General features: G+C 34.1%; 3 protein-coding genes, 3 long non-coding RNA genes, 1 other non-coding gene and 7 pseudogenes across 15 annotated transcripts; 11 read left to right on the top strand and 3 right to left on the bottom strand.

Moving 5' to 3' along the window:
• The first annotated feature begins 21,027 nt into the window (after positions 1 to 21,027).
• On the top strand, positions 21,028 to 21,146 carry LOC118606609 (annotated as a pseudogene).
• A 120,364-nt stretch (positions 21,147 to 141,510) lies between these two features.
• Positions 141,511 to 297,912, top strand: ARHGAP18 (Rho GTPase activating protein 18). Of its 3 annotated transcripts, none has more exons than XM_036217981.1 (15): positions 141,511 to 142,013; positions 243,889 to 244,085; positions 246,358 to 246,593; positions 249,999 to 250,062; positions 254,294 to 254,469; positions 263,303 to 263,468; positions 265,638 to 265,729; positions 269,222 to 269,299; positions 272,086 to 272,245; positions 274,342 to 274,424; positions 278,931 to 279,137; positions 279,660 to 279,800; positions 291,707 to 291,831; positions 295,141 to 295,202; positions 296,391 to 297,672. In XM_036217981.1, the coding sequence occupies exons 1-15, from the start codon at positions 141,970 to 141,972 to the stop codon at positions 296,480 to 296,482; spliced, it is 1,923 nt and encodes a 640-aa protein (XP_036073874.1). In that variant the 5' UTR covers positions 141,511 to 141,969; the 3' UTR covers positions 296,483 to 297,672. The 3 variants fall into 3 exon arrangements, with proteins under 3 accessions (XP_036073874.1, XP_036073845.1, XP_036073894.1); XM_036217952.1 differs by lacking the exon at positions 141,511 to 142,013 and adding an exon at positions 186,685 to 187,158 and having other exon boundaries at positions 296,391 to 297,912; XM_036218001.1 differs by lacking the exon at positions 141,511 to 142,013 and adding an exon at positions 222,404 to 228,964.
• On the top strand, positions 199,219 to 199,337 carry LOC118606468 (annotated as a pseudogene).
• Positions 297,913 to 304,363: 6,451 nt separating the features above from the next.
• On the top strand, positions 304,364 to 326,819 carry LOC118600409. Its single transcript, XR_004950064.1, has 3 exons — positions 304,364 to 307,051; positions 324,825 to 324,898; positions 326,533 to 326,819. It is a non-coding gene; the product is annotated as an uncharacterized LOC118600409 (long non-coding RNA).
• A 13,952-nt stretch (positions 326,820 to 340,771) lies between these two features.
• Positions 340,772 to 826,285, bottom strand: LAMA2 (laminin subunit alpha 2). 6 transcript variants are annotated; one of them, XM_036217753.1, is made up of 66 exons: positions 826,022 to 826,285; positions 705,837 to 706,007; positions 701,870 to 701,982; positions 670,587 to 670,829; positions 631,682 to 631,861; positions 628,862 to 628,951; positions 627,337 to 627,454; positions 622,294 to 622,472; positions 620,150 to 620,249; positions 617,509 to 617,669; positions 604,232 to 604,372; positions 601,677 to 601,850; positions 558,153 to 558,260; positions 556,756 to 556,967; positions 547,834 to 547,945; positions 542,403 to 542,456; positions 542,079 to 542,192; positions 537,725 to 537,852; positions 529,299 to 529,385; positions 521,996 to 522,207; positions 518,989 to 519,095; positions 514,090 to 514,270; positions 511,167 to 511,303; positions 506,346 to 506,582; positions 504,942 to 505,085; positions 504,069 to 504,248; positions 503,773 to 503,961; positions 503,556 to 503,689; positions 500,008 to 500,125; positions 492,594 to 492,728; positions 482,044 to 482,168; positions 475,664 to 475,750; positions 471,581 to 471,774; positions 460,904 to 461,046; positions 457,528 to 457,626; positions 445,611 to 445,722; positions 440,409 to 440,571; positions 439,765 to 439,975; positions 430,035 to 430,151; positions 429,204 to 429,367; positions 427,788 to 427,926; positions 418,637 to 418,739; positions 407,863 to 407,979; positions 406,202 to 406,384; positions 404,610 to 404,615; positions 402,030 to 402,184; positions 396,220 to 396,363; positions 395,103 to 395,236; positions 392,979 to 393,138; positions 390,457 to 390,581; positions 385,916 to 386,078; positions 385,091 to 385,235; positions 378,829 to 378,967; positions 376,793 to 376,804; positions 373,913 to 374,033; positions 371,192 to 371,368; positions 365,541 to 365,689; positions 360,522 to 360,698; positions 360,087 to 360,255; positions 351,301 to 351,413; positions 350,776 to 350,965; positions 348,767 to 348,922; positions 347,313 to 347,466; positions 344,682 to 344,812; positions 342,498 to 342,720; positions 340,772 to 341,143 (listed from the first exon to the last, which is right to left on the bottom strand). In XM_036217753.1, the coding sequence occupies exons 1-66, from the start codon at positions 826,125 to 826,127 to the stop codon at positions 340,986 to 340,988; spliced, it is 9,423 nt and encodes a 3,140-aa protein (XP_036073646.1). In that variant the 5' UTR covers positions 826,128 to 826,285; the 3' UTR covers positions 340,772 to 340,985. The 6 variants fall into 6 exon arrangements, with proteins under 6 accessions (XP_036073646.1, XP_036073775.1, XP_036073693.1 ...); XM_036217882.1 differs by having other exon boundaries at positions 471,719 to 471,774; XM_036217800.1 differs by lacking the exon at positions 376,793 to 376,804.
• Positions 351,411 to 362,345, top strand: LOC118600413. Its single transcript, XR_004950070.1, has 2 exons — positions 351,411 to 355,246; positions 360,358 to 362,345. It is a non-coding gene; the product is annotated as an uncharacterized LOC118600413 (long non-coding RNA).
• Positions 734,943 to 735,553, top strand: LOC107497013 (annotated as a pseudogene).
• On the top strand, positions 805,917 to 806,035 carry LOC118606569 (annotated as a pseudogene).
• A 5,426-nt stretch (positions 826,286 to 831,711) lies between the features above and the next one.
• LOC118605542 lies at positions 831,712 to 831,830 on the bottom strand (annotated as a pseudogene).
• A 107,859-nt stretch (positions 831,831 to 939,689) lies between these two features.
• On the bottom strand, positions 939,690 to 961,713 carry LOC107516895. 2 transcript variants are annotated; one of them, XR_001598401.2, is made up of 4 exons: positions 961,420 to 961,713; positions 956,192 to 956,238; positions 943,100 to 943,198; positions 939,690 to 940,972 (listed from the first exon to the last, which is right to left on the bottom strand). It is a non-coding gene; the product is annotated as an uncharacterized LOC107516895 (long non-coding RNA). The 2 variants fall into 2 exon arrangements; XR_001598400.2 differs by lacking the exon at positions 939,690 to 940,972 and having other exon boundaries at positions 942,941 to 943,198.
• A 36,563-nt stretch (positions 961,714 to 998,276) lies between these two features.
• Positions 998,277 to 999,765, top strand: LOC107516894 (UPF0598 protein C8orf82 homolog). The gene is made up of 3 exons (XM_016157096.2): positions 998,277 to 998,438; positions 999,025 to 999,073; positions 999,320 to 999,765. Exons 1-3 carry the CDS (start codon positions 998,277 to 998,279, stop codon positions 999,763 to 999,765), a joined length of 657 nt encoding a protein of 218 aa, XP_016012582.2.
• Positions 999,766 to 1,007,977: 8,212 nt separating this feature from the next.
• On the top strand, positions 1,007,978 to 1,008,084 carry LOC118606440. The gene has a single exon (XR_004952393.1). It is a non-coding gene; the product is annotated as a U6 spliceosomal RNA (small nuclear RNA).
• A 9,074-nt stretch (positions 1,008,085 to 1,017,158) lies between these two features.
• Positions 1,017,159 to 1,018,423, top strand: LOC107516893 (annotated as a pseudogene).
• Positions 1,018,424 to 1,027,649: 9,226 nt separating this feature from the next.
• LOC107516897 lies at positions 1,027,650 to 1,028,506 on the top strand (annotated as a pseudogene).
• Positions 1,028,507 to 1,057,701: the final 29,195 nt, after the last annotated feature.

The following is a 1,057,701-nucleotide window of genomic DNA, read 5'->3' as shown; positions in this document are numbered from 1 at the left end:
GAAGAATGCTGCCCAAGTTTTGAGGCACGTGGTCCTTTAGGAGGCGAGCAAAGGGACATACTACTTAAGCAGAATGGAAAGGCAAATTGGAGAATTAGGAGAAAAACTAGTAAGAGCATTATTGCAGAAGTTAATGGCAGAAAGGACTTCAAGTAGGGAATGATCAGCACTTTCGAGGGCTGCATAAAGAAGTGCTGGGATAACTGGAAAGTGTCAAATGGGCATATCTCTCCATTCACGTTAGAAACTATTGGAGGGTAGGATGTTATTTCTCTTGCAACATGCTTGATAACCATTGTCCTAGCTTCATGATTGGTGTATGATCGAGGGAGGAAGAAGTACAACTGGAATGGCAAAGCTTATTAGCGGCATCCTTTCTCAAGCCCACGTTGCACAAGAATGATCACGATTCTAACAGAAACATCCAAAGACAGGTATCTAAAATAATCAAAAAGAAAGGACTAAAAGGCTGCCTGTGAGCCCTGGCTAAAAGGGGTAAGTAAAACTCTTTAGAGTAGTGAAGGCTGAGAGGGCTGTGATTGAGAGACATCCAATTAGTCATCAAGTCTACCTCTGCAATGTATCTCATTTCCATTCTCTTATTCCATTCTCACTCCCACTGGCCTTGTCCACTCACCAATGAACAACTCCTTGCTGGCACTGTGCTTCCAGAGCCTGGCTCACCCACTCCATCCTTCACACTGAATGTGCTCATTCATGCTGGTTCACATCCCATTCCCTCCCACAGCAAATCGATGAAGGACTTGGGCTCTGAGATTGCCTTGGTTTGTGTTTCTGCTATGACACTTATCTGTCATTGTGACCTTGAGCAAATAACTAAAGCCCTCTGAGCCTTATTTTTATAATCTGTAAAAGGGATAATAATAGTGCTTACCTCGTAGGAATGTTATGACAATTAAATAAGCTGTACATAGGAGGTATGTGGTAACATCTATGTGATGTTAAGCAATTAATCTCGCTCAGATTCCTGCTTTATTATCTACAAAATGCCTATAAAATATTATCTGTCTCATATTATTATGGAGATTAAATTGGAAAATACACTTAAAATAGATCAGCATATTGCTTGGTATATATTAAAATAAACAAATGGTACTAAAGGGCACCTGTACTGTAAAGTCTTTCACAGTCCCAGTGGAAATAATTTCTTCCTCCATGCTCTGCTCTTCATTTTAGTTTTAGTGTGGGAATTATTTTTCTCTTTTCTTCACTCTTTTTTCTCTATTATTATTATTATTATTATTATTATTATTATTTGTATTATTGTCACTGATTTACTTGCTCCTTCCCTTCTGATTGTTAGATTGAGAACAGAAACTGACAACTATATTTTACTAATCTCTGTAATTGTTATACAATGTAGTACTATGCCATAATCTTTAAATTCACATAGTAGGCTCTCATTAAATGGTAGTTAAATGGCTTTATTTTAAATACACATCGTAAATTTTAATGATGCTCAGTGCAGATGCAAGGAAAATGTAGAAAAACTCAGTAAATTGGAGTGTAAATTGGGACAATCTTTTGGAAGAAAATATGGCAACCAGAGTTTCCAAAAATAGGATATATTTGTATGATGTTGATATGGTGAAATAACGTGAAATACTGTCTATGCCATATTAAAAATGCATATAGATACATATATACATTGACATTAAAAGATCTCTAAAATGTATCATAAATGTAAAGAAAGGTATAAAGCAATGTAAATTATATGCTCCCTTTTGTGTAAAATTTTTAAAAGATAGATGTGAATTTATGCAGATTTATGCTTTTTTAAATTAGGAAGTATAATAAGCAATTGTTCACTTGGAGAGCGTGGTAGGAGAAAGAAAGAAGGGAAATGAGGTCTTTCACTTTCTGTTTTGTAATTTTCTGCATTGTTTAAATTTTATAACCTTATACATGCATTATTCTTTATTAAAGTGTTGATGAGAAGGGAGATTAGGGTCTACCTTTTTTTGAATGTTTTAGTGTTTGTACCTCAGTGCATTTAAAAAAATGTATTGTTAAAATTTCCCCATGGTAAATGCTTTTTAAAAATATCTCAATAGTTGTATAACATTCCATCATTTGACTTATATCGTGAGTTATTATTCTTTTTTGTTGAGTATTTAAATTGTTTATGTTTTGGTGATTAAAGTACTGAAATTAGTACCTTATTACTTCTTTAGTTTTAGGAATGGACTTGCTGAGGCAGCAGCAAAATTTTTCCATTGATAAACCCTCTAAGAACAGTAGGTCTTAGAATACTCTCCTAGATGCCTTGACGGGCTCACTATTCAACTTTAGAATTAGAAATTTGGAAGAGCTGACATGCTCAACACAATAGAGAAAAATTTTGAACCTCCAGAGGCAACTGGGTAGCAGCAGGGAGAATGAGACAGAGAAATTAGAGGTAAGACTGTGTCCTCCAAGGATGTGACCCCCTCCCTCTGAGTGGATTTCTTTTGGGGACGGAGAAGAAGCTGAATTGTTGGAAAGAGAAACAAAGACAGCATACAAGCACAGAAGCCTGAGGCCAATTACACCACAGAGTATAAACCTGGGAATTAACAGGAGCCCTGGGGAGCCTTCAGGAGTTTCACCAATCAGGGTACTAGGGATGGAATCCAATGTTTAACTAACTAGCTTTTTTGGGGCAGGACTTTCCAGCCATTCCTGCCTCTGCCCTTCCTTTGCAGCACACACCTTTCCTCTGAGGACCTCTGTGTTATTGGCATAATAAAATCTTGTGATCATGTGGCCAAATTGCCTTCTGGAGAGGATGTACACATTATGCTTTCCTCAGATGTGGAGGAATAAGCCTGATTTACATCATCATCACCAATAGTGGATATTACAGTTTTAAAATGTTTTAAAATCTTTAGCAAGTTAACAGAAAAACAAGTTTTCTCTTTGTTTTTGTTTTTAGTTTTTAGTTTTTTGTTTTTTACACAACTTTGGGTTTAGAGAGGCTAACAATTTTTTTCATATTCATCTCCTTTCATGGAGAAAATAGAACCCATTAACCAGTACTTTCTTTATTATCCCACAATGACATAATAGCTACCACTTATACAACACTTGGTATGTGCCAGGTATTCTTAAAATTCTCTTATAAATGTTAAGTCATCTAAAAATTCACAAAAACAATCTATAGCATAGGTAATACTTTTCCTCCATTTTTCAGATGAAGAGTTGGAGTTCAGGAAGAGCAAGACTTGAGCAGTCTAGCAACCATTTCTTTCAAGTTTCCACTCTGTGTCAGGTACTTTATACATCTTACTTCATTTACTTCTGGTAGCCCGACAGGATGGATATTATAACCATTTTACATTTAAGGAGCAAGGAACTCCAAAAAGAATAAGTGATTTGTCTAGAGTTATATAATAAATAAATATCGGATGGAATTCAAATCTAAGGCTATGGCACAGGATGCTCCTCCCCCTCTGATGGGCTACCTTCTCCAAAACAGTAAGAAGAAAGTGTTATTTTCTCACTAGACTACTGAGTAGAAACTATTTTGGGGTAGGGCAAGCAGAAGGAGGAGTTTACACCAGAGAATTACAGTAATTTCTTTCTTTTAAATCTAAAAAAAAAGTATACATCCAAAAAAAATTTTGAGTTCATAAAGACCAAACTCTAATTAATTTTTTAGTGTTTCGAATCAACTTAATTAAGGATAATTTACATAAAATGCTTCCACCTTAAGTTTACAGTTCAATAAATTTGACCATGCACATACTTGTGTAGCCATCACCCAGATTAAAAAATGTAATATTTTTATCACATATAAAGTTCCATCACCTCTAACCGCCTGGCCCCAGGCAACCACTGATAGGCTTTCTGTCATTTCAGACTAGTTTTGCCTATTCTAAAATTTCCTATAAATGAAATCACATGGCATATATTCTTTTGCGTTTGGCATTTTTTCACTCAGTATAATGTTTTTATATGTTTTATATACATGTATGTTGCAAGCATCAGTAGTTTATTTCTTTTTATTGATCTGTAGTATGAAATTTACTGAACATACCATAATTTTTTTTTATTCATTCATCTGTTTTCAAACATTTGAGTTAGTTCAAGGTTTGGAGTATTAAGAAAGCTGCTATAATCATTCATGTGTAAACTTTGTATAGGCATTTTCTTTCATTTTTCTTAGTTATATATCCAGAGGTAGAACCGGTAAATCATATAGTAGCTATATATTTAGTTATACAAGAAATTAATAAATTCTCTTCCAAACTGATTATACTGTTTTACACAAGAGTTCCAGTTGCTTTATATTTTTTTAAATGCTTGTTATGGTCAATCTTTATGACTTTACCCATTCTAGTGGATATGCAGCATTACTGCACTGTCATTTCACTTTGCATTTCCCTAATGACTAATGGTAGTGAGCATTTTTGTATGTTTATTTGCCATCCATATATCTACTTTTATTGCTAAGGAGTATTACACTGCATGAACACACCATAAGTTTTTATATATTCATATATTTTGACGTTCAGTTATTAGGTGTATATTTATTTCTGCCTAACCAATTGTTCTTTTGATCATTGTAAAATGTTTGTCTTTATCTCTGGTAATACACTGTCTTGAAGACTATCTGATATTAATATAACCATTCCAACCTTCTTATGCTTATTCTTTTCAAGTCAGTTTTTTTCTATTTATTTTCAACCTAATTCTATTTTTACATTTAAAATATGTCCATTATAGGCACATCTAATTGGGCCTCTTTTTGTACAACCTATTTATTTTTTAAATAAGGGGATGTGTAGGGGCCAACTAACGTTCAACATAATTATTAACACAAATGGTTTTAATCAGCCAGTTTATTATTTTTCTTTTTTTTTGTTCCTGTTTCCCTTTTCCTGTCTAATTTTGGATTTCAATATTTTTAGTATTTTAATTTATCTATTGGTTTATAAGTTATACTTCTTTGTATGTATTTTTTAGAGATTAATCTAGGAATTATTCTATCTATCTCTCTATTTACTTATCAATCATCTATCATCTATCTGTCATGTTTCACAGTCTACTTAAATTTATATTATACTAATGACTTCTTAAAAATACAGAAATCTTTCAAAAATATAGATTGCTTACCTTCCCCCATCATCTCTTATGTTACAGATATCGTATGTATTGTATTTATTTACATTGTAAACAATACATGGCAATATTATAATTTTTGCTTTAAAAAGTCACATTTATTTGAAAACACTCAAGAGGAAAAATATAGACTTTTATATTTATTTAGGTATATATCATTTCTGATGTTTGCTATTTGATCTTAAATCCAAATTTCCCTCCAGCATCATTTGCTTCAGCCCGAGGAATTTTAGCATGTTTTATACAGTGCAGGGTTATTGGCAAAAAATTCTTTTAGTTTTACTTTATATAAAATGCCTTTATTTTGCCTAATCTTGGGGGACAGTTTTGCTGGATATAGGATTCTAGGTAGATAATTTTTTCTTTTTTAGCACTTTAAAGATATGTTTTCATGTCATCTGACCTCCACGGTTTCTGATGATAAATCTGAAGTCATTCAAATCATTGTTACTCTGAATGAATGTATCATTTTTTATGACTTCTCTGAAGATTATGATGATTATGATGATTCTAGGTATGATTTTCTTTGAATTTATCCTGTTTGGAGTTCTCTGAGCTTGCTGAATCTGTTAATTTATGTCTTTCACAAAATATTATTGCATCAAATTTTTTTTTCTGTTGTACTTTATCTTATACTTCTTGGCTTTCAATTGCAAGTACGTTGGAACTTTTGATATTTTTTCCACAGGTCCCTGAAGTTTTTCATTTTTTTAATCCTTTTTCCCTCCCTGTCCATCAGATTGGGATATTTCTATTGATCTAGTTTAAAGTTCACTAACTTTTTTTTCTGTCAATTATTTTCTGCTATTAAGCCTAAAAAAAGTAAACTTTTAAATTTATGTTGTATGTTTTAATTCTAAAACTTTACATTTGTTATTTTTTGGAATATAATTCTCTACTGAGCTTTCCTTTATTTCATTAATTACTGGTATGTTCATCTTTATCTCATTGAAAATTATAATACTTACTATAAAGTTCTTGTCTGATAACTCTGATATCTTGATAATCTCAGAGTTGGCATCTATTGATTTTTTTTTTTTCCTGAGAATGGGTCATATTTTCCTGATTATTTTGTGGCAAGTACTTTTAGATTGTATTTTGGACATTGTGACTCATGATACATAGATTTCCAGTTCTATTAACTTTTTGCCTGCTAGACATTCATAATACATTATTATTTTTGCTTTAACTAGTTAATTATCATTTAAGAACATTAAAAATGAGATTCTTTTATATTTACTGACATATTTATAATTTCTGTCATCTTTTTTTGTATAAACATGTTTCCTTTTGTATTAAATATTTTTGCCGGTTGTAGAATTCTAGGTTATTAGCCATTTATCTATCTTCTTTGTTAGCTGTTTTTTTTTTTCAAATCTTTCGTTCATTATTAAAATGAAGCTTATTATATTTTTATGCAGGAGTTATTTATAGATGACGACTATCCTTTACATACTTTGCAAACATTTTTCCCTGTTTGTGGCTTGCCAATTTATTTTCTTAATAACGTCTTTTAATAAATAGTAAAGTTTTATTTGGTCAGTGTTTCTCTTATGTTTATTGCCTTCTATGACCTAAGAAAACTTTGCTTACCACCAAATCACAAAGGTATTAGCATATGTTTTTCTCTAAAAGCATTATGGATTTAATTTTTGTATATAGATCTATGACCTTTTTTGAGTTAATTTTTGTATGTGATGTGAGAGATATATAGTTTTAATTTTGCTTATTTTTTATTTGTAAAAATTCTATTTCATTCTTTATAGAATAGGCAATACCACTTATTACAACTTTCTCTTCTTTACAGATATCTTCCAGCTTTTAAAGACATCTTTAAACATAATGGGCATTGTTGTTTTAGATTTTGAGTTAGATAATTTTAATGTCTGAAGTATCTGTGCATCTGTTTCTGCTGTTTATTGTTTCTGTTGGTTCATAGCCACTGAATTTCATTTCCTTATTTGCCTCCTTATCATTTATTATGTGTTAGATACTGTGCTTGCAAAATTTTTGTGGAAATAATCTGAGACCTACAATGAAGTTACCATCTTCCAGAGAGGGTTTATACTTGCTTCTATGAGACACATGGGGGCACTGCCAGACTAGGTCTGTAGTAAACGACTTCAAGTAATTTGAACTTGGGTTTTCTTCCTTCTTCAGAGTTTTGTTTTAACTTCTGGTTCACCCTAACCTTGATGGACTAGCCCAATGGGGTGCCAGCTTATTGTAGGGAGAGCTCTTATTTTGAATGAGTTATGCATTTTGATATCCTTTCCCTTCACCCCATGATTTGTCAAAATTAAACTTGTACCTTTCAAGGATCAGAAAATGTCCTAAGGGCAAAGGCATTTTTGAACTATCTGACTCTCTTTCAGTTTGGGCCTAGACATTTTTTACCTTCTCTTCATATCTTCTATGCTTTTGGGAAGATATTTTTTACATTTTACCCAGGCTCTGTGGTTATTTTTATATGTAGTTATTTCAGAAGTTGATCTGAATTCATTAGAATAGCACAGTCTGCAATTGTCATCTTACAAGTTTTTTCCCCCAAATGATTAACCACTTAGTCAACAACATTTCTTGAAAAATATATCCTTTCCACACAGGTTTCAAATGTCACATTTACGATTTACTCAACAAATACAGTGGTCTGCTTTGGACCCTTTTCTCTAGTCCATTCATTTCTCACTGTTCCCAGTGGAGACCACCACAGGAAGCCTTCCTATCCCGACTCCCTTCTTCACCATCTTTAACTAACAGACTAGATTTTTCAGATGATAGGAAAGTACTTACCTCAAATGTTGGCCCAGGACACTCTCATATATTGCTCCTAAGAATGCAAAATAATATAAGCTTTAAAAAGGAGAATTCAGCTATATCTAAAAAATAAAAAGTACTTAGGGATTATTTCTTCGATGTAGAAATACCATATCTCAGAATTTACCCCAAAGTTACACCTAGAAAAGTAACAAATTAATAAGTATAATATTATTTATTGCAGCATTATCTACAATTCAAAAATATTAAAATATCCTAAATACCCATAAACAGAAAACTAATTGAATAAACTATTTTATAGTCACACAATGAAGAACTGAAGCTGTAAAGAAAAGTGAGGAAGATCCCTGTGAACATACAGAGATTTCTATAAAATATAGCTAATGAAAAAATGCAAAGTGCAAAAGAGCTTGTATAGTGTACTACCTTTTATATAAGAAGAGAAGGAAACACATATACATGTATCTGCTCATTTTTTGAAAAGGGAACACAGAAAAAATAAACCATAAATTTATAAAATTGGTTTCCCTTACAAGTTATGGGAACAGGGTAACCCGTTCAATATTTTAAGTATTCAAAATGCAAAATTAAACTTAAAAGGGCAAAAAAGTAAATTATTAACTAGAATGTAAATATAAACAAATAAACGTAGATATATATCAAAATAAAATAATCACACAGTAAAAACATAATTCAAATAATTTTGAATGTAGCACTCAGTACGTCTTCAATAGCATGTAATCTATCAAAAAAAAAAAAAAAGAACTCTGAAGAATTTTTGAACTGCATGTACCCATTTTACTTTATGGTTCCCATGGTCTGTCATCAGTTTAGTACTGTATGTTCGAATATCTCTGAATTTTCTTTCCCTCACTAGAGCTTGACTCTCCCTTGAGGACTTTGCTTCACCTATAGTCTGACAAGTGATGACTGTTTATTCTCCTGTACTTTACAACCACGTGGTCCTAAGGTAGGGTGGAGGTCCACATTCTTGCTTCCCATTGTCATTTCCAGAAAAAAATACTCCTTATTCCCTAAAACAAACAAATATGCAAAAATATCCCCCAAAGCCTATTTTTTGGAAAACATATGCCACCTGTTTAGGATTATAATATAGTATTATACAGGCAGAACCTATACAAGGTTGAATGGATGATGGCTGTGACCAGGGGAAGGATGCTATTCGGTAATTTACATAGAGACATAAACCATTTGCCAAGCCTAGTTTGAGCAAGACTGCATTCATCTAGAGGGTATTTTTCTAATTTCTGTAAAGGTACCCACGGTATGGATCATAAGCTTCTCTGACCAGGCCATACCACCTCCTCTTTACAGTCATCTGCAATACTTCCCTCGCTCGCTGGAGGTTTTACCCCTGACCTTTCTCTCCACGACTGTGTTGGACGTTATTCTTGGTTACATCAATATTCACGTAGGGGCCAATTACCCATAATTTTACCGTGTTTAAAATTTCAATTTCAAGCATTTTGCTGTTAAATAAGTTCCTTATACCTTTTCAGATCACACTGTATAGTATGCCTATTTCCACAATTCTTCAAGTTCACTGAAATCTCTCTTCAGCATTCTTGTCCTGGATAAAACCCTAACCCCTAGTTAAATGTGATTTTCTGACTCTTCTTTTTCTGCACCCCAGTTGATGAAAGTGGCTAGAGAAAAATGATTGACTACACAGACTGGTGCACTTTGTATTTATGCTAAAAAATACTTGAATATGCCCCTGATATGATTTGGCAATGCTATTACATATCCTTGATCTGTTCATTCTGGAAGATGTCTATATCATATCTTTTCTATGGTCTTTTAACCTCCAACATATTTTTCCCATCCTCAATCTTAGCCTATGAGTTTGTTTTATATTTCATCTAGCAGAGAATGTCAACTTTACCAACCTATATTTCAAGAACTGCGGATAATCTGACATTTTACCTTACTTACAAGTTAACAAGGTAGCCTACTACAATGTCATGAATGCCAGTGGAAGACACAAGCTTCCTGTGTCAGAAGCAAAACTTTTATTACTCATAGCACAACAAGCAACACGAGTATTAGCATATTTGTTGTCAGTGCCGCTTGTCCTATGTCCCTCACAGATGAGCCCAGATGGAAGCTTGTACATGCAACCTGGAATTATAGGAGAGGAATCCTGACAGTAGGAACCCATAACTTTTATGACAGTAAGCAAGTCTACCCTTTTCTCCAGAGGCAGAGAAACAATCTCTTTTTCCAAGGCTGTCCATTATATCAATATCCTTAAAAAGATACATGGAAACAAAAGAAGTCAGTGTCTCTGTCTGCAAGATTTTTAAAACCATGACAGACCCAAGATTTGTCTCTCAAAATATTACTTGGGTATGGACAATGATCACTTTCCTGTGTGGGTGAACTGTCTATGCTCCTATCTTGTAGAAGTTTTCCACATATGCATAGATTCCTATCTCTTTTGCCTATTCCTCAATATCTCAACCACAATTGAACACTGTAATAATTCCCATAATAAATAAACTTAAAAAGCATTTTTAAAAACTCTTGACCTCACATTTTCCTCCAGCATCTGATTCATTTGTCTTTCATCCCTCAAAAAGTCACCTATACTTTATTATTATTCTCATTTTTTTCACCTTTCACCTTTCATTTTCACTTGAATCTACCCTAGTCAGGTTGTATTCCCACCTCTCCACTAAAACTATTCTTGTCAATGCCATCAATGACCTTCACATTGCTTAATCCAATGGTCAATTCTTGTCTCATTTTAATTGACCTCTCAGCAACATTTGACACAGTCAATTAGTCTCATCTAGAAACACTTTATTCACTTGGCTTCCACTTCCTCCTGACTTTCCCTTGTCACTAGCTGCCTGCCACTCTTTAGTGTCCTTTACTTGCTCCCATGGTGATCTCATTTTATCAGAAGTCTTTAAATACCATCCCTACTCTGATGAATCCTAAATGTATTTCTACAAATTAAGCTTCTTTCTGACCAAATATTTTTAAATATGATTGTGTACTTACCTTTTCCTCTTACGTGCTTAAACTCAACATGTCCAAAACTAAAGTCTTAATCTGCAAATTCCCTCCCCAGCACTCTCCACAGATTCTAATTCTCTGACACTCTTACTAATTTGAGTAAGATTGTCACCATTTAATGAGATGTTCAGGTCAAAAACCTTGGAGCCAGTCCTGATTCTTTCTTTCTCTCACATTTCCATATGCAACTCTTTAGCAAATCAATCCTAGGATTTTACCTCTAAAACGTATTCAAAATCCAATCACGATCTCTACCACTAATATTCCATTGCAAGCTGTCATCATGTCTTCCATAGATTATTGCAATAGTCTTGTTCCCTGTTCTATCCTCTGTGCAGTAGTAAAAGTGTTAAAAATCCTTAATGATTTTCCACCACACTTAGAATAAAATCCAAGGTCTTTGCTATGGTCTGCAAGGTCTTCTATAATGTGTACCCCCTGCTACCTCTCCGACTTCACTATCTCCCTTCCTCACCATGCTGCAGCCACAGAAAATTCTCTTCGATTCCTCAAACACTTGACACATGCTCTCCCCACAGAACCTTTTCTTTTATAATAACTTCCACGTGGAAAAGCCTTCCCCTGGATAACTGCATGGCTCAATTTCTTCCTTCTTTCATATTTCTGCTCAAATGACTCATTAGTAGAAAGGCCTTCCTTGAACTCAAGATCCAAAAATAGTATAATCTGCCTATTACCCTCTATCCCCTTATCTGCTTTATTTTTCTTTGTGGCACTTAGCACTAACATTATACAGCTACTGAATTTCAGCAACTTTGATATTATCAATTGAAACGTGCTATTACTTTATATATCCATCAAAAAAACTGACAAACTTTATATCATATTTCTTATCATTTAGAATTTTTATTTTATATTCATTGAAAGAGCTCTTTTAGACTTATTTAGACATGTTTTTTATAATTATATATCCTTCACACAAAAAGGAAGCTATAAGCAAAATAAATCAATTAAATTATATATCTGAGATATCTTTACATTCAAAATTTAATACTCTGATTTATCTTCAACTCATACTCAATGTCAGTGTTTTTCTACACAATAGCTCACTAATAAAATGTAACACAGCTTCATCTACTTGTGGATGTCTTTCTTTCTTAGAACCCATAAAGCAAGAAATACGGAATTGTAGTCTTCAAATGATATTACTTGCTACTCTAATAGTAAATTTATGTCTCAATGCTTTATTTGAGTTTAACTATATGTACAATAACTTTTCTTTTCCAGCCATATAAAAATACCACCTTTTGAAAACATTTTAAACAGTATTTAAATTTCACATGTACAGTACCAACAATGCACATAATTCAATTGTGTTTATAGTTATAAACAGATATAACTAAGTTCACATAGGAAAATGACTCTGTGACTGCTGTCTGGCTAAGATTGTGGTTATAAGATGCCAGGAACTGAGATGTGTTCCATTTTCAGAAATCTAAAAATGTGGAAAAAAGCATGTCTTCAAATCAAATAAATATAGTACACATTTGTCTCTCCCATCGGAATATGAGTACTAGGCGAACAGGAAATTGATTTATTTTGTTCACTGGCTACATTCTCATTATTTAGAAGAATATTTGGAAAATAGTAGACTCTCAAGAAGTGTTTGTTGAATAAATGAATGGATAAACGTCTGTCTCTATTATTAACAGTTGACTTTAGTATTTCATACTTAAAATTTCTAAGACAGAGCTCACTTAGTCACTATCCAGCATAAGGAGCCCCTGCTGGGGGTAGATCTAGTACCTTATAGACTGTCAATTAGCTATCTAGTCGTTTACACATGTAGGTAGCCATCTTTGTCATTGGCACCCACATCAGAATCTTGCCTGCAGTCACGGCTTTAAGAAGAAGCGTAGGAAAAGACAGACAAATTCAGCTCTCAGAAACTTATGAGATTTTATTACAACTGTGAAACCTTCGAAGAGGGTCATAGTCAAGGTAAGCACTGCAAAGCCTCAAAGAAAAGTGTAGAGTTACTGGAAAGAATCTCACCTGGTCAGCCATTTGTTTTTTTCATTTAATTCCCACAATAGCCTCTAAGGTAAAATTTCTTTTCAACATTTTAAAGATAAGATAATTAAATAAAAAAATTAATAGATATTTTATTCAGTGCCATACTTGGTAGATTTTCAGGGAGAGTCTTAGTATTTCTATTTTACTACGCATCTTCCAGATGTCAAGCTTTTGGCTAGAGAATTCAATGATGAATAAAAACAACTGTGGATACTGAACTCGTTGACCTTAGAGATATTGATCAAAGGAATCTTAATCCACATACTCAATATGCAACAAATACCATAGTTCTCTAAATCAACTTAATTCAAACTGCAAACACCTATCTTACTAGGTTTATTCACCACAGTGTCTTGTTTCCTGTCCACACACACTCACGCCCTAAGTTGTACAAAGGTTCTGGAGTCTTAGGTGACCCTTCTAGTCATCAGACTATATTGATTTTTGTTCAAGATATTACTCGTTCCTGTTCATATGGTCCTATTCTGTTTAAAGTTCTACTTTTATCATGATGCAAAGCCTCAAGTATCTTGGCCTAAGCTTGAAAGCCATGCTTGGAATCCCTTCTCCCTCATCACACTGTGCAGCCACCCTTCTTCAGACGTTCACCTCCCCTGAGAAACTTCCCGGGACACCGGCCTTTTCTTCTTCACATCTATAAAACTTCCTTTCCTTTCTGTTAGTCTCTTAAAATTACTTTTCTTCTCCCTTGTAGCCACATTGCAAAAATCTCTTCAATAGGCTTTACCAAAAAAAAAAAAAAAAAAAAAAAAAAAAAAAAAAAAAAAAAGAAGAAGAAAAGAAGAAAGAATAAAAAAAAAGAAAATAATTGTTGACCTCAGGCATCTTTTGCCAAAATCTCTGATCTAAGACTTAAAAAAACTATCTACTTGTGTGAAATAGTGCAATAAAAGAATATAGGAGAAAAAATCATTGGCAGTTTGGGGCCGTATACTATTCTGGCAGTTTCCCCATCCAGGTATCTTCCAGGCGTGTGGAACCCATGTCCCTTTTCCAAATTGGGGTTTCCACATTCTCACATACAAAGAAGCACCTGCTTGAGACAAAGCATTTGCCTTTATTCCTAGCTGCTCAGGTATGAGTCTTCCCCTTGTCCTACTCTTTTACTTTCCTGTGCAGTGTGGGTATGCAATAAAGTCAGAGGAGGAAGGCCAGAAGCACAAGGATTATCTGATATTTTCTATAATTCTCAAATATTAATTTATGTTTCCTATAAACCATATTAAGGTGGAAAAAATTATTTGATTTCATTTATATATTACCTGTTTCCAGAAGGAATTTAAGGCAGCTGAGGAATTTAAGGAAGATATTTAAAGACAGGTATTGAAACAGAAATGGGTTGCTACTTAACCTGAAAATTCAATTTAGCAGAGTGGTTCATTCAAAATGCTAGCTAAGGAAGATTTAATTATGTTTTATGGTTGTATTTACTAATACAACATTTGTTCTTACTCACACAGTGGAGAGAGTTCTTGAATGATTTGTCAAGCTAGAGAGAAAGAGGTTTTTGTTTTTGTTCTTTTGCAGCAAGATAATTAGCATTCTCCTGTCACTTTTCTAAATTTTCAGACATTTACTAAGCCACAAAACCTATGGAGGGAGTGGGAAGGTAGCACTGTTAGTAACATAATTTAAAATATATTACCTGGGTCATTTTTAAAACAATATAAACTAAAACATTCAACTTCATGTGGAGGGAATTGGTGCTAATGAGTTTTCTTTTTAATAGTCTTAGTTTTAGCAGAGGTAACAAAGACCAACAACGAAACAGTGGTTTTCAAAATCTCTGATATAATCAGAGGAAGTGCCTGACCTCCCCTGTAAAAACTAATTGCTTAAACCCCTATCCCATTACCCAATAAACATAAACTTATTAAAGTTAAAGATGAGAGAGAGAGAGAGAGAGAGAGAGAGAGAGAGAGAGAGAGAGAGAGAGAGAGAGAGAGAGATGGAGAATTTCCTTAGAGAGATAGAGAGTGTTGTTGTAAACTTTGGGGTTTCCCTGATCATACCTTGTGAGAGGGGAAGACGATACCTTGTCATTCTCCCCTCATCTCAAGCCAAGCTGGAATATCCATCATTGTTTCCTAAAGTTGGGGGAATGAATACCAGTAAAGAAGCTGGATCTAGAGCAGCTGAAGTTGGCAGAGCAAGAGGAGTAAATTGTTGTACTGGTAACAAAACTACTTTGTTAGCAATGGTGGGTAAAGAGTCATGCGTGGTTCCTGGTAGACTAGATTTAGGCCACGTGGGGGGAAGCTGGCTTAGATACTTGTTGAATCAGGTTTAGCATTGCCTGTAAGGGAGTTTTGGTGACGTGCTGAGGCTAAATGATGAAGTAAGTGTAGCCTAAAAGATTAGAAGCTTTGCCTATATCTAGGCAACTGTGGAGGAAGGCTTTCAGTAAGGAGTGTCTTCAAGGAATCCAGGAAATCATCCCATTAGAAGACATTATGATTTAGATGTTTGTGTCCCTCCCTAATTCATATGTTGAAATTCCAATGCCAAATGTGATAGTATTAGGAGAGAGGACATTTGGGAGATGCTTAAGTCATAAGAGTGGAGTGCTCATGAATAGAATTAGTGCCCTTACAATAGAGACTCCCAGAGGGCTCCCTAAGCTCTTTTTATTACATGAGGGTAAAAACAAGAAGTCTGCAACCTGAAAAAGGGCCCTCATCTGACCGTACTGGCACGCTGATCTCAGATTTTTAGCCTCCAGAAATGTGAGCAATACATTTCTGTTGTTTATAAGCTATTCCACCTGCAGTATTTTGTTATAAGACTCTGAACGGACTAAAACAGGGGAAGACTCTGTCCCACCCATGGGTACCATGGCCTGATTCTATCACTGCCAGTCTAGCAGGATCTTTTCTATTTCTTTCCTCTTCTACTTCTCTTCACTCTCAGCCTTCTGTGACCCAGAGGTCTCGGGCTGTAGTTGAGAGCAGCTCTAATTTTAAATAAAGCTTGGAAACTGAAATGCACATTTTGCTAACTGGAAATTTATTTGCTCTGATGACTAAACATGACTGGAGTTCATTATATACAAATGACAGAAAAAGCCAAGAACAGATTCAAAGGAAGACAAGGGCCGAGAGATAACCTTTTTCTTTGCTCTTACCCAGTAGAGTTCTGCTTATACAGATATTAGAATTATCAATGCCTGATGCTGTTTAGACTTAATTGTGCAGAGGCCTAATAGTTAAAATATACTTAGTTCACTTACAAGAATGTCCTCCAGGTTCATTCACATGGTTGCATATGGCAGAATTTTCTTTGTGTGTGGCCGAATAATATTTCATTGTTTATGTATATACGTATATGTGCTTGTGTGTGTGTATATATGTGTGTACATATATATCACATTTTCTTTATCCATTCATCTGTCGATGGACAGTTGTGCTGTTTCCATATCTTGCTTAATGTGAATAGTGCTAAAATGTACATGGTAGTATAGATATATCTCTTTCAGATCCTGATTTTGGGTAGATACCCAGGTATTTTTTAATATTTTGAGAAGTCTCTAAATTGTTTCCATAGTTTTTGTACCATTTTACATTCTCACTGATAGTGTACGAGGGTTCCAGTTTCTCCACATTCTTGATAACATTTTTGCTTTTTGGGTAATAGCCATCCTAACATTATGCTAAGTGAAATAAGCCAATCACAGAAGGACAATTATTGCATGATTCCACTTACATGACGTATCTAAAATAATGAAGCCCATAAGCAGAAAGTAGGAAGGTGGCTGCCAGGGGCTGGGGGGTGGGGATAAATGGGAATTGGTGCTTAGTGGGTTTAAGTTTTTCTTATGCAAGATGAATGAGTTCCAGAGATCTGCTATACAGCATAGTACTTATAGTTAACTATACTGTATTGTGCACTTAAAATTTTGTTAAGTGGGTCGATCTCATGTTAAGAGTGGTGGTAGGTATGTGGCAGGGGGATGAGGAAAATAGCCTTGAATGACTATATAACTGCATAATTACTTTCTCTTTCTTTCTTTCTTTCTTTCTTTCTTTCTTTCTTTCTTTCTTTCTTTCTTTCTTTCTTTCTTTCTCGCTCTTCTTTTTTCCAGTTAATTGTTTTGAAATGCCTAACCTTCTTCCTACACATATTTCCATCCTTCGTGGTCCTCATCTGCATATCCTTTGCTGCCATAACCTAAATTTTAGATAACTTGTGTTTTTAAAAATAGATTTTATTTTTTAAAGTAGTTTCAAGTTCACAGCAAAAATGAGCAGAAGAGAGTTCCCATATATTCCCTAAAAAATGTATATGTATATGTATATGTATATGTATATGTACATGTACATGTACATGTAAATATATAGCAAAATTTACCATTTAAATTACTTTTAGGTGTATAGTTCGGTGGCATTAAGTACATTCACACTGTTGTGCACCCAATCACCATTACCTATCTCCAAAATTTTTCATCATCCTAAACCAAAACTCTATACCCATTAAATAATAATTCCTCATTCCCCCTCTTTCCAGCCCTGGTAACCACTATGCTACTTCCTGTCTTTATTAATTTCACTATACTATGTAGCTTGTATAAGTGGAATCATATAATAGTTGTCTTTTTGTTTCTGGCTTCTTCACTTAGTATAATGTTTTCAGGGTTCATCTGTGTTGTAGCAGGCATCAGAATTTTCTTTTTAAGGCTGAATAATACACTGTTGGGCGTATATGTCATATTTTATTTCTCCATTCATCTCATGGTAGTAGGCACTTTGGGCTACTGTGAACAAATTTTTTCATTTTAATTGAGAGTCTTCCACTGACTCCTTCCCCCCAAATAAAATCTTTCCTGACGCTTCTATCCCTTGCTATCTCTATTACTGGACCAGCTTTGGGCTTACTTTGGAATATTTATATTACCCCGCAGCACTTATTTATTCTTTATTTAGAACCATTCGATGTTTTCTTAGCTCATCCAGAGTATAAAATTGAAAGCTTTACTTATCCCACAAGTCTGTATACCATGGAATTTCAGAAATAAGCTAATGGCTCAGAAATGACAGCCATACTAAGTTTCTTTTTTATTCTTCATTGCCTAGAAAGGTGTTGTTTGCTACTTTGCTGTGACAGAAACTTTCTGCTCTGTCTCACACCTTTGGGTGGTTTCTCACTGCTCCTTGAATCTTGCAGCAGTACCTGCATGGGCGGTGTAGAAACCCGACACCACAATCAGGCAAACAACTCACCATGGGGTATATTTACTGTGGAGAAGCAAATTAGTAGTGTGGAAAATCTACTGGGAAAATGTATCAAAACCCAAAGCAAAATGCTAAGAGGTGGAATTAATGAGGGAAAGAAAAATAGAAGGACAGATCCAGGAAACCCAACCAGGGATTAATTCAACATGTGGAACTCCTTCTGGAACTCAGAAGGAGGCAAATTGGAACTAAAAATTAAATTATGGGATAAAATTTCCCTGAGTAGCAAGAGATTCAAGTGTACAAATTAACAGATTTTACCAAATTTTAGGAAAGATTACTTTTTTAAAAAGCGCGCTTTCACTTCTAGCCATGTTGGAATTAGAGCCATTAAATTTACCCTCCCTCATTAAATAACTGGAAAACCAGACAATATACATGCGACAGTGGTGATCACTGAAAAAAAGGGAACAAACTAGATGAGTTCTATGAGTGAGTGTTCCCACTTACTGCTTAGAGGAAGTTTGATTATTATATTGAAATTCCTGAAATTCAAGGATAAAAATTTACAAGCTGGAAAGAACAGAACATGTGATAGAGTGAGGTAGTAAAAACATTCTAATTCTCAGGTACGAGGAAGAGAGAAATGAAAAAAAAAAGTATATAGAATTAGATATAGTTGTTATAGTATGATGTTACAATAGTCATGGATTTAACTCTAGGTTTAACAACTAGCTGAGTTTAAAAGAGAGAAAAAATTCTAAATTACTAAATTTGAAAAAACAATGAAGAAAAATTTGACATGGGCAGAATAGGTAATAGAGAAAACAATAGCAAGATAGTAAAATATAAAGAAAACATATAGCATAATGGATAGAATAAAAGCATATCGATTCTTACTAAATTTTTTATTATGGTCATATTATTTAAAAATAACTTAAAAATAAAACTTATCTAAAATAAAGTTGCAAAGAAAAGTTGAAAATAAAGATGTGGGCAAAAACATATGAAGTAAATGTAAACAGAATGCAGGAGTGAAAAATCAGTTAGCAACAAGACCAAAAACATTAAACATAACAGAGAAATTATTTAATGATGAGAGATATAATTCACCCAGACTCAGGAAAATTTTCTCCATCATTCATACATTAAATTTTATGCACAAAAAAACATAGCCTTCAAATACATAAACAGTTTCTATAAGTACAGCCAAATCTTTAAAAATATATAGTAGAAGAATTTAATATACCTCTTCCAGAATTTGATAGCTCAAGTAGATAAATAATAAGAGCATAGATTATTTTAATAATCAACAAGCTGTAAAAACATGTCTTACATCAGAGAACATATATCCTCTGATTAGCTGCATGAAACACAGGTAAAATTTAATCTTGTTCTTGTCCACACAGAATATAATAAATTCTAAAATGTAGGGATTTTACAGACTACATTTTCTGATAATAATTCAACATAAAGATAAAAAATAAATAATCATCAAAAACCTTAACTTCTTGGAAATGAAAATATGCTATTTTAAAAAATCCTAAATCAAAGAGGAAATCAAAACCAAAGGACAAAAAATGTTCTAAAAATAAAATAAGAACCCTTAATACCAAAACTTATGGAACACAGTCAAAATGAGAATACATTTTATAGTTTTTATTAAAAATAAAAATAAAGATAAATTAAACAAGCATCTATATTTTTTATAATTAAAAAATAGATTGAATGAAAGCTGGAAAATTACAAGTCCCATGAGATCAGCAAATATCTTTTCTTTATAGCCATAAATAATTCACATACTTAGAATAGTATTCAAAAATTATCTCTAATGTCATAATTATCTGTGATATCAATAATTATCTGTAATATCAAGAAATAATAAATTTTTAAAAAGCTTGCTTTTTGGGGGGTAAAGACCAACAAATGAGTATCAGGTAAGCCCTGATTAGGAAAAAAAGAGATAAAATAAATATACCAAATTAAGATTGACAAAGAAGATATAATTAAAGGTGTATATACACAATTAAAATGATTATAAAAGAACATTATGTGAAATTCTATGGTAGAAAATTTGAAAATCTGTAAAAACTAGATGATTTCCTGGCAAAATATAATAACTATGTTAGAGAGATGCTATTTTACTTCCTATTTTTCCTTCATGTACACAGAGACTTATTCTTATTAGACTCAGACCATGAGACTGAGATCTGGCAAAAGGAGTAAGAATATGGGTGATATAAACCCCTTTTAAGGCCTGACATCAAAAAATATCCTGCTCATTCCTCTTGTGCTCTTATATGATTATTTTAGAAGAATCATATTTTTGGTGGTAAAGCTACAGGCCAGAGGGTGGCTCTCTGATCTATTTTAGACTATGATGTGAGCAAGAAAAATCTTTTATTGTATTAAGTTTTTGATAGTTAGTGTTTTGTTACTGAAGCCGAGCATAACCTATTCTGACTAATACTTCTACCACTTTTGACCAAGAAGAAATAGAAACTTGAATAGGAAAAAGCCTTTCTAAGCATTTAAAAAGATGACAAAACAATTATTTAAAAAAGCATTCGGGTCCATATTGATTTTCAACTGATAGTAACATTTGAAAAATAGATACTATTAATATTATTTTAAACTAATATTTATTTTAGTATTAATATTACTTAATATTATTAATATTATTTAATATACTTAATACTTATTTTAGTATTAGTATTCAAAAATACTGATTTTAACTGCCAACTTATATGGAAAACAGGAAAGCACTTTAGTTCATTTTATGAAACTAATTTAAGCCCAATGCCAATACCTAATACAGATAGTAGAGCAACAAGAATAAAAATCATATAGACCAGTCTATGGACATGCTACCCTGAACAAGCCTGATCCCGTCTGATCTCGGAAGCTAAGCAGGGTCGAGCCTGGTTAGTACTTGGATGGGAGACCACCTAGGAAGACCAGGTGCTGTAGGTGTAAAAAACAAAGAAACAAAAAAGGGATAGTAAGCAGACAAGTTCCTTGCAATCTGTGAGGTCAACCAAAGGTTGCCTCGCCTTAAAAAAAAAAATCATATAGGCCAAATTTACTAACAAATGTAGAGGTAAATTTTATAAATAATTAACAAATGGAACCGCAGTATATTAAAAATGCTACACAACCAAGAAGTTCATTCCAAGAATGTGTGAATGATTCAAAACCAGGAAATCTTTCAATATAATCACTACATCAATAGGGAAGCCGTAAATATATTATAAATGCTAAATGTTTTTTGATAAGCATTTCCTAAGGCTAAATGTAAAACAGAAATTTAAAAATGTACTGAAATATGATAAAGGCTATTTAGCCAAAAAAACATAATTGTCATATTATTCACGAAATATTGATGCTAGTTGAAAATATTGAAAGACCAGTTCTTCCATAATAAATAGATATTCTAAAAGTTAAAAATCTCAACCAGTAAAGATTCTTAATGCGGTACTCCCGCGGACAAAGCCTGTGAGTATTTTCTATTTACTAAATGTATTACTTTATAGCTTTCAAATATATGTTATTAGTATCATCTTCAAATTACCTTTTACAAATTTCCTAACTTATGATAAGGTTCATCTTCTGCCCTTAGGACCTTTATTCAGTGATCAGATATTGTTATATGAAACGGTTTGTTGAATCAGGCTCGGTTCCCTGATATGTGCAAAAGCATTATTTTCATATCCCAGTTTACTCGAGATATACAAAGCAGCTTAATAAAATAATAGCTAAAATACAGAGCCTCTGTCATATGTACAAACAATTGAAAAGACTAACACAGAAACAATTTAAATAAATTCTCTTATTGTTTTACATTATTATAGACTGTTTTAACTGTTGGATCCCCTATATAAATACATTTCAATAGATGGTCTCCACAACTATTTTGTTAATTCCACCAGGAAATAAATAAAATTTTGTGAGTAAAACATAACATGTATAATAAAAGTTACTTATACATTCATATTCCTAGATGAATCAAAGATATTTAATCATGGACCTACAAATATAGTCACAGAATTATTAAATTATGTAGAATATTTGACCTAAAAAGGAATGGAACTATCACATTTAATATTTCCCTTATAACAGAGGGAAAACAAAATAAAATACGCTTTCTTTTTCTTTGGAGTAAAATTTTTTGGAGGAATCCTCAGACCTTCACTGAGATAGAAACCTGGAAGTTTCACCACATTCATCATAGAACATCCACATAATGTTCTTCAAGCATGCTCTGTCATACCTGAATCTCAGTGATAGAAATATTTAATCTTTCATCGACACTACCACAACCCACATACAAAGGAGGGAGCTTGAAGTCATCTATAATAATTAGTACTAATAACATTTTAGTTTATTTTCTTTGGTTGTTTTTCTAGATAGCTAGATATATATGTATATAATCTTAGTTTCTTCAAGCCACCTCAGTATGGACTTAAATATAGGGTTACTTCAAACAACATCGCTTCTGTTTTGTTTCCTGTAAAAGTGCAGGACCTCACCACCCCACTCCCCCTGGAAAATCTGCCCAGCTCCCAGTGTGCTTCCATTGTTTCTAGGGGGTAACATACAGGTGCCCCAAAACTGGCCCGAGCAGCTCTCATATGTCAGGCCCCAGTCTCTAGTGCCGGTTCTGCGGAGTCTGCTGCCTTTTACTTTCTATAACTGCCTTGACACACTGAAGACCACAAAGCTCTGAGCTGGGTTCAGGCCAAACAGAACAGCAGCAAAGAATGCCTCCCTTTGGATTTTGTATTTCGATTCTGTTATAGGCAGACTAAGAACAGTGCTGGTGGTCCATGTTTTGCAAGGCTTTTACTTAATCAGCTTTTTCTACCTGTGCATATAGATCCCTGTCTCCTAAAACCAGCCCTATGTCCATGGAGACTGAGCCAGGGCAGATACAAGGGCAGGCACTTCTGGACTTAGAATTACAGCAACCTCTCACTCTGAGACTTTGTCCCATAGTCAGATTTGTTTTCTGCAACTCTTGCTTGCTCAGAATGAGTTATTTTCTAGGAGGGTCCTTCATTCCCCAAGTGAACTGAAAGAGGCCCAGAAGGCCACCTACCGATTCCTTAGTCTTGTCCAGACTTGCTTACATCTCAGAAGGTGACACATAATCTCAAACTGATGCCGTTCTCCCACTACATTCACACTCAGATTCCGTTGTTTATGAAAGTGGAATCAAGCTATAATGCACAGTCTTTACCTTGCTTTTAAAAATTTAATACTGTGTCATGCATGTTTTCCATGTTATTAAAGATCACGAATTTTCATTATCGCATAGAATTCTATTATATGAACATACCATCATATATCTAACTAGATTCCTACTGGGAAGTTTTCAATTTTCCTGTAAAAGGTAATTGCAATAAACATCCTTTAATAAAAAAAAAAACTTTGTGTTTCTCTTTGATTATATCTACAGAATAAACACCTAGAACTGAATTACTTTGTCTTAATTGGTACATCAAGTTGTTTGAAACTTCAAAAAAAAAATTTATTTCCAGCAGTGTGTAAGAGTGAGAATTCACTATGTCTTAGCCAACAATGATTGTGATAATGTTCATTTTTTCTATTTGATAAAAAATTGTATTACCTAAATTTATATATCCTTTAGTAAAAACAAGTTTAAATATTTTTCCCAATAGCTATTGGTCAGCTTTACTTTTTCTTTGGTTAAAAATATGTTTTTGTACTTAAAAAATTAGAGACAGAATAGTTTTAAAAATTTTAAATATAAAGGGATAACAAATATCCACAAAATTAAATAAAGAATATCTTAATCACCACTTTCTGCTTTGCCCAGTTTAAGAAATAAAAAAATAATAGGACACTAGATGTACCCATGGACCCTCCCTGATCGCATTCTGGTCCTCTCCCCACAGAGGTAAGCTTTGCACACACACACACACACAAAACTCATGTATTCAGGTATCCATGTGAATGTGTTTTAAATATTATTATCATTTTTATAAACAGTAGTATACTCTATATATTCTTCTTGATATGGGGAATTGTTAACATTACACAAAAGTTGGTAGGATAAGAAGTCCCACATGGGTCTTTATTATCAGCTCATGGTTGATCTTACTTTAGTTATACTGCCAACTCGCTCACCCCGCCCATATTATTTTAAAGCAAATCTCAGATATCATACAATTTCATCTGTAAAAGTCTCAGAATATATCTTTTGAAAGTAATGACTCATTTTAAAAAACACATCCACAATAATATTAATCATACTTGAAGAATTAAATCATAATTTTTTTGACCAGCAAATATCAAGTGTTCTAATTTCCAGTTGTCTTATACCTTTATATATTTTTTTGTTTATTGGAATCAAAATCTAAATAAGGTCCATATTTGCAATTGACTTTATATTACTTATTCATTTTCATATTGGTGTTTTTCATCCTTTTTATTGATTTTTTAGAAATTAATTAATTTTTTAATGGAGACATTGGTTAATAAAATCTGGTAAGTTTCAGCTGTACATTTTAACAATAAGGCATATATATATTTACCTTGTGTGTTCAGCTCCCATAGTTAAATTACTTTCTGTCACCACATATTTGACCCCTTTTACCCCATCTACCTCCTTCCTTTCCCTTCTCCCCAACCCTCTGGGTAACCACTAGCCTATTGTCCCTGTCTATGAGTCTCTGTGTGTCCTGTTCGTTTCTTGCTTTTAGGTTTATATAGCACATATAACTGATACCATATGATTTTCAACTTTTTCTGTCTGCCATTTTATTGATTTTGAATAATTGTTTATATAGTATATATATTTCTCTGTTACACTGTTAAAATACTATTGTGCTATTTGCCTTTACATTTTCTTAAGTTTTGATTTGTAGAAGTTATTTTTAAAATTCTGATAATCAACTCAACTTTTCTCTTTTTGAGACGTTTTTCTTGAGAAGACTCTTTTCACTCAGTATCAAATGTTTATGCTTTGTGCTGATATTTTAATAGTTTTGTTTTTGTCTTTAACTGTTCTTATATCTAGAACTTAAAATAACATATTATAATATGAATTAGTACGCCAATAAAATTATTTTCAAAATAGGTTCTTTGTAGGGACACCCTCAGTTTTCAGATGAGGACAGTGAAATTTAGAAACATTTTTAACACAAACAAATAAAGCCTAGAATTAAAACTCCTTTGTCTTAAGCCAAGTCTATTACTCATTTTTCTTTCCAAACCATAAAGAAAATGGTGGGGATCTCAATGATCTGAAGAGTTTCCCAGCTATAGTGATCTCAAAAACCATTTGCTTGCAGTGACTCTCAAATAGTCCAGATCAGAAGTAAAGGTTATTTTTCCAGAACAATTATATAGTTTTTCTCTAGTGAACTAAAGGAATGTTATTACTGTATTCTAAATCATTATTTATAATAGAGCCAAATATAAACACATACCTTTTTTTTTATAAGCCTTGTTCTAATCTTCAGTAAAACAAAACAAAAGCCTCTCAAAAACTAGGTTAATAATAACTAACCCTAATGCAGTATTCATGATGTTCCAAGTACTCATCTGAGGGCTTTTCATGCACTAATTCACCAAAGCCTTACAACAACTCTATGATGTAGGTTCTTTCTTTAAATACCCATTTTAAAGATGAGGAAACTGAGACATAGAGAAAATATATAATTTACACCAGGTTTATAAACAGATTACAAGCAGTAGAGCTAGAATTTGAACTTTGGTAGCCTGGTTTTAGAGTCTGCACAATCTGTTTCTTAGAATAATTGGAATATACGCCCCCAAGGGAGTAGCACAGGTCCTAATCTGGCAGAAATGTTTGGAGCAATCTTGAGGTCTCCATGCCTGGCCGATGTATTTAGTGGTACCAGGTCAGGGAGACATATTCTAATTTCAAACAACTTGTCCTCCAGCTGCCTGATTACACACACACACACACACACACACACACACACACACACACACACACACACGCGTGCGCGCTCCTCTTTTAGAATCAGATGTACATAAAAAAAAAAAATTCAAGGACACAATATGACAACCTCTATAGAAAACAGATCACTAAAGAATACAACCAGATTATAGAAACCATTAGCTACAAAGTAGATATATAATGAGAAGCAACAGCAAAAGCAAGAGAGAGAGAGGAGGGAGGGAGAGCTGGTGACACATGAAGCTGACAGTATTTTTATGACCCTAAGAGACAAGGCTTATTATAAGCAATGAACCATATTGGTTTACAGTTTTAATTTTATTTTGATCAAAAGCAGATATTTTCTCAAGCAATTCCCAGCCACAGTCTTCTTGGCTGAAAGACCAAATGGCTGGCTACTCGTCAACTGTTGAATGTCTGAGTACGTTTGGACAACCGAATGCAACAGGAAAAAAAGTCACACGTCAGCCTTTTTTGCTCCTGTATCAACAGAAGAAATAAGCTTACGTAATAAGCCCATGAGATTGATAGGAAGAGCCCAAGTTATAATGTTGCCGCCGGAAGCCCCATTTTGCGTTGTCTTTCCACTAAGCTGCTAAACTTAAAAAAAAAAAAAAAAAAAAGGTAAATATATTGCCAAGGGATTATTCATCAAGAGGAGAGAAAGTAAAGTTACACTTTGTAGAACTTCCTAATCACTGGTGCCAGGTGGTACCCAGTGAATTTCAAGCTTGGGCTATGTTACACATTTCAGTACAGACCCTCTTCTCAAAGTCTGTGGCTGAATTATCTGGAGGAAGCTGTGGCTGCCAATAGCCGCAAACACTGTGATCCATTTAGGCATCAAATTCCAACCTGCCATTTCGTATTGAAGTAGCAAAGCAATTCAAACACTGGGATCTCCATGAATCTGTGCACAAATATGCGGCAATTTATAGCGAGATATAAGGTGAAAGTGGAGGGAAAGGTTCTGGCATCAGACAGCATCTTATTCTTTTTATGGGTGTTCTGGGAAACTTGAGGAAGCCATTTAACTTCCCTAAGCCTTGGCGTCTTACACACAAAGCAGGGTACTTTAATGGGACCTTAGTTCATGTCTATTTTCACCGATGTAGAATAATCAAAGGAATAAAAGGATAATTTTTTAGTATTTAATGCCAAACTTTTTGTGCTCTGAGTCTGTTGCCCAAGGAGAAATAAATAGCTTTTCTCCATTTTAGAAGACTTCGTAAATATAATTCCACTCAGATCTTTGATAGGAGGTAGTTGGTTTTGCCCAAGGTGCGGGTGTTGAGGTGAATGAGAAAAGATGAGTTCCGATGTTTGGACATGAAGGCAGTGGTTGGGAAATGACTCACCCCTGGGACAGAGCTGGATTTGCAAAGGCTGAGAAAATAGAAGAGAAAATAGGAGACCCAAGTGTGGCATAGACTCGTACTCTACCACCACATGCCCTTCTAATTGGTTAGCATGTGGAGTCCTAAGACTGAGCAGTAAGGGCTACTGCTTTGAGGATCAAAGCAAGCATCTTGGTGATGAGGGGCACCCTAAAAAGAGAGGATGTCAGGAGCAGCAGAATGGTCCAACTTCAGATATAACACATGGTCAGCAAACATCTCAAGGGGTTATTAAATCAGGTATTAACCAGAGTTTTCCAGAGAAACAGAGTGAATACATATGCACTCATATGATTGTAGGCTGATAAATTTGACATTTGTGGAGCATTTCACCAGCGTGGAATTCAGGGAAGAGTCAATGTTGTAATTTTGAGTCAGAAATCTGCAGGCTGGAAACTCAGACAGAATTCCTATGCTTCTTTTTCAGGAAACTTCAGTTTTAACTCTTATGGTCTTCGACTCTTTGGATGAGGCCCTCCCACATCATGGAGAATGATCTGCTTTACTCAAAGTCTACTGGTTTGAATATTAATAATGCCTAAGAAACACCTTCACAGCAATATCTAGACTGGCGCTTAATCAAATAACTGCGTGCCATAGCTTAGCCAAGTTGACAATTACCCAACATGGGGACCTTTATGGAAGGCCAACAGATCTCCTCCAGAGTTCCCTGGACTGTGTGTGACCCCGAATCAAGGAAGGCGCCACTATTCCAAGTAACAAAGAGTAGATTTTCAACAATCCTAACAGGTTGAGGGTTCAGCAAAATTTTGTTTGATTTGGAAAAATTAAGAGATATTATTTTTCCTTATATTGAAGGGTCATGAAAAAAATCCCCAACAGTTATACAAGCAAAATGAGACAAAAAAAATCTTCAAGGTAATTTTTATCTGTAGACAGCCCATGATTTCACAATGTTACGCTATTTTAACAAGCCTGACTTGAGACATTTTGGTAAATTTTTCTGTTTTCTGCAGTAGTATTTTCCTATTAGACTGGAATTACATATCCACTTAAAAAAAATAGTTCATTTTCTTCAGGGACAATCATTCTAAATAGAGACTAGTGAAAGCCAATTCTTAAAAAAATAATTTAAAAATTACTGGCAACTATTTACTTAATATGAGGTAAATATATTTCATGTCATCAGAACTTGAAACCTGAAAACATTCTAGATTCCTTATAATAGTAAGAGGAACTTACTGTACATATCAATTAAAATTTAAATCATAAGAAAATAAGCCTTTTTCATAAACAATCTCAGTAGGGCCTTATCTATATGATGTGATGTGGTAATAATCCATTAATTACCATTCTGTGATAATAATCACCTTCATATTATTCTGTAAAAAAGAATAAGTTAAGCACAAACTACTAACTCACAAATTTATGTCTATAGTTTCCATTACAAAAGAGAAAGAAAACATAAATTACAACAAAAGCCAACAGAAATATTTTTGCTAAGCTCAGCCTATCATCCACATTAGGTATATATGCAGAATAATCGCTGGCTAGAAAAATAACATCTATTTACTTATGGTAAGATGTTGGTGAACAAATGGATTAACATCAAAGTATATTTTAGAAAGATCATGTGTGATCACCACAATTTAGCTATTAGGTTCAAAGACCCATGGTTATTATGTTGCTTGAACAAAATAGAAAGGGACCATTTTGTCCTCTTGAGAGAAAAAAATCTTCTTCTAAGAAAGCCCTGGCGAGCCAATTCACAGTTCTTCCTAAATCATATTAAATTTTAAAACAACGAACAAACAAGCCCTATACACATACCCACTTTACCAATCCATACCACCTCACTCCACAGTTTAAGCAACATTTTTTTCCTTTGCAAAGACATTAAAGGCAAGAAATGCTAATAAAGTTTAAAACATAATCAAGGAGGTGATATGAGCTTCAGTGTCCTCTGATAGGGACAAAATAGCAAAGAAGTGGTGAAGCTATTTAAACAATGTTCTAAAGTGCTAATGTAAGAAGTCATGTTTACGTTGGTTGTTAGACAGGATTGTAATTTCTGTCATTGTCATCTACAGTCAGACTTCTTTTCACTTGCCTTTGTTTAAGTGATGATTGGAAGAAAGGCATTAACAAAGCAAACAGCCTGAGAAAGTCAGTGTAAAGAGAATTCCAGGAAAAATTAGCCTGGTCCCGGTCTTAGCCTTATCACTATCTGTATGAATCTGCACCCAGATCCTCCAGAGGTATTGTTATTGAATTTTTGCATTTTTGGTTTGTATGTAAAATAATTTACTCATGTATTCATTTAACCGATGTTTATGGAATTCTTACTGTGACTGCGGCAAAGTAGCACAACTGAGACACAAACAGCATGTAAGAGGAACACCATCCTTGTCCTTGCAGGAATGTAATGTCTTAAATGATTACAAAGATTTAACTATGAAACAATAGACGAAATGCAGAGTAACATGAGAGCAACACAAGGTTGACTGATTCAGTTCTTATTTTGTTCATCAAGCTATTTACTTATTTGGATTATCCTCTTTAGTTCAGTGTAAACAAATTTAAAGAAGAGACAGACTAAATATGGTAGAAGAGTGCATATGTATACATTCTTTCTCAATTCCAGCCTCTTTAGGAAATGACAGAAAAGGTTTTGTTTCTCAAGAATAAATCTATACCAGTGCTGGAAAATGAGAAAGAATGCCCAGAAAATTAAAGTTTTTAGGAAGATAAATAGAAACAAAATGGAATTAAGTTGATGAAGAAACAAGGTTAGAGAAAACCTCAGGCTAAAACACAAGGAAGGGAAATTTTTACAGCGTTGAAGGAATTTCAGTGATTTTTCCAAGCTTAGAGTCAACACATTCTTGAAATAGTTAGGCCAGTTGGGCACCTTCTTCCTCTCTCCCTTCCCACTTATTCCGAATGGCAGGGATTAGTAGTGTTTGCCCTCAGATAAAGTAGGAAAAATTTTCTCTGAAGGGTAAATAATCTACCACAAGAGGTTGAGGGCTCCTCAGAGAATCACTCTGTCTTGGAGATGCTGAGCAGATCTGGGGACGACTCCCTTGGAACTCTACCACAGATACAGAGGGAAGAAAAAAAGGAACATGTGTAAAGACACTAATGGGATCCACCTCAAATTTTGGCAACAGGATGTAGGGAGATCACCAGCCTCTCTGACTTCTTCCTGCCTAGAATAAAATGTGACGGTCGGAATGCCCTGCCAACTTCACATAGTACACAAGTAAGTCTTCTTTTTGGAGAATGGGCAGTAGGGGAAGTAAAGCAGCAACATGATTCAACTTCCTAGATACTAGTCAACATACTTCGTCATATCTAATTAAGAAAAAAGTGAAAAGACAAAATTATCGACATGAAAAACAAATAAGGAAGGCTATTTTATACAAATCTAGATAAAAGAGATGGTTTTCTAGAAAAAATAAATACATGTTTGTGTTTGACTGAAGAGGAAGTAGACAACCCGGAGAGGCCAATAAGCATAGAAGAGATCAGAAGGAGTCAAAGATCAGAAAGAATCTAGGACTAGAAAGGCACTAGTCTTAGATGGCTTTACAGGTGAGTTTTTTCAATACTTCTATATAATTTTTCCATATTTGTCTCTATATCCAACACAATTTCATTAAAAATTCTTTCAGAGGATGGCAAGAAAGTAGGAAAGACATCCAAAAAGATGCCTTGTAGAACTTGACTAGAATATATTTAAGGAAAAGTTGAAAAAAAGAACAATTGCACATTAAAATAAAAATTTATGGTAATAAAATAGTGTAGCATTATAAAAAGAATAGAAAAGGATAGATAGAAAATAAGATCTGGAAACATTGATAATATATGGTGATTTAAATGATAGGAAAGGCAGATTTTTAAAACAATGGGTAAATATTTGTCAATTTCATAATCGATAATTAGCTATTCATTTAGAAAAAAAAGAGTTATCTCCCAACTAACAACACAGACATACACCAATAATTCTGATTTGTTTTAAAAGTTAAACCTTTAAAAAAATATATCGATGTATTTATTTTAGGAAATATTTTATAGTCAGTGTGTTAAAAAACTTCTTAAACAATATACAATATCTAGAAATCACAAAGGAAAAGAATATAAGCACTGACTCCTTAAAAATTAAAACTTCATATGATAAAAGCACCATGAACAAAGTTGAATCTTGGAAACATTTGCAAATATATATATAATGGTAGATGAATAAATTTTCCTGACAAATTGATTTGTTAAAATAAGGTAAAAAATCCAAGAGAAAAAAGGAATATATATGAGCAAAAATTTAAAGAAGAAATATAAATGATGATGAATATATAAAAAGATGTCCATTCCCACTAATGATCAGGGAAACACAGATTATAACAAGAGATTACTTTTTTACTTTTGTTTTATTTTTTGATATAGAAATATCCTCATATGAACACAAAGAAATATGTATAGATATATTCATCACAACACTTTTTAATAGTGAAAAATTAAAACAATAAATATTCACCCATAGAGGAATAGTGCAATTATAATATATCTATATTGGAATACTGCACAGAACTTAATAAATCCATATATACCAACGTGGAACCATCTGCAACACATATCATAAATTTAAAAGAGCAAAGTTCTATTTAATCTTTATAATTTGATCTCAATTATGTAAAAAGCAAAAATTCCAAACTATATATTTTTTATGAACATAAAATGTAAATACGTAGAAAAAATCCAGGGGAGACATAACACATCGTTAATAGTAATTTTGAAAAAGCAAGTTAGATTGTTGTAGAAGGAGAATGTTGAAATGGAATCCTATTCCTTTTACTGTGCATATGTATTTTTAAACTATGTTTTGTTAAGTAATTTATTTTTAAATAATGAACACATATTTATGCATTCATTAAAATTGCAGAGCAACACATATAAAATGTGATCCTTGTAAGATAAAAAATGATAATTCAGTTGTGTAAACAGAACTTTGACCTTTTTATCCATACGATTTGTATTACTAGATTTTTTAACTCTGGAAACATATTTATGTATTACTTGCATAACTCTAAAAATTAATTCATTTAAAATATAAACTTTAGGAGATGAAATACTGCCATTTGCAACAATATAGATGGATCTCGAGATAATCATGCTAAGCAAACTAAGCCAGACAGAAAAAGTTGAAATTAACATGATATTACTTATATGTGGGATGTAAACCTTAAAGCAACAAATGAACAGGACACACAGAGACTCATGGACATGGACTATAGACTAGTGGTTACAAGGGCGTAGGAGGTGGGGGAGGAGGGAGGTAGACGGGGTAAAGAAGGTCTAATATGTGGTGACAGAAAGAAATCTAATTATGAGAGGGAAACACAGAGTGTAAATATATATATGCCTTACTGTTAAAGTGTACAGCTGAAACTTATTGGATTTCATTAACCAATGTCACCATAAATAAAAATTAATTAATTAATTAATTAATTAAAAAATATATAAACTTTAATACACAAGACCTATGGTAAAGTGACAAAACAAAAACTAATTGCAGAACAATACTTACAGTATGACCCCTCAAAGAAAAAGGTCTGGAAGTTTACATGCCAGATACAAGAAAATGTATTTTGTGTACTACTAACATAATTCTCAAAAAAGAAAAAAAGAATAGTAAAAAGAAAATCGTCCTTTGCACAAATTCAGAATCTATTGTTTAACTACTTGGTTTTGGTGGACCAAATTACAGGCAATGAATGGCCCTTGGCCCAATAATTAGAGGAATTCAGAGCACCCAGATTTTTCCAAGATGACTCTGCACCCTGGTCACAGCTGATAGGCACTGGTTTGTGCATCTGAGTCAAGCGGAGACAATTGCCTGTGTCTCAGTTCAGCCAGATATAACAGAATACCATAGGCTGGGGGGCCTAAACAATAATTTGTTTATTTCTGTCTGAAGGATGGGAAGTCCCAAATCAATGTACCAGCAGATCCAATGTCCAGTGAGGGGCCACTTTCTGGGTTGCAGGTGGCTGTTTTCTCATTGTATCCTCATATGGTAGAGAGCGGAGAGAGGTGGCAAGCTATCTAGTGCTTCTTCTTATAAAAGGGCACTAATCCCATGTGAGGGCTCCACCTTCGTGACCTAATTACCTCCGAAAGGCCCCATATCCAAATACTATCACATTGAGGATAACAGTTTCAACATAAGAATTTTGAATTTTGGTGGGGGTGGGGTGCAAACATTTAGTTCATAGAACCTAATGAATGGAATGGAGAGAGCATCTATTTCTCCGTGTAGCCGGACCTGTATGTATCTTAGCATGACTCTTGCGCTGTAGATGTCACCCATCTTCTCTTAATCGGTGAACTGAGGTGCAGAGAAAACTGTTGATCAGGTGGCAGAGAGAGGCCGAAATAAGACTTCTGGGAGAGAAAAGAACTTTCTATATTTTCCCCAAACCTTTGTAAACTTGATGTCCAAAGTTCTTAGTCCTCAATTGTGTTACTCATCTCTTGGGTTGAGGTCTTCTCTAACCTGTTATAAACTTCCTTTCCTCGTTGCTCATTGCAACCAAAAGGCGATGCCAATATTTCCCTGACTGACCATGAGGATGTATTCCAGTAAATTGGGTCTGTCAGATTTCACAGTCCTTGGGCTGTATCTATCCTATATAAATAGAATCTGTTACTTGATACTACTTCAAAGTTAAAATAATGGAATTATGGGTATATTTAAAAAGGAATAATATTCACATTCGAGTCATTTTCTGGCTATCATATTTTTCCTCGTATGCAAAAGTAGGAAACAATATTTAAAATTTCACACTATAATCTTCCTGGAAATTACTTTAAATGTGGAAATATAAGATAATTCCCGCCTCCACACATACAAACACAAAAATTCTCTTTCAGAAATTAATTGTCCTAAGATTTAGTTCCTACAAGAGCTCTCAATTACTCTATTTTAGACGCACACAAAAAAAAAATGTGTTTGGTGAGAGCTAATTTGTCTGAAACATCCTCAGTCAATTTTGGTTGTTTAGAGATAGAAATTACCTGATAAAATCAGTAAAAAAAAGACATTAAGAAATTTAACACTGTTTTAGTCAATATTTTTTGAGGGATAGAGTATGACCTCACAATTATAAGTATTCAATTAGTTGTAGACAAGACAAAAAAATCAAACAGGAAGTATGTGGTTATATTGTGGAGACCACAAATCTACTACCTACAAAACAAATTTAAAAAATAGTTAATGACATGGGAAGAAGCAAAAATTGAAGGATACAAAATTAAATTTATAATCTGATTTAAATTTAAAAAATAAAATAACAAAAATATTTTAAACAAATCTTAGTGGTTTTATCTCAGTTAATTTAATGTTCCTTGTGACCTATTTTTCAATTACAAATACATTACTTCAGTAGTCAGAAATTAGTTCTGAAATATTTACATAAAATTTTTGAGAATACGAGTTCAAGGGAGAGTTCTGTATTCCTGGTACATGGGATTGATGTGTAACATTGATACAACTATAAATATGCTTTTATTTATGAATTAAATATTGAATGTTATCTGCTTTATATTCTGTTAGATGTTGCTGTGTTACCATGGGAACATTTGAATTAATAGTAATGTTGCAAAAAAATAATCTGTACTTAATCCGCATGTAATATTTATTTTTAATAAGATTAATACTAGTGTTTAAAATGTTTTAGCGTATTTTTCAATTCTATAGAGCACCAAGTATTATCATTAAAATTTAATAATTACTGGTATTTTCAGAAGTTATGGCACACCAAGTGAATGCTTAATAACTTAACTGGTTAGCAATTTTTTTGTATTTATATTTCTAATATAATTATGTTTTTCAAAATAAACCAAGTAATTTATCTGTATCGAACTCAGATTAAGGTGGTATAAAATTGAGGAGAAACCATATAGTGCTAAAATTAAATTGGATTTTCTTGAAGTTGATTTAATGACCAGATGTATTTTTTTTATTTTTGGATGAAGGAAAAAAAGATTGAATCATGACTAGGTCAACTATGACCTCTCTAAAATGACGGAGACAATGCAATGAAGTGCATAGTAGGTGCTCAATAAAGGTTAGGCAGTGAATAACCTGAAAGGCCTATAGGCTGCAGCGAGCATCCTGTTCAGTTTCTGATCCCTGTGTCTGTTGTTCATGCTGTGCTTTCCGCCAGGAATACCTTCTCCTTCCCTCTTGTTACTCCTCCAAGTTACCACTGCCTCTCCAGCTCCCCAGAGCCCTTCTTTCCCTTCCAGGAAGCTTTGTCCTTATCAAGTTCCCTCTAACACCCTGTGCCTACCTTTCCCTGACACCTAGGCTATATGATACTTTTCATACAGATATTTCAAAGCCTCAAGGGATTGTGTGTACAGAGGGAAACATATTATGAGATCTTGGTCCCATTATGTCTGGAGTGTCAAGAGAGCATCTCCCATGTGCTCTGGGTACATGACATTTTGATGGGGATGTTTTGACAGGCATTTTGATGCAGCCATTTTGAGGCAGACACTGTGATGCTGCTGTTTTGACTGGAACATTTTGATGAGACGTTTGGATGAAGCCTTATCTCTGTTTTTTTTTTTTTTCCTTTTTATCAATTTATATTACTAGCGAATGGTAAAAATAAAACACTTCACTCCATCCCTTGGGAAAACTTACCTACTGATAGAAGATGGTTTAAGATGGAGGGGGGCCAGCCATGGGAGAACTGGGCTGGAACCTCTGGCAGAAGCACTGTCACAAAATCTGTTGTCCACTCTCGCTCATCTCAGAAAAGACCATCTATCATTCCAGGCAATGGGTCTGGTCATCTCTGAGAATTTACTTGCCTCTTGAATGAGCTGCATAAAATTTCTTCATCTCTGCCTTAAAATTAAAGATACCTGGAAGGAGAATATTTGGTCTACATGTATAATTTCTTGTTCTTAGGATTAGACTACACTATAATGCTTGATTAAATTTCTGGCATTTCTCTTTCACCTCAGTAATATTTATAAATCATAATTTCTATAGTAAAACTTTATAAATGATGGATCGGGGGAGGTACTATTTCTTTAGAAGTTAACTCAATTGTATTAAATTATGGGGAAATATCATTTTTTCCATTTATAAAAGTAACAAAAACCAATAAACATTCAGACCATATTTAGTAGAGTGGAAATATAAATCTCATATAATCTCAGTGTACCTAGAGAGCAGAGTGAAGTTTAGAGATGTTATATGCATCGCTTGGGAAAATAGACAACGAAAACCAAAGACTAATTTCACAGTTTCTCCGTGGCCATCAAAATGTCCTCCGCATCAAAGTAAACAACAGTTAAGCTCTATCAACATGCCCAGGTTTGTGAACAGTCCCCATGAAGTATCCAGGTTACATGTCTTCTCTTGCTCCGTTCCACCCATCTCCCTGTTCCCAAAACGCCTTCTCCCTTTGTTATAGTTCTTGGCTTCTTAAGGTACCAGAGGACATCTCAAAATGGCTGGCATTCCAGATGAGAACAATGGTGTCCGTGTTGTGTCGACTACATTTCAGGGCTCCCAACTCCATCGGTCTCAACAAGCCGTTCTAAGTTCCCTCTCCTAGACTCATGGGAAGACCCTAAGAAGCATTATGTGTACTTCCCACTCCTTCCATCTTAACTATAGCTACTTCCTTCTTTACCATTATTGCTTGTCTCATGAAGCCCTTTGGAAAAACAACTTCTCCAGCTTCCGCCTGCTGTTTCTCTCTCCTTAAGACATCACTAATAGTGCAGATAATCATTACAGCAGGAAGGGGCTCTGGAGCGTATTGCCTGGTCTTGCATCCTGGCTATGACACTTGGGGCTTTGTGATCTAAGTTAAATTACTTAAGCTCTCTGTGCTTCAGTTTCCTCATCTGCAAAATGGAAATGGGAGTTACAGTGCCTTTACTGGACCATGCAGAGTCTGTCTCAGTGTGCTAGTTGTTGAGAAGAGCTCTTGTGATAATACACTAATCAAAGACACATGAAGTCCCTAGATCAGAGTTTAGGCTTGGGTAAACACAGGGTAAATGTTAATTATTATTTAAAAAGGAATAAAAAGAAAAGTAATGACCAGGGACAAGACTATAGGTTTTCCCCATTTTCACCTAGCTCATTTGTTGTCAATATGTCATCCTTGCAGGCCACCCTATATAAACTCTTATATAATCAGGCATCAGGTCATATCCAGGTCTGTGCTCTCCTCTGCTCATCCAGGACTGTTCTACTCCATTATTCAGTTTATTGTTACTCTTCCCCTACTAATCACTGAAAGCATGAATATGTCTTCCCCGCCCATCTTTCCCCAGCACTGGATGGCAACAGACACAGCAGTTTTGATAAGTGGATGAATGAATGAATGAATGAATGAATGGATGAATAAATGGTGGTGGTGTTTATACTGAAGTCAGGAGTGCTATCTTGAATACCTTCATTCAATACTGCTCGGTTCCACAATTATATTTAAATTAATTCATTTTATAAAAATTGTACTGAATCTAGAGTAGAATTAAAATAAAATACATACAAGAACTTTCTTTTAAATGGGAAATTTGAAGTAGGAATATGAGAAATATAAAGAATAAAAATGCACATTTTCCACAGAAAGACTGAACACCAAATGACTACTTACTTTTCCTTCCATAGAGTTTTGTTTAGGCATCATTGTCCCACCATTTAAAGGATATGATGATTTATTGTCTTAAAATGAAATAGTATATCATTAAAACCTTATTTTCATGAAGATATTTTATTCTAATTAAATTCAATATCGGCCAGTGAAAGAATAGCTTATTCAACACGATACATAGAAATACTTTTCCATGTAATAGAGAACTCGAATAAAGAATTCATGTTTTACTGGGAATCAAGGAAAAACACACTCTAGTTTAATGGGATTTCTTTGGGCAAGCATTTTCTCTTAAACAAACAGTTTGAGCCTTATTTCACCAGTGGAAAAGAAGCCTAAAACTGATTAATTTATCATTGCTCATGATAAAACATTACCAGAGGGATAAAAACAGTTTTTACAAAAAAAAAAAAAAATAGTGGTAGTGACTATTATTCTTTTTAATAAGTGGCACTAAAACCCTCCCAAGCAAAAGCGAGTAAATAAAGAACAACAAAAATAAATAGAAGAAAAGAATCTTAGGCACATTTAAATTATCGATGGTAGGCTTCCTCATATTCTAGGAATTTCTGTAATTTATTCAGTAAATGTTTAAGAAACCTCTGGATTATGTCAAGCATGAGCTAAGCCCTGGAAATATAAAGATGATGGAGAAAACACGCAGGTGCTGTTTTCAAGCGAATCACAGTCTGGCAATTCTGGCACACTTCTTCTAGAAATATGGTCCAATAAGAAGCCTAAAGGGAAACACCTGTATGCATATATACACATAGCTCTGTTTATTCACTAGGAAACATATTTGTTGGCTGGTGATTTAGCGAAAAGCAACAGAGCAAGAAAAAATGTGTACATAATTTATAATTTTCCTCCAGAAAGCTTTTATCCTGAATTCATGCCTGAGAGTGACAAACTCTACAAATAGTGATGGAGTAGTGTTAACAGTAGTAGTAATTAAAAACAATAGTTGACAAGAGTGAAGCAAGTCTTGTTAACCAAACTAGTCTTTACATTTTCAAAGCACTTTAAAAATTATTAATTTTAAGGTGATTAAGACATGGAGAGAAAAATATTTATGTAGAAACATACAGAGAAAAGATTCAAAGTAAACAAAAATCACACCCAGTGTCCAGATCTTGGTTTCTAATGTCATTCTGCTCAAAAAGAAACTAGAGCTCTTTGGTGAAATGGCTGACTCTAAGCCTAGGGCAGGAAACACACAAAATAAGCTTGGAGCATCTAGTTGTGCCAGAAAGTAAAAAGTTTTTCAAAAATATAACAACGGGCGTGTGAAAGGGAGGCAGAAGTCATCCCCAAGGAGCCCCAATGACCACGGCTAGAACAATTTGAGCATTAGAATAAATAACGTAGCATTGGATTATAGCCCAAAGTATAAAATGAATATCTGAGTCCATATGATATGAATAAATGACTGATAAATTTACCAATGGAGTAGAAGGAAAAAATAATTTAGAATTATTAAATTAGAAAAAATAATAGAAGAATTCCAAATAATTTACGTGCATGATCCCACTTAAGGATGTGAAAATAATTCCCTACCCCTTAAGTATGGGCTTTATACTCTCACTTCCTTCCAAAGAGCACTGTATACAGAGAAGAGAAAAAGCGTAACTTAACAGTGGAAAACCCCGGCAAATGCTGCCTCGGCCAGGTGAACAAGATTAATCACAACAGTTACCTAACAAGACAGTAAATGTGGATACAATGATTCTTGATTTGATGTGATTAGAAAATGTTTTCTCTCTTTCCCTCTATGGTTTTCCTCTCAAAAAATATAACCTGACTCTAATCATGAGAAAAAAACATCAGACTAATCCAAATTAAAGATCAGTTAATAAAATACCTGAGTACTGACTCTTGAAAACTGTGAACGTCTTCAAAAAAGAGGAAAATCTGAGAAATTGTCACAGCCAGGAGAAGCATAAGGAGACATGATGAATAAATGTAATGTGGTATCCTGGATGGGATCCTGGAAAGGAAAAAGGACATTAAGTGAAAACTAAGGAAATTTAAATAAAGTATGGACTTTAGTTAATTATAATGTACAGTATTTTTCAATTTTAACTAATGTACCATAGAAATGTAGAATATTAATGGAGAAAGCTGAGTACAGGGTACATGCAAGAACTCTCTCTGTCCTATCTTTGTAACTTTCTTGTGAATTCAAACCTATTCTAAAATTTAAATTTACTTAAAAATAAACAAAAAGTTGACAACTATTTTCAATAAATAATAATAAAAATTCATAAATGCTAGCATAAATAATAAAACTTGACATTATACTTTGATTTTATTTATCATCTCATTACTGGATTGTGTAATGTGCTTCCGTTTAGTATGTGTCTCAAATACTTTGAAGGTTGAACAATAATGTAGAACTCTAATGCATTGCCTTTACATTTGTATCCAATTCTGTCTCCAATTTCTCTGGTCTGTCCCACCTCCTGATCTCAGTTTCTTAGCCACATGGCTGCTAAAAACTGCTACATATTTTTATGTAAAACATACTTTTATAGTATGAATAATTTTTCTGTGACCACTGTATTTTTTCCCATTTTCTTATGTGATTACTACCGAATGGTATAGACACAATGATTAAGGTCAAAAAGTACTCTCACCCATAGAATGTGGTCACATTTTATACACACTTGAAATAGTAAAAAGTAAGCATGTTAATAAAATCTCGATTCATATACAAAATTTGAAATGTTAATTCCTTAAACGAAAAACTGATAAAGAATCCTAATTTGAAAGCTGATGGATCAAATGCCCTCAGAAATGTTTACACTACTACCACATGGTGGCGCCACATCAGCTGGTGAATGTAAAGCCTTGGCAAACGTCGGATCAGTCTTGAATTGACTGATTTTTGAATTATGTGACTTCGCCAGGAGCACAGCCTACATTTTTACTTCTATTCTGCATTTTAAAATTAGATAATTGGAGTCAAGAGTGTCAAGAAAGGTAAATTATTTCCCCAAATCCACATGGGGGCCTACTACTGAGCCGGGAATAGAATAGAATGTACTTTTTGTCACTTGATTCTGTGCTCATTCCCTCTCTCTCTCCTCAATATAAATAAATATATATAAAATATATATTTATATATTTTATATATGGATTATATATAATATATATATATGGATTAATTTCTACAAAGATACAATTCTGTGAGGAGGAGGGAATGTACCTCGGAATGTCAATTTAAATTTCATGAATATAAAGAAATGCCCAAAATATATTATTAAAATCTTGACCAAGTTCAATTATTCTTTTTTAGGTCCCTGAAAGTTTCTGTATCATAGTTTTTGCTTAGCAAAATGTTTGCTGATGCAAGACAATTTAGGAGCCATTAAAGGAATGAGTTAGAACTATAAAGCTGACTTAGAGAGATTTTCACAAAGTATTGTTAAATGAAAGCATAAAAAGTAAAAAAAAAAATATGTTAGCATAATTCCATGTTTATAAACCAAATAATGACAAAAATTTAATATTCTGTATAGTATGTACTCAAGTATATGTTTGTAAATATATGTCTGAATAGAAGTATTTGAACACAGTTAAAAATATGGTTGACATTTAAGTCTTTAATATGAGGTATCTTTTTTAATTGAAATGTAATTGACATATAGCACTGTGTAAGTTTAAGTTATATGTGCTGATTTGATATATTTATACATTGCAATATGATTACCATTAGAGTGTTACTAACATCTCTACCACTTCACATAATTACCTTTTTTTTTTATGGGTTACCTTTACAAGGAAAAGGAAGGGATTCGCATGAAGGGAAAAGTAGAAGAGAATGAGGAGAATGCCAAACAAAAATGGGGAAAAAATTGTACACACACAAAATCCTATACATGATCACATTTATGCATTTATATAAAATTGTGTTTATGTGAATATATCTATAAATACATACATTTAAATATTTTGTTTAAAATAAATTCACTATAAATAAGGATAACTAAATAAAATTTAGTTATTCTTATTTTTTATCAGAGAAACTCATTATTAAATTTAATTTTCTTTAAATACATATCTTCTCCCACTCTCATCCATTCCAGGGAGGAAGGGAACCCCCCGACTCCCTCCATCTGGGGGAATTTCATATATAAAGTCTGAGATGGTAAGAATGAAGTATAAAAATACTATTTACAAAAGGGAAGAAGGTATCTGTTGCTACCTTAACTTTCAGACACCCCCATCCCCCTTCAGCTCCTTTAGAAAAAGCCCCTGGACATCCATTTGGATGTAGAATAAGCCCTTCCTCTGGATGGGCACTCAAACCTCAACAGGGAATAGGAAGTGAAAAATCTAAAAAAACAATTTGTGCTAAAAACGATAGCTAAGCTATCAAATTTCCTAAAAAATAAAAAAACTTTCTACAAAACATTTAAAAATAAAACAAAAACGATCTAATAGAAAAAGTGAGCATAAACCACAAAGAGACAGTTTACATAAAAGGAAAATACAAATGCTTTCATATAAAAGTGCTTATTCCCATTTGTAATCAGGGAACTGCAAATTAAACCACAATGAAATTCTGTTTCAAATTTGTCGTATTGGTAAAGAATTAATATATCTAAAGACCAAGTTTTGGCAAGGATATGAAATAACAACAACTCTTCTATCCTACTGATGAGAGTATAGAATGGGATAATCACTTTCAAAAGCAATTTGGCAACATATGTAGGAAAGTCGACGGTATCCAAATATGGCAGATCCACTCCCAGGTATCTTCCTGTTCATGTGTTGAGGAGACACTTACAAGAATGATTACAGTAGTAGCATTGCCACAGAGGACCACAATTAGAAACAACCTAAATGAACATCAGTAATCAAATAGATAAATTGTGATATATTTATTCAATAGAGTACTGAGTACAAGATAAATAAATGAATTTGAGCTACAGAGATATGAATGAATTCTTACAAAATAATGTTATGCATAAAAATCATACTGCAGAAGAATACATGAAGATGACAATATTTATATGAAGGTTAAAAATATGCACACTAATTATACACACATATATGTAGTTTGGAGATACACATGTGTGTTATAAGGCATAAAGAACTGCAAATGATAAAAATTAAATTCAGGGCCACAGATATACTTCTGAAAAGAAGAAAGGAGGAAATTCAATTACGGAAGGGCATATAGTGGTCTTTGTAATTTTTTAAGTCATGTGGTGTGTACTTATGTTACTTTTTATTGTTATCATTGTATTGAAAATATATGTTTATAATTATTATTATTATACTTTATTATAGTCATATTATTTATTAATATCATTTGATAGTATTTAAAAATATATCTTAAGAGGAGTACTAATTAAGATGATAGTGAGAAAACTATTTTCACCTATCACAATGGTAAAGATAATATATTAATAAATTATTCTGACAAGTGGTGGGGGGGTACGAGCACTGTCAGAATTGTTGGGAGAGCACATCTGTAATGTTTAGCAAAGTTAAATGCATGTACATATCATTGACCTAACTCATTTGCTTTTAGGAATACATTCCTTGATCTACTCTAGCAAGTACGCAAGGACATATATACACAGGTATTCACTGCCACATTATCTGTGATAGCAAATGACTAGAAACAACCCAACCTTCAGAAGGCATTAGAAAAAAGGGATTCATGTATATAATAGATATTATGCAGGAGATGAAAAAGAATGAGGCACCACTCTATAAACTGATATGGAATCATGCATAGATTAAATAGTAAAGAGGGAGGAAAAGTGAGGTGAGGAACTCTTACGTGGTAGTCTACCTTTTGGTAACACAGACGGCCTCTACTACATGGAACTGGGGTTTGGGGGATGGACAGAGCGATAGATTCTATCAATATTTCCACTTGTGTATTTTGAATCTTCTATCTTATGCATGTATTACCATTTAACTTCAAAAGGCAGAAACAAATAAATTTAAAAATGAATTAGAAAATGAAAATCACTACAGGAGATGTCACTCTTACATTTTGTTTCAAAGACAGAAATGACACTTAAATTTTAGTACTATAATTAAGTTGCATCTTCTGCTTTCTATCCAAGGAATAAAGCTTTAATTAATTTAAGGATACCAAAGGAGGAGTTTCCTTAGAAAGTGGCATTGATTGGCAGGCCCTAGACCCAGAGGAGGAATCGCATACCAAGACAATGGACTTTCAGCTCCTTCTCATAAGAAAGATGGAGGCCATGGCCATAAACTTTAGTGATTTGAGTAAAGTCCCACTATGAGAGTTTAAAAATCAATTAATTAAGCTATATATTCAGTTCTAAAAAGATTTAAAATCAACTAATGAATAAACACAAAATATAGCATAATTCGGTGAATTAAAAGTAAAAAAAATCAGTCAAATACCAATTAAAAAGTTTCTTCTTACAGTTCTTATTAATTTTTATTTTATATACTTTAAGGTACATATAGATTTTAAATTGTTATTCATTCCTGCTGAAGTGATATTTTCTTGTTATTAATACTACTAATGTCTTTTGCCTTAAAGTCTATTATCATGGTTATTAGCAGAGTTATACCAATTTCCTTTTGATATTATCTATATCCTGTATGTTTTCCCCTATCCTTGCAACTTTTTTATTATGTATTTTAAACTTCATATTGTGGTTGTTGTTTCTTAATCTAGTCTGGCAATCATAATTTTTAAAAATTTAGTTCATTTAGATGTAATATAATTATTTATATTTGGACTTATTTTTACCATCTTATTGTATGGTTTTAATTTGCTCACCTGTTTTATGTTTATATTTTCACTCATTTCTTGCATTTCTGGAAAAAAATCCCAGTTGGTCATGATGTATCACCCTTTGTATATGTTTCAGGATTTGACTTGCTGATATTTTGTTAAAGAATTTTGTATTTATGTTCATGGGGAATAGTCATCTGTAATTTTTTCTCTTTATAGTTCTCTCTCGCTCCTCTCCCTCTTTAATTCTACTTCTTTCCTGTCTCTCTCTCTCTCTTGCTCTCTCTCTCTGTCTCTCCATCTTTGTCAAGTTTTGGTATTAGTGTTTTGGTAGCCTTATACAATTTGAAAAGTATTCCCTCTTCCTCTATTTTCTTAAGTAGTTTCTGTAAGAGTGTTGTTAGTCCTCCCTTAAATGTTTGATAGAATTCACAAATGAAACTATCTGGGCTTTTGTGATTCAAGGCACTGATAAGCCAAATAATTTTTCTCATTATCATTTGAGTCTTGGCCATATTTAGAAAGCTTTGTACTATAACTGATATTAGTTGGTGTGTTCATTCTAGTAAATTATAGTCCCTAGAGATGTAGATATATCAAATTTGTTTTTGATAAATTTTAATAGATATAGGACTATTCTATTATGTTTATAATTATTATAACACTGTCTATTATACTCATGTTGTTTATTAATATTATTTCATACTAATTTTAAAAAGATTCTATTTCATTTTATGTCAGTTTTGGTAAGCTTTTAATTTTCTTTAAGGAATTCAATTATTCCATCTAAATTGTTGAATTGATTGGCATAAAGTTGTTCAAAATATTCTTTTATTACCCTTAACCTTGTGGTTTGTAAGATCTAGAGTAATATTATTATTTCTTTTATTCCTAATACTAGTAATATCTCTTCTTTTTTCTTAAGCACTATAGCTATAGCTTTATCAATACCATTTGTCTTTTTAAAGAATCAAATTTTCCCTTTATTAATTTTCTCTGTTGTCTGTTTTCTATTTTATTGATTTCAGGTCAATATTATTTCTTTTCACTATTTACTTACAATTCAATTTTTCATTCTTTTATTTTCAATTTATCTATATCTTTATGCTTAAAGGGATGGCGGAACCATAGCTGTGTGGAACCTGGATTTCTGAACATTTTCTACCTTGCCTCTTCTCAGCCATGCTTTGTGTTAAACAATGACGTGTCACACGTCTGAAGTCCTGAAGTTGTTTGTTTTACAACTAGTTTATTCTGCTGGAGGTGGAATGACAGGGGACTACCACTGAAGTCTGGACCCGAGATGATGAAGTCCTAACTTAGGAAAAGGCTCTGGAAATAGAAAGACAAGAAAGATGTGAAAAACACCTTGAATCAAGAATTGGCAAGACTTGTGTCAGTTAGATGTGGGAAGAAGAAAAGTCTAATACGTAGGGTTGTTATAAGGATCAAATAGAGAAAAGTATGTAAAAAACCATTTAAAAACAAAAGATAATAGTCACCTGTCAGAAGGAGGAGATGGTAATAAGAAAAGAAAAGTCCCGCAAGGATAAGCAGGACTCCTCATCTGTTATAGGCTGTAGTGGTGGGTCACACATCTGTCCTGACCCTACTTGTGGTAGCATTTTAGGGTGAATAAAATGATCTGATTGGGAGTATTTGTAGCTGGCTATGGGTCTTTTGATAAAACTGTTTGCTTTATTTATCCTACTGAGAAACAAAAAATACCATGATTTATGTTTCATAATTTACATAACTGATTTAATTGTTTTTATTTATTTATTTAAGCATTTTTCCAATAAATACTAACTTGTTTTTCCCTCCTGGAACATCAAGCCATTATGTAATGATGTTAGAGGGACATATTCTGATGTATGCGTGTGGGAGACACTGTCACAAGGAAGGTATATATCTTCCCACACTCCCCAGTACTATGCTTACACTTGTCATCACCGCAACTTCTTTAGGACGCAAGTAATTGCTTGATTAGTAACTCCCCCTTACTGTTTCCAAAACCTAGCTTCAGAAAAGAATCCGAAAGTCATTTTTTGTAAGATATAAATGATTATTAACGGTTTAAACATGGCTCTTCCCAAGAATATTTTTACATATTAATAAGTCACAGCTTTAAAATAAACTGAATGGAGGTTTCGAAACAAATGCATTAGGAAACAGAAAAAAAATAGAAATACTTAGTAAATCTAAAAGTTAATTATTTAAAAACAAGAAAAGAAAACTAAAGTAGAGAAGACATTGCCTAATGTAACCAGGAAAAGAGGAAAGAAATATGCCAATTAAGAAAGAAAATGGGAAAGTAATTGTAGGGGTTGTTTTTCTCGACTGTGCGAAAAATAATTTGAAAACCTCTGTGAGATAGATCAATTTATAGGAAAATATAAATTTTCAAAACAACCACAGAAGAAGTATAAAATAGAAATTAAAGACAGGGTAATACACAAATAGCCACCTCATTTTCTATCTCCTCTCTAAAAATATATAAGGCCCAGATATCCCACCAGGATATTTTCTGAAGCTTTAAAAAACAGAGAATTCCAATCTAATTAGACTGTTCCAGGATATAGACAAGTAGGAAAAACTTCAAAATTCTTTTTAAGGAGCTAGAATAATATCATGACCAAAACCTGACAGAGATAATATAAAAACAGAAAACAACAGATTTATTTTACTTATGAGAATTGATTTTCAAAATTCTAGAAATTAGTTAAGTGAAAGTGATCTTAATTTAAAATAGTAATAGATTTTAAGTAGATAAGGTACCTATCAGAAATGTAAGAATGTTTCAATATCAGCAACCTAATAATGTATTTCCCTATATAATCAAATGAGAAAAATATACTCATATTCATGGATGCTAAAAAAAATATTTCATCCAATATTAACATTTACTTATGAGAAAAGCTCTCAATAAAATAAGGCTAGATACATTTAAAACTTTTATTCGATAATAAGATAATTCAGTAAAGTCACTGCGATGTAGTCTTTCTACAGTCATGTGCTATATACGAAGACATTTCCATCGACAACGAACTTCCTGTGTGATGGTGGTCCCATAACACTATAATGAAACTGAAAAAAATTCCTACCACCTAGTGACATAACAGCTGTCATAAAGTCATAGCACAATGAATTACTCATGTCCGTGATGATGCTGGTGTAAACAAACCTGCATTATCCGTTGTATAAAAGTATAGCACATATAATTATGTACAGTAAACAATACTTGATAGTAATAATAAACAACTATGTTACTGGTTTATATATTTACTTTACTGTACTTTTTATTGTTATTTTAGAGTGTGCTCTTTCTGCTTATAAAAAGATGTTTGCTGTAAAACGTATACCATGTTACACTGGTAGCAGCCTCATATATTCTTGTTTATCTCGTGTCTCGATTGCATCATTTTCGTGTACACGTGATTTAATCTTGTGCTGTTTTCTTTATCATGGCTCCTAAGTATATAAATGCACTGTTAATATTGCCAGTGAGAGACCACGTCAAGTGTACAGTAACGTTCTAGGCCTTCGCCTTCACGTTCATTTACCGCTCACCCACTTTCTCAATCCAGAGCCACTTTCAGTTCTGCAGGCTCTATTCTTTATCATGGCTCCTAAGTATATAAATGCACTGTTAATATTGCCAGTGAGAGACCACGTCAAGTGTACAGTAACGTTCTAGGCCTTCGCCTTCACGTTCATTTACCGCTCACCCACTTTCTCAATCCAGAGCCACTTTCAGTTCTGCAGGCTCTATACAGGTGTACCATTTTATTTTTATCTCTTATATTCATATCTCATATGTTTTTATTGTATCTTTTCTATGTTTAGATGAGTTTAGATACACAAATACTTACCATGTATTATAATTGCTTACAGTATTCAGTACAATAACACGCTATAGGGATTTGTAGCCTAGGAGCAATAAGCTATTCAACATATAGAATAGGTGTGTAGTAGGCTATACTGTAGGATGTGTAAGCACACTCTAAGATGTTCATGCAATGATGCATTTCTTAGACCATATCCCTGTTATTAAACAATGCATGATTGTATATACAAAGAATAACCAGTTTGAAATGTAGAAGATAAAATGTATAAAACAGAATGATCAAATATTGAGAATAATACTCTATCTTAAAGAGAACAGGTGCATTATAAACATCTCCATTGTGCCTGAAATATCTATCATGTTTTCATGATCTCAATAATATACCAATAGATCATTTTTTAACTAAACCATGTTGAAAACATAACATGTGAAAATAATCGTATAAGAGTAGTTAGGAAATTTCTGTGAAAAAATAATTCAGCCACAGGGGAAGATTAGCCCTACAGATGATATGGTAATTAAAATTGAGTTGTACTGGCACGTGTATGTACAGACAGACCAATGAACTAGAATAGTGAATTTATAAATAGAATCTCTAAGTAAAATTTAGTAAATGACAAAGTTGGAATTTCACATCTTTGGGAGAAACAGAATATTCAATAAATAGTTCTGGGATAATTGAATATCTGAAAAAAATAAAGTTGAACATTTTCTCCATCCTTTACATTAAAATGAATTCCAGAAGGATCAAACATTCATACATTAAAATAAAACTGTAACATTATTGTAAGAAAATGGGAGGTTTTTTATGTAAACTCAGAGAAAACTTTTCTAATTTTAAATATGTTTTTAAAGTTTGCATATCAGAAATTCTGCAGCTAAAATTCAAAGATATCTGCAGAGTAAATATTTGTGTCATGTTATGAACTGAATGTTAATAGCATCACATGTAAAAAATTGCTACAAATGAATCTTTAAAAAAGACCATTAAACACAATAGAAAATAGATGAAAACAGTTTGGTAATGAAAAAGAAAGTACTTACAATGATTAAACACTTGAAAAGATATTCAACATCACTATAAGAAAATTGCCAGTTAAAATGAAATCGAGATTTATTTCATCATATTTCACCTTTATTCTGTCCAAGATCAACAAATTTGATAAAACACTGTTTTGGCAAGTGTGTGGAGAAACTCATACACTCTTGTACAGACTCTCTGGAGTCTCTAGCATCCATTAAAATAAGAAGTGTGCGTGCTCTTTATCATGTCGTTTTCATTTCCTGTAATTAATTTTACAGGTATCCTTGTACATGTGGACCAAAATATACAGTAGGTGCTCATGTAATGTTGTCAATAGATTCTGCAACTTTAAGTGAAATGACATATAATGAAATTAATTTTATCATAGGCTAATCGACATAAACAAGAGTTAAGATTCTATGACTTTTCATCAATGTTATAATGAAAAGATGTTGAACAAAATAATATTATTCAAGAATCTTCTGTATGTACAAAGATATTTACTAGCAAAAGATAGGAAACAATCAAAATGTCTAATGAAGGTAGACTATTAAATAAATTGTGATAATAGAATATAATGGATAGTTTAAGGGAATGAGACAATTCTAGGTCATTACGAAATGGTCTCCAAAATATGTTTTTACAATTCGTGAACAAAAAAAGTTTAATTCGCATATGCAAATTTTAAATAAATTCATATTCATGGAATATCTTTGGAAGTCTCCAAAAGAAACTGTTATCAGTCAAAAAACTTTGTGGGGCTCCTGGGAGACTAAAGGTTGGAGTCAGAGGGAGAATTATTGTCTATTATATGTTATTTAGTATCTTGAATTTTTACTATGTATATGCATTACATATTCAAAATTAATTAACTCTAACAGATTTTTAAAGATATTCGAGAGCAGAACAGATTAGTATTGATAAGTAGAATGTTTTCTTTTTTCTGTTCTCCTTATATCAAAGCACATATGGTAAATGTTTACATGTTTTTAGATTCTGAGGAGTTAGTATCAAGAATGAGACTAGTATTGCTAGTACAAATAAGAATTGGAAGATAACACTAATTAGGCAAGGGCTGTAGAAATTCTGGAAATCTACATGTGTGTTCATTGCCATTATCATCATCATTATTTTTTTGGTAAAATATTTAATGACTTTTTAATATAACTTTTAAAAATAAAATTTATTCCCAAGTTTTTTTTTAACTCTTGAGTGATCTAATTTTAGGCCATTGTGTTTATAAGTGATTTTTGAATCTTCTTCTTCAGATCACATTAAGAAATCAGCAAAACCAGTCACCATTATATTCAGAAGAGTAGGAAGACGATAGGGAAACCAAAAATAATGTCAAATAACAAATAGCTGAAGAAATGACTTTTATTCTGTACAGCTTCAGAGGAAAAAATGAGGATTAGTGGACTTGACTTACAATATGGAAGAAATTTCCAGTGATGAGAACAATTTGAAAACTTACTGGGCTCTTTTATCGTTATTTGAATGTTCCTTCTCTAGAAATGTTAAAACCTCATTACAACAAGAAGTGGCCACCCACATTAGAAGTATCATCAGTCCACAACATGATTGTGTCTTTGAGCAAGGCTTTAAAAATAAAGTCTACTCCCTGCCCAAAGTTTCTTATTCTATTACCTCATTTTCCAGGTCAAGATATCTGGAAATTATGACAGTTCAGCAATGAAGCAAATGTTTATCTCTTGTAAATTTAATTTACTCCTTTGACCTAAAAGATGCCTGGATAATGCTGTTATTGACATGCTGGAAGTTCAAAGATGCGGTCAGCAGTATTTTTTATTTTTGTTCTGTGACCAAACTTTCCAAGGTTAATGGTCTTAGGAGACAGAGAATCATTTACTTGAAGTTATTTAGCAATAAAGGCGATTTTATTTTATTCACATTTGAAATTTATTTAACCAGTAACCTTTCATCTACTGTTTAGCTATATTCAAAAAGGAAGAATGTTGCAAAGACCCTCATTTATAATTTAGTCTTGCCTCAGGAATTCTCTCTATCCATTTACAAGAAAATCCAGACAGAGAATATCTTCACATTATTCTCTAAAGATCAATAACCTATTTCATTATAGCTCACAAAACTGGCTCCCCCATGTCTTTTCCATTTTTTTTGCTAATGACACCACTTTTCCTCTAGATGTCTAGGCTTGAATTCTGAACTTCCATGTAGCCAGTTGTCAGATTGGCAATGGTCCAAAATTTTTAAGATATATTTTGAGGTATCTGACCCTTTTTTCCCAATCCATCACAGTCTTTGAAGAAAAAGGTAGGCCTAGACTACCATGCTCCATATCATATACGTGTACTGATTCCTGACTCTATCCTGGCACCAACTTCAACCAGCTAAAGACATGTTGTTCATTCCCATTAAGAATAGCACATTCACAGATTGGCCTGTGGCTTGGGGAATAAAGACCATTTGGACCAATTAGCTAGAGAAGCTGCAGCACAGGGTTCTTACACGGCGGAGTTGGAGCTGTAGAAATCTGAGGCAAGTGTCCGAGTTAAAGTTATGGGTTGGGAATTTTGAGTAAGGATAGGAAGATGGTCAAGAGGGCACGGAGGAAGGAATGCACCTGCCAAGAGATGCAGAGGTAAGCAGTGAGGCGTCCCCTCAGACCCATGTGGAGCAGCCCTGGGACATGAAGCGGTTTAGGTAGTAACTCTCTTCTTGAATTCTCATGAAAGGTCCCTGTGCCATAAAATAACTAGCTTAAATGGCTATCGCCTCCTAGCCACCCGAAGAGTGCTTGTTAAAACAATGTCTATCACAGCTATCCCCAATATTTCTTTACTGTGGCCTTACTCTAGTTTAAGCTATCCTGATCTTTCATCTCTTCACCAAAACTACTGTAATGACTTCAACACTATTGTCTTAAAAAACATCAGTGTATTCCATTCTCTACTTCCTTCCACCAGGTTGATCTAAAAGCCCAATTCCAATTACATCACTCCTTGCTTAGAAACCTTCCATGAGCTCCCACTGTCTAGCAAATGAAGCACAAAATTCTTTTATTCAAAGCCAACTTACCTTTGCTGTTTTGTCTTTTAGTACTTGTACACACACACATACTCTCTCTCTCTCTCTCTCTCTCTCTCTCTCTCTCTCTCTCTCTCTCTCTCTCTCTCTCATTTGCTTTTGATATCTGGATAATTGTCAAAGTACACAATTGTGGATCTGGTCTACTTTGTAGTATATGCATGTTCATTGCTTCCTATGGCCTACAGAAATCTCTCCCATTTTCTTTATTTTTCAAATGTACACTGATACACTTCATTTATTTCAAATGGTGCAAAAATATCTATAGATTTTTTGTCTAAGTCACCCCTCTTAAAGAACAGCACCCAAAATCTTTAAGTAATACCTAGCCAGAAAATAATAAAAATTTATTTAAATGAACTACATGAAAGTTATCTATCTGTAAAACTCCTCCAAAAATTCCATTGTCTTTGACTTTCCTGATTCATGAAGTTTGCTTTGATTTCTCTTTCTACTAAAGCCCTATGTTTCTTTTCCTATGACATTTATTTTGTTCTTCCTTACCTTATGGTTATTTTAATATGTATCTTAGCTCTCGTTTTAGATTTAATCCCTAGGAATTAATACAATATGATGTCTCATTCACATTGATGTCTTTTGAAGTACCTAACAGAGTTCTCTGTCCATAATAGTAGTTCAATAAATAATTTGTATATAATTTTTTTAACTCACATTGGTAAAATAAACATGAGTCTGGGTAGTATATTACTAGTTAACAAAGCTAATGCATTTATATTTCTGGGGATTAAATCTATTCCTTAATATAATGAATACACCAATGAATGTCAATTATGGTGCAGAGCTTTCAAAGTATGGCTAAGACTTCAAATGGTAAGGAGAAAAATATCTGGCTTATGAATGCATTTTAATCATATTCTTCAAAGCATGTGTAACTTTCAGAAAATAAGAGTAAATTAGATTCCAAACAATGTTATCTGATCAACAGAGCTAAAGATATATTCTCTTCTCAAACATTTGCAGAAAGTGCCATCTTGCACCAACTCCAGAATATTTGCATTTTGCATGCCAACAGACCCCTTTTTTTGTGCCTATCAAATCAGGATAGTGACTTCTCTGGCCATAAAAATATCCGCATCATTTAAGAAATATGTATTACCTAGCAACTGTTTATAAAGCATCGGGTTGAATATTGTGCAGAATATAAAACATTTAAGATATCTACTGTGCACTGTAAAATATGTGGAATCTAATTGGGTACACAAAATGTAGGTACCTGAAAAGACTGCAATATAGCATTGCTCTGTAATTGTTCTGGTTATCACCGCATAATAAACCACCTTTTATATGAATAGCCAAAGATGGCCTTATAAGTTGGCCCCCTCTGTTGTTTACGTCATTACAGTAGGCTGTTAGTTTCAAGCCTGCTAACATTAACTCAAACTTCTCCACATAAAATTTTTTAAAATATAGCCCAAAGAGCATATTTTTATCCATTTAGAGGCTGCTTTGCATATCCCATAAACTGCACCTGTTATCTGCTAGTCATACATAAGATAAGCCCAGGGGCTATAAAGGACCCCAAACTGTCACTGCCCTATAGAGAAAGTTGCTAACATTGCATAAACATGCAAGCTTTCTCTCTGATTCCATGTCTCTTGGATATTCCTGTGTCCTCCTCCCCTTCTGGGTGGTGGCCCTACATCACTGTGTCTGGAAGGTCTCTTGACATGACGAACTTACCCTCAACTTGTCAGAGCACCACCCAAATAAAACTCATTGTGTGCTATTGATAGTGCATGGTCTTGTTTTTTCTTGGTAAGTCCTGAAATTCTCAAATTCACTATACCACCCCAAAAAATGATAGCTTAAAACAACAAAAACATTTATTTTGGGCAATTTGCAATTTGGATAGAGTATAGTGGGAGTGGCTTATCTCTAATCGACTTGACACCAACTGGAGACACTCAACTGGAGATCCCCTTCCAGGATGTTGTCTTCATTCACATGCCCTTGCTCCTTCCCTCCCTCTGTCTCCACATGGTATCTTATTTTTCAGAGCCTTGCCATGCGTCTTGGGTCTCTTTGACATATAGCTGTCTCATAGCTGTCAGTCTTGGTACATGGTGTCTGGCTTCCCTAAAACAAACATTCCAAGAGGCTCAGGAGGCAGTTACAAGGCTTCCTAGGACCAAGCCTCAGGAATCCCAGAATGACACTCAAGCAACATTCTGCTGGTCATACAAGTCAGTAAGCACAACTCCAACTCAAGGGGAGGGGAATTAGACTCCACCTGTTAATGTAAGAAGTAGCAAATAATTTGCTGCCATCTTTAGTATACCATAGTGATTACTTATTTATTAATATACACTGAGTAATACAAATAAGAATTGCTTATACTCCCACACAGGGGTCAGCAATCTGTAGCCTATGGGCCAAATCTGGCCCACTTTTTTTTTTTTTTTTGTAAATAAAATTTTGTTGAAACCTAACCGCACAAATTTGTTTACATGTTATCTATGGCTGTTTCTGTGCTACAACCACAGAGCTGAGTAGTCATAATTAAGACTCAAAAACTCTCATGGTCTAAAATGTTTACTATCTGTTCCTTCATAGGATAAGTTTTCTAGTTCTTGCTCTAACATGTAGTTATATTATGCTAATGTTTGATTTGAATTGTTTTTTAAATAATTTTAAATCTATTTTTCAATTATAGTTAATATGCAATATTATATTAGTTTCAGATGTACAGCATAGTGATTAGACATTTATATAACTTATGAAATGATCACCCTGAAAAGCCTAGTACCCATCTGACACCACACACACATTACAATACTGTTGACTATATTCCCTATGCTGTACCTTATATCTCTTTGACTATTTTGTAACTACTGATTTGTACTTCTTAATCCCTTCACGTTTTTCACTCATCCTCCAATAAGCCTCCCAGCTGGCAACCATCAATTTGTTCTCTGTATCTGACTTTGTTTCTGTTTTTTATTTTTGTGAGTTCATTTATTTTGTTTTCTAGATTTCACATACAAGTGAAATCATATAATATTTGTCTTTCTCTGACTTATTTCACTTAGCATAATACCCTCTAAGTCCATCCATGTTGTTACATACAACAAGATTTTATTCTTTTTTTATGGCTGAGTAATATTTCATTGTACATATATCTGCCACATCTTCTTTATCTATTTGTCTATCAATGGACACTTAGGCTGCTTCCATATCTTGTCTATTATAAAAAATGTTCCAATGAACATAGAGGGTGCACATATCTTTTCAAACTGGTGTTTTGGGTTTCTTCAGATATGAATTCCTTTTTAATACTTGTTAATGACAGAAATTCCTTATGAAATTTCAACTTACAAACTTGCGACTTTCACACTGCCATAGGTGCACACAGAGCTATTCTCTGGAGCAGTAATGAGTCAGTTTTGCCTGTCACCAAAAGATGGTGTCAGCAGTTGCGCTATTTACTTTTTCAGTCTTGCCTACTGTCCTTATGACTTTACTGTGATTTGCTGAATGAGTTTAGTTTTAAAGTGTTCAATCAGTAAAACCTTACTGTGATCAATAAGTGCAAAAAAATATATATATAACAATAAGTGAGTTAAAAAGAGTAACAAAAAAGGTGTATGATTATGACAGAGTAAAAATAATATTAAAAAGTAAAAGTGATATGAAAATACACTTGTAATTTGTGCATGTGAGATAAATTATTAAAAGGGTAGGTTCTGAGGAAGTAAGAGTGAATTCATGCAAATTGTGAAAAGTGCTTTGCCTCTGTGATTGACAATAATCAACAGACAACAAGTAAAAATGACACAATGTAAAAACACATATGAGACTAAATGAGCAATTTCACAGCTTTCTGTCTATTAGCCTAAAATTTATTTAGGAGACAATTGCCAGATTTTGTGAATTTGAAGGCTGAATAAGCACAGTAAAAATGATGGTCTTGTTACTTTTGATGAAAGATATATTCCCATAGGTCAAGGCCCCACGGAAATCTCCACCTCAGCAAACTTTTAAGGCAGATAAAACTGGTCTTTTTTTTTTTGGAAAAAGATGTCTGATAGCACGCACAGGATAAGGGAGGGAAAAGAATGCCTACTTTTAAACTACAGAGAACCAGCCAATTCTCATTTTGTAAAAATCCTTCTAAGAACTAAGGAGCTTTTTAGAACAAAACTGATCTTTAATATTTTTAAGATATATTTTCTAAATTTCAAGTTCTGTAGCTGAAAGAAAGATGGAAAAAAACAAACAAACCTGTATCTACACTCAAATATGTGATATATCACATTTTAACCCAGTGAATTCCACCAACACATTAACTTTCATTGTGAACTTTGGAGTAAATTTTTGATATAACTTGTGCTTCATTGTGATCATAAGCTCAGCTGTAAAAATGACTTTTATTAACAGCATCTACTTATGTTTATAAATTGAGGTTTTCTCGGATCTGTGCAACCAGAACAAAACACAGAAATATTTTGAAAGGTAAAGACTTTCAGCATCAATCGTAACACTCAATGTTCTTTCCTTTTGTGTGCATCAAAATAGCCTCCTGGTTTTTATTGATTGACTTTATTCTAAATTCTATAAAATACTACCTTTATCTGTTTTTTTTTTTTACATGGGGATTCCACATAAAGTTTCCTGTAGGGGAAAAGTGTTCTACTGTTTAAAAGCTTGAATATCCTGACTATAAATAACAGAAACTATTGAAGATTTTTGAGCAGGAAAGTTATATAATGAAAATGGTGTTTTAGGAATATATTAATCTGGTTGTATGTCAGATGGATTGCCCAGAGACCAGTTAAAAAGATACTGTGAACAGCGTTCTGTGAAAATAACCATTATAATACAATAGAAAATGGAACCAAGACCTATTATATCTGTTGGAAATTATGAGAGGCATAAAACAAAGTGGTTGAAAAATTATGTTTACATACCAAATAGGCATACTGAATGGCTTTTTCACCTTCAAGCTCTATGATTTCTTCTATTTTGTGTTCAAATAAAAAATGTAAAACAAAGAAAGAATACTGCAAAAGATGTTCAGATAGATCCCTAATAAAGGCAAAAACACCTAGCATTATTATTTTATTTCATCTAAAATGCCTCTGTTTGGTTTAAGAGCATTGACTAGATATAGGAGCTTCTTTGACTTGCCTTTTAGCAGTAAGACTCTCCCCTAGCTCCATTTGTAACCTCAAAGTATTTTTCTTCAATGTTATAAAATTATTTTCAAAGATAACAAATTTTCACTATAGAAAAATAATAGACATACATATAAGCAAGCAAAAAATAAAATTACTTGTAACACTACAGTCTAGATATAATTCTTTTGAAAGACTATATGCTTGTTAGTGTGTAGCCTCTGCAACATTATTTTATACAAATATATACCAATGAACAAATAAGGTTTCAAATAAAATAGGATTATACTCTATGTTCAGATAACCGTTTTAGAAATATGTTTCTTACATATTATTAGTTAAATATTTGGCAACCAGGAAATAATTATTTAATAAATATCAATGGTGAGACATCCAACACATAATTTTAAGCAGACTAACATAGAATTTAAATTTAACTCAAATTATGGTCATAAGATGTGCATGATTTCCAAAATAAAATAAATTTTATTTGTATCCTATCATAGGTTTTAAAGTTAAATACCAGTCCTTTTTTAATGTCAGTATGAATTGGCCCCAATATAACCAGGGTTTGGTACTACATGGGTCCATGTGATCATCTCAGCATTATTGCAACTAAAATTGATTCTGGAGTATGTCTGTTTCATTCCTCCAGATGATCTCAAGTTCAATATTTCCAATTAATAGCATTAGCCAGACATTTTTTTGCTGCCTTAAATTGTTGTCTTCTCTCATACCCTCCCCTCCCAGCATTAGATATTAAAACTTTGTTTCTCTCCTTTCTCATTATTCTGCCTACTGATACTGATACTCCTATCACAATACTGAAGTTCTAGCTCTAGCGATTCAATGACTGGCTCAGAGCACATTATCAGTTACTGGCAGATCTAGGACTTGATTCCTTGCTCCTGAATTTTACTTCGGGCTGTATTCAAGGACTCTTGCCAACATACCTATTACCTTATACCAAGGGTCAACAATATAAATCCTGGAAGCCCTTATTAACACAGTTCCATTTATAGCACTGACTTTGTGACGTGAGACCTGAGGACAATGTGTTGCAGATACAGATTACATTAAACAGTACACACGCACTCCCCAAGCCCTCTTTTGCATTACTCAAAATAGCATATTTTCTCTGTGAATAAAAACCATACTATACTAATTAACATCATTTTTTTTTTTAATTATCATCTTGGCAATAATCAAAAAGTTAAGCAACATCCTGCTTCCAAGGCTATGAGGTAATAGGTACACTCATACATTACTAGCTGGAGGACACAATGCTACAACTCCCATGAAGAACATGTTAGCGATGTTTTTAATAGTTACAAATGTATTTACTCTTGACCTACCAATCTTACTTCTGGGAATGTATCTTCCTGACACATCTTCACACATCAAAATGATTTCTATCCGAGGTTATTCACCATTGCTTTGTTTGTAAAAGCAAAAGATTGGAAAGAACTCAAGTACCTACAAGCAGAGGAGTGATTAAGTAAACTATGGTACATGCACACACGGAATATTAGGTAACTGTAAAAAAAAAATATGAGGAAGTATGAGATGCACTGATAAGGAAAGATCTCCAGAAAATATTGTTAAGTTTAAAACTTAAGGTGCATAAAAGGGTACATTATATGTCACATTTAACATAAGAAAAGGAGGAAATAATTCTAGCAATTAATATAAGTGATTAACCATGGTGGGAGTAGAAAGCGATGTGGACAATAGCAAGGTGGTAACAAATTCTCTAAAAATATACTTTGTTAAGCTTTTTCTTTTCTTAGTTAAAAAAAATCATCAGAATATATTACCTATTAAAAATTAAAATTAAATAAATTTTAGAAGAGACACATTTTAGTTTCATTGTTTTAGTTAAATGAAAGATCAGAAAAAGAGTACCGTAATCCTTTCTGGTTTAATCCTTTTCAATAGGGACATTGAGATATCTTCTTAGATGAGCTTTTCTGTTATAAGAAGAAAGTAAAGAAACTATAAAATCAATGTACTAATAAATTCCCACAACAATCATTTAGTAATTTGCCACTTTATGTTATTAAAAATCTAAGCATATCCCAAGCAACACTGATTTTGCTCTTTTCTCACTTTTCTGACTCTGTCTTTTCTGAGGAGTGATAAGGCATGGAAACCTTCCTACTCCAAATATATCACTGTTATGTCTTAAGGAGAGATGGTAAAACTATTTAAGCTTTGATATAGATAACCATCATTTTAATAAGTACCACAAAATAGAGCAGGAAAATGTGGCATGATTAAGCTGAGGTGCAGGAATTGTCAACTATATAAGAATTTTTTAAAGCTTATTTATGCATCAAGAGTGAAGTAATAATTTAATTAGAATAGATGGTCCAATTAGATAAAACAGATATAAGTTACTAACTTGACAGGATAATTTTCAAATTATCATTTTACGTGTAACCGCACAGACACATTTTGCCCCTCAGTGTCAGATTTTTATAAATCCTGTTTCAAATAAGATTTCTATAATAAAGTTGAAGCAAAAAACACAATGATCTTAGAGTTGCAGATGAACTTTGCATTAATGTTATATTATCAGAATCATATCATTATTATACATATTATTTTTAAAAATCAAATGGACACAACCCACGTTTTTAGAAAAGCCACTTAACCATTTGCAAGCCTCAGTTTTTTTGTTCATGGGGATGATAACATTACCTTATTCATAGGGTTGTTGTCAGGAATAAATGGGACAATGTATTTGAAAGTACGTTGAAGTAATGCCTGGTGTACAGTAAGTGCTCACTGAGTAGTAGCTATTATTTTGATCTTATTTGAATGTCAATTCTATAAGGTAAAGTGTACTTGGTAGTCTCTATATATGTGCATATAATTTATGATATAATTTCATTATTTTTGTAATAACAGAATAATGCATATAATATTTTAATTATAAAATTGAAATATAAAACTCAATGAATGCTATGATAAAGAAATCTCTGGTAAAATAAGAGCAAGAAATACATAAGCGTCTTAACAGTGGAAATATTGGACTAGTAAAACTGTTAGTGATTATCCTTTCCTTTTCTCTATTTTCTAATTTTTTAAAAAATATTTTGTAACTTTATAGCTAAAGCTGTTCAGAGGGAAAAGACACCTTATTTGAACCTCAGCTCATGATAGGCAGAGTCAGAGTTCAGAAGAAACCCGAAAGACCACACTAACTCCACTTACCATCATGCACCCGTTCAGTTGTGGGCTGTATTTAGCTATGCGAACTCTGTCCTGGAATGTCATCCAGAACCCACTGTACCTTTGACCATTTTTATTATTATTTTTTAATGTGGAAAAGTATACATTAAAAAGGCCCCTATGTAACATACATTTTTAACACCCTGAATCTTTTTCTAAATACAGCCATTAGATTGTGTGCATGAATGTTAATGAGCTACGCCTGGGCGGCTTCAGGCTGAGGATATTGTTCCACAGTGTAACACAGGGAGTAGTGCAGAATCAGTGATTTCTGCTAACGGGAAAACATACTTTCAAGGAATATTTTACCTAAAAGCTGTCTTCTTCCCCACCTCCACCCCCAATATTCAGACTAGCTTATAAGCCCCTCCCATCATTCCAGCAGAACAGAAATGGCACAAAGAAAATCCCCAAAGAGAGAAGTCGTTCCTAAATATAAGGGAACTGTAATCTGCCTGTCACAGAGCAGACGTCCTGTTTCGGCAGTTAGCGTTAGCGTTGGTGTGAGGCTGCTGTTAGCACACGGTGATGCAGGAATCACGACGCTATTAAGCACGAACCTTTACCAGTTACAGATAAGAGACGAAGAAGTCTCAGCATAGCTACAGGAAACGGCCATCTGACACAGACCCGTATGCTGTAACAACCCTCCTTTTAGCACCATGAGCACCAAGATGTCACAGAGTGCGGCACAGACCAGTGGATATTGAAGGATCAGAACCTGCATTAGGAGAAATCTCACGTGAGGCAGAGTTGCCCCATGTCCCCATTCTTCCCACAGTTCGATCCAGTCACTACTAGTTAGTGAGAGAGAAAAGAATTAGAATAACAAGCACAATCCTTTGTACTGAAATAAATTAATATGCACAGACAGCTCAACTGAAGAGGCATCGTCTGATGTGGTAATGGGGGAGCCTCACCTCATTTACCAGGCGGGGTCCCGGCAGGTAACATATGGCACAATCAAACTGAGTCATTTGAAGCGAGTTTAATAAAGGCACTATATGCAAAGCTATGGGCAAGGCTCAGGAAAAATAAGAAAGGAAGGAATTTGTAGCAACAGTAAGCCTTCCATACCTCTAGGTCTAAAGGGACAAGGGGAGAGAGCACACTCTAGGTATCAGAGTGAACTTCATGACAGGAGCTAAGTCCTTTTGGGGGGAGGAGAAGGCGCTCTAAGCTGGCAGCTAGAGAGGAGAAATATCCTCACTTCCCTTTTCTCCCACCCTTGATCCCCTGCTGATATTTCCATTTAGCCTAGCTCAACTGAAAGCCATTGGCCGAAAGACTCCATTTGGTAAAGTCCATATGGTTTGGCTTCCTGTGGCACAAAACGTGGTGGAGAAAGGTGAGGAGTGGATCCTGAACAGCAGAGAGAAGATATCCAGCACATCCCAAGTAATTCTAACAAAGAGACTTTAAATGTAAGACTACTCTCAGAGGTTTGGGCGGGGTTAAGAGAATTAAGAGAATGTTAGAGCACTCAGGAACTAACAATGCAGGACTTATCACCCTAGAACTGAAGGAACAGGTGGTAGAAATAGTGTTGCTGAAGCTCAAGGAGACTGAGCTCTCAGGACAGGAAGGTGGGGCAGGGGTGGTGCAGGAGGGAAACTATCACTTTAGGGAAATTCAGTCCTTGTCAGGGGCGTGGCCTTGAAGGAAACCAGAAGGAGGGAAGGACTGCCTTAGTCTCTCTTATTCTTCCATCTCTTGCCCGTGCCACCTGCTGACCCCACACAACCAGAAATCAACCAGGAAGAGACCAGAAAGTTAAGTCCCACAAGGGTCAACCTACCAAGACACAGAAAATTGCCAGGAAGGATGGACAGTGAATCTGGGGAAGAGTAACCAGCACAGCACCCTGACAATATAAATTATTCCCTCTATTGCATTACCTATGCCTTCCTTTCTTTGGAAAGTATTCACTCATTTGTATTCAACAAACATTCACCAAGCACCTATTTTGTGCCAGCTACTCTTCTTAGCTCTAGAGATTGAATATGAAAAAGACAAACAAGATCTTAGATTTCACCAAGCTTATTATACAGTGAGAGAGAGAGAAATAAAGTGAACAAACACTAAAATAATACACAAGATAATTTTAGGTTGTGATAAGCGTTGTGAAGGCAATAAAAGAAGCAGCAATTGAGAATGAGGTGATAATTTAGATAAGGGGAGGGCACATCTCTGAGAAGGGGTCATTCCAGCTAAGACTACACGATAAGGAAGAGCCAGCCATTGAAGGAATCGAAGAGGGAAAAGCATTCCAGGCAGAATGAAGATCAAGTGCAAAGACTAAATAGGTGATATATTCAAGGATGAGTGTAAAGATCACTACAGTTGGAACATAAAGATAGAAGATAATGTTGGTGAAGTAGGCAGGAGCCAGGTCAAGGAATGCTTTCCACACCATGATAGGTAAACGCAGAGAAAAGCTACTAAGGGCCTGTTGCAGTATAGAGAGTTGTTCTGATTTATATTCTAAAAGATCATTCTGACTGCAGTGTGTAGAATGGACTGAGGAAGGGGGTGGAAAAGAGGGGCAGAATAACAGCGAGTATGGAAGCAAGGGGACAAGCTAAGAGGCAATTTCAGTAGTCCATGTGAAGAATGGTAAGTGGAAGCAGTAAGGAGTGATTATATTTGTATATATTTTGATGGGATAGACGTCAGGATTTACCGATATATTGGATATGAGGGATAAAAGAAAGGAATTACACTTTAATTATTCCTAAGCTTTTGTTTTTTTAAAAAAGTGAGTGCATGGTTCTGCCATTTATTGAGCTGGGAGAAAGATCAAGAATCCCCACTTAGAAACTTCTACATAGATACACAAATCAATCTAGTGCTGCTCTTTTGAAGGTAACCTAATTTTATTGGGTTAAATGCTTTCTTTCAAAAGTTCATGTCCACCCAGAACCTCAGAATGTGACTTTATTTGGAAATATGGTCTTTGCAGGTATAATAAGCTTGGGATCGCAAGAAAATATCATCCTGGTAGGCCCTAAATCTAATAACTTTTGTCATTAGAAGAAGAGGAGAGGACACACAGAGACACAGAGAGGAGGATGCCATGCGAAGTAGAAGGCAAAGATTGGAGCAATGTCACTACAAGCCAAGGAGTGTCAAGAATTGCCAGCACTACCAGAAGCTAGGAGAGAGGCGTGGACAGGATTTTGCCTCAGAAGCTTAAAATAAACAAAAACACCCTGTTGATACCTTGATTTTGGACTTCTGATCTCCAGGACTATGAGTTAATAAATTTCTGTTGTTTTAGGCCATCCAGTTTGTGGCATTTGTATGGCAGCCTAGAAAATGAATATACTATCTTTTATTTTTCCAATTGCTTTAAGAATTGTTTTTCTTTGTCTTTGATGTTCTGCAGTTTCACTATGATATATCTAACTTCTTTTGATTTAATTTGCTTGGAATACCTTGGGTTTCTTGGAACTCTCAAGGTATCCATTTTTTATTTGGTTTCTGCCTGGAAGTTCTTTATTCATTTGTTGATTTTTTAGTGCTTTAAAGAAATTTTTAAAATAAGTTTCTATAAGTTTTGATTGTCTTTAGTGGTAGGGTTAGTGTAATTAGTTCAACCTGGCTTTATCAGGAAGAGAAGTCTCTGCCAGAATGATCTTTTAATAACCGAATCAGATTATGTCAATATTCTGCTTAATATTCTTCCAATGACTTAGGATTAAACCCCAAATCTTACATCCAACATAGACTCGCATTGCATTGACTCTACTGTAGGGAACAATTTATCTCTTTCTTGTTATTATTTTCAAAGTTATTTTATTTTAAATATTAAGTGTCTAGGAGATGCAAAAGGCTTTATCAAAAGAACTAAGAATAACTAGGAGAGTTAATATTTCAGGGCAGAAAAGTTTTCTCTTTACCTCCCACATCATGCCATGCAAATATAATTGTTTCTACCTCACTCAGTGCAATTCATTTCAATATGTATTTATTGAACACCTCTATGTAACAAGTATTGTGCAGAAAGTGGAATACATTGGGTTTCTTGGAACTCCCAGGGTACCCATTTTTTATTTGGTTTATTCAAAAATGAATGTGACAAGATCCTTTCACCTCAAGAACTTCACGGTTTGGTGAGGAAGACAGATAATAAGAAAATAATTCTAATATATTTTTGTTAGGTACCTAGAAGAAGGGAACTGAACCTGGACAAAAATTTCAGGGAGGCTTTCTTAATACCTTTCTATCTAACCATGTGCAGTTCAATATTCCTAAAGTCTAGAAAAGATTTTGCTCTGATTAAACAGGGTAGCAGGAAAGGTAATTTTAGAACTAAAGAAGGTTTTGTCCTTTGGAAAGAACATAATCATTTATACTACTTAATTTAGCCAAGAGCTCTCTTTTCACACACAATAACTAATGAGTTGTCCATCCTGTCTCAAAGGAGCAACCTGAAAATAATGGGAAGTGGACTTTGATAAACTTGTGAAGCAAAGCCTTCTTTGTCTCAGAAAATGACTCCTCTCCTAGAAAAGAACAGTTATCTTCAAATTAGTATATGTGTGCACCTAGGGGCACCTGGAAACTTTCCAAGGCCTACATAGGACCGTGATTTTAAGGAAATCAATTTCTAAATCTTCGACTTCCATATGTATGCTCTCCTAAAACTGCTAAAATTGTCTTCTGTGCGTTCCCATTTTGCATGTATCCTTTTATAATCCCTTGTCTCACACTTTATAAAAAGAAAGCAAATGAATCACCTTTACTGAATTGAATTTTATTGTATCATATTTTCCTTGGTTGAAAAACCTTCACCAATTTGAAGAAATAGAGGACAATTCCAAATATTGGTGATAGTGTTGAGAGAGTGAATAACTCGAATGACTGGTTGCAAGGTTTTTCTAAATTAGAGGTTTCCTTTAAAATTTTTTTCATCAAAATCCAAAGAGAATCCAACAGAGTTCTTAATCAACAGATCATTAAAAACTAAGTTTTGGTGATAGATCATTATGGATTTTTGTAATTCAGGAGTTAAAAGAATTGAATAACAGAGGTACAATGGATTCCCCTTCAGTTCCATTTACTTATATAGGTGAACTGTTTCTCAGTGCTTACATCTATAAGAATGGAAACTGAAAATATAACTTTTTATCTTAATGATAAGTAATAGTCATACATAGATACAGCCTTATTTATCTTATTAAAAGATGTATTTCCAAGAAATTTTTAAATGTTTAATACATATTTGTCAAATTATAATAAATGTTGTTTTGATCAATTGCACACTAATTTTCATAATGACAACTCAATCTAGAGGGACTTTTTAACACCTGGTCTCTTAAAATTTTAAAATTCAAATTATATACATTAAGTATATAAAATAAAGAAAGGCTTTTGCGCATAAATATGCATCCCTAATATGTTAAAATTCCCAAGAAGGAATGAATTAGGAATATGTTTTAAAAGAAAAAAAGGAAAAGATTTTAAATCTTCTGTATTAAAGAAAGAGCTTGTTTATGTTTTTTTTTCTTTATATGGGTAGATAAAATTGCTTCCAGAAAAAGAATTCCATTGGATACTATTAAAAGAACAAAGTAACTTTTATTTTAAAATACCAATGTTCTCAACATATTGATATTATATCACCTGTATTTTTTTAAAAAACTTAGGATGGCTAATGTAATAAAACAATTCAAAATTATTTGGAAGAATACAAATAACTTCAAAATTGATTAAGGAAGTGACTGGGTAAAAACTTTGAAGCCCTTGGAGTAAAGAAAGCCTACCTCCTGACACGTTCCTTGCTTTACCTGGAAAAAGTTAAGCTTTCCAGGTACTGAAGCTAGATGCTGTATACAGGTTATGTTAGTTCTCATTCTTTTAACATGTGAAAACTCTTTTAATGAATAAATAAGGTGTTTCTGCTTATATTTATACTATTGACTCTCAGGGGAAACAGACAAAGATATAAAGGAAACTACTTTTTCAAGAAAGTGAAACTCAGATCTAGTTTGTAACATCTGTTTATTTCTATGACTAAGAAACAAAAAAGAAAATATGTTCTTTAAATCTATTTTATTATTATAGCCTGAAAATAGTTAATACTATAAATTTTGGCACTTTAAATTACTTTTAGTGAAAATATAGGTAAGACCCTACACAACTCAATGTTTAAAAGAAATTAAAATAAAAAATGGAGTAAAGAATTGTTTGGTAATTTTAGTTGAGCTATAAAACTATTTAAATTTATGTATAACTATACATAATTATATATAGTAATAATTATATTAAGTACAATTATTAAACAAATAAGCTAACGAACTTTCTTAACATATAAATACATGTTGAATGAGGAATAACAATTTATTTAAATTCAATGACTTTATATTTGCAATGAAAAACCTTTACATTTTAAAACGAGATTCACAGTAAGTAGAACTGAGCCTTTAAAAAAATGCCCGATCCTAATTCTGAGTAATAAAGTAGATTTTAGATATCTTGATTCACCCAAATTCCTCTTTTCGTGCCTACAGGTTGAGTCCTAGAACGCCATACTTTTCAATTTTTCCATTAGAAAACTACATTTTTTTTCAATGCTGGAAGTTAAGTCATAATTTAAGTTTATTTAGGTAGCTAATGTATTTTCACATGCCATAACTAACCAAGGCAACCATCTAGCTAGCCCACTAACTAGCCAATTAATTACTATAGATGTATGTATATAGATTTCCAGAACCACTTAGCATTTTGTTTCTGCCACCAAAGAATTTACAATACAGTTGACAACAAAACTGAAAATTCAAAGAAATTAAGTTAAAAGTCACTGGCTTTGAAATGAAGAGAGCAATATTTAGTACAATACACACTTCAGCTGATAGGTACACACACTCCTAATATACATATTCATTAAATCAATCATCCTCTCTATGCCTGGCTTTAGGCTATTGTGATCTTGCTGCTCCTCTTAGGCAATACAGACAGTAGAACATATAATCCACAGCCCAGATGATCTGCTTGCAGATTAGTAACCTCCAATAGAGAAAGGATCTTACATAACATAGGAGACCAGTCAGCTAGGCCTGGGGTTAAAATCTGTTTGTGCCACCTGTTTCCTAGGCCAAGATACGTTTCACGAAATGGTGTTGTCAGCACAATGTTTGTTGTTGGTCTGCAAAGACGAATTCAGAAATCAAGCAAAGGTGTTCAGGAAATTGTTGAAACGTCCAAGGACGTGATCGGTTGACTCATTTCAGTCAAGAGGGTACAGAACAGTTAGTTCCTGAAATCAAAAGACGAGTCTTACAGAGATTCACAACATTTTGACTCAAAGATGTCTACTAACTGTGCACAGTAGGAATCAGTTACAACATGGTATTTTAAGATTAGTTTGCCAACTGCAGTCCAAAAGTGTTAAATCTGTAATTTATTTCTTTCATTAAAAATCATTCAAATTTAACTAACCCTACAGAATAAATCTTTAAATTTGTTTTATGATGAACTGTACATTCTGAATAAACAGCATCATTTGCTTCATTTTGGATAAAAGTTAAAAATGAATACCCTGAAATCTTTAAAATCTTTATTTCCACTCCTGTCAAAATAGCACTATGGAAGTTGTTTCTCTGCTAAGAGGGTTATTAAAATGAAAGTTAGATCAGATAAATTAACAAGTAAGAATCAACTCATCTGTCACATTATAAACTGTGTGTAACTTAAAGTATGTACCAAGGTGTTTAATTTGGGAAATTGCTTTTCATTCATAATTTTTGTTTAGTTACAGTTTCGAAATGATAAAAAGTCACAAATAAAAGAGTGATTTTTATATTGTCATTTATGTACATATTTTCAGTAAATAATGTGGTTACTTTTTTAAATTAAAAAATTTCTAGTGTTATGTTCATGTCAATGGTATTACCTAAAATAGAATTTATATTTATTGATTCCAGTTAAAAACATTGGAATTGTATTTTACATTTGTTTTTAAATTTGCTCATTTATTTAATATTCTACTAACTCATCTTTATTTTATTTTCTAAAAGTATTAGTCTATGATTAATTACGGTAAAAAAAAAAAACATATAAATGGTCCTTAGCCACAAATAATTTGAGAATCACTAAATTAGAAACCTTTCTGAGTCTCAATTTTCTGTTCTATAAAATAAGAATGTCAATACTTTAAAAAGATATTTTATGATTAAATAATATCATGAGCGAGACATTCTTAGACTATAGTAGCCATTGGATAAATGAAAGCTCTTATTGTATATTTATTTAGACTATTTTAATAATTATATCTAACCACTATGATGCAATGTTCTATATTCTTTATACATATTAACTAATTCAGCACCTCAAGGCCTATGAGATGACTAATATCAGCTTCATTCTATCGGTGAGGAAACTAAAAGTCATTTTAATAGTCATTTTCACTAAGTAATGCTTTGATCACAAAATAACCACAATATTCCAGTAGTTTATGAGAACACATACCTATTTTTCACTCATCGTATTTTGGTAGCTGCAAGTCGTTTTACTTAGCTCTTCTTTATGATCTTCTCAATCCAGGCCCAAGGCTAAAGGAGTAGCCAGTTTTTATTAGGGACACACCATTTCTTTGGTAGAGGGAAAATGCAAGAGAGATAGATGGTGGAAACATACAACAGCTCTTAAAGCTGCTTGCTAGATATAGCATACATCATATTTCTTCATATACCATTGGCCAGGGCAAATACATGATGAAGTCTAAGATAAGTAGTGTGAGAAATGTATCACATTCTCTTACAAGAAGGGGAAATTATTATTTGGGAATAATAAAACAATCTACCACAGTTATATAACTGACAGTATAGCCCAAGTCTGCATTCTTTACCATAACATCTTATTTCTTATTTCTTTGAAAGTTAAATCAAATGGAGAAAGAAAAATCCCAGCATTATATCTCTCCTACTACATCCAACATGTTATAAAAATTGATAATCATATAGAATCCATGAAGCCAGGGCTATAGTGTTTCATCATGAATATATCTTCAATGAGAGAGATGCCTTATTGGAGAGCATAGATGAGATAAATAATAAATGTACCAGTTCCACAATAATGACATGTTAAAATTTAAGGCTAAATATCTGCTATTATCATTCTCTTATTTAAATTTTTTTGTTTGTTTTACTTTAGATAAAAGACGTTCAATTTCTCACAAAGTGCATTTGTTACTCTTGTACCATCGGGCTTATGTTTTCAGTGGTAATGTTATTAACAGCACATAGAACATACTGTATTAACCAGATATTTTTTCATTGTCTACAATATATACATATATAATTTAGTGTATTTAGAATTTTTTTTTTTGTACAATTCTATGTGTAGATTGTTTGCCACCTAGTGGCAGTTGTTTTCAACTAAAACATTAATATTCATGACCAATTTTAATTGGTTTGACAATATTTTTTTAAAGCAAAAATTCCAAAGTCATAAAATATTTAAAAATGTTGACAATGACATTATTCTGTTCTATCAAACAAAAAAAATACCTTGCAAATTTGGTTCATATTTAATCTTTGACAATGACAGATGAGGCAGTATATTTAAAAGTCATTTCCCATTGCAAAAAGAATGTAGAGAATGATAAAATGAACATTCTAATTTTTAGCAAATAATACTAGGATGTTTTTTGGATGTGGTGGTTTTCTGTTTTGCATTCACTTTTGTTTAGCAAAATATACACACAGAGTTGCCAAACTCAATGATTTATCATATGCGTATTTTGATCTATGTGATGTCAGCACCGAGCTAATTGAGAAGAGAAGGTTTGATGGTGAGACAGTCAGTTAGAAAAATGCACAAGAGGCAGACATGAGAACGAAATGGCAGGCAGCAACTTTATTGTGCATAGCACAGTTCTTTTGGGGGAAGTACAGACTATTAATTGGGGCACGCGGTATTGTGCGCACTTCTCCTGCTCCTCTTCTTGTGCTCCCCTTCTGCTCTCTAGGGGACTGCATGGCTCCACATATAGCAGAGCAAAATAGTGGCATTCAGCCACACATGTGTGATACAATAAGCTGAAGTATGTTGACATATTTTAGGCACAGGTGCCCTACTACACTAATGTAACATTCCAAATCTGGGGTCCTATTCCTAGCTGGGAGCCAGGATCACTGTCAGACCTGGGACCAGCCAGACTTTGGACCAGCCACACTGGAATTCATGTCTTAACTTTTAATTCTTAGCAAAAATTATTGTACAGACAAAATATCACAAAATTCTGGGCAGCAGGGTTGAAATAATTCTTACAAAATTACAAATAAGAATGAGATTTTAATTCATATAGATCAGACTAGCAAAAATTAGAATCTGGTTAATGAAGAATGTTGGCAAGAGTTTGGTATTATACAAATCCTCATGCATTACTGGTAGGAATGTAGACTAGGGCAGCTATTCAGGCCAGCAATATAACAGGTATAAGTTTATTCTATGACCCAGTATATACTTCCTTGTGGGTAAGTTCTCCAAAGTTTATCTCACAGAAGTCCATAAGGAACATACAAGAAAATGCTCATCACAGTATTGTTTGTAGAGGTAGAAAGCTGAAAAGATCTGGTTGTTCACTGTAGAAGTAAAAAGGCAAAATAAATGACATTGACCATGAACTACTATGCAGCAATTAAAAGTAATAGTTATGTCTATACTTAGCACATGGTGAATCTTAGAAACAAGGTGATGAGTGGAAAAGTTAAGACAGAAATAAACTATGCAATATAAACCATTTATAGTTAGAGTATATCATATAAAACAATAATCCTCATTTACACAAACATAAAATCCTGAATTCTGTATTTAATATATTTAAATGAATTAAAATTGTTGGCAGAAGGAAATAGAAATGGGAGATGGATATAAAAAGGAACAAATCAAAGAATAAATTAATAACTAGATAATGAAAAAGAACCTTGCAGGGATCAATAATGATAATCTGCCTTAAACTGAGAGCTTGATGACAAAGGTGAACTCAATCTCTGAACATGAGACCCAAATAATGATAATTGTGTCAAATTTAAGAATCATATTTAAAAGTATTTTTCAAAAAAACAAAATTTTCTCTCCCAAGCAAAGAAGATATTTCGTACAATTAGAAGAACTATTTGTTTTAGTTGGATGTTTTTTGTTTGGGGCTAATTGTGAACGGCTTGAAGTTATTTATATTTCGAGTTCATTGGACATTGAGATTTTAAATGAAAATCAATGCTAGGCATGCTTCCTAGAAAAAAAAATGGTGCTGTCAGGACACTATCTACTCTCTACTTTGTAGACTCACGGGGAACAAAAGCACATTAAAGCCTCAGAGATATCTTGCGTTAAACAAATAAAGCTTTGACTTCACCTAATTTAGTGTTTCTCGGACTTGACTAAGCTATCTTTGTTCCTATAAAAGAAAACCATTAACATCTTCTAAATTTGCCTTCCATGGTCACTTAAGATAACACTAGTTTAGACAGACTCCCTACCACCATCATTGCTATTCGAACCCATATTTTCCATTTGACCAGAGTCTTTATAATGTCTGTAACTTACACTAATATCCTTAAAAATGAACACCCATAATGGTAAAAGGAGTACATGCTTATTGAGAAATTTTGAACGATAAGGAAGTATATTTTGTTTCAAAAATGAAATCATACCATACATTCTGAGTTGTACCTCCCTTTTCCCATTTAGCAACAGGTCTTTGACATCCCTCTTTGTCAGTATATTCACATCATGTATCTTGTGCTTTGTTAACAGTCACAGAGTATCCAGAGTAGAAATGTACATGAACCCTGAGGGCAAGTTTTAGTAGCAGGGTGCTAGAATAGGGCAAAGCCATCCCACACAGAGAGCTCTTTAAGGTGGGGACCAGGAGAAGGCTGCATCCAGCTAAGGGGCATGCGGCCTTGGGTAGTGTGAGAAGGTCAAGAGGCAGTTTTCAATTCTAGAAGGGTGAAAGTAAGACTATAAAAAGGGAAATAAAAAGAGAAGCCCTCAATATCAGGAATGGACCAGAGAGGAAAATGACACATGTGTAGAAGCAAAACAACATTAAATGAAATTTTTGAACATTAGCCATATGCCAGGAACTAGGCTAAATATTTTACATATATATATATATTTTTAATCTTGACACACACGCACACACACAAAATCCTGTGAGATAGGTATTAATATCTCCATTATACCTATGCGGAAACTAAGGATTAGAAAATTCAAGTGAATTGACAGAGGTCACAACGCTAGCTAATGGCACATGGAGTTGTCTGCCTTGAATAGGCAGGTCCCTACTTATCACCACACAGCTCAGTGCACAGCAGGTGATTATTCTTACTCAGAGGGCCTAGCTACTTAGCTCTGGACAGCCATTAATGCTCATTGCCAGATGTTTTCAGTACCATGGGAGAAGGCAATGCCAATATCAAGGTGGGAAAGATGCCTCAAAGCCCTGACTGTTTTCCTAAGGGCAGAGGCGGCTTTTTTAATCTCTTTCCTTCTAAAACCCTCTGAAGAATGTTACAAAACCAGTGGCTTGAAACTCTTTAAACTCTCATTCTTCTGGTGTCTTCTTTCCACTTCTCGACCAGGTTTGTCACACTTTCTCTAAAATATAATCACTGGTCCTCCTTCCTTTTCGTATTCAGAAGACGACTTTCCCTTCATCTTTCCACCATGTGGAGTTCTCTAAGCTGCACCTTGATGACCATCTCTCATCTCATTAAACTGTGAGATCCCGGACAGCGGAAAGAGTGACCTACTGTTTGCGCGTGCGGTGCTCAGCACAGTGATAGGTGCTCAGAATGTTTGATGAATGGACAGTAAAACATTTGGCTACATTTCAGAAGGAAGAGGAGACAGTTATGTAAGATGTACTTCCTTCGTTTCCATGGGAATAACATGATCGGAAAAGGCAAAATAATGTGAATAGACATAATGGTAAGATGATTTTACAGAAAGTAGCTAGAAGGTGTTTAGCTCACTATGCAGAGCGGAAGAAAAACATTGAATTTTTCTATTTTTCAAATGTTTTACTCAATTTTAGCTGTCCATAGGTCATGTATAAAGTATGAAGTATATGAGATATATAGAGTCTGATCATATACCATATATAGATATATATATTTAAAATCCTACATATGTAATATCTATAATATACTTTATACACCTCTAACAAGCTTAATCATTTGTGTCAAAAAAATTCAGCTATTGCTAGTATATATAGTTATAGTCATTGACATATCAAGGCTTTATTTTATGAAACACTTCATCATAAATTAGTCCCTTCCATATTGAGGGAAGGTTTCCAGAACAAAAAGTTCCCACAATAGAGATGTTGGTGAGTCACCTCATTTTAATGACTCATGCAACTTTGGTTTTATAACCTTTTTAGTAATGTGATAATAGTAATGCGTAATTTGTATGTGACTCTACAGACCTCTGAAGATCACATAGGCAGTGTGGAGCAGCAAATAGAGGCTTCGAATTTTAATTCCAGTTATATTACTCCTGAGGTATGTGCATTTGGGTAAGCTCTACATTTTAACCTCTCTGTGAGTAGTTTTTATCTCAAACAGCTATTTTGAAGATTAAAGGAGATAATTAATCAAAGAAACTAACTCATATTATGTTCTCAAAAATGTTAGCTATATTTTTATCCTCTTACTTCTCTTTCCAATGATGATAAAGTGTCAGGCAATAGGCAAAATAAGCATTAACATTCAATTAAGTTAAAACATGAATGTATATATTTTAGCCTATTTTTATTGGTTAGAAAAGTGAGGCTAAGATTAGTTGCCCACCAGGGTGAAATGTGTTAAAGGCAAGATTTGAATTCATGTTTATTGCCAAGTTTTTTATGTGCTATCTACATTCACATCCGACCTTCCCTGTGAGGAGAGGGAAGGAAAAGATAAAAGTAAGAAACAGAATTGCTTTGACTTCTTACAATATCTTTGTAAGGTAAATCATATTGTGTAGTTGCTAAAAGTGAGGCATAGAGAAGTTAAATAAACTAGCCCAAGGTTATAACAAAGTTAGAAAGCATGAGTAGACAAAATTGGAAAACTAGTTTTTTATATTCCAGAAGTCTCTGTGGTTTCCTGTTATTGTTGTGACTCGTTTGACTTCCTATGGTTTGCATGCTGTAGAGCTTTCCAACAATAAAGGAAAGATATATTGAAGGCTTATTTGTGCAAGCCTCCAAATATTTCAATTCAACCAACATTTACAGAGCCCAAACTGCAAATGTTAACTCTAAATGTTTCCTCCATCCAACTCAATGCTTCCCTTACTCGTCCTGATTATTGAAAACCTACCACTAGAAATTAAATCTTTGAATTAATGGTTTGTTTCTTGTAAAATGCAGTCATTTTTTCCATATCAGTATGCTTTCCCCTCCCGCACCATATCAGTAATTTGTACTTTAAAGTGAATTAGCTTTCCAGATACTTGCTTGCATTTTTATCACCATGAGGAAAGAATGTCACAAGACAGTAAGAAATGAAAAGGAAAGTCGTAGATACATTGTGCAGGTCTACCTCACAGGACATCCTGACTTGATTCTCTGCTCTACTATGCCCGTTTAATCCCATAAAACAGTTCAAGAAAGGATGTGGTATGCGTACGTGGTAGAGCATTGTGCAGTTATTAAAAATCATATTTTCAAAGAAAATTTAATAAATGATGCAACGCTCATATTATTAACTGAAAATAATAGCAACAAAAATTGTATTTACCACATGACTAATTTTGTAACACATGTGCATATGTGTGCATGTGTGAGTTTGTGCATGTGAGTGTGTGTATGGATATGTGTGTTTGGTTAAGTCAGAGACAAGATGATGTGAACCTGGCTTGTAGCATTCAACCTACCATCCAGCAGAGGTCGTCTGTGAGCTCAGGGCAAACCAGCTTTCAGCCTCTCGTAGAATCTTCTAGACCTGTTGCTGCAGCTGTGTCTCCTTCTACTTCCTAATGGAACAGAAGTTAAAAAACAAAAACAAAAACAACTTCAAACTGTACATAAGGCGAAAATAAAAGGGCTCTGAGACCACCTTTCTTCTTTCGTAACCCAGAGGTAAACTCAACATTTCGTGTTGTAACTTCTGGAAATACTGCATTCTTATGAAAGTATATATTCCACCCCAACTATTTTTTTTTTTTTAGATATGTGGAATTATACCATTCTGCATCATTTTACTTTCTACTTCATGTACTTTAAACAACTTTCCGTGTCAGTCTTCATTTTATTTCACGAATATTTATATAATCTTTTCAATGTGCCAAGCCCTCCTCTAAGCACTTTGTAAATATTGAATCATTTAATTCTTGTAACAACTTATTAGATGGGCACTGTTCTTTTGTCTACTTTACAGACAAGCAACGTAAGGCATACTGAGATTATGATATTTGCACTAGATAACCCCAGCTGGAAGTGGTGGGGCCAGGATTCAAACCCAGGTGTGGTTCCAGAGTCTGCATTGCGTTTTCTGGACTCTGCTCCTAATCACTAAGCTAAGCTTCTGCTTGGTATGCTTAGTGTAAATAAATCTTGGTGTGTTCATAGACATCATCCTTCTTAACAATGGAGTAATATTTCATTGTATGAATGACCACAGTCTATACATCTAGTCTCCTATTTATAAGTGCTTAGGCTGTTTTCAGTTTTTTACTGTTATAAAAATTGTCACAAAAAAAAATCATTGTATTTATCGTCTATCTCTATGTAACTGTGCAATAGAGCTTCAGGATAAATGCTAAGCAATGATGTTGCAAAACCAAAAGACAAATCTTTTAAACACTTATAAGTAATGCCTAATTATTCCACAAAGTTTTATACCAATCTTTATCTTATTAACGGCTTATTTCGCATACCCCCAAATGTTTATGCTTGCCAATTTATCAACAGGGGAGGAAGCTGAAACTGGTTTCTCACTACTATTACTTGCATGTTTAAAATTAAAAGTGAGGTTTGGAATATTTTTATATGTTTATTAGAAGTTAATACTTTTTCCTCCGTGAACTTCCTTTTATGCCTTTTTTCTTTTTCCAATTTCTCTAGTGAGTTTTTTCTTATTGATTACCAAATACTTTTTTTTTTTTTTTTTTTTTTTTTTTAAGACTACTAGCCTTTGTCTGTCATATTTAGTGCAAATGTATTTCCCCAGATTGGAGGAAGTCAGTGTCAGCCAAGTAAATATTGTGGAATCAGCGGTCTGGAAACTTTGAGCAATTGGACATCAGCATGGGCCACGATGCGTGATGAAGAAGTTATGGTCGTCCCCAAAATATAGAAGTGCAGAGCTGAAGGCAGAGGCTCGGAATATGGACAAGAATGCATCGTGCCCAATCCTTCCAGCAGTTCCTGGAGGGACTATGTCATGAGGTTCATCTCAGGAAAAAATTGAGCTTCCACTAGTTACATACATTGAAGGAGGTTTAGTACATTGAACTTAGAAGGTTTATTTAATAAATGTGACAATTGTTCTCAACGGTAGCATTGAGCAGTGGTGAGGCACAGACTTTCAAGTCAGTCTTCTTAGACTCAAATCAGAGCTTAAATATTATTAGCTCCGGGCCAATTATAGAGTCTCTCTGTGCCTCAGTTTCTTCACTCATGGTTGGTGGGAGAAGGGAGTACTTACCCCCTAGATGTGAGGGTGATATGATATTGTATGTGAACTGCCTAGATCAAGGCCTGCATGTACTGATTACTCAGTAAGGCAGAGTTTTGCAGATGGCAGCAGGGGAAGCCAAGAGGTCCATCTGATCTATATTCTTTGTGGAGACAAAATGCTGAGGAGAATGACACCAAAGGTTAACAGCAGATGTCTCTGGCAGGTAGAAGTGTGGGAATTTTCTTTTCTTAACTTGCCAGCATTTTCATTAATGAACATTATACGTTTACCATCTGCATAAAATATTACTTTTAATAACCTATTCCCTCCCAGTAGATTTTGTTTATTAATCTCAACCTATTCTGATTTCTACCAGGGTTTTTAGATCTATCAATCATATCTAGCTAGCTAGCTAGATATCCAGCTATGGTCTTTGTCTACAAAGAATTTATTAAACACTAAAGTAAAAACAGGTCCAGGGAAGGAATCAAGAGAACACGATGTGAAATACACGTAAGTATGTCCTAAGATCCAACAGAGCTGTTATATTTTGAGAACAACTTTGGCTCTGAGCTTCCAGGAAGACAAAGGAAAAAACGAAAAAATTACCTCATTTTCTTTAGAGGGAAAAAAAAAGTTCCCCAGGGGAAGAGCTTTTCTCAGATGAAGAGACAGTAGGAAATAAAGCAGGCAGTATTTCCAGAAATGGCAGTTTATACCAGTATTTCTTGAAATGTCTCTCAGTGAAAATCAAGGTAACAATAAAATGCAGTTCAGACAATTTTGTGGGTCAATAAAATAACATGACCTAAGTATGTGGTTTTTGTATGGTCAGCCATGATTAGAATTAGATATGTAGTACATGGAGACATTGCTTGCCCTTCAAAGAAACCCACTTAATTAGCATTTTATAACTCTTTCACCTAATGCTTGTATTTTTATACTCTTAATTAAGATTTTCGCTTGAATCATAAATTTCATATATGTATAGATTGCCTTGAAAACAAAATTATATTTTCTATTTTTGTTTTGTTATACCACACATACTGCATTTGGCAATTTATATGTCACTAACTGTTTTGATCTAGTGTTATATACATATTCCTCCCAATCTTTAGCTGTCAATATGTGAATTCCAAATGCAATTTATTTTTAAATTTAGTTTGGACAAAATTAATTTTATGATTTGAATCACATGAAGCTTTATGATAAAGCATTAAAGTTAAGGTCCTTTTATTGAATGAAATTCAGAAACGCTTTACCATCGAAAATTGGGATTGAAATGTTCCTTTAACTTATGTCTTGCAATCACTTTGCATATTTAGAAAACACTTCAAACTGATGAGGTGCTATCCTCATCAGAATGTTTGATATTAAAATTTAGTTATTGCTCTGATTTCTCTACATTGTGTGTTTTAAATCTGAAATTTAAAATAATCCCCAATTTATGTAAGTATTATAAAAAGGAGGTTAAAAATACACAGTCACCCCTTTTTACATTTGGATTGAAGCAAGTAATCATAAATTACAACTGCTTCAATAACTCATCTCAAAAAAGAACATTACAATAGAATTTTGAAAAAAATTCTATTCTTCCCTAACCTCTGTGGGGGCAGAGAAAATTGATTTTTTCCCCCCAAGGGTGGTTTTGCTTTTTTATCTTGATATATATCCAGGAAAAACTACTATTTAAAATATCACAAACTGGAATAGCGACATATTTATCTTTTTATCTCTGGTTAGAGATAGATAGATAGATAGATAGATAGATAGATAGATAGATAGATAGATAGATAGATGATAGGGAGACAGACAGTTGCTAGACAGAGAGATAGACATAGATAAATACAGATAGTTTTTTTTTGCATCGGTTTTATTGCTTGCCATCTTTTCATCAAGTCAAATAATGGAGTCTTTTAACACCTTATATTGTTTTAACATATTTCTTTTTGACATGGAACACTATGCCACCATCAAAATGCTGTAACCTGTGCAGCCCATAGCTGAATTTATATTGATAGCATATTTAATTTACTTATATCACATGAGAACTGAAGTAATTTAAGATGTGTTATTAAATTTTGGATACTAATAAAAACCTTTTTACACTAATAAAAATTCTTTTTACATTAATAAAATTTCTTTTACATTAATAAAATTTCTTTTTACACTAAAGCCTTGCTTGTTAGTCCAGCTGCCCTCTGGAGACAGCAGAAGGACGTCTTGGATGTGAATCCTGTAATGAGGTTTCTCTGCCTGTCTGATAACTAATAGCCCTTAGAGGTGCACCCAAAGGGAGCCATACGGTGCTACATTTCAACACTGTAGTAGTTTGTGTAGTCTGAGTTTTTATTTGGCAGAATGATTGATGTGATGCAAAATAATTTTCAAAAACTAAGGGACTGCTTTTGAACCACGCTTCTCTTGCTCAGGCTCTATTCCATGTCTGGAAATGTACTTTCCCTTCTAATAAAGCTTTTCTACTGTAAAAAACAAAAGCAAAAAACAAAAACAAAAAACAAAAACAAAAAAACAAGAAGACGTAAGGGACAAATTTTAAGCTCTCATGAAATTTAAAGTTTACTTTGAAAGTTAATTGAATAAAATTATATCATTAATACAAGGAACACATTCAGTGTTTTTCTGAAAGCAGGTCTGAAACAAAATGGTAAAGATAAAATGAAGGCCTTTCCATGTTGAAAAAAAGTTCTTTAGAAAATGAAGCAGATTTAACCATGAGGCATAAGAAACAGATCATGACTACTAGTAAAGATACAGAGCTAGACTAATAGATGCAATAAAGACATTGATCCAAAGGATTCCTAAACTAGATGAAATGAAAGGTCTTATATAATAAATTTCTACTACATTATGATGAGCATATACTTTTCACAACTAACAGTGAGTCAGTGCTTACTGTATGACAGAGAAGAACTATATCACTAAATTCTCACATGAACTCTCAGAGGTAGATGCTATCATTGTTTATGTTTTACAGATGAGGAAACCGACACAGAGAGGTTAAACAAATTTTCCATATTGTGTAATTGTTAAGTGGTAAACGGCCAAAATTTGAACTTGTAATCAGGCTTCATAGTCAAATATCTTAACCACCACAAAAAGCTAAACTGGCTTATATCTGTGTTTATTAATGGTATTTGCTCATTATAAGTTACTATATGATAAATTACGTAACTGTGGACAGTTAAAGGAATTGTCCCAAGTCATTCAGTTAGATGGTAGCAAAGACAAGAATCCTAGTTTTCCTATCTAGTGCACTCCTCAAAACTGTGCTGCATTCCGCTTATATGATATGTGAAGAAAATCAGAAAATAAATTGAGAAAGATAGTCTGTGATAAAATGACCACAGAATAATTAAACATGACCAAAGTTATTTAATCATTTCAATTTACATTGCCTGTCTGGTGCCCACCCCTCCCCTCCACTTTTCTATTCATCAGGGCATTAAAAAAGTTTCAAGATATCGATCTGACTTAGACACATATAATTCTGCCATCGTCCTGAGTTATGGCCATGGAGAGGGCCCAGTTTAAGCTCACTTGTGAATGATGTTATTAGAAGCATGCTATTGTTCAGATCATACATTATGAAGGTAGGAACCTTCTAAGCTATTCATCTGACATCTTTTATTAATTTTAAATTAACCTAGAAATTAAACTGAGTTACTTTTTTTAGAAAGAAAAAATGGTTTGGTAATTATCCGAATAGTCACTAGCCTGCATTTTATTCTTAGGTCGTGTCTTGAGTTGCTTATATAACCTCCAGGAAGTCAATAAATCTCTCCCAGTCTTTAGATAAAAATTATCGAAACCTTAATTTCATCCTGCTTTCTTCCACTTAGCACCGCTTGATGATTCTCCTGTGTGTAATGTGCTCCCCCTATAAAATGATATGTAATAAACAGAGAAAGCTGAAGGGGCATGATTACACACAAGTTTAGCTAGGCTTTCTCCACTCCCATTTAGAGGGATAGTACCCAAATGTTAGGCCTTAAGTACTGCCCTTCTAAGACCTACTGAGATACAGGTGCAAGAATTGGGACTGATGCCTTGAAAAGAGCCCCACCTTGCCTACACTGCTGATTATCAGCAGTATAACCTTGCTAGATGAAAATATTTAATACTTCACAGATGCCTGAAAAAATGTGCAAACCCATAGGCCTAGTAATTATACGTTTAGTAATTTACCTTATACAAAGATTCATTGACAATTATGAAATAATTCACATCACTGCCTCATTTAAAATAGCACAGGAACAACAATTTCAGCCAAATTCGTGTATGGTATAAGTCCAGTAATAAGGGGTTTGTTAAGTAAAATGATACTTTCATATCATGCAGTATCCTACAGTCGTTCTAAATATAGAATAGTTATTAGCATATGAACATGGTAATAAATTTATAAAATATTATCTTTATTTTTAAAAAAATAACAAAAGCTTTATATTGATACTCTGAAATTTCATGAAGATTATACTTGAGGGGTAAAATTATGTGTAGATTTTACTTCACTCTTTATGAATTTTCATATTCCTGTAATTTCCCTAAATGAATTTGATGCATTTCCTGGTCTTATTTCTTTCTAAGTATTGACGGCGGGTTACCATTAAACTCGGTTTATTTCTTGTCTAGATTCCTACCCTGGCCAGGTGCTGCTGCCATCACATTTGTCCATGGCAGTGGTGACTCGTATCTCTCTTTCCTGGTCTCAGTTTGGCCTCAGTTTTGTTTGGGTTTGGTTTTGGTTGCCATTATCCCTTCAACATTTTGTTGGTAGGTCAAAGGAAAGGCCTGATTGATTCCCCCGCCCCTTTCATTAATCCTTCAACATCAAATTCATCACTATGATTTAAATGATTAATAATTTATTCAAAGCAAAGCTTTGGAATAACTGAAGATATTAGAAATCTTTCAGAAATCAATTTTACTTATATCACGTACGTCGGCGTACAGCATGTCATGGGGATGACCAAGTCTGTGAATGAATATTAACATAAACATTGACAAAGAAAGCGGTGTGCATGTGACTTTCTTCAAAGTATTGCTCTTTCTCACACAACAAATGTGCTCCCAAAAGTAAGCAGCATAAAAAACAAATTGTGAAGGTACAACTGAAAGAAGAAGGGACAGAAAGCTTCTCATCAAACAAATATTCATTTTCAAATTTTCTGACTGATAAGTTTAGATCTCACATGTGTTGCTAAATATTTAGTAGCTTAAAGAAGGGTACATTAGAGCTTTCTTGGAGGAAACTTTATCTGAATAGCTTTGGTTTTGCGTGGGTTCAGTTTCATGCAATTGGGTTTCACTTCCTGTAATCATTTTTTTAACTCATGATGAAGAAACTATGTCAGTTTATATCATGCCAATTTGTTCAAGCTATCCTAATTTAATTAATATATCAGCCCTCATCTCATCTGTGGTTTTCATGCAAAATTTCAGATTATCCAGGAATATCATTGCTATATACAAACATAAATATCCTGAGTTGGCACAAACTTTCCATATAAATTTGTATATATTCAGCTATGATACTGAGTTGCTAGACCCAGGAGCCATTATGATTGAATTTCACAAGAACACCAGACTGGAAATGCAAATACAAAGCTTAGGGACTTATTTGTGGAACACCTATCTGCAACGTGTCAGTCTCAAATGATATTATTGAATGGTTCTTTTCATAAATTTTGAATGTGCTCAGTTCTGTAATACGGCATCTATTATAAATCCAGTGTTAGTTTGGGCTTATTTATTCCAGATAGTTTTCAAATGCTTCGGGTTTGGTAAAATGCTAAAGAACTTCATCAAACATCCCCCTATTCTCACCTGTTTGGAACTATTCATACTTTAGAGAGAACTAAATCCTTCTACAGCTACATGCTAAGTTGACGATCAAGTTATCAGGATGTCATTTTATCTGTTTAACTTCTAAGAAGTTGCAGAACGTATTTCACAAACTGCTGCCATATCTCCTCCTCTTTTTATTTTTTAAAATTACTGACTGGAAAGATGCATTCTCTAGTGCTAGGCAAAGCAAAATCTGGAGAGATTTGGAAACTTTGTTTATTCTAAACTTAGATTCCATAATATTTTGAGTGGGTCTCAATTTGGTAAAACCTGTTCTCTCATTCTTACCGTCAGTTTGTTTTAGAGTCATCTGGTTTTGATTTTTCAAAGAGAGCCTGAAGATGAAAATTCAGCTGCACAGCTGCACAATTTATCGCCAACCCAATACTTTACAGAGATGTGTATGTGTGTGTGTGTGTGGGTGTGGGTGTGGGGGCACACACATGCAAGTATGTGTCTTTAAATAAAAAAACAAACTATACATTAAATCTAGTGATTATTCAAATTGAGTTTTAAAGCTCTTATCCCACCTCCCCTTCTGACTGTGGGTTTATACTGGAGAGAACAGTGGAAAACTGTCAGGAAGTGGGTCTAGGTGCTCTAAATTTTTTTTGGAATTATTTTTGTAAGGCAGCAATGTAGGCAAAGAGGTATTCCTTTTTGAAATTTCTGGTCAAAGCATCTATACCTTTATTGCCTTTTTAGAAAAAAAGGATGACCAAAATCACTTTTTCACAGTTGCTTTCACAGGACTATTCAAATAGCAGTTATTTAATAAATTTTAGCAAAGTGAATACTTGGATAAGTGAATGAATGAATGATCCAGTCTATAAAGATATTTAGAATTTTCTGATTAGTACATTTTTGTATTCTTTTATACAATTATGAGTTTTCGTGTTGAGAATAAAATTTTATTTAAAAATTTTTATTTTAAATCCTTAAAATATTCAAAATATTTTTAAAATTATATTACCGATTCCTATGACTGATTCACTTTTATTCACTTAAGTCGTGAGGCAATTCTTTTATGGTCCTTGGGTATTCTCTAAGCATATCTACCCAAAGTGTTAATATTTAATGGTATTTGCATTAGCAAACCTCCAAAATGGCCCCCCAAATCACCACCAATGATCCACCCTCCCTCCCGCCCCTGGTATTTATACCCTTGGTTCATTCCAATAAATCCAGACTACACCTGTATGACCAACAGAGTACAGAAGCAACGGTGTGTGACTGTCAAGATTGCAACAGGCGTTAAACCTTTCATCTGATATCTTGGTTACTGACTCTGGGGGAACTTAGCCACCATACGAAAAGAACATTAAAGTAGCCCTTTGGAGAGGCTCATATGGAGAAGAATTGAGGCACCCGATCGACTTACCTCACCTGTGAGGGAGCCACCATGAAAGTAGGTCATCAATCCCCAGTCAAGCTTCCAGATGACTGTCACTGCCAGTCAAAATCTGACTGCAACTACAAAAAAGCCCTAAGCGACAACGAACCGAAAGTGCTCTTCTTGAAGTACCGACCTAGAATTTTGAGCACAGTAAATCATGCTTTTATGTCATTAAATTTTGGGGTGATTTGTTACACCACCATAATAACTAGAATAATATTTAAATTATATGTATTCAGCAAATTTATAGATTTAGTTCTCATTTTTAAGAGTACAGAAAATCAATAGTGATTCTAAGATCAAGTGCACACTTAGATCCTCCAACACTCTTTTGTCAAGTTTCTCTTCTTAGAAAAGATTTTATGTTGAATGTATTCAATTCTGGGCCATTTAATTTCCTTCCTGGCTTTTTCTAGCCTTTCACTACTTTGGTGGATTTACTTCTTATCCCTCTCTAAAGAAGTGCCCATTTTTCAATCAGTATCTACTGGTGCCCCCTGGATTTGGTGGACTGTATCTAGTGAGCAACTGAATAAAGAGATTGGTGAATAATGATGATAAATACACAAACCAATGAACAGATTTTAGTGCCTTATATGTGCCAGGCATGTTTTTCCATTACCTCTTTGTATGTGTGTAGTCTTTTTTGTAGTACTTCACATGTATTTGATTTTCCCAATAATCCTATGTCTTCAGAAAAAAAAAAAGGAATCTCATGAACAAAAGGAGTTCATTAGTATTTAGAATCTTCCTGACATAATTTTGTTTTTAAAGATGTAATCAGCTTTTGGTTTGTAAAAAGAAAATTTGAAACTACTCATTAACCAATAGCTTCAATTTCCCTAAGAGACACAGGCTCCTACTCTCAAAGAGCTTCATTTTCATGAGGAAACTGACAACAAAAAAGAAGAAAATCACTACAAAGCAATGACTTCTATACAGAGATGCAAACAGGGTAATACACTGGAGTCATTAGGTAGCTGGTCTGGAGGTCAGAGAGCCTGAGATCTAGAAAAAGGAATGAAGAAGGAAGGAGAACTTTATAGGCAGAAGGAGCAGAGCATAAGGGCCACAAGGTGGGAAAGAGCTTGGCATATTAGGGGCAAAATGAAGGTCGATGGCCAGCAGAAGAGTGGACCTGGGTGGTACAAGATGCAATAAGACAGACCAGCCCCGTCAGGGAGGGCTTCGTATAATAGAAATCAGAATCTTTTTTTCTAAAAGCAGCGAGAAGCCAAAGAGGATTTTAAACCAGCGATTTGACATATTTCTAAAAGTTCCTTCTGGCTGCTCTATGGGTAAACAGGGAACTGTATGGGGGCAAAAATAAAAAGAGAGGTGTTAGGAGACTAGTACAGAGGATAGAGAGGGATGATGTTGGTTTGGTTATGGAGGTAGTAAGAGAAAGTGAGAGAAGTTGATATCTGCAAGACGTGCTTTGGAGGAAGATGCTGAGGAATTTGCTGATAGTTTGCACGTGGGGGTCAATTGCCGCCTGCCAAACCTCAGCTGTTTTGGCACTACCAAGTTTCTGGCCTGTACAGCACTGTTTGCACAATCATTTTAATCTTCACTGACCTTTCCTTTATTATTTTACAAAATAAAAATGTTAATGATAAAAAGCATGAGTCCTTTAAATGTGATACCTCAAAACATAGATGAATGTTATCAGCAAGCTGAAAGCAGTTAAGTTTTATCCTCAGTTGGTTTCTCAATGAAATTTAAAGCTGTCAATAGTGTAGTCAATGTTGAGGAAGAGAAAAAAATTTAAGTTATATAAAATAGATTAATGTAATTGTTTCTAAGGAAAAGATACATTTTAAACCTCTGTATCATATTTAAGCTTATTGTTTAACTTTTGTATGTTCTTGATACTATTCATGTTTTCATGCTTTCAGATACATATAATTCTTTAATAAATATCACATTCTAGTAAAACACTGTAAATATTTGAATGTCACCAGATACATTTATGTATGTATTAAAACATAATGAATTCCTTCTATGTCCTGGACATTTTTCTATGTGCCTTGATTATCGACATGAACAGACCAGGTTGGCCACAGAGTTTGCCTTCAGAGGGCAAATAGTCTTGTGGGTATAAAAGTAAGTAAACAAGCAACCAATAGAGAAGGGATCACAATGGGAAGTGACAAAAGACAAGATGAACAATGTTCAGGGTGTCATGGGAACACACAGGCGGCATCATTAACTAAGCAGGTGGGTGACTTGGGGTGGGAAAAGGGATAGGAAAGTCCCCTTGGAGGAGATGACCTCCAGTCTGAGATCCAAGTTTGAGTTTCATATACTGTGGAGCTTATCTGTGAGAACTGGTCACCTCACTAAGGTGTGATCTCAGCCATTCATTCAATAGCCTCACCTCTACACAAGTATCTTTTCTTTCTCTAACATGGTGCAAGAAGGAAGTCCAATAAAGAGATACCTTTGTATTTTTAAAAACAGGCTCTAAAAAGAAATTCAATTAAGACTAAAGATAGAAGTGAAGATGAAGTAAGCTGTTATAATAAATTAATGGCTTATAGCCAAAAACCCCAGAAATGTCTGATATATTGAAAAGTGGTATATTGAGGTTCATAGGTGGCTCTGTTCTATTAGGCACCTGAGTTCCCCGTGAGCTCTATAAGAAAACGAGTTCAAGTGGATTGTAAAACAGATTCAGAATGTACCAGAAACAGTAAAAATGTGATTGAGAAAGATAAATCATTATGTGTCCAAAGAAGTATACAGATGTTCACTTGTGCTTCTGCTTTTGTTTTGTTGGAGAATTGTATACTATGGCAGAACTCACAAATTTTGGCATTCACAAAGGGCTCAGGCCCTCTTCCTTGGAAATATAAAGGCCCCTATCCCCTTTAGATGGATATCATATTTTATCTAAAGAAAGACTACAGAAACCCAGTATTTGCATTGTGGGTCTCTCTTACCATTTTCTCAGTACATACACCCACTTTCGCATTGTTCTTTGTCCTTTCCAAGTTCCCCTTTCCTACACACAATACGTTATTGCCAGAGTTAAAAAGCCAGAGGGACTGACTTTCAAATATTTCGAATGTTATTTATACAACTAATTTAGTTTGCCCAAGTAATAATGTACACACCCAGCAGGATGTGCTCTATAAATGACTCCCCAGTTAATCTTGGATTCCACTTAAAAATTGCTGTTATCACTAGCTTATTAGTCAAAAAGTAAAATGCTTATGATAGATCTTATGCTTGCAGAAGTCTTTCTTCTGGGGAGCTAGAACCCTTCTGCAGAGAAAGAAAAAGTGAATTCTTATACCCTGAATCAAGACCAAATCTGGAAAAAGTCAAGATTTCTGATATTGTTGCTGGTGTCCATGGTATAAGTTTAAATTTTAAGTCTGTGAATTAAGTACTACAAAGACTTATATTTTCTGGTCTCCATCTCCATAAACGGTCTCACTATGTATTCTATTCTTCTTTACCTCTCTTTTTTAACTAAACAATGAATATTTAGAAAATGTCTTTATTCATATAGCTACCTTCTATGCTATAACATGAATATGTTATTGAACAGGATCTTATATGGATGCAAAATGCATGGGATGTTGGTATTTGATCCACCAGAAAAGGGCATGTGCCAAAAAAATGTTACACTGAGCACTTTTCTAAGGCTGAAAAATATTCAGCACAATGAAGACAATAGTGCTGAGTTTTTTCTTTAAATTATTTTGCTCATAAATCATTTTGTTAATGACTTAATACATACATGTGAAGCAACTTGAATCTTATTTTGACTTGAAAGGGTGCCACAGGTAGTGTAAACTTATCAGTCTTATCTGATATTAGAAGTATCAGAAGGTCTTTATAGCATAGTCTTAGCCTCAGAGTATCAGCTAACTGACATCCTGTAACTAAAAACAAACAAGAAGCTTGTAATGCATGCAGATAAGCATCACTATGTATTTTTCTTAAAATAATGTTTTAGTTATTGTTGTTGCTGATTTTCCTTTCATGTAAGCGAGGGAGAAAGATGGCCAGCAAATAAAACATTCTCTTGACAGCATCAGGCTGTCTTCCTGCTGTATCTGTGAACATAGAGGATTCATAGTTTGTAGAACTATGGTTCCTGTTTGATTTAGCTTTGCTCTTCAACACCCTTAGCTTGATCCCTTGGAAAGCTGGTGCTTATCTGCAGAGCTTGCTAGCTGCTGCACAAGCAGTATTCCATGTCTTCATGAACTTACAATTAGGTCATTTTTGTTCCTTTTTTTAACAAATTGTACTGCAGTTTATAAAAATGTGAGAATTTGGCACAGTTTTGTTTCCACCAAAGCACCTTGGATTATTTCTCAAATGTTTTTGGTTAGGTAAAATTTCAAATGCATCTTGCCAAGTGCCCTTTTCTCCATGACTTCCAAATCCATGAAAATTTCAGGGGAAATTTAATCCGTATGTTTCTGATTCATTCACTCTTAACTCATCATATTATTGTTTTCAAAAAACAATTTTATGTCCAAGAAACCCTAGGGACATTTTTAGTCAAAAATTTCCCCAATTGGAACATGGAAGTCGTTAATTTTCAAGTATTAAACATTAGACAGCAACTTCCCCCACACCCCATTTTAACTTCAAATTATTCTCGTAAGAGGTAAGTTCCAATCAGAATATAGAGAATGTGAAACGACTGCACATTTCTGCCAGCAGCTGCCTTGCCAGAACCGAGGCTGACTCAATCAGCCTGAGCCTGCTGAACAAAGCCAAGTTCACCTCTTAATCGTCTGAGTGCTCTGAGTCCCAGGCATCCTTCCCTCTGCTGAGTCACCAGTTAAGAAAGTCGCACTTGTGGATCTGAACCTGCCATTTTGTAAAAAGTGTGAGCTGAGGCATGTCTAAACCCTTTTGGAATCAGGAAGTATCACACTTGGTAACCATTTCCTCTGAAAGGGAGGAGAAATCTTTCTACAAATGGTGTACTCTGCATCTACTACAGTATTGTTCGTTTACTTTTTTGCACATCATTTTAGGGTCATCAAGTCACATTACAAAGGACTTTAGGTTTCATGCAAAAACACCAAAATACTTTAAGATGCTGAACACATTAACAAATAAGTACCAAATACATGTTTATGCATTGGCTTCTAGTTGAAGCAATCTGGTTGGCATTTTCTCAAGGGAGTTATTTAAATTTTAAATGGAACAACATCTCATTTAGATTTCTGCAAATGTGCTAGGGCAAAGAAGTAATTTATATGTACATGAAACTCTTCACTGAAGCACCTGGGTACTTGACAATAATTAAAATACAAAGTAGCCTTATTAACTTTTCCTTTCAACTTTCTGCCTTTTTTCTTCTTCACTGAGTGTGAGAGGAAATTTCTAGAGTAGATTGTCAGGTGCTCAGAGGTCCTCTTTCCTACTACCTCTTAATGCCTGCTTGCAGTTTGCTCCTGTATCTCTTTCTGTTGCATCCTTCAAAGCTATGCTCTGATCTTCTCTTGTACATTTGTACTGTCTATTTTCAGAATATGTGTTTTTATTTCTCAAACTTTCAGTCCCTTTTATTCCAACTGCCAGAGATTGGACATTTATTACACTTTAATGCCAACAATATAATTAAGGAAACAGATAATAGAGAATACAAAAAGGATGGAAAGTACTGTAAATCAGAAATTTCCATAATGCATTTTCAGCAATGACCTGAGTGTGGATAATTCCCACACTTACCATTGTTGGCTCTAGACCTCCATCTTCGGAGGATATGGTTTAAATCAGCGATCTCAAAAGTGGTACCCAGAAATGCAAATACTGGATCCATACCAGACCTATCAGAAACCCTGGGCATGCGTCCCCATATCTGTGTTAACAAACCAGCCAGGTGATTCTGATTCTTGCTGAAGTTTGAATTAGCTTCGAAATTTAATGGGTTGAATTCAACAGTTTGCTTCTCATTTTGTATTTCTTTTCATGTTTCTTTTTTTAAATTAAATTCATTGAGGTGACATCGGTTAATAACAGTATAAAAGTTTCAAGTGTACGGTTCTGTAATACATCATCTCTATATTGATTACATTGTGTGTTCACCAACCAAAGTTTAATCTCCTTCCATCGCCATGTATTTGATTGCCTTAACCCTCTTCATCCTCTCCTAATCCCTTTTCCATCTGGTAACTATTATACTTTTCCCTGTTTCTATGAGTTAGTATTCTATTGTATATATGTTCCACATCTTCTTTATCCAGTTACCCATCAGAGAACACTTAGGTTGTTTCCATGTATTGGCTACCATGAATAATGCTACAATGAACATAAGAGTGCATATCTTTATGAATAGATGTTTCAATTTTTTAAGTAGATATCCAGAAGAGGGATTGCTGAGTCATATGGTACCTCTATTTTTAATTTTTGAGGAACATCCATATTGCTTTCCATAGCGGTTGTAACAATCTACATTCCCACTAGAAGTGTATGAGGGTTCCTTTTTATCCACATCATCTCTAATACTTGTTATTTATCTTATTGATAATAGCCATTGAAACATCATTTTCTGTTTTCTTAACCTTATCTTTCTTACCAGTGGCATCACAGTCACTGTACTTCGTTGTGAAAATTTTGAAGTCATTTTTTCTTTTTCTTTTTCAGCATCTCATCATAAAAGTTGTCCATTTGGTAACCAAGATAGTTTTAAAAATGTAATCCTTCTCACATATTCTAGGCCCACAAACATCAAATTTTAAGCCCTTTCCAGTAAACCAACTGATATCCTCTCTGTAGTCTTCTATTCTATACTGCTATTAAAATAATTTTCCTTTTATGCTGATTTTATCTGTCATGCCACTGCTCAAGAACAGTGCTATTTTATTTTGAACCAAAATATAATTCTCGTGTTTACCCTTTAAGGTCTCTACCAATTAGCATTTCTCTGCTCTTTTTGTCTCATTCCTCATTTTCTAGCAAAACAGATCTCATTGGCTATACTCACTTACTTCCTATTTTATGTTTCTCTTATTTAGAATGCCCTCCCCCTCCCCTTTCCACCATTCTATATTCTCTTCCTTTTGAAAATCCAGTTCCCATTCTTTGCATCAGGACTGTAACTTCATTATTTGATATTTACTTTTGCTCTGTGATCGCTGTATTGAATTAGGCCTAACTTATATGTTTCTTCCCAGGCATTATTTCAAGTCAATACAATGTATGTACTCTGCAGTTCTTTCTTATAGCTTCATAATGTTCTTGTACTCTCCATTGTCCATTTGAAGGCCCAGTACTGTGGTCAACTGACTTAAAAGTAGGTAAAGTGAGATGCTGAAACTCAGCTGTCCATTTGCAGTTATTAGTTGCCCTGGTTTAAATTTATGGGAGGGATTATGAAACAAACTTATTTCTAATAAGGGTTGTATATTCATAACAACTCACCATACCATGCGATTTTTGATTCTGTGGTGTTACTGTTTAGAGGTACTGTCCCTTATTGTGACTTTATCTTTTAACACACAATATATTACTCGATAAATTGAAAGAATGAAATAAGTGTGTAATTATATATGAATACACATATCTTCTATTTAACATGGGCCCACACCTACAGGAAACGCTGTTAAGGCTATAAACAGAAAAAAAATCACCTCAACTTTGATCAGTATTTCTATGGCTCCCAGAAATAAAATAGACTATTCGTTCTTAATATTTTTTATGATGTAGTGATATCCTATAGAGTACTTTATTTTAATTTCAAAAAGGCAATGAATAACAGATGTGGTAGAAGACCATAAAAGGGAGAAATAGTTTAGAGAGAATCAGTAAAACTAAAAATACACAGTGCCAGGCATCCAAGGCAAAGCCAACTATGATAGAAGGAAAGCTTTAGCAGGAACCAGTTTCATTTAATCATGGCACTGAGGGTGAGGGAATTTTACTTTCTTACTTTTTATGAATAGTTGATTTTGCTAAAACAGTATCTTTGTCAGCATCATGTCATTTAAAATTGTATTTGGAATTCTGTCATCAATACCAATCTCCAGATTCTTATAATTAAATTTATATTTGTCCATAGTTGTTCTCTATGAAGCCAAAACCTAAAAAGCTCTGAAAACTATTTTGATTACTCTTATGGTGGTAGAATATTACTTGATCTGAATTAGTTTGGTGGTAGAACCTTAAATAAACTGCTATAAAATTATTTAAAGTTTTTATTTATCCCACTTGAAGTGAAGGTTCATACATTTTTCTGCTCAAATAATGTGTTTGAATACAGATTTTATTATCTTTCTAAAATTTGAAATTTTCCATATTTGGAAACATCTGGACCCATAGATTTAGGTCTAGTGATTATGAACTTGAACTCATTTTTTCCTCTGATTTTTATCAGGAAGAAGTTCTAAACTATGTCCTGTTGTCTTGAAAATATCTTTTTAAAATCTTGAAGTTTCTTAATGTCTCTACTATAAAGGAAGTAGCTAAGTTAGGTTTTAACAAAAAAGAACTCTGGATACGAGTTATACAAAGGGACTGCAAAAACATGAAAACATGATAAAATATCAAGGGGCAAAATTCAGAACTCAGGAAGTGAAGAGTTTTCAATATTTTATTCCTGAACTTCCATGAGTGTGCTGAATAAAAAGAAATATATGTATGCACATGTACATATATATACACTCATGTATATGTGATATGCACACCTGTATATATTTTATCAATCTAATGGCAAATGAAAAAACTTGGATTATACCTATTGAATGTGAGTGGCGTTTGCCTCTAGATTATATATTATGATTTCTCATAACAGATCATAATAGTCATTCAAATAAAAGATATTTATTGTTGTAGTTGCAACCACACAGACATGCACATAATCTCCACCCCATATATTTTCTTGCCTAATTTTCCTAGTGTGATTACAGAAAACCAGAACTTTTCAGTATTTTATCCATTGGATGATTGCAGTGAAATTAGCGTTGGCTCCCAATGTATGGTGCCAACTTCTTGAGAGGATAAATCTTGGGTGGTTAGCATTGAACTAAATAATTCCAATGGAATCTGAGTTGTACGTAAAACACTCTGCATATGTTGAGAGTAGAGCAAGTGAAGCATAGGTTCTTTGCTCCGCACTGGACTGTGAATCATCCCCACAGAGCTCTTCCTCGCCTCTTTAGGGAGAAAAGCTGGCCCATTGCTGTTACAAACAGGGCAAGGCACAGGATTCAAATAATTAACATTTTACTCAGAGTTCACTATGTGCCAAAATCTGAAGCAGACACTGGGAGCTGTTACAAAGTTATTAGCAGACAGAAGAAAGCTCTTTTCTCTGAAAGAATTCACAATGTAAGCAGAGACATAAGGCAACCACACATTAAAGGAATTATCTAAGGCATATTAGCAAAAGATCATTGATAGTGTTATTAATATGCATATAAAAGTCGTATTTAAAAACATTTTTTTAAAAATATTAAGCCCTGGGCTTGCTAAAAACATTATTTTCACCTTTACCAGAGCCATGCTTTTTTATGCATGGGGCATTTATTGCAGAATGTGCTCTGTATAAAAGTAAAGATGCCGTAATGGGAAAAGCACAACAGAACACAGGAAAATTCCCATCTACATGTGGGTGCCAATCAAAAGATGAGGGAATTAAATGTGGCAAATGAAAGATTGGTTCTGAGTTGGAGCCTTGGGTCACAGAGAGACATAGAGCTCCAGTACTGCATGCTAGCAGTTCTCGAAAACACTTCACTGACTGTCTAAAGGCTATTATTTTAGAGGATGGGAATCCTTCTGTTTTCCAACAGAATGTCAGAATTTTTATATTGCTTTGCCATGATGTAAAAGGATTTAATGATTTCTTTTTCCAGCAGTCTGTGGTCCTTGGGAATGAAACCCAAAGAACAGCGTATGCTTCAACATGAACGACAGCACTATCCTTTGAAGACAGTCTCAAGACCTCCTAACTAAAAACCCATGTTTCTAATTTAAGTATGAGACAGTAATTACTCATACTGCCAGGGAGAATTTCAAGTCCCTGCCCGTTGGCAGCACTGTCTAAAAACGATCAACTCATCTTTCGAACTTGACCAAACTACAAATGGTATTAGAACTCAGTTGTCTAATAAGGATGTTCATTTTGGCACTCAGCAGTTTATGTGTGGCTCACAGATGGCTTCTGTCTCATTTTGTATAATCCAATCATCCTGCACTATTGCATCTCACCCTTAGTCTTCGGGAGTAATTGAAAACCTCACGGCGACAATCATCTCTTCTTCCAGATGTCTTCAATATAAGGAATGTAGCTTTCACCACCTCTTTGACATAGGATGTGTACATGGCTCTCCAGGTCAGAATTGCTCCAAGGAAGGTAAAGAAAAATTACTTTTTTACATTGCCTTTCCATTACTGCCTAGCACTGGTGAAAGCAAATATGTTCTATAAATGGCTCTTCTTTCAGTAGGCAACTCGTTTCACTTTTGCCTGGGTACCAGACAAAAAACATTTTGCAATACTGTTGCATCGTGTGGTAATGATGGTAGCATAGAGGTACCCATGACCAAGAAAGGATAGTGGGTATTTTGAAGTTAATATGTTATTCACAGGTAAACTTTATAGTATTTACACATGCACTTTTGCTATTGTTTTCTGAAATCATGACTGTTCTCAAATTTTTTTAGGGGGAGGGGTGGGAAGAAGGTAGCTTTTATTTTTTCAACTTCTAAAAGATGCATAAGATTTTAGAAGCAAATTATTGAAACATTTTAAGCTGTAGGTGTATTAGTGCCTTTTTCTCTTGAGGCTAGTGTTAATAGTTGTGTTTTATTTTAGTATAAAAATACCCCTTAAAAAAATCAAAGCACCTAAAACAAGGAAATATGAAAAGCCTCAAAGCAGCTGAGTAAATTCACAGAGGCTTTGGGCCTATAAAAATCTGACAAGGGAATGACACTCTGGAAAATCAGATTTTTACTTAAAAATTAAATTATGATTTCAAATTAGTGCTACATTCATTTTAGTAAAATATTAGTGCTATATGTGTTTCTTCCATTTTTTCTTTTCACTGCCATCATCAAAACATACATCATCAGAAAGAAATGTTAAGTATGGAAACAGCTAAGAAAAATTTTCTAGATTAGTAAAAACACTATTCAGGTAAAATATTTGTTAAAAACTTTTTTTAAAGATGATTTTAAACTGTTCATAATTTATGTATAGTTTTGGGGCTGAACTAGCAATAATAACTTTGCTGAAGAGATAAAAATTAAAAGGTAACATCCTTTCCTTTAAGTAGCTTATATAAAGAATGGGGAGCAGGACTTACACACACACACACACACACACACACACACATCCCACATTCTCCTTGTAGTGGAAATATCCAGGTAATTGCTGCAGTTTTTACACTTTTAGAATCCCAGAGCTTTACATGTGGAATCTCAGCCTTAGAAACATTAGACTAACATGAATATGTTCAAAATAAGTGAGTTGAAAATCTGAATTCTCACGATACATCTCTGTAAGTTATGAGTTAACTTTTCTTAAGTCCTGTTCATTGTCATATTATCAGCACAGGAATCACTGATATGCTCATAAATTCATAGTAATAGCAGAAGTGACCTTCGTCTGAAGAGAATTCCAAGACTCAACAAATATTTATTGAGTGAATGCAATGTGCCAGGCATTGGGTTAATTAAATCCCCACTATCCCTACACTTTAAAGGAGAGAAAAGCTGACTCAAGGGATAGAATCATGGCCAAAGGCCATTTAATTAATTTGCTGTCTGGGGAAATTGCACAGGAACTGGGAAGGAAGCCCAGGTATGAGGACTGCAATGTTGTTGTTCAGAATACAATGCGTTGTTGTTCAGAACTCCAGTAGAATACACATTTCTTAGCTACATTAAACTAATGTAAAATTATGACTGTAAAACAAATGTTTTATATAAAAATCTCAGAGGCACAACACGTTACCTGCATTTCCTTGTGGTTGTTGACCTGAACTGGAGAATTTCATGCATATAGATACTTTCAGAAGAAACTACTATTAGTAGGCTGGATCCTGCACTATGATACTACAGGTGAGAGAGCTGTATTTCATGACTATATTAGGAACTGTCCAAAAAATCAAGCGGCAAGCTTTCGCATAGAGAAAAGTGGATAGCAAGTTATCTATGTTGAGCATGTATACTACTTAAAACTAGGAATTTTACATGTGTGCGGAATACAAACTCCCCTATGAGATTTTATATATATTTTACAGAGGAGAACAAAATGCAAAGAGTACGTGGCCAATGTGACACCATGCCAGTGAGGAACTAAAAAGAAATCCTAATGTAATCTGACCCAAGGGTTCAGTTTTCAATGAATAGACTATGGTTCTCATGGAAGTGGGTCTTTTTCCTTCTCTTCATTAGCATTCAAAATATATTTATTGAACACTTACCAAGAGCTAAGCATTATTTTTGTGACTGAAGAATTAAATGTGATTAAATCACTGTCTCTGTCTTTCAGAGTCTAGAGAAGTGGGCACCTTCACAAATGAGCATGCTACAACACAGGCGATCATATATGTAAGACATATCTACACTGCTATGGGTGTGAAAGATGTATAGAGGGATCAATTCTGTCCCCGAGTAAGGCGGGTCGTATGAATATCATCTAGAGCCAGACTTTGAAGAATATACCAATATTTCCTCCGTAGAGAAGAGTAAATCCGTTCTAGTTAATGGGAGCATTCTGCTTTTTAAAATCATATAAGGGCCTCCAGTTTTCATAGAATAAATAGAAAGGATTATTATAAAAGGACTAGGCCCAGGTTTCATAAGGAAATTTTCTAAATCTGCAAAGATAATGTACATCTAATATGACTTAAATTATTTCCGAGTATAAAAAAAGAAAATCCAAAAGATATTTTTATGAAATAAAAATTACTTTGTCATCTAAACTTTATAAAGTTAGCACATACACAAAAAAACTACAGATCAATCTCACTTTAAATATGGAAGTAAAAATCTAACTATAACATTAGCAAGCAGAATCCAAGAACTCATTATCATTATAAAGATAAAACATGATCAAGTAAAATTTTTTCCAAAAATGTAAGAATGGTTCAATATATGTAATCTGCCAACATAATTTACCGTGTTTGTAAATCTAAGTAGAAAATCATATGATCATCTTTATAGATGCTAAAATGGCCTTTGACGAAAACTGACAGCCCTTTTTAATTAAAACAAATAAAGTGGAAACTGATTATTTCTTTTTTAGTGTTAATATATATCTATAACTACACACATGCACATGCACGATGCAGTTCAAAAGCCAATATGTTACTTAAGAGAGAATACTAGAGACATTCACAGTAAGACCAAGTATAAGGCAAAGATATCCACTAATGCTACCACAATTTAAAAATATATTAGAAGTACTAGTCTAATATATGGAGGTACTAGTCTGCAATCAGACTAGAATAAACAGCAGAGCCATAACAATTATAATAGAAGTGAAACTCTCTATTTACCAATGATATTGTAGTGTATTTGAAAAGTCTAAGAGAATAATGAAAATACTAACATAAAAAATTTAGTAAAAATTTAGTAAAGTAATAAAATATTAAAGACAAAAAACAGAAGGTTTTATATGTACAAATGATAGCTAATTAGATGATGTAACAGAAGATAAAACTTTGGTTGCATTAGTAGTAATAAAATAATTTATTTAAGAATAAATTTAATAGAAAGTGTGAAACAACTATGAGAGAAAAATTGAAATACTTTTGAAAGATATAAACATAAATTTGAATAAATTTGGAGAATTTTCTTTTTTATGGATAGCATGAACAAACATTATTAAGCTATCATTTATTTCTATCTTAATAATAAATTTAGCATGATCCCAATAAAAATAACATAGTTGTTTTATGGATCTATTCAAGTACATTTCAAAGTTTATATGGCAAAATAAATATAAAAATAGCTAAGAGAACCCTAAAAAGTGACAATGATGGTTGACTATATTAAAACTCACTATAAAGCTTCTGTAATTAAAACAGTGTGATATTAATCCACAAATAAGTAGAGACACCAATGGAAGATAATAATAGAAAGCTCATGAATAAACAGAAATGTGTATGGAAATACAGTGATTACATCCTTAGAATGTCAGGCTGTGAAAGAGAACAATGAAGTACAAAGAAAGCAATGGGGATATATAAAATAAACATAGGAGGTATCTTGTAGTTGCTCAAACTAGTCCAAATTTGGGACAATTTTAGCATTGACAATTATGACATTAATGCATTATAACAACAACAAAAGCTCATGGTTACCCTCATATAGTTGAATAAATAATAAATATATGAGTTCAAAGATAAGATAGAAAATCTCTTTATGAAAGATTGTATACTAATATATGTAGAAGAAAAAATAAAATGAGAAAAATTACAATTTTACAACACCAATGTAAATATTTGTTTCCGACAAAGTATGTGTATCAATGGATACTAAAACTGAGAGGTAAAAAGTTTAGGGGAACAGGATATCCACATAGTCTGAGTTCCACCCCACACATTATTTACTAATTATAAAGGTTAAATAGCACAGTTAAATTAGAGAGATCTGACAGATGCCACCTTTACTAAGTGATAAAACTGACCACCATCAATAATGAGACAAAATAATTTTATGTATCTCCTTATGACATACAATGGGAAGCACACAATGCTACCTATGTAGAAGTCTTCTCCAAAGAATCTAACTAGTAGGAAACCAATGGACAAATTCAAAGTATGACACTAAAGAGATATGACAACCGAATGTAACATGTGAAAATTTAATTGACTCTAGGATTCTCAGATTTTTGAGGACAGTTGGAGAAATTTGAATATGGACTCTATATAAATATTTTATATCCATGTAAAGTTTCTTATGTATAATAATAGTATTATGGTTATACAGGAGAATGTTCTTGCTGTTGTGAGAGTTTTGGAAAAAACACGTAACTTCTATGAAAATTTTGTTTTCACTTCCTGCCATTGAGAAATAAAGATGTTTCAATTGCACATTACCTTTACACATTATACCTAGTCATCTTTTTGCAAAGGCTGTAGTTAAATTTAAGCCATTTAAAGGGGCCACAGATGTGAATATTAATATAAAAAATCTATTTTAAAAAATATTTTTGTGTAAAACACAAAATACTTTAGTATAATGTAGTGAGATACGTGTGTATATATTAATGTTAACGAACACCTCAATGGTTGTTGGTTAACATCTGAAATATCCTTATCAGGAATCCACACTTGAAGAGTTTCTTGAGCAGTTCAAAAATTATTATTAAAACCTATACCAGAGATTTTGTTAATGAACATAAAAAACAAGTTATTTTTTCTACAGGTAAAACGAGCCTTGTTTAAAATATGCAAAATAGAACAGGCCTCACTATCCTTACATGAATGAGATATAAGACTCTAGAAAGCTCAGTAACCTATATACCATCAGAAAAGCACTCAAGATCTAGAGCTCCATGGTCTTGAGTTGTATCCTCACTTCATGGAGAAGTCTGTCAACTGATCTGACCAGGATGGTGGACGTTGCCTTCAGGACATCATTATGACTGTCTCAGAGTAAACCTGACATTCTCGAGGTGTTTGCTCAAGGGCTGAGAGACAGAGAATGGGACTTCCCCAAGTTTTCAAAAGGAAGTCATATAAATATTTTTGTGTCCTCTTGATAATAAATGTCTGTATATTTGTTGCAGTTTTAAGCAGGACTTGCTATTATTTAACATACAACACAGAAATTTCATCTTTTCTTTGGTCAGAAATTTATAAACCATGGAAAAGGGAAAAGGGACTATTCATAATTTCAGCATCTAAGGACAAACACCATTAAGATATTTATATTTCCTATCACATACGTATTTTTTAGATACCAAACTGAGGATATGGGAGAGGAACATAAAGCCCCCATTTACATCTAATCTCTAAAAGTTACAAATGTTGAGCAGAAGAACCTGACACTTGTCGAATAGCAATTTAACTTAGATTCACTTGAATAGTGAACTTGAGTAGTTAATTTTAGTGTCTGAATAGTAAGATTATGGGCAATTTCAATTTTTTTGCTTCGTGTTTTTATGATTTCCAAATTTTCCATAATGACTATGAATTTGATAGCTGAATTTATTTGTATTTTTATCTTTTGTACTTAATACTTTTGGGGCTGAAGTAATGAATGTATCTTATTTAAATAATAGCTGGAATTTAGAAAATTAAAGAAGCAACTGGGGCCATAGACTATCTTAGACCTTTTGAACCTTAGAAATTGAAAACTGAATTACTTAAAACTACTAACCAGTACCCCAGAACAAGAGGATTTATTTGATCTCCCCCTTCCACCCCGTCAAAACTAACACAATCTTTATAACCAATGCTATCATATTAATTTAAATAGAGCCTATATTAAACTTGTTTCCCAGATAATTGTCTTATTAAGAGTTTAACAGCAGTGAATACATCAACCTGTTGGTTACTCTGCCTCTTTCTGAAATGTTCTCTGGCTATTGCCATTTACCTCAGACTTTTTTTGTGGGTTTCTTTTACATAGGTCACCATACTGCATATGAAGTGAACTCTATACAGTCATATGCCACTTAATGATGATTTGGTCAATGACCAACCACTCATATGATAGTGGTCCCGAAGATTATAATGGAACTGAAAAACTCCTATTGTCTAGTGATATCATCCCTGTCATGCCATTGTAGCTCATAAGGTTGTAGCCTGGTAGGGTTATGGTCCTCATGGCATTGCAGCATAGTAAGTTCATAGCGTTAGACAGTGCAATGTGTCACTCATGTGTTTGTGGCGATGTTGGTGTAAATAAACTTACTGTGCTGCCAGTCATACAAAAGTACATAATACTTGATAATGATAATAATCAACTATGTTACTGGTTTATCTGTTTACTACGCTGTACTCGTAAACTCCCTGAAACTGCTGTCCTTGACCCCAGAGGGGCACACAAGGCAGAGGGCTAGCATTTGTTTTCTTACCATAAATCTGAACAACACTAATTAAAGGAGACAAGTTTTGAGAAGTGGGTAGTGTGGCACCTGGCACATATAGATATTAAGTAAAGGCTACCCTTTACCCAAGCCCCTAGGAAATAGAGATATTCTTCAAATTTTTGTTAATAAAACCATATTTTAAAAGTTTGTGAAAATGCTTACTGGTTAAATAAATTTACTGAAATATTTTTTACAAAATTATTATGAAAAAAGTAAGCATATACAATATAAATTTAATAGTATAATAGATTCCATTTTTCCATCACATAGTTTTACAGTTACCAATCAGTTCAATCTTGTTTTATCTATATCTCTACCTAGGTTCTTGCCCTTTTAGTTTGAAGCTACCCAGATATCAGTTTCTTGCCCTTTTCGTTTGAAGCTACCCAGATATCATATCATGTCATTTGCAAATATTTTCATATGTATCTTTAAAAATAAGGACTCAAAAAAGTAACCACAATATCATTATATCATAATACCCTAAAATGTTAACAATAATTCTTTAACATCATCAATTGTACTTTCAAGTTCAAATAGTCAGATGTCTCATAAATGTCATAATTATTTTATAATTTACTGGATTCTGGATCAATTACATTTAAAAAAATAAAACAATAATAAAATTTGTTAGTGGCTAAATATCTTGACTGCTCCACGTTCTGATTCTAAAATATTGAATTTTTCTAAAGTGCAATAATAATTGTATAATAATAAAGTTATATGTTTAGTCATTTGGGTGGCATTATTAAGTGTTTTTTCTTTGGCAATTCAATACGATTTGTTTTTCTAATTCAATTCTGTTGAAAGTGTTGTACTAGAATTGGTTAGTCAACATTCTTTTATCGAAAACCTACCAGGGGGACAGCGCACAGCGAAGAGAGCTGTGACATCTAGCAGATCTGGGCTGGAGCCCTGCCATATACAGACTACATGAGCAAAGATCAATTTAACCCCTCTTTGTTTCAGTTTCCAAATCTGTGAAATGCAGATGATATTTACCCAAACCCAGGAAGCTTTTCATGGGGTGTGAAGAAGGGGGAATAAAATGAGAAAATATGAGTACTGTTCTTGACACATAGTAATCCTCCAAAATAGAGTAAATATAGTTAGACTATCAACTATGAGGCAGGGTTGAGGGAGTGAGGCTGGAAAGGTGATGGCTAGAGTTCTGCTATCTAATAAGGTAGCGATTAACCACACATGGCTATTGAGCAACTAGAAATGTGTCTAGTCTGAACTGAGATGTGTTATAAGTAAAATACACTCTGGCTTTCTACCATGTAGTATGAACAGATGACATAAATATCTCATTAATAATGTTTAATAACTAGTAATTGTTGAATATATGTTGGTAGATTGGGTTAAAATATGTTGTTAGGACCAATTTCACTCATTTTTTTTTATGCTTATGAATGTGGCTATTAGAAAATTTGAAATTATTTATGTGGCTTGCATTATATCTCTAGTGGGCAGCATTGGGCCAAATCACCAATTACCATTTCAACCATTTCAACTTGATTTTGCTCTTCCTCCTATTGTCAATCTAGTCAAATTCAGAGATAAAATCAACACTACCCTCTCTAGCTTAAGCCCCGCAACTTGTCGATTCTATATTTTTACTAGCCCATACATCTATTTTCTTCTCCATCTCTCCTACTGGCTTAGAATATTACAAACCTATTTATTTTACATTTTGCATTTTTTATTGGGACATAGTTAACAGAGAATATTGTGTAAGTTTAAGGTGTTCAACTTGTTAATTTGACATGATTATACACCATAGCATTAGCTAACACCTCTACCATGTCTTTTAATGCTTTCCCTACCTATTGGTCGCTTGCCATTCTACTCTACTCCTTCTTAACTCTTTCAGAGAATTTGATACTCCTCATCAAGGCATAAAATTCCCTTTGTGATCTGACCTCAACTCTTTAAACGCTCTCTTGCTGCCCCTGCCACCATGACAGCCACAAGCTTCGCTTGAGCATGTCTTTGCAGGTGCTTCTGCTTCTGCCTGTAGCAACGACTCCCTCCATTCCCATGCCCCAGCTCTTCACAAATAGCCTCATTGTTAAGAGTCAGAGAATAGGTTTTGAATCTTAGCTCTGCAATTACTGTCAAACTTTGAAAAAGTTACTAAACCTCTCTGAGCCTCATTGTTATTCTCTCTAAGAAATAAATAATAGTAGACTCTACCTTTCAAAATTTTATGAGTATTAAGAGAGATAATGCATAGATAGTGCCAGGTCTACAGTAAACCTATAGTAAATGCTATTGTCAAACATCATCTCCTGGAGAAATGTTCCTTGGCACTTCACCCTCCACACACACTCCCTTTCGCTCCCATTCTCCATTAGTCTCATTCTCAGGCTTCCACAGTCCTCTGTACATTCCTCAGTCACAGCTCTTCTCTCTGTATTGGAGCCATCTGTTTCCTCATCATTCTTGCTTCTAGATCAGTAGCCTCAAAGTGAGGTCTTAGAAACAGCAAGCACACCCAGCATCCTGTAGGAACTTGTTAGAAACACAAATTCCCAGAGCCTACCCCAAACTGACTGAATCAGAAACTCTGGGGCCGAGACCCAGAAATCTGTGTGTTAACAGGTCCTCAAATTGAGTCTGATACTTATACATTTGAGAAATACTGCTAGACCGAGTCTCTATGCCTGAGACCACGTCCAATTTATCTTGCATTGCCACCCAGCCCAGTGATGATAGAAAAAATGCATGAATGAATCCTGATGAGTGTGGAGCTAGCGAAGGATATCCAGCAGGAGACTGTCATGGTCTGATTGCCTTTCGGGAGTTGCTTTTGCAGGGTGTGTATTGTATAGATTATAGGGAGAGGTTACTAGAGACAATTGAATTTGCTTATAAGAAAATTATTATTTGAAAAGTTAGATTTATTATTCAGGTAGAAAAATATTATTATTTATAAAATATGTCTTACTTTTCAAAATAATTTTAAATTGGATTGTTATACCACTCTATACGTAGCATTTTATAATTTTTTGGGGGGAAACTAGGTATATCTATATATAAAATTTGTCAATAAATATGTTCTCCCACAAATTTGATTTCACTTAAAAAGATAGCTTCGAATGTCTTACACATATTTATTACTTGTGGATTTTCTAATTACATAGTACGATCTGTTTTTATTATAAAAGTAAAATCTTACAGCAAGTGAGTGCGTTTAATAATGAAAACCTTATTTAAATTTTAATATTAATATAGAAATAATTTCACGTTTGTTTGACACATCTAGACTATGTCATTTTAGTATAGAAACTAGATATTATTTATCTTATTTTGAATTGAAATGAAATAAAGCAATCATGTAGAAACATTTCAATTAGAGGATGTCAATGCCTGTATTAAAAAAAAATAGTGTTAAAAAACAGAATAAAGAATAAAGCAAACCCAAAGACATATGACCCTTAAGGAAATTATAAGGCTGCAGAAACCTGTTTGCTCCCATCACGTACAATCTCCCATTAACGGATTCTCACCTCAACGGTTGGGGAAGATTTCAACTAGCTTGAACGTGGGCACAGTATTTGGACCTTCAATTCAAGTAAAGCTTTCACATTTTCTCTTGATCTCTAAACAATCTTTTCTACAAAATGAGAGCTTTTTGTTATTTCCATATGAACCACCTGGAAGACACAATTAGTTGCCTGCCCTGCCACAGCAGACCCCACTCCCCTTTCTTCTTCCTTGCTAACAGAGCTCTAATTTTTATTTTATCAAGGTAGTAGGTGCCTATGCCTGGCTGCAGGATCCCAATATCCAAACCTCTTGTGGTAAACAATTTTACTATTTGCCTGTGATTGTTCAGGAAGTGAATACATGACCAAGTGGTGGCCAATAAGGCATAATGGGACACCTGATGGGGGTTCTGGAGAAGATTTTTATTCTCTAATGAAAGAACGAGAAGGCCTCTTTTGCACTCATCGCTTTACTGCTTCTCTTAGGAAAGGGAGCTGTCAAGAAATCACAGGCTATGCAGGTCTTGGAAAAAGAATGAGGTTTTGTTTAAGGGTACAAATTTGCAGTTAGTAGTAAGATCTAGAGCTCTAATAAACAGTATAGTGAATATAGATAACAATATTGTGTTACAATCATCAAACTTGCTAAGAGGCCAGATAATAAAAAAGAAATGATAGTTATGTGATGTGGTAGAGGTGCTAACAATCATATCATGACAATGGCCATCATATTACAGTATACAAATTTATTAAATCAACATGTTGTACACTTAAATTCCCACGATGTTATATGTCAAATATATTTTAATAAAAATAATAATGAAATAAATTTAAAAAGCAAGAATGAGGATAAGAAGAAACGAAGGATCATGAGGAAGGGGAGGTTAGGGGACAAGGAGTGAGAGGTCCCGAAGGGCAAAGCAGGGATGAGAATGCTTTGCAGAGAGAGAAGAGACTTGGTAGGCAAAGGGGAGTCTACAGGCAAAGAGCAGGAGGGACCAAAATGATGTGGTGGGGATGGAGACACACAGCTTGGTGTGGGATTCTAAAGGTCCCAGAACCCTGTAGTTCTGGTTTTCTGTGTCTCTATTAGGTTTAACAGTCCATCCATTTTTTGATAGTTAAAAGAAGTAAGTTCTTGGTAACTCTGTAAATTTGGTTCATTCAGCCACTTGGTTGTGACATGCTCCGACTCCCTCTCCTCTGTCCTTCCCTCTAGTGGAGGGCTCCTTCTGTAGCCCGGCCAGTTCAAAGGCTTGGTAAATTTGATGAATTCATCAGTCAGAGAAAATGAATAATTCTAAAGTGTTAAAAGGTTAGCTAACCAAGATGACTTTTCTAAAGATTTAAAAAAGGAAAAGAATAAACTGAAAAATTCCCGTGTGATATTTTTATTATATTCACAAGAATATATTTTAAAAGACTAATAGTGAAGTTTAGCACATTTTCAATTGGTTACTGGCTTTTTAAATGTTTATTCATGTGATCTGCCTATTTATATACTTTGTCCACTTTATTGGTTTGTCTTTTTTTTAATTAGTAAACATTTATATATATTGTAAATATCAATTATTTGCCTGTGATACATGTTGCAAATATTTTATCCCGTTCTTTCTTGGCACTTAATCCTTTAATCCATTTGAAGTTTATTTTGGTGTTCGGTACAAGACTGGAATCTAATAAGATTTTTCTATCTAGAAGTTAAACAACTTTCACAAAATTATTAATTGAATAACCCACCCAGTACCCATTTACCTGCTGCAATGCTTCCTTGTTGAATCTCATATGTGGTAGGGTTCATTTTAGGATCACGAATTGTATTTTATAAATTCTTACACACAGGTTCAATAATTGTTGTGTTATTATGTATTGTTTGTTCATACTTTTCAAAATTTCTTAGCCTCCTCATATTGTTACTGTTGCAAAAGCTGAGATTTAGGATCATCTTGTCAAATTAAAATACAAATATTGGCATTTAGGAAGTATTTTATAGTAAATGGAGGTAAATGGTATGAATTTGTATACTGTGTTAATCCTTGGTGCAAATGTGTAATATGCCATCCTCTTCACTCAGTAACACTTTCATTTTGCACTTTGAAGTTTTTCCCACCCCATGGGTCTCCAAGCAAAGCAAGACTGGCCAACACTATCTAGTAGTCATTCGTCATCTTTTGTTTGTCAGATTTGTTACCAACAGCCATGTGAAGAAGCCCAGGCTCTTGGAGCTTATGCCTGTCTTATCCACAGGTTATTTTGCAGAAGCTTCTTATATGCGTCATCCTCTTCTACACTGTGTACTATGCAGTTCTGGCCATGGGTTGCATGATTCTCAAGTAAGTAGCACATTGCTTTTGAACAGAATTAAAGAGCTAAGATCAAATATGAAAGGAGAGTTTCTACTTAAACCAGACATATCCTTTTGGAATAGAGAATGCAGATATTTTTAAATGGTTTATTTTCTTACTTTTTAAAGTATAAACAAGCAAATGTGCCATCTTTGAAAATGATAAAAGTAACAAGCATAAAATGAAGTAGCTAGAACCAGGTAGGCCCATTCCCCTTACCTCTGAAGGATGGTCACGTAAAGAAAGTGAAGCTATTACTCCTTGATGTTGAATCAGAGGGCATTTGAACTAGATGAGAATTTAAAGATAATCTATATCCATCTAGTTTAAATATTTTCTATATATAAACTGGAAATATCTTTGGATTTGCAGGTGAGTAGATCTACATTCTGGCACAGGTTCTTCCTATCTTCTTGGACATCTTGAGCAACCTGTAGAGCTTTTCTTATTTCAATTTTCTTTATTTTTCAAACGGAGGTAATAATTCAAAAGAGGGTTATCACAAGGACAAAGTAATACATTTAATACATTCTTAATTAAGTGTGAGACATATTTTTTCAGGTAATTTCATTGTCTTGCTGTGGTTGAATTTTGCCTTTATAAATTTAGGTTACCAATACATTGATTTCCTTGAAATATATTATGTATATTTATGAAAATTTCCTAGCAACTAATTGTTTATACAATTTGATTTTATTGTTTTGGCTCAACTCAAATTATAAAGGTGATGGGTTTTAATTTTCAATCTTTGCCAATTAATGGGCAAAATGTTTCCAAAAATCAAAATAGGTTTTGTTTTATAATTTTTTTTTTAATATCAGGTCTTCCTCTCAGCCATCCATATCTTATATCCTACTTCAAAAATTAATGGGAGAAAGTACCATAAAAATTTTTGAAGTGGCTATTCCTAAAAGATAGAGAAGGATGAAATAAGTGGATAATATTTTTGTGTGAATTTTTATTTGTTGGTATGATGGGTAAATTTTTGTGCATTAAATATTTTTCATAAAAAGGAAGAATGGCTTACTGTACTGGTATAGAAAATTGTTTATGAGTTGTAAAATAAAAAATGAAGACTATGAAAGAGTTAGTATAGTATGATTATTCATTTTTGTAGAATAAATTAAAATATGTGTTGTCAATGGTAAGAAATCTGGAGAATTATGCAAAAAACTGTTATCCCCCAGCTGGGATGACAGAGGTCTTTCATTTTTTGTTTTGCACATTTCTGCTTAGTTTTATTTTCCCCCCAAAGAGTATGAAATTTGTTGCAAAGAAAAGACAATAAAAAAAATATATTAAGAAAAAATTTTTTCTTTTAAATTTATTATTTTTGTTAAAGAACTAATTATTAATTTATACCTACTGTGTTTATAAGCCTCATGTATGTTAATAATAACAGCTATTGGTATTGAACATATGTCACACATACTTGTTTTGGGGGCATTCATGGTAAGTTTGCTTATGGTTAGAAAAATAAGATTTTAATGTTATTTTTCATTATGAAATAATATGGGTAAATAAATGAAAGCTTATAAGATACCTACAAGTAGAAAAGAGAAAAAGAAGAAAATTGCTTTCAAGCTTTCTTTCTAAATATTATTATTCTTAACATTTTGTTGAATTTCTTCTTGCATATTTTTAATAAATTGTGGATTCTTTAAAAATTACAATTCTTCAGAAAACCACTGGGCATCTTTTTTGGAAACACATATGCAAATATACAAAAATGTTCTGATATCGAAAAAATCAGATTTCAAATATGATTTGTATAGGAAACTTGGTCAGCTAAAACTGCTGAATCAAACTAAAAGTTTAGAACAGCATCCTCAAATGGGTAACCTTGTTTGGTGCCATTATTGATTTAATTTTGGAGAGACAAAAAATATGTGAGAACAAGAGACTCATTTGAATGAGATACAAGAGCTCTAACATTCTATCTTAACTTCCTTTTCATGCGCTTCCCTATTGAAGAGCAAATTACTTTATTTTCTACCAAGATTATTCACAAATGATAAGGAAATAGCCATAGTAAAGAGTTAAGTATGAATTGTGTGTGTGTTGGGCACGGGGAGATGTTTAAAATTCAACTGTTATTATTTAATTCTTGCCTTTAAGTCCTCCAATGAAAGACAGGACAGTGACATAGGCTTATTGAACAGGGCTGTGTTTTTGCATAGCAGAGATTAGTGAAGATCCCCAGAATGCCTGGACAGTTTACATGTCCTTTCCTCTCACAAAACACTAACATTTGTACAAAGATATCAATAAACCCATAGCCTATTAGCTCTTCAATTTTGAGTTTGGGGAGATAAGTGCCATAACTCTTTCAAGTTGTTACTTTGACCATCTAGACTTGTTTAATCTTGGAGATAAAATGTAAGAGTAATCTTAGAGCTTTGGCCTATGTTTAGGGTCAGGTTTCTTATCTGTTTAAGTAATTTTCTCACCCAGATCAGGTTTAGGAAGGACATTGAAAAGTGTAAGTCTTTCTTTGCAATGTAGAGGATAGATTCCAAATTGCTTTTATTTTCAATTAAAATCCTCCCAACAATTTCTTTGAGATAGATAAAATGCACTCCATTTCTCAATTTACAGAGAAGGAAACAAACTGACCCAGAAGTTAAAATTCTGCTTAGGGTCTTATCACTCTTAAGTTATAAGGCAAGACTAGAACACTGGTAATCCTGATTTTAAATTTTGTACTACTGCCTTTAAATCATGCTTTTCTCATATCACAAACAAAGCATAAGCCTTCTTTATCAATATATGCAAGTACAGTTTGTTCAAGACTAAAATCACTATCTCCACGGAGCTGTAAGTTAACCTAAAAAATCTGTAAATAATGATTTAAAAAACCATCTCTATTTTCCTATAATAATGGAAGCTCAGTGAGCCACTGGTGGAGGTAGGAGTAGAAATGTGATGGGAAGAGTTGGTATCAACGATACAGCAATGTGGTTGCTTCCACAGCCTTGATTTTAGGGGGCAGGGTATGCTTAAATCAACTATATTCCAATACAATAGAAAAAGAGTAGGTTTGAATTGTCCATTTAACTTTTGAAACCTGTTGAGTTAAATAGCATTGAAGAGGAATAAGTGTGAGGCCTTTAAAAAGATGGTACCTAAGACTTGCTCACTTGACGAATATCTTGCAATTGTTGGCTTACTGGTTAATAAATTACTTCTGCATAATAGAATATAATACTATTATTTTACTTTCTGCTTTAAAAAATATGGAGTCTGCCTGCCTAGATTTATCAATTCCTGAATTAATATAAACATTACAATCATTTTCTGTGTTCTAAAAGGAAAGAAAGGTAATTTTTATAGGAAGTAATACCATTTCATTACAAAAAGACCTTGGCAGTATATCACATATATTTGTCACTTTAAAGTTTGATAGATTTCTTCTTTGAAATCATTATAATCTTAAAGATCCCTATCAAAGACAAAATCAAAAGATTAACTCTTCACATGTTGATGGCTTAGAGATTTGTGGTTCTGACCTGTCTGTGGTCCTGGCTCTTTGTACCTGTTCGAGGAAAGGAGTCTGAGACAACTGGTGTATTTAAGAAAGCTCCGCCATCCACGTGAGTCATTTATAAAGCTTTCTTTCATCCATGGTTATCGGTTATGTTTCCCAGATGACTATTTGAACGTACCATTTTATTACAAAGACACATACAAAAAACTCATTTCCAAGTTAGGCGATGATTGGTACCAAAGAAATATTATAGTTCAATAAACTTTTATATGTATATTTTTTATTCCTGAGAACTCAGAACTGAAATTTTCATTAGTTTTTAATACATCTTAAAAATGAGATTTGTAATTCAATTACAGATCGGTGTGCATTAGTTACACTGTAACATTTCTTTATTGTGTTTTACTTTCCAAAATGCTAAGTATAAAGAATGTAAAACAGGAATTATATATTATTAGTTTTCTATAAGTCTAAGGATTGTTAAGGATGGAATATGTTAAAAGGTCTTATCCAAATTTGAGGATTGTTAAGAGACAGAACATTTAAAAAATCTCACCAGAATTGTTTTGCAAAATAAGCTATAAAGGCTCTGTTACTAATCATATTTAGGAATTATCCCAAATAATTATAATCCCAAATAATTATATTCTTCCTTTTATTTGTAGTTCTTTTAGTCTCAACAGAGGTCACCTACATTTTTGTGGATTGCTTTTTGTCCTGGTTGTGGAAGAATGGATTCGAGATTATGCGATTTCAGTAACTATTTTCCAGGTTGCTATCACTTTCGACTGATAAACAAAGTAAAATAAAGGAAACAAAATGTATGAAATCTGATGCTGTACCTAAATCACTTCATAAGAATAGAACATTGTTGAATGCATATTGTCCTCCAATGGCTAAATAACAAACACTGATGATGGAATTTCTTCACCCCCACCCCTTACCATCAAATTCTTCTACCATTCCTTAGCAAGGTATTGCTTAGCTATATCTTCCAATTCAAAACTGTACCAAAACGTAGTTGTTTCCCATTCTCCTTTTACATGCAACTTGTACAGAGTTTGCTCTGTTTGGAGTACTTTTCCTACAAAACCCATTTTTGAGGCAGAACTTGACCAAAGACTGGGAACTGGAACCCAGGAAAACCTGTACTTTTAAGCTTGCTAACTTCCCAGCACCATTTAATCATTTTAACAAAATTGGTGGGTTCATAGACTAAGGCGTTTTTATTTCTACTTATGATCTTTGAAATCAGAAGAAAATGGATTCAAATTCTAGTTCTACATTTTTAACAGGTGTGTAGTCTTAAGCAAGTCATGATATCCCTTACATTAGTTGTCTCCCCTGCATTATGGGGGATAGCTAGGGAAGTTTCAGAGAGAATTAGAAATTGTCTGACACTGTGTCTAGCATATAATAATTTCTGAGTAAATGATAGTTTCATTCTTTCTTCCATTCATTTTCAAAATTTGTAGTTTCATTGAAACTTTTTCTCCCTTAGCTTCCATTATTTAAAAAAAGCATAGTAGTCAAAGTAAGGATGGTCATCAAACAATTCAAAGTTATTACTATTTATTAACAACTTAAATCACCCATTTTCAGCACCCTGGTTTATTGATGGTTTAATCGGTCTTCAACTTAAGAGCAATGAATTGTTGTATCCCAACATTATTGCTATTAGAAAATACTGGTGTATCAATCTCCTAGCATCAATTTCCTGAGACACAAACACTTCCAGTAACTTGGAGAACCACTGAACCCCCACCATCTCATTATCTATTTTACTTTGGGGCTTAAACTTTTCTGGATGACAGCCATAAAGTATTCACTAAGGGCTTGGGAGCATAAGGTGACTCAGTCTTCAAGGTTGAGATGGGCAATAGGTTCTAGACCTAGAAAAGGTTCAAGTTAATTGCCCACCACATGGCATATAGAAAATGCTTAACATATGTTGCTCAGTAGAATTGAGTTCAGAGTGAAGTGGCTAGGAACTCTAGAGAGAGCCAGGCACTGAGTACTTGGGATGGTCTTAGGCTGTCTCTGTAGCATATCACTTCAAATCAACTTTGTGAGATGACCTGAGAACCTGATAATTCATAACATCATTTCTAGGAGAGAAGTTTCAAATATCTGAGTTAACAAATAACCTTTTTAGATGACAGGTACAAATTTGGGGTTACCTGATTCATGAATGTGAATAAAATTTTTCTGTTTTATAGGGACATGATTTGATCAAACAGAAGTATATTTTCATGAGTAAAAAAAAAAAAGTATGTTTTGAAATGAACATTTTTTTTTTCTATTTCAGTTGTGTTGAAATTCCCCTTGACATCTCATTAGTGGGCTGCTTTAGGTATTTTTAAAATATATGATCCCTTTATATAATATACATATATATGCATACGTAATATTTGTATAATATAAATATACATTTATACACAAACTGGAAACGCCAATTTATTTTTTAGGTGGGTCAAGTAATTAGACCAGACAACTGTTCAAGGGTCTTATCATTTTAAAATTCCAGAGAATAAAACTCTGGATATATATCCATGACATATGCTTTTGGTTTCTTTTCCACATGAATGGTATTGCTGTCTTTGTAGTAGTACAAGAAGAAGAAAAACAATTTTATTTCATCTCTTTCTCTGCCCACAAGTTGAATAACTGAATTTATCAATCATATATCTAGTAAGAAAATTAACCAAGTGAAAATGAACTTTTTAAATGGATTTTTCTTTACTTTAAGCCAGGTATCAACCACAAAATATTTTTAGATTTCCTCTTTTCAGTTAATTTGGCAATAGTTTTAATCTAATTATTGTCATTCTTAGTGATGAGAAATGGAAATGTAGCACTTTACCACATTCTTTTCATTAAAGTCGAGTTCTCTGTTTATAACACAAACAAATGGCAGGTCTGAAGAGCTAAAATAAGAATTGGGAATTGTGAATTCCTTGGCATCTGCTTTGACTTTATTGCTTTTGAATTTGTGAATTTTTAAGAGCTTCTTACTATTAATTTGACAGAACCATACACATATTATGAAGGAAGTTTTGAATTTCAGCAATTTACCAACACAATATATACTTACTTTCTCTTAGCTGAATACATAAACTAGTCTATTTCAGGTGCTATGTCAGTTTCAGGAATACTATCTTGGTCATGACAATTGTTCTTATTCATAATCTTACCAATGCATTATTCATTATTGGTAGTTAACCAAAATTTCTCTTTCTTTACTTGCAGGATCTGGCTTAATTTCAATGATATGTGGAGGCCAGACTTTAGCATAGTGTTGGTTCAAAGACAATTTTATCTATCCAGACCTGGATGATTTTTAACAGAACACCTGAATTAATTTGCCCCAGTCTTATATTATTATGTACATTGTGTCAGAACTAAATTGTACTTTTTGTCCGTACCTATATTCAAGGTGGGATGTATTCAAGATACTTTATAACTATAAAAAGAAATAAGAAAAGTTAAAGGAGAGCAAAAAAAAAAAAAAATGCTAGTAAAGAATTCATGAGAAAAAGGTTATAAACTCCTAAAATTCAGTTTTTCTCAAATTGTATTCCAAAGAACATTAGTTCTAAAGAATCCTTAGTGCCGTGCAAGGAAAATAAAAGTTGCATGTGTAAGTGTATTTGTGGAATCCTGGGTTTAAGTAAAACAGACTTATTTATTTCAGGACTTCTAATACCTTTAACATACTATTGTGAACAAGGCCTCTCTAAGCAGCAGTATACCTTATACACTTTCTCAAACATATTTGACCAGGTACACATTTATAAAATGCAAATGTATCATGCGAAAAGTGTAGCACAGAAGAGGGCAGATTTAAAACCAGATTTAGATTCCATTACTGTCTCTGTGTTAGAGAATTTCTTATGAAATTATTGCCTTTTAAAAAATATTAGTGTCTCTTTCCTTAGACCATGGTCTTCTAACATTGTGCCTTTTAAAATTTAATGTGCATTTGAATCACCTGGGGATCTTGTTGCAATAAAGATTTTGGTTAAGAAGGGCTGGCTGGAGCCTGAAAGTCTAAATTTCTAACAATTCCTGGGAGAAGCCTGTGCTGTGTGTTGGTCCATAGACCACATTTTGAGTAGCAAGGTCTAAATTGTTGGGACCATATATGTTTTCAGTTATATATCTCTGTACTGACAGTCCTATGTTTTTTATATCACTGTTATTCAATAAATTCTTGTTGAATTTGATTAAAACTGAAATGAGTTAAGTTTATATAACTGTCTTAAATATTTATCACTCTTTAGTATAGTTAAAATGTCTCCTGATATAAAAGGAGAGCATTCCATGGTTATACTAAAATATAAGCATAGAAAAAAGGACAGCAAAGTAACACACACACACACACACACCATTCCTATGTACAAACATTTTGGGAAACAATTAGAAACTAAACAAAACCATTTTTAGAATTTTTTCCTAGATGACTCTTTTTACCCTAAAAATCTATTTCTTCCACAAAAATATGCATTCAACCACTAAGAAATGTCATGCTAACTATATCTAGTCCAGGTGACCTTCCAAAAACTACTGTGTGTTGGTCAGTTACTGGCTAGATAATTTAGCTTTTCATGAACATCTAAATATAAAAATAATGATATAGTCTCCCTTGCTTCTTTCTCACATTTACTTATTTGCATAAACTTTTGTCTTCCATCCGTTATTCTCATTCTTCTCATTAATTGCCTCCAAAATGTTTAGTCATAGAAGCATCAAAATATGTAACTGAACTAAATTAGTCCAAGGACTGCAAATTTCAATTACTAATAAAGATTTTTTTTTTTTATCTTTGAAAGAAGGCAGCATAGAGTAACTATGAAAGGGTCAGCATTATGATCTTTTATTCCTCAATTAACACCCATTGACAGCACTCAGAAAAAGTGTCAATCTAGTGATACAAAATTCAATTCTGTTCTATGAAAAATGCAAATATTAAATCATGGATACACTGATGAGAAAGTCCACCCCTATCGAAACACACATGGAAGACATTTACAGAAATATTAAAACTGCTTAAATAAATTTGATAATTAAAAAAGATTTAGTTGATTAAGTACTTTTTAATATAACAAGAATTAAATCACACTAGTAAATTAGAATAATCTCTCTAGACTCAGAAGACCTTCATGTCTTGTCATTTTGTAGTATAGCCTAATTAGCATGTTTATTTCTAAGATTAGGGATTCATCTGCTCAGGTAATTACTATTGTGTTAATCCTTCTCTTTTTCTTTTCTCCTGATCACAAGAATAATCTGTGATTTTCTCCTTTTACTCATTTGATTATTATTATCTATTTGATGACACCACTTGAAACAAAAATTAAAATACAATTAGGTTGCTTATTTTAGCTTCAAAAATAGTGTGTATCAGACATATCAACTAATTATTTACTGCCTTACTATATGTAAACTTCTCATAGCCCAAGACTCTTGCCCACTTAATTTACTTTTCTAGTGCCTCACATAGAATCATAAGTCAGTAGAATCCTATCTGGTATTTTGATGAATATTTTTTAGGCAGGACTGATACTATTTTCATTTTTAAACAGGTAATACTTTTATGTTATGCATAATCTTTTCATAAGTATGCTTTAATGTTATACCATTGCCATCTTTAATGTAAATCAATTTATGTATTCCTCTAATAATGTTTACTTCAAACAATTATTTTTCAAATAACTGAACAGTATCTTTACTTTCGCTGACAATGATTCTAAAATATATATATGAGGTATATGAGGACTATTTTTATGTCTACAATCTAAATATTATTCTCCTATCTAAAATTTTATGCGTTTTGTTCAACCACTATACATTTTAGTTGCTGAATTGATAACTTCAAAAGCTATAGAGTTTATCGTACAGAAGTGACAACATATATACCATGAGATAGAGAATTTTATGACAAACATCCTAAGGAAAAACAAAGGCACTTCCTAAAGTAGTTGTACCATAAACTTTAGAAACTTGAATTGCTAGGTAAATAAATCTGTAACAAAAGCTTCCATGGATATCGCCGTGGTATAAATGTCAGAAAAGGAAGGAAATACAATTTGATTCTCTTGGAGAAACTGTAATTTTTCAAAAGAAAATTTCTACTATGGGAAAAGGCCTTACAAAAAAGTAAAAGTTTAGGGATATTTTACATTTTTAATAGATGAAAATAAAGCTACAACTTTCCAAGTTTTATGCCTTATTTACCTTAGCTATTTCATTTAGATTTTCCTTTATTCTATCTAAATGTTTCTGGCAGTTTAGTAACAAGAGGGCCAAATCATCTTTAAAAACAAGAATTAATTACCATCTGACTTTCTTCTTAATGAAAAATATTCAACCTCTCCCGTATGCCCACTAATTCAAATAGGAAGACCATTTGCCACCAACATAATAATAATTGATTCATCTAATTTAAGGAATAATAGATGCCCCCACAAGATCTTTCTTTAATCAGAAGGGGTAAAATGCTATTTATTACAGTAGAGAAAAGTGGCTGATACAAGCCTCAGGATCTAGTGGCTGTTTGCAGGTTGAAACTTTCACCCCCAGCAGTTGGGGAGTGCTCTAAGAATAGAGGCATAGTACTCGACACATTATAGGTTTGCTGTAGTTTACGAGCTGAATGTCAATGACAGGGGAGGATATTAGAAATCATGCACTCTTCTTACTTCTAAATTTTCAGAAATGTTTCTTCTACCACAATGATTCTCAACACGCCATACTGCTTATCTTTACCCAGCCCCTTCCTCTGCAGCTACACAGGCTTATCCTTTACCTGGGTAACTTTGCTTGATCTCAGCTTGGATGTCCGTTCCTTCAGGAAAACCTATTGTGCCTTCCTCACATCAGACCCCTTCTGTGCGTTCACACAGCTCCCTTGTCTGTCCTCATCGAAGCATTTCCCACATTGCATAGGAATTGGCTACCTTCCTTTCTACATTGTAATCTGTGAGGTTGGAAATAAGTCTGTCCTGTTTACAGCTGAGTCCTAGAATCTAACACAGTAGTTACCCTAAAATAGGAGCCAGTAAATACTTATTAATTAAAAAAATATTATTTAAAAAAACCCTGAATTATAAGTACATTCTCAAATTACACAGGAAAGCTTATGTAATGTTCTAAAGGAGTAGTTTTCAATCTACCTCTTGGAACACTGGATGTCCTCTGGCGATCCTTAGGGACTATAACAATGGGATGTCAGGGGAGGTAGAGATGCCAGCTCAACTTTTGACTGTATACTAAAGGATTGTTTTGTTTTGTTTTTCTAAATCTATTCTCTCATATATTCCAGCATGTGTGCACATAGGTGAATCTTCACCTGGGCTACATGAGTGGTGTATTAGTTTCCTATTTCTACTGTGACAAATTGCCATAAACTTAGTGGCTTAAAACAATATAGATTCGTTATCTCAGTTCTCGAGGTCAAAAATCTGAGACAAGTCTCACCGGGCTAAAATCAAGAATGAGGATGTGGACATCTTTGGGGACCATTGATCAGCCTCTCACAGATGGGTTTCCTCAGGTCTGTGAACATGAGCATTTTTTTGAATGCATGTTGTCAGAAAAATGCAAGTCTACATTTTTAAAACAATATCAAAAAGGGTCATGGGCCCTGCTAAAACATAAATTATGTCCTTAGTGAATTTAATAAAAAATCTATTTCAGTTTATTTACATATATGTTTTTAGGACCATATTCTAATGCATAAAATACCACTAAAGTAAATTAGTGCACACTTTTAGTGAGGGTAATTTGGCAAAATATATCAAAGTAGAAAACACACATGTACTTTGATTCAGAAATTCTACTGCTAGAACTTTTCCTTACAGACATAATTGCAGAATCAAAAACTACAGAGGAAGATCAGTCATATGACTTATAGCATTTATAAAGAGGAATATGGCAGTGATTATAAAGAATGAGAGTGATGTATAGGTATGCCTAGAGAAAGACATTCAAGATAAATTTTTATGAGGAAAAGTTCAAGACAAGATACAAGGTCTAATATCTATTTGTAGTTTTAAAATGTATGTATGCTGGTTCCCAAACTAATTTTTGGGCAGGACACATGATAAACTATTTTTTTAATAATTTATTTTTATTTTTTAAATTAAATGTATTGGGGTGACATTGATGAAAAACTATTAATAGAGGAGAATAGCAGAGGCTAGCAAAAAAAAAAACTATGTTTTTCTACTATCTATATTTTCTATTGTGCATATGTATTACTTTATTTTTGTAAAAGAAGGCAGGGGTAGCTAATAACAATAAATAATAATTATAATAATAACAGTGGAATCAATATAATGTCTATATGCCTCAAACAGTTCTGAGCACTGTGCGCAGATTATTTTGTTTTAATTCCCACATCTCTATGAGATTGTAACATTGTTATACCTTCTTGGCAAACGAAAAAATTCAGGCTCATAAAGGTTATACCAATTGTTCAATGTCATGCTGCTGATAAAGAAGAGCTCAGATTAAATTCAGGTCCCTTTGACCTAAACCAGTACTCTCAATTGTTGCTACTATTTTTGTTTTCTTGCTTATATTTCTTCATGTTAAAATACAATGCTACTAAAGATTATCATGTATATTTCAGTACTGGTAAAAACTTTCTCAAATGTCAAAACTAAAAGTATACTTTTCCCTACCATGTCATAAATCCAAACAAAAATCGCTATATCACAAAGGCCCCAAATTTTTTGAGGCTTAGTATGTATGATGTATGAAAAAATATTTTTGAATTTTTAATGAGAAGCATTACTCAAATGACAGCATGCATACACACTTATAAGGAGAACAATAAAAAGAAACTAAGAAGAGGGGAAATGTAAACAGGGAGAAGAATCGAAAAGGAATGAGAGGAAAATTTACGAGATTATGCTAACACTGGCGATTTACAGCTTTAAGAAAATGCTTTATAAAAGTAGTCTAGGCTATCATTTCTGACAGCTGTAATTTGTTTCCATTATATGCACTAAAGAAATACTCTATTTCCATTACAGATAGGATGAGGTTGGGGTATTTTCAACGAGAAGATGAGACCATTAAATCATATCTAACATGCTTTATTTCAATTGCTTCCATATACCAGTACCACTCACTTTTTTTAGGGAAAACAATAACAAAAATAAATAAGCAACTCATTGCCACTCCAGATTTGCATATAATCTAAAAATAATTTCCCCAAATCTTTTTTGGGTGAAAATTGTCACTATTCCAATTCAGTCTATTCAACATTTCGTGAAGGTTCTGATGTGAGCCAGTAATTTAAAGATCATCTTAGGCGCATCCTTTCTTCTGATTTCTTTTACCCTGGCTGAATCCCTTAAATTAATTTGCTTGCATTGTTGCTTTTCAAATGATCCTGGTGTGATATTAAGGTTGGTTATCAGGTAGTTCTCCAGAATCCCTTGGTTAAATTAATAAATCCATATGTGATTAGGTTAACACAACGGTTGACCAGTTTCTGGTCCGTTGCTAACAACTAAAGGTCTATAGGAAGAGTACAAATGGAGACCCATGTACCATATAACTAAATACAAAAACACTAAAATCAAGCTGTCGAACTGTTACATAGAATATCTTAATCCCCTATTTTGACAAAAAAAAATCTTTGAAAAAATATTTTAATAAATGAAGAGAACAAGATTTCAAGAAAAAGAAATTTTATTATTATCATAAAAGTTTGAGTGCTTTGGTGATTGCTGGTGGTGTTTGAGTAATAAAATAAAGACACTCCAGATTCATAAATTATTATAAAATTATTTCATACAATTTATTTCTCTTGCTTTTATTTCAGAAAAAATAATAATTATGTTGTTAAAATCAGAATTTTCTCAAAATTTGTGTTTTATTACCAGTAATGTCTTATCAGGTCACTGTAGTTCTTAGATTAAATTAATTTAAATTTGGAGAAATTGCTTAGCTGAGGAATAGCAAATGAAATTGTTAACAAAATTTGTAATATATATATGTGGGAATGAAACAAAAATTTTACAAAATTTAAACATTATTGAAGAAAAATATATAAAATTTAGAAAATATTTTATTTTCATCATAAAATGTCTATAACCTAAGTAGTGATTTTCACCATTTTATAGTAATATTTCATTTACATAAAATTGCTGAAATTTTAGTTGATTTGTTCAAGTTGTGGATCTAATAAAAACAATTGCAGTTCGTTTGTATTGTTTTGGTCAATAATTAAATCTGTATTGATAAAGAATTTATAATGTCTTGTTTGCAAATTTTATGGGGGTCACATTCAATATAAATCTCACTTTTCTTGTTCCTAATTCTTATACACTTAAGCAAGCTCCCTCTTTGAACATTTTCTATTTCTTTATGCTTTTCATTTTTTTTCCCCTGAGCTCTACTTTTGTATTTTCTATTACTAGTATGATCTCAACATTAACTCATTCTCACTAATCCATAAGGTTAAGAATTAAATGCAATTATATTCAAAGTGAACTCAGTTTGATGGTATTTTCATTAAAAATATAAATTAAAATTTCATTTATATGTTTTCAAAAATCTTGTATAATATTCAGAAAGACAAATAAATATTAACATGTAAAATAGAATTATAATGATGTACAAATTTTAATGTAAATTATTTAAATGAATCTAAAATTATGCATTTGAGGGAAAATTAATAAAATGTCCTTAAATACTTTCACAAAAACAAAATTACTTGCAATTCCAGTATTTAATGTCCATTTAGTCATCATTAAAAAATTTTAGATTATATTTTACGCTTGTTATGTCTAGACTTCTGTATATGTAGATATATATACACACATATATATGTGTGTGTATATATATATCTATACACACAAACACATATAAGAGTAATATAAGCTTTTTAATAATGTAAAATGTTCCCTAGGTGCTATGTGCGACAATGAATATAGAAGACCTAGGAAAGCAAGAACATGGATGCTAGATACCACTTCATTATGTAAGAGTCTAATGCAATGACCTTATCTGAGAGGAAGGAATTAACAAATTAGTTAATTTGCCTCTTCTGTTTCCTAAGCACTTCCACATCCAAAATCCTCTCTGAACTCAGAAGCAGTGTTAGTGACAACCCACGAAACTTAACAGCATTTTTTTAGTGGTGGCCAGCATTTGTCTAGAAGATATAACAAAAGCGATGTAAAGTGTTTCCCCAAGGATGGAAAGTGTTACTCCCAAAAGCACTTGCTTAAGATTATGGAGGTTCTGCCACGTCAGCAGAACCTGAGTGCTGCATGGACTGTAAGTGACAGAAGCGCCCATGAGCTCTTTCACAGCAGATTGTGATATGTGGGGCCCCCTGAAGCACGAGGCCCAGGGCCCTTTGTTCCTAAGTGGAGGATGGTTGGGAATCTCGTTCCCATGGTATGAACCAGCATGACTGTATTTCTAAGGCCTTCTTGGGGCTGCTTTCCCTGCAGGCATGCTAATCAATCATATAGAGTATTTAGGACTAGATATGATGACATGTATAGCTCTTCCATATTGAAAAGAGCTTATGTGTGTTTCTGATACACCAGAAACCATGCTTTTCCTATTATGAGGCAACAGTCTGTCTGCCATTTTTGAGTGTTGGATTTTGGACAGGTTACTAATCCTCTGGGTCTTGGTTTCTTTAGCCATAAAATGAGTTCATTAAAACTACTTCCTGCAGTTGTTCTGATGATTAAATGAGTTAATGAATAAAATAAACTGCTCATTGTCTGGTATATACCTATTTTTATTATTCCTGTTATAAATTTATTTCTATACTTTTCATCTCACTGTTTAACCACTAAGCTCAAAAAAAAAAAAAAAAAAAAAAAAAACAAGGTTATTTTCTAAAGAAAGAAATTCTGTGTCCAGGAAAGTTACTTTACTTTCTCCAAACTGTAGGAAACGGTAACTGCCGTTCTATGTCGACCCTGGACATATTCAGCTGTCCCCTCTCCTTGCCTGCACCCTTGCAGCCTCTCACTGTTGGAGCAATTCCTTCGACTTTGCATGGTGTCTTCCTTTAAATTCATGCACACAATATAATGTAGGCCCTTGACCCCACCCAATGATCTTGTTAAGTGTTCTTGTTAGCTCAATGACTATTTTAGATCTTGTTTGCCTTGGCCACATGGTCTACACTCCCATATTCTCAGTAGAGAACTCTGCCTCTTACTTCACAGTGCAAATAAATTCATAAGATAGGAACTCTCAACTGAGCCTATAAAATAACATCGTTGTACTCATCGGTGTCTCCACTTCTCTCTTCTTATCTAAGTGGACCCTCTACTTGTGCTCCTGATGACATTTCTCCCAATGTCTCATGGATTTCCTGTCATAAATTATTAGACTAGAGAAGTAGAGAATTTTGATTTCTCTTTTTTCATTAGGTCCTTTTCATCAATATTTAATTGTATTTATGCCTCTATTTTCTTAAAAATAAAGAAAGAAAGAAAAAGAAGCACTCCCTAGACCTGTCCCCAGCTAGTATCTACGCTTTCTCTCTTCTACAAATCTTGAATGAGTTGTCTCTAGTCATAGTCTCAATTTCTCTAACTTTCACCCATTCCTCTACCAGGTTCCACTACACTGAAACTACTCTCATACATCTTCAAGGTTAGCTCCACAGTGCCAAAGCCGGATTTTCAAGGTATCAATTGATCTTGGGCAGCATTTAATATTGTTGATCCCTCGCTGCTTCTTGAAAAAGTGACATCTCATGACTGTCATGGTATGCTGTTCCTTTTTTTCCCTTCTAATGTCACATTCTCCCTGTCTCCATTTACAGTTCTGAGGCTTGTAAATACCATCTCTATTTACCCCTCACATTCTTACATGGCAACCTTATCCACTCCCACACACAAAATGGTACCCTGTCAGGGGAAATTCCAGTCATGTTAGGAAGGTAAATTATTGGCTCACATAAATAGGGAGCTCAACAGATAAGACTTGACTCTATCCAGGAAGATAACTAACAATAGCAAGAATGTGTCCTGTTTTCTCTGTCCCTTGGCCCTGCTTTCCATAACGTTGTCTTCATTGCCAGCCAGGCTACCTTTCTTAACAGCCAAGAGAGCCACCTGCAGCTCCAGACTTACATGGCCCAGGATTCTAGAAGGAAAAACACAATATTCTTCTCATATCCATTCCCACTTTGCCCAAAAGAGTTCTGTGAACTCACCCTAGTTCCCATGCTCACCCTGAACCAACTAAGGTCAAAGTGATGGAGTACTTAAAGAGTCAATCTGGGTTCCATCCTTTTGGTAAAAGTAGAGCAGAGTGAGTCCTAGCCAGGAAACAGGAGTGTCCTCACAGAAACACTGAGAAAAAGAAACAGATACTGGGCAAAAACTAAAATACACATCTACAATCTTATTTAGCACTTTTTTCAATAATTCTACTGTCTATATTTCCAGATTAATTATGGGTCTTGAGTTCCATAACTTCATATTGATGACCTCCCACCCCTACCGTTTTTGAGAAGATATACAAGCAAATTAAATTAAACTGTTCTAAAAGTGAACTCATTATTTACTCTTCCAAAATTTGCACCTTCCCTTCTGTCTTCTCCTTCATCAAATGGTGCTGCTGTTTACCCAGTTGCGCAACACAGATATCTAGTAGTCATCCTGGATGCCCCCCTCTCCACAGCTAGACATCTCTAATCGGTCCGTGTTATCGGGTCACTTCTTCTTCTGAGCCGTGTCTGTGTGTCATCCAGTCCGGAAATCTACTTTCCAGAAAACAAGCCTCCAGTTTTTTCCAGCCGGATGAGAGACAGCTGTCCAGCTACATGGAATGGAGGAGCAGATTTGACTGCTTCTTAAACAGGCATTAGACTAGTCCTCCAGTTTATTGAGTGAACAAATGGTACTCGCAGTCACCAAACAAATGAATACAGTGAAGGGCTAGCCTGCACTTGGAGGTGAACCCTGAGGAGAACCTACGAATAAGTTGAGACAAAATTATGGCACCCAAATACAAAAGCATGCCATAGTTTTGCATCACACAAGATGAAACTGATTGAGAGAAACAAACTTACAGAATGAATAGCAAGTTTGTTAGATGTGGGAGGAGAATGTAGTAAGACTTAAGATGCAGAATGGATTAAACATCTACTTTCTGCTGCAAGGAGGGCCATAACATCTACTTTGTAGGGGTGTTGTGATAGTTAGAGATTGTGGATGTAGCCTGTTTTACATTTTGGGCTTTTAATAGTTGGTAGCAGTATATCATTTTTAGTTAAGATGTTACTCCATTTACATTTTTTTGGAAAGTCATATTTTTAGATTACAACCAAAAGGAACACATCTGGAAAATATTTATGAAAGGAGATATATGCTTCTGGAAACAGATACCAGTAATACATTTTAGCAGGTACTCATGGACATCTGTTTCTGAAATGACTCATTTTGCTTCCTTTCCTGCCTGTTGTATCTCTGCTACAGATTCAAACACCTGGTAGGGAGACTCTAGATAGCTTGAGTCTTGGTGCCTTCCTCAAAAGGGTAGTTTCCCAAATAATAAAAATCAAATAATAGTAAATAGTAATAATAATACACAACTCAGTGCTCCATATATGGCTTCACACCTACAAAGCTAACACCAAGTATGTGAAAAATAGTGATTTTTTAAAAATTATGACTTCTCTTAATTACTAGAAACTTTAAGGCATATCAAGTCAGTGTTTTTGTACTTTATTTGCAAATCACATTCTAGGTAACAGTTCTCAAGGACTTAAAGAGAATGTGCCCCAAATGCGTTTCTGAAATTCACCCTCCTCCCCTGACATTATATATGACATTAAGTGGAAAGACAAAAGATACCAGAAACCTTCATCTCTCGGAGTCCCTGTCTAGACACAGGGGGAATTCTTGGGATAGAACTTTCCATCACTCCAGTATCGAGGGTAATTTGTTTTTCAAATCATAGTGATGAAACATAGGTTACTGTTTTCTTATGCTATGTTATTTTATTTATCATGATTATCCAAAGTCTTTTTTACATTTAGTACATAATGCCTTATTAAACAATTCTCTCATTTCACTTACTTTAGAGAAGTTTTTTTAAACATCTGCTAAAGTATAATTAGAGAAATGCCACTATTTTAGTAAGTGTTCAAAAATCAGTTAAAATACTTATGTTATTATTTCACCCAAATAAAAATGATGGAAATCAGATTACATATTAAAAAGGAATAAAGGAAACATTATGATGTTGAGGACCTGTATATGATCTCCTTTCCTGACTTTAGCTGCTATTTCATCTATATCTAAGCTCTATTAATTTTAAAATTACATCAATTTTCTTAATAAAAATAATTGGGTTCAACTGAATTTTATGAGTAGCATTTAACACATTATTATACATGTCTGATTTTTACACTAGGCACCATTGAATATTTTATATCATATTAGAAGTCTGCCAATTTTTCCCTAAGATATTCTATTTCATCAAAAAAAGAAAAAAGAAAAAGAAAAGAAATATGATAGTCTAACTGAATTTCTTGCTGTATACAAATGATAGAATTTTATTCTTATAGAATGTGATCATATACATGATAGTAAAAATCTTATTCCAGAAATGTTGGGGAGCAAATTGGCATTTTTTGTTCTATTTGTTGTTGTTGTCGTTGTTTTAAGTTTGCTAATGTGGTGACATTGATTCAACTAATTTTGATTGAGTTTTGAATGATAAATCAACCTTGCAAACTTGGGTCATGATGTCCTCTTTAAATATTGCCAGATTCTATTTTCTAATATTCTGTTAGCACCAAGCAGATCAAGAAGGGACGATTCCATGGTGAGACACCCAGTTGGAAGAAAGCACAAGAGACCAACACGAGAGTGAAACCACAGCCACCAACTTCATGGTGTGGAACGCAGTTCCATTGGGGGAAGTGCAGCCCACTGCGGGAAGCAGGCTTCTGCTTCAGCTCTTCGTCTACTCCCCTTCTTGAGCTCTCCTTCTGCTCTCTAGGGGACCACATGGCTCCACACAGATGAGGGTACAACAGTGGCATTCAGTCACACATGCGTGATACAATAAGCTGAAGTATGTTGACATATTTTAGGCACAGGTACCCTACTACCCTAATGTAACATTCTAAATCTGGGGTCCTATTACTAGCTGCGAGCCTGGATCACAGCCAGATTCAGGACCAGCCAAGCCTGGGACTCACATATTCTGTTGATGTTTTGGGGTCTGTGTTCATGGGCATATTAGGATGTAGTTTTCTTAATTTTTGTAATGTCTAATTTTAGTGTCAGGATAATGATGGCATTGTAAAATAAATTAGCTTTCCCTGCTCTCTTAATCTCTAGAAGTGTTTGTGTATGATTGAGATTATTTATATCTTAAATGTCTAGTAGAATTCACCAGAGAACCCTTCTGAGTCTTGAATTTCCTTTGTGGGGACATTTTAAACTATACATTTCATTTCTTCAACACCTTTAGGGTTTTTCATCAATATTTTTTTGAGTAAGGTTTGCCAGGTTTGTCTTTTAAGGAATAAACTCACTTTCTTTTAATTAACACATTTATGTCATTGTGTCTTCCATATATTTCTTTGCTATTTTTTTAATATCTGTAGGACATGCAATGGTGTTCTCTCTCTCATTTCTAATATTGGTGATTTGTATGTTCTTTATTTTCCTAACCAATGTATCTAGAAGCTTATCGATTTTATTGATCGTTTAAAAATGATCAGCTTTTGGCTTCACTGATTTTATGCATTGTCTTTATTTTTATTTTATTAATTTTGGCTTTTGTCTTTATTATTTTCTTCTTTTTACATTAGATTTAATTTCTTCTTTCTAGTCTCTTAAGGTAGAAGTTTAGATCATTGGTCTGAGAACTTTCTTTTCTTCTACTATAAGCATGTAATAAGTTTTACCCAATGCACCACTTTTGGGCTTTCTATAAATTTGATATGTTGATTTTAATTTTTACTTTGTTCAAAATATTTTCTAATTTTCTTTGTGATGTCCTCTGTTTCATGATTTATTAGAATTTTAGAAGTGTGTTTTGGGATTTGACTGGTGGTTTTAGTTACTGATTTTCAGTTTAATGTCTTTGTGGCTAGAAACCAGATTTTGTATAATTTCAATCTTTTTAAAGTTATCAGAACTTAGTATATGGCCCAGAATGTGGTCCATTCTATTTTGGTGACTGTCTCATGTGCCCTTGAAAAGAATCTGTATTCTCTGTTGAGCGGAGTGCTCTATTATCGTCAATTAGGTATAGTTAGCTGATAGCAATGTTCAAGTATTCTCTATCCTATGACTACATATGAGCTCTATCAGATATTGAGAGAGGAGTGCAGTTGTGATTTTGTCTATTTCTATTTTGAGCTCTATCGATTTGGAGTTTGCATCTTTTGAAGTTCTGATTAGACGAATATATCTTATAATAATTTTTACATGTTCCTAATGAAGATATTAATGTTTAACATTAAGAAATCTTCTTTACTTCTAATACCCCATGCTCTGAAATCTACCTTGTCTAATAGAAAAATATATATTCTAACGTTCTTTTGAGTAATATTAGCATGATATTTGTTTTTCATCATTTTACTTTTCACCTAATCTGCTAGAAGTATCATTTGTCTTGCTAACATTATATTTATGTTAACATTATATTTAAAGCAGGTTTTTTTTTTCCTTGTAAGCAATATATAATTGTTCCTTGTTTTTTATTGAGTCAGTCAAGTAATTTCTGTTTTTAATGAAGTGTTAGGTCATTTACATTTAATAACATCAGTACATTGATTTAAATCTACCATATTGCCATTTGTTTTCCATTTGTCTTATCTGATTTTTGTTCCTTTTAGCCTGCTTTCTTGAATTAATTTAATAATTTTCAAGATTCCATTTTGTCTCCTCTACTGATTTATTAGCTCTAAAATATTTTAAGTATTTGTTCTAAAGTTTACAATATAAGCATTTAATTTGTACCAGTCTCCCTTTGAAAAACTCCTTACTATGGTGTACTTTTATTTTCCCTTTCTAGCCTTTATTGGAAACTATTTTTGCCATATATTTTACTTCTACATATGTTATTAATCTCACAACATGTTGTTATTTTTGCTTTATATCATCAATTATATTTTAAATGGATTTTTTTAAAATTGGGAAATATATTTCATATTTACCCACACTTCTACAATTTCTGGTGTTCTTCATTCCTTTGCATAGATCCAGATTTTCGCCTGGTATCATTCTCCTCCCACCTGAAGGACTTTAGCATTTTTTGTAATGCAAGTCTGCAAGCAATAAATTCTCTCAACTTTTGTTGGTCTAAAAAAGAATTTACTCTGCCTTTTTTTTTTTCTTAAAGTTATTTTCATTGAATAAAGAATTCTAGGGTGAGAGTATTATTTCCCCCCCTCCCTGCATTTCTGGTTTGCATTCTTTGAATTTTGTTTTGACCAGTAAGAATTTTAATAACCATTCTTTTGTATTTAATAAGTCCCCCACCTCCCACCTCCACCCTGGCTGCTGAAGATTTTATCATTATCACTGGTTTTCAGCAATTTGATTATAATACGACATAGTATAATTTTCTTTCTTTTTTTTTTTCTACTTGGACTTAGTTGAACTTCTTGGATTTGTGGATCTATAGTTTTCATCATAATTGGAAAATTTTGGTGACTTTTTCTTCTGTCTTCCTCTTTCATTCTGTGATTCCAATTATATATACATTACAGTGGTTGATATTTTCCCACATGTCACGGTGACGTTTATTATTTTCTGTCTTTTATCTCTCTGTACTTTATTTTGGATAGATTCTGTTGCTCTGTCTTCCAGTCGACAATTTTTTTTTTTACTTTTACAATGTCTCATATGCTGTTCATTCCCAGCAGTATATTTTTTAATTCAGAGATTGTTTTTTATCATCTCTAGGAATTATAGTCAGTTCTTTTATACTTTCAATTTCTTATCATGATCCCACTTCCTTTTAAATGTTTGAAAATATTTATAATAGATGTTTTAATATAATTTTCTGCAAATTCCATCATCTTTGTCATTTCTTGTCTGTTTCTAATGGCTGAATTTTCTCATGGCTATGATTTATATGTATTTTTATATCTGGTGAGATTTTTTTATATCTGGTGAGTTTTATATCTGCTGAACAGTGTAGATTTTGTATTGTTGACTGCTCAATTTTGTTATATTTTTAAAACTGTTTAAAAGCATACTGTTGTATGTTTAAATTACTGTTTGATTAGATTCTGGAAAGCAGTCAGGTTTCTTTTGGAAAGTAGTCTATTCCTAAGCTCTTTAAAGTTGGGTCTAGAGTAACCTTTATTTTAGGACCAATTTTGTACCCGTCAAAGGTGTGGCCCTTATAGTCTGATGTCTTTAGTGAGATTTCTTCGCTCTGATTTAAGGGTACGTGAACAACTTCTGGATCTTTGTGAGCTCTGGGGATTGTTTTACTTACAAGTCTTCAATGATTGTTCTTTCCTTGAAAGCGGTTTTTGTCTGACCTTATGGAGCATTCACCCTGTGTAAAACACTTAGTATTAAATAAAGACTTGAGGGTTCCCTACTATATAAATTTCTGGAAATTTTCTCTACCTACCTCCTTTCTCTTGACCCATGCTCAGACCCATGAATTCTAGTTGGTGCATTCTTTAGAGCGTCAACCTTGTTATACTCAACTGAGAACGATCGCTATACTTTATTGTGTTTCCCGTACCTGTGCCATAGGGAATTATCCCTGGGCAGAAAGTATGTAGGTGATAGGAGGTCTAACATTAATTATTTTTACTTCAGAATTTACAGCCCTGTGCTGGCAGTTCTCCAATATTTAAAAATAGTTTTCCCCTACAGATTTCACCTATTTGTGACTGGAAGTTAATTTGACTATATTACTCCCTCATGGCAGAAGTAGAATTCTACATACTCATTTTTCATGGTATTATTGTATTCCTTTGCATATGTGTTGATGAGCTTATGTGGAAAATTTTTTTCTGTCGTAAATCATCAAGCTTTTAATATCTTTGGAAATAGTGCATCCCTTTGAGAGTTGAAGGTGAGAGTGTGAATGTAGGAGAGAAAGTCTGTTAGGTAATTAGACATAGAGTTTCTGAAGGAAAAGAATCATGTCTGATTATCTTTTTATTTACAGAATAATCATAATGCTTGGCACATAATTGGTTCCTCAAACACTGTCAGTCAATGAACAATAATAAAGGAAGGAATGAAAGAATGAACATAGACGAAAGCTATATATTAGAATAGTATTCTTTTTGTCAAATGATGTAAATATATTTTTAAGAGCTTGTTATATATTGCCTTCTTACTCTTTAGAAAATGATACCCATTTATATTACCATCAGCCATTTACTCATTTCCTTGCAGCCCTGCCAACACTGAGCTAAATTATTTTTATGTCTCTAAGAAGTGATGAAGATCAAACATCCAGAACCATTCATTTGTATGCTAGATCTTTAAATTGCTAAGCCAATTTTTTTGCCAGAGTTAGGCTCTCTTAATAAATAAAAATGCCTGAGAAGAATTCAAGTTATTTACATGATTATCCCATCCTAAGCATTTTCTGTATTCACTATTTTCTTTAACAGTAATTAACTGCAGAAATTCTAGATTACTCATTGTTTATTAACCTAATAACATCAATTTGTTACCATGTTGTACAATTTTGTCCTGATTTGAAGCTTTAAAAGTACCTCTGAAATTAATATCAAAGTATTTTGAAGAGTTTATAAAGATGTGGGCACATTAATGTGTTTTAAAATCATCTAACTAAAGTTTTTCTGAAAATAGTACAATAAAGGTAAACTGAAGACTTTCCAACACAAACAGAAATGATAAATAAAATATGGCAAATATTATTTTAACATACACAACTATACTCAAAAATAGCAAGGGAGATCTCCAGAGGACAAAAGTATGAAGCTAAGTGAACACAAAGAGTGTGATTTGATACTTCAGCTTTCTTAGAAGGTTATGTGAATCTTGATAAACTAAAGGCTTAGAAATTAACTGAGCATAAGTTCATGCTGAAATAGCATACAGGGAATTGGGCCTACAGAAAGGTAAGGAATTAAAAATTACATACACTTATATGCAAAGGTTGACTAAAAATTATCTGTCCCTAACACAGATAGGTGGCAAAAAAAATTTTTGGTCTCAGGCAAGGCTCTAGTTGAAAATAATAATTCCTTGTAAATTTATAATTACAAATCTGATCACAAAAGTTTGAGGTGTGAATCGCCATCATCTCTGTAGTCTAGTAAGTATATACTAATAAATTTACATAACTTTTGGTCCTAAACTAGTTATAATCCTGGCATACCTCAAATCAGATCACCTAGGATTACCATACATAAAGTCCTGGGAAGATAAGCTCACATAACAAATTCACTCTGTTTGCTCTACAGTTCTGAGTTTTGATAAATGCATGCAATTATATAGTCATACCGCCACTAAGATACACAATAGTTCCAGTTCTCTAAAAATTTCATTGTGCCCTTTCTTTGTAGTCAGTAATTCCCCCATGCTTCTAACCACTGGCAATCACTGATCTGTTTAGCATCCCTGTAGTTTTGTCTCTTCCAGACTGCCATATAAATGCATTTACACAGAGTGTACTCTGTTGCATACGTAACATATGCTATTGAGATTCATTCACATCATTTCATACATCATAATTCCAGTCTTTTTTATCCCTACTTAGTAGTCTTTGCTAATTCCAGGGTTGCATTGTTCAGATTTTTGGTATTTTTAAAAATAAATTTAAATTATATCATAGGCATTTTGAATATTATGTTATGAGACTCTGGGTCCTGTTAAAATCCTGTGGAGAATGTTGACTAATGTTTGCAGTCAGTAGGCAGTCAGACTAAAAGTTCTACACTGTAATCTGCAGTCTGTGGTTCTACCGTCAGTTCGGTTTCCAAAGCTTTGCAGTGCTGTGTGTGAGTTTGCCTTGCACATGCCCCAATCATGGGCCATTCTGGGAACTGGATACTGTTTCACATCATAGTTCAGTTGGCAAAGCCTCTGCTGTGCTTCTTTTTTTCTGTTCTGTACATATACAGATCAGGTGTAAGCTCGGCTTGTGTCAGATCATAAATATAATTAGGGAGTTCATTTCCTCTGCTTTCTCTTTTCAGGAATTACCCCACATTCTCAAGATTGCAAGGTCTCCTTTTCTCAGTTCCTTGGTCAGAAAAATGGTTCTGCTAAGCTTCTACTAAGATAATCACATTTGTTTTCTTTGTCCTTTGACCTAATAGAATTAAACAAATTTCCTAACATTGACCTATTTTTGCATTCATCTAATGAACACCAGTTGGTGATAATATTTCATACCATTAATACTCTGTTAAACTGTGTTAATATTTTTTAAAGGGCTCTATATAACATGCTATCATCTATCTATCGCTCTATTGATCTATCAATCTATTGATCTACACTCACACTCATGAGTGTGTGCACAGACTGCTATGGACTGAAATTGCACCCCAAATATAATTTATATGTTGAAGCCACAATCTCAAATGTGATGGAGTCTTTGGAAAATAATTAGTTTATTTGAAGTCATGAGAGTGGGGCCCTCATGATGAGATTAGCACCCTTTTAGGAAGAGACACCAGAGAACTTGCTTTTTTCTCTCCATCATGTGAGAACACAGTAAGAAGGTAGCCATCTGCAAGTCAGAAAGAGAGCCCTTCCTACATCTGACCATGCTGGAAACCTGATCTCCGATTTCCGGCTTCCAGTTGGTTAAGCCATCCAATCTATTGTATTTTGTTATGGCAGCCTAAGCTGATGAAAATGCACATCCTTTTCATTTTCTTTCTCTGAAGAACCCCAACTAACATGGAGAACCCCAACTAACACAGATGTCTTCCTTTTTTATCTATGCTCTGCAATAATTTAAATAACATTAAAGTTCGCTGCGTTCCAAAAACTTAAAAGCATCATTCACAAAACTATTTTTTCGTTTGAGGTTTCTTTGATTACTTTCTGGGTTTCTTATGTAGTTGTTTCATCTGTTTAGATTTTCTATCTCTACTGAGGTCAATTATTTTCTTTAAAATCATAGAAATTCACCTCATTCACTCAGGTATTTAATATATTTTTTGCATAGTTCTGTAAAATATTATCATATAACATTTTATGCTTCCTTTTTAATTGTGGTTATTTTTGTCATTATTTTTTCCTTCAAATTGAGTCTATCAGAATGAGATTTAAAAATAATTTCAACTTATATCTGCATTCCTGTTCTTAATATCTTTGGTTTACCCCTGGATGATATTTTCCAAATATTAATAAGTGATGTTACTGCCCTCCCCATTTAAGGCTACTGGTGTTCTTTTTACTGTTGTTAAATAAGTTTTGTCTTTCAAATTAAATTTTGTACCTCTGCTCCTACTCTGCTAAATTTCTTTAGAAATTTAATTTGTTTTCTTATGTGCTTTTTTTTGTTTGTTTCTTGACACATTAGCAACCAATTTATTTTTAAAAGGTGAATGGTTTATATCTTTTTAGCAGTGTGCGTATAAATTTAATGAAATAAAGATAACAGAAACTGTGAAAACGGATCTTGATTCTCTTGTCTAACCACTTAACATATTAAAAATAGTAACCCTAATTTATAGTTAATATTAATCAAATAATATTATAGAATTTAAATATTCAAAATATTTCTAAAATAACTATTTAAGCAGAATTTTTAATGATCTCAGAATAAAGAATTTTTTGCAGTAGATACTTTCTTTTAGCATCTCTTCTCTACTTTTTAATAATAAGATCTTCATCTAGTTAGAAGCTACATTTCTTATCCTACTTTGCAAAAGGTTGTGACCATGAAACTATTTCTAGCCAATGGAATTGAGTGGAAGTGCAACTTCAACATCATTTCCTTCAAAGGGAATTAGCCATCATTTATTCTCTCTTCTTCCCCTTTTATGTGGGCTGGAATAGAGGGGTGCTGCTCATGGCAATACTAGTATGGAGAGCTTCTGTTCAAATTTTAAAAGGTGACCACTCCGAGAAAATAAACATGTGCTTGTTTTGTAATTGAATTGGATAAAGACACTCACTTCAGACAGATGATTAACAAAAAGGTGGCCCTTTGGACAGACTAACGAACAAAGCTGCTGTATTTTCCCCCTTATCCTTAAGCCAGTGCTACAGCAGAACATGAACTAAATTTTACCAGCAAGCTGGCTTTTACCATAGGGACAAGACAGCACCCTAAAGAATAGTCAAGCAAAAAAGAGAAGAAAACTGAGTCCCTGGAAGACTCTATGGAGTAGAGTTTACCTCGGGTCAGTAACATGAGGAAGACATTGATTTATCTTTTTGAGCCACTGTATTTTGGGGTCTCACTGTAGAGTGCAGTTCTAGGCCTACACTCTAAGTATAGTTTGGTCCCTAATCTACATGAGGCATTGATTTGATACTTGATATTGACTGAGTAAATTTATTTCCCTATTAAACTCTCGAACTCATTCAGTACGGATAATATCTTCAACATAAGATGAAATTCAGCTCTTTAATCAGAATGTCACAAAAAATAGATCTTGCTATGTGTACTTAAGTACAATTTTTGTTATAAATTTGAATAGTTTTTATTTTATTTTCCGTTTTACTAAAGGCTATGTGAAGTGGACATCATTCACTAAATGATCTGCCTCTCAAAAGAAGAGGAGATCTCCCCACCCAGTGATTCATAGAATATTTCCAATCAGCCTCAACCACAATTCCAAATACAACAAAAATCCTAATTTTACACTCTACAGATGTGCAATGTGTCAGTCATCACTACTGCAACTTTTCTTTTTTGTTCAAATAATGAAAAGAATAGTCAGTCTCCCTTCATATCAATTAAATTTGGGTACACCTGCTGTTTGTCAGACTGAGAGTCTTTTAGTGCAGATGCTATATTTATATATGCAGTTACCACATTTTAATAAATGTTCATTAAATGCATAATATGTGCCTAGTGTTATGCTACACATAAAACATAAAGATTACCTTTACCTTTGAAATATATAGCTGCTAGTGGAAGAGACAAATGAGTAGAGATAATTTCAATAAAGCCATAATTTCTACAAAATCACAGTGTCAGGCAGTTATCAATTTATTGCTTCTCCGTTCCAAATCCATCCTTCAGTGCCTTCTTATGGTACTGAAACAGTTGTCTCTTGCCAGCTGGTACGATGTTACACTTTGTCAGTAGAGGGCGCTGGAGAGACACTGCAGGTTTAGGGATGTCTCTTCCTGTTTCCCGTGCGCATTCCAGCATACTTGCTCCTGTGATGCCGGTCTGGCATGTAGGACATCCAGTGGAACTCACCTCCATTGATTTTCAGCAGCGCAGCTGTAGAAGTCTTTGCAGTGAGATCCAGAAGTGCCTCATTAGGCTTTCCAGCGGTAAGCATAGCAGTGCCTCCCAAGGCAGTATGCAGGTGAAGGCTAGTCATCTTAGCTGGCTTTCCATGGGGAAGTTCAGTGGTATCTCCCCATTTCCAGGCAGCAGATTTTGGATGAGTTCTGCAGTCATTCCAGCTGGCTTCACTTCAGTAAGTTTAGTAGCATACCCTCATGGGTGGTTTCAGGTAAGTTCCATGGGTGTCCACAGAATTCAACAATACTTCTTGATGATGACTTTCTAGCTTTCCTGGTGAGTACAGCTTCCCAGGCAGTTCAACAGCAGTTTCCCAGAAAATCTATAGGGTTTCTGTCTCCTTACTGGACCCTGACTTATTATTTTATCCTAACCATAAATAAATTGATTGATCTTAAATTAGCAACGATACATAGAACATTATTTATATGGATATGATGTTATGCCAAAATACCTAATTTACAGGTTTTTCCTCTTTGCTTAATAATGTATCTACCCTTAATAATCACAGATTTTTCTAATCTCTTTTTCCTAGAGAATCACTATTAACTTTTTTTTATCTGAAAAATGTACTTGAAAGATTCATTCTCATATCACCTAAAAATGAATGCTGATGAAGTAGTACAGAGTGTATCCTGCCAGAGAAAATTATTGCCCCAGTCAAAGATTTAATGAATTATAAATTTAACCCAAAAGTTCAATAATTCACTGGCCTTGAGAATTATGGGTATTAATCAGCCAATTCTCAATTTCACTGCCTCGCATGGATACTGAGATTTCAGAGCAGACCGTGAAGACACGCAGGCCTATAGGAGTTTAGCAGCCAGGTTAGTGGGACTGAATTAATTTTTTTCTCAAAAATATTCGTTATGGAATAGTATTTTACATCTTCTGGAAGCAAGTCCTCACAGACTTTCAGGGGGCGTTACCTCGTATTACTTTCATAGGAGTTACTTACTAATACAGAAGCTTGAGGCAACCCATTCCAGAATTCAGTTTAGTCACACAGTAACGTTCTCCATGCATCTTACAATGTGAAATGTACAGTGGGACACAAAGATGAACCCAGGTCTTGCCCTTAAGAAATTTAAAATTCAGTAAGGAAGAGATGGTATATATGATAAATGGAACTTTGGACAAGGCCAAAGAAATGACAAATAAAGAGCATGGCAGCCATGAGAAAGTGCATTCCAGCCCTCCAGCTGCAGGGCGTGTAACCAACTGACCCAGGCTCAAGCTGCGTATGGAGAAGCTGCAGAGCTGGCAGTCATCACAGCTTTTATACTGAAGCCACATTTCGTACTGGCTGCTCCCAGCCAATCACTGGGAGTGGCAGCAACTAAGGCAGGCCATTTCTCAGAGAAGCTAGACTACTATGATGGAAGACCTTAGTTTGAGATCTTGCTGAACTTTTCTTAGAACCTCACTGCATCCAGCTTCCTTCCTTCATTCTCTCTCCTTTGCTCAGGGTCAGACTTGCTCACAGCCTCAGGGCTCACTCAGCCTCCCTTGGCTCTCTCCCCATTTTCTTCTCCAGAGACATTTCCTCTAAGAAAGTTACTGCACATTTAATCCCAACTTGGCTCTGCTTCTTGGAGGACCCAGACTTACACATAGCGAGCAACGCATATGAAAATATAGATAGAAATATTCATTCTGAAAATCCATTTCAGAAAGTATCTTTTAATCTGGACTTTGAAGGAAGAGTTGGATTTTGACAGGACAAATGCAGAACAAAGACAGGCTGGGTTGTGGGATAGCAAATAACATGGGTAGAGCAAGTAGCCCATCATGGCCAGAATGTAAAATGCATAGCAGAATATAATGGAGACAATGGGTACAAAGGCAAGGAGGGCAGGAGAATGTTCTTAAGTGCTATGCTAAGAAATTTAGTTAATTCTTAATGTTAGCATTCTGAATAGGAAAGTAAAAAAAGCTTATCCCAGATGGGAGGCTTTTGACTGCAAGGAAAATCCAATTTAAAGTGACTTTAAACAGATTTTGTTGGCTCACATTCTTGGTTAGGTAATTCAATTCAATGATATTTACCAAGGACTCACGTTTTTCATCTCTGTTCTCTATTTTGTACAATGTTGGCTTTTTTACAAGGCTGATCTTAAGGCAAAAAGATGGTTCCCAGTAGCAGTAGGGGCTGCATGCTTGTTTAAAAATGAGACATTAGTAGATTTTCAAAATTCTCTTTTACAAGAAAAGAAAAACCTTCCTGAGATCTGCTGCAAACTTGCCTGTTCCCTTCATGAGTTAAAATTGGGTCACATACCCATTCCTTATCTAATTGATGGCAAAGGTATGGCATTACCATTAAACCAATCAGGCTAGTTAATTTCTCCATGGGCAAGTGGACTATTTGGAGGATAAATGGATAAGTACTCATAATGGGAGATCTGTTAGGAGAAAGTTGGAAAGGCTCTGTCAATAATGCAACTAGTAATGTTCACTGTGATGGTAAAGGAATTATTGTTTATGTCCAGTTTTCTTTTGACATCAGCAAACATTACAAACTGTAAACTCAAAATGTAAAATTGTGATAAATGCTATAAAAGATGTTTCTTGTGGTGATTAAATGTGATGTTTGTAAAGAATTTAGCTGTGTCTGGCAGCAAATAAAGTGCCAAAGAAATGATAGCTATGATTATGTCATCAAAATTGAGAAATTCTTGGCTTTGATGATTAGGACACCATGGGTTATCTTTCAGGACCAGATTTACAGCAATAGGAGGTGAATGAGGGAGACTATGTAAGGAATCTCTGCTAGGAAATAAAATGAATGGGCCCAAATGACCCCTGGCAAGGGCAGATATACCTCCACTTCTACTTCTATTTCCATTTGAGACTAAGAAGCAGTGATTAAATAGCTCCGCTCTAGTTATCTGTATTTATTAAGTTTGCACGAATAGGTCTGCATTTCCCTTTCAAGTTATAAAATCTTTGATTTGATTATATTAAAAAAAATTTTTCCTTCTGAAATCACTTCCTCTAGGAAAACGTCCTTAAATTAACTCTAATTTTTCATTGATCGCCACAATTAGAAGGACTCTCTCCTGTCCATCAATCTAATATGAAAACTAGTAATTGTGCAGATGACAACGATAATATAGATGCAAAAGCCAACACTGTCTTTACTCTTAAGGAATTTGGCTGGTGGTAGGTGGGGCATAATTTAGCTGAAGACAATCCAGAAAACATGGTGATAAAGGTATGCACTGGAAGGCACAGGGGAGAAAAGCCAGGAAGGTCTCTGGACTCCAGAGGCACTCAGGTAGCACCTGAGTCTTGTAGGAAGCGTGGAAGGTAGTCAGAGGATGGAGGAAGGGAGAGAGAGACGGGCAGAAGGAACTTTTCTGAAGAGATCGGATCCATGGGCCAAAGAGGCACCTGTTAAAGATGCGAGAAACACCTGACTCCCCGGTCACCCATCTTTTCTGCGTGGACTCTCACGGGTCCAGCTTTCAGACTATAGCTTCATTTCAGCCACAAAAGCTCTTAGATTCGTCTTCCACAGACTTGGCAGAAATGACTGGCTAGAATTTTTCAAAATGAAATAACTTTATTATTTACAAACAATGAAGAGTCAATATTTCTGGCTTCAACAGTAGCAGAGAGAATATGCTCTGGATTTGGCTCCACTTGACAAAGAGCATCTTAGAGGACGGGAAAGAAAAGAAAAGGGGACACATAAGCATGCACACGCGCGCGCCCGCGCGCGCACACACACACACACACACACACACCACTTCCACCACCGACACAAAAATTAAAATCATTTTTAAAAGCCAAGTTGCTTATGCATTGGACAGTCACATGACAGAAACTTAGCATACTTCTATTTCCAAATACGTGGCCAGCCAAAATGTAAAGCTGAGAAGCTCAAGAGTCAGAATTTAGGTCCATAGCAAAATTCAAGAACTTCAGCTTTCCTCCGAGTGCCATTTACAGATTATCTAACAATCCTGCAATTCATTCTCATAGAAGCATTTATGGAGCACTTACCATTTGGAAAGCCCCTAGAAAAGATTTTGCTTTATAATTATGAATAAGTAACATTATCTGCTTTCACTCAGCCTGCCCTTTGAAACATTTAAGTTTCAAAATGCATGTTGTAATATAGATTAACATTTAAATTTCAAAAATTTCACAATTACTTTATAAATTACTTGTTTTATTTAAGAAATTCATTATGTATAGCTAGATTTTGCCCATGTAGAGATCAATTAATTTGTGACATATTGCCTAGACTTTCAAATATAGGCAATTCCATACCTAATGGAATTGAACCATAGTGATTTGCTAGGATTAAAAGCCTTTCAGCGCCTACACCACTTACTTGACCCAGAGGCAATTTAGTTGTGCAAGGAGAGTTAAAGACTAAATACTACTATGAGCTTCCAAACATCTCTATAAACTTATCAATCAAAAATACTTGCTCCGTGCAGTGTGCCTTTTTTTCTTCCTGTTTCTTTTCTTTTCGCAGGGAGAGATGGGGACGAGGTCATCCCCATGTTTAAGACATCACCTCCGCTAAATCAGCCCACGTCTCCATTCTCCCTTTCTTAAATTAGGAAGAGAAGGCACCTTTCCGGGTTGAAGGGCCCCAGTCGAGTCCGGGGGAAGCCGAGCATGCTCAGTAGCTGGGGCCGCTTTCTGAGATCACAGCAAGCTTTGGCTTGCCCTGAGCTTGGGGAAGCAGCGGGGCTTCTGCCGCAGCTGATGATCCTTGTTCCTGGGAAGCTGATATTCTTTGCCCAATAACGTGAGGCTTTAGCATCCTCAGCTGCAGCAGCACAGCGGTGAGCTTCTCGAGTGTCCGCCAGCCAGCCACTGCCTGCTCTGCGCTGCACTCATCCGCCTCTTGCCATGCTTCAGCCCGGCGCATCTAGCAGCTGCTGGATGATTGAGCAGAGAGCAGAGAGGCTTGTGGTTCCAGTGACAGCCGCGAGAGTCCCTTTTCTGAGCCAATGAAAGGAAGTGTGTCACGGAAGAAAGTGCCCTGGGAAGTCTTGCAGCAGCTCAAATCGTTGCTTCTTCACTTCTTGTCACCCTGGCATTCCCTGCTTTTGACCTGGGAAGGATGGTTACAGCAGTAACGAAGCTGGTGCACTGCTTTCACCTCAGGTAAGCAGAGCACTTTGCATGCTTTTCTCTTTTCAATACATTTATTAGCTCTGAAGTCCACGGTTGGGAAAGGTCATTTAACGATTAGCCTTGCTATCGCATTACAAGTTTGTTTTTAACGAAGTCTGAGAAAAAGGACTTTTTGTGTGATTAAAAAAAAAAAAAATCCTTTCCGGTTGAGGTTGGAAACAAGCGTTAGTGTTCGTTCTTACCTCTGATTTTTCTTGACCCTGTTCTTGACCTGCTTGGTAAAACTTGGGTCTCTATTTGCAAAAGGAGGTTAAAAGTACTTTTTTTTTTTTTTTAAAGGTTCTTGGCATATTCTCAGAAAAGGTACTTCATGACACATAGGCAAACAGATATCATAATTGGTAGTCTTTTCAGGATGATTATGATTTCAGTTACAGCCAACAGACAACAGTAATATTAAAGTTCAATATCAACTTTGATCAATATAGAAGTTAAGCTGACCAGAAAGAAAATATTTATACTATAGTTATCTGGTTATTTGTAAAAACAAAACAAGTATTCAGGGTTTACTCTTAAGAAATAAACAGGAACCCATGAATTTAAAGAAAAATAAAAAAGTAGCACCCCTCATATTTGGGTGTTGAGCAGGATAGCTTCTCCACAGAGATATCAGTTCAAAAGTAAAGAAACATATTCAAAATGTAGCATTGCTGTTGCAAAGTAACATTTTTGATGGCAACGGTGGAGTCTACATCTTCAGATGGCTTTTCACATAAAAGACAGACAGAGAGAGAGAGAGAGAGAGAGAGAGAGAGAGAGAGAGAGAGAGAGAGAGAGAGAGAGAAGGAAGAGGCTTTTGGAATGTAAACCAAGAGAATTCAAATAAATGTATTTAACTCTATGCCATCAAGGAAAAGCAATCTAAAATGTCACGAAATAATGGCTACAGTTTCAATTACTATTAATTTGGCTGGAGGTTTCGAGAGGAAAGATCACTTTTCCAAGTGAGTCCTGAGTTAATAAGCAATAGTAGGTCTACAAGTATTGCCTAACATTGAGCAATTGTCATCAAATGGGGCACAAAAATCTTTTCTTTCTAACCTGATATTAGATTTACTTCTCACTTAATCTAAAAATAAACTTATTAGTAACAATTCATTTATTACAGTAACCATATGTTATTTCTCTAAAACAGCAGAGAACTTTTTTCTTATCAAAACTGAAATAAAAATATTACAAGTCATGCAGTGATAAAGATGAAATAAAAATGCAGGGAAATATTTCATGTTAAATGGTAAATCCTTGACTGAAAAAAGTTGGAATCTCTGAATTATTGCTTTTAAAGCCTTCTTTTAAACATAATTGTGTTTGTTGTGCATTCTTTTGTGGGCTCATTTTACTATGACCAAGTGTACATACAGCCTTTAGTAAGTGTGAGAGATCAAGCTTGTGTGGAGGTAAAAATTTCTGATTTTAGTTTTTTCTTTAGGGACTAGAACCCAACTGCATTCATGAATAAGCTTCCACAGGAGGGAAGAAGTTCTTTAAAGCCTCATTACTAGCCTGGGAGCTTCGAGAAATCCATTCCTTCCTTTCTTTTCTGGTGTAAATATCCCAACTCTATGCATTTGCATCAGCCCAGTTTCTGACCTCTCAGCTGACCAGTGGCAAGACAAAAGCTGTCTGGGGTGCTCTGACTCCAGTAGTCTGGCCTCTGACCTTTACCTGTTCATACTAGTTGAGCCCTAGGATCCCCAACCCAGGTATCCCTCAGTGCAATTAACATAAGCATCCTTTTCAGAAGCTCCCAATGACCCAAAATTTTATCGAGAAAAACTATCTTCCAAGGCCTGTCTCTGCTTGTTCTTGGTGGTATTCTCTTTTTGTGGAATAACTTCTGGGAAGTGCTTTCCCCAACTTAACCTGCAGTGATTATTTCTGTTCTAGTTAGACATAAAATTTATTCTAACACTAAGAACTGCAATCAGCAATCACCCAGACTGGCGCCTTAATGATTAGGTAGAAGACAACAGGAAGAAGTTATCCCCACATTTGGATGTTGAGGAATCAGTAGACAGTTCTTTTTCTTCTTCTCCTTTCTACCTCCTCATCCAATTATGAGACATGACAAAGATTAAAGAAAGATAGATGTTTGAACAAATGCAAGAGTTTCCCTTTTTAAGAGGTGAGAATGATGGTGAGGCCATCCCCTTCTCTATGTTCAACTGTCACTAACCCATCTCAGTCCCAGTACTCACCATTGGTGTCTTCCATTTCGGTTAGAAAATAAGTGAGATTTTACAAGCTCTCTTAGAGTGACTTTGTGAAGCAAACACTTGAAATATAATGAATTTAGTTTTTCCTTTTAACAATCAAGTAGTACTAGAATTTCAGTCCTAACACATGTTTTTCCTGTCTTTTTCTTTATTACGGAAGAATTTATGGCTGCTTCTTTATTTCTACCACTGTTTTTGAGATAGACTCGGTTAGCATTTTAGATTAGATCACAGTTTGGCTGTTTGTTCATTCTCAAAACCCAAACCAGGATATGTCCTAAGTATTTTCCATAGAGGAGCCACATATTATGAAACATTTTTAAATTTTAATAATAATAAAACAGAACTTTCTCAACTATCCCCCTATCAGATTTTTCCTAGCAGTCTAAAAAGAGCGAATCAACTATCTTGGTATTGAGTGAAAGGTGAAGTCCTTGTCTCTGATTGTTTTTGAATTTTCCATTACATAAGATGACTTCTAGCTTTGGTTTTAGTAACTTAAGGAAAAAATAATTGTACCTGTACAGAACTAGAGAGGCTCAAATGTTAACTGGAGTCTGGGCAAGAAGCCAGAAATATCAAACTAAAGGTTGAAATATTCAAAATTCCAGGGATTCAGTGTCTTTTTCAAGGGCAGAGTTAGCTTTTAGCCCAACCAGCAGCTTTCAGATTGTTAGTTCTAGGACTTCAACTTGAGAATAGATACATCGTAAGGTTTGAGGATAATGAGAATAAGCCTGGCATTGTTTCTCTGACATCGTTTTCTGTGGGGGTGGTAGGCAGGTGGGATAAGGGTAGGTCATGATTGACTTCAAAGGTGCAAGTCCAATTGGAATCTGAATATCTGCATTTCTTGGAACAAATCAGTGTCTGTATTCTACTCCCTCCTCCTGCATCTTCAAGTTTTTTGTGTGTTATTGTATTTGAATGTCTTGGTTGTATCACTTTTAAGAAGTTGTAAGCCATTGCAGAGTCAACTTGATGACTCTCTTGGAGACCTTCAGTTCCAAGAAGTCTCCCAGTAAAAAGTTTACAAAAGAGCAACCTTAACTAAATCTCCATTTCTGCTTCTGCTTCGGTATGTCACACATACTTGGCAGTGGTGACATCATGGCATGCTGAGAAAGAAAATGCACGCTCTTAAAACAAATCATAAAATAAGCTTGAAGGCAATGTTCAGATAAAATCTTTCCATCTGGTAACTCCCCTCACCTTCATGCACACATCTTCCTTAGCAAATGTTTATTGAGCACCTATATGATGACCTCTTGTGATATTTAAAGATAGATGTTTGAACAAGATGGATGAGGTTCCTGCTGTCAAGGGGCCGATGTCACAGTATGGTGGGAGAGGGTGGTGGTTTGCTGGGGGAAGGAGACAATAAATAAGATAATATCAGGTTGTCGTAAGTGCTACGAAGAACAGACAGAGAAATGATATAGAGTATGGCTTTTGATGGGGCATTCAACAAAGCCCTCTCTGAAGAGATGACATATGATTTGGGAACAGAATGGAGTTGAAGTCTGATGATGTGTTCTTGGTTGCTTGGTTTTTTCTAGAGAGAGATGTAGCATGGCCAGGACAGAGAAAGGCATTAGGGGTTGGGAATGGTCAGGACAAGGTGTGGTGGTGAAGAGCAGAAGATTTGGGGACCAGTGTTGGTGGAGGGAGTGGGGTGAGGTAGGGTTGGGGGTGGAGTTAGGAGATAAGATCAAAGGTCCAGGTCCATGGGTCTCCTAGAGACTGAATTTTTTAAGTGGCTTAAACCCCTAGGAGGACTTTACATTTCAAAGGAGCATTATGGTTCTTAAATGGAGAATGCACCTGTAGGGCCATTAGGGGAAGCTGGGAGATCAGGGAAGATGCTACACCAGTAAACAGAGAGAAGATATTGGTAATTGAACTAAGGAGGTCGCAGTGGAGGTGGAAGCCAGCATGTGTAAACTTCAAGTAAACTATATTTTATTTTCAATTACAGAATTAATGTATTTTTGTTGTAGAAAAACTATTAAACAAACAGAATGTCCCCAAAGGTACTAAATCATAATCCTACCACCCAAATCTAATCACTGTAATATTTGGGTATCTCTTCTGTAGAAAACTTAGAAAGACAGGGACCTATCCCCAAAAGAAATGAAATATTTTAGAATCTTACCACTTAATTTTACATATGATATTTTTGGTATCTGTAAACTCTTTTCGAATCCAATATATTTAGGAAACTGGTTTATTCTGCTTATTCTGATAAACATCTTTTGGGGCTTGCATAAACTAGAAAATAGCTTGCTCTAAGTCTGGATGAAAAAATTAAGTGTATATGCCATAGAGTCACTTTCTTCATTTATTCAGTAAATATTTTACTGTAACCAGATACTGGGACTCTATGATCTGTGCCATATTCTGTCTTAATGAAGCATCCCATACCATAGCTCACTTCAGTAGCACTGTATTCCTTGGGATTTGGAAGGCTGGATTTGACTTTCTGACCTTATATGTAAATTATGGTATTGACTGTCACTACTTTTGCAAAGACTTGGGTACTAGAACTTTAATGCCATTTTTGGAATCTTTTCACTAAAGGTAGCCTGGTTAGAGGCTGAACTTGGTAGGCCTCCATGGCCTGGAGGGGACTAAGGAAATCTTTGGGGCTGGGAGAACCAAACATTTTTTTTTTCTAGGATTTTGCTCATAGACCTTCATCTTTCAGAAGCACTTAATGGTAAGGAAAGAACTGGGCTTCCCCAGGCATGGATTCCTGCCTAAACTATGGAAGGGAGAATTCTTGCAGTGGTCTCCTATGGCTCTCCAAGAATGTGCCCTTTTCACCTCTTATTCTGGTTTCAAAATGCATTACATTTTACAGGTGTTTTATATCTTGGTTATTAAAAATATCAGTAGTTTATTGGTATTGTATTTTCAAGTGGTTTCATATGTTACTCCAGTAAATAAACATTTGAGATTACATTTTATCTTTCCCCAAACATTTGAAATTCAACCTATCTGCAACAGAATGGGATTTATCTTTGTATTTCAAGCTTGCTTATCCAGTTGTATTTCTTGACTCAGGTAAGAATCTTACTTGTTCTAAAGTCTCCCCAGTGAGAAAGGGGATAATCTTCTTTGGCTCTTTCTTCCCCCATCTGATGGGAAAGAATATCTATGCAAGTTCAGAAATGCCTCTCAAATCTTTTTCTTCCATCCATTTTACTGGACACTATTTGGGTTCAATCAATTCTATCCATCTTCTACCAGGTCTGTTAAGCATTCTCCTTCAATACTCCCCTATTTGGTCCTCTGCTGTAACCAGAGTGACCTACTGGGACTTTTTTTTTTTTTTTTTAAGTGTTTGATCATGGCGGTTTTTAAGTTATACAATACAATGTCACATCACCAGATAATCTCTGAAATTCTCAGACATACAAGGTACAATTTGCCATCATTTTCTGTCTCCTTCCCTTTCTCACCATTTTACCCCATGGTCTAGCTATGCTTAACTTTGTTTCTCGAATGTGTTAATCTTGAACTTTATACCTCTGCACCTGCCGTTTTCTCTATCTGGAATACCTTTCTCCTTCTTCTCCAAGTTGAATCTAATCATGTTCATTCCTGGAGATTCAGACCTAACATTAGCTTTTTCTGAGTTTGTCATTTCTTTTATATTCTCAGAACAATTTTATCAGTATTAAAACCTTGTTTCTTTTTTTTTTTTTCAGTAGCTGCTCAATGATAATTTATTCATTTCACGTTATCACACAATATTTATTGTGTGCCTTCCATGTCTTGGATACTACATTGGTTCTGGAAGATACAAGGATGAATACAATATAGACTTGCCCTCCTTGAATGTACAGTCTAAAGACAAGACACCTACAAAGAGAGAGACTACGATAAGGGTCATATTACTACTGTTATTATAGATTTTGTTTCCTCTTTGTACCAGCCTTCTTTCTTCAGCCCTGTAGGCTCACTTAAACCTGAGACCAGAAGCTGAGATCCATGAATGAATGGGCCAGATAGTGTGACTTATTGGAATAAAACCATCATGATTAGAACAACAATGTAATATCAGACGTCTCACCAGTATTATTTTTACATTCCAAGATCCCTCAACTAATAGTCCTATCAGACCTTTTTTCTCATTCCCTGCATAGAGAATATTGGTTTTGTTTTTAAAATGGACTTTCTTTTCTTAAAGCACTTTCAGATTCACAGCAAAATCGAGAGAACGGTACAGACGTTTCTCATGTACCCCCTGCTGTCTCGCATGCCCATTATCAACAGCCTCCACCAGAGGGGTACATTTGTTACAGCTGATGAATCTTCATTGACACATCATAATCACCCAGAGTCTATAGTTTATCTTAGGGTTCGCTCTTGGCGTTGTACATTTTGTGGGTTTGGACAAATGTATAGTTACTCGTATCCTCCGTTATAGTATCATACAGAGCGTTTCACTGCTTTAAAAATCTGTGCTCTGCTGATTCTTCCTTCTCTCTCCCCTAACACTTGGCTTTGTCTTAGAACCACCTAAGGAGTTTAAAATTTTTTATTTTAAAACTAAAACTTGCTTGGTCCTTATCCTAGACTTACCAAGTCAGATTCCCCAGGTCTGTATGGTCTATATTTTTTTAAAGAATTATTGTAAAGAATACTTATTTAATCATCATGTTTGTAGAACTATCATACGGGCTTTATATCTTATAAGATGCTTTGACTAATAACTTCGAATACTAATTACATGTAGATATCATTACATTCTCAGTTTAAAAAAAATACAAGCCAAAATGTTATTATATATATATTACATTTATTTAACAGTGGACTTCAATAAAACAATAGTCCAAAAAGTATACTGTGTTCAATTCAGCAAAATTTGTTTTCTTTTTCTTAGTAAATCTGATAAATATTAGTTTGTAAATTTTGTTTTTTCACCGTGTAAAATTAATTGTAATTTTATACTTGATTTTTCTTTCTACTTTTCTTGAAATTGAGCGAGGTTTTATTTTAAAGGGGAGAGTGAACAGCTCACATTCCACCACGTAGTCATACTTTAATGGTAGCAAGTTTAAATGTACAAATGACTTCAAAAAATAGCTAGAAATGGCATGAGAGAGTTCTTCTTTCTGGTTCTTCTTTCTGTGCGTGCTAAATGTCCCTTAATATCTATGTAGGGTTTTGTAGGGTTTTTTTTTTTTTTTTTTTTTTTTTTTAAGACAACAATATAAGACCCTGTTGCTCTGGATGTGCTTTTGTTTAGAGGCCTGTTTCCTCTCCATCATCATTTCAGCATACTATATCGCTGTGTTCATTTTAATTTTCTTGATTGCTATTTGTAATGTTCTGAAGCTGAGTATTATGTCAGAATACAAATCAGGCAAGACAATCATGAATAGTAAGTGTAGAAGAACCAAATCTTTGGCATTTTGGCAGCTAATGTAGGAACTTTGACAATCGTCGGCCATACAAAGAACTCTGAAGTACTATGTTTATAAAGATCAAATATTTTGGTTATGCTTTTGGTCTGCACACTTAAAAAAAACCAAACAACTCTTCGGCCTTAAAAGGATAAGAATAAATACCAAGATTTGAGTTTATAGATCCCCAAATCCATACAACAAAATAGCCATTGACTTCTTAAACTATACAATTCTGTATTATGGAATTGTGATGATTACTAACATGCAATGTCAGAATGTGAGTTTGATAAATGGCTTAACCAGAATAATGTCTAAAGCATGGAAGATCTCATTTTTAAGTGTGTTTGGATTGATTCAAGTTTCAAGCTGGCTGTCTTGAGTGAAAATTTTTATACTTTTTTTTTTTTTTGCATTTCATTAGGAGATTAGAAAGGATATTTAGAAGATATTGTCATAAATCCATGTATATCGCTTGCTTATTTATGCCTCAGTCAGCTCTACAAAGAGAAGCTTTTATTCCTAAGGATTTATTTTATAGCTTTTAGAAGGCCGTAGCACCCAGGAAAACACCAACATAATGGAGAGTACTAATTCGTTATCCTGTGATAGTTATTATTATAAGTATACTCATTGGAAGTACAAGGACTAGTTATTCAGCCTAGAAGAATGGATTGAAGTGAGGACTCAATGATAATATTTTTTTTATTTGTCAACGATGGGTTTGAATTTTTATTTTTTAATTAGAATTAACATTCAATATTGTTTTATGTTAGTTTCAGGTATACAGCCTAGTGGTTAGACATTTATATAATTTATGACTTCGTAAATCCCCCCAATTCGTCTAGTTCCTACCTGGCACTATACCTAGTTATTACAGTATTTTGACTCTATTTACTATACTGTACTTCACATCTTTGTGAATGTTTTGTAACTACCAATTCGTACCGCTTACTTCCTTCACCTCTTTCACCCAACTCCCCACCCACTCCCATCTGATAATCATCAATTTGTTCTCTGTATCTATGAGTCTGTTTTCATTTTGTTCATTTATTTTATTCTTTAGATTCTACATATAAGTGAAATCATATCGTATTTGTTTTTTCCTATCTGACTTATTTCACTTAGCATAATACCCTCTAGGTCCATTCATGTCATCGCAAATATAAGATATTATTCTTTTTATGGCTGAGCAACAGTCCTCTGTATATATGTACCACCTCTTCTTTATCCAATCATTTATCGATAGGTACTTAGGTTGCTTCTATATCTTGGCTATTGTACATAGTGCTGCAGTGAACATAGGGGTGCATATATCTTTTCAAGTTAGTGTTTTGGTTTTCTTCAGGTAAATTCCCAGAAGTGCAATTACTGAGTCATAAGGTAGTTCTATTTTTAATTTTTTGAGGATCCTCCAAACTGTTTTCCATAGTAGCTATATCAATTTGCATTCCCACCAACAACGCATGAGGTTGCCCTTTTCTCCACATCCTCGCCAACACTTGGTGTTTTTTAATTTATTGATGCTAGCCATTCTGACAGGTAGGAAGTGATAGCTCATTGTGTTTTTAATTTGCATTTCTCTGATGAGTGATGTTGAACAATATTTCATAATCTCTCTTTTACAGTGGAAACACTGAGGAAGCCGAAAGTTTATAAAACCTGAACAAAGTCACACAGCTAATAAGGGGCAAGGGTGAATCTGTGCATGGGCCTTTTGGGGGATATCTGGGTTTCCAGCTGCCTTCTATCTCACCTGTACAGTTGAGATTCTCACTGATTTTTACAGCCAGATTTTGTGGGGACTCTTCTTCCTGGCACTGGAACACTAGGTCAGGACCCCTGTGTGGAACTGGGACCTCTTATTTTTCTAGGGGGGCCTTTGCAGTCAAAATATCCCCCCAATGCTCAACCACCACACATGAGTGTGAGGTTAGCCCATTTTTGCATCTCTGCCCCTCCCATCAGTCTCGATGAAGTCTCTTTATATTCTTAGTTATAGGAGTTATATTCACGAGTATTCAGAAGGTTCTCTGGGTTGATTGTTCTATAATTTAGTTATTTTTAATGCAGTCATGGGAGGAGGCAAGCATAGTGTTTACCCACTCTGCCATCTTGACCAGACTTTTAATGATGATAAATTTTGTTTTTTTATTAACTCATCACTTTTGCCCGTTTGAACTTCATTCCTCCTTCTTTATAAATAGGCAGGGACAGTGTCGTGAGCATAGCTGAGGGCTCTTGTTTTGAGAGCAAAAGGAAGGCTTCCTGTTTCTTTGTTCATTCCATAGGATTGTCATTTAGATCAGTGAGTTCCCAAAATGAGTATGCTTATCCCACACTCAGATGGGCTCTTTGCTTGGCTTAATGCTCCGCCATCACTGGCTTAAATTGCTTAATACTTTTCGAACAAGAAGCTCTGCATTTTTGTTTTGTACTGGACCCCATAGCATTGTAGTTCATCCCACCCACAGGAACTATATCTTATTCATCTTTATTTTCCCTGCTGATTTTTAGCATGGTGCCTGATGTGCATGTAAGTGAATGAATGAATGAATGAATGAATTCTCTCCTTGTTCAGAGAGCAAAATGAATTTAATTATAAGTGTTTTTCCATTGCTCATAGGAGAACAGTTTAAGTCAGTGGGTTCTCAAAATGAATATACTTCAGATATAGTGAGATGGATGGTTGAATGGTTTGTTAGAAGTGGTGGAAGTGAATAAACTTTTAAAGAAGATAGACTCTCTGGCCTCATTTCGATCTCCCTGAATCAAAATTTCCTGAGAATAAAGGTCAGGAAACCATGTATTTAAAATGCTTCTTAGGTATTGGTATGCCTGTGCATGGATATGATCTTCTCCTATGAAGCTCTGAAAGCCCTGCAGGTCTGTACCTAGCAGTGCTTGTGAATTTCTGATTTGTCTAGGTTGTCAAGAAAACGGCGTCTTTCAGGTGACATCAAGTGAAATTTGGGAAACAATGAGAAATAGATAGGCTAAAAATTAACACAACATACCCTAGTCCAGGATAATATTGTGTGATATCAATAGGGCTACCATTTTTCCAGTTGCTTATGCTTTCATTGGAAGGGATTTGATACTCTGTACAACTTATGCTCATTAACTCCCTAAATGTGAGGTTAAGGTTAGCCTTACAAACCATACTGCAGCATAAAGCACTAGTCTGCTATAGTCTGATGACTTCTTCTCAGGTTTCACAAGATAATGAGGTCTACTCCCAAATGGAGGTAATCAGAAGAAAGTGTGGTATGGAAAGACCCAATGGTTGACTTAGTGCCTTCATGTACAGTTTGGACATGGGCCTTGCCACACTACTAAGGATCTGGGGCACAGGGCAGGTGAAAGTAGGGAGCTGTGGATGTAGGCTTGTCCATCCCTTGCAGTACTAAATGATTCCTAGGTTTCCATTTAGAAAGCAAGGCTTTGGTATTGGAGTGCATCTTACACTCAAAATGGGGCATATTATATGCATTTCATAATGAGAGATGAAGATGCTTGTAAGACACAAGTCTCTCAACACATTAAGAACCTTGTAACTCCAGACATGATGGAGACAGACAAAGTTCGTGTTGCTGAATGAGAGTGTCGTCTATGGGAAACACTTAAGAAAGAAGTTTCAAGAGGAGAAGGTGGAATCATCTAAAGTGTCTCCTGTGCAGAAGGAAAATTGTATCTTTCAAAGGGAAGCATCCTCAGAACTCAGGAGCGGGCCACTGACAGCTCAACACCAAACTATCACTGTCCGGCCTTGTCTGTGAAGCGTTTTCAGATTAAGACATACTTGCTAACCAAGGCAGAGGGAAATTGGTTATTAGTGGGTGGAGAGGTAGAAAGAACAACAACTAACAGCAAGGGATTGAAGATAAAGATTATCCAGAAAGAGGAAGTCATTTTTTAAAACCATTTCCCTGATTTCATTCATTACTCAGTGGCCATGTTCTGAGAACCTGTAACGTGTCAGGCACTATTCTAGGCTGTAGGAAATAGCAGTGAGAAGGCTAATTCCTGATGTCATGGAACCTGAATTTTGAAGAGGAAAGAGACAATTAACAAACATGTCAGTTATGATTGCCACACAGAGAATGAAAATAGTGTTATGTGAAAGATTATGGACATTATAATGGGTGGTCAAAGATGTGGGATGTCCTCTTCCTCCCTTCTACGCTAAATGTAATTACTACACTAACATGCTAATTTGTCAAGAGCTCAGTTCCCTTATCTTAGGAACCACTACCAAATTCACATTCTTGGCCAGGCCACTCCACAGGCTTGCTGTATAGGATGATTTATGGGGGCTTCCACTGGGTTTAGTACTGTCTATTATGTCAGTACTACAATAGCAAATAGCCCCTTTCTAGTTGTTAGACGTGTGTTAATTGAGTGCTAAGGAATATAAGGTGGCACTAATAGTACTGTCTTTCTTTTTACTCTAAATATGTTTGGCTGACTTAAAGAAAATAAAAACGATGCTGGCAGGTGATGTTTTCTTCTGCTCATATTCGGCTTGACTTGTGGAAGATTTTCCTTTGTTTTATTTTTATTGAAATAAAGAAATTGGGACTGGCTAATAAGTAAACAGAGATTTTAAACATTAAATACTTAAATATTATAGAATAAGAGAAGAATATGTGGAATTAACATGTGAGTTTTATGATGTGTATTTTTGTTATAGATTTAATACATTGTATATTTTGATTGAGATGTTATACCCTGTGGGATAATAATAATAATTATTTTTTAACATCTAGGCTTAAAGAAATTTTGGGTGTCATTAATATGACCAAATACAGAGCTAATATGTTATATATGTAAGAATAGTAGTCATTATGCCTTGTGAATTCTTAATTAGATAATATCAAATCTGACCTTCTGTTGCACTGATATAGGTGACTTATAATTTTTTGGACACCAATTAGAGAATCCATCTGAAGATTTACAAGTAGATGTATTTTTAAATTTTAAATAAATTTCTAGATTTACAAACCAGATTTACGAAGTAAAAATATTTGCTTTAAATTATAGAGTTTCAGTATCTTGGAACATCTGATCCAATTACTTTCATTTTATATCTAAAGAAAACAGAGAAGCAAATTGCTTTAGGATCTGGGAATTATTTCACTTTGAAGTATTTATAGGATCATTATTATAAGTGGAGAGGCTATTTTACATAGTGGTTATAAACATTCTTGGATTGGGATCCTGGTTGGTTCCCCCCACCCCATACATACTAGCTCTGTGAACTCGAGTAAATTACTTAATTTCTCTAAGACTTCAGTTCCTCCAGAATCTGTAAAGTATGGGAAATAGTCATTCCCTCCACCCTCAAATCATTGTCCTGGGAATAACCATAAGCACGTGGCACAGTATGGGCCATAGAGAAAGAAATCAGGAAAAATTATTATTGATTAAACTAAAACAGAAATACTTCTATCAAAAAGATCTTTCAAGAAGATGACATTTTTAAACAATATATATCAGAATCATCTAAAACATAGATGTTTTCCTAGTTATTTATGATAAAGAAAATCAATATTAATATTGTAGCAATCTTTTTTTGAAAACTTAGGTTTAGTTAAATATCAGTAGTTCAACAACAGTGTTATTTATTAGTGCTTGTACCAAGTAAATGACTTTCGTTTTGCTTTAAATCACAGCTAATATGTAAGCTGCAGATAAATTACATAACACTTGCTGTGTGCCTGGTACATATATCAACACATTTAATCCTTACAAAAAACCAGTGAGGTCGATATTATCATTATCCCTCTTTATAAGATGTTGAAACTTCACTATAGGGAAGTCAAGTGGAAAGTCTGAGGTCACTTGTCTGGTAAGCGGAGAAGCTGATGTTTGAGCCCCACCTGTCAGCACTAGAGCCACCACTCTTACTCATCACACTATATGGCATATGCTACGGGAGGAGAATTGCTAGTAGAAAAAAAAAGATGTTCCAGTTATTGTAAAAATCCATATCTGATTTGCCCGGATGAGTGCTGATCTAGCCAATTGTTGGCTTCTGGGAATTCCATTTTATAAGGACACTCAGACAATATTAAAAATATCTGCCATTAATTAGTGGCTTTCATGGATCATAAATTCGTTAGTGATTTCACACATCGTTTTTTTTTTTTTCCCTCTATAACAAACCTCTGAGATAGGTATGATGATGATATAGATATGATGATGCCCATTTTACAGATAATGGAACTGAAGCTGAGTTAAATATATATAACTTTCTCCAAATCAATAGTATTTAAGTTTCTATAATGAATATTGTGTATATTTCAGTTCTGTGCCACTGAAACTGATAATAAATGATGATGATGATGTAAAGTAAGTCAATAGGATATTGTGAAGAATGCCCTCTATCATCCCAAAATAAAATATAATTCCATATCTATCATAAATTATCTGTTTCAGCTACGGAAAGCAGTAAGTCAGCTTCACACGAATAAAGAGGGCAGGGCTGTACACTGGATGATCTGTTCTTACTAGGCTAGAGCTTTCATTTTCCCAGCCAGGATGAGAATTTAGCTAAATATTCCCTTAAGTGACACTAGATGGCGCAGGAGAACAAAAGAAATGGGAACATGTATAGGATACATGCAACTCTATTTCATTTTGCAGTAGAATTCATTTTCTGAAGTGAATCATTGATGATTCAGACTCCCTATAACTAATGCAAGAAACACCACCTGACCTGATATTTTGCCAATATAAAACTCTGCCTTATCTCCAATTTGGAGTAAAACTTTGATAAATCTGAGTAGAAAGCCAATTTCTTATTTTTGGCAGAATGTTAACCAAATGGATTTCCTGGCATCATTTTTATTTCGTAACTCTAGCCTTACTGTAGCAAAATTAAAGTCAACTGAAAATCTGAAAAAGATGAGAGAGTCAAGGAATACTCCTATGAGTTCTATCAAATGAATTTCTATGATTTTCTTGGACATTACAAAATGTTATCAGAAATGCAGGCTTGTGGCATTATGCAGGGCAAAAAGGAAATAACCAAAAAAAGTGCATATTTATTCTCTAGACGTCTTTGTTTTTAGGTCATGAAACTTTCAGACCTCGGGCTCTCTTAACTCTAAATGTATGTTTAACTATTACCCATAATTATTTTCCCCATTCTCTTTTGATCATCTGTGTCCTCTTTGATGAGTTATAAAGCCTAGTGAGGCAGAATAGAATGACAGGGAGAAAATGAAGGAAAGAAACTGCAAAGACAATGTGGTATTCAGATTAGGTGCTCTAATATAACTGAGGTCAAAACAATTTCTCCTAATTATCTGAATGCCTCTGAAGAAATTAAAAAAATAATGGTGGACAGAACAATTAGTTTAAGCTGTGTACCTTCAAATAAAAAATTAGAAAGGGACATGCTAGCCTATATTTAAAATAGCTTTCCAGGAGAGAAGAAAAATAACATTCTTAAGTGAAATCCTCATGAGTGTCTTTGTACTTTGTAACTACAGGAACCATTAAGAGGTAAACACTTGGAGTAAAGATGAGCCAATTGTTTCGAAGCAAGTGTAAGCGTTAATTTATTGAATACTTAATATGTGCCTAGCATTTGCTACTGTTTATTTGTGTTATCTCATTTAGTTCTCCCAACAGTTCTGTATGTGTATGTGTGTGTGTGTGGTGGGGGGAGAATGTTTCTGTTGTCAGCTCCACTTTATGGATGAGAAAATAGGCTTAAGGAGCCAAAGTGACAAGCCCACGATCAGTGGCTGCTGAGTGAAGGAGCCAGATCTATCTGATTTTTAATGCCCAACTTTGAACCATGTCAGTGTGACCTTCCCTTGAGAAAAGTGTTGTATTCGAGGGCCAGACCTATGCCATATTGTAAATTAATTAAAATATTCTTTAGATATCCTCTCGATGTTCTCCTATTCCTTTCTCGTTCATACTTCAGTGTCCTTACCTCTTACCCTGGTGGATCACTGTTCCCCAGAGAAACTTGGGCACTTTAGGTCATTAAAGAAGAAGAATCTATTTCATCAGTTAGTGTGTGATCCTTTGCAGGTAACATATGCTCTAACCCAGATTCTAATGTTAATAGCCAGATAAAGTGGACTTTTTAATGTTTAGGAGCTGCTTTCCTGGACTTAAATACAATCCATCTCATTCATCTCCAGAATTGTATGCAGTTCATCATGAAGAACTAATTAACATAATTTTGATTACCATAATTTTGAGAGGGTAACACAAGTATTGAAAATTTTAGGAAGAAAAACATGTTTTGTATAGGCCGTCAGATCATCCGTTATATGGAAGCAGGCATGCTCACCTACATGCTGGCCTTGTCTCTAAGAAAGTTATCTATAAATTAATTTTTAGTAAATGCTAGTAAATTAGGAGGTGCATAAGTAAGAGAATATTATGAAATATGTTATTTCAGTACAAACTCGAGTGAGACCTTAGAGTACAGGATGTGGCTCATTGTATGCTAAGTCTGCTTCATGACTAAAATCGAGCAAGTCTCTTAACCTCTTGGTCTCAGAACCTCATCTGTAAAATGTGAGGGTGGGGTTGATTATCCTTAACATCTGCCCAAACTCTAACCTTCTAGGATTTTTTTAGCTTCCACACCTGAAGAGAGTATTGTAAAATAGGTCATGCAATTTTAATCACAGCCAAAAATTATTTCAGGACAGTGTTCTAATAATTAATATTAAAAAATTCTTAGAGATACTTAGATGAAAGCTCAAAAGGAAAGAGGATCATGGCTTAGAAAATTCAGTGAGTAATTAATTGCAGATGACTAACGCTCTTCCTACGGCCCTCCTCCCCCTTTAGGAGTATAGAGAAAGGATAAGCAATGAAAGTGACTTGAATTCTTCCTAGCGTGCCTAAAAGGGCCCAAGGAAAATTCTGATGTGATTTAGCATGCTTAGTTTTGTATCCTTGTTAATTATTGTGAAATAGAATCTGCTTAATATCTAACTTCATTTGCAATTCTGAACAGTTCAATAACATCCTCTGACAACAGCATCAAATAACCACAAATTTTGTTTCACACAGAAGTTGGTAGTACTCCATCTCCCTTGCCTCCTCGGTTCTCTCTCTGTTTTTTTATTGCATCAGTATGATCTCATATGTGAAATCTTAAAAAGACAAAAACAAAACAAAACAAACCCAGAAACAAGAAACAACAGATTGGTGGTTGCCAAGGGTGAAGGTGGTCAAAAGGGATGCAATGTTTGCAGCATGGTGACTGTAGTTGACAATACTGAACTGTATATTTGCAAGTTGCGAAAAGAGTAAATTTTGAAAGTTCTGATCACAAGGAAAAAAATCATAACTTTGTGAGACGATGGATGTTAAACTTATTGTGGTAATCGTTTCACAATATATACATATATCAAATTATTATGCCATATACTTTAAACTGAAACAAAATTATATGTAAATTATATCTCAATAAAACTGGGAAAAATTAGGGCAGATCTTTGGTCGGGCTTGTAATAAGGTGGTCTTTTTATCTAATGGAGGTGCTGGATAATGGTAACAAAAATTCACACTTAGTCCAAATAAATTTAAAGTAGGGAAGCATTGGCAGAAGCTGGATGAGTGGGCTCCAAAGTAGAAACTAGAATTGGAGGACATTGAACTGGATGAGGTCTTAGAAGTTATTTGTTCATTTTTCTTCCCTTCCACATGTAAGGACACAGATCAAAGACGTTAAGGCACTTGCCATGGTCACATGATAGGTTAGTGTCAGAGCCAGAACTAGAAGCCAGGACCCCTGATGCCCAAGTTCATAATTCTGCCTCCACACCACATTGCTTGTCTTTTCAGTAATTGGATATAGAGAAGAAAAATAAGAAGCAGATAATTTGTAAACTGTGTAATTCTGCTGAATTAGTAGATTTTTTTTTTTTTTTAATTTCTACTTTTGACACAATGAGACTCACAGTTCTGGTTTTGTGCATTACAGAGTGTACAGTATCTGAATAATTATTGGTTTCAGAAGAAAAGTTGTGTATTATGAACCATATTTTCTTCCCAGTGAAAAATAATTGCATTTTTTGATGGCCTTAGACTACATGCTCTTGACATTAATATTAAATATAGTAATAACAACTTCTGGTGCTACATTTGTGGGGTGTGTGTGTGTGTGTGTGTGTGTGTGTGTAAGTGAAAGTAAAACCAAATGAATTATTAAGACAGGATGAGGGCAGCCATGAAGTGAGACAGGCTGGATCAGTGTCTGTCAGGACTTTTGCATAAGCCGAGGGCAACAGCGAAGAAATGCACTTCAATTTTTACCGCCTGGAGCCTTTTAATGAAACAGCTTCCTTTACAGTCTGCTATGAACTAAAGCGCCACTTCAGAAAGGTTTCTTCTCAGTCATGATCCTTTTAACTTGGAGTGGATGAATGTGTTTTTGCAGTGGACCTGGAAAATTTTGTCAGTCTGTAGTGGTTGAAGAATACTTTTATTTCTTAAATCATGCTGGGGAAATTTAGAGACAAACAATTCTAGATCACAACCAAGATGAGGAAACCCTTGCAAAGTAAACCTAATCTTACAGAATCTAGTCCTAAAGTACATTTCCATTAATGGAGGATTAGGAAAAACAGAGGATTGGAAGGTTCGTTTCCCTGTCTTGGACACACTGTACCTGTAATCCAGAGGGTCTGGATATGTCTGAATTCTAGTTTTACCACAACATCTGTATTGAAACACAGACAAATTTAGAAACTTCCGTGAGCCTGAATTGCCCCTACATATGAGTTGACATCAGGTAAAATACCTGACACACACAATGTATGTAAATAGTAACTGCTGTTTATCCCTTCTAATAAATAATTGAATTAGTAGAGAAGAAAGAATAGACTATGAGGAGGGTGGCCTTTTTTTTTTTCCTTTTTGAAAGTATGTTGGAAAAAGTATTTAAGAATACGTGAATGCTTGCTTCTCGAGATCTTCAAAGGGCTACCAGAACATAGTAAGAAATGGATTCTTCTCTTAGGTCCCAGATCTTACTGAAATATTAGTTTGCATGGTAGCAGTTATAACTTTTCTTTTAGAATGTGTTCCCCATTACATTTTTTTCTTTTAAGTGAAATTTTAAAAAGTCAAGATTTCCTTAGGATTTTTCCCCTTATATACTTTGGAATATATCATTGGGACTTAAAATCACCTAACCTTTGCAATTAACATCTTCTAATCAGTTGCATCCTATTGGGAAGCCCAATGGCTAATATATTGCTCTTACAAATAAACTGTAACATGCTTGAATGGCCCAGAGTTTAATACTGAAAATCCACCAAAAAAGCAAGCTGACTTGGAATTATAAGTAGGTCTATGGGCTACAGATGTATAAAAGCCAATGTTTATTTTCTATTAAAACAGTTCAGATAAAGATGAACATGAAGGTATAGAACTAAGGCCAAGTATTGCCAACTGAGAGAGTAAGAGATTTGAAACAGGCCCCGTGGTTCCCTGAAGGATGGAATTTTAGGTTATGGGAGTTGGAGGGCAGAGGTGGTTTACCTCAGTCTCTCCCTTCTTTTGCAAGAGTAGGTCAGCAAGGATCAAAAGTTATTTTCATACACTGTCTCGTCGTCGATTTCCCCCCCCCCCCCTAAAATTAGTCTCATGGACTTTCTTTTCTCTTTCAATAATAGTAAAAAAAAAAAAAAAAAAAAAAAAAAAAGGCCACAATAGAAAATAGCTTTATTTTTCTTATGATTATTTAGACTAATGCTTACTTTAAAATATTCAAACATAATAAAATATGTGAAAGAAAGTTAAAATTGCTCCAGATAACCACTATTAATATTTTAATGACCATTCTTTTATGATTCTCTTTACATATGTTGTTTAATTTGCAACTTTTTTGTCACATATTTTCCCTCACCTCTTTGCTTTCAAAACAAAGTAATATAAAAAGAGGAAACCAGTATTTACAACCTGGAGTTTACCTTTCCAAATCTCTCTTCATGCTCATATAATCATATAGAAACATAGGGATATAATGTATTTTGAGGTGTATTGTTTTATAAGAAATAAGAATCTTATAATTCTAGAGCTTAACACCTCTTCTGACATGATTTTTATAAATATCCCTCTAGTTTTTTTATAGTTGTCTCACTCTCACCCAATTCAATAGCTTTTATAAAGGATTCCCAAGGCTTAGTTTTCATAGAAAGTTCTTTTTGAACTTATTTTATCAATTTGAATAATATTTAATTAAATTAATCAAGATAACTGGCCTAACATTGGAGCAGCTTACAAATTCTTGGTAAACGTATGTTAATCGGATGGTGAGAGAAGAGCTCCACCAACCTAGACAGACACCTGCAAGTGTCAGACATTCTCCTTTGGCCAGTGGCTTTACATATGCTTAGGAAAACTCTTCTCCCAGCATGTTTGATTTCTGCTAAATGGCGGACACTATGCATGCTGTTCTGTCTTCCCGCCCATCATCCCTGTATATTATCCAGAGATCCTTTTAAATTTGTGATTATATAAAGAAAATAAGATTTGTGGCGAATGACCAAATTTACACTATCTTTATCACTTCGCATACTTTCAATAACATACAGGGTTTTTTAAAATAATATGTAATACTCTGTTGCTAGTTCCTCTTTACTTATGTTTTGATGATACACCTTATTTGATGTATCATATATTATAATTCTGTTGCCTCTCTTGCATGTTTCACATTTTCCTAACAAGATGTAGTCTTTTCTTGAATCAGAGTCCTTATTATCAAGTATGTGTCTTTGACTCTTCCCTTACATCCCAAAATCGCTTTGAGAATTACTGCAAAATAACTTCAGACCCTTTATTTTGCGGATTATCTACAATTAAAATGGAAGGCCAGGGGAACCAGTGTCTGGAATTGGTCAGCTAGAAGATAGACAGGTTGGTTTTATAAGTCTACCATGTCAGAAGTCAAGTTCGGAGAAAGCTGGCTAAGTTGTGAGGGATGGGCTGGGACTCAGCACACACACTGTCAATCCCAAGAAGTCAACAGAGGGAAGAGTCAGAAATTCAAGTCTGGAATCCTAAAGAGAGTGGGTCATGGAACTAGGCGAAGAAATTCCCAGTGAGGAGGATGGACGACCTGTTTGAGTCCATGGGTCAAGATCTAAACGCTAGGCCTTTAATAGTAGATCAAATAGCAGCAATATAATGGCATATGGTACTGTAGTCATTTGGGGTCAGTTATGTCCTTGTGAATGAAAGGGCATGGCAGGTCATGTAGAACTGATAAATGTATTTCACTTTTACTCCTTTCATTAGCTATTTAGGTACCTGCAAAGTTTACCTCTCTTAAAAGGGTCAGAAGCAAGAAACAGAAGTCAGAAGTGGCGATGATGTTTTATTTGTGACCGCGGAGCTCAAATGTTCAGTTATTGCTCAGTGGGGCAAAGAAAAAAGAAGCTGATGGCCACTTGGCTGTACTCACTCTTTCTAGATGAACTGGTTTCTTCTAATTTATTATCCTGGATTATTCACCTACAACAAGTAAGGGGAAAAAATAGATCTATTAACACAGTGTACTCTATAGCAGATCACAAAGTAAAGATTAAAAGTACAGAAACTTTGGGCCTTACTTTCAATAAAAATAAGGTGACAGAAAGCTTATTGGCTTCTACCAGATCATGAAAGTTAATGGATAATACTTTTTTCTTTATCTTTTTCACATTTGATTAAGAAAAGTAATAGCTGCAAGATATGAACAGAAAAATTTCTAGAATCTTTTGTGTTTGTTTTAGAAAGTTGTTATTAATGCTGCTGGCCTGCTATGCTGTAACTTTTTCTAAGAAAGTTTCTTTTCTGTTTTAGAGTTGGCACATTTTGTGTGATTAACTATGTTAATTTCTTCTTTATTGATCATTTTTCATCATAGTTATATGTTACCTTACTTATAAGTGTAACTCAGAAAATCTTAGTTAAGCCAATTTAAAAATGTTTCATTTTTAAGGCTGACAAAAATAAAAGTACCAGAATGGTTCTGATCTGTGTATTTATATCATGTGAATGGTGGATCAAGTTAAAATGTAATCGATTTTTCATTATATTTTATAAATACTAGAGATTTTGATTAAGGTTCTAGGATAAAGAGGCAGCTTGCCTATAAAGTTACTACAGATTATTCTAAAACAAACCAGAAATATTGTCCCCTTTGAAGAAAATTTATGAGGAGTGAACGCCTTGGGGATCTGTTATTACAAGTTTTTTTCATGGATCAAAGTATGCTGGGAACCCCTCTACTGGGATATCTTTTGGAATAGGCTCATGAGCCACATAAAAAATTGCTCTTGTAGACAGTTCTTATGTGGTATTAGAATGTTTTATTGTAAAACCAGTTAACTTACTTTATAGTCACATATGAGCTATAAGCCGTTCCTTGGAATTTAAGTGGTACTAATGGGGATGTCATTTACAGTAATGCTTCTTTATATTCTGTAATTAAGGAGTTCCTTGTGTTTTAAATTTGTAATAAAAACATGTATTTTTGCTTTCATAATTTTTTCCTCTTAATTCCCCCCCCCCTAAATTTTGTTGTCAATTTCAGCTCAGTATATTTAAAAATTACTGGTTCAGCCAAGGAAATTGGTTAAAAAGATGTAGGTATTACTCTACTACTGTGTTCCACTCCTGTCTCCCAATAATCAGAATAAAAGCTTCTAAATACGTCGCGATTCCATCACATTTTAAAAATTGTGGCAAAATATAGCTAATATAAAATTTATTGCTTTAAACCATCTTTTAGTGTATAACTCAATAGTATTAAGTCCATTTGCTTTTCCACTGGATAAAAAATGGGGAGACCTGAAGTCATTCAGAAATATACTTTTAGTAAAAATTCTTATTTCACCTGTTGATGAAATAAGAATATGGGTACCTTAATCTAATAGCTATTTCATTTTGATTACCCTCCATGAAAATAGCTTGTATCATAATATACTATTCATTTATCATTCAATGAACCAATATTTGTTAAGAGTCTCCTATCTGTCTACTTCAGTAAAAGCCTGAAAGGAAAAAGTCTTACCACAGAGATCTCACTTAGGCTTGTGTATAGGAAGTCACACAAGAAGACATACAATTATTCTCTGTTGCAGAAATGTCTTGAATGCAGAAGTGTCTAGATGAAGGTTTGCCCAGGCTTCCCTGGCTGTGCAGAGCTGAGCAAGCAGGTTTCAGTCTAATGTGAATGACGGGTAGGCATTCACCAGCCAGGGAGGCCAAAGGAGAGTTGACTATTCATGCTGAGGAAAAAGCATGTACCAAGGCATGGCTTTTGCAGCCACCAGGGTGTCTGCAGGAAGTGGCAGTGGACTTGCTGTGGTGGCAGACTGGTGTGTCTGTGGAGGAATGTAGAGCTGATATTAGAAGTCAGCGAGGGACCATCATGAAGGGCTTTATGAGGTGATAATGCTGATGTTTCCAAAATGTGACCTTAGTTCGAGATGTTCTTAGTTGGCAGTGGGAGGAAGGTGACCTAGGTAGCCAAATCAGTTTGGGAAATGTTCGGTTAAAACAAGGTTTTATTTTCCATTGTAGGACTTCTTAGAGCCATACTTTACTAGGTAAATTCTGATGTTCCTAGGGTTAGAAATGGCATGGCTTGTTTCCTAAAATATACTGACTGCAGAGTTGACCTCTTCCCAACCCCTCGCTGGGAAATGCTGCCGCGGGCCTTGGAGACCCATTAGAACACTTTCACCCCACTTTATAAGGTTATAGATCCTTTATGTATTGAAAATTTCCGAAAAGTGACCAAAATTAAGGATCCTCAATGTCCAACAAGTCTCATCTGACTTAATATTTTTTAATGTGACTGAAATTTGCTTTGTAAATATGGCATAGGTCCTTATTCCCTTTATTTATTGTGATAATCTGTAATTAATATATAACCCCAGATGAGTTTCTCAAAATGAGAGATGAATTGATTAAAATGGAATATTTTAAATGTTAAAGGGATCTTGGAATTTACTGTTAAAAACTCCTTCTTAACTTGGACATAGTCCAATAGTAGTACAAGTTCAACTTCATCACTAATAGATATCACAGACATTTTCATATCACGTAACAGTTGTTGCAAATATCTTGAAAAGCTGTTTGTGCTTTTCACTAGTTTGAAATTATGGAGGTTATAAGAACCAACATTAGATTTTTTTTTATTGAATATACTAATTAAGAAACAATTGTTATAATATCACAATTGTTTTTAACATTTTAATAACTATATTTTCTAAGGCAATGCCCACTGATCTCATTAGACTGACAAAGGGGTTCAAGACACAAAGTTTGAAACCCCTGACCTGGAGACCCTTTGTGTTATGTAGAGGCCATCATATTTTCAGAGACTGATTCACTTTACTTAAATAATACTTATGGAAGGCTGAAGTAAAGATCAGAATGACAGTTTATTAATTTATAATAAGAAATAACTGCTACAGAAAATTTACAGAACTTCAAGGAGAAATGTTCAAATCTACAGCTACTATTGGGGATTTCAACATATCTGTCTGAATAACTAGTAGAATAAGTAGGAAGATTAAAAAACAAAAACAAGAACAAAAAACAGTAAAGAAAACATGTAAAAAAACAGATGTAGAATATTCGAACAGCATAATTAGCAAACTTGATTTAACGGGCGTATGTAGAGCTCAAAGACTTCAGCACATGCAAATCATTTATTAAAATTGACTATATACTGGGCCAATGATAAGCCTCAACAAATTTCAAAGGACTGAAATCCTACTCAGTATGTTCTCTAATCCAATTTACATGAGCTAGAAATCAACAACAACAACAATAACAAAACTAGAAAAGTACCTTATGGTTGGAAATAAATACACTTCTAAATAACTCTCCAATCTAATCTCAAATCGGATAATATTTTTCACCGAATGATAATAAAAGTAGGGCATGTTATTATCTATAAGATGCAGTTAAACCTAAGTTCTATGTAGAAGGAAAAATATAGCTTGATATGTATATATTAGAATAGGAGAAAGTATGCATATCAATGAACTAAGTGTCCAATATGAGAAACCAGAAAAAGACTAGAAGATCTAGTCTAAAAACAAAGAGAAAAATTAAGATAATCATAGAAATTAAGGACATGAAGAACAAGACTTCATATGAAGAATACCCTTGGCCAAGTTCACTTCATTGATGAATTCTATAAAACACTTAAGAAAAAAAAAAGTGAGTATTTTTTAAACTATTTGAGACAATAGAAAAGGAGAGAATAATTTTTTATGAGATTGAAATAATTTTAATATATAATACTGAGAATGTCATTGTAAGAAATTTATATAATTATTTGCTTTCTTTGTAGAATTGCCATGTAAGCCCATGTAATAGTTTTCTATTGCCACTATAACAAATTATATTAAACTTAGTGGCTTAAAACAAGATGAATTTATCATCTAATGTTTATAGGTTAGAAATCCAATACAGGTCTCAGTGGGTTAAAATCAGTGGGTTAGGAGGCTGCTTTCCTTTCTGGAAGCTCTAGAGGAGAATGTTTTTTTCCAGCTTCTAGAGGCTGCCTGCATTCCTGACTCCTGCCTCAGCCACTTTCTCCATTTTCAAAGCCAACAACAAGAGTTGAATCTTCATCATAGTGCATTATTCTAACCTGCTCATAAGGCTATGTTCTCTGCTTTTAAGGACCTCTGTGGTTTGGGTAGGCTCACTTAAATAATTGAGGGTATCTCCCTATTTTAAGGTCAGCTGATGAGCAATCTTAATTCCATCTGCAGTTTTAATTTCTCTGTACTGTGTAATATAACATATTTCAGGGATTAGGTTATAGACATCTTTGGAAGGAGAACATTATTCTGCCTGCCACAGTATATATTTCATATTTATGACACTAGATGCAAAAGTCCTTAATAAAATTCTAGCACACCAAATCTGGTAATATGTAAAAAAGGATTATATGAACAACCAACATGTTATATTACATGGATTTACTTTAGAAATGTAATGTTGGTTTCACATTTAAAAATTCAGGTATTACAACTTACCACATTAACAGAAAGAAAAATTATCTGTTTGATAAAATTTAATCCTTATGATTTTAAAAGCTTTCTACCCAACAGACAAGCTAAAATTTGATACCAAGTTTTGACAGTGATGTGAACAGTTGGAAATCTTCTGTCTTCCTGAGAGAGGGTATAGGTATAACTCCTTTGAAGAACTGGTTGGCATTCATTATCGGCTACATTTGAAGATATGCATACCCATCACTTAGCAGTTCTACTCTTGGGTGTATACTCAACTGAAGTGTGTTCACAAGTGTGTCAAAAGACATACAAGTATTTTCATAGCACATATTTAAATAGATAAAAACTGGGAACAGTTCTAACTATTTAAAGTAGAATGTATAAATCGGGTTCTATCCATATAAAGGAGTACTATACAGCAATGAAAATGAATAAGCTGCACTTATTTGAATAGTATGAATGAATCTTGTGAGCATAAAATATAAGTAAAAATATAAGCAGTAAAGGATACATGGTGGGTCTCTATATTCATATGAAGTTTAGAAAATAGGTGAAATTGAATCATGATTTTGGGGTTGTATGCTTAGGTGGCAATTTTCTTTTCTTAAAACTGCAAGCCATCTATTTTCATATAGTTTCATATAGTAGAGGGTGGTGATTGAGAGGTTAGGGGTATGGGGTTTCAGAACTGGCAGTGTCCTATTTCTTAACTAGGCAACTGGTTACTTCAACTGTTTGCATTGTGATAAATCATGGAAGCACTATGTATCTCTGTTTTTTAATGTTTTTCTTCTGTGTATTTGACTTGTCACAAAGACTGGAGTATTCAGGTAGGCATAGTCAATTCATACACTGTAAAGTCAAGTCTGTTAGAAACCATTTTACTGATATGTTATTAGGGACCAGTCATGGAAAGTCTTAAGAGTTTGTTTGATTAGCACAGTATCTCCAGGGCAGACCAACATGTAAAGCCCTGCCGTTATACAAGATTTTGTCAGCAAAAACAAGAGGTGCTATATGCGTTGGACTTGGGATATTTCTCTCAATGACGAGGTCTAGCTACCTCCACGGCCAGTCGGCAAAGCCTTTGGCTTCCAGGATGGCATTTGGATAAATACTGCCATTTTCTATGACTCAATCTTCTCTACCTGCCTTGTCCACTCCTCTCCTACATCACCTTTTTAATCTTTCTTTAGATATGTTGATGCAATAGGTTGATAAACTTGTCCCCCCTGGCATACTCCTGCCGTCATGAGAGCTGATGTCTCCTTCAGATTATTCTGAATCAGCAGACCTAGGACTGCTTATTGCTGTCATTTTGAAAAGTTCTTTAGGGTCATCTTTCCATAATTTTCACAGACAGACAACATGAGCATATAAAGTTGAGATACTGAAGGGCTGCCCAAAGAGATATCTAACAGGTAGCCAGAATGAAAGACTGGAATATTAAAATGAAGAGATCGAGAATAGAAATCAAGGCTGGATATCATTCCCATAGAAATGATCATTTAATTTTTGGAGTACAATGTTTCTACAACATGGACTTTCTATTAATATTTTAATGTTTTTTTGCTATAATCTTAGTTTGATAGAAAAATAAATTCGTCATCTAAAACTTTTATATTTGAGAACAGATTATTCCAATAAATACTGTCAACATGAAGTTTTTTTTTTCAGTTGATTAAAGATGTTTTAAAACATTTTTCATTAGCACTGTTAAATTATGTATCTATTTTATTTTATTTTATTTTATTTTTTGTAACCTGATTTATTTAATTACCAAATATTTATAGACTGCCCAGCACTCTCCTATATGATGTATATGTTTGAACCACCTCTCTATTTTAAATCAAAAAAATATTTTAGTATTTAAAGAATTCAGAATTTGTTCTTTGAAAGATACTGCCTCAAATATACTGAAAAATTATAGTTAAAAGGTATGCAGTATAATTTTAGAATTTTATGGTATCACAAACTTGTATTCAGGGTATACCTTTGCTTCTACTCTACCATTAGAAAATATATCATAATACTGCTAAAATGTAGATGTATTCAATGCTGAAGGAATGAATGAGTTTGAGATTTATATATTCATTCACATATTCTTTTATTTTGTGACTCTCTTCATTCTATTTTATTCTTGAGCAGTGCTAGAAAAATTCATATATTCTAGACAGTCTCTGAGCAATTCCATTCTTTCTAGTTCTGTCATTTAAAGAAACCCAAAATTCATTCTCCGTTCAATAACTTTCAGACATTTGGAGTTATAAACTTTGATCTATAAGAAACTTTAGTGATCATCCCAACTCTTGTTTTGTAGGGAACAGAACAGTGATGTATTGGGATAATAATTTATCTAAAGTCATATTCGCAGGTGTTGGCAGTAGTGGTACCAAAACCCCATCATCTACAAGAGAGGCTGGGTCGTCCTCTGTGACCACTATAATAGATTGAACAAGATGTTAGGCTTGAATGTAAGGCAGACCTGCAGAAAGATTTTACCTTCCCCGTTTGTCAGTTTGTGATCTTCGGTATTTCTAATCTTTGGTTTCTTTGTCTATAAAATGTAATAACACTTACCTCATATGGTGGTTGTAAATATTAAATTAGATCATGCCTGTAAATTATTTAGCATAATGCCTGGCATATACACATTCCGTTAATGTTTGTTATTATTTTTTTCTTTCAATTTTATTGAGATTTAATTGGCACACAGCAATGCATAAGTTCAAGGTAAATAGCATAATGGCTGCTATTATTATTTCTGATTTTTTTTTTCCTTTTGAGGACAAACATCCTTATTTCCTCCCACTTTTTCTCTTTTAATGTATTTGGGAGTTTTATACCATCTTCTCTAATGCTCGTTTATCTTGAAATGTGAAAGTAAGGCCTGAAACAAATACAGTTTTTTTAGTTTAAAAACAAACCATGATATTTCTGCCTTCAAGGTATTGGCAATGATTATAAAGTATTTTGGAACAATGAAAATTATAACTCACTTGTAAAATTCTTTATGAGATCATCTATATTTACTAGCATACTTTTCCCTTTTCTCCCTTTGCATTTTTCTTCTTCCCATAAGCCTCATAAAGGAAAACAAACATATTATACTATAGTAGGGGGAAAAAAAACAAAGAGCCACAAGAAACACTTAGCAAATGCCTTTAGGTCTGCTCACTGGTGACCATTAGCCATGATTTTATGTCTTTCTAATGTAGGACAGGTAAATTTCCTGACCTGTTTATCTGATTATATACATACCACCGTCGGTGTCAACATTTTGTTTCATTGGTGGTTAATACTAGTTGTAACAATATCCTCCAACTGTAGCAGTTTTAGATAAATGTGAGAAATGGTTATTAAATAATAATGATTATTTCTCCTAAAATTTCCAAGTAATGACTTTGTGCAGGTGTTACTTCCAGAGGAATATTTGAAGTAGATTGTCATTCTCATATCTTTCCAACTGACTCCAGAACATAAAGCCAACCTTTGAATTTGCTCCAGAAGTTGATCATTTAAATTGATAAACCATGCAAGCGGAGTTCACATGCTTCCTCAATATGTAGGGGCTGAGATGTTTAGTTAATCACTTCTTACTTACAATATTGTTACTTCTTGTCAGGCCTTTCTGGGAAGCTGGACTTCTAAGACAGAGGAGGAATTCACAGCCTGGGCTCTATCTGAAAGTAACTTACAGCCTTCAAGCAACCTTGCTTCAAATAAGCTCACTGCATAGTCATTTCTATTGCTGGTTCTGTTTCCAGCAACCTGACCTTGAACTGCCTTAGGTGACATGGTGAATATTCCCCATGCTTGTTGTGTCATCATTCTTATTTTCAGAAGCAACATGATGGTAGTTGCTGAGAACTGGACTAATGACTGGAAAGCAGATTCCATTTCTGGTTACTTAACTGTGCAACTGATAACCTTTATGTTCCTATTCTCCTTTGAAACCATAGTTTTTGAAATTGTTTTTATTGATGGGTCTCACAGTATTTTCATGCTACCCTATGGATGGCTCTCCCTGCCATATTTATGAAGTGATTATCTGGCGTGTCTCATCTTAACTTGTGAAATACCATGAAGGCTTTGTGACGCTGTGAAGGCTTTGTGACAATCATTCTTCTACAGGTTGCATAGCCTAGTCTTTAAATATATGAACTAAGCAAAGTGCATGGGCTTGAATGCCATTCCTTCACTTAAGATAACTGGGTGATTTGGGCAGATTTTTTACCCTTGCATTGATAAAAGAGATTAACAATACCAGTTATCTCATATCATTGTATGAAGATTAAGTTAGAGCATATGAAAAGATTAAGTTAAGAACATATGTAAAGTGCTTAGAACAGTATCGGACACTCAAACAGTAGCCATTGTTATTTTCAATGGTAGTGCCTCCCAGAGACATGAGACGGTGGTTGAAAAAAGGGCTCTGAGTATGGAAGTTTTCTTTTATATTGGTGTCTGACTACTTGAGGCCAGGAGCTGGTCTGTGTATGTGACACCTGGTACCCAATGCAGATGGCCATAAGGAGGTGGGTGCACAAGTGGACCAAAAAAAAAAATAATAAGCTAACCTTTTTGAAATTTTTTTTTTGCTAAGAGACCGAATATTTGAAATTATAATTTAAAATGTATTGTTTTTTCTGATCTTCTGAAATTGCTTTTCTTGATGGCTCTCACTGTATTTTCATTCTGCTTTACTTTGACTAATCTTTGATGGCTCTCCCTGCCAAACTTATGAAGCGATTATCTGCCTCGTCTCTTTTAACATGAAATATAAGAAGGTTCTGTGGCTATGCTGTGAGTTGTAGCTCTGCTTCTAAGCCTCCGTTCATCAGTATTTTCTGTAGAGTGTAAGATTACTTGGACATACCATATTAGAGAAGAATCATGTAGTAATAGAAAGAATACGTGTCGATGATGAAGAAAAATTGATGTCTGAGCGAGGGTTCTTAATTTGTTGCCACTTTTTTAGCTGTGGAATCTGAAGCCAGTAAAAGTTATGATATTGATACTTAGGGTCAGTATTTAAGTGATGGTATTGATATTGATGTCAGTCACACAGTAGGAAGCTGATTAATATAATAGTATATCTGAAGCACAGTACTTGACATACAATGGACATTAAATATTAGTTCTCTTCTCCTTTAGAAGATAAACTGATGTCACCCAAACTGGCTTGGCTGATGATAGAGAATTCATTTGTTTACATTTGTCCTTCGGAGTTACCAAGCAGTTTTTGCTGCAGAGGGAAGATTTTTGCTTTTAGCCAGCAGGTGGCAACCAAATTAAAGCTAAAAGTTCTCATTAAGATAACTGGTAAAAATCCTGCGTTTTCATATTAATGTTTGTTGGAAATGACAAGTGGATGAAAAACATTTGGCTTAAATGGAGTCACCCCCAGCTAAGGCATTTTTAGGTCCCAGATACGGATTAGTTTTCTTGAGGCTGCTTTTGCTTTTAGTACCAGAGTATTATGCTCATATATCTTAGAGGCTTGTCAGAGGAATCATTGAGATTTATGCAACATTATGTTTAAAATAATGAATCTATTCACTTGATTTAGCAGTTTAAAAAAGCAGAATAAAAAGTAAAATTATCAGTTGGTAAAATAGAATGGTTATAAATATACTGTTTCTTTATTTTTATTCTGGTTTTATGTTGGGAGTGTTGCTTACTATGGGTGTGAGCGTAATTTTTAAACAAAGCACACCTCTTAACTAAAAAGACTTTAAAAGGTATAAGCAGTATAGAGTCCTTTGTAAACCCAGTCTGTGAGTCTTTTTCTTTTAACCTGTAAAGTGGGGGTAATATCAACACCACATATTGTAAGGATTAAAGTAGATAATATATGAAAAGTACTTAGTATAGTCCATGGCACACAGTAAGAAAACAATAAAATGATACTGTTTAGAGGATTTGTATTATCATCATAGAATCAAGAAAAGTAGGAGGGATCTGAGGGACCACAAAAAGGAAACTGAGGCATAGAAAAGTTAACTTGCACAAAGTCACAGAGCTAATTAACATCAACGTCCATTCTGGAAAGGGATCTCCTGAAGCCACTGCTCTTTTTAATACCAATACCCCTGGATTAATAAGTAGCTCCAGCTGGAGGTGGTTGTCTGTTGAGGATTAGCTAGCTATCCCTTTTTCTCAGGACCGTGGGCAGGGCAGGGGGAGTGGCGGCTGCTGTGGTGTCTCTGTTTAGAAGAGATGTCAGGATCAAAGCCAGTCACATGATACATGCTGCTGGTATCCTCTGAGATAAAGTCAACTTTAAACAGTAAGATAAATCCCAAAGGCTCCCCCCCCCCTCAAAGCAAGTCTCTGCTATGCCACTTTTCTCTCAATAGGAAGACTGTATCTACTAGTCATTGTATTTGATGTGTGTTTACTGCCCTGTGATTGTCAGTCACTATCACCACTGTGTTCAAGGAAAAAAGTCAGTGACCCTCACTTGCTAAAGCTGGTATCCTTAATTAAATTCTCAGTGATTTGCAGTTTTTTATAAAAGGCCTTTAAAGAATGAGAGGCCAAAGGAGCAAACATTTCTCCTCTATTTACCTTGCTGCTCGCCACTCTTAGCCATCCAGTATCTCTAGAGGGCAGAGATTTTTGGGCACCGTGCCTTAAATCTGTCAATGACTGTCAGTCATTGTACTTACGTAAACTGCCAATATGTGACGTGTGGTCCATCACACTGCCAGGGAAATTTACACAGTAATATATCATGGATTTATTATGTTGGGTCTGCAAGGAGCACAGAGGTCGCCAAGTGTAGGGCATTTTACAAACCAGAAAACTCAGCAGGACATCACTGGGCCGTCACTTCCTGAATGCCCACGATGGTTTCTCCTTCCCTTTTATGACAGTACTTATACCCGGCAAAGATAGCACTTTGGTCATCTCTGTCATAGTTGGACATTTTCAAAACCCAGCCGAAACATCAGTGATGGTGGTTCAAAGCTGGAAACAAGGGGCTTACATACTCTGCCATGCACTCATGTATTCTCTGTAGCAGACTTGTTTCTCCTTTTCTGACATTTCTTTGCCCATTTCAGGATTCTTCCTTACTCAGTTCTTTGTTAACTGATAGGGCTTGATTTTACCTTATTTCCGGGGACTATTCATATCAAAAATCACACCAGGACCACAGGGGAGCAATTAAAGAAAAATCTGAACCCCAAGGGGATGTTTCAGGTGTAAGAAGAGAGATACAGGTAGGTGGCACACAGTTGCCTTCTCGGAGATGCTCAACACATACCAATGGATCGCTGCCTCTGGCCCCGGTCAACCTGAGGGAAGGATGCTAATTATAGGACTGTTTCTAAACCAGGTACGTGAGACAAGACTGCCTGAAGGATGTTTCCAGCCCTGGAATCATTTCAAATAATTAAGTTAATATCTTTAATGTCTGAGATTTATTAAGCAGCGGTCTTCTAAAGTTAGATACTTGTAATTTACAATTAGGCTTAATTATAGTTGTTGATTAGTGATGCTCGTGGTAGTTTAATGCTGTGCTATAGGGAATCATGGACTTTGTGTTCCTCTCTCGATGCATTTTTATCATGTATTCTGAAGCTATGTAAGATAAAGACAGGTAGAGACTATTGACAAATTAGTCAATTCTAGTGTGATAGTGATTCTGGTTTCTTTAGGAAAGGGGAGGTGAAAGAATAAAGTGAAACTATTATTTTCCTTCCTGTTTCTGAATGTGTAGTTGGCATTGCTTTTACTTCATGGGAGATATAGCATTGTATGAAAAATGACTGATTCAGTAGACTAGCCTGGTCCTACCACAGACTTCCAGCATTTATCTTATCAGCCACACACACACACACACACACACACACACACACACACAAGAAAATAGCAGGGCCCATATCTACTGCATTTCTCTCTATTATGCTGTTCTCAGGGTTGCACTGCCCTGTCTACACCCTTCTGTGGGTAAGCAGGACTTTTGAGGCTTTTACTTGTGTCCTTTTCAACTGGTGCCATTCCTGGAAGAACTGACCGCTCCTGCTTTGTGTTCCCTATTACGTTTGCAGTCTTCTCCCTACACACCCAGAGCACTTACTGCATAGAGCATTTACTTGATTGCTACTTTTTTGTTTAACATTACTATTTTTCTGTAACATCTTTTTTGCAATATATTTGATAACTTTATTGCTATTTTTGGAACGTATTTTTTAGTAACTCCTCCTTGAGGGTTGAGACATTGCTAAGTACATAGTAGTTAAATAAATGTATAAATTATCAACCGAATGAATGACTCAGTATAATTCATTAATGAACTTGAAATACCTGGTAAATCTTAAAAGAAACAGATTTTTGACTTTTTGTCAAGTTAAAAATTGTTTCTACTTGGTCATTCTATATTTCATTGATACCAAGATGTATATTAGTTTCATTTATATTTGAACATCTGTGAAATTAGGATACAGCTTATAATTGGTAGTATTCATAATATTATTTGCAGTATTTTTTTCTTGACCAGAGATTTGCAAAATTATAAATGATGAATCTAATAAAGAATAATTTTGTTAGATTTGATAGACTATAATAAGACTAAACTCACCTTAATATGCATATGTTGCTTTATCCCCATGATAGAATAATGGGAAAAACATGGATTTTGAATCAAAGGAATTTTATTATAAATTCTGGCTCTGCCTTTAAAAAAAAAATCTGAGCAAAGAGTTTGCCCTGAAATTAATCTTTTAGGTTGTAGTATTCCCATCTGTATCATGGAAGTAAAACATTCATGTTAAGGTTTTGCTATATAAGCATTCGATGAACAAATTTAGTGAATGCCTGTTCCTTTTTTCTATCTCCTCCACCAGCTTTTTTGTACCTTAGAAAAGTCCTGTCTGGTAGGAATATACAGTTTCCATTTTATAGGTTCAGAAGCAGAGATTTAGCAGCATGACTAAGAGAGGGACCTTTTTCATAATTCCGCACGTTCCATTAGGCTTTCTCAGGTAACTATTGACGTAGGTAAGAGCCTAGCTACTTTTTTGTTGATAAATTTCCTAGGCAGCCTGGGTAACAATTTTCCACAATACCTTAATAACAATATCATAGACTACATCCTTTTTGGAAAGGATTTTACCTCTTTCCCTTATCCTGTAAACAAGGATGGACCTCTATTTAAAGAAGAGGAAAAGGAAGAGGGAAAAGGATGTTATATCACCTGGTCTAACATTTTTGGGAGCAGATGTTTTCTTCATCTCATTGTTCACAGAAAATTAGTTCAAGATGATATAAACCAAGTGCTCGAAAATACTGTGATTCATAAATCAATTCATACTAGTTTTTTTGTTCAGCTAGAACAAAACGATGAAGGTGGCTTGAAATTAAAAATTGGTGCTGAAACCTCAGGCTTAGTGTAAAACTAAAAGCAAATTATCAATGTTATCCTATGATAGACCAAAAGACAGTGGATATTAGACCTTCAGGCCTAAAACATCCAATGTGTAATCATTGGTAGCTGTGGAAATTACTTTTATGTTTTCTCACTTTAACCTAAAAATTTTCAATTACTATTTTTTTAGCCTCATTTCTTCTTTTTTTATTAGTAATCACATTTTTAAAATTAGATTGCAAATTGATCAAATAACAAGGAAACAGACCTATTTTAGTAGTAAAATATCATCAGGCTTAAAGAGGACATAGGTGCCTGTAGTTTGCAATGCAGTTAGGTTCCTGAGTGAGCCTAGCTTGCGTCCAGACTCTGCCAAGCTATGTGATTCTGGCCAGTGCACTGATATGTCTTACAGCCTTAGTATCCCTAAATAGATAAGATGGGAGATTGAGAGAGAAAATATTTTAAAGTACCTAGCAAATGCCAGAAACTTGATAGGTGCTCAATAAATTCACCTTTCCCTTCTTTCACTTCCCTTTCTTTTTTAATTTATCCTTGATTAAAAACTTTTATTGTCTGAAACAGTTTTGAAGTTTAATGGATCTAAGTGGACTCCTAGCGTGGAAATTAAATATCCCTGAGAAATGGGTAAATGCTACACTTATCAATGAAAGGGGTGCAGGTAAAAAACAAACAAACAAACAAACAAAAAAAAAAACAACAAAAAAAACCTTTGGGCAACTAGTTCTCTTAGGGAGAACTGGCTAGAGATCCAAAACTTTGAATATGAAAAAAAAAGTTTTTGACACTTTTTCCTCACCTACTGGTTGTCTCACTCAGTCTTTTCCAGGTACTTGTAAGCATATGTTGCCTGAGGCCTTCCCACTGTGGGACCTTATTCAGAGTCTATCCTCAAAAAAGCTTTGTTTTTAAGCATTTGTTAACCATCTCCATTTTCTAGGTTAGAAGTCATGGGGTAGTTTTGAACCCCTTCCTCTTCCATTCCCACTTCCACAGACCTACTGAGTCTGAAAGATTCTATTGCTATAATGTCTGTGCATTGCCACTGCTGTATGTAGCATGGACTGGGAGGGGAGAGGGACAGGTAAGTCTGCCACTGCTGGAGTATTACTGCACCCTCCTAACTGATAAGCTCTACTATAATGACCTCCTAATGTATTGCCCTTCTACATCTTTTTCCTCCCATCTATGCTAGTTATAGCCTTCATGGTGTTCTTTCTTCTAGTAGAGCTAATTGTTGTTACCTCGCTCAATAACCTTTCATTATTCCCCACTGCTTATAAAATATAGACTGAATACTTGCAAGGCACTAGAAGTCCCTAAACACCTGGTACAAATTTACATAATTTTATGTTCGGTCTCTCTATCCTGCCTCTCCTTCCCTATCTTGCATTCTTCGCAGCACTTTGGCTTTGAATATACCTTGACTTTATAGAAGCCGTGAGCCAGAATCTGTGCCATAGCTTCTTTGTTCTCTCTCCTGTGGAAAACCTTGCTCTGCCCACTCTCATTCAAAACTTAGTGGGTCATTATTACTTGATACATGTTTACTAGAATTTTCTCTAATTGTAAAATAATAAATGTTTAGTACAGAAAGCTCTGGCGAAAAAAATCACACATGCACATTACTTTAATTGTGCCCTCTTTCTTAAAACCTTAATAGAACTTGCAATTATTTACCTCCTTTTACTTGTTCCCTTAGCATTTGGATATTCATTCAATCATTCATTTCATTTAGTTTTGCATTTATTATACAATGTTTGATGTTATAAATACAGATCTTTCCTACCTTATGATAATTTCCTGGGGGTTGGGTTATATCTTATTCTTCTATATCTCCCTCAGGTTATCTGTTTGAAGTGAGGCATGGGCTACAATATTACCCCACATATGATGTCAGTGGTGAAATTATGGACCATTGGGTTTTTTTTAGAGGCTGGCCTGCTACTATACTAATCTTCCTCAGAGTTCTCCAGCAGGCCACTGTTGGTGCCTAGGATCTGCTCTTGGGACATTACATGAGTTTCCAATGGGTTCATTTTGTGCCTCTAGTTAACAATGAGGTGGTACAATGTTTGCTCTGGACAGAAACCTTTGTTAAAGTATTTTTTAATGTTCAATGGTGACTCCATCACATTTCTATTTATATTTCTCTAAGATGTGAAAGCTCATAATAGACTGTGTGGAACACTATAAAGACAGTCTCAAAAGAAATCAAATTCTCGAGGTCTCTTTTGGTTTTACTTTGTTTTCTCTAAGTGATGTATTCATGATATTCACAAGGTAAGACGAGTATTACTTTTGAGAGGGCTGGTAGTAAGGAGAATTCTGATATATACCTCATTTTTGTCACCAAAATGTGGCTCTACTGCCTTGATTTGAATTCTTGATAACTTATAGTGATATAAATTTCCCAGAACATTACAGACTGTGATTTAAACTCAAAGACTTGGAAGGTTATATTTACTTTCTGGAAAATTTTTTTTAAAACTTCTATTTAAGGAGAAGCGTCAATGTGATATAATGTGTGCGGAAACTGAAAGAAGAATCTACCAAGTCATATGAAGGCGCTCTCTTCCTACTTTTCTTCTCTCTCATCTCAATTTGTGATCAAAGCTGTTCTTTATGAATATATCTTGTCTACAGTGTTTGTGGATATTTGAGGTATATGTATAATGTATTGTGACATGCTTGGAAAGATGATGACTGGAAAGCATTTTATTATGTTTACATATTAATCCTTACCTGTAGAGATATGACATAGTTGATATTAAACATATAATTTTATTATTGGAAAGGAAAAACATATATCTCACATACTTTTAAAGAAAGATACAAAAATGAAATATAGTTAGTGAGAAGACAGATTAATGGAAAATAATATATTTTCTACTCTACGTGGAAGAATTCAATTTTTTTTTTTTTAATATTTGAACTGTGGAGAACCTTATGTTTTTTTTGGCGGGGGGGGGGAGAGGTGGGGTGGGTTAGAAATTTCGCAGACATTGTTTAGAATTGATTATAAGAGCTAGACATCAGTTCTTACGATAGACACTTTGGTTGAGCCAGGGACTGTGTGTTGAGGCAGTCTCTGTACTTGAGTAGTTTATACTGCAAGAAAGTATTCTGGTGCCAGGATATTGTGTTTTCCTCAAATCTTAGAGTCCTGGCTCTGTAAATATCTGCCTGACCCACTATTGCATGACCTTTTCCTTAGCATCTGTTTCTGTAAAAAAAAAAAAAAGAAGAAAGAAATTCCTTTGGACTAGATATAGACAAACTTTGGACAGCCTCAACCCTGCAATTTTGAGTCTGTTTTAAAATTGCAGAAGGCCAAGATCATCATGATGATAGCCATGTTCTTTGAGTCTCCGTAACAAAACAGCTAGCCAAATTATTAAATAAAAAGGTGGCAAATAACTCTTCTACATATTTTCAGAGCACGTTTCAGGGGCACAAACAATCTGGGTCTAGGATCTAATGTAAGGAGATCTTTCTCAATTAGATTGAGATATGGAACATTTGAGTGAAAATTCTTTATAGTAATGTCTAGAGCGATGCTGCATTTTTTTCTGGAAGCATATTGAAAATCTATTGAAATTTATGGAGTCTGGTTCAAAAAAAAATCATCATAAGCAATTATGTTCAAAATCTTGGACATACTTTATTTCATTGGAAGTTTATTCTTTCACAGATAACATAAATTTCCAATATAACAAGTGAATTTCAACCAATGAAACAAATATATTATACCCAAAGAAGTATTCTATACCAAAATTTTGCAAAGACAGAATAATTTCCATGACCCTAGATTGCCATTAATTCTAAAACAAATCAACTTAATAGGTTTTGGGGAAATAAAATTCTTGCCACCATATAAAATAGTCTGATTGATTTCAAGGTATATACTGATTTCAAAATGTTAAAATCTGTTCTTAAAGCTAAGGGCATATGATATAATTTTTTTAAACCAGGAAAAATGACTCATTTATTGAGAAAAAATATTAGTGATTATTTCCAAAAAAAAAAAAAAGTAAATCCCAGTGGTCAAACAAGAAACAAAGTAAATTCACAAAAATAAGTTTTAATAAAATGGCTGTTTTCTCACAGAGTAATGCACATAATTTCTTTTATACATAATTTATTTTGATTTCATTTGGTTAACAGCAATTCCTGAAACTCTGATTCCTAGAGATATGTGGTAGCAGCAAAGAAAATTAGAATTTATACAATTTGCTTTACTGGAAATCGACACAGTCTAGAATCCTTTAAGACCTTGAGTTGGAGTCATTGTTGGAAAGTCCGGAGTTGTTACTCTTTTGTTACTCTCCCATTTGTCTGAATAGAAGCACTTGTAGAGAGCAATGATTCATGATGACATGTGAATCTAACTTCTTCCCCAGAGAAGCAAAACCAGAAGTTTTGCTAAACATATTGGGTACTATGTGTATAAATAGAGGACAGGAATTTTTTTCCCAGTGAAATGATGCTTCACCATTTTTGAAGGCATTTCTAGTCTCAGAAATCTCCCAAAGGGCTCAGAAAATAGAAACTCTTCTTTGAGGGGATTTGTCTATGCAGTTTTATCAAGTATTTTGGTCAATAGAAAATATACTCCAGGAGCCATTCTAAAACGTTAGAAGAATTACTTTCATTTTGGAGTGAATAACCACCTTTTTTTTTTTTTTTTTTTTTTTTTTTTTTTTCGGTGGAACTGTAGCTTCCATTTCCTTGTTTTATTCCAAACCACAAATCAGCTCAGCCCTTTCCAACTCAGCATTTCCTTTCAGCTTCACCAAGTCTTCTCCAACCACGGTGGCTTCTTTTACTTGACAAGGAGATCAGAATCCTTTTGTAATCTACTTCAGGACAAGGCTTTTTGTATTGGAGCTCATTAAGTATTGATACAATTTCAGATGTTTCAAATTAAGTTTTTATTTATAGGAAAAATACTACCATTGCAGAAAGTACCTACCTCCAGAATACACTCACTCTTCCTAACTTTGTGCTTCCAGATACAAGGATTTTTGCAACGTGAATCCCATTGTATTCAGCAACAAAGAGAAAGCCAAAGAAAAGGTTAGGGTCATTGTACTTTCTTGCCTTCACTAATTTGCAACATATGCTAGTTTTGACATAAGAGAGATTTGCCATGAAACTAAATGAAGTTAAGCCTTCAGTATCTCACTCTTGCAAGGCTCCTTCCAAGGCCTTGTATCTAAGAAACTCAGTAAGCTTCAGAGACCATTAACCTAGATCTGTCTTTGCCTCATATATTTTTTAAAGGATGTTTATAATCATAATGGCCAGAATACTTTTATTTCTATCAATGGTAACAATTTTAGATATGATGGCATAATGATGATGACCTGTTCAGTTGCATGCCACACTCCCCTAGTAATTTGACATAAAAAAGAAGTTTCAAAGTGTTAGGAAAGAAAATAACATTTGTGCCCGTGTCTATGTTAATCTCCATAGGTATTACATTTGCATCAATATTCCATTTGGTTAAACACTTTAGATTTGCTGTAGATTATTTTATCATATTAAATATTTATATGGATTTTTTTAAATAAACAAAATAGAATCAGTTCCCGTACAGCTGTAACCTGTAATATTTAAGACCTCAGGCTCAATGGTTGTATTAATCTAGGTTTACATGTTCTGGTTCTGCCATCTACTAGGTGGGTGACTTCACATTCCTCATCTCCAAAGTGGACATAATTCTAATATCTGTCTCAGGGTTGTTTTGACAATTAAATGAGACTGTGTGTACCATATCTAGGAAAGAGTAAATATTCAAATATTAGCTATTATTAATTATTGGTAGTAAACTCTTTAATTGTAAGAAAGATCTGACTAAATGTTTGTCAAGAAGCCCGAATTAGCCTCTGTCAATAGCAGTTACAAATAATCACAGGGGTAGCTAGTATCTTCTCCATGGAGGAACAGTTAAAAAAATAACTTTGAGAGTACAGAAATTTTTAGAGCTCTCTGGAAGAGGGAAAAGGGCTTTTTCCTTGTTGCTGGAGGCAGAATTAGTAACAATGTTGCAATTGCCAAGGAAATAGGATTAGGTGCTATACACAGAATAATTTTCAGTCACAGTTTCCCAGTACAGAACTGGCTTTCTTGCAAGCTTACAAGAATTATTCATGCAAAGGCTTGATAAAATGTCAGGTAGGAGATACTAGAACACTCCTTTTTCATTGGTTGATGCTACTGTATTAATCTAGGCTATCACCTGTGTAAAACTTTAACTTCAGAGTTGATGATTAATTTATTCAAGTTCTTGTTATAATATATTATTGTAAATCGAGTTTAACTTTGCCAGTTGAAAGGTCAGCTTTCACGTGGCCTTGTGTCCTTACACAGGCTTTCAGTCGTCTTATAGGTTTGTTTGAGTGTACACATCCTCCTTTGTTGCTGTAATACTTTATGATCTATTAGTCTACCTAAAATTCCTCATAAACAAGTTTTCGATTTTATCATTCCATAAGCATACTAGTTATATTTTTTCATTATTTAAAATAATCATTCCATGTAAAAAGACCAAAAAAAAAAAAAAAACGAGAAAAACTTTGATAAATAGGATAATTCCATTGCAATTAAGGTACTCTGAAAGTATAAATCCATATTACTATATAGGTTCCCAAATTAAAATATGAAAACCAGTTAATAACTTCTTTGAAACTAAAATCTTTTTTCATTTTTTTTTTTTTATTACAGTTGCTAAATTGTCTGAAGCTGCAGTCCTATCTCCACCCTGTTTTTAGCAACCTATTCGGGTGCATAAATTACAGCTTCCCTTTTCCTCCCTAAGTCAGCTAGTACACCTCATTTAAAGGGAATGAATGAAATGAATGTTTAAACTTCTGGATGTTATTTAATTACTTTGTAAGATGTTTCTTAACAGGAAAGTGTTTGGCATGCAATCAGTAGCCTAGAACATTAACATCGCCAAGGATGTTATTAGATTCTTTTGTTTGTTTAAAGTGCTTGTAGAAGAGAGTAAAAGAATACATATGTGTATTTTTAGACTAATATATATATGTATATATAAAATGTCTCTACGAGGAAGGGTGATGAGGTATAAGGGATGAACTCTAGCTAAATCTTGGTAGGGTTTGGAGTGTGAAATAAGAAGAACTTTTTATGGGAACATATTTGTAGTAAAGATTGCTTCCATGATGGTCATAAGGAAATTCTGAAACCATCTTTAATCTCCTTGAGCCTCTATGTGAGGCTACGTACACTAGGGCACATCCTACCAGTTGTCTGCCTGTGGCAGACAATATCCTCAGACCATTAACAACAAGACTTAGAGGAAGAGAGGAGGAATCCAGAGGATTTTCATGTACCTGAAAATTAAATTAGTAGAATTCAAATTTTATGTATTAAACTATGTAAATCAACTTATAGTACATCTTATTTTCTGCCTCAAGAATTAAGCAGCATGATTATCGTATATCCAAATATTAATTTGAACCTGCGAAATAGTTACATTTTAATCTGCATATTGTAATTTATTATTAAACAAATGGAGAGGGTATAAATGGTCAAAGGCATAACTTAATAATTTTGGTTAAAAGTAGACCAACTCTCCCTTTGAATTATCTCACTAGCGTCGGCAGCATTGATGGCTGTCAATGGGCATGTGTGACACTGACAGACCGAGGATACAGCAAAGGAGGAAGGAAAAATAGAAGAAAAATAAAAAATGAAGACGAAAAAAGAGAGAAGGTCCAGAAAGCAAGGGAAAAGAGGAGTGGGATTGGAATGCAAATAAAAAGAGAAGGAAAGAGTTACCAGGAGGTAGAGTATATGGCCTACCACCAATAACTGAACGAAGTAGGGCTTCCTGTATTTTTGCATTTCAGAGCCACTACATAGAAAAAGAAGTGTGACTGTGGGGAGCATTAATCATTTTTCACATAAGTATATTAAAAAGACAGAACTCATTACTCCAATCTACTTGCATTTTGCCTCTCTTCCTGTATTTTTCATTTTGCCTGAATTGGTGAACATTTCCTCATAGGTTCACACTGGTTTGTACATGGAACCCATTTGTGTAATATTACCAATTTTAATTTAAAAATTATTATACTTTTTAAGGACACATTAAATTCATTTGATTCATCCAGCCAACATTTATTGAAGGCCCTTTATGTAGAAGGATTAAGTTAGATGTGGAAAGGAAGAGAAAAGAATGACAGTGGGACCAAGGGGAAGGGCATCTGACAGACGTAACGGAAAGACTTGGGTAAGCAACGTAGCAAGAATGGTCAGTGGCCTACTCAAAAGTTTGGAAGTGGTTCTGTCAGCAACTGGGAGCCAGTGAAAGTTTTTTAAGCAAGGAGAGACATCATTAGAGCTGTGAGTGTGTGTAAATGCTAAATAATTTAGAGGAGAAGGAAAGGAAATGAGCTAAAAAGGCTGTTGGAATATTGACGCTAAGACATAATTATAGAATGTGGAGGGGCTCGGGCAATGGGGATAGAGAGGAGACAGCGGGTGGAGCCCCACGGAGGTGGAAACGCAGAGATTGAACAACTAGTTTGGAGGGAGAGGGAAAGAGCTACAGTACACTTTTTAATAAAAGTTTGCTATGCTATGAGAGAGAGGATAAAAAAAATAAATTTAAAATACCTTAAGTGTGTAAGTATGAATTAAGTACTTATTTCTCATGATTATTTTTAAATAATGAAAAAATATAACTAGCATGCTTATGGAATGATGAAATTGAAAACTTGTTTATGAGGAATTTTAGGTAGACTAAGAGATCATAAACTGTAACAGCAACAAAAATAAAACCCTCTTCAATTCAGACTGGTAGGTATATAGAAGACACTAGAATTTTTTAGGGGAGAAAGAACAGAAACATCTCTTGTATTTTTTCATAACTTTTGAGCTGGTTTCTTAATTTACAAGACAAAGAGCAGCACGCTGGTTAACAAGAATGGAATTTAGTCTAGAATTCCGTTCAAATCTAGCTTCTGGCATGGAACAATTGTTATCTTAGACAAGTGACCTAGCCTGTCCCTCAGCTTCACTTTTCTTATACTTTGCAAAATGCAGATGATAATGATACCTATGCTGCAGGGTGTGCGTGCTCCCCTGTGTGTTAGAGATAGAGATACAGTAGAGTTGAACTCAATTGAATGAGAGAATACATGTAAAACACCTGTCACAGAGAGCGCCTGGAAAATAGTAGGTGATTAACAAATATTAAGCACTTAAAAAAAAATTCTTAGCAATAACATTTAACAGTGTTAGTAGATATGCTCCCCCTTTTTTTTGATAATAAAGGGTGTTTGATAAAAGAGGTAAATTTGGCATTGGCTTTTATGTGAAAGAAAACCGCATTCCAGGGTACACAATCATTTTTGTGAGGAACACGAGATATAGCCTTTCTTATGACCTGTAATTGCTGTTTTGCGGCAGGTTTATTGGTTTCTGCTATGGTTAATTTTAACGCTGAACGTGAAGGGGTTAAGAAATATCCTTACTCATGTTACATGAAGTAGCAGAAATTATCAGATGGAAACAAGAATTGGGACGGTAAAAAAAAAAAAAAAAGGTTCCGCAGTAACTCATTGTTTTTTTAGCGAAGACAGCTTGTACTTAAATTCATGAGAGCAGTCTACAAACCGGCAGTTTAATCGGATCTGAATTTCTCCAGGGTAGTGGCAACAAGTCACCTCCCAGCCTGTCCCCTAACTAAAGCCACACTCAAACTGGAATGGCCCCGGGCAGAGACAATACTCTGAGTCATAGCTCCTCTCATTGGAGAGCCTGGCAGCCCTTCAGTGGGGGAGGTCCCGCCCCTCCCGTGTCAATCGCTGGCCTCCGGAGGAGGAGCTGGCCGATGCTAATGAGCGGAGTTTCCTTTGCGAGCCAGGAACTTCATTCCCTTTCTCCGTGTTAGAATCGCAGAAATTATGCCCCTTCTCTCATCATGAGCTGGCTCTCCAGTTCCCAGGGAGTTGTGCTAACTGCTTACCACCACAGCGGCAAGGACCAGGCCGTGGGGGAGAGCCATGGCCAGGGAGGGGAGGAAGCCACCTCGAGGTAAGTCCTGGCATTGAAAAGCCAGAGAGCAAAACAAAAACCTTTTACCTGCTCCAGGAAAAAAAAAAAAAAAAAAAAAAAGTGACAGGGAAGTAGGTGCGGGGAGAAAGGAATGACTCCACGTGTGGCACCTAACCTCCTGCAGCAGCCAAAGTGTTTGGCGGACGTATTATGTGCTTTGCATCTCATCTAGTCCAAATTTGAAATAACCCATAAAATTACTGGTGAGGACGGATCGGAAGGAACTGGGGCTATGGCTGTCAGACTTGTTGCTTAGCAGGTGCACTTGCAAATACTGAAAGATCAAATGACTGTATTTGAACCACTTCCTATGAGATGGAATTCTTGAATGGGCTCAGGGCTCAGGGCTCAGCCGCTGGAACTGCTAGTTGGGGAAGTGTGCCAACAAGCAGGAGGGCTGATTACTCACTGTACAAGCTGCTGTTGTCAGAGTGTTTTTTTTTCCCCTCTCCTTGCGGAAAGCAAACTTCTTAGGCAAGAAGCCCAAGACACTGGCCTGTGGCAGTATGTTTCATATTCTTTTGTGTATGTGGATTTTCGGGGTGTATGTGGAGTCTTTCAAAAAGGAGGTTTTTGTCAGGATGTGGTACTCTGCCGCTAGAGTGAAATGTGGTTGGTTGTTAAATCACTTCACAGGTGGAGAAGGGCACATGTTCTACCCATCCCTTGAGGTATGCAGTGCCTTTCTCTCTGTGTACTTTGTTCTGTTTTCCGAGGACTTTTTTTTTCTTTTCTTCCCTTGATTACCTTCTCACTAGCTGGACATTTTTAACTTCAGTCTTAGATATAAATTGTAAATAATGCCCTAGAAGCTTGCAAAAAGCAAATGCTAATGTAGTTGTGTAAGACACTAAATTAGTTATCAGTGAGCACATTTCCTCCCTGAAGTTTAATGTAACAATAATACTTCCTTTGTTCTTATATCACTTATGCTTATGCCTTAAGCTGAAATAATGCCTTCTTTCATTTGTTTTAAAATCCCCAAATGTGGAGGAGGGGAATAAAAATCAAAGGAATGGCTGTAATACTCTGCCTTAGACTCCCTGGCCTACCAGAACTTCTCACACAGCAACTGCAGTTTATAGTCCATTGAAGTAATTCATTTCCAAAGATAAAAGAGAATTGCTCCTTGTGCCTTAGATGTGTTACCATCTTATTTTCTGTTGTCTTAAGCATTTTTTGTGAGAGACCATAAAGTGTTTTGTCTATTTTTCGGTAGAACACTGAGGTAGTAGTAACCTTCAGCAGGAGCAGGCAGCCTGCAACGTCAACCCCACACCTCTCACGCCTAGGACTCCACATGACCATCAAATCTGCCAGAATTGTATACACTTAGCACATTCTCCTGTGACTTTATTCTGGGTGGGCTGAGGAGCTGAGCTGAATCTTGGGTCTTGATTGTGAGAGTAGAGAGACCCTTAGGAAAATGGAATCCAAACTTCTCATTTTCCCCTTGAGGACTCAAACCTTAGGAATTAGGTTGTTGCAAGGTCTGTGGCTCTAGGCCATTGCCTGGGGCTGCTTATCCAGTTCTGGGGACTTTATCCTGTGTTTGCAGTTCTGAAGCCTGCTGTGGGTGGCCTATACCAGAGTGGGTTGGGAGAACAAAAGAGGAATGGACCATTCTCCACCTATGCTAAAGCTGGATCCAGAGGTACTGTGGTGGCGGGTGGGCAGCTGCTCACACAAAGAGTGCTCTTCGTGAGGCTGCAGCACCAGGTCTTATCCCAAGTCATATCACTTGTCCATACTGACCCCAAATTTCCATCACTGAAGTAGAGTTCTTAGGGACAGTTATTTATATTGGCTGGAGAAGATGAGAACCCTGGTTTGAGGGCTGGGAGGAGAGAGAGTCACTAGCTTTTACCCTTAAGCATGAAATAATTTATCAGAGAAGCTTAGTGTTCCTTTGTGAGTTAGCCTGTTTAGCCTGAAAGTGGGTGAGTGGGTGATGGATGGAGGGAGGAGTGATTTGAGAGTGAGATGGGCTCAGGATTTGATCCTCTAAATATGACAGCAGGGAAGGGTACGCACAGGCATTTTGCTCTGGCGGAGTTGGTCAGCTGATGGAAGCGACCTGGAGGTTCAGGGTCGATGGTTGACACCTGTTTTAGAAAGCTCATCAAAAGGCAAAACTAAGCCAAAAGGGACAAAATTCTTAAGAAGAGGAACATTTAGACTCTTTCTATCCCACCTACCTCCCCCCTCCCCATTTAAAATTTGCTGAAGGGGGCACAGAAATCTAACTTTGCTTATTGCAAGATTTTGTCTCTTCAAAATAATATGCGCATTAATGAACCATTTAATCAAACATTTATTTACTTATTTGTCTATTTGTTTGTTTACACCTACAGCATCTGGTCTTCCTGGGTGGTCTCCCATCAAAATACTGACCAGGCCTGATCCTGCTTAAGCTTCCAAGATCAGCCAAGATCAGGGTGTTCAGGGTAGCATGGTCGTAGTTAATTAAACATTTAATAAGGTGAATTCATGTATATGACATTTGAAAAGTATAAAGTACTATGTATATGATTTAGGATATTTGTAGAAAGTGTTTGATTTTTTTAGTCTTACCTTACCAAGTCCTTTTTTATTATTGTTTTAGTCTTTGGGGAATCTGAGATAGTAGGGAATTAATCTTTTTGTAAGTTATCTGTTAGTCTAAAATTCCCTTCATTCCTTTTTATCAGGATGCATTCATTAGATGCCAGACTAAGAAATTCCTCCTACTCCTGATAAAGGCCTCTCAAATATTTACAGAATTGTTTTTTCAATTTATTTTGTCATATTTTCTCCTCAAAACATTAGGATTTAAAGAAATATGCTAACATTTAGTTGTTCTGACTAACTTGTACACAGTCAAATGTTTGCAAAGGAAACCACTTTTTATGAGTAACTATATTTATAAGACTTTATTTACTTGTTACTTTTCAAGAGGGCTCCTTAATGTTTACTTTTGCAAACCCTTTTTAAACGAATACTGCATTTTGTCTATTCTTACTGTTCTTTGACTTTCCTGCCATTTTAAGAAAAAACTATTCTGTTTGCTTTGTATCTGTTTTTTGCTAATATTTCGATAAATATTAGTGTCAAATATTTTCCTTCTTGGACCCTTTTTTTAGTGCCCATGACATTTATTGAATTTGGAGATTTATGTTTTTCTGAGAATATATATTTTTCATATTTTATATTAGTTTCAGGTATACAGTACAATGGTTAGACATTTATATAATTTATGAAGTGTTCCCCTGATTACTCTAGCACCCATCTGGCACTACACAGCCATTACAATAATATTGACTACATACCCTATGCTATACTCTAAATCCTCATGACTGTTTTGTGACTACTAATTTGTACTTCTTCTTGTTGGACCTTCTAACTCTAGTTGACATGTGAGATATTTTTTATTTCTTTTACAAATAAATGTATGGCATTTTTCATATAGAATTTTTTATTGACCCCATTTGCCATTGGTGTTGGATAAGAAGAACCAGGAGGCACTATTTCATGGTGACATAAATCCTGAAACTGGGTTCTGGGGCCAGCTTGTCTGGGTTCATATCCCATCTCTGCTACTCATTAGCAATCTGTTCTTGGAGGAATTATTTAACTCTCTACTTGTAAATCGAATTTCATAATAACTCCCGTCTTTGGGAGGCTTAAGTGGGATGACGCTCTATGTAAAGCCATAGAACAGTACCTGGTTCTTACATAGCTGCTACTTTCCTTAACAGTAGGTAAAGGAATTATTGAGCCTCGCAGCATATAACATCTTGTTCCTCGTTTCAGAAGCATTTTCATATTTTGTTATTTGTTAAGAAACATGGGTGTGATCCATATGTTTAACTAAATAAACATGGCATAACTGAAAATTAGCCATAATGTACAAGTTCAGGCCTTTGAAGTTTCAAAGACCTTGGAAATGTCCTTTTGAACAAAGCAACATTTACATTTTGAGCTAGTGACAGCCACTCAGGCCTGCCTTGGGGCATTAATGGGCCACACTGAGGTCTGTAAACATTGACTTTTATGGCATGAGAGAGAATGTGGGTGGGTCCGTTTTTTGGTTAGTGGACTTGTTACTGCCTCCAGGGTTCCCTCCTCATTTAAGAACCAGTGCTGCCGGGTGTGTCCAGTGGAATAGGATCACCATCTTCATATGCTTAATTTAGTTCAAGACTTTTCCAAGTCCTACCAATTTCTGGGTTCTATAAACTTATGGAGTAAGCATAACTATTTGGTCATTCCGTCCTTCCACATAACATTACTGAGCCTTTATTGTGCGTCAGACAGTTGTCCAGGAACTGGAGCTATAATGAAGAACAAAATGGACAGACACCTGTGTATGGGAGAGTGGGGCATGGAGTGGAAAATGAAAACCTGAGTAGGCAAGCCTTGCACATAACATGGGGAAGAGAGTCAGGGGAAGAGTTTCCAAGGCAGAGAGTGGAAGGGGAATGTAGGTACCATAAGCCTGGACTTAACCCACAACGAGTTCCCAGAGGAGCAAAAAAAAGTCCTGCATGCATGCAGTGGTGGAAGTTAAGTGGGGTTAGGAGGAGAAAACAAGGTGAGACAGACAGACCTAACAGCTTTGTAGAACACTTGAGGAATTTACTTTTTTACTCAGAGATGGGAAACCAGTGATTGAAGAAGGTTTTGAATGTGGAAAGAGCAGAGCATGTTTTGGTTTTAAAAGGTCTTTCTGGCTGTTGTGTCCCATGGAGACTGTAGAAGTAGGGACACCTCTCAGGAGGATAAGGTGATAGTGGCCTGGGTCAAGTTTTCAGTTGTTTAGGTAATGCAGGTGGTGAGCGACGAAATATTTTGAAGGTAGAGCCTGTAGGATTTTCTGACGGTTGTGGTAGATGAGTACATGAGACTAGTTAAAGGCCTTTGCAAGGTTTGGTCTATGCAACCACATTGATTTAGGTGCGACAGACTTCCAGATTGAAAGATGGTGGGTTGGGCAAGATCTGAAACTCAGTTTTGAACATGCAACTCAGAAACATCTTGAGAGAAGCATTAAGAAAAAGACAGTTGTCTTTCTTGATGAGGTCAGAGTTTACACATGAAATCACAGCATTTAGAGAAACTTCTGTACTATGTCATGTATAGAGTTTTTTCTTACTGAATTTATGTAGCATCTAAAATTATGTATATTTTTGATAAAGGAAGGGATGGTAAAGAGTTTTTACAATGCAATTATGTAATAAGTGAAATGACATTAATTTTTTTTTTCTAACCTTAGTTTTTAAGGTATTTCCTCATTCTAATTTTGGAGGATTTAGTGACCACATACATTTTTAGCCTGTCTGTATGGATGATTGTTTTCTAAATCATTCTAGTCTTCCATTTCATGACATGTGTACTTTCTAAAAACTTATTTTCTTTATCACATAGTTTGGAAGACTTATCTATAATTTTCTCTTGAATTGTGAAAAGACACACCCAGTATTCCAACTGGGCAGGTCTTACCTTTACTTAGAGTTCGGTTATGTGATATTTGCCTTTTACTGCCCTCATCTGTGAGGCTTGTGATTTTTGTGGGCCTGTTTAAAGTTATCTTCTTGGAATGTAATGAAATTTATGACTTTCATATATAAAGATTTATAAATCTTAAGGCCCCCCGTCCAGAAAAACCTTGTTTCTCATGGCACACTTCTTTCACCCTTCCACCTATACAGTGCATCTGTTGTCATTGGGGCTTGAGCTTTTTGAAAGGTTTATGTTTGTTCTTTTGTGTTTTAAGTTCTTAGTGTTTATCGTGCTTTTAAGAGTATTGCTGCAAAATGAATTCACAAAAATTGATGCATTTAAGGATGCCCATAATTGCTACTGGACTGCATGGCAATTAGGGTTAAATAGTTTTTTAATAATTGGACCAACAGAATTAATTATTTTTTTCTCTTACTTTTAAAGTTCCTGTTAGCTGTGAACATGAATATCATTCACATATTAGAGAAAGGACCCAGCATCCTAGAGGCCAAGGTTGCACTTGTCTAAAGTGGAGGCTTCCTGTGCTCCACGGTCATGGATCTCTGGGGTCTCACTTCCTTTGGCTGCCATCTCACTCCTGCCTCTTCCTGATTCAGATCTGCCCAAGGGTCAGGAGAAGCCTCTCTACTTGTCATTCTAGTGATGTCACTGTGTGAGAGAGAGCTCAGAACTGCAGGAACTTGAGGTGTCCAGGCTGTGGGCTTGGGTGGGGACAGTGTTGGGGCGGGAATAGAGGGTTTGAGATAGGGGGAGTGTCACAGCAGGCTCTCCGTGCTTGGTTTGGGGAAGGTGCGCTGGCCTAGGTGTGATGCCAGTCCTCTCTGGAGTGCTCTCCCCTACGTGATTTCTTCCCTGACCCAAACCTTTTGTTTCATACAAATGCTCTGAGATGGGATGGTTTGTTGTAAAAATTTTAGTCAGTATAGATATTTAATGACTTTTTCCTTTTGATAAGAGGAGATAGAGAGAGAATAAGTTTTATTTGAGGAGAGTGGGGATGAATAAAGGTGTTGGGAGTGATCTAGGGCAGTGGGAGCAGAAGGGATGATGTCTGGGTAATTCTGAAGACAAATTATTTGACTTCTGTGATTGTTTCTGTGAGCTGGCTAAATTTATCTCTCTTTTTTTTTTTTTTTTTTTTTGCAAGAAGTAAAAAGAAATCATGGAGACCTGTGTGACCAGTTACTACATCTGGAGTCTTTCCCAAACTCAAGTCCACTGAGTATCTGAATATCTGTGTTGAAAGAGCGTGAAACGTCATTTCCTTTACAAATGCTGTTTGGTAATTGCTTTTTGGCTGCAGAGAACACTTAAGCGTCTTTTGGGAAAAGGTTGTTTGTAGGCATCTGGGTCATAGGGAAAAGAGACATTGCCTGTTTTCTTCTCTCAGCAACTGGTCGCGTGGCGTGTCTGCTCTCTCTTTGAGACTACTTTTTCTGTCCACTGGCTTTATAATCTCATCATTCCCAGCTCAAGCATGGCTCTTAATGGATGCCCCAGCCTTGTTACCCTCTATTACCTTACATCTCGTAGCAAACAGACCCATCTTGCTGTTTCCTAATTTCAGATTTTTGAAGGGGGATCAGGTTTGCTCAGTGAATTTTTTTGAGCTGCTCCAGGCAAACTATGGTATCTTTTTTTTTTTTTTTTGAGGAGGGGAGGGGTTTATTTTTAAAGAAGCGGAGTCTGTGGGTAGGGCAGATTCTCTTAGAAGGATGTTGCATCTTTTCTAAGATGTTTAGGATGTGGCATCCTTGCTCAACTGTTCAGGACATCATACCTTTATCTGTGTCCTCATCTATAAAATGAACGTAATAGTGCTCTGTCTGCTTCACAAAGTTAATTACAAAGATCAAATATGTAGCTTTGGAGTATTTCAAAAATATACAGATGAGGAGTATTATTATAAATCATTTTCAATATAATGCTTTAAATTTCCCTCTAGACATTTCACTGAACCAGAATTGTTATGCTGATAGTGTAATTTGCATTTTACTTTTTTTCTGTGTACTAAAATGTAAGTTTCTTGAGATGCCTTAGCAAAGTGTTGGCCTACTTGAGGCAGGTAATAAAAAGTTTGAATGAATGAGTATGAGAGGGAGTAGAGAGTAGTGATTACACACACAGACTTTGGAGCTTGACTATCCGGGTCAGAGGCCTGGTTCTGTCATTAACTAGCATTGTGACTTTGGACAAGTTGTTTAATATCATACAACCTCAGTTTTTTCCTTTTCTTCTGCAAACTGAGGATACTAATACTTTAAGAGTTTATGAGAAGAGGATTGAATGAGGTAATATATGTAGTGTACTTAGAAGAGTGCTTGACATACAGCACAACAATTTTCTATGATAATTCAGGGCAGTTGAAGATGGTTATCTGTTGATGAATTAATCTGGAAATACTATCAGAAAGCGTTTTTGAGATTGATTTGTAAATGGTTTGGGAAAAGAATATTTTCTTTAATATATATGTAGTATAACTTCCTAATTTAAAAAATTTGTAGGATGTTATAAAATATCTCAGATAATATTTATTTTAATAACTACTAAGAATACAAAAAGAATCTTAAAAGAGGCTTAAAAGTAGTGAACCCTTATTAGGCCCAGGTGACTGTTTTGAATAGCTTTTTATAGTTTAGCTTGGCCAGATGTAAATTTCTCAGTTGTTTGTTAATAAGATGGAAAATCATGACGTATAGAGCAGGGAAAAGCTATTTGCTCATGTATGCAAAGAGCAAATTGACTTTAGGTTATTTGAATATTTTGCAGGTAAAATACTGTTGTATCACTATTGCTAAAGTTAAATATTTGAGGAAAGGATAGTTTTTATACCTTTTTTCAGCTTAAAATATATGTATGTACAATATGAATAACTCCTGATCTCATAAGCCAGGAAGTGATGTTTCATGGGGCAGAGCTAAGCTGGGGTTATGATGTCTATGGTACAGATCCGAGGGTATGTGTTCACCCCCGTTCCTATGCCCCATCCCCTTTTCCATTTAGTATACACCTTTGAAAACTGTGCTGCTAACTTTTCTCTTCATGTATATCCTACATAATAAATTTATTTTAAATGCCTACTGTGCGCTGTACCCTAGGCTAGGAAACTGTCCGCTTAGTCAGTTCTCGGATCTCTCCCTGCATCTGCACTTCAAGTTGCTGTAAACGCTGTAGCTTCTGCTTACAAATGGCTCATCTGAGCAGCCTGTTTGCTTCCACTTATAAGAAACTGGGGACTTTTTTCCTGGAAGTAGAAGTATCTAGAGGAAGGAATGAGGTGGTGAACTGGAGAGGAGTGAGAGACATATGCCTATTAGAAATGTAGAAGCCATTTTCCGTGGAGGAAAAATAGCGTAAAAGATATTTAAATTCCATGGAGCTGTAAATTCTCCAATAGGGACATTTTGTGAGTTAATAGATTTCTTTTCACTAGCAAGAAAACCCCAAAGACTATTTATTCATAGCATTGTTGCTATGGGAAAATGTGTCTGAGTTCCCAATAACAGGGTGAGAAATAAATGTTTCAAACCCAAATAAAATCTTCAGCTGAGTTGGAAGTTACTGTTCAGTGTTTCTTTGTTGCCTCAGGATCATTGTGAACTAAGTGAAATTGCATTTTTTTTTTCTTTCCTGCCTGTAGTTTTATCTTACGGTAGTACAATGTGTTTCCCAAGATACAGGGGAGCTCTGCACACCCCAGTAATTATGTCTTCCATGCCTCCTAAACCTGCCTGTTTTTCATTAGGGATTATGAGCTTGTCTAAATTTGTCATTTATTTTGGAAGATTTAAGAAAGTGGAAATTGATATAAGTTCTTGTAATCCTAGTTGAATCATATTAGAACAGTATAATGTCATTAATTTAATAAACTGGGAAATGGCTTAACATCTTGCTGCTATAAAGCTGGAAGTATGTAGAAAAATATTGGGATTTGCATTAACAAGAATGTTGAAGTTTGTTGAAGTTTGGGTTTGACTATAGAGATCTGGTATATCTGAATGCTAATGTCTGTCAGATACCTTCCATATTTTGAGGAAAATAGTAGGGATTTGATATTGTTGATGAGCAGCATAAATTAAAATCCTACCTAAAAAGAGATTTGGGTAAGTTAAAAAGACATAAAGGGTATGTAAATTGAAATGTCTTAAATTTTAAATTACTTTTAAAAAACCTTAATCTGTATTTTAACTAAATGACTGTGAAGATCTTTATTGGGTGTAAATGACAAGACTGGAATAAAATAAATGTAAGACTTCCTGAGAAGAGTTTCCCATATAATTCAAATAGATTCTAAAAGAACTTTTTCAGTGTCGTATTTAGGAAACTGTGGCATGGTTCTCTCTTTTGAGGTATGAAACTTTAAAAGAATTTGTTGAGTAATTGAGATTTGGTTTGGGTAAGGAAATATATCTGGCAACTGAAAGTTGAAAGGAACTTTGGCTATTTATAGGTGGTCTAGAAACATGTAACTTGACCAACTTATTCTATAATTAATGTTTTTACTAGAGTTACTGAGTATGTGTCTGTTTATTTCTCTCTGGTCCAAATAATACAGTCAAAGCTATGGTCCATCATCTCACAGAAGTTATTTGGGTCAAAGTAGGAGTAAATTTATATAGTTTTTTTTTTAAACGAATCACTGATTGTTAATTTTTTCTTTATTATTGAAAATGGGGATATATATGCTTTAGTATTTCCAGACTAAAATTCTTTTGAATTATAGCATATTTTGCATCATTGTATATTATAGTATAATCACAATGTCATTGTACTGGATATATTTAGGTGATTATATACTTGTATTAATCCTTAGCTTCCCATTTCTTGGAGAAAGATTTATATACCTAAGAATAGAGGGCTGGTAGGTTATGTAAGAAATGAATGAAGTGGATGACTGAAAAGCGTAGGCCTCATAAAAATTTGGGTTTTGGTAGAAAAGGTTAGCTAGAATTTTAAAAATACTGAATAAGCCCTCAAAAGTTCTGCCTGCAAGTAGTATCTGGCTCAGGCACCATGAGTTTATAGCCACTATCCCGAAGGTCGAGGTGGTTGTTTCAGTCATTTATTGCTGTGTGACACACCACTCCAAAACTTAGTGGCTTAAAAATAAGAGTTTTCTTTCTTGATTCTGTAGGATCAAAATTAAGTTATTTTTTGGGTTCCATCAAGCAAGATGAGCTGAGGTGGGGATCATCAGAGGCTGCGTTATGACCAGGTTTGACACCAGGGTGGGTGGGTCATCTCTTTCTCCTTGTAAGGCTCTCCGGATGACTAGTTGGGCGTCCTTATTGCGTGGCAGGATCAAAATAGTCAGGCTTCCTACACTCTTGCTGGCTTATCCCAGAGTGGGCGTCCTAAGAAGTTTATGCGGAGCGGGCCCTGCCAGGCTTCTTAGGGTCCAGCTTCAAATGTTACTCACTGCCACTTAGCCATATTCTATTCGCCGACTAACCATAGGCCAGCTCAGATTCCAGAGCCTGGGGATAGGCTTCTCTTCTCAGTGAGGAAAGGGCTCACGCACAGGGAGAACATCTTTGGCAACAGGTTACTCGGTTATCATTCTAGTCTCTCTCTTTGTCCCTATCTGCCTTTCCTGGTCTTCTTATCTGCTACTCTTGTACAGAAATCTCTGTTCCTTGGAGCTTGACTTTAAAAATTTCCACTAGTGTACATGCATTCTATGTAAATTTATTCCTTTGCCTTGTTTTGTTAGGTAAGTTTATATTAGAGAATTTGTTTTTTCATCGAGAATATAAATACACCCTAAGCAGTAGCCTAATTTTTCTTTATAGTACTAGGTAGATTCAATATCCTGCATATGATAGTAATTCAACTGTATTTGCCAATTAATATTTGATATTTTGAAAAGATTGACTTTTTATTGTTTATAGTTTATTATAGAGCTTTTTGTCTCCTTTCCACCAAAAATTATGCCTGATTCTCAAAAATGCTTTCTGAAAAAGAATTTAAATCTAAATTTGAATTATGGAAGAATAGGGTCCTGAGAAGTGAGATTACTCCTTGTACAGAACATGGTCCCCCTATTTGATAGCAGCAAAGTTGCCAAAGGCCCATATTTGTTTACATCCAATCAGTGATATTTATGTTACGGGACTGTTGGACACAGATGTAGTATTTTGCAACACATAATTTTGGGGGGATTATATAGTACATGTAGAAGACATCCCAGAAAGTATTTAAAAATTAAATGTCATTATGTGAGTTACTTGGTTTTTCTACTCCCAGTCCATCACTTATATTTAGCAGTCACCCAACAACTGTCCTCATTGAGCCTTCACATACCTAGGTAGCATCACAGTAAGATTTCCTTTCTTGTTTAGGAGCTTTTGCTTTGCTATTATTATTACTAAACTGTATTTGCTTCTTGCCACACTTCTTTCAAAGCAAAGAGGAAGATAAATGACTAGGACACCCTCTGATCTCTGGGGATGGGAGCGTTTTTCCCATGAGGTAGGGAGATGCTTTTAAACAGTACTTAAAGATTAGAATATTTTACATTTCTTTAAAATACTTTGTGTCTGCGGCCATGCCACCCTGAATATACCTGATCTCGTCTGATCTCAGAAGCTAAGCAGGGTCAGGCCTGGTTAGTACTTGGATGGGACACTACTGAGGAAGACCAGGTGCTGTAGAGGTAAAACAAACAAACAAATGAACAAACAAACAATAAAATAAAATACGTTGTATCTCCAACTTAGGGCTTCCATTGTTTTTGTGAGAATCTACTATATCAATTTAAATTATTAGTCTCTGGAAATGATGGTAATTTTTGTCAGATCTCTTAATTCCCAAGACTTTAGGGTCATTTAAAGAAATACATTTTTACCAGTTTTCCATTCCCATACCATAGATACAAAATTCTACCATCTCTTTTATTAAGGCAAAGGAAAGAAACTGTAGTTGACTCTTGAACAACATTGGTTTGAACTGTGTGAGTCCTCTTATATACAGATTTTTTTTTTTTTTTTTTTTCAGTTAGTATACTGGAAAACTTTTTGGAGATTTGTGACAATTCGAAAAAAAACTCACAGGTGAACCTTGAATTCCTTAATAACATTTTCTTTTCTCTAGCTTACTTTACTGGAAGAATATAGTATGTAATACATATAACATACAAAATATGTATGAATCAACTGTTCATGTCAACAGTAGGCTATTAGTAGTTAAGTTTTTGGGGAGTCGAAAGTTATAAGTGAATTTTTGACTGTACAAGAGGTTGGAGCCCCCAACCTCTATGTTGTTCATGGGTCAACTATATTCCCTTTTGAGCTTAGTTTGAAGCCTGCAGCTTGAATACAAAGTCCAGGGGGAGGTATCCTTAAAATGAAAGGCCCATTCTAATGGCTTTTTATACATGTTAGAAACTAATACTTTGTTAATCTGCTTAAAGCAAAATTTCTTCAATAAATAAACCAAAGTATTGGATCTCTGTTTCCCAAACTGTGTGTGGAACACCTGTTGCTAGGTGTTCTATTAAAAAAGAGTTTTGTGGTCTAATATTTTGGTATAAACAAAGTTATTGCAGGACTTCTTGTACCATATAATAGCATGTATTATGAATTTCTAAAAATATTTGCAGCCGGAAGTCTATTCTGTGGGGTTTTTTTTTTTCAGTGTACTTACTACCAATGTCCCAGGGAACACCATTTGTGAAGCCCTAAAATATTGCTCTCTCTTTATATGTGGGAAAATTATATATTTTGGAATTATAGCATATTTTGAGTTTTTTTCGTACTGGTATTACTACTACTAGCAGTAGTAGTAATCGTTGTTAAGTTGCCCTTTTTCTGGTGGCCACTGTCCGCTTTACTGATGAGGGCTTACCCTGTAGAGTCTCTCTTTGGTGAACATGATTTCACAGTAAGGATGTTTCTTACTTTTTAATACCTAAGCCTTACATAACATAAGTCTTTTAATACAACAATTTTTAGCATATGTTTTTTGTGGAGAAAATTTATATGCATGCCTGCCAAACCAATATGATGTTTTAAACACAAATGTGGGAAAAATATCTCAAGTTACGTTTTAAGTATGAAGCGAACCTCTTGAAAACATACTCAGCGTCAGCTAAGATGATATATACCATGTCACTGCCTAAAAGCAACACTTAATCTTACTAGTTGTTTGATCTTCTCAACAGCATTTTAAGCATTTTACATTCGACGCGATAGTGTGTTAATTATGTCTTGGAGTTTTGTCACGTGTTATGTTTTAGAATATTGGTTGAGGGTCTTAGTAGATGTGTGATATGTTATTTTTTCCACTTAAAAGACTAGGGCGATCTCAGTTTTTTTCGTTTTTGTTTTTGTTTTTTCCAGACCATGGGTTTTTGGGTAAGGATTACTGCCACTAAGTTAGAGCTAGCTTAACGCATTTACTCCTCATAACGCCCCAGGCAGGGAGGTGATACTATCCCCGGTTTACACAGGAAGAAATGGAGGCCGGAGTGGTACATAACTTGCTTGAGGCAGTGCAGCTGGTAAGTGGCAGCCTTGGGATTTGGACCTGGGCGATCTGCTGTCAGTGTCTTCGCCACTGTGCTGCTCTTTGAAATTGTTTCCAACTTTTATAAATCGAATGTGGTTTCTAGAAGCATATATAGAACAATTACAACAGAATGTCTGATCATCTGGTAGTTTGTGTTTGCGTTTATAATAGCGAAAACTACTATCTTTGGTGCTGAGAGAAGGTTATGCCAATCTGGATTCTAAGCAATTTACTGGTAGTAAAAATAGGCACCTTCAGATATCACCTTAACTACTTTCAGCTCCCAAGATACTGCTTACTGCAGTGAAGTAATAAATAGTTTCACTAAATTATGACATTTAGTAAATAATTTTTTGTGGTCCTGAGGTGTCTTCTGGCATTTTGTGGTCAGCTTTTCATGTAACTGGGACAAATTATATCATAGAGGAAAAGAAAAACAAATATTTATTGAGGACTTTCTGTTCAAATGTTTAAAAAGGAATTTGTGTTATCCTTGTCATAAAGAAGAGAAAGCTCAAAGACACGGAATAACTGGTTTCAGATCACACAGTATGTATGTGTGTGTGTGTATGTATATATATACATATATATATGTATACGTATAACCAGGTTTCAAACCAGAATCAATCGAATACACACACACACACACACACACACACACACACACGCACACATTCTGGTTTGAAACCTGGTTATTTACCTTCTACTGAGAGTTAATAAGGTAAGTGCAATTATCTCCCTTCGAAGTTTTTCTCCATTCATAGTATGTGTATCTGAATGACAGTGAGCCTCAGTTCATGGAAAGAATGTTTTCTCTGGCAGGCCCTAATCTGGGTCTTTCAAAGCAGCAGCCTGGGTGTGCCATAGCTGTCGTGTGGACCTCAGAAGCTGATGGGGAAGTAAAAATTTCTGTAGATTGAATGGAGGAGAAAGCCCTGGGCTGGGGCCTCTCTTCTCTCTCCATTAGTTAGCATTTATAAACTGGAAACTGTTTGTGAATGCATTGAAAAATCTCCCGGAACCAGCATGACATAGTAACAAGATAAGCCTTTAAAATATTACTGCTGCCACTATCAGCACCATGATGCCGTTAGATGCCATTATTTTTCTATAAAAGCTGAATAATTACATTGAGCCCTAGACATAAGACAGCAAGACAACTGTGAGTCTGCATTGTCTGCTTGTCTTTTCTAATTGTCCAGGAGGTCTCCGTCACCTGTCTGCTGCATGAGGACTTTCCACTGAACTCCAAATGAGCAGTTCTCTTCTGCTGGAAAGTGTGGAAATGTCACAGTTGCTAACGAACCACTCATCTTCCCTTAGTAAGGTCATCAAGATACTTGAGGGGCCTCAAGGCCATTAAAGTCTTGGCCTACTACAGATATAAAAGTCTCAAAACAAATTGACTTATTTGGTGTTTCAAAAGCGCTTTTGATTATATTACTGAAAATATTTAAGAAGGTGGTGAATGAGGCCTGACTGGCTGGAGAGGATATACTGGTAACTATGTTTTAGCCATGGATGTTTTTCATAGTAAATAGATTTTCTTTATAATTATGGACCGAGTGATCAACTCACCATAGCTCTTTCTGGAGCTTCCCTACTTTTAGGCAAAGTAATTTGAAACTTGTTAACAAGCCAAAGGTTGGGAATTGCTTATTCTTGGTCCTAAACCTAGACCTGTTTTATAAATAGTTGATTTCCAGGCCAAGGTGTCCCTGTATGACATGTTCCCATAAATGTCCTGCTGCCACAAAGTGCTAATCTTAGCAAAAACAGAATTCCGTGTTCACTCAGAATGCTCTTGCTTTTCCTAGGATGCCAGTCCTGTGCTGCTTACCAGGTAGAATTCTTTGGGTTGTCTTCATGGTTTCCAATTTGTGTCTCAAGATTTCATGCCTTTTTAATCTCTTTGACATTATATCCTTCTAGATTCTCGACATTAAATCCATTTAATCTGTACTGAGCAAATCTTCCCAAACTGAGTTTGCACAGAGCGATCTTCCCAAACTGCCATGTCTACAGACCTGGTACAGGGAGCACAGGAACGGGGATAGTTTTGAGAAAGGGGCCCTCTCAGGCTGCTTAACTCCCTGGATGACCTGTCTCTTTGAGGAGAAGGAAGAAAGGAAGGAAACATGCATTTTGTAAAAAATAAAACATTTCACAATATTAAAATCTGCAAAAAAGCCCAGATTGCCCCCAATTTTTTGTCTTGAGCCAGTAGCCCCAGTGACTTCAACTGGGGTGGAGGGAGCCCCTGGGCTTCAGGGTCAAGAACAGAAAAATGGGTGGAAGACTAGAAGAGGAGAGCAGTTATGTAAGTGACAGTTGCTTCCGTGCCCTTACGAAGGTGTTGGCAGTTTTCAGCTCTGAGGCAGCCCAGGGACGGGTGCTGGTGGCTGCAAGAACAGGTTGCAGTGAGACACCGGTGGCAATGGAGGTAGCCTGCAGGAGCAGCCAAGGACCCTAGTAGGCCACTGTGGGCTAACAAAGAGTAGGAGCATCAGTCTGGTAAGCATAACAGTTATTCGAGCTCTTGGTTGCAGAGAGACGTGTATGCAGTCTGTCAGCAGTGTTTTGGCAATGTGAAAACAGTAGATTCACGTAGTAACATGGATGGGGTATCTGCCAGAGACCTTTTGTTTGTTGCCATTTTGGGGTAGTTCACATCCTTTCAATTACGCTTCCTAGGTAGTTGGCCAGGGAATCACTTGTTCATGTATACCTTCTTTTATTTATTTTTTTAATCGATAGTACTGAAATTGAAAATAACTGTATAAAATTTTGTTCTGAGAAACCTTTGGCCAGTAAGTGTAAAGCTTAGAGAGGGCCAGTCTTTAAACTTCCACCTGAAATTTTAATGATACAAGCATCTTGAAGAAATGGTTGAGAATGAATTTCATTAGGAAAAACCAGCTTTCTGAGCAAAATGTTAAAGTGCAGAGAATTCATTGGAGTTTGAGATGGAACTTTCCGTGGAGCTGGCTAAAGCAGCGGATCTGCCTGACCCAGTGTTTCCCCATCCCCAGTCCCTGTCTTCTGCTATTTAAGAGTGGTTCCCCCGAGCTTCTAAGGGCCCCATGCTGTTCAGATCTGAGGCCAAAGTCTGTGTGGTACTTTATCAAGAACTGGACTAGGGAAAATGTTTCTGTATTTGTGTTGCAAGTGACCATTTCTGGTCATTTACTCCCCCTGCCCCCTGTCACCCCACGAACTCACTGCTTGTTCCTCATTTCATTTTTGTTAGTGGACTAAGTTAATGATTGAATAACCTGTCAAATTGCAAGCATTTTTAAATTGAGTCCACTATAGAAAGGATCCAGATGTAAAGCAATTGTTACACTGTTTTTCGCATGCCGCTAGCATCTTTTTTCAATAACTCAAAAGTAGTTTATATTGAATAAATGATGATAGCACTGAAGTGAATTTACAATTTCAGAGAATTTAAGAAAACTTCCAAATATTGTGAAAGCATATAAAATTTATTTGGTCCCTCATGAATCTTCTAAATTGTGACATATGTTGTTAAGCACATGAAAACATAGTATAAAATATTTTCCTTTTCTCTGAGAGAAATATTAAATCTATATTATACTGTATTATTGATATGTATCCTCTTCTCTATGCATGAATGTTTTTAAAGTTACTATTTACTCTATTTAATATTTTATTTATATTACCCCTTGGAGAAAAAGTAAATAAGGATAATATTAATTATTTGTTTGAAAATAATCCTTATCTATAGAGTCTAAAGTTGTACTTGTGAGCAATATAAACAATCAATTATTTCTTTACTTTCTGAATTGTCATCATGTTTTATTTTATTTAGAACATTAATCAGTTTACATTTGGATAATTCATATGTTGTTATGTAATGACAGATTACTTGAGACTAGGGTAAAAATCTACCACTTTTGCTTAAGCCACATCAGATATTTAAGAGTTTTCCATTTTAAATATTACATTTGTAGGAATATATCTGATAAGCATATATTTAGTTTAGCTGTGGTTTTATTCCTTTTAATGACATGTAGCACTTTAGGCCCTGCACATATGTGAAGAAAATATTAGTATTTTGTGAATAAATTAATTTCTACTTATAATTTCCATACAAATCATTTTAGATATGTGCATATGTGTTCTCATGGGCCAGGACAGTTATATTGATTTTATGATGAATAAAATGTTATAAATGGACTGTATAGCCACAAAGCAATGACAGGTCTTTTTTATTATTAGCATTAGATTCATAATTTAAACTTACGTAGTTACTGTAAAAACAGAAATTAACTCACTCCCCTTTAAAATTAAATGATAAGTTGATTCAAATGGTCAAATCTCTTTGTAGTTTCAGAATTCAAAATGGAAATTTGAAGGCTGGGATGCCAAGAGTGAGGGAAAAATGGAAAGAATTGTTTTTCCTGGGATGTTATTATCTCAGGTCCTCATGAAAAGTAAATGAAAAAAATGTATAATTTTTTTAAGTAATAAAAAAGAGGACTAGAAAGATATCTGTATGTATGTATTTTGCCTTCACACTTGGAATGACTTCTGAAACTATGCCAAAAGGACATCTTAATGCAAAAGAATATGTAAATGGATTATTTTTCTGTATCTTTAAGTTCTCTGGTAAAATTTTCAAGTGCAAAAACATTATTGCCCATTTTTCCTTCCTGAGGGAAGCTTTATCTGAGAGAATCTCTGCCTTTCTCAGAAAGTCATCAGGTGTCTCCTTGTTAGCAATCTCCAGTGAGAGTGGTAAATTTGCCCCCAAACTGCTGATGAGGACTGTCTGGGGAATGACCGTTAGTGGTAGCAACTATTTATTCATCTGGAAATTTAGGATTAGTCCCCTTGATTCAGCTTATTCAATAATTCCAGACAAAGAAGAGTAACTGCACATATATTTCTGGATGGTAAAAAATTACCTGGAATTTGCCTCTTTTTGGCCTTGTGATATTGAGATTCTCGAAAAGGTAGAAAGGGAATATAGATTTTTATATTAGACAGTAGATGCAGTGCATTAGAATCAGTCCTACTGAATCTCCAAAAGATGGAATCATTGTCACTGGTAACAGCTACATTTGTTTTCATTACCCGGTGTAGCAGCTGTCAATGATAAGACATCATTTAAAACAAAAACAAACAAACAAACAAAAACCTCCTTGGAGTTTGTTGAACAGGTACTCCGTGTTTTGTCCCATGTTAGGTTTATTGTGCTAGTCAGAGATCAACTCCTATAACGGGTTTTTAAATTTCTGCTAAGGATGATGAGCCGTGTCACATATCTGATACAGGACAGGAAGTTACAACCACTGAACTGCGTTTTTTTAAAAAATCAACAACTCTGTTGTGGGTATTTGCAGAGGAAGGACATCTTACACTCAACTAAGAGGATTGGAGAAAGTTTCAGGTTTTACCTTGTTGGAGTGGTGTGGGGAAGATTCAGATTGGAGTAGGAAGGTAAATGCATTCTGAGCAGAGGGAGGTTTAGATGGGGGTTAATTCCGTGAGGATTCTAATTTGGCTAGGGGACAGGATGCTTGGGGGCGGGAGTGGAAAGGCTGGTAGGAGGGAGAGCTTGAGGACGATTTATGGCCTTTTAAGGGTCAACCTTGCCTGAAGAATGGGATTTCTTTTAGTCTGTGTCTGCTTGTGACCCACTTTTCATAATATAAACTCCTGCCTCATTGACCCTTGGATCCACTGAGTAATGTAACAAGTATAATGTAATGGCGTTGTGGTGAAAGAGGGAGCTCTGATTTGTAGACCAGCATGGTTTTATATCTTGGGTCCATCACGTACTAGTTCTATGACCTTGGGCAAGTTGGTAAATCTCCCTGTGCCACAGTGGTGCTATGAAGATTAAATGAGGTAAACAGTAAAAAGCACACAGGCCCATTGTAAATAACAGCAACAAAAAGCAAAAACAAAAACAAACAAAAAACCATGCTTGGTTCCTTGTGAACTTCTTATGCTATTTAAGGTAGTCTCTCCCATCTGTCCTATTATAAGTGTAGCTTGCTCACAATACGTTCATGAACCAATCCAGAGATGGACAAAGTGTGAGAGGAGACAGAGATGGTTGACACAGGTAAAGATATAAAGTAGAAGAAAGGATGGCTTTTTGTATGAAATATAAGTGACTCCCTGTATGCTCACTTCCCATGGTGAAATCTGCCTCCTTTGAACAAAGATGCTCACCTACCTTGTTCTCATGCTCAGGGAAGAGACTGAAAGAAGAGCCCCCAAGCCAGGCCTACTTTGGGGGGTCTTTGAGCCTGAGCTGCGGTGTCCTGATGGGTCCTAGTTGGTGCCAGAGATGAAGAAAGCAGTTATGGCTTGTCAGCCCCAGACAAGCAGAAAGCACTTTCTTAACTGTGAGGTTTCAGCCACAGTTTTGTCGATGGGCTCTGTCTTAGATCCTTTGCATTTCCAGGGGTAACTATAGTTTCTACCATTGGCAGTAACTAGGAAGGTTGGAAACTGGTAGTTTACGACTTCTCTGAGACCTGCGAAGAGTTCCAAGTCCTAAGGGTATGGTTTATGGAAGCTGGTCTGGTCCCTAACAAGTAAGTAGAATACTTGCTCAGCATTTTCAGCCAATTGGCATTTTAAAGTGATGAAACGATGTGCTTGTAAACAATAGTTTTTAAGGAGATATTAAGGGAAAGTTGACAAGAAGATTCCCCTGACTTCTGAAAGAAATGTGAATCTGGAGAAAGCCAGAAGTCTATATAAATAATTCTATGGTTGCAATTCTGAGGATTCTGGAAGCTCTGGGCCCATATTTCACTGACGTATCCAGGTGGTTGGCTTTCTTAGTATCCCAGGAAAGAGACTGACCTTGGAAGAAGTTAACTCCCTGGGAGGAACCAAAGGAATTCTGGGTAAGCCTCTGGCATTTGTCAGTTTGCTTAACAGGGAACTTTTGGCTTGGCATCTGACTGATGGGATGTTAGCCTAGAAGCCACTTTCATTGGTTTGATAACTGGGGAGAAGTAGATTGGCTTTCTAGAGCTCCCTGGTAATCATATATACAATGCTCAGGGAGCCTCTTATAAAAAGAGGGTGGGAAAGACAAGCTTACTAGGAGATGAGCTGCCCATCTTTGCAGAAGACAGTGCAAATGACAGGTTGCTGAAGAACACAGAAGCCTACCACTGTAGTGGCATTTAATACTAGTGGGAGCTAGCATTTCAGCTTGTGCTGGCACTTAGTACATGAGTGGATGGTCCTGCTGGGAAGAGATTCTTTATCCAGAGAGGTGACTTGGAGAAATTCTCAAAACTGGGTTTTGGGAGGCTGTGTTGCACTAATGGAGATCCAGTTATTACTGTCTTTTGAAAAATATATATTTATTTACTTTTACTTTAGTAACGACTTTTTTCTTTCACAATGAGTCAACTTGCTTTTGATTTTGAAAGTTATTGACAACATACAGGATTGCTGAGTAAAGGGGTTTCCTTGGTTTCCTTGGGGAGGGCTTGGGTAAGAAAGAGCATGATACATTGGGGAACAAACCATCTAGGCTTCACTCTTAGGCGCTTTTATTTTTGAGGAACTCTAGTATCAACTGCATTAATCTGTGTGTGTAGATTGGAGATGGGTGGAATAAGAGGAAGTGAGAAGGGAAAAGAAAAGTCCCTCGGTATTTTCGAACATGGCAAAACTGTATCAAATGATGACCAACCTGATTAGCATATTTCTGGTTACTTTCAAGTATAATTTATTAGGAGGCTGGACTTTTTCAATATCTCACTTTATAATGAAAAATATGTGTAATGATAGCTAACCTTTACGTGATATACTGTATTTGCCTAGTACTGCCCCTATGTGCTTTACAAGATCCTATATAGGGAAACTGATTCCTAAATACTTCACAATACTACGAGTATGGAAGTAATTATCTCTATTTTACAATTGAGGAAACTGAGGCACAGAGGTTTAGAAACTTGCTCAAGATCATACCCTAGGCAAGTAGTAGGACTGGATTCAAAACGCTAGCAGTCTGGTTTCCAAAGTCTGCTCTCTTAGTGACTTAATTCACTATGTCAACTGTCCACAGCCTGAGTTTGAGTTAAGAATTATGACTGTTCTCTGTTTTGATGACCTTGCATTGGTCATTGACCCTATTTACTTTGAAATATTACTATTCCACTTCTTACCACTATGAAGTACTTTATTTAATACTAGGAAGTTTTAGTGCTGATGCCTTCTATAATTCTAAAAGAGGTTTTCATAGTTCTCAGTGGATATTGGTCCTTCACAGTTGGGCTTTAGATTAAATAACTTATTTATTGGGCTGAAATTTCTTGGCTTGTATGATTAACTTCAGCTGAAGTACAGTCAGCCTGTGTACTTCTGATATATGTTTAATGTGTGAAAGTCACCAGATGGCAGACCACGATCATCCACTTGAACTTCTATGGATATGTAAGTGATGTTTTGGAGTGCCCCCAGTATGCTAAAAGTTCCAGATACTTAAACTAAGTGGACATATTTTGTATGTATATATGTGTGTCCATGAAAGTCATAAACAAACAACATTCTAACATAGTGAAAAATTATACCAACAAAATAGTATTCTCATTAGAGAAAATTTGTAAAAATAAATAAAAGTGCAAAGAAGAAAATAAAGGTTTACTTATATTACTACTGCAGTGCTAGCCACTGTTGAGTTATATTTTCCCTCGTCGTATTTTCCTACACACGCATTCCTAGACATGCTCTCTCAAAGCAAAAGTTTGTGTCATTAATATGTTATTATTCTCCCAGTTATATTTTAACTAAAGTATAGAACATAGAATGTTTCACACATGCGTTTCTGCCGGAGAAACCACAGATAACTATTTATGTTTCCTCGCTGTCTCGTGCATCATTTCCTTTCTTACTTCCTCCATGTCACTGGAGTCCGGCCTGTTCTCCACTCGTGACATCTGAGTCATCACTGACATCTCTCCCCTCAGGCCTGCTCAAGGAGCTTGTCATTGAGCTATATACTTTTTTCCTCCCTAAAATTTCTCAGATCTGTACTTTATTTTTCAACTGTCGCAACCCTGATTTGTACTTCAATGTCTCGTGCTGTCCAGGTCTTTTTTCTTTCTTTTTTTTTTGGGCCTCTAACTTTTCTTTTCTGTCTACACTTAAAAAGCGTTTTTCTTAGCTGCTTGTTCTTAGCGAAACTCCCCCATGGTAACACGTCTATATATCACTTTCCAGTTATTCCTACATTATTTTAAGATTCTTGACGAGTGTCTCCTTCATCTGATACATTCCATGCAAGACAAAAACGCACCTTGGTTCTTTGTCATTGCTTCGTTCAAAATGAATTGGGCTGGCCCTCATAAAAAGTGTGAAATCCAGAAAATCTTCGCTATCTCCAACCTCTGCTCTTCATTACTTTTTGGAGCCATCAGTGTTTTTCTCTCCTCCTATTTGTTATTTAGCATTTTTCTTGTTCTATAATTCACACTTCTAATTAAATATGAAAGGATCTGATATTGGTTGTTTATACTTGAATGAAGTGATCATTCTTTTATGTAATTGAGTGTCTTTAATGAAATGAAGCTAGTGCAATTATAGTTTCCATTTTTTAAAAAAGTCCTTATTTGGCAAATAAAAAGTTTGCAACTCTGTTGATTCCCTCCACCTCAAATTAAAAAAAAAAATTTTTTTTTCTTTAGTATGTAAGTCTGAGAATAAAAACTTTAAATCATAGCAGTAAAAAAGGAAAAGTGGGAGAGAGAAAAAGGAATAGACTAGCCAATAGAAGAGAATAATATTATCAAGCTATGTCCTTTGATAAAAATGCATTATTGTAAGTATGGTTTTTTTTATAAAAATGCACCATGTGTGATTTTTAAAAATCTCTTTGTAGTCTTTTTATTTTTTCCTCAACTACCTGTGCACATTTATTGTATTTGTCTTAGACTATAAACCAGAAAATGTGGTTTTCTTTTTTTTATCCTTGAATTCCAATATCTAGTTAATACTAGGCCTGCTGTGTACAGTCAATAAATGATTGCTGATTATATGACAATATTTGGGACATAAAAATCTTTCTTTGTATCTACTTTTTTTTTTTTAACCCTAATAGAACAAAAGAAGTTGAGACTCTTAACAGCAGTGTCAGAACAACTACCTACAGATAATGGTATCTACTTGTTCAAGAAATTTCATTTGCCATCTGTGTTGGTAGCAGTTACGGTTTCATTCTTCTTGTTCTACAGCTTGGCTCTAAAGACTCACCTTTTGCTTTGGAGACTGGGCCAGAAAGGGAAGCTAGCCTGAGGGCACGTGGAAAAGAGACAAGCATGCTTCAGGAGTCATATTAGTATTCTGGCTGGAGGAGAAATTGCATGAGTTGTTTTATATTGCAAAACTGGAGTTATCTCTTCTGTGACCCTGGCATGCCTTCATACTTACAGACACCAATCTTGTCCTTTCCGTGGTCCTGCCGAAGCTGGGAAGGCAGGGGGAGAGGTGGAAGGACTTTGGTCCAGAAAGTATATTGGAGATTGATGCAATTCCATTTTTGTACCCTGGATCTGCAGTGACCAGTTCTTTAAAAAAATTTTCTGATTCTGTAATTATAGTGTGTGCTATTGGCACGATTGTTGCATCATACATTTAATAAGTTAAAATGATTTCTATGAGAGAATATTAGTAGTGGAAGGATATTGCAGGATGAGATAGTGAAGAGGAAACAATAGAGATATTATGTAGCTGCCCGGAACATCTGCTACCTAAAGGCAAGCCAATAAATGAGGAAGAGGAGATAATAGGTTACCTAACCCTTGTGCTTGCTCAACATGTTCTTGGAAAACAAACAGGTGAAACTGAATGTTTTATGTCTTTGCATTGTCCCACCGTGCATACCTTACATCAGACAACCCTTGGATAGTATCCCTTGGATTTTAGTTTGTTATTCATTTTGCATTTGCTTTCGTGTTGCTATATTTTAAACCAATGTACCAATTAAATGAATTGTTTTATTCTGTTTACAAAAGCAAAAAATGTTAATAGCTCAAATAAAATGGAAGCATATTTGTAATGGCATCATCATTATATGATGTATTTTTATTCTTGCTCGAGAGACTAAACATTGAATTTATATGCTAGTGCACATTTGGAGTAGAAAGTAGATGGAATTTGTGTGCAAGCAATTATTGATTCACGTTAAATTTTCTACATCAGAATGTTTTTATTTATAGAAGACACCCTTGTGTATTAACAATATTAAGAAGTACTTCTGAATAAGAATTTTAGCAAAGGATCACTGGCTTAAAGGATTCTAGAATAGCAGCAAATCTCCATATCCAGGCTACTGGAGAATGAGACAAGTTAGTATTATGATGGTCTACATTATGGTTCTCAAACGGTTTGGTCAGGAAAGCAAAGATTTGGCCTAGCCTCCACCGCTGTGATTATTGAATTAAATGAAGGCATCATGATGACTCCTCAGCGTTTGGACTGGAAATCTCTATTCCACTCTTCTTGTCCACATAATTTTAGCCTTAAACTTCTTAGCATCTCTAGACTGACTTTTGTAATTACAGAAAAGTGACTAAACTACAATGTCCTCAAGGTGAACATCGTGTCCCTTTTCCAGTTCTAGAGACTGCAAAGGTTCTAGCAGCAGAGGTCTTTCAGACGTGGCTTTAGCCTTGCCCTTAACCTCTGGTCATAAAGACCCCTGAGAACTGAGCCTGTGTTACGCTGTCTTGCTGAACTCTTTTAGGCTCTTTCTCCCTGGACTAATATTTAAAAATCAAGCCGGAGTCCTAAAATAGGTAAGTGAAAGTTACGGGAACTCTTGCAAGGAAATTTGGGATTATGAGTGAGGAGGCAGAAGAGAGAAAATAAATAATAATATTTTCAATTTGTATGATGGTTTCCAATCCCATTTAATTAAATCCTTACCATAGACGCATGAAATCACAGAGGAGTAAATAACCTTGCATTTGGGGACCTGCTCAGAAGCAGACTCACTCTTCAGATGTGTTCTGAGCAGAACTGCGAGTGCTCCGGTTTAGTCCAGCCGGCTCTTTCCCCTATTGTTCTTTTTCACTTTTAGGCTTTCTGTGTAGGTGTGGCAATCTGATACTGGCTCCCAAAGATTTAAAATCCAAATCCTTGGAATCTGTGAATGTTACCTTATTTGGAAAAAAAAGATGTTTGGAGATAGAATTAAGTTAAGGATTTTGAGATGGTATTTTATCCTGGATTGTCCAGTTGAGCCCCAGATGGGATCGCACATTGAAGGCATGCGACATGAGGCAGAGATTGGAGTCACAAGGCCACAAGCAAAGGAACGCTGGTACCAACAGATGCTGGAAGAGGCAAGGAATAGACCCCCTCGAGGCTCTGGACAGAGTATGGCTCCATTGATAGCTTGGCAGCAGTGGTTCCAATGTTGGATTTATAAGAAGCCTCCAGAATTATGAAAGAATAAATTGCTGTTATTTTAATCCACCAAGTTTAGTCATTTGCAGTCACGTGAATTAATACAAAAGGGAAAAGAAATAAAAATGGAATGGAAAGCAACTCAGTCATGAGAAATATATTATCAAATTTAATTTTTAGAAAGAATCCCCTTTATTTACCTGTGAATAGTATATACACTTTAATGCAAACTTGGTCCAGTTTATTTTAATTCTGACCATCAGATTACCTTTACAAAAGCAATGCTCTAATTGCATCATGCTTGCTTGTTTGTATTCCCAGCTTGACTATAAATTTGGGATCCTGTTTGGCTTGTTCATAATTGTGCCCACATTGCTAGGTGCATAGGAGATTCTTAGTAAATATTTTCCAAAAGAATATATCCTTAAGTATGAATATCTTTTTAATCAGGGCTCCAATCCACTTTTCCAGCTATATTTCTATTTTTTTTTTAGTGTTCTTGCCAGGAAGAAAATCAAGTCGATGAGATATAAATAATGAATAGTAACTACGGTTTCCCTTATGAATAATAACTGTCCAGATGACAGATGCACTAGAATAGACCATATAATATTAATTGGAAGATTTTGTTACATTTTTAGGAGAAAGAAGCAAATTAGGATAAATCAAATGTATATTAAGGATTTATTTTAATAGATAGATAAAGCCCAAATGCATCTTATGCCTGCAGCATTCTGCACAGGCCATTGATATTCAGAATAATGTCAGTGAGCCACTGTTTTTTGTTTGTTTGTTTGTTCGTTTGTTTATTTGTTTTAAGATAGGATGATTTTTTTAGCTAAACCTTTTACAAACATTTTAAAATAAAAAGCTTGGAAACAAAAAGAGTTCATAGTGAAACTATTTTAGTAAGTTGAAATTAAGCTACTTGGTGAATTCTGAAACATGTTTCATCATCTGAAAGTAGTTTTCTGCTTGTGAATTGCCGAATTTTGTATTCAGGATAGTCCTGTCTTACACGATCAAGTGAACAAGATGATTGATTTTGTTTGCCCAGCTTTTATTGTGAAAAATTTTAGCACTTAGAAATGTTTTAAAATGGATAATGAATACACATAAATCTTACATCTGGATTCAATGTTTTAATTTTAAAAAGCTTAGACTTTCAAAGCTCAGGACAGACTCCAGACTAATCAAATCTAAATCCTCAATGGGTCAGAGGCATCGGTATCTTTTTTGAAGGTTCTTGAGTGATTCCAACATGCAGCCAGCTTTGAAAACCACTGTAATATACCGTTATTACAACAAAGATAATTATGGTCTAATACACAATCTATATATATAGAAGTTTTCACAGTGTTTCCCTAGATGCCCTTTTGAGCTGTTTTTGTTTCTAACCTATGTTGTATTTGGTTGCTGTGTCTCCACAATGGGAGAGGTTTTTGTCTGTTCTGTTCACTGCTTTATGCTCAGTGCCTAGAATAGAGATGGGTGAAGAGTGGATGATAGATAAATGTAGCTTGCATGAACTTAATTAGTAGCTCCTGCATTTTGCCAGGCATCTGTTGAGTGTGTTGTAGATTTGGAGTGAAGTCTTTACATAGACAGTTTTTCTAGAGCATAAGTGTATCATACTAGATTTAGAAAAAGATTAATGGAGAACAGCAACTTTTTCATCCATGATTCATATAGGTTCAAATATGTGTGCAGAATTGTAAGGTAGAATTTTAAGTTTCATGTAACATCGCCAAGACCCAAAAGGGGCCTACGCATGTGGATCCCTGGTGTTCAGTGGGGCACAGTTTGAAAAATCCCTGTTTAATGAATTACTCAGTGATGCAGGTTCTAGTGGTGATATTTGACCTGTTGCCCCCTCTGCAGCTCATAGAGGTCATTTAACCTTTATGGGTAGTTAGAAAGAAGTCAGAGTCCTTACCATTTCCTCTTGTAAGAAAACATTGCTTTTACCATTGATTTATTACTTTCCCCTCTACCACAGGAACACCAACCAGCTGTGTCAGATGTGAGCAGGCTTGGCCTCTCCCACTTTTCTCACTGTTCCACAGCATCTTCTGGAGTACAGCCAGGAAAAAAATCAGAATCTGACATTTGATGTACTAAAGTGCCTAACTCCAATGATGACACTAACGAGGGTGTTTATTTTTTACTTTTTATTTTTTTTTGTGGATCCATTTTATATTTCCATCAGAAAAAAAAAAAAAGAGCTGCCATTTAAAATGATCCCTGGTCAGTCCTTACATGCAATATAATTGCTCCTCCATTTGCAGGCAAGCGCTGAGTAGGGTGGGGTGGAGCGGAGTGATCTGAGGCGGCTATTGGTTGAACTTAGAGTGTGAATGGGTTTGGAATTGCGAGCTATATGACTGGCAGCACAGGTAATCATAGGGACATAGGGAGATGAATTGATTACATGTATTTTCCAAGGAACAAGAGGTGAGGAAAAACAATTAAGTCTCTGTTTCTTATTCCTTATGAGAAATACTTTCTCATAATCTCTTAGGGGTGGAACTAAGTCTACTTCCTTGGTTATAGATCCATTTATACCATGTAGGGCAAAGGGCAGGTGGCTGTGCTCTAAGAAATACTTAAGAGAGAAATGCTTGTCTTTTTAGATGTCTGTAGTAAAAGTTACATGGATGTACCAGATTCCAGTACTAGACAGTGGAATGCTAAAGCTGCTTCGATATCCACTCTCATTGTAGATGTAGAAAATGAATTCCAGGATTACGTAGCTGGTTAGTATGACACTGAACTAACCTTCATGTTGCCACTCAACCTTTTAATTAGACATTGGAAGGTGAAGAGGTTAGCCACCTGAAGATGTATTACCTGGCAGCCAGGTACAGGTCTCCCACTTATGGTATAACCTTGGCAAGTTATTTAACTGCTTTGCCCTTTGTTTCTCAACCGACAATTCAGTATAGTGTGGTTGTTGTGAGGAGTAAACGCAACGCAAAGTAAAGAATTCCTGGCCGGTGGTGAGAGCTCAGTAAGTGAAGTTACTGATGCCTTTGTTATTGTCATTCTATTCCCTCTTGGCCATTTTGCTCTCGTAGGAGCAATGTTGTCAAATTTTTAAAAATAAAAAGTAGAGGTAACACCTTATGAAAATGGAACTTGTGAATTATTTGTAGATTCAACTGACCACACTTAATATGTGCTAATGAGCTAATGTTATAAACGAAAGGGATTCAAAATTTAGGTCTTAGGGGATGCCAAAGAGAGGCCAAATGTAGATATATTCCTCATTTAGGCATATTACAGAAAAAAATATTAATATATATTTTTTTGTATTTTCCTAGGACCATAGACTTAAAATGTAAATGTTATATTTAAGATAGCATGTTCGTATCTATGCTCCCTTGATTTATATAGAAGGAAGTAAGTGATATATTCAAGATTACATAATTAATAATGGAGCTAGGCAGGCAGCCTATGGCTTCTCTCCTGTAAGCTGTAGACATGTATTACAGATCTTCATGCGTATCACCTGCCTAGCTAACATCTTACACTAATTTGCTTCAATATTGGATGGTTGTAATAATGAGAATTTCACTGACGTTTTTATGTAGATAAAAATAGTTAATTGAAATTTTTAGACAGTTTATAGAATACTTCAATAAGGTGTATTTCTTTAATGATGAAGGAGAGATTAAAAGTTTAAGGCAGAGTTGGGAAGAAGCTAAAAACAGATGGTGACTAACACCTTTTTCAGAGAGAAGAGGGAGGAGGAGAGAGTTTCTGCGCATGTGAATTACTCTGCGGGCCTAGAGATTAAGAAAATGAAATTTGAACTAGTATCTTTGAAACCTTTCTCTATTTTGTCATTTAGCTGAGTGCTTTTTGGAGAATATCCACTTTTCCTTTTCCACATTTTGGTTTGTTTAAAATAGAGCATAAAATAGCTTCAAAGGATAGAAACATCAGATTTTCAAGGCTGGTGAAGTGCGTTTAGTACAGTGATGTGTACCTGAACTTCTGAAATGAGTCTAGATTTTGAGTGTGATCTTCTCCTTAGATACCGTTAAAAAGAGTGAACTGATGGTGCAGTAATTTAAAAGAAGCAAGTAGTAAAAATAAGTTCATAAACTGAATGGAGATAATCTAATCTGGTCATTCAAGATGTTTACTATCTAAATGGTCAAAGGGCTGAGAAATTGCAAGGAGACAGATATCGTGAGTTTAAAAAGTATGTGAACTGTTGATGACTGATTAACAATCATTAAGGAATACAAAGCACACTTTAGCAATATATAAAAAAAAGATTTCAGATTAAATATTGTGACTTTCTTTATTCCAGCCTTCTATTCAGTCATAAAATAAAGAGGAAGAGCACTTGTGAAAATAGACCTGGTTTAAAACCAAAATGGTGTAAAACTTAAAAAGCTTCATTTGGGAGATTCAGTTGGCTACTCCACTGAAGAATTTTTGGCATGGCTATATTTTCCTGAAAAGCAAGCTGGAGATGGTTTTCGAGCTGCAAAAACTCAAACAAGGGAATTAAGAACTGGACTGAAGTTGTCCTCTTTGGGCACATTGAGAAGTCATGGTTCTTTGGAAAAGATAATGCCGGGAAAAATAGAAAGCAGCAGGAAAAGAGGAAGACCAAGTGTGAGATGGATTAACTCCATAATAGAAGTCCTAGGGAGGAGTCTCCAGGAGCCGGTGAGGACAGGACATTGTGGACAGTACTCATTCGTGGGTCTTCAAGAGTCAGAGCCAACTCAACAGTGTGGCACGAAACACAAATTTGCATTAAATTTCCATGTAACAAATAAACATATTTCCATTTTAAAGTACTGAATAAGTGATAGTGCAGTGCATAGTAGAATTATCTTTCTAAAACATATAAAAGCATGTTTTTAAAGAAAACATTTTTGATTTTTTGAAAGGTATGTAAATGTTATCAAATTATCATTGTTATATTTGAAAGCCTTGGACACTAAGAGAAAGACCCGAGTTACAGTCTTGTGTACAAACAACCAGTATATGACCAGAGACTGTTTTCTCACCTCTCTGAGTCCCAGTTTCTTCATCTGTAAAATAAAATGATTTGACCAGGTCATCTAAGGTTTTCATCTCTGCAAATCTGTCATTATAAATAATTTGAGAATTCAGAGATCCATATGGCTAAGAGCTTGAAAACTTTATTGAGGATATTAACAAGAACCAGATTTTGAAGGAAATATAAAACTTCATTTTTCGGAAAGAGGACATTCCACTTAAGCATAGAGCATGACAGCAACATATTGGCAGAGACTTCCTTATAATTTATTACTTGATTATTATAAAAGCAAAGTCCTTTGAATCAAAGATTAGCTCAGCAGATTTGGGACAGCCATGGAAGAAAATTGCCAAGTAGCTAGAAAGAACTGCTTTGGGTAAAGTTATACTATAGCTGATGAATATGAAGTATCATAGGTCTGCTGTGATATGGACATTAACATACTTTCTATTTCTATGCAGTAAGGACTAAGGAAAAGCCAACAGTGGAGCGTTAAAGCAAGGCTCAAGATATATAAACATGGGCAAAGCTGAGGGAAGCCATGTTGAATGAGTTCCAATGCTGAGAGAGAGAGATGAGGGAAGGAAGAAGGAACTGACATAATGTGCTGGTTGGGAACTGGAAGGTCTCAGCGACCTTAAGGAGGGTGATTATGGTTCAGGAAGGAGAGCACCGAATTAGAGATCTTTGTGATTTAAGTAATAAGGCTCAGGCTGTGACCATGCTAATGGCATGATATGCAATGAGGACGAGTGAGCATTCACAATTAGAGAAGAAGGTGTGAGGTGAAGGGTCAGAGTGACACAGATATTGAAATTCTAAGGATGATGATTACAGAGGGCAGAGGTGGAAAATTGGAGCAGAGTAGGGAAAAGAGGGGAGGGGATTGAGATAGGGGGAGGTGGGGGGAGAGAGAGAATGAGAGGGAGGGAGGGAGGGAGGAAGGAAGGAAGGAAAGAAGGAAGGAAGGAAGGAAAGAAGGAAAGAAGGAAAGAAAGAGAGAGATGATTGAGACTTATTTCTGAAACCATCAGTAACCCGCTGTGAGTGTAATCACTACACCTCTCAGGGCCTCTGTATTCTCAAAGGCAGAATGAGAGTGAAGAGGGTTGTTGCATTGTATCAGAACTTCTCAGTGGGAGCAATATGGCTCTCTCAAGAATATTCTGGAAATTTGTGGGGAGTGTTTTATGGTGTTTCATTTTTTGCAGGGCAGGTTTTAGTTGTGCTAGATATCCTATAGTTTCAGGACAGTCCTGCTAAATGAAGAATTGTCTGGGGTCCTTTATTAGTTTAAATGACCCAGTTGGCATTTCTGAAGGATGTCGTATTAAAATGTCTCTTCTCTACTTATCTTTACTCATCTTTAATTCTACACACTACCTGTACCTTTATTCTCTGATTTTCTGTATTTTTATGTGTTTTCTGATCCTGTTTTTCACCAAATCTAAACTCACTTATTATAAATAGACATTATATCTTTTAATATCTAAGCATTAATTCACTTATTAAAAATATATAACCTTTTAAGTTATGTTCCTTTATTTCTCCTAATTTTGTAATATGCACATGTGCATATATATTTTATTAAAATTATGTACAGATAAATTATCTAAATTTCACTTCAGTATGATAAAGGTGGAAATGATAAAAAATGTATTTTGTTAAGGGCAAGTCTCTTATGGTTAAGGATCACTTAACTAGATGATCTCCAAGATTTCTAACTTCTGATATCTTTAAAATACTGTGGGTTCATGAATGTTATGATTTCAAGAGGTAGGTTTACTATACTTGGAAGTATTAAAAAAATGACAGGATCGAGCTGGGAATTGGGTAGAAATCAGCCATTTTTCATGAATCCAGGAAGGCTGAAGAGGTTGAGATCTATCTTGAGGGGTGACACATGATGGGCCCTTGGGGAGAGCTAGGTTCTTGCTGACATAAGGAGATGGGATGAAGGGGAGAAGGGCCTGTTGGTTTGGCAGTCCAGAGAAGAAGGGGGCTTCGAGGTCAGGGCTCAGTGGGCGGAGGGCTTTAAAAAGATAGGTGTTAGGACTTCACACTAATTTTTCAGCTGTGTCCTGATAATTCTCCTTTTGAAGCCAAGTACGTAGTATAAGAAGTTTTTCAAATAATTTGGCTACCCACCAATGTATCCCTTTTTTTCTGGTACTTTGTTTTGTTTTTAAATTATGACATGGTACCATTATCCGTCATTAGTGTAAAAGTCCTTTACCAGAATGCAGGAAAATAGTTACCCATGAAATGTAATCTGTACTTTAACAGGCACATTGCTGCCACTTCAGTTCTGAATGAAAGAATTTATCTTCTACTCATAAGCTTGTGTAATATATTAAAGAATATTTAAAATATTAAAACTGCAAGTGACTATGCACATCTGCCACTAGAGAAAGTATGAATGTCAAAATGATGAGACACCCTTTAAAATATAATGTGAGATTTCTTAGGTCTACTTTTTTTTTTTCTTCTAAAGATGGTTTTAGACCAGAGGATGTTCAAGTCGATATTTAACATTACCACTGATGGTCACAAATGAAATTCTGAGGGGATAGTTAAGAGGACTTTTAATAAAAATTATTCTTGTTTCAGTATAGAGCAAGTTGCTTTATATAAGCATAAAAGCTTCTGGAGAAAAATTAGGAGAAGTATGAAAAGATAGATAGATGTAAGGTCAAGTGAAAAAGGAAACAGTTGTTAATGTGATTCATGTTTATAATGTGTTATGGGGGTTGGGACTCTAAAATTATGGTGAAATTTTAAATACATTTAGCATAACTTTTTATAATATTTGCCAAATATTAGAAGATTTAGTTAATATTGAAAAGCACAAATGAAAAAATAAATTGCCATAAAGCCAGTACCTGAAGATAGTCATGAACATTTTGGTGCATGTTATTTTAGTCATTCTTTTTTTTCTGTTGCTCTTTAAAAACTGCCCATTGAATGTGAAGCATGGTGATTGGAGCACTGAGTTCACGGAGAGGAAGGAGCAAATCCTGTTCTCCAGGAGTCCACAGCCACTCGTGTGATTGCTTTATTTCTCTGGATTTAAGGTGCTCACAGTGTTATTTCCTTTTTAAATCACAGTCTTCACTTATTGAGTATCTACTGGGTAGTATTTGGCCCTTTACATAAATTATTTCCAATCTTCATAACAGCCATGCAAGGTATATATATATATATATATATATATATATATATATATATATATATATATTAATTTTAATTTTTGCAGATAAGGAAAGTGATGGTTTGTCCAAGGTTCTACATGCAACATTTTTGGATTATTGGATTCAAGCCTGCATTTTTTTCTAAAACACTAAGTTGAAAAGATATATGCATACTTATGTTTATTGTAGTATTATTTACAATAGTCAAAATATGGAAACAACCTAAGTGTCCATTAATAGATTAATAGATAAAGAAGATGTAGTGCATATGTACAGTGGAATATTACTCGGCCGTAAAAAAAAATAGAGTGAAATCTTTACCATTTGCAACAATATGGATGGACCTAGAAGGTATTAATTAGTTAAGTGAAACAGTCAGACAGAGAAAGACAAATACTATGACTTCATTTACATGTGGAATCTAAAAAACGAAATAAGCAAAACAGAAACAAACTCATAGATACAGAGAACAAACTGATGGTTGCCAGATGGGAGGGGATTTGGGGGAAGTTGGTGAAAAAGGCGAAGGGATTAAGAAGCAAAATTGGCAGTTACAAAACAGTCATGGGGATGTAAAGTACGGCATAGGGAATATAGTCAGTAATATTGAAATAATTATGTAAGGTGTCAGGTGGGTGCAAGACCTATCAGGGATCACTTCAAAAGTTATATAAATGTCCAACCACTATTCTGTACAACTGAAACTAATATAATATTGAGTGTCAACTATAATTAAATTTTTTTTTAAAACTTGCATTTGTCCCTGCAGCATGACTCTCAGGACAGGGATCTCATCAGAGTTGGGAACTACGTCCATTAGCTCTGGTGGCTGTTAGGAAAACTGGGGAGGGTCTGAGGAGCGGGAACTTTGCAGTTGAGGCCCTTGGGGCAGGAGAGCCTGGGTCAAGTGCACTCAACAAGCCAGTCCTGTTGGACTGGTTGACTCCTTTAGGAGAGAAGTGGGAGATGGCCCTGCATACAGATAGGGAGAAAAGCTGGGGCAGCAGAGGGTCTCGAATGGCAGACCGAAGGGCTTGGGTCCTGACTGTTTTTATGGTTTACAAAGAGATTTAAAAAGGAAGTTGGAAGCGGCAATGGGACCTGTCAAATATTTTTTTGGTGACTATTTGGGTAAACTGGTGGTTTGGGGACTGATGGCTGAGGATGCTACATTTATTCTGCACATGTGCTCCACATTGCTGTGGTAACCTTTTTTAACAGGAAAGGTTGTTCTGAAATAAATGATGGCTAAAAACGATGGGTTGACATCACGTCTGCTTGGGAAGCACAATTCCCCTGTCTCCAGTAAAAGACTATTTAAATGAAGGAAAATGAATATAAGGAAGACCAAATAAGCTTGTTGCATGATAATTCTAGAAAGATGAAAGGTGACAAGGGAACTTTAAATATCTGTGGTATCTGTAAGTTGCAGACTTGCTCAAATTCCTAAGGGGCACTTGAAGTACACAGGAGAAGAGAGCTGGAAACTGGTTTTTTCCATTCTCACTTTTCATCTTTATTTCTTTTTGAGAGAGGTACATATCCTTTCTTCCCCTTAATGAAAAGGATACCACAGATGCTTCTTCCTCTTGCCTTTTCATTGTTCCACCACCCTCCTGTCCCTTCTTGTTTTTCAACTCTTTTGCACACACGTATCTCTGAATGCCTGCTAACCTCCTTCTCTTGGACAAGAGCCCAGGCAGACATTATCAGCCTCCTGCCCTTGGCCAGGAGCCTGCTGGGAACTGCTGAAGTTCTTGTCATTTTCCTTTCGCCCTTCACGTATGTATTGCTTTCTGCTTGGCAGATCCTGACATGAGTATAATAGCCAACACCATGCTAGACACTTTGAATCTCAATAATGAGAATCCTGAATGAATTTATTACTCATTGGAAGAAGGTAACCCTTTCACGGGAGGACTTTCTCTTTAGGTGTTTGTGGGTCCAAAATATACATACATACATATGTACATATATATGTACATACACACACACACACACACACACACACACATTTATCTTTTTCTGCAGACCTGGTTGATGCCTGACTCAATATTGTAGACTTTTAATTATTTTAAATGTATAAGGGTTCTGTGCAGAAAGTATTCATTAAAGATACAGGGTACTTTTGGCTTGCGGGTCAAATAGGGGTTGTAGTTTAATTCTATCTATCCCTAAAGAGTATTAATAGATGTCAGAGTTCTGAAAATGTCACCATAAGTTTTAAAAACATTGAGCAATAGTGCCCACAAGATGGGGATGTTATTCCATGGGAAAAAAAAAGCAAAAACAAAAAACTGCCTTCTTTTTCTTGGTGACATTGGGGCACTGTGAGATTCCACTTTTCAGAGTGGGAAGATAGTGTTTGTTTTTTAATCTCAAAAGTAGTAAAAATAATTTTATAAAATGATTACTATGATTTGTAAGTACTTCAATCTTCTATGAGATTTGTTGGCACTATTGTCCCTACTCTATATCGGAGTTTGAAATCTTTTTTCTTAACAAAGAATATTTGTTGATGAATGAAATATTTGACCTTTAATATAAAAACTACATTTCTTCCCAGATTTAAAGGAAGGAGTGTTAAGCATTGGCAAAGAACAGGAAATAGGCTTCTAACAGGTAGAGGAGAAAAGGATGGTTTTCCCTGTCAGCAGGAGTTATGACCTCATTGTTGGGTCAAGATATACAAACACATGAAATGATTAGTGAACCAGGCAGTGTTATTTATAATCATACATACATTTGCTTTTAATCTTCACCCTGTGTGTTCCCCAAAGGATTTGTGTCTGTTTGTATATGAGTATGTATAGTCAGGGTGTAAATCAGTTTATAATGAGGTGCCTTGTAAAAGAATTAGCTGGGGAGGAGAGGAAGCAGGCACCAGAGTCAGGCTGGAAGGCTTTTCAGAGCAGGGAGCCTTCAGGATGGGGCTGAATGCATGGAGAAGGCTGGGAGGATTCTGGTGAGAGAAGTTGCATGAGAAACTAGGAAATATTCCAGATGATATATTGCAACGGCAGTGTAGTTGGATACCCGCCATTCTTTTGGCTGCCCAGGATCTGAGTTCCCATTCTGGTTTGGGGAATTCCTTACTTCCTGAGCTTTGCTGGAGGCAGAGTTCTACCCTTAGTGACAAACAGGGGAATATCTAGTACCGCAGGCACTGGTGGTGTGAACTGCATCACCTACTGTTTCAGTGTCCCTGGACCACCCAAAGGCATGATTTGTGGTATTATTCCTGGCTGCTGAACATTCAGGGAGCTAGCCAGTAAACTTTTAAAATTCTCTTCTGTTTATGTAGAGTCAATGTCTGTAATGTGTGATCAAGAGCCCTGGTAGAAATACATACACATCAATGGATACTTTCCTCTGTGTCAAGTTCCATGTGTTTTATGGACATGAGCTCATTCAAGACTCACCACAACTCTGAAAAGAAGTAGCATTGTTATTCCACAATTCACAGGTGAAAAAAAAAATCGAGATTCAGAAGGACTAACTAACTTGCCCAGGTGTCTTAAATGGCAGCGAGCAGAGCTAGGATATGATCCAGGCTTTTCTGACAGGCAGACTGTGTTCTTAATCTCTGTTCTCTGTCTTCTACTCTCTGAGGAGAGCAAATCATAAATATTAACTACAAATATGTTTTTGGAGTACTTTATTATATGAAAGGATTTTTCTCAAAACACAGCCAGGGAAGGATTTGGTGCTCTTACTTGAGTATAAAAATTGAGATTTGACAGTTGTAGATTGTCAGTGGTTAGGACATGGAATTAGAGGTAAGGTTTTTCTCCTCCTTGGCCTACTCTGCTTTGCCATCTCTGGTCTTGATGTGAAGGCAGACAGTAGATCGTAAAGACTGCACCTGTTTAGAGGAGGGAGAGTGGGCAGGGTGCAGATAGGGAAAGAAGCAGCTCATTACAAAGACTCTGTTTGGAGTTCTGCTCATTACATCATTAAGTTTTTACAACTCCTAGGATGATCTAAACCTAATTTATTTTGCCTAGAACAATCTATACCCAAATATTGACATGGCTAAACCTTCCTTACTCCCCATTTCATTCAGATCTTTGCTCAAGTGTCTTATTAAGGTCTTCCTTTCCATCTTTAATAATCCCACCACCCCCCATCCTCTTAACCCACCACCTGATGGATTACAAATATTTTAATTTCCTGTTTCTTTACCATTAGAATGTAAGCTTTATGGGAGTGGGGACTTTTTTGTTTATTCATTCACTGCTGAATCCCAAGCATTTAGAAGGCACCTGATACATAATAGATGCTCAATAAATCATTTCGAATAAATGAATGAATGTGAGGAAACTGAAGCTCTAAGAGTTTTAGATAACTTGCCTAAGCTTTCATGGAAAATGCTGGAACCATGGATCAAATTCTAGTCTATGTCACGCCTAAAATCCCTCATGTTCCCCTGCCCCCCTTCACTAATGTCCCTCTGTCTGGGAAAATTCCTGTATTTGTATATGATTGGAATAGAAGATATGTTGCAGAATTTTTTAGTTGGAAAAAAAATTAAGTAGTCAGTCCAACTTGCCTATTTTACAAATTAGGAGATAACCATGCTTTGTTGAGGTTAGGTGACTTGATGAAAGTAATACAGCTATTATTTTGATGGAGGAAGGGCCGAAATCAAGATACTGATCTCCCAGTTCAGTCCTACCCCCTTACACTCTGCTGCATTAACATTCTTTTAAATAAAGTGATCCCTGTTTTGATGCAGAATTTATATGTTAATCATTGGTGATGGTTTTGAAATAGTGGGTTGTGTTATTTTTAATGCCATAATAATGCAGAGACTGCCAACCAGATGCCCACAGGGACTAACAGAGAGAATTACATTCAGTCAGCACTGCTGAGAACTCTGCAAACTAGTGGCAGTAACTTCAGCAGACTAGAAGTGCAGTTGACCCTAGAACAATGTGGGGTTGGGGTGCAGTCAGAAATCCACTTATAACCTAAGTTGGCCTTCCACATATGTGGACTCCCAACTGTGGATCAAAAATTATATCCCCTGTTCACAGGGGCCAGCCTCACAGCACCCGCTGCCTACCAAGAGAAACATGTTAGAAGAGAAAAATGTGGTAAGCTAATCTAAAAAATGTGTGAAACACCCTGCTGGCCAAACAAACGTTTTTGCCAGCCGGATCTAGCCTGCAGATTTCCAGCTTGCGATGGCTGAAGTCTTAGTATTAATAGCCCTGTTCTTTCCAGAGGAGTTAGTTTCAAAGGTAGGGATATGTTGGTGAATGTGCATCGTGATTTCACTATTGTTAATCGTTCTTTAGACCAGCCAAAGGATCAGTGGGTTAGGCTCTCAAAGTTCATGGAGGGAAAATAATTATCAATAAAAGAGTATTTATTGCTCGCCTTTATTACCTTGGTGATAAAGTTGAAGAGTAATGTGTTTTCTCTGCCATAATACCATCTGTCCTAATGGAAGGTACTTGGTTATTCTGTTTACTGACTGAGAATCAGAAACCTTTTTAGAGGTTCGGCACTGCAATTAACTACCTGTGTGTCGCTGAGAAAATCACCCCATTTCTCCACTCTTCCATATTTATATTTGAATAATTAAAGGTTGGACTTTATGAGGCCTAAGATACAAAGGATACAGAAGATTCCATGCAGGACTTGAACGCAGTTCTTTGTTTCTTAAAAAAAAAAATAAAAAGAAAGGCTGTGTCATCAGAAAGAGAAAGGGATGGGGTTGTTTGTGGGTATCGCTTGTGTCTTCAAGCATGTTGATAGTGGATTTGCGGCCGTTCCTCTCATGAGCCAGTTGTGAAGCTCAGACAGGTTAAGAATGATTTGACATAGTGATCTCTAGGGTCCTACCAGCTCGAAAATCCATCTAAACTGGAATTATCCTTTCTAAAGACAGGTTTCGAAGCCTTTTCTCATGTAGAGCCTAAGAGCATGTGTTCTGGGGCCACTTGGCCTGGGTTTCCTGGCTTTCCTGGTCCTATTGACTTCTTTCTCTGCCTCCGCATCCTTAAAATGGGGATGATAGTGGTAACTACCTCATTGTCTTGTTGTGATCACTGTTCCTGCAAATTATCAAATGCTTCTTTTATTCTTATAATGGAGCAACTGTGTGGTGTAGATAATGAAAATCTAATTCAATTAGCATGAGAATTTCTCTATTTCCCAGCAGATTTGGGGCTTTTAAATGTCTTTGTAGGAAGTGAGATGTGTTGGAAATAAAAGCTGGCAGGGTTAGTGTGACCCTGTGTTTGAATGGTACCAATTGCTTAAGGTGCAGAGGTAAAGACAAATGAATTGTGGTAGATGAGCGTGAGCTGTTGGTATTCTGGTATTAACCAAAGAGCTAACTTTTGGATATGTGGCTGGGTAGATGTGCCTGGGACCCTTTACAAAATGAAATAGAAGGCGTGTGCATGTGGGTTTGGTATTGCTACAGCTTTGCTGTGGAGGGAAGAGTTCATTATGTGAGAAGATGCTTCAGTAGCTTTCACATGCTAATGTGAAGGGCATCTACACTGGAAGAACAAAAACACCTCTCCAGATCCATATTGAAGCATAATTTAAGGCAAGAGGATGGCAATGGACAAATTGCACCCACTTCAAAAGGAGAGTGTGGGTTTACACTGAGTATTTGTTCCAAGGAGCCGAGAAATAGGCATCGTTCCCTGATGGGCCATTCAGACTGGGCAGCCGTCGCTACTGAAAGAGCAGCCTGTCCTTGTCTGCTGCACTTTCATCTTCTGCCATATTTGTATTCATGTGCACTGTTCCCCACATAAAAGCACAGCTTGCTATTCCCGGCTTTGCTTCTGTGACCTGCAGTAAAACCAAATTTAAAAAATATGTATTTTAATGCTTTTACATGGAATGGTAATTATGCACAATGGTATTTAATCATTTGGCAACTAGCCAGAAGCATTCAGAAGGTTTTGCACCTCAGGGAGTAGCAGCTTGTACAGGTCATGGGAGGGGCTCTTGGTTGCAAGGCCTCAGCATTCTGGGTGTGTGTGTGGCAACAACACGGGACAGCGACGTCAGTGTCACCTGGGAAACGGAGGACACAGAAGACCGCTTGGTAGACTTGAAATCAGCTCTACACAGCTGTTGGATTCTGAATAAATCTTCAGGAGAAGTTGTTCCCTAGGTGAGCTGGTGGGGTGAGGTGGTCAGGATGGGCTGAGGGTGCGGAAGGGGTCATTTTTTACGTTACTGTCAGGTAGTTTTTGGAAGCAACGAATGAACCTCACCTTACTACCAATTTAAATCCTAGGTGGTCACAGCTGGAAATCTCCTTAGAGGAGAATAGCTTGTTTTCAAGCCCCCTCATTATACAGCTGGGGAAACTGTGGCCTGCAGAGCTGAGAGGCTCTCCCTGGTGAAGGCTGATGAAGCCGGCCTAGAAGGCCCAGAACCCAGGCCTTCTGATCCTCCCACAGGTTCTGCTGACCTCTGCCCTGCAAGCAGCGGCCTTGAAGTTTCCATCTAATTCTGCCTGCAGTAACATCGAATTTGTGTTTCAACAAACAGATTTGTTGTTTAGCATCCTGTGATAGTCAAGAACTTTAATATGAGTTTATCTCTGACGTAAATAGAATTTCTTTATAACTTTAATGGCAATTTGCCATTGTGGTTATTTCATTATTTCTAAAGGGTTTGTCTTCTTCTTTTCTCCTTTTCTTCTTGGTTCAATTTTTACTTAAAGTACCTTAAAAAAAGAGAGCCATTGTTTGCTTTTATGACGATTCTTTATGTTAGTTCCAAACATGAAACCTCCCTCTCAGCAGCACAGATTCTTTTATCTTATTTACAGTTCTTTGTTTTCTGTGAGCGCGCTCTCACTTCCCGGTATGGAAGTCATCATAGGCTGGTGTCTTCCAAAATTATCCTCCCTCCAGTCGGTAACTCTTTCAAGAGCTCCTGATTTAGATTCTCAAATACTTCTTGCCGTTCTCTAACTTGAGTGTGCATAGGAGACACCTGGAAACCTTGGAAAAACGCAGATCAGGATTCAGCAGATCTGGGATGGGGTCTGAGATCCTGCCTTTCTGACAAGCTTGATGCTGGTGCTACTGGTTCTGGGACACGTTGCACCCAAAGGACTGTTGATTAAGGCACAAAAGTAGACAAATTAATCTTGTATAAGGTGGTGTGAGCTTTGGGTATCCTGATGTCACCCAAGGATCTCAACCGTATTTCAGATTCAGCAGGTCCAAACTGAACTCATCACTTTCGGGGCTTGCTTTTTTATTTCAATTGGAAAGCACTGTTGTGAAACAATTTACTGTCACATTTGAAACAACTCAGGAAGGTTTCCTGCCACCGTCCAATTGTGCTAAGATTCTGTCAATTATTTAATGAAATGGTTGAAGTTTTCAATTACTGTGAGTTACTGATCTAAAAATAAAATTATTTATGTAAAGATACTACAGCTGAATTCAGTTCTTCATGTTATAGTGCCTTTTGAGACAATACTTTTGATTCTCACTGAACTATGAAATCAAATAGGAACTTTACCATATGTCATTTATATGTTGAAGTCACCTGTAAATATAAAACTCAAAATGTTTTTCTATTCTTTTATTCTTATCATGTCCTATAGAGTAATAAGAAATGGAAAGTGAGAAATTTGATTGTAAATTTTGCAATCCATGTCCTTAACCCTGCTGCCCACATAGTTTCTCACTACTATTGCTGGTTCAAAATCGTATACATTGCATAGCATCATTAAAACCTGCTTAATTAACTTTTAAAGCTTACAAATTATATAACTTTTAAAGTTTCTTTTAAACTTGAGATACCTAAGGCGGTTGTTTTTCTAATTTTCTGTAGTCATAGAATCTTTTTCCAGCGTATACTTAGGTCCTCCAGGTAACAAATCAAAGCGAAGCTGGTATGGTTGAGAGGTAGATGAGGGACGTAGAGGGGCCCTTCTCTACCACCTTAGTTTCTTTTTCTCCCTCTTTAAAAAATGCAACACTAAGGCAAAGTGGCAGACTAAATTAAAGCTTTATAGGTGAAAAATCAGCGTGTACAGATTAGAGTTATATAATTTTAGAACTGAAAGAAGCTTGAGGTATTATCCTTCCTTTTGTAGGGTGAATATATCTGTCATGCTCCCACAAAGAATAGTAGAGCTGGAGACAGCCTAAGTTCGTCTGTCTCCCAGTAGAATTTCTTTCCTACACTATCTGGTGATAATAACTTCAGGAATACTCTTTCTTGATACATTAGTATGACCCAAGAGTGATGACAGCACTTCAGGAGTGCTTAAGAACCTATTGGAGATAAGGTGAGGGTACATCCACTGTGATTCATGGAGAGTAGCCCAAAGTAAGGGTTAGGTGAGTGCTTAGGAGGTAGCCGATAAATGTCAGTCTCTCTTCCCTCCTCTGTACTCACTCCATAGCTTATTGCAATTCACTGATTAGGGTTTAAAATGGCACAATGAATTATGCAAAAGCTACTTCTGCAGGAGGGGCTGTCTTGCAGCCTAATGCAGTGCAGATGGAGAGATCCTCTTTTAATCATTGTTCTCACAATACTTGGAGGCTTTTTGAGGAATAAGCACTCAGAAGTGGAAGTGAATGGCCTTCAACAGTAAATGAATTCCTTTTGCAGAGAGGAACTGAAATGTATTTATGATGCAGATGGTTACCCTGTGTTTGAATGCTCATCCTTGTCATCTGAGATTCATGCTTAGAAGCAGAATATCTCTTGAAATACTTGGGTTTTAGATGGTTCCACTGGAGAAATTACTTCTGCCAAGGCTGGTCTAACATGTATTATTATTTTTCTTCAGAAATGGTGATAAGTATTTAAATGCCAATTCAGTCCAATCATGAAAATATGTAAATTCTCTCTCTCTCTCTCTCTGGTCCTTAGTTACTTCTGAAGAGACTGAATTAGTTAGCATCCCCTTACTTTTATTAGCATAATATTAATGCAAATGATCAGCAAAAGCTTTTTTAAAAAGAAAGAACCATGGGAAACAATAACAGTGCTCACTTCTTCAGTGAGGAAGGAAAAATATTTATGATTAGGTTTCTGACTTTGGAGTCTGTGCCAAAGAACACCCACATGGGCCTAAATAAGTACTTGTTTCTAAAATCAACATCGACTTGGACGGTTCACTTGTAGAGCAAGAGCCAATCTGAAAAGGGCCATAGGGAAATTTTGAGAACAAAGATGGTATGCAGTTACCTGTAGGTAGTTCTTCATAATTCATTAAGAACGTGTACTAATAGGGTATATTTTTAAGATGCCACTTTTTAAAATATAGGAGGAAGTAGTAAAGGAATGATATCCATTGGCCAATTTGAGGTATAGTAAAGGGACTGAGTTAAACCTATTCCCAGCAAAGGAGTTAATATGAAGAGGACACTGATTAATTCTTTATTTGCTTAGAGGAAATGGGCTTGAATTAGAGGGAAGTAAAGTTGAATCAAATAACAGGAAGGCATTGTCGGCTCTAGGGATAGCTTTATAAAATTAGAATGAGGTATAGCAAGAGCCTGGAATCTCCCTTCTTAACCTCCTTGCGCTATGCTACAAATATTTTTTACACTTTCTGGCACCTGTGTTTGCCTTTGTTTAAGTGGAAGCGAGCATGGCGGCACCTGCTGTCTGTACCACTCATATAGCGTGAAGCCAGTGCTGCCCTGTGTTGTTATTTTTCTACATGACATTATCTATCTCCTCTCTTAGGATGTGGACTCTCGGGATCAGAGGTGAAGTCCTGTGCTTCTTTGCATTTTGGACATCAACATATGTATCGTACCTTGCAATTAATGAGGAGTTAGTATTTGGTGAATGCATGTATGAATCATGACTTAGTTATCTGTCTGTTATCAACAAGAAAGAACACAAGCTCTGTAGCTTCCCTCTACCAAAAAATTGAAATAGTGACTTTCACTCCAATTCCAGTGTAAACCATAACCATAATTATTTTTAAAAACAAAAGTTAAATACAGAATTCCAACCAATATCCATGATGATGAAAGACTGATAAATGTAGAGATTGTTGTTCAGTGAAAATTTCTATTCACAAAACTATTGGATTAAGAAATTAACATTCTTGTATTAGATCAGTTGGCATATGCTTAGAGTTTCAAAAATTTTCTTATAAAAGCTACACATTTTATTTTATAAGACCAGCTTCAGTAAATAAATAAAGTCCTTTATGAGTTGGGAACTCAATAATTGGCTCTTAAAACACCTGATTTAAAAAAAAATAAGTAAAAAGGAGAACAAAGAACAGGAAATAGTTCTTAGTTTTGGATCTTTCCTGTAGAGTATCTGATAACTTAGGTCTTTCTGAAGACTTATCCTTGCAAGATAGTAAAGGAGGTTCATCTTTGATGCCATCATCCTCACTGATTAACATGGCTTTCGTATCCACTTCACAAATACTGCTTTCTGCCCTGTGGGTGTGCCACATCCTCTTAATCCTTTCACCTTTTCATTTTAGAACTTGCTCATACTCTGTTCTGGTTTCTATAGGCTTTTTTCTCTGTTTAGTAGCCCATTGGCTAATATCTTCTGCAGTGTCAGCTTCCTGAGACAACAGTTCTTTCCTCCACCTCTCTTTCCTGGCAAGTAGAGGGGAATGGGTACCAGCTCTGGCTGGGGGATGGGAGGTCCCAAGAGCCTTCGCCAGTGCAGAATGCAGAGTTCAGGAAGGCATTCCAGCAGGTGCCCTTTTGGAAAAAAATAGAACTATCAACCTGGATTGTTTTGTTGGTAGACATTGGGTAGAAAAGAGAATCCAGGGATATCCTTGAGCTGAACGTTGATTAAGCATCAGTTTTTTATAGAATGTCAACAGCCTTGGCCATGGCTAGGAAGACAAGTCTCAAGGACATTAATTTCTTGTGGACTTCTCAGCCTGTTTGTTTCCACATGGAACAGCATTTTGAAACCAAATGCCATATTGCTTTGGTTACATGAGAATTTTGCTGTCCCATGTGAGCAACAGGTAAACAATAGGCTAGCGATGAGCCTGAGACTCAGGGCTAAGATGACCAGGATAGAAATTAAACTAGGACAGTTACATAAACTTCTAGCTTAGAGATTTAATCTTCCCAGAATCTGATGTGCCTATGCGTGGCATTTACTGGAACTCCATGTATCTCTAACTGTGCGAGCAGATGTGGTAATGCTAAAGAATAGCATTAGTTTTCTTAGTAATTTTTTTTTCTTTATCCCTTGCATTTCCTCCCCTCACTGCCTGCTGGTTCCCATGATTCTTTTCCATAAAACCCTTGCCCATCCCTTATGGTCATATTAGGTCCCATTGCCCTCTGATCCCCGTTCCTCTCCTCTAAACAGAACTCTGGCTTTTACTGAAAACCCTTATTTTAGTGGGATTTTTTTTTTTATTTTGTTTTGTTTTGTTTTTTTCTTCAAATGCTAAGCTTAAAGTTCTCACTCCCAAGCAGTATTTTATTGGAAATTACTTTTAGTTTCCCATGTTCTTTTATACATTTCATATATCTTTTAGGCTACTTGCATTCCCACCTGTCTTTTGTTGGGTCAGCTCAGATTCTGAAACATACTAGGAGAAAAAGCAATCTTAGATAATCTCATTTAAAAAGGGAAAAATTATCCTTCAACAGTCACATATTCTACTTTGCAACTGACTTGCTGAAGACATTTAGAGGAAAACATCAATGAACTCTTTCTAGGCTTGACTAAGTTATTTGATTAGCTGGAAATTATTTCTCCACCCCCTACATCTCCTCCGTAGAGCTGACTTTTAGCACCTGGCTTACGAAATACTTCCTGGCCTTCAGTGCTTATCGGCAGAGCATTATAGTATGTGAAGGTCATTTGGAGCTATCCATAAAATGACACTTTGCCACCTACGTGCAGTAACCTTCTTTTTTCCTATCCAGGTATTTACCACACTGTTGTTGCTGTTTCTAATCGTTCTACTATTACAATTCACCAGTATTACTTTGAAATAATGTATAAATATCCTTTCCCTTTTTATTGTGTAATGTAAATACAGATATCCTTTCACTTTTAATATTTTCTCACAATGTTTGTTTATGGCCTTCCTTCTGCTGGTTGGTGGAAGGTTGGTTGGCTGGCTAAGCCCCTATAACCCTCAGAGAAGTGAGATGATTTCTCTACCTTATTTCAATAAATAATCTCAAAGAACCGAGAAGAGTTTAATAATAATGTTCACATCTCTTCCATAACATGCCCATTTATTTAGCTTCAGTTATTATCAAAGGTTTTTTTCAATCCAGTTTTGCCTTTTGTCCATGTTTTTATTAGCATAAAAAAGTTTATGTTAATGTGTATGTAAAAATCTTATGGAAGGGCAAGAGGTTTACCCAAAGGAAATAAGTGAAACCAATATTATATTCGGTACCATTCCAAGATGAAGTTAAAAAATATTAATGTTCATAGTTTTGTGTTATGTTGACAAGTATTTTGTCAGTACCTATATGATGGCAGGCCTTATGAATCAATAGCAACCTACTTTATGAACTGGAGGGGGAATATCAGAACATTGTAATCCGTTAACTTGTATTCAGTCAGTACCCATAATGAAATTCCTGGCCAGCAGTTAAACATCTATTATGGATCCCAGATCATGAAGTATACTATTAAGTTTAATATGTTAGAGAATTTCACATCTGTTTGTGTTAATGTATGTTTAAGGCATATTGATAAACTGTAATGATGAGATTCCAAGCTAATAGAAGGCATGAGAGGAGACTTATAAATGACAAGTTCAAGAATATCAGAGAAGATGAGTAGACTTTTGGTCTTCATTAGTGAATCCTTTTCTTCATTTCGTTGCTGAAAATTTGTTGAGAACTTGAAGGATTCCTCAGAAAGAAAAGGCAAAGACTCGATTCGTCAAGAGCAATAAAAATAAGGTTGTCAAAAATTGTGTGTGCTGATTACTACGTTTGAAGCCAGATAAGTGTTGTGAAATAAGAACCAGGTATAGACAGTTGTGGCGAGGAAACTGGACTCCATCTCAGGAAAGAACAGCCTTAATAACAGACCAGTGAGTAGGCTTTAGTCAAACCCAGGAGGCTTGTGAGAAACAGCGGGGGAGATGGTGGGGTCCCAGGATAGGCTATGGACGTATCCTCAAATTATGGGTCTAAATCTGTATAAATGATTGTTTGAAAAGGGGACAAGGTGGAAGTGAGTGGGTAATAGTGGCAGTCAGAGAGGAAGCAAAATTCTTACTGAGGAAGGAATGGTGCACCACAGTGGAGCCCGAAGCGTGTCAGAAATGATGCTAAAGGAGAGGTCATGACCCAGAAGCCCATGCTGGAAGTTGTCAGGGCCACTAGTTAAGTGAGGAACTGGAAACTTCCACGCATCCCTGGTGTTGGTATCATTTATGATCTATCTCATGACAAGGTTTGAATAACTTGCTTGAAAGACATCTCTGATAAGGCGCCCAATATATAATAGGCATCCAACAAATATTTTAAAATTTGTTTTAGAGATAGAGTTGACAGAATGAAAGCAGGGAATATATGCTTAACAAACTGTACGCCAATGCTTAATATTAGGTACAGTTTGATATGAAATAAGCCCTTTCTTTTATATTCCCTTATCGGAAAACCTACTTTTAAATTAAACACCCAAGAGTTACAGAGGCATGGAACAATTACCTATTAATTACCTTTTAGGGCTTCCTGATTACTCATTTCTTTACTGTCTACTTTTCATGCTCCTGTCTTATTCCTTGATAGTTTTGTACAATTAAGAAAAAAAAACCCTTAGAAAGTAATTTGTAATTTTTTTCAGAGACAGTAATACTTCAATAATTAATAATTGAACAATTTATAAGCATCTGCTATGGCAAGCAGTTTATTGAACCCAGGGTTACCCAGGTGAAAAAAACAGAACGACAACAACAAGAACTACAGCTTCTTGCCTCAAGGAACACACAGTTTAGTGGTAGAGAGACAAGTGTGAGTATCACAATACAGGATGTGGTAAGGGCTGTGGGGAGGCTGAAAAGGGAAGAAATGTCTTTCTTTATTCCAACCCCCATGGAGAAAGTTACCAAGATGTGAAATTGAATAATGACAGCTGGAAAACAGATCCACCTGGCGTTCCCAAGCTCAGGGTGCAAAGTAGTTGCTGGTGTTTAATCTCCAGATGGCTCTACCGCTAACCAGAACAAGAAAAGAAAAGAGTTTTGGAGATTAACTTGCAGGTACAAGGTGTCAAGTGGATACAAGTTATGGTGACAGATACTGGAATGAAATGCATACGTAAACTCAATTTGGTCTTCTTTGAACCAATATTCCAAGATCTTGATATTTTATACATAAGCCCCGCTGCAAATCCCTTCACCTTTGTCTTGGAAAATGACTTTCAGGTTAAGACCCCCTGGCTCATTTTGGTGACCTGTTGCCTCTTTAAGGAGGAAAAACTGCCTTCTGAGAGAGCTTTGGGGATCTCACGAACAAAGGAGATCTCACGAACAAAGAGGATCTTACTTCTACCTACAACTAGAGCTCTAAAATGTCTGGTGGCCAGTGACAGCCCATAATTTCCCCTTTATGTAGCCTCCGTCTAAACCTAAAAGGGAAGGGAGTTTTTCTAACTTGCCTTGGCTGCCTCCTGACTCTCCCACGCGCCTTTTTGTCATGTGCCTACTTTCTTGCTCCTAGACTTGGGTGGTGATCACTTGCATATATCCCTATTTTTTTTAGTGACGTTCGCATATAAATTGGTTTTGCCATAGTTTCCCATAAAAGTGATAATACCAGGTTTTCAAAGCTGTCTCACAACAGTATCACTAATGGGCATCTCCTCTCAGTTTTGCTTAGGCAATGTTATGTTTTTAAGTTGATAGTCGGTTCATTTGCTCATGGTTTTGCTCAGAATTGGATGGACACTTTGAATGCCTACCAAATGCTATATAGACATGAAATGAGTTGTATTTTTAAAGAAAAAGAAAGCCGAAAGGAATAATGGGTAAATTTTATTGGTAAATCAAATGAAAGGGGAACCATATATGCAAAAAGTAAAAGTAAGTTTACTTGAAATGTGAAAATTAATATATTTTTAAAACTAGCAATTCGGTGGGATAGAAGAGATGAGAGAAATTCTTTCTCTGGTTTCTGAAGGGAGTGGAGAGAGGCCAGTGTGGTATTGCTTTCTAATCAACTTCTTACTGCCTTCAGGCGTTGTCAGTGCTCTTTTCTCCTGGTTGTCAGAGCCACTTCTAGTAATTACTGCTTTCAGCTAAACAATAGTAGGCATTCACTTCCAAGGGAGAAAAATGACTTGGGTCATTCATATGCTGCAGCTCCTCATAGTCATTCAAATTCAGTGTATTCTGATGGACAGGGCCATTACAGAGTATTAATAGCTGCACCATCTTGTGATGGCAGTGATTACTTCTTTAATATCCCTGAAAAATGAAAGGGGAAAATCTACACGTGAGAAATACATGTTGGTGTTTTCAACAAAGAGTTAAAATGTAGATAAGTGGAGTGAAGTTTTAAGACATTTTAAAATTTTAAATATCTTCAAAACAAAGTTTAAAAAAATACTGGTACATTTGAGGTTATGCGCCAGTACAAACCATATTTTAGAAAATGCATTGGAAAAGCATTCTATGCATTTTAAAGAGGTATGGTATGATTTTTAAGTGTATTTTTCTCTAGATAAGTATAATGATATGTAATGGTCGTTTAAAAACATTAATTATAGGCTGTCAACAGGATCACTTTGGTTTTTGCTCTGTGCAGTACAAACAGAAAGATTGGAGCATTTGATGCAAAAAAAATTAAATTCTACCCTTTCTCGTCTACTTGGTATAATAAAATGACCACTGAAGAAGAAATGAGGACACTAATCTTGATTCTGCCATTACTTTGCTGGGTGACTGGGGAAAATTTAACCCTGGGCCTTATTACCTCACCTACAAAATGATGGGGTATGTTTAAATCTCTAGGGTCCAATATCATTCTAAAGTATACACATCAATAAATGTGGCTTTATCTAAAATATACTTGGTAATTATGGTTGATGATAAATCATGATCTGAGTAAGAACCTTTTGCCCATTAAAAGCAGAACAAAACAAAACAAATATTATTTTGTTGGTCTTATATCTCCCAACCCAGTCACTTCTTTTCCTGCATTGAAAATAAATCTGGGATAAGAGGCATGAAAGTGTAGCTTTTTTAAAAAGGATCTTGAAGGAAACCAAACAAAACCAAGTCCTAGCATCACAGAAGCATATTTTGGGCCATATAAATGCCTCTGGCCTCTGAGTGAGGCAGAACCGGGAGACAGACTGGATCAAAGTGTAGCAAGAGGACTCTTGATAGGGGAGGTATGTAGAGATTGGACCAGATAGTTAAATATGAATTCAAAGAAATGTCCTAGTTCCAAATAAATCTGCCTTAAGATGGCTGTAGGAAGAAGTATGGATGACAAAGGAGTATTAAGGAAAATACACATTTTCAAATACACTGGCTGAAAGGGGAAGTTTAGAAAGAACTGCTCCTCATACAGGATGGATAAAAGCAAATGATAAAAGACGTTGGAAAGGCAAGGGTTTTTAAATGACATTTTTATTCTTTCTCATTGTAGTATAAATTAAATATGGATATACCATTGGAATAAGTCCCAGTTTTGATGAAAGGGTATAAAACTAAACTAAAATAAACAAAGAAGTAGGTCAAGTGTCACTAGGAAAGCATGTCTGTTTCTTTCAGTAAGACTTTCTGGAGCATTGCCCACAGAATCAGAAAGTGCTTTTTGAGATCCATTAGGTGTTGTTTCTGAGAAATCCTAGAGCAGCAGTTTTAAAGTGTAGTACAGGAACACCTAGGGGTCTCAAGACCCTTTTAGGGGTCCAGGAGATCAAAACTATTTTAATAATAATACCAAGACATTATTGGCCTTTTTCACTCTCACTCTCTCATGAGAATATAGTGGAGTTTTCCAGAGATTACATGACATGCAATATCGCCAAAGATTGAATGCAGAAGCAGATGTGAGAATCCAGATGTCTTCTATTAAACCAGACATTAAAGACAGTTTCAAAAATGTGAAACAATGCTGCTCATCTCACTAGATATCTTTTTGATATGGAAAATATAGGTTTTCTTTCAAAAATGTTATTCAGGTTAAGATGTTTAGTATCAAACTGGTATTTATTTTTTTTTCTATTTTAATATCTAATAATATATATATCGATAGATATAACCTATATAAGCTAAAGCTCTTTGGGGGTACTTGAAAGTTTTAAGTGTGTAAAGTAGTCCTGAGACCAGAAGGTTTAAGAACAACTGTCCTAGAAGAACCTTGGAAGAGGGCAAAGGTGGCCTTATTAAGGAATGGGAGGGGCAGTTATGTACAGTTAGCAGTTATACAGATGTTAGCAATGATACGGACTTGAGTGCCCTCTTCGAGATTATATATGACGCACTTCAGGTGGAATCCTCACTTGATAACAAACAAAACAGTCAAGACATTGATATTCTTCCCATTTTATAGGTAGAAAAAGTTAGGATTAGAGAAGTTAAGTGATTTTTCAAAGTCACAGAGATAGTTTAGTAGAGCTAGAATCATTTGGTACTTAGGACCGTCAGTCCCATATGTTTCCATGTCATTTCATGAGTGTATTGGCACTAAGGATGGTTCATCAATCAGCCTGTTTTCTTCTGGTAGACTACGATATAATGCATGGCAACCTCCACCTCCTTATGAAGAGCAAATTATGTCAGACTGGTTTAATATTCTGTATGACAAAATAAATAGGCATTACTAATCCCCTGAATAATATCAGTTCATTTGCAATTCACTAATCAGGCAAAAAAAGGTCACAGAAAAAAAAATAGAATAAAATATATCCTGGGGAAGTATAGAGAAGCAAAGCTTCACTTTTTATAAACACAGGATGAGAACATGTTGGCAAGACGAAAAAGAAAGAACATTTCATGAAGGCCCATGAGGGCCTGTGAAGATCGTATTGCTGGTGACGTTAGTGTCCTTGAGAAAAAGGCAGCGATAATACTGCGATGCGTTGGCGTGCCAGTTGCACAAAAGCACGACTTGTGCAGCCAGCTAGAAAGCAACTCCTTTCAGAGGACAGTGTCTAGTTCCGTCATCATGGCTGTTAAAGGTGAGAAATGAAAGCGTGTTTGCACAGTGGTCCTGGAATGATTAGCACAGAGGATTCCGGAGAAGAAGTGAGGAAGAAAGAATGTAGAACAGTCGTTTGCCCGTCAGTCAGGTTGGGGGTAATTAGTAGTTGCCTGCGCTACAAACTGTTTCTTCAATTTCGGCACCATGTGTTGACTTGGATCTTTTGGAAACATAAAATATTTCTGCTCTGCACTTCATTATCTGTAGCAGATGTTGCGTTAGGTTCTTGAACTCAATTTGCAGAATGAACGTGGTATCGTATAACATACTCCTAAATGCAGAAGAGGAAACTAGTTAACTGGCCTCTTACCAGGGCATTTTCAAGAAGCACCAGATTTTTAGCCATTTACCTGTCTGGAGTTTAAAAGTAGAGTTTATTATAAGAAGAAAAGAAGTGCTATGCCATATTTATTATTGTAAATTACAATTAAAGAATGTTCAATTATTTTTTCAGAGAAAATACAAAATATATGGCTGGCTGACTAAGGTGGATAGTCTCTGACTGGTTGCCACCTCCCCACTCCCCATCCTGTGATATTTGAAAGAGAAAATATTTTTTTTGCAACATTTACCAATGATAAAAAAATTCACTCAGTATCTTCTTCAAGGTTATCACAGCAAACCTGTTCAGCTTTTGAATCTTATTAAAGTACAAATATTGAGTGGATTCATCAGCTAAGAGATTAGATTTTTGCTTTGTGTATGTTCTGAAAGCAGGACTTGATATAGAAGGTATGCTTACGTAATCATGCTGTTGCTCAATGCATGCCCTGGCATTTTTCTGCACATAGTATCTTCATGGAAATTTACTAGAAAATTCTTGCCAGAATAAACACATTCCTTCAGGAGCAAACGGCTTAATGTACTTTAAGTTCAACTGCACCTCCTTCCTGTAAGCAGATAAACCAAATTATTTGACATTAGTTGTTATACTCTACACATTCTGCAGTACTTATTGTGGCCTCCCATAGGGCTAAGGGTTGTAGAAGAGAAGGTAGGAATAAGGAAGACAATCTTACATTATCACGAGAGATCAAACAAAAACAAGGATAGGTCCTCTATGTATTTGGTATGAAATAAACCAAAAATAAATCTGGCAGACATTCTGTAATTGCCTTTAGGTATCCTGGTAAAGCAGAATTAGGAATAGGACCCATACAGAAGTTGAACTGCTGATCACAGGGGGAAAAAAAAGTGTGTGTGTGTGTGTGTGTGTGTGCGCGCGCGCGTTAAAGAGAGATAACTTTCTTATTCACATTTTAAGAAGCAAGAGTATAAACTCTCAAATGAGGAGAACACTGACTTTATCACGGCCACTTGGGTAAGACAAATGGACCAGGCAGGGATAAAGGGATGTAAACAAAGACGGTTGGGGCAGGGAGGAAGGAAGTGCCCCTTGAATTAAGGGATAGGGGAGAATAGGAGAAGCAAACAATAGACAATGGAGACAGGAGGAAAGAGATTCCCACAAACATGTCTAGACTTCCTCCAGCTGGTCCTGGCCCTAACACTCACCCCTCACCACCCTCTGCTTGCTTCTGAGGAGAGACTATAGCAATTTTTCATTCATTAATGCAACCAACATTAATAAAATGAGTAATCAAGGCAGAGAAACCATTTTTAAAGGAATAAAATGGCCTATTAGCATATTACAGTTCATTGGTTAGTTACATTGCATTTATTTGTAGCAATAGGCAATTAGGTTCTTTAAATTTTTCTAAGAAACCAATTGAAATTGAACTATTGGGTAGCTTTAACTAGTTTAGTGACCTTCTTTCTTATGTAGTATTAAATCTGATAATTTTAAATAACTATAGCAAAGGACAGTTTAAATGTGATAGTTGCATGCTATTAAAGAATTTTGTTTTATTGCATTTCTTTTTATTTTCTATATGTACAGTAAGTAAAACCAGTCTAGCAAAGCATTATGCCCTAACATCTTGGGAGATAAAAGAATTTGAAATTAGAATAACAAAACACTGGTTCATCAATTATTGTCTCTATTCAAATTATATTTTTTAAAAAATGAATATAAAGAGGAAGTACCATAATCGATCATTTTCCTCTTTTAAGTAATTAGAGTTTCTCCCATCTTGACATAAGCAATACAAAACAAGAATTTAATATTTTTATTTTAAGGTCCTTCAATTCAATTTTAGCAGGTAACATGTGACTTACAAAGAAAAAATATGGTTGACATGAAAGCATAAAAATACCTTTATTCAGTTTATCCTTTTCTTCATAGATAATATTTGAAATAATTGTTTAAGAAGTAATTCCTAGCTATTTATTTAGAATCACCAATAAGTGAAGTTTCACTGTTTAAAAAATACACATAAGTAATGGGTACATTTATAAGATTAAAACTTGCTTTTTGTAGTAGAGATAACAGTCAAATTAATATATCATTCTTTTATTTGTTTTAGTTCCAAAAATAAAATGGAAATTCAAAAAGTACTTCATTCATTGATTGCATATATTTGCTATACAAGGGTTGACTGAGTTTGGTTTACAGATATAAATGATAAATATGACATATTGTGTAAAGTTTAGTCTTAATGTAATTAACTAATAGCTTGTAATCAAGATTTAACCTATTGTTTTCTAAGAATAAAATTTTAGGTTAAAAGAAGTCAAAATAATTTAAGTGAAATAGAAATGGAAAAATGATTTCTCACATTGCTATTTGTTCTTGGCTATACTTTTTTTTTTTAAAAAAAAAGTGAAACTGTTGATTCTACAAACATAATCAGTAGCATCTCAAGGTAAATAGTTTCAAAATATGTATAGCTTTGGTTTTATTAAGGAGAAGTTAAGGAGTTTCCAAATTCTCTAGCTCAGTGCTATGTTATTTTAGAAATTGTACTACTTCCTCATGTACTAAAATGAACCATTTTTTCTTTTGACTGTATAGTCGCAGATATGGCCAGTACGCTCTGAACCAAGAAACCACCAAAGTTAAGGAAAAGCCTCCGTTTGATCGATCAAGTTCCCAGGATTCTGTGGATGAACTATCTATGGAGGACTACTGGGCTGAACTAGAAAATATCAAGAAATCTAGTGAGAACAGACAAGAAGATCAAGAGGTGGTGGTTGTGAAAGAGCCTGATGGTAATAACTAAATAATAAAACTTCTTTGATTGTATATGTATTTATGGGGGATGAATACATGGAAAGGAAGAGGAAAACAACAACAACAATAAAAAATTAGAGATGGGACAAAAAAGATAATGCTTAGTTGGCTCTCAACTTGAAAATTACTGTTTGTGGCAGATTTATGGATGCAGCTGCCAAATACAAGTGGCGTGAGTACATTCCTTTAGACTTATATGGCTACAATCTTGTTGGCTAAGCTTACTGTATCATAAAATTTTAGAGTTAGATTTGATCTTCGAAATCATCTAACCTCCTTTTGAATTCCTTCTATGGTATCCCAGCCAGATGATTCTATATGGCTTCTGGTGTGTGTAGATGCTGATGGAAAGCACACTGGTTTTCCATTGGTTGGTCAGCTTGAGTTCTTTCAATGTTCTGGAGCTTATCGATTTACAATCTGCTATACTCTACCATTGACTCATGTGCCGCAGTATTGCTTTTTGGAAGAATAGAACGAGTCTGTTCTGTTTTTTACATGATAGACTTTCGAATGTTTGAAGATATCTTGTTCTTCACCACTTCTTTTCTAGAAGGAAAATAGATACTCATAAACCAATCCTAGTGGATGGTTTTCTGACATAGCCCAGTACTGGGCATCTTATCTTTCAAAATATAACACTCCAGATTGGATGCAATGCCAAAGGCTTAGCCAGTTAACCTAAAGGTATAGATTTGGGAAGTATCGATGGCATTAGCCTTTTTGGCCTCCATATTTGCTTCTTTCTTGTATTTGGTCCATAATTTCTCTCAAGTCTCTTTGCAGCCATATTTCCCATAGTCTTCACTACTATACTTGATATTCTGAAAGAAACATGTAAATATATTTAAACTAAATAATTTAATATAATTAAAATGAATTCACTGATTTTTATTATGTGATTATCAAGAAGAATTGAGAATGTTTTTACATATTTATGCCTTTTCTTTGACTTTAAATTGAGTTTTACCTCTACTCTTTAATGGATAAAATGATTTTATATTACATTGTTTGCTTTCCTTACCATAGCAATATCAGCTTTTTTTTCCAGAAATTTGTTTTTGTACCCCTCTACCGAGTTTTGCCCTAACGTTATTAATAATAATGGCTGACTTTTTATGTTAGTAGTAAACATTTTTGTTGCCTGGCATGCAGAATGTCTGGCACTATATTATTTTCTTGAAGCCAAGGTTATTAATACTTGACTTCTACCCTCAAGGAGTTTATATATTATAGAAGGATAGACAGGCAAACCAGTCAGTACTACACCATGTGATATGAGCTGTATTAGAGCCCTGCAAAGCCCTTCCCATATAACATGCTCGCATTTGGCTATGAGTCACCCAGGATAGCTGTGCTCTAGGTTACAGATGAGAAAACAGAGTTAGCTGGAGGTTAAGCAACTTATCCAAAGTGACATGATATCAGGGCTCAGAAATGATGTATTGATACCAGTCTTTTGTGCCCCAAGTAGCTGGTCTTTCACTTTCCTTTATAATCCTGGTGCTTGGAGTGAATCTTTTCTAGCTAGCTTTCTGTTTTTCTATAATTTTTATTAAGATCTCACATAATATTTGCTTTACTGTTTTCATCCTGCTTTTAGTGTTTTGAATCGATCCAGTTATGTATTTGGTTGCCTAAAGTAAATTATTTTTTTGCTGAAAATAGTGTTGTTGTTGTTGTTGTTTTTAATTTGTGAAAAACATAAGTCTGATGTGCTGAGTAGAGGTATTAAAAAAATTAATTTGAAATTGATTAGTTCCTGATGTCCAGATGCTCTTTACTTCTTTGCCATACTTCCTGTCAGCTACAGTGAACAGAGAAAACAAATTTTTTCATCAAATAGTGTTGGACTTTGGGGTAGTGCTGAATTTAAGCCAAGAAACAGGACTTTAACAGATATCCCCAGCATTGACTTCCTTCTGTAACTTAATGGAAATAAGTTATATTTTCATTTCTTGCTCATGGAAAGGGAACAGTATTAGCTTTCTATAGTTAATCTGCAGAGAAGTTATAGAGGTTAATTACATGTGAAGTCATTTAAAAATTTTAATTGTGTATATATGAAATAGATCTAAAATTTGATATCTTTGTGGCTGGAGTTTATGGCAGTTGTCCAACTTTCATATAATGATTCTTAGCACTGTGGTTTGGTTGCAATAGAAGAGTTTCAGCAAGAGTTTTTTAAAAGCTTAAAGATGTGAAAGTTCTCATTTTTTATTTAAATACCATTTTTCTCTACCGTCTCAGAAGGTGAATTGGAAGAAGAATGGCTTAAGGAGGCTGGTTTGTCTAATCTCTTTGGAGAGTCTGCTGAAGATCCCCAAGAAAGCATGGTGTTTTTATCAACACTGACCCGGACCCAAGCAGCAGCTGTTCAGAAACGGGTAGAGACGGTCTCCCAGACCTTAAGGAAAAAAAACAAACAATACCAGATTCCTGACGTCAGAGACATATTTGCTCAACAGAGGGAGTCAAAAGAAAAAGTAGGTTCCCTTTTTTTGATGTTAAAGCGAAGGAATAATTGCTTAGAATCAACTAGACCAATCCAATTCAGATAATTAGAAACGTAATGAGCATTTATTATACGCAGGCACTAAAGCTCTGTGCAGGCTTGTGTTAGGTGACTTTGGAATCTTAGGAGTGGCTCCGATCCTCCAAACAATGTGATTGCCAATTGTTACTTACAGAACAGTAAAGGTAGGAGATTCTTCCTTATCTATTAACTCTTGTAGGAATATTTGCTTTTTTCCTAGACACATTGGGGGATGATTGGAAGTGGAATGTGAAGGAGCTAATTGCAGCCGAATTACAAAGCAGGAACCCAGAAACATGAGATAACTTCCCTTTTGTGTCTAGCACTTAGCATGGTGCCTAGCACATAGAAGATTTGAATAAATATTTTTTTAAGGTGATTAATTTATTAGTGGATAATTTATTAATTTTATTAATGTATTCATTATTGTTGGAGTCTGGTGGAGACTCTGGGACTGATGAATGAAAAAAAAATGTCAAAGAAGGCATGGTAAGAGACATATTGTCCAGAACAGTAATACTCAAAACAGCCCAAAACAGCCAGTTGGTAGGCTATTTACTATTCATCCACGAGAACATAAGGAGCTTGCACAAAATGTAAATTAATATAATTTATTCCTTCATCAGGAAAGTCTTACTACCAAAAAAATCAGCTGAACTAAATGGTGTTCTTAGGGTTAAAGTTGATTTACATTTTGGCTTATGCTCAGGTGACACTGAATAGCTCTAGCCTGAAAAACCTAGTGGGGTGGTTAGAATGAGAGTAAACAAAAGGGATATTGAACAATGATTGCAAGGGTAATAATAACACCAATAATTGCTGCCACCACTAGTGAGCACTTAACTTTGGTAACCATTCTCCTTGCCCTATTTCATTTACATGTCTTGTAAGTGAGGTATCGCCATTTCCATTCTATGGCTGAGACTCATAAACAAGTAACTTGCTCAGTGTCCCATAGATAGTAAGCCCAAATTTGTTTGACTCGAGTATGTGTTTTTAACCACTATGCATCTTATTATATTTGGGTTTCCATAATTCCGATATTAACTAATCCTAGCACGAGATTCTATTTACACTATAAATACAAAACAACGAAATTGTTATGACTCTAAAAGAAATAAGGGAACGAGAAGATTCATGTTTAAGATATCTTTCTGTCATATAAAGGGATTTTGCTTTTTGTAAACATTCCATTCTTATAAGAAATCCTTTATAGGTATAGATTTAAACTCCATTTGCATGCTCAATTGTGAATCAAATCCAGTCTAATGTATAATTTTGGGGTCACTGGGTTGTTCCAGGCAGCAAGAGATCTTGCTGCTGTGACGTAGTTAAGCATTGGCAGTGATTTCTGAGACATCCACTGGAGTTGGTTTCCAGCTGGGAAAAATGAATGGTAAGGAAATATAGGATTACGACATGTCCTTCCCAATGAAAGCGCCCTTTCTAAGGCAGGTAAGAGGAAGTAAAAAGTGGGGTGGGAGTGCAGAGAGCTGAGCCTAAGCAAAATACATATCCTAGGATTCACTCCAGTTTTCATGAGGAGGTTGCTACGAGGCACTAGAAACAACCTTTTTCAGTAAATTCTTGGTAATGCCTAAACCATATCATTTGAGTCCAAGGCAATTGTTGGATGCATCATCTGATGAAGACATTAAAGGAGAAATAGCACAAGTAAATTAAAATAATGTTAATTTGCTTACACTGCATGCCTTTAATTGAAACACTGCCACTCATTAGAACTATATCCTCTATTCTTCAAGCAAACATGGGCTAGCCATCTTCACTTATAGTTCTGTTCTCAAATAAGTACATATTCAGCTCTTTTATTTTAAATGCTTCCTTATGAAGTCCTTGCTGACACTAGGAAATATAATACAGAAATGAATACCATCTGCACTGTCATCTTCAATTGCTAAGGCAAACAATTCTGACCACATATTCCAAAATATATGTTCACATGTAAGATTAGAATCGCTCACTGTATTCATTGTGTCAATGATGGGCTCGTGGGCAAAGGAAGAAGGGTTGTATTGCTCAATACAGAGGGGGACTGAAGTAGTGCCATGACCCCCGTACCACTTCTGTGATTTGGTAGTCACCATACACTCTCCCAGGTATTTTCAGTCTCTGCGTGGTACACTAACAGTCTCTATGTACCTGCCCCAGTGTTTTTTCTGGATTCTACCTAGACTTCAGGTGGAGGGAGGAGTGCTTCTTGGTTCACAGCTTGAGGTAAAATCTATGGTGAAGGTAACTAGAAAGCCCACCTTCTTTAGTGTAGAGATGAAAATCCAATAGGATGATTATTTTTAAAATAGTTCATCTAAATAGACATCTGTGTGTGATTGATCTAGACTCCTCTTCCTGATTACCGATTTCTTTCTCAAGCCTGACTTAGGAAGGAGGTAGTACTCTACTGCTGAGCCACACTTTCTGGCATCAGCATGTTTTACAATGTGCACAAACCCCTTGGAGGATGACATTTCTTATATGTCATTGCCCCAAACCCTTGAAAAAGGAGTTCCTTTGCGTATTGGTGCTCTTATTACCTGTTTGATAATTTATTTTTAATTTATTTCACATTTGTTATTAGTTTTTTTTTTTAATTTGAAGATTTCTATTCTATTACCTACATGTCAACTGGTAATTTTGTTTTATAATAGCATTATTGAGATATAATTTGCATACTATCTAATTCACACATTTAAAGTCTACCATTCACTGCTTTTTAATGTATTCACACATTTGCAACCATCACCACAATCAATTTTAACATATTTTCATCATCTCCAAAATAAAGCTCATACCCATTATCAGTCATTCACCATATTTCCATCCTTACCTTTAGGTAACCACTAATCTGCTTTGTATTTACGATTTGCCTATTCTGGACAGTATATAGGAGCAGAAGTATTCAATATGCAGCCTTTGTGATTGGTTCCTTTCTGTTAGTATGTTTTCACGGTTCATCCATGTTATAGCATGTATAAGTACTTCATTTCTTCTTTGTTTCAAACAATATTCTGTTGTACAGATAGACCACATCCACTCATATATTCAAGGCTATTACTAGCTTTTTTGATATGTTTGTCTTTTCCTCTCAACTAGTGTTGTTCTCGATGGCAGGGATACTCTCGATGTTTTTCATTTTCCCCATAGGACTTAGTATTGTGTCTTAATAATTCATGGGTAATCAAATATTTGTTGATTATAACCATAGTACTTTTTTCTGTGATTGTTATAATTCTGAATACATTTCTTATACTTTAAAGGTTAGTAATGGAATTATTTGCAATACCATTTTTCTGGTTGTGAGTTGGAGATGACTAAATGGCCCATTTTCTATCTTTAGGCACCAGATGGCACTGAATCACAGTCAGTCAGAACAAATGAAAACAAATACCAAGGAAAAGATGGTATGTTGGACCTGTTCTCTTGTATTTTCCCGTTTATTAATATAACAAACAGATACAGCCTTTTAAAACATTCACTTCCAATTCTAGTAAGCAAATTCTATTAAAATTCTAATATAAAGTACTTGAGTAGATAATTATAGAAGGCTGAGAATATATTGGGCCTTTGTTGTTGTTTTTTTTTTTATTCTTTTAATGTTTGTGTATCTCTGTTCTAACCTCTCTATATATATACTTGTCACATTTCTTGAATCCTTGCCATGTGCAAGGTACAATTAGGAGGTGTTTACTTAATTTAATACATTCAAGAATTCTGTGTAGTAGGTATTGTTTTTAACCTATTTTACAGATGAGAGAAATAGAATTTAGAGATGTGAAGTCACTTTCCAAGGTCATACAGCTAGCTAAGTGGATTTGAAACCTTATTCTCAAATCATAAGTTTTCAATCCATAAATGCAGGAATCTCCAATCCCTCGGCTGTGTACAGGTGACCTGTACCAGTCCGTGGCCTATTAGGAACCAGGTCACACAGCAGGAGGTGAGGGGCTGGTGAGTGAGCGAAGCTTCATCTGTATTTGCAGCCTCTCCCCAGCACTAGCATCACCCCCTCAGCTCCAGCTCAGATTATCAGGCATTAGATTCTCATAGGAGCACTGGTCTCTGGTGTCAAAAAGGTTGGGGACCGCTGATAAGTGGGTTGCTTTTCAGAAAGTGTAGAAAAACTTAAAATAGTTAATTTTTTTTGACAATTGATTATAATTCTCATTTACGTACTTTTACTCCTTAATACCTGTTATTTTAGAAATATATCAGAAATTCAAGGCATGGACCAAAATAAATATTAAGACTTTGTTAGTACTTATCAAGAAATAATTTATAGTTATTTCATTTATTTACAATAAAGAAAAATGTTCAAAATTAAAATGATAGACAAGCTTAAAAATTTAACTTTATGTGTTGTTACTTAAAAACTATAACAGAGGTGGTCTGTGGCAGTGGGATTCTAGCCAGGGATTGTCCTTCTCTTTTGTTTCTGTTCTTAAGACCTGGCATCTGGAGGGTCCATGTCATTAGTGTTGTATGTGGATTGGATATGGTCAGGGAGGAGTACAGGGAGACTGTGGAGGCCCAGGAAAGGTTCCCAACCGTCCTATAAAAATTAGGAGTTTAGTCCAAGATTATATGGGGCATTTTAGAGTCTTAGAGCATCCAGTATCTCAATTTTCCCTTCTTTATTTTTCTGAGAACTTCTCTCCTGCACCCCTTCCTTTAAAGAAAATACATGCACACATCTGTGAATACATGTAACTGTGTACATGTGTGAGTATAGACACATACATGTCTATATATGTTTATCTATGAAAGCACCTCCTTTTTATTATTCTGTGGAGGTTTCTTTAGTTGCTTTTTTTTATTTTTCCCAGAATGAAATTACTAGGTGTTTCCCCAGATCTACATACCAGCAAACACTGAAGTGGCAAGCTAGCTGGAATAGCCTGTGCTGGCCTGCTAGAGAGCTGGATCATCAAGAGAGACAGATGAACCTTTTGTGCCAATGTCAATATGCTTTAGGCTTTGGAGAAGAGCAACTGGCAGTTGCTAAATGAATACTGAGAAAAACATTGTCTTTTCTTGATGTTTTCCTCCCTTGCCAGAGATGGTGATGTAGCCTGTATAAACAGAAATTCTGGAAGACGAGTTCATTATATGAGCACTTTCCAGTCTAGCTTACAGCAGGCGAGTGAAGTGTGACAAACTTGCTGCCTGATTTACATCTGCTTTTGCTGGAATGCTGTGAAGTGGGCATAGAGTCTCCAATCAGAATAATAAGAGAATGTGTGTAACACCATCCAAGTCACTGAGTCTTTACTACTGCACCTGTTCTGGGCAATGCCATACTCTTGCTAGCCAGTGAATTAATCAGCATTATGCAAACCTTGAAAGGTTTAGAATAAAATGCATGTCTGGAGTGCAAAAGTAGAGCTTTCTGCTTGAAATCCAAAGGCATGGGTGATATAGTCTGTTGTAAATGTTTTCCCTGCACTTAGGCTTTTATACATGTTTAGTCAAATATACTTATTCGAAATGAAAAGGTTATCAAGTTTTAATGTTCTAAGAGCTGTAATGTTTCAAAGGTCAATTCGTCTACCATTAAAACTTGTTATCAAATTTTACAACTCTGTGTATATGAAATGCTCAGTGTTAATACATATATTTAAATTAAAATGCCCAAATAATTTTTATAACTTTCATATTAATATGTGTGTTTTCTTATTTTCTTTTTTGATTTCCATAAAAAGGAAAATTCTTTTTTTAAAATAAAGGCCCTTCGGATATTTCATATAATTGGAAAACTTTAAGATATTGTAAAATATTTATAATCCACTACTACTTCCCACTTCAAAACCAAAGGAGAATGGATTAAAGAAATCATATTATTTACTTGAAGACTTTAAGAGTCAAAAAGTTTATCTCAGCATTCTCTTAACTTTTCTCTTTGAGAGTAGATAATTGATTCATGGATACTTTTGTTAGACAATTCACTATCCTTTTCCTGTAGCAGCACCCCTCAATCACCACTGAAACTATTTTTTTTCTACTATCTACCCTAACTTCATTTACCATTTGATTCTTTATGCTTTTATGTACCATGCTTGTTTTTATTTTTGCCTTGTTTTGGAGGAAATTTATATTTTAAAAATATTATAACCTAATTATAATTTCCCTACTCAGTTTTTAATTCAGTGCAAGACATTTGTTTAAGATGGTGGTGGTGGTGAATTGTAATTCTGACCGGGGTGGAGGGTGTGGAGGGAAAAGGGGAGAAGTTTTAAAATTCTTGTCCATAAATAGTCAGCTTCTGGAAAAGTAGCTTCTAATTTAGGAAAATGGCTAATCTTTTTTATCCCCCTTAAAATGGTTTCCTGAGAAACCAACATCCATATTGACAGTAAAACATAAAACTGGAAACTAGTGGGAAAATAAAACTAAAATTGTGCTGTGGCATTTAAGTTAATAGTTTAAAAGTTAATAAACGTCTAGTTATTCTAATTTAAAAATTATCACAGGCTGTTGGAAAAGCATAAAATGTGGCATAGATGACATCAGATAAATACTATCAAAGAGCTCACCATGAATTAAAGGTCTGCAATGAGAAAATAACAATAATCCTGTTGTTGGTTCCAGGGATTTTTAAATGCGAGTTGTATTAAAAGCAAAAACTTATCAAATACTCAAATTTAGAAGCATTTTCACCAAAGCTTAAAGCTGGTGTTTTAAGCAAAGCTTTTCAAACATTATATATATATATTTTTCTCCTGTGGAATTAACAGCAAACAAACAAATGTTAAACTTATTATACCTTTGAAATGTTGATGTAAATAAATGTCTGGAAATTATTTGACTAGGTTTATAGTTATAGGACCTTTTGTGGTCTTTGATAGAATCAGGTGCAAAACCTATTGATTCCTGTACCAGGTACCTCCTGATCTGACTCCCACAGTGATAAATTTTTGGCAGTAACTCTTGTTTTGAAACTTTTATTATGATAGGTAGGTCACATTCCAGAAAGGAGATGCAGGGAGTAAAGAGATCTATTCCAGGAATCTGTTCTACTGCAAGGAAATTAAATAATATATTGCCGGTTCTAAGACAAATTACAACTAACATCCTCCTTCTCTTTACAACTAACCCCCTCGTTTTCTTTTTTGGCTTTTAATCCCCCAGTGTAAAATTTAACAAGTAAATTGACCAAATTTTTGTGAGGTTTTTCAATCAGAGTTTGAAATTATTGAGCAATGTTTTGGAATTCGACCCAATCTAAGAATTGTGACCTCAGGGAAATATTCTACAATTGAGCTAAGAATTTCTAGTCACTGCCATCTCCCTTTTACTCCTTATGTAGCAGTGGTAGGACACCCTGAGTATACTTTTGACAATTAAAATAACCATTAATTATTGCCTGTAATAAATAGTACTTTTTCTAAAGGTTTTCATATAGTCGACGTGTTAGAAGTAAAAGAATAAAGAAAGAAGAAAAGAAGGAAGGAAGGAAGGAAGGAAGGAAGGAAGGAAGGAAGGAAGGAAGGAAGGAAGGAAGGAAGGAAAGGAAGGAAGGAAGGAAGGAAAGAAGGAAGGAAGGAAGGAAGGAAGGAAGGAAACATGGAAATATGGAAACATGGAAACATGGAAACATGTGAATTGGACCTTTTTTTTTTTTTTCTTTTTCCTCAGACCAGGCATCTAACTTAGTTGTTGGTGAAAAGGAGCAGATCCCACTAGCGCCTGAGGAGGCACCTGCCTCTGAAACGGATATCAACCTGGAGGTATCGTTTGCAGAGCAAGCTGTCAATCAGAAAGAGAGCTCCAAGGATGGGACCCAGAAGCAAGGCAATAACACCCTATTACCTGTACGTAGTACATTATTCAGATGTCACTAAATAGAACTGATTATTTTTAATCAGCTTTATATTTTGAAAATATCAAACCCACGGAAAAGTTGAAAGAATAGTATAGCAAACACTCACACTATCTTCATTTAGATCCAGTTGGCAGTTAACATTTTACAAACTTTGCTTGCTTTCTTTCTACATCTGTCTGTATTTATGTTGTGCTGTCAGGTATATACTCTTTTTTTTTTTTTTAATTTGATTTTTTAATTTTGATTTTTAATTTTTTTTCATTTACAAAACAAAACACAATTATAGTACTTTAGAAGTTGAACACTAAAATTGTATTTAATATATTATTATAGTGAATTTTCTCCAATTGTCACAATATTGTCCTTTATAGCTTCTTCCTTCACCACCCCCATCTGGGATTCAAACAAGGGTTATATGTTGCATTTGATGTCATCATTTTTGGTTTACTTGAATCTAGATCAGGTCCCTTACTTTTGTTTATTATGTTCCAAGAGTCCGAATCAGATTTCTGATTTTGTATTTTTCTTCAGGACTAGATTCAAGTTAAACATTTTTGGCCGAACTTCTGCATAAATTATGTTTTTGCCTCCTACTGCATCATCAAAAGAGGAGCGTGGTGTCAAATGGTTCCTTTGTTGATGATGGAAGTTTGACCACTTGGTTAAGGAGATGTTCTCTCCTTGTAAAGATCTCTCCGTTGTAAAGATACTTTTTCCTATGTGCACTTAACACTAATTTATGATCCTTGAAACTGGGTGAATATAGTATTTTCCAGTAATAACCTATCACTCAGAGGTTTCACGATGCATTTGTAATCCTTGCCTGAAACAGTAATTAAACCAGTGTTTAAGAAAGAGTGATTTTCTAATTCTGTTATTTTTTCTACATTGATATGCTGGTGATCTTCTATATAATTGCTTTTTCTCCCTCTTATTTTTATTGAATATCACTGTAGACTGCTTCCTTTTTTCATTTAGTGATTTATAAAACATTGTCGTTTTTCTTTGGTTTTCAAATTTACCCAACTTTGACCATTAGGATCCCTTCCAGATGGTTTCCATGTCATGTTAACGTACACTCAGCATTCCTTTACATCCTTGCTTTCTAGCACAAGATGCTCTTGCCTCACCTTGTACTTTTCTCACCTCAGACTTGAAAGAATCCATTTCATCAAGGAACTCTGGTTCCTTTTAGTAGTGGGTTGTATTTTAAAACCAGGCTTTATGTACTAAGTGTTCTCATTGCTACTAAATGTCTTACATTTTTTTTAACATATATTTGTTTGTTTGTTTGTTTTATGGAATTTCACAGATGCAAATGTTAAAAAGAATAGTACAATGAACCTCCAAATACTCATCACCTAGCTACAACACTTATTAACCTATGGCTACTCCTGACCTACCTGTACCCCCAACCAATTCCCTATTCTATATTATTTCAAAACATCTCTGAATTATATTTTATTATTTATAAATGTTTTAGTATTTATTTCTAAAAGCTAAAGAAGTTTCTATTTTTAGAAAGTCATATCCATATTACCATTATTATATCTTTAAAAATGTTAACAATTCTTAATTTCAAATATTCAGGTTTTCAAATTTCGAACTGTATTATAGATTTCATAATTTTTTTTACAGTTTGAATCAGAATTCAAATAAGGTTTATGTAGTACAGTTGGTTCATGTCTTTTAAGACTCTGAATCCCTTCCTCCCTCCCTTCTTTCTCTCCTGTGTGTCTCTCTGCCTTTCTCTCTCCCTCCTTCCCTTTCCTACTCTCTCACTTCTTTTACTACTCTCCCTCATTCACCCAATCCTTCCTTCCCTCTCTCTGTTCCTCCCTCCCTTGAAATTTATTTGTTGAAGAAATCTAGTTATTAATTTGTAGGAAATTCCCCGCCTTTGACTAATTCTATTCCCATGTTCTTCTGTTTTCTTTAAATTGGTTCACTCTGTATTTATCATATCAAGATTCTTTTTTTTTTTTTTTTTTTTTTTTTTTGGTGAAGACTATTCACATATGATTTTATGTTAAGAGATACAAAATATCTGGTCGTCTTTCTGTTTTTGTGAAATTATCAGCTGTTGCTGATTAGTGCTTGGATCCTTTATTAGTGGTTATAAAATTATGTCTAATTTCTTCTTTTTAAAATGTATTAGTTTGACTACTTATTTAAAAAAAAAACTTTCTCAAAATGGTTGCTTTCTTTTACTTACCAGTTTTCAATTTTATTTTGCTCCCCCAGCATCAATAGTGACCAATTAGTGTTGTTTTATTTTCATTTTCTTGTATAAACAGTATCAACTCATGGTTTTAGATGTATATGACATGACATCAGACAAAATTTCCCATTTTAATCTGGTATATTTGTCTGTTTCAAGAAAAATCAGTTCCATTTATTAGAAGTGTACGTTTATGACTGTGATCAGGACACTAGGAGTATCGCTTTCTCTGGGTTGGTCATTGCTTAAAGCCTTTTGAGAGGACAGAAATACACCTGTGTCTTCTTTCTTCCATACTGAGAATAGTGGTTCTTATGGTATATCAGATAATATAATTAGAATATCACATAATTATTTGTTTCATTCTCCATTATAGTATAAAGCATTCTCAGATAACAATACTAACAGTACTATCAAAAATATGATTATCTGAAAACAGTTTAAACTTGTTTGTCTTTAATTTGTATTTTGTTTTGAAAACATGTAAAACAAAAGCATGGTTCAGATGTCAAACTAAAATCAAGATGTATTAAAAGTCTAACTAAGTCTAACTTCTATCCTTGAGCCATCACCCTCCCCTTACAGGTAAATTATTTTAATTTTAATTTTATGGTTATTCTTTGGTTCTTAGATAAATGGTAGCCCACTATACAGACTTTTCTTCACCTTGAGCCTTTTTCTTTTCACTTAGTCATTCCTTTTTATAGACTCATTGTACTCCATTGTGAGAACGTATCACAATTTTTTTTTTTTTACTCAACCAATCTTCTAATAGTGGGCATCTGGAGTGTTTTTAGGCTTTATTATATATTTTTAAGAACTTACCTTTAAGGAAGTTTATGCCTAGAAAAAGTGAAGGAGTATGTGTCATTCGGCCTGAAGAGATGATTTACACTCTCAAACTATCCTTAGCCAAAGTGTGTTTTCAAAGTGAGTTTTCATCTCAACAGATGGAAAAGATTTAAAGTGACTGACGGTAGAGTCTAATTAAACAAAGTGAAGACATTGTTGACTTTTAAGTTGATTCACACAATGGCATAAAATATAAATTATCTTCCACTTGTAGACTTAAAACAAAACTTCCTATCAAATTTTATTCTCTGCTTAATAAACTGTTTTGTTTTGTTTACCTTCTCAGTGTTATTCGTGTGGTGCCCCACGCTTAAAGTGACCTTCCTATTTCTACCATCTGTTTCATGTTTACTAAGAAAGTCTCAGCAGATCCTTTGGGGTCTAGCTCGGTATCTAACTTTACTGTTAAAAGTCTTTCTGATTGTGAACATGCATTAAATAAAATATGTAAAGTTATCCTTTAAATTATTCGATGCCATGCTTTTGATAATTATCGCCAATTGATCCACGTATTTGTTTATACACATATGCAGCTGTTTGTCACTACAACTATTCATTTATCCATATGTCTTCTAGAAGACATGGACATATTGTAAGCTTTCCGTAAGTACTCAGCATGGTTGAGAACTGAATATTTGTATTCACCACTCTGAGGCAGGTGTCTAAGCAGGCAAAACATTCAATTCCATTTCTACTCCATGCTCCTCTACTTCTGAAAATATGCAGTAGGCTTTATGTAATGCATTGTTCTCTGTTGACCTCATTTTATATCCACTTCCTTTTTCTTACAGTATCGAACAATCTCTGTTAATTCTTTATAATCTCTCACAGTGGATTTAAATTTCTCCTCTTAAATTTGGAAATCTGGTTTTACAACCTTTATGTGCTTTAGTATGAAAAGTTAGCCATTACTAACTATGGCATTTTGTACCCAGTATATCTCAGAAAGTATACGCTGTACTTATTTATCAAGTGATCTCCATGAGGTAGATATTTCAATTCCCATTTTTTATACACATTAGAGAGATTACTTGGCATGCTAAGGCTTGGCTTCAGTGACTAAACTTTCGAAGTTGGAGTTTGGTTTCTGGAGGACCACGCTGACTCCACTTAATGTCCCCTAAAAATAGATATGCATTTAATTTAAGTGTGAGTTTAAATGTCCTTGTTGGAGATACTGACACCTTGTTCAGGACAGCTTAGGATGTTGTGTAAATAAGATTCTGGTTTGTTGGGTCCATCATATAAGGCAGAAATTTCATATCACTCCTTCATCCTACCTGAGAGACTAAAAACATTAAGGATTTATTCAAGAATTTTTAAGATCATAGCTTTGAAATGATCTTTGACATGAGTGTAGTAAAGCTCATACTCTAGGTGCGTGCTTATATTTTAGTTCTTAGGTCCTTATTTAATCAGTGTCTTGGACATTTATTGAATTATGTTTAATTCAAATACATTCATGTTTCATAACAACTCTGGTTGCATGGCAACACAGTTCCATGCATACTAAAGGCCAAAGCTAGATATGCAGGCCCAAGTTGGGAATTTGTTGGAGAATGGAATACCTCTCGAGTAAGTTAAATGACAGTAGAAGCAATGGTGGTTTGGAATTGAGTGAGGACACTAAAAATCTAAGGCAGACACGAACTTGTACACAATATAAAAATAGATATTTAAGGTCATAATCCCGAATTGTCAAGAAAAGGTTAAATTATGACTATTGCTCTTCATTAAAAAAAACAAGGAAATATTTTAAAAACCAGCAAATTTGAAAGATTCTGAAAACATTTATCTAGAAAAGCATTTATCCTCTGGGGATGAAAATGAATTAAATACTATAATAAAAGTACATATTACACATGAAAAAGTCTTAGGTAGGAAATGACTTGCCTAGCAGACACTATTAAAAAAGTCATCTGTGGAAAGTGACCAAAGGAGAATAGATTCCCTTGCTTTCCAAGTCAAAGTTCAAGTGACTGCTGAGTAAATAAGTCAACTCCATCCTAATTAATGAAATGTCTAAGGGGCCCCTAGTATTGTGTGGGATGCAGTCCTGAAGAGCTACCTGATGAATTTACACTAACACATGAGAACCAATATTTAAAAATAAATAAATAAATTATTTCACTCTTTAAATATATTTTTCAAAGGGTAAAGGGCTTTCCTTTTGCTGAAGTTGCACTGCCTTCTCTTATCCAAGGAACTGAACCATCCAGTCTATTAACTAAACAAAACTGCAGGAAACTTCATAAATATTTAAAGCTGCCTTTATGAATTAAACATTGGGATAAAGAACTAAGTCCTTTCATTAAGCACAATGTTAAAATAAATAAATAAATAAAGCTCATGGCATGTATTGCTAGGTAAATCAAATGTTTGAACTAATAATATTTCAGGTTCCTTTAAACATTTACTTCAGGCAATGCTTTAAATAATTATATTACATGTGTTTGGCTTATTAGACCAGAGCAACTGATTTTAATGAAATTTTTTTTTTTTTTTTAAATGAATGGTTGGTAAATAGGATTGGATTTAGCCCTTCAGAAAACAATGCAATTAGAACTCTTGGGCAAAGCATGAGGAAAATGTGAAGAGTTTTCTGTAGTTTTAAAGTTAGAGCTCCATACAAATCACAGGAAATGAAGGGACCCTGCACCTCACTTAGTTTGATTCTGTGCTTTCTCCCTGCAAGATATGTATCTTCATTCATTGACTAGACTGAGACAGAACCTGCAGTGTGCCAGGCCTATGGTACCAGTAGGGTTACAGAGGTGATTAAGACGCGACTCCTCTCCTTGAGAGCCTCATAGTCTTACATCAACAAGGATCAGCCTAGATTCCTCCCTGCCTGCTATTATGGATGGGAAATGTGAAGCAGAACAAAATGATTACCGAACTTAGGATTTAGAAGTTCTGAATTTGCATCATTATTCCATCACTGGCTGCTATTTAGTTCTCTTTACTGAGCCTCAGTTCCCCCGTCTAAAGTATGCTGTAATGATTCTTATCCTATGAGGATTTTTGCAGAATAGAATGAGAGTCAGTTTATCATATATGAGTACTGTTCTTATTTTTTTCTTATCTTGCAGTAAGTTAGGAAAAAAGGAAAATCACGAAATCTTGAAATTGAAAAAGTTCCGTGAAATAAAGGTAGTAATAATACATAACACTTTTTGAATGTTTACTATGTGCCATTTGATCCCTACCACAACCTTATAAAGTAGGTTCTATGATTATTCCCATTTTACAGATGAAGTGGCTGAGGCACAGAAGGCGATATAATTTGCCAGAGGTCACATAGATAGTAAGTAATGGAGACAGGATTTGCCAGCTTAGTTTGGCTTCATATTCTCAACCCCTTTGCATAGAACCATGGAGGCCATTAACTGTTATGCTGGAAATTCAAATTTACTGCTGCTTTATTTAATATTCTTACAGAGGGAAAAATGTATTACTAAAAGTTAAGAAACAAACTTTTTCTTCTATAATGGACTCAAAGATTTTTCTCTTAGAGTTGAGTTTGCTTGAAAGAAATTAGCTCCTCAACCATCAAAACTTGCAGATTTTAAGAATTGTTCTAGGATGACAACTTTCAATCATTTTGGTCTTACCACACCTTTAGGCCCTTAAAAATTGTTGAGGACTAGAAAAAGATTTTATTTTATCAGTCAGGAAGGATGTTGGTGTTGAGAATAACTACCATGGCTTCTAGCTTTGACAAAACCTCACATGCATGGTCTCTTGCCCAGACATTTCTAACTTCATATTGTTAGAGTGTTGGTTGTCTCTCTGGGGGTTACAGCTCTCTTTAAGTTTGCTGTGACTAAACACAGAAGGCATATGCAGATTTATACAGAAATTATAATTCCGTGAAAGATTTTGGGGAGATGAAGAAGGATGGTCCAAAGTGATTTTCGAATGTGAAGAATTTCTTTGTATTGGGTCCCATGGATATTTGTCACTGACCTGTGTTCTTGAACTGTGAAACATGAACATGTAGACAAAAGAATAGTTCTTTTTTATAATTAAACAACTTAAAAAATTGTGTGTATGTAGGGGGAGGAACTTTCATTAATATTAGTTATACCTGTGGACATTTACCATATTAAAAATTAAAATTGAGAAGTTTAAAAATATTTATTTAATTTAAAACAGTATTATAGTTGACAACTTTTTTATGAAAAATAATCATATTTTCTAAAAAAATTAAGAAATGTGGCATGGTTTCACATTTATTCTCATATCTACTTCTGTATTCAGTTTGTTCCACATGTATTATACCTATGGAAAATACTGTATAATCATGGGATAATGAGTGTGAAAAGGCAAATTATGTTTTAGTATTAATTCTTAAAATAGTTTTGAACTCTTAGTCTCCTTGAAAGAATATTGGGTACTCCAACAGTTCATTGGATTACACTTTGAAAACTGCTACTTTAGGACATGTCTTTTGCAGAGTTTTTAGATTTCGGAATGTTATTGAAACAGTATAAAAATGAGCAAAGCAAAGGGAATAAAAGGGAATCAGTTGAACATTCTTGGACATTTATTAAGAAATCAAAGGTAAACCTACAAGATAAACTAATAAAAATTTTAACAAACTATTTGAAAAATCATTATTTTAATAATCGGTAAATACAGTGGGACTGCAATTTGAATTAAATGTTAGAGAAGTTTATGTTTCTATCTTGTGCTTTGTATTACATATTTAATGTATTTAATATTAAAAAAGGCAGAATAGGTAGTAGATAATATTTGAGAGAGGCAAAACAACAAAAACACCACTTATTTGCCTGTGATGGTAGTGTCTCTAGGTCTGGGTAGTATCTCTGAGTCTCAGTTGACTTATTCAGTGGTGAAAGTAATATTAGTAGCAACCATATAAATGTGCTTGGGAAGTGCCAGGCAATGAAAGCTCACAATGGCCGTCTGAGTTAAGTGGTCTCTCTCCTTCCCTCTTTTTGTCCCCCTTCTTTTCCCTCCCTCTCTCCCTCACTCTCTCTCTCTTTCCCCTCCCCTTTCCCTTCGTTCACTTCCTCTCTTCTCCCTCTTCTCCATCTCCTCCTCCATCCCTTCCTCCCATTTTACTGAGAGAATGGTCAAGCAGTTGCCAGGAGGCACACACACACTAGCATTCTGGCTCTGACGTCCATGCTCTTAGTCTCTACTCTGCTATTCAACTCCTGCTGTGCTACACAGCCCTTTTGTACCTATCTTATTTGGGTTTTTATGACGTTATTATATTAATGTTATATATTGTATCTGTATATATGACGATAATAATGTAGGTAAAGGGTACCTGACACACTGTAAGCACTTACTCACAGCTTCTGTTCCTCCCTCTCCTCTTCCACTTCGCCTGCTTCTTCCTCCTACTCATGGTGTGTGCTGGACCGCTAATATTCCCTGGTCCTTGAAGGTCAGTTAGCCAGAGTTCCTTTTTTCCTTTGGGTTTACTGTTTCTTTTGTGCTCTTAGCCACTGATGTTAGTGCTTCTGGTACATGGTCTGGTTCCACTGTTTGTCAAACTTCAGATACTGACTCTTGAGCTTCCCACAGGTTTGGGCATCATCATCAACATGGTGTTGCTCTTTATTCTGACTGGAGATGTTATGCCATAGCTGTCATTGTCACTATTTGGAGTATAACCTCTTTCTATACTTACAATTTTGTCTTCTTTCATTTAAAAAAAAAAAAAAAGGTTAGCTACTCTACACCTTTACTATATTAATGGTGTTTATTTTAGAATTTCAGATTGCCAATAGACAAAACAGGCACCACAAGGATTGGTGACCTAGCACCCCAGGACATGAAGAAAGTTTGCTATTTAGCCCTAATCGAACTGACTGCCCTCTATGATGTATTGGGTATTGAACTGAAACAACAAAAAGCTGTGAAAATCAAAACAAAAGGTAATTTTGAAATGAAAAACAGTTGGATTTACTTGTAAAGCAGTAAGGATGAGGTTGGCTTTTTAGCAATATTTTTAGGGGTGAAACACCTACAAAATAAACACTTAAATACATCTAAGTTTACATTTAAAGCGTTGTCTTCAAAAATTTTGTAACTTGATTAAAATGCACTGTCTCCTAGACTATAGAAAACAAAGGCATAATCAAACATTTAATTATCATGGAAGGAAATTAGGGAAATTCTGAATCAAGGAATCTTAACTCACATGCTTTCTCCTTTGAAGACTATGTATTAAAAAATTACATTTGGTACATATTAATTTCCAAAATGAGATCTTGAAAAATAACTTTAAAATTGTCGATCCTTTAAAATTTATTGCCTACTTTTACTTCTTTACTCTATGGGTAATACATAAGGTAGTTAGTCTCTTCCTTTATTCATTAACATTCTCCTTCTGATTATTTTGCAAAAATGTTCTTTACTAAGAAAATAATGCCATTATGGCACGTGATGCCACTAAATTGTATTTATCATGGCTACATTAGATTTTTCTTTTGTAAACACCTTGCTTTACTTGTTATATGAACATACTTTATTTTTTTATAATATGATAGAGAACAGACGCTTCCTTGGTTTTTGTTTTTATAAGACTCAATTGGTCTGAAAATCCAGATAATTCTTTATTGACAAAGCTTTATTGTTTAGAAATTTCTGACCTCTTCTTTAACTTTAAAGGTTTCTCCTAAAGAGAAACCAAGAAGGAGGATTACTGAGTTGCTATGGTAACATTAGCAAAGACAAGTATTCATCTGATTTAAGTTTTAGAGGCAATTTCTCTGTAGGACTGAAGTGTACCTTCCCTTCAGGCCCTCTTCCATGCCGAGCCCCAGAAGACATTCTGTGCTCAATTCCTTTGAATATTTTAGCTTAAAGCCTGGGATGGTGAATTTCGGAGTTAAATGGTGCTTCTGTTTTTTCACAAGTCCATTGGATAATGAAAACTTCGGATGCTTTTTACAAGCTTATCATAAAGACTTCTCCAAATATAAAATGGAAATATAATTTAAATAGCTGTGACTCAGTGCTTGACTTTAAAAGTGGCTTGAAGATTTTTTAATGTTGTTTTAGAATTGCCTCCTAGCAATATTAAGCCAGTTAAGAGAAATAGTAAGTCATTCTTATAAAGAGTATCAGTATTAATAGAATAGATTTTCTTTTCATCTTTTAAAATATTTTTGTATCTCACCTAAGCAATTTATAAACAGAACTCTACATTCTTGAAGATTACATCTTTTCTTAATTTTTAAACCGTTAAGTATTTACTAGATTACTGGCATTCTTTTGAATTACATCTCTGTTGAGGGTCACAGTTTCTGATATCTGTCCTCATACCACAAAATAATACCTCTTTTTGTGTTCACAATTGATTTATATCTCTCCTGATGATATGTGTTATGCTTCTGTGCTAACTATTCTACTCAGTGATAGGGGTGGAGTGGCAGATACTGGGGAGAAGCTGCACTCTGAACAGACTCACAGCACATGATTTCAGTTTAGAAAAATTACAAATTATTATGTGTCATTTCTCCTAGAGTTATTCCCAAATATATAAAATCTCAAATTTACATTCAAGAATATTAAGTATTTATATTTTCTAAAAGAATAAAAAAACAAAAACAAAAAATAGGAAAAACCCTTTGTAGATAAGGTCATAATGTTGGCTGATTTCTCAAAAAACCAGTATTCATATTTTGCTGTAATGTAGAATGTTGAATGTCAATTAAATGTGGAAGAGATGAGTGATACCTGCTTTAAGCCAAAACTTTTAATTTGACTACATTTAGTAATTTTTTTGCACATTTTATGTAGTCCCATAACACTCATCTCTCTTATGTAGCAGCTTATACTTTTCTAGTTATTTCAGTGAGATTATTTGCGATCATTTGTTTAGTTGTCTTTCCTTGCTAGATTGCTCTATGTGGCAGGGCCCAAATTTTCCTATTGAGAGTCTATGTCTAATAACTACACAGTGTTATTCTCTTACTAGGTGCTCAATAAATAGTTGTCTGATTGATTGACAGTATCAGAAATCTTATAGTTTAACATTTTGCATGAATATTTTATGGATTGATGAAAGTGAAGAAATTTAATTTTATTTTTTGTTGCAGATTCTGGCCTTTTTTGTGTTCCATTGACTGTGTTGTTGGAACAAGATCAGAGGAAAGTACCAGGAACTAAAATACCCTTGATATTTCAAAAAGTAAGTAGGCCCGAACGGGTCAGCACAGAGAAAACATACTTGAGGTAATAGTGGCTTTATTTATTTATTTTTTTTACATTCTTACTATTATAATGTAGTTTTCCAATTGATATGCTCTTTTATTTTGTACTTTGATTTTCTATTCAGGAAAAAAAAAATTTGTTTCAAGGGCTCATAATTTTTATTTCATGGTGATGCTTTCAGTGTTATTACTGTAACTGTGATTACCTGGCATCATTTTCCTGTCTTATATTAGCTGGCTTTGTATAATTGAGATTTCAGTTCTATAATACATAGAAGTGGAAACTGCTTATAAATAAATTTCTAGGGAATTGAATCCTCATGAATATTTCATGCCTGTATGTATTTCCCAAGCTTTCCTATTTACAGTGAGGATGTCCAATTTAATTTACCAGTGTCTACTTCCAAACTAGGCAAAGAAACCATAAAGTAGAATTAGAAAGTGATTGCTAAACTGTCAAGTCACTTGTGTAGTCAACACTCAATTATTCATAAGGGGATTATCTATGGCAATATAAGAATTTCAGTCTAACCTCTGAGCCATCATTGTTCAGAAACACAGATTGCGTATTATGATAAAAGCCAGGGAATACATAGTGAGGAAGGCAGGCGAAATCAGTTATGGACTACCCAAACTATAGATTCTTTGCAACAGCCTAGGCATATCACAGTTTCTGGAAGTCCTGGCAACAGCAAGAGTGGCAATGGGAATTTTCACAATTAACTGACTCGATAGACTCATTGATACTATAGCTCCAACTACTTGGCACTTAATCTTCTGTTATTCTAAGCCAGTCATTTACCTGTTTTACCCGCTAGCCTCTGATTTCTTTATTCCTCATGTTCTTCATTACATCCAAACCTGATCTCAGTGTTTCTCCTGGTGAAGGTTGTTGTACACAGTTTATCCAACCCATTTTATATGTGTGGTCCCTTCTGGAGACTCTACCCACCCATTTGAAATCATCGGATAATATCCTTAAGGTTTTTTTTGTTCATATAAAAAAACAAAAGGGTATATAAAGAGCTTACTGTCAGATAAACACTCATCTGTTTGCATCCCCTCTGAATTATAAACAAAAACTTCAGTAATTTATCATGAAAAATATTTTTTGATTTATCAGCTGAAAGTGCAATTTGATATTCCTTCAATTTCGTAGGAAGGAAAGAATTGGAAACTACTGATTTGCAAATAGTTTCATTAGTACTCTCTAGAGGATTATACTTTCTCAATTATTGAGAAATATACCCCAAAAGGGCTTAAAGCTTACCTAATATCTGTGAACTATATATATTTTTTTCTCCTCAGAGTCATTGTTTAAGTCATATTTTCAGAAAGGGTTGGAAATTTGGAAATATAAATTCTATTCTTATTGTCATACTAATCAGCCAAATCAAACATACTTTGTGTCAAAAAGTCTGACTTTGTTTTCAATTTGTTTTTTAATTTATATAAGTATGTGATATGTATTTCGAGAAATGCTGTGAAACGTAACTGACAAATTACAGAATATATCTTGAAAGGCAAATTACCAAATGCAGCATGATTAAAATATATGATCAATATATTTTTAATGTCTATTTTGTCTTGAAAATGAAAGTTGTAAATTATTTTTATGTTTTCATAATGCAATGTTATGTGGTAGCTAAAAATGTTATTATCAAAGTGAGAAATATGAGAAAACACATGACATTTCTTCAGACAATATATATACATACCTTTATTGAATGCTAGTATTTAGCTTTAGAGAATAATAAAAGGACTCGAATATAAAAATTTAGAAATTACTCTCTTTCAATTATGTAGAAATTATAGTTAATTTTTCCTTTGTATTTAATGAAAGCAAAATGCTTATGCTGCTAAAAACTAATTTGCTCCAACGACTAGCATATAATTTTATCTTTTGTTGATAGAACATTTTAAACATTTTATAAGATTAAATAAAGTGAAAATTACTTGTACATTGAATAACTTTTGCGTGGTATTTTTGATAAATTTGGTTTTAAATACATTATTGAATAAAGTCCATCTAATGTAAAATAATTCATAAAAATTATTTTGCTGTGAGTTTTTTATCCAGCATAATTTGAAAAATATGGTCTCAGAAAATATTCCAGTTGAATTTCAAAAATTGTGTTGTGTTGACTGGTTAAAGATGCTTCTCTTTTCAGCTAATAATAAATCCTTGGGAGAACTTTGAAACTATTCTTTGCTCTATTCTTACCTGACTCTCTCAAGATCAGTTCATTCTTTGGCCATAATCCAGGGATAGAAGAGGTGAGATCATTACAGAAAAATTGCCATCTCTTCCAGTATCTACACACTACACTATATCTTATTTTAGAACATCCAGACAAAGGTCAAAAGACCTCATTTATGATGCCATGCTTTGCTCCTAAGATGCTTTTTATAACCAAGGGGAAAACAGTAAGCTTTATGTAGTTTATAGAGCCTTGGTTAATCATTAAAGGAGTTTCACCTGAAAAAAAAAATGACAATTTTACATTCTTTTGGCACTCTGGAAGATTTTATGCCTTAGGGTGTGCAGAGAATATTGCAATAAGATTGGAGATAAGTGAAGAGTAGGTAAGTCTTTTATAAAGTAGGAGGAGGCTGTTGTGAAAGGGGAGTGAGTGTTAAGAAGGAGAACCTGTGTGATGCTAGTAAATGCCTCATTTAAACTGAAAAGAAGGAAATTAATTTCCTTAAAATAGCAGAGTGCCCTCTATCAGCCTTCATGTACTGCCCAAGGAATGCATATTCCAATTGGAAGATCACTCTGCCAAGAAACTAACCACTCTTTTATCATCTTCCTAGTGTCCAACAGTATGTCGTTGCAATTTCTCTATTTGACATTTTCCTGTGAGCTTCTGCCTTATTAAAAGAAAAAAAAAAACTTTTATTTTAATGGGGTTCTGGAGGTAGAGAGATCTGCATGCATTAATTTGGCATTGAGTGTAATTTTGAGGCCCTATACAAGAACTGATTTTTATTTGTTTACCACCAAAAGTGTAAAGGCTTGAAATGAGTATTTGCAAACAGTTTTTTTCTATAAGAATTTTTCATTGAACAAGCTTAAAAATGTGATGTAAATATGCAAATACTAGAATCTTGTAAGATTATTTGATTGCAGAATGTATGTTTGAGGAAAAGCAGAAGAAATGGATGGTTTTAGTTGCTTTTAAACAAAGAACATTTTTAGTCTCCATTTGGAGTACCACGTTTGTTGTGTGATATTATACACTTCTGTTACAAAGGAGAATATGACCCAACTTTTTCTAAACTACAAAGTTTTGGGACTTACTGGTTTAAAGGATAGTGGTAGTGCAATTGCATTTAGAATTTCATGAAATCCAGTTTATATGTCATTGTAATCAGTTTTCATTTATTTATATGTGAAACAGATGTTAAATTTGGAATTGTACCCGTTATGAATACCAAAATCAGAATGTTTTTCTGTTTATACATAGCTGATTTCTCGAATTGAAGAAGGAGGTTTAGAAACTGAAGGCCTCTTAAGAATACCTGGAGCTGCCATTAGAATCAAGGTAATTTCTTAGTTTTATTGTTTAATTATACTTTTGCATTTTAAACGCTAACTTGCATCCCAGCCCTTTTTTTTCATTGTTAGTAAAGTAGATAAAAGAAAATAATAAAAGCTCCTGACATTCAGTTTATATTTAATTTTTCTAATGTCTCTTCTGATTTGTATAAGTTTTGATTTTTTTTCAAAATTACCATGTTACCTATAATAACACTATGATAAATAGGCATATAATCTCTCTACTGTGCAAACTTAAAAAGGAACAAAAGTAAACAGGCAAAAAGATGAGTAGTCATCCTTCTGATGAGAACACAATGAGTCAAATATTAATACGGGTCTAGTCACAGATTTAGTCAGCATGAGTAATAGCAGTTGAATTAAAAAAAAAAAAATGTAGGATGATAAACTCCATCAGGTGAGCAGAGTAGAAGACAATATTAGTCTTAGTGAGCTGGCAAAATGAGACTCTGTCTCAATCACTTTCCTGAATTTCACTGTCTCACTGGACCCAGGGTAGCCCGAGTCTGGCTCGTGAAAGAGGTCATTCTCAGACATTTCAGTGGAGCCCCCTTTCTCTCTCCCCTTGCTTTCTTTTCTCTCAAGATGACATTTCTTCTCCACTGCCCTAGGATGCTATGTATCCTCCTCCTTTCTCTCTGTCACCCAAGGGGAATAAAACATCCCATGAACGAACGGTAAAGGTGCAACTACCCTACAGATGATGCATAATACATGTGCGTCTCAGGGGATTTGCATTTTACAGGGGCTTCATACTTGGAATTGTAGCTCTGTGTGGGAAATTTATCTAGGAAACATATTTGGTTAGCAGTCATTAACAATCTCCTTCACCTTATCCTCCAAATTAAGCTCTAGATCTAAACTGAGATAAGTACAGGTCACTGCCCACATCCAATACATTGTCTTCCTGAATTTGCAATTCAAGAGGATAGAGGGAAGAGATTTTTCTCTGTTCATTTCCTTAAGACTATTCTATATGACACCTTTAGAGTTGAATCAGGCAGACATGACTGATGGTTATGGTAACTGTGGCAGTGGTGCTGCCAGAAGTGGAATTACTATTAATACATTCCACAGTTTGCATCACCTGCTTATTTTGATAAGCTTCCTCAGTTCAGGAAGCAAGTTTTGGCTTACTTGGCTCTTACTGCACAGTGATCTCAATTTAATTGGATTTGAGTAACCTGACAAACTGTGCTCACAAATTTCATTCAGTTTGAATCCCCTGGGTTTGATGTCTGTTACACAGAGGTCCCCGAAACTGTTTTGGCGCTCTTGTAAGTTTGATAAGTTGCCATTGTCTCACTTCATCTGCGAACACCTCTGGCAATCTCACCGCAGTCAATCATGGACATGGTGTGTGATTCTGAGATAAGTTCTGTTGAGAAGTACATTCTCTTACAGAGAAAGAATTCCTCAGAAACAACAGGTAATGTGACTTCACATAACCCATATCAGCAAGAATACCGCTTTTCAGTTCACTGTTCACGGCATTCATTAGCAGAGTGTAATGGCCAACTCGCAAGTTATAAATACATTCACTTTAGTACACGGTAGCAACTGCGATGTGTATTTTATATTTTTACTGGATAGCTGACAGAAGGTTGAGTTCAACTAAATGTAATTTCTAAGAAAGTCAATTAGATAGATTCAGCTGGCTCTATTCCTCAACTCAGCCTGTTGTCATATACCAAATTATGCAGCAGCTGGTCTATTATAAATAATTTAAAGATAATATGCAAAATTTTTAGTTGTCTTTCTTCTCCCCTGCCCCATCAAATTTCTTACACTCCTTTCTCTCTCTCTCTCTCTCCTTCCTCCCTTCTTTCATCCCTCTCTGCCTCCACCTCTCTTTCCTCCATTCTCTATTTCTAGGTTCACCTTTATGTATTTCACCAATTACAGACATAATTGGGATAGAGAATGGAGTTGTGCTGGGAAGAGCAAGTGTAATAAATCCACCTTATTAGAAGAACAAAGAACATGAATTGGGGAGAATAATGTCAGAAAATAGAAGCAAATGACAGACTTGGAAGGATTTCTAATATCATAGGATTTGTGCCACAGAGAAAAAGTGTATAGAAAATAGTAATTATGAAACTAAATAGATTTATTGCTAATAATTTGTCAGACAAATTTTGTAGAGTCCTTGAGGTAAATGAACTAGGTATTCTAATTGTACACAGACTCAAACTGTCATCCGCAGCTGGTGTCAGGATGGCTATGTCACTTACGGCCCGTGCATTTCAGACAGGCATATTGATGTATTTTCATGCCTCATTTGCTATAGAATTTGGTTTTTCATTTCCCAGAGGTGACTAATCAGAGGTAGCCTTCTGTTTTAAACCCAGAGATTGATTATGTATTTTGTATTAGGTATCATGGAATGTACTTCTAAATAATTTAAAACGTGTACTTGTTTTTTTAATGATTTTTTTAATTTAATGAAAAAATTATATTATCTAAATAAAGACCCCAAATGGAAAGATTATTTCAACTAATCTTTTCATTAAACTTTTACTGCTTGAGGTTTGTATCGTGTTCAGGGAAATATGTAAAATTCTAGAATTTTTTGGACGTAAGTATAAGTTTCATTTGGTGAACTACACTGGGGCCAAGGAGAATAATATTTTTCAGAGTAACAGAGAAGTGTTGGCCTTTTAGTGCTTTCAGATGTCTTTTCTATCACTTGTAAAGTGGGAAGTGTATCATACTCTCAGAAAAAAAAAAAATGCACTTACTGGTAGCCTTCTTTTTTCTTCTGCCTTTCAGAATCTCTGCCAAGAACTAGAAGCGAAGTTTTATGAAGGGACGTTTAATTGGGACAGTGTCAAGCAGCATGACGCAGCCAGCCTACTGAAGCTGTTTGTCCGGGAGCTGCCCCAGCCGCTGCTCAGTGTAGAATATCTCAAAGCCTTTCAAGCTGTCCAGAGTAAGTGCTATCCCTCTTCGAAGCAATCTTTGTGCTGCTGCCATACATACTAATTGTTTTAATGACATTTTGCATCACAAAGAATATTACCAGATGTAGTTGGATAAACATATTGACTCACTGATGTCAACGGTGCTCAAATGCCACACGTTTTCCTTTCCTTTATAAATTTACGTCTCTGAGTAAATAGATAAAAGAATGTTCTCTTGGGTACAAATTAATCGCATGCCCTTTAAGCAATACAATATATTTTCATGTTAAAACCTAGAAACCACATTTCTTTTATAATAGAATGAGTCACGTAAGATCTCTGATACATTTTTCTTGCCAAGTGTTAAAAGCAACACTTACTAGAGAAACTGTGGATTAACAGTTATCATAAAAGAACAGGAGGATGTGGCAGAGTCTGTGACTATTTTCTGAAAAATTAACTTTTTTTGAAATTGTCGTGCAGAAACAGAACAAATCATTTGTCTGCCTCGTTGATGGAGAGCAACAGACTTCTAATGTCTTGCCATTTTGTAGTCTTGGGCAAGCTCCAAACTAATGTCTTATGGCTCTCAATTCCTTTTCAGTGAACACGGAGATCTTATGAGGTTTATATACAGGCATAATTATCCCTTTTAGTCCTGGAGGTCAACAAAAAAGGAAAATGCCGTTGCCACACTCTAGAGATCACGTGTTTAACTTCCAAATTGGGACACTTTGGGTAGTAGAAAAGGGAACACTATTGATGGTTATGGTGAGCTGCAGCGTCACGCAGAGCTATTACAAACTACTCTTTTTTCAACATTTTTTATTGAGGTATAATTGACATACAACATATTAGTTCCAGGTGTATAATATAATGATTTAATATTTGTTTATATTGTGAAATGGTCACAACAATAAGTCTAGTTAACATCTGTCGCCAGAGTTAAGAATTTTTTATTTTTCTTGTGATGAGAACTTTTAAGATCTACTCACTTAGGAACTTTCACATATGCAGTATAGTATTACTAACTATATTTGCCATACTATACATTACATCCCCAGGACTTATTTATTTTATAATTGGAAGTTTGTGCCTTTATATCCCCTTCACCCATTTTGTACCCCCCCGCCATTTCAGGCAACCACCAATCTCCTCTATGAGCTTGTTTTTTGTTTTTGTTTTTGTTTTTGTTTTCAGATTCCACATATAAGAGAAGTCATATGGTATTTTTCTTTCTCTGACTTATTTCACTTCCCCTCAAGGTCCATCCATGTTGTCACAAATGGCAAAATATCATTCTTTTTTGGTGGCTGAATAATATTCAGTTATGTTCGCTATTCTTAAATCATGTAATATTGAGATGATTCTCGTGTGTCGTCTCATAACATTTCTTCAGAATTTCTAGGGGAGACATGACTGAAATCATCTTCTGCTTAATATATTTTTTAATGGTTAAGTTGTGCTATTTTGCACACATTCTTTACATATGGATTAAAGGACTGAATTGATCCCTGAAAACAAATGTCAGAATGTGTCCAGATATACAGAAGTATTACTTAAATAGGATAAAGGCTACCAAAAAAGTATCATTGATAATAATGCACTTCCTAGACTCTTTTTTTTGCTGATCGGTTTGTCTAATTCATTCTACCAATGTCTGTGGAACACCTATTGTATTCCGGGCTCTGTTTTACATATTCCTGTTAGAATTCATGGACTCTTACCACAGAATTTGTTCACTCACTGTTAAAGGAAAGAAACTTCACTGTTACAGAGGTACCTTGATACCATATCACAGAAGGTCCAATCTTCTCTTTTTATTGGAGAATAATTATCATGCAGAAGCTAAAATTATTTTCAAAGCACTGTTGTGTGTCTGCAAACATAAGGCCGCACGTCATATGAGCGCAGTTGGAAGTGAGCATTCTAAGGAGAAAGCCCTGAAGCAGCAGCTGCTTCTCCTGATCCCCCACAAACACACTCTCAACAAGGCTTGCTGCTCAGTCGTTGTGTCTCGCATTTCGCAGTGGTGTTTATGCCAAAGAACTTTTTTTTCTTACAAAATGAAAAAAGGAAATAAAGTGTTCAGGAAAGACTTCCGATTTCTTTCATCTGTCTGCAGATCTTCCGACCAAGAAGCAACAACTACAGGCTTTGAACCTTCTTGTCATCCTCCTGCCTGATGCAAATCGAGACACACTGAAGGTCAGCTGGCTTCGTTTGCCGTCACTGTCCCTCAGAACAAAGCAGACCAGTTTTTCATGATTTGTGGCAAAACATGATATGATCATGGAAGTATTAGTAGTAGTCTCTAAAGAAAAGACCTGTTTTTAAGGACAAGTGGTAAAAGTCTTTAACTCTTTATACATTTATTTATACATGTATTAGTCGTGTTAATAGTATTATCAGGTGTTTTATGTTTTGATTTTACTATAACTATTGTTCTGCGAAAACAAGTGATCAAGGTTCATTTGTTAATGCAAACATGGGTGCTTTTTATTTTTCTATTTTTCTGCATTTTCCAAATTTTATTTAGTGAGCGTGTATTAGGCGAAAATAAATGTTTTTAAAAAAAATCCTAAGGGTCATCACATCACAGTGTTGCCTAAAGATGTTACATTTGTTTGTAATTCTGTGCAGTAGAGTTTGGAATAAGTCATAATGACTATTCCAACAATGTTTGCTTAGCCAAAAGGTAGACCAACTCAAACAGATTGTAGTTATTTCTCTAAGGGCTTAACCTTGAGTTGCTGATTTATATCATCATTTCAAAGTGTTTTGGTCTAATATTATTTCATTTTATACTGTTTATTATAAGATTTGTCAGGGGCTTTAAGTTTTGCCATTGCATTAAAAACGATTTTTTTTTTTTATATATAGAGGTAAGAGTAGAACCCTTTCCCTTTTACCCCTTACATTTCTTTCTATTTAAAATGAATTATTATGTCAAGAAATTTCATGTCAAGAAAACTAAACCACCAATTGGTAAATCTTGGAAATTTTTTCCTGTAACTCGTTAAGACTCCTTGAACTGAAACTAGGTGAGTGATCGTCCCTTCATGTCCATGGCATGAATGTTAATATTTATCTGCATTAAGCAATTTATGAGGATTATAATAGTGAAAACACCATATTGCAACAGGAGAACTTCCAAAGAATTATTCTCATTAGTAAGTCAGAAAAAAATCTTTGGCTTAAAGATTGTCAGATGAATCACTGAGAAGGCAGCCTTAGATTCTGTTTTGTTTTGGAGGCAGAAGCCAACTTCAGAAAGAGTTACATTCAAAGATGGTGTGACCATGGCTGCTGCATCAGGATGTGTAGATTGTGGCTGAAACAGACATCTTGCCCGGAACAAAGTGGAGAGGGACTGATTTCCAGTCTGTTCTCTACTGGCAGCTGTGCCCTTAACACAGGGCTTCTACTATCCAGAAAGACATATTTAATCTATCTTTTTTTTATTCACATAAAGATGCCTGTCTGTGTGTGGCCTATGAATGGTCAATATAAGGTGGGAATTGAAAGACACATGATTGACTTAAAATATGTCCGCATTCCAATGAGTTCAAATAGTTGAGGGAGGAAACACTTATTCTGATATGGTTACTATTGGACAAGGTTGATCTAGAACTCATCTTTCTGGTTTGCCTTCAAAACCTGAGGCACATTCTTTTAAAATTTTTGTTCAAAAAATATATATTTAAAAAATTTTAGCATAGCTTTAATTTTTACAAATAAAATTACTAGGAGCACAATTTTATAAGTAAGATGGGAAGCACTTCTGGGAGGTAAAACATTGGAAATTGAAAATAAGTAATTTTATGAATTTACTTAAGCTTTAGTAGCTTAGTTAGCCTGCTCTGATGGTTTCAAACAAGCATTCTAATAATAGAAACCTTGAGACAACTATACCATATGAACAAGAGAATAAACCATTTAAATTTAATTCCATAAAAACAGAAGGAAAACTCCATCACAGGGTAATTTTAGGAAGCTTAACGTGAGCTTCCCTAATTTTTCCAGTCCTCAGGCCACTCCTTCTTTAGTTGCCATTTGGAAGGACGTGATCATGTGTGCGACTTGTGTAAACAATTTCTACAGCACATCTAAGAGTTAGGAGTCACTGTGTTAAACACCACACCCCAGTTTAAGTCTAAAGCTACAGAGGTCTTTGAGCAAGCTGCTTGACCAGGGTTTTATTTTATTTTATTTTATTTTTACCTTGGATTATTGTGCATTTGGATCAATGATTTATATCTTCCTTTGACTTGGAAAAATAACAAAGACTGATGTTAAGATAACCATGAAGGATCCATGTAAACATAATCATTGGCATTTGTTTATTCTTTTTGTAGTTTTAAGAAAATTTTAATTTTATTGGGGTAAGATTAATTAACATTATATAAATTTCAGGTGTACAACTTTGCAATATGACATCTATATACTCTATTGTGTACTCATCACCCCATGTCTAGTATCATTCTGTCACTATTTGACCCATTTTACCTCTTTGTCCTCTCTACAATCCCCTTCCCCTCTCGTAATTACCATTCTGTTGTCTGTGAGTTTATTTTCTTGTTTTGTTTATTCATTTGTTGCTTTCTGCTTTATACCCCACATATGAGTGAAGTTATATGGTTCTTAACCTTTTCTGTCTGACTTATTTCACTTAGCATAATACTTTCAGGATCTATCCATGTTTTTGCAAATGGCAGTATTTCATCTTTTTATGGCTGGTTAGTATTCCATTGTATATGTGTACCACATGGTCTTTATCCAATCATCTGTCGAAGGACACTTAGATTGCTTCTATGTCCTAGCTATTGTGAATGATGCTGCAGTAAACACAGGGGTACGAGTAAGTGTTTTAAAAATTTTCAGTTAGATACCAAGGTGAGGGATTTCTGGGTCATATGGTGACTCTCTTCTTAATTTTTTGAGGAAGTTTGTTAACACATATTGTCTCACTTAGTCCTGGCAGGCTAGGAAATCTGTATTCCCACTTTACAAATGACAAGACTTTAGAGAGCAGAAATGTCAAAAGGTTATCTTAAAATCACACATAGCTAATAAGTAACTATACAGGGACTTAAACTGGGTTTTCAGAGAGTGGGTCCAGCAATACTTATAAAATACCAGACTAGTGATACTTTCTTTTAAAGGACAGTTCTTATAGTTCAAATGAAGAAAAAATACATCTGAAGATAAAGTTCTTTCAGCAAGGGCTAGGTTAACACTTTCTTAATTTCACATCTACACACATTCTACTATTCTGATAGTAATAATTTGAATAACCTTATTGCATGTACACACCACAATTAAAATGGTTCATTACCTAATCTCTCTAATTTATGCTCATAAAGAAAGAGATACACTTGTCCCTGACTAATTATTCTGGTCTCTGCAAGAAAATTAAATATTTTTTTCCAAACCTCACCAATTAATCTTTTGTCCTCATTTGAGAAGGTATCGTTTCTATAAAGCCTCATGCTTAGATTACAGTTTAACTTTCTGAGCACCATACTGGAAATTAGAAAGGTAAATCACATCATTAGATACTACGGCTATGCCTTTAGTTTGTTTCAAATTTTTGAGATCTATATAGCAGCCAAACTTGATTCAAGATAAACCTGTTAGGAGGTTTCTTTTCCCCTGAACTGAACACAGTGTTTTGTTTGTTTGTTTGTTTGTTTTATTTTCTATTTTGGTATAGTTTATTTAACCTTTTTTTTTTCAAGTAGATAATTTAAATGAAATAAAAATATGTGATTCTTTTAGTAATAAAGAGTTCAGAAATAAAAGCCAGGTAGACCCACAAATAAATTCCTTCTCCACTATTTGTTAGCTACATGACCTCTGGTAAGTTACTTCCATTCTTTTAGACATTGTTTCCTCATCTGTAAAATGGGAATATTTACAGCATCTATCTTCAGTAAGGATTAGGTGAGATGAGCTCTATTATGTACTTAAAACAATGCCTCACCCACAGAAAACATTGAATACCTGTGCAGGTATTGTTGTTCTTGTTCTGAACCAAAATTAATTCAAGAAAGAAGACAAAAGAAGGATGTAAAGCCTTAAGCCCTATTAGGAGGGTGATCTGTCTATGATTTTTGTGCAGGGTAGGCTCAGAGAACACCTGAATGTTGGCAGTAGACGTAAAAGTGGGTGGCATCAAACCGAGTATAAACTAGCCTGTTCTGGTGAAAAGTCATTCATTCATTCATTCATTAAAAAAAATTATTTTGTCTTTCTTCATTCCTTTTTTTCTCCACATCATGATCTTCATTCTTTTTATAACTTGTGTCAGCTACCTGTTAAGTAGCTTAAAGCAAATGAAACAGATTAAATGAGTCCTTTTAAGGGATTTTTTTTTTTAATTTCTAGAGATAAAAGTACAGCACTTCCTGAAGCAAGTGAATATTTTTATAATATTTTAAACTGCTTTTCAGTGCTCCATGGCTCCAGTTCAGATGTGTACCCTCTCTGCCTTAGTCCTTAGGGCCATAGTCTGTAGTAGAAACAAAGCACCACCTCAGGATGTGTTAACCATATGCAGAAGCTTTGATGACAGGGCCTGTTGGATGTGGCTAGCTGACTGTGATTATACACAACTTATTTTTTAACTAAATAAAAATCCCATATTCTACAGTGCTTTAATCTCTTATCTCCTTCTATAACACAAATCTCAAGAAGTCATTTCTGTTTCAGGCTCTGCTTGAGTTTCTCCAAAGAGTTATAGACAATAAAGAGAAAAATAAGATGACAGTAATGAATGTAGCAATGGTCATGGCCCCAAATCTCTTCATGTGTCATGCATTGGATCTGAAGTCTAGTGAACAGCGAGAATTTGTAATGGCAGCTGGGACAGCTAATATCATGAACTTATTGATTAAGTATCAAAAACTTCTGTGGACAGTAAGTATATATTTTTCAGCCCTGTTAATGAATGATGACATCCAGATTCTAAAGTCTTTTTATTAATTATTATATTCTCTTTAAAAAGGTGACTAAGTGATTTCAAATATGATTTTTTTTAAAAAAATTAACATCTATTAAATCTCAATTTTTAAAATGCTAACATTTTATTGTTTAAATTTGATCACTTCTAAAATATTTCATTTTGCTAATGTAACTTCTGAGGAACAGTTTTTCCTGGATTATTGCTAGATACCTAGCATAGAAAACAACCAACATGCTCTTGAACTTCACCGAGCCTCTTTACGAGTGGTAAATTGCATCATGTGGATGCTCTGTACATGTGGCGAATAAATAAGACAATGTATTTTGTTTCACAGATTTGATAAAGGGTACATGTAAAATGGCATAGTCATCAAAAAGATAAAACCTTTTTTCAAAATTGAAGAAATGATATAATTCCATAGTTAAAAATGGTGCCACTTCTTTTTCCTCTCCAAACTTAATTTCATTTCTCCGTAGATCCCCAAATTTCTTGTGAACCAAGTGAGGAAGCAAAACACTGAAAATCTTAAAAAAGACAAAAAAATGATGAAGAAATTGCTGAAGAAAATGGCTTATGACAGAGAAAAATACGAAAAGCAAGATAAGAGTGCAAATGATGTAAGAAAAACTTGATATGTGTTTATGCAGATTTCAGCATTGTTTTTTAATGTAACACAACAAAGAGTTTTATATGTTTTTGTAGTCTGACTTTCTACACACTGACTAGGCCCTGGTATCAATAATGGTAACTGCACTCCTATAACTACTAATGCTCAGTACTGATAGTTGCTCAGGTGTTGGTGATTCAGCATGTGCATTGTTCAGGGATAACAAAAGAAGATAACAAGACTGGAATGTCTCAACACACACACACACACACACACACACACACACACACACACACACACACACACACGCATAAACAGCAAAGGACTTCCTGGAGACTCCAGTGCCCAGTGAATGTGTAATGTCTCATGAGCGCAGAGTCCTGTGTGTGTGAACCATTGATCTCTTTTCTTCAATTTTCTCATCCATAATATGAGGATAAATAACTCACTCAGATAAACAAACAGGTCAGCATTTGTGTTATGTGTAGGATCCTTCTTGGACTTCAGTAAATATCTCAAGGTTCTTAATTGGACCATAGCAATTCGGAGAAAGTTTTGTTGGAATAAAGAAAATTAAATGTCAAAAATAGAAATACTTAAATATTAGTATTTACAAACTGCTGCAAGAATATATTAATAATTTGGTTTAATATAGTGACATACATATGAAAACACGTTTATGAGGTGAGTTATCAGAGCTCTAACTTCAGATCATGAAAGGAAAAGGTTTCCATTGTTTGGTTGGCAGTGAGGACCGCTGCGCCACCAGCACCAAGGTTATTCAGTTACATAGTGCCATCTTGTGGAATAATGTGGAAATGCAGCTATCAGCCTTTGATTTTTTTCTGCTTTGGCCTACTTAGGCATCTAGTAATTGTTAAAAAAAAAAAAAATCCTCCTATGATTTTTTTTATAACACTGTTACAAAATAACATTTTCTTGGCATCAAACATTTTTATTCAGTTTTTATTTACTTATTTTTATTTTTTTTAGACAAGGCAACCCTTGGTTGACCTCACAGATTGCAAGGACCCTGTCAGTTTACAATCCTTTTTTTTTTATTTTTAACACCTACCACACCTGGTCTTTCTAAGTGGTCTCCTATCCAAATACAAACCAGCCCTAACCCTGCTTAGCTTCCGAGATCACACGGGATCGGGTTTATTTACGGTGGCAAGGCTGTAGACTTATTCAGTTTTTAGGTATCTTTAAAAACAAAATTTAATGAAGAGAAATTGTAAATAGTGCTTATATTTTTGAGAAAGAATTTTATTTTATCATAGATTAGAAAGGATTTTTGATATCATTTTTGTTTAACTTATAGTGCTCTATTTTCTCTAAAGCCATTATAAATATGTAAATATCTTGTTTTGTAGCTCTATTTATTCATATTAACTTATGACTTTACAGCCTTGTCTTTTTTGTAAGGCAGTTACAACATGATAGTCGGAAGCACAGTATATATCTAAGGAAACAAAATTTGTGCTTTACCATTTTAATAATATTTTTTTTAATAAAAATTAAAGGTTACTTTTTTGTAACATTTAAATGATTTTGTCATTTACGGATGAACAGCATTTACTTGGATTTATTTTTTAAATGTGTACTTTAGGTTAATTAGGTGGGAGTTGGTCTAAGAATTATCTCTGTATTTGAAGCTATATTTGTCATTTTAAGGCTTGAGACTTAAACTTGGGTTTAAATCTCAGTTTTATCATACATTATCTATGACTGTTTCTCTGAGTTTTAGTTTTCTCTTCCGAGAAATTCAGTGATTCTTTTAACAAAAGGCTACTACGTGCCTCCTTGGTGCCAAGCCCCCACTCCCTGTGAGGTATACAAAGAGAAATGGGGCTGGTGCTCACCCACAGGGACTTAGGAGAGATTTGGTCTCAGAGAGGCTAGAGGTATGTGATGGAAGCCTGACCAAGGTATCCTGAGCTACAGAACAGCAAGTGGGCATCAGAGAGGAGCGGAGCCAAGATGTGAAAAAATGTCCGTTTTATTCAGGCAGGAAATTGAAGAGAAAGGTCTCCCTAGCAGAGGAAGCTCCCTGGCAGAGTGGCAGCATATAGGTGACCATGCTTCACAGTAGGGATTCATTTGACTTGTCTATTTGGTTGAAAAATTTTAATTAATTACAGAAATAGTTTTTCAAGTTACTGAAAAGTAACTTTTTTCAAGTTCTGTTAGGGAGAATAAATATACATAGAAAGCAATTACAAAACAACAAATAAAGTACAAAAAAATATCAAATACTGTGACTATGTGGCGGGTCACTAAATAATCAGAGTTTCCTGCATAAGCTTCCATCAGTTGCCAGAATTTTAAAACTAACACATTTAACATAAAGATCTGGATTTCCATCCTAACTTGACAGACTGGACGTGGGAGCATTCTTGTGTCCCCTCACAGTGAGGGACCTGCTTTTTTGCAGGGTAACGATTTCCTGGATCGGAGTAGAGCTGTTCCCTTTGGATGGAACATAGGCCATTTATTCTGCCATAAGCCACTGTACCCCTGCCCGTTTTGTCTTGTTGATTTATGTTTCTCAACTCTTCCTTGAATATGCAGCACAAAACGATAGAGCATGAAACCGCCTGAGAAATAATATGAATGTGTTAAACCTCTATTCGATGTGTGCTTTTTATGTGCCAGGCACTCTTCTAGGCACTTGAAATCGATTATTGAACAAAACAGATAAAGATCGTTGCTCTCATACCACTTAAATTCTATAAATAATAATAAATAGAATATGCAAATTACATAGTGTCTTAGTATGTGGTAAATGCTCTAAAAATAATAAAAATAGTAGAGCAGAAAAAAGGGAATTGGGAGGGGGAATCCTCTTGCATTATCAAGTTGGGTTGTCTGAGTATTACTCATTCGAGGGAGTGGAAATAGTCTACACAAAAGTCTAAAGGCAGGAACTTGCTTGGAGGATTTAAGGACTAGCAAAGAGTTATAGTGACTGCCGTGGAGCCAGCAAGCGGGATGGTAGTACGAAATGAGGTCAGAGGAACAGTGGGACTAGATTATATAAGGCCTTGAAGGCCATCATTAGGAATTTGGATTTACCCAATGTGAAATGGGTCATTGCAGGATTGTGAGCAAAGGCTTAAAAAATCTGTATTTCAAAATGACATCTTGGGCTATTGTGTTGAGAATAGATTCTAGGAGGGCAAGGATAGAAGTAGGAGACCATTTAAGATGTCCATGTCACAATCTAAGTGAGAGACTAGAGTGTTTGCACTAGGGGTAGAGACGTAATCAGATCTGGATATATTTTAAAGTTAGAGCCATTGAGATTTCTTGATGCTGAAATGATATGAATTGTAAGACAAGCGAAGAATGACTTCCAAGAATTTTGCCCTGAAAAGTTGGAAAGATGGAATTGACACTTAGGAAAGATCACAATTTCAATTTGGGACCTGTTGAGTGTGAGATGTGTATTAGATATCTAAGTGTGATTGTTTGTGTGTGTTTTGAGGGAAAATTAGGTCATACTGGCTGGCCAGTGAGGTACATGGAGGGTCAGGGGCAGGGGCAGAAGAAAGGCAGAAATAGGGCTCAGGGAGGAGACAGGCTTCCTTTCTGTATATGACAAGGAACTGCCAAAAGTTATAACTGGAGTTACATAATTTACCCTTGAACAACAAGGGTTCGAATTGCATAGTGCTGCCTGTATGCAGATTTTTTCAATAAATACAGTCAGCTCTTTGTATTCACAGGTTTCACATCCATGGATTCAACCAACCACTGATTGAAAACAGTATTTTCTATCCACAGTTAGAAATCGTGGATGCAGAAAGCTGAATGTATGAGTTATTCTGTGACATCTAATTAAGGGACTTGAGCATCCTTGGATTTTGGTATCCATGGGGGGTGGAGAAGGGGGCATCTCGGAACCAAATCCCTGTGGGTACTGAGGGCTGACTGTGTTTGCATTTTAGAATAGTTGTTATGAAGGCAGGTGGAGGAAAGATTGGAGGGACGAAAGATAGGAGATTAGGTAGGAGATGTTGGCTAACTTCCTTGCTGATGAAAATATGTAAATTGGTAGAATCCTTCTGAAGAGTAGTTGGTAAGTGGCAAAGGTCTGAATATCATGCTTCTCATTGGACTCAGAGATTATTTCAAAGGGAATAATGAGATGATCGTGCAAATAGTTATGCTTCAGGTCAGTGCTATTTTCTTTATACTGGCCCAAATTAGAAATAATCCAAGAGGAGAGAGATGATTAGTTAAATATATTATGGTGTATTATTTAACGGAATACCATGAAAATGTACAAAAGTATATATTGACTCAAAAGATACTTGTGATATGTTGAAATAAGAAGTTATAAATCCGTGAGTAGTGTATTGCTATATTTGTAAGGGGTAATAATTATAACTATTTTGAATGCTTACCAGAGGTCAAGCATGGTCCTCAACATTTTATGGACATCATCTCACTTAATGTTCATAGTAGTTTAATGGGTGTATATTATTGTCTCATTTTTTACATATCAGGAAAGTGAGGATCAGCAGTCTTAAATAACTTACTGAAGGTTATCTAGATAGGAAGTAAAGGAACTTGAAACCAAATCTATATGACTTTTAATCTAGGTCTCTCTACCATTAATCCTCTATTTCCCACTAAAAAACTCTGAGAAGTGATATATCCCAAAATCCTAGGTTCATATTTGGTAATACAGTGAACATGTATTACTCCCATTATAATGTATGATTACTATATAGCTTTTCAAAGACCCCTGGGCCAAGCTAAAGCCAGGCAAAGGGAATAGAAAGAAGTTGAATGTGAGCAGGTAGGACCCACAAGATGTGGAAGCTGATTGGATATGAAGAGTGTGGAAGGAAGAAGACTCTAGAACGACTCACTGATTTTACCATGGGTGACTTTATCATCAAGATAAGGCATCATGCAAAATGAACAGACATCGACAAGGTAATCAGTTTTCGACATTTAGGGTTGACTTGCCTTTATGGAAGTTGGCTACTTGGGCCTGAAGCTCAGAGGTGGCCAGAGCTGGAGATGTGCATTTGGGATCAACAAAGAGATTAATGCTGCAGAGTGGTTCCCATAACAAAAAGTAGATATGTGGTGTAAGAAAATTAAAAGGCAAAGACAAGTCTCTGGGGACACCAATATTTTAAGTAGTTGGCCATGGAAGAAGCGGTGGTAAAAGAGGCCAAGAAATGACAGGAAGTGAAAAGAAAGTTGAAGATTGTAGAAAAGAAAGTTAGAAGCTCAGGAGGAACAGTAAAGTAAAAGAGCTTAGTTAGTAGTGCCAAATTCTACAGAGAAGTTAAGTGAAATTAATGTTGGATAGAAGTTTCCTGCATTTGGCATTTGAAAGGTCAGTTGCAACTTTATCCAAAGCATTGTCAGTGAGTGTTGATGGAAGAAGACAGAATGCCTGAGATTGAAGAATGAAAGACAAGAGATTATACATTATGAAAATTCATCAAGATCATATTTTTAAAGCATTCAGTATGATATTAATGCTAACTATATATACGCAAGTATTCATGTTATTGTGACATGCTTGACTAGGTAGTTTAATTGTATGAACCAGGTTGTAGGAGGCACCCGCAACCTATTTCATAAGACAAACATTTTAAATTACTACAGCATATTAAATGCTTAGTACAAACGTGAATTTCTTAAATATTAAATATATCAGCATGAGGAAACACTTGGTGAAAAATAACAAAATTATAGACCATTACAAATAACCACTTAATGATAACCAGTTTATTGTTGAGATTGATATCATACCACACACACAGATACACACACATACATACACACATGCACACATGTATATACACACCAGATCACACACAAGAAGTCATGTGGCTTGAAGATACAGTCCTTGCTCTGCTATTGATGAAACATTAATGACAAAAATTTTATCTCTCTGGACCTCAGTTTCTTCTATAAAATGAGAGTGTCAGACCAGATTAATGAGGTTTAACTAGAGGTATACAATAGGGTCATCTGTGGTATTATTAAAAACAAAAATATGATTGGGACACATTCAAGCCCTACTGAGTTAATCTTCTAGACCAGGACCTGAGCATGTGTATCATATGAAAATTATAAGGATGATTTCCCCCCATTTGGGGTTTGTGTGTGTGTGTGTGTGTGTGTGGGTGCGCGCGTGCGTGTGTGCGCACACACGTGCACATATATTTAATTTTATGATTCTTCTAACATATACAAAAATAGAATAGTATATAAACCACCATAAACCCATTACCAATAATCAAACACAGTTTTCTGATCTTGTCTCGTCTTGTTTCCCATGCCTTTTTTCCTTCTTAGTGTTTTTATAGAAATCACAGACATCCCATCATTTTACCCATAATTGCCTCAGATTGCATCTCTGCCTAATAAGGATCTAGGGCAGCTTTGATGAGCATCTGGTTCTGAATTGCTAAATCATGCAAGTTTCAAGTCCATCATGAACCTAGATTTGTATGATTTTTCTTCTCTCATTTAAGCTCACCTCTCAAAAGGAAGCTGTACATTAGTGAGAGAGTGTGGGCACTGAGCAAGGCTCTGTGAGATTCTGTGAAATAAGCCAAACTGCTCAGCACATTTGCCCTCATAGGTAGAGGGAACAAAAGTTCTCCGTTCTGTGGTTAACTTCATTGTTAACTCAGGATGATCTAGTGACATACACTTAACTTACAGTTGAGGAACTAAAGTTTTAGAGTGCTTACATGATTTGCTAAAAGTTCCAAAATAATTGTGTAACATTTTAAGGTTTAGGGCTTTGGACGTGGAAAGGAAATTTATTGTTGCCACCTTCTGCCATTCTCCTCCAGAGGAATCCTGGAGTTGGCAACAGTGCAGAGTGGACTCTGAGTTGTTTGTGGCTGGGGTTGCATGTCTTTAGTCAAATCTCCGTTTAGAATTCCATCTCTTGTTTCACTGAACAGCTCTGACCTAGAGCATTGTCGTAGGTCTTGTTTCAAGCATCTGCTTTAAGTCTGGAAACAGTGTCTGGATCTACTTGGGGCCCCATGTAGAAAATCAAATTATGATATCAAGCACAAAATCTTGTTTCTTTTTAAGACTTTCATTGCTTTTTTTTTTTTAAAGTGCATAAAAAATATCAGAACTTAATTCATTGTAAGTTAAATGCTTATTAACACTGAAAGTTATGTCAGACCCTTCTTTAAAATTCTCTGAATCTTTGAGTTGGATAAAAGTTTAAGCATTTGGATAACAAAGGCCCAATTATAACTAGAACACAGACAGTTCAAGATAGTAGAGAATGCCTTCTATATTTTTACCTCTAATCAGACTAAGGTGATGAACATGTCATTTTAGTTCAAGATACCTTGCTAAAATGTCCTTGTTTAATTTTCTGAAGTATATGTTTTATCTCCCCTTTTTAAAAAAAAGCCGTATTTCCAATTTGCCCTTTTGATGATAAAAGGTTTTTCTGTAATATTAAAAATGTTGGCTTTACATTTAAATTAGTTTTTAATAAAAAAAGAAATTAATGTCTCTTTTAAAGGTCTGACATTAAATTTCTAATCTCAAGTGCAAAAATATGAGCAGTGTAGTATTTATCTATACTTTATGAAAAATACTAAAATCGTTTTTTATTTAACTAAATAATAAGAACATTTTATTTTTAAAAATATACTTTGGTTCAAAATGGAAAACATGTGATGACCATGAGATTATTTTCTGTATTATAACAACCTTTGCATGTGTAAGAAATTAACTAACATTTTGTAATTTGTAAAATTCTTTATGACTAAATTTTAATAGTATGTTAGTCAAATATTGCTCTTCTCCAGCCTTGCTGTATATTATATAACTTCAACTCACAAGTACACCAAAAAAAAAAAAAAAAAAAAAAAATAGTGGGGTAAAGCTGTTAAGACAAGAAAAATGTGAAATAGGAAAGTTACGAAGATAATACTAATCACAGATTTAGTTGTTATTGTGTCTCAAGTTAGGAACAGACTGTTTGGCTTAATGAGCAGGCATGTTGTGTCTTTCAAAGTTTGGCAACTCAATATAATTCATGTACTAATAGCTTTAGTATTTGATACAGCATGATTCTGGAGCTTAATAGTAGTTGTCATATACCATTTAAATGAGAGCTTTGGCATTGTTTATAGTTTATCATCTTTAGTAAATATCATTTGGCCACCCTTGTCAAGATGCCCAAGAAAAACTTTCCAGAAACAACTTTTAAATTCTTTATCTTTAACCATTACATCTACCAGTTAAAACACATTTCTTCTCCACCAGCAAAGAGCATGGTAAATTCAAATTGAGTCACTCTCAATCTTTCTGTTGTTGTGAGATATGGATGGGATATATTACCACAGGAATAAACACTGAGAATTGTTCCAATCTCCCTTGTTCTCCCCACCCACCCCCCCACCCCCACCCCCCCACCCCCCCACCCCGCCCGCCCTCACCCTGCTACTTGTCAGGGAATGTAACCACTTAACCGAGAGAGGTACTATGTGCCATTGCTGGCCTAAGGAAAGCTTTTCAAAGGCATTGATATTATAATTCAACGTGGAACAAGTCAAAATTATACAGTTAGTCATTTGGGAAGTGTTAAAGCCATTCCAGAGCTGCCCTAGCTTCACCCTCTGCTCACTGAGGAGAAAGGTGTGGGAAATGTTTAATTTCACAGCCATAAGGAACCTGTACCTATACCACTCCCCATCTGTTGGCAGAAGTCATAATACGGCAACTACCTGACATTTCGCATATACATGAGAACACTTAAGTACCCTCAGAAGCTAGTACCTGGGCCTTTATCTTCCAAACTCTAAGGATCAGAGATACTTTGAATGCCTGTGTTAGATGTGGCACTTTTTGGTGCAACCTCAGTGCTGCTTTTTGTAGGGAAGCATGACCATACCCTCCAAAGTACAATGCCTGAACTGATAGCGAATGTGTAGGCTGTGGTCATATCATTAGAGGCCTTCAGCTGTCCATAACATGTCTTGGAGAAAAAGTGGCTGCGTCCTTAAGCAGGTGTACATTAACGCTGGTAACTCCCTGCAGGAGTAAATGACTGAAGTAGCATCTTCGATTCTTTTTTTCTATTCTCTTTCCCTTCCTGTCTGAATTTCTCAGTAGTAGAGGGAATACCATTTGGTAGATAGAGGCAACTTAACTGGTTTCTTTTAGACAATGTTCCTGAAACTATTTTTTGCTCTTAAGGAAATACACATTGGTATACTTTATTTTATTCTAAAGAAATTGTGCTATTATGAACACACCATTTTTAGTAAGAAATATTTTTGAATGATTTATTTAATAAACTGATAGCTGACGACAGGTATGACTCGGACATGTGGCGTGTAACTAGAATACCAGTGTCATCTGTTAAGATCCTCCCATCGTTAAAGAGATTCAGTGGAAATTTCAGTGGAAAGAAGAAATGCCTTTTGACTTTGGGGGTCATGGAAGGTTCCATGGAATTTGAGGTATCCGAGCTGAGATTTGAAAACTCGATAGTGGGATGTTTCAGAAATGAAATGGAGCATACATAGAGATATGAAAGCACAGGTGTTTGTAGCCAATTTTGACTGGCCTTTTTAATTCAAACAATAGAAGGTACCACACGAAATAGTGGGGAGAGAGGCAGAGAGCAGAGTAAGTTGCCATATCTCTGAACTTTCTATGACAATATATAATTTTTCTGGATCATTTTGCTTTTCTATCTCATTTATTGTGAATCTTCTCTACATACAATCATGTCGTCTTAATTCACTTTAAATCTCAGCCTGGATTTGCCTTTTTTTTTTTTTTTTTTTTTTTTGACTCTAGAGTTGGATAAGATGTAATTATGGGAACAATTTTTGTCATCATTACTTTCACCAGAGAAAACTTATATGTAAGGATATTTGAAGCAATGACTTGCACAGAATTCCTTAGCTTTTAAATCAGCATAAAGTAGATGGCTGTCTGCAGGGCCTCCATAATATAATAATAATGATAGATTAACAGAATCCAAAATACCACTATTTGTTTCCCTACTATAATGGACAAAGCGAAATGGGTTTTATTACCACAGACTCAGTGCTTCAGCTGCTATTACGACATTTGAGTCTGCAGGACCAGCTGATTGTTTTCCATCTCCTGTGAGAGAACACATGGCTGAGGCCAGGCCGGCAGGCAAAACGGCCATAGCAACCTATAAGCTAGAGGTGAAACCCAAGGGAACAGTACATGTAATATAATCTCTGAGTGATAAGATACACCATCGATTTAATAACTGTTTTGAAAGAAAAAAGGGTAATGGACACTACCAGTGAAATTCCTCATCCACTGTAAGAAGAGGCTCATTTTCCAAAATGGTACAACTAAAAATAAAATCTGTCACAGAATTAAGGAAAAAGGTAAGTTAATCTTGTGTCCCAGAAGCAAGGTGGAGGTCAGAGACTAGACTAAGTATCAGGCCAAACTACGTGTTTTAGGAATTGGAAGTCAGCAAACTAAACCAGGGGTCCGGCATGGGTGGGAGAAATGAAGCAGGAGCTGAGGGGTCTGGGCATGGGTTAGGATTGGATGTGTTTCAATGGTCAAGTTAAGCACAAAATCGCCAGGAAGAGAAGTTAGACAAGGATGCTAGGAATGCAGTCCCTCCCCCACAGAGGGGGTGGGCAGCCCCAAATGCTTTGTCTTTTTTCAGGTTGGAGGGGATGGGCCCTATTATCTTTCACTGAATGGTCAGGTGAGGGCAACAAGGTGTCTGAGGTTGGTGCCAGGCCCTCTATGTTCCTTCTGCAGGTATCACAGATGTTTGCAGCCCTTCGGGGAAGTCTTACCCAATCCCATGCTCTCTTGTACAGTCTTACGCAGTATTGTTTCTTTTCTTTGTTATTCTCACATTACATCTTAGATACAATTTTAAATCTTTTGGATGCACCTATATTCTTATGCAGCCAGGTTCTAAAGCTAATTATTTTTATTGAACTTTGAAAAAAAAATCATTAATTCCATCTGTGGTATATCCATGCTTTATGTAAAAAGAAAAAAACAATACAAGACCATACATTTAAAAAAATGATATTGTGAGCACAAAAATAATATACAATAAAGGACTGTGTCCTATTTATCTTTTAGGTAAGTAGACCTTGCAGACTCAGTAGATGCTCAGTACACTTTGGTTGTATTAGATAGGGTATTAAAGCATTATCTTTAAACATTTGTGCACTCTGTGTTTTCTAGGGTCTGTTTAAGACATATGGTTATAAATAATAAATTAGTACTTATTTTAGCAGAATGAATACGAATTAAATTAAGCCTAATGTTTTAAATGCCATACCTGATATTTTGATAATACAATCCTCAAAATATTTCATTGCTATCCCCAGATACCTAAAACTTAAATCGAAAATGGTCACAGTTTAAGCTCATTAGCCAGGCGAGGAGCAGACACAATGCAGATGTATTAGAAAAGTATGTTTCATTTTTTAAAATATTTGCAGGGACAAAAATTTTTGTGAAATTTCGTAAATGCACAGGAAGATTTTTTAAATGCGTACATTGCAATAGCATACAAAAAACTTTTCTGATTCAATTTCATAAATTGCTACATGGAGAAGCACCCTCTAGTAGATAATACCCAGAAATCAGCACTTAATATGGCAGTAATGGTTATTGCTGTCATTCTTTACATCTTTAAAAATAATTAAGCATTACTGCACAGACATTATAAAGTTCCCCTATCACCATTAAGAGGATATTCGAGGTTTGATGTAATTTGGCAAATTACATTATACAGTAGTTAAGGTTTTTATGTAGTGAAGTAAAATGCGTAGTAGTTAAGCACACTTACCATATAATGCATTGTACAGAGTTACACGTTCCAGCTGCTGCCAGCTTTGTTCCAGTGTCATTATTGCTTTGCAGGCTGACGTTCCTCAGGGAGTGATTCGAGTGCAAGCTCCCCATCTTTCGAAAGTTTCCATGGCAATACAGCTAACTGAAGAACTAAAAGCCAGTGATGTACTTGCCAGGTTTCTCAGCCAAGAAAGGTAGAGGCCTGTTTTGTTTTAATTATTCCATGGTATAACTCACTTGCTTGCTCATTTGCTCTCTCTCTTCCCCCTCCCTCCCTTTTTTAACTACGGGTGGTATGAAGTGGATACAATGTTTGTCTTTTCAGCAGAAAAGAAGAGCAGAGTTAACAATTAGACTGTTGGAATGACTTGAGTTTATTTGATGTAGTAGTGTGTGTTCAAGTTGAGCCTGTTTCAAGCAGGATGTTTGGGCATTCCTTCACTGTGCCTGCAGTGGGCTTGGCACATGAGAGCACTCAGTAGTCTTTCCAGAATATGCTGATGAGAAGTTAATTACTGTGTGTGTAGGAAAATCACTAATTAGGATACAGTGGGATTAAAACAAATAAAAGATACAACTTGTTCTATAAAATGTAATGACTAAAAAAGCTTAAATTTAAAAACAGAAGGTATAAAGAATTAAGAAAGGACAACCGGTGTCATGAGCTCTGAAATCTCTAGGACAAAGCACATCATCCTCAGTAGGGACACCCAAACCTTCTTTCCTCTCTGTTCTGGGGGCAGATGGGACAGGAGGAGGCCTTTGAAAGCCATTGACATCCCCTAGATGATAACAGAGCTTACAATTTCCAAGACATTTTGCAACATCTTTTCTTGAATTTTCAAAGTTCGATCAAGTGTACTGAGTTTTCAGTTTTTATTCTTCAAATCCTTATTTTTAAAGTTGTATTTTTAATGCTTTGCCACTCATTTCCACTCATCGAAAATAAACTAATCTACATTTTTAAAAAGTCAGGAAAATCAGGTCACTGACATGTTAGTGTATGAAGAAACTGTTTTAGGCTTTCATAGAATTTTATCTTCTCATTCTAACATTCAGGGGCTTCAGTGCAGTTTTCTTCCAAAACCTCTCCAATTTTAATACAGTACCACCAATATTTAATATGTCTCTGCTCTATTTAAGGCCCTCTGCTAGATGTTGGAAGGGATATAAAAATATATCTTAAAGTATCTTCCCTTAGAGTTTATAAATTGGGAGAAGAGATGAGCCTGAGCAGTGAACAGATGGTGAGGAAATAAAAGAGTCTTATTGGTAATACCTGGGCTTTCAGTAAGCCGGCATAACTTCCCTCTCAACACCCTGGAGTAAGTACTAATATTACTTCTGTTTTACTGATAAGAAAATAGAGACTTTGCAAGGTCACATATTTTGTAGGTGGTGGAGCTGAATTCTAAATCTGTGGTTTCTGTCTCCAAAGCCAGTCCTTAACCACTCTCCATGCTGGCTAGAGGGTCCAGGCTAGCCATGGTTAATTTACACCACATTTACTTTCTGGACCCAAGTGCTCAATTTAGTCTGTACGTTTGTTCCTCTCCTTATACATGTGACTATGAAGCTGTACAGTAGATTCAATGTGTTTTTTTTTTTATTTAGGGTACTGAAAGACAATGGTAGGCATATTGTAGAAAGCACCAGCATTGTGACAGTTTCCTTTGCATATCTGGATTTTCTGTTTGTTGTGCTTTGATTAAGTAAGCATTTGCTACCCCCTGGAGCAGAGTCCCTTCTTCAGTCCCTTTCCTTGTGCTTGGAATGCTGGAGGTAGATGATGTGGCTTCAAATGCTAGCTTTTCCTATATCATCTTTAGTTTTTATGATCTAAGTCTCATGTTTCTCATTTGTAAAAGTGGACCATAATAGGACCTACAGTCTAGTCTTGGGATAATTAACTAAGAAAATGGTCGTGACGCACAAAGTGCTGTCTGACTGGGCCGTCTAACAATTGAAATTCTCAATAAATGTTTACACACGCACACACGTGCGCACACGCACGCACACACATTATATTTTCTTCCACTACCTCCCTCTCCTCCCATTTGTATTCTACCTGTGTAGGGATAGTTGGAATCCCTACTTCCCTCCATACTTTTTCTCCACTACTTTCTCTCCTAAAGCCAAGAACACAGGAAGGACATAAATGTACAGTAATTGCATATTCACTCACCAGTCTTTGATACGACTGTTACCTTTTCTGTAATTATGGATTTATTTATTAGTATGATGGAAAAGATTGTATATACTAGTTCAGGTTTCTTTAAAGTGGCACAAGAATGTAGATTATGGAGAACAATATCTGATGAGATTTTTTAATCTAATCTTCTGAAACATTTAGCGACTTCTGTTATACTTAGTTTATTGGGTTATGTAGTATGTTATAAATAAAAATATAATTATTAAATTCTTTAATTACGAAAAATAAGCATACACCAGTTTGGGAGCAAAGCCTCTTAGATAGAGTCTGAGTCAGCAGATGGATCGTAAGTGTGAGCACATATACAGCCCCGAGCATCGACTGTGCCACAGAGAACAGAGTAGATAGAGTTGGATAACCAGACGAGCCATTAAATGGTTGGTTAGGAAAGCTTCTACCATACCTTCTTGTTCATAACAGTTTGGATAAAAGTCAGACCTGATTTCCTCTTCTCAGTTCCAGAGAGTGTGTCTTCAGGGCTTTCTATCAACGGTTCACAAACTTTTCCATGCATCAGAATCCACTATAGAGCATTTAAAAAGCAGGTTCTTGAGCTTCATCCAAACATATTAAATCAGAGTTTTCAGAGCTCTGGATCTGAATTTTTAGCAGGTTTCCCAGGTAATCAGCATATAGAGAGTTTTGAAAACCACCGAATTTTACCAATTTTTGTTTGAACCAAATGTCTGTAAGAGTTTATCCTTTGAAGAATTTAAACCTCTAAGTGCATTCTACTTGTAAAGTCTTCATAATGAGTATTTGCTTCTACTTGGAGTGTGTATACCTCTCATATTAAGATGGCCAACACAAGAAGGGTGATGGACCTTGTCCTGTTCTTTACATTCATTGCATATCATTAGAGTTTTCAGCACAGCAAACCCATGAAAGATGCTTATGGAATAAATACAATAGGAAAACTAAGGTGCAAACATTTGTTTGTTTGTTTGTTTTTAGTTTTATGAGGACCATTTTGATCCCTATGCCAAGTAGATATTTGTATTAATAATTTTCTTGGCAATTAAAATGTTACTTTTTAACTTTATAAGTTTAGATACTGATTTATTATTTTGCCTTCAGAAGTATGTATGATTCCATTTGTTCATTCACAGGGGTGACATTTTTACTACCTATTAGGTGCATTTAACAGATGGGAAAATACAAATGTGTAGATAATTAGAGTGTGTCTTAAGTTATGAATTTTCCATACATGTAGAATCACCAAGCACATTAAAGTGATTTATTTGAAAGCCATCTGATGATACAACAAATCAGTTTGTTTTGTCCCTGATAGTGGGATTGCCCAGACTCTTAAGAAAGAAGAACTTTTTTTATATGAAATTGGAGGAAATATTGGTAAGCATATCTTTTTCTCTTTGTATTCATATGCTGATTTGACATTATCATTAGTTATTACTTATATCTTTGGGGCTGGAGAAATTAGTGGAGGGTTGATAAGTATTGTAGATTGATAAGTATTGTAGATTTGTTTAATGTTCTGATCTTTCTCTTCAGACTCTGAGTTCCTTCTGTACAAATGCCTATTTATATTGAACTTCAGCAAAGACAAGTTCCTTAAAATAGAAATAACTTCTAGAATGGTTAATGAAGTTTTTTAAAGCATCTTTCTTTTTTATATGCTTATGTCAGATCTTAATAAAGGAAGTAGTTGAGCTTATTTAAGACTAAGATAACAGTTTTATTACAGTACAATACTAGATATTTTTAGTGAAAGCAGAAGTTATTTTCACCATTGTTAATTGCTTGCTAAATCGTACACACACAGACAGACATATTGGTAATTTAGGAAGTAGAAATAGGGTAAATTGATTAATTTTGTCCATGTCTTATATTTTATTTGATTATTTATAATTAATTATCAGTGGGTTGTACTCATCTCTTTATTAAAATTTAAAATATACTTTTTTCTTTTTTTTAACTCAATATGGTAAGGGCGAAATTGTTAACAAGTAAATGAAATGTTGTTTATTTCAAAATAGTAATTGAAATATTTTAAGATAAGTTTTGCAGAATTTTTTCCTGGGACTTAAAAATATTAGTAAATATTAAAAGTTAAATACAGAAATGTAAAGCCTCATTCTTAAAATTTAAATAAACCACAACTCCATTAGAAACCTGAAATTGTTAACTTTATCAGTAAGGATTATTTAAATATTAATATATTTGATTTTTCATTTTACTCTGAGATTTATTTATTTTCCAATAATTTGGTAATTAAGTGTAATTTCTTAGGTGGATTCAAAACTGTTGCTATTCAATAAAGGTAAATAAGCTTTTAAGGAACTATTTAAAAGCTTATCACACAAAGTATTTTTAACTGTCTGAATTAATTTGAAACGTGCAGGCAAAGATTACAAAATTGACTTTTCCAATATTTTTGGTCAAATTTTGAAGTTATGTGAGATGAGAAAGGATGAAAAATATTTGACTTCTAAGACTTCAGAGTTAAACTCTTAGGTTTAAGTTTAAAATTGAATCCCAGTCACTCCACTGTATTAAACAAATGCAACATCTGTTTAATAGGGGAACGCTGCCTCGATGATGAAACTTACATGAAGGACTTATATCAGCTCAACCCAAATGCTGAGTGGGTTATAAAGTCCAAGCCGTCATAGAAGACTTACAGAAGGCCAATGCTGCAGGAGGGCTTCCTTAATAATACTTGCTGGGTCAGGAGTGTAAATAAAAGAAACTACAGGACTCTCTTATTATTCGAATGTACTCAAATATTGAATAGTGACACTCTTAAGCCTTAAAAAGTTATAAATTTGTGCTGCTGCCAGAATTATGTTAATTATTATTATTATTATTGTTATTATTAGAAAACAAATATCACTAGTGTGAGAGAAAAGGGGCTTAATTAGCTTGTAGACAATTTTCATATACTCTGTGAAATGTGCTCAGATGTGACATAGTTTTTTTAATATGAAATATGCCCCTTTCCCTCTCACTTTTTTCTCTGAAAATTATATATAGAATAATATATACTTTCTCACCTTTCTCTCTTCCTCACATTTGCCTTTTCCCAATTAGGTTTGCTTTTTAACCAAAAAAGATGGCAAGTCGTGATGACAATATGTCTTAATACAGCCTGAATTCAACAGTATTCCTATGACTGTCGAATGTCGAATACTCATCTCTTTGAATCATTTGTTGAAACAATAACATTCTACTTCTCCCTACTGTGTCCCATGAAGTGATTTGCATTTTTTCAGTTCATCTGACATATGTGTACAGAACTATATTCACTGTCAAGAAAAGAGAACTGTCAGAAACTGTCAATTACCGAAACATTAAAATTTTACACACTAAGAATAAATAAAATATATCCATGTGGAATAACTGGATTATGGCTAATAAGAGAGTGAAAGCCAAATCACTTCATTTATGCCGTACTCTTCTAAATGAAATTTAAAAAGTTGTAGCTAGCTTTACCTATTGTCATACTAGCATATAAATATGTATGAGAGTATAATCCCAGTAATGGTTGAAAATGTATTCTACTAAAAGAGGGATTTTTTTTTTTTTTTTTTTTTTACTCATAAATAAGTCTGCAGGAAGAGTGATTCTTCTGGGTATGATACAGTCATATGAACAAGCTTTTGTTTATGTACTTATTTTAAATAATCAGAGTAAATTTATTAAAATGCTACAGAAAGTACTATTCCCAGGGATTTTAATGCACAAACCATATTGTGACAAGAGATGAGCCTCTGTACTGTAAATAAGAGGAATGAAGTAAGAGAAAAAATGTCCAATATTTTATGAGTTTAGAGTATAGTAAATAAAAGGTGATGTAAATGAATGTTGCTCAAACTGTGCTTATGGTACTTTTAGTAGTACTTTAGAAAAAATTACACATTCTCAGAAACTCTTGATGTCACTCTAGGAGGGAAGATGTTGTTAATGAGAATAGTCATAAATTTTTAGCATATATAATTACAAGAACAGCCTGTGGATATGATCATTTAAATAACTTTTTGGTGATTTGTGCCATTGCTTTTTTTATTTAAATTTTTTTTATAATTAAATGCATTTTTCTAAATTATATTCTCTTGGAATTATTACTTGAAACCCTATGTTCGTGAGTGTACTAATGGACTATTTTCTTTTTTGTTAAAAGCCACTTCTGCTCTTTTATTGCTCTTGTGTAATTTTTAAAGCGGGAAGACGTGGGAGATATAAACTTGTTTTCTTTCTTAGTATTTTTCTTAGCAGATTTTTATTCTTGAGGATTTTTCATAGCAAACTGTATTCTGTTTCTGATTTTGACTACATAGAGAGTCAATTTTTCTGTTAGCAAACTGTGTTATAAGTGGTTTAATTTATTGAAAACAATTAACAATATGAAAGCAAAATCAAGTGCTTAAAATATTTCAGGTGCACAACTTCAAAAGACAGGAGTGAATAAAATGATTTAGATAAATGGTTTCCTAAAGCATATGTCAACTAATTTCCACCACATTTACTACCCACTCTAGGGGGAGGGGGTGGCACAAGAGGCATTTGATAATGAAAAAGTACCAGATCTTGGTAAATAAATATGAAAATATTTTATTTTGAGTTTTTCATAGAACTCATGACCTATGCTCATTGACACTGAAAAGCATTGCATTTAAATAACCAATAAGGATGTCTGCCTATACCTTTAAAGAGGAGAAACTTGATAGTTTAGAGTCTCAAATATAAACACTGCAGAATTAACCCAAATGCTTTCTTTGTAATTCTGTTTTTCCAGCGAATTTTAAATCTCAGGGTCAATTAGTTTTTGTTTGCGTGAAGGGAAATAAAAACAACAAATATATTTATTTTGAGTCTCAAACATCCTAAGTCTTAAGGGAGTTGCTGGTGAAAAGTAAAGAGCTGATGTTTATAGAAAATGGGTTGCCTTGTTAATATTTCAGAGATGCTACTCCTTTTCTGAAGGGTTATTCTAATTCTTATAAATACACAGTGTTTGTTTACTGCTGTTATAAGATTAAATGTAAATTCTTTGCTAGACTCTTTGGGAGAAGCAGTTTTGACTTCGTGGGATTTTTCATTATTGTCTTTTCCTACTTTTTCTTAAACTGGGTTGTACTTTCAACCTCATTGTCCTGATTTCTCACCTACTGATCAGTAGGTGGCAGTATTGTTCAGGGATTCCTTTGCAGCGAAACTGGGATGTTTTGAAAGTGACCTGGAGTTCATAGGTAAGTGCTTCAGACTCAGTGCAGGTATAAGGCAGTTAGATTCAAGAACGCCATGGATCTCTCACTTTAATCACTGATTCTGTTTTGGCAATGTCTATTTCAAGCAGAAGGATCATAACAAGGAAAGACTGAACAAGAAGGTAAAAAGAGGAATGCCTAAGATAGAGGATTTGTGACCGTCTTTATTTTAGTATATATGTGTTTGTGTCTTCATTCAACAAATATTTACTGGTCACCAACATATATGTGCCAGGCACGATTTACCTTAAGGTACGTCAGTGAGAAAAATAGCTCTGCTCTCATAGAGTTTACATTCTAGTGGAGGGAGACAAATGATGAATTAAACAAAATCAATTAATACATAAATAAAGTTATTTTTATGTTGAAAGGTTGTAAGTGCAATGGAGACAAGAAAGGTGAGCAGGGTAAATGGGACAAAGTGGAGGGACGGGCTCACCGCAGTAGTAAACCGGCTCTTGCTGAACATCTGATAACTGAGCAAAGATTTGAAGGACGTGAGGAACTTGCCACATGGATGTCTGGGAGAAGAGCATTCCAGACAGAGGGAAAAACTAGGACTGAGGCCCAAAGGCAGGAGTGTACCTGATTTACCAAAGATTAGCAAGGATACCAGAATGGCTGGTGGGGTGAGGGCCAGTGAACATAATAGATGAGGTTACAGAGGTAACACAGGTGAGATGCGGGTGAAACTACAGGGGGCCCTGTATTAAGGTGACTATATAATTTATTCAAATTAGGACTTTTTGAGAGTGAAGCAGGACACTGTAGGTGAGGACAGCAGCTGTGGAGTGATAAGAAGTGGCAGATTCTGGGTACATTTTTGAAGGTAGATGCTATAGGGTTTCCGATATGAGAGAAAAATGCATTTTTAATTGAGAATAACCACAAGATTTTTGATATGTGCAACTGGAAGGAAGAATGGAATTTCTAACCGCAGAAATAAGGAAGGTAATTCATGTCTTCTGAGAGAGAAGGGATCTAGGATGTGTTGAATTTCAGGTGCCTGTTGGATATGCAAGTGACAGTGGTAAGTAGGCAGTTATCTCTGCAGAAGTGCTGGAGGAAGGTCTGGGCTGGAGTCACCTGCGTGTAAACGGACTTTTAACTTTGACCATGAGCTTGTGTGAGATCACCAAGAGTGAGTGTGGATATAGAAGAGAAAATCACGGAGAGCACAGCCTTGGAGCTATCTGACATGAGAGGTTAGAAAGAAGAGAAGGTATCAGCAAAGAGATTTAAAAAAGGGACCAGTGAGATAACCAAGAGATTGTGATGTGTCAGAAGCCAAATAAAGAAAGGCTATCGAGGAGAAGGGAACGATGGTAATATTGGACCCTAATTACAGCTCAAATGAGCTAAAGACTAGAATTGATCCTGGATTTATCTATGTGGAGGTCATTGTTGACCTTGCTTAACTGTTTTGGTAAAGCGTTAGGGGTAAAAGACTGATTATAACAGTATTAAGAGAGTGGGAGAAAAGAATCAAATACTGAGTATGGACAAATTTTACAAGTTCTGCTGCAACACAGGGTAGCAAATAGGTGAGATTTTAGCAAGCAGAAGGAGAAGTAGAAGGTGTTTTTGGAGGGCATTGAATGCTGGGTTTAATAGTTGTTTTTGTTTTTGTTTTTTTAATTGCAGGTAAGTAATATTTTAAGAGGATAACATGGGGGTACTGGAGCCACACTACCTGGCTTAACAAATGTGACCTAAGAGGAGTTGCTTACTATGCCTCACTTTCTACTTTGTAGAAATAGAAGTAAAGGGATATTTGTTTTTTAGAAGCTTACTAGAACTAATTACTCCATATAAAGGGTTCTGCAGTGTATTTTTCCTGATAGTAATTATTTAATATACCTGAGTAATTTTATTAGTGGTATTATGATCAATATTATCAGTTATCAATATTATTTCTGTCTCATTCGGGATTATTGGTTCCACCGGCATATCACTTTTCTGACGTGGAAATTCATGGCAGTAACTCTCTCTCAGAGCATCTGTTACACTATAAAGGGCACAGAACACCTTTTCAGAAATAATTCCAGGACATCTTTTCTCTATTTCGAGTAAGGTTAATTCAACTTTAAATATGATTTGTGTTATTTAAGGTAAGTAAACTGGCATAGGTGACAAAGTTCTTCCTCTATATCTCAGACCACAAGAAAACAAACTGTTACTCAGTTTATTTTCCATACTTCATACTTTTTCACTCCTAGGATGATCTTGAGCATCTCTGATTGGTATCAGTGGCACCTGCTGACACAGGTGCTACTTTATTTTCTTGGTTTTTCTAGGTCAGTAAATTTTTAAATCTTATATTTAATAAATACAGCAATAAAAATTTCATTTCAATTGGCCTTACATCTCAGAATCTGGACTTGGTATTCAGTTTCTATTTCACTTCTAACCTAAAATATTGCATGGGGGTAACTCAGCTCTGGTAGAAAGTGTTTTATATGAAACATTAGAACTTCTTTGAAGGGTTTCATTAGTTATTTTCACAGGTAGCTGCATATTGTATGAGAGAAACAGATTAGTTGCAAGAAAAACATTGCTGCTATGGTATTTCCAACTAAGACCAATACACACTGACTTTGTCACAAGCAAGCCTTTTATTTTGAGATTTGAAGTCATGATTCCTCAGCTGAAGGAGCTCAGATAAGCTTCAGAGAAAGCAGCCTCACTTTCCACCTTCTTACTCCTCTTTTGATGTTCACCCCTTGTTGCACCTGGGCAGCTCAATTCTGTCTCTCATTGCATCTCCTATAACCTTTACAAAATGATCACTTTCATATAATCTCTGTCTTAAGTCACAGTCCAGGGCCAAAGTGAACAGGAATTTCTCCTGAAGAGATGTTCAAGAGGAGAGTTACAGAGAGGACCAATTCCGAATAGTCTATTAGCTAAAATTTTCTTTCGCCTGATGGTAACCTTTTCACAAATACAAAAAGGAAGTGATTTATTCATTAAATGTGTCTTTGAAACTCTCATTTCAATGGGAGAAATCTTGGGGCATCTTAGCTTTGGTTGCTTGTATTACCCATTTCCCATTTCGTATTTGACTAGAGAGAATTCTACTGAGAACACAAAGAATTAACTATTAAGAGATTATGCTATGACTTTGTCCAGGAATCTTGAACACATTCTACGGCATGCCTTCTTCATCATGCTAGTCTTTATGTTAAAGAGGGGGGAAGGAATTAACTTTCTTGATTGTTAATAAATTTTAGGCATTACTCTCAATGCCTTAAGGTATATTGTGTTTCATTCAAAAATGTTATAGTAAGGCATACCTTAAAGGTTCAGGAATAAGCATGGTATCCACTTATTTCGCTTTCTTCCTTTCTTTTTTTTTTTTTTTTTTTTCCCAAACGTTTTAGTGCTTTCTATGTGCTACACTGTAGTTTATATTGTGGTGATGTAAAAATCAATCTTATGATTCATTTCCACAGAGGATTAGATTTAGATTTAGATTTGTGGAAAGCATTGATACAGGCTGATGACAGAGAACATACTCCCAGCAAAAGGACTATAATTTCAGGGAGGCAGAAATAGGTGCAACTAAAGAACACCATTAATTGGGCCATTGTTAAAGGAGGCAGTAGAATTTAAACTGAAAGCTCAGTTAAGATATCACAGATTAGGCCAGAAAGGATGGGACTTGGAACTAGATCTATGACAGTGAAAAAGAATGAGAATGGATTATATTGATGTTGCAGAATTGGAGTTAAAAGGATGCAATGATGCCGTTGGATGTAGAGGAATGAGAGAAGGAGATGTTCAAGATCCCCGGGAGAAGACGATGGTGCTTTTTGCTGAGTCCAGAATAGGGAAACTACTGGTTTGGGATGAAAGGATTGGGGTAAGAGACAGAGGAGTATTATAGGTGTGGAAGGGGAAAAAATGAGTATATGTTGAGTATGTGAAGAGCCCGATCAGAGGAAATAGACATCTTTAGGTAATATTTCTTTGAAAGGTATATATTTGCAAAATATATTTATGGGGGTGATAAAGTCATTGGAGCAAAAGGGATGGTCCCCTAAGAATATAAGGACAAGAGAGGGCAAAAAACAACTTCTAGGTATGTTTCCCTTCACTTAAGGGAGGCACAAAGGAAGAGTGTTAGAAGGAGCAATTTAAACTATAGGAGTAATGTCAGAAGAGTGAAGATCACAGATGCCAGGAAAGACAATAGGTTTAGAAAGGAGGCCATCTACATCAAATAATGAAAGAATTAAGCCAAACATTGGGTAGAAGCCATTTGAACTGAAGTTTACAAGTTCATGGCTGGTGAATCAAGAGCATCTTGTCCTGTTATCTAAAATATTACTCAAAATAATTCAATACTTTGTGAAGAATATTGACTATGCTAAAGGTGAAAAATTCTCTAAGAATTTTGCCAGTCCCACAGAGATCATGAATTTTATTTTTATGATTTTAAATTTAAGACTCTTTCCTTAGTTTAAAACAAAATATTTTAAAATAAGCTTGTTTGGAAGCTGGCGTTAAAAAGGCTGATAACTCTTATACATTAAAGTTTGTACTATGTTAGCAGCTTTTTTAAAAATACCCTTGGCTAGAAGGGCCACTGTCTCTCATTGTTTTTCTGCACTGTCATATATAGTAAGAATCGTCACTCTGTCTGCTATAATCTGTATAGCAAAATGTGAAGAATATATATTAAATAAATTAAAAATATGATATTATGTAAAGATTTAGGACAAGCGTTATATGTTTTGTTTCTAAATCCTAATTATTAGGAATGAATGCGGTAAAGTGCTATATGATTCTGTTTTTCAATTTTTTTCACTCAAATAATTTTTATAAACTATGTATCACCTTGCATAACTTTTAATTGAAGTCTAAAATTTTTCATATGTTTAAATAATTGCAAAGACATTCTAATACTTTAAAATGTTTCAAGTAGACTTTTGATACCATACTGACACGATACCCTGCTATCTTTTAAAAAATTCATGAAAGATTTTAATTAATAGCAAGACATTTAACATTATTTCTTTCTCCCTTAGACTCTTATTTCCATTGTTACTTCCTCCTTAGAAATTTATCCTAAAGTAATATATTCAATGACACAGATTGGTTACATTTTTCTGTAAGAAAATAAGTATATACCTTGAGGCTATTGTTGATCAAACAAAAAATGTATCACAAATTTGGGTAAGTTAGTAAATACAAATTTTAATTTTATTGAAAATGAGGTTCTTAATGAGGGTAGGGTTTTTGCTTTTTTCTTGTTTTTATTATCAATGGATAGTAATTACTTATTTCTAATAAATTCAGCATCAATTTTATTTCTATTTTTCAAATATAGGCACTGAGATGCTTGTTCACATATAAATGTAAATAGGAATTTTAAAACTTGGTTATAGCAGTAATCTAGTTTTTAACTCCTTTAAAGTTTATAACATGCCCAAAATCAGTGATCTGTCATCAGAATTATTTGTGACGATCTGCCAGCTAATAGGTCCTTTTTCATAATTGCTGAAAGCAAACAATTTAAAACAATCTGACTTATGTACAGATATGTTAACCAGTTGTTATAGTAATCCATTTTATCAGTTTCTGAGAAGTGTACCAGAATGTAATTACTAATCCATCAGAATGGATGTGTATTTCAGTGCAGACCTGGTTTTGCACTAGAACAGTGTACATCACCTGAAAATCATCCCAAGAGAAGGCAAAGAGGCATTTGGGTAGAGAGAAATGGATATATGTACTTGAGGTGTAAGAGTGGTTTCTCAAAAACTTTTACACCAACATGTATCTAAATACAAGATATATCTACTGCATTTTTTTTTTTTTTATGGAGCTGCCAGAATAATTTGGTTAGAGAAATCAACATCTCTAGGTAGAAAAATGCAACAACTAATATTCCAGAGATATATGGTAGGAATAAAATTTACTGAACAAATAAAAATAAAACCTTTCAGCTGCAGGACAATATACAACCATTCAAGAATGAGAATCCTTTGGTATATGACCTCAAACTAAGAATTTGCAAAGCTCTGAATGGGTGCAAAGGAAACAGATGACCACCAAGGATGGTTAAGTATGTGATAAGTACAAAGCCAAGGATTTAGGGGAAATATTAATTCAAGTTTAAAATAAAATCTATTATCCTGGGTCTAAACTTAAAGTAGAAACTTGATAGACATTCTGTAGGTTGTTCCATGAAGACAAAGACCCAGTGACCTGTCATGGCCAAAAAGCATACTGAGCATTTTTAGGATTAGAAGAGATCCTAAAATCCAGTAGAAACCGTACTCCATAGAGCAATGGTAAACCAACCCGTATGTGAAATCTGGACACAGTAAATGAGATAATTTATGGGAACACACTTTGTACATTATACACATTGTTTTGTGACTGTTAGTTATGGTGATTGCAGTGGCGATGCTGTTTCAGTAGAACCAAAGCAAGTCCACAGTAGGAATTGCAATGGTGTCATGAAGAATTCTGTCATTTGGAAAAGATCATGATTCTTCAGCTTGAAAATGTGAGGACTGAGAGGTGAAATCATTACAAATCATTAAGTTGTGCAATTTGTGGATTTGTGACTGTGAAGTGAACATTAAGTGTTAAAGTAGGTAATGCATCCAAGATGAGATAGATTGTCAGCATATTGAGAACAGAGTCTGGTTTTTTCTCATCTGGTGTTTTTAGTGTTTAATGCAGTAATTGACACATGGTAGATGCTCAGTGAATATTTGTGGCTAACAAATACCTAGAGATTTTGAATGCTTAATTTAGGTAGGATTCTAAAATGATTCAAAGATTAATAGGCAAGTTCAGTCATGACAGAGGCATAATTGCTATAAGATGCAGCTATCTCTGTCATATTTAAAGTTGTCATCAGGGAAGATGTTTGTGCCACCCCATTAGGCTTTTGTCAGGACTCTGTGCCAGGTAGTAGGAGGTATTGTTTTGGAGGGGGTATTTTTCTGTTTAATTCATTTATTTTTCTTGTACTTAGTATAGACAATGTATTCAAATATCAATAAGATACATACAATTCCCTCAAGAAATAATAATGATGTTATTAGCTTTATTAGACTTTAAAGATGTTATTAGATTTATTGGGTAGTTACTTTGTACCAGACAATGTGCTGTGCGTTTTATATACATGTTCATTAATTTTCACACCACATCTAAGAGGGTGACGTTTTTATCCCATTTTATCAGTGAGAAACTTTCTCCACCAGGTCAGTTAAGTGGCTGCATCAGGATTTAAACTGACAACAAAGCACATACCACTCACAATGTGCCATGATGTTTATGACCTAATCTAGGAGATAAAACAAAAATGCTCTGGGGATGAGAAGGAGGGAGATACTACATCACTTGAATAAGAAAGAGTGCCCTCATGAGATGGCTCTGAGTTGGGTCCGAGTGACAGGTCAAGCCTGTCATGTTCAGTACCTTGTAGGCCCTTGTTCTGCAGATGAGTGACTACTCATGGCTAGTTGTCATTCTGAGACTGTATGCATGAGGCTTAGACAAAATATCAATTGGGACTAATTCAACAATATAGCACTGGGGATCCTTTTAAAATAATAATGTTATGATTTCAAAATGGCTGGCTGGGATTAAAAGATACTCAAAATACCCCAATACCAGGCTTCCATGCCATGTAAGTCAACATCCACACATGTTTGCTGGTAAAGAACCAACACATGCCAGAAAAGCCGCCCTCTCTGAATATACCCAACTGGATGTCATCTTGTAATCTTTACTAAGACCCATGTCCTTTAAGCTTACCACAGTAAAATATGATTTAAGATTTATGAGTTTAAATGTGTATTCTGACCAAGTCTCAAACCTAGTCCTCAGAGACATGTCTTTTTCCAACAGGTAATTCTATAGAAAAAGGGCATTTCGCCATGAAGAAACCCAGAGGAAGGAGGTGGAAGGAATGGCAAACTGCTTAATGAGTCTGAGTACAGGGAACAGGTAAGAAAGAGAAGGGAAAGGTACAGTAGACACACTTTGGGATCCCTACCAAATTCAGTTTCCCTTCCTGAGGCACGTTTGTAGTGTGTGACTTGTCCAAAAGTGGATGCTTGACTTGAGATGGAAAGTGTTTTTTGAGAATTTAGAATTTTGAATGAGCATCCTCGTGTTAGTCTCCACACTCAGCTGGACTTGCACTTGGGACACTGGAGTTTCTGTATCCCAGTATAGGGGCTTAGCAGAGAAAGGGAACATTCTCCAAAATTAGGGCAAGGAACTTGTAATTGGTAGGCAATGGGGGAGCCATTGAACTCTTTATATATATATATATATATATATGAGAGTGACATGTAATCAATCATGTCTAGTCTGCCAAAGACATCTAATACTTCTGAGTTTTAAAAATTGCTAAATTCATCTTTTGACAGCCATTCCAAGCACCTGCTCTAATATACCTTGCCAAGATGATACCAAAGTACTTCTTTTCCATGATTACATGCGCTCATCTCAGCCTGATTTCACAAGGCATCAAAAAAGAAGATGTCAGTCAGGCGACTCCCATTCCCCTCCTTTCTGAGGAGGCTCAGTCATGTAGGCATCCCTTTCTTTTCTTATCCCTGACTTACACTTACCCCTTTTGCTTTTGGAAAATTAGATTCTCTGCTCCTTCTTTTTTTCCTAACCACATGTACCTTATAAACTGTAGTAAGCCAAAGCTGTTGGAAAGCTCAAAAACATGGCCTCTCTTAGTCTTCATAATATCTAATAAGATTGTCTTTAGAATTTTATGTTGTCAAACAGTCTTGTTAATTTTTAAATGCTTCATTTTCATACTCCGATAATACTCTCTGGAGAAGGCTGCAAACAGCTTCTTATCGCCTGTCATTTAAGGAGGGTTAATGCGGCTGTGTTTTTGCAGGGAGGAGAGCAGCAGCCCTGAGAGCGTGGCCAGTGTTCTCCTTTATTCCCCTCATCTCCCTCCTTGTGTGCTGTCGAATTCCTGGTGACAGTGAGCCAGGCACTCCAGGAGATGAGCTGCTCTTGGCACTCTGATACTGCCATTTCCTCCCCACTTGGCTCCTGCCTACATCTTCCCTTGCCTGCTCTCAGTCTGCTGTTTGCTGACACACTTTAATCCTTGCTTGAGTCGCAGGCGAGTAGCTTCTGTTTTTGGTAAAGATGACTTGGTACTGACCCTCGCATTCTCTGTGCTGCTTCCTTGCTGGCCTCTTTCCTGCCTTCCTTATCTTTTAGGATGCTATTTGCAATTCCTGATAAACATAAGAAAGAAAGACTATAGCAATTAACAAAATTTATAATAACAATAACAACCATTTGGGTACTTACTCTGTGCCGTGCACTGTGTTAGCACTTTGTCAGCATTTTCTCATTAAATTCCGACCCACGTGTGAGGTATTTCTATAATTATCTTGATTTTCAGAGAGCCCAGACTCAGAGTTTACATGACTTTGCCAGTAGCAAACCCAGTAAGTGACGGAGCTAAGACGTGAACCCACGTGTCATGTGCAAGTCTCCGCTCCTACACGTAATTTTATTATAACTCATTGGTTGGTGACACTAAGAAAAACATTTCTGAGAACCCTCAACATTGTTCATTTTCATAATATTTCATCTTTGGTAGCCTAAAATCTGAGTGGTGATTTTGTTTTTCCTTCTTTCACTGTCGTTGAAATCCAGGATACAGAGTTCTCTCTGAGCACATGGTCACCTCTTACTTCCCTCAGCAGGAGGTGTTTGCAGACATGTCTTCTTGATGTCATCAGACTGAGTAGAGGCCAGCTCTTTATCCCACAGCGCTTATGTCAATGTTTTATTGGTTTTTAAATACCTTGTGTTAGATGTAATCAATATCTTATTTCCTTTTAAGTAGTATCTCTATAATTTCGTTAGGAATGCATAGCTAAGTCTAATTCAGAGTAACAGTGCCAATAGCCAGCACAGTTTATATGCCCGACATGGTGTTTTATGAGTATTCTCACTGAATCATTGCAATAGCCAGGCGAGGTTGATAAAATATAATCTTCATTTTCTAGAAAGGAAACTAAGATGCAACATAATGGGAAGCCACTATCACCTAGATTTCTGTATCATTTTTCCAACTGGTCTTTTCATATATCCCTTCCTCTCCCATTCTTTTTCTACATGACTGTAAAGTGATATATTTTAAAATATAAATTTGATTAGGCCACTTTATATAATTACCCTCCATGGTTTCTAATTTCTCTAAGAACCAAGTATGAAATCCTTAATGTGGCTTAGGAGAATTGCCATGTCTCTCACTTTTAAGTTCTCAGCCTCATATCTTACCTCTTTGCTAAAAACTTCTCTTACTCAATTTACTGGGTTTTCCCCCCATCTCTAGCATATGTCTATTTAAAAAGGAATTGTATTGTCTGTCTCCCAAGTTATCCAGATTCAGCTCGACCTCCTATTTGACTATTCCTTTTTGTGCCTTGTATACTGACAAATATAGTAGTTTCTTCAGCTTGTCTAATTATGCTATGCTTCACACACTCAACCCATAAAACAGTTTTCCACATGTAGGCTGAATTATAGCTTCTCAAACATGTCCATATCCCAATCCCCAGGAGCTGTGATTGTTACTTTATATAGCAAGGGACTTGCAGATATGATTAAGTTAAGGATCTTGAGATGGGAAGATGATCTTGTTATCTATGTTGGCCCAATATAATCACAAGGCTCTTTATAAGAGGAGGCAGGGCATTGAAGCAAATAATAGAAGATGTGACCACAGAAGTAAGAGGTTGGAGTGATAAAAGAAAGGAGCTATGAGCCAAGGAATATAGGCAACTTCTAGAAGCTAAAAAAGGCAAAGAAACTGATTTTTCTTTCTGAAGCATCCAGAAGAAACACAGTAGTCCTGCTTACACCATGATGTTAGGGTTCTGACCGCCAGAACTATAAGAGAATAAATTTGTGTTATCTTATGCCACTAAGTTTGTAGAAATTTGTTATAGTATCATTAAGAGACTAATATACCACGCAATCCAAATTTTCAAGATTCTACATAACTGAGAGACTGAAGTCATTCATTCAACAAATATCTATTGAGTTCTAGGCACTCTACTTAGGATATTGCCCTCATGGTCTTTATATTCTAATAGAGAGAGACAGAAAATAAACAATAAATATCATGGAGTTATAAGTGCTGTGTATTTAGAAACAAAACAAAACAAAACAAAACAAACAAAACAAAATGGGTTCCATAGTGTAGTGGTTAGCACATCTGCTTTACACCCAGAAGGTTCTGGCTTCCTGCCCCCAGGTGGAGCCACAGACTATAGCCCAGGTGCGCCAGGCCCCGGGGGCAGCAGTGAGCGCGTGGGAGGAGACGCCCCGCCTTCAGAAATCCAGTTCTCAAGGGGAGATGGCAACATCCATCCGTAGGTCAGAGGTGGAAGGAGCGGATATTAAAGAGGAGGAAAAAAACCAGGTGGGGAATTGCAATTTTAAATAAGGTGGTCTGTGTGGGCCTCATTGAGAAAATGAGCAATGTGAAGCAGTTAGATATATGGACTCAGGAAAGCACATTCACCAGGTAGATAGACAAACTAATGCAAAGACTATAAGAAAGGAAGACACCTGTCATGTTTGTGGAATAGTAAAAAGGCCAGTGTGGCTGTGGCCTAGTGAGCTGGAGCAGAGTAGTAACATAATGAGCTCAGAGGGATGATAGTGGAGACAGTTTACATAAGGTTTTTTTTGTTTTTTGGTTTTTGGTTTTTTTTTTTTAACAAAATGGGTTAGACAGAGAGTTTTTGAACAGAGCTATCAGATGCACTTATGAAGGGTTTAACAGAATCACTATGTTGCTGTTTTGAAAATAAATTCAGAGTTGAGGGTGGGAATGGTAGGGTAACAAGGATGAAAACAGTCCAGTGAGAAGGCTATTGCTCTAGACAAGAGATATTGTTGGCTCAGACCAAAATGATGGCTGTGGGATTGACGAGTAGTCAGATTCTGGTTATATTTTGAAAGGTAGGGCCAACAAGATTTTCTGACAAAATGGATATGCAAATACAACCAAAGATTTTTGGTCTAATCAAAGGGGAATGGAGCAGCCATTAACCAGGATGAGGGACACTGTGAGTACAGCGGGGCTGAGGGCAAAGGTTAGGAGTTTAGTCTGGGGCATGTTAAGTTTGAGTCATGTTAGACATCTAAGAGAGGTGATGAGTAGCAGTTGAATATTTAAGTTTATCCATCAAGAGAAATCTGAGATGGAGATATTTATTTGGAATTTGACAGCATGTAGATGGCATTTTAAAGATGAGGCGAAAGAGAGGCATATGAGATAGAGGAAAGATAAGGAATGTGCAGAGGCTTCTCCATGGAGATTAGAACACAAAAAATGAGGGGTGATTCGAAAGTCTGAATTAAAAATGATTGCAACATGTATAAAAAAATCCATATTTTTACTTTAGAAAATTAGTTGTCTATTTTTACTTATTTATATAAGAGGGGGACATTTATTCTCTATAGAAACAAAACAATTTTACATCAAATTTTTTGGTTCTTTTACTACTTAACTCTAACAAAATGTAATATAATGAGTCTACTTAACTATCAGTATTCATGTTTCTTTGCTAACATTTATAGCAGTAATATCATTTTCTAGAGCCCCATAAATCTCTACACATTGTCATTGCAGATATCTGTTCCTTAAGATGAGAAAAATGAGCATGGTGACTTGAAACAGGGATAATTTCGTGGTTTGGGAAATGGGATTTCCAAGTGCACAATTTGTAGTCTCTCACCTCATCTGACAGTTGTTCCACACTAATCTTTTGCTGGAATTGAATGATAGCTTTTACTGTGTGTTTGATACTTTATGTTTTATGAAATCCTTTTATGTACACTCCCGTTTATTCCCCACGATAGTTTTAGGAAGCAGATGATGTTATTCTCATTTATGTGAGCAAATTTAGGCTCAAAGAGGCAAAGCAATTTACCCAAGGTCATTAAGCAAATTTTGGACTTCACTCAAACTTAGAACCCCCAGTTCTTTTCTTACTTCTTTAAGATACATGAGAATCTTTAAATCTATTAGTTATTTTTTTCTTTTTCTTTTTTTCTTTTGTTAATGACAGTTCAAGGTAAGAAAGAGAGTAAAGGACATTTTCTGAGCTTTCTGGAAATGGTTCCTATTAGCCATTAACAGGCTGTATAATGTTGTATAAAATGTAATCTAAAGAAAGTTAAGCTATTATTTTTTTTCTAGAAACATCCCTCTTAGTTCTTCAATGCTTGCCTCTTACATAGATTAGTTAGCATACAGGGCCTAAGTATTCCTTGATTGTTCCAAAGCTGCTTTGAGATTGGTCAAAATTGGAAAGCATCATATAATAGCCATTGAAGAAGACTACTGAAACAGGGCTTATTAATAGTCCCAATTGCCTATTGTGTCCAAAAGTCTCTGTCACTCTTCTCTCTTATGCTTTCCAAACTCTGTACCATACGACTATTTCAGAGAATTAAAAAGCAATATCTTAAGAATTCTTGGATACATTTTCTGAGCAGTGCTGAGGAGAGATAATAGTACTTGAAATGAATAGTAGCATATTGTTATAAACAATTTGGAATAGGGGTAGGTTTCTAATTTCATTATTTGTTGCCATGAATGAGAAATTTGGCTTTATGAAGATAAGATGTGGGACTGCCTTAGAGTACTGAAAAAAAAGGGGGAGAGAGAGGCCTTGAGAGCTAAAGGCATGAGACAGATAAAGCTAGTCTTGATGACTGGGAATCAAATATGTGGAATGGATCAAAGGGTGACTCCAGAAGGAAGTAGGAATATGGAAATAATGTTTATTGATCAGGTACAAATGCAAATGGAGATAAAACAATATACCCCAAATGACAGCATCTGGGTATATTTAGTTAGATGCTTCCAAATGAAAAAAAAAAAAAAATGAGATGTCAGTGAGTTAAATGATGATGTAACTCAGGAATAACCATTAAAGAGAACGATTTGGGAGAAATGAGCTGGTAGAGGGAAAACATTTAGAAACTCAGAGAGTGTTAACATTGAATGTTATCTGCTTCCTTTCCCACCTCCCCACCCAAAATGTGTAGAGTTATATACAAGGTATGCATGTATGTTTTCAGAGAATGTCATTGGTTTATTATAATCAATAGGCCCACCCTAAATAAAGTAGGATATTAATGAAAACATTAAATGGGCATTTCATGGCAGTCACGAAGGAGCTTATACCTACTTTATTTCTTTTTTCTAGGATTATCTGTGGCTGCGAATAATGGAAAACTTATTTACTTAGGTTAAGTTGGAAGATAGTGGAAGAAGATAATGGTAGGCAACAAAAATTTTTTTAAAAGTTCATTCTAAGGAACAGGAAACCAAATCTTAAGAACACTGACTTGGAAGTTAGGAGACAGGTTACTCCTGATTATTAGTTTGATTAGATTGAGTAAGTCACTGAGTCTTTTTCAGTTATCCATAAAATGATAAGCCTATGTCAGTTAGTCAACCTATTCAACAAACATTCTTGTGCAGCCACTGTGGGCCGGGCCCTGTGCTAGCTTTTGAGAATGCAAGTGATCTCTGCCCACAAGGACTTCAGGTGACTGAATGATAGGATTGTTGTAAAGGGTAAATAGGTTTAATAAGATGCATATAACAACACTGTGCACATGGTGAGTCACTACATAATTGTAACATAGTATTATTTGTGTCAATGAGCATTCCTTAAGCGCTGAATGTGACAAACCATGTACAGAACAAAATATTAAGCCATTGTATGAGATTTCTTGTCTTACATTGCTTTTAAGTTTACTTCCTGTTAAGTATTTGTGTTTCTAAGCATAACTTCCTTGAAAACAAAGACATTGTAAAAAGCAATTATAGTTTTACACCCATGCCATGCCCTTTTATTCATTAGCTTTCTCTGTTTCTACTATTTTGAAAAAACCCAGGTTAAAGGAGAGAAACTGCTAGGAGGAAGTACCAGGCAAGTGTCACAGATGCCACTTACAGAATGGAGGAAATTCATAAGCTAAATGCAGCTTGAGGTATAATTTGAAGATAGAACAAATAGGATTTTCTGCTAGATGGGATATGAAGTGAGAGAAAAACATAAGATCCTGGGTAGTTCCAAAGATTTGGCTTGAGAATCAGGAAGGATATGTTTATCATCATTTAAGATGGAGAAGACTTTAGGAAAAGAAGTTTGGGGATAGAGTGGTAGAGATCATATTTTCAGCTTGGGATATGTTATATCTGAGACGTATATTAACATCCAAGTGGAGATGTTAGTTAAGCAGTTAAGATGTGTAAATCTTAAGTTCAGGAGAGAGGTCTGAGCTGGAGATGTAAATTTGAGAGTCATCAGAATCTTTATCACCAGGAGCATGAGTGCGGATTTAAAAGAGATGAGAGCTAAAAACAGACCCAGAGCACTGGAGCTTTTAATTCATTTTCTGTTTAGAAAAATAAGTGTCGCTTGCTGCCAGCATTAATTTAATTTTATACAAATACATTTTTTTTTGAGGCTGAAGTAAATCTGACTGGTTTTCAATGTGAAAATAAAATATAAAAACTGTTCGAGTTATTTCTAAAAAGAACTTGCCTCTAATCCTAATGTAACAGAAATGTGTACATAAATCGGATTCATTAAATGAATCATCAGCTAACAATTGTTTGAGAACAATGTTAACCACATGTGGGAATACTACAATTTCTAGGATTTGATGTTTTCATTGATCAAGAATTACTATATTTTGTAAATGAAAATTTACCTCTACTAAAAACAGAATGCTAAAAACAGAATAATGTCATTTGTTTCCAAAGACTATCGATATACTAGAGCAATGTGAAAATAAAAATAAAAGGGAGATGTTTTGTGGCAAAATTTGGAGATAAGGTTAAGATGGTAATCTGCGAGTTATCTCGGGGTAAACACTGCAGCTGCAAATGCCACCGGCGAGTATTCTCAAGAAAAACAGAAAATGGGTTAAGAAGTCAAGAAGAGGAAAATGAAGAGGAAATAGAAAAGAAACCCAGAAAGTGAAACCTCCTAAAGTGTAGCAAAGAAAGTGTATCAAATCGAAGGGAACCACCAACTGTATTGGCTATCAGATGGAACTTTACCAAATGTTAACAGTAAGAGGAGGACTGGCGATTGATCATTGAATTTAGCAACATAGAGATGGTTGGTAGAAATGAAGGCCATCAGTTAACAGTGAAGATCAGGAGGAAATGCCAGAGGTTTAAGGAGTGAGTAGGCATAAAATAATTATTCAGGGGAATAGAATGAATGGACTAGGGAAGTACAGTATAATCGCAAGGTACTAGCAAGAACCCAGTTTGGGGAGAATGATCAACTATTCCAGTTTGCCTGGGTAACGTGGGGAGGAAGCAAGAGAATTAAAAGGTTAAGTCAAGGTGCATTCAAAGACTGCAATCCGCTGATCAGCTCTGCAGCCAGGCCAAGAGGACAGCTGCAGAACAAAGGAGGATTTCTTCTGCGATTGCTAACAACCCATTTCCTCTTCCTCGCTGTATGTCCATATCAAAGGAATAGGTAAACAAAGTCTTTAAACTGAAACTCACAGGAACTAAAGAATGATAGGTGAACTGAATTCCCTGAACACCGGGGAGGAAGAGGGTCCCTCTCAGTGTCTTTTCTCTCAGTCCCTCTCGCTACCTTTACTCCTACTGTCCATATCTCTCTTAGGCTCTCCCACTCTCTGCCTCTCAGTGTGACCTGGGGTGATGTGAAATCCAGTGTCGCCCAGTGGCACGGGAGAGGACAGGGATGATGGCGCAGAAGTGTAGTTAGCATTTTTCCTTGGTTCTTCCTCACCGATGCAGTGGAAAATCACAGATAAGTAAGATTTAGAAAAAATTTATTAAAAGTATATTTTAGAAAGACAAAGCATGCCCCAAGGAGGCACATGGTTTTAGTGATGAGAACTGTAACAGAATGCTCTAACAACAACCACCACAATAACCAGCACTAAAAAGGGCCCAGAAGTGGGAATGTCTGCATTATGTTTGGGCCATTATGGGGTAGTTACAGAGGCTTTTCTAGGTGATGGGCAAGTGAGGTCATTTTGATTGACACTTGGCTGCTGTATAACTCTTTGCCTAGCATGCACGCACTTACCCAGTATTCAGTCTGTTATAATAAGATTCATGAACTTCCAGGCATAAATATAGTATTATAATGAAGCTTAAATTGTGAGCAAATTAGAGTAGTACCTTCTGAGCAGGCATCTGTAGATGGTTTAGGCCAGCTAAGACTATGACCCTCCTGTCCTTTGTCTCTGGGAATGCAGGAGGGATTTTCTAACTACTCATAGAGTGTTCTTTGGGCCATCTTTAGGCTGGGACCCTCCCTATTCCTTTGTTCCCCTGTTGCTCTTGTCTGACTAGCTACCTAACAAGAGGAGACCATGCTCTATCCATGTGGTGTTACTCCTTTTCTAATAAACTTTCCTTGTGATCCTAACTTCGGTGTGTGTGTTGAATTCTTTCTTCACCCTCCGCTAAAGGACCCTCTTCTCTCAGTGCAGGACTCGGTCTCCTCCCCACTGGGGGAAATTTGCCCTGTCCTGCATTAGGAGGTTTTCTGGAACCTGACTTTTAATGCTAAAACTGGAATAGTCTTGTACAAATATTAGGTCTTAGTTATAAATTAATAAAAATTGACATCATTATTTCTTTTTCTGCAATAATGAACAGCCTTATAAATGCAGGATTAAGAGAGGGAGAGGGAGAGAGAAAGAGGAATTTGATGAAGATTGTAGTTTGTGAAAGAATATAACAAACGATATGATCCACCCATTCTACTTCTAGATATATACCCTAAAGAACTGAAAGTAGGGTCTTGAAGGGATATTTGTATACCCATGTTTATAGTGACATTATTCACAACAGCCAAAAGGTGGAAGCAACCCAAGTGTCCATGAACAGATGAATGGATTAACAAAATGTGATAGATAATGGAGTATTATTCAGCCTTAAAAGGAAAGGAAATTCTGACACATACTACAACATAGATGAACCAGTCACAAAAAGACAAGTACTGTATGATTTCTAGACATACTCTAGAATCTAGAGTAGTCAAATAGCTCTAGAATAGTCAAATTCATAGAGACAGCATTTTAGATGATTGTTTCCAGGGGCTGAGGAGAGGAAGGAATGGGGAGTCATTATTTAATGGGTACAGATGTTACGTCAGCTGGACCAGAGAACTGGAAAGTTGTGATATGAGGGACAGTAGATTTTTGAGAAAGCAGGCAGCAGAAACAGGTAAACCTCATATTCTCCATGTTGGTAGAAATGTTTTCCACTGGGAGGACAACAGAGTGGCTGCTTTTCTGAAAGTCTACCTGGAATGGGGAGAGGATTAGATTAGCTAACTGAACAACCCTGTTCAAAAGGACTTGGAGAAATGGAGTCTTAGCTGTAGAGAACTGGGTGATTAATAAGAAGAGGAACCTATTGCCATCCATTGGAAATCTGAGTGTGAATGGGATTATTCAGAAGGCCAAAAATAGGGAAGTAGCTATTCTGAAGTTTATAAATTTACATGAGGAACCAGAGCAGAACCTCATCCCTTGTTACCTTTCTCAGCAACAGCTTCTTCCTCTACCATGTTACCTCAACTCAAGCAACAGCAGCGCTTCCCTCTCTGGTCCCTAGCCTAAAACCTGAGTAATTTCTATGATGTCCCTCTTTGCCTTCAGTTAACATCATCTTTTCTGTGAGACTGTTACGGTCCCTCTGCAACTCCGGGACACTCACTTGGTCCTATACCAGGTGGGATACTGCCTTTGGGCCCTTGGGCAGATGGGGCAACATGAGGACCTGACGTGCCTGAGGCGACTTAAAAAAGAGGATCAGCAAGGATATAGTGGACATAAAAATGAAACCTGTATTTTCTAGCGTTGCCAGGCTGAGCCCCAGAACAATGTCCGTGCAGACTTTAGGAACTGAATTTTATGCCCTAATCTTAAATGAATGAATTTTGAATAAAAAAATACAGCTCTGTACCTTTTGCCTCAATCTTATAAAACAAAATCAGATCATGCATTTCTGCTATTGAACAAAAGTCCATTGTTTATTTCATATTTTATGTTCAGATTTTAATTTTTAGATGAATCACTTTTTTTTTTTTAATTGAGATTAAAGTTACCTACAACAAGAGAAATAATGAGAGTATATTTCTATTTGGGCCAAAAGGATAAAGGCCAGTAGAGGAATCAGATCAAAGAAATAACTGTAGTTCATTTCACAATCTCTAACTTTAATGTCTAACCTACCTATAGGCTACTAGACTAGAGCAGAGTCTTAGAGTACATTTCTTTTATTTGCAGTCATCGCAGGAAGTCAATTTGTCACTACTTTGGTCATGCACTGAAAAATTATATAACGAGCACTGATTTTCTGTGTGTTGGGGTGGAGATGGATTATAGTGTCAAAATCAGGCCACTGTGTTTGTGATGCTGTCCAATGCAATTCAGAAGTTCCTGACTGACCTTCACATTATAAACAAATTTCTGCTGTGTCTCAGCATGATTTTCCTGGACTTTTCCTAACTTGGCAATTTGCAATATTGATCAAGCGAGAGTTCTATTCAAGAGTCTACTACAAAATACCAAGTTGTGAATTTTTTTAAAGGTCAAGGTACAGGTTTTACCTTAGTACATTTTATGTAGAAATTAGAGTGATTCTTCTTACTCACCCCCCTTAGATATGTCTAAGATGAGCAGAGATTTGGGGAGATTCTGGGAGTGAGGGAGGTAGGAAACTGGGGGGCAGCGTTCAAGGAATTTCAGCCAGCGATCACCATCTGCAGAGAGGAGGTGATGGGGGCAAAGGTATTGTTAAGAAGATGGTCATGTGAGGTGGAAATAGGGCTGAAGCAGCTCTCTTTTCTGTGAAGCACTGAGAACTTCTCTCTTTTCCTTCCCACTGAGGGATTGTATCAGTCAGGGTCCAACAGGAGACAGAAAACACACACACACACACACACACACACACACACACACACACACACAAAACTGAATAGAGAGAGTTTAGCATAAAGAATTAACAGGTAGTTTCAGTAGTGAGGAATTGGCTCTTCCAAGCCAAGAGAATGCTAACAAATATAAGGCTAGCAGATAAAGGAGAGCCGTCATCCAACAGCTGAAATGAAGCACCCAGGAGGCCACATCTCCCAACGCAGTGACTCAGACCTTCCTGCAGAGGGCACAGTTGAGACTCCCCAAGTATGTGGAGTTTGCTGGAAATCTTCCCTCTGAAGTGCTGGGGGAAGCCCTTCTCACAGAGGTGTTGTGCTCCAGAACTCAGTAGGCTGCAGCTGAGGAAGCCACGCCCACCAGCACTCCATGGTTAAGTCTCCCATGGGTGCGAGTAAGGAAACTCCTTACAGGGTTCCCCTAGAAATACCCTGGGGGAAGGGGTTGCTGAGAGGCTGGTCCCAATGAGACATACCATCATGGATACCCCGCTGTGATGTCTTCTGAAGGGAGAATGCTGAAGAAGCAGCCACATATTGGGGTTCCTCGCTGCTGGCCGCTAGCCATGACTGAAAAAAAAATGCACACTCTGCAGAAGCCCAACAAGCTGAGCACTACGGACCAGGCAGTGGTCCTCCTCCAGAGTCCTTCCTCTGACGGAGTCAAACACTGGGCCAGCTGGCAGTGGAGAGGGATTAGCGAATTCAGCTCCATTATTGCAGAGCAAGGAAGGAAAGGTGGATTTGGAGATGTGAGGTAGCAAATCGATAACTCACACTGTGCTCTCCAGATAGCTCCCCACCACCTCTCATTCCTGAATGCGGGTGACCCTGTGCACCTTGCTTCCTGGAGAAATTCTATTTGAACTAAAACGTTTGCTACAAGGTGCCCTCTTTTGTGCTTAAAGCCTGCTATGAGATTCAAGGTCTCTTAATGAAGAAAAAGACTTACTGCACAGTGCAACATGCCCTGCACATAAAACAATTACAGCTCTGTGCCAGGTGTCATTACTTTGGACAAGCCCTCCCAACAATACCTAGAGATTGATCTGAGGCTCTGGTAGAGAACAGCAAGAAAGCAATTTAGAAAAGCAATAATAAAATGGATGGTGGCGGCCAAAGTCTATTCATAGGGAATTACCTTAAATATATTTGCCATTTTAGTTTTCTGGAGTGTTTCCTTTGTAATTACATGGAGGCCTCTAAGGAACTCTAGTTTCTTTATCGGCTTCTTCAAATTATATCTTTAAAAGACAAGGCAAATAGTTCTGTAGGTCAGCATAGTTTTTGTATTTATTTATTTTCAGTGTATATTTCTTAACAAACATCATGTAAGAAAGCTGTGTAGTCTTAACACAGAAAAACCGAAATCTATTTTTTATAATAGGATTCTAGTCAGTGAAAATCCAACCAGAACCTACATTTCTTTATCTACTTGGGTCAAAGATTACTTCTCTGGTAGATTTGGTAGATTTATTGCTTTGTCATTTTTTTGAGTTAAAGATCCCCCTCTCTGCACCCTAAACCAGCATAGTCAAATACCACAAAACAGTACAACTGTGATATTCACTACATGGCTAAGAAATCTGAACATGCACTTGTCTGCTACGTAGAGGGCTCCCACAGCTCAGACACTGCATCACTCAGCACCCGAGAAAGGAGAGCAAGGGGGCTCTCAGAGCTGGAGCTGGTGGTTCCCTCTGAATTGGGAGTCTCTGGTCTGTGCATGATGATGGACTTGTTCAGGCTTTTTGCTTTCACTGCTCCTAAAGACAATGAAGAAGATAATCTGGAATGAAAGCAGAAGAAGAAATTTCCTCTTTGCTTAGAAGGAGATTTGGTTTACAACTTTCAAACCGAAACTGAGACCCATGAGGGAGTTGTTCAAAATAATTAGCATATAATCCTGGCCCAATGGTGATCTTTAGCACCTAAAAGCATGGTAAACTTCAGGTTTCATGATTTTAGAAAAAAAAAAATCAAAATGATTTTTCAAAAATCAAAAATCTATCCCTCAAGAGCCAAAAAAGGGATCACAGCAGTTGCCAGGCAGTTAATAATAATGTCATTTTTCTGGATTTTGTGATGTTTGTGGCTTTGTCAGCATTTTAGAATGTGTAATGATTTCTTTTCCCATTCCAAATACTCACTTTATTAAGAGAAAGTATAGATTAAATATCACCAAGAAACCAAGAAATAGATTTCCCTTTTGTGAACAAATGAACATAAAATGGAAATAAAATGTAAGGAGAGTTTGGAATGGGGGAGGTTTTAGAGATACAGAAGGGACATCAATAAGAGTGAAGACAACGAAAAGAACTCGTAGGTTTTACAACCTTTGATTCTTTAGGGACATTACATACAAGAAAATAAAATGAATTCTGGAGTCTAAATATACACGTAGGAGACTTTAAAGTTTTGAGCAAAAAAATCACTGAATTAAAGAATCAAGTCTTTAGCATCTGTTAAATTTATCTCTAGGGATATAATTCATTTAACAGAAACTGTAATCTCAGATACCAATGGGATAACACTATCCCTCAAGAGTTTTTGAGAGATGAGTAACCTGATACTATATCCCTTATCTCATCTTATTTTGCCAGAAATTAAGTATGCTGATTTTTTAATAGCTTATTGTATATAAGACCTTCAAAATTATTATTAATCTTACTAGTATTATTTATTATAGAATGACAGGATGGCTTCAGGGACTATAATCAGCTGAATTACTTTTAAGATTGTTTGGTACACACATTCCCAGGCTGGTAGTGACCAAAGCCCATTACTGTTAGACAGTTATACAGTAGACCATTGTATTTATGTTTCCCTAGACTCAAGCCTGAAACAGAAAGAATATTCTACCCTAGGAACCACTTTGTCTGGCCCTTAACTTTCCCATAATTGTTTGCTTTCCCTCGATATCTCTAATTTTTTTTGTTGTTTGTTTGCTGAAGGCCTGCTGTGCTATCATTGCATGTGCGATGAAACTTGATCACTTAGCAGAGTTGCTTGTAGCACACCCAGTACTGCAGGGACGGGTTGCAGAATCAGACATGCATCGAATCAGCTTCTTCTACTGCATAAGCTGCTACCCCAAAGGGAGTTTGGCTCACGAGGAGCCTGTAATAATCCAGGCCACTAGGGTAACACTTCATAAATTACTATTTCTTGATGGTAAGCTTTTCTCTTCAGTTGCAATTTCCTTGGCTGCTAGTGGTGACTGCTTGCAAATTCCAAAAAAGAGAGAAAGTGGGGCAATGATAGGCAAATAATAGAAGCAGGATCCAGAGCTTGAAATAGTTTTAGGACAGCATTGCTGACTGTAAAACACTGTCTACTGAGTGGAGTAATGTTAGATGTTTTATCCATTTATCCATCTGTTCACCCAGATGGCAGAACAAATAGTCTAAAAACAACTTGGACACTATGGAGGGAAATTTGTAAAATGAAATGTAAAAGGGATACAAATAACTCCCAAATTTAGGTGTAAAAAATTAATCATATAATTACAGTGTAAAGGAACCCTACCATGAGCGCATGTGTGCATGTGTGAATAATAACAGGTGATTAAAAATTCAACATCCACCACGTAGCTGCTAATAAAAACTCTGTGATTATGTCAACAGAATTAGAATGTCTATCTTAGTAGTTTAAGAGTCATGTTTTGCTTGATGATGTTTGACTTGCATCAGGCCATTTGGTTCTAAATATCATATTTAAGAGGAGCATTGTACACTGGAAGTCTTAAGCTGAAACCAATCATGGAGCTTTTTGGATACCTAAAGATGCTGGTGGCCATCTTCCCAGTTATATGGAGATACTTCTCTGCACCATGAAAAACTAAAGCTGACAAATATAGAGACAGATATGGCTAGTCAGTATTTTAAGTACTTCATCAGGAATCTGCACTGTTGCAGGTGGGTGTATAGCATATCAATTATCATTATCAGAATCTTCACCAGAGCACTTGTTATTAGTTTTGAAAAGGAGTGTTAGAAACAATTTTGTCATTGGTGAAATGAGTCATGTTCAAGATGGTTATTTGGTCGGGAACATGGTATAGGTACAAGTTATAAAATTCTAGGTAGCTCAGAGACTTCTACAACTACTATAGTGCTTGAGGTCTATAGCTCCATTGATTGTACATTCCTCCAGTTCATGAGGGGGCCTGGTCACCTGACCTGACTGTAAGTCTAAGTAGTTCTTCCATAAGAATGTTTTTTCTGTACCAGAGAAAGATTTTCGTGCAAGGTGCTATAAAGCAAAGACCACCAGCAAAGAGCTATTTTTAGCACTTATTTGCTAATAAATATTTGCCTTCTTTTGTGTGTGTCAGGGGGTGGTGAGCAGAATTTGGCTCATGACCTGCTTTCTTTGTATATGCCATCTATTATTGAGGTTATACGTGTGGTATCAGATGCTACTTATCTCAGTCCACAGGAAGGTAACATTTATCCTTCAAATCTGCTATTTGCTAAATGCTTGAATTGTTCCACATGCATTTGCAATAAGGGGATGAGATTTTAACAGCAGTGAAGAGATGGTGTTGAGGCTGCAAGCCCCATATGTTGCAGAGTGTTAGACGTGAGCTATATTCAAAAAGGTAAACAGGAAACTGCCCCATGGGGATGGCTTCATAAACCAGGGCATGTAAGACGCTTCATGATAAGCACAGAGTAAAAATCCACAAAACACACAGGCACTCTATCTCCTGAGATTGTTAGCTGGCACATAAACTGGGAACATTTCCCGCTCAAGGAATTATAGATAGTAGAACAACTTAGACTAAATTAAAATACAAGTATCTTTAAAATGCTTAGCGATACAGAAGAAAAAATTGAATACATAAAACAAGAAGAAGGTATTATTTCTTTAAAATTACAGGAAGGTGTGAAAAACAACAAAATCAGAAATAAAAAAAATGTCAAAATGAGAAAGCTCAACAGATGGGATAAATGGTAGACTAACTTCACTGAAAAGAAAAATCATAAAATGCAAAAGAGAAATGAAGACATCAGAATACAGTGGAAAGAGATAAAGAAATGAGAAATATATAAAGACAGATTTACCAGATTCATAATGAAAAAATGCTGCTTGTGCTCTCTAGGCCCTTCTCTTGCATGGGCCCCTTCCAGCAATAAGCCTCTCTTTAGCAATGTGTTTACATTACTACATGTTTTACAAAACTGAGATTTTAAACTGCAGTATCTTTTCATTCCACTCGGCCTCTGTTACCCTTTCCTCATGTTGGATAGCACTAGAGTGGCTATGTACATTTTTGGGAAAGATGACTCGGGGGTATTTTGGTTTATGTTTATTGGTATATATTTGTGTAATTTGCAGTAAATTCTTTATGGAGCTAAGTTACAGTGGGCATCCTAGTAAGGGAACACCTTCCAGGAATACTTTTGTCACCACTGTGCCAAAAAACCTAGCATCTTGTCACTGAAAGGCATGGCCAGAGGCCATTTCATGATAGAAAAATGTCCTATAGCCCATGGCACTGAGACAGTAAAGACATGAAGAAGAAACAAGATTTGATATATCTGGCATCAGAAAGTAGTCTTATAGTTTATATGCAAGAGGAAGCTTTTCCAGTGGTTTTCTCCATATTTGACAGTAATCTTAAACACAGATATTGCCAATGATGAGTCATGGCACTAAAAGAGACCTTTTAAAAGACAAATTATGAATAATAAGAACCAAATTAGAGAACAAACCAAAATATCTTTCTATTCCTACAGCTGAAAAAGGTATGTGCCATCATTATCATAGAAGAATATGCATCCGAAAATGAAGAAGATAAAGTATTATGAAGGTATTCTAGTAGTTAATACACAAAATATATTTTTCTAGAGTTTAGTGTGTTCATAGTATTTGCCTGTTTTTTTCCCATTTATAATTTGTGTGATTTATTTTTCTCATTTTAAAGAAATACTTCACATCTAATTTTCTATTTATGCTTTGTATTATTTCTTTAAAAAGACTCTCAGTTTGTATAAACTGCAGGTTTCAGGAAAACCCAGGTCTGTTGGTGGAGGTATGAGACAGGTAGAGCCATGGAAGATAAAATGAGAAATTCCAATTTAAGTCGAGATTCTAATGGAGAAAATAGAATGTGAAAGAGACAATATTCAAAAAGATATGTTATAAAATTTCCTCAAATTGTAAGAAAACTTATGCCTTATATTGAAAAAGTACATTTAGTTCTAGACAGTACAAAGAAAAGCAAACCTTCACTTAAATACTTGGTAGTGAACTACAGATTATTATAAACAAATGAATAATCTTAAAAACTACCAGAGAGAAAAGAAAGAAAACTTACAAAGATGCCAATCAGAAGAAAAGTAGACTTTGTATCAGTGAGTATTGACAAAAGAAGAAAATGGAATTGCATCTTTAAAGAACTGAGGAAAAACATTAACTTAGAATTCTTTACCCCAAACTATTATTCAATGTTAAGAATGTAACACACTTCTAGACATTTAAAAACTAAGAAATTTACTTCCATCAAATAAACTACTTAAATAATGTTCCTCAGTAAGAAAATAAACGAATCTAGAAGGAAGAGGAAGAAATGGTAGGGAAAGTTTTTAAACTGAAGTATTTTAAGTAAAAGAACAATCCCGAAGCAATGAAAACAACAGTCAACAGCCAATTTTGGTGAGTTTAAAAGCAAGATGGAATGGAAGCACTGAACAAAAATAACATATAAGATGGACAAAATGAAGTAAAGCATTCTAAGTTCTTTTAGACTTTTTTTTTAAAGGAGTCAAATTTACACTTTAAGTTGTATATCTTTAAGATTAAAAATTTAACCTTAAATTTAAAAAATTAAGAGAATAACAATAGAAAATATAACTAGAAAACCGATAGGAGACAAAAGGGAGAGAATTATTTATTCAATATAATTTAAGGGAAAAAAGGGTGGAAAGATGCAAAATCAAAATCTCTGAGTCAAGCACAGCAGAGAGAGTTATTTTATTTACAAATAAGGTAAATGAGCCTCTAAATGATTCAACTAAAATCAGACATCTAAGTGGTAGAAACCGGTCTGGTCTTCTGCTTTTTAGACAGATTACTTTTTTTTTCACTAAACTCCAATGTCTCCTTCACTTCTAAGAAGAATACCCTGGGCAAATCTCTGACACATGGTTGTATTTGAATGCTTTCAAAATAGCCCTCAGAACAAATGTTTCCGTCTAAATATTTTCTTTCCACCCAGTTATCTAATCTCAGACTCATTGGTTATGGTTGACTTAGCCTTCTACATGCTGCACAGGAAGCAGGACCTTTGTCAGTTGTCCCTGGGGTCTAATTTGCCCCAAATACGTACATCCACTCTCACAGCCTAACCTTAGTACAACACCTTGAGATGCAAATAAAACAAGAAGGATTTGAAATGATCTCAAGTAAGGCCTTTGCTTATAAATTTAATTTATTCTTTTTGAGGTAACCCAAGGAGACTTTTTGTTAGATTTTGTGGTCACATTGGAGTTTTCTAAGAATGGAGCTTCCCTACTCCCACCCCAAAGAACCAAAGGACCTCGACAGTCAAGTATCCTTTCCAGTAGAAGCTCAGCTTGCAAAACAGTCAGTGGCCGCTCACTTTCTGCAGCCACTTCCTTTTCAAGGGTGCTGCTCACCAATGCATGTGGGGTGTTGGGAAGAGGGGGAGCTGGGAGGGAGGCTGTGAGGAGCAGTGCTGGTGCTTTCATTTTATTCAACTTTATCTTTTGTCTGCTATATTTTATTATATTATCTATATTTTTATATTTTATTTTGATATTTTATCTTGTTTATTTTTATTCTATTAAATGTATAAGGTTTTATTATTCATCACTGATAGATGGAGAATGATTTATTTTGACCGAATTATTTAAGCCCTGGAAATCTAGAAGCATTCTACTTTCTTTCAATGTCCAGGTTGACATCTGGCTAAGAGTACCTAGGTAAGAAGGTGTGTATAAGAAGGGATCTCTCAGTTACTGGGGCTGCAGCTCTCTGAGAATGACTGCCTTTTATGAACTGGTATAAGCTTGTTCAGTGGGCCAGTATTTTTTTTAGAATGGTGTTGGCACACATGTGTTCAAATAGTTTAATGTCCTTACTTCATTTTATTCCTTTGGTGAGTGGGGCAAATTTAAATTTAAGAAATTGGGACAACACAAAATAATCTTTTTACAGGAAAATAGAAAATATTTAATTGTCTATAAATTCTCTTTTTAATTCTTTGTTTTCCATTCAAATAAACAGCTCTTGTCAAGGTCATAGTGTTGTCTACTAAAGGACTGTCTTCCCTATCTTTTGAAAGACATATTCAAAACTACCTGCATCTTGAAATACTGTCCTCTTTTGTCTTTCTGGACATCACAAATTCCTGAAATCTCATTTTCTCCTTCTCATTCTCCATTGCTGATATCATCTCCTTTCTGTTCAGCCTCTAAATGTGATGGTTCTCTGCAAATCTGGTCGTGGGGCGCTCGCTCTCTCTCTCTCTCACCCTCTCTCGCTCGCGCTCTCTCTCTCTCTCTCTCCCCCTCTCTCTCTCCCCACCCCCTCTCTCCCTGGGAGATATTACTAACCTCCACGGATTCTTGAGTCTTCTCTTCTCAGATTTATATATCTCAGTCAGATTTTTCTTTTAAGTGTTGGATTCACACATCCACTGCCTATCTGATATATTCATGTGATATTTCTCATCTCAAAATCAATATGTTTGAAAAGGAACATGAGTTTTCCCCCTCACCAATCAAAAACACTATTAGCCACCTATGCAAATCTGTTTATCTTATTTTTTGTTTTTTTGCTGCCAGTACCCTGACTTTATATTTTAATAGGCTATTTTTAGAACAACTTTAGGTTTACAGAAAGGTTGAGCAGAAAGTAAAGGTATACCTCCTTTCCACACTTCCACATTTCTCATCCACCAACTCCAGTTTCCCTATTGCTAACATCTTGCATTGATGTGTTACATTTATAACAATTGATAAAACATTATTGACAGGTCCATAGTTTACACTAATGTTTACATTTGTGTTGTACGGAATGGGGCTTTGACTTATGCATAAGGTCATTTGTCTATCATTGTAGTACCACGGAGAATAGTTTATGTTCTAAAAATCCCATCTTTTGCCTATTCATGCCTCCCCTCTTCCTCCTTGATCCTCTGCCAATCACTGATCTTTTTACTATCTCTACAGTTTTGCCTTTCCCAGGGTGTCATTTAGTTGTAATCATATAAATGTAAGACTTTCAGATTGTCTTCTTTTACTAAGAAATATTAAGCATTTAAGTTTCCTCCATGCCTTTTTCATGGCTTGAGAGCTCATTTCTTTTTATTATGGATAGTATTTCATTTCATGGATATATCCATTTGTTTATCCATTCACGTAGTCATCTTAGTTGCTTCTAATTTTTCATAATTATGAGAGATTCTATAAACATTTTTTACAGGTTTGGGGTGGATATATATTTTCAACATATTTGAGTTAATTCCTAGGTCCTGATTTTATTTTATTATTTGCAATTTCTTCACTTAATTTGGGGGAAGAATTCTGTTTTCATTTTCAGGAAAATATCCTGGTTAATATAAAACAACATGGAGATCCCTTTCTCCTTGCATGCAGTGGCTTGGTGTGATGATATTCTGCTGATAAAACTTGAGTGGAGGCTCTGCAAGACTTCTAGAAAAATCTTCACTCCTAGTATGAAACAGCGACTGAGATGGCCACTCCCATCTGGAGGTGTGCTGGTGCCTAAACCTTCTGCCCCTGTCATGCCTGAGGAGAGCCCCTGTATATGGAACAAGGAAGAGCTAAAAGGATCACAGAGAAGTAAACTTAGAGGCCTAAAGTACAGCACCTGGATCTTGCCTGCTATGGACTTCTCGGTTATGTCATTATAACTCGTTTTTATGAGATAAAAAGCCAATTACGTCTGGGTTTCTGTTAGCCAACAGCATCCTAATTAGTTCCTCCATTCACCTCCCTAGTGTTCCTTAGTCCAGTAAATGACATCAGCATCATCTACATGGTCATTTAAATCAGAAATTCAAAAGTTGTCCTTGAATCCTCCCTCTCTTCCTACTCCCTCAGGCACTTCTCATATACCCAACCCATCTGCAAGTCCAGCTGTTTCTTAAAAATGTAATTTATTCTCTTTTCTGTATTTTTACAAACACACCTTAGTCCAAACCATCATTTTTTTTTTTTTTGCCAGAATTACTGCAGAATCTCCCTGCTTCCATTCTTGTGCCCCTCCAATCCTGTCTCCAGAGAACAGGAAGAGACATTGAATCAGATCCTCTGTTTAAAGTCCTTCCGTGGCTTCTCTTGTTTCTAAACCAATACCCAAATCCAACCCTATGTATGGTCTGTAATACCCTGCATGATGTGGCACAGTCATTTTGTCCGATCTCAGTTCATGCCACCCTTGCACTGGCTTGCTGTCCTCTGGCCACACTGATCTGCTTCCCATTCCTTGAAGATATCCTACCTCAGGGTCTTTGCACATTCTAGTCCTCCTGCTTAGATTGCCTTCTAACACGATGCCCTGCCTTTCCCACACATGCACATATTTTTCTCATTTTGGCTTCTCATTTTTAGGTGTCAGCATAAGGGTCACCTTCTCAGAAGAGCTGTCCCTAAGCACCCATTTTAAAGTTGGTTTCCACTGATTTCTCTCTGTTTCCTTTATAGCCCTTACTACATGTTTTAACTTTATTTACTGCTCTGTTTACTTGTCTCTCCCACAAGAATGGAAGAGACATGGGGCCCTGTCTGTCTTATTCAACATAGTGTCTCTAGCACTTAGCTGATGCATTACATATAGGAGGCATTCAATGTTACCTACAGTATGAAAGAGGACTAATAAGCTTTTCTTTTTCTTATTTTAAATAGCCATATCTAGTGATCTTAATTTTGGCATTTATCAAGATTAAATATTTTTAAAATGAGAGAGTGACATAATGAAAAGGTAGGGAAAAGGGGAGAAGACGGAGTAAAAGAGTGAAAGAGGTATTTTAAAATACATATTTGTATCTCATTTTAGGATTAACTGAAAAAAATCTGAGATTCATAATGTTTGATATAGAAAGGTAAAGACTGTTATATGAGTTTTACAATTTTTATTTCATTCAAGTGGGAAAACAATCTTGTTTAGTTCTGTAGAGATGATTGCGATTCCAGTGACCATATTCCATTTGTATTTACAAAGGGTTTGCAGATAATGAGAAAGAGGTCACTAGGTTATTATTCACTCTTGGGAGATATTTTTATTTATTGTCTTTCTTATTGCCATGAGGAAAAGTGGTTTTATTAATCTTTCAGAAATACATTAGATTGAGTCAATTATAGCCCTTCCATTAAGAAAATTAGATTTTTTTCATATTTGCACTGTGTGGACTGCAATAAACACACAAACTAAACATTTTGAGTAGATACTCGGCCTTTAAATTATGGAGCAATTTAGATTGATTTATCAGGCAGAGGAGGTTGTTTAGAAGCAGGGGAGAAAGAAGGATTTTAAAAACTCATTATCATTTAATCAATGAGTAAATATTTTTTAGTTGTGGTGATAAAACTTTCATTTCAAAACCAGAGCTTTGTTTAAAAATTCATTTATTATCGTCTTATAGAATGGCTTCTAAGAAACACCACACAGTCTTACAAACTCTTTGAGAATATCAAAAAGCTCTAGTTGCAACATGTCAGTTCACTTGTTTTTTTTTTTTTTTTCAATATCTGTGCCTGTTGTTACATTATTTTATTAAAATATACTTCTTTCATCAGGTTTCTTTCTGTAGGAGTTCAGGTTTTAGATTTCCCTATTTGGATTACCTTTCCTTCTCTTTCCCAAATCCCTTATGGCCAAGTTCCAGACTGATATTGTGAATTATAAGAAATATATATTTGATCTTTTCTCTGATTTTTGGCACAGAGCTCCAGAAACCATTGGGGTTTCCTAAGTTATGAGAGTGATGAAAGTGTCTTTTGTTATGTTAGTGAGGACATTTGAAAAGCACTTAGGTAACCAACGGATGGGAGTTGTTTGCCTGGAGACAACCATGTGCTTAGAGGGTTGGAACTTTCAGTCCTCATACCCCAACCCTCACCTCTCAACCTCCAGGGAGGGGAGAGGCGCTGGAGGTTGACTCAATCACCAGTGGTCAACCATTTAATCAATCATGACTATGTAATGAAGCCTCCGTAAAAACCCAAAAGGACGTGGTTCAGAGAGCTTCCTGGTTGGTAGACAAATGCAGGTTGGGAGAGAATGGTACGCTTGGAGAAGGCACAGAAGTTCCGAGCTCTTTTCTCTCTTACTTAACCCAATGCATCTCTTCCATCTGGCTGGCGCTGAGTTGTATGTTTTATAATAAACCAATAATCTAGTAAATAAAATGTTTTTCTGAGTCACTCTAGCAAATTAATCAAACCCAAGTAGAAGGTCATTGGAACCTCTGACCTATAGCTAGTTCATCAGAAGCGCAGGTGACAACCTGGACTTGTGACTTGTGTTTGGTGTCTAAAGTGAGTGGAGCAGTCTTGTAGGAGCTATCTTTTAATCTATGGCATCTGACACTATCTCCAGGTAGAAGGTGTCAGAATTGCATTGAATCGTAGGACACCTAGCTGGTATGTAAGACAAAATCCATATACTGCTTAGTTGCGTGGGGAAAAAACCCACACACTGGAATTGGGTACAGAATCGTAGCTGGTAATCAGAAGTGGGATCAGAGTCAGAATCTTGGTCTTACGAGGGACTCAAACTTCTCTTGATGACCCCACAGAACCCCTCCCCCTGAATGTCTGCGCACCCTAAATTTAGCACTGACATTGTCTTGTTTTGTCTTGCTGCTATGCTACAGTCAGCTTTTCGGGATTTTGTGTAGCCTGTCTTCCTCCTCTCCTGTATTGCTCCCACCTCTCAGCCACTGGGGAATGTTGTATGCAGGCATATCCATGCTACCTGATCCTTCCCAAGGCCATGCTGATTTTTCACAAGAGGTCAACACTTGATTTATGCCCAGACAGTCATACTTTCTTTTTAAAGAATTTAAAATTTGGATGAAGAGCAGCAGTTCATCTCCATGGGTTCCTTGCAAATAGCTTTCCTAATCAGAGATTGTCTGCTTACACACAACCGTAGCAGAGAATCCCATCTGGAGAGAGAGAAAAGACTGAAGCAGCAACACAGTGGGAAACAGAGATGAAGGCAAAACAGTTGCTGGGGAACCTGATGGTTTTTAGTCCTTGATTACGTGTCCTTGTGAGGTCAGTCTTCTGTTCTTTCCTTGGGTTCCACGAAAAACCCTGATATTCTGATAATATACACCTTTGTTTTTCTTTGGCTGGTCTGAGAGTTTTACTTGCATGCTAAAGAAACTTGGATAGGATATAAGTTTCTCATCTCATCTCAGCAGTGCCTGTATATTTTAGGATTTAAAAATATTTATGGAAAAAAAGATCAGGCATTATACCTTTTACCTCTTGCTCAATGAAAACAGTCCTGGGCTTACAATAACTACTTTTTAACTTAAACTTAACCATTCAATTTTCACTTTTAAAATGTAATGTAAGTATAAAAAATAATCTAAGACTTTACTTTCAGAAAGTATTAAACCTAATGTGAATGTTTTCAATTGAAAATTTATGGTCACAGGACTTTCTGGCTGGGTAACTTTGGGGAAGTCACTAAAATATTTTCAAATATCTGTTTTTTCATGTCTAAAATTGGGATGATAGCAGTGGTACCATAAAGGGCTGTCAAGAGGATTAACTTGGAGATCATGTACATAGTACTTACTGAGCATATAGTCGGCATGTGTGTCAGAACTCAATTTTATTTTATAAGTGAGAGAAAAATCTAATATTAGCTTTAACAACAAAAGAATTATGCTGGTGCATGTAGTTGAAAAGGCCAGAATTATGAGAGCCTCCAGATGAGGTTTTACTCACTGAAGGTATGGCTTCTCCACTCTGCTTTTTGCTTCATCGGCTTCATATTCAGGATCCATCCTAAGGTCCCTTGACAGATCTGGGCTTTTCCACATAGAAGCAAATTGGATGCAACAATCCCATCTGTCACATCTTATGCTCACTGTGCCTTAGCTCAGGAGAGGGGTGTATCTTTCCAAATAGACTTATCAGTAAACTCATTAGTTTTTATTGGATTTTTTAACATCTCAGTCACTGTAGGATGGAGGACAGGAGGAGATTTACTTATTCAATTATCATCACCATTTCTGCAGTAGGGATAGTGGGAAGCGGAGGTCTGGTCCCGAAGAAAATATAGAGAGTTCTTCCCAGATATAGAAGAATGGATTTGGGGCAGATGTCTTCTACAGCTCAAATAATTTTAGTAAATATACCTTTATTTTACTTTAGAAAGATTTTTAAAACCTACACAAAATATATCATCTTCCCCGATATTTTACTATTTCTGAGTTCTTAAAATTGTTGTATAAACTTTCATCAGTTTATGTCTCAATATGGTTTTTAGAAATAGATCCTATGAAATATTTTATTCTTAATAGAAAGTTATACCTAAGCATCTTATTCTTTGTCTTTTTATTTACTTGTTTTTTCTTTCGATAGGACTTCTACTCTTTAGAGTAAGGAAATGGGATTTTGGCAATGCTTTAATTCAAAAAAAGAACTCTTTTATTTTTAATGTGCTGAATCCTGATGTCTTCAGTTCTTATTATATTCCTATTCAATTATTTTTCAAGAGCTTTGTTTTCCCCTGATTCTTCTTTATTGTCATCACATCTTTTCAGAGATGAGCCTCTGGATATAATTAAACCTCTTGGTATCTGGTAGAGTCAGAGCAATCACATTTGGGAAGCTGTTTATTACATTACACTTTAAAATATACTATTCTAATGTATTTTAGGAATTCATTTTAATAGTATATGTTACATTGGTTTAAACCAATACTATTTTGGTTAGTAATTTTTACAAATCTATTATTCTAACCTTGAAAAAATTCTTTATTAACTCCATTTTCCTCCTGCCTTATTTCCCTATGTTATTATTTTGATAATCTCTACTTCAAATTAAAAAATTTTTAACCTATAGAAATACATTACATACATTTTACATTAAGACTCAGCATATATGTGCATACTCACACACATATTTAAAATGTTTCACAAAATAGTATTTACTTTGCACAGTGCACCTTGATGTTATCTGTTTTGTTCTATTCTATCCCACTCCATTTCATTCTACTTTATTATATAAATTGCTCCTTTACAATCCTGTAATTTGATTTTATGATCCACTTATGTGTCTCATCAATACAATTTGAAAATTATTGCTAAAGCAGTAACTCCTCATTAGTGGTTTTTTACCCTCAAGGTTTTTACGACTGTATTCAAAGAGTTTTTGTCTTTGTAAGGGCCAAATGGCAAATATTTCTATTTTTATTTAAAAGGGCATTACATAAAATAATTATTAAAAATGTTTTCTTAATAACTACACTGGAGCACATTAAGTGAGAATGAATGGCCATTAATGAAAACCAGAAACATGTTATGATTCAGTTACTCAGCTGGTTTACTATGCAACACAGTGATACTGGACATCTTGATGTTTTTTGGCTATTATAAAGTTAATTTTTGCAAATTTGCCTCGTCAGATGCGTAATTTATATTCATCTGATAAAAAATTTTATGTGATGCATTTTGATTATCTCCAATACATTAGAAACCAATTTATAGCTAAATAAAAAGTTACTGGGACTAAACTATTCACGGTAACAATGTGTTATTTTTGAGAAGCGCTTTCATGTAGTAGTATAAAAATACCTCTAAAAGAGGAATTAAAAATTGTCATTGAGAAACAAAAAATGAAAAATATAAAAATAAGTTGGTATTTTAAAGTACAAAAATGTAAGAATTGCAAACATCAGATCATAGTTTCGATCTATTTTTGATGCTATAACACGTTACTTAAATTTAAATCAAAATGTTAATATACATTTTGTACATTAAGAGCACACAAAGGAATTTATCAACAAATTTACCTAGATTATATATTTAAATTAGATTGGGCATCACCTTTAAAATGAAAAAAAAATTTAATTTCTTTCTCTCTTCCCCTCCTCTTTCTTCCTTTCATTCCTCCATATTCATCTGTATATAGAGAAAGAGATTAGCTTGTTTACCCTATACCTGGAAGCCTTTTGAACCATTACTTATTTATTTAAATATAGTCCTTAATGGTTCTAGCTCTGGAGCATACTCTTTAGAGTTGACAATGCCAAAAATTGATCAGTGACACATGGTCATCTAACATTTGTAAGATTATCTTTGGTTAGTTTTAATTTGACGCTCATATTTGATATTGTGTTTTTTTCTCTTTTTTTCTGTTCACCATGTCTTATTATGTATGGTGTGGCTTTTTCCATTAGCAATCACCAGTCTCTAATGCTGATATTTCAGTTTTAGAAATGATTGCCCATCTCCCTGAAGTATCCATTAGGGCATCACTGATGAATTCTGTGTATCCTGCATAGTTTCCATTTTAAGTTAATCAATACAAAAATCTACTCTCCAAATTTGGTGAACATCTATACAGATATTTCTTGTGTTATTTGTAATTGCCAATAATTTTATTTCAATTATATGTATGATAATGGGCGTTATTAAAATATTACATACATTACATAAAACGACATTAAATAATATGTTAAACTAAAAGTTTAACTTAAAATGCTTCTTTTGTGTTATGTAATTTGAAAGTAACAAAATGATTTTAAAATTTTACCTATGTTCTTATAGTTGTATGTTACTATTCAAGAGTTTGAGTGTCAAAAGTTTATTGTAAAGTAATATAGAAATCAGTAGTGTATTTGGCCACAAACGATCTGTTCCTGGCTTCAATATTACCAAACAGGTAAGACTAGGGGTGTGTGTGTGTGTGTGTGTGTGTGTGTGTGTGTGTGTGTGAACTATCAGAAGAGAGTAATTATTTTTTTATAAAACAGGGAAATAAAAGCTATAATTCTTTTCTTAAGCTTTTTTCCCCCAACATTATTTTTACTTTCTAAAGTAATATTTGCCTCACAGGAAATGTAGCAATGGAAACATAGGGTTAGAGAATTGAAAAAAAAAAAATCATACGTGCACAAATTGTGTGACCTGGATTTTGGTTTTGAATTAAGCTGGAAAAATTCAGCTGGTTCCTCCTTCTCCCCTTCTTTCTGGATAAAGTACAGTTTTCAAAAGGTTAAATACTGACTCTCAGGTACATATACTATGAACACATTTCAAAGATTTTATTTAACTTATTAACTAATGAAGGGACCAATAAGATGTTTAAACTGGTCTAAAGAGCATTTGAGAAGTTACACACACACACACACACACACACACACACACACACACACAGAGGAATATTAGGATAAAATTTCTCAGTTAGATACCAAACTGCTACCTTTGGGATTAGCTCTTCCACCACACAAAAATTATCTACATCTCTACTAAACAAAAATCTACACGATACCTTTGATCTTAGAGAGTTGTAATATGGCCTAGTCAATAGAAAGTCGGGCTCGGTACTGCACCGAAAGAACACCCAACTTTTTCTTTCTTTCTTTCTTTTTTTTTTTTTTTTTTGTCTATTTTCAAATTCTGAATAATTTTTCTAACACCTGTACTCTTAATACTTTTGATGCTGGAGTGTCTACAGTCCTTTATGTACGCTCACTCCCTTAGTGATTTCATCCAATCTTGTGGTTATAAATAATATCAACATTCTGATGCATCACATATTTATATTTATAGTTCAGAACTCTTTCCTGAACTTCAGACTGCCTATGGTATAGTACACTTAGATATCTAATGACCAGTTTAAATTCACCATGCCTACAACTAAGCAACTCCTGGTTTTCCTTTCCAAAAAAGCCTAATCCACCTCCATCCTTCATTCTGCAATATTGGCTACTCTATCTTTTTCGATGATCAGAAGTTATCAGTACCTTATTTTTTCATATGCCATAGGCAATACTTCAAGAAACACTAATCTACCTTCGAAATATGTCAGCATCAAATTACTTCTTACTGCCTCACTGCTACCACCTCTTAGGTCATTAAGTATGTACCTGCAAAGGGCTGAGCTCCAGGGAGTCAGCTTTCTCCAGTAAAGCAGGCCTTTGGTCTGTCTAAGTAAATGAGTAGTTCTCTAAACATGAATATACAAACCAGCTCTCCAAAAAATCCATTCTACTGAAAAGTTCAGTCAGTGCTGTTTTGAGTTTTTTTGATTTATAATTGCTACGTAGCTATCCCTAATATCTCCAAGCATATATAAAATGACTTTCCCTACTTAAGTATGTTGTGAAAATTATTTTACTTTATCTCATTTTTTTTCATTCATTTACATTTCTTTCGATTCTGGAAGCTAGAAGTCTGAGTTCAAGATGTCAGCAGCGTTGTTTGTTTCTAGAGGCCCCTCTCCTTGTCTTGTAGATGGCCATCTTCTCTGCGAGTCTTCACAGGGTCTTTTCTCTATGCCTGTGTTCTAATCTCTTTTTATAAGGACATCAGTAGTGTTGGATTACGTCCCACCCATATGACTTTATTTTACCTTATTTACCTCTTTATTGACCCTGTCTCCAACTACAGTCACATTCTGAGGTACCGGAGAGGGGATGGGGGGGGGGTGTCAATGTATGCATTTTGGAGGGACATAATTCATCCTATAATACCTTCACTTTACTAATGGGCACGGATATCATGTTCACTTAGGTAATGGGCACAAATTCCAAAGAGTGAGTCGGAGCCACCACGCTGCATGTCAAGATTTTAAAATAATGGGATTCAAGGCCCAGGCTGTGGCGTCCCTCCCCTGCAGATGCCCCTGGGGTCTCAGGTATCTACTAATCTCAGTCAAGCAAATGAATATAGTACATACGTTTGTATCTCTTGATTCAAGAGATTAAAAGACATTGAAAAACAGAGATAAAAGTTGCATTCACAATAAGCCATGTCCTTAGGAAGTGCTAGTGAAAAAGAAGATATACTCTGTGCTTACAAAAATTATCATGTTTTGTTTTTATGTTAATCATAGAAATTAATTCTCTATACAAAATAATTCAGGAAATATTCCACATACAATCAAGAGCTTTTCAATTTCTCGAAGTCTTTTCCTCTGTTGTTAAGCAGAAAATCTAGAAGTGTAGTTGGGGACAATAAGCTTAAGAAAAGAAGAAGAAAATAGTTATGATTTTTAAAATCATTAATTGAAGCTTTAAGTGTCTGGCAGTGTCTGGTGATTTGGAGCTGAAATCTGCTCTGTTCCCTATTTTCCTTCGTTAGCGGTGTTCACCATGGTAACTTCAATAAAACTCCCCTCACAAATGTTTTTCTTCTAAAGTGCAAAGCACCTTCTTTTAAAGAAGACTGTCAACCTAGTAGGAGTGGGTGTTTGGAAAATAAATGAAACATATTCTTCTTTCTCTATGATTGCTGTAGGTGGCAGGAGGTGAAATCATTGAGGGGATGAGGTTGGGCGAAAGAAACATTTTATCTTGTTTTAGGATAAGAATCTATTTTTTTGTGGTGGAAAATTCAAATGTGCTAGAAAAACTTTTCTCTTTCATAAAATTTCCTTATTTCTCATCTTAGAATTTGAATAAGCTTTATTCATACAAATTCATGAGCCACTCAGAATATAGGTTCGTATGAGACAAATTTAGCCAATACCTGATACAGTGAATTCTGTTTGGGTCCAGATGGACTTTCTTAGGATTACTTGGAAATGTAACTAATGTGAGACTTTGAGCAAACCATCAAATTTCCCTGGGTTCCTTCCAGTTACTCCCCATAAAGTATGGAGGAAGTAGAAACCCAGGAGTTCGTAGCCTTCATCACACATTAGAAAATGCCAATGACAGGGCCCTACCCAGAGATTATATTTTAAGATCCGGAGTGATAACCAGATTTAAGATTTTATTCTAGTTTCTTTATTTTAAGTAACTAAGACAATTTTAATGTCTAGCTAGGGTTGAGAACCACTGTATTCATTGATCTCAAAAGCTCTTTTAACTCTACCAATTTAAGGCACTTACCTATAAACTAACTTCAGCCGGGTTTGACTCTGTTTGATAGGAGTGCCAGTTAAGTACCCTTGCTTTCACATTTGTTGTGTATTGTTTTGTTCAGAATTCAGGAAATAAAAGCATTAGCTTTTAATTTAGCATCTTTATTCCTGTTTATCCACTCATAATCCAGAAGAAGCCCCAAAGTCATGCCAGTGTTCATTGCAGAAGTAATGTTTTTACTTTCAAAACATATTGCTTTTCAAAGAGTTTTATTGCTTAAATTATGGCCAAAAGGCATCGACTAAATTCAATGTTGTGTGTGTGTGTGTGTGTGTGCGCGCGCGCGCGTGCGCGCGTGAGAGAGAGAGAGAGAGAGAGAGAGAGAGAGATGGTCAAGACAAAGTTAACAGCAGGATTCTCAAATGACTCTACAACTCTTTGTTGGCAGAGTGAATAATTTTTCACATTAGAATGGGGTTCTCATCCTTGTTGGCATTTGGAATTGCCTAGGAAGCTTTTTAAAACTCATCATGCCCAGGCTATGTCTTAGACTAAATCAGAATGGCTGGACTGGGCACCAGTTTTTTTTAAAACTTCCCAGGTAATTCCAAAATGGAGCCATGGTTGAGAATTGCTTGCTTCAGAATGAAATTGTATAGACAAATTGTATCGAACTGGCCAATGAAAAAATGGTAACAACATGTTAGCCATTTCCTTGATTTGAAACAGCATCTTTCTTCCGCCTGTGGATAACATTGTCAGAGAGGATTATTTTTCTTTTGTAAAATTACAGTTGTGAGGGAAGTCTGTTCTTTTAAATGTTCTGCTTTAGTAGACTACAACAATTTCTACTGAAGATGGCAAATGAAATGTTTCCTTCTTAAGGCAATGAAAAAAATCGAGGCCAGTCTTTTCACAGATTTCTTTGAAGACTATTGAAATAGTGGGCAAAATGAGCACGAAACAGAGAAATTTTTTAGGAAACGAATTTATAGGTCAAATTACAACTCGAAAAGTCTCAATGATGTACACCTGTTAAATTTCTGGTTTACTGTTTTCTGGTAGGTAAAAGTTCACTTTAGCATTATTTCTCTATACCCAAGTATAGATTGTTATATTCGTTGAAAACTTAGAGCCTGAGACCTCAATACTGCAGTATCAAATATTTGCTTAATTGTCATTCTGGAGCTTGGTTCTGGTATCTACCCAAAGCCTATAAATCATTATCAAACAAGAAAATCAAGTAATTAAGCTCTCTGGCCTGAATCTAATCTATATTCTCTACCTTCAGCATAAAAAGGTATTCGCTCTTATGGCTAGTTCAACTCTCTTTTAATGAACTTGGATCAGAGAAATGATTTGTTAATGCTTTCACAAACATAGGGAGCATGGAAGCGGATTTCCTCCAATCAAACATACCAAGTCCACTGTTGTTTTTAGTGCCCCGAAAAGTAAGCCAAAGCCAACATACATGGAAAAGGATGATAAAAGTATTAATAGGAGTTAGTTAAAAAAAAAAAAAAAAGTTGCCTTCACAAATTACATCTGGGCTCTTCTTGAGGTGACTCTAGGGCATGTCACAAATTCAACAATTCATGGTCAGTTGTCTTTTCCCCTTAAAATCACGCAAAACAAGCAGTTGTTTAGAATGAAATAGTTAGTTTAATATTCATGGACTTGAGAAAGAACTTGAATTAAATTCAGTCTGAGATCTGAATTAGCACCATCTGAATACAGAAAGAATTCAATATATATGCACAAACTAGTTTTAATAACATACACAGGTAAAATATATTTGTTTTACTTGATATACTTGTTTCGAAGAACCCTTCTTGAGGTTAAACTCATTTTTGTTATTTGGCTGGGCATGATACAGGTTGAACTCCCCTGAGTTCCAGGGCTTTGGCAAAATGAACTTCCAGCGGTTTGCCCGTGCCTTTGGTGAGCCTCAGAGACCGAATGCAACCTCTGAACGGAATGTTGGTTGTCAGGCCAAACTGGTTGAGGCCATCTGTAAAATGTAGCAAAGAGGGCTCAGTTTTGAAATGCAGCTGCTATGTGTTAAGAGCATGTTTCAAAGTCAGCTGTTGGTTTGAGATTATACTTAAAGGCTATTTTATGCAAAGTCAGTGATTTGGTTCTTAGCTTTACTGACAGTTAAACTTACAGAGAAATATCAACTTTTTTATAATGTATTATGAAACTTAGAAACATACATTTTAAGACATCAAACAAACAATATGGTTTGGAATGAACATTTTCAGTTTTGACTTAAAATTATTACATTTAATTTAATGAAACAAAGCAATTGATCAATACTTTACTGAATTAAGACATGGGCTTTTATGGGTGATTTTATTCCTTTATTACATCATAAAGATAAATCCCAAAGGGGTAAGCTGTTTGAAAACTCATGCAAAATCTTTCTCTTATCAGAGGAGAGACTTGCTTCTCCCAGCAGGCCTACTAGCTGCTAACTAGGATCTTATTTCACAGACAGTAAATGGAGAAAGACATTATCTGCTTTATAATATCTTGGAGTTTATCCTGATTGAAGCAGAAGTAGATCTTGTTAAAATCCACTTATTAAAACAGAAGCAGCTTTGGAAAGAACTCTGCATTATTCTCCATTATTCCTGTGTCTTTTCCTCAGTCCACCACTACTGAATAGACATTCTGCTTGGTTTCTTAACCAGAAGAGCTTTAAAATGGATGAGGACAAAAGTTTTTCTTGCCAAAATGCTGAAAGACCATTCCAGGAGTCTGTGTTATTACCATACTTATTAAGAGGCACTTGGCATATTTCTCATCAAGTTGGGCGCTCTTGTTTATAGGTACTTTAGGTAACTCTGTGGTTTGCATGCTATTTTTAATGGGCTGGAGAGAGATTTTTGAATGCAGATTTATTGCTTGGGTTTCTTTGTAATATAAATATAAATTCTAAAATAACCTGAGGGGGAAATTAGCTACATTTAACCCAATGATTTCCAGAACTTGAGGAAATAAGTTCCATAATATTTTATGATTCCTCTGGTATATTAATTTTTAAAAAATCAGAAAGAACACCAGCTCTAGCCCCAATTGCTGTTAAATGCCTCATATCTTTTATAAGCCAAATTCATTTCCTCTATCCTCCATCACCCCACAAATGAAACTTTGGGGGGCTATCATGAAAAGTTCACTCTCATGTGGTTTATATAAGTAATATGCTCATTTTATACACTGGAAATTTCAGGTAAGGTGTTATTTACGAGAAAAAGTATACTTAAGCACACATTCTTGGATATATGTATAGAAATACAAACGTTTAAAAATTTTGAACCTAACAGAGAGAAGAAATTATTCCTGGGGTAGACAATGCTTACCTGGGAAACCTCCAACAAACACAGGGTCATTTGTGTCAGCCGATGTTGATGCTGGGTTTGGGCTCTGGGCTTCCACCTGGTTCCCATCCACCGTCAGCTCAATACGGTGTTTGATCTTATTGGCTGTGACTTTATGCCACTGTCCATCGCACAGACGCCCTGGGATCCCGGCACTGTAGACAGCAGTGAATCGGCCAGCACCATTGTCCACATGAAACATAATCTAAAAAGTAGGAAATTGAACAGTCGCAGATGGTTTCATTGGAAGGGTATCATGATGGTTCACATGGTAAAAGTTGTCGAGTTTGTAGGAAAGATATCAGCTGGTCTAGTTTGGAATGAACATAACTGGGGCACATTAAAAAAAATCTAAAAAAAAAACTTGACAGCAATTAAAACAAATTTAATGACCAGAAGTCACAAATTATGTTCCTTCTTTTTGGGCATTGTTGGGAATAATAGGCAAGATGTGCGAGTTTAGTGATAATTCTTTTAAGAAAAGCAAAATATGAGACCAGCTGACAAAAAAAGGATTTAGTATAAACAGAGAAAATTCTGCCACAGGTCTTTTCAGAGTGTGAGAGTTCTTAGAGAACCTTATAACATTTTCTTAAAAGATGTTGTTTGGAGCGATTTATTAATTTGGCTTACAAATTCATTTAAAAACATTATTGTTTTTTTTTTTTTAATTTAAGTTTTTGTTGTTTTAATTGTATGTTTTTTTTTTTTCCTTTATGGATTCCATTTTATATACAGGATTGAGAGTTACATAAATTACTTTTTTTGGCGGGGGGGGGGGCAGGCTTCATGTCACAGGTGTCAAAGACTCTGAACCAGAAGGCCAGTTAAATTCTTAACAATGAAGAACTTAGATTGGAAGTTCTTGTCTAAATAAGAAAAATCTGTTTTCAGTAACATGGAACAGTCCTTGAAATTTGAGATGACAGATTTCTTTTGAAGCTGATGAAGAAAAGAAACACATTGAAACATTAAAACCAATCAATCTGGCAACACATTTGACAAGGTAAAAGAAAAGAAATAGAGGTTTTAAAAAGCACACTAAAAGTCCAAATAAATAGGTGAAACGTTTGTAAACTATACGCTGATGTAAATATTAGTTAAGATTTTTCTATGTTGGGTAGAGTTTGAAATAACAGGATTTTGCATATAAAATGAGTTTGGTGAGAAATCCACATACATTTTAAAGGAATTTGACACAATGACAAGTTGATAGTAGCTGTGGTTATAAACAGGAGATGAAATAGAGCTTATTCCTACAGGATGTAGGGAAAGTGTGTTTTGAAAATCTGGCAAAATTATTAAGTGTTGCTTATTTGTTCCCTTTTTGCCTCTGTGCTCCTGGATCTTTTTGCTTTATTGCCTTTGATGATGGTTTGAAGACTGAGAGGAGGGGAAGGAGGGAAAGGAAAGCATATTTTAGGTCACTATGTGCTGTTTCTTCTTGGGAGGTAACAATGGCCTATGAGCAGAGGTATGAACAGAGCTGCAGTATGATTCCTATTTAATAGCCAGAAGGAAAATCTGTGATTTTTTTTGCTTTGTCTTTCGTTTTTTTATCTGCTCCCTATAGTACAAAGTATATACAAACAGGTCATCCTACCTCAGGTGGCTGTTCACAAGCAGCCAGGGACTAAAGAGTGTTTAGAATTAGATTATCTATTTTAAGCAAACTGACAAAATATATTAATTTATTATACATTTACTCTTTTTTAAAATGGTATTTGGATGCTTTTAAATAAAAATTGAGAAGCTGAGATGTTAGCTACCTACCTATTATTATAAGAGGCAAAGGATGATTTTAGACAATGCAAGACCCTTCCTTTTTCCCCCCACTGGAATCAAGAGATTCACAGACTATGTATTCATTAAAAGGAGAACTACAGTGTACTTTTAGTAACACAGTAAGAGCTTGAGATCTAAAACTATTTGGTCCATTATTCATCAACACAATCAGTTTACTGTAGTATTAGCACATTTAAAGTTTACACTAGTCTACAGAATAAATGTGTTAAAAACACATATAAATCGAGGTAATCCAGAAGGATGAAAAGATTCAATCTCGCTTTCTTCTAGAAAAGAATACTGTGAAGCTTCGAAAGAGTTTCTACATATGAACAACAATATCATGAAAAGATCAGACATATTTAGACAGCTGACGCTCACCTTTTCATCAATCATTTCAATACCGAGTCCATCCATTTTTTGGCTGCTGATTCCCAGAAGAACTCCAGTGGCTCTAGTTGTGCGGAATTCAAATTCTATAAGAAGGTCCAATCCCACTTTGAAACCACCAACTGTAATATGAAGATTAAAAAAAAAATGTAGATTAGAGTTTAGGGATTATTAATTCAAATTTTTATGATGTAATGGTTTTACTAGATTTCAATTCAGAAGTTAGTCAATTATAATAACTAAGTTCCGGACTCTCTTATGGCCTATACTTCCATCATTATATTATATAACACACTTTATAATTATTGCTTATTTTCTTGGCTGCCTTCCCTCCTAGAATATAAATTCCGTGAGGGCAACGACTTTGTCTATATTGCTGACTGTCTCATCTCTGTGCCTACCAATGTATCTGGCACGTGGTGGCGGTTTAATATATATCTGTTGAATAAATGAATGAATGAACACACTCTGAGACTGACTCAAAGAATTGCACATCCAGGTATGATTATGTTAGAAGTCTTGCTGTTGGATTATGTCAAGCATTTCAGTGATTATTAATAAAATTTTAATGGGCCACTTTATGCTAGCACAATGATCTGAAAGGGCTCAAAAGGTCCCAAATATTTTATTAATAAGGAAAGAAATTTCGAGTACAAATTCTCATTTCAAATGTCAATTCTGGGACATAAATAGACTTTATTTCATCCAGTTAAGTCTTTCTCTATAATTTTCCATATTTGATTCATTCGTTTATTGAATCTTTTAGCAAGTATTTTAAGACATGCCTTGTAGAAACAAAGTAATCCATTAAGAACAGACGAGACCATATCACCTGGATGGAATATTAGAGAAGAACTCATGGAAATTTCTCCATGTTTTATATTTTAGGCAAGAAATAAATGTTGTGTGTAACTACAACTGTATTCAATGAAGAGTGGTACCTATTATGCGAAAGACTTTTTATGCTATTAAGGACCTGGATGCGTTTGGATGGGCTAAGGTGGGTTTAGAGCATATTTTAAGAGTAAATGGTAGAAAAAGCTGAGAAGATTTTGTTTCTGTTTCTTAAAGGGAACAATAAGAATAAGAGAGGAACAACAACCACTCAACTGAGGACAAAAGTAGTAAGGACAACATTAAAACCACAGTAATTGGGTGGCTGGAAAGATTTTAAGGACAAAGCTGTATGTCTTCCAGTGGCATAACCTCCTCTGACCACTCAAGTCTTAAACAGATTGTATTACACTGTGTGTTGAGCAAATGACAGGAATTATTGAACACTTGGAAAGTGGCTGTTTCTGGTCCAGTTTGATCTACAACCAGAAGAGCCTGATAGGATGACAAATCAGTTTAACAGCAGAAACCAAAGCAACATTCAAAGAGAATGCTAGCCATCTCTGAATTTGCAGAAATCTTAGGCAAGGCTTTGGACCTTCATAAAACATAAAATTTGGGGCTCACCTCAATCCCCAATGTTGCAATATTTAACATATCTTGTGTTTTCCTGTTTCCTGATTCTGCATAGGTGAACTTTCCACCTATGCTCTTTGCTAGAAGGCCCTGCTCTTCTATCTCTGACAACATAGGCATATGAGTGTTCGACACATCCTTTAAATTCTCATTCAAATGTCAATTTCTCCATAAAACCTTTCCTGATTTCCTCAACCAAAATTAATCTTTTTTCTAAATATTCACAAAACCTTGTTCTCATGTCTTATAGTTTTCACTCATTTTTACTGGCTTTCTTGTGATTTCTGAGCATAAAGAACCATATCTATTGATATTCTATTTTTTAATAAGTAAAACCCAAAACTTTGAAGTTTATTCAGAATTCTGTTGAATCCCTAAGGTATATCCCTATATATCTTAGGGATGATATATTTTTGAAGGAAGAAACAGCATCTTGTTTACTTTTTTTGCTCATAATGACATCTAGATATTATGTGCCCATTAATTATTTTTCTAACATATGTATGTGTCTATGATAACCATCGGACTGGATACTCTGTCTAAAAGTATGTTAATGTCAGATTTTTTTGTTATTTTATAGAAGTTATTTCATATTTTTTTCTAAATCGTATACTTAATATCCTATCAGAGATCCTACACTGGAAATGTTCATTGGAAAGGCGCAGATTCTTAAAGAAAGTCAGGAAAAGGTGTCAGCCATCATTACCATGAACGAGAAATGGGCACCAGTACGTGTGCATTGTGTGTGTGAGGGGGAGATCAAGCAATGGAGCCTTGTAAGGAATCAAAGAAAGAAAAAAAAATGTTATCTCATCTGCAGAAAGGAAGACAGGGAAAATTGGAGAATACATAAATTCCATAGTATAAACATATGAACCTTCTATAGAATTACATTTATTTTGCTATTATTGATCTCCAGGGAAAGAGGTAAAATAAACTCTCCAAATAGTCTTTTACTTTATTTCTTCTTCTATCAGAATCAGATACATTAACCTTTAAGAGGCATTTAAAAAATTACTTCTGTATGTTTTTATTTCTGGTTTAAATAAAAGATACTAGTTTAGGACCCTAGGGACTTTAATTCTTCCACACAAGCAAGTTAATATTTGTACCTAGTTAATACTCAACAGGAAGGAAATGGAAGTGCCTTACCTGCTTTAGCAAAACCTGTTCCATCAAAATATGTTCCTTTCTGCGCAGTTGCAAAACATGTCCCAACATGGAAGCTGGAGGTTGGCTGTTCAAGATCAACAGAGGCCTCTGCCATCTGAAGATTCCTGATGCAGCCATCAATGCTGTAGGTCACCTATGATTCAGGTCAGAAGACACGCATATCAAGTTTTAGCAGAACTTTGCCTTTATGTAGAATGTAGTCATCTGTAGGGTACTCTAAGCTTGTAATAATTGGCAATTTGTGTTAAAATATCCCCGAACTGCTTGGATCTGCATGATTACCCCAGGCTTCACAGCATGGGTGCCAAGAATCCTATGTTGTGCTTCTTGATTAGGATGTATTTAGCCTGGAATATGATTGTTCTGATATTCTAAATATGGTCCAGAGTTATGGACCCATATGGGTATCTAACTTTTAATTAGTGTCTTTTGTTTCTATTAATAGTTTTTTAACCTTACTATATACACATTTTGTCATAATCTATGTTCCAATTTTATTTAAAAAGATAATTAGGTTTGGTTCAGTGTTTCTACCTTATGAAAATCTAATGAAAGCAGTGGACCCTTTGCTAAGAAAATGCACATACGCACAAAATTTGAAAGTTAGCATGAAACATTCAAAGTTTAGGAACTATCAAAATAAATCACACTCTGTTCCATTATATTTTATCTAGGTTTAGGAATGAAAGTTCATCATTTGCCTCTCTCAATTTAAGAGACTCTCATTTTGATAGGCCCAGGTAACATATCTAATATCTATGAAAGGAAAGTAATACTAAACATTCCTAAGAGGAATCAAATGCTGAGAACTACGGCTATGATTAACAATTGTCTTTTCATGAAGAATAACTCTATGTTATCATGTGTTCTGATTTGAGTATAGAAATGTGTCACACTTGTATGTAGTGTGTTCTCTAAAAATACAAATCCTGTGCTTCTTTAAATGCTTTGCAAAGCAAACCAGGGCACATGGTCTGACAAAGAATTATTTTGTGAGTACTCATTTACGAAATTGTTAGGACATCTCTCAATATTTGCCAAATCTCTAGTTCTGAAACAATACTATCAGTACCATTATTATCATCTTCCTTGTTTCCCAGTGCTTTCTACATGCTTGCTACTCTTCCAACTGTGTTAAATGTATTATCTCATTTAATCTTTACAGCAACCTTTCTTGTTTGTTTAAGATCACACAGCTAGTCAATAATTAAGTAGGTATTCAAACCAAGGGTGTCTGGCTGAAGTGTCCATCCTCTGTTCTGTGATATTGCTTCTCATAGTCAAATCTGTCTAGAAGATCATCTGTCACTTCTCAGAAAAGATGATTTCCTATCCAATTATAAGTGATTGTGGGCCAATGTGACCCAATAATTCAAAATACATATATGGCTCAGCCAGTTATTTAGGCCTCCAAAATCAGATTAGAAACTTACTGGACCAATTCTTCGGGTGGTGTAGTTGATAGGCAGTCCGCCAACGTACAACATTCCTACAACATCCAGGATGTCAGCTTTCTTGGGACTGATGGTTCTGTTGGAGGCACCATCTACATAAAGAATTCCTTCTTGCTTAATTCTCATAATCTTAATCTATAAAAAGAAGAATGCCAGTTATGGATAAATTTTAAATATGCAGAATATAAGGCATAAGGACTTTTAGGATATTCCTTAGGAAAAGCAAAGTAACTTCTTGAGTGCCTAGTATTTGCTAAGCCCATAATATAAGTGAAATTAAACCTATTTTACAGAATACTCAAACTCTGTTTTTTTCCATTACTGCCATCTCTAAAAGAGTACAAACTCTTCCTGGGTGAGTTTTAGATTGAAGGCTTTTCTACAGATTGCCAAGTGAGCATGTTTTAAAGAATTGGGCAGATTGAGAGCCCCATCATGATTAAGTGGGCTGCAAAATTCATGTCCATTTTAAAAAGTGCATTAGTTTGATTGAGCAAAGTCTGGTCTCCCCAACACAATTTCAGATATGGTACATCCCTCTCCCTAACAGGCACTTCTCGCGGAGAGTTGAAGGAAGGGCAGCACATCAGGGCCGCTCTGCTCTTTCTGCAGCAGCTGATTAGCACAAAGTCAGGGAGAAGATGGAAAGCTGACTGATGCTGAAATTGCAGCAGTGGAGTGAATTATCTTCTGGGGTTGAAATGAGGGGTGTGAAGACTGGCTTGAACATAAAAACCTTGAGTCTAAATTTAGGAAAAGGAGTGTGTAACCCTGTGAAATGCTGGAGTGTAATGATGGCTTTCAAATGAATCTACATCAGGATTAGAATAATTTAAGAATTATTTTTTCACTTATTTATTTTGATTTGGGAAGTAATTTTTATAAACCTTCAAAAATAAAATCCTTCCTTAACTTGGCTGCTTAACTCACTGCAGCCTAACAATATCTTCTCTCAAGTGTCATATTTATTATTCTATTAGCCAGAGGTGAGAATAAACCGTAATGTGAGCACCTTTATAAAGATCAGCACAAATATGAAGATTCCACTTTTTATTTCCAAGATAAATTGGTTGACATTGAATTTTCATTATATATTTTTAGGTTCTTTGGCTTTCTATATAGTGTGCTAATCACATAAAAAGTTAAATGGGCATTTAACAAGTCCAAGTACGTTAATATATAAAATACAACATCTAATAATATCATACTCTAAAAATTAAACATTTTATTGGTCTACCTAGGGAAGCTTTACTTAATAGGCTATCACAGGTGCAGAAACAAACTGAGTTTTCATTTTAATCAGGCAGTATATGATCTACTTGTAGTCATGCCAAAGAGGACAGTAAGCTGGCAAATGAGCCTTCTGTGCCCATAAAAGTACCATTTTCTGGGTGTAAGGCCAATGTTTTAAAAGTTGTTCCAAGTGACTATTGGTGGAAATGATACTCTAGAGCCCCTCAAACATGATACAATAGGCTCCCAGACTCTTGGTTTTCACAGACCAGTATGGGGTGGAATGGGAGGATAAGTCTTAAGGGCCATCTGAGTATTGCCAGGTTTTAAGTTTGTTAAATATAATTTCATAAAAGAAAGGCCATTGCAGTACCATAAGAGTATAAAACTATAATCTTAGGATAAATATTATTCTTTCAAAATGAATTCATAGAGTTTTATGATTAACACCTTGTCTTCAACTACCTGGACCTCATTTGTGGACAGATGTTTGAGAAGCTGTATAGCAATAACGGAACCTCGTAGCACCACGTTGAAGCATGTAAGTAGTCAATTAGAAACCTACCCGGGTCTGATCACATTTCCAAGGTTGGCAGTTGCATACGGCACTCGCTCTATTTTTGGAGTTGGCCACATTCCAATAGCACCAGGTCAGTGTCTGCATTGGCAATGCAGTACTGGCACCAGGGGCATGCAGGCAACTGCCACCAAGCACTCGTCTTCTAGGGCACTGCCAACATCATAGGGACTCTTACCTGATGCCACTGGCCGTCATTGATTTTGGCGGGGATCATGGTGTTGGTGTCACCGCTTCCCAAGTCGTAACTGAAGTAGGGAAATCCATTTTTCAGCTGAACTGTAGCAAAATCGGCGTGATTGATCCGAGCCATGTAGAAAAGCAGGCCCGATTCAGCTTCAGTCCGCACGTCAAATTCAATTGTGAGGCTGTGAAGTAAAAGCATGCAGAGTGAAACAGAAGAATGAGAGCATTTTCATTTTCAGACAGAATGACATCTGATCATGGGTGAATCTTCATAAGGGACAGTTAAATCTTTCTCAAGATGATAACTTTCCAGGTCTGCCGATCTCCCACACTGGGATCCTCTGGCACAGACAAATGATTCTATTCTTTACGGTACTCAGTGAGTTAAAAAAAAAAAAAAAAAAAAAAAAGAGCCCAGCTTATTTATTAATAAATGTAGTTGATTAAACTTGAATAAATGCAAATGCCGGTACATCTATTTGTCAGTTCTTGTCTAATAGCTCAGAATGATACATACCGGTTTTTAACTTTGGTGTCATCAAATGCAATTGCAATGTGACTGTTTTTCGAGAGCCCAAACTGCTTGCTCCCTATCAAAAAAGCAGGTTCTGATTCTGCAGCACAAGGACCCTGTAAAACACCAAGGAGAGAAAGAGAGATTATGGGCTCCATTGTTTAAAAACACAGTGCTGCTAATTGTTTCTTATATCTTAGTTTAACGTACCCGCATAATCTTAAATTCCTTAAGAATAAAACCTTTCTCTTATTCATCTCTATATTTTACGTAGTAGGTATTTACTATTGTATGTTCATGTAAGTGAATTGGTTTTCTTATACTGTGCCCCTGAATTGCCAAAGGAATGCGCTTGAAAATATTCATTGATTAATTTGTTTTCATTATCCCCCTAGGAAAAATATTTTTTATGTTTCTGACAGAACTAGAATTTTCTTTTCACTTTCACTTCATGTATGAAGAGTTTTATTCTTAGAAGATCGAACAGGGAAAATGACAAGCTAGCCACTGGGTTATAAGGGTAAAAAAATGTGTTCCTTCTTGCCTTCCCCATTTCTTTCTCCCAGTATATTACTTTTTCTTGAAAATTATCAGGCTACTGGAAGTTTTCCATGAATTTAGACTTTCAAGATGGTGTATCTAAACTTGCAAGTCAGCCCATTCAGGTCCTTAGACAGTTGCTAGGCAACCCAGCACATTTTAAAAAATATAACTCACAATACACCCTTTTAACTGCCACTGTTCAAAGAACAACTTCCCAGGGTGCTTATGAGGGAGAGCTTGGAGCAGGGTTAGCTTCAGAGGCTTGCTACCTGTGCAGTCTCTGGGGTTAAGGCTCTGATGTCACCATCTTGAAAATCTTAATAATTTTTGAACAAGAGGCCCTGCATTTTCATTTTGCTCAGGGCCCTGCAAATTATATAGCAAGTCTTGTCTGCTTTGGCAACTATAACCCTCAGCTCAATAGATAATCAAAGCGCCTCAAATTACCAAGCCACAATTCCTTTCTCAAATCTCTATTTTCACAAAATAGCTCGATGTTCAAGCTGCTTAGAGAAAGTCTTAGAACGTGCAGTACATGAGAAAATAAATAACCTGCAACACATCTGTTTTTAAGATCTTCACTCAATGGCTCTGGATGAGCCACTGCCCCAGTAAGTGCTGACTCGGCACAGGTTCTCAAACAGCCCAGGGCAGCCTTTTGATGCAGAATGTTCTCTCCAAACAGTGTACCTCAGAGATGACTCATCAGCACATAGGAAATTTTTACTTGATGAGGAAAAGCCTTGCTCTCTTTTCTCTTGAGCTTAGTCAAATGGAGCACTCTGCCACAGCAGGTAAAAGGCTTTAAGTGTTTTGAAAGGCTGTAAAATTGGTCTCCATGGAAGTAGTACTTCTCTCTTGCTTTCCAGGAGATGGTCAGTTACAAAGAGCAGACTGTTGCTGAAATTCACACAGATATGCAAAAACCCAGTGGGTAGAAGAGAAAAATGCTATTTATTCACACAGCTGAATGATCTCTCTTGGAATCAACATGTGGCCCCTTTGTTATTACACTGGCTACAAAAAAAAAAAAAAAAAAAAACAAAAAAACCCAGTTTATTTCTGCACCTTTGGTAGCTTAATGCCTCAGACTCCAATGATGCTATTAATAGAATTGGGATCATTTTTCAACCTCTGATGATATTTTTGTACAGAGGGCCACTGCAACAAACATTAAGTAGCCTGTGGTCCTCCTCCGAAATCTCTAAGAGAATCCTACTTGCTGTGAGTACATCAGGGACGGAATTTGACTAAAACGTCTCTAAACACTCAGCTCTGAAAACTGAGGGATTGAAAAGGTCAATGGATACTGATGAAGTAAGGAACAATAATGTGTAGCCTGAAAGAAAACCATAAGCATGTTATTTCCACATTGTTACCATTGTGGTCACTTATCTAGTTACCACATATACATAACATAACTTTCCTAATGTAAGTTTTTACATTACCAAAGTGGCACTTGCAAAGATTAGGTATTATACTGGAAGCCAATGTTTGTTGTGCAGAGCTTTGGTTGTTATATATGTGTGGCTATTGTGACCTGAACTCCATGATAACCTTGCCTGCTGATAGACTGGACAGGTATTTCCAACACTGGTGCTGAGCTGAGCAGCGGCTCTCTGTCACGCAGTTAGATCTTCTAGATAAAAAAGGCCCTACTTACATAATTTTAGGAAATCCTTTGACCAGAAAAGGACAAGGACTTTGTATATGACACCTGAAATTTAGAAAGAAGCATGCCTCCAGGGAGATCTTGAGAAGTAGGCAGAAGCAGTAGCTAATGAAGCAGTATTCTCAGATTGGCCAACGTTATAGAAGAGAGTGACATCACAAACAGATCACCCTACCAGGTAACCTCAAAGTATAAAGCTGCTATGCTAAATTAATTGCTCCTTAAGGACATCCAGATTGATGTTTACTATCGATTTGGTACAGAATGGATATTATGGATGTTGCTTTAATAAAACTTCTATCACTTGCCTTTATAAAATTGGCAGTTGGAAGAGAACTGAGAAGTGACAGTGTTAGAAGGTTTATAGGATCTATTTTAGGCTTTAAAAGGGAAGGAAATTCTCCAACCTCTAATCTGGTACTGTTTTTTGGTGCAAGTCTAGATTTCTCCTCTTGGCTAAAGGGAGATGGGACTGGAGGCGTCTGCTTTGTATCACTTCCCCCTGGGTAAATCGGAAACCAGGGACAAACAGCATGTTCCTTGTGGTTTGCCTGCTTTGCCGCCCTTTCCTCCTCCCTTAGGCCCCTGGGGGCAGGGTGGGGGTGGGGGTGGGGTGTGCTGCTGCTCACCCTACCTCTCCAGAGTCTTTTTTCCCTCTAAAATTTTATAAAGAGGACCATGTGAGATAGAACAGAAAGTGTCTCACAGTTTGCACAAGAATTAAATCATCTTGTCATTAAGGAACATTTCAACCCTGCTTCCCACAGAAATCTAGGCTAAGAAAGAGGAACAGGAAGAAGGATCATCTAATTTTAAGGAAACTTTAAAGATGAATCTTCCTCCTCCAAGCTAATGTGAGCTTGAGGGGAGGCGTCATCCTCACGGACGTGATGCTCTACCTGTATTATTTTGAAACACTGATCTCTGAAATGTGTTAAAACAACAATAATAATAATTTTTAAAAAGTCTCAATAGAGGCGCATCAATCTCAACACGTTACAACCCTGCCACCTTGTGGGGACTCTTTAAAGTACAAGTATATAAGGGGAAAAATGTGATATGCAAAGAGGGACACTCTGCGCTTGCTTCGTATTTGTCTCTGCTTGCTAGCGACAAGTTATGGGCAGACAGGACTGGGTGGGTAGTCTAAACGCGGTGGTGCCCCCGTTCGTAAGAGCGTGGTTGGAGAGGATCCTGGAGGAAGCCACGCTTCCCAAAGCCGTGTTTAGGCAAGTGGATAGTGCAGGCGATTAGCAATAGAGTGAGAACTCTTTCACCATCACACCGTCACTCGTTTAATTTCAGGTCAGAATAAAGCAGTGGCTATTTCCAACTGCTGTTTGTTTGCTGACACTTGGAAATGAGTTATTGGCTTCGGGATAGCTAGCATACGACTGGTGAATAAGCCTTCCTTGGATTTAGATTGGTACAGAGCCGAGATTTACATTGCATTTATCACAACTGGCATTTTTGTTCTTGAAAGCACCGCATGATAAATGATCATAAAAATTGCATCATTTTCTTCTTTTATAGGTCAATAACCTCTGTAACAAATGTGGGCTAAAATCACATTTGAGAAGTTGGGTGTCTATGATGCTCTTCTGTATGGATAAATGCTAAGTGGAAGATACTTTTTGTAGTACTGACTTTAATGTTCTGAAATATAAAATCCCTACTCAAGCTGTTTATTGGGAAACTGAATTATGTTAACTTCTTCCCGCATGTGCTCTTTTGGTAAGTGTTGGGCATTTGCAGTAACATTTACACATGAATCCCTGAATAAAGATTACTTGCAGGACAGAAAATGTGGGTTTCCCCTTTAAATACCTATCAGTATCCCATCGATTTATCCTTCAGCCTGGACAGTACTTAGCTTTTAGTCATAGCATTAAAACTGCTGGAGAAATAGCTTTCTTTTGGTCCATTCTCTCTTTTTTCTCTGCTCTCTTCTTTCCTGCAACTCCCCAAAAGCCTTAACAGCACAAGGACCTTTTATGACTACTTGCATTGCTCTTCTTAGTGTTCATATTTTAAATTTTGAGGCTCTAAGTTCAACTTTCTAATAAAATTCAAGTTTAAAAATGCAGTTTGCTTCTTGTATACAAATCCACCCAGGCCATGCTGATTTGAAAGACTTGGTATAAACACTGCATACACTTGCAGAGAATTTGTTACATCTTAACAAATATCTGTAATGCTAAAAGTCCAGACTCTTTATTTACTCCCACCTTTCGCTATCCTCCATGAGAAACATCTACAAAAACAATATTTGAAAATGTATCGTTCGGCTCTAAATGGGCTAAAGAATAAGAGAAACATAAAGAGAAGATGCTACCGCACTATCAAATGAGATTATATGTGTAAAATGCTCTCTGATCTATGATGTTCTGACATGTGTTAATTGTAGGATTGACATAATCCATTTCATGAGGCAGGGATTTCTCAAGACACTCTTAAGTTGCCCTGGAGAATAGTAATCGTCCTCATGTTGCAAGTTGATGGTGGGAGGGGAGGGGAGTGATGGTGAAAAGAAGAAAACGAAGGGACCCGAGAACAGGAGACCATTCCTGTCAAACGTGCTGAAACAAATAGGGGACTCGTACACAGGCAGTTCCCACTTCGGGAACTAACTTGTAAGTCTTAATTCTTAAATAAATGCTTCTGATTAAAAAAATTGTTTCCCCTGCTTCACATGATGCCGTGAGTATGTTATCATTATTTTATATTGTTTCAATGGAAAGATTTTAGGTACAGAGTATGGTGTCATATTAAAATCTGCAATTGAAGGATCTGTTTCCACACTTCTAGGTACCATTAACCATTTTGTTTGTTTAGATGGAGTTTAGCGGTATCCCCTGCCATACTTCCAATTTTCAATCTTGAAAGCTAGTGGGTTCTGTTTGCTGCCCACACTCAGCACTTATCTTGACTGACCGCCGCACATACTTGCTTACAGTATGATTTATGTTAATATCTATCTGCTTTCTCAGATCTCTCTCTCTCTTTCTTTTCTCTCTCCCTCTCTTGGTAGCATTGATGTATCTTATTCACTTTGCATTTAGTAATAAGTTTTTAATAAGTATCTGTTATAAGATAAATTGTCAAATGTTTAACTTTTAATGTTTAAAAAACAGATACTCCTCTCCGTGAAATAGATAAAAAATAAGAGAAAGAAATTAAATTAAAAGAGAAGATACATATAGTTCCATGACTTGAAACTCTAAAATACAATACAATTCAATAGAGATGCAAAGTTTTAAAATAATTTTGACCACATAGTTATAAATAATTACAACGTGCAAGAGAAGGAGAGATAGCAGTTAGAATTTAGACATCTGGATTTCAGTGCCATTTATCTATAACGTGTAAAACCTTAGGTCATACTGTAAGTTCTAGTAATTCCTTTCCTCATATGGAAATTAAGAGTCAGAATCTTTAAGTTCTCTTCTACCTTTAATGCTCTGTAAGTCTTTCTACATCAACCCATAGGACTGCTACTCAACTTGTCTCTTGTTTTTTTGTCTTGTCTAGTAAGTGGAATTCTCTGTTTTGGAAAGGTTAAAACATATACCGCTGAGAGCAAAGGAAAACTGAAATGAGGACAGCAGTTTACAAGAAAACCTAAATGAGTTAAAGTCTCCAGTCCTAGATGGGCAAGCACCTTTATTTTCAAGAAAAATAAATGAAAAAAGTGATCTTTAACAACCACAGAAAGATATGCTTGAGATTCACTATAAAACAAAGATATTGTGGGCAATTAGAAAAGAAAAGGGATCACTGGGGACCAACAGAGTTCTCCACCAATAAACCATATCAATTCGACATGGACTAGACTGGCTGAGAGCCCTGATTCAAGAGAAGTTCAAATGATGTTACAAGACTCTCAAGGCTTTGATAGACTAAATATGGTACCTGATGATGAACCAATAGCATGATACATCTGTTTAATATATTACAACATTCTCAGGTGTATTAATAGAATATGAGGACAGGTCAATGGAAGGAGAAATCCTGCTGTCCCCTTAAATGGGGATACTCTGCTTTGAGTAATCTTTTAGTGGCCATATCTTGGTAGGAGTTTTCAAACTTAAGAATACTGATCAAGGGATATGGGAATTAGAAATTAGGTTATATGAAGAATGATTTAGGCTGGGAAAGGAGAAGACTTGGCTATTTTCAAATGCTTGAAGTGATGTTAGAGAACATATTAGCAATGTGTTTGGCTACAGAAACATAATCATTACATTGCAGTTATACGGATGCACTTCTACATCATTATAACCAATGGCTTTCTAACAGCTAGAGCCTACCTCATCATAACACTGGAAAATTGTTGTTCATGAAGTGTTCAAGCAAAGGCTGCAAGTCCACATCAAGTACCATAAAGAAAGCTTCATATTTTAAGACGGCGGTTGGACTAGATGATCTCTAGGGCTTCTGCCTGTTATAACTTTTAATTCTAAGTTAGTTGTTCAGAACTTAGGATCATAGAAAAAGTTTTATAAGTGAGCATTTGGATTCAGGGTTAAAAAAATATTCAATCCATGTTTTGATTTCCTCGATTGTAAACAGATCTTGAGTCTCAGAACAGATATACATGAGGGAGAAGAGAATGAGGATCATTAACCTTTCCTTTGCTGGGGAAATATCTAGCATGAGGCTACATTATTAATGAGCTAAAAAAAATTCTAAAATCCATGTGGTAGATCTCAGTGATGTCTTAGGAGAAAATCAAGTCCTTGAACTAATCCCCACATGACTGATGGCCTTTCATTTGCTAGATGGGTTGTGAGGTCATAGTTATTTTCTTCTGTGAAATGGAGCTAATAATACTTCCAACAATATAAATGAACATAAATAAAACAATTAATGGCTTGTGGGGATCAAATAAAATAATGGATGTAAACTGCCCAACAGAGTACTGGACACATACTAGTCAGTAAATGCAGGGATTCCTCAGTAGCTATGTGTGTGTGCTTCTTCCCAAATTCAAAGGACTTGCACATACATTGCCTCGTTTGAGTCTTGAAGTAAGTCCATGTGGTAGGCAAGGTAGGTGTAATATCCACATTTTATGGAAGATAAAATGATGCTTGAAGTAAATGACTGGTTTTCCTGAAAGATGATTATGTGGCTTCTCATTTAATAAATATTTCTAGTGACGCTGCCCTACAGAACCAACAATTCCATCATGGAAACTAAGGAAGACAGCAAAATATTCAAGCATTTTCAAAATCTGCACTCAGGACAACTTAGCCATCAATTGGCAAGTATTATAAATATGATGCATGTGCTGTCAAGAGTGTAGTGAGATCCCCTCTCTAATACAGTGATAATGAGAATGTAAATTGGTGTAAGCTTTAGAAAGGACAATTCAAATATCTGTGTTGAGAACCTTAGGCATATTCATCATTTGGCCTCCTAATTCCCTGTCTAAGAATCTATTTTTTAAAAATAATCAGAAATGATGAGAGAGTATGTAATACAGACTGTTCAACAGAAGATAGGTTCTAATAGTGAAAAACTGGAAACACTCTAAGTGGCCCACAATGGGGAAGAAGTAAAATAAATTGTAAAGATAGAGTGTTGCAATGATAAGAAGCCAGACTCTAGAATTCACTGGATTAAAATTCTTATCCTGCCATTTACTGGCTGTGTCAGTGGGTGAGTTACTTACACTAGCTAATTCTTATCAACTCAATCCTAAAACTAGGATTATGTACATTTTACAGAGCTGTTATGAGAATTAAATATAATATTGAATGGAAATTGTTTAGGCAGTGGCTGGCATATAGTAAGCACTTAAAAGCAATCATGATCATTACTAATAGTAATTGTGGCATTTATTAAATGCTTAGTATATGCTAGACATTTAACGAACATTATCTTTTTTAAATCCTCATTATAACTCTTTGACATATATATTGTTAATATTCTCATTGTATAGATGAGGAAACTGAGGAACAGATTGGCTAAGTAGCTTTCCAAAATTCATACAGAGAGTAGGTTAGAGTGCTAGGATTTGAATCCAGGCAGTCCGACTTTGGAGCCCATGCTCTAATCAAACATATTCTATTTTTCACACTCTGAAAAATTTTGTGTCTCTGTGTTACTGTGTGTGTTTATTTACATATGCATATGTCCATACCTATAATCCTATTAGACACATATTTACATGTTTAGAAAAATTTTAAATTATATATTACCAGTTTTTAAAAGCAGAATGCTAAATTATATATATGATATGAGACCTACTATGCAAAATGCAAATATGGTTGCCTCTGTGTGGTGGCGTTATAGGTGAATTTTATTCTTGATTCTGTAGACATTTCTGTGCTTTCTAACTTTTCAACTGAAAACATGTGCCGCTTTATGAATAGGAAAATTAAAGGAGAACAAATATAGAAAGGAAAGTAATCCAAGGAAAATATAAGGAGATTAGGTTTTCACGGAGAGGGTACCCATCCTCTAATTCTAGCTGTAGAGAAGAGTAGATATTCTGAATAACCTTACTTCTGAAAAGGACTAAAAATGTGAAGTATAAATTAGAAAGCAATGAGCTATAAACACTTACATGTGCCAGAATTGGGGTGGGTATTGGGAAGGCTGGGGTGGGAACTGGCTCTGGCTGGATAACTATTTCAGCTGGAATAGCTCCGTCTTCATCCTCATAGGGTTTTTGATGGGTGCAGCGTCCAATGTCTGCATTTTTGAAGGATATAGGCTGTGCAAAGTCCATGGGGCTAATGGAATAGATAAAATTACACATTTTCTTATTTTTCATTGTCTTGCTTCCTTACAATTAAGTTACCCACCCCCCACACACTTTTTCTTTTTTTTTAAAGTTCATCGGTACAATCTCCTAAATCTAACTTGACGTTCTTCATTGTTTTCTTCCCGCCATGGTTTTGGTGAGTATAGATGCTACAATGAGAACAAACCCACCAATCAACCCCAAATAACCAGCCAAACAAACAACATAAAAACAGTAGCAAGGAGATTCGCTTACACAGAGTTAATAACTAGGTTCCATACACAGCCTTCAAAAGGAGGAATATTTCTTAGTGGAGAAGGTTGAAATTCGGGTGGAGCACCTCCAATGAAAAGCTTTTTAACTTCAATCGCCTGTTCTACTGTCAGGTTTTGCATATGCCTTCTGTCTTCATCAACTTGAACAGTAAAGATGCTGATAAAACATTTAAAATGAACAAGTATAAAACACATGACATCCAATACAATTGACAATCAAACTCTCTGGTGCCATCCCTTATTCCTCCCTCCCGTAGCTATTATGTGAGCCCAAATTTGATAATTAGGTATTCTACATTAAACAAACGATACCGTTTCTAAGGATCTTGTCCCTCTGCCTCCCTCGTTAACTCTCCCCGAGTGTTAACTGAGAGGAAGCAATGGTGTAGCTGCAACATTAGCCTCTGGTGGTGTCAACAACTGTGGTCTATAGCGCAACACAGGAGCCCATAGAGCGAGGCTTCTGTACTGTGTAGAAATGTCTAATCGGATAAGGCTCAGTGGGTTTAGCACAGCATGGGGTCACTTTTCACTTGGCTCTTTATTTCTTGGTTTGTGCTAGCTATTATCTCCTTGCTAGGGGACAAACTGTACCCTTGAGAGCTTAGATTGCAGGAGTCAACAGCAAACACTTACAGGACATTTTATAAAGAATGTAGTTGGTGGCTTTTGAATAAAAAAGGCAGGCAAGAACATCACACTAATTGTTCCTTGCAATGATTTTCTTTAGTGGCTGTTTCATTAATTTCCCTAATTTGCTTATGAGAGATAACTCACACACGACTAATTGAGAACCTCAAGCTACTTATTCACAACGTGCCTTGGATCCCGGGGCAAAGCATCAGAAGGAGACAATGAGTTCCGATGATGAAAATGACCAAAGGCATTTTCTCTTTTGTACTAGAAGCAGGTTTTGTACTTCTGTCTCAACAGTAAGCTTGGGGCTATTAGTCATATTATTAGTCATATTATTGCTCAAAATTTACTTTAGATCTGATCTGAGGAGAAAACTAAAGTATTTAAGTGGAAAACTCAGTCCTGAAATGCCATCTTTACTTGATGTTATAAGAAATAAAAACCACATGTAGAACTAGAAACAATAAACTAGGGCAAAGATGCTTTGAAATGGCACTGAGCAAACTCCCTACTTTAGAACAATTCGAATGTAAGAGAATGGAACAAAAATGGCTTATATTGTGGCTCAAAATGTCATTGTTCAGGGGGTATAGAATAGGTATGCTGAATTTAGTTTCAAAGGAAAAATAGGGGGAAATGGCACATCGGTTTTTCACCAGACTCTGGATGAACTTGTTGGCAAAATTCAGGAGGTTCAACCTCATTGCTAAGAATGTTGGTGGTTTTGAGACTTTCAGAAAATTACTCACTTCTGGGTATATGTAACTCACTGAGGAGCCCTCTTCCCCTCTCCCACAATACCTTTTAGTTTCTTTTGTGAAAAGCACCATCTTACATGATAGTGTTGTTCCTTGGGGTTTTCATGAGGGGTTTAAGCCACTATTAAAGATTGTTCAAGGACAGCAAATCTCTGTTCTCGGTTAGAATTTTTAAAGGGCCAGAGGCCCTTCTCTTTCTGATGTGGACTCTCTAGTCTGGTTGTGCTCCCAGGACTGTTATAGTGTTTCCTGTCTTATTAGTTCCTATCTTAATAGATCATGAGGTGGAGATGTGGCATGGACATGAGTTTTCAGAAGGAATAGACTGGAACTAAGTATTAGCTACTAGCTATGTAAACTTGGGCCAGTTATTTAATCTTGCTCAGTCTCATTTCATTCATTTATAAAATGAAGATACAAATATGTAGTTCAAACAGTGGAAAACATTAATTAAGGGAGTGCACTGAGGCTCTATTATTTTCTAAGGGCATTGGCAGAAGACTATAGCTAAATTCTGCTTGTATTTTACACTGTAGGGGTATCAAAACTAGATAATTTATTTAGTTCTTTTGTAAAGAGGGATATTACCAACATATCCATTGTGATTCTGGTACATTTCCTGTTTCTCAAGTAACTATTCAATAATTCTTTATTGATGACCTACTATGTACAAAAATCCCTATAATAAACATTACATTATTATTAGTATTATGGTAGGTCAGCTGTATTTTCTTATAATTTCCATGGTTGATTCTTGGAGTTTCTGTTTCTTGTTTGTTTGAAATACTGGTCTCAGTTTTTTGTTTATTTGTTTTCCAAACCACCACCAGTTGGATTGTATATATGGAAGAAGATATCAAGAAAAGTGCCTGATATTTGCAATTTACATCAAAAATGAAATTTGAAAAATTTTTTATTGACTATATTTTAGATGGTAAGAAAGAAATAATCTGGGTTGCAGTGTCCAGACCATGATCCTGCTGCAGAAATCTCAAATTATGCCTGAAATATCTGATCCCTTTGTGGTCTTTAGCCTAATTTTATACCTGTATGAAGAATGCTCTCACAAAGGAGAAAACCTACTTGTCTACACATCTACTCCAGGCCTTAGGGTTTAATGTTTTCGTCCAGTGAAAACCACCAGCTACTTAGGTGGACTTTAGAAGGATCAGTGGGCAAAGCAGCTGGAAAAAGCAGGGATCACTGTAATACCATAGAATTAGATACTGAAATGATTGAAGTGAGATACTTGCAGACAAAGTGATAGAAAGAGACAAGGGAGGAAGAGCAAAGAGAGACAGAGGGGCAGAGAAAAGGCCAGGTGCAATTTCAAAAAGTTCACCTCTCAAGCTGGTGAAAATCCAATGATTTTTGTGAGGTGGTATCACAATTACTACCTTATCTAGGAAAAGATGATTATCATTCCTAAAGGAAATGATAATTGACACTTACGGTCTGAAAAGTGTTAGGAGAAAGCAAATATTAATCAACATGCAGTAGTACAAATCTTTGAGGGCACCCAAAAGGATAAGAATAAGTAGTTGGTGAGCGCAGATGATGGCGTCATATATATCTGGGTTTAAATCTTGTCTCTGTTATTTCCTAGGGATGTGATTTTGGGCAAGTCAGTTAATATTTCTTCATCTGTGATGAAAGGATATTAATACAGACCTCATATACATTTATAATGATTAAAGGATAAAAATCTTAGTCTAGTATTTGATACAGAGCATACCCTAGAATAGGTATGAAGCATTAAAAATATTTCTGGGTAAAGTTATTGGAGTCATTAGTGATCTCTGGTTAATCGGTTAATTGTAGCACTTTTTCAAAGGATAGGTGATGATTTTTTTTGACCTTAGAGTGCTGAATGAGACATTATGATAGCAAATGTGTTCTTGCTTTGCCATAGAGTTCAGTGACTCTGCACTAATATGTCCAATAGATTATCCTTTAATTAACAGCAAATGGCAAAACCGTTTGTTTATATGGCCAATTAACTGAATGATCAGCTTTCAGTGATGTACTATACACTGAGCTTAATGAAATAAAAGTTGGATTGATGGCCAACAGCTGTGAGGTTGGCATAATAAAATGCCCTTCCTGAAGAAACACCTGTTAAAAGGACACTTTAGCATGACATCATAATGCACTAGGGAATGTCAGAATCCTTTCTCTACAAAATAACATATTTGAATGATTTGGGAGCAATTATATTTCTCAAATCTGCATTTGCTTATTAAAAGTCTTTAAAGTTTTAAAACTTTAAAACATCCTTCTCACAATGAAGAGGATTAATTTCTGGCAAAGGACCTGAAATGTAGTCTAGAAGACAGTAATCTAGAGCATTCCTAAATGAGAAAATTATGTTTGCATTTCTCCTTAGAGGCCATGACTGTAATATCTGGCTAGTAGATTAGTAAAAATCCTTAGTTTGTTCAAATATTGATCCCTCATGTATCTTAAGCATGGTTTCTAAACACCTATGTTAGTAGACACTCTGCAAGAATGCTTAGTATCAATTCAGCCCACAACCTTAGGTTCTATGTAATAACAGAAAAAATAAGGCAAGGAAAGCTTTCTCATTTACTTAGAAGATAAGAAATCCTTAACACTTATCTAAACTGTTATCTACACAAGAGGATAATTAGAAAATGTAGGTCTTTAATTATAGAATAGCATCTGCTTACTTGAACTACTGCTACATATTCATACTGTTGTTGTATTTAATAGTATTCTTTGTGCTCTGAGGTTTCATCAGATTTGATTTCTAGTTCTTTTCTATGTTTAATAAATGGATTGCTGATTTGGAGGCCTGAAGTCTCTGGGCTTCTGTTTTCTTTTTCTCTAATTGTCCTAAAATAATTACTTCTCTGAGTTGTCATATAGCATTCAGATGAAAAATATAGGTGACTTTCCCAGTAAACTCAGTATAGAACATTCCGAAGAAACGAGAAATCAGTTTATAACACTATTATAACCAATTCCCTGACTGCAGGGCTGCATCTGCGGAGGTGGCCTCCATGCCATAATGGCAGGACAGCAGTCTTCCCCTTCTCTCCGTCAACTCTGTTCCTTCAGAGGTCACTCTGCAGGGCCCCTGCACACCCTAGTGGGAGACAGGGATGAGGTATGCATGTACCAGTACTTGGCAGATCCCTCAGCTGCTGCCATGCGTTGTACCTTTGACAGGTTTCTAAGCAGCTGCCATAACTGCTTTGGAACCTGAATGAAATAGCAACTGCCAAAGGCTGCTGGCTCCAGCTGAGCTATTCTGCACGTTTCACTGTGTGCATACCTTATTTGAGAAGAGAATATTTGAGAGGTGCTGAGGGAGGATTTTTCTTATCTATAGCTTCAGAGGATGCATTTGCTTTTCCCCAAGGTAGAGAGGAGAAATGCACAGAATAGAAATGTGAGGAGTAGAACTCCTAAGGGCCAAGGTAAATGAGGTTTCTGAAATATGAAATGTAAAGAAGAAATTAAGTGACTTGTTAGTTTGGCAATGCATCACACGTCCATACATACAAAGGCCCAGTCAGAGATTAGCGCTGCAAAGGAGTTCACGTTAGTTACGACAGTAAGGTCTCTAGAGCTATTGTTACCCTCTAGTTCTCTCTACATGAACGGAATGTTCTCTCCCGTCGTGAAACAGACTTGGCTCTGGTTTGACAACAATCTTCCTCATTGTTCGTGTGCCTGTGGAGAGATGCACTTCCAGACGGCCCTTGTTCAGGAATATTGCATAATAGGCCTGCAACAGCAAATGGTTATTCAAGATTAGAAGGAGTCTCATCTATGACTTAGCATTAGAGGTTTTCTGACAAAACTGCAGATTCATCTGCTCTGAGATCTTACCCGAGAAGTTAAAACTCAATATTTTCTTCAATAGAATATTTTAAGCAGCTGGAAATAGCTCTGTAATCACTTAGCATTTTTGCTTGTTAGAGGTTGTGAAAAGTGGGGGTAGTAATATAGTAGTTTCTGTAAAGCAGATTTGTGATGCTGAAAGTAACAGCTGTGCTTGCAGTGGGTCTCTAACTCACAAAACCCATCAGGAAACAAAGGGTGTCAACAAAATCCTCTCCCTTATATTTACAAGTGGACAGCCAGCTCCTGAAATCAGGTCTGACTCCCAACTTCATGGCAATTTGAGTCTTTAGACTTCAATTTGTTCTCTGAGCTGGTGGAATAGATTGCTATCACCGATATGTAACTTGTCTCCCTCATTTAGAAAGAAGGAAGACAATTTTTCATCCACAAACATGCCTGCTTTCTTTTTGCTACCGTTACTATAGCAACCAGTATGGCTTTGAGATCAGATTATGAACCCTAGGGAGCTTGAATGCAGTCCTCATCCCCAAAGCTGATTCTACGTGTGTTCCCTTTCTTGTGGAGCACAGGGGCACCTGCTACACAATAATCACTCAGTCCTCCACGAGTCACCTGCAGTGGTGGAAACAGTTTCAATCAAACATCATGTCTCCTCCAATTTACCGAATTGTGTATGTAGCTGTGTGTCCAACACAAAATGTCCAGAGGATCGGATTAGTGCTCACCATCCATCAAAGGGGCCCCTTCAAACTACTCACTCAATTAAGATTTTCTTAGCTGATGGATTGTTTGATGTCTCAAACCCCTTTAGCAGAACATAATCACAAATAACCCTATGGGTAACAAAACTGTTAGCTTTGAAAAATAAAATATGTCAATTTAACCAGCAATGGTTCTACAACAGACATGAATGAACTATTTATCATTGTTTCCTCTTTCAGATAGCATTTACTGAGATTTTAAAGCTAAATATTTATTATCATTAAAATGTTGAAACATTAACATGCTATTTCTAATTTGCTTTGTACTATAGTACTTAATATTGTCTCTTTAATTGTTTTAATAGGATCATGTTCTATTTTAAGAACTATTCTGAAAGCTGGTGATTCAAGTTCATTTATTTAGTTCTGATAAGGAGAAATTTGGAGCTTAATTATTTGGAGAAAGTTGGTGCTTAATTATTTGACAATGACCTAGGAAACAAATATCATGAAATAGTAAAAATCTATTTCAGAATGTTTGACCTGGTCCTCTGATAACTAGTTGATGATTTGGAATAGTGAGAAAATAATTTTAGTTTTCAGGGCTAAAAGATAAAAAATTTAAAAGAGCATTTATATTTTACATGTATTCAGTGCTCATGTGCAGTAAGGAATGACATAAAAATACTTTTTACCCCCCTACTATTCAAAAAATAATTTTTATTATGACTATTTGATACACTTCTCACAATGCAATGGGCATACGTGTAAATGATGCAGCTGTGTCCACAGTTCACGATTCGATGAATACCTGAGAATCTACCGCCAAGGTTAAGAAGCAGTACTTTTGTTATCTCCTATCAGCTTCTTCCCAATCCCATTCCCCAGCTTCCCTATCTTAGAGGTAACCACTAATGTGAATTTTTATTTCCTTGCTTTTTGAAAATCATCATCATCATCATCATCATTAGGCCTAAACAATGGAAATTTATTTCTCATAGGTCTAGAGGCTGAGAGGCGAGATCAGGGTGCCAGCGGGGTCAGGTTGTGGTGAGAGCTCTCTGCCTAGCTTGCAAACGGCCCTATCTTCTCACTGTGTCCCCTCACATGGTCTTTCCTTGATGCCTCTACATGGAGAAGAGATCTCTCTCTTCCTTTTTGTTCTTTAATTGAGGTGTAATTGACATACATTACATTAGTTTTAGGCGTATAGCATAATGAATTATATTCGTATATATTGCAAAATAATCCACACGATGTCTAGTTAATGTCCATCACCATACAAAGTTACAGATTTTTCTTTTTTGTCTGTGCAGGGAACTTTTAAGATCTACTCTCTTAGCAACTTTCAAATATGCAGCACAGTATTACTAAATATATTTGCCATGCCATACATTACATCCCTAGGACTTATTTGTTTTATAACTGGAAGTTTGTACCTTTGGACTCTCTTCACCCATTTTACCTGCCCTCTATTCCTAGCCTCTCTGGCAACCACCAACCTGTTATCTGTATCAGTAAGCTTGTTTTTTTTTTTTTTTTTTTTTTTTTTTTTAAGATTCAACACATAAGTGAGATCATACAATATTTGTCTTTTTTCGTCTGACTTATTTCACTGAGTACAATGCCCTCCAGGTCCACCCATGTTGTAGGAAATGAAGAAAAATTTCATCATTTTTTTAGAGCTGAATAATATTCCTGGGAATAAATATATGTATATAGTCATATATATTATATATTATATGAATATATTATATATTATTTATTCATATATAATAAATAGGACTACTCTCTATATAGGAATATTTATATGTATATCTCTATCATCTATCATCCATCTATTATCTATGTCTGTCTGTCTGTCTATCTATCTATCATCTATCTATTTATCTATCTATCTATCTATCTATCTATCTATCTATCTATCATCTATCTATCATCTATCTGCCACAACTTCTTTATCTATTCATCTGTGGATGGATGCTTAGGCTGTTTCTATATCCTGGCTATTGTGAATAATGCTGCACTGAACAGGGAGTGCATATATATTTTGAGTTAGTGTTTTTGTTTCCTTTAATTAAATGCCAATAAGTGGATCATATGGTAGTTTTATTTTTAATTTTTTGAGGCACCTCCACACTGTTTTCCATTGTTGCTGCACCAACTTACATTCCCACCAACAGTTCACAAGAGTTCCCTTTTCTCCATTTCCTTGCCAACACTTGTTAACATGGATTTTATTCCCTTGCTCTTTAAAAGTTATTTTTAAAAATTCACATGTATATCTATAAACAATATGTTGGCTAGTCTTACTTAAATTAGAGATCTGTAAAAATGGTGTCACACAGTATGTAATGCATTTAAAATTTTTCTATTTAGTTTCTAATATTCATCCATGTTGTTATATTTAGCTATAATTTATTCTTTTTTACTATTGTTTCATAATCCGTTATGCAAAAGTGTCAGAACTGATGTGTTCTCCAGCCGATGAACATTGGGTTATTTCTAGTTTTCCTGCTATTATAAAGAATGCTGCTATGAACATTTTTGCACATGTCTCACCGTGCACATGTGCAAGAGCTTGGGGGCTATACCTAGGAGTGAAATGCTGGCTTGTAGAATGTGCACATATTCAACTAAGTGGCTATAACAATCTACTCTTTCCACCCTCAATGATTTGGGATTCCATTTGATCCAATCTGGCTAATACATGGTATTATCATATTTCTTAATATTTTACCAAGCTAGTGGGTATAAAGTCCAGTGTGGTCTGAAATTGCATTTACAACTGAGGACGAATATTTAAAAAATGTTTTTGGGTCATTTATGTTTCCTCTTCTGTGAAATGCCTGTTCAAGTCTGCCCATTGTTGTATATATTTTTGATTTTTCTTATTGGTTTGTGAAAGATTTTTTTTTGTAATCTGATTATTACTTTTTTTTAAGTTATATGTATTCTACGTTTCCAGTGTTGGAGTTTGTCTTCTGTGTTGTTTGACAATCAGAGAGTTTTAATTTTAATAAAATTGCAATTATTTATAACCTACAATCAAGATTATAAATTTATTACTTTGTTTTGTTCAGTAAATCCTTCTCTTCCCCACGGTCAAAGTTATTTTTCTATATTTACTTCTAAAATGTTTAGTTTTTTCACTTTATGTTTAAGATTATAATTCATTGGGAATTTATTTTTCTGTTTGCGGTGAAGTAGAAATTGTTTTATTTTTTATGTATTTATAACCAATTGCTCTGAAATCATTCACTGAAAGGTTTAATGATATGCAATGCCGCCTATTGCCAAATGTCATTTCCATCGATGCTTGAGTATATTCAGGACTCTCTATCCTGTTCCACTGGCAGAGTTATCCACAAATTAACACTACATTACCATGATTCAAAACTCTAGCTTCTAAATAGCTTCTCATAGGATAGCCTACCTTCTTATTCTATTTTGGAAGTTTCCTAGGCTTTTATCTTGAATATAAATTTTAGAATTAGCTTGTTATGATTCACAAAGTGATAAGGGAGTATTTTTATTGAAATTGAATCTACATATTATTTTTGGGAGAATTGACATATTTTTAAACATTCTTTCCATTTACATGTTGAACATGCTTATTTATTGAGTAACTTTAATATTTTTTTGTAAAGTTTTATAATTTTGTCCATATAGGTCTTACATTTGTTTTGTTACATTTGTTCTTCGATTATATATTTGTTCTTGTACAATATTTACTTGTTCTTTTCTTATAGCACTGGATAAAAGAAGTGCAGTAATAATAACCATCCTTTTTTGAGGGGGCTTGATTTTATAGGAAATATTTATAATATTTTCCTATTAAGAATACTTGTTCTGGTTTTCTTTAACTCAGGAATGGGTGCTAAGTTTGCCAAACATCTTTCTTTATCTACTGATTATATGATTTTTACATTTTCTAATATTAAACCACTCTCACTTGCCTGAGATAACCCAAGTTACTCATGGTTATACAGCTGTACATTCTGTTTGCTAATATTTTATTTAGGCTTTGTTTCCTTTTGGTGGGAGCAATAAGATTTGTTACACAATATTATTAATTAACAAAAGTGAAATGCTAAAAATGATTTAAAAGACACATGTAATCACAAACAATATAACTCGACTTATAAAAATGCATATATCCTTAAGGACATATTTGTAAAGCATTCCATCCTTTGGCCATGGCAGACTAGGAGTTCCTATGAACACTTTCACTAAACAAAACTAGATGAAATTGCCATTCTCTGCCTCCCTGTGTCCAGAGAGGGTGGAGTGAGTCAGGCTCTAATAGACTACATTTGTGTTGGCTAACGAAACTAGGAAACGAATCCTAGAAGAATCTTAAATTTAAATTTAAGGAACCCTATCTGGATATTTACAGATCTGGTAAGGAATTGGATTTAGAGAGAAGACAAGATTACTATAATTTGAATATATTTTAACCTTTCTCTCCTTAAATATGCATATGATAAACCCATATGAAATATAGGGGAAAATAGAAGTGTGACTGCACCTGGAATTGACCAACAGGAAAATCCTAGTGAAGATAATTGTCCTAAGAAGATGATAGTGAAAATAAATAATGCAAATCAAATAATAGAAAAGCAATTTATAAACCCCAAATACCTTACCAATCACTTTATACAATAATTGTTTTAAATAAACATTAGGGAAAGTGCATTATTAAGGAGGTGCGAGGATACCTGTGCAGTTTGCCTTCGTTTTCTCCTAGGTGGTGCTGGTGTCCCTCCGCTTCCCAAGAGAATGATCCCAGATTCATTCCGGGTGCTGAAGGACAGGTTGATTTCTGTTCCCACATCAATTGGCACAGGGGGCAGCTCCACAAAACCTGGCTTGGGGAAGCTAACCGTGTAAACGTTCTTTGGATAAAAAGAGAGGAAGCAAGAAAGCATTAGAAATGAATAAAAATTAAGTTAGTTTCTCCATCCCATTCACCCTCCTTGATGCACTCAATGTTATCATATATGTTGTAGTTTTAGAAAGCATGAGCACCCATAGTCACATGGAGAGTTTAAGAGCAACTGAAGAAATAGTGTTTCTAGCTCTAAATGAATTTTCTGAGCAATTTGGGTTAAAATAAAAATTCTGGCCTATGTTTTTATTCTTGAATTTTTGATTTAAAATATAGAAGATTATCATTGATGGATAAAATTTTCTTTTGGTTTAAATCTATCTTGCTAAATTTCCCTTGAAAGTGCTCTAATTAATCCTTTGAATACCCTCTATCAACTGTTTGCTTATGTTTCACAGTTGAGTACGACCATGTCTCTGCATTCTTCCTCCATAAGCCCAAAGTAAAGAGGCTCATTGCTATCAAATCTATAAGTATACTCTAGAGGAATTTAAAAAATTCTAAATCTTAAAAGCAAATAACTCAAACATTTCATAGTCCAGTTTTCCTCTCACAATAATAGTAGTATCATTGTTATTGTTGATAATAAATTTAAACAGCAACATTTTAGACAGTAATAAAATGCAAAAGGAAGAAGTAAAAATCACACCCACATCCCAAAGCTGTGTTTTTTATAATTAGTTCATTAATTCATTCATGCATATATTCATTCATTTATGAACATGGTCTTCTTCCTCTCTCCTCCTTTCTGTTTTTAAACTGAATCATGATGGGCATGTTCATTTGTAACTTCTTTTTTTCACTACATATGTTGGAGAGAGCTGTCATTAAACATTGATCTCATCATTATTTTTAATTCATATAATTCCATTGTATGAATGTGCTAGGATTTAGTTAAGCAAGCCCATGTAGTTGGGCCATGTAGTTGTGCTTAAAAGGCTCATTTTAAAAGGCCTGGATTTTGCTGGTGGAGAAGCAAGGAATCTTTTAATAAGGGATATTTTTCCTCATAGTGTTTTAGGCCCAGTTAAGTTGACATAAATGTTGTAAAATGTATAATCTATTTTCTATTCCAATTTTCAAATCATAGAGTTTTGGATAGTTTAGATAAAACCACTATGTAGACTTTTCAATATTTATCCACATCAAATGTATACCTCATATTTTAGTTGCAGAATAATTCCTAGTTACTGAAAAGTGCCTTTACAGAATAATCATTTACACACATATAGGCTATTAATTTTCTGGACAGTTTTTCATCCCCATGTATGTATCTTTTGCATGTGGATGAGAGGTAGGCTTTGGAAAATTAAAACTGTTGGCAAAATTTTAAGAGGCCAGTATGAAATTTTGGAGATTCAATCCTGTATGTATTTCCTCTTCCCTTATTCCTAAGCTTCTCAGGGTGGATGCCTATAGCTAATTCCAAATTGGAGCCTGTAACTTTGCACAATAAAGATCCTGAAAGTTCTATTCCAGTCTTTAAACTTGATATATCAGTAGTGGAGTCACTTTTTATTTTTCCTGGTTCTGCATTCATTTCCCATTGCAATGCTTTAAAATAATTTTAGTTGGAGGGAGCAGCTAAAATGAATAGTTGTGTCCTATTAGGGTAATTAAAAATTTATAAGGATGTGGCAATGGTTAAACAAGTCTGTGCATATATTAAATACCAGTGAATTATATATTTGAAATGGGTAAATTGTATGGTATGTGGCTATCTCAATAAAGCTGTTTTACCAAATATATATATATATATATGGTATATTTAACATTTTCTTTTTAAAAGAAACTCATCAAATTCAGAATTCAGATAAAATTCTTACTAATATTTGCTGATGACTGTTGGTTCTTGTTTATGGATATTTTAAGAGAGCAGAGCTGGGACCTGTGTTTCTCTCTCAGGTGGGTCAGCCCTTAGAAGAATCAGGGCAGAATAGTCAAGTGGAATCAGGGGGCTGCTGGGCTACTTTGGCAAAAGTGAAAAGACATTTAAGATATCTGATAACAGGGGACTTTCCAGCCATGTCAAAGACAAGTCTTTGTAGATGGTTCCCAGTCTGTGCATTTTCAGAGAAAAGGAGATTTGACTTCCTGGCTGTAGATGAGATGCTATGCACTAATAATTATGGTATAATTTATTACTAGCTATTTGTGTAAACTCTAACACATTCCAGAAAAGCTATGTATGATACAGAAAAATAAAATAAATTTAAAATAGATGACAAAAATGAGGAAAAAGGAAAAACAGTCGGAAAGGAAGAGAGAACCGAAAAAGACATGAATATTAAAATACATGCTATGTAGTACTATAGATGTGGGAAACTGGCTCACGATTTTGGATGTTCCTAGTATCATTTTCTAGGTTGAGTTGATTACAGTCATTTATAGAAGTGCTCTAATCTTGCTTTATCATTTACGTCTATCTAAGACCAGGGTCAGTCAGAATTCACAACATGTTAACAAGGGACTGGTTCCTGTAACAGCACCCAAACTAAGTAAGTGAAATCAGATATGAACGTATGTAGGAAGCCAATAAAAATAAACTAACCTCCAGGGAACACCCTTTGATAACACCAACATAATCAGGACTGCTCAGTATATTATACGGAGTTCTTGAAATTTCAATATCTTTGAGGCAGCCAGAATATTTCTTCAAATTTACTTCTGGCCTATTGAAAAGTTACATGGAAAACATTATTAGGGCAAGGTCAGTATAGTGTCTGTGACTACTGGACACAAGCCATATAGAGAACACTGACACACAAATGGGCACATGTCTCTCACAACTGTTCACACATGCACACATGTACCCAGAAAACTACACTTCCATTTTCCACTGGTTAGATTAAGTGGATGTTAACACCAGCCTGCAGAAGGAATCGTATGGTTCTTTTTCTCCTTTAAAAAATATAATCTCACCCACTGCGTTTAAATACTACAAAGTACAGGAATTTACTGACTTCTTCAGTTCATCATATGCATGTTACTATATTTCTTTTTTCCACCAAAGCCCAAAGAATTGTGTAGGCAGCATAATCGAACCATACACCGAAATAAGTTAAATAAAATCTTATTCAAAATTTAGGGAACAATTTTGGAAGCATTTATTTTGAAAATAAAATATTTCTGTCATTAAAACTTTTTTGGGGGTAGCTGAAGAAAAAGATAATTTTATATTTCTCTTTAAAGCTTTTTAACTAAAACAAAGCCTAAGAAACATTCTTTTGGATTACATAGTTTAAAAAAAGATACTTTAAAAATTGGATTTACAGATTGACCCCAAAGTTCTTGATATTGGAGCAATAACAAAATGAAGCAACCAAAGACACAAAACATACTTTACTTTTTCCAATGAAGTTGAAAATGGCTTCTATATCCAAATTGCACATGAATGTCTACATTTCGATCACTAATTCTTCAAAAGGAATAAACATGCTAGCACACAGTAAGTGCTCAATAAACATAAGCTAGCAGGATGTCACTAATGATGATACTTCTTTAGTTTAGTCTATAGAATTGCTAGCCAATTGAACTTCCTGCAATGATGAAAATATTCTGTTCTCCACTGTCCAATCAGTAGTGACTAGCCACAGGTTGCTATTGGCAATTGAAATGTAGCTTATGCAAAGGAGAAACTGAATATTATTATTTCATTTTATTTAATTTAAAGTTAAATAGCCACTATAGTCACTACTGTATTGAACAGTGCAGATCTACAGGGATAGAAAAAAAATACATTTTTGCATCTGTAAAAACTGTCCAATCAATACCAAAATACTATACTTATTAGGATAATAATTAATTATATCCACATTGTCCCATGATGCCAGGATTCCCTTTTCTGTCTTAATAAAAAATCATATGGCATGAGGAAAAACAGGTGGGAATGCAAATCATAACTTGGCAGTGTGTATCAGGTGATTTATGTCATGCCAGGTATTTGTTCTGTTTTTAACTCTCTCTCTGGAACTGCTTTATTTTATTTGATCATTTCTCCGTGTTCCCAAGGTCTTCTCCTTCTGCTCAGTTAGTTAGTTATTATGTAGAACATACCCAACTGGAGGGTGAGAATCTTGCCTATATCCTTATTGTATAAAGGGAGGGAATGAGTGAATTTCACTCGCAGTGTTCATTTGTTTCCATATTTTCTTTTAGAGGAAGACTGAATTATCACAATTTTTTCCTGAGATCTTCTAAGTAAATCACACTTACAAGTTATCTATTTCACATCTCATGGAAATACAAAAAAACATTTCGAAATGCAATGATTTATCAAGCTCAATGTTATGAAAATAACAGGGCATAAACAATCACATATGGTGATCAAACTCCTAATGGTAACTACAGGCCCCTGTTTTCTCTGTTTGCCTCAAAGGGAAAATTACAAAGCTACAGAGTGTCATTCCAGAGTTTCATTAGCATATATTTCCATCAAGAGCCAGCCTTTGCCTTTTAGCCATCTCAGCAAACAACACGACTGGTTTTATAGCTGTATCGTGATAAAAGAAATTTTTTTTGCACTTTCATTTCTATATATTCTAGTTTCTGGCCTTAAATGTCTAGTTTTGCTTTAAAAATCTCTTGGTTCAGTTCATCTTTATTATCTCCTTTCCAGAAATATGGCATGGTTAGGCTCTGAAATACCAAAATGCCATGTTTGAGCTCTAGCCAGCGTGAGAGCCAGCCTACACCTCTCTGGAGTTTGATCAGACACTGACAAGAGGCTTGTTGCTAATAGCTTTCAGGCTAACATCACTCTGGAAATAGGAATTAAAATGCTCCCCAGAAGCTACGGGAACTGTCCGTAAACTTCTTCACTGTTAATGCAAACACTTGTAGTAAACAGTATTTCCAAAGATTCCTTTTATCTGGCTTCAGAGTTAATTCTAAATAAACATAGCAATAAATAAGCAGCTTTGCCAAGAGGTGCAAGGGCCGTGTAAACATTTGCTTATTTTCAGGCTTGCAAAAAGCAACAAGGCAGTGCTAAGCATGTGGGAGCACAGGCTGAGTGTTTTGCGGACAACATGGTACCAGAGAGACCAGAGTCTGGAGCTCAACCCAAGAGACTGCTTTGCTCTGTTCCCCAGAGCTAGATTTTACCCATAAATTTGACCATCTGCCTTTCTTGTGTGTGCTGCTGAGTGTGTGAACCAGGGGGCACTGTGCTCAGGTGGTTGAACAAATAAGCAGAGAAAATCATCTGGTGAAGTAAGTTCAATTGCAGCCCAACTGATAGTGAATAAGCAGCAGCACCTTTACAAGCAAAGGCATGAGAACTATCTCAGAATGCATTACTTGCTCATGAAATGAACTGCGAATGAAGCTGCAGAGCCGTCGCTCTGCTTCTGCACCGCTGCTTTATCTAAGAAGCCACATTTACCCAACCCATGCGCTTGAAGAAGACATGCATAAATTTAAATTTTACCTTGCTTTCATACTAGGCCAATGGGAAGAAAAAAAAATACAATTTACTTATAATTGCATGTTATTTAATAAACAATAAACTTTAACCATAAATCTTTCTAAAATGCATCTCACATGGATCTTCAAAGGAGAGGAATTTAAAAATCACCAGTGCAGAAAAAAGACATATGCCCTTGACCACAGTAAAATTAGAATCCAAATATGACTATTTCCTATACTAGTCTGTTGGAAAACTTGTATTTTGGAATATGAACTTAAAGTATTCATTTCTCTCAATCTTATGAATGGAAAAATGTGCAAACGTTGCTATGCGGTAGTATTTATGACTAGCTTCTATTGTCTCTCAAAGAGCTTGAAGTTAATACATGTAAAATATTTTATATTTACCACGTCTTTTGAACTTTATCATATTAAGATCCTGCCTGTGGGCAAAATAACAACTAACTATGAATTCATAGCTCCTTGATTAGTCACAAACATATATGTGTCTAAAATTGTTTTGAAATGATGTACAATACCAAAGAAATACTATATTTATAAAATGCTGTACTGTGAAAGTAAAAACATCTAGCAATAAAGACTCATTACAAACTAATACATGTACTCATATCAATAAAGTTATATACACATTTGCAAATAATTCCTAAAAATCACTTTATAGTAATTAAAACTAAGTCTTCAGTAAATAAATGAAGCTATGCTTGGATAGCCTTATTTTGACTATATTTTTAATTCACTCATAGAGAATTTAGTTAATGATTTTGTAAAGTAAGTCTTAGACTTGAACAAATTCTGAATCCCTAGTATTTATATGGTGCCTGGTACATACTAGATGCTCAATTAACACTTATTGAATGAATAACTACATTGCTATTCAAATACATTTGATCCACAATGATTTTTCTTATTGGATACTTTAAATCTATATTCCTAACACGAATATCTTATAAAGTAGATAAATGCAGAGCCAGTTTATCTGCACCATGAAGCTTTTCAACTTATATATACCCTTGAAAAAGTGGAATTACACAGTTGCCTGGTCTATTAGTTTAGATACAGGGAGAACAGCAAACCTCAGTCTGTGTGCTAGGTATCATAAAATGAAGTTGAAGTTCTGTTGCTCATTTGGAAAATATGTAAATAATTGACTACTATACTTCTTAGTTATTCTAAGATCCCTCCAATTGTAACATGTCTTTTTTAGGAGTAGAAACACCTAAACAGGATTTTTTAAACATTAAAAACTAACTAAACAAAATAAAAATTAAAAACATGGTAGTCTGTATTTATAATAAACTTTTATGGTTTAACCAAACCAATTCATCCCATTTTAATTAAATTCAATTAACATTTATTTAGCACTAAGTACTCTATAACTTTAATTTCTCATAAGATGTTTTATAACAAGCAGTAAATGAATTAAATATCACATGAAATATTTTCCAACATTTTTTAGTTACTTGTATATACTTTTCGAGCTAACTACACTGAGCTATATGGATCTCCTCATCCTGTAATCTAAAAAAAAATATGAAATTAAAAAATATATATTGGCATGGGCACAAGAATAACTAATACGGCTTTAGCATTAGGCACATGGGAAAGCTCCAGGACACCATTATCATGCTAATGCTTAGCAAATAGGTTATAAACACAGCATCCTGGAACACTGACTAATTTTTAGAACACTAAGCAATGTCAGTGTATCATTATCTCCAGTGAATATGCAAGGAGAACAGCAATTACAAGACCCACATTCAACTCTAGTGTCCACCTTTAATTACTTTTATAATCCTTTTCCTCAGGTGAATGTAAAGAAACTAGTGAGTCCCAACCATCTCTTCAACAAAGATATCAAATTAACCTTTTGGTTTCTAAATCCTGGTGTTATAACATGCAACATTTTTTTTTGATTAGGACTTTCTGCAACTGAAAGTTATATGACATTCCTGTTGTCATTAAGCTTCAGAACTTTAGTGAGCGTAGTGGTCATTTAATTAAAGCTTAATCTTGAGCTCAAAATATACACTAAATTACCTCAAGTTTCTCAGTGTTGGCAGACCGCCAAAATATATTTTGTCATCTGCTTTCAAGTCAAGACCAAAATTGTTTCCAGATGATGAAGTTGCTATGTTCTCTTCTTGGTTAGTATCTATATCTATTATTGATATGTTGGCTGTAAAGGAGAGAAATATTTTAATATTTTACTTGAGCAATACCAATCACATCTATATCATCACTGTTACTTCGAGATATATTTACTTTAGTTGTCGAATTAACATTGACTTTTTAATCACTTGTACTATATATGACTTTCATAATTGCAGAAACATCAATAAAATACATTATTAACCTATTCACAAAGAGAGCATAAAAATAATATCCTGAACACCAATGAAGGCAAACCAATCAAGATAATAGAAATTTAGATAGATGGGCATAAAGGAATCATTTGACATAGTTTTCTGTAATATGGCTAAATAATTAGAAAATAAAGTAAGGTAATTAAGATATATATCTAATTAAGAGTTAGATTATTAATTAGAAATACACTGAATCTGTGGCTCCTTCTGTACATTTCAGCATCTACAGAAGTACTGAGGCTTAGTACTTCTGGGACAGTTGAGCATGGAAGTGAAGAGATGGGAATGTTTGGTTCTGTAAGATGATAGGGGTTCTCATCTGCTGGAAATTACACTTTTGGTGGGTGATGCTGAGAGTTGTGAGAGGTACATATAGTCTTCATGGCTTAGGTGTTAAAAGTATTTCTAATGTGATGAGGATAACAATTCAGAAAGAGAAAAAAAAAAGAAAAGAAAAAAGAGAGGCACTTCTCTGTTTACATTGTTTTGTTCAGAAAGTGGATGGGAACCCCTTCTCACTGATTTCCCCCCTTCGTTTTGAAGAGTCAAGCCAGACTATTTCGGAATGATGTGCTTTCTCACCGTAATATTTGCTTATGCCCAGATTTTAATTGCTTCGTATATTTTGAATCTTTGATGCATATCAAACCATTAGTTTATTAATATGACAGATTTGGCCTCTAAATTTTTGCCTGATATAGTATCTGAATTAGTAAGGGTCTGAGCAATGGCCATTTGAATCAATGGATTATCATGACATTTCTAAATGTTTATACTTTAGAAATCTAGTTCCTTGGATGTTCCTGGTTCACATAAATGTGATCGACACTAGATTAAGCAAAAATTAAACATATATTTTAGTATTATGTCTGCCCAGATCTTTTAAAATGCTGATATGCAATGTAATGCTCCAACAAAGGGATGTAGAGCAAGAAGTATTTTCCAAATTTATTTGACCATGGATCATTATTTTTTTCCTTCAACTCATCATCCTTTAGAAAAGTGTTCTTTAGAAAACAAAGAGAAATATCAAACTCCAAAATTCCATTGTAATTTGTAACCCTTCCATTCCACAAGGAAGTCTTTTCAATAAAACCAAACACAATTGCCTTTATAAATGACCAAAATAAAATACCCAAACCTATTAAGACCTCAAATCTTCAAAATAGAGTTCATAAAAATAAACAAACAACAAAAAAACCCTAAAAAAAGAAATCGTCCTTTTAAATATTGAGCAAATTAAGATTTTAAAATTTAATTACTTTCATATGCATATTAATTTATACACACATTTTTTTTTGACCTGATTGGTGGCTATCATTAAAAAACTAAAGAACTCTTTTCATGACTTTTCCATACATTTTTCTTTTTATCCAGATCCACAAAATAGTTTTCATATGGCTTGTTGATGAAAAATGAAAATAGCCTCTTTCTAAGGACCTGGTGCATATTTTAATGGTGTCTGTGAAAATGAGATTCTGTCTCTATCTCAGGCAAGGAAGGCAGTGACTGCTGGTATTTTTCCTCCTTCTCCCTGAGAGAATATGTGCATTTTTAGAAGTCATTCTAAGAACTGATTAAAGAGCAGAAACACAATTGAATTGAAACTCACTGGCCCAAGTGTTAACTCTGGCAGAGAGGCATAGAATGGCATATTTTTACTGATTTAAAGGGAAGGCTTTACTGTAGCCTTCGTGAGTGATAGTGATGAAGTGGGTACTGTAATAAAATGCTAACACTTGCTTTTATTTCTTTCCCTCACATAACTATTAACATAAAATCTCAGAGTTGACAAATTTAGACATCATTTATGGTTAAGCAGGAAAATAAGGATTTTATTAAATACCAGCCAGACACAGGGTAAGGGCTTAAACAGCATTTTATAAGTAGTGCTGAGTTGTTATACACAAATTGTTTTTACTTTGGTAATTCTTTTCTTTTCCTTCTTAGTCTATTAACAATCTAGATGTCCTTTCTCAATCTTGTGTCCATATCAATGCACTTGGGAGATCTGGTACACTGCTATTTGTAGCAGACTGTGGTTCTACTAACTGACTTTCAGGGAAGAGACAATGCCTCCTAAAGGAGTCATCTGAATTTCAAGGGACAATGCTTTTATAAACTAGTTGAGAATAATTTATGTGAAATGACTAATCTGGTCACTGAAAAGGAGCCATGACCCACATTGCTGAAGCTTTATGTGAATTCTTATCTCTATCTTATCTGTGGAATCTGATCTTGCTAAAAATCCAAGTGACCTTCCTAGAGCCAAAGCCAATGGGGTCCTTATAGCCCTTATCTTAGTCCATATCTATGCAGTATTTGATGTTGTTAACATTTTCTTCCATGTAGGAAGTTTCCTCTTGGCTTTCCTAATGCCAACTTCTCCAGCTTCTCTGACCTTTACAACCTCATTCTCACTCTCCTTTCCCAGGACTTATTTCTTCGAACATTTCCCTAATGAGCCTTCATTCTACCATTTCTCATGTTTTAGCTATGTGGGTAACCTTACTATATGTTGGTAGCTCAGAAACACATATGACTAAATCTGATTTTTGTCTAAAAGTCCACATTCAACTGGTGAGACATCATTGTCTGTATATCTCCTCAGTACTTCAAACTATTCATATTTCAAATCAGAAGGATGATCTTTTTACTCTCAAATCTGTATTATTTATTTTATTCCATAGCACTATGAGCCCCGCTCTGTCTTCTAAATTATAGTCATCTTGACTTTCTCCTCACTATACTACATCTACTCAGTCAACAAAAGCCTTACTAATTTCATCTCCTAAATAACTCCATTTGTCCTATTTTTGAAAAGTTTTACCAAAGTAGAATGGACATCGTATAATTTGCTCCTGTTTAAAGTGTACAAATCAACTAGTTTTGAGATGTGTATATATCCATGAAACCATCAACACAATCAAGAAAACGAACCTAGCCATCACCCCAAATGTTTCCTTATACCTCTGTGTTATCCTTCCTTCCTGTCCCTCCCTACATAACCTATCCACAAGTAACCTCTATCTGCTGTGATTATAGGTTTGTTTGTGTTTTCTGTATAATTTTACATGAACGTACTCTTTTTTGTCTGCTTTCACTCGGAATAATTATTTTGATATTCATTCATTTTGTGTGCATACTAAAAGTTCATTATTTTTATTGCTAAATAGTATTCCATTGTGTGGGTATACAACAATTTGTATATTCTCTCATCTATTGATGGGTGTTTGAGTTTTTTGTTTGTTTGTTTGTTTGTTTAGTATCACAAATAAAGGTGCTATGAACATTTGGGTACAAGTCTCTGTACCCAAATGCTTTCATGTGTCTTGGGTAAACACTTAGAAATGGAATGTCTGATTAATATGGTAGATGCATATTTAACTTTTTAAGAAACTGCCAACCTGTTTTCCAATGTGATTGTATCATTTTACACCCACATCAGCAGTGTAGAAGCATTCCAGTTGTTTCATATCCTTGCTTGCTCTGGGTATGTTCACTCTTTTTAATTTTATACATTCTAATAACTATATAGCAGTATTACATTGTGGATTTATTTTGCATTTCCCTGGTGTCAAATCTCACTGAAACTCTTACTTCAAGCCATCATTCATCTCCTGCTTGGACTATTATTGGACCTAAATGGTCACTCTTCCTTTAGTTTGGTCTACTGAAAATCTATCTTCCTTATTTCTTTTTTCTCTGATTATTTCTTTAAAGTCCCCATCTATTTTGTGGAATCTTCCTTTATTATACATTTTCAATACTGCTGTTTACTCTAGGGTTTTGTATCATTTTATTCTAGATATGACTGCTTGGTTTTTCTCATCCCTATTCAACTACAACTATTTAAAACATGATAATGATGTCTAGTTACCCATTTCTCTCCTAGAGCTCTGCTGATCCTCAGGTGGATGCAACTAATTGCTGGCCAATTATATAGCTTCCCTGGGCTGCTAAATATGCTAACAGTACCTTCAATACAACATGTCCAAAATAGGAAGCATCTTTCCTAGAAAAATGATTATTTTTCTTGTAATGAATAGCTTGGTAAATGGCACTGACATATTCTTGTTATTAAAGAAAAAACAAACAAAAAAGGGAATCATTCTTGATAGCTTTTTAAAAAAACTTAGCCCCACATATCAAGTTTAAAACACTTAATATCTTTCAACTCCATTCTTTCTTCTCTAGTCTCAGGTTTCATTCTCTTCATTCGTCATCTGATTTACTGCATTCTGTGGTAGCATCCAAAACTGCCACAAATGTACCCTTCAAGTTGTTGCTAAAGAAGCCTTACTAAAGCACAAAACTGATGGTGGGCTGGTATCATATCTTTGATTAAAACTATTAGTAGTTTCCTACAGCCCTCAGAATAAAGCTAAAACTCATTAGGTTAGCTCATACTGCTTTTTATGAACTGGCTCTGTCATCTCTCTAGCCTCATCTGATAACTTTCTGCCAATATTCACCTTGTTAGCCTATGGATTTACTTGTAATTATTAAAGCATTTCCCGAAGTGTATTCAGCAGAATGTTGGTTGGTATTGCGTACATAGACAGATTCTGGTGATCAAAGAAGGTTGAGAAGTGTGCCAAACTGGGTTAAACATTCTTCTTAACTATTATGCGGAGCCTCTAACATGCAATGTGCATTGTATTTGTCTTACACAGGCACAATGTATTCAGCAGTATTCCAATTTATACAAGCATAAAGATAATTTTTATCTTAACTGAGGAGTTTCTCCAGGGTTTATGTTCCAAAGAAAAGCATTTGGAAAAGGATGTATTATGATGTGTTATGCTCTCTGAGGCCTCCAGATTTTTACAACTTCCACTTCTCTGAAATGTCCAAAGGTGCTTTTCATGCACGGAAGCCTCGGCTTCTGATCGTGCCTCAGGGGTACTCCCCAGGACGTGACCTCTCTGACTTAAATGTCTCTCTTCAGAGATTCCTATCCTACTATACATACTTCTATACAGCAAATAGCTTTCTGTCCTCTAACTGTTGATTTACTTGTCTATCTCCCCATTAGACTACAAGTTCCTTGGAGTTAAGAATTTGTCATAGGCTTTATTTAGTTCTTGCATAGTACTTAGTTGGTGCTTGGCAGATTATTTGTTCAATGCAGGAATGGAGGGTGGTGCAAAGTTAAACCTAAATTTCCATGAAATGGGATGACCAAAATTAATTAGGTTTAATTATATAAACAGAAGTATCGATGTTTTATTTGCAGATATTGGTAATGCTATCGTACATAGAATCAGGGAAATTATACTTCAGTAACAATAGCAGCACACTAAGACCTAAAAGACTTTGATTTCTTGCTGTGAGATCATATGTATATGTTCTCATGTATGTCTGTCACCAGATGTAAGTTTCAGTCTATATTACCCTTTCTCTAATACTTGAACAAAATACCTGCTTATTTGAACAAATGAAATGATGTTTGTGAGCATGTTTTAAAAATGTTTTGGAACTACATAATGTTACATTATCGTTAATATTTATTTGCACACATACAAATTTTGGCATTTTTAAATAGCAAAGAACCAGTAGCTGTGCTCTAACAACCCCTACAAATTCTACCTGTGAGCCATGCTGAAGGAAACATCTTGGCAAAATAAGAAGAAAAGCATACAACCTTTTTAAACCTCATACGAGATATAATTTTACAAGTTGTAAGACAGTTTTATGCTTTCAAATTAAGCTCTCAGTTCCAAAAGAAAATGATAGAGAATCATTTGGCTCTTCAATCAGTCATGTCTAACCTAAACCACCTATAATCTAAGCCAAAGAAATGACTATATCAATTTTTCATAGAATTTGTGAGTACCTAAAATCACAGACAGGGTCTTCCTTATGATTAGGTGCATGAGAGCTTTGGAGAGCATGATTAAAGTTCATAGTGCATTATTACTATAGAAACTTACCTTGTTTTTGAATTCTTGAGAGGGTGAATGATTTCCATTTCCCATCATTATGGTTTTGATTGCTGACAACAGAAGCCATTCCTGAACCCAGATCATAGCTGACTTTTATGTGCCCATCCGCAAGCTCTACACTCATGAAATCTTTCTATTAATAGAGTAAAAATATACCAGTGATTAGATGCCCAGAGAAATATATAAGTATTAATTTTCCTTGTGGGGTTTATATAGGGCCTTATAGCTAGATTACTGAATGTACCGATCTATAATTAAAATTCATTTTGAAAATAGAACTGGTATTACTATTTTACAAATGTTTGTGGGTGTGACATTATGGTACAAATGGTCACAACAAAATTACTAGGACATATCTTTTTATGACAAGAGTATAAAGTGGGTTCCTTTGAAAATATATTAAGTACATTAAAAACTCTGTTCCCTGAAAAAATTTACTAAGAAATATAGACCTGAAAAAAAATGAGGATATTTAGAATCATCTTTAAACATAGTTCACTAGAAGATGACTAAAGAAGTAGTTTTGCTGCTTCATGACTCCATACCGGGGGGATCTTTACTGGATGCTTCTCTTAAAGGATTCTATGGGGATTTATATCGAAAATAAATTATAATTATATTGTATATATAATTAAAGTTATCAGCGAAACTATATAAGTGCTGTTTGCATCACCCACTCTTGCCTATCACACAGCCATCCCAGACTTCTTTGAACAATAATTGATAATTTGATAATTAACTCAAATTGTATTGAAAATCTATAGAAAAGAAAGACACTTTCAATCTTGGAAGATCAGCTGTGTGTATCTTTACCAGGTCTCGTGTAGCAAGGTACATCAGCAGGGCATTTGAAGAAAATGTCCTGAACTTGAACATGACTGTGGAGATGTTGGGGTACCAGCGAATGGGGCGGCTGACCAATGCATAGCCTTCTCCGTCAAACTGAATAGTCCCTTCACTATCTTCCACCTGAGGACTAAAGAGAGACATTTCACATGAATTAGACAATGTCTACTTGGTTTATCAGCATTCAGTACATCAAACTATCTTCTGAGACTGGACTGTAAGCTGTTGTAGGGCAGAAACTATATCAAATACACCTTCCATTCTTTCATTTCCCTACATGTCCACTGCCACCATCCTGGACCGAAAAACCACCATCTCTCACCTAGAATGTTTAATAGCTAAGTCAATGACGTTTAAAGCGCTTTATGTTTTGCCGAACTATTTCGTGGATAATTATCTTGGCGTGTCTTAGTGGTATGAACTAGAGGCGTTTTTAGATAGGTTGAGAATGCATTATTACATTTGCAATGTACACAACATAACAGGGTGGAGATTGGGGGAAATGGGTGAAGGTGGTCAAAGGCTACAAATTTAGAGTTGTAAAGGAAAAAAAAAAGCCCATAATAGAATAGGTCCCTACTCTCTGAATACTTTTTATCCGATAGCTTTTTCTGGGACAGATTAGATTCAGATAATGAAGGATGCCTCTATTAATTTGTGTTTGTTGATCTTTCCTCTTCACTAGAATGTAATCTCTATGAGACCAACTAAAGATAAGCCAGGCTCCATGCCAAGCACAAACTCAGCATTCTGTGTGGTACTGGCTCATAGTAGAATCTGGTTAGTGTTTGTGGAATGAAGAAAATTTTAGTATAGCAAATTGCCTCACAGAGACTATAAGTTTTGTAAATATAACATTTTTAAAGGTTTCTTTTTCAAATGTAAAGTTATCTATCATCTATGTATCTATGAATTTATGTACCTATCATCTATGTATCTATCTATGTGTTTATGTATGTATGTATGTATGTATGTATGTATGTATGTATGTATGTATCTATCATCTCTCTACTAACCACCTATCTAATTGATGTTACAGAGTAAGTCTCAATTGTGGAGATATTCTTTAAACTTTAAATATCTGCATATCAACATATATTTTAACCTCTGAGATTGGAGTGTTGTAATAACTTGAGGGTAGAAAGGAGATACTGAGAAATATTATAGTAATGTCATCGTAAAATAACAGGGGCCTAGAATATTATTTGCATGAAATCTTGGCTAATGAGAAAAATAGTAGTGTAAAAATATTAATGGGCTTGTGAAGGAAGAACTGCGACACACATTAGACAAATTAGCTTTCTATTCCTGGACCAGAGAGAAATTAAACTCTAAAGACCAAAGGAAAGGAAGAGTCTTATTGTGCTTTTCATAAATAGGTCTTTGTAATTTTAAATTTTATCTAATTTAGAATAAAATCTGATGATGTGTTAAAACTTTTTTTAATGTAAACCTATAAAAGATGCTTTTTCAATATTCATGAAAAGTGCTAAATAAAGTTTTGAGGAACTAAGCCTATTAACAGTATAATTGGTAGTAAATTTGTTAATATTGACTTTATTATTATAACTATTATATCTGTTAAATTCTGGAACATTACATTCTAGAGAAGAGAACATTGTGTAGAGTCTACTTCCAAGGAAAAGTTCTTTGAAGTTCTCAAATACTAGGAATTTGCATTATATATTGCCATGCTACAATGACAATCAGAAAGGGTCGTAGGAGTCACTATTGACAGTTTTCTGGATGCTTTGGCCCAAAGGATTGTCATTTATAGTTTAAAACATAAAATAAAAATAGAAACAACATAAAACTTTATACAATGTCAAGATAAGTATTAGAATAAAAAAAAATTGCATTTTATTTTTCTTATACAAAAACTCTGGGATATTTATACATTGATGTTCTCATGTCTAATTTACTTATTCCCTCAATGTTATCATAGGAAAGATAGCAAATAAGATGGCAGGGATCCTGGAGTCTGTTGTAGAATCTCACTAAGGCCCTGCTATATGTCAGTTAACACAGGTTTAAATTTCTCAAACGTGAACTGAAAGAATTAGATCACTGAATTTTTTCTAAGGCCCCTTCCTCTTAGGAGACTCTCATATTCAAATGAAAAGCAATCTACAGAAAAGAGTTCTGTGCTGAGAACGATTAGAGATACAGATGTAGATCAGGGTACTTCACTTCATTCATTGGTCAAAACCAAGTAAGTCTGGCCTTAAATTGGTGACTGAGATGTGGAGAACAAAATAAATCCTTTGATGACAAGGAGTGTAATGGAGGGTTGACCCTGCTGACTGATAGATGTTGTAAAAATACACAGTTTTGGTGGAGAACTGGGCATTGAACATTTCTAAGGCAGAGTGCTTGGTCAAACCAAGGCAAATTTGTGGGTGACTGGGCACTATGTGTAGGTTGTGTTGTGGGCCTAGTACTCCTGAGCTTGGTGTCTTCAGCTGTGTGAGTCTACTGCCTTTACTTGGTGGTACAAATATTAATATGCTGGGAAGAATAATGTATAAACTTACGTGATGTCTGCCTCTTATCAAAATTGTTTTCCCATTTGCCAATCCTATATTAGTGAATTCACATTTCTAAAGCATGTGATATAGCAGAACAAATTTCACTGGCTCTTTTTGAAAAACACACTGCTTTCAGCCTTCCTAACTTTGGTTTCCCTCATCCCTTGCGCTAGAATGCTCTCTACATTCTATCTGCCTTCTCCTGTTTTGGATGTTTACTCTATGTCAAGGCTTGCCTCCAATGTCGCCTCCTCCATGAAGCAGATCTTGATGCCATTAACCCAATTCGAATAATTGTGGTATACTTGGAGTGTACTTTTTAAAAGAGATTTTTAATTATGCCTTGCATTTTGATTATTGACTTGCATAGTAGTTCTCTTTTTGTTCCTTCTTGGCTATAAGTTTATTGATGCCTAGGAATGGACCATATTCATCCCAGTATCAGAAAGTTGTGTGAACAGCTGTAATCTGAAAATTGCATTATACATATATAAATACTATTATAATACTATTATAATTAATTCATGTACTTTACATATTATATAATATATAATATGTTAAAATATAATATATATTATAATTAATACTATTATAATAAATTTACATACTTAACCATACTAAAGGCACAGAGATCTTTGCAGAATTGATAATTAGCGATGTTATCTTAATTATCATATGACATACATTGTTAAATAGACATTGATGTTTGTTGATAATAGGCTTTTGACAATCCTACTTATAAATTTACCAGAAGAAATACTTAGGGAAAAGTTGGTGTTGATTTGTGACTAGCAGAATATTAATGTGGACTCATTATCTTTGTTGCACTGAAAGAATTTTACAGAAAACATTCCACATTGGATTTTATTGGAGATTATTGACCAACCACTTAAACTACAAATGGCTCAGGCTTTTAAAATGTCCTCAATGCCATGTTGACAAGTCTTTAATGACTAAATAAATAGAGTTGGAGGTTAAAACTTTTAGAGAGACAATTTTAGGGGACTACTTTCTTTTCTGAAACTCTATAGAGATGGTGAGAAAAATATGTGACATGCATTCTCCCACATTAATGGAGAATTTGGGTCCTGGCAATGAGCACATGCCCTTTAAATCAGAAATAAAAAATGCAAACTCCTAACCTATTGATTTTAGAATTGTTATGTGTATATATTAATCTTCCATTTATTTTATTTAGTATAATTAAAAGTACTATAGGCTCAGTTGATTAGTGGGCTTTAAATTTTTTAAGCTCAGATATCCTCCACTACTAGCTAATTATTTTACATTCCAAATCGAGTTTATATAATAATATTTGTTCTTTATATGTGCTTTATGTGCTTGTTAAATATTTCTAAATTCCGACATTCTAACTTCTTTATAATTGATGTTGTATATTTTGGCACTTTCTACCGGCTTATCTTGGCCCCTTCTTCTCTACTTAAGCAGAAACTTCAAGGCCCATGGGTTTTCATTTAAAACACTTACAGACCCCTAGGTGTTATTTGAAAAATCCTGCAGGAGATAAAACTTGTACCAGGGTTCTATATTTTATTATAAATATAAGTGGTTTGAATCCAGGCTTTGTGAGGTCTAGCAATTAGTTTGAAGGAAAACATTCTTCAAGAAAAAAGAAATGATGACTACAGGATAGTCATATACAAAAAAATCCTCTGGACATGAAAGGAAATTGGAATGGAAAGAGACAGTAGTCTTAACTGTTCAAAGTTAAAATATCTGAACTTTGCAAATTTTACAAAAATATGTGACCATGTAAAAGCACTGTTAGAGTATCTTTCAGGGCCTTGAAAAGTACCTATACAAATTGGGGAATGGACTTGAAGTTTCATTAACTTCGTGGTAAATCCACTGCTGAATGTAATCACTTCAGGCCTGCTCCATATCCCCGACATGATAACAGAATATTGCACAATAAAGCTAAAGCTTTTGTGATGTTCAGACCAGACCATCTCAACTAACCTGACAGTACATCCTTTGCAGTCACCTTCTATTTCTCGGAAATTCCACAACCCTATAGGTTTGCTGTCAAAATATGTTTCTCCCATACAGCCGGTGAATGTAATAACACGTACAGCATCAGCCTTCTGCAGAGAGAAATACAATATATGTTAGAATTTGGAATTTCACAAAAAAATCTTCAAGTACCTGTGAGAGTTATCAGCAGAAGAATCTGAAGGAGTTAGTATCCACTCTTTCTGATATTCTTGGTTATGCACATATTCATCTTTTAACTATATTATATCCTCACAGATCCTGGTTATTTTGTGCTATATCAATACATCATCTTTAGTAAATAAACATTGCCTAGCTTCTGAATTTAGATGAGCTGCTTATCTTCAAGATTCTTTTTAAAATTTATTTATTTATTTTTTTGTCTCTAATATGGGATTATTAGGAGAACTAAGTTAGATAATTTACTTATGGTACTTACTACATTCAGTGCCTGACACAGAGAAGGTATTTAATAAATGTTAGTTCCCCTATATTATTAAGAACATTTCTTCCAGAGATCATGAGAAGGGCTACATACTGACTATGCAGGAAAAGTGAATTAACATGTTTGGGTTTTAGGACAAATATAGGAAGATGGTCACTGAATAGTTAAAAATTGTAGATATAAATTTAGGTTAAACTCATCAACATGTACATAGTCCTATTGTTGAGATCAAGTGGTACACCACTGCCTTGTAGAAAGAATGTTCATCAGAGCCGCTGACATTTGTGTCAGACGGTCCTTGGAATTCTCTGTCATCAGTCGGAGCCTCTCTTAATTTTCCAACAGTTGATTATTCTACTTGTAGATGCTACTTGTTTTTGCCTTTCACTCTTGCATCCTAAAAAAATTATACTTGGAAAAATCTTCTGCTCCTTTGAATTTTCATCAGTATGTTGATTTAGTTACTTGTTTTCAGGTTTCAGTTCATATTCTGGTGTGGCAGTTGCCTTGAAACTCTTAGCCAAATTATTAAGATTTTTTTTAATGTATTTTGTTTGTTTTCTTTTTCCCCAATATTGGCCTACGAAAGTTTTGTGCCAGTGACATCTGGATAACAATAAAAATTATTTAATGTGAAATTTAAGGTGTGACTAGCATGTCTTAGGTATCTGTCACAAATTCTATGCACATAATCTCACTATTCATTGTGGCAGTGAAATATGATTAAGAGTGTAGCCTGTTGTGCCCATTAACCTGTGTTCAAATCTCAGTTCTTCCATTAATTGCTGTGTAATCTTGGTCAAGCCATTTAACTTCTCTCTTACTTAGAGTCCTTAACTATAAATTGGGGAGAATATTACTTACCTTTTGGGGTTGTTGTGAAAATAAGTTAATTTAAATTACTTTGACTACTACTGAGCCCATAGTAATGGCTATATACATGTGACAAAAGGTTATTATTAATAGACAGGAAGGGTAGATATTCTTATCTCCCTTTTCTACTTGAGACAACTAAAGCCCAAGGGGTTAAGTGACTTGGCTAAGGTCAGATTTTAGTGAGTGTTAGAGCCGGGAATCCAACCTGGATTTGATTTCAAAATTCATGGCTTTTGTACTGCTGTGTGCTACCCTATATTTATCTTTCTGGGGAGGAGAGAAGTTGGCAATATAACTATATATTACTATGTACCATATATATTTATATGCAGTTCTAAGAAATGAGGATGATTTTAGTGTGTAGTTGTGAAATCAATTGCAATACTTTAGAGTCACATCTCGTACACAAAGCAAATAAAACCACCTCACTCTATATGAAAGCTGAGTTCTCATAAATTTAGGGTCACCCTGGCTTTTCACATTTTCTGACTAATCTCATCCCAGGATGATTCTGACAAGCCTGGGATTATTCATTATATTTGGTTGTGCTCTTACATCTCACCCACAGGTCGTTTCCCAACACCTAATTCTATTTAATCACCACAAGCTTCTTTAAAATGCAGGCACTTTGCAATTTGAAATGCACAAGGACCTGTCATAAAGCAATTATGAATATTAAGTGCATTACTCTATAAGAATAAGAAGAGCAACTTGAAAACTTTTAAAATTGGATCATGATTTGAAAACTTACAACTCCTGTGACATTTCCCAAGGTATTCATAAATCTTTTAATTAGATGTGAGTTTGAACTTTATAGTGCTTCCTATCAATAAATTATAAATTGATTCAGAAAGTGGAGTATATTTAAAAACCACTTCGCTCTTTAGGCAACTAAAACAAGAATATTTAAAAAAAATGATGCTACAGATCAGGGCAAAACAGCAACTGTTTAAGTAAATACACACAGGCTTAAAAAGATTATGTTTCTAGTATTAAATAGTCAAAGAAGAAACTTCTTGCTCAAAATAAAATCTTGTTTTCATAAATACAAATTAAGTAAAAAGTGATCAAGGTTTTATAGAGCTTTATCATGGCTTCCCTCAAAGTAGTCATGTCAGGAGTTGTTGCCCACAAAGATACAATAAATAGGATGGGGAAAACACATTACCTTCAATTTCCCAGTTAAGCCACCAACGAACAGCATTGCATTTGCATCCACATCTAGAATCGTATACCCTGGAGGAGACACTGAATGGTATGTACTGGGCACAATGCTGGCTTTGGGTCCATCCAGGGCTCTCACAGAAATACTTCCATTTCTCCCAGTTCTTTCAGGGTATGTGTTGAAAGGAAATGGAAGAAGAGACAGAAAGTGAAAAATCTATTACACTTGTGGTAACTTCAGACTAAAAAGGTATAAAAATGTAGAGACTTGTTTTAGAGATAGCTGGGTGTTTAGCTTCAAAAGTTCCAGATTTAAATTGCAAATCAAAACCCAGAGTCTAATCTTTCGGGATGTTTATTGTCGAATTCAACTAGGACCAGTGAGCAACATATCTTGATTCTACATGCGTCCATTGATATGAAATGATGTAGTGCAATTAGCTGATGAAATTGCTATGGTTAAATAAAAAGGCTTTTTCCTATTGCTTTACAAAACAATTTACTATTTACATATATGTACCAGTGAAACAAGTTTATATTACTTAATTTAGCATTGTATCTAATTTTAATTCAGCAAGTGAACCCTGAAAAATCTATCCTTCTGTATTACAAACTGCATAATTTCTCCTAAAATCTCTTATTATATTTTGGATCCAAATTTGCTGAAGTAGTCTTTCTGGACTTGTGTACCTTCTATTGTTTGGCATACCATTTTAATGTATATCCTATAATATTTGGTGTTCATAATTGTGTATACAACTTGTGTATACAAGAACCTCACTTTTAAATTTAATATGATTTTGAATGCTATCATTATTATATTTCATCTTATTTTTTTAAGTAATTCATTGCCATGAATTGTTAAATATGAAAATCTGGTCTCTTTTTAGAGATATGCAGTGATAACAAAACTTTAGTGTCATATTTCTCTCACTGCTGTGTCATTTTGGTAACTTTTTCATCTTTGAGGGTGTAGAATTAACTGAAATACCTGGAATTAATAGTTTGAATTTATCAAACAAGATTCTTTTACTTTAACAGACTACATCTCTTCTGATGAAGGAACTGTGCTTTGTAAATATAAATATTCTTAAATCTCTAAGTACTTAATCTCCCTTGTCCTGCCCTACCACCATGACACATGGAAGCACATTTTATCTGTTGGTCTCTATTGGTCTCGGTCTCCTCTCTCCCTCTCTCCCACTCTCTCTCTCTCTCTCTCTCTCTCTCTCTCTCTCTCTCTCTCTCTCTCTCTCAGACACACACACACACACACACACACACACACACACACACACACACACACTTTTACAGAAGATCTTACAAAGGAACTGAAGATACTGCTTTTCATTAAGTTTTCCTTTAAACATTTATTTTGGAAAAATTACCTTAGACAAACATAGAATGAAATGCTATGTATTATCATCTAGATTGAACAATTACCAGATTGTTGATCAACTTCCTCTCTTGCCCTAGGCCCATAACAATACCTCTTAACTGTTAGCTGCCTTGTGTGTGGTAGAGAGTTAAGGATTAGGAAAAGGAGAGAAAATGAGGATGAAGTATTAAGGACAGGAATGGGTTCTCTAAGTAATCTATATATTGCTAGAAGTTACTTGAATTAAAGCTTTAAAGATAGAACTAATTAATTTTCCTGTTACTTCCCATTTTAAGTAGTACGGACATGACATACTCATGCCAGCATTTAGATACTGCATGTGTCTCTTGGGCAAGGTCACTATGCAGACTAGAAGAACTGTGCACACCGAAGACAGGCACACATGGCAGCTCTTACACTCTGGCTTGTGCCGAGTAAGGTTGAGTCTCAGTAAGTGTTTAGGTGTGGTGTGACCGAAAGCACTTAACCTCAAAATTTCTATGGGACAGTCAGATGAGGGTTTTAAAATAAACTGGTCACTTTGGTCAATACTTTGAAAGTTTGTTAGTTCCTAACAGGTAATACAAAGATACCGATTTACACACATTCATACACAAACATATTAAAGTATAAAATTTGTACATATACATCACTACTTTTTTGAAACAGAAATAGAAGTTTTCTCATAAACTGGGAAACCACTTCAAAATTCTATCATTTAATTATCTTAATCTTTATTAAATTAGTTACCTTGAGGCCTCAATACGGTACCAATTCGAGTCATCAATAGTCAAATCTGGGTACTCTACTCGTCCAACTCCAGATCCAACATCCCAGAGGAAGCTTACTTTGCCTTTACGCATTTCTATAGCCAGAAAGTCAATCTAGTTCAGAGAAACACAAAAATGATACATATTGGATATAAAGCACCCTGAAAGAGGAGGCCAGCAGAGTTCTTTTCAATAGGTACTATTTATAAATATGCAAAATAATTAGAAGCCTCATGATAAAAATTCCCAAATAACATGATCTATTATTTTGTATGATTAAATGATACTTTATTATTGTATCTTCAAGGCAACTCGAATGTCCATACTGCTGAGGCATATGTATTAATTTAACCAATTCTAGTTAGGACTAATTTTGAGATGAAAGGCTTTTTTTTTTTTTATTCTGATATTTGTTATAGAGATAAAAGGAAATATTTGGATTCATGATTTATTGTTTTCACCAAGGGCTCTGATGTTTTTGAAGGACCGGGAATGATTTTTTTTTACTCAAGGTGACCCAAAACTTCTCGCCTGAATTCCAAATATTGACTTATGTGATGAGTGGTTTGCTGAAAAAAGTCTTATTCAATTATAAATGCAAAGTCAAATGATTCAAATTAAAGGAATTAGAACTTTTGGGGTGAGTTTTTATAAATACAACTTTTTTGAGTCATAAACAACATGAGTGGGAAGAATTTTCATCGGATATGCCATTTTCATTTAACATGAAAATTCATTGTAATTTCTCAGTTAGAGAAAAGTAAAAGATAAAGCTTTATTCCAATAGTTTTCCTTCTTAAATAGCTTCATCTGGAAATATAATTCAAAGTAAATGCTGGTATACTCACCAACGAAAGCAGATTTGCCTCAATACTATAAAAAGTTTTCATTTCATTTGCCTTCTAACTTAACTTGGTACTTCAGCTATTTGAGAGATAAGATTCTGAGGTTGTGAGGTTTACAAATCTGACAGGCTGCATTACACAATTCTGGGACCAAGTTATAGGGTTCTATACATTTTGCACACTACAAGGATTAACCTCTGACAATACATATACATGGTAAACAGGCCAAGAAAAGCTGAATATTAGACTTACAAATTTGGCGCTTCCAAGATAAAAAAGGAGGTTGTCAGCAACAGCTGTCTTTACATTGACAACAATATTATTGTAGCTTCCTTTCTTAATTTCTGGCTTGTATGTTCGAATGCAGTCACCTCCAGAAGACACAGATACTTTGATCTTCAAGAAAAACAAGGTACAAAGAAACAAGACTAAATTTCTAAGAAAGTTTAAATAGCTCCCAAACAACCACAAATCCATCATCATCTTTCCTTTGAAGTTATTTTTCTACCATCGAATAGTATCATTAAATGCCCATATGCAGACACTATTATACTCATTAATGAGGTCAGAGAAAAGCCGCTTTCTACCAGCATTTTGACAATAAGCTGTTCATAGCCCACGTCTTGTTAGCACACCAGTATTTTTGAGGCATGAAACTAACAAATTCTTACCTTCATACCTTACTTCTTTATGAATATGGGAACATTTTCTAAAGGTGATTTTACATGAAGCTAATGGTAATGATCATTATTAAGGTTGTGTAATGAAATTTTACAATTCAAATTTCAGCAATTTTGGTATCACTTCAAGTAGGAAACCATTTTTCTTTTAGTTTTTAAGAGGAAATTACCTACCTGCCCATGTTCTTACAGTTGAAAGAGGCCAAATAGATTTTGTTCTACATGTTCTAACAATGCGAGGAATATTAATCATTCCACTTAGAACAAATTATACCTTTTTATTAAGTTTCCAGGAAATGAAATAGAAATAATTTCCAATGTCCATCACTACTAATGTATTTAACAGATCTTTTTTCTTTGGACTAGTACTTTAAAAATGACTATAAATTGCTAGGAAAGGAATTCCTAGGTGAATAGAACCGACACTGTTCGCATCAATTTTTACTTCATTTAGGGAGCCTTTCTTCAATCCTGAATAACACTAGTAGATTATTTGATTAGATCTCCTTTGGTTCAGGTATACCATCAAAGAGGAGCACTTTCAGTACAGCAATGTAGTTGCTTAGGCTTGGAGAGAAGCTATTCCTTTGTTAGTGAGAGTATTCAAAGTAGGAAGCAGACACCAGAAGATGTAAAACTTCTCTTTGCCACTCATCCAAATGCCCAGCTTCATGAAGCCTATTGGCCCTCACTCGCAGCAAATTTCCATTTTCTCGTTCCTTCTAGCACTTTGTGCTACTCATCTGGTTTTCACAGTGGGAAGAAAACCAATTGGTATTATTATTAGCCCCATGAAAGGCCTGTGTTCAAGGCAACCTAGAACACCAGACCAGTTTCTATGTTACGGTGACACAAGGAGGGGTCTCCAGGAGTCTAACTCGGGTATAGGTACAAGATGTAACAAAACTCTCTCCAAGGGGAGTGTAGACTATATTGAGGAGGTGCTGGATTCAACACTGGTTGCATTTAAAAGAGAAAGCTAACGAGAGATTTTTGGTTGTGACAAATATGTAAATTTATATATGTTTGAGGACTTCTGGGAATACAGCAGATCTGTTGTATTTCCTACAGATGCTGCATAAGTCATGTTATTTTATGCTGTCTTCACACCTAACCTGCTATCCAAATTGCATCTCCAAGTGGAAAAATCATATACTTGAAAGAAACAGGGGCTCACTTTAGTGGAGCTCTCTGTGTGGTTGCCTAGAGCTAGGTTAGTCTAGAAGTTACTGAGACTGCTTTCCTAGTCCTCTGATAACTGAGGGAAGGGCACAGCTCCAGAATCCACTCTGGTCCCCAGAGTAGTTGCTCTGTGTCCAGGAGAAGATAGTCTTCCTGGTTGTGTGGTTTTCAGTCAGAAAGTTAGTACTTTGCTCTGCAAATGATGGAATTTCTCTTCTACATGAAGTATTAGAATGGGTGAATCAAAATGAATTGCTGAGAAACAGAACCAAGAAATGTACAAGTTTACTTCTAGATGTAACTACTATAGAGCAGAAGGTGGTGGAGGCTGTCAGATGTTACCTGGTAGAGAAGCATCTATGCAGAAGGTTATCCAAGGGCTTAGAGATAAAAAGGATAAAGTAAAGAAAGAGAAAGAGACTATAATAGAGGGCAGGTAGGGGAAATGTAGTCTTTAGAGCTTTTAATGTTCAGGAAAAGGTATAAGAAATAGTGAGATTTTAGGAATTTAAAACATAAATTGAGTGAACCAAACCATCATCAAAAAAGACTTGGCATTGAAGAGATGTAATACCTGAGGCAGGCTATCAGCACCACTGACATAAAATCAAGAAGAAATCAAGGTCTGACTGGAATGCATGAGTAAAACAGATTGAGCTATTCCTGGCAGGAATCATATCCAAAGTACTAGTGGGGTTGGATTAGTAGTCAAAATTAACTCTGTGCATGGATTGTTTTATCTTTATTTAGTGTATGCTTTATAAGCTTGGTAATAGAGCCATCTATGGCTAGTTTTATCATAAATAACTTTTTTTTTTTTTTTTTTTTTTTTTTAATAATACTCCTTGGTTACTGTTAAGAGAAGAAATGGCTGTATATGGGTGGAGTGCATGTTTGGTCACAGCATGAGTTTCTGTCCTTGCTTTGGTATGCCTGATAGAAATGATAGGAGATTCCATGATTAATGATTTGAAAAGGGGGTCGTCAAAGTTAGAAGACAGAGCACCAGGGAAACTCCATCTGAGAATTAAAGTCTAAGAAGTTAGCCATTTTAAAGCTAAGGGTATTTAATGTCACTAAGCATTAGAATTTATCTATTCTATAGCACACTTTACTAATCTAAAAATATAGTTCTCTAAACAAAATAATGCTGTTATATCCAATATGCCAGAAATTAATCTTGTAAAGTAACCGATCGGTCAACTCTTTTATATTTATATACAAAAGTCCCTGGATTTTCTGTTTTCTGGTTTATATTTTTGAACATACGGTCAATACCTGAAAAATTCAGGCAGCCCAAATTGTTGGTAGCCAGTCCATAGCTACTAATCTCTCCATTTAAATATTTTGTGTTTTTCTTTACAATTATTGATATTTCTTTTAACTAAATTGAACAGGCAAGTATAAATTTTTAAGTTTATAAATTTCTCTGGGGGAAATCTCTAGGATATATCCCTCAAAAGAGGAGAGAGATTTCTGAAACACAAACATCCTCTTAAGGTATTTGGTTCTATCAACTCTTGTTATCTAATGTCAATCCTTAGTAAGACTTCTAAACAAAAATCACTAAGCATTAGGTATCTCTAAGGCAGTTCTTATACACATCATTTACCAATGTATCATCATGAATTCAGTTAAGCATTACTGAGGATCCCATTATTATATCTATTGAAATTTTATTGCATTTTTCATCCAGTAATTAGGTAATTTATTTAAAAAGAATATTAGCCATTCAATTTCTATGTCAACAAACTAAAAAAAAAAAGCTGCTTTAAAATAAATGTCTTTAATTTCTTGGTCACGTTAAGTATGTATTAGACACTCACACTAGATTACGAATATGTTTATAAATTAGGCAAATGTCATCTTCAATTAGTACTACACTCATCTAAAAAAATTGGCTGTTTACATATTTCTAATATTTTACAAAAAGTAAGGCACTTTATTATAACTTCTGTTTCCAAAAGTGACTAAAAATTTCCTTAAGAGGCATCGACAATGGTCATTTTTCTAGTAATATTTTTATGCCTTTCTTTCATTTTCTGTTTTGAGATAGGTTTTATATATTTTCCTGTCAGAATTTTATCTTGCCCCCCCCCGGGGGGGCGGTGGGTAGAACAGGAAAGCTCTCCTAACTGATACATATATGGATATATTTTAAAATTTCTTTACAATGAAGACATAATAAAAATGTCCAGATTTCACTACTTGATAACTAAGCCAGAAAATATGGTTAAGTATGTGATTCACAATAGAATGTTTGCTATTATTGCTTCTTCAAACTTAATACTACAAAACACAGGAGTGGTATATCACGCTCTTCCTTTCTCTTTACACTGCCACTTATAAATTTGCTTTCTTCTTTCTTGTTTCTCTCATCTATCCCACAAATTACTTCCAGATTCATATTCAAAAGCTCAGCTCTGATTATATTACATTTCATGATCAAGAACTTTCAGCTTCTCCTCTCCAATGAGATTTGCCTCAGGTACAATTGCAGCTAAATGAAACTGCTTAACTTACTCAGGGCCTGACAAGACCTGGCTTCCAGTGACCTTTCAAGTTTAATGTTCACTTTACTAATAACCTTGGCAAACTAGACTGCATTTTTCATGAAATGACCCTGAAACTATCTTCTCTCTCGGCCCTGGCTCAAGCTATTCCCTCTTCTCAGAATGCCGTCCTTCCTCCCCCTCCCCCCTCTCGTGTCCAGCACTACTCCACTTCAAAGCCTGGCTCAAATCCCTCACTTTAGGAAATCGCGCTTCTACTAGCTCTCAGAACTTCATAGCACTTCCCATTGTTCACATAATGTAGCAAATTATTCCGCTTTCCCTTAGAGTTATCTGTGTACATGTCTTATTTCTTCTACTGCATTGTAAACTTTGTGAGTTCCTCATTCATCTTTGCGTACCACATAGCAAGTAGCCTTGAACATAGGAGATGCTTTTTCTACATTGGCTAAATCTTAGATATCTAACTCTAAACCTTGGAGTAACGTTTGGTTTATTTTCACTTTGTGCTTCACATATACAATGATGACTTGTCATCATATTGTCTACATGGTTTTCATATTGTGGCTCAATATATGTCTTTGCAACCCTATCTGCTCTTTTACTCTGAACCTACGTACATCATCTTCACTAACTTTTTGGTCAGTTTCTCAGTTTCTCTTCAGTTAATTATGAATTCCTTTCAAAGTACAACTTTATTATCTTGACCTCTTTTAGAGATATTAGGTATGCATGAAGGAGTGAAAAGAATATATTGTCACTCGGCATACTATTCTTGGCCACTACTGAAAAATATACATTGATGGATTAGAAAGGTGATTTCTGGTCATTCTACCTCCATGGTTGTTGAGAAAATGGAATTTTTGAGATGGAAGATTTCAATATCTAAAAAGATTTGAGTTTAAACCTGACAACATAAAAACTTATTCTTTTTCTTTATATTTCTAAAGTCATCATGGGATGACTACTCAGCTAGATAAATTTTCACACTGGCACTTAATTCTATCTTGGTTCATTAGGATGCTACCTTCTAGGAAATTCTGCTTCTATCCTACTGGCCTTCTATTTGGATTAAGGAAGAGCAAAATTTTGAGACAAATTAGGTGTTTCCTAATCTTATTCCAAAATGTAAAACAAAAACAAACAAACAAACAAATAAAAACCTTGTGAAACTGTTTGTAACCAAAATAATTTTTGTTTTTGCTGGTACTTAGATAAAAAAATATGTAGACAATAATAGTTCCTTTTTGCTATTAATTCATATAACCTTGTTCTTTCATTCTTGCTACAACTCTACTGGTTGGTCTTTTTTTTTTTTTTTTTTTTTTTTTTTTTTTTTTTTTTGCTTTAATCAAAAGCAAGGCTCTCTCACCCATGCTTTTTTAGTATACAAGAATAAGTTTTCTGTTTTTACTATCTGTATTACTCTATTCAAACAGTAATAAAATATAACAGACTTTCCATTTCTAAAACAATGAGCGGTGATCACTGTTCTCAAGAAATGTCTTTAGAAATTTATGAAAAAAAAATTTAAACTTCCATTTTCCACTTCCTCCCCAAATAACTTCAAGTTAAAGAGAAAGAACGAGAGATCATTCAACAGGATACACTGGGTGAAGGCATTCCTTCTGGCAATGATACCCCAAATTACAATGAGTTCCTGATACTGAAAATAAAAACAGCTTACAGAATTGGCTTGTTTTCGGGCTTGGTTTATGAGTTCCTTTATTTCAGAAATGTTTTTTCTCAGGTTATCCTCAAGTTCCTTGATGGGTTTGAGTTTATCTGTTAGTCGATCAGCTTCTTGTTCTAAATTTTTGACAGTGGCACCTGCATCTGCAACTGCATAGAACAAGGTTAGCATATACCACACACACATATGCATATGCCGAGAAGTGAAAACAGCATATGCATAACTAAATAATTGAAATAATTTTATTTTATCCACATGACAAAAGCAAGGCCATGACTGTTGAAGCAGCTTGTGATGGCAAATGGGAATATGTTAATTGGGACTCAAGCGGGCCAGAGGAGATGTTAGAGTAAGAAGGGCAAGCACTGGCTTTGCTATTACGTTGAAAGTTAGCATTGAAGGTTAAGAATATGACAAACTTAATTCAATGCTTAATTTTTAGCTTCAGCCAAAAAGCTAACCTTTACGCAATAGAGCTTTATTCATAGAATCAAGAAAATAAAAGTGTCTTTAAAATGTCACCTAGTCTGTCTAAGCTAGACCTGTATTTAAATCAGGTTTCTCACACGAAATTGGTTTTCTTTCTTTTTCTCAATGTCTTTATTTGCACATCTTAAATAGAGAAGCTATCAAAATGTCTTCTGAAAACTCTTCAATGTTGAACAACCCTTAGACTAAAGGCCCATTTTATACTTTAATTACATCTTCATGCTGCAGTACATTTTCATTTTGAAGAATAGTTGATTATCCTGCTCTCTATATTAGGTGGAACCATATTAAACTGCCATTCTGGTAAGTAAAAAAAGGTTGAATATTGATAATTTCAAAAGAGGTTTAACCCTAAACTAAAATAATTGCAGGTTGTCACAGATCCACAGAGTTTCAACATGTGTTTCTCATAGGAGGACAAATGACACATGGAAAACCAATTATTCTACCTCTAGGATGCTGGAAGTATTATCCAAGTATATCATTTATTATCTGATCGAGCATGTATTGTTCTGTTTTCTGTCATTGTGACCCTGATAAAAAAGTGAAACCGCTTAAGTTCCAAGGCTATATACCCTGCTAGACTATGAAAGATCTGCTCTCTGGCTGACATTGCACTACTGAGAACTAATCCTCAGGAATTAATCAAATGTGCCCAAAAGAAAAGAGATTACTATTTTCAAATGAGGTCTTGAAGCAAGTATTTTGAAATCATGCTCATAACTATGAGTTATATTGCTAGTGATATTTAAAAAGAACATAGATTTCTTATTAACTTAAACATTTCTTATTAACTTAAAATATAAGAGTTGCTAGATCAAGGACTGAGTATTTTATTCCTGAAATTCAGGTTATTGGGGTCAAAGCCCTTGTTATATAATTATATAAAATAGATATTCAACATAAACATGATAACCCCTTTTGTGTTGTATACTTTTAATCAACCATTTGTCCATTTTCCCCTTCCTTTTATTCTCTAATATTACTCTAATATTCTACAAATTATTCTAGAGTTGAGGGAAAAGAATTTAGATTAAATTCATGAGAAAGAGAAAAAGAGGTTAAGCAAAAGCTATTTAGGCTTAGGCAGATAACGGACTCTTTTCTTCTAAAGCTCCCAGAAGTTTCTATCAAATATTCCAAAATGGAATCTGGAGGTTCTCCCCCTCCCCTACTTTCTTTCTCTTCTATCCTCTGGGAAGTTTAAATCATATGGAAATTATTTTCTTGAAGGTTTAAAAATAAATCATCTGCAATATTGAGTCTGATGCTTTCTTGTGCAGTTTTTGAAAACTTATTTGACTGTGTAGATTTGTAAATCACTTCCGAAGATAAATTTTGATAACTTAATGTTTTTCTAGAAAATTATCTCTTTTAAGCTTGAAGTTTTATTAGCATAGAGTTGTTCCAAGTAACCTCTTCTGTGTTATATTTCCTCTCTTATCTAGTTGTATCTTCTAGAGAAGTTTGCCTATTTGTGCTTTATTTTTCTTGATTAATATTGCCAACCATCTACATTTTTTTAATCTTTATATTTCTAAAGATTCACCTCTTGGATTAATAAATTCTATTATTTCTCTTCTAACTCATTATTTTTTCATCTTTGTTTTAGTTAATTTTATTTTATCTGACTTACAGAATTGCCTAAATTATTTCAATGCTTATTTAGTTATGTAATCATACTCATTTTACGCTGAGGAGAGCCTTCTCAGGTTTTACGTTGGATTTTATTATTATTCTTTTCTATTTTGCAGCTTTATTTTTGACTTTGAATTTAAATTATGGATGTTTAAAAGAGAATATGTTTATATCCCACTGGTTGTTTATTTGTTAGGATTTCATTTATCTTATTATGTGCTTCTCCAAATTCTATTCTTTAGAAGTAAATAAAATTCATCCACATACTAACTTTTTGTAAAGAAAAATTCTTTTTATATATCTAGTATTAACACTGTGACACTAAAAAGAATAGCTATATAATGTCTAAAGCAATACTAAAACATAGTAACATGCAGAGCTGAAATTTTTGTAATAGGCAATCAAGCATAATAGTTACTAAAGAGATATAAGTAAACATATACATACTGATTTCTGCAGGTAATTTCATACGAAAGCAAAATAAAAGAAATTAGAACATTTATGAGAAAATATTTTTAACAAATATTATAAAATAGTAACTTAAAAAAAATAGTACTTTTCACCATAGGTACTACTTACAAATGCATCTCATTTACCTCAAACTAGTGCTATCAAATAAAAGTACACAAAAATATGTCACTTAGAGGTCACTGTTCATAATTAAAGAAACTTCATTATAATGTTTTTATACATAGAAAACAGACCCAGTTTAATCGATATTACAGATAATTAACTATCTCGATGAAGAATAGGATAAAAAAAACAGAGATAAATTTGTAAAGGCTATTATCAGTTGAGAATAAATCTGAAATTGAATAAAATAATATTGTAAATTACAAAATAAGTAAAAGAAACAGTGATATTTACTTTAAAACTTATTTTCATTTATTTTTTTGGAGGAAAATGTGATTTGGCATGCTTCTAAACAATTTATTCAGATGGAATCTTTGAACTATATGGAGAAGCTATATCTGGGCTTATATAAGGAAAAAAACATTGTATCTCTTTTTTTCTTCCTTAAGGAAATGGTTAGGAATAAATCTTTCTATCTAGCTTTGAAGTGCATATTTTATGTGTTTACACTCTTCCTCGCTCATAGAGTCATGCTAGTAATATCTATTATTTCATAGAATCATTAGCATTTGATTTGAGGCTAGGGTGCTAAAAAATCAGCCTTGCTCCCCAAACAGCATGTGAATTATATAGCATATACTGGCAATAAGAGGATCTTTGTTGTTGGGCTTTACAGATATTTTGATACCCAATGAAAATCTTGGTATAGAAAGAGAGCTAGTCTCTTGTTAATGAAAAGTACAAAAAATAATCAAGCATCTTCAGTGAAATCATATACTAAGATAACATTTTATCACTTGACAGAATGGAAGAATATTCCTAATATTTACTGACTATACTTAATAATTTAAATTATCTTTATAGTAAGTTATCCCACATTTCTCAGTAAATTCTTACTAACTCAATATAACTTGACACAATATACAAAAGATATAAAGAAATATTTTTCTCGGTAAACTAGATAAATGCTTTAATTTCCCCAAAATGTTAACTAACTGGAATCTAAATAATCAAATACAAATATTTTTGAATTTTAATACATTTCAAGTTGATACCATCTTAATATCATGTTCTAACAGGACTGCTAATAAGTAAGCTCTCTGACATCTATGTTCTATGGAATTTCACAAGCTTTGAGGATAATCAAAAAAAAGCTTTTGTTTATTGTGCAGGATTAAAAAGTATTTGGCATTCCCTGTACCAAGTATTATGCAAACTTTGAGAAATCCTATTTTCCTGTCAATTGGACACAATTTGGATGGAAAAAGCAGTGGGGCAAAGCTAAGAGACTTAGATTCTCATTCTGGAGCGGCAGGACCCTCAACTCCTGCGCCCTGGCTATGAAATGAGGAGGGCAGACTACATCACTACAAGGGTCTTTTCCATATCCAACAATATGAGTCTGAGGTACTTTTATAGTGAGACAAAATAAGTGATATCGTCAAAATGAAAAAAGGAGTTCTTACTGTTTTTTGAAGGATCTTTAACCACAGCATTTGTTTTGGCTACACTGTCTGCTAGTTGATTGTAATTTTTCTTCAGGCCATCAAGGTTCTGGTGGAGAGCTTTAATTTGTGCCAGTACATCTTTTGCGGTGTCGTTGGCTTGTCTTGCTTTGTCCTTAACGGCTTGCAGTTTAGCGGCTGTTTCTGTCGGCAGAAGAGGGTATGAGGAACAAAACAAAGGGTCTAGAGTCAGTGGCTTAATCCATGCTTGTCAAAGTGAAGGCTGCAGCTGGCTCACCTCAGGAGCACACGTACAAAGGGAAAGGCTGCACTTGGTCTGATTCAGTCGTAGCAAATAAAGCAAATTTTTAGCTAAAATAAATTTTCTCAGGAACCTTTGGTATGAATACCCAATTAGGTCTTAAGATAGCAAAGTGATTATTCTAAATGTCCATTGTAGAAGGGCATATTGTGATTTGCTGCTGAACATATTAAATAGAGGAATTTATCCACATGAGTTATATAGCTTCATCGAAAGCAGGCTTAAAATTTAATCTTCACATTCACGAAAAGGGGTGATGGGGAGAGAAAAAATTATTCTGATTTAAAGGTAATGATACACAATATACTTTTTCACATGTTAGACCATGTGTTCATGTATTTACATTTGTTTTCAGACTTGGAAATTTTCAATGTATGTCCTTATAATTGAAGAGGTTATAGGAAAATCTAGAAAGTTACTTACATTTATTTAATGTTAAAAAAGTATTAATCATTAATATTTTTGATACTTTCTATGTTGTATAAACATAGGCATTTGTTTACTTGATCATATTTGTATAAAGAAAATATACTATACATATAGATGCCTACTAGTACTTACAGATTAGTAGTTAAGACCAAGGGCTCTGAAATTAAACTGTGGGGTTTAAATCTCATATATGCACTTTAAATAATGGCTTTCAGTATGCTATGTCTCAGATTTCCACTTGTAAAGTGGGGATAATAATGCTATTCACCTTGTAAGATTAGTATAAGGATTACATGCACTCAACATAAGCATATTGAGTAAGCACACAGTAAATGTTAGCAATAATTGTTATTATGTCATGCTATTGAAAATACAAAACTACTAATTCTAAAAGAATGGTGTTTTCAGGAATGAATGCCAAGCAGTAACTTCAACTACTTGTAATAGGTAGGAAGATACTGCAGACCATTAATGTTTTTGAAAGTTGAAACATTTAAGGAACTGAACTTCACCAAGAAATATGTGTTGAAGTAGTTGGCTCTCACCTGTTACTGTAGGTACAGTAATAAACTGTGACTTTGTGGTAGCATGTCAACATTTTAGAGAACAGTGTTTATATGATTTTATTATTTTCTGTTAATAAAGGATTTCCCAGGCTGAAACATGGAGCAACAATACAATAAAGAGATAGCTATATCTTACATTTTGTAACATAGTCCTATAATTGTCAGCTAAGGTAACAAGTGATAAATGAATGTCACAGTATAAAGTATTTAGTTTCTCATTCTTACAAAGAAGAATTAATAAGAAAACTGGTTATCTAATATCCTGACAAAAGCACAACTGTAATGTTAGGAAAAGTAGTAAAAGATACAACATTCTTTAATAGCTCAGGTCAAATGACACAGTTTTCAGTGTCTTAAATGTTTACCATTTGGAATTGCTGATAACTTTCCCAAAGTGTCATTCAGAGCTCTCAGGAGATCACCATTTCTAACATCAGCAATTTCTAATCTGGTTTTCAAGCCATTCAAATTGTCATCATTTTCTATAAACAGAAAACAAACAAACAAAAAAGACAAAACAATTTTAATCATCTCTAGGCTTATACCTGGATATACAATTTCAGTTTATTTTAATATAAAGTTAATAAAAATCAAGACAATTGATTTAATTCATTTAATTTATTGGCATCTATCCATAAATATCTTTCAGATCATAATATAAAATACATGTTTATATGACCATCTGACACTTTAACATGTTCAACAATTATGTTTTCTTCTTGGTGTCTCATCTTTATCTGACTTAATTTGATGGTTTTCATGGAGAAAAATTTTAAGAGAATCAGTCTTTTACTACATTTATAATGAGGTCATCTTGACTTCATTAATTTTTTTTAATGTCACATTAAAAAAAATTATTACCAAAATGGAACACTGGATCAGTCTAAAAATCTCAAATAGATAGGGTTGTTAAGCAGAACCCCCCAGTTTCAGTAAACCTCACTTACTAATATTTGTGTTTTTTTTCTTTTCTTCTTTCTTTTTTTGTTAGACATTTATACAAGCTGTGAAGTGATCCCCTTGATTATTCTAGTAGTCATCTGGCACTACACACAACCATTACAGTAATGTTGACTATATACCCTACGCTATACTCTCAATCCCCATGTCTATTTCGTAACTCCTAGTTTGTACTTCTTCATCTCATATAGAAACAACTTCTTGCACATTACTGCTAACCTATCATTTTTTAAAATAGATAAAATATTTAACGAATTGCCTTTAAATAAGCTTCACATAAGCTTTTTTCTTGCTACTTTAGCACGCTTTCTTTAATATTAAAACATGTCGTTTAGTAGATACAATGTAATATTACAAATGTAAATTTTCCACTTTCTTTCCACTAGTTTTTAACATTGTCCAAAACTTTAAGTTAGCTTGTATTATAATAATAACTAAGCAGTTCAGTGTTTGCGTATAATAATATAAAGCATAAAGTTTATAAAATGTTTTAGGGGAAAGAAAATGAAAATCTAATCTGCTTATAAAAGAATGTACATTTATAAATATTAGCTTAGATATGTATCAAACTGCAAATTTTTCTTAAGATTGATTCTGTCTTTTTTTCTTATATCATTTATTAGTGAATAATGGAGCTGAATAAGAAAAGATGCAAAACTCTATGCTTCTCACAATTCTTTTTACCTATTTTGACTGAATAAAGCACATTGTTTCCTGAACATATCTTAAACAGCTCCTTATGCTATATTATTTGTTCCCTTGGAAGATGCATTCGAATATTTTAAATTACCTCCACAGAAATGCAAAACATAAATAAAAGGTAGAGTCCCCTAGTAAGGAGGTGCATTGAGAAAGGATGAGGAAGGAGAGTATAACTTAGTTCTACTTGGTCTGGCCTGGCCACACTTAGTGATAGGAATGACCAGCCAGCGGTCACTGGGTGTGTGTATGTATCACATTTAGTGTTTTTAAGCTTTGTTGGATTATTTTTTTTAATCCTCACAATAATTTTTATGATGTATATACTATTCTCATCTCCAACTGAAGCTCAGACTATTAATTAAGTTTTCTAAATTTGCATGATTAGTAAATGGCAGAATTGGAATTCAAATCCAAGAAATCTTATCCCAGAAATTATTATGCTCTCTACTGGTAATGAAAGCAAGGTATAAGGTATTAGTGTTCTTCCCCATCTCTACTCGCTTCCCATCCTTTTTTCATTTCTTTCTCCCTTTTCCTCCTCTCCCTTTCTCCTTTATATATTTTTTAAATAAACTGTTCACAGTTAAGGAAATCTTATGATATATATATATATATATATATATATATATATATATACACACACACACACATTTATATATTTATATATTTATATATCATAATATATATAATGATATATATATATAATGATATATATATAACAGAATGATTCACAGAGGATTAGCAATGCTTACATGCCAAACGGCAGGAAAATGTGTAAAGTGTTGTACATTTTAAAAGATAATGAGAAAAACATATAAACAGGTAGTTCACAATAAAACAAATAGAAATAATCAATAACCAAATTAAAATAAAACACCCAACATTATCATAATTAAAGAACTGTAAAGTGCCCTTCGGCCATATAAGGTTACATGAGAAGATGGCCATTCATGAACCACGAAGCACTCTCACCAGACACAGAATCTGACCATGCTGGCACCCTGCTCTTGGAATTCTAGCCTCAAGAAATGAAAGAAGAATTAAAAGATGTGACAACCACCTCAAAGAGTAGGGGGCACATGCCCCAAAGATATTTCAACAGAAAACGTCTGCCAGGGAAGCAATCTACAGAGGACTGAACTTATCAGACTGTCTCTCTGTGGGTCCTTTCACAGTCTTATTGCAAATGAGAAATGTGATTTATATCTAAACATATTCTTCAATAAATAACTTTTATCAAGGGGAAAAAAGCAAAAGAAGAGTGAGATAGCATTTCTCATCTATCAGATTGGGAAAAGTTAAATGTCTGATAATACCAAGTGTTCACAAGAGTGTTGGTAGAAGTACAAATTGATGTCATTTTGTGAAAAGCAAGTCAATAAATTTATTAGAATTTTAAATAGAAAGGTTATTTGGCCCAACAGTTCTACTGCCAGAAATTTACCCTCTGGATATACTTGTAAAAGTATATTAATATATATCTTTCAGGATGATTATTAGATCTATATTTTAAATAGCAAAAAAAGCTTATTATTAGGGGACTGTTTATAGCAATATGGCATATCCATGCAATGGTATATATTGCAGTCTTTAAAAAGAAATAGATGAGTAGGTGTTTATATGAAAACAAAAAGACCCTTAAAACCTTTCTAAGAAAAAAAGCAAGGCATATCATATGCATGCTGACATATAAACACAAATTTGGCAGGGCAAGTCTGGTGGTGGGTAGGTGGGAAAAACATACCAGAGAACTTATAACAGATAGGAACTAGAAATAGAACAAGTACGAGAGTAAACGGCGCTGTGAAGAGCAGTGTACTAAAATCTTTCATTTTATACCTGATTGTGCAGCTTAATTGTTTTCTCTGTGCAAGTATTTCTGTTTTGTTACTTAAAACAGTTTTAAAAAATACTTAAGCAACCTTAACTAGGGAAGACTGTTATTTGCCAACAGTAAATAATATTGAAAATTGTTGTTTTCATCAAGTTCCTGGTACCCAGGACAAACCAAGAGAGACAATGTCTTATAGAACAGTCGAAATAGTCCTGATCTGACTGTGTGCCCACCCCTTTTGGAGGTCATGCACCTAGGTTTTTAGAGGAACTAGCAGGCCACTGGCAGCTAAAAAACAATCTTCACTTATTTTGTCTGGTAAGAACAGGAACAGGGAAGACAGAGGATTTTTAAATATTAGTGTTCTGTGTGTGAAAAAGAATACTGAACATATTAATAGATGATCCACTACATTTCATATAAATGTTTCATAGGCAGACAGATTAAACCACTGTTATGCCACAGTAATAGAAGCACATAGTATTATTCAATATGTTTGTTTTTAAGTTCTAAACCAAAGACTTGACATCAGTAAAAAACAAAGCATAAAATATTCCAGGAAAGCATGGTTCTAAAATACCAATATGCCCATTTCAGTCACTAAGATATTATTTTAAATTCTAGTTCCTCAAAATATACTTTCCAAAATATTAGATTTTCTCCTCTGTCAATCACAATTTATCTTTTAAAAAATTCCTATTATTTCCAGTCTGTACTAAAAAATATTTGGATAGGTTATTGAAAATATACTTTCAGAAATAAGTCCAGTCTGATTATGACTGTATAATCTATACAGATTCTTTGAGAATAGTTAAAAGTCTGTTCTTTTGATATCAGTTTTGAAGTCTTCATCAGTTAAGGAAATGGAATAGTGCAAATTTCATTTCTTAGGTTCTTGATTGTATTTGATTTTTTGAACAATGAAGCATTCAAAATGTTCTGACAAGAAAGATATTTGTGTACAGTGGGGAAAAAAACATTAATTTAAAGGGCATCACTTTGTTTATACTATTTCATGGATTTTGATATTAAATACTAGCTGAACAATCAGGCCAATTATTCAGAAGAAAGACTGATCTGAAGAGCATTGTTACTGCTGTCCCTCAAGTTCCAAAACACTAATATTGATCCTCCATTTTTTGTATTAGACAGTCAAAATGTGAATATTCTGACCCAGCTCGATTTCTATGTTTCAGATTCCTTCTTAATTTATTCTTTCCTACATTCAGATCACTTTCTTTCTCTAGTAGTTTCTGAAATTTCTCAAATGAAGACTAAATACTTTATAGCTTTGTCAGCAAAATTAGGTGAGTAAAAGTTGTGTATAGAGAAAATTGCAGATTTTAAAATGGAAAACTTACAAAACTATAACAAGGAAAATCTAGAAAAATAAATACTCCACAGCTAGCTTTAAATGAAAAGAACATATGAGGTAGAGTGCAGCTATAATCAAAATGTAAGGAAGAATGCATGAGGTCCAGTTTGAATTGTAACATGGCCAAAGAAACAGAATTCTTGATAGTTAAAAGAAAATCCAATCCAATTCTTTACTTGTAACTTGTGGAAAACAAGGAAAGGATCCAATTTGTAATCCACGGCTATATTTTGTAGGATTTCTTTTTTCTTATTTCTTAAACTCTCATGCCCATTAGCTGTAGCCAAGTCATTCTCTTTATTTTCTCTCTAGGTATCACATCCATTGAACCAAAAAGGTTACATACACACACTTCTTCAGCTTTGGTTTTCCCTTTCTCACCCTGTCCTCACACATGAGAAGACAAATGTGCAGGATAGTGTTTGACAGAGAAAGAGCTCATAAAGGGAAGGAAGCAGGGCATCCGGGGTAGACTGTGAACATGCCCAACAATATCATTTCCCTTGGTTACATAACCACTGGCATTGTCCAAAGTAGAGATATTCATAATGAAATTCAGTAGACAGAGTTGTAAGTTACTTCCACTAATAATATGCATTTACTCATGTGTACTATGTTCTTGACACTGTGCTAAAATAAGAATTAAAGTTCAGTTAAATTAGAACTGGTAATATTGAACTAAACTATGTAATATCTCAAAATAAACCTGGTAAAAGTAATTTCTTTGATTGTCAATAATGTTTTCTTTTACAAAATTCTAGCATTTAGAAAAAGCAGTGTGGTGCTGTAAAATCATTATAGGTTGTAGATTTGGAAGATGTGGGTTCCAATGATATTTCTATTCCTTTTTACGCGTATAAAATAAAAATAACACCCTCCTTTGTATAATTGATATGAGAAATAAATTATAGGATGTGTGAGAAAATATTGGATTTATCATAGGCAGGTAGTAAATGGTAACAAAATAATTCACATTCATTTGATAATTCACATTGGTTTGATAATTGCCCTGGTGTGTGTCAGTTTTCAATTTTATTTATAACTCACTTTCTTCTTCATTTAAACTGCTCGATCCAGAACCTAACTTTGTTTATTTCCCTATTATATTTTCTAAACATATGTATATAGCCCTCATTTTCAAATTAATATAAAAATGAGATTTTTAGATTTAATGGAAATGTTCTATTTGATTATTCAAATTTAACTAATCAAGTTCCTCAAATGCAATTTTTATTTTTATTTTTTTCTTAATATGAACAGAGCACAAATAAATACATTGAGAGAATCCTTCATTCACAAGGATGAAATCTGTAGAACTGCTATTAATTTTGAAAGCTTCTGGTCAGATATAATCAGTTGCCAAATCGCCATCTAAACATTTTGCAATGAACATTTCCATTACCATAACATTTGTCTTATTATGAACTACTTCTTGTACAGACTCATTATCACTTCTGATTTTCTCCTCTACCAAAAACTGAAGAAATATGTTTTCTTCAGGATTTTTTTGCAAAACAAAATTTAATCCACATAATTTCTGTTTCTTATGAATGTGCTTTATCTTTTGTTCTAGAGGCTTCTTCTGAATTAGGGACTAGGTTAATCTCTGCAATGTTTCTATCTGTAGTTCTGAAGCAGAAAGTTCAGAATAGGAAAATGATCTGTATGAGGTCATGCGGAAAGTTTGATTTGGATCTTCTTGGTAATGAGAGATTCCTTTTACTCTCAAGCACTCATCTATTTATTCGTTTATAAAAAATTTTGTCATGGCCATGAATGCTAATTTGTTATCTTCTGGACTATGGCAGAGGCCCAGAGTTTTTGTCCAGCAGTGGTTAAAAGCATCGGCTTTGAAGCCAAACTAATTTGGGCTAAAGTGTTGGCTTTACTACATACATGCAGTTTATTCAAATTGTTAGTGTTTCTTTGACTTAAATGATTTTATTTTACATACAAGAGATGGCCAACTTTACTAAATTATTATATATGTTTCCTCTTCATAATTTGTTAACTTTATAATTTAGCTTTGTATATTTTAAGAATATAAAGAAGTACAATTTCCCTCAAGCCAGTTTACAATAATTTTTCATCCATTTGTATAGTCCTTTGTCTCTTAATATTGAGATTTCTAAAGAAACTGTTCCTTAAGGCAACCCCATGATCCAGTCACAGGCTCCTGAGACCTGTGCAGAGGAGAGGGCAGCTGTGCCAAGATGAAAGCTGGGCAAAATCAAGAAGTGTGTTCCTGTTCCTGGCCTCCTGTCGATTGATTTGATGAAGTTGCTACACATAGTCTTTTCCACATTTTTGTACTGCTAGCCCTCTTTCATGATATTATTCCTATGCTTCCCTTTCCCCAGTTGCTCTCACAGTTTGGGATGTGTCCTATCTCTGGCCGCCTCTTTTGCCTAGATTTGTATATAAGAGTGACAATAAATTGGAACCTCTGACATCACTTAATGGGACCTGTGTCTATAAAGAGGCATACTACTGAGAAACTCTGTACTGATCCAAAAATGCCAAATTAGATCTTGTTCAACATGGGCACTGAGCCTAGTGGAACTTCAGAAACTGTTTACCTACAATTGAATATACTCTTTTTCCTCCTACAGGGTCATAGTGAGAAGCCGGAGGAGAGAAGAGAAGGGACACATTTCTGGTGGCAGAATAGCCAAAGACAGGATATCTCAGGAGAGGGGAGTTCTCCCTCCAGGCCACAGAATGAGAAACAAAAACAATCAGACACTGAAACTGTGAACGGTACCTTTAGAACAAGCTTGGAAGCCTGACCACAGGCCTGCTAGTTTTTGTTATGGCCAGCAGGATACCCTAAAAGACACTAAATTTTATTACTTGTAAGTAGGAAAGTGCTCTTTGGCTCCAATAGACCTGCCTTTCCATATTTGCCATTATTTTGCCACATTTTGTTTCAACTCCTAAACTGAATCCAACCTGGTTTTACTTTCTTGATTTTTCTCTATTCACGCTCCAAAGGAGAAACTAAAACTGTGTATGAGAAATCAGTAATTTCTGCAAGAAAAGATTGCTTTGTTCCCTGGACTATGGTAGGCTTGGAGATCCAGACTTGATGTCATCCATATAGTCCTAAATTGATTTTTTTTTTTTTTTTTTTTATCAATAGAGCTGACCTTGTTTGTTTTTCATACAGCTACTTATGGAAAGGCTGATCCTGGCAAATGGTAGTATGTGAATTCAAAAGATGCATGCATACTTTTAATATATTAAAAGAATGCATTAGAGAAAATTGAACTCCTGTGCCAGACTTTGGTTTAACAACATTGTAGTATTCCTGTTTATCCTTTTTCTAATCAAATAATTAAAAAAAAAAACATAGAATTTTAACAAGTTAGTAATTGAAATTGTATTAAATTCATGATCACAGAACCTTTCTGATACACTTGTCTGGACTGAATGAGTGAATGTTTGGAGAAGCACAATATAAAAGGAAAGTATTAATTTATTTATAATACTTAATATTTGGAATAATTTTGGTATTGTTGTGTGTGGTGGGTGGCACCACATGTCATATAATTCACTGATTCAAAATCCTCGGGCTAGGGAATATATCTTTTTATTTTATGTGAGCGTCACCCATTTTACAGAAATGTTATGCTTGTTCCTAAGTCATTAAATAATTCTACTTATTTTGAGCAAAGACAAAAATTAGGGACAAATTAAGAAGTAAATAAAATTGAAAAGTGATATAAGGTATATGATTATAAAATCTTAGTATTTGCATTCTTCTTATATACCATCCTCTACTTCATTCCTTGCCCAGTACACATTCCATGAGAACCAACTGGCTATTTTACTGACAAAATCTCTTGTTAATCTGCACAGTAGTATTAATTCACCTGTTGGTATTAATTCATCATCTAACTCTTTCAATCATCAATTTGTACCAAGCTCCATATCCATCAACAAAAGTATTTTTCTCTCCACAGACAGTCAATCAGTGCACTGTAGACTGGCTTCCAATCTGAAATGCGCACAAGGGCAAATTCACTTTTAACAAATGTATATTCAAAAATTAAAAAGCCAAACAAATTGCTCCTGGCTCCCGACTCCCTCAAGGCGAGGACAACATAAAAATGGCAGGGAGCAGCACTAAGTCATTCATGACTAAAGCTCACAAACTAACTGGATTGTACTGAATTGAACCAAGTAACGAATGAGAAATGTGGAGGATATACTGGCCTCATGATTTTTATTCCTTCTAACTCCAGGCACTACAGAGAGAGAAATGACTAAATCTCTATTTTAATAGCTGCTGTCATGAGTTTTGCTCTGTAGGGCCTATTTCAGCAGCTCCTAGTGGTAATATATGGCATTTCTCTGATTAACAGCCATTTTATAAGTTGTGTAATTGGCCACAAATCAGAAGGATGTCATAATGTAGCAAGAAAACATTCCCATCTCCGTCAGAGCCTTGGCTTAGATTTCTGGAGGAATTATTACTTGAGTAGTTTGTGAGTTTTCATTACTTTAAATAATGTACTACCTAAAATACAAAAAAAGATATTTAAACTAATGAACATTTCTGTTTCTTAACCCTTTCTTTCGTGCCTATCCTTAGATTTCTTTTTCCCTTGAAAAAAATCCCTAAAAATAGAATTCTTTGTTCATTTTCATAATACCAGTGTTTGTGAGAGAAATAGAGGGAAGGTCAGGGCTGGGATTAGGGTAAAGCAACTGAGACATTCACCTTAGGTATGAAGTTTAAAGGAGTGACAAAAAATGCTCCTCCCCCAAAAAACAAGATAAACTATTTTATTGTAATATTTAGAAAAATAAAAATAATTCGAAAAATGTCAATGGTGAACAAAATATTAAAATTTTAAATAAAACAGGACCTGACTCTGCACTTGCACAACTCACTCACCTCATTTGCCTTACCCTGGTCCCAGCTCTAGGCAAGGGTATCAGACAGGAAGGAGTGACCACAAAGTAATGAGATCAACTGAATTTGTCCAATAGCAAAACAGGTCTTGATTCTCTATAGTTACTCTTCGGGTTATAACAAGAGCAATCTCCTGCACAGAATTATGTATATATAGCATTTTATTTCACCTGTGATACAGAGTTCACAGCATTTAACTGTCAAAGCACCATCTATAATGCAGGTGACTCTTGTAATTCCAGAGCAGCCTTTATTAGAGACTAAGGACTATTTGTCACTAAAGTGACAAATATAAATTATTATCAAACTTTTTCTCTCTCTAAGGTTAATAAAGACTGATATCGTTCCTTTATTTAAAAAATATGCATATTTTCTGATTTGAGCAGTGATAATATATACTAGAAATACAAAGTTAAAAAGAAGACCTTGAGAATGTCCTCAAGAAGATGGAATTTAAACTCATTGTTATAGTGGTTTGGCAAGTCTATGAGAAAAATATGACAAAAAGGAGGGGCATACAATTCAGATGGAGTGTTGGGTTTCCTAGAGACAATGACATTTAAACTAAATCTTAGAGGTCTGGTAGAAGGTAGTTACATGAAAAAGAAGGAAGGATGATGAGGCATTCTCAAGAGAAGAACTACCACTGTGAAACATGGAGGCTTGAAATGGTAGCAAGTTTCAGAAGGACCATGAATATTTCAGTAAGATTGGAGAGATTGATGCAAGCCAGAAAATGGTAAGATGAGGCTAGAGAGAGAAAAAGAACACAATTCAAATAAAAACCAGAAGATATTTGAATGAAATAATATAATAGCTTATCTAGAGATCAGCTATATTGAATAATGTATTTTAAATGCAAAAGTGATAATATATCAGGGTAGATGTTTTATGTACTTTGATCCTGGAATTAGGAACAAAATATATAAAAAACATTTTTAAAAGGTGTCAAAACTTTGTAAAAATATGACCTAACAAAATTGAAAGTTTCACAAGAACATTTATGCTACATTTGCCTAATTTATTCCTTTGTGACTATCACTTTCAAAGGCAGAAGAAAGCAGGGTTCAGTGTGCTTAAAAATGTATTATACTTCCATTTAAAAGCTATTAAACTTTAGATGTAGATGAAATGATGCTATAGAAATTAGATTTAAAATTATGAAACATTACCAAATGCAAAATGAGAGTGAAGACAAAATAGTGTAAAAATGTGAGATAGTTTACCTGCATTAAATCTAGACAATAAAAATAATCATAAAAATCATGCTTTTTCCAACCATGTGATAAAATAGTCTACCAGTTGTAACTGCAAATTAACCAGAAAATAATGAGAGAGGGCACTAACCTTTGACATCATTTGCTAACTTCTTGGCTTCATTAAGGATACCGAAGCTTTTCTGAAGAGAGCCTTTGGCACCCTCCTTTAATGAACCCTGAGGACCTGTTGCCTGTAGATAGAAAAAGACATGTCACATATCTAAAACCATAGAATTATGGAGTAGAAATATGTAGCAGGTAGTTGTTATACTGAGCTTACTTTCAGAAGAGCATTCTAGGCTACCGATTTAGAATTATAAATTATCAGCACATATTGGTAATTAAAGTTGAGACTGTTCATTGAAAGAAGGGAAGGCTTCGAAGAGAACCCTCGGATTTCCAAAATTTAAGGGCCAAACATAGAAAATGGAGTTGACAAGGCGACTCAGATTCCAGAGAGAACAAAGAGAAATCAGGAGAGTATAATATTATGGAAATGAAGGGATTAAGAAGTGGATCAAAGCATGATGGCAAGCAATGTTACAAGGATGGTACTTGGTCAGTATTATTAAATGCTGAAGAATGGTCAAGCAGATTAACATCTAAACACATCCACTGACTTTATCCCGAAGCACATTTCCCTTGAGTTGTAGAGTAAATAGGAGAGTATTTCTGGTCTCGCTGGTGTTGAAATGAGAAAGAACACTGCTTCTTTTCTAAACTCATCTCAAAGTACTATGGCAAAACAAAATTTCCTAAATGGCAGTCTTTGAGGCACAATTGTTTCCTAGCAAAGTATATTTGTTGAGGCTTGGCTTAAAAGAGATGACACAAAGATAACAGAATAAAATAGGAAAATAATCATTTAATTTAAATGTCTAGTTATCCATTTTAATAGTATTTGCTCCTCAGCAATCATTATGTAATACATGTATACCAAGAAACAGATCAAATGGGAACTTATGTGCAAATTTTAAATTGGAGAAGTATTTCAGGGTGCGAGTACAGCTAGAGAATGCTAAATACTTACTGCTGAAGTTGTAAATCTGAATTCAGGTTATCCCAGACATAATACTCTTGAAAGAGAAATTATTTGTACTATTTTAAATTCTTACCAGCAGTTATGAGCTTTACATTTGCCTACATTCTTGCCAATACTTGATATAGTCGGTCTTTTTTATATTTTAGACATTCTAGTAGGTGTGTACATTGTTTTGATTTTAATTTGCATTTCCCTTGTGACTAATAATGTTCAGAATATTTTCATGGGTTATTTGCCATCTTCTTTGGCGAAGTGTCTATTTAAATCTTTTTTTCCAATTTTTTATTGGGTAATTCTTATTGAGTTTTGAAAGATATTTTTATATAACCTAAACACAAATCCTTCGTCAGATATGTAATTTGCAAATATATTTCCATAGTTGTGGCTTGTCTTAATAAATGGTTGGATTTGATTTGTTATAACTTTGTCAATAAATTTTGCATTTATATTCATGAGTGATACTGATCTATAAATTTCATTTTTTTTGTAATGTCTTTGGTTTATATCGGAGTAAAACTGGCTTCATGGAATGAGATGGGATATATTTTCTCCTCTTCAATTCTGTGAAGACATCATTTCTTCCTTAAATATTTGGTGAAATTCAAGAGTAAAGTTATCTGAAACTGACTCTCTCTCTGTGTGTCTCTGTTTTTCTCTGTCTCTGTCTCTCTGTGTTTGTGTATATGTGAAGGTTTTTAAGTACACATTAAATTCTCTAATATAGGGTTATTCAATTATTTATTTGTAAGTGAATTTTAGTAGTTTGTGATTTTCAAAGAATGTGTTCATTTTATTCAAATTGTTAAATTTTTGGTATAAAGTTGTTTATAATATTCTCTTACCCTTTACTGTTTGTGGGAATTATAGTGATTTCACCTCTTTTATTCTTGACATGAGATATTAGTGAACTTTCTAAATTTTTCTGATTAGTCTGACTGGATGATTATCAACTTACTGATCTTCCATTGGACTCTTACACCTTCATCTAGCAACATGGCTGAGCTCTGACTGAAGTGCATCTGCTAATAAACTTTCATACTGCTATTTTCCTATCTTCTTGTATCTGTGAACTTGTCTGTCTTTTGCTTCCAGGCATCTTATCTTTCCTACTGTCCAGAAAGACAGTGATTTCTACCTGGATCTTTAGTCGATCACTCTTTGCTCAGCTATAAGAGGTAGGTGGTACATAGAGGAGTATGGAGGATATGGTAGCAACATAGTAAGGGAAGGCAAGGAGGTAGGAAATTTTGATATGTGGCTAGGAGACAAATATTTCAGTTGCAAAGGACTAGAATTTATACATGGTAGCATGAAGAACTAAGGCTTTCAGAGAGATTGGAGTCAATTTCTGGGAAGTTTAAATGTCAGACTAAGGAAACTGGACAATAAGCAATGTGGAGCCATTGAAAGTTTCTGAGTAGGAGAGTATGATCAGAGCCATAGTCTAGAAAGATGACTTATGCAGCTGTGTGGGAAGAAAAGAAGACATCGGTTTAATAGTATAGACCAGAGAAAAGAGAGTTATATCCTCAGGTAAAGGCAGGAGAAATGAAAGGTTTGGGTTCAAAGGATGTGGAGGAATAAGACAGGTTTTGATGTTTTGAGATGTGTTCCAAAATATTAAAGAGCTGATGGCATTTACAAGTAATATACTGATAATCTAGGTTTAAAGACAAGGCTTTCATGGGACAGCAGAATGGAAAACACCAACATGTTATGTATGAACAGAACTGTTTTAACTCATTGAAATTTGGAGAGTTCCTTTTCCAACATTGTTTAGTAAGGCACTGAAGAACATCGACAATATTAGAACAGGTGATGAAGCAGCATTTTCCAGGCTAATTATACTTCATACATATTCATTAGCATCATATCTGAGTTTCTGAGCTGTGCCTACAGCATATGTAAAATATAAATGAGGTTCTTAGAGTTGCAAGACATTTTGTTCCTGCTTTTTAGAAATTGTATTTTTCTAAACATTTAATTCTTCTCTTTAATTATAAATTAGATAAGAACTTTTATTATAGTACATTATACAATTTAGAATATTTTATATGCAAGTTACATGTTTTTATTAGTTAATAATCATTTATAGAAAACATGAGATAATATAAGACATTAAAGAAGGAAAAATACAGAAAGAAATGAAACGAAATCTGTAAAGATTTAATTGGCTTTTAGTACATCTAAGTTTTCTTCTTCCTACTATTTGTTAAATATTTATAGCGACTCTTATTAAAGCATCATGTCATTGATTAATAGATGAATATTGATTTACTAAGTGAAAGTTTTTAGGTGTTTCAAGCACAACAGGAAGTAAGCTCTGATTAATGAAAGATGGAAAGACTTTGCCTTCACTGAAGGAACTATAATGAAATGGAGAAACAAAAAAATTCTTTATAAAGAAAATAATTACTGCCATAACAGTATATGAAAATATCCAAGTGTTCTGTTATTGTAGGCTTTAATAGGAGAAGATGTGAAGATGAGATCTGAAGTTTATCAGGATAGTAAACCTGTATCTCAGTGATTTATTATTTAAATAAGCAAATTTAAAAGTTATTGTTTATCTTACTTTTTATGTTATAATTTTATTATTTTTTAATTGTGCCTCAAATAACTTCTTTATTAGGGCTATATTTTCTAAATTCATTGAAAGAATTGGCTCTCAGGAGAGATGCAGAACATTTCTTTTCGTTTTTGTTTTTGCTTCTTAAAAAAAATTAGTAACTGAAAATTCATCAGCATGGTTTATGACCTAGTCCATTACTTCTTTATTATTTATTTTAGAAATAATTTATTTGAAAAGATAAGTCATGTACATTTCCAAAAAGATACTATGCCAAGATAATATGTAACTTACATGAGTTTAAATTTAAAAATGTTTAAAAAGAAAACTAACTCTTAGAAATGTGCAGAGGTGTATGTCAGGACTGATCATTAGCTGCAATGTGCTTATGTAAAGTATATATCAAAGAAATTATATTTGGTATGTTGGGCAGCTGTTAAAAATCAGAACTTTCTTACTATAATAAAATAAATACTCAGAAGAAATGGTAGAATCTAGATTATATACATTTTAGTGGAACTTTTTGAGAATATCCAAAAATGTGCATGTGACATTAATTGCTTATTAATCTAAAAAGAGTTATGTAAAAATTACCCTTTGTACAAAAACTATTTGCATAAGAAGGGTATAGAGGGATAAACAACATAGTAAAAGTATTTATTTGTGGTTGGTAGGATTATGCACATTTTATATTTTCTCTCTCTTGCTTGTCTGTATTTCCTATTTTTCTATAATGGACATGAATTTTTTAATAATGAAAAAGATCATATACAATTTTAAAATAAAAATATCATTGTGCATTAATTTTAAGGGTATTTTACTATAACTGATATTTAAAAAATACTACAAGATATTAAAATAAAATAGTAAATAAAAAAGATAAGTAAATAAAAAACAAGCCACAGAGAGATGGCCTTGATTAGAAATCTGTAGATCCTGGCTTTGCACATTATGTCCAAAGACGGAAGTGCGGTTAGATGAGTCTCTGGAAGACCAAAAGCGATTTAGTATATAAAGGAGACTCAGGGATGAAATAGGAATCCTCAAAGTTATGAGAATTTAGAATTGGCGACTGTGAATTTTCAGCTTAATGAGAACACCAAGAAAGACAATTAAGAAGAGGGTTCAAAAATATATAACTGAGAATAGGTTTTCACCAATTATAGCATGACAGCCATTGCTCTAGAATCTACAGGTGCCACTAGCTTGCTATAATGAGGCAGGAACTAGACAAGATATTGAGGGTAGGAGGAGCAGAGATTACAAGGAATCTTGATTTTGAATCAAGGCAATAGAGAAGTGTCTACCAAGTTAAAGAATATCCTCAGAGGGCATAGGTTTTCTTTCCAGTTAATGTCCAGAATCAAACACGCATGGCAATTATATCTGTTAATTATTCCACTCCAAATAGAAATCCCAAATACCAGGTCTGAGAGCACAGCTGCCTAGAATAAAATCAGTTCAAACTTATGTTGCATTATAGAGTTCCTGAGTTCTGACTAATGGCATAAAGCTTTGATTTTTAACATTTTGTGCCCTGAAGTTTTAAATATGTCCAATACTGGATCATACAAGTTTGCTTCTCTATTTCCAATAAATTTTTTAAAGTTATTGACTTGAATGAGTGTATTCTGTACAAAGAAAATCACTAAAGTCTAAAGTCAGGATGGCTTAATGAACACTATTTTCACACACAGATTCAACATTTTTCTAGGTAGCTTAAATCCCCACTGGCTTTTTCATATTTGCTATTGTGTGAAACACTTGGTTCTTAGATAAGTTGCTGAATTGCTGATGAAGAAGAAATGCTCACTAGTTTTCTTAGCAGATTGCCATATCAATTATGGATTTATATCACTTTTCCATTTGTACTACACTAGTGTAAAATTTAAATTCCAAAGAATATAGATATTGATAAGAAGTCAAAATTATTGTTTGATTTCTAAGTAGTGGATGATGGAATAAAATACAAGGCATATGGGAGTTAAAGTTTACAACTTGACTGACACTATATTTTATTGGTCTTTTGGAAATAATATATACTCTGCTAATATTTGCCCAGCCCTTTATATAGGAAATAAAAAATCAAAAATGACCTTGCAAGAATTCTTTATGTATTTGGGTTCATCCAATTACAAAAGCAAATAGTAAATAATACAGACTGAAGAGAATACATGACCACATTTCTAAACAAACACTCAGTAGAAATTCCTAATCTTTAATCATACTATTGAAAGATTCACAGCATTTAACTATATGATTTATTGACCAATAGCAGTAGTGTCAAAAGAATCTTGCTACTATAAGGACTCAAAAACTAATAAAAAAGAAATTATTGGAATATTAATAATATTAAGGAAAGAATGATAATAGGAAGAAACAAAATTTATCATAAAGAAAAAGAATAAAGTATGTAGGTAAAAGTTGGAAAGCATTATATTTATTAGCATGACAAATAAATGATTACTGCTAGTTTGAGGGCAAATCAGAATTCTATTTATCTCTGATTATCCTATATATTGTTTCATCATGCTATTTACACATTAAGTATATTAAATATGTGGCTAAAAAATTTAAAGAGAAATTGAAAATGTGGGCATGCTTTAGTACCTCATACTTATTAATAAGTAGTTCATAAGCACCTCATCTAGGCACCCTATGTCAATGGTAAGAGTAAGATATAATCTTATTTAATTGAAGATTGAATATTAAATTAGATTTAAAAATTAAATTCTAAGGTCTGTGGACTGTACTATAGGAACTAAGCCAAGGGAGGGATCAAAGAGACTGTGCAATACGCTTAATTAAAAGACAGACCTAATCCTCAAATTCTGATCTGCTATCTTCTCCCCCTGATTTGATTTCAGAAATCTAACTCTGATTAATTAAAAAAATCCCACATGATATCTACATTCAAACAGATATTCAGTCAGACATTGTCTCAAACTGCATAGGAAAAATAATTATATTTTTCTTCTGAAATTTTCTTCTCCATTCAACTTATTTCTTGTGGAAATGTAAATATCTTGTCAATTCTAAAAATCTAGAACATAGCAGTCATTCTAGATTCTAGCATCAGTGTTAAGAGATGATGGGGGCAATCTACATTTAGTGATCAGCTACTATACAGCAGGTTATCTATGTGAAAACCATAAAATATTATGTATAAAACAGTGAGAGTGAAATACTCAGGGGGTCTTTTGTGATTATCCATGTTTCTGTCTACTGAGTGTCTATTGTCAGTTTAAATTTTAATCCGAAACATTCTTTTCTGGAAAAATGAAGTAGAAATAAAACAAAACAGCACAGTCACCAAGTAGTGAAATGGAGGCAGCAGGCGATAGAAGCTGACCGCGCAGAGCAGGGAGCAAGCACAGAGGCCTAGTATCTTCCGAAGCCCAGGTTGCTGGGGCTGTGCAGTTCATATCTGACCCAAAAGTTCACTCCAAGGGAAGATGCAATTGGCCAAGGCACTGCTCACTATGCTGTGTGCCTTGGCATATCTCACCCAGTGGGGACAGTTTTTTTCTAACTAACCCAATGACTGCATGGGATAGGGGAAGGCCTACACATACCCTTCTCACAAGGAAGTGAACTATCAGGAAGAAAACAAAAGACTCCTCAGACATATGGATTATTTAATTTAAATTTTAAATTTTGAGCAAAAGACTGACTGTTTTCAGAAAACAGTACCAAAAGAGTAAATAAAGTGTGGAGTAACTGCAGGGGAGATAAGTGGAAAATAAAGCTATGATAGAGTAAAGAAAAGAAGATAAAAGAAGGTCTATGACTTTAGCATAAGACTCCTCACTTCAGCAGCATGGAAACCCTTCCCTAAACATGCCAACGAGGGTCTCCAACACTTACTCTCTCTCAGTCCTTTGCAGTTATTGTACTCTCACTGAGTGAGGTGAGTATAAGCCAGGAAGGAGGCACATTGAATCTGAAGAAAGTCAGGCCTCAGAAATGACAGGTAAGGTGCAGGATGAGAGTCAGTCATGAGAATAAACACGGATCATTCACTGCAGGTGATTTCACAGAACAGCGTGCCCCCTGACTTTTCTCCACTGAAAATATCACTTTTTAGGACTAATCAGTCTTCTTTGTGTTTGCTGTTAGCCATTTAATAAATCAGTGATTCTCTTTAGCATTAACTTTGTAATTTTTCAGAAAGTTAATTACTTTTACAAAGTTTATGGAAAGAGAGAAGGAACCATGATAATAAGGGGTTATGTAATGAGTTACAACTCATCCTAGTTCTAAGTTTGAGGTTGGCTATCCTATCACGTACATACGGAATCGGTGGTGAGAAAAAGCACATATTTCATGTTGGCATAAAATTGAGAGTAACCTAAGTGTAAAGTGATAATATTAAATTTGGGTGAAATTAAACATCTCTTTACTATAAAATATTCAAAGTTTATAAGGATAAAATAATGACAATAGTAAAATTTTTATTGGTGCAAAATATTGTATATAGGCATAAAAGATGTCAATTAGAATGACATTCATTTTTTTCTCATTTATTCATTCATGAGTGCCTACTATTTACCAGGCACTGTGCTAGATGCTGAAAATAGTCATCTAATAAAATATTGGTTAGACGAAAATGGTGAACTTGGAAAGTAGGGTCTTTAAAATAGAAAATTATCTATGAGAAGATAGATAAATAATTTAGTTTAGATTTTAAAAATAGGTCCATTTTGAAAGGATCACTAAGCATAGGGAAGTTTCTGCAATAATTGTATCACTATTTTGAATAAGAACTAGAGAACATATGGCATTAGTGGAGCTCATTCCAGATAAACCAAAACAGTAATAATTACTGATAAAATGTGATGTTTTCATTATGACCACAAAATAAACCCTCTAAAATTATGGTAGATGTCTCCAGTATTCCTGAGATCCAAGAAAGCTTTTGTGTCCAATACCAAAGTGAAGAAGAGATACTGATCTATTTCTTTAACACCCTTTATTTACACATATTTCATTTACGATCGAATGCTGAATTGTGTTTTTTTTTTCTTTCTGAAATTCTGCTGTATGTGGAAGATTCTATATAAAGCCAAAGGTGTAATTGATGATTATGAACATTTTAACTCAGCATGTACTTTCTATAAAATATTTTTGACCAAAAATAGTATCACCAAGGTTTATAACATACAAAATGTTGCTACATGTAAAGGATGAAGATTTGTCACTATTGAAGATATTTAGATAATGTGCTATACTTGGGAACTCTAAAACTCTAAAATGTTAGTTCCAAATTTATTTTGAACAATGACAGCAGCCAAAGGTGATGCATTTCCCTGTCCAGAATCTTACGTCTGACTGTTTTTCTTCTTTGAGTTGGTAGAACAAACCTGTTTGGCATCTGTGAAAATTAATTTCAAGACCCTCATCAGTAGGGGTAGTAGTGGGTGACTGAGAAGAGTTCTGCTATGATTACAGTACATTGAAAGTTTGTTTTGGATAAAATTTGAAAAGAGCCTTTGAAAAGAATTCAAAACTAATATTCTAACGTACTAAAGTTTTCCAGAGCTCATTTAAATTGGAGAAATATAATTTAGGTACTTATTCAAACCAATGGCCCTCCATTCTCAGTTCACAACACTATTTATTTCTTACCAGTGTTGTAGCTTCATGTGCAAGGCCTTTGGCTTCTTTGGCAATTTTCTCAGCTTCATCAATATAGTCCTTAATATTGCTGTAAGCTTTGAAGGCTGCAGTGGCATTGAAGGAGATGTTTTTAGCCTCATCAAGAATTCTGTTGGGATTACCCAAAAAAGAAAAAAAGAACACCAGAGTAGTTGATACTCAAATGAAGAACATTCTACTTATAACAAATATGGCTTCCAAATAACCATGGCCAATATAATTATAATAATTCCAAATCATAGTGAGCTATCTACTTATTGTATTATGTTGTAGTTTCAATTTAAACTCATATTCCTAAGTAATTCAGCTATGAAATACTACCAACATATTATTAACTACTACAGCATCTTCCAAAATGTTCTGAAACCATGTGCACCATGCACGTGTGTGTAGGAGTGGTCTTTTATGTCACTTGTGGAGCACACCACACATTTCAGAGCATTTGTACCACTTTACTAGAATGAACTTAACAAAATCTCTCTAGGGAAGGTGCATTTCCCAGATGAGGATAAATGAACCTCAGAAGGTTAGTGTTAAGGACTTGAGTCCAGCATCTGCTGACTTATAGCTTACTGTTCCATCTACTGCCCTTCATGCTGAATTGGCAAAAGTTTGTTATAAAATGAACTGTGCATGAATCATGCCCAGACTCTTCAAATATCAATATTTTCCTTTGTATCAACGAGTATTACATACTCGAACAGAACCTTACACATGTCATATATTAAATACAGATTAACTGGGAAAATTTATCCCAGGGACTAATCGCACCTATATGATTGTAGGGAAAGTATACCAGTTATACCTCAAAGGCTGTTCATAAGCCAAACACACCTAACCACTTGTCCCTCCCTCCTCTGACCCATATCATAATCCCAGATACAGTGACCTGTTATTTCACAGAGGAATATATAGTGTCTCCCGGGAGTTTGAAAAGATAAAAAGACTTAAAGATTATATATGGGGCCACATTTTCAAAATCTACCCTTTTAACAATAAGTAGTTCGATTTCATTAAAAATACAAAACTGAAATTTGAAGCAGAATGTGTGTTTATATGTTATTATTTAAAATGCTAATAAGGCAACCACTGTGTTCTCTAATAAAGAACAAAAATCATTTTTTCTAAGTGTAGCCTAGGGCTATGCTCACTCCCTACCAAGTCATATTTGAATCCACTTTTAACTTAAATTTTTGATGCTGCTCCAGCAGAGCTTTGCCCAGACCCTCCTAATTAGGCTCTTCCACAGAAAGGCCATGTAGTTCATATCGTATATTCATAATTACAGAAATCAAGCATTGAAAGCAATTCTCTACCACTTCTGTTTGTCAAATCTTTTGGACAAGTGTCAAGATACATAGACATTTCTAGCAACAAATGACATACCCATCAAGGACAGCAGATGAATCATTCAACTGGGCTGCATGGCTCTCAGCTTGGGACACCCTCTCAGCAAGCTTCCTGTCTTTTATTTCTTGAGAGAGGTCATCTATTTTATCTTTCAACTCTTCAGACATGGGAGGCAATTTAGTTTGAATGTCTTCAACATACTGTTACATGGAGAAAAGAGGGCATTTTAAATAAATGAATTCGAGCCTTCTCTTATTTATTAATTTTCCTCTAAGATATAATTACACATTCTTAGCTTTTAATGAAGCTTCAAATTTACTAACATAGCAAAAAGAAAATAGAGAATAAAAGATGTTATTTTATGAAACACATTAGGAAATATATGAAGCCAATTTACACCAAGAAGAACTCATTTTAAAAAAATGCTAATTCATAGGTATAAATGCATAAATGATCATATTGGGATCTTTTAGACCATTTATATTTCTATTAATATATATCACAGTGTCTACTACATTAGATAGTTTATTCAAAATCTATTGTAGATTAACATTTCTAAACTGTTATATGCATATGAAGAAGATTTTAAATGCTGTCCTAGGAACAAGAAATGCCCTTCACCATTGGAAAAAAATACAGGTTTGTTTGAGTGGATGAGTACATATTTATTGGAAGAACAATGTGAAGTTCTAATTGTTGCTGATAGGTGGTCATGGTCATAACAGAATAATGTAAGAACGATTTTATACTCATGAGAAAAAAAAGTAGTATTTGCTCATATTACTGATATTTCTCATTTGTTCTCATTTACTAAAGCCTATGTCATTATCATTTTTCTTTTTACTTTGGGTTTTATCAAATACTCACATCTATGACTGAGTTGATTTCATCTGCAAGACGGTTGGCTTCATCAAGTATGTCGTTGCCTTCTTTTAAAGTGTTCTCAGTTTGCCGTTTGCCACTTTCAATAGCCTCTTTCTTTTTCTGTAGTACAGTATGAACAAAACATCAAAATGCCTTTGGGTAAAACCCTATCCATCCCTGTACTCCTGACTTCCCTGAGCTGTCTGAACAAAGGCGTTGCAAACAAGGCATGTCATGCTGACAATGAGACTAGATGAGAGTAATACAAACGATTCAGCCAGTTCTCCAAGAGTTATTTTATTCAAATGCATATACAGGTACTTCCTTCATCTCACTGTGAGAAAGTCATCCCAGAGAAGAAAAGTTATATGATCATAGCTGAGGAATTAAAAACTATTTTTTTAAAGCAAGACGAATATCCATTTTTTAACTAAAATGGAAGGGGCTGAGTATATAATACTGAACATGTGGTAGTACACTGAATTACACTGGAACTGGATATTGAACTCCAGAATATATGTCCAAATGACTATTTTGTGAGTATAAACATAAGCAGGTTCATTCTATGGAAGCTATATAAAAAATTGAAATAAATAGGATTCTTAAAGGAATTTATGAGAAATACTTTTCAAGAAAAGAGAAACTTTGACATGGGAGAAGAAACTTAATGGATTGTTCCATAGGAAGAGAGCAAACTCTAAATTTTCTTTGAAACTGATAGCTAGTCTCAAAAGTACATGAAACTCATTTCTAGCTTAGAAGAGTAAAATCACAGATAGAGAAATAGTGCTTTTATTTATTGGGATCATAACTTTATCTATTTTTTTCTTTTTTACTTCTAACAGATTTATATTCTTCCAAACACCTTTTTTACCTGTGGATTTAACTGCATCAATCACAATTTAAGCCTCTGCCATTTATGTCTTTTATATAAATGATAATGCTACTTTTTATATTCATTTTGATCTCAGTATGTGCTACGTATTTAAAAGGCTTTTCTAATTGAATTCTACACTAGCTATGGGTCCTGCGTTTATTACCTTTTAAAGAAAATTGAACAGGTTAAGTGATTTACCCAAGATAACACAGTTAGCACAATGTAATTAAGATTCGAACCCTGGTCTACCTAAAGATAGAGTCTGGGTCTTGAATTATGAAAACATCGACATTCCTATGATAGAAATCACGTTTCTTATTTGTACTGGGGTAACAGTAATTTCACACCCATCTTTCCCTTCCTCTTTACTAACCTCTTCAATATACTGCCAGGTACATATATCTTTTTCCTGCCTCTGAGCCTTTATACTTGAAGTCCCTTTAACCATGTACTCTTTCCCAGTTCTCTGTCTTTCATCCTCCTCCATTCTCTGCTCACGGTCACTTCTCTGATCACCTAAGTAAAATAGCTCATCTTCAACCCAACTATTTTTTATATATTAGAGTATAATGATTACAAACTACATTCAGGCAGTGGCCTGACTATGCTGGGATCCCACTCTGCCCACTCACAAGCTACGAAACCTGGGCAAGTAATTTAGTCTCGTGTGAAATGTTTGGTCCCTCACTACTCAAAATGTGTCCTGCTGACCAGCAACATCAGCATCACCTGGAAGTGTGTTAGAAATGTACAATCTCAGAGATGGGAAAAAATGGTATAAATGATACAGGCGTTGTTCATCCCTCTTATGATCAAATCAAAGTTGTGATAGAAACGGAGCAAACAGCAAAGAAAGTCACCTGGGATCTAGACGAACAGAAGCACTACAACTAGGAAGAAAAATAATTAATCACCCTGCAACGGTAGAAGGTAGGAGGGGGCAAAGACACAAGACTACCTGTCTCCAGTGGCTGAGTGAGATAGAGGCTGGGGCAGTGGCAGCTGGCAGCTGCAGACGCTTCTCAAAGGGGCCCGGTTGGCCGGAGGACTTTCATGGTGATGGAGCCACTCCCTCTGAGCACCAGCACCCAGTTGGCTGCTCAGGAGGCCCTGGAGACTTACAAGGGAATGCTGAGTTGATGGAGAGAGGGCTGGAGGTGAGACTTTCTCCCAGGCCAAAGTGCCTGAGGTATCCATTGTTCCTCTCTTTAGCCCTTCCCCATTCCAGTCTGTGGACACAGCACTGCCATAACTGAGACATCATCAAATTGGATAACAGAAGTCGCTCCACCCAGAGGACTCCCTGAAACTCCTCCTCCCCCAAATTGTGGCCCTACCCAAGCCATATTCAGGTGTGTCCTAGGCGAGTCAGGTGTTTCTTGCTGAGGAGCGTCTAGACTCAAACTGGTGGCAGCTGGCCTTGGTTTCTAGTGTGGTTTCTTGAGGCAACTATAAGCACGATATTTGTGGATTGCTTGATGAATCTTACTAGGTGGCCCCCGAGGGCAGAGGCTTGGGATAAATTTGGCCTGCAGCTGAACTCCTCTCAGGACTATGCCACTGGACACCTATTTCACAAATCCACACTAATAAGACCAGGAAACTTAGGAGCTTTGTTTAGTACAGAGAAACAGACAAGGAAAGGCAGCCAAAATGGAAAGACAAAGAAGCAGAAACCACATGAGAGAATAGAGATCCAGAAATAATGGAGTCAAGCAATCTAATAGATGCTGAGTTCAAAACACTGGTTATAAAGATGTTCAATAAATTTAGGGAAAGTGTAGATGAATTCAATGAAAGCTTTAACAAAGAGATAAAAAACATAAAAATAAAAATGGAAATTATAAAAGGGAATCAGTCAGAAATGAAGAACACATTATCTGAGATGAAGCGTATATTAGATGGAATAAAAAGAGTGGGTAAAGGAGAGGATTGAACCACTAATATAGTGGATGAGGAAGCCAAGGACACTCAATCAGAATGGAAAAAGGAAGGAAGGAAGGAAGGAAGGAAGGAAGGAAGGAAGGAAGGAAGGAAGGAGAAGAAGAAGAAGAGGAGGAGGAGGAGGAGGAGGAGGAGGAGGAGGAGGAGGAGGAGGAGGAGGAGGAGGAGGAAGAAGAAGAAGAAGAAGAAGAAGACGACGACAACGTAGTAGTAGTAGTCGTTGTCATCGTCGTCAAGACTATAATAATAATTTAAGGAGCCTATGGGATATCATAAAATGTCAAACTATCCATGTTATAGGGGTTCCTGATTAAAACAAGACATTGAAGAGCTATTTGAAGAAATAACGATGAAAACTTCCTTAACCTGGCAAAGGAAATGAACATACAACCCTAGGAAGCTCAGAGAATCCCAAGAAAGAGGAACCCAAAAAAGCCCATACCAAGACATATCATAATTAAAATGCTAAAGTTTAAATACAAAGAGAGAATCTTAAAAGCAGAAAGAGAAAAGCAGTTACCTACAAGAAAGAGATCTCATAAGACTGGCAGCTGATTTCTCAAAAGACACTATGCAGGACAGAAGTGCATGGCACAAAATATTTGACATGATGAAAACTTAGGATATATAACTAAGAATACTTTATCCAGAGAAGCTATCATTTAGAGTCTAAGGACAGATAAGGGGTTCTCAGAAACAAATAACCTAAACAAATTTATTGACACCAAGCCAGTATTATAGGAAATGTTGGAGGGACTTCTTTAAGAAGAAAAAAATATGTATCAAACACATGAATAAAGAATGGTAATAACTACATTTCTATCACCAAGTACCTCAAATGGAAAATAATTAAGTGCTCTAACCAAAAGGTAGAGTAGGTGAATGGTTAAGAAAACAAGACTCCTACATATACTGCTCATGAAAGACTCACTTTAGATTAAAAGACACACACAGACTAAAAGGAAGGGAATGGAAAAAGATATTGCCTTGATGGACCTGGAGGGTATTGTGCTGAAAGAAATGGGTCGGATAGAGAAAGATAAATATTGTATGATTTCATGTATATATGGAATCTGAGGAACAAAATAAATAACAACAAATCCAGAAATAAACTCATAGATACAAAGAATAGTTTGAGGGCTACTAGATGGGAGAGGGGTTGGGAGCCATGGCAAAAAAGAAAAAGGGATTAAGAGGTACAAATTGTTAGTTGCAGAATAGACATGGAGATGTAGAGTGTAGCACGGGGAAGATGATTAATAATGTGGTAATAAATGTGTAAGGGGAATGGGGGTTCTAGATTTAGTGGGGTGATCTCTTTGCAAGTTATGTGGATTTCTGATCACTATGCTATACAACTGAAACTAGTATATTATTGTATGCCAACTATAACTGAAAAAAAATCATTGAATTGTACAATGTAAATATGAGTAACTAATTGTTTATTATATTTCAATAAAGTCGGGGAAAAAAGTACAATCTCAACATCCTTTGGTAATTACCAACTCAGAGTCTGCATTTTAACAAGAACCCCAGGTGTTATACACAGTAAAATTTGAGAAGAACTGGCTTAGAACTTTGCCTGGTACACAATAACATGATGTAATTGTTGACTATTATAATTACCTTGTTTTGTTTTTCTTCTTAGCACTCATTTATCTGAGTTATATTCTATTGGGTGGCCATAAACCATATAAACATAGATATTATTTTATTTTTTGTAAGATTGAACCATCTTGATTCCTTCTAATGAGACTTTCTAAAACACGTTATTTAGTGAAAATCAGCAACACCAATTCATCACAAAATGTACAAAGACTAGTGGAAATATACAGCCTATTGGACTGCATATAGCTTATGAAAAATAACATACTGAATGCATCAGGCAATGTCATTGAACGTATCAATTATTCTGTATATCAGCCTATTCTCCAGAGTTTATGGCCATATTATATACTACTTATTTATTGTTTTAGTGACTATCTCCCTTACTACAATATGAATTCCATAAAGACAGTCTTATGTGTCATTGTATCTCAAATATTTAGAAAAGTTTCCTCAATATTTTTGAATGAATAAAAAAAAAATTATAGTTCGTTCCTGGGACTTGCACTGGTGATCCTTGGCTTATCAGCTACTCTCACTACTGGCTAACATGAAGGGAGTTTCCATATGTCATTCCCTCTTCAGGGACAACAAACATAGGAGCAGTCCTGATACTCCTGAGTACAAGTTATATTTTATTTTCCAAGGGTCTGACATTTTTTCCATAACTACCAATTTTAGTCCTTACTTTTTACATGAACTTATTTAAAGTTATCCCATGTACAGACATTCAAGAATTTTTTCAACATGGTCCATTGATTTTAATCAATCATGCTAATTTAAAATGCTGTACCAAAGGGAGGGAGATATTTATACCTGTATATTAGGTGAAGAGCTATATACATTTTGGTTTCAACTAAGTAGTGAGTTAGAATCTTTATAAAAGCTTTATTCGAGTTCCTTTAAGGAACCGATTGTTATGCAATATCAGAATGTGTTCTTTATTATGCTAAAGAAGATTTAATGATTTAGAGATTAAGATTTCAGAAGTGGCTAATTTTTAGGTTAGACACTGACAGAATTTAGCTTTGAGCCAAAGAAAGATGGAGTTTCAGCATTCTCAAATATTAATAAAAGTATATACACAACATGTATTTGTGTTTGTTTTATGGTACTTTATTTATTCATTGAAAAAAAGAACATTTCTGTTCTTTGTACCAGGCACTGTTCTAGGCCCTGCGAAGAGAGTAGACAAAAAGATATGTTTCTCATGGCTTATCTGGAGGAGAGAGAAAATGAATGAGTAAATTAATGTATATTTTTAAGTAATGAAGAATGATATAAAAGTAAATAAAGGGAGAAAATAAGTATAGAATGATATATGATATAAAATTCCTAAGGTATGAAGTTTCAGGTGTTTGGGGAACAAAAAGGAAGCCCAGGTATAGAGAATTATTTTCCAAAAGTAAGCCATACACATAATTGATTCTACAGATAACAAAGTTATCATATTTCTACTTTTAACTTCTAATTAGATCTTAATTCATTCCAGAGCTCTGTAAGTTTAACACTATGTGTGTGTGTGTGTGTGTGTGTGTGTGTGTGTGTGTTTGTGTATGTCTGTGTGTGTTTGTGTGTGGGAGTATGTGTGGGAGTGTGTGAGGGAGTGTGTGTGTGTGTGTGTGTGTGTGTGTGTGTGTGTGTGGAATAAAAACCTGCAAAAGCTATCTTCCTGTCTATACTTTATCTAACAACTCACTCTTTCTTCACAATCCTTCCTTTTGCAAGGTTATAATGGTAGACTTGGGGACAGACTATCAAATACATGTTCCCTTGCTTAACTGAACTGCTCATCTTTTTGCCATTGGCCCAGCGTTTCTTCTGCCCTCTCTCTATTGCTGGGACTGCCCTTCTAACTCTGTCGGCTTCTAGAAGGCTGCATTCAAGCCTTCTCTAATATGGCTCCATATACTATTTCCAGAGCCATCTTCTGCATCGGATTTTTATGCAGCTTATGAATGAGCTTCATTGCTCCATTAGACATAGCCTAAGATCAACTTATACTTTCAGAGCTCTGTGTTTGAGTTCATGTTGCTCCATTATTTTTATGAATCTTTTGCTGATTCTCCCAGCCCATATTAATCACAGGATTACATATATTGAAAGGTTAAAGTGCCTGAATTTTTAGGAGACCATAAATTTTATGAGGCCTGGAGTCATGTCTATTCAGCCTCAAATACTCCGGTCACCAATAGCATTCATGATATGGTAGATATTCGATAGACATTTAAATATTATTCCAGCCTACTTTCCTAGCCTTATATCACACTATTTTACAATAAGAAACTAATTCTCCAGTTTATATGAACTGCTCACAAATCCCCCAAATGTAATTTTAATCTATGGCTCCAATATTTCAATTACATATGATAGCTTTCAAGACAAAAACAAAATTCCTTAGCTTAGTCTCAGAATGCAATTCTCTTATAACTCAAGGTCTAGACCCTCTTTACATTTGCTGGCTTTCTATTCCTTCACTTGCTCACATGCAGTCTTCATTCCAATCCTATCAAACCGCTGACTTTTCCCCCAAATGTCTTACTTTTCTTTTTTCTCTATTCCTTGGCATATGTTTTTCTCTATTTCCAGATATTCTTACCCTTCTGCTTTGACTAGTTAATGCTCACCCTTCGAGACTTAACACACATGTCAAGTCCTCTATGAAACCCATTCTAAACCCAGGGGAGATTTCAATGCCCTTCCTTTGCTTGCCTCTATCATTACTGTAGTGCATAGAATGATTCACTTGTGTGTATCTCCCACTAAATACAAGTCACTTAAAGTCATAGAGCTGGTGTTTTATTCTTAGTATCAATGGTTCTCGAACTTAAGGCTGCACGTGAAGAACTGGAGATATTCTTAAAACACAGGTTGCTGGGCCCCGCTTGCAGTTTCTAAGTTGACAGTTTTGGGTGGGGCCTTGCATTTTTAACAAGTTTCTAGGTGATGCTAATGCTGCTGTTACAAAGACAATACCATGAGGACCAAACCCCTCTCCACACCCCTCGATTCAGATGAAATGATCAATTTTTATGTTTAGCACATTTTCTGAACTTAGTAGGGGCATAATACAGGTTTTTACTAATAAAAATTACATGCTTACCTCCTTAAAAATAAACAAAAAACCATTTGAGTTCAGTCTTTATGATATCACCTCCTTGGTGGGCACAGGACTAATGAAGTTATTTATTTAAAAAAAAAACAGCTCATTATTCATTCAATCAAATGAATTGAATCTATCAGTTGTTCTCAAACCTGTATGCACATCATATCAACCCCAAGAGAGGTTTAGAATATGGACCCTAGGTTAAACCCCTGATTAGCCAACTCAGACTTTGGGGTGAGAGCCCAGAGAACCCAGCTGTTTAACACTCTCCAGGGGATTTTTCTTTAGCTAGACTAGTACCAGCCTTGGTAATCAATGTTAATCAGCCTTGGCAAACAACCTTAAATAAGCTGTGACTTACTCATGTTAATTTAATCAGTTTATCTATTTACTCCAGTAAGCTTTTAACAAACCTTTACTTAAGCATGACATATAAAATGAAAATGTGAAAAGGACTACCTAGAACTTTAATACTGACTTGCATAAGCTCCAGGCATCTCTAGGGGGTGCCCAAGAATGATGGCTCCTGGTCATAAACATCACTAAAAGGGAGGAATAGCTGAAAGCACCATTTACTGTGCCACTATAACTCTTTTTGAAATACTTCCCAAATGCTTATTATACTTTCCACACAGGTAATTTTAATTTCTTAAACTGTTGCCATAAAATGAAGAGGTACACCTCCGGGTAAGTTACACTACTGGTGTGTAACCGAGCAGGATGAATCATGCTAGAGCCGGTGATATGACAACAGCCCAGCATCCTGTCTTGCAAGACAGTGCTTTTTCTTTAATATTGCCAGCATGTCAGTAGACTCCAAATTGGTTCAGATTAGATACATCAGTTGAGGAAAAAGTGAGCCTCTTCAATCTTTTATCAAAATGACAAGGCTAAGTCTCAGGAGAGGGACCCAGAAAAAAAATACTTAAAAAAATTAATTTGTTCTCTTCTTAATCCAAAGAAAAATGGAAAGAAATGAGTAGATTTTAAAAATCCAGATTTGTTTTATTTAACTGTCATTCCACAAACATTTTTGAGAGCATAACAAATGCCAGGAAGTGTTCAGTTGCAGTTGAAAGTGAGATTATATGCTAGAGGAGATATAGGTCTGCCGCTGTTTTTATATCTGTTGAGATAAAATATTTTGAAAACAGCAAAGGTAAGTATAGTTCTGGAGAGAAATTTGTTGCTTTTTAAATACCAAATACAGGTTTGTGCCATCTTGTGCTGAATTTACTCTTGGGAAGAGTGATTATTTTGCCATGTTAAGTATTGAAATACAAATAGAGGTGACAGAGAGAGAAAGAGACAGAGAGAGAGACAGAGAGAGAGAGAGGGAGAGCGAGAGACAGAGACAAGGAGAGAGGCACAGAGAGCGACATAGACAGAGAGTGACAGAGAGAGACAGAGAGGGAGAGAGGAAGAGAGACAGAGGCAAAGAGGTGAAGGGATCTGTTTTAGTTCCAACCTCATCAGCACCCTGACAAAGGCAGAGGCTTCCCATTATTGCCTGAGGACAGAAGTACCTCTTGTCTGTGAGAAAAAGAAAGAAAATAATTCCATCTTGACCTGTTTATGTTAGACCCCTGTAAAATATAATTTGCATAGAACACATGGCAAAGAAAAAGAGAACCAAAATCTTCCCAAGCTCTGGTCTCTCAATGAGCTATTCTTTGTGTGTCCAGATTTCATCAGAAAATACTTGGCACTTCTGTGATTTATGGCAGCCATGCCTAAACCATGGTTAGTGATTTAGGGTGGGTAGACTGTAAAATCATGATATTAGTACTTGAAGGTACTCTAGATGTTCTCTAATATAATGCATTCATATAAGTTGAGGAACTGATGCTTTAACTAACTTGTCCAAGCTTGTACTTCTAGTTAGTGGAACAGCTGTCATTAAAACTAAGGTCCTCTGACTCCCAGTAAAGAGCTCCTTCCTCTGTGACACAATGTTTTTTAAAAAATCTTCAATAGTTTACATTTGAACTTTGAAAATGTTATTTGATTTTATGAGCAATAATCATTGATTTAAAAAGAAAGACAAACCATTCCCTATTCTGCTTCCTAAGTCTCCTTTCAGAGTTGTCTTTCTTGATCTCTGTAAATGTGCATCTGATTGGCTTAGCCAGCCATGTTCAACCCCCCCCCCCCCCAACCCAATACCCCTAGATTCAGATAAAAGAGCCCCTAAGACTCACCTCCAAAGCAGTCATGTTTTTCTGGTTTACTGTAGATAAACGATTGGCTTCTCTGATTTTATCTGTGGCTTCTCTCAACAGGTCCCAAGCATCATCGAGCTTGTTTTCGTAATCTGCCAATTTCTCCCGGAGATCTTTCTCCATTTCTTCGGTTTTCCCCCGGGACTCTCCAAACAGCTTATTCACTTTCTTCAGCAGGCCTTCTGCAGCTCTGCAAGCACCCCGGCCCAATAATAGACAATAAGCTCTTGTCATGCTTCAGGGTCTATTGGTATTAAACTTTGTTACAAAGAGGTGATAAGATGAAAAGAATGGAAAAATAAGACAGCATTTAAAGAAAACTGACTATATGCTAAACCAAGTGGAAAACTGATACCAGAAAAGTGGTAAGATCATTTAAATTAAAGAACAAAAAAGACACACCTTATTAATTTGCTAGTAATATAAATTTATTTGATTATTTTATATATAGGCAAAAACATGCTTTCAATCCATTTTAGAGCAAGATTAATTACAACTAAGTAAAATAATAAAAAATAAATAGCAAAGTATCTTATATATTTGATGGGAACTTTAGAAAACTGTAAATAACAGTTTGGAAAGGTCAGTTTATCAAATGAAAACATCATAGAGCATCTACTCACACCAACTCATCTTCAGCCACTTCTTTCTGTGTATCTAGATTTTTCCTCCGCAATTCTCCCATCATCCGATCAATCTCTTTCTGAAGCTCTTGCAAATTTCTCTCCAAGGCCTTGTCTTGAATTCCTAGAGTTTCATTTAGTTTTATAGCTTTTTCATTTACAGCTGCAGGGGGTAAAACAAATTTTGCAAATTGGTAAACAAAAATGCCACATGCAAAAATGCCACTCAGTATCTGCTCTTCCCTACCATCTATCTCCAAATGAAATGTAGCCTGCCGTGATGTTCCAGTGGGGAAACAGAGGCAGTTGATACAAAAATCCTTAATAAACAGGGAACTATGACATACTTATCCACATTATATTTATTTTTGAGGTGTTTCTACTTCTAAAGGAAGAAATAAAAAAAAAAGTGGATCAAATCGTCTTCAGGTAAAGGGTAAAAACTGAGATATAGCATAACATTTAGAAGCTGAAAATGTATGGTCTACATCGCTGATAAGACAATCATATTCAGTTAATTTTAAAATACTGAGTATAGAAATACTATTGATGATGTGATATCTGAAAATGAACCTACCTTTGAACGTCCATACAGTATTGTGTTCACGTTTTTAACGAAGTGAGGAAAGGAGCACTGGTCTAGGGACAAGTATTATAGATTAGGGCTCAAAGATACCTTCCAGCGATACATCCATCATGAGGGTCTGTGTTTATTATGCATTTAATGAGGTTTCAAACTATGTTCTTTGGAAACTTAAGATTCTCCAGGTGCTTCAGGTATTCTACAAATGATGTCTATACTGCCAAAAATTTCTTTTATTTGTTGGTATTCTGGGGAAATATTTATTTGAAAAAAGAATGTCATGTCAAATAAAAATTTGAAAAATTGGTGAATTGAAACATTTTTGCAGTACTACCATTAGTTTTAAACCAAATTTTCCTGAAGTGTGTTCTATGGAACATTAATTGAACAAGCTGAAAGGAAGGTTTTTTTGTTTTTGTTTTTGTTTTTTAACTCTTTTGCCTACCAAACCTCTACTTCTATAATATTACCTAAGAGAATCTCTAGAATGAGGGCTCCGGGTTGGACAAAAGGCATTTTCTACTATTCAAAGTTGCATCCAAAGACCTGTTAAAGACACAAAGAATTCTGACAATTCATTTCTAATCTTGGAGAAATTTTTCTGATTAGGACTGACTATTAAGAGTCATTCCAAGAATAGTATGGGCAGAGCTCCTGAAACAGTTGTACATGGTCAGGTCAAGTAGTAGAATGGTGGGAAAGTGTAGTTCTGAAACGTGGTACCCAAATGAGCAGCATCAACATCACTTAGTAACTAATTGGAAATGCAGATTTCAGGTCCCACTCCAGACCTACTGAGTCAAAAATTCCAGGGGCGGGGACAAGCAATTTATGTTTTAACAAATCCTCCAGAAGCTTTAGATGCACACCAGAGTTTGAGAATCCCTGGAATAGCAGAAAGAAAGCAGTTTCTATCTCTAATTCTACTCCTTACCAACTGCATCTTTCTGATTCTCTTTCCATAATAAATGCCTTTGTTAGAACGTTGCTATAGTCTAACCCCTCCTATTCTTGATTGTTGGTTTAATTTGCAGGACAAAATTAATTAGGTGTTTTAAAGAAAATTATGGCCATTCATAGCCCTCTGTCAGAAATTACTGCTCAGGTGCTATATTCCTAGAAGTTGGTGAGAGTGGCTCTTTCATAGTCAACTGGTTAACAGTCATACCTTCAAATATGCCAAAGAGCCTTCCCAAGATTCCACCCCTATTGTTAATAAGACAGCACCTAGGCTGTGTCATGTTTATTAAGGAACCACACTAACCATGGACTGATTGATTTGAAAGCTCTTTGTTCTAGCAGACTATGTGGGAGCCATGCTAGGCTGTTGATGATTAAATCTAAGAAAGTTTCTACTTCTTAGACTTCAAAAAAGTAATAGTAGATTTGGCTTTATCTATCATACAGTCCTTTGGTCTAAGTGCATGCCTGTCAGTACAGTTGATTTTAACCAATTGCAGCATGTAAGTAACCACTGACTTAACTTTTAAATGAAAAGATAAATCTCATTTCACAACTCACAAAAGCTGTGTGTTTTTCCTTTAATAAATGAATATATAAATGAGCTCTGACTAGAGTTTTGTTTTATTTTTGAAATTTAACTTAATTTAGGTTCTGGACCTAGGTGGTACTGAGGAAAGGAGAAATGTGAGATATCGCCTCCTCTTGTGGTCTACTCTCAAAGCTCAACTCCTGCAGAGAAGAATTTAGTGAAAAAAGAATGATATCAGAAAAGAAAAGGAAAAGATGGCTGTGTGTTTTGGAATGTTTCATTTTTTTTTAAGTTAAAGCAATACATAAGCAATTAGAAGAAATTATTAGGGTACGCAAAAGCTACTTTAGAAAAAATAATGTGTTAAGAAAAAAAGCATTATTTTAATAGAAGAGGTCTGATTTGTCCACTGCTTTTATCTATGGAATTTAGAAATTTTCTGAGTACTTTTAAACTCAAGATGAATGTATTAGTCTCTTATTCAAACATGCACTATCACATCAGTATGTTTTCAACAGTATTGAAAATAATTGTAACATAAATATATCTTTTAAATTTACTTATTTATTTTTTTCCTTATTTCAAAGGGCATTTAAAGTAGTTTTGAAATTTCTTTAAAACAAGATAAAATTACATAAAAGGAGATGGGATAAAGATGAAAAAATTAATGCAAATCAGGAGAAATATTAATAGACAAAAAAGCATACTGTAATGTTCAGTGCATGGACAGTAAATCTAGAGCCAAGCATCTTAGTAGCTAAGGCATAGCAGGGGGCAAAAATTGGGTACTTAGGAAGTATATGGTATCTGTGAGGAGAAGCAAAGTTGTTTTTTATATTAAAGCTGAGAATACCTATCCTCTGATGGGTAAATTTATCATGAATGACAAATACTGCAATCTCAGAAACAGGAGAGAGGATGTCTCACATTTATTAAGTTCTATTATATGTCAGGACATACACTAATGGGTTTATATATGTTTGCTCATTAATTCTAATAGTGGATGGAATAAAGCAGTTTATTCATTATCTAATCAGGAGTCATAGCACAGCAGACTTTAAAAATTATAGTGAGATAAGAATGCCTTGGATTAGTAACATTGATTACCTGTAAAAAGGCCATGACTTGTGATGGAAGATAGGATGAGTTAGGTATTCCATCTATGTAAAAATAAAACTGAATAGACAACACCAGGCTGAAGCTTTCACTTTTCCCATAGCAATTTACTGCCACCAATAAAACCTGAAAGTACTGATGATTACCCATATTACTGTAGTTTTGAGAGAAAAACAAATGGTGTGGATGTGTCGTATTATCCACTTAAAGCTTTTGGTGAATGCCCTTTTCCTTTTTTAGAATCCCCTAAATTACCAAGTCTTTAGTTCATGTACACATCTCAGTCAGGATTTAGTTTAACTCTAGCATATTCGAATTTAAGTTTTCATGAAATTTTGACAATTGGCTTAATTCTGTCAAAATTCTTTTATAAAGAACCGTGGTTATCATTTTTTTTTTTTGTTATCATTTATGTTAGTACCTGCTAGAAGAAGGGAGTAGTGTTCACATATTCCTCAGGTATAGGATCACAGCTACCCCACATGGCACTTCATGTGATTAGAAAAAGGTATCCCATCTGGACAGACAGAACCAGATTGCCTGATTGATACTCAATTTAGGGAATAGGAGACACTTTTCATGATGTTGAACCCATTTTTGGATAGATTATAGATGATGGTGAGCAAAGCCTGGGTTAAATATCATTCCCACTCTGTCCCCTGCGGGTGACCTTTGTGCAGTGCACAAACTGTGAGGTAGAGGGCTTAATGGAGAGAAGCGGGCAGTGCTGTTGCTGGTGTCTACTGAAAACATATACTAACATTTATTTGTATCTACCATTGTTTGATTGAAATGCTCATAATGAGTTCCCAGGATAGGCTGCTGGGTGTTGAATGTTTGCAATTGAGGTGGAAGGAAAAGGAAAGTTCCTGGAGTATTGATTGGTGCCTTCAGGGATCCAGGATAAGTGAAATTGCTCTACCTGCAATGGGATTTATTTTTGGTTGGGAGATGGACACCTCAAATAGCATTAATGGTAAATAAAACCAGGAAAAACACAACACTTCATCAGGCAGAAGATAAACCACATGAGTTAACAGATTTTTCTGGTCAGAGTAATTTCTGTTTCAGATCCTGACATGTTTTGCCTCACATTATATAACTCTATTGCTTCTTGCGATGGGGAATCTTAAGGAGTTTCGGTCTCTTCTTGGCTGGTGTGATTCCTAAGAGTTGCCTGTCAGGATCTGCCTTGAAGGTTTATCTCATGTCCTGACTTATTTGGCTTTATTACAAAGAAAACTATCTAAAATGCATAACATTTTAGAGCAATAAAAGCATTTTATTTTTTTAAAGCAAACAAAACTGAGCCAAATCTTTTTTTCTTACTTTCTAAACATGAATGCATGTTTATTATATACTAATAGTATTTACGGACCAATGGGTTTTTGTTTGTTTGTTTTATATTATCTGTTTTCTTTAAGAGTTTCTTAATCTGGGCTTTTGCCCAAAGATGCCTTCCTCTTTGATTCTCAATCATATTGGCAGATGCCAAGAACTAACTCCTAGAGCTTTTGGTAAGGCAACACATCTAAATTCCAAGCAACAGATGTTCATTAAAAACCAGTACCAAATGTTTTAAAAACCATTTTGAGAAATTAAAGTGCTACTTTAAGGTACTGAGTAGAATGATATAATTAGCTTTTTAAAAAATTAAACATCTTTTAACTAGTTTTAAATACAAATAATAGCAAAGCATAAGCTTCCCATTAGTTCTTTAATCATAATAGCCATTCCTTAAAAATTGGAGCATTCCTAAAGGAATGCATTCAATTTACTACTGTTCTGCACTCATAATTACTAATTTACTGGCTGTTGTCACTAATTTAACACTGTAGGCTATAGATTCTCAGCAGTTAGTGCCCTTGAATATCTTGACCAAAATATTTTAAAATCCAACCTTCAAATTTAGAGATGTCATCTCTTACTAGAGAAATTCCAATCCTGTGTAATCCTGTTTTCTATTTTTCCGTTGGGAGAAATAATAATTAAAGTGTGACTTTTGTAATACCTTCTGCGTCCTGGGCAAGTTCCTTAATGAATTCTCCTAAGGAGTCTGCTCTGGTGTTGGTCCTCTCAGCATCCTGTCCAGTTTGCTCACCATCTGCTATCACTTTGGTAGCCTAATGATCCAAATTCAGGAGAAGCATAATTAATAGAGATGATAAAGCAAATGTTAGATAAAATTCCATTGGCTAACGGGCTACGTTATCTTTCAAATATTACTTTGAGCTAGAGGCAATCGATGAATTATTGATCAGATGTACTGGAAATGATGCCCTGTGCTCAAGTATACAATTAAACTTTATTACTTCTTCCATTAAATGGAAATCAGAGAACTGTATTTGGTCTTTGTAAAACCCTCATTGCATGCAATGGCACAGAAGAAGCGATAACACAATTATTTTTGAAATATCTTTAAGGTACTGTTGCCAAAAGGCTTTAATGGATTCTTCAGCCTCCACATGTTGCAATTTTGTTCTTTTTTATTTACTGGAAAAGTGTGGGGTGCAGCAATGATGGAGGCATAGGCAGTCTGTCTCAATAAACTTAATCCTATAGATTCAGTTTAGATCAATATGTTAATTACAGAAACAACGAGGGAAGGGGAATACTTGGCTAGTAAGTAGTAAACGCTTGTTTTATAACATTCTAAAGATGCCAGTAAAACATTAAAAAAGAACAAATGCTAACCTTTCTCATATGTCATCACCTGAAAAGATAGCTGTTAATCACAGAACCATACATTATCATCAACAAAATAAATCAGAACCCCAGAACAGCCTCACCTTCCAAAGAGTATTTTCATTTTCACCTTTATTCACATTGAAGATATCATTTGGACACAATGGAATCCAATTAATGTGTTCATAGTTAAGAGATACCATATTTAGTCAAATAGAAATGTCATCTGTAATATTAAGTTTCTTAAAAGATACTATAAGGTTTAGAGCAACTTGAAATAGATTTACATTTCATTTTCATGTGTATGCATATGCCAATAAATATTACTTCTTTTTAAATAAACATATAGGGATAACCTGACTACAGATAATGAATCAAAAAATCACAAAGTACCTCAAAATAAGTTGAATAAGATGCAAGTTAGCAGAATATTAATACTCTACAATCTTGAACCAGAGTGCTTGCATTCTACGCATTCTCAAAGAATATACAGTTTTTATATATAAGAGGATTTTAAATAGAACTTAAAATAGAACTAAATGTCTGACCAACACAGAACATGGTAAGAGAGGCTACAGAAAATTTTTTTGCAGTTTGTGATTTCCCAGGGGCAGGAAGAGGTTTAATTCATGAAAGTTTTCAAAATTTTGGGTAAAAGGTAGACTAAAAAGTCCAACTATTATCTTCTAATTTCTCAACCTGCAAGTGTTACTATCACAAATAAAAGGATGAAAGAATAAAAATCCATTGAAAGCTTTTAAAATTCCTCTTTACACTTTGCAATATATACACAAAATGATTTGGAAGGTGTTAATCAATGGTTTAGAATGCTCTGGATTAACTCCTCTAAAATATTAATAATGGAATTATTTTCACTTTTAGATTCGAGGCTCAGATGGGCCAAGTAACCTTTTCTACATTCACGCCATGCATACATACACAAGTATAATTTTTTAAATGATACGAAGGTAAACTGCTTAAGATGTTGGCCATCTAAACTGTTTTAGATGTTTATCTAGTCTAGAGTTGATGGTACTCTATGATATATCACTCCTATTTTCACAGAACACTGTAATCAAAATCTATATTATGGTCATTTTTCAATACCTTATCTTAAACATTAATGTATCACCAGCACTAATATATCTTATTACAGAGAAAATGTACATTATAATTTAAACTTAATTTTCTTGCTTTATCAATACCTTACATATATTACCAAAATATCATAATTCGCATATTCATACTATCAAGCTTACCCTTGTTAACAGTTCAAAGTATGAATTAAAAAAATGTATATTGATACACTGTCCCTTTTAAATTCTGGATAATCAAGGTAGTATCCATTTCCTTCTACTTACCTAATTAATTTATACAGTAATGTGTAAGAATCATCATTAACAAACTCAAGACTGATTACATGAGTACTCCACTATTACAATGTCAAGAATTCTACATGATCCATGATAAGAAACACATTTAAAAAGTTACGACTAAGACCCTATGCAATCAACCTCCCTGGCTTCCTTTTAGCATATCAATTGTATCAAAATCTTTCCTTCCTACTGTTTTTGCCTGGAATGAGCTTCTCCTATATACTTTCAGTGACTGGATCCTTGTCACCCACTAGCTTTCAGCTTAATAAGTATCTCTTCTTGGTGTGGCCATTCCCAGGGTACCTACCTAGGTTTCTGCACTTCCTACAACAAAACATTTCCTACACAGCACTGTGTATTTTAGAATTACTTAATATGTGTTAGCTTTCCTATTTCTTGTCTACCTCCCCGACTCCAAGGTAAGCTCTAAGAGGTTAAGAACTTGGTCTGTTTTGTTTATCACTTTATATCCAGCTCTTAGTATGATGCAAATATTGAATGAACATCGTTAAATACATGACTAAACAACAATTTCCTAACTAATCTTGCCAACCTTATTACCATTCTTATTGTCTACCTTTCTCTGAGCATTCCCAGAAAAGCTTTTGTTCATACTATTGCTCCTCAACTCCTCTCCAGTTATCCAAAATAAAGCCAGCCTTCGAGATAAAGTTCCGACCTTACCTGTTCTATGAAGTCATCCTGAGTATTTTGGCACACGTTCTCTTTCTTAGACTTTCAAAAACAATGATCATTACCACCATTCATGACTATTTTGAGTCATTACTTTTTTTAGATGTTTTGCCATGTCTATCTAATCACCATCCTTAGGGGACTGGAGCTTTGCCTTATCTCTTTGTATTCCTCAGAATGCCAAACACGGAGCCTGGCAAATTATAGGGGGTTAAAGATGTTGGGTGCTCAGCTGATATAATGATAATCAAACCAACTATCCCTTTGAAGTTATAAAGCTTGTTGGAGGAAAAAAGAATCTCTCTCCATATGCCTTCCCAATACCATTTAAACTAGCCATATGCTTGGTGCTTTGTTTGCCAGCAAATGTGGATGGCTGGGCAGTTTTCTAAGCATTTTTCAGAGGCTCGAAGGAAGCTGCTGCTCAAGGGCTGTGGTTGAGTGCTTAGGAGAGCCAGGCCCGAGAGCCTCCATCCCCTACCACATTGCATTCTAGTCAGTGGCCTCATGGTAATTCAAAACTAGCCTGTGATTACATACCAAGTACCATGCTGCTGTAGGTGGGGATAGGGGTGGGAGGTGGACAGAACTGTTCAGAGCCAGCACTGTGCTTACTGAAAAAGAAGATGGCCTTCCCTCTTCACAGACAAGAGCTGCCTCTCTTAGATGTACTCCAGGAGAGGAAGGGATAGAAGTTGCTGGCACCCATAGGCGTTGACTTATGGTATTAGCACTCTAAAATGCGAGTTTCACAGTCAGGCTCAGCTGTACCCTAGGCTGATATGTATGTTCAGAAGGGCTTATAATACTCTCTTGTGTCTCATTTATTCTTCCTGCCTTTAGAGATACAGAGAGGACATGATCCCTAGTTTTACACTGGTGAAACTGAAGATGTAGAGAGGTTAAGTGACTTATCTAAACTCACACATATAGGGAATTGAGGACAAAACACAAATATTCTGTCTCACAGTTTTATCTTCTATCCGTATCAAACATTCAGGAAGACTAGAAAAATACATGAGAAAGTTGAACGTGCTGGGTGGGAGGAAGAACACTGGTCCAGCTCATGTAGTATAACTTTAAGTGGATACGCTTTAGGTTTAAGTAAGCTAATATACTTGAAAATCTATATCAGAACAGCAAATAGATATATTTTTAAATATCATATCCAATTACATAGTAATTAAGTTTTGTCACATTGGTCAAAACCACCCATGAGAGACTTCATAAAGGAAGCCTGTGACAAATGCACTACCACCTGTGGAGAACGTTGATCGATAGTGGTGTCATTATAAAAGAAAAATTCACAAAAATCGGTTTCACCCAGGACAGGCTACTGATAATGTTATGGATGAACATTAAATACTACGTGATAGGAGCTATCTGTCTGGTTAGTTGGGCTCTTTTTGTGTTTTATTAAATTACCAAACCCATCTCTTAATCATGTTTCTTCTTCTTCACTCTTATCTTGTGCTTTGAGTATTTGTCAAATGCCTTCTTATTTAATAATATATTGTAAAATCTTCCTTTCAATCTCTATCTTTGATTTTCTTATTTTTACATCTTCTCACCTCTGTTCTACATTTTTCTGGTGTTCCTTTGTAAATGATGTCTTATGCAATACCTTGCATGTATTGCTCTTACCTTTGATTACCTTTTTTTCTTTACATTCAAGTTCACTCAAGTAGATTTTTTTTCCTTTTTCTTTTCTTCTAGAATATTTATATCTAGGTAGCATGCATTACCATTAGGCACACACTAATTTACTTCTGAACAACGTAGCTGTTACTTTCTTGCTTTAGAATGAGCAGTTCTCACTGTGCCTCTTGAAATCTGCACATAATTTTCTTGGTTGGATATTACCAGTGTCTTTCATTTTCTGCCTTCTTTATGTTAAAACTAGAATCTAATGGAGCAAATCTAACTACTGAATGGACAACATTGCTTAGATCCTATCCACCTCTGCATTTGCAGACTTACATGATTTCCTGCTAAAATTAAATTTCAGATCTAGTCATTTATATAATATCCTCAAGGGTCACCTTCAAACACTCTCAGTTCTGTATATCAGAGTGTCAGTGAAGTACACCTCAGGCATGTTACTAGGACAGACACACAAGGAAAGACACAGGAAGCAACCGATTCACCCTGTAGAATGATAGTAAGTCAGTTTCATGTGGAATTTTTCCCTAAACATTTCAGGTGTCTATTTTGAAAGTTCTGAACCAGAGAAGCATGATTTGTCATACGTTCTCTCTTTCTTGTGAAATATAATAGCAGAAATTAAAAAAAAAACATTATTGGTAACTTAAACCTATTACAACTATAAACAAGACATTGCAAATATATAATATTTTTGGCACTCATTTAAAAACTAATTTCATCTTTTTAGAAATTGTTAATCTCTACTTAAATTTGATTTTCAAAAAATGTAAATGAAGCTAAATTGTTATTTTATGTAGTTGAGTCTAATACATAACATTCCTCTCTTGTATAAGTATTTAAGAGATTAAAAAAGCAAAATATCCAATTTAATACAATTATACCTATATGCCTGATTTTAGTACATTATAGAGAAATTCGAAATCAGTGCTTATTTTGGTTTGTTCTACCTTTCATTTAGTTGCTCAAATGCTGTTTTAATTACTGACACTTAGTTAATTACCTAATTGAATATTGACTGAACCCTTACTATGTGCATAATATTGGTGATACTGTGGTGAGACAAAAAAGACACACTTCCTACCCTTTTTGAGCTCATGGTAGGGCAGAGAAGTATTTGTCAAATAATCATGAAAATCAATTTATAATTACCCACTGAAAAAAAAAAACATAGTGGTAGAAGACAATTGTAGAAGGAATCTCATCATACCTAATCACAGAAGGCTCTCATAAGACAGGGTTCTAGGAGCTAAGGTTTCAAAGGTGAAATGTAATTAACAGAAGTGAATAAGATGTAGGAGGAGGTGATTTCCTTCAAAGCTAAAGAAAACATGTGAGGAAAGACTGTGGTGAGATGAAGCAACTAGATGATAGTATGGCTGAGTGCAGATGGCCAAGGGAGCAAGTGGTGGGAGATGTGGCCAAGGGGAGGATTTTGGCCTTTGTCCTCAGAGCAATGAGAAGTCGGGGGGAAGAATCCAAGCACGAGAGTGATGTATTGAATTTGGGAATCACAAGAGTGTATTCTGATTACACTGTAGAGAACAGATTGAGAGAAACACGAGTCAATGCAGAGGGATTAGTTACAAACCTAATGAGGTAAGCTGAAACTAAAGATTGGATGAGAATAGGTAGTGGAGGTGAGATCTACACACAGAAGTGGAACCCATGGCATTCGGTAATGGGTTGGATAAGTGGGAGCATGATGAGGAAGATATCAAGGAAAATTTCTAAGATTCTAGCTGATATATTCAATGCATCAGGGTTCAGGTGGCCAGACAATGAGTTGGGAGAGAGATGGGCTAGGGATATAAGCTAAAATCAGATTACAATGGGAGTGCATCAGGCATCATCCTAAACAAATGGAGAACCATTGTAGAATCTGAAGAAAAATTACATGTTCGGATCTGTGATTTAGAAAGTTTACTCTGCCATAGGACAAATCATGTTTGGAGTTGAATAAGCCTGAGAGAGAGAGAGAGAGAGAGAGAGAGAGAGAGAGAGAGAGAGAGAGAGAGAGAGAGAGTTGAATTGGGTTGCGGGCGATGAAGATAGAGTGAAGGGCAACTCATTCATTTCTCTTCTGGGAGATTGGGTAAGTATTGAAGGATAAACTATTGAGGATTTCTGAATCATTAGCATATATATAGCAATCGAAGCCCCCCAAAAGAGTTCACAGAGTGAGAGGAGATATAGATAAGGGCTGGACTCCAAGAAAATCAACTTTTAAGGAATGGGGAGAGGAAGAAGCTGAGAACAAAAGATCAGAGAATCAAGAGAAAAACAGAGAGGAGAGAATGTCAAGAAGGAAGGAAGTGTCAAAAGTGTCAATTGCTACAGGGAATTCAAGTAAAATAAAGCTTCCATTGGATTTAGTGAGCAACTTGTCACTTGGTTATTTTGTAGAAATAGTTTTAGTAGCAAGCTCAGAGTGGAAATCTATATTGCAGTGGAATAAGAAGTAAATGCAGACCTTCCTCTAAGTCTTTCAAAAAAAAATTGGCTGTGAAACAAAAGGGAGCTGAGGGCAGTAGCTATAAAGGTCTAGGAATTGTCATAGAAAATTATCTCAATATTTCACACATATTGTAGGACAGCTGATTATGGTAAAAATAATTCCCATATTCAAGACACTTATATTCCAGTGGGGAAATAAAATGGTAATAAATCAAAGACATTGAAAGTGATATCTAATTATGTAATATTTTGCTTATATAATATTTATGCATTAACTAAATTATATAAAATATATGTTAAATGTTGGTTTGAGAGGAATATTATTCTTTTATCAAATACTATTAGAGTACTAGATTGCTCTATGGAAAAATGAGCACAAAATAGCCATTTGAAGGAGAGAGGGAAGCTCTCACATCAGATGCAGGATGAGACTCGTCAAATGCTTTAACAAAATTAAAGAATGTATTAGTCATAAAGCAACTGGTCAGCCAACAAAGCAGAGAAAGGGGAGCATCAAAATGTTTGTCTGTGCCAGTGAAAGCACTTTCCAGAGGAAAGGGAGACAGAGCCATCAGATGACGAGATGGCTTCTCAACCTTGGCTGACATCAGAATCACCCTGAGAGCTGTTGAAAATCCCAGTGCTCATAGTGCACCTCAGACCAATTACATCACAATCTTTGGTGGTGAGACCTGGCACCAGTCTCAATTCCTATGTGCAGTATTTGTCTCCTAATGTGGCTAGGGATGACAGGGAGTCATGGCCACTGCACACTTCCTATGCTGGTCCAATTGCTGGATCATTTATGGCTGTGAGACAAATGTACTGGTGGTCTTTGCCTGAAATTATTGGATATTTAAGTCATCTAGCCCTCTAGATATGATTCCATCTGTATCAATTCACCTTTTGATTATCATGTAGCTTGACCACAAATAAAAAAAGCATTGATAATGTTAACTTGAGTATTTAAGGTCTCCCTTAGTTATATTTCTAATTATAAATGTGGCAGGGACAAGGTTAATTAATTACTAAATATTTTCATTTCTTCCCCATCCTTACTTTATCATGGAGATCTTTATTTTCAGCAGTCTTATTTCTATGCTTTTTGCACTATGAAATATGAAGACTGGGCTGATAAAAATGGTATTAGAGTGTGGAAAAGGGGAGCAGGGAAGAATAATTTTATAGTGGAAAAATCTGGCAAACAGTACTCAGCCAGGTAAACCAGATCAACATCAATAATATATTGATTGCCTGGGTTCTTAATATGATATGATAAAATATAATTTACCTCTATGGTTTTTCTTATGAAAACCTATAAGTCCATTCTAGACATAAAAACTTGAGACAAACCCCAACTGAGAGACATTGTTCAAAATAAATGAACTTTTCAAAACTGTCAAAATCATCAAAAACAAGGAAAATCTGAGAAACCGTCACAGTCTAGGACACAAGAAGACATAATTGCTAAATGTAATATAGTATCCTGGATAAGATACTGGAATAATAAAAGAACATTAAAACTGAAGAAATTTAAGCGAAGCATAGTTTTAGTTAATAATAATGTATCAGTATCAGTTCATCAATCTTGACAGTATCAGTTCATCAATTTTGACATTAACAGTAGGGGAAACTGGACATGGAGTGTATGGGAAATCTCTGTACTACCTTTACAATTTTTCTGTCAATCTCAAACTATTCCAAAGTAAAAAGTTTAATAAAAAATAGTATTGGAATTAACTTGGATTGGATGATAGACCTAAATGTAGAATGTAAAACTATAAAGCTCCAAGATAACATAGGAGAAAATCTAGATGACCTTGGGCATGGTGTTTCTAGATATAACACTGAAGGCATGATCCATGAAAGAAATAATTGATAAGCTGGAATTTATTAAAATTAAAAACTCTACTGAGAAAGACACTGTCAAGAGAATGAAAAAGCAAACCACAGACTAGTAGAAAATATTTGCAAAAGTTATACCTCATAAAAGACTTATCCAAAATATACAAAGAACTCTTCGAACAACCATTTAAAAAAAAATGAGGAAAAAAATTGTCTTGGTTGATTCGGGCTGCTATAATTAAATAGCATATGCTTGGTGATTTATAAACAATAGAAATGTATTTCTCAGTTCTGGAGACTGGGAAGTGCAAGATTAAGTTCTGAGAAGATTCAATGTCTGGAAAGGACCCACTTCCTGGCTCATGGACAGTTTCATTTCCATTGTGTCCTCACATAACAAGGACAGGGCAAAGGATTTCTCTGGAGTTTCTTTTACAAGGGTACTAATTCCATTCATGATGACTCCATCTTCATGACCTAATCACCTCTCAAAAGTGCTTACCTTCTAATACCATCACCTTGGGGGGGGGCAGAATTTCAACATAGGCATTTTGGAGGGGACACTAACATTCGGTCCATAGCAAGACCTGATCAGAAACTCATTACAGAAGATATGTAGATGGCAAATAAGCATATAAAAAGATGCTTAAAATTATGTTATTTGGAAAGTGTAAATTAAAACAATGATGAGATAACACTACACACCTATCAAAATGGTTAAAATTCAAAACACTGACAACACCAAATGCTGGTGAGGATGTGAAGCAATAGGAACTCTTATTCACTGCTGGTAGGAATGCAAAATAGTACAACCACTTTGGAAGTTTAGTGATTTGTTATGAAACTAAACATACTCTTACTATATGGTCTAGCAATCGTGTTCTCAGTATTTACACAGATGAGTTGAAAACTCATGTACTTGGATATTTACAGCAGTTTTATTTATATTGCCAAAACATGAAAGCAACCAAGGTATCTTTCAATAGGTATACTGCTAAATAAATCGTGGTACATTCAGACAATGAAAAATATTATTCAATGCTAAAAAAGAAATGAGCTTTCAAGCCATGAAAAGATATGGAGGGAACTTAAATGTATCTTATTAAGAGAAAGAAGCCAATCTGAAAAGGCTACATTCTGTATGGTTCCAACTATATGATAGTCTGGAAATGGCAAAACTATAGAGACTGGGGTTTCCAGGGGTTAGGGAGGAAAGAGGAAAGAATACGTGAAATTTTAGGACAGTGAAACTATAATGGTGGAGACATGTCATTAAACATTTGTCAAAACCCATAGAATGCACAACGCCAAGAGTAAACCCTAAAGTAAACTGTGGATTTTGATTTAATAATGATTTGTCAGTGTAGTTTCATCTGTTGTAACAATTGTGCCACTCTGGTGAGGGATATTGATAATGGAAAGGCTAGGGTTGTATAAAATCGGGGGTAGGTGTGAACTCTCAGTATTTTACACTCAATTTTGGTTTCAATCTTAAACTTCTTTAAAATATAAAGGCTATTTAAAAAAATTTAGTATGGGAGAGTCTGCTGGAAAGATGCAAGGATGAAGGCTAAAACATAATAAAGATCTGATTCTTTTAGTGCTGTATTTCTTGTGTCTCTAGGCTCAGGTCATTAGATTGTAATCAACTCAATGAGGGTAATGACTGTGTCGGTTTTGCTTATACCTCTATCCCTAGCATGTATCATTCTGTCTTAGTTCCTAGAGCATAGTAGACCCTCAATAAATATCAATTAAATGAATGAATGAAATGCCACCTGTTCCATGGAGTTTTCCCTAATTACCTTTATTTAACAAGATTGTTATTCCATATGTACATATTTATCAGGTACATATCTATTTGATTCCAGGTTCTATTATATACTTACAGGTGTCCCACATGCCTACATGCTTATGTACACAACACAGACAGATACACACATTCACACACACACACACACACACACACACACACACGCAAGATTTCAAGTTCCTTGAAGATGGAGACTGAGCATCATTTGTATCTTTAATCTTCCAACACCTAGCTTGGGCTTTGTATGTGAACATTCATATGTATTTGTTGAATCGTTTACTCTACTGATTCATTTAAAATTTCTTACTTAGTTGTATTCAGATAACAAATGCAAAATTATTAAATATTCAATTAAAATGAGATAAATGTACTCATTACTCTAATGTCAGTGTTCGGCAAGAAGCTCTATTTTGCATCTGTACATTCCACATCACTAGTATAAGATTATGAAAAAGTGTTTAGTATGCTATTTGTAACATCAGGGCCACTGTTCAGCATTTATGTGTTCAGAAGCCCATTTGATTTCCCTATAGAAATTTTCCTAAACCGGCAGCAGGTGAGGTGGAAACAGTACCAGGACAGTGGGAAGCTGGGCTCTGGACTTGCTTAGGTCCCTGGGTTTGGTGACTTACATGGCCATTAACGGTTCACTTCAATGTTATGGCCTGCAGTATCTCTTCTTTAAAAAAATGGACTAGATAGTCTGTAAGAATTATTCTTTGTCAAACTGAATCCCTAAATTACAGGCAGTTTTTTTCTATTCATGCATTATTCTGGCCACAAGATGGCGGACTTTATGTTGTTTTCTTCATTCTCTACCAACGAAAAGAAGCTTAACCCTCTTATAGTTTTGAAAATTTAAAACTCCCAATTCCTTAAAAAGTCTGATAAATGCAATATGGACTTTTCATTTGGATTCTAAAAGTGTCTTAAGTGCTTTGAGTTTTCACAATAAAGAAGATTTCCTCTTGTGTGAGAATACTGTTTTAGACTATTGCTATGCACATGTAAAAATTCCATGAGTTCAAAGAGACTACAAATATTTTCATTTGTTTTCTTTTTTCCTTACATAGTCAAAGGCAGTGCTTTAGAAATTCAAAGTTGATTAAAAAAAAAAAAAACTTTACCATGGAAGTTACTGGAGTTTTCAAAATATACTGTCATTCTGGTATTTTTAGCCATTGTTCTTGACACTTCCTAAGTATTCCAACTTTTTTTGTGCTACTGGGTTCTCAGATTTTATTTGAGGCAGAAGTAGCAAATCAAAAATACATCTATTTCATGTACCAAAATGGGAATTTGAGAAAACAAGATTTGAATTTCAGAAATTTGAAGTAATTTTTCTTAATTTACATGATCTATCTACTTTAAGAAGATTTATGGTTTTGCCAACTTACCCTGGTTAGAAGCTCATTCATTTCTGTCACGAGTGTATTCAAATCACCTTCTGCCAACTGAATGAGTCTCTCTGGGGCCCTCTGAGGTGAGAGCAAGTGCTGAAAAATATTTCATTCATTTATACATTTTAGTAAATAGTTTTGTAGTCATGAGCTTGAATATTCAACAAAACATATTGTCCACTTATATACAAAAAACTTAGGCTTATCACCTTTAAAGAAAAAGAAAACAAACTATTTCAATTGGGCGCATATACACAAAATAATATGTGGAATATTCTGGCAAATAATACAAATTACAGTAATTTATTGAGAAATTACTATGTGCCAGGATTTTTTATTTGTTTTTTCACTTAATTTTTATGACAGTTCTATGAGGTAAATGTTATTCTATTTTGCGTATGACGAAACTGTGGCTTCAAGAGAGTTGAAAACTTACACATGATCACATAGCCAATAAGAAATGGAGTCTTATGAACACTGATTCTTTAAGCCTCCTATTTCAATCAACAAAGATATCATTTACAGGTTAAAAAGAGGATGGCAGTCCTTGACAGAGGGAACTGGCCACGCATTATCTAACTGGCCTGACCTCATTGCTGGTAGGAGCTGGCCTGGCACTCACAGCTAGGCCATTTTCTTCTCCTATTAACTATAATCAATCTCATAAAACACTAACATTAGACAGGGTCAGTCTGTGACAGTGACAAATGAAACAAAATGAGACCACTCCATAATCTTGTCTAACCACAGACAAAACCATAGTCTCTGTGCAGACCACAAAAATACCCAAATCCCATTTCCTGGCTAATATGCGTGACCACTGTATCCTTCCTAATCATAGCTCTAACCTCCTTTTGTTCTTCTCTCTTTCTAGATAAAGTTCACTGGAATACTAAATTACGGAATTACTCCCATTTCCTAATAGCACTCAATCCAGCACAAACTCCTACTTCTTTGAACCTGCCCCAAACTGCCTAGCACGAATGCAAATACTAATAAGTTATTCCTAATGCTCTCTATTGAGACATCTAAAATTCCTATCATTTGCAGTGTCCCTTGTTGCAAAGAGTTAAGAAACCCAATTTTGTTCTGTCACATGTGTGTTCCTGGTGGTCTCTGGCTAGATCCCAGGGAGCACTGACACAGTTAAAGAAACTGAACAAAGGGGGGAAATAACTTGCATAACATTTTATAATATCAAAACGGGGTACCAGGTATCCAGATATTAAATGAAGTATGGAAGAACTCAAACACGGAATCAAGAAAGATTGAAATTTAAGAAAAATCAAAGTCATTTTGACCAACACCCAGCCATAAGGAAGTAGGTAATTGAATCTCCTGGTTTAGATAATGACCACAGATCAGAGCTATCCCAATTTGGCCCCTCAGCACTCCATCCATTGCTTAAGTATTATTATTTTTAAAAATTATGTCCTACTAAAGTATGTGCTTTCAGAGTTTAATTGTCTTTTCTTTTATATTCTCCCTGTGTATAAGGAAAATAACTGGTCATTGTCTTCTTTATTAAAACTCTTCCCATTCCTTAATACTGGGCCTACAAAGGAAACTCAGAATTCTCTGCCTGGCTTTCAAGGTTGTCCTTTGTGTCTCCCTGCCCCACTTGAATCTCAAGCTTTATCTTTCACTAGCAGGCCTGACTTCTAATGTCTGCCAGATAGGCCTTGCTAATTTGCACCTCTGCTTCTGCTCATGTGGCCTTCTTAGATTTGGTGGCAAGGGTATGTATTGGCCTGGGGACGGGGAGACCTTGCCACTGGAGGACTAACTCCTCCCAGACAAGTCATTTTCTCTCTCTGAGCTTTTCAAAGGTAATTTCATTCTCACAGGCCCTAAAAGTAATATTGCCTCTTTTCAAATTTCAGCTCTGCACCTAGTGGCCATGTGACCTTGTGTCTCACACATTAATTTCTCTGTGCCTCATTTTCCCTACTAAGATGATACATTACTCATGTCCTACTTCTTGGCATTTATTTTAAGATTTATGTATGATAATTCATGTAAGAGTGGTCAATTCCCTAACACAAAGATATTTGTCAATAAATATTAGTTATTCTTACAATTGGTTTCTTCTGTTAAATAGAAATAGTAATACTTTAAAGGCCAGGGTCCAAATTAAAGAATATATTCCATATATTCTTCTGGTGCTTAGTGAATAAATCTTAGATTTCTTTCTCCAGTCCCCACCAATATTTCTCTGCATATTAAATTTATGTCTATCTTTCAAATTCCAATATAAATTATACTCTCATTAATAATGCATTCTATAATTACTATGAATCTTACCTATTTCTCTAATCTCTGTATTTTATTTTATGTCAAATTTTTATAAGGCACATGGTAATTATGTACTTTTGCTAAATGTTTAATTATATAGTTTAATTATTTTTTTACACTATAGACTCTGAGCTTCCTGTGGGTAATGACTACATTATAGGAGTCAAGAAACCCCAAGGGAGCCAAGGGCCTCCCAGAACTTCTCCAAAAATATCTGATAATTGACCGATAGTGTTTATGCAGTTATCTTTCATCTTTTTTTCATCCGATGAATCCCAATTTCCTTAACATTTCTTCCTATCCCATTGAAAGCTTTAACAATGTTTTAGAATAGTATTTCTCAAATTAGTTCTTATTAAAGTACTTTTAAAGGTCTACTTATTCTTCTGCACAAAATTTTAATTTTATGTTTTCATTGTGCCAAGCAAATGAAATGTTAATGTAAGCATTTCTGGAACCCAGGCTGAGCATGTGAGAGATGAAAGGACCACCTGATCTCAGCACCTACATTTGCATGCATGTTTTATTATATTGTAGATCGAGGACATGAATCGTTTGAACTTGTCTAGTGATGCCAAATGTCATTTCGGGACCCTTGCAAGGGCTCTCTGGTTCAAGCTGTGGAAAGGCAGGAGTTACCACATGTCATGTGCTGATGAAAGAACTGACACGGAAGGAGTCTGTATCACATTCTTGTTGCAAGCGGCAACTCGCTTTCAGCAAAAAACATGTTATTTTATATTAATGTTTTAATTTTAATTTTTTTAGGCTTTTGTAAAAATTAATGTGTTTTGATTTTATAGAGCTATAAGTATAAGGAGTTCATACCTGATTTTATGTTTGCACATATTTAAGTAACATAATGAAAATGATTTAGGCCAAACATGGGGAATATAGGCCTCTTTTTCATAATAGCAAACTGTATACTATAGTACCAAAGTTTGAAAAACGCTGGTTAAGACAGCCTCTGAATTTCTCTAACAGGTGCTTGCCTTGATTTGGGGCAATGGAAAGAATATTTACCAATTATTACAGAAGCTTCTTTTCTCTGGTTCTCGCTATTACTGCTGCAACCTACCTTTAGTTCCTGAGTCATATTCTCAAGACCATACAGCATTTTATATGGAGCAGGCAGCGGGCCAGTGAGGTTGATGCTCGTGGCCATCTGCTCCAGGCGAGCCAAGTCACCGAGAAGAAGGCCCGTACATTCATCTCCACAAACTGTAAAAGGGAAATGATGAAGAATATTTACTTCTGCTGAGCATCCCAGGCAGATGTTCAATGATTTCAGCTATGAAATATTTTATGGGCCAAGTATAATTCTATGAAAGATGATGCTACTAGTCTTAAATACTTAACACTTTTGAATGCATGACAGTTGAAAAAAGATAAGAACAACAAAAGATCAGACACACCTGTCACCCTGAACCTGAAATATGGATGATATAAACTGAGGAACCAGAGAGTAGGAACAAATGGATTTTAAGGGAAACAAATGTATTGCACAAGTATGAAAGGAGAAGTAAGATGTGACATATAACATTATAATGCCTCCAAAATTCCTATGAGAGCAATCTAGAGGAAATCTGTAACTAGGGAATAAAACATGCTTCGGAGTCTAAATATGCATGCAAATGAACAACGCTACATTAGATCGCACTGTGGAGTAGCTATAGCAATCGAGTCTTCACATGCTTCATGTATTACATATCCCAAAACGGTATAATTTCTTTAGCTTGATATTGAAATTTTTTTAAATCAAAAGAAAGAACTTTTCCTTTTATAATTTTTTCCTCATAATTAAATTCATTTACATATTTACTTTTTTTGTCAACACTTCCTCTTTAGCCTTTCAGCACATTTTCACCAATGATTGGACGAAGTCCCACAAATTCCTATTTTGATGATTAACTTATTGACTCTTGTAATTAAATAACTGCTAAGAGCCAGAAAAAAGATTCTTTAAATAGCCAAGAGTGCTGATGTTCCACCCATAACCTTTTCAGTGATTGGAAAGAGGGACTGACTACTCAAATCTGGTGGTGGTGGAGTGGAGCTGGGTGATGGAGAGAAAAAATAGATTGTTTCTTCATTGTCAAATTAATCTCATAAATAGCACAATTTCTAACAATACATTGGTTCTTTTGGAGGATTTTAAAAATACACATATTCAGTTTAAACTTAATTCAAAGATTTTTTTTTTTACTCTGCTTCAAAGTAATGAGTTATAGCTTCTCCACATCAAGAGCGTGTGCTGCTATATTCATGATATGCGGTCATGTATGTAGTGTTAATTTCTAGCTTATATTCTGCAGATAGAGGTATCAAAACTCTGCATGTGTTAGAAGAGGAAAATACATAACAGAAAATATGGAGATTTGGAGCAGCTTTGGATCATGCCCAAAACTGGCAAGAATTCAATTAGTTCTCTAAACAGCACTCCCCTGAGCTGCCTAATGGAGAGAAAACCATTAACTGAAGCTTATAAACAAAGAGAAGCAGTACAGAGGTGAGTTTTTGATAGGACAGTAGTTAGAGGTGAGTTATAATATCCCTTCTCAGGGGTTAAACGGCTCCAGTAGGGTTTTTAATAAATCACGTCCTTGGAGGTGAGGGCTGCAACCATAGAGCATCGCCTGCAGGGACTTCGCAAGCTCCTGATGCCTTACAAGCTGAGTGAACAAAGGGGCTCTTTGGAAGCAGGAGCTGAAATCTGGCACTCGAGCCGCACCACTTCCTCTTCTTCTTCCCAGAATGAAATAGGATTTGCTCTGCATGGAAACTGAGTGAAAAGAGAGCACTGTGGCTTCATCCCCTCAGGTCAATGCGAGTGCTTGAGAAGCTTCAACAGACCTATCTACATGAAACAATTATAGAAAACACAACCCGGATTACAATCAGATACCGAACTGACTGTCTAAACACCAAGACACGTTCTGGTTCTCAAACTTTTAGTGGGTTTCTGAGGACATTTTTAAATCACAAGGCACTAGGCCATACCTCAGTGTTTCTGATTCGAGGTGATTGAATCACCAGATTTCTGATTCTCTGAGAATGTATTTTTCTAACAAGCTCCCAGGTGAGTATTGATACTTCTGTTTGGTATACCACCTGAATGGCAGCATTGGCCACACTTGGGAATTTATTACAAATGCATAATCTTGGGCCCACCTTAGACCTAGTGAATCATAATCTACATTTTAGAAAGATTCCCATGTGATCTATGCATGTTAATGTTTGAAAAGCACTGTCGAAGGTTAGTTTTTCTCAATTTGGGAGTTAGAATCAAATGAGGATTTATAAAATATAAACATTCAGGTGCTTTCCCTTCCTCACCTCCAGAGAATCTGATTTGACGGGTCTGTGGTGAGGCCCAGGCATCTATATTTTTAAGATTCCAAATGATCTTATCATACAGACAACATTTAGAACCACTGAATCAGATGATACAGTTTAGAGATGCTTAGTCCTAAAGGGAGCAAGGGTTTGGAATACGTAATTTTGCTTGCTGTCTCCTCTGTCTAGAATACATCTCCCTCCCTCTTCCCTCATGTAGCTCCTGGATGTTTAGGTTAAATGCTCAAGAGTTACTTCCTTGGAGAGGAAGGCCAGGATGACTCTGCATTACTGTCCCCACCACTCACTACTGATTCCCTTTTTGTCTTGTTACCCTAACACTCATGCATGTGTGGGCTATCTTACTACTTTATTTATTTTGGCTTCACCAAAGAAGGGACTTTAATCACCTTTGGTCACAGTACCTAGAAGACTGTCTTCTACATAGTAAAATATCAATAGATAGTTGTTCTATCTGTGATAAAAGAGCCAACAATATTTTGGAGATGAGCAGGGAGTCAGAAGAAAAGAACTGAGAGAGGGAAGGAGAGAGGGAGTGGGGGGGAAGAGGGAAGAACAAAAGCGTGTGTGTGTGTGTGTGTGTGTGTGTGTGAGAGAGAGAGAGAGAGAGAGAGAGAGAGAGACTGAGTAAATAGGAAACATCTGAATGTGAGGATGTGCTATGTGATAGGAAATGGAGAACCAGGTAGATGTGTGAGGAACTGGAAAATAGGATAAAAATAATTGTTAGAGAGAGAAAATTGTCTTGTGATTGAAGGGGCAAAAACTGATTGATATCAAGGAGATGACTGTTATGATACTTTCATGAAGTAATTCAGTTCTGCCCCAGGAAAGAGTTGTTGGAATGAAGGGATGGAGGGGAAGAAAAGAGAAAAAACCTTATCAAGAAAGAAACAACAGAGATGAATTACTAAACAGATAAAGGCAATACTAATTTCTGGGGTGCAATAAAAATGGTTACCACTTCTTTGCTGCTCCTCCCATTAAGAGGTAGATTCTATTTGCATCCTTTGAATCTGGGCTCATTCTGACCCATAGTTCTTCAGAGGGATACGGTGTGACTGTTGAGTTTCAGCTTAAAGGGGTTCAATATTTCAGCTTCCACTTTCTTGGAACTGCTGCTTTATAAACAATCCCAATATAGCCTCCTTGAGGGAGAGAGGCAATTTGAGGAGAGAAAGGTAGGCCCAACCACTCTAGCTGAGACCCTAACATGTGTGAATGAGGCCATCTGGGACCCCACCAGGCATGAAACGAAAAAGTTATCCAATGGAGCCCAGCCAAAATTGCAAATCTACAGAATTCTGAGGATATATATACTGTTGTTATTTTTTAAGCTATTGAATTTTGGAGTGGCAGCAATAGACAACTGATACACTTTCCAAAATTTTATATGTATAATTTAGAGTGTAAATTCAGATTAGTGACTCATAAATTGAAATCCATTGGTAAAAGAAAAAAAAGTATTAGTAACAATTCTTAATTTTATTAAAGGTCATGAAGAACACAAGTTTCCTTTCGCACTAAGTCCAAAGTTCATCATTGTTTTAAAAGTTCCATTTAACTTCTAGAGGAGATATATTTGGGGCAGATGTTCCCAGGATAAAAGCAAATGCTCTTTAAAAAAAAAAAAAATTCAAGATCTTGAAACATATTTGCTAATAGGACTTCTCACCATGTTATTTAAGGTAGTGTGTTCTTCAAGAATCCTTTGCTAGCCCCTTTTCTGATTTATTATCATTTATAACTACCTATTTCCAAAAAGGAATTGAGTGAACTCATTGATAATGGCATGGCTAGAGGCTCCTTACCGATGGTTCCAGAAATTTCTAGGGAAACGTATTCTCAGTTTTTACTTCATATAAGAATGAATCAGGAACTGGAATGCAGAAATAGATTTGATTTACTGTAATATACTACAGAGTAAATTGGTGAACTAGAATGCCAAGAGGCATGATGAATACTGATTTTTCTCTCATTTATTCTACCCACTGCCCATCTGTTTTAGTTTCTCATCTTTAGTTGTTAAAATGAAAATGTATTTAATTGCTCTTTCAAGGACTCATACATTCCATTTTATGTCTCTGTGTCCAAAGGTCTATTATATTCCATGTCTTACGGTCTCTGTATTTGCTTTTTGAGGAACAGAGTACAAGCACATTTCCATAAGTGAAGGGTAACTTTTATATATGCTCCAAGTAATACACTAACATCTGTCCAAATAGGTCAAAAAGACTTATGAATATGACAGCCAGAGGAATTTTTTCAAAGCTTCTGTATAAGTCTAATTCATACAGTTATAAGATAAACACATGGGGGAAATGTGCCCTTTCATAATGATTTGCTATTTTATTCTGACACAAACTGTTTTACTTACACCACAAACTACTTTTATTTGCCCTCAAAAAGTCTGAAATGTCTGGCAACAAACACTAGAAATAGGATGCAAATTAAAACCACATTTAATTCACTATGATAGGGAAGATTTGAAGAGTGTACGAAGACATGAAATATTAACATTATGTAAACATTTATCTTTTCATAAGGATGCAGTAACTATTCATTGTAAATTAACACCCACTTTATCATCAGGACGCCCTCCCCCCACAACACAAACCTAACCTTCTTTAAACCATTCTCCTATTTAGCAATAGAGATATGATTATAAAGTGAGATCTGGCCTAAAATGCATGGGAGCAAAAGCAAATATTTCAAGACTATGATTATATTTTACATGACTAAATGTTTCTGAGGCTTTGCCTATAAAAGTGTCAGGATAAATTTGTGTTTAATATTAACAAATGCAGTACTAAATTCAGATCGTTATAGCTGGGCACATGTAAGGGGCGAATCATACAGCTGATATTACAGATCTTTCTGTTAGCAATTAGTACAAAATGCTGCACTTCTACCAGAGTCTCCCATGCATAATAACTACTGGCTTACTGTCACAAAAAATTCACACACTGCATCCAAGCCAAAAAAGCTGAAGCTGAAATGAGTGCATTGAGTATTTTTGAAAAGGCCAAACCTATTAACCAATTCTAGCTAAAGAGTCATAAATTGTCTGCTCTAATCAAATAGGGATAAAAGTAAATATACATTTTCAACAAAAGACTCTTCTCCATTAATGCCATTGATAGTTCCCTGGGTATATGGATTTTATATTTCTCTCTTCTCCTTTTCCCTTTCAAAATTAAACATTTAGAATAGTATATATTTAGGGCTTATTATTATAAAGAAATACCTTCTAAAATAAAAATTTGGTTTTAAATTGATTAAGAAGGCTCTTTTTTTCTTTTTCCTGTTATTTCTTTGAATAGATAGAAAGGTACTCTGTAAGCTTTAGGTGAGGCTGATGAATTTGTTCATGTACCAAGTTGTGACATATATATATAGATATATATATATATAATACACACACATATACATATATATACACACATATGTATATGTCTATATATATACACACATGTATAATATATAAATATGAATGAATATATAAAAATTTATATTACATATAATACAAATTTGTAAATTTTAATTTTTACTTTTATATATTTTAATATATATGTTAAACAAAATTCTGCATATAAATATTGCAATGTGATTAACTTAAAGAGATGAGAAAATGTAAGGTAATCATAAAAGGGGTTTTCAGTGACTTGAAGAGTCTAAAATTAGAAATAATTATAGAAAACCAGAATTCAGCCTAACCTAAAAATTTTATCAGAGACTAATGAACTGCACAAAATACACTTTTGAAAAAAATGATAAAATTATGAAATAATGTCTAGAATTTTTTTGAGCATCTATTATGCTTAGATACTTTGCATATATGTATATAGTATTATATTTCCATTTAACAGATGATGAAATGAGATTTAGATAAGTTGACTAATCTAATGTTGCACAACTTTATGTGGCCTGCCAGGATCCGGGCCCTCCTGAGTCACTTCATAACATCATACTTCCTTGCATCAAAAGATGGTCTGTTTCACAAACAAACAGAGACTCATGGACATGGACTATAGACTCGTGGTGACCAGAGGGTAGGGGGTTGGGGAGGAGGTAAAGGGTGTAAAGGGGGACAAATATGTAGTGACAGAAAGAAATATAACTATGAGAGATGAACACACAGTGTAAATATATATATGCCTTGCTGTTAAAGTGTACAGCTGAAACTTATTGGATTTTGTTAACCAATGTCACCATAAAAAATTAATTAAATAAAAAGAAGATGGTCTGTTTCAGGACACCACAGAAAAAGAGATTATTTGACTATTTTACTTAAAGACTTCTGACTTTAAGATCATGTGATTCTACAGTTCTTCATGGTCAAATAAATTCTTGGATCTAAAACACTGAAAATTATAATCAAGTAGAGTTTACTCTGAAAATAAAGCTTGATTGAAAATAAAGGAAACTGTGATCGGCCTCTTCCATATGACAATTCAACAGAACATCTCCTTAATCCATTAAGAGAACAGTTTTCTCAGTGTGGTATACAGACCACTGAGACTGATTGCAAATAGCTAGGGAAATTACTAGAATCAGAATATTTGCTCTTCTGCAATGTTCTTAGCCTGGACTTATGCTAAAAAGGTTAATAACAAGAAACTCAAAGTATCTCTTACTAATACAACAGGTGTGAAGAAGGTACGAACGGGGCGAACAGAATTTGCTTTTATAGATTCTCTGATGCCTGGATGTGAACAACATACCTTAGCTTAGAGTCGTAGAAAAGTATAGTAGACATACTGGCCTTTGAATGGGAACTAGTACTTGGGGATTAAGTGAGAGCAGAGAGAAGATGGCATTTAAAGGGCCAGGATGGCGGGCGATCGCATGTCCAACAAGCAAAGCCATAGCCCGTTTAATAGTATCTGGAAGTCAAGAGATATTTTTTTCATCTCTTATTATAGAAAGTCCCATTTCCTTTACAGTGATGAACTGCATTCCACTATTTTGTTTCTGTTCTCATATATAGGGAGCAATAACTGCCACTGGCAATCATCTTTGATTATAAGAGTACAGCAGTGCTCTGTGACGATATAAGAGGGCCTCTGTATTATTGTGACAAATTCCTGGGTGGGAATGGGCTATTAAAAACAATAATCTTGACTGTGTCTCTACACATCAGTATCAAGATTGGATAAATCTTCAGGCCTCAAATTTTACCAAGTGGCTAGAAGGTGAGTATTTTATAGAATTAAGGCATGTTACCACATTTAGCTAGGTTTAACTGAGGTTGCTGGGAAAAAATATACTTCATGACCATTTTTACAACACTGGCAAGTAAACAACATCTTAAATGTTACATTTAATCTTGAATGTTATATTTTAGATAAATCGTGGCTATAAATAATAAAGCCGATATATTCTTAATATCTCACATGCAATGAATAAAATAGCATCAATTTGATATTTATAAAATGCTATTTTAGGCACTCTTTATGGAATAATATCTTGCCAACAGTTACTAATTTTAATTTCTGTTCTCTAAGAGAGTAATATATTTTACTATGCCACTCATAATCTATTTTAAACATCACACGAGATGTTCTGTGTTAATTACTCGTCTGTAGAAAATAGGACATGAACAAATCCAAGTTTTGTGTTTCACAATACAAAACTTAACTATTAAATAATAGCTTTCTTACTTATTCTCAAATTTCAGAAAGGGAGGTGGTTGTTTTCATTTGCTAAAATGACATGTAAATTATGAATGAAGATTGAAAGAGGAGATTGGATTTGTATTAACCTAACTTACTAAGAAGTCCTGATTTGGGAAATCCAATAAAATATCTATTCACAACTCACCAACATGCATAAGGGAAAAACACATTGTAGAGCTATCCCAAATTATTCCTATTAGGAAAAAATAAAAGGGAATTTGAGCACCTGAAGAGAAGATAGGACTCCACTTGATGATTTCTGTTGAATAGAGACTTTAACATAAATACCATATTGACATTCTATATATTTAAATTTTTTTCATTTTTTTTTTAGTCCATTTTATCTTTATTCTTCATTGAAGTAATGTGGGCTCTAAGCTCAGAAGAAGTTTTTCTCAGAAGGTATTTCTCTTACTACATATTTATTCTCTTGCCTGAACCAGGCCTGCCTCCGTCCACTTCGGCCCACAGGCCTTATGAAATTCCACTACAGTCACATGTGATAAAACAGGTCCTGTAGTAGAAAGTGTCAGGTAAATCCATTCTTTGGTTTCCTGCTCTAATTTAGCTTAAGGACATATAAAGATATTAAAGAGAGAATTGAGGATAAACCAGAGTAATGTCCTCACTGTGTCTTGTTTTATTATTTCATTTCAAAACTAGAAGTGGAAACTGAGTCTGGGGACAGGCCAACATAATAAAACCATGACATACTTTTCCACAATAGAAAAAAATTTACAGATGAGAGAAAAAGAAAAACCTGAACATACTCTGTGTAACAATTCTTATGGTTAACCTAATGCAGAGTAAAGATAAAACATTCTCAGAAGTGGAAATCACTAATTTAAGAGTAGAATAAGAAAAATCTATACACTATTTATAAAATAAAAATATTTATTATAAATATTTTATAAGTATATTACCTTTATTTATAAAATAACTATCTTTATTTATAAATATTATCTTTATAAAATGATTATAAACACTTTAGAAAAAGTGTCTAGATATCAAAAAAAAAATCTTCCAGAAGAATATTAAAATTTCCTGGACACAGCAAATGAACTCAATAGCAGTTGGAAATATATTTCCCTGTGGGACAAAAATAATCCAAATTACCATTATAAGGCCGGTGTAACTTTGTAACTGGAGAATTGGCACTTTGTTATTATCACATGGGACACTGGGAGATTTAAAACCCACAGATGTCAGAGGAAATAAAATGAGTTGAGTTTTCTTATTATAAATTTATTTAAATGTAATGTAAAATATTTATCATCGACAGACTAAGAACTTGGATCCGTTGTTATTGATAGAGAGAATAACAATTCCCTTTAAAAGAAACTTTCAGAAAATAATCCAATTATTTTATCTCTCACAAATTTTTAATGTGTTATTGTAATTTTTTGTGCTTTACATCGAATAGACCTTTTAAAGTTTTCTTGTGGATAATTAATAAAATTGATGATTTGAAAATGATGGACTATTTAGATTAATGTTTATATTAGGAGTATCTATAAATTATCTAATTAAACTTGAATTATGTTGAAAGTCCACTTCAATTACCATTAAAATATGCCATTACTTGAGAAAAGTGAATATGTTTAAACCATGACTAAATATAATAACGTAAATGTATATTATATTTAATCTTTCTCCTCTCATCAATGTTGACATTTACTTTTATTTTTTTAAATGTGATATATTTTATTAAAGATGTTTGAACTACGTAGAAAAAATAATATAAAAATCTATAGTCCTCAATGCATTCAGTCTTTCCCTTTTGACATATTTTAAATGCCATCCTTAGTTTTTGAGATAACTCATAAAAATAGAGCACAAAAGTTCTAATTAAAATCTATTAAGAGTTGGACACATATGATATTAACACCAGAAATATTGGCATGAATAATTAAAATAGTAAATGTTGAAATAAAAGTTATTGAAATATTTTATATTTCTATTTGTTAAAAAGAATTAAAAGCACTAATGTAAATTCCCTCAAGGAAAATAATACCAGGATATGATGGTCCCTTCCTAAATTTATAAATGACCTATTTTAGATTAGAATTTATATAAAATCCAATAATTATATAAGTATTTATATTCAATGTACTTTTAATATGGCACTACTGAATCCAGAAGCAGTTAAGAGAGAGAGAGAGAGAGAGAGAGCCAGACAACTGCTCCTCATTTATCATACATGTGAATAAAAATACTTGAATTCGTTGTCACTGCTTCCAGGTTCTGTAGTTCAAGAGAAAGTTATGAAGCAGTAAGCCCATGAATTTCTGTAAGAGCTAGGAAAAGAAAAGTCAGTTGTAATTCAAGGCTTAAAGTGCCTGTCCAGCCCATTACAAATTCAGGAAGATTCGAAAAAATTTAATAAACTCAGATCTTTAATGTCACAAAGGCAATGCCAACTCTGAGATGGACAAAATAAAAATAAAATATGCTTCCAGGAGCTTTGTTGCAGATCTTCAATGAACTGACTAAAGCATGCTGAGGATTTTCTCAGCTGTTCTTGGCTCAGTAGGATGGAGGCAAAAACAGCAGGCAAACAGCAGAAGGTGGATAGACAGTGTCAGAAAGAATGAAGAATAGCACTAGCTACTGCAAAAAAAAAAAAAAAAAAAAAAAAAAAAAAGCCAGTCTTTCTCCCTGGAAATGAGACAGAAATGGAACCAAGGCCCCAGAACTAATAACTAAGTTAGTATACGTACAAACACACTCCATGCCCTCGCGTGCATGCCAGTGCTTGCAGCCATCACACTTCCGCCCAGTTGCTCCAGGTCGGCATGTGCAGAGCCCTGTGACAGGGTCACAGGGGACAGGCATTGAGCCATAGGGGTCACACTCACATTCTTGGCAGGAGCCTCCGGGGCTGCTTGGGCTGCCAGTGTAGCCCAGGGAACACCTAGATTTAAATGGTGACAAAGCAAAAGAGATTAATAATCAGTCATATCTCTAAATTGCTGCTGCTGTTGTGTATGTTTTTTTTTTTTAATAAGACGAAACTGATACCAAGAGTCAAGAGATCATGGGTCAGGAAACTTTTTCTGTGGAAAGCCAGACAGCAAATATTTTAGGTTTTACAGGTCAAGAGGCAAAATCAAAATCATGCAGTGAGAAATAAAATTTCAGTTTTTGGTTGATGGAATTAAAAACATAGTAGTAATAAAAATAATTGAGTATGAATCATTTTGTAATAACAATCTACTAAGTGAAACCAATCTACTAATGAGAAGAATAGAATTCTTGTTGAGGTATCAAATTTACTTAACTGAGGTTCAAATTTAGTGCTTTTTATCATCAAATTGATTGTAAATGTTTGCCTGAAACAACCATTCTTAGCTTGAGTGCCATACAGAATCAGGTAATGGGCCAAATTTTGTGGGCCATAGTTTGCCTACCACTGCTCTAGATTATAAAATTTTTTTGGAAGTCTTGTCTTTTTTAATTAGAAATAAATAAAATTGTATATTGACTCCTGGGCTTTCCTAGACTCGTGCATTTTAAGAGGTCGAAATGACCAAATCATTCAATCCCATTAATTTTATTAATGAGTGACAAGAGGCACATTAAATGACAATAAACTAGATTTTCTATTTAATTCTGTTGATTTTTTTCTAGTATTTCTTTCTCCAGATAGATTTTTCATTGTGTATCCATGGAAGTAGATTAATATTATGCAAATAAAACCGCTAAAGAAATTAAAGGGGAATTCTAATTGAATAAACCCCAAATACAATCCATTCAATGACTCTTCCACCCATCTATGCATCCCTTCACCTAAGTATACACACTATTGGTAATGTTACCAATAGTAACATGTTACAAATTGCTAGCAATACCATATGCTGTGGTTTACCTAGATGGTCCCAGATTACCTGTTTTCCTGGCTTAATTATTGAAAACACTTCTTGTCTTTCCTTCAAGTATCCTGGTTTAGACAATACATCATCTATGTATGTATGTATGTATGTATGTATGTATGTATGTATGTATGTATGTATATATGTATGTATCTATCTAATCTATCTATAGATAGATATATAGATATATATTTTGGCCTAAATATAATAAACAGTCAGAATTTTTGTTCAAAAGGAAAATATGGGAGGAAGTTGAGAGATAGTAGATAATTGAAGACAAAAGTTGTTAACACTGGCCAGATAATTCTAGACCATCTTTAGTGATGTGGGATTGTGGAAATTTGTATAACTGATTGTGAAAATGAATTCATCCTGTCCTTGTTAGAAAAGTCAAAGCGAGAAGAAAATTATCTGTGACATTAGGCTTTTATACGTTTATGATTTTAACTGTTATTTTATTTCCAATATAATATTAAAAATGTTCAATAAAAGTTATGTAAATAAATTCACTTAAATTGTTTTTTAACATTTGCAGGTAAAAGAATTCTATTTTAAGCAGATTCAGACTGATAAAATTTTCAGAGAGATTATTATAAGAGTAAGTAAGATAAAGCATGGGGAGGAGTTTCTACATTACAGGGACACTCAAGACATTCAAGCAGTTTTAGACTTGAGCTTATGAATTCGGGCAAGTCATAAGGTGGTTTAAGAAGCTCTCAGAAGTGAAACAAATTTATTTGGATGGTTATAGTAAAAATTTAACCAAGACCTTTGGTTTAATTTAGCTGAATAAAAGCAATTTTTCAGGGAAATAGACCCTAATCACTTATATGTTAGAGATGATAAATGTAAAGCCGTAACAACATTTGAGAACTGCAAAAACAATTCAAGTCATTCACATTTGATAGTGTATGACCATGCTCATCTATATGCTATATAAACTATGAATTCTTATTGATTAAACATTAATGGATATTTTAAAAATAAATTTTCTGTAATCACTCTATCTTAAGACAATAATTGACATTTCAGTGTACCCTTCCAGTCTTTTTTACCACTTTCATAGATAGTGGTAACTTCAATTTATAAATGTAGCTATGCTGTCAAATATTTTTTTTTTTCATACATTACTGCAGATAATTTCCTTGGTGTTCAGGGATGCTTTCAGTTATCATCCTACTGAAGTTTACAAGGGCATGAAATGAGTATTAGCCTAAGCATGAATACCAAAGCACACTGCTGGATATTGGAAAAAAAAAAAATATATATATATATATATACACACACACACACATACACACACACACATTTTTTTCAAACAATGTATATATCTCCAAAAGAAATGGAAATGTTTTTGGATTTCATATTGCTTTGAGTTATTTAATTGCTTCTAATTTCTATTGACATGGCAGTTGAGAAGACACTGATATATAGGTGCAAGTAGTGGATATTGTGTTTAGAGTTACCACATATAGAATTACTTGGAAATATATTGTATAAGCTCATGGAAACTGTATTGCAATTTATGAAACTTAAGCTTAATTATTTAGTTATCTAAGAGATTCGTAATTTGAGAAAATGCTCCTAGAAGAATCCAGTGAAGGGGGTAGGTAAAGCAGGATATGGAAAAGAAAGAATTCAAGCAATGGTGTGAGTCCAGGTAGCATCCCAGTCTGATTCCATGGAAAGCTGTGGAGCATAAATAACAATTCAAAATATGTTCATTTTGGGGACAAAGGAGCTGGACTTTTGTACTCTTATACCGGTTAGTCACTGGCTACGAACCGCTGGAAGAAAGTGGAATCAATTCTCGGGTCTTTTTGCCCCTCCTGTGGGAGAGAATACTTCCACACAGGTGCTTAGGCAGGGCACCGACAGGACCCTTTATACACTGATCTTTACCATGTTAGTGCAAAGTAGGCAGAAACCAGCTATTCTTATGTTATAGAGGAGAAAAATGGAACCCAGCTAAGTTGGTGGAACTAGGCTATGTCCATGGGTCTTTATAAAACTTTATGATTATTAATTATGCTAAAATTATCATGCATATGTAATATCAATAGTGAATATTACTCTCTTTTACTTTAGATATAATACTTAAAACATACTAAAAATGGTGGTGGTAAGCTTGAATATCCAGGATACTGATCTTATAGAAAATATAAACCCAGAAGATATTAATTACAATCCTATTAGACCATGTGGAACTGTGCTTCTTAATTTATCATTTGTATTTCTGTTAGAATTCAATTTAATAGCTACATACATGCATTATCAGATGTTGTAAAAAGTATGGTGAGAGAAAGCATTTAAATACTTGTTTGCCTCTTGAAAAGGAGAACCGAATGGAAACACTTTATTGTTTGGGATGTTCTAATTAAGAATGCTTGATACTATTTAAGTTCTGAATTATGTATACACTTCCTGGTGTAGTGACACTGTGCTCAGAACAGTGACGTGCATGCAATTAATGCTAGCCAACATTTTCCACTGAACTAAAATGAGAATTATGTGTGGCCAGCCTTTTTATTATTGTTAAGCACTGATAAGCTTTTGTAAATTGATTTGTTTGTTTTAAAACTCCTCTCTCTCTCTCATTCTCTGTGTATGCGTGTGTGTGTGTGTGTGTGTATGTATACACACAAAAAACTTTAGTATATCTATATATACATACTATATATACACACACATATATATATTTATGCATGTGTATTTATATGTGTGTGTTAATATATGTGTGTGTATATATAGTATGTATATATATATATACTAAAACTAATTAATCGTGAAATGTTTTTTTGAACAAAGTCAGATATAAAAATAGCTTTGAAAGCATAGAAACAACTAGAGAATATAAAAATAATAAAATAATAAGTACTTTCCTATCGTGATCCTTTATTATGAATCTCTATGTATCATGACTGTCCATACCGTTCACAGTACTGGCCTTCATATCCACGCGGACAAGCCGTGCAGCGGTAATCATCGAGTCCTTCCATGACACAAGATGGGCTGAAGCTGCATTAGAAAACAAATGTAAAATATAGTTTAACCTATTTGTTTTTGAATTTAAGTAATTCTATCTATTAGCTAGATGATTGGAATTTTTTTTAGATGGTTGTAAATGACTATTAATAATTATTTATAAGTTCTTATTCAAGAATAGATATCGCAACTAAATACTACAATTAATAGTTAACAAATAAATATAATTGGTTTTTGATGAATTAACAATGCATCGCACTGATCATGTTAAAATTTTGAAATTTTAATAATTATATGACAACCATGAAAATATTAAACATCCAGCAAAAGTGTCCATTTTTCATGAATCAAAAGAAAAACATGACTAGAATGCATACACATTTGTCTGATAGTAGAATAAGTATTACTGAATATTTTTCTGGTAAAAAAATGGGGAACATAAAAGCTATATAATTCTTTTTCTGAAAACTCAGCCCAAATTGCCACTGGCACTTCAACATATGAAGTGTGAATAAACGTTTCACTTAAAATAAAAGAGTGCCTTTTTAAATTTACATTCAGATTTCAAACAACATTTTGCTTTAAACACAGAGTAATGTGATTTAGTGTGAGAAAAGGAAAAAGCTTTCTACATGAAAATGAATAAGATTTGGTGATAATTTTATAATCTTTTCTAACAAGTAGGTCTTATGTAACTTGCCCTGTTTTCATTACAACAGTGGTAGACCACAGCCAGGCAGGCTTGCTCTAGGATTACTGATCATCTTACCCTGCAAAAGAAAGACTTGACAAGACTTGAAAACTAAGCTACATTAACATGTAGTTTGGAGGTTTTTACAAACTTCTCTCAAATGTAAATAGTGCCGCATTCCCACTGGATAGATCTGTAAAGCGCATTGAAAACTTAGGAATTAAAAAGCCATATATATTTGCTGCAAAATGGTAATGCTGTAAACATCATTTTTCTTTTTGTTAGTCCACTAACCAAGGTGATGCTGAAAAAGCAATAAATTGTTTAGACCAAGGCCACAACTCCTACTGGCTGGGTGCCATTAGGACCTTATTTTAATAGTCTCCTAATGCATTAAATCAATAGTATATGAATGAGAAATAAACTTTAGCCTTTGCAAAATATGTAAGTAAATTGACCTACTACTCACAAACTCATTATCCAACAAATTTATTTTTTGCCTTCACAAAAATAGAACCACAAACACATAATTGACACTTTCTGGTGAGCTCTTTAATTTAAAGCTTGATGCTGGGTGTATATCTACACACACACACACACTCATATACAAACATAGGTACTTGGAAATAGTTTTTAGAAATTTCTAGTGACTCTCTAGAGAGTCAACATAATTAAATTACATTCTTTTGCAGTAACATATCTGTCTCAATTACAATGTAGAAATGTTATAATTCTCCTTGAATAGCTGATATAAACTTTTTTGAATTATGATATTGTGGAGGTTTAAACCTTTTCCTTATGTCACATATAAGGAGTTATGAAGGAGGAAGTAATAATCACATCTTACTTGAAATTAGAGTTAATTTTTTCTGCTCACAAATCTCTTATCCACTTCCAATTCTCATATTGTCTGCAGGGTCTCTGAGAAATCCTTATAGTTTTCTCTTAGTGGCCATCTTTTACATTTCCTATATTAGTTAATTCCAAACTCCCCTCAATAGAATTTCTATGATGTACAGTCTGCTAGTCTGTGTGTCCCCTGTGGACAGTATAGAGTTAGACTTCCTGGACAAGGCCCCCTTCTAGTGTTTATCCCAGTTCAGCATTTGTTCTTTTTAAATGTCCTTGCTGGATCTATGTCATGTCCTTGATCTCTTGATGTGCTTCATATTTTAGTCTTCAGATTTCTTCTCTCCTGTCCTGTCCTCTCCTCTCCTCTCCTCCCTCCTTTTAGTGATCTCGTTCAGTCTTAAAGGCTTTTAGTATTGCATTCATCCTAACAGATCTAAAACTGAGCTCTCCCATTTCCAAAAAATACATTGATATTTCTATAAATTTTCCCATCTCAGTCAATAGCCACTTTGTACCTCCATTTGCTCTGACATAAACCAGAGTCAATTTTGTCTCCTTCTTTCCCTCACATTCCACACATACCCTACCTGCAGATGCCGCTAGTGTCACCATCACTAACATCACTGCATTATCCTATTTTAAGCTACCTCTTGACAATGGAAGAATTTTAAGCTTTAGGACAGTTACCCACTGCAACTTCCCTGACTCCATCTCTGCCACCCTTCCCCTCATTCCCTCTGCTCCAGCCACCTTGGATCCTTACTATCTGCCAAGCATGGGCATATCTCCAGGCCAGTGCACTTGATTTTTTCTCTGGCTAGACTGCCCTATTTTCTGTCCATTACTTCAGCTGAGTCTGTGCACAAGCCTCACCTGTTTGTGAAGAACATTGACCACTCCATGAAGAACCTCAGTCACTCCATATTCACTGAGGCTATTTTATTTTCCTGGTATAATTTAAACTATCTGATATTGCATCCCATATCTATTTGTGTTTTCAGCTATACCGAAATATAATTGGCAAATAAAATTGTAATATATTTAAAATATACACAATGATTTGATACACACGCACACATATAATGAAAGGATTCCCATTATCTAGTTAATTAACACATCCAACACTTCACATATTTACTTTGCTTTTTTTTTTTTTTTTTTTGGTGAGAACACAAGTTCTACCCTCTTAGCAAGTTTCAATTATACAGTAAAACATTATCAACTATAGAGACCATTACATTAGCTCCTCAGACCTTATTCATTTAATAAATGAAAGTTTGTTCCTTTTAACAGCTTCTCCCAATTTTCCCCACTCCATAGCTCCCGGCAACCACCATTCGACACTCTGTTTCTATGAGTTTTGTTTTGTTTTGTTTTGTTTTTTTTTTACATTCCACACACAGGGAAACCATGTAGCATTCCTTTATCTCTGTAGCAAAAAAATTGCTAAGCACTTTTGAAAAAGAGCAAGAAACTCAAACTTGGCATCGTTGTAGAAGGGAGGACAGGGCATTGAGCCTGGAGAAGCAGTCAGATTGCAGAGTGTTTCTAACATAATTCCTTATGCAGGCCTTGGAAAACCCCTGGGGGTTTGTGAGCAAAGCTGCACTGTCACAGTGGTTAAAAGTTTATCATATTTGCTTTGGTAAGAGACACTGAAGAAGTGTACTGGTGTAGAAGTGAGTTAATAATCACTCACCATGCCTTATGGCTTACTTCTCATTGACTGCACAGGTTGAAGTCATTGAAAAGAAATATCTCAGCCTCCTCCATCTATACTTCAGAATCTATTTTTGTATCTTAGGAAAAAGTGTCTCTCTTCTTTGCTCTGGTTGGTTTCTTTGCTTTACATTTTAATCTGTCTATTCTCATCCTATATAGGTCTTTGCTTTGTTACTTAGCCCCATATGTGCCAAGCGTAAGTGATGGTATTAGTGGGTTGTGAAATCAATTTGGCAGGTTTTGAATTTGCATTATTTCTAATAATGTAAGAATATAAAATTAAATAAAAGTTACAGTAGATAGATAGATATAAATATCTATACCTAAAAGTGTTTGTGTACTAGATTATGATATAAAAAAGTATTTCTTACAGTGGTCACTAAACTAGTGACTTTGATTTGGTATTTTGATTCTTACAGGGTCCTTTGCATTAAAAGTATACTTAAATTATACAAACATATATAAGGAAAATTAAAACACACCTTTATTCTGCTAAGCAAGTAAGATAGTACCCTTCATTTTCCTTTGCGAAATTTCTGAAAGCTGTAAACTCACACCCTATTAACCTAATGTCTGCTTCCACGATTTATTGTCCAAATTCAGCAGTGACCCTTATAGTTAATTGCCACCATATGTCCTTAGTCTTTCTAGAGAGAGCAAAATCTGATGCCCCTTTACTGCTGTTCTCTCTCCGTATCAGTGGCAGTGTGGCCCCAGCTCCCTGGCCTTCCTGACCCTTCCCGTCCTGGCTCTTCCTTCTCTTTGGCTTCCCTAATGTAGGTAGTGCTATCTTTCCTTTTTTCCACATTCCCTACTTGAGTAATATTACCCTGGGAAATCTTACCTGACTTTAAATGATTTATTAACATATTTTTTCCTTCATCAGACCTTCAAATTTTCAGATTTCCATTTCCTGCAGCTATTTGCATATTTCCATTTAGACAGACCCTTCATATCGACTTTAACCTGTTTGAAATATATATTGTCTTTCTTCTGTAGCAGCTCTCTGTTGGTTTCCCTATTTCAGTTAATGGTGTTACTATTTTGGGGGCCAACCTGGCTTAAAACCTCTGGCTTCAACTCCTGCCTGCCTTGCCTTCACCCTTCATGTCTAATTAGTTAATTCTGTAAAAATGCATTCAATGATTTTTTTCACATCCATCACCTTATCTCCATTCTTGTTACTATTATCTACCTTCAGGTTCTAATTATCTTTTGTCTAAGCTAGTGCACTAGCTTTTTAATTGGTCTCTTCACTTTTCTTCTTTGCCTGTTTCAATTCATTATATTTAACTCTATCATGATAGTCTTCTTAAAGTGTGGCTCTGATCACATCAATCTTTTTTTTTTTTTTTTAATATAAACTTGCAGTGTTTCTTCCTTACATAGAAAATTAAACATCAATTTCTTAGACTGGTATTCAAAGATGTCTACAAGATGGCTTATATTTTCCCACTCATACTCATTTGCAATTATAAGATTCTACTGGAACTTCATGCTCCAAAGTCTCTTACTTACTAGTTCTTTAACATGCCTTGGGTTTTCTGTCCTCCGAACTTTTGCTCATATAACTTCTTACTACCTTCACCAGTAAAAATCTGTCAATCCACTGTTTAGGATATATTATAAATACTACTACTTCTTTTAATATGTTTTCGAAGACTCTAAAATCAAGTGTGATATTTTGTGCCTTTGAATTCTCTTTTAAGTTGACTTCTCTTAAGATGCATGTTTTGTGATCTTCTCTAAGAGAGGTTATGCTTCTCTTTTATATCTCCTATAGCTTTTATTATAGTTCATGCAATAGGAAATAATCAATTATTGAATTTTTTAATCTAAATGGTTGGCATTTTAATAAGTAATAAAATAAATAACATTCTCTTGTTTAAATCTGGTCATCAAAGGAAGATTAAGGAAAGAAAAAGAAATAAAAATAATATTATTTTCCACACACATTTCCCTACCACTTGGTGCCTGGGTAGAAAAATACTATCCTCATCGATATCCAACTTACCTAAAAATTTACATTTGACTCCCTGTAAAAGACTTGTGATTCCACTCAACAACAACAACAACAACAACAAAGAGGAGCTTGCAAAAAAAAAAGGAAGACAATTTATATGAAATATTTTCAGACTGCATACAGAGTCAAAAGTGAAAAAAGACAAAACAAAACAAGACTGAGTCCGCATAGGTGGAATGATCTCTTCATCTGAGTTGCTGTGGGTTCTTGTATACTCAAGATACAATGTCTAGGATTCCAATTCTAAACAAAGTGTCCAACCTCCTTTTCAACAGCAAATCCTTAAAGAAAAACTGCTCTTTCATGTATTTCAAGTCTATAAATTACTTAGCAGAAAGTATAGATAGGCTTAGCAAAACAATAAATGAAACCCATCTAGGAGTTTTTACCAATGTATAAACCAATGCAGAGTTCCAAAAGCACTGAAATAAAATACTTCAGCTTTTGTTTCCTCTCATGGCTGTGTTTCCATGGTATCAAGCTTGGACCATCTTAACAGAAATGGGGCTGTGATTCTGGAAGATACTGACTTATTTTAGAGCATAACAAAAAATCACCCTGCTTTAACGGTACCATTTTTCAATTGTTGCCTTGATAATTCTTTATCAATCATAAATTAAATACACAAAATGAATACAAACAGCAACAAAAGTGATATAATATGGACACAAACAAGACTTCATAGCTGAATTTATGGCAGAACTATATGCAAACATTATATCTTTATAAAAATAAATAATTTGTGTATATGTACTATTTATTTTATAAAAATATCTTACATTAACATTTTCATTTACAGTTTAATAAATAAATGTTATTTACTTGGGACAAAGTTTTAAAGGAAAAATAAACCATAGAGTATTATGAGCTGACCTTTACCATGTTTTTATATTTTTAAAAATCTTTATCTTAAATTGACACATTTGTCTACATGTAAAATATAGCTAAATCCGAAAAAATATAGCCAAATCTGAAAGCCCATGTGCTACACAGATGGTGTTACTAATTGGGAAACATGGTAATATTTCTCAATCTTACTTGTTGCTGGAGGAAATCAGAGGGCAAGCACATTGCTGACAGTCATTTGGCAATCCCTTGACAATTCCATAGTATCCGAGACTACATTGTTCACAGAAGTCACCAGCAGTGTGATGTTGACAATTCTGTAAAGAGACATTTGTTTTTAATTTAATGAGAATTGTAATGAAATTTATCATACACCTTCACACCTATGTGTGTATGTGCTCTCATGAACATGCACACACACACACATCAGTGACAGAGAACTTCTCGGTTCTTGATATACATATTTTTAAAGACACTCTTTCATTTGAGAAACTAATACTGAGCTGCCGTAGCTATAAGATATTCTGTTTTCTTTTTCCTATGTCAATCTCTGTGTAAATTTGTCTTTTAACTAATATTTGGAATAAACTTCACAAATTTCTAAAATTTATTATATCTGGCTATCTGTATTTTTTATTTACAAAGTGCTAGAAAAGTGCTAAAAATCCTGGGACCTTGGTGTGTGTCCACCAGTGGGCTTTCTGAAACCAAATCAAGGTTGAAAGCATAAGTTTCTTAAGAGGCAACATAAGGAGGGGGTAAGATCAGTCTATTTATCACAATAAGAATGTTATTCAGCTAATTGCCAAAAGTTAATGGTTCTTTACAGATAGAAAGGACCCAATTTGAAACCAGAAATCGCAGGTCAATATTTTCTTTTTCATGCTTGCATAATAAGAGGCATTGAGTAATAATAAGCTTGAAGACATTTACATAAGGAAATTAGAATAGTTTTAGAATAGTGTGTAAACAGTTTTAAAATTAAAATTCTCATAAAGTAGCATTTCGTTTAACACATAGCCATCATTTATGCAATAAGGACTTAGGAAGAGCTACACATCAGGCACTGAGACAGGTTCTGAAAGGAATCAATGAAAGAAAAAGGTGAAATAACATCCAACCCTACAGGAATTTATTTCAATTTTGGAAAAAATTTTAAAAATTGGCAACTATGAAACATGGCAGCAAGAATGCAATGTTGACTGTTAATTAATGGAAATGTGACACGACTGGAAGCTGAGAAGGAGGAGAAAATAGAAGGAATTCAGAATTGGATTTTAACTTGATTTTATAAGAGAATTTAGAGTGGTCATAGGGTGACTTCTTATAAACGACATCAAAAGAAAAGTTGAGAAGCAAAAAAGTCAGTAACAAAATAGATGTATAGTTTATTAACTCTGCTGGAAATAGAAACACTTGTAGTCTCTATATTGAACTTGGACCTCATCCCATATGCTGAGCTTTTGCTTCATTCAATCAAACAGGAAGCACATATTTATTTTTTGCGTGTCTTTTAATGGCTAGACAATGTTTGCTATGGTATGTGTTTGCTGTTCATGATAAATAGTAACTGAAGTAACTTTTTCTACAGACATTACCATGAAATTATTATTGTTGTTGTTGTTGTTGTTGTTGTTGTTATTTTAGAACTTTTATTGACTCTTCTTGAGAGTATGTCATTCCCTGGGGTGAAACTATGACATTACCACAATAAATTTTAAACTATTGGGTTTTTTTTTTTTTAACATTTTTGGTGATATATTTGAAAATATATTGTGTCACACATATGCATTTTATAACAATGTAAAATGGATCTAGTTTTTCAATATGATAGGATGCAAATTTCAAATACTTTATTTCTCTACCTCACAGCAAACAATAGCTCCTATTTTCAGAGAGAAAGTCCTCATTTGGGTGCTCCCTCAGCTCCTCACCAAATGACTCACCATCTTGCCTGCATTATTTTCCATCTTTAATGTTTATTTTTGTCTATAGGGAGAGGTGTTTTGTCCTTTGTCTAAAGCTACTCTATTTCTAAACTCTGGTTCCCTTGCCTTCCTGCTTCTCCAGTTTCTCTAGCATCTGTATTTTCTCCTTTGCTGGCTCATTCCCATTGACATTTGAAGATGGTCAAGCCTTTCTCATCTTAAAAAATCTATGGAGTTTCAAGTCCTTTTATAATTTCCATTTTATTTTTGATAAGCTTTTTAAAAGCATTGTTTACATTCCTGGATTCTACTTCCTCATCTCCCATTTGCCCTTTAAATAGGCTTCTGATTTCACCATTGAAACAATTCCAGGCTCATGAATAAAATCTTTGTTGCTAAAATAGATCTAAATTTGCTGAAAATAATGAGTCCTCATGTTATATAAATTTTTACAGCAGCTGAAATTTCCAGCCACTCTTTCTTTGGATTTTTTTTTTCTTTTTTTAATAGTACAGTTGTTGATTTCCCTCCTACATCTATGGCTTCTCTTTCTTATCCTCCTTCAGACTCTTCCTTCCCTTTTGTTAGTAAGATTGGTGTCCTTGATTTTAACTTTGGCTCCCATCTCTCTCTCTCTTTTTAAAAATACATTCTATCTTGGTGATTTCATCCATTACTATAATTTTAGCTATCATCTCTATGTTTAAAATTCTAAATTTTATGTATTCAGCCAAGATATCACTAATGATTTCCAGACTTACATTTCCAATTGCTTCTTGGATAGCTCTTATTGTATAACACAAAAGCATCTTGAATTAGAAATGTCAAATATTATGCTGTTTTCTTTAAAACCTGCAAATACTTCTATATTTCCCATTTCATTTGGCTCACTGTCACCCACTCAATTATCCAGTCTAGCAATCTAGAGGCCTCTTTCACCCCAAATATATATTTGATCACCATATTCCATGTTTCTATTACTCTTTTTTCTTTACTTCCTTGATATTATTTTTATCTGGCCACCATCATTGTCATCTGTTATCTTGTTTATTAGAATAGCCTTTTAGCTAAAGATACTGTTTCTAAATTTTCTCATCTAGTGATTTTCCCATATGGCAATCAGAGTGATCATCCTATAGGACATATCAAACCATGCCATTCTCTTCCTTGAAAGCCTGTGCTAGTTCCCCATTACTTCAGGATAGACAACAAACTCTCTAACATGGCAAGAAAGACCTTTAAGACCTGTCCCCTACTTTTTCCTCCACCCTTACTTCTAGCTACTGCAACTTTTGCACACTATGCTAAAGCCTAATAGTACTATCTGAAATTCTCAAATTAGGCAATGCTCTGTTACCTCTGGAACTTTTCATATGCAATTCCCTTGTTCTGAAATGTATTTTCTCCCTCTTATCAGGCTAGCAAACTATACATTTCAGCTCTCATTGTAAATGTTACTATTTCTAATAAACATTCTCTGATATCCTAAACCTGGGCTAAATGTTCCTTCTAGCTCAACACAGAGACTAAAACACGGTAGGCATCTAATGACTATTTTGAATGATTGAATGTACTTTTTAGGAAGCAGAGATGAAGCTGGTCAGGCTTCTTAAGATGAAAAAAGTTTCAAGTCTAATGACTTGAACAGAAACGTGGTTAGCAGGGTGAGATGATTTGTCATATTTTGATATTGACTTAAGTGTGATAATCCTCTGTTATTCAGCCATCCAAAGGAACCACCATATTTTAGCAATAAAATAGTCATTCCATATTTAACAGTAGCAGAGTGAGAAATAATGGTTCTAAGATAAAATATTTATCTATGAATTCCAATCTCAAATCATTCAACAAGGTGTCAAATGATAAATAATGTTAACTGAGGAGTATTTTAAGAACATATTTTATAGTTATAGAAATGAATAGGGACCAAAAAATATATGGGATCTTAAACAATTATTATCAGCATTTTGCTTTTATAAAAAAAAAAAAATCACTGCATAATGAATTATTTTATGTAACCTAATGTAACATTAATACCCAAATCACTGAAAGATAATGCTAATGATTTCCAGAAATATGGAGATCCAAAAATGTGATTTGCTTCTCTCATACCTACAACTCTATATAATTTCTTCACAGAGCAAGCAGATATTTTAATCTTGTCTGGACAGTCAATCTTTCAAAGGGTTACTGACATATTAAACTTGGTTAACTGAATCATATGTTCTGGTTAGGTCTCTAAGCACAATACATAAATCATGGCACTATTTTTGAAACTTTTTGACACAGACCTTTCATATGACTTTCCTGTCTGCTTTGAATTAATATTTAAATATTTGACATAATATTTCTCATAACATTTCCCTTGTATACAAGTTAATCTTTAGAAAACGTTCTATATATTTTGATGCCTAATGAGAAGTTTTTTGTATTCTCAAGAGTGATATGTGCTACCATCTTTTCAATAATAGATTAGAATATATGGTATTTGTATTTCTTTTTGAACTTGGGAAAACTGGAAGTATATATTCTTTCTGCTAAATCAAATGATTTAACATTAATAATATAGTATCTTAGACCTAATGTGAGAAGTTACTTAACTTAACCTGCTTTCCTTATAGGGATACCTCTACACTTTCCTTGATATATTATTAAATGCACGAATTCTTATGAGGCAGCCCTTTTCATCTCTTATAACTATAAGATATGACATTTTTCTTATGCTGAATGAAAATTAGTTTCACTCTAATTTTCAATCAGCGATCCAAGTTCTGTCTTCTGAAGCTTTGCAGATTAAGTTTAATTCCCATTTCCCAAAAAAGTTCTCAAATAGCTAAAGAATGCTAGTATTTCCTAAATTTTTTAAGCTAAATATCTTTTTTTCAAGTTAACCATTTAACAATCCTAGTTACTCAGGATTCTCTTAAAACTCTACGCAATAAATGAAGATGACTTATGGGAAAAGATCCCTTCTCCAGGAAGCTAAAAATAGGAATTACCAAAGAAAGTGACTTTTCAGCATGACATAAACCTTCAGTAGTGGTATGTCGGTGGGTGGGTTTGATCAGAATATGAATTTGAAACCTACATCCATTGAGTCTTAGGTCTCTTTCCATAGTGTCTTCCAAATGACTTTCAAAATAAAATCTGATTTTGGCAAAAATAAAATAAAATAAAGATTATAAGTCTCCATCTGTGATTTGTAAATCTATCAAATGTACTTCCTTCTTTGATATGGATCCTGTACAAATGAATCTGCAGTTGAGTAAGAACTTCTATTTCATAGGAATTGCTATTTGTGTCATTTCCTTTCTTCTTTCCTTTAATCACTAGACTATAAGCTCCTAGAGAGCAAGGCACATTCATTCCTCGTCTTCATATTCTCAGAACCTACCACAATCCTTGCATTTTGAAAATACTCATTAACAAAGACCTCAAGAACGAATAAACAACTTAAGTCCAAAACATTTACTATTAATTTTATCTAGTTAATTATAGCTCCTAGTTCCACGTGTCTGGCTGTTTTAGATTCTTGACCACCATCCAACACATTAGGCAACATTTTCAGTTTTATGTCATCTGATTATTTGATAGATCTCAGCCAAATCACTAATAAAGATTTTGAATATGCCAGGGTAAAATACAAATCCCGTGCCTCATCACTGAGGACATCTCTAGTTTATTTTAGGTACATTGTCTAGCAACTTCTACACCCATCACACCTGTTAACTGATTACCATTCGGCCCATGTTTTCAAACTTTTGGGGGGACTATCATAAAATATTTTGTCTATGCCTATTTAAACACACCAGTTTAAATCACAGATCTGACCTTTACTGGCTTATAACTTGAGCAAATTATTTAATTTCTCTCAGCATCAATTTATTGGCTGTGAAAAAAAATAATCCTGTTTACCTCACAAACTTATTATAAGAATAACAGAAAAATTTATCTACAGTGCCCAGCACTGGTCCTGAAACATACATAGGTTTGGACACATCATAGCTGTAATTAGTCTTACTGAATTTGAGATATGATATATTACACTTTCTGGTGAATTTGATATTATAATAGGATTCAGGAAACTAAGGTCTCAGACATTATACACACACACACACACACACACACGCACACACACATATATGTGGTAATCCTAGGAATTAATTTAATACATTTTATTTTGTGTGAACATGTTCTTATTCCTAATAAGTACTGTTTATTTTTCTATATTTGACAGATACCAGTTAAGTAAGCAATTTTCAAATTTCACTGGAGATCAAAATCAATCTGTTTCCTACATTTTACTTTCTTTAGAAAACCTGAAATGACCTTTCACTTCTTTTCATCCTGTGACAAATTTCATATTTTGATAATTTTTCAAGTAGTTTTCATACTTGGCTTTTAATCACATTTGTAAATTCTAACAGTACTCTATGATATAATTCACCTGGGCCTTCAAAGTCAAACTCATTTAATTATCTTAGAGTGTGTTTACTCTTTCTCACAGTCTGTAGGTAACTTTTTTTTTTAATTTTGTATTAAAATGTAGCTAACATATAATATTGTAATAGTATCAGGTATACATCATAGCAGTTTGACATTTATATACCTAAAGAAATGATCACCACGATAAGTCCAGCAACCATCTGACATCATACAATGCTATCACAATATTATTGACTATATTCCCTATGCTGTACACCACATTTCTATGACTTATTTGTTTTATACCTGGAAGTCCGAACCTCTTATTCTCCTTCACCTCCTCCTTTTTTGATTTTTCAATTAAAGTTGACATTCAATATTATTTTATATTAGTTTCAGGTGTATAGCACTGTGGTTAGACATTTATGTAATTGACAAAGTGATCCCCTGACTAGTCTAGTAACTATCTGACACTATACATAATTATTATGCAGGAAGCATTTGGTAGTAGTTTTAAAACTTTATTCTAATACATTTTAACTAAGACTTAGGTTACTTAAATTTTCTTAGCATTAGTTTTCAATGTTTTAGTAAAATGTTAATAATCCCTATTTTGGTAAGATCGTTAGGTAGAATAAATAAGACAAGGTTTAGAAAACACCTTAAACATAGTATAGTCTAGTTATAAGTCTATTTATTGAAGGTAGGGTTAATTTTTAACCACAGATACTGATGTTTTTTCAGACAACAGGGCACAACAATAACTAAGATTTTTTTTTTATTTTAAAATAAGAATTGTGATAGAGTAAAACAATATTTTTGCAAACTATTTGCTTTTGAGAAAGTTATTTGAGCTAGTCAAGACTCCAGTATTCCCATGTGAAATATTGGAGTAGTAACACTAACCACGGGAGTGTAGTGATAATTAAATGAGATTATGTATGTGTGTGGATAGATGATAGATAGATAGATAGATAGATAGATAGATAGATAGATAGATAAATGGATGAATGGATGATAGATTGTATAAATATATGCGTTATATATAAATTCTGAAAAATTATATATCTATCTACATATCTAATTTTTCTGAGAACGTCTACCTACTCTTCCCCTCCTGGCTTGAGGTTATATGTAATGTAGGTTTTACTCCTAAATTTTGAAGAATTTTTTCCTTAAGGGGCAAAAGTCACTAAGCTATTAGTAACATGCCTATGTGTAGGACTTATTAATGCCTAGAATGAAGCAACGGCCTTCTTGTGTCACTGCAAATTATAAACAAAATAGTTACAAAGTGATGTGGGTTTTATTTAGCAGTTGAAATGCTTAGCCTGTAACTTTTTTTGTAGTTTTGTTTCTTCTCTATCTCATACTTTTGAAGGAAGGCGTAAAGAAAAAGAAAAAAAATGATAAGTGAGAAGATCTAGCATAGTGCTGAGATAATAATAGTTTTTATATGTTTTGATTAATTATCATATTATATTGGTTCTTAGGCTATAAATGGTGGCTAACGTGTATGGTAATAACCATCTTTATCATTATTATCATAACCATCATCATCACTATCACTTCTATGAAGCTTATCACATGTTAAAGGATTTCATCAAAACCTAATGAAACTCCATGAGTAGGTACTATTATTATTTTCACTTAATAAATGAAGAAACTGACACCCCAATGAGGTTATTTAAACTGACTTGGCTCCCACAGCCCCTAAAGGATGAAGCCAGGATTTGAATCAAGGCAGTCTGACCCATCAAGTCTATGATCAAAGTAGAGGGCATTGCATGCACTGTGTAATGGATAAGATATTAAACTGGGATCCACACTATACACAGAAAAGAAATCAGTATGTTTCAGTTTCCTCAGTTACAGCACTGAAGTAATAATAGTTCCTATTTGCCTCATGGGACTGTTTCAAAGATAGACAAAGTAGTCTAATTCAAAAGCTGTTGAATTTCCTAAAGGAATATATAATAATTCAGAGCACAATTTATACTAGCTTTGCATGCTTGATGAACATATGCATTTGTTTTTCATTTCATCTAGGAATATCTCAGAAAATAGACCTGTATTCAGAATTCTTAAGGCACAAAAATAGCTATAATAGCCAATAGGTCAAAAGAAGATGATATGAAGGTCAACAACTTTTATCCTAAAAACAATGAAATTAAATTATACATTCTAAATCCTTCTAAATTAATCAGAAGAGGTAAACATAATTCTGAAAAATACCAATAAAGATTGCATAAGAAAAATAAATGCATTTAATTCTCACTTAAGAATGTATAAATTAACCCTCTCCTTTGAAATTATCTATTTAATTTAAAAAGGTAGAAGACCAGTGAAAGAATACTATACTGAAACCAAGTGGTAATTATTTCTGGAATTCAAGGATGGTTAATATTAGTCAGTTATTCATCTAATCAATGTTATTTTATTTAAGGGGAAATGTATATATGATATATTAAATGCATCTTCACATCCACTACACTCCTCACAAATAAGCACATGGTAAACTTAATATCCAGCTTAAAGGTATCTTTAAGAAGCCAGGAATAAAAAGATGTTTTCTTAACATGATAAAAAAGTATTTATCTTTAACCATCAGCATCCTACTTTGTAGTGAAAGAGTTGAGGCATTCATATTAAAATCAGGAATAAGATAGAACATTTCTATCCTCCTATTTAACATTTCTAGAACATTTAGTCAAGAAAATATGAAATTAATATATTAAAGATAGCTTCTGGCAAGAAAAAGTATTTGCAAGTAATATTGTTATAAAAATAATTGAAAGAACAAACTGAGAAACTAGGACTCAATAAAGTAATTAGATATCAAATACATGCAAAAAGTCTATTCTGTTAATGTTTACCAATAATGAGCAATTAGTAAGTACATTGAAGCAAAAAAGTTGTAGTAGTCACCATTGAAATAAAAATGTCAGATAGATAAAAATAAGTTTAATATAAGAAATGCATAACCTATACAAATAATGTTAAAACAGCTTACCGTGAAATATAAAATGTTTGAATAGAGAAAAATATTCTACTCCTGTGTTGAGGGACAATAATGAATAATGTAAAGATAGTAAATTTTTACACATAGGTTGAATGCAATGTCAATAAAAAGTCTAGTATCATTTTTTGGTGAAAAGATTGAAAAAGCAAATCAAAATGACATCTGCAAGAATATATAAATACATCCAGTAAAGTAAATTAGAAAAAGAAGAATAATAAAGGACCTTGCTTTATCAGATATTATAACAGGATAAAATGAAGGTAATCAGAACAGTGTAATAAGAACTAAAAGTTAAGTAGAACAGAATAGATAATACTTTAAACATATCTTAATATGGATATAACAAGTTTTCGTATATTCATATACTATGAGAATCAAGGAGAAAAGGACATATTAATAAACGTTTCTTTAAAGTAATATATATTTGAAGAAAAATTATTGCCACATACCACAATAAATTCTAGGAAGATCAAAGAGTTAGATATAAAATTTAATTGACTTCCACCAGGCTTGATGTGAGGTTTTCAGAAGATGAGGAGATATAGGAAATGGGTTCAGCAAAAGAGATACCCAGAGCTGTGTGCGGATTATAGGCTAAGAGACTCTAAGTGATAAGACCAGGAAACCTGAATTTCTTGATAGTTCTGATTGATCCAAGATGTGATAGTGGTGGGATAGTAGGCTGTTAGTAAGAACATACCAAAAGAAATAAAATAACTGACTGACTGATTGACTAAATAAATAAATGATAAAAGCTACTGAAATTCTAAGAGAAATGGTTAAATTATGAGATATTTTATCAAAGATTGCAAAGATTTTACAAAATATTTAGCAACATAATATGCTTTCAATGTGTACATTTAAAAAGCAGAACATAAAACTGCACCTATCATATATATTATATTTATAAATTGCATAACATTGGTAGAAAAATCTAAAATATTAAATGTTTATTTAAGTTGAATTTTAGATGGCTTTACTTTTTTCTTAATACTTCTCTGTTATTTCTAAATTTTTTATAGAAAGTTATTTTTGTTTATAAATTTAAAAAACCCTCATGTGGTTTTTACATAAATAGCTGTATCCTCAGGTGTTGTTCTAGGATTCTGTTAATATTCTATTTATTGACACGAGCAGTGGTTTCCCAATTATCATTTTAATTACTTCAAAAATGTGTAATATGATAAATGTCTTTTTTCCTGCTTGTTTTATTACACACACACACACACACACACACACACACACACACACACACACCTCCCTCCCTCCCTCCTTGAAGTTTAGCTGGCCTCTGTATGTGGTACCTAAACATACAGAAAGAGAAATGAACACATGGACTTTGTTTCAGGAAAGGGTCAGGTGAATACCTGACATATGGAGGTCTCAGGGTCACAAATGCTGCTGTGTCCATTACACTGACATGGAACACAGGTGCCCAGGGTTGGCCCAGGGGTGAGGCCACCTGGCTCAGAACGCAGTCGATAAAATCCCGGCATGCACGTCTGAAAGAAAAAGAAGCCAATTAGAACAGTCACTTAGAAATCTTGCTTTAGCAACGCTTGGGTTCTTCAGTGGTTAAAAAGGACTCCCCGCCCCCAACCGCGTTCAAGGCATCACCTACAAACACAAAGGCCAATTTTGATTCCTAATGTGTATTTCTGCCAGTCCCTAGAGTATACAGGCAGCATTCGTGTCATCAGATTTTAGCAAAAGAAAGCTGTCATTTGCATACACCACTGAGCTTAAGAGAATTCCAATGTCCTTTACTACCTAAAATCTGCTTCTACTGTGCTTGATGAATAACTAGCAAGTTTCCAATGAGACTCAGCAAAAATTAAATAAAAAGGTGTCACAGTTGCATTATTTATATCAGTATAATTTAAAGATTATAAATGAAAGAATTTTAAGTAATAAAAGCTCTACATGTCTTGGGAATATTAGGCCACTAATACAATTTATTGTTCCATGATATATTTGTTTTCCATTTTGCAATAGAAATCTGAAAGCAAACAGAAAACCCTTGCAAAACTGACATATACAAAATCAAGACTGTCATCTTCAATTCAGGTTTATTATGTTAATGTATCAAAAAACATCTCTGACTTTCTGGAAGGAAGTCTACAGTTCTCCCTCTTTTTGAAGAGATAATGAGAGCAGTCTTGTGTTCTAGGCTTGGTCCTCTCAGTATGCAAAGCTGCTATATTTATCAGACACTGTTTGATTCATAAAGAAGAGACAGGAGTTAGTTTTTCAGTTACCATGGAAGATTATAAAAGAACTGTTTTATTATAGTGGCTCTGTAAAATTTTTTTCAAAGGATATCTTGCTCCCATTGTTTAAAGAAAAGTGATTGCTAAATAAGCAGGGGGAAAAATATGAGATTAAGAACTTCTAGACTAGGTCCTCCAGAGTAGGATATGCAAAGAAGTTCCTTACAAAGAGAAAAAAAAAAAATCAATAGTCAGGACTGTCATTGTTCATTTTGATTTGGATAATATGAAAGTATCTCAATGAAGAATTTAAGGGTCTCTGCTTTTATCATAGCCTAAATGAAATTCTAAGGAGATCTAATAACATCCCAGCTTTGAGCAAACTGATAAAACTGGGAATAGTATTTAAAATATTTCAAGGCTCACTTGTCTTCTGGTGACCTAATGATATATTTTAATAAGCTTATTTAAAATATTTAAAATTAGGGTTGATTTTTCTAGTTACCAAATGAAGTCTGGAAATTATGGCTTAGAGATTCAGTTAAACATAACTGAAAATACAATGCAAGATATATTTTAAAATATTACATAGTGTCAGTTTGAATTCATTAGCATGCTGACTGTAGAATATAAGTGGATTTTCTTTACATAGATTTCATCCTTGGATACCTACGTAATTATTGTTATTTTAGTGATATATTTGTTTGAGGTATGTGTGTAAAATCACACACATTGAGAATTCCTAGCTCTACTTTATATCATGCAAAAGTTTAAAACAAGTCTTAGAAGAATAAAGAAAGAGAATTTTCTTTGAAGAATCATAAGAAATTCCATGTAGTAGACTAAAATTTGAAGGCGAATGCTATAGCTGAAGCTTTCATAACACATATACAATTTCTTCTATTACTATGGCACTTCCCTGGAAAGACAGCAGGACAAAGTATAAAAGAGCCCCTTGTGGGAATCCAAGCCTGAACTCTAAGAGCTATGTAGAACCTTCTAGACCTGTCTCGGCAGTTCTCAACTCTGGCTGGACACAGAATCATCTGAAGAACTATAATACTGATGCCTGGTTCCACCCCAAGAGATTCATTTAATTGGTGGAGAGCAGGGTCAGGGTTTATTTTAAAACTCCTCAGAGGGTCTAATAAACAGCCAGAATTGAGAATTACCTCGTTCTTTATCTTTAAAGAGCACACAGTCTGGGGTACTGTAACATAAACGAACATGGAAGCCTCGACTTTACAAATTAGTTTTGTTTGAGGGGTACAGGCAAGTCTCTTGGCATCACTGAAATGTGGTTTCCTCATGCCACAAATGAGCAAACATATGGCCTCAAATGACTTCTGAAGTTTTTTTTTTTTTTTCCAGTTCTAACATACTGGATTAATTTGTGTCCTTATAGATTAAATTTCTAAGAGCAAAGAAAAAAAAAACTTCTATGATGCAAGTTAGAAACTTACACACTTTTTAAAGGAATGGAACATATTTATTCCTCTTTAATCCCCCTCCTTTTCTGGAGCCTCTATGTATTTACTCTTCCTATTTTTTAATTTTTTTGATGGTGTTTTTCAATAGCAGATGTTTCTCTTCTCAGTGAACTGGGACAAAATTCATGAGAATGATTACATTGGAGTTGGGAACAAAAAAGGAAAGATATTAGCTACTTTTTATTTTATTATTTTTTTTGAATAGCACTTTTTAAAGTCCTGTTTAAAATTTTTTTCTGGAACAAAATGGAGAATTAAAGAAAAGCAAATAAATAAACACCGTCCTAATCTTATCTCATTTTTTTCTAACTCAAACTTTCCCAAAGTTCCCTTGTTCTGAAATTATTCATAGCTTGGCTTTCTTCTGCTCTCCTTCCATATTTAATTTATTTTCATAATATGGTATCTCATCAAAATGTTAGAATTAAATTCACACAAAAATGTGGAGGATGGACAGAAGGGAGTGGGAAACAAAGTGAGTAATAAGCCAATATCCTCCAGGTGCAGAATTATACAACATCCTCCTTTCTTTCCTCAGAGTTTCACAATAAAAATAGATACTTGTGCTATTTCCAATGAAAACACTATCTTGTATCTTTTTGTGGGTTTTACAATCAGGGGATCCTGAGTTTAATTCCTGTTCCACCACTTGCTACACATAATTTTGTGCAAGTTTTGAATACTGTGGGCTTCAGTGTCCTCACCTGGAACATGAGGATGTTGTATAGCATAATGTTTACATGTTAGTATATATAGGTGTTTTGAGACAGACATGTCTAGGTTCAAATTGCGGTTTTGCTGTTTTCTAGCTGTGTAATCATGGGTAGGTTTCTTAACCCAACTGGGCTTCTATTTCCTCATCTGTAAAATGGGGATCATAATACATACTCAATGATATCATTGTGAGTGTATTAGAAAATGTGCTTAGCATGATGCAGAATAGAGTAAGCATGCAAAAAAAAACTAAGTTTTTTTGATAAGGATTAAATAAGATAGTGTATGGTTAGTGCTTGACATGTAATAAATCAACATGGATGTCTTGAACTCAGGTAATTTTTTAGAATATAGATATAGAAGATAGACTAAAAATAAAGGCAACAGTGATTGTTTTATGTTGCATTGGGAAGCAAAATTATAATGTATGCCACTTACCCATACCATGTTCCTCAATATTTTTATGTACATGAAAGCAGAATCTTTGGGTCTTTCATGTACAATAGAAGTGGTAAAGGGTATCCTGAGGGGTGTGCATATGTGAAAAGAAAAGTCTGTTTTAATTATTTTATCTTTTGAATTTTATTACTGATCATAGGTATAAATTGTTTCGGAATTTTATTTTTCAATTATTTTTACTAGACAAAAGTGATAGCTTCTGAGTGGTTGCCCAGGAGATACCACCCACTCAACTGTGAGCTGGAAGTGCTATCAAAACCTGGGAGAGAGGAGAAAGAGGTTGAAATGATCAAAATATGACCTAGAGAACATCTACACATTTTGTTTTCCATAATCTTATTACAGAAAACCAGGTATTTAATACTGAATATTTTCCAACTATGCACATAGCCTAACATGAATTTGGGTCAGTTTAGGCAGCAGTGTTAACTGAGAGAATGGAGAGGAGCAGGTTTGGTAAAGTATGTCAAACTCAGTGGTTCTAACATCAATAAATGTGGTGAGGGAACTGTGTCCCTTATTTGACTTCTAAAGGTAATATGGTCTCTACTTCAAATCATAAATTATAATAAGTAGGCATTTCTAGAACATTTTATTTTTTAATTAAATGCCTTGGGGTGGCATTCATTAATAAAAGTATATAGGTTTCAAGTGTACAATTCTATAACACATCATCTGCATATTGCATTGTGTGTTCACCACCAAAAATCAAATCTCCTTGCCACCATATAATGACCCCCTTTACCCTGTTCTACCTCCTTCTTCTCTCCCTCTGGTGACCACTGTACTATTGTCTGTGTCTATGAGTTTTTGTTTGTTTGTCTTGTCTGTTTGTTGCTTTCAGTTTTATATCCCACATATAAGCGAAATCATATGCATTTTCAATGAACAGGGCTGCAATATCATAACACTATAGGTAATAGGCAAAGGCTAAGCGTCCTCAAACTGGCTATATTTTAGTGGTAATTAACACTTAATTTTGTTTATTTGCACTATATTTTGTATAAAAAACATGAAATCAATAGCTTATAATTGCAGAAGTCTCTGGAATATACATTGTGAAAATATTGTAAAAGAATTGCTTTGTGTATTCATGACCCAAAGCGCATGTTACTGGAATGGGAGGTATTGATTCAAAAGGGTCCTTAGCTCTTGCTTTGATGATTAGATCTTACGCTTTAATAATTATACTTTAGAATCAAGACGAATTATAAATATGATATATAAAGATTAGAGGCAGTGGGTCGTGGAAACACTTTAGGTAACTTATTATGAGAGAAAGACCTTTATCCCCATAATCTCACCACTAAAATATTTCTGTAATAATTGTCTGTAAATAGGAGCTTAAGTGGAATTCACAGGAAATAGGTGAAGACGCCAATGCAGATGATCGTTTGTATGTATACCTAGTTTTTCTTGATTTTCTTCATATATCATTGGCTTCATTTGTTCTAATTTATATTTTCACAAAATGATACAAAATTATTAAGATTAATGGGAAAGTGCATTTTAGAATAAACTATTTTGAAAGCCTACTGATCACAATAAGGTGAGTTTTTAACATTTAAAATCTTAAATGAAAAGTTTAACATTAAAATAATCTGCTGCTCCCCTAACATTATTTTTAAATGAACAGTATCGTCACAATAAAAAAAATATTTAAAAAATTAAAAAAATTAAAAAAATACTAAAAAAATGAAGAGTAGTATTATTTTAAATAAATATAGAAAAATAAATAGCTGTAGTAACTAACTTTATCTTCAAGAGATTTAAAGGCCAATCTTGACTACTCACTAAATATCTTCTAAAGCAAAATAATATTGCAGAATCAGAGGATTTTAGAACTTCAAATCTAACCTGTAGTTTTTTAGATCGACTAACTATATAATTATTAAGCCCACAGCAATTAAAGGGATTTTTCAAGGTCACACAGTGAGTCAGCAATACAGCCAAACACTCCTTAAGATAAAACAAAAAAACTCACCTCTTCCCAAGAAAATCTCAAGTTCTTTCTGTCTTCTATCTTTAAATCGTGCAGGCTTATTTTATAGTGCCACACTCACTGTCTCATTTTTAACACATACACTGTATGTGCATATGTGTATTTGGTGGGTTGTGCTTATAAGTGCAATCTATATACTTATGGGTGTGTGTACAAATGAATACACGTGTATGTGGGAGTTCTGATTTAATAATGAGATGGATTCTTTAAATCGTTATTAGATCGAATGGACACAGTCAAATTAATATTGCCCTCAGACCAGTCACAAGCAAAGTTATAAAATTTTTCCAAGGATGTTTCACAAGAAGTTTGCAGTTATTCTTATGAAATTGCTCTCTGAACAATGTGAAATCCATACGATGGTTACTAAGTTGAAGGACACTTATAATGTTGACAATGGAACTTTCACACCTATGTTTTAATTTACATTAATTCTCATGATGATAATATAGGTAAACAACCTGAGGTCCAGAAATAAACAGAGTAAATGCCGTATCCAAATGGCGTAGCTAGGTAGGATTCACCATATCCAATCTCCTTTTTCTTTTCATCATACCATGCTGCCTCTGAAGAGATTTATATTCTTTATTTTGAAGTTGTACTTCAGTTTTGACCTAGTGCCATCACATGCCTCATGTACCACATATAATAAAACTTCTCAGATCTTATTAATAAAAGGTGTATAAAACTACTTATAAATCAATACATGGATCTGTAACTACTTATTCTATTAATAATAATATTAGCCATATCGACTAACATAGACCATCTCAAGGCACTGTGATAAGTTCTTTACATTAATCTTTAATGTAATAGTTAATCTTTACATGATTTTTAGGCTGCAAGTGGAGGAGATATTAAAATATCTAACTGGTATGCTGTGAGAATCATCTAATCTAAGGAGAAAGAATCCTTGCTGTAGGACTGGATCAGGTCTCAGAGGTGCCTCTCATGTTGCTGCACTGTGGGGAGGGCTATGGTGTCTGCAGGAGAAGAGCAAGTGTGGTGTAAGTTACTCAGTGGCTTGGGGATTTACCAGCTGCAGCTTAAAAAGGTTTAGTAAACTGAACAAGGTCTCAGCCCTAGAAGATGATATAGTCGAAATTCAAACCCAGGACAGTGTATCATTTATTCTATCTTTCTCTGTATTATACTATTCATGTTAATACTTAATATTTATAAAAATTAAATTGATTTCTAGAAGATAAAGATCTAGTAAATGTGTAATTCAGAAGACAGTCAAAGCAATACTCCAGAAAGAAAAATTAGCAGTTCTAAAAATACAATGACTGAATAATAGTGGTATCATTGGAACAATATATGGCCTTCTTAGAAGCTGATGTTGAAACAGTCTTCTATTTAGTGCCAAAGTTTTGTGATATTCTGTATAAAAACAACCATTCTAAACCTGATATAATCCTATCTCATGATCATTGCAGTTAATAAACTAGTAAAACTGAAGTTAATAAACTATTTACAAAGGAAGGTATATATAATTATTTATATATGTCTATACATGAATATATAACTATGTATTCCATTAATAATTATATATTAACATAAGAATAATAGTAATACAGTTTAAATGTTTCTAACTGTTCAGAAGGTGCCAGGAAAGTAAATCAGATATAATAAATGGACCTTCCGAAAATACTCTTATTCCCTGGATTGCTCCATATTTTTACGAATCTTTTAATTTTTATCACATATTTACCTTCAGCTGCAATTCCTACTTCTAAGTAACAATATCATCATTCTCTTCTTATTGTCTTACATTATGATCAAGTAAATTAGTTAAAGGTATGTGTGGAAGTAAAACTCATTGGAGCAAAGGTAGCTCTGGGAGTATTTCTACTTGGTTAGTTAAGTGAGTTGAGCTTAAGCAAATTAATAGGAACCAGTTTACCTCACAGGATAAACCAGAATAACCCGGGGGACAATCACAACTTTCAATCAAGTGAGCCGGAGGAGTCACTGCTGTTATGCGTCCTTTTTCTGCTACCTCCATTGAAATTTCAGAAATCCTGGAAACAAGGAGCATATGCTTAGATTACTATACCAGTAAATTAAGATCACCCAGCAAAGAGTCAATCCTACATGAAGAGTCTTCTCAGGTTTTGGTCAATAACGTTAAGCTTATTCCTATTGTTTTGAAGCTGCCTAGATTCCAGAGGCTCATGTGCCACATCTTATTCCTACATCTTTGCTTCCTCAAAGGTTGAGATTACACATTAGCAGAATACTCAGATAAATCATAGGAGTTTAGTAAATTAGATGTCTGCTGTCCTGTTGAGAAGGTATTACAAAGATTTTCTGCCCACTTTTTAAAATGTGATCGGCTTTAGGTAGACATGGCCAATTAATTAGACATTTACATTCTTTCAAACAGATAGCGGTGGTCATCCTCCATTAAGACATCCCCCACAGTCACTATGGAATTGCTTTCAGTTTACAAGTGGCCCTGATTTCTTCCTCTTGAATCTCTGAATGTTCTCTGATTTATCCTTTTTACAAAAACATCTAGAAAGCAATGATTGAAAGTAATTTAATAATATTGATCTTCTTCCACTGATAAAACGCTTTCCAATTGGTATTTTGTTAACTTTATTAAATAAATTCTTTAAGTAACTTAACTCACCACTGCTGTTGGTAGAAAGGTCCTTATAATTGAAAAAAGATTCACAATGAACATATTGATATACATTAAAAAAATTATACATTAAAAAAATACATGCAGTCTATAAATGCAGACTATTTCATGACTGATAACATAAAATGTTCTTCAAATAAACTTTTAAATGAGATAATGAATAGTTTTGCTTCAGTAAAAAGGCATCTCCAATAGCTTAAGGAGCTAGAATCATAAACTTTATAATAGGCAAGTAGGTTTTATTGAAATTATGAATGCGCATTATGACTTAACTAACATTGTAATCTGCACTCTGAAGATGAGACAGCCTTTATGAAACACATATTCAGTTTCACTTAAAATTCAGATTTCACTCCCCTTTTATAAGAAAGATTCTACCTTCATGTTCCCCTCGATTCACCGTGGGAGTAAAAAGGACACTTGATGTTTGCTGACAAGTAATCTCCACTGGCATCTCATGGTGTTTTATAAGCTGTGGAGTTACTTGAATCATCTTCTCTTCTCTTGCAAATGCATGTGCACAACAGACTAGCGAGTATTTAAAAGCCAAGTGAAACTTGAACAGTATCAACAGCAGATATGTCTTCAATATACCATTTTTCCCCCTCGGGGGATTAGCAAGCAACTGTTTTTATTGAATCAGGGATTCGGCCATACTCAGGCTTTCTATTCAAATGAATATTGAAATATCATAGTGTTATGTCCTTCAAATAAACGTATGAGAAGACAGAAGCAAAGAAAAAAGATTATCTTTGACAGTATGTACAAAGTCTGAATCTCAAATGACATGTGTAACTCTTAAACTCTGCTTCTGAGAGACTGCATAAATATGTAACTGAATAAAGCTGCAGGGTTATATCTTAACTACTTTGAGAGGGAAGATTCAAACAGATTTTTGACCTTTGTCAGAATTCCACTGTTTAACAAAATCAAGTGCTGATCCACTGCTTTATTTGTTATTGTTGCTAGATAATGACTCAAGTTTTGATTGAGCCTAGAAAAAGTGAAGTTTCATTTGTTCTGAAGTTTTGCAAAATTATCTTTTAAGCTAAAGGACATTATTTAGTGATGCATGTAAAATAAGGTGATAGAGAAAGAGACTTATGAAAAAAAAAGTCAACCTCATATTGTAGGAGGATGGAATCTGAGAGAGATAAAGAAAGAATAATGAAAAATGCATGATGATATTGTTTCTATCAATTCCACTAACAAAATGTTCTGTGTACTACCAAACTCTTTTACTGGAGCACAGAACAATTTGCAGAATAATATATTTGCATGTCCACCTGCTGATATGCAAACCTGCTTTGGCTTCTGCCACCTAATTTCTATTTATTTGATAGTCTCAAACAACGGGACAGTTGACAGTATACTTTTGGTAGATGCTTTTTTATTATTTCACATAAAAACAATCATCTCTTGTTAAAAGTGAGAAATATGAAAAGGAAACCAAAGGAATTCATATTTGAAAATGAAGTTTGGTCCTTGATTTATCCTTTTACCAAAAGTCCTTACTTTTGTGTAATCAGAAAGGCAATAGGAATTTTCTGCATGAAATAAAAGGGTTTTTTGTTAATGTTAGCATAGTCTAAACATTTGAAATATGGCATTTTTATATTCATTGGTTTGCCAGTGAGAGGCTTCATAATTTTTGTTTTGTTTTGTTTTATTTCTCTGCACTAGTCTACAAATTTATCATATAAGACTATTTTCGAATATCTATCAATTCCACATTCATATCAGATGTGACAGAGAAACTGATAAGCCAGAGATAGAGACTATGTGTATGAACTCAACTTTCTGCTCCCATGACATGAAACTTAACTACCTCTGGTCAATTTCTCATTTTGTCTCACCAGTAAGTTGTCCCTTCCACTTAAGGAACATGACTATGTGTGCACATGAGGTTGAAACCTCACAGCGTCTCCATTATTCATCTTCTCTTGATTCCATGATTTTTAAATGAATTCCTTACTATTAATTCCTTTCCCCATAGTCTATAAACAAGCTTACTTCTCTCTCAGATTAAACAATCATCCCTTGACCTTTGACACTAATTCCTCTATTTTACAATTATGTTCAAGGAAAACATTAGTCTACACTCATAATATTAGGTTCAATGTATCCCATCTATTCTTCAAAACTTTGAGACTATTTCTGCTCGAACACACCACTAAAATTGGTATTAAGAATGTCACTAGTGCAATCCTGTCGGTCTCAGAAAGCCTCATTTTAATTGGCCTCTTGGGTCATATGAAGACACTATAGACCTTTACAGTATTCCCATCTTTTGAATTCCATCCTTCATTCTTATTGTTCTTCTGCATTCTTTTGTACTCATTGTGATTCCCAACCTTTTTGCATGATGTATATCCCTATATAATATTGTATGGTACACTGGTGTGAACAGATGAGAATGCTCATGGTTGAAAAAGCTGGGACCAACTCTTTCTTTGGCTCCCTGTCTGGTGCCCCTGAGGGTTTCAAAAGGTCATGTTTTTAGCAATCTTGCAACCTATTTATAGCACCACAGGACAGCTCCTGAATTTCTGACTGGCATCTAAAACTCATCATGTCAAAGGTCAGTTTGACATTTTTCTTCTTAAACTTTTTCCCCATTCTAGTTTACTTTTTGGGAGAAAGGCAACTTCCACCAGGTGACCTGGAAGCTATTCATGACTTGTCTTCTATCACTACACTCCCAAACCAAATGCTTTTATATCTTTCTTGTCTGATGTCTTACTGATCTTCCCTATAGGCTCTGGAAGAAGAACTTAACTTGGGTAGTTTCTATTATACTTTACCTGCTTTGTCTCATGACATTTCCATAAGTAGCTTTGATAAGAATATAATGGATATCATATAGTATATCCAAGAAATCTTCACGCGTCACAGTTCTACTGACTCGAGGATCATCACCATAATATTTCCATTCTCTCTGTTAACAATAAAATAAACCACTTTGACAAAACTGAACGCAAAACTATTGACATCCTCTCACCAAAAAATTAACAACCTTACCTCTGTCATTTCAATTTCATGCCTTGTCAACTGGCCAATTAGAGGGGCAGCCATATGCCTGATGATAATTCTAGCATGAGTCGGAGTCCCACCTCGAATGATAACTTGAGGATTATATGTAGTGAAACCTGTCTCTTCTCGAGCCTCAAAATAGATGGCATACTTGAGTTTGCCACCATAGGCCATCAACTGATAAAATAAAATGAGGAGTGATAAGTTAGATAAATCTCCAAAAGGAACGATTCCAAAACATATTTTACTTCGTTTTCATTTGACTTCAAAGTACTTGTTCTTACCTTCTTTCCTTCAAATTGTTCTGGAAGTTTCCAATAAAAAGGTTCTAAATGGAGATCTTCTCTTACCAGATCCATGTCTGCAACAATCTCTGGATCTTGGAAAATAATGCCTTTGGTAGTCGTGTGCCGGAGTGCCTCATCCACTAGGGGCAGAATGGTCTGCTCAGGCTTCAGAGTCACCTGCATGGGGTCAAAACACCTCAAGAGGCTGAGTCCAAGTCCTTCGGACAGTCCTTAGAACTGAGTTATGGCCTGCATGTCTATCTCCAGCGCCATCTCCACTTTGATGAGGTGTTTTCACAATAAACAAAACCAGTGCATAGTGAGCAAGTTAGGCAAGGGAACGTATCTTTCTGACTTGTTTGCATAGCGAAAATCACAATATCTGTGAAAACTGGAGTCTTTTATACTTACAAAAAGGAGAATTTAAAAGTAGGAAGAGTTCACAGAAAATTAAAGTAAAAATGAACATGCGTCCACCCTAAAACTCTGTGATTCTCTAAGGCTGGTTGGAATAAGTCCATGTTCGGTTTTCCCCACGGTGTTAGCACAGATCAACAACATTCAGGCTTCAGTGCTTTTATTCTTCAGAATGCAGCTTCTTGCCGTCCCAAAACATATTTCCCTTAAAATGTTTCTACTTGGCATCTACTTCTTTATCAATAGTCAATGAACTATTTTAAAGGAAGATTTAAAAAGGCATCTACTCCAACTCTCTAGCGGCATATGGCCTCTTTACCATTTCTAAATGTGTGCAGGGGAAAAGGTTACTTAAACGTTTTGCCATTTCCTCTTACCCCTCGGTGCCTGGCTAAAAGATGCCAGCAGGAACTAACATTAAACCATTACATGGCTCAGCAGGTCCTTACTCACCCACGTACGGATCAGTCCTTTTGCTTCAGAGCACTGAGTAGCAGCGCCGAAGCAATAACAGCTGCTGCAGCCAAGCGGGTTCTTGGCATCAAGTCCGAATTTGCCAGGCCGGCACCTGTCACAATGGACACCTTCCACATTCACCTGAAGAAAGAAGAGAGTTCTTCAGAGCCCAAAACAGTGAAATTATGAGAGAAATAAACTTGTGAATAAATCACAAGAACACACTTAAAAAAAAAAAAACACTAAACAACAACAAAAAAACAATGCTGAATATTAGACTCACATCTCAAATGGTATAATTAGTTAATCGCATTATTAGGATTTTACAGATCTAAAAAATTATTTATTTATACATAAGTACATTATTAAGGATATTATATATTGTTCTTAAAATCTAGGTAGCACATTTTCTACTATTACACTGTAATATGAAAGAGTCATGAAAATTTCAAAAGTAAAATAAAAATGTTGATCCCTAAACAGTTGTATGATGCAAAGTTGTTAAAAAAGCAGGCAGAATGTTAAAGTATAGATTTACATAATTATTTTATATATTGTATAAATACTTATATAACATGTATTAAATATAATATGTAGTCATAATTTTTAATAATGCAGCATTAATTAATGTAGTACTTTTTGTTTTGTTTAGGGCCATTTATGGCAGAAGCTGTCATTTTCTTAAATTCTCAAGATTATTTTAACAATCAATCCCTGAATTTTATCCTCCAGTTTCTCTGTCGCTCTCTGCATAGACTTTTTTTCTTGAAAAGACACCTTTGACCTAATCTTAGCTGTATTTATCCTGGGATTAATTTTTCAGAAATATCTAAGGGGGAAAAAAATCCTTCTTATCCTTTTTAATTGGCTGCTTTTCTACATCATTTAGCAATACTAATGAGGGCTGAAATTTCTGCATAGTCACTGTTGGTAATATCCGTGTTTACACATGATGAAAATTTACCGAACTTCTATAGCAGTAAATACATCTTTCAGTGTACAGTGATTGCAGATTCATTTGAGGTTTTTTTTTTATAAGCCTTATTATTTAGCTATGATTTTCTCTGATGATGCTTAAGATAACTGTCTTTTTCTCCCTCTCAAATTATTCTTGTTTAGGTAAAGCAAATATGTAAAGAAAAATCTACTGTTGAAAATATATCATCTCTACCTACCAGAAAAAAAGGTTAGGCTTTGGTTAAAAATAAGTGCAGAAAAAGCAGTGCTTATCAGTGTGCAAACGAACGTATAGCTATAAAAACTCAGTGTCTGGCAATGAGTTTTTGTTTTTCTGTTTGTTTAGCTTAATGAAGCAGGAATAATGAACACTGAATGAAGTTAATACTGTGCAATAAAAATAGAATTGAGAGTTTTTCCTTAATGTATTTTGGCACCACATACCTTACAAGTGCATTGCCCAGTGCGATCCATACAGAAGCATTTTTTAGTCTCTGAATCACAGGTCGTGTCATCAGTCCCGGGCAGGAAGCAGTCACAGGGATTGCAGTGAGGGTAGTTCCAGTGACCTCGATTGCACTCTGTACATTTTGCACCAGAAAATTTTGGATGACAGTTGCATTGGCCTGTGTTTATATTGCATTGGAAATCCAAGGATCCCACCGCGCTGCAGTTACAAGCCTATGGAGGAGATAGAAACAGCAACTATTAACACCACTTCCTGGGAAACATCTTAAAATTTTAATTCCAATGTTTATGCTCCCATTAAACACATATTAATTATGTGTCTATTACATCTTTTGTACTGTTCTAGTTTAGTCACTTGGGAAACATCAATGAACATAAAATTAAAATTGCTTCCTGTATTTACTAAAATATACGAGTGTCCAGAAATCATAATGCTATTGAATAAGAAAGAAGAAAATGTACTTTCTCTGTCTTTTTGTGGCAAAGAGGAGTTAGGGATGGGTTTTCTTCAAACACTTTTTGTTTCAAAGGTTAAATCTTGAAAGGGTTAAAGAAGTACAAATTAGTAGTTGATAGATGGTCACAGGGACGGGGACATGGCATAGGGAATGCAGTTAGCGTTAATATAATGGCTAGGTGGAGAACCAGAGGAGAGAAAGCAATTGGAGGTATCATTTATAAACAATATAAATGTCTAATTAATGTACTGTATACTTGAAACTAATAATAAAATAAAAATTTCAAAAAGGATTAAATCTTAGAAAAGTCATTTTACCTTATGACCTCATTTTTACAGCATTTAATAAGAGACTGTAAGAGACATACCTTAGAGTCTAATAAAGGAAGACAAATAAATATATAAATATATACAATGGAATAAGCATTATGTAATAGGAGAAGGGCAAAATACTATGAGAATATGAAAGGACCACTAAACCAGATGTGAGGAACCCACAGAAAGAATTTTGAGAAGTGACATTTAGGTGTTTCTTTGTTCTGTTTTGATTATTGACATTTAGTTTTGTAGACGAGCCTGATTGAGGTGTGTTGCTGGTAACCTTCTTTGCTTCCTAGATATACAAAAGATTTTCTCCTCATTTATGTAATTTAAAATTTTGCTATAATTTTTTAAAGTTTGAGGGTTTTTTAAAAATTAATTTACTGGAACATTATCAGTTCTTTCAGTTTGAAAACAAAATTATATTTTGATTCATTGCTGTTTCTTCAAATTTGTTTTGATTGTTATTTCTGTTCTAATTTGTCAGTTTTCTTCTTTAGAATAACCTATAATTCCCAAAGTACATCCCCTTTGTCTGTCTGCCAAATCTATAACATCTTCATGTCTTCTGTAGTCATTTTCATACTTGTCTACTTTATAGTTCTCAAATTTGTCTACTTCATAGCTCTCATTTTACAGGGGAAACATTCTATTGTATGTATATATCATCAGTGCTTATTTTAATTACACCATTGCTTTTTTAGCTTCTTTTCAATAATTTCTTTATTTCCTCTCACCTTTGACTCCTGCTCATCCATATGTCTTTTTGTCTTAAATATATATACACACACGCACACACACACATATATGAAAGATTTAAAATTATATATATATATTTAAGACATTATATATATGACATTTTATATATATATACACACACACACATATATGTGTGTGTGCGTGTGTGTGTATATATGTGTGTATATATATATATAAAATGTCATATATATAATGTCTTAAATATATATATATATAATTTTAAATCTTTCTGCTCTTGATTTATAGAGCTCTTATCGCCTTGCAAAATAATAAAAATACCAAGAGAATTTCTTAAATGTCATTTAGAATCTGGGAATAAATCATTTTCAGAGACCAGCTGTGCCAATGATCAGTCTACTATCTCTGAGCTTTAAGTTCCTTCTTTCTTGCCCTGCTTTGTGACACTGTAGTTACATGCTGTAGACATTTCTCCATGGCCAGGTAGAATAAAGTTAAGCTTAGTCAACAGAGGGTCCTGGAGAAACCAGCAAGGTCATAGTGGTAAGAGGACACTTCTATCCTGCGTTTTGGTTCTCCATTACTACCATCATCATCATTTTCTTCTTTAGCATGGGAGCCCAGAGGTCCAGAAAGAACTCCAGTTGTGCTCTCAGGCCACTGTCTGCCACAGGCAGCTTTCTGAGTAGCTTCAGTCTGCATCCATGCTCTGACCATAAAGGCTGCTTCTAAATTGTTCCAGCCTGTCCACAGTTTTCAACATGGCAGAAGCTTCCATAGACTGGCACTTGCCCACAAACTTGGCCAAGTTTTTTTTATTGTTGTTGTTATTATTTATTGTTTTACCACAGGCAGTTTGTACATTCCTGTGGTAGCCACACTCTTTTCAAAAATGTCTGAACCTCAGCCTTGCTGGACCCAGGGTATGGAAGCGCCTTCTTCTAGTTCTTGGTTTCCTTATAGTCCAACCTCCATCAGCTTAGAAGTAGTGCTGCTCTTGTGTAACTGCTACTTCAGGATCCCTTATATCACTTTTGTTTATTTTTAGTAACTTTTTTAGTAACCTCCTTTTAACAGTTAAGAAGTCTTTATGTTCTACTTTCCCCATTTAAATAATTGGTATGATTTCTGTCTCCCAAGTGGGTCCTGACTTGGTATCCAAGTGGGTACCTCTTTGCTCTGCGTCTGAGTTTGTCATCACGTAGTGTTTGCACTTAGTCTGTCAGCTGACTCTTTTTGGTGCTGTACTATTATTTTTCTCAGATCGACAGCTCAGTGGCAGACTTACATGCATAGCAACTTGACAAATTTCACTGCTCAGCTTAATTCGTATATCTACCACTACTGGGGATATTTGTGCTTCTGTTCCTGCTAACAGTAGTTTACTTATGGGACTATTCTTTCTAGGATGTGACATGCAATCACTAGTTTCTCATCTATCTGCTTTCCGTCCAAACATTTGGTGAAATATCTTCCCAGATTCTGATATTAAAATATTCACCAGGCCTTATTTTTGGTATTTTTATAATTATTTTTTTTTTTTTTATGTCTTCATTGCTATACAGTGGGGGAAATAACTAAAAGTTAATTTAAAACCAAAATGTGATTATTAGATTACAAGCATAGACATGGTTTTCAAGGCATAAAAAAACCCACTGTTGTCACCCCAAGTAACTCACCCTTAGAGAACATCAGGAGTAGAATGAAATTTGAAATTAATGATCATTGACTTACTTAAATATTTTTTTATGACTCAAACAAAATGGGCCATAATCAGAAATAGAAAATTATGTATGGAAACTATAATCACATAATAGATTTAAAAGATGTTTGTGAGACATCCTTATCATTTAACTAAAATAAAAAATGTCTGCTACCTAATTTATTGTACAAAACCAAAGCATTAATTCTTAAAAACTAATTGACAGTATAAATAGACACTGGAACCTTTCCAAATGAGGAAGTTTATCCAGGAAATTATAGTAAAGAATAAATGAGACCATTAACCATATGTTTAGATAGCACTATAGCCAACATCAAACTTAAATCATAATTAGGTATAATGTCTGTTTAGCAACAGAGGATGCACTATTCCCCTGTTAGCGAAAGATGGCAGGCTTTGTATTCTGCTTCAATAAAAACTCAAATGGTGTTTGTGCTCATACCTCAGTACAGAGAAATTATCCATGATTCAAAGAAAGGAAAGCTATAAATCTCATATCGCTGTTGATTTAGATTATAGTCATCTAAGTTTTTAAAATGGTGGAATATTTGCCCATAATTCTTTGTGAGGGCTCTGTGAATTTTTTGTAATTGCTCATAATGATGAAGTATCTGTTCAAAAATTTAGATTTTTGAATGGTTGAAAGTAATCAAAAAATTTCAATCAACTTCGAACAACATAATGTTTATTTAATCATCAGTAAACATGATGGTATCAAACATACAAACACTTTTTTAAAAAAGAAACTTGGTCTATTTTTCATCCTGATTTATATCCTGAACATTAGGCATTAGCTTCAATTTCATTAGTTTGGTTACATTGTAAGGTTTTATAGATAGAATGGAACCTTCAAAAGTTTCCTTAAGGCTTATTCATGAGTCTAGGGACAGAGTAGATGCTTGGATTCAAAGTTGAAAATGCGAAGAGTCAGTCAAAGAAACTTATAGCATTGTTCATACTCATCTAAAATTTTGAAACTCTTGAGAAATTTTTGTTTGTTTCCAAAAATGTAACTCTACGAATCTTCAGACTTAATAGTTACTTCCACCCAGATGTTGGATAAATTTCTGTAAATGTGAGTCAGGTAATGAAACTTTCTATGGTCTATACGTGGAAAATTTTGAAGATTTTTCTAAGAAAAAGGTTGTTGATATAACTCTTTAGAATCCTCTAAACTATTTTCTTGAAACTGAATCCTAGTCACAATTTGAAGGTAATTCCTATGATTTTTGGCAAATTCTTTTAGTTGGTTCTTAATTTCCTTGTACTTTATAGATATATTTCATTACGCATGAGCCTCTAGAGCTACTTCCATTTTATTAAAGATTTTTTTGGTCTTTTCCCCCCTTTTTTAGTAGGTATCATGGATGAAGCTGCATAAATGTGTACTTACTTCATCATCTCTCCCACGAGTAAAATGTAAGATACTGATCAATATGTTCAATCACTCCATAGTGATAGTTCTATATTGTTTTGTAATATAACCTTGGATTTTGAAATGCTCACATATAGAACTCTACTAAAATTTTTTAAAAAATGTTAAAAAATATTATCAGATGAAATGAAGTGATTCACTTACCTTACAACCAGAGATAATGCTGTGGCCCCAGGTATTAGGTACACATTTAGAACATGTTTCTCCAATGGTATTGGGAGGGCAAATGCATTGACCAGTCTTTGGATCACAATTATTACCCAGATGGGAACAGTCACAAGCTTCACAGGTGAAAAGGCAAAGAAAAAAAAAAAAAGACGAAAGTAAAAGTTTGATACAAAATATTGAGTTTTATATTGTGATTTATGTTGTTTTATTTTCTGTACTATAGTTAAAGATCTTTGAAAGTCAAAATTTAACTCATTCATCTTTTATATTTATATCATGGTACACTGTATTTCACAGAAAGTTAGTCTAAATATATGTTGTGATTTTATTTACTAATTTCAAAAGGTAAAGCACTTTCAAATTTTCAACAGCTTACGGTAAGAAAGAACGAGTGTATCAGATTCCATGTTAATTGTATTACCTTATAGATAGATGTTATAAAAGTTAAATTTTTGATTCCATATTTAAGTTCATAACTAAATCTTCTATGCTGTATAGTTTAACAATTCCTTCCGGCTGATGACCCTAACTTGCAATAAAAACCAATAAACTTAACAGGCTTCCTAAATTCAGTATATCCTGACATACATCAAAATATTTTAATTTTTCAAATATTTAAAAGTAGTTGAATTATAGAAAAGTGTATATACACAAAAGTAAATGTATACAAAACTATACATATGTTATATATACATATATATACTTTTGAGTTTTATTTACCACCTTATTTCTTTTCAACAGATTTTTGCATTTTCTATGCTATGATGTGATATGCAAAGAGTGAAAATTCTTCCCTACTCATGCGCTTTCTCAAGAACGCAAAAATAAGATTTGAGAAGATCTTGAAAGATTTCTTGTATTGGCAAGAAATGTATGCCACTTATTAGCTATAGTTGACCCAGCTACTGACTATATTTTAGTGCAAAATTTCATACTAAAAAAGAGAAAGCAAGAGAAGAACCAAATACTCAAATTCAAATAGAAGACTAATGTTATAAGAAAATCTCTTAATCGGTATATGATGATTAAATCTTTTTAATGAAATACATTTGGGATATTTGATTAAGTTCATGTTGTAAGGGATCACAATTATCATTGCTCACAGCATTTCATACCAGCTGTGAACAATGCGTGACACAGGGTAAACACTAAATAAATGTTAGCCATTGTTTTCATTATTATTATTGTTGCTGCTAATTTTAAGCCAAAGGATTATTTTATATGTACCATTTATTAAGAAGAAAAATAGTTCACATTAGGTTTAAATTTATATGCTAAACAATGTCTCGGGACAGTTCAAATTATTTACTATTTGTAAACAGAAATTCTCTAAGTAATTCTTCAATAGAATCGTAACACTGAATAGGAAAACTTGAGTAATTAGCTAGAGTTTCCCAGCCAAAACAGAATGTTTACCACACTAATAATGCTAATAAGGAAATAATGATGAAAACAATAATAGTAATAATAATGATAGCAATAATAATAAACACATAGCACTTACGCGCTAGGCATTCCTCTATTTTGTAGCCATTAACTCAACTAATTCTTATTAAAAAAACTAGTGTGGTAGATACTATTATTTTCTTCATTTAATAGATGAATTTTACAGAAGGAGAGGAAAACGAGGTTACTCAGTCAAGGTCACATAACTAGTTACTGGTGGAGTTGCTATACAAATCTAAGCTCTTCGGAGCAAGTCATGTTGTCAAATATAATGTTATCCTGCCTATTTTCTGTTTGTTCTCTGTTCTCATTTTCTGGGTTTAATGCTACCAAGTCTACATTTCTAAAATGTTATTTCAAATTTTAAGTAATTGTCTTGGTCTCATAATTTCTGGTAGTGGATATATTTAAAGATGTAGTACCATTTCATTAACTCCTATTAAGTGAAAATGTTAGTGAGATTTAGATTTAAAGAACAGAGAATGTTTTAAAATGCAGCTTTAGAATTTTTTAGTATATACAGATATTGGCTTAGAAATCACATGCAGATTCTTAGAGGATCTACAATGGTAGCATTCAGAATAATTTATAATGGTTTAATTTATGATTACAACTGTATATTGAAGGTGATTAAAAATATCTAAAAGGTATTCATTTTTAAAATAGTTTAAAATATTATTCCTGACACTTCTCACATAAATTCACTGTCATAGTCAATAATAAAGTCTTAAAATCTCACCATGTATTTATCATGATGCTGAGAGTATATGAGTGTTATCAACGTTGAATCGGTGAGTTTAGTAAGCAAAGGTTAATATTCAATCTAGTTATTGTTAGAATAAGGGTTAATTCCAAATCAGTGACATTTAAATTACTGTTAATGCTAAGTCTTTATTTTCAACAATTTTAAATAGATTTTCTATATCACAATTGTGGAAAGATTTTTGCTGGACATATGAGAACACTGTTTTTAGAAATCCCTGACTGCATTTTCTCATAAAATAATATTTAGATTCACCTCCCTAATCCTTGTACTAATTTTTCAATAGGAAAAAGAAAAATTGAATAGTATTAGCTTGGGGGTAGAGTTTAAACTAAGATAACATCGGCACCAGAAAAACTGAACATTTAACCTTCAAGCTGCAGTACCCTTTGAGTGACTGGCTGAATGAAGGTCACAGACAGGGAGAGACAGGGATCTGCTGATGTTTTTGTACTGAGTACTTGTAGGCACGGTTGTTTACAGGGTAGTATTTAAAATTGTAATGTATTTCTTTTGTTGATTTAGTTAAAATAAATAGACATTTCTTATGAGGTTAAATACTTTGTATTATATATTTGTGGTCAAGTGCCTTTTATTTAATGTCTGGGAACACTGACAAACAAACTGTTACCGATGCCAAGACAACAAAACCAGAGGATGAATGTGTGGCGCTGAGTCTTAATTACAGACCCGTGCATCCTCCTTCTTGGAAGTTGAAATAGCCATGGGCACAGTGGTCACACTTCTTTCCTGTTACTCCAGGCTGGCACCAACACTGACCACTCTCTTCACAGTCGAATGATTTAGACCCAAAGGAATTGCAGTTGCAGGGAACACATCCTCTTGCTGACTGTAGACCAAAGGTTTCAGGCTGGCATAGCAAAGGAAAGAGGAACATTAAATCTAAATCATTAATTCACTAAAGAACAAGATGTATAGTACGAAAAGATCAAGTGGAAAAAGAGGAGCTTCAGGGTTATCAAGCTGTCTTCACTGGTGTTATAACATCTGAGTTGTCATTTAATTTAATGGAATTTAAAAAATAATAGCCAAAGAGAACAGTTCAATTGGAAATTGCATCAAGGTAAGTAGAAGAATTAGGGTATTATCTATCATTCAGTCTGATATATTTTCACTAGCCATTCTTTATACTTCTTTAATAGCACTGTGGAAATAAGCCATGGTTAGTATTTTTATTTTAACAGGAAATTTTATTGCTTAATTTCTAATAATCCGAATTGATTACTTTCAGATCTTATGAACTCCTATTTGGTGAAAATGCTTTCAATGTTATTGACCAAAAGCCTAAAGTTAAAATAGTTTTTTTTCCACTAATATTTGATCTATCTTTTTTCATGTAAGTACTTCTAATCATCATTATAAAACTCACATTATAAATATAATTTATAGGTTATGCCTACACTGACAAATAATTGGTTTGATAAACATCTAGTTTTGGGGGTTTCATCCTAACAATTGAAACTAATTGATGAAAATATACACCAAAGATTAGGTAAAGGGAAGAAAACTTTTATTCTCTGATGAGTTATTAATGTGCATTTTTCTCTCTTATCTATTTATAACAAGTAACTTTCTATGGTCAACTTTTCATTAGTACTTTGGCCAACTTTCTTGAAATACATGTTGTCAGACCTAGAGTTAATGTTAGAAAATGTTGATGAATTAAAAATCACTCCTACTAGAAAAATAGAAAGCACATATCCTACTTAAAGTATGTCAGGGTTGTCTTTTTAAATGTAAATATGTCATATTATTATGATATTTTAATCTAGAAAATTAGTTTCAGTAATTTCTTCTTTGTAAAAATAATTCTTCTTTTGGGAAATCAGAGTTAATAGTTCTTGGTAAAAATAAATCTTGCTACTTAATGTGAGCCACCCAAAGAGAAATGAATATGTCGCACTATATATTTTGCTATTATTGTTAACAGCATTTAAAAAAATTTTAGAAAACAAAATCATACTCAAAATCAGTCTTTTAAAATAAACGTAACTAAAAATCACTTTGTTTTCAAAAAGTAAAATGAGTTAAATGATCTTGATAATCATTTCAATCTTTTGTTGATGACTTTATTTTTATTTCTAGTTCTAATTCAGATTTCACTATATTATTAAAGAATGTGTGCATCAGTTCTAAGAAATTACCTCATACATGATATTGAAATTAAATTCAATTATATAAGGAAAAATGAAAACAATATTTTATTCATAAAAAAACAATTCAATGAAAAATTCTAAATACATGGCTTAGAGAAATAATCAGAAATTGGAGAAATGGTTAAAGTACAAGCATGCCCATTATGATGTTATTTATCATAGTAACTGTAGAAGCATTTGAATGTTCAGTGTTAGAGAAAATTTGAATAAATGAAATTATGATACATCCATGCTATGAAATGATATGCAATCATTAAAATCCTGTTTAAAGCAGTTTTAATGATATGAATATGCTTATAACATAGCACTAAGTAAAATTTCAAAAAGAAGAATATAAAATTATATATACACTCTGATTCTAATTACATACCTATAATGACACACATACCACTCAAATACACACAAACATGTATACATAAAGAAAAACAGAAAAAAAGTTTTAAAAACATCTGAATCATAGTAGTATTTTGCATTTGTTTTTATTTCCTAAATATTCTTGATTTAGAAATCTGAATTGTAGAAATAGTACTTTATTTCATCTTTATTTCCTCATTTTTTCTTGGCATATATTAGCATATATAGACATACATGCATATATATCCTTAATTGATAAATCAATAAAATAGCAAATGAACTTTCAAATTATTGTTATCATTAAAAAATTCCAAATTGATCATGTAAAGAAACATAAGAAAAGTCTCTACCATACTTTTAAAATATTTAAATTATGTAGTTTTAAAGGCTAAGTTATACCAAAACAAATACTACTAAATTTCAGTGATGAAATTTTAAGAAATTTGTTGTTCAAAATTTATTTGAGAAACTAGGGAAAACTCTTGAAATAAACTAATTTAAGGAGCAAAATCCATAGCCATTAATCAAAGTTAATGAGGTAAAAAAAATATAGGAATGAGTGCCCGTCCAGTTTCAGTGGGAAGTTCGTTAAACTCCCATGAATTATTCTCATTTGCAATAATAACAACTAGAATTACATGTTGTGCTTAATGTGTGCCAACACGGTTCTAAAGCTCTTTACAAATATCAATTCATTTAATCCTCAAAACAATCCTGGGAGATAAATATTATCACCTTTCCACACAGGAGTGAAACCGAGGTACAGAAAGTCAAGTAATTTGCCGAAGGACACCAGCTAGGCAATTATAGAGTCAGGATTCCAGATCAGCCAGCCTGCCTTCAGAGTCTGTGCTCTTAACTCGCATATACTGCCTCAGAGAAAATACAGTACACCAGCGCTATAAAATGTGTAGAAAGGGTGAATAAATGAGGGCTGACTTCCTGTTATATTTATATTTTGGAGAAATTGTGATCAGTTATTGTCCCTTTCTTTTACTTTGTGTATAGATTTCTTTTTTAAAAATATAATCTCTTTTAAAGATTTCTTCATTTAATAACAATAGTATTAATAATACTTAACATTTATGAAGAACTCTCCATACCCATGCCTAATGCACTGTTCTCACCACGAAACAGGCATTGAGAGACCTCACCAGAGCTTACTGCAATAGGGGTGCGACTGACTGACAACCTCCAGCTTCCATTCTTTTGGATCCAGTGGAGGAGCTCATGCCTAGTCATACTTCTAGTCAATGACTGATTACAGTATAGTTAGGAAGTGGTGAGGCTGGAATCTGACCTGAGGCCATCTGAAATGAGAACCAGTTTTCTTAAAATGTCGATAAAGAGGCAAGAAATAGAACCTGCTTTTTTTTCCCTTAACTTTTATTTCATTCTCATTCTCTCTTCTATTCCCTACCCTCAACTCTCCCACAGGCTCTGATTATACACTGGCAAGTCTTGTCTCCTGTTACTCTTTCCTCTTCCTGTCTTCTCTCTCTTCCAGCATTTGTTTTGTTTTGCCTTGAGAAGGGGGAACAAATTTTTGTGATAGAAAACATGCTTCCTTACTTTGTGTATGTTGTGCATTTACAGTGTACAAAAATGCTTTTCTTGTGTTCGTTGATCCTAGAGCAAAACTATGTGGAAATGTAAGAAAATCATTAATTATGATGAAATATCAGGTCAATAAGCTGAGTTTTCTTGGGAAAGTCACTTTTTTGCTAGATTTCTCTTCATATGTTCATTCATAGAAGTGAGTTTGTTCCAAATGATGCCCGAGGCTCCTTCTACTTATAACATTACAGGTTCCTATGCATAATTTTTTCTTTTTTTTTTTTATATGCCCATGATTAACAGGAACTTTTATTAACTGATGAAATTGAATATACTTTTGAAAACATATAGACAACTATTTTTAAAATGCAAGACTTCAATCAACAAATGCCTAGATTTCGATTTGCAATTTGCACACTCAGCACCCATGATGTGGTAAATCGGCATCAGGGATGGTCAGCCGCAACACACGGAACACAACATGCAGAGGCAGAAGCCATGCAGCGCCTCTGGGATTACCGGAGTGGCAGGCCGATAGGCTCCCCGAGGGCACCCGCTGGAGCTGCTGGAACCCCACCTCTGGGGAGACCCCAGCACCGGATGCACTCTCCGTGGCTGCTCCTGCTGTCGGTGCGCCTGCCTGCCGAGGTTGCACTGTTTCCCTAAGAAGCCTGATTTACAGACACATCTTCCCGTAATATCACACTGTGGTGACACAGAGCCAACGGGATTGCAGTCACACAACACACAGAATCGTTTCTCTGGGTCCCACCACATAGTGGCCTTTAAAAGCCAAGAGAAAAAAACAATAAAACAAAACAAAACAAAAAGAGCATATGATATTATTGAAGAGATAAATGCAGACGATATTTTCACACTTCCTACAGAAAGGCCAGTTTGATGACATCTGAGAAATGCTTGCTTTGACTTAATAGTTTACTATGTGACAGAGGTAGAGCAAATTCATCCACTCTCATAGAGGGGTCTCAAGGTCTTGCCATGCTGAAGACGGGGCAATTTATTCAAGAACAGACAGCAACAGATTTTGATTATTGTTTCACTTTAGCAAAATGATGTATCTAAAAACTAGCTTGTTTTAGCTTCTCAGTTGAAAACTTTTAAGTAGAGTGCTCACTGGAATTAACTTTCCAATGGACCTAGAACAAAGAGTATTATTATTATTCTGCCAAAAACATAAAGGCAAAGGAAAGATTATTTTACCCTTCACAGTCTGGGATTAAATTTGTATATTATTCGTTTCACAAACATCTGAAGTACAGTAAATACTACATAAATTCATTGCCAAGGAAATGAAGGTCAAATGCTAGCATGCAGAAAATTTTGTTCTGTTTTGAAAAACCATTGCAATGATCATAGTGACTTTACATGTACAGTTAGATAATCCTGAACTCTTCTCTCAGTATACTAAGGAGTATGTCATTGTAAGTTAATGAAAATTTTCAAGGACGAAGTAATTCATTGGTCAGCTCCTACTCCTTACCTTGCACTCATCACACCGTTGGCCCTGCACATTGGGTTTACATTCACACTGTCCTGTCCTGGCATGGCAAATCTCAGACAAGGAGCCATTGGCATTACAACGACAAGCTGCAAAGAGAAAAGAGACCTGTGGTTGGGAAAAACTTCCTAATAGTCTTAAAATGCTTATTAAATAATAATATACCCAATATGGTAAAATTGACAACTTGTAGAACACAATGCTTTCTGACTTGCTAGATGATCTATTAGGCATTCTGTCATTTGAACCTACGACAATTCTACAAATTGTAAGATTAATTCACATAAAGCTTTAGCACACAGTACCTGGCACATTATATACTATTAAACTATTAATGTTATAATTATTATTCCAACCTCGAGAATGAAGACACTGAGATTCAGAGAAGCCATAACTTATACGAGGCCACATGATTCATAGGTGGTATAGCTGAGTCCAGAACCTCAGAAACCTGACTCTAAGTGAAATGTTCTTACATCACTCCTACAGCTACTTCACTTCTGTGTAGATAAATAGGAGTAAAATTTAAAATATTATAATCCCATTTTAAGTACAGCATATTGATTCTAGAGCTAAAATAATTTTGAGAAATTATCAAAATTAATGTCACCCATGGCATAACATTAATGCTACTATTAATCAAGTAAAATTATTTTTTTTTTAAATTTAATGATTATTTACCTGTGCTTGTTTTGTGTTAAGCTCAAAAAGATGAGTTCGAGGTGACATAAATAAATAAATAAGTAACTTTAAGAATTATTGTATATACTCTAGAATTACTGTATATATTTTTAATTTTTATGTAAATTTCTTATGTATCTTATACATACATTTTTAAAATCTCAAATAATTCAGGATTTAGAAGGCATTTTTTCCTTTGAGAGAGGAGTATGAGATTAAATATATCATAAATTAAGGTTATCTTAAAAATAACAAAAGCAATACAGATTTTTTTAAGTGGCATTTTAAAATAAAATGTATGATATTTTAATGTCATTCTTAATTAATGATAATTGGTGTCATCCTAAATACAACAAAAGCAATGCAAAGTTTTTAAGTGGCATTTTTACATGAAATATATGACACTTTAAACAAAGACTATACATAAATTTAAAAACCAAAACATATTTCTTTGTTGTGGTGTCTTTTCACAAACAAAACTAGATGTAACTAAAATTACATTTTATCATGAGTTTTCTACTCTTGAGGGTTTACCACCTATTCATAGAAGAGCTATAACATCTATAAGAAATTTTCAAAATAGATAATAAATGAGTTTCTTATATTTTCAATCTTAATTACATGCTGAAGAGCATTTAAAACCATAATCATGTTCATTCCTCATGGGGAGTGGTATAAAAATTGATGATGGTTCAAAAATGTTTTCATACCACAATCTTCTATGTGTTCTTAAGGCTTCATGCTGCAGAATCCCAGTTTACCACAATAAAAATGAGTGGAAGAACCTCCTCAAATTTATGGAGTGGGTCATTGAAAAATAGAAAAACAAGGTCATTATATGATTAATACAGCCCTAGAATTAGTGAACCACAGATAGGACTACCACAAGCACTACTACCCAAGGAGCCATCATGTGTGAGCATCTCGGGCCCAGGCAACTCACTGGATACTCTCTCTGTGTTAGATCTTTTAAACTCCACAGAAAATTATGACCTTTTATGTATAATGAAACTGAGTCTCTATGAGGTCAAATGTCTTACTTACCCAGGGTTGCATGGCTAGAAAGTGCAGATGTTGAATAATGTGTTTGAATGGGAGAATTTCTTAAGCTCCCTATGATTTTACACAGATGCTATAAACACAGTGTTAAAAAACCCACCCTGAGCCTGTTGAAAATTTCGCTTTAAAAAAAATCATCAATTTACAGGTGATATTAACAGATTTCAATGGTTTAAGTGATTTATTTTTGATTCAATAAATTGACATCTTTAAATGACAAAAAAAAAAAAAACCAACAAAAACTGGCACTCACCTTACAAATCTATGAGGAGGAAGACACCTTTCTTATTGAAATGTGTGTTCTACCAGGTCTTTGGTGTTTACAGCAGAGACAAAAATAGAGACTATATTTCTAGCAATGTCTATAGTTCCTGTGACCCAGCTAAGTTACTAGAAGAGTTCCTTCTTACATAATGCAAATGGCAGAAGTGAACTGCTATGCCGGTATCCTAACTTGTTCTGCCTAATGTTCACGACAGCAGATGAAGCTGATGATGGCAGTGTGAAACACTCCAGCTCTAACATGGACTAACATTCCATGTGACTCTCCAGTACGAGACCTCCCTTGCAAATTGTATTACTACTAATACAAAGCATTTGGAACTTCTATACAGCACTATAATACAGCTAAGGAGGGGGAAGAGAGGGGAGGGATGTACTGACCAATATGAATGAAGCCCTACAATAGCAAATTTTGTGGAAGGATAACAGGAATAGTGCTTTATGAATAGTCCCAAGGTGAAGGTTAATCACTCAACAATCACAAATGCCAGCGTGTAAAAATCTTGGCAGAATTTTACACCTATGATGAAATGCAAGAATGTAAAGTTTACATATAAAAACAATACAGACTAACGTATACTGACAGGCACTAATGAAATAATATAGGCAGATACATTTATTTCAAGAAAATTATTAGAATTGAGATAAACAATAAATAGGCCTTGCCTAATTTCCAACTTCTTCATTCCTGCTATGGATATAAGTGTATTTCAAAATCTTCATTCCACATGTAAAGAGAAATATGTGTATCATCAGAAAAAACAATGGCAATTCAACAATGTAGCAATTTTGAAAGGATTTACGCTAGTAGTAAAAAGAAAGTTTTTAGAATATGCAGATTCTGTGTATGGGCTGTGTGTCTCTCATACATGTATTACAGATAATTTCCTACTCTCCAATCCCTCATCTGGTACTTTGAGGTACAATGCATCAATTGTGTCAGGGGCATCAATAGTTCAGAACTTACGCTGACAGTTCTTTGCATCAACTGCGTCTCCAAAATATCCATCAGCACAGAGCTCACAGTACCGGCCTGTTGTACCTGGCTTACAAATCAGACAGGAGCCAGACAAGCTGTCACAGCTGCCAGGGATGGAGAAGTCAAGGTTGTCATTGCATTGGCATGGCTGACATGATCCTCCAGGTACAGAAGGTTGTCCAAAATAGCCTTCTGCACACCTAAGGCAAAAAATTTCATCAGTGAGTATTTGGGAGGAATTAATGAAACCCATCGGGGCAATGCTTATATATTTTTCATACTACCTCTCTCCCAGGATATGTTTTCTTTTAAATTGCTTCTTTTCTCAAATGCAAGGTGATTAAAAAAAAATGTTTTTCTACAACTGCAGTGTAGATACAAGATGAAATCCTGCCAGCTCCACTAGTAATTAGATTTCAGCCAGAAAAAAACTTGTTACTGGCACTGAAGACGGGACCAAAGCATAATAAGAAATCTGCAGCTAGCACTCTAGAGGAATCCAGGTCCATGTTGAAAAGCCTTTGTAGTACAACACATCTTATGTATCTACTCTAATTTGTTGTTTTCTGTACAAATATGTAAGGTTCACATTTTGTTGTTGTTGTAGTAGCAAGAGCTTGTTATGAGGAAACAGGCTCACAAGGAAATTCGGTAGTGAGAATTCAAAATTTATTAAATAGAAAATTATAACTCAAAAGATTCTCATTATTTAGGTGGGAGTTATGGGTATCTCTGCACACAGAGGCAGATTTTCATTGAAGAGTCTTGACTGAGAAGCAGGTATGCCTGTATATTATGGTAATATGCCCGAAGGAAATGCTTAACTGTGCCCATGACTCATATTAGCAAACTCTAGGTCTTTTTTTTTTTTAAAGGAATAAACACTATTTTACATATCATTGGAAAAACAAAATTCTGTTTATTTATGAAGCATGGCAAAGAAGGTTTTTTAAGTAGTATCAAATTTCTCGTTTTTTCTATATTTAGGTTCTTTACATGCTACTTCATGTTACAGATGCACACAGACATCTTTATAGGAAGCATCTATTTATATTCTGCTCTGTCTTCTCTTTCAATTACATTTGCTCACACCTTACATTAAGCCATGTTTGCCAAAAGAGAAACAAAACAGTGCATCTGAAATCTTACAGCCAGGCCAGCTCTATTATCTGTGCCAGTTTTGCAAAACAAAAAGTCTTTTGCAGCAAAGGTCAAAATTGAAGGGAAACAAAAATGAGAGAGACTACAACTTCTATAGTATACCACTTTCATGTTCGTGTCCTCACAGATGTGCAAGTCATTGTGCAGAGAAAGTTTCTCTACTATTCAGAGGAGAAATGGTTTAAATACAGTACATCATACCAGGATAAATTAATCACATTGCAATAATAGTGCAAAATCATTAACTTGATAACATATGTTGATTATTCTAAGTTTCTTAGAACATTTATAGGTTCCATAATAATCTTGTAGAATTAACCTTTTGTTATGTTTTTAATGAGATTACTTTAAAATCATATTCACAAAATATTTTATAAATTGGGAATGTATGAATGAATATTGTTTAGAAAAACACTTCCACCTATAAATATAATTGCTTATTAATTCTCTATTGTAAAATATGAACTAATACTTTAGTGCATAAATTCCCCCACAATCCCTTCAGGAGTAGTATTTGACGAAGTTAACAGAAAGATCCTTTTGAATTTCAACCCAATTCTTCTTGCTTTACTTGATATTCAGAGTTTATGATCACATCCACATATATTCACATCTCATTTTGTTTACCATTAAGACAGTGACTTTGCTCCACTAGAATAACAATATACAATGATCGTTACTTTCAGATCACATTCCTCAAAATGACTTACTGCCCTCAGGAGAGATGACATTATATAACAAGATCTGGGGATTTTTCTTAACATAGATACCAATTTAATAAGTCCAAAATTCTCTCACAATAATAATAATAATAATAAAATCTCAGTCTATGAGAAAATAGCTATAATAGAGAAACTGAAGAAGCACCTGTCTTTTATTTATTTATTTTTTGTCATAGGACATGTAAGAATACTTATTGAATATACCTGAGAGATAATTCATATGCCATTTTATTGAAAGTTCACATTCAGGTTTTATTACTAATGTATGTGTGTTTCTGTATATAAAACAGGATTCTTAGATACTTGTAAAATATTTCAATTCAAATTAAAAAGTGATTCTAAGGTCAGTGAATACAACACAGCTAATCATATAACTTTTATTAATAATAATGGTGTTTTATACTCTGATCAAGTTGGAGTCACCTAATTAAAATTAGTGATAATCACAGTCCTTCAGACCTTTCCAGCTTCTCTGATTTTCACCCTACCAAAGCTAATTGGAATTTAAAATCTTAACTCCTCTCATTTTCATACGCGAGGCAGGATGAGGACATTTTTAAATACAGAGTTTATTGGATGCCTTGCTATAGAAGAACATCTTGATATAACAAAGTCACTGTTGCTTTCCACATTTTCTAACTTTTTCAAATCAAATTGCAACATTTTAGAAAGAGATCCTTTAAATATAGATGGGACTTAACACATGCAATTAAGTAATATGGTTATTTCCATTGATGATGTAGGAACAATATTAGAGGAAGAGAGAGATTATAGATAGGGAGAGGGTGAGAGGGAAGTAGAAAGAGAGGGAGGGAGGGAGGAAGAGAGAGAAGCAGAAGTGGAGATAAATAATAATAAGAAGAAGAAAGCAACATTTGTGAGACTTTTATCTCATTCTACTCCATCATTTTCTCAAGAACTTTTGGCTAAAATTTGTAGGTCATGTTTCACTCATCTATAGACTGAAAACAATGCTTCAATCTCCCTAAGAAAATCAGAAAAACTCTTGCTTTTTTCTACTGCTGCCCTTCCTCGAACACCTAGTTAGCACTTTTTCCATAATACTAATATAAATAAGGCACAGTCTTTAAACTACAGTCTGTGAAGAAGAAAGATATACTTTAAAAAGTAACCATGGACTACTAGAGATAAGCAAATACTGTTGTGGAAGCAAAGAAAAGGGCAATCAACTCAGATTAGGATTAATTAAAGATATTTTAGGGATGATAGAGTTGAATTTTAAGAGTTGATCAGGCAGAGGAGCGGTACCCTTCTTATCCGGTACCCTTCTGCAAATAGGAAAAATAAAGGTCTTCTCTGGGCATACGGAGAAAAATGAAGAAATGGTGGACACAGCGGGGCACCTAGGCACAGCTCAGCAAGTGTATCTGCAAGAGGCCACACTGGATTGGAGCCCCTGATCTGCCCCTTAGCTGAGTACTTTTGTGCAGTGCACACACTGTGAAACCACATGAGCAGCCTTTTCAAATCACACTTAGAGTTACCATTTTGTTAGTGTTACTACCAAGTAAGTATAAGTGTTTCTCTTTTCTTATTTCTGCACTCCATGCTCTGCATCCAGGACTCAAGGAGACTTAAGCATTAGTAGAAATTCTCACCAACACAGTGATCAGATGGCAATTAAATTTGATTCAGAGTCAGGTATTTCTGAAGCAGAGAACATCTAACTAGAATTTAGGAATTGAAATAAACAAACAAACAAATGAACAAACAAACAAAAAAACTTCTCTGACATCGAATATGAATTACGGATAAAATTATAGGTAGATTTTCCAAATTTTAATTCAGCAAATAGATCCAAATACCTTCTGCATTCTCAGTAGCAATTGTGAAATTAGATTTGACTTTGACCGTTCTTTCCTCACTTAGGGAGGGGTTGTTAAAAGTTAGCCAGCTAGGGAGGGGACAAGTTTAAGGGCTCCAAGTATGCCATTAAATTTCATGTGGCCCTATAGATCCCACTGGGTGAACTTGCCCCCATCCTTTTAATGCCTTTCTCCATAGAGTCTGATATGTTGCTGAGGCTACACATTTATTCTGAAAGTAGCTAAGGTCCACTAGAGCAGGTATCGTCAGCATTTAGTTTACATTTTTTTCCTCCATATTCTTTTCGATTTTTTTTGATCCAACATTCATCCCTTTTTGCCTTTCTTGATACCGTCTCTTTGTTTTTCTATTTTCTTCTCCTGTTGTCCAGGTGATAAAAGCCTAGGATCTTAGCAAAGTTCCATGATGAATACCTCATTCCCTGACTCTCTTTTTATTGTTGTTGTTTAAAACATTCCTCAGTCAGAGGAAAGCAGTGATATCTGAAGGTACGGATACTTTGGCCCCACACAAAAATTTCCCAAAATTGTAAGTAGCGTTCTACATGTAACAGAATAGCCATTGATATTTTGTCATATCTTGTTTTACCACCCTCTTCTTCATGATTTTTCTTCATTCTCTCAACTCAGGCAGCACAACCATCTTGTGCTACATGACTGGGTTAAGGGATCTGGCAAGGAAGAAAGCAGAAACAAAAAAATTTGGACTTTGAGCTTTAAAAGTCGCCATTTCTATGAACATGGCATCTCTTCCTGCAAATCGTCTTCGAAGAGAAAATATGGTGGAGGTGGAAAGGCAGATGAAGGAAAAGTGATGAGAATAGAGATGTCGATGGCCGCAAGGTGCAACAGAAGCAGCAGAATGATTACTGTGCCCCATGAGGGGTGTGAAAAGAGTGCACAGAGTTATTAGACCTGAAGGGAAAGGAAATCAGGAGGACATGGAAAAGGAAGAGGTTAGCAGAAACACACTTGGATCAATTATTCAGTTCTGGCTGGCCCCACCATATGGCCACTACACAAAATACACACACAATCAAAGTCTCAGGCTGTCTGCCTGTTTGTCTTTCTGTCTGCCTGTCTCTGTCTCTCTGTCTCTCTCTCAAGCATTCAGGTCGTGGTACTCAGTAAGCTTGTCAGAATTTTCGTGCAAAACTGGGAAATAGGGAGGAGAGAGGAAAAAAATTTTAATTGAGATATTATTGACATATGACATTGTGTAAGTTTAAAGTATACTTGACTAAGATTATGTTCCCAAGCTCTCACAGCTCCTACAAATGGCTCATTGTGTATCAGAATAGAAATTGAATTGAGATAAAGAATATAAAGTTACAACTCTTGTCTACTTGAGTTATAGTCTAAGATGCATTCTTGAAATATAATAAAAAACAATATAATAAAAGTAGGGAATGTATGGTCACATAAGATTAGAAAACACTTAGTTAAAACAATTGAACAAATTTCTTCACTCAAGGATATGTCAGAACTTTTAACATTTTAAAAGATACTTCTCAAACTTATGTGATTACAGAACTCTATTCCAAGAACATCCGTAGTTTGGGAAATGCTGCTTTAGTTTTCTAATGCTGATTTTATGAAGATGATGTGAATCAATTGATTATACCAATCACTTACAGAATAGTTTTGATTACAAGATTTTAGTACCTCTTCCTTACCCTGACTTTTATTCCCCCTCCTTTCCACTGAAGCTTTCACATCTCAAAAAATGTTTCTTTGAATATTTTAGACCCAATTAATGGGCTTTTTTGGTTTATATAAATAAAAAGAAATAGTAAACTTTAAATATTCCCAGAAAATCTTAATCTGAATTCTGGCTAGAAAAATATAAGCTATCATCTTCTTTATAATAATAGTTTAAGATTATTTTTGACTGAAAATCTTGAATTAGAGATAAGATATGCCATGTGATAAACTGTATATGCATGTTTCCATCTTCCTTTTAATCAGATTAATAAAAATTTTAGACAGAAAATCATGCTTTCTGTCAGGTACTATTTTCTTTGGAGATTTTTATTAACCAGGTTAGAATTCTTTCTAGAACACATTCAACCATCTCACCCACATTAAAGATGTGAGCTGCCTGAGGGCAAGGATTGTATAATGCATCTGTTTGTGTGCTATGTCTAGACCTGTGCCTAGCACATGATGGTTGCTAAACAGATATTTGTTAAATAAAATGTAAGATATTAAATTGTATATGGTTCAGAAACTATTGTCTAAGACGTATAGAAAATACAGAGCGTGAATGAAAGCAATATAAATACATCAGAGATTATGATCACCTAGATAAGTGGATTTAATGGCTTTGTATGACAAAGCAGCTGTCATTTTCCAGTTGCTAAAAAAATAAATTGCTTGTAGTCAGCAGGAGGTTGGGGCGGGGATGGTGGTGGTTAGGAATTTGACGTAAAGCTATCTTGGCAATGATATGGTCTGCTATTATAGTAAGTAATATACACATGCCCTCTTTTTTAAGAACACGATTAAAGATCTCCAGTTTTTTGATGGCTAATAAATCCCTACTTCGGTTCTGTTCTTCCATTACTAATTTACAGATGCTACCATACTCACAAATAGCACTAGTTGCTGCTAGAAACTGTTATTAGGACTTTGTCCACAAGTTGCTAGTGGCTGGCTAAATTCTCTCTGGGAGATTGGATCCTGCTTCATTAACTTTATGTACTCTGGTTGAAATAGGGGTGATGTCTGCCAAGAGGACAGGAAAAGATAGGCAGAAATAGCCCTCTGTGGTGTTAGCCTTGGTGATGATAGGTGAAAGGAGGTCACTTCCTCTGCCACCCCTCCCAACCCCCAGGAATGGCAGCAAAGGAGACTATTTTCAGTGCGAAAACCAAAGAGGTAAGGTAGTGTGTTTGTCAATGTTATCAAGGGAGAATTCTTTACTATTTTCATATTGAAACTAAAATCCAGAACCTTTTCTTTGAAAAGATTTTAGGAAGAAAAAATAATCACATAAATTACATGAAGTAATATCTATGGTTCTATTGCAAAGCAGCCTAGTAAAATCAACAGGAATTAAAATATGGGCATAGAAGTGCTCAGAAGAGGATATAAATCATGATAACAAATTACATTTTATTTCTATTTTCAAATTATATTTAAGGTAAATTAAAAACCACTTCCTACACTATGAACTACACATTTAAGCCATGTTTTAAGGACAAAAAGCTAATTATGAAAAATAAATGGTGCTAACGTAGACAGTAAGATAAATCTTAAAGTTCATGACTTTCCACTTGAGTAATACTTTCTAGAAAGATTGTAGGTTAATGTTTAACCTTTAAGATTAAAACATTAATCAAACATTCTCTGAGTGAGTGGAGATTTATAGAGGAATTTCTAGAGAATAAATAAACTACAAAAATATAATGCATTTGTTTGACAAGTATGGTGAGACACTTTATTTCATCTCACTGAGTGTGGCAGCTTTTCTGGGGTAGTGCAAAGGATGATAATGCCTGTGGTTTTATAACTCCCAAGGTAGAAATCATTTTGAAAGACAGTGTAGTGTGTGCTTACCTCTCGCAGCGTGGTCCTGTATACCCGACAGGGCATTCATCACAGATCAATCCAAGGCTCCGGTCTAAATGGCACGTCGGGCTAAAGCTATGTTGATGTTGTCGGGGAACAACAGGGACAAGGAAGAAGCACATACACAAAGTCATTAGCAGCATATTTTCATTTCTCTTTCTCCAGTACTGCTGTGACAAAAAGGTACAGGCTGGTCATTCCCGTCTCACAGACGGAGATTAGGATCTGGCCAGTCGAGGATGAAATGACATTGCTATTTCTGCAGACGTGAATATAGCCCAGCGGAGAGCAATATTCATGTGACATGTTATTAACTGACTTTTGACTGTTCTCGGTCTGTGCTCATCAGTAACAAGTGAGACTGTACTGCTCCTTTTTATGGATTCCCAGGCCTGGCAAAATATAGCCTCATATTCTTCCTCTCCAGCCAAGTCGTTCTGAATTTGAAGCCTCCCAGAGAAATCTGTTAGAGATTTTGGGAAACTCAGTATGTGGTAGTGATGGTGGTGGTGGTAGGGTTCTCACTTTTTCCCCTTTCACCATGGGTGGGAGAAAAGGGCAAGGGAAGGAGAGTGGGAGGGAGGGAGAGTGAGCGATTGTGAGCAGGCTGCTGCCCGCGTGTGCTCATGGGCACGTGGTTTACACAGATGGAATCCTCCAAAAAGCTTTCAGAAGAGATCAAGCATGAATATTCTACTTAAACTTATAATAAAATCAAAACAGAAAACAAACAAAAGCCTTGCCATTTTTCATTTTCTAGCATGTTCCAAAATTTACCTCTTTTGCACACATTTTCAGTGTGGGTCTGAACCAACAGAGTTGAACATCAATCCAGAAACAGCAGAGCAATTACGTGCCAGCTTTAGCTTTCAACGACATGGTCAACTCCAGCCACACTTCTTTGCCTCACGTGAGACACCTCTCATGCATGAACACTTATCCTGAGACTGACATCATGGCTCTCTGAAGAGCCATCAACCACTTTGCATTCTGTGAGTTCTGCTGCTCTACCACTTTAAAAGAAAATGCCCTCAATTAATCTTTCTTCCATTATGTCTTCCCTAAATAGATTTATTTTCTATTACATATGACAAGACAATTCAATAGAAGCTTGCTTGTTAGCTAAATGAATTAAAGAGCGAACAACAAATTAAACACTGCACCTCCTGGGCTTGTTCCACTCCTGATGCTTGCATGACTTTGGAACACTTTCTTAACTTGTGCAGATCTGATCATGAGTACTATTTTTGGATAGTATTCTTTGGCTTGACCGATAGTAGTCCTTTAAAGATTTAATAATTCTTATTATTTTGATAGTAGCAAGCTATTAGGACCAAGTCATTCTATTATTTTAGACATTTCAACTCAATGGGAGGTCTAAATCTGTTGGGGTAAGAGGGGAGGAAGCCTGGTCTGGGATATTTTGAGTTCACAAATGGTACTCAGATAAAAGATTCCATGTTAAGGGGTTCTGGTGGCTGCCATGAACAGCAGAACGAAAACACACCCAGCCTACGCTGTGTGAGAATAGAACCATCTTTTAGAAAGCAGCCTGTGGTTTGCCACCTGTCACCCAAAGGGAGCTCACTGTGGGTGATTTTCTTGACAGAAGCATGATTGCACTGAAGAGAAGAGGCACATGTAAAAATGAAAAGAAACAGGATTTTTCCCTTCCTCACTCCATGATCAGCTATTGTTTTCAGACATAAAATGAAGGACTGGATTTTGACAAATCTCTAGAATACGTGTACATATTTTTTTAAGGTTGCCATTCTATAACTATCTCATCATCTATGGAGAATGACTAAATAGTAGCCTTAGGTTTCCCATTCATGTGGGTCTACAGTAATTGAAAGAAAACCACATCAACTTTTTTTTAAAAATCCTAAATTGGTTTACAATAAGCCATGTAAAAAGGTATTTGAAAAGGATCCTAACATTTGAAAAGTATTTATACAATAGATTTCAAATTCTTGAATATACTCATGCATCACTTAAAGCTGACAGAAGTAGATTAAAATGCTGTCACTGACAAAAATCAATACTTTTTTCAGGAAAAAATAAGTGATACAATAATATACTAGATTTAACTAGCTCTTTATATTTTCTAAGTGATTTTGCTAATAATTTTATCACATTTTTCCAAAATTTTATCAGCTGGTTGGGTCAGGGATAATTTTTCTTGCCCAAGGTCATTGCCAGGAGAATTTAGCATGGTATCCAGAACTTGTGAATTCTAATCTGATGCTCTCTTTTCTCAATAACAAACCAGCATTCAACCTACTCATGAGAATTAAGTAAGTTTGAACTTTTGGTGATATAAATACTTGGAATGATGTGTTTAAATAAAATGTCCTCATAACATAAAACTGTATTTGGGCTTCAATATTCTTTAAACAACACGAACTGATAGTTCACTCCATTACTACACTTACAGTCATAGCTATGGAGAAGATGGTATTCAACACCAAAAATAAAATAAGAATGAGGAATACACAGAAAACAAAACATGTCTATAGAATCTGGATTGGCAAAGGCAGCAAGTTGACACTGATTTTGGCTAAAATTTGAAGCTAACTGTTCCATGACAGAAAGAGGGAACTGAAAGATCATTGTTGACCTCAAGTGATTCCAAGATTATGTCATTTAATTCTAGTTGGCTAGCTCTACACTGGCAGAGAGAGTATTCTGCTTCCCGAATTATCTATTCTATGCCACAGAAGACACTAGAGATCCAAGAACAGCAAGCATTTTCGACAAATAGAAGAGAAGTAATTTCTGGACTACATAGTAAGGATTTACACATGAAAATAGTCCTTTTTAATGGCTGAACATAGAATTTATACTTACAATGAATAATTTATAAGTAGATCTATATATATATGTGTGTATATACGTATGACTATGTATGTGAACATATGTATATATGTTTATGTATGTAAACACATATGTATGGATACAATTAGCCTTGCTCCAAAAGGAATTTAATTTTACCTATCAAAATATGTATGTTAAAGTAAAATGATACAATAAGTTTAAAGAGAAAGAAACACTAAAAATAATATAAAATCAAGCGTATATTTAGAGCGCAAAATGAATTTCGTAAGGTATTTCATAGTGGCAGGTAAACATATGGTTTTGAGCTTTCTCACAGCTAATGCAAGAGGGAGCTGAACTGTCTCCTGGGACTGTGATGTGATATGAAATAACTACTCATTTTGTCACGGACATAACAATTCCATCATGAGGATTAGGATTTTAGGGCATGTACTGTGTTTGCATGTATGATAGGGAAGCAGGAATCTTTTTAACTAATTGTAATCCAGAACACCTGAGCAGGGAAAGAGACACCCAAAGGGATGAGATGCTGCGAAGCGTCAGCGAGGAAGCTGGGCGTCAGGGTAATGAGGATGTTCGAACCTAATTGCCAAAGGAGCAGAGGACTGAGAAGAGGAGGAGGAAAATGAAGGAAAAATTCATTCACTTCATGATTTGGGTTTGGGCCACATAAATTTTTGAAGTTTCTTCGTAAGTTTTTTCTTCTTTTAGTTTAGTGATCTCTGTTTTACCTACTCTTAGAAGAACTGGTAAGGAAACTCACATTTCTTTAGTTATTTTTGAACACTTTGAAATCTGATTTAACGACCACATACAGGTTTTATAATCAGTACTGGGTTATTTTCTGTGTCATTGGATACTATATTTCTCTAAACATGAGTTTCTCATTCTGCAAAATGAGATGATCTACCTACTAAAGCATTTTATACTGAAAAAGTATGAAAGCAAACTTTTAGCATAGTGGCACAATAAATCATAGCTGTGATTTAGTATTTTAAAAGTTTTTGCCAAAGTATGTTGATTTGCTTAAATTTTAAGGTACTTACTTATTTGTTAAATAATTTTACTTGCACTTTCTTGTCCTGCTTTAGTTCCTTACATTTGAGTTAGCATAACTTTTGCCAAACCCTCGAGTCATTTTTTACAACTTTTGCCAAACCCTTGAGTCATTTTTTTTACAATGAACATTTACAGTAGTTTGCCCATTATTAACTTCTATTAATTTCCCTTTGCTTCTCTTCAGTATCTCTGAAATTGTTTTTATTTCTATAGCCCCATTGGAAGAAGCACAGAGAGGTGAACATATGGGTTCTAATATTGGTTCTGCCACAAGCAAGCCATATGATCAGGACCAAGGCATTTAATTTCTCTGGAGTTTAGTCTTCCCTTCTTGTATAACGGAACTAGTACAATATATCATAATTGCCTGTATAGACATAAAAGAATGTGTAGGAAAGCTCTAAAATATCTAACACACTAAAATTTCTAAAGAACGTTGCTGAATGTTTCTTTAAAATACTTTTTGCCTTAGAATATTAGAGAATAATATTTCTACATTGTAACTACTAATTTTAACAACAATAATTCAATGTGGACACTTGAGTGAGCCCAAAAGTCGGATCTCGCAGTGTTCCATTTTTTCAGAAATCCAAATTTTAGAATTCTTGATGCATTCAAAGAAGTATTTACAAAAATTTTAGTAGATAGAACCTATTGAAGGCCTACCCTCTGTCCAGTCTTGTGCAAAAAATATCTCTACTTTTATTATACAACTGATAAAAAAATCTATGATTTTAATAATATTATCTATTCAAATACATCCTGAATGTTCAAGGGCAAACAATTATGTCTTTTTCATATAAAATTTCATCTATAAGCTATGTGAAGCCAGAAATTAATGAATATAAAACATTTTAAATATTTCCATTTTACTTGTTTCTGTAGATATAAATTTCACTGCCTAGTTACAGTCTATAGCTAGAATATGTACATCACTACGATGAGAAAGCTAAGCAAAGACCAGACACTAAATCGTTAATGAAGTTGATACATATGTATAATTTAAATAGTATATGCTTGTCTGTATCTATACATCATAATAAGTATACCAATCTATCTCTATCTCCCTACACATTTGATTTATTTAGCAATATTACGTAAAAAACTTGGAGCCAGAATGCTTATGATTTATAAGATTTATGACCAGGAATTAAATAGATAAATCATCAAGGCAAAACCATCACTACGCTTTACACTTCTAGATGAAGATTGCAGCAACCTTTAGCTGATTTTTTTTTTCTGAATAACCTGTGAAAATTCAAATTCCATCTTTTGAGTTCCAGATTCAATATACTTATATTGATATTCAATATATTCATATGGATATCATGCATTCATATTCATATATTCATATCAACATATTCATATTCAATATATTAAATTTATTCCACAGAATTTCTAACTCAAATTATAACAGTAATGACTGTTTAAAAACTTTTTAAGGACGGTTCCCTTAAGGCATTAAGTGTCTCGTTATCTAGTAATTTAAAAAAATTAAGGTTATTAGAGTTAATTTTTCTCACCATAATTTTGCAGTAAACTATGTTCATTTTCCGAGTTGTTTTAAATTTAAGAGATGTTATAACTCTGAAAACAAACTTCTAGGATTTTTTTAACTAAATGGATTGTTACTGTGCCCGTTTTCTACTATAAAAACACCACATTAAAAGCTGGAATTTAAAATGTTACTGCTCTATTCCCAATTCTACTTATGTGAATAAAATTAATACTTAATAATTTAATAATCATTTAATGTAAATGAAACCACCTTTAAATACTTGGTGTAACTGATTTGGTCATTATTGAATTGTCTCGAATTGTCTTTATTTTTTAATCAAGATGTACATAATTATATAAAATTGGAATACACATACTTTAGGAAATACAATCACTGGCCTCTGGGACCTCAATCCCTTTGGCACTGATGGATGGTATTTAATGCCTGCTGTCTCGTTTTCCTTTCAGGAACACAATTGGAATCCATTATTAAGGTAGAAGCATAGGAAACTGAGAAGGCTGGGCCAACAATGCCTCTAATAACCCAAAGTTCTTCCCTAATGGCCCCTCTGCTTTTATTGTTGGTCAGCTTTGAGGATTAATCCATAAGCTCTACAAATTCAATCAATTACATAATTTCAAAAATGTATTAGGTTAAGATTAACATGGTACTATAAATGGCCATCTCTACTGGATTGACAGCTATGATAGTCCCTACGACTTTTTAGCCAAGAAAGAGTGCAATACAAATGAATGGATAGACACAATTCTTTTGCTTTCTTCAGTGGAAGATAGTATTGAACAGTGTGTTTCATGCATATTAGACGGTTCTAAAGAATTCAATTAGCTATAGTGAATAAGTAGATGCTCTACTGCATGATCTAACACTTCACAAGTACGCCAGAGAGCACATTTTGTGTCATCTTACAGTCGACATAGGGCTGGCTAACCATTAATCGTGAAGGAATTTAATTTGTTTTCCTATATTTATTATTTTGCAGTAGATTTCTCTTTTATCTTCTTCCTCTTCTCTGATAGTTGTGTGCCCACCCAGACTCATGCCCTAAACTCTTGGAATGATTTGATCACTAATAATCCAATTTCCCATTTAATTGTTTGTGATGTTATCACTTAAAATGCAGTGTATTTGTTAAAGAAGTCTCAATGTAGAGTATGGGCAACTGGAAAGCACATGGATTTAAACTTTCAACACTGATAGTTTAATATTTTATGACTCTGAAAATTTACTTCATTATAGTCAGTCCTTGTTTGGGGCTTATCATGTCTGATTACTATTTTAGGTGCTCTGTGTATTTTAATTTATGTAATTTTCACAATAACCCTATGAGATGGTCTTATTATCACAATAATAACAGAACTGAGACACAGGAGAAGCATCTTTTCCAGAGTCATGCAGCTAGAAAGTATGAAACTCAGTATTTAAATCAAGGAATTCTAGCTCTAGAATTGGTTCCATACTGTTATTTTCTCACTCGGAATCTTTTTTAAAATCTATAAAATGAGGATAATAATACACACTTTATTGGCTTGTTTGAGTGGATAAACTAATACCAAATATAGTGCTTGACCTTATACCTAGAATATGTAGTCTGATTTTTATTAAATGTTAGTTCTTTCTCTTCTTTTCCAGGGACTAACGTGGAAAATTTTGCGAAAGGAGAGCTGTTGCCAGAAGGACCAGGGTTTCATGTGAGCTGAAGATTAAGAAGCACAATTCCAATGAGGACTTTTTAACTTAATGACAGAATTATTCTCAAAGTCTTTAGCTTGTAGTATCCATTGACTCTACTAACAAAAGTCCATTTTCATTAGTAGTTTCTTGGGTAAGACTTCAGAGTATAACCAACTTGACACCTTCACATTAAAAGATTTTATTAAACAATCATCAAAAATTCTGCTATATGAGCATTATTACAACATTAAAATAGTTGGAAAATACATACTATCATATGAACTTTATTAAGCACCAAGCTTACCTTTGAGGGGGTTCTCAAAAAAAATTCCTTTTATTTAAAATTATAGTTATTTACAATTTTTTTACAGTAAAAAATATTTACTTTGGTTCAAAATAGTATGCTCCATTAAAAAAAAAATTGTTTCATTTTCTTTCTTAGGTATTTACTTAAGGATTGCTGCCCTGAGGGAATTTGAATTAGAGCAGCTTAATAGAGTACTTCCCTAAAAGATAAGGGGAGGAGGCAGATAAAAAAAAATATATATATATATATATTTAAAATTTTTCTCTAAGAGTTTATTAGTCTAGGTGAACAAAAGGGAAAAATCTTTTTTAAAAAAAAAAAAAAGAAAGAAAGAAGGAAAGTAAAAAGAAAGGAAGTAAACCGGATGACTAGAAAAATTGTGTGAAGTTCATCAAACTTTTACAAGATCTAGTTTATGTCAAATAAGATGCTAATTATCAACCATACTTCAATAGTCATATAATTTATTGTAATACCACTATAGCTTTTGATAAGATAAACATATATAATATGACATTATATGATAATATGATAAACCCTATGATAACTAAAGGATAGAACTGGTGCTTAAAGGTCCACTAGATTGATCTCATTTTACCATTTTGAGAGGTTTGTGACTTGCCCAAGATTTAAAAATAAATAGTGTGAGGCTGGGACCCAAAAGAGCACCATTTATGTTAATGGTATTTTTATCACAGTGTGAATATATGTGTGTGTGTTCATGATTGTGTTTGTATAAAATATGTCTGTTCTTTGAATTTAGTTTAGAATTGCTATTTGAGTTCTGGCTCTTTGATATTAAATCACCAAAAATACAGCTAAAATATTAAGAATTCTGCAGAATAAATAGTCATAACTTTAAATATTTTATATTTAGAAAAACTCATGTTACCTTCTGAGAAATTTACGCATATACTTATTATTTATTTATGTGTGACAAGAGAAAGGGTATACTCTATATAAAAATGCACTTATAGAACTGGATGCCCAACTCATTAGAGAGATAAGTTTGTTACTCACTTATTGGATGCGATATTAAGTGGACAGGCACAGGGCTGACAGTCTTCAGAGGTTCCTTTAGTAGGATCTCCATAGAAACCAGGAAGACATTTATTGCAATATGAGCCACCTGTATGATCCCTACAATTCTAAGAAAGAAATGCACATTCGAGTTTGTTATTTTGGTCTCAAGCAACAACATAAAAACTTAAAATAGGTCTTCAGATTCATTAGTCTGCTCCCTGCTAAAAAGAATAATTTTCCACATTAAACGGTCAATTTTACAGCTGGGAAATAGCACTGAAAGTTAATTTAATATCTAGCTTGCAAACTACATGCTAGTTACAGCAGAGGCACACTTACAAAATGATGACTGAAATTCATTATAATTTATTTCATAATGGAAATCTTATTTCCTTTTTTCTTTAGCTTTAAATATTTTTAAGGAAGTACACGTGACTGTGCGTATATGTGTATGTATGTATAGTCATAGAGCTCTAATAAAATATGTTCAATGAAAAGTGTAACTGATTCTAGGTAAAACTCAATTGTTCAGCTTAAAACTGTTAATTTCAGGAGAACTATGAATAATCACACAAATCCTCTGGGACTATAGCCCTCTTCCTTCAGAGATTAATTTGGACCTCAGTGGACTCTGATGATTTGGATGAGGCACTAATGTATTTATTATTACATTTATGAGGGGCTTGTTTGACGAATAATTAAACAATGAGAATACTTAAAAATTTTAAATGTATATTAATATAAACTGAAATCACAAGAGACATAAAATTTCCCTTACACTTTTATTTTTTTAAACCAAAATGTATTTTTATGTCAATTAGTATTTATTGGACCCAGGTCCTTTAAAAAAAAAAATCTATATCTTGATTTCTTCATGTTAATTAAAGTGCACCCATCAATTCAGGCTGTGTTCACAAAACTCATCTAGCTTAGTTTAGAGGTGAACAGTCCAGTTAATCAAGCAATGGAATTATCTGTAAAGTTACCAATTGCACAATTAGAAATATTTGTATGATTTTTGGCATCAGGCAGATATAACTTTTTCAGTCTCCAATGGTACAATAAAACTTATCTAGTGCCTGTTAAATACCATACAGTATGAATTTATTATGACTGAAATACATTTTTAATTTTATAAGCATATGAAACTGTAATTTTTTTCTCATGTTGAAAAGAATTCATCAGAGCTTAGGGGTACAAATACCTTGTTATTATGATCAGAACCAAATATGTAGAGAAAATGACTAAAATATAAATTAATTTTAAGCTAAAGTAAAAATTTATTATTAATTTGATGATCATTGGGATAGCCTACCTAATTTAATGAAAAGTCTGAATTACTATTTATTTCAGTATATTTTAAAGTATATTTTCAGTATATTTTAAAGAAGCTCAATTTTAATTACTTTTAGTAAGTGGATTTAATAAAAAATACACAAATAAAATAAACACTTTTGAACATAACTTATTAAATTCCTTGGAGAGTGAGACAGATTCTTTATTGAGTAGAAGGTATTAATTTAAAATCCAATCACTTAACTTTCTGAACTTCACATGTTCTGTAAACTGAGGGAGCTAAAGCCCAAGATTTATGAAGTTTTTAAGCACTGAAATCTCGACAGTTTCATCGACCACAAATGAATAGGTAATTCTTTAGTATCTAGGGAGACTTGAAAATAGGTTTTTCTTTAAGGTATTTTAAATTCTGTCTCAAATTTATCTAGTAGCCCTTTTTCAAAGATAGCATAGAGGTTAACTTCACTATCAACAGTTGTTTAAATAGCATATTTGGATAGAATGTGCAAAGCATGGATCAATTTGGAGAAAGGTTTTTCTCTGATTTTATCTTCATATTAGTTCCTTTTAGTTTTCAAGTCTAGCTAAAGTTGGCTATTACTAAAAAATTACATGTTTCTTGCAATGTTCTTTGCCTACTGTCATAATGACACAATCGAAATTATACCTTTAAAGACTTAGGGGTTTTAAAAAATAAGATTATAATGCTGATTATGTCTTAAGCTTGTTGGAAATGGTGTCTCTAAAACTTAACTGAAAACCTTGTAAAACCCGGAGACGCTGTTCTTTGACTACCGATTTAAAAGAAACATGTAGAGGCTTCTTACATTCCCTAATGTCTTATTTCATTTAATAGAAATAATAAATTAATCTTAAAACTTGAGTGTTTTTGCAATTGAAACTATAAACCAACATTAGATAATGATATAACGAAAATCCAAATCAAAAGATGAAAGATTTACTTTGATGTGTTGGTTATTTTTACACAGGTGTCCTACTACAAAAGTGCTCTTCAAATATCTGTTCACATCACATATCACAAGAACAATGAAAAGGAGCAACTATACAATCTTCCCATGTGGCTTTGGATGTTTCCTGGGTCACTTCAAATGCACTTTGAGTTAAAATGACTTTTTCATATAGGTCCACCCTATAACAGAGGTCTAGATTTTGATCTGATATCCAAAATATATTTTAGTTCATGTCTAATCAGATTACAAAGCCAGGCAAACTAAAAAGCAGTTTATCTGTAAATTTCATAAGTCATCTGATTAATACTAGGAAAAAAGGCAAATAATAAAAAATGAGCTAAAGTGTTGGTCAACTGAATAGCAAGAATGCTCTTGGTGTATAATATTCACGTATTTTTCTCTTTGTGGACCTTATCAGAATCAATGTGCTCAAAATGGAACATCAGCACTTATCTATCAATCCCATTTCAGATAAAAGGCAGTTGAAAGTCTCCAGAAAATCTTACATGATTGCCTATTTATCAGCCACAATGAAAACCCCTCAAAACACCAGCTTTTGTCTCTATCATCAAAATCTCTATTGTTTCCTTAAAATTACCTCTGTAATGTAAAGGGGGCATTCTATCTCCCTGTCTATGAAACATTCCATAAGCTAGGTTTCATTAGTAGAAAGTGTCAAATAATCATTGCTCCTTTCCTTCTCCCACTCAAAATTATGCTGAAGAAAACTGTTTTATTCTAAATAAAGGACTTTCATTTTTAGAAACATCACAAAGCCAAATGGGCCAAAAACATGATCTTATTTAATACTAATGAGTTTAACATGAAATGATACTATTGTGACCATCATAAGTCTGTCATCGTAATATATTTATTTTTGTCTTTTAAGGTTTAAGTAAAGCAAACCCATGTCAGTTTTGATCTGAATATATCCTATCGCATGTTAATAAAGTTTTTCAAGGTAATTCAATATTTTTCCCAACGTACATTTTAAAAGATTTACGGTATAATTAAAGTAAAAATTACTTCATTTTTTATATTCATAAAAATGCCATTAGAAAAATCTACAAATTAACGCTATCATGCTTTATACTGCAAAGCAATTATGTAAAATCTTATAGAGAGAAGCAGAAAGAGCATCGATAAACCTAAATGCTAAATTACACTAAAACGAAAGCCCTGAATTTTCATTTTGGATTTTTATTAGAAGCTTTTATGTAGAAGAAAAGGTACAGGGGATGAACAAGAGAAAGAGGGAACATTAAGAAATCCAGAGAACAGAGTCTGCCTTAAATTCTACAGAGAAATAAGAGTATGATATCTTCCTAAATTGGCACCATTTCAAATTGTGTTTCTGCAAGACTAATGAAATGAGAAGTGTTGTTTCAAGCTTCATGCCATGTCAGACAATATAAAACTAACATGCCCTTGAGTTAATCAGAATGGCCTAGTCAGTGTAATTCTCCAATCCAAGGCTCCTTAGCAGGATAGAGAGGGCTTTGTCCTCTGTAGAGCTTTTTTATTTTCTGGTTGAAGTGCAGACTTAAAAGTAGAAATAAGCAGCTCTGGTGAATATGTACTGAATATATCTATTACTTTTGAATCTACAAATGATCCTTTGTGTTTAGTTAAATGTTGACATTTTAAAATTTAAAAAATGCAGTATGTGAAAAAACTGAATTATGTCTATTACAAAAGTTATATTTCACTTTCCTATTATGAAGATAAAATCATTTCCTGTTGGAGAAGTATAGTCTATTTTTGGTAGATTTATGGAAAAAATTGAAGCCATATATATTCGTGGTAGACCTATATCTCAGTCATTAGTTTTATTTTATTTTAATGTATCTGATCCTAATTCGATTCATAGAGTAATATGAATACACACTTCGGAATATCTGTTATGAGGGAGAGCCCATATGAAAGGGCATTTTCAACTTCCAACTCAGTTAGATATAAAGATCTGTGTCAAATCACTTGTTGACTCAAGTGTTTAAGTTCCCACAGGTAGTAATTGAATTTCAGGGCCTGTTGAGCTGATTTCAGCCTTGTCAGTCAGCACCCCCAAAGAAGAAAGTACTTACCAGACATTCTCCGGTGATGTCATCACAGGAGTCCGCATGACTAAAGCATTGACAAGGTTCACAGATGCCACCAAAAATAGTGCCGTTAACTCGTCTGTGCCTAGGCCAACATGACTGGAAAAAAGGTAAGGTTTCAAGTCAGTCTCAGAGGTATCTTTAAAAGTTTATTTTTTTGTCTTTTTTTAGATAAAGAAAAATGTTTACGTAGCAAACTCGGCAAATGTGCTTGTCAAAGCTTTGACATTACTGAAACATTGCTACAGAGCGCTTCCTCAAGATGCGTGGGGGTGGGCGGGGGGTGGCGGAGGCGGCCTTCATACTGACCTTAGCGTTATTGGCAGGAATGAGATTAGAGGGAGCATTAGCTTGGTGTTTCCTCTGAAATGGTAAAATAAAGTAGAGATATAAAGAATTGAAATGTGACAGTCTCAAAGTAAAAGGTACAGACAGGAAAATTAGAAAGAAAAGTACTGAAAAAAGCAGCTGACATAAAAGGATTCTTAAGAAAACCTTAGCCTATTCTAGCACCAAATGGCATCCTAAGGAATGTTGATTTTCTCAATATGCACCTTTCTCACATATAAACTGCCTTTAAAACCATCATTTTCAGAAAATCCTTGCAATCATTTGGAAGAAAGATAGCGTCCCACTCTTACATTTGATCGCATACATAGCTGACTTCTACACACGTATAATTCATATCTTTCATTCTGAATTTCCTTCATCCTATTATGCTTTCTCCAGTTTGCAAAAAATAGTTTATAATTTATTTACCATATGTTCTCTTAATATTTTGTTTTGTGGTATTCTACTAGAACTCATATTAATCATTTTCATCATTCCTTTTGTAAAGTAGGAAACACTTTATCACATAAAAACAGACTTTTGATTAAAAAGAATATTTGGGTCTTAGAGTATCTGTGTGTCAATGCCAGCTCCTAGTCCAAGTCCACTATTACTCTCAATTAAGTTTTCCTTCTATGGGAGTTACTACAAACTAGATCGGATGCAAAATAAGGGGTGCAAATGTTGCTGCCCTCTATTATGACCCCCCTCAAGTTATAATTGCATTTGTGAGTTATTTACCATATTTCTAGATGGTTAGCTACAACATAATATATCATAAAAAGGCCTTTTTTTCCCCCTCAGTTGAAGATGAAAACAAGAAAAATCACTGAAGTAATAAACTATATAGACTTGTGTGTTGTTAGAAATGTTCCTTCTGCCTCAGGATATAAGGACTCCTAAGTTTGAACATCAATAACAAACACATAAAAAAAAAAAAAAAGATGTACCAATATTTCATATTTGAAAGGAAAGTAAAACCAACTTTCCTCTTAATTTGGGCAGTACAAAAAAAAAGGTGTCAATTTTCTATTCCTTCTTACTAATTTCTCCCCATTAAAATTTTTGCCACTTAGATTCATTATAGAAAAGATTTTCTTTTGTAATATATATTTCTAAAAACTGGTGAAGCTACACATCCAGAAGGGAATAGAAATTAAAAGTGTTGATAATCTAGAGAGAACTGACTTTTTCTTCTCAGGACAAATATTCACAGGATTGTCATTAATATGCTTTATTTTTATACTCTGCAAATGTGTTGCTTATACCACATTCTATTTCTCAAACTTGCCAACTCTGTTTCTCTCTTGGCCAGTGATTTCATCTCACTAGTCACAAAGAAAACTGAAGCTTTAAGAAGCCATCTTTCCACTATCAAGTTCAGAAGCACATGTATTTATTTCCATTTGCCATATTCCCCTCTGAAATAATGTGGGTGGCCACGCAGTGTTCCTAATCCTTTCAAAGGAATATCACTCCACTTGTAACCTGTATCCCATTCTCTATTGTCTTAGCAATATTACCTCTCTGCACAGGTTTCTTTTCTATTAGCTCAATACTATCAGCTCAAAAATATGATCTACATATAACAAAAATGACAAAATTATTTCCTTAATATCCCATAACTTTCCAGTTACCTGCCTGCTTTTCTTCTTCATAAAACTACTTTTAAAAGTCTTTCTTGCTCACTTCTCTTTTACTCTTCATTCTATCCTAACCTCTCTTGTGCCACCGCCACTCAATCAAAACTACTCTTGTCTGTGTCACCAAATTTCAGGTGGCCAAATCCAGTGGACAATTCTACAATTGAATGTTATGTGACTTATCAACACTGGTTTAGTTGATTCTTTTCTCCCTCATTATACTCTTCTTTAGTTTTCATGACATCTCAGTCCCCAAGTTCCTGTCCTATCTCTTTTCTGTCCCCTTTTTGACTCTACTTCTCATTGTCAGGAACTCCTGGGGACTGACTTTTCTCTGTTTTGATCACACTTTCTCCTAGGTAATTTTATGCAGTCACATAGCTGATAATGCCTTCCAAATACATATCTCTAAACCAGACAGATATTCTGAGTTCAAGACATGCATATATATCTAACTGTACATTGACATTTACACTTTACAAGTTTTTCAAAACTAATATTTCTAAAAGGGCCCGTTGATCCTTCCCACTGCTGGCTCACCACCTCTACCATCAGCTCTTCCCCAGCTCTGTAAATGGTACTATATCCAATTGTTCAAGCTAGTAATCTGACTCACTCTTAAATGCTTTATTTCTTTCAGTTCTTTGGCATGTCATCTATTAGTAAGTCCTCCCGGTTCTACTATCAAAATATATATAGAATAAACACATGTTTTTTCTATATCCCCTGCTGTCATCCTAACACAAACTGTGATTATCACTGTGTTCTTCCAAAATAGCACATTAACCATTCTTCTTCTTACTGTTCTTGACCTCTACAATATGTTCTTCACACTGTTAAAATAACTTTTCAAAAAATATAACTCAATCATGGCACACCTAGCTTAAAGCCTTCTAATAATTTTCCATTGCACTTAGAATAAATCCCAAATTCTTATCACATAAGCAAAGCTCTGAGTGATCTGGCTTCTCTAATCACACCTCATGCCACTTTTCCTTTTGCTTACTAAGTTCCAGCCATACCTGCCTCCTTTCAGGTCCTTGCAGACCTCAAGCTCTATCCTACTTCCTCACCAGGTCCTTTTACATAGGTGATCCTAAACTCAGTTTAGATGTTACCACCTCAGAGAGTCTTTCTTGACAATGGTTTATAATGTAGTCCTTTCCCTCTAACCTTTCTACACCCATTCTCAATACCACTATTGAGGCACTCTATTTTTTTTATGGCATTTATCACATTTTTAAAAAATTTAGTTACTGTCATACTATCTAGCCTTCCACTAAATGTACTGTCCTTGAGGGAAAGGACAGTATCTGTATTGTTCACACATTACCATCCATGTCTTGGGTCTTGATTGTCTCAAAATAGATGGTCATCAATATCTGTGAGCTAAATGAAAGTATAAAGACTTCTATAAGGTAGTTAATATTTCCACATATTAAGGAGGAAACAGATTGGAATTAAAACATTTTTTTTTTCAGTACCCTACTTTGCTTTCATTTTCTCACTCATCTCACCTGTCATGTGAAATAAATTATGGCAATCTTAAAAACAGAAAGTATTTGAAAGATGAACCATAGAGGAATTTATAAGTCAAATAGAGATGAGAAAAAGTGATTCTAAAGAAACACTCTCCCCCCAAATGAAATAAAAGAGAATAATTTTGTAATGGAGTTATTTGATCTAGTTTTGAAAACCCAGAATTAGAACATTAATAGTCATTGGAGTTTACTGAGCGATTCAAGGATCCATAGATATTAGTGATAGCAAAGCTTAAGTGCCTGGCCTTATGATTACAGTAAAAAAGCAAATGAAATCAGGAAAGGATAGGAATGGATAACAGCGAATCTAGGGATAAGAATTTTTGATAAAGAAAAGAAGAAACTGTTAGAGAGTAGAAAAAAATGAGGAGAAACTCTAAAGTTCCAGAATTCATTGTCTCCTGATTCAACTAAATTATTTTATTTATTAAATAATAACTTTTTTCAAATGATTATGGTGAGAGAGGCACTGGAAATTTTATTTTCCCTCCTCTTCTTCTCTGTTCTGACTCTTCTATACTCTCATGCTTCTCTTTTCCTAATTGTAGCCATTATTTAGCATCCAATTTGAGGTTTTTATTTTCACTTCAAGATACTTTCTTTGCCATCTCTATTGGAATTGCTAACCTCTTTGAATGCACTTACATTCTGTGCAACTTACTGGTCTCTTAATTATATAGTGCTGTGATCCAATTTTTCATAGGTATTTATTCTTTCTCCCTAAACATATTGTTAAGTCTTTAAGAACGGGGATTATGATGTAATCTTCTGATAATATCCTCAGTATCTAGTGCATAATTTACCAAAGATTCACAATAAATATTTTTGAAGAAAGGAAAGAAGAAAAAAAAAAAGGTATAGCCAATTAAACAACTCTAATATTCAGGCAATTTTATATTCAATGGGCATTTGGAACTTATATAAAAGATGATGAAAGGTATTGAGAAAAACTATTGTGGGAATAAGTATTAAAGCAGGAATAGAATCAAAGTATTTATTATTCCATTTGAAATAAAAACTTAAAGGTTCAAGGAAAGCTTTCTGGTTTGAAATAAAAACTGCTAAGCTCTTAATAAAAAAAATATGTTTCAGCAAATACAGCATACATTTAATATATAAAATCAAACTTGGGTTCACAGAGTTAATTTATTTCCATAGTTGTTTTTCTCTTCTTTATAAGAATTTCAGAAAAGCAAATACTCTTATGAATTTGTTTTATTTCTAGATAGGTAAATCTGAGCTCAGTTTTTTTAAAAAAACACATTTTGTCACAAATTTGACTCTAAATCCTGCATATCCTCTTGAAGCATACCTTGTTTTAAAGTACAAGAGAACTGACAAAGCAATGCCTAGAGTATTTCTATAAATGGCATAATGGGGTAATGCGCTAAAGTGGAACATCTTGGTACACTCAAATGATTCCTTAAAGGCACCATTTTTAAAGAATTTAAACTCCTATTTATCCGCAAGTCATGCCTTCTACCAGAAAAATGGTGTTTACATTTTTGACCAGGTTTCAAGTAAAATCAATTTTCACAGTACCTAAAGAAAATGCATAAAAGTAAATAAAAAGATTATCTTAAAATGACACACTGTGGTATTAGGAAACATTAATAGCATTATGAATCTAGACTATTGAGACAACAATAAATATCTGAAACTTTAGATGCTAAACAAATCAATGAACTGTAGAGAATTTTCTAGATCAAAGTATTTCCTCCATATACTATGTTCTTTACATTTTAAAGATTGTGTCCTTCAGATGATTGTGATTTGGCTGTATTCTTGGGAATAAGTAGAAAAAGAGTATAGTACATGAGATTAATATATGAAGAAAAGAAAAAAAGGGATACATTTTTTTGTATTGAGGAATAAATAAAGGGAAAATATTTTGAAATATTACTCCACTATAATCTAACTTATTTTCTGACTGATTAAATAGGGAACAAACACTTACAAAACTTCACATTTTCAGCTACAGTAAGGTAAAATATCTCAAAAAAGCCCCATAATTTCAAGATAACATTTTGAAAGCCATTTTAAAAGGTCTATTTAAAGGCCATGACTTTTTGTCATACATTAAAAAGTTCCTTCTTTTAGTAATACACTATCATTTGTTTGTCTAAACTTTGATAGAAAAAAAACCAGACTGTTTTTAGAACAATTTATTAAAAGCAATGATGAAGGAACTTGGAATGCACTGAGGATGTATTCTTGTAAACTTACTTCACAAGAGGAGCCAGTATACCCGGGTGGACATTGACAAACTTCCACAGCTGTTGCAAAGCTTCCATCAGTAGGGTAGGGGACAGCAGATTCAAGGCCGACAGAGCTCAGCCTGGGACAGAAGGAAAAAAAGAGATGGCAAATAAATAAATAAACCCTTGGGTATTATATGGCTTGAGGAATGGTATAATAAATGATGTATATATAAGCAAATTATCTATGTTAAGAAAGCAGGCTAATGAATATCCATAACTTAAAGCTCTGGTCATTTATTACATTAGATAAAAGTCTGCCAAGTTAAAAGTGCTCATAATAACTACCTCCATAGAATGCCAAAAAGATATGAAAACATTCTTGTTTATTCCTTGTTTTTTGGTTGTTTTATTTATTTTTTTGAAAGTTTAAAGTCACATGGTTGAAAAGAATTTTAAAATAGAAAGCATTCATATGAGTGCTTTAACAGTTAGACTAGAAAAGCAGGGGAGAAAATAGGAATAAATTAGAAAAAAATTATATATATAGGCAGAGGATTAAAAGTGGAGAAATAGTAAAAATAAATATTCAGTGTGAGTCATTAAATTGAAGGATAGAAGAGAAAGAGGAAAGGGAAAGGAAGAAAGAAGGAAAGGAAGAAAGGGTGGAAGAGAAGGAGGGAGGGAGGAAGAACAAAGGAAAGGAGGAAGGAAAAATAGAAAGAGAAAACATGGGAGTTATTTCGGTTTCTTTTATTCAGAAATAAATCTGCACATTGATTGGTAGGTAATTGGGAAACACTTTCAAATGTTCAGTTAAAGTAATTAGAACTATTTTCTTAATTTGTTTTGAGTCTCAATTAAATTCATTGTTCTCTGTATCTATGGGTTTCACTCTATTGGTACTTCTGTACAGTCTGCTGATCTTAGCAAGCGATTTGGTATCACTCATTATTTTTGGAAAAAGCTGGTTTGGCTAAATTGAAAAATGCTATTACATAATTGGTATACAGTATATGTATATTATGTGTGTGTACGTATTTCCTTCCAAAAGTTATGTAAACAATATACATTTGTAATTTAAATAAATGTTACTGGTGTCTTAGCAGCTTTCTTCCATTTTTTAACAGCAGAAATTTTTAAAACTTAATTGTTAAGAACACAAACTCAGGAGTTAAATAGACCAGGATTCGTATCTTGTCTCTGATATTTACCAGTTCTGTAGCCAAGGAGAAATTACTTAATCTCGCTAGGCCTCAATATTGTCATCTATGTAATGGGGATAATTTAAAAATTCACACATTATGAGCTTGATTAAAAAATTAAATTAAATAGTGAATATAAAGTTCTTGATAAGATAGAACACATGTTGATAATTATTAAATAGTAGGCATTTTATTAACATATTCTCATTGACTGTTGAAAAAAAAATAACTACATGAACAGTACAAGAAATACTATTTGTATCCCCAAAACCAGCTTTTTGTCATTTTAAAGAATAAAAATATATTTTAAACTTAAGAACACAAAATTAAATGAATACTACTAATGCATAATGATAATTATTGTTGTTTTAATGATTGATAGACCTCCATAACATATGCCATCCTTTAACCTCAGGAAGATGCAACTGACTCTTCCTAGGCCATACATTTTTATTTCATTCTCAAGAGTGGCGGTAGATTTTTATTGATTGACAATTCACAATTACCAAAGAGTTTGCCAGTTTGGGGAATGTATACTGTAATCAAGCCAGAGAACAAAGCTAAAAAACCTATTAAATGTATCTTCAAATATGATAAATTTTAGCAAAGCTGTAAGCTTTTCAGCCACAAGTTTCTAAAATCTTTGTTTTTACTCATTTTACCAATCCTAGACCTTCGATAGTACTTTGGAATATGTATGAATTCATACATAATCAGGAAAAAGTAGAAAAGGAAGCAACTTGAAATTTCAGAAAATAGGCATTTGGATGGGATCACCAGGTGCTAATTATAGCCAGCACCCTCTAAAGACAAGCAGATTATCTTTAGCTACAGATGAACTCATTAAACCCTATTTTTTAAATGCTTTCTTCTCTCTGGGATACATACAGTTCAAACAACCTGGCAGGAGGTCCTAAACTGGTAAGTGTTAAAAATCACCATTTTACAGTGTTCACACAGTCACACAGAGAATTTTAGGAAATCTCTAGCTGGTCTTTTTTCTTTCACCAAATAACTTTGTACATGGTTTTTTGTTTGTTTGTCTTTTTGAGGCGAAATCACATAATATAAAACTCGCTGCTTTAAAGTGTCATTTAGTACATTCACAATGTTCTGCAACCACCATCTCTATCTAGTCCCAAATATTATTTTTAGCACAAAAGTAAACTTTGTTACCTATTAAGCAGTCACTCCCTATTACACTCCTCCCAGCACAAGTTTGCTTTCTATCTCCATGGATTTACCTATTCTGGATATTTCATGAAAATAGAATTGCATAATAAATTATCTTTTGTGTTTGGTTTCTCTCTGTTAGAATAATTTTTCAAGGTTCATCCATGTTGTAACATGTATCAGTATTTTATTTATTTTTATGGCTAATAGTTGACTTTATGAATATGCCACATTTTGGTTATCTGTTCATCTATAGATGGATGTTTGTTTCTTTTTTTGTGGCTAATGTAAAGAGAACTGCTGTGAGAACAAGTATTTTTTGAGAAGCTGTTTTTAATTCTTTGGGGTATATACGTAGGAGTGGAATTTCTGTATCTGGCAATTTTTCTTAGCATAGCATCAGGTTTGGAAGAGTTACCAAACTAAGGATAGTTCTTGCTTATGTTGACATGAGTTGATGACCTACTCTTTGAGAACAGAGATCCTGTTTTTTTTGTGTCATCTGTATACATAGCCTAATCATCTCAATACATGCTCAATGCATTTTTTGTTGAATGAGTAAAAGGATCGATAGATGAATGGATGAATGGATGGACAGAAGACTAAATACATACATATGTTAATACATAAATGATAAACAAGTGGATAGATGAATAGAATGTATTATAAACAATTAGTAACAAAGTCCATGACAAGCAATACACTAAAGCTTAGTGTCTATATTTTAGATGAATAAAATCAGATAAGTAGAAGACAAATTACTTGTTTGATATACAAAAAATATATATATTTAAAATGTGTTATTTTTCAGACTCAAGGCTAACGGCCAGGAACCATCTAAATGTGTTGATACATAATTGCCTGCAATTAATGGACTATCATATGATGAGTTTATATTTCTTATCACTTTAATTTCAGAATTAAATTATTTCATGATTGCTATATTAGTTGATTATCATATGAAAGACTATTACAATTTACTAAACAGCAGACTGGTCAATTTCATATAGATATAGTTCCAGGATTTTCAATATAAAATTGATATGCAAAATATAAAAAAAAGTATTGGGAAATTACAAAATAGAAAAATGAGTAAGTACTTTTTAAGAAACAATCTAAAATATAACCAAACAAAAACAAAAATATTTTCAATGAACTGCCAAATTTCATTTGTCTTTTGAACAACAGATGTTCTTTTCCTTAATCTATGTCACCATTTTGAGCTATGAGAAATTTTAACACACAAACATTTTTCCTAGCAATATTCCGCATTAGTATTCACTGAGCAGTCCCAGTGTTCATTAGGTTCTGCTACTTGTTAAATGGGATTTTAATGTGTTTAACAGTTTTAAGTGTTACTCATGAAAAAGGCTATAGTTGTTATTTTTCCCCCGCCCCTTCAATATAGTCATTTTCTTTTCTGGATACCAGGATGCATTCATTTATATATGTAATGCTAGCAATAATAAAGTCCTAAAGTTTGGAGATGCATGAACTATCAAAGATTTGTCAACTAAGTCAAATAAATGTTTTAGCTTGCTGTATCTCCCTATTATTATGTCTTAACTATACAGATAAGATGATGGATTAAGAGAAAATATATAATTATCTAAGCTAGTTTTGGAATAGTGGAATCATATCAGAAACATTGTCCTGATACTACCTTAAAAATTGTTCTCAATATTTTTGTTTCACTATATTTTTCAACCGAGTTATAGATGTTATGCTTCACTAAAAAAATACAACTCAAAATTTTTTCAAAACAAGACTTTTATCTTAAAATCTCTTAAAATAATATTTTTTCTAGTCTCTTTTTTAAATATATAAAGACATCCATTAAATTCTACTTTAATGAAAGTTACTTAGGCTTAGCTACCATAGATGAAGATCTTATTGCTGTTATGGTGCTTTGTTCTATTTCATTTTGCTCAAAGCATAAGATAATGACTCAAAACTTTTTTTAGCTTTTGTCTTGTGGAAATTCTACAAAGTACTTAATTTGAGAAGCCTAATAATTTTTACTCAATTTCTAAAAAGACAACAAAATCATTCAGTGGCCCAGTCAATTATTGAGTGGACCACCTAGGAAAGAGATATTTTCTCCAAACATTTCAATCTCACATCAAACAAGAGAAATAAGTGACAGAATCTGATACTGTTGCAGCCATTCACCAAAAATATACTAAATGTTAAGATGAGAATTCCTATCTTCCTTAGTCCTACCAGTGTTCCCTGTGCACATTTCTACTGCACTATTATAATATGGTCTCCCTTTCATACTTTGAAGTCAATGATCATTTATCTATCCTTATATCCTTGTTGCCTAGCCTAGAACTGTCACATCATAACAACTATTATGTACTGAATATCTACTATGTTCTGTGGATAATAATGGGGGCTTGACCTATATCTCTTTTAAGTATTAATGAACCCAATGTCATAATCATGTTTTTGTCCATATTTATGAATAAAGAACCTGAGGCTCAGAGAAATGACGTGCTATGTCTATATAATACAGTTAGAAAATGGTACACAGCACAAATTCAAACCTAAGTGTGACTCTAACACTAGTGATCATTTTGTTACCCTCATTGCCTCCCAACATATGCTACATAGCATGTTAGGTATTTTAGATACATCGTTTTCTTACTTAGCTTTCAATCTTGAAAGTTAAATATTGTTTCTGCCATTTTAGAGAAGAGGGAACGGAGACTTAGAAAGGTACACAGGGAAGGCACCCAGTAAATGTTGGCAGACTAAATGAATCCAATATTTACAGAATAAATTTGGTAGGTGGTCAAAGATTATGAGGAGGAAATAAATGTGGGTTTATATCTTGACTGAACTCTTACCAATGGCCTGATACCTAGCAAGTTGCATAAATCTTTTTAAGTCCTCGAATCCTCATCAGTATAATTTCTTTAAACTATACAGGTAATCACCAATATCATTACTTTTGAAAGAAAAAAGTATACTATCAACACTATTTCTGTGATTCTCAAAAAGATTCCCTCTTAAATAAGAATTTTTTCTAAATTATTTATTATATAAATTCTGTGTAATATTTTTGATACAAAAAAATACCCCAAATTTACTCTAAAAGCCATGTGAAAACATCTTGCCTTGAAAAGTTTCTGTATTTACTTTCAAGCAAGAAAGACAGATGGGTGTATAATGATAAAGTCATGATGGGCAGTTTAACAGAAAACAAAAGTTTACTCATGTGAAATCCTCTACAGGCCTGGATGACTGTTCAGAGTAGCTGAACTTCATGTGTTATCAACATTTCAGGCTGTTTTGATCTTATGGCAGCTGAACAAGCTTCAGAGAGTCTTATTCTGGCAATTCAGTGCTTCCATGGTGTGGAGGGAGTGATATGTCACTTTGGTTTACATTTCATTGGCCAAATCAAGTCACATGATCACATCTACCCTCAGAGTTGAGGGAAATAAAACATTCCAAAAGGAGGAGATTGGAAATTTGTAAATTTTGTTATTTTTATCTTCATCTTATCGATGAAGACAATGGGAAGGAAATCAATTGATTTTATTCTATGGGCCTCTCAGCATTCCAGAAACAAATGACAACAAAACTTGTCACAATTTTAGAAATATCAGTAGATGTCTCCAAGTGTTCATGGTACTTAGAAAAAATGTTTTTCCTTGGAGTAATGCAGGTCAGATAGAAATGCTTCAGATTTGTGTGCTGATTTGCCACTATCAAAGTGCTTTTGGACCCACTAACACCATTCTCATAGTGACCTTACAAAAGTCAAAATCCTGAGCTACAACCCAGTTCTCCTTTCACTATTCAAGTCCGTCAATAGTAGTCCACCCTTATCTACAGTTTCACTTTCTATGGTTTCAGTTATCCACAATCAACCACGGTCCAAAAAAATTAAATGGAAAATATCAGAAATAAACAATTTATGTTATACGTTGTGCACTATTGTAGGTGGTGTGATGAAATTTCATAGCCTCTTGCTCTGTCCCACCTGGACCTGAATCATCACTTTGCTCAGTGTATCCAAGCTGTATGCATTATCTGCTCTTTGGTCACTTAGTAGCTGTCTTGGCTATTAGGTTGATTGTTGAGGAATAGCTACATATGTTTACTTAATATTTTACTAATAAGTAATCCTTTTTTTACTTAATAATAGTCTCAAAGCACAAGAGTAGTGATGCTGGCAATTAAGATGTGCCAATGAGAAGCCATAAAGTATTTCCTTTAAGTGAAAGGTGAACATTCTTGACTTAATAATTGATGGCAACATGTTGTGCCAGGAAGCATTGAGCCCTACAAAGATTTCAACAAGGCATCCCCTGAAACAAGTAACACCAAGCCATTTATTGCAAATAAGGCATAGTTACACAGATGTATAGAATATAAAAATTACAGGAGAGACAGAGAGAACACATTTACATAACTTTTATTACAGTATATTATTATAATTGTTCTATTTTACTGTTGGTCTTTCTTGATAATACCTTACTATGCCTAATTTATAAATTAAACTTTGTCATGGGTATGTATGTATAGGAAAAAAAAAATAGTATACAGGGTTTGGTACTATTTGTGGTTCCAGGTATCCCCTGAGAGTCTTAGAAAATCTTCTTGCAGATATGGGGGGACTATTGTAACCACATAACTGGAGGAATTTAAGCCCATTTGCTGAGAACTACCATGGACATAAACCCTCCTTAAATAACTCTAAACATGAATTTTTGTTTAGATAGCTTCGATTTACTTGTGCTTGCACACAAACTGTATACCAAGTTGGAAGCCTCCTGTGCGAGACAAGTTGAAATCAATTCAAATAAGGTTTTACAAATATGACTCAATCCACTAGTAGATTAGAGATAAATAAACCATAACAAGCTTATTGACTCAGAATTCATGCCGACACTGAGGATCACCTGAAGAGGGTAGGAGTTTCAAATCTGACATTGGCTTTTACTTCTTGAACCAGAAAGCGGCCACCTACTTGGATTAGCTCCTATGTCAGTTCCCATAGCCATGCTCTGTGAACATGCCACTCATATGTGGGAAAACTTCAAAAGGCTTCAAATGAAACTGATGATTTTAAGATGGGCTGACAATAAAATTATATGACATAAATAAGGGGAAAATGCCTTTGGATTAGCTAGTCTGAGGAGCCATGCTGACAAAAATTAAAAAGCCCCCTAGCCAGTTTTTGTCAATTTGGTTGTCATTCATTTTGAAAGCCAGAGGACTCATCTCTTTATACTGTTTAAACATTGTGACAATCTCTATTTACTAAATGGGAAAAAACATAATTAACTTCTAAGTGATGCTTCTCCTCCCATGGCATTTTAACCCAGCTTCTAGCAGAATTGCCTGGGTAAAAGAGGTACATTGTTTGGCAGTAGTCCTGTTTATGAATCTGCAATTCCCTCCTTTGGGAGATAGTAATGATTACACACAGTTGAAATACTACAAGTGAAAGACAAACGAGGTAGCACAAGCAAATGTGGGGCTTAGGGAGCATCAGCAATAAAAAGAAACCGTCTTATTGACAAACCAATACTGGAGACTTTGCTTTGAGTATGGGTGTGCCAAGCTGTCAGTTTGGGGTCAAATTTGATCATCTAACGTAATCTAATTTAAAAGGCAGTTGCCATGATAGTTTGTGTTATTTATTATTAGAATAGAAAAGGAAAGGGAAAAAAGAGCTCATTCAGACAGAGGTGGTTTGCATTTTGTCTGACAAACATTATCGTTTTAAAAATGGAAAGCATAGCAGCCTATGTAAGTCAGATACGGACACATTTGGTTCAAGTCAGGGAGTTCTCTGAGGGGAAAAAAATGGAGAACACAAAGGTACTAACCTTTGGAAGTGTTCTAGGTAACAAGTACTTTGCATAATTATCACACATATTTTTCACAATACCCTGGAAGGCAGGAACTATTATCTCCACTTTACACTTGAAGAAATCAAGTTTCCACAAGGACCAATCCCTTGCCAAAGGTCACACATATAATCAGCAACAGAGCTTATTGAATTCCCAGTCAGGTTGGCTCCAAAGCTCATCCACTTTCTTTACACCATGCAGCCATTATAGTCTCATAGTGTTTTATAAAGGGACTTGTGACTATTTAAATGAAGGTGCTTATATTTCTTATTACAAACTATATACTATTAAGTCAGAAACTAATTAATATGTTATTGGGGGAAAATATTTTACAAAACAACTTTGTGAAGATAGGTACCCTGGAATGATATCTTTTTAGTTTCCCACTATCTGAGTCATCATAAAGGAGACTTTATTTTCCAGTGTAGCATTTCTCAGTTTATGGATCATTTTTATAGCATGTTCTGGCAGAATTGCCAAGGAATCATCAATACTAATAAAGAGCTAAGGCAAATTCATTCTAGGTGCTTAAGTTTTTAAATCTTTGATAGAAACACTTTTCAGAAAAACAGTGCTCCAGTATTATATACTAATTGAAGACAACAGACCACAGAGATCTTCAAAGTTACTCTTCTAACACAGGCATATTTGCCCCAAGGTAAATGTGTAAACACGGAGAGATGCAGTTCTTAAGTTTACCTGAAGATGGCATCCACCCCAAGGCTGTATGTGATTTGTAGGAGGACTCTCTTTAAATCCACAAGCACAGTCATAAACTCTTTTCTACTGACTGGGATATTTGTGCCATGTACAGTAAATAATTCTTCTTTAAGTGACAATACATTAATGTGTTCTTCAGATGGTTGCAGATACACCTCATCTTGGGCTGTGCTGATTCTCAAGCCATTTCCCTAAAGGGGAAAAAAAAGTATAAAAGGATAAAACTGTGAAAAGAGGGTAGGTATAAAAGGATGAAAAGTGTCCATATTTGAATTTTCCACTTTGTGGATTACTCTCAGGTTTTTAATATCAGGTTGGCTTTCCTTGTCATTCAGTATATTTCTGGTGTATATGAAATTCAGAGCAGATGACTTAAATAATAGTCTCCACCAGGTGCATTACAAAGTATAAGCTTCTTGGTTATACATGACCTTTCTCTCTACCCCTCAATTAACTAAAATAATAGATACCTAGTAACTCATACATATATATGATTACAAATGCCTTGATTTTACACAAGTGCACAGAAAACATATTTCAAATATATTATTTTATGGTGAACATGGGTTGTATAAGAAAATAGGAAAGAAAATGAAGTTTATTAAAATAAACACACACACACACATATGTAATTATATATATCATCCATACCACTTCATCTAATTTTGGAAATATTTATTTTGGGGAAAGAATTTTGTCAGTCATTCGCATGTATGAAAGGTTCAAGACAAAGAAAAACAGAGCCTGGTGCTAAATCAATATCAATCCATTCAGAATCATAAATGTGTGTGCAAAGTGTGTGCCTTTAACTATGTGTGAGTGTTGATCAGAGGGGTATGAGAAAGGGTGGGAGAGGCCTCTAAGATAATTTTAGGCTTCTGGAATTTTGGAATTGCCAATGGCCCTTCAAATTCTAAAAGCATGTTTTTCTATATCTTTCTTACCTAAATTAGGAGCTTTAAAGTCAAGATTTAACTACACCTAAATAAACAAGTTTCCTTTTTCATTTACTTCTGCCTAACGTAAACAAAGAAGTAACCAAAAAATTCTACTTAGAAGCAAGGGGGAGATGGAAAAAACACAATAAGTAAATCAGCATTTGCCTAAACACTGTTATCATACTTATTTTCTTGGCAACATGTTTTAAATTTAAATTCCAAGTCTGGTCTAAATGTATCCTTTATCATTGGAATTCAATGACTATATTCAGTCTTCTGGATATATCTCAGATTGAAACATGAGAAATAAAAAATTCTCAAGATATATTTTTCTATAGTAGTATGTAAATTAATGTCAAACCAACCAGGTAAAGAATAACCTCAAATAACACAAGAGGGTAAAACAGTTGAACATAAATGACCCTCTCTGTACTCTACCTCTAAGATAATCATAAGCTGGAGTATGCCCTCTGCATCTTCTTCTTCTTCTTCTTCTTCGAGGTCATATGATACCGTAAATGTCAATTGTCCTCCAGCTGCTGTGAGCTACAAGAGAGGAGATGTGTAATCATTACAGGCCAGGAGATGGGCTATTAAATCATAGTTTACTTATTATTTTAAAATCACTTTATTGTTCTAGAGGGCAGGATTTGGAAGAAGCAGAAATCATAAGAGTGCAGAGTGAGAATGATAGACATTTCTTTAGAAGTAACCTTTACACGAACCTTAGCCATCAACGGCAAGCCTGACACAAATATAAATTCAGGTATTATTTTCCCCAGTATTGCAGGCTTGCTGAAGTAGGTTAAGTTTCATGAAACCAAACACAGCCCCTCCTGTCATTTTCCTAGTCTATAGCTTGAGCTTTATAATTTCCTAACAGAGAAGGATCTTTGTCAAAACTGGGAGATTTCTAGCCATCCCTGAGGGTCACTCACTTTCTGTGGGTCTAAATGCTTTCAACAAAGCCATCACTCCATTTGACAGGCACTTTACATAGACTATAAGTGAAGCTGGGAAATCTTATTGGTCAAAGAAAAGTAAGAGTAGCATTAAATTTTATATTATGATAAAATTCAATCAAAACTCCCAAAGAAGATACATTGTCTCTTGTGCAATCAAATATGCTTAATTTGAATGAATATTATTATCCTTTTTCATTAAACAAACTCGTTTGCTTCCAATACACACATTAAGCCCTATATAATGTATGCTTGAGGTTTACATCTTCTGACATTGACAGTAACCTTGTAGAAAGGAAAAAAATAGGAAAGCAAGATCATTTATAGGACAGAAATCAACATTGGAGCTTGAGTGACAGATTCAATGCAAATGTTGCACTCCTTTTAAAAAAATTCCACTCCAGCATTGTAAATAAAGATATTCATAAAACAAAGCTGATGATTTGTATTCTGCTGTTTCCTCCAGCTGACAAGCAGAGACCCAGCTCTGCAGCCGTTGGCTCTCTGTGGCCTCTCAGGGCAGACCCTGACCGCAAAGCAATTCCCCGTGATGCACTGGATGGAGGAGGAGGAACCCAATTCCTCTCAAAGTTGCTCCGTAGGGAATCACGCATAGCTCTCTATGGCTGATTAAACAGGGTTTTTAAATTGCAGCTCTGTGATGTCTTCTAAGAGCTCATTACATAGAGCTCTATAAGGAACTAAAATTCAGAAAACTTTTATTCTCCTGCTCCACTGAGAAATAGCCTAACTCTAATGTCTTTTCACATATAAAATCATAAATATCTGCCTGGACTGTAGCACTTGGCATTATTGTGAGTAATGAGGGATGAATCTATGTAAAAGGTTTTTGGTTCTATTGAGATAAGCATCCAAAATATCAGAGAGCGTGCTTATTCAAAATCGGCCAGACATTTTCTCAATGAGAGGAGTCTAGAAAGGCAGCACAAAAAGGATACTTTATATATTTCATAGAGGACTGAACTATTTGGACTTTCCTAAATTAGTAAAAATATTTAGTAGGAAGTAGGATTGAGTTTGGGAAGGACATTGTGACATAAATCTATAATGCTGCATAACTTTTGAGTTTCCAAATATATATCAATTATTTAAAATTTGGATCACATGTTTTTATTTTTCTGGACTATGTTTACCCCACAAAAAGAAAAAAAAAATAATCAACTTAATTCTTGAAACTAATTTAAGAAATTGCCACATATTTCTAAAATAAGAAACTCAGAATTAAAGATAATTAAAGGTAATTCCCATTTTGTCAACAAAAGAGCCAAAGTGTGTGTAATTTCAGTATCCGGGAGTCTAAGACTTATGATGAAATATAAAAATGTTCAATTTGCTACAATATTTGATTTGTTAATGTTATTTTCATATCTACTTATGAAATTATAAAGTCATATAATATATAAAGTAATACAAGGGAGAGCAATGAGGGTGGGAATGTGGAAAGAAGGAACAAATAGCTTTATAGAAAAAGAGAGGGGCCTTATGCAGATCAATGATAATATAAAATGTGAACTAAGGAATAGAATTAATTCAACCTATTCTCCTGAGGATAATAATAGCAATAAAAATTAAAAAATCATTTTTACACATATTTTGTATAGCATTTTTCTCCAACTCTTCCATGTATCTTTGATACCCATGCTTTGGATTATTAGAACTACTTTTTGATTACCTAACACTTTACATAAGTGAATTCATTTTATTTCCACCTAACTTATGTAAAAACAATTTTTGAAAGATGCATGATAACGTTACCAGATGTTTTTCTCTCAAACTCCAAGTACCTATTTCCACAATATTAGAATCGTTGCCTCTTTCTCTTCATCCTAGAGATATATATTTATGATCACATCGATATAACTACTTAGTCAAGTACTTATTTAATTTTTTAAATGATTGCTTAATATATCATCCTGCAATTTAGAGATTGTACCCCTAAAAGCACTTATTCTAATTCTCTACTAAATTTCTTTGCCTCTATTTTTCCTTCAATGCCATAACCTCTTCATAAGCAGGAAAACCAAACACTTCTTGGTATTGTTTCCAGGTAATGTGTATTCCCCAAAGAGTACATACCACTGTATGAGAGTCTTTATAACAAGTCATTATGACAATCCTTGTTTTCTGAAGGATAGTATTTCTCAGGGAAAAAGTTTGAAAATATTCAGGTATAAATGGTCCTTTTGTATAATTTTGGTTGAAGATCTCGCTGTCTCCTCTTCGGCTATTTACTGCTTCATCTTCCACATCCCACCTTCGCTGGGCTCCTCCATGTCCTTGCTTCCCCACTCTCCCATAGCCCCTTCAGTATCCCAGTTTTCACTATCTCCATCAAATCAAATGTTTGTAGGGCTGCCAGTCATTAATTGACTTTATTGTCTCCTGTAGCTATTATCTATGGTTATGTATTAGTCTGACTGTCAAACTCTGAGATATGTGACATTACACTCATTTTCTTTATTCTTACCCATTTGACCTTTCTTATTTTATCTAGTGCAGCCTGTCTTTCATCCTTAGTACTCCATTAAAATATATCTTGAAAGGTCATTCGTCAACTCTATCTAGCTACCACAAATGGACCTTTCATTTGGTTTTATTCTTAATCTTTATGTGACATGTAATAGTTCTTAAAATTCTTGACTCCTTTGTCTTCTATTGCACCAAAATGTCCTGATACTCCTTCCCCTGACCTGGCCATATGTCTGTTACATTTATATATACATTTTTCTTTATCATTCTATATTCGTTGTACAAATATCTCCAAGACTCTTAATTCCTTTTAGTTACCCTTTCTCACTATCCATTCCTCTCTCATGAATTGAAATATGTTTATACCTGGTTCATCAATCTATATCTTCCATCCTTTTCTGTATTCGTATATTAGTTTGCTTATGCTTCCATAACAAGTAGCACAGACTGGGTGGCTTAGCAACAGAAATCCGAGATCAAGGTATCAGCAGGGTTGGTTTCTTCTAAGACCTCTCACTTTTGCGTGTAGATAGCCATTTTTGCCCTGTGTCCTCACCTGGTCTTCCTTACTTCTATATTTGTCTGTGTCCTAATTTCCTCTTCTTATAAGGACATGTTATATTGGATTAAGGCCCATACTAATTACCTTATCTTAACTTAATTACCCCTTTAAAAATTCTTTTTCAGTCATTCTGAGATTCTGGGGGTTAGGACTTCAACATATAAATTTGGGGTTAAATAAAATCCAGCCTATAATAGTATTGTACTGAGCGATTGTTCAATAATGTCTCAAACTCTTAAAATGTCCACAGTTAATCTCATTATCTGGATCTTCTTAGGAAATGAACTTGATTATTTTCTCATCTTCTATGATTGAGTTTATTACTTTATTTCTCTATTTTAAATTAGAAACTGTAGGTACAACATAATATTATTTTCACTTTATTATTTATATCATATTAATTTCCTGATCCTATTCTCTTAAGATACTTCTTGTCTGACTTTCTATTCTCATTGCCACACCAGACTTACTAAGTCCCATGAAGTATTTGAATTCAATTCTCTGACTTCAGTCTTCCTGTTGGGGAAAATTTTATCAACTGTTATATATATATGCTGTACTTCCCTAATGAAGAACCTCTGGTAATCTGGGATCTATAATATCATTCAATTTTCTGTCACGCTAAATACTCTCTAGGATCTATCTAGCACCTTGTTTACAAACTCAGTGCAGAAGTGCCCCAGGGTACCACAGTGAAATGACAAAGGCACTGTGGGATACTGTAAATGTTTGAAGAAAATACAGTAGTACTATATATCTGTTAGATACCACACAAGCTAGTTCACAATTTTAACATTAGATAATACTATATTTCTTCAAAGGATGTTCTCAGAATTTTGAGCAATGTTTTGGTTTACTTTCACTTTCAGCATGTTATATCTTTGTTAAGCATAGTTTTCAGTAGATGTTGTGATAAAAACCAAATATGGCACAAAAATCAATGTGAAACAGGAAATATAAGTAGACATGTTTGATCTGATTCTAGGTTTGAAAAACTGTGTATTACCAAGCAGAAGCCCAGTTTCTCTTAGTAAGTAATTGTGGTTATTTTTGAAGAAAAAACATTATTATATTGTCTGACTTTATGTGTATTATCGTTTTAAATGATTGCTAAGTTGATAAAACATAAATATTATTAAGTTGTTTGGCTCTAACTACTGTGGCATATTTCAGTTGGTCAAGAGTCACTGTAAAAAAAAAAAAAAAAATAGGGAGACACAAAGAGTACCATGAATTGAAAAAGTTTGGAAACTTTTCAACTAACCTCTTTTTATATCTATCTGTTCTGCTACTTGGATTTGCTTAAACTAATTTTCCTGCTGAAATTCTCATCCTCATAGCTCTCTGACCATTCAAATTTTGCTTTTCTTTCTTTGCCTGGCTGATGTCTCACTGGTCCAAAAACTAAAGGGAAAAAGGTTTTTCAATGATATTCCCAAAGTCTACTGAGGGGTCAGTGGCAATCATAACAAAGAGAGCTATAGGATTCTAGAACAGGTAGAGCCCTGTATAAACCAGCTTATAAACCATTAACATTGAGGAATTCTAACAATACATCATACGACATTGGTAAGTTATGTGTACTGTGTATAACTTTGATTTTCCACAATTTTGAACTTTGTAGATTGAATTTATTAATATTATCTTTGAGACTTTCAAATTGTCCATTTTGTAAACAGCATTTATTAGTGTAATTTTACAGAGCACTGTATGTACAGCCAAGAGAACATTTCATTTTCTCCTGCTATTTAGAAACCAAACTGGCTAGAGAAACATGGTCTTCCCCAAGTAGAAATAAGTGCAATTCCAGTTCACTTTAAGGCAATTCTTATATTTACTAAATAGATTAGGCTACATTTACCAGAGATGAAAGTTGTATTATTTTTCAGTACAAAGAGAAAGTAAATTTAATGAGAATAGTTCATTCTAGAAGGATCCACAAGGACCTAGCCTTTTACCTTCCTCCATATCTATTAAGCAAAAATGTTTTCAGGGAGATTCAGATATCAAATTGAGAAGACATGGCAAGAAAAAGCAGTAGCACCCATTCATTCCCGGACGTAGTTCAGTGTTAAGCTCTTCACTCTCCTGATCCTCAAATTTATCCCATTAAGAAAAGAACAGCACAAGTAGCTGTTTCCCATGAGTACCTGTTTAAGTTATACCTTCAGGGGGGAAAGAAACAGCTTGTTTGCAACTAACATTATAGTTACTCTGTAATATATAACCTAATGCCACACATAATAATGTAATATACATGCAGCACATTGCATTAAAGATTTAATGATGCAGAAAAGTTTTCACTCATGAGTGAAAAAGGCTAAAGGTAATTCATAAAACTAAGTTTTACAAATGTATTTAGAATTAGGGTGCTTGTGTTCTATCCTATCTCTTTTTTTCTCCAAACTCAAGAAATATAAATTAAGGGGGAAGGATGGGTGATCCATGAGGAAATTCTTTTCACAAAATAAGCCTGGAATATTGGTTCTCTGATGTCAGGATATCAGCATTCATACTCCACTAAATGGGGTGTAAAACCTAATATTTGCTTTTGCTTATCAGAGCAAATATTTCAGGAGGAATATGCCAAAATTAAATGAGGAAAAGATTTTGTAATATTGAACAGGATAAATGAAACATATCTGTCAAGTTCAGAATCACAAACAGAGCAAGCAATTCATCTTTCCAGATTCTCAAGCCCCAGAGCCTTAAACTCTGAAAAGGTATCCCTCCCACATAAGCGTTTATTAATGCATCAGTTCATGGAGTTCTCTTTTAACATAGAAACAGTATTCCATTGCAGGTTTTGTTATGCATTTCTGCACATATATAACTTTGAGATAAGGGGGTGTTCTCTTTTTTTCAAAGCTAGGTAACTATTAGAATAGAACAAATGTGAGGGGATGCTGAATTAGAGAAAAGGCAGAATTTACATGGGAGCTCTTAAAGTTCTAACATCTTTAATGCATAGGAAATGGACTAGGAGTTGTAGGTGTCAATCAGAGACAATATATTCTAGAAATATTGGTTTGGAAGGTAAAATACCCCATTATGTAGTACAGGTAAACAATGAAGAAAATCTTGAGGAACTCTACTTTCTGCCTGTCTTCATTCCTCCCTTCTTTTCTTCCTCTCCACCTGCTTTTCTTGCCTTCTTTCTTTCCTCGTACTCATTTTCTTTTTTTCTCTTTCTTCCCTTCTTCCTGCTTCTCCTTCTCTTCTATATTTTCTTCCTCTTCTTTCTTTTTCTTTGTGGTATTTATAGCAGAACTTTGACATTATTTATTTTATAATAACTATGTCCTTTTCACATATGCAATTATTAGAACTAGTTTGAGGAAAGGCCTGACTTTGGTATCTTTTTCCTTTTAGACTTGGCCACTTCCAACCTGATAAGAGTATACTGCATTCTTTGATATTCTGTATCATGAGAGTAATAGGGCCAAGGACAGAGTTTTGTAGCAGCCCCCAGAGACACTCCCTCAGCAGAACACTAGTCCTTCCATCCAGTGTTTATTTATTCTTCTCAACTTTCAACAGGATTTTCCAAATCCTCATAACTTACCGCCTAACTAGTATTTACATATAATGTTTCTTATCAATAATGCCAAGAGATATTAATTACAGTGTTTTGACTATGAAAAGGAAAACAAAAATAATTTTGAGAAACATATATAGGGAAATTGAGAAGTCAATATGAGTTTTTCATACAAGTTTTTGTTAAAGTAATTGTTTATTCACTCAAATAACACCAACCTATCTTCAGCATAAGTTTTCTGTCTCCTATATGACAAGGTAAGGCCCAATTTTACTTCTCTATGCTCTGTTCTAATTCAAAGCAAATTGAATTATAAGGGTTTGATCCAGTAAGAATGTTTCTGGTTGCAACTAAAAACCAGACAATTAGAGGTTCTTATATAATAAGTCCAGAGTTAGACAGACCATATTTAAAGTACAACAAATTATACTTTTTTTCCTATTTCATGTATATTCTACAAGCATTTAGATCTATTCAGGGGCACTTAAACATATAAACATCCCATTAATAGATTTTCTTAATGGAAGATGATGAAGCGCTTGCAAGTACAATATCCCATATGATAAATTATTATTTAATGTTGCTCTAAGTTTTCTGACTTAGAGAATTATGTGCTACTTTGTGGTATGTGCTGATCAAAAACTGAGTTGAAATAGTACAGTCTCAACAGATGTAAGTAAATGATAGTAGCCAAATTCTCCAAACTGCTTTTTGTTATCAAGCCCAAATTCAAAAACAAGGTCTTTGCAACAGCTGTTTCTCTTTTGTTTACTTATGTTTTCATGGAATGTTCCATTTAGTATTCTTGCTGTGGGTTGGATTAATTTATGTACAAAAAATACATGTAATACATAATTAAACATTGATCTAACCAAATCATAAATTATGAATTTATATATACGTACATTTCTTATTGACTAGGACTTAATTTTTTTTAAGTTCTCTGCCAAGAAGACAGAAAACTGCATGCTCATTATATATCACATTGATACTGATTAAAGTAACAGGACATACTTTAAATCAAGTTCCATTAAGTTAAAGAGAAACAGACTTAGTATTTTCCCATAAATGACAAATGAAGAAAAACAAAATATATAATCCTTGTGGAAAATTTATAAGAACACTGTAAAAAAGAGATAGCAGCATTGCTATTTTCTATTCGAATGAGAATATTAGTTAACCTTTCTCGTACTGCTTACTTATTTTGTCTTATAAAGATATTCATTACTGTGGGTAGTATGTGTTTAGCTAGTATATAGCCTTTCCCTCTCTTATTGCAAAAATAGAGAAAAAAGTGTGAAAAACAGAGTTCATATCTCTCCCATAGGCAATCCTCAATGTTTATACTCTCAACAACACTGAATATGACTAGAAGGGCTGTATGTTTAAATGACCTCAATTAATTTTAGGTGACATTGTTTAAATATACTTTGAAATAGCATTTCTCACCAAAACAGCAACCAGAACACCAGTCTTGGAATACTATTTTGATTTGATGCTAAATTGACCTACCATTATTTATTTTTTCTATCTTCCCACCTTCTTGAACTCTGCAGGTAATTCTTTATTACAGTTGTAGAAGCTGGTTGTGAATTTTAGAAGAAAAAAAATCCCAGAGGTGCAATGGAAACTAAGTCACACCCCAGAGAAGAATCAACAGGCCAATAAATTCTTCCAGAATGAGCAGATAAAGAGTCGTGTTAGCTTTCTGACATCTCTATTAATATAGAAATCAAATATAAATCACAAAAAAAGATCGAGTTCATACCTGGAGATTTTCTACACCTGGATTTGGATTGTGTTTGTACCTTTAAATGCTGTATGGCTCCTATGAAAGTTATTTATGCTTTTGGAGTCTCAGTTAATTTTCACTAAAAATGATCTGACTTACACCTATCTCAAAAGTTTGTTCCAAGGATGAAATGAGAAAATACACATAAAATTCTTCACTTTGTACCTACCATACAATATATAGTTAATAAATGTTGTAAGTTATATTGTTTTAATAAGGATTATTTTCAAACTTAAAATATCATACATACATCACACAGAAAATCTAATTTTAATGATGTTTATTTCATGATTCTAAATGCACTTTAAAAATCTTAGTTTCTGAAAGAGATCAAAGTGATGGCAGGATTCAGATTTTACTCGTGTTTTAATGTTTCCCTATGGTACTTTGCATAAGTGTCTTACAAATAGTACGTGCTGCATAAATATCTGCTGAATTTTAATCAAATTCAACACTATATATTATTTCAATGGGGTATAGATGAAGACATTAACGAAAGACAAATCTATACTATCCCTATAAGATACTTTGTGGTTGCTATTAAAATAGGTCTGTAATGGTTTCTCTATTTTTACCTTTATCAGTCCTAAAAACAAATCAGAGGAGATACGTCTATTTGAGCTTTTTGGTGATTTGAGCTTACTATAGGAACTTACTGTACTACTGACTGGCAAAGTACAAATGAGTTTGTTTGAAAATAAGCAATTGGGAAGTTTGATCTGCAGTTAAAAGGAAAAATCAATATTTAAGTCATCTAGACATTTACACACATTACATAAAGCAGCTCTATGTCATTACTTTTCACCAGCTTCTATATGCTAGAATAATGGTGTAAACTTCAGAACCCACTATATTTTTTTATAAGTCATAAATACATTTTCAATATATTCTGATATATTGACAAATGACATACTTTCTGTATTTAGAAGACATCTAGTGTATAGATTAAAGAAAGCAATGATCCAACTGCAGTCACAGCTTGACATCGCCATTTAAAAGAGTAGTTGACGAATTAGAGTTCATCCAAAGAGGTGTCACCAGAATGTTGATAGCTGTGAAAGCTTAGCAAGAGGTTTAGAAAGGTAATGAACTATTTAACTTTAAAATAGAGAAGACGTAGGGAACCATAATTGTTTTCTTCAAACATTTGAAGGTCTATCATATATGATAGAAAGAAAAACTGCTCTGTTTGTAGTACCAACATAGAACCTACAAAAGGAAGCAGGGAAAAGGGGAGACTTTTTGACCGCGTGTAAGGATTAGCTTCTAATATCTAGAACTGTTGAAAATGTATGACCTACCTCATAGGGTACCTATATCCCTAAAGATTTATGAATAGAGGTTCATTGGAGTGAGATGATGGAGAAGGAATGCCTACACCCATTGAGAGTTTGGACTAGATCTGATATCACTTGGCAACTTCCAATTTCACCATGGCTAAGTTATGCAGCTAATTTATTAATGGTTGGTTATTTAAAAAAATAAGGTAACACTTTGCAATTTCTATTGTAGACCACCAACATAGTATTTAGCTTTATATACACCTATTCCTTCCTCTGTGATGTTAAAGTATTTATAGGCCAGAACAACACATTCAATAAGAGAATACTACTTATATAGACAGTATCAAAGAAACAGAATGGCATAGTGGGAAAGAGTATGGGTTCTAAAGCTAGACTTCTGGAAGGAAAATAGTCAGATCTGCCCCTTATTAGCTGTATGTGACTAGAGTATTTGATTTCTCACATCTTCATCTGGAAAATGAAGATGCTACAACAGTACCAGAAATTCTTGGGAGAATTCAATTAAATAATCTAGAACAGTGCTTGATACTTTATAAATGTTAAATAAAGTTTAGCTGCTATCATTATATTTATTGTTGCCATTGTGTAAAACAATCTCTAAAAATTCATAACCACCCAGAACAAGATTCTCTGACCACCTTATCATTGTAGCAAACTAGTATAATCTCAATTTTTAAAGTTTGAAAACAAAAATACCTACTACTTTTTTTTCAACATATAGATAATATAAAAATATAATAGGTCACAAAAAGTAGGCAGACCCAATTACTGAACCATATATAATCAAGCTAACATTTATATGAAACTTTAGAATTTCAACAGCACTTTTCCACATCATTTTATTTAATCTATAAAAATTTTGTAGTGTAGGTTTATTATTATTATTATTAATGAAGAAATTGAGGCTCTAAAGAGGTTAAATTGTTCAAAGTCACACTGTTACTTTAGTGATACTGAGATACATTTTTTTTATTTATGTTTACCTTTTTAAATATTTCCCCTCAAGTCTCCCTCTTTCTTTCTCAAACATTCTCAGTGTGCACGGTGTCTGTAAGGCAAAAGCCATGTGCTTCAGCAGACAACTGATTCCCTCTCTAATCTTAGTCCATATATTTACTGTGTTACTTTGGGCAAATTAATGTAATTCTGAAGTATAAGTGGTATTGTATAAAAGAGAATGAAAATATCTACCTTGAAGAATTTTTACAAGGGATTCATGAGAGGAACCATGTAAAACATATTCTCCATGTTCTCTACTAGGCATATAGAATTTATTTAAACATTACCTCATTTTCTCTCCTAATTAATGTAGAAATTCGGGAAGTTCAAATAGGTTTGTTATTTTGAGTCTAACTTCTGTAGAAAACAATACTATTTTTTTCTTAGACATAAAAATATACTACCTTCACTAATAAAATGAAGCAAACAGAGTAAAACTTCGCTAACATACTCTATTGGTGAGAGATTTATGAGAACAAGTATTTCCACTCACTGGTGGTGGTATGTATAAAACCTATGGGATCAATTTGGCAATATCTATTTAAATTACATACACATATTGACATAGCCATTCTACCTCTAGAATTTATCCACCAGTTGTATTTGTACAGAGAAAATACAGCTAGGTACACGGTTATTCATTGCAACAATGTTTGTAGCAGAAAAATATTGAAAATAGACTCATGTTCATCAACAGTGATTGTTAATAGACACATTAATAATGATAATGGAGATGCCAAACACTCTTCAATGTGGCTAAACACATATTAACATTTAATCCTCAAAACAAATCTCATACATACAGCCTATGAGATAGGTATACTTTTGCTGTTGTTACATTCAATTTAAAGATGCAAAAAACGAAAACATTGAATGATTACATAATTTGCTCAATGTTAAAAAGTTAGTAGGTGGTAAAACCAGTATTTAACCTCATGGACTAGCACGAGAGTCAATGTTAAATCTCTTTGATATCTGCTGAACAAAGAAGAATCTTTATTCATTAATGTGAAATTATTTTCATTAAATAAAACTATAATGTACGTCATGCTACTATTTGTGTAAAATGAGGAAAAATAATTATATGTATGTATGTGTGTGTGTGTGTAAAACAGAAATGTAGAAATAGGGAAAATAAGAGTTAACCTCAAAGTACATGGTAGTTACTATTTGATATCATTTTTATTAATTTTATAAGGTAAGTGACTCTAATAGAATAAGCATTACTATCTGGAATATTGGAGGGAAGTCGAATATTTGTGGAAAAATTCCCCTGGTAACCAATTAGGGGAAAAAAAAAAACTGCTTTGAAAATATAGAGAGAGTGGTTCCTGGAAGAGTGATGCTAAGAACACACAAAAGGGAATTAGGAGACTATTAGCCAGCCCTACTCAAACTAGATGCATAATTTTAAAAATATTTGTGACATGATGTCTTGGTTTGAGTATTTCACAGAAGTATGACTTTAAACAAATATATAACTCAATGAGCTTTAAAATGATCATCTCTACTGTGTAAATTTCAATGACTTTCTTGCTTATTTTTCTGTTATTTTGAGATTTATATGAAGTAATATTTATTAACACAGTTTAGAAGCTATACATATGTATGCTTTTATTATTTGATACTTTTAGTTCTACAATTCCCTGACTTAAATGACAATGGAAATCTAATGCCTATCAGATGATAGAATTTCAATTAAATGTTCAAGATCTCTTGCTTCACTAGGAAAACTCTTTAAAATGCAGAAATGATTACATTAAAGTAAGTGTATTACACGGTATTTTAGATATACTTTCACTTCATTCCTTTTTTATCTTTAGTGAGTAAATCATTAGGATAAAATACCCTCAACGGAGTGTACGAATTTTATAAAACATATATTAGAAGTAGGTCAGAGTTCAGCCTCCCTATCTTAACAAACAAAACCAGAAGTACAAATAAATAAATAAATAACAATGGTTAAAGTTTAAAAATAAAGCTGAGTATTTCTTATAAGCTATGAGAAAGTTTTTGATTTTCTACTAAGTTCCCCAATTCCCATAAACCATAGGTACCCTTTGCTAAGAAAGGGAGTACAAACAGTGTTCTTTACTATTTTCTAAGAAAACAGAGTTCCTGCCATACAAAGGCAGATAGACCCTCAGGACACTCCAAAGTTCTTGCTAAGAGTTCAAAGTGGGGCATAAAAGCTGTCCTATCAATCATAACATGAAACACACACTTTCTCACACTCTCACGGGGGTGCAAATATTTATGCAGCTTTGGACACTTATTTTCTTCATGTACTTTTACATCAGCACAGCAACTGTATGCTTCTTATGGGGATGGGGGGAGCAGCCTTTATGCATTCTGTAAACTTAAACATATTGCATTGAATTTTGCAGTATGTACTTTTTTAAATATACTATTTCTTAAGGTTTAAAAATTTCTGTTGTTTCTCTTTCTTCTCAGTCAGAACTAAACATCCCTCCTACACAGACCAGCTGTTTCTCTGTTTAAAAGAAGGCAAGAATTTAACATCATAAATACCAAATTGCATCTCAAGGTCAGAGTTAAAAGCTTTTATGTCTCATTAATTTTCAGGCTTCGCATTAGTTTTTCTCATTGAGCTACCATTTAGATACTGGTATGTGGATAAGCATAAGATATGTATTATCAGTTAAAACACATGGCTATCTCCAGACACTAATGACTAATATAAAACATTTTCAATTAAATGCAAAGTACCTTGTATACTTTGTAAATAGCAGCAGAAAAACTCCGTAAGATTTCCGATCCACATAGCAACTTCTGCTCTCACTGAGGAGAAGTCAACAAACTAGGTAGGAGGAATGGTTATTCACATAAGCAAAGGAGAAGATGAATGCAATTTTCCTTACTTGGGTATCTAATAACACAAGACCTACCTGTTGCAGGTGGTCCATGAGCCATATGTACTAACAGAGGCACATGGAAGAAAGAACAGCAAAATATTGTGTCCAAAAAAGTGGCAAAACCATACTTTTGACAAGTTTATTTAACCCAGTGTGGTAGAAAGTGTATCATTTAAATAATAATAATAATAATAATAATAAAAAACATGCACGACCTCTTTGAGTTAATTCATACATGAATACTGAGACATAAAAATATTGATCCTTATTTCTCTTCTAAATTAAAACATTGTCACTCATAAAATTCTTGGAAGTGATATAATTTGAATATATTAGATAGTCCTTAGAAATTCACTAAAAGTAGATAATAAAGAAAACCTACATATATCACTATCTGATCTTTAACAGTCATTTATTTGATGATAGATAAGCAGTAGCTTGATAACATGAACAACCTTCATTTGATAGTGTACAGCAATATTTCTCAAAGTAATCATGTACGAAGAAGTTGACTGAAAATCTTACTGATTTCATTTATTTTCTCATCTATTTTAGCTTCGAAGCACTTATGTTATCATTTAGAAAACATGGGGCCAAAAAAAGATACATGATCTGCCCAAGGCCCAATTGTAAATAATGGCAGAGACTCTGGGTCTTGGTTTTTATTCCTGCGTCTCTACATGTGTTCCTAGACACCATTTACTTAGGCTAACATATTTTCTGTTTTATTTTATTCTATTTTAAAAGTTTTAAAATATGGTTTTATAATGGTTTAAAATCTCAGTGTATGTCACTGAGGTCTTTGTTCCTTCTCTTGAATCTGAATGAGTTTATGACTGCAAATATTGTGTGCAACTTCTGAGGTAAGATCATAAAAGACGTTTGAGATTTTTGCCTTATTTTCTGATACATATTGAAACCCTGAGCTTCCATGAAGCAGATCTCACTACCCTGAGGCCACCATGTTGTAAGAAAGCCCACGCTACATAAACTGGTCTTGCATGGATGTCTGGTTGGCACCTCAGGTAAGTCCAGCCTTTCAGTGATTGCATTCCAGTCATCAGAAATGTATGTGGATAAGCTCCAGCTTCTTAATTTACTCACAACCATTCCAATATTCCCGACTGAAACTTGAGACATTGTGGAGCAAAGACTAGACATCCCTGAAATGCCCTGTCCAAATTCTTTATTTGAAAATTTGTGAGCAGATGAAAATAGTTGTTTTACATTACTAATTTTAAAGTGGGTCATAACTGGAAGATTCTTAGATCTTAGTTTTCTCCCATATGGGTTCAGTGCACTGGCTAGTTTGATAAATTCAGTTACTGCCAATCAAAAGTTATCCTATAAATTCACTTTTCTTAAATGATCTTTAACTTATAATTGTGCCAGTTTTTTCATATATTATGTTTATGATAATGGAATAGAGTATCTTCATATTATTAATTACTTTTTATGGACAAATATATTTTAAAAGTTCATTCATTCATTTGCTAAATATTTATTGAATATATAATCCATGTTTTTAAAAAGGATAGATTTCAAAGACATAGAGATGAACAGAATATAAAAATTGCTCTCCAGAGGGCTGAGGCAAAGGGAAGGAGTTGATCATAAATTATATGATAAGCATTATGTTTCATATTTTTTCTAGGTTCTTGAGTTAACTGTTTCTTTTAAATGTTATTTGCCATTGTTTTAATTTAATCTTCATTGAAACTTATTTGCTAAATGTTTACATTCTCTTTCCACTACCTTTCAAAGATTGTATCATGTAAAGTCTACCATTACTATAACTTTTTGACTACATATAGATACAAAGGTATCAAGAGATATGCACTGAGTAGTCCTCAAACACAAAAATAAATTCATGATATATTGTCAAAGTCTTAATTATAAGAAGTAATAGGGAAAAGTAGTGGTATGAATAGATTCATAGCTATAAGACAAAATTAGGTGAATTTCTAATTAGCAACCTATTCTAAAAATATATATATACTAATAAGAAACTTTGCCTCCTAGCTTAATCACATAACTTATTTATTTGAAATAATAAATTAATAATCAAGTAACTAAGGAACATAAAACAAGCAAGAAATTTCACTATTTCTAAAAAACTGATCAAATTGAATATATACTTTAAATACATTAAAAAATTCAAAAATGAAAGCAAAAAAGAACATCCAGGCAAAGTGTTCTTTATGCAAGGCAATTTGCATAATACATCTTAAACAAATTGATGCCATAATAGACATTTTTAGAGTTATGTTATATTTAACTAATGAGAACTGAAGAAATGTTAATGTGTATTATAATCATCAGGCAAGCACATTCATCATTTTATTACCTTTTCCTAGTATCTTATTTCATACACCTGACATTCAAGAAAATTTGATTATTTTTCTGAACCAAAAAAAATTCTATTATAAATTTAATTATTATTAGGTCATTCAATGAGCATATTTTTATACATGACTTGATGCTAAGCTTGGCTCTATGCAAAGCAAGTATAAATCTAAGGATATAGCAAAGGGAATAACGTATTTCTATTTTTGGTTAATTTATAATGATGTGAAAAGGTGTGGTGATGCAAAGTTTGTTCTTTTATAGAGGTGCTGACCTTGCACAACACGTGAAGGGGAAAATCGAGAGTACCAAAATGTCTTTGAATCACCTTGTTAAAATTTACTGGCTCCTCACCGTGGCTTGATAAAAGCAAAAGTAAACAATCCAAACCATTGGCTACTCTACTAGCATAATAATTGGGAAGAAACCCATCTTTTTGTCCACAAATCTTGTATGCTGAAATACTTGATGTTTATTTTGTTCTAGTTCAGTTGGTTCTAAGCTTCCCAGTCCCTGGAATTTTCTTGCTTGTTATTCATATCGACCTGAACATTCAATAGTGAATATAAAACTTGCTCAGATAAGTTTTTATAAATGTTAGAATTATAAAATTACCTTTTTAACATTTCAGAGTTATGTTTCAGATTCTACTTCTAACTCTTTTAAACCATCCATTTATGTCTTAAATAAACTACAGTAAGATAAGATGAACTTAATTTACTATATTTCATTCAATGAAAATACACAGGCTACTTCAGTTGAGCTCATTGACATATTTTCCTTCCTATATACAATTTCATAAAGATACAGAGTCAGTGATCAATTTTATGCTTTCTACTAAACGACCAAGGTGGTTTAATGGTTGAATATTTAAAACACATTCCATGTAATTGAATTTTCTAAATAGTGTAAAAGAACATACACAATTGACAATGAGCATATTCACTTTGACTTATTCACACTGAAATACCTTAATTTAGAAAAAGTGCTGTTTTGCTTCTGCAATTGTTCATAAATTAACTCTCAAAATAAACATTTTGTTGCTTTAATAAATTTACTTATTCAATTTAAACTGTATTCATGTTAATGGATTTTTTTTTTTTTTGGCACAAAATAGCTCCCATATAACATGTGTATGGAGAAGAGATGCTATTATTGCATTCTTTTTTCAACTTCCCATTTTTGCTATACTTTGAACATCCCAACTCTATGATGTAAGTGAAAAGCTCAAAGAAGTCAGCAAAGCCATATGTCCTCTGAGGAGCTTCTACCTAATACTGAACCACTAGATTAGTGGAATTATTATGAATGATTCATTTTTGGGGTTTGCATCTATATGTGTGGCATTATTTAGACATCATTTAAGGTGGCTGAATATTTGAACATTAATTATGTCAGATTTTTTAATGATAATTATAGGGTTTTGTTTTGTTTTTTTTTGTTTGTTTAGTTAGTTTGTTTGTTTGTTTTACATAATGCATATATTCCCAGGCCTCACAAACCTATGGATAGAAATGAAATCTCACTGACATTGGTGTCCATAAGAATCATTCCTAGGTCCCTTTACATCTCCAACAAATTGTTCTTTTTGTTAATTGGCTGCTGGTACTCGTAGTGGAAATTCAACTTCATTCAAAGCCGCCCTTAACCCTCAGGATATCAAACCTGATTTTGGTCAGACGTGGGGAAAATGGGTTTTTCCTTCACTCTGTGTCACAATTTGTCTCACATTTTCACAAAAATATCTCCCTCACTTCTGGTCCTCCACATTTTTCTCTATTAATATGAGGCTCCAAAACAGTTTCTAAAGGCCCTTTGAGAAAGAGAGAGGAGAAAAAGGGACGAATACCATGACATCATCTCCATTTATATTTTTCATCCCATCATTTCCTACTGGTCTTGTGCACAAAATAACTTCCACCTCCTTCTGTCCAAAGATACAAGCATCGATATATATTGTATTAGTTTCCCATTGCTATCCTAACAAACTTAGCAGCTGGAAGCAACACAAAATTCTTATCTCACAGTTCTGTAGGGAAGACTTCCAAAAAAGTCTCAGTAGGCTAAAATGGCTAAAATCATGGTGTTAGCAGGATTACAATTGTTTCTGGAGACTCTCGGGGAGAATCCATTTCCTTGTTCACTTAGATTACTGGCAGAATTCAGTTCTTGTGGCAGAACTGAAGTTTTCGTTTCCTTACTGGCTGTTGGCTGATACCCATGCCCAGCTTCCAGAGGCTGTCCACATTCCTCGGCTGAGGAGATCCTCTATCTTCAAAGCCAGCAACGAGGGACAGGGTCTCTTTCAGGCTCTTCCTCCATGATCACATCACTGTGACCCCCTTCTCTGCCTTCCCTTCCACTTTTAAGGACTCATGTGAGTAGATTTGGCCCACCTGGGTAATCCAGGATAATTTCCCCATCTCAAGATCCTTAAACTTAATCACAATTGCAAAGGTCTTTTTGCCATGTAAAACTAACATAGTTACAGGTTCTGAGGATTAGGACGTGGACATATATGGAGGGGTCATCATTCAGCCTACCACACACATCAGTCGATATAAAGAAATTCCTGAAGTTCACTAGCCACCAGCTCTGCAAACAGAATTCCAATCTGAATCAGTTGCTGTGATAATCATTTTGAAATGGTAAAAATAAAACATTTGTGGGAGGGGAGGTATGGAGGGAATAAAGGAACTTAAGTATTTAGATTTTGTTCTAAGATACAGAATGGCTGCACCATTTTCATGGAGCAACAAGAGTTAGCAGATTAAGTCATAATGTCCAGAAAAGGACAGCTTACATTGAAAATTCTGGCAGGTTTCTAAAAGAACTGTAACAGCCTTTGCAGACACAGCTATAATAAAACCATATACTTTCTCTATGTACTGAACATCGTTTTGCCGAGTTTCAAGCAGGAATAAGCTGAGATCTCCTCAGAATATAAATCATGTCAAAAGTACTAGTTAAACTCCAAAATAAATTAAGTAAAACTTAAAGTGACTTTTCTAAGCCTAGTATGTATTGACACAAATTTGGACCACACTGTACTATGCTGAATGATGATAATATTCTGCCAAACAAGAAAATGTCTTTTTTAAATAGACATCTATATTTTTCAGGTTATTGAGCCGAAAGGAAAGAACATTGCATAATGTAGTTTCAATCAAGGGGACTTTAGTGACCACTATTATTTCTATATCATTTTTTTATAATGGGATTTCAAACTCCATCTATATTATATAGCAATGGTAACTACATAGAGACAGAGGATATCTATCCATTTATAAGTAAATGTCTCTAAAATCTAATGATATGCCACTCGAGGAACTAAGAATTTCCTTTAAGTGGTTGAACCATTTTATGTTTAAGATGCACTAAACGATATTTTGGAGGGCATATGTTCCACTGGCTTGCTTTTTGTTAAAAAACAAACAAACCCTAAGCTCTCAATTTTAGTCATCAATGTGAAAATACATAAGAAGGAAGTTCATAAGCAGTTTGAGGGACTACAGGACAAAGGAATAAGGTGCTTTTATGTCTACGGTCCTTCCTTAGCAGCCTGAAACTATTCAATGTCAACATATACAGATGAAAAGTCAACAACCATAGTATAATATTGCAAAGTATGCCTCCATTCTCCAAGTAATAAGCACATTTTTATACTGTTTTCTATATAATAAGGATAATGATAATACATACTTCAGAGCATAGTCTGAAGATCAAATCAAATAATGCAGGTAAAATAGTACTGTACCAGGTATACATGCAAATAATATATTTCAGATATACATATGAATACTCAACACATTTCAGTTATTACTATTATTAATGTATCTAAGAAATAACACACTATTTAAATGACTCATAAAAATTCTTCTGTGTCCAGTAAAGTATAATTTCAAAATTTATTTTTCTCTATTTTCCTTGGTTACATATTTGGTACTAGATATAACAAATAGATGATTGGTTTGGGTTTTGTGTTTGCATAAATATTTTAATGTTACATAAACTAACTTTGCTTTTGGGGGCATGCAGAAAAAGTCCATTTCAATGAAGAAAGCAATGAGATTAAAAACCTGTCAAAGACTACATACTGTTCCTTTAATTCTGGTGACGTGCTACTGATATTTAGTATCTGGGCACCAAGGATACTAAATATTTTCTAATGCCTTATGTAGTCCCATAAAACTAAGACTTGTCTTACCTAAACTATTAGTAGTATTTTAGAAAGAGAAAAACTTGAAAATTGTTATGTCTTGAGGATAATCTATCAGCATCTTGAACTCTGTAACCAGTAACTTTAATCTCTCCTCTGCAGACAATCTCAATTTCCTTTCCCCTCTCTAGTCTTATTGTACTCCCTTAGCTAAAGCACACCCTAGCTAAATCTAACTCTCTACCTTCTCTGTACCTGCAACTATTGAGCTGGACATAACTGAAGAAACACATACCACCTTCTTGACTGACCTTGCTTCAAATTCATGCCTACTAAACTCATATGTTTTCTTAATATGGTTCTTTAATGTGGTCAACTTTCTCTTCTATGTTCCTAGAGGCCATTTTCTACTTTTTCCTCTCTTCTGGAAACTCCAAAACCCTCTTCCCATATCCTCATGCTCAACTGTTCTCTATTTTTCTAATGATATGAAGGCCAACAGAAGAGAACTTCAGTACTCTCAGTGCCACTTCAATTCATGTGCAAGTATATGTGTCCTTATTTTCTTCCTTGAAAAAGGAGTCTAGACTTGCTGTCTCCAAATCCTCATTCTCTCATAAATCCACTCCAGTCAACTTTCTGTTCTCATCATGCAAACTGAAAGTGAACTTTTCAAGGTCACCAGTAGCACCCATTGCTAAATCCAATGGTCAATTCTTATTCCTTACCTTATTTGCCCTAACAGTAGTATTTGACAAAGTTGAGCACTCTTAACTCAATTGGCTTTCAATACGCCACTCTACTGGTCTTCCTTCTAACATTCTGGGCACTCCTTCCTAGTCTCCTTTCTAGTTCCTCTCATTTCCTCAACCTCTAAGTGTTGGAGTGACATAGGGCTCGACCCATAGATGTCTTATGTCTCTTTACTCACATTATTGGTTATCACATTTACTCTCTAGGCTTAAATGACAACTGTATTAATGATTAAAACATTTTTTGTCTTTAGTCCATATTCCCCCACCATCACCGCCATTGAACTTCAGACTTGCATGACAATTATCACCTTAACATCTCCCCCTTAGATATCTAAAAGGCAATTCTAATTTAATAGAACCATCTAGGCTGACCTCCTGACCTCCCTCCCAAAATATGCTCTTCCCAGTCTTATTCATTTAAGTAAACGACAATTCCATTTTTTCAGTTGTACGGGCTCATGTCTTTACAGTCATTTTTGACTCTCCTCTTTATTTCATATTCCAAAAATTGTCAGCACATTCTTTTTGGCTTTACCTTAAAAATAAAATATCTAGAATCAAATTACTCTTCATTACCTCCACTACTACTACTCTAGTCCAAGCCATCACATTCACTGACACAGCAATTACAAAGCCTCTAGTCTCCCAATTTCTGCCCTTGTTCCCTTTTAGTCTGTTCTTAATGTAACAATCATATTGACCTTGTTAATGTTATGTCAGGGTTTTTGTCTCCTGGATTCACTGCTCAGGAATTACAAAGTTTCTGACAATTGGCAGATGTCGGTAAATATATAAATTAGTCATCGAATGGTAATCATTAATGGTAATTCCCTGAAGTGTCTATCTTGAGCACTTAAGACTTTATAATGGCATAATTAAGCACAATAGAAGACTACTATATAACTAATAGGAGAGTGAAAGCTGCAGTTGAAAGATGTTAATTGTGCATAGATTTGTATTAGGGTTAGATTTACTGCACTACTCAGTTATCTGGAGCCACGGTCTCTAGACTTTTGGTTTTACAATTTATCAATAAAAATTTCTCTTAGGGTATATGTACACAGATATATGAGAGTGTACATATAGATATATATACCCACACATACACACACACATATCTACATATTCTATATATCTTTGTATTTATATATTATATAATGTGTTGTGGCATTAACATATTATATGTTTATTAAAAATCAAACATTTAAAAGTATGTGAAATAAACTTTTAAAGAATATTTAATTTAATTATTGATATATACTTTTTTTTACTCAACACTGTAATAGTCTTTCATAATTAAATATAATATTCTAGTTTTGAAAACCTTGGCTTACTGCTCAGTGTTATTACCAAGTATTAAAAATTTAAGTCCTATTTCTAGGTTCAGCTTAATACTTAGTATTAATGGTTTTCATAGCTTAAGAGATACCACAGACAAAAAAATACAAAAAATATATACAAATAATAATTTTAAATACCGTTATAAAAATTCTATCATTAGCTGAGCATATTAAATTATGATATTATTTTTTAATCCTGTCAACTAATTGTCTTAGGTTCTGGTTGAAATTTGGCTAGTAAATTTCCTTATAATTGGTTGTACTTGGAAATTATTTGGAAAACATGGCATTTTAATATATATTTTAAATAGTTACAAAGCTCTTTGAAACTTCGTGACCAGAAACCTTTAAAAATAGGTTAGACAATTCTGTTTTCTACTTCCAAAGTGCAGAAAGTGTATTTGTGGTTGATAGGCTAACATTAATTTGAGCCACAAAATAATAGAAACTTTCTGAACAACTGCTTTCAAAATTGTTTCTGTATAATAAAAGCTGTTTTTGCAAAACAATTAATTTCTCATTCATTGACCAATTTTTTGTCAGGATTGATGTTGTCATTACTTTCACTCCATTGTGTGACTAGGAAAAAGCTCTTACATACAGCAATGGTAAGCTAAGCATTAGTATTTTCTTGTTCTATCCTTATACTTGCATTGTCAATTCTATATTCACTGTAGGCTTTTGAGGAGATATGTTAATCCATGTGTTTATTTGGTGAACCTTCATTAGCTAAAAAAAATAAATAAAACAAAGGTAATATAACTCATAAATAGAATTGTTGAGCAAGGTTAAAGTATCATATTTCATAAGGTCAGTTAATGAACAAGTGATGTTACCACTATAAATTCCTCACCTTGAAAATGCTAATTTCTCTCTCAAAACATCTTACGCATGGTACCCTACTTTTTCTTTCTTATTTTTTAGATTAAATAAAATCCATATGTAGAAGTCCTCATTTTCCTCAGACATGCACTTCTAGAGATCACACATTTCTTGGGTTCTTGAGACTGATAGCTTTTTTTTTACCAGTGTATTTTGATACACATGATTTAAGGTAATATTAGTTTTAAGCCAAACTCATAAAAACTAACAAATTATCAGAAATTCTTGAAGGAAAATTTGACAAATCTCTACTAAAAAGAGGTACTGTTAAGATATAGTACCTTGAGGCCTTACATATAAATATTTAACAATAAATGATAACTGATTTTAATACAAATTTAGTTTTAAATATATGTATAAATGCAAGCATCTTTAAATAAAATATTATCTTTCCATATTACTGTATTCAAAATAAAATATAAAAAAACACTAAAAATTTTAGAAGTATAAATTCATCTTTTCTTCAATATAAATGCTTTCTATACTCGGAGCACCATAATTCTCTCATTTATTTTATCTATGACTAGATGAAAATTTTATAATGACCAGGATCTCTTCATTCTAATCAAGTTTCAGAAAGTACCAAATTATAATAGGCATTTAACAAATGTCACTGAAAATGAGAAAATCATTATTTTAACGTGGAGCCTCTTGCTATTTTGTGTTCTGGGAGTAGTTCACATGTAATCACATTACCCCCTAGAATTTTAACAACTAAGTATGCTTTAGACTGTTTTCAAGAAAGGCTGTATAATTTGCACCAATATGTTTAATATATAGCAAACATTTAAAACCCAGATTTCTACAATTCAATTGTGTTAAATATGGTCAAATAGCTATGTAAAGGCATTATGGAGAGGAAGGGTCACCACAAGACAAATAAAATTCTTTTCCTCCCATAAGGAAGTTTAAAGTCAAGAGGAGAAAAAACACTACACAAAAGGACCATTTTGATTATTTTATTACAAATATTATAAAAGTATACTTGTTTTTTTGATATATTGAGTTAATTGTCATGCTATCGGTGGTAATAGCAAGGCTGCTTTTAATGTCATCTGTAATAATGAATTTCTGGATATTATCTGTCTTAATCTAGTTTACACTTTACATTTTAGTGCTTTAAGCCTTGATTCATTATTCACAGTTTGTGCATGTTCATTAAAATATGTCATGATTCTATGGCAACGAATATTTGGTGTTTCTGGTACTGAGGAGGAGAAAAGAACTATTAAATCCGAAGAATTCTGGAGACATGAGCCAAGAGCTTTTGGCTTTAGGCTAGTCCTAGTTGGCCTACAAGTAACAATAATCTCTTCCTGTGTGCATGTCTAAGAAGCAAAAAAAAAAAAAAAAAATGACACTTCTTGACTCTGCTAGGTTTTCGTGGTATCGTCAGGACCACAGACTACTGGCTACTGGCCCAAGCTTATTTTTCTTAAGGGACTCCGAAAAATATTTTGTGAAATTTCACAAGATACATTTGTATCTGAGTTTCAGAACTACATCTTCAAATTATAGAGGCTGAACTGCCCCATGCCCATAAATAGAAAGTTGTCTTTGTCTGTGTATGACAGCTAAAGTAGATTACACCCCAAAGTTTCTCAGAAACTGACATTTGTTTAAACTTGTCTTCGCTTTTCTCTATAAAAAATATTCAAAAGGGTCTCAACTAGATCTTTTAACAATCTTATTTCATAGAAAGAAATGATATTTTAAAAGATAAGAGGTCTAAATTTACTCACGACTTGATGACAGATGATCTTCTTGAAAAGCACTGTGGGAACATTTACGGGAGAAAGATTCTTGGGGGTAAAGTAATGTATAGCTCTCCATATTACTATGGTGGTCTTATTAAAGGTGGTTCGTTTTGACACTCATTCTCTAATTTAAATGAAAGGCTGAATTCTACCCAAAGGAGAGTAAATAATTGCCAGAAACATTTCTAAGATTGACCAAATGATTCATGTGCATTCACATAATTAACATAATTACAAACCTAATAGACATGAACTGATTATAGAAACCATATGTTGGAACTTGTACATGAAAAGAAGTAATTTATGTGTTTAAAATTCTTTAAAAAGATATATATATACACACACACATATAATTAATGTATAATTGGCATACAATATTATGAATTTCAGTTACATAGCATAGATGTTCAACATTTATATATACCTTATTTAGTGATCACCATAAATGCATTAATCATCTGTCATAATACAAAGATATTATGACACTATTGACTATATTCCCTATGCTCAATATATATTTTGATTTCAAATACACTCTCTGTATTTATCAGTATTTTAAAAACATAATTATACAGCTTACTTTCCTGCTCCCAAATCTAATTTTAAAACAAAATCTTAACACATGTTTAGGTATAGTATTTGTTTCTGATGATTACAACCTCTTTAAAGTATTCTCAGTAATGTTAAAGTATTTTCTAAGTGTGCAACAAAAGTCATGCATTATAAATAGAATATTTAGAACTACACTTTATATTAGTGTTTTTTTATTATTTATTAATTTAATATTCACTGTATTAATAAATTAATAATTTCTATTAAAAAATAAAAATGGATCTCATATACCCTTCCATAATTCAACGCTAACTAGCATTTATCATGATAAATACTTCTAGCTGGAATGTAGATTATTACATAAACCCAAGAAAATGTCTTTTGTATTTCACCCATTAATTAATACCTATTTGTAACATAAAATTATTACATATTCTAGAAAAGTAAAAATCTCCTTATTGCAAAACTAGCTCAAGGCTATTCAGAGAACCACATGTCTCCATCTTCCTTCCAAGGAACATCATTTTAATTATAGGAATTACTTAATATTTATATAATGTGCCAGAATATGCTCTAGGGAACCCTAATGTATGAAAGACATGCTTTGCCCTCAAGGATATTATTGTCTTCTCAAAGTGACATGAAAGTAAAGAACAGTTTTCATATAATATATACAATAAAGATTTCATCTCTACAAAGGTGTTTACTCTGTAAAAGGTAGCAGAATGTTACTGTAGTTGTATGACCAGGGAAAACCTTCCAGATACAAGGCAGTAGTTTAAATCAAAACCTTTTCTGTTAAGTTAGATTTGCAGCTAACATACTATACATAATCCTTTATGAATCTATTGGGAACAAAAAGTATCTGATTTAAAAAAACTTTTGGGATCCCATTGAGTCTTTTAGATAATAAGCCTTACATAGATTTTGTAGACACCATTTTACCCATAACCTTGAGATGCATAGGTTATGGTTCTCAGAAGAAAGCTGAGAATTTTCAAGATATTCATTACACCGAGAGCAACATAATTCCTTTCTCAGTCATGTGAGTCTATCTATCTAAAGCAGAAAAGAGTATGGAACTTAATTATTTTATTATATACCAGCAATAAAAAAATTAAATTTAAAATTAAAAACACAATATCATTTATACTAACATCCCCCAAAATGGAATACTTAGGGATTGATCTAACAAAATATATCAAGATTAATATGAGGAACACTACAAAATTTTGATGAAGAACTAAATGGAAATATATTTCATGATTATGGATAGCAATATTCAGTATTTTTAAGATATCAGTTATTCCAAACTCATTCCTTAGATTCAATGCAATCCCAATAAAAATCCTAGAAAGTTATTTTGGGGATTTCAACACACTGATTCTAAAGTTTATATAAAGAGTCAAAGACCCAGAGTAGCCAGCACAAGAGGACAAAGTCAAAAGAATGACATAATCCAACTCCAAGACTTTTTATAAAGCTACAGTAATCAAGACAGTGTGGTATGAATGAAAGAATAGACAAATAGGTCAATGAAACAGAACAGAGAGCCTAGAAATAGACCCATGCAAATACAATCATATGATTTTTAATGAAGGAGCAAAGGCAACTCAATGGAGGAAAAAAAGTCTTTTTGACAAATGGTATACATCCTGAACATCCACATGCAGAAAGAAAGAAAGAAAAGAAAGAAAGAAAGAAAGAAGAAAGAAATAAAGAGATAAAGAGAAGAATAGATAAGAGAGAGAGAAGAGAGAAGGGATATTTAGAGGTTTGTCTTTGTATTTCTTTATTTTTTTTCGTCTTATTTTCTTCTTTATCTCTCTCCGTCCCCTCCCTCCCTCACTACCCTCCCGCCCTCGCCGTCTCATCGTGCTCTCTCTATCTCTCGTCTCTCCCGCCTCCCTCCTCCTCCTCCCCTCCCTCCCCTCCCTCCCTCACCTACCTCCAAGAACAGCCATATAAAGGCTACAAACTGTAAGATTCTAAGTACATAACATTATAGAGAAGGCAAAGCTATGGAGACAGTAAAGAAGATAATGGTCTATCCCATCTTTGTCACTTCATCTAAACAATTTTAAATCGTCGTGTCTGCTCAGGGGTTTACAGAGTGATAGAAAGACAGCCAGACCTAAGATATCATAATAAAGATTAGAAATGCTTTAAAATGCATACCCTTCTATTGCAGATAATATTTTACAATCTAAGAGACTAAATGGCACTAAGTCATATGTTTAAATTAAAAGCTACAGCTGACTAAATATTATTGTATCTGTTTATTTTATTATCTTGAAAGACAGCTGTTTCCTAAGTGAAAGCAAATTACACTTAGTTAACAAACTTCTTTAATTTGATGGCACAAACTCTAAATTAATGTTTGAAAACAAGTGTCACAACTTTAACTTCCGTTGACCATAAAGTAAATAGCCTACTCTTATTTATGTCTTGCATAGAAAAATGGAATGAAATCTGCAGTGTAAGTCCGTGAATCATAAATCTAATGTCAGCCTGTTCTCTGGAGAAGCAGTATATCTTTTTTCAAGCAACTTAATCTCTTCCGGTCTGTTTTCCACATTCCATTTCATGTTCTCTCAACATGCAAAACAGATAAAGACACTGGTTTAAGAGAACGAGATGCTCCCTTTCTGCTCCTTCCTACCTCCTGTCCTAGCCTGGGGGGACCACACAGAACTCAGTGTGAAAACCATTTAATAGAATACCGCTCAAGTTCTTTACAATTCTGAAATTCTTTGTTTCTATGTAAATATCCAAAACATCTTAACTTCCTCTCAATCCACAAAGAACAAGATTTTTACCCAAACAATGCTGCTCAGGCTCACAAAATTTGAGGGCGGGAAAAGAATTTGGCAGATTATTTAGGCTGTCTGCCTTGCTCTGAATAGATGTGGCCTTAAATGATCCCAGAATATTTGTTAAAGTATTTAGGAAATCCAAACGGTCACTTCTGAAGAAATTCCAACCAAGTAATTGCTATAAGTTTTTAATTTTTTTAGGAGAATTCTACCTATATTTCCACTTGTTCATCTTATATGGAAACATAAATAATTACTATTCATACAGCACATCCATGTATTCACTCAACAGGAAATTATTAAGCTCTTAATGCCATCCAGAACAATTTGCTGGATCCTAGAGGTACAAAGGTGAACAGAATCCAGTTCCATTCGGGAGCTCACAGTTCAGGTTGGACTATTTCTGCATGCTGGGTGATGAGAGGTCTCAAAGGAATTGCACGAGGAAGGCCTAGCTCAGTCTGTCCTGAGAAATGGGGTCATCAGAAAACTTTCCAATAGAAGTCAACACTTGAACTGCATTTTGAAGTTCACAAAGAGAAGTTAAGTCGCTCAAGAAACAGAAGTGTTCTCAGACAAAAGGAAACTGAAATAGAAAAGTATGAGAGCATGGAATATATATGGGCATTTGAATGGCTGATCCACAGGGTTCCTGCCTGAGCTGCAAGTCCAGAATGGTCTCAGAGATGACAGTGGAGTTTTAAACTTGGGACTAAATTTAAGTTTTATAAAGATCTTTGCTCATCAGGCATGTGAATAAAGTAGTATTAGATTGTGGATGCTAGAAGTAGAAAGAAAATTAGATGGCTTTTTCTGAAATCTAGGTAAGGAATGGTATGGGCTGAACACCAACTGCTCAGTATCTTGAATCATTTTAGTTGCTTTGCTCTGACACATCCCACATTTTCTACGGCTGGGGTTATGTATCATCAATGCATTGGGATATGAACAATAGCTGAGAAATACTTTTTTTTTTCAATTGGTGTCAAGTGGTTGCTTATTTATTTATTATTTCATTGTCAGTAGTCAGCTGATTATGTGATTTTATTTGGTGCTAGAATCATACAATTTCAATCTGCAGGAGATCTTCTAATTCATCTGGTTTGTTTTCATACTAGGTTTCTCCAAAACCTAGATTTCTTTTGGGAAAACCACAGATGAGGCCATAGGGATATAAAGATAAAAGTCCCTAGTCTTGCCACCCAGCGTAACCAGAACCAGACCTGCCAGTCCCTGGATCAGTGCCATTCCTGCCTCCCACTGTAACCAATACCTGTCACCCACTTGAACCATTTTTCTTCTTTTTGCATATTCTAATTAAGATTTTTATCTTTAAATTAAGTTTTGTTGCTAAAATTACTTCTCCCTGCCCTGCATAGCTTCACCAGTGAAAAAGTGAGGCCCAATGAAATTAAGGGTCTTCCTGTGTTTACACTTGGATAGTGGAGAGCAGAACTCAAACAGCAAAACTGTTAACACATATTCCAGAAGAGCTGGAACCTCTTCTAGACTCTGCAACTGTCTCTAACCCCCATGTAATGTTCTGGTCCTACCAAGTTTCCTCATTCCAGACACTAATAACAGTACATTTTGGACTTCCCATTAAAAAATAAAACAGTTACTTTCTAAGATAAATCTTCTTATGTGAATGTGTATACTTTTTTGTGTTGTGTGTATTTCTGTTTATAACAGGATTGATAACTAGATTTGGACTTATATATTTCGTGATGGTTAACAAAGGGTTATTCCAGGGTTCCCTTGTATAAGCTAAACTATTGAGTAAGAAAGTCGACCTCTGAATTCAGACTAAGGCAGGCTGCAGGATATTTATTTGTTTATTTATTTAGCTTTGGGAAGTTTAAGTCTCAGAAATCATCTACGGATACTTAATTGATCATTAGTAATTTTAAAAAGTAATAATAAAAGAGTGGACCTCAAATTTTTATAGGTAAAAAGTCACTTAGGGTGGCTGTTAAAAATGAATATTTCTACATATTTCCCCCAGATCTTTTGATTGACTGAATCCAGGATAGGAGTCAGTGATCCCTAGATTCAATAAAGATCCTAGATTCAATAAAGATCCTAAATTATTCTAAATGAGACTGTTGTAACTATAACCAGAATTTAAAAGAAGAGTTAGATTAATGCTTCTGCCGAGCTCTTTACCATGGCTTATCTCCTTTAAATAAAAATATTGCACTGCATGAGTCAGGGACATAGAATCAAACCTCAGCTCTGCTCAGTCTTATGGGATCAAGCTGTCATGATGTTCATTCCCAGAATAGTTTAACTTTTCCTTAGCCTAAATGTCTTTTACTAGGCACCAAGTTCATGAGTTTGGCACAACAGAAAATTATTTTTTTCAAACACTTATTCCACCCATTATTATCATCTAAATAACTGCTAAATAATGAAATACATTAAATTGCTATATTATTTTCTGTGTAGTTTCTAGAGTTTCTAACCAAGAGCAAAGTTAAGATTAAACACTAATAATCAAATTTTATCACTACACATTTTAAAAGAAAAGGAAAAATAAAGCATTCTGACTTTTATACAAATTACATCTTAATTTAAAACTACTTGACATAAGAAGAACAAGTCCTATTCACTTTTTTTTTTTCTTGTTATGATGAGTAAAAATAAGCTTATGGAAGTAAATGGCCTCAGGGGCCTTTAGTGGCCTGCAAAGCTTTTTGCTTGTGGATTATTTCTAGTTCCATTTCATTATAAAGAACTATTCAGAATACAGAGGCTGATCACTTCAAATCCAGCCTCAAATGAAAACTGGAGAAAAGGCATTTACTCTACAACCAGACCATCCCCCTGATAGATTTGGACTCACGAGAGAGAACCCCATATATAGTTACTTTCTAAATCAAAATACTCAAAAAAATTAATATATATAAGCAGATTCTTCTTATCTTTTTTCTTTCAAACTCTAATCATTTTTCTCTTTCCTTCCTTCCTTCCTTCCTTCCTTCCTTCCTTCCTTCCTTCCTTCCTTCCTTCCTTCCTTCCATCCTTCCTTCCTTCCTTCCTCCCTCCTTCTCTACTTCCCTCCCTCCCTCCCTTTCTTCCTTCCTCCCTTTCTCCCTTCCTCTCTCCTCTTTGTGGGAAATCTTTCTAGAATTTTAATGAAACCATATCTGATCTCAAATTAGGCCCAGTTGGAGTTAATAATAATAGCTAATACTGAGTGCTTATTATTTATTAACCACTGTCTTGGGTGCCATATATTTGTTAATTCATTTAATCCTAAAGATAACTCTGTGAAGTGGGTATTACTATTATGTCTACTTTACACATGAGGAAAGCATGGCATAGAAAAACTAAGTAACTATACTATGAGCACACAATTATTGTCTATAAGAACTAAAGTCAACACAATTCCCTGTTTTTGTGTTAAAAAATGCTGGGACCAAGCATAATTTCCAACTCTTATTTTTAACAATTCTATAAACATACTCTAAGAAAACCTGGTTGCTAGACAGTGATCCATCTAAACTACCTTACATGTGGACTAATTGTTTGCTCTTCAACATTTGATCCAAGACTCTTGACTCATACTTGTGACAAATCCAAGGCTATGGTATTACAAATTCTGCCCAGCTGCCTGCCATAAATGCAAGATCTATCTTAAAAGCACCCAGCCTTTCCCCTTAAACCCATGAATAGCTTCCTCTGATCTTTACCTTCTGAGACACTACTAAGACTCTTTCAAGGTGGTTGGCCCTCTGTTTACTAAAGTAACTTGCTTGGTTAACAGGTTTTTTCAAGAATATATTTGAAAAGTTGGCAGCTGACATCTATCTAATATTTAAGAGGAATTATAAGATTATATTTTTTATAAATACAATAAATAACTCTTCTATAATTCTCCTCAAACCAAAATACCACTATAGCAGAAGATAAAAATTGATATCAAACTTCAGGAACTACTTAAAAGAATTTTTGACATTTCCTTAAAATAAAAAATCAAAAACTAAAGTATTTACACTTGGGTGATTCTCAAACCAATATTCTTTACAAAAATTCTCTACAAATAAAAAGGAGTCACTGAGTTGTTCCCCCAACTCACATCAAATATAAGGGATTTAATAGGATTAAATTAATTTAAAATACAGAGTCTATATATTATAAACATCTTCAATATAAGAAAATATTTTTATTCTGAAATTTTACTCAATTAGGAGGACCAACAAGAATGAAAAATTCAAACATTGTAAACAGCAAACAAAAACTTAAAAAAAAAAAAAAAGAGCAAAACCTAGTTATCTCAGAATGATGTAGCTGGGAAGGAGTTCTTCCTCATAAAGGAAATGTCACATGGTGTATATTCCGGGTGTAAGCACATAGTGCACAAGGAGGTCTCGTTTCTTGGGAAACAGCTGTAAATATATTCATCTGAGTAAAACAATCATCTGTGTCTAGCCATGCATGCTCTCTGCTCCCGTGGCTGTCACTGCTGTCGATCTGGAGTTGAGAGGTAATGGCCTCATGATTCACGGAAACTGCTGAAGTGTGTACTCAGGCTTCAGTTGGAGAGATGGGTTCATTTATCATCATAATAAGCTATTACCATCGAGAGGTCGCAACTCATTGAAGAGACAGTGAGCCTAATTGGCTCAATTCCGTTAGCTTTTGACGTGCCTCAAGGAGATAAGCACTCTTTCGCAGGTAATTTTCAATCACGCAACAAACTACCTGTTTAATAATTCATTACATTTCAGATTGGGGTCTTATCGCATAGCTCCTTGTTCCATGTGGCAAATGTTGGTTTTTAACTACTTGGAATTTCAGACCCAGGTAATAGAGGGAGAGCTTCAGAAAAAGAAAGGTAAGAGAACATTTGCTTTGACTCAAATACTACTATTGAAAGTGATGAGAACATCTCAGGAATAAAAATTTAAGCTTAATGCTTTCCCAACAGGACCTGTTGACAGTAACAGAATTTAAAATTATCAGGAAAGATAAGATTACTACTCAAATCCTTATGATTAATTAAGCATGCCAACCAATGTTTTGCTTATAAGATCAGGGCGCTTAATATTTATTGAGTGATCATATCAAAGCAATAATTTTTACAACAAAGTCTAGAATAAAAAATTTATAGTTTGTAATAGATTAAGCTAAAAATAAAGGCTGTTCTAGTTAAAAGACCTCATTTTACAAATTTGATAATATTCTGTTCTTGAATGAAGCAGTAGACAGTCTCTGAGGCAAACTCGCCTCAATTCAAATGTTAGTTGTGACTAACATTTAGCCATATAACCTTATAACTACAAATATATATTACACTTCTTTACTATTTTCTATACAAATGATGGTCAGATATATACTATTCTGCTTCTAGGTTGAATTACTTAACCATATACCTTGGATCATTCTATTTTATATACAAAGAACTTCTATACTTATTCAGACTTATAGTTTTATAGTGTTAGATTGCATGTATGTACCAACAATCATTTAATGAGTCTCTCAATGATAGACTTTTTTTATGACTATCACAGATATTTATGAATGAATAAGTTTATATTTACATGTTTGTATATACCTGTAGGATAAGTTCCCAGAAGAGAAAAAGGTAAGCATATGTGCATTTGTAACTTTGGTGATTTCTAAATTGATTTTCTTGGATTGCAACAATGTATATCCCTACAACCAAAATATAAGGATCTTTGTTTTTTTAAAGTCTCCATTATAGTGTGCCATCCATTTTGCTGTCTTTCCTCAGATAAATGACAAATGAATCTCAGGTCGTATCATATTATGTGTCAGGTTGAACATCATTTTATATATTGAAGAGCCATTTGTATTTTCTATGAACTATTCATTCTTATCTGTTGCCCATTTTTCTGTTAGGCTGTTGACTTTTCTCATTAATTTCTATAACCATTTGAGATACTAGAAAGATTAGCCTGTTATTCACTATAAATTATAACAATGAAAATTATGGGATTTTTTTAAAAAAATTATATTTTACTATTTGTATTAGTTTTCTAGGGCTGTCATTATAAAGTACCGCAAAATAATTGTCTTAAATAATAGAAATTCATTGCCTTACAGTTCTAGAGGCTATAAGATTGAAATCCAAATGTTTGCAGGGTTGGTTCCTTAGGAAGGCTATGAGAAAATACTGTTTTAGGTTCATCCTTGGCTTGTGGATGGCTACCTTCATGTTCGCATGGCATTCTTCTCATAAAAGTGTCTGTCTCCAAATTTTTCCACCAGCCATATTGTGTTGGGATCCACTTTCATGACCTCATTTTTAACTTGCTACATTATAACTTCAGGGTATTGATTTTGAAATTGATTTCTCTAATTAGTTATTGATGGGCAAAATCTCAAATTCCTTTTAATATTAGATCTTCAGTGAAACACAAATAATAAGAGTTATTTGTTTGGAAAGACATGAGGTGATCTTTGTAAGCTTTATTTTAGTATCTTCAAGATAAAGTGGAAAACACTGTGCAGGCCTTTCAAAAAGCTAAAGAACTGATTTAATTTTTCAACTTGCTGAGAGCTATTTAAGTCATATACTCTACTTACTTGCTAAAATTAACTTTGTAATTGTCCAGATTCTCTGTCAGATAGCAGTAAATAGGCAAGGGATAAAGTGTTTTTAAATAAATGTCTTTTATTGATATAAGACTACCTCTGATATAAATTACTGTAGAAATTCACAAAGCAATTGACATTTATTGAACAACTTCTGTGGGCTAAGGGCATTTTTGAGAACTGCACATTCTGAGTGGGTGCTGGAATTCTCATTTTTCAGAAATGAAAGTAAGACTCAATTAAATTATGGGATATATCCAAGATTACAAAACTAATAAGGTAGTGATTCAGCATTTGAATCAGATCTGTGAAAGGCACAAGAATCAAAACATTGAAAATAATTGACCAGGACCTCCCCTTGCATACATAATTGCTTTCAATTAATTCCCATAAAATTGAAGAGAGAAAGAAAATAATGTAGTTTGCTAATCCATGATCCAGATGTCAAAAGGTTGGTCCCTTCTGAGGGCTGTGAGGAAAAGGTCTGTTCTAGGCTTCTCTCCTAGATTTATAGATGGCTGTCTTCTCCCTGCGTCTTCAAACCATATACCCCCTATACTTACTTGTGTCCCATCCTTCATTACCTCCTTGTTTTTTCTCACTATTAACTATTAAAAAACAATAAATAGACAAAAACAGCATATAAACTATGCTCTATTCATGATAAGTTCAGAAATGGCATAATACTGCCCCGCTAAACTACAACAGTTGGTAAGTCTGATCTATTGCAAATGATAGAAGCCAGAATACTGGGGCTTTGTCTCGCAAGAATTTGGGCTACTCTTTCAGAACCAGCAATGCATTGGTTCTCTATCGTTCTCCACTGAGCTGCACATGGAGCATGGCTATAAAGTGTTATTGAAAAGATTTTAGAAAAAATTAGAAAGTTTTACGTTAAGATTTGATTGAATCTTTCAAATTGGTGCTGGTTTTGCTTTCTTTCGTTTTGAGATAAATAATAGGGGTTGTAGAAGGAAGACTTTTTATTGCTCTTCTTATGGCATAATCTTCCTCTTTATAATTTCAAGAAAATTTGACACAGAAATTACCTGAAATTCTATTTTAAGCTTTGTTATTCATTTAGTAACCATTGTGTTAAGCCCTAGGACTAGAGATGACTAGCCTGAGGTCCTGATTAGGTGGCAATCAGTGGAGAAAGCATTAATTACCTTTTGCAATACTCTTTTAATTTTTTTGTAGGAAGAAATTTTTATCTGATATCATATTCCTTTAGCTGAAATAACTTTCTACATTTCTTCTAGTATAGATGTGTTGATGAAAACATAACTCAGCCTTTATTTCTCTATTAAAAACACCTCTTTTGTTTTGCATTAATTTTTCAAAGATATTTTGGCCTGGTAAAGAATTCTAGATTGATAGCTTTTGTTTATTTATTTGTTGCTGTTGTTTCTTTCCCCTCAATACTTTAAAATATCTCTGTACCATATTTTGGCTTGTATCATATCTGACAAGAATCTTCTATCTGTCTTATCTTTGTTATTCTGTACATGCTGTACCTTTTTTCTCTGGCTGCTTTTAGAATTTTTTCTTTATCTCTATCATTGTTTTCCTCCCTCCTTTCCTCCTCCTCTTCCTCCTCCTCCTGCCCCTTTTCTCTCTCTTCTCTTCTCTTCTCTTCTCTTCTCTTCTCTTCTCTTCTCTTCTCTTCTCTTCTCTTCTCTTCTCTTCTCTTCTCTTCTCTTCTCTTCAATCTCTCTCTCTCTCTCTCTCTCTCTCTCTCTCTCTCTCTCTCTCTCTCTCTCTCCCCCTCTCCTTCTCCCTCTTCCCCTCTCCCTCTCCCTCTCCCTCTCTCTCTCCCTAACCTTCTCCCTCTCCCTTTCTCTCTCTCTTCCTTTCTTGATTCTGATATAACTTGGCATGATTTTTACATCATTTTGGGGTCTGTTTTCATTTACTGATTTTTCTTCTGGTTATGGTTCTTATGACCCTGTTTGTTTGTATGCCTGCTAACTTTTTATTTGATGCTCAACATGATGAATTTTACACTTTGGTGTGCTGGATTTTGTTGTAATTTATTAAGTACTATTGGACTTTGCTCTGACATGCAGGTAATTTACTTGGAATAAGCTGATTTCTTTTAAGGCTTGCTTTTAAAATCTGTTAGGGTAAATCTAGAGCAACCAGTAGTCCGGGGCTAATTTAGTCCCTCAACCAAAACAATACTCTCTGAGTACTTTAGCTGATGACCTTTCCATTATAAAGACACTCAACTAATTTAGTTGGTGGGATAAGGAACTATTACCAGCTTCGTGTTAGCTCCTGGAAGTGTTTTTTTTACTGCTTTTCGGTAGTTCTTTCACCAGCCATAGGTAGTTTTCTCCTATCCAACTCAGTAGTCAGCCAGTTACCTTTACAGATATCTGGATCTCTCTGGCTCCCTCTTTTCTGGTATTTTTTCACGCAAATTCTAGCTTCCTTGGGCTTCCTAAGCTTTCATCTCTGTCTTTTAGACCTTGCTATTTGGGTTTTCTCCCAATGCACTTCACCTTGGAAACTGTGCCCAAGTGATAATCTGTGGCAATTGTAGCCTCATCACATTTATTTCTCTTTTCTCAGGGATCACAGTCTTACACTATCTGTAGTCCAGTGTCTAAACACTGGTGTTTCACATTTTTTCCTCAAGTTATCTTGCTGTTTAAGACAGGTGGGTAAATTTAGATTCTATTACTCAATCGTAGAAGCAAAAATTTTTAATGCACTGTTTTCGCAAAGCTTTTTTGCATAGTTTTTGAAATCATGTCATTGTTTCAACTAAAATTTGGAAGGAGGTTTATGTATAATGTAAGGTAGGGATATAGAGAGTGTTTTCTTTTCTCTCTGGATAACCAATGATACCAGAACCATGTGTTAAATGGTCTGTCCTATTGTTATTGATCTGCAATATCTATCTTGTTAAAAATCAAGTATTCATATATGTATGAAATATTTCTGAGCTACTTTACCTGCCCCATTTATCTTTTTATCTATTTTCACACTGAAAGTGCTTTGCCTTAAACATTACATATTTTTGAAATAAATCTAAGTCTTCATATCAGGTAAGTTTTGATTGAAACCCCATCTCTGGCTTTCTTTTAGTAATTTCTTTGATTATTCTTGGCTCTTTGCTTTTCCATATAGGTTTAATCTTTGGTAATTTTAATTCTTATTGCTACTATAAGGAATTCTTTTAAAAGTGTTTTTAAATTGATTTTTAATAATTCTTTTATATATTAATTTTGTATACAGTTCTCTTCCTAATGATGTATCTTTTGAGTTCACAAAGCACATAACCATGTCATCTACAAATTACACTTTTATTTCTTTCTTTCCAACCTCTGTATCTTTAAATTCTTATCATACTGCATTGTCCAGATCTTGTAGTTTAATGTTAAATAAAAATGATGATAGTGAAAATTGTTTCATATTTATGATCTTAAAGAATTCTTAAAATATTTTCTATTCAATCAGATATTTGCTATTTATTTTTGTGTAGATATGCTTTATCAGTTAAAGAAGCACCTTCCAACACTAATTTGCAAATTTTTAAAATATCTTGGATTATTATTTAATTTTGCCTATACCTTTTCCTGTATCTATTGAGATAATTGTTTTTTTCTCTCTCTTTAAATCAGTCAGTATGGTCAATTACTTAAAATGATCTGATATTAAACCAACTATGAACTCCTATGATAAAAGCAACTTGGCAAATTAAGTTTTATCATTTTTTATACACTACAGATTCAGATTGTCCATTTTTTTTAAAAAAATAAAGGATATTAGCATCTATTTTCATGAGAGAATTTGAAAAGATGAATATTTTATGATTCTATATAATCATTATCTCCCTTGACCTAACCAGTAAATTTTTACAAATGTAGTCCTAGATTACATTAGCTTTGTTGGCAATCATATCACAAAGTAAAGTCAGATTGAAAGTGCTGTTAAGTAAATTCCTTAATTTTTCCTAACAAAATGTTGTTAAAGTGAGTGTTTCTCTATTTAGTAATTGTTCAGTTGATCAATTATAAACACTAATCTTTATCCCTATTGCACTTCATTATAAGATACTGGATACAGAATATGAATCTGAATATTTAAAATTTTGAGATATTAGTGCATTATACATTTTATTAGAAAAAATCCAAGAAAATATTGTTATAAGAATAGGTAAAAATTGGGAGATTTTTATGTTACCTTGAGTCCTTATAGGTGGGCTAACTTTGCACGGTAGACATTACCCTAACTACGAGCAATCAATGAGTTCTTGGTTTTTATTTTTTTAAATAAATACATTTTCTCATTTATCCCTAACAATTCATTTGGTTTATTTCAGTACTACTCCATTACCAAATCATTCTTGATGAAATCTGATTTATGGAATCCCAATTCAATTGCAGTTGATTTATACTATTTACTTTTATGGCCATGCCATTCTCCACATACATAATACCTTCATAATTAATCCAATCAATCCAAGGCTTAACTTGGAGGATGTTAAGGATGAGGGACAAGGTTTGCCCTTTACTTCTGAATAATTTTGAGGAACGTAGAGCAAAGAAGTCACAAATACAAATTAGGCTGCTAAAAGGAGAGTAAATCATGCTTGTTAATAAGTTTTTCATTTTTTTAACCAAGATTTAAATCATCTTCTTTCACATAAATCCAAACTGAAGAGTCATTTCTGAATAGCCTGATAAAAACTATCTTTTTGTTGTTAAGTATATAGCATTAATCACAAAGTATTGTTAAAGCTCCGTTTATGTGACAAGAACTACCCTATTCTATAAATCTCAAACATCAGTCTTCTTCAAATTCACAGTTTTATGAAAAGTCAAGCAAGCACAAGAATGAAGTACCAAAGATTACTTTTAGAAACCAGATGCTATTTTGTTAGCAGACTCATAATGTGCATCTTACGTTAGGCTATTGGTATACTTGGCAACTTCATGAAACAATTTAAAGCTTTTTAAAACTAGAAACAGGAAAAGACAGTATAATGTTGCAGGAAATAAGCATTGTTTTGTAAAGAACAAATCACAGAAGATTAATTTAATAATGTTCAGAGACAGAATTTCAAACCTTAATGATAATGTGGGAACAATAGACAGGCCAAGCCAGATTCTCTGGGAACTTCACAGACATGAAAAGAATTGCTTTTGGAAACTGCACTATTTCAGACCACTAGGGTAACCTTAAGTAAATGACTGTTTCAATGTTCCAATAACACTTAGTTTACCAAAGCAGTAAATTATTCCAACTCTGAAATACTCGAACTGTTTCTAAATTGCTATAGCCTGTAGCAAACCAGCAGGACTCTGTCCTCTAGTTTTTTCCATTCTTGCCTAGTTCCATGCTTAAACGAACGCCTTAAAACCAAGCATTAACATTTGCCAAGCATTTTGAAAACAAAATGCTGCCTAGTACAGCCATATGGGTGCCTGACTTCATTCTCTTTGACAATCTAGAATGAGGGGAGGAAACTGACACTTGATAGTGCCAATTGTTCTAAATATTCATTCACATATGAGAAAAAAATTCAAGATTGCTATTTAGGAATTAACTCATAGTTGAGATCATGGTGAGTTTTTAAATGGGCGGTTTAAAAATGTGTTTAGCTTTCTTAGGCCTCATGTGTTATCCACATACACATTTATATTCACTTATGTATTCCTCATTACTCCAAAGAGGACTGCAGTCAATAAAAATGTTTCTTAGAACAAAAAGTATTCCTTTGCTAAACTGCCTAGTGTTCTTGAGTTTTATTATGACCAGGTAGACCCCTATGCTAGCAAGAGGTATTCCATGTGAGAGCGCTTTATTTTGGGGGGGTAGATTCCTGAAAACATAAAAGGAAGAATGACGTGTGGCATTGCATTATAGTAGTATGAGAACAGCACAGCATATCTCCTTTCTGTGGTAAGTAGCCTTATAACCAAGTGACTGACGAGAAATGTTTGAAAATTGGTGATATAAATATTTAGGAAATGTTAATAGCCTCTCCTAAATATTTTTTTGACTTAGGAACTAACACTAAAAGAGTGGAGGAGGAATTATGTATCCACAGCATCCTGGTCATGGATGTAAATGAAATTCAGTATCTAAGCAGATTCACTTTTTCTTGATATACTATTTCTGTCATAGTCTGGCGATGGCTTTGATTTGAACAGCAATTACCGATAAAGAATTTAGCCTCAACTATTTAGAAAAATGGCTTTATTGAATTTACAAACAAGGCCCTACAATTTTCCATTTCCCTAGCAAGATATTAAATCAACCAACCTAAGCATGTCATCATGACTATAATTTCCGTGATGTGACATGACAGCTAAGATGTACTATGGTAATTTGTGAGAGCTTGCAATATTATTGGTAGTATCAAAAATTTATATGGTTCAGTTATTAAGGCAAATTGTTTCATTCATACTAAGATATCTGGCAGTAAACCACCAAGGGCTTCCACATTACATTAAAAAATGTCTTCCATATTCAAACAATTTGCACACCCCACTACCATTATTTTGTTCATTGAATGGAAATTGAAGCACACGCAAGCCCAGCTTTTTGATGTGAAAATGATCTGTGGGGGAATATGAAGTGCTTCATTGTGGGTGGTTATAAGAAACAGTTCAGCCAGAATAAGGGAAGTTATCTTTGGGAACCAACAACTACGAACAGGATGTCCAAATCTTTTGCTCTGATGCTATTTAATATCTCATTTGCTTGCTTTCCTTCTGTCAGTTTGATTTCCAGCCAACAGAAAGAAAAAGCATACAACCAAAGAAGAAATCATCAAAAATATGGTAAAGAATATTCTATTATAAGCTATACTTAAATAAGTTGCACTATAGTAAGAAAAACAAGACCTCTAAACCCATCCAATTTTGACCCAAGGCTCTTCTCTAAACTCCTCAGAGCAGGAAAAAAAAAATTGACAGTTTATTTAATTTTGGGTAATTTTAAGCTGTAGACATTCAAGTTTTATGAGTTCTTTTACTGGGAATACAGGAGGTTCCTAAATAGAACTGGATAGAATGACATCTTATTGTAATGGGCCTTGCAAATAAAAGTTTAATTGGAATTTTAGTTTAGCTGTAGAATTTTATGGAACATATACTGTCACTTTTAAAATACATATTTATTAAAAATGTGTTTTATTCATTTTTACATTTTTTATAATTGCCTCTGAAGCCTGTTAAAAATAAGAAACCGGCCATGAGTTAAAATTTCTTCAATTCGCTAAAACTACGAGTCTCCCATTAACTCAGTAACATATGAACAACTGAGTTTTTCTATCTCAATATTTACATGCTATGGCAAGAGAACCACTAACTATAAATACATTTTCAATTGTTTAACCAGTGAAGATTTCTTCAAAAGTAACACTTTATTCTTACAGATGAAGGCTAGGCTTAAATAACATCAATTTGCTAGGAGATTTTTCTGTGTATGATTAGATAAATTTAACTATCAGCTGACAAGGTATTAACTTTCATATAATAAGCAAGTGTTCATATCTAAAATTACTATACTAAATTTTGTTTCTGACACATTATTAGGCAAAATAAAATAAAATAAAATAAAAGCCAAGGCACCTATCTACATAGAGTTAATCCACAAAAGAAAAACAAAAAAAAAAGCACCTGTACCTCCGAGGCTGCTATGTTTGTTTATCTGTGTATATTTTTATATATGTGTGAGTGGGCTTTAAAACAAACATGTGCTTTCAATCTGGCACTTTTTTTAGGGTAGTTTTCTTTCTGAACTGTAGGGAATATGTTGTTTACATAAATTTCATGGAAAGTATTAAATTAGTTATGCAATAAATTTCATTTCCAATTAACATTCATACAAAATAGAAAAAGTAACTCTTTTGAGTATCAGCTTTGAAATGAAACAGAAACAGAAGAAGAAAATTTCAGTAAGTGTTCTACCATAGACAACTCTAGAAAAACAGTTGTTTTAAGTAAATGTAACATACTTTCTTCCAATATCTATAATTTGTTCTGCAAAACTATTCTAGAGCCTTCATTGATTGATTTGTTCATTCGAAAGTTTTACATAGAACATCAACTATGTAAGGGTATAAACTAGGGATACCGTGTCACCACGGAACATAGGAAAAATGTCAACACAATCTGATTTAGTTGGTCCTGGCAATCCAACACAGTATATATTAGATATTCTTATCCTTCATTAAACGAATACTAAATAAAACCTCTTCTCTTAATTGATCTGCAAAAGCAAGAAGCAAACACCATATGTACTTACTTTGTTTCCCAGATATGAATTTGGTGCACTCCAGTAGTACCCCTGGGGTAGGGCTCTGCGGGCCTCCACACTACTGATGCTGATCTGCTGAGGTGAATCTAAGTTGTCCTGCTGGGGAGCCACTCGAGTGCGGCCTGAGATGTCAGTCAGATACCAGCCACTCATGTCTAGTATCTTAAAGAAAACACACAATCATTGTTACTTAGGGAGGGGGCGGGGATCCATCCACTTCTTTCCTCTTTCAAATTCCTGTAGCACCCATTTATTTTTTGGATATTAAAAAACAAAACTATACAAGTTTACAAAAAATATGAGAGTTGTGAAGTGAATATCACTAAACTTATCATTTGATGTTCCTAGGAGTTTGGATGGTACTTACTATATAATAATCTGTTTTTATTGATCCAATACTTGTATTAAATTATGATTCCAAATACCTCTTTCTTGAGAATAGAAATCCATTCAAAATTATACAATGATTATACTGCAATATTAATTACCATATAATTGGACTTTGAATTTCATATTATTCGCTTCACTAGAATTCCCTATTGTTTATGGAAAAATAAATATTTCAAAAGATGTTACATATGTATTTGTGGAACAGAGAAAAAAAGAAATAAAATATGCAAGAGCCTGAAAAGTGGCTTTTCATTCAGTATATTCTCCCTTCCCACCTATTTAAATTTCTGCTTTGAGGCTTAAGAATGTTCGAATCCACCAGTATGTTGCTATAGCCACAGCTCACAATGCTGTACCTACTCTTCCTCAAGGGGTCAGAAGTGCTGTAGGAGCCAAGATGCTCAGCCCAGAATTGGAAGGAGCCTTAAAGGAGGACTTAGGGAAGCCATGATGATTTGCTTTTCTATCTTTATGCTCCAGCCATGGGTAAGCATACAACTACAGTTTTAATTTAAACTGTCAGGTCAAGACAAAACATTGGACACTGAGGAATAGAGCTACCACAGCCCACTGGACCCGTGTGAGCTGCTTGGTGTTGTGGACAATGAAAAGTAGAATTGTAATGGTAGAATTGTTGTGGACAATGAAAAGTAGAAATTGTAATGGATAATATATATATTTTTTAATTTCTTCATATAGAGGTCATTTGATTCTGTATCACCCAAAGCTATGGAATTGCTTTGAATCCCTTGGTAAAAAGAGAAAGAGAGACCAGATAAAAACTTACTGGGTAGGTAGACAATAAGATATATGCTACTTCCTTTTATTCCCTTTTTAATATCACCCTCCAGACATTCTAAGACAGGCCAATGTGACACAGAGGAAGTTCTTTCCAGAGGACTTACTGAAATGCAAATATCAGTAGACCTAGTTTCTTTAGACCAAGGCTGTGTGCTACCTCTATTCCTTTGCTAACCATGAAATTTGATTTATTAATGGGGCTGTCCAGAAAAAGAGAAAGTTAGATTAGATTTCCATTTGCTGTTGGTTCTCTGTTACCTGCTCCAAAGCAATATGTTCGATAAAATATGTATAGATTCAAATTTAGACATGAGAGTGCAATCAGAAACTACTCAGAATATTTCAGACTTGACTTAAAAGCAATGAAGGCAGAGAAAAAAAAATATGATCATTGTGTTAAGGATCAGTCAGCTGATTAAAGTTGAAAGGAAGGAAGATAGTTTATTGAAATAGTTATCTTTATAAAACACAACTCTAATCATCTCATTCCCCTGCTGAAATCAATCCTTCGATGACTCTCAAAGTATAAGAATCCAGCTTTTTAGCATACTCAACTCTGCATGGTGTAGTTTTTCATTTTCTTTCTAGGCTTCTCTTTCTCTAGCCTGTTTCCTGCTACTCTATACTCTTAAGAGCATCCACACAAGGTTATTTGAAATTCCCTGAAAGCCTCATTTTCTTTTCATACCTCTTCAAATCACTATCTGCATAGAGTTCAAAAGGCAATGGGAAGTGTAGTGGGCATTGGAGGAAGTAAGGTAAACATGTTTATGTTTATGTTAGAGGAATAAAATTCCAGTAACTACTACATAGGTTAACAATTTAAAATTTTTCAAATCATTTAAGAATGAAGATATTGTTCAAATTTAATGGCCCTTTTTAACAATGAAACAGCCCATTCACTATCAAAAATTGACTAAAGGTTGGTGGGTAATAGGTGTTATATATAGATATATAGATGAGTAAATTATTTTTCTTAATTTGTGAATGGAAATAGTGAATGGAATATGTAATTCTTAATATCACAATCTGATGCTTTCTATATTGAATTATTAGCCCTTAGGGTTAAAATGTTCATTTCACTACTGCTTCACATATTAATCATGGACACTAAAAAGGCTAGAGTTTACTTATTCTAAGAAGTACCCCTCTACACTGTGTTAGAATAAAACCTAAAAGGCTTTGATCAAAGATACATAAATAGCATTTGAAAAAAATTCCATCACTTCTTCCTGATAACTTTAAGTAGAAGCTCACTACAAGGAAAAAAAAAAAACATTAACTTCTTACAAAAGAACAAAGATAACAAGAAGGCCAATAGAACAGTGTGCAGAATTAAGTCTGTTGCTTACGCTGCCATAGGTCCAGTAGGAACTCTGACACCTGTTGGAAACCCCGGAGCAGAAACATTCATCACAACCTTTATGATTATCCTCTTGCAAATTGAAGAAGCCAGGTTTGCAGCGACTGCAGTCTCCTCCTTCAACATTCTCCTATAAATAAGAGAGGTGCATTAGCAATGAGAGGTACCCTTTAAAATTAAGAATAGTCTCTACCTGTTTAAGGAAAATAGAAACTGTATATTCTTCCTTTTATATCTCAAACATAAAGTAGAATGATATTTTTCAAAATTTGCTCAAAGTCTCTTTTTTTATTAGCTATATCCTTTTTAACTGCACTGATGGGATAGAATAACGGACACTAATCTACTGTAATAAAAGTTATAATTGTGATCTTCATGTATGTCAAGAGTATGGAGTAAATGTTACGACAAATACAATAAATTAAACTAATTAAAATCAGTTTGGTTCACCATTCTATTGCACTGAAGTACATCTTCTTAGAACACATTAAAAATGATAAACTTAAAGACATTAAACTAACATATGGATGTATAATATCTAGAACATTGGTGAAATACTTTTCACATTATATGTTAAAAATGCCTACATTAGAGGCAAGCATTAGAACCTGGCAGGTAGAAAAATTGGGGCAAATAGTCTGAGTTTTTCCTTACTGCGACTAAGTAGAAAAGGTGGAAAGTTTTCCCTGGTTAATTTTCATAGGGTTTCTTTTAACACAAAGGGATAGCCAGTTAATCATACAATAATATTATAGAAAAAAAAAATTCTCATTTGGTAATTGCTTTTCAGATTGGTTTCATTAATCCTATTCCGAGTATATTTGCTTATAGGTGGGCCAGGGAACGCTGACTATATGATGAAAAACTAGGAAGGGTATAATCTTTCAACTTAAAGAATGGTTAATCTAGACTAATAACTTCTAAATAAAGGCTCTTTGCTTTCCGGGAAACAGATTCTTAATATTCGTTGCACATGCATCTGCTCCACATTTTTCCTCTTCCTTGAATTCCTTTATTACCTCAATTCTGAAACTTTCCTTTTCCATAGATAACTTCTCTCTCAACTGTTTTCATGGCCCTTTATACACTGCTCTATTATAACCATAGAAAAAGCAAAGCTATTTCTTCTAAAATTGTTCTCTCCAGCTACACACCATAATCTTTTCAGAGAAAGAAACTCTGTCTTACTTATCTTTATGGTATCAGGAAATGGCAGGGTTCCTGGTAGAATATTGAGCACTAGTTTAATAAAATGTTATTAAGTTTAAAGGAATCTCTCAGTGGTCCTGTTTTTCACGCATAGTAAAATGTTGTATACATAGTAGATGTTTAATAAAAATATTTTTGAATAAACTAGGAATGGGCAGAAGATAGGAATGATAAAATCTGACAACATCTGAGGAAAAATAAGAGGCAAGAACAGCTTGAAAAATAGATAAATTTATAAGGATAAACACATAAAAAGGTTCTCCTTGTATCTGATAAAAAATTTATTTGAAATTAACTTTTTGACCCTTATTCTATGACCCACTTACAACTTCAACCACTTCTACATCGCTGGAGCCTAAACAAAGTGGTGTTTTAGGCCTGTTTCATGCGTCAAATTTAGCATCCTGATATGTACACAAATTGAATTATTGCCCCTGAAATTCTTGCTAATTTTTATTTCTAAGGTAGATTTCAGATATTTTAAAGTAATAGATGTCAGCAAAACAAATTAAACTAACTTTAGATTTATAGTGACAAACAAATCCCCAAAGCCCTGAAGTTGAAAGCATCTTCAGAAGGGTACACAGGCAGGGAAGATGAAACAGATCTATGATTATAATTTAGCTTATTCTGTTGAGGACACAATACAGCTGTTCTGTACACTGTGTTCTTATGTTTTGGGGCTAATCTACTTTTCATCTACTCTAATTTGACAGCTTGTAATACCACTTTTCTGAGTTCAATCACCAGAAAATATTGGAGATTAGTTATATTTTCCTTTAGCCCAATTTTAGCCTGGCAATATGACCTTGAAGAAATTATGATTAAATAACTGCAATATTCAATTTTATCTAATAACCTGAAACAACACATTAGAGTAAGAATTCTAGGAACCATAAAGATGAGATGGGTCAAGGTCTCTGTCTTTAAAAGCGAACAACTAGAGTTGGGTAAAAAGGTACATTAGTAATCAACTATAATGCAAGGTAGATTATAAATGCATCTGGAAATAAATTAAATTATGGGAACACAGAGGAGGGAGTTCTAATTCCTGCCATGAAGGCTTGAGGAGGCTTTACAATAGGAGTGGAATTTGACCAAAACCTTGAAATATGGTTTAAAAAATTTATCCTGTTGGTGGAAACAGAATGAGAGAGCATGTTAGCAAAGATACTGGGAACAAGAAATAATCCAAAAAGTAGAAAGTTCATTTATTACTATTTTTTCAAAACAAATATAGTGACTATTTCTTATATGCTAGGGACTTCACTTGGTGCTTTGGTTCCAGGGTCCCTGACCTTACATAATGAATCTTTAAGGCTACCCTAAGAGATAGGGATCTTTCCCCTTAGGAATTTTAAGGTATTAAAGATTATTCGGCAGGAGATAAACAAAACTATACCTGAGACGCATTAAATTGGTAGTAGCTGGTAAAATGTCTATAAAATGTGAGACACTGAAACAAAGTAATCTTATATTCTCATATGGTGCGATAAAGGGTTAATTCAAAGGGGTTGAGTGGTCAAACCCTGCACATTCCAAACTGAAAGACTGTCCCTTGACCAGCTCCTGGGAGATAACCTTTAGCCCTTAGAATATCCTGCCTGATAAGAGTGTCTTTGTATAACTGCCGGGGGGGGGGGGAGGTCACATGAGATATTTTATGCAAACAATGTGATTTATGATAAATGTCTAGTTTTGTTCACCTGGAGCCCTGGGATGCAGTTTGCAACAGTTGTTATCAGTTTGACCTCTGGGGGTTCTGGAAACTGAGTAGTTAACTTTAATCATATGAGTGCTCCATATCTTTGTGAATGACTCCCCCTACCCTCCCCCAAAAAAATCCTGGACACCAGGACTTGAGTGAGTTTCCCTGGTTGGTGACACTTTATATGTGTTGTCATACATGGCTCTGGTACTATTCTACCAGAGAGGATAACTGAAAGTTTGCACTTGTTCTCTCCTTCCTGGACTCTTTCCTATATACTTTTTGTTTTTGCTGATTTTAATCTCTATTCTTTAACTTTAATAAACCATAACCATGAGTGTAACAGCTTTTCAGAGTTCTGTGAGTCCTTCTAGTGTATCACTGAAAATGAGTGTGGTCTTGGGAATCCCTAGAACACCAGGGTAAAGATAATAAGATGTCTGCACCTATAAAAACAAGTTAGCCAAGTGGTAGTTTGCTTTGTTTATTGTCACGATCTTTCAGCCAACCTATTTTAAACACTGTTATAGGTCAGCAAGCTAATCTTATTCTACCTCCTCAAGCTCTTTAACCCTCTTTACAAGTAATTATCACCCCTTACAATATTTGCATAGACCTTACATACAATTGAAAAGCACGTCAGCTTAAAGCCACAGCTCCAAGTTTCTAGACCCCTACTATTTTAGTCCTGAGTCTAAACCATACTTTTTCTTTACTGAGTGGCAGCTCCTAATCAGGTTAAGATAAATTTATTCAATTGTAAAGTGCTTGGTTCTGATTTGTCTCAGCCTTTATAAATATTAACCCAAACCTAAAGAGTAAATATGGTAGAGTACCTACTTATATATCTGTCCTTATGGCCTAAAGTGCCTTCTGAGGCTGGTAGAAAGATGAAAAATCAGGGAGAAAATCTGTTTAGCTCGCTAGAACTCCGCTTTCTGGACATATCTCAACATGTATAGAATTAACGTTGTATGAGGTTCTATTTACTTCCTATTCCAAACTCCCTTGAGAAAATATATATTTAAGTAATTTCTTATTTTGAGATTGTGTTTCCAAAATTTTCTTTGAAAATAAATTTGTTTTAAGACAGTGATTACTAGTTAACATCACAGTTTAATATTTAATATATTTTAGAGTGACATATTCAAACACAGAAGCATAGTGTTCGGGTCTCTTATTGCACCTTCATAGAAACAGTTTTCCCACCTGCTATTAGTTTGCTAATATACATGATCTTGGCAGCCTGCCTCTCAATTCTTTTTATGGGTTCCTAGGTGGATAACTGCTTTTTCAAAACTTCTCTATGACTCATCAACAACTGTCATCCAGGAAGCATCTCTTGATTGTATTCACGGAAGGTCCACCTCTTGATTCAAATGGTTCAGGACTTAAATTTTTGATTCTCAGCTTGAGGGTGAACCAGCTCCTTTATAGGTAGATTCTATGAGCAATTTAATTCCCTTTGCTATCAATATAAAATTATCAATAAATGCTCTGTGCATTTCTTCTCACTGTTCCTATATTCTCTATTTACTCATTCATTTATCAAATCATAGTTGAGCTACTAATATAAGGCACACAAGATGCCAGAAAGAATATAAAAATACCCTCAAGGGGCTATAGCAAAAAAAAAAGTAAGTAAGTGTGGACAAATAAGAATAATACAAGGCAGAAGAAAGTCACTGCCCAAAGAGTGGTAATGAGCACATGCTCTGGATCTAACACGAAATTCATCACTGGAATCCTCTATCCCTCTAAAGGAAAAATAAGACAAGAGCTATAAGGCCGAGAGATGTATCCCAAGGCGAGATGATATGATCAAAATAGGCTGCTGCAGCACTGTTCTCTCTGGTTGGAACATTTCCCAATGTCAGAATGCCTACTAAAATAAAGGTCATTCATTAAAATAAATACAAGCATACATACATACAGTACAACCAATATTTTTTCTCTTTTCTTACCTTTATATTACAGGGGCTCAAAACGCAAATATTTTATAAATTACCACCATCCAACTTAGTTTAAAAAGCATCAATATGAAAATAATTGATCCTAAATATTAATGATGACGGTGAGAATTTGCAGTTTCCAGCCCAAATGCCATTTAGTCATAAGATTTCTCTCCCCTTTAGTTATTATTTTATCACTTCTTTGTACTGATTGATATTGAAAAGAGTTACAGTTGATCCTTGAACAACATGAGTTGGAACTGTGTAGGTCCACTTATACAAAGATTTTTTTTTCAATAAATATACAATTAGCCCTTCAGATTCCTGAGTTTCGCATCCTCATACACAACCAACTGTAAATCAAAAACAATATTTTCTCCGTGGTTGGGAATTCACATATGTGAAGGGCTCACTATATGTGTTGTTCTAAATTGTTTTATATAAGGACTTGAGCATCTGCAGGTTTTGGTATCCACCAGGGTCCTGGACCAATTCCTTACAGAAAACAAGGGGCAACTGTAGTTAAATGTTGTGGGAGTCAAAGTTATACATAAATTTTTCATCATGTGGGGCTCAGTTCCCATAGCCCCAAGAGTCAACTGTATTAACATAAATTTTAATAAACTTTTTAAAAAGTTGTTTTAACTGTTTATCTAAAGAAAATGAAGTCTAATCTATTCTCTCAGCATTTCAAATGGGCAATTTGGGTCAATCCAGTAAATTTAATATTTTGTTTACTGAGATTCCGATGATGATTCTTTCTAATTTACAATTTAATGATCATTTTTACACCCAAGCCTATGAAGTAGGTAACTTCCAGAATGCTCTAGACTTCTACTCTAAAAGTTAGTATTCCCTTATATCACCATATTTTCTTAAAACAAAATATTCTACTTTCTTGATTTTTAAATTGTTATTATAGTTGGTATAGTAACAAAAATTTAATAGGTACTAATAACAGTCAGTTATTTTTCCATTTTAAATAATTATCCATATAATACATATTTTTATTTGTTTGCATATTGTGATAATAAAAAGTGTCAGTTCACTTTAGACCCGTGGTTCTCAATTTAGTTTTCATTATCACACCCCTAAGGAGCCTCTTCAGTCATTTTTTTCATAATCATCTCCACCATGAAATTTTAATTTGATAGCTATATTGTATATACAAATACACTGTGTGAATGTTTGCCTTATATATAAAACGAAAATGATATTTTTGCCTCCCTAAATCAATTTTTATTTTCTTAGGGGGAAATGCATGCTTTAGATACATATTTTGTTTGAATATATTTAGCTAAGTATCTAATTACATATATGTGTTCTACCCTGTAACAAATTGATAAAACCTTCTCTTTTTTTCTTTGGTACTCTTTTCCCCTAAAAGCAAGGTTGAATCAGAAAAACCTTACTCATTTTTTTTTTCCCTTGCAGTCAGATACTGTTGGGTTGACATCAATTTTCCTTTTGCTATAGTTTCCTCAGTACAGTTTCTCTCTAGAGAAATAGTCACAATAGTTTCCCTGTATTCTTCCCCATGAAGCTGTCTGCTTATAAATTAGGTACAACTTCAGCAGCACATGTTTAACTGTGATTGTTAGTCAACTGGGAATTCTATTGACAAAGTTACCAGGAATATCTCCAGTGACATTTAAGTAATTTTGTGATAATTGCTTCAGGTGTTTTGCAGTCATGCTTGTTTTTATTTGGGGGGAGGGGAGTATTTTTAATCAATTATATATTTTCCTCTGTTACGGTCTTCATTCTAATGCATCCTCATATTAACAAAAGAAGGATGATCAGCTAATAAGCAGTATTTGTTAGTGTTTACTTTTTAAATATTTTTCTCAATATAAATAATAAATGGTTTATTAGGAAGAGAGAGAAGAAAATAAATAAAAATTAGTTCTCACTTTTCACAGGCTTAGCTTTAATATTAAAAAAATGACAATATTTTGAACTGTAGCTGTTGCAAGGACAGATTTCTACATGTGCTTTTAATGCTAAAAATTTTACATCTGTAACTTAAGTTTGGGATCAAATATATAAACTGAATGCCTTTTGTAGAAATGCTTAGATTTTGAGACTGACAAGTTAATGAGGTGATCATTCCTGTGCTTAAATGAAAAATAGGAGGGAAATAAAAGAAACTAAAATGCTAGCATCACCATAAAAATCCTATTAGGAAGAGGGAATGGAAACTTATTTTTACTTGTATAAAGCAATATTAATAAACACAAAAAGGATTTCAGAAGGCATTTAGGATTATACTTAAGTTTGATTTTATACAAGGCTTCAATGTGATAATTACACCTATAGAGAGTTAGGCAGGAAAAATTTAATATCATCATTTTCCAGATTAAGAAATATGAATTGGACAGTTTAAATGACTTTCAGAATTTTTACGTTTTCTTCCTTCTTTCTTTTTTTTTATGTGTGTGTCACTGTGTTATCTTTTCATTGTTTAATGATGAAGAAAATACATAGGATCCATAGCATCGCAGAATTGAGACAGACATTAAATAAATAGGAGTGGAAATTGTGCAAAAGATAATAAGGGAAAAGCAAAAGGTGTTACAAGTGATTATAGCAGAAGAATGATTTATACTGGGGAATCCAAGACAGTTTCGCTGAGAAAGTGGAACTGAACCTTGAAAAATGCTTCACTAAGCAAAGAAAGAGGGCTGGAGGTGAGGTTTTCCCCACAGTTGGACTAGAACCCATAAAATTCCAGAGTTTGGTGGTTCAAGGAATTTATAAGGCTGGATTACAAGGACTGAATTTCAAGAACATTATGGAGAGGTAAGTCAAGGTCAAATCACATATTTTTGTGTGCCAGGAAGGACTTAATGAAAAGTGCAATATAAAACTCAAAGCAAAGCAAGATGAAAATATAGACTGATTTTCAGTCTTTTACTTCATTATCTTTCTATTATAAGACTTCAGTAAAAATAAAAGCCCATGTTCCTACAGAGATCAAGGTCAATTTATATTATTTATCAGAGTCTGCAATCCAACTGACTTTTAATGGATAACATCACACCGAACTTCAAAATAGTCAATTTCTAGCATGTGGTACTTAAATACAAGGGTCAGAACAGCATTTACAGTCAATTGACTTGTCATATACTTGAGATTGGCTTGCCTCTTGTAATTCATAAGAATCTATAAAAATTCCAAATATTTTAACAATGCATAAAAATCAGTAAATATTTTTGAGTCTTGAGCTAGCACTATTTTCATATTTTAAAATATAATTAAAATAATGTTTATTAATATCATCTAAACAAGTAAAAAACAGAAAATCTATGTGCTAAGGTGATAGTAGTTGATATTGTATTAATTTCATATACTTTTCAAATTAAGAAATCCTTTTTTCCATCAATTAAAGAAATTTCAGAGTAGGAATTATTTTAAAACACTAGAAAAGGACACATAATATGACAATTACCCATTATCTACAATGTTAAGGTAAAAAATAATTTTTTTTCATGTATACTTCAGATATATTTTTTCTTTTTCTTTTATTATTATTATATTATTATTATTATTATTATTATTATTATTATTATTATTTATGCCTATAGCACCTAGTCTTCTGAGGTGGTCTCCCATTCAAGTACTAACCAAGGCCCAACCCTGCTTAGCTTCCAAGATCAGACGTTGGACTTGTTCAGGGTGGCATGGTCATAGACCACTGGGGCATGAACCCAGGACCTTCTGCATGTAAAGCAAATGTGCTGACCACTACATTATAGGACCATGTCCCAGATGTGTTTTTAAAGAATAACATTTAAGCATATTTGAGTCTCACTTCACTTTCGTCTTGTTCCCTTCCCTCATTCTCTAGAGGTAACTTCTATTCTGAAATTAGTACATATCGGTATATTTAAAAATTTAAAAATTATATATACTTGTGTTTATACAATATGAAATTGTTTTATGCTTTCTCAACTTTACATAAATGAGAACATAATGGCTTTTATTTTCTGAAGTTTCTGAAATTTATCAATTTTTGTATAGGTGGGCCTATTATACTCACTCGAACTGTTTCTTGTATGAGACTCTATGAATATATTACACTTTATTTTATTGATTTTTGGATATTTAGATTTCTTCTCATATTCATTATAACAAGTAGACCTTTGTTGAACATCTATTATATGCTTCTTTCTATATAGTGAATGAGTTTCTTTAGGGTAAATGTCTAGCATTTGGAGTTGGTGGCTGTGGGAGTTTCAATATCTTAATGATACTAGATAATGCCATATTGCCCACCTCAGGTTGTAGTATTAATTCATGCCAGTAACAGAAGTGATAAACATTTCCATTTCTCTAGATTTTTACCAGCACTTGGTATTATCAGCCATTTCCCCATGTAAAATTTATATTCATCAATAATCTTTAAAAAAATTATCTCCATTCTAAAATATTTATTTCTAGGTACTATATAGTTTTTGTTGCTATTCTAAATATTTTGTATTATATCTTCTACTTGGTGATCACTGGTGTATATGTATAGAAATGCTATTATTTTTTAGAAATTGATTCTTGTATTCTGCAATCCAGTAAAATATTTCTGGGTTTGATATTCTTACTAAAGTATATGCACCATTAAGCAGTTTTTTCAATAAAGTGATGGTAAACACTAATAATAGTCTTATTTTTTTTGTAGTTTTAACATTTTTCTCTCTATCTTAACTAGTGGGCAGGTTTTCTACTATGAGCACTGATGATGGATTTCTTCTTTATCTTCTTCAAACTGAGAATGTATAATTTTCTTTAATTCTTGATAATTCTTTTCTCCATTATTTCTTGAATATTATTTCTCTCCATTTCAGATATACTCTTCTTTGGCAACTCCTGATAAACATGTTGAATTTGATCATTCTATCAACTATGCCATTCAGAATCTCATATTTTTGTTTCTTTACCTTCCTATGCCAACTCATAGATAATATCTTCATGTCTGTATTCCCAATTTTCTATCCAACAGTTTCTAATTCTCTAGTTCAATCCATTCTTTAAATTTTAAACTTCAATAACTGTATATACTTTTTATTTCTAGAAGTAAATTATATTGACTTCTAAATATGGAATTTTTATTTTAATATAGTACCCTCTATTGTATTATTTTTCCTAGTCTTTCTTTTACAATTTTATCTTCTAACCATGTTTTCACAATTATACACTTTTTAAACATATTTTGATGATATATATGATAAAATATGATTACACATTTTACATTTATATAATTTCTTTATCGTACTCTTTCTAGTTCTCACTGTATAAATATTCTGACTTTTGGAGCTTCTGATTTCCTTTTGTGCAGTGTACAACTTTATGGTGAGCTCATTGTCATCTGAGGCTACACTTTATTTCCTATGGGAATACTATTTTCCTGACTTGCTGAAGAATTCTAACACATGAAGAGAGAATAAATCCGACCTCATTCCCATGTGGCACATAGATTTGGGAATTTGAGTACTCCCAGTACATTGATTTTTTCCCCCCGCCTAGAGCCCCAAAGGAAAGAGAGTTTTTTCTCTGCCACTCCTGACTTGTAGGTGGAATTTTCTAGTGCCTGTTCCATTGTTTTACTGTCACGGGGTATTTCTAGAGTCCAAGTTTAAGTGAATTCAGTTCCAATTTCCCTCCATGAGTCCAAATCTTAATGTTAAATTTTAGAGGAGCCATTAAAACCCCAACCTTTAACCTTCATCTTAGTATTAAACCACCCTTCATCCCAAACCCCATGAACTTAGTTGCTCAGATTTTCTCGATCTTATGCATAGCTTAGATTTCTCTCTTGTGTGGCATCTAAGAAATTCTCTTTATTTCCTGAGTCAACGTGTTTACAAATTTATTTGTTTTGCTCAGCAGATTGTATTTAAAGGGGCGGAAATGAGAAAAATGATGTCTACTTTTATAAGTATGGCATTTTACCAGAACTTCACTTATTTAAAAGTTATAATAAATTTAGGCCCAAAGTGCTGCCTTAAAATGTCTACATATTTCAGTAAGCATTTTTTCCTAATAAAAATTATGAAAAACTACTATATATTATAGTGTGAGGGAATAAATGGACAAATGTTTACTGGTTCATACATATTTTAGAGATGAACACTTATATAGATATCATTTTATTTGAATTTAAGTCTCCAGTATCGTAACTTCTCAATGACATTTTGCTTATTAAATAGAATTTTTACTGATGTTGTTCTATATAATCATTTTACACTTATGTCAAATCATGTATTTTTGTGAAACAGAATGAACTATCACATTTCACTCTACATTAGCATCTTTTCAGTATTTAAATTGTAAGAATATTTTGTTGAAACACTGGGTAATTATTCTTATAAACAAGAGGCTATAGGCAATTATGATACACTACATTCACACATATTGTGATATAATTCTTTGCTTATATGCATATAATTCATGGTTTTTAAAATTATATAGCTATTTAATGAAACTTCTTTTTTTCTGCAAATTTTTATCCTAAAACATAGTTTATAAGAGTTTATAAAACCTCTGTTTAAAATACCACACAGTTGAAGACCACTTCTTTTCGATGTTAGTTACTTAATTTTTCCTTCTCTTTTATGATTTCTTACTGTTCATTGTTGTGCTTTAATTGTCTGTGTAGAGCATCAAGTGTATCTTAGGAGGCATTTTTTCTTATGATTGTAATCACTCAGGTAAAACACTAAAGCAGGCAGCAGGCAGTAGCCCAGGGACTTTTCCCCCTCTGAGCTTTGTAATGGTTACAGCTCTCTTGTTCTTGTCTTTTTAGTTATCGTTACCAAAGAGAATGACCAAAATGAGGCCTGCCTCCTTAGCTCATTTGTTACTCTTTCCTTAATACCAGGCATCTCTACTGTATAAATGACAGGTATATGTAAATGTTCCCTTTCTTTTTTTTCCAGTGTGATTTTCTATATTCTAGAAACTAGGGAAGTTACTCTTCCATTTTAAGCTCAGCTGGATCTGTCCTTTATTTAAGAAAGCAATAAAGTGTTGAGATTTCTGTGGAGTTTCAGAAAAGGAATCAGGCACACACAAGATGTGTTTTGGTAAACATTACAGATTTACTAAGAGCCTATAGGATTCCCCCAAAAGACATAGGGGATGCAGAGGAGTCTCCACTCCCCTTTCCACAGACTACTGGGCAATATGGGTCTACTACAGTAACTTTTCATTTCAGATAAGATTGAAATAAAATATACTAGATCTAGAAAATTAACTATGTTGTAATACATGACAACTCCTTAACATAGATTGTAGAATTTTTGCCTGTTTAAGTTTACAGGAGTTGATATAGCCCAAGATACGTACCTAAATTACCCCTGATGTAACATACTTATTATGTAACTATATTTAACTTGATATTTTAGTCATTCTTATTCCCGAAAATATACATTTAACATTAATACTTACATTTACTCCTTGTGTTATGGTTTACTGTTTGTGTACACATGCACACACATATAACTGTAAACATATCATTTATACCAATTAGATAAGCCTAATGAATTAATAAAGAAAATGCCTTAATAAGGTCCCATCTAAAATTGAAAACAAAGGGAAAAAAAGGAAAACAAAGGGAAAAAGTAACATTTATTTTTATATTAGTATGGCATGCTAAATTTCAATGGCTTGTTCATTCTCTCAACTAATATAGCTTACACTGTCTGAGTCAAACGTTTCGGTACTAATTACTATAGTTATAGAAAATTAGTTTTATCATTTAAGACTTGTGCATGCCTCTATGTTTCCTCTATATGTATAAGCTGCAGGTGTAATTCATCTTTTGGTGTTAACATGGTGAGCTATTAGCTGAGCATATACAACAAAGTTGCATTTCTGAAAGTATTTTGGGGAGGAAATAGTGTGCCTTTAATCAATGCCACTAGCCCTTACTATGATTTTCATACTTAAATGGAAGAGTTTAAATATGGTACTTTCAAACATATCTGGGTTCAAACTTCAGAAGATAATTTAAAAATCCAGAATGAAACCCTTGACAATTATTTTCAGAATTAGATACAAAACTAGAGTAGATTTGACTGTACTGTCGTTTTAAAGATTACTATTTTTAGCGCTATGTACTTTTAAATTACATTTGATTAGTAATAGGAAAAAGTGTTTTTGCTATAAATGACACAGATTCTTAAGGTGACCTGTCCTCTGTGTATTTGCTGGTTTTTAGACAAATGGCAGGTGTCTTGCTGCAGTGAACCTGATAGGCTTCTAAAGACACTTATAAGAGTGCCACATATGGAATAGATAGCTGATATTTACTGGAGAAGTTTTAACAATTGCTTAATGCTGGTGACATATCAGAGTAGCCAAGAAAAATAACCTTCTGTCTTGAAAAAATAAACAGTGTACCTTGCAGTTGCAAGGTCCCAAACAAGGGTCCTCATTCATGCTTCCTTCACCACTGCAGTTACAGGGTTTACAGTCTGGGTAGCCAGTGTAACCCCTGGCACATCGGTCACAGCTCACCCCGCTAAAGCCAGGTTTGCAATGACAGGATCCAGGTGCTAGACCTAAAGGAAGATGAGCCACAAATCAACATTTTTAAGACAAATATATAATTTAGCTCCTAAGCTTTTAATTACAGTAGACTTTAAAAATCTATTTTCACACAAAAATTAGATTCATAGTGTACATCACAAAAGAAAAGCTAGAACCAAAGAATATATAGAAGGTTTAATTAGCAGCTGGCCAGGATTTGCATACATAGCATTTTCTAAGTACCTTTAATATTGTTTGTAAGAGTTAAAAAAAAAAAAAAAAGAAAATCTCATATCTACCAAGATTGATGCTACAGAAAAAAACTACTGCAATTATCAAGGGAGAATTTCCACTAGTCTGACTGATGACACTAGATTAAGAGTAAGCAATATGTGCAAAGCTGTTGGCTTATAAGACATGATGGAAAAGTGCCTTGGGAATAAAACTATACTACTTAAAACAAAAATTTAACAGCAATATAAGTATAACATCACTTAGTACAACAAAGAAAATGCTCAGAGCATTCATAGTAATGGATATTTTGGTGATAAGAAAATAGAAGAGGGAAATGAGAGTAGTTTAAATTTATTTTTTCTTTTTAAATAGAGAAATGCAAAAGCCGGCTTTTCTTGTATTTGATTAGAAAGATAGAAAAAATGTAAGCATGAATGAATAAATACAAGTTATAGGCCTTCAAAATCTGCAAAGATATAAGAGCAAGTAAGTAAAATATAGTCCACTCAAAAAAAAAAAAAAAGAGAGAGAGAAGAAAAAGTAAAGGAAACATTATGATAAGAAAGCAGAAAGCAGAAAGACAGGAAGAGTGTCAAACATATATATTAACTAAATATGAGTAAGTTCGATGGTCTCACTGTTTCTATTAAAAACATGTGCATGTAATGTTCACAAGAGATACAGAAAATGATGAGAAATATTCAAAATAAAAGAATGTAAATATACATTAGGAAAGCACAGAGAAAAATAAAAACTGTCGTAGTAATATAAATAAGGGCCAAAGTAAAATTCAATTAAAATAGATTCAATAGGACAAGCTCTCATTTTACATTGACAAGAATACAATAAAAATATGATTTAAGTTTTTATTATTTATGCTTCTAATAAACACAAATTATAAGTACAAAAATATATAAATAATTAAAGATATTGGAAATAAAAAAAACCTGTCCAAAACCAATGACTGACAAAAGCAAGCAAAAAAGTGTATCTTAAACAAAACTAATCAAGGAAATCAAAAGAGGACAAATGATTAAAGAATTACCACAAAAATATTTTAGTACTAGTTAATTTTTACTGAATGTTTATAAAGTTTGAAACTTATGGGCCATATAAAAATGGAAGGCTGAATAAAAAATGGAAGGCAGTGTAATTCAGTTTATGCAGCTAGTAAAAACTTGATATCAAAATCTAATAAAGATAAACCAAAATAAACATAATAACAGCTAACACTTAAATCATACTTACTTGATGGTAGGAATTATACTTAGCATTATATATTACACATAGTGTAGAAAGTTAAGTATTACTACAGAAAATGTGATTTAGTTGTTCCTATAAAAAAATAAAGGATGGTAAAATTTAAAATGACTTAAATAATTTACTATTTGAATATTAAAATAATCAGATTTTTAATATTTTAGAATTTAAGATCATATGACTTAACTTAATAATCCTATAGTTTTATGAAGAAAGCAGGTAAGCTAAATTATGCCAAAGAAACATTACCAGCCTTTGTAGCATGTCCTATTTTAGTTCTTACAAAGAAGAGAAGAATCCACTTTTAGAGATATAAAGAAACTGTTTCAGATGTATTCCATGAATTTTCTGCTTAACCTTGACAAGTAACTCTCCTGGAAGTAGCTCCTAAACACTTCATACCAAGGAGAATTTTTTGACATTTGATTCCTTAATGTTTGAAGTTTATCATGAATTTGAGTCCTCGAATTCAATATTTGGCTTACATTAGTGTCAGCCTCTTTTCCTCCTTAAATCCATGACTGCTACTTTTTTATTCTTTTATATACACTCCTTACTTTCCATATTATTGACTACAGCTCAGTATGTGATCTCTTCTAATTGTTCTCATTACAGTGTACATATCCTTCAATAAATGCTATATTTTCATCGTAGAAACAACGGAAGCTACAAAGCAATCTAATAAATAACTAGACATAAAAAATTACATATATCACTAATTTTTGATTGACAGAAGAGGTATATGCATAGATATGTAAATATGTATATGTAATGCAAAATAAATGATTCGTCTCTTCTTGCTTTTAAATAATTATACTTAAATATGTAATTCATTATTGAGATGAATTTAAAAAAAGAAAAAAAAAACTACTGCCTGGAGCGAAATTTGAGTGATATTAGAAGAAATTTATATTACATGAATGAAATTCACTGCAAAATGTTTTCCTTAAAAAAAAAAATCATATTTGGTTTTTAGTTGTCTTTGTATCAGAACAGTGTCCTCTATTATGGCTCTCACCTCGCCGAGCATGTTTTTCATCCTTGACACAGACTTTATTTAAGGAACCAATTGAATTACAATAGCATGGCTGGCATGGTCTTGAATACTTTGGAGATACCTAAAAAAAATATTAAAATGTTTTTAATCAAGTGTAATAAAAACACCAATATTTTTCAATTCAGTAAATTTTAAGAACAAATTAATTGTAATAATACACAGTAATGAATTATGCAGAGAAAATTATAAGAAATTATCTTTAACACATGTTTGCAACTTCTAAAATCTATTTCTTGTAAATGAATATGCAATAGTAAAGAGGGCAGTACAATAAACTCCTATATATTTGTTACCTAGATTCAAAAATTATTAAGATTTTGCTATGTAAGTTTTATCAGATTTATCTTGATTTTACTCCCTAATTTTTCCCCCATTAAGCAATGTTTCACAGAAAAACTGACAATTAGACTGGAAATTAAAGAATGAGTAGGAATCTGAAAGTAGAATTGGGAGGACTTTCCACCCAGAGAAAATTACCAGAACAAAAGAAAAAAAATAACCTCTGTGGGGATATGGCAAAAAATTTATTTTAGATAAAATCTTGATTCTTATAAATATGATTTATGATTCCCGTGGTGAGCTTGAGTAGCCAAATCCTCCTAAATCATTATCTCTCTTTGTAGTAGTTAGGAAAAACTACCTGAATTGTTGATGAGGAAACCTTCTAACATATAGATTCTATGAATATGTCTACTTTACACTTGATTTTTAACTTTATTAAAATAAAAATTCAGATTCCTAATTAAGTCTCAATGTAAACATTAATATATATGTATATGCATGGATTTGTTGTGTGTATGTATACACACACACATACACATGAATACATATATTTATTTTAACTATTAAACATGCATTTAGTAGACAAATCTAAATTAAATTTTAGGACAATAATTTTAAGAATATTATACAGATTAAGTTATTTAGCTATCAAATAGCACAAGGATGGACAAATGAATCCATGGAATAGAACTAGAGCTCCAAAAATTTAACCCTAGAAATTGACCCATATGATCGACTGATTTTCAATAAATTCTTCAAAGCAATTGGAAGGAGAGAAAGGAAGTATTCTCTAAAAATTGGTGCTAGAACAATAGATAACCTTGCAGATCTCAATCATTACATCACACCACACACAAAAATTTACTTGTGTATGGACTGTAGCCCTAAAACTTAAAATGTTTTTAGAATAAAGAACATTTCTACTTAAACAGACTCTTCACAAGAGAAGATATAGAAATAGCCAATAGTACTTAAATAAAAATTATATTCATGATGAGATAATTGAATTCATAATGGAACATCTGCTGTAAGACCAAACATTGATGGAAATGGCTTAGTGATTGCCAAATACCCACTTGCCACACTTACTATACCCACACCCACTAGAATGGCTAATTCAAAAAGATAGTCAACACCAAATATTAAAAATGATACGGAAGAACAGTAACTCCCATACATTTTTGGTAAACATGTACAATTTTACTACGAATTGAGAAAAATGTTGGCAGTTTCTTACAAAGTCAAATATATCCCTATCCTATAAAACAAGCATTCTACTCCTAGACATTTACACAAGGTAAATAAAACATGACCACAAAAGATGTACGCAATTGTTCTATAGGAGCTATTTAAAAAATAGAAATGACCCAAATGTTCACCAATAGGTGAACGAATTAAAAATTATGGTACATTCATGCAAAGGAACACTGTTCAGTATTTTTTTTTAAAGGAACTATTGATTCAGATAAAATGGATAAATTTTAAAATGTTATGTTGAATGAAAGACACTAAGGTGTATGTACTTTTTGATTTTATTTTTATGATATACTCTAAGAGGCAAAACTAATTTATGTTCTAAAAATTAGAACAGAGTTTGTCTGGGGGCAGGATATTGACAAATGAAGCACAGTGGAACTTTCTGGAGAGATGGAAGTGTTTTGTATCACATCCTCAAATATTTATATCTGTTACCATTATGAAACATTCCTGGTCACATTTTAGAATTTGAAGTCTATCAAAATTATTTTTTCCATATAATACAGCTTTGTGTGAAAAAAAAAAAATAACACTTCATGGGGGGAAAAAAAAAAAGCATACTTTACCCCTTTGGGTCTGAAGAAACCATCAGCACATGTTTCACAGTTTATACCAGCGGTGTTTTGGGTACAATTGATGCACACACCCCCTCCGATGTACTTCCCATGTATATTTAAACTCAGATTTCTTCTAGCAACATTTTCATCATAATAGCATTCTTCAGCTTTCCCATGACAATTGCATGCTGCATTAGAGAAAAATAAGTTCATAAATATTAATTTCAGGTTTCAGATATTTTTAAAAATTATTTTCTATTATATAATAATTTTTATACTATATATGCTATGTATAAATAATCAGTACAAAAGTATCTCAAAGGTATTTGGATTTATTGGCTATATTAGTAAATTCACGCTTTTTAATGGAACTTGAAATAATTAAAATATATAAATTAAACTGAATCATATGAAATTGCCAATATTTGACTGATTTGATTGTATGAAATTGAAATTTCATATGGTTCAACCTACAATTTCCTATTATGAAAAACAATAAATTATTGAACTATAGCTCTGAATAAATAATATCCAGGTAATAGGTAATGAATAATTATTACATGTGATTCTCTGTGTTAGATCCTGAGTAAAAAAGAATATTTAAGATATAGTTTCTTCCTTTTACTACTAACAACTAAAACAGGGTTTGTTTTATATATATATAATGAACCATGTTCTGTTCTGTTTATTATCGCTGATTTTAATTCTTGAAATAGCTTTATGTGTCTGGTACTATTATTAATCTCTCTTCACTTATTAGGAACCAGAGGCACAAAGAAGTGAAGTAACTTGTAAAAGGTAACCAAATCAATATTGCAAACCACTCTGAAGTCAGCCTCCAGAGTCTCCACAATTAACCACTGTTCCAGTGCCTTTATGTTCTATCGAATGAGAGAGAGATATGATGTATGATAAGTGCCAAATAATCAGGACAAAATGAGAGCTGCTTTGCTTAGCGGCTGAGATCATGCTATTTTGCAACAGTTCTGGATTTAGGTGTCCTCTCTACTACTTTGTAGTCATGTGATGCAGGGAAATTCTTAATTGCACTGAGGCTCCATATCCATGTCAAAATGATCAATAATAATTACCAGATATTTAAAAGCATTAAGTGAGAAAACACATGTAAAATCATTAATATATGGTTTAAAAATAAGTTCTCAATTGATATTTCCTCCTTCCTCTTCCTCTTCTCCTCTTTTTCATGTCACTTTATAAAAGTTCAGAGTAGTGAAAAAATCACTTCCCCAGAAAGAACTTGATAAGGCTTTGAAAAATAGGAAGAATTTATTTATGATGGGAACTAGGGAAAAAATATTATGCTAAGTGTCTTTCCTCAAATGTTGAGTTTCTTAAGTGTCCTCATATTGATTTCCACATATATACACGTGTGTGTGCATGCCACACAGGTCAATTTCTTTTTTTACTTCCCCCCTCCATAAAAGTGGACATTTATATACTGTTCTGACCTGTTTCGTTTTACTAACAGTAAATAGCAGAGCTCTTTCTCTAGTAGTATATCAAGTCACTATCAGTGGGCAGTTACATTATTTCCAGATTTCTCCTTTACTTAGGAGAACATGGAGGTGGGGGTAGGAGTGGGGGTTCTAATGTTAGACTGCTTTCCACTTGAAGGCTTAGAGGAGAAAATTCAAGCTTCAGTGTCATTTCAGTACTTATCTCTTATGGTTGCTTTAGAATCCAATACATAGCACAATACCTGACATAGTAAAAAATACTCAGCTCCATAAATGTTAGTAGAAGTAGTATTAACAATTGTGTGGTAATGGCAAGGATCATGACTATATGCCCTGAGTGAATCTACAGGCTAGACTCCTGAAAGTACAAATTCTAGTTCAAGCGGTATGTAAAATTTTAATTTTAATTAGCTTGAAAATTTCCCTTCCAAGAATTCTGTGTCAAATTACTCTCTCTCCAATAATGATGATAAAATTCTACCCCCATAGACTCACCAACATTGTATCAACCACTTTAATGCAGTTCCTGAACATAGTAAGCATTTGTTGAGTGGATGAACACTTTGATAAGTTAAAAGGAGTATTTTAATTGTTTTAATCCATACTTCCTTAATTGTGAATGTGATCATCTTTTTATATGGTTATAAGTCATTTATTTTCCTGAGAAATGTCTGTTTTGATCTTTGCCTATTTTTAACAAGTTTATTGACTTTTTCTTATTGCTATGTAACTTAACATCATAAAGATATTTTCTCTTTGTCATATTTGTTGCAAATGCTTTCCCTAGTCTGTTGACTTTTGGTTTAGAATACAGTATTTTTGCTATATCAATGGAGAGTTTTCAAACTTTATTCTAGGGAACAGATAGTAATAACTATAAATCAATAAGCATTATAAATAGTTTTATATCTTTAAGACAATGCACAGAAATTCTTTAAAATCCTGTTGTAAAAATACAGTGCAAGAAACAGTCAAGATGTCTGCTGTTAATATAAGTAGAAGGAAATAGAGAGTAATACAAATTTATTCTCACATTATCTAGAATTAGTGCTGCTGAGAGTGTTTATAAGCTAATATCAGTAAAACATAGATGCTCGAGTGGTAGCTGTCTTCACACTCCATGCAGAGAAGGCTCATTGCCTACACAGCCTAGAGGACATGGGTAGTACCTACTCAAAAGAGCCATTTTCACTCTGTCAACAGTCTTCTATTTCATAGAATGTCCAAAACACAGAATTGAAACTGTCATTTAGTACGAGCTTAGCAGTGGAATATTCTTTGCTCTTTAGAGATATCATGCATGTAAATAAATAAACTAAATTGGGGGAAATCGAAATTAAACTCAAATGGGTTAGAAGGAGATTATTCATTTTAAAGAAAGATTTCTCATGTTACAGAAGGATTTTTCTAACCATTAAACAACGGGAACACAATGCGACTTGGAAAAGAACTTTTCATATAAGCTTTTAGAAATGCGTACATTGCTCGAAGCATGACATTTATACAATGTTTTATGGTTAAGGCCCATATCTTAATTTGTGGTTAAAAAAAATAAATTTATTTTTTCAATTTGGAAATATTACCTCCCATCTGCCCCACAAAGAAAGATAAAATTGTTTCATAATTTCGCCTTTTAAAAAATGTATATAGTGGCAAATGGAAATCTTTCATATCATTTTGAGCATCCCTCTTGCTAACAAGTTTGATCTATCCTTTTTGCCTTGTTTAAACCCATACACACAATTGGAGAGTGGCAAAGGATTTTGCAGATACACTTAACATTACATAATTATACCCGTGATAGAATGTCAGAGGCAATAGTGAGAATTACTATCCTCAAATGCTACTCCCACTTGTGACTGCTAATATTCCACGAGTAGAAGAGAAATTTAATTAAAATTTAAAGAAATTTAAGAGTAAATATTCATGAGTCGCAGTTAACTTAAATTCGCTCTTAGGAAAGAATGTCTGCTCCCATTGGGAGAAACAGTAGAGAACCTGAGGGATTGTCAAGAATGGGGTAGACCCCTGATGCCCCTCTACCATAGTTGAGGTGTAGCCCATTACTCCAGATATGTCTCAGTAATAATGAGTGTTTTCTAAACCAAAATATATCACAAGCAGGCAGACACAAATCACAAATCAAAAGAGGTGGATTTAGAAAGTGAAGAGAGCCACAATTTGGATATTATATGCAGAATCTTAAACTGTATCAAAAATGTATTTTATAGTTGTGGAATGCTTTGTTATTAAAATTTGCTATAATTCAATAGCTTTAAAGACCTACCATATCTGACTCCTAATACACAATGAATATATTCAATAAATAGAGTATCTACCAAGCCTGTTCTGGAAGTCATATATACCTACTGAACTGAAAAAAAAATATAGTGGAAACTGATTCATTAAATATTAATATTTAATTTCAATTGCATTGGGCCTCGTGACTAGTTTTAAATTATAGTTCAGCATTAGTCTTTGTTTTAGGTCTTGTCTTAGCTTGAACATATTGCCAGAAGTACAGGTTTCTCTAATATCCCTGTCACCATGTTGGACCAGTTGGCAATATCAGGATATAAAGTCATTTGCTATACTGCTTGAGTATTTCCCTTTCAGAAAAACTGGACATATGAGTTGTCTTCAACAGCAATAATATTAAAGTATAAATGAATATTTGTTGGCACATGTTTGCATAACCAGTTGTTTTACTGTTTTTCATTATTGGCTTTTCCTTGGTTGTCACTGTACAATAATTGCTATAGCATGGTTTATGCTAATGATTGTCACTGATGCCATTTCTAGTATTAGCATTTTATACTGCTATTAATGAGAAATGATACATTTAAAATATTAATGCTTATTATTAAAATAAATATTCTTTTTCCACAAATTTGATTTCTTGCGATCTCTGTTACCTTTCACTCTTGTACTCTTCCAGGGTATTGCCCCAAATACCACACGTTAGTGTTTGACTAATGAAACAGAGTGCTTTTTTCCCCCAAAACTGTCTGTCTCTAACCTACACAGCACAATCTCCCCAACTCTGGTTTTGCCCCCTTAATTAGATGATGGATATTCAAAAACTATTTACTAGGGGTGAACAGTCGAGTGAGGGTCCGCAAAAGGAACAAGCAGGAATACCTGGAACAATACTGGTTTCAGAAGCATTTTGTAACATACATGTTTAGAAATCTAGTCTCTATACAGTCTAGGTTTTGCTGAATGCTTATTTACATTTCTATTAGTTTACATATATATTATGCCATAAGCTTCAGTTTCACCTCGATGACTATAAGCATACACTATGCCTTTATCTATTTCTCATAATTTTCACACAGTGATAAATTCTTAGGTGTTTGGTAAATGTTTTCCAAAAACAAAACAAACAAAACAAAAAAACAATTTGAAAGGCTGAGTAACAGAAATAGTAGAGTAAAAGAGCTTATCAGCTATTGCCTTGAAAAAAAGAAAAGAAACTGGAAATATGTGCTTGCCTAAAATCACCATATGTTTACATTATCCGTGTCCCAGAAAAGGAAGAATTACACATGCTGTTGGCTTTTCAGGAACATACCTTCGCATTCAGTTTTAGTCAGGAAAGTCCCAGCTCGCCACGGTTTCTGATGGAACCCTGGACAGCACTGATCACAGCTATCACCGCATGTATTATGCTCACATTCACAGCGGGATTTCTAGACAAAAAGGGGGAAAAGCATACTTTTAGCAGTTTTTAGAACCATAAATGAAAGGTAGAATGAAAAGAAGAGAAAATTTCTAGACTATGTACCAAAATGTAAAATTCCTGCCAGTCTGGGAAGGAAGAGGTGCCAGCCTTGGGAGTGAGTATAGTTGATCAACATCAGATTAAGGAGATACAGACTGGCTCTGGAGTCACTGGGCTCCAGCTTGAGAGAGAGCAAAGGCCCAACTGAGAGTATTCTTGAAGACTAAGATCCCTTCCTTGCTTCCTGAGAAAGTTATCTGGGTTGTATTCATTTTAAGGCTTCCCGCAAAGTACTGTTAAAGAAGCACTATTAACAAAGTATGAGCTGAGGGGAAGAAGTTGATTCCTAGGCATCAAAGGGCATAACTAGAATAGAAAGTGAATGTTCCAGGATGAATCTCCCATCTGTGTGACTCTGAGCACAGTCTTGATTCATCACATGGAACTGGCTCTCCAAGGCTGCCTGAGGGCTCTCAAAGATTGGGGAGCACTACCCATCATGACACCTGAAAAACAGCATCCACACACTGCAGAAAGCAGCACCACGAACTTGCTCAGATAAATATACCGGGTCATTTGAACCTTCCCCAGCAAGTAACATTACAAGGCATTAGTCAAAAAACTGGTTTTCAGAAAAATGCCATTTGTATTACAGTTTTTGTAGGAGAAAAAAAATCTATATATAGGTAGCTACGTACGTACACATATCTTACTAGTCAATATATTTCTTCCATATTCTATTTAGCAAATGATTTTATATTTCACTAGCTTGTTTGCAACTAAGAAAAACAGATTCGTCTTCTTTTTAGGTTATGTTCACTTAATATGCTGTCTTTAATTTAAAAAAAAAAAAAAATGATCCAAAAGCATTCTAACATTTTCTGGCCTAAGAGTTTCAATGTTCTCTTGAATGTTCTCTTTTACCCCACTCTTTATTGCCCCTGCCCTCTCCTCAGTCTCCTGTTCCACAGCCATTTATATTTATTTCCATACACATTTTTCATTTGTTTGCATTCGCTTTTTTGGTGAAAACTTTTAAAAGAAATGGTCAAGTTGATTGATGGCAGGCATTCTCTAAAGCTAAATCATATAGCAGGCTGTCATAGCTAGAGAGGTTTCAAAATAGATATACCAGTTTGTAGCCTTTTTGAGATGAAAAAAAAAAAAAACTAATCTGTTTTCTGATACTGTGATGGCTGACTTCAAAGTCTATCATTCTAAACGCCAGCTCTATTTCACCCTGGCACAGCTTTCTGTTACACTGCCTAAGCGGGACCAGACACCCGTTCACAGCATCCCTGTCAGCAAAGCCTCTCATAAAGCATTTTACAGTTCAGAGCTTCATTTTGCCTAAGCATCCTATAAATATACATACATTTGTCACTGGATCAAGTGGACAAGCCCTCGCATGACCATAGCAGATGCACATCCCTCCAACTGAAATATCCTTGACCGAGTAGTAATACTGAAAAAGCAATCCAGAGAGAAATCCTGTTAAGATGACTGCGAGATGAAAGTAACAAAGGGAAAAACTTTACTTTCTGTTTTTACCTTTAGGTTAAAGCAGATTTCTGTTTCAACAGGACAACTGAGGGCTCACAAAAAGGACCACGTAACTCCCGCATTATAATCATGGCCCAAAGAAAAAATACCTCTAATTTATGTTAGGTAGGCATTTTAGATCTTTCTTTCCCACAGGCAGTACAAAGTTCATGCTGGAGTATCTGTTATTGAGAGCAAGTTGTTTTAATTCTTCATAAAAGTCGTAGTTAGTTTCTTGAAAGAAAACGTCTTTTATTGTCATTTTAGAAATCTTAGTATTCATGAATTATATGCAGATTGTTTTATATGATACGTTTGCAAAGAATCAACAAACTTAGGGGAATGTGCTCATAAAAATGTATTTTTAAACCATATTAAGAAGGAAATAGAAAGTAACTCACTGCAAGGTTGACTTAATGTGAAGAGTAAACCAGATGTGCACACTTGCTTTTTAAAACTTTTTATGTTAAAATGTCCATGCAATTACTTTCCTATCTGAAGTTAATATGGAGTTGTGTTTCTAATTATTTCAATCTATCCAGCTATTTTCTAAAGAATATTTATAAGTATAGAACTGGATTATTTTTTGAAACTATAATTAATATTTATATAATATTTTATGATTGTGAGATTATTTCACATTATCATATTTAATCCAAATAATAATCCCAGTGGCAGATAGTTCTATTATTCCAATTATTTACAGAAAAATTTGAGATAATTTTTGCTAGACACATATCTGAGTTCCCTGGCTACAAATTCTCTTTTTCCATTTACTTCTTTCTTCTTTTACTTTTTTTTTGTTTGTATTGTTTATATATAGTGTCTTTTACACCATTTTTGTTACATTACCTTACCTGATATACCTAGACATCAAATTAATGGAATTTGCTAGGAAGTTTAGGTAATGTAAAAGTCTGCTTTTTACTAACTTCATCATGTAATAATATAGATACAAATAGAATATTTACTTGGAAAGCTAATAGAGTAGTTTTGTAGATGGTTTTAAAATTGAAAAATCTCTTTTAAATATAAATGTGTAATGCTTCACTTCTGAGTCATGAAGAGGAGCTGAAATTCAATATTCTATTATTATATATTTAAATTTACATGTAATGTCTACTAAACTTTACTTTCAAAAAACATATTTAAATGCTAAATTTTATTGCTCTATTTTAAAGACTCATGTACAACGAAGTTATAAATAATAGATGTGCACCCCAAGCTTTGCTTTGCCTTCTGCAAAACATGATAAAAGGAACACATTTATTTCCATTGATTTTTTTTTCCTCTGATAGATATACTGTCAGGAAAGATTAAATTTCACTTCAAAATTATACAGTCTTCTTTGGCATATATTTTTAAGTCATGCCAAAAGTATAATTAAAAGTGATTTTTTAACAAATGTAGAATCTAAACATTGCTATAAAATAATGATTACTTCTGCATAAGATAATTTACAATATGCTCAAGTATAATACAAGGTAAAATTATGGTTTGGAAAATACAGGGCACTAAAACAATGAACATATGTTGTATGGGGATAATAAAACTTTAGAAGTTATTTTGTAATGATGGAGATGTTAGTTAGGTGTGAGTAATTTAAGTAATAAGAAGAGAAAATATGTGAAGGGTATTCATGGACCATGAAAAGCACTGCCCTTCAATATTCAGCCTAATGCTTAAATAATTTGCAACTGGTGGCAATAGTCTGACCGCAGTAGCACCATTTTAGAACTAAGTGCTTTGCCCACAATCTTAGTTTCTCCCTACACTCTTTTTTCCACTTCCGCCTCTACTCATATTGTAGATGTTCTCTTAGCAAGGATTTGCTTCATGGACTTATAACTGCAATCACTCTTGTGGCGATGTCTGGGTTGTGTAGCAGCATACGAGAGAGGTGACTCGAATCAGTGCACATGGTGAGGGATATACAGAAGGAAGCACGATTATCACTTATAGAAACCTGAGCTCATCATCTATGTCATAATCCTACAAATTCCAGTTTAACACTGAAAAACAGCACTTCTGTTAGCTCTCGTTTTCAAAGATTTGTTGACAGGATGTTATAACCTTTTTGCTGATACTCTATTCATAAAGGAAAAATAGAACAGTAATTTTTCTAAACTATGGCTTGTGATTCATTAATAAAGCATTAACATCAACATTACTGTGAACTTGCTAGAACCTTACTTTCCTAATTCTGCCCTAGATCTCCTGAGTCAGTATCTGCATTTCCACAGTATCACCAACTGATACTATGCACATTAAAGTTTAAGATCTATTGGGGGGGGCGGTGTGCATCCCATGATATAAAATGTATTTGTTAGTGTGGGTTACAGACAAAATGTTTTAACTTCCTATAGTAACTCTCCAAAGCCAACTATGATAGTAGTTCAGGTAGCCTAAAGTCCTCAAAACTAAGATTATAAACTAGGCATTATGATCATTTTACAAAATATGAAATTGATAAATGTTACACATCTAATGAGTGGTTGAGCTTAAATTTGAAGAAAGGTTTTATTAAATTCTAAAGTCTTTGATAACAACCACTCCTACAAATTATAGAAAGATATCTTTTAAAATTATTTAACAATTAAGAAGAGTGCTATACTATCATTCACAGGCTGCAATATGATTCATCATAACTTACTCTTCGTGTGACAATGGGGTCAATTTCTCTTGGGTCTTTGTGAGCAAACATCATCAAATCAGCATTCAAGGTGCGGATCCGCTGAAATCTCAGGCGAATGTAGCGAGCTGAGGTAAATTCTAGCAGTTCAGGAGATGGGTCATCAGCACTTGGTCTCCCATTGATCAAAGAGATGTGAATCTACAAAATGTTGGATATAATTTAACAATTAAGATCACCAAAATTTAAATATCAACTTTTGTTTGTTTGTTCCTGGAAAAATAAACTTCCCTTATCCCAATTAGCCATGCAGATGCAGATTCATATTTACTTACTGAAAAGTAGTGAAGTAATTGGGAAATTTTATAGACCTTAAATATACGTAATGCAATTCATTTGTTTACATTTTAGGCATTCTCTACATATTGCCATTACCTGTATTCTTTTGTTTCAAGGCATTGCATTTGTCGACTTTCCTAGGATTTTAATAAATTCTTAAAGCAATCTATCTTTTTCTGAAAATTGCTGTGCCTTAAAATTATTTTAAAATCTGGTATACAGTGGGATACCAAAAAATTTGGTTAAAAAAAGTTACAAAATAGACAAAAACAGGAATCCACTAGATACTTAAAATAATTCTGAGCTTGAAAGTATCTAATTATATAGCTTTAGTATATAGAGAGCAGAAAATGACACATTGCAAAGAAAACTAGACAAATATACAGTCACAGAGAGACGTTTCATTTGGCTGTTCATTTGTTGTTTGTTTTTGGGTAATTGATCTACCAGGAAGACAAAAATGTATCAAGAGTATAACATTTGATAAAAAATACAATCTATGAAAATACATTAATACCTGGGTAGAATAGTAAATTTGTTAGAAAAAATAATTTACACAACTGACACCAGAAAAACAAAATCTCATATACTGTTTTCCATGTACGAAATGGAGAAATTGCCAAGGAATTATTCAAGGTTCATGAAGCCCACATGTTCTCACAGGGCTTTCACAAGAACAGGGAGAAACCAGTTTGGTAAAATAAAAAGAACTATTACTGATAAAGAAAGGTTTTCCCCTAATACCTAAAAAACTCCTATAAACCAACAATGACAAAAAAAGGCCGGCATAACATACACACACACACACACACACACACACACACACACACACACACACACAAGACAAAAGATATAAAGGGACATTCAAAGGAAAAAAATATGGAGATGGCTGTTAAACTTTTGAAAAGATAGTAATAATAATAATCATAATAATAAACTTTTCATTTTCTCAAATCCCCAAATATTGGTAATACCCCCTGAAGGCAACTGAGGGGGTACAGTCATTTTCATATACTTAAAAGTGTGAGTATAAAACAGCACAAACCCCTATGAAGGTGAATTTAGCAATAACTATCAAAATTACATATGCATAGAATTTTTGACCTAGAAATTCTACTTCTGGGAAATTATCCTACAGATATTACATATATAAATATTATTCCTACAGCATTTTTTTGTAATAGCAAAAGACTGAAGATGATCATAGATATGCAATTGGTTAAATAAATTATATGTCTATGTAGTAAATTAGTGCACCATAAAAAAAAAAGAATGAGGAAATTCTTAAATACTGACAGAAGGAAGTACTTTCTCTTTTTTTTGTACTTTGTAAATGCATTATTACCTATGAAATAAATTAAATCAAATTAAAATTGTTTTAAAAAGTTGAAATTGAGTGGTGGGTTTAAGACTACACATGCGCGCACATGCGTGAGCATGCACGTGCACATGCACGCACAGACACACACACACACACGAGCATGTGCATATATACACAGGAGGCTAAAGAGACAGCATACAGGAAGAAAGGAGTCCTGTGCTGGGCTGAAAGCTGTTCAGGAACATGACAGTCCACGTCCATGCATGTACTGGGAAACTGTGACTTGAGGTCACCCACTGGAATTTTCATTCTTTTTGCAAGATGATATATCATGTTTGTTAATTACATTTTTTTGACAGGAGAGGCAATGGTGTATGTTTCCATTCCTAACATGCTGCATTTAGATAATCCCCGAGAGCAATTTACAAACTAACTGCCAATAAACTACTGAGTCACTAGAGAAATAAATTTAGCAAACTCCGAGATGAAAAACTAATTCTGACGCCACAAAGAATTAACTTAAAATACTCTGGGATAAAAAGATGAAATGTCCCAGCTAATTGAGTCAACCTTGGATACTTAGTAAAGAATAAATTCATGACATATTTGAGAATGATAGAATGCAAGATGTGCTAAAACACTAAATCTAAAATTATTGTCTCTAATGGAAAAAGTTCTAAAAAGCAAAGTGTATCTTGTATATTCAACAGTTCTGCCATCTAGCAGGTGAGGCAGAAATAGGTTTAAAATTAAGTTGTCTCTTACATAAGAAGGTATCAATTAAATGTTAAAAGAATGAATGAATAGATACATGAAGCAATTAAAATTATTTCCCCTTAGAAATTAATTTTGGCATCCCAAAAGTCACCAGTGCCCTTGAATTCATGCTTAAATTTCTGACTTATCAAGCTCTCCCTTGATCGCTCCTAAAAATGCTACTTGAAAGAGGAAGAAATTATTACATGTCTAAGATTAAAGTTCCTGAAAATTACTAAGGTTTATTTGGTGTTCATTCTATAGTGAACCATATGTGTGGCTGTACATGAAATCATTTAAACATACAGGAGCTTTAAAAGAAACAAGGTACTTGTTCTCATTTAGTTTTATAAACCATATGAAAGCTACATAAAGGATTCAGAAAAGAACACTTCTCACAGCTTTGGTATTTTCATCAAGCTACTCTGCCAAGAGATCTTGTGAGTATAGTTAGTCCCAAGCTGTTTCTGGGATATAAAACCAGCCAGCTGTTTAGCCATGTTGTGAGCAGCTTCTTTCCATCGTCTTTTTTTTTCTTTTTTCTTTTTCTCTCTCTCCTTCAAAATCAATCATAATATTGGATAGGTTATTTCCACTGGCATGATACTGTGTAATTCCAAGTCCACTAGATAGTTTAGCATACTTCCTGATTTTCTATGAGGTGACAACTAGCAGGTGTCTCTCTTCAAAAAAGATGAAAAGTGTTGGTCCTCAAGACCCCCACTATCTTACTGAGAAGCTGTGAGAAGTCTACAGCAGTCTAGTGGCTTCTAAAATGATTTCCATTACAGACATGTTGGTGGGTGTATGCTCATGCTGTCAAAGGAATCCATTCCAACTGAAAACATCAGCCCGATTAACAACTATTTTTTTAATATATATTTTAAAATAAATGTCTTTGAAATTCGTTTTCACAGATAAAAAGAAAAAAATATACCTCAAGTTTATGACCAAAGGACTAAATCAATATTACACTCTACCCATCGAAGTAATTCTGTTTTAATTAGTGTAAGCATACTGTATAAATCACGTTTTCATTGCAGATAAATAAACATTTGTACCTCTATGGCATTTTTACTTTTATGATTAGAATACAATTTTAAAAATGGTTTATTCAGCAAATTATCATATTTCTAGTACATATAATTGCACTTTATTATTATGCTTTTCTATTTATATACCTACATCTGCTTTAGATTTCTAGAAGAGCTATAATCCTAATACCCTGCTCAATAATACAAGTTTATTGAGTGACTACTTGAGTGGAAAAATAAAATCCACTTAAGACATCATTAATAAGTGTTAGAAACTTTGAAATGAGTAATGGAAGTACATGGAGTTGACTAAGTGATATGCAGTGTGCTCTCATACGTTTTAAAATCTCATTTGAATTATTAATTTCTAAATGCGACAATGAAAAGGTACAACAACTTAAAAGTAAGGTGTCTCCAGGAGATAGAACAAAAAATTACAGTTTTTGGCAGGAGAGGCCATGCTATGTGTTTCCACTGCCTTCTTCAAAGCCCAAATCCACCTGTGTAGGATAGAATTATCTATGTATAAGTGTGGCCAAAGAATCTGTAATGTAAATGACTGGTTGAGACTCATGAGAACCTCTTAAATCCAATGATGCTTAATGTGATATTTAAAGAGGGGAAGTAAAATTACAATGACAACTTTGAAAAATTAGCCTAATAACTTACCCCATGTGAAGAAAAAAAATGCATATGTTTGGAGATAGGGGATGAGCTGTGTGAAGCTTTGGAAAAGGGGAAAATGCAACAACTTGTCACTGTCTTCCTAGCACAGCGCAAAGGCTCTGGCTCTGGTTTTAGATGGTCAATATAAATTCTCAAAGGATGAATTTTCAGTCCTCACCTTAACTAATCTATTAGCAACTTTTGAAACAATTGACTACTCCATTGACTTCCAGGATACCACACTGTCCTTGTTTTCCTGCTACCTTTCCTGCTACCCCTTCTCAGTTGCCTTTGCTACTGACTTTTCTCCTAACTCTAATATTGGAGCACCATTGTTGTTCAGTCTTTGACCTTTTTTTCTGTCCTACTATCCATACTCACTTAGTGATCCTATTGCAGCTTTAAATACCATCTATACTGATGTCTTCCACACCTAAATCTCCAGGCCTTATCTCTCCTCTGAAGGTCAGGACGCAGAATCTAACTGCCATCTTGATATACTTATTTGACTGTCTAATAAGTATCTCAAACTTATATCTAGACCGAGTTCCTGCTCTTCATCCTCACAGTCTTCCTAATCTCACTCATTAATTAATCTCATCCTTTTAGCTACTCAGAACCAACAACTTGGAGTCAACTGTGACTTCTTTTGTTTTCTTTCTTCCTACATCCAAATTATCTGAAAATCTTATTGGCTTTACCTTCAAAATATATCCAGCATCAAAACATGTATTACCACTTTCACTGAAATCATCTTAGTCCAAGCTTTTATCGTCTTCTACCTGGACACTACAATAGTATAAGAACAGGTCTTCCTACTACCAGACTTAACTCCCTAGGGTCTATTTTCAACATAGAAACTTTTTTGGAAAGTTTTTAGTAAATGTTTTCATCAATTTACTCTCTGTATTCCTTAAAAACAAAAATCACAAGTTTAATATTAATGATTTAAAATATTGTACACTAAACAAAGCCGCCTTTCGCTCATATTGCAAGTTGGTCTACAATCTTTCATTTCTGTTTGCCAGATGATCTTCAATAATTTTTGTAGAGATTCCTCTTTGCCAGATTACGTGCAAGAGGTAAAAAAAGGAAAACGACTTTATGAAAATAGTGTGAACCATAGCAAAAGTGTGTTACATACCACTGAGTTGTTTTTGACTCCTGGCGACTCTATGGATAAGTGAGGTCCACAATGTACTGTTCACTTTTGTCTTTTCCAAAGAACCCTGCCTTCTCATGATGTGCCTAAAGTAAGACAGCTTTAGTTTTGTCATTTTTACTTTCAGCAAAGTTTCAGGCTTAATTTACTCTGCTTCCTACTTGTTCATCTTCCTGGTGGTCAGAGTATTTGAGAGTTCTTTTCCAAAATCATATTTCTAAAGAGTTTTGTTGTTTGCTTGTTTGTTTTTTTTGTTTACTATTAGCCCTCTTCAATGTTCAAATTTCACATCCGCAGTGATTAGGAATACAAAGGTATGCATGATCTGAGCCTTGGTCTCTAATAACATATCTTTGCTCTTGGTGGTTTTACTTATTCTTCCATTGCTGCCCTTCTGAGTTTCAGACTTCTCTTGATTTCTTGGCTGTGGTCTCCATTTGAATTGATGACTGAACCAAGATAAGAACAATATTTAACAATATTGATGTCTTCATTGTCTATGTTAAACTTGTGTATTTCTTCTGCAGGCATGATTTATGTCTTCTTGATGTTCAAATATAGTCCTGCTTTGGCACTTTCTTCTTTCACTCCTATCAGAAGTCATTTGAAATCATTGATACTTTCTTCCAACACAGGCTTCATGCCAGAATCATATTTATCATTAGCAAACTGAACAAAAACCATCATTTCCTGAATGAGAGCAAAAACTTTTCATCTCTTCTTATCACTTATTACCTCAATAAGTTTTTTGCAGGAACTCTTGTGGTCAACATTTGTTTTAGAGAGAGCTTTAAATATTTCTTATAAAATTTAACTATAATCATATTCTTTTCCTTAAAACTTCCCAATGCTTTTCTGCTTCACTAACAATAAAAGCCAAAAATTCTACAATAAACTATGTGATTCTATATTAGAGATACTTGCCCTCTACGCCTTAACATTGTCAAAGGAGAAAACAATATCATTTTTAAAACTTTTCCTACTCTTTCCCTCATTCGTGTTTCTCCAGCCAGACTTCCATCTTTTTTAGGGCATGTCAGACAGATTTTTATCTCTAGGCTTTTGAACTTGGGGTCATTTGCCCAGGTTATAATCCTCCCAGATATCACAATGCTCACTTTATCATCTATTTCAAAATATTTAGGAAATTTAACTAACTTTATATCTAAAAAGTTATTTAACAAAAACTCACAGATATAGACAATAGTTTAGTGGTTACCAGAGAGAAAGCAGGTAGGAGAGGATATAGAAAAGGATAAAGGGGTTTAAATATATGGTGATGGAAGGAGATTTGACTTTGGATAGTGAATATGCAGTGCGATATACAAATGATATATTATAGAATTATACTCTTTAGACATATATAATTTTATTAACCAATGTCACCTCAATAAATATAATTAAAAATAATTTTTAAAAGCTATTTAATAGAAAATTCAATCAATATTTCTGGAATTATATGAGTAAATCTTTGAGTATGCTGTTTATACAAAATGAAATTAAAGTTAATAATCCTTTATATCATTTTCTACCCAAGATTATTGAGTTAAGTTGATTTAAAGAAAATTAGGAAATTAACAGCTTTGAGCCATGATTTCTTTACATATAAGTCTACTACGTTTGTTAATATTAGTTAAACATTAGTTAATTTTATTATCTATTATACCAAACTTTCATTTTGACAAGCTATTTTTAGCTACACAGAACATATAAATGTGCCTTCTAAGTCATAAGACATTGTATTTGAACTTAAGATCTATCAACTTAATTTTGTTAACCAGAGCAAAGTGGACCTTACTAATTGGCTATCTTCTTCTTCTGTAGATTAGTTTTTGGCTACTTCATTATCCAGTCTATAAATTTGATGTACTATTATTTACAAAAGCATCCATGAAAAAATAATAATCTATATTAAAATTATAGAGTAGTCTTTAAACCGTATGGGTATACAAAAACTATCAATAAGGTTAGTAAGCAATTACAGATTACGCTGCTTCTAGAAGAAAAGATTTTACTAAATGTTATCATTTTTATGGCTCATTACTTTTATTATATGTAACTGAATAGTTAATGCAAAATAACCTTCCTTACCTTATCAGAAGAGTATCACTGTAATTTTTTAAACTTTTTCAAATCAACGGAGTTTTTTTAGTCTTAAAATATGAAAATACATAAATATGTGAAAATTAATATATAGGTAAAAAATACACTTTATAAATAATAAAAGTTATATAATTTGTTATTTATAATACAGGCTAACATATTTAAACATATCACTCTAGAGATTTCCTTTTCAAGAATCTCTAGGACCATAATGAGGAAATGAGATATTTGGAATAAATCTTTTTGCAGTCCATTATTTTTGATCTTTCCATTATTTTCAGTTACATCAGACACAGTTTATTAAAGTCTTCTTTCCAATTTCCTTCACCCATATTTTATTTCCTCCAACAAACAGCTATTGTTTTTATAATTATTTTTATTAATTCAAATACTGTTCATTTGCACATCCAGAAAACAAAGTATTCTGAAAGCTTAAAATACATGCTTACGAAATTTTCTCTCTTATATGCCTCTTCATATTTCAATATTTCTCATTCATTCATTTATTTAGTCAGTCACTCATTCATTCAAAAATATTTGTGTCCTGGTCTATCTTATCTCTGGGCCCCTTTCTCAAACACCTTTTCTGTCTCCTCACTGTTTTCTTTTGCACAGATACACTTTATACATCTTTCAGTTCTCAGGTGAGATGACAATTCCTTTCTTCCATGAATGCGTCTATGCCCTGTCTAGGAGCTCTTCCTATGAATTCTCTAGCCTCTCTTATTATCATTGTTTACTTGCTTTTGACTGCTACTAGATTATAAGTTCAACAATAATACAAACTTTGCCTTATTTATTTACAGTCTCAGTGCTTAACATGATGAGTAGTACATAGTAGATTCTCAACAGTTTATTTGCTGGATGAATAAATAAACGTTAGTGCCCAAATGTTACAGAATGTGATAGAACTTCCAATGAATTAGCTGTTTCCTCAGTTACAATTTTTGTATCATATATTTAAAATTTAACTTTGTATATATTTTAACTATATTTTACCTATGTTAGAATTTTATCCTGCATTTTATTTACCATAATTGAATAAATCTCACTAGAGCTGTAAGAATTCAAGTACCTAACAGGATATTATAATAGAATCCCAGTAGCCAAAACATTTGGATAAATCAACAGAAATTATTTAAGACACTAACAAAACCATTTCTAAAGATAAAAATAATGCAATATACTTGTATAAAAGGATACATTCCTTCAGTTGTCTCAATATTCCTACTCATCAGAACCAGAAAGATTTACTTTTCGTGCAGAGTGTAGAGCACTAAATTAGTTTGTAAAGTCCTTAGTAAATATCCTACTATCATTAGAAGTTTGTTTAACAAATATTACTGTATCATTTACAGTTCTACCCTGAGCTTAGTCTTAACATGTCTTCAACATTCCTGTAAAATGATATTTAGCTTTCGAACACCTACTTGGCTTCAACTGCCCCTGAAACTTAGATCGCTTTTCTCTCTTGTTTAAAATTGCAATTTTTGTATTTGTTATTCTTGGATGAAAGCTTTTACTTCCATAAGATATTTAAACATATTCTTCACTGTCAAAGCAACAGTCATTAATAAAGTGCATCATAATAAGAAAATAAGTTCTCTTCAAAGGGTATTTGTCATCTTATATTTTTATTTTTCTTCTCTTGTAATAAAACTAGTTAAAATATTGTGCTCCAAAGGAATTTGTGTAGTTCCTCTCCAGGTCAAATAAGAGCACATCTCTTCTCCCACTACCCACTGCCACCTCCTGCCTTCCCTCTCTCTTATTTTGTATCAGAGTTATTTATTTTTCAAGCCAACAGCAGACTTCATGTAGCAATGCTTTCTAATTCCTATGGAATTAAACATAGGAAAGCTAAGTTTTTTGGAAAGATTGAAAATAGAAGCAAAGTCTTAACTTAGTTTTAATTTTCTCAATGTCTCAAAATTGGTATGGTCCTTTACAAAAAACATCTGGTAGTCTTGCTCTGTACTAGTCAAATCAGTCAGCAAAGTATTTATTTCTAAGCCCCTTGAGCTTAGGTTAGTTTTATCTAAAACATGCCCATATGGGTGACCTGTAATCCATCATAATTAAATGAATAATCTTGGTACATCCCCAATGGTCATGATTTATGAAGGGAACAATGTCAACTAAGTCCCTGAAATTTTCAAAAAGGAAAAATCATTACTAAATGTAAATATCACACACATGCCCTTTGTTTCTTTAAAAGGACCTTGACACACAGGAGCTCATTTTATATTTATTTTAAAATTTATAATTATTATTAAATAGTAATTTTAAAAAGTTCTCAAAGTTAAAAATGTTTTATTTATCACTTGTGTTTTTCTTTATCCAGGTTAAGTATTCAATATTTGCATGGATAAAAGAAGAGTTGTCAAAATAGGTTTTCTCAATCTCTTATGGGAGTTTCTCATTTAAATTTTATCAAATGCAGATGTCATTACTAAATCTTTGTGCTGTCAAGCTAAGACTATATAGGGATACAGACATCATCAGAAAATCACTGCAACAAATAATTTAAGAGGAATAGCTTTAGAGGAGACCATGAGGGAAAATCATCAGGAGGGAGGTTTTCTTACTCTCCTCAAATATTTGCATTGCTCCAAAATTTGTTTTAAGTGCACCTCAACCAGAGATAGACTAAGAGAGCAGAATCATTAATCATCTATTCCAATTTCAGAAATTTTTTGTGATACACAGAACCTTGCACACAAAAACAATAGTGGTTATTATTGTGTACTTTCTGGATACCAGACATTCTTGCATATGATCTGTGTGTACTAACTCACATAGTATTAACTCATTTAATGCTTATAACAACCTCATGAGGTTGGTGTTATTATTGTCTCCCTTTTTTAAGAAGAGAAACACTGAGATTTTAACAAGTATAGTAAGTTCATATCGGAACATATGGCTATGTTCCAATTCTAGTCTTACTTCATTGGCTGAGCTCCTCAGTGTATCACTCACTACACTACCTCACAGAGTAGAGGCTTAATAAGCATTTGTTGAATGAATAATAGATGGTAATCTAGGCATGATTTAAAGACTTCTAGGAACATAAAGCTCACCACTGGTGAGAGAAGCTTTTTCATGCATCTTCACACTATTCTTTTATTTGCCTTACTTCCATTCCAACCCTGTTGTTGACTGACCTCTATTTTGACTCTGTTTTCTCTTTATTGTCATGACTTATTCTTTTGGAATTATCTACATTGTTTGAATTTCCCAGATATTGACTTTTCTTCATAAAGTTGGGTCAGATTTATGCTACTACTTTTATCTATTCTAGACTTCCTTGGGTAAACTGTTTGCCATGCCCAAGTTACCATGCAAAACCCACTACCCTGGTGCCTAGGCCTACTGGGAAGGGCAGGAGCGCACTATATTAAAGCACAGAGGATCACTAAGCCACGAGATAGTCCCAGACCTGATTAACCTCTGTTAGCATTGGTCCATATAAGTAAAAATCCTCCTAGTAAGTGATAGCAAAGCTCTACATTGATCAAAACCAGAACCAGAATATGTCCAAGAGTTGAAGGCTCTAGCATAAATTATCCAGAAAAGAATCAAGAAAAAAGACCCCTAAAGTCTTACTGGCATCATAACAAATGAAAATGATTATGACAGATTTAGTACTTAAAAATTTTAGTATGTAAAACCCATTTGCTGTTGTACAAAAAAAATTACTTTAATTTATGGCAAATTCTACTAAGTAGGAAGTAATAAAACTTCCTATAAGTAGAAAGAGGTGAAATAATATAGAAAGAGGTGAAAATAATATGTTTATACCAAAAACAAGTATCTGTGAAATGAACACGCTTTTTCTTAGTGTGGACAGCTGTTAGAGAAAGTCCAGAATAGGAAAAACAAAGCCACCGTGAGTACAATGACCCACATTGGCAGGACAGAACAATCAGTACACTTGAAAGACACATAATAACAGCGCAAAGGAAAACTTAAGCAACATTTTCCTGTTTTGTTTTCAGTCCCCATGTGGGAACACTTGTTTAAAATTAAAATAAAATCTTGGAGCAGGAGGTTTAAATACAGTGCCAGGTCCTGTGTCATTAGATTGGAACAAAACCTAGATATATATTTGAAAGAGAAATTCAGTCTCTCTTTCATTCTCATTCTCTGACTCAAGGGCTCCTCAGAGAAAACTTGTGTGTGGGGGAGTGGGGGATAGATATATTTTAAAAAGCTGTATAAAAATATTAATTTAATATTTTCCCCCATATGTAGAGTAGCATTTTGGGATGAGTATTGGTAAGCTCAACTAATTGAATGTTCACAAAGATTCAACTTTAAACAAGATGTCATAGACTTTAAATTACGAAGCCATACTAATAATTAGAGAAGGGCTTAAACATAGATACAAGGTCCTCAAGACTGAGCATGTTCTCTAGGCTAGCTGTATTTCCAATATCCCTAACACATGTGTACACAAACTAGAGTCCCCACACCAACTACCCACATCCTTCCCACATTGACTGGTGTCTACTGACTCCTGAGCTCACTGATAGTGGGACAGCCTCATTCTCCGAACATTCCCTTCTTTTTCCACCTTCCTCTCTCCCCTTTTCTCCTTTAGGTTATTCATTTTTTGCAGTCTTCTATATTTTTATTTTTCTCTACTCACCTCTTATTTTTTTTTTTAGTCCTGCCCTGCTACATTTCACTTCACCTTCAGAGAGAAACTGTACATCCATGGTTGATCAAGTTTCTATACTTAAAAATGAAATCATGTGGTCCATTACTCTAAACTTGGCCTCTAGCCTAGCTCTATACGGGGAAACTACAGGTCTTACTGCTCCAATCAAGATTTTTCATTGCACACAAAGTAAATATATATATATATATATATATATACACATATATATATGTGTATATATATGTGTGTGTGTGTATGTGTATATATATATATAAATATATATATATATACACATACACACACACATATATGTATGTATTATGTATGTTACTAATTTTTTGTGAAAAATTTAAAAATATATATCACATATTACACATTACACATTACATATTACATAATATGTATATATTACCAAGATTTTTTCAGAGAACAAAATTTCCATTTCCATAACAGAAATTTTCATTTCAGTGGATTCATAAATCTGAGTACCAATAGGTCTATATGTAAGGCTGCAAGGATGTTGGTACATGTATACTTTTCTAATTTTGGCTAATACTGTACCTGATGCTTTGTATGGTTATGCATGTGTATGTGTGTTTGTACATATTTATATACTTAATCATGGTTTAAGGTCATGTATATTGAAGACAGACTACCCAGGTTCAAATTCTGGCTTTTGCTACTTGTGTGAATCTAGGCAATTTACTCTATCTTTCCATGCATCAATTTCCTCTATAAAAGACAAGTAATTATAATACCTATGCAAGTATGCTGTTTGCTGGATTAAAAAAAAAATGCATGTGACCTGAATAGAATAATGCCTAGCACACAGAAAAAAAATATTGTTAGTTGTTATTCTTGAGAAAGAAAAATCATACAAATGGTTGTGTGTGTCTCTGCTAAGCAGGATGTGCTGCACCCTTTGCAGGATTACCTATTATCAACCTGGACAGCCTCAGACAACATAAGCAGCAGTGACAAAGTTCCCATCCACAATAGAGAGGTGATTCTGGAAATGCTAAGAAGGTTGAACATCAATGGTAGACTATGCATCAAAGACAGCAGGATAAGTGCCTGAATTTTACTTTCTAATTCATATCCAATTTTATATAAGCAATTAAGAAAGGGAAAAAACGGAGGACTTCCTGGTTCAAACTCCCTCCATCATTTTGCTAGGATTATTTCTCTGAGGACAGCCTATATTCACTTCCTCTGACATAATGGCCTTTGGGGCTGAGGACAGAGTAGGTGACCAAGGTTCTAGGAAGAAGAAGTTATAGAATTACTGACATCTGGGCAATAGTTTATGAGAAAAGAAAGATGAAAAGGAAAAGAACGTGATATGGGAAGGGACTGTCTGTAAATCTGACTTTGTGCTTAAAATTTTATTGGAGTCACTGGGTTTGCAGCACATTACTGTGATGTACACGGATGGTTAGATAACATTAGAGAATATGAAGGTTTTAAGAAAGTGTTTTCTTGAGGTTTGGTGTGAATTTTACATGCTTTGTAGAACAACAACAGCAAATACGATCCATGTCAACAGTATCCTAAGTTCAGGCTCCTACATTTATTCTGTACACAGTTGGATCGCAATTATTTATTTACTAGGTTTGTAGGATGTTGGCTCTACACGCCCCTGACATCTGTACGGCAGCAGCAGATCTCTAGTCCCTTCAAAGAAACAGAGGGCTCCAAGGGACCTCTCCTCCCACACAAAGAGAAGATGAAGTTTTCTGTAGACTTACCGAGTACACAGTGTTCTTGTTCCTTTGCTGGACTCGAACTAATAATTGACCACAGGAAGCTGCAGGGCCATGCCCTCAAAGAAGCTCAGATACAGCTTGTGTTGTTAATTAGTTGGCGGGTGGGGGGACTGGAATATGCTGAAATTCAAAGCTTCATTTTCTGCAGGCACCCCCACAGATAACAAATACTTAGAAACATGAAAATTTGGGGGAAATGAATAAACAGTTGATTTGAAGTCACTGATCATTATTGTAAGTTATTTATCTAAAGAGGATTTTGTTTCCTAATATTCCCTTTTCTCTTTCCTCTTGACAAACACAGTGTGAATGAAAGGTAAAGGGAATAAAACATTTAATCAATCATCCAGGGGCCAGGGCCGAATTGCTTTCTGTTATATATTTGCTGCCAAGTTCACAGAATCAGGTTTGTTTTCAATTATTTGTAATATGCTTTCCCAGAAGAATTTATAATAGGCTGTTTAGGCACTGTTCCCTTTTCTATTAATGACAAAATTACAACTGTTCCTCCTTAGCAAAAAAGAAAAGGAGTTAAATTAGGAAAATTGCTGTTGGGCTTAAGAGTTTTTGGTTTGTTTGTTTTCATTCTTAACTGGTTCCAATGAGAAACGGTAACAAGACTATTTAATTTCTTCTCCCCTCTTGCTATATTTATTTTGAAAATAAGATGCTAACATTAATCTCTTTTCTGAAATAGTTTACAATAATGACAGCTATAAAGTATTTTATGAAGCATATGTCATGATTATCAGTGCTTTTATAATTACATAGCTGAGAACTTGGCTCCTTGGAAAAAGGGCTTGCTATAAGTCCAGTGAATATTCACTGGCTAGAATGCAATGCTTCCAATCTCTACAATTTCTAAAATTACCTTTTCTCTCTCATTTCAGGCTTCCCTTTAGCTTTTCTCTAGGCCTCTCCTGCCCTGCCATTATGAGCATCCTTGCCATCTTCTGTATCCCTCAGTCTCATTAGGTACTAATTGAAGACATAGACTCATTAATAGAAGATGCCATTGCTTATTAAATGGCTAGGTATGACAGCCTTTTGAGAAATACAAGTAAGAATCTCTGAAATCCTATTTATAGGCATCCTCAATGGTCTGATTACCTGCATGGAAAGATGATATATAGACTTTTCTTAACCCAGTCACTTCACTCCATAATAGCAAAGGGCCAGAGACCACAATGGCCATGCTCGAAAGCCTACCTTTATTCACAATGAATGGCAGTGCACCCAGAGATGGTTGGTTTTGGAAAATCTCAGGCCTATGACTGGTGTTAGTATGGACTGGCGTTTATTTGTAGGTTTTTTCTGAAAATCTGATCAAGATTCAGTCCCTTCTTTAATGTCATTCCTGATAATGTATCTTATTTTCTGTTTCTAAGCCTTCTTCTCTATCTTAAGTAAGCTCTTTCACCGGTCTATCCCATGACCTTTCTATCCTTCAGTAATGGACTTTAACTGATATAATCCTTTCTCTTAACTGATACATCTATATGCCTGCTTCTCAAAAATTTCTTTACTGGGTCTCCAACATATGTTATTTTTTTTTAAATAAAATTCAACTTATTCTTGATTTTAATTAGCCACCTTATCTTTACCCAAATCTCTTCACTTACATCTATATATCTCTATTTCCTTCCAGTGGTATATTTAAGAAACATGAAGGTACTGATGATGAAAAAGAAAAACATTCTCTAATGGCATGAACATTATTAGCATCAGTTTATACAATCTGTACAGAAGTATACACATATCATGAACAATCCTATTTCTTCTTCAAGTAAAAATCAAAAATGTGTGTAGGTCAATAAACTAGTGAGAAATTTTAAAATAAGCAGTCCAGAGTTTAAACATCCAAATAAATGCTGTCCTTTAAAATAAATATTATTAATTATAATTATATTGCCTTTTCTTCAATCATTTTGATACTCGTGTTTTTCATTATTTCTGAGATTTTTTCTTTAAATAGTAGGAGTAAGACTATTTCAAAAGCAAAGGTTATTGGGGAAAACAAAGTTATGTCACAAAAATTAAAGGTCAGAATAGAAATAGAAAATTCAAGCTGGAAAGAGAGTGAAGTCTTATAGGAAAGCCTGCCCACACATTTTCTCCACCACCCATAATTCCAAGGCTTCTTTAAGCTTCAGTATCCTTAAGAATCAACCACAGGATGATATTGGAAAATATTAAAGATTTTAGAAGGGAACCGGTTATGAAAGATAGATTACTTGAGAAATCTTTTCACTCACTATAAAATCAAATCCTCGTACCCACTGAAGACAATCATTCACCATGGAAGAGATTTTAGCATGTCAATGTAAATTATAAAAGTATTTTTAAAAAAATACTTGTTTTTAGAAAACTGCCTAAAATAATATGTTTAGATCTTAAATATAACTTATAATTCTGCTTGCTGCTGTTTTCAGTCATTAATAACATTAAAACACAACAGGTTAAATCAATTTCAACACATTATCATTTCAGTGTAAATTCTCATATTTATAAAGGAATATGCGCTATCTATACACATTATTAAATGGATTGTTAATAAATGTTATTTCTCTTTATCTTTGAGAAACAGAAGAACAATTATGGGTCATCTAAAATGTCCTTCCAGCTTGTGAAATAAATTGTGTTTGTATTTCAATGAACATCTGTTTGACAAATTGAAATGCTAATTATGATTTATCATTTCCCTGACATAAAATATCAAGATAATAATAAACATTGATGACTGACTATACTTTTCAGTTTCATCCAGATGTTTTGCATCATGTAAGACACCATCTTAGTTTGACATAAAAATAAAAATATTTCTTAATTCTAACACATTGTAGTGGAGAGGAAATTCATACGAATGATGTGGTGGGTGTTTTTCTTCCCAATATATAAAATTCTACTGGCAAGACTTTTAAAATATTATAAATAAAATTACACTTAAAAAATACTTTTAAACCCTTACAAATATAACCAAAGGCCAGAATAAAAAAAAAAAAAAACTAACTATATAATTTATACCATAACATTTTTTCAGAGCAAGTCTTCAAGTTGAGAGTTTATCCTTCAGATCTTATTTCAAGAATATACTATACAATCAAAGTGTGATATTCGCTTGAATATACAATATGTCAGGTCGTATGTGACAATTTGGAATGTGGATCTTGAGGGACATAAAACAGTATATGCTAGTTTGTTTGCTTTTGTTTAAGGTAGAGCAAAGCTTGAATTTCTCCACACCTTTCCTGGAAAACTCTGGTCAAGTGTTTTATGAGTCTGGTGCCCTTTCCCCTAATGTGGTTTATTTAATAAAATTTTATGGTTTTTAGGAATCAAACAGAATTAGCAAATAGTCACTTATTTATTATATAAATCACACTAAGGTCTGAGTACACATTTCCCAAAAGATTAATTTCAAATCCTGCAACAAAGAGAATATGTAACACTTGCAATGTTCTTGCAAAAAATCTCTGCCCCAAACTGTGTGTTTGCTCTTTGATTTCTCATTTTACCTCATCTCTCTGACCTCTGAAGGTTGAAGTGCCTCAGGGCTCAGTTCTAGGACTGTTTTTCTTCTTAGTCTACATGTACTTCCTTGGTGACCTTGTACAGTCTGATGGCTTTAAATGCTCAGATTCATATCCTTAAGCAGTGTTTCTCATCTGAGCTCAAGACTACTGTATACTATCTGTATTAAACCTCACTTAATAGTAACTCAGTCCTTCTAGTTGCTCAGGACAAAAACTGTGGACTCATACTTATTCTCTCTCTCACACCTCAAAGAAAATTCACCAGCAAATCCTCCTGGCAGATTCTATTGGTAAGGAAATCCTGTTGGCTCTACTTACAAAATATATCTTCCATTTAAACACTCTTGTCACCCTGAATTCTCCCACCATGGTCTAATCCGCTATCATTTATCCCTTGAAATATTGCAAAAGCCTCTTAATTGCTCTCCTGCCTACACCCTCCCCTCCTATGCTCTAACACCAATGCAGCACAGCTGGGAGTACCGGAGGGCAGTAATGAGGAATGAATGTTAATGTGTATAGGGTTTTTTTTTTTTTTTTGAGTGTTGAAAATGTTCTAAAATTAGATTGTGATGATGATTGCACAACTCAGTGAATATACTAAATACAACTAAATCATACAGTTGAAATTTTTAAATTTCGTGTTGTATGAAGTATATCTTGATAAAGCTGTTTCTTAAAAAAAAAAAACTGTGAAGTGTCTTAGATTTTAAATGTTACCTTATTTGCAACATAACAAGTTAGACTGACATGGTTTCATGGATGCTGGCAGAACATATGAGGCTCTTACAACAGGGAAAAAGGAATTTGTTACTCATAGCACAAAGGGAACATGAGCATCAACATATTTGGTGCCAGTCTCTGAGGTTCATTTCCCCAGAGAGATACAATGAGGACCAGATGATACCTGACTCCACTGGGTTGTGTTACAGATGAATCCTAAGTGTAAGGAACCCAAATCTTTTACTCTAGACAATAAGCATGCTTGCCCTCTCCTCTGGAGGGAGACACCATTTATATCTTCTAAGACTCTTTTTGCTTCATAGGCAGACACTATTTCTACTTTTCAATGCTATTCATTCTAAAATAGCCTTGAAATGACAGTCTGGAACAAAGATGATCGTGCTTCTGGTTTCAAAATTTATAACCAATTTTCCACAATTTGTCATCAGAAGTTAGGCTTAAGCTTTTGGATCTGGTCTATTAACCAAAATATAACTACCATTTCAAGAAAGCCCCACATGGCTTAGATGACTTTAAGTTGTAATAATTTAAAAATAGGCATTTGTGTGCTGATTTTATAATTTGTTTATCTTATTTTACTATTAGTGTTAGGAAGTATTATTATGTTCCTCAGTTTTTTTAGATGAGGAAACAGGCTCAGAGAGGTTAAAGAACTTGTGCAAGAGCAAACAGGTAGTGAATGACAGCGCCTAGGATTCAAGTCCAGCAGTACATGCACCAGGAGGTACATAGGTGAGCTGAAGCATGCCAACTCAAGGAATGAACTCTGCCACAGATAAACGCTCTGCATAACTCCTGCCAGCAAATCCAGAGATCATTCAAACCCCAAATTGAAAGTTACAAATATTCACATAGGCATCATTTAGGGAAAATCGGATAGTAAATTTCATATATAATCCTACCTCCTAATGTTCTTTCTAGTGCTTTAGGGCTTCCCATAGATTTCCAAAGGCTTGTGAAGCAAACACTAGCATGAAAGTATCCTGTGTCACAGTTCTCTAAGTTCTCAGTTTGGACAAGTATTAAAAAGGATGTGTTTGTGATTAAGAGCATATTTGCACACTGAAGGGAAAACACAGAAGTCTATATTGGTGCTATCTCAGGCAGGAACATTTGACAAACAGGAAATAAATTTTGATATAAGATTTTTTATTTTTTCAAAAACAACGTTATAAATGTTGATTGCATTAATGTGGTTAGGGAAAAAAATCTATTTCCTTCAATATGCTGTTAATCACTTATAAATTATCTGTTGATACAATGAAAGATTTATATAGAATTAAGCCTAAAGTTTCATAGGGCATTTAGCTATAGACTCAAGTACAGACTAACTGGTTTAGAGAATTTTTAAGTTCTGCTTATAAGTCTTAAGGAAAGACTAAAACATTTGGTGGTCTCTTTTCACATAATTTTAAGGGTTAACCATAATTTTGTAATAAACATCATAATAATGAATAGTAATCACACGTTTGATTTTTTTTTTCATGCTGGTTTAAGCAGTGAAGCAGCAAATAAGATACCTTTCCTTTATTTCAACTGAAGTGATTACTTCAGAAAAGATTTGAGATTTTAGGCAACTCATAAATCTTTAATAGTTCAATGCCTTAGAAAATTGACTCTGGATAATTTTAATTATAATTTCAAAATATATTCTTTCCAATTTGCTACCACCTTATAATTTCTTTGATCCACAGCCCTTTCCCATTGTTTCCAGGAAATAATCTTCTTATAATCAATTTATAATAGTATTAGAAGGTCTAATCTAGAGCTTCATTAACAAGATTATTTTATTTTTCTAAAGCACACAATTTCTGAATTTGAGCTTATTTCTTAGGACCTCCTTCCATAGCTTCCAGCTTTTACTCCAGATGTCATGAGACTCTGCCAGTTGTAATTTGTATAAAGTTCAAGGAGATCTTTGAAATACCAGACACACCATTGAAAATAAGTAGAAGATATGATTACATATAACTAGAATGGAAGTTGTTAATCCACAGGGATGACTCGTGTTAAATTAAAACATTCAAATTAAGTAAAATACATGGTAAACAACAGCACCAAGGGGGTTTAAAATAAAAATTGGAAGTATATCTGAGGTCTTCAAAGAAGTAGTAAATATTTTTTCTTATTAATTATCAAATCTCCCAATTAACAGCCTGATAGACAAACGTCCCAAAATGAAAGAAATACAGTGAAGAGGGTGATTCATTTGTTTTTATAAGTGCTCTGTAAGTAATTATTTCTGAAAATACAGTCCAGGCCCACCATGGGTGAAGGATAATGGGGAAGGAGGTCTTTGTATTACACTCAGCAGGGGCATCTAGACTAATATTTATTCTCAACCACTACTACCACACCACACTGTCTGTGTAATTTCACTTCAAATATTGTTAATCATTCCAGTATTTAAAGTCTCTTTGAAAAGTCTCCTGGAAAAGTTCATACTGATTCATGTGGCTTAAAATATCCTTGCGATTCAGAAGCATTTTTTTATTATTATTATTGAAGGCAATAAGGAAGTAGCAGGAGAAGACAGGTGCATTTGGATTCTTCTAGAGTGCTCACTTCTACAACTTCCTGTATATTTTACCTTCATTTTAAGTCCTAGCAAATGCAATAGCAAAAGATTGTATTGACTCTCGAGGATACTACTTTCCTTAAAGATTTGTCAACCCAGTTGGAAGAGACATACTGAAAAGCCTTAGAAAATGACTTAATAGAGGATAAATAAGCCTTTAAACAAAAGCGAAGTCATCTCTGCAAGAAAATCTGATTTCTAAGGCCGTCAAAATCATATCTAGAATCTATATATTTTATTGTATACTAATCATTATCTTTAAGTAAACTTCGCAAAATTATTTCACTTTTCTTGATCTTTGAACCTGAAATTCTATAACATTTTTATTTACAAAGTAATTATACATTTTTAATCTAAATACCTGGTAAGTCCAAAAATTTGTTAGTCTATTTATGTCATTATTTTTGTGTGTGTGACAGTGTTCCACAGAACAAAGCTTATGTTTTATTTCACTTGAATTTGAATTTTCCTTTTTTTAAAGATAAACTTTAAAAAATTATACAAATGGTTACATTACACAGTTCCCTTAAGTGTGTTTAGAAATCCCAAAACATTTAACTCAATTTTCAACTTTACTGTCAATGGTGTCTCTCTTATATAGAGATTCTTGAGGATTGAGAGCAAGAGAGAATGGAATTTGGGATATTTAAATAAATTTTGTGATTTTTTTGAATGAACCAAAATAACTTTATACAGCTTGTACGTTAATAGGTTGCATGTCTTTCATTTATTACAAATATGTGAGAATACCGTGTATTTATGGATTCTTTAGAATCTACAAGTGTAAGCACATACAGTATTTTATTTGGTATCCCAACAAAGCTGGAGAGTAAATAGGAATCTTAAACCAATTTATTGATAAGAAAATTGAGCTTCTACAAAGGCACACCAAAGGTCCAAGAAAAAGTAAAGACTAGGAGGTTACAGAGACTGTGAGTGGTAGAACTGGGAATTAAACTGTTTTAATTTTCATTTTTTACTCCAAACAAATGCACTTTCCATTAGACCACAATCATGTCTGTAAGATGAGCTCTGTTTTCCAGTCTGATGTCATGCAATAGGTCAATCCATTCATTTGGCTATTTCAGGGTGCATGTCTTACTTTCTTCCTTTTAGCCTGCTATCACAATACAATTCACTTCATAATCAGATACTTGGCAGAGAGTCACACTGATGTTCTGTCACAGTTAAGGCAAACAAATTTTAGTTATTGCTCCTTTTACTACTGCTCATGTCAAAATTCCTTCTACATTATATACAAGGGTTAAAAAAAATCCATTCTATAAAGTCTACTTGCTAATACAAATTCATAAGCAGGTTGAGGGTAAGTTCACAACTATAGTTAGGTTCAAATACTGGTTCTCTCATTAATTAGCTGTATAACTTTGAGTAAAGTAATACTGGCCAGCACTTGCCTCATTTGTAAAATGGGAACAATAATAGTGTTCCACTACATGAAATTATTGTGAGAGTCTGACATAAAATACACAACGCACTTAGGATAGCATCTGGCACATTGCAAGGGATCAATAAATGTTAGCTATTATAACTCAAAATGTAAGTTGGGGAAAATATATTGATTCTACCACAGATTACCTGACAATATACTTTTGTGTGGCAGTAGGCTAGCTCTCCATTTGGTTACTAGTACATATTCTAAGTTAATCACACAGAAGACTCCCCAGCAATAAGAAATATCCATGCTTAAATCACTATTAAGTAATTCAGTCCTATAGATTTGCCTATACATTTGATATCTGAAACATCAAGACAAGCACTCTACATATCCATCCCCAGGGCTTCTACCTGGGTTAAGTAGACTGTTACAAAATTATGGAACCGAATCATATTATACTAGTTCCTCTGAAACACAAATGTCATTATTGAGTGAAAAATTTAAATTTATATCCTTAGCTTTCTTCTGTGGTAGAAATAAACAAGTAATCTTGTCCTTTGCACTAGTTATGTTAGAAAATCTGGTATTTCTTGCTATCTGAAGTCTTTGCATAAGGACTACATTAAAATTTTCTCTGAGAATTCATGGCCAAGAAAATGTTTGTCTTGAAAATTTGGAAGCTCTCCTTTGTCAGACAAAGAAACTACATAATTTAACATTTTCTTTTATTATTTTGCCCCAATTGTCTGAAAATTCTGCATTAAATTAAGAGTTCGGCTACAATAACTAACTCATTGCAGATGAGCAGTAAATGTGCCTATTCCTTTAATTTGTAAGTTTAAAGTTACAAACTTGACACTTTCCTCGAAAATAATTGGAAGTATAATAGGGGATATCTCTTTCTTTAATGATATCTCTTTAAACAATGGTAATAAATTTATTTATTTTATCTTTTTATTTATTTACATCTAGTATTACCTATTATTATTGAGCATCAACGCCGCTAAGCTTAAGGGAAAAAATGAAAAACTAAACAAGCTATGAATCCTCGATTTCTTTAAGGTAACATAAGAGCATGGGAAGGAATGTACTTAAGAAAATTATTGGATTCTCAGAAACAAGGTGTGAAATTCATGTTATTAAAATCATTCCTCGGAAATTCTGTTAATTCATGTTCCCCTGAAAAATGCCTTTTAATCTGTGAAAATAAAATAAAGCTGCTAATTTTTTAACAAAGATATAAAAAATTATACAACTAAATAAATAAATAAATAAAACCTTTTACATTAATTGTTTTGATTTTACACATATCCCAAGAACAATCAAGAGATTTTAGAACTACTTACAGCTATGTTCAGAACCTTCAGTACATTCTTTGATTAACTCAATATTATAAAGTTTTATCTTTGAAGATAATAAATAATTTTGGAGGGAAAATGAACAAAAATCATTTAGAGTCAAAACTAATTAATAAGACAACTATATAAAAACAACTAACTCCAAGAAGTTCCAAAACATTTTAAACAACATTCATTAATGATAATGCCTATCACCTCAGTAGCTTGGACTTAAAGATATTATCTTAGTAAATGAATTCCAAAGCATTGCTTAAAAATTAAAGATATTTTGCAAGTACATTGCATAGCCTGTGCTACAAAAGCTCATAAAAGAAGTATTCTCTTGTTTCCTCTATAATGTCTTTAGTGAGCTCGATTCTTTCCTTCTCCTTCCACTCAAAGAGCAAGTTTTTAAAAGCCAAGATTCAGTCACAGCTCTCCAAAACCTTGTAAAAATCTCCAAACTGCTAACTGCAGACATAAAAGCCCTAGGAGGTAAGGAAAAGAAGAAACTCTAGGTTGCATTCTGAATACATATAGATATAAATGATTATAAGAGCTAAGAGCTGTCGTTTACTGAGTGTCCCAACCCCTTGAGTTACATGTTTTATACAAATTATCTTTTTTAACATGACTGATGTTGGGAGACATATATTTATACTTCTTCACTTTGAGATAAGAAAACTGGACTTCAAAGAGTCCAAGGTTACATAGCTATTGACTGCCAGACCAAGATTCCAAAGCAAGGCCCATGAGTTCAACAAGACCACTTGTTACCATTCAGAAGTCTTCCTCCTGGAGGATCTAAACTTCTTCTGCCATGGGAAAAGCTGGTAGGGGAGAAAATAGACTGACAGGACTTTTTATTAAACATGCTTTGTGTTTCCTCAGGAATTTTAGGGGCTGTTACACTCACTTAACCATGTCTCTTTGAAATGAATAAACAGCAGCTGGGAAAAATACATTTCTTACAGAAATATTCTATATGCATCAGACAAATGAAAAAAATCTCAATTCCAGATGTTAACATAAAATTACCCAGATGCTACAAAATAATCATCCAGAATACCAGAGGCAAAAGAAAACCAAACTGGAAATTAATTACGAAAGAGAAATCAAAGTGAAGATACCAATTTGGAGACCAGCTATTTCTCAGCTTTTTAAAGTGTTCTCTTAAATGATGAAAAAGGGTTATAAAATTAAGTGTTTCCTGACTTGAGTAATTAATACACTGTCTGAAGAATAATATTCTGGGGCTTTTGTGGCAATTTGTTTGTCATTTTTGGATTGAAAAGTATAGGTCTCTGAGATATCCCAAAAGAAGAGAAAAAATAAAAAAATTGTCATAAAAATATATTCTTGTATTACTATTCTTATGTAGATGTTTAAATTTGAATCCAGAATAATTGATTACTTTTCTGCCCTTTCTTTTCCTGGGAATCTGGTTTAGCTCTGGCCCCAAATGAATAACACATGCAAATACTACAAAATTCTAAAGAGTTAATTTCCTGTTACAATTGAACCAATTAGTTCAATGATCAGGATGGTCGCACTAGATAAATTAAGTCTCTCTTTCAACTTTCAGACCAGTATATAGCCTGATTTGGCTACAGGCATATGTTTATGTAATGTAAACTGCAGAGTGGGGAAATGCAAACAAGAGTAAGGTATGGTTCCCTCTCTCATGGAACTCAATAGCTTTTAGCAATGGCTAGTAAAGAGCAGCATCTTTCAACATGGAAGGATCTATGAAAAGACTTTCATAGTGCGAAAAGATTTTCTGTTAAATGACTGCATATAAAATACAGAGATAATTTTAAAAGCAAATACAGAAAACATCTTTTACCTAATCTTCATTCTAGTTATTTGATTTAAAAACAAACAAGCAAGCAACTTCATTTGTATTCTTATCTTTAGAAAACATCCTTTTATAGTTTTCCTTTAGGGAATTGTATCTGTTATAATCATATCACTGGGAACTAACAAGAGTTTCATTGAGTTTTTTCTTCGGTTGTTCTTTAACCTTGCAGTCTTCTAATAGGATCACTTGTTTACTTCTCTTTTTGCAGCTGTGAGTTCTGGACAGAGTCATGGTGATGTTATTTTTCAAAATAACCTCAAATCTTCATTCCAGACTAGAATATCAAAGTATTATTTGGTTTGGCATATATTTTACTGATTGTTCTTGACCTAATTATTTTAAATCTTTTAACCTTGATTGCATTTACCTTATGCTTTACAAGTCCCTTCTTTATATATATTTTTTAATATATAAGAATACATATGAATATCTTATTTGTTATTATTTGATTTATTTTGCTTCCAATTTTGGAGTCTAACAAGCCTGGAGATACTGTTTTTTTTATTATTTTAAAACAAATTTTAGTGTCATTGAAAGCACTGACATCAGCTCCTCTCCACATTCTGCCATTGTTTCTCTGTTTAATAAACATCTCATTTGGCTGAAAAATTACCTGTGCTATTTTCAGAAAGGAAAGTTAGGCACCAATTGGGCTAGGGATAAAATGCCCTGAACCATCTCTCCTCTCAGCCCTTATGCAGGGTCTTACTAGCCTGGCTCACACCCTAGACTTCCTTTCCTGGGGTGCCTGGAAGATTCTAGTGAGCCTTGTAGCAGAGTGGTTCTGTCGGTAAGAAGATGGGAATAAACACATTATGTTGCCAGAACACCATTTCCCCCACTTTAGGACATTTTGCTACTGTCCTAATTATTTGGCTTCCTGAGAACATTTGCAATTCTCTGTCCAAGTTAAGATATACTCTTTCTGTGGTCACAGAAAGTTGTTATTGTTTATCCATTTGTTTGTCTATATTTTACATCATCCATGTAAATGGTTTAGACTTATTAGCAAGTATCAGGTGCTTAATGGAATTAATTAATTAAGACTATATGTCATAGCACTCAAACAACGCAATGCAAATGCTAACAAAATGGGTTACTTTGCTTTTGGCTTTTCTATTCTCTCTATCAATTCTATCTTTCTATCAGTTCTCTGTTGCTTTTAGCTAGCCATTGTGTCAAGAAAAATGTGTATGCTTTCCTTAGCATGGAGCCCAGCAATAAAAGCACATTCATATTCTGCCAACTGGGCTGCTTCATCTATAATAGTAACTTAGAAATCAAACGTTACCCCATGCTTATTTAGAGGGTAACTTCTCAATGGAAAGACTGATTAAAAAACAAAACAAAACAAAAAACACTACGAAGAAAACAAGGGGTTGAAACGTTGCACTCTAGTAATAAGTCTCTCATGCTAGAGAGAACTCCTCATTATGTGAGCCTTGTTGGAAAAGACTTTACAAAACAGGATACATTTTATAAACAAAAACAAAGAAATTCTTTTGTTCCTTATGCTGATAAACATATAATTTTATTTTAACAAGAATTTAGCTATTATTATCCTGCTTCCCTAAAATCTGTTTCTGTGACATGTTTCTGCAAGGAAGGTGCCTTTTTTCCCCGAAGTATGAGGTTAAAATTGAATTTCCTCATTCTAAAACTGTTTTAACAGCTCAATACAGACAGCCTTCCTACTCAATTTATTCAAATATTCAGTAGCTGAAGTAATCATGGTGAGTCAAAGCAATTGCTATGAACACAACCTATCTCTCATCACTTCTTCCCACATTTAATATTTGGCAACCATGCAATTCCCAAGACAGGTCACTGCCATATTCTCTCTTTCTCCTTTTCTCACTCTCCCCCCCCCCCCTCTTACTAATACATTTCTATGTTAGGCATGCCTTTACTACCTCCTCCGAAACTCAAAGATGTCTTCCCTGATTTATTTAATCTCTTATCTTATTTCCCCAAAGTATAATGTCATTTAATCTCTGAATCTAAGACAGCATTTGCCACGTACATGGTGATCAGTATTTGTTAGTGGCAAACAATAGCCAATGTTGAGGACTACTCACTGGCTATATAAACCCATAAAATGTATTCATAACACTATTTGGTGGTTGAACTAAAACTGTATCCTAGCCATATTTTTGATGCCCAATCTTTTTGGTAATACATCTACTTTTAGTGATTAACATATGGAGATGCTCTACTACATCTAATTCAACACCAAAATTTATCTTGTTATATGGTAAAGGGATGGAACACACCAAAATTATAGGAAGGAAGAGCAAAATGTTTTTCATCCACTGATAAAAAGAACAAATGTAGAGATAAGAAGGAAAGCAAAATTAAATCATTACTATGATTTTTTCTTCAAAGAAACAATAAAATGATTTTTTTCCTAACATAATCTTTAAGAATTTTTACCAATATTTTTGCAATAAGGTAATACATCCTGAAAAGAATAATAGATAACTGCTGTAAGTTGGATGCCAGGTTTAACAATATTTGAAATGCCTCTAAGAAGGTGGAAGCTGTCATTCCTGATACAACTGATATCGACACGTGATTATATAGCACATATAAGGGTACTGAAATGTGTTTGTGTAGAAATGGGTATACACACATATTTTATATTCTACAACCCCAAACAATAGAGTTCTCAAGCTTATTACTAGCAACCAATATACTTTTAACTTCTACATATTTCCCCATGGCACCAGATATAATGCCTGATTATTCATATATAAATGCTACTTGCTACTCTTCCTGCCACCAAAAATGAAGAAACAAATGCAGTATGACTCATTTTTAGATTAATATTCACCATATTCCTAACACAGTAAAGAAAGACCTTCAAAAAATAACTCGTATAAATTATTATACTTATAAATTACTGTTTCAGTGAAGAGACTTGATTTTCCTTTAATAGTTTTGCCAAAATAATTTGTACATGTTTAGGACAGTTTAAATTTCTGCAAGTATTTCTATTCATGCTTTGGCATATTTTAGTCTAAACCATACGAAGCTGCATTTTTATTGACTAAAAATAGTCAAATATTGGCAATTTCATATAGTTCAACTTAATAGTAGGCTTGGTTTTAGAAGACATTTATCTATGGAATAAGAAAATAAACAATTCTTATTACTGAATGAAGCTGAAGAACAAATTTACACAAGGTGAATGTAATTTTCTAACTTGTAATCTTGCCAGGGTTGCCATTCTATTTTGCGGAATGAGTATCATAGGATTTTTGCTACCTATGATTAGAATTTAAATTGTATGTCTTATGTCATTCCCAGGTAGCAGAATTCAGTAAAGTCATTCACATACGTATTTCCAATAAAAATATCTGACTGCAGTTGGTCTGCCAGAGTGTAAAATAGTATACATTCTTAGGATACTATGCTTTGCAGTAGATTTTCCTCCAGTTTTCATTTCATAGCAGGGAACCAAGTAAAGCAGTTCCTAATATCTTTTCAAGTTTGCTTGTAAAATGTAATCATAACCATTCAGCTCCTAGATTACTTGTCTCAAGGACTTTTGATGATAACTCTAGTGTTGAAATAGTTTCCCTAAGGATCAGAAGCTTATTTTAATAGCTTCAAGATCCTTTGTTGTATTTTCAAATATACTTCTGCAATAAAGATAATAGAACAATATTTCCTGTGTGGGACTGATTAACCGACACCCTCAGGTTTTTCCCAGTAGAGATAGTGGGTGGCACTTAATTATCCACATAGTGTCACACAGCCCTTGTGACCAATGGTAAATACACATTTAGAAGACATTGGATTGAACCTAAGGGGTTCAGTTTATGAAATGAAATGATTATGAGTCTTGCCATTAGAAGATTTAAAGTGGATCTGGACCAAAGATTAATTCGGAACATTTACCACTGTGTGACCACAAACAAGTTATTTAATCTCTATCTGTAAAATGAGATCAATGTTTTGGCTTCAAGTATCTACGAGGCTTTGGAGACGATCTGATAAAAGGGTATATGCCAAGTGCTTTGTAATTGATGAAGTACCATATACAAAATGATGATTGCCAATATTATTGATAAAATAACAATAGTTAATTCACTGATCCTCTTCCTTTCCATAAGATTCTCATCTTAACTGAAAGGCTTAGTCCCTACTTTGTTAATGTGGAAAAAGTGATCAGATAACATCAAATATAGTATAACCTGCCACTCTACCATGGGATGTTTGCTCAACTTCAGACTTGATTTTAAAATCACAAGATGAGTTTCAATGGCCTTAAATACTTCTTATAATATCCAGTACACTTAATAGTTTTTTTTCCTCTTTCTGTATACACCAAATATGATCCCTGCTTCATAATTTTACAATCTCAATACACTTTAGAATTGAGATCCAAATAAATGACAATAATTTATAATTTCCATTTCAGAGATTTTTAATATAGGCTTCCTCTATGACAAGTTGAGTATAACAAGGGGAATTTGGTTTACCCAGGTTTTTTGAGATTCTTCTATAGGGTTCTGGTGTAATTAAATGTGTGCCTGTCTCAACAACATTTATGTGGAGGAAAAGCATTGCTGGATGTTTAAGCTAAAGACTATATATTAAACTGTATTTCATCTTTTACATATTTTCTTACAGAATAGTGATTTTAGCACTGACCAAAAGTGGAGTGTATAAAAATATATCACTCTTCATACAAAAAATATCAGTCTAAAAAAAAAATCTGAAAATTATTCAGTTCAAAACTGAAAAGTATTCAAGATATGTCCAAACACTAACAAATAAATAAATTTAAGAGTATAGGAGGCTATCTTTTCTGACAATGAGATAAATGATATCAATTCAGTTCTGATAGGATTTTATCTAATTCATTAACTAACAGTAAAGGTAATCATTTGAAAGAATTACCAAGAGCCAAAGTTAAATATATATATATATATATATATATATATATATATATATATATATATATATATATAAAGTTTTAATGGAACAAAAAAATTTATTCACCTGGCCCTATACTTAAAATTTTTAATACAATTAACCATAAGATGGGAATGACTGTATCTCTGTCAAATGTAGTTTGGAGTAATAAATCCCTTAGAAGTTATTTAAAACCTTGGTTTTTCCAAATTCTCTTATAATATATATATATAAAAAATGAATTTTCAAGAATATACTTTTTATTTTTGATATTAATTACCAATTTTTAAGGCATAAGAAAGGATTACTATGTTAGGATATTTGAGAATTTTATTTTAAAAAGTAATTACGCTATCATAATGGGTCTCAAGTCTCCCTAACAAAGCATTGTATCTTTTCTTATAAAAATTGACAAAGAATTAAAGGATTCCTATACTCGGAGGGCTTTTGGTGGGGCGTTAAATCTTGTGGTCAAAAACTAAAACAAGTATATGATGCCTGAGGTCTGGAGTTCTAAGTACACTTGGGCTGCACAGCAAGGGTTCTGTTGTTTATTTATATGAGTAACCCACTGCTACAGACTGCGTTTGTGTCCCTAAAATTTGTATATTAAACCCTAATCTCACTGGGATGGTATTTGGAGATGGAGCATTTGGGAGGTAATTAGATCAAAAGGGTGGTGTCTTCATGATGGGATCAGTGTCCTCATAAGAAGAGACACTAAAGAGTTTCTCTCTCTGCCTTTTCCACGATGTGAGGCAACCAGGAAGAGAGCCCTCAGCAGGACCCAACCATGTTGGCACCTTGATCTTGGCCTTCTTAACCCCAGAACCCTGAGGAGAAATAAAACTGTTTGCTGTTTAAGCCACCCAATTGATGGTATTTTTGTTAAAGCAGCCCAAACTGACTATGACACACACAGCAAAACAATGGATTATGTCCTTAAGATGTTCCTTATCTTACTCATTTGTCACTGCCTTATTTAATGTGGGGGTGCCCCTGGAACACCCACAGACTAGAACACTCATTCCATCACCATGCCTGGAAAGAAGTTATATTCAATAGCTTATGTCGCATTATATGTAAATTATAATAAAAAATATTTTCTAAAAACCCTCTTTATATTGTTTCTATTAGGTCTCCTGCAATGTGATTTTCATTAAAATCAAACTAGATATGTGTTTTGAGAATTCTTCTCTTATTAAAACCTGTATACCACCTTCCTCATGCATTTAAAATATTTATCCAGTATTCAATTGTTTCAAAGAGTGAAATTTTAGAGAAATAACTTGTCTTAGGAGCCTGGATACTAAAAATAAACTTTAAAAAGTATTTCAACAGTTATGCATACATGTTAATATTAAAATTTTGAGAACCGTGGGTCAATAGATCTTCTGTTGCTATTAGTTTTTTGGAAATCAACATTAAAGGAAAAGTAAACTTCGGAGGAGTTCTTTAGAGATGAGCTAAAAAGATTACTGATAGTCTAACTGGAGGATAAAATAAATATACAAGGCTCCTCTTAATGTGGGCTATTCTTAGTGTTGTTTTTATGGTCACATTTCCCATTGGCCATGTGAAAACAATGAAGAAAAACAATTAAACACAAGACATACTGAATAATATTTAAACAATAAAAATTTTAAAAGTGAAAAATAAAATGATAAAAATACTGTAAAATACCTTATAATACAAGCTATAATAAAATTGATAAGATTATAAGAAAAAGTTATTTGAGAAGTAAGTCAGATTTTAAAAAAATTTAAAGACAAAGAAATTCTGATGAGCATGTAATACAATCGGAACCCATCTATTCTAAAAATAAAAAGTATATATGCATATCTGTATCTATCAACCTATTTCTCTGTCTATGGCAATGTGAAAAAAATATAAATCATTTACCAGAATAAAGTTTGAGGAAGAAAAATATAAAATAAATGTAATTATACCAAAGTAAAACTCTTAAAACCACAAATTAAAGATCATTAAAAAGGTAAAATATAAGTGATAAAAGTGTAAAGAAAATAAGAAAGTCAAAATTTTAAAACTACTATATTCAAAATAGAAGTAATCTACCTATCAAAAACAAAAAATGTAAAAAAAAAAATTCTTAACCTAAAACATTAAAAAGTTAAATCCTGGTAAGCTAAAAACAATGGTCAGCAGCCTACTTCCCAGCCTGCATAAGCTCATACAGAAAGAAAGCCTGCCAGGAGGTGGGAACTCCTGAGCTTTCAGGGACCAGTAAATTTTCCAGAAAACCCCAGACACAGAAGAAAGCTGTTCGTGTGCCTTTCTGGTGTTCAGATGACACCCTGGATTCAAACCGCAGCTCCAGAAATTACTAGCTATGGAACTCCAAGCAAGTCGTTTGACCTCTGCATACCACCTTTCCCTCAACTGTAAAATGAGACAAGTACTAGTACGTGTGTTTACACTTGAGAACTCTTAGAGTAGCATCTGCCATTAAACAAGTATGCAATGAATTTCAGTTATTATTACTATTATCTTCCTGTTCCTGGGCTAACCTATATCAGCATTTGAGACCCTCATCTGTTTCTTCTGGCCTTTTAAGCTTCAGCAGGCTCATGTTTATTCCTTCAGTCCTGTGTAGTCACTTCTGTCTCCCCTAGTGTTGATTCCATAAAATAGCATGGCACAGCTCTGCCACTTCTATGACCCCCACTCTCAATACTGCCTGAGCCAGCTCAGTCATCCCTCAGTGAGGGGTGGGCTTAAGCCAATGTTAGTTATTGAACTAGAGAATTTGTTATTACGTTATATAGGTTACGAGGAGGTATTACCATAAATGACCTAATTTGATCTTCATTATAATCACGTGAACTGTCAGGGACACACATTGGAGTTTACTCACCTGTCCAAGCACCATGTTTAATCAGTGACAGAGCTATATCTGAAAACCAAATCTACTGAATACCATAGAAGATAGCAAGCTGCACCTTTGTGCCTTCTGCCACAACCCTGCACTTCTGTACCCAGCTTAACAGAAGCTTATTCTTCTGTTTCATTTCAGTAGATTCTGATCCTACTCCACAATACAGATAGTCAGGCCTTACATATTGGTGTTCTGTGGTTTCTCTGGCCTGTATGATTTTTCAATATTGCATTAATTTAATGAGGATTTACTAATACTTTCTAGGCACGATATTGTTGGAGGAGCGTCTATAAATTATAAACTGATCAACAAAAGAGGGAATACAATCTTCTTAATTTTATCTTTATTTTATTACAAAGGTATGCTTTTTAAATATAGTAATAAAAATGCCTTAAATGAATTATGAATTTTATGTGTGTGTAATTCCAAAATATTTCAAACGTTCTGTGTATTCCAACTGGAGGTGACACTATGTAAACTTTATTATAATAAAGGTACTTTTCTGTTGTTCCAGGTACTAATTGGCCCCATATTAGTTAAGATAAGAATTATTTTTAGAGAAAAGAAGTCTAAAACCCTCAAATAATTATTTTCTTTAATCTCTAATTTAAAAAAAATACAAATTAGTGATGCTCTGCTGCTTCTCTGTAAAAGAGAAACTCTCAAGGTAATTAAGAAAGGCTAGTTTTTCATTTCCATTCCTACATTTCCGTATAAAGTCACACATGCAGTCATTCTATATCCTTCACAATATTACATCAAAGAAGGATCTTGGAAACATTTCTTAATATGGTATTGGGTTTATCTCTTCATTCTTCAATATTTGCAGTTCTAAGGATCACCGCAATGTCAGGTGATAAAAAGAACATATTTTGTCTGTATATATAAAATTCTGTCACATTGGATATCAAAATAATATCAAAGCTCTAAAGAAAATTTATAGAAAAAAGATGTCTTCAAGAACTAATTATTATTTCTCCAGGGAGTTTTTATACAAACCTGCCATGTTTCAGAAGCAGTATCAAAGTTGAATCTAAGTTGTTTTGAGTTACAGTCAAGGAGAATGGGAAGGGTTGTAGCAAGGAGTTAAAGTCATATGTAAATAACTTAAAGCCCTCTATTTGAGGAAATTGAAGCAAAAATTTCTATGGCAACTATAAATATTTAGTTCATAGTTTAGTGACAACCCAAAGAAATTAAAAGGAATAATCTTAATCACAGAGAGACTCATAGAGCAGAAAAATGTTTATTATGATTTTAATACTAGGACCCCTCAAGCAGTACCATTTATACTGTCCCATTCCAGTCAATATTATTAATATGATTCTCCTTTCTCAGCCACCTCTTCAACCACTGATAACCTAGTTACAGCTCAAACTTATCCAGAAATTCAGTCCACCAAAGCCAATCATGTTTCCTAATAGAAAAAAAAACATGTTAGTCTCTTTCTTCTGTTAGAAATAGTTAAGTTGACTTATATCCCTTCCTTAAATAACCGATGATCTGTTCTCTAGAGTTTGGGAAGGCTAAAAATATCTGAACAATAAGCTGGGAGAAGAGACATCAAGATCACCAGGAGTATTTGTTTAAAATATACATAGAATTTCCTGAGCCTTTCCCAAATCCACTGAATTAAAAGCCTTAGTCAAAAAAAATAGCCCTCTTTCAAATGCCTTCTCTGATTTCTAAGTCAAGTCAAATGTGGGAGGAACCACTGCTGCAGGCATAGTTCTCAGTGGTCCCCTCAAGTGGTAGTTTTTGTTAGCAGTTCTCAGTAGCACCTTGGGGCAACAGCTTTCAGCAGAGGCAGCACTCGGGATGATAGTAGCCCTTGATGGAATTGGCTCCCTGTAGCACTGCTGGAGAGGTATGGATATTTATTTAGTTGTTCTCATCAAAGCTTTTTTCTTTGTCTGGCCTTAAAGTAATGGAGGCTCCCTGAGGTTTGTTGCTTCACACACACCCTGCAACTTCTGTTCCAGAGCTCAGCATCATTCTCTCAAAGCAAAGTAGAACAGGGATCCTGCTGAGCCCTCTCTTGGCACTGATGATACAGAATTGGCTTTCTAAAATGAAGCTCTTTGAAGGCTTTTGCTCAAAGCCTCCTTTTGTTTACAGTCTGAATAACAACATACTGTGTCATACTGTTATCCCTGCATTGTCTTCTATCATCCCTCCTTTGTCAGGTCCTGAGACTTGATTATCTCATAGCTCTGAGTGAACTTCTCTTCTCCCTTTGGGTGCAAGCCCAGGACACTAGACTGCAGGACTAATCTCTTTCCTGGGAGTAGCTGAACCTAGTTATCTGGGGAACTGTATACTGTCCTACAAAAGCTTTCTAGCGAATACACGTAATTAACATTTATTGATCTTGTGCAAGCGACATAGGAGGTTGGAGAGCAGAGAATGGGGCAAGCCGGAGAGCAGAGGGAAAAAGAATGAGTTTCTGTCAGTGCAACATGGCTCCAAATCCTTTTTAATTGTATTTATAGAGGAGAGAGAATGGAGAAGGAACAATTTTAGAGAGCTAATGGCTGAATTATTTCTTAAACCAATGAAAGACTTGACTATGTATATAACTAACAAATAAACCTCAATACAGAAAAAATTTTTAAAAAGTATCATTTATAGCAGCACTTCCTAATAAAACTGTGCAATGATAGAAATGTTCTATTCTGTGCAATCCAATGTGATAGCTGCTAGTCACATGTAACTATTGAGCACTGGAAATGTAGCTATGCCACCAAAAAAAATTTAATTTAATTTGAATTAATTGAAATTTTAATTAAATAACCACATACAGTTAGTGACTATTGTGTTGGACAGTGTAGACCTGGAGCATCATAATGAAACCACTGAAAAACAAAGACGAAGATAAACATCTTTAAAGAAATCAGAGAAAAATCACTACAAAGGACATTATTAAATAGCTACCTTTTCTATATAAATAATGGAAACTAGAAGACAGCAAAATGTGCCCAAAGAAAATAACTGTAAACTTACAATTATATACCCAATAAAAACATCCTACAACAACGAAGATGAGTTCTGCTATATGCTTAGTTTAGACCATAGGCTATATTGGAGATGAATTTGCATATTGGCCTTGAAAGTTCTGAGATACTAAGAATTATTTCTTGTTTTCCTGTATTCTGAGAAGTCATCTTATAAATGTGGTTGTTTTGGATCACCCAGCAGGGGATTTATTTCTCTCTGTATACACTTCTGTGGTAGCATTCATACTATTACTTTGCATTTACAAGTTTACATGTTTGTTTCTCTTACTTGACTGTCACTTCTCTGGAAAGTTTCAAACACAGCACATAATAATTATACTTCAAGAGATATTCAAAAGTACATAAAAGTTAAATGATAACAAGATTTATTTCACAGTCTCTTGTCAGGAAAATATTAGAGATGGACATCCAAAAATTTTAGAATAGTCCTACATGTTATATTGTAGGCAATATCCAAAACTATACTATTTTAGAATGAAAAGATGCCTTAGGGCAATTTATGTATTAAACTATTTTGTGTATGAAAGAAATTCAGTCTCAGAGAGATTAAGTGACTTGCCCAAGATCCCACAAAAACAAGAGCCAGGACAAGAACCCAGTTTTCTAATTCCACATACATTCTTCTATATCATGATATCTCAGAATTAGGACTCTCTGCTTACACTAAATTCAGCCTCTCTATGTCCCCTCAAACTTATAATTGAATTTAGCAATTACTGAAAAATTTTAATTAACTTCTAGTCTTTACTAAAGTATGAAAAAAAAAAAAAAAACATTAACCTGGGAGTCAGGGTAACTATATTCTTATCTCAGCTTTGTTACTAGTTGAGCTGGAAAATATTGGTGAATATCTTCTACCTCCTCTGGATCTGTTTATTCTCAAACATAACATGTTTCACAGCATAAGCTATGTAAAAATGAAGCAGATATTCTAGGAGAGGGCTGGATTTAGTTACTAGTTTTAAATACTATCATTCTACTTGAAATATTTTGAATTACTTTCTGCTTCTCACCTAATCTACTTTCCGAAGAGAAATAAACTTTAAAAAAAAACATATCACAGATAATCAAATAATTTATTCTTAATAGTTGTCATCATTAATGAGTATTTTTAGTGAATGTCTAGGAGTGAAAACAATATAGCCAGTTAAACAAACAAATAAGCAACACATCTGCTCTGTGTTGACAGTCTGACAAGGTCTAAAGGATTGAGAACCACCACCAATGTAGGAACAGCATGCTTTAGGAATATGCATGTGGCTTGTATATTATATATCTATATAGGTACATTTTATATTATTCAACTAATTTCTGAATTGGACCTATTTAAAGGTAAAGAATAGCTTTATAAATATAAGATAATTAGTAATTGTGGGTAAACACTGGGTCCAGGAGAAAAGTAATAAAAATTAAACTCAAATATATTCTCTCTGCACTTCCTCCCTACTCCCATATCCTCAGGCCAATCTGGCCAGGAATTGGATGCTTCTGGGTACAAAGCAGGTTGAACAGCTGTTTGACTCACTGCATTTGACTCCTTGTCATTTGGCAGATTGAGATTTCTGCTGAGAGCACCATTTGGAATTTTTTTTCCCAAAACATATTTTTGAAAATGGAATTTGTAATATAGTATGGCACTGGTATAAATTTATAGAATAACAGTGCCAAAGGACAATGCAATAGATTTATATCAAACATCTAACTTTCTCTTAAAAGTCTGCAAGGAGATAACCCTAGATTGACTGAGGTGGGCATGAGTTTTCTGAAAATGTGAATATAAAAATGATACTAGCTTCAGGTGTGTGGACTATTGAGGAGAGAATATCGGACATGAGTATAAATAGAGATGTACATAAGCAGAGAGGACAAAAGGAGATAGGCCACATATACTGAAGGGAGACAGATTAGGGAAATATATTAAAGAAGCCAAGAGGATTCCTAAGTCAAAGTCTGAGTATTTGAGAGGAGGGAAATAATAACTATACAATAATTCTTTTATTATTTCAGTAACAACAAAAATAGTTAATGCTTACAGAGAACCTAGTGTATATGTATGTTAGCACTGCTCTAATACTTTATAATAATTTACTTAGTCTTCTTGACAATCATATAAAATAAGAACTATTATTATTGTTCACAATTTACAGTAGACGAAACTGAGGCACAGAGAATTTAAGTCACTGGTTCAACTCACACATCTGATAGCACGTGAAGCCACGGTTTGAATTTGTGATGTAAAGCCAATGAATTAATCTAAAATTTCAACCACAGGGTAAAAGATGCTATAGAGAAGTGGAACACTTTTGAAGTAAGCATATAATTAAGCAGATAGTAAGCAAAGCCTGACCAAAGAAAAGAAATCCTACTGTAGCTCTATGTGGTAAAAGCATAAAAATACAGAAGTTCCCTTTTATTTAAGTCCTTTATATGAATTATATTTCTTACCCAATTCACCTCATTTCCCCTCCATCTTCAGACAAGAGTACACCCAGACCAAGGCTTCTTTTAAACTCTCAACCCTTCTCCAATCATGACCACTACTCATTGTCAGAAAAGTCTCTTTATGTGTAAAATTAATCATTGACTTTCCAGCTTAAACCCATTTCCTCTTTTCTGATCTTTATTGGAGATGAGAGATACATACTAAATGAAGGTAGTTAAAATTCTAATCACCTTGGGTTTTTCCTTTTTATTTAATAACTCATTTAAATGTACTTCTGCTAAATCCTATTTTAAATTCTCCCTGACATTAATTACTGACATAGTCAAGTCCTTCTGAAAGGACTATTTTGGTGTCTTAAATGTACTTATGTTGAGTTTTCTCATCTTACCTCTCCATTTTCTAAAGGGTGTATCTTGGAATAAAATGAAGTGCAGATGACCTCATCGTCTTTGGCATATGATGGTGGTCCAGTGCGGGGATAAATATTGTAGAGGGCTAAGCACTCTGTGTCCGTCACAGCATGATACTGCCAGGGCTTGTATTCAACATCATCGAGCGACCGTTCCAAAATCCAGTTGCCTGGACGAGGAGAGTTAGCTGCTTTCACAATCACATATGCAATCTGGAACACCTGGGGAAGAATGACAACACGTGTGACTTTGACTTCCAATGTGTTCTATTTTATATCATATATAAGACTTAATGCCACAATAGGTTTTATTTCAGGTTCTGTTCCATAACCCTTTATGTTCTCTAAAATGATTTTATTGTTACGTGTTCATATTTAATGTCTTTTGTGAAGATGAGCTTTTTCACTTTGATGGCCATTCCTTTTAAAGAAATGGGTTAAGATTGGATTTCAGTTCTCAAATAACTCATTGACATCATTTCATCAAATTTTTAAAGTTCCATTACAAACATGATCACCTAAAGCATTCATTACATACCAATTTACTCACCTTACTGTGTTAGAGAGTATAAAGTATGAGTTATAAATTTGTAGATGATAGTGCTTGATAGTCTAAAAAATATGCTTACTTATATGATGGAATCCTTCATAAAATACCATTCAGATAGAGTTAGCATGGAGTAGCAGAAACAACATAAGGTTTTAGAGGCACAGTTAGTCCTGTGTTCTAATTGTGGCATTAGCATTTATGTGGCCTTGGACAGATTATTTTACTGTTCTAACTCAGCCTCCTTTTCTGCAAATTAGGGTCAATAATAACTAGACAACTGAGAGAAAATTTGGATTAAATGAGATAATATATGCAGAGTACCTGGCAAAGGACTTGGCAGTCCATAATAAGTATTACATCTTCTACATCTCCAAATAGAAAACAATAGAGAAGAACTAGTACAGCAGACAACTGACTGAAACTGGAACATATTAAATGAAGGGTTTCTGACCTCTGTACAGGTACATGTGTTTCTTAAAAGGGGGTAAGATAAAGAAAGGCATCAGAGTGACAATAGAGAGTAACACGCCAATCCTCTATCTCCAAACTTATGTAAAAATTTGAGGATGGAAAAAGTAAATACTCTGAATGTTCTGTGATAGTACATACATGTGTCTTTATAAATGCAGTCCAAAAGTCCAAAAGAATAATGTACAAACATTGAGTAAAATTTATACGCAATGTCCTGGGTAGAAAAATAAATGCAAACTAATTTGACTTGCAATCCCACCATCTATGGCACTAAATTTAAAAATATAAAAAATGGGTATAAGAGAGGCAATATAAATGGCTCTGATGGAGGTCTTTTGAAATGGTCTGAGATCTTTTGAGATCTTTACTAGAAGGCAGGCACACTTGTGTGCAGAGAGGCAAAAAACACAAAACATCAAATGATTGAAAGTAAGACTGGTAGTTTCTTTTTAGGCACAATTGTGGAAAGTTCTTTATTTACTGATGAATTAATGCTGCCCAAGGCTCCCAAATGCCTCCTTTGCCCTAAGACCATCTGGTTACTCCGGCATAGCAAGGAGTAGCCAAAACATCTGTTCTGATTGGTCTGAACTTAGACTGTTCAGAGCATCTTTCCTTCTAGAAAAAAAAAAATGCGTTTTTTTTTTAAATAGAAAACCAAACAACAATAAAAGAAATAGCAAAACATAATTAGAGATCAGAGGTACCCAATAAGAAATGTAAAACATACACTGAGATTAGCAATAAAGAATTTTGTTTAGAAAGCAGTTTTGCCAGCAAATATAAGCAGAAGCCAAATTCTCTTAGAGCTATAATGTAGATATATGACTTCAGAGTTTCTATATTGGCTCTGAAATAATAGATAAAATCCATGAAAAACAGTTATACTAGAAACCCCACAGATTCTATAATTCAGTATAACAACTAGCATTAAGTGACATGGAAAAGCAGTCATTTCCTAAGAGAATATTTGAAGAGTTTCATTTCAAAACAATATTCCTTTCATTTATGTTCTATGGATTCTTTCACATTTCATGCAAAATTAATTAAATTAGTTGGCATGTAGTATTTTGAATAAACTTTTTAAAATGTGGTAGACAGTATTATTGAAAATCACAATGAATAGTATTCTTTGAAGGCATGAGAGAATGGCTGTGAAAATTTTAACAGTGATTTTCTAAGTACTCCAATTTTAATGACCCTAATAGAATCATTCTCTAATGTACCTACGCTACTTTTATTAACTATGTCTTCAGTTTTCAGTATAAAGACTCTGCAAAATCAGTAGTTATAAAATCTTATTTTCAGATGAATAAAACCCCAATCTACAAGGGGTGCAATGAGAAAAGCAAACACTTCATTTATAAAAAGTGCAAAAATGCAACGACAGGTAGGCTTTGATGAACCTTAGACATCCACACACAATTCCCAAATTTTCCTCTGTTGGAGGGCACTTTTTATGAACTTGGTGCATAAATAAAAAATCCAAAATAACTTTTGAAATAATACCAAATGTTTGACACTTTACACATAACAAAGTGAACTTTCTATTTCATATTCCATTTGTATGTCACCTAACAAAATATTATATAATTACTCCATTGATGCAGAATTGTATTAGAAGTTTCTGCTATAATAAGCAGTGTATTAAGAACATAATCTCTTTTAGGGTGGAACTGGAGAATAGAGTCTTTCTAAAGAACCCTCGGTTCCAAAGTAACAAGCAATGTACAATGACTATCATAAATAGTGATGCTTTCTAATCTTCTCATATCATGACTGAGATAGGATATTGGTACATCACTAGGGTAAAAGAGGAGACCTTCACAGCCTGAATAGAGCATCCTAGGGGCTTTAGCCACTCTGAATGCTGCCTGGGGACTTAATATCTTAGCTCACCTGTAACCTTTGTGGATAAGTTGAACATCCAGAACCAATTTCTAGCACATGCATTGCTGGTTCTAGATTCTTAAAAAAAAAAATTCTCTGCTATGATGCTAAGATCCCAGTTTATCTGAGGTCCTTTGTCTGCAGAAGAATCACAGATCTAGAAAAATGCTACCAAAGAATAGTGTGTTTTGGAGATTTTACTGAGGCTTTTGTGTGTCACCGGCACACAGTTAAGAGAGACAAGCCAAAGAATGACTGCTTAATGATGTAACAATATTCTGGATCTCTGTTTTTTATAGGTTGATCCCTGAGAAAGCCATGAAAATATTAATGAATCCCACTCTCTATGAAAGATGACACTTTGTCCTTCTCATAGGATTTGACCTTAATTACTCTCTTCCATTTCTTCTTTCCTAATCTTTAAAGAGAACATGTGGCTATGTAATTTCTGCTCATTATTGAGCCCTGCCTCATTCTCCACATGGCTGTCTGCCTGTGAACTTCCTATAGAAAGTCCATATAACAAAACCGTGTAATTTCGAAAGAGATTTTTAATATTCTAGTACCTGCTCTTGCCCATGATATGAATTTTAACATTTCTATGTTCTGAGATGCCATCTCTAATATATTTTGAAAAATCATTTGTATTCTTAGTTCTAATAGTGTGTTTGACAAATTCTCTTATTTATTCGTATAGGTATATTACCTTTCGGAAAATAATGAGAGTTACACAATATTGGAATGAGAGAGGATCCTAGAAATTATTAGCTTTCAAGCTGAGTACCCATTGGAATAATCTGGGAAGCTTTATGTAAAATGTATATATGTCTCTGTGTTTGAGTTGATGGATGCAGCTCATATTATCTGCTCTTTCACCTGAGACTTCAAAAGAGAGAATAAAGAAATAAAATAGAAACCAATAACAAAAAAGGGAAGAGAATGAGGAGAGTTCAGCATTTTTCTGGAAGGTCCATGAGAACTGGCCGATGAAAGAGAGCAGAGGTCATGGCCTACAGTACTCAAAGTGGCCATTGCCCTGGGGGAAGTCCAGCAGAACCTCACAGCAGCAGATCTGACAAGAAGCAGGGGTGAGAAGTAGGGCTAAATGGAGGGAATTCACTGAAAGTCCCAGTACGACAGAGGATTCACTCAAAGACCCACCCCCACCACACCACATATCACCAAGTTTCTACTCCCCAGCAAACATTTGTGAGCAATCGCAGGAAATAAACGGCTCATTATAATCTTAAAAATTCTTCGAAGAGATCATTACACAGATTTGGTAATACCTTTACTAGGCCTAAATTTAAGTCAAGTTCCAACATAACAAGTGTTTAAATGATAATCTAAACTTTAAAAAATTCACTTGACTATATATCTAATTATTACTTTCTGGGTGAGTTTTATGTCCCTTTATAAATTTACACTTACTTCAAAAAACAGAAGAATGTAATGGGGAGTCCGGAAGAATAGTTCTCTTGCCCATCTGTACTTTCTTCCACGCAAATTCATTTACAATAATAATTTCACATACTGATATGATTTGTATTTGTCACTCAGTTATAATGTGCAGCCCATTTATTCTCTCACCCCTCCCCAAGTATATATTGTAATTGCTGAGTGTGAACTGAATGGGTTTCAGGTAAGCAAACAAGCCATTTCACCTCAGGATAAGTGGTTCCCATGTTGCCAGAGAAACAGAAACACTCTGCCCTCAATTAAAACAGATTTTTTATACTCACATTAAACTCATGCAGAGTTTATACATTTGAAAATGAATTACTCCATCACTTCACAATTTCTAAGAAACAGTAATCTAACTGGATGACTAATGGTAATCCTTTGAAGATAAAATGTTCAATTATTTGGTGAAATTGTTTTTTTAAAAAGGTTTTAATCGTTGCCTAACTCATGGGAAAGCATTTGAAGGATTTCTCTACCGCACTCTGTAAGAAAAAAAATTTCAACTTCTAGCTCTGAAAAAAAAAAATGTTATTTTTCAGCTCTCCCTAAGTTAATATATAGATGTAAAGCAATTTCACTTTTCATTAAAAATATTAATTTTTTTCCCCCTGGAGCTGGACAAAGTTGATTATAAAGTTGATTTGGAAGAATTAAGAAGCCAGAATCACCAAGAAAACCTGGGACAGAAGAGCAACAAATAGAGGGAAATATTGTTAAATTAAAAAGCAAAATGGAGAAAACTGCAGTTACATAGTATGCTACTGTTTACAACAAAGAGGATCTCTCTAATGATGACTCTATGGCCAATAAGATCCCCAAAAGATAGACATTTGGACATTTTCTGCAGTGTGATGGAGTCACATAGCACCATGTATAAAATAGTCATGCCCAAAAAGTGAACTCAAATTAGAGCAAGTCTCTTAAACTTAACTATCAGTTTCCACAAAATATAGTAGCATGTAAATAGCACCACAGGGATACAATTAGCAAAATTTAGAATGTGAGAGCCTCGATTGGACAAATAGTATGTATGGTTCCTTCAAAAATTAAACTACAATAAAATCTTTAAAATGAGATTATAGATTAAGAGAGATAAGAGATATATCAAACAAATGCAATAAGTGACTTCAGGTTCATCGTGGTTTAACCGATCAACTGTTAAAAAAAAATAGAAGAAAATGTGATGAATTTAAATATTCTCTGCATATTTGTTAGTATTAAAGTGGCACTAATAGCATTAATCTTTATTGTGACAATGATTTTGTTTACAAAAGAGCCTTATCCTTCTCAGATACGTGCTAAAGTATTTATAGAGAAAATAATATGGAATTTTATTTAATAGAGAATTTGCTTCTAAATAATCTGAGGTATGAGGCAGGGTGTGGATAAGTATAGAATTGATACAAGAAGAGTCATGAGTTAATTCTTACAGGTTGGTGTTGGGTTCATCTGGATGTATGGTATTCTCCTCTATACTTCCGTCTATGTTGTGAAGTTTTCACAATTAGAATAAAAAGATTACTAATACATCTCATTTAAATAAACAAATAATTCTCTTTCACATAATGCTTTTATTAGTACTGCTAATTTAGTACTTCCTCTTAAAGAGTAAACATTTAATGCCTTTTCTTCATTATCTTGATAAATGGTTAACTCTGCTTCACACTGTGACTACATTGTATTCGGAGCTCAAGAAATAGATCTTAATAATTCTTTAAAAATAACTACTAACTTTAAAAAGCATTGCTAGCCCAGAAGGTATCAAAATTTTAGTCCGGTTTTAAGAAAACTAGTAACATGAGTGAATGGAATCCAAATTGGAATGAATAAGGTCCTCCCTTAGCTTATTAATGCATTTAATACTTCATGCTCTATTAAGTTGATATTATTTTTAACAATGTTAGCTACAAGTAAAATACAAGCATTTCCTTCTCTTTAGCACTGCCCTTGACATCTGTTCTCTCCTCACATAGATTTCTCTCATATAAAACAATCTATGGTTTCAAAAGATTGACCTGCCTCATGTGAACAAGCCATTGGAACAGCATGCCTTTCACACCAGCTACTGGTAAAAGAGCAGGTAGGCTGAGTCCCCCGTAGAACATGACGGTCCTTTCAATGAAGCCATCACAGAGCACAATATTGGTGTGAATCACAGACAATCAGAACTGTGACAGTTTAAAGCTTGCCTTCTAAAATTTATTCACCCTGGAGAAATACCTGGTATTGCCTTTGTTTTTGTGCTTCTATAGTTACCAAGGTAAGAACCTACACATTCTCCAATTTATGACATTGAAGACATGAATGAATCACTGTAGTTCAAAGCATTTGGGAAATAATAGCAAAGATTTGTAGTGATGAGAAGAGTTAGACATATAATGTTAACAGTGTAGAATAGCAAATCAAAGACAGAATGAAACTTTCAGATCTTGGTTCATGAATTCTTTCAACAGATCAGAGTCACTTAACACATATTCAACTTTAACTATTATAAATGAAATAATATCAGCTATTTTCATGCTTATGTATTGCCCCATTTTCTTTTCCTTCTCTAGGAATGTTCTCAAGAATAGTCTGTACACTCTGTTTATCACTTTACCACCTCCTATAGCTCATATATCACCCACCACTGTACCTTAATCACTTTCAGAAGAGATACCTGCAACCTTGTTGAAAAACTCCCATTTTCTCCCCTCCATCCTCATTTTCTTTGAAGTCTCTACAGCCTTTGACTATGCTGTTCTCCCCTTTCTGAAACTGTCTTTATCTTTTAAAACTTATATTTATAATTCAGAACTTAAAAAAAAAACATGTTTCCTATTACAAATTCTTTTCCAAATTGATACTAAACATTTAGAGTAGATGTGAAGGCAGAAAGTGTATTTAGAAGACAGCACCTCTGAATTTCACTCCAAACTCTATGTGGGTGCTCCTGCTGTGGTTCTTCATATTCAAGTTTCCTTAACAAAGGTGTGTCCAATTTTTCCTGTTCTAATAATCTTTCTCATAGGAAAGTAACATTTTATTTATTGCCTAGTTTTTGCCAGGCGGTTCAGCATACAGAGATTGGTTTCTGCTAACAAGAACCCTGTGAGATAAGCACTGATTAGAAAATTGAAATGATAGGGTAGGTGTGATAGAAAGAATGTCTCCTCAAAGATTAAGATCATACCTTAATTCTTGGACCCTGTGAATAAGTTTTCTTATAAGGCAAAGGGGACTCCGCAGATATGATTTAGTTAAACACTTTGAGATAGAAAGATAATCCTGGGTGATCTGAATGGGCCCAATGTAAACACAAACATCCGTAAACATAGAAGAGGGAAGCAAAAGAGGTCAGAGTGATGAACCATGAGGAGCACTCAACCTTCTTCTGTCTTTGAGGATGGAGGAAGGAACCATGAGCAAAGAATGCAGGCAGCCTGGTTAAGCTGGAAAAAAACGAGGAGATGGATTCTAGAGTCTCCAGAGGGAATATAACACTGCCCAAACCTGGATTTTAGCCCAGTGAGGCTCATGTCAGACTTCTAACCTATTAAACTGTAAGATAATAAATTTGTGTTGTTTAAATCCACTAAATTTACAGTAATCTGTTATGGCCACAATAGAAAATTAATATACTAGGTAATTTGCTCCATTTCACATGACTAGTAAATTATGGAGAAAGTTTATAGATCCAGTTTTGTCTAATTTTGCATTTTGAATAATAATGTCTTTCATGCCTATGAATATTTCAACAAATTTCTTTATATAGATATTTCCTACATCTTAATTTCTAACCTAACTACATTCTTATACCCGGTTTATATTTCAAACTAACAACTGAACATCTCATGACAATTCAATTTTGCTTTGTAAGGAAGAAAATTTGTCCTTGTTTTACCACCAAACTAAGTTATAAGTTGCTAGCAAGAGAAACTAAAGAATACTCTATAAATTTATTTTAATGCCTTACAATAATAGATACATAATTATTTTTTTGAATTCAATTACATAGGTAAGCAAAAAAAAGACTGCCACCTCTGAAATGATTTAAGAGACCTCTGAGGTGATTTCTGTGCATGTTATGTGTCATTGAGTCAGCTCCAACTCCTGGCGACCCTGTGAATGAGTGATATCCAGAATGTCCTGTCTTCCACAGCCCTGCTCAGCTCCTGCAGGCTCATGTGTATGGCTTCTTTTATGGAGTCAATTTATCTCCATGAGGTGATTTCTACAAGTGCCTAAAGGGTGAACCTACCTAACAACCACACACCGTTAATAAGTACAGGTGACACATCCCTCATCATAGACAGGTGGAATTATACCAAGATAATAATCTTAAATATGTCTAAATCACATATTCTCCCTCTAAAATAAAAATTTTCAAAACACAGCATTCTTTCAAGAGTTTGTCAAGCTAACTTTTACCCCAAGTTTTAAAAAGGTGACCTAACTTGCCAATGAAGTGTGAAGAGTATAAATTAAATTTAAAAAAATGAGAAAGCTTCAAAGTCTGAAGTCATTCTGGCTGAAAAAGTTGTGTGGAACAATGTTCTAACATTGAAATACTTCCAATTAAACAGGTTATAAAAGCCACAAGAAGCTATGGCTATAGTTACCCAGAAAAAGAACAAATGATGTTGGACACCTTTTATAGTGCCAAGTGTCCTGCTGTGAGCATTCTATCAGCCTTTAACATAAAATATAAAAGCCTTCATTAGAAAAATCCTACACATGTTGACATTTAAAGTATGACAAAATACTGTCATTAAATTCTGATTCTGAAATTACTATTCAATAGAACATTGAATCACAACATCTAGACATAAATCTTAAAGAACAATATATTGTTGGGAAACAGAAGTAGTATTTTACCAATATAGTATCAAGCTCTATCTCCTTTGTGATACCAAAAGCATGAAACGTAATAATCCATAGGGCTTCTTGAGCAGTTTGATTGACTACAATTACTTAATATCCAATGGTTAAGCCACAAGATCATCAGTAATAGAATCTGACACTATAAATTGAATCCATCTAAACAGCAGAGAATGGATGGCAGCAGAACACCCATGAATTTGACCATAAGCATATGTGGAATGAAAATTGTAAACAGAGACAACATAAATAGCACTCTAATAGAGTACTTCATTATGAAGCTGAGATTCTGTTAAATCGAAATATACTGAGGATTTTTGCTAAATAACTGTAGCTATTCGCAAAGCACTGTAAAAGGTATGAAGAATGGAAGTCTAACTTTTTCTTATCCTTCATGTCTGGAAGTGAGTATAGAAGGCTATTAAAAATAATGACCATAAACAGCAGTAAGTAGACACTTTACATACATTTTATATGGAGGACATTCTTCCATTCTTCGCCTGTTCAACATAATAAACCATCAAGTATCATCACAGAAGTGAAAAGCACCAGTATGACTATTAAAATTCTTAAGTGTAGTCCTTTTCTTCTGTTTAGGTCATAAACTTTAAAATTATAATGGAAACTAAAAAAAAGGTCATAATTTGAATTGTAGATATTCTTGACATCAACATTTTGGATATGCATCAAAAGCTTAAAGTACACGGCATACTGGACTAACTTCAGATCAATTTTTGCAGCCTAAACATAAATGAAATTATTGGAATATGAATAGAAGACATTTAAATGTTCACATTCTCAATATCTCTTCTGGAAAATTTAAAAGAGAATATGTACTCAGGATTTGGGGTGGCTCCTTGATTAAGAAGGGTGGGAAGGACAGTTATACCTTCAATCAAATTTGCTTCAGCTAACATTATTTGCACCTTTGGGTTTTCTAAGATTTCTAATGCAGATTCTAATGTTCTGTACTTCCATAGATATTTTAAAGCCCCACAGAGGAATATATGTTAGCTCACTGATTAGTTTATTCGATCAATATTTTTGAGCAATGCATTATTTATTGTGCCAGTGTTTAACCTACCTGTTAAAATACAGTGGTGAAGATAACAAAGTTGTTTTCTCAAGTCAAAGTTACTTTATAGTCTAGAAAAACAGGCAATACACCAAAGTGGTGCTGGAGCTGGCTTGGGCTAGTTTTCAAAAAGCCAATTGTGTGTATCTCTTTCCAATTCCTTGTTGCATGACATCATGCTCGTAACTTGAAATTAGTCCTGATGGGAATATTTACACTATGAAAATTGGCTAGCTTTACAAATCAGGGCGTTTTTTTTTTTTTTTTTTTTTTTTTTTTTTTTTTTTTTACCCCCTGGCAAGCCAGTTGTTAAACATTTTTCCAGGCCCTCCACTAAAACAAATAAGGTAAATGAATAAATAATGCAATTTTAGGTAGAAGTTTCTAAAATAGATGGTGATCTGGGAAGGATTTTCTGAGAAGTTAACAATTGAGCAGAGATCTCGCTGATATGAGGGATGAAGACATGTCAAGATCACAGGAAAGGAAATTTAAGATAGAGAAAATAGCAAGCGTAAAGAGTCTAATGCAAGAATGAACTTGATTCATCCCCAGAACATCAATGTGGCTAGAATAAAATAGGAGCAACACATTGTGGTCGGCGACGATGCTAGAAAAGAACACCAGGGCCAGGGCATACAGGCCGTACAGAATGTGGCAAGGCATAGGAATTTCGCCTATCTATGTCAGGAAGCCTTTGGATGATTTTGAGCAGAGGGGTGATGAAATCCAATGTATATTTTTAAAAAGATTACTGTGGCCGTTAGGTAAGCTATGAAGAGGGAATGTAAAACAGAGAGACTAGTCAAGGGTCTATTCGTCCTTGTGAGAGATGATGGTGGCTTAGATTAGGGTGATAGTGGCGCAGATGATAAGTACTGTTATCTTCAGGATACATTTTGTAGGTTGAGTTTGCAGAACCTGGATAAGAAGGATGAATGAAGAAGAATAATCAAGGAAAATTCCCAGGGTTTTTGTTTCTTTTTATTTATTTGCCTGAACAACTGAATTAAGGGTGGTGCTATTAATGAGAAGGTATGTTTTCTGGGGAAGTAAATCATCAAGTCTTCTGTTTGGAGCCATAAAATTTATGACATTCCCTTAGTTGCTCAAGAGATTTTGTTGGTTGCAGAACAAAATGCAGTGTAATATTAAATAGGCTCTGACACTAGAAAAGTTTCATAACTTTTCTGTGCCCCATTTTTTTCCCATCTGGATAATAATATACTTCCATCATAAAGTTTAAAGACTACTGAAATTAATGCATGTAAAGTGCTGAAAACGGTGTCCCATATTCTATAATATTAGTTATCATAATCAGTAGCAATACTTTATTTTTTTTAACTGATATTTAGGATTTAAGTAGTTATACTTTTCATATAATCTTTTTTTTCCACAGAGAAAAAGAAGGGATTTTATTATTTTGTCCTTTCTTTTGTATTAAAAATTATGAGGGGTGACATTGATCAACAAAATCCAATAAGTTTCAAGTGTACAATTCAATAGTACGTTGTATATATATTGCGTTGTGTGGTCACCACCCATAGATTTCCTTCCATCCTTTCATCTAATCTTAAAGAGAAAGAACATTGCATATGAAGTTGGCAAGAGAATATAAATCTATTTTGAAAGTTTTAACTGAAAGAGACAGATACACAGAGACAAAGCTAAATTAGATAAATATCTTTTAATTGGGGATAAGGTCTACCTGTGTGCCCATTCCCACCTAAACTTATAATGCACCTGCTAATCGTCATTTTTTTTTTCTTTCGATTTGATTTGGTTTGGCTTTATTATTGTAATGAATAAAGAATAAAGAAAAGGGGTTATAAATTAATACAATGGTAGAGTATATTTTTAAATTTATTTAATTATTGAAAGAGACTTAATACTTGTTTTAAAAGGTCATATTGCTCACTTCCGTGTTATTGACAGGTACCATAAAGCCCATGATGCTTCCAGAGATCCTGCTAGGTGTTTATCTCACTTATATTACGCTTGCATTTCAGGGAGTCTACAACCCTAAGAAGGTCTGGAAGCAGGAACATGTTATGAGACCTCATGTTTGCAATTTATTTTTTAAATAACTAAATTTCTAAGACTAGATAATTACAAAAGGAAAATGTTCATAATGTAACAAAACAGTTTAAAAGAATATAAATATGTAATATAACAAAACAGTTAAAAAGGACATAAAACTTCATTTACCATATGCTACCAATTTTAAATGCATGTGTATTTATGTGTGTGTGCATATGTGTTATTGTTGTGTGTGTCTCTGTGTTGAAGAGAACTGAATAAAAATAAACCCAAATGTTAATGCTGATGACTAATTTTTTTCTTTTTTTCTTTTTTCACATGCCTACAGCATCTGGTATTTCTAGGTTATCTCCCATCTAAGTACTAACTAGGCCTGACCTTGCTTAGCTTCCAAGATCAGATGAGACTGGGCACATTTAGGGTGGTATGGCTGTAGACTAACTAATTTTTATAAGGCAAAGAAGTAGAATCTATATCAAAAAGTTCATGAGAAAAAAAAAATCTATAAATACAGATATGCTTGCTATGAAACCTATGTCAAAATCCCAAGATATATATGAGAAAAATAATCAGTAGATAAAAAAACAATAAAAAAAAACATGTTTCAAGAATAAAATTTATAAGTATTCTTTCAAACCATACTGAAAATAGCAAAATCTAATGATTTTAAATAAATATATAAAAAGATGTTTGATAAATGTATCAGCATAAAAGTTTGAATAAAAATCAAGGAAAATAAAGCTAGTCCATACAGTTAGTATACAGGCAGAAAAAGAAATTATTCTCAGAAAATCAACCATATAAATAAGAGTCTTATTTTTTACAATTTAGAATATCATCTACTTTACGTGAATTGCCAAAAAAACCATAATCTCCACATTATGTGTGTGGAGCCCCAGACGCCTGTCGGCCTGTGCCCAGTGAGCCCTGGGGCTCACTAAACACATAATAGATATCTGTTTTTTTTTTTTTTTATTGTTGTTGAAGCTAAACTCTTTTGGAAACTTGAAAGTGGGCTCCTATTGCAGAAGTAACAGGTTACATCCTATCTTTATTGGATGTTTAAACTACTTATATTACTAAAAAGTTTATTTAAGTCTAGGCATTTGGATTAGCAATTAATGCTATTCCTGAGCAAGGAATAATTTATATGTTTTTATAGAGGAGGGAAATAATGCAATTAAGAAATTAATGTACAGTAACACAAAGAAGAAAGAGCAGAGACGATATTCAGCAAAGCTGTCCATTTATTCAACAACTATTTACTGGGCACCTATTATATGCCAGTTGCCAGCATCCAGGAAATGAGTAATGAAAATCTGTAAAGGAATTATCAAAAACTTTTAACTACTTCTATATTTAAACAGCATAGTATGCAATTATGTCTTTTAACCCAATCATCCAATATTAATTTCATTTTAAATATAAAATATTTTGTCAAAGTTCTCGCTATATTTTTAGGAATATTTGACTAAGATATATAACTTTAAAAAAATGCAGATATTTGATATATAGATTAAACAAGTTTATAATATTTCTTGACAATGATATTAAACACGTGATGTTTTGTGTCTAAAAAATATGCTTATTTTGTATGTCTACAGAAATGCTTCTTTTGTAAAATTTAGAGTATGTAATTCTATTTAATGTCTGAGTAATATGAATTTAAAAGTTATTTGATATGTAAACATTCAGGCAAGCTTTTCATCATTATTACAAGAGAAGAGTTAAATGCTCTTCCTTTGAAAATTTAATGAAGCATACTAAAAATGGAGGAATAAGGATTTAAACTGAAAATCATTCTAACTATATTGCATCAATGATAATCTTACTCAAATATTCTAGCATGGTGTTTAGTCCACTGCAGTTATAACTGCCTTCCCCCACCAATTTTCTTTTTAAAGGCCCACAAATCCTGCATGATTCATTTAAAGAAAAAAATACTTCAATTGACCAATGAATAGTATTTAATATAGCCACAACTCTCTCTAAAACATTTTATGATTTTATGATCAAAACGACCAATAGACATTTAAAAAGTCAACTCAATATTTCAAGTTATTTCCATATATATATGTTGAGGTTAATAATAAATTTGGTGAATCCTAATTTTAACTTAAAAACAAGGTTATAAATTTAATACTTTTTATATTAATCTATTCTAGTTTTTAATGTGATCATAATAATTATTGGCATGTATTTGTATACAGCAGAGACACACTGATGTTTGTAATTACTCTAATATTTGAGTAAGGATTATGTTGAATGAATGCCTCTTTGGAGTATAGAGAGTAGGCTCTAAAATCAGAGAGATCTGGGTTTGGACTCCGGTTCTATTGCTTGCCAGTTATGAATTTTAACCAAGTTACTAAATCTCTCTAAAGTTCTCATCTGTTACAATACCTTTCTTATAGAATAGTTCAACAAACTCCATAAGATGATTCATAGAAAACATTTTATCCCATATCTAGGACAAGACAGGTTTTTAAAAAGTGCCAGTAGTAACTCCCCAGAGACATAAATGCTTCTGTTGAATTTCTAAACACTAGTACTCAACATACTAAATTTATATTATAAAGTTATTTGTTATAAAAAACCTATGTTACATAAATAATAAAACAGTTCATTTCCAACCTGACTCTTTGAGTTATCACAGGTGTTTGTTGACAACACATTTCAGCAAGCTGAGCAAAATCATCTAGGATTTAACTTCCTTTAATGTAATGCTTATGTCTGTTATGTTTCAAGATTCTCAAATTTTACATAGGCATTCTTCACTGCTATTCTTTCCGAAAGCATATGGTTTAAAGTTATTATAGAGCTCTCAGGATGACTTATCCCAAATGATTTCAAGAAAGATTGGAGAATCATGAGAGAAATTCTGAACCACTACCACCTCATACCCATTAGGATGGTGATTATCGACAACAAAAAAGTGCAGAAACAGTGTTTGCAAGGGTGTGCAAAAATTGAAAATTCTGTACACTGTTGGTGGGACTGTAAAATGGTGTAGCTGCTATGGAAAACTATAATGGTTCCTCAAAGTGTGTGTGTGTGTGTGTGTGTGTGTGTGTGTGTGTGTGTGTATTTAGCTTTTCATTCAGCACTTTATTTCTGGGTATATACCCAAAAAGAAACAAAAGAAGAGACTCAAACAGTCACATACCTAAGTTCGTAACAGCTTTACTCCTAATAGCCAAAAAATAAAAACAACCCAAATGTCTGTGGAAAACAAATGAGTGGATATATAAAATGCTGTATGTACACATAATGAAATATTACTTCACCTTAACGAGGAAAGATATTCTGACACATGCTACAACCTGGATGGATCTTGAAGACATTATGCTAAGTTAAATAAGCCAGTCACAAAAAGACAAATACTGTATGGTCCTACTTGTATGAGGTTCCTAGAATAGTCAAATTCAGAGAGACAGAAAGTAGAATGGTGGTTTCCAGAAGCTGGAAGGAGGGAAAATGAGGAGTTACTATTTAATGAGTATAGAGTTTCAGTTTTGGAAGATGGAAAGAACCCAGGAGTTGGATGTTGGTGATAGTAACATGACAAAGTGAATATTTTAATCTACTAAATTATACAATCAAAAATGGTTAAGATGGATTTCACAATTTTAAAAAAATGAACCATAGCATACTCTGAGGGGCTGACTGTTAAGTGAAAATGTGTTCCAAGGTGTTAAATACTGCTTATATTGAGAAGAAAAGGATAATCTTAAATAGTGTAACTGAAGAACATAGAGTCTCTTTTTAAAGAAAGTGAAAAATATTGTTGTTGTCAGTGAATGCAATGATGTGGATGAAAACAACAGCTTTTACAATGATAAACTTTCTGACATAATAAAAGGCAATGTAAAAAATGGAAACTATTTCAAGGATGAATTAGGAAGCCCCATGAGCTTCTCAAAAGGAAGACTTTCGTTACTCTCCATCACATTACCAAATAGAATAACACGCTGCTAAGGTCTGACTGTCTGTGTCCCCCCAAAATTCATATGTTGAAAATTTTATTCCCCCAGGTGAAGGCAGCAGGAAGTGAAGCATTTAAAATGTGATTTGGTTTTGAAGTCAGAGGCATCATCATTGGGATTATCGTCCTTATCAAAGAGACCCCCCACAGAGCTCCCTTATCCTTTCTGTAATGTGAGGCTCCAGGCAGAAGTCCCAGACTTCCAGCCTCCAGATCAGTGAGAAGTAACTTTCTGTTGTTTATAAGCCACCCGTTCTGTTGTATTTTGTTATAGCGGCCAAAACAATCTAAGACACACATTTACTCAGTATCTTCTGTGTCTTGCTTGGTACATACCCACCTTTATCTAGATACATATATAAAATGGTGACAAGGCCCTTGAAATCTCATAATAGTGGGTGGAGATATGCTAATCATGACATCAGGATGTTATCTACTTATAAAAAAAATTCTGTGAAACTCGTTATGTGTACTATAATAAAATAAAGTAAATGTTAATCTTAGAGTGGAATCTATATTGCGACTGGTTTAATTTTCTTGAGCATAGTCTAAAATCAGTGGAAAATATCTATTTACTTCCTGACTCTATTTCTTGATATTTCTATTTCATTTTATCAACATGGCTATGTTTCTGGAATCATTAAATAAATTACTCTTAACATTGATGGATAAAAAAGCTTATCATTTGAAATGAAGTCATTGAGAAGTGGCAGAAAGGAGGATGATGAGGCAAAAATAAAAATTTTAGTTAAATATCATTACTGAGAAAATGATATATTCCAGCCTACTACTGCAAGATTACAACATAGAAACAGTAAGTACTGTGAAGGCAGACAGCTAAATTAAGTATTTACTCCATATCTTAAAGATTATTCATCATTGCTTCCCAACCTGTCTCATTAAGTTAATAAAATCATAATGACCCAATGCAGAAAGGCAACTGCTCATTAGTGTTTTGGGCTGATTTCCTTGGTTATACTACATCATGAGGCTGATTTTTCTTTTAGTTGTGTTTATCGTTCCAGCTAATTTGAGATTAATATACCTTGACCTTCTGACAGCAAACTTGGCTGAAAGCCACATTAAAACATTAGTAAAGACAAACAAAACTGAGGTGTTTTGACAGGGAATATATTACTTTTAATATTTAGAAACAACCTGGCTAATAAGGATGCTATAATCTTTTATAGTTTTATTAGCTGTTACCTTAATTTGAAAATGGCACAATCAACATTGTCAAGTTTAAATAAACAAACTAAACACTGATAGGTGTTGCTATGAGCTTCCAAATTAAATCTCAGTGTTTGGAGTCATTCACCTTTTATTAAAGATTCTCTAATTTAAAAAATGTCACTATCAAAAAACAATGAATGTTGGTGAGGATGTTGAGAAAAGGGAACCCTCTTAACTGTTGGTGGGATTATAAATTGGTACAGCCATTCTGGAAAACAGTTTGGATGTTCCTCAAAAATAAATAAATAAATAAAACTACCTTTTGACCCAGTAATTGCACTTCTGGGTATTTATCCAAAGAAAACCAAAATACTAGCTTGTAAAGATCTATGCACTCCTGTGCTCATGGCAGCGCTATTCACAATAGCCAAGCTATGGAAGCAATCTAAGCGCCCATCAAGAGATGATCGGATAAAGAAGTTATGGTACATATGTACAATGGAATATTATCCAGCTATTTAAAAAATTTGAAATCTCAATATTTGCAATGACATGGATGAAACTAGAGGGTATTCTTATGCTGAGTGAAATAAGTCAGAGAAAGATAAATTCCATATGATTTCATGTATATGTGGAATCTAAGGAACAAAAGATACAAACAAACTAAACAAAAACAGACTAACAGATACAGAGAACAAACTGGTAATTGCCAAAAGGGAGGGGAGTTGGGGGACTAGGTGAAAAAGGTAAAGGGATGAAGAAGTACAAATTAGTAGTTATAAAACAGTCACAGGAACAGAGTATAGCATAGGGTATATAGTCAATATTACTGTAATGGCTATGTATAGTACCAGATGGGTGCTAGAGTAATCTCAGGGATCACTTCATGAATTGTATTAACGTCTAACTTTTTAAAATTTAAAATAAAAGAAAAAAAATAGAAAAAATAAAGACAATATCGTATACTGAAAAATTTATGCTAATGTATTTGAAAATCTATAGAAATTGTCACAATTTCAGAAAAAAACATAAACTTTACAAACTTGTTCATTAAAAAATAAAAACCTTAAATATTTCAATAGCCATTACATAAATTTAAACACTATAAAGAAAAACTATCTGTTTCTCTGCCTCTCTCTGTCTCTATCTATCTGTCTCTCTGTCTCTCTGTCTCTCTGTCTCTCTCTGTCTCTCTCTCTCTCTCTATCACACACACACACACACACACACACACACGCACACACATGCACACACACACAAATGAGGCCCTAATGATATTATTTTTGGCTAACTACCAATATTTCAGTAAAGTTATCAGTCTAAAAATGTCATTCACTGAAATTTAGTAGGTTTTCATATTCTGACATTTCCAATATCTGAGTGGTTCAATATGTCCCTCTCAGCAGCTACATTGCCACAGTAGACCACTCCCTCTTTCTTGATATATTTTATTTTGGCTTTTCCAATTTTACCTTCCTCTTTTCTGTTTGAAGTCCCTAGGATTTAATTTTAGGACCTTTTAACTCTATACTTTCTTTCTAAGTGATCTTAAACAAGGCCTTAGTGTTAAAAGCACTCTCTTTGTCAGTGATATACAAATTCATATCACTAGCTCTAACCTTTCCCATAAACTCCAGATTCATAAATCCAATTGTCTCTTTAATATTTCCTCTTGGATGGTTAACATTCATTTCAAATATATCATGTTAAAAGAGAGCCTTTAAGTACCACCCAGTATCTCCATTGTGATCCCCTTCAGTCTATACTATCTCAGTAAAACAAATTTTTCAGGCTAAAATCCTAAAAGTCAGCATTTTTGCCTCACTCTGTATATTCATTCAATCATCAAATCTATTCATATCTACCACAATAAATCTTAATCTACCACTTCTATCCATTTCTGCTACTATCACCCTAATCTACGTCATCATCTCTTGGCTCAAATACAGCAACAGTTTCTTAACTGCCTCCTAGTTTTCACTCTGTTTCATCCTCTCCATTTAGCAGGCAGGGCAATATTTCTCACAAAACAAATGAAATCATTTTACTCCTTGCTTACATCCCATTGTAGATCTCTTACCACACTCAGAATTAAATCTAACTCCTTATCATGACTATTTCCCATACGATAGAAATCTACCTGGATGCCTTCCTGACATTATCTCCTACAGCCTTTGTTCTTTACCGCTATGTTCCAGACACATTGGCCTTCCTCCCATTTTCCAGCACACCGAGTTTGTTCCTGTCTGGTATAAACTTTGCTCAGCTTTTTCTGTAATTGGCACTTTCTGTTATTCAATCCTCAGCTCAAATGTCACTTTCTCAAAAATATAGGTAAAGCATACACATACAGTAGCTTTTTATTACTATCGTATTATCCTGCTTTGTTTTTTTTCATGACATTTTCTAAATTAGATACTTAATTTTCTATGCCTCTTTTCTCTCCACAGCAACCCTACCTACCCAGTTAGAAAGTGAAATCTGAAAAACAAGAACTTGTGTATCCTCATGGCCAGACTTAAAGGCTTAGAACAGTGCCTGCCAAGTAGTAGTTGCTCAATCTACATTTTTCAAATGTACTACTGTTAAATAATTTTATTTATGTATTATTCATGGCAGATACTATAAGGGGCTTGGTACATCCCTCTTAAGACCTACTTTGTTTTGGATTAATTTATTTGGCAATTTCATGCATCTTAGCTTGTTCAGGATAATTCTAATTTTAAATATTATTTCTTGCTTTCTTCCTAACCATCAAAATATCTAAATAATTAGTATTGTATTATTGAATCAATAATTCATACTACTTAAATTCACACAAAAAAAAGAAGAAATCTTATCAGATAATATGCTCTGAATTTTTGTTTTTAAAACTATGAATAAATACATATTTTCTATTTTCTCTCAAAGACAAGAACTACAAATGCTGAATAAAATACTAAAACATCCATTTAAGGTATCAGAGAATAAGCAAGACACTCAAACTTGATTAAAGGGATACAGATCAGGATGAGCTGGTTATTTTCCTCACAGGGTATTCACTGATTTGCCGAGAGATGAATAGAGGCATGGAGAGAAAGCGACATTCTAGAGCTTTCATTAATCTCACAAGATAAGAAGATGAACATTAGAGTTCAGGGCTATGAGGAGAAGGGCCTTGAGCCATAGAGAAAGTAGCTCTACATTCAACTCAGCTTTTGCCCTTAAGAGATTTACCACATTAAGTGGTGACAAAGCCAGAAGATAAACATCATGCAAAAATTAGCTCATAAGAGTTAAGAAGCTAAGCAGATCTGTGGGAAGTCTCACAAAGTTGAGGAGACAAAATATGAATTCAGAGTCAACCACAAAGGAAAGGAACGGCTTTTAGTTGGGAGCCCTGAAGGTCTACCACTAGTCGTAAGAGCAAATGAGAAACAGCCATTGGCATCCCCCGACCAAGCCACAAAACATCTAAATAGCTAATTGAATAAAGGTTGACTCTTGGCAGAATAAAAAGACATTATTAATAAAAATACTACTAAACTTTCCATGAATCAGAAAAACCTAGAAGGGAAGAAAAGGGAATAGAAACAGACTAACAGATGTTTCAAATGTTAGTTATCAGACACATAATTAACAAAAATAACTTTGCTTAATACGTTCCAGATGACTAAATGGAGAAGTTGTCTGGAATATATTTTTTAAAGTATCAAATAGAAATCCGAGAACTAAAAAATAGAATTATCGAAATTAAGGATTCAATAATTGTGTTTAATAAGGATTAGACACAACAGATAGATCAGTATATTAAAAAATAGGTCACCATAAAATGTATATAATAAAGAAACCTTGAGAAGAGAAAAATAATAATAAAATAATAGAGAAAAATAAAGAAAACATGGAATACATGATGGTCATGATGAAAAGTCTAACATACATATGAGTGGAGTCCCCGAAAAAGAAGAGAATGGACAGGAACAACATTTGAAGAATTATTGGCTGGGGAATTTTCTAAAACCAGTAAAGACATCAATCTATAGAATCCAGAAGCTTTTGAATTCCAACCAGTGTTTACGCAAATAAAATCATTCCTAGACAAACTGTAGCAAATCTTTGAACACCAAAGACAAAGAAAAATCTTGAAAGGAGACAAAGGAAAAAATATACCTTACTTTCAAAGGAGAAGTGATCAAAACTTTCACTGACTTCACATTAGACACACTGAAAGCTAGGCAATAATGGTATGAAATCTTTAAAGAGCTGAAAGAATATAACATTCAAACAACATTTTTATTCCTTATGAAAAATATGAATAAAAAGAGAAAAAAATTTCAGGAAAAAAAGAATTTGTTACCAGCAAACTCTATCATTAAAAAAAAAAAAAAAAAAAGACAAGTGAAATGACCTCAGATGGAAGTAACTAACAAAATAAAGAACAACAGAAAAAGATAAACATGTGTTTAAAATTAAGTAAATATCAGATGTTTATTATGGTAACAATTACTTTCTATGGAGCTTAATATAAACATAAAATTAAACACATCAGAACTATAGGATAAAATCTGCCTGGGCAAGGGGTGGCATAGGTGGAGAGTATGGAGGTAAAGTGTTTTAAGGTCTTTGACTTGTCTGGGAAATAATTTAAATATCGATTTATATCAAGTTCTGATCATCGAGGATGTATGCTATAATATTTATGGTAATCAGTACAAGTGAAAAAGACTACATGAAATACAAGTCGACAAAAGAAAAAAATAGATAAATGAGAAAAAATCTTTAATATACAAAAGAAAGGAAGTCAGGGAAAATAATTAACCAAAGACAAATATAAAATGAATGGGAATATGGCCTTTGAACCCAAATATCACTGGTAATATTAAATGTAAATGAATTCAATATCCAATTTAAAGATGATGGTTGCCCGACTGACTAAATAAATTTTGTTACAGACTGATCACAAAAGACACTCCTTAAATATAAGGACATCAAATGAAATGGAAAAGTTGTATTATACAAACATAGCATAAAGGAATCTAGTGAAGTTGTGAAAGTAAACTTGAAAGATAGAATTATTGCTAGCAATAGTATTCTAAAAAGGGTTAATACAGCTCCCATTCTAAATTCATATGTTCCTAATAAAATAGCCTTAATATATATAAACAAACACATACATAACCCACTGACTTTTTATAACACTGCAGCCAGCAACTATAGAATCCACAGTTTTCCCAATGCACAAATGTCACTGACTATATGTTAGATGAAAACAAATTTCAAAAATTGAGTCTCAAAGAATTGAAAGAATACTGACCACAGTGAAATCAAGTGAGAATAAAGGACAAAAACAAAAAGATAAGAAAAATGCTCAATAGTTTGGAACTGAAACACTTTACTTCTAGATAACCCATATGTCACAAAAGAAATTAGAATGTAAGTTAGAAAATATTTTTAAATAAATGACAATTAAAAATGCAACATATCAAACTTATAATATGCCACTAAAGTCATGCACAGATGCAAATATGTACTCTTAAATAAATATATTTGGGGAAAGAAAGGCCAAAATATTAATAATTTAAGATCTTTTTAAGATAGAAAAAGTGTAAATGAAATCCTCCAAAAAATTAGAAGTAAAAAACAATACACATAAAAGCAGAATTTGATTCAATAAAACAATCTAACAATAAAGAATATCAAACAAGACAAAACAATGACTATTCAGAAAGACTAATGAAATTATAAAAACCTATTAAAGATGTCAAGGACAAGAAAAGTTTACACAAACAGTATCTTAAATGAAAAAGGGGGCACCACTATAGATTGTTTATACATTGAAAAAGGTAATAATAGTATATAATTAACTTGACACCAATATATTTGAAAATGTAGTAGAAATGGTTAAATTTCTTGAAAAGCCCAACTCAACTAAACAAACAAAATAAGAAATAAAAACTCTGAAGATTCCCACACCTATTACAGATATTGACCTGTAACTAAAACCCTATTCACAGAGAAAATTTCTGGGTCAAATGGCTTCACTATTGAGTAGAAGTTGGATTTCTGGTTATGTTTACAGGGAGAAGGGAGAGAATGACTAGGAAAGGGTATGAATGCAATTTTCAGATAGCAGGTTATCTAGATCTGGGTCCTAGTTACTTATGTAGGGTCACTTTGCAAAAATTCATCAAGCTGTTCACTTATGGTTTGGCAACTTTTTTGTATCTCTGCTTTACTTTGATAAAAATATTAGATACATACATATAAACAGAAAACAAATGTTTTTTAAAAAATATTGTCAGATTAGCTAAGACATCAAAACAGCTACTATATACTGTTTATGAGACATACCTAAAATGGAAGATGTCAGAAAAATTGAAATTAATAAAAAAGATTTTAAAAATACCTGCAAATAACAAAATGAAGTTATATAAATAATACTTGACAGAAAAAGCTTTTAAATAGAGCATATTAGTAATGAATAAGGTTACTTCCAATTAATTAAAAATTCAAATAATCAAGAAGATATAATAGCAACAACAGAATGGTACAGAAGGTACCAGAAAAGAGTTCCAATGCCCAAATGACACTTTTTAGGCTTTCTCTATATATATATTAATTTTTATAAAATACTGTATATATATTAACCATTTTCTTAAGTTACATGCCAAGTGAAACTTGTACATATCACTTAAGTAGTCCAGTAATTGAACTATTTCTGAGCTTAAACTAACTTTTATTTTGCTTTTTATACATCACTCCTTTACAACTCTAGCCCATTTATTCTCTACTTAGCATTATTTTCAGTGTAGTAGGCCAGTAACTGAGTATCAACTAATGTGGAACAGTGTACTAGGCTATTTGCCTACATTACATCACTGTACTTTTATAATAATCTTCTTAATAAAGAAGTGATACTATTAGCTCCATTTTACATATGACCAAATTGAAGAACATAAAAATGGGACCATTTATATAAGGTAAATAAACTGATAAGTGATAGGTTAGGAAACGAAACCTAAGCAAAATTATATCTCCTCCTTTCTCAGCCTAATCCTCATCCTCTGGCCATTTTTGTATTTTAGAGGCTCAGGGTAATATTGAAAATATGTATTATCTACAAATTAAAACACATATGATATTGAATAACTTACACTGTCAACTCCAGAAAAAAATAAATATATGTTTGTATAGAATATACAAGTTATACAATTACATATATATACTTTACTTATTATATATATAATTTACATATATATAATTATATTCAATTATATATATATATATAAATAAGTAAATTAGACTCCAAGAATAAAATTGGAGAATATACAATATTCCACCTATATAATGTAACACAGTTGTGTTTTATGTGTGGAAGCCATCAGATAGTTGTGAAAAATAGCCCACATTTTGTCTTTTTAGGTAGTGCTGTTCAGATTTTCCATAACAGAAGTAGTATGATATCAAAACATTAATGGGTATTTTCCCATAGATTTTTAATAGATCTTCCTTTGTACTTTTATTTCTGTTTTTAAATAACAATTCTCTAATTTATGTCCTGGTTTTAAGCATTATCTTCTAGGGCAATTATCTTGACACTATTTGAAATAGAACCTACATCTCCAAAATACCTACATGTTCATAATTTTGTTAGAATTAATCAGTGTTTTATATCAAAATACGTAATATCCTAAGTCTACACTCTAGTTTAAACAGCATCAGAGTGGCCTTTTCCCCCTTTTTTACATCTATTTTTTTTCCACTAGGAAATAACAAAATATCAATTAAAAGAAAATACAGTCCTAGACTTCTTTGTTTCAAAAGAGGATGTAAATTGATTAAAATCCGCTTTTCCCAAATAAAACTTTAAATGTAATAAAGTCACACAGAGAAGGACAAATATAACCAAAATTTACAACATATTAAGAACTAGTGAGAAAATTTACTTTTTATTATTCAACCTGAGACTTAAAGGAAAATTCATAAGTTAAAAAATGCATAGCAGTTTTTATCACAAATACAATGAGATTATTTCACCTTTTGTTCAATTCTTAGCTTGAATAAGAGTCTTACATTATGGATTAATGTTTTGTATTGTTCATTTGTTCAGTCATTTATTCATTTACCATAAATTTATCCAATGCCTCTTATATGTTGGGCACTACTCTAACTGCTTAGAATGTGGCAATTAAAAACAGGCAAGGATCTCCACGCTCATGAAAATTGCATTTAGAAAAGCAAGGTAAACAGCATTTAACATAAATAGCAAAATATACAGTGCAAATTAGCAAATATATTTTATGGAGAAAAATAAAGCAGGGAAGTAGATTCGGAAGTAGGCAGGGGTTTACAATTTTAAATAGGATTATCAGGGAGGTCCTTGCTAAGGTGACACTTGAATAAAAACCCAAAGGAAGTGAAGGAAAGGCTTCATGAAAATTGGGGAAAATAATTCCAGACAGAAGGAAAAGCAAGTACAAAGGCCTTGAGGCAGGAACAGTAGGAATAGAGCCTTCATGAGCCAATGAGGTAGCCAGCTGGGCAACTGAAGAGGGGAGATGAAGTCAAAGATGAAAGACGGTGGAGGTACGATTCTGTAATTCTTTGTATGTCATGGTGCTTGTCCCACTGAGTACATTGGGAAGCCATTAGAGAGTTTTGGTAGAAGGAGTGATGTGTTCTGATTTTGTACTAAGATCAATGCGACTACAGTATTAAAAATAGAGAGAAGGGAAGATAATTAGAACTAATGTTCTGTACAATATAGACACTAAGGCTGGTTGCCACCTTTATTAATGATTAAAAGGTCAGCACAGATTCATTTAGAGGGAGAATATATTTTTGAATTAACTACTGATCCTACCTGTGACATTGAATCAATGATTGTAAAACAAACAAACAAACAAAAAATTAAAGCAGATAAAAAAAATATGATTTCAATTATATTCTGCTATACTAAACAAGATGTATTCATACAGGACATTTTGAATGTATAGATTATAATCTCCTCTATAGTTAGTTTTGGATTCATCAATTTAGAATCACCCAATTAGTACCAAAGAAAAAATTTAGTGTTTTGAAGAGTAGCCATGCACCATTCTTTCATCAAATCTGCTGAGTTCCTACTACATGCTGAGCATTATGATAAATATAAATAATCAAAGACCTCTAACTTTAAGAGTTCACAGTCTAGTGGGACTATAGGAAAATAAACATCTAATCACCATGCCATGGGCTAAGGTCTTAATGAAGATGTCTCCGAAAAGGAAATCCTTACATCAAATAGACTCTGTTGAATAAAAGCATATTTAAACTGGGACAATTTCAGTCTTGTGTGGCTTTTTAATACAGTGCATGTATATGTCTTCTCTCCTTATTTAGATAGTAAGATATTAAATGTAGGGATATTATTTATACTACTTTATACCTATTGAATGATTAATTATGAATTGTATCAATCACAATTTTTTCATTATTCAATAAGTGAAGCTAATTATGCCCTCTAAACTATAGACAGATTTTTTCAATGGGAATAAGTAAGAAGAAAGGGTGATATAAGAAAATAATAATCTATCTTCAAGATTACAAATTTGATTTTCCTTACTATGTTTAAACAAAATAAATTTTGGATATATAAAAATCGTAATACATTGAAATACCTCAATGTAGTTCATGCTTTACTATTACAGAGATTCTATCATTACATTAGTGGTTCAAGGCTCTAGGAAAAAATGCTTCTATACTATTCATATAGATTCTAAAAGTATCATAATATTTGCATAGAAATGCTAAGTCAACATCCTTCCAAAACATAGTTCTCATTTAAAATTGTTAACCTATCTCACTAAATATGTTTCTATGAGGTCAGTAAATAAAATATTTACTGGCCAAGAATATGTGGAAATTCATCTCTGAAACTGCAAGACAATCTCGATAAACACATTTTTGGTTTTGGGGATAAACCAGGAAGAAAAGAGAAATGTTTATTGCAATGAAGGGAATTAATACATATGAATATATTTAATTTATGCCATACCTGCATCACACGGAAAGAATATAACATCAATATTTATTAACAAAGTCTATTGAAAAGCTGCCCCTCTGTGTTTTACCCCATTTACTAATCAGCTTTCTTCCTAAATAAATTGAAGGGTAGGCCTGAGAAAATGGCCAGATTTAAAAGGGCATAAAATTGGATCAGATATCATAGTACATATTGTGGTGAAAATCCAGTTGGAAGAGAACTAAAATGGAATGTTTTGGACTCTCTGTTAACCTCCAAGTCCCTATTATTGTCTTATAAATTGATGCATATTTTCTTTGCCATCAGAATGAGTTTTTACATATACATCGCTAGAATAGTTAAACTACAATTTTCTGCCTATACTACAACATTACAAAAGCTATAATTGCCAGATGGAATTTAGTTATATTGCTATTTTTATTATTTCAAATTTCTTGGCATGATATTATAATATTTATTTTGCTAGTCTAGTAGTTGGGGCACAGCATGATTAAATCATTTGCTCAAGATATATATGCTGTGAATAAATAATACAACTGGGGAAAATGAATAATCCTTTAGTAATAAAAATCTTAAAGAAATCAATTTATAAAATAGGTAGCTACTTTCTTCTCAATAACTTGTTATGTATTTTTAGCACTCATTTTGAATGTTAAAATGTAAAGGAAATGTCCCAATGTAATCTGTAATGATTTAATCAAGAAAATCCAGTGGGGGTTGTTTATAATTAAAAAACAGAGGAGCTGAGTATATATCAACAACAAAAGATAAATTGTCATTTATTAAAATTCATACTTCTCAAAATATATAGGAGAACTAATGGTCAAACCTCTTACTGCATTAATGGCAAACATTTAGTGATATTTACCTATTCATTGCAAAACTTCTGCCCAACTCTCAGTTGGATAATAGTTCATATTATGCCAAATAATTATTAATCCTTCATGCTGTAAGTATAAAAGACAAGTATGCTATATTAGAAGCATACTAAAGTGTGCAAGAAAATGAGAGATCTAGTCTCCTATTTTGCAACAAAACAGATGTTTGCTATATTCTCCCATCGAAATCAAGAGACCATGGTGTGGCATTTCTTGAACCCATAGTATTGACCTCTGGAATTTATATACTAAAAATTCTCATGAGCTCCCTAGGGTAGGTCTTCAGATTCCAGTTTAGGAAATACTGGTATAGTCTGGGGTCTGAATTCACACTACTCAGGTTGAAATTCGAGCCCTGCCCACAATAAACTTTGTTAAAAAGGCCAAGTCACTTAGCTTTTCTAAGTCTCTGTGGTCTTCGACTATTAAATACGGATAATAATACTAGCTGCCTCATAGGTTTATTGTGAGAAGTAAATGAAAAAATAAGGATGTCCACATTTTCTCTGTTGCTAATGCATTAAATTATGTGTCCCTGCAGCTTTACTCTTTAGCTGAGTAAGTTTTGTGATACTGTTCCATAGTTTGTTACTCCAAAATCTAAAGTCAAATAAAAGATCTAAAGCTCCTTCCTTTCTGAGGAATTCCATTATAAAACCTGATTACAAACCTACTTTACTTTTAACATCATTAAATCATTAACTAAATTAAAATCTGAGTCAAGCAGAAATAAGATTTATTTTATTTTATAGATTGTGTTCCCCTTTTCTTGAACATGGAGTGCGTTAATTTACAGGAAGTAGGGGAGAGCTGACATAAATGGGCACCATCCTGGCATAAAGGAGCATATGAGGTCATATCACAGGAGTACTTCCACTGGGTATATTCTAGACTTTGGAGTTAGGTAGACCTGTATTATAAACAGAATGCTGCTACTTTTTATGAAGGCTGAACTATATCAGAAAGTTGTCTTCAGTATTCACTCATCTTAAGGCCATTAAACTAATTGGAAGCAGCAAGAACAAATCCACCTAATTCCTGAGATATCATGTGGGGTGCGTGGGGATACAAAGCAAACTAAGAAAATTATAAATGGTCATTGAATAAAATGACCATTTCAGGTGAAGTCTTTGACCTCTTGAATTAATAATGATAGGTAGGTATGATAGATAGAAATGATTTAGTAAAAACTTGTGATTGTACCATCTATGGTACCATGCACCATTGTGGTTGAGCTCAAAGGGTAATATAAGTGATTTGTGCAAATTATATCAATAACTGACCCTTCGGCTCCATAAGCAATCTAAAAGAATAAGTAGAGAATAAACCAGAGCCATTAACCATCCCTATTTATTGTTTCCCTTTCACAGAAAAGGACCTGAGGCAATAGACAACAGATTCACTCCTGATTGGGAAGGTCAACTTTCAATGACTACATAAAGGAGGAGAACTGCTGTGACTTCATCAGGAGAGAAACGAAGCCCATTTTGAAGGTAGAATTTGCAAGGAATTTATGCACAAGATTTCACTGACCTAAAGCATGATTGATCAGTGTGGTAGTTTGACCTGCTATTTCCTGATAGTGCTCTGAGATTTCCTGAGAAATATCTTTAACTCAAGGCTGACAGTCAGCTGCTAGCATGGATGGAAATAAATCCATGTTAGCTGCTGATTTAGCTGAAGCACTGAGCCCTAGGTGCTACCTAGTTGCTCAGGTCCTAAGGAGCTCCAGATGGGTGGAAAAAGGGTCTGCTGTGAGACCCACCAGCCAGCTCTTTGCAATTCCTGAATGTGTGCACCCTGGCCAAAATGGTCTGAAACCCTAAAGCAGAAGGTTGTACTCCTATAGTGATTACAAACATTATCCATTTTGGAAATGCCTGGTGCTTATCTGGTCCTCTGAGATGGTGGCTAACCCCGACTGCTGGTGTTCCCCTCTACTATAGGCACCTTTGGAAACATAACCTGTATAGTGTACAGTTTCTGTCAGTAACTATCTTGACCATTTCCTCTTCACTAACCCCAAACTCTGCCACTCTATCTCCACTGGGCCAGAGAGGAGTGGTAAGAGTCTTTCCCATGATGATTCCAGGGAATGAGAGAAAAAACAGGCTGAGTTAGTGAAGTCTAACTTCAATGTCTCCAGTCTCAGGCTTCAGTCAATTAAATAAGCTTTTGAATTCGGAACAGCAGAAAACTATGGGAACATTTTTCCAGATTCCATGCTATTTGCAAGCCTAAAAGTGTTGGAATAATGGTGAGTCTTGATTAATAATGTCAGCCTGACCTAAATATTTAGAACAAAAAAAAAAGAAAGAAAGAAATTAAGTGTAGAAGGCACCCAGGCCTATGCAACACAAACTCTTTAGTTTCAGCATTAATTTTATACAACTACAAGGATTATTATCTCATTTAGTGGCCCAGGTTTAATTTAATAATCAATGTCACAGCTTGCTCAACTCTTAGTAATAAGAGGCAATTTTCTCCAAATCCTTATTATCCAACAACCTTTCCGGACACATACCATGAGGAAAACTTAAAAATGGCACTGTTATATTTTCTCTATGTAAAATTTTGTTGATCTGTATTTTCCTTATTGACTCTTAGTCAAAACAGAATCGGCTCTTAATTCAGCAGTAAACTCTTTCTGTGAATTCATTTTAGTTGTGCTTTAGAAATAAATGCCAGATAGTTTAATACAACAGTATACTAAATGAATAGGCCCCTTTGTTCATTGTATCAAGAATACAATGGAGGGTGATAAGAAGGAGTAGCTTTTCACCCAAGAATTACACCAATGGCAAATCCAAGATACAATTTAGAAGTGAGAAACACACACGAAAAAAACAAACACACAAAAAAGAGGCATTTACCTGCTGTAAATCCAGTGTAATGGTCACATAATGGTATTCAATTCCATTCTTAATACTGGGACTCTGCCACCAAGTGTTCTTTCCATCAATAGCATTCGTAATCGGATGTCTCTCTATTGAATCAGCAGCAGCATATGAAAGGAGAAAAGATCATATAATAAATATACAACTGTTTATTTAAAGAAAAAAAAGTAAAACTAACACAAAACCATCATCATGTGACTATCAAACATTAAAATAATATAAAGAGAGAGCAATTCCTACCTTCAACAGAATTTATTTAATGCTAACTTTTTCACAGCATGCCACAAGGTAGTGCAAAATGGTGAAACGCTTAGGCTATAAGAGAAGTTGCTCGGTAGTCTGGCTATCAACTAAAATGGGCAACTTTAATGATAACCACAGAAATTAAGTGTAAAGAAATAATATTGAAATCTAATTGATGTGTCAATCATTCAAAGAAGAAAACATCTACTGTTGAAGTGGCTCTAGTATGCCATCAACTTTGTTAATGGAAACAAAATTCTGAATTGTGGTTTAAAGTTACTTGAAGATTTGTCCTTTTGACACATTCATTATTATCAATACTTGGGCAATTCAATATGTAGCTGGTTTTAATAAAAAAAAAAAAAACGCTGTCAAATCCATCCTATGAGGCCTTTTGCAGTCAGTTCCTAACTTGCCAACTTTCTGCCACTATTTAAAATAATGAAATATACTCGAAACCTCCCATCCATCATTTATTCGCCTGTCCTCATAATCACTAACTCAGTGGAGGAGTCGGGACAATAATGGCAAGCAAGGAAAGAATGGCATACGAAACTGCATCCTGCCAACAAAACATAGATCTTTCCTTGCCTTTGCTCAAGACAGATGAGAACAGGACTTTTTGTGAGAAAAAAGGGAGATTGAAGATAGAAAGTAGGAGATGTGGACAATCACTGTTCCCTTACCCCACAGTCCTCTCTTATACTTCCTTCCTTCTTACAATCTTCAGATCTCACAGATTCCTCATCTCCTCCAACTAAGTTCCATGCATCTCACAACATCAGCCATTACCTCAGGGCTGCCTACACCCTTGTTCCATCTTGGTTCTCAGTCATTGGTGCTTCTCATTTCCCACAAATTCTATTCCTTTTCTCCTCCTCTGAACAAGCCCAGTTTATGCATGGGTGAGAACAGCAGGCATGGAAGTTGTGGGATGATCCTATTTCTATTCCCAGGGCTGCATGAAGGGTACTTAACTTCCTAACCTCTCACTTGGAAGTCGGCATATTTTCCCACAGAAATGTAAACGAAGTGGGGGTTAGCTTCCCTGCTACTCTTCTTCATGAATGACGGATGCCTATGGGTTTCAGTCTTGAGAACTTTTATAAAACTAATTCTCTGGGAAGATGTTTCAAATGAATGACCTAATAACCTTGTAGATTAGAACACGGCCTTTTTTTTTTTTTTTTTTTTTTTGTAAATTGAAGGAATACTTCAAAAAATGAACAAACCATATCACTGTGAAGAATAACCATGGACTCTTGATTTGTCTACACAATTTAGTAACCCAGTCATGTGTACTAATGAGATGCTTATGGTAATATGAATTATAGGACAGAAAAAAAATTGATTTTTATTAATAAATTATTTAATTCATCTAAACATGGACTTTGTTTTCTCCTGTCTTATCATAGCAGTCCACTGTGATGAGGTATCCTATCTCATTAATAAAAAATAAAATTGCTGAATATATTAAATAATTAACGCTAGTTAACTTGTTCTGTTGAAGGTGTCAGGTCTTTATCATGATGACAAATATAAGAAGCATAACTAAATATCAAGTAGATGCCCTTGGTGATGTGAGTGGGTGCTGAAATTGGTCCATTAGGACTCAGAACCTATAAATGAAATATTACTGGTACTGCTTCTGAAGAAAAATAAATATCACAGCAAACATTCCCTAAACATCTCACATCTTCTTTACAGTTGTGGATTTAATATGTGATATAAACACACAGACACACAACCACATTTCAAAATTAAATTCATGGCTCTTAAGCAATTGTGAGGGGAGCTGTCTAATTGGAAATGTTGATATCTACCACCTCAGGTCAAATTGATATGAAAATTATTCACAGAAAGGAAGACTGGGAGATGAATAAACAATTAACCATAATCCCCATTATAAAAGTTTAATCATAATTAATTTACAAAAACTGATTAATTGCTGGCATACTTCCCTTATTTCAAAGGAGACAGAAACTTATCCTTAACAGGGATAGCTATACAAGCCAATCCAAAGCTAACTGCATCTGAAAACTGGTGAGGAAATCGTGATGAAAGAAACCTTTCAAATTGCTACTTTTTCATTGGGAAGCACAGTCTACTAACAGAAAGTTCAAGTTTCTTTTTCTTTGTATAGTAATTACATACAGACCTTCTAGCTGTTGTTCTCTGAATTTGTGGAATTTTGTCATCTGTTGCTCCAACTTTTACCAAAATATATTTATTAGTGCTAGACTTTTATTCCACTCAATTTTTTCCCCACTCCAATCATTGCATCTTCCCTCCATCTTGTCTTTTAAGATCACTCATATTTCTTCCTTTTTCTCCTTTTCTAGAATGCCTTCCCCTATTATCTTAGGTAATTTAGCTTTTTAGTGCCAATATAAATCTGACAACCTCCTTGAAATTTTCTCTTGTTATTTCAGTTCTCACTGATGTTTCTTCTTAGAAATTTTACATCATTTATAATATGTACCAAGTGTTAGAGTCCTGAGTTTATTGTTTGGAATATTTGTTTAATTGCTTTCTACATCTACATCGAACCCATGCTTACCCTAATATTTTACTTGTAGGCAGGAACTATAAGTATATGTATTTATGTTTATATACATACACACACACACAGATGTACATGTATACATGCATACACACAGACATACACATTATTTTATATACTTTAACTATCGCTCTCTTCCTCCTTCATCCTAAATACACATCTACTCACTCCCAACCACCTGTCCACCACTGCCCCCGATCATTTCCATGACTCCAGGCTTTGTTGCGTTCTTTAGGAAATCAGCAAGGCCACCAGTTCTTGAACCAATGACAGTTTCTCTCGATCAAGCTTCATCTTTTTCCTTAATGAACCCAAAGTTTATGGTCCATCAGTCTTTTATCTTCTGAAGTTTACTTTTCTGTTTCTCTCATTTTCCCCTCCAAATCCCTAAGTCAAGGGCCTGTATGATTTGACATTATGCTTCAGTACAATGCATTGGTAGTAGCAGGTATTGAGATGCTACTTGAATAAGTCCGATATATCAGTTCTAGCCATCCCTAACTACTTGTATTTCTCAGAGCAAGTGAAGCTTTCTGTCTTATTCTGATCTCTCTTCTTGTTATTCCTTTTCTCTTCCTTCTCTCTACGTCTTACCTGCTCTGCTCAAACTTGTTCTTGGATCTCGGCTTAGACAGCACTTCATCTGGCAAAGCTTCATTTACACCAAGACTGAATTTGTGATCATTCTCTCTCTGCCTCAGACCCCTATGCTAATTCTTTCCTTTGTACTTACCACACTATATGTCAAAAGTATGCTTTTTGCCCATTTCTTTATTAGTAGAAGCCAGAGACCATACCCTATTCCTGTTGGATCCCCAGCATAGTACCTGGCACATAAGTGACCAATGAATGACTAAAGCCTAAATTAATAACTATTATTCTTGAGAAGTAAACCTAATGACCATCACGGGTCTTCAGCTTGAAAACCATCCTCAAGCACTGCACCTGGTATATATAAGGAACCCCAGTGATGTCTGTCAAGTGATGGAGAAGAATGGTAAAGAATCTCACAGTGGAGGAAAAGTTCTAGGAAATTCGGAGATCATAAGTGCTTTCACTTTAATGCAAATTGGCTTCAAATCTCTCATTTACAAATCCTGCCCAGGGCTATAAACAAACATATATTAAAATACATACGATATGGATTACTGCTGTTTTGATTGCAAATTCGACATTGGGGGTTCCTCACGGGCTGCCCAGGCACATGCTCTACCAACTTGCAATACATTTCAGGTCCTTTTTCTCCACATGTTGCATTTGTGGTGATGAGAGCATTAGAAGCAAGATTCAAGACAGCAGGAAATAAACCTGAAAAATAAAATGGACAAATGAAGGTGTGTAGACCACAAACAATAAGGTATAATTTTGCTCCATTTTAAAATAAAATTAAGGTAGGGTATTTTTCGGAGCATTAAATAAATCAAAATGAAATAATCAGTGATAAATATCTGACTTTAGTATAATAAATCAATATCATGTGGTATCAAATGAAAACTTTTCCTTTCTGGGTCTTTAATATGGTATCTAGAGATATCTTTCTAATTTATTAATCTCTAATACTTAATTGGAAAGGTCTTTTCTCTAATAAACACTTTTTAAAAATCTTCTGTTCATGTTATTGGGAAAAGTCTTATTGAATCTTTCATCTTCCATTTCAGCTATTTGATATTTAGTAGTAAACTACATTCATATGTAAAAACTTCACACAACTATGTATATATGTTTTTCATGGTCATTTTTACGCTCCAATTATCACTTAACATAAGTGTTTATTATAACTCCTTTATATCCAGATTGGAGAAGATAGGAAATGATAAAGTATTTTGGAAAATCATTTTTTACTTCCTTTTGTGCTACATGGCCATATTATACAGCAATATCTTACCAGAAACAAGTAATCATAGTAATCTATGATCATATAACATAAATTATTTCCTAGATAAAATAAAAGTAGCTTGCTCAGAAACAACCTCAGAGTCCAGTTTCAGTGCAGGGCTGTGGGGTCCTTCATTCCATAGGAGAGGCCGACTCAGGCTCTTTATTTTCTATGACTTACTGCAATTCTGCTTCATACATGTCTAATATTTATATTTAGTAGAACTCTTTTTCAATGACAATATAGTAAAGTCACTTATCAGAAGTTACTCTCTAACTGAAAAATTCATTTTGGAGAAAGTACATTTGAGATTATAAATAATTTGACTCAATTTAGGTAAGAAACATGCTGAGCACCTGGATGGTCTCTGTTTTATACACATGCCAAGTAGGTCTATATCGATTTAACCTCTGACAAAAAGTCCTTTACTGGCTAAATCTTATGTCCTGATGTTTTTCTGAGATCCCTAGAGTTTTGAGTTCATAAGTGTTTTCTGTCTCATCTTCAAAATTTAACACATTCTTGGTATAGTGTAAACACTCATTATATTTTTAAAATGAATTATAAAGACTGGCCTCATAAAAGTTCTGGTGCCTCTTCTGAATAACAATAATATTGATGGTGATGATGATGATGATGATGATGATGATGATAACTGTATTTAGCATTAGCAAATGTTTATAAAGTGCCAGGCACTATTCTGTCAGAAATTGTTCTAACATCGTACGTCTGCCTGGACTAATTTGCTACACACAACATCCATATGAGCTACACACTACTATTACCCCTGTTTTATTAGCATGTTCAGTAACATCTCCAGAATGACAGCTAGCAAGTAGCATAGCTGTTATCTGAGTGCAAACAAGCTGGCCCCAGTCTATCCTCTTAATCACTATACTGCACGGTCTCTACAAACGTCATGTGAAACCTACATAAACTTAGTGTTAATTTGTAGTCCTGGTTAACCTTAGAACTGCCACGAAGAAACAATAGTAGAGCAAATAAAAATAATTCTAAATAATTTGAATCTCTACTATAATCACTATCAAACTTTCAAAGAGGTAGATGGAGTCATAATAGAAAACACCTCAATCCTCACCCCAGTCTCTCTCATGGTCTCCCAAAGAGCTGCCTCCAGACAATATTCTCTCTTTTCCCTCCTTCCCCTCAATCATAGCTCATTAAATCCCTCTTATTCTGCTGTTCCAATCCAGTGCCCCCCACACACCCAATAGCCCTCCTGTCTTGCGCTTTTCTCCAGCTAACAGGTATTTGATTTTCCTGTGTTTTCCAGTAGTTCAGAGCTTACATTTTTACTTCATTGTAGTCACTATCTCATTCATTACTCCTGACAAATTTTTTTCCCTCAGGCCCCCACATCATCTCTATGCTTTAGCTCTCACTTAATGAGATATTCTGTCAATGTGATATGAAGTCAGTTAATATGATTATTGGTCAGAAAAATATTAACCATTCAAAATATTGTTTTTTATTTCATAAGGAAATGTAGAGTGGTTTATAAAAGGTACACTACTATACAAATATTATTTATTTTTTTATTAATTTATTTTTTAGTTTTACCTGTGTATACATGGCTTATTGGACACAACTTAAATTTTGTGAACTTTGTCAGGTTACAAATTTAGAAATAATTTGGTTGTCTCCAGAGCATTCCCTCTCTACCTCAGGCATTTTATTCTCTTGGTTGGTAAACAACATATGCTTAAATAAATAAGGTTTGTCTATATAGTTTTCTGTAATTCATTAGCATTTTGCATTTAACTGTACAATTACTATTATTTCATCAAATATGTGCTGAACATATATTATTCCAGGTATCATAAAAGATTTGGGAATGAAAATACCATTTGATGAGCTTATCATGAGAAGTGATCTTGAGCTAAATCTTGAAGGAGAAATAGAAGTTTGCTTGGTAGAGAAAAGAAGGAAAAAGCAAACATAACCAGGCACAGAGAATAGCATATGAGAACAGACTTGATCCTGATAGCTTACATATGCTGAGTGATTGAGATAGTACTTGAATTTGTAATTGTTCTAACCTCTTAGATTATGTGATTGTGTGTTTGTGTGTGCATATGTATGTATGTGTGTGTATACATATATATATATATATATATGTATGTATATATAGACACGGATAAAGATACATATAGATTGCACCAAAGTATCCATAATGGTTCATATATACACACACACACACACACACACACACACACACACACATAAACACAAGCCACTGCCTATTTGTCATTGTTAGTAATTTTAGTAAGATTTTCCCTGGGTTTTCACAATTTTAATTTATAGTGTGAAAAAAAATAGTAAGAAGGGAAAGGTATATCAGGAACCCTATTTTTAAGAGGCCAAACTTTACCTCTCATCTTGCTGGCCTGCAGGATGAATTTAGGTAGCTAAGCCTCTTCTAGCCCCTTCAAATAAAGCCAGATTACTTACACAAATACCGTCCCAGACAAGAGCCATCTCTACAACTATACTAGGAACACTGTCAGTTTAGTCTGTGATCTTTGTCTCCTCCCTCACTTCTGACTAGTCTAACCTTGACCCTGACCTTGGGTTCTGTTTTGTAGGTATGAATAAAAATCCCTATGTCCTGCTGCACTGCATCTCTGTGGGACTTAATCTGAGTTGGCCAGGCCTGTAGCTTGTCAGATCTAAGTAATTATGGAAGAGTCAAAAAGGGGAAAATGGCTGATGAACACTATTTTACTGTTTATTATGTGTTCTAAAAATATAGAATTGAATCATATTACAAGTTTCCATAAAATTAAATGAATACTTTGTGAGCAAAATAACATGGCTACAAAATTATTACAGGCATGGAAGTAACATTGATTCAACAACTACTTCATATTCATTAAATAATATGATATAGCCTCCAGTAACCTTATTGCGTAGACTTTATTAGTCCCATTTTACAAATAAAGAAAGTGCAGCTCAGAGAAGGTATGCACAAAGTTGTGAATGAATGAGAGTGACAACTAAAATTTGAACTCAGCTCTTTAACTCAGACTTATTCTTATGAGCAAAGCTCATCAATTTACATATTTAATAAAAGAAATACTTTCCCAGCTCCCACCCCTTTGTTGCTGTATAAAATATTTTTACTCATAAAGGAATTACTGAAATTTATATTTATTATTTTTTGGTTCTTTCTATTGATTTGTTTCTGTTATACTTATTGATCATGTACTCAAAATTAACATTTTCGCAATTTAGTTGCCTCATTTTGTGGTCAGGAAAGAGTTGCCTTTTGAAATTTTATCAGTTATTTTGTTGTTTATTTTTAAAAATCGGTAAAGTATATTTGTCAGGGAAGGTTCCCAATTAGTTGCTAATGACCACTTTGAAGAGTAGGTCAATATCTGAGCTTTTATTGAATCTTCAGCAGGTTGTATTATAGATTACAGCCAATTTTCATTATATGTTAAATCTATTAGTCTATACCTACTTATTCCTATTCAAAAGTAGCAGAGCAATATTTATTGCCATATTCAATATGAGTTACTTGGTTAAGATTACATAAACATTGAAAGTATAAATGAAGTACAAAAAGCTGATGAACCTTTGTGGAGTATTGACTTGTAGCCTCTTAATTCAATTTGAGGCCATATAATGTTAATGACATAAAAGCCAGTCATCATTATTCATACAATTATAATTGATTTTTTTTCCTGAATAGTAGCTAGACTAATTAATTTATTTGGATTTGTAGCTTAAGGAATAAAGTTGAGCAAAACACAAATAATATTTATTCTTTATATATTATATATTTTTATTAAAGATTATAATATGTATATTATATAGAGAATAATATATTGTGTTCTGTAATATATACATTTAGTAAATAGATGATCTGGAAAAAGGCAAAGTCTATAGCATATGAAGAATAAAAGTTTTGCTACAATATGGTAAATATTCAGAAAATTCACCAAATTTTGTTTTTATTTGTATGTTTTTATACTATACATGCTTTCCCAAATCCTATGGTATGTTCATACAAGTTTATGTGATTTTGATTATCTGCATTCTCAAAATCTCATATTCTGGTTTTCAAATGACAGAAGCATTTTTAAAATTCTGCATATGGAGATTCTACTTTTAGTAATTGTGGAGTAGCTACTATTGGATCAAACCTCTCACTGAAAACAGCTATGAATTATGAACTAAACGTATGTTTTTTAAAACTCTAAATATCTTAAGATACTGGAGAACAACTCAAAGCAGGTAAAGTAGGAGAAATGTGTATGCTCAGAAGAAGGGAGGTATTGGAAGTGCCCCAGGCTGCACCATGCAAGGTAGCTTAAAACTCAAATAGAAACTCACATTTTTATTCTTTTTTTTTTTTTAAACTTTCTTGAAGAACCAGAGGACAAAACTGAGAACAACCACAAGTGCTATGATGTGAAGAAAATACTGGAAGGGAGAAAGCCACAGAAAGGAATTCTCAAAATATGTGTATAAACTCTTTCCAAATTTTTCATTGATGACAAACCTACATATGCCATAGGCAGATTCCAAGTACCCCAGCTGGAGCTATAACAGAGATCACAGCTGTATTCCACAGGTGAAATAAGAGCTCAGAATTGGAGTCCAGAAAAGTTAACCGACTGATATAACACAAAAATGAAAGATGAATGACTATTCAGAAAAACAAAACAGAATCCCAAGTCTCTACAAGGTATCATTCACAACATCCAGAATGTAATTAATTAATATAATATAATGTAAAGTAATATATTAGACATACAAAGAAACAATAAAATGTCACTCATTCTTAGGGGAGAAATAGTGAATGGAGACCAAGACTGATGTTGAAATTAACACACAGAAATTTTTAAGCAGGTTGTACAACTATGATCAAGGACACACTCAATAAAGGCTTATAATGAAAAGACAAATAAGAAATTTTAGCAGAGGAACAAAAGCTACCCCAAAATACCAAATACGAATACTGGAACTAAAAAATGCATCATCTAGAATAAGAAAAAAACATTGCATGGGATTAATAGAAATTGGAGATAACAAAAAAGTGTATGTAAAATGAATATAAATCAATTGACTTTTTTCCTAAGTTCTTTAAATACATATCAATGTTTAAAGAAAAAAAATTATAACATTGCATTGAGTGGGGGTCCAATGTATGTTGATGTAATGCATATGACAATTATAACAAAGGAATAGTGGGTGTAGGGATCTTGGTAAATGGACCTATATATTTGCAAGGTTATGCTTTACGTTAAGTGGTTCCATATTGAAAAGACTGACAACACTAAATGTTTAAAAGTTTGTAAAGCAACTGGAACTCTACTCCATTGCTATCAGGGATGTAAATTAGTACAACTTCTTTAGAAAACAGGCATTTTTATTAAATAAGTTTAAGCCTAGGCCTACCTTCAGGACCCTAAAATTTTATTTTGGGGTAAGTATCCAAGTACATGTTCATGAAAAAACTTATCTAAGAATGTCCATAGAAGCTTTTCTCATAGTAGCCAAGTGTGAAAACAGCCCAGGTTTTCATTAATGAGAGAATTAATTCAGAAACTGTGGTATAGTCATATAATGGAACACTATTCCACATTAAAATGAAACACCGATACTGATACATGCAACAACAAAATGAATCCAAAACTCATGACAAATAAAAGAAGCTTTACCAAAAAAAAAAAGTGCACACTCTATTATTCATTTATATGAGCTTTTAGATCAGGTAAACCTAATCCAATGGGAAAATAACAGAAAAAAAAATGGTTGACTTTAGGAGTAGAGACTGGAAAGAGGCATAAAGTAAATTTCTGGGGTAATGCGAATATTCTAATAGGAGTTTGCACTATACAGGTGTATACATTTGTTAAAACATGAATATTATACTTTATGAATAAATGTTACATCAGGTGAGGACTTGAACATTTCACTGTAGGTAAATTTTCCCTTAAAAAAGAAGTAAATCATTACTGAAGTCTAGTTAATGATATTCATGATGACATGCATAGGCATGAAGTTTGCAATGAATCAAAATTTAAGACAGATTAGTTATGTACAGATGGGTTGATATATAATAAAGCAAATACAGCAAGATGCTAATTTTAAAAGCTAGATGCTGAGTAGATGGGTGTTTACTGTATGATTCTTTCAACTTTCTGCATGCAGAAAAATTTGTTTAAATAAAATTTGGCAAAAAATCTGTAGCAATATACATGTATATAAGTATATATCTGTGTATATATATAAAATGCACATTCATGTATATGATTTATCTTATTCATTGGCTTTTATAAATTGTCAATGTCAGTAACAATAAAATATTAAATTGACATTTCTTAAATCAAATGTGAAAAAAAGTTTTTTTGGATACGATAAAGGAAAACTACATTTTCAGTCCCATTCAGAATCAGAAGAACAAAGCAAAAAAAAAAGCACTGGATTAACAAAACAGCTGGAAGTCTCTTCAAGACACCTGCAGGTAAGCAATAAGCAGGTGGTTCTATTTTCCTTGTACAGCTTTCCAGTTCTATTTCATAAGAACTTTGACTTAAAATCATATTTAATACATAAGTGTTGTCTTGAAAAATGTTAAGCGAATTAGAGACAAATATATCTATGATATTAGTAAGTGATCTGTTGTGTGGCACAATTCAGAATGGTTCCTTAAGCTCCAGGTAATGTTTCTTTAGGTAATGAACTAGAAGGTTGTTGTCTGGTAGCAAAAAGAATTCAGTTCAAAAAAGCCTTGTTGCAAATTTACAAATGAAAAAAATAATTCCCAGAACCTAAGTGGCACAGCTAGTTTTCAAACACAATTCTTATAATTCCAAATGAATTAGAATTAATTTTAATATTAAAGATCCACACTATCTCGCTCCGCTCCTGCTGTAAATGAAAATCCTTTTCACCTCTTCCATCATTCCTGACTTTTATGCCATCTAGTTCTCCTTTTCCCTTTGCTTATGCACACTCATGGGCCAACTTCCATCACAGTTTTACAAGTTCTATAATTTATTTCCAAATTTCTCCACTTTAAGAAAGCACTCCAATATTTTCAATGTAACTGAAGCCTTAATTTCCTGACAATGTGACATTTCTGCGGCTTTCTCCAATGGATTCTGGAATTACTGGAAGAAGAAAAAGAGCCTCTTCTGGCTTCCACACTCTACTTACAAGTCAATCCCTTTCATTGTGAATTACAACTTCTTTTTTAAAAATCCAAAACATCTACCCTTTCACATGCTCATCTCTATTACTGGCTGACTTCATTAAGAACAGCCATATAAATATTGGTAACTGATTCACAGTTATCTTTATCCTCAAATTTCTGACATTCTTACTAAGTAGGTGAATGTAAACCAACATTAATAAATGTTATTTCGCAGACACTAGAAAATGTTAAAAGTTACTCCGAGGACACATATGTCTTATTTCTCACCTTTATAAGCTTTCTGCTTCCAAATTTTTTCTTCAGTTAAGCCCTATCTATCTATCTATCATCTATCCATCTATCGTCTATCTATTATTTATATTTCTATATACTTCTTACCGTACATCTACTACAAAGGCATCATAACTAGTCTTCCTGTATGACTCTACTTCCATTCATCTTCCACATTGCCACAAAAATTATGTGACTAAAAATTAAGTCTGATTATGTCACTTTCTTATTTAAAGATTTCTGTGATTGCCTGTCACCTAAAGCCTAACAAACTCCTTGGTAATCTGGACATTTATAATGAGGCGCCCATGTATCTCTCTGAACTCAACTGTTTCTTCTTTCGTGCCTTCCTAAATGTCCAGTGTACTGATATCTTACTGTTTACAAATAAACCAGGTGCTTTGAAAATTCTTTATCATGCCATTATCTTCTGTGTTCTACACAGAATTTTGTTTTCTTTTTTAATATGGTCATCTATCGTTGTTCATGACCCAGCTCCAATATCTCCCGTACTGTGAAAGTGTTTCCTGACTTTGCCACACAGAATTTGTTGTTTTTCTTGATGTCTACATAGTACTTAGTACTGACATCAAAACTTCAATATCTTTTATAGGGATCTCTATAGCATTACTGAGTACAGGAATAATACTAGTTAGATTATAAAGGCACTTAAATTTAAATTTATTGAATGAAAATACATGAATTTGTATAATCTTTCTGAAGAGAAATCTGGCAAACAAAAGCCGTTAAACCAAGCAGAAACTCTATTTAGTCGAAATACAGAACTCTGTTTTGGTACTCTAACTCAGTGAAATAATTTTTTAAAAAAGATTTAAAGATTATCTTTGAATCTTTCTAATGTAGTCTGGCAAAAATAATTTTAAAAACATAGTGGACGTTTATCATTTCTTGACTATCCAGACATCCAGTGTCCGTTTCTATTATTGTGTAATTGGCCTTGTATCTAGAACTGAGAGTATGCAGTACCCTGCCTCCTGGTATGGAAGTGTAAGAAGATCTTTCTTCTCCCCTTCTTTTGCAATTTGAACATGTGTGTATGGCTTTGGTCTAGTGCTCTGAATCTTGAGAACTTGAAGTACAGGACTAGGAAGATAAGGAAAATAAGATTATGATAGTGACAGAGATAATAGTGCCATTGGAGGTAGGAGAGGAAGAGGTGACAGCAATGTCTGCAAAAGGACCCTGACTAGATAATTCAGGCAGTGAAACCTAGGAATGGCCTTGATGTCTCTCATCTCCTGAGCCTGGTTTTCAAATCTTTCCAACAATTCCACAAGTTATGTTTTGCTAAACAGTATTAGTGATTTCTGTTGCTTAGGATAAAAAAGCCAGATGGAATAAAGATCATATGTTATAATTGCACAACTCCCTACAGTCACACAGACACACACAGACACACACACACACACACACACACACACACACACACACACGACAGTGTGACAATAGGAAGATCAAGAGAGAATAATTTTATTATAATTGACAAAGTATATAAATATGTATACAGCTGGTTCATTTAAACATCTTTAAGATAAAATGTGAAGGAAGAATAGTGAACAATCACAACTTCTTACACAAAGACCCAATGTTAATACAATGATCATGATCAGAAGTGGCTACGGTGTCACTAAAAATTCTGTTTCAGGATGAAAGTCCCTCTAGTTTTGTTGTTGTTGTTGTTGTTATGCTCTTTATTTCGATTATCTTTAAATGTGTGAAGTTTGGTAAATCATCAGATCTAACTCATGTCTTTAAAGAAAATCTTTCTAATGTAGTCTGGCAAAAATAATTTATAAATATACTTTGCTTTTAACATTTTAAATATTAAATGAAATGAATATGGTGGAGCATCTGTACTCATTTCCTGTGTTGAGTGTATTATAATATTTTTATCGATAGTCAGATATGATATACATATGCTTATATATCAGTATACACAACATATGGATTTTAATTTCGCAAATAATTTTGCTTGTTAACATCTATAGTCCAGCTTGTAAAGATCCTCATTAATTGAAATATGGTATTGGAGACTTCCAATGGAAGTCATCAGTCAATAAAACAATTCTCTTCAATATACTTGATTTTTAATAACTTAAAAATTATTATGTATTGTTTACAGCAACACATTTCATATCTCCTTCACTGTCTCTGTCTCTCTGTCTCTCTCCTGTCATCCTAGTCTTGGTACACAATATTTATCCTGCTTGTTCATGCTAAGCACCTATCGCCTCTCAAAAGAATAGAGAGAGCTGTCTCTTTGAATATTTCTAACTTTCGATTTCAGTCTTCTGTGTCCGTGAAGCATTTTAAAAAATATTCACGTGAGCAAACAGAGTTGTTTGCAAGTGCTTCAGTATTTGAAAGACGAAAGAGAACCTGCCGATTTAAAGTGTTCTAAAACATGTCATGGAAGAAAAGGAGATACCTGTCTGTGGAAATCCTTAGCTATGTGGATGCATAGAAACACATTAGTATAAAACAAAAATGGGACAAAACAAAATGTTGCTGAAGAGAATGGCTTCCAGCTGTGCACTGCGGCAAGCAACTTAATACTCTTGATCTATAATGTAGACGAAAGTTTTATAAAACTAGAAAATCAGTCCAATTTGAACTAATAGCCATCCAGACACAATGCTTATAAACTGGAAAAAAATAATGCTGAATCCATTTGTTCAGAAGCAAACAACAACAAGGAGAGCATGTATTCAAGTCCTAACTCATGTTTACAGGCCTTTCAAATTTGTCTTCTACTGTTGCTTAATTCTGCCCTTTCACTTTCCAAAAAAAATAAAAAGGATATTTTGGGAGGCTTCTGGGTTGGTTTCATCTCCATTCTTCCTTTTTAATCACAGGAAGTAGTACATGTTCCTCTGTAGAATTTTTTAAATTTTTACTGTTTCTTCCAAACAAATTAAGATGAAACTTGAAGTGTTTTTATTGTCATCAGAAACAAATCAGATGTAGTCATACTTCAACAGCTCTTAATCAGATTTTGCTTATAGAATATCAACATGTACTCTGCATAACAGATATTCTGACTAAAATAAGAACTCTGAGGGCTATAAACTCAAATGCATCTTAGTCACTTAGCTCAGTCAAGCAACATAAGATTTTATTAAATTTCTGACAGAGAACATCATTAATCTTATTAAGGAAGATTACATCAGGAATTTGCAGTGACCTGAAACTTAAATATGCATAAGAAACTAACTGCCATTATAACCCAGATTTCTGGTGAGAATACTAACAGATACACCAGAAGAACATAACAGTGCGTCTCTGTAACAGTGAATTCAAGTAAGCCATTTGTACTTAAACTTCCTCAAACTCCTCCAATATTTTTTTTGAAACCCACTCTAGCTACCCTATGCTTGAGAAATTGAAGTTGATCACATTACCTCTCGATAAAGATATAAAAATTAATATCAATTTGAAATGGAAAAGAAAAACAAAAAATAGCAAAAATACCATCTCTATGGCTATATTAAATTATTTATTATATTAAATTATTTATCTAATTTCAAATGTGTACCTGCAAAATATAGGTCCCCACTACTTCCACTTCCATTATTTATTGAGTTCGTATTATCTGATAGGCACTGCTCTAATCACAGAATTTCCACTCCTTACAATTTGTATGGCACTCTTATCCACTATCCATTAAAATTAGAATCTACAAACTTCTTTTTTTATATATTCCTCTTAAAGAACAATACTAAAGGTTTTCATCCTAAAGGTTTTCAGAATCGTATGATAGAAAATAGTTATTATAGATTATTTATTTAGAATGTTCACTTATTTAGAATGTTCTAGTATAAAAGTACCCAAAATATTCATCCAGGGGGCGGCAGCTGGGGAGATATAGACTGCTTCCAAGCTTCTTCCAACCTCATTTCATCAATATCAGCAGAACATATGCTCGATATCTGCTTTCTTCTGCCTGGCTTCCAAAACTAAGTCTATAAACTGAATGTCTCTTTGGCAGGTCTGCCTGAAAACTCAAAATGAGAAGTAAAAAAGGCAAAGGAGAAGAAATGCAAAATACTTTTAAGTCACTGAAAATGAAATTATAGCCTTAATTTGGCAATTACTCCACAACAGAGATGTTTGCAATAAAGAAATCCACAAATTGAAAAATTTGTGCCTGCTAACGGTCCAAAAAACAAAGATTAAAATATGATAAATCTCTAAGCTAATTGCTATGCAAGGAGCATAGATTTATATTTACATCCCTCAAAGAAAAATATCAGAAAAAGCTCATGTAAGCTTTGATGCATACAATGGCAGCAGGAAAGATGCTGTTCCCCATGGGCCCTGATCTTTAAGGACTGCTAGACAATTTCTTATCTCTCATGATGAAAGAAATAAAACCGCCACGACAACACTGTTTTACATTGTGTTTCTACTGGTTTAAAAGGCCCACACAAAAGGAAAAAAAGGAAAGTTACATTCATTTACTTTGCTCTTTTTCTTTTGTTTTTATCAGTTAGATTAGTGCTCCTTGGGGTATGCTCTCTGATACTTTCTTATTTATTCTCCTCCCCAGATAATCTCATGCACTCCTAAACTATTTACAAATTATCTGCATAGTCAACAACTCCAAAATTATATCTCTAGGCCAGATATCTTTCAGAAGCTCCAGGCTTACTTACCAACTGCTGGGTTGACACCTCCACTGAGATGCCTCTTGAGCGTCTCAAACTTAATCTACCCAAAACAGAACAAATGATTTCCAGCACTCCAATGCGCGCGTGTGCGCGCGCGCGCACGCACGCACGCACGCACGCACGGATGCACGCACACACGAATCTCAAATAAACTACTTTTGAGTTCTCTCTAGCTCAACACATTTTACTTTACCCATCCGGTGTCCCACACAAAAATCTAGGAGTCTTTGTTAACACCATTCTATCACTAAATACTATACTAACTCCAAAATTAATTTCATGTCCATCTGCTTCTCTCCAGTGCCACTGCCAACACTTGAAGCCAAGTTATAAGTATTTAACAACTGGATTACTGCAATAGCCTCTTAAATGGACTCCTCATTACCCTTTGCCTTTCTTCAATCCATTTTAACAAAATCTGATTGGGTCATTTCTCTTAAAATTTTTCAATAGATAATAATTGTATCTAGGTTAAAATTCAAAATTATTATCCTGGTTTATATCTTCTCATATCATTCAAAGAATTCTGCCTTTAAATAGTTTCCTTGCTCCTAAACTTTCCTCCACTCTTTATACTTTCCTATCTTTCACAAATGTTTCTTCCTTACATCATATTTCTTCTGAGATCTTTCCTAACCTTTTCTAAAGCATCCTCCATCGCAATTCCTAATTATATCGTACTTTTCCTGTGTAGCACTGATTTCATTATGTAATTTTATATAATAATCATTTATCCAAGATCTATCTTCCTTTCTGGAAAAGAAGTTCCATTACAGAAGAAACCACATTTGTTCTGTTTATTTTGTCTGTCACTGTATTCTCAGAGCCTGGCCAGTGCTGAACATATAAAAGGTACTCAAAAATGTTCTCTAATGAGAAATTCATCTTAGAATTTAGTACATAAATTGTGCACCTGTTCTGAAGAAGTGGGAAACTTCCTTTTGTCAAAATATAAAAAGAGTAAAATATGAAAAAAAAAAAGCAAAACATAACAAAAACATACAAAAAATCTCATAAATACATTTCTATTATCATTTTGGTGACTTGACAACACAGAGAGAATGTTCTCATTAAGGGCTAAAACATACACACACACACACACACACACACACACACACACACACACATATAATATACAATATATAATATATAACATATAATGTATAATATATACATAATACATAATATATAATAATATATAATATGTATACATATATAATATATATTTTTTAAATTTATTGTATTAATTGTCTTCTTAAACCCAAATCCCTATCTTCTGAGTAGTTTCTCATCTTCTGTCTTAGAAAATAACAAAAACTATCTTCTGTGTTTTGTTGTGAGTCTCTTTGAATTCTCTCTGGGATTAGGTTGGTTTGGTTGATAAATCAGAATTTAGATTGATTGATAGATGTCTTTCCTAATATCCCAGTCTATCCTTCCTCTCGATCCCCTAAAAAAAAATTGGAATATATAAATGTATGGTTCGAATAAATACTATGTTAAAGCTATGTTCACTGCTGAGTTGATTCTAGAACATTTATATTCCATTACCACTTTCAAATTGTGCCAGGTCTTAGCCTGATCCATAGGGGAAGACTTAGAACAAAGGTTGCATAAAAAATACTTCACAACTGACTCAAGCAACTAATTCTGTTTTATGCTTTAAAAGCACATTCTATGCTGCTTCGGTATATCTATGGAAAAACTTGTTTTATAGACAAATTTTTTTTGAAGTGAGATTTGACAGTGTTTATAGCAAAACACTTTATTTTCTGTCAGGTGTTTGAACACACACATAAATATGCAAGAAAACAAATATTCTGTTTGTTCTTATAAATTCTTGAAGTGAAAAATCAGCACTTTACAGTCATTTAGCAAGCATTACTAATAATAATTTTCATTTACCAAGCACATATAAACTCCCAGGTATAATGAGTTTTTGTCATACTTTTGCTTTTGCTTTTTACCAGCATTCTATGACCACTAAACTCTAAATTCCTTGAAGATAGAGGCCATAATTTATTAATATTTTTTATTCTCAGAGATGACTAGAGTCATTGATATCCAATAGGTGCTCAGTAAATATTCATAAAATTAGTAAAGACCTCAGCGGTTCTGCAATTTAATTTAGTCACACAAGTTCTAACTTCTTTCTAAAAAAGTTCTTTATAAAGCAAGTATACTTGTTCTGGTTTAGCTGATCTGAAACGAGCAAACAAAAACAGAACCATGAACCAGGAGTCACACGGTATATACTGTTAACATTTGTTTGAATAATGAAATTAATCATAATAAATGTGTAGCACTGAACTTTACAAAGTATTTTCATTTATCTCTATTCTCACAATGCAACTATAAAATAGAATAGGCATTTATTATATAAATTTTGTAGATAAAATAACAAAAGATTGGTAATGACAGATGATTTCCTAAGTCTGGAAGTTGCACTTTTTAAATCCAATCCCAATACTTCCTCAACTATATGTAACACATCTTCATTGAATTCCTCCTATTGTTCACTTAAGGTAGGCAGTAATTATACGAGAAAGAACAACACAGGCAAGGCCTCTTGACTTCACAAAACTTCAAACAGTGAAAAAGAGCTGTATAATTTCTGTATAAATTGTATTAGGAACATTTCAATACTGGAATTAGTAAATGAAGGACCAGAGTAGGGGTCGACAGCGACAGCAAGGAGAAAATTTCAAAGATACTCCAGGTAAGTCTGGACAGAGTTCAAGCCCTGAGGATGGGCTAAGGTAAGGGTGGATCCAAGTCCAGAGAAACCAGATTCAGCTAATCTTTACCTTATATGCCTAGGCAAAGATCTGGAGCCTAGGTTTGGAGATGAAGAACTTAAAGATAAGGGTCTAGAGAAAGAATGTGATTCTGGGTCAACTGTTGTCAAAGAGGAAAATTCTATATCCTAGCCCAGAGACAGAGGTAGATTTTAGCAAGCCAATCTCAACTAATAAGTAAAGGCAAGAAGGTTCTATAACTGGTTGCCCTGGAGGTCTGAGGAAGAAGTGACCATGTCATTGCTAAAAATCAACTTACGATATTTAAAATTATAATATTTTGAAAAACTGCTTTTCAGATGTGACACCAAAAATAGCTTACTACTGCTTACTAAAAACATTTCCAAAAATTTTTCCTGATTTGGTTTTTTTCCACTCACAATTCATATTTTTTCACAACTCATGTAATTTTTCACAATATGTGTACTTGAAAGCATTCTCTTTTCTCCAGTTTTTAGTAGGCACTAAGAAAATAACTCACCATCACCAGTTTTAGGTTCTTTAATAATGTCATTTTATTTAAGTGTTCTAATCTTCTTTAGGGTTCCCCCAGAATGAATACCATTATACGTATTTCCATTACAAGTATTTCCAGATATTTAAAAAGTGTTTTATCTTCCCTAGAGTCAATGAGTTTGGGACACAGAGACGAGAAGACGATTCTTTGTAACTTGGGGTAGTTACTAGTTATCCACACTGAAACTTGTTCAGTTCCCAATTCTGCTTGGCAGTCAAGTTCATGGAGTCAAGCATATATACTATTGGGGATAAAAAAGAATATATCTGTAAGTGTCCATAGATGGTATACCTTTGAAGTATTAATCTTATAATAAGTATGATATCCAAAATAAAACATTCTTGCTTGAAAGATGTTACAGGAGGTATTACAGAAGGTGCCTAACTGTTCCTTGATTAAATATTCCTAATTAGTTAAATGTGACAGAATGTATTACAGAAGGTGTATAATAGTTCCTTGGTCAAATAATCCTAATCAGTTTCCTTTTTCAGGAGTACCAATCTACGAAAACTCCATCCACTCCTGAGTTTTTATAAGCCACCACACATGATACACTCTTATTTACACTCTCTAGCACTTTAATTGCAGGGTAGTTAGAGCTCTTCCCTTCTGATGTATAATGAGCTCTCAGATCACTATGGTATATAAGCTATTTTTTTTCCTCCATACTTGCACACAGAGTAATTTTTTTGTCATCTTGTTTTACTGTCATGAGATTTTTGCTTCCAAAGTAAATTGTTCTTCAGTTTTATAAATGAAACTTCTGATTTGTGCCTGCTAATTCCTCTAACTTGTTCTCTCCTTCTATCTTTAATAAGGTTTTATCCATTTTTGTACTATGGTTAATTTAACAATATACTGTATCATGTAAAATCGTATCTAGATAACATACCCTGAATTATTTGGGGAGTAAAATATATATTTGTTGAGTTCAGTCAGGTCAAGAAAGTCAAAGGTTGCTCATTTTTAATTATTGATATTGAATTTTATGATTACCACCAGATTGGCTTATGGCTGGTCAGAATAAAATATCCCAAAAGGTAATTATCTTATTCAAAATTTTAAAATATTAATAAAGAGTTGATAATACTAAGAGCTTAAACTTAGACACATATAAAAGATTAAAATTAAGACTTTATTGATTCCCTAAGGCTCTAAAGATTTATTCAAATCACAAGAAGCTCAACTTATTGAATGAAATATTTTCACTATATAAATCTATTCACTCACAAAACTGTAAACATTAACTGGTCCCAAGCACGTTGAAAGAAGAAATTAAAAAACATTTTCAGAATCTTATATATTTGCTTAGCTACAACAAACATACCCAGTAAAGTGTTATTCTTTAGAGATATATATTTTGTCTACCCTGTGAGTACTGAAGCAGGTTTGTAAATCATGCTCATGAAACTGATAGATAGATATATGGCCCTAAGATTTGTAGATACTCATAATAATACTTGTTTATTGTCTCTGTTTCTCTAAACTAAATTGAAAGCTTCTTTGTTAATACATCTGCTTAATATAATGCTGGACCCAAGAAAGTGTTCAAAAACATTTGATAAATGACTCAATTAACACATAAATACATTACCCACCTCACCTAGACTGTGTTAATGTCTCTACTTGAATTATTCTCCATCAATCTAAATTTAATATTTCCTTCAAAATCAGCTCAAAATCTATCCTCTTGATAAAAAAAAATTCCCATCCTTTCTTATCAATTAATCTGTATCATACAATTTATCATTTAAAACTGTTCTTTTCTTTATTTTATTTTTTTATGTAGATATATTCATCACATACTTGTTTTGAATCTCCAGAATGCCTAGCACATCAGTAAGTGCACAGTTTTTGCTCAAAATTTTATCAAACTCTTTCATTTACTTATAGGATATAAACATGCATATCACATGCACATATCTCCACATATTAAAATCTATCAGTTATTAGGTAAAATTTCCTACAAATAAACAGTCCATTATATAAGGATTCTAATATATTCATTCATTCATTCATTCAGCAAAATGTATGAAGTGCTTACTGTATATAAGACAAGGCCAGCCTTGGACTAATCGCTGTGAAGTTACTCATTTCTATAATATCCTCAGGATCTAGCTAGAGCTTTGCACATAATTAAAACAAGCTCAATCAATAAGAAGATGAGGTCTCTGTTCTCAAAGAGTTTACTGCTATTTAAAGACATTCTCTTTCAACACAGGAGGTATTACTAAGCAAAAGATATGTCTTGCCTTTTGTTTTTAATACTATACTAGTTTTCTGTTCTCTCATCATCAAAACTGCCTGGACTTTTCCACTTTGAAAAATGTTCAATTTTAGCTATGGTTGAATAGAGAAAGTAAGGAATGAGCAGATGGCTGTCAAAACACCAATGACTACATACCATGGCTGAGAACTTGCACACAAAAATATGCAACTTGGTACACAGTAGAGTTCTTCCATGTAAATGCCAAGGGACATCTGGCTTGAAAACTCTGCAAAATCAATTTGATGCTATTCTATATTTGCTCTGTCTTTCACGAATATTAAATTATACCAGCATCTGCTAGAATCCCTGACAGGAAAGGCTGTGTCTCCAGAACCATTTCAAATCCTAGTATTTCATTTTCCAACATAAGAAAACAGCTAGAAGCTGAATCCTGACTTACACAAAGCATATCATTTATATGAATGAACTTATTTGGGAAATAGAATTTTTATGTCTAAAAGAGTTAATGCATTCCCCACTCACAATAAATTCTCCTCTAACAAAGCACATATATATTAATTGCTTATAAACAGCTTTATTCTTGGAGGTTTATTTATAAATTTCTATAGCTACTGTATTAGACTCAATTTTCGTGTACATTTATACAACTGTCTAATGCAAAATATTTTATTACTGTGCTACTTGCAACTTGAAAATATATTTGGTTTCATCAGAATGTCATATAACTTAATAGAGAAAATGACATTCTGTAAATTCAGTCGATATAGTTTAAATGTATTTAATTAGCATAGATACTATATCTGGTCAAAGTGCCTATTTTATTCTACGTGAGAGAAAGATAATTGATATCATGATTTTAACTTCACACAACTTTCATTCTATTCAACATCATATTAAATATGAAATTATGAACACATCTTAGGTAAAACAGCCTAGGGAAAAAGTAAATGATATTTTTTGAGAAAGTAAATTAATATTCAAACTAAAACACAAATTCTAGTTCATGGTTAAATTTGACACACACAAAGGAATACAAAGATGGTTGGTAAGACTTTGCATGTGTAAGTGTGTGTGCAGGTGTGTGCACAGCAAATACATTTCTATGATCGAATCTGTGCCACCTGTTAAATGTTGAATGGTGGAAAATGATTCTAAGCTGAAAAAGAGCAAGTACTTTGTTCCACTAAAAAGAAATCACTGTAAATTTTCTCAAGACTCCATAATGTAGTCAGGATGTTTCAAAAATAATTTCCTTAACTGAGTAAAAGCTGCCACAGGTATACTGTACCCTGCCTCCATTCTGACCACAGAGCTCACATCACTACTGTTGAGGGGCTATGAAATTTCCCATTTCCCATTTAAAATGCATGAATTTTCACATCATACAGAAAGTAGGAAAAGAGTAGCTCCCTTAATTTAAATTTTTCAATTTAATTTAAATTCTGATATGATTGGTCTCTTTTCTCCATGGACCCTTCTTAGGTTTGATTTCTCCTTGACCTACTAACAAAGCAATTGATGAAAAGAATAATCATAACTATATGAAAGCAAAATGTGATACCTCCACTTTTATGAAAAAATAACTGTTCTCAGATCGCTATTTTTAAAAATATCCTTAACAAAGACAAAATTTATGATTTAAGCTTTTAATTTTTTAAAATAGTAGCCTGCATCTGAATACATACTGATTTAAATGCAAAAGCAAAGTACATGGATATTTGCACTTTTCTCCAAAATTTATTTACTATAGCTAACAAACAATCCAAGAGTGAGAGGAGGAAAAAAGACATTTTTTATAATCAGAAGTGAAAGGTCTATTTTTTGCAAAAATAGCAGAGATATAGATTTGGTTTAATTTTTTTATATTTTATACTACCTCTATTCTCCTTTCCCAATGATTCAAGCTAAATTTCTCAAATTTACAGACACTTACTGTGTGTCATGGGAAATTACTATCACTGCAAGGTTCATTTCTCTACATTATGAACCCCAAAACTATTTAGTACTAAATTAGTTTTTAAATTTTTAGATGTTAGAAAAAAGTATTTCTTATGCTCTTTTTTATTTTTGACTGACTTTAAGCACACTTCTGCCTAATTAAAAAAAATGGAAAGATATTGGCTATACCATTATTTGATATAACATGTCATAATTTAGTATGTTCAACATTCCTGTATAAATTTTTAAAAAATTATCATGGTTTCCACATTTTTTCACATATCATTTGATTTATTTATCTTATATATTCTCTATATAACTTAGTACTTAAGTAGATTTAATACTGAGGTTGTATTTAAGTTCTATACTAAATTTATGAATTATCTGCTTTTAATATAGGTCAACTTTCACAAATGAAAGGAAAAGGTAAAACACTTCTTCCAGACTCTTGCTAAATCAGCTGTTAAAAGGCCCTTTCAATCTGAATGACTAGCTCTTATTCATGCACTACTACTCATTTGGTCACTATCGCCTATCTTTAGAGAAGTCAGACCTTATTTACTCATGTGTTTACATAAATATATGTAGATATATAGATTTAATATATATATGTAGCACTTATAACAAGCACTATGATATGGACTGAATGGCAAAGACAGAAATATATTGATATAGAATTGATATCTGATGAGCTAACACAGAGAATGATTTATATGGGATTAAGTAAAATCAAATATATAATACAAGTTGATAAGTGATATTATAAATGTTAAAAGGGAAGGCATTTAGAGGAGTGGAATAAAACCAGGGACAATACAGAAAATTAGAATGCGATTCTATCAATGCAGGAAAGATATAACCATGGCTGAAGGGAACTAACAATAGATATAGAAAAAAGAGGAAAAAAATTAAATTTATTGGGGTGACATTGGTTAGTAAAATTATATAGGATCCAAGTGTAAATTCTGTAATATATCATTTATATATTGCAACATGTGATGACCACCCAAAGTCTAATCTTCTTTCATTGCCATATATTTGATTCCCTTTGCCCTTTTCTACCTACCCCTTTCCTTCTGGTAACCACTTTTTGGTTTCGGTTATCTTGTTCATTTGTTGCTTTCAGTTTTATATCCCACATGTGTGTGAAATCATATGGTTCATGACTTATTCCATCTGTCTTATTTTGTTAGCATGATATTCTCAAGATCTTTGAGAAAAGAGGAAAATTTTAAGAGCATTAAGAAGGTAAAAATCAATGAGATTGGTACTTCCTTAAATTTAAGGGTAAAAGAGAAGGAAGACTCAAGAACAATCTCCACATTTCTTTGCTGGCACTCAGGTAGAGAACCCAAAGAGTAACAGATCAGGTTGAAGGTCTAAACTTGGAAGTCTCCAGCATACCCTTGGAATGGATGCCAAGAAAGTGCAGATACACAGGGAAACTCTACGGAACCAAAAAAGAGACATAGTACGGAATTTAGAATAACATTGGTACGTAAGAATTACACACTGGAACCTATCAAGGTTACCCAGAAGAACAAAACCAGAAGGGTAGGAAGTAATTAGAAGAAAATGTTTTCTCAGAAGTCAATGGAAGAGAATCCTCAAACAAAGAAGTGTTCAGACATGTTAAATGCCACAAAGAATTCAGGAAAGATAGAGAAACATCTCCACTGAATTCAGAAGGTGAACTTAATGAGAACAGCTTTACAGAGAGATGGAAACTGAATATAGTTTGTTAACAGTTGAGAAGTGAATGAATATGAGGCAGCGGGTATGGGCATGCATGTAATAAAGAGTAGAGATTATTTTTTGTTTGTTTGTTTTATCTTTAAAAAGATAAAAAAGCAAGTAGAATTCAGAAAGAAAAGAGTTAGTGGGGTGACATATTAAAAGTATAACTAGGAGAGAAGAAAATGGATGGAATGAGACCCAATTATGGAATATATTCAAATTTAGTATCAATCAATGTTGTCATTTGATCCAATTAGTGTTTTCAATATCTAAACTGAAAGTATTAAATAATTTTAAAATTCATGTTACCTTTGAATACAACAGTGTTTTGAAGCTACTGATTCTACTTATTTTTGAGTTATTATTCTGCCTCCTGCAAAGTCCTTTTTGAATAGAAAGTTCAATAGGTGCTTTCTAGTTATCAAAACCGTTCTTTCCTTTTTTTATTGACATGAAATTGACATATATAAATTTCAAGTGTACAATATAATGATTCAACATCTGTATATATTGCAAAATGATCACCACACTAAGTCTAGTTACCATCTGTCCTCATACAAAGTCATAATTTTTTTCTCGTGCTGAGAACTTTCAGATTTACTTTCTTAGCAACTTACAAATTTGCAATATATTATTATTGATTATAGTCACCATGTTGCACATTACATTTCCATGACTTATTTTCTTTTATTATTGAAAAGGAAAGTCTACAGTTGTGAGTTATGTTAGGAAAAGCTTGTGAAGTATGATGATTTTATTTGAGCCTTCATGTATCTGTCTATTGATTTTTGTCCACATTTATCAAAATCTAAGAACATGCTGACATTGTGTGTCAAAGTACTATTTTTGCTAAACTTTCTGACTAAAAGTGATTAAAGTACAATTTCTTAAGCACCAAGAAAATTTTGCAACTGAGGATGAATTTATAACATGCATATCATTGAATGCTTAATTTTAGAGTAAATGAGGGTTTAGAGTGGTGATGAATACACAATGAGAGATTGTCAATGGAAAGAATTTCTTCTGAATTTCATGAACAAGCAAAAATTCTGAATAAACAAAAATGTGCAACATTAGAACACTCACTTTAAGTAAAACAAAATGGAATCTCAGCCTTAAAAACCTCAAAAATGTATGATGTTATCTTAAAGCTTCCTGAAAGATTTTCCTGTTTTTGGTCTTACAAAGTTTTATTTACATACTAAAAATCAACAAGCAAAGAAGCAAATATCCTGAGCAAACCATCCAACCAATAAGAACAACAGCAAAACTATTTAGACTCTACTCAGTATTTCTTACAGAAGAGATTTTTACTAGCATGGTTAATTTTTACTGCTGTTTCCTTTCTCACACTGTTTAAAGCACTGGGGAACTCTCCGATGGATGAAATTTCCTAGAACCCTGAAGTTCATAAAGCTGCCTGACATGTGTTATGGCCTATTTTTGGTCAGTGGCCTACTTAAAACCACATTCTAGAGGATTTTTTTTTAAAATAGAGGTAGGTAGCATCCCAAATTAGTCTTCTTTTTAAGCAAGTCCTTATAGAAATAACATACATTTATATGGAGGAACACAGAAAAGTTTTCTCGCTTTCTTCCTCTTGGCTATTTACTATTCTCTTGATTTTTCTTTTTTTTCATCCACAAGTTCTTATCAGGGCAGGACACACTTCCAATTACAAAAAAAGTCACTTAGAGTTTCCTCCTGGGATAATAACACCTGTTCTTGCCTGAGCTATTCAAAGGCATGCTCAGGGCATTCTTTTTCCTTCCTTTTCTCTCCAAAGCGCTAATTCTTGTGGCTACGAAACTAGTGTGCATGCGTGTGTGTGTGTGTGTGTGTGTGTGTGTGTGTGTGTGTGTGTGTGTAGCAAAGGCAAGAAAAATAACGAGAGCTTCTTAGCACTTGAACATTATTATTTCTAGAATCATGTGCATTTTCTGTATGATTTAAAGAAATAAACTCTGTTACATAAAGCATTATTTAATTTACCAGCCTATAATCTACTTGAAATCAATGAATATGTAATTTCAGCATCTGAATAATTTGCCTTTCCACAATCATTTTAACTTCTGTATAAAGAAAAGTCAACATAATAGAGTAGTCAATTTATAGATGAAATATTTCAGAATAAATGATAAATATTTTGGAAAAAATAAGCTAAATATTCAACATTTTACTTGCTGCATGTGATACTATAATTTAGCATTCAAGGCTCTATTATAATCAAGTGGATTGTAATTGTATACACAAATATGAATCCCAAAAGGCGAATCTTCAGTTACTAGGGAATTAAATTTGTGGCATTTTTTTCCCCAATGAATCAGTTATGAGAGATAAACATTATTCATAAGATGTGATTATATTAAGAGACATAATTTGACAAAAATGATGGACACTTTTCTTGACTTGTGGTCAAAAACAGCTGTGGCCCCAAATACTTGTAGCCACTTCTCCTCACAGGATAAGTATGGAGGTTACCTCTCTAAAGAAATGATATGATCCCAGAGGGAAAAAACATGTACACATTCTTGCACATAATGCTGCCCCAGTAAAACAACTGGCTTTCTATCTAATCACCCTGTTGCCTGTCCTCACAGAGTTTTCAATCATCCCAAGTAGCTCCCCAATCAGGTCATTTTAGGACCTCGAAGTGAAATGTTAATAGTAAATGAAAACATGAAGAATTTTTTAGTACAGAGAACTTCACATAAAAGAAGAGCCAAGATTAAGCAGAAAAAAAAAAATCTGGAAGACAAAAGATCATACAAAGAACTGATAACTTTTTTTTAAAAAGGAAAGAAATTCTAATATTCTTGGAGAGATTCAAAAAGAAAAAAAGAATAGAGCAATGTAAAAAAGAAATATTCCAAATATTTCTAAAATGCTTTGATACAACTTATGGAAGACAGAGTTGAAGACATTGCCTATTAAAAAAAGAAAAAAGAAACTAAAATGAGGAGAAAGATGACATAGATAATCCATAAAAGAAGACCAAATTTGTTAAGGAGCTTCAAGAAGATGGAATAGAAAAATGAGATAGAATTTATATTTTTTAAAAAATAGAGAAATTAACCAAACTTTTAACATATCCTATCAATTCTTCCTTTGAAGACCCTACTCATCATTTCTAATTCTTATATTTAAGTTTTCCATCATATTAACTCCCTGACATTTTCAACTTCCTTAGTTACTGTATATAGCTTCTTATAGCAACATGAAAGATCATCATGTCCTCTCTTTTAGTAAGTCCTTTCCTAAAATACCTCATTTTTGTTTCTTAAAAGAAAATATTTTATTCAGTGTGATACTATTATTTCACAACTAATTCCAACTTGAAATAGTAAAAACATTCTACAATGTCCACTACATCTCCTCTCTTTTACTCTTATTCCAAGACAACTAGTTTTGATCAAGAAATATTCTCAATTTATTTTTCATCTGTGCAAAATAAATAGTAAGATCCCTTAAAAATGTTCAAATCACATAATTAAAAGAGATGCTATCAGAAACAAAGCTGCTGTTTTCAGGATATTAGGTATTTCGGTGCATATATTTAGATTTCCAAGATCTAAAATAAGATAACTACGTTTGCTTTATTAATCAGTTTTAAGGCAAACAAATTACTTATTTAAATTAACTCTTTCCAGAAACATAAGTATCATCTATTAGTATCACCTTTATCATCCTCTGGGATGATGCATCTCAACAATTATGAAAATAATTTTTTAAAAAGTAATATATTATACATTTGAATAGTAAGATTTTGCTAGACTTTATGTTACCAAGTTCAGTTGTTAGATGCCAGGCATGTTTACACAGGCCTTCTACCTTTCATAATACACGCTTGAAGAGTAGGTGAGTAATCTATAGATTTATATATGTACTCTGTTGCTGAAGGTAGTATTCTTATGTACAAAATTTTCTAACTGGGGAGCCATAATAGGAACACTTATTATATGAGAACATAATGACTTACATAGAATGTTTTAACTTAAAATCAAAGTGAATTGAACTCAATGAAAACCAAGATAAATTCAACAGGCTCTGAGTTATAAAATATTTAAAATAATTACTCATGTTAAATTTGTTTACAGTTAATATAATCTATAAGATTATTCAAGAAAAAAATCAGTTTTTATTTTAATTTTTTAAGCAGCTGTATAAAATATAATGAAACATAATTTTGTTTTGTGATCCATAGAAAGTCTAGATATATTTGAATTGCTTACGTAGTATATTTTAACATATGCCTAACTACTTACACGACTTCTCCAGAATTGAGTTATTTATCTCTAGTGAAGAGAAAATAATGTATTTTTTATTTCCAGAATTTTTTCTTCTTTTAAAAACATTTTAAAAATTGGTTATATGCTATATGCCAACATATTATGTACTATATAGACCAATATTTTGTATATATATAATGCATATATGAACAAATGCATATTTGTATAATTTCAATGTATTTCATAAATATTGTAATGTGTTCTCATAATATTATTAATATATGATCATAAATAAAAAGCCACATAACCATTATCCTGGTCAAAGAGAATATTTCCCATGCCCCAAAATCTACCTTCTCAATTCTTATTTCCACACTACCCAAAGAACTATTACCCTAACTTTTAACATGAATGTTATATAAATAGAACCATGTAGTATATGCTCTTTTATGTCTAATTTCTTTTGCTCAACATTGTTTGAAGATTCATTCATGCTGTCAGGTATAGCAGTGGTTTTTTCATTTTTACTGTTTTACAGTATTCCTTACATGGCCATACCACAAAATATTTATCCGTGCTAATACTGATGCTGTTGGTTAGTTCCAGCTTTAGATATTATTAATAGTGCTGCTCTGAGCATTCTTGGGTGTGTGTTTGATGCACAGGTGCACAAATTTCTCTTGAGTATATGCCTGCCTATACATTGAATTGCAGCATAATAGAGTGTGCATTTATTAGATAAGTAGATAATGCCACAGAGTTTTCCATAATGGTTTATAATACATACCTGTTTTTAAGTGTTTTTATATCTAATCTGAATCATAGAGAATTACTTGGCTCTATCTGGTATTCAGATAATGGTTCTTGATCTATCGGGCATAATAATTTAAAATAGTATTGTGTTTTATTGTTATCATTGTCACAGATAAAACCTTAACCTGTTCTTCAGCTAGATGAAGGATTCTATGGCATTCAGCATTTAAGCCACAAGGGCAAAAGAAAATTTTTCTGTCAAATATTGTATGCTATGCAGGTGACGAGACCTGATTCTTCTAAACAAACTAAAAGAAAACCTCATGCTGATTGAAGTACAGATAAAAGTGGTGGTTTTTCTCAGTTGGATGCAACATATATATTGTACATCACAGTTTCCATTGTCTCCAATCCCAGTTTCCACTACAGTAAAAAGCTAGAATACAAATGGCAATTTTAAAATGTACATGACTGCAAAAATAAGTAAACCCATGATGCATAAACAGCCCTTCAAGTTAAAAAGTTGTAGTTTTATGCATCATTTTCAATTTCTTGTTCAGACTACATATAAAAAAATCCCTTGATTAGGAACAATGAAAAATACTGTATGTATTAAAAATGATACCTTCCTTTGATAGTCATATCAACAATAAAAAACATAAAGTTAGAGTTAGCAAGAATATGGTCAATAAAAATAAAAATAAGGAGAGTGTATTTCATACTATGCATTTAAATATTTAATGCTTCTCATGGTGAAATACTGTTGATACTATTATATTAAGTATTATTTAAAATACAATTACAATCCATAATACAGATGAACTGTAGGAAAAAGCAAAGACCTTTTTTTTGTATTTCCGTTTCTTTGGAATTGAAAAGTGAGGTCTCCTTTTCTGATTCTCTTACCTGCTCTCATTTTACACCAGTGCTTCTTAGATTGGACGCATGACCTTGAGGATCTTGAGCAAAGACACTGATGATCCTGATCAGTCTAAACTTGTACTATATGTGTCTTTAAGGGTCAGGGGGACTTTGCAGCTATGATATAATTAATTAAAATAACTTCTCCTTAACGTCTATGTTGTTGGTTTGTACCTCCAAATGAGATTACCTGCATTTTAAAATCTCTGTTTGTATTCTTTAGTTAATATGCTTACATTATTACTGATCTATATTGAATTCGATTTCAGCAAATAGTGTTCTTAGTTATTTTGAAAGTGTTAATTGGTTACTTTGAAGCAAATTCCATTTAATTTCCTATTTGAATAGATTCCTGAGTTTTATTTCAAAGTATTAGGCTTGATAATTCCCATGACAGAATATAATACTTAATATATTCAATGCTTGGTTATAGTCTACTGACAATGTTGAACACTTATTATTTCATATTCCTTATGTCCTTACCTTTTCATAATTATGTTATCATCCCTATTAGTTAGATTTTTAGTCTTCATTTTAAAGATGGGAGACTAAGTAATTTTGCCATGATCGAATATCTAGTAAATGGAAGAGCTGGACACATGTCTGACTCCAGTGAAATATGAAATGAGAATATTTAACTTGCAGATTAGAAATTCAAACCTAAATGGCACTTTTTTTTTTTTTAGCATTTCAATATGCTCTTTAAGAAACAAAACCACAATGTAGTACACTGTACACAAAATGAAGGAAACGTCTCTTCTGATTTGTACTCAGAAAACATCGGAGATCTTAGGATCCCCAATGGGCCATTTGAAGGCAATTCTTATATGGTTTCTCCTGATGCAGCTGGAATCTGGATAAAAGAATGATTAAATGCAGTTTCTGGTACTCGATAAGTTGTTAGTAAATATTTGTGCATGAATGAATAACTATAAAAGGTAGAACCTAGATCTAACCTGACCAATAAAATAGTATAAGTGCAGAGGGAACAAACCCAGCTCCAGGTTTTACTAGACTGTCCAGGCCAGTGTAAAAAGTACACAGGATTCGGAGCTCTTCTGCCGCTGTCTTTGTCTATACCACAACCCTACACCATCGTCCCTGTTTGAGGGCGCCATGAAGCCATGTGCATACTGCTGGCTGACCAGGACCAGGGCTGGAAGGAGAATGTGGTGATCAAGGAGACTTGGCTGCAGGGTCCTCTCAAGGCCTTCTGTCTGTACGGGCAGCTCCCCAAGTTCTAGGATGGAGACCTCACCCTGTTACCAGTCTAATACCATCCTGCGCCACCTGGGCTTCTCTCTCGGGTCGTATAAGAAGGACCAGCCTGAGGTAGCCCTGGTGGATGTGGTAAATGACAGCGTGGAGGACTTCTGCTGCAAATACGTCACCCTCATCCACACCAACTACGAGGCGGGCAAGGAGGAATATGTGAAGGAGCTGTTGGTGCATTTGAAGCTTTTTGAGACGCTGCTGTTCCCGAACCAAGGAGGCCAGGCCTTCACCATGGGCAACCAGATCTCCTTCGCTGACTACAAGCCGCTGGACTTGCTGTTGAATTACCAGGTCCTGACCCCCCGGCTGCCTGACTCCTTCCCCTGGCCTATGTGGCTCACCTCAGCACCCGGCCCAAGCTCAAGGCCTTCTTGGCCTCCCCCTAGAGCATGTGAACCTGCCCATCAATGGCAATCGGAAACAGTGAGGGCTTGCGGCATCTTTAGGAGGGTGCCTGCCAACCAATCCTTCCTCAGAACCAATAAAATTCCCTCAAGAGACATAAATAAATAAATAAAATTTAAAAATAATAATTATTACATAGAATTCAAATGTCAGATAGGAAAAGATGGTATATAGATGATATACTCATATCATCTTGCTTTTCAGAGGTACTAGGTACCCCTCTATCCTCCCTTACTTTCCACTGATGGCTTGCATCATACCCTTTTGAGAAACTAGAAGCAATGAGACTCCCTCATGTCTGCAATACCAATATATCAACCTCCCAGCATCTGTCCCATACATTCTTCTTTCCATTTTGTTGCTATAGATGTAAGGTACCTTTTTCTATTAAAGACCAAGCTCTCCATATGTGGTCTACAAAATCTGTATCACAGCCTCTCCCACTTTCTCAAGGACTTTCCTCCTGCAATTATCCCCTCTCTTTCCTAAATTACCAGTGTCCTTTTCCGTTGGATCATTTATATCAGTTTATAAAACACAACTGTAAAAAAAAAAAAACCTCATAAATAAATTTCTTAGTTCCTCTCCTCCCTGCCTACTGCCCTATATTTCTTCTCCCCTTCAGAGAAAACTTTATTTAAAATGTTGTCTACTGTTCTCTCCAATTTCCTTCTTAACTTCATTTAATCTTAATCTCATAGAAAGCGTTCTTCCTAGGCATTAACCGCCTTCAATTTCCCAAGTATGTTGGTCATTTCACAGTTCCCACTTGATTTGAATCTCCTACAAAATTAGACAACATTGATCATGCCCTGTTTGTTAACATATTTTCTTTACTTAAATTTCACAAACAACACTCTCCTGGTTTCTCTCTAACATTAATAGCTATCCCTCAGTGAACTGGTTTATTGTTTCCTATCCCTTTGCTAATAACTAAATGTGGGAGGGCCTCACAGCTCATTAAGGATACCCACCTTTTCCTTATATGTCCAATCTTCCTTAATAACCTCATTTATTTATCTCAGTCTTATGGCTTCAGGTACCATTTATATGTCAAAGACTCTCAAACCTTCATCTTCAAGACAAATCTTCCTAAAACACCAGATTTAAATATCCAAATACAAAGTCAGCAGCTCTACTTAGAAATCTAAAAGGTGTCTCAAATTCAACATGGATAAGCAGAACTCTTTATTCCCTGGCCTTCCCTCCCTAAAAATCTTATTCTCCTCCCAATCTATTCTATCACATTCAATGACACCACCATCTACAAAATTCCTCAAGACCAAAATCTAGGATCTTTTTTTGATTCTTTTCTCCTAACCGTCTTAACTACGTTTTTTCCTCTACCTTTATCATCTATGTCCAATTCATCAGTAGGTACTATTGATTGATCTTGCCAAAACATCCCATACAACATGTCTACTTTTTCTCATTTCCATGAACCCCATCTTCTCCAAGCCACCATCACACCTGGGTTTCTACAGCCTCTTAGCTTATCCCCCTACTGGCTTCCAAAGAAATCTTTCTAAAATATAAATCCAAAAGCATATCACATCTCTACCTAAATTCTACTTAGGATAAATACAATGTCTCTCCTGGCTTACAAAGCCCTACACATTATGGCCCCTGCCCACCTCTCTCACATTTATTTCTAGAATAGGGACATTCTATTTCTCTAACACATACCTTCCATGCTTCAGTCACACCGGCATACTTTTGACTCCTACAACATACTACGCTGGGTTTTTTTCATTGTGTCTTCTCTGACCATCTTACATCTACCTAATCTTTTGCTATCACATTACTTATGCATAATTTTTCAATAAAAATGTCAATCATACAAAAATCTAAAAGACTAGTGACACATGGCCATATTTCCTTTATCTTTAGAAGTGGGTTTCATACCATAGCCTGATGGCTGTAGATAATACTTCAAGAAGAGACAGGAATTTGCTGGTGTTTAGAGAATGAAGGGAAGGTGACATTATAGCACTTTCCTATTTAAGGTAAATATTTTATATTTTATCACATATAAATGGTGTATAGATCACTAATTCTTAATATGTCCTCAAAAATCTATATCTCATAGGCAAAAACATAATTAGCGAGGGCTGCATAAGCAGTTTTGAAAATAATTTTCTTTTCAATGTCCTTTAATTCAGTTAATAAGGTAAAATACATGAGTAACTGTCAACGAAGCATCTATTTATTCTTTATGAACCATCACCTTGATGAACCAAAACAACAATACAGTACATTGTTGTTCTCCAGGGAACAAGCATTATTTGCATACTATCTTTCCTCTAAGACAAAAACCCATTATCTCTAATGAAACTGCAACGATATTGAGAGACATGTAAAAACTGGCTATTTCCAGCTAATAGTCAAGAAAAAAGAAGTGTTCTAAAAACAAATGAAAAGTCTTAATATTAGAATAAATGAGCATTTTTTCCATGAGTCATTTTTATTTCATAAATAATTATAATTTTAGTAGTTTTAATTCCAAACTATGAGTGTGAAGAAACAAATTAAGGGTAATAGCACAGGAGTTTGGGATTATTTTCAGATGGAGGTAAACAGTTCTAAATAAATTAATGGTGCATTATGTTATCATTGTATTCAAACAGAATTATAACTATAATAATGGTGACTGAGATAATAATAAGTAAATTTATTATCTATATTCTATGTTTAAGAATGCAGGTAAGAACAAAGTATAACTAAAAAACTTTAAATGTTCCTGCTGAGAAATAATCAAAACATATTTCCTAAAGGTTATGAATGGCCAAGTTTTGAACTACAATATTATCTTTGCTTTGCAGAAAGACAAAGTACAGGATGGAATTGCATGAAATGACTAAAATTAATCCTGAGAGTTTACAATTGGGTCCTGGGTATGAAGGAGCAAACAGGTAAAGAATATAAGCAATAATAGAAGAGCCCAGTGCTGCCTTTGCCCCTTTCTAATAGATTCTCTGTATTCGATATTAAATCTATTATTGTTGTTACAATTTTTGTATGTTAACACATAAAATTTATGAAAAAATAGAATGATGATAAAAGAGCCATAGGGCATTTAGAATCCTACCTAACTATTATTTCTATCCTTTTGCCACTTAAACTACCAAGAACATGTAACGAAACTACCAAAAATCGTTTCAAAAAAGAAACTGGATGTGTTGAAAAGCTTTCTTGCTGACCCTGAAGGTCCTGAAGAAAACAGCACTGGGAGAAACAAGTGCTCTCAGAATAGGAGGTTTTAAGGGTAATCTTGGTGAAGATTTTTTTCTTAGCTGAGTCTTGACGCTGAGAACACTACTGCCACCTTCTATGATTAAAGACTCAGTGATAGATGAACTGCCTGGGCACAGAGTAAGAGGTGGAGCCTAAGCTAATTAATATCAATGCTTGAAAAGACATAAAGGACAAATCACAGTAATTCCATACATGTGCACAAGGGATAGGGACAGGCTCAAGGTTTCTAAATAGAAGAACCAGCAGTTCTCTTTTCTCCACATGAGCCTTAGTAGCTGACAACTCTTGTAGTGAAAGATAAAAAGAGAACGAGGGTGATAAGAGACTAGTGAATGGGTTTGCAAACTAAATTAGTAAGGTGGGCTATTCCCCACATAGATAAATAGGATTAAGAATAAATCTGTTTCTCATGACAAAAATTGTAATATGAAAACTGAACACTTGAAAATATATAGATATGGATGTGTATGTATGCACGAGTAAAGGTATAGGTATAGAAAATAAAATATTAAATAAAAAGTCATATAACACTTGCTTTAGCTCTATATTATTTGCCTCTCTGACAGAACCACCATAACATCTTCTAAATTTTTTGAGATTTTACCTAAGGGAAAATACATATTTAGAGAACCAGGAATGATGTATTGTGTAAAGTATGCATTGCCATGGAAAAAAAAAAAAGTAAAAGAACTACATTTCTCTCTTTTCTATTCACCCATGAATGTTTCTCCCTAATTTGCCTTAATGTGAAATGTCATAATACACTAGGAAGGGAGAAGTCAATTCCACATTATGACCTTAGAGTCACTTTTTCCTTATTCAAAATAAGAGAAAGGTACATTGAATTTAAATAGATCATGAAAGTTTATAAATCCCTTCTCTCCTGAGGAGAGAATTTTCTAGATTAGTGAAAATTGATTGCCTCAAATCCACTATGTATGTGACCATTTTCCTTATGAAATTCTAATTATCGGAGCAGTACCCTCCATTTCACTTGAACCAAAGAGGAAAAAAAATTTAAATATTATACTCTTCCTATCTTTTCAGACTTCATAAGGATGCTTTCAATGCTGCTGTATTTCTGGGAGAAAATTATTCTAGCTTCAGTGCATATATGATCATTACTCAGACTCAGAAAATATAAGTTGGTCCCAAGATATAGGCAGGTTCATTCAGTTTACCACTCAGAATTAACATCTTTGACTATAAAAAGACTTAATCTTTTTTAAAAATAAATCCCTTCGTCAATAAGTTTAAATCTGATTTATTATTGTTGCCACACTGTTCCTGATGAAGAAACCTGCAATAATCCCTAACAGCTGCTAGCCAACAGGTGCTGCTGAATAACATTGAAACACTGAGCCATAAGCTAGAATCAATTTTGTCTCCTTCACTGCTATAATCAGCAAAGCAGAACAACTGGTGCATTTTTAGTCTTACCTTTAATATCTTTCAAAAACAGAGGTGAGAACAGGCCCCGACCATATCATCAAGAAAGCACACTCCCTGTCATAATTGTTCTCCAGAATTGTACATTTTATGAGCTACATATAAAACTTATAGGAAAGGTCATGTGAAATCAGAACACAGCTGGTAGGCAATGAGAATAACAGTGTATTTATAAAGAACTCACTCTGTGCCTGAGACATCATACTCAAGGGTTTAAATTTTAAGGAGAGCTCATTTGCAATCTATGAACATATATCCAGTCAATTTAAACTATTTCTGTCTTCCGGCCCTGAATCTACATTCATATATATTTCTTCTAACGACTTCCATGTCTTTGAAAATTGACATTTGAGGAGCCACAAAATGTCAAATATTTAATTAATGATTTTGTGCTTTCCAAAAAAATAATATTTCTTTATTTTTCTGAATACTCATTTTAATGTCTATTTTTTACCCCAAATTTGGAGATAAGCACATTGTGGCTTTTTAAAGTAACTAACATCTTAATTAGAAAATAATGTAGAATATTTATTGAGGTTTTTGAAAAACTAATCACAACACTAAGTTTTTAAAGACTATGAGGTAAAATTACAAAATACTTGGAGGCAAAAGGAGAGAGAATTCCTAATACTTGAGAGATTATGGTCTGGGTAGAAAGATAGTTAGTTACCTTATTTCTCCAAAGTGGGTCAAGTATTTTATATACTTTTACATATACCTACTAAATGAGTATGTAAGTAAATGTTAACATCTATATTCCACAAATAATCCCAAGGGGAAGGATCACTTTCTATTACCCCCAGGAGTGAGCCCAATGGCACAATGTCTTTCTCAATAGTATTTGATAAAGATACATGTATATTTAATATGAATGAGGATATTCTCTTGCAAGAAAGTATTTGTTTTATAGTAGAAATGCTAAAATCAGCTATTTCTATCTAGGTCTTTATGCATACCAAAAGAAAAAATCACAGACCACACTGCAGTAAGCACACTACATCCTGGGTACAATGTGTATTTGTGGTTTCTAAAATGTTTTCCAGAAGATTAAGCTGGTTCTACGTGAATCATCTGGAAAATTCCTACAAGTGATTCTATCCAAAAAGTAATCTCTCATCTTGACCAAGTTTCTGACAACACACAGATCTTGACTATATCACCATTTCAGGAATAAAGTTGAAAAAAACATTAAAGGTTAGATATTCTTGAACATAGATTTTTGTCAGCATTCCTTTACTTGTGGAAAGTTGGTTTTTGTTTTTGTTTTTTGTTTTTGGCATCAAGATTTCATAAAGAGCCAAAGTTAGTAAAACAACTGCTTCAAAAGCCGACACTCACTATAAAGTACTAATTGAGGATATACATATCTTTGAATTCTGTAAATCTGAGATCAAATACTAGTAAACATTTTAGTCTCTCTTTGGTTTAATAGGACTAACAATATTTCCACTCTCCCAGGGTTATGATTAAATTCGATAACGTATGTAAATTACCCAACAGGATAGGACTCCTGTCTCTAGTGTGGCTTTGTACTCCTAATTTTCAGTACTGGAAGGAAATAAACATCTCTTACCTTCACTAACTTTGAATTTTTTTTTTTTAAGTTCAGCAGCCTGAATTACTTTATATCCAAAGGAGTAATCTTAGAATCAAAAAGATGGACAGCAACACTTACATCAGTGAATTCATGCAGGGTTTCTGCAAGCTTGGCACAAAGATTAATACCAGCCTCTGAGGCAGCATCAGTATCCCATCGTGCAGTTAATGACACCATGTGCAGGAACAAAATAAGCATGTTGTCATCGTCTTCCATGATTTTGGTCCTGAACTATCCTGTGCTGTATACATTGGCTCTTTCCTTTCAAATTGTACAGCTACTAAAATAGTGCAGGAAGTTTCTAGAGGATGTATTTCATTAGGCTTAAAATTGCCCATAAAATCTGACAATTTGTGTCAGTGTCACTGCTAGAAAGCCAATAAAGTCCGTATGCCATGGCATGTTGCATGAAATGCCAGCAGCAACTCCGTCATCTGATGAATCAAGTGTACCCTAAAGACAAACTAATCAACACAGACCATTTTACCGACAATACACTTGTGGTCCAGTATTTCAGAAAGGCAATTTAGGTATGCTTGATGTGTTGCAGCTCTTAGCAAAAAAATGGCAGCCCAAAATGAAGACAGCTGTCTTTTAACATTTCTGACTTATTCTTCTATCAGAAAATCGCTAGCCAAAAAGGTTCTTTTCCCTAAATCTCCATTAGTGAATGAAATGCTAGAAGAGTAGCTTATATGATACTTATATATACATGACAACGGTTTGCTTTAATCCCCTCTGAGCCCTCACATTTAATCAAAAGACATGAATCAGATGTTTCATTTGAAAAAAAAAAAAAATAGTGTACTTTAAATAAATTTTAATGCCACAGAGGGATTACATTTTAAAAGCAATTTAATATGGGTACATGAATAGTGCCTAGGTTCCCCTATTCACTTAGTATTTATTAAGATCCTACTATGTACCAGGCATACAATCTATTTGCCAAACACTATATGGTGTTCAGGAAACACACAGGTGACAGACGTATAGTCCCTGCTTCCAGGAGCTCACCCCACGGTGAAGGAAACCATAATTGTGGTGTCAAGAGGTGAACAATAATCTCTATGAGCTTCTCTAAAATCACCTCATATAAATATAATCTAAGTAAAACTGTGATCTACCAATGCATCTTAGAGACAAGTCTCCTTGGCCTACGTCCATTGATTGCTTCTCGTAAGCCCCGCTGCATAGCTACTCAGGCTCATGATGGGAAACAGACACTTAAACCTTCAGTGGCAATATCATGTGATAAATGATATAAGTAAAGACCTCTGTATCCCAGAATGGTGGCTGTCTGAGTATTAGGACGTCAGGGATAATTTCAGGAAATTCTTAAAAGACGAGAACGTATTACCCAGGCAAAAAATGGCAAGTTTAGGAAAAGAAAGGCAAAAGTCACAGCCTCTGAGAAAGTGTTTGCAAGTTCACTGCATAATAACTACAAAGAGTTCAGCATGATAGGAGTACAGGATGTCATCAAAAATGTAATTAGCCTGATAAGCAGGGATCAGATGATAAAGGGGATGCATGCCTTATTAAAAGTGTCTATGTAAATGTTATATTGAAGAGCACGAGATCGCTAGGAGGCTATGAAGAGAGATTGTTATGCGAATAGGAAGATTGAGGAGAGGGTGACAAATGACTAGCTAACTTAAGAAGCTGTACAGAAATCAAGAGAATAAACATTTTGATTCTGAATAAAGGTACTGGCTATAGAACTGGAAAGAAGCAGATAAATTTTAGAAAGCTGTCAGAGGCTATACCCACAGGGCTTGGTGGCTGAGTGGATAGGGACTCTAAAAGAGGGCTCCATGGTGTGCCTTGTGGTGTGGATAGATGACTGGGTGGGGCTATTCACCAAGATCAGAAATAGAGAGGAAGAGATGAGAAGTCATGCTGCCTGGTGCCCAACCTCTAAGATCAAGACAAGTTTGTTTAAGTCATGTAAAATGAAATAAAGTTAAGATTATCATCCATTTCTTCCTTTAAAGAACTTGTTGACACAATAGTGAAAAGATACTAAACTCTACCTAAAAGAACCTTAATATTTCACATTAAAATTCTATAAAAGTGTTACACAGAGAACAATTATCATTTTCTATATATGGTAATAATCACAAATGAAATGTTTTTGGGTCTCAATATTAGATCACATTTTAAAGATTTTATAAGTTGATTTTTATCCAGGCTGTGATATCTGCTGCCATCATTATTGATTTAATTATAGATTGACCTAATGCTGATCTAATTTTATGATAAATGCCTAAGAGTAGGCCCTGATTAGAAACACTGATAGATGATTTTAAATCTTAGAATTCTTATTTTTTACCAAAAACTAAGGAAAATTATATATTTATATATATTTTCTTTGAAATATAATAAATCTCAAACTGATATTTCTGAATAAAATGTAAGAACAGGGAACACTTGAAAATATTATCTAACAAAAAATAATAATACTGGTGGTGTGTGTGTGTGTGTGTAAAATCTGAGAGAAAGATTGAGAGGAGAGGAGAGAAAGAGGCAGAGATACAAAAATTATATTCTTTCCTTTGAGTTGAGATAACTTTAGATCAATTTATAGAGCTCAAAGATAATTAGAAAAATTTTCCAGAATGAAATATTGTAACTTATTCCGTCAACAATGATTTATTAGTCTCTATGTATTTAGTATAGGAGCTGGAGTTTAATTAAAATTATACATATACTATGCAATTACTGGAAATATTTGAAAGTAATGAGAAGTCAAAAAATTATTAATATTCATTGATTTGGTAAAATACTAATATAAAATGCTAAAAAGATAAACAAGTGTTTTTATATAATATTATTATATATAGCACATAAACGTTAGTAAATCATTTCTTTTAATTTCAAGGATGGTATTAGAGTGGTCTAAAAATGCAACAATCATGATCCACCTCTCCTTCTATGAAATAAAATAAGCAAGATGTATATATTTTAAAAAAAGTAATGAAAAAGGAAGGGAAGAGGGAAAGAGGGAGGGAAAAGGAAGGGAGAGAAAAGAAGAGGGAAGATATAAAATAACTGCCTTGTGCAAATCTAACCTCAGTGGCCAACATAAACACTTGAGAATAAACTCAGGAAAAGAAATCTTAGCATTTTTATATAAAAAGGACAGTAAAATCATAACCTATTAAAGCATTTACTCAAAATAAAACACATTAGATTAAGCAGAATTTTATTTTGAGTACATTTTTTCTTTCCAAAACTTGGCAGATGTTTTATAAAATTTTGAACATCAGTGAAGAATCTGATCACTTCATGAGATTTTACTTGAAAATTTGTATCACATAAATTGAAACCAAGATGAAATAGTGTCAACAAGCAACTAATTATAAATATGTCCTGAAATGTGTTCCATGGGAATGTGTTACAATTAATAGAATTTTATAAAGCATCAATAAGATTTAACAGTTTTTATAATTTAGCAATAATTAAAAAGTGTCAGAATAAGAGCATATACTATAATAGCATATAACAAAAAGAATTAGGAATAAGGACATAAAATAAAAAAGATACATTGTTCTTAATTTTCAAATTAAAATCAAATTTAAAAAAAACACAAAATTGAGTTTAAAATTTAGTCAACTGATTTGTCAACCTGTATTTACTAAAAAGACAATATTTAAGTCTTGATTATTCAACAGTGTGCAAAACAATTATTGTCCTCAAAGAATTACATTTTTGCTAAATTGCCCAGAAATAAATATGAGTAAAAGTCAGTAAACATTGAAACATGATTTTATTTGAAGAAAAATGACCACCATCATCATACTTCTGATTTGGAAATGTTCTTTTCTAAAAACCTTTCAAGACCTAATGGTAGGTGACCTGTTGACCTGCTCCTCTTTGCTGTAATTGAAAACACTTTTTAAATTAAACTTTAAAAAACTAAATTCAAAGTAGCATGAAAGATATAGATAGAACCCAGAAACTCATCTATAGGAGAATTGGACTTTAATTATTAAATAACAAAAATATGCTAAATAATATTTGCAATAAATTATGAGAGTCACAGATTATTAAGCAATTAAATGTATCACTGGAGTCACAAATTTCAGGAATCATGAGATTTCTCTTCAAAATATCTATTTCTTATCAATACTTCTTAACTTCATCCTATAAAAATCTTCTTTAACTATGCAGGTATATAGGGTATTATGCTAAATATAATAGAAATATATTAAATTTGTCATCTGACATATACTATTTATAGGAATTTTCACCCCAAAATAATTCTATTGACTATGTAATAAATTTTTATATAGTCTTAATTTTTCTCTACCCAAAAAACTGTGTCCCTGATGATATTTTTTACTTATCTCTAAATTTCTACAGGGTAGAAGATTGTATACAATAAATGATCAGGATTCCTATGTTATTTTAAAAAAATAATCTTGGTAAAAATATACAGTAGAACCTACATTTAATTAATCTTCAGTCAGAAAGATGAAACTACATAGGTTCAATCAAATGGGAATACTATAAACAAATAAACAAAAAGCATTCAACTGAATATTGATCCAAACTACCATAAGGAACTCAAAGTATATCAAACTCTAAATGTATCAGATTCTTTCCCTTTAGTCTTCCTTCAACAGATTATAAACTTCAGCCTTCTGTCAAATGGTTTCATAATCTTGGTGTGATTACACTAAATATCTATTTACAAATTTAAACCATTCGGCTAGTTGGAAACTAAGGTAATAAAGTAAAATAAACTCTAAATCTTGACAGTCCTCCTTGAAATAAAAGTCCCTGGTATTTCTTCTTTTATCACTTGCCCTTCTCACAATATTACAGGTGTGTCATCATTCCACAAAGATTTCTAATTCATTCTTTTGATTTGAACCATGAATTTTCAGCAGTGTCAGGCATCACAATCCATTATGCATCATTCTTTAAAACTTTTTTGTTATACATATCTAATTTTCTGGTTTGTGGTATTGACATAACATTAACTCTTAAAATTTGATTCACAAAACCACTCAAGTTCTCAAGTACAATATTCCCACTTGAAATTATGTTACCAATTTTTTAAATATTACAGAACATTGTTTAAAAAACCCAAGTTGATTAGTCTTTAATTTAAATATCCACAGTTTGGACCTTTAATATCTCACTGGATTTAAGTATTCTATTAATTTTTCTTCTGCATCTGTTATAGTAATTAAATGAAAAGAACCTGGGAGAACTGAGAGATTATTCCTTTCTTTCAGAGATTTCTTGTTTTAGAAACTCTCTCTCTCTGTCTTTCACACACACACACACACACACACACACATTTTAAAGCTTATGCACTTTTTAAAACAATTATTCTTTTTGTGTCAAAAAAAGGCTACATCTTTTTCTTTTCATGTACCCACAATAGTCAACCATAACAATGCATATATTAGGACTATGTTAAATTTCAGAAAAAAAGGGGGAGCATGGATTCAGGCAGAGTGTCTTTCACATATACTAAGAAGCTCACACAAAAGACGAAATAGAAATGTACAACTAGCCTATAATGACATGTGTACTACATTCTCAATATAATATGTATTGAATCTTACATACATAAGTAAATTTGACCGCAAATTTCCCAACCTCTTTTGAGTTGCCTAGCAACACAGAGGCACTAGGAACCACTGTCAAGACAATGTTACTGAAATTTGTAAGAAGTAACTGTTCACTCATTGTTAAATCAGGACCTATCTACATGGTATCTAAACTCTTGGTGGACATTTTTCCAGTTTCTGCTGGTCAGTAATTTTACATATAGAAAAAAGAATTTTTCACATAAATTTTCCTTTTAGTTTTGTAGTCAGAATGTTTTTGGCATGATCAATATATGTGCATAGAAATGTAGTTGGCTTTTAAAATAAATAATTTGTGGTACTCACTACCGGTTAAGTGATTTTATCCACAGAAAGATTTTGCAGTATATCTCAGGGATAGTTCTTATTGACAGGTAGAGAAATTTAACAGCACCAGTGATGTATTTGGCATATAAGACCCTAAATAGTTTTATTTAAAACTAAAGATTCAGCTTCTTCAATGACATTTCTATTCTTCTTTCGGATAACTCTGTACATGACTGAGAGCTGGATCTTACTTTGACATTGTCCAAACTTTATTGTTTTTTCTTTATACCAGCAGATTCAATGATATGAAGTATGTAAAATATCTACAACAAAACCATCAATAAGAAGTGAAGACCAAAAGGACAAAGCCATGTGGAAAACTGAAATGTCATTGCACAAAATACACAGCTGGTGTCTTTCTATCCTGACCTAGGTAATCAAGAGTCCAACTTATCATTCTCCCCACTACACAATAAATATAATTGAATACTATAGAATATAATATTTTATTTAAATTTAAATGTGAAAGCATGGTGTGTGTGTGTGTGTCTGTAATTCTCTTCAATGTTGAATTCTGGGTCCCACACTCAGATCACATGAATTGAAAAAAACATTATCAAAAATGATAATTATTTGAATACCTTGCTAGTTGCAAACTATTTCTGATTTGCAACATTTCTCATTTAATGGGAGGCTACATTTTAACTAATGAAATAATCTGACCACAGAATAAGAAATGTCTTTAACTTTAGTAAAACAATAAGATTCTTGAGGAATTATCCCAAGACTACAAATCTCCAAACCCATAAAAACCCTAAAGGACTATCAGTTAAACTTTTTATGGACCAGTTCCTGCTATGAAATAAAGTTTTTTATTACTTCTTAAAAGTTAACATAAGGCACCAAGTAATAGAAACCACATTACAATGTTGGTACTGGGTGGTCAGCTGGGTGCACTTACTAGCTGCCAATGGCTAGAGTCAGAGCTCAAATTCCTGTCCTTATAAATTTCAAACTGTATCACACACCTTTGAGAATTCTCACAAATGTCTGAAAACAAGAGTTGTAACTATGAATGCTAAATCTATAAATTCCAAGACTCTGTGATTGCATTAGAATGTTTAAACCACTGATTATATCAATTGTCCTTTACTATATGTTATATTATAAAAATAGTTAAATAATTCCTAAATAGATATACTCTGGCCAACTATCACAGACTTGTATCTTAACAAAACAGCAATAGTTCTTTAAAATCATGCTTTCTGCTTCACTGTGTAATACAAGAAGTAGATTGTGTTATCCGCTTCAATTTATTATGAAGAATTCAAAAAAATGTTTTTATGCAATGCTACAAACATGACTGCATTTTACTTTGAAAAATTTGTAAGGCAAATATGAAGATGTTTGCACTTCCATAATAGATTGCAGCATTTTCATCCATTTACATTTTTGAGAGCACTAGTTGTACCAAAAACTAGCAATAGTATTTCTTATTTCAGAACTGCAAAACAGTTGGAAAAAAGGACGGTGTCAGTCGATATAAATTTCTATTTGTAAACCAATCATCATTGTCAGAAAAAAAAAATAGAAGAAGGCAAATCTAAAAAAATAAAATAAAATAAGCTTTCCTATAGGATGTCATTCTCATGGTTAAAAAAAAATGTGATTTTTTTTCTCTTGTATGAAACAGATTGCACAATACCCCAAATCCCAAGAATTTACACTCTGAATCAAAATCCAACCTAAATGATCATCTCAGTATTTATACGGGTTTAAATTGATTGGATCACAATCTTCTATCCAACACTAAAGAAATAACAATAGAATTGTCCTCTTCATGATAAAAAAAAAAATCAATACCTACATTCTTAGCTCTGTAGAATAGTTCTTTCAACCTTTAAATACAGGGACATGTGCTGGTTAAAACATCCTCTTTATGCCCATAAAGAAATACACAATATTGTGTTATGTATGCACTGACAAATCTTCACTTACAGCTCAATTAAAAACATTTTTTACTCATTTATTTTAGGTAACAAGTATATAATATAGAAAGTATTTCAGGTTAAAGCTTTTCAACACACAAATGAATTCTCTGATTAAAGCAAAATAAATAAGAGTCAAAGTGGCCTCCTCGAAAACAAAACAAAAAACACAAGCTAGTCTTTTACTGTATTCTTGGCTCAAGGCAAACCAATAAATATTTAATCACCTCACCACAAAGAAGTCCACTTCATCCCAGACACAAAACTCTATAGGGTACTGTTACCTCTAGCTGTGGACCTAGAGATTTCATTTGCAGGATCTATTATAATAGGAAGTTGAAGCACAGAACAACTTGTTAGGAGCTCGGGCAACGAGCCAGGCTTTTAAATACATATTCATATTTGAAGATGTATGTTTTCTTTGTTATATGCACATTTATGAGATGTTTCACATGCATCCCTTTTGTTATTGTTTTATTCCTATGAGGTAGAATAAAAGAGCCCCCCATTAAACCATAAATAACCAATAATTAAAATACTTGCTTCCTTCAGAAAACAAATGGGAAATGCAAAAGAGAATATTTTTTTCTTGAAATAGCACAGACTGAAGACCTGAAAGAAACAGAAAAAGCTAACCAGATATTGTATGCTGCTGAAGCCTGATAAATATTCCTCTGAAACAGAGCTATAAAAGATATCCTGACTGGTGCTAGAGCTTCATGTTCAGTGGCCATAGTAACTAGAAAGCATTTTAAAATAATATATGTTTATAACTATTCTTAGCTTTATTCAGTAAATTATCTAGAAAACTGGGTTTTATAAATATCAACAAAGCCTGATGTGAAGTGAAAAATAGTAAATTATAGTTTATGAGCACTTACTATGTGTCAGGCCCTTTATATATATTATCTCCAATCCTTAAGGCAACTCTGCAAGGCAGAGATTTAATAGATAGAGCACCTGAGGCATTAGAGGAAAGTATCTTATGTTCTCATAGCCCAGATAGAAAATGTATGTCAAGAATTTCAACACAAATTTAAAGGTCTATGCTTACATAGCCTCTGCAGGCTATTCAAGGGCTATTCTGTAAACTAATGTTTTATAAACCCAGCGTACATGTGAGCACCAAGCATGATTTTACTTATTCAAAAAGACGAAAGCTCACATGATTCTTTTCTGCTTACTCCATCCTCATATTTTATATTTGACTATTATTTTTTAAAATTTAAGAATGTGTATTTCATATGTATATTCTTTACTACAATTCAATGGTTAGAACTTTAAGAAAAATGGAGCCCTATTTCCAGTCATTTTAATTTTTTAAAATCAAAATATCAATAGACCTGTGCAACTAACTAAATGTTACAGAATTAGTGCTCAAATATAATCATGATATCTAGATAATCATCATTTTTAAGCAACCTACATCCACACACCACCACACCATTCTTTATAGAAGATTTTCAAGAGGACAAATAATACTTTGCTGTTCTAGAAATTCAATATATATATTGCTTTATAAAATAATTTTATTCTCTTTTTCATTTAATTATCTAGGAAAGGATAATTTCACTTTTATTCAGTATGCTATTAATTTGAATAGACTCTAATAGACTTGTTTAAATGAACAATCTTAGCCTGAAGAAATATCTAAGTATTCTAAATCAAATATTTCTGTTTTAATTTATTTGGCCCATTTCAGATGAAATTTAATTCCATCACCATAGAAAATAAATATGAAGAACCAAATTTCTCTCAGTCTAATGATTTCAAAGTCTTAAAAAAAAAAACAACTATTCCTAATTTAGTCTAAATTCTAAGAATGTGTGAACCCCAAATAACTGACTATTTCTTCGTTCATGTAATGCTTACACAGAACTGAGCTCCCTGCCTCCTGAGCCTCTTTCATGCTCATGGTAGCATTTGTGCTGCATGTTATTCCATTGCCTTAGTCTTCTACTAGCTTAGTGGGATTTAATAACTAAAATTCTCTTATTAAAACATTTGTTTATATAAATGTTTTTTAACTAACATGTCATTTTTACTGAAAAATGCATTCGATAGATTAAAATTCCATTTTCCCAGGATCACATATTCACGGCCTGTGTGTTGGTTTGGCATTAGCAAGGCTATTTTGTTAACATCAAGTGGACATTTTTTTCCACATTAAATTTGCGTTGGTCATGCCCACACTCAAAACTCTATTTGAACTTCTACGGTGTGCTCTCTAAATAGACTAAGATTCCTAGTGCTGATTATCAGATCAAATGCTCAGTAGTGCTTGTACAAATCAAAAATGACAAAATAAATAAACAAAATAAAACAAAGCTATGACTCAGACCAGCAGTTCAAATCAGTGACAATTTTTTTCTCTGAAACCACAGAGTGAAATAATATGAATATAAATGTTTAGGGGAGTATTCAACTTGGTGAGTACTCTGGTTAAGGTAACTTTCCTTCTATCACAGTGGTGATATACTAATTAAGGGCCATTCGTTCATTCAAAAAACAGTGAGTGACCAGTTTGTGCCAGGCACTAATCTAAGCACTAGAAACACATGGATTGTTAAAATGTAGAGAATCAGAGACCAATCTTTAGAACAGCCTTCCCTTTTTCTTCTCTACAAGCCCAGACTGAGCCCCACCAGGTACTGAAGTTCTAAGAGGCATTTACCACACTTGAAGGCTGGATCAATCCCTAGCTACTACAAAAGAGTTAGCAGACTAAACACCAAGAGGGTGTTGCTTTCAGTGGTCTTTCTTTAATTTAGGAAAGATAATTCCCAACTAAATACTGAACAACTATAACATTAAACCACTTTGTTAATTGCCTACAGGGTTATAGTCTCTTTGTACCCATAAGTAGAGTGACTTCTGAGGATGATAGTTGGTACTACTAGCAATTATATCAAAATATCAAATATAAACTGACAAGGCCTTGGGTATATATAGTTTACACTACCTACAAGACACTGAACTGGTTTTGATTTGTTAGGCTAAACCTTTTCTTCCTCCAAATACACCCATACCCACACAGACAGACACTTGCAGACTGTCAATTTCAAATATTGACTCAACCATAGTGGCTATATGATCTTGGGCAGTTACTAAGCCTTTTCTACCTCAATTTACTTGTCTGATAAAATAGTTATGTAATAGTTAATATTAAATAATTACATAATTATTAATGCAGGTAAAGTGCTTCACATGTAGTTTTGAATGTAATACATGTCTACTATTATTATAATTATTGTTGACACACAAATGTGTGGCCTTCGGAGGTAGTGCTAGAAGCCATCATGGTATCTAGGAAGGTGGCAATCTTAAAGTTACTGACCAGTAAGAGATAGCCCCTTATCTGTTCTCATCAGGGAACTTTTAGATATTTCCAAATACTTTAACATTCTCTATTGCTTTACATTTTAAAAACTACAGGCTGAGTCTTATGGTAAGATATTCTGTCACATATGTTATAAATGTCATCTCTTTCAACCCTCACTAGAGATCTATGGAGCAGATAAGGTCAAATAAGTAGTCACTGACAGACCAGGAACTGAACATGGGTCTTCTCATTTCACGTCCAGAACTCAACTCATCATACTGAATCTTCCCATTTTCCTCTTCCTGAACCACATACTAGACATACACTGAGAAAAGTGTCGGAACAGAAAATTTGAAAACTTGATTTGTTGGAGAATCTGTGGGGAAACACACACTCTCATACACTGACTTCAGGACTAGAAAATGGCACTACCCACCATAAAAGGGAATTTGACAAAATCTAATTAATTTACATCAATATTTACTCTTTGAGTAATCACAGCTTTAGAAATCAATCCTAAAGATACACTGACAAATATATAAAAGGCACGTGCACAAAAAAAAAAATTGCTTGTAAGATTACTTATAGTAGCAAAAGACTGGAAAAATATCCTTAAGTGAACTGTTTGAATAAACTATTTTTATACATTCCTTAAAAAAATGGAAAGATAATCTGAAACTAAATAAAATGGTTACAGATTGGGGAGGGAAAACATGGGATAGGTGGATAGAGTTGGAGTCCAGTTTTTTCTGAGTATATCTTATTTTGTAGATTTGACTTTAAAACTATGGAAAAGCTTACATCATTATAGAACAAAACAAAAAAAAAATGAAATCTGTTAAGGCAAAAAAAAAATCGCTTGAAACAATATTTTATTAAAATTGGTGGCTTAACCATAGAAGTTTTTAATGTGAATTATTTTTTAAAAAGTAATTTGACTTACATGTCTAGTGGGATGTTTCAGAAATACAAAATAATGACTAAGAAACTTTAGAAATCATTTCAGTAACTATGTTATATATGATAATTTGGGCATTATTATTCTGAAACTATATATACAGACAGAGAGCATAAAAAGCAAATAAGTTTTTAGGAATTAAAACTTGCAGTGAATAAGATAGACAAATATAAAATTTAAAGAAGTTAAATATAAACCCCATAATCCCAGATGAACATATCAGTATGAACTCATGAAGTAGTTTTCTCTTAAAAAATACCTATTTTCCACATGGTCTACTGAAAGACCTGGGAGCTCCCAACATATTAACAGTGAACAGCCCTGCATGACTAGTCGTGATCTCTGAATATTATTTCCCGCTATAGGAACCAGGGTTCCTTGGTGAAATGGCTGTTTCTAAGACTACTGTAGGAAACATACAAGACAATCCTGCAACATCTTAATATACCAGAAAGCATAGGAAATATGAAGGGACATTGAGCTAAAAAGACTAAGCAGCATCCTTGAAGACACCTCCACCAGACAGATGAGACAATTTGAGCATTGCAAAGAAAAACTTCAATGAATTGAAACACATTAGGTATGTTAAAAATGCACGAGTTTATAAAAATACAAAAAGTAAATTCATCATCATTAAAGGATATAAGTGAATCAACTGTTTTTTTTTTTTTCAAAACCTAGGAAATAAATAGAAAACATCAAATATTTATTTTGTTTTCCTGTGTGAACTCTACCTGGAGGTAAAAAACATAGTTAATGATGGAAAGCTTTTATTATATAAGTATTCCAGCTAATAAATAAAAAGAGAATGTTAGATCATTACTGAGTATTAGCAATAATTAGTTTATTTTTTAGCATATAATGGTATTGAAATTATGTTTTTTAAAGAATCCTTGTCTTTTAGAGATATATACTTGCATATTTGCAGATGACAGATGATATGATATGTTATTTGGGATTTGGTTCAAAAGAATCTAGTGGCAAAAGAAAGCAATAGGGTTACAAATGGAAAAATCTAGGTGATGAGTGGTAATTTTTGAAGAGACTAATGTGTCCTTGAGGGGTCCTTTATACTATATTCTCTGTTTTTCATATGTTTGAAATTTTCCATGGTAAAAAATAAATAAATTCTATATCAGATCATAAGAAGGCTCTAAACTGAATTTTTGTTTTGTTTTTGTTTGCCATTTTGTTGACATTTCTAGATCTTAAAGTACTAAAAAATTCTTGTTAAGAGAAAGTCAACCCCTCCAGAAACATTGTCCAATGTTTTGTCTCTATATTGCCTCACTTTCAAAAAAAAAAAAAAAAGAAAGAAAAAAAAAGGTCTCCTCTTGCCCCAACATCAAAAGACCAGAATTTTGCCGTAAGCAGTGAATAGTTTAAAATTGCATAGTGGTTTGAAGTGTTCATGCTGGTAACAGCACTGTAAACCTTGACTAATCTGTATTTTAAAACAGCGCCCTTCAAAAAAGCCCAGGAAGCTATCAGTTTCTCCCTAATCTTCATAAGCAACCATCTGACCCACTTTTTTCATAAGATGTATTTCACATTCAGGACCACACACCTAGTGGACATAAATCTAAAAAGATTGAGGCGGGCTATGAACAAGAGTTTTTGTTGTTGTTGTTTTAAGCTGTACTTATAAGACACTATATTATAATTTATATCAAAGGAATAAAAAGTAATCATCTTTGAATGCATAATAAAAATTATATATTTCGGACCTACCAACTAATTAATTTGTAGATCTACACAGCAGTGTAAGTGAGAGATTCTAGTAAACTTTAAAATATTCATGAATTTTTATTTTATTTTCTGTCCTGATCCAATATAGTCAAGTGATTCCCAAGATGTATTCAGACACCTTATGTTGTTTTGTAGTACAAACACAGCCGCAGGTACACCCCCGGGAAAACTAAGAAATGGAGTAAAATTTAACTAAACCATGTCTATCACCATCTGAAGTGACTATCACAATTAAATTACAGAGAAATTCAGATGAAAACCAGTAAGACTGATGAAAAATGTCTCCCTTCCCCCACTACAAAAAAAAAAAGAAATCATTTAAATTCTCATCTCTACCTGAGAAATCCCTTTTAGTATGAGAAATTTGTAATTGAATCCTGAAGAATTTATAAGACACAACTTTTTCTGTTTGTTTGTTTTAGAGGTGTCCAGAAAGTTGAATGATGGCAACGTTTTGAACAGTGAAAATGAGAAGTTTAAAAATATGGAGAGTAGCAGAGGGAGTTCACATCAAGATACTTGTCTCTAATGATCTTCATGTTTAAATACTTATGCATGGGTCCTTAAGGAAAGAGGTAAGTTTTCAAACATCTGCCATGGATGAGGTGGCATTAGTCAAATTGGTTATACATAGTGACCATGACACAGCAAGAATATGAGCAGATGATGAACAGGAAAAGATTGCATCCGTCTGAAGATGAGAATTTGCTACTTGCAACAGTATCACAGCAGAAAACAAAATAAAACAAAAATATGTGGTGGTTAAATCATACCTGGGCATAGGAAAATGAGAATGACTGAAAGATAGGAAGGGTTAAGATGGAATTTGCAAGAAAGACTTCACTCTACAAAATGCAGGTAGTTGTATATAAGTATGTGTTATATTTATTCATTGTATACTTTCTATGTGTTAGCACTGGGTACACAATGGTTTACAGAGTCATTTTCCTTCTCCAAATCTGTCCCTTACTGCCCTGACCTCCAAAGTATCCTTTACAAGCTGATTCTTTAAAAATCAGTTCTGAAGCAGTTGCTTACCTAGTTAGAGCCCGTAGATACATTTTCATCACCAGAGGATAAAACCAAGCTTCTTAGCTTTGTGTTCGTCCATCTTCTCCAACCTATCCTTCTATCACCCTTTACCAATAAAGTGGGTGCTAACACTGCCTCCCTATGCATCTTAGAATATGTCCTCTTACTCAGGGCTATGGGCATTCAATCTTTTATTCTCTGGGTGTTAAAAAAAACAAACAAGAATTTATAAAAAAATTCTGAGTCAAGAACATCTGAATGGCCAAAAGAAAAAAAAGGTGTAAAACATTATTAATTTAAATAAGACGAATGATAGCAACAATGATGTTTGTCATAAAATTGATAAAAAATAAACTCTGTAACATTCTACCTCTTGACATATTCACTCAATATTATGTTTTTGAGATTTATTCATATTGAAATAAAATTGCAAGTAGTAGCTCATGGAAGATATGAAAACATTTTAAAATGTGGACAAATATAAATATACAAGATATACAATCTTGGCTATAGATATATAATATGAATTTAAAAGTATTTTTAATGGAAAGAAAAGCAACAACAAACCCATAATGGTGTTTGCCTGTAAGAAAAGACTTAGGACAGAGATAAAAATTAGTAGTATTTTGTTTCATTTCTTTAGTAAGAAAGATAAAACATGACACATGTCAAAAGTTGTTATTTCTAAGACAGAAATATGAGTATTTCTTTTCTGTATTTTTAAGTTTTCTCAGTATACAAAATTAAACAAAAAAGACACAGTTGCTATCCTCAAGGAGAAATACAGTGAAGAAGACAAACAAGTATAACGACAGTTTTGATAATGCATGACTGATGCTTTGTTAGAAGAATAAACTGCGCGATCAGAGCAGAGAGTTTGGCTGTGTAATTAACCAGAAACTGCAGAATGGCTTCCAAATGGAGTCACCAGCAATTAAGAGATGAGTAGAAGTTAATGAACTGGGGATTGTAGTTTGTGTTTCTATGTAGAAGACATTAAGAATAGTATTACAAAGGAAAGCCAGCAAAAGAAAACACGAGTTTTTAGAGGAACTGGAAGTCATTTTCAATGTCTCGGGTTCAGAGGGTATGTAGACAAGTAGTGAGAGTTGAAGCTAGAAGGCAGACAAAGATGGGATCCTGAAAGGAAGTATATCCGGCTCTCAAGAGTTTGAACTTTATTCTGGGTGATGGAGACCACTGAAGACTTAGGAAAATATTACTGGTCGTAGATTGCAGAATGATCACTGCAGGGAGACCAAATAGCTTTACCTTACAACAGGCAAGCTGAACAGAAATGATGACCTGAATTAGGGGAGAAACAATAGGACAGAGAGAATGGAATCAGGGAGTATTTAAGGACTGAAAGCTATAGAACTAATTCCATGAGACTCTGAGAGACAGAAAGAATGAAAAAAATTACTTGGGCTTCTGATTTAGCTATCTGGATAATTAGGATGTCCTTCACCAAATTAGGAAATATGGGAAAGAGTAAGTAGCTTGGTTTGGAGCAAGTGACAATCACAATTGCAACTGGTAAGATAAGTGCTAAGACTTTCTGAACACTGTCTTGCCCTGATTTAAGTTTCAATAAAAATCCTACATTTGTCCAATGATTGTTATCCCAGATATATTTTCCTTTTATTAGTATTGGTTCAAAGAAATCTTGAGATACATATATCAAAATTGAATGTGTTTTTGTTGTTCTTAAAAGTAATTCTCAAGAAGGAAAAATTAAAATATCTACTCCAACTTTCTAAAACAGACACACAGTTTATTATTTGTGGAGAAAATATTAGAATAACAATCATAATATTTCAGCTGGTAGAAATATTTTTATATATAAGTCTCATCTCTCTGGCACTGTGGAAAAATAAGCTTATTTATAGATATAAAATTCCTTTAATGGATATGTAAATAGCCCAATAAACATAAGTTACCTAAACTTAATATGACCTATTATTCCACGAGAAACAACAAAAAAAATTAAATCCCAAAGAGAACCTTTTGCCTCCCGTGTTAAAATGCATACTCTACACATTTAACCTAGACATTCTGCTAACAGCAATCAATATGAAAGTCTAGAGCCTGAGGTGTTATTATCAGGTTATTCATCTGTGTGGAGTGTTGTCTATTAGAGTGATATACACAGTGTCGAAAGTTGAAGTATTTCCAGGATGACCAGCAAAATATTTTTAAATGTATATACCAAATGTTAGTGTGTGTGATACCAATCTAGCAAAGCAAAACAACCATTTTTCTCTTGCATTGTTCTAATATTTGATATAAAAAATGACTGTTGATATCGATATATAAAATGTTTCTCCTAATAGTAGATAACACTCTTTATTGTTTTGTGCTGTAATGGCTGTGATAGCCCATTACATTGGACTCTAAAAATCCAATGTTTCTTCTTTGATACTCTCCCTATTACTTTATTATCATATCAGTTACATTGATGGTTTTTGCTAACCATGACTGAGCTATTCTATCAGTGATGGTCTCAACACACCTTTGCTTTCTAGTGTGATCTATAACCAGATCAAACTCCCATAGCTGAGAAAGGGTTCTCCTATATATGTACACATAAATGTTTAGGCCTTTCACCTATCTCTGTACACATTATCTGTGTAGTAGAAAAAGGGATGCCCTTCAAACATCCCATCTGCTCTCCCACATCACTCAGATACCTTACATTAGGTGAGGCCATGTGATAGATACTGGACAGTGACTTATAGATAGAAGTGGCATTTATCATCATGGCCAAAACATGAAAGAAATGTATAGGACCCTCCAGGTGACACTACCACAGTCAAGGTGATCAGCAATTTTCCATATGACAGAGCATCCTTTAGTTTCAGTCCTAAATGGCTATATGGAGTCTCTTTTTCTACCTCCTTAATAATCCAAGGTGGACAAGTAATGTGAGAGACAGAGATAAAATTTGTTGTATTAAGCCACCACTATTTGAAAGGGTGTTTATTACAGCAGAATAATCTTGACTAGCAATAGAGTAACCTCCAAGGCCAAATGTGCAGCATCTCAACAGTCTCTCCTGTCATAGAGAGAAAAAGGTGACTGTTCAAAAAAATTAGCCTCAGCAACTTTTAAACTATACCTGTTTAAAAGAGAGATTTGGGGGCTGTAATTCTGAATAATGTTTTTACATATATTTTAAGGGTAATATTATATAGAACTCACATTCCTGAAGATATTGATGCCAAGTAGGGGAACATTATCTTGCACAGCCTACTGACAAAAGGCTAGACTGGAGAGATAGCTTCATCCACTTAACAAATATTTCTTGAGTCACTCCTTGTGCCAAGCAGTGTTTTAGACACTGGACAGAGGAAACTGAGCCCAAACAATCACAGTCTTCACTCTTATGTTCCTCTTCATCAAGTTGACAAGATAAGCATTAATAAAACAATTATACAAGCAAATATAAAACTGCTTTTGATACTCTTTAGTGCTATTTGTCAAAAATCCCTAGCTTTCTACTTTCTGGACCCGTGGATGGTTAAGTTGAATATCCCGGCCCACTATGAGTGAGTGGGGGTCATTAGTTCTGGCCAATGCATTGTGAAAAAAAAATAACATATGTCATTTTTAGGCCAAGCACTTAATTGCTTCAAAGCTTTTTCCTTCTATCATGGCCAACAGCAACACTGAGATGACTATTCTATCAGTGACTATGATTAGTAAGGCACCTGCTGACTACGATGAACATTTACTATTTACTGCAAGTCAGAAAAAGTTGGTTGTTTATAACCACTGAGATTTTGGGGTTGTTAGTTATTGCAGCATAACCTTGCCCAGCCCGAGTAATTAATACCTCTCCAAAGTGTGTCTGTTGTTAAAATTCCAAAATATTTTAAGTACACCATGTGATTTTGACAAGAATTTTACAACCTGGTCACAGCATAAAAACATTTTACGAAATTACTCAAAGAAGTTAGAACTATGATTATAAAGGAGAGCCAAAACCACTTTTTAAAAGTCTTTTTAGCTTTTCCAGATTTCATCTGAACACTTTTATGACAGTACATCATTCTCTACAGCATGAGCACTAAACTCAATACTTTTCAAGTACAGAGTCTGTCGTCTACAGAGACCACAGGTGCTGTATATCAGACGAAGTGGAGCAGAGACTTGTAATACAGTTTGTTCTTGCAAGAGGCGAGTTAATGCATGCTTTGAACAAGTTCACCTCCCAAGTGATCCTTGCTTTTCAGGAAACCTTTTTAACATTTTCTTAGCACTCATTCCCTTTAGTAATCCAGTTGCTGGCATTTCATTTTGTCTTATATGCTCTTTCTCTTGGCAGATGAACCAGCTTGCTTCTTTTCTTGTGACATGACTTCAAAGGAAAATCAAAGGAGTCCAATTTTTTTTTTCTTAACCCAATTTTCAATGTATAAAGTATATTGATGCTTGCTGACTATGCACTGCTCAAGTCCCCAAAACATTCCTGCACAAGTTCAGATGGTGAAACTTGAAAATAAGGCAATAACTTTAGAATTTACCTAATCAGGAGTATGCAAGTTACTGGCCTTGACTTGTCTTATAAAGTTTTATTGAAACAGCCATACCCACTCACTCTTGTATTATCTATGGCTGCTTCTCTCTCACTATGGCAGGGTTGAATAGGGTTGAATATGGTCCCTTACAAAATAAATTATTTTTTAACTCCTGAGCTAAATAGTCAAGATTATTTAATTGGTACAATGTACCACATCCTTAATATGATTTTTAAAGTCTTGTATAATCTAGCCCCTTTCTTAAGTCAAACTCTTCCCTCACCTATGTGCTCCAGCCACATTGACAGTTTTTAATCTCTGAGGGTCCCATACACATGCTCATTCTCTCTCTCTCTCTCTCAACACCTTCCTCAACCCTCCGCTCCACCTCCATTTGTCTGTCTAGCTCCTACTCAATCTTCTAAGAGCTATTTTCTCAGAAGTGCCTCCTGACTGCTGTTTGTCCCAAAGATACATTCTTTGGTGACATACAAATGAGAACCCCGTTCCTTACCTTGTGTCATGCTAAATTTTATTTAAGTAAGGTTGGTTATTAAGTTTTGTTTTCCCATAGATTGCAACTGTCTTTAATGAAAGGACAAGTCTGTTTTGTTCAGTGTCTGTGCTTAAGGCACAGATTATATGATCAGAAGAAAATTGATGAAAGAATAATTAGATTCTTGGCATATAGAGACCTAATATTTGAATTTTCAACTATTCACAAGCAGTTCCAAAGTTTATTACAAATATTTATTGGTAATTCTTCTCAGGCCCTTCTTTGAATCTCAAAATTGTTTAATAAATCAGTTAGTTAGCCTTTGAATCTGATAGGCATGCAGGATATTTATTTTATTGAAGGCTTGCAACACCATACTCATCTTCTCTTACAGAGTAACTGAGGGCATAATGTTTTGTTTTGTTTTGTTTTAAAAAACGAGTTCCCTTTAAAAAAAAAACAGCTAATAATGCTGAGGGTACTTGCTAGAATGTGTACATTTGGATTCATTTAAAAGTAAAACATCGATTTTTGCAGTATTTTCAATATAGGGAGGAAACAAATCAACCTATTCTCTGAGGCAAACAATAAAAATTTAAAAAGTCTTGAAATTGTTTCAATAGGTTGTCCTCTGCTATAAAACTATTTATCAAAACAGTGGTAAAACTAGAGAGAGGCTGAAAATAAATTAATTTTGTGAAGTGAGGACATATTCAGAAAATACTTGTCTCAACAGAAACCCAATTCGGGTGAAATGTAAAATACATATAACCACTCCTCTGAAGTATCAGAGGCTGAAAGCAGTATTGAAGCTAATGAACCAGCTTGTAACCAGCATAAGTAAAATTTAGTTCATATATAGTTTAAGAATGTTTCTAAAAGAAAAAAAAAAAAAGAACATCAAAAGGAGAGACTGAAAGTTGATCATGTAGCTATGTGAAATTATTTTCTAACCAAATGTGATCATAGAGAAAAAAGTTACAGACCAGAAAAGACATTCATCATAAACAGCACCAGAGTAAAATGCATCTCTGAGCATATCCCAAGAGAAGAAGATAGCCAAATATGGATTATGTCTTCTACTTAATAGCATATATTAGTCATGCTCTATTGGAGGGCAAAAATAATCATTTATTTCCATATATTGGCATTGGGTCATAAGTCCACTGTATGGATCAGTTTCATAAGTGCTATATTTAGAGAATATCTTGCAACATGGAGCCATAAACCTAAGCTTCTCACAATTTCCTGGCATTCACAGGTACTAAAATGATATTTACAGATTTGAAGGGCCCAAGACACATTACTCATGAAAATCAATAACATTCAAGTTATGCACTCTTCATTAGTGAGATAGCACTGAAAAATAGTGTGAAATATCAGAAACATTTCACTTCTTCCATTTTCACGATGCTTCTCTAGAAGAAAAAAATTAAAATGCATAATATATTTCAACTGAAGCATCTATCTCTTCTTTCCTCTTGTAGATGTCTCTCACAGTGTTCCTAGTATACCTTCATTTCACTCTACGAACTTGTCCTGGGCAAGTTCCCTTGGGTTCACTCATTCCTTGGGTTCCAATGAGTACTTATATGTTAAAATTTCCCAAATAATTGTCAGCAGCTAGAGTTTACCCCTGAGCTTTGACTCTTAAATATTCCACTGCAGCTTAGACACTTTTGCATATGAGTTACTATCAAGTGCTAGATTAAAAGGGAAAAAAATCCAAGTGAAAACCTTTGTTTCCTCTCAAAATCTGTGTCTTTTTCTTTTAACCAACTTAGAAATATGAATGTCATGCCAACCCCTTCTTCTTCTTCACATTCTACATCTAATCAGTTACCAGGTCCTTTTGAGTCAAACTACAAAGTAAGTCTGTCAGCCCATTCATTCCCATCCATCTCCATGGTCGTCATCCTAGTTTAGATCATTTCCATCAATCCCTTCAATTACCTCAATAGCTTCTTAATGAATTTTCCTGTCCTGATTCCTCTGATTCATATTCCTCATTGCCATCAGAGGGATCTCCCTGAAACTCTTTAACAAGGCTCACAAGTTGTTCATGATCAGATTCTTCCTCACCATTCAACCTTTCCTCTCCTCACTCCATCTGATCCCTGGTTCCTCCTTCTCCTCCGTCATTGTCCCCACACTTTATATTCCAAACATTCCAAACTTCTTTTACCTCCTGGAAAAGGTCATATACTTTCTCACCTAGGTATCTCCTCACAAGCTAAAGTGCTAAATTATTTGTCTAAAACATTGTGCCCTACTTACCCATTCCCAACCCCACTGCAAATTCTATTTAAATCTCCAATTAGTTGCTATCTCCTCTGGGAAATCTTCCCTAACTCTTTTAAAAATCTGTTCTTTTCCTATCATATACTCCTAATAGTATCTTGTTTATTTTTGTACTTAGCTCACTATCTGCTACTTACTTTAAAGTTGTTTCTCAGAAGATTGTGTCACAAGGCAGATATAATGTCTCTTCAATTAATTTTTATATTTAAAGTTATTAACAAAATATTTAGTCCAAAAAAATTACTTATTAAACATATATTGGAGGGATGGATGGATGGACGGACGGATGGGTGGACTGATGAATCAGTGACTCTAGCTTTTCCAATTGGTTCTGCAAATATTTCTCTGAAAATTAATGAGACTAGGACAATGTTCCTCAAATTTTTCCAAGGCATCATACTAGGGCAGAAATATGTGAATTATTACCTCAGGAAATATACTAACTTTGGGAGGAGTTATCTGAAAACTGCATGTGAACTTTCAATTCCATTCCATGTTAAGTTTGAATATATTTGAATACAAAATACTATTTTCTTACCCTATATCCCATCAAAACCTTTCATTAGAATTTTTATTCTACAACATGGTGCCATATTTATGCTACATACTGGCTCTTTCCTGGGCTACTACTATATACCCCAATATGTATGAGTATTTGAGTTTAAGATCCTATTTCCCCACAGGATTGACTTATCCATAAGTCATGGAGACATGTGTTTTGGTAGAAATTGGATGTTAGCAAATAACAGCAAATATTCTGTGATTTCAAACAATTTTCATAGAATGTAGGAATACTTTTTATGCCATTGTGCCCTCTTTGACAGTTAAGACTATGCTTGATAAAGCAACCAGAGGGTCATCTGGTTAACAAGGCATAAATGAAGTACCTTGAATTACAAGAAAGGCCAGCTGACATACTGTGCACAGCATGCTGGTTTCTGACTACTTACCTTGATTGGGCTAAGCCACTGTGTGATATATTTAGCTTTTTAAATGGTGTACTAGGTCAGTGTTAATGTTCAAAGCTTAAAAAGCAATTGAGGAAGGAAATGCATTTACTTGAAATGTGAATCTGCACTTGTGCTGGAAAGCAATTCCCAGGATTGTTTATAGAAGGAGTTGCTGGCTATAAGGTCCTCCTGCATAGTCACCAAAAAGAAGAGCTTCATCTACTCCCTTGGTGGCTGACCATTTGTAGTGAGTCATCTTTGTAATGCGTTCATGGGAATGGGTAAAGCAATAGGGTTAACTCTATACTTAAATGGTCTTGTCTCTGTGACTCTAACTTTCTGCTCTCTGACAATCTGGCAATCTTCAGTAGATTGAAAAATCAGTTTCTATTCTATCTCCACACATCTCCCTTTCCCTCCCACCTTTTTCTCCAAGTCCCATGAAGAAACTTGGCCAATACTTATAGTTAATATGATCCAAGTTTAATTAAGTCAACTATTAAGCCCTTTAGCTAGAGAAGTACATTGTTAAAAGAAGTATTTAAAAATCATGTCATAAATGCTGTATAGTTTCAATATTTTTAATCAGTAGTGAAGTTTTTAATGTGCTATGAAGAAAATCATGAAAAAAGAAAGGCATGAAATAAAATATTTCAAATCGAGTTTCTATTTTTTTAATAACTTCCTTGCTCTTCTTGATTTAAGTATTATAAAATGATACTGGCAGAGGAAAAATTATACAGAATGTTAAACTCTGTTATTATCAGTATCCTCTGTGTGTGGCTATGTTTTTGAGCTGAAGCCAGAGGTAGGAGGGCTGCACAGCAAGGGAATCATGAATCCTGCTCTCAAATGAGCTGTAATGTCCTACACTCAATAACACTCGAGCCAAGCTATTAGAGATCTGTATGATGACTTTGATTTAGAATTGTCCTACATAAAAATGACTTCATCTTTTTGGGCAGCAATTGTTGAATTATCAGTCTTAGAAACTTTTTATTTTTTATCTATGCAATATAGTAACTTACTAGTAACTGATTTTAAATTAAGAAGCAAGTTGATTAATCTGTAATCTATTACAAATTAACAAATTGTTTTTCTATGTATTTTCAATTCTTGCATTCAACTGAAATTCTGCGTATCGAGAATAAAAGAATATTAAAACTAACCTGAAATACTAATATTGTAACTAAAACAAGGCCAACACTTTCATAGAATATTAGAAAGCTGTCACAAGAGACACAGAGATCATTTGGAATTAGAGTTGTCCTTGAGGTATTACTAAAGTCACTTCATTATTAATATAATTTCATTTGTAATGAATTTTTTAATGTTTTAACATATCAACATACCATTCTTTCTGATATCATTTTTTTTTCTAATGCAGCATAATCATTCTTCAATGATGAAGTGAGGGAGGTGCCCTAGAGCACAAAGATTAAGGAGGCAGGCACTCTCAGGTCCTGAAAATACAACTGGCCAGAAGCATCTCTCTCACTCTACTCTGGACCCAGCCCTGTCACTAACCCCCTCCCCAAAAGAATCAAACAGTAAAACTACAAAATATTCTCTATTGAAAGAATAAAAGTTTTACTCATTCATAGTAAAGTAATAAAAATCACTCATTTAACATTTGCTATACACCCAGGCTCTGTGCTGAATGCTTCCCATGGATTACTGTATTTAATACAAAGGCAGACATGATTATTCACATATCACAGATGGAATTTGGGATTCAATATAGTTCAGTAACTCACAGAATACCATTTATACAGCAAACGTCTAACAAAGCTAGAGTCTACGGTCATGTTTGTCTGACTAGAAATCTAAGTGACCTTAATCAGTAAACTATCCTATTTGCAAGGAAAGGAATAACATGGATTTTTTACAAAGTAAGTTTTTTTTTAAACAATGCCATTGCTTTAAAATGGATGAAGGAACAATACCTAATGGTTAATAAAGTATTACTAATTAGAAGTCTTGACAAATCTGCATTAATGAATGCTTCCCAGAAAGCTGGTCTCATCTCTCACACCTAACAGTCTATGTTCTCAACATTTATTTTCCCAGTGTAGAAAATTCCATTGGTCCCATGTCCTGAACACTTTACCAGGCCTGCGCACTCATCTCTCACCTGTGGCAGGCAGGGATTGACTGTCGTTTCAGGAGAAGTTGAGCCTCAGCCTGACACTTGGTGTGGTCTGAAGAGAGAACTGCACAATAGACAGAAGGGACTTTCTCCTTAAGGTTGGGGGCACCAGGGTTTTATAACCTGTATCATTCTTTCTCCATTTTCTCCCCCTACCCTTTACTGCTTCCCTCACTCTCACAGGAGACCACTCCTCAAGAAATCACTTGCACTAAAATTTCTGCTACAAGCTCTGCCTCGAGAAACTCCACCTGGGAGACTTGCTTGTCCTGCCTGTTTTCTCTCTAATTTCTCTCCTATTTAATCCTGACACACCCTCCAAATCCTAGCACAAGTACCACCTCTTCTAGAATGCTCTCCATTTTCTCATCTGGTAATAATTCTCATTCTCCTCTATATTCTCACATCACCTATTTGCCTAAGATGTCTATATTAGTTTTTCTTTTTTCTTTTCTTTTCTTTTTTTTCAGTAAAAACAGTCATTTCTTATCTCTATAATAAAACACTTTTCTCAGGTCAGGTACCCTACTTCAACACTAAACATTGTAAAAATAACATATTGAAGTTTAAGTTATCAAGTTAGGTATCAGATTAAATTATAAATACAGGGAATAAAGTGGTTCTTCTATGTAAAAAAAAAAAAAAAAAATTTTTTTTCCTTAAGTCTTCATTGTGCCTTTCAGCACTAGGCACAAAAGGGTGAAAAAGATGAACTCTTCCTCATTATGAAAGCTATGGGCACCTAAACCTTCCAGCATCAACTGAAAAATTGATGATGAGCAGGAAGAGGATACCACAAGCCAGGAGCAGTAGTGAGCAGTTGGGCTCCTTTCATTATCTTCCACATGGCCACCAATAAAACCAGCCCTACTACAAATGAATCCTGTTTCAAAAGACATTCAGAAGAAGACTAGCACCTCTCACTAGAGACATATTTAGCTATCAATGTTCCTGGTTAAAGGCTACAGTCATTCTAAATTAGAATTTAATTCATTTCACCAAAAGATAGCTAGTGTAGACAAACCAATGGGTGATAATTCCATTACTAACCATAAAACAAATTTTAAGAGAAGGCATCCTGATAAGTTAAAAGAAGCAAATTATCAGAATAAAATAGAGTACTCTTTCCAACAACTTAATTTTCTATTTTGTAATCCAGGTTAACTTATTCACTTTCAGGAATAAATTTTAAAGAAATTTGTTTAAGCAATTTAAATATATATATATATTATTTATTCTTAACCATATTTATATCTATTGACCCTCTTAACTCGATTAATTTCAGTTACAAAATCCCAAATAAGTCACTTTAACTTTACGCACAGGGAGATGAAAAAAATCAAATGCATCTGTAAAATACTTGCAGACTCTTAACATTAGTAGGTCAAGTAACATAAGAGAGATCTATTAACAGTAACAGAATATTTAAAGAATTTTCACACTTTAATTTCCACTTTTATGTCTTAAATTCAGATTCTACTGTGTTTACTAACATAGATAATTTTAAAAATAACATACAGCATAACAAAAATCACCATGTTTTAATTCTTTCAAGAATTGATTTTTAAATAAAACAAAACCAAATGACTGATGGCTAAAATATGACAACATTTTCAGAAGATTATTTCAATTTTCATTAGAATTAAACTTGGTATTTTTCAATAATAACAATGCTAGTGATTTGCAGTTTATAATGTACATTAAAAAAGAAAGTTAAATCATATTTTCCTCTTAACGGCTGGATTCTTTATTTCACTTATTTTATTTAATTCTGAAATAAGAATTATTTCCATTGATTTCTTCACAGGTTCTGCTTCCCAGTATAGATGTGTATCTCCTTTTAGACCTTAAAGCAACTGCAATGCCAGCTACAGTTGTCTTTGCTGTTGTTCTTTCCCCCCATAGACCTGAGCCCACCCGGATGGCAAAACCAAAGTTAATGCTAAGTATGTGCCACCTGTCATTTGTAGAGCGCTTTTAATTTTCCTTGTTTAACACAAATAATAACACTGTTATTATGGCTTCTGTATATATTATATTAATTTGCTTTAAGACAAAAAGTAATATTAACCCACGTATTTAAAACTACATAAGAAGTTGTAATATAATAACTAAAATATATTCTCAAAGAACTGGGAATTCATATGAACGGCCAGTAGAAATTAGAACGCCAGTGATAATCTAAAACTTCTGGTAAATTTATAAATGTGATTATTATAAAGTGCTATGGTCATACTGTGGGGACCAAATAAAAAGTTAAAAATATATATTTTTTTCCTCTGTCATCTTCCCTAGAATTACATTAACCCTATTAAACGGGCCAAGGTGTCAGCCAGACATAACACTATAATTGGTCCCAAATTTTACTTGTTCAGGAATCTTGGGCCATAACAAGTAAGAGCAACTGAGGAAGAAGCCGAAGTGGTCTCCTTCGGAGTTTGGGAATTATAGAAAATAAACTTGGCAAAGCCCCCATGGAGTCTTTGAGGCTAGGAGTATTGCCTGCTTCCAACTCTTGTCTCTGCTTTTCCAAACAGCAGATAGAGTAACATAGTATTAAACAAGTATTAGTTTCAAAATTATCTAATGGTTTATCACGAACTTATAATAAAATTCAAACAAAGCCCCACAGTTTCCCATATTGTAGACTTCATGGCTTTGTTTCTGTTCCTCAGACATAAGTTCATCCACACGTGAGACATCCATTCGCATCTTAGGACCTCTGAATTTCTCTGTCCATTTGAAACCACCTGCATCTCAGATCTCTCATAGCTAGAAAAACCTTCGATTTATCTTCAGCTAACATAATCCCTCTTTTAGCAAGAACTTCTACCACCCAGTCAGACTCACACCCCATGAACTATCACATTTCTTTTTATATTCTTCTTATTCCTTATCACTATGTAAAATTATTTGTCAATCTATTTGTTTCCTTATTCATTGGCTTTTCCTTCTGGTCCCTACCCTTTCCAAAATGAAAATATAATAAGAACAGAGATTTGTCCACTCTTGTTTCTGCACTGCTTAGAACAAAGGCTGACACATAATAGGAACTCGAAAATCTTTGTTGAATGAATGAATATGCTTTCTACACCAGTGTGTGTACTAAGCCATATTCCCTCAGAAAAGACAATCACATTTAGGACACTAGTGTTATTTCAGTCATTGTAAAGATCACCCAGAACAGTCAGCACAGCAGCTTCTCTCCAGACTAGAGGGAAAGCCCTTCTTAAACAGTTGCTTCACACTGATATTTTTTTGTCAGATTAAACACACCAGTTTCATCTGGAGGAAAAAAAAACTGAATGAATGATTTGTTTAATGCAAATCTTGAAGAAAAAAACCTGGCCCTCACAGTTTGGACTGAAGGCTAATAATGCGGACACAAGGTCTGAGATCTTATCCTTGAGTAATGATGACTCTGGGGCTGGTAATCTTATGCTCTTTAGAGACTGAATAATTTAGAAACAACCTGAGATGCAAAGCTCATACTTGAATTTTCATCATCCACTAAACACTAAAATCTGTACTTCCCTAGGGAGAGAATAGGGTCCTCTTACTGGGACCCCATGCAAACCTGCTCCTGATTGGCAGGGATTCCCCTACATTCTCAAGCAGCCATAGTTTTGAAAAGTCCGGCAAATATACTCGTCAGGTATTGGTCAGTACAGATTCTGGTGGCCTCCTCAGTGCAATATCAGACAGCAACCATGGTAGCATGAAGAGTGGTCAGGAGTGTATCTCAAGCCTGACACATAACAGGTGAGTACCAATGCAAAACACATGAAGTCAACCTAACAGTGCAAGAGTAGATACATTACTCAATGACTATTTAATGAAATTATCGATATCGTATTTTTCTTTGGTACTTGTATTTAAAAAATCTTTGTTTTCATCTTTTTAAAATTGATTTAATTTTTTTTCTTTTATAAATGTCTGATTTTGTATTTTGGGAAAGGTAGAGAGCGTGAATCTGTTCATTAGCGGTCAAACCTCACTGGACATAAGTGATAATGGAGTTACTCTGATGCTGCTTTCTATCTCAGTGCAGAGTCCAGGCCTGGCAGCTCTATAACAGCAAAAACGAATTGAGGTTGTTGACTCCTGGGCTAATTTTTCTAACAATATACATAAAGTTTGTGAGCACATTTTCCATCTACACTTGAGTTAATCATTGAAATTTGGACTTTCACTAGTTGTGCAATGAGAAAGAATTTTGCCCTTGAAATGTGTTTTATGCAATCTGCCTACAATGAAATTTAGCTAATCAATTCCAGATTCAAAACAAAAAGACAGTTTTCCTGTATGTAGTACTTTCATTATCACAAGTACCTTATTTGCTGAGCTGATCTTTGCTCTTTTTAAGGAATACAGAATTAACCATTGGATAAAAAAAAGCTCATTTCTCAACGCATTGACCTACTTTTTTCTTAATTTCCCTCACTTTAAAATGTGAATACTTTTATGAGTATTTAACACTGAGACAATTGGAACATTAATTAAAATAATGATTTTTCTATCTATTCAGCTAAATGTGTCCTTTATATACAATGTCTTTCTTAAACAGAGCTAGAACATTCTCTGAGGCCTTACCCAGGAAAATCCGTGGAGTTCAAATTATTTTCTTTTGTTTCCGGTCTTTGTTTTTATGTATTGTTTTAGTTTATTTATGCTTTTTTATCTTTTTAGTTAAAGGGCCTGTATGTTAACAACAGAAGAGATCTCAAGAAGTCATCCACAGAAGGTAAAAATTACAGAGAATATTTGCATTTCCTTAAAAAAAAAAAACTCAAATATTCGCTTGTTCTTAAACAAGTGTCTAACTTCTAAACTTATACTAATACAACATATAAAGGCAGTTTCACTTTAAAATCTGTAACCGATTTTATAGACGACTGCTTAGCAAAAAAAGCAAATCAAAACTTTCGCATTTCAGACACCAGGTTGAACCCAATGTGAAGTCCAACTAATTGGATGTTTTTTTAAATCTAGTTATGATCTACTGATATTTAAACATTAAAAATATTTCTGTGTTCCTTATTGACAATTAATATCCTAAGCAGTGTTTTAGAATAGTCAGATTGTTCTAATTGAAAAAACAAACAAACAAACAAAAAAACAAAAAAAACTGACTCACAGTATGTTAATCTTCCAAAGAGCTAGCTATATTTCAACAGAAAAGAGGAATGATGGGACTAGAAGTATAGGCCTTTGTATATTATTTTAATTTATTGCCTCTACACTTAAAAAAAGGGGGAAAATAAAATAAAAGATGACTTCTGGTAGATTCAACTATTGCTGTCTGAAGGAGGAATAATATATTTAGAGACATTTCAAAGATTTATTTTTAAACATTATAAAATACATATAACTCACCAGAAGATAATTTTAAACTGTTTAAATACAATTTTAAATCACCATAAACAATAATGGCATTGATGTGGTTTGTGTACAAATACCCACACTCAAAAACCTGCACTTTAACTGATTTCTCATTTTCTTTTGCGATCTTAGACCCTCTGAGCTGAAAAAAAAAAAAAATTAAAATGAATGATTCAAATAAATAAAAAAACAAGATGACAGGAAAATAAAAATGGAAATACCAATTTTCTTTCAAAGAGTTATCTATTTCAGATAATTAAATAAATAAAATAGTTCAGTCGATGACCATGTTATCAACTCTGATTCATAGCCTCAGGCCAATTTTATTCTAAATGTAATATATAAAGTTTGTGTTTTCCAAAATGCAAATTAATATTTAAAGAGTTTTATCAAACTTGCACAAGAGAAAAATAAAATTATACAAGCACAGCCATTATTGTGCCCAAATGTCAAATAGAACAAAATATTTCACTCAGAATAGAGATTTCTGCCCTGCTTTATTCGGTGTTCTAATACATGATCAGCTTAGTACTTCTAGAAAATATAAACTCTTCCTTCCAATTGTTATTTACAAAAAATATATATTTGAAGAAAGTTGAATAAATCCTTGAAAGTATATGTTTTTCATGATTTAAAAGACTTTTAACAACATACCATTCACTGAAGTTGCTTGTGTTATTGCTGGACTTCATTTTATGATCCTCTCATATAAATTGTTCATGAGGGGACTCCTCTTATAGACACTTGAAACAAGAATGTATCTTGTACATTTATGTTACAGCTTTATTATGATAGATTGTCCTTGCCACAGAACTGGAAACTACCAAGACAGTTTATAAAATCTGTTCTTAAAAAAAAAAACACAGTCATATTGAAGTAGACTCATTTACCAGGTAACCCAAACCTACCTGACATATATTCAATTTCACAAATAAAATCAGAAATGTCCAGCTATATAAGAAATGTGTATATAATAAGAGCAAACATTTTGATTTTGATTTTTCTTATTAAACTTAAATAAAGATGACTTTGATGAAGTAGCATGCTTTTAAATTTCAGGTGAGACATCTGTAAAATATTTAAGGTTGTATTTTTCAACATAATTAAAGGAGACATAAGATTTAGCCTATAATGTGTTATTTGAATCCCAATGTTTATCTACTTGGATTCAAACCTATTCTTTAATATTTGCTTCAGTGTATTGACAGTTGAAAGTAGAGATTCAAAATACTGTAAAAATTCTGTCCGTGATAAATGAAATTGGAGCCAAATATGATGACAGCTGAGCACTCTGGAGTCCCTTGTCCTATAAAATTATGCTAACATTCACTATGAGAGAGGCAAATTATATTTGACAACATATTCCCAGGCACTGTGTAATGAACCTTCAAACTTCAATTAGAACCTATCAGAAAGAAAAACAAACACAATTTCACTAAAATACTGCCTTAGTAAGAAAAACAAGTCAGTTGGAAAATACGGCAAGTTCAACATCATTGGCCACTCATCAAGCAATCCTTCCCCATGTCAGATATAACATAAAATGCAGATTCTTTTTTAGTAATAATAGAGATCACTACCATTTTAAAAACATAGGACATTCAACTCACTTGACACCCTCTGAATTAGCAACAATTCTACACTTCGGTCTTAAAGGATTTCTCTTTCCTGCCACTTACCTTCAAGGAAAAAGACTTTTTTTTTTTTTTTAAGCGCATTGAATAGCACTGTTTATGAAAGATGATCAGCATCCTCAAAGCTTAAAAAGAAAAACACAACCTTCTGGGACACCACACTGTAGCACATAAAGCATCTGCATGTTGATTTAAATTAACCTAGAAGAATGCTGAAGGTACGTCCCCCAGTGGGTTACATTCTTAGTGAACTAAAATTCAGACTATTCAGACGATGAATTTCCCAGTGCTTCACACACAGACAGCATTTCAATAAATGTTTCGTCAGCTAAAATGCAATAGGTAGCCTGTTTTTAACCTCTCTCCTTGCCAGTGTTTATTAGTAATTTACAGAATTTTGGCCATGGGAAAAGCATCCGTGAATGGGCCAAAACAGTGAGTCTAGTTAGCTTATAAGCTGGGATCAGTGCTGCCTTCGCTAATGATTTAAACAGACAGGTGGGGAGTGTTTGGTTGTTTTGAGATTTCGTTGAGGTTCTTTTGATAAAAGTTTTCCTTTGATGTAACATTTTGATTTAAGGTTTTTATAATAGTAAACAAAGCACTCAGTAGAAAATACTCAATGAATTTTACATTACATAGGGTCTAAAGATAGACAAATATGAACAATCGAAGTCATGCGAGACACTATTTCAATAACATTTCCATGACTAGAAATAATAGCTATCTACTAGGTAAGAAATAAGATCTCTACTAGGTAAAGAAAATACTCCATATTACCCAGCATTTTCTACGTACTTTGCTTACAGTAGTAATATGATGATATGGTACTATTTATCTGCATGATTATCAGCAATGTACGCCATCACTTTAACCCACAGTTGTGAATCAGTTGAGATCAAGCTGAGATAAGGGCTTAGTATCAATAAGAGAAAAAGGCAAAAACACAGAAAGGGAAGAACAAGGAGAATGGTGCTTTAAAGATCATGTAGTTCTACAGTAATCTGTGATTACACATCAGAGATCAACTCTACCAGTTAGTGATAGAACTGTACTAGAACGAGATTATCTATTTCTAGGTCACTATTCTTCCCCCAACCAACCGTGTATTTCCTTTTTTAAAAAGGTGATAACAATTTGAAAAATAACAAAGACCCTAAAAGATAATTAGTGTAACCTCTCTTCATTAGTTCGTTTTATTCAGAAGGAGAGAAAATATGGGTATTTGTTTGTTGCTCTTTCATTAATAAGACATGTAGATGACAAACTTTTTCTTTGCCATTTCAGAAGATTGTGTTTTTAAAGGAAAGAGAGTTATTAAACTTGAAATAATTTTTAATTGATTCTATGTCTGCCATCAGATAAATAAATAAATACATAAATAACACAGAAGGCTCTTCTTCGCAATAGTCATGCACTTGACAAATCTGTTAAGGCACCATATACTTCCCTGCATTCATGTAATGCACATAGAATTAAACAGATTAACATTATTGGTATGTAATTTGGTTGAAAACATATGACTTGGAATCATCGATTCTTAAAAGTAATGGGATGGATGTAACATATTCTGTTTGTGCTTCATATTAAAGTACCTATACCTGGGTCTTTGGTTAAAGATGGTCATGAATATACATATTTAATCCTACTTAACCTATGAAACCTTCTAAAGAAAGTAAATTTATATATATATATATATATTTAGCCTCTAGATAACTAGACAAAAGATGACAGCAGAAGAGAAATGTCAACTAATTCATAGAGAACAGAGAAAAAGTAGATGGGGTGAGCGGCACTAGCCCAGAGCAGAGAAAGCTGGGGTGAAGATGTGCCATCAAGAGGGAGGAGGAAACCACAGTAAGTTTGAGCTACTGAGCCCCAGAAAAGACCCTGAAATGTGAGACATCAAATAATTTATACGGTAAGAATAAAGATTGAGGCTACAAAATCAGTCTTTAAAAAAAGGTTAGATTCCCAGATGCCCTCACCAATCCCATTAAGTCTAGCTACTGCACCAATGTTGACCTGTCAAGAGACAGATGTTTAGTCTCCAGAGAAATTGAACAGAAAGTTTCCATTCTTTATGCAGCAGAGGATAGTAGTGAGCATAGGTTTCTATATAAAATGCAGAAAAGCAAACATCTGCATACTGAATGGTGTGATTATGATTATTCTAATCCTAACCCTTGTTCCACTTCTAACAGAAATGCTAAGCAGGCAAAAGAATGGAAACTACCTGTCTGTAAAAATAGTCTGCAGAAGGTAGTTGGGAGTTTACCAATTAAAGAACAACCTAATCATATTCTAATGAGTTAACAAAAGTTTCTGACACCCACAGAGCTAACACTTGGATAAATATAGGCAGCTAAATTTCCCCAGACATATTATGATACCATGAAAGATAAAAAACAAAACAGAGAACTGGAAAGAAAATCAGAAAAAAAAAAAAAGCAGACAAAGATAAGATAAAAACTTTAAGAACTCTTCGATACCCTCAGAGAATCAGGAAATGTACATGGCATGTATGAAACAAGCACAAGATAACATTAATTTTTAAAAATAAAATCAAGGTAAAAAAATTGTAAGATAAAGGTGAGAAAGTCTCCTGGGGGAGAAAAGAATAAAAAGAAAATAAAAATATCAGAGAAAGATAAAAATTTAAAGGCTCAATCCAATATACAACTAAGAAGAGTCCTATAGATAAATAATACATTGTTAAATAATTTTATTATTTAGGATTTCCTTGAGTGGCTCTTACTCTTAGTACTTCCCTTGTTTATACTTGTGTCTTACAGGTTTATCTAGATCATGAATCATAATTTTCTTCTTTGACACACCAAAGAATGTCCATTAATATTGCTGAATTTAAATTCATGTGGCGAGTACTTAGGTTGGTAAAGAAAATTAAGTTGAAATATGCAAAGATTCATCTCATGCAATCTTATTTGATGGTAGAATACTTCTCTGCTTTAAACCAAAAGATTATTTTGAGAACTCTTAAATAGATCCCCTTCTGTGATTCTGTAATTCATTTCATTCAAATGTGTTGTATCTGGCTATGTACCTGAGCATAACAGAGCTTCGCCGTTGTGTGGATTTATCTCATATGACAGGTTAGTACTGAGAGTAAAAATTAAATCAAGGAATTAGTAAAATGACAACAATCCTCCCAATACAAACAACTGCTATGTGTTTAAGAAATATTAAATAAAATCGAATATGACGGCTGTTAGCTTTCTTCTTCTGATGCGGATATTTCTTTAAAAGAGCTATAGAAACCAAAATATTTCATTAAACTATAAAGAATTTCCAGAGCTTGCAATTTTTTTCTGAAATAATATTATATAAAGAACAAATTCTAATTCAAATATTCATGTCTTCATTTTATTTAACGGTTTGCCACTATGACTATAGATTTTATATTTTAATGCTCTGTGATGTTTCTTCCTGTGTCTAACAGCTAAAATAAAAGCTACTTTCAAGTCATAAGGCATCATTATAAAGTTCATATTTTTTTCTTTGAAAAGTGCATTCTCCTATAATGATGATACACAGACACTCAAAATGAACGTCTTCTTCGATATGCATGCCTCATTTTTTTTACATTAGAAAATAACCCACTGGTCAAGGAGACAAACTTCAGGACTCAAGTCTATCTTCAAACATTTTCTGTCTAATATCCTGTACAACTGAAGCAGAGGAAACGAAACCAGAAAATTTCCACAACAATAACAACAACAAACAACAACAAAACCTACAGGATATAATTTGATCTCTGAACTTTTTGAAGATCAAAAAAATCAATGGAGATTCAACATTTAAAAAATATTTCCGATAAAACATGCCTAGAATAATACAAATGCACTTTGCAGGTTTGTCATTTTGACTAGAAACATCTGAGAAATAAGCTTCTTTTAAAACTCCCTCAGAAAAAAGGGGGAAAGTTCTTCTCCTTTACACAGCACATTCAAAATTGTCCTTTTATCAGTGTTGAAGAGAGAAAAAAAGAAACATTCAATGAAATTATCACAGTGCCTCTACAAGCTAACATTATATGTTTTTTCTCTTTTCCTTGCCTCTCTCTCACACACACACCACATGCATACATATAGACTGACACACATACATTCATCTGTATGTACACACATTCATATACCCAAACATGCTATAGACATGTTTCCTGTTTGTTTGTTTGTTTTTTAAGGGTTTAGAATCCAGAAGCCATTAAATAAAAATTAAAAAAAAAAAGGGTATCCTAGCAATTTAAATAAAAGATGTCATTCTTCCTTAAAGATTAGGTCAACTTATGAAATCCACTCTGTGTAAAATACAGTTTCTTTGTAAGAAAAAAATACAGGTCCTTTTTTTCAGTGCTTTCCTTAAAAGTGAGCATAATAGGTTTGTCACACCAAATTAAAGAAACAAATCAGAAAGTAGTTCCAACTGGTAAGTATTTCAAGTAGCGGCAGAGTGATCGTTTGGAAGGAGCATGGATTCCAATCCCAGCCTTCATTTGCTAGTTGTGGAATACATATCAGAAAAATTTACCTTCCTGATACCTAGGGAAATGTAACCTAAGCTGACCAAGGTACCTTAACTCCTGTTGAACACATTGTTGGACACATGGCCTATGCAGGACCATAGAGACTAATGTCGACCTTGGGAGAAGGAGGTCTTTCTTCCCCTGGGATTTAAAGTACTGAGGACCATCTACATCTGAAAACTACCATTAGTCCTCTTGGGCATCTTTGGGTGAGAACCCAAATGAAATTAAAGACAACGAAGTGAAAAGCTGAGAAGAGATAGGAGAGTCCTAATGAAGCGAGAGTAGTCTCTAGTCAACAAATGACTAAATCAGTCCTCTGTACCCTCTGGACAAATAAACAGAGGAGTCAATGGAGGCTAAATTTGGATTTCTATCAGATGCAATTGAAGATAAACATAATAAAGATTACCTATCTTATATAATTCTGGGAATAAAGTATCTAGGATAGTACATAGAAGGTATCCAAAGTGTTAATAAAATTATTATTAATAATATAAAAGGGTAACACTTTTTCTCCTATGAGGGGTGTGCCCAGATTTTGCATTGTAAAACTTGACATCTATAAACATCTCCCAAACATAGATGCAATTGTCTTTTGGATATTCAAGTTTTAATTTTGTTAAATTTAACACTTATTTGTTATGGTGACTATTTTTCTCAATGAGCCGAAATTACATCTCGATAATATTTAGATCTTAAGCATCTGATGCAATGTTTTATTTATGGTATATGCTCAAAAATTATTTGTTTTTATACTGTATGAAATTAATTTTTATTCGTGAACCCACATCCAGATTACCACAAACACTAGACCACTTAAGTGAATTTTCAAGAGCTGTTAAAATATAATGCACTATGAAAAAGACATTTACTTTTCCACATATTTAAAGAAATTATTTTATTCCAGTTCAGAAAATGAAATTGTTAGGATTTGAAATGATTTTTAAATAGTTTGGAGGTTTGGGGTAGTTTATGAAACACAGAAATTTAAAAAAAAAAGGATGAAAAAAATTTTAAATGGAAAAGCCAAAATGAATAAATAGCATTTCTGGGGTATACTGAGTTAAATTCGATATCAACAACTTTGGGAAAATAAGAAGCTTTTCTCTCTGTGTGGGAGAACTAACTTTGATGATGCTTGATTGAGAACACCAGTAGAATTGATTCTACAATCATTGCCTCAGGGTTTGCATCCTTCCCTGGAATCATAGTAGGTTACTTTGTAACTCAGATGCCAATCTATATCTTAGTGAATTTGCTTGATATGTCAGTAATTTAATTTAAAATAACTCCTTTATTAGGCATTAATAAGTGAATATTTTTAATTTGGACATCTTGAAGGAAGATTTCTTTTAAAGGATTTTCTCCATAATATTTAACCAGAATTTTTATTTCAAAATGGTACCATATCTCCTCTAATCTCTTCCTTTTAATAACAACTACAATTCACTGAGGACTTATCTGTCCCAAGCACTTTGCTAGTCACTTTTACCTGTTATCACATCTAATCCTCTTGACAATCTTACAAAAAAAGAGTCCCTGTTTTACAGATTTAAAAAATAGAATTAAAGGCACTAATACATGGTCAAACAGCTAATATATGGAAAAACTACAATTCAAATTCAAACCTGACTGATTCCAAAGTTGATACTTTTTCCTGGCTCAATAGAAATGACTGGTCAGTGAAACTTTACACAAACGAAAAAAAGTCACATTGTTGAAACAGTTTGCCAAATCTCAAATATTAGGCTACTAGATTTCACCTTCCTTTCTCTATCATAGATACCCAAAAATCTGAGAAAATTTCAGTAGTTGAGGTTTATGTTATTTGTGCATGTTCTTAGAGCTATATGATTTGAATGTTTCAGGTAAACTAAATCATAATATCTAATATTTATTCAGTGCTTATTTGGTGCCAGGACTCTACTTATCACTTTACATGTATATATCTATATATCTACATAAATTTATATGCAATAATATATATATGTATATATATGTATGTGTGTGTGTGTATATATATATACACACGTATGTATATATATGTGTATATATATATTTCTCACAATACTCCTATGAGATAAGTACTGTTATTTCCCCCAATATACAGATAAGGCACAAAGAGTTTACATAACTTGCCTAAGGTCGCACGGTTATTAAGTGAGAGATGGGGATTCGACCCCAGGCAATGTGGCTCTGGAACCCACCTAAATCATACCTGAGTGGCTCTTCATACATCACTAATTGCCCATTAGGCAATACTTGTAAAGCTAAAAATTTCCACTAAAAGTTAAGTAAACAAAATGTCCATAAGACGTCCTGTAATTCTGGTACTACTAGAGTTTAGATGCAGGAACATTAGAACAATCAATTTCCGCCCACTGCCTCCACTAAGGCATTGCTCTGCCTGGCTCCTCATCCATCTTCTGCTTAGTGTTCTCCTTTCCTGGCTCTTTTGTAGTGAGTTGTTTTAGAAATGATGGTTCTTCCCAGAGCATCCCTGTTGACCAATTAATGCCCTTTCCCTGCTGCCTTGCACATATGCTTCCTGGAGCACCAATCTGAAAGATTTCCCTCTGTCTACGAACCCTCACACCCCTTTCTCTGTGCACACAAATTCACTAGTAGAGCAAGCTTACCTCATGTTATACTTTGTTTTATTTGCTTCTGCTATATTTCTAAAAGATATGCTTCTTGTGTTCAGCAATCATTACATTTTGATACTCAGCGCCATACACAGTACCTGGTACATGGTAACTACTTAAACGATGCTTTTCTTAAATGTTTAGTTTCCATAATTCTTTACATAGCATGTGAATATATTTGTTTAAGATTAAAACATTTCAGAAATCATCTGAAAAAAAAATAATAAAGGCTCATATTTTATATTCTCTCTTGCATTTTAGCCTCTCACTCTCTGTTATTTCTTCATTCTGCTCAAATCATAATGATATAAAACATTATAATGATATATAAGCAACTCCCTTCATAATACTATAATTTTCTTTGAGCTAAATCTTCCCTCTGTTTCTCACAATCTCTCTTCTTCTTTCCCATCATAATCAAGTGACATACAAGAATATGTAAGAACACTGTCTCATTGTCTCACTTTAAATTTACTTTTTTTTAAAAAAAAAGTTCATTTTTATTTAAAATATATTATTATAAAAAAATATGACTTCTTAAAAATCACCTACAATCTCATCAGGGAGAAAACTTGTTAACCTTGTAATTTACTTCCGACTTATTTTTTTATATATTACATTCACATATATGGAGAGTAAAATTCTAAATTGAGATCCTGATAAAAACACAAGTTTAAAATAATGCTTTCATTCATTTAACATTACACTGAAAGTACTTTTTAACATCATTATATTCTATTATTTAATTCCTTTCTTACAGATGGAAACATTTAAAAGGAGCAATTATTAATTTTAACAAAAGCACTGACTCTTGAGCTTAGTCTTACAAATAGGACCATCGAAGGCTCAGAAAATGCAAACAAAATATAAAGAAAAAAATGTGCAAACCCAGTAGCTAAAATAATTTGGCATATTTATTTATGTCTCTCTCCCTCACACTATACTAAAAGATTCTATATGGATCATTAGTCTTATTTATCTTAGTATCCCCACATCTAACACATTATTTGGAACAGTATAGATAGCTAATCAAAGATTGGTGGACAAATGAATAAACAAAGTTGATGGGTTTGGAACTGAAGAAGCTACCTATGATAGAACATTTTACTTTCCAACTAGATGTCAAATGATTTAGCCAGTCGCAGAAGTTGCAGACCATTAAATGATTATTTAATGACCATGAATTGGATGGTAAATAAATCATAATTTTTCTCCCCTTGGCTAAAGAGTATGTCTCTCAACCTTCTTAAAAAATTTAATTTTAGTATCCAATGAGACATACTCATCAAATGTTAATAGCGAATCATCGATAAGTGAACCTCAACTTTCAGCAATTTATAACCTGAGAATGAAAGTTAGGCAATATTTAAACTGGATGCAGGTTTAGAGAGTTAAAATATATCATTATAAAATCATTCACACTTTTCAATTCTGTCATCATCCAATCCTCTTTTAAATCAATAAGCATAGACTATATATAGAAGTTACATGTATTTTGTGGTAAATTATTATTTTTAATCTTATCGTATTTGGTTTTTATTGCTGTGTACCACATTACCACAAACTTAGTGACTTTAAACAGCATGCATTTATTATCACACAGTTTTTGTGGGCCAAGAGTTGGCATAGCTTAGGCTAGTCCATTGCTCAGAATCTCACAAAGCTGAAATGGAGATATTGGCCCAACTGAGTTTTCTGGCTGGTTATCAACCAGGACTCCTCTCCGCTCTTATAGGCCCCCAGAGTTCCTTGCCCTGTGACCTTCTCATAACATGGCTATTTTCTTCTTCAAGGACAGCATCAGAATCTCTCTGACCTCTCAATGCTCTTTTGATTAACTCAAAGTAATCTAATTAGGGATTTCAATTTCTAAGATTTCCTTTCCACTTTGTCATAAAATGTCACCTAATCATGGGACTGATATTCCATCACATTCACAGGACCCAATCACACTCAAGGGGAAGTGATTATACAGGATATGTACCCCTAGAGTTGGAAACATGGGGGGCCATTTTAAAATCTGCCAACAAATCTAAAGAACCCGATTCTCCCACACACATAATTATATATTCACAAAGCCCTCAAACATCCAGACCAGTCACTTAAAAACTGACCACAATGAAAAATTACCAACTCTAAATATTTAATCTACACACCACTATTAAAATTTACACTCACTTTGTCTTTATTTTGTGGTGAATTATTTGGGATTTAGGTTCAAGCTATTGTAACAACTGCTTTTGGTAAAATGTCTACCACAGTTATTGGCACCTGGATGTTATGACAGAGAGAAGGAGAAAGAAATAAGAACAGCAGCTGTTCTCCACTTGCTGTGGCATTAGCATGACATGGATCAGATGGATTACCAGGCAAACCGGTTGGTCAGTCTGATGGCAGTTATGCTAATTAAAAACTCCAGAAGTGAGACACTTACTGTAACCAACATATCTTACTGACATAAAGTTTTTTCATAGGTTCGGGTATTTAAAATCCTAACAGATGGTCGCTAAAGGAAAAAGGCACGATTAAATCTACTAAAATGCATTTTTAATAAAAAATTTAGGGTAAAGGAAGCACACTTATAAATACAATTGGTCTTACTGATATTCTCTCGGATGTCTGAAAACAACTGGTGTACCCTTTCTGAGCCTGCTGTTGTACATGATAAATATTTACCATCACCCCAGGCATTTCTCAAATGAATCCTCACTGCCATGTCCACTCTTTCCTCAAAAATGAACCTGCTTCCTTATATTTTTCTAAAGCATGACACATGAAGCATATGTTTTCCAGAGTAACTTAGCAAACAGAAGATATATCAGGGCTATAATCTTTCTTATTTTAGATCAGTAGTTTGCCAACTTTGAGGCACATATAAGGATTTAGTAAAAATGCAAATTTCTGGACCCCAAATCCAGAAATCCTGATTAATTCATTTAGTATGGTAGGATCCTTCACATATACATTTTTAACACCGTAAGTGATTTAGACTTAGGTGAGCCACAGGCCACTGTTTAAGAAACCATGTCTATTAAAATTGTTAAGACCACATTAGCTATTTTGTAATCCCACCAGAAGACTGATACATATGAACATCCTATTCATTAACTTCCTAAGATTACGCCTGAGCTCCCAGACTATCAGGTTCTGGGGTACAAATCACAAGAGCTTTGACATATCACTATTAAATTTTGTCATAACAGATATATCACTCTAATCTTTGAAGATCTTTTGAAATCATTATTTTGTCATACATAACAAGCTTGGTTCCAGATATATTTAATAAGTGGTCTCTATAAATCATTAATGTCAGTGGCTCTTTCTCACAAAGTGCCTCCTATCTGAAGAGACTCTCATCTGAACTACAGTGCTATTCTTACAAGGTGGACATCTTTCTCCTTCTCTTCTTTATCTACGCCATATAACTGCATTCTTTATTTTCTTCTCTATTATTCGTGAACAGTAATTTGTTTTTTTATATTACTTCCACTATTTTCTCTGATGAGTTAGCAAGTAACAAAAGGTATTAAATTCACATTTCCTGGTCGTTTGGAGAAATGTTATGTACAAGCTCACATAGAAAATCACAGTCACTTCCAAAATGTAGCAATCGCCTACAATATGTTCTCTAATCAAACAGAAATAAAAATTATGTGCCTCAAAATGAAGTTTGTGTTTTAAAATATAAGGGAAAAAATGATATTAGAGTGGTAGAAATGCATGAAAAGAGCCCTATAGAACAAATCTGAGGAAAGCTTAGAAAGATGACACTATTCCTCACCAAGGCTACAGTCCAGCCAGCTCTGCCCACAGGTCACAAGGACAGTTCCTCAGCTCTCGCACCTCACAGGTAGCCCCGCCATCAAGAGTTCCCCTTGGTAAGTACTTGGGCTTAACTGCAGACAAGGCAATTACCAATGGAATTAATAATCATTCAATATGCTCCATGATACACAGGTTAAAAAAATATGTAAGTAATTTGGAAAATGTCATCCAAAATAAAACTACATAATAACAATTTCATTAAGACATATCTTCCTTAACTAAACATTTTTCTTCTACAAAAGCACCAACTAGAGGACTTATTCTACAGACTTCTAAAGAAATTAAATTTTTTATTCCCCAGAAGCCTCAACTTGAAGAAATCTGCCATTCCCAGTATATATAACAGAAAAGGAAAAAGTGCTTTAATCTCCATGACAACAGTGTTTAGACAAACACATATACACAACTTTTACAATCCATTTAAATGAGTCACTTCATAGTTCTAAAAATTAAATTAAAAAGATAATAAATAATTTATTCAGTGTTTCTGGCTGCTCTCCATCTTTTTTTACTTTTCCTTTAAACCGAACTAAAAGTAAAAAATTTCTCTAGTCTGCAATGAAGTTTCAATAAACAGTAACTTAAATGACAATAGAATAGACACTTTTAAACTATTGCAGACGTACTATTATTTTAAAAGCACTTGAGTGAAAACCTTTGTTGATTTTTTTTTCAAGTTTCTCCTAAAAGAACTCAATAAAAATAGGGGTAAGGGGGGAATAGATGGGATGGGTGAATGACCTCAAGAGTTATGGCTGTAAACAAAGCTTAATGTCCACAACAGAACTTGGATAAGTAGAGATGTGGCAGTAGAAGTCAAGAGAAGGTCGCGCTATTTGTGCCTGTTATTTGGTTTGCTTTTAATCATATCTTTTGGAATTGTTTTCTGGGCTTATTTTAATGAATTGTTTTTGCTGCTTGTTTGTGGTGGAGCACTTTAACCGCAGCTAAATTTAGAGAGTGTTCTCTGGAGATGCTCTTTTCAAAATAAGATTAACAGAGGCCAGCGCTGTGCCTCTTCATCTTCTACCTCCGAACTTCTCAGTGACAGAGGTGTATGTGGGTGTGTGATGATCCCTCACTACGCACTGTGTTTGAATAATTATCATGAGTAGATTACAGCACATTGGCTAGAGAGAATAAAATCACCATCCACCACATGAGAATATGTTTGCTTTTAATGGTGTAAATTGTTAATGAAACTCATTATCATGTCTCTCACTTATATATTTATCATCTCCTTTATTTTTTTAGTTCTAAGCTCATCTATTTGCCCGGCATGTCATTTATTTTGTATTTCTGAATCTTGAAAACTATATTTTAAAAATCTCTTTAACCGAATGTAAGAGAACCAAAGAATTAGTGAAATATAAAGTTAAATTTTACAATCAAGGGAACCAAATTAAATGAAGATGCACAGAATATACACAAAAAGCACATCTACTTTTCTAATTTATTTGATTGACTCATTCATTCATTTGACATACCTCCTCCCTATCCCAGGTCCATCTTTCAAAAGTTTTCAGATTGATCTTCCTAACCCAAACTTTGATTATGTACTTCACTTTTCACACACTCACAATAAATCTCTACCACTTTATTCTACTTACCTTGATTTCTCTAGCACTTATTATTATATGGCTGGTGACTGGTAGATATTAAGTCAGTATTTATTGAAAGTCTGAGATAGATTTATTTTATCTAAGTTGTTCTTCCTGACTCTGAAGGCTTGCCATTCACTTGCTCTATCCTAGCAAGTCTTATTTTCCACCATTGCCCTAAGGAAATTTTTTTACTCAGGAAACTTATTTTAAAGGCCCCATGCTTATTCTGTGTTGTTCCTCTTGACTTCTTCCTTTATACGATATGGTTCTGTACACTTATAACTACTAAACATCTCTTATTAATATTTAAAATAATATTCTGCTTAGCTAATATGCACCCTTTGATTCCATGGTTTCCATGTCATGTTTATGATATGACACTCTTAGTTTTACTGATAGAGGTAAACAAAATATTAACCACAAAAATATGATACATCCTTTATTCATTAATGAATGCATTATCAATTTATTCCCTCACTCAATATTCACTCATTCCAACAAATATTAGGTATCTATCAATGCCAAACAATGTGCTAAGCATGAGAGAGAGAGAGAGAGAGAATGAATAAGAAAAACAGAAATATTCTTTCTCTTATAAAGCTTACAAGAGAGAAAGAAAGGGCACTAATCAGCTTGTTCAAAAAGTCAACAATTATGATGCATAATTAGTACTAAAAAGGAAAAGCACAGGAAACAATAATACCCTTAATAAGAAAATATGATCTAGTTGGGGGTAGGTGGCAGTCTAAAGAGAGTCCTCTAAGAAAGTGATATTTGAACTAAATTTTGAAAAATAAATAAGCTAGGTAGAAATGATCTTCTAAAGCACTAGTAAGGTTCAGAGGTAAGGGCTTTATGAAGCAGTGGAGATAACAGAACACATTCAAAAAACAGGAGAATCCAGGATGTACAAAACATACCTTGAAAAATAATGGAAAAACCTGAGATGGGCAAGAATAGTGGAGACTTTTTCGGTCTTTACTACAGAAACAATGGTAGTTCACTATAAAATTTAAAATAGGAGAGTGACAAATATCTCTGGCTGCTGTAAAGAAAACAGATTGGAGTGGGCAGGAATAGAGTAGAGAAGTCTTTTCAGAAGGCAATGGTGGGAGCATGCTCAGAGAATTCAGGGTGAACCATGAAGGACAATTCAATCTGCATAGGAGAGACACTCGTGTCTCAGAGGAGGTAATGCTTAAGCTAATTGTCTTATGAGAAGTAGAAGTTGGTCAATAAGATAATGCAGAAATGGATATTCTGGTCTTTAACTCAACCTGCTATATCATTTCTTTCTTGTTGACCCTTCTGTTCCTCTCTGGTTTTGATTATAACTCTACACTTTGGACTGTGCTTACCTAGCTGTAACCACAGTATTCATCCATTTTCTCATCTCTGAGTGGACAGCCTTGGTATGAAAATCTTTTCTGCCTTCCTCTAAAATAGTTATGCATTTAAACTTTTGTTTATTCATATGTTTAAATTTGTTAGTGTGCATCAGATATTCTGTTAATTACAAAGGAATTACAACTCTCATAAAACTCAAAGTCAAGTGAAGAAGATGTTACAGATTCAGGCTTTCATTCAACATGTATTTATCAAAAAGTTACCATGTACCAAGCATGAGGATACGGCAGTGAAACAAAAAAAAATGGTTGATCTTGTGGTACTTACCTCTAGTGAAAAAGATAAATTTCAACACATTATGATAAGGGTCATTACAAAGACAGTTACCAAAAAAAAAAAAAAAAATTGTTAATATCAAGAGGATAGTAGAGCGCCCATTTTCACAAAAAAAAAAAAAAAGCAATATTTTTGTTGAGTTTTAAAGATGAAAGTTTGCCAAAACAAAAATTGTGGAGAAAAGTTTTCTAGACTGATTGATGAGCATGTAAAGAATCTGAGTTGGAATTTAGAAGAAATTATAAGTTTAAGAACCTTTGGTTTTGTTGAAAATACCTCTGGACTTAGTGTAAGGTGGACACCAGTAACAAGAGGCAAGTTAAAAATCTATAGTGAAAACACGAGGGGAGAATACTAAAGTCTGGACCCTGAAGAGGTAACAAATGCTCCATATGGAAAGGAGTGGGGTCATTCTGAGGTTTCTAGAGCAGGCGCCAGGAGTTATTAACTGAGAGGAAGGCCACCCAACATGGAATATGTTTGGGAGGCAAGATAGTAGAAGTCTATCCCTTTTGCTGGTTCCTATTCTTTTGTTCACTCTTAAAGGTTGGTACTCCCAAGCCCTCATTGCTTTCCTTGTGGTACATAAGAAATCACAAAGTGATATTTACAAACAAAACACAAATAAGTAGGAAAAGGAATACTTCTGAGAAGAACATTCTCTGAGGACTCTGAGTCATAAATGTTAACATCCAGTTTCTTAATCCTTTCTTATTTCCATGAATTCCAGGCACTGAACTCATACTCATCTGAGGAAACAGATGTGATGGTCAAGTGTTCAGCTTCCTCCACTAGATGAAAAAATGTATGACTACATACCAGTTCCTCCATGTACTAGCTGATGACAACTCAACCTCTGTAACCTCTCCAAGCATTTCTTTATTTAAAACATGAGACAACAAAACTTTCTTCATAAGATTATGGTAAAGATCAAATAAAAACAATCCATGTAAATAGTGCTTAACATTGTAAGAACCTCATGAAACATTAGTAAATAATAACAAATATTATATATTATGCTCTGTTTATCTACTTTCTTCCTATCATTTTATTTGATCTTCACAACAACTCAATGAGATAGGTACTCATATTATTATTATTATTATTATTATTATTATTATTATTAATTACCACCAACTCCATTTTTAAAGATAAGGAAATGAGGTGCAGAGTTTTAGTGACTTGTCTAATAACTTGCAAGTGCTGAAGCTGTAATTAGAACATAGACAGCCTGTCATTAGAGATCTTGAAGTTCCCACAAAGGTCCAGGAGACCCTTATCTGATAGCCATGAGCAGTCGCCAAATGCTTACTTACTGATACCTGGTGCAGCATAAGGACTACTCTCCTATGAGTCCTGTCCCATAATGATGTCTCCTTTTTCTCAGTTCTTTCTACTCGTAGGCTGTCCACTGCAACTAAGAACTTAATCATTTATTCTTACACTTCTCCATAATGTATGTAAATGTTGTCTTGAGCATAAGCCTTTGAGGCAGGATCATATCCCATACATGGCTGTCTCTTACAGCTTTAGGCATGAATATAAGTAAACTTTCAGTAAACACTTAATGAGAGGTTGAGTCTCAGGCTCCAAGGCATCACTATTGAAAGAAACAACTGGAGAGATTTTTATAAGATCTGGTCACTCTTACTGAAGATTTCACATTAACGAAAGCTCAGTCAATGACACTGAGTTCCTTTTATAAGAATACAGCTAAAGGGCCCAAGTAAGAGGCAAAGCTCTTTTAATGTATGAAGAATGACCTAATCTTGTTCTTTTTAGCTATTACCATGAAGATTACTTTTATAATAAAATATATAGAGGTATATTTAAGTATGATATCATAGAACAAAATTTCATTTTTCCCTTTAATAATTATAATTAGGACAATGTAGAAGAATATTTATTGGCTTGAGTCCTTACATTACTCAGGAAAGAATGATTGGTGCATTAAAATGACTTGAGAAAAAATATAATAAACAATTGCTATTTTTTATAACAAAGTAATAGACCTAAAATGAATAAGAACAGATTTTACAGTAAAAGTCCAAGTACACTACTTGGAAAGTAACAGCTTAAAAATAACATCTCAAAAGAAATTTTTATTTGCTTAAATTGTTTAAAAACTGGAGTCATGAAGAAATGCTCAAAAGTCAAAATAAATCAAACAAAAGAGTAAAAGTCAAAATTGATCTTGGAAAAAAATAATTTTTAAGATCATTTTAAAGAACATGACTACCATAACATATATAGTTTTTAACTTAAGAAATATTCATTGGCAATCTTGTCTTATTGTTTTTCCCAATAACCACACGATTTCTAAAGAGTAAAGTGGCAGTTTTAAAATCAAATGTAATCTTAATTGTATTCATTTATTTATTCAACTGGAAGATATTTTTTAGACATCATGCAAGAGAATGTGTAATAAAAGCTAAGTGAAAGAAGAACATTTCCTGCCTGAAAAGAATTAGTCTACTGAGAATGGTATCTAAAAACTATGATAACTTTAATGGAGATTCAAATCCTTTGGGAAATGAGGGAAGTGTCTATTGTCCTTTTTTATACAAGGGTCCAGAAAACTCTCATAAAAATTGAGGCATTTGAATTATTACTTAAGGATAGGTGGCACTTCAACAGCACTAGAAGGAAATGACATCCTAGATCACGGGAACAGAACAGCAAAAGAGGTAGAAAGTGTTCAGTGGGTATGCATGTAGAGAAACAGCAGGGATTATTTGAAAAGGAAGTTGAGGTATACTTTATGATACGAAGACCTGAGTGAAAAGAATGAGAAATACTAAAAGATATTGGGAAGGAATTTATATTAGACATATTTTAGAAAATGAATGATGATAGAGAATAATTGGAGGGAGAAGAGACTTTAAGGAGAGAAATCAGTGAAGGGATTTTATCTCTCAAGACAGGCTAGAATGTTGTAGAACCAGAAATTCCAGAGTCTCAGTAGATTAACGAAGATTTATTTCTTGCTCCATGTGATTTTGGTGTTCATGGGAGGCATTGATCCACATCTTTTGTACTCAGGTATCCATCTGGAAGATCATTCATCTCTATGGCATGGTGAATTGTGCACTAACTTTTAAAGGACTTAATCCAAAAGTAACAGATGTCACTTCGTTCACATTGTATTGACTATATCTATGTCTAACTTTAGGGAATGAATGGGCAAGTGCAATCCTACTATGTGCCCAGAAGGAGAAGAATGGAAAATATCCACAAACAATAGCAATGACTACTTCAAGTGGTGATTGTAATTATGCAGATAAAAGTTAATGAAAATGTAAGCAATAGGAATGGAAAGAAGTTAGAGAGTAAAAGAAATACTCTAGAAATTCAATTGAGGACTCAATGATCTATATAATATCGGAGAAAAGAAAGGGATCTAGTATAATTCTAAGTGCTTATGCCAGGAAGACTATTGGTGTCCTTAGTGAAAATTAGAAAATAAGAGAAGAAAGAGTTGATTGTGAGGATAGTGGTGGAGAGAATGGGGAACCTCGAAGAGAGAATGAGTACTTCTTAAGTTTATACTATGTTAAGTTATAAGTCCTGGCAGGGATATACAAGTAAAAATATCCAAAGGACAGATGAAAATTAGGAGTTGGAGTTCACAGAAGAGTTCGAACATGAAAATAAGAATTTTAGAGTTGTTGACATAGAAGTGATGTTTAAATCTATGGGCTTAGATGAAACTGCAAATTGCGCATCATTTAGATTAACTGTATTACATTCTTTAGCCAAGGTTGAGAATATCTATCTTAATTTACTGGCTTCATATTCCTAGAGGAAAATAAACTGTCGATGATAAAAATAATGCAGACAAGAATTTGCAAGGTTGTTCAAGAAGGAACACCACTATTTTAAGTATGAAATTTGGTGATAGTTATTAATTTTGAATCCTTCAGGAGTCCTATGTTAATACAATCTCACAGCTTTTCTATCTCATTCCTAGAGGTCATCATGTAAATATGAAGACTGCTAATCTCCACTGGGATAATAAATAAGCACAGACTTAAGGATGTGCTAAAGATGATCCCTTTATGATTTTATAACAGTTTTGCAATTTTTAAAAAGAATGTTTTCCTTTCACTTTACCTTAATATGTAGAGATACGAACTTTTATCAGAAAGTAATGAGGCAAAGCCTACACAAAGCTCAAGCAAATTTCCTGAACAAAGATTGCTGCTCACAGAAACATTTTACTTGTCTATGCAGGTAAATAGGAAGTGATCCATTATTCGGACAACACACATTAAATTATTCTCAAAACAAAGTTGAATATATTTAAAAAATACTTCAGGGAGGTTTTTTCCAAATCGTTATTATGATCTGTGAGTGTATATTGAAATAAATTTAGTAGATCACAACTAGTATTAAAAATAAAGAATATAGAGTAGAAATATTGGAATGTACTGAATGTAATAAGTCTATGTATTGTTTAAAGACATTTTATAATATTTTCATTGTGTATGTGTTTGGTGTATGTATATGTTAGAAAACTGGTTGTGATTTAAATATATTTTTTACTCCCAAAAAAGTTTGAAGGCCACTGCTTTAAAGGTGTGAGGAGAGAAGAGAGTGATTGGTATATTAACCAGGGAATGCTTGAGTCATTTTTGTAAAGATGTATTATCAGCTATGAATCCCATTTTGATAGCCATAGAACATTCTCAGTTCCTTAAAATCCCCCAGGTCTTTGAGTCCTGCTGCTTTCAACTTCACATTTTGTGCTTAGCTGATGACATACCAAAAATTATACCTTAGAGAATGAATGTATTCATACTGGATGTCAACCTTAATCAGATTTAGCATATATATACTTAATTCTCCATTTCGTCTTTGTTAGCAGAGCTTAAGTGTACTGGGATTTGTTTCACAGTCTTACCAATAACAGTACATTATATCTGTTGAATACTAAATCGCTTTATCAACTCTGAACTTTATTACTATACTAAATATTTCTAATTGGCAAAGTGGTCTTTATCTACTTCAAAAAGAGGGAGGGGCTCAGAAAGAAAGTCAGATTTCCTGAATTTATTTTAGAAGATAATTGCCAACTTTAAAAAGGAGCAAAAATATTCAAAATATGGCCTAATATATTTTATTAATCAAGAATCAATATAAGTATAAAATAACGGTTAGATCTGGAGTATCTCACTGTTACTTTGGATTTCCCTATGGTGAAACAAGATAAACTGTCATTAATTTGGGAGCCTATTAAAATATTTAAGTTTTGAAACTTTTCTTTCCATTTCTTCATTTTGGGTTCAACCCTAAATATTAAGAGCAAATCATATTATTATTAAAGTATAACAGAAATATCTGGGACTACACATTTAGGGCATGATATATCCTGATCCGCGAAACTGTAAACTGCTCACATCTAAAGATTAGAGGCCTAAAGGATGCTAATATTTGTACTCCAACCTCTTTTTGAAAAGATTTTTAAAGAAATTCAAAACAGACTCAAAGCTAAGGCATTTTGAAAAACTGTGAAAAGATGTGACTTCACCTTTCAAGCCCAACATTCTACTCTCACTCCCAGATAGATAATAGATAGATAGGTGATAGATTAAATAGATCAATAAATGATAGCTAGCTAGAAAGATAGACAGATTAGATAGATAGATATATAGATAGTAGATAGATGATAGATAGAAAGAAAGAAAGAAAGAAAGAAAGAAAGAAAGAAAGAAAGAAAGAAAGAAAGAAATAGAAAGAAAGAAAAGAAAGAAAGATTAGATAGATCAGAGATAGATGTATATAGATGATTGATAGATAATAGGTAGATATAGATGATAGATAGATAGATGATTGATTGATAGATAGATAGATAGATAGATAGATAGATAGATAGATAGATAGATAGCTGATAGATGATGGATAGATATAGACAGACACATAATCTTCCATAGAATAGGGAATTTCAGGAGAAGCAATACAGAAGTGACAGAAGCAGTAGGTAGAAATCATAGATTTGGTGGATTATTAAAAAGTCCAGATCCTTTGTTAAGCTTATTCCTATTTTATTCTTTTGTTGGAATTGCAAATAAACTTTTTTCATTTTTTTCTGAAATTTCATTGTTAGTATATAGGAGGAATGCAATGGATTTTTGTACAATGAATTTGTATCCTGCAACCTTACTGCATTTATTTATTGTTTCTAATAGTTTTTCAGTGGAATCTTCAGGGTTTTTTATATAAAGAATCACGTCATCTGCAAAAAGTGGCAATTTTACTTCTTCATTCCCATGCCTCATTTCTTTCTCTTGCCTGATTGCTCTAGCTAGGACTTCCAATACTATGTTGAATAAGAGTGGTGAGAATGGGTATCCTTGTCTTGTTCCTGATCTTAAAGGAAAAGCTTTCAGTTTTGTTCACTGCAGTACTATCCACAACGGCCAAGATATGAAAACAACCAAAGTGTCCTTTGATGGATGATTGGATAAAGAAGATGTCGTACATATATACAATGGAATATTACTCAACTATAAGAAAAGATGATATACAGCCATTTGTAACAACATGGATGGATTTGGAGATTATCATGCTAAGAGAAATAAATTAGATGGGAGAAGCTGAGAACCACATGATTTCACTCGTATGTGGGCTATAAAACTGAAAGCAAAAAAACAAACAAGATGAACAAACATTCATGACACGGACAACAGTTTAGTGGTTATCAGAGTTAAAGTGGGGAGGAGAAGAGGTAGAAAAGGGTGAAGGGTAATATATGGTGACAAAAGGATCTTTGGCTTGAGGTGGTAAACACACAATGCAATATACAGATAATGTATTATAGAATTATACACTTGAAACCTATATAATTTATTAACCAATTTCACCCCAATAAATTTAACAAAATAAAAAGTCCATCATAATAGCTCAGTAGTAAAGGACTGTGGAAAAGTCTCAGTCCAAAGGAAATAAGACCACAAAGAATGTGGCAGAGAAAAGAACAAGAAGCTTCTTCGGTTTGGGCCCAGAATGTTTTCCTGCCCCATTTCTCATAATTAACCTAAATATTATTGGACATGAAGAAGAAAATGTACGGTAAGACAGTATTTATGTGAAAAACAAAACTAATCAAAGAATAAACCATATATTGTTATATTAGAAAGTTATGTTTATATAAATATATAAGAAAAGACCTCATAACTAAAGAATTAAGATAGTAATTTTCTCTGGGTAGAGCACTAGGATTGAGGATGCTTCATTTAATTTTTTTAATAGCGGTAAAATACACATAAAATTTACTATCTTAGCCATTTTGAAGTATACAATTAAGTAGTATTAAACACATTCATATTGCTATGCCACCATCACCACCATCCATCTCCAGAACTCTTTCATCTCAAAAAATTGAAAATGTATCCATTCCACAATAACTGCCTAATCCTCTCCCCTCCCGCAACAACCTACCTCTGGTAACCACCAATCTATTTTCTATCTCTATAAATTTGACTACTCAAGTACCTCATGTAAGCGAAAATGTACAATATGTGGCTGGCTTATTCCATTTGACATAATGTCCTCAAGGTCTATCCATATTGTTGTATATGTCAGACCGTCTTTCTTTTATAAAGGTAAATAAAATTTCATAGTATTTTGTTTGTCATTTGATCCATTTTGAACACTTGGGTTGCTTCCACCTTTTACCTATTATGAATAATGCTACTACAAACCGAGGTGTAAAAGTATCTCCTCAAGACTCTGCTTTTAACTCTTTGGGGTATATACCCAGAAGGAGAATTCCTAGAAAATACAGTAATTCTATTTTTAATTTTGTAAGAAACTGTCAAAATGTTTTCCATAGCTGCTGCATCATTTCATATTCCCATCGACAGTATATAAGAATTCCAATTTCTCCATATTCTCACAAACAATTTCTTTTAAAGGTAATTATCCTAATAAATGTGAGGTTATCTTTAACCTTTTTACAAATAAAATACATTTATATATTACTATTGCAAACACAACAAAATATGTTGTGAGACTTGTATATGTATATTCTGTTTAAAAAAGACTTTTTAATGTTATTTCTAGCTGATTTTCTTCACTATAAAAGATGTAATCATAAAATATGTAACTGCAACTGAGTTGACGTGAAGGGGTGGTTGGCCTGGAGTGGAGTCAGATAAAACATCTACACTCTGGGAAATAACACATCTGTATACATTAAACCTACAAATCTAGGGGAAAGTTAGGGAATACCCTATGCATTAAGCTCTTATAAATACCTAACAGAGAAGTGTAAATTTTTTATATAAAAGACTAAGAAGAATGCTGGATAAAGTTTTAGTTTGCTATATATGATAATTCTTTCCTGGGGTATATTTTCTGAATTGCAATAACGGATAATTCAATTGATAGACAAAATAATACAATTAAAATGTCATGATGTTTCTTTTACTCTAAAAACTTCAGTGGATGTTTTTACTTCCTCATCCCTTCCCCTCCTCTTCCCTCACTCTTTTTTTTTTCTCTTCATTTTTTCTTCTCTTTTTCTTATCTCCTCCTCTTCCTTCCACTCCCCTTCTCCTCTTTTTCCATCATTGTAAGCAATTCAATCATGTTAGAACTGGTTATTATGAATGTTTAAATAGGAACAATTTTGAATGAAGAATTTTATTAATGTTTCAGCAGTTCTGATATAGACAAATATAACACCATGGAAATGAAAAGACATGTTAATAGCTGTAGATATGTGAAAAGAAGCTTTAAAAAGACTGCTACTAGGATAAAAAGAAACCATAATAAGAGAATAGTTAGGATCTTTGAAAAGATAAGGTAATTTTAATAGATTTTGAAGAATATTTTCTTTGGCCATCATAATTAAGCAGAAACAGTAACTCTCATTAAATATTTTTTGTGGCCCCTGCATTTCTCAGTACCCTTGCAGTTAGAAGAGGCATGTGCCTATTCCTTGATGTTAAAATGCAGGTCAGAGGAATGCGTATGACTTCTAGCTGAAGTACTGAAGAACTGAAATGCCAGTTCTGCCCTACCCTCATTCTCTGCTATTGAAACCATGGAATCCATTTGCTGAATTGGAGACGTTACAAGAGATACAGAATGGGGACACTGAGTCACTGGGTGGACCTGGACTGGACACTGCATAATTGAGAACTAAACTTTGGTAATGTTAAGCTATTGAAATTTGAGGTTTATTGGTTTCTATAGTGCAGCCTAGGATTTATCACACTACTACAGCAGATGAGTAATTATGTTATTAAAAGTAAGAGCAGTGGAATTAAGAGCAGTAAAAACCCACAGTAAATAATTTAAATCCTACATACTTATTCCTCTGATTATTCTATTATTTTCATCTTCATTCTTTTAATATCAAATATATTGGATATACTTTTAGTTTTTCCATTTAAAATAGCTATATTAGATTCCAAGCACTGTCCTAACAAATTACCACAAACTGGGTGACTTAAAACAACACAAGTGTATTCTTTCATATTTCTGGGGGCTAGAAGTCTGAAATCGACATCTCAAAAGGGAGACTCTTTTTAGACACTGTGAGGAAGAATCTATTCCATGCCTCTTTCCAAGCTACTGGTGGTGGCCAGCAATTTTTGACACTGCTTGGCTTGTAGTTGCATCACTCCGATCTCTACCTCCATCTTCATGTGGTCTTCTCCTTGTATCTCTGTGCCTCTCCTCCTCTTCTTATAAAGACACCAGTCATATTGGATTAGGGCCCACCCTAACCCAGTATGATCTCATCTTAACCTGATTACCTCTGCAAAACCCTATTTCTAAATAAAGTTACATTCATAGGTACTGAAGATTAGGATTTCAACATATCTTTTTAGAGGACACAATTCAACCCACAACAATAGCTTGCAAACAATAGCTTACAAGAATAGCTTAGAAACAGCTTCCTGGTTTCCATTTTCTAGAGGTGAATGCTATAAATTGGATTTAAATAGCCCTTACTTTGAGTCACAATTTCAGAAACTGTTTTGTTTTTGTATAACATAACTGTTACCAACTTTAAAAAGGAGAGATTATCTTAGTCCAATACTTCCTCAAATTTAAACATAATTACTTTCTACGCTTACTGAAAATTATGGTACTATATAAGATGTTCTAATAAGTTTGTGCACTGCAGGCAAAATATAATGGGTTTCGGGCTTTTTAAGTGCCCCTGCTAAGATAAGTGGTAGCAGCAGTGCAAAAAGACAAGATCAGATGATCAGAAATGGAATGTAAGTGTCTGTCCAAATTCATTTCAAAGCCTCTCAGGTTTTTCTTTCCATTTGTTCTTTTCTTGATACTCAAGATATTTGGTCCTTTTCTGGTCTCTCTCATCTTCTCCCTGGTTATAGTGTTTCATACTTTCTCAACATCTCTCATAAAAAGTCAGGAGCAGATGTCAAAGTGCAAAGTCACCCTAAATTATTTTTATCTCATAAATTCATTCAACTCACGTATGTATGATTTTGATAACATCTATACAGCAATAAACATTTCTTAATCCTTGGAGAAACAGTGATGAATAAACTGAGTCCTGTCATGCCAGAATGAAGTTCCGAAAGGAAGCACAGAAATTCTATACACACATGGTTAAGTGGGAAGAGAATTAGACTGTGTATGTACAGAACAAACGTGAGTACAGAAAACAGGGAAATTCAAGCTGGTCTAGAGATCAAGAAATGTTTCTTGCAATCGTGACAAATTGGCAAGAATTACTCGGGTTTACAGAGAGTATTTCAGGTAGTGACACCATTGTGGGCCCAAGCTCAGAACTAAGAGAGACTGTGACATGTTCCATAACGTCAAAGGAGTTCAGGATAGCTAGAGCTTAAAGTGTAATTTAAAATGTGAGAGATGAGGTGGTGAGAAAAGAGGCTGGAGAGAAATGCAGAAGGCAGAGCAGGAGATCATATAATATAATGATCATATAATTCATCACCCAAACCAGGCCACTTTTGAGAATAAAAAAGGGCACCCTTCATAATTAGGCTGAGGCAGTAGGTGTAACTAGGGATGTCAGATACTAACTGGGATGTATGGTTACATGACTTTTAAACCACATTAATGGAGCTTGGATTTTATACTCAGGTCAATCATATAACGTTACAGTATTTTATACAGGGAGTGGCTCATTACTATTGTATTTTATAAAGCTTACTCTAGCTGAAATATAATAAACAAATGGGAGAGGGTAAAATGGAAAGCAGGAAGATCCATTAAAAGATTGTGATGCCTTCTAGTTGTTAGATGATGGTGGCCTAAATCATTCCAATGACTATGAAACTTATAAGAAAATTGATGAAGGAATATTAGGTTGAGCCACATGAAATCGCTGCTGCTCACCATTTTTAACCTGCGAAAGTGGCAGTTTCATTAGGTTCAACTAACATATTTGCAGGATACAGGGCCAATTGGACTTCTTTGGTAAGTGTGTGCTAGACAAATTAACAACTTGAACCATTAATGTGTTATGTTTTTCTCCCATTTGTCCAGTACTAGCTGAATCTTAGACTATGAGGGCACTCTTTGATTGAAGAATCAGACATTAGAGACAGGGGGAGGAAGAAAACAAATAAAAATCCCAAATCTGTGGTTTCTGAGTATAATAGGTTAAAATTCAGGTGAGAATCAGTTGGGGTATCTAAAAGCAGATGAAATTTGCTCTCCACTGAACAAGTTCTTCCACAGTCCACCATCGCTATCCCCTAGACTAGACCAGCCCTTAGACCATATAGGACAAAAAAAACTGGCAGAGGTGAGAAAAGTCAAACATGGAATCCCACACAGAGTTTGTGGATTAGATGTGCATAACCTAATGTCAGATTACCTAGATCTACCACCTAATAAGAGTAACCTTCAGTAAGTCACTTAACCCCAAGTTCATCATCTACAAAATGAGAACAATACTATCTACATTATTGTATTGTTTTGAGAATGAAATAAGTTAATATATTTCCAACACTTATAAGAGCATGTGACAAATATTAACTAAAATATGTGTTAGATAATAGTAGTAATGGTAATAGTAGTAGTAGTAGTAGTAGTAGTAGTAGTAGTAGTGTGACTATTATTATCATGATTAACTGACATCAATTGTACATTAAAGTTCAAAACACAGGGCACTCAAAATCGCTACCTCTAGGAAGTAGGAAAACAGTTGATTGTATATGGTTTATGCATAAGTAGGTACGAGCAGAGAACCAACCTGAACAACAATCCTATGTGTGCCCCATGGTTCTCAAAGAGGGAGGCAGAGAAAACTCACAACACTCTTGTAGGTCCATCACTGAGGAAATAGTGAGAGTCAGCTAGAGACCGAATTTGCTAGAAAGCTATGCAAAGTAACCAGTATAGGATAAAATTGTGAGCCAGATGGTGTGTGTGGCTGAAGCTAATACTGAAGTTACTTTGAGGGAAATGAATCTACAAGAAAGGATTCCTGATCTCCACAAGTTGAAGCAATCACAATATACTATCCAAATTGTACATCTCCCTCTCCAGACAATGTGTTACAGATGTCCGCCCTGCACACAGATCCCATGGCAGAAGTAGCAGGAAGCAATGACTCAATTTTAAATAGAAAAGTCACTTAAAACTATTAGATTAAGTTGAAATTACCTGAAAACCCCTAGATTAAGTTGTTTATTCTAAGCAAATGAAGCTCTGAGTCACAAATCAAGTTTTATGTTAGAAATATTAAATTCGCATTATTTTTACAACACTATGAATATGATACCTGTAACAGGGAATATTGGGTGTAACGGAGAAAATGAAGAAAATGAAGACTAGGATCACTAGTAGGTTTCTGGTTGGACAATGGATTGGGTGAAAGTGCTTTTCTAGGTAGTGTTTAAGGAAGAAGAGCTGGAAGAGAAGTAGATGATAAATGTGCAGATTCTAACTTCTAACATCCTTTTATGTTTTTTAATTAACTCCAACCTCTCTCTAGATAATTCAACATTATGTAGATTTTTATGATAAAAATATATTAAATTTTCAAATAAACACAATCATTACTGCAATGCAAATGTATGTATATTCTTTCAAGTAAGTTCACTTAGATTCTGAGTGTGTTTCCAATATTTCTAAAGTGCAGGGTTTCTACTTTACTAAATTAAGAGTTTAGAAAATTTACAGTAATAATACCAGTTTTTTGGTAAACATTATCAACTTGGAGAAAATAGTCACTTTTGCTTACTTGCAAACTCCACGGAAAATAACAAAACTAACTTTTCTCTCATACTAGATTGACCCATATAACTCTAAAATAATGAGGTTAAAGGGAATAAAGAGGATGAATGAAGGATCTTAAGATAAAAAAAGAAAAATAGAGAGATATAAAGTAAAATAAAGATAAAAATATCTGTAAGAAAATGAAATAATACTCAACATTGTACACATTCAGTAAAGGGGTTGTGTTGGAATTAAAATTCCCTTGGGAAGGACTAGTGCTGATATAAGTGCTTATTTTTCTAACCTCTAGAACAAAAATTTTAATATAAAATCCTGAAATAAGGCAAGGGAACCTCTTTCTCCAGTGAGGTTACTAGGCCATATACAAAGCAAATAAAATTTAATGTATCCTTGTGGTATGGAAAGAAAGTACAGTAGAAAGTAAAATAAAAGATAAAATAACTTTATAAATTGAGAACATAGACAAAACTCTTAAATAGCTAAGAAAAATAAGGTAGAATAAACTTCTCTATATAATTACAACTATCCAAAGCACTCAATCAACTTCTGGTGTGAAATTATAAAAATTTTCCTCTTTGTTTTTGTTTATATACAGTTTTTAATTGTAACAAGGAAGTAATAAACATATTACTTCTATTATCAGATTTTTCTAAAGAAGGGGCTTCAATTTATATTCTATTGGTGGAAAGAGAAGGGCAAGGAGAAGCAATGAGATATCATGAGATAGAGTAAATGAAAAGAAATCCAACATAAAGAGAACAAAGGACAAGAATTATCTGGGTGGAAGTAAAGAACAGTGAAGAGTAAGAGTAAACACAAATATAAAGATAACTGGGGGAGATGGAGAACAGTCAGCTCTTCTTACTTATCTTAAACCTAATGCATAATAGGTTCCAGTTCTCAAAACTCCACCCTCTAACTTATCTACATAATTCCTATTAAAACAGAGAAGAGATTCAGCTTGAAGACTAATATGTTCCCAATTTTACTTGACCATTCAGATGCAAAAGAAGTTGGGTGGAAAAGCAATAAATCACCTCACAGCCACCCTTGTTGGGACACTACAACTTCTTATAGTTGTGCAATGCCTCCTAGACATTTTGATGTCCTCACTGCTCAAGAAACCTCATACTATAAGGAAAAGATCTTGGAGATGTATGCAACCAGATTCTAACTTTAAAAGCAATTATTGGATAAAGACAAATAAATCACAAGGAAAAAAATTCTTGAAATGCTAGTTATTTTATGGAAGCATGATCAAAGTGGTGAGATTTTTCTGATTACAATACTCAATTGCCATACCCACTTTTAAGAGCCCAATCACTCTTTTTCACAAGTAATGCAGTCACACAACTAGTGAAGTATTCAAATATCATAACTTCAGTGATTCAAATACCAATTGTTTCTGTTGCTAAAAATGGTATCTACACCTAGTGTTCTCTCTGATTATTACATTTATTCTGAAATGCCTACAAACTCATTGAATGGAAACATGAATCAACGGAGTTGCAATCTTTCAAAAATTTGCCAAGGACTGAAATTGTTGGCCTCCATTCCCATATTCCATTAGCCAAACAGTCTCTTTGGTTATCTGGCTATTATGCTGCCCATCTGAGACCATGAAACCATTACCGAAATACCATGAGAGGCAAAATTATTATCACCAAGAGAGATGGATAATAACAAACTACCAGCAAAGAATGGCACAGTGGTTAGATTATAAATAACAACAGCCAAAAACTTGATAATCAGGCATTAGGTACATATGCAATTAAATATTTCAATTTTGATGAAAATTATATTTAGACTCTTGAAAACAATAGTGACATATTATATTATACATCTTATTTACCATATTATTATGTTATACATCTTATTTTAGAAATAAAGAGCAGACAAGTTATCTCTCATCATACACACTTGATGGACTATAGCCAAATGATTGAGCTTAAATTATTCTCCACAAGTAACGATTATAGTTTTCACTACAAATATCCAAATAAAGACTAGCGTTTTCTATTGTGTCCTCTGAGGTCCATTATTTATACTACGAATAACTGCCAGGCTATCAACTTGCATAAACATCATTCCAAATTGTGATACAATTCTTGTCAGACAATGTATTTCACACTGTTTAAGTAATACTCCCATTGAGTGGAGTTATATAAGACACTGCCAAGTTTACCTGCAGAGAAACACACTTCAATAGTTCTCACACAGCGTGAAGGCACTTATCATTATTCAAATATAGGAGAAAAGAAAAGGTTCCAATGTTTCTGACATTATAACTAGCTTGTAGTAAACTGCTGTTAAGCAGTGTTCAGTGGGCTGTACTTTTCCTACACAATTGGAAGAGATTTCTCATGCTGTCCCATAAAATACTAAGAGAATCAGAAATGCTCTGGGTAGAATTCCTTTCTCAACTCTCACCCTGTACTCACATAACAACCACAGACTAATCTAAAAAACAGATTAGCCATTAAAAGAGAGAAAATATGTGAGTATGTATATATGTATGTCAGTATGTGGGTTTTTTTTTTCTTAGAAAAGCAATTTTTTTTCCATCATTCTTTCTGTCTTATTTATGTGTCTAAGTGGAATATTTACAAAATGTTTTGACAGAGGCAAATATATGTTGATTTTCAGCATTTGGCCAAATATTGAACACATAGCACTGGCACTCAGGCAAAGTTCCATACGAAGTAAAGTATTTCAGATTAGACCACCTATCCTTCCATCTCAGTCTTATCCCTGTCAGCTAATGGTGTCTAACAACAAACTGCTCCAAGCAGAGCTATTTATAAATGGGTCCAGCTAACTGTTTTAAGTGTTCTGTTACTCGAAATCAGAAATGTACATTATTAAGTATAGAAACATTTGGGGGAAATGGTTTTATTGTTTTTAGTGAAATATAAAAATTGAATAATTCTATATATTATTAATATCCTTTGGAATTTAGAAATTTGTAAAATACTATACAATATATCCTGCCAAATTTAAGAACTCATTTTAGTTATTGTAAGTTAAAATGTATCTAGGTTTGATAGTAATGAACTCAAGAATAATTAACTCAAGTTCAATTTTCAGTCTGTTTAGAGAATTTTCTCTCTTCACCTATGTCTCAAGTAAAAGGATCATTTTAAGAGTCTTCAACAGGGAAATGGAAAAGAAAAAAATTAGAGGAAATCTTTCGAGGAATCCATGAAAACTTACTTTGTTATCTACCTAAGTGGTTCATTTTTAAAGCTAAAACAAATAAAATAAATTTTTCTTTTAAAGTGAACATAGCTATTTCAAAATTAGTCATGGCTGAGACAACCTAGGATGTACAGGGCTCAGGAGCTATGTTGAAATGATATTACTTATATATAGTGGAGGATTACACAGTTAAATTATACAGGTTAGCTCTTATCAGAAGTAATGTTTCTTTGATGCTCACTGCACATTTTATTTGCTAATCTCAACATTCACTTTTCTAATAAACATGGATATATTTTCTAAAGTACAATATCAAATTCACCTAAATACTATTTAAGCAATATTTATCTCTCTATTTATACCAGGAAGCCAATGAGCATCAAATTAATATAACATCCCCAAAACATGAGACTTTGGGGCATTGTGCCACCTCCCCAAAGCAAACTTTGAACCATACAGAGGTATTTTTAAGACAGAAATAAAATCCCTTCCTATACTTCCATAACTGTTAAGGCTAGAAACTATTTTAGTTAACAACCTTGAGAAAATATGAGGAAGTTAGTTTTCCTCTTCTAATTTTTTCTCTTCCATTTCCCTGCAATCCCTTTTGTTATTCTAATTTTGGTTTAAGTTTGCCATATATCTGTACCCACAGCAGAAGAGAACAGCTGCATTTAATGGCACCTCACTCACTATCACAAGATATCTAAGATTTCAGCTGTGATATTAAAAACATATAAAGTCTACATAACAGATAAATTGTCTCTTTTCTTACACAGAAATCTCAATTATAAACACATTTAATTTAGATTAACTATGTGCTGAAGTAATTCCATTACATAAAAATATGTTTATGCCTGGCATATTTTGACTATATTTTATTGCTAATAAGCACATCTAATCTGCTCTGAGAACCTAACTCTGATTGCCTTATTACTGCAGTTATAAAATATCCTGTAGACAATGCCCTCAAATCAGATTCCAGAGGTAGAAGTATAGTAGCTTTAGTCATTATATTGCAACAAGCTAGTCTATGGCCATGCTACCCTGAACAAGCCTGATCCCATCTGATCTCAGAAGCTAAGCAGTGTTGGGCCTCGTTAGTACTTAGATGGGAGACCACCTGGGAAGAGCAGGTGCTGTAGTTATAAAAAACAATAATGATAATAATAAGGGATTATAAGCTGACAGGACCCTTGCAATCTGTGAGGTCAATCAAGGGTTGCCTTGCCTAAAAAAAACCAAACATACATACATATATATATATATATATATATATTTTCTCTATATATATATATATACATAAATATATAATGTTGCAACAAGCTAAAGCATTCAATTTTAAAAGGAATTTTATATTAAAATGCCTCTTGTTAATAAATAATAAGTAAAACCAAATTATTAATGTCATCTAATCAACCGGAGCAAAGATATAGTTTAAGTTTATATGGATATTTACGAATACTAAAGTCATAACAAGAAACCTGGGTAGAGTATAATTGACCTTTTATTAATATATAAATGTATCTTACTTAAACAAAAAGTATATCACTCAAATTATTTAAATAATTGGTTAAATCAATGATGGGGTATCTTTTTCTGTGCCTAAAATAATCAAGTTTGAAAGTTACTAAAAATATGAAATTTGAAAGTTAAAAAATCTCCAGCTACTTAGAAATGCTAACATTATAATGACCTTTCTCACAGTTTCTAAACTCAATCAAAGCCACTGACTGTTCTCTGCATTTCATTTCAATAACACACCAGGACACCCCAGCTTCAGTTTTCATAATCTCTCAAAGTGAATACATTTTGAAATTTTAATTTTGAATTTCCCTTTCTCTCATCACAAACTAACCTCTCTCAGTAATAAACCTAAACTTAATCTTTTGTTCTTCCAGTTCGTCAACCTTGTTTTCATTTACCTGACTCTGATGAGCTATACCCAGTAATCCACCCTTCCCTCTCTGGAATTGCACTTTTCCTGATCTGCTCATTAAATTTCTTCTGTTCCGTGAGGCTCAGCCAAATTTCATCTCCACTGTGAAATTGTCTCTACTTCTATGCGATGGAAATCTTCACACTTCCCTAAGAATCTAAAAACATTTTTTGATAACTTTATTAAAGCCCTTTCTACATACATACTGCCTGTATTAATCTCATCGCATACATACACTTACTTTATTCTCTACTAAGACAACTAAAGGTGTCATCTTTGTATGTACAGTATAGAAAACCTTTTCTTATTCATAGTATCTGTGTAACACATTCTTGTCTAATCAATAAATTGGGGCATGTCTTTTCCCATTATTATTATTATTGCTTTACCTATGATGATAATACTGTAAATTAATTAGCTAACAAGTGACTAATAACTTGCTTTAAAAGTTGAACAAAGTCTACTATTCTGTATTGTACGCATATGTAGAATTTTAATAGAAACAATTTGCCAGAAATCCTCTTAAAGAATAAAATCTTCCCACACAGAATGAGCTTTAATCCTTATTTTTTCACTTCTCTAAATTAAAGAGAAAAAATAAAGTATTAGAGAAAAAAGTGACCAATTATGCTATCATTCCATATCCCATAAGTCAGCTTACCAAATAATCATGTTGCTAGAAGTAAGTAAACATCACTAGATTAAGATAATGCCTTTGTTTTGGCAAAGTAAAATCAAACAACTTTGGAAAAGAATTTTCCCACTTATTATAATATTAAATGCATTTTTATCATGCAATCCAGGAATTCTACACATAGATAATTAAGAAATGAAAATATATGTCCACAGAAATATTTTTACATGACTTGTATACAGTGAAGTTATTCATTATAGCCAAAAACCGGAAACTGTCTGAATGTCATCAACGGGTGTAAAATTTAAAACTGAGATACAGACATTGGAAACTCTTGGCAATTAAAAGAAACAAAATACAGATGAACACAAAACATGGATTTTTTTTACAGAAATTAGGCCAAGTGGAAGAGGGCAAACACAAAAAAGTACACAGCTGGTGATTCATATGAAGAAAATTCTAGAACAGATGAAACTAATCCGATAAGAGATGGAGTGTGGAAGGAGACTGCAAAGAGCAATGGGGGACTTTCTTGGAAATGGAAATTTTCTTGACTGGAATGGTAGTTACATGGGTGTATACATTTGTCAAATGTCACCTAAATGTATAGGTATGTGTGAATTTTATTATATGTTAATCATGGTTTAAAAAAGTATTCAAAAAAAAAAAAAAACAGAAGAAGATTGTGCCTTTATGTCATACCGTGACCTTCTTACAGTCCAGAGGAGCCTCGTTTCCTCAGCTATGGAGTGGTAACCACAATAACACCAGTCCTCAAGGATTTCAAGAATAGTTGAAACTAAGTGAATAAAATGCCTGACGTATAATTGGTACTACCCTTCAATAGAACAAAAAAAATAGTTAAAGCTTATGAAAGCTAAATGGTAACAAGAGGTTTAAACTCAACATACAAACTATATTTTCCAAAGAAATCTTATTATACACATCTGCATAAATGTACGTAATCTAGACAATGATCAAAATACATATCAGAGAACAACAGTGATTTACCTGCAAAGCATTGATTAGGCCAGGCCTCTAAATGATGGTCACCATGAAGGTTGATTTTGGAAACAGTTGCTGTGTCCTGTTTAGTAGTTTTACTACAGGAAACTATAACTCAGAATATAATGCATAGTATAGAGAGATTTTGGAAGTTATCTGGTTTCTAGAACTTTATATCACCATTCAGATGAGTATTTGTCAACTATTTTCCAACTAAACTATGAAACAGTTCATTATTTCACTCAGCTCATTAATTCCTTCATTAATTAAAATTTACATATAAGCAAAAGAAAAACATATACATCTTAGGAAAGAGATATTATTCTGTTAACTCCCACACATAACACAAGAAGGCTAATCTTAAACAGCTGTTTTTTTCTTTAACTAAATTAACACTGCTCATATTTTGGCTTCCAGATGCAGAACACCATCTTTCATGTTAATATGCCTACTTTGTGACCTGGCAAGAATGCTAAGAAGCTCAGCAGGCAATGTGGCCTCTAGATACTCTTATCTTGGGACATAGAAACAAATAAATATGATTCTCTAAATTACTTTATTGTTGAATTAGAATCCTTATTAAAATGGTTGTGAAAGGCATTTCTATTCCAAATCTGTTTCTCTAAGTTTCTAACAGTATTTCCCCAACCAATCTGAAGAACTGAGACTGTGGGTGGTATAATGATGAAATATAAAACTGTTTCTTGAGGCAGTTATTCACTGTGACCCTTTTCCCCTAGACAGGAAAGAGAAGAGGAGAAAGAAGAGGAGGAAGCATGGTGAGGTTTAATTTTTTTAAAACATATAACCTACTGGATGATCTTGACCTGGATGAATTTAAAATATTCCTCCTATCAAAGTGGACTGAGTAGTTGTGGCCTAGGAATTGGTCATCCCTGGGTCTCATACCTTTAAGGAAACAGAGGCTCTAGAACTAACAGCTTCAAGACTATTCTAGGGCAATTTCTCCTTTGGGTCTGGTACTCTAAGGGCTCTTCTCCCCCACCCACCTAGCTGAAAAAGGGATTCGCTGAAGCTGGACATCTAATTCTGAGATCTCCTAGGGATAAATGAGGTGATCCTAGCACCTCAGCCTCCACAGCAGGAGTTCTGCTATTACATCCCAGAAATATGCATCCAGCTAAAAGATTCTATTCTAACTAAGCTCTATTCCCTGAGCATGAAATAAAAGAGCTATTTTAATTTCACTCTTTAGAAGAGAAAGGTGTCCCAAGCATTAATTTTCTATAAGAGCTTCATAATAAAGAATAAAAGAGAGCAAGAGAAAGCTACAAGTACAGCTTAAGATCCATAAAGGCTTTACAAAGACTTAGAGAAAACTCATAAAAACATATTTATAATATGTTTTCTCTCATTTTTATCCAATAGTTACAAAGACATTGAGAAATATTTTCAAATAATTTTGGAAAGAAAAAAAAAAGCCACCATGAAATTAAGCAATGGAGTTTAATAAAACTCTTCTATTCAATAACTATGTAAATCAATAGTTCTTTCTTTGAAACAGAATTAAAAGCACACATAATGCATTTTAATGCACACTATACAAAGACACTAAGATCTGTAAGTCTACTAAATGTCAACAATACTGTAACCCACTTATTGTGGAGTCACTATAATGAAATTCCATTTATAGTGAAGTAGAATGGAAGTTTAAAATTACGTCAATGGAATGTAATCCACCAAATACAATTCCAGTAATAGTGAATGTCTTATTAGAAAGAAATCTTGGTGAAATGATTTCATTGTAAGTCTTCCCTAGCCCTCAAAGGGAATATTCAAAGTAACATTGGATTTTAACATCAATACTTTACTAAGTCAGTTATAATAAATTCAATTTATAACTCCCTAATATATGAAACTATACATAAATCTAAATAAAAACAGGAATTATGTTAATATAAAGCAACACAATATACAAATTCTAAGTTGTGTCTGGTCATATTATGAATGGAATAAAAAAAATAAACACTTCAATTAAGTGGAGGGAGGAGTAAGAATTATCTTAAACACACTGATCAAATGGATGGATATTTTCCTCTGGAAACATGAAAAATCACCATTCTTTGACCAATTTAAAAAAAATGTTACAATGTTACATATTATCTATAGATTCAAATTTCAAATATCATAACCCTATCATCCCTAAATATTGTTGTAATACTACAATTTGCATATTAGCTTTCTCCTTTAAAAAATTGTTACTTTTCATATTAGAGAGAATTTATATAGCACTGAAATGCATGACTAAGATTTAGAAAATATGGAAGTCTATTTCTATCCTTTCTTATTTTTATCAGGTTAAGTGACTCATGTTAAGCACTGCTCCCCCTTTATTCCAACTGTAAGGGTGTACTGCTTTACAGGCCACAATACTCAAGAGTTTTGCATAGACACATAGTAATGGTGGCAAAACAATAAAACATCCTAGATGCCAGATGCTACACAAATGTAAAGCATATGATGGCCACACAGTGGAAAAGGAGGCTGTAATTAAGACCATCAGATAGGATTTGATTTTATATCTCCATGAAACTCATGATGACTAAATTTAGGCATTTAGTTTATATACACTGTCCTATCAGAAAATTATATTACCTAATCACTGAACAGAAATTTAAAGTGTTTGTTAAATCCCAGTTTTAGTGTAATATTTAACTTGAAAGAAATTTGGTAGTATGCTAATAATTCTATAGTTGACTACAGAGTTTCTTCATTTTATTCATATTGTCTTTTCAATCACTTTCCTTCTCTTACTCTATGAAAAATACTTGCCAAGAAAATAAAAATTAAAGTGATGTACCACTTTCCTATTCCTTTTATGTAAATTCACAATTGAAAATGTTGCCATGGCCTGGCGACTTCACATAGAATTCAATCACTAGATGCTTTGATTGGCATAAAAAAGGTAGAAAACATATATAATTTCAACACAAATTTCACCTCTCCCATACTCTCAGCAAACAGATGCATAAATCAAGCAATAAAATAAGAAAAAATTCTAGTACAGAATATGATGAAAATTTACAGTATACATAATGATCTGTGAGGCTAAAGTGACAGAAATGATCAGAGGGGGATTCATCACTGTGCACCTGGAGGAAATGAGTTTTTAACTCCATTTAAAAGTAGAAGAGGAGGTACAGTAATCAAAAGTAGGGTGTGCCAGGGAAAGAGGAAAGTTGTTGATGGCTTAAGAAGTTTAGTAAAGGCATAGAGGGACAGAATTGTCCTTTTGCAAAAAGTGAGTGAAAACATTAATTTGGCAAAAGTAAAGGGGGAATCTTTTCCAAGTGATGAGCCTGGAAAGTGTGGATGCATTAGGAAGGAAACACTGGTGAGGAGCTGTGAATATTAGTTTCTACAATGTATTTAAAACCATAGTTGGTAAACTTCTAGAAGCATCACTTATACTTAAACATTTAATTGGAACATCATGATCTTATACCTTTTCTTCATGTCCTGGCAAGTTCTATCCTTGTTTTCTTTTTCTGTACTTGAGTAGAAATTTTAACAATTTTGGATAGCATTATGTTCTAAACTATCTTCATATTTTTTAATACTTATATGTTCTTTCCTAAAATCATTCAGTATTTCGTATGCCCATTCTCTATGCTCTATGCTATGCAATGAAGATAAAGTAGTACTGAAACAAACCTGAGCCCTGCTCTCAAAGGTCTTATTATCCTGTCCCACTTTCTCTCAAATTTACTCTTGTAAGAAAAAGCCCTCATTTACTGAAGGATCAGCTCTGCCTGGCTTAACATTAGAACTCCATTCTTTAAGTATACATGTACCATGTTTCTTGAACTATAAATTACCATTTTGATTGCTAATAACTCTAAGGAAGAAACCACATCTAAGGGCACACTATATGTATTATTTTGACATATTATGGAGCCCTGGTGAAGTTTTTAAACTTTTTTTTTTCCTGAAATGAACTTTGCTAGTGTCTAAGAAGAAAGGAAGAAAAATGGAAGCATGCCAGTCAAGTCACCCTACGTGAGTTATCTATATTCTATTACTAGAATTTACATTCTAAGTGGGCATTTTATGTATTGTAATTCTCATCTAAAAAGGACTCACATATGGAAAAGTCTGACTAAGCCAAGAAATATGCATTCCTCATCCAAACCTTAAATATTGCTCAGGTCTTACTGGAATATCCTCAGGGTGGGAGCAGGGGGAATGTGTCTCAAGAAGCAAGATAATTTAAAGTAGTCACACTTTCTAAAATATTTTATTTATTACCTAAGTGGTATTGATAACAATATATCTGTAAACATTATATTTTAGTATTTGTGAAAATGTATATCTTATAAAAATATTCATTCAGACTATAAATCATCAGAAAAAAAGTACATGTAAAATTTTTTAATAGAAATCCTTTCTGGTCTGTCCAAAAAGATTGACTTTTTTATTCACTTTATAGTTTTTTATTGAGTACCTACCATACACGAGACTAGAGACTAGAGACACAGAATTATTTGAAAATAAAAGACAAAGTGTCCTATCACTGTGAAACTAATTTTAGTAATTTCTAACTGTTAAATATCTGAAAATCTTGGAAGAGAAACTAGTTGATTAAATGCCCTTCTAGCTTTCTTCAATAGCAATAGCTTTTGAAGTTTGTCTGAAATATAATTGGAATGGTCTTTCAACTCATTACATAATTAAAAGTAATGAACAGGACAGATTTATTACATACATGAAGCAATTCTGACCTAATTCAGATGAGCCTGAATACAGTCAGGTGTTAATTAAAACAAAAAAATTATGGATCTCCTAGGATCTGAAAAATGATCTGAGAGTGAATAATTTTGTCCAAAGCAATTAATATCTAAAGACAAAATTTCAGATTCTAGATAGACAAGGGACGTTAGTATAGTGTTGCTTAGTCAGAATCTCTTAGGTAGCACCAAGTCAGGAACTCTATGGATCAAATCAGCCATTGAAAGTTGAATGAAAAATATTTTGTAGAAGCTGGAGGAAGATGTAATAAAGAGAAATGAAACAAGTATTTTTGAAGAGTTTTTAAATATATCATTGTCTATAATAAAGTGCATCTATGGCTCTATAAAACAAATAAAGACAGGATATGCATTTTAAAATATTTCCCTTCCATACCAAATAACTCTTTCTATATTGGGAGGTATATGGCCACAAAAAAAAAAGGAAGGAGGAGGAGGAGGAGGAGGAAGAAGAAGAAGAAGAAGAAGAAGAAGAAGAAGAAGAAGAAGAAGAAGAAGAAGAAGAAGAAGAAGAAGAAGAAGAAGAAGAAGAAAGAAGAAGGAGGAGGAGGAGGAGGAGGAGGAGGAGGAGGAGGAGGAGGAGGAGGAGGAAAAGAAAAGAAAAGAAAAGAAAAGAAAAGAAAAGAAAGAAAAGAAAAAGAAAAAGGAAAAGGAAAAGGAAAAGGAAAAGGAAAAGGAAAAGGAAAGAAAAGAAAAAAAAATGGAAGGAGGATTAAGTCATGCTATTCAGCAGGGCACGGATTCCATACTATCTTTTGACTTTGTCCAAGAGTAAATGATTTCTTACAAGAAAAAAAAATCTGTTAAATATAAATTTTGACCAACACAAACAGCCAATGATTAAAGATAAATTATACTGGAAAAAGAGAGCACACGTTTGGTTCGAAACACATGAACTTCAAAATTTAGTCATTTAAATTATAATACTAAAAAGATTCTGAGCAATTTGTCTACTAGTCTATAAATACCTTACCACTATTCATGTTCCAATCCATCAGTGTTTGATAATTCAACTCTATAAATCTGAATTTCTTGCCTCTTGGGCAGTGGGAGATAGCTCCTCTGAACAGTGAAAATGTTGGTCAAAGGATAAATCTTTTAAGCCTCTGGACAACATCTCATAACAACTCCAGAGAAAGATACTAGACCTACCATTTGAGACCTATATAATGGTTTTGATGAGATGGGCACAGAAAGTATCTTGTTTTGAGTTCCAAATATTACGAAACCTTTTGAATTCTTTTTGAAAGCACAAAACTTTCAAAGTTTAGGGGGAAAAAATGAAATAAACCTCATTATTCAAGAGACACATGAGTGCAGTGCTTCTAGCAAGGATTCTTCTCTTCATGAAAAGCATGGAAGTCCCTTTCTAATATGAATTCTGGAGCTCAATAAGGCCCAAATAACTCGTCTGCTAGTACAAAATATTCTAAATATTAGCATTCTTTCTTTGTGTTAAACCTTGGTCATGAGGTCACTTTTTAAATCTACCAGAGATGAACATAATTTTTCTAAATTTGGGCAAGTGAATTATTTCTATTTCTACCTGGGCAAATGAAAACAGGAGAGATGGCATACAATTACTCTGACTTTACATATATATATATATCTAGATGATTTTAACTTTTCCCTGCTTTTCTCCCAGAATAAGCTCTCTAGATTTCTGCTCTTTGGAAGGAAATGGTATCTCTAGCCTGGACTAGATCTGGAGAGAAAACTGAAGTGATTTTGGCTCTTTCTATTATAGAATTAATCTTTATAGCCTTTGAAGAACTGGTGAAAAATTCGACTATAGTCTGACCCTAAAGAGCTCAAAGTATAGTGCATAGATCCCTGAGAGTTAGTTCCCAAGGTCAAAATTCTTTTCATAATAAGATTTAGTCATTCTCTGCTTTTTCACTGTATTGACATTTGCACTGATGGTACAAAAGTAATGGTGGGTTATACTGAGGATGTTAGCATGAGTCAAGGCAAACTATGTTAATGATAGTTTTACTCTTTATCACTACATATTCATGGAAGGAAATAAAAAGCTAGTTTTACAGATGAAGGAGAAATAATTATCAATTTTTTAAATCTTGAACCATAAGTAAATCTTTTTAATATCTACTATATACTGAAATATGATGATTGATTTGAGGAAAAGCACTTACTTGCATTTGAAGAAAAGCACAATTATTTGCATTACATACTAGTCATATTTTTTCATAAAATATCCTTTTTATTCCAAACAAAGTCTTAAAAACTATGAATTTTTGATGATTTCCAGATAGGAGAGGAGTCAAGGGGATGAGTAAAGCAGAGGGAAGGGAATAAAAGGTACAAATTAGTAATTATAAAATAATCATGGGGATGTAAAGTACAGCATAGAAAATATAGTCAGTATACTATCATAACTATGTATGGTGTCAGATGGGTGCTAGATTTATTGGGGTGATCACCTCATAAGTAACATAAATGTCTAATCACTATGTTCTACACCTGAAACTCATATAATATTGTATTCCAATTATAATTGAAAAATAAACAATTTTTAAAAGATAAAAAATATATAAGTAAATTTTAAAAAAGAACATTGCTATCATTTCAGATACTATATTTCAGCCAATCTTTAAAAATCTACCAGAATTTTTATGTAAAATCAAAGATTTACAGGGATCATAAAGGCATTAAAATAGTTCTCCCTTTTCCAATAACATGTCTATATATTTTGCTGTATTTTTTCACATACTTTAACCAAAACAACATATCATAATAATTTGAATGCAGAGGCAGAAATAAGAATCTAGTTCTTTTCTATTAAGCCAGACATTAAAGCAGTTTGAGAATATAAAAAATAATCATTCTTCTCACTATATTTTTTGTTTTGGAATATAAAATTATTTTTATGAAACTATGTTGTTTGTCAACATGTAGTTGTTTTTATTACTCTTTTTTAAAAATGAATTAATAAACATTTTTTGATTTCCCTATTTTAGCTCTCAATATAATAAACTAGCATAAATCAGCTTGCTATTTTTAAGAGTATAAAGTGATCTTGACATAAAAGCTTGAGAATCACTGGACTGAATATAATAACTAAGTTTTATGGAGCAAATTTTTCTAACATATTACATATTTAAAAGATTTTTTTAAAAAAATAGTTTATCAATCCCTAATAAGTACATGTCCAAAAATGAAAGATTCCTAGGGAAAAAAAATGTTTATTATATCATATTTGAAATATAAATAGCTACAAAGTATTGCTAAAATTCTCACTCTGTTGCCTGTTTAAATCACTTCTCACATTGAGCTACTAACATAACTATTAACTAATTATAGGACCTTGTGTTTCTTCCTATCTCTGTTACTGACTTGTGTGACCTTGATAGAATTTTTCGGTCTCTCTGCTGTGACCTATACAGTTTGCCATCTACAATCTCTCAGGTTCTACTCAACAAAACTTTTTAAATATTTTGCTCTTCTTAAGCAAAAGGGATGTTATATGCACTGTGAATATAATTTTCTGAGCTTCGCAATCAAATAATAAAAGTGAAAGAAGAGCTCATAGTTGACTGATAGCTGCCCAGTATTTTCACATATATTATCTCATTTAATTCTATTTTATTAATAGGAAATTTAAACTCCATTGACTCAGGTTTCTGTTCGTAGTAAAAAAAAAAAAAAAAAAAGTGGTAACATGGCTATGAGTTCAGTTCTTTCCATCCTATACTTTTTCTACTACTCGAGGTTATCTCCAAAGCAGAGGAATGAATATGGAAATTGAAGGTATAAAGAGGTATATGTTAATAAGAGTATTTTTGTAGGCTAAAGTGTGAAGTTCAGAATAGTGAAAGACTAATACACAAATTTATGCTTTGTGTTTTCAAGTAAATGAGCAATTCCTTCATAAACGGCCTCAGCTACATTTGGTGTATCACAGTGTTGGAGAAAATGTACTGATTTAGGCCAGGGGATTTCTTGGCGCCAAGACAGTTTTTAGACTTAATTCATTTTTCTTGAAGCTTTTTAAAAGTTCACATATATTGAAGTCCTAATAGATGCTGCATGTTTTATATTCGTTATTTTATATACTCCTTACAACAAACCAAAGAGATAAAGTAGCTACCTAAAAGGACAATTGCACCGCTTCATGTTTTTCTTCATACTTTCAGCCTCATTCGGTAATTTAAAAAGGCAGAGCAGGCAATAAGCCAGAAAACTGTGCCAACTAGACAGTCTTTTGAAAAAAAATATATTTGATGTGGAAAACTTTACTAACCTTATGTTCACTTTAGCATAGGACCTTATATGTTACAAGAGACTTAAAAGGGTTTTCACCTTAGAGTTTAAATGGTACAGCTACTGTACTGAAAAATATAATGATCCCATCTACAATTTACTCTGTGGTCCATAATCATTTATCAAGGTAACTAGGCTTTTCTACAAACTCAATTTTTAGATTACTTCATTCTAGATTGTTTTGATAAAATTGAAAATCTTATAATTTAAGAAAACAAATCAAACAGCAATATACTAAATATACTAATTAGGTACTGTGAGTTCTAAACTCTAAATGGTACACACATGCATACATACATGTAAATATAGATACATCTATCCATAAACGCACCCTCTCAAAATCTAGAAAGTATGCAAAATTTTCTGTCTTAACTGAGAAGTTAACTTCAAATGAAATTCTTTCAGTATGAATGTCAGTATTCTACACTTTTTCAGAAGGAATTTTGGTATTAACTGTGCTCTGATTCTTAGATATGTCTATTTGGTTCTTGCTTTTTTCATTCACTGATATATATATTGACTATTTTTTTAAAGTATTCATTACATAATAAATATCATTAGGTTTCTAGCCTGCTGAAGTAATTTCTGTGACTTCAGAAAAGCCAATAATCAGTTGATACTTTCTTCTAGTCTAACATCCAGTAATCCAAATCCTAAGAATTTAGACTACAATTTGATGAATACTTTTAAATTTATGCATATTTTTAAATAATGCATGTATATATTTTTGCATAATTTTAAGTAATATGTATACTTTTAAATGAAAAAGATCCTTGAAGACTACACATTTTATTATTTTTTTATTTCTTATTCTTCTATAAAACCTAGTGAATCTCCGGTTTCAAATTAGACTACTAAAATAACTCTGAAATAAAGACATGATTTTTTTCAAGGTATTCTATGAAAAATAAGAAATGATCAAAAACTCCAAAAGAGATGACAATTTAGAAACCACAAAATTGGGAGAAGGAACATACTCTAATTTCTAATTCAAAAACTAACATTAAAGTTTGCATTTGTCTTTGACGAGTTGCTAGACGTCTATTTTCCTTCTTTAAAATGAAGATAATTATATTAACCTACTAAACAGCTCTACTATGTAAATAAATGTGTTAATACTGACAACATGCTGGGTAGTATTAAATTAGTCTAAAGCATCTGGCACTCAAAACACAGTTAAACAAAGAGCTTGGGGTGGCACACAACCTGGTGGTCAACTGAGAGGACCACACGTAGAGAGATATTAATTGCACAAGTTGCCTTTCCTAAGTGCCATGTATCAAATAGCTATTCATCTTCATCATCAAGAATTTGCATAGATTACTTGTTATTTGAGTTAGATTGTCATAGAAAGCCACTGTTATGAGTAATAACCCAGGAATAGACTATCTTCTAAACTCTTTTTTTTAAATGTCACATGTCCAAAAGCCAAATAGAACAGAGCTCCCATGTTAAAATCCACATTCAAGATGACTGGAAAAAAAAAATATTTCGTTTTGTTTCATTTTGTTTTGACCCATATTAAAAACCTTTGACAAGTAAACATCTAGCTTTAACTCATGTGTAAGTTCAGATTATGCCTCAAAAACAGCCTTAGATAGTAATTATCAAATTATATTTAATAAGATTTAGTGAAGTTTTGCCTTATATATCTTCTTAAAAGTTATATTTGCTAAAATTATCTTTGAATACCATATTGTCTTCACAAAAAGGATACTGAAGAAAAAAAAAGAAAGGAAGATAAAGAGGGTGAAATGAAAAGAAGAAAGGAAGGATGGAACAAAGGGGAAGAAGGGAGGAGGGAGAGAGGGAGGGAGGAAGAAAGGGAAGGAAGGAAAAACTGAGAGTGGGAGGGAGAGGGAGGGAGAGAGGGAACAAGGGATAGAGGAGAGGGGTAGGGAATGGGGTGGGGAGACAGAGAGAGAGAGAGAGAGAGAGAGAGAGAGAGAGACTGACTATCCAATTTTCTTTACCTAAATTTGTTCTAAATAATAGAATTTAGTCAGGCCAAAATTGCATTACTTTACTCCAAAGGTTACTGCAAGACTTACAGTGATCCTTAAAAAAGTTATAAAAATTGAAACAGAGCACAGAATACGTCTCTGATTGTAAAAATAGGTAAGATTTCAAAGTTCGTTTCCTACAAAAAGTCATCAGATCAATACATCATTATGTCATTTTCAATAACAGTATCTAAACTTTAGCTGTGAGATAAATTGAATAATAAAAAAGAGAACTCTGGTATACACATATATCCATGTGGGATTGTGAAAAACTTATTTTTGCTTTAATGTACACATTAGTTAAAATTTCTCCAAGAAACATATGGCATATTTCTAAGAACACTAGGGCAAAGTAAAAGAACATGTATAAGTTCCCTGCCCTTGAGCTGCTTTGAGGTATTGACATTCTTTTAATCGTGAATTAGGATTGTGATGCCAAAATGAAATAAAAAGAAGTTTTACAAAGATGCATCTGAGCTTCACAATGATAGGAATGCTAAGATGGAATACTCTGAAATCAAGTCACTTAAGTGTGCTCTATAAATGAGAGATCTGGGGCAAGAGATGAACCTACATTAATCCTACATTTGGACTATTGGTCTAGTCTAATGGATTAGAGCCTGCTCGAAAAAAATAAATTAAATATTATTTCATTCATTTATTTAATTCTACTCCAAACTCTCCAATACCACCCATCTCACTGACACTAAAAGACAAAAGATTTTTAATGATCCAGGCTCCCATTACTTCTCTGACCTTCTCACTGTGCTCCAGTCTTACACCTTTATAAGCCTGTTCCCTATGAGGAGAGTACTCTTCCACCTGATATCTGTGTGAATCCCTCCTACATCACCTTTAAGCATTCGCTCAAGTGTGACCTTCTCAATGAGGTCAACATTTATCACTCTGTTTAAAACAGCAAATAACCTCCCTACACTCCAAAAACTCCTGACTTCTATCCTGCTGCATTTGATTGTCCAGGAATCTTATCACCACTACATTCTATACAATAAAGGTATTTGTTATATTACTTATTCATTATATATTCGTCATATTTCTATCTCAACTAGAAAATAAACCACACAAGAGCAGGAATTTGTTTTGTTTTACTCACTGAACACATTCATTCCTTAACCACATGCCAATATACATTGGCCCACCAATTGCCTGAATGAATTCTGACGTTTGAACTCGGACTTACCAATTAGTACAGCCCAGAATTAGTCTTCTCTTTCCTGTCTGGTATACACTGAATGTGGCATGAATCTTGAGAATCATATGCCAATCGAGTTTTGTATTTCTCTAACTTCTACTTTGTTTTTTCATTCACTGCAACTGGGCTTCTGCCTAAATTCCCACTTAGCAACCCAGCTCAAAGCTGTGACTATACACAAATCCTAAACCCCAATCTTCTTTATTACAAGCTAAATCATTTGTCTGGTCATTGGCAACACTTTCTTTCTGACTTTTTTCACAGCTTCCAGCTGCTAAATAAGGATCTAAGGCAAACCAGACAGATGACTGGCAGCTTCCATTATTTTATTATTATTATTACCGCCCTGCTTGTAAACTCTTTCAGCCATTCTCCACCCACTTAGTAGAATCCTATTGGATAGTTATGTAGACTGGAATCAAGTGTGCATTAGATAAACCCTTTGAACTCTACAATTTAGACAGTTAGCCACCCTATTGATCTTGTTATGCAGGGATAGGCTAGATTGAAGTTAATTCTCCCTATTCTGGACCCCACTAAGTTCCAACTCTCCCTCTTCCATTGTGCCCCAGAATTGTGGCCCCATAATCATAAAGCAGATTATGAAAGGAGATGTGAGACCTCATATAAAGTTAAAGTGAATTTTTTCTTATAGTTCACTGCTAAATCTACTTGGATCAAAAGAAGGAACAATGATTCAGTCTCAGAGGTCCAAGTTGAACAGTCTAACACATTAGTCATTGTCAATGAATGATCAGTAATTTGTTAAAAATATGAATAGAAAAAAATGACAATTATCTGCTTTAGATCAATGGTTACTGAGAAACAAGATGTAAAATATACTAAAAAGTAAACTTTTATGAGTCATAGCTTTTGCAATATAGTTGAAAGGTGTAAACATTACAAATATTACTACTTCAGAAATTCTTCTTTCTATTTAAATAAATCCCTCCCATAAAATACAGACTTATGGTTTTCTTACAGCAGTCATACCTGGAGATAAGACTTAGGATGCTTCCAATTTTTAGATAATTATATCTAAAGAAGGTAAACACTGTAGTTATTAGTGTGTCAATTATTCATATTTCAGGAGCTATAGTAACCGAAGTGAATTAAGGAAGAATTGGCAGAGCATGTGCGTAATCCCTAGCAGCTCTTCAGGTCATTATTTTTCATGATATTCGAGGATAGGCAAGTTTTAGGAATAAGATATATCAGAAATTGTATACACTGACATGTGAAATTGAAAATCATAATACAAAATTTATGCCATTTAAAAAAATTCTATGTCCATAACATAACTGTCAATATTTAATATGTTCTTATTTTCAGCTATACATTTTGTTATGAATCATTTTTACTAAACTATTAGACCAGTATATAGTGAACAAATCAACAAGTTACATATGTAGCAAAAGAAGATATCCTCAAAAATTAATTTCATGTTTACAACCACAATAAATTTCCTGAAAAGTTCTCAGGTAATTTATGAAATGTTTTCAGATTTTATAACATAGCATGTTTTAGAACTGTAATCAATGATGATATAGAAATTCAATATTAAATTTTTAGGTATGGTTTCCAAAAATATGTGAAGATGGTCTTGAATATGTTTTTATTTTGAATCCCAGAAGGTGTCTAAAAACACATTTATGTTCACTTAATATTTTCTTGGCAGTTTTTAAGAATTCAGAAGTTTAAATACAAATATGTACTCCAAAAACCAAAAAAATGCAATACTAGAATACTGAGCTTAGAAAAAGACTAGAATCTGGATGAGTCCTAACTTCTTTTCTGTAGAGACATTCCACCCCAAATCAGACTTATAAAGTTGTACATCACTGTACAGACATTTTCAGAAGGCTAGGTCCTCCAACACAACCCAGCTCAGAATGGGGCAAGAGAGCAGGTTTCCTCCCACATTTGAACTCAAATATTCCTCTTCATTGTGTACTTCTAGAGGTCCGAGCTCAGGCTTAGGAGGAGATTTCAGTCTCATTTCCATATAACAATCTTTCCAAAAATTTGAGGACATATCTTGTGATTCCCTAAGTCTTTCTTTTTCCAAATCAATAGTCATCACTTGGAATAGCCCTCCTCTGAAAATATTTTCAGGCTATCATGCTCTTCCTTTGTTGAATTTACAACCATTTGGCAGTGAAGCACTCAAATGTGTTTTAACCAACAGATCCATCTGGTTCTATGTATGAGTTTTAATAAAGTTGAGTTGGTTAATATTTTTGTCACCATATCATACTATGTGTTCTAACTGAACTTACTACAATTCAGACTTGTCCTTCTTCATCCTGTATTTGTACTCCTTCCTATTCACATAAACAACAAATTTCTAGAATAGGGCAAATAACATTTAATATCTAGATACAAATAACAAAATCAGCTTCATGTATGGCCCTGTTCATTGTCCAGGATATAGTTCCCAGATCTGTTATTACCAGCTTAGCCCTGCAAATCAGTTTTGGACCACCAGCAGTTCTGATAAACTTGAATTGTATGTGTGTTTCCCATCAAAACATTACCAAGACAAACAAACAAAAGGAAACCTCCCTCACACTTCTAGAGACTTCTTTCCAGATTAACCTCGATCCACTACTATGCAATATTCTTTGGTAACTATCTTTAATCAGTTGCAATTTACCTATCATTACATTACCATTTCCACATAGCATTCACAAGAATCTCAGGAAAAGATTGTATCTACCCCCTTGCTGAAATCCAGAACCACTCTGACTATCATCCTATTTTGTCAGTCTTAATTTAGTTTTAAAATTTCCTTACAATATCATTCTTCCTGAATCAATACTATTCATATCACAATTCACTATGCTATAGAAATTACACAAGATTTTAAAGAAGAAAAATAAAATAAAATATCTGGTTAAGTTTCTAACTCAATTCAACATTTAAAAATAATTTCTTCACATCAATATTCTTAAATAAACCAGCAGTATACTAAAAGAGAAAACAGATTTCATTCTAAACAATTAGTGGTTGGCCAGGAAGGTCAGTGCCACTATAATCACAAAGAGAAAATGTGATGGTAGCCAAGAAAGCACTTCTGTCAAACTCATATCCAATGATTGTCATTGAGACCTTGCTTTAACACAACACTGAAACGGAAACAGGCCTCAAAAATTAAATGGAAAAAAATCTTGGTACCATTAAAAGGGAATTTCAACATAAACGAAACTAAAAGTTATTTTAGTTCTTAAAACTTAGGTTATTATGAACTGTATGAACTTAGTCACAACTACTCCAAGCCTCAGGTTTTAAATTTGTCCAATAATAATAATAACAATAGCTGAAAGTGAAATAATAAGCTCATGTACATAAGGCATTTTTAAATTATAAAGCACTATATAAATTTAAGGTTATTGTAAAATATATTTTACATATACTTTTACTGTTAACAGACCAACTTTTATCCTTGAGCCAATCTCTAAACATATTGCAAATGATCTATAAAATACACAATAAAAGTTTCTAGAATGTAGAATATAGCAGTCTATATTACACTATGTTATAGTTATTTTGCATAGAATTCCTTATTATACATATTGTCCCAAGTTTTCTCTCAAAGGTATGGTAGCATAAAGTTGCCCTTCTGCATTCACCTCAATCTGTACCTGGACCATAGAAATCAGTTAAGTTTATCTGAGAGGGGGGGGGGGTGGGGAGAGATGGTGGCGAGGGAGGGAAGAAAGAAGAATGAAAGGGATGGGGAAAGAGGGAGGGAAGGGAAGAGGAGAGGAGAGAATAGGAGAGAAGGGAGGAGGGACACACTGCAGGAACACACTTGATGTCTATTCTGCACGCTTTAAGTGTTGCCCTGCTCCAAGTGAACGGAAGGCTGGTGCTCCTGACCTCTCTTCACTTCCAGCTGCTTAACAGTATTAAAGTATTGTGTATTGTTAAAACATATTACTGAGCCAGGTCAATATTTAAAAGCAGTATTTTTGTAAATCAGCTGCCAGAGATATTTTCAAAATCACTATCTCATAAACTCTATTAATTAAGCCACAGTGACCTCATTTTACCTCTCAGATAAGGAGAAGCAAAAATAGAAGAAAAAAAATCACATACTGAACTTAAGGTCATTTTTATTCTTGGACTTTTAATCGAGGAGTTATTATTGTAGCGAAGAGCTCCTTTTTAAATAAAGTAGTACTACTAGAAATGCTGGATTATAAAAGGAAAAACTATTAAAACTATTAGACATTGCTTTATTCCCATTAACTAAAAGAAGGTTAAGTGTGTTTCAAAAATTTGGCAGATTCGGCATCATCAAAACTTTCAAAAGAGGCTAACTCCAAATTTCGTACTCAGGGTTAAGTATTTTGAAATTTGAGACCAAATCTTAAATATTTCTTAATTTTTTTTTTACTTTGATGCATGCTTTCCAACTTACAGAAATGTTTGCTGAAATAATGTATTATAAATTGTGTTTTAAAACGCTGCACATGTGCTTCTTTTAAAATGCATGAGCATAAAATAACTCTTCAAAGACTCCCCAGAGTTTCATAAATGATATGCATATAAACATTAAGGCTCTCTGAAGAGCATAATTTGAGTTACAGTAAATACAACTGTTTTCCAAAGTCCCCTAAAGTGTGTATCTGGTCATTGCGCTCTTAATTAAAATTCCAATGACATAGGAGTCTAGTCTGTATTTAAGCAAGAGGAGAAAATTCACTATAATATAATGGGATACCTGAGATAGGATGTGGGTAAAGAAAAGATGAGGCTGCAGGCGCCATTGCCATAAAAGAAAAAAAAAATCCACATACTTAACTATTTTAAAAGCCCTGTTCAAATAGTTACAAAGTCCCTTTAAAAAAAAAAAAAAAAAAAAGTATCGGCTGCTCTACATAAAGTTCCGAGATGAGCCACAGCTTGGGAAACCTTTCTCTGCGGGGAAGCCATCTGATCTGGAGAAACTTTTCTGTTTCAATTAGTTAAAAGTTTGCCTCTTGGAAAGATTTTGGAAATCAATTTGCGGGCTAAATAGTAATAGCAAGTCTTCTAAGAAGAGACTGAACAATGAAAAGCACTTCATGTTCTTTTGGGAGAGGTAGGCAATTCCCCCTACCCCACGCAGGGAGTTAGTTGAACGTGAACTTACTTCAATCTTAGCCTGTCTCGCCCCAAAGCGCACTCCCCAAGGGCAGAGCAAGAAAACTGTCCCTGAGCAGGAACTGTTAGATGGCACCAGTAAGGAGCCTCCGCACCCACCCCCAAAGTATGTAATCTAGAGCCCGTGCCTCGATTGTACCTCTTTGCTGATGTGCCTGTGGCAGCTGCTGCAGCCCCTGCGTCCAGCCGCCCCCAAAGTCTTCGCTAAGGAGCAGGACCAGAAGGATCCCAGCGGCTCCTAGCATTGCGGTGGCCGGAGCGGATCCACTTAGGAGCCGGGGGAGTCTCTGCCGTCCTGTCCCTTGCCCCGGCTTGTGAGCTGAGTGAACAGCAGCTGCTGGGTTAAGAGGAGGAGACAGCCCCCACTTACTGGCTTTGGCTCAGCCGACGACGATGGAGGGTGGGGGGAGAAAGAGGACACTCCCCCACCCTCCCCCTTCGCAAGCCCTCGCCCCACGGACGTCCAGGCACAGGCCCTTTTAAAGGGTCCTCGGTGAAAAAGGCCTTTCCTATAACGGTCCTGCCTTCTGAGAAGGGATCATTCCTTGCTTGCAGAAGGTGGTCCTGGGAATGCTACAAATCAGGCCCTGGGACTCACTGCTTGGTAGAATGTTGGCAGAGTAGCAAAGGGGCGATAAAATAAAATAAATCCCCTCGCTCCCCAGCAACATTTATGACTTGTATAAAGGTTAAAATTAAGGTTTTCAGTTCAGTAGGGAGACATTTATTTATAGAGGTTAAAAGGCCTTTGCCACTGTTTCAAAATTGTATCTCTTCCAATTCCAATGTCTTCCCTTTAATCAACAAAATTTCTTTAAGTAATTTTTGCCATTCCAGATTCAGATGACAGCTTCTTACCTGTTTTTTATTCGTTTGTTTGATTTATGGTCTGTGATTCTCATAAGGTTTGAAACAGCTCCTTACTGGGTTTTTATGAGACTCGTGTGCTGTCCAGTTTTCTCCATCACGGGCAGCACTGCTGACTTTAGTGTACTGCGAGGGCAGAGCTAGTTGTCTCACAGTAGGTGGGACAAATCCTACACCATTAATTGTCCCACAGCACTTGTGAATGGGCCACTGAACACTCATTTAAGTAACAAAAAAATTATATTGGAAGTCTAATTTAAGTCTATTTTGCACATAACATTTTTTGCATGGATTTTATTTTCTAGGATGCATCTATTACACAAATTAAGGAAATATATACTTGGTATTTTTAACTTTACCAAGATTTGTTTACCATTTGAGAAAACGACATCACTGATAAAAATTCTGCTCACAATATTGTCTCCAGAACACTTTCAATGCCCCGTCTGTCACGTTGATGGGGACCCTGGGAATAGATTCAGGCTTTTATTTCATTTTGCCTTCTAAGGCCATTTTACCTAAGTATTTACATATTTAAATACATGTTTTATATAGATGACTTTTTTCCTTTTTTATTTTATACTTAAGACATATTGATTTTTTAATATTATATTAAGTTAGCTGATATAATCTATAAATTTCCTTTCAATAAAATAAAGGAAGTATTTTTCTTAATAGGATCGATTGAGAACAATTGGCCAAATGATGCTGGAGTGATTGGATGTCCCTCAATATTATTCATAGTCTTTAATTTTGTTAGGATTAGTACTAGGAAACTTTATCATCAATTTTTTCTTTATTGTGGAAATTGCAAAGTGAAGTTTGTCCCAAGCTTTGAGAAGAAGACTGTGATCTCTGCTATCAACTTGTGTGATTCAACACAGGAGAAGAATACAAAATTATTTAACCAAAATTAAGATACAGAACCAGTATTATCAGGGCTACATATCTTTAATAAACCTAATTGAGGTGCAATATACACTAAATAAATGCACCCACTTGATGTGTTTTAAAAAGGTAACCCTCCTCCCCATTTAAGCATCCCAATTAATATATAGTCTATTTCTATCATTCCCCCCAGTTTCTTTTCTGCCCTTTGTAATAATTCCGCCAATCTCCACCCCTACCTAGAAATAGGAACCAGAGATCTGATTTCTGTCATGATAAATTATGTTAGCTATTCACAAGTTTCATGTAAATGGAATAATAAAATAAAAGTCTTTTGCATCTGGTTTCTTTCACTTGGTATATTTTGCAGGTATAGATAGCCAGGTTGTTGCTGCACATCAGTAGTGCATTTCTTTTCATTGCTAAATAGTATTCTATTGTGTGGCTATACCACAATTTGTTTATACATTTACTAATTGTAGTACATTTGGATTATTCTAGTTTTGCAGTAGTAAGAATAAAGCTGCTATGACTGTTTGAATCTAGTGTTTGTGTGGAAATATATTTCTCAGTTCCTAAAATGATATTATTGGGTTGTTTGGTAGGTATATAAGAAACTATGAAATTGTTTTGCAATATAGTTACACCGTTTTAAATTTCCTCAGTAATATGAGAGTTCCAAACATTCCACATTTTTACCAACACCTAGTAGTATTTCATTTTAGCGACTCTAGTGACTGCATAGTGGTATCTCACTGGTGTTGTCATACACATTTTTCAAAAGATGCTAAAAATGTTTTCATGGGCTTACTGAGTATTCTTGTTACTTCTTTTGTGAAATGTTTTGCTCATTTTTCCTAATAGTTTTATTTGTCATATTAAGTTGTAGGATTTAAATATATATATATATTCTGGGGAAAAGTCCTTTGTCAGATATACTAAATATAGTGCATATTGCTCTCAGACTAGAACCTGACTTATCCATTTTTTTCAGTCATAATTCTGATTTTTACTTTTTTATTTTGCTCTTTAAAAAGTTAGACATTTATACAATCCATGAAGTGATCCCTCTGATTACTCTAGCACCTATCTGGAATTACACTTAACCATTACAATACTATTAACTATATACAAACCATGCTATATGGACTTTTCCATTTCTTGACAGCTGTTGGAGGAGGTCATTGAGAAGACCTGACTGCAGGATGACCTGCGAGCTAGATCCAGGAAATCAGAGACTACACACACACACACACACACACACACACACACACACACACACATCCTTATGTTCTGTCTGCTTTCCTCACACTTCAAGGACACAGCCTTGAGATAGTTATGCGTTGCTGAAGCCATCTGGACTATATGCGTGACTGAATCCAGTTAAGGCCTATATATACACTTTAGATTCTGGCAGGCAGGTACAAAGATCTTGGAAGCATACATGGCAAGCCTTGAATATAAGTGCTTTTGTTGATCAAGCCCGTCATCTACTAATCTGGAGTGGTGTGCCTCTTTCTTTGGTTTCTCCTTGCCCTCAATGTATGGAGCTCAGTTTGTGAACTAACAACTGCTTTAGAACAACAAAAGTGCTTAATTCTCATTTAGTCCCATTTATTAAGATTTTTCATTTATGCTTAATACTTTTTGTGTCCCATTTCAGAAATATTTGTTTATCCCAAAATTAATAGTCTTTGCTACTATGTTTGTGTTTATGGTTTATTTCAGTAAATCTTGGTATTTTCTATGAAGTAAAGGGCTTAAGTAAACGCTTTCTTCTTCTTGTTTTTTTTCCATGAAGATTTTCATTCTTTCAGCACCATTTGTTGAGAAGGATATCATTTTCCTACCTAATTACCTTGGCCCTTTTTCTTCAGAATTCAATTGATCATATGCGGATCTATTTTTAGACTCTCTTTTCATTGATATTATATATCTTTATGCAATGTCACAGTCTTTATTATTGTAGCTCTATAGCAGCCTCAAAGTTAGGTAATATAAACCCTAGAATTTTGTTTCACAAAACACAATTTTTTTACTATTTTATGTCTTTTGCATTTCCATACAATTTTTAAAGTCAGCTTGTCAGTTTCTACCAAAAAATAATGTAGCAAGGAGTTTAATTGCAATTGGGTTAAATCTACAGATATATTTGGGGGAAATTGATATTTTAGTAATATTTAGCCTTTCAATCCATGAATATAGCATGTCTCCATTTATTTATATCTTAAATATTCTAAGCAGTATTTTGTAGTTTTAATGTATATGTCTTCAACATACTTCCTGAAATTTACCTCTCAATGTTTCATTGTTCTGAATGCTATCATAAACAATATTTTTAAATTTAATTTTTCATGCTAATAGTAATACAAGCAATGTTAGTTATATATATTGGATCCTACGAAGTCATTAAAATCACTTCAAGTAACTTATATGTAGATTCCTTAGTATATTTTATGTTCAGAATTATGTCATCTACAAATAACGACAGTTTTACTTCTTTTTCAACCTATATACCTTTTACATTTCTTTTCTTGCCAGATTGCACTCGCTATGACCTCCAGCAAGTGGTGAGAGTGGACATTTTTGCCTTGTTTCTAATCAGAGGGAAAACCAGTCATCCATTGACCATTATGGTGACGGCTATAGATTTTCAATAGGTGCTTCTAGTGAAGTGGAGGAAGTTTGCTTCTTTGTTAAGAGTTTTCTTTTTTTTTTATGATAAAGGATTATTAAATTGGGGGAATGCTGTTTCTGCATCTATTTAGATAAAAATAATTTTTTTTTGGTTAATATGGTGAGTTAGTGACTGATTTTCAATGTTAATCAAACTCACAGTCCTGATATAAACCATAATTTGTCATGGTATATTATTTTTTTTTATATGCTACTATTTTAGATTTACTAATGTTTAGTTAAGTATTTTTATGTCTATATTCATGATGGATATTAGTCTATAGTAAATTTTTGTAATACTTATATTGAGTAATGTTGGACTTAAATAATTAGTTGAAATATAGTCCTTCCTGAGTTTGTAGAATTTGCACAATTTCATCCCTAAATTTTTGATAGAACTTGTCTTCTGGGTTGCATAATTTCTGACAAGTAGACTGAAAAAGTTTCTATCTTTCTTTCTCTATTTTTATTCTGACTGATTTTAGATTATTGTGTAATCTCTGGTTTTTAGAAATTTCATTACTATTACCATGGTGTAGATTTCTTTTATATTTACCTTGCCTGGGGAATCATTGAAACTGTGAGCTTAGTTTTCTTAAAATTGAGGAAAATTTAAATCATTTCTTCAAAAACATTTTATATTCTTTGTTTCAGATCAGTTCTCATTCTATTAATTTTTTAAATTATTTTTTTATATGCTTTAGTCTGTTTAGTTTCTATTGCTGTATCTATTTGTCTTAGTCATTTGGGCTGCTATAACAAATTATCATAGACTGGGTGGCTTATAAACAATACAAATTTAATTCTCACAATTCCAGAGGCTGGAAGTCTGAGATCAGGTGTTGGCAAATTCAATGTCCAGAGGGAGCTCACTTCCCCAGTTGTAGATTGCTTTCCTCTCACAGTATCCTCACATGATGGAAAGGCAAGATCTCTACAGGCTCTTTTATAAGGGCACTGATCCCATTCATGGGGTGTTTGTCCTAATCACCTTCCAAAGGACCCACATTCAAGTACCATCAAGCACCATCGCCTTAGGGACTAGGTTTCAACATATGAATGTTGGGGAGACATAAACATTAGTCTATAGCACTATGTGTATTTTTCTTTTCTTCTGTAGCATCTAATCTGTTTTCAAACCCATCCAGTAATTTTATTTTTTATATTTCATCAGTCCAGAAATTTTATTAATTTTAGTTTTTATGCTTTTCTTTTCTCTTCTTATGTTCAATTTTAACTTTAACTCTTTGAAAATATTTACAATGGATATTTTGAAGTGTTATGTGTTTATTTAAACATCCCTGTCATTTCTGGTTATGTTTCTATTGACATTTTATTCTAATTATGGGTCATATTTTTCTGCTTGTGTGTCTAGTATTTATTTATTTATGTTTTTAATGCATTTAGCACCTGGTATTCCTAGGTAGTCTCCAATCCAAGTACTAACCAGGACCGACCCTGCTTAGCTTCCAAGATCAGATGAGAAGGGGCACGTTCAGGGTGGCATGGCTGTAGATCGTGCCTAGTAATTATTGACTAAATGTTAAGTATTATAACTTTTATGTTGTTGAGTGTCTGGACTCTGTTATCCTCCTTTGAATAATTATATTTTTAGTTTTGTGGATTAGCATGATCCTTTCAAGGTTAGTTTATAAGCTTTGTTAATAGTATAACTAGAGTAGCCTTTACTCTAGGTGTAGTTTAGCTCTCCTATTAAGGATGACTAAATGACTCCTCAAGGATTGTGATAATAATAATAATAATAATAATAATAATAATAATAAAAACAATAATGACTAATGATATCTCTTCACTGTGGCTAGTTGGAAATAACATGTCTCCCAGTCCTTTTGTTCCACATCAACCCCCATATAGTTTTATACATATTTTCACAGAGTTCCAACTTTTGTATGAGAAATTTGATAATCAGTCACAAATACAAGGGGATCCCCATATAGATTCCTGGAGCTTTTTCCATCATAACTACCCTCCTTCAGTACTCTTCTGCATAAATTTAAGTTTCCTCTCCAAACTCTCATCTCTATCTCTGCAGTTCAATGGAACTGCTGTGTTCTGCTTGGGTTTTCTTTCCTTCACTGAGTTTATGAACTGTCTCCAGAGAGAAAGTTAGATCAATTACTGGGTTCATCTAGTGTGTATCTCTTTTCACAGGTCATACTGTTTTGTACTGCCTATCATTTAATATCTTAAAACAGCATTTTTATATTTTTCCCAGTGTTCTAGCAGTATATATATATATATATATATATATATATATATATATATATATGTATATAAAACTCAGTACTAATTAGTCTCTTATGACTGGAAGAAAAATTCTCAAATTTACATGTTTTAAATAATTTTTAAGAAGACTATATACAAATATAATGATAATTCATCTTAATGATTTAAAAGGTGTAATGAGCTAAAACAATTTTGAGGATCATAGCCTGACACTATTCTACTACTGTTCATATTAACAATGTGACCTTTGAAACAGATCATGGTATTTAAAACTTTCTCAAATTATATTTTAATAGCTTATCACAAACTGTATTTTAACAAAATATGAGATCAAAAATAGAAAAAGTAATTTTTGTTAACTCAATAATTTTTACAAACCTATAAAATTATGTCGGATTAGTTAATTTATTATTTACATTATCAATAATGAGAAATTCATAGCATTATTTATTAATAAGCTAAGAATTTATTTACCAAAATACATTTTCTAAGTAGTTAATCACGAAATTTTGAATTGGCAATAAATATGAGGAAATTTTACACTAGAAAGTATCATTAAAGGTTAGAAAATTAAAGTTTATTTACAAGATAGGAAACTCCACCCCCAAAATAGAATATCTTATCTTTACATAAAAAGTATATATAATTTTAAAACTGACTTAATAAAAGTATAAGTATATATCTGAAAGGATCAAAATATAGTTTAAGGTACCATTATTAAAATTTATTGTAAAAAGAGTAAAAACTTAGAAACATTGTTTTATATTTTACCTTAGAAAGAAATGATTAAATCATACCATTAAAATATGTAGAAAAAATGTAATAGTTTAAGAAAGCTTTTGATATGTTATAGGGCCAATATAATATAGAAATCTATTAAAAATGAATTGCATAGCCAATACATAATCTTAATGTTAAATATGTACGATTTTTAAATTATTTATATTTAAAGAGAAAAAATATTAAAATCTAAGTTCCTAAAAAATTGTCACACAAAAACATATGACGTTTGGAACAGTAAATTGTATGAGAGAAACCCTGTATGCTAATCACAAAACACCATTATTTTATGTGAAATTTCTATAACTACATAGAAAAGGAATAGTATTTAACTTTTAAGATTTTAAAATATAAAAATATTAATAATTTAAATTAAAAATAGAAAAACAAAAGGAACATGGTGAAAACAAAAAATAAACTTAACATATGGAAAAAAATCAAATTGAAAACATCTATGAAGAAAGGATAAATATAATCTAGACTAATTTATGTTTTTTTAAACTCCATAACTCAATAGGAAATCAGGTTTTCTAAATGCAGAATTTAAGATCAAATATAAATTTTAAGATTTTGACCTAGTATTGTACATTCAGTTCTACTCAAAAACACATTTAAAGTCAATAAAAAGTAGTTCTATCAGTTTTTGTAGATTGAGGAAATTAATGTCTATTTTATACTTAAGAAGACACGAAGTTTTTAAGCTGAGAAATAACATGATTGAGCATCTGCTTTTGATAATAGTTTTATCAATGTGGAGGCTTGACTGGAAAAGATAGATAAGAAAAGTGAAAGCAAATAAGGCATTGTGTATTCATTCATTCATTCATTCATTCTAGTAACAAATCATTACAGAGCGGCTGTTATGATCTAGAAACTGGACACCATGGCTACTACAAAAAGAAATCAAACAAACAAACAAAACCAGTATAGACAACACCTTGCTTTCATAGCACTTACATTTCAGTGAAGAAAGAAATAATAAAGTAATAAAGTGTTAAGTGAGTATTACAAATCGTTATAACATTTATAAAGGAAATGAGAAAGTGATATAACAGTAATTTTAAGGTGATGGCTCTTTAAATAGGGTGTCAGGAAATTCTATCTGAGGAGGTGACACTTAAGCTGAGACAGAGCACAGGATTCAAACGAATGCAAGGTCAGTAGGGAAGAGAGAAAATATTTGGGAGATGTTTGAGAGAGTGAATTAACAAGACTTGCTAACCAACCGGATGTGAGGATTTAAGGATTATTCTAAAGTTTCAGGTTGGAGCAACTGGCTGTCTAGCAGTATTAATAACTGCGATAAAAAATACAGGAAGACTGCCAGGTGTGAGTTAGATATGTTGACGTATTGCCATTGGAGATGTCCACTTGGTTATTTCTAGTTCTTCTGAAGGCATGTTATAGTCATCCCATGAACGTACCACTCAAGTCAAGAAAATAGATTTCTCTGTGCAGTTTAGGAATAGGTACAAAGGGAATAATAAGACACAGCTAGCCTAGAAACAAATATAAGTATACAAAATACTTTGATATATACTCATTTGTACCATACATTAATGGAACAGAAAAGAAATATTCAACTATAAAGGCTCAGACAATAGGCTAAGCATTTAGAAAAAAAACAAAATTCGTTTAGCTCTTCACTAAACGCTACACATAAAATTACAAATAAACTTAATGATTAAATGTAAAAAATGACAATTTATTTTAAAAAGTAACAGATGAGTACAGCAATGAATATGAATACAAAATTACTATACAAATATTTTTTTAAAAAACAATATTTTGGGTTAATATAAACACAATCGATTAGAAAATGAGAACTTATTCATACTGGTTTTTAAAAAAATATACCTAGAAATAAATTTAAAAAAATAAATTAATCAAAAAATTTAAAAATTGATCCTACCAAGTGCTGATGAAAATATAGGAAAACAGACATTGTCATTCTCTGTAATCTTCCATTATTATCATGCATTTTGGGAATAATTTGACAGAATTTACACATTTAAAACTTGCATTGCCTTTGACCTAATTATTTCACTTACACGTTTTATAAACACAGTCTGTTTTACTTCAGCTCATGTTTCCGTAATGTGAGTTACTCAGATTTGATTCACGAGAGTGGATGCAGATATCATAGAAGTTGTATGGGTTTATACATTATTTTTTCCAGGCAAATGAAGCAGGGAAGCATGAATAAAAACACAATTTTAATCAGAAAAGAAAAGGGAAAAAAAAGCACACACATTCACCTGAACTGATACAGTGTCAAGAGTCCATTCAGCTCTATTTTAGAAAAATTAAAATGAGCACCTGCATCCAGGCTTCTCTAGTAATGACTCATCCTCAGTCTTATGTCGTTCTCATCTTAGAATAGGTTGCCCTGAACCTATGCCCACCCTCATCTTCTACTCTTATCAGCATTGCCATTTAGTGATTTTGTACATTTTTAATCTCCACTGTGACACCCTGCAGACATACAGTGCTCTCTTGCATGGGAAGTCCATATGATGTTCCCAAATATCAATTTTTATTTTTTGGTGCTCTATTCAAAAGGTGCATATGTATTGAGTGGTCTGCCACAGCCCTATTTTGTGTTCTGTTATCTTAATTGCTCTGTTTTGAAGGACGTAAGATTTGTTAGGAGGTCATACACCAAATTAGAAAGTCTGTTCTTGCATAAGTGCGCAAAAAGATATGAGTACAGGATGATAATTTCAGGAGTGTTTGCAATGGTAAATAATTGGAAACCTGAAGTCTATCCACTGGGGAATATAGATAAATTATTCATTATATTACAAATAGATAAATACCCACTTGGGAATATTAGATAAATTATGATCTGCCTTTTTCATTGAATCCCATTGAATCCCATACCATTATCAAAAGAAGGTAGAGCTCCAGGCATGAAAATTTCACCAAGATATATTTAATTTAAATGGTTACTAAGCAATATGTATTTTTACATTCAAATTAGGAATATAAAACTATATCTACGTGTACTAAATTGTTCCTGATGGTTACACATAAAGATGCAACTATTATAAATGAAGAATTTTTATGTCTTAGTAAATATGTTTCTATACAACCTAAGGCTATTAAAAAACAATATATATTCATGGATCATTTTTAGAGTGATTTTTAAATAATCTACTTTAAACTGAAACACTGAAAATCTACAAGAAAATTTTCAGCTCTTAGGATAAAGGACGACAGAAATAGAATAAAAGTAAAAGATGACTAGCCTTTATTAGTAAATTTCAATCTTTATTATCTCAAAAATCATAAAACAAAAATATAAAATGACAGTCAAAGAATATGTACAATAAATATAACTGATACAAGTCAATATCTTCATTAACATGACAGTACATTAAAAACATATATGTCATTTTCTGGAAACACAGATGCCAAGCCTCACTCCCAGAAGTTCCAATTCGACCTGATATGAAAAACTGGAAAGTTGGATAGAATAACAAGGTGTTGAGATGTGTTTGATCTGTAGCAGTGAGCAAGGTGTGTGGGAGGAGGCTGATAAATTAGAAGAATAGATGGCTAGGGTTTAAAGAAAAACAACTTTTTCCTTTCCTGAGTTCATAAGCATTTAAAGATAAAGAAGTTAGGCAGAGGAAATATCGAAAATCACTATAACATTGATGAGATGCCATAGGAACTTAAATTAACTCTGTCTATATCAATTAGCCTATGGTAAAACTGGTTTTACTATACCTCCTTTTAAAGAACCTATTGACATTAAATGAAGACTTACTGTATATGATAGTACTGTTGGAGAATGTAGCATAATTGCATAGCTAGAAGGACTTCTCAATCCCCAACCCCAGCATCAGACACTCACTTATCCTCTTACTTGCAGTCAATTCTGGGGAACTGCAAGCACCAGCATCTCTGCAGAGCTCACCCAAATAAAATTTACTAATAGGTTGGAGAACCTGAGCAGACAGGCGAATATCCAAAACAGAAAAGCCTTAGTTTCATGTGCCCAGTTCCTCCTCCTCAATTTATCAATCAGATATTCATCCCTTCCCCCATGGAGCAGAGAGGCAGGAGTGGTAATAAATGTCCTTCACATAGGAACAAAGGCCAGCAAGAGGAGAGGGGCCTAGCCCTTCTTACAGAGAATAGAAGAGAAGGTGAAGATTTAAATATGTCATTAGGGGAAGTCTACTATAGAAGAGATAAAAAATGTTCATGGAACGATTGACTCAGTTATTAATATAGAGTATACTTTAAAACAGTTTCTACTACTTTTAAGGAAATTTGTTACTTTCAGATTTTTTAATATAACTTCTGCAGCAGATAAACTTAAAGTCCTTATATGAAATATAAAATGCCTCATTAACCTTGACTTAGAGTTTTAAGAATATAGAATGTTCTCCGAATCAGCACTCTTCTGAAGGAGAAAAACAGGGTTGAAATTTATATCGTTAAGTGTCAAATAATGTTCTTTTGAATCCAAATATTCTACCAACCTATTTTGCCTTACATTATATTATAATTGAATAGATCATAATGTTTCCCTGATCTACATGAAGGCAAAAATTATAAAAGGGAATGTATAAAGAATGACAAAGTGCTTGTAGATTCATTAGAACTAATGCAGTGCTACAGAAATTTTCAACTGAAAGAACACTTACATCTAAAGAGATACTGAGAAAGAAAATGATTTGACAGACTCTTAATTTTCAGTTAGTGAGCCAAATGCCCTTACAAAATTCAAGCACACTGTTCTTGTCAGGACATACATTCTCAAAACATTCTAAATGGAGTAATTTAGAGGATGGCTAAAGGTGATACTCAGGATAAAAAGTCAATTTTAATTTTTTTTTTTTTTTTTTTACTTATTTGATCTTTTCTTTATGTTCCCACACTAAAGAAATGACCAACTTAACAGAACTAAAAATTCTCTCTCCTAGCACATTTCAGATGCAGGCCTGCAGAGCTTAGACAAAGCCTTTTTAAATTGTATTTGCGATGAGTGCCACAAAAGATATTCACTGACCTTACCAGTGGGTGAATACACCTCCCCACTGTGTGAGACTTTGGCTCATAAAACAAAAAAATGTGATACTTGTCATTCTGTGTGTTTCACTATGCTTTGGCCCCACCGTCATGAGGAATAGTGATATTCCAGGGAAGCCAGTATTCTCTGCCTGAGCGACAAGTAATGTAAGTGACTTGTCAACGGTGATGTAATAAAATCTTGAGAGTCTGGAGTTGCTCCTGACTGCATCAGAGCGTACCTATCCCTACAAATACCAAGAATCATCCAGGAGAAAAAAGAAAAAAAGCCTTCGGGAAACTGCGAGACTAAAAGTAAGTAAAAATCGCTCTTTTTAAAAATCATTCCTAAGTGCTTGAATTGACTAATTAAAACAGAAAAATCATCCTTTGGTCTAGCAATCTATAGACTTAATCTTTTACCATCATTGTTTCTGTGAAAACCAGTAATTGCTTGCTAATATAGAAGCTTCATTTTAGCCTCACCTTTTAAACAACCATCGTCTGGTATCTGATCTGGATCTACATAAGCGAAAATTTATTAAAAGAAAACAAGGTAATGCTGGCTTTTTCCCATTAGGAGAAAAATGCATTATTCTCTAATTCCTGAATCAAATTAGCTTCTATTTATTTTTACTGCGAATAAGCATACTTTAAATTAATAGAGGATGAATAATGATGATGCTTTTAGAAAACTAATTTCCAAATGAAAAACACTAATCTTAACACTTTCTTAGGCAAAGAAGGTTATGGCCTACCAAAGAGAGCTCAATGCTTTCAATTAAAATAACACTATTGAAAAGTGTTGCTACTACCTTTATTTGAATTGTACTTTTGTTTCAAGAGAAAAGCTGCCAAATGTGTCTGGAATTGATTAATAAGAAGAATAATTGCCTCCTACTAATTTTAATCTTTTGTACAACTTTGCCTTTCATGAGATAAACATGAGCACTATGTGGCTATATCATCAAATCTGAATCTAACCATTCCCTTGCCAGCAGACAATGAGGTGTAAATACAAATTAATCTAGATTGAGGATTATATTGCTTGGCTGTTTGAAAATTTATATTACAGCAAAACATGCAGGCAAAGAGTAGCAGATGGGCAATACTGAGCAAAATTTTCTTTCTGGATATTGCCCATCTGTTTTCCTTTTTTGCATTTTGACTTTAAACTATTCTAGATGTCCTAATTTTTATTCTTTCTTACTTTTTGTGGTTTTATAAATTATTTGCTCACATTTTCAGTGTTAAAACAAGTAATACAGAGCTGATGATTTCAACATGTTTATATTGTGTGCTGATTAGACTCCAGTCACTCTCGTAAAGCTTTTAAATGGCTTGCCATTTTTTCATAATCACTAAGTAGATACATTGATTATCTTCCTTTTACAAATGTGGAAATTAAAGAATAAGGACTTCAAGACAGTTATTCCGTTTACATAGCTCAGAAATGGTAGGGTATGAATTCGATGCTATTGTAAAATATCAAGCCTTGGAAGAAAAACAAAATAAACTTTCTTTGCTCTAAAATTTAGGATATTTACCTATTATTAACTTTCAATGTTTTATTTATAATCAAACTTAAAATATAATTTATTTAATGTCTTTCAAATTTATTTTAAAAATAAATACAAACAAAATAACTCGTGTATTTTTAAACATTGGCAGGGCTTTATAATTGGTGGTATGTTAAGTACCAAGTCATTGAATTTGAGATTTAGAATGGACATTAAACATCATCTTATCTAGTGCTTCTCAAAAGTCTTTTAACGAGGGAACCCTTTCTTCAAATAAAGTCTAAGATGAAAAATGAATATATAGAAGCAGTAAAGTGCTGATTTCAGGACCTGACTGTATTGTGTGTGCTGGATGTGAGGAGGAGTTGGGGTGGGGGAGAGAGACCTAGAGCTCTTCCCTCTCTACAGCTTTCTATCCTTTTCCTACTTTTTCCCTAGCAATGGTCTCCAATACTCTTTTTTTGACCCCTAGTATGGCAAGGGTTCCTGAATAAAATTAATCAAACTCTCTGATGACACTTTGCTTAAGGAGAAGATAATGTTTATGTTATAGGCCTCAATTTATCTAAAACCCAATTTACAGATAATCCCAAAATGTAATCACCAACCTTTAGCCACTCTCTCCATCCTCAAAAGCCAAACTGTGCCACCAAATGTACTTCCAGGAAAACTTTAACCTTTTTTGAGGGATATGTGTATTGAGAAATGGATAAAAGAAGAAGTGCCAGAAAGTAGAACAGTCTCGATGAACCAGCCTTGGGAGCAGACCTGTAGGCAGAGTCAGCCTGCAATGTTGTGTTTTAGCCATCTGAATTTAAAGCCTTCCCACACATACATGCATATACAGTGGTATAAATATTAGTGTAAATTAATTTTAAAAAGGTAGATAATTTGGGAATGTGGATCCCTTAAGATCTTGTAGTGAAATTGGGTCAGTGCTACACTTCAATGACTAGGTTAGCAAATTAATTTTAGGAAAGGAAATAGTGCAAAAGGATCAATAAGTCAAATAGGAAAGCTAGTTTTGTTTTTAAATCCTAAAAACAAGAGAAGTCTCTTCTTTTATCTCCTACTGCATTTCATGGCTGTCTTCACAGGACCTAAAATCTACATTGTGTTATCATACTCTAACTATTCTAAAGTATAATAGGATTAAGTTGGCCTTTGTGGGCTGGCTTAGTAACCAACCTAATTAAGAATACAATATGTTTTTCTTTATGAACAATCCAAATCCCAAATAACCAATTTATAAATGATCTGTTAGAAATAAATCCATTCCTACATTGGGGTTGTCTTTGCACACACATACATACATTCACATACCCATGGTGACTGTGATTCATCAGGCTCTCAAATCTAAAAAACAGTTAAAGCCACTGAATTAATTCATGGCATATACATTTACAATCATGTTTCTCATCTATATTAATTCTTTCACACACACTCTATCACAATATAGCTTGAGGAGATATGGAGCATCTGGACATTTCACAAAACAGTATAAGGCTTCCCCTCTGTACCAACAACGCCGTGCTAAAAGGCCACATAAACAATGAGACGACTGTGTTGGAAGCTTTGATAAAACAAATGAGCTCTAGAGAGGGTGGAAAATAAACTGTGAAAATTCAGAGGTCAATTATCAGGGGTACTTTTGCCCAACAAGTGCTCAAATTTTCATCTAAGAATGTCCAAGGCAATGAATTCACCCGACATAATTTAGCGATGCACAGACTCATACTTATGTTAAGCTTACAGCAACTCAGCTCTGTGCAGCATAAGACAATGGTCTTTTCTTTAAAGATGAACATAGACATTGTCTTATTTAGTCTGTGCCTTAAGCCAAGAATTGTAATTTGAACAAACCTTTCTCTTTTTCAAGATGTCCATGCATTTAGGGAAAAAAAAAAAATCTTTCTAAAAAAAAATCCCTCTTACTCATCAAATTGCCCTTAGTACCCCACTGTAACAGCCACTGGTTCTTCACAGTCTTGCTTTGAATTATTTTACAATAGATGACCCCAGGGGATGATTTAATTAATGGCTTGAATACCACATGCCATTGGCTACCAAAGTTCTATTCTTTAATATTTGCTAGAATTTTCTGCCTTTAGGCCAGTTAACAAGTTCCAGATTTTTCAACATGTGTGTATTCATGTGCTCTCTCCCTACCCCCACCGCCCTTTTTTCTTTAGGCTTGTTGGTTGCAAACATGATCTTCACTGAAAGTAACAAACATTGACATTGACTGATTCAAGATAAAAGAATGTTTTGAAATAAATTCCAAAAGAGTTGGACAACCAAACTCAAGGCCACCTAACCAGAGCAGCAGCCAAATTGGACCCCACACACTTGCCCTGTCTTATGCTGCTGTTGCCATTACTGAGCATTCAAAACCACAGGAAGCATCGCTAATAATTCTGAATGTCACTGTCAGGACTCCTGTGACTGCTGTCCCAGGAAGGTGGTTGTTGTTGCCATAAATGCACCCATCTTCCACCAAACAGATTCACTTCTGCATATATATATATATTTTGTATCATTATCTCATAATTCTAAATGTAAGCTACATACATTTAGTTTCCAAGCCTAACTACAAGGGAAGCTAGATACGCAAACATCCTAAATACTTGTCACTTAAGCTTCTATATAAGAAAGTGAACTCTTTCTCCTCGCAAGAATTTTAAGTGGGAAATTTCCTGTATATAGGAAGATGATCTGGATAATGAACAGCTTATACAAACAAACAAGTGAGAAGCCAAACATTCAATATTGTTAACATTTATCAAGTTTTGTCATTGCCAGGCACTGTTATGAGCTTTCTATCTTTTCATTTACTTCTTCCATAACTTCATTTTCCCCATTTTTGAAGAAGAAACTAAAATACAGTAAGGTTAAATAACTTCTCTGAGGTCACAGCTAATAAATGACAGGAAGAAAAATTCTATTTTGTATCTGTTAGATGCCAAAGCCACCCTCTAAACTACTATGGACATTGTTTATAATTGCATGATTAACTTCCCACAAGATCCAAAGTATATAGTAAGTTTGACATATAGTATTGCTTAGTTTGGAGAAAACTGATAAAATGCTAAGGAAATGTCATATGAAAGAAGAAAAATGTAAGATTGTAATTGAATTTAAAACTTGACTCATTAGATTAAGACTGTTGCCATAGGCCCAAAATTTTTTAGGATTGTGAAATTGGGTCAGAAGTCTCTAGTTATAAAATCCCACTTTACTTTAGAATACATTGTAAATCTCTGAGCAGACCTCAGCAGACATTTTTTCTGCTTTGGGAGAATGACTCAATATCTTGCTTTCTGGATACCATCAGTAATGATAATAAAAAAAAAAAGTGATATTACCAGAGGTACTTTTCTTTTTACTGGACAACAAAAGAGCAAAATAATAGGTTCTGAAATCGATAGCAGATATACTATGGAGAAATGCTTACTTTCAAATAAATAATTGATTTCAAGTAATGTTTTCTTTGTTTATGAGTATTTTCATATTTTAGGTTAATGATATTGTTTATATAAATCTGAGGTTGCTTGGCAAAAAAAAAAAATGAAAGACCAATATAAGGTAAGAAATTTATATTTTTTTGTCAGATATAATAGTGTCAACCTTGCTCAGTATGGGACATGAAACAGAATTGAAGAAATGTCAATACTTTGACTTGTCACTGATCATCTATCTGTACTATTCCAAGCCTCATTTTCTACTTCACTCAAGCCTATATTTTCTTTCCCCTTTACTTCAAACTTTTTCTAGTTTATTGAAAGAGCAAGAGCATCTAACATTCTTTCTTCTCCATTTGATGTTCTTCTCCTCCTCCTCCTCTTCCTGCCATGCTCTCCCTCTCTCACTCTCTCTCTCTCTTCCTTCCCTTGCTCCTTCTTTCTCCCTTTCTTTCATTTTCTCTCTCTCTCTCTCCCTCCCCTCTTTCTTCTTAATTCATTTCTTCTTTCCTTTTTTCTTCAGAAAAGACAAGCCAAGAAAGAAAAATTAGGAAAAAAAAAAATGATGATCAATTGGAAGCCAAAGTCATGAGTTTAAATTTCAGGGACAAGATTTTAATCTTTGAAGGGAGAGTTTAAAATAACAGTAGGGTCAACTACTCCACAATCCTAGAGCCAATGGACTAAAAAGAGTGATTAAGAGACTTTGAGGACACATGGCCCATCATGGGTCAAATTTATCCCCAAACCATGGAAATACAAAGATATATAAGATATGGCTCTTTTCCAGAGCATCTCTCAGTACAGAGGAAGTAGCAAAATGAAGAAAAACTAATAAATGTTCTATAACAAAATCTTCTAAGAAACAGAGAACATGTATAAAGTTCAGTGGAAAAGCATATGAAGGAGTGCATTACTTTCAGCTTCACTAAGAACAGACCCTGAGCCAAGAATTCAAATGCAAGCAGTTTTCTCAAGAAGGAAGAACAGCTATTAAAGGATACACTGTTGAGCTATCACTGTGTGTGGCAGGGGGTGGGGGTGGGGAAATCCAGAAAACAAAGCAAAACCCATACCTCAAGATTATCCCATAAAAACACACCCACCCACTGCATAGCATCAACATAATACTTACAAATTAAAGACTGCTTTCAGAGGCATATTAATTCTCACGTATCTCCATACCTCATCTCTTCATCCTAACTCATATTTTGTAAAGTAGATTCAGTAGCAGGATGGCAAAGTGGGTTCAACAGCCTAAAGACCACCATTAGAAAAAAGTGACCATTGGAAATTAGGCCATCTTATGTGGAAAGATATAGCAGAACCAAGGGGATATAGGTAACACACCAACAATATCCACTCCAAAAAGCAAGGGTCAGAGAAAGCTACAAACAGAGGTGAATAAGACTGTGGCTTCGAAGTACAAATGAGGGTTTTCCAGGCAATAAGCAATGTGCAATTATTCTAGGAAGAGAAAATGTGGAAATCTGTAGTTAGAACATACAGTTCGAAACTACGAAATACCATATACTTTAGAGCAGATAGGATATATTTATGGGGATGAAGACCAGCCTCCAAAGTAACCTGGCATCATTGTAAAAGTCCTTGTATGCCATGGTACAGATATACTCAGCAAGTTAAAGGAGTGTCATGATAGGGTTCAAATCAGAACCATGTTTCATGATAGTCAGCATTACAGAATGCTTTCTTTTAAGTGTCTCACATATATTGTATCCCCTATTCCTTACAGCTAGGTATTCTATCCTCATTTATAGAATAGGAAACTGAGGCACCAAATGGCTAAACCACTCACCCAAAGTCACACTGACAAAGTAGATCTATAATTTTAATCCTGGTGGTTTTGACAGCTGCACATATTAACTTCAACTCTTCTGGGATTGGTTTGAAAGATAAATTATAAATGGAAACTCAACTGCAATGGAAAACTATTAGAGGCAATATCAAGTAACCAGACAAAAGATGATAAAATTTTTAGACTAGGAAAACAAAAATTAGGATGGACAGATGAGACCAAACTTTGAAATTAAAAGAATAGAACTTGATGAACAATTAAATGTAAGATATGAAGTAGAGGGTAAAGTGAAGGAAAATTTCAAACTTTCTTACTTGGATATCTACATTAGTGGTGTTTAGGTAGGTGATTTGAAAGGACATGTTTGCACCCATGAAAAATAATGAGCTCATTTAATTAATATATGCATCCTAATAACATGAGCAAGTCAGAATCCATTTTCAGAAATAAAAAAGTGAGAGGTCTATTAGTGGTCATGGTGATGATACAATCTACTGAATAAGTGATCTTTACCCTTTCTTCCCTGTGTTTAAACCAGTTCTAAAACCAAGTTAATGGAAGGAATGATTGTGAGAAGAAAAACTGCAGAGCCTGGAGAACCAGTCTAACCCTGACATGCAGTTCAACACTCTAAAATAATATCATTAAAGATGTATGTGTCCTTTAGCAATTCCATAGAAAATATGATCCATCTTATTTCATTGTCTTTTGTTCTAGAAAAAAGTTCTTGGTCGAATACCTAAAACTAACTTTTATTATAATCAGAACAAGGAATATACTGAAAAGTTATTGTATAACTCACATACTTGAAATTTACTTTACTGAAAAATTTCTACTTGAAATCATCAAAAAACATTAGAATTGAGGCTATAGTAGAGAAATCATTTATGCAAACCTATCAAAGGTATTTCACACTTTTCTCATGAGTAAAAGCTTCTAAAATCTATTGACTTTAAGCAATTGAGGAATTTCTCTCTAAAGGTTTCCAAATGTAATGTTAATGTCTCAGAATATACAAGGAGCTTAAGAGTCTTTCTTTATTCATTTAATTCTCCATGTTTCAGCTGATCAAACTAACTTCTAAACTTAAAGTAATAAACTTCTTATTACTTATGCAACATTATTTGCAGGTTAGAAGTAACAAACATGGAAACAATGTAGAAGAGAAACAGTTCTTGAACTACAAAGCCATGTTGAGGGTCCCCTCACACAGCCCTGGTGTGGGGCTGCTGGGGAGGCTGTGGGCTGGAGGGGCTAGAGGCAAAGCCTGCTCCCTGTTTGGCTGCTGAAAGAGTAGGGATTCTGGGAAATGACGGAGTGAGAGACAACTTCAGATTTCTCCCCTTGAAACAACAATAAGCTGAACATCTAAAACTGAACGAAAAACACCAAAACTGCACACCAGCACATCTGAACATCGGATCTGTGCATAAGAGGTACCACAGGTCAGAATCCCAAGTGTCGGGCGGTGGACTGGGAGAAAGAAGCTGTGTCTCGCAGCCTCCAGAGCTCCCTGCAGGAGGAGAGAGGTGAAGGTGCAGCGACTTCCTTGAACAGTTCTGTCTGGGAAAGCTGTGAGCTCCCTGCAGCCAGCCAACATCAGGGCCCAGTCATCAGGGCAGAAGGCAGAGAAGTGGGACTGAACCACAGAAAAACAACAGTTGATTTTTATCAGCCCCAGTTGCAAAACCGAGGATGAGCCACAGACCCCAGCTCCCAACCTAGATGGTCCCTCCCCGCAAACCCTCCGAGACTGATCACCACGTGGCCCCAGGGGATTTTGAGCAAATGCTACCAAAACTGTTGCTAACATTGACAAGGACTGAAACTGAGAATAGCGAGTGTGATTAAATATCTACAAGAAAATTTTAAAAGCCTTATTTAGGCTTTATATAAAGCAGGGATCCAAGAGGCTTAGACGCCACCTACTAGAAACCAAAAGAAAAGTGCCTTCTTTGCAGCAGGCTAAAGAGAGACCTTTATATAATCTTTCTGGAAAAATAGCAGAATACACTTCCATTAATGCACAGGCCAAAAAATTGTTCATTAAACACCATGAACAACTAAGGTGACAAGGCATCTCAGAAAGAAAGAGAAAAATCTCCAGAAAAGAAGCTTACAGACATAGAAATATGCAACTTAAATGACAGAGAATTCAGTATGAAACTTCTGAAAAAACTCAGTGAGTTCTGAAACAAGTCATATCAACAATTTCAGGAACTGAAAAAACAACCAGATGAGCAGAGTGAGGAGGTTGAAACCCTCGAAAAGAACAGATAGATAGTCTGGAGATAAAAAAAAAAAAACACACTGCAAGAATTGAAAAATGAAATAGCAAGCTTGGGAAATAGAGTCGACCAAATGGAGAAAAGGATCGGTGATATCGAAGAAAGAAATCTAGAAATAAATCACAAGGAAGAAGAGAGAAACTGAAGAATGAAAAATAATGAAAGTGAAATATAAGAACTAACTGATACTATCAGGAGAGGAAACATAAGAATAATGGGCATTATCAAAGGTGAGGAAAAGGAGCAGGGACTAGAAAGCATTTTCAGACAAATGAAATGGACAAGAATTTCCCAAATCTAAGGAATGAGCTGAGCTTGGAATTCAAGAAGTCAACAGAATACTCAATTACCTCAGCCCAAAAAGGCCTTCAACAAAACACATTGTATTAAAATTATCGAAAATCGATGACAAAGATAGAATTCTCAGGGCAGACAGGGAGAAGAAAATGGTAAGCTATAAAGGAAAACCAATTAGACTATCCTCGGACTTCTCAGCAGAACTTACAAGCCAGAAAGGAATGGAATCAAATATTTAAAATATTAAGTGAAAGGAGAAATTAAGACCTTTTCAGCCATACAAAAATTGAGGAAATATTCCACTACGAGGCCTGCAGTACAGGAAATACTGAAAGGGGTCAGCTCACCTAAAACGAAGGACAAAAAATAAATTAGGAGTAAAGTGACTATCAGGCAAATAGAAGCAGAGGAGTGTGAACCTTACTAAGAACAGGGTATTATATGCTTAAATAATAATTAGAGAATTGCTATAGCAAGATAGTAATGAAAGTTCAACATACATAGGGACAAATTGGGATAACAATAACTGAAAAGGGGAGGATTTAAAGATCCAAATTTGCAAAGCAGAAAGGAGATAAGCACACACAGAAGAAAATGGATGACTGCATGTATATAACTATCTTTTACATATTCATAATGGTAACCACACACCGAAGATTCAGAGCTGAAGTATTAACATAAAACAAGAAGAACCAGAGGGAAAAATCTCCACAAAAGCCAACCAAAATAAAGAAAACAGAAACACAAAGACGAGGAAGCAATGGAAACACCAAGCTACCAGAAAGCAAAAGATAAAATGGCTATAAGAAGACCTCACATTTCAATAATCACCCTAAATGTAAATGGACTGAACTCAATAAAAAGGCATAGAGTTGTAGAATGGATCAAAAAAACAGAAAAACAAAGCACATGTGGAATATATCATTCTTTGCTTTGAGATTCATTCATCAACTTTTTTTGTTGTTGTTCATTTTTTGTTTGTTTAAGTTTTTAAGATCACAGAGCTAAGAAATAGGCTATTATTTGCATCCTTTATCAACATGAAATAATCTTTAACAGCAATACATCAAATACCACTGAATTATTATTCCATTTGTCTATGAAAAATATTCATCACCCCACGCAGTCCCCCACTCTCTGTTATTTGTCTCATATATAAACTCACAAAAAACTTTCTAGTCTTAGTTCAACATTTCCCTGAAGATTGCTATCTACCAAGTCATTCTGAACATGGCCCCTCAGATTGCTGTTGCTGTCTGTACCCTCCATGAAGATATTATTTCAGGATAAAAGTAGCTTCTCTTGTTGCTTATAAAGCTACAAACTCACTAGAGAACAAAATGAGACTCAATTTCCTTCAGTCTTCATTATGTCTGTGTCATGCTACATTGCTCAGAAAAAAAAAAAAAAAAAAGTAGAATGTGACTCTTTCTATGTCACATTTTAAACCAGAATACTGAACCATCATTACTGAAGCCTCTTTTGGTTCATGGAATCTTTTATAAAAAGAGTTTCTGGGTTTATTTCTGCACTTCGCCACCTTCTCACCCCAACCAAACACAAACCACCTTCAAGTCCTTTCTCCTTTATGTAAATAAACTAATAAATGGCCTGACTAAGCAGTAACTCCTTTAACGTACAGTATAAAGTTCCTTGATTATACAATCATTGCCTAAGCTTGCTTTTCTGGAGGATTTTAAGAAATATTAGAACCATAATCTTTTTAGAAAATTTTAAGCATAGTTTGGTCTGAAGATATGTATACCACCAAGGTATACATAGTTCCTTCCTGGAACTCTCTTCCAGGCTAAATAATGTTTCCTATATTCCTAATCCTTCTAATTTTTTCCTCCAAGACAATCATATACAAACTCATGTTCATTTGTTCTGCGTAATTGTTATATGTGAATTGAAAAATGTATTCAGAAAATGAAGAATTTTGGCTCTAAGACACTGAAAAGTTTGGAGCAAACTCTTACATCTTATTCATTTGAACTATAAACAGAATTGCCTTTTCAGTCCCTAAAGAAGAACTTAAATTATCTGTCAACTTTTAACACAAACAGCCCTGAGCTTGTATTGTAATATTGGCCTAGTGTCCATAAGCTCATTCTAACTGGAGTTTTGCCTCAGTTCACCCAGAGTGATTTGCTAACTGAAAGACAGAAGGGAAATGTTAACTATTCTTTCCCTCTTCAGACCGAGTTGTCAGTTCTGGAAGTCTCTTTGAAATAGGAAAGTGTAGTTATTGCCAACACCACAGAAATGAGAGAATTAAAACCATCTATACCTACAATATTACTAGAAACAACTCTTAATATTTAGAGATTTTTTTCTCCAAACTCCGACCCAAATTATTATGTGGTCTGATAAATAGACTACTTAATATTAAAACCTTGTTTGTCAAAAGTCATCAATAATAAATTATTTTAAAACATCAATAATTAAAATATAGAAATAATCCTTAAAATATTTAGGATATGTTATTTTTAGGATATCGTACACTGAATTATGTAACCATGCCATATTCTGTAGTAAAAGAATGTTGTATATTACATTTTGACAATACTATTAAATTATATAAACTTCCAGAAGTTTTATACTTATAAACAACTAAATATTCATTATTTACATATTTTAAATGTCTATAATATGAGCTATCTGTACTAATAACAATAATAATAATAATTTAAATTTTTGAATTACTTACCAATCAGGAATCATTTTTCATGTATAGTTCATAATAATTTTTGAAGGTAGATACTGTTATTATTTCTCATTTTACAAATAAAGAAACTAAGGTTTATAGAAGTTCAATAACTTGGTCAAAGTAAAAGACAGCAGATAGTCAAAGCTCAGATCCATGGAATATAACTTCAAGACTACAGGATAAATCACTGCATGATTCTTCCCATCTAAAGATCTTATCTAATTTAAAATTTAGTAAAATAAAATCTTAAAAGATCTTATCTAATTTAAAATTTAGTAAAATAAAATCTTAAAAATTACTATAAATATATGGGAGACAGATGATAAACAGTCAATTAATAAACAGAATTAAATCTAGCAAATAAGCCAGTTGATTATTTCCAGTAGTGATATATATTTTGTTCAAATGAAACACTAAGAAAATAATGAGTTACAGAATTTATATGCTCAGATAGACTGAACTTAGAAATGCTTGTCTGAGGAGATGAAGTTTTAGAATCTACTTAAAGGATGAATTTTCTCATCAATCATAATATGTTACATTTTAGAAAGCTAAGAAACTATACAGAGATGTGAGTACAGATGGTAGATTTCTTATTTATAATTATTCCAATTATTTTGATAAATGATGTAAAAATATTTCATAATACTATTTATAGTTTTTGCTGTTTTGTGTACATAAACACTTGCTGATTTCCTATCATTTACCAGGATTCACTTATCCTATCACTTAATATATTTCATGCTCATACAATGTCCTAAATATACTATCCAATTATATTAAATCCAAGTACCATACAGCTACCTTAGCAGTTTCTGAAATTGTACAACTCTTTCCAAAGATAGAAAACCTTTGTCACCCTGGGAATACTGCCAAGATCTTCCTGTCAAAGCCTTCTCAAAGAAATAGATTCCAGTAGGGCATAGCCACTGCACAGATTGGAAAAATATCTTACATCAGCCATGGAATTACCATGCCACTGAGGACAAGTACAGGAAAAGAAAATAATTAGGACACCATTAAATAAGCTGATTAGTTGATCAAAATAGATTTTTGATAAAATATCAATTTTCAACCCCCTCTGTCTGTGCCTCTACTTGTAAATTACTTAGCTCATAATTGTTTACTGTTCTTTAAGGCTCTGTGATTTTTTGAATATGTTACTTAGTCTTCTCCATCATTGATTTCAGAGATGAAATATAAACTTTATTTCATAACAACAGTGCTTTATGTACAAATATTTTTGACTGTAAAATACATGTCTGAATGACTGTTCTATCTATAATCTCAGCCCCACCGCTCTTCTGTGCTGGTTATATGCTGTTATCCCTCGGCTGCCCACCCTCCCTCCCCACCCTCTACCATCACCCAAACCTCATCCATTCTCCTCCTTCTCTGCTAATCCCAGTGTACTACTCAAATTCTCTCATTGTCTGGCCCAATATAGGATTTGGACAAATAAAGTCATCATCAGGAGAATAGAGAGCAGAAGGCAAGGGAAATTGAGATGTTTTGTTCTATTTCCTTACTTTGGGCCATGTTTCTGTCAGTAGCTTTCTATCCCCACCCGTTCTACCCCTCAACTATCTACAACTGCTATTGTCTGTCCCGTCTTCCGTGATTTCATTTGTCACTGGGCTTTAATACTGGGAAGTCCTTCCTTGGACCCTTCAAATCTAAGAAAGGTAATGACCAGGCTCTAAGTATCTCAATATACCATGTTTGTTTCCCCAACCTTGTCCAGACCTCCCTAAATAGTTCTTTTATAGAGGAACCTTCCTTTGAAACATCTGAGGTTAATTACTTCCAGAATGTAACCATATTTGGCAAGGGCCTCTAAAGAGATAAATAAGGTTATGAGATAGAGTGGATGACCCCTTTTCCATGTGACTATATTTGGTGATAGGGCCTTCAAATAGGTGATTTAGTTAAAATAAGGCTGATAGGATGAGGCCCTAATCCAATATGACCGGTGTTCTTATAAGAAGAAAAAGACACCAGATATGCTTACCACAGTGAGAAAAAGCCATGTGAAAACACAGCAAAAAACTTCCCTCTGCAAGCCAAGAAGGTGGTGGTGGGGGCAGGGTCGGATCTCACCAGAAACCAACACTACCAACCCCTTGATCTTAGACTCTCAGTTTCCAGAACTATGAGAAATAAATTTTTGTTGTTTAAGTCATATAGTTTGTGGTATTTTGTTAGGGTACCCTTAGCAAACTAAATCTCAGACTACTATATATAAACATAAGATATGTAGGCCTACCTTGCTTTTCAGATTTAGTGAGGTGGCTTTACATTAGATGTATTACATTTTTTTTAAGTCACATTATTTTAATTTTATAAGTAAAATAATGATTCATTTCCTATAGGCAAAAAATTGAGTGATGTAAACTTGATGTAGAAACATGAGATTGCAGGTAAAAGCTAAATATTACAGAATATTTTGTGATATCAAGTAGACATAGACACTCACTCAGAATAATTTCTTCCAGTAAGACAATGTAGCTTCTCTTCTTTTTTATTTCGAGACTTTGGCACATAGTAGGTACTCAAATTTTTATAGAATGGTTGAATTCATGATTGAACACGTTTGCATATTTTATAATAGTATGGTTTTGGGGTCATCAGCATCAACATCTTCTAAGAACTTCTTAGAAAACCACATTTCCTGAATGAAACTCTAGACTTACTGAATCAGAAACTCTGGGCCTCTACAATCTGAGTTGTAAAGGTCCTGAGGTGGTTCTGATGCAGGTTAAAGTTAGAGAACCTCTGAGCTACATCACTACAAATCCAAGTCATGACATTAAATGAATACCTTTGGAAAAGTGTGTGGGAAGAAAGAGTCCAATATCTCAAAAACAAATTGAATTATTTCCTCCAAATATTATTTTATTAATAATTAGCATACATAAAAATGGAAAGTATTATATTCGTTATTATTTGGGTTCTAAATCTCACAGTAATGCAAATAGAAATGTATTAATATTGTAGTACTTGAATACTGATAATATATAAACAAATGATAACTTCTTAAGAATCTAATTTTTAAGTAACATTTAAAATATCTAGGATAGTCTTCTAAACAGTATCCAAGGGAATGTGTCATTCTCACATCATTTACCATTAGTAGCATTTATCAAATATCAGCAGTAGTAATAGTTCATCCGATATTACTCACCTAATAATTACATGAAAAGAAAGACTTAAACAAGGTGAATTCCTAATGTTTTCTTGTCACCTGTAATTTGATAAGTGATTCTCAATAACTTAACAACTTCTATAAAACTTCAAATAAAATAGTAAAAAACTTATCTCTAGCAAAGGCAATATTTTTTCACCATTTGTTGTCTTCGTCTCTAAGTGACAGAGATTGGAGCACTGATTTTTAACTGATTTAAACTTGTCAAAAGAAATATATAAGAATTCGCTTCAACACAAACACTTCTAAGAATTCTTTCACATTCGTAAACAATTCCTGAAATTGTTTCACTACTAAGTTTTCAGTATGTAATTTTTTTGTTTCATAATATAGGCAGTGTTCAAATGATAGTAGAAAAATAAAAACAAAAGAATCTCTGTTACTCACAGAACTTAAAACTGATGACTAATCATCACACAATCTGTTTGTAGTCATAATAAGCTATATTAAATAGTAAATACTGTATTTACCTCAATAGTAAGATGCCTTAAACTCGCTTGGTCTGCAGTCATAGCCTGTGCATCCTTTTGCATTATAAAATGCTACCACCTTTTTGTAACACAAACTGAGAGCTAAGAATTCTCATGTGGCCTATCCAGACCACATGAAGTCACTGTGTCACTGAATAATTATTAGGCCCAGGTTTGCCTCCTAATTGGCCAGGCCATATTTGTGAACAAGAACAGTAAAATTTTGAGTAATAAAGGAAAATGATATTTCAAGGTCTCCGTAACAACTGTCATATAATATAAACATAAAATTTCTATCTATGACAAACGGAAATAAAAATCTATATAGTGGTGCAAATACTTCTGTAGCTCATTGCTTATATTCAACATGAAGGAAATGCTAAATTTGTATTATGTGTTAGAGCTTAGAAAGATGCCGGTTTTTTCCAGCTCATGTTCATAGACTTCCTGAATTTTATAGATCTGGGGGCCCTGGGTTAAGAACTCTTGTGTGTAGGAATATTATGCAATACCATGAAGTTATTATTAGCCAAAGGGAGAGTGTGGGAAATTCCACAGGACATATGCCCCAGTTACTTCAAAAACTATATGATGTATAACAATTTTATTAAAACCTTAAGAGGCATTAAATCAAATGCAATGTTAAGATTTCAATTCAAATAAGCCAATTATAAAATACATTTGGAAACTGTTAGGTAAAAATGAACTTTGACAGGGTATTAAATTAAGTTTATTTAGCTAATTATAACAATGATATTGTGATTAAGTTTATCTCTTTAGGTAAACTTCTTATCTAATAGAGCTATACATTGACGTTGTTATAAATGAAAATTAATGTGTTACCCTGAATTTGCTTTAAAGTACACCAGGATAAAAGTGAGGAAAGGGATTGATGAAATAAGAGTACCAGAATATTGGTAGTTGTTAAAGCTTGAAACATAGGGCTCTACTACACCATCTTTTATAAGTTTATTGATTTTGGGATTTCCTTTATAAATAGATTTTTAAAGATGAAAAAGATGAAAACTTGTCCTTTTGAGCCATGCTTCTCTTGCTTAGGCCTGCTTCCATGTCTGGAACCGTATTCCCTTCTAATAAAGCTTTTCTTTTCTGCTGTATTTTGGTGTCTTGTTCAATTCTTTGTTCAAGACATCAAGAACCTGGACAATGCGCTAGAAGAGGATCCCCACTGTCCAGTAACATTTTCTGTGGAGAGCCAGCCAGGAGGTAAGTCCCTTTCCAAAGGAATCTTTTCCTCTTCGTCTCGGACGTTCTATTCCCACAGCATTGTGTCTCTATGCTGCTCTGATTTTACTTCTCTGGCTACTTTCCCCCGGAAACCCCAGGCTGAGGTCCTCCTTAAACTGCTTTTCTGCTGTGATTCACCCTGTATCATCTACTCTACTTCTCACCTTGAATGTAGTTTCCCCAGGACAGGGACTCCCAATGACCCTCTTTCCTGGACCATTCCTTTCCTCAGACTTCTCTCTCCATTTTAGGCATCCTTTGATCCAGTAAAGGACTCTCTTTAGTGTCAAAGGCAAGTTACATCCAAGTCTGCATTCCGTACCTTCCTTGACTACCCTTGCCCTACAAGCTCTGGTTAAGGTTAGAACATTCCAGGATACAGTAGTAGAACAATGTTTTCTCAACTGGCAGGGTATCAAAAATTAAAATTAATTTGAATTAATTTAATTTTAAAAGAAAGAAGGAAAGGAAAGGAAAGGAAAGGAAAGGAAAGGAAAGGAAAGGAAAGGAAAGGAAAGGAAAGGAAAGAAAGAAAGAAAGAAAGAAAGAAAGAAAGAAAGAAAGAAAGAAAGAAAGAAAGAAAGAAAGAAAATTGTCAGAAGCCCTAATATGGAAGAGATTTAAGCTAACTTATTTGATAATGAAGCTCCTAGAGAAAGTATATTGGGCACCCCTTTGCCATATCTCTTACTCACTTACCCCACCTTTTTGTTGCAGCCATAATTGCAGCCACTAGCTGTACAGAGGTGTAAATGGCAACATCTTGAGTCAGATGACCCTCAACTCTCCCACTTTCTGGTAAGGGGATAATTATCTGCTATCTCCCATTGAGTCACTAGCAGAAATCCATTCATCCATTCTGAAATACAGGCAAATCTGGCAGTGCAAAGAAGTTAACATCTGAAAGGCACTCCTTGAACAATGAGGGATAGGGATGATGAAAATTACTCCTTCTTTTCCCTTCCATCAGGAGACAATTTCCCAGGGTTTGAACAACCTTCTTAACAAGTCTTTAGTGGAAATTAGCCCCAGCATTTCACAGTGATCATCTCAACTACCCCAGGATTATCTCTTTCACTCTACCCACTGCCCCAACTCCTTCCATTGTTCCTTGGAATGACTTAGGAAAATAAATTGTCTGGATATAAGTCTTTCTCTCAAGTTCAGCTACTTGGGGAGTAAGAGAATAAAGAAAAAATAGATTATAAACTATGGCATATTTCCCAAAGTACTAAACAAACCAGTTAAAATACGATGTCAGTTGGCATTTCTCCAAGAGGACATAAAGATAGCCAATAGACATATGAAAAGATGTTCAACATCAGTAATCATCACAGAAATGCAAATTAAAACCACATTGAGATATAACCTCACACCTGTCAGAATGGCTACCATCAATAAATCAAAAAACAACAAATATTGTTGAGGATATGAAGAAAGGAGAACCCTCACACGATGTTGGTGGGATTGCAAATTGGTACAGCCACTATGGAAGACAATTCTGAAGTTCCACAAAAAATTAAAAATAGAACTACCTTCAGCAATTCCACTTTGGGATATTAATCTGAAGAAATCCAAAACACTAATTCAAAAAGATATAGACACCTTATATTCACTGCAGCACTATTCATAGTAGCCAAGATGCAGATGCACCCTAAGTGCCCATCAATAGACAATTGGATAAAGAAATCATGGTACATATATGCAATGGGATATTGATTGGCCATAAAAAAATAAAGTCTTATCATTTGTGACAACATGGATATACCTAGAGGGTATTATGCTAAGTAAAATAAGTCAAACAGAGAAATACAAATACCATATGATCTCACTTATATGTGGAATCTAAAGAATGAAATAAATGGACAGACAAAACAGAAACAGACCCATAGATACAGAGAACAAACTGATGGTTGCCAGATGGGAGGGGGTTGGGGGTGTTGGATGAAAAATGTGAAGGGATTAAAGAAGTTCAAATTTGTAGGTGCAAAATAGTCATGGGGATGTAAATTACAGCATAGGGAATATAGTTTAAAAAATTGTAATTACTATGTATAGTGGCAAGTGGGTACTAAACTAATGGGGGATGCTTTGTAAATTATATGAATGTCTAAGCACATGCTGTACACCTAAAACTAATATAAAATAATAGTGAGTATCAACTCTAATTGAAAAAAAAATACTGTCAATCAGGTGCTCTGGGAAGCTGACTCTGTAACAAAGAGTTTTATTAAGCAGTAATGCCTATGAAAGATAAAAGTTAGAGGGAGCAGAATCTCATAGAGAAAAAATTGAGATCACAATGAAAATCTGATACTTATGAAAGAAAAACGGAGCTATAGGATTGAGCATAGAGATCTTTTAATAGTGATACAGTTCTGAGAAAATATCAGCCAACCAACAGGGAGCTCTGGAGCGAAGACTGTTCTTTAGTGGAGCCCTGTTTTGGTCTGATATGCCAGGACCAGTACTCATGTCATGAGTGGACTGGCAGGTAAGAGCATGGACTTGTATTAGAGGATGGGACGGAGACTAAAGATACCTGTAGCTGTAACTATCAGTTCACTGCAGCACTTGCAGTTGTACAACAAGATTTTTTTTTTTCCTTGAAGAGATATTCAAATAGCCCGTGTTTTGATGGCCAAAGTTACATTTTGGAAAAGAATGTTTAATTCTTAAATTCAATGATCATGTCTACGGCCATGCTACCCTGAACAAGCTCAATCTCGTCTGATCTCGGAAGCTTAGCAGGGTTGGGCCTAGTTAGTAATTGGATGGGAGACCACCTAGGAAGACCAGGTGCTTGGGCATAAAAAAAAAAAAGAGAGAGAGAGATTGTAAACTGACAAGGTCCTTGTAATCTGTGAGGTCAACCAAGGGTTGCTTCACCTAAAAAATAAATAAATAAACATTCAAAAACAGTATATGTTTATCATACTGAGTCTTTTCCCTTTTAGTTTTGCCTCACTTTATCTTATTTAATCAACTTTAAATAGCATTTGGAGAGCATATGACTGCATACTGGAAATTCTGAAATTTATCTCACTAAGTATTTCCAAATAATCTTCCTGGTAGTACTTTCTAACCCTGTTTAATTTAAGAACCAGTCAAAGGTACTAAGGGGGCATAGCTGAAGCGTGAGACCCGAAGTTGTGGTAAAACCCATGGGAAAGGGTTCATTTGCTCACAATTCCCCATGGCTTTTGAGAGACTAATTTTTTTGTTTTGTTTTTATTGTTGTTGCTTTCTTTTCTCTTTCTCTCTCTCTCTTTTTAATTTTTTTATTTTTATTTTTTGTCTTCAAGACAGCTTATAACTGGAGAAGAAGGCCTTTAGGCAATTTCTCTTGGAAATAACAACCACAGATATTCTTAGAGAAAAATGACAGTCTTCTCTGCCCTGTCACAATTCAGGGAGACAACTTTTTGTCATGGACAGTAGAAGTAAACACACAGCTCTGTCTGAAGAACAAATGCAGAAAATAAATCATCTTGCCTTTTTAATATTCTAAGTTACTCATCAGGAAAATATTACCATGATTCAGTTAATTGTCAATTAATTGTGTACACAATTCTTATTTGCTGTTTAGAAAAACAGAAAATAATCTATTCATAATAAGGATATTGAAAGGGATAACAATTTTATATCAACAGTACCTTTTGTTGTGCAGACGCTTTATAGTGTAATATAGTCCCATTCATTTAATTTTTCTTTTACTTCCCTTGCTCTCGAGGTCAAATTCATAAAATCCTCTCTCAGACCAAGGTCCATAAGTTTAGTACCTATGTTTTCTTCTGTGTATTTTATTATTTCAGTTCTTATATTTAGGTCTTTGATTCGTTATGAATTAATTTTCGTGTATGGTAACAAATAGCAGTCTAGTTTCAGTCTTTTGCATGTAGCTTCCCAATTGAATAGAAGAAAATATTTGCAAACAATGTCTCTGATAATAGGTTAACATCCAAAATATATAAAGAACTCATAAAACTTAACAACAAAAAAACAAACAATCCAATTTTAAAATGGGCAGAGGACCTGAACAGACACTTCTCCCAACAATACATTAAAATGGACAACAGATATATGAAAAGACACTCAACTTCATTAGCTGTTAGGAAAATGCAAACCAAAACCACAATGAGATACCACCTCACACCTGTTAAAAAGGCTATTATCAACAAGATAAGTAATAATAAGTGTTGGAGAGGCTGTGGAGAAAAAGAAACCCTCATACACTACTGGTGGGAATGTAAATTGGTTGAAATGTAGGTTGGAATGTAAATTAGAAAACAGTATAAAATTTTCTCAAAAAATTAAAAATAGAGTCACCATATGATCCAGTAATCTCTCTCCTGAGTATCTACCTGAAAACATTGAAAACATTAATCATAAAGATATACATACCCCTATGTTCATTGCAGCATTATTCATGGTGGCCAAGACATGAACACAACCAAAGTGTCCTTTGATAGATGATTGGATAAAATACTACTCAGCCAAAAAAAAAAAAAAAAAAGATGAAATACTGCCATTGCAACAATATGGATGGATCTTAACAATATCACACTAAGCAAAATAAGCCAGACAAAAATAGTTGAAAACCACATGATATCACTAAGTGTGGGATATAAACCTAAAAGCAACAGTCATACAGGACAAAAAAAACTCAGAGACACAGACAACATTGTGGTGGTTACCAGAAGGAAAAGGGGAGTGGAAAAGGGTAAAAAAGGGTAAAGGGGGATCAAATATATGGTGATGGAAGGAGACTTGACTTTGAGTGGTGAACACAATACAACATATAGATGATGTATTATAGAACTGTACACTTGAAACCTATATAATTTTACTAACCAGTGTCACGCCAATAAAATTTAATAAATTTAAAAATAGTCATTTATTATACAGATTTTCATCGATATTGTTAACAAATAATACAGTGTTCTTGCTTATTTTTTCTACCTCTTTACAGCATAAAAAGAAAAGCTCATCCAAGCACTATTCCATTTTGTTGTTATATTTATATGACGACAAGGATCTTTAGATATCTGATAATCGGTTAACTAACCAAGACACTGGAAATAAGTCAATAGTTAGTTATTACATTTATATATAACAGAGCAAAATATAAGCAGCTATTTATGCTCCCTGCTTCACCAATTCTGAGAATAAATTTATACAGTCATATGTGCATGATGTAACTGTTCCATTTTTGTTGTGTTTAATAATATACCCAGAATATTCCAGTGATTAGGGGCTTGCCATATCACATTATTTTGTGATGAACAACATCTCTTATTCAGTGATAAGCAACAAGTTCCTTCCATGCTTACCTCATGTCATTTTATAATCATAAAGATTCCACAGATATGGAGCCAAGCGAATCTTTGATGGAAGAAGGAAAATGACAAAAAGAAAGATATAAAGATTTCTGACAGGAAAGGGAAGTAGAACAGGCAACCTCCCAACACTGAATAATCAGATAATCATTCTCTGTTAGGAAAGACCCAAGTGTTGGTACTGTCCAGAGATTCAAGAATCCTTCCTCCACTCACATGTGGCCTCTCAAACAAATAGAAGCTCTTGATATCTGTCATGTGCTTAACTGTGGATTTAGCACTATGAGGGACAAGAATACACATAAATGTCTCTTAGCCAATGAGCTTACAATCTATCCGTGACATCATACAGAACACACAAAATCATTAAGACCTAATGTAGTAGTTTAAATCCAAACAAATTCAGTAGGGCTGAGTGTATCTTCATTGACTAGTTGGGACTCATGGTGGGATTTAAGGATTGGCTAAGATTTCATGAGACTAAAGGAAATCAATTTCAAGCATAGAAAATAAATACACAAGATTAGGTTGATTTTAGGTATCCTTCTAGAGAAAAAAAATGTTCATGTTTTTAATGGAATTGATTAGCATGGCTTATTGAAGAGAATGTGGGTAAGCACTTTAGGGAACAGTAAGGACAGAAATAAAAGTTGTGTACAGAGGAGAATAAGAAGATCAAATACTAAATGTGAAGCTCACTGATGCAGAGCAGGGTGAGATAAATGAATACTTGTGATGATGGAAGTATTCAATGACATAGGCAGAGGCGATAAGATGACTAATTTTTATGCATGACTCTTATTCTCAGACAATGTGCTAAATATATTATATAAACTACCACTGCATTGAACATCAACAGCTTGATTGCTGTGTCCTCCAGATATTTCTGATAGTATCCCAAGGTACTGTCTTAATATTCCCCAGTAAACCAAGACCAGACTATGACTTTGGACATGACTCCCATTAAAGACTGGGCAATAATGGAAGAGAATTCTCAAATAGTAAATGATGTATAATATGATATAAATCATAAGGGCCTGCCTTTCTACATCTAGAGGCGACCAAGATCCCACCTCCAGAAACTCTCTGGGCATCTTCAAGTTCAAAAATTTTCCTGTCCTAGTTGAGGTACCCACTCAAACCCTATCTAAACAGACCTAAGAGTGTATTGAAATTCCTTTTTTTTTTTTTCAGAAGAAAATTTCAAGCAAGCAATTTTCTTCCACATTAAATCTTCAATATCCTCTATGTTTCTGATTCATATAAAATGACTTCTGCCCACCAGATTCTTCAACCTTTAAAGATTTCATCTCCTTCTACAAGGCTGGCATCCGTTATTGGCTGTTGACCAGACTATGAAGCTGCCTTATCTTTATCTATGACACCGGGCATATTGGTATGTTGTTTCCCTGTTTTTTTCTAAAGAATCAGTTTAACTTATTCTGATACTGCAAGGCAAATTTATTTATTTTTTTCAATCTTTTAAAATTCTGGGATTTCCAGTTAAAATGGTGGAGTAGGTAAATGTGCTTCCTTTTGCTCTCGACCACATTAAATGTACAACTAATCTATAGAATAACCATCATTGAGAATCACCTGAAGTCTAACTGAACAGAAGTCCTACAACTAAGGATATAGGGAAGCCACCTCCAGACTGGTGAGAGGGGCTGGCCCTACACCTACATATAGAGGTTGAGAATTGGGAGGGATACCTTGGCCGCAGAGGTCCCCATGAAGGAGGGAGGATTCCAAACCCCACACCAGGCTCCCTAGTCCAGAGTTCTAGAGTCAGGAAGAGAAGTCCCCACAACTTCTGGCTATGAAAACCAGCAGATTGTGGCTCAGCAAGGAGGGGGGAGACTGGAATTTCTCTTAAAGGACCCACACACAAACTTATCCACTGATGAACTCACTCGCTCTGAGCTCCAGCACTGGGGCAACAGCTTGAAAGGCACCAGGGACACAGAGGGAGAAACTGAATTATCTGGCTCCAGGGTAAGGACTGGAGGGGCAACTTTCTCCCAGACAGAAGTACTGGCAGAATCCATTGTTTCTTTGTTGAGTCCTCCCTACTCTAAAGATGCAGACAGCAGATGGCTGCAGATAGCAGATGGATGCCATAGCTGAGTCTCCATCCAACTGGCTAATACCAACTTGCCTTCGTCTGGTGATTCCCAGAGACCCTGCCCCACCCAACTTGCAGGCCCACTCAAGCCATTTCTAGTGGCTTTTATATACATACGACCTGTCTTGGTTTATGTTGCAGACTTTCCTAGAATCACTCAAAGGTTCACGAAACACAAACAAGCAACATCTGGCCTTTGCGTGCCCATACCTCTTGCTGCACAGCCCCAAGCCCAGCACTAGAGGCAGCCAAGCCTCTGTTCGTGGCTTGTCCTCTCAAGCACCACCAGCCCAGCACAGGTGGCAGCCATCTCTAGATTGCTTGATGGCTCATGTCAGGGATCTCCAGGAATGGTACAGGCTGTGGCTGAACTTGGCTTGTGGCAGGACCCCTCCCGGGAGGCCCTGGGGCCAGCATGCCCAGTGGCCGGCTTCAAACTATCCAGAGCACCCCCCAGGGCCACATCAAAGGACAATACATCCAAAGGGCAGACTAGGCAGGTACCAGAGCCCTGCTAAAGCTAATTTGGCTTCGTAGGGTCAGCCCCTGCACAACAGCTCCTCCACTGTAGTCACAGCCAGTCCTCACAATAAATCAGCCTGAGGGTCAATCCCTCCCAATGATATGAAAACAAACGGCAAGTACATGGGTTCAAGTACACCAAGAGAACACACACAACCTATATAAGGAACACACCTTGCGCACCTGGCTCAGGTGACCAAGAAGACTATGCCACTGGGCCCCACAGAATACCTACTACACAAAGCCACTCTGCAAAGGCCGGGATATGTAGCAGCCATGCCTAATACAGAAAAACAAACAAAGGGAGGTGGTCAAAATGAGGAGGCAAAGAAACATGTCTCAAATGGAAAAACAGAACAAAATTTAAAAAAAAAATCTAAACTAAATGGAGACAAGCAATCTACCAAATAAAGATTCCAAAACACTGGTTATAAGGATACTCAATGATCTTGGGGTAAGAGTAGAGGAACTCAGTGAGAACTTTAACAAAGAGAAAGGAAACATAAAAATGAAGATAGAAAAGATTGAAAAAAAAAACAGTCAGAAATGAAGAATACAGTAACTAAAATGAAGAATACTTTAGGAGAAATCAACAGTAAATTAGATAAAGCAGATGATCAAATCAGTGATTTAGAAAATAAGGTAGCAGAACATACCCAATCAGAACAGCAACAAGAAAAAAAGAATATGAAAAAACAAGTATGGTTTAAGGGGCCTCTAGGACAACATCAAGTATGCCAACATTCATGACATAGGGGTACCAGAAGAAGAGAGAGAAAGAAATTGAAAACCTATTAAAAGAAATAATAACAGAAAAATTTCCTAATCTGATGAAGGAAATAGACATAAAATCTCAGGAAGTGCAGGGAGTCTCAATCTAGGTAAATCCCAAAAGGCCCACATCAAGACAGGTCATAATTAAGATGTTAAAGACGAAGAGGGAATCTCAAAAGCAGCAAGAGAAATGCTATTAGTTACCTACAAGGGAGCTCCCTTAAGACTGTCAATGAACTGATTTCTCAACAAAAACTTTGCAGGCCAGAGGGATTGGCATGAAATATTCAAAGTGATGAAAAGTAAGGACCTACAACAAAGACCTACCCAGCAAGGCTATCATTTAGAATGGAAGGACAGAAAAAGAGCTTCCCACACAAGAAAAAGCTAAAGGAGTTCATCAACACCAAATCAGTATTTTAAGAAATGTTAGAGTGACTTTTTTAAAGAAGAAAATAATAAAATGGCAATAACTACATATCTATCAACAATTACTTTAAATGTAAATAGATTAAATGCTCTAATCAAAAGATAGGGTGGCTGAATGGATAAGAAAAAGGAACCTTACATATGCTATCTACAGGAGATCCACTTTAGATCATGGACTAAAAGTAAAGGGATGAAAAAAGATATTTCATGAAAATAAAAACAATAATAACAACAATAAAAACTAGGGTAGCAATATTTATAACCCCCCAAAATAGTCTTTAAAACAAAGGTTGTAACAAAAGACAAATAAAGACCTGTAATCCTACTTCTGGGTACTTCCCTGAAGAAACCAAAACACTGCTCTGAAGGGACATGTGGATCCATATGTTCACTGCAGCATTATTTACAACAGCCAACATATGGAGGCAACTTGGTATCCATCAGCGGATAAATGGATAAAGAAGAGGCGGTACATACATACAATGGAATATTACTCAGTCTTAAAAGAAATAATAATGAAATCTTGCTCTCTGCAATATTGCTGAGTGGAGTAAGTCAGAAAGAGAAAGATAAATGCCATATGATTTCATTTACATGTGAAATCTAAAGAATAAAATAAACAAAAACAGAAACAAATTTATAGATATAGAGAACATTTTGATGATTTCCAGATGAGAGTGGGATTAGGGGGTAGATAAAAAAAAGGGAAGAGATTAAGACACTAAATTACTAGTTATAAATAATCATGGGGATGTAAAATATACGATAAGATATATAGTCAATAATACTTTAATAACTATGTATGGTATCAGATGGTTATTACATTTATTGGGGTGATCGCTCATAAGCTATATAAATGTCTAATTACTATGTTGTACACCTGAAACTAATATAATATTTTATGCCAACTGTGATTTAAAAATTTAAAAAATACATTTAAAAAAATTATGAGTACTCTTCTTTGCCAATCCTTATCCTAGGAACTGAAAATACTGTTACAAGTAAGGTATCTCTCTGCTCTTCAAATTGAGAATCAATTCAAAGAATTTGCAACATAAGAATCCTTTAATCAGTACTTCATGTTTTGTACCATGCACACGTCTCCAAGAGTACATGATTGTGTACTTTTTTGCTTCCATGTCTTTTTCTCACTATATTGTAAGCAACTTACTTGCATGTACTCTGTCACCTGAGGATCTTTAGTGCCTAGTAAAGTGCCTGGAACATAGTTCTGCTATTCAACACCCAGGCACAGGATTGTCATGGGTCAATATTGGTGGAAAAATATTTAATAAATTTATTTTTTCACTTATATAAAGAATATTATTATTATTATTATTATTATTTATGATAGCATCTTTTAAAAAAACAGCTCTTATTGTTTTCCTAATTTGAATGACAAACCTTACTGACACCCAATGCTAGAGTTTGTTTATTTTTCTTCTAAGGACACATTTCCTCTAAAAATACTTCATGTATTGTATAAATATCATAAACGTTTTGTTAAATGATTTCTTAATTTATATTTATATTTTTCGATTCTATCCTCTCTCAACTGTTTCCCTTTATAGATATTTATGTTAAGGTTTTCGTTTTGTTTTGAGGAGGTTTTCGGTGATGATGGTGGTAGTCTGTTGCTGTTGTTTTCCTTGCTTTCCCTATTATCAGTCCTTCATCTCTAGAAACTAGGAAATGACCCAGAGGGAACAAAGAACTCCAGTAATCTTGTTTTATATTCATTCCTTATCTTTTTTATTTTTTTTTATTATAAATCAGTAGTTTCTGCTTACCTCTCCTCTAAGGTTTGGATCTTTAGGCTTTGCAAACTTATGATTCTTAGTTTACATACTCGAACTTCTGAAAGAAAAAAAAAAAGATTTTTATTTATTCAATTGCATCTCTACCGATTTTCTGTAACTTAATCTGTCACTTCAGCTGCTGAGTCAAAAATGTTCTGTGGGGATGATAGCAGCTTCTGCTCATCACCTTTTCTCTTGCACAGTAGGGGGCAATGCATTGTGCAAAAAATAGAGATTTTAGGACATTATTTTCCTGGGAAACATGACTCACGTTACTTTGCATTCTTTTTAGTCACCTTACAATCCATATATTGCAACGTAAATTGGATATATCTTTATATTTCAATATATAATTGTGACATAAATCTTTAACTAAAAGTAAACACCCTTTTTAACTTTTTTAAAATCTCAGTAATAAACCTGTATCACTTTCTCAAATATCATTCCTTCATTGTTTAGGTATCACACTGTGCCAGCTAGCTCGCTGGAGTTACTCCAACTGTATTTAATCCAAAGCACCAAATAGTCCGTATTAGAGCCATCCTGTCCCCTCTTCTCTACTCAAAATACGCTGTTCTTAGTCAAATTCTCTAATTGTTAAACTAAATAACCAGCTTTGAACTCATAATTTGCATTCAAGATTCCGTTCGTAACTTTGCTGGTAAAACTTTGGCAAATTGGTCTCACTTAGTCAATACCATATGGTTGTCTCCATTACACCCTAGTTTTAAATTTTATTTTTACTTTAAAGCAACTTAATTTATTTACCTATCAATACAGTATTTCTTTACATGACAGAAGTGTGGAGTTTTTTGTCCTCTCCTTTATCCAGCAGTTCTAACCTACCATTTCTACCAGCCCAGTACAGTTGTTCTTCCTCCCTGTAACCTGAAGTTGCACTCAGACATTTCTAACTCTTTATTTTTAAATAATGCAGCAATGCCAATCCTCTCAACAACCATATTAAGGAATTATGGGGAAAGCAGATGTCTCCCCATTTTAAATAGGAAGAAGCTGAACTGTGAATAAAAGTGTACGCTTTTTATATATTAAAAAAAAAAAAAAAGTCGGTGGTTGGTGTAGGAAAGAAGCCCTGGGAATTTGGCTCCTATGTTAGCATATCAGTCAATAGAATATATTTTTTTTCATCTAAGATAAAATCATTGGACTGAAAGAGCCTAGCTTCAGTTATGTCCTAGGCAGAATTCTACCACTGTTATGCCAGAAAAAAAAGGTTAATTTCACAAATGTTTATAGAAGAATTCTTTGTGACATGATTCCATGGTGTTTTGAAATGTGAGAGTCAGCAAACTGCAACTCTGTATCTCAAAACAGAATCTAGACTAACCAGGAAAAATAGCATGAAGTTCTTTTGGAAAAAAAAAAAAATAGTCAATGTCTTGTGATATAAAAACTTTCTTTGAGCATGCTATCTAGGTGTAAAGGTGTCTTGGTGCTAAGACGTCATTTATTAATTCATTCAATAATTATTTATTCACTAGATATTATGTGCCAGTCTTCAACGAAAAGCTTAAATGAAATTCCTTCCTCATGCAGCTTACAATCTTTTAGAAAAGACAGAAGCGCTTACTTAAATAGTGTGTTGACTCTTACTTTAGAAAATGTAAAAGTTTGAAAAGAACACATGATCAGAGCCACTCTGTAAGATTTCAGAGATCAGTGGGGCTTTTTAAAGAAAGCAACATCTGGGGCTCGAAGGATTAAAAAAGAGATAACCCTGTCAAACAGGAAGTAGGATGGTTAAAGAATATTGCAGATGCAACATGTCCACGTATGATGATAAAACATAATATAAAACAAAAACTAAAACCCTATTTATGATACAAATGTGTGTATCTAAGTTAACAAATTATATATATAGATGCATTAATATACTTATGTATATGCACATACATATAGATATCAAAAAGTAGACTTACAAAAAAGTATACAAAACCTACACAGTGAAATCACCAAAGACACAAAAGTGACCTTGAACAAGCAGCCTCAGTGCCATAAAGACATCAGTACTCCCTAAGTTAATGTATAAATTTAATCTAAAATCTAGAGAATATCATTAAGGGTTTTTTCTTAAGCTATATAGATGACATGATGCAATATGGGACTTCCTTAAAAATAATCATGAGAGGATAGCATATAGTAAGGAAGATTGGTCAATGATTGATAATTGTTAAAACTCTGATGAATACATGAATTTATTTTATCATTCTCGGTTTTAATTTGTTTAACATTTTCCATAATAAACAAACATTTATCAATGTAAATTATAGGTGATGATAGGTGTGGCAGAAAATAAGAGTTCTTGGTAAAATTCCACAATATTAAATCTTTAATATAAGATATAACTTCTTAGAAATATATTCCATATTTTTTCATTATTATACCAATTAACCTACCAAGAAATTTACAGTGATGAATAGCAGTGAACTGGAATGTTGTGGTGTTCAAAGGATTATTTTTATGCAAAGGGTCATTTGGTCCCTATCACATTGGAAAGATGCCTACTGCTGAACTAAACTGTAAAAATGAATAATGTCTTTATGTTCAAAATCAAAAGCCCACAATATATTAATTGTCCTATTACTACAAAGTGTTCAGTTTGCAATCTAGTTTTTTTTTTTTTTGCATTTTAAGTAGAGCAAATCTTTTAATTATGCAGTCACATAAATAGAATCATAGTAGGTTAAAACTCAAAGAAAATTGAAAGATCATTTAACTTATGTATTTAACAATGAGGAAAAAAGATCTTTTGAAGATCTCAAAATATTATTGACTGAGTTGAGACTAAAATCGAGAACTTCTCCCTCCCTAACTAGTGCTTTTTCCACTACTCAACCTAAAAATATGCAATAAGATAGTGTCCCTTTCAAATAAATTTATTCTGGTCGTTACTAATGAAAACTCTCCAATGAATAGTGAAGAAAGCTTTGACTCTTTCTAATAACTCCATCTTCACTGATATCATAACATATGGTGAATGCCTTAAAGGAGGCTTTGTATCTGCTGTTATTATTAACCTTGATTCCCTAAGCTCTGTCACAGTGCCTGACATACAACAGACAGTTAATTAACGCTCACTGGAGAATAAAAGATGTGGCAGATCTATATGTCAACAATTGCAAAGCTTTATCTAACAATAAAGGCCACTTTTTGTCAATGAGATGACAGAGGTGATACAATGTATTTCTAATACATAAACATAATTATGTTTGGGGCATTGTTCTTGGTATAAGTTTGTTTGTTTTGGGAAACCAAACAAAGCTTATCCAATAGACTGTGTTGGTATACTCGGTATGTAAAATGTCTCTTGATTAATGCAGAGCTCTTAAAAATCCAATATACAGTTTTACTTAATGTAAGTAATGAAGAAAAATTGATATAACGCTATTATATCATAATGTATTAATGTTTTACAGTTCATAATTAGAATATATGCTAAAATCCCACCACTATTTCTCCCAAATAACTAGAAATTTTTTAGAGAATAAAACTTAATTTTTAAGTGCCAAAGAAATGAAAAAAAAATCTGACTAAATTAATTTTTATACCTGAAACAATCTATAAAACAATTTTAAAGACAATAATAAATTATTGTAAATACATTCTTATCTGCCATATTTATTTGTGAGGACAATTTATTCTTTACTCCTAAGCACACTATTTCCAACAATGCAGGAAATTTCTTTGAGTATGAACACCTTCATGTGAATCCAATAGAAACATTTTACTGCTCTGGATAAATGAGTTACAGAAAATTAAATAGCTGATTCTTGTGTTTACGAGGGCATTTTAGTGCACCCTTGTGGTAAAGTAATAAGTTACAAAAGCAACCTTAAAAATGTCAGAGGATAAGCTAGCCCTAAAAGAAGTAGCTATAAGTCATCTGTCTGTTCAGTACTTTCAGGAAGTACCAGGATTGTCCTATGTGGTTGTGGAAAAGAAATTTAGTGTGAGTTTTGCTTTGTGAAAGGAGATTCAAAATAAGTGATTTCAATAAGAAAGTTTCAGAACAAGATAATCTCAAATTAAGTTTTTAAGAGAGGCCACTGAAAATGATGTTGAATCATACAGATATCACTGGATTCATTTATTCTAAATTGCCTGTTCAAATGTCTGTGTTTTATCAAATGAGAATGGTATTTGGACAATGCTTCTTAGTTTTTCTCAATTTGTCAAATCTATTCACAACTCTTGCCTTACTGTTTTTAGCAGAGCACTAGAAATCTTTGCTGCATGCAGAAATAGAGGTAGTGTTCAATTAACTGATGTACCAGGTAAGACACAACATCATATTTAGCTATTTTTTTTTAATTAGGAAAAGAGCACTGTGTGTATCTTTGAAAATAAGACAACAAAGAAAACATCTGCAGGTTGAATTTAATCCTGGGACAGCAAAGTTGAGATTTCTGACAAAATTAACTTTCAAAGAAAGTATTAATATCACATTTCTACATACATGTACATCACAATAAATAGAATTTGTCTGGGATACATTAATTTTTATAATAAAATCAGTCTAAAATATTCCTATTTTTCTTGATAATTTTTAGGAAACTTGTGGTTAGCTCACTTAATTTTATACTAAAGATAATCTCTTGCAAGGCAAACTAATTATATCAGTAATTTTATAATAGCAAAAATTCATAAACAATCACTGATGGGAAAAAGGACGTCAATTTTGTATATTTACAAAACGCGACAAACAATGAATGAATGAATAAATGTTATATACAACAACGTTAATGAATGCAAGCAATCTAAATTTAAGTGGGAAAAGTAAATCAAAAAGTTAAAATACTGTATTTTTTTAAATTAAAACAAAGATTCTACTTGACAAGGATACTTAGCCATGACTAAGATATGTCCATATATGATCTAAGATAATAGTGACTAAAAGGTGATGAGAGTTAAGTAGGTGTTAATAATGGCAGAGACAAAATCACTAGACATTCTAGTTTCTAAGCTGAGTGTTGGGTTAACTGATATCTGCAATATTATTGTTTGAAAACAAAAACAAACTAATAAGGTTTGCAAGAGCCACTGATGAGAGTATATGGTAAAACAAAAAATATTAATCCAATTCTGTGTCCCTGAGATATAAAGAAAGCAATAGAATACAAAGGAAGATAAATTTTAATTAATATATGAGTCTTCAAAATACAAAAAAAATAGGTATGTATTATGGTTAGGTATTTCAGATGTTCTAAAATTTTATAGTTCATCTCTGTACCAGTAACACTGTACCAACTTTCCTTTTAATGATCAATTCACACATTACATAGGCAGAGACAATATCAATCCACTGTTGATCTTTATATGTTCCCCAAATTAAGCACAATACTTTGCACATAGCAGTACTTAATATTTTATAATAAATTGATATATGATTCAAATAGTATCCCAAGCTATATTTAAGAAGGCCACAAAAATTAAACACAGAAAAAAATAATTATTTTTCCAAAAAAACATCATTGTACACATACTTAAAATAATTTATATTAAGAAATACTTTTGAAACATGTTCCAAAGTACAGTTCTACATGTCAATAATTAACATTATAGTTTTTATTAGATTATTCTCTTGATGATCTTCATCTAAAGTGTAGAAATAAGATATTTTTTTTTCTATTTTTATCCTTTGATACTTGTTGTTATTTTAAATGCCATCTTTGCTTTCTAGTTAAATCATTTCTGCTTGGTGGTTTGTAACAGGACTAGGAATTCTGCCGACCACCAGTCAAGACAAATAGCCTTTGCCTCATTAGAGAATCTGGTGTGTTATGAGAAAAAGCCAAAGCAAGAGGAACCTGGAACATGAGATAGGCCAGGAACATTGGAAAGGATTTTAAAAAGATGCCAGCTGGCCTGGGAAAAGAGTAGAAGGGCCTTTCCTGAAGTAAAATTGAATGATTATGCCAACCTTGAATTGGGTGAAATCTGGCATTAAATAGAAAACCCTGGAGAAAGGCCAGATGACTCAGGAAGAGTGATGACAAAGGAGCAGGTGGAGAAACTCCATTGCAAACCTGAGTTTCTGAAAATAGCTATACTCGTGACTATTTGGTGGAAATCAAAAGATATTAGGAATATAAGAAATTGTAACATAATTTTATTTAAAATTAATATAATTTTAAAAGAAAAATGTTGCAGATATCCAGAATTAGTCTTTATTTTCAACTCCATCCTCCCCATATCAACTCCAAACAATAATATGCTAAAGGGAATATATATTATGTGCCTGTTATGTACTGAGTTAAAGCTAGAGAAAGCATATTTCAAAATGAAAAAGTGAAGAATGAGTAATGGATAGCTAAGAAAGGGGGAAAAGGATGTGCAAACATCTGAAGATGCACGAATGTCTCATATCTTCGAAGAACTCCAAGTTAAGTGTGGCTGGAGGATGGGGTATAAAAGAAAGACTTGGAAGATACTGACCTGAAGGAATAAAGACCAGATTTGGATTCAAGGCCTCTAAATCACGGTAAGCTTTTATTAGATCTTATTCTTCGTGCTAAATACAATAAGATGCCATAATTGTTTTAGCAGAGTTCTCGATCAACCATGCATTTTAGAATTACTCTGATTCCAGTAAAAGGAATTTATTAGAAGAGGTTGGAAAGAGGAGAAAGGAGCAATCTAGGAAACACTAAAAATTTTCAGGTTATAAAAAATGATGAGAATTTTCCATCTGTACAAGAACAGAGACTGTATTCACCCATCTACTTGAAAAAAAAAAAAGCAAATAAAATATGTGAAACATTTTCAATACATCAGGTGAAGGACAGTGATCCCTGAGGGAAGCACAAATGAGATGAGTTCTACTACTGTCCCAGTTCACTGCCTCGAATTTCCAGGTTTCTGCGCAGGGAGGGATTACATAGGAAGAGACTGGCAGACTCCGTGGGTGGAAAAAACAGCTGAAAATTCAGGAAGACCAAGATGACTAGGGGTAAAAAAGGAAAAAGTACCAGTGAGAAGATACCACAGAACTGTGGAGGGTTCGTCTCCAGTATAAAGACAAGTACTCATTGGTACGTGAATGTAAGGGACAGCCAAGGCCCATGAAAAAATACCTGAAATAATTAGAGACCAATATCTGAAACCCGTGAAGAACCAAAAATAGTGCCTGCTCCTACCAGACAGACTGGTAAACCTTATAGTTCAAGGCACATTGTTTAGAGTACTCAGAAGGATTTTGACTCAGTATGGAGTAAAATTAGCCTTAGACTAAATGCTGCTCCTGTCTTGAAAAACAAATTTTAAAAACAAGACCAGAACAGATCAAACTGCTTTCAAGTAACTTAACTGCATTGAGAATAAATAGAAATAATATGTCTAGAAATACAAAATTTTATAGTACCTAATCAAATACCATTTACATTTTCTGTCGTTCAAATAATTATGTTAGGAGAAAAAACAATCAATTGTAACTGACCCAGAACTGGAACAGATGTTAAAATTAGCAGACAGAACATGAAAACACATTCATCATTATAATTGTTTTTTAATATATCTAAAAGCTAGAAAGATTGAGCATGTTAAGTAGAGATATAGAAAGTGTATGTGTATTTTACCGTAAATTAAAAAAAAAATTATAACACCTGTAATATACATTACAGTTTTTTTTAAATTGTGTAATGTAATTCCTCTAGGTTTATTCTTCTTTTTCAAAATTGCTTGGGCTATTCAAGTTTCATCATCTTTTCAAACTTATTTTAAGATATATCTGTCTCTGTCTCTAAAAATAACTTGCCGACAATTTTATCCTATAGATCAGTTTGTAGAAAATTGAAATCTTCATTATGTTGAGCTTTCCAATCCATGAATGTAGTTTCCCCCTCCATTTATTTAGAACTCTTTTATTTCTTTCATCATGGTTTTCTGGTTTTAGCATGCACATACATTAATAGATTTATGAGTGTTGAACCAGCCTTCCATATCTGACATAAAATCCACTTAATCAATGTGTATAAATATTTTAATATATTGCTAGATTTGATTTGCCAATATTTTTTGAGAATTTTTGTGCCTATGTTCATGAGGAAGTAGTTTGCTTTTTTTGTACAATCTTCATCTGATTTTGGTATAGGGGTAATACTGTCATCCAAAAAAAAGTGTTGGAAAGTGTTTCTTCCCCTTCTGTTTTGTGGAAGAAATTGTATAGAATTGATTTAACTCTTTCTTATTTGATAGAATTCTTCAGTAACACCATCTGGAAATTTGTTTTCCAAAAGCTTTTAAATTACAGATCGATTTTTCTAACATATATAGAATTATTCAAATTATCCATTTCATTTATGGTAAATTTTGGTGGTTTGTGTTATTTGAGAAATGGTCTAGTTAGTTGCAATTTTCCAATATCAAGATCTTGGTTTTGGATGACGTATTGTATAAGATGCCATCACTGACAGAAGCTAGATTAAGAGTACATGGACCCTCTCTGTACTTTAAATAAAAAGATGAATAAAAAGAAGTACATGTATTTTAACAGCAATTATAAATAATTTATTAAATTATACAAATTAATTTGATGTTTATTTCTATGAGAGAATTTCTACTATGTGATTCTTTGTTGTTTATTTATTTGATTTCAACCCTTTTTGGTTTGAAGTAGTTAAATAAATAATTAAATAACTCTCAGTCTTTTCCATCCCCAAATTAATTTACTAGAAAAAAATTCTCAATACTACTATCTATACTCACTTCTTGTAGGTAATGTACCATATAATTGTGTTAGTTAAGCTCTTTCAAGTTGGAAGGAATCTTTTAGGATATGCTGATATTATCTCAGTTGATAGGGATTTGTTTCAATTATAATCAGTATTCCCAAGCCTTAACAGACTGCGATATTTTTTAAATAGAGCAATATTTAATTTTGAGTCACCACCCTCTCCCCCATATGTCTAAGCATAAAATCGGCTTCGCTCAACTTGTTCTCCAGGCTTTTCATTTTTTTTTCTGGACGTGCTCAAAGAAAGTTTCATTATGCCTAGAAAGCAGTCTGTCAGCTACAGTCATAATGTCACATTTATATTCATCTTCAGCTTTCCTTTTGGGTGCACAATTTCATACTCCCTGACTACAGAGGGCCTTGGAAGAGTTACTACTTCTAGTCATGAAAATCCCAATGCCCCAAGCTGTAGGACTCTAAAGGACTAGAAGGACACTGTGTTAAATGCAGATCTGGGGAGAAGGGCCTCTTCGCTAACTGGAGGTTATTCTTCTGTAAGCATAAACTCTGCCCCTAGACTCACAGCACCTATAAAAACAGTTCCATCAAATTTGGTTATAATTTCTTGCCCCAGATACCACACAATTATCTCAATGGACTGGAGGAAATTATATGTCTTTCCAATCCTTTTTGCTGAGTTTAATTCCTGTTAAAAGGTAATAAGTTCAAAATTAAAGAAGCATTTCTTTGTCATCTTTCAAAAAATTCCTACTCATAAAATTTATTCTCTTCCTTTCCAGATAGAAAACAAGTTACATATATGAATACTGATATTTGTGGTAGGTAGAACTAGAGAAAATGTTAGCAACATCTTTACACCATTTTAGCTAGTCAAATTTTTCCTACTCTAATAGGATGCATGAAAAGAAATAAAAAACATTAACAGCAACTAGCCAGACCTCACAGAATTTGCAATATAATACTAGCTCTAGAAAATCAGATGTGCCCGACTCTTTTTGTCCTATCAGAAGTGAGTTTTTTGAGCCTGTGACCTAACCATTATGGTGAGTTACCAATGTCTGTGTCTCTATCCTGTATTCATAAGAGTAAATAAAGATTCCTTCTCAGTATGTCAAATATTCAAATGTCCTAAGACAAAGCCTGAATTCTTCATTTAATTATTATTACCTGTATTTGGACAAACTCATCAGGCAAATGACCATCCATCCTTGGGTCAGGCATTTACTCCTGATAAAAGCAGCCATAGAAACTGTTCCTAGTCAGTCCACTTAGATGTGTCAAGTTCCCAGAACATAATAGATTCTTCTTCTACAATTGAGATTGTGGTAGTAGATGGTTATGTTCAATGTCTCAAGTATCTTAAATAAATGCAAGAAGACTGTTTAGCCCATTTATTGCTGGCACAATCTTTGAAGTCGGGTAGACCAAGGTTTCTACCCTGTGTGTGTCCCTTACCTACAAATATAGGTCTGATACTTATGTCTTGCTATGTAAATATTGGTTGATTGAATGCAACAATTTAATCTATTTCTGTTTGTTTATCTTCAGAATAAAATTAAATATTAGTAGTACAATTGTTATAGACTGAATATTTGTGCCTTCTCCCTAAAATTTATGTTGAAATCCTAATCCCTAATGTGATGATATTAGGAGGTGGGGCCTTCAGGAGTAATTACACCATACGAGTGGTGCCCTCATGAATGTGATTAGTGACCTTATAAGAAGAGACATAGAATCTTGCTTCCTTGCTCTCTGCAACCCACCATGTGAAGATATAAAGAGAAGATAGCCATCTACAAGCCAAAAAGTGGGCCCTCACTAGAAAGTATCTGCCAGGACCTTGATCTTGGACTTCCTAACCTCCATAACTGTGAGAAATTAATGTTTGTTGTTTAAGCCACTCAGTTCATGGTGTTTTATTACAGTAGCCCAAACTGACTAAAATGACAGCTAATGCATAACCAGCACTGAGAAATTAGTCAGTGAATAATAAATACATTATTAATGACAAGCTACTACTAGGTACTATGCAAAAAAAAAAAAAGGGGGTGCCAAAGTCAGATCATAATCACAGACTGTTTTGGAGCACTTACATCAAGTACTATTCAAAGTACCTGACATATATTAATTTGTTTAACCCTCACAAGAAACCTATGAGGCAGTTATAATTACTATTATTATCCCCACATTATAGATGATAGAACTAAGAAAAAGAGACATTAAATGATTAGTCCAAGGTCACACAGCTGACAAATGGCAGAGTCAGGATGTGATCTTGTGTTGTCTTACTGCAGACCTTGAGCTCCTAACCAATGCACTATACTAACTTTAAAATAAACTTGGGAAATATTATGCCAAGCAGATTTCTTCAACAGGACATAGGAGAGAGAGTATTATGTTTAAATGTACTGAATCTACAACATGAGATATAGTTTATATTTATTATATTGCATTTATTAACCCACAAAACCCTTTGTGTTTTATGAATCATCCCACAGGATATTCCAGGGACTTGCTTTGGAAAATGCTGCTGAATGTATAAAAATTTCTTCCATAAAAATTATTCCCACTATTCCTTTAAGACCAATTCCCATTTATTAAACTCCTAAAGTTTGAGAATGGGAATATTTTATGGATAGCACCAGAACTGTGCCTTTAGAATGTCTTTCACATGAAGAATACATTTGAATTGACTTAGAAACCAGTAAGGGGCAAAATTTTGGGAAGCTAGTATTAGAAGCTTAATTGTCTGGGGTTTTTTTATGTATTTATTTGTTTCGAAAGCAGCAGGAAAGATTTGATAACTTCGCACAGAAAGTATTCAAGATCACTGGGACTGAAATGAGTTCATCATCACCAAAAAGAATGTAGGAAAGGGTCACAATTTCATGTCCTGGAAGATGGAGACAATAATGCTGGGGTTTGAAAGGGAGGAGAGAGCAAAGTTCCTTCAGAATGACACAATTAAGTATGAGAGTAAGTTAAACATTCTCAAGGAATAAATCACCTGAGTACCAGACAGGCAGTAATGTCTAACTTAGAACAGTGGGACACTTATTTGTTTTTTCCTGTTAATCTTTATTCATAAGACAATACAAACCTAGTGATAATAAGGATTTCGAATAGATGTGTAATCTGTAAATTTGATCTTTGTTGCATGTAATCCTCAATTAGAATTTCTTGTAGAGAATTTCTCAGAGTTTCCTGCAGCTTCCCTTAGGGTGTGCAGTGGAGAACTAGGGCATAGTGCTTCTGTGTTCTCAAATGTTCTAGAATTACGCTCTTGAGTCCCATTTTTACTTAGGAGGAAGCATGAGATGATATGAGGGTAAAGGAATAAGTGAGTGCTTAGGGCAAGATAAAGGTAAAGGGGCAGTATGGATAACATGGAGAGTGAAGCAATAGTCCTGGTTTGAACTCCTGAGGATTCCAGGAGGCCTGATTTTCTAATAGGACCTTTGTTTGACACTCTTCGGTCTCCCTTTCATGATCTCTTTGCTACACCCAAAATTGCTTTCTTTCACACTCTTAATCAGTAAAGTTTTTGTATTTCTGATATTGATATGCCAGAACTTTTCTAGCACAATGTAAGGAAAGGAGTCTAAAAGTTGAAGGAAATAAGTGTTGGACTAGTTATCATATATACACTTCCCATCCATTTCATATTCTAAGGAGACCTGGAGGATCCTTGCTTAACTGAGACATTGAGCACCAGCATTCCTGAAAAGCCCTGCGGCGATTGTCTTCTGTATGTCAGCGATGACCACAGGGGATGCTGCCAGTGAGATAGGTTTCCTGATTGTCTCAGGAATGATGAGATTCAGAGTCACAGAGGCTAAGTGTTAATGCTTAAACAGGACTAGGACAAGGGTTACAAAATGGTCAGTAGGGATACGCATAATGTAAATGTTTTAATCCTCTGGAATCTTTGCTGAGGGCTAGTTTTTTAAAATGATATGTATCAAAGATGAATTTACTAACTAATGAAACCAACAGGATGATAAAGCTGATTTTTATAACTATAGGGTAGATATAATTATTTATAGCCATGAAAAGAAAGAATGCTAGATTAAGATTTCTTAATTACTTAGAACAAATGTCAATGCCCTTTACAGGATATGTAAGGTTTTTTCAATGGCATATAAATCATTTGCTTCTCTACAGTACAAAATTAACCTGCATTGCTACAGAAACAGAATCATCCAGGACACTATCCTGTTTCCTACTCACCAATACCTAACTTTACAGCTTTGTAAAATACTATAATCGAACATACATATTGCTAGGAGTTAGATAATCCTTGTTAAGTAAACCTACTATAAGCTCTAGTACAGCATTGAAAAGACATGTAATCATCCATTTGCCTATTTCCAAGTTTTGAATTTTTTTTTAACAGTCCCTCCCATTTGAACACAAATTCTCTTCTCTCCTGGCCACAGGCAACCACCGATGCTTTCTGTCATTATAAATAAGATTTGTCCTGCATGGTATTATACACATATACCTTTTGTGTTTGTATCTTTTGCTTGGTATAAAATTATTGGGCTAAATATCGTTTAGTAACTATCAGCAGTTCATTATTTTTGCTGTACCTCATTATACCAAATGGAATATTCCAAAATTTGCTTATTCTTTACCTACTGATAAATTTTCATGTCCTTCCAGTTTCTTTTGTGTTCTCTCTTTTCTTAAATTGAGGTATAGTTAATATACTACATTATATTAGTTTCAGGTATACAACATAATAATTTTCTATTTGCATATATTGTGAAACGATCACCACAATAAATCTAGTTAATATCCATCATCATACACGGTTACAAATTTTTTTCTTGTGATGAGAATTTTTCAGATTTAATCTCAACAACTTTCAAATAGGCAATAAATATTATTAACTATAGTCACCGTCCTATATATCACCATGACTTATTTTATAACTGGCAATTTGTACCTTTTGACTCCTTCATCCATTTCATCACGCCCTCCCCCCCACCCTCTCACTCCTCACACAACCACCATCCCCTGCTTCTGGGAACAACCAATCTGCTCTCTGTATCTATCGTGGATGAAAAAGGGGTTCCGTGGAAAGTAACCTCACAGGAAGATCTGATCATAAATTCTTAACTGGACAGGTCATGGTGGGTAGTCACACCTTGGGCATATAACTTCTTTATTAAAAGGCTTATCTTTACCTTAAGCAAGCCCTGCCCACTGTTTCTGGCATCTACATTAACATATCTTTGAAATGACCCCTTTCAGACCTCTCCTTCTAATATATGACCATTTTTTTAGACCCCTTCTTCTTACGGATGACATATCCTCAAGAGAGTACATAATCTTAACTATCCTATAATCCAATCCTGACTTATTTTCTCCCACCTGTATAAAATCTTCCTTAACTTCCCTCCTCTCTTTCTCAAGTGTGTAAAAGAAACTAAAATTTTTATTCTCTGGAGCATTTTAGATCTTGCTTCACAGCAATTGTCAGTTCGGCTCAAATAAACTGATAAAAATTCTCTACAGGTTTGGACATTTCTTATGTTGCTGTATCTTAGCTATTATAAATAATGTTGCAATGAACATGGGGGTGCATATATCTTTTTGAGTTAATGTATTTGTTTTCTTTAAATAAATACCCCAAAGTGGGATTTCTGGATCATATAGCAGTTCTATTTTTCATTTTGTGAGGAACATCCATGGTGTTTTATGTAGTGGCTGTACCAATTTATATTCTTACCAATAGTGCACAAGGGTTTCATTTTTTTACATCCTCATCACACTCATTTCTTGTCATTTTGATAATAGCCATTTTAACATGTGTGAGATAATATTTCGTGTGATTTTGAATTGCATTTCTGATGACGAGTGATGTTGAGCATTTTTTCATGTACCTGTTAGCCTTCTTTGGGAAAATGTCTACTCAGATTCCCTGCCCATTTTTAATCAGATTATTTATGTGGATGAAAAATGGGTTCTATGGAAAGTAATCTCACAGGGTGATCTGATCATAAATTCCAAACTGGGAAAATCTTGGTGGGTAGTCATGCCCCAGGCTTATAACTTCTTTAAGACTTACCTTTGCCTTAAGCAAGTCTTATTCATTGTTTTGGTGAATCTAGGTTAACACACTTTTGAAATGTCCCCTTTCAAACAAGTCCTTGTAAAGCCTGACCACCCTCAAGAAAGCACATGTATAAAAGAAGCTGCAAACTGTCATTTCTTTAAAATATTTATCTCAATCCATTGAGATTTTGCTTGCAGGTGTAGCCTCTATATGACTCAAATAAATTTTTATTAAACATCCCCATTTGTTTTTTTTTCTTTTCTTTCTTTCTTTCTTTCTTTCTTTCTTTCTTTCTTTCTTTCTCTCTCTCTCTCTCTCTCTCTCTCTCTCTCTCTCTCTCTCTCTTCTTTCTTTCTTTCTTTCTTTTTTGGCTATTGAGTTATATAAGTTCTTTATATATTTTATGTGTTAACCCCTTATCAAACATATAATTTGAAAATATTTTATCCCATTCAGGCTGCCTTTTCATTTTTTTATTGGTTTCCTTTCCTTTACAGAAACCTTTAGTTTGATGTAGTCTCATTTAATCATTTTCACTCTTGTTACCTTTGCCGTTGGTGTTAAATTCAAAAAAAAATCATTGCCAAGACCAATGTCAAGGAGCTTAGCACCTATATTTTTTTTAGAAGTTTTATAGTTTCAAGTCTGACATTCAAGAATTTTTTTTTCTATTCCGAGTTCATTTTTGTGTATAGTGTAAGATGGTGGTCCAGTTATATTCTTTTCCATGTGGTTGTCCAGTTTTCCCAACACTATTTATTGAAGAGACTTTTTCCCATTGTGTATTCTTGGTTCCTTTGTTGTAAATTAATTTACCACGTACATGTGGGTTTATTTTGGGAGTTTCAATTCTGTTTCATTGATCTCTGAGTCTGTTTTTATGGAAACATTATACTGTTTTGAGTACTAAAGTTTTGTAACATAGTTTGAAATCAGGGAGCAAGATGCCTCCGGCTTTGTCCTTATTTCTCAAGATTGCTTTAGCTATTATAGGTCTTTGGTCATTCCATACAAATTTCAAGATTGTCTGGTCTATTTCTGTGAAAAACGCCATTAGAATTTTGATAGGGATTGCATTTAACCTGTAGATTGCTTTTGTAACTGCACAAGAATTTTATCTTTTTTTTTTTTTTAGTATTCATTTTTCTTTAGTCCAAACTAGCTTTGTTTAACCAGAGAGGACTATGACTCACATTCTTTCCACCAGAGTCTTCTACCTGAACACATACCGTATGACCGCTCCCTTTAATCATTAAGCCCTTAGAACATTCAGTTCTGGTCAGCTCAAACTCACTTAAGAATAAATCTTCAGATCTATCAACTATGACTAAGATGCAATAACCAGACCTCAAACTAGAATAAGATTTTAGTCAAATAAAAATGCCTTCGGTTATGTTTTAGCTTCAGACTCACAAAAGCAAAATGACCCATGGACCACATGCTCTGGAAAACCAGACAAAAAAAGTGCCATGACTGACATATGAGCTAATGCCATGATCAACTGCCCCCTACCTTAGCCCACTATTCCAGCTCCCATAGTAAACATAATTAATGATTTTTCTCTTATATAATCTAGCCACTAGAGGCCATCAGGGAGCCAGTTTTTTGAGAGCACTAGTACACCTTGTCCCTAGACTTGGTGACAATTTCTTAAATAAACCTTTACTTTCTTTGCTGCAATCTCCTGTTTGTGTCTTGTTAAGCACAGCAAATGGACCCCTTGTCTTGGTAACACTTTCGGTAGTAAGGACATTTTAACAATATTAATATTTCCAACCATGAGAAAAACATGTAGGATATTAATATAATACATAACATATTGTGTCATTACTAGGAGTGCTTGCATTCTGGTACACCATTGTATTTTTTCAATGACCACATCATATATATATATATTCCTCTAGTAATAAAATATCTTGGATCGTATGAAATGTAGATATAAAAATCAAAAAGCATATCTCAAGAAAAAAATCAGTCCATTATACAAATTTGAATAATTATTTTTATACATTTTAAAATTTTCTACAAAGCAACATTTTCTAATCTTGTTTTGGCTATTTTTCTGCCAGTGTGAGAAGTCATCCTAGATATACCAAGCCATCCTAGATTTCTCCTTTCTACTCTTAGAATCAAAATAACAACAAATCTTTTCTTGCTAATTAAAAAGGAAAAAAATAAATCAATTTAAATATTAGGATTTAAATGTTTAGTATTGATTTAAAACCCAACTAAGAGGTAGGGGGAGGGAGAATCACCTATTTCTTTTTACTAGTAAAAAGATAGTGAACTTGAGGCTCTGTGGAAAGATTAATACTCTTTTAAGCTAGGGGCTTTTTTTGGCCACTCCCAGGCCCCAAACACACTTAAGCATTCATTGTTTCTGCCTGTCAAGCAAGATAGTTCTTAGCCTCTGTGAATATTTCCCTAATAGATCCACCAATCATTTTTATCTCTGCTGCCAACCTGAGGTTTCATTAGCAAGTGTGAGAAAAGGCTTGCAAAGTAAAATAAAAAGGTACTGAACCAATTCAGTCCTTTGAAGGAGTTTTTACTTAATATCTCACCTTTATTATTTTTGCATCACTCTAGTATATCGAAAGTCTTTGGAAACAAATGATATCATTCTATTTATACCATTCTGCTTTTGGTAGTTTGATCACTGAAAATGTCAAATGCTAGAAAACACAGCATTCCCATGTGTGATGCTAAATGTGCATGGCAGTGATCCTCACTTTTGTTTTTCTAACTGAGAAAAGGGTTCAATTCAGTGAGCGTTGCTTCACTACTGGGTAAAACATTGGAAATTGCTATTTACCTAATATTATTTTCCCCTCTCAGTAAGATAATAATGTTATTATTCCAGATTTTCAGGCCAAAAGCAGGAGCTCATCTTTGCTTTTCTTCCTCTCACATTCCATATCCAAATTCTCAACAAAATCTGTTCTAACTTTGAAGTATATTGAAAATCTGACTCCTCTACAATCCCGTATCAGGACAATATCTGGCACATAGTAGTCACTCGATGATATTTTTTTTAAATAAACAAATTTTTACTTAAAAATATTATCTTGAAAGAGTTTATATACATAAATACTTAAAAGATAAAAAGAAGTCCAAGATTTAACAAAAAACAAGAATACCTTTCAAAGCTCAGACATTATTAAATTGGGGGATATGAAAGAATTTACATAGTGAGTACGTAAAGAAAAGAGAATGAGTCATTTTTATATGACTAGATTGTTTCTGAATGAAGCTTCTAAGGATTCAACCAAGAAGCAAGTGCATTGACCAGGTACTGACAGATCTCAGCTGCATAACAATGCCTCTTTTATCTACTTGTCCATAGTACCAAAAAAAGGAGTATACACTATTGCTGTCCGCTGTCCCCTAAAATTATCCTACTAGTTATAGTACTGTCTGAACTTATGAAATTAATAAAACCACAGAATGAAAATGCAAAGCAGGTTGGTTGGATGAATTAATCAAAATTAGTCATTAGGGCAAAAGCTCTGACATTTTTCATCCTTGATTAAACATTCTAACAATACGTTCTAAAACCTAAAATAATAAATGAAGACAAAATCTGCTTAAAAACTGGTAAAACTGTATTGGTACCTCCAAATTGGTCAGGAAGTATTAAGCTGGGAATAACTCAGGCAATTCATATCTGAGTATCTACGGGAGACCCTGTTTTACAATAGTTAAGGGAAATCATTTTTAAAAATAAAATTAAAAAAGGGTCAAAGAATCCACGTATATTTGTGAGCTGAGGTAATAAATCATTACTGACACTAAGATAATTTTAGGAGAATAGTGAAACATGACGTAATAGAAAGAGCATTGCATTTGAAAATGGAAGACATAGGTTTCATTTCTACTCAATTTTCTGGATAATATGAAGTAATACTGACTCGCAAGTGCCTTATTTTTAAAATTATATTAGATACGAGATCCTTAAGGAAGGAAAAAATAAAGATTTGGAGAACTTTATCAAATTACCCATGCCCCTCTCTAGCCCTTCACCAAGATGCTAAACTTCCATCCTTTGGGGAACCACTCTAATAGTTACCTTTAGGAGTTGGATCCTCTGATAGGATCAACTTTAAATCTAAATTTATAAATGAAAGTGTTTCCATTAGCTGCAAATGCAAAAATTGACCTAGTTAGGTGAATAATTTTAGTAGCCTTTTATTTCTCCTTAATGCCAAATATATTCTATTTTTTGTTTACTGCTTATTTTAATAATTGGGGAAGTTGTGGTATTCAGTAACTATATTTGATCTGGAGAGGAAAAAAAACACTGTTAGTATAAATAACTTTGTGTGATAACTGGGTTTACTATGTTTTATTGATTTTTCACTACATTTTTAGAACTCAAGACAGCAAGTGGCCATTGGAAAATTAAAAATATTACAAGAAAATCCTTTAAAATATATATATTTTTTAAAATACCAAAAAATATTTTCAATTATAGTTAAGACCAAGTAGCTAATAACCACAAAGTTTATATGCTAATGATCTCAAGAAGCAGGAAGTGGTCTTCCCAACATAGATGTTATTAGCAGCCACATTTCTGGGCCCTTTTGTAAACAACAAACTTTTTCCTTGCTTTTTGGAAAACTTCCTTGATTCTAGCAGTAAAATGCATATATTAATCTTTTCAGTGTTGACCCTGAAGGCAAAATGAAAACCTCACACTTAGGTCTTCATCTACTTTGTCTATTCAAAAAACTCTGTGAAATCCAAACAAAAATCTGATATCAAACAAAAGAAAAATCAACAAGTTGATTGCAGTCTTAATGATCATCATAAAGTTAAAATCAACTCATTCGCTATGAAGTTAAAAAAAATGCAACTACTATACTCAATAATAAATCAAGGGCAAAATGAAATACAATAAAAATTTAATATGCATTTGATCAGATATAATTAGCATTTAATATGATGTTTAAAAATTTTTAATTATGTCTTTATCGTGTCATACTGGAAGATGTCTTTTTTAAACAGGAACTTAACTAGAGTAAATGAACTCAATGCTTTATAGACAATTTTCAGCATTAATTTAATAAGGATATTGAAAATGGGTAACTGGTGAGAGGTTTTCATTAAATCTAAACTAGTTTGGCAAACTAATAGAAGGCATAAGCTCAGTATATAAGATTGAGCAGTTTCTAAACAGCTATCTCATTTGATTCTAAAATGGGAATAAATATATCCATATATGAATGTGTTTTAAATGTTGTTTGTAAATTAAAACCTACAAAATAACACTTCCATATTAGTTAGTATGAATAATCAACAGTAGACATTTAATCTAGATTTAATGTTATAAATTTTATGTGTTAAATTGTTATTTTATCTCACAAAATATGTTCTACAATTAATTAAGCTTGATACTATGGCATGTATCTAATATATGCAAATAGATTAAGTTTAAATTTATATTGTCAAAACAGTTATCTCTCTTCTCTGGAGGTATAGACTTAGGTTACAAATGAGAGGACCATAATTATCATTCATTTCTTACGCTGTTAAGGTATGAATGATTTTGAGAAATTCAACATTTCAGCACAATCTCTTAACTTTGCACATTTTCATTTGTTTTACACCCTCTCAATTTTAAGAGGAGCATATTTGAAAAGCTAATCTAAATCCTGAAAATTTGCACAACTTCAGAGCTCTATTGCTATTATAGGCAGAATTAAAGAAGGATTTATAAAAGATCCACATATAAAACACTCTTGCCAATATCTTCTTTTACTTCAGGGTCTTAAATCACATTCATTGTAGATAAGTTAAATGCACAAATATTTCTCAAGTAAAACGTATGTATTTTTCAACATGTATGTCATGTTATAGAGTAATTGCATAATTGTTTTCAACTTATTCTTATCATTTTAATGATAGGAATACTCTTAGATAAATGATTTAAATAAAAGTTTTTACCAATGGCACAAAAATACATGACATTGCTACACCATAGCTATCTCACTGAGTCTATTTAATTTTGAATATGGTGTAATATTATTGTGATGGAAGGTAAGCTTTGTTTGCAAATTCATTCAAAAAGCCATCTGTGACAGAATGAGTTAACTATCATAACGAAATTCATCTTTCTTCACTAATGTAAAAGTTCTTGTAGGAAGCTTATTGTCCATCCAAAGTCTACAATTCCAATTTTTTGCAAACTGTAGGCAGTAACATCAGTGTAATGTGAGTCAAAATGATGCCACCTCTGGCTGAAAAATAGTTCTGCTTTATTCACACTTTTTTCCTTTTTGCCAACTAAATGCAGAGGACTTCTAGTCTTAAAGGACTTGGAAATGTAAGATGGAAGGAGCCCAAGGTCCTCAATCACTTGATACAAGTCTAATTCAAGAGTACTTGTATTGCATATTACTTGACCAAAAAATAATCTTCAACCATATAAACCAACCAAAATTTTGTTTCATTTGTGTCATTTGTTAATTTTGCAGTATCTGATATTATCTTAATATAGATACTAGTAATTAGAAACAGGATTCTTCCTTTTAAAAAATTACTTGGTATGTGTGGCATTGTTTTAGTGATTGTGCAGCAAACAGTGAGGAAATTGATTTTAGAAATGGAAAAGATGGATGGCTATATTATCCAATAGCAAAATATTTGATAAAGCTATTAACATTATGTTGGAAGTCACTCAGCTTGTAGCTCTAGGAAAAGAGATTGAGAAAAGTGAGAATATTAATAGTAAAATTGGTTATTTCTCTCTCACATATTTTGTATTGTCATGTATATTAATTCTTCACATTTTAAGCACCATAAATCATTACTATTTTTTTTTTGTTTTGTATAAATAGTATAGGTTTGAAACTTCCCACATCTTTATCTTATCTCTTGACTTTCCATAATTCTATCTGGAATGATTTTAGTTTTGTCTGAGGAATTTCTTAAATACTTCTGTTCACTCGGAACTGCTGGTGGTGATGTCTCATTTTTTGTCTGAAAATGTCATTATATTGTCTACATTTTTGGAGGGTTATTTTGCTTGATATAAAATTCATGCAGGCATGTCTTTTCTCTAGCATTTTCGAGATGTCATTCTATTGATTTCTAGCTTCCATCATTTCCACTGAGTAATTAGATATAAGACTTTAAAGACAAGAGCCTATTTTTTACTTTCATTGCTTTCAAGATTTTCTATTTGTCTCTGATTCTCAGAAATTTGTGATGATATACCTAGGTGTGATTTCTGTGTGTGTGTGTGTGTGTCTGTGTGTATTCTACTAGAGATATTCCAGTATAGTCTTTCTTCAAGTCTTTCATCAATTTTAGGTCATTCTTGGCAATTATCTACTCAAATATTACCTCTGACACATTTTCTCTCTTTTTCTAGAACTCCAGATCATATCCATGCGTTCCATATATCTCTGACATCACTTCTCTCTCGAGGATTATAACTTGATATATTTTTTAAATTGTGTTTTCTGCTGTTTCTTAACTTATAGAGTTCTTAATTTTAGCTCTAAAATGTCATTTTTTTTTCAAATTCTAATTGTATAGTAATATTCTCTGACATCTTTTCAACCCATGTTTCTCTCTATTTTCTTGAACATATTAATTATTGTTTTGTTAATGTCCCTACCTGCTAACTCTAATTACTAGATCATCTGTGAATCTTCTTTAGTGCTGATTTTTCTCTTTATTTCTAATCATATGATTCTATCTCATAATATGCCTAGTGTTAACAAAATAACACAAATTATGTATAACAATTGTGGCTCCAGATAATATGACTTTCTCTGAAGAGATATTTTTATTCTCTCTGCCTAGTAAATAGAGTCGAATGGGGTAACTATCATATTAATCCAATCAAAGACTGTAGTAGAGTCTGAATTATAGTTTTGTTAAGACTCCTGTTTCTTACTCATTCCTAAAGTGAGCCTCTCAGTGTTTTCATCTGAGATTCTGACATGTTTAGGACATCTTCTCCTGGCGGTTCTTGAACACTATTTTGCATAAGACAGGTAACAGCAGGTCAGACTTATAGGCCACTTGTAAGAATCTGACTGTTATTCTGATCAAAATGGGGAACCAATGCAGGTTTTCAGCATAGAAATGGCATGAAATTGTTTTAAATAGATCATTCAGTTGCTATGATGGGAATAAATTGTAAAAAAAAAAAAAAAAAGCAGAGCAAGAGATAGGAAGATAATTTAGAAGTATGTCGAAGTATCAGCAACCTATTTAATAATTTTTCTCTTCAGCCAGATCATTCCTCTGAATATCATGTTGTATACGTATCTACCTACAATCAGTAAATCCCAAACTGAACTCCCAGTCTGGCCCGCTTCCTATCATGTCGCTCTTTCCATACTCAATAACAGTCATCTATTAAATATTTTATTTAAGACTGACTTAAATAAAATATGAATAATCACTAACTGCATGGAATCAAATTGAATATTGATAATATCTTCTTTTTTTCATGTCCGTCATCATTTTAAGACAATGTTGTCCATGAATTGCCGAGATAACTGCTAAATTCCAATAAAGAGGATACTGGTTTTGCCAGAAGAAGTGAGTTTAACAGTCCTCAAATTGAAATAAAAAAATTTTAAACTTTCAACACATATTTTTTAACTGTCAGTAAGATGTTCATGACAATCAGATTTCTATCTAGAAAAATGACTGGCTTTTACCGCTATGGTATATTCATTCTCTTTTCCTGTAGTCACTTTAATCATTTCCATTTTTGTCTTTTCCATTATCACTTCTTGCAACCTAAAAAAATTTCAATATTCTTTATGTCAGTAAAAGGCAATAAACTAGTAATGATATAATTTTCAATTGTTTAGAAAAAATAAGCTGCTAAAATAGAGATTAAGGTAAAAGACTGAAAAACTAAAACATTAGATACCTTTTTATGATTGGGAGTCAAAGATCTAGAGAGCGGCTATCTGTGAAGTTGAATGATTTTGACAACAATGTTAAATAGGTTGCTGATACTTGATCTGTTTTTAAATTTCAGACCAGAATTGGCACTTAGAGAAAAAGGCAAAAACATTAAGTACATCTGTGAACATTTCAGAATGTCAGCCTCCTCATTTGAAATAAGTTGATAATAAAAGAAAAGAAATAAAGTGTTGTTATTTTAGGAAGGCCCATTTTAAAAGAGAATATACGTGTGATGTATGTATATGTATATCATTTTTCTTAACTATGGTGTTTATTTCAAACATTTTAAAATTAAAATTGGGCATGAATTACAGTATTTCTATAATTAGTAGATTGTTTATGTGTAAAGCACTGAGAAATGATACACCAAGCTCATCTTAAAAAGTAATTTGTGAATGATCTGTGAAATATATCTTCAAGCATCTATCACTGCACTAAAAAATATGATGTTTTTGTGGGTGAGTATAAGCCAGATAGATTTTTGACAATTTTTCACATTAAGGAAAAGTAATAAATTGCATCCAGCAATATCACAAAGCAATAATGAACTATTTCCCATATACGATTTCTATCCTATGCAAAGCAACAGAATACTTTTTAAAAAAATAGAAGAATATAAGCTTTAAGGTCTCTGTCTACCAAACATATTCAGAATCCTACCATGCAAAATGTAGGGTCTAGATCATCATCATTTCTCATCTATTTTATTTCAATAGTCTCTCAACTATGTTTTCTACTCATCTTCTGGCCACATAAACTTTATTCTCAAAACAGAACCCAGACTGATCCCTGTAAAATGATATCAGATAACTCTACAGCTTTGACCTCTAATAGCCACTTCATTCACTCAGCTCCTGCCTCCTGGCCCCCTTACTATCATCCATCACCTCAGGAACACTTCTACCTCAGAGACTCTACTTTAACTAAAAAAAAAATTCCTTCCACTTTCAGATTTTTGCCCAAATATTACCTTCCAAATGTGACTTACCCTGACTCCACGATCTTCCTATTCTCTGCTTCCTTTTCCAGAGTGATCTTCATCTAACATGCTATAATTCATTTATTTCTTATGTTTATTTGTCATCATTTGTCTTCTCTGCTAGAAGGTGAGCTCTGAGAACGCAGGAATCTTGGCTGTTTTATTTACTGATGTATCCCAAACACTTAGAATTGTGCCTGCCACTTGGTGCTTAGCAAACACTTTATTAATACATGAATAAAAAGTTCAGCTTCACGTTGAAAACATTATCAAAAATATTTTATAAAAAACAGAAATTTAAAATGGCTCAATATCATCCAAAAAAAGAAAAAAAAAATCAAGAGACACCACACAGCATGTTATATCTGTATCTTTTGAATTCCAAGCTCGTTCCACCACTTAATTCCCGTACATAGGAGTGATTCTGCTTTGCCTAAAATTGCTCTATAAGAAATCACAATTGAACAAAAGGAAAACTACAATTAAGTTGAGTTTGTTTTGGTAAAGAAACAGGAAGAGGCAAAGTTGAAAAATAGTGTTTTATTTACTGACACAGTGGGAGTATTCTAATGGATGCATTATGTGTTTAGTGTTTGTCTTTACTGAAAAAGAGCCACAGTCCTCTTTTTTCTCTTCTTCACAAGGTAAAATAAAACAAACATACTTTTTTTCCCTAAATTTCCGCATGAGATTTTTGAAGTACTATTACATAATATGGTATAAAAGAAAAGTACTGAATAGATTTAATAAACTGGTCATTGAAAATAAAGAAAACTTTAGAATGTTGGTTTGTGGTACTGGAAAAAGTAGTTATAAGTAAACATATTCTTTATTATTAAAAGATTACATTTTAAATGAACTAATACTGGCATATCAAAATAGGTTAAAAACAGCAGCATTTTAATTTTCTGGAAGAAAGCATACTTGGTGGGCCAATCAAAAAAAGAATGATAGCAAAAAAAAAAAAAAATGATAGCATGCTTAATTGTATTTCTATGCCCAAACATCATAACGTAATGACAAATACATAAGAAAGAGTCAGTCTACTTGCCTGGCTCAGCAGAACAAGTTTCTGTATCCCTACTATCAAAATCCTGACTGATGTCCACTGCATCCTGAATGCTGCCAACTATTCTATAAGTGTTCTTATACCATTGCTCAAAGAGCTCATGCCAAAGAAAATCTTTAGAATGTACACCTTGCTTGAAGTTACAAAAAAAATAAAAATAAAAGTCATGGTAGATGGAAAAAGTGAATGAAAAGACTGGTCGTAACTTCAGCCAGATCCCACATCTTTTTCAACATGAGAGAGTTAAAACTGGAGAAAAGCTCTTTGAATGTATTGGATGTGGGAAAGGCCATAAGTTTTTAACTTAAACATCAGGGACCTCAGGCAGGGAAAGGACCATAGGCATATTGGTGGAAAGCTATTCAAACCGAGGCCATCTCTGATTTGTCATGAGAAAGGTTATAGTTGTTTACTAAGCTATTTCTATGCTGGTAGGAATTCTCATTTGTTTTCTTCACTCTTGTATAACCACAACAAAACACAGAGCTTGGTATACATAACTGCTAAAGAGGTTGAGAACATGCCACTCCAAAATATGCCATTTTGGCATACTGATTATTTTGAGCTAAAGGCATTTGAGAAAAAGGAGATGAAGGAAAGGCTCTCTGACCTCCTCACCTTTCTACCTAAAATCAGGTCATAAAATTTCCAATGACAAAGGTATCCTTCCTGCACAAGGAAGAAAAGAACATTCTTATGACCAGCAACTAGGAATCAATATCAAGTTGGACCTTTATAAGGAAACCTACTAAAAACAAAACAAAACAAAACAAAACAAAACAAAAAAAACAAAAAAAAACCTTTTTTAAAATTAATTTCCTCCATATATTTCCTTGTCCCGGCAGCACTGTCCTACTTGCCTGTAGCCCAAGTCTCGCTGTCTTGTCGAGGCAGTTTAGATAGCCCACCGACAGCCCTCCCTTGCCACCAGGATATGGCTCTGGAAATTTTCTCCTTTCTTCAGACCTCTCTCTCTGTTTTAGCCCCAGCAAGGAGAAATAAACTCAAACCAGCCTTTTCCAGCTTGGACATCATCTTTGGCTAAGGCATGACCTTTGGCTAATTACAACAGCATTATAATCTCATCTGCATTATAAATACTGCAGCTCTCATCATGCACCTGATGCCGTGACATTTTCCGAAACACCATGTAAGGAAGAAAGAGCAGAAACCTGAGCTCCTGCCTATTGAGAAAAGACAACAAGTCTATGTCAGTACCACGTTTCCAGGCCCTGTCTCCAAAAAGAATAAAAGTTCATAAGCTAGAATCTCTCTGAGTTTGTCCACATTCCCTTCTTGAGTATGTACTTTGGCTTTAATAAGCCTTGGGCTTTTCTGCTTGCTTTTCCTTTTGCCCATAAATTCTTTCTCACAGAATAAAACAAGAATCTAGTCACTGGAGCACTGAGCTCTCCAGCAACATTATCACATTTCTATATTTATTTTTCTTTGTTTAAAAGGTATATATAAGAGACTGGGCAAAATGCCATAGGTGATAGAGTTTTTGTTCATCTGTTCTTACGACCACATCAAAGTTGTAATGGAAACATGGACAACAGCAAGCAGAGTCTCCTGGGGTCTAGATAAACAGAAGCCCTACAACTAGGGAAAGAGATAAGAAATCACCCTGCAACAGGAGAAAGTAAGATGAGGAAAGGACACGAGACTGCTTGGTCCTGAGTGGCTGAGTGGGAAAGAGGCTACATCTGCTGCAGCCAGCGGCTGCAGACGCCTCTTAAAGAGGCCATGTTCGCAAGCGGACTTTCACGGTGATGAACTCGGTAGCTCTGAGCACCAGCACCTAGTTGGCTGCTAGGGGTGTGAAGGGGCACCAGGCACTTACAGAGATATCCTGAGTTGTCTGAGCAAGGGCCGGAGGCGAGGTTTTCTCCTGTGCAGAAGTGCTGGCAGTATCCATTGTTTCTCTGAGAGGCTTCCTCCGTCCCAGTGTGTGGACACAGGTGCCACCATAGCTGAAACAACATCGAACTGGATCATAGAGGTTGCTCTGCCCAGAGGACTCCCTGAAACTCTGCCTTCTCCAACTTGGGGCTTTACCCAAACCACATCTAGTTGTGTCCTTGGCAAGTCTTGTGCAACTTGCTGAACAGAACCAAGACTCATCCTGGTGGCATCTGACCTCGGTTTCTGGCGTGGCTTTTTGAGGCAACTGTGAGCACAACATCTGTGGGCTGCTTTCTGACTCTTAACGAGTGGCCCTGGAGAGGCACAGGCTGAGGCTAAAACTGGCCTGCAGCTGAACCCTTCTCAGGACTGTGCCTCTGGACACCTATTACACAAAGCCATGCTAATAAGACTGGGAGACTTAGAAACTTTGCTTCGTACATAGAAACAGACACAGAAAGGTGGGCAAAATGGGAAGACAAAGAAGCAGAAACCATATGAGAGAAAAGAACAGAGATCCAGGAATAATGGAGTTAAGCAATCTAACAGATGCAGAGTTCAAAACACTGGTTATAAAGATGTTCAATGGACTTAGCGGAAGTGTAGATGAACTCAGTGAGAATTTAACAAAGAGAAAAAATAAATAAAAATGGAAATTATAAAAGGGAACCAGTCAGAAATGAAGAATACATTATAGATGAAGAATTATTGGAAGGAATTAACAGAGTGGATGAAGAAAAGAACAGAGATCCAGGAATAATGGAGTTAAGCAATCTAACAGATGCAGAGTTCGAACCACCAATATAGAGGATGGGGAAGCCAAGGTCAGTCAATCAGAATGGCAAGAAAAAAGAAGCCAAGAATATAATAATAATTTAAAGAGTCTGTGGAACAAAATTAAATGTAAAAACATCCATGTCATAAAGGTACCTAAAGGAAGAGAGGGAGAACAAAAAGTTGAAAAGCTATTTGAAGAAATAATGATAGAAAATTTCCCTAACCTGGTGAAGGATATAGACATACAACCCCAGGAAACTCAGAGAATCCCAAGAAAAAGGAACCCAAAGAGGCCCACAACAAGCCACATCATAATTCAAATGTCACGGTTAAATACAAAGAGAGAAACTTAAAAGCAGCAAGAGAAAAGCAGTTAGTCACCTACAAGGGACTACCCATAAGACTGGCTGATTTCTCTAAAGAAACTTTGCAAGACAAAAGGGCGTGGCACAAAATATTCAACGTGATAAAAACTCAGGATCTACAACCAAGAATACTTCATCCAGCAAAGCTATTATTTAGAGTCGAAGGACAAATAAAGAGCTTCTAAGACAAAAATGAGGTAAAGGGATTCATCACCACCAAGCCAGTATTTACAGGAAATATTGTAGGGAATTCTTGAAGAAGAAAAAACATGTATCAAAATCATAAATAAAAAAAATGGTAATAACTACATATCTAACAACGAGTACCTCAAATGGAAAAGAATTAAGTATTCTAAACAGAAGATAGGGTAGCTAAATGGATAAAAAACAAGACCCCTACATATGCTGCCTACAAGAGACTCACTTCAGATTAAAAGACACACACAGACTAAAAGGAAGGGGATGGAAAAAGATATTGCCTTGATGGTCTTTGAGGGTATTGTGCTAAATGAAGTAAGTCAGATAGAGAAAGACAAACACCACATGATTTCACGTACATGCGGAATCTAAAGAACAAAATAAACAATGATAACAACAAAAACTGAAACAAACTCATAGATACATAGAATATTTTGAGGGCTACAAGACAGGAGGAGGGTAAGAGGAATGATGAAAAAGGGCAAAGGGATTATGAAGCACAAATGGATAGTTGCAAAATAGTCATGGAAATATAAAGTGTAGCATAGGGAAAATAGTCAACAATGTTATAATAAACACATAAAGAGAAAAGAAGAGGCATACTAGATTTAGTGGGGTGATCACGAGCTCTAATCGCTATGCTGTACAACTGAAACTAATATATTATTGTATGTCAACTATAATTTTAAAAACTCATTGAATTGTACAATGTAAACATGAGTAACTAATTGTCTATTATATTTCAATAAAGCTGGGGAAGTGGGAGGTGGAAAGTATATATAAACTTATGGACCTAACAGCTTATTTGAGCCTTTATTTTCCTTTTGAAAACTCTCATGTTCATGTAAAAATATTAAATAAAATGTGTATGCTTTTCTCTCGTTAACCTGTCTCATGTTAAATTCTTAGGACCAGTCATATAATGTAAGAGAGTATAAAAGTCTTTCTCCTATAGTACTCAGAAAATTTTGAGTGCACACACTCCTACCAGCAGAGTTGTATGCCTAACAAGATTCATTTGAATTTCCTAAACTGTTTATGCCAATTGTACTTGTTACTACAATTATGTAATTAAATAAATTTTATGCAAATTGATATGTGATTGATGACGGGTTTGCTATGTAAACTAAGTTAAAAGCTTTGAAAGATTCCAGAGTGTATGAAGTATAGATAAGAAAAATAAAAAGTTGACATAAAACTTAAAAAAGTCTAGAAGGCATTGTCACTCTTTTTGTTTGCTTGTTTGAAAATACATGGGCTCTCATTCTAAGTTTAAGTAAACCAAAATATAAATTACAGAGTGCATTACAGATGTGTTTATATTAGAAAGAAAAATACAACTTCTCTCAGACCCATCAATGTAAAGTCTTGGATCTCCATCAAGAAATAAATGCAAATTCACTTGTTTTAACTTAAAATGAAATGTTGAAATATGCATCTATATTTTTTCCTTATGTTCCACTTCAATTTCAGTTAATGTTTCACCTATAAGTCCTGAGTTGAGTAGGAGGGACATTTTTATGTAATGTATAGAACACGTAACCTGATACATATTTGGCAATTTTTCTGTAATTAATTCATGTTGTTGATGAAGGTAACCAAGTTCTGTTAATCATGTTGAATCTTTGCATAAAAATATCTCAGTTTTAATTCATACTTTAAGTGGGACAAACTATTAATATTCCTCTTCCTCTGGAAACATTAGCTGTGATGAAAACATTGTTTATATAAATAAATGTTCCAGACAAGCAAAGTTTCCAAGGAAACAAGCTTCAAATTCTTCAACAGAATATGCAAATGAAAACCTCTTTTCTGTTTAAATTGCCTCTGAGTGAGGGACAAAGCCTAAAACAATAAACCAATTCAAAGAGATAAAAAGAAACAACTGGCAAAGTGACTCCAGTGGCTTTTTTCAAAAGCCATGAAAATTATTCTCCTTTGCTTTACAGATTTTAGTACCCAGTATCAATATTTGCCTATTGTTAACTGAGGAGAGATTAAAAATAAATTGGGTTTAAATGCTCTTGAATTTGCACCGTGGTGCCTTTGTCTCTGAATGATATTCATTCAGCTAGATGATTATTAAGATTAAATTACCTTGTCTAGCAGTTTGTGACAGTTTTTAGCCTTCTTTCTATAGCAGAAATCAATGTGACTTGCCTGCCGAAAAAATGAAAACAGCGAGGACTATTAAAAAAACAAAGGAAACTAGAAGCTCCTGCCAGTTGTAGTATTATAAAAGTTAGTTATGTATTCAGAATACTTTTACAAAGATTTGTCATTTACTCGTTAAATAATTATTTTATCACTATAAATAAGAGGTAGAGGAGAAAGAAGTAGTAGTAGTATAAGAAACCACTGCCTCTGACCCCTATAAACTAAGCTTTCAACCATATCACTCACCTTTTAAACTCTCAAGTCAAGCAAACAAGTCTAGTTTTCTATCCCCTAAACACACTATACAATTAATCACACCTTTGCTGGTACAAAATGAAGCAACTCATAGAATCTATTTTGAAAGAAAAAGTTTAAGGCTTGCCTATGCCTGCTTCAAATTGCAACACGGGTTATAAAGACTATATACTGTGAATCTAGCTTCCCCCCCCCCAATAGCTTATAACATTATAAAAAAAAGTCAAAAAGACCAAAAAGAAGAGTCTGTCAAAGAAAACCACACCTGAACAGTAGTTAAAGTGGTAAAAACAGATTTTATCCAGGACTACTGCAATAGAGGAAAAGATAGTACAGTGGGTTCAATTCCAAAGATAATAAAGAAAAATGGGAATTATAACCAAAGAGCTGGGGTGGTGGAGGAGTAGTTGCGAGGGATGGTCAGGGAATGAAAAATTACTAAGAGGAAACATGAGGGTTACATTTGGGAGGATTCTAGCTAAACTAACCTAACAAGATTCTTGATAAAGACAGGTTAGGATGATCAGTTATCATAGATGTCAACTGGGAGATGATGGAAGATGAAGACCCTGATCAGATATCAAGGACCATCAGATACTGCTGTTAGGTAGCTAGTCAGACATGAGTGACAAGGGAACAAAGGAATAGAGGTCCAGCCTAAAGACCACCCAAAGAACACACTATTGCTAGTTAGAGAATCCTTCCTGCATCCCAAAGACAAAGGACCAGAGGGCCATAATCTTAGCTGGTTTAATCCAGCTACAGATGCCTGCACAGAAGGTACTACCCTAATATGGCCACAATCTAAGCCTCATTATACTGTCATTATAACACTATGTTTATGCCTGGAAGTTCATGAATCTAATTATAACAGACTGAATTCTAGGTAAGCACATGCACAGTACGCAGAGTTATATAACAGCCAAGTGTTGATCAAAATGAGCTCACTCGCCAATCACCTAAGATACCTTTGGAACCACCCATCATGGCCCTAATCTAACACAGAATTTTCCACTTCTGCACTGTTACAGCTCTCTTCGCTGAGAACCCACTCCTCCCTTGGACGTACTCTGTTCTTCATTTCTTTTATCTTTTCACCTCCCCACATCCTGCAAGGTTATTAGCATGGCCTGTCTCCTAAAATATACCTTTAATAAAAATTATCTTAAATCTTGCTGACCTGTGATTCTTTGCTGCGTCAGCAGTGAAGAACTGAGGGAAAATGCTAATTGCAGTTCTTTTATAATCCCCCCATGCCACTGGGGCGACATCAGAGTTCAAATTGCCCCCAAACAGTAACACTATGAATAGGGGATTCTAGCTAAACCAACTAAGCAGGATTCTTGCTAAAACTGAGCTATGCAAAGAAAAAACATGGGAGTCCAAAAGTCAAGGCCAAGTCAGGAAGAGGATTCAGGGGAGCTTGACTAAAGTTTGGTCAAAAAGAGACTCTTTGTCAGGCCCCAGGAGTAGATAAGGAAACTTTTTCTAAATTGCACTGCTAGAATCTTGCACCTTTTACAAAAAATAAAGGGACTTGTTTTAAGGAATAGGTGGATAGTTCAGCACATAGGAAAAGCAAACATGTGTATACTGAACAAAGTAAAGCATTCAGAGGAGATATGCAACTGTGGTGTCAATATCTGCTGTGAAATCAAATAGCAGTAGATGAACACTAGCTAAATATAGTATGTAAATAAGATTGTTGTTATCTAAGTTTGAAATTCCCAGAAGCAAACCTAGAGAAAAGGGTTAGAATATAAGTAATGTGCTTGGGAAATGATCCAGGAAAAAAGTGTGAATTGAAAAGGAAAGAAAGGAAGCCAATAAAAGATGCAATACAAGTTAAGTTTCCACTGTGGGCAACTGAAACTAAATCCTACTAAGGAACTGTGGGAGAAGGTATAGAACATGCTCCAGAGTTATCCCAAATGAGGGATATTAACCTGTGATATTTACACATCTTATCTAGTATTTCTGAGGACTGCTTCTAGAGACATTAACAATCTAGCACTTGGTTTATACTGTATTTGAGCCAACCACGCTACTGCAGCCATAAAAATGTCTGCAAGGGGAGAGTCATGTGTATTTGCAAAAAGCAAACTTCGGCATTTAGAGTGAATACCAAGAGGATAAGGATGAGGTACCAACAGCATCTCCCAAATTTAAAATAACCAAATGAAATCTGGTCACACTCAATAAGAATACATTCCATAAAATCAAGGGTCTGTTGTTAGGTGGCTAGAACTGAGAGATCCATGATTTGGTGGTTAATAGACAAAGGCAAAAAAAACTACTACATTTCAGAAAAGATGAAGAACATAACGGAAGAGGGTAAGAGAATAGAATATGGCACAGAGCAAAATGCAGAGGGTCAAGAAGTGATGTAACAGCAGCTCTAACAGTAATAGATCTACTCCTAGAAGAATGACAAAGGTTTATCATTTAGCCAGAAACTAAACAAATTTAAAAGGAGCTTGAAGGAACTTTTGAAAGAACTTTCAGAAATTATAACAATACCAAGAAGACAATATATGGGTCTGGGCAAGAAAGCATGATAAAAGAGTGAACATTAAGATGCATAAACAGATACCCAGGTTAAAATAGTACAAATGGCACATCCTGTGATAAACTTTCCCGATCCTTCATAATGACAAATAACACACTTTAAAAAATGACATGGCCACACTCAAATTCAAAATAAAGATCTCCATTGACCAGAAATGGCATGTAAATGCAAAACAGTAGAAGAGCCTTTTAACTAGAAAATAGACAAAAAGATATACAACCTGTGACAGGAGGCTGAACCAAACTATTCAATGGCTTTATAAACAGATCTGATATTCCCAATATCATCACTGGCCAGAAATTACTGATTGTCATTATCTGAAATAGAAGATCAGAGGGCCAGATAGAAGCATATACAAAATGCTGGGCAGGGAGATGTGGCAGAATGGGAGAAAGAGAGAGAGAGAGAAATGGGAGAGAGAAAGAGGAAGTGAGAGAGAAAGAGAGTGACGGTGAAAATTCTAAAACATAAATATAATGTTAAAAGACAGCCAATAATATCAAGAACTAAAATATAAATTTATTTCAATTAATTTTTCATTTTTAAGAATTGAGGCATGGATTTTAAAATAAAGATGTTTAAGATTTTCAAGGGGAAAAGGAAATGTAACAAATAACAAAATTTGGAAATCCTTAAGAAATAAATTGAGATGATAAAAAAGATGATTTAAATATACTAAAATAAAAAATAACGTCATTAAAATAAAGCACAAGACAGTGGTTAACATAGAAATAGAAACAGCCACAGAATGGCTAGGAAGATGAGCATAAGGGAGAACTCATTCAGGACACAGTTCAGAGAAAAAGGAAATAGAGAAGAAACATAGAAATGTACTGAAAGGCTAACACATTCATCTAATAAGGGAGATTGACAGAGGTACAATATATGAAAAGATAATGACTTGAAAATTCTCCAGAAGTGAAGAAAAGCATGAGCCCTCAGATCAGAAGTATACTTGACTTATTGGTAATGTCCATACTTAGACACACTGTTTTGACACCAAAGAGCATCAGGCATGAATGACACTCTTGCAAGCTACCAAAGCAAAAAAGACAAATTACTTACGAATGACAGTCAGATAGAAGACACTTTTTATCTGTAAAAATGCATTTTCAGATTCTGCAGAATAATTATATTCAAGGACAAATGGAAGGAAAAAATTGTCAACATAAAATTTATACTTAACTATTATTCAAGAATGAATGCAAAATAAAGATCTTTGCAGACATATGATATCTAAGATAATTTACCTACTAGCCATTCTCTAAAAAAAAAAAATAAAACTAACCACATATTTTATCAAAAGGGAAAAAAAGGAGGTAAAGTAGAGAAAATAGAAAAAAATATGATAAATATTGAAATTGATGAAAATAATATGTTCAATAAACTGCACTTTAAAAATAATAATTTTGTGCTTTAAAGTGGGAAATATAAATTCTTAGATAAAATAACAAGATGAGGAAGTTTTAGGCACTGTTCAATGAGCAAATCATGCTAAGACCTCTCTCTCTCTCTATACACACACACACATATATATACATATATATACATATATGTATATATATGCATATATGTATATATACGTGTGTGTGTGTGTATTCAGCTATATTCTACTATAAGCATCAAGCCTCAAAGCCACACAGAAAGTTTGAAAATAAGGGGTTAAAAAAATACACCATGCAAAACAGTAACAGATACAATATTTGAAGCAATACTAATATTGATATCAGAAAAAATAGAATTTTAAGCAGAAAACAACACTAAAAGAAATAAAGGTTGCCATACAATCACAAAAAAAATCTTCCAAAAAGAAAAAATGATCATGAAATTGTATGTACTTAACAATATAGGTCTGAAATGTAAAATCCAAAATCCACCTGAATTATAAGCGAAAATTTAAAAATCCGCAAACATGTTGACAATTCTTAATAAACTTTGATTGGAAATAGATAGAACAAGCATAAAACATTATAAGAAAGACTATAAAAGATTTTGATAGAACTATTTAGACTATTTATTAAGTACATAGAAGAAGTCATCCAATTAATCTTCTTCAAATTAATTGCGTTCTTCTTCCTTTAAAAGAAGTATCATTTTTTACCTGAGGACATGTGAACTAATTGTTTTTGCCCTATTAATTCAATAATAAGTAGAAGCATCGAATAAACCAATAGAAATTATAGAACTTGATTTTGTAAATATATGTGAATATAATATAAACATATACACATATTTACTTATTATTTACACACTTATTGAATTATTGTAAATATATATGTATACGATAAATAGACACACATATTTTTTACTTATTTTCCACCCAAAGAAGTAATTTTTATAAAAAATTCAGGGACTAAATCTCAATTATATGCAAAATGTTCCCAATATAGAATACTCTTCAATTAATTTTGTAAGCTTAGTGTAGCTTTGATTCTAAGACTAGTAAGGGCACTTAGAAAAAAAAGGAAAATTAAGTATCAGTATCTTTTATCAGCATATTTGTAAAAATTTTAATATCAGCAAGTCACAGTCAGCAGTTTCTTACAAACACAAATACACATACACACGGTTAGTTAGGTTTTACCATAAGGATAATTGATTATTAATGTAAATAGCACTGTCTCAAATCAAAAGAGTGAACTCATATGACAACCTCAGTAGATAAAGAAATACGTTTGACCAAATTCAATATTTATGGTTTAAAATAAAAAACTAAGATAATAGAATTAGAAGAGAATTACTACATCCTAAAAAAGGACATCTTGCAAAAATTCATAGGAAACATACTAGATATTGATAGTAAAGTCAGAAAAAGAACGTATCTGATGTCATTATCCTATTGAACTTTATACTGGTGGCTTCAAACATTTCAAAAAAAAAAAGAGAGAAAATTAGAGTTACAAGAATATAAATGGAGAAAATAAAACTAGCCATATTTCTTGAAAACATAATCATTTAATTAGAAAAGCCAAAGACAATCTAGAAGCATATTGTTAGAAATAAGAGCCATTGCAAAAAAAAAAAAAAAAAAAAGGATCAGCAATCTTCCAAAATGAGATTCAAGTAGCAACAGCAACAAAAAGTAATCTATATTTTCCATACAATTTCAAAGAAAATCCTAAATTTCATAGGACTTGATTTTATATTTCTAAAATTAATATAAAAAAAAGATCTTATCAATAAAAATAAAGTTTTAAAGAAGAAAAAAAAGGTGAAGATACTTCCCTACCATTATTTTTATTTAAAAAAACTACAATAATTATTCTAGTATAATCTCAATTCAGGTAGAAACAAATAAAGAATAGACAGCCTAAAGACACATCTTCACACATATGGAAAAGGTATATAGCAGAGGTAATGTAGGTTATTTGGGAATGATAAAATATCCAACACTGAGTTTGTCCAAGTGTTGGTCAGTAGAGATACCATAGTGAGGCAGGATAGTTAGCCTAGGGAAGTTATACCCCCCCTTCAGGATGCAGCTCTGGAATTTTTCCTTAGTGCCTTCTCAGGCCTTCCCTGTTTTGATTTCAAGAGTTAGACCCCAGAATGAGAAACCAGCCAAGGCCAGGAGAATGGAGAGATGTCCATGGGCCACCTCCTCCCCTCCAGGTGGCATGGGAAACAAGCCAATACCAGGTGGCAGGCCAGATAGCCTTAGGACATCCTCCCCACCCGCAAAAGAACAAAAGTCCATAATTCAGACAGCTTGGGGCGGACTCTCTCTCTGAGCTGTCCGCACTTTTAAGTGTGTACTTTCACTTTAATTAAACTTGCGCTTTCCTCTTGCTGTTTGTCTGTCCTTGAGTTTCTCTTGGCCTAAGACAAGAACGGGTCACCGGAGCTCCAGATTGGTGTCCCTCTTTGGACTCCCACCCTGTTGAGCAATCCCATAACATTGGGAGTATCATTCACCGTTTATTAGATCAAATGTGTTAATGTACTGTATCTTCACTATTTATTTTGTTTCCTTAACTATCAATTCCTTGGAGAATATGTTTTTAAATCTTCTACTAAGATAGTGTACTTATTCATTTATCATTTTAAGGCTTTCATTTTTGTAGCAAATTTAGTATCTTTTTCATATAATAATTTTTTGCTTAAAAAGTATATTATCTGATTATAACATCACTTTTGGGTTTAGTTTTTTGATGGGCCTTTTTCTCATTCTTTTAATGTTATGTCTTTATAATATTAAGTGTATCTTATATAAGCAGTAGATAGTTTAATTTTTACTCTAGTTTGCTAATTTTTTCATTAACTAGAAATTTCGTTCATTCATTTATATTATGATTGTGGCTGTGTTTAGATTTACTCTAGCCTTCTTTTGGATTAGAATCTTGTTTTCCTCATTACATTCTTCTGTATGGAAAATATATCCTTATTTAGCGTTTAACCCATTCATTATTTGTTGTGATTACTGACTGCTGTTTGAATTATTTACCAACTTTTTAATGTACTTCCTATTGACCTGAATTTTTCTTCCTGTTTCTTTTCTTGTTTTTACTATTTTTATTTTTATTCTTCAAGATTAGATTCTGGTTTTCTTCATCACATTTTTCCTTCTACCTGTTACAAATTATACTTATTTACGATACACATTTTTAGTTATTATTTTAAGATGAACATCTAACAAAAACTAAAAAGTATTGAATCTGATTGTGAAGTCTATTGTTTCATCGATCTCTCTCCTATGGTCTCTTATTTGTGTGTGTGTGTGTGTGTGTGTGTGTGTGTGTGTGTGTGTGTGTGTGTGTGAGAGAGAGAGAGAGAGAGAGAGAGAGAGAGAGAGAGAGAGAGAGAGAGAGAGAGTTTTTAACTTTGTTCTCATATTTCTGTGAACCTGATATGAGGAAATTCTTTGAAGTCCTATTTGAAGTTTTATTTCTCTGAGAGGAATTGTGTTTGTGTTTGGAAATTGCCTGGAGGCACTACCAACCCTGGAAATTGTTAAGCAATATTCTCTATTTAAATGTTTTAGATCAACACAATGTGAATTTGGACCTCAAATCTGCTTGAGGGTTGGTTTTTGGACATGAATTTTCATATTATTGTTTTTCCTTCTTCCTAGAACAAAAATTGAGGCAAGAAATGTCCTTGCTGTCCTCTTCAGCATTGTGGTTTGTTTTCTCTTTACCTATATATGTTTACATTAGAGTCTCAGCTTTGTGCAGATGTCTCCTATAACACTCCATATCCTGCATGAGTTCTAGGCTTTAATCCTCTTACCTATGCTGTCCGTGCCCTTGCAAGGGTAGGCTTAAGATCTCTCAGAGTGAGAGCAAGTTTTGGCCGTTCTTTACCTTTAGAGGATTCTGCTTTCATTTTGTGTTTGTCCTTTCAAAAATTCCTTTCATTTGTGCCAGCAAAGAAATGCATTTCAATATATTTAAATATTCAAAAAAGCATCATAACTATTTTGTTTGAGAGGGTCATTTGGGGTAACTCATCAACTATATTTTTGGAAACAGCAAACCAGTATAATACAATTGTGAGCAATTGGTTATTTTTTCTTTCCTTAAGTTCCCAGTAAAAATTCACTTTAGATTTTGTAAATCAAAATCTGAAATAAATTAGACCAAGCAAAATTTCTAGAGATAATTATATTAGTTTCAGTTGGCAGCCTAAATGTGAATTAATAAATCACGAAGCAAGTTTTAATATATGGCTTCAGAATAGGAACTAACCCTGCTTATAAAGTCCGGTAACCTTGAAGTTCACAAACCAGGACTACATTCCCTGTACTTCCTGGTTTTTAAAAGTTGCTAGATCAGAAATAATAATAAGTAAAAGTCCTGAATTCTTAGTATAAACAAATTTAAACTGAGCTTGCTATTTTTATTTGATACTTGAATTATTGCTTATTTTTACATTCTGGCTCCATAAACATAATAACAGCAAAGAGCCATTTAATAATCATTTCTCATTAATAAATAATTTATACACTGAAAAGTTGGTCATTCTAATTCCCATAACAAAACATTCAAAATTAGTAATTTATTACATTGAAATTAGGTATTTCTATCAATGGTTTAATAGACCAGTAATTATATAAGGGTATGCATTTTACATTTAATAAATCCATTTAACTTTGCACATTTGTACTATTGCAATAAATCTGGCTTGCCCAGTCAATAATTTTCATTGCCGGAGAAGAATTGCAAAATATAAATGCAAAAATTGTCCTTCACACTAAGACTGTGAATGTCAATTCATTCATCCAAAAACAAAAACAAAAACAAAAACAAAAACAAAAAATGAATGTTGTGAGAGATCCTTTTTATTTTTCACTAATTTTTGTGTAGAAAGATGTCATAGAGATATTGATAGGAGTCTTATGGTATTTATCTAGAAATATTGCAATGTTGAAATATAAAATTATTAACAGTTAAAATTCAGCCTTCCTCTGAATTTTCTGGGTATTGCTGTGGATTTGAGAACATACTCTGAATATGAAGTAGCTGTCTGTGCCTTTTGTATTTGCTCATCTCTTCCTTAATTCATCTGTTCACTAACGTGTGAATCTGAGTAGAATGTAGAGCCATTCAGAATTGCTTTCTACTTTCTTTATTCTGTTGATGAATTTGGGCAAAGTTTGATATGTCAAGAAGCAAGCTTATAAAAGAATAAAAATCAACAGAATTTAGAATATTTTGCCAAGATGATAGCACGTTCCTTCAACTACTGACTAAATGCAGTCAAATGAAGAGCCAAACAGAACTTAATAGCGTTGTATACATATGCATTTTGGTAACAGATTTTATCTGATTTTAGAGGATTTAAAATTTTTTTCTCAGAAAGATAAGGAATAACAGTGGTTGAATGGTGGACATGTCATTCATAAGTATCTACTGAACCACTTGGAGGTTCAATAAGTATATAACTCTCAGCAATTCTCTGCTGCACAAACCAATGCTAAATGCTGAAAACAAAAGAGACAATAATATAACAGACATGATATCAGAATATCATGTACAATATAGAATATCATGTCTATTATATTATTGCTTTTTGCTGCTGATGGCGATAATAATAATTACAGAGCATTTACTAAGAGCCAGGCCGTTCCATAAATCAATTTCATTTACTTCTCGAAGAGCCAATGGGCTGGATAGTAGTATTAGCTCTAATTTACAGAGGAAGACACTTCCCCAGCCTACATATGTAATTTTCCTTAATTTAATAAAACTGAAAAATTTTTTAATTATGTGATATGGGTCATTATATTCTTTGTGAGTAATAAGAGGACAATCTTAGAGACACATATTTAGGCTATCTAAAATCACTGAGTCTTAAATTAGGCCAGTAAAAAAACTATGATGAGAAAAGTTGCTTAAAAGGAAAATTTGAATTCTACAATTCAAAGGGATATTTTCTTAGATTAAATATTTTCTCATTATAAAAGTAACGTTTATTTAAAATTTTGAAAATGTACAAAAGTATAAAGAAGAAAATATCAATCTTAAAATCATCTCACCTATCCAGGATAAGCACTGTTAATATTTTTGTACATATATCCTTTTAATCATAGGAATATAGGCATGCTTTTTAGATTTCTTACAAAATAAATTATGAATTGTTTTGCAACCTGATTTTTTCACTTAATAAAAACATTTTAACATTCTCCCTTGACAGTAAGTACTCCTCAGAATGATTCTTAGGCTACTCAGTATTCAGTCACATGATGTCATTAATATATTTCAGCAATCCCTTGTTATTGGACTTCAGAAAATTTCTTCTATTTGTAATAACCATTCTTGTGCATATATCTGTGGAAATGCCAAGTACATTTCCAAAGGGTAAATTCCTAGAAGTGGAAGTTTTAGAAGAATAGACATACTTTTTCGTCTTCGATATGTGGATCTTTTTCACTGGCCTCCTGCTGGTAATACAAATGTGTCTAATGTAGAGTGATAACACAGATTAAAAGTGAGTTTGGTGTTTTTCAATTTTACTTTCCTCATTATTTCTCCTGTAATTGCTAGGCTGGAGTAGAGGGAGAGATGGAGAGTTCTGCAGTCGCCCTGGGTACTGCCCTCTAACCTTGCAGTCCTCTCATTCTTCCACAGCCACCTCGGCTGCCCACACTGAACCAGGGCCAGAGCTCTTCGGAACCTCTGAATACTGGTGCTTTTTTTACACTTAGCCAAAAAGGAAGCTTCTCCTTCTCAAGAACTAGCTCTTTCACAGCATTGGTCCCCTGAAGACAGTTCTCGTCTTTCATACCACTAGCCATTTTCTCAGATAATTAAGGCAAAATTGGGGGTGAACAGAATGATAGCTTAGTTGATGGTCAAGGATGCCCCTTGCATAGACTCTGCGCCTAGCTGAGCATCTACTCCCCAGTCCTCTTCTAGTCCCTCAGAAGTCAGGAGGTTCTTATGACCATAGAATGGTGACCACTAGGGGGAAGTATTGCCTAAAGCCATAAGTTAGTCTGACAGTCAGCTGACCCTGCCTGAGCGCTGCCCCCTAGAAAAAGTGCTGTCAATAGAACAGCTATGTATTAGTGTGTCTATTTTGCTACACCTTTGCTTACACTATTCTTTTTTCTTTTTTCTTTTTTTAAACCAATTTGAAAGACAATGATGATATCTCATGTTTTAATTTGGATTTCTTTGATTACTAATAAGGTTATAACATTTTTAAAACACTTCTTTTTAAAAAGTCTGATTATACAAACAAAACACATCCTTTAGAAACATATTCATACCACTTAGAAATGAACTAAGAAAGGACAGTCTATCATAAGCTCACCCCCAGAGGAAATCATTTTTATGTATATACTTCCAGTATTTTTCCTACTCAAATACGTACAAATACATAAATAAATATATTTTATGCCTAAACATATAGACCTAAACCTGTCTCATTATTTTTAATAACTACAGAAAAGTTTGACACAATGAATAACATAACTTATTCAACCAGTCCTATAATTATGAAATTTTACCTTGCTTCTAATTTTTCACATGACTAACAGTGCTATAATGAACACCATTTTACATAAAATTCAATGTGCTTTGTGCAAACTTTTCTGAGAATAAATTTCAAGAAGTGTAATTATTGAGTCAAAGGGTTTTCACATTAAGTTTGATAGAAGAAATTATGTGAGGTCAGATATTTTTGTCTATTATGTTCACCACTTTAACTCTAGTGACTAGAACAGTCATTAGCACATTGTATGTACTCAAGAAATATTTTTGAATGAATGCATGAAAATATTTTGCCAAATCCTCAAATTTTTTTACCAATTTACCCTCCTACTTATAGTGTATTAAAAAGTCCTGTTTTGTTTCATAGTTGTCATACTAGAAGTTATTGCATCTTCTGATCATTACCAGTCTGAAGAGTAAAATAAGGATATCTCATTTTCTTTTGCAACTAATTATCACAAAGATAAGCTTTATTTATGTATTGCTATTTGTACTATCTTAGTAATTGTCTATTGTCTGTTTCTCCCTTTTATTTAATTATTCTGTTTTTCTTTAAATATTTGTACTTATATCTTTAAATATTTAAAAAATATCCTAAAGTATTGTACATTATTAATTTTGTTTACATTTGTGTGTAGTCAAATCTTTTACCTTGTGGTTCCTATTATCCTTTCATGATAGGAAAGAGCTTTGCTACTCAAAGATTAGAAGAAAACATACACTTCCATATTTCCCGTTTCTTCCTATTTAAATCTTCAATCTATCTAATCTTTTGTTGTTAGTGGCAAGTATAAACTAGGAACCTAATTTTTTTCCTAAGATTTTTTTAATCATTCCAATTTCTCCATAATTTTACCCATTTTTCCTATTGATTGAAAGGAATATATCAAAAGTTCTGTTAGTTGGGACCCATTGGGCTATTAATGACAGAAAGGCAACTGAAGTTTTATAAAGGGGAAAACTTCTAAGGGCATTGAAGGAATTTATTTTGAGAATGGCTAAATTCTAGCGTCCAAAAAATGTCACCAGAGTTGAATGTATTTCTTGTCTTAAATTCCCTCATATTAATGTTCTCATTCTCTTTTACTTCGGTTTCTTTCATAGAATGAAAAACTGTGAAGAAAAGTATTATCACTGGCCATTCCAGATTTACACTATCCCCAATTAATAATCTCTAAGCAAAGAGCAAGATTCTGTGCCATACACCTCCGCTCAATTCACACTTAGTTTTCCAGCCTCACTTTACTAATAAAAAGACTCTCGCATCATGCTGCCTTTGGCTTTGTGACAATCCCTGAGCCTTCTTGTGACTAAGAAGAAAGGAGTGTTGTGACTGGCCGGGACTGGGTCAAGAGCCAGAGGATTCCAGGACTAAAACAACCGAGATAATCACACTGTCAAAGTGAGGGAGGGAAAGCTATTCAAAAGAAAGGGAATAGTATGAGGTCAGCTCAAAACCATGAAATACTAGTAGACAAACGAAAATACTGAGTGTCAAACCGGTTCTGGTACATATATATCATGGAAAAATTTTTTCGGTTTGTCACTTGGATTTTACCTTTGTTTGTATTGTCTTTTGAAATAACATTTCAAATTTATGTAGTAAATTTATCTATTTTTTCTTTCTGGTTAATTTCTTAGTTATACATCTATAAATATTGTATAATTAGTTAATGAGTGACATCGTAGGCCAAGGCAAGAAACTTAAAATCATTTCCTGAACTGCTTAATTATGAGATGGAATATGGTTAAACTTTCAGGCAGGATGGTATTTAGGGATTGGAATTAGTAAATTGATACTATCTGGGTTTACTCTTAAAGATAGCTCAAAGTTTTGTTTTGTTTTGTTTTGTTTCATTTGGCTTTTTCATTATCTTGTGAGCTGAAAAAGGCATGAGGAAATTCTCAGAAATGGGAAAGGCCAGGTGGAACAGAACAACTGGTTCTTGAGAAAAGATGGAGTAGGATAGTTTTTAAACATTTATTTTGAGTAGAATTTAAAAGCGATATATTTATACAAGAAAACCTGTTTGACATAAAAGATATACTTAAGAGAAGAACTGGAGGAAGAAGGGGGTATTTGAAAAGCCTGATGAACCTCTGATGAAGACTAGATTGCCACAAACAGAATGAAAATTACCCAAATCACAAAATATGCTCCCAAGCTGGAAGCAGAAAGACCTTGGTTTAAAAGTATATTCGGTGCATGGCAATGCGGCTATATTTAATGCTGCTAATTTTACACTTAAAAATGGTTAAAATGGTAAATGTTTTGTTTTGTATATATTGCCACAGTAACAAAAATGTAGATCCTGCCATTTCTGGGTATGTGACTCTGGGAAAGTATTCTAACTATGTAAAGTTTTAGCTCTTTTTCAGCAAATGTGTACAAGTCATAACTCATTTAACACTTTAAAACTGAACTGTTTTAATCTCAGTTGTGTGCCAAACCCTAACACCACATCAAAGTCAGGAGCAAGACCTTCGATGAGTTTTCCAGAAGATGGTAAGAGGAATAGTCTTCTGTGTGTCTTTGATTCTCACCTACACTGAGTGTATTCAAGGGTAGGAGTAATTCAGTAGCAAAGTTTTGCAGAGTTGTGCTGTGCTTCTACCCTACCCAAGGGCAAGGGAATTAGGGGTTCTTTTGTTTTCACATCAAAACCAGAGAGACGGCCTTTGAGGAAATCATCTAGAGAGAATGGTGTCTGTCTAAATGTGACAGTGTGAAAGGAACTCTCCTTTGCTAGGAAACTACAGTTGTGAGACCATCAGCAATGTTTAGATGAAAGGAGAGAAATCTGTGAGGAACCAACAACAACAACAAAAATGCCTTTTGAGAAAAGGTAGTTTGGAACACTGCCAAGTCCCAGAAAGCTCATTGCCAGTAAATTAAAACATCAGCCAAGTAAAAACTTTCCTGTTCATTTTTTTCTCTTCTCTCCACCAGCTAGTACCAAGACTGCATGAGGCAAGGAGAAGGATTTACTCAGAGAAAAGGAGAGAGAGAGAGAGAAATGAGTAAGTTCAGAAGACAGAGTAAAACCAGTATAGGGTGGGCATGCGACTGTTCTTTACAGCCTCATCAGTCCTAAAGAGAAGGCTAAACTCAAAAAGTACTGTGTGTGAATGAAAATTTTGTGGTAAACATGGGAAATTGGCAGATTTCATAATTAGATTGATGGAGAATAAATGTTGGCAGCACATGTGGACGTGGTGACAGAGGTGCCTCAATGGGTTTCTAGAGGATGCTCTTCAGCCCCCAATCAAATATGAGTCAACTCTGAAAATGAAGTGCAGAAATTTACTTGTCCGTACCAAACTCAATTTAGCAACAGGTTATTTTAACCTGCCAGGTACAATATACAAACTGTCATCTAGAAATTGACAAAGAACAGCTACCTTGGTCCATGAATAGGGTGAGCCTCATCACTCCCCTTCCATTTCTGGAAATTCCATCTGGTCTCATTCTCCTTTCTCTCTTCCGATCACCTATATCCTGCTGCATCTCCCTAGCAAATCACCCTCAGCCGTCTTACTAGCGCTGAGGAATACTTTAGGATTACATTGAAAAATATGGCAAAGAGTACCTTAAAAATGGAGAGTTCCTTTCTTCACAACCATTTTTTTCAGTTTCTCATATTTCTGACACTGTGATATATGTTGGGCATGCTACAAAGAAAAAGACATTGTCTCAGTTTCTGTGAGCTTGTAGATTAGGGCCAGAAACAGGAAACTAAAAACATAATTATGAGGTAACAAGAAAACTACAGTAATATATATATATATAATATATATATACACAAATTGCTATAGAAGCACAAAAGGAGAAATTTGTTCTTCTCAATGTGGGAAAACCTAAATACAAGGGGAAAAAATAGCTAAAGAACCAATTAAAAGTAAATGAATCCCCATTTAACCATTCTTCATCTCCCTGTTCAGCATACTGGGACATCACTGTGAACAAGCCGCAGAAGTGCTTCATCTGGTTATTGCCATGGAGGCTGCTGGTCCTACTAATCCCTTGAATGAAACTCTTCCCTTCAAGTTGATGCTGCTCCCTTTGTGAGAAAAATTTAAGTTGTTCTATGATCCTCACTGTATCCAAGTAGCTGCCCTACTGATTCCACTACTGTGTCCCAAATGTCACTATTAGAATCCACTATCGTGAAGATGTATCATTATCTTCAGAGGGCTACAGATAATCATATTTTTGCCACTTAATGTTTAAATGTGTGCTTTTATGATATTTCTACATGTGTAACTGATATACAATTGTGATCAACTGGCAAACTTGGCATAGCCTAGACCATGCTTTCTATAACCAGTCAGCCTCAGTTCAGATCCTAACTCTGTCACTGTATTTAAACCACAATACTTTAGTTTCTTTGTCTATAAAATGAAGATGATGTGAAGACTTAATGCCTAGCACATAATATGCATTTAATAATTAAAAATATTGTCTTTATTATCTGGATGCCTAAATAAAAGCTCAATCAAAATCCATTCAAAATCAGGAAAAAGTGTAAGAAAGAAGAGGGTAGAGGTAAGAGTTTGTAAAGGGGGTAAAAAGAATTTAAGACTGTTAAGGAGAATTCTTGATTGCTACCCTATAAATTATTCACATTATTATAAATGCAAATATTCTTTCAATCAGATACATACACAAACACACCAAAGAAAGCATGAACTAAGTGCCCATCAATAGACAATTGGATAAAGAAGTTGTGGTACATATATACAATGGAATATTACTCATCCATAAAAAAAATGAAATAAGTCAGACAGAGAAAGACAAACATCATATGATTTCACTTACATGTAGAATCTAAAGAACAAAATAAACTAACAAACAAAATGAACAGAGAGTCATAGATACAGAGAACTGGTGATTACCACATGGGAAGGGGGTTGAGGAGCTTGAGTGAAAAAGGTGAAGTGATTAAAAAGTACAGATTGATAATTACTAAATAGTCATGGGATGTGAAGTACAGCATAGGGAATATGGTTCATAATATTGTAATAACTAGGTACAGTGGCAGGTGGATACTAGACTAATTGGGGGATCACTTCATAAATTATATTAATGTCTAGCCACTATGCTGTATATCTGAAACTAATATAAAATAATATTGAATGTCAATTATAATTGAAAAATAAAAATTAAAAAATTAAAAACAAAAAAAGCATGAACAAACAACATTATGTGGTTCAGCATATACTTTTATCTACAATTTTATTCTGAGATTGTTTTTATAAGCCCACACATAGTCATTAATTACCTAACTCCTCTCATTTCATTTTATGAAGATATTTGTACTACTTTATTAAGCAAAATCATTATTATAACTAAATTATTACATGAAAAACTCATTTTTAAATTTAAGGGTTTGAAGTAATACCCTACATATTATACCCTAAAATGTTTATTGTCTGAAGAGTCCTGCTTCAACCAGTTGAGTTCATTTTTATTCTCAGAACATTTTTTGCCAAAAAAAGCTCGATGGCATTCCCTCATTTATAAAACCTGTTACAAATTTGGGCTTCACGACAGAGCAAGGACGAAAAGCAAAATTACTAGCATTCTTAGAGCCAAAAGTCTTTTGCGTTCTTTTACAAAATTGCTTACTTCTGAAATTAATGGACTATCAGTGGGTTCTGGATGATGGCTAAAACTTTAAAATAAGGAAGGGTGACCCCTAGTGTTGGCCTTGAGAAACCCAATTTATGTAAAACCACAAAGCTCCAAGTGTGGGAAATAATAATTCAGTAGCATGCATTACAAAACAAGTCAAAATAACTAATTTACTTATCTTAATTGTCTATATACACATAAACCACTATTATTTAAGATATTATTAAAATGCTTTAACAAAATCATTCCAACTGTACAGTTCCTCCTACAGAAACCCTCTTTCACTCATGGCAAGTGTATAAATCAGAAAGAACGAAGAGGAAAATGCACAAGATTTGCTTGAATGAGCAAAGAGAAAACTAACCAAGGATAAAATAAAGCCTAAACATTAACTCTACATTACACTGAAGATGACAAATTATACTTAAGCTACAGCCTTAGACTTCTGTGAAATATTTAGTAAGGAAATCTTGAGAGAATCATTTACTTCCTTACTAGTTTTTGCATAGAAAAACTCACCTTCGGCAAGCTCAAGGTCACCAGTCCTGTAAGAAAAAGAAAAATAGTTCAGCTGAAACACCTGTCACTTGTAACAAAATGAATGAAATGAGAGGTCAAAAGTGACTTATTGCATCATTTGAACTCATTGTCACTCAACAGAGAAGGCTTTAGCAAAAAAAAAAAAAAAAAAAAAAAAGAGGACATGCTGGGCTGGGGAAACTTTATATGTGAAAGGGAATTCTTCCTGGAGGAAAAAAATACAGTGTTTGGAAAGCCTCAAGTACTTTTCTATTAAGTTTTATTGCCTTTATTTACTAAAGCCCTTGACTGGAGCTGGCTTGGCGCCAGCTCAGAGCTAAGCAAAAACTAGAAAGGTAATGCTCACCTTTGAGTTCCAGGTGCCAAAATGACATAATAGTTGCCTAGGCAAAGTTTGTGCTGAGCACAGCTCTGTCACTTTCTTTACTCATAGGAACTAGACAAAGAAAATTACAGAATGATGAGGGAAATAAGGAATGAGAAGGAAATTGAGTATGGTGATGAAATTGCCAATTTAATATGAGAGGTAGAATTTAAATGGACAATCAACTATTAGCCTTGATTGCTGACACATCATCTATCACCTGTACAACACATTTAGTTGTCAGTATATGGATTCATTTTCTTGCTTTATTCTAATGATTCCATGAAAAGAAAACCTTTTGCTTGGTGAGAACTTTCACAGATGGTATTTTAAGCTTTCTAAGTGCCATTTATATCACACACAAAAAATTATTATTTAAAATGTCTAAGCCTTACTGAAGTCCTTAAATTTTGTCCAAAGTGGATTTTCCTTTTTTTCTCTTTCATCCTCTGATTTTACACTATAGATGTCCACTCATCCTTATTAGGAAAGATATTTCTTTTTTGCTTCACAGAAATGGTTCCTAGTAAACATATCATCTAACTTGTATATTATTTAGATCGTATATGCTAAATTATTTTAAATAATGCTTTAAAAGAATTGTATTTACCTTAACAACGACAACAACAAAAACAACAAGAAGATTTTACTCTCTGAAGGGAACCAAAATTTTACCTTCCTGAAGCTGCTTTTTGAGATATTGACTTTAAACTGTTTGTTAAGCAACAAGCCTCAGAGAAACTTGGGCCCTTCCTCCCTTTTCTGCCCAAGAGATTGAGACAGAGAAAAACTGTTTCAGCAAGGAATTCTTAGAATGCAGCCTTAGCTCAATTTGAATTATGTATGGTAAATAAGAGGACAACAGGAAGGATCCTGTGAGCTAGATACCCCGCCATGTCCCATTGTTTCTGAGCTGCATAGCAAGAATTTGCCTGCCTTGTGTGTTTCACTCTTACTCATGTACTTGTAAATTGCCCATTTTCACTTCTGAAACCTAAGACCGCATTCTCCTCCTTTTCTCCTTTGTCCAAAATGTCTTTTACACCCAATGTTGCTTTACTGTCTTTGGAATTTTTTCTGCCTATATGAATTCTTCATGCATATGTATTAAAACTTTGATTTTCTCCGGTAACCTGTCTTTGTTAATTTGATTATTAGCCTAACTAGGATAACTTAGAAGGTGGGAGGAAAAGTATTAATTAATTTTTTAGCACCCACAGTACTAAAAGCATAATTTTAATCCTTTTATGTTTCTGACTTTAAACATTTGGAAGGGAAGTAAAATACCCTTTTTTATCTGTATTTTTTATAGTTTTATAAAAAGAATTCAAACAAATTTCAAGTTTGTTTTCATTATACCCTTTTAATCAAGGATTTTTAATTATAAGCAATATGTCTCATAAAATTTTTCATTTATTTAGCAAGAAGGTAATTTTAATAAGCATATATATAATTTTGTTTCATGACTGATTTACCTGCCTACTGATGCTCATTCTAGCAGAGCATTATAACGTTCTCTGGGAACTTCCATTTTTTTAAAAAAGCTGCATCAATTCCTTCCAATGACTAATATAAGACACTAAAATAACTTGTTTGAAATTCAGCTTTCAAAAGTGCATAGAATCCTAGAAAGGAGCTTATGCACACATTTTGCCTTCCTTTTAATATAACTCCTACAAGTAAGCAAAGTAGGCTCCTAAGCAATATTAGAAAGATGATCTCTTTTTGCCATATAATAGCACAAAAAGATGCTTTGTCCAAATATACACATACTGCCAAATCCAGATGCATGTGGGAGTTGAGTAGTAAAAACTGGGCTTTGGGAGGTAGTGTGCAAGGAAACATGAGAATGGTATTTACAGAACACATCTTGGAGATGGAGAATCAATTTCATTAAAGATTTGGTGGAATAAATGATTCATTTTATTTTATATTTAAAGCCACAATTTCATATTAAAATAAGCATATTATAAAATGGAATTCAACAATGCTTAATGACAGAGCTACAACGTGGGGCTTCAAAGAAATTTTGTTTTTGCTACAGTGCTTTAAGCTATTTTCCCAAGTCCTTTGGGTTTATAGAAATTTTTATAACAATATTTGAGGTAGGTACCATATTTTTCTCCACTTTGCAGATGAAGAAATTGGGGCATAAATTAGAATGTTAGTGGCCTAATCAAGGCTTCAAACTAAAAGTCTGCTTTTAACCTGCACAGTATAAAAAAAATCTGGGGTTTGTTAAGTTTCTTTCTATTGCAAATTTAACTGACTTTGTGAAAGAAGCTCTGCTCAGACGTCAGCAGCACAGAAGTGGGTCTTCTCTCTAGCATAAAGGTAGTCAAACATTTTATTTATGTATTTCTATAAGAAATTTTCTATTGAGATATAATTGACATATAACATTATATGACTTTCAGAAGTAATACATAATGATAGATAGTTATAAAGAATTTTTAAGTTGAAAATTAAAATTTTATTTTATGTTATAAATTTAAGTAGCTCAACAAAAGATAATTTTCTGTATATTACAAATATATGACTTTAAAAAATAAACCGCTCTATCACTTTAAAATGTATCCAGTAGAATCTGAAAACAATAGTGATTTCATACCCACCACAACCTATTTTTTAAAAAGCTTTTACAAATCAAAAACTTATTATCATTCCTTTTTTCCTTTTTATGTTTCACTTAACACCATAAAACTTTATAGCAAGGTGATACATATTTTTATGCTTGAGCATCTTTTATTTATTATCCTTTAATATTTTTCTACAAAAACTATATAAGTTTAATGTTTAATTTCTTTTGACTGTAAGTTTCTAAGTGTTAAATTATTTTTTCCTTTGAATTGCATTATCATAATTACTAGTTGTTCTCTATTGATTTAAACAATAAAATCACAAATTTTGACAATTGTCCTTCATAGAATGTAAATTATATTGCAAATGCATTTCTTAGTGAAACATGGAACTGAAACTTTTGTTTTTTTCATTTATTTTTATTATTTCATATGTCCATTAATGACTATTATTATTGCTCTAATGAGATAGGGTTCAACATTCATATTACCCCATTTTTGTTTTTGTAGATGTAAGTGCTGAGAAAGCTTGTTTATATAAATCAATAAGTGGTCCTAGGAGTTTTGATATAGCAAGTTATTCAATTTTTTAAAGTCATTATTGGTTATATGACAAAAATTACTTAGTGATATTTCTTTTAAATTATTTTTAATGATTAATCAATAAAAATTCTATTAGGTTCTCTTTAAATTTTATTTAAGTTGATGAAAAATAAGTCCCCTGATTTGCAAGAGGATTTGTTACCCAATCACCAGGCATTCACTTTCTCAATGCCAACATCAATATTTCCAATCGTTCTTTGATTGGCAAGCTGCTGGTTTTTACACACTGGTGCAATTCACCATTGTAACATTCAGGAAGCCTGAGTGAGGTGTATGCCTTTTTGTAAAGAAGAAAAAGGTTCTTGTGAAAATAAAAATAAGAAAAACATAATTAAAGTATATGTCAAGATGCGGAAATTGGTACCTTTTATCTATTAGTCCAAGTAACTTTTGGAAAGTCTGAACATATATACAGAAGCACATCGAAGACCACTGCTCTATGCTCTAACCGTTCTTGATCTCTGTTTCTTATGATTTTAAATGTCAAATTTCCAGGAAAAAAAAATAGAATTGGTCTAGCTTGGGCAAATTCTCCAGTCCTTGCTGTATGAATGGTAGCTACTGGAATAAGACCATATTTCATAGACATGACCACCCAGAATCACACTGGTGGCCAGCGCTAGAAGAAATGGAACTGTGAGCTGTAGGAACCATCCTCACAAGAGTTACCCATAACTGGCGTTAAAGTATCTACTTTCTTTTTTCTTCTTCAAACTTGCCAATTTTCTCCTTTTCACTTGTCTTTTTAAAGAACTGGGTTTTAGTCTTGATGTATTTATAGTTAACAGAGGGGGGAAAGCTTAATGAGAACTGAAGAAAGATTGATAGGGGAGTAGAAACATTTGTTCGGTCATGGAGTTTTGGTAGATTTATATAAAGTGATGGGAGAGATGACATTCCAGGAGACTTAAACAGCATATGCAAAAGCATAGAAGGTGAAAGGAAAATATGGAACACGCTACTGAATATTTATGCAAATTTTTCTTTGGGGCCTAGTTCACTAGAGACAAAAAATATACCTCTCTCCATAGGGCGGTAGAAGCTTGTTAAGAAATAACAGAAAATAATATTGCCTAGGAATAGTAGAAACAGATGGAGGATTTTAAAATTCAAGGGAGAAGTTTAGCTTTGTTGTGCTAAAAAAAAAGCAAGCTGTTGGAGGTTCCTGGACAAGGGAATGGTATGGTCAAATGATTGTTTAAGGGAGATTATTCCACATTATTGTAATGAATGGATTGATGGAGATAAAATCTGGAGGCAGAGCAGCCAAGTAAGTGGTACTTACAGTTATTCTCAAGGAACAATGGGGCTCGATTAGAAAAGTAACTTTGGGTTATAGGAGAAAGTAATATGGTAAAAGGATTTTTTTGTTTATTTGTTTTCTTTTTTAAAAATTTAACAGGATTTGAAAAGTGCTTATAAGAAATGGAGAATTGATATCAAGGTAAATTCAATTGACAAACAACCAAAGCTTTTTTATATATAATCCACTCTCTTATTCATGTTTGTTCATGTAATTCAGGATTGTTACTCTAATGAACAAAACACAAAGATGTACAAAACCTGATTCTTTTGTTCAAGTGCTTGATTTAATCATTTGACTTTACTAAGAATTCTATAGTTTACGTATATCCTCATAAAAAAATTTCTTAGCCCACAAATACTCATTTGAATTATAATCCTCCTCACTGTGTAGCAGAGATACTAAAAGTCCTGAATTTAGGTGTAATGACCAGTTTACAGCACTGACAAGCCAAGGGTCACAAAACTGGGAACTGAATCTTCAAACTTCAGGTTCTATATAGTTTTCACAATATTATGCTTTAGGGGGTGCGTTAGCCAGTCATTTTTTGATCACTTACTATGTTCCAACTATGTGCATTATGATCTCATTTAATCTTCTGAAGCATTTCACAAATTAGGCATTATTATTATTGACATTGTTCACCACTATGGAAAAAAATTCGGAAAGGTACATGACTTGCAATGAGCGATTAACCTTGTAAGTGGCAACAGGTGGATTAGAGTCCAGTACTATCTGACCTAAGCACCTGAGCTCTGACAGTAACATCATTCAGCAATATCAGAATGGAGGTAAACAAATGCTACAGGAACAGATAGGTATGAAAAGGTTCCTAGAAAGAATGAGATTAGGCAAAGATCCAGGAGGGAGATAGAACTTGAGTTGGCTTTTAAAAGATGAGTTGACAGGTAATGGAGAAGACCACTATGATTTTGTGATATAATAAGAAATATATCTATATAATCTTCATCCCTGGTTCTTGGCAGAAAGCTTCAAAAATACTTATCTTGGAACAAAATTTATCTTTTGTTATTAAAAATAAGCCCCTTCAACAATATCTGAGTTTCTCTTAAGGTGATTCTTGATGGGACCTTAGGAAGCTTAAGGAAGGGTGCTGTTTGCCAGAGGAACCAAACATATGATTGAAGTGTCACCAATGACCGATGCTTTAATCAACCATGCCTATGTAATGAAACCTTTATAAAACCACAAACAAAAGAGTTTGGAGAGCTTTTGGCTTGTTAAATGTACCCATGAACCAAGAAGGAGGTATGCCCCAAATTCCATAGAGACAGAAACTCCTACATTCAGGACCTTTCCAGACCTTGCCCTATGTACCTCTTCATCTTGCTGTTTATATGTATCCTTTATAATATCTTTATAAATATAATATTCTTGATAAAAAGTAAACTATTTCCATGAGCGATTCTGGTAGAGGAACCTGAGGAAGGGGCCATGGGAATCTCTTATTTGTAGACAAATTGGACAAAATTGTGGGTAACCTGGGGACCCACTACATGTAATTGGCATCTAAAGTGGTAGGGGGCAGTCATGTGGGATTGAGCCTTTAAACTGTGGGGTCCGTGTTAACTCTGGGTAGTAAGTATCAGCATTAAATTAAATTATACGATACTCAGCTGGTGTCCACAGAGAAATGGAGCATTAGTCAGTATGGGAAACTCACACATTTGATGTGGCAAGTGTTGTGGGTAGGAATAGATCATAGTAGACACCAAGAGATGATAATACTAGTCGATCCCATTGGAAGTCTCTGTGGTTTGAAATCAAACTTAACCCAAAGAATTTCAACTAAATACTTGGCTAATAGTTGTATTATTAATACCAATAGGAAAGTTGAAAGGGAACATTAGATGAGACATAAAAAGATTGCAAATTTAATTTTGGATGTTACCATACTATACTGAATACCTACGAAATATGTCTGGTTGACTTTTGGAAAGTGGCCAGATAGTTGGAAGATTAAAAAAAAAAAACAAAAAAACTATGGATTTAGGAATCTGTAAAATGAGTATAATAATATCTACTTCACAAATTCATATTGAAGATTTAATATAATTATTTAAGCAAAAACTCTTTAAAAGCAGGAAGTTATTTTATGAGTTTTCACATAGAAGGGAGAGGTATAGTCCTGGAGGAGATGAGATCTCTGACATATAATGTTTAATAAGAAAAGAACTAGAGAATGAAAAGAAATATTTGAAAAAGATTGAACATTTAAAAGATAGAGAAGAATAATTTGAGTATTGCAGAGCAATGTAATTTGCTTTCTCGGAAGTCAAGAAAAAGAAATTTTAAGGAATGAAATGCGTTAAAGAAGTAAGTAGATTGAGAGTGATTAAATGGCTATCAAAATTGACAACAACTAGATCTCGAGAGGGTAATCCCAATAGAATGAGAGAGGGTACAAAACAACCTGAATTTAAGGATGCATGGATAGAGATGAAGGGGACATTGAAGATGTTCGGCAATAAAGAAGAAGAAGAGGATAGTAGCTAGAGTGAGATGTGGAAATAAATGTGTATGTTAAGCAGGATATGAGATTCTAGACTGGAAAAGAATATCTGTATAAATAATATCCCTTATGTAACAGGAAGAGCTGGGTCAAGGACAAAGAGACAGATTGGTTTTATAGTAGAATCATCTTTTTCTCTAAAATGAAGGGAATCACAAATTGATAAGCTGAAGAAGAGTGAAAGTGATCTGAATCTTTTCAAATAAATATAAATAATAATCATTTGATAGGAATAAACATGAAACTTTAGGAAGAAGAGAATATGGAATTAAAAAGATAAAGAGAAAGGTAACAAAGTATGACATCTACCCTTTTGAATATTTTATCAGAAAACCAGTAAGAGATTTAAATGGGCAATACACTGGTATGGGCTCCATTAAAACCAGCATGAGATTCTGGTGAGTCAGATCCGAGAAATTCTTTGTGTTCTTTTTATGCAGTTGTGCAACCAGGAATAAAAATCAAATTACATAAGCAGAAAAAAGCCCTGGTAAGTTAGAAAGTCAACAGTGATTCAACTTATTTTTTTCCCCCCCTGCAAACAATGCATTGAAGTTGGATTCTAGATTTCTGCACTTTGGCTTCATTATGAGGTAAACAAACCAGTTGGGGGTTCATCCTTGTACCAAGTCCCACTCTTTTAATATTGTTGAAGTAGGAAAATTATTCCCAGAATTTCTAAATGGAGATCTTATAAGTGAAAATTTTAAATCTCCTTTATAAGTTAACAACTGCCTATTATTGACTAAAGAAGTTGATCTGTGAAGACTGTATTTAATAAGTAGTAGGAGAAATTAGTCGTGATATTTTTCTATTTTCAGTTCCATAGCTGAAACCATAAGAAAACTATTATAGGGAGATCAATATTTCAAGTTAAAATAAGTCAATATAGACATTTCTAATAAGTAAGACTTTTTAGGAAAGAATATGACCACAGAAATTATTAATTATTTACTGCAGTTTGTTTCTAAAACTATGTAGAATTTGTGTAGAATTTTAGGCAAAGAGAAATGAATTCGAAATCGTATTTAATTTTTTTTAAATAAAACATACAAGACACACACACGCGCGCGCCTTGAGCTTATGAAACTAAAGGGAAGTACATTGCCTTCTAAAATTCTCCTGAGAGGAAACATGTCTTATTTGCAGCAGAAAATAATTTTGATTGAAAAAAAGAAAAAAAGAAACAAAGGAATAAGAGTGAAGAATCTTTAAAAATGAAAATTAATGAAGAGAAAACTAAGTATAAAAATTTCAGTCTAAAAACTTATAACACTTGCCAAACACACTAAGTCCAGTGTTGGTCATGACATTTATCTCACCCTGAACTTTTTCTTTCTTTCTCAATTTTAGTTTGTTTCTGAATAGTTCACTAATGTCCTCACGAATTTCCTATACTATACCTATTTTTCCATTAGAGTAGGAGGAGAAAAATGCTTAGAGTACACTAATTACCCTTCAGATATAGGCTTTTGGGAATTTAGTATATACCACTGAGTTTATACAATCCAAATATTAACTATGAAACTCTTTAAATACCCATAGTTCTAAAGTTTAAAACTTTGTAAAACATCAGCTCAAATATGCTATTACATTAGATCTTTTTTTTTTATAAATAGCACAATGTAATAGAAGCTTTCTGTACAAAATATTAAGTATGAGTCCAATATTTCTTTTTAATCTCAGCAAAATCAAATATTCTAATATAATAGCTTCCAGATAACTAGCTTATTAGCAAAAGATATAAAAGTAAAAAGCTTCAGGCCTACCCCCAAGCCTTCTCAAATGATACTTTACTTTCAGATGCTATTAACTCTGACCCAGATGTATTTCTCAATCCAAATAAATGAATCACCTCCTACTATTTTCAGTTTTTTAAAAAAATAGTAAATTAAACCTGTACCCAGACATGACAATGAAGCTTGTTTTTATAACAAGCCAACTCCTTGATTATAAAGTCTGATTCCCCAAAGCTGTTGATATATGTTTTTAATCATATCAGCATTAAATTTTAAATAGAAAGTTTTCTTTATCGTTTTACTTTATTTGTACATCTTTTTATGCATATGTTTTGAGAGATTGGCTGCTGGTAACTTAATAGCTGTAAACTTATGGTTAAACCACCATGATTTACTAATACCGTAGAATGCAGGCACTCACTTGCAAAAGCAAGTGCTAAAGGAAAGTGTATTTGTAAACACAAAATTCTTGCCCTTAAGGTTTTAAGAATCTTACTGTTTCTTTCCCTCTTCCTTTTTTTTCCCTCTTCTATATGGACAATTTCAATCTCTTCTGACCTAACACATGCTCTTCTCTCCACATTCACATTACTAGAATGTTACTTATTACCCTGTCATAGGGCTTGGTTGTTAAATGGTAAAATTCCAATTGGGTGTTTGTGAGCAAAAATAAAGGAAGGCAGGCATAAGAATGAGAAGAAACTCAGAAGGTAATGTTGCTGGTACCTAGTCTAAGGGACTATTACTCAAATGAGACACCAGCAATAACACTACATTCTGGTCTTGAATCATGACAATGTTTAACATATTCTAGTTAGTAGTAGCTTGCTGGTATTTAGGATTTCATGTTTGAGAGCAACAATTTTATATGCTTTTAAAAAACATGTTTAAAAATATATATTTAAATTTATATATATATTTGTGAATTTGTCTTAAAGTTATACCATATATTCATACATTGTTGAATTTCAAAGAGCACTTAACATGAAGATTATGTATTAAATGCTGATTCCGAGTGTTTCCAAATTTATAACTAAGTTTCCTATTATAGACCATTTTCTTTTTGTTTTCATGGTGAAGACTTATTGTCTGACCAAAATATATTAGAAGCCCTAAAACTAATTCATATTGTCTAGTGAGTTTGTAAATTGGGATGTTAATTTTCAGTTATATCGTCCATAACTTTTTCTTTTATAAAAAGGGGGCCATGTTTGTATTGAGCTATCTATTCTTTTTGTCCAGTTCTGTAAGGAGACTTTCCTACTATATCCCTGTCCCAAAAGAAAAGACCATTAACACCTGTCATCCTTCATCAAATGCCAGAGAACCCGGGCCTCATCTGAGCACTGCTGTGTTCTCATCTCCTTCAGTTACATATGCAGATACACTTAATACTTTGACATTTTAGTTGCAGCTGTTTTCCTCTATAAGCTTTCGTTGTTCTTAAGTGTCCTTCCATGTAAACTAGGCTTATATCTCTGCTTTGCTGTGCTTGGGAAATGGGGCAGGCCAGAAACAACAAGGAGGCAAACACAATTTTTACTCTTACCCTCACTTGTTCAACTGATGATAACGGAGTAGGGAGTGGAGGTGACTGTTTTTGTTGATGTGTAAAAACATTCATGTTCTTTTAAGTTTAATTTACAGCCTAAAAATAAAATATGTGCAAGGAAAAGTGTATAAGAAAATGTTGAAAGAGGAAAATATAACTTCTCAAATGCTAAAATTTAAAATACTTCTTTAAAAAAATAACTTACATGCATTATAAGGAAAATATAAGTTCATGTAAATTTACCACTTGTTCCTATATTATATCTTTCTAAAGGAGAACTCTTTCTAAAGACCCACCTCAAAAAATTTACTTCCTTGGAATTAACTTCCAATCAATATGCCTTATTATCTTATAAGCTGTGTCCTGGGTAATATATTGAAATCCACAGTTTGGTAGTTAAACAGACTCTAGAATTATTGAAAGAAAAATTAACTCAAATTAGTTTTCCTATGTCAGGTTGACCAAAAATTGTATTTGATTGATTTAATAAGTTGTGTTAATGACTGAATTTATTATAGATACATACACTTAAGGTTTTTGCCTTTATTATAGATACATACACTTAAGGTTTTTACCACACTAAGCAAATTGGTAAAATCATATATAGAGAACTCTTACAACAATAATAAAAGACAAAAATACAATTGTTTAAATGGGCAAAAAATCTGAAAAGACATTTTTCCTAGAAAATATACAAATGGCCAATTAGCACCTGAAAAAACAATGTATTATCAGAGAAACACAAATCAAAACCACCATGAGATACCACTTTGCACCCAGTTAGATGGCTTTAATCAAAAAGACAGATAATAACAAGTATTGGCAAGTATGTTTTGAAATCAGAGACCATGTGGAACACTGGGAGGAATGTAAAATGGCACAGCTTCTTTGTAAAATAGATTCAGCAATTCCACTCCTAGGTATATACCCAGAGAAGTGAAAATATGTACCTATTCCAAAACTTAAACAGAAATGTTCTTAGCAGTGTTGTTCATAACAGCCGAAGAATGGAAACAACCCAAAAGTCCTTTAACTGATGAAGGGATAAATAAAATGTGGATAAATAAAATGAAAGAGTATTATTTGGCATTAAAAAGCAATGAAATACTGATATATGTTACAACATGGATAAGCCTTGAAACCTTATGCTAAAGTTTAAGTGAAAAACACTAGTCACAAAAGGCCACATATTATGTAATTCTGATTATATGAAATGTTCACAATAGAAAAATCTATAAAGACAGACAGTAAATTAGTGTCTGTCTAAGGTTGGGGTGGTAGTAGAGAGAAAATAGGGAGTGATTGTAAATGGATCTGGGATTTCTTTTTGGGATAATGAAAACATTCTAAAATTTATTAATGATGATGGTTGCATAACTGTGAATATATTAAAAACCATTGAATTGTACATTTTAAGTGAACGGATTGTGTGGTATATGAGTTATATCTCCATAAAGGTGCTACAAAAAAATTACTATAATAATCACAGCTGAGAATAAAACATCATTTTAATATTTGAAGAAAAGGACCTAGTTTCTTAATGTATACTAACTGAATAAGTGTCATCTCAGCATTCAATATCACTAGCTTGGTAAGTGAGTCCTCTCTTTCCAATAATAAAAGCAAAAGATGACTTTTAGAACAGGTAAAAGTCAGTTTTCTTGCTCTGCTAAATAAAGATAAATTTTTTTGAAAAACTTTAACGAGGATTCCATTGTTCCAATAAAATCCAAAAGACGATTTAAACTTTAACCTAGAAACCACTTGCAGTAGTAGAAATGTGGAAATAATAATAAAATTTCTGCCTTCCACTTGTGAGTGTGCCTTTAAACCAACATTATTCAATGTTATCTAGTTCCAATGAAGCATTTTGGAGCATGGAGCAAGAACGAAAACAGACACCTATTAAATAAACATCTATTTAAAGGATGCAAAATTTAATAATTAATTGTTATAAAATTTCCCTAGCACATTGCCTGAGATTTATGTCTGCATGATGGAACTTTCTGATTAGTTTGTTACTCTTAGTTTATTTTAAATATTAAATATTAGTTTATTACTATTAGTTTATTTTAAATATTCAAGATATGGTTCACTTCTCTTACTATACAGAATAATTCTGTTTAGATTTCCTTTATATAGCAAAAATCATAGTTTTACAATTTATAATGATGTAAATCAAACTTAAGCAAAAACAAAAAGGACTTATGTTCTTTATTCTTAAGAGATACTAAGAGATCAATGTCACAATTTATTTCATACTGTATATAATTTATTATGATAAAAGGGCTATTAAATACATATTAATATTTTACATTAAAGCTGTGAGTTAATTTAAGTGATTAAAGTAATTTGAAAGAAAAAGTTAAATTTTCACCATGGGTAGTATCAACCCTTACTGAATTGTATTAAAATAACTCATCGCCATAAGTTTGGACTTACCTGTCCTTTATAACATACAATATTTTTACCAGGAACCTTCCATGCAAACCTGACTTTGAAACAGTCTGAGAATTATTTGGCAAAAAAAAAATCAAATTCCTTATCATTGCGATATAAGCAACTAAAACTGGTTTCAAGTTATACTTTTTTGAGATGCGAAGTAGCAGAGACCTGCAGTTAAGTATAATGTGACAATTGAAAAGATATTAAAATTAAACTTTTCTACAAAGTTACAAGTATCTATAGAAATTTTAGTACACATTAACAGAGAACTGTAGTTTTCAGATGTCTGTAAATTTATTTAAATAACAACCTTTTTTCTTAAGAAATAATATAGCCTTTTTATTTTTATGCATTATGTACAATAAAAGAAAGAAGCACTGTGCAGTGATGTGGTTGAAAGGTTATTATTACTCCAATGACAGAAACAAAAGTATATTATCACTTGGATGATGTCAATGAAAGGGTATCATTACTTTTTCTGAAGAGAACATTCTGGTAAGTAAACACACAAGTACTGTATTTATTACATTTTATTCTATATGTATCTCCAAAGAAATCAGAAAGAAATGCAATTAGTTTGTGATGTTGGGGGAAAAAAATCTTTGGTTTCATTTGTTCAACAAAAATCTTTGAATTAATAATTATATTTTCATCAAATTTCTCTTCGAATAATACCATTCTATTTTGCCATCCACTTACTCTATATTTCTCACACATATCTCAAAGTTATCTTGCTACTGAGAGTAAAAATAAAAATCTAAATTCTAAAAAAAAAGTGCTTAACCTTCCAGTGTTAAATCTATCAACAGTTTTATGTATTAAACAAAATTATGTATATTGTATCTTTATAAACCTCTAAAAATAAACATGTTATACTAAGAAATGTTATTGTGATATATAAATAAATCTCTCAAAAATGTGAGATTATTGTGAACTAAACTTAAGCTAATTTGTTATTTAGTTTACTTTTTATTAGCTTCTTGGAAATCAGTGGTCATTATTCTTTGAATTTTGTCCAAGTGAACTGTCAGACTTAGAGGCTTTTAAATACCACTAATGATGTTATAGATAAAACAGATCATTCTTAAAGGAATATAATTCAAAAGCAGAATTTTTTTTATATAAAAAGGTAGCACTTGAATCCTGGCAGCAAACTGAACAAAACCAGGTTAACCTGGGAAAGGTGACTCTTGCTCATGGAAACAGAAGCATGGTTTGTGCCAAATTCCTAAGCAATCTTCCTGCTAAAGCCATTGGACCTAGAATCTGTGTAATACTGTATCCCTCAAAGATTTAAACTTATTGGAAGTAAATAAATAAAAGGGGGGAGGAATTAAGATGTTGCAAGGTATGTAGAATTAGATTCTGTTCTAATAAAACCAAAGACCAAATAAAATCTCTACATATGTATATGTTTATGGATTCATATGTTTAGCCATGGCTTTAAAAGATGCAATTAAGAAGATGAAATGACAAGCCACAGACAAGGAGAAAACATGTGCTATTCATGTCTAATAAATATCTTGTGTCTACGATACAAAAAGAACTCTTATAATTCAATAACAAAACTAATCAATTTAAAAATGAGTAAAATATGTAAACATATACTTTATTAAAAAAGAATATGCGAATGTCTAAGAAACATTTAAAAAGTTGTTCAACATAAGTAGCTATTTAGAAAATGGACATTAACCACATGTGATATCACTAATACATCCACTAGACTGGCTGTAACCAAAACAACTGACAATATCAAATATTGGTAAGAATGTTGAGAAACTGAAATGTTTTTTCATTGCTGGTGGCAACATACAACATACCACTTTAGAAAAGTGGTGGCTTGGTAGTTTCTTTAAAAAGTTAAAGACATACTTATTACATAACCCAGAAATTTCACTTCTAGGTGTCTACCCAAAAGAAACGAAAACATAAATCAACACAAATAGTGTACACATAGTATTATTTATAATTACTTCCTTAGAACAATTTATAACAGGCAAAAACTAGAAACAATTTAAACGTAGATCAACTGTTGAATCAATTTTTTTTTAAAAAGAGGTATGTCCAGGCATGAACTACTACTCAGCAATTAAAGGGGATAAAAACCTACTAACACATTTAGTAACATAGGTGAACCTCAAAAACATTACATGAAATAAAGAAACTAGACATAAGACTATATGTTATATGACTCCATTTACACAAAATTTCTAAGAAATAAAAATTTATAGAGACAGAAAGAAGACCAGTGATTGTCTAGGGTTAGGGTGAGAACAGGGGTTCCCAGGGCAAAGGGGCACAAGTGAAGATTTTTGGTAATCAAAATCTTATCTAACTGGATCGCAGGGATGGTTGCATAATCATATAAATTTTCCAAGCCTCGTGAACTGTATACTTTAAATGGGTAAATTTTATAATATGTAAATTATACTTCAGTGAAACTGTTAAAATGATAGGATAAATAAGTTACTGGGAAAGAGGATAGTGTTTGGTGATGCTGGTGAATTGAGGGGAAGAAGGATGGGATAACACCAAAAGAGAACTTGGAGATAATTAAATGTATATCTTCAAAAAAGTATATAATAGCAATTTCTCAAATATTTATCTGCGTGCATTAAATATAAGGCACTAAAAATATTTTCTGTTGCTTTCAATTTTTTAAGAATAGTATATAAATAACATGTATTTAATAATCAGGAATGTGTATTCAAACTGAAATATTATTATTATTCGTAATTCTAGAACTAAAATGAACACTGGTCTGATACTAATTTTGTTATGCAACCATTATTATAATCTCTTGGTGGGGGGCGGGAATCTCAGCCATAAAAAGAAATATGACCTTCCTTAATCGAAATAAAGAAGTAGAGATGTTCCAAGGTTGGCCCAGTGATTGGGGAGGAATCACTAGATCACGCCATCCATCCTCACTTTGTTCGGAGATTCATACTGGCTCTTAGTTTTCTTAACAGATTATTGCTGCCACCATCATGCTAGCCAAAGAGGATCTTTCTTTTATTAAGTTAGATAAACAACTCCTTTGTTAGTTCCCCATAGCCCAACTGAGATATAGTTGGAAAGTTTATAGAAAATTATTGAAAGACTTTTGAAGGCAAAGATCATAGCTTTTATTCTCTGTGTATTTCTGGAATCGATGACAGTGATTGGTATAAATTAACTTTATTGAACAAAAAAGAAAACATAAAAAGTACCTCTGTGTAAGCTAAACTGGTTTGTAACAAATACTTTTTCCTCTTGGACTGCGGGCCTGTTCATAGGAGTGTGACCCTAGGGAAAAAAACTACATTTTATCTAATCTTTGTAGTCTCTAGGCCTTCTCCATGAGGTACATGCAAATCACTACAGGTCCTTCTTGATGTAGAGATACTTTAAAAATCAGGGAAATAGAGTCCCTACTTCAGTCTATTTAGGGTCTGACTTTGAAGTTCAAGTTTCCTATAAACTAATCAGTTTTTTCCAGTTAATTGATACCAGGGATTATTTCTTCCATTAACTGAATCTCTATCTTTCCAAAGGATTATTGTCATATTCTTACATGCTAATCTTATCTCAGTATAAACTCCAACCTCCATCAAACTATTGGTAACTATAAAACACTTGGAGGAAAGAGGTTGATTCTTCACATCATCTTTTATATCTTCATTACCATCTTTCCCTGCTTATCTCACATTAGCATTATACACTATGATATCCAATAAGCTCCCAGGTATTGTCAATTATACTAACATAATCCCCTTTTCATTCTTGCTTTTTCTGTCAATGTTAACTCTAACTCTTTGAGTTATTATCTTGACTTTTTAAAGCATTGCCTTTATTTCTTGAGAATTAGAAAATAAAGGAAAACTTGAGGAATAAAATATTAATTACTCGGTATCATCTATGCATCTCGGCTGTCCTCCTTGCCTTATTGCCTTCTTCCCTCCTTTGCAATCCATCTGCCATAATAAAGAATGTCCGTTTTTGACCCACATCACTTTTGCAATACCTTAAATTTGCTCTGAAATCAAGTACACCAAAAGTGGAATTACGTAGAGAATACCGAAATGATTCTGAGAAACAGCCAAACCTCTGAGGTATGCCACATTTAAAAATATAAACAAACCAATAAATAGGCTAATGGTTAATTCTTCAGTAGATTCTCATGGGTCATAATGTAAAATTTAAACTTTTACAGACTCCTGTCTTTGCAGAACTCACTTTACAAGTAGCTCCATATGAGCATTTCCCAAGTCAAGTTCCATACATAGCAGTGAGGTCGTAGAGGGGTAATTTGGGAGAGCTTAATAAAAGATTTTTTTCTACAAATGTAGACAAATTTATAAAGAGAGGTAGTGTAGAATCATAAGGCTTGCAATAGGTGAGGAGCATTGCCAGCCCTAGGTCTGAAAGGGTAAGAAGAGGAAACAGTTAAAAGAATACACAGGAGTAGCCCTTATGAGAAAGGCCATCTGAAAGGAGTTGCAGTCTTCACCTGATGGATACAGCAAATGTGTGGTGGCTTTTTTGCATGGAAGAGAGAGCCAAGGAATAAGTGCCCTCACCGCCCTCTCCTCTCATTCTCATCTCCTGAGAGTGCAAGTGTCCCAGTTGGGCCAAACACAGCTGAAACCAAATATAGGGCACTTGAGCATGAAATCCATAAAGATCAGTATCCTCTGCATGGAATGGAGTGGGTAGGAATTGAGGAGGAATCTAGAGGGGCCAACTGTGGGAACTACCCAACCCATCCTGGGTTACTGGGTTCCTAATAGTTATTATACAAAAGAAAAGTACATTAGCAAAATAACTGCTGGCTGAAATAAAGCCTAATAGATATATAAGCATAATCTATGTCTGTGTTACCTAGCACCAGGGTATGGGAAAGATACAGAATGTAGTGTTTTCAAAGCTACATTTTTAATCAACTCTTTTTAAAGAGGGTAGAATTGATGTTTCACAGACATTACGGGGCAAAGATGCACTAGACATGCAATGCTGGTTTACCAAACTCTCTCTAACTATGTTATAAACTTGAGAGCAGGAACTATGTCTTTCATCTCTGTGTCCTTGTTCCCTGAGATATAAGTATTTATTGAATGAATAAGTGAGTGAATGAGTAAGTGAAAAGAATGAATTAGCTCTAACCTAATATTCAAGGCTCTCCTAATAACATTTTCAACATTACCTACCTCTATTTCTCTACTCCTGTCAAACTATTCTTGGTGCACATCCTATACGTTCTCTATGTGGTACCTTTGTAGTCCACTGTTCTCTATCAAGAACAGAATTTCTCAAGCTTGGCCCAATTGACATTAAGGCCAGACTATGCTTTGTTGTAGAGGGCTTTCTTCTGTATTGCAGGATGTTTAGCAGCATTCTACTGGATGCCAGTAACACTTCCTCAGTTGTGACAACAAAAAATGGCTTTAGACATTGCTAACTGCCCTAGGAAGGTGGGGAGGCTGCCCCTGTTGAGAACCACTGTTCTAAAACACCACTCTTCTTTTTCTTTCTATCAAATATAAAAGAACCTCTAAGATGCTATCTTTACATGAATTGTGTGTTTCCTGAAATCATATGTGATGTCTCTCTTTTCTCAGATGTTGTAATACTGACTTTTATATAGTACCTATCACTTTTTTCTTTGAGTTTAATTACTTAAATTCTTTAATTCTGTCAGTAGATGAAAATGCCATGACACTGAGAATATTTCTTAAGGTACCTGGTAATATATATTCGTAGGCTATAGTATGTGCTCAATGAGTAATTTTTTAAATGAATAAATATTTTTCCCATATGCAGAATTGCCATCATATATAGTCACTATTCCTCTTTGTATTAAGTAAAGGTCTTTAAATAAAGATGAATCAAAGAGGCTCTAAAATGGCAAATCTCTTTTTGTAATACAGAGCTAGGAATAATACTTGCTCACTCACTCAAGTATGAGAGGCTTATGACCATGAGAAAAACAAAATTCAGAAAACAAGGTACCCTTGATTTCGCAGTCTAAATTGAGATTCAAAGCAGTATATCATATCCTTTTCGTAAGTGCTGTGTTTAAAATTCATAATTAACATAGGCATCCAAATGAAGCAATTAAAAATATATTGAAGAGATTAAATGCATGACTTTGGTTGGTTAATATTTACCATAAAAATTTACCTTTAATAAAGAGGCCTATAAAATTGTTTTCATCTTCAAAGTGCTTTAAGACATTAATTATTGCAAGACTCCTGTGCAATAAATATTATTATTACTCTCTTTATTGATGGGAAAATGAAAAAAATTGTTTAAGAACTTTAACATATTTAGGTCAGCTACAGTATTAAAGATCTAATTGCTTTCAGCACAAGTTTTTTTTCACTCCAAAACCTGATTTAAGAATCATTTTTAAAAATATATTTTTAATATCAGATATAAATAATAAACCCTCCTCTTTCCACTAAATATTAAATCAAACTTCAATCTTCAGTATTCCAGTTCATGAACTATAAAACTTTAAAAAGTAGAAAGTGATTTCTAGAAATTACATTCCTATTCCTTCAGCATCATTATTAGCAACTGGATGAATATTTTCTTCAAGATATTATGTAATCTTTTCAAATTCTAGCTCAAAAGAAATGAATTTCAAAATGTAGTTTGATGATATTTACAAACCTAGCACTTCCCTTGGAAAATAAAATGACTCAAAATTTATTACGTTCTGTCATATTTTATAATGTATTCAGAAGTAAACTGTTGAAAAAGTTTTGCATATTTCTATCAATGTTGCATTTGTGAATTTGTGGTTTCTGATGACTTATAGGGTAAGTTTGCAGATTTAAGAAAACATATTTCATGTCATTTTAATTCCATGCAGTGTATGGATGTACCTTTGTATTTGCACCACTTACTCAAAACACAAATATTCACATCTGTAGCTGCACGCTCAACATAAATGGATGTTTCCTTGGGAGTCAACCATTTTTGTGCCTCTTCCAAAGCGGTCCTTTAAAATAGCAAGTTCTCACTAAACACCCAATTTCTACAATCACAACTTGTCTTAGGCTGAGTAGCATGTACTTCTAAATAGGCCAACCTACAACAATTATGTCTTAAGAAAATATAAACTAATCCATCAGCTTTTTAGTCGTAGCCATTAAGTGCTTAATAGTTTAGTGTTACAATGCAGGAAGGATTTAAGAAAGGAAAGAAACAAAGAGAATGAATGATGAAAGAGAACTCTGTAAGTGCTTAAAATTTCAAATAAAGGTTGTCCACTCAGTGCAAAGGAAAGAGGGGGAAAGGAAGGGACATGATGAAAAAGTACTATAGGAGCAGAGAGGATTTTTAGGAGCAATTATTGTCAATGCTGTTATTTTTTCGTTGCAGAATGATTCTTAACTATTACTGTGGAGGTCTAGAACTCTGCTGGGAGAGAGATGATTAACTCCCACGAAAAGAGCCACTTCAAAATGCTGTTCTGAAACAGCCTCTTCCTTACTATTTATACATTTTTAGGCATCTACATGCTTGCCACTACTCTGACATTAATCAGAATGTGTGGGCGAATGAAATCAAGAGTGGAATCAAAAAATGCTCTTGAGATGATACAGAAAGTAACCAAGCTAACATTTCCCCTGCGTTCACACTGAATATGCCAGTATAAAAACACTCAGTAGGAAATACTTTGTTTGCTTCTTTGTTTTCTTGCAGAGGTTATCTGAGTCTCCAGAGATTGAATAAAAATTTAGCAAAGTATGACTTAAGAGTATACTAAAATTAAACCTTTGATTAGAATACTGCTGCCTCTATTAAAGTAGAAACATGTTCTTTTGGAGAATTGAAGGAGAAAAGGGAGGGGTGGAGGGATGGATGGACATAAAAAAAGAACAGAAAGAAAAACTTTATTGACTGCCTACCTACTCTATAAGATGCACCTGTTAACCATTTTTATATGTGTTATGTTATTTAATTCTCACAGCAGTCCTATAACATATGTATTTATATACCAGTTTTTTATAAATAAAAAATCATGCTTGAAGTTGTTAACTAAACTGCCCAATATTACTCAAGTAATTTGAATAGTAATTTTAAACCTGATCTAACTCTGAAGAGGAAACTTTTTGTACTTCACAATCTTAATTAATATCTTATTCATTGATACTAGCGAACATATAAAAATCTATTATCTTAGTGAGATTTTTAAAGCCAATGAAAAAGGTGGCAAAGGAAAAACAATGGGGTAGGAGAAAAACCATTCAAGAAAACAGGGCAAAAAAGAAATTCTAAAAGAATGTTGTGCCCTTTCAAAAAAATATATATATAACAATACAAAAAAAAAAAAAGGCATAGATAAGGAATCTGTAAAAGTAACCTGTAAACTACAATCCACATCTGTGAATTGTAGCTTCATGAAAAGCAAAGACATTAAAATAAAACGACAAATATATGACCAATTCGCCAGTTCATCATAATTAATCAAAATTCTTAGGGAGGGCAACAGTCCAAAATGCAATATAGAGTTATTTATTAACTGGTTAAAGTGCTATCTAATATTATTCTTTCAGAAGACTAATAAAAACATGATGAGATAAAAGGGAAGAGAAAGTCATCATAACACTGACTTGTCTCTGAATGGCTCTGTCATAATTCAGTGCAATGCCATTCATCTTACCACGTATTTATTACCATCAGACAGTTTTCGATTCATTCAATGCCACTCGTTTCTCAGCCAATATGATAGTGCCAATTCAAATTAAATTTTTACATATTTCTTCAGGTACTTTTAATGGTTTATTAAATTCTAGGAACTACATATTGCATCTACTGTCTTTATTCTCAAAGTTGGGAATTCTACATGAAGCTTTCAATTTCAACATGATTTATTCTTTATAAGACCATGTTAGTTATTGCTCATTGATTCCACTGGCCTGTAAATTTTCCAAGATGTTATGTTTATAACAGCTTATAGAACAACTTTATCAAAATCAATTATATTTTAATAATCACATATTTTAAAACTTTCACCTTTCATTATGTCTATATATTTCACATAGACATAAAGACCTAAAAATAGAGGTATTTCTATTTTCTTGAAGGATTATTTTTCAAAGACATTGGTTTCTTAAACACCGAGAAAGAAAGAAAGGTTGCTTATCATACAGAAAGGAAGATAACTGAGAGCTCTAGATTTTTTTTTTCCTTGCTAAAATAGATTATAATTTTGTGTGGTTTGAGAATGACAGAAAGTCAAAAGTTATATCTTCTATTGATCTGTGTGTGTGTGTGTGTGTGTGTGTGTGCACTTTTTCTTTCATAAAACTCTAACATCTATCTGGAAAGAATCAGAAATATGATGTATCGACTTTAGGCTCAATGTGCCATGGAATTATTTGTGCTAAATGTGGGTCTTTGGTATACTATTTAGGTTTTGGACCAGCTACATGAGATGGAAAACAAAAATTAACAGTGGCTTAAACAAAATAGTAGTACAATTTTCTCACAGGTAAAAAAAATTCTAGATGAATGCAGTCAGCTTTCAGAGACCGAGACTTCCCCTATCTTCCTGCTCCACCATTCTAGTGCATGCTTCCCATTCTAAGGGTCAAGTTTGGTTCAAAAGAGATGAAAAGAAGATGCTGTGCCTAATTCTTCTTTTCAAAGGAGACTATAGAAATCCCACATACTATTTCTACTTATATGTCAGTGGAAAGACATTAGTCATATGGTCACACTCAACTACAAGAAAGGGCACAAAATATTCTTTTAGCTGGGCAGTAAATCAGAGTTTTGCTACAAAAAAAGGAAAAAACGAAAAAAGAAAAAAGAAAAAGAAAAAGAAATGGACATAGAAGTGATTAAAAGTCTATATCATGCTTGGGTTCCCTCTTGGTCCCTTGATTTTAAAACCATTCTTTAAATCCCTTTTCAACCATTTGTTATTGTCTTTGAGTAATAGCTTTCATGACTGAATATCTAACATCTAACTAATAAAGCCTATATCAGGGACATTGTCTGTAAAGTCTGCATTTCTCACTCAGTCCTCTCCTAAATTCCTAATTTCTAAACACCTATTTTTATCTCCATCCTGGATATTTTACAGTGTGACAGAGACAATACTGTGTACTCACCAAACTCATTCTCTTTTGAGGGGTAAGCACACAAGAAGAACATATTTAACAGCCCCTCTCACCATTAAGTTGAAGTCATAGGACTAAATTTAGGCTGATGGAACACTGGCAGACATGATATAGTTCTAAAAGTTTCCATTTGATGGTTCACTCTATCTCCTATATCTGAGGCAGGAAGTGATGGGCTCCAAGACGGCAGAGCTACACAACTGAAGGAGCCTACATCCCTGAGTCATTGCTCAGAAGAGAGAGAAATCCAGGGAAGACCTCTGCCCAAGGCCCTATCAGACTTACTGTTAAGCCAGTGAGATTTTTAAAGTTACCTCTTCTGGTAGTAAACATTAACTATACTGATTAATACAAACAGGTATCTACAATTTAAGAAATCGCTACATTCTCTAGCAAGTCAAATATAATTCATAACATATTTGTTGTGAAAAGTGGACAAAACATGTTCAGAATTACAAGTTTTATTATGTATATTTATTTAGGAACCAGTAACTCTTATTTGAAGAAACAGTACAATAGAAGGAAACAACTTAGAATGTTTTGCAAGGGCAATATGGCAACAAATGCATGCTCAGCACGGTGACCAGGGTTAGTTACCCCATGGCTATAGGGAAGGCAGTCCAGGCTCTGTTCTTGTCGCTGTCTTCTAGGATGAGCTTATCAAAGAGGTACTCTGCCAGACTGCATGCCAAAGACTTCAGCTTGCAGCTGGTTGGTGATATGGCCCCCAATTCTCTGATAAACTTCACCTGTGTTTAGGGCTAGTGATGCTCCAAGAAACAGCACAAGTGGATATCCTTCTTGGTGGCCAGGTGTTACAGATCAAGCAGGCTCTGGTTCAGGCTCCTCTCCAGGTGCAAGGCACATTTCATAGCCTTCAGGCCATTTTCCCAGAGGTGGCAGTCTGGCTTTCTAATGTCCTGCGGGCAGATGCAGCCCCTCCCTCCCCTACTCCTTTCCTCCCTACTTCTCCACCCCTTGGTGGTTCTCCAGATGCTTTGACCTCCAGGCATGCTCCTTCTCTTCTCTTAACTGCTGCAGGAAGAAGAGGACCAAGTGCTTCAAGGCCACATCCTGGTGGTCGAAGTAGAAGGCCATGGACAAGTACAGGTTGATCTGGCGGTTGATGGCAGCCTCACAGTTGGTGTGGCAATTCTATTACACTTGTGAGGACTCCTGAGTCACCATGGCCGGTGGCACAGGCATCATGGCTGGTGGCTCAGGTGCCGCAGTTGGCAGCCCAGGAAGCGTAGCTAGCATGGCAAAGATCATGGCTGGCAGTAGCTTGCCCATAGTGAAGGCCTATGAACCATGGGAGTTGGAGGGTTGGGGCTGGGCAGCCGCGGGGACGACAGCGTCATCTTTAGGGATTCATAGAGTCCTCAGGGTGGTAGCTGAGGGCAGCCAGAGGCTGAGTCAGCAGCGGCAGCAATAGGGACCTCGTAGGGTCCCCCTACGGACTAGGAGGGTGGTGGGAGGAAGGCTGATTCCAGGGCCAGGCCCACAGGTTTTCTTTATATGAGCCAGATAAATTAAAATCCAATGTTAATCAAATTATGGTCAGAGGAATTTTATATAAAAGCATTAAGAAGAAAATACAATCAATTAGGGCAAGTTCTGGGGAATTCTTAAATAAATCTAATGATTTTGATTAGCATTCCTTTATTGCATATATCTGTCTCTATTTCTATATTATAGCATCCTTGTGATCAGAGGTGTTGTCTAATCTCTGTTTACAACATAAACATGGCATCTTTCCATGGAATGAGTGTTCAATGATAATGATAATGTTGAAGATGACAGTGATAATGATAGTATTGATAGAGTTGAGGTAAAATGTATATTGGTGTCATTTTATTAAGGTTAGTAAATATATAATAAAGAGTACTTTCAAATAAGGACTCTGAGTTGGAATAGTTAAATCTATTTCTCCTTCATTTAATTTTTTCCATTCCTAGCATAAAATGTCTAATAGTGCTGAATTCAGCTTTTTTCTTTTTCCTTTAATTTTCTGTTGCCTCACCTCTTATAGAGGAACCAAGTTTTATCATCTGATCAGTTTCAAAAAAAAACCCTTCACTTTTGAGTTTTCCTCTAAATTTGTATTTGTGAAAATGAATCAATATGTATAAAATCCTAATTGACACCATCATCTTTTGATAAAATGAAGTGCCTTCTCTAGAAATCATAATGTCAACACTTGCCACCTCACTTTTTTTTTTCCCAGCTGACTTGTGGATAATCATTCTTCCAATGTCTCCAAACCCTGAAAGGAGTCACAAGGCACATTCCTTACTCAAACAAAAAAGAATTAGGGTGAATAAGCCATACAATTTAGATAAGGCTCTATGTACAGTTTAGGGGCACTTAAACATAAATTACAATACATATAAATGTTTTTAGATGAGAAGTACAAGGACAGAATCTTTTTGATGCTGTGTAACCTATACAGTAATAGAGATATTTAATTGTGCAGAGATCACATTAAAGTCATGTAGAATATGGGATGGCAGGCGGAATGAAGTAAAACTTTATATAAAAATAATGGTACTCTATTTCAAAATAACTTTAGAAAAACTTAGAAAACTTACATAGTTAAGATAAGAAAGCCAAAAGAGATGAAAAAAAAAGGAAAACAATAAAAGGTAATTAGGAGAGAGGGGAAAGCATGGATGAAGGTTTTCTATATGGGTGTGTAGATGTTTTAGCATAGAAAAGAGGGGGGAAATGAGCTATAACAAAGAGTGCAAAATAATGCAGGCTTATCCCGTTCTGCTTTCCTTCAAATTTCCCTGAAAAGAAAAATGTTCATGAAAACATGGAAGAGAAAGGGATATCCCAGGTGGGAAACCACTGGGAAATGAGCATGTGGAATACAGGACAATATCAACTATGGAAGAAGATTGTTGCAAGGACACCCACAAAGTAAACCCATAATGAATTTCAAGATACCAAATCTATACTTACAACATTTTCTGAGTGAACAATTTTCACTTGGTATGGAATGACACATAGGAGCCGTAACTGCTGCCTATCAATCCATATGAGATCATAGTCTTCCTTCAAAAAGAGACCCTTCTTAAGCCAGTATCACAGAGCAAGTAGAAAGTGAATGCTCAGACTGGCCTTTTGAACTCTGACATTTCTTTCCAATATGTTTACATGGACAGTAATTGCTTTCAGTTGGGTATTGAATACCCTAAAATAGATGGAGAGTTTTGTTTTGTTTTGTTTTTGTTTTTTGGGTTTTTGTTTTTTGTTTGTTTGTTTTTTTACAGGTTCTGCCTCCTGTTTTACATGGGCATCAAGCTCCTTTACTTGAATGTGAGAAATAGCAATGATAAAAATTTTGACCTAACATTCTTGTACAATTATAAGTTGCACTTTATGAAATCAGAAAACTGAACATTTCCAAAAGATTTTCTCCACACCTCAAAGGGAGAAGTGACATTTTCAGTTCTTGCTTCTCAATCAAGAATAAAGTTCTCCCAATTTAAGAAGGGAAAACAGCAGTAATTCAGAGACATTTTAAAGGTCAGTAATATATGACATAGAACTGAAGTCTGTGAAGAAAATCACTACTTCAAAAAGATAAAGCTATCCACTCAACCTTCAAATGCACTAATTAAAACAATATCTTCCTAAAGAAAAAATGCTAAGTCAGATACTTCACAAAACAGTCTAGTTTCATTGAAATTCAGTTTCATATAACCAAGAGGTTCTTAAATGTCATTCAAACTCCTACACAAATGGTATCAATAGTGATATAAAAAGAAACATTATATCGATCATATGATTCAAATCTCTGAATTTTTTTACTCCCAGGCTTTATTTGTTAAGAGCTAAACTTTGTTACCCTTATAGTGCATGTTTTAGGGAACTGCTTGGGTCATCCACTTCCTTTAACTTCCCTACAAAAATGGATTTATTTTATATCTGAAAAATAGCTATCTGCCCAGTCGATCGCTGGCTCTTTATCACTTGCTTTTGGTCTTTCTGTTTTAACTCTTAGTAGTCATAAAAGTAAGAAGAGTGTCTAATTATAAACTATTAAAGCCTTAGTTTAAAACCTGCTTGTGGATTTTTTGTAAACCATTTCAATTTCGTTTTTTTATTTTTCAGCTCATTTATTACCTCCAATTTCACTTGTAACGATGTTTAAGATTTGATTTTACCTTAGACATAAAAATTATAATTTATGACAATGTCTAACATGAAAACTAACCCTGTTCAATCTACTTTAGCTCCTAAGAAAGCGTAAAATATACTCACCAGGCTGAACAAAGGTTCAAGCACAACCTCTGGGAACACAAGAGGGGAGTGTAACTTAGTTCAGGCTGCTACAAGCAAAATACCATAAGCTAGGTGGTTTGTAAACAAATTTATTTCTTACAGTTCTGGAGACTGGAATTTTGAAATGAGGATGCCAGCATGGTTCAGGTCTGGCGAGGGCCCTCTCCTGGGTTGCAGATTGCCAACTTCTTGTTGTATCCTCATGGAGAACAGAAGAGAGAAGAAAGCTCGCTGGTGACTCCTATAAAGATGCTAATCCAACCATGAGAATTCCACCTTCAATGATCTAACTCTAATTACTTCCTTAAATCCTCGCCTCCTAATACCATCAGTTTGGCAGATGGGGTTTGTATGTATGAATTGGGGCGGACACAAATATTCATTTCATAACATGATGGAAATGCCATATCAGGTAAAATTCTGAAGATTAGAATGTATTGCCCCAAAATATGTCACTTCAAGTAAGGATTATTTTGAACTAAAGGCAATTGAGAAGCCAAAGATGCAGGAAGAACTATTTTCCTTTTGTCTTTCCACTTTTTTGCCCAAAAGCAAAGCCGTATTTCCCTTGTAAGGGTGACATAAATTCCCTTTGTAAATATTTTCCTTTCTCCAAGAAGAGGAAAACAACACTTATCTGCATAACTGTAGTCAACAACGCTTATATACTATATATTTCCTGGTCATCTTCCCTTAGTTTAATGCCCCTAGAAGCCTAAACTCCTTTTTTTCCTTTGTCTATATCCTTCTCCAAAATTTACTACCTATTATTAAAATGGTATATATACCCTCAGGTCTATCTCTTTGTGTTTTTACTTCTTTTCTGTGAAGTCTGAGTACACATAAAAATTTTAACATCAGTAAAGAAATATATGCCTTTTCTCCTGTTAATCCAGCTTTTGACAGTTTAATATACAGGCTCCCAAACACTGACACTAATTGGGTAAGAGAAAAGTTGTTCTTTGTTTTGTTTTGTTGTGTTGTGTTTTATCCCAGCAATAGTTTTGGCTGAATGAAACAGAAAAGCCATAAACAAAATTGTCTTCAGTAGAGAGATCTGTTAGGCATATAGAAGTTCATAGCGGTGACAGGGTAGGAACAGTTAGTAGGTTAATTCATCAGTCCATTATGCCATGAAGGACTCAGGTTCTTTCCATCTCTTCCATACTGCCATTATCTGATTGTAGGTATATGTTCTCAAGCTTGTCCTTTTATGATAGCAAGATGGCTATTGCAGCTTCAAACATTATGTTCTCACACAACATCCAAAAGTCCAAATAGATAGAAGGCATATTCTCTTCCTTATATCCTTAAATAAGAATACTTAAAACTGCCCCAGAAGCTGTCCAACTGATTTCCCTTCACATCTCACTTGCCAAAATTCTGTCACATGCCCATGCCAGAATGAATCACTTGGCAGGGGTATGGAATTACCATAATTGGCTTGGACTAATCAAGCTTCACCCCTGGAGTTGGAAAAGAAGCCAAATTCTCCTGATGCTCATCTTCCCTGGGCAGAGCATGAACAAAATCAGTAATGTTTGTGTGTAGGCCACCAGCCGACACTGTCTGTCATGGTTGCTAGTGCAATCTCTTTGTTCTGCTCATGAATTCCTTTCTCTCCTATTTTCATTATATACTTGAAATACTTATTTATTTTCACAGGCCCAAGTTTGTAGCACCAGCTTAAAGAGTTCCCACTAGACCACTTTGCGTCATGTCTTATAAATAGGCTAACATTCTCTTCACAAAAGAAGCACTTGTAAGCACATTAACAAATGCAATTGTCCATTAACCTTCCTAATCTTTGAAGATCGGTAACATAATTCACTTGAGATACCTGGGGGGTGGGGGGGAGGAAGTAGCCATAATGTCACTCAGCAGATTCTCTTTAGTTCTTCTGACTCAGAAATCACTTTGTTTGTGGTACCTTATCAAACTCCTCAAGAGCAAGACTCTAATCTCCCACAGTGATATGTTATGGGCAGTTAATAAAGATTTATTGGATAAATTAAGAAATTAGTGTTATTCTTTTTGTGACTCTCTTCTATAGTCTGACTAGATGTAAATTGCTTTTTGGAAGCTCATTAAACCTCTATCTATTTATGAACTGACTCTGCTTCACCTCAGAGATTCTAGATTCATCCTGTAAACATGACCACTTGCATTAAGCTACATTAAATTAATAAAATCCATTAACCTACACCATCCTATTTTACAACACTTGGTAGCTTTACATTTTGTTTGCCATATTATGTTTGTGGACTATAATAACAGCATTATTTTTCCTGATATTAAGGGGTTTGAAGGATTCCAGAATGTTCTAACAATGTTATTGTGCAAGGATTTTCATAAACTAGTCCTTGACACACTCCAGGGTCATGTCACACCTTTTGACAATTTCACCAGCATTCTACCACCATTCAGTTTGCAATGTTCTTAATATTCTCTACATCTCTTCAATGCATTTGCCTATACAGTTTGCCTTGAATTCCCCTTCCTACCTAGTCTACCTTTGGAACTTATTTTAAGATTCTCTCCTTGGACATAGGTTGACAGATAGCGCCAAGCAGAATTAGACACCTTTTTTTATAAGCTCATTGAACTATGTTTTATTATAACTTTGTTTTGGTTTATTTTGCTATTCGACATGCTCATTTCCCTATTTGGATGGTGAATTTCTTAAAGATGAATACTGTTTTTCCTTCTTTCCTTTTGAAGTCCATTGCCTTTTACAGTACTTTGAACACAGAAAATACTTATTAAATATCTGCTAAATTATAATTTTGAATTGCACATATATCTAGTGTGAAACCAACCTAAAAAATTTATAATATTGTTATACAGCTGGTGTCTTATGTGAATTGTATTATCTTAATTTCAATTTCTTCTCAGTGCTTAGTGAGACTATAACTAGTCAAGAAATACTCTTGAAGAAAATACATTTCTCAAAGTTCAATATCACTATTACAAATGGAAAACTGAAGACTTTTTGTTTTATATGATGTTCAATATCCAGTCTATTCAATGCTGCTATGTGTCTATCTAAAGCACTTCATATTTTTTCCATTTCTTTTTCCTAGCTCTTTTTTTCTTTCCCTTTTTTTTCTCTTCTTTTTCTATCTTTTTCTATCAATGTAGAGCATTCAAATAAATGAAGTGTAAGATTTTTTTTGAAATAACTGTTTAATATAAATAATCTTTAGTTACTTTATTTTTTAATTCAAATGAAATATTAATGACAAATAATACTGTCTCTTTTGAACTCTAATGAGAAAATTTCTTACCCACTGTTTTGGCACAAATATTTTAAAATAGCTTCACTATTTTGCAACGGTTTCTTCTTTCATGACTAGCATTTGTGCCACCTTAAATGTCCCATTCACTAAGAATTTCTATGTCATTCTCTATAATGTAAACACCTAAAGAAGAGTAATTTCAGTTTGTTTACTGGTGTATTTCAAGTCTCTAGAAAAGTGCCGAGCTCATAGAATATATAGGCACTCAATCTTTTTTTTTTTTTTAATTGGGGCAAATGATTATATTTATAGCTCTTATATCTGCATATCCAATTGAGAAGACCTTTCAATTTTTATCTCATCATTTACTCTCATTCATATTTCTTCTTTTTTGGCCTCTATTAAATCTTACATGTACTTATATATGCTAAAAACAAACAAATAAACAAAAACCTAATGTCAACTTCATCACTTTTTACCTCTCAATCTGTTTTATACACCAAAGTCAATTTCAACTTTCGGAAACACTCAAAAGTCCCCTTTCTATGGATAATATCTTAATTGGAGTCCAAAGCCTTCTATAATTTGGCCAAACTTAATTCAGCTCTAATTTAAGCTGGCTGCCTACTCATCATTTCTAAACAAATTTACTTTACACTTTCATGACTTATTCATTCATATTTTTGACCGCTCATAGAATGTTTCCCCTTTTCTCTCTATGGGTCTCCACCCACAGGCATCTTATACAAGTTTTGGTCCCAAGTTTATCTTACTTTCTCCAAGAAATCATCCATGATTTTTCCAACAGAGGCCCCAACAATGACAGCAATTGTGGTTTTAAAGTTTAGAAGAAACTAATGGAACCTATTAATCCTTTCTACCGAGAACTACACATATTCACATCTGTCCGAAATCCTCCCAAGGAGTCAAAAATACCTTTAATCACCTGTTCCACTCACAACTAGCTTGTACCTTCATGGTGTCAATGTTTTCTTTACCTCTTTCAGTAAATTATCAGTGTTTGCAGGGTATGGACCATGTCATGAATATTGTTAATACATTGACATATATGTGACTCGATGTTTTCATTAGAGCTTAAAACATTTAAAAACTTAAAAATCTGTAGTTTATTGAAGTCCACCTCATAAACAATTTTCAATAAGATTAATGACAACTAAGCTTGTATATATTTTCCACTCATGCTACCTACTGCACTGTTACTTATACATGTGTTACTTAGACACATAATTATTATACATGTTTCAAACTACACTTTAAAAAAATCTCTAAATGATATTTAATACTATTTCAGTTTGAAATTTTTCCAAAATTTAAACATAATTTTTGATAATACTTCAATTATATAGGAAGAGAATAATAAAGCAGTTTTCTGGATAATTTTGTGCCTATATCTTCACTGTGCCTTATTCTTGCTTCTCTAAAATTAAGCATCATATATGTGTGTGCACATGTGTGTGGGTGCACATGCATGTACAGTATGAAAACAAATAAATACATAAGTCAAAATTAAATCAAATGCTTAAGTGTCAAAGTATAAAAATGTGAGTGAGGTCAGGAAGGGAATCAGAGAGAGAAAAAGAAAGAGAGAAAAGATCTCTAAGAAAGAGGAAAATAATTTTATCTCTTTAAAAGTTTCATAGTAACATGTAAAGAAAATGCCTTTTAAATCCCTAAATGGATTTACTTTATGTTATGAAATATTTCTCTGTAGAAGACACTAAAATCCCTTCTCTCTTATAACTTCTTTCTGCAATCTTATCTCTGCTATTAAAATATGAAATATTGTAGCTTTTTAATATACAGCATTCAATTTGTAGAGAATTCTTAGAATCAAAGATAAAGCCCATTGCAAAGGAATAGGTAACCATGTTAGAGTTTTGCTGCAAGAATATACTTGTTTCACAGATTCTCCAGAGGAAATAAACACATTTAGAATATACAAAAAAAAAAATCATCATTTTGTTAAAAGTATAAATAACACACTAGGGGAAATGTGGTGAGAAAAATCCAACAGCAATATGGAATACAAAATTAGTTTGGACAAACCATTATAAAACATACTGTAGAGAATAATCATTTGCTCCCCACAGACTGCACAAAGTAACATAGAAAGAAATTCATGTTTTTGTCATCCAATAAAACTTTCCCCCTAGGATAACCAAAAAAAAAAAAAAAAAAAAAAAAAAAGAAAAGAAAAAGAAAAAAAAAAGAATCACTCTATAGGACAATTAATCACTTCTTAATCAGCATTGTCCTCCAGCTTCTACAAAATATCTTCCCATTTTTAGGAAGCATACTCCAAATGCATACTTTATGGACTCAAAGATGGAATGAGACTTTTAAATGTCAAAAAGTCTCAGGTTCTACCCACACACACACACAAAAACCTATACAAATCACAAGAACCATCTATTCATTAATGAGCCAAACAAGTGTAAAGGCCTCTGCATCCGCTCTAAAATCCTTTTAGCCATTGTGTTTAATCTGTTTGTTCAGTTCGTGGATTCATGTGGACTGTTTGCTATGGTATTTTTTCCAGACGACTCAAAGTTTCTAGGTCTGGAAATTATTAAGATTCCTAGAAAGAGAAGTTTGGTCCAAATTTTGCTAACTCAAGAATGGCTCTGAGGTCTCAACAGCTAAGGTCCCTTCAAGTACGAATGTGAAATCATCGATGCTTTTAAAACTTACATGACTGACCTTACAACACATCCAGTCTAATTTAGCATGTATAGGCAAGAACTGGATTGGCCTTGTAAAACTAGAGGAAATAAATTCTAGTTTCACTCCTTCCTTTATATACCACAAGCCACACTTCTGAACTCTCATTACTTCACATTTGCCTTTTTAAAATAATAATAGTACTTATCATTTCTGTTATGAGATATTCATGCATACAGCCTTTATCTAACTTTTTCAATGAATTTAACAATTATTTACTATTGGCCAGGTATTACTATAAGTATTTTACAGGCATCATTCAATTCATTTTCATAACAATTTTATGAGGTGTATCTATGATTTTCCTCATTTTAAAGATAAAAATACTGGGGTGCAAAGAGTTTAATAATTTGCCCCAACTCACATAGTTTATAAGTAGTGAGGTTGAGATTCAAACCCATGCAGTCTGACTCCAAAGTGCATGCTCTTAATCACTACATTCTCTGCAATTACCTTCCTTAGATACATTTTGATTCTATAATTGCTGTAATCTCCCTTCAAGAAAAAAAAAATCTAGCCTATCAATTTAAATTAAGATTTTGACACAGGATCACCATATTTGGCCAACTTCGTGATGGTCTAGCCAACGCTCACTGACGAGGAGAAAAGGTTTCTCTTACAATGAATTTATTTACTTTGATGGTCCAAGCCACCACTAGTGCCTCTGTCCCTATGTTCCTCTGACATTACTCATGCTCTCTTTCTGTGCCATGCACTTTTCCCTCATAAAGGTTGGCTTAAAGACCATGTAGAACTGTAATTTGCTTCTTATATCCTTACTTGAATTATTGTCTAACAGAAACTGCCTACCTGAAACATGACCTCTTGACTACTAGACCTACAGTGTCTGCAAGACCCTTTCCACCTAACTGGACTATTGAACTTGGTCTTAGATAGCCAATTCTGTCCTGATATAATCACTGCTCACTCATGATATCATCCTGTCAACAGTGTGGCTCTTTCTTTGCACAAGTATTGCTCAAGACTATTCTTAACAGTACTTCTAATCTATTTGTTTTTACGACAACACATCCGGTAGTACATTATCACATTTTATGCTCATCAGTAAGTTCTCAAATACTCATGGAAGGAAAAGAAGTAAGGAGGAAGTAGCAGAGGAGAAGGGAGGCAGAGTGTAAGAGATGGAGAATGACATAAAAAGAATTACTATTATTTAAGGTATTACTTAAAAGGATAAACTTAAAGCAAATTTCTACTGCTCTGACATTTTTAATCTAAATTTTAACCCCTCCCCCCAAAAGACAATTATAACAATTAAGCCTTTGATTATAACAATGGACTAACAGACAAAAATATATAAACTAGTATAATACATATGCCACCCCACACACTCATAAAAACTTTCATCTAATAACCTTGAATTTTATTTTTAAAGCCCAATCATTTAAGTAATGATTTATTTTTCACCATTTCTAGAAATGTTACTCTAGGGGAAAAATGAGATCCAAAAAGATAAATGTTAGCAATTAAACTAGAATCTTCTATCTTATGCTAGATGGTACATTTATAAAGCCACATAAAAAAATATGAATCATCTTTATGACGATTGTTACAAGAATCATTAGTACTAGTCTTCCATTAAGTAAAGAAATAAATTTCTTTGCTCGAAATTTAATTCAACTATTTCTTTACATATGTGGTAAAGTGAACATTTTACATGCTATAAGGGCAGTGAAGGACCCTTGCAGCAAACAATTAATATGCTTTACTATTACAAAATGTCTAAGTGTTGACAGTTTAATTAGACTGGATATAGCATACAGGCTTGTTTCATTGTTTTGATTGACCTGACCTGTCAAATCAAGTCAAAACCATCAAACAATACTTGACATTGACAAACAACCTCAGGCATCTGAATCCTGTTTCATGACCTATTATAATAGGGATTTTGAACAGTGTAAAAAGAGAGCAAAAAAATAAAGATATCATGTACAGCAATAATAATAATAATAATTTTATAATAAGAGTTCCTACTTTCTAAGGCTCGTGCCATCTTATCTTTTCAACTTTCAGTTATACAAGAATTAAATCATCTTTCGGTGTGTTCCTTATTCACATCTGTTCTCTTCAGCCAGCTGCCCATTGGATATTTATCTAATGGTTTAGATTGTGACTGCTTTTGAAGAAGAGTCAAGTAAAAGAAACAAAACACAAACTGGTTATTTGTGTTCTTGGATATTTGCAAAACACTGACAATGGAAACATATCTTTATTTTAAAAAACAGTTTTTGGGGTTACAATAGAGCTAATTTGTTAACTGGACAGACCTCTACAGTAGTATGGATAATAGTAACCTGAAAACATGAAATTATTCTTATAACTTGAAAAAAATCTATCAAGATTCTCAAAAATTACCATAGGATGATAAACATTTTTTAAATTTAGGTATATTTATATATTTTATTATAATCTAGCAGTAAAACCAATGTTAGTACATAATGTATGAGAAAAATAGCAACTTTCTTCCATTTCTTCCTAGAAAAACCCATGATTTTATTTCCTACTGGAAAAAAAATCTCGCATCACTACCATTTCTTTATAATTCGCTCTGCTACCAGTCTGTTTCTGTTTGGTACAGCCTTTACACTATCACGTGATAATCTGCTTTAAAAAGTCCTTCAAGTTATGTCAGGCCTCTGCTTTAAAATGACTAGCTCAAATCCCTACAGAATAATTCCTTATCATGACAATAACACCCTTAATAATTTGACCTTAGATGAGTTCTAAGCCTTTTTTTCTCAATTTCTCCACCATCCCATTCTCTGACCCAACTCCATGGGTTTCAACTTTTCAGCCTCCTCTCTTAATTTACTAGACTCTTTCATACTATTTTTTTCTGTTAGAACGCTCTTCACTGCCTGGTAAACTAATACACTTCTCAAGGCCCAATATAAATGTTACTTCCTTCATGAAATCATTCCCTACTACTCAAGGAAGAGTGAGTTACTTCTTCCTCCGTTTTCCAAGAGATATTTATTCATAATTATTATATCATGCATCAAGTTGGGCAATGAATGTTTGTTTATGGATGAGGTACTGTAGTATATTGATAACAGCTTGCCATCTAGAGTCAGTTTCAGGTACCTCACAGGGTTTTTTATATCAGATGATATAAATAAGTACCTAGACCATTATATATGTTTTGTAAAATAAGTGATAAAAACTTCCACTTGTTCTTATATTAGCTGAGAACTTAAACATGTACTTCAAATATATAAAATATTTTACTTTTAAAGTAAATTTTAAAAAGAATATACAAGAGTGGTTATATAAGTCTTATTTTATTTACATGTTCAAAGTTACGCTTTATGAAGTAGGGGTTCCATATCCCATATATTGACAATAATGGCACAGAAATTAAAAGCATAACATGTCATACTTAATAGCTTTAAAAGAGTTTGTTTTTTAAGTGCCAATAATGGCTCTTTGACTGACAATGTTGAGTCTTTTTTTAAACATATTTTTGTTCAGATTTTACATTTTTAATTCTGTGTCTAGTCTTTTTTCGAGACGTATGATTTTTGAATAAAAGACAAGATTAGCTATAAAACTAATAAAATATGTTCTTATTTGGAAGAATAGTAGTCATTTCAAGGAGAAACCCCCATATGTTGCGAATTTAAATGAGTAACGAAAGGAGTATAAAAAGAAGGATGAAACAGAATATGAAAACCAAGCCCCGCATCCTCCATCACTGGTGATGAATAAGTCACTAAACCTAAAATAAGCCTAAAATAAGAAATTTTAAAATAAGCCATATCACTGAAAATAAGTTGTTGAGGGGTTATATGCGGGAATTACTACTAATTTAAATATTCAATATCTTTGGTTTCACAGATCCAGATTGTAATATAATCTTTATGCAAATTCTTTGGATTTGTCTTTCTTGAACAGTTTTGGAAGTTTCTACTATGGTGTGTGGGGCGGGGGGCGGGTGTGCCAATCTGACTTGTATGTGCAGGATAAATTCAAGATTTTTCCATATTTGAATTGGGGGCAAATAATTAAAGGAACATCACTTGAAATAAATATCAAAAGCAGATTTTGTGTTTTGCAATAATTTTACACTGACTGAAAAGCTAGAGAGATTGGATCATAATCACTGAGATCCTGGGTAGAGCAGATGGATTCATTATCTAAGCACACAGGCTAGACCAGAAGAGCTCAAGCATCTTTCTGCCCATGGCTGTTTACAGGCCTTGTTAAGCAGGTAAATTTTCTGTGTTATTCATAATGAAATTTTCTTGCAAACAGCATTGTAAAGAAGGACAAAATAGATGTAACTTACATGCGTATACTCAATACATTTCAAATGTGTGCCTTGCAAATCATTTAGAGAAAAACCTATGTTATATTCCAGATGGCTGCTTAATTTTGTCATGAAATTTATTTCAAAATCTTCAAACGTTTTACCACTGATAAACTATATTGGCAAAGATATATGTGATTGATTAAAATTGATGTTTATAGCAGGTGGCCAAATTACACAAATCTGCTTTGCTAGGAAGCTGTATTAAAAACACCACTCATAAAACTAATCTGCCATTTTAAAGAAACAGTTCAAGCCAACCCAGTAGCTGTTGCTTTTTAAAAAACATTTGACCATGCCCTACCAATATGCTAATACCCATCTGGGATTTAACAATCCATTAAAATAGTCCAAAGATGCCAAATGAAATGATGACCAGACTCTTTTATTTGTTTCCCCTAAATAGCAGGCTGAAACACTGCCAAAGCTTTATTTTCCACACCTATTTTAAGTTTTATATTATGTTGGAAACTTGTAAGCAAAATATGCTGGACCACAGAAACATCCAAGTCCTCTTATACTCAGATCTGTAATGTACTTGGGTAAGACTGGTAAATCTTACCACGTGCCATCTGCCCACTCTAGTTTCTACAACTCAACACTATTTACAAGTTTGTATCCAGGGGGTAACCAAATTATACAGATGATAATGATCACAAAATCATTGACTCACATTGTCCATCTTCTGTTTGATAACAATGTTGATGGGAACAGTGTGGTGATAGGACTGGAGAGCAACATATGTCATCTACATCTGGCTAGTGCTATGCTGACATCAGCTATGTCATGAGCACAACTAGTAGGCCATTTTGTTAAAACTCATTACTAAAAATAAAATCGTAATAAAACAAATCAAAACAAATAAAATAAATTGGTTTATATTTTAAAAATTATAGCTCTGACTTGAATGAAATACTTATAAAATCAGGACTCATCAGAAACTAATGAATTAATATTTTTTAAAAGTTTTAAAAATTTTGTATCTTTTAAAACATAGTTAAGTGTGTATATCTGTAGCATTTATATATAGCTATGTATATCATTTTGGTGTATATGTATGTATATGTACATATGTACTTATATATACATATATGTGACATTTCAGTTTTATCACTCTAGAAACAGTTGATATTGTCATAAATCTTGCTGTTATAGTTAAAAGCTTTTTAATGTCACAGAAAGAAAGTGCTGTTAGACTTGGGAAAGATGGATTGGTTATAGTTTACAGGATACTGAACTGCCAAATTTATATCCAAGTATAAGATGTTTTGAAGTATCTTTATCATTTATTTGACTAACTTCTTCTACTGCCTATGGGCGATTTCACATAGATTTAAATATGTACAATGTTGGGTAAGATTTTCTCTTTAAACCTAAAAGTTGTTTCAGTTCCCATCCACTTAAGAACTTATAACTTTGCTCTATCTATCAAAGGAACTCTAACATTTCTGGACACAACTTATGCTCGTGATATCTCCTTGGTACCTACAGGATGAAGACTCATATCTTCCTCTAGGTATTCGAGGCTCTTTTTTATTCATTCATTCGACATTTATGGAGTACAGTTGTGTCTGTTGCTATGCAATTATCTATTATATGTCCACTTTTATGACTCCTACTTTATCTTACTCTTGGTTCATAAACACACACACACACACACACACACACACACACACACACACACAGCATTCTGTGGACTAACCTGTCTACTCCTCCTTCAAATACTCTGCTCCTTCCCTTTATTATTGTTTCCCACATACTATTTAAGGCAAGGATGACACTAAGCCAAAACACAGACTGAGTCCTTATCTTCAAGACTGCAAGCTTCTAAAGGTAGAGACATTCTCTATTAAACTCAAAATCATCCTCTCAACAGTTCTCATTATTTCTCAATAATTAGTCATTGCCAGAAAAAAAAAATGTAATAGATGATTATAAGAAGCTAATGTGATGTTTCATGTGTGTCTTTAAATGAACTCTACATAATTAACCATTGCACTACCTCATAAAAATATTTTGAGGGTTTTAAACAATATATATCCCTTTTAAATACAATTAAAATAACTACTCTGAAAATTGCTAAGTTCATAGATTTTCACTGTTAGTGTTAGAGATTATCGTTCAATAGAAATAATAAAATCTCATTTAAGGCACATTCTTTAAATTCTGAATTTGCTTAAGACTAACTGTGTAATCTGTTATCTCTGGTTTTAAACAAATCATTTTCCATGCTTCTAAAAGTCAAATCTCTTTGATATCTCAGCAAGATGAGTAACAACTGTGACTCTGGGAAGAGTATACCTGCATTTGTATTAGGTTCTCTTAAACATTCAGAATTCTCTTTGGCAAATGAGCAGGAGGTTAGTTTAGCTGGACATAAATATCATTCTCTGAAAACAAGAACAGCCAGCAGTACGTTGAATGACCATTTTTCTTCCAAAGCAAGTCACTTTTCCATTTCACTCAACCCTACCTTACAAGGCACAGACTGTCCAGAGCTCCTGGACTATATTTCTTCACCTATTTGCTTGTGTCTAATTTTTGTACCTCTGAAGGAAATTAGAATGTGCCAAAAGAAATCTACATACTCCTTAAAATTAAAATCAGGATAGATTAAGCAAGGTTAAGACTGAATCAAGAGACTAAAATTGAAACCCTTTAAATGACATTTCCCCACCTTTTTTTTCTTATTTAAAGAGTAAACTGTGGTAGTTGTGGAGCAGGGGAAGAGTGGGAAGGAGAGGACAGAACTGCTTCTACCTTAGCCCTCTCTCCCAAGGACTATTACAGGAGTTTACTTGACCCAGATATCCATATGGCAACTTTAGTGAAAACATATCTCTTTATAACAAAGTCTCTTACCTTAAGATTTAAAACTTACCATAAAAAATGCTTCAGAGAAAATGTGGAGTCAGCATGGTTGGGTTTCTGTGTGGGTTGGAAAAAAATAGGTACTGTTGTAAAACATATTCATACAGTTTTAGATTTAAACTCATCAGTGGAGCTTATCTGACTTTTCAATAGGACCTTATGCTTTTTCAAATCTACCAATAACTAATCTACAGTGTTAGAAGTCAGGATGGCAGTCACCTTTGGTAGAAAATGGGGTGAAAGACTGGAGCATTATGGCATGCTGGTCATGTTGTGTTTCTTGATTTTAGTGTTTGTTATACAGGCATGTTTGTAAGAATTCGTCAAGTTTTCCACTTAAAATTTATGCTATTTTCAAATTATATGATATATATATTTTTTTAAGTTTTCAAAAAATAATAAAATAAAATCTGCTGCCAAGTTAAAAATCTAACATTTCCCCTACTGTCAAATGCCTTAGAGCCTTTTCAATGTGACATTTTATCGGCCACTATAGAAACGGACTTATTCTAAGTCCTGAGGAAAAAAAAAGTGATACAACTTGAAATTAATACAGAAAATAAGGATTTTTTCTATCCTAGTATTACAAATTATGTATATCACTTAATATAATTAATATCTAGTGTTATAATTCTTTAAACCACCAGAATAGCATTTAAAAAATTCCAGTATCTCATAATAACACTCTCCTCTAGGGAAAGAGCTCAACTACAGATAGTATAGGCCATTTCAGTGCTGTTTCTTTCTCTTATCCACCTCTTTGAAGGTTAATGAGAACCAGTGATTAACATCTAAGATCATCTGTAGCACTAGCCTTGATGGATAGCATGGACAAGGCTTTGAAGCAACAATTTCAACATTAGAATTCTAGTTGAGCAGCCTAAAGAGAAGCCGTGTCATTTTTGTTCTTTTCTCCTTGCAACGTTCTGGGCTCTACCAAAGTGTTTTCGTAGTGATCTCTCTTTAAAAATACCAGCTTTTCACTTTTCACTGCTATTCACTTCAAAGGAAATTTTAGGTGCAGATAAATCCATTTAGTTTCCTAACAAAGAAGGAAAGTATTTATTATAATGCTATCAGCATAAGAGATAGAACCCATGGCATTCATTTATGTAGTATGCCCAACTGGTTGGCCGCACATGCCTGTCTTTGCTACCTCCTCTTTAGATGGTCAAGCAAGAGAGAAGGAGAGTGGATTCTGCATAGAGTTCTCAGCATTTGAAATACAGACATGCCCAAGACCCTTTTTGGGTGTGAACATGAAACATTTTATTACTAGGACTGTTCTGGTTATGAGTTACTGAAAAATGCAAGTCATGGTGTGTTATAAAGAATGGGATGAGGAAAGGAAGAATAATCTCTAGGTCCAAGAAGCTGAACATTTAGAAGGCACTAGATCCAGTGACTCAAATTATATCAATAAGAACTTGGTTTCTCTCCTTTTCTCAAGTCTGCTTTTCTCTTTATGGGCTTCATCAGTCAAGCTAATCACATGGAGTAGCCAGATAGCTGCTGGCAGCTCCAGCCCATGCCTTCCACCTTCAGCAATCACAGTGAAAAGAGCTTCTCCTTTGTAACAGTTTAACCCTAGGATTGCTCTGAAAACCGTGACTTTTTTCTTGATGTTGACTATGCCTTGTAAGCACAGGAATTCAACAAACTCATTGTCTAGGCCTGGATCACAGCCATATCTGGATCCAGACTGGTAGTCATCTATTTCAAAATACAAGCCCTAAAAATGGAAGCAGAATAGTTTTTAAAATGAGGGGGAATTATGTAAGAAAGGCTTTTCTAGGCAAGGTAGCAGATATCCAGTTGCAGATATATTTAAATGGGCGTTTTAAAATACAATGTTAACTTCCTAAAAGACAATGGAGAAAACACAGGTATGTCAATTTACAAATCGGGTAATCATAGCTATGTTCAAAATCCTGGAAGCAAGTTTCCAGTCAAGACGGGAAAATAGGTAAATGCTGTGCTTGCCTCCTGTCATAACCACATCAAAAATCCATCATTGGGAGTCACCTAAAATCTAGCTAAATAAAAGTCCTACAACTGGGGTCATATAGAAGAGGCACCTCAAGACTGGTTGGAGAAGCAGAGACGTAGAACAGGTTAGTCACACACTCAAGTGTGGAAACTGAAAATTGGGAAGAATATCTTCACTACAGATATCACCTCAGATGAGTGAGGGGGCCCAGCCCCACACCAGGGTCCCCAGCTCAGAGTTCCACCACCAGAAAGAGAAGTCCCCACAATTTCTGGCTATGAAAACCAGCAGAGATTGTGGCTGAGTGAGACAAAGGGCTGGGGAGAGTACCAGGTGCTCTTCTTAAAGGACCCTGCATGAAATTACTCAGATATGGACTCACTTGCTCTGAGTTCCAGCACTGTGGCAGCAGCTCAAAAGGTGCCAGGGGTAAACAAGGAGGAAATGAATTATCAGGCTTCAGGGTGAGGACTAGAGGGTTAGCTTTCTCCCAGACAGAAGTGCTAGCAGAACAAACTGCTTCCCAGTTGAGTCCTCCTCTGTTCCAGTGTGCAGATGCAGGCAGCCACCATATCTGAGCTCCATAAACTTAACTAACACCATTCACTCTGTCCTTGTTATTCCCTGAGACTCCGCCCCACCCAATTTGCAGGCCCACCCCTGTGGCTTCTCCATCTAAATGGCCTGTTTTGGCTCATGCTATGAACTTTCTCTCAAAGGTTTGTAAAATGAAAACAAGCAGCATCTGACCTCTACATGTTCTGTACCTCTTGCTGAACAGCCCCAAACCTGGCATTAGTGGCAACTAGCTTTGCTAAGCAGCTTGTCCTCCGAGGCACTGCCAAGCTCAGTCTAGGTGGCAGATATCAGCAGATTGATTGTCGACTCTTGCCTGGTGGCCCCAGGCAGGCTATAGCTGAACATGGCCTGTCATCGGCCCCTCCCAGGAGACTCTAGGGGTGGCACGCACAGTGGCCCCCTTTCAACCAAGCCAGAATAACACTTGGGGCTACATCTGAGGATGATACACCCAAAGGACAGTCTGAGTAGGAACCACAGCCTTGTTAAAGTGAATCCTGCTCTATAGGGTCAGCTTCTCACTGGCCAGACTTCACAACCAGCCTGAGAGTCAATTCCTCCCATTGACAAGCAAACAGCAACCAAGGCTCAACTACAATAGAAGGGCACACACAAGCTATACAAGAGACTCACCTGGCGCACCCAGCTCCAGTGACCAAGGAAGTGTGTGCCAGTGGACCCCACAGGACACCTACTACATAGGGCCACTCTACTAAGACCAGGAGACATAGCAGCTGTACCTAATATATAAAAACAAACACAGGAAGGCAGCTAAAACGGAAAGACAAGGAAACATGTTCCAAATGAAAGAACAGAACAAAGCTCCAGAAAAAGAGCTAAACTAAATAGAGACAAGCAATCTACCAGAAACAGAGTTCGAAACACTGGTTATAAGGAGGCTCCATAAACTTAGGGGAAGGGTAGATATATTCAGTGAGAAAACATAAAAACCTAGATAAAAACATTTTAAAAAATCAGAATGAAGACTATAATTACTGAAATGAAGAATACCTTAGGAGAAATTAACAGTAGATCAGATAAAGCAGAGGATCTAATCAGCTATTTAAAAGATAAGGTAGCAGAAAATATCCAATCAGAACAGCAACTAGAAAAAAATTCCAAAAAAATGATAAGAGCTTAAGGGGCCTCTGGGACACCACCAAGCATACAAACAGTTGCATCATAGGGTACCAGAGGAGAAGAGAGCAAGGAATTGAAAACCTATTTGAAAAACTAATGATGGAAAACTTTTCTAACCTGGTGAAGGAAACACACATACAAGCCCAGGAAGTGCAGAGAGTCCCAAACAAGATGAACCTAAAGAGGCCACACAAAGACACATCACAATTAAAATGCCAAAGTTAAAAGACAAAGAGAGAATCTTAAAAGCAGCAAGAGAAAAGCAACTAATTACCTAAACAGGGTACTCCCATAAGAGCCAGCTGATTTTTCAACAGATTCTTGGAAGGCCAGAAGGGATTGGCAGAAAATATTTAAAGTGATGAAAAGTAAGGACCCATATCCAAGATCACTCTACCCAGCAAAGCTATAATTTAGAACCAAAGGACAGATAAAGAGCTTCCCAGACAAGGAAAAGCTAAAGGAGTTCATCAATGCCAAACCAGTATAACTGGAAATATGAGAAGAGCAAGAAGAAAGAAGAAATAAAAAAGAGGAGGTGGAGGAGGAAGGAAAGAAAGATTTTAAAATGTGAATAATAAAATGTCAATAAGTACATACTTATCAACTATTACAAATGTAAATGGATTCAATACTCCAATTAATGGATTTGATGGCTGAATAGATTAGAAAACAAGACTCTTACACATGCCACCTATAAGAGACATTTCAGATCAAAAGATACACATAGACTGAAAGTAAAAGAATGGAAAAAGAAAGACCGAAAGAAATGAAAAAAAGAAAAAAAGAAAAAAAATTAGCTGGGTTAGCAATACTTATGTCAGACAAAATAGACTTTAAAACACAGAAGAGAAAAGAAGGACCCAGTTATCCCAGTTTTGGGTACTTATCTGAAGAAACTCCAAATACTACTTTGAAGGGACATGTGAATATATATGTTCATTGCAGCATTATTAATGATATGAAGGCAACGTGGGTGTCTATCAATAGATAAATAGATAAAGAAGAGGTGGTACATATATAAAATGGAATGTTATTCAGTCATTAAAAAAATAAAATCTTGCCCTCTGCAACAACATGGTTAGACCTAGAGGGTATTGGGCAGAGTAGAATAAGTCAGACAAACAAACGTCATATAATTTCACTTACATATGGACTCTAAAGAACAAAATAAACAAGCAAACAAAACAGAAACAAACTCATAGATACAGAGAACATTTTGATGGTTGTCAAATGGGAGGGGGCTTGGGGGGCTAAGTGAAAAAGGTGAAAGAATTAAGAAGTACAAATCGTAGTTACAAAATAGTCATGGAGATGTAAAGTATAGGGTAAGGAATACAGTCAATAACATCGTAATAACTATTTATGATGCCAGATGGGTACTAGATCACTTTGTAAATTACGTAACTGTCTAATTACCATGTTAAACACTGGAAACTAATATAATATTGTATGCCAACGGTAATTTAAAAATTAAATTTAAAAAGAAATAAGTCCTGTACCAGTCCAAATTGATATTCTTAGCTCACCTGGTTTAGAATGTTCTGTGACAAAGGCACTAGTCTGCCTCTCCAAGAAAACTTGCCTGAAGACAAAGTCCCGTCTTTCCTTATTTCAGCAATTCAACCCTTTCATTCAACTTTAATTCTACTACCATTTAAAATATTCTTCTTCATTATTTTGTTTAAACCTTGTCTAAAACCAGAGTGCAATGTAGAATATATAGGAAAGATATGATCTGGGTATATAACTTCACACCATAGATAAAATTTTAAAAAAAAGAGAGAGAGAGAGAAGTTTACATATAATTTCAAAAAATAAAAATAAACTAATTCTCCTCCTCCCAGAGGTCTATTAGTTAAAGAACTAGAATGACATGATAATAACATGGGCTGTTGGCATGTGTGCTAGTACTATATTAAGAAGACATTTGGAAAAGTGTAATCTTGGAAAATGTATCTTAAAATAGCCTACCAACTGAGTACTTTCCACAGAGCTTATAAAAGGAAGATTGTAGCCTCTCCTTCACAAAATATGTTTAAGAACCAAAAGAGGGATGTTTTTAGGTTAGTTTGAATGCTATTGGTCTTGGAGTCAGGAAAATAGACTCTCTATAAGTGTTTCCAACCTGTGATTCAGGGACAGTCGAACTACTCAATGATGGGATAATCAACAACCAATTGTTATATGAGACACTCAGGAGCAGTCTAAGTAAAAAACTTAAAGACAAATTACAGGGTAAAGTCCTGGACTGCTAGAAAATGGAGTCTTTTATCCAAGTTTTCTTGTTGTTTTTGCTATTTTAAAAGTTGTTATATGATAGACTCTCTTTTGGGAAAAAAAAAATAATGTTCAGTGTCAACTACTGTGAAAATAAAATGCCCCCACAAAATCTGTATGATGGTATCCTTATTTCTTTAGGAATCTGGACATTCAAAGCTTTAGGCTTCTATGTAGTTTTCTAATTTAACTTTTTCCCTTTAAGGCTCTGTTTCATGAAGATCTAGACTTTTTTTTTCACTTAAGGGTTATAATTTTTATGTTTGTCTTTCTGTCAAACTTCTGTTGATGTCCACATTTTTGCTTTTACTTATCAATGATACAATTTTTAGCCTTATTCTTGACCGATTTTCTGTTTCTCAGATTGTTGTTGGATTTTGGTTTTCCTCTTCTTAGGGAACAAACCTAGATTATGTTTTTTTTTTTTTTTTATCCTTTCATTCAAAAAGACGGTAAATTTTCCAGCCCAGCAATTGTCATCAAAAGATTTAAACTATTTAATTTTTTATTATTAGTTAATATTTTAATTTCCTACTTCATCTATTTGGGTCACTTTGTAAGTTTTGTTCAAATTACATTGCCACTAAATTTTAAAATATAAAAGCCACTATACTTATATATCATTGTTCTCATAAGATCCTATTACTTTCTCTATATTATCTCATACCAGCATGATTGTGTTTATTATTCACTTTATTTCTCAACTGTCTGTAAACACTTTGAGAGTAGATACAGTGTCCAACTCGTTCACTGTAGAATACTAAGCTTCTGACAACATAGTTCCTAATATATAGCAATACATGCTCAACAAATACAGTATCCTTCAAAGGAATTAATAAATTAATTAATGGATTAAAAATCATTTTAGTGCTTGACATACAACAGAATCACAATCATTTGTTCAGCAAATGAATGTAGTATGGTGTTTTCCATATATGGAACCCATATTTAGTTACCAGTGTGTAATATAAATATCGTGGGTGATATATAGAAATAGTATTGAGGTTAGCCATCAAGATTTTGGGAATAAGTAAAAATTGCCACATGAGAATAACATAACTGATTCAGGCAAAGTGATGAAAGTTAACTGAGAAGAAAATTAGAAATTTGGCCAGTTTTGGCAGACACCTTATTGAAGGTTTTACCATACACACACACTACTACAAATGGCCCACTACAAGTGAGGATTGCTAAAACTGTAATTCTTAAAAAAAAAAAAAAAAAAAAAAAAAAAAAAGTCACAGATAAATGTTGGGAGTGCGCACCTAGGAATTCTTTAGGAAGGGAGAGATGGTCCAAAGCTATGACCTATCTAATCCTAGTAACAAGCATATCCTTATCATGCAGATAGGTGTTTCAGGCTCACCTTGCCAAATGTCATTAAATGTCACATTACATAACTAACTTTCCCATCTAGTCGAGTAAGTTTCTGAGTCTCCACTCTTATACTAGGATATGGTGTTCAGAGAGCCCAAAATGGGTACAGAGAGTGAGCTGCTGTTTTTAAAGCTAAAGAGTTATTTGCAAGACAACATGCAAAGGAAAAGTTGAAAAGAATGTCCAATCAAACATCTAACCAAACCATCAATACAAAGAGTTTCAGCAAAAAGGAAGAATTAAGGAAGAGGCATAGGATGAAAAAGGTAGATCCAGAAGAGAGAGAACAGGTTCAAAGAGGAATTGAGGTTGAGAGTTGAAGACAGAATATCTGGATGAATATCCTTAACTGGATATTGTAGCCACTTTCCAAATGAGGTCTGCAGCTTCAGATGGGAGGGAAAGGGCAACTAGAGGGTGGGCACTGCATGCTTTCCAGAGTCTTCAGTGATGAATAATGAATGCTCTGGTCAGACGTGGCCTTAAGGAATCTAATATACAAATGTCCTAAGTGTTTGGCCAATGTGAGTTCGTACCTTAGAGATTGATTAGCTCTTGATGTGTGATGGATTAGAATTCCCTTCCTGATTGCTGCAGGAAAGACCTGATATGGTGAATGCACTAAGGAAAATGTTGCCCTTTGGGTCAACAACCTTCTGAGCATCCTTCTCCAAGCTCAAGTCTGAGCTATCTTCTTTTTACCATAAAAATATGGAGTCTAATTTTTGAAGCTGGTAATAAAAGTTGTATTGATAGTATGCCAAATATTTAGTGAATATTAACTCTACAATAAACTTTCACAATATTCTTTTTCAATCATCTCTGCTTCTTTCTTCCTTCCTTCACCTTAAAGTTATGCATGGTGTACAAGAAGCAGAAAGTGTTGATTGAAGCAAATCTAAATACATCTTGAGGGACTGACAGCTACACATTGTATTGTTCTGCTCTTATCCCTACACTAGTTTCTCCTCCCATTAAAATTTTTGCTCAGTGTTGGCTGTGCATGCCAGCATGCTTCCGTATAAGAGGCACTGAAAAATAAAAGTGGGATGTATTGTAATGTTCCCACTTTCATTTAAAATTTCTAACACAAAAGGCTAACGTTAGGAATGCAGTAAAATAGCCAAGGTTTTTCTCACTAGAAAGGGAAGGGTACATTGGAAAAGGAATAAATTCAATAGCTATACCTATATGCTTTCCCAATCTGGAACTGATAACCTTGAAAGAACCCAATGTGAAGTATGATCAGAATCAGGAATATTTTTTGCCAGCGTAGGAGATATTTCTTAAACTTTGGTTAGGTGATACAGCCTTGAAGGTGTAGTTGATAAATGAGTTAAGCAGCAATTGAGAATTTTCTTGTTGGGTTTTTCTCACCTTGGAAAATGGAAGCTAAAAATACACAGTATTGCAGTGTTTAAAGAGTAACTGTGTTTTAGTTCTAAATTAGAAACATTCAAAGATAACTTTGGTAAATAGAATTTAACAGAATGTTCTGATTTTTTAATCTTGTTTCTCAAAGAAAGATAAAGTAGGTAAACAAATAGTTAAAACAATGCCACCGTACACACTCCTTTGAGCCATGAGGAAATAAGCCAATAAGAATTATGCACCTCCCACATGCACACAAACTCACCTCAATTCATCGATGCTCTTCCCTGATTTAACAGTAGGGGAGAAGGTGCATAATTCATAAGAAAAGGCCACAATGAGAAGCTATGTAATGAGACCTCCTTTCAAAAGATCTGAACCTTGATCATATAAGTGGACTACCACAGGTGGTAGTGCATCCATCTTCTCTTCCTAGATAATTAAGGGCCTAGTCTTCTTCCTTCCCAGTCAGGAAATAAGACTAAACCATTGTCCAGAAGGAGCCTTTAACACTGTACCAACATATCGGGAGATAATTTTTGTTCCAACCAGGAGGGTGTTCCTGGGAAAGTGTGAGAATAAGGAAGTAAGCATTCAATAAGCACTCATTTTCTCTTTAAATAATTTGCGTAAGAAATGTTCAACTTGGTTGAAGCTCGAAGTTGGGCTAAAGAAATTTTAATTAAGTTTTTACAAGTTAGTTAATGGTCCAAGAAGTTGTTCTTTAAGAAAAAATTATTCTGTCAATTATATTTCGGTAACCCACTCAGCCCAACTCAGCTCCAACTCAACCAGGCCAAGGAGAAAAACATCAAAGGTTATTTCCTGCACTTGAAGCATTTGTAAGAACTTTTTGATGGAAAGAAAAGAAACAGATCAATATAAAATATTTAGTAACTAAGCTTCTTGCTTTAGAATTTTCAACACTTCAAACAAAATACGGTAAAAACAAAACAAAACAAAACAAAATAGTGTTTCAAATTAACTAATGAAAGATAAATAAAAAATCCTTATTTGTACAAAAGATAAGTAAGAAAGAAGGCATAAAAGTAAGACATAATAATAGGCAGTTTATCTCTTCTCCCTTACTCTAATAAAAAAGAAGCTTCAGAAGAGATACCATGTTCATATAGATGAACATTGTTTAAATGTTCTTTATGAAATGCAGGTCTGTTATGTAAACATTTTTCAGAAATGTGATAAAAATTTATTATATTTATAACCCAGTTCCATTTCTAAAAATGCTATCTAAAAGTGGATTACAATTTTGAAATTCTACAAAATTGCTTGTTATTTATTTGATACAGAAAAAATCCTCGATTTTATTTTTAGTTCAAGTCAATCATATATTCATCAAATCTTAAAAAAAATGAGATTATAATATAAAGGAATCTCACTACAATCTTGTAACATAAGGTTGTTTTCACAATGTAGCAATTTAAAAAAAAAATCCTACCTCTGCCATCAATCTCCTTAATTCATTTATTTCTTCTGTCTTATTAATTAATGGAAATATACATTTAATCAGCATATGGGCTTCAGTGAAAATCTTTAAAATAATCGACAGAAATTAAAACCCATGTGCTTTTTTAAAAATTTACTTATTTAACTTAGTTTCAAGTATACAAAAACACGTGCATTGTGCATGATTATTTTAATCCATTTTATTTATAGCTAGGGTTTTCTATTCCATTTACTGTTTCATTCTAATAAGCTTTCAATATAAATTTGGACATAACTGAGACTAATAAAGAAGTTAAATATTTTGCCCGATCTATCCAACTCTGTTGGATTTCAAGGTATTGTTACTGTGTTAGAGATTCTAAAGCAAAAATAATAAAAATGTGAATACTGTGAGGTATTATTAATCGTATTAAGTTAAAATAACTATTAAAATTTCACTTGTCTCAAAAACCGTATCCACTTCTTAGATGTCATCTCAACTTCCTACATTTTTCTTCCTTACAACTCCTCCTTACTTTTCTCATCTTTAGTACCTTTCTTTTCTTAATGATTTATACATTACTTCACCTTCTGTAATGCTATATTTTCAAAAACTCATCTTTATCCATTCCAATCTGTCCTTTTTACTTGAACATCCTTCATCCTCAGATGTCAGATTTCTTCCCACTATAATTTATATGCATTATCACTTGGTTAGACTTGACCCTACTTGTTACAACCGCCTTTAAATACATTTTTAAAAAAGAGGCCATGGATAATATTCATGATATAGTGCTCTGTCACCAAGATAAAACAGATATAACTCAAACTTTGTTTAAGTCTGGTGTTTGCAGTTTATGTTCATGTAATACTGTGTACACATAACTGAAAATCGATAGGAAGTTAATGGAAAGCAAATACCATAGGGAGAATCAGGGACTACACATAGAGTAAGAGTGAAAACATTTCAAACAAATGGATGAAAGTAAGTTTGGAAAGTTGAAGAAAAAAATATTTTATATGATGTTTACCTTTAAAGAATCTATAACTTGGCTTGAGGTTCAATATGCTTTCACTTTCTCGAACTATAAAAAATGTCTGTTTGATACACCTTGAGAGAAACACCCAGATTAAGATGATTCACCATGGCTTGCTAGGAGGTTCATATATTTTCTTATTCTTAAGATTGTAAGAAATGAACTCTCAAAGTCTTGAGAATCTCTCAAATGATGGATGTAATAAACCGCTAAAATAGAAATAATCAAGCTCAAAGATGTTCCAGTCACTGACACCTCTATCCAGGGAGGTAGAATAATTTCAGTCTTCTGAATATTTCTATTGACTGAAATGCTGCTCTTTAGAAAATTAAGAATTATGTTTTAACGGAAAATTCCATTGAAAATTATAATACAAATTATTCATAAGCATTTTCTGAGCATTCCATATGTGTTCCATATGTACCGGGCTTAGTGTTACATACCTCAATCATACATTCAATGACTGATAAAAAGGAGGTTGCATAGGCTCTGGCTTCTGATGGAACCTGATTCAAGCTTCCTTCTGCCCTCTGCTGTAAAAGGCTATTTCAGAAGGCTGTGTAAGAGCTTTAAAAATATGTAAAGTAATTAACCAATTACTCTGTGCACAGTATGTGGACAATAACATAATCCAATATTATTATTACTACCTTATAGTGTGTGCTAAATTTCTTGTTATTACTGCAACAAATTACCACAAATTAAGTGGCTTAAAACCATACAAATTTATTATCTGACAGTTGTAGAGATCAGAAGTTCTAAATAGTTCTCACTGGGCTAAAATTAAGGTGTTATGTTAGCAGGGCTGCATTTTGTCTGTAGATGCTAGGGGAGAACTTTTTTTTTTTTTTTTTTTTTTTTTGCCTTTGCCAGCTTCTAAAGGCCACCTACATTCTTTGTCTCTTGGCCCCCTTCCATAGCCAGCAATAAACCAGCAAGTTTTTCACATGGAATCACTTTGATCCTCTGCCTTCCTCTTCCACATTTAAAAGAATTGGATTACCTTGACCCACCTGAAAATCCAGATTATTTCCTTATTCTAAAGTTTGTTGTTTATTATAGTTTATTAAATTGAAAATAAATGTTTAAATAGAATACTAATAAGTAAATAAAGTTGATTAGCAGTCTTAAATCTATCAGCAACCTCTTTACTGTTTCCCATGAAATTATGCCAACATAATTCATTCACAGATTTGAGGATTAGCAGGAGAATATCATGGGTGGGGAGAGGCTATTATTTTGCTTACCAAATACTGAGTAGTTAATATTATTTAATTTTCTAACTATAACCTTTTTTTAAAGTTAAGTATATTACGAAAATATTGACATTTACAAAATCTACTTTCAAAATAACCCGATGATATTAGGTAATAAAAAACTCAACTAACTGTATGTGTATTGTTCATTGCACTAAACTTATTGTTCTTACTATTTTTACAAATAAAAGAAATCCTGTGAATAGTTGCAAATTATAGAAATGTAGAAATACATAATGGTACATGAATTTTCTTTAGAAATTAATTTTTTATAATTTTAAGGAGCAACGATTTATGTTAACATACCATAATAAGAATTTTTAATTACTCTTAAAAATTAAACCCTGTGCTAGAAACCAAAGGGAGATATGAAAGGCATAAAAGAACTATGTCTCTGGGAAGTTGCTATCTGATCCGTAAGAAAAGACATTTCTTTCTCAAATCTATAGGTAGCATGTGAATGAGTTTATGTTTAAGCACATTAAGTCTTTCAGAACTGCTTCCAGAGGGAGAGTAATATAGGCTAGAGTTTTCAAAGGATAAGGCAGGACTTTTGAGTAGGGCTACTTAATAACTTTGACTCACTGTTTTTCTTTAAAACTGGTAAATACTATGAACTCATTTCTCTTTCTCAAACCCCCCTCCAAAATATGCATACATTTATGTATACAATTTCTAAGTTGTCACTGATCCCCTGAAGCCCATGCACAAACTCCAAAGGTCAATCTGAGGCTTGCTGAAAAAGCTCTATTTTGATGGAGGAAAAGAATTAATTTCTAAATAGAAGATAACAGTTAAAAATGGCCAACCACTTACTATATGATCTGGCACATAATATATGTGTAAACTCTGGTTAATTTTCCTACCTTCTTTCTCTTCCCAGAGCCTGAAGGTTTGAAGGAAAGTCTGAGCAATGTTGAGTTGGTAAGGAAACAGTGTAAGGAAATATATATAACCAACATTAAGTTTATTTGGTAGTTAAAGCCTTTCTATTTAGAACGGCAGTTTTCTTAGGCAGGATAATTCTTTCCATTCACTGAATTCTCCTGATAAAGCTAGTCAATGTGTATTATTCTCTGCATTTTAAATCGTAAGACTAACACTTATTTCAAGAAGAAATTTAATGTCAAAGGTATAAAAAAAAGAACTCAGAAATTTAAACTCATAATTTTTACATTTCTGTTACAAGTAATTATGAAGAGATTTTTTTTTTTTTTCTAATCCACAGGCGCATTGGAATGAGCCTGCAACTTTAACATCTGGCTTAGAAAATATATACAAAAGTACTTTATTTCACTTCCCCAAAGAATCACTTTGTCCTCCAAAACTGGTTAAGTTCCTTCTCTCACTGGTTCTCCTGAATAGTACTCATCACAGTAATAATGAAGTAAATAATTGTGTAATTAATTGTTTAGTATCTTCCTCCTCTATCCATACAGAAATAGGAGTTCCAGCAGGGAAGGTGGTGCCTTGGTTTCTGCTTCATGTCCAGTGACTTATGCATTTATATTTGCTAAAGAAAAAAAAAATAATTAACTAATTTCCTTATCATTGAGATTCATCCTAGGTCAATTCTGCATGGATCATCTTGTTTTACTAAATGTTACTTCCAGGCTTCCCTTATCACTCTTCCATTCTGCTCTGTCCTACTTCCAGCTCTAGAGTATTGGTGCTTGCACTTCCCAATCAGAATTTTTTTAACCTAGCTCAAATCTACTCTTTTTCTTAGAAATTATAGAATCTGACCTTAAGCAGAGAATCCAGTTGAGCCCATCTGCACTTCTTACCTACAGAACTGTTAGATAATAAATAGATGTTGTTTTAAACTTCCAAAAAGAAATTATAGGATCTGATAGATATTTATATAACTAGGCCGTGACTTGACATTTGCATCTTTCTTTTGCAAACTCCCTTCATAGGCTGCCCAGAAGACACTACATAGTTTATGTAGTTTCTACTCTTGGGGTGGATTGGAATACCTCATCTGACAGCAGATACCAAAAGTTTTACCCAAAAGAATAAAAAAGTTGAATACTTTATTAGTTGGCACTCCTGGGTTTAAGCACAATAAACTAAATTTAGCTAGATTAAGCAAGAGAGAAGGACAAAAAGAAAGAGCAAGAGAGAATGTATTGTAAGGATATTAGGTACATTTTACTAATGCCCAAGGACAGGAATATGAGCTGGCTTTAGAAAAACATTGGAACTAGAAAATTAAAAGGCATCAAAAACCCAGATAATTTCATTTCTCTTTCTCTCTCCCTGCTTCTTGCTGAACACCAACTTCATTCATTCATCTCTCTCAGAAGCTCTCAAAAATACAAAAAACAAACATGCTGATACTACAGCATCCTAAAATTATATCTTATCTATTCAAGTGGTTCTCCTTGCTTTCAGTTTAAGCTGTAGAGTCCATATTTAAAATCCCAGGAAAATAATGCCGATTAGACCATTTTGGTTCAGATGGCCACTGTATTAAAATAGTCATCAAAGAAAAAGAATCGAATTGTGCCCAGATGGCTATCATGGACCTACTCCCATGATGCTATAGATTACTCAGATTGGGGTACATATGAGCAGTGAGAAAGGAAGGGACTAGCTTCATATAAGGAGGGAAATATGTGACATGGAACATCACTCCAAAATGTCTGCAAATATAAAATAAAACAGAGTTTAATGATTATCGGGTCTCTAGAGATTAATTCATTAATTTTCAGAGTATCTCCCCCTTTCCTTAAGTCTTCAGTTGAATCTGACCAGTACCTATCTGTGAAGAAACTCTCTGAAGATAAAAAAAAAGAACCCCGAAGGATTAAAGGGGGAAATTCACAGGGGCAGGAATAATTCTTTTACTCACAATTCAGAGGAGAAAATAGGGCATTGGGTAGAACATGCAAATTGGTATTTCTTTAGTAGTGTGGCAAAATTAGCTGCTCTCATGCCATCTAACAGAGGTTAAACTCAAGACCCGAAAGAACCAGTCTGTTACCAAGTAATTTAACTATATCTCAGAGCAAAGCAAAAAAAAAAAAAACTTTTATAGTAATATAAAAACATTCAGTATCCAACAAAGTAAAATTCATAAAAATCTGTCTTCAAACATAGAGAAGAGAAAAATAAGACTTATAATGAGAATAAAAATAAAACAATGATAACAGAACCAAAATTATAAAGATAATAGTATTTATAAGCAAGTATATTAAAAGTTATTATAAATGTATCCACATGTTCAAAAAGCCAGAGGAAAGATTGAACATTTCCTCTAGATTCTATAGAGACATGGATCATATGGAAAAGACCTCAATCAAACTAAAGATGAAGACTATAATATAAAAATAAGCCAAATCCTTACCTCAAATTATATGTAAAAATTAAAATAGACCATAGTCCTAAGTGTAAAAGTTAAAATTACAAAATTTCTAGATTAAATATATATGAAAAAAAATTTGTGACTTTGGCATGCTATTTTTACTGTTTCGTGTACCATTTTTTAGATAGTGCATAAAAAGCATGAAAATTTAAAAAACTGATGTGTGTACTTCATCAAGATTAAAAGTGACTTCTCTTTGAGAGACCTTTGCAAAAATAAAAAGGCAAGCCACAAACCAAAACATTCACAACACACATATCTGATAAGGACTTGAATCCAGAACATGTAAAGACATTTTACAATTCAAAAATAAGAAAAATAACAAAATTATAAATGGGCAAAAGATTTGAACTGATTCCGCCCCCCCCAAAAAAACGATATATAAGTTGCCAATAAGCATTTTAACATCATTAATTAACAAGAAAATGCAAACTAAAACCAATAAATACCCATTATAAAATTGTCACAATTAATATCTGACAATAGAAAGAGTTGGCAAAAATGTGAAATAATGGGAACTCCCATTTATTGTTGGTAGGAATAGAAAAATTTACCATTATTTTAAAAACATTTTGGGAGTTCAAGATGGAACATGTATGTAACATTTGAACCATTAATTCCATTTCTAAGTATTTATTTCTGAGAATTAATAACATGTTTACAGAAAGACTTGCACATGAATATTCATCACATTGATAGGTATACAAATTGTGCTATATTTGCACGATGACATATTACTCAGCAGTGCAACAGAATCAACTACTGATATATGCAGCAACATGGATGGATGTCAGAAATATTATACAGTGAAATGAAGCTAGACATTAAGGACTACATACTACATGATTCCACTTATATGAATTTTAGAATTTACAGTGATAGAAAACAGATTAGTGATTGTTTGGGAAGAGGAGTAAGTGGAATGCAAAAGGCATAAGTATACTTTTTGAATGAAAGAAATGTTTATTTTGAGGTTCGGTGTATACATTTGCCAAAAGTCATCAAATTATCCAAAAATGTATGCATTTTTGTATATGATTCAATTCATTCAAGTTTTTACTTTTTCTTGAAAAAGATGGTAGATATACACCATGGGAAATGAATAAGAGTTTTCCCATTACTCAGGATTTTGAAAGAAAAAATAGAAAGAATTGATAATAAGACCTGAATAAGAAGTGGTAAACTTTTAGAAATAGGTAAGTTTGAAATTATTTATGCCTCAAATAAGTGCTCACGAACAGCATCAACTGCAGAGAATTTTCCTAATAATAAAATGAAGATGATAATACTTTCTGTGGGTATTAGCCACCCTCTAGCCACTGCAGAATAACCAATGGGCTCATGAACAGAATGCTCAAGGCATTGTGGATAGAAGTTAGGCATGGATTAAATAACACGGTCTCCCCTTCAACAAGTTATTCTTGCTATCATTATTGCTAAATACCTAAATTGCCGTCAGCTGAGCCTGATGCTGATCCTCTTATGGCACCATCTCCAGCTAAAGATCAACTAGCTAGAAGGGGTGAAAGCAACCTGTTTCACAAGAATAAACATAATACATACAAATATGCCTTCTTTGTCTACATTGCTTTGTAAGCCCCCCTACACATAGGCTAATGGAATTCATAATGATATCCACAAAACTTCACTTCTAGGCAAAGACGTTTACCAGCAGAGAATGAGGAAAAGGTCCACAACCATGGAATTTATTGTCTTATTATTTATTTGCAACACAATCTGATACAATAGTGAAATACCCTATTAAAGACCCAGTTAAGGTACTGTTAAATAATGGCATCTATTTAGCTGGGTCTTGTCCTATTAGATCCTGTATATGTCTGAATCAGCAACCAATATGGTACTGTATTTCTCACAGTCAGAAGACATAGACCAAGGAACCAAGAAGTGGGAATGGGAGTGGTTTCTCTCACTGTTATCCTTAGAGATCCAATCACAAAAGCCTTTCTTCCCATCTTCCATCTTTTGGTACTAACTACAGTGAGAGGACTTAATTCCTAAAGAATAAATGCTTCCGCTAGTGGACCTAATAATTATTCCATTAAACTTGAAGTTTCAAGTATCCCCTGTGACTTTGAACTCTTTATGCCATTAAGCCAAAGGGCAAAGAAGGGTTTGTTGTACTAACTAAAGTGATTGATCTTGATTATCAAGGAGAAGTGGAGTTGCTGCTACATAATAAAGTCAGAGAGGATTCAAGGAATTTTCTGGTTGTCTCTTAGCACTTATATGTCCAATGTAAAAGGTTAATACAAGAGTAAAACAAACTAATAGCAGGACCACTAATAACTTCAGGCCTTTGAAAATAAATTTTTGCCTCGCTCTATCAGATAAAGAACCATGGTCAGCTAAGGGGCTTACTGAGGGAAAATGGAATGGGCAATGAGAAAAGAAAATTATAAATACCAACCATGGCCTCTTATTTACTTGCAGAAATGAGATGCGTATAAGCTAAGCCAATTTTATTTTCCACTTTGTTATATATATATCAATCATTTTGTTTTCCAACCTTCCTCTTGTTCTAATATAAAGTATATTAGTAGAGACTAACCTTATAGGTCAGTCTCTATGTTTAATATATTAAAGGAGAATTAGAATTGAAGTAGAAAAAGAAAAGAAATCACCCAGGGATAGATATAGTGATTCATGGAACTTTGTCTCTATATTTTTGGAGGAAGGGTAAGCTGTGTGTGGCCATATGTGTTATAAAGCTGTATAAGACATATAGTTATATCATATTATATGATTGCATGAAATTGGGTGGTGGTTGTTTTTGAAGTTAAAATAGAGTAGAAAGGATATGTGGATGCTTAGTTGGTAAAGGGTGAACAATGATGCCAGATGTCCGTTCAAGCTGGCATCACTCCTGTTCCCATTGTTATGGACTAAATATTTGTATGCACCCAAAATGTATACGCTGAAGCTCTAATCCCTAATGTGATGGCCTTTGGAAAATAATTTGAGTTTGATTAGGTCATGAGGTTGCAGCCCTTATGAAGGGACCAGTGCATTTATAAAAAGAGAAAGCTGCATGGGATCTCTCTCACCACATTGGAAAGATACAGTGTGAAGATGGCCATCTGTAAACCAGGGAAAGTTTCCTCCTCAGACACCAGATCGACCGGCATCTTAATCTTGGACTTCCCAGCTTCCAAAACTGAAAAATAAATGTTTGTTGTTTAGATCACCAATTTATGGTATTTTTGTTACAGCAGCCCCACTTCACTAACACAGCATTTTACATTTCAGTCTGCTTCAAAAGAGAAGAAACTGAAACTCCATTTCCCAGACCTCCTTTAACTGCATGGTTCCAGATTAGTCTTCAAATAGCAAGCAGGTGTTAGATGCAGAAAGTAGCAAAGAAGGAAAAATAACAAAATTTTCTGGCAGCAATGTAGAAATATGCACAAATAAACATAAAGGCTGTGGGTGAAGGCTTCCAAATCATCCATTTTGGGTGCCTCAGGCAACGGGAACATTAGTAGCCACTTCTTAGAGATTCTTAAGATTCCCGGCAGCTCCCAGATGGACTCTTAAAAGCCCACTCTAGGTCTGCTGGTGACCGAAACCATCAGGTTGGCCTCCTGACCTTCACTCCCAGCCTTCACTCTGTTATACCTGTAATTCCTGTGTCCAATCTCTTCCTGTTTGAACATCCAGGGAGGCTTCTGATATTCTGACTGAAATGTACCCACACAGGAAAATACCACAAGTTTAAAATGACCAAAAAGTGATTGAGAAATTTAAAAAGAAAGAAAGAAACAATAATCCAAAATCAACCTCAATATTAGTTCTAGTGAAGTTAGGGACCGGGGCTTTTTTCCTATATAATTTTCTACATCAAGTGCTACTTGTACGAAAAATAGGAAGGCCATTGTCTTAACTTATTATAAAAAATTATTTGAAAATATTATCTTTCTGTTACACTTTTTTTTTTATAGAAAATAGAGGAAAAGTAGTTCACTACATGAGCATGAACTCAGAGCTTTAGTCAGATAAGTGAATGATCTTTGTGGTTCTTAGTCTAAAGGTAGTATAATCTTTCACAGGTTTATCTGTTACCCAGATTTCAGTTAATCTCAGCAAATTCATTATTGGTGGGCATATATTACTATATATAGCTTACCATATTTAATTTTATAACAACAAAATTGAAATATTTTATAAATTATGCATTATTTTAGAGTATTGAAAATATGGTCTTTAATATCAGAGGGCAACTGAAGAATGAGTTACTGTGAGAAGAAAATTCCAGTTTCCTGTTTTAAGAAACACATGCAAGTGACTAAAATTTAGGTTTTTGTTTCAAAATTAATCATAAAACTAATGCTGATTTAAAAGAGGTCTTTTATGCATCCAACAGTCAAGGAAAATATCTAAGTGGGCAGTCTGAATAAAGGCTCATTTCTAAGTATTAAAAGTTCAAAATAAAAGCTTCCTAAGTTTGTGATTTTATGTTTAGCTTAAAAAAGATTACTCTCACTTAATAGAAAATACTTGTTGTTGTCAAAAGAAACATTATGGTTGATTAATGCTCTTGGTAATAGCATTTGAATATTTCATTGTTACAGAAAACCCATCATTCAAATCACTGAAAATTTATTCCCTTTGAATGTGTTAAAAACAAGGCTAAATTAAAAAAGTTATTCATTAAAGATCTATTTAGCCTATAAGAAATAAATGAAGCATTTCCAACTTAAAATAATCCTGGCTTCTTGCTACATTTTTAGCACACGAGCAAATGACATATTGATATGCAAAGAGCTGACAACTGTAGTGAACTCAGTGTGCTTTTGGCATAAAATCAAACAATGTTCTATCAAGCAACACTACTGTCTACTACATAATGCAACACCTAAATCTATCGGTCACATCATATTTAGCTTTCAGATAAGTTTCACTGTTGACGTGTTCCTCTTAGCATCAGGTGACAAAGGAAAGTGTCCAGTAAAAAGTTCTGAACTTCAGGCACTCCAAAGTCATGACAACCTAATCTATATTCAACTAAGCATTTTGGTCAACTGATAAAAATGTAACAAGTGACAGCCAATTGTGGGAGAAGTTGATTCTAAGGCAATTGCACAAGAGAGCAGAATACCTGAAACGGTTCCAAGAATGTTACAATTCAATCTGAAACAATGCATGAATGAGAAGAGCCAGAAAGTGATAACAGCAGAGCAGCTATAGCTGTCAGAGGTGGAGCAGAGAAGTCTGAGAAAGACTGGATAAAACTACAATCTGCAAATGATCTCCAAAGAAGCAGCATTTTCTAAAGGGCAGAAACTGGTACAGAAAGCACAAGTACAAAGAAACTTCTGGAGATCAGTAAATACTCTATTATTATGTTTTCCTCAAGTTTGAAAATAAAAGTGGAATGCTCTTCAATTTACTTAGAATGATGATTTAATCATAAACTGCCTTAAGTAACTCTCTTTTCTTCAGCTACTTTTAAAAATGTCCTTCCTTGCTTTGTTTGAGTCAACCTTGCAGGATGTTCAAAGTATCTAGGATTGTATGCCCTTGGTAGCTCAAGAGAAAAATTAGATGTGAAAAATCAATTAAAATTGAAGCATCTGTATCTTTAGGTAATATAAGGTCAAACCAAGAGCAGTTTCTAATTAGCTGTGTAAACTTCAACAATTCAGTAGTTTTATTTGTGCCTCATTTTCCCCCATTATAAAATATGCAAATTGAACTTGATGACATCTACAAATCTATCAACTTTAACATCTGTAATTTTGTACATCAATCTGTTAACTATGGCTGATTCCATGGAGTGGATATCCATGGGAATGTCACCGTCTCTGTTATAAATTGTTACGGCTCTTGCAGTTTTTAAAATAATGATATGTATTACTTTTATTTATTTTTAAAAGTCAATATCAGATTTTTAATCCATTATTTTGTGATAATTGACATTACAGAATTCTATTACCGTTGGTACATATCATGGCAAATATCCACGAAATGTCTAAAAATAATCCTGTAGCCACACATTTTAAATACCTAGCAGAATATCCTCTTTCCCTCATTTTACACTCAGAAGGGATTGATTTCAATGGTCCTTTTAGGAAATAAATACCCCATTCTTTTCAATCTCTTTCTTTCCCAATTTTATTTCACATACTCCAACAAGTAACTTAACTGAGCCCCTCACACTATCTGACCAAACTCAGTGTGACTTGAACCTCTGAAAAGAAAACTCTTGCATTTCCCTTTTGATCGTTTTAAAGAGTATGTCAATCTCTGAATATCACTTTCTGGGTCTAGCAAGAATAAGTCTGGTCACCACTGCCAGGTTGTTATCAAATTTCTCCTGCTTTTGTGATAACCGTTTGGGATTTCAGTTAACTTAGGGAGGGCTCCCTGAGACTGTCGCTGCAGCTGGATTCCCTGAATTATCTTCATCTGTCCCACATCTCTGTGCATCAGTAGAGCTAAGGCCTGACAGCTAGATTATAATGTTGCCATTGTGTAACAAGAAAAACTTTTCTATTTGTCTGTCAAATGCAAATTTACTAGCTCTGGCATCTACAAGGTAGCTTTGAGGAAAGAATGCTTTGGAGTGAATCTAGTTTTGAAGCAGCAGTTGTTCTGTTTTGTTTTTAACCAGTAATTTAAACCATTAAAAAAAAAAAAAAGAACTGTTTATCAGGCTCAGAAAAATGAGTCAGGCAATTCTCCTTCTATTGATTTCCATGTTGATAAACTATAATTTAGATTTTATGCAATTCTGAAGAATAACCCAGAATTTGGGTAAATAACCTCACAGAGTATCTGGCTCCAGTTCCCAGCCAGTGTGTAACTAGAACTTCAACTCGCCTATCTGGTTAGATTTAGTGTTTCAACTTAAAGAGAGATTGTTGCACTCAGGAGGGACACCCTTTCTCTCTTGTTTCCCATCCTTATATTCCTCAATTCTCTTGTAATAACTAAAATTATTGTTGCCACTGTACCCCTAGATACCTTCTACCACTTCTGCCTCCTCTTCAAAATCAGTTTTACCTTTCTCCATGTTATAAGCATAACATTTAGAATCACATTTCTCCCCAACTAATCATAATGCAAATGTTCTCCAATGTAAGAGTTATTTTATGTATTTGCTTCCTAAGACTGCAATAACAAATCACAACAAATTCAGTGGCCTGAAACAACAGTAAATTACATGAAACTGAGGATAAATCAGTGATTTTGACAATAAGGTAGCAGAAAACACACAATCTGAACAACAACAAGAAAAAAAGAATCCAAAAACAATGAGGATAATTTAAGGGGCCTCTGAGACAGCATCAAGTGTACCAACATTCACATCATAGGGATACCAGAGAAAAGAGAGCAAGAAATTAAAAATCTATTTGAAGAAATAACGATGGAAGACTTTCCTAACCTGGTGAAGGAAATACACATACAAACCCAGGAAGTGCAGAGTGTCCCAAACAAGATGAACCTAAAGAGGCCACACAAAAACACATCACAATTAAAATGTCAAAGATTAAAGACAAAGAGAGAATCCTAAAAGCAGCAAGAGAAAAGCAGTTAGTTACATACAAGGCAGCTCCCATAAGACTGTCAGCTGATTTTTCAACAAAAACTTTACAGGCTAGAAGGGATTGGCATGAAATCTTAAAAGCAATGAAAAGCAAGTACCTACAACAAAGGTCACTCTACTCAGCAAGGCTATCATTCAGAATCAAAGGACAGATAAAAATCTTCCCAGATAAGAAAAAGCCAAAAGAGTTCATCACCACCAAGCCAGTATTACAGGAAATGTTAGACTTCTTTAAGAAGGAAAGGTAGGGGGCGGGCGGGGCATAAAATATATAAATGAGAAAATAGTAATAAGTATATATCTAGCAACAGTTACTTTAAATGTGAATGGATTAAATATTCTAATCAAAAGATAGGATGACTCAGTGGATAAAAAAACATGACCCTTATATATGCTGTCTACAAGAGATTGACTTCATATCAAAAGACACATGCAGACTGAAAGCAAAGGAATAAAAAAAGATGTTGCATGAAAATGAAACAAACCAAAAAAAAAAAAAAAGCAGGGTACCAATACCAAACAAAATCAACTTTAAAACACAGGCTATACCAAAAGACAAAGAACAACCCAATAATTCCACTTCTGGGTATATAAATGAAGAAATTCAAAACACTACTTTGAAGGAACATATGAATCCATATGTTCATTGCAGTATATTATTTATAATAGCCAAGATATAAAGGCAACATGGGTGTCTATCAATAGATGAATGGTTAAAAAAGAAGTGGTACATATAATGGAATATTACTCAGCCATAAAAAAAGTATGAAATCTTGCCACCTCCAACAACATGTGCTGAGTGCAGTAAATCAGACAAAGACAAACATTATTTGATCCCACTTACATGTGGAATCTAAAGAACAAAATAAACAAATGAAACAGAAACTAACTCATAGATAACAGAGAACATTTTGATGGCAGTCAGATGAGAGTGGTATTGAGGGTGGGTTAAAAGGGGAAGGAATTAAGAAGTACAAATTAGTAGTTACAAAATAGTCATGGGGATGTGAAGTATAACATATGAAATATAGCCAATAATATAATAACTATGTATAGTGTCAGATAGGTACTAGATTTATTGAGGTGTTCACTTCATAAGTTATATAAATGTATAATTACTATGTTGTACACCTGAAACTAATATAATATTGTATGACATCTAATTGAGAATTTTTTTAAAACTTATTTTTAAAAAATAACATATTTTTTAAAAAACAACAGACAAACAAAAAGGATATTGAGAAAGTTCTTCATTAAAAAAAAACTATATGTAAATCACTTAATATATTCCCTGGCATGTAGAAAATACTAACTAATGCTGGGTAATTCTTAACAATAACTTGCCATTTAAAAAAATTATATCAATTAATATTCCCATTGCCTATCCCTTTAACTACAGTTTTGTCAGAAACACATTTCTGAATCCCCTTTGAAGTTTGAGGGTGGATTTCAAGTTCTGGCTGCCTGCCTATACCAACCACCTACCTCAAGGTACGTACTGATTTTAGGTATGACACTTGCCTTTTTCCAGCTCTCTAAACTTAACACTCGACAATGTTCCAATGATCAAGCAACCCCTCTCTAAACCACATCCATTAGGGCTCTGTTGTATTTAGTTTACATTTCTGAAATTTGGGAACAAGGCAGAAGGACCTGATGCCTAGAATAAAACAGATGGCAAATATATTCACTTCTAAATGAGAATTGTTTTTATATGGTTTGGTATCCTCTAAAGAAGAACTTTCTATTCTCTCCAGGCCTTGTCCACAGAAAAATGACCCAGGTAAATTTTCTATTTTATAAAACACTCAGTGTATTGTTCCTGTGAACATATGCTTCTCTCCTATTTTGAAAGGCACTTTTGGTTTAAAACTTGAAGTTGTGTTATAGTTGCTTTGTGCTTGAGTGTAAAGGTTGATTTATACAGGCTTCTTACAAGTGTGTGCTCTGCAATCTGAAAGGGCTGACCTTTCATCACTTTTAAAATTGGGAAAGAATTAGCTCGTTAAAAGGCACTATCATATTCCTTATTTAGCTGTCATGAAATTCAACTTTGAATGCAATATATTTCAAGCCTAAATGCATATTCCATTCAAGTATGAGTTTGATATTGTACTTCATACTATTACAATGGTAGTTCAATATATTTTGTGTAATTCTATAAAATCTCACTCTGTTTCTTATAATAGCAAAGATCCAACTGTACTGAAAAAATTATGTCTTCTCAAAGGTTTATCATAAATTTTTTTTGTTTTGTTACTAAGTCTACATGTAATTGTTATCTAAGTCTCAGCTCCAGTATTCCCAGTGAATCCTACTACATAATTTCATAAAGTATACACATTGCATCAATTAGGACAGGTATTTCAGTTTGAAGGTCAGCAATGGGTTTCTACTCATAAGCATGTAACTCTCTATATCATAAGCCATGTGTTCAGCATTAGATTCGTATTTTTGATTGTGAACAACTGAGATACATTAGGTAGAGACATGTCAACCTATGATCTCAATACATATAGTCTGAGGACTATTGTTCAGGAAAGAAATACGTACTTCCTTATTATAATTATTACTTATCATGATACATAAAGTAAAGATAATTTTTGTAAAAGGATGAGAAAGAGGAAGAAACTTAGGGGAAAAGAAGGAAAGGAAGGAAAGGAGAAAGAGAAGAAGGAAGACAGGGAGGGAGGGAAAGAGGGAGAAAAAGAGAGAGAGGGAAGGAGGGAGGGAGGGAAAGAGGAAGAAAGGAAGGAAGGAAGGAAGGAAGGAAGGAAGGAAGGAAGGAAGGAAGGAAGGAAGGAAGGAAGGAAAGAGAAAGATTAAAGTAACACATCAAATGCAGCAACTTACTGGAGACTCCCACTCACCTCTTTCTGGCCAACCTGTCCTTATATTTTGGTGCTATAATTATTTGTGCTGATTAATTATCATTGTCATACTCGACCTTGATTTATTCACCCGGATTACTGTTGTTGTTGTTGCTGCTGCTGATTTTGGCAATTTAATTCAACTTTATTACAGGTCCAATTATTACCCCTAGTCTGTTGTTTAAATTTCTTCCTTTGCTCCAAGATCTTATCTATACACCAGTGGTTTGGTTTGGAATTTCCTAACCCAGTCCTTGGATAATTTGCCATTTTAACAAGAAGGGCCAAATTCTCTTACACAAAACTTCCAGCTAGTCCAGCTATTCCAAGAAAATCTATACCCAGATTTGCCTAGAATTCTAAATTTTCTTTCTTAGAACTCTAAATTTTTAACTGCTATGAAGGTAATTATAAATATCTTTATGACTTTGCAGTAGCAGCCAATAGAATTCAAAAAAAAATATTCATATGTGCAATTTGGGAAGACTTTTATTTCTACACAAAGCATAATTACAGTAAAGTCAACCAATGGAAACTCAAGCTTTCTGGTCTTTTCTTTCTTTCTTTCTTTCTTTCTTTCTTTCTTTCTTTCTTTCTTTCTTTCTCTCTCTCTCTCTTTCTCTCTCTCTCTCTCTCTCTCTCTCTCTCTCTCACACACACACATATGCACATGCACACACAGAAAAACACATTAACAAGAGTCTGAGTAGTTTTTTTTTTATATATATAACTCAAGTAGTCTATATTTGATCATGGTAGAAAGAGCATAACCTTATATTTCAAATCCGAGCTCTAATATTTAAAATTGAGGAATATTAGGGTGTATTTTTTAATAATAAAAGATATAGCATAAAGAAATCTACTTCGCAGTATATAATAGTATTTTTAAATATCTAGTTTACTTGTTTATTAATTTATTTTAATGTTTTTTTCTTATTTTTCATTTTAATGCTTTTTTCTTATCTTTTATTTCCTAAAAGCTATGATACAGATCATTTTATAATATCTTGTTTCCCCATATGTTTAAGAACATATAAAATCAGGAGATTTGAGGATCAAAATACTGCTTTCTGATATTTTATCTCCTTTGGTCTTGAAATTTCATGGACATAAATTCTCATATTCTTCATATTTAAAGTAATTAATTACTTTTAACTTGATCATAAATTTTTACTTGTAAATATTGGAAGTTATAGTCAATTTGTAGTCAGAAGATAAAAACTCAAGTTAGAATGTTCTATACTGCATTTGACCTATGGGGATCATTACAGAAGCAGAGGGTTCCTAAGAAGACTTCAGGACCACTTGGCACAGCAACAACCATCAGACAAATTTAAGGACAAAGACAGAAGCATGAGCTATGTAATAATAACCACATAAACATAGGTAACACTTAAAAGCAGTCAAATTTATCTTCTGCTGTGCAATTTTTCTACCCACCTTTCCCTTTAACACAATAAAAATACCCATGAATAATCTCACACACAGAAAAATCATGCCAGGGTTATGAATTACTGAGAGGTAAGACTGGGAGAGCCAAGGGGCATCTGGTACTTAAAACCCATATTCTAAAATGGAATCCAAAGTAAAAAGCAAAATTACTTTCAGGATTTGGACGTGTACAAAATTCAAAGATCAAAAATGAACAAAATAGTTGATTAAAGGGTCAGGGATAATACATCATTGAAATTGTAACAACTTTGGGCTCCTTAAGTAAACTTCTAAATATTTCCTGCTCTGCCCAGACTGGATATAATTATACTAGGACCCAGTAGTAGGAAGAAAGTGAATCAAGATAAAAATACAATATATTTGTTATGTGGTGACAAAAAAAAGATAGTCCCTACCTGGATAGGCATAATTCTTCCAATCATAGGCCATTAGTATGCTGATGATAAAGATGTTTTGGGACCAAAGTGCCCTCTCCTTCATAATCTTTTAGGTATACTTGTTTTTCCTCTTTGTCATTTTAAGTAAAAATAAAATATTAGAACATCAACTATTGATTTACCTCACTGTTTCTTTCTCTTTCTCTCTCTCGCACACACACGTGTGCACGTACACACACACACACACATACACACACACACAGTAGGCTAAGGAGATAAAGAATAGAAAGCTGAAGGAGAAACTCTTGTGCCACAAAATAGTGTGGCAAATGAACAAAATGAACAAATAAATGTAACAAAGTAAAGAGTGGGGTACTTGGTGAAATCACAGGAAAGAGACATTACCTTCAGTTTAAAGATTTAGAAAAGACTTCATAAAGAGATGACATTTCAGAAAGAACTAGAAAATGATTGAGATTTTTGTCTAGTGAAACTGAGGGAAGAATTATTTCCTAGCAAATATATAGTCACTGAATATTTTTGAATAGTGGTAGGCGTTGTACATCAGAAAGATGTCATCCTCTGTAGCCAGGATTTGACAAGCAAGAACTAAGGAATTGCCTGATCATCTTTAGTGGTAATTTTATTCATTCCAAAGGGAGATTTTGATACTCTTTCTAAGTCTATTTAATTAGTTCCAGCAATCTCCACATATTTAAAACTGGTAATAAATTTTATAGAATAATTAGCTATTCCTATGACATTTCCCAAGATCAGAGAAATCTGAACAATCACGTTCTTAGTTGATAACCTTTGGTTATTATTTTGTTAACAATCTCTCTAAAGAAGTATGTCTCTTTTTTACAGTTCCTTTGTAAAAAGTTTTTGTAATAAGTTTCTACTAAAATCTAGAAAGATGGAAATTATGCTATAAACTTAAATATCAGAACCCCAAATTTTCCATCTCAGAGTGTAATCTCATATTTCCTTGAGTAACACCCTGAAAATATTGTATTGTGTTCATGTGTATGTGATCCATGTGCTTATACAAAAATATGCAGTGATTTTCAAAGGTATCTTAAGTTGGCTGCACATTGCCAGATTATTGAAATAGTTATGTAAAAATGCCAATTTCCAAATTTAAATTTTCAAAAATCATTTACAATTAGAAAGGAAATGACTGCTTCCAGTTATAGCTCTGTGGGAAATTTCTGGAAAGTTTTTATGCCTTTACCTAAAGCCTCAAGAGTCTCTCTGACTCTGGAGAGACAGGAGCTCTTTGTCTCTCATGAACTGGATCACAGGACATCATAGCTCTGAAGATGTTCTAAAAGTCAAGGGTTCCGACCAGCTCTGCTAAAATTATTGAAAGAATAGCAATTCTCTTCATCAGTCTTGTCTATGCCCCTCAGTTGAACAACAGACCACAGAAGAACACATCTACTTATTTACCAAGGAAACCCTGACTTAGGAAGTGCTAAATGTTCTGGGACTTTCCCTTGTTAATTGTAGAGATGCTCTGTTTAGTGAGAAATGTTTGCATTAACCTGGAATGAAATAAGTAATCAATTAAATTTTTCCAAAATTCCTGCCATCTATTTTGCAGGCGCTATATATCTAGGATATATAATCACACAATTCAAACATTTTAGGGCACCCTAGCCTTTCGCAAGCCTAGAATATTAATTACTCCCACTGCCAATTCCTTACCTCTTTTCTTTTTTCTCATGAGATTTTATCTTTGACATCCAGTTCAGTGCTTTCTCTATTTTTCTGTACTACCTATGGCTATTTTGAGCTTTCAGGATCAGTTTATTTTAATATAGAAATTGGCTGCTGCATTATAGTACTGTCTCTGCCTGTCCTTTCTCATTCTTGTCTTCATTGGCACAATTAAACTTTATGTACAGTGTTTTCCATATTTAAGGACTAAACTGAAAAACCTGAATCAACTGGAAAAAAAAATCCAGCTTTGGGCATACATTTCTCTTGATGCTTTTAATTTTCTGATTAATTTTGGGAAACCCCTCTTCCTGAGAGATTCTGTGGAGTTAAAAATAATAATAAATTCTTTTTTAACTTCGTCGAAAGTTGATGTTAATGTTCACATTGTATATATTGCCTCATCTCTGTTAGGATGACTATTAACCAAAAGCCAAGAGATAAATGCTGGCAAGGATATGGAGAAAAGAAAACTCTTAGACACTGTTGATGGGAATGTCAATTGGTGCAGCCACTGTGGAAAACAGTATGGCGGTTCCTTAAAAAAAGTTAAAAATAAAACTACCATGCAACAACATAGATGGACCAAGGTTTTATGTTGAGTGGAGTCAGACAGGCAGAGAAAGACAAATGTCACATGATTTCACGTGTATGTGGAATCTAAAGAACAAAACAAAGAATTAACAAAATAGAAACAAACTCAGATACAGAGAACATTTTGATGGTTGCTAGATGGGAGCGGGGTTGGGAGATGGGTGAACAAGGAGAAGGGATTAAGAAGTACAAATTAGTAGTTACAAAATAGGCATGGAGATATAAAGCACAGTACAAGGAATATAGTTAATAATACTGTAATAACTATGGTATCAAATGAATACTACATTTATCAGGGTGATCACTCTATAAGTTGCCTAAATGTCTAATCATTATGTTGAACACCAGAAACTAATATAACATTGTATGTCAAGTGTGGTTGAAAAATAAAAAATAGTATTTAAAAAAAATGGAACTACTATATGATCCAGCAATCTCAGTTCTGGTTATATATGCAAAGAAAATGAAGTCACTATATAGAAGAGACATTTTCACCCCATATTTATTGTAGCACTTGCAATAGTCAAGACATGGGGAGAAAAATCTAAGTGATTATCAATGAATGAATAAAGAAAATATCGTATATATAAAATTGAATATTATTCAGCCGTAAAAAGGAAAGAAATACTCTCATTTGCAACAACATGGATAGAACTTGAGGGCTAAATAAAATAAGTCAAGCAAAGACAAAGATTCTATGATCTTGCTCCCATGTGGAATAAAAAATATTCGTAGCAGTAGAGAGTAGTAGATTGGTGGTTGCCAGGGGAGATGACAGTTGGGGAAATGGGTGAAAGTGGTCAAAGTTCACAAACTTTCAGTTACAGCATGAATCAGTTCCGGGGTTCTAACGAAGAGCATGGTGACTATAGTTTACAATACTGTACTGTATACTTAAGAGTTGCTAAGAGAGTAGATCTTAAAAGTTCTCACCACAAAAATAAAAAAGTTAACTATAAGGCGATGGATGTATAAACTAAGCTATTGTCATAATCATTTCACTATATATATATATATAATTTCAAACCATTGCATTGTATATCTTAAACCTATCTGTTACAAGTCAATTATATCCTGATAAATCTAGAAAAATTCGCATTATAATAATTACATTATAAATTTAGAATCATTACTTATTCTAGAAAATGACACTTAGAATTATTATTTAAATTAAAAAAATATATAAATAATATCATAAAAAGAAATAAATAGAATTTGAGAGGCCAATTTTTGTCATTATGATTATATGAATTTACTAAAATCGACAATAAACTGAATTAATAAGGATGTGGATACAGCAAATATCCCTCCTCTTTTTCAAATCAAATGACCAAAAGATCTTGTCACATTTTTAAAAAAATAAGTAAGGGAAATATTTTTATGGTATCAGAGTGTTTTTTGTTTGATTTGGTTTGGTTTATCCTTCTAAGAGAAGTTCTTCTGCTTGACAACAATCCTTAAAATGTGACCTGAATTTTTACATATGACGCAATCTGGCCTCCAGTGACTTTTTAACTTCCAAATTGAATGGACACATGTAGGTCCTCTTCTTACTTGACCTCTCAGTCACTTTTGACACTGTTTCTTTTACCTTGAAATTATTTCCTCCTTCATTTCATAAGATTCTGCTATGTGTTGGTTTTATTTTTACTTTCGTGGTAGCCTTTCTCAGTATCTTTTAAGTTTCATCTTGTAGCTCTTCTCTGTAAATATGGGTTTTTTCCCAAAGTTTCTTCATTTGTACTCACTCTTCTGATTCCAGTTAACCCTTTGTCCTGGAACATCTTAGCTAAACCTATGATTTCAACTGTGATACCATCTGTTCAGCAATCAGTTTAAAATCTATATTTGCCTCTCAGATCTCTTTCTTGAGCTACAACCCACATATATACCATATGTGTATTATATATCATTCATCTCTAAATCAATAGATCTCTAACTGAACTCACCATTTTTTCTACCTCTTATATCATACCCATCCCTTCAAAATGCTCTGCTATGGGTCACCATTTAACTATTACGTTGAGCCAGAAAACTGAGCAGTCAACTTTAACCATTCTACTTTTGTCTCCCCCATTTCATCTCCTATTCAGTCCTATTGATCTAACCTCCTTAATATCTCTTAAATCAACCCCATTCCCTCAGTTCCTACCATCTGCTACTTCAGCTTAGGCACTCATCACTTCTTACCTGCAATAACCAATAGCCTTCTAACAAATCTCCCCAGTTTATTCTAAAATGTACCTGTCCACATTCCACAGTGACCCTAAAGCTATTATTTTTAATTGAGTGACTGGAAGGAAACCATATAATTCCATCTAAGTGTTGGGAAAGGAGCAGAGTGAAAAAAGAGAGACTTTGTTAATTAAACAAATCATATTTATGATAGAGTAATTTGAAATACTGGAGATTCTAATCTCTGTTTTTAGGAATTTTTAGTAATTTAGTAATTTTTATTTCAAACATCATGTTTTTCTAAAGGAGGCTATATTCTTTTTATGTGTATTAAAAGATAGCATGTGATTCAAGAAAGAAAAAAAAAGAAACTATACTGTGTAAAACTCTTCAGTGGCTCTACATTATCCTTAGGATAAAGAGTCACTCGTTTAGCATGTCTTACAAGGTTCTCAATGATCTGGCTCCTGTTTATCTCCCCAGCTTTTCATTAATGATTACTAAACATATACAGGACTACAACTGATAAAGAGCTATTTAACGCCTTAATGTCTTTGCATATGCTATTTTCTCACTTGAAATACCCAAACTACAGACAGCCCCCACCCACCCACACACTCACATCACATACACATGCATTTCCTCTTGGCTGGTCTTTTTTTTTCCTTCAAGAAACCCATCAAGTACAACAGCCTTTAGAAAATTTTCTTTGACAACAAAATAAATTATTTCTAGAGTAAAAAAAAAAAAATCCTCTAATTCTCTGTTCTCATCTTTAAATGTTGTGTGAATTCCTCCATTATATCACTCATCACATTGTAATAAAAATGCTTGGCTGTTTTTTTTTCTATATTCCCTACTAGAAAATGAACCTCTTGAGAATAAATCTTACATTTTTCACCACTATATTCCTAATATCGAGCCTGGTATTTAAACAAGCATTTTTTGAAACCACTGAGACTGTTTCTAATGTTTTATTAAATCAAAGGTAATAAACAAATTCCTTAACACAAGTTTGTTTTGAACATTTGATATTTGATATTCTTTAGAGAAACTTATAGCTTATAATGTAACACCTCCATAATATTCAGAAGATAACAATTAAATGACTAACCCCATTCTACAGATTATGTAACAGGGGCATTGAAGTCTAAAGTACTACAATGAAAGTCATTGAAGACAAAATGAGATTTAAAATTCCCTATTTTTTTGTTCTGTAAAAGCAAAAGCTAGTCAGTTAGTTAACTAAATTAAGCTTAGTTCATTCAATAATTTTCTCTAATTTGCTTTAAAACTCAAATTTATAAGCCTATTAAGGAAAGAAGACAAATTGCTTCTAGTAGACAGTACATAAAGAAATTTGGCGAAGGCAAACTAGCCCAAATAAATTATATTGCAAATCATTTTGGAAAAAAAAATCATCCCATTTTAAAAAGATAGACTTGCTATAATTAGCTAAGGTAGTCCTTTAATGTCCTTATCATGTGTATTATTATACAACCAACTAGTTAGACATGTCAGCATGGATTTGTTCCTATTGAGCATACAATTAAGAGTGATCATGAAATTTGACAAATTACAATAATGATGTATTCATGACCACCCTGAACATTTGTTTGAAACATTTGATTGTCTGCCAAAATTGTTTATCATCTCTTATGCTAAATAATTGCACGGGAAGTTTAAGAAATGAAAACAGCTTTTGTTCACTGCTCACCTGGCCTGTTACACAATTACCGTATACACTGTGTAATCAGAATCCAGGGTAAGATAGCTTTGCTGTCACCAACATAATCAGAGAAAAGAGTCACCTCCAGGTCTTACAATGTTTCCTGGCCATGGTCAACACCTGGACACTCAGGCCACTAGTACCCAACAGACAATAAATCAGGGTACAGAACACGGAACCTTTAGTCTATTATTCAAGGTCAACTTTGCTGAGTCTGTGGTATCCTTGAACTTCCTTCATTGTCTAAATCTCTAATTATCTACTAGACTCATTTTTCCACTCATTCATTTATTCTTTCACAAAATGTGTTGAGTACGCATCTTGCACAGGCTCCATGTATCATGCACAATACACAGGAGATTCAAAATGAGAAAAACCAGCAATGTCCCTGCCCTTATGAGTTTTATAGTTTATTTGAGGGTATGAGCATTACTCAACTTACTAAATATCTTAAGGAAAAAAATATATAGGAAAATAAAAATATCTGATGGGGAAGTGAGAGGATTTCCTTCCTTTTATTGCATTCCTTTTCTTAACTCCTCTAAGTCTTATTTACTTCCCTGCTCAGAAATTGTCTAGTAGCTGTCCACTGACCAAAGCCTTATTTCTCAAATATCTTCATAGCTCCAGGAATGGAGGTTCGCTCTGACCATTCAATTGTCATGAAAATTTGTTATACGAATAATTGTCTTCCATAATATTTTCAAGTGATAGGACATTCCTCAGATCTATCTAAATGTTCTATAATATTTTTATGTATATATTTTCAGCTTGAACAATTTCTTGGAGTAATGATACTTTAAGTTTATTGTTCATTTTAAAAATGTAAAGAAAACATATTTTGGTCAATAAATGGCTCTCAGGGAAGATTTTGGGCCTATTCCAAATGCTAAAGCTTTGGTGGAATTGTACAAAAGCTATGAAGAAAATGAAAATTTAGTTAAGATTCCTTTCTTTGAGAGTTTGGGACTAGAGTTAGGAAAAAAGAATAGTTTTGAAAGTCTCATAGTTATCTTGAAGGATAATAATAAAGTTATCTTGTGGGAGACACTGAATTGCCATGTACTAAATGTGGCCCACCCCTCACTTATATGCCAAGGTAAGGCTCAGGCAAACCAGGATGGTATTTAAAGCATAAGAAACTGTAAAACCAGTGTCCACTGTTTAAAGACTTGAGCCTGACTGGTTTTGCATACAGAACAAATTCTATATAAATATTAATTTGACAACTGTCAGTTGCACGTATTCAGAGTCAGTGTTACATAAACTGTCAACCCACAGTCAGATTGAGAGGGGGTGGATATACTCTTGGGAGCCTATCTTACCAGTCTGCCCCACATTTTTTTTTTTTTTTAAGTAAGGGAGCTGACAGAGTCAAGGACAAAGTAAAGGAGAGCTGCAGGTTTTACTGATCTCATGTTAGAATTTTACTGCTTAAGCAGATACATCCTTGGCTTTAAGATTCCCCCTTTCACTAGCACAAACTCCACCCCCTTCCCTAGCATCAGGGAATGATTTTACCACTGAGGACAAAGATCAATAACAGGTTCTAATTCAAGGCACAAAGTCTTTTGTAGGGGACTGAGGATATGATATTACTGCCAGGCCACAAAGCTTTCCTCAACATTTTGAACCTTTTAGACTTAAGAATTCCACCCCATGAAAGAGCAGGAAAGACAAAAAACAACAGAGCAGCCCTTCACCTAATACACTGTAAGAGGCCAGTCATCTCTTCTCAAAGCCACAAGTTTATGGAGCTCTTGCCATGCCTGCCTCTGCCCCACCTGTCTGACCTACTTGAACTCATGCCAGTTCAAGTCCTACATATCAAACCACCTGCTTAATCCCTCCCCAGGACCTTGATCTAAGCCAAGAGCAGCTTCTCAGCCCCAGGCAAGAGGCTAGCCAGTGCCTTAGGTGAAACTGGGGCGCTGCTGGCTCCTCTAGTTCTCCTTCCTGACTCCTGCTGCTTTCCATACACCAGAGGCTGTCAAAGTCATGGGCATACGAGCTGGTTCTAGCTTTGAAAACCGTGGACACATACACAGTCAATGTTTTCTGCATGCAGAAACCCTGGAAATGCAGCTCTACTTTATACTCAGTTGGATTAGCTGAAACTTCTCATAAAAAGAGCTACCAGTTTGTATTTTGTGCCTATTCTACTCTCCACCTAGGCTATTTTTTAGCTGCATCTTACCACACCGAATCTTTCTTTCTTTTGTTTCTTTGTTATTTATTTATTTGTTTGTTTGTTTGTTTGTTTATTTATTTATGCATGCCATCTCCTGGTAAAGCTTTTTTTTTTTTTCCTCAACCCCATAAAATAGCTATTTAAATATCCTAAAATATATAATCATCCATATACATCCTTTCTGACAATGTGGTACTGCAGGAGCATCATTTCTTTGCCCAAAGAATTTTGAGAATGTTTGTTACCTTGATCACCACTTGTCAGTTAATATTAATTGTGGTTTGGAGATGACAGTGATTAAAAAAAAAAAAAAAAGTGGTATACCTAGCAGCTATAGCTTACTAAACCATATACAAGATTGGAAAGTACTATACTATTTAGCCTAAAGTGTTACTTCCTGCATGAGTCGCTATTTCCAAAGCTGATTTACTGTATGGCAAATAAGAAAATGGGATGATATACAGCAGTAGAGATGCTGCAAGAAATGCCATGCAGGCACTGTTCTCAAGTGCTACCTACCATAAATTCCCACAAGATAAAGTGTGTACCAGAGGAAGCAATGAACCATTTCCTTCATACTCTTTCTATTCTGCCAGAACTCTAATATTAAAATAGGAACGAGTGAAAAAGAGCCTCTACTTTGAAATCAGAGTGGACAGCAGCAAAAAAAGAACAGATCTGTGACTGCTTCCAACTCTGTATGGGCTTACGTGATCTTGGGCAAGAATAAATCTCAATATTCTCCGCTGTTTTCTGTGGTTTGTTGCATTTTTCTAAGGTACAACACATTCCTAAGAGGATACTATAAGATAACATAAACTGTCATATGCATGTGTATGTGATAAAATTATATAAATCGATGTTATAAAGAATATATATGAAATATAATAACAGAAATGTGGTGGTTTTATATATATGTATATCTGGTTACTACATATGCACAGGGCAAATTTGACTCTATTCCAGTTCCTGATATGATGAGCTCCCTAATTACATGAGAAATCTATAAATATGGTATGGGAATTTATTATCTTTTCTATTTACTTTCCATTCTATAAAGAAGACAATTTTTAAATTATATTTTGAACTGAAAATATCAAGGATTTAAAAACTTATAATTTGAAAATAGGTCTGCAACCAGTAAACACACACACATGCACACACAATAGAAACACATAGCAACCTGATATTTAGTCAGTTGTCCCTCCTATGTCATTGATACATCCCTGAGACGATGAACTTGATGGAAGGAACATACAAAAGATGTTTTTCTAACCAAAATTGGTGAATTTATGGCATACAGTAGCTATTAATGCTAAAAGTATTGACGAACTTTGATGCTTATTTACGTTTTAAATTGTTATCATAAATATAAAAATAATCCCAAATATTGGATAAAATTTTGTTTTTTTAAATTTCCTAGTTACCAACAAGAAATCATCATTCTTACAGCAACATTTAAAAGAAATCTCTCAAAAACATTTCAGAGTATTTACAACTAAAAAGAAATAGTGGGTAGAATAGTATGGTAAAAAGCACAGTCAATGAAATTAAAAATTACTTCAGGCTTTCTCCAAGGTTAGTGAAGCTTGATTCCTAAAAATTAGATTTTAGAAATAAATTACTTGAGAAAGTTCTACACTATAATCATTCAATGAATAATAAATGCCTAATGTGTACCAGGCAAAATGTTAGGTGTGGAGTATACCTTAGCAAAAAAGACAAAGTTCCTACCTTCTGGAATTTATACCAGCAGGAAATAAATGAGATAAACAGATAATCACAAGAGTTGAGTAAATAATTATAAAAGTGCAAGATGCTGCAACATGTATGGTTGGAATATGCATGTGATCACTATATAGAAAATGAAGTTTTAAGAAGATAAAGTGAGTTAATATTAGACAATAGGAGTCACTTGAGATTCTTGATTTATGAGATGAGAATCATACCATTAGGGGGAAATAAAAATCAGTGAGTGAGACCGGCCATTGGGTGCAGAGACCTTTTAAATTCAGGTAGCATTTGAGAGTTTCTTTTCAGCAAGACTTGTCAGAGATTCAGAAGTACAGTGAAAAAGAGTGTTGCCATTTGTATCCCCAGATTCGGGTTAGTATGAACTACTGAAATTTGGTGATTACAAGACAAGCAGAGAAATTTCCTGGACACTGAAACTCATATGTAGAGTCAGTTGTCTTTAGCACAATTTTCTGAAATTGATAAACTCGATGTAACTGTACTCATTAAATCAGAAACACAAGATTATTTTTTTCTAATAGTTAGATACAATTTTTATACTTTAACTTATAGAGGATGAAATAAGAATTTAAATAAATTTTTTAAATATAAGAAGAAACTTCAAAAAAACTACCTTCTCAGACACTCCCTAAATACATGTTTTGACACACAATTTCCAGTAGGGACATATTCCACTCTCCTTTGGCTTTAGGGAAACTGTAATTGAAAGTTCGAGGTGGAAAGAACTTTGCAGTTTATATCCTAGCTTTGCAACTAAGTGGCTTTTTGACCTTGTACAAGTTATTTAAACTTTTTGAGTCTCTGTATCCTCATTTATAAGATGGAGTTAATAATACCCCCTTAACAGCTCTGTGAGAGTCCAACTGTGAAATGCTAACCCTTGCCAAACATAGAGTAGGTACTCGATAAAAGTTTGCTGGTCTCCTTCTTTCCCAACCTCTATCTGTCCCACTTTGCTAAAAGCAAACGAGAGAAAGGAAAAGAATAGAAAAATTGTCTCTCTTTCAAGCAGAGCCAGAGTCAAAATAAGAGATGCCTTCCAGGCTCGAAGAGAAATTAGTAAACAAATATGCATTTTAGCTATCAAGTGGTGACTGAGTAGAGAATCTCTGTCCCTAATTCAGTGACAAATATAAAGTAGGTGCTTAATAAATATCGAATGGATTAAATGTAATGGAAATAATGACTAAAATGAAGTAATAAAAGAATGGAGTGACATCGGTGTACATAAAACTTTTTTTTTTTTTTTTTTTTGTGCTTTTTCACTAGTTTTAAACCCTGGCTACACAATAGAATCACCTGGGCAACTTTTCAAATCTCTGTGCCCAGATCAATGGCATCAAAATTTAGGGGAGGAGAGCATCATTATTTTTTAACATTCCCGTGTGATACCAATGTACTGAGAAAGTTAACTATACGTAGAGGTTCATCTCTTCTATACTAATCTATGCCCCATCTCATATGTAATTTACTTGCTGACAAAACATCACCATTCCCTTTTAACCCTGTCTCAGTTCCTTTGAAGTAATAATTACTAGTTAATTACTCTAGTTTGTCCTAGTTTACTAACAGATGAAGATTAAACAATGCATCCCTTGTCGGATCTTGGTCCTTCTAGTAACTAAGCAGAATGTGGAATGGTTTATAATAAGAGAAACCTTAGACAGATTTGGAATGGATTATAGCTCTACTGTTCTAACTGAGCGATAGAATGACCTGGAGAGTAAACTTCACGCTCGCTCGCTCGTACTTGCGCTCTCGCTCTCTCCCTCCCTCCCTCCCTTACCCCCGCCCCCTGGCCCCCCTCTCTCAAAAACCTAGAATCAGAATCTCTGCAACTGGGACCCAGGTATCAGAATGTTTTTTAAACATAGGAAAACCGCAAGGCAGGAATCTGTTCATATCCCTGTACACCTGCCATCTGCCATAACCTTCCACAGAACTGGCTCCTGCTACCAACAGAGAAGACAAGGCGGAGTAATGAGACCCTCCTGTAAATATAATCCTGCTGGTTCCTTTTGAAATGGAAAGGGTTTCTCCGGAGAAACCCCAGCTCTCAAACCATTACTACTGTTCCCGAGGCAAGTTCAGGCCAGCATCTTGCCAGTGCCTTCTCTGCTCTGAAGGATGCAATTATGGCCTAGATGCAGCACACCCTTCTTAAATCCAAATTTTCCATGTAATTCCACATTTTTGGAGGCTGATATTCTTAGAGAGTGAGGTTGTCCATTATTGGGGCTTTTCTTGCATTTATAATTAAGCCTATTAATGGTAAAATATCAATCTATTTCTCCTTCTAGAAAGCATGTATAGCAGAATATTAATTTATGTAAATGAAGAAATGTGATCATATCCTGGATATTTTTTCTTTTATAATCGGTTATCGCTTGTTTGTTTTTCCTTTTCTTTAATCTTGATACCACCTTTCCCCACATCCCCTTTCAAAACATTTATTCTACCTTTCCGCTCGAAGAATATTGTTAAAAAGTTAGTTAGTACTTATTCTACCACATACATAAATGTTTTTTCATTATTTGCTACAAAACCCCCAAATCTTATGTTTTTATGCTTTTTCTTTTCACTCAATAATACCTCGAGAAAATTTTGCAAATCTGGTTATAGCTCTAATTTATTTTTAATAGCTGCAAAATCATTCATTATATGAAGATACCGTAACTCAACCATTACAACTTATATTTTCTTTTTTTGATATTAATAAACAATGCTTAATTAAACATCTTATATATTTATACTTACATACTTATCCTTTTAACTCTATGGCCTAAATATCCAGGATGGAATTGCTGGGTATTTAGAGTATATGTGCTATTTTTTTTTTTTTTAATTATATTGCTGTTACTAGATTTCTTAGATCCACTAGCAAGTTTTATTTTCCTGACTCCTGGTGAATTTGAATATCATTTCATGTATTTGTTGACCTTTTGGATTTGCTATCCTATGAATTGCCTGTGCATGTCCTTTGTTCATGTTTTCATTTGGAAACAAATGCCCTCAATGATTTTTAAGGAATTTTTTTTTTTTTTTTAGTCGAGGTGATCCTTAGTTGACCTCACAAATTGCAAGGACCTTGTCAGTTTACAATCCCTTATTTATTTTTATTTATTTTTTATTTATTTCTTTATGCTTACAGCACCTGGTCTTCCTAGGTGGTCTCCCATCCAAGTATTAACCAGGCCCAATCCTGCTTAGCTTTCTAGATCAAATGGGATTTTTAAGGAATTTTTAGTAGTTCACCATTTTGGAAGGAAATGGGTAAATGGTATTACGGTAAATGGCTTTTTTAAAATTTCAACGTGATTTTATGTCTAGAAGTTTTATTAGAAATCCCTGATAAATTTTGTTTGTTTCTTTACCTTTTTAGTCAGCACCTAGTTGGACACTCAGACTCAGTCCCCACCAGCTGGCTTCTCGGAGGACGGGGGAGACAGGCCAGTGTGGGTACCTGGGGTGCCTCACCCACGTGCCTGGGGCCAGCCTCCAAGGGGAGAGGTGCAGAGGCCACGCGCCAGCACCTGTGCCTACCCTGCCTGTCTCCCCTCGCAGCTCTGTTTCACACTCGCTGTCAGGCGGCCCTGCCCGCCACGCTTTCCCCAGCCTGACGGCAGGGTGGGCTGCTCTCACAAGCCCAGAAAAGGAAGAACATCCCAGCTGTCCGGGATGCGGGGAAGGGGCGGCCAGGCCGGTCGAGGTCAGCAGCTGTCGCCGGAACCCAAAATGCAAGGCCTCGACCGCGGGAGGACGTATATTCGTGCTGCGCCGCCACCACATGACCACTGGCCACTTCCGGCTCAGGACGAAGATGTGGCTGGCGTGCGGGGCGCTCTGGGCTTGGGCCCTGCCCTTGGCGCGGCCCCCCAGGGCCCGGGCCTGCGGTGGGGGCGGGGGCATCTCCTACACTCAGGGCCAGAGCCCAGAGCCCCGCACGCGCGAGTACTTTTACTATGTGGATCATCAAGGCCAGGTGGGCTGGGGACGGGGCCGCGGAGGGCCCTTGCAGTAGTGGCGGGCAGGAAGGCTGGGCAGTGTCTCTAAGATAATGAACCCGACTCCGCCGAGCTAGGGCCGCGCACTGGAGAGACTGGGCCGTCCGATCCCAGGTCAAGACGGCTGGTCCCCAGCTGCCAACTTTCCACACATGGCGGCACCCCGCGCACTCTGCATCCCCAAGTTCCTTCCCTACTAATCCGCCACCAGCCCCGCCCGCTTTGGAAACCCTGGCAGGAGCAACCACCATAACTCCGAGGAAGCAAGTCTAGCCTCCATGGAGAAGGTGTCACAGCAGACTAAAACACTGAAAGGAGGCGGGAAAGGCATGCCACTTCAGTGAACCCATGTGCCAGGAAGCAGGCACGGTTCAGGGAAGACACGGGGAAGTTGGCAGAGCCCTCAAGTTGACCTACATGCCGGTCTTTGCACGGTATATGCCTCTTTGTGCACGGTGTGCACAGACGAGCAAGGAAGTAGACTCGGGCCCGCCCAGAGGTCCCCACTTTGGGGAGGTCTTCCCACAGGGACTCATGGGGTACGACCTGTCCCTCTGTCTGCAGCTTTTCCTGGACGACTCAAAGATGAAGAACTTCATCACCTGTTTCAAAGGTACTGCTGCGCCCTCCTCCCCCACATTCCTTACCCCTTCCGGAAAGGCCCTGGAGGGCTCCGCTCCTGAATCCCGCCGCAGCGGGAAATGGGCTTCCAGAGCTCAAGAGGCCCGCTATCCAAAGTGAAGTCGGGATGGCCCTCCGACAGCTGGCGCTGGCCCCTGCTGTGGCCCATGGCGAGCCATTTGCCTGGGAACCTTGGGTTCCTTCCACGATGAGCAACCTGTGCTCTTTGAACCCCTAGACCCGCAGTTCCTCGTCACCTTCTTCTCCCGTCTGAGACCCAACCGCAGCGGGCGCTACGAGGCCTCCTTCCCCTTCCTCTCTACCTGCGGCAGAGAGCGCAACTTCCTGCGCTGCGATGACCGGCCTGTGGTCTTCACGCATCTGCTGGCTGCGGGCCCCGGGCCTCCGCGCCTCTCCTATTGCGGCGGCGGCGAGGCTCTAGCCGTGCCCTTCGAGCCGGCTCGCCTGCTGCCCCTGGCCACCAACGGGCGCCTCTATCACCCCGCACCAGAGCGCGCCGGCGGCGTGGGCCTGGTGCGCTCGGCCCTGGCCTTCGAGCTCAGCGCCTGCTTCGAGTACGCGCCCGGCACAACCACGCTGCCCTCGCACGTGCGCTGGCAAGGCCGCCGCCTCGCCCTCACCATGGACCTGGCCCCGCTGCTGCTTGCCGCCCCGCAGTCCTGAGCATCGGGCGGGCGGTGGTTCCTGATAAATTTTAAAAACACTGTTTATGTCATCTATTGTTATATGTTTATTCTTTTTAAGTTTATTCTATATTTTTAAAAAATGCATTAAATTTTGGTGGCAGATTTCCTAGTAATGAATCACCACTTATTTCTAAAATGAAATCTATATTATAGTGTATTCTTTGATTAATTGTAAGTTTTCTAATATTTTTTAACCTATGTATTAAAATGTAAGATCTGTAATATTTTCTCTACTTAAGGGATGTAAATTGTATTTGTGGTCTTACACCTGTATACATATGTGTGTATATATATTTTTATTCGAAACAACTCTTTTTCTTTATCAGACCTACTCACAATTTAAAGTAGTATCCTAAAGTTTCATTATAAATATAACTTATTAGATTTTAATTTATTTTCTAATATATTTTTGTTTATATATTTAGTTGCTATGTTTGGTACATAAAAGTTAATAAGTATATCTCCATCATAAATAGTAATCTAATTCTATAATGTCTTTATCCTGATTAGTACCATTATTCTTAAATTTCAGCTTCTCTGATAATTATAATTCCACTTTTGCTTTATTTTGTTGTAATATACCTAATATCCCTCTGCTCTTCTTTTTATTATAACATTTCCTATAAAGTCAGTACATAGCTGTGCTCTTTACTTCAATTTGATAGTTTCTTTCTTCTAAACAAAGATTCCAGTCAATTAACTTTTAATGTAATGACAGATATAACATTTTGTTCCTGACCTTATGTTACTTTTTTTTATCATAAATAGTCAGTTCTCCTATTGTGAATAATTCAGATGGGAAATAAATTTCACATTTGCTTATGAATCGTTTCATAAATATCCTTAAAAACTCAAAGACAGAAAACTGTACTGACTGACCTGAGCCACATCATAATTCAAACACAAAACAAAACACACCAGGCTCACACTTGAGACATCCTCAGTTCACAGCATGTTTATCCTACATGGTTCTGTTTTTCTAGTCTTGAATTTATGAACATTTCTATATTTAAAAACCCAGTCTTTTAACATCTCAAACATGTCTAAGCACCCAGATTCAAAAACCATAAGTAGTGCATGTAAAAGAAAAGCTTTAAATATTGGGGAAAATCTTGAAATAAAGTGTTTTGAAAGAAATAAGAAAATACATGTGTATCTTAAGAGCAGGCATAAGGAAATCCACACTCTGGATCATCAGAGACAACTCTGCAAAAATAAATGTGGATGTCTGAAACAGCTTCAAGTGTTGCGAAAGCCAAAATAAGAACCAGGGCTAAAAACAAAACAAAACAAAAAAAGATACTGAAATATTGTTGAGCATATAAATTAAAGACCAAATAGTACAACAATTAGATACAATCTTCTTCACAATCAAAGAGCACCATGTATATACAAAGACCTCAATCACCAAACCCTGCAGAATTGGCTCTCATGAGTGCTATTAGCGACCAGGTTTTGTGGTTCCAAACATCACAATTACCAAAGCCTTCACCTGTTGGTAAAGCTGTACAGATGAGAAAGCCACAGAGAATTTCTAGCAGTGACACTGAAGTTAAAGTGGAAGGCAAAGCATTGGATCAAATTTTAAATATCAATGAAACAAGTGTTTATTATAAACATGCACCTGAGGGACCAAAACCTCAAAAGAAAAGAATAGAAAAAAGGCCTCAGGATTTGAGGATGCAAAAGATTGCAAATTTTGATAACCCTCATTTCAAAACTCATAATAACACAAGTTTCAACCCTTCCAGCTCCTACTTTCACAAGCAAACTGTAGTCTTTTTCAATATATGTCATATTTATGATTTTTATGTATTTTTAAGCAATTTAACATATATAAAATTATCCCACTATTTTTAGTTTTGTAATCCTGACCCCAATTTTCCCATTAGCCTGTGTTTGTTTGTTTGTTTGTTTGTTTTTTTGCAGAAGGCAGTCCACTTGTAGGAATGAATACGTTGAGTTATAGAACTGCCTGCATTTTACATTCTCTCCTTTTTCACCTTTTCCTTATTTTGCTAGTTAGATTGTTATGATTCATTTTACTTTTTTATTCACATTAATGTTCTATATTTTCCTACTTTTTAATAGTTACTGAGACTCTTAGTAAGACATATCTTTCTTATCTCTCTACTACTGTTAACACTCAGGGGGCAAGTCTTTTCTCAACCAAGGTGCTCTAATTCCATCCTACTTTCTTTCTGATTCCTCACCATTACTCAGAAAGACAAGTGCATGTGTGCATGTGCACACACACACACACACACACACACACACAACAACAATGAACTGTGTTTAGTTTTTTCCTCTTCTACATGCCCCAGATAAAACTATTTAAATGCTTTTAATTTTCGCCTGTTTTCTTTACTGTAAACTCTCAAGTTTTACTCAAATAATGTACTACTTTTGGTTGTGGGCTAATATTCAGTCCCCATGTGGCCCTTCAGTTTCAAGATTGCTCAATTAACACACATTAACAGTCCAAATTAGGATTTTATCCATATAGATCCAGCTATATGGCGACAAATCCTCTTCTCCTCCATGTCTATTTCAGGATCTCTCTTCTGTTTATCTTTTGAATACAGTGTTTTCTCAATTACTTTCTTCTAATGCAGCATATACTTCGTGGTTTACATAATTATAAATATCTTTCTTATACATTAAAAGATGAATACCTTTTATAAGTGGACATAGAATTCCTGACTTAAAGTCTTTTTCTCTCCAAAGTGTTATTCCACTCTCTTCTATACTTAATTTTAAAGATGAGAATTTCAAAGGCAATCAGATTTTTTCTTTGCAAAAATGTTTTCCTTTTTGCTTTTGGATGAATGCTTATATAGATCTTTAAATATTTTTCTATAAAATTCTTAGATACATATATTTGTTCAACAGTTCTACTTGACCATTATTAAGTTCTGTTGGGTCTCTCTTCATCTCGGAAACTTTTGACTATTGTTTTAATCATTTCTCTTATCTGTCCTTTATTCTTTTTCTAAAGCTCCATTTGTTCACAAATTAGTTACTTCTAAATGTCTTGTAATGTCCTTAAATCTATTTTTATATTATATACATTGAAATATTTATTTCCTTTAATTTTCCAGGGCACTAATTGTCAGTTCACTGTATTCATTAAGGTACACTTGAGGCATAACAGATAAATTCAGTTGCTTAACACAATTGCAATATACTTCTGGACCACATAAAGTCTAAGTGATATGTTAGGGGAGTCAGCTCTGCTCAGTGAACCTAGTCTGATGGAGATTCATCATTTTCAACACAGGGTTTCCTGTGTCATTTTGGGCATTTACGCCCAGACAACAAATGGGGGTGGGGGGGAGTGGAAGTTCATATATCAGCTTTGGAATTTGTGCACATTGCCTCTACTCATAAACCATTAGCAAGAATTCAACCACATGGGCACTCATAAGTGCAAAAAGGTCTGGAGAATATAATCTACTTACATGCCCAGGACAAAGAAGGGCACGGTTTTATAGAATACATATCAGTCTATCACCTTACCAAAGACTGTCAACTGATTCAATTCTTCTGGTAAATTCTTTTGTGAGAAAATTATGCTTTAGAGGGAGGGGTGAATTTTATTTGTTGTTTGCTTGTTTGTTTTAGCTCTGAAAAGACTTCTTGAGAAATACTTGAATCTTCTTGAGTACTCTATATTTCTCTTTGAATTATTGTCTATCTCAGTGATAAGTTCCATTTTATTTGGTATGTGTTTTGTTCTCACTAATCCTTTCTCAGGCTACCAGTCTTTTAAAACTGTTTTTGGTTTCATTTTTTTTTTTTTTTTTTTTTTTCTGCTCAATGGAACTCAGGGCTAGTTGCAGAGTACCAAAGTGATAAAAGTGACACAAATATTAGTTGTCCACTAATAGCGAAGAAGTTCTTGTAAAGTACCTGTCATTCTTTCCCAGGCTTGGGTACATGGAAGAAGTTTGAGAATGATTCAATTCTTTTCTGGTTTTCTTTTGTTTTTTTTAATGTCACTTCCTGTTTGGAAACCAACGAAAACCAGGCTCACAAACATGTTGCTCTTCCACTGGGCTTTCACTAACCTTTAGGGCCAAGCTCTCTACAGATTTCAGTGATTAACAGTCTAGCCCAAGGCTCCTTTGGTAGTTCCCATGAAAGTGGGAGAAGTGAAGGCTTCTTTACCTCCCAGCCATTCCACGAGTTTTAACAGCCATTTGACTCAGGAAAGACAGTTTGAATGAGTAGTTAGTAGAAAAAAAGAACACCCAATTTAGCAGAAAGGAAGAACACCTAGAATATTCAGTTTTGAATCTTTGCACCTTTACTTGAGGAAACGTTGCATTCACCTCAAGTATATAAAATAACTTAAACTCAATTATTGGAGAATCAAAATCCTATTCCATTTACTTTGATAAATGGCTATGATTCCATTGTAATGGGTATTAACTCCATAAGCAGGGCTTTGACTTTTTTTTCTTTAAACACTGTAAGTAAATTAAGCAAATGTTCTCAATTTTATTTGCATCAATGTTTTAAAACAAAACAAACTTCAAACTAAAATGATTGATTTATCATACATTTTAGATAACTGTCAATTTGAAGTAACGACATTTTTTTCTGAAGATAAAATATAAAATAAGGTTCTATATAACAATAATATTCATATGTCCTCATATTGTATTTTAGTAAGCAGTACATCCTAAATCTACTAGTACCAATTATTTTCTAGGATAATCCTAAATAGCAAAGGCATGTTCTGTTTCCTATGATTTTAACAATCAGTTATTATAATTAAAATGGCTTGAAAATATCTTATTTGCCCTAGAATAAAGGAAAAGCTTAGAAAGAACTAAAAGGGCTATTATTTTGACTTGAACAACAATTACTCTTTTGCTCCCTTCCCAATTACTCTCACTTCCAATCCTGAGTTCCATAATTGGGGGGGGGGGGGCAGGAAGGTAATAAAAAAAAATTATATGCAACTACCTCTTTTTACCACCAATTCAAAACTTCACTTTTAAAGGCCAAGTGACTGTTGTATTTGTTATTTAATAAACTTGTAATTTCTAACAATAACTGCAAATTTTATAACAGTTAGGCCATTTGTTTTTTCTAGGAAACTTGCCATAATGGAATTACCTTTCAAATTGCATACTGTTATTATTCAATAGTACTAAAACATTCATACTGTGAGCATTAATTTGCACAAACTACCATTGCACTTGCGACTGATGAAAATACAAATAACAAATTACACATTTTAAACTACATTTGAATTTGAAAATATGTCCAGTAGCACTCATTATCCTGAATCAAAGAAACTGCCTGTGGTAATTGGGTGAAAATATGTTTACATCTCATATGTTTTCCAACAAGAGAATTTCACGTGTGAAAAAATCTAGTTATTTATAAGGACTAATTTTTTCATGAATCATCCTCCCAAAAACTAATTTAATAAAAAGCCAATGTGGTAAATTATGGCTCTCCCATAAAATTTAGGATTTATGTCTGTAAAACAACACTGATTTTGTGTCAGGTACTGGCAACATTGATAGAGATTAAGCCTCCAGAACAAGCATTGTCTAGTAAAGTGATAGACGGCTCTCTTGTGGTGCGGTTAAATTTGAGACCCACAAAGCCAATTGAGATTAATTATGAGCCTTTATTAGCCAGCCAGCGAATGATTCTCCCCACTAAAGAATCAGCCCAAAACCTCTAGAAGGAATAGCTTAAAAAGCCCCCAAACCCCCTCTAGCAAGCAAGCAGGTTTACAGAAGCAGAAGCTGTTCATTAACATATCTTTACACAGGATATCTACACCCTTAACATTAGCATATCTTTGCACAGAATATCTCCTAGAACTACACACTGTTTAACATTAAACAATGGAAGCAAAAGTTGACCATTTGAAAATTTTCCACCCTTAACAGTCTCCTCCAATTACAATCTAATATTATGAGTTATAATAGGGCTACAAGATGCAATGATAGGTGTATTAGTTAAGATGACACTAGTGACTACAATGGATAAAATCTCAAATTTCAGCGACTTAACATCATGAAAGTTTATTTCTTACTTTTAACAATGGTCCGTGTAGGAGTTGCTGGTTGGGCGGTCCTCCAAGCAGTGACTCTGAGATCTGGGTTTCCTTTTTCCAATACTTTAATGAGCCTAATAACCTTTTAGTCAAAGACCATACACATTTACAATGGTGGCCCTATAAAATTTTAATGGAGCTGAAAAAGTCCTATTGCCCAGTGACGTAGTAGTAGCTATCGCAATGTCAAAAGTACAACGCATTACTGTTTTGTGCCATCTCAGTCCTTGGATAGTGATGCTTTCCTCTAGAAATGCCTGGGGGCTCTCACCTCCCCTGGAGTGCTTCCCACGGACTCCTTCCTTTTCTAAACCAGTGTTACTATAAGGAGGACACCCTTGTGGTTCTTCTTATGATTGATTGCAAGATGCCCTTCAGTGATAACCATGAGGAAAGCTTGAAGAAAAAAAAAAGTTTACTACTTACAAGCTATGAAGAGTGCAAGGAACGCCTGAGGGCACGTACCTAGATCACTTGTAGGGAGGAGAAGGGAGAGAAGAAGAGAGAGAGAAAGAGGGAGGAAGGAGGGAGAAAGAGAGGGAAGAAAGAGAATGAGTATGTGTGTTCTTAGCACGCATGTGCAAGTGTGTGAGCCGAAGGTTCTGCTTTTATTGGGGGGGGAGGGTCGGGGCCTAGGCTTTCCCTCCAGCTCACTCTTTATTGGTGATTTTAAAATGTAAGAGTGGGAATTTCAAGCACAGGAAGAAAAAAAAAAAGTAGCCCAGATGATCAGTTATCTAAATCAACCAGGATCTCTAAAACAAAGGAACATCAGTAGGAGAGCAGAATGGCTCTTTATCTAGTCATAGGCCTGGCAACTCCTTTGTTCCTGATAGCCTTCCTTAAAGCAGATGCCTCATTGAAATGGCTGCCAGTTTTAAAATGGATGCCTCAGCAATTGAAGTTTAAGTGAGGCACTTGCGTTACAAAAAAGAAATTACCAGAGCTTACACCACACTTACTCAGGTGTTTGTGGTGATGCCCGTGTAAACAAATCTATTGCAATGCTGGTCATATAAAAATGTAGCACACACAATTATAGTAGCAGGCTATACCATTTAGGTTTGTGTAAATGCACTCTATGATGTTAACATAACAACAAAATCACTTACCGGCTCATTTCTCAGAATGTGTCCCATGGTTAAGCAGCACATGACTGCAGTTCCATCTCAACATATAGCACCTGAGAGCTCATTGGCAGGTTTTGTAAATCATCCATCTGAAAGTAAAAAAGAGTATGAAGGGTGACAACAGGAAGAAATAATGACCACGCCTAAGAATATAAAGATTGGTTCCACTTGCATTCTTTGGCGATGTCAAACAACAAGGGAGGCAGAGAAATGTTTTGTTGAGTGCCAAGAAGAAAAATAAATGTGCTTGGTATTCTGGAGCAAGATCTACACACAGTAGAGGAATAAAGGTGAATTTCACAGGGGGGTTAATTCTTCTACTAACATTTTAGAGACATGGTCCACTTTCTAGGTGGGCAATGCATTGTGAAGAGCACTCCCGGGAGAAGTAATAGCTTGTGCACAAGAAAACATGGACTAGACTTGGTTATTGGTAGAGGAGTAGGTTGTATAGTGTGACTGGAACGCAAGGGTAGTAAGGCATGAAACTGGAAAACGAGGAATCAGATCATTTAGTACATTACCACAAAACTCACTAAATATTTTGAACATGTTTTATACACTTTCAGGTGTTGAAATGGAGAAAAATATAAAGAAAAATCCTCAACCTTGTAGAGCTTTCCAGTTCAGTGGGGATCACAAAAAGAGAAACATGATTAAGAAAAAAAGATAGACTCCAGACATACTTAAGAGAAGAATCATCTATAGTGTCTGATTGGGTGGGAGGTGACAGGAAATATCAGAGGAATAGACGGGTGGCGAAAGCGCGAAATATAAAATGACTTCCAGGCTTCTCATTTGGGTGACTGGGTAACTCAGAGAGAGAATGTAAAAATAAATATATGTTAGAGGATGGGTAGAATCAATTAATGAAATTAATTTTAAACATTTTGAGCTCCAGGTACTTATGGAACATCTCTGTCACAACTAGCAAGTCTAAAACTCACATATGTAGGTGTTGTTAAAATTTTGTTCTGCTTGTTTCAGCAGCACATATACTATAATTGTAACGACACGCAGAAAATTAGCATGGGCCCTGTGCAAAGATGACACACAAATTCACAAAGTATTCTATATTAAAAAAAAAAAAAAATTGTTCACTCTCAAATGGTTAGAATCAGACTCCATCAGTTGTTTCTGTCTCTTTGCTCTATTTTCAGCATCTCCCAGTTGGTCAATAAACACTTTTTTATTGTATTATGAAAAAGCAACCATCCCATCAACTTCATGTGGCTATCACTCCATTAGACAAAAGACTTAAAAAAGAAAAAGTAAAAAAGAAAAAGACTCCCTTACTTTCTCTGTCCATTACAGATTTCTGTCTAATCACAAGAATGAAACCACTTGTATTATTGAATGTCATTGGTGATTTTCTAATTGACAAAACTAACAGATTGCTTTCCCTCAGCCTACCAGGTGTCATTGAGAATGTAGCATTGTTTGACTATCTTCATCTAATTAATACTATCTGCCATTTTGTGTGATGACAGTGCACTCTCTTGGTATTCTTACTAACTGATCCTCTCATTTTTCTTGAATGACTCCTCTAACTTGTCCCACTTCCATAATTGGCTCCTTTTCCTTCTTCTTCTATGTATCAACTTCACTTACATCACTGTCCCTATCAACTTCATCAAGATTCTCATCCAAGCGCCTCAGAGAGCAGGGAGGTGGCCCGAATGAATGGGAAATATATTTTAATTTTTATATTGGTGTGAATGTCAATCATCATAGATTACCAAGCATTGTTAATAGTTAGTGCCCCTGTTGAAACAATTCTACGTGTGTAGCTTATAGCAGCGGTCCCCAACCTTTTTTCACAACAAGGACAGGTGCTCCTGTGAGAATCTAACACCTGGATTATCTGAGGTGGAGCTGAGATAGTAATGCTAGTGATGCAGAGTGGCTAAAAATACAGATGAAACTTTGCTAGTTTGCCTGCCGCTCACCTCTTGCTGTGTGGCCTGGTTCCTAACAGGTACTGGTACCGGTATCAGTCTGTGGCCTGGAGATTTGGGGACCCTTGGCTTATAGTATATTGCAAATCAGGTGATCACTGCCATCCAGAATATTTCCCTGTATGGAACTTCTTGAGGAGGAAGGGGCAATTGCAAATCCTTACTGATAACTTGAGAACACCTTAAATTCGTCACCTAACTTTTTTATATACCTATTTTAATATATATGACAAAAGGGTCATGAGCAAACAATTCATGAAGGGGAAAATTTCTCAACCTCTCATAGTATAAATGCAAAATAAGGCAAGTCGTCATTTTCTAGCTATGAAATTTTTGAAAATGTATAATAATTCTAGTGCTGATCACAAAATATTTTCTAACCCTCTTCCTTATTGGTCTACAGTTTGCATTTCCTAGGCAATTTGTGATTGGATGAAGCCGTGTCACTAGTTATGGCTAATAGGGTTATGAATATAAGTGATATTTTTTCACTTCTGGGCCAGAATGTTTAATTGTTAATGTAAAGTCCTCCAGGGTGAGATTCCAGAGAGAGGATGACACAGAGCAGGTCGCCTACCTAGCTCACAAAAGATATGTGATTGAGCAGATGAGTTGTAAGTCACTGAGAATGAAATAGCCTATCCTGACTGAAATAAAATGTAAAAAGTATAACGGCCTATTTTGGCAAGGTGTATTAAAAGTGCACACTTTATATACTGCTAGTGGCAGGTGAAATTGGGGAAACTTTTTGGAGTATACTTTTGCAAGTTGTCCTAAAAGATCATTAAATTATTCATTTTTCTCTTGGTAATATATTCTAACATAAAAAAAAAAAGGAAAAAGGGAAAAAGAAGTGAAAAGAAAAGTCTTATTTTCTAGAAAGCTCAGAGCTAAATTTGTTTTACTAAAATTCCAGTTAAGAGTATCCACTCTGAGTTCAGATCATGCATTAGTTAGGGTTCTCCGGAGAAATAAAATCTGTAGGATATATAGAGACTTTTATTTAGGACTTTATTATAGGAATGGCTCATGTGGTTTTGGAATCCAAGAAGTCTTAAAATCTGCTCTCTATAGGCTGGAGAACCAGGAAAGCTGCCGGTCTAATTCAGGACAAATTCAAAAGCCTGAGAATCATGGGGCCAACAGTATAAATCCAGACCTGAGTTTGAAAGCCCAGGAATCAGGAGTGCTGATGTCCAAGGACAGGGAAGATAGCTGTCTCAGCTCAAGCCGAGAGCAAATTTACTCTTCCTCCACCTTTTGGTTCTATTTAGATGCTCAACAGAATGGATGAGTTTCACCATTATTGGTGAGAGTGATCTTTACTCAGTCAACTGGTTCAAAAGTTAATCTCTTCTTGAGATACCTCCACAGACATACTTAGACCAGGGGTCCTCAACACCCCCAGCTGCGGACTGTTACCAGTTAATGGTCTGTTAGGAACCGGGCCACACAGCAGGAGGTGAATGGTGGACCAGTGAGGGAAACTTCATCTGTATTTGCAACCGCTCCTCAGTACTAGCATCACTGCCTCAGCTCCACCTCATCAGGCATTAGATTCTCATTGGAGCACTGGCCCCTAGTGCTAAAAAGTTTGGGGACTGCTGCCTTAGACCATTCAAGTTGACCCATACGATCTTCCCCTTGTGAGTTAATTTTTCAAAGAAATTAAAGTTTGTACTTAATCCTCTACAATTACTATTGAGTCCTGGCAGAGCCCCTCACTCAGATACTGGGGTGGGTTTCGAGCTTCTTCAGCAGCTGTGGGCTGGGAGTTTTTATTACTGAAATGCATGTGGTCTCTCATTCGCATTGGTAAGTCCAAAGAGTTAATAGATGATTACACAGGGTAAACTAGGCATGCACCTTTTAACAGTTTGAACTTTTCTTCTCTACCTTATCTAGGACTCTCATCACTTACAAGCTTTCAGTGACCAATTTCATTTTCATTTTCTCGATCCCTCAATTACAATCATTCTTTCTCCCTCTCTCTCTCTTCCCAGAAGGTCAGACCATTTGTTTTACAAACATGCTTTTTAGGTCTCTGGGTTAAGTCTAAGAAGTCAACGAATTCTTTATGTTAAAATTATCTGTAGTCTACCCTCACCACCCTAGAATGGATGATCCCACCAAAATAATGAACTCTGCCCTGGTGTAATCTTCTTCTGCCTGGGTTACCTTTACTAAGGTTCGATTTGTGTCTTCCATTTATGTCCCAATTTTCTCATTTTTTCAGCATGTTCCCTCAGAACACAGTACTCTTCATACTGACCATCCACCAGTACTAACTTTGTCATCTCTGAACCCATTCTGTAATTCTTCGAAGAGTGTATGCTGCTCTTCCCCTCTTAAGTCTGTTCAGATATTGTGTGACTGTTTGGTGCAGCTTCCCTATCTTTAAGGACTGACTTAACACCTGCTCCTCCTATATGTATAATTGGAGTATAAGGTAAGAAAATCGATTCCAAGACCTTTTCTGCCTGGAGTCTGGGAATTAAGACAAATGGCATTAGTCATGCAGGCCAGTCCCAAATTTATTTAAACTTCCAGCTGCCTTCACTCCTTTATCAGAGGTCTAATTCAAATCAAGATGGGATCCTCAATGACATCTCAAAGGTAGTGAAAGTTTGTAAATTCACCAGTTTGAGGCTTGGGACATTTCATTAGGTTAACAGATGATATGCAACATGGCGAGAAATATAGTAGATAAAAATAGGATTGGCAATGAAAAGAGTTTTGTATTGTGTTATATTTTTTATTTGATTCTGTTAGAGCCAGTCTATTTGCAAAATCCAAAAGCTTTAAACTTTAAGAATCTCTGTGATTTACTACAGTAGTTTAAATTTAAAGTTTTTTTAGATGTGTGTATGTGTGTGTATAATGAACCTACTACCTGATTTTAATAAACTGAAACAATTTATATATGTCAGGTATGAGGTTCATCATATTAATATATTAATATGTATATTTTTGAATGTTTGAAACATTTCATAATCAAAACAATAAGGTATTTTTTAAAATTCCAAACTTGGGCTTGGCCTTAGGTTTTAAGGAGCTAATTCCCTCTCCAGTTCTAAAACAACTGAGAAATAGACACAGAGATCAGATACAAATTATAACGTCATATTTATCATTTGTGAAACAGCTTGAAGAATGTGGCTTTTGATCTTGAGTCAACAACCCAGCAAACCCTGACTGCCGGAATTGACTCACTCTTTCGGACGCTGGCGTGGGAGGCACCTGCAGAGGTGGAACTCTTCCACGTAACAGAGGGTAAGCCTGAGTAAACCCTCTCTGCAGGCAGATAGATCTGAAAATACCATCACAGTTGCTAAAGTGAGTTAGAAGGGGCATAAGAGAGCTTCCTGGGGTGCTTGAAATGTTCCATTTCTTAATCCGTAGTGATTTCATAAGTTTATAAATATGTAAACACCTATCAAACTGTACACTTAAGATGTGTGCATTTCTCCATATCCATAACTCTTCTATGGCTACTGTAACAAAAATACCACAGACCGGATAGCTTAAAAAACTGAAATTTATTTTCATTAGACTGCTGGAAGCCGGAAGTCCAAAATCAAAGTGCCACCAATGTTCTACAGAGGCTTTTGTCCTTGGCTTGCAGATAGCTGTCTTCCCTCTGTATCCTCACATGTCCTTTTCTCTGTGCATGCCCGTCTCTGTGGTGTCTTTTAATCTTCTTATAGGGATACTGGTCACATTGGAATGAGGCCCCACCCTTATGACTTCGTTTAACCATAATTGCATTTTAAAGGCTCTATCTTCAAATATAGTCACATTGAGGGGTTAAGGCTTCAACATATAAGTTTTGAGGGTACATGTTTCAGTCTGCAGCACCATATATATAGTATATATATATATATATATATATATATATATATATATATATACATATATATATATATAGTATATTTCAATAACAGTTTTAAAAAGAGAGAGAAGAAGCAAACATCTATAAATGGGAGCACTTTAATATAAACAAAGAGGTTAAATTTGCTGTATAAGGTTAAGATATTCTACCTTTTCTAAGAGAAAACTTAACAAGAAAAGAAATACTGAAGAACTGGGATCTTATGGCAAAGAACAGAGATGGATTATGCAGGGTTGCTGCAAGTGGGAATCTGGAAGCAAAGACTAACTTTTCCTGATTTACAGGTAGAAATTAGTTTGGGCAAGACTAAACTCCCTTACTCAGGGACCAGCTGGTGTACTGAGGTGGGATCTGTCAGCTGTCCAGATGGGAGGCAATTGGGGATTAACAGTAGGAAAGAGGGGAGAGAGAAAGAGACCAACGAAGGGAAGGGTGGTGCAGATGAGAGGAGAGAGAAAAGATGGAGAGAGGAAGAAAAGAGAGAGAGGGAGACAGGAATTGGGAAGAGAATAAATAAACATGACTCCACAAGAGTCAAATGTGTGCCTTAATGTTCAGGTAAATGAACCCTGGAGGCCAGCTGCCTGGGTTTATGCCCCAGCTCAGTTACCTAAGAGCTATGTGAACATGGGGAAGTCACTAATTGCTCCTTGCCTCAGTTTTATAATCTGTCAAATGAAGTAAAAAATACTACCTACCACATATGACAATTAATAGAATAAATGAGCTAATGCATGTATAGCTTGGGATATGTTTCAACACGCACTGTATGAACACCTACTATTATTATTCACGTTAAAGACTTTCATCTGGGATCCAAAGTATAAACAAGAGGTGAGCACCTGTCTCAGAAGATCCAGTGTGCATGCACGGCTTGGAAAATAGTCTATTCCCTTTTTCACTTCCATGCTTGCTTCTCTGGCTGGGCCTAGATTTGTACAATTACTTCCAGCTCTGAACATAGCAAGCCTAGACAGATTGCTCTGTTTAGCTGTGCTGAGGTGGCTAGGATGTTCTCAGGTGATTTTATTTAAGCCTAATATTTCCCAGCATAGACCTCATTTCCCCTTCTAGGAAATGTTGATATCCTACCTTGCTATGATAAGGCTAAGTAAAAAGTCTGCAGTTCTCAAAAGTAATTTTTCTACATGGGTTATCTTGCTTGCTTTTCATATTGGAACAGCCAAAAAACAAACAAACAAACAAAAATCTAGCAAAGACCATAGTAGTTCCCTCCACCTCACTGGGCTACAGGATGATAGATCACACTAAACCCTGAGGAAGATCCCTTCGGAAATGTGAGCATGTAGTTGTTTTGCTTATTTTCTACAAGGGCACTTTTTTCTTACCAGTACATATCTCCAGAGACCACAAGACTATGCAGTTACTGGGAGCTGAAAAACCACAGATAAAGTTTACTGTGTATGTTTATCAAAAGATATTAACAGCTAATTGCATAGCATCACCCACTTCAACATATCTCAAATGGTATTATTACCATGAGTCTGAGCAACATTTTCTTGGCATGGATTTTGAATAGCTTTTAAAAAGAATATGATCCTCTAGGAGATGCCAAATTTGTGGCTTCATCCATTGCAATTCAGATGGCAAATAGGATGTGGTTCAGCAGTTATGGGGGTTGCAGTGAATCAGCTATGGAGACAAATGTTTCCATGGTGACCTTCCCCATTCATTCCGTGTGAAGCCTCCCTATACCCAGGAGGATTAATGACATGACATTAACACTGATAATCATAATGAAGAGAGCTGTCTGGGAGTGGGGCAACCCTACCCTGACATATGTGAGGAAGTAGGATGGAGGAATTTAGCCAATATGTAGAAGAAGAAAATATTGAACCACAGGGAAAGGAAATCCATTTCTTTTTTATAAAATAGTTTTCCTGCCAGAATAGACCCTGCTGCTGACAGACTTCTATAGTCTTCCTTCTGAGAATTCTCAGTGTTACAGCAAAGTGGGGAGGGAAATAAATAACCCAAAGAAGGAGTTCACTAAAGGTCGAAAGAACCAGGATGAGAGAATATGAAAGAGGCGTAGACTTAAACTTCACTCAGTTGTCGTATTTCATTTGTTTGTTTGGTTGTTTTTAAGTGGTTTAAAATATTTCTTAGGAAGTTCTCCTAGGAAAAGTCTTTTTTTACTGAAAGACTTACCTTCTTTATAGCTTCATGGCACCATGTATTCTTCCTTCCAGGGAACAAAATTCTTTTCACATTGTGCTAATAGTAACACTTTATTTCGATGTACAGAGACATGGGGCATTTTACAGATAAAGTGAAACATTAGGCACCTAGACTCTAGCTAAGATGCCAGCCTGGGTAAAATTATAGGCACAAAGAGAGATTGTGCTTTCCCAGAACAGGATGCGGATATTCACAGGCTCCCAGAGGACTGAGCCTTGTGATTTAGTTCGTTGTTTGCATGGTTATCTCTTTTATTACATTTCAAGATTCCGTAGAACAGAAGCTTCGCCTTATTCTTCTTTAGCATTGCCAGCTCCACCTCTAACACACACACACACACACACACACACAATTATACACAAACACAGGTACACAAAAATATACCTATATAAACATACACATGTTAATCTAGCTTCCTGCTTTATACACCACACACCACATAGCTACACATCTATTAAATGGCTGGATTTGAACGACACTGTAAAGCCTCAGATGAGGCAATTAATCACTTTGTATATGAAGTTCAGAAACCCATAGAGATAAACTATAATGGTTTTTTAAAACTATGTAACATTGTTTTGCTTTTTTAAATGTTTGGACGAGTGAATTTGACACAAATACAATAAAGCCTGAGAGGCAGTAAATGAAAAACATGCATGAAAAAAATCAAGAGGCTCTAACAGCAGCCGGACTGGTTAGATTGATTAAATGATGTCTGCAGAATGCTGATTGCTGGACTTACTGTGACATTTATTAATCTATCAAATATTTATTGAGAACCTACTTTAAGAGCTATTTGCTCTGTGCCAAGCACTATCCTAAATGCCTTGTGCATATTAATTTACTTAATCTTCCCTAAGAGGTAAACACTCTTATTAAAATACCTATTTTCAGGCAAGTAAACTGAAATACAAATAATTTAAGTAACTTGGCTAAATCCACACAGATAGTAGAGGTGGAGTCATAAATTGAGCCAAGCAGTCCGGCTCCAGATTGCAAGCTCTTAACTACTTTGTGATACTGCCAATCCCTGAGCTAGAAACCTAGGAATAAAGCGATAATCAGGAGATATATACATTTTCTTTGTTTTCATAAAGCTTAGAGCTTTGAAGAGATGACATGCTATAATTACAACCAATTACTACCATAAATGGCAAGTGCTTTAAAGCTAAGGAAGAACTCTTGGGGACAGGACAATGTAAGTTGTCTTAACCTAAGGATTATGCAGCTTGTTATAATGAGGAAAAGATAGAGATAATGAAAGAGCTGAATGCCATTTTCTTACTGACTTTGTTTCAAGATGAACTTTGGTGATGAGGTATAAATGATTCAGCCAGAGGTGTCATATTCAGGAGCAAAGCTTTCCAAATGCTTCATAAGGTCAGCTAATGAACTTTGTGTCAGGTGTGTCATAGGAAAGAAAGATACCATATGAAAAGACAGTGGCTATCACACTATGTGAAACCTGTTGACAGAAACTGTTGGGAAGGACACTATTTCCATAAAGCCAGAAGTCTAGATGCAGATATTATAGGAAACATCACAGTCAATAAGGGATACTGATCTGTTTAGCTAGGGTTAGAGAGAATGCTGTAGATAGGAGAAACTGGGGAGCCAAGAATCTGCTAAAGTCCCCCTAAATGCTAATCTAAATCTTGACAATTCATTGCACATTTTTTTTTACTTATTGCCATAATAGTTAATACACATTGAGCACTATATGTACCAAGCTCTATAGTAAGACTAAAGAAAAAGTTTTATTATTGTTATCCTGATCAAAGTTATGACATCTATGTTTAAAGGCGAGTTATGCATGACCTGAATTATTATACCTTTATATTTTATTACAATTACCTTACAGCATGTCTATTAGTCTATTTTGCATTAGAGCTATGACTTTCAAATATTAGGAAAAGGAATTCTAACATTCTTTATAAAATATGACAATGCTTAGGTAAATATAGTTCAATATCTAGGCACATTACTTAACCCTACTATTTCTTCTTAAAAGTTAGCTTTGAATGCACTTCTGGCAGTGGCAGCTCAGGCAGTGAATCAAGATGGGTCAAAAGTCAAAGTGGTGGTCATGATCCTGGAAGTGATAAGAAGGATGATGAGGACAAGAAAAAGAAATATGAACCTCCTGTACCAACTAGAGTGGGGGGCAAACAAATTTAAAAAACAAAGGGATCAGATGCTGCCAGCAAACTGCCACTGGTAACACCTCACACTCAGTGCCAGTTAAAATTACTGAAGTTAGAGAGAATTAAAGACTATCTTCTCATGGAGCACAAATTCATTAGAAATAAGGAACAAAGAAAGCCATGAAAAGAAAAGCAAGAGGAAGAAAGATCAAAGGCAGATCATCTGAGGGGGACCCCAGTGTCAGTAGGAACTTTGGAAGAGACCATTGATGACAATCATGCCATTCTGTCTACATCTGTGGGCTCAGAACATCACATCAGCATCCTTTTGTTTGTAGAAAAGGATCTGCTGGAACCGGGCAGCTCGGTCTTGCTCAACCACAAGGTGTATACTGTGATGGGGTGCTGATGGGTGACATGGATTCCTTGAAGGTGGAAAAGTCCCCAAAGAAAGACCTATGCTAACATTAGGAGATTGGACAACCAAATCCAGAAAATTAAGGAACCTGTGGAGCTTCCTCTCAGTCATATTGAATATTATGAAGAGATGACCCCCTAAGTGGGTCATTCTCTATGGTCCACCTGGCACAGGCAAAACCTTACTAGCCAAAGCACCATCAAACCAAACCTCAGCCAGTTACTTGAGAATAGTTAGCTCTGTACTTATTTAGAAGTACCCAGGCAATGGGCCCAAACTCATTTGGGAATTGTTTCGAGTTGCTGTAGAACATGCACCATTGATCATGTTTTTTTTTGGAAAAATTGATCCCATTGGGACAAAAATATATGATTCATATTCTGGTGATGAGAGAGAAATTCAGCAAATGGTTTTGGAACCATTGAAGCAGTTGGATGAATTTGATTTAAAAGGAGACAAGAAAGTTATCATGGCCACAAACCGAATAAGAACTTTGGCTCCAGCACTTACTAGACCTGGCCACATTGACAGGAAGATCGAGTTCCCCCTGCCTGACGAAAAGACCAAGAAGTACACCTTTCAGATCCACACAAGCAGAATGACGCTGGTCGATTACATGACACTGGACTACTTGATCATGGCTAGAGACGAATGACATCCCTAGTGTCAAGGCAATCTGTACAAAAGTTGCTTTGATGGCCTTAAGAGAGTGTAGAATAAGAGTAACAAATGAAGACTTCGAAAAATGTAAATAAAATGTTCTTTATAAAAAAAAGGGAAACCACCCCAGAGGGCTCTATCTCTAGTGAACCACAGTTGCCTTCAAGGAAATGGCTGGAGTTCCCAGCCCCTAGGAGGGGTGAGGTTGGGGTAGTTGCCCAGAAGAACCCATGTTCTAGTTGATCTTCAATAGCAAAACATCCTGTGTACTGTGTTCCTTTCTGAGCATGATATATAGAGTAACCACTGTGAAGTGTTCTCTTCCTAATATAGTGTGCTCTTTCTCAAGAAAAAAAAAAAAGGTAGGTTCAGCATGAGGTTGTTTCACTCAAATTATGTACTTACCTCTTTGAAAATCTGTACCTGAATAAATATCAAGGAGAGTCTTTAAAAACTAATAAGTTCACTAATATTGTGGAACAGAAAATGAGACATATTTTTATGACCTGTAGGACCTTGGGTGGTATTTTGAGAATTATAGAAGCAAGAGTTTCCTTCCCCATTTGCAAACCGCTGACTACAAGCTATTGCCCTTGGTCTTAGCGCTTCTGGCTGGCTTATTAAGGATTTAATGTATTGTCTTTTATCCTTTTGGCTCCTGTCACTGCCTTCACTTTCCTGTCCTTTTCCTGGTATCTACTTGGTTCTGGAATCTCTTTTTGGTTGCTTTTTCTCCTTTGTACAAAATGTTGTCTTGTCTTTTCAGCATTTCAAAAGGCTTCCCCAGTGACTTGAATTTGAAGGAAGCTGCAGGGTCATAGCCCAGTGGAAAGCTTAGAATGACAGTGAAATCCCTAAACAGGGACTACTCTTTCTGAATAGGGAAACCTAAAAATAAAAGCTGTCTGCAGCTGAGACTGTATGCCAAGACAACTATCACTGAAATGCAGAGGAAATCAAAAACAAATTTTAAAAAAACCCAGCCTTGCTAAAAAATGACTGAGGTGTTAACCTGGTGCCAAGGTAGAAACCTGGAAAAAGCTAACCTCATAGTAGGTGGTTTATCACCCACAGATAGTCTAATGTGGTAGAAGTTTGATTCATCCAAGAAATGTCATTCCCAAGAATGAAGGATACAGTAAAGAAGCTCCACATCAGCCTAACTTCCCGAAAACAACTGGAGAGCTTTATGTTCCCTAGGCAACTATCTTTGCTTTACTTCCTTCTGCACAAGGAGACCTGATTACGTTTAGGTAATCTTTTCTGCCAGTACTTCTTTTGACTGGCAATTCTTTTTGAATAGGCTGTCCCAATTCTGAGTCTCTCCTCCCCCTCCCCATTCTTCTTAGCTTTTTAAAAATTTTCTCAACTATGAGCCACAAATATAATTTCAAGTCTCTACCAAGCTTTGCAATCCTTTTTATTCGACATGTCCTATATTATTATTATTTTTTTTAAAGAAAATCAGGGCTCTCTGTAGCACACAAGACTACAAATTATTTCTATCTACATGGGATATTACGTAGTTTTTTTCTACGAACATAGTTGAAAAAGTATACCTTCTAGTGCTTTTTATTTGATTACCCACTCTTCTGGCTTTCCCTCGGGAAAACCTGTGTTTCTTTCTACCTTTCCTGCTTTCTCATTCCTTTTATGAAGAATAACCTTCACTCACCATCTTTACTTTCTCATTCACATCCTTATATTTGCTTTGTTTTAAATATAATTCTTTAACACCATTATTAAAGTAATGCATGTACCTTTTTTAAAATAAGAAAAGTAGTAACTTCCAGGTATACTACTGCCCACCTCCCAGTTTAGCTACTCTTTAACTCTTTAGGCCACCTGAACATCACCATTTTAATATTTCTACTAACCAACAGATGGATTTTGTTTTAATTCCCTCCTTCTGAAAAGTAGATTCTTCAGTTTCTGATAGAGAAGCTAAGCTTTCTGAGTTCCTGTGTATCTGGGAAATAAATTTTATGCAGAACAGAAGGTTTCAGAATATTGAAGGCTTGTTCCACTGTCTCTAGTATCTAAGGTTACTATTGAGAAGTTGAATGTAATTCCAGTGTGTTCATTTGTATGGTCAGTTTTATATTTAGCCACATATTTGCTAAGCATAAGTGAAAGGACCCATGCTTGGCTCCCATACTCTCAGAATTCTATAGTTCATCCTTATTATTTTATGAAGGAAAAGCAAGTTTTCTCCCTGTCTTCTATACTTCTGCTTTTATTCCACCTTAGTGGAGACTTTGTTAACTAGAAGCAGAAGTTAGATTCTGAAATGTTTTATTTCTACTTCTCCTAGTATCTGGTATGTACTATCTGGTATATATATATATATATATATATATATATATATATATATATATATATATATATCTCATAATATATATATATCTCATAATATATAATGTTTATATTATATTATATTATAAATTATAATCATATTACTTTTCTTGCTTAACTTTGCCGATTAGTACCCTGACCCATATATTGTTGTTTGAAATCCACACTCTGTCTTGGTGCCATCCATTAATTGGGCCCTGCCTCAATATTGTGTCTTCTTTCCTATTCTCTTTTAACCAGAATGAACTTCTTGTTCCCAGAATTCATCCTGCAGTTTCCTGGGCTGTGCGTTTTCTCTGGTATTCCTTCTGTAGGAAGAGCACCTCCATTCATTGGCTACCTGGCAAAAGCACCTTTGAACACTCAGATCAAACATCATTTGCATTTGTAAGGCTTCTGTTCACCATCCCCCCTCCTAGATAGTAATGACTGAATATATCTTCCTTTGGGACCTAATCATGCCTTGCATATTCTACTACCTTTGTTCTCTTAATATTTAAGTACACTTATTTGTTTACCTGGCCTTTATAAGCACTTTAGATCATAGAATACATCTCACCAATCTTATTTCATGTTTCTAGTTCAGTGTCAACACCAGAAGCTATTGAATGCTTAAAAGACTAATCGAATACACAAGGGAAGTGATTTAACAGTTTGTATGTATTAAGTTGCAGTGGATAATCTTAAGGTGCTAAATATTTTAATATGAAGTAATTTCTTAAACTAAAGAAGTCGAATTGAGATGCAGATATAAAGATTATATCATGATGAAACAGTTAAGAATTGAGAAAACATCCTAACTGAGATTTCTAAATATAAATTGGATCCCTTACTATCATTTTTTTCCCATTTTTCTTGGGAAATATAGATTGGCATGCAATTGATAGCTGATTGGCATAGAATACTTACAGATATCTGACCAAGCTGAAGAGGTCAGCATGAGAGAGTTCAAGAAAGAGAATGTCTTCTCTCTCAGATAAAATGCAAAGGCAAACATGCTTGATCATTTCAGGAACTGGTAGAGAAAATAGATTTAAAGTTCTAAAATTTTAAGTCCAAGGCAGAAAAAAAAGAGTTTTTAAAAATCAGTTTTTTAATGATGAACAATTTTAGCCAATTAGAGTTTAGACTAATTGCTATGGTGGTTTTGGAAAAGAATGAAACTAATGAGTTTCTGAATGCCAACTGCAATTTTTTAGTACTTTTAATTTACAATCTCTTTATTTAATGGAGAAAGCTTTGAAGATTCACTCTGAATGTATCCAAACTGCATTTTTGTTTCTCCAGCTGTACTTTAGCATAGGGATTATATTTTACTATAATATCCGATCGGTTTTTGTAAGTAAAATTTTAGAAAGTCTCCTTTAGAAGTGTCAAATCATACACTCTGTCAGATTCCAAAAATAACTTTGCTCCACGTTATACAGGATACGAATCTGGCCTGATATACTAATCCTATGATCTAGAGGAAAGTAGTTGACAGATTGCTTGACCTAGCAAATCATTCAGATAACTCTGTTAGGAGCAATGGCCCTGCCATTTTTTTAATATAAATATTTGATTCATATCAATTTTCACTGAAGGAAACTTTGAGGAAATGCCTTAGGATTTTTTAATTCACTACAGTTTAAATGTCTATTTCAAGTAGATAAATGGCTATTCCCTCTCTTTTCTACTCTTGGAGAGGCAAACGGGGAAAATAATAAGAATAACAATTTGTCATTTTCTTCCTGCTTTAGGTATTAATTACAATAAATGTAAAAATACAGCACAGCCACCCATACATTTAAATCTACTTCAGCCTAGACATTTACCTGAAGATCAATAGTTAGAAAACCTTGCAAACTATGTGCATACATAAATAATTGGTGCTTTTCCTCACACTTTAGAAGTTTGCTTTTCATTTGCTAGTATTGATGTCTACAGAGAAAGGAGTGAAATGACACTACAAAGTCTAATGCACCAATCACGTGAGCCCAATCATCTACAGGAAAGAAGTAATGAGCTGATTTTTCTCTCTCTTTTTTTTTTGGCTTGCATTTTCCTCTTTTGATTTTTTAGCACTAAGGTAATATTTGATATCAGAAAAAAAATTCACCAAAATAAAAACATGAAAAGTCAAAAAAGGGCATCAAACCTCTGTGTCTGCATTTCAGATTCACGCTGCCAATTATTTCAGGTCCAAGAAACTCAGAGGCACAAAGATTACCTACTCCAACAGATGCATTATTTTCCCCTTAGTTGTCAGGGTTGCAGACAACACAAAACAAACACACAAAAAAGATGTATTTGCAATGTTTTTATATACAGTTAATGGTTTACTAGTACAACATTCACTAAATCGAACTACTGTAGAAAAATACCCACACTGGAGTGTCTCTCTCTGTCTCCTGTCTGTCTGTCTGTCTGTCTCTCTCTCTCCCCCTTACTGATTGAAAGGCTCTAATGAGAAATACCACTAGTTCTTAGGCTTTTAGTTGACATACATAGGACTAATTTAAGAACTTTGATCTTTTACCGACTAACTCAGGAGCACTGATCTTTGAAATAAACTTTACTTGGGATATACACACATACACAAATGAAATGAGAGGTTTAATATAATTACTTGAGTGCTAGAGGGCATTAAAAAGCAGTGAAATAATATTGTAGGTGATGGTCCATGTTACCTATAGGTCTATAAATCATATCTAATTGTATTTTTATAATAGACATTCATGTAATCTTTCCTCCATTAGTATTTGAAGCAAATAAAGTTTTAAGAGAGGAATTCACCCCTCTCCAGTAGTGGTTGCTCACCAAAGCAATAGTACATTTAAGTAACACCACTGAGGTTTTTAAAACTCTTTCAACATAGTAGTTCGGTATATACTGTGTATTCAAAAAATTTTCTGTAAACATTTAAATATTTTTTAAAAATTGTACCATGGTATCTAAATGGGAGTTTGGTAATATTTTAGAAATAGAAGGATTTTAAAGATTTTACAGACAAAGCTCTTCCTTTGAAGTAAAAACAAGGCTCTGAGAGATAAAATGATCTGCCTAACATCAAACTTTGAGTTAGGGATCAAATAAGAACTAGGAAACAGAAACTTCAAGTGTGGAATATATTCATCAGCAAGCACTAAATCGTGTTGAGATCAGAATGTTTTTATTATATTTTAAAACTCTTATTTTCCCCCATCTGTTTATATTCATAAAAGTAACCTTGAATGGATTATTTCCTCACCAACTCTAAAATATAAGCTTTTGTTTTTGTTTTTAATTAAAAAAAGATACATTCTGTTTAAGCTTTATCACTTATATACATCATGAAAATAGCTTAGAATATTGAAATTGACTGGAGAATTTTAGAAGTGTTTGTCAGTTTATATGTCCCCTAAAAATCCATTTGCCATTCAAGATGTATATTCATCAAGGATTTAAGAATACTTCATTATCCAATGCCAAAAGTTACATGCATGATTGACATTTGTTTGCTTGTTTTTTTTCCTCCCCCTTTTTAAGCCCAGTTGGTATTGGTAACAAGTAGAAGACTACAAACTCGGTAAGAACAAATGTCATTCAAAAATAAAAATGATTATGACTATTCATATTTCTTCAAGGATTTTTATAGACTGTTTGAAGAAGGAGTCAAATTTTTGGAAATTGGTATTTCCAGAAACTAACTTTGGCTCATTGACCTGATTTGTACAACAGTATTCAATTTTTTTTTTTAATGTAAACATCTTTGCAAATACTGTTAGTTTAAATTTGGAAAGGAGTATGGTTATGTAGGATTCTATATCTAATGATTAATCAGACATTAAACAAATCTTACTGGAAGTTATTTGAGACTACTCTCTGAGACTTTTTTCATCATATAAAGTATAAAGTCTGATAATGTAAAATACATTTATACATGTAAATGCCTCACCAATTACTGTGAGTGACTAGTGAAAATGATAAAGGCCGCAGATTTCAGAGATCAAACCATAAGAGATCAACAAAGCCATTAAACAGTTTCCAAGAACAAATTTATTAATTGATCTTCCTACATAACCCAATTGAATTGGTATTCTTTTTGTTATAGATTAAAAAGTGGATCACACACACATGTATACACATTCACACATAGATACACACGCACACTGGCCTGGCATTCTATATTGAGAAATATGTGTACATGATGGTTCTAAAATGAGAAATCATCAGTCCCACCCTTATCTAGAGTGTACCCAGCTGTTGCTCAGTGACAAAAGCTGCTCTCCATGGGATACAGCTTTGTATGTAGACCTCTAGTCTAATAGTTATAATGATTTTTTTTATCATAATTACAAAGCATTTAATTGCACAGAGCAATTTAGGAAACAGCCTAGGTCAAGACAGATTGTAATCTAAGACCAATAACACTGATGTGGAAAACATAGAGTATGCAAATAACAAAATAATAAGCAATGAATAATTATAAAGATAAAATTTAGTACTTTCACCATATTTCTGTTTGGAGTAAATGCATTTTGGATAACTCATGCTTAATTGCTAAATGCTTTAAAGGGCTATCAGGTGTTGTTATTATTTTCTTACTGAGCTTTCATTACTCCAGAAATTATGCTTTCCTAGCCCTGTATCACTGGATAAGGGGGAATCTAGCAAAAAATAAATAAATCTGAAGAATCATTTCTGTACAAAATTTAAGCCAATTGTTTTAAAAGCATATAGCATACACATGGCTAATTACCAAAGAACATTCCTCCTTCATACTATAAGGGATAACCATAACTGACAAGTTGTTTTTTATTGTATTCTTTGAACAGTTAATTTAAAATATAAAAATAAAAATATTTTTCAAAAGGGTAAATAAGGCAAAGAAACATATGTTCAAGGACATAATGGTAATAGCAATAGTAATAATAATAATAATAATAATAATAAATAGCTTTTGTTATTAAATCTTTCTAATGTAATGCCTAATGTTCTTTAAAAATCTTTTGGCTTATATCAACAAATCTTTATTCCAAGAAGAGAAAGACGATATGGGCATTTTTAGGTATTTGTATATTATAATGACGATTTGTTATTCAAAAGAAAGGAAACTAAAGAGAAATGCAATGATTTTTCTTGGAATCTTTTCAGATATAGGCTAACACGTTTTGTTGTCTAAAGCCTGTAATGTTAGATTCAAATCTCTCTCTAAAATATTTACCATTTTATATATATATACTGGTAAATATTTTCAAGACTGTCACTCCCTGATGGTGAAAACTTTAAATTTAGTTATTTGTGCTTACTATTGAGGAAACAAAATAATTATGATTATAAAAAAAAGTTTGCCCTGAAATAAAGATGATAATGATTTCAAGTTGCCATTTTTCTCAAATTACATTCAATTCTGCTTCAGTACAACATATGCGTTTCTAAAAAAGCCTCTATACTATGCAAAATAACACAATAAAAATGACAGGGATTGGGGCATGACACTTAAAAAATATGTCAGTGGAACATAAAAAAGAAAGAACCTAATAATAATGGTAACACAGTTTTACACTTGTTAAATAAATAAGAAATACATAAAGACAACAAATATAGTGCTTAACTTTGAAAACCATCTGAAATTTGTAGAAGCTTATGAATTATTGTAAAGTGGTGGGAGGAAGGTTTTCTGAACTGACAGGGAGTTGTAACACCAGATGTGGATGCATGTGGCCCACCGATTGTCCTTGTGAGGTGTGAGTGTATGTTTTGTATTATATGTTTTGTATTCCTATGAGGAATCAGATCAGCTGTGCGCAATTTCCTTCAGTCAACTAATTTTCCTAGCAGATAAAATACAGTCATGCTTTGCATAAGTATGTTAAGTCAACAACAGACCCATAAGATCATAATGGAGCTGAAACATTTCTATCACCTAATGATGTCACAGCTGTCGTAAGGTCGTAACTGTCATTGTAAGGTCATAGCACGATGCATTATTCAAACGTTTGTGGTGATGCTGATATAATCAAACTTATTGCACTGCCAGTTATATAAAATATAACACATACAACTATGTATAGTACATAACACTTGAGATAATGATAATAAATATTACTGGTTTATGTATTTACTATAATTTTATTATTAGAGTGTATTCTTTTACTTATAAAAAAGAGTTTACTGTAACATAGTATGCAGTGTTTATAGCTCTTTTTATTGCATCATTTTCTCTTGTGTTTGATTTAATCTTGTGTCATTTTGTACAATGACATGCTGTACAGGCTTGTAGTTGAAGAGCAAAAGGCTATACCATATAGCCCAGGCATGTAGTAGGCTGTACCATCTAGATGTGTGTAAGTACACTTTACGATGTTCTCACAACAACAACAACAGCAAAATGGCCTAACAACACATTTCTCAGAACGTAACCCCATCATTAAGTGGCACATGACTCTAACACATAAGCAAATGCAAAATTTGTATCTTATGCTAAACTTGTTTCTTAATATATCAGCTGAATTAGAACAATGATTTTTAAAAACAATCATTGTAGCAGAACTGAGTACATTTGTTGAATTCAAAATTCTATTGGTATGTACCAGAATATAACAAGAAAATAATTTACCTGGGGATCACTTATCTGGTATACCCCAATCTCGAAAGCAATTCAATGACATTAAATGAGTCTATCGAATACACATGGAAACCAAGTAACAGTTGAAATAATTGCTATACCAGTGCTTCTCAAACTTTAACATGATCAGAATCAGCTGCAGTGTTTGTTAAAACAGATTTTCTGTTTCTGTTTCCATATTTGCATTCCTAAACATGCCCAAGAGATGCTGATGCTGCTATCCCAGAGACCATGCTTTGGGAAACACTTGGTTAGATCATACCAACTACTACTAAAAGCAGTTGACAACGGTATAGATATAAAGGAGAAAATCTGTTTTCATCATGGTTACCATCAACAATGTGACTCTCACTTTTCCATGTTACCCAGAAAAGGGTCCATATGACATTGGTCTTAGCTCTCACGTAACTTAAAGAGAAACTGTCACAATGTTTGGTGCCCTTGATGTTCTGCAAATAAAGGAAAAGGATGTCTTTAAATTCCTTGCAGCAGGAACCCACTTAGGTGACACCAACCTTGACTTCCATATGGAACAGTACATCTACAAAAGGAAATGTGATGGCATCTAGATCATAGATTTGAAGAGAACCTGGGAGAATCTTCTGCTGGCAGCTCGTGCCATTGTTGTTGTTGAAAACCCAGCTGATGTCAGTGTCATATCATCCAGGAATACTGGCCAGCAAGCTGTGCAGAAGTTTACTGCTGCCACAGGAGCCACTCCTATTGCTGGCCACTTCACTCCTGGGACTAACCAGATCCAGGCAGCCTTCCATGAGCCGAGACCCCTGGTGGTTACCGATCCCAGGGCTGACCACCAGCTTCTCACAGATGCATCTTATGTTAACCTGCCCATTATCACTCTGCTTAACACAGACTCTCCTCTGCAGTATGTGGACATTACCATCCCTTGCAACAACAAGAGAGCCCACTCAGTTGGGCTGATGTGGTGGGTGCTGGCCCCATCTCCTATGAACACTCGTGGGAGGTCATGCCCAATCTCTACTTCTACAGAGATCTTGAAGAGATTAAAAAGGAAGAGCAGGCCACTGTTGAAAAGGCTGTGACCAAGGAGGAATTTCAGGATGAATGGACTGCTTCAGCTCTTGAGTTCACTGCCACTCAACCTAAAGTTGCAGACTGGTCTGAAGGCATGCGGGTGCCCTCTGTGCCTATTCAGCTCTTTCCTGCTGAAGACAGGTGCACTCAGCCTGCCCCCAAAGACTAGTCTGCAGCCCCCACTGCTCAGGCCACTGAATGGGTAGGAAAAACCACTAAATGGTCGTAAACTGGTCTTCCACAAACTCTTAAACAAAATAGAAATAAGGTTAATGGAAATTAAAAAAAAGTTTGTGACTCCCTTAGATCCCAATAACCAATATGCTGCTAAGTGTTAGAAGCAAATCAAACAACAAAGAGAATAAAAACAAGTTTAAAGCTTAGGTTAATGTAGCATGTTGAGCATTTAGATTACCCCCTAACAAGTTGTCATTCTTCATTCCACAGAAACCATGCATTTGTGGTGGAATTGACCTCCTCCATGGATGAGCCTTGATTAGAATAAATCAGCTATGTTAAATGCATTCCCCCTGGACATATGCGATTAGTTCATTCAGAGGAAAATATAAACGAGTTAAGAAGAAATGCTTTCTTTCTTTTCTACAAACTTGAATGGAGAAACAGGTCAATCCAGAAGGTGTTGGCAACCATTTTATGACCATAAGGCGAGCCAGAGTGAGGGCAAGGCTAAAACTGCAGGAGATCAGAGAGAAGAGAATATGGAAAAGTAGAACCAAATACTTCATTGAAAAGAAACTGAAACCTACACTACCACTGAAATTTTCAGTTGAGTGGATTAATCACTTTTCATATTTAAACCAGTTTGAGTTGGATTCCTTGTTAATTTAACCAAAAATAAAACAAGCAAATGAATCAAAAGAAAGGAAAGAGAAAGAAAGAAAGAAAGAAAGAAAGAAAGAAAGAAAGAAAAAAGGAAAGAAGGGGGAAGGAAGGAAGGAAGGAAAGAAGGAAGGAAGGAAGGAAGGAAGGAAGGAAGGAAGGAAGGAAGGAAGGAAGGAAGGAAGGAGGGAGGGAGGGAGGGAGGGAGGGAAGGAAGGAAGGAAGGAACTCCTATATAAATAAATAGAGACAAAGGCAAAAAAAAAAAAAGACTAATAAATAAATCAAGTAGCAAACATATTGAAGATATGCAAAAGACTCCATAGATATCTACTGATAAATATTCTACTTAAAGTGAACTTTGGCTATTTATAGATGCAACATCTTGTTAGTAAGGGTTTCAGAACAAAGTATCAGCAATTCCAGGTAGTAGAACCTTGGTAAATTCCCCAAAGTATCAAAGGGTACAAAACATTTAGAACAATTAAGTGTACAAGCAATTTCCATAGCCACCCAAGTTAGACCTATTATCTACACAGAAAATGAATGTAGTCCCCATTCCAGAGAGCACTTAGTCATTTTTAATGATTCTTTTGCCCAACTTCATAAAGTCTCAAGTAAAGAATCTTTTTAACCCGTTGTTACGTACAGATATCTAGACCAAGTAGACTCTATCTATTATAGTTTTGGGCAAAAAGTAGGCAAAACCAGTCAGGCAGTCTTACTCCCTCCTAACTTACAAAATTTTACTTTAACCCAACTTACTTCTGCCTAGATATGATCTGTTTTTACCAACAGAAAACAAACAAACAAAAAGTAGAGCCATGAAAAATAAAAGACTCATAAATTCAAGAAAAAGAGATTTATTTTGTCAGGCTGTCTATAAGAGAAATTTTTTCACTTTCCTTTAGACTAAGGGCAAATTAAGTCTAGCAAACCAAATGGCAAGTAGAAAGAGTGTCATCTTAGGAGTGATAAAACCTGAGTATGAAATCCCACTTCTGTTATTTAATAGTAAGTAACTTATTTAACTTTCTTGTGCACCAGATTTCTCACTTGTAAAATAGGAATAATATGTAATTTATAAAGGTATTTTCTGGTGTGACGATTAAATAAGATAGCACATGGAAAGTATCTCACAGTGCTTGACAGATAATAGGTGCCTAATATATGATGATTTCCTATCTTTCTCTTATCCTAAATACCTCAACAGCCTCTTAGAACAAAATATGAAATAGCTGCATTTTATCATGCTGCTTAAGCAATTCACTGAGAAGGACAATCTGAGTCCTATTGACCAAGGAGACTCAAGGGCACCGCTGTATTGGAAGGGTTGTCATTTTGAGAGTACTCCAAACTGTACTGGGCGAGGGGTCCTCCATTAGGGTATTTACTGGAGAAGGAAAATGATACAATCTAGACAACCAGTGCATGCAAGAAGGATAACAATTAGTTCAATGGAAACCAGATTGTTACGCAAAGTCTTTCCTATTAACACAAAAGCAGAAGCTCTTTATGTGTCACTTGACAAGCAGCTTTCACATTTCACAGTGGGACATGAAATGTAAGGAATGAGTGTGTCCACGAAAAGTAAGTTATCAAACAATAAAGCTGCAGGAAAATTATGTGGCTTTTTAGGACTCATTTATAAACATCATCTCCTGGAATACTTCTACAAAGCTGGTGAAAGTGTGGTCCAATTTACTTCTGCTTGCCAAACAGTAATCATCTCAAACTGCTGAGTTTAAGAAGAAAAAAAAGAAAAAAACCTTAACAGCTTTTGCATATACCAGTCCCGCTGTCTTTTATGTAATAAAAGCTGCACTACTGGAAATTCTGTCCATCAAAAATAAAGTACATTTCTAACTCTATATTTACAAGGTATGTGTTAGTGGATGGATGTGTTGAGTTTTGTTTTTTGTTTCTGGTTGTTTTAACCTGATTTTGACACTTGCAATGTAATTTTTAAAAAGCCTTACCTGAATGATAGGTTCACCTAAGAAAATTGTAGAATATATGCTGAAAAGCAGACTGTATCAAGTAATAGTTTTGTGATTTCGCTACCTGCCACTGTCACTTCATTATTCAAACTGTATACCTGGGTGTTATTCAAGATATATAATATTAAAGAAAAAAAATGATTTCATAGGATATTAATTTATAGAACATTCAAAAATTTCTAAGTTATGATAAATATTTAGGACTCTATTTGCCTAAAAGAATACAGAAATATTAAATAAAATATCAGTCTGGTGTTCATTAAACAAAGATGATATTTTTAATGAACATGGTTGGACTCCCAGTTCCGCCATTACCAGCTAGATGACTTTTGGACAGATAACCCAACAATTCCACAACATTGGTTACCAAAATTAGAAAGAGATCAGTACGTGCTATATAGATCACTGTGAAGAACAAATTAAATAATTAATATAAAAATATTTTCTAAATTAAAAAAATACTGAGGCAATTTTGAAATATTTAAGTATTCTAGATTCAAGCATCTTAATTATCATATCTGTGTAACCTAGAGAAGTAATTTACTTTGTCTCAGCCTAAATTCTTCATTTGTACATTGCAAACAAAAAACAGTAATAACACCTATCTATCTATGTTATCTGTGAAGTGTTAATGAAACTGAATTATCTAAAAGAGAATTGTCAACTGTAAAATATTATAAAATATACTTAATGAATAGATATTCTTGTCAAGGTTATACTAACATGAATTATTAACATTGAGAGAGGCATTTCAGCTATATATATTAGATTTTAAACTCTACAAAGTTAGGAATTCTGTTTTGTTCCTTGATGTATCTCAAACTCCTAAAACAAGACCTGATACATACCAGGTATTCAGTAAATATTAACAGAAATATATAGAAAAATATATTGATGTTTATATGTTAATAGTGACAGGTTGGAAAAAGAGATAACAATCTGCATGCTACTTAGAAATCAACTGGCAATGAAAATAAAGAATTTTCTGGAGGGTAAGGAAATCATTTGAGAGAAGACTGTGTATTTTTATTCTATGATTTACATTGGGAGAGAACAGCTATACTATATTTCCCTCGGGGCCAAGCAATACACTGATTTTCTTCCACGTATGTGAGAAACAAAACAAATCAATGAACATAAACTAGAAGCAAGCATTCAGCAATCTAGGGATCTTTTCAAGAAAGAAAATGTCATGTACCTCCTCATATTGATACCTATTTTCCCTACATCTTATCTTTTTCTGCATGTACACTTAATGTCCAATTAAATGTTTATTGTTCATAATAGTCACTCTGAATTCTCAATGAGATGTCATAGTCAATATTGTCCTTACAAGAATAAAGAGGTATGTAATGTATTTTATAAGTATGCCCTACAAAAAAAAATCGTTACCTTTTTAAGTTATGGCATTTACTTCCTTCATCCAAACATTTTAATTAAACATCTATTATGTGTCATGAAATGCAGACAATTCAAGAAGAAATATGTTCCATACTGTAATTGAGCTTCTTCAATGAGAGAGATTAAGCCCCTTAAAAATATATTTTATGTAGTCCATCTGTTTTGCTATATCACCAATAATTATATGTCAGATTCATTTCTTGTAAAACTAAAAATGACTAAGTCATATAAATATGCATCAAGGCTGAATTTTGCTTTATGGGTAGCTTTGCTACTTGAGGGGGATTGGTATTTTCTGTATGTATGAATGTATTAATCAGGCTACTCTAATGTTATTATGTATTATTTTCTAGTAGCTACCAATGTATATTTCTATCAAAATATTCATTTATCATCCACAGTGTATTATTATTATTTATAATTATCTCCCCCAAAATATACTGAGTTTATTAGAATATGAATTATTATTTGACTTTATTTCTCTAATATATAGCAAGAGAATCTGGAATATTATAGACACTAAATAAATGTGTGAGAAAAGAAAGAAGAATGAAAGGAAGGAAAAGGGTAAAAATCCAAGTAAATACATGTCACAGTTTAACCAAAATAATCATATGATCTGAAGACCTGGAGAATTTTTAATAGAACTAAATATATTGATGCCAAAGTATGCTAAAAATTTAAGAGCATACAAAAAGGCAATAGGGTATACATTTTGAAGAAGGAATTAGGTCATGTTTATCTACATGCCCTAATTAACCCCACATATTCTTTATGCCACATACAAAGAAGTCATGGCCTCCTGATTTGGAAAGAATCTACTCCTGGAATGCATGTCACCTCCAGCCACGAGAAGCTCAGGCTTCCATAACCAGAGGAAAGCAGAATTATTTAGTAGTTATTCCAATGACAGAAGCAGAAGGCGAAAGAAGCACTTAAGCATCCTCTCTTTTTATTCCCTTTTTGCCTAAACTATCTAGATAATTGGTTTAATCCTCCATTTTGCCTCGAATGTGGAGAGCTGGCAAAACTATAAATGGGAATTTGTCCAGTCTTAACCTATGATACCAATCTCAATAGTACTTACCCCACACTCTAAATAAACAATAAAACAACAAGAAACTCACTGAGAAAGCTTCTGCCAAAATTACACACCTGCTGCTTCCAGACTTGAGAAACAGAAACTCAAAAATGATTTATAGAAAAACAAAAGTAAAGATACACACACACAATCTAGCCTAGTGCAGCACTACAGAGCAGGTTTTACTGGTACAGCTGCAATCTCACTACTACACTGTGAGTGCTCTGGTATTGCACCCCAAGGGCATAACCCCCGGGGATCTGGGATGGCTTCCCACTACCATCCTCTCTGCAGAAGGCAATTCTCATTGGCATCTGTTAGGACAGCTGGAAAGATATTATTTTACCAAAATAAACTTTTTTTTTTTTTATTAAAAGTTATGATTGCACCTTCGATATAGCCCAGCATGTGGTGTGTCAGTTTTGTTATATATTATTTTTCTATTACTATTCTAGGAAAGATCTCTATCAGTGACTGCCTGTGGTGAAGGGAAAAATCCAACATGGAGTATTATAACTTATACCCCAGAAGATAGAAAAAGAAAAGAAAAACAGTAACAACAACCTGGGATCTCACATCTTTTTTACTTTTAGGAAAGAAAAAGATTTGCCTTATTTTGAGCAGCTTAGTTTACATATGCAAGAATTTTAAGCCAACAAGAAAAGAAAGTACTGCATCCAAACAAATTTAAAATGTATTTACAATGTGGTTAGAAACTGACAAATTATGCTCCAAAATATGCTTCACCTATATGACCTTTCCAGTAATATCCAAACTGCATGTGATTCATCTTCCACATGAACTTGTATAAGGTCCTGGGAAGCTGTTGCTGCTAATCTCTCTCCCTGTCCCACCTTTGTCTTCATAAGGACTTAGTTTAGAGACAGCTTCCCTGAACCTCTACTTAGAATATCTTATATCTCTCCTGGAGTTCCTTACGTGCTTTTTTTAATCAAAATTTTTACAAATTGCAACTACTTAATCTATTTCTTTGCTTGTATCTATGTCCCTCAGAACTTATGTTTCCAAAGGGGCAAGTACTTTGTCTTTTTGATCATTGCATTTTCAATACCTAGCTCTCTGCTTGTCCTATATTAAGTACACAGATATTCTGTTGAATGAATAAATGAATTGAGTAAACAGTGTTAAACAACCATAGCTCATTTTTTGGCCTTGCGATTTATTTACTGCATGATCTTGAGAGAGTTATTTACCTCCCTAAATGGCTTTTAATATCCTTCCTCTGTGAAATAATAATAGTTCTAATCATGTAGAGATGTTGTGAGCATTAAATGAAATGAAGTGAGTAAAGAGAACCATGTCTAACAAAAAAGAACTCCCAATAGTTATCACATTCATGGAGTGGAGGCAATTCGAGTTGTTGGTTAGCAGTTTCTTGAAGGTCAGAATCCACCATCTACTTGGCCACAATTTGATTGGAAAGTACACATGTACCTCTAGAAGGAGATAATCCTTAAGGATACTTCTCCCTCAAGACATTCAAGGGCTAGGATTTCCAAAAATTATCTCTATTTACACTCCTTCTGGATCCCGTGATGTCTTCTTTCTATAGCATGCCACAGGAAGGAACCACCTTTGAAACTGTCACAAGAGTAATAGCATTTTCAGGAATTTGTGCTCAACCATATCCTACCATCACACTGCCATTACTAATAGCAAGAGAAGGAAAAAGGTTTGAAGAAAAAAATCTAATGCAGAATATTGAGTTGCTCTATTGTCTTTATAAGGGTACCAAAAGGAATCTGTTGGAGGCTTATGTTTAACTTGTAACATCAGATACGTGATTTATGTCATTGGAAAATGTAAAGAATGGAAAATAAAACAAAATTAAAATTTTCTAGTTTAATATATACTTATATGTAAACTATTCCACAAAATTAAGAAAATCTCTGGTAAAGAATTTCATTATGAATCATATAAACAGAAATTAAAAGTGTCACAAGGAAGAATACAATATATATTTTTTAATTCTGAAAATGTGCGCACATTATCATTTGGTAGCCAACAAACTTAGGGTGCATTTTTTATTTTTATCTAGAAATTGTTAAAAACCTATCTCATTTATGATTTGAATTTTCAGTTAACTTGCTTAATCTTCTGCTATTGCTCTGTGAAGTCTTTAACACGGTATACTTTATAAGCTCTATTTTATACTCTAGTCATAGGTCTACAAGCAGAGGTCTTTTGTAAACTAAGATAAATGACATACCAAGGTCAATATTTCCACTGACAGTAACTCTATATCTGCCTGAATATCTGAAGTACTTGGAGGTATTGGTTGGGAGTGGCTGGTGTTTGTACAGTTTGTTTTGTTTTTGTTTTGGATAGAACATTTCAATTAGACTTTGAGAAGTTTCAGTTTATCATTCAAGGAGTCTGCTTCTTAATTCTAATATACTGGCTCTCAATCTTATGATGCCCAACCTTTCTTTTTTATTATAATTATTTTGTTACAGTCTCTTTCTGACCCTGAAATAAAATTCATAGATCAAGTAATCTACTAGCACTCATAATTTCATAAAAAGAAGGAAGGAAAGACAGAAAGAAGGAAGGAAGGAAGGAAGGAAGGAAGGAAGGAAGGAAGGAAGGAAGGAAGGAAAAAGAAGGAAGGAAGGAAGGAAGGAAGACTTACTGTAAAATTATAGAGTTAAAGTAAGAAAATAAAATAATTTATATTCCAACATGTAAGGACTTGGGTACAAGTGTACCAAAAGACTTTGAAATTGTCAGATATTTGTATCTACATAAATTAGGGTGAAGTGAAGCAGAACAAAAACTGTGGAAGGCAGAATAATATCTTCCACTAAGATATATAAATTCTAATCCCTAGAACATGAGTGTTTGTATGTTTCAGAATATGCGCGCGCGCGCGCGCGTGTGTGTGTAATGTTACATAGCAAAGAGAAATTAAGTTTGGATAGATGGAATTAAGATTTGCTAATTGACTAACCTTAAAATAAGGAGGTTGTCTTGGATTATTCAGGTGTCATGGGGGCCATTAAAATATAATAAAGAGGGCCATTAAAAGTGGAAGAGAGAGAGTCAAAGTCAAAGAAAGACATGGAGATAGAAGCAAAGTCAGAGTTATATGATGTGAGAAGAACACAGATCGTCTTTGAGAAGATGAAGTTAAGTAAGGAATTCTGGAAGCCTTTAGAAATTGGAAAAGGGAAGGAAATGAGTCACTGCTATAACCTCTAGAAAGGAACTTTGTCCTTTCAAAACCTTGATTTTTGTTCAGAGAGATTACTAACCTATAGAACTAGAAGATAAGGAATTTTGGTTGTTTTAAGCCACTAAGTTTGTGGAAATTTGTTACAGCAGCAATAGAAAATTAATACTATAAGTAAACATACCAATCTTACTTATATGATAAGAGAAAGAGAGACATAATCTTAACTAAAATAAGAATGACAAATCAAGACAAATTACAAGCTCTCATAGGGGAGAAAAAAGGGAAATATGACAGTGTCACAAATTACTCGAGCTTTATAAATATAAAGTCAAAATAATTACTTATTTTATAACATGAAATAAGACACTGATCTATCATCACAGAAAACACATCTCATTTCCTGCTAGCCTAGTACCTGTCAAGGCATTTATTAGGCATTGGTACTTAGAACTTGAATTATACTCTTCTATTGGTTTGGGGAAATTAAGGATGGATTGAAAAGAAATGAACAAGCAAATAAACTGTAAAATCAGAGTCTATAGAGAAGTTGTAAAATTATCTTCCAGGGATAGCATCGAAGTTTGAAAAACAAAGGACAACCCAAAATTATATAAATAATATCATTGTACTTTCTCATAGGTTACAGGATAAATTTAAAATATATAGGTTTAAAAAATAATAAATAATAAATTAAAATAAATATATATATACAATATGAAAAGTGTTGTGGACTAAACTGTGTTCTCCAAAACACAATATTTTTGATCTATGGGTTGATCAAATTTGAAAAATTTGGAGCCATTATTTCTTCAAATATTTCTTCTATCCCTTCCCCTTTGGAGACTCCAATTAGATGGAGTAAACTGTATGGTGAACCACTTCAGAATGACCAGACCACCACCAAAACCAACTAAATCCTAAATTGTTATGGGTGGGACCCAGGCATTAGCATTTCTTAAAGTTCCATAGATAATTCCACTGGGAAGCAAAGACTGAGTGACACTGTCCCAAGAATTTGGAGAATGAAGGGTGGAGACACAACTGCCTGAGGTCAAATGGTCTCCACCTGTTTTCCTAAGTGCCTCAGAAGGAAAGAGTTGTTTCACTGCCCAAAATTTACTCTTAAGGATATGGGAAAAGGATTCTGAGTCGGGATTTTGAGCACGTGCTGTTTATCTCAAGAACATGAGAAGTGGAGTGCAAGAACAGACTTCCAACTCTTCCCTTTCTATTTTATCCACAGTTGACCTGTTCGGTTGCATCCTATCTCACTCAGGCTTAAATCATCTGTGTGGGCCAGTATACATACACACACACCAGTTGCCAAGAAAGTAACAAAGAGGTGATATCCTAAGGTTCACTCAGTGTTCATTTTCTTGTTCTGGTTCCTGAAAATTGAAAATAGGAGAAGATTCTAGCAGTTGGTCTAGACTAGTACCTTGGTTGAAATTAGTATCAAAATCAGTACATATTAACCCCCCCCCAAATTAAATAATATAAAAGCTTTGTATATAATAAAAATAGAGTTAGGCTCTGGATTCAAATGAACACCTTGTGTGCATATGAAAGTCATGTGAAATTCTTTGTTATGTAATTCCTTGTTTTATAGATCTGCCGTGCACATTGCCAGTCATCAGTCATGTCCGGCTCCTGCCATTTTCCCTAAATAGTAATATATTGTACCAAAATGTGATAAAGGCAACTGGGAGATTTAAAAAAGTCTTTTAAGGAAGGAAAACACAAGGTTCAATAGAAAAGTAGAGGTCTAGAATGGGCTGTCAATTTCTTAAAGGTGGCCTCATTTTGGTATTACCATAGTATCACCGAAGATTAGTTAGAACATGACAAATTAGAGACAATAAATGGGTGGGTAGACAGATGGGTGGAGTGAAAGAGGAAAACAAAGAGACAGAGAAACAAAGAGAGAACATAAGAGGCAAGACCAGTTAGGTCACTAATATTAATATTTAATTATTAAAGAAGGCCCAAACTAATGATAGGGGAATAGTGAGAACTGGACAAATGATAAATATTTAAAAGAAATAATCAATAGGTCCTGTAAAATAGTGTAAGACAGTAAACAAAATATAAATTCCACAGCCCAGATAATCCTGATTTAGGCAAAAATAGCTTTTAGGTACAAAGAAAACACGATACAAGAAATATAAAGATAAAACTACTAAATTATTTGTTTCTATATTTTTTATATCACACAGGAACAAACTCAAGTATACAATAAAACTTCAGCAAATACTTGTTGAATTTACATAAATAAGCAAGGCTTTATCTTAGTCACATAATTAAGCTACTCTAATCTCCTTCACTGTTGCAGCTCCAACAATGGGTCTTTCTGACATTAGCTGTGATTGAATGAACATGGTTTATTGTACATTTGTGAGTATTTTTTAGATTGTTTTCTCCATTTTATACTTTATAGTTGTAGATTTTTCCAGTTCCCTTTGGACTAATTATGCTTTTTTAAAAAAGGTACCCTCGTTCATATCATTAATTACCAAAACCAGTAATAGGTGAATTTAAAGGAAAGTTTTGGATGTGGAGAAGGAGTTTGAATGAAGGAGTGTAAAGGCTTTATCTTTCTAATGTAGAAGTGAATTGAACAAATGCAGAAGTTTATGAGAGAATAAAATTATTTTTGAGAGTGGGAGATTAAATGGATTAGAAAAAAAGAAAAAGGCAAGAAAATTAAAGAGAAGAATCTCATAGATATCACTGCAGTGTGGAGAGAAAAGCAAAAGAGATTACAGAGAGCTTGAAAAAGAGAGATAAATAAGAATGAGCAAAGGCCTGGTCATGGATCGATTGAGATGACTTTGAACACTTTACAGAAGGACATTAAGAATAGGGTATGGTGGGAAAAGAAAAAAATAAACTCGAAAAATATTTATTGCATTATTATTAACAAAAGTCAAGATATGGAAACAACCTATATGTCCACCAACAATTGAATGGATGAAGATGTGGTACATATACACAATGAAATATTATTCAGCCATGAGAAAGAAGGAAGTCCTGCCATTTACAACAACATGGATGGCCCTTGAGGGCATTATGCTAAATGAGAAAAGTCAGACAGAGGAAAACAAATACTGTGTGATATCATTTATATGTGGAATCTAAAAAAGCTGAATTCTTAGAAACACAGAGTAGTATGGTATTTACTAGGGGTTGAGAGGTAGGGGAATTGAGAAATGTTAGTCAAAGGGTCAAAAATTATATAATGAGAAGAAAACAAGGAACCAAAATACATGTTAATAAATTAAAGTAACTGTGTGAAAGTTATTGAGTGAATAAACAGAATTGAAGTTTGTGCTATGGAGATGATAACTGAATGCAGAAAGAGAGAAATCTTTTAGAAAAGTTAAACTGTAACAAAACCCCAAAGGAAGACATAAGTATTCATGACAAGTTTTCAATATTATGTTTCCAATTAGTAAATTTGTTTAATAAGACTGAGTGTAGAGCAAATACACTTTCAATGGTGTCAGAGAAAAAGTACCTGGGTGGATATTTAACAGGGAAAACTACCTGTGTTCTCAAATCTAATGCTTAGAAACTCTAAATTATAGTAACAGATGAGAATTAAATTTTGAATATTTTAGAAATTGTGGCAAAGTTTTGCACAATGTGACAGTCATAGTACTTTTGGTTGCCAAGGCCATCGAAATGACGAGGCTATTTCTCCTTAGCTCATCCTGTCTCATCTTCTTTCCCTGTGAGTCCTTCTAACCTCCCAGGTTCTCTGCCTTCTCAAGACCCTATCTCTTTTCCCCAGGACCTACCACCGGAAAATCATGGATAATCTCCAGTAAAATGATGGTTAATAATAGATTAATGTGTTTTGCATATAAGTAGAAAACATGTACAAATCCCCTAGACAAAGGCATCTAGCGGTGGGTGTTCAAAAAAGTGACAAGGAAGAGTTGGAGAAGCCAAAACCACTGATCTCCCCTAAATCCCTTGGATTTACACCTTCTGTTACTTTTCTCTTTTTCTTCCTTACTTTTCTGTGTGTGTGTGTGTGTGTGTGTGTGTGTGTGTGTGTGTGTGTGTGTGTTCTGTAAAGAAATATACATATGCCCAGCTCTCGCAAAGCAATATTTTATATCCTCACGTAGAGGACATATCTTCACCTAGAGGAGAGTTGAAGTAAACCTAATATTCACCATCCCTCATCCCCACCCTTTCTTTGTGGAATCATAGATATTGCGGGGAATTTTGACATAATGGACAGTATTGTAGGCAATTGAAAAGAGGCAAAAATGACTAAAAGAGATGAGGTAGTATAAATTACTATGGGTGGTGAGAATGTACATTTTCCAGACTAATAGCACTTTGAAAATTTAATGATTTTGAAGGCTAAAGTAACAGTCAAAATATAGAAAATGGAAAATAATTGGAACAAAGGAGAAAATAGCATAGATAATAGAAAGGCAAACAGGATGGAATAATCTTATAATAATAATGTTTGTTTTTTTAATAACTTGCTGACAGCAGATCTTGACAAATTATAAAATGTTTCCTCCACTCCATTCTCTTCGTACATACTTTGTGTCTCTTATCTATTCACAGCAGTAGATGAGCCTGTTCTCATCATATGAGTAATTTGCATGTGAACGTTAATTGAACAGATAAGGCTTCCTGAAAAAAAGTGTTGTATTGTTTATTAGTGGATACCATCACATACACATGTGCATGCACACACACACACACACACACACACACACACACACACATGCACACCCCACATATGCAAGATTCTGATAATATTTTGTAGGACATTTTGTAAAATAGATTAAAGTATTTTATAAACACTAATTAAATATTATAGAAGCTGCTCTGAACAATATCTAAAAAGAAATAGTACAATGAATCTATCAGTCCTGAGATTATTTAACAAGTAGGTGAAACATTAATTTAAGAAGTGTGACCTCTAAATAACTATTCTTTCCTATAGTTCTGACAAATACACTATAAATTCTTCAATAATGTATTGGATTAAAATAAATTGCATTTATATAATTACTTAATAGTTCTTTTGAATTAAATTATCATTTCGTAAAGATATTTGCAAAGTTATAATCCTATATATTATTCTAAAATATTACTCTTGAATGCAATTTAGGTTATTTTCTTTTCTGCCTCTAATATTGTTTCAAGCTTCCCTGTTTTTCCAGGGCATTGTCTGTTTCTAATTCTTTCTCTCTCCTGCTTCCCTTCCAATGTTTACTTCCCCTCCTTAATGTAATGTGCCATCTTTTAATTACTTTGTGCCCAGTCCATCTGTAAAAGTTATGTTTCTGTTTTTTTCTCCTATTCTATCAACTTAATACATTATCCTCTCTAGATCATCTATGTTTTGCTCTCTTGATATTAGGGGTTTCTATTATTTGCAAATAATATTGTAAGCCAATGCTGGTTTGTAATTAGCCAGGGCCAAAGTGCAAAAGAGCAAGGGCCAGGGAAAGAGGCCAGAGTAATAAGCTAACAATATTGATGCTGAGATTTTCCAGCCCTAAAATTATTTGAAACTTTTGTTCATTAGTCTGTTTTTATATTTGATAGTTTTCCACTTTGATAATTGCTCAAAAATGTTTTAAAAGAGACCATTAGCTATGTTAAGTCGTTGATAAAGTAATGATATACATACTACATTTTCCTTTTTCAGAATTTCAGTTTTTGAAAAACATCAGAATGTATCCTGTTATCGTAGTATATAGCTTATTGGTTTTATCCATTAGGTGTAGGTAATTGTCCTCTGTAATTGCATACAAAAGTAATTTATAATACGTCTTCCTCTCTTACAGACCTCTCTCAGCATTGCCTACACTCCCAGCCAAATCACGTAGTATTTAAGGCCTCAAGGGCCTCAACAAACAACAGAATTTCTTTGATTAGGAGCAACCTCCTTGGCCAGAGAATACTGTGTTAGTTTCCTAGGGTTGCTGTGAGAAAGTACCACAAATTATGTGGCATCAATCAAAGGAAACCTATTCCCTTACAGCACTAAAGACTAGAAGTCTGAAATCAAGATATTGGCAAGACCATACTCTTTTTGAAGGCCTAGGAGAGGATTTTTCTCGTCTCTTTCTAGATTAGGTGTTCCTTGATTTGTGAACAAATATCTCTACCTGTCTTCACATGGTCTTCTTCCTGTATGTCTCTATGTGTCTGTTTTCTCTTCTTTTAAGGACATCAGCCATTGGTTTAGGGTCTGCTTTAGCATCACTTCATCTTAACTTGATCACGTCTGCTGCAAAGATCCTATTTCCAAGTAAGATCACATTTAAACATACCAAGGTTAGGATTTCAACAGATTTTTTTTGGTGACACAGTTCAATCCATAACAGATACCATTCCATTCTCCCTCCCACCCCCTTTTAAAATTATAACAATGAATTATCCAATATGATGTTATATATTCTATATATGTTTAAGTTATAATATTTGATTTTTATTTCTATACTTTTAATACTTTCTACTATTAATTATTTTGGTGGTAATGGTAATAAGAAAATGGTCAACAAGAATGGATTTCTGCTTTTTTCTGAAAAACAGGTTGAAATACAAGTTTTAGTATGTTACTCAATATCTTATGTTGCTCAAATAATATTTTTGCTTTTATTTCTTACAGACATTTTAAAACTGCAAAAACCCATATAAAAATAACATTGAACTATGCTAAAATATCAGGAGTAAGCTGAGATGCCATTTTCACATGAAATGAAACGAAGACCACTTTGAAACAAAATAATGCCACTTAGGCTTAGCTTCAATAAAGAGCAGATGTAAGATCTAAGTATTTACCTACTACTGAGCAGAAAGAGTAAACCTCTGTTTCTATTTTGTTGTTGTATTTGTTAATTATACTAATTAAAATTAGAACTTTCACCGTTAAAATTCCCCACAGCTGTATGATTCTTGCCACTATCGTTGCTGTACACAGCAAATACTCGACAGAGGGCACCAAGAATTACTTGTGACTTTGGAAAGATTGCAGACAGCATAACTAATAAAGTTATTGTGCTCTTGTGAAAGAATAATAGCATGTTTGAAGAGGGTGTATTAACCCTGTTGTAAAGTACTGATTGCACTCTGTAGTAAAGGAAATGAAAGAACAAAGATAAAGTGTTTTTAATTCTTGCCCTGTTCGCTCTTGCTTGTTTTACTCCATTTCAATTTACACTTGTATTCAAGAACACTAAAAATGTATCACTTGGCCTCAAAGGCGGTTTTATTTTTCCTATACCTTTTTTGTAACAATTTGATGCTTTAAAGAACAGATGTGTAATCCAACTTACGAAGTGATGAATAAGAAATATTGTCTGATCTCAAATAGCTGTGAACTCAATTTGCTATGTTTATTTTATTATTACAAAAAAAAAGAAGAGAGAGTGAGGAAGAGGACAGAAGGAAAGAAAGATCAGAGTGGATGAGGGAGGTTGTTATTTTGTTTTACTTTTTTGTTGTTACCCTCTGAGATTTTTATTTACTGAATCATAATAGTATTGAGTTATAATTCTGATTGGATATTCTTATAGAATGAAGCAATAAGCAAACAATCGATACTTCTGAAATTCTAAATTTGAAATTAGAAAATTTTAATGTTGTACTGATCCTCATTAAAGACTATTAAAGCCAATAATATGTTTATTAATATAAATATTCATCCAAACCAGCCCCCCCTATACATACGGAGCAATCTCTTTGGAAGATAGTGTGGGAAGTAGGGGTAATGGAAATTATTTGGATACATACCTATTTTTTTCAGTGAAAACACAAAAGGAATGAAAATTCTTGAAATTTTTGTTTCAGACTATAATGTTTGTATTTACAGCACTGATGTTAACCTTTTGTTACAGTATTTAAGTAAAAATAAGATATGCATGAAAATGAGTAATATTTACATATTGATTATCTCTATATTCATTGTGGTATAACAAACCTTAAGAGTATATAGTTCTTGAGTATTTATATACATAAAATTATACGGAACTTCAGGTAAGTGAAAGAAATATTCAAAGTTTAAAATTCGAAGATTTTTTAAAATAAAAAATTCATAACAGGATGAGGCTCTGGTGCTTCAAGTGACAGTTGATGAACATTTCATACATTATTTAATAGATATAAACCAATATTTTAAAATCAGGTAAAATTTTATTTTATTGTTAATGAACATCATTTAATATCATCTTTGTGTGGTAATCTATTAAGTATAAAATCACTCACCTTTCTAAACTACTTCTTTTAAGAACAGGGTTCCTGTAAATTACACTCTCTCTCCCTCTTTTTTTTTGAGATGTATCTAAGGATATTTGGCATCTCATCAGCAAAAAGAGCAGCTGGAGAAAGGCCTTCCTACGTGCTCTGTCAAGGGAATTGCAAGTTTAGATAGAGTTTTAATAGACATCAAGGATTTACTGAAAGAACATAGATTGCATGCTTTCATTCTATCTATTATTTATGCCTTTCTCTTTTAATGGAAATGAAAACAATTATAAAGTAGAAAAGATATAGCTTCTCTTTGAAAGTATATCCTACTGTATTCCATGAAGAGGTATAAATTGGCAAATATATATGTATATGTATACATATATATATACATATATATGTGTGTATATATATATATATATAGTATTTACACAGTAGCTGACACTTGTTAAACTTAATTTCTACTTTCAAATTTTGTAGGAAACACCTGTGAAATTTGACCCAAGCCAAAAAAATCAATAATATTCTATACAGGACAAGGAAGATGATGATGATGATGATGATGATGATGATGATGATGATGATTACAATTAACATTTTCCAGGGACAGCTGGTGATTATTTGGCTTTTTTACATTTCTGTTGTTCATTGATTGTTTCTTTCATAAATTCTCCACAATTAGGACTTCAAAAAAATACAAATTAGACAAGTTTCCTGAATTTAACTCTAAAGATTTTCTTCTAGGGTGGTGACAGTTCTTCAGTGTTCGAAACCTCATTCTACATGTAGTCCTTCTACATCAAGAATAAACAGTGGTTCAGTGGAATCAAATCTCCATTTAAAAATGAAAAGGAATGGTAAAAGGAATGGTAAAAGGAATGGTAAAGATACACTTGGTAAGGTTCTGTCGAGTATATGGGATTTGGACACTGTAAAACAGTTTACTTTGTATTTGGTTCATGTTTAGTTAAAAAATCATAATAATATAGAGATTCAGGTGCCTTATCTGTCAAATTCAACAGTAATTTTAAAGTAAAGCTTTAAATTAAATTATATTTCTTGTGGTAATTTTAGGAGACAGTTTTTATTTAAGCATCATAGATTAAACTCGTTTATTTCCTCCCCTTTTAGAAATAAAAGAAAGTAATGGAAAGTAATGCTAATAAAAGAATAAACTTTCAAGAATAAAGAGAATTAGAAAGAAGGCAACAGTGGGTGAGAGGTGTGAATACATTTTCATTTTTTAGAAAATAAAAAGCAGATGGAGAGTAATCAAATTAGCAAAGCAAAATGAAGATGAAATCTAAGATATGCCACCAAGAATATTAAAAAGTAGCTAGCTAATTTATCCCTTGGAATTCCAGAAAGTCTTAAGACACAGAGGCTCATAGTACTAGGATAGGCAGAAGTGTGCCTTGGGATTCATTGTTGGCTTGCACCCTCTGGAATTCCCCAGGCAAAATTCTAATTTGGCTCTCAGTACACAAAGGGCAAGGAAAGATGGAAGAAAGAGGCAGGCCACTACAGATGATAGGTGGCAGTTTCAATAAGCAAAGGAATTTATATAGAAGGCTTTTCTTGGGTGGCTGAAAGATGGGTAGATCTCCACACCAGCTTGCCAAAATCTTAACGGTTTATGTAGAATCCTTAATGGAATTCATTAAATTATTCAGTCCAAATGGTCTCAACAAGACATTACTCTCTCAACACTGCATCCTTGAAGTGGCTTCTAGCATAGGAGGAGTGGGCAGAACATGCATTCCAAGGAAAGGGAAGAGATAAGGAACTTCCAATTGCTTAGGTCCAGATCATGGGTCAACTGGTAGTCATGTCCTCTTGATGACCTCCTCCAACCTGAGTGAATTTGTATGCGCACACTATGTGTGTGTAAATGGAATTATGTAATGTGTGACCTTTGCATTTGGCTCTTTAAATTCAGCATAATGCATTTGACATTCATCCATATTGTCTCATATATCAATAGTTCATTTCTTTTTATTGCCGAGTAGCATACTATTGAATGGATATGTTTTTGAGAGACATTCAGCTATTGAGAGACATTTTAGTTGTTTCCATTTTGAGGTTATTGAAAATGAAGGTGCTATAAACAATCACTTTTGTGTACACATAAATTTTCATTTCTCTGGGATAAATGCCCAGGAGGGCCATTGATAGAATGTTTGTTAAATGTGTGTAATTTTTTTAAAAAGCTGTCAAATTATTTTCCAGAGTAGCCGTTACATTTTACATTCCCAACAGCAAGTATGAGAGACTAAATTTCTCCACATCCTCACTAGTAGTAGGTATTGTCACTATTTTTTTTATTTTAGCTGTTCTAAAAATATCTCATCATGGTGTTAATTTGTATTTCCCTAATGGCTAGTGATGCGAACCTTATTTCCATTTTGTTCAATATATTTTTTTTATTTTCCTTGAGACTTCTTTTTTGACCCATAAATTATTTAGAAGTGTGTGTTTTAGTTTCCAAGTGTTTGGAATTTTCTGTTATCTTTTTTCTTATTGATTTCTAGTTTGATTACTTTATCATTAGAGTATATACTTTGTATGATTTCAATGCTTTTTTATTTTTTGAGGTCTTATGGTCTAGCATATGGTCTATCTTGCTATATGTTCTGTAGCATTCGTAAGCAGTATTCTGTTGTTTTGGGGTAGGCTGCTCTATAAATCTTAATTAGATCTTACTGGCTGATGGCATTGTTGAGTTCTCCTAAATCTTGTTTCACTTCCTCTCATTTTTTGACAGAGGGAGATATATCGAAGTCTGCTGATATAATCATGAATATCTCTATTTCTTCTTTCAGTTTTGTCAGTTTTTGCTTTACACACTTTGCAGCTCATTGTTCAGTGCATACACATTTAGGATTGTTATGTCTTCTTCATGGATTACCCCTTTTACGTTTATGTAATGTCTTTCTCTGTCTCTAATACTTTTCTTTGCTCTGAAGTCTACTTTATCAGATATTAATACTGCCACTATGTTTTCTTTTGATTAAGGTTTTCATGATACACTTTTTTCTATCAAACTCTCTATGTCGTTATACCTGCAATGCATGTTTTGTAGACAGTATATGGTTAGACCATGTATTTTTATCTCCTCTGCCAATATCTGTTTTTTAATTGTGTATTTATATAATTTACACATTAAAATTTACATTTAGTGCACTTATCAATAACATAAAGTGTGCCTTTTTATATTGTTTTATTTTCTCTTTTTCATTTGTTTACTTTTTCCCAGTATCCTGAAGGTTACTTAAAGATTTTTTAGAATTTTATTTTATCTATAGTGTTTTTAAGTGTGCTCTCTTTATCAAATGGTACTGAAACAATTGGGTACCCATACACTAAAATAAGTTCACCTAAATTCATATTTCATACCATATACACAGATCAAATAAAAATGGATCACAGACTTAAGTGTAAAACCTAAAATTGCAAAAACTTTAGAAGACACATTGAAAATTTGTAGCACTAGTTAGGCATATTTCTTAGATAAAATATGAAAAGCATCATGCATAGAACAAAGCAAAAAGAATTATAAACTGGAGTTCATTAAATTAAAAACTTCTGTTCTTCAAAAGACACTGTTAACAGAATGAAAAGACGAGCCAAAGGCTTGGAGAAAATATGGTTATGTCTTATATCCAAACTTTACAGAGAAGACTTAAGTTTCAGTATTAAAAAAACAACATAATTAAAAAGAAGCTGTAAGGAAGAGGAAGCTGGAGCATATTTTATACTGAAAAGTAAGAAGGTGCCTAAAACAAACCAAGCAACCTACCGTTAACGAAGATATGTCAAAAGGACACAGAAACAGAGTGAAAGAGTTCCCAATGGCCAAAGCTCAAACAATCTGAGCAAGTACAACAAAAAGAAAACATTGGATTATAACCCAGAGAATAAAATAAATTTTCATGAGTCAGTCTATATTAATATAAATAGATGATTGAATAAATAAGTGGAAGAAAAGAGACAACTTGCTTGTGCATAATTCCAAATAATGTATGTAGATATTTTATCCTCCAGGAGGGATAATATAATTTCCAATTATTAGTTTTTGGATCGATTAAGTGTGGGCTACATATAATGACTTCTTCACAAAGAGTACACTATAGAAAAAAGGGAGGGGAAGTTAACATCAACAGTGATGAACCAGGTTGATAGTATATATTCTTGATATGATATGATAAAAATGGTAGTTTACCTTAGTAGTCTTCCTTAAACAAAACCACGATCCTAGACTAACCATGAGAAAAACACCAGACAAATATAATTAAAGGAATATTTTAAAAGATACCTGATCCATATTTTCAAAACTATCAGGATCATTGAAAACCAGAAAAATTTCTGAGAAACTCTTACGGATAAGAGGAGCCTAAGGAGACATGATGACTAAATATAACATAGTATTCTTCATGGGATCCTGGAAAAAATATCAGACATTAGATAAACACTAAGAAAATTTGAAGAGAATATGAATTTTAGTTACCGAAAATGTATAGATATTGGTTCGTTGATTTTAACAAATGTACCATAGTAATGTAAAATGTTAGAGGAAGCTTGATGTTGGGTATGTAGGAACTCTATTATCATCTCAGTTTTTTGGTAAATCTATAACTGTTCTTAAAAAATAGTTTAATTTTAAAAGATGAGTATAAAATTTTAGAAGACACTTCACTAAATAAGATACATAGATGGAAAATAGTCACATAATTCTCAACATCATCAGTCACTAGAAAAATGCAAATTAAAGCCATAGTGAGTTATCACTACCCGTTTATTTGAATGTTTCAAACCAAAAAGCTAGGCATACTAAATGTTGAAGAAGATACAGAATAATTAAAATTATTACATACTGCTGTAGGGAATGTGAAAAACAATATGGCAGTTTCTTGAAAAGTTATATATATATACCTACTGTATGATCCAACCACTCTACTCCTAAATATTTACTCAAGAAACATAAAAGCAAAATTAAAAAAATAATAATTTAAAATATGAAATCCTATCTTCATACAAAGACTTATACAGACTTTCACAGCAGCTTTATTTGTGATAACAAAAACTGATATGGAATGGGAGACCACCTAGGAAGACCAGGTGTTGTAGGCATAAAAAATAAAAAAATAAAAAATAAGGGATTGTAAGCTGACAAGGTCCTTGCAATCTGTGAGGTCAACCAAGGGTTGCCTCACCTAAAAAATAAAAAAAAAAATCAAAATAAATTAAAAACTGCACACAAATTTATTAATGAACAAGTAAATGAATAAAAAATAATAGCATATTCATACAATGTAACATTACTCAACATTAAAAGGAATAAACTATTAATGCGCCAAACGACATAGATGAATTTCAAGCTAATTATACTGAGTGAAGTAAGTCGATCAAAAAAGTAGAATGCACTGTGTAAATCCATCTATATAAAATTGTAGAAAATGCCAACTAATACATAGTGACAGAAAGTAAATTAGTGGTGTTCTAAGAACTAGATGGAGGAGAGGGCCAGGAGGAGTGGGAGGAAGGGTGACAGAGAATCTTGAAGAAACTTTTGTGAGCAATGGTATGTTTATTATCTTGATTGTGTTGATGTTTTCACAGATGTATACATATGTCAAAATTTATCATATTTAAACATATGCAGTTTATCGTATACTTTTATCCTTCCGAGTTAACTTAAAAATTTTACCAAGTTAGAGAAGTTTACTTTCAAATTTCTATTTTTCTACCCAGAACAAATGCCATTAACATATAATCTATTTTGTTTAATTGAAACAACTATATTATCTGTTGATAATGCTGTCTAATAGCATTTTCATGATAAAGACAAAAGTTTATTATAATTGTGTTAAATAGGGTAATAGTTATGTGTTTATCTTGTGTGTGGGAAAAATAAAAACATTATATTTCAAGTGAAGGGTTCCACATGCATCGAAGTTCCTTAAAGATAACATTCATTTGAAGGAAAGGAAGGATTATTGAGAGGAAAGGAGGGAAAAAGTAGGGGAGGAAAGGAGAGAGTAAGAAAGAAAAAAAGGAAGGAAAGACAACAGGTAAAAATAAATTATCTTTTTGCATTAATAACTTGATTCTGAAATACCATATATAGAAAGCATAAACTGTTTTCTTTTATCATCAAGAAAGGAAATATTAGTACTCTGGGTATGTATGAGATATGGTACTAAATGGGAGTTAAATGGACCGATACGATAAACAATTACATGATTCACAGAGCAGGGTGGCAGAGCACTAAGAGCCATCTATCAAAAACTCTGAAAATAGCTGGATTATGGTAGAAAACCACAGGACTCTTAAGAGTTAGTATACAGTGCCAGGCATCTGCTTTTTCAGATGTATTAATAAAATGAAACTCCTACATTTACATAAGATTATTTAGAATTTAGCGTTCTAGTTCCCTCTCTGATGAGGAATCCTATCATTTTGTTTGTTTTCAAATAGATACTCTTGTTTGACATCTAGCATTCTCCCCTGTTCTCTAATAGAGATAATTATTTAAATTTTAATTCTGCAATTTAGAATTTAAATTCTATTTTTAATAGCTCACAAAAGAGGCCCTGTATATTAACCCCTGATCAATTTCTAAACACAGCTTACCTTTAGTGTTATTGAAGTTCAGTGAATTTTTAGAAATAGAAATAAAGAAGAAAAGTTAAGAGTCAATATAACAGAAGCAATCTTGAAGGAAATCCAGTCTAAATCTCCTTCCTGAAATCCATGGGCAAGATGTTTATCACAGTTAAGAACTTTAGAATGTTAGAACAGTGATTGGGTACATATAACAGTGGGTCTGTGAGAGCACTGTAATCAAAGACTCTGCAATTTTTTAGGGAAATGTGTAAGCACCTATAAATGTGAAAAACAGAGATCATAAATGACCTCATGGTCAGCCAATTGTTTCCATCACAGCCATTCCATTCCTTTTGATATCCAGATTATTTTGGATTTCAGATTTACAGATAAGGCATTATGGACCTGTAATTTCAATGTTGTAAAGAAGACAAGATAAATTTGACATAAAACTGGAGAAGAATGGGCTTATGTATGAAAAAATATATATGCGCACATTTTAACAGATCTCATGAACTTTCCAAGTGCTGATAATACTGATATATGACTGGAAGATTTCAATTGTTGTATTTCAATTTTGTTTTCCCAGAGTTTTAACAGAATGCTCATGTAGTTTCTGAAAAGTGTGGTTATAGATGTCATGAAACCCATGCTATTTTTAGAGGAAAAAAACTCCAGAATTATGAATGGTAGGCAGAACTGAAAAGTTATATCATATTAAAGATAGTATATTTGATATATGCTTTTACTTGTACTTATATTTAAGATAGTAAATTATGTTACTATTACATCAGAACCCCATTATGACACTATCATCAGGGTTTATGTAGAACGACCTTATAGATAAAACTATCATAGTGAACTCTTTTAGGTCTCTATGTAATACAGTGAGACTGAGGTCCAACTGACTTCTGTTTCATCTGAAAGTTTTTAAAAGAAGGAAGGGAGGAAGGGAGAGAAGGAGGGCAAAATAAATCCAAGTGTATTTCATTCTGGTCAGTGATATATTAGACATTTCCATATGTGATAGTAGAAATTGTTAGCTCAAGTTTCATGCTTAAATTAAAATATGCATACTTAGTTTCAGCATGTTTTTCACATGTAATATTGTTTTTTAGAAACTTGATTTGTATTCATATTATGTTCAACTTGTTCAATAAGTGGAAATGAAACTCTAAGTATACAAAATAGTCTGGGTACTTAATAGAGGTAAGATACTACTAAAACACACAACCCCATTCCCACTCCTCAGGAAATATGAACTCTAATGTTATTCTGTGAACCATCTAATAAATCTTTCTCTTCATTTTGTTAACACCTCCTCCAAATTTCAAAATGTTTACGCATATAAGGAAACAAAAATAATTATGATGAATTTCAAAATATAGTAGACAGTTGTCTCTTAAACATGATCACCTAAGTGTAAGATTAAATAAAGGAAGAAAAAGGTAACTATTAGACCAACAACAAAACCACTCTGTTCCAGTTCTCATGTGAAGTCGTTTCACATACATTACTATTACTTAGTCTTCATCACAACACCCTCAGATATATACTATTAGGTATTTTAGAGATAAAGTGAAGAAATATCCCTAGGTCACAGGTGTGCATGATTTCTCAGTAATCTAGATCAGCAGCATTTTTCCTTTATCAGACTACTTCATTTTCCCCTGATTCTGCAAAAGATTAAGTCTATAGAGCCAAGTAGATATTTTCCTTAATGCCAAGAACTTGATAGAATTCTCAACAAATTCTCCACCTAAAACATCAAAGTGTCCAGATACTCCCCCAAAATTTTTGATAACAATCCTGATTACTCCAGAGGAACACAAATAGAATAATAAGAAGTTGAATCAGGAGCTCAAATGCTTAATTAGTCCTATTATCTCCACATATGTAGCCTACTAAGTGTTTTTAGCTTCAAATATTCCCTAATCTTCAATCTAGGGCTCCTGATGCCTTTCATCTTTGTGTCTTCCTATTAGGCTGGGACATTTTAAGACTGACTGAAATTAGAAATGCTTCAATAGCAGCGTCTCTGAAATATTATTACGCCCTATTGCAAGCTACATTTCTGTGTCTTTGGCCAGAATGTTCAGGCAACTTCAGGTAGTGCACAGATGTTTTGAGACATTTTATTAGCAGGAGTTATTCCTCTGAAAGTGTGAGGGATTTATTTTGAGATGTGTGCTGTTACCCTGACTGCTGCTATAAAGCTGTGGGTTGTTCTTTCCTTTTTGCCATAGGAGTACTTTATAATTTCAGTAAGATTCTCTCTGCATGAAATAATGTACTTTAATGTAGATTTCCTGCAGCAATCCACAAATACTTCTCTGTGGGATTTTACGTTTCAACCAATTCAATGTACTCATATCACTTTTACTTACATTTTTATAATGTTCACCCTGACTAGTAATTTTAGCCTTGCCGTAGATATTTTTTGTCATGTTCTCTCTAAATCTTAAAGACCTAGAACTCTAGACCACAGGGCAAAAAGTTCTTTTTCTTGAACCCTCTCTCTAATATGAAATGGCAAGTCTTAAGTCATAAAATATTAAATAAAAAAAAATTCTTCAATGCTAACATGATTAGCTTGGATTATAAAACAAAGTGGCTTTTAACTTGCATTACATTCTGGCTGAAGGAAGAGCAACATATTTATTTGGATATAACCTACGTATATATATTTTTTCTGCCCCCTAAACTGCTTTTTTGGTTTAAGCTTTTTAATTCTAATTCCAATTTTAATAAACTTTATTGACATGGCAAGTAATGCAAGCATAGCTAGAATTCATAAATTGTCTTTTTGACGTAAGAGCCACAGGTTTCACAGAGGAAATGGGATTTTTTTTTTTTTTTTTTTTTTTTTGCATCTTCATTTTCCTTTCCATTAAGTAAGGGAAATGGAGAAGAATATTTCAGTCCTAGTAAGACAGAGCAGCAGAAGAAAACAAAATGATGTGTCAGTGGGTCTGCTTTTTAAGTGAGCCATGAGCAAGAAGTAAATATTTTCTTTAAGGAAATAAAAAAAAAAAAATCAATTCAGTATGTTATATCAAAATAAAATGTGTAGTAGGAAAATATTTTGGTTCTTTGGGACCTGAAGTTTAAGACAACTTTGTAGACCCTTTTTAAGAAAAAAAATTAAATTATAAATTCAAAATTAAATCCAAAAGTGAATATTTAAAATGATTTAAAAATAACAATAAGTTACATATTTTAAAAAGCTGAAAGTAAAATAACATCACAAAAATTCAAGAAAAAAATGTAACATTTTTATTAATTAACTGCCTTATATATCTGTGTAATATTTTTTTCTCTAGCACCAGTTTCTGTGACAGTTTCTATTTATATTTTTTATAAATGGAATGAAACATAATTAATTCTGTCTTATAGCATAGTAGATCAAATGAATTTTAAATTAATGATAGTTTAGAAAACCATTTTAGCCTCATAATTTGTGGTTGGTAATGTCATGCCAAGGTGCCCCTATGTTGGATGCATAAATTAGGTGATTTTAAAATAGACATATGTAGTGTTTTTAGTACAGCTTCAGGTGTGTGCCCTGCAATATTGAGGAGTTTTATAAACTCTATTATGTATAATTCTTGTCAAAAAAGAGAAAACTCCATTATGTATAATTATTGTCGAAAAATTTATGGAGCATTTATAACTGTGCATGTTGCATTATTGAGTATTTTCTGAATAGAAGAAGACTTCTGTTTTGAATGGGTATCATCCTCTTTTAAATGTTTGAGGTTTGGAAAAATTATCTCAGACTAGCTTTGGGCTCCATAATTTTCTAACTCTTTCTGTTCTCCACTCCTATATACTTCTAGCGTCAATTACTATAGAACCATTCTTATAGTCTCTGTCTTCTATCTTTATATCATGATGCTGGGCAAATTAGCACAAAATATTCATGGAAGCCATTTCTACACCAGGACAACCAGGAATTCCTTAATTATACATGAAAGTGATTGCAAACCACAAAAATGTATTCCATTGAACCAGGATTTCTCAACCTTGGCACTATTGATATTTTTGGCCCAGTCAATCTTTGTTGGTAAGAGGGAGGACATTCTTTGAATTCCAGGTACTTGGCAGCCTCTCTGGCCTCTATACGCTAGTAATATTCCCACTTCCCACCCCAGTCGTAACATCCAAAATTTCTCCCAACAGTGCTGAATGTCTTTTTGGAGGCAAAGTTACAGCCAGTTGAGAATTACAGTGTGAGACAAATCTTACTGCATTCCAAACTCATCTAGTTAACTAAATTCCAAAATAATCTGCAGCGACTTTGATATCACTCAGTGGGACAAAACATGGCAGAGAGAAAGCTTAAGAGGAAGGAGAAAAAGTCTTAACCAAGTACAGGTACTTTTTTTTTTTGACAAGTTTTACATACAGCTTATGATTATATGAACACACTGTTAGGGACCTCTCAGGGCTTTGGAATGAGTTCATGCATAGTGGCTTATAGATTAACCTTTACTAACTTCGTGATAAATTAGTTTCTTTTGGACTTGAGACTATAAGGACAATAAGGACTTTTGGCATTTTTCTTCTTTATTATTCAAAGGTTTCCTAAAATTGGTTGAAATGTTCCTAATAAGTAGTGGTTGTTTTAAATTGTACTGAATAGGAAAAAAACCTAGATCAATGAATGGTTCCTGGGTTTCCTCATTCATTATTTCTTCCCTTTGTCTCTAGGGTAATATGGTTGAAGGTCTGTCAGTAAAAAACATATGTGTAGTACCCAAATAAAATTAAAGAGCCAAGCATTAAATTAAGTTAAATACTTTTTTCCCTGAAGTGTGATGCTTTTCAAATGTAGGTAGGTGACAATAAAACCTTTTTTCATGGAACACTCTTAATATCTCACAGGACACTAGTATTATTTGAAAAAAAGTTTGGTGAAGAAGATGACATTTAGCACTAGTTAGGTTGAGATCCAAATCTTGTCTCAGTTCTTTGCTAGAAATGTGTTTTTAACAAAGTCAATTAACTTTCCAGGCCTCTGAAATCCTATCTGTAAAACTGAGATAAAAATACCTGCCTTCGAATCTGAGCAAAAGCTGTTGAGAATGAAGCTACCTTTCTTAGCCTCTGGAGCTCCCTGAAGGAGGAGGGGGAGGGGAGAGGGTGCAGCGACTTCCCTGAACAGCCTTGCCTGGAAGTGCTAGGACTTTTCAATGCAGCAGACAGCAGGGCTCAGTCATCAAGGTAGAAAGCAGAGAAGTGAGACAGGACTGCAGAGAAACAACAGTTGATTTCTACCGGCCTTAGTTGCAAAACTGAGACTGAGCTGTAGCTCCCAACCCCCAACCCAGAAGACCCCTCCCCCCACACTCTCTGAGACCAATCACTGCAGAGCCTCAGGGAAATCTAAGCAAATGCTACCAAAACTGTTGCTAACACTGACAGGGACTGAAACTGAAAGTACTGAGTGTGATTAAATATATACAAGAAAATAAAAGACGTTAGGCTTTATATAAAGCAGGAATCCAAGAGGCTTAGACGCAACCTACTTGAAATCAAAAGTAAAGTGCCTTCTTTGCAGTAGGCTAGAGAGAGACTTTTATATAATAAATCTTCTTTCTGGAAAAAGAACAGAATGCACTTCCATTATGCCCAGGCAGAGAAACAGTCCATTAAACACCATGAACAACCAAAGTGACAAGGCATCTCAGAAAGAAAGAGAAAAATCTCCAGAAAATTAGCTTACAGGCATAGAAATATGTGACTTAAGTAACAAAGAATTCAGGATGGTACTTCTAAAAAACTTTACTGAGTTCTGAAATGAGTCATATCAACAATTTCAGAATTACAAAAAACAGCTAGATGAGCAGAGCAAGGAGACTGAAACCTTCAAAGAGAACCAAATAGAACTTCTGGAGATTAAAAAAAACACACACACTGCAAGAGTTGAAAAATGAAATAACAAGTTCAGGAAATAGAATTGACCAAATGGAGGAAAAGATTAGTGATACTGAAGACAGAAATCTAGAAATAAACCAGAAGGAAGAAGAGAGAAACTGAAGAATGAAAAAATAATAAAAAGGAAATAC

This window comes from Rousettus aegyptiacus, unplaced genomic scaffold (genome assembly GCF_014176215.1).
Source record: "Rousettus aegyptiacus isolate mRouAeg1 unplaced genomic scaffold, mRouAeg1.p scaffold_m13_p_1, whole genome shotgun sequence".
NCBI lineage: Eukaryota > Metazoa > Chordata > Mammalia > Chiroptera > Pteropodidae > Rousettus > Rousettus aegyptiacus.
This window is presented reverse-complemented; position numbering and strand designations above follow the sequence as displayed.

Excerpts from the sequence above, each read along its gene's own strand:
- ARHGAP18 (XM_036217952.1), top strand. The coding sequence starts at position 187,046 with ATGAGCTGGCTCTCCAGTTCCCAGGGAGTTGTGCTAACTGCTTACCAC. Across the intron at positions 244,086-246,357 it reads GGTTGTGAAAGAGCCTGATG|AAGGTGAATTGGAAGAAGAA; the intron begins GTAATAACTAAA and ends CTACCGTCTCAG. Across the intron at positions 254,470-263,302 it reads GCAATAACACCCTATTACCT|AATTTCAGATTGCCAATAGA; the intron begins GTACGTAGTACA and ends TGTTTATTTTAG.
- LAMA2 (XM_036217753.1), bottom strand. The coding sequence starts at position 826,127 with ATGCTAGGAGCCGCTGGGATCCTTCTGGTCCTGCTCCTTAGCGAAGAC. Across the intron at positions 482,169-492,593 it reads CTGAGACCTCCATATGTCAG|AATTGTCAACATCACACTGC; the intron begins GTATTCACCTGA and ends GTCTCTTTACAG. Across the intron at positions 461,047-471,580 it reads CGAGGGCATGGAGTGTGTTT|TTTGTGGAGATGAATGTACG; the intron begins GTACGTATACTA and ends TCCCTTTTACAG.
- LOC107516894 (XM_016157096.2), top strand. The coding sequence starts at position 998,277 with ATGTGGCTGGCGTGCGGGGCGCTCTGGGCTTGGGCCCTGCCCTTGGCG. Across the intron at positions 998,439-999,024 it reads ATGTGGATCATCAAGGCCAG|CTTTTCCTGGACGACTCAAA; the intron begins GTGGGCTGGGGA and ends CTCTGTCTGCAG. Across the intron at positions 999,074-999,319 it reads CTTCATCACCTGTTTCAAAG|ACCCGCAGTTCCTCGTCACC; the intron begins GTACTGCTGCGC and ends TTGAACCCCTAG.